We start from the raw sequence: 1,113,640 nt of genomic DNA, 5'->3' as shown, positions 1-1,113,640 counted from the left end.
TCCGTAAAGATGGTTAACCAGTGAAGCTGAAACGTGCAGCCTCGGTGTTTATCACTGGGTTAATCCCGACGCTTCATTAAACGACGGCTTGGCAGGCTGCTGGATCCTCGGTACGCAGTTCCTGCTTGCGCTCAGCTGCAGGAGCCTGTTCTTGTGCCCGGGCTGCAGCATCAGCGCGGCGCAGACGAGGTTGTTCCCAGTTCTGCTCGCGGCGTTGCTGATCGAAAGCTGCCTGCTCCTCAGGAGTACATATGACGCGTGGCCTACCCATTTCGAAGCCGGAGAAAAACTGCTGCGCGGGCGCTTGGCTGCGATGGAGAGCAACAACGTCACTACTGGTGCAGCCAATCGCGCGTCTCTGTTTCACCTTTTTTTTTTCACGCATGCGCATGGGGTTGCGCCGGAGGAGTTTTCGGCGTACAAGCGACAGACGGACGGACAGACGGATGAATCGGCTAGCCATATACAACTTCGATGTAAAAGAATAATTTAGGGCGCGCAAACGCTCATAAGTGAAAGAAAAAACAAACGAAACATAACAACAAAGGCGAGTCACTGCGCAAAACCGTCCCTATATAGTATTTCGCGCGCATGTTCGTACTTATAAAAAAGTGTTTTACTGCGCTGAAAGCTGTTCTTCCAAGGCTACTAACTAAGTATGGCCCAAGCATTGTCCCAAGGGGCAATGGATGATTTTCCAGAACCATAAGTTTGAAGCGCATCTGTTGCCTTTGCTGGACGTATAATGGGGAGTCCATCAGGACGTGGGCTCTGTCCTCATCCGCCACTCCGCAGCAACAAGACTGAGAGCTTACATCAAGGCGAAAGCGGCGGAACAACGCACTTCGCGGTATCTTCCTATATGCCCCGAGTTTCAGCCGAGAGTCTACGGCATACAAAGTCGATCTTTTGGATTCTTCACCGAACCATGTCGCAGATGATCTCCTCGCTGAGTGTTTTCGTAATATGTTACCAACTTCATTTTCTGGGACAGTGCAATGTTGTATTCTTCTCCATGTTCGTGTGCACGTTTCGCCAGTTCGTCCGCTCGTTTATTTCCAGTTGTGCCGGTATGACTGCGAACCCACTGATGTGCAATTTCGAGACCGCGAGTTTCCGCAACTTGTGTCAGCTCAGCAATTCACACGATTATCACACAATTCACACTTTTTGCCTGAACGTTGAAAAGCAGCTCAAGTGCAGACTGTGAATCTGTGTACATGACCGATTTATGTGGAGGCTGACTAGTCGCAATAAACTTTGTCGCTTCCAATATTAGGTAGAGTTTTGCCGTCGTTGGTGTAGCAACAGGATAGAGCTGAAACATGCGTTGTACGCTTAATGTCGGTATAGCAAAGGCACGCATGCTGAAGTGTCTTTAGTGCACGAGCCATCTGTGTACTCCTGAATTGTACTCCTGAATTTGCGAAACTTTAGAATGTTTCTTCATACCCTCGATATGTACAAAAACTAGTACCTCTGGATATATCCATCCCGACAGTGACTCATCGTTGTGTTCAACAATGCCAACGACTGATCCGTACCCAACCAGTTGCGAATGTAAATTACACCCGTTTATCAGTGGCAACATTTCCGATAACTTGTGGCGCTGATGCTGAGCAAATATAGAAAAAGGAATGCCGCAATGTCTTTCTTTCTCTCAACACAACTAGTGATTGGTATCCTGACTGCAACTTCGTTGCAATGGCTATCCGTCAAGCGGCAGTGCTCGATGGCGGAAGGTCTAGGACAAATTGAATTTGCATTTAGGTGTTTTATTTCTACAGGTGTCTTTAATTCGGAAGTTTCGCAGTTAACCCTGTGATTACGAGCATTATATTGCGGACGCGCAATATATACCCTGACGCCATGGCCGGTTTCGACAGGAACTTTTATTTGGAGATAACATAATTGACTCTGGTTTCATTTGAAAAAAAAAATACAAAGATTTCGTGGCGATGACTTTATACGTTGGAGCCGCCTATAGTCGGGCACAACATTAGAAGGCAGCGGCATTTGCCCTCCAAGGCGGATGCACACGAGCTTCCACTAATGGGCACGCACTCTAGACTGACGTCATGAGCCCTACAGCTGGTGGCCCCGCCAACGGAGAACAAGGCCGCCCACGCTTCGAACTGGCCTAGACTTTTGAGCTGGACTATTTCTTTAGTCACGGAGGAAATCGGCTGCCGCACTTCCGCACCCGACTATAGACACTACATATACTCATCCAGTCATCATTGAGCCTTAGACTTAGGTGGATGTGTCTTTTAATGGATATGCAGCTATTTGAAGTACAGCTCATACTTTATTCAAACAGAGGATGGTGCGACATCGCACCATGGTACCTGCCGAAGTGCACCACTATGTGGCACCACGCTGTTTAACCCAGAGCTGGTGGCCTTGTTGACTGCCTTCCACAGTCCGTTAATGTGTCGCTCTATGTAGACGATATCTACCTTTGGGCGTCCGGGATAACGCGTCTCGGGTGCGTGTTAGAATCCAGAAAGTGGCCAGACTAGCGTCAGACTACGTTCGAGGACGAACCCTGGATGTGTCCTCCGAGAACTGCTTTGTAGCTGCTGTCACGCGCAATGTAATGCGAGCGTACGGCATTTGAAGTAATTGATAGGTAATTATCTATACAAAGGTGCATCACTTTCTAGGAGTAAAAATCGATCAGAACCTGCCCTAAAGCGCTCTTGCCTACTAGTTGAAAAAGAAACTATGGGCGCTGTAACATAAAGCTATTCAAACTTTTTCAATTCTGCAATCAGTCCTCCGCGATTGGTTAGAAAATTGTTTGGACCACCCCCACCTCGCCTGTATGTCACATGATGTCACGAAAACCGCGATAGCTCCCCATCTGATATGACGTTACACACTGGTTATGAATGATTGGACTGCCCAACAACAAAAAAATAGTTATTTCTGATTCGACGCCTTTCCGCCATTAGACCTCGGCTATTGGTCAAACATTTTAGGGCTGCACCCACTTCACCTGCCTGTCACGCGACGTCACAAAACCGCGAAAACTCACCACGTCAGAGTGACGTGTACGCGGTAAAGGTGCATTGATATGCCGAACGAAACAATTTTTTTTTCTGAATAGCCGCAGGCTGCCCCGTTCCGAAAGGAATAAAAGATGGCTGCCGCCGATCGCTCAGGCACTGGCTACTCGCACCTGCCGGCGAGCATGGGTTTATTTGCGTAAAATAAAACATTTTGCGTGGACGTGTATCGTTCTCGAGCACTTTCGGCACGTTTACTAGTTCGCTCTGCCAACTCTTCTTTGCTGAGGATCCGTTTTAGCAGTATTCTTAACCTTCCGTTGCATGCCGCTGAGATTTTCAACCAGCCATAACAAGCTAAGTAAGGGAAAGCGGACCAATCCCAGACGCCGGCACAACCCTCTTCATCCGGTTATCGATTTTCAGTGCAGTGGCTCAGCCCCATCGAATCCCTCTCCACTTTCATTTCATTTCATTTCATTTATTATTCCCTCAAAGCCTGTGAAGGCTTTACAGAGGGGAGTGGGTTACAAGTAAATTAAACAGTAAGTCTTAGAAGAGAAAAATATACAACATAAAAATACAATTTGACAAATTAAGCAGGAATACAATGAGCAATTACAAAAGTTATTACAATGAAAGGACAAGATAAACAAGCACGTTAAACAGCATTCTAGCAAGTAATGTTGGTTAAGGCATCAAGAAACAAAAGATTATTGCTGATGGATACAATGTTGGCAGGAAGGTGGTTCCACTCTAGTAATGTCCGAGGTATGAATGACTGGGAAAATGTATTTGTGCTGCAAGAAGGGACGTGAACCTTGTAAGAATGATCGATGCGACGAGATACGTAGTGTGGAGTATGGATGAATACGTCACGCAGTATTGTGTGGTGAAAAATTTTGTGCAATAATGATAAACGGGAAACTATACGTCGAGCTACAAGAGATGAAAGAGAAAGGCTAGTTTTTATGGCTGTTACGCTGACAGTTCTGTTATAATTCGAAAGAATAAAACGAGCAGCGTTATTCTGAACTAATTCTAATGCGTTAATTAAGTTTAGGTTATTAGAGTCCCAGACTAATGTAGCGTATTCTAATTTCGGGCGTATTAGTGTTGTATAAAGCAATAATTTCAAAGAGTGTGGAGCCTTAAAAAAGTTTCGCCTTAAGTAACCAAGAGCGCGGTTAGCATTGTTCACTATATTAGTAATGTGAGTTGCCCCAGGTAAGGTTGTATCTAATATGAATTCCTAAGTACTTGTACGAAGTTACCTGTTCTAAAGGAAGGTAATTTAAATAGTATACCTGAGAGACGTTAGGTGTCCTAGATACATGCATAACTTTACACTTGTTAACATTTAATTCAGTTAGCCATAAACTGCACCTTAGATATTATATCAAGGTCCGATTGAAGACGGTTAGTATCACAATCTGTAGTTATTTCTCTAAAGATAACACAATCATCCGCGAAGAGATGAATGTTAGAAGTTACTTTTGAAGGGAGGTCGTTAATATATATTAAGAACAACAAAGGACCGAGAACCGATTCTTGGAGCACCCCGGAAGCAACAGAGCACACCGGTGAATTGCAGGCGTTAGCAGTAACGTATTGTGAGCGATGAAAAGAAAACATTCGATCCATTTTAAAAGATTAGCATCAATATTCAAATGGGTTAGTTTGTGGACTAGAAGTTTGTGACAGACTTTATCGAATGCTTTTGAGAAGTCTAAAAATATGCAGCCGGCGCATGATGAACCATCAAGAATTCGATGCAACTGATGAGTGAAGGATACAAGTTGAGTCTCGCATGAGTATGATTTCCTAAAGCCATGTTGTGCAGGTGAAAAAAATCTGTAATCTTCAAGAAAGTCGACGAGGTTTGTGAATACAATGTGTTCTAGCAGTTTGCAGCATGTTCTGCTAAGTGAGATAGGGCGATAGTTGGTTGCCATGTTTTTATTACTAGATTTGGGGAGCGGAACCACTTTCCCGACCTTCCACTGATAAGGTAAAGCACCTGTGTTGAGCGATTGTTGAAAAATTTTGGTTAGTGTAATAGAACTGTATGCGGAAGTGTTTTTTAGGAACTTAGTGTTAATTAAGTCAAAGCCAGATGAAGAATTGTAGTCGAGTTTGTCAATAAGTTTAGCAACACCAGATGTATGAATTATTACTGGAAACATGACTGGATAATCATAGTTACGTAACTCAGGAAGTTGATTATTTAGAGCTCCCGAAAAATTCTTGAGAAAGGCTTCGTTAAGGTAAGTTGCAGCACCATATTTAGGAACGGGCTGCCCAGTGGAGTCGTTTAGTAAGATTAAGTTATCAGAAACAGGCCTAATTATTTTCCAAAAATTTTAATGCTAGTTTTAAGAATAGATGGAAGAATAACAGCAAGAAACGTACGTTTAGCAAGTTTTAATGCTTGAATATATTCGTTAGAAGCCACCTTACATGTATGCCGCCCAACGAGAAGCACTCGAGGACAACTTATCTGAGCGGTCGATACGCTTTTTACGGTTAGAAAGTCGTTTAATGCGAGTGTTATACCAGGGGGTTTGTGGTTTAGAAGTTAGGATATGGCTGGGAACATATTTGTTCATTAGTTCATTTGCTTTATGAGCAAACAGGTCCGAATTAGTTTGCACATAACGGTCATCAAAGTTAATCAGGAATGTGTCAAGAAACGTATGTAATTAGCTATTGATGGCATCGAAGTTTGCTCTCCTATAGTTGAGTATTGTTTTCTTTTTCTTGATATTTTTTGTATGGTTGGCACTAATGGTAAAATGCATAGCAGAATGGTCACTCAAAGGCGGAAGGAAGGTAATGTTAGAAGTTAGTTTGGGCTCAGTTGTAAGTACTATTCCGAGTTGGGGGGGGGGGGGGGGTTGAGTGACCACTTGCGGAAAGGAAAAAGTGGACCATAAATGTAAAAATTTGTTGGCCTGAGACGAAAAAAAGAGTAATGAAGGAGGCTGAGTCTTCCATTTAATGTTCGGAAAGTTAAAGTCGCCTAATAAGTAAAGGGGCGATGATGGAAAGCGTGATGATACATTATTAATTACATCATGCAATTCACTAACAAATGTGGGCGAGGAAGAAGGAGATCGGTAGCATACGCCTATAACTAACTGCCTTCTGGTCATGAATGTTAAATGAAGCCCAGAAAATTTCGAGATCAGTGGCAACAGAAATTCGTGAAGAAGGAATGTCGTTAGAAATGGCAAGTAGGACGCCGCCTCTACGACTCGCAGCACGATCCTCCCTATAAATAGCGAAGCGATGGGCATCCTCAAAGATTTCAGAATCATTAATGTTGTTCGAAAGCCACGTTTTTGTCAAGTCAATAATGTGTGAAGAACAAGTGTCAATCGCTTAGGGCAATGAAAAATATTTGTTCAGCACACTTCTAATGTTAGTAAAAAAGATGGACACATGGTGTTGTGAAGTCTCTCCACTTCCGCTCTCGCTCCGCTAGGTGAAATTACCCGCAGGAACTATCTTCCTTGCGCGTTGGCCCTGCGACCGACGGTTGTTCTTTCACGCATTTCATATCGGCGTCAAAAACGTAGCACCTGTCGTTCATAAGTAGTTCGTCCTATCTTAGTTTAAACGCAGGTGCACCGGGCTGATTTTTTCCAGACTCGGTAAGATTTCCCCGAGCGAGACGGGTTGCGGGGGAGCAATCTTCGCTAAGAGTGATATTGCTTGTTTTGAGATCATTACGTACTGAAAGAACATTTTCTTTTATTTTAAAATTCGAGAAATTTACAATTACGGGTTGGCATTCTCCCGGTGAAAAAACGCCTAAGCGATGAGCACGTTCAATTGAGTCGAATGAAAAAGATGGAAGTACGGTTTTCAAAGCAGATATAACCTTGTTCTCGGTTTGTTCCCATGTTTCTTTAGCGTCTGGAATGTTGCGAATGATTAGGTTATTTCGCCGAGATCTGTCTTCAAGCTCATTGGCGTGAGCCCGTAGAATTGCGTTTCTTTCTTTTAGGGCCCCACAGTGCTCTTCAGAGTAGACAGTACTACACACTGTGCCTCGAAATTATTGCATTTTTCTTCCATATCGTCCATCCGTTTGCTCAATACCGTGAATTTCGCTTCCATGTTTCTTTGGCCATTCTTGATAGCTTTAATATCGGCGGCTTCTTCGGCTAAAGTTTTTGAGGACTGGAGTGAGCGGGTGTGTATGTCTTTAATAAAGCGAAACATTATCTTCATTTGTTCTGCAGGGTCGTCAGGCGGTCTTTCAATATCAAAAAGTGTGTCCGCCCTAGTACTAAGCCCAGGGTTTGTCTCAACATCCCCTGAACAGTTCAACAATAAGGCAAACGACGAAGTCAAGCCTTCACAAATGGTCTCACACAACACCCGTGGGCACGGGAACAGCACTAAGAAGCGGTCATCACTCTTTCTCGCGTATAAGGAAGTTTAGTACACACCTGCACAGGACAGAAGCAGAGGTTACGGGCCATGCCGAAAGTGCTGCTCGAGTGCCCACTGAAAGTGAAGTTTCCAGAGAAGCCATTTAAATGTCCCTTGATGGTTGATGCAGTGGTCGATGTGGTTCGCGCACGGAAGACGAGCCTTGCTGATGACACCACGGCAGGAAAATGCGCGTCGACGTCGATGTAAGCACAGGTTGTGTCAGGAAGATGCGCGGAAACGCTTTCTAAGCCGGTGAGTGCGTCCGTTGATAGCGCCAGCAGGAGTGCGACAGCAGCCTGCACAGAACAGAAGCAGAGGTTACGGGCCATGCTGAAAGTGCTACTTGAGCGTGCTCCTCGCCTCTTATCAGCCAATTAGATAAGACAAGCCGCTCAGTGTAGGCAATGTTATTCGTTTTTAAAGCAAGCAAAAGTGACCTCCTTTAAATGAGAAGAGCGTTTGATTGGTCCCTTCAGATAACCGTGCGGGTCACCGTCCGATACTTGCGTCGGCGGTTACGGAAATTCGACATCAGGAGATTGGAGAAAACATATTGGAATAGCTTTACGTTATAGGGCCCTATGACCACTAACGTCCTAAGATTTTTCGCGGGAAAATCGTGGGGCACGAGTTGCCTTCCGTGCGAGCGATTCAAATTGGACAACGCAGTGTTAATGGGTTTCCTACGCTATAGCTTACCTGTGATGAGTGGTGGGAGCTGTAGGAGCAGCCTTCATGTCCTCCCCTCTGTGCATGCTCAAGCTTTACGAACATGTCTTAGCCTTCCCAGCTGTATATACACGGCAGTATCAATAGTCCAAGCTCGCTCATGATTATACCATCAAGACGTATGTTCTTGTCGGCGCTTTGAGAATGCGCATAAGAGACAGCGCTAGTCTTCAACCACATCATCTGGCTTCTCTTATTGCGGATAATAACGGTATTTACCGGTATTATCGCTGCCCACCGTGTAACTTTACCATCGAGCTTCAAGCCTGCAGCTAGACCGTCTTTACCACATTGTGGTGCCTGCACTCACCAAGCCAGCATCAGCATTCCTGGCGTCAAAAAAGAAAGATGAGATGTCATATGTGGCCCTTGTAACTAACCGTGCTACTATCACTACATGAAAAGCAAATTGAACGCCATCGCGTTTTCGCGGATATGTCCGGCACAAGCTCAGCTGGTGCAGCGGTCGCCCCGCGAGATCCGTCATCATAAGATTCATTTGATAAGAGGACGAAGTCGGGCTAGTTGGTTAGACATTCCGAGGAAAACAGCGCAGCAGCAGGATCAATGAAAGACTAAACAAGACAAGCGCTGTCTATCAAATCAACTGCTCATTTATTCGCAGGAGGGCCTACATACACCTTTGCAAATTTCTAACCAGAACGCACGAGAGCGTCGACCGCACGGCTTGTCAGGGGCCTTGTAAGGGGAACTTCTGAAGAGACCAGCGCAGCCGAATACGTACGAACTGGGAATCGCATTGCGCGCCCGCACCTGCTGTCTCTGATCCCGCCGCCCCTCACCGCTACAAGGCAACTGACGCGGCATGCAGTCGATTCTCGCGTGTTCTGGTTAAAAAATCACAAGGCATGTATACTTGGCGGAAATATATCAGCGATGCGCGGCTGGCGTTGTCTACAAGATACCGCTACCTTGTGGAAAGTCATATGTTGTACAAACCGAATGGTGTGTAAAGGATCGTGCAAGGGAACATGAGCTTTCAATTAGAAATAAAGGGAATGCGTATTTTCCTGCGAGTTGTCAAGCTTGCATGTGCGTTCGAGATTTCCAAGAAATCAAGATTTTGGGTAAACGCTAAGATACCACTGCCCGGGAGCTTATAGAATCATTCTATATACCTTTCAGAGAGAAAGAATGCGTGAGTGGCACATAAATTTCTCTAATGAATAGTGAGAAGTGCTTTTTTTGCGCGGCTTGCTATTATAAGCTGTGTTCGTGACAATGTGATCACATGGTTTCACGCACGTGCGATTAAGCACATATATTGACGAGCGACGAGGAATAAAGTTAGTTGAAGGTTAGCGCTGGTCCGTCTCTTTTACTACGTCGTTGTGTTTAACTTTGCGCATTACATTTATTTTCTCACGTATTAGAGATATTCAACGTCACCATCTGCGTGTTAACAAAGAAAAGAACACAAACAATGAAAGAAGGACCGGACGGAAACACTAGGGAAGCGAAGTGCAGTTTATCAGGAGGATGAATTGGATGTTATTTGACAACAAAGTACAAAGAAAAACAAAAGGAAAACAGTCAATAATCGTACATCGCTACGAACCAAAAAGACAACAGCAGCAAAATTATAGGTAACAGTGGCAATGGACAGAAGATGAATAGTAACAACAGTGGATTGGAATAATGAGATATGTTAGAAGTTAAACTAAATCCGTAGATACGATACGTGTGAACTGGGTGAAGTTAGAGTATAGTAAGCGAGAGAGAATGTAGTTATCACCGCCGAAGTGGAAGGGGAAAAGAGCAGAAAAAAAAAAGGTCAGGAAGGTTGGGCATGATTGTGCCCAGTTGTTTACACAACGTTGAATATAGTGCCCAGAGACAAGTGATGGGCAGAGTACTGGACCAGTTGGACAATCGTCCACTATCAGAACTGAAAGCTTTAGGTCAGTGCTCTGAAAGAACATCCGCGTTGAAGGCCTTACTCGCGTTATTAAGGTTCCTGCGGTCTACGGGGCTTAACGATAAACTTTAAGAGCGTCGCCCACTACCGCTCTATAGTGTACGCGCTTTGTTAGTGCTTGTCTCGCTTTCTCCCTATCTCCCCCTTCCACTCTTTTTCTCTTTTTATCCCCCTTAACCCTTCCCCCCGTGCAGGGTAGCCAACCGGAACTACCTCTGTTTAACCTCCCTGCCGTCCTCTGTATTCTATCTCTCTCTCTCTCTTGGAAAAAAGCAAACGGGGTCGCAGTAATGAGAAAGACAGAAAAGGCAGTTAATGAGCGCACGCACGCAAAAGCTCACCACACAGCCACAGGGGGTCGCTTATCATGGTCGTCTTTGACCGGTGACCATTACATCGGTAATATACAGGCTAGCAATGCAGGCAATCAAATTAAAGCTTCAAGCATGGGCAGAGAATAATGGCATTTTGGGAGAGCTTCGGAATGGCTTCAGAATAGGTAGGCGTTTGGATGATAACTTGTTTGTTCTTACTCAGTGTATTGAAATATCAAAAGCAGAAAGCAGACCGTTGTATGTGGCCTTTTTATACATTATAGGGGCCTACGACTACGTAGACCGCAACATTTTGTGGGGTATTCTGGAAGGGGAAGGCTTAGGTAACGATTGTCTACAGCTTTTCAGAGAGATTTACCAAGAAAATACCGTTTGCGTTGAATGGGAAGGGATGAGGAGCGAGGAGAAAGTTCATATCAACAAGGCACTGAGGTAGGGGTGCCCTTTATCCCCGCTGCTGTTTATGATGTACATGGTGAGGATGGAGAGGGCGCTAGAAGGCAGTAATATCGGGTTTAATCTCTCATACAAACAGGCGGGTACAGTAATAGAGCAGCAACTCCCAGGTTTATTTTATGCGGACGACATTGTGTTGCTAGCTAACAAGCAAAGGGATTTGCAACATCTGGCTGATATAATAGGTTTGAAATTTAGTGTTAGAAAATCAGGTGTTATGGTATTCAATGAAAACAGCGAACAGACAGTGGAGATACAGGGCCAAGAAATACCTCGGGTAACAGAATATAACTTGGTATATGGATGAACGAAGGCAATAGGTATATGGAAACACAGGAAAAAACCATAACAGTAAAGGGGAAGAGAAGTGCAGCCATAGTGAAGCACAGAGCGCTATGGGGATACAATAGGTACGAGGTCCTCCGAGGTATGTGGAAAGGTGTAATGGTTCCAGGACTTACTTTTGGAAATGCGGTTGTTTGCTTTAAATCAGGGGTACAGTCAGGACTCGACGGGAACCAAAGGTCAGTGGGTCGCCTCGCATTGGGCGCTCACGGGAAGACTACAAATGAAGCTGTGCAGGGTGATATGGGCTGGACTAGTTTTGAAGTGAGGGAAGCTCGCAGTAAAATTGGGTATGAAGAACGGCTGAGCAAAATGAAAGAAAGTAAATGGGCTGGGAATGTGTTCATGTATCTGTACAGGAAAAACATTGATTCCCAGTGGAGGAAAAGAACTAGGATGCTTACCAGCAAGTATGCGGCCTGTAAGGTGGGCAACACAGCAACAAAGAAGGTCAAGCGGAAAGTCAGAGAGGCTGTATTAATCTCATGGGTGGCGGCAATGGAAAAGAAACCTGCCATGAGTAACTACTTAAGAGGAAAAAACGAAATCAGGAAAGAAACCATTTATGATAACTCAAAGGGAAGCTCATAACTTTTCGAAGCGAGATCGGGATGCCTTAGAACACGCACCTATAAAGTGAGATATAAGAAGGAAGAAGAAGCATGTGCTTGCTGCGGTAAAGCAAGAGAAACGACGGAGCATGTTTTATTAGAATGTGCAGACGTCTACCCAGCGGTCGATTTAGGCACCACTGGCTTCCTTGAAGCCCTCGTGTTCAGCGGGAGCAGTGGTAAAGCAAACATGTCCGCAATAGGCATTAGTAAGAGGTGATTGGAAGATTGGTGGAAGAAAAGTAGGGAAACGGCAAAAGACGGAGACGTAAAAAAGCACAGTTCGCAATAGGGGATCAGAAAATTTGGGCGTGGTAGTTCATAGCGTTTTTTTTTTCTTTTTTCATTGTTTAACCTAGCTAGGATATTAGGCAGTATAGTAGCAAGAGCTTGGTGGCGCAACCCACCGCCCCGTTCGAAAGGGGACGCTCATAACATCCATCCATCCATCCATCCCTCCATTTATAATACTCAGGAGCACTTAGTGGATTCTTATGTAGATCGTTCCCGAGCTGAGGCTCACAGAATCATTCGTTTCATGAGCAGTCCATCGTCTGAGTGAGCTGGATGCCGCGAAGATAAAGGACAGCCGTCCTTTATCTTCGCCATGAGCAGTCATGAAAAGACAGCGACAGAGTACTTGCAGTAATGGAGGTGATAGACCAATCTTTGGGCTACTGCGATTGGATCACTTCGAAGCTTCCAGTTTATAGAGGCCGCCATACGAAGCTTTGTCCCTGCTTTCCGGAATATGTATTTATTTGAATCAGCCAGACAAACTGAAGATCGCCGCTTTTTTTTCTTCTTTTTGTAAGGCCTCAGCACACTTTTTGACGGAGCCTCATTAACTTTGCAAATGTCAATTAAGGAGGTGCACAAACCGTCGATGTGTTTCTTTATACATACGCGGCAAAGATTACTGTAAATGACAGAAAATATCTTGGCAGCTTTATTTCCAAGCATTAGACCGTCGAGGGGACTGCAGGTCGCCATATTATAAGGCGTGCACCACGAAATACTCCACACGGCAGCCAATCGAATCGCATTATTATCACGAGCATTTTTTTTTGTCTCGTTGTATTCGCCAGTCTCTCCTTTCCTCCTTGTTCACAGTGATAGAAACGTCTTAACGGTATGACGTTGATGGCTTGCCAAAAATGATAAAAACATCACCGTTAAAATGATGGTTGGCTTTTACAGTGTAGCCATCTCAAATGCGATCTTTGGCCCCGAGGCCAAAGATCGCATTTGTAGTGACTTCACAGGTGTGAATCCAAACATTTAGGGCCCAAAACTTATTTCTGGTTGTGTCATTTCGTTCGAGGTCCGTTCAAAATTCTTCATGGTATGTGTCACAGTATTTGTGTAGTTCTTGCGGCCCTGAATCTTATTCTAATGGGTGGAGACGATGGTGTTTTCTCGCCATTAATATGGGACATGTTGTTCTCGCCCGCAAATCTTTGTCACCACGTTACGCGATGTATCGCTTCCTTCTCCTCTAAGCGCTTCTGTAGGCTTCCGCTGGGATGCCGTCTGGTTCATCTGTTTTTCCATTTGAAAGAGCCAGCAGTTACGGGATTTTCCAGTTCTGAATTAGTCTATTCGTACATCTGCACCATCAAGATTACACAGGTGTTTAGCATAGTAATATGTTGGCGGCAGGTGCAATAGCACGTATTGAATAAATGTGCGATAGTTAAGCTTGAGCAACGCAGAGGCGTGGGCGCGGAGTTCGCATATTGTTTCGTTCTCTGCTGGTGGCGCCGCGCCAAGGATTTCTGAGTGCTCTTCTGCATGGTGTTGTCAGCGCTCGAACAGCAGCAGTTATAAACCCTCCTGACTTTATGCTACGCATAAGGCTAAATGGCAACAACCCATCTACCATAGGGCTTCCCCAACAACGAGCTATAGTTAGAACGACGAACAATATCGAACCGCACCGACAATCCGAAGCAAAAAGATAAATCTAGCTCACCCGAGCGTATGGTTTACAGCAAATGCAACGAGATAGATAGATAGAGAGAGAGACAGACAGAGAGAGAAGAAGAAGAAGAAGGAAAGGCAGGGAGGTTAACCAATGTCTTGCCCGGTTGGCTGCCCTACACGTGGAGAAGGGAAAATAGAAAAGATAAGAAGGAAGAAGGAGAGTCATTGTGCCTGTACTCGCAGATGAAAGTTCACTCATGTATATGTTCACTGATGATGAATGTTCACTCACAAGCACTCACATAGTACGGTTGACTTCAAATAGGGCATTAGCGCTTTGGTGACCTTGAGCACACTAGAGGTCCGTGGCCAAGGTCGCAGGATCTTAGCTTCCGAGAACGATCTGTTGTCTAAACAGCTAAGACTCATACGCAGAACATCTTGTTGAGGAGTTGCAGGTTGGACAATGGCACAGAATGTGCTCTGTGGTCTCATCCCGTACGCAAGAGTTGCATGCGACGCTGTTGGCCATTCCAAGGAGGAATGAATAAGCGTTCGTGAATGCGACGCGCAACCATAGGCGTCACACTGAAGTTGCTTCACGACGGGAGAAACCGGGTGGCAGGCGAAGTAGCATGTCAGGTTTCAGTGAATATAATGTGTAGCGTTGGTAGCAAATGCAACGGAGCTAGCCAAAGAGAGAAGGCCCACATTTCGGCCAGCCATACTTTCGTTTTCACTGTCAGTTTTCTTTGAGCAGCACTCTACAATTTTTTCATCATTTCCAGTGGTGCCACAAATACCCTTAAGACATGTCGCGTCAGTTCTTCATTAGGCAATTCGTGTCCTCCGAGTAGGCATACTCTACTTATGCCTTCCTTGCATGAGCCAGCGTGACCGTGCAGATCCCATGAACCCATATAACGACGGAGTCCACACCTAGATGCCTTGCGTTTTGTGTTTAGCCCTTATTGTTTTAGAAACCTCTTTTTCTGCCCGCTGCTCACACCAACTTGTAATGGTATGGCATGGTATGGTAAAACTTTATTGAAGTCCTGCAGATCGTGAGTCATCACGAAGCGGGTCGCTCCCACGTGGGAACCGGGAGGCCAAGTCTCTCGGCCGCATCGGGGACCTACTGGACATGCCTCCACACTATTCACATGCATGCCATACCCACATCCAGCTTCAGTGCCTCCATTATTTTGTTCTTTTTGTAAACTCCAATGAGTTTCTCTTTAATGTGCCCTGACAGATGAATCTATACTCCATTCCTCCTTTGCTCGATGGTACTTCTGTTCAGCGGATATTGAGTCCTTATCCTAGTTGCCTTGCACTGCCTCTTTTCCATCTTGATTCTCAAACGAAAGGAACATCGATCCTGTTTCTTTTCACCGTGTCGGCAGTATTTCTCTTGCTCGTCGTAAAGTTTTAAACATTGAGCGAAGTAATCCTCAAAATAACGATGGACCTGCTTCTCGACTTGCACCTTTTTGTTCCAAGATAGATTTAGTATGTACCCGCCGTGGTTGCTCAGTGACTATGATGTTGGGCTGCAGAGCACGAGGTCGCGTGATTTAATCCCGGCCACGGCTGCCGCATTTCGATGGGGGCGAAATGCGAAAACACCCGTGTGCTTAGATTTAGGTACACGCTAAAGAACCCCAGGTGGTCGAAATCTCCGGAGTCCTCCACTACGGCGTGCCTCATAATCAGAAAGTGGTTTTCACGTGTTAAACTCCATAATTTAATAACTTTTACAACTTTTAGATTTAGTATGCATATTGGGGACAGTGGATTACAGTTATGTTGTAGAGAAATAATAATACAAGATGGAGCGAGGCTGAGTTTATGTCCAGTTCAAGTTTCAGGCTTTGCCCATACAAGTGCCCATTCACAACGCAGAACACGTTTCCAAACGAGGGCCCTATAACGTAAACTATTCCAATACATTTTTATTCTAATCCCCTGACGTCAAATTTACGTAACCCCCGACGCAAGCAACGGCTGGTAACCCGCAGCGTTGTTTGAAAAGCCCAATCACACGGGATTCTCGTTTATAGGATGTCACTTTCTTTTGCTTTCAAAGCGAATAGCATTGCCTACACTGAGCAGTTTTTCTTATCGAATTGGCTGAGACGAGGCGGAGAGCACGCTCAAGTGGAGAGAGTTTCGAGGGGGCCGAGCCAGCGCACTGAAAGTAGATAACCGGACGAGGAGGGTGATGCCGGCGTCTGCGATTGGTATGCTTCCCCTTACTTAGCTTGCGGTGGCTGGTCGAAAATCGCGGCGGCGTGCAACGGAAGGTTAAAATTGTCATTAAAACGGATCCTCAGCAAAATAGAGTTGGCAGAGCAATGTCGTATAGGTGCCATAAGGTCTCGATAACGTTATAATGGCACGCAAAATCTTATATTATACGCAAATAAATCCATGCTCCCCGGCAGATCCGAGTAGCCAGTGCCACAGCGATTGGCGACAGCCATCTTCTATTCCTTTTGGAACGGAGCAGTCTCCGGCTATTCAGAAAAACTTTCACTGTTGTTCGGCATCTTAATGCGTCTTTAACGCGTACACGTCACTTTGATATGGTGTTGTGACTGGGGGTCCGAAGATGTGGAAATTACTTTGCTCGTGGAGGAGTAATGGAACGTAAGGCTGGGCCCGATGTCCAGGGCGTTTTACAAACAAGTTTATATTACATATTTACCAGAAGATTCGGGACGACGGCGAAGCGTCTTCTTGGTAGAACGCTTCTATCTGTGTTCTCTGGTTTCTGGCGAAATCTTCGGAATTTCCTGGTGCCTCGGCTCCCGCTCTTGTGGCCATGGACGCGGAGCCTTCAAGAGGCCCTCGTGGCCAGAGGTCATCACGGCCGTCCTTCACGAGGAAGAGAGGAAGCATGCTCAGTGACACCGAGGACACTGAGCTGTACTCCGTGTCGGGCGAAGACTCGTCGGATGATAGCTTCATCTTTGTCCGCAGAAAGAAGGCCAAACAGAGGATTGTCACGGCGAATATATCAATGCAAGCAAGCACGGCGACTCTGAAGTCAAGGCCTGAACGCTGGCCTCATGCCATCGTGTTCGTGCGTGAGGAACCCTCAAGCAACCTCCGATTGCTGAACAGGAAAGAACTATCTGTTTTCTTGGAAGGGGTCGTGCCGAATAAAATTAAGGACATTCGGATAAATACGCGCAAAGATGTCCTCGCCATCGATGTTTCCGACGGGAGTGCGCTCGAAGAACTGAAGCAAATCTCGGGGCTAGGACGCATCAAAGTGCGTTCCTATAACCCGATGAACGATGCATCCACAGCAGGTGTAATTTATGACATTGATGTCACCATTCCCGACGCGGTCTTGCCCGCCCTCGTCAAACCAGCAAGTGAGGGTGTGGTCATCACGCATGTGAGCCGCCTTGGAACTTCGCGCTGCGTCAAACTGATTTTCAAAGGAGATTGCATACCACCTCAGGTCAATGTCGGTCACTTCCGACACCCTGTTCGACCATTCGTACAAAAGCCTCTTCAATGCCATCAGTGCTTTAGGCTTGGACATGTCAAGGGGGTCTGTCCAAACTTGTTACTGTGTCGCCGGTGTGCTGAACCTCAAGCGGAGGACACTTGCCGGTCTACTTTCCTAAAGTGCGGCAGCTGTAATGGTTGTCATGTTACCTCGTCTAGGGACTGCCCTCGCACCATGAAAGAGGTCGCAGTTCTCAAGCAAATGGCTCGGGACAATTCATCACACAGGGAGGCTGCTGAAATGATCCGGTGTCGACGTCGGCGTCGCCGAACCTCCTCAAAAAAGTAAGAGACGAAAGGAGAGGGGCCCTTCCTTTGTAGCACCCACATTCTTCAGACAGGCCACAAAGGGGCTGAACAGCACAAGAACGTCAGCTGAAAGTAATCTTTCTCAAGAAGGATGGCTTGCGCTTCCGAGCCAGCAACTTCCCAAAGAACCACAGATTGTCAAACCCGCTCGGGAGCCTACTCCTGCCGCTGATGACACGCCCAAAGCAGATCATCAAGTTATTTCAATGCTGCGTCCCCGCATCGATGCCATTCGAGTGATTTTGTCGAAACTTGGAACTACGTCTGCTCGAAGTGCACTGAAAGTACTGGAAGCCTTAAGCCCACAGCTTGAATCACTCGAATAGAGGCATGGCCAACCATCGCCCATCCTTTCGAGAAGAAGTCAAGGCAGCGTCAATCATACAGTGGAACGCAAGAGGACTAAAGTCACGCCTTTCAGACTTTCGTCAGTGTAGATATACTAATTTGTTGCCAATGATTGTCATATGTGAACCTAACGTGTCAAAACCAGTCAAATTATCGGGATACGAAGCTGTTATATCTGCAACAACCGATGCATGTAGCAATGTCATCGTTTTTATTCGTCGAGAACTGACCTATGTTCGCCAGCCGATTCCGCCTAACAGTGAGAACCAATATGTTTGCCTAACAATTTAAAAGGGCAAACTTGTGTTTACCCTTGTAGGCGTTCATATATCGCCTTCAAATAATTTTGATTCCAAAAGATTAACGAACATCTTGTCGGTGTGTCCTGCTCCATATGTCATCATTGAATATGTTAATGCGCACCATATGGCATGCGGAAGCACAAGGACAAATGCAAGAGGGCAAAGACTAGCAAACTTCGCCTGCAACCATGGCCTTTCATTCCTGAATGACGGCAGCCCAACTTTTATACGATGCGTGAATTATGGCAGCTGTCTTGACCTAGCTTTCGTTTCCAGCTCTTACACAAGATGTGTTAAATTGTTTTTGGATATCGAGACACACGGGAGCGATCACATTCCCACATACCTTATCATCAAAGGGATGCCGAGGTCCTTCCCACGGAACACCATTCGATTAATTGACGGGACTAATTTCACTTCTACCATGGAAGATGCTGTGTGTGTATGTGTGCGTGAAACTTTGATTATCCGTAAGGGGTGACACCAGAGCTCCGGTACTTGTCGAGAGGGCTTGTCCTCTGGATTAGAGGAAACATTCAAGTCTGCAATGCGAGACGCCACGCGCACGGTCATGGTTTCGTCGAAGCCCACAGATTTGGATATAGACTTGGAGCGGCTTCGTGCACTCCGTCGTCGTGCGGAGCGGTGATACCGGCGTACAAAATCCATCGATGACCTTAGCGCAGCCAGACGACTACAAAAGACAATTCAACGTCGCATAGATAGATTGGCATCTCGACGTTGGACAATGTTTTGCCAGTCACTAGACCCTCGAAAGCCACTTTCCCACATCTGGAGAACCATACGTGGTCTGCGTTTCCTCCCTGAACAACGCTTCCCATTCAAAGCACTGGCGCTCTTCCAGGGGCGACTGGATGCTGATGTTGCAGAAGACTTTTGTGCAAGGATCGCTGGCCAAGCAACCGGTCCAGGCACTCCAGTCCTCAGTGACATCCCTGTTTCGCGTGACTGCCTCATTGATTTTCCTTTCACAATGGAGAAACTTGAAGCGGCTCTTGCTCTATGCAGGCGTTCTTCATCCCCGGGACCAGATGGAATATCATTAAGAGAGAGATGGACTCTCTCTTAATGCGCGCTTGATTGGGTCGCCGACAGACCGCCTTTGGACCACGCTGAGCACAATGGGTGTAAGACCTACATTGCTCTCTGCCGTGACCTGCCGCTCCGTGTGCTCGCGGCTTGCTGTCTCGTCCCTGAGAGGGAGGCCGTAAACGCGGGCAGAATACCCATTCTCCCTTCATCCTCGCTCTCGCGGCGCATTTTACCTAAGTGACTGTTCGACTTACCTGGTTCCAAATCGCATGTCTCAGCCAAGTTGAACTTTTCCGCCGCACCCTTACTCGCAGAAGCGCGCCCTCTCCTGTCGTAATCAGCCTTTCGCGACGCCTCCGTTTTCTGAATCGCCACAATAAACTCTTCTCGGCTCTGCGCGATGGCCTGTTCCTCTGGCTCACGCGCTGCGATGTGGCGTCTTCCGCGAGTTTTCGATGCACCGAACACTTAGCTCCTTTGACCCTGTGCGGTATGAAAAAACTTTGCCTTGCCAGCTGGTCATCGCATGTGTCGCTGAAAACCCCGAGCGTCGGGTTCCTGCCCTGCTTGGCCACCCTGGAATTCTCTCCATTTGGCGATTCCGGAACGTCGATCAAATTCGGTGGTACGAGGAAGGTTTGCAGCGCCTCCTTTACACTGTTAGGGCTACTGAAACGAGCCTGGTCCCCGCAAGGAACGCCTTTCTGAATCGCCACTGTCTCTTCTTCACTCTCTATTCTCGGCAATGCCAGGGAACCACTCAAGTGCTGAGGCACGAGGAAAGTATCCAGCCCTACACTGACCCTCATAGGGTTGTTGGAACAAGCCTCGTCCCGCAAGGGGGCTCTTCGGCATGGCCGCTGACTCGGTGTCGGCGTTCGACTGCATTGCGCAGTCATCGATGCTGGAGCCCTGAGCGACCACCACCACCACCATCTCCGCTCCGTTCTGCTGCGTAACATCTTTTCTCGGCTCGGCCGCCACCTTATCCTGGTCTAACCTAGACGATTCCGGAAAGTCGCCCATGCGCTTTGATAGAAGGAAGGTTTCCAGTCCCTCGTAAACCTTGTCATCGCTTCTGGAACAAGCGCCGTATTCGCAAGGGACGCCCTTCGGAATGGCCCCTCTTTTTAGACCGGCGACGGCCTCGCTTTGCTCACGCTCTGTCTGTGAGGGTTTCTCCACCTCGCACTTTTCATGCTCTTCCTTCACTGGCGCAACCTCAGTCTCTTCCAAAGTGCAAACTTTGCACTGGTCATTTTGATCTTGTCTCTCGATATCCACAGAAATACCGAAATGGCGCAACAATGCCTGTTTAGCCAGATCGTACCTCTTGAAGTCGACATCAGAAAGGCGTGCTAAGCAACAGGACACGTCATAGGGAAGTACCCCAAACAACCTACAGACCAAAAGTCACGGTCCAGCTGTGCCTCCGCGTAAACATTGTCGAAAAAATCTAGAAAACTTTCTATCTTTTCGCCGTTCTCGAATACGTGCAGCTTAGACCGTGCACGCAGCGCCCTGAGATACTGGATTTCGCTGTCAATTTCCTCCATCCGTATTCTGTGCTGTCGCTTTCGCTCATACTCTTCCCTATTGCGTTCTTTATCCCGCCTTATGCATTCACCCTGCTCTTGCTTTCTCTGGTACTCTTCCCTTTCGCGTTCGCGTTCCCTCTGGCCCTGAATATCCTCCCAAGCCTCCGCGATCTCCTCGTCATCTCTGCTGCTTGCCTCTATCGCATCGATGACCCCCGCCTTCTTTAGCTGCTTCCCATAATCGATCCCGAATTCCTCGCATATCGCGTTTAGGTCCGTTCTGCGCAACTTCCTATAATTCATGGCTACCTTTCTTTTGCCGACAAGTTTCTCAAGGAATTAAGCGTAGAAGCAAGATATACTTTAACAAGGCTTCTAATACCCTTGTTAACAGGAAGAACCACCTTAAGCCTGGCAACTTTCAAGGAGAAAAGGTCGTGCACTAACCATACCGAAGTCGAAGCGCTGCGCAGACTATTTCACGGGGGGTCCGAAGATGTTGAATGTACTTTGCTCGTGGAGGAGTAAGAGAAGGTGGGGCTGGGCCCGATATCCAGGACGTTTTACAAACAAGTTTATAATACATATTTACAAAGAAATTCAAAGTAATACATAAATGGTTCAAGAAGAAATTGTAGCAGCCGATCTCTCCAGGCGTCCTTCGCTCTTTTTATCCCCGGCGTGGTCATTGTTCAGTCGCCTCCCCCAATCCGGCGTCAGGAGACGAGACCGGTGACATCAGGTCCCACCGATCCGAAGGTCTGTTGCCCTTTCCCTCCGATGGGGGCTTTGTGGGAAACACACGCACATCACTGGGCACAAACAGGGAAAGGGGGATCGTACACTGACTCAGTCTCCGGCGTGGACACGCCACTTTGGGCGGAAGACAGGTGATGGACCGTATCCTTGCACTGACCGCATCTCCGGCGTGGACGTGCCAATTTGGGCAGCTGACAGGTGAAAGACCGTATCCTTGCTAATTGCTCGAACCTCTCCTGACCGAGGTACTCCCGTGCTGGCCATAAATCATCCATTTGGGAAACCATTTTGACGAGGCCGTGGGCCCGTTCCTCATAATCGCACTAGCCGTGACCGGAAGTTGTTGCGGGGTGAACGGCCGATCACAACAGTAGTGAGTTTTCGTTGTTTTGTGACGCCGCGTGACAGACAAGTGGGCGCAACCCAAGAACGTTTGACCAATAGCAAGTGGTAAAGCGACGCCTTTTTCGCTAATGGCAAAAAAGCGTCGAATCAGAAAATATTATTTTTATTTCGTTCGGTCTAATCATCCATAATCAGTGTGCACATATCATATTAGATGGGGCGTTTTCGCAGTTTTCGTGGCGTCGCGTGACATGCAGGCGCAGTGGGTGGTGACTTAAAATTTGTTTGACCGATCATGGAGGGCGGATTGCAGAACTTGAAGAGAAAAAAATAGAATAGCTTTACGTTATAGCGCCCCAACTTACCAACATGTTTATCAACGTGCTGATCAACTTGTCGGTCAGCATATGTGCTGCCAATGGTAACAGTGTTGCTCCCTGTGGCAGCTTGCAGCAACAAAAGCGAGCGACTATTTTTCGGCGAAAGGAAGCACGTACGTTTTAGCTACTTATTTTTTGTTATTCCGTGCACGCCTCATGGCGTGTGCTATGTACTTCTAACATTTCCCCTTTCGTCCTGTTCGTGAGGCGTTCAAACGCGACATGTGTCATTGTGTAGGCGTGGCTTATTTCAGAAGGGAACGCCTGACCCTCCAAGTCATTTTCTACAAAGTATTCTGACGATCTTTCCGTCATGTAATGCGCTGCCACCCCGAGCTCTTCTCGCATATCTCCCCGGTGAAGCCGCCTATACCTTGCTTGATTTTCATATTATATTTTATACGATCTGCAATGACTCCTTCTGTGTCACGTGTCATGGCATATGGTGCGCACACAATAAGGCACGCTCAAAGTGAAGATGCAGTCATTAGTAATGAGGCATTTCATCGCAAGAAATCTGTGACGCATGGAGACGCGGTAAGACAAAGTGGAAGCCAACTTGTGCCATTCGTGATTTTCGAAACATGTCTTTCAGTGTTACATATTCTTGTCACAACTGGAGTGACAATCTTCTCGTGTGGTTACCAACAGTGTTGGCCAAATTGCTGGCCCGGTATGAATACGCCCTTATGCATGATGTCCTGAGAATCATTTATGATCCCGTGGGCTCGCTTCTCGACAGTCCGCACTCTGTTCCGACTAAGCGCAGATAATCGGCATTGAATGGCCGACACAGAAATGGACGCGAACAAGTGTACTCGCAGAGTATCGATCATTGTTTGTTTCACGCTTTGATATACGCCACATAATCGTCCAGATCACGCCCGTCGCGCGTGTGTTATATGCTCTCATGGCGTTTTTTTAACGCTACAGCCCTTAATGCTACTAAATATTTTAGTGTACATGCAAGAGTGTTTATGGCGTATGTGGCGCGTAATTTTACCTGCTGTCTGCATTATCATTACAAACCTACAAAAATATATAAAATAAACCGGTTTAATATATATAAACCGGTTTAAGAGTTGGCATGCGAACAGCGATACCGGCAAGGCTCTTAGTCATTTCCCCTTCGTGATGCAGGCCTTCATCGCCGTGCTTTTCGTCGGTCTGACAACCGATTACCATGCTACGCAACTATCTCCTTCACAACCCTCATACTTGGAAATGCTGATCCGCGACATCGACAAGATGGCGCCTTTCCTGAGTGCACCTTTACCTGGCGGGCTCGTTCACTCCAGTTCAGTGATATCGCCAACGTATTCAGTACACCCCGATGATATAAATACGCCACTTGCACCAGTCAACTTCAGTGGGTACGCGAACAGCGCTACCGGCAAGGCTCTTAGTCGTTTCCATTTAGTGATACAGGTTGGTGCACAATTATCGTTATAAGCTAAGCGATCTAATTTGTTTGTGTCTGCTACTGTTCCTGTGCCCACGGGTATTGCGCGAGACGTTATATGAATGCTTTTCTACGACTCTTATACTGTTATCCTCCGGTGACATTGAGACTAAACCTGGTCCTCATACTCGTTCCGAATCCCTTTTAGTAATCGATTCCCTCGCTAATGACCCCGCTGAACAAATGAAGGTTCTCTTTGACCTGATCAAAGATGTGCATAACCGCTCACTTTAATGTAACAGGTTCCAAGCTGAATTTTCTGCAGATATTAAAACTGTTAAGAACGGACTGAAAAGCTTAGATACTAAAATTAGTGGAATGAACAAAAAGCTAGACGTGCTTGAAGAAAGAAGAAAAACACTAGAACGGTACAAGGAACAACTCGTAACAATGCAAAAATCGCTTGAAGAGCTCACCACTAGAAATGAACTCTTAGAATTTAGACTGAATGAACAAGAAGACCGGTCACGTCGTGACAATTTAATCATTTATGGTCTAACGGATGCCAACTAAACTTGGCAAAAAACTTAACAGAAAATAGTTGCAACATTTACGTCGGTTTTTGAATGCTTTTCTTCCAATCTCATCGAGCGAGCACATCGCATTGGTCGTTTTGCACCAAATAAATATCGGCCAATAATTATAAAGTTGAGTTGTTTTAAACCCAAAGAAAGACTTCTTTCAATGTGGAACCTGTTTAAACAAAAAGGCATGACTATGAGCGAAGACTTTTCGACTGCTACACGCATCGCTTGAAAGAAACTTTTCGATTTTGGTAAAAGCCAGGCTTGTTCTTGTGAACCTTTCAAGCATCGCCACGACAAGCTGTATCTGAATGGAAAGTGCTATTTTTTTTTAAGGCTACAACTGCCTCCGTTCGTGAATTCGTGACAGATCGCGACAACGAAATCAGCACTGACAATCATTCACCACATACGACACGTGTATCATCGTAGGAGAACACGAGGGGTAATGGCTGTCTACCGTCATCATGTCCTCTGACATCAGTCCTGTTTACCAACGTTCGCAGCATTCTTAACAAATACGGCCCCTTATCATCCGCAATAGACTCATGCGACGCCCGAACCGTTGCCTTAACCGAAACATGGTTGCCACCTCATTTCAATGACGCTGAACGTTTTCATTGCGCACAGGACTACATTTTATACAGTTGCGATCCCACTGCGCACAGACGAGGCGGTGTTCTTTTGGCCGTTATCAAAAGACATACCTTCATCTCCCAACAGCGTTATGGGGGCCCTGAAAACGGTCTGGACTTCCGTTACCCTTGGTCATCAAGCTATAATAATATGAGTGTTCGACCGCCCACCGTCTACGTCATCTTTATTTGCTAACGAATTCCATGACACTATTTACCACGTACGCAATCGCTTTCCTTCATCGCCCATAGTAGTCCTCGGCAACTTCAACTTTCCAAACATTACGTGGAACAATGACTAACCTTCGCTGTCGCCTTTTTCCTAACAAGCTAAGGAGTTTTTAGACGCATGTTCTGGTTTTTTCGCGTTCACAACTCGTTACGGATCCTACGCGATCATCTGCCAATGTATCAAATACACTTGACTTAATTCCAACCACTCATCCTGGCCTGATATCTTCAATCACACATTTACCTGGCATAAGCGATCATTGTCTTCTTCATTTCACTTTCAACTCAACTAGTCCCAAAACAACTAAACAACGGAAGTACATACACGATTACAAGAAGGCCGACTTTGACGCTATTAACAGAGTTAACCTGTTTTCTAGACGACTTCCTCCCTGCTTTTGACAACCGTTCAGTCCAAACTAACTGGAACTTGTTCGTTGCTAAAGTAAACGAACTAACCAACAACCGACGTTCGTTAAAGAAAATCTGTGCCTCTACCGCGTCCTGCACATGCACTGCTACTCCACCTACCTTGCAGCCCAGACCGGTCGCGGCTGATAGGAACCAGAATGCTGAAAACAGCCAGGCTGCGGCTGATGAAGCTTGGCCAAGGTTGTCAATGCCACAGCCACCTGCAAATTCACTGTGAACATTGGTAACTTTGAATTCTGGACTTCCCGCCGATAAATTACCGGAAGAGGACAAACAAGTGGTCGTAATGCTTCGATCACTGATGAATGCCATTCGCGTGCTCCTCAGCAAGCTAGAAACGCCGTCAGCTCAGAGTGCACTTCAGATACTGGATGCTCTAAGTCCAGTACTTGCAAGCCTTGAGTCACACCATGGCTCGTCCAATACTGTCATTTCGCAATGAGGCCAGACAAGCTTCGATTTTACAGTGGAACGCCAAAGCGTTGAGGTCCCGCATCTCACCCTTCCGTCAATATATTTTCACAAATCGGATTCCCATAATCGTTATTTGCGAACCTAACGTACTTACTCTCATCAAATTGTCAGGGTACGAACCATTTCTCTTGTCCACGTGCGATGAGCTCAGCAAAGTTATCGTGTATATCCGTACGGATTTTACGTATACCCACCATGCAGTGCAACCACATAACAATCAATATGTCTGCCTATGTATAAGAAAGAAGCAAGTGTCATTCACCCTCATTGGTGTCTACATGTCCCCGTCAGGTCTACTTTAACGCGACAGACTTCGAGACATAATGTTGCAGACCAGTGGTCCTTGGATTCTAACGGGAGATTTCAACGCCCATCACTTACTGTGGGGTAGCTCGGCAATCAAGTCCAGAGGCAAGAATTTGGTGTCGTTCGCCTCTGATCACGACCTTTGTGTTATAAATGATGGCAGTCCTACATACCTGCGAGGTCTTAAGTAGAGCTGCTGCCTGGATTTGACTTTGGTATCATGATGCTTCAGTTCACAAGTTGAGGTGTTTTCAGGCATAGAGACACATGGAAGTGACCATATCCCTACATATTTGCGGATCAGGGGGGCTAAACAATTTTATCTCGTCGAATGCAGTACTAAGAATCAACTGCACTAAATTTAAGCTACGCATGAAAAATGCATGCAGAGAAGACCTTGGCCGCAGCCGGGTGTATACCACCACAGAGGCAATGAGGGAACCTTCATGCCTCCTAACGTTGACAGCAAACCGTTCCCAATTTGACGTAGAACTGGAGAGGCTAACCGCACTTCGACGACGAGCAGAAATCAGACACAGGCGCACGAAGACAGTTTGTGACCTGAGAATGGCACGGAGAACACAGAAGAAAATCCAGCGCCGTTTGGACAACTTGCAGGAACAACGCTGGAAGTCCTTTTGTGAATCACTGGACCCTCGCAAACCACTTCCATGCATCTGGAGGACTGTTAGTGGCCTGCGCTCGTCTCCGCAACAGCGACATACTTTCATGGCCTTAGCCCTGCATCACTGTCAGACGCAAGTTGAGGTGGCGAATGATTTTTGTGCGTGGATCGCTGGCGTGTGTGTCACCCCCAACGCCGAAGACGTGAGCGTCGTCCCTGTGTCTCGCGTACTAGATATGGAAATTCCATTGACTATGGAAGAAGTGGACGCCTCCTGGGCTGCTTCTCGACGTTCATCTTCACCAGGGCCCGATGGCATCACCTATGCAGCTGTTCCCATCTTGGACAAGAGGACAGGCAAGAGCTGTTAAATTACTACAACCGACCATGGCATGAAGGCATTGTTCCTCAGCAATTGAAGATTAGGGGCCAAACAATGAGATCTTCCTTACCTCAGTAAGGAAGCCTTCATTGCGGTGAGGCTACCTTATGTCACTCTGAAAGCTTCCTTACTGAGAGGCCCTCGGTGAAGGCTTCCTTGGTGCTTCCTCAGCATAAGGTAGCTCCAAAGCTACCTTCATGCGTCCTTACGCCGCTCCTGGCCCTGAGCGAGCGCTTCACCTCACTGCTTAACCACGTGACGTTTGCTTGCGCATGCGCGCTGTCGCCCACCTGCGGAGAAGCACGAGCACGGTACGTCTTGCCAGGCATGTTCGTTTCAGACACGCGTGCCGCATGGAAGCGTTGCTAGGCGTTGCTAGGCGTTGCACGACGCCGGCTTGCCAGCGTTGCTGGAGCACATCAAGTTTTTCACTGTAATGCGCTACTTTTTTAAAGTTTAGTAAACAAAACTAGAAGAAAGCGTCCACGCTTCTCTATATTAGCTCTTCAATTTAAAGATTGTGCGACGATACAACAGTTTTTCATTGAATAATGGTGTTCGCGTAAAGCTTTTAAGAGATAATCTCGAACCCAGGCATGCGGCAACCGCTCCTTACGTAAGGACGGGTGAAGGGAGCTTTCAGAGTACGCTTGCTTCCTCCATCGGTCCTTCGCTGTAAGGAGGCCTCACGTAAGGTTAGGAAGCGCTCGAAGGAAAGGAACGTTTCATTGTTTGGGCATAGTAGTCTCGTACCGCTAGTTACTCAAACAAGAAAAGTCACCTTTCAACCTGACGTCATATCGCCCTATTTCCCTGGCAAGCTGCACAGTTAAAGTAATGGAAAAGATGATCCTTATACGCCTGGAATGGTATATTGAACGACACAATGTGTACCCTGACTCCATGACAAGTTTTCGTGAGGCAGGTCATCAGTAGAAAATATTATTGACCTCACTACATTTATACAACAAAATGCCTCAAGCGCATATCAGTGGCGCTCTTTCTTGATAAGAAAGGGGCGTACGATAATGTTACACATGAAGCGATCCTCGAGTCATTAGAGGCTGTTGGAATTGGTGGCCGAATATTTAACTGTATCCGCGACTGTTTGACCAGAAGGTCCTTCGTGCTTTTGCATACATTTTGCGTATGTATTTTGCATACGGTGGCGTCCCACAGGGCGGAGCATTGAGCCCTAATCTCTTTAACCTAGCTGTGGTTGGCCTTGCTGGAACATTACCCAAGACAATTTTCCTCTCAATGTACACTTATGATATTTGTCTTTGGTCTTCTGTGGTGACTCGTTTTCAATTGCGCGCAAGAATTCAGCGGGCAGCCACCCAAACTTGTTCATATCTCCGCAAGAAGGCCTTAGTGTGTCTATCGAAAAATGCGCGTTAATCGCGTTTACGCGCAAACCCATGGCACCGTACCCTGTTTCTCTCAATGGCCAGGCTATCAAACGCCAAAAGTTTCACCACTTCTTAGGTGTGATTATTGACAGAGACCGTTCATGGAACCCCCCCTGCATCTACCTGAAGCGGAGATTAATTTCGATTCTACATATACTGAGGTTCCTGTGCGGAAAAACCTGGTGCACGTCGGTACGGTAGAGCACTGTTTCTGGGCATTTTACGGTACTGTTTGCCGGTTTTAGCGAACACATGCAAAACAAACATTCGTACCCTCGAAAGTTTACAAGGCCAGGCTCTACGGACATGTCTTGGACTACCACGATGCGCTTCGACTCGCACAACAACGATGATTGTAAGAGACTACTTGGTTCCAACATATAGAACGATTGACAGCATTAGAAGCACGCAATCGACATCTGTGTCGCGTACCCAGTCATTATAATGCTGCTTTGCCAGAACAAAGACCTCAAGCCACATTTTCTTTTTCTAAACTTGTTGTGACACATCAAGGCTACCTACCGTCGGTGTTTACACCAGCAGCAAGACCACTGTTACCTCTGTGGTTCCTACGACAACCACAAAAACGCCTAACGATTCCGGGAATAACAAAGAAGACCCGTCATTCAAAAGTGGCTGTACGTCATTACTGAACGAGGCATATGAACAAAGAACGCACATTTACACCGACGGATCTGTCTCAGCCACCAGCTCCACAGGCGCTGTTATGACCCCGGCCTTACAAATAACAATTACTTTCACAGTGTTCCATATAACGACCTCTACAGCAACAGAACTTGCCGCTCTACGTGCCGCTGGTAATTACATCGCACAAGTCAAACCTCGAAAGTGGGTTGTTTTTTGTGAGTACAAGGCAGCCCTTCAGAGTATGCAGTAAGCCTTTCGACACAAGACCCATGACCAACTGGTGTTTGAGACCAGAGAGGTTCTCCATCAAGCCCTCATAAACGGACATGACATCATCTTCCAATGGCTTCCGGGGCACTGTGGCATTGTCGGAAATGATTTTGCTGATGATGCCACCCGGTCAGCACATAAAGAAACCCTGACACTTCCTATACCCTTGTCACGGACAGACGCTGCGAGGGATCTTCATTTACTTGCTCAAAACGAGACCGAAACTTTGTGGAACACCCCCAATTTTCTCCAACTGCCGTCTCCACCGGCTGGATCCTGCCTTGAAGCTGCAGATTCCATCGAACTTCTCCCGCCGTGATGCAACTTTATTGTGCCGCCTCTGGTTAGGGGTGGCTTTTACGAAAGCCTAGCCATTCCTTATTGGAATGTCCGACATGCCGATCTGTGACTCGTGCAACTGTGAAGAGACGATTGCGCACGTGTTGTGTTTTTGTGATCTCTATGAGGTCGAACGCGACGTTCTTCAGAGGGTGTTAAACCAATTAGATAACAGACCATTTTCAGAGACTAAGATTCTCGGACCATGGCCCCATGCGTCGCAGGCTTACAAAGCGACGCGGGCATTGCTACGCTTCATGAAAGCGACTGGCCTCAGCGACCGATTATAGGCGTGAAGTTATGGGCATCCGCATGCACTCACACCGATAGTACCTTTTTCCCTCTCTCTCCTTTCTTTTCTTCCGTTAAGCCCCTTCCCCTGTGTAGGGTAGCAAACCGGACGTGCGTCTGGTTGACCTCCCTGCCTTTCCTTCCTTCCTTTTCATCCTCATCCTCGATTTAACTCTTCTCCCGGCTATGACTCAATTCACACAAAATTCTTAAGAAGTACTAATTCTGTTAGCTGACTTATTCTTACAAAACTTTTTCAGCAGTCCCTATAGATACGTCCACACTACCTAAGGAACAGACGATCGGGAAGGTGGTTCCCCTACATAAGTCAGGTAGCAAAAATTCACCAAATTACTACTTTCTTATTTCGTTGACTAGCACGTGTTGTAAACAACCTGAACATACAATTTTTTCTATCCTTGTTAAATTCGTCAAGTATAATTTTTCACCCCAGCTCAGAATGGCTTTCGCAAAGCTTTCTCATGTGAAACACAACTGGCTTCATTCAATCACGAGCTACGTCAAATTTTGGATCGTTCTTCTTTTGCCGACTGTATTTTCTTAGATTCCTCTAAAGCGTTTGACAAGGTTTGCCATATACTTCTCTTGTACAAATTAAGTAAACTAAATCTAGATCCTAACCTTCTCACGTGGATTAAGCTCTTTCTAAAAAACCGCACTCAGTTTGTTACAGGTAATGGCTTTCATTCTTCTTTCAGCGATGTACATTCTGGGGTACCCCAATAATCAGTTACGGGTCACCTCCTTTTTCTCATTTACATTAACGACCTTGCTGCTACACTCTCTTCTGACCTGCACTTGTTCGCTGATGACTGTGTTATTTTTCGCGAAATAACGAATGAAACCGCCGTTAACAGGTTGCAACTCGATCTTGAGGCAATATCTAACGGGTGTAACTCGTGGTTAATGGAACGAAATATTAACAAATGTAAAGTACTACATGCATCCCGTGTTTTTCGCCAACATGCCGCTTACCACTTAAACAGCTTTCCTTTAGAAACAGTGAACTCTTACAAAAGCTTCGGTGTCCATGTAACCACAAACCTGTCATGGTCAATTCACACCGAATACGTTATTAACAACGCTAACCGTATGTTAGGCTACTTGCGCCGTAACTTCGCTAGTTCCCCTTCTAGCCTAAAACACTTACTCTATAAAATTCTAATACGTCCTAAATTTGAATACGCTACTTCTGTATGGAATCCCGGCCAGGATAACCTGCAACGGCCTTAGAACTTGTTCAAAATAACTCAGTTCGATTTATCTTTTCTAATTATAATAGAACTGCCAGCATTTCTTCCATGAAACATAATCTTAGTCCTTCTTTGCGATCTGTTCGACGTAGAATTGCAGGTTTAGCGCTCTTTCATAGGATTTATCATCATCCTACACTGCAGACGCAATTCTTTACAAGACCCCATTATGTATCACAGCGTGTTGATCACTGTCATAAAGGTGGGACCTGTCTATGCCACACAAAGCATTTTTCCCGGTCTTTTTTCCCTCGCACATCTATAGACTGGAACCACCTTCCCGCTGATATAACTACTACTGATAACAGCCTTTTTCGGGAAACTTTAGCTAACATTGTATAACCAGGAATTTCTCTTTTGTGACACAGCAGCTTACATTGTATAGAAAGAAACCTATTTTATTCTAGCGTTGTGTTTTGTTCATATTAATCACTGCGTTTTGTTTACTTGCTATGTACCACATTTTCTTTTGTACTGCTCTCCTCTATAATGCCTCTGGCACTGAGGGTATGATAAATAAATAAATTAATTAACGTCTGCACCTCTAAAAGCGATCCAAAAAGCTCAAGCGATCATATCGTTCCCCTTCGTCCAAGCCGCAGCGATTTAAATTTGCATAGTGGTGCATAAAAAGTGCATGCTGGGACCGATGGTTACGTATAAGCTTCAGCCGACGGATGCCTCCTACCGATACAGTCAAGAGCCCTGACTGTGTCTGTAGCAGGATGATGAACTACGGACGAGAAATGACAGAAATATTTATATAAATCTTGTGGGCTTCGACATTACTAAGCAAATAAAATCCCTGCTCATATATATTTATCCTCGATATTTCTGCGAAATGAACGAATAATAATAAGTAAACCCTGCGGGGAGTAGACGACAGAAAAGGCCAAGCAGGAGTATAAACCAGATGCAACCCGGGCTAGAACCACGAGCACAGCCGTAATGGAAGATCTGTAGCGAGTGGAGTCCTTTCTCGGATGCTGACTGCGCCCATCCTCTCGTTCTCCGTCTTTACGTGAAAACGACCGCATTGGGTGCCCCTTTCCTCTTGGCCTCCTCTTGGGCAAACCACGTGCGACGCGCTGGTCCTCCCTCTCCCCCTTCCCTCTCCTGCGCACTGCTGCCGCGTTTTGGAGAAAGCGCCGCGCGGCTGCTGCCGGCGCCGTATATACGGAAGGGACCGACCCCATTTCGGCGGCAGGCCCAGTCGAATCTCAAGCCGTTCCACTATGCGAACGTCTCCGGCGGCGCTGCTCCGGCCGGCTCGGCCGCTGCTACTGCTTCTACTGCTCGTACCGCAGCTGGTGCTGGTACCGGCGAGCGGGACGCAGCAGGATGCCGAGTCATCCTCGACGACCGCCGCCGCATCCGGCGCATCCTCCGACAGCCCGCCGGTGGCAGATCCGAAGAAACAGGTGAGCACGACTCTGGAGTACCACGCTGCGTTGCCATCGTGGTCGTGAGGAGCGAGTGCGTACCGTCTATCGAACCTTTCTTTTTTTTTTATTTTACGCAAGAGGAAGTGGGGCAAGAATAAACGCGGGCAAGGATAGCCGTTTTCTGATTTCGGTGGAAAGAGTGGCGGCCTGTTCTAGAAGTTTTAGAAGCCAAGTTTAGCCCGACTCGCACGCTGGACGAACCGGTAAAAGAAAGGCTGCGCCGCTCACTTTCGCTTGTCGCCAGTCGCGGCCAGTAGAAATCGGAAGCGAGTAGAGAAAGTAATTCTTTCTAGCGTCTAACGTTTGCTGCGTACCAGAAGTGACGGTATCCGCCGCTGCGGCGTTTGTGCATTTTTTCCCAGCCTACAAAATGAACGCACATTGGCCCTGAAGCGCTGGAGGATTAATCCTCATTGCCAGTCCTTCGGGCTGTTAATCAACGCGGAGCCACAAGTGCCAACGTGTAAAGTTGCTAGGAAGTAGCCATCTGGGGCCAACAACTCGTTAAAGAGCTTTCGTGACTGTCTCTTCCTCGTCTTTTCTTTCCTTTCCGTGTCCTATTTGATGCTTTCTATACTTACGAGCGAGCATGCTCACGTGAACGGGGACAGGTGGTACCTCTCATAGAGGCGTCGAACTGTGCTCCAATATAGTTTTACCAATAATTAAGTGACGCTAACTTATAGTGAGAAAGTCGCTGGAGTTGTCACATCCTTGTCTTTTCGTTGTTTGCATTGATACGTAGCTCCATTATCGGCTGGATATCATCTGCGCGAGCTAGGGATCGGTGACATCCCGTGCTCGCGCTAGAGATTCCATTTACCGGAAATTATGATGTCGCTATTCCCTCTGGGGAGAAATAAGCAAACAAATTTTAAAGGTGTGCATGTTGCTAATTTTCCAGTACACTGGCTTCGATTTTCATCCACAAACTGGTTCACCCACCTGACAAGAGAGTGGCGGAATGGCGCGCCTTCTTGCTATGGGATGGCATTGACCTAAGCACGTGGTTCTTGCTTGTTTTTGCATGAGTTTGCTGTCAAAACTTTGTTTCCTAGGCTAGATTTCTGACATTTCAATAGAATTGAGCGGCCTTCAAGCGACAAAAATTTTGAAATGTCTCTCCTGGTCGATTTGCCAGACGCGAAAAAAAAAGGAAAGAGAGAAGTCCCTCGCGTTGAGGCAAAAGTAATTTCACGGACGCTGCCATAACATCTTTGTGGCAGTACGTGCACTAGTATGTGTCTTTTTCTCCAGATTTTGTATTTACTGAAGTGCAGCAGTATGGTTGTTGAAGGCGCCAAAGGCCGCATATACAACCGAATTAAGAGTAGTGCGTTCTGTAGCGTTCCTTTAGGTGAAAATAACGCCAGCTGAATCTCTGTCGTCTGGTAGCTTCGTTGGTAGTGGATAGACTTCCTTGTTCCTACGGCTCTTTCGAATGAATCGTTGTCACTACGTTCTGATATGTGCCTTTGTTCTCGTGAACCCTCTAGCTCTTTCATCTGTTACTCGGGATTGCTGGTAGCAATGTAGGATACTGAGGAAGCGCCAGCTCAACACCCAGTACCACTTTATATGACTTTGTGCGATTTTGCGGACACCTGACCGCAGCCTGAGACAACCAGCTCATTGCTGCTCAACGCGGTAGTTGTCTCTGGAACTTTCGAGGCGCGCTGCCTTCCGGCTCGTCGATACGACACGCACGCATGGCAGAAATTAGCACTGCGCACCATCCGAGTGCGTAGGCCTCTTACGCGATGGATCTTGCGTACGGCGTGCGCATAACATTAGAACCGTGCCGTGTGGTGGGGCCAGACATCGACAACCGGAAGTGCGGCGATCGGCGCTGACCGATTACTGCACGGGCGGAAGTTTTCCGCCGCGAGACGCGCCGAAAAAGTAGAACAGATTGCGGGCGGAAAGCGTTGTTTGCTCGAGCAAATGTTCAAAGCGAAATGCGACGGTGGCATTTTGTGTAACGTGAAGCGCGTTGCGTCAGCGTTGCACTGATTTATGGCCCAACGAGGAGGTACGTTTAGTAAGGAATATTTTAGTGCTTCGAACTCAAAGAAGGGAAAGGCGCAAGAATTGCGTCGTTAAATTTTTGTATGTATATATATATATTGTTTACTTGAGTGTGACGTTATGAGAAGTGTAAGTGCAAGAGATGCATCTTGCCGCATATAAACCCATAATTTCGCCATGTCACTTATATCACTTTTTACGGTGACGTATCCCCTGGCTCGCCGAATGCCGCTGCTTTACTAGAAGCGGAAAGCCGACGCGGTGCCCCGAACGGCTTTATTCCGGTACATATACTGTATGCTTTCTTTTTATAGACTGTATACAGAATTTTTAAACATCACCTGTGGCAGTTCGCAAGGTTTATCAACACTTGGAGCGAATTTTCAGGATGACACCAGGTTTGAGCTATTCATTCCGAAAGTGTGCGACGAAATACATGAGCGTTTCAGTTACTTTTTTTGCCTCATTGCATAAAACGGCGTTTTGTTAAAAAAAGAACGTGAGTGGAACAACAGTGCATTTTTACCACAAGTTTGATGGCGCGTATATCGAAACCCGTGCCATCTTCCGAATATATTCCGAATGAATGTGACTTGCAAACTCACCGGCTACAGTTCGTAAATTGTAGTATGTGCTGTAAAGTAATTAGTTAAAAAACTAATTAGTGCTATTTTTTTGCATCAGTGGAATATGCATCTCAATTTCACGTGCAAGTGATGTCTGCCGCTTCGAGTAATATAGGTCAACGCCTACAATTGTTCTATCTGTCACAGGCGATTTTGAAAAGTTCTGCATAGTATAAACAAAAAAATACCCCGTATAACATATGGCAAACGTCCTCTCTCGAATAAGCGCGAAAATATTTCGGCAGGTAATGAAAAAAGGAGATTCTGTGTCCAATGGAAAAAGAAAGGCATAAAACAAAACAAAAAACAAATAAATAAATGCTACCAGAGTGACGGATGGTTCTGTTGTGTTCAGCTTGAAGAGTTTGAGAAGCGCGCTAAACGCTGCTGTGCGTATTCTTGTTTGATTGACATGACAACATTTCTAGTTCCGGACAGTGCGATGTTCCTTGTTGAAGCTTGCTGAATGAGACTGCTAAGGCTGTTTTTATATCATATTTAATGCTGTTAGGTCGTTTGAAAGTGTGTTGCAGTGACTTCTGGTACAGAGTATCTTCCGCGTGGAATGTAATATTCGTTGCCAAGGGCCCGTTGCTTTCCGGAGATTTGGGAAGGTTTTTCCGCTTTCTCAGGCATACTACAGCTACACGCGTCTTTCCGTATACCTATTGAATTTAGGAAATAGTAGCGTTAAGCATCTGGGCTCGTATTCCCAAAGCAGTTCATTTGCTTGAGAGCAGTTCATATAAGAGCAGGAGTTGGCTAATCATGATATAGCGAATGTATTGCAAGCGAAAGCTGCCAGCCTATGACATAATCTTACGAACGTGAAGGTTCGTAAATTCAGCCCTAGGTCTCGAAGCAAAGGTTATCATAGCGAAAAGAAGATTAAAAAACTAGTGCCTCATGGTTTCCTATCACTGCCCGAGTATACGGCGCGCGTTGAGCCTGCTTCACGTGGTCATATCCGCAGCAATCGCAATGAGGAAGAAGGAAGTAATGAGGCACTTATGCAAACGAGAGAGACCTTGAGTATCCTTCTGACAGCTTTACATGTTCAATGCAATTGACGTCATTCGACCAAAGGTAATGTGCTCTGTAGCGAAGTATCTCCGCAGTTATCCAGAAATCGTCTGCCAAAGCGCGCATTGAGACGATATCACAAGCCTTTGACATCGTAGGAGCGCGACCGACCTTGATCGTACTAATATAGGCATGGTCGATCTATAGTGAAGCCTCATTTACAGGAAGCAGACAAAAATTGGGTTGTCTGGAACGGCAATGTGCACAGCGTTTTATATACTTAATCATTGGAATGCATAGGAGGGCAACTTAGATGTGGGTGTGAACACCGTCTTACACAGTATATATATATATATGACTGACTGGCATGGCATAGAACGTGTCTGCGATGCTCTCTATCTGCGTGCTGAAGTAAACGCGCACACTTTATTTGTGTGCCGCTTTTCTTTTAATTTTCACCAATCAATTTTTGAGGATGGCTCTATTTGCACGTTAGTTTTTCACCTCTGGCGAGATTTTCGGCGTTCGCGCGCATGAATTGTGGCTTGTGCAAAGCCACGAACCATTAAACGACAAGCGATCGATCGACATCATCTCTCTCCGCCCCACCTTCACGCAGCTACACATTTTCCGCTCGAAGCCTTCTCCGTTCTCTACTGATTTTATTTTCGCATACTTGTGCGCTATACTTGATCCGCTCATCGGATGGGCGGCCTGCACAGATGTGCGCGTCCGCTGGCCTCTCTCGCGTTCAGCGGGTGCTGCCGGCATGTTTGGCGTCTCGAGGCACGTTTCGTGACATTGCGAAGTTCTCGCTCAGCGCAGCTGCTATGAAGCGCGCTCGTCTCCCACGCGTGTGCCTCGCACACGCACGTGGCATGTATGCATATAGGTACGTGCGCATCTTGTCATCCTGCCAGACAGCGCAACGCACCCGTCGCACGAGGCTAGGCCGGCGTATAGCAAGCCAATCGCCTGGTACGGTTTCGTCGGTTTCACCGAAATGTGCATGAAAATGCATGCCCGCCCGATAGGAAACGGGTGCATACAGATTCAAGGTTTCGTCCAAGGACTCTGACCTCGCCTCTCGTTCTGAGAGAGGCAGTCGATTAGACAGTTCGGCTGACGAGGTATTCATGTATGGGCTTGGCGCACTGCGTCGTGTCGTCGCTGGAAAATCTCTCTGTCTTGTTCCAACACGCGCACACGCAGACGCACACAGACAAACATGCGTGAGTGCTGGGAACTCGCACGATGGCCGTGAGACGCGTGAGTGTGTGTACAGATAGATGGACGGCTCATCTGTAGCTAACGTGTCAAGGTTGCGGGTCTCTTCTTGGAGCCCTAAACGCCCTATCGCGTTCCTCGGCGCTTGTTTTCTTTATTTCTTTTTTATCTCTCGCGCCGCCTGTTTCAGTGGCGGCACGCCGCTCTGCGGAAGCTGCCCTCCAAAGACCTGCGGAGCGCATCTTCGCGCACCGTCGTAGCCGCAATGGAAATCTAGTCGAGTGAAAGTGATGTCCCGCTCCGCTGCTACACGCAAGGCTTGCAACCGTTGCAACGGTGACGAATGATGGATGAATGCCGGCACTGGACGCGGGAAGCAGGGAACCGCCGACGTGGCAGGTCGCGGCCTTCACGTTTTCGTCTGATACGCCGCGTATACTGCGCAGTAATTACGAGCATGCGTCTGCATTTCCAATCAGCCAATTTTTTTCCTCTGCATATATGATAGTTTCGGTCTCTAAACTATGACCAACCCATTTCATCTCATCAAGAATTTTACCGTTTTCGACAAACTTTCGACCGTTACTAGAATTACGTGCATTCGTCGCCTAGGACATTTGCTCTGCTGCTGACAAGATCGCAAGACCTGCACCTTTCTTTATTGTTCTATTCTTCTGTCCCCCTTCTTTTACTGTCTTTCCTTCCCTTCGTCTCATTCCCTGCGGAGTAACATATAGATGAATATACGCTGGCTAAACACCCTGCTGTTCGATAAAGAGTTTTCTCTCTGTCTCTTCTCTACAGTGGGTCAGAATTTAAACGAGAGCAAGCCTGTAAGCGAGTAGTCGCGCTGCACGACTTCCCGCCTTTCCTCATTGCTGAGGGGACCAGTGCGACACGGGATGAATCGTAGACTGGTATGGCCACATCAACTGATTTGACTCTTTTCTTGAAGATGTCTTATTTCATATTCGGGCGGTGATGTTTCTTCTGCAAGCAACTGAACGCAGCTGCAATCGCATTCAATTTCCCGCAGATTATACACGTATACGCGAAGGATTACAGTGGTACCGGGTGAAACACTTACTTATTGAGCCGCTTAACCTTATATGAGGGTAGTGGACAAGCGCCCGAACCCATGAAAAGCACCATTACGTCCACCAAAAGCTGCAGATGACGCTGCTCAACGAGGCATTATGCAAGGTTCTTGAAGCGCGGTCAACGATTGCCTTTTGCAACCAGTGCATGGTCAGTGCTGCCGTCTTCATCTCGACTCTTCCGGACGCACTTGCATACTTCTGATTTTCTGCTGTATATCGACGGAGGGAAGAGATTAGAGGAGGTGGATATTGCTTTTTATCGTAGTAGCACGTGGCAGGATTTTTGAGCGAGCGTTTCTCCCCCTCTATGCCATCATCCGCCCGCCCAAACCCCGACCCCGTGCCAACAGACACGCGCCCGCGTCCGCTCACAAGGTCGACTTAAGGAATGAGCACTATTCAGGAATTTAATCTGTTGATGACTCCGCGCTGCACAGTGAGTACACTTCGAGAAGTATAAGTATAGTCAGTCACTGATACTGGTACTCGCTTGTCATCACTGACAACGTTTTCTCTGCCATATGTTTACTGTATACATAGTTGTGTGATTGGCCAACTATCGGCACGGAAAACCAAGCACTATAGAAAGAAGAATCAGATAGAATGTGTAGCGAAAAAAAAAAAGTGAGAAACACAAGTTTTTGCTCAAGCTGCAGCAGGGATGCAGTGATATAGAGCAGGCTTGTCTCTACAATCATGATTTCAGCTGTTGCAGTCGCTTGAGAAGCATGAATTTTCCCTGTTATCACTTTTGAGCAGGAGCTCTTGTTGTTCGCAGAAGCATACTGCACTTTCAGATTGGGTCTTCGCATTCTGTGTAAGAACCCGAAATCGTATTCGCGAAGTATTTCCTATACGCTAGAGAATTAAGTAAGAAAGGGCGCCGGGCAATCGTGAGAGCAAGCATGCATGCTGCTAGCAAAGGTGACAGACCACTAACCAGCAGGACCTACGAATTTTGAGAACCCTTGCGATACGGCCTCCAATTCGTTTGGGCTCTTTACACCGGTGTCAGGACGCCCAAGAATCTCCTCTTGGTTTGTTAATTTGCTCTCAGGTATTTGAATGTATGCGTATGCATTGAGCACAAGCAGTTTGCCCAGATATGACAGAAGAAACCTTCTTGTACAGTTCCAGGCGATATATATATAAGCGTCCGCACATGGTTTCATGATGGACAGAATGGGGGGAGACGTAAGTAAAGCTGAGAAATATTGTCGTTGGGCATACATGTGTCAACAAGCCGCGTGCGTCACTCGGTTAAGCAAACATCGCATCCATCTTCTCTGCAATCTCACTTCCTTGTGCTAAGCTGTGTAAACGTGCCGCAATCTTCCCTGGATACTGATGTGCCACGTCAAGTAGAACGCTACTTAAAAATCATTGCACAGTCGAGAAAGGCTCGTGTGTTACGACAGTAAAGAGAGAAAGAGAGAGAGATAGCAAAGAGAGGAACGGCAGGGAGGTCAGCCAGACGAGCGTCCGGTGTGCTACCCTACACTGGGGCAAGGGATAGTGGGAACAGAAAGAGGAAAGCTGGGATAGAGGTAACACTGTGTGTGCACGCAGCAAACCGCCTTGAAATCAGTCAAATCCAAGCTAATGCTACGCCGATATGTTAGGCTGCCGTCATTCTGCTGTCTGAAGCTAACCTTGGTGCTTCCCCATAGCTGGCGATGCGCGTTTAAGTCGCCTGTGAAGACCAATGAGCCGGTGGTCGTCAGCAGTACGTTGCAGTACGTGGCAGTGTATTGTTAGGGTAAACCCCAGCCTTTTTGACTTCAGTGCGAATAGAATGCTGCGGGTGAGCCATGATGCTTACTCAAGACTTGCAAGTACTGAACTGAGAGCATCCAGCACTTGCATTGCACTTCGCGTTGACGTAGTGTGCAGGTTATTGAAGAGCATTCGAAAAGTACTCAAACTTCTATAAACCATTTATGGCATGCATGGACGAAATAGTTACTGCATTCTATACTATTTACGAGAGGTGGAAGGAAGTCGTCTGCTTATCTTAGGCATGTTTCTCGTATAAAAGCATTGCGTTCGTACTATTACAAACGGGTACAAGCGAAAGCACTATAGCACCTGTGCGGCGTGCTATATATGCTTCCTTGATACATTCGTGTACCCCCACGAGGCTACGACATGGGAACAAAAGGCGTCGCGCCTTCCTCTAGGATACGTTTTTCTTTCGCGTGTTAATTTATTGCAGCGAGCGTTGATATATACGGCACTCGTAGGCTGTTGCAGTAACGATGTGTTGGCGTCGATGCATCGCACTCAACATGTCACCGGTCGTCGATGTGTATGCCCCCTACATACTGTTTCATAGCTGATTGTGTAACGCTAACGGCAAAATAAAAGGAGGGAACAAAGGGACAGAGCATGCACAAGCGCTACTTTCAACTAAGGCTTATTGCAACACAGGTTGGCAGTTATATAGGCAATCAGCTATCACTAAAACCGGAAGAGCAGAAAGAGGAAGTAACATACATATAAAATGTGTGATGTGATTGCGAACAGCAACTACACATAAATACTTTGTTTAGCACAATACAACAGACACAAAAAAGGCGACCAGGACAAGGCGCTACTCTCAACTGACATCATTTTATTGCGTCACTCCTTTATAGACAGCAGAAACTATAGAGGAACATGCGCAGTGAGCACCATGTGCAGGAACCACCAACATCCGATCACAAGAGCGCACTCATGCGACAGAATCTAAAAAATCATATTCAGCACTGTACAAGTTTAAAGAAGGCACACTAATGCACTGTGAACCTAACGACTGTATGAAGAATACTTCCGATAACTCTCGGGCGGTGGTATCGCGGCTCTTTTTCAAAATCATGGTATCACGAAACATGGCTTTGCACTTGCATATCTTACAATGTTGAGCCAAATGGGAACCTGTGCCTGTTGGTATGGATCGCTCATGTTCTCTAAGGCGCTCATTAACACAGCGGCCTGACTGCCCTACATACACTTTGCCACATGACGACGGAATCTTATAAACCACACCGACGCGGCAATCTACAAACTTCGCGTGGTTCTTTTCACAATCTGGTTTTTTACTTGTTTTAGAAATACGGCTGCACAATATTGACAGTTTCTGAGGAGCAGAAAACACTACTGGAATTTGGTATCTAGTGGCGACATTCTTTAGATTGTGAGCCACTCTATGTCAATACGGCACAACTTCAGACCTCTTTTGTGTACTACAATTACTTTTGTGCCGCTTCCCTTTCAGTTTCTGAAGCAATACCCCTTGTCCGTCAATACAACATGTTCCTCAATACAATGCCTCAATACAACATGTTCGGATGTTGGTGGTTCCTGCACATGGTGCTCACTGCGCATGTTCCTCTAGTTTCTGCTGTCTATAAAGGAGTGACGCAATAAAATGATGTCAATTGAGAGTAGCGCCTTGTCCTGTCGCCTTTCTTGTGTCCGTTGTATTGCGCTAAACAAAGTATTTATGGATCCGCACCAACTAGCCCGCCAACGTATTGTGCTGAGCAACTACACACTATGGACATAGCGGCCAGCCTGCGTTTCAATAAACCTTAGTTGAAAGTAGCGCTTGTGTCCGTTCCCTCCGCCAATCGTCTTGTTTTCCCGTTTACGCTACACCTAGCTATGGACTAACCAGCCCGCTCACATTGCTCGCTACGATACTTTCGCCCAGCAGCGGTGTAGCCGCGGTGCCCATCATCCTCGGCAAGCCCGAAAGGAAACAGGAGCAGAAAGCGCGTTGACCGCGAGCACTGCTAACAAGCCGGCCGGGTTGTGGGATGCAGGTCACTGGGTCCGCTGCTGCTCTGCGGCCGCCGCAGCGGAGGAGGGGAAAGGGACGAGCGTCATTTTGTATTCTCTGTCTCCATCCTCACCGTTTTCTCAAGTCGTTCGAGTTTTGTGCAGTTCCCGTCTCGCGGGAAGGACGTAGCCGCAACCGCTCGTGCCTCCATGCCGCGTCGTTTCCGCGCGGGGTAACAACCTAAACGCCGGCCGAAAAAGAAGCCGTCCTGTAGGAGTCGCGGCGGTGGTCCGTGCGCTATATTTGTGGCCCAACAACAGAAGGCGACGCGGGGGAGCGTTTGCGCTCGTCACGTTCCTGCAAGCATTGCACGCGTGAACTACACCGCCTCCAACAATCCCTCTCCCCCCAACCTTCATTCCCCTTCTCACCTCTTGTACTGCCATTCAACTTGCACGATTGACACTTTAGAAGGCCATGCGTATTCGTTGCCCAAGCTTTGGTTGTTTTAAATTTGTTTCCAACCTTAATTTTTTTCCTTCGCGATGGTCAGAACCGTGCGGGAGGTTTATGCGAGTTGCGGACCTTTCAGGCGGTCGACAACGGCTATAATGGTACGGCGCGAGGAGGAGGATGTTGTGCTGACGTCAACCTCTGGGTTGAGTTTCCTTTTGTTTGAGACAGGCAAGAAAAGTTAAAAAAAAATCAGGGGAGAATTATTTCCGTGTATACCACGATCCTGTTGAAAAGCGTCGTCGCTCGTAGCTTAAATTAAGCGGGCCGCTATTCTGGTGACAAAGGAGAGAACACGTCACATTTCGATAATCCTGTAGATGCAATTTGCTTTGAGTGCGCGGCCGCCTGCTGTCTTCGGAAAAGACAGAAACGCGAAAAAAGAAAGGCCACTTAAAGAGGCATTGTAATACTTATTTTGGAGAATGCCACATTATAGCCCTCCAATTCGCTGCACCTATTGAGAATGCTTTACCTAATTTACCGAACACCTGAGCGAGATATAAGTGGCTTACACATAGCAGGGAACTTACAATAGCGTTGTTGTGGTTGTTGCAACAGACAGGGCCATGCCGCTCTGATAATTGCGTGCTTTTTATTCAGGTTCATTCAATTATTATCAACCTTCTTCTAGTCTCTCGATATGAAGGGCGCATTCGAGGGCTATCGGCTGATTTCCTTTATTCGACTGTGCCATTAGCCCATCTTCTTTAGTGGTCAGTCAGCCAGCTCATAAAAAGCAGAAGCCACGTTCAGCTAGCAAAGCGGCGGGAGATGCGAGGGCTAAAGGCACACACGCACAAACACACACAAGCACACACGCACGCACGCAAACACACACGCGCACACGCAAACACACAAACGTGCACACACGCGCACGCCCATGCACAAACACACACACAGCCACAAACGCACGCACAAACACACACCCGCGCGCGCTCACGCACGCGCACAAAAAAATGCGAGTCACATCATCTCGGCCGCGGTCAAACGCGAAAGGGAGCGCGAGCATCCGCATTCGAACGCTGTCGTGTTCCCATATCATATATAGGATATCATATAACACTCTTAGGGTGTGTTCCAATTCTGGCCGGAGACAGTCTACGTAGGCAGACAAGGAGACAGCCGGAGACAGCTGCGATGCCATGCAATGGAACCCGTTTCCAACTCTCTGGAAGACGTAAGGGCATGGAGGAAGGAAACTGAGGAGAGGTCCTACCCCCTCTGCGCGCTAGGAGAAAAGTGTGGAGGAAATGACGTATAGGTTCTATTTTTTTCTTGCTGTTCTTTTATTTCTTTGCTGTAGCGGCCACACCTTTCGGGCCACAATGGCGGCTTTGTTATGGGTTATGGGCGCTCACACGTGTTGCTCCGTAGTTTTCGTACCGTGGCAAAGGCGCCGTGCGGGCAGGTTTGCGTTGTTCTCCGTGTTTTGTTGCGCTGCGTTATCTGGAACGTGCTCTCCCGGATGTTGCTGTGGCCAGGTGGGACAGGACGAACAAAAGTTCGTTAAATGAACGCGCATGAAACGCTGTACGCAGTGTACCTCGCCACGGCAATTGCAACGGACGAAGGAATATCCGCGGGAAATTTTGCCCTCTTTGGCGGAATCATGCTAACGTGCCATCGCAGGCCGAAACCGATGCGTTTCAGAATCTGTACAATGAATGCCTTGCAGGTCAGTAATTCCTGCTTTTGACAGCGCATATGGTGCATTCATTTGCGGCACGTAATGTACGTTATGAATTCATAGTTTGTGTTCAGTAAAAACTTGCTTTTGTGAGTATTAAAACATACCTTGCTTAACTGTTGCTTGTTCCTCGCAGTACTCGCGACAGCACGAGGTCTTTTAAGCAGAGCGCTTCGAGGTTCATGCACACCTGTACAGGTGTACCTCAATACACTTGCTGATAGAGCGTTACGCAGAATATGTGCATTTTGCTGCCCTCGGCACCGTGCGCCTGCCAGCCGACGCTTCATCGTGGAAGATGGGAAACAAGCGGCTGCTTTGACTTAAGGAACGAATCCTCCCTACCACCGGCGTATCTTATCCGTGCGCGCGGGAAGCTCAGGGAAGTGAAGGTTAGCGGATGCGCTGCAAGAGTGAGCAAGGCTCCACAGAACGTACGCCTGCGAACACATCAAACGGCTGTTCCATGGTCGCACGTAGGCCGGTTCTACGCACGTACTGTTCTGCGCCGTGCGCCGGCTATCGCAAAGCTTTGGTTCCGTGATGTTTCACTTACCGTGGTCAGAAGGCACCTCAGGCCGCAGTCAATGAATCTAAACGCGGAGTCAGAAATGACATTCTGCCTCCTCGCCGGGGCACTGTCGTAGTGATGCGCGGCCACCCGAATTTTGTTCAATAAAGCACGACGATTCCTCAAGCGAGAATGTGTTTGTGCTCATAAACTTCAGATGGATCGCAAATGGGTCTGTGTGTCGTACGTGTCTCCAGTGCGTTCTTGCGGTGCAGTGAGAATGCGTACATTTTTTGCGTATCGCCAGACGTCTAGCTCGCAAGTCCGTCTGAGAGGCCCAGGAAGTCCAAGCTTAGAAAAGCAAGTAGAAGGCAGCGATAAAGGTGACCTTTTAAAAACACGCAAGGACTGAGGAGCGGTACCTGCGGTTGATGAGAACAGTTCAGTTGGCAAGCCTTATAAGGCATGCTTATTTTATAAAACCCGATAAAAGCGACCAATTCGGCCTCACAGCCAAATTTGTGAAGTTTATTATGAACTTCTTTCAACACGACTTCGGCAACGGTAATGCAATGAGACATCGCGATTGTTTAGTATTACTGCGGAGCGCGCGCATCCGAGCAGCCCCTTTGCGCGCAGCGCGGCGTGGTTTCGCGAGAAATGTAAACAAGAGAGGAGAGCTGGCCCGATAAGCGGAGCAACGCCACGAGCAACGCCAACTTCCGACTTCACTTTAGCTTCACAAAGAGTGACGTCAGGGCCTCTCCTGAGTTTCCTTCCTCCGTGCGTAAGGGAGACGCGGCTGCGACGCGACACCCCCTCGCAGCGACGAGAAAAAGTTGAGAAAAGCACACATTATTTCTGTATTTTAAAACATTGCGGCCGCTAACTTCCAAAAAACACGATGTAGCTTAATATGAGAGCGTAGAATAGCATGTCTACGGTTTCTAATGCGCAGACAACCTTCCTGTCGGCTTTCCAAGCGTCCTGCTCCGCCGCCATCTTGCTTGGGCAGGAAAGTAGCCTGCATCGTTTCTGACTTCGATGCTATCTTCGCTAAGCTGTCTACTTTGCCGTCTACGGCGAGTATTGGAACATAGCCGTAATGGCTACTGACATGACATTAACGACTTCTCATTTTTTTACGTTAACTGAAGGTCCAAACCATCTAAACTATAGGCAAAAATACGCGCGAGCGCCAGAGAGCTCTAGATAATTTGCGAGGGCGAATCAGAATGTTTTTGCCCCTATTTTCTATAAGCCAAGATACGGTGCATACAGACAATTGCAAATATACGTACTATTCCACGTACCTTATATTATTTTTCCACATAGTCCCCACATCGGTTCAGACATATGTCCAATCGCAGTACTATATTTGAGACGCCCCTGTGGTAGAATGCGTTAGGCTGACTGTGGAACCACCGTCAAACTGCTGTCTTGGCTTCACAGCCTTTTGTGAGCTCACAACACCACCACCTCACACTTCTCAAAGCGAGACACCTTGCCCCATACGTGGGCTACATTTCCCTGCGGATTTCGATTGGCATTCGTCCCTTGCTGCATATGAAACGAATCGCACTTCGTTGCTCGTACGCCGTGGACGCGCGAAGCTAGTCGCCATCTTCAACAACTGACAGCAGCGCCGTGCCGCGGAGCTACCGGCAGATAAGGTCGGGCCGGTCCAAGAAAGGTCCACCGCTGGGAATGTATAAGTTGACTTCGCATTTACAGCCGTAATTTGGTTAAAAGAATAGAGGAAAAGACTTTGATTCGCCCTCGTCATATAATACTTGTTACTACGTACCTGGTCCGTACTCGCAAAAAGCTGTTATGCTAGAATTGTTCCTAATAGCAAATATCAGTCGATGTGAAGGTGGACATGGGATTAGTGAAGGCAGACACCACTGACAAAAAGCGCTTGCGAGCTAAAAGCTTTGTGAATTCGGTCCCAGGACCGCTGTTCACAAGAAGCTCTTGCGCTAGAATTGTACGTAGGAGCAAAAATCAGCCAATCCTTATGCTGGAGATATCATTAGCGAAGGTAGCCGGGCAGTCAAAAAGAGCACTTAATTACGAACAAAAACCTTTGTGAATACGACCCTAGAGGCCGGATTGTATGAGATAGATATTCGACCATGGAAAAAAAAACTGTTGGTGTCCACAGAATAAAGTACTGTCGTAAGCAGATCATGCGGATTACTTAACGTGGTTTAATAATTGCTCAGAGCCATGATGAAAGTGTCAGAGTAACTGCGGTTTACGCTGGAGGGCGGCACCAACGAAACAGGCACGAACTGCGCGCCTCTCAACCGCTATCGTTATAACTATTTCGTACGTTCGTTGCGAAAGTTTTCTGCTATCCTCTTTACCATTCTTACACCACACAACGAGACTATAAAAAAGTTCACCACTTATGGAATTGTCAAAGACCAACCTCTGTATATTGATGTGAACTCTGCCGTTCAGAAGGCAAGTTGCGTTTATTTAATGCAATGAACTTCCTTACGTCATAAGTTAATATCAAGGACTTCTGAATGACTTCAACACATACGCAGGTCATTTTAACAAGTTAATGTCGATGTGTCTTTTCTCAACTCATTGCAAAAAGTCGGCGACGATTATTTTTACCCAGTGAACATTTTATCTTTACTACCTGTCGTCTACGAGAGACCACTCCCATGGACCTAACAGATCGTGCGAGTATGTAGTTATTGCTTCTGACGGCAAAAATCAACTGTTGTGAAATAACATCTCATCATCAACACTCCAAGCCTCCCGTACATTTATAATTGTATGAAATATCTAAATTCATCTAGGATGTACCACTGTATTGTAGCACACAAACGAAGGATGTTGTAATGCGATCGAAACCTTCTTCAGTGTCCAAAGTCGTTTTTTTTTTTTTTTTTTGCGTATCAAAATTCGGCTTCAGAGTTAAACTGTCTGGTCAAGTGTTAAAAGAACCAGACTTTTACTCAAAATACATGGTTACTGCGTGTATTGATTGGGCATGGCATCGCAAGAGGAAATATTTTCCCTTTGGTTTTGTACTTGTTTTCCATATGTGTTTTAAATATTTTTATATGATCCGATTTGAGCATTACGAGCTGTGCTTCCGTGGCCACTAGAACTCGTTAAAGTGTTTATGGAAAAATGGTAGGTGTGTTGGAGGTGGAAAAGTAGGAAGAAATATCCTATCTGCATCGCAAGCTCTGCGATATGTGGGATCACCGCTCGTAAGCAACCATACCGCTAAGTGTTCAAACGGATTACATGCTTGTAAGAGCATCTAGCAGTAATTTTATGTGCACACTTCTTTTTGGAGGCATTTTGCGTGTTTCGCAGTACAAAATAAAAAAGAAATGATCCATGGGGCAGTTCAGCTTCTTAACCGCGCCGTGGAAACATGTTGCAAGCAATATAGCACATTCATTAAGTTTAAAAAGTGTCGAACCTAACGCTCCACCCCAAAATAAAAATGATTACGCCCGCGTATCAGGTTGGCATCGGACTTCATTCCGTCCGCATTCGGTCTGAGCTTGAAACGGAAACATATCTGTCCAGCGTACAAAGATGGCGGCGACGGGCCGCGAAGCGCCGTGCCAAATGCGTCAGCGCGGGAAATCTCAGCGCGGACGCCCCGGAACTTGAGTCTGTGGACTTAATGCGCTTCCGCAGTCGACGTCGCCACAGCGACTGCTGGCCTTCCTTCCTTTCCTCCTTCCTTCCGTATTGTTCATCGCGTGACTTTTCTAACCGCGCGGACGCTGGTCCGACGAGCCTGGGCTTTATTGCGGCGGTCATAACAGCCCGTTTCGAGTGCTTTTATGCTTCCCCGTTCATGCTTCTGCACTCCGCACGAAATTGCAGCCGCATACACACAAGGAAAGGGCGTGAGAGTGCGCATCCTTAGCGCGCACGGGGCCTTTGACACAGTGGCGGCTCGCGCATGCACCATACGTGGTCTGCGGCGTATATCCAAGTGAGCGAAGGGGGCTGGTTGCGCGATTCGCACCGCGGGGCAACGAATGCACTCGGACCGGGTTTGTTGCCTTCTCTTCGGTTTCGCGTTTCCGGCCGTCCACTTCCGACAGCGACCCTGCTTGCTGGAAGTGACGACCACCCGGAAGTGTCAGAACGGAAGGGCCGCGCGCGCGAACCCGTAAGTTCGCACTCGCTCTGATGTCCGGTACGAATCGATTTCGGAGGATGGCGGTCGGGCGGAAAGAAAACGGGCGCACACCTCCGGCACCGCCGGGCGGGTGGCGCACTGGCCGGGGCTGGATGATTGTCGCAGAATGCTTAAGTCGTGTAGTGACGGCGTGCCGCTTTCTTGTTCCGTGTAGTAGTACGGCATGCACGCGATGTCTTCTGCGAGCGCAAGCAGATTGTCTCAATTCCGTTTGCTCGCGGCTGACGCTGGAAGCAGCGAAGTGGAAAGACGCCCGTTCCGGGTATCTGTATGGATGGGCGTTCGCGATGCAAAGCGCACTTTGCCGAGTAATGGGACGGTAAATTGGGTTGACCCTCTGCTTTGGCTGAGCAGGACAGCTGACGTTTATGTTACGACGGCGGAGCGCACAGAGTCGTGACTGACGATGCATGGAGAAGCGTGCGGCAAGAATATTCCATCGCGCGCTTCGTTGCGTTGATTTCTATTTTCGAAGCTTGGGTTACGCTTTCAGAAATCTCTTAAAGCTTGTAGTATGCGCAAAGTTGAGGGCCGTTTCTTGTAAGGCAAATTTGATTACTGGAAATTCACTAGAACTCGAGGTGGTTGTTTCCGTGATCACACAATAAACCGAGGCCGATAACTATATTCACGATCACATACCATAAATATTAGCCATTCACAAGCATTCTAACATGTTCCATCCACGGCGACACATTCTGCGTTTGCCCGGCACCACTTCATCATGACCCAAAATTCCGTGGAAACATTGTGGAATACAATACACGCCTTTCACGGATCCTGCCCCTCTTGCCCGCTTCTCTATACCTGCGACCACAAACTTCACTGTACCGAACGGCGTTTTTGCGCGTTGCGAGTGGCTACCGTCATGCCTCACGGTTACAGCAAAACCAGCGATCCTTCCTTTGTGTCTGATTTGCCTCAAGCTCACTTCGCTATAACTAGGATCGGAAAAAAAGAAAATTCGGACTTGTTATCGCCCGTTCTCAAGCAGTTTACCCTATATTCCTTTTACGTGAGCTGTGTGGCAACCACGTGCGCGCATATACCAACGGTCACATGCCAGGAAGTTTCTCAACAGCTGCTGTAACCTCGCTGAATTTTCCTTTGAGCGAGTTGGCGCTAATATGCCTTAGTAGAGATCGAGCGCGAATTTACAGAAGCACACACGACATAGAGATAGAGACAGGAACAAACACTACTATATAGCAACATAATTTTTTTCTGAGTGGACAGACACGTTGTACAGGGACTGCGACGCACTGTGACCGTCTTGCACATTGAAGGGCAGAAGCAAAGATGCCGTCGCAAAAGAAACACAGCAGGCTGAGCTCTACATTACCGCACTATGGAGAGTGTGATGGAGCCTATACTTCTCGTTATCATGTACTTCGCAGCTATAGGAAAGATATTGTTGGTAGGATTTCGCATTCGCTTAATTAGGTATGCGGCGAACGGTGGTTCGCAGTGCCTTCATTTCAAACCTGCAATTTGTACTTGATGATCTCGTATAGAAATCGCCTGTTCGAAACTCGGGCGATGGTGTTTCGCGCTACCCATGTTGTTTCGCGCTGCCTCGCACAGAAGGAGGAAAGTGTAGCGTATAAAAATATCTGGAGGCAATAGACCAGCGGTTGAACGGGCTTTCGACACAGTTATGTTGCGTAGTGAACGATTTGTCGCTAAGCTCAATAGACCGACTCGCCAAGAGCAGGCCTACCTGCCACTGACACTTCTGTAGCTGTTGTCCATATTGATCAGTGGGACATTGAGACGGAATATGATTAATTTCACGCAGTACTTGACCAACACAATTCCCTACAGCTTGAGGATTCACTTCCCTGATGCACGTGTGTACCTTCTTTTGCATGTGTGCGCAGGACACGGAGTCAATGTACCGGGAATGGGCTTCGATGGAGGCTGCACTGCGCACGACGGCCGAGAAGGTGGTGCAGACGGTGTTCCCGGCGCTGGTGAGGGTCAGCAGTGAAGCCGAGCTCTCCGGGGACTGCCAGGCGGCGCTTCTGAAGGTCATTCTTGGAGTCAGGCGCCTGCGGGACTGGGCCATCCGCCGTGAGTGTCATGACATCCCAACCAATCGCTTCACCGTCGTGGAAACGAATGTTACACTATCGTCAAAGGGGTCCTGAACCATCCTTAGGGCTTGGTGATGCTATCCACACAAGTCTGTGGATAGCACGCGCTGCTGTGAACGTCCTAGACAAATTTTGCAGTCGTGCTCGGCGCGTAGAGCTCACAAGCAGAGCGCCGAAGTCGTCTTTTTCTCAAACACTGTCTTTTCAAACGAGATGTTCTCCTCACCCGCTTCAAAGATGCTGGCGGCTTGCATATGTCGTCGCATGCAACATTCCCATAGACGGCTGCTGTTGGCTGATAGCTGACATCAGTGAAGAAGGGTGAATGGATTACTCCCCTTCTCCCTGCTGTTATTGCGTACATTTATTCACGCAGTTTAATAACCAAACTGAAGTAAGCGAAAATGTGCTTTCAAATTTCGATAAGAATTACATAATTCCGGAAGAAGCCGACTATTGTATGCTCCCGCTCGACCGCGGCCGCCCGCATAGGAATTAAACTTTGGCCACCCTGCCTATCGGTGTCGTAGACATTGGGTCTCTCTCATTTCAATTAGTTTTGAACACTCAGCTAGCCTCGAACTCCACGAAGCTTAAGGTCAGACCACACGTACTCTTGGCAGCGCGTACTCAATGTGGCCGCTCCTTTCTAGACATCTTGGCAGACATGGTTCCGTATTGAGCTATTGACAGCGCTTCAAAATGCGCAATTTGGATCTGGCTACCATTCGTCGGTGAAGCTGGCCCAAGGCAAAGCCGGTCCACATCTCGTAGCACGGCCAGACTGGAACACATGAGCGCGAGCGCGCACTCCAACCCTGTCGTGTACATCGCAAACGTAGTCAGCCACTACACTTGCATGTAGCGGCGTCTTCTGCGTAGCGTAGACACCGCCGCCGCCGCGGGGTGCCGCCATGAGCCCGATCGCTGAGCTCACTGCGGCTCACTGACGACAGCTATGTGCTCTGATTGATCTCTGTGGGTGACGCGTCTCCAGGCGTGTGGCAAGCCGGCCTGAGTGCCCGAGCGCCAACATCTGAATGGAACAGGTCGTCTGCTTCCAGAGTTGCACAACTTCAAGGTGTGTCTCCAACAAGATAGAATCTCGTTACATTGGGAATCCTTTCAACGCGAGTTCGGAGTGCGGCATCCATCGCTGTGCGCGCTGCCGATGTACTCGCACGAGCGAACATAAAGACGACGTTTCATTCGACCCTCACATATTGTTCGATTGCCGTTGAGATAAGGTCCATTCGATTTACCCTGCATTTCGTGAACTATAGTTCCCGCCAGATCAGTACCAGTCCTTGCTCGTGTAGAACCGGCACGGCACCTGCTGCACGAATGCTGCGCTATCTTTTTGACGAGTGTAGGGAGTGCTGTGAACTCGTCTTGCACGAAGCCTTCACTGAGTGAAACGAATGGCGACGTGCAGACCCCGCCACGCTGAACTGGTGAAACGAATAACGAAGTGCAGCACTTCGTGAACTAGTTCAAAAAGTGCAGGTGAATCGGATGGACATATAAGCGTGAAAGGAAATGCGCTACTGATGGCACTCGGTGCGAGAAAACACAGCCTGTCTGTGCACTGTCTAGTACACTGTAAAACTGCGAAGCGATGTGACATCGTGAACTCAACAGTAAGCGTAAGCGCAGCGTTATGGGCACCGCCCGCTCAGCCTTAGCATTTGCAGTGCAAGGCACTGAAGAAGGAGCGGGAGCACCGCGAAGGGGATCAAAGGCGTTCTACTTCTGCTGAACTCATTGAAGTAATTTTTGCTACAAAGTATTTCTGAAATAGTGTACTTTAACGCCAAATACGTTTCTCTACTTCCATAAAAAATGCTTCAGGACCACTTAATGAGTCTACTTGCGCTCCAACATCGAGCGCACCCATGGGTTGTTTACCACGATGAGAGTCATCTTGTATTTGAATGCCTTCCGTGGACGTTTATATATAGGATGACGAATCTTTCGTGTAGAGCTTGTATATATGTCACCTTGAACAGTAAGCTTAAATGAAACAAAAACCAATTGACACTTTATATATGAAAATTTCAACGTATTTATGCACCGCAAGCATGCGGCGCTATGACGTTTACAAAGCGTACAACCACGCATACAATAGTAATCCCTAGCTTGCTTTGCCATCGTCAGAGAGCAACAGGAACCTTAGAACACCAGCACATAAAGTCTTAAAGACTTTGTTTTGCACGGTCCAAAAAATGTTAACTGGCAGGAATAATAATTACAAAAAGGAAAGGGGGGTAATCTTAAAAACAAAACTCTCTCACACACACGCACGCACGCACGCACGCACGCACGCACGCACGCACGCACACACACACACACACACACACACACACACACACACACACACACACACCGCTTGGTTCTACAAACATTCACTCTACTTCCCTTAGTTGTATACTATTCGTGCGCGGCTGCTGCAGCATTGCAGTCGAGACTATAAGGCACCAAACAGACAAGACTGACACACGCCGCAATGCGCCCTGAAAGGTAACACAGCCGTACCTGCTCGGTACCGCTAATTCGTGGAGCTCCGAATACTGTTGTGGAAACGAACTTCCAGCAATTAATTTCTGTCAGCGCAGTCACCTCTTGTCGTCCAGTGTAATCAACCCATGACTGCTTCCAGTAAAATTAAAATCCTTGTGGCTCATTTTCCTGCCAAGCAACAGCGTTCCTACCGAGCAACAACCCCAACTCGCTCGTGAAGGCGAGGGCACTCCACATCGATGCGCTGCATCAGACTCCGCAAATGTTACAGCCCGCAGCATCCACCCGGTGGGAGCCTCTGACGGGGGCTCCTCTCGACCACTTTCTCTCGGCCGAGTAGCGGGTGCGTGCTCCCGAAAACGTGCCGTTTGTCCTTTGGCAGCCTTGAAGGTCGCGTGCGTGCACCCGCTCTGCGCACCTTACGTAAGGTGAAGGACGTAAAGAGAGCTGAAAACGTCAACCCGGACGACCGCGGCCATTGACCGGGAGCGTGGGGCTCCCGCCAAGGGTTTGCACTGGGGGGTATTCCGAGAGGGCATGTCCGTTCCTGTGGCGCTGGCCATTCTGGGATTGGCTTACGTGACCGAGCCGGTGTATGCCTCCGCCACTGGCCCCTTGCGCGCTAGCCATCGTCCCCGTGGCTCAGAGAAACGGCGCGTTGACTCGCGCGGACGTGCCCTATCAGCGGCGGCGTCGCGCCGCCAGGGGGCCGCGCGGAATGTTGTGTGGCGAGCGCGCGCATGTGCTCCCAAGATTGCGGAAGGCGCAGACCGTGCATAGTAGTACGACGGTTGGGAAAGGGAGCAGAGGCTGCTTACTACCTGGCTTGTCTTGCGAGCGCTGGCGCTGTGGTGAAAGCAATCGTGTGTACGCTCGCCGTACATAGTATGTCCACAACCATACAGCAAGATCCGCTTTACTCTCGCACTCATTTTGCTTTAAAACGCGCCCGGGTCGCTCCGCTCGCTTTGTGCTGCCAGCTATTTCGCGTTTGTGCGACCCCTGTAAGAGGCGTGTTCCGAAACTTCTGAATAATCGCACCCGCAGGCAAGTGGGGAGAGAGAGAGAGAGTCTTCATGAGCGTTGTGCGCTTTGCGGGCTCCTCAGTTATTATAGGTACCGAGGTCACCTTGGCTTGCTTCAGCCGCATCTGCGACAGTCCTGTGTACAGAGGTAAAGCGCATGGCGTAGGGAGTAAGCATATGGTGCGGGATTACTGCAGGGAGTAGCCGAGCTAACTTAATAGGTCCACTGTGTTAGTTGAGTACAGATAGAGCGAAAAAAAAAAAAAGCAGTTGCGATGATAAAATTGCAAACCACTGAAGCAAGCTGGAGATACGGTACAGGTTTGGGCTGACTGGTGGTGCATCATAAGGATACGAAATACCAACTTAGGCGGGGACTGAAGGAAATAAGGCGACAACGCAAACTTCCTTACTTGGAAGTCGATGCTTGTATCTGTTGTCTTCATTCTTTCCTTTTTTTTAAATTATTCGGATAATGATGCTGCCTCAAGCTAGCTCCTCGTTCACAGGTTCCATGAGCATGGGAAGGAGCCGGGAGTTGGTTCCTAACTCTTCTCCTGTGATGCAGAAGGCCAAGTAATACGGCATACAGCCTCTCCCAAATTGTATGATATCATGGGAGCGTCGACCGCACAGCGTGTGAGCGGCATTGTAGCGGAAAGGGACACTTCTAAAGCGAACAGGACAGCAGATAGCACTTGAACTGGAAATCGCCTTGCACGCCCGCGCATACTGTCGCCTATCCAGCCGCCATTCGCCGCTACAAGGCCGCTGACACGCGGTGCGGTCGACTCTCGCGCGATATTATTAAATTTTTCTGAGGTTGTAGAGCGAGAGAGAAAATAATGCAGAGAAAGGCAGGGAGGTTAACCAGAGGTAGTTCCGGTTGGCTACCCTGCGCAGGGGGAAGGGTTAAGAGGGATAAAAAGAGAAACAGAGTGGAAGGGGGAGATAGAAAGAAAGGGAGACAAGCACGAACAAAGCGCGTACACTACAGAACGGTAGGGGGCGGCATTCTTAGAGTCTGTCGTGAAGCCCCGTAGACCGCAAGAACGTTAATAGCGCGAGTAAGGCCTTCAACGCGGATGTTCTTTCGGAGCATTGGCCTAAAGCTTTTAGTTCTGAAAGTTGACGATTGTCCAGCTGGTCCAGTACCCTGCACATCACTTGTCTCTCAGCACTGTATCGCGGGCAGACACAGATAATGTGTGCGAGCGTCTCGTCGATGTTACATGTGTCGCACGTGGGGCTGTTGGCCATTCCTATGAGGAAAGCATAGGCGTTTGTAAAGGCAACGCCTAGCCACAGACGGTAAAGCATGGTCTGTTCACGTCGTGGTAATCCAGGCGGGAGGTGCATCCGTATGTCCGGAGACAACGAACGCAACCGACACATGGTGAAAACATTTGAGTCCCACAGGGGCAAAGTACACTCACGGGACATCAATCGCAGCCCAGCCGCAGCGTCTGTTCGCGTCTGAGGTTGTATATTTCCTAGACGCGTATGACATTTGCGGAGCCAACCACGAATTGTGATCGGTCACGGATTTGCTCATTTTCTAAGCGATGCACTTTCGGCAGATCCTGTGCTTAGGCACTAAAAAAAATGCTTTAATAGTCAAGAAACGCTGATGCTTGAAAAACGACTAAGGGGCTGCCGTTCCAGTATACGTTTAAAACTCTGTTGTTTTTTGAGCAGCGTTTTCAGTCACGGAAAGTGGCGTTCAGCATCACGGTATATATCGCTTGACTGCTTCTATTATTGTATATTGAGACAACGTCAAAAGAAAAAAAAAGTGTATTAATCTTGTCTAGGAGGTTTATAAAAAGCCAAGAATGACAGACAAAGTATCATATTCCTTACTCATACACACATCGCTCGGTCAACAGAGGCAATTTCATATAACATGAGTTTTAACCAAAGCAGTATACAAAAGCAGCGATAGGAAATATATACACAAATTCACTTCAAGATATAATATGTATATATAAATACATGCATATACGCGTATATGTGAATAGAAGCATACTGTGACGTCTCAATACGGCGATGAGCCTTCCTTGGACGTTTCCCCCGAGGCCGTCCTTTCATCAGCGCGCGCCCAGACGGCGACGAGGCCCGGCATAGACTGTGACGCGCAAAGGAGCTCACTCCGAGGCGACGAAAACTGCCGTCCCCCGTGGAAGCGGTAATTACGGCGAAGACCCCTCTACCTGAACCTGACCCTGACAAGTTGAACTATTTGATGAAAGGGGCCAACGTCGAGGACTACCGTGGTAACAGCGTCGACTTGAGATTCCCAGGTTGCTACGCGCTTGCGCAATATGCGGGGGCGAAGGTGCAACATAGGAGGCGGAGTCATGCGGAACGTTGCGACATCATGGGAGGGATTTTGCAGCCGATTGGATGATTTTGATTGGCCGAGATACAGTCATCAGATTCTCTAGTCTAGTCTCCTAGGGAAGACGACGGCTTTAAAAGCGTAGACCGTTGGCGCAGTCTAGGCTGACGTGCCCTGATGGGAACTCAGTCCTTTAATATGCTCCTACATGGAGTGGGCTTCCGTAGCTGGAGCCAGCGTCATTTTTGGTGCAGACATTCAGAATTTGTGTATTGATAACTGGCTCTATAACATGTGAAAAAATTGGGAGAACGCAGATTGATCTGTAGTAGCTGATGTCATTACTGTCATCTCATTTAAACATTGCGGATACTCTCGCGATCTTTAGTTTATAAGTGAATGCACCAGATGACAAAATAAGGTTACATAAGTGCAACAAAGACTTGCTGGTAAATTGAACCACTGCTCTTATCGGTTCGGCTATTATCCCATCATCGCGACATGCGGGCGCACTCTTTAATTTTAGTAATAGGGTTGTGACTTCGTTGAGTGCGGTCGGCGCGAGGAAAAGTGACTTCATAGTGTTGTGCGTGAGGAATGACCTGTAATTAGAATTTCTGGTGTAGAAGACTTTTGATGCTCCAGATTGGAAGAGAGAGAGAAAGGGTGCAAATAAAGGCAGGGAGGTTGAACAGAGGTAGTTACGCTTGGCTACCTTGCACAGTTGGAAGGAGCAGGGAGACAAAAAAGAGAGACAGAACAGAAGGGGGAGAAATACTCATTAAGCTTATTACCTAGCGGGATCCATGCATACGATGTACGCCACCAATTACAAATTCAGGAAGAGTGATTTGCTCATTTCACGGCAAAAGGTTTTTCCCACATGGTCCAGATCATTAGGAATACTTCCAAACTTGTTTTCGTAATAAAGATTTCTAGTTCCGTTTATATCACGACCTTGTTGGTTCCTGATCTTTCTATGCTCACTTAAGGACTCATTACCATGACGATCCTGCTGTCGCCTGCAACCACTGTACCGGGCTGACTAACGCACAGGCCAGCGGATTGTGATATCGCGTGGTCACGAACTCCAGTCTTCGTGTTGTTACAAGGACGCCCGCTTGAAACTAGAAGCCACGGTGTGCTTTTTGCACGTTTTAGACTGGCGCCAATAAGACATTGTATATTTCTTTATTTGTTGAGCGCTCGAGTAATTGAGGCGTCACACAGTTATTGCGGAGTCGACAGCTACCGTAAGAAAAAAAAAATGCTAAATTTTAATGCGTAAGCATTCTTTGGCGAATACCCCGGATAAACTGTGTCTGTCTCGTGAGGCCGTGTAATTGGGAAATAAGTGCGTAATTGGTTAAGTTAAGGCATTTAATCGTTATAATAGTGTAACTGTAGATGATTAGTAGCTTTGGAATCAATAAAAAGAAAAAGTAGTCACTTCGTCACCGCCTCGACGTAGTCATTTGATGCAATAAAGAAGTATAAAATGATCGCAATAACCGATCGGTAGGTGTGGTTTGGCAAGAAAACGCGTTGTGGTAGCGTTTAGGCTCAGTTTATACGATCGCTTCGAAGGGGTTGGATGTGCCGGGACGAGCTCTTGCAATGGCACCAAAGAAAGGTAAGCTCGGCGTACCAACGCTGAACGACAACGGGAATGTGGTAGTCGCCAGAAGGAACAACGAGGAAAGCGACAGGAGCTAAGAGATAACCAACAGCAAGAAGAGGAAGGAGGTGTTCAGAAGTGGATCGGAAAGGACGTTATACGGCGACGCTCGATAAAAAAGTTCTACAGAAATCCTGAGAATTGTCTAGTAATGCGTAAGCATTCTTTGACTCCGTAAAAAGCGATGGGCAGACATGGATAAGCTGGCAACATAAGTAAGCAAAAGCGAAATAACAGCCGAGCTAAAGAATACTTACACATTAGCAGATAATTCGCAGTTTCTGCAGCATTTCTTGCTAAGCTTCTTCAAAAGAAGATATGCGCATAACCCCTACTTCATTTTCGCTCAAGTTTCGTTTCGCTCCCGCATTGTTCCATAACACTTTGTTTAGTTGCTAAGTTTTTCCGGACATTCAGTAGCCGACATGCGACGAAACACGTGTACATTTCCGCAGCAGTTTGTTTATCCGATTGCGATGTGGTGTAGTGACCGGGGGTCCGAAGACGTGGGAAGTTCAAGCACCACGATGGAGTCGAGATCATAGGTCTTCACCTGACGTCGAGAAAGTTTTAAACACGACGTTTATATTTACAATATGTACAAGAATATTGGAATCACGATCATGAGAAGTTAAGTTCGATTTCAAGCTGCCGATCCTCAATAAAGCAACCATCTCGTCTTATGTCCCTTCCGTCTTCGCGCTCAGGTCAGTAGGAGGAAGAGGAGGAGGCAGAAAAGAAGGAAGGAAAGGTAGGAAGGTCAACCAGACGCACGTCCGGTTTGCTACCCTACACGGGGGAAGGGGTTTAAGGGAAGAAAAGAAAGGAGAGGGAGGGAAGAAGGTACTATCAGTGTGAATACGCGCGGTTGTCCATAACTTCACGCCTATAATCACTGGTCACTGAAGCCAGTCGATTTCATAAAACGTAACAGTGCCGGCGTCGCTTTGTAAGCCTGCGACGCGTGGGGCCATGGTCCGACTATCTTAGTCTCTGAAAATGGTCTGCTATCTAATCAGTTTAACACCCTCTGAAGAACGTTTCGTTCAACCTCATAGAGATTACAAAAACACAAAATGTACTCGATCGTCTTTCACAGTTTCACAAGTCACAAATCGGTCTGTCAGGTATTCCAATAAGGAATGAATAAGCTTTCTTAAAAGACACTCCTAACCAGAGGCGGCACAGTAAAGTTGCATCACGGCGGGAGAAGTTTGATGGAATATGCAGCTTCAATGTAGCATCTAGTTGGTGGAGACGGCAGTTGGAGAAAATCGACGTGTTCCACAAAGCTTCAGTCTCAGTTTGAGCAAGTAAACGAAAACCTTTCACAGCGTCTGTCCTTGATAATGGTATAGGAAGTGTCAGGGTTGCTTTATGGGTTGACCGAGTGGCATCATCAGCAAGGTCATTTCCGACGATGCCACAGTGCCCCGGAAGCCATTGGAAGATGATGTCATGTCCGTTTATGAGGGCTTGATGGAGAACCTCCCTGGTCTCAAACACCAGTTGGTCATGAGTCTTGCCTCGTAAGGCTGACTGAATACTCTGAAGGGCTGCCTTGGAGTCACAAAAAACGACCCACTTTCGAGGTTTGGCTTGTGAGGTGTAATTAACAGAGACACGTAGAGCAGGAAGTTCTGTTGCCGTAGAGGCTGTTATATGGGACACTTTGAATGTAATTGTGACTTGAAAGGCCGGGATGATAACAGCCCTCTGGAGCTGGTGGCTGAGACAGACCCATCGGTGTAAATGTGCGTTCTTTGTTCATGTGCCTCGTTCAGTAATGACAGCAGGAACTGACGTAGAGCCACTGTTGAGTGACGGGTCTTCTTCGTAATTCCCGGAATCGTGAGGCCTACTTGTGGCTGTGGTAAGCACCACAGGGGTAACAGTCGTTTTGCTGCTGTAAAGTCCGACGGAAGGCAGCCTTCATGTGTCGCAACAAGTTTGAAAAATGTGGCTTAATGTGGCTTGTCGTCTTTGTGCTACAGCAATACAGTGACTCAGTACGCGACAGAGATGTCGAATGTGTGCTCTAAGGTTATCAATCGTTATAAATGTTTGAACCAAGTAGTCTTTAGCAATCATGATTGTTGCGCGAGTCGAGGCGCATCGTGGTAGTCCAAGACATGTCCTTAGAGCCTGGCCTTGCAAACTTTCGAGGGTACAAAAGCTTATTTTACATGTCTTCGCCAAATCCGGCAAGATGTAGTCGAAAAAGCCCAGAAACAGTGCTCTGTACAGCTGCAGCATGGACCGTACCGACGTGCCCCAGGTTTTTCCGCACAGTAACCTCAGTATATGTACAATCGAAATTAGTCTCCGCTTCAGGTTGATGCAGGGAGGGGGGGGGGGAGGTTTCATGAACGGTCTCTGTCAATAATCACACCTAAGAAGTGGTGAAACTTCTGGCGTTTGATAGCCTGGCCATTGAGAGAAACAGGGTACGGTGCCATGGGCTTGCGCGTAAACGCGATTAACGCGCATGTTCGACGGACACACTAAGGCCTTGTTTGTGGAGATACGGACAAATTAGGGTGGCTGCCCGCTGAATTCTTGCGCGCAATTGAAAACGAGTCACCACAGAAGACCAAAGACAAATATCATAAGTGTACATTGAGACGAAAATTGTCTTGGGTAATGTTCCAGCAAGGCCAACCACAGCTAGGTTAAAGAGATTAGGGCTCAATGCTCCGCCCTGCGGGACGCCACCGTATGCAAAATGCATACGCAAAATGTATGCAAAAGATGAAGGACCTTCTGGTCAAACAGTCGCGGATACAGTTAAATATTCGGCCACCAATTCCAACATCATCTAATGACTCGAGCATCGCTTCATGTGTAACATTATCGTACGCCCCTTTCTTATCAAGAAAGAGCGCTACTGATATGCGCTTGAGGCATTTCTGTTGTATAAATGTTGTGAGGTCAATACTGATGACCTGCCTCGCTGAAAACTTGTCATGGAGTCAGGGTGACAAGGGTACAGGGTACACGTTGTGGCGTTCAATATGCCATTCCAGGCGTATAAGGATAATCTTCTCAATTATTTTCCCTGTGCAGCTTGCCAGGGAAATAGGGCGATATGACGTCAGGTTGAAAGGTAACTTTCCTTGTTTGAGTAGCGGTACGAGACTACTAATCTTCCATTGATGAGGAACAATGCCTTCATGCCATGAGCGGTTGTAGTAATTTAACTGCTCTTGCCTGTCCTCTTGTCCAAGATGGGCAACAGCTGCACAGGTGATGCCGTCGGACCCTGGTGACGATGAACGTCGAGAAGCAGCCCAGGAGGCGTCCACTTCTTCCGTATATAGTAAATGGAATTTCCATTTCTAGTACGCGAGATACAGGGACAACACTCACGTCTTCGACGTTGGGGGTGACACACACGCCAGCGATCCACGCACAAAAATCATTCGCCACCTTAACTTGCGCCTGGCAGTGATGTAGGGCTAAGGTCATGAAAGGGTGTCGCTGTTTCGGAGACGAGCGCAGATCACTAACAGTCCTCCAGATGTATGGAAGTGGTTTGCGAGGGTCCAGTGATTCACAAAAGGACTTCCAGCGTTGTTCCTGCAATTTGTATAAATTTCGCTTGATTTTCTTCTGTGTTCGCCGTGTCATTCTCAGGCCCGGAAATGCCTTCGTGAACCTATATCGCTCAGGTCAGCTTCCTCCAATCCAATGTTAAATGAAAGGTGCATCTTCGACCAATCTGCAAGTTTGCAGCCATTTCCCTCCGAGGACAGCTTAGCCCAAAACACACGCACTTCACTATGCACGAACAGGGAAACACACCGAGGACATACAATGACCCCGTCTCAGAGACAGGCGTGGCAGCTTTGGCCCCTTGGTAATCCATAAGGGCCTCCGCGTCTAGTTCGCTCTTTCCTTAGTCGTGTCAGATATGGGAAGGATAAGACAAAGGCACACAAGTCATCGAGGGGAGAGCCCCCACCAGTCTCAGTCGACATGCGTTGACTCGTTGCGGGCTTGGCAATCAGCTGGCCCACCTTGACTTGGCTTGGGCTGCTTGCAGCGACTGTATTACCTTCCCATGACACTCTATTTGCCATGAGCTTCTCACCTCGTCAATGGGCTTTACGGACGAAAATCGTCCAACAGCCGCCGTATATTTATGCCCCGTGCCGTGGGTCAAAGACTGGTGCCGCGGGTCAGTGAGCGGTGCCGCGGGACTGATGCACGATCAGAACAGTCGGCGCACAACATCGTTCTTACTTTTGAATTTGAACGAGGACAAACAAGCGGTAAACACAACTTTTTTGGGCAGTTCATAGTATCAGAACACCGGATACCGTACGCGATAATCATGCAGGTACAAAAAAGCACCTGGAGCAGAAATAGTGCCACTGCTGCAAACCTTGCTCGAGGAGTGTTGCCTCTAAAGGGCCGTTTATAGTCCGACGTAACGCCCGCGCGCGCGCGCGCTACGTCACGTCGGCCAAAACGACCCCTCTATAGTCGGGCGCAGCGGCGCAGCCAACGTAACCGGCGGCTTCCGACGCGCCCCGACGGGCCCGGCGCTGATATGGCTCCTGAGCCATTCGCGCGTCGGATTCGGCGGAACTCTCGCACCACAATACATTGCGCGCAAAGGAAAAGGCGCCAACACAACTCCACATACGGCTTTTGCGGACGGCGCGCCACTTGGCGAACGTTCTGCGCATGCTCCGAAGATAGCAGTCGACGGCGCGCGCGTTGAAGTATAGAGGGGATGGCATGTCGGCTGGCGCAGCGCAACCGACGTAGCGTGACTGACCGCGAACGACGCTCGCCCGCGCGCCGATAACGTCGTACTATAAACGTGCCTTAAGACAGGGAAGTTAAACTTGCGACTTCAGAACTACACTATAAATACGAGAGCTCGTAAGCGGCTGGACAAAGTGCTCAAAACATGTTTGTCGGAGAAAGGCAATAACTGTGGTCTTAGGGCAAAATGTTCAACAGACGGTCAACATCCGGTCAAATGACATAATTTTAGGTAAGTTCCCTCTGTTGCAATGTGCATTTATGTGCTAGATTATCGACGACAGATTGCTGGCATACGTATTGTAGTGGCTTTTATGCACTACGCGTACAAATAAAGAAATACTTCTTAGAGACACGACAGTTGATGTCACGAGCAGCAAATAAATGGCAGAATAAAGAAAGAAGACAGCAATCTTAAGTAACACCAATAGGGTGGGACACAGTACCGATAATATTTTGATATTATTTTGCACATGTGTTTTTACAGTATACAGGGTGTCCCACGTAACTTTAGCCAAACATTAAATATATGCAGATGCCATGTGGCTGGACCGAACCAAGGTAATGTTGTTTGCCGTCGCATTATGCCTAATCAGACTAATTGTCTGATTAGGCATAATGCACGCAAATAATCTGAGTATCTGCAAGTGACGGCAAGCAACAATACCTTGGTGTGGTCCAGCTACGTGGCATTTGCATATTTTCAAAGTTTATCTCAAGTTACGTGGGACAACCTGCATAGCTACACACGTATCCAGGGCGTGGGTTTCCCGTACTGTTATGGGGCGATGACAGCGGACAGATTACCTTGTCAATGTTTAAAGTCCGTTTTGCCGTATGTGCCTGAGATATACCGAGTTACAGTATACCGACATACATGCATCCGTTATAGTCTGCAGTGTGGCAACTTTAACCGTAAGCGTGCTGTGATGGGAAGCATCGTGCCACTCGGGTGGGCAGGAAAAGCTCGTCCTCTCACCGTGCGACGGCATGCTTGCCGTCTCGTCCTCGCCCCCGATGCACGCCGAGTTCCGAAGTGGTACCACTCTAGCCACTCTGTGGGTCACACACAAGACGTTACGCCTGGTTGGCCGGCGTGTTTGCCGAATGGACGCCATTGCATCGCTTAGTGCAGCGTCGGACTGTCCTCAGCCATCTGAAGCCGCGAGCGCGATGGCCATTGTTGTTCCGTGACGGACATTTTGGGGGCGAGTCCTTGAAGTTCGCACTTGCCTGAGTCCTTTCCATTAAGGGACTGAGAGACACATTCCGTCACCAGTGCACTCATCCCCCAGACGATGTGTATCTTCTGGCTCTGACATTTCTCTCGAGGTCGGCAAACATGTTCAGACGCCGCGAATAGTCCAGCTATTTGTTCGGAGATTAAAGAAAAAGACTACGGCAGCCCGTCCCTATGATGTACTACAAAGGACAAATACAGACAATGGCCGTAGGGGACGCGCCACTGCAAATCCTTCTTCTCATTTTTTTGCTTTCATTTCATGCTCCAGAAATGCTTATAAATAGAGACCTGATAAAGACTGTTGTGTAAAACGACGCTTAAGCATATATAATCTGAATACTGTGGTATTGATGCTAGCAATGCTGCGACGGGAGCTAGTTGGTGAAACATCATGGCTGAGACGCACTGCTTCAGGCATAACAAAAGACTGGTGAGAGTGGTCAAGAAGACAGACAAGGTTAAGCGCGTACTGTTGCTGCACGCAGGCGGGCATCCTGCTTTAATGACGCGTTGCTGTAACTCTGCGAATACATCCTGAATGATGTGCCTCGGCAAAATGTCACGCGTAACACGCAAATCTCAAGCCTATGCTATAATGACTCTGGGATGGTTTGGGTGGGGTTGAAGTGAATACATTTGGCGCATAAGGAGTACGTAAAGGTACACCGTTAACAATCAGCGGTAGTTATCGAGGAGATGCTATATATCATATTTCATGCGGCTGCTATCGCGCGCGCAGCCGTGTGAAAATAAAAAGAGCATAGCGCAGAATTGCATAAACGTTTTTTGTACTATGTTCTGCGTGTTCGGCCATTCGCAGAGATGTTGCTGCATATATTCCAGCATGTCGCTCAACAACAGCATGATAGCCACCGGGGTTATGACAGCAGCATGGTAATAGGCTGTTTTAGCATAGGGACCCCAAAAGATAGGCTGCCAGTAACGATTAGCGTCTCGTCACAGTGCATGCGCCGAATCCAAACGCTATTTTTGGTTGATGATGGTGATGATTTCGTGGCATCCCCTTTGAAACGGGGCGGTTACAAATAGTCACCTAGCCTGCTTGATTTAATCAGGTATGTTATACATGTTTTTTATCAAGCATTTTTGTGTACATCTCCTTAAGCTTTTTTTCCCCCTTAAAATATACCTTGTACCGCTAGCTATGACTGTAAGAGATCCGGTCGTATGAATAACTTCCCTGCGTTTTTTCCACCAATACACTAAACGTCTCTTGCTTATCTCGACTGCTGACCGGTTGACGCTTCGGTCCACTTTAAACCCAAGCGCTTCTGGAAAGCGTACGTTACATACGATTCTCACTGGGTGAATTCCTTCGCATTCCTTTAGGATGTGCTGAGTGGTCCACGGATTTTCGCTGCAGCGTACACATGCCTCCTCTACTTCTGAATATTTGATATTGTATGCCAATTAAGCTCCCGCGCCGCTCGTGCCATCGCCTGACCTCGTTTTCTTTCATAGAGCGACCGCGTCGATGTCGCTGGCGCTACATGTCTTTAGGCAACCGGCTCGATGCTCAAATAGGATGGCACTGCCCTTTGTGCTATCGTATAGATTTCCCCTTCTAACTTCTTTCTTCTCATTCTTTTGAATCTCCGTGGCCCTTCTTGTTTTCATTATTTGCATCCAATGTACTGCCTGTTTCCCTCGCATTCTTTTTGATGACTCATGGTTGTGTATTTACAGTTTCAATTACCCTTACTCGGTTGCCAACTTTCTTGACCTCTTCCTCCATTCTCTGTCCACGCTCTTCAAGTACAGATACTTGTGTACTTTAGCCGCCCACTTATTTTCATCCATTCTCCTCATTCTTTCTTCAAAAATAATTTTGCTCTGTGCTTCTCTGACTTCAAAACCCATGTCACCCTGCGCTACCTCATTTGTAGTTTTACCGTGGGCTCCCAAAGCCAACCGGCCTACCAATCTTTGATTAACTTCCAACTCTGACGTGATATCCGATTTTAAGCATAGAATGTAATTTGCGAACCTTAACGCTGGCTCCATAACTCCTTTCCAGATTCCACGCACTGCCTCATACTTATTGCGGCCCCACAGTGCTCTGTTTTATTACTGCAGCATTCCGCTTCCCCTTTATTTTGAGATTTTCTTAGTGGGTGCTTGAGTAAGTATTTCCTTCGTTTATGTATGCGTCGAGGTATTTATATTGCTTGACTTTTGGGTATGACTTGTTGTTGAATGAACACCACGTAATTACTCGTTGGTTCGTTACAGATCATAATTCCCGATTTCTCTGGGCTAAACTTGAGGCCTGGATTTGTCGCTGCGTTGCCACACATGTTCTCAAGTGTCTGTAAATCTCTTGCATTGTCCGCTCGTAGCACTATGTCGTCCGCATACATCACTCCAGGGAGCTTCTGTTGCACCATTTGTCCATTACGCATGTAGGATAAATCAAATCCTAATTCGCTGTTTTCCAGTCGTCTTTCTGTGCCCTTAATATAAAGCGTGAACAACAATGGAGAGATAGGACGTCCTTGCTTCAGTCCTTGGTGAATTTCCACCCTTTCGGTACCTTTTCGACCTTCTCATACAAATTGTACTCGGTGGTCTCTATATACCTCCCTCAGCATGCTCCACGCAATCGTCTTCCATGCCTTGAAAGTTTGAAAGTTTATTTAACATAAATAACGTATACAATTGCAAAGTACCCACACTTTTGGAACCCAACAAATTTGTTCTCCTTCGTGCTTAGGAATATCCCATAACGATTACCTGTCTACGTCGTCGTAGGATACTGTGCTGCGCGGTGAAGGAATGCGGTGACAGTGACCGACTGTGATTGTCAGTCTATGCTCCTTTTTTTCTTCATCTCTACTTTGCTATCACTTTACCTCCCCCTCCCTTCCCTTCCCTACGTAGAGTAGCAAACCGGATGTTCCCATCCGGTTAACCTCCCTGCCTTTCTCCTGTCTTCTGTCTTCTGCCTCTCTCTCTCTCTCCCTAAAAAGGTTATCGATAAAGGTATGTTCTAAGCTACTGAAATCTCTATGCAGTGAGGTAGTACAAACATATTATCCCCTAAGCGTCTGCCTGGCCCGAACTCATTTTGCAGTTCCCCCAGTACACCATTTTTCTGCGCCCACTTCGACATTTTCAATTTTATGGCTTGTATTACCATTGCATATATAATCGACGTTACTGTAACTTGCCTGTACGAGTTCGCCTTATCCTTATCACCTTTGGCTCTGCAGACGAGGTTAATCTTGCTTTCACGCCATCCGACCGGAATTTGTTCCGTTCTAATCACTTGCTCTATGGCATTAGTCAGCAGCGCCTTGTTCTTTGGACCGAGGTTGTTGATGAGCTGTATTGGGATTTCATCGGGTCCTGCTGCCGTGTTATTAGGGGCATTTTCTTTTGCTTTTTTCTAATAAAAGCTTTCTATGCTGAATTTTGATCTCTCAAGCTTCTCTGTTGTTGCCGGATCTGTTTGAGCCTGAATTAGGCTTTATTTCGTACCGAAGGTATCTCCAATAACGTCTGTGATGTACCGCAGCGTACCGTCTCCTTCGAAGGTGTTACCGTCTTCATCCCCTACAGCCGTTTGCGAATTATTAGTTGGTGCTCCGAGTGTTCTGATATGGTTCCAGTAACTTTTTGGGGTGCCTTTGCCTCTTTTGCGAGTTTTACGCACCCAACGTTCACTTGCGCATTTATTTTCTCCTGAACGAGCTCACTCGCCACTATTTTATTTTCTCGGTAGTTGTTCCATCTGAAGAGCACTTTTTCCTCGTGTAATTCCAACTTCTTGGTTTCTCGATGATCCCTAGACGCTTGCTTACGCTGTTGTATAGCTTTCGTTATTTCCTTGTTCCACCACTTACGTGGTTTCCTCTTTCGAATGTAACCATTCTTTTGCCATGTCTGCCTTATTTCCTGCTGCATAACGTCTACCAGTTGCTTATATTCTCAGACTGCTGTAGGAAAGGCCTCCATTTTCTTCTCCATGTTTTTTACGATCTCTACTATTTGCTCCACCCCTATTATCTCTGAAACTTTAATTCTAAATGTTTATGATCGCTACCCAGGCTATTTTTTCCATGTTCATCTATTATTATTTGGTCTAGTTGTTCGTAGACCATTTCTGAGACTAAGGCGTAGTCTATGCCTGACTGCCTGTTTCCGCATTGCCACGTTACCTGTCCATGACACTTATTCTCCTTGCTAACTGCTATAAGGTTCTGTTCATTACACAGATCCAGCACTAGAGAACCGTCTAAATCATGCATGTGTGCGTTCATATCTTCCACTAATACCACCTGGCCCGCTTTCTTGAACTCATTAATATCGCTTCCAATGCAATCATTCAACTACTTATTATTATCTCTGCTATCACTACCTGCCCATAGGTAGGCTACTCCCAGCCACATCTTTTTGCCTTGTAATGTGCAGGTAATCCATAAATGCTCCTTACATGTCTATTTTACTCTCTGCCACTTCAGATCTCGCCTAATTAGCATGCCTGTGCCTCCGCCTTTCCTTGACCCAGTCATCCTTCTGCACCCTTCCCATACAAAACTGTCAATAACAGGCGGCTGCTCCAAATCTGGTAGATGCGTTTCGGTCAATGAGTACACGCTAATCACTTCGTCATTCAGCTGCGTTTGAATTTCCAGCCATTTTACCAGCTTGCGACCAGCCTGCATGGTTATGCAACAAATTTTACCTTCTCTATTCTTATCTTTTGTGCGTCTTTTCCTACCTTCTTGTGGTCTAATTATGCGCTCTAATTATGAAGGAGCTCTTTACAGCTCCAATTACAATGCCTATAGCATACTCGAGGCACTACAGCGCAGCTTAGGCTGCGTTGAAATGGAAAATGCAAACACAATCTGCCTCAACATGTCTCGATTCTGCGTTGTTTAATTAAACAGACTGAAAACTATTTGCATCGTCAGTGCATAAAAGAAAACCTCGCGTACCCGCCTCTTAAAAAAGACACCACAAGTCTCACATGAACACTTGACCTCCACTGGGGAACAACGATACTACTTCTAATACTACTAATGTGCAATACTACTAATACTACTAGTGTGCAATACTACTAAGAAATGGGCCTTCGGCTTCTTGCTGGCTCCAGCGAACCGGTCCAAAATGCATATTTCACTCAAATATTCGACCGGAGCAGCCTGTGTCAGTTATCCAAACAGATTCATCATGTCTATTTCTCAAGCAGGAGCACCAGTAAATTTCTCAAGTGAGTTGAACGTGTAGCACGGAACGGGAAGAAATATCGGTACATTCCTTTCTGTGTGTTGCAAACAGCTGTAAAACTCAATCAGCTTTGCTTCAAGTTAGCGCCACCTAAATTTAATCGGTGAAGAACGGCATAATTTTGAGAACCAGTTAAAAACGCAAGTGGTGCTGATCGAATCTCAACTGTAGTGGTATTTAAGTCCTCGTGTTACTGCCGAGGGTTTCTGTGAAGAAATAGAAAAATTCGATATTATACCGTGAACTATTCGTCGTGAGCAAACATGTTTCAGCGGGTTAAAATCAAGATAAATGTTGTAGAAGTCATATATAGTCAGCGTTTAGCATGTGATACGCATATTGCACCATGATGGGTATCGAATCTTAATTAGATTCTTATGTGCTGTGCTTTTGCGTCTATGCTTTTATTATTCACGTGAGCTACCACTGGAAAGTGTAGATCCGCGCATGAAAAACCCGTAATGGGCTGGTCTGAGTTCCCTCGGGTGGCACTATAGCGTTGCCTTCGAGAAATGTATTGTCGTCTAGGAAATAAGCTCCTTGATAACATTTTCGCGAACGAAGACATCGTAAAATATATATATGAGAGGCCCTTCATAAGTATACAAGCATTGGGAACGAGAGCGAACAAACGGAAACACTGCAGATGGCGTCTGGACACCGCCCGAACTGCAGCAGACGACAGGCGAGAGTCCGTGCCCTGACGTCACGCGAGCGGCACTCGCAGCGCCCCTCTAGGTCGTTCTCGGGGATAATATAGTCAGACAGAAAAGGTCGCGAGGCCTTTTCTGTCTGTCATCACTCTGAATCTTCGTCTCCTGCACGGCGACGACGTGGAGGGCACTTCCTAAATAAAAGCCTGAATAAAATAATCAATCATCAATAATAAATAAAAGTTTGCAAAGACCTAAGGACCCGTACGTTCAAAGTTCTGAAGAAAAACTGTTAGGACAGCGCCGTGGTGACTACTGACTATTTGGACTTAATGAGCTATGTCGTCGGTCCTTGAGGGGAATGGTGAAGCTCCCTCCGAACACCCGCCAGGCCTCCTGAACCGTGATCGATGACACTTTCCCGAGTATTTCGATGTTATGAGGTGACGTGCAGTTCTTGTTGTACTGGTCGTGTTGCTGTCCGTGCTTGATTCCGATCTGTTAGTCGCAAGGCGCATCGGATTGTTGTATCAACGCCACTAGTCCTCTGTCAGCGTAAGGTACGTTTTGAGACGCTTGGCTGTAGCAGATGAGTCAATGGCTGCCTCATTTGCTTGCTGGGCAGCAACTGGCTGAGTGGTTACGGGCGCCTCATTGCGTTGTTGTTTGGATTGATCTTCTGTTTATTCGATACTCTCCTTTCTCGGGCACTTCTGCTATGCGATTGTCTTTAACATCCAGAGGTGAGTGGCTGGCACAACTGGTCTCCACGGTAGATGGAACGTCTCCGGTCGCGTCGAGCACCACCGTGGCATCCATTATGTGATCTATCAAGCTCTCATCTGGAGGCCATGTTCTATTTCGTAACTTGTCAGCGTATGTTACGGCACATTCTTCAGCCGTGTCGCCAAAGCGCCGACAGCCTTCACAACGTGAGGTCCGGCAGTTGCGATGAATGTACCGAACCTTGTTACAACGGAGACAGAGCGGGGGCCTGCCTGGAATTAATACAAGGCTTTGCACTCCACAGACAGGTAGGAGATGTGGAACGTCACCCACGCTGACTCCTTCGGCAAGAGACAACACCATATTACAAATTAGGGTACGCATTTGTTCCATCTCCAATAATCCGTAGCTTTCAGCTGATATAAACTTCACCTTCCTGTAAGCCTGGAGTGCATCTCGAATGCAGGCGTCTTCCAAACGCTCAGGAAGCCATAAAAGCTTCATTTTTACTTCCGTGGGCTCAGGCTCAATGACGATGCAGCGTATACCTTTCACTGGAAATTCCCCGCACGTGACTAGCTTTGAATTTGTCATCGTTGACTGGCACGTCACCATCCACACGTGCGACATCTGAAATTGGCCGATGGAACTTTTCTTTAGGCCAATAGCATTCAAAAGGGCGTCTCTGAAGTCTTGGGCTCTGTGCAGTCGACCAGCTAAGTCAGCATGCAGGAAAACGGAGTTCACAACCAGTTTAACGGTAGGAAGACGAGGTAGCACGACACGGTAGCCACTGCTGCTGGCTGAAGCCTGAGCACCACCTCGGCCAGAGGCCCATAAATCCTTTGAGACTGAGAAGATGAAAAACGTGACCTATCGCAAAGGCATCTTCGTCTTTCTCCTCAACCACGCTGCAGTTGCCGCCGTAACAAATACTGCGCCTGGACATTGCTGTGTCTGGCCTCTTGAGCCTCTTATAAAACAATTTGCTGACTCCACGCTCCATTGCTTATTCACAAACCAGCGCCGAAATGAAACAATATAACTGGTACCAGTGGCAGGAAGCTAAAGGCTGGATAAAAAAAGAGGAAGAAAGTGGTTTCTCTTCGCTTCTGCCACCGATATCGCACGAAACTGTGCAAGGCTTACTGCCCATAATACTGAGCCAGGCATCTCGTCACAACTTTTTTTAAAGCTTCCTCTGATATTTCACGACTAGATAGCCACGAATGGAAACTGAAACGTTCCAGTCAAGCTGTTGTTTGGTGGTGCACATGATTCGCGCACAGGTCTTACAACTAGCGGCGACGTGGAAGCATGCCTTTAGTATTTCTGCAGCAACGTTTCGTGGTAATCGACTTCCCGATGAGGCAACGCGCACACACTACTGCAGTCGGGTTCAGCCGTATGAGCCAATAGATATTTTTAGCCATGCCATGTAAATATTGTACGGGGAAGGGCTGACCATATACGGTAAATATTTCTGTCCAGCAGGGCGTAACAGGTACGAGACGGATGATTGCCGTTTACGTATTATCAGGAAATTACCATATTACGGAAACGTGTAACGGCTACAGCTCTTCAACAGAGCCACTGTTTACCATGCGGCGGTGGTTCAGATATGCAGGACGGTGCCTCATTTCACTGCGGCACTGACATACGCATGACTTGTCCAACACGCTTGTGACGCGTTCACACCAGCGATTGACACAGGTAGCGCGACCGATCGCGACTGGTGACCGAGGACCGAATCGCGGCAACCGATGTTCGCACCGGCAAGCGCTACCCGCTGTTCGCCGCATCGAAATGTTTCGCGAGTGGGGCCGTTCCCACTGTTCGCACCGCCATCGCCGCGTAACATAAGCGTCAGAGTATAAGCGGCTAGGCAGCGCGCTTTGGCACTCCAGTCGAGGAGCTGAAATGTGTACATGGCCATTCGTTCGCCAGTAGTTACTGTAAGCTGTGAGTTCCGTATTTTTTCAGAGAAATTTCAGGAAACCATGCAGACAAGTGAGCTGTGCACTCGAACCTGCCCCCTGGGATTCTGTCACAAAAGATTTTGTACCTTCCACTCATTAAGAACGAGTGCGCCAATGAGTGAGAGTGTTGGGATCACACGCTTACAGTTTACTTTTTGTAAAACAAGGACAGACACTTACCAAAGTTTCTATATTGCGAACGGTTATGCTGTCGAAATGTTTACACTAGACATGCGCAACGTTTAATATCTGCCGTTTTAGTACTCTTGACCACGCTCGTAAGTAACTTTCTTCGCTTTTAAATGACCGTTATTTTAGGAGTTTAAGCTAAGCCAGAATGACACTATTAGCTTTTCTTTTTATTTCAAATTTCGTCAGTGTGTTTGGTGCTCGGTCGTCGACAGACTCTTAGCAGAGGAAGGTTTTCGGGTTTTCACTGCAGAGATTCAGCTTGAAAACAGCACGCACGGTGGTTGAAGCTCCCAGTATCTTGAAGTTACGCGTAACCACGCGCACTCTGATCATGCCTCGCACTGGCAGGATAACGCCCTGAACCCTACCAGTATAGTAGGGAAACGCAGAATATTTAAGGACTGGCAGTGTCATGTACCTTCGCTTGAAGTGGAAAGTGTGCGTCGCAATCCATTCATTTATCCACGGCCTTGGTATAAATAAATAAATAAATAAATAAATAAATAAATAAATAAATCTAAGGTGTGCATAACCTTTTTTCAAAATCTCGTATCACAGTGATGAATTGAGATAGGGCCACTGAGACAAGCACTTGTCGTACTCTTCTGTTTCATCAAGGAGCGCCCAGTGAACACTTTACTCCAGAAAAGAGGCAACTTACTTGAGAACCAATTTTATTTCGATATTTTTCTGAGTGGGGGGGGGGGGGGGGGGCGCGTGAGGGGTCACGATTTTGAATTTTACTACGAGAATAAAGGCTCTTGTTTGGAAGCAGCTGCATCTTCTCATTTTCGTCCGCCTCACCTGGATCGACACGCAAATATAGTTTCGCCAATTCCTCTATGCTCTTTAAGTTTGTCATTATGCTCAGTGTATTGCAGCGTGCATTAAAGAAAGAAAGAAAAAGAAGAAACGAGATGGAAAGTGGCAACTATTCATAGCATGTTTCCTCATCGTATTCGGGCCCGTCGTTGCTTTTCGCGCGCCTATTTTAACTTTCAACGGAGCGTCGCCTTATCGCAGCGTCGGTGTACACTATTCTACCAGACGCCCACTGTTTCCACGATGCGTATACCGTCGAATCCGGACTTCCCGTTTTGACTCATCACGCTAAGAGAACGCGTTCAGCGCCGCTCTCCCGTAGGTGACGAAATCTCATCGCCTCGATGTAACATTTGATTGTTGGAGCGTGCTGATCGCGAGGCAGTGGCCGGGGCCAACGAAACAAGGTGCTCACAAAAAGGCATCCACGGCGGTGATCGCGCATGGTCGTGGATTTTGTCTTTCGTTTTTTTTTTTGTCTCCAGATTGTTGTCTTTAGTGCCGCCAGCGGTCCTTTCGCTAAGGTGGACGTGCGTGCCCTGGACAACCGCGGCACGAGGCCCACTCCTCGCGAGTTCCGGAGCGGTGCGGAAGTTGGTAACACGGCGCGTGGAAGCTCCTTCTCGTCGTCGCCCATATTCGAGGTCGCGCCGTCCCGACGGGCCTGCGGGCGCCGGCTGCGAGCTGTGTTCCACTGACACCGCGTGCCGCCGGCCGGCTCCTTCCTGTTCCGCGAGCCGCCACGAGCGCTAGCGATACGACGCCGCTGACCTTCCGTCCTTGTTGCAGTGGCCAGCAGGAGTTTCTGCCGTGCAAGCTGCTTTCTAATTCTCGGGTGACGCTCGATAAATAAGTCCGCATGCCCAGGAGCAAGGGGGTCCGCTTTAGTGGCGTTCGGCGAACGTTAGCGCCCGCTACAGCGTGGACGCGTTGCTTCTGTGGAGGTAAACTGTAGGTGAGGGCGCGGGAGCGACTTGGCGAAGGCTCTGTAGTTCCATTTCCTGCTTATTTCTTTCCCTTTGTTTTTGTTTTTGCTACGCCACTTCCGGGATGAAAAGAATGGTCGTCTTTCATGTTTTGTCGTTTCTTCGCAGCAGCACCCCAGCTAATTGTCATTTGACGTGACGCGGCATGATTAAACTACACAGTATACCCGAAACAGACGTGCAGTTTCCAAAGCGTCGAAAAAAATAATTACGACTGCAGTTTAACTGTTACAGTCTATGCAAGGAAATAGGGAGTTGGAAGTACGTACTCGCTTCCGCAAGAAATGTGACCAGGTATTTGCGTTCCAAAGTGTTCCACCTAATGAGTTACCTTGCTATATTTGTGTTGAACGTGCAGGTCATAATTTATCCATGAAAGAGCCTCCATAAAAATGCGCTTTAATACAATCGAGCAAACAATAAAGTGACAATCGCGAAATGTGGATATAGTAGAGCTTTGGCAGAGGCCTTTTCTACGGCGCGGTTACTATCAACGAGGGAAAGTTAAATTCATCGACACTCGGAAGCGAACGCCTAGGAACATGCGTTAGGCCGTTTTAAAAGAACTTCACGGAGATCAGCGCAAATCACAGTAGCTGGACACCATATATGCATCCGCATGGTTTGATTTAATTTGATTTAATTCCCTCTAATGGGTGTCGGTATATCTTGCCTTCTTCCACATTATTGCTGCTTTCCGAGTGCCTCGTGCACCACGGTGCGGCACGAATATGGCACGAATATGGTACTGCGTTTGCTCTTTAGCTTTAGCTTTAGGATCTCGCGAACCACGGTTGCCGTGAATTTCTTTCGCTTGCCTTTTAGCATATGTACAAGAGCGTTACTGCTTCTGGTCTCTCGTGCTCTGCGGTGCGAACCATGAACAGTTGCTGCATCCCTCCAGAGAACCCCATCCCCTTTGCCTTCCTGCCCAGATGGTAACTACCAACAAGTGAAGTCGTACCTGCGCATGTATTCAAAACGAAACATTTTTATTACCGCGACTATTGCTGCTTTTAGCGCTCGCCCTTCGTCGAGTTGAAGGACCATAAAGACTGATATACATCGAAGTGTGACTTGAAAACTATACCCGTCGGATTGACAACGCCTGTTTACGCGTGTAGATGTGTGTCCGCTTTATTGAGATAGCAATTAATTGCGGACGCTCAAGGCGCATTTGCTCCGGCGCCGTCCTGCTAGCGTTGTATCGATGCGCACGCGTGGCCCACTCATGGAGTGTTAGGAGGTCTCCAGAGTCGCGCAGTGCGTTTGGCTGCAAAAACGACGAAGCAAAGTGGGCGCACGGTCACGCTTCGCTCGAACGGCTCTGCCGGAGCTATAGGGCATCGTTCTGGTTTTCGCGGCTGATATGAGCACTAGCATTCGTTCTGAGCAACTGTGTGCATATCCACACTTTGGTGCAGGCAGTGATATGAACCTAACGGGCGGTAAACGCCTAGCTAATTCTGTCTAATCTTTTCTTTGGGTGCTGACAGACGCCGGCGGCCTTCTTTCGGTCTTGCACGGCGTAATGGTGCGGTGCTCCTCATCACGCCTGGTGCAACGATAAACCCTTCTATCCCTTTTGACCCCCCCTCCCCCCCTCCGCACTCCTTAGAAGGATCGACAGCACTTCCTCTATATGTTCCCTCGCAATCCAACTAAACACTGCTACCCCATTTTTTTTTTATTGCGATGGTAATTATATAGACACTCCATTTCACCGCCGGCGTTGACGTCATCGTGATGTTCCGTACAAAGTCAAGGTGCCATAAGATCACGGCGACGCCCCGTGTGCTGTAGGTGTGAGGGAAAGCATGAGAGGGTGAGCCGAGAAGGATGGTGGCTTGGTGCGCACGTGCGCTGACTTTTCGCTCGCATAAGAGGACGGGAGAGCGGGGAAGATGTACGAGCGCCAGGGGGAGGCGGGCAACGTAGCGCGCGTCTCCGCTTCTACTCCGGCCGTAGCCGTGCGAGCACTATCTTGGAGGCAATCTAGAGTGGGTTCGAAGGCTAGCCGACTGACCCGAGGTAGCTGATGGTTTTGTGTGCGATGTGTTCTCGCGTGCCTAGTTCACGTTGAAGCGAGAGGCAACACGAAGGGGAATTCGCTTCCCGCTGCTGCCGCACCAGCGTTCTTACAGCGAGTGTCCACGGTCATCGAGTGAGGTGTGTTAATGTTTGCCTGCGCGCGGGTGACACCGTGCACGTTAATTTATTTACTAAACGGATGTTTACAACAGTTAATACAGCTAATAAATATACTAACCTTACTGCGTATAACTCTCTAATATTTTGCTATCGCAACCAATGCTTCACCTTTCGGACAAAACTGCCACCTTTTTGACAAATTGACTTCCCTTACGCTACCTACGTACCAGCTTATTTCATTTCATTTCAGTTTTATTTTCCAGAAAAAATAGACATTTCTGGTAGGGATACCTGGGAAAAAAGCTGCTTTTTGAAAGCTTGACTGGGCCCGGGCAACCTGGAAACTTTGAGCAGTGGTGACATTCAGGAGATGAAACAAATTAATGATAAAACATAGCCATTATTAGCACATACCGGTGACATGCACATATCCTTCCACAAATACCCACATATATACTAACACACGCATATACTGTAAATGCACAAATAAACCGATTAGACTTCAACAGCTCACAGATATACCAACAGTAAAAATTTATAACATATCCATTTCCAACAACAATATAAGTTCGAAGTTTAGTCGAGATTGAAAATGAAACCACTTGTGCAGTCTGCGTTGCACCCTGATAGTTAACAGTCATTCTTTTCCCGCTCCTCAACTGAGGTTGGGGGAGAGCGAGCTACGCGTACTTAAACGCTGCTAAGGAAAGCTTTGCTGCTGTGATGAAGACAAGTTCACTTGTCAAAACTTCAGCTCCAGCGATATTCCTTGTTCTACCCCTATTCGTCACTTCCAACCGGAGTGATATCAGCTGTTGTGGACGTGTTTATGCTTACAAGACCTGCTAATTTCTAGCTTAGAATATCAGTGCATGCGTCTTGAGTCTAGAAATTTTTCTCATCGCTAACTGTTTTGTGTTGGGCCTGTGGACACGACTATGGCTGTTCTGGCCGCTGTCTATATACTTGATACATGCTTCATTTTTTCTCTCGTCCTTCTAAATAAATGCACGAAAAAAAGAAAGAAGAAATCGTTTAATTTGGAAAGCATTGTTTTTGTGTCATCTAGCACTTATTGCACTAGGTTCACCTACTACAACATCTTGCGTAGGCTTTCTGTAGATTTACAATGTGACCTTGTTGTCTACCTGTACCCATTTGTAAACGAATGGCCAGCGTTCCCGCCTCGCGTCTGGCGACGTGGTTGAGCAGTGTGCAACAGTATCATATAAGCTAGGCCTTCACTTGTAGAAATCGGCCTTAACACTGACTCTAATAAACTGTAGCTTTTCTCACAGCCAAGGGCTACACGGAAGCCATGGCCGATGATGCAGCTCTAGATACCACGGTGGCTTATGTAATTACGGAGCTTTCCGATCGCATTTTTCGCCGGCATACGCATGGCTAGTCGCGGCTGAGCGTTGCGGATTTCGTTCTCACTTTTGCCCCCTTCTTTTTGCCCTATCTGCCGAAGGCGGCTAGCACCGGTGAGTTATACCGTCTGGCTGGGAAAGTGTTTGCCTACATTGCACAGCGCGCCGTTCGTACGGGTTTAGGGAGGAAGAGAAAATGTGCGCGGCTGTGTCTTTATAGCTCAGTTGCGTGCATGTAGCTTCGAAGAACGCGCAGTGCTCTAGTTCCAGCTGTGGGAAACGCAGGAGTCGGACAGGGCGAGGGTTAGCGAACCGTCCTCCTCCCCCCGCCCCCTTTGACCAGGAAGTTGCTTCCTTCCAAACCAGTCGTATTGTTGTTCATTTGTGAAGCGCTTCGCTGCCGGCTTACGAAAATAAGTAGAAATCACTCTGTAACCCAGTAATCGTAAAACCATAGGACGACGACAATCTCTGCCCGGCCGTGGCTCACGATTACCACGAGGTAGCGTCGTATAACGTGCATAGCATCTGCGCAAAAGCGACACCAAACTAGCCAGCCCATTTTTGTTGTGCGCGCTTCCGGAACTGTGGGTTATTTGTCAGGGCGGCCCACAAGTAAAAGGGGCACTGAACTCGGTAACCTCAATGGATAGCTGGTGCGTGCGGTGCAAAGTGGAAAATGTTGTTGCGGAAGTATAGGTGCCCGCATCCTGGCGCGCACGACTGGTTGCAGTTTTATCCTGAATGGCGGTACGTTGAAGACTCGTAATGATGCACTGCACTGAAACAATATATATATATAAGCGTTTTAGAATAGTAACAGGCAGGCCCGTGAACTCAAGCGTGGGAGAGCACACATGCTTATCCACTCACAACTTTTCCTGCCTCGTAATGGTTACAGCGGGGCTAGCAGCCACAAAATGCAGGTATTAGTGCGGTTCCTGTCTTGCTAACCGATTACATGTAGTCTTGAGTGAAACAGTCATATTGTGGACTCCGGATAAACGCCTTTTGCTTAAACTGAAACTCCGGATAAACTGGACAAGGATATCAACTTTGTTTAGAAACTTCTGCCAGACGAAACGCTCCTCTTTGTGAACTTCGGCTCGACGGAACTGGGACCGTTTAGCTCACCAGCTGTTGCGCTGCATATGAAACAGGAGAAGTACGACAACCATGCAAAATGGTGACGCTAAATAGTCAAGGAAAATCTGCCTCGGGTAGTGGCGGTCGAGGTCAAATCAATGTGTCACCGTTGCAACGGTGTTTCCACCCTGAGGGCTTCGTTATATAGGGAATACGTGGTCGCAGAGGAGGCAGACAACACTATTGACACGGAAGAACATTACAGTCAAGTTACCACGCCGCAGGAATACGAAAATTTAGCTGATGCTTTCGTTACCTGCTCTGAGGAGAGCGTTGAAGATAATATCGTATAGACTTTCGGGAGGAAGACCATGATTCTATTGAAAATGACATCTGTGATATTACTGCTGCATGCATCCGCGTTACTGTTTCGGACCAGACAGAAGAGATGCTAATGAAAGCCTGCAGCGCTAATTTGAACGCGAGGGCTGTGCAGAATTTTCGAAAAACATTTCACGTGTGAACACGTACCTTGCTCACAAGAAACGATATGCGATGCAGATCACAATAACGTATTTCTTTTTTCACTGCAAGAAATTAAAAAAAGAAACACTCGGCGGTTTTCAAACGATTATTGTTAATTTTTATGTACTCCGCATAAACGAAAGTCCTGACAAACAAAGCCCTTTTGATGTCGCTTCAGGTTTCATTTAAGCGTGACCTACCTATGCAACGTACTTTTGAATCCCTGAAAAGAAAAAAGAAAAAAAAGTGGGGGGGGGGAGGTTGCGGGGCGTAAATCCCGGTTATTTTGGGACACTGAGCGCAAGGTACTTGTCAACTCTATAGCAGAATTGTTACTGATCGCTTCAAATTACAGTTTGATGCGTTTGAAGTCCCACTTACTGAAGAAACTCGCTGCAGCCGCCATGCAGCACCTAGGTTTTTTACCTTAAATATTTTCTGGAAAAAGGAGAGAGGTGTCTTGTGCATGTGATGATTTCTGTCCAAAGCGCTCACCGAGATAGAGAGGAGAGAAAAGTTACTCCTTTATGTTCTTGCTGCTCTTTGTTCTTGCGAGTGCTTGAGAACCGTCCCGCAGCATTCGATTCTATCAGCGACAAGCTTTGAAGTCGGCTGTGAATCCTTCTCCTCGCAGCTTACTTTTCCCTTGTAAAGAGCCGGATCTTCTTTGATAAATACTGTGAAACTTCAACTCCGACAAACTGCATGAAACTGTTAGAACATCTGAAAATTCAATAAAACGTGAAAGTAAATTCATTCAAGTGAAAGTGAATTTATGTGTTCCCTCTTCCTGGTTTCTTTCCCCTTGCGCACGTCTATTTCGTCCCCTTTCATAAGATCGCACAGCCCACCGTATACATACATACTCCAAAACAATGTTCTTTCGGGCTTCCTACCAGCGCGGAGGCAACTCGTTGATCAGAATGCTTCATCCAAGTGATGTGTGATCGGCTCGTATATTCTCCTGCTTATTCGAAAATGTAAGTTAATTGTAAGCGATCAGGTGAAGCGGACACTCCCAGTCGGCTGCAGAAATTGCGCCAAATGTGTACGCGTCATACAGGATGGCCATTCGGCGCTCAGCCGCTGCGCACCGCGACTCACACACCGGCTGTGCACCGCTTGCAGTGGCCGACGCGAGCGGCAAGATGCCGATGGGTGTCATGACGGGCTCGCTGGCCACCCTGGGCTCGTTCGACCAGTGCCTCTCGGTGCGCCACGAGGAAGAAGATGGAGACACGATCGTGGGCAGATACTGCACGCTGAACATCCAGTTCCCGGGGCTGCCCAGGCCGTACAAGAACTCTTCGGAGCTCATCAAGGACCCCGATTCGGTGAGCGTGCTCCAATTCATCGCGACTAGCACCAGCGTCAGCTGCAGCGTTTAGCGTTAACAGGACGGGCACTGAGACGAAAATTCATGGCGATGTCATTTTTGATAACTCTGAGGTGAAGATAACAAGCAAAAAAGAAACTCAGCGCGGATTATCTTTGGCGTCTTACGTTTGCGGTCAGTAGAAGCAGAAAAAAAATTATGTCGGAAGGAAAAGAAAAAGAAAAGCAACCTTTCTGCCCCACACGCCTGAACAAAATGAGACAGTGTTATTGAAGAAGGCAATCCCAATCTTAGAACGAGACGCTTTAAGCATACTCATTGTACTTCAAGACAGTTATCGTGAATCCACTATATTCGCACAGCCTGTGCAAGCGCTTGTTATAACGGAACGTATTATAGCGAACAATTGGATGTAACGATGTAATCGTAATTCTCTTTTGAAATTCCTATAGACACCCATATAATGGGTTGAGCTGTCTTAAGGGCTTTGAGCGCTCCTGTTATAAACGGGGAGCGTCCTTTGTTTGAGTGTGTGTGAGTGCGTGCGCGTATGTGAGTGAGTTCTCTTGCGCCCTGCAACAATTTACCAAGATGGATTACTAACTAGCGCAGCTAAAAGCTCTTCTAATTTAAGCTGAACTAGTAGATTATTCTGCTGGAACATAAAGAAGGTCTGTCTTGTCGTTAATGAGGGCAAGCCAGAAAGAGTGAACTGCACGTGAATTCCAAGCCCGGCTGGGCGGTTTTTGTTCAGCGTGTGTGTCTGTAGGGTTGTGTGTTATACGCATATGGCTGTACGGCTTAATACATATACAGGGTGTCCCAACTATCGTGTATCAAGATATAAAAATAGGCAAATGCCACGTAGTTAGACAGAAGCAACGTAACGTTGTTTGCCGTCTCTCGGAGGTTATATTTTTTTGCATTCTGCCTAATTACATAAATAGTCTTAATTAATTAATCAGCTTATCAAATATTATACTCAGATTAAAAGTGTCAATGAGAAAATTGTAGAGCGACATGAAAAACTCCTGATACAGCTTTCCGTTGCTCAATATACGTGCCACATAAAAGTGTTTTTCTGAGCGTGAAGAAGCCCGCGAATACACGCAAAGTGCCTCGAGCGAGCGGCCAGTCGCGCAGCAACGTTTGCTGAGCAATGTCTGCTCCAAACTCGAAGACGCGTTAATGTTCATGGCAACACAGTGACTCACCGGCGTAGCGACTTGCGCACGATATTCTAGAAAAGTGCGTTCGGTCTGCATTTCTTCCTGCCGAGTAACGAACCTTCTTTCCCAGGTTTGTACTGCGATAGCAATTAAACGGATGCTCGAGCCATGCTCGAGCCACAGTCGTGCTGTTCCACTATCAACGGCGCATGCGCGGATCGAGCGCTGAGGGTTGGAGGGTCTCGAAAGACACTAATGGTATCTTCGACTGGTCGCGAGTATGCCCCGAAGCAGAGTCGGGTAGAACGGTCGTTTCCCGAGCTCAAAGGTAGGGGACAAGCGCGCAAGCCGAATGTGCGACTCGCTCTCGGAGGAGGAAATTGCTGATGCGAAACCACGTGACTACTGCCAACGTCCGATGTTTCGCCTATCCAAAGCTCCCGGCGCTGCCCAAAAAACCGGAGGACGTGCCGGCTGGACGAACGTTCGTCGAGACGCCAGCATGCAGTGGCCTAGGTTGCCAAGGTTACGGTGGGCCGTCGCCAACAGCAGCGACGCGGCGCTGCGATGACGTTTCAATCTCGATGACTGCTCCAACGACAGGGCTCGGAGCGCCTCAGAGCGCTCCAAGATAGAGGAGAGCAATCGAGAAGAACCAGCCGAACGCAGGGCGCGCACCCTCTTTCAGCCAGTCGAAGACAACGCCGCTCGCGAGAGCGCTCCAGAGTGCTCAGAAACGACCAGCCGAAGATAGCATAAGTGCGCTTGGCTGCAAGAAACAACTCAGCAGAGTCGACGCGCGGTCACTGCTCCTCCGCTCGATCGGCTCGGAGTCGGGACAGCGTGCTGCCTTCGGCCGCTGGTGTGAGCTTTGTGCGCGCGCACGCTATAAGCTGTGTGCACGCACTGGTCTGAGCGGAGCGGACGTCAAACGCCAAGCTAACGTTACCCAACATTTATCTGGGCGCTGACTAACGCCGACGTTTTCCCGTCGCTCTCGTTTCGTCGAGGTGCGACGCCTTCCGATGCCACTCCATGGCGACGCTTCTCATTACCCCAGCGTTGTGAAACGCCTGGTGGGAGCCGGGGCGGCGGTGTTCCTTCTGCAGAGTAGCCGTGTCCTTGCGTGGTGCGTCGCGCCAGCATGTCGTGTATAGTTAAAATATTGTCCGAGGAGATCAAGCGCCACGCTGAACCTTCCTGTCGCTCTCAACAGATAGTTTTAGAAAAGAGCTTTTCCAGTGTTAGCCTTGGGGCACGCAGGAGTGAAGAGTGTTAGAATAGGGCTTTGCGTTTGCGCAGGGTGTCCTGCGCTTGCAGGGCCACTACGACGTCAAAGAATATATATTATAAATAATTAAATAAACCCTATGATTTTATGATAGGAAGAGTAATTTTGACAATCGTGTTTCCCCGTTTAATTACAATTTAGAGGTTATTCTATTAGCAGCAAGCAATTAGTTGCGCTTAATTTTGAGCCGAGGGTGCTATAACGTAAAGCTATTCCAAATTTTTCTATTCCAATTCTGTAATCAGCCCTCACTATGCATAAAAAAAATTTTCGACCCATCCCCCTTGCGCCTGTCAGTCAAGCGACGTCACGAAAGCCGCGTAAACGCCCCTTCTGATAAGATATGTGCACACTGATTATGCATGATTAGACCAAACAAAAGAAAAATAATTCCTGATTCGAGGCCTTTTTCACCATTAGCGATAAAGGCATCGTTTGACCAATTTGTCAAACGTTTTCGGGCGGCGCCCACTTTACCTGTCTGTCACGCGACGTCACACAAATGCGAGAACTCACCGCCTCAAAGTGACCTCCACGGGTTAAAAACGCATTAATATGCGAAGAAAACTGAAATATTTTCTGAATAGCCGGAGACTGCGCGTTCCAAAAGGAATAGAAGATGGCTGCCGCCGATCGCTGTGGCACTGGCTACTCGGAGCTGCCGGGGAGCATGTATTTATTTGCGCATAATATCAGCTTTTGTGAGGCAGTATAACGTTATCGAGACCTTTTGGCACGTGTACGACATCACTGTGGCAACTCTTCCTTGATGAGGATCCGTCTTAGCGGCATTTTTTAAAACTTTCGTTGCACGCCGCCTCCATTTTCGGCTAGCCAGCGCAAGCTAAGTAAGCGGAAGCGGACCAATCGCAGGCGCCGGCACCACCGTCATCATCCGGCTATCTACTTTCACTGTGCTGGCTCGGCCCATCGAAACTCTGCACTTGAGCGTACTTCTCGCCTCTTCTTAGCCAGATAGACAAGAAAAACTGCTCAATGTAGGCCATGCTATTCGCGTTGAAAGCAAAATACATCCTACAAACGAGACGCGCGTGTCATTGGGCTTTTCAAACAACGCTGCGGGTTACCGCGCGATGCTTGCGTTGGTGATTACGTAAATCTGACGTCAAGAGATTGGAATAAAAACAGATTGGAGTAGTTTTACGTTTTAGGGCCCCAACTTTATGTGCTTTCACCAGCCAAGCTAAGCCGCGTTAGGCCTACGAACCGTGAAATCGGCAATCGAATTCGGAATCAGTGGCGTCTAATTAATCAATCTTCATAACACACGCTAGTTTAGAGAAAGCGATAACCGCAGTCACTTCTCCTAGCTTGCGAACCTTACGCGTTACCACGAATCGAGCCCTGTTTGGTGCTATAGGTTAGAACAGTATAGCTTCAATAGGTGCCGCCATGTTTGTTGACGCAAAGCTTTTGGGGCAGCTTCTGTGGCAACCGCTAAATCAATGAAATAGCGTGCCCGACGCAAAAATTAAACGCAGTTTACATCTGGCGCATGCGCAGTGGCTTCGACGTTATCTTTTTGGGACCGCAAACTTTTGGGGCCCCTATTCTAAAACATTATAATGCTTCGTCCTTCGGGCGAAACTACCCATTTTTCAGTTCGTAAGTGCTGTTTGTAATTGGTCGGCCGCCTTCGCTCGCACGAAAGTCGCACGAAGCTTGTCCCCACTATCGCCCGGATCATCCCCTCGGAGGGACGGATGGTAAAGAATGAACAGAATCAAAGGAAAAGAATTCTTACAAAATGCGACCCATGCATGCTTGATGCTTTTCTTTCTGCGCATCCATACCCTTCTAATTAAGACTATAGAAACTGTACAGCGTGGCAACGAAGGTTGTGATCGGTAAAAATAATTTTAGGGCTTTTGGAGGGGACATCTTGAGCGTGTTTTGCTTCTTTTCCATATCGAGTTATACTCTAAATGAAGTCAGTTTTTCATCATATGACTATAAGGGCTGTGATAAAATTTTGTCTAGTTGTCTATAGTAAAACAATATAACAAATGCAATCTGCGATATCGAAACATTTTTTTCTATAGCTTGATTGCACATGTTTGGCGCATGCTTAAAGAAAGGAGCAAAAAAAAAAAAGAAGAAACAACTGCGTCAATGAAACTGGGAAGCTGAATTTCATCTCTTCCTGTTTCATAGGTATTCTGGGGTTGGTGCGGTCAAATGACGGGAACTTGTGTTGCCTTTTTTTCTTCTCCTGGCTGCCTTCATCCTGTCACGGCGTTTGTTCTTTCTTTTTTTTTTTTTGCAGCCAATTAAAACGGAGAAATATAGTGGCGAGAATCCCCAAGCTTTCGTAATAGCCCAGAATGACATAATAAATGACAGCAAACTTGAAATGCTGCATTTTCCTTGGTGTCTCGATTTTGAATGCAAGGTGTTGCACAGACGCTAGCCCCACCGATAACCAAGATGGCGCCAGCACAAGCTGGCGCCAGAACTGAGTAGCACGTGTCCTCTTAAGTGTCTAATGTATGGCAACACTAGTTTCAGAGCATACATTTTTTTAAATATCGTTTTCTTGCAAGTATATCAACTACTCCATAATTTTTTACTTGAATGATTTAGCATTTTATGAAAAAAAGTACTGAGATCATCCATTTCGATCTGTGTCACTATTGCTTGAAATCACTGATTATTTGAAGTACAATATAATTGAGGTATCAGGGGAGAAACTCGCATACTTACGGAAAACTGCATTATCATAAATAAGTGACAGAAAATACAACTGCAGGAATATGTTAAATACAGCCACACTGCATACTGATTTCTAAAGAAAACACACACACACACGCACACACACACACACACGCACACACACACGCGCGCGCGCGCTTTTTTTCGCTGTAATCCATGATGGCCGAAGAAACGCTGGAGAACTTGGCATGGAACGACTCTATAATTTGTTAATAACTGCCACCGTACTTTTGCTTTCTTCTTTGGTGTTACAGTTCATGCACTGGGTCTACAACTACGGCAAGTGGATCAAGTATTTCCCGATCCGCATAGGTGTCTGCCTGCCATCGCATTGCGAAAAGGAGGACCTTGAGAAGCTCGGAAGACTCGGTACAGTACACCATGTGACAAATGAGGGGCTCAGGGATAGGGAGGATGGGGGCTGGAGGCGGGAGTCCAGACGCGTACATTTCTAAGCTTGCAAATAAAGCTTTATTGTTGGCTACCAGTAGCCCTAGTAGCTCAGTTGCAGTACGCACGTAATAAAGAAATTCACTTTAAGCACATGTGGCTACTTAGCCGTTTAAGAGGATATATGATCCAACAGTTGAGGAAGTTCTGAATGGATATAAACGTTACTTTGGTTGCATGGACAGTCATATTCGCTGCATTAATACCATAAACTTTGGAGCATGTGTGCTTCCTAAGCTTGTAGATTACTGAGTAAAAGCCAAGGAGTGGGCGCTTGCTTGCGTCTACGTCAAATTCAATATGGCGGCAAAAAAAAAAAAAAAAACTTATTCAAGATTTTCAAAAACGAAGAGAGTGGGCTCCGACGAGTTGGAGGGAGTGCTCGCTCTGAGTATTAGGCTCTTGTAGGTTTCACCCAAGATCACAAGTGGGGTATGTAGTAGTAAGTTTCAAGGTGTATGTAAGCCTTCTTTTTCTCAAGGTGGAAACAACAGCATAATGAAAAGGTTACGAAACCTTCAGGTTTTTTGTACTCGTACATTCTGCTTGACCCTCTGTTCGCGCACGTATGCAGTTGTGAAGAGGGCGAGGATGAAGTCTTGGGTTGGAACCTGTGAAGTGGAGGGCCCCAAGGAGACCAACACCATACAGCTAGTCGTCATGTGAGTATACATTGTACGTGTAGCCGGCACTTGTGTCAACAAGCCTCGTATCAGGCTTTACAGAAAGTGAGTGCTAACTTTTACTGCTTGTTTGTTCGAATCTCTGACTTTTTCTTTGTCAAAACACCAAATGCTGGGCCGTAGAATAGAGAACACTTTGCTCGCAATATTGAGGCGACGAAATAGGTTGTGGGCGCGCGAGAGAGAGAGGAATATAGGTAGGCAGGGATGTTAACCAGTCAAGAGTCTGGTTGGCTACCCTACGCTGGGGGAAGGAAGAAGGGGAAGAGAGAGAGAAAGTGTAGAGACGTGTACGGACAGTACTTGAGTTAAAGCCGCTCGCGCAAACCAGACGTTCTGAGAAAGCACAAAAGTTCCTTCACTGCCTTCTGAGCCGATGATCGGTAGGGACGGTGCTCTAGTACTGTCTGTTCACTTAGAGGACGATCATCTAATTTCCTCAATGTGTTGGACAAAGATTCTCTTTGCGCTTAAAATTGAGGACAATGGCACAATAAGTGGTCGATGTTCTCTTCGCATCCGCAAAGGTCACATGCAGGACTATCAGCCATTCCAATTAGTGCTGAGTAGGCATTCGTGAAGGCAACTCCAAGCCACAACTGACACAGAAGAGACGCTTCGCGTCGGTGCGGACCAGCCGGAGGTCTGAGTTGCAGTGACGGGTTTAGTCTGTGCAGTCTTGTGTGCCTTGTATGTGCGGTATCCCACTCGGCTAAGGAGATCGTGCGTGCAAGAATGCCAGTTGTCTCGCGGCGTCGGTCCTTGAGAGAGGAATGGGGACGCAGCAGTCTTCTTGGTTTGACGTCCGAGCTGCCTTATCGGCGTCATCATTTCCAATGACACCGCGATGACCTGGTATCCACTGAAAAGAGATATCATGACCTTTTTCTCTTAAGTGATGGACAAGTTCCGCGATTTCGCACGTGAGCTGATCGTGGGTTCCATAGTTGTGGGCGCAATTCTGATATCATGTGCGAGCTAAAAAGAAATTCATACCAGGTAAATAAAGCCTATGCACCTTACTTTATACTAAATAAACTAAGTGCATTCCGATTTTTTTATCGTTCAATAAAGACCAATAAAATAAACGACGAAGATATCTACGTGATATTTATATGGTCTGTGTTTCCGATGGGAGGACATGTAAGATAAGTATTCTTTCAGTCTGTTACTGAATGGGTTTAGCGTCCCAGAGAGAACACCTGGGCTATGAGAGATGCTGAAGTGAAGGACTTCCTGTTACTTTTACCGTCTGGGATATTTTCACGTGCGCCTAAATTTAAGCACACGATACGAGCATTATTGCACTGCGCCGAACATCGTAATGTGGCCGACGCAGTCCGCTGTCGAAGAAGTGTGTTTTCTGCCGTCGGAGCAATGCAGCATGACATAAAAAATAACCAATGGCAGCTACATGCTGTGGACTTAATTTGACTTTAAATTATATTTTAAAGCGTTTGCATTAACAGTGTCAAAGTAGTAAAAAGTGTATGCGTGTGGAGTGTGGGAAACCGGTCACGTGGTAGAGGTAGAGAGGGGATAAAAGAGCTTAGAAAACCGTGTATGTGTATGTGTATATGAATATATATGTAGTATAACTGATTGTGGTTCGCTCCGAACCACTGTCACTTGCCAGTTGCAGTTCGCTTCCCGAAGAGGCAGGTCGCGTGTGTCGAGTGAGCTCCTGAACAACACTTTGCAATGTGGTGAACACGGTTTAAAGCATTGACCCCGGGCTTCAAAGAGGTGTGGCTTAATATTAACGCATTTCTCTCGCATTTACTGCTATATCGCCCGTGAATTTCTCTGATAGCAATTATACGGAGACTCCAAGAGAACTTTAGAAAACCAAAACGCCCTGCAGTTCATTACGTTTCTGCCTATAGTGTTTTAATGTAGTTGTTTTACAAGGCTCGCGGCACGTATATCACTAATCGTGTGACGTGCCTGTCGTAGGAGCATCCTGGGAGTGCTCGCAATTTGTGTATTGGTGGGGACGCTCGTGGATCGCATTTGGGGACCACGTGACGACTCCAAGAAGCCGCGCGGCGACGAAACACCCCTAGGTGAGTGGAATCGCGGCAGTGCGTGACTCTGTCAACGGCCCGAAAGACGCACTGACACGTTGCACTCTTGATCTGCCGCGCAGAGTTCGCACGGGACCTTGCTCTGTCGTTCTCGTTCCTGGCAAACACGCGTAAGCTGCTCCAGCCGGCACGGCGTAGCTCCAGCCTCGGCGTGTTGCACGGCATCCGCGTGGTGTCCTGCCTCTGGATCATCCTGGGGCACACGTACTTCCTCGGCGACATCACCACTTTTGTGCGCTTCAGTAAGTGGACCCTTCTTAATGGGATGTTTGATGACGCAGCAATAGCTTTCTCATTTGAAGTCACGCCTTTTATCCGGTAAAAGAAAAGCTGAAAAAGAATTGGGTAATTAATTGTTTGTACATAGTCATGAAAGTGCCCCACAAGAATGATCGTGGTGTTAGACGAGGACTGAAGACCTAATATCGTATAGGTTGCAGGATTGTATATTGTACTAGTTTTTTTTAACAGCTTGGGTCGCGTTAGCTGGGACACTCTGTACATACCTGTGCACCTAATTTTTTGAAGGAATTAACGAAGAAGATTAACGAGAATTGTCATAGCCAAGAGTAATCTGCAAGTCGTATCGGTTAACAGGAACGATGCTGGACGGTAAAGAAAAAAAAAGGACAGGGAGGGGGAGGCAGTCCAAAAGGTAAATGAAGATTAACAAATGCTTGCCAGTAAACTTAACTGCAACAACATTCTAACACACAGCACAACATGAAAAAGCCGCACAATAGGTATAAAAAATGCGGGAGAGCTCGACATCAGGCAAAATCATAATCAGGGGCCGAATTCACAAAGCTCTTTGTTCGTAAGCGCTGTTTTTCATTGGCTGATCGCCTTCGCTAATAATATGACCTACATCACTATTGGCTGGCACGAAGACTAGCGTAAGAGCGTTTTGTGAATACGGGCCCAGGTTCATTCGGTGAGGAAATCAGTATATACATATAAATATATATATATATATATTTGCTAGCGCAAAATTGAAGGTGTGCTGACGCATAAGTTTCCAGCGCGCACACTCGGTGGCGTTTCGATCCCGAAGTGTATTCAAGACGTCTTAATTGTCGAGGGGACAAAATGTCACCATCGAGCCAAAACTGCCTCCGCCGGATCCCTTGGCCTTTGTCAGACCAGTGTCCGGATTGGCTTCTGAAGACGTCTACGCTGAGGACGTCTACGCCCTAGCTGCGAACTCTGGACTGCCGGGAAGGTGGTGTCATATTTGAAAGAACATTTGCTTTTAGGGCTTCCTAGTGATAAAGAAGGGGGGTTCCTAGCACACACAAATAAAGTGTTAGTTTCTATGGCAGAGGAGCTTATCGTAACATACTTCTAAAGCCACAATGCTGTTTACCTAACCAATGAACAAGTTGAAACAGAGAGGCTCTGCGCGAAACTGAATCTTGGGAAACTTGGTCGATCCCTTGGGGGAAAAAGAGCATTGCAACCTCAACCTAAAATATTCTTCTGAGCAAGAATGCATTAGATTGATTGTCGGCTACAGATAATTGTCTATGGGCAATAAGCATGGCAAAAGCAAGTAGCCTTGTATCTTCAGAGCAGCTTGAAGCCGCTACAAGTCGAGAGAGAGCGAGAAACCATATTTGATGAGCCTAAAAATGGCTTGATTTGCAGGAGTGGTTCTCTCTTCACGGGAATCCATGCGCCGACCATATTCTAATAAGATATTACCAACTGATAACTGATTTCTTGTAAGTCATGGAAATAGCGGGTTTTGGGCATTCGCTATTAAACATTGATATTACTCCTTCCCGCATGCAGAGCGTCTGCAGTGTATTGAAGAATGTATAGATAAATGTGGAGCAGTCGGAAGTTTCGAAATTAATCCGCTATGTCGGTTCACGGCTATATGCAAGTGTTGTCTTTTTATCTGAGATCAACTGTCATAGTTTGGAGCGGCGATTCGTATTTGTAAAATCAAGGTGTGTGTGTGTGTGTGTGTATTGGATCGTGCACAGCACCTATTCATAGGGATTTGTTCCTTGCCGGCCTTGACACTGTAACCTTGTTTCGCCGCCCGCAGGACTCGCTGGTTATGTAGGCTTCCCGGTTTGTTTATGATTACATATTACCAGTGAAAACGGAACCAATAGAGTTCTAATTATGGTGCCGGATATAAAAAACATATTCTGAGAATAATTGACGCCTCTGGATGCTAATGAAGTGCCACAGGAAGGAAGGTTCATTCGGGCTTCTCGACCCGAAACCTTCTTGGTGGTGGTGGTGGTGGTGGTGATGTTGAAGCAGGCGGGGTTAGCCTGGCATACATAGCCGGCAATTGTTCCGCCTGATCTTCCTTCGAGTTGAGATCAGGGGTGTGTCACCAGGTGTCGATGAGCCCCGTGTCTCGCAGGAAGGCTATCAGCAGTCGTTGCGCTCTCTTCCTGAATGCCGCGGGCCCTCCGGGGAAAACAACGTCTTCAAAGGTCCTGTGCGTGAGACCGCTTTTTTGCAGGTTGTCGACCAACACTTTTCTTTCTGTGTCAAACTGTGGGCATAGCCAAATGAAATGTTCGATGTCACCAATGTCACCACAGAAAACACAGAGTGGGGAAGCGCGAAGCCCAGTCTTGAATAACCAAGCTGGGGTGTATGCGGAGTCGGTCCTGATGCGGTATAAAAGCGTCGCTTGTTCGCGTGTAAATCCATGAGTCACACAGGATTCATGTGGATTCTTGTGCATCTGTCTAAAGTGAAGGCGGATTGCATCCTTAGGGTTTTGAAAAGCTTTTGGAGCCTTCACTTTTGGGACACATGTCAGCGCTAGGCGTGCAAGGGCGTCAGCTTCCTCGTTTCCATCAATTCCTACGTGTGATGGAATCCACTGAAACCTTACGTTAAATCCTTTGCTCGTGAGGTCGTCAATCAGTGCCAGAGACTGCCTTGTAAATTTTTCTAGAGGTAGGCCCCGATGTAATCTTTGTAATGCTGACTTGGAATCCGTCAGCACCACGACATCTCGTGCAGAAAAGGCACGTAGTTTCCGCAAAGCCGCGGTGATTGCGGCGCTTTCTACTGTTGTAGAGGAAACTACGCGATCCAGTCGGCCAGACCATGACACATCAAGGGATGGTATGCAGAATGCCGCTGCACAGCTATCTGTTTGTGCACACACCGAACCGTCTGTGTACACTTGTAGATGGCTTTGAAACAAAGTGCTCAAGTGGTCCAGCACAATAAACTTGGCTTCGGCAGTTGAAATGGTGCGTTTCGTCGGTAGGTGGGGTACATTGAGGCTGCAGGTAACGTCCGGAAAAGACCATGGCGGGTCAAGGCGACTTCGTTTAGGCCATTCCAATCCTAAAAATCGGAAGGTGTTCAGCGCCGCATGGAAATGTGAGCGAGTTCTTGATCTTAGCCGCCGGAGAAGCGCCGTGCCTGCGCGTGACTCGCCCAGCCTTAATAGCGGCGTCAGCAAGGCCTGAGATGCCAAGAAGCGGAGGGGAAGAGACTCTGCCTCATTAGTGACTTTCTTGTTTGAAGCCGCCATTGGAACTCCCATCGCCAAGCGAAGTCCCTTTCTGTGCACTGCCTCCAAGCGCTCGAATTGACTCGATGACGGTGATATCAGAGGGAGTTGATAGAGAATGCGGCTTGTTATCAGTGCAGCGTTCAGTTTAAGCATGGATATAGGATTGTTTCCCCAACGTACACCTGTCAATCGACGAAGTGCGTTGATTCTTTGCACTGATGCAGCCACAACACTTTCGACCGCACCACGCCATAGTAGCTTGTTGTCGATGGTGACGCCCAGGAATCGAACATGAGTTGCACGAAGAATTGAATGCCCTCTGATATTCAGCGTCAGACGTGTTGACTTGCGTCTCTATCCCGGGAAAAGCATGAAGGCTGATTTTTCTGCTGATAAGGATAGGCCAAGCGTCGATAAGTGGCGATCGATAGTGGAGATTGCGGCCTGGGCTATCCGGGCCAAACGTTTGTGTTGGTACCCCGAGATCCAAATGCAGATGTCATCTGCGTAGATGGACATTTTAACTGCCGTCCGACCTACTTTCAGGGCATCTGGAAGGCTGGCCATGGCAACGTTAAAAAGCAAGGGGGATAGGACACTTCCTTGTGAGACGCCGAGGGAAATGCGTCGCTTGACACTCATTATACTTCCCAGCTTAACTTGTACACATCGATCACTGAGAAATTCATGGACGAATCGAAGAGCATTTCCCGAGACGCCCATGGCTCGGAGTCCATTGATGATGCCTCTATGAAGCACACAGTCGTATGCCTTGGCAACGTCCATAAAGATGGCGAGTGTGAAAAGGCCGTCTACGCGATGGTGCTCGATATGGCTTAGTAGATCCAAGACACTGTCCTGGGCACTCAACCGTGGACGAAATCCGGTCATACATGATGGCAGTCTATTTCCTTGCTCAAGATACCATGTTAACCTCGTACATATTAGTCTTTCCATCAACTTTGATACGCATGATGTTAGCGATACTGGCCGATATGAGGTGAGGTTTGCAGGATCCTTTCCGGACTTGAGCACTGGCACCACCCATGCTGTCTTCCACGCTTCTGGGATCTCTCCTGTGCTCCAGACGTGATTAAATATGTCCAGAAGTGCTCGTTTTCGTTCATATGGCAGATTTGTCAGCATCTGATTGCTGATCGAATCGGGACCCACAGCACAGCGTCTTAATTTGCTAAGCGCCAAATCCAACTCACGAAAGGTGAACGGCGTATCCATGGTATGGAATGCTTCAGACAACAGAGGGTTCGATACTCCTGCTGATCTGCCACTGCCAGATGTGTATACGTCTGCAAAATTTTCTGCAAGGGTTTGCAAATCTTTTCTTTGCTTTAAAGCAAGTGCTTCGAATGGCCTGTGTAGGCGAATCTTTCTGGATAGGCTATTCATTACTCCCCATATCCTTGTCATGGGAGTAAACGCCGATAAACTGTCACAGAAAGCAGCCCATTGAACTCGTCTTAATCATTTTGTGTGACGACGGATGACAGCGTTTATCCTGTTGTATTCAGTTTTCGCAGATGGATTTCCCGTTTTTCTCATTAGTTTTCGCTCCGCTCTCCTACGCGCTGCGCAGAGGTTCTTTAGTTTCAAATCAGGAGTAGGAAAATGATCTGGCAGTTTCAACATTGAGGTAGCCACTCTTTTGCTCCGCAGCATATCTGCGAACAGCTCACCAGGGGATTCGTCCAACGCTTCTCTGTATGTGTCCCAGCGGGTCACAGCACAGAATTGTCGCCCAGCAGTGTGAAATCCGGTGATGTTGGTGAAGATCGGAAAGTGGTCACTGCCCATCCTGTCTGGGGCCGTTGTTGACGATACGACAAGGTCTATAGAATGGATCACGAGGTCTATGGCACTCCATGAATCTGGTGGTCTGAAGAAAGTCGGTTTGCCATCGTTCGCGATACACAAGTCAGCAGCTTCCGCGGCTGTTTCTAGTTCCTTGCCTCGGGAATCTGCAGTCTTATCTCCCCAAAGCGAATGATGTGCGTTAAAGTCCCCACAGATTATTATAGGAGAGGGGCAACGAATGCAAAGGTCCTTTATGAACGCCTCCATGGAGACCTTCCTGCGCGGACTTATATACACCGACACCACACTGAGTTTTCGTTTTCCTAGGCACACTTGCACAGCGGCGACTTCCAAGAAGGTAGAACAAAGGTCTTGCAGTGGTAAGGTGACGTGAGGTATTTCTCGCCTGATGTATATCATCGCACTTCCATTTGCAAATGATGGTACACTCGGATTTCCATGTCTGATGTACCCTGGGATCGTCCTTCCATTTGGGAGACCGGCCTCCGAGAGGGCTAGAATTGGTATAGGTATGTCTCAAAGGAAAAGGCTGAGTTCAGAAAGATGCTGTAGAATACCGGCGCAGTCCCATTGCATTATTAAGGGCACTTTTGGACGACGGAATGGACCAAGTGGGCGAGACATTGCCATTATGCTACTGAGTGTATGTGGAAGTAGAGCAGAGTATTACTGACTCAAGAGCCAGCACTGCTTCCAGCATATCCTTCGTTGAACTAGCAGGCATCTTCGCGACGTGGGAACGTAGTGCCGTGAACAAAGCGCGTATCACATGCTGGCAGTTTTCCTGCTGACTGTTGCCAAGCGGTACTTAAGGTCGGTTTACTGCGGCCGCATAGGTGCGCTTTTCGGACTCTTTTCGAACAGGTTTCTCAGCCGCTGTGACCGTTTGCGTTGGCTCAATAACTTCGTTTATCGGTGTGAGACGCGGGAAATGAGATGCGTACTCTGTTTCCAAACCAGTTAGTTGTGGTGCTCTGGACGTCTTCTTCGTGTTCGATGGTGCGCTTGCACTCTTTGGACCCAGAACAAACATCTTATTTCTTCGCTGAGCAGCTGTCCGCGCCGGGCATCGACCGTAGCTAGCAGGATGGTCACCGCCGCTATTTGCGCACACAAAGTTGTCTTTACTTGCACACGTCTTAAAGTCATGAGGTCCCCCACAGCACTTGCACCTCTGTTCCCCACGACAGTACTTAGCGATATGTCCGAAGCGCTGACACTTAAAACAGCGTGGTGGTGTCTCCACGTAGTCGACAAGCTCGTGTCTGGTGAAACCAAGGTTGATCTTCTCCGGGCGTTCAGAATTTGGAGCTAATGTGAGAACCACCGAGTTAGTGCGCCTTGACTCCCATTCAGATGACGAAGTTTGGACCCGACGGATGATTCTTCTTGCATGGAATACTCCCTGAGGTCTCAGGTAGGTGAGCAGCTCCTCATCCGAGTACCATTTAGGGACTCCTCTAACAATGCACGTGTTTTTCATATAACTGTGTGGGACACGGGCAGATATGACTATGCCACCGATATTCTTGGTCTCTAGAAGGACGTTGGCTTGTCCTTCTGTCTCTACATTTAAGAGCAGTGCTCCCTGTGCTGTGAAGTGGCTCTTCACTGGTGCTCCACCGAGAATCGTTTCAAGCTGAGAATACAGGACAATAGGGTTTACTTGCCTTAAATCATCTCTTTCGGATGTTGGAGTGATTAACACTGGAATGCCCTCCGCCCTGTCTTTACGATGGCGCACAATTCGGAAACCACCCTCGTCCATGTCTAGGTCTGAAGCGTTCGCCACGTTGTCGTCATCGATGATAGTTGACTCGTCTTCAGATTCACCAGTGTCTTGTCGCTTGCAGTCAGGCTGGATGTACAAACCAGCTGGCGTTTCTGACCCGGTGTCAGCCCTTGGGAGGTCATGGCGGGGTTCTCGTCGGTGCCAGCTTGGTTCCTTCTAGCACCTTGTGAGGCGGCGGGTGGCGCAGCACCCGTCGGTCTCCGATACGGAAGGTACCTTTTCGAGTCGACAGACGTCTTGAACCGTTCTGACCAGTAATATTACCAGAAAATAACGAAAATAACGATAAATGTAGGCAGAGCTACTCAGACAGGCTAGCAGCAGGTTCTTCGTCTTCTTCGTCTCTCCTTCTGAAACCTTCTTGCTCAAAAGCATGTCCGCTGGAAATACGAACCACGCGGAAGCAAGCCCTCACTACCGTTCGATTCCTCGCTTTCGGAAGTAGTGAAAACGGCTATCGTAAAATCGTTCTACAAAAAGGCACTGAAAGAGTCCCGCCACCACCCCATCCTTCCCAGTTTCCAGGAACAAACGGTACGCCTCATGGCTGCCCGTTTTCCGGCCTATAGTGGCGGAATCTTTGCCCTGGGGTTTTAACGGCTGTAGTCGCTCAGTCCAAAATGAGGTTACCGAAATACAAGGCAAGCAAGAAAAAATGGCCATGGCGCCTCACGCGCATGGGAATGGCGCACATAATAAAGAAGACAGGAAGGCATTGCAATGTAAAATTGCTTTTTTTTCTTTTCAGGTCCGCAAAAAAATGTTAATTACCTTTGAGCAGCTGAATCCGGACGGCGCAGGTAAAGCAGTTCGTGACAAGAAGCATCGCAATATGTTTGTCCCCTGTGCAGAAGTTGTTTTGTATTCTTTGCCACTTTCAGGCGGGATAAAATATGTGGCGCAAACGGGACGCTGTTTGAATGATCGCTTAAGAGAACACAATTGCGATGTTTCGGATGTTGTCAGTGGATATTTTGGCATTGCGGCAACTGTGGTGCGAGCGGAGGTTGGCGCAATGTTCTCTCATTAGCAAAGTCCAGTTTATGAGAGACATTGTTGAATTCACTGAACTTTCACACGCCGGAGACGTATGCGTCAGCATACCCTCAATTTCGCTCTAACCAAAAGAAAGCGGTTTTCTAGCTGAACGAACCTGATTTTGCTGGTGTCGAGCTGCTACAAATTTTGTACATCTGCTGTGCTGTTATTCTACACTGATTGTTCTGCTTGTTAGAATGCCATCGCAGCTTACTGGCAGGCCTAGGTTGATCGTTATTTGCTTTATGGGCCGCTTGCCTCCGTGTTTCTATCGCCCGGCCTCGTCGCTGTTAACCGATACGACTTGCAGACCACTCTTGACTATTGCAATTCTCGTTTGCGTGCTTGAGATTTTTTTCCTGCAATGATTTAACTGCACACGTATTCATATCACGTGCAGTGCCAATAGATCCTTTACTAGCAAGTAAGTCATGCGTAAGTGTGCGTTTCTTTCTTTGTGTCTCGTTCTTGTGTGCGTTGTACGTAGAAGCCCTGATTATCGTTGCTGAAATCTGGACACAGGGCCAGCACCTGGCACGTTCAAACCGTGATAAACACTCTCCTTAGACGACACGCACAACGAACCGAATCGCCGACTCGCGCCACGAGCAGCTAGCTTGCTCGCTGCGTCCCAAGGTCCCCCGATATTATCTGATGCCGACGAGTAACGTGATGCTGCTTTCGCGTTCTTAATCGGCGATTCGGCCCACCTTTATCGGATAAGGTCAACTACACACACACGAGGGTTTAATTTCTGTTTACTCGTCTATGACAGCAGTTATAAATATCTATATCGAACTACCTGGTTAAGAAAGAACTACTTTTGTGTCGCGGTTCCGTTCTTTAAGTTGTGATAGGACTGATGGTTTGGAAATCCTTTTTTCAGAGAGGCTAAAAACACTGGAAGAGCTCAATACTGACGTTCCATTCACTGCCATCGAAAATTTTCTGCCAGTGGACACGTTCTTCTTTATCAGGTATGTTTATGTTTCAGACCAAACTAGATGTTTAAATGCAGAGAAAGAAATAATTAAGCGGCATTTGTTTTTCTTTAACGGATCAATTTTTGCACTTGCAGTGGCCTTCTAATCGTGTACTCCAACTGGCCGAGAATGGAAAAAAAGAAAGGAAAGTTAAACATCATTTCATCTCTCATTCAACGATTCTGGAGGTAAGCGGTTGCCATGGTATACTTTACGGTCACGTATATACGTTATTCCCAAAGCAGAAAAGCAAAACGCAGGAAAACTGAAGATCGCTGAGAAGTGTGCCCCTGTTCGTCTTGTATACGTGTGCGCTCCTGTTCATTTCACAAACGGGTGTTACCTTCTTTATTTACTTCCGCGTCGTAAAGAGTATTTTTTTCTCTCTCAAGCACCTAAAAAGTACAAAAACTTCGTTCTTTGTCACGGCCCCATGTCATTTTATTTCCTTCTTGGTCTGACCGATAAGTTTTCAACAATCCTTGCATTTGGCGAAATTCTAAAGTTCTTAAGAGGAAGCTTTAACTCGGGCCCAACTCCGACGCGGCCTATTAAAATACATGTGAAACTCAAAAACGTTTTTCTGAGATAACCCTTGGACCAATTTTAATGAAGTTTGCTGTATTTGAGAATGAAAGTTAAATTCTATAGTGACTGTTGGAAGCTTGATTCCGATTTAGGGCCTGCATTTTATTGAAAGAATTTTCAAAATATTGGAAAGTTTGAAAGGAAGTAGAAGCACGAAGTTTACACATAAACAGCTCTCCGTCAAGAACAGATATCGCCATTCTGTAAACGGCATCCATTAGATCATTCAAAACAGACAAATTGTAGATGTACTATGAGATGCAATTCACAGAATTGTGATATCATTTTTCATTGCTCACTTACGGAGTTGTAAACTTGATAGTTTCGTTTTCTGAAAATCTGTGACTTTTGGCAATCTTTAGTAAAAAAATTGACGACCTAAATCAAAACTTCGAAACCAACAGTCACTAGATTTTAAGTTTTCTTTTAAATGCAACAAACCTCGTCAACTTTGGTGCAGTGATTGCCGAGAAAAACGAATTCTCCTTTTGCATGTATTTACATAGGAGCACCCGAGTTAACGCTTCCTCTTAAAGTTTGAACGAACTGTGCAAGTGCGTAACAAGTACCAGAGCGAAAAAAAAAAGCAGGCACCGTTTTTTTTTCTCGAAGGCCAACCACACTCTTACCTGGTTTGCTACTCTACCAAAGGGAAATAGAGGATTGGAGCAGGAAGGGATAGAAAAGATAGCACGAACACGTAGAGCGAAAGCGAGCCTTCCTAGCTCGAGTATGCACGTTCAGTGAATCGCCCCAACTTGAGTAACTGTGCCAGCTTCACAGAAACTTTCTTCACCAACGACGAAAGTGACTACAGACCACGGCCTTTCGAAAATGCTGTGCCAAAAATGCTGTGCCTGTACAGTTGGATTGAGAAAGAGAAAAAATAAATAGAGAAAGCGAGAAGTGTTGGACAGTCAAGCACTCATCCGTAACTATTGTACGACGAGCGTCACCTATTCCAGCGCGAAAGAAGCAGACGTTTTCGAAAGAAAACAAGAACTGTATAGGTGTTTTAACACGTCCACTGCAGTGTTCGTCATTGTTCGACATGTTCATCATTGTACGTGTGCGTGTCTTTTTTTCTTATTTCCTCGTGTTATTTCTGTCCGCTCATTTGACAATCAAATGCTGTAGAACAGTTGACGAGTAAAGCTTTACATAAGTAAATAAATAAATAAATAAATAAATAAATAAATAAATAAATAATATTTTTTTCTAGAGACAGTCACTCTAAGCCACAGGGTACGTATAGCAATGTTGCACCGCAACTGCTGGAAGAGGTCAGAGGTGATTGAAGCTTCAACGAGGAGTCAAGAAGGTGCTGTCGTCAGTAAAAGTAGCCACAAATAGGTTCGCCAGTATGCGGTATTGAAATGTGTATTATTGCGTGGCCGCCGACCTGCATAGTATGAGCAAATAGCCCAGCGTTCCTTGCTTTTTTTGTAAGGTCATATATTCCGGCTTGTCAGCCGTACGCTTCCTCTGGGTTTGCAACCTAGAGCATTCCGTTGAATTCTTTGCCGTCGATGCAGCCATTGCTCCTGAAGGAGGCATGAGGGGTTCTCACACACGTCACTGAAGCATAAAATTTAGTCAAGAGAAGCTCACACACGTTTGATGCGTCGAGTCATTGAATATATTTTATAAAGCCGATTGGACGCGTCTGAGGCTTTGGTGTACGAGCCAGTGGAGCATATACGTTGGTGTATGCTCTCCTTGTCGTCTTGTGTCCTCTGGAGCGACACGGGTTTGCTCAAAAGAAGCGGTCTCAGCAACGGAACAGTGGCGCGCCATCTTGTCACCACGCCAAGTGAGCGGTGGGTTTCGCCTAGCGATGACAGATGGCGCCACCGTTCCGTTGCAGTCACATCGGCAAATGCGTGTGTGAGATCATAGGCAAAGCCTTCACACCTCGATGTCGAGAACCAATTTTAAGGAGACCACCGAGATAACGCCCGAACTTTGCTGCTGTGGTGAGGCAAGGCGTAGCGAAAGTCCGTGAATGGCACAAACGTGTTAGCAAAGGGTACGCGTTCGGCCTGAAGTGGGCCAGATGCCGCCTTGTTAAGCCATGAATCAATTTTGGTTGTATCCAGAAGTCTGTTGGACGTCGAGGAAAAACCACTTCTGAGTAAAAAGACGACAGTTCAGAATGCACCGAAAGCGGGCTGGACAGTATCGTCAGAAATCACGTAAACGCCTCTCGATTTGTGTGACTGCCACGGAGGAAGGAAACTAAGGAGAGGCCCTGACGTCACTCTTTGTGAAGCAAAAGTGAAGCCGGAATTTGGCGTTGCTCATGGCGATGCTCCGCCTTTTGGGCCACCCTCCTCTCTTGTTTACATCTTTCGCGAAACCACGCCGCGCTGCGCGTGGTGTCGCGAACGGAGCGCGTGCGCTCGCGCAACATGTGGCAGAGCACGGTGCAAGTAACACAGCGCAACAAGACACGGTGACTAACGCAAACCCGCCCACTCAGCGCCTTTGCCACGGCCCGAAACCTACCAGAGCAACACGTGTGGGCGCTCAAAACCATAACAACGCCGCCATTGTGGCCCAAAAAGCGTGGCCATACAACAAAAAAAATAAAAAAGCAGCAAAAAAATGAGAACCTACTACGTCATTTCCGCCACACTTTTCTCCTAGCGCGCGGAGGGGGTAGGGCCTCTCCTTAGTTTCCTTCCTCCGTGGTGACTGCGCTTCAAAAATAATGCGATGAAAGAGCACCGCTTCATTGTGGAAGCGTCCAAACGTTTAGAGCGACCTCGAGTGGTAAGTTACCGTTGGCCCTAAAACGCTGGCTGTACAGTTTTTGTACGTGTGCCGTGTTGCAGGATGACACCGTCGTACCTCCTGGTGATGGCTGTCTTTTCGCTGCTGCCGTTGTTTGGATCGGGACCACTCTGGCACGAGATCATGAACCCGCTGATGAGGAACTGCGCAAAATCCTGGTGGACAAACTTGCTCTACGTTAGCAACTATCTGCCATACGATAGGATGGTAAGCCAGCGCTTCTGCCATGAAGCTCATTGTTTTACCAGTTGTGTAAATTCCAAGTCAGATGTTTTTCACGAACAACATTCAATAAAATGAAAGTGGGATATAGCGTCCAGAATTTGCACAGGGGGCCATAATCCCTCATAATACAAGTCGAGTAGAGTAGCCGCCACTGATATTGTCGTTGATGCCATTCAATTGAATAATCAATTGCAATGAGCTAATTTGTTTAATTACTGCGCTGTCAATGAAGCAATTGTAGGGAATTGAAAGAAACTCAAAGCTGGCATGTTTTCAGCCAGTTACTTTTCGCCCGTTTATTTTTTCGGGCTGATAAAGAAAGCCCGCGGAAAATGAAAAATATCACGTGACTAGCGGCACCCTAGCCCGCATCAAAAAGCAGCGCCCCCAAGCGAGCTCAATAGCAGTTAGTGGCGCGCCCCGCCCGCGACAGCGCGGGCGGGGCGGTGTGGATGAGGAAAGAGCGCCGAATAACTGGCGGTTGATGCGTCGTGGAAAGAGGGCGCTCGCTAACTTCTGTGGGCTTGTTTGAGGGCGCTGCTTTTGGCGCATGCGGAGGATTAGTCACGTGATATTTTTCAGTTTTCGCGGGCTTTCTTTATTAGCCTGAAAAAAAATTAACGTGCAAAAAGACCTGGCTGATAACATGCCAGCTTTAGGTTCCTTTTAATTTTCTACAAATCATTCACTGGCAGTGCGCCATTGAGAACAGTAATTAAAGAAATATTAGCTAATTGTGATTAATTATTAAACTGAATAACATCAACAAAACAATTACTGCCGGCTGCTCTACCCGACTGTAAACAATATGCACTCGCTTATCTTCGCGCAGAATGACCCGTCTTTTTCAAAAAACGCGATGCATGATAGCTGGGATACTGCGTGTATATGTCACTGCTGTTGTCAAGAAGCGCGTTAGTGCCGTGGCTCATTATTTTTATAAAAACCCATCGTGTCAGATCAGAATCTTCCAAGTGGTCTAAGTGTGCATGTCAAAACTGTATCAATGTACTTATTGTTTTTTTTATAGTAGTTTAGGGTTGCACCTTTCAGTCCGTGCTTCCTAATTCAAAAGTTCAGTGGATCTTACCTTATAGGCCTCAAATTCGCATCGAAACTCCATGCGAGTTTCAGCGCGTAAATACTGAGAATGTGACGAGCAGACGCCGATTTTGATCACATTATGGTGTAATTATTGTAAGAGTGGAACTGTTTATTCGAGGTTTATAGAAAGCAATAATCTTAGCAATAAACGTTTTTTTAGTATTGAGCGCAAGCTTGCAGTAACACAACGATGCTTCTTTTCAAATACCGATCGAAATGGTATTATACAAGTCTTTCTCTCGCAGTGTCTCCTGCATACCTGGTTCCAAGCGGTGAACATGCAATTCTTCGTCTTGGCTCTGCCTCTGATTCTCTTCGTGTACAAGTAAGTGCGGAATCAACAACTGGGGGGGGGGGGGGGGGGGGGGGGGAGGGCGGGGGAGGGGGTATATCGCTTCGCACACCGCCCTTGGCTCTTTTGTAAGGTCAAATGTGGGTAAATCTAAATATTGCGGTTTTCTTTCTTTACGTTAATCGTACATACCTAACGGTGATGTATGAACTTGCTTATTAGCAAGTACGTCTTGCTAAACTTTGGCACTGGGAGGTTGCTTCGTTCCGAAAAGTTTTATCGTTTTCCTGCGTCTTTTCTTCTCTGTCATATATATTGAAGTTTAACCCATTAAGAGGTATTTCTTCAGATCAGATAATATACAGTATTAGCTTGTCAGAATTTTCTAGACATGAACAACCAGCCCCTCTACTGGCCGCCAGCTCCATGGAAACTATAGGCGCCGAGGTGCCGACATCTTGGAACGCGTCTTTCGCAAATATTTACTTACACATCACATGAACTAGGAGAACCATGTACGAAATGATTTTCGCGCACCTATAGTCGCGGTCGCATATAATGGGTGTAGCGGTGCTGTTTCTTGTTCCCGAAATTTGATCCTTAATGTTCCGGACCACAGAAGCCGCAGGAAATTGGCAAATATTTCGCGTAGAGCAATAATGATTTCCGAGGAAAATAGCTCACTGAACTGAAGCACCTTGAATCCCTATAATAGTTCGAGGGCTTGCGCTCTTCTTTTTTTCAACCAGCATCTTCCTCAAGCATACTATCGCGGTCTGAAATGCACCTTTTGAAGCGTGTGCACATGTTTCCAGTGTGACCACGTGCCCAGCAGTTTTCCGCAACAAAAGTCAGCCGCTTGATGTTATCCAAGTGATTTCGGCTCCCTCATATCTATCTTTGAATTGACGAAGAGGTGAGCCGTAGCTGGTTGGGAGAGGTGGCTTTCTTTTTTAAACGTCATATTTAGTTAAATTTGTCGATGTGGAGAACATTCATTACTTAGTTGTTAGCGTCCTCACGGGAATCTTGAAAGTAGGAGTATAGGAAGTTATACTGAAGGTCGCCTTGTAGCACCTTGTCAAAGTGGGCAAATTAATAATCTTTAAATTTATTAAGCGAATTCTCCAGTTTAACGATTTGGAAAATTATTTAAACTCTTCTCAACGTGGGCCAGTTAATCTAAGTATACGGAATTTCAACGTATGAGACAGCGTAAGAGCTCCTTTACTGAATTGAAAACGCCGTTATATAGAAATTTAGTAAGTACTTTTCATTATAACTGCCGCCACTGCTACATTTGCGAAATGTAGCAGTTGAGACAGGGCCAAACCAACATCAGCGAATGATCAAGACAAAAAAATCGAACCAGCTATGTTGTGCAAGACATTGAATAGTAGGCGTACTTGGAAAGTTCTAAAATGTTGTGGCTTGACCATCACATAAGCTAACATGCTTGACATTATATATGTCAGGCAAGTCTGTTTTCTAGAAAAAAAAAAAGAGTAATTGTCGGCGATATTGAGATTTTTTTGGAAAAGCAAACCAAAATAAAATAAAAAAGCAAAAGGCAATAACAAAGCGTGTATGATACTTCAATGAGATATAGATTAATTTCCATCTTCTGTTGCAGCTACTACTTCCCGAAGTTATATCGTGGCTGTTGTTTGTAGTATTAAACACTAAAGATGTATATATCCCGCACACATTGCCGCTACATACGTATTGAATTGGAGGAGCAGTGAAACGTAAAGCACTGCACTAGGCATAACTCTCGAGTACTAAGCAAGTGCAACGGCGACAAATATGGAGTCTCTATAAGCTGTGCGTATGATTGATCGCGCTATGCACATTGAAGCGAATACTATTTTGGTGCTGTTGTAGCAGCGCCACTGCTGTGCATGCCTTTTATACTTGGCGTCGAGTGCTGCCCGGCACGAATACTTGGCCACGTGCGATGCCTGTCGTGCACGCAGGTGCTCGACCCTGGGCCTGGCGCTGTTGGTGACACTTTGCCTGAGCTCATGCGTGGCGGTGGGCCTGATCACCTACTTCTTCGACCTGCCTCCGGCTCTGCTACTCATGACTTCTGAGTGGAGGTGCGCGTTTGTACTCGTCAATTATGCTTCGCGTCTCTCACCTGCCAGTGGCTGTCCTGTGTGTGCTAAAGACGGTTCCAATTTTGCTGAGAGATGCTACCATCCTGAAAACGCTGAGCTGTTGACAGGCACATGGTCTAAATGTCAGGAACAGGCGCGTCGATCCGATGCATCAAAACCGTGATTGCGCAGAAATGTTTTATACCTGCCCTTTTGTTTCGTGGCTGTCTCTTATTCGTCTTCAATTGACTTCTTGCATGCTGCGCATTTCACGCACCGCGGTTGTATTGTGCGTCGTTTGTATCGATTATTAGGCCGTCAAGTAAACATTCTTGCTATCGTCCCAAATATTTTTCTTTCTTCTTTTCAGAGGGAAGGATGCGCTTCCTTCAAGTTCACTGAAAAATTAATAAGTCCATCTGTATAGGACTACTGCGCATGTTATAAACTAGCCCTGGACCCCGTTTTCTATTACGCCCTTTTAAATGCTGAGGATGCCAGCACTTGTAAACACTGGCAACCCGGTGGCTTTCATCGCTTTGTGGAACTATCAGTATATGAGCAATCTATCAGTTTTAGATACGTGTCCTGTATCTTGTGCTACCTGTTCCCAATTTATTCGTTTGTGAACTGTTTATATGTTGTCTCATCCCTCTGTCGGTTACTACCCGCACGCTGTCCTTGTAGGGTATAACCATAGGGACATTTCTCTGGTTCACGTCATTGCCTTTCATTCTTTTCCCTCATATCTCTGTCTGTTCATTATTCTGTTCTGAATTGATGCTGACCTTTCTATATATTACAGAGTCTACTTGGTGGTATTAGTGGTAGAAGCATTTGCGTAGGATGTTTTTTTTTTCAATTTTTTGGATGTGGTTGCATTGGTGACATCATGCTGATTTGTGGATGCGCCCCACATACTCAAGGTTCTCCGTCGTATTTTCTTCCAACCACAGCAAAGCAGTGCAGCAGCTCAACCTGCTGTATTTCCAGCCGTTCACACACTTCGGCCCCTTCTGTGTGGGCTTGATGTGCGGGTACTACCTCGTCAAGAACAAGACAATCACTATGAGCAAGGTAAGGGTTTTCGTTCTCTTATGAATGCCAAGAGTTGTTTCATGTCAGGCCTCATTTTGGAATATGCAAACTGTAGTCAATATTACGCAGCGACGAAACTAATTGTGCTGTTTGAGAACCTTATGCGACACTGTTGCTTCTGTACACTTATTCAGCGCATACTTCTGATGATGAAGTGGCAGCTCGATGTAGTGACGTCGAAACACAAGAGCTGTGGGAAAGGCGGTGTTCTCGTAATGATGCCAGGATTCTAGTATGCTTCGTTAGAACATGTGCAAGGTGCCCCGCTGCAAAGAAAAAAAAAGAAACTACGCATCAGCGGCCTAAAATTACAATTTCTTCTAAATCAGAACACAAGACGGCACGTCAAGTGGATATACAAGTAGCGTTTCTTTTCCAGATAACTGAAATTTAGTAGTTTCATTCCATGTGTTCGCGATGTGTAGCGCAGCGTTTGTATCTTATTTCTGTTTATTTATTTCTATTTATTCCTTTCATGCAACCTTCGTTCGATGGAATGAAACAACGTATAAACCTTATTAGCACAATGACTGTGGCGTCGCGGATTCAGTGAGATTTGTAAAACAGGACATTCTCTTACCCTCTGGACCATTCAGGAATATGTGCCGCGTTCTGTGAGAACGTGGGCAAGTGTCAAATAAGACGCCATATATGGTCTTGATTTAACTCCCGTCTTCAGTTTTGTTAGGGCTTACACGTACGCGAGCGTTTATATGGATCGGCTCGCTCCACGTATAGGCGCTAATGTTATAACCACACTTTCGGGAAGAAAAGCGCGCCTGGAGGTCCGCCGCATAGTCATAGAGGTCGACGCCTATGCGGCGTTTTTTGCCGCGGCAGTGAAGCGACAGGTTTGGTGTTGGCGCGCTCTCTCCACTGCGATCGGCGCCTATGCCAAGCTACGTCTAGAGAGGCGATAGTTTGGTGGGTCGCGTGACAAAATACACCGCATTTCGTTGGCGTCTTTGTTCCGGGGCAACGCCGGCTATACGCCGTGCTCCTTTTTTTTTTCTGCCAGTGTGTACGTACTACCGTTATCCAAAACGTCTCTACACACACGCAGATTGCTCACGCGGCAACAGACAATCGGAACAGAGAAGCCACCTCTGCTCCCAAGGTGGCCAAGCGGTGCACAGAGCGGTGTCTCCACACTGTTGTACGCTGAATTAACAATAAAGGAAACGAAATCTACGCAGCATTTTGCCTATTCAGAGCGCTTAAGCTATGAACTAAGAGAGTCGTAAAAACGCCCGGATAAGACACACGAATGCCTGCTTCAATCTGTGGGACGCCCATTCGCAGGTTACCCTGTGGTTAGGCTGGCTGTGTGCGCTGCTGTGTGGCCTGGTGTCCCTGTGGGGCGTGTACCCGTTCCGAGCGGGCTTCGACGTGCACCCGGCCCTGGTGGCCTGCTACGCCGCCTTGCACAGGACCATCTGGTGCACTGCCATCGCCTGGCTTACCGTCGCCTGCCACGTTGGACACGGAGGTGCGCGCTTTCTTGCCGCCGATGCACTTGACGAGCCACAATGAATATGCACGACGTATTGATGAGAAATCGAGAAGCTACAGGTTGCTACAGCCATTGCAGCCCTTTTTACAGGGCAGTGCAAGTTTCATACGCCGACAACTGTGCTTTAGTTGTTCGGATATCGTTGCGGCTATATGTGCCCAAATGTATTGTTCATTCTCCTTTTTTTTTTCTCCTGAAACCATTTCTCTATTTCTACACTTCGAGAATATGTCTGATGGCATTATATATATTGCTCAGCTCCCATTGTAATTTAGTTAGCCGAACTCTCACGAAATTGTTCTGTCTTGAATGAGATATATGCATTTACTAAGAATAATAGATCATTAAAATTTAATTAAATTATGGGGTTTTACGTGCCAGAACCACGATCTGATTTTGAAGCACGCCGTAGGGGAGGACTCCGGATTAATTTTGACTACTTTGGTTTCTTTAACATGCACCTAATACTAAGTACGGGGGTGTTTCTGCATTTCGCACTCTTCGAAATACGGCTGCCATATCGGGAATGTGATCCCGCGACCTCGTGCTTAGCAGCGCAACGCCAAAGCCACTAAGCAACCACGGCGGGTACAAATAAATAATACATCAATATTCAGCGCAATTTCAGGAATGCATGGAAAATATGAATGGTGTTGGTAGGGTTTAAATGGTAGCAAGATTGTGAGGCAAAACTCCATGCTTTACCGTCCGTTACTGAAATGATCAAAAGACGAGAGTTAGAAAATCGATTTTAGGAGAGTTGAGCTTAAGAACACAAACTGAACTTTATCAAATTTTGCTACATTTATTGCAGTTGGTATACAACAAATGGACTGAATTGGCGAGTAAGATGTATCTTATTGGATTTTGTGCGAAATAAATAGCTGTATCCAGGTGTGCTTCGAAAGAGCCAGTGTGTAATAGCGCTCGATTCATGTGGTCTATTTAGGCAGCACGTGCTGTTTAACCTTTCAATCTCATATGCAGAAGAAAAGCGGCAAAATGATCTTCTCTGTGCTCTACGAAGGTGCGATGTCTTCTCAATAATCGCAATTGACATGGCCAGCAGTAGGAACAACGGGAAGCAAGTCACTTCAAGGCTAGCACTGTGCCGACTATGCTGGGCAATATGATCGGTATATTCTTACGGCGCCGCGTTTTTGTAATCATTCCGCCTAGATCAGTCAATAGCACGAGCGTTTTTTTTTTCATTTTCCCTTTTAGATGTCCGCCGGCGGAATATCACAGTGCTTTTCCAGAATTTCAGAAAGATAAATGTCGCGCTGCTCCGCGATGATTTCAACTCCTGACACACAAATTGCTAGCCGAAGATTCTACCTCTCAACCTCTGTGCCGATGCTGCAGCAAATAGTGCACCTGGACGATACTGCGCCTGGCCTCTTGAGCGCTTGTTAAAGCATTTGGTTGCACCATGCTATGCAGCTTGTCCATAAACTAGCGCCGAGGTGTCAGAACGTAAACGAAGCCAGTGGCAAGACGGGAAAGGCAGGATAGGAAAGAGGAGGCAGAAAAATTCGGCTCCCTCAGTTTTCATAATGATGATTTCTAATGGCACGTACTCTGAAATGCCGTTGGCGCTAAATAGTTATCTAGCCTACTTTACTTAGGTTTTACTATAGCTAATGCAGCTTAGCATCCTGCCTATCTCTACATCATCATGTAAATTTACCTATGCATGTAACACCTTTTATCACTGGGGAGCGCCACCTACAAAAACGAACACGACTTGCACCAGCACTCACTAAAGGTTTCTTCTCGAAAGCAGATTGCCCGCGCGCATCTTCGAATGTTTGCTCCAACCGACGCCACACGAAACTGTGCAATTCTTGCTGCGCACAATACGCCATCTATATCGTGCCGTATATTGCGCCAGCTATCGCGTCACTGCTTCGCATTGCAAGAGCCGAAAGGGAAGTCTTTTTTCTTTTTCATTTCGCGCGTTAATATAAGGCGTAAGTTATGGTGAAGCCTTATTTTTCATCCTTTAAAAGCGACGCTTTCAGACGTGTGGTGTCGTGTCGTTCGAGCGAATTAAGGTAAACTGCTGCTCGTGCACACTGCTGTGGAAGCGGGAAGTGGCACTTTCCTCCCGGAAGCGGGAAGTTCTTCCAACTTTCAGTGTTTGACCACCTTGTCGCCGCTTGCCGTTTTGTCGCTTTGCGTTCGGCATCTCATGCTGTGTTCTTGCGTCGACGTCTGGCGTATCTGGGTTACCCATTGTCTGTCTTCAGGGCGCGCCTTTGGAGCAAACTTTGTTCATCTTCCTACTCTTCGCGCCTACGTAAATGGCAACCTCGCGTTAACCTTTCTTTGTGTATATTTTCTTGCCTGCATTTCGGAATAGTCTCCACTCGGCTGCATTGAGGTTATTCTTTGATTTTTGTACGAATTTCCAGCATACGTGTGATAGGCGGAGTGCGACTTCGTCTAATAATCGTTATGCTTAACATTACACTGATCAAACGTAGATACTCATTGCCCGAGTAGGAAGAAAATTGACGGGTCTTGCGAATAAAGCGAGCAACATTAAAAATTTTTCGAAGGTTAAACTACTAGTTAAATAAATAGCTCATTAAAATTGAAAATGGGAAATTACAAGAATTATCCGAGTACAAGATCTCTCAGGTAGTCTAATTATTGGAGCACCGCTTTTCACAAAAGCGTCTTTGGACTTATATTTTGTGTTTTTTTTTTTTGCTTTTTTTTTCCGCTCCGCGAAATTCGGGCAGATATAGGTGGAGTATCGTTCGATTGACCTAAATAAAAGCCCCAACTGCACCTTCCGATTCTCACTGAGGTCCTCGTTGAGTTCTTCACTGTACTAGAAATTCGCTGACATCGATTCAAAATAATTTACTGACTCAACAGCGATGACACGCTCTTTGTACACGACGAGTTTGGTTTCATTCCCCGAGATCTATAAGCCTTCCTCGGGCCTTTCTTGTCTAGCAGCTGCGCCGCAATTAGACCTGGGAGTGTGAGCCAGCTTCGCTCACGGCTGTGGTGCTAGCTGACACTCTCGGGGCTAATATTTTACGCATACAGAAAAGCACCCAGGAAAGTTGACGAGAGCGCGGTCGCCGCGGTGTGCTGAATATCGGTAGAGCACCGCACGCGCAATGCGGAAGATGCGAGTTCCACTCCCACCTGCGGCAAGTTCGTTATCATTTCGTGCACTTTCATATCTCGTATACTTATTATTTCTACCTTAACAGTTAAAAATAACGGTTAAGTGGCCCCATGTTTTCTCGGACTTCATTGTCTTATCGATCAAGTAAGTTAAGGAAGAGTTAGCAAAATGAACTTAAAGATATATTTGTGCACAATGAAAAAAGAATGTTCATGATTAGCATGAACAATGCCCATCAACATACAGGGGGCGACCGTTTGCGTAAAACGTTTTGTAGTTCTCGAATTCATGGCGACATTTAGTTGGGACAGCCGGTGTGCGATGGTCAGTGGTCGGAGAACACAGCAAATATTTTACATCGCCGCTACGCAAATGAGCCTTTCCGGAAGGCAGGGAAAAACAAAACAGGCCGTCTGCATCTTGAAAATACTGTGCGGCAAGTTCTATCAAGCGTCTTTCGCATATTACATTCGCATATAGAATTCGGATGTAGAAGTCGTCGACCCGCCACGGTAGCTCACTGGCCATGGCGTTGCGTTGATCAGCTCGAAGTGGCGGGTTCGATCTCGGCCGCGGCGGCGGTGTTTCGAAAAAAATTCAAATGCAAAAAAAAAAAATGCTTGCGTACCTGATTTAGGGGCGCGTGAAAGAACCCGAGGGGGGTAAAAAATTAATCCAAAGTCGCGCCACTAAGCCATGCCTCATAATCAGATCGTGGTTCTGGCACCTTAGACCCCCGTAACTTAATTACCGAAGTTGTTTTCTTCGAAACTTCAACAACATGATTCCGAAAAGACGAAGAAACATGGACCTGAAATGAACCCAAATATGGACGCTGAAAAATATACTATATTTCTCTTCGGCTAAACAAGAAATATACATAGCCCCTCTATAGAGGGCTGTGAAGGCGCTCAGTGATGTTTATTCGTCGTCAGAGAGCTCAAGAACTAACATAGTGATCATAATAAATTGGGTCACATAAAAATCAATAAAGCCTTCAAAGCACAAGTTAAAAAAATAGATGCTGTGGAAATAACATAGAAACGATCCCTTTCGGCTGTGCCACTCGCCCCTACGATTACCAGTACGCATATAAAAATAACAGAAGCTGTATACAGCAAACAATGAAATATATTACACCGAGAATGGTACTGTCGTCTTACCTATGTAAGAGTTTCGGACATTAACGGTGAATTTCGAAGCTAATGACCAAATGACCAAAACGGGAACTTGCCACGGAAGTGCAAACAGGTGCGTAAGGCAGTGTAAAGTGCGCTTAGGAGACGTGCTGCGAACTTATAAGGATCAAACAAGTTTCTGGGAAAACTATTAAATGAAGAAGAAACTAACAAGAGATATTCAAGGGATGCGATGACTCCAATCAAGGCGAGTGAACATATTGGAGGGATGCCTAGTGGTGCAACAGGCGAACTGAACCCGATGTCCCAGATTCCTGAGGACTGTGCTGTGCAACCTTAATTTGTTCATAAAAAAATATGTTCACCCAAGTAATGTCGCAACACGTGACCTGCTTTTGTCTGAGTATGGTTGTGCTGAGACGCTTGATAGTTAAAAAAAAGACTTAGTTTGAGCTTCTGTGGGCTCCCTGTTGGGCATGCGGGTGAAATCAAGTGTGCCTGACGTGGGTGTGCTATTATACGTATTATTTGACGAGTGTAGTTTGCATTACGGATCTATGTTTTGCGCATGTCATTGTTGTATTGCTGCATATATGTAATTTGTGTTTTGCACGCGTAGTTTGTTTCATTGAATTCTTATGTAATTTGTGCAATTCCCATGTTACCATTAGACAATCTGTTAAAGTTGGACTAAAGAATCACGGTTCAAGAAAAGATTATAACACCTGCGGTGTTTGGTAGTCGGAGGTAGGTCCTAAATTAGTATACCGTAGGTATACTACTAGAATACTACCCTAGGTAATAGTATCTGGCACCGAGCTTCTTAAATCTTTCTTTTTATTTGAACAGCTTCGTTAACGTTAGCTGGGACACATGGTATAGCATATTGTTAGGAAAGAAGCAGAGGTCAAAGTCACAAAGCCTTCTTGGTTTGCTTAACTGCTGTTTCCCATTGGCCGATCGACTTCGCTGATTGTATGCCCTCATGATGATTTGCTGGAATCTGCTCATAAGAACAGTTTTAGCATAAACACTTTTTTTGTGAATACGAGCTCAGGCCACTGACCATAGTTTCGAGATCGGTACGTATTCCTCTTCAGACACTAGTGTTCACAGTATGTGATCAATATATATGATTTTATCATATATATGATCATATGATCATATGTAAAGTGAAGGCAGCCGGCCAACACTCACAAACGAAACCTTTGTGGATTCGGCCCCTGCCTAAGAATAGTTTTACCTAACCAGACGGTATTCAGTCAAACTATCGACTACATTTCTATGCTGGACGCCGTAGAAATCTTTTGCCTGATGTTCTCTTTCCCATGTTTTATTGTTTCATGAGTGTGTGGCTGATGCCCGCATAATTTCTTTCTGTTTACTCCTCAAACTTCTTTCTTGCGCTTATTATAAGGTATACTTATGCTAGCCGCTGATATATATGGGGTGTTACTTGCCTTGTCTTGTTATTTTTCTTTAATTTTCCATATTTATCGAAGTCTTGCTGCAACCGTTTTTTTTTGTGATAATGGCGTATCACATCTCACACACATCATCCCTTATTAATGTCTCTAGGTACCTGTAAGGTATCTTTAAATAAATGAACAAATGAATATGCAAGACAACTGAAAACGCAGTAACGATGCAAACTCTTTTGCGACTGCTTGCGAACTGAGCACCCATTCTCTCTCGTTTTCTTTACACGACATTACAGGACTCCTCAACACGACTCTGGCATGGGGCGGCCTGGTGCCGCTCAGCACCCTCTCCTATCTCATCTACCTGATCCACCCACTGGTCATCTACATGCATGTCGCCACGGCCAGAGAAATTGTCAACCTTGATCAGTTCAGCATGGTACGTTGAGTGATTGTATCTACCTTCACATCATATGTGCAGTCGTTCGCTTTTGTAGAACCTGAAACACAGTTTCCGAGTGCTTTAATTGGCTGCCGAACGCGACAAAAAGTATATGATAAGGTAGTGCTGCCAACGCTAGGAACACTTCCCTAGATCTAGGGATTTTAGGCCAAGTTTAGGGAAATAAGGACATTTGTTCAAATCTAGGAAAATTTCGTGCTGAGGCATTGAAACATTAGAAAGGATGACGTTACGGCTTTTTTTCGATTTCCGTCACCACAGATTACCGTCATACTTCGCACACAAGCTGTGACTTGATCGTACTCGGCGCAGCGAATACACATCGCCAAGTAAACGACAGTGTGCGGATGCCTTGGTTTCTTTAACGGAGTACTGCGACTGCGATATTGCCGTTCGTACCTCTAGCTGCGCTGTAGAGTTCTGCACATACTAAACAAAATATTTATCTGTTATCGGCGAAACAAACGTATTCCGCAACACCAAACAAAGCACGGACGGATCTGGGCATAAGCTAGATGACACATACCAGGTGTTTTTCTTTAGCTGCACCAAAATTTTAAAAGTCACTTTTGGCAGATAGCACAATCCTAACAGAGCACAATCCTAACACTTGAATTAAATTACTCCATGAGGTGGGCAATGGTTCTAAAGGAAATCAAAATGCCTAATTGAACAGTTAACATAATTACCCTGACTAACGATTCAATAAATATTTTGTGGCACAGATTACAATTTACGAATTGTAGCCGGTGAGTTCGCAAGGCGTATCCACGAACGAATTCTAAGAATGACACCAATTTCGAGATATACAATTTTCGAAGTGTGACAAAATGCGACATTAACTGTGACATTACAGTTACTTTTGTGATTAATTGCAAAACACAGCGTTTTCTAAAGGTGAGTGGAACAATATTGGAATTTTATCGGAAATGTCACGGCGCTAATACGTCACCGGTGCCATTCTCAGAATTCGTTCAAAGTCGATATGCCTTGCAAACTCACTAGCCACAATTCGTAAATTGCAGTATGCACTGCAAACTATTCACTAAACACTTAAATAGTGAAACTTAGTAATTAGCCAATTACGCATCTGATTGCTCGTCGAAGTAATGTCCTCCTGATAGTTTAATTTAGTTCCAGGGTTAGAATTGTGGTATCTGCCATAGAGTTTCCTGCAAAAATTACTAGAGGGAACTCTGGCGCTGCAGTCGTTGTACCTGCATGGGAGTTATGGGAAGTACATGGATTTGTGTTATCTTCATGCTTGTGGATTCAGACGTTTTCGTGGCTTTGTATATTACGCTATATCAATGTTATTGTAGTAAATTTCAGCGCAATCTATACTCTTCGAAGTGCAGACGACGCCGGGAACACGCACAATTGCTATTAATTGCAACGATTTAGCTTGTCCAGGAGGCCAAATCGAAACGCGCCAAGCGTCTCACAGCACTGGCATGCCCGCGATAAATTCATAAGGGCGTTTCATTCGCTTGTCGATACATGCATCCGTGGCTTAATGGTTTCTATATCAGATCTTTGTGCTAGAGTTCCTGTGTTCGAATCCTGTCGTCGGACAATTTTAATGATGTTTATTTAATCGTTTATTACGCAATACACTGTCGAAAATGACGAATTTACAATGTCGTTTGAAGCCAAAAGGACGAAGTTTAGGCAAATCCATGTACTTCCCATGCTAGTACAACCGCTCCCATTGTAGATCCTGTAGACACTAGCGCCAGAGCTCCCTCTAGTAATGTTTGCAGGAAACCCTATGGTATGTGCCACAGGCGATTATTGAAAAATTTGCTGCAAAAAACACCATCACCCTAGATATAGCGCCGTTCACGGCAATGCGGTGATATTGCTAAACGGCTGGCTATGCAGGCTTAAAAAAAATTTACCGGGAACCTCCCATAGGCAGAGCAAGCTTGGACTTAGTTCCAGCGGTCATAGGTTTGGGCGATTTTTGCTTTGGAGAAAGGATGAAAAATGACCACGTGTCTGCGTGCTTCCTTGCAAATGACCTGTAAGCGCGTAAATGCGGGGGTGCTACGTCAGTACAGGGTAGGAAAAGAAGTATGTTCACATCTTTTACATTGGTGTCACGAAGTGCCTCACTCTTTTGACATTGGCAATTCTTTAAGGGACGTCCGGCGGACAACTTCCTTTGAATTCGAATACAGTTCCGTGTAATATCGGCACTTAGCTCTACGTGCACAAAACAAGTTTGGACAACCAAGTATAAACGTGCTGACGCGTTCTTCTGTGAGCAGCATGACTTAAACAGGAGGCATTCTTGTTAGTCTAACAACTTGCACTGCGACATCATTTCAAGTAGGGTACACTTACTCCATTACTTGAATATTTTAAAGTGAGCGTAGAAAAACATTTAGGGGATAAAATTTGTAGTCTATTTTTATAATGCTAGCAGAAATTATATTTGCATAAATAATATTGACAAACTAATTATCCACCACATCTGGCACAAATCTAGGAAATTCTGTGGAACTTTTGTATCTAAGTTAGGGGATCAACTGGCTTTTGGTGGTTGGTAGCACTGTGACAAGTGCACTTGCAAGGAAACTGGGTGTTCCTTTTTTATGTGACGCTTCTTTTGTATATATTGCGTTATTATGTGACCTTAAGATTGACTCAGTTTGACTTACTTTTGCAAGTTTGAATGCGTTTTATGCGATTTTTCCCTTGCCGTTTTCTATTCAAGAAAATAACTAAGCGTCATGTTTATAGCGCATTTTTTCTTTGTGAGGAACGGGACCTTTCTGTTATTTCGTTATTTTTGTATATTATATTGTAATTAGTGCAACCTGCGGGTTCTCGTGTTTTTTTTATATTTTGTTGTTTGGCTGTTCCTGTGCATTTTTCTGTTTCCGTTCCGTACCAAGTGGCGTACTCTATTCTTTGTCGTTGCTTTACTTTAGTTTTTGTGCACTGGTCATCTTGTTCTTTCTTTCCTCTTCACTTCTCTTCTTCAACTTCTGTTTCTATTACCTGCTTCGTATCCAAGCGCGCTGTGCCGCTTTCGGTGGCAGTTGCCGGGCTGCTTTTTACTTTATTTCCTGCTCTGTTTATTGTAGGTATGTTTCATATGGAATATATGAATAATAATAATAATAATAATCTCTTCCCGTGACCTTTCATTGGATGTAATTTTATGGGAAAAAGAGTAGCCTGCGCCACTTAGGACGTCGATATCTCCTAAACGTCTTGTATTAAAGAACTGCCGTTTCCTATCTAGCCAGTAATGTGACCACTACCATCGTTCGGCATAAAATTATGCAGACATTTCCACCACTGATAGCGACTGATGAGCGGTAAAGTCGCACATCAGTTAAACTTTGCAACTGCCCCCAAGAAATGTCGTCAATGTTTCCTAAAAAAAAAGATGTCGAGAGACGTTGGCATTTTTGTCGAAGTCGGTTACTCGATTAGCCCAGCGAATGCGAAATATGTTAAGCCGCAAGCTCGACAGCAGAGTGAGACTTTTGCCCACGTATCGAGATGGCTGCCGGGTCGCAGAACAAATGCTTCTCGGCGCCCTTCTAACTTCTAAAAGAAGAAAAAAACAAAAACGAGCTGTATTATCTTTGCGTTTAATACGAAGCTAAAACGTGAAATGTACGCAATACTTCTCTGTGACATTTGTGCCAAAAGTGCGAGTGGTGGGAATGCATTAACTTAAAGCTTTTAGTTGTCATTCATAAGTTATTTTAGCACTGCAACGACAGTTACGTTTCTGTCGTTTATAATGTCGTTGCTGTTTTCGCTTTCAGAAATGCGGTGGGTTAGCGTTTCTTTGTTATTTTACAGTATTACAGGCTGCGCTCTTGGAACACACGCAGCAATTCTGCCAATTAGCGATGTATGACGTGCGAAAACCTGCCACTTGAGGAGTGAAGCAGAATACGGTGATGCAGCGCATGGTCACAGCCGCTATATTTCACGGTCTAGAGATAAAGGCGCTATATTTCGGACACAGAGGACCCACGATCGAATCTGAGGCACGCCACAAAATATTATTTTCTTTATCCTTTCGATTTTTTTTTTCATATTTCGGCCAAGGAGTTGATGATTCTCTCATAATCTCATTTTAGCATCAGACTTTCACATCGGTTTCAGGATTCAGAAGTGGACAGTGGCAGGAACCTCAATGGAGGCTTGAAAGGGTTGTAGGTTTGGTTGATGGTTTCAAGTTAAGTGCATGCTTTATTAAAGGAATGAGCTTATCGGTGTGTATGAACTTCGGCTTGCAGTTTACGCATGCTGGATGTTCTAAGTTAAGCATTATATAATTTACTAAAGAGGAAGCTCTAACGGGGCAAGGAAACTGCACAAGCGCAGCCTGGCCATTTCGCCAGGAATGCGATATTCGATTACGAAAACTCTTCAATGTTACAATAATCAGGAAGAAAGGCGGTAGTAAATATTTAATTGCAAATTTTAATCAGTTTTTAATTCAAGCGTTCGAGGCTACAGCTATCGAGAAGGCAAACATACATGTATTGTGTAATGAACCTGGACCCTCTGTTATGGCTGCAGTGCCAACTAGTCTCTCCCTCTGCGAAGAAATTGCTGTGCCACTTATGACAGGGAGGGAAGTTTACGATTGCTAATGCCTACCCTACTGGAATGGCCGATAGCCCTACCTGCAACACCTGTAGATGCGAAGAAACCACCGAGCCTGTGTGTTGCACCTGTTCTCAGTACAACGTCCAATGCGTTTCCCTCCTGACAACCTTTAACCGGATGGACTCCAGACCATTTTCTTAGTCAAAAATACTGGGACCGTGGCCACATTTGTTCCTGGCGCAAAAAAAGCAAGTCGTGCACTAGAATAATTATTGAAGTGCACTGCAGAGCCAAAATTAAGACCAAATGCAGTGTATACACCAAACACTCGGAAATAGCGGAGGAAGTAACGATTGCGCTGGCCCTCACAGAACAGGAATGCGTAGTCGTACTAAGTGACTCGCAAACGGCAGTAAAGAATTATGCCAAAGGTAGAATTTCCAAGGAAGCCCTGTCCATTCTGGCCAAAGCGGGCAGATCCAAAACCGCGAGCTCGAGGATCATATGGTTCCCCGCGCACGTCACCACGGAAGGCGACGCGCTCCCGAACCTAAGAAAATACAGTCCACCACACCCTGACCTATCCAGGCAGGACTCTTATGACTGGCGCCGAATACAGACGCACACATTTCCAAACCTTTATTTGAAAAATGCCATTCACCCAACGCTGAACAGCGCTCGCTGTCCTTGGTGCGGAGGCCGGCCAACTCTCGCCCACATTACGTGGGACTGCCAGAACAGGCCACCCAAAATTAATACACCAAAAATAGCCGGCAAACTTTCCGGAAGGGAGCAGTGGGAGACTTGGCTCGCCAGCGAGGATCGGGAGATGCAACTAGCGCTCCTCGACCAAGCACGGCGGACCGCTCAAGCCAGTGGGGCCCTGGACTAGGGGCTCCACCCACTCGCTTTCTGCATTTTTTTTAATAAGCGTTTTGATATATATATATATATAAACGAGACGGCGCACCGGACGGCGCGAGACATGACCCGCCGCGCCGAACAGGGCAACGTCTCTCGCACGATAGCGAACGCTTCTCGAGCAGTACGGGACAGGCTCACCAGATACAACGACATAACCAGTGCATATTTGAACGCCAGAAGGATACACCCAACGCCGAGTCCCAAATTGAACAGGAGGCAGGCCGTCGTCTGGCGACAACTCCAGACGAACACCTTCCCTAATCCATTCCGTCTGAAACGTATCTTCCCAGATAAGCAGCAGGACGACACGTGCAAATTGTGCCAGGAAGGACCAGCAACACTCAAACACATGCTGTGGGAGGGCAATGTAGTTATAGGAGGGATGGCAGTTACTCCGGAGACCCTGTCGTCGAGGTGGGCCGCCGCTCTGCGCAGCTCAGACCTCGGAATCCAGATGTGGGCAGTGCAGGAAGCCCGTGAGGCGGCGTTGAGGCAGGGCCTTGACGTTCCCCCGTGGGAGACCTGAGCCCGGGTCGCGTTAAACCTTGCCGGACGTACAAGAAAGTTGTATCCATCCATCCATCCATTTATCCAACACTGGCCCGACTGACCACTTACAGTCCTCGCCTGAATCTTTCGTGGTGTTCGCAGTTTTCACTCTATCCCTCCTTTACTGTTTCCATTTCCCTTTGCCTTATCTCCCGTATGGGGCCAAAAACAGGTCGCTGGTCTGGTTAACCTCTCTGCCTTTCTTATTTTAAATTCTTTTTATCTAACTCCTCCAGCAGAAGCCATAAAGTATAAAGCAAAATTCGGGGTAGTATTGCCTGACTTAGAACGGCGCCTCTTGCCTTCTTGAACGCGTACTATTATGACCGTATCGCGGCTAGGTATCGTCTGATCAGCATCAAGTGTTAACGAAAACAACGGGTCACCCACACATCAATCAGATTGAAAAAAAAATAAGGAGGGGAGGGGACGTGGTATTTGCTACGCAATTCGGTTTTCGTTCACGCGTGCGTAATGAGACGATACGAAGACATACTTACGCTCTGGGCATTTCAAAAGTTGCTTTCATTAGCGGCATAGTTACCACCTTTATAACCCACGTTTCACATCCCTCCTCCCCTTCCCTGCCAGTGTAGAACAGTATACTGAGCACCATCCGTGTTAACCTTTCTGGATTTCGTTATCTTTCTCGCCAAAATAACAAATTATTTCAATTTTGTTTCCCTTTTTCACTTTAGGTATGGCTGGCAATGTACAGAAAGTAGTTTGATGAATTTTCCTAATCGCACTTCTTGCACAATTGGCACCTGTATAGATTGTGCTCGCGTGGCCAAACGATAGAGCTTCATGATTACAGCTTGCGTAGCTGATGTACAGCTTTCTCTACCAAACTTCCAAAGCTTTACTTTGAACACTTTGTAATATTACGCCCATTTGTTCCGCTGTTTTTAATCGTGCCGGTATATCATGGCATTCTTTCTTTTTTTTCGCCATGCAGTGTTACAGTTTCTTGGGGCACACGACAGTCTCCGTGCTGCTAGCGTACGTGGCACACGTGACGGTGGAGCTTCCGTTCGCCAATCTCAAGGCACTGCTGATGCAGCGCCGGCGAGCTTCGCTGGCGCTGGCCGCCAAGGGACACCAGGCGCCATTGCAGGCGGTCGTGTGTGGATCCGCTAACGGGCACCGAGCGGCCGCAGCGCCGCAGCCCGGGCTCGGACACGTTAACTGTATAACGTAGGCGCCACGCTCACCTCCATGGCTGTATAGGTGCCGTCGTTGACTTCATCGTCGCCGTAGTCGAGGGAGCACTTGTGTACATCGAGGGAACGCCGACTTCAAAAGTCGCGAAAGAATGTGTGCTACATGAGGGGAAAAGAAAAGCGGTGTGCATGGAGCCGTATGAGAGTTGGAGGAGTGCTTGCGTCTTCACATTGAACCATGACTGTCAATAAGCTGTCTCGTTTTGAACGTACCTGTCGCACCGCCACCGTCTAAAAGATATCACGGATCCTTCACAGAACGGCACGCGGATTTGATGGACGACAAAAAGAAAAAGAAATATATCTGTGCTCTGTCATATGATACTCTCTGCTCAATCCTACTGAGGACCAACGAAGGATTATCTCTCAAGCGGCTAGAACACTGCTGTTGAATATTTGCTCTTGCACGGAGTCTATTGCTTTCCATAACGCGAATAACTGCCCTCTTTCAGTCCCCATTGTGATATCTGTGTAAGCTCGTGGTAAGAGCAGTCGCTGCCTTCTCCTACATTGCCATGTAATGTACCGTTGAGCCTAGAGAAAGGAAAGCCAGGTTGTAGCTCAAAACATTGCAATTAGCGACATCCACAGCGTTAAACAGAAAGCACGAGGCTTTCATCCGCATAAAGATGAGCGATTGCAGACAGTATTTTCTACACTAGGCGGTCACTTGGTTTACTTGTAATCGCACCGATTATTTACTGGTATTTGAACTATATTTTAGCTGCACGATGATGCCCTTCAACCAATCTTTTCAACTCGACTGTTCCAAGTCGGCAGCATGGGGAAACGCAAGTGACGCTGCCTGCCCCTCGTATAACGACTATATCGTATTTGTGCCCGTTTGTATGCATGGTGCCGCATGATCCCGTTTTGCCACGAAAGAAAAAGACTGGGCTCGTTGTACGGTCTACGTGACCACCGTGGTATTTGTGTGTGACAAAGATGGGAACAGGAAATGCAGGGAGTGGTTAGCCAGGGGTGGGTATCCGGTTGGCTACTGGCACTGAAGAGGATGGAAAAGGAAATTTAGGAAGCCGAGATGATTACACTTTGTCAATATACGTCCTAGGTAAGATGTGTTTACTTGATGCTCACACTGTTCAGGTATTGCAGTAGGCTGTACTATAAGGGAAGACACTACGTATACAATGCAATATTCGGGAGAAGTGTCACAATCTGTTCATCACCGATGAAACTGCACGCATAAGGTTGTTGCATAACAGACGGAAGACCATCAAGCAGGCATCGTCATCCTATGTTCTCTCGGGAAAACTGTTACGCATGAATTGTTTTATTATTATTATTATTATTATTATTATTATTATTATTATTATTATCATCATTTGCCGAAAATCACCTTGAGACTGTCTTATGCCCGACATTTGTGATTAAGCATATTTGTTTCGATTCATTGTCCAGGGGTCTGCAGGTGAATTTGTACGTGATTTTGATGGTCCTCATCTGCTTTTTTGTTATTGAGCAAATAAATTTTCTTTCCTGGCACTGGTGGATAACAGTGCAGTGGCTTTGCATCTGGCGGCACATAAAATTCTTAGAATTCTATGTGCCGTTTTATTCTTAGATCCCCAGCGATGGCTGGATACAAAGGTAAGGGAAGCTGATAGTAATCTCTATAAATAAGTACATTTGTGTATATACTTTCATGACGTCTAACGTCGTGCACCGAATATATTTCTAAATGGAAATAAAACAGAAATGTCATGTCTCTGAGGCTTTTGCTTTTACCTCAGTATTATACAAGCTAATAGTTTTCTTTTGTCGGCTGTGACTCATTCCCTATTTCTGGTGTCCTTAATGAAAAAAATTATTTACCCACCATCTCATCAATTTCATTTTCATTTCATTTATTGATACTGTTAGGCCAACTTTGGGCTGTTACAGGAGTGGTAGGTGGCAATACAAGCAACAATATATTTACAGCATAAAGAAAACAAAGTACATTTTGGGGAATGCACTGATAGTAATACCATGGCAAATACAGCATGTAATACAATATCCAGGTGATTGCAGTATTAACATTTGGCCGAGTTATGGTATGCGTACACATGTGCTTTTGACTTTTTCAAGAAAGGCGCGTATAGATGACGTCCTTATTATTGAGTCTGATAATAGATTCCATTGATTTATTGCTCTCGGAAAGAAGCTGTATTTAAAACAATCATTGCGAGTAGTAGTAGGAGGGATATACATACTGTGGCGATGACGAAAATATTGAGGGTCTCAAATGATAAAATTCTACAGCATCTTTGAATAATTTCTGCAAGCTTTTCGAGAGAGAGAGAGAGAGAGAGAGAGAGAGAAAAGGGTGCTAGAAAGGCCAGGAGGTTAACCAGAGGTAGTTCCGGTCGGCTACCCTGCACGGGGGGAAGGGTTAAGGGGGATAAAAAGAGAAAGAGAGTGGAAGGGGGTGATAGAGAAAAAGAGAGACGAGCACGAACACACCGCGTACATTATAGAGCGGTAGGAGGCGGCGTTCTTAAAGTCTATCGTGAAGATCCGTAGACCGCAGGGACCTTAATAACGTGACAGCGCGAATGTTCTTTGGGAGCACTGACCAAAAGCTTTGAGTTCTTATAATGGAAGATTGTCCAACTGGTCCAGTACTACCCGCCGTGGTTGCTCAGTGGCTATAGTGTTGGGCTGCTGAGCACGAGGTCGCGGGATCGAATCCCGGCCACGGCGGCCGCATTTCGATGGGGGCGAAATGCGAAAACACCCGTGTGCTTAGATTTAGGTGCACGTTAAAGAACCCCAGGTGGTCGAAATTTCCGGATTCCTCCACTTTGTCGCGCCTTACTCTACCTTTGATATTACTCTACTTACGCCTACTCTACGCCTTATTACCTTATATATTTATTACTATTATATTACACCTTACTCTACCTTTGATGATATTGCCTTGCTTAGTAACTCAGGGGACCAATTGCAATGCAAGCTCACTGACCTGGAGAGGCAAAGCAGAAGGGTGGGTCTAAAAATTAATCTGCAGAAAATTAAAGTAATGTTTAACAGTCTCGGAAGAGAAGAGCAATTTACGATAGGTAGCGAGGCACTGGAAGTGGTAAGGGAATACATCTACTTAGGGCAGGTAGTGACCGCGGATCCGGATCATGAGACTGAAATAATCAGAAGAATAAGAATGGGCTGGGGTGCGTTTGGCAGGCATTCTCAGATCATGAACAGCAGGTTGCCATTATTCCTCAAGAGAAAAGTGTATAACAGCTGTGTCTTACCAGTACTCACGTACGGGGCAGAAACCTGGAGGCTTACGAAAAGGGCTCTACTTAAATTGAGGACGACGCAACGAGCTATGGAAAGAAGAATGATAGGTGCAACGTTAAAGGATACGAAAAGAGCAGGTTGGGTGAGGGAACAAACGCGAGTTGATGGCATCTTAGTTGAAATCAAGAAAAAGAAATGGGCATGGGCAGGACATGTAAGGAGGAGGGAAGATAACCGATGGTCATTAAAGGAACAAACGCGAGTTACTCACATCTTAGTTGAAATCAAGAAAAAGAAATGGGCATGTCATGAGGAGGAAAGATGACCGATGGTCATTAAAGGTTACGGACTGGATTCCAAAGGAAGGGAAGCGTAGCAGGTGTCGGCAGAAAGTTAGGTGGGCGGATGAGATTAAGAAGTTAAGTACATGACCGGGGTAGTTGGAGAAGTATGGGAGAGGCCTTTGCTATGCAGTGGGTGTAACCAGGCTGATGATGATGATGATGACTCTACCTTCAAATAAATAAATAAATAAATAAATAAATAAAAACATCACTGATATACCCGGGGAGCAATAGGGGCCGTAGTAGAGGCCGGGCCTGCTCCGCTGGACTTTTCAGGAGCACTTTTGAGTGGTCCCCTTTGATTGAAATAAACGCACAGTGCCTTAGCAACCATGGTTGAACGCGACTACCTGATGTCACGCCGTGAGGATGATTGGCTTTGCATCTCGTCCACGTTAGGTTAGGTTAGCTTAGGTTTAGCTTAGGTTTACGTTAGCTTAGGTTACGTTAGGTTAGTGGAAAAGGCGTTAGGGTGGCGCGGCGTATTCTTACAGCGGTCACGCCGAGCGGATTATTGTCTTTACGTCTAGGCCACATTATGTTCTGTTAGGTTAGCTTAATGTTACCTTAGGTTCGGTTAGGTTAGGTTTTAGAGCGCAGCTCTTTGGCGTCCGTTCCTGGGTTTCGCGTCGTCGTCGGCGTTGTCGTCGGCCTCGTAACCAGCTCCGGCCCCCTTTCATCCCCCCAGCGCTAGCAGCGACCGACTGATACCGCTGGATGCCGCTGACGCCGCTAGAGAGTCAAGATAACGTGACTGCATAGAACACCGTCGCCGCCATGCAGAAAGAGGAGGAAAGGGTCCCCCCCCCCCTGTTCTTGTGTGGCGGATAGGGTGCTCTTCAGTTGCCGACGCGCCGGTTATTTCACGTAGGCCCCGGCACGTCGACGAATACGTGACCACCTTCCCACGGCTAGACCTGGTTCTTAGCGCTGCGGAAGCGAGGGTATCATATTGTTTGTGTCGGCATCGGCGGCGTTGTCCCTGAAACCAACTCCGCAGCTGGGGTTGACTCACTATCGGCGTCAGCGGTATCAGTCAGTCGCTGCTATCTCTTCCCTCCTCCCTTTATCGTGTTGTCCGCTTGCTGCGCGCGCTTCTGCCCCCATCGTTTGCCGCTGGGTGTACACGCCGCCCCCCTCCCCCCTCTTCCTGCGAGTCTCCGGTTGTCAAAGCGCCGGCTACCGCACTCACGAAAGACGTCGTGCACTTCCTGCAACTCGCATTAACCGTCCATCGATCCACACCGATGTTAGTAGTGGGGGACTTTAATGTTGACATAAAGACAAACAGCAATTTCCTAACACTTATGCGGGAGAACATCCCGTTCCTCTCGCTCGTAACGCGTCCCACGGCTGTGACAACCTCGCGAGGCACTTGTATAGATCTCGTCTTTGAGAATCAAGCATTGGTGTACCAAGTCGAACATATATCAGTCTATTTCTCCGACCACAAAGCTTCCTTCATGACTGTCAAGAACTGTTAGTGGAGTCTTTGTTAAAGGAATACGTGTGAAAAATAAAAAAAAAATTCTGTGATAGCGCATACATGTGTTGCTCGATTTCTTTGCCTCAATCTATCGAAAAGGTGAAACAGCTTATTTGCTGCGCTCAAATTTCGCATTAGGAAGTAACGTAATCGTCGGTAATTTTTTTTATTTGTTACTTGTGTGCTTCAGTGCATGAAACGACGTTTTGTTACCAAATTAACTGGAGCGTCAATGCATCTCTCCGCAAAGTTCGGGGATTTAAATCTCGAAACTGGTGTGGTCCTGAGAATTAATTCCAAGTGGATCCGCCTTGCGAACTCCCCGGCTATAATTTGTAAATTGCAATATGGGCCATAATGTAATTAGTTTAAAATTTAATTAGCGAATTTGTATTAATTAGTCGATTTTCCATCTCAGTTTTTGTGCTAGTATTGTGCGCCGCTTCGAGTAGACCAGCTCATCAAATAGAATTGTGATATCTGTCACAGGCAATCTTGAATGATTTTTGAAAGTGTTCGCTGAAACACCCTGTATATATATATATATATATATATATATATATATATATATATATATATATATATATATATATATAATATAATATAATAAAATAAATGCGCAAGTAGAAAGAGACACCCTTGCTTTAGCGCTAAAATAATAGTATCGAGATTGGTAATAGTGCCGTCGCAAAAGCGGCAACCGCGAAATGGTTTGAAGAGCGGTTTTTTGTAAAATTTATTTTTCCTTACAAGAAAACAATATTACTTTTTGTTGAAAAAAATGACAACTTGATCTGTTTTTCTATTTTCTTTGCTAAGGTATACTAAGAACCCGTGTCACCTTTGCCATGAGCCTTTGCACGTGTCGCTTCAGCTTGGTACAGAATGCCTTGAACCATGGAATGCATAACGTTCGCCCTGTGATCGAAGGCTCGACTTAGGCCCTTTAATGACCGGGCCCTAGTACGGCCCAGGCCCGCCGAAAAACGCTTCGGGCAGCCCGGCACGGCTCACGGGCCGGGCCGGGCTGTAATACCGTTCCGGGTAATAGCCTTAGTGCACGCTAATTGCGGCAGTGCAAGGCAATATAAGGGCACCACGCCGTTTCTCACAATATTCTCTCCTTATCGCGATCCCGCTCTACAACGTGTTGTGCTCACCACGGTCGTATTGGGCATTTCGCTTCTCAATGGCTCCCTTGTTATTCCTTAAAAGGCAATAAAGTGCCCTCGTCTCCGGTGTCTCCGGCGTACGCTCTGACACCTTGCGAATGCAGTATAAAGAATGAACGAAATATGCCTACACCCAAGTGCCGCGAAAATATCTAAGCTCGTGACTTCAATGAGAAATCGAGAATAGTAAGTTTGCCATGCAGTCGCTGTCATCGCTGCTGCTCCGTAACTTTTCAAGGCTAAGAGACTTCTAAACGAAGAATCTACCACTCCATAGCTTTATCCAATGTTTGTATTTACTGTTGCTTAAGGTAATGCTAACACGGCATTCATAAAAAAAAAAAAAAGAACCGGGAAAAAGTGAGCGATAGAAGCAAGGTTCTTGCCGCCCGTAGTTGCGAACCGGTATGCAGTTTAGTGGTTTCTCCCTACACGCCTGTCCTTGGTGAGTGGCTTCCTGGGCTATATTGACCAACATCATTCTTTGTCTTTATTCGGCGACGACTTTTCATCGCCTAACAAATGTTCAGCGTTGTCGCTTGGCGTAGGATGCGCCTGCATGTGTCGGAGGTTCCTCGAGTGTTATCGATGGTTCTATCCGTTGTCGCCGAACCTTTTGTAGTCTGACTGTGTACGCGGCGCGGATTGTGTGGCGCTTTCTGGAGGGCACACGCACCAGCAATTGCGCTGGAACCTTCGACGAGTCATGTATAAAAGTCGATGCGCTTGACCCGCTTAGATTTCGACGGCCGCCGACCGTGCTCTCCGCTATCATTGAGATTTTAGTGCCACTTGTTTTGGTGGTCACAGGTTCGCCCAATAAAAAGTTAAAGTTTTAGAGTCCCGCTTTTGACAGTGTGTCATTCTATGCCTTCACGAAAACGTGACAATATTAGCCGATTTCCTTGTAGTGGCAGTACATCGTGATTAGTGTCCCCGTACTGCTTTTTTGCAGCGAAGCTGTATATGGTTAAGCGATTCGTCCGTCCCTCTGTCGGTCGCCTGCACGCCAAAAACTCCTCCGGCGCAACCCCATGCGCATGCGCGAAATGAAAAGAAAAGAGAGAGAGAAAGGGAAGCGCGCGATTAGGCAACACCACCTAGGTAGCACAAGACGTGTTCAGTTCGATCCATGACATCACGCTACCTGGCCCGAAATTTCCATTGACAAGGCTGGCGTGATGAAAGCGGTATCGTCAAAATTACTGTTGCCTACTCGGAAGCATCACCATTAGATTCCATGGCAGTCGGGCCACGTAACATGATGTCATGGATCTCAGCAGTGAAAAGGCCTCGTGCTATCTAGGTGGTGTTGGATTAGCTCCACCAGTAGTGACGTCGTTGCTCTTCGTCGCAGCCGAGCGCGCGCGCAGCAGTTTCTCTCCGCCTCCGAAATGGGTAGGCCACGCGTCATACGCACTCCTTAGGAGCAGGCAGCTTTCCATCAGCAACGCCGCGAGCAGAACCAGGAACGAGCTCGTCTACGCCGCGCCGATGCTGCAGCCCAGGCACAAGAACAGGCTCGTGCAGCCTAGCGCAAACAGCAATAGCGTACCGAGTATCCAGTGAGCCTACCAAGCCGTAGTTTAGTGAACCGTCGGGATTGACCCAGTGATAAACACCGAACCGCACGTTTCAGCTTGGCTGGTTAACCGTCTGTACGGAGTACTTGGGCGGTAATCTTTTTCTTTAATGCTACGTTCGCTTGCACGTTTTATATACACTCGGACAAAAATATGAACAGCTTATCTGCCGTTCATCTACCTCCTCTGACAAAAGGAGGTATATTGACCCAGTGATAAACACCGAACCGCACGTTTCAGCTTGGCTGGTTAACCATCTGTACGGAGTACTTGGGCGGTGATCTTTTTCTTTAATGCTACGTTCGCTTGCACGTTTTATATTCACTCGGACAAAAATATGAACAGCTTATCTACCGTTCATCTACCTCCTCTGACAAAAGGAGGTACATTTAGCGCTTCTCTTACCCGTCAGCGACGCATTCAGGCAGAATGGCGTCACTTCTTTAACTTTGTTTCGATAGCATAGTCTCCTTCCAATCTTTTCTTTTTTTTCCCGTATTGCTGTCTTAAAGCGGAACTTTATTTTCCTCTTCCACGCACTGAGTGGGTGCTGCCTGCTGCTGTATTGCCGAGTAGACTCCAACCTGGGCCACTAGGTATGCGCTACTGGGCACGTGCCACTGATTATGAGCCCAATCTTGGCCAGTCTGCCAGACTGGGTGTTTCACTGTTACACAAGCGGCACAAAAATCTGAAATGCATTTATTGCATATATGCGGTACACCCATGTGCAGTACACCTGTCATCAAAGTTCTTTCTTCGACAGAAATCATGCATCACCTTTGCCCTCGTCGCACAGAAAGTTAACAGCTGCAGGCAACGAGACTATGCTCATGTCATGAGTTACTGCTCCTACCTTGATAACTAAAACATGCTTCGCGTCATTTGTACGATGTTTTCCTCTGAACGATCAAGAGTGGTCGCCGAAATCCTGGAGGGAGCACGTGGACTTCGTTGACCTAATCTACCAGCGGAGAGCAAAAACGCTCCACGATTGTTTATGTAGCGGAACTTGTTGCGCACACGTCACACAAACCGATTTCGGAAACGGTTCCTCACTTCTGCTCTGTGCGTTTTCATGGCAAACAGCGGCAATGATGCTGCGGACCGGTTTTTTATGAAGACGGAACTGACGTAAGCTGTTTGCACTCGAATCCGCACCTCGGCGGTGGAGCAAGTGAGAGCGATCTGGAGTGGAGTGAGTCGATCCGAAACGACCGTTGGATATTGCGCGCCCGCTCCAGATCAACCCGTGGTAACCGGATTCGCTGCCGTAGAGCAATAAATATTGCTCCAGATAGACCAGTTGAAAACACCATTAGATTCCAACGCTGAGTTGGATCAGCGTGTTTTAATGCGATTAGCATTCTTAGCATACTTGCCCCACTTTGGTGGGCTATGGCATGACTCATAAAGAAAAACATAACCCACGGTTAATTTCCCTCAGCACAGCAGCACTATGGTATACCCATTAGACCACCTAGGAATCCTCCAAGGCTGCCCTCCAGAGTTTTCTCTGTGCATTACGCCGTGGATCCCACGAATTACTTGTGGCGGACTCACGAGAAATTTACCATCGGGCAGTTGAGAAAGGACATGAAATCGTATTTCATTGGTGGCCAAGTCCCTGTGGCACACTTGGAAACGAGAAAGCAGACGCAGCCGCTCGATCTTCACATACTATAGTGCCGACTGCATCGCTTTCCCGATGTCAAGAACAGACGCAGCGAGAAAGCTCCGTGTGCTTGCTCGCGAGCTTGCGTTGGCACAATGCAATTCGGCAGACTCTAGGAACCAGCGCCTTTGTTCCCTGGATCATAATCTGAAGCTCCGCCTTCCACATGACTTACCACGATGGGAGGTAATTCTCATTTGTCACCTATGGCCTGGAGTGGCATTTACCAATGCGTACTCCTACCTCATCGCGATGACCATGAGCCCAGACGGTGAAGTTTGTGGGTGCAAAGAAACGATAGATCACCTTCTCTGGGATTTTCGTCGTTTCAATGCACAAGGAAAGGTCCTCAGCACCACGCTCGACAAGATTGACAACCGTCCCCTTACGGAAAGCTAGAATTCTTGGACCCTGGTCCCAGCCGACGTCGGCATGCACTGCTTTAAAAGTGCTGTAGTGTGCTTTTTAAAAGAAACGAAATTCATCGAAAAATTATAGAATGTAGAAACTGATGAGTTCCTTTTTTAATATTGTCTTGCTTTGTTATTTTTTCTGGCCTTACCCCATCCCTTGCGCAGAGTAGCCAACCGGACACTTAATCTGGTTAACTAAGCTCTCTGCTTTTCAACTCTTGTTTTCCTTCCTTCCACATAACGCCCTTACGAAATTCAATCGTGCAAGCCAGAGCTTTGAGACGCTTGGCACGTGAGTCGCGTTGCGTGGCGACAATTTACTCAGAAAAGCAAAAACATGCGCTTTTCTGGCTGGTAATGAAAATTCAAGTTTTACGGCTGAGAAAACAGCCGCTGCAATTGCGCCATATTTAATTCTAAGTCACGTATGCTGAACCCCAATTCTACACGCGCGCTACGACCCTATCACAGTGCAGCACCTTGCTCTCTAAATGACGTCGCTCGCGATTATGCATAAAACCACAACAGTGCCTCCCCTTCGTACTGGCATGGCACACCTAAGAAAGCCTTAGTGCCTTCAATGTGGACTTTGCACGTTTTCAAAGCGATTTTAAGGGAAAATGGAGCCTGCTGAAGGTTTCTAGAACCCCATGTCTGTAAATTGGTGTTATTTTGATTTAAAAAAATGTCTGTGACTTGATGCTACTGGTGAAGTGGACATACCGCGAGCACGATTTTCGTCCTCAATGGCGACATGTTTCTTTAATACCGTTTAAAGAGAACATATTTAGTGTATTCCTTAGTGTAAGAATTGATCAGCAATTTATCGCACACTTTTTGATGTCCGCCGATGAAAATATGGCGTCGACAAGGAAATCACATGTTTATCTGCAATTATCCTTAGAATGACTGACATTTGAAGTTGGAACACTAGGTATATACAAGCAAGATGTCTAACGTAACCTTACTCAAGTTAAATGAGAAAAATAACGAGCATGCGAGATAAACCAATGCATGGCTGTTTGCAGCCACCTTGCACAATTCAGTGCATTAGAGAAATAATGACGTTTTCAAATAATGATTTTGCGAGGCATGATTGTGTGAAGCCATACGTATGTCGTCATTAAAAACATTGAATTGTTTGCATGAGACTGTGCCCTTTGGCACAGCCTTTGTTTCACACTGAATAAAATATAATCAACGCGAGGAATAACACCATCGTGGTTCTCTCGATGGTCAGCATTTTACGTGTCCGTCCGTGAACAAAAATTATCATCAGCAGCAATGGCTTATACCCCTAAGCAAGCGAAAATGTGATGGCTCATCTCCCTCGTAATTTAAACGCTACAACCATTCAGCAAAATGAAGAGAACAGCGCACAATTCATTTGAATCACGCATACAACGTACAGAACAGCGTACGTTTTAATAAAGAACAAGCTCAAGACAAGCATCTGTCATCATAAGCAATGGCTCGTACATCAGTAAGCAATGGACGATACCCCCGTCGGCAAGCGAAAAATGCAATGTCTCATACCCCCTTAAGGCAGAGGCTACAAGCGCACAGCAAGGTGAAGTGAACGGTGCATACATTCGTTGAAATCACTCATACAACACATAGAACAGCACACGTTTCAAATAGAATAAGCTCAAAACAAGCATCCGAGCCATCAATAAAACAGTGCATATTCCCCTCAGCAGTTGTAGGGATGATTTTGCAACCGCTTCGTTGGACATCCACTTTCTCAGGGGCGAGTCACGTTTTTTTTATTTCACGCTTTCGTTCACAACACGGTCGCTAGCCCGTGTAGCGCACAATTGAAGTTAGTATTTTAAATAACGATCTATAAATCTCACCACTGGCGACAATTGCGTGGCAGCTAAGCTCAAATGCCCGCTTAATGGTGTTCGATGTTCGAAAGGAAAGTTTTTTGTTTTTTTTTCTGTGCAATAAAATGTAAGATTCGAACCCACAAGTCACGAGTAATCGTTGCTTAAATACGAATTCGATTTTCACTCTTGTATTGCTCACGGCTGTAGTACATGTACCACCACCTGCGCGAAACCTTTATTTCACCGTTGTTGCAAGTTTAAGGAAGAAAATAAGCACTCTAGGAAAGAAAAGAAGCTCAGATGCCACATGAAGCACTTATAATTACTTTGCAACAAAAGCAGGAAATTCTAAGACGACGAGAGCTTTGCGCACGAATAGGAAGGCTCAATATTAATGAGATAATAGATAGAGCGTGATGTTGTACTCTAGAGTTGTAAACTTGTACGGAACAAAGGCATGGTTATGGGGTTTAAGTTAAATGTACAGCATACGGTGAGTTCAGTACGCGGGGGAATTAGGTGCACGGAAACCGAGCACGAACTGAAAACGAGGACAAAAAGAGCTTGCTCTCTATGGTGGGGGGCTTCCGCGAAGCAGCCATGTGTGGCCTCCTACGTGCAGTCAGTCACAAAAGAAAGGAACGGTACACGTGCAACGGAGCTGACTCGCAGCTAAATCATTGCGACTAAATCCGATGTAAAGGTAAAATGATGCAGACCCAATGCGACATTTTTTCGGAATGTATGCGAGGCGAAGGCTTTGCGAAGCCTCGGTTGACTAAATGCTCTCGGTTTGCCCTTTTTTGTTCCTGCGTTTTTGGCGTAAAGGAAACCGGCGCGCGCATGCGCTCTCGCGCACCCGCGCTACGCAGTGTGACAAATCTTGTATTGTCCTGCATTTCTTCATTCCTTGATTTCTTTTAAACGTACCGCCCGCTTCTTGGCCAATCCCGTGTTAGGGGTATGTATTACAGTACGTAAATCATCATTATCATCATCAACAACAAAACGCGGCGATAACTTTTATAGAGGCATCTAAAATAAATAAATAAATAAATAAATAAATAAATGATGATGATGATAATAGAAGTCGATGTCGCTACTATATGGCATCAAACATCATACTCAGTACACATCAGTAAGGAAATGAGACAAAGTACAGCTTTTACACATTTGACTTTTATTTTTATCTTTTCTTTTACCTGGAAGGCGTAAATTTGAAGAAATAAATATAGACTGTCCAGATGGCTGCCCAAGATGTCGCTCATTTGTTGCTGGCACAGTGTATGTGCATGTCCACAGAGTTTCATACTAAAATTACTAGAGGGGCACCTGGCGCCCGTGTCTCCATGCACCGTCAGTACAACGCCGAGTTCAGCAGGTGGGCATGTCTTGTTTTGCATTCAACGGCAACGATTAGCCTCGTTTCACCTCCAAGCTGCACCATAGTACTGTTTTCACAACATTAGTAAAAGGTATAACTGGGGTAAACTGTAAATATAATCATCCTCGGTGAATTTTACTGCAAATATGTCCCATTCAAAAGCATCAAGGCTTTTTGTGCAATGGAAATCACGTGATTGAAAGACATAGTCGTGAACGTAATACAGTCAGCCGATCTAAAGAAACATTGTGATTTGGGGGAGTAGCACGCAACAGACTGTGGCTCAAGGAACAATAGAAGAGCCCACCGAATGTTATTTAAAAAAAGAACCTCACGAACTACCCACAACTGCCAGGCTGGTCGGGTGACTGCAGCGCCGAACTTTCTCTTTAACGATTTTAGGATGAAACTCAATAGGTAGACATTATTCCTGTTGCAAAAACACAGCTATTCGAAAGTAATGGAACCCAGCAGCTTTCAGAAGAGGGGGGCGATCGACCCAACCCAACCTTCGCGTTTCCGCGGATTGACGGACAGTCTGTTCGGGCGTTACAATGGCGGTAATGTCCCCGTTGATTCCCTGACGAAACAGTAACCACTGACGGTCGCAACTACCAAGCACTTCGGACAACACTTGCATGAGTAGCGATGCGCCAGGAATATATATATATATAGACAGTCGAGCAACCTTCCAGAGAAACTGATGCCAGAGAGCTGCTCCATTACCCTTTCAAGTTCCTTCGTGGAACCAATTTGTACACACAAGCAAACTTTCCCTTTCCGTCTTTCTTTCCGAAAGAGAGGCAACTCTTGCTGTGAACTCGGCCAGCTGACTGCCCTGCAAAAAAAAAGGAAGAAAATAATAAAGAAAAACACACAGAAGCTGTCGAAATCGCGGAAATGACCTACAAGTGCGTTCTTCGGCGGTCGCTTGCAACAAAATGGGTCTTCAGCACGACGCTCGTCGTGCCAGATGATGGCAGATGGCATGCATGTAGGGCTCCGAACGTGATAATTGAAGCTTGTGGGAGGACGGTGCATTCCTTCACTCGAAAAAAAAAAAGAAAGAAAACCACACAGTCTTGTTGAGTTGTGGTATCTTACTGCTAAAGTCCAGCTAGACCTGCCTCCAGCTTGGGCTCAGTTCTCCACAAAGTACTCCTCGAGCGTGCCGTTGTGGCAGAAAGACGTCGATTTGCATGAGCTCTTTTTTTTCTGGTATGCGCAGTCATATCCACTGCTACTGTCATACACTGAGCAGTCGCTGCTGGCCAGATCACCACTGTAGCGTCTTGTCCCGCACGTCTTGCCAAGAAAGACTGTTCGGGCTGTAGAACTGGGCGAACCACTTCCGGAATGCCATGATCGTTTTGTCTTCCTTAACCAACGCTGGGCTCTTCATGTATGACTTGTGGTTCCACACGAATATGTCCCTCTCAAACTGCAAATGAGAGAGAAGAAATAATCGTGTTACCACAGCCTGGTACGCAAACAGATAAGGAGAGCAAAAACAAACTAAAATATTCATTACTATACACAGAATATACAGGGTGCCCCAACTATCATGCACCAAGATATAAAAATATGCAAATGCCACGCAGCTGGACAGAGCCAGGATAATGTTGTTTGCCGTCGCTTGGAGATACTCAGATTATTCTTTGCATTCCGCCGAATTGCATACTTGGTCTTCATAAATGAATCAACTTCTCAAATATTATTGCGATAGCAATTATATGGACACTCCAGGAGCCTTTTTGTCGTCGCCGTCGCCGTGATGTTCCGTATAAAGTCTGAAGGCGATAACACCGTCGCCGCGCGTCGTATGCCGTGTGTGCGAGTGAAAGCACGCGAAGGAAGCCGACGATCGCGGCTCAGTCTAGCGCGCACGAAGGAAGAAAGCGGAGAGCAAACGCACCACATTCCATGGGGCGAAAGGCCGTGGGGGGATTGGAAGGAGGGAGGGAGGGGGGGTGGGCCTGGGTTGTGCTCCGGCAGCAACATGTAGGGAGGAAAGCGCGGAGGTAGCCGAGGGGGGGGGGGGGAGGGGTGGCTTCGACTCCGCCAACAAGTGCGTACTTTGCACGGCCACGCGGTCACGCGCGCCGTCTCTTGAAAGAGATTCACAGACGGCTCATACCTGTGTGCGCGCTGTGTTCTCGCCGCTTTTGCGTTGAAGCGATCGAACGCACGAAAGTAGCTTCGCTCGCTGCTGGTGTCGCGCTTGCTGACACCAGCGTTTTGACAGCGAGTGTCCGTGCTCGTCGAGTTCATGCGTTCATGTTTGCTTGTGCGCGCTGACACCATGCTTGTTAATCCAGCTAGTAAGCGATTGTTTCCGCGTTTATAAGTCAGATAAAATTAATATCCTTACTTCCTATAGCTGTCTATTAATTTGCTATTGCAATCGATGCTTCGCCTTCCGGGTGACACTGCGACTTTTTTTAACTAGATGAAAAGTGTGAATGAGAAAATTGTAGGGCAGCATGAAAAACTCCCGATACAGCTTTCTGTTGCTCAATACGTGCTAAATAAAAAAGTGTTTTTCTAGCGAGAAGGAAGATGGCGAATACGCGCAAAATTGCCGCGCGACTGGCCACTCAAGGCATTTTGCGTGTATTCGCGGGCTGCTTTGACGCTTATTCTTGTAGCACGTATTGAGCGACAGAAAGTCGTATCGGGAATTTTTCATGTTGCTCTACAATTTTCTCATTCACACTTTTCATGAAATATAATGTTTGAGAAGTTGAATAATTAATTAAGTCAAATTATGTAATTAGGCGGAATGCAAAAAAATAATCCGAGTATCTCTAAGCGACGGCAAACAACATTACCTTGGATCTGTCCAGGTACTTGGCATTTGCATATTTTTAAATCTTGGTGCATCATAGTTGGGACACTGTGTGTGCATCACTTGCAAAAGCCCCACTGAGCGATGTACTCCGTTGGCCGCGGATAAAAGTGTAGATTTCGGCCACAAAATTTCAAGGCCAGGTGCTCAGGTTGCGGGACGCTTGCTGATTGATCGCTGATTGAATGATGCTCGATGGAATGATTATTTTACTGGTCGTGCATCTCGTAAATGTTCAGTGCTGAAGTACCTAGGGTGCCTTTGATGGCTGCAGTAACAAGTAAGTCTAATGTAGTTAACTGTTTACATGCCCGTTAGATAATACGCATTCTAATAGTGTCCCCGTAATGCGTATCAGCACCTCAAAAATAAGAATAAAATATTTTAGATCAAGTTCACTGACGTGGCCACAAAATGCAGTGTATGTTTTGTGGGGATGCGCGACTTTCACGCGTCCCCTGATATGTTGCCTTCTCGCATAACTCCCGTGTCCTGTAATCCGGCTTCGCCGCGAGACTTTACTGCGGCGGTAGGTATACTTGCAGGGTAGTACGAGAAATGGCGCGATGGATGGATGGATGGATGGATGTTATGAGCGTCCCCTTTGGAACGGGGCGGTGGGTTGCGCCACCAAGCTCTTGCTATTATGCTGTCTGATGTCCTACCTAGGTAAAACAATAAAAAAGAAAAGAAAAACATGGTGAACTCCCACAACCAAATTTTCTGATCCCCTATTGCGAACTGTGCTTTTGTACGTCTCCGTTTTTTGCCGTTTCCCTACTTTTCTTCCACGAATACTCCAGTCGCCTCTTACTAATCCCTACTGTGGACATGTTTACTTTTCCACTGCTCTCGCTGAACCCAAGGGCTTCAAGGAGGCCAGTGGTGCCTAAATCGACCGCTGGGTAGACGCGAGTGTTGCTCTGCTAACGCCACCTAACGGCGGGGTTACTTAGGCGCAAAAAGGAGAAGGATCTTCCTCTTTGGCTCCGTCTCGGCAAGCGGCGCCGACGTTCCGCGCGTGCACCGATCCATGCTTCTGCGAGACCGTCTTGCGAGGCCTACCCCGGAATGGACGAACACGATCGTTCCAACGCGCCATCGCGCGTGACCGTACACGCGAACGACCAGGCGTTGGTGTCCAGCATGGGGCGAACATATTCGCTCGCTATCCGGTCGCGGTGAGTTGGACTTCGTCGATTTGTCCCACGCTCTTCGGCATGTTTTGTGGATAGCAACTCGGCTAGCAGGCATTAGTCTATGAAAGGGCAATAAGTGCCCGTGTGATTGTTTGCACTACTGTGTTGTTCCTTTGTCCCAAGAGCACGGGTGAGAACCCACACTTTCAACGGGGCACAGGCGTAAAAGTGACCTTTCTGAATCATTGTATCTAACCGCGTCGTGCTATGAAGATTTAGAGCGCGGCTTTTTGGTTTTTTGTGGCTACGTACAATGGCATCTTTGTGGTTTGATGTGCACTACAAGCTACTGCAATATCTAGCATTAACTTCTTTGTCATGCAATGCCCAAAATACTAATGGCACTCCGGGGAGTGCTCACTAGGGCTATGAATTGAAGTACCCAACACTTACGAAGAGGGCCATCGCCGGGTATGACACTTTAGAATGTGATTTTGACTAGGAGGTCAAAGAATAGTCCCGTCAATGGAAGAGCTCGGTTTTCAAATGGGATGAAGTGGCCGGAAAATACTACAACCAAGGAAATACTCCGTTTTTCTTCAATATTATTGGATTTGTGGACCGCGAAATTAAGCCGGGGTGGTAGATTATTTATGTATATTATTTATGTTTTGAGAGATCAGAGGAAGCTCATTCGAAGAAAAAATTGCAGCAAATAAATGAATGTATACACTACAACAAACATGCTGTGAACGCAGCCCTAGAAAGTGGTGTGATTTTATGCAGAAATAGCGCTACCACTTTTTTACCAACCACACTCATGCGGTGCTTAACCTCAACACTTGTCCGTGAATCTGTAGAGTAGGTTTAAAGGCTGCCGGTATGGAGCCGTCGACAAGATTCAGCGCAAGTCACTAAAAGAGCTGATACGCTTCGAGAGGAGGGCTTCCACGCATACTTTCTGGAGTGGGAAATCAACTAGGGTCTATGTATTGCTTCAAAAGGAAGAAAACTTGCCTAATCTTTATTGGCTGTGTTATGTATTTGTCTGCTGCCTTGTAATGGACCCGGGACATTCGTCAAGCTGCTATGACAGCTGTTTACCAAACAGTCTGTCTGCCGGTTGCAGGTTGCCGAAGACTTCTGTAAGAGAGTCACCCGTACCGATGCTTCAGCATGTCCAACATTGGATCGACCCGTGCTACCTCCTAAAGATGATCGTCTTGACCTTCCTTTCACGATGCCGGAATTGGAAGTTGCACTTGCTGCGTCGAGACGATCTTCTGCCCCTGGACCTGACGGTATTTCGTATACTGCTCTGTGCCACCTTGGGATGGAAGGTCGGAAAGTCCTGCTGTCATACTATAACGCCACGTGGTCATCCAGTACAGTCCCGAAGCAGTGGAAAACCAGCCGTTTGGTCGCCCTCCTAAAGCCAGGAAAATCGCCTTACGAAATGTCATCTTACCGGCCAGTAGCTTTAGCTAGCTGTGTCGGTAAGGTGATGGAACGGATGGTGCTCACTAGATTAGAATGGTTCATGGAAAAGAATGAGCTTTATCCTGGAATGATGACCGGATTTAGACGTGGCCGGTCTGCAATAGATGGGGTCATTGATCTCGTGTCCACGATCGAACACGAAAAGAAGCGACACCGCCTTGTAGGAGCAGTTTTCTTAGACATAAAAGGAGCTTATGACAATGTACTGCACGAAGCCATTCTTGATGCCCTCAGTAACTTAGGCATCGGCGGCCGTCTCTACATGTGGATTGATAATTACCTAAATGGTCGTACAGTCTTCATGTCCACGAATGATGGCGAAACGACAAGACACGCTGTGGTCCGTGGAGTGCCTCAAGGAGGAGTTCTCAGCCCGACTCTTTTCAATGTTGCCCTTATTGGCCTCGCGGAAATAATTCCTGATACAGTACACATCAGTACATACGCAGACGACATATGCATATGGGCATCCGCAGTCACGCGACCGCAAATTAGTGCCAGATTGCAGCGTGCTGTTTCTTTAACGTCTCAGTACCTGCAGTGCCAAGGACTGCAACTGGCCCCAGACAAGTGCGCTGCGATAGCGTTCACACGGAAGCTTATGTGTTGGTATCCAATTATGATCAATGGAAATGCCATCCCATATGTCACCCACCACAAGTACCTCGGCGTTGTCATTGACCGCGGTGTTTCATGGTCGAAACATGTGGCAATGTTAAAGAAAAAATTAGCTGGGCTTGCTCAAGTTTTTCGCTTTCCGGCCGGTATGAAGTGGGGTCCATCTGAGCGTTCGCTACTCCGGCTGTACCAGGCTCTCTACGTCGGATACATTAGGTATAGCCTGCCAGTTTTATCAGGTATGAGCCCGTCATGTTTACGCACGCTGGAAAGTGCCCAGGCACAGATACTGAAAACATGTCTCGGTGTTCCACGTTGCACCTCAACCCACGGAACAATTGAGGAGGCTCGCGTCACCCCTTTACCTGTCTATCTACGATGCGAACCTCTTCGAGTATTCCTGCGACTGCTTTGTCGTCATGGACGCCATCCCTTATCGACATTACCCGATATACGGCCGGACTCCACTTTTTCAAGAGCCGTTAAATGGCAAGAATCCGCCATACCAGCATACTTTGCCCCGGCTGACCTTCCACATATGCCCCCATGGGTAATGTCCAAAATACCGGTACGTCTATCTATTCCGAGAATTTCTGAAAAATCGCGAATACCTACCGTCGGCCTCAGACATTTAACACTTGAATATATATCGAAAGAATATGACTCCTCGGTGAGCGTGTATACAGACGGATCGGTATCGTCGTATGCGTCTGGTGCGGCTTTCGTCGTGCCTGCGCATCAAGTCATTCGACGGTTTCGTCTGCATAACAAGACGACTTCAACATCTACGGAACTAGTGGCAATCAGAGAGGCCGTTCAATATATTTCGCGACAGCCTCCTCAAATATGGACAGTCTTCAGCGATGCAAAATCGGCTCTTCAACTACTTAGAGTGGTGTTGAAAGAAAGCGCTTACAGAGTGTTGGCTCTTCAAACTGCCGAGCTCTACACTTTAGCGCAAGAAAACGGCCACCACATCACATTTCAGTGGATTCCCAGTCACTGTGGTATACAGGGCAACGAACTGGCCGACGCCGAAGCGAAGAAAGCACTCGAAGAACGAGAGTCACTGCTTTCAATTCCTTTTTCAAGAGCGGACGCCAACTGTCTCCTCTCCAGTGTCATCCGAAAATTGACAGCACAGCACTGGGACAATCCGGATAATCGCCACAGACGACTCCAGAGATTGGACCCTGCCATGAATTTTAGGCTACCACCGAAAATTCAACGAAGCTGTGCCAGTCTTCTGCACAGACTAAGGCTGGGGGTAGCGTTTACGCGCGGATACGTGCACCTCATGCGACGCACCGAGTCTCCACACTGTGAGGTGTGCAATGTGACTGAGACTATAGGTCATGTGCTTTGTGACTGCCATAAGTACGTGGAAGAGCGTGAAAGGTTGGACAACGACCTTACGCGTCTCGACAGCGCACCGTTGTCGGAGGACGTTATTTTAGGCCCTTGGCCAGATGCTCAATCGAGTTTCAAGGCCATTCAGGCATTACTGAACTTTTTAAAAACTACGGGCTTGGATTGCAGACTTTGAGCATGCCAAATTGCTTGCGATATGTTCTACATCTTCCTTCTATCGTCATCGTCACCCATCATGCACCTCTTCCCTCTTTCTTTCCCTCTTCCCCTTCCCCCAATGCCGAGTAGCTGGCTAGAGGAATATACCTCAGGCCGACCTCTCAGCATTTCGTATCATTAAACTTCTCTCTCTCTCTGTCTATTGTATTTGCAGGTAAATGAACTCAATTTATTTCAGTTGAAACTAATAAAACTACTGCTGGAAGCCCAATAGTGCAACTTTGTGATCGCATATTTTATCAAGTCAAGCCACGACGTAACAGGGGCATTGCATCTTATTTTGAACCAAATGGCGTTATTGTGGTCAATTTTTCTAGCACACGTATTTTTGAGCCAATTCATGGCTTACAGGTTTTGTTGACAGCTCATAGTTTAGCTACACAAAAATTAAAGGAATCAGCATAAAATAAGCTATTATAATATATAGAAGTAGCGGGCAAGGAAAAAACTACCTTACTATTCGCCAGAGTACCATGCGAACAATAAAAGCGTTTGACGCTGCACATTATTTCGTGTTTCTGGGCTCTGAGTAACACTAAACGCAAGTTTTTAAGGTCTTTTGATTTCACGCTTCACCGAATAGAGGGACGACACACAAAGTGTGTTCGTATTTGATTGTTTCACTCGCGTTCGGTCCAACCAACGTAAGCTAAAGGAGACAAATGTAATGTAGATACTGAATGTTGCGTCAGTACCCTAAACGAAGGGGGGGGGAAGGAGGCTGCGTTAAATGGAACTAAATCGTGTTCAGTATGAATAGCATACTAACGTGCGCACGCCATTTGTAATCATGATATAGATGTCGCACCGTGAAAGACTGTCGGGTACCCACGTACGAGGTCATTGAACGTAGAAATAGAAGTAACAATTTCTATTACTGGCACCTACAGTTGACAATAGCCGACTGCTTTGACACGTTTCGCGGAACTAGGAGCCTGGCGCAATGAGTTTGTCCTATCACAGAATGAATATAACTGAGGGTAGACCATCTTAAAACGAGAGTGCTGAGCGTGGATCACCTGCCAACTGAAAATTGGAGATGATAAGAAGCGAGGGGTAAGTGATGCATGCGGTATTTCTGGAATAGATGATGGGAAACACAAACATGGCATTATGTGTAAGCTTGAACAGCACGAAAATGCACGTGGCTTATGAAGACCGCGAATGGTGGCGCTCGAATTAACAGGCAGTCGAGTAGTTTCTGAGGAAGAAAGCCCGTCATACCAAGTCGCCCGGGTACTCACCATGCCCTTGGAGGCCCAAGTGATGATCCAGAGCACTATGCGTGGCATGCTGCGATCCGGGAAGTAACGATGCACGGCGCGCACGTGGAAGGGCTTCATGGGTGTCAATGAGAGCACGTAGCCGATGTTGCCAAAGGCGGTGCGCATTGTGGTCACCACGAGCGCTGGTCCGATCTGGGTGACGCAGAAGCGATACTCGTTGTATCGGGATAACCAGCGCAGCGGCGACGACGTGCGGCACACCACGTTGACTTGCGCCGTGTGGTCCCGAGGCTCCCAGTTGGTCTGCCAAAAGTGGCGCAACAGGCTACCGCGCATGGTTGTCTCGTCCTGCTCGTAGAAATTCTCGCCCGTGGCGAGAAAAGAAGGACCGTGCAGGAAGTCGAAATGTGCCACGTCGGCCGCGTTCTCGGCGAGCTCCTGGATGTGGCACGAGATGTGGTTTTCGGCGCGCCACCGCAGCGATCCGCTGCTGTCGATAGCGGCCACCTCGGGCACGTCACCGACGTGCCACGATGGTGGCTCCGACTCGGCGTGGTACCAGACGAAGAGCAGGCCCAAGACCTCCTCCGTAGTCCACTTCTTGATCTTGACAAACTCGGGCACTGGAAGCAGATAATGAGTGCCACAGTTATGGAACCCATAGGCTGTGGCTCGGCTCTGAGCGAAAAGGCACAACTCGCTTGCCTATTGGCCGCTCTGATTAGCTTAGGGAGATGAAGATGGAACAGACACAACGGAACGAAGACGTAAGCGCGAGCTCTAAATGTGCATTTGGTTCACTGCTTCAAGTAGGGAACAAGAGAAGCAACTTTTACTTTTTTACAACATGCGATGGTTACGTTGCTTCGACTTTGTGCACACCTTTCGAGGCGTAGGGTACGTGTGTGCAGGCTCCGGTATCCCCCTGAAATCTCCATCCGTGGAATGGACACTCGATGCAGTCTCCCACCACTCGCCCCATCACTCCAAGGTGAGCGCCAAGGTGCGGGCAATAGGCGTCCAGTACGTGTGCAACTCCATCATCAGTGCGGAATGCGACAAGATCTTCGCCTGTGCACGAATAAAAAATAGAAACAGGAGCGATTAGTAAGACAGCAAACCTGTAGACAGTTATAGTAATTTTCTAAATTTATTCTGTCGAAGTTTCCATGAGATACAATGATTAATCTGATAGAATAATCCAACTTCTGAAAAATCTCTACCGGCGAGAGTGCTAATTTTTCGGATCATTTCGTATGTTCAGCACGCTGAGATAACTTTCTCGAAAAGCATGGTATAAAGGTTATTTCACAGTTGCAGTGAGACCACGCTGATTTTGACGCTGCACCTTACATAGGAATTCTGAATATTTGAGCTCAACTTGCCCAAGTCTACAATATTCAAAGACCTTGTGATCATAGAAACAGTAATGCACAGTGACGTGGCAAAATATAACTAGTGCGGGAACCCACGTCCGCTGTTTTATTGTTGGAGGAGCGTGATAGACCTTTGGGCGCATCTCTGGTACGCGAAACATTTAGGACGCACCTGGGAGGACAGCGGACCTGTGGTGACACCGGCGTTGACACCGGGCCGGACAATTCGGTGCCGCACGAAAATGTTCCAGTGTGTCTAGGACTATATGTGGACTTGATTCCCTCTCTTATCTAACTCCGCTCTAGGTTTTCAGAGCCTGTGACATTAATTTTATTTTGCTACATTTTAGAACACCTTTCCTAATATTATTACTACCATGCCTGAAAATGAGTAGCCATCACCATTACAGGTGACTAAATAATTTGATCATAATTTCATTTAAATAAAAAAAAAGAACAGCCCAATCATACATAATTTACACGACAGAGAATAATGGCCTAGAGTGTGCGGAAAGCTTCCGGAAAATAAAAATTTTTCAGTGGCTACAAAGCAAAATCTTACGCTGCGAGTTCATAACAAGCCATACGTACAGTCGTGGTCAAAGTTCCCAGGCCGCAGCGACCGTGCGCGGAGCGGCCACGCTCCGCTATCGCGGCGCTGCCATCAACGGAGCTCGCTGACGCTCGCTGGTTGCGAGGATAAAAAAGAGCGAGAAGGAACGTCGCTCTCGCTTTATCGCTGTCGTACGCTGAGTGATCATAAAGTGGCGCGTCAGCTAGTGCGGCATTCAGCTGCGCTTTTACCTTTCGTGCTCCCGCCGCGCGAATGGGCTGCTGACAAGAAAGAGCTGCCGCCAAGGTAATGCCAAGGTAAATATTCCTGGTAGCGAAGCTTCCATAGAACCCATACGTTCAAAACATGGCGGTTCATCAGCGGTTCCTAGAGTCACTGGAAAAAATTTCAGAGTACCGCATTCGTTTTCCCCGCGCCGCCGGCGCGTTCATTGGCCCAACCGTGCCACGTGACCTCTAGGGCGCCATACACCTTCCAAGCGCCGGGCGCGCTTGGAAGGTGGAGCGCAGGTAGCACAGGTTCCCTACGTTTTTTTGTGTTCCGATTGTCGCGCTCGCATTTGGTTGCAAGGAAATCGTGCCTGGCTGCTGCGCCTTCGGATGCAGCAACCGAACTGAGTCTGGAAAGACTTTTTTTTCTAGATTCCGGCCGGGAAAAATGACTGAGAGCGTCGTTCTGCATGGTCATACAGAACCGGCCGGGAGAATTTCAAGCCTACAACAAACACCCGCGTGTGCGAGGTATAAGTATACCTTGCTTGTGCTTTTCGGCACTGTTTTAGAAGATACTTAAGCGAAGTGCACGCGGTGTTAGCGATGCTACGAAAATAGGAGTTCATTTGTAGGGATCGTTCGCGTATTGCATGCTTGACGCGGGTACACGTGTACGCGTTTGTTGCTCAACACACGCGGTTATTTTGTGCTCGTGGCACGCGAAGGCACACTTGTCGCGCGAGAATTCCACGTCCTCACGTGCACCAGGTACTCGCACGATTTCTCCGCGCGCTCTCGCCTCGAGTCACTCGACCCATATCGCACTTGTTTTTCGCAGATCGTGACGATCGCAGTCAATAAAAAACCTGGTCAATACGAGGCCCATGATACTTCCTTTTTTCCACTTATCCTTTGCTCATTTATACATATGCATTTCGAGCTTGAGACCAATGGCCAGGTGGTATTCGCAACACATGCTTCAAATTTTGAGCTTGTAAGCCGAGCACATGCAATAACTGAAGTCAGCATACATATTATGTTTTATGTTGAAATGCTACGGTACATACCCAAATACTGTTGTGCTTGATGCATAACAAGAAATACAAAACAACAGAACACCCAGTAGCTTTAGTTTCACTCTGTCACTATGCATGTTACATAAACCGCTCGGAAAGCACAAGAATTTTATACATCGCCTATGTAATTTAGAAAAAAGAAGTGCTGCGTCGCCAGCCGGCGTTCCTGCTTTATTTTTACACAGGCAGCATATCTTGGCAGTCTAAGAAAACAGTCATAAATAAGTTAAGAGTAGCCGCTCATGGACGCACTACACAGCCGCGTTCATAAATTGCAATGTAGCAAACTCTCGCGCATTATCAGTGTACAGAAGTACATATACGTTGCTGTAATAACGCAAATGGCTCATATTGGCCTTCCACAAGATTTAGTGCGCAAAATGGTAATCGAAGTTGGTTTTTACGCCTGCTGCGCACAGATCGTCTTACGATCACGGCCAAACACCGGTGCGCACACGGCAGTCGCAGTGTGTCGTGCGTATACGGCGGACGAAGTCGCCGGGCACAGTCGAGAACGCGCGGTATCCGATTACAAACTAAATAAATGTATCCGATTTAGCTTGTGAAATTATGCAATGAACGTACGTGCCGATGACACTGTCAGGTGTTAGTTTCGTCCTGCTTGGAAACATTCAATAGAAGCTGACCGCGGTCCACGATGTTCATGCCCAAAAGCACAAGCTTGCCTCATTCCGGCTCGAAGTGACGAAATGTTTCCTACGTAGCTCGCTCCGCGGAAGGGAAAAAAACGCGTGCATAAGCTCCCGATAGCAGCACTAAGCTGCTGCCCACAATCGTAGCACAGTTCCAGCAGTAAACACGATCGTAGTGCAAAACAACCGCCGGCTGCATTACTTCCCACAAAATAACGTTTTCTTTTCGTTCTTAGCAACCATTATCTCCGGGCACAAAGTATTTGTACTTCATTAAACACTCAACCCGATGTGTCACTGAATATCAAGCTCTTCCAACACGGCGGCCTCCACGCGACGCAGTCGGCTTGGAAGGTATATGGCGGTGGCCGCTCAGTGTTGCCAGTCAAATCCCGACCTTTGCGGTACTCTGAAATTTTTTCCAGTGACTCTAGCGGTTCCTAAAGCCCCTGAAACTTCGTAAAGTAGTGCCACTCTCCTCCTCCGCCTTCACTCCTCCTCGTTTCTCCTCTCTTTCGCGCTCCCTCCTCAACCGTGGCGCCACCTACATTGCTCGAGCGCAGCAGACGACCTTTCGCAGAGTGAATGCACGCATAGCAAGGCAGTGCTCTTTAGGCGTTCACGTTGGCTTTCCAGCTCCGCGTAAATTCGTGTACAGCATAGAATTTCTAGTCGGATGCTTATACAAATTCGGTAACGACAGCTTTTGTTTCATTTTTTGATTACCATTTCTTAAAAAAGTACCTGAAGGAGTGTTAACGCTGTGCGTTGACGACTGCGAATGTATCGCGTGCCCTACAATTAGGTACGCAACATTTGTCAAGGGCGTGTCGCAAGATCTTGTTGCGAATGGTTGTAAATAACACGTTTACCATCGAATGACAACCTCTTGGCTTCCAGCCCTCAGCCTAAAGCCCTCAGCCTAAAGAATCCGCGCCGCCCTTACCATGTGAATTCGCGGCGCGTATCAGCTATGACGTACAAAGGCTGACGGAGATCACTGCTCTGGAGGTTCGAAAGTGTATTACAAGCTGCAGTGCCGCCAACGTGCGTGCTTGCCAATCTAAGCGCGCGCAAAGCCTCAGAGGTGGGCGCTGGTGCTATTATGCTTCTCGTGTATCAACGCCGACAGAAATACCGCGGCCGATCATCGAGTCGGGACTGTGCGTACACAAGAAAATAAAATGAGTTTTTAGCATTCGTGCGCGAAGCGGGAGCGCGATAACAATGCTTGACTCAATCTCAAACAAGACCACTGTGGCCTTCAGTAATTTTTTTCAGGTTAATGACTTATCACGAATAACAGTTCATCGTGCGTTGGTTCGTCCGTTTACTAAGTGACGTACTTGTCGCGAACCGAGTTGCACTGAGGTGCATGCATTGAGGACGTTTGCACTCCCTTCGAAGTAACATTTGCGAGACATGACTTTATTAGTGAAGTCATGATCGCGCAAAGAATCCCCCCGCCATGACGCGGCCGAAATTGCGGCAAGTGAAATGCTTTATCCATAGGTTAAAATGATATGAAACGGCATTCGAGTTGCAAGTTAACAGTTTATTTTCACATAGATGCATGACAGATTTGCCTTTGCAGTCACAAGTGCGTGTGCACCATTTATTGTCTCATAGCGTAAATAAACGCACCAGCAAGAGTCCTACAGCAAGCGCGTCTCAATTAGGCATAGTGACTGTAGAAACTATAATAGTGGCATAGACGAGCAAGCGAACGACTATATGAGCGCGCGAACTAAACGAGCGAGCAAACGACTAAACGAGCGTGCGAACGAACGAGCAAACGACTAAGCACGAACGACGACTAAACCAGCCAGGCAACGGGCGGGCGACCGCACGTTTTCTTTGCGAGTGCTCCACCGCCGCATCTTAAGCTTCGCACACTTTAAAGCTCACGCGAATTAGCACATACGTCTCAATTACCGATGATGTGGTCGCTTGACGACGAACGCACCGCGTAACACGGTTTCGGGAGAGCACGCACGCTTTTCATCGGTGCCTCTGTATCGCAAATCCACCGGGCGACCGCCAACGAGGAACATGAACAAATGTGGCAAACAAAGCTAGCCTATCTAAAGAAGGCTAGTAATTAAGTAACCACAAAAGGCAGAGAGTTGCTCTCCTGAGGCGCTTTCATGATCGAGACTGAAATTTTATCAAAAGGACTGCGCTGAATCTTAAAAACTTCGTAATCACGTTATCGCACGCAACCTCGCGTGCCCGCGAACTCCAGCCGGTTGGCGTTCAAAACGATTAAGCGCACCAAATATGACTAACACGACCACGTAGTGCGCATATAAGCAAAGCAGACGTTGCGTAAAAATCATGTTAAAGCGTGCGTACAAATGACAACATACACAGTGAACTGTGCAATATCTACTACGTTATTGCCCGCAGCACAATACGCAAGCCTGGCACATACAATACTCTGAGAGAGCCACAACTTACATCACATAGTCGCGCGGAGGAAGTTGGTCGGAAGTTCTCCCTCCCGATTCGGTGAAGCCATGTCTTTCTTCTTAACCCGTTGCGCGTACCGGACGGCATCGCGAACATATTCTTGCCTTTGCTAAAACTATATTGGCATCCAAACGCGCAGCAAGTCTTGGTAACAGAAAATGACGTGAAGCGACGTCTCACTTGCCACAAAACATCCTTCAAGGTGTTCACAAGATCAAAACAACACAGAATAGGAACGGAAGGAATGCCGCCAACAAGCGCCGCTTCTCGAGCAAAGATGGCACTGAAGCGCGACTGTAAACAAACGAAGCCGGCCCAAGGGGCCACGTGATGCCATTAGGCCAATAGCGACGCGGCGTCGGCTTCGGCCAGAGCGCTGGAGGAGGAAGCGGCATTCTTCAAAGCGTGGCACTACTTTACGAAGTTTAAGGGGCTTTAGCGGTTCCTGGGGCTTAGCGCCATCTGTACGAGGAGGGAACACTTCAGGCAGAAGACAAAATAATGTGACGCCATATCCGTTAAAAACAGAAGTGACATCATTTGTTCTCGAAGGCCCCAAATTAGTTTTGGTGGCATGCCATTAGAGCTGTATATTCATATGCCCCGCCATTTGACTTGATGGGCGTTTCAAGCTTTCAGTGCGGAAAGTGATGTAGGAAAAGGCCAGCCGTACGCGTGTCGAAATCGCACACCCCTGCACAGAACATACTTTCTTTGGAGGCCGACGACAGCTTTATGTTAGAGTGCTGGTCGTATCGTAGGACGCCAAGCCCGTGCGCAGTCGCACGAAAACAACTAAAGTAAACAGTTATCTGGCAGTCGTAACTCACTACTTTTGATTGTGCACTTTAGGAAACGATGAAGGGACCCGCGTTACCAAATTCAGACAAACGTCGACGAGCAAAACAGGATAACGTGTGAGGGGACGCGTATTGTAACAGGTGAACTTTACGAGCGCGCCTTTCTGCACACTTCAAGACCTGCATTGCATTGCAAGTGATAGCGGCGTAAACGCCGCCACCTCTTACGATTGGCGCTGAAAAAAGGTATTTATGGAAAATAATAAAATAAAATAGAGTTGTCTTTTATTTTCTCGTCACGCATATATAAAATTGATTGGCTATATTATTTTCATTTAATGAATCTAGCTGTGTCTCGCTTTTTTCAGAATGTTTTTTTTTCTTTCTCAGTGTTTGTTCCCTCCAAACATAGTCGCGCTTTTATTTGTTCCGAACCGCTTTTCGCCCGGAGCTTCGCGACCTATTTTGAACGACCTTGGTGATGCCGCGATGCTCCGTAGCCTACTGTTTGGTACCGCGAAGCTTAGCCACACGACCGGGGTGTTCTGGCGAGGTAAAGTGTCGGGTTTAAAACGCGATATCAGTTGCAATGGGAACCAACCTCAGGGTTTCCCCAAACACAGACCAATGATTTTGAAGTCGATATCACTGCATGTTATGGAGTAGCTTTCCGATTGTTCGAGCTAAAGACATTTTATCCATAAAAGCCAAACCCAAGACGTGGGTTGGGCGGGGCGACGCAACTGGCGCGAAAAAAGCTTTAGAGCGCTCCGTCGGGAGCACGAAGATATCAAGAAAAACGCTCCTGGCGAAGCGCCACATCCCTAGGACCAAAGCAGCGCAACTCACAAGGAACAGTTGCGTCTTCTTTCACTGCTCAATGTGGTTCACGTTGTCGACTTGTTCTTACTAATTATTTGCTTACACGGCGATTTAGCGGGCTCCATAATAGAGTACAGTATAACGTCCTATCCTTTAGGCCTCTGACAGTAAAGAGGAATTGGCTGTAAGAGGATCCCAAGTTTGACTGCGAAACAAACTGCATTTCATTGTACGCTGTGCTTAATTGTACCTTTTCGTCGAAAAGAAACCGACAGTTGTTCCAATACAATTTTGTGGCTCTGCCTCACATAGGCACAAACTTTGTCAGAGTACAATAATTTCGAACTTCAGAGTATTTCAGGACGCGGAACACCTACTTGGCTGGCACAGAAAACCACACGATTGCTGTTACAGTTGCGAATTCAAATATCCCCAGTGACCGACAAAAATATATCACAGTGCTATCATAGCCTCGCGCTTGCACACTGAGCGTACTTTCTCCTCAGCCTTCTTTGTTCTTAACACTCTTTATCGCTCATCCAATCAAATAAGGTGTATGCGAACCTGACTGACTTCATTTTGTTACTGATGTATATTATACAACTAATTGAAGAGTATTCTTTTGGACACTGCGATCGTAGCTTAGTGTGACTTCACCTCAACGGCAAATAAATAGAAGTTCGCAGGGACTGGCACGTGACGATTTAAAACAAAATATCACCAACGATTACAATACTCTCTAATGTGAAATTTGAGCGCAGCTCTATACGTATTTTCATTTTGCTATATATGCATGAAGATATTGACTGGGGCGGTGAATCTGTCTCGTGCGGCATGTTGCAAAGGAAGCGAAGTCTCGCTTCCCTAATCTGGAGATCGCGAGAGGCAGCGCATTGGTGATGCGTGGGCGCGATTCACAGCAGCCGCCGCCGACAGACCTCCCAGACGACGCACGCTACTCTGGCGCAATCTCGTAGTTATCATTGCCGCATTACGCTTTTCTTTTCACGCTTTCGCCATACACTGTAAAATATTTTACACCCTTAAAAGCGAAAAAGGGTGTAAATGTGTCTATAACTCACACCCTGAGGGTGTCGGTTATACAAATTACACCATAAAGGTGTGAGTTGTAGACACATTTACACCCCTTTTCGCTTTTAAGGGTGTAAATTATTTTACAGTGTACCCTCCTCCTCTGCTTTCCGTCTCGCGTCTTTCATCCCCCACTTCGCTCCGCGTTCGCTCTTTCATCCTTCGCTGTGCTCGTTCACTCGGTTACGCCGACGCCGACGCTCGCTGCAGGAACGGGCGCCCAAGAGCTGCGATCTAAAAATTTGGTGAGGTACGTATAAGAAAGAGCTCCTGTAGGGGTGAAACGCCAGCTGTAAGTTCTAGCCACCTCGCCTTTACTGTTTGTACTCCGGGCGGCATGACCGCGCAGTTTCTCTTTCATAAACTAACCTGTCCATTTGCGAACCTTACGCATAAAGGCGATGAAGCAGATGGAACAGCGCGATCACATTTGAGCACGTCTGAGCCATGATGTGATGCGGGCAACAATGGTCTGTATCCCGCGTGTCTCAATGGATCCAACCGACGTCGGGCGCATTTCGCAGCTTCGCACAGAGCGCACTAAAATTAATGTGAGGTGACCGCAACAGTGTCATATAAGTCCAAATAACAACTTATCGTAAAGTTAATTCGTTGTGCGGTGTCCCAGTATAACATGCCGTGAAACTGAGAGGAAGTGCAGCCCCTGTGGACTGCACAATGAAACCTACCTGGAACCAAACAGCCAGCTGCAATGCCTGCCAAACATGTACTGGGTGTTCATTTTTCTCTTTGACGGAGGACCTTTTTCACGGCGTGCAGTGCGGCGGCGAGATGGAGAAGCAGGAAGGGAACGACGTTACAACAGATTTTCTTGGAAGGCTGACGTCACCGTGTTGCCTCCTAGACAGTTCTGTTGTTTCTTCAAGCTCCCCTTTCCGCAAAGCCACCGCTCTACTCAACTTCCTCTCTGATATGTGTACCTGTAATTTTCCGCAACGGGTATAATGATCACCCCTGCATGACTATCAAACATGTCGGGTAAATGGAATTGTTTCCGAGAACAGCGGGTATGATGTCAGCCGTCAACGCCCACCAGACGTAAGAACAATTCGACTAACAAATTATCAAGTACAAGCAGGCGGAAGCCCTCGAGCCGCTGCAAGCAGCCAGCGGGATGGCATGAGGTGGCAACGCTGCGAGATGACATCTGCGTAGTTGCCGGCACGCGTGCGCACGTGGCACGCAGCCTTCGTGGCGTTCTTCTTGCTCACGGGGAAGGAAGGGTTGCAGCTCGCACATAAGCCCATCGCGACACTGCTGGCCGGCTAGCGGCTGAGGGCTGGGGTATCACAGGAAAGTTGCTTACCGAAGACGTCGAGGCGTTTGACCTGTCCTACAGCCAGCTCGGTCGATTCCATCACTGGAATCCAGCCGTTAGGGAAGGGCGGGGGCGTCGGCCTCGGATAACGCCGTCTCCGAAGCCGCTCGTCAACTTCCTGCAAGAGATGACGAGGCGCGGTCACAAAGTGCCTGCCGCGAAGCATAGGAAGACGCGCACGCCGCGAAAACCTGACGCAAGCCCACAAGCGCGGCGTGGCATGAGACCTTGCCATCGTTGCTGCTCAAGTAAAGCGCCTATAGAGGGCATTGCAGCGCAAGTTTTCCGAAATGTGTGTTCCGGAGGAGGATAACATTTCGCTTTTATATCTCTGCCTCCCTATTATCCCTCTCTCTTGGAAGGGATGTTAACGAGTAGAAGTGAGAAAGTAATGGAAAAGGGGGGTGCGAGGATTGTACAAAGAAAGCTCTTATGACAATTCGTTTAGTGCACACGATCCGGCTTCTCCCTTTATGGGGAAATGAAGGAGGGGGCGTCACGGTGCAATAATCTGCCATGCTGGAAGTCGAGGGCATCGTCATAAATAGGGCGCACGAGAAATGATTCATTCTGCAGCTAGGTTCATACACAAAAATGAGCCCACCCAAGGATCATGCTGAGGTGCGTGTTTGCCCTAATTGCTTTGCAAGGACGATTGAGAACTATGCACGAGACTGCAGCTTCCAGAAGACGGGAAGCCTCGTGACACGAAGTCACCTTATAATTGCACTTCGTGCCGCGGTTGCTGTGAACGGAGGAATGTCACTGCGGTTCGACTGGTATACCGATTAGTACCGAGTGTCGGTAGTTAGCAAAGGGACGCACTAGATAACTGTCTTCGTGCGTCGTGGGAGAGAAGTGATTTTACCTCAAAAGTCTTGGTCATAACGTCGTTACTTACTACGGAATTTGGTGATTCACATTTTCTTATTATTCTTCTGTTACTAGTGAAGGGGATTAATGGCTATAACTATTGCCGAGATCCACGTAGCAGAAAATGAGAACAAGAAACGAAAATAAAGAAGGCTCGTAACGTTCGAAGAGGAAAGAAAGAAAATGAATTTAGTGCCTCTAGGGAAAAAAAGAAGTTTTTATCCGCGTTTTGGGCTTCCGTTTGTTGTCGTTTCTAATTACGGTCGTATAAGACGTCATTCAAAGATTTGAATGTTGTCGCTTGGTAAGTCACCGGACGTCTCAATGTACACGGAACATGTCGAACTTTTTCGGGTGTCACTTAGCTCAACAAGTTAGCGCTCACGAGATTGGAAGGCCGCCGAGCTGGAGTTAGCGTCGACAAGGCTTCGTATCTGCAGTTGCAGTTTCCCGGAACGTAGCTATAGGAGTACTGAACGCTAAGGTAAAACAGGTCATGACAAAGCGCAATTAAATCACGGACAGGAGATGCGCGTAATAAATATCCAAAGACCTCCAGAAGCTCCAGAAGTAACTGACGCCACCTTCAGCTCAAAGTACACCTATTAGTGGTGAGAAGTTGGAGTGGCGCCCTCTCGCGTGTGACGTTACGGCCAGGACGCCGCTCGCTTCGGCTCGCTCGTGTGCCGCGCGCGCTCGTTCCCTTTCGTGCATGCTTGGGGTAATTATTGGTGGCTTGAGCCGTACTTATTGAAGGATATGTCGGCTTCTTTCTGCTGCCATGCCTGAACCGCGGTTTCTTCTTCAAAACCGCGTGAGCTGATAAAATTTGCGGCTTGGATATCGCGAGCTATGTAGCGTTGAATGGGTCTAGTGGCCTTGCAATGCATATGCGCCTTGTCTGTCCAGAAATATTGCGTAAAAAGATTATCTGCGAATTCAACACGCGAAGTTGTGTATGATGCTCGGCTAAACACTTAACATTCCCTTAGTATTTAGCTATGAGCGACATTGCATTTTACATTGAAGAAACCCTTGGCATTTGGTGTCGACATTATAAATCCGTGTTAGAAGGACACTGCCCAGCGAAGCTTTCATCATGATTCTTATTACTCTGGTGAGTTGTTCTAGTCAAATATGGGCACTTTATTAATGAGTAAAAGGAAAAGTTAGGCGCATTTTGTATGAAAAAGTCTGCTGCTATACTTTCACCGTTCTCTGAAACAGGCACGCAGAAAACGCATTGCTCATGCGGTTAACACGACGGCGGGTCAGGTAAATGCTTCACGAATACCATATCAGCAATCACCTTAAAGAAAAGTTTCGTGATTAAGATCGAGAGCCAATCAAGTGGCGCTATGTATATCGCATTATAGTTAATCTGGTTAACCTCTCTGCCTTTCACCTCTTGTTTTCCTTCCTGTATCATAGTGGCCTTCATAGTGACCCTCAGTAGCCTTTATCGACAATATGGCATACCCCTCAAGCAACGGATGCAACCGACTGCCGTTATGGCAAGATACGCATTATTCGTGAAACCCTTCAGTTCACTACAACTTAGAATTGAAACCCTGATGCTGTTTTTACGGTGTCCATTACAATGCTTAAAGTATACACGGGGCACTACAGCGCACCACAGGCTGCCTTGAAAATTAAAATTCAAACACCTTCCAACTCACCATGTCTCGAAACTGCGTTGTTTAATTATACAAACTGAGAACTAGGCGCTTCGTCAGTACATCAGAGAGAACGTCGCATACCGGCCTCATAAGGTAGACACTACAAGCCTCACATGAATTCACTTGATTTTTGACCTCCACCGCGGAATAATGATATCTTAAATATGTCCCATACTACTAATAAGTGAGGCTACCGCTTATTTCTGGCTGCAGCCATGCAGTCCAACAGGCATATTTCACTCAAAAATTTGAGCCGAGCAGCCTGTGTCTGATCGCCAATCAGATTCGTCATGTCTGTTACTAAAGCAACAAGCACTAGTAAATTGCTCAAGTGAGTTGAACGTGTAGCATGAAAAAGGGAATAAATATTGGTACATCCCTTTCCGTATCCTGCAAACGGATGTAAGCCTCAATTAGCTTTACTTCTAATTACTGCCACTTAAGATTAACCGGTGAAGAACGGCCTAACTTTCAGAAGCAGTTAAATAAGTAAGTTGTGCTGGTAGAATCTAAACTGCAGTGTTGCTCTAGCAGTTAATAAAAGAACAACATCAACGTGGTAAGTCCTCGTGTTACTGTCGAGCGCTACTACGAAGAAATTCAAAAATGTGTTATTATACCACGAACTACTCGTAGTGAGCAAACATAATTTAGTGGGTTAAAATCAAGTAAATGTTGTAGAAGTCATATATCACCAGCGTTTCTGAGATGCTTGTTGCATCACGGTAGGTATGATATCGTAATTGGATTCTTATATGCTATGTTATTGCGTTTATGCTTTTATTATTCACGTGAGCTACCGCTTGCGTAGATCCGCGCATGAAAAACCCGCAGTGGGCTGGTCTGAGCTCCTTCAACTGGCACTGTAGCGTTACCTTTGAGAAATACAGGGTGTTCAAAATGAAGCTTTATGACCTTCTTAAAATTAGGCACTAGGAGGCACGGCAAGACCACCTGTGCAAATAATTTATGTGGCCAGGGGGACACAAAGTGAGATTATAATTATCGCTGTCAGCAGCTCATTTAACTGAAATTGAATAATTACCTTTTTTGTTGACTGCAGTAAGTGGGTATGTTTGTATTGAGAAATTAGAGGCAGTCGTGTTTCTACACAGTATCAGTTGGAAGAATTATTGTAACGTGTCTGTGCTCCGAGATATCCGACTTCAAATTTTAATTGTTCGCATGATTACACATGCAAGAGAGGATCGGCGCAAAGCTCCTCCCTGATGTGAAGCCCTGTTGCGTGCGGTGTTTAGCTCGGCATTGGCGAAGCTGATAACTGTCCCCCTTCCCCTCTCGGCTGGCGAAATAAAAACATCGAAGACCTCGCAACCGATGTCATAACACGCGACCGCACGGCCTATAACGATGGCGGCGGCTACCATGCCGAGATAATGCGCGAGCGGAGAAGCCGGAGGGCAGTGCGCGTGCGTAATGGTGACTAGACGAGCGGGCAGGGTCCTTGCCTGGGATACGCAAATAAAGTGGCTGCTGATTCGAAGTATTGGAAGTTTTATTGAAGTCAAGAACAACAACTGCACGGAACACCGCTCTGTCATATCTTCATTTCGCCCGTCATATCACAGGCACCACTGTCAGCCATACCGATGCTGCAAGCAAATGTATTCGTAAAAGACACTCCAAGCCACAGTCGGCAGAGAACAGTTGTCTCAATTTGGGAAAGCCCAGATGGAATGCGTAGAGTCAAAGGGATGGGTCCAGGCGGTGCAGTCGAGTATGCCGGAAATCTGGCGTGTTCCACATGGATCGTGTGGCATCACGCGCGAGTATGCGAAGCTTTGTTGCTACATCGGTTCTTGATAGCGGGATGGGTTCCTTTCGAGCATTTTCGTGAGCCCTCCTGACAGCTTCGTCGGTATGTTCGTTGCCCATGATGCCGCAGTGGCCTGGGAGCCACTGAAAAGTGATGTAATGTTCTTTTTTTCTGCTACTTGGTGACATAGCTGCCTTATTTCCAGCACAAGTTGGTCTTGTGGTCCACGACGTAGACCGAATAGCAGTCAATGCTGGGCTGCCTTCGAATCAGTAAATATGCTCCATCTTCGTGGTATATATTCATGAACCATGTGAAGTGCGCTGCGAAGTGCAGCAAGCTCCGCAGCAGTCGACGTTGTCCGGTGGGAAGACTGCATGGTCACGGCTTTTTCGGGAAGATCACAGCTCCTGTAGATCCGTCAAGAGTTGTCGAGCCATCGGTGTAAATGTGAAGTTGGTCCTTGTATGTCTCGTGCAACATAAATAGAGATAGCTGCTTGAAAGCTGGCGACGAGAGTCCTGCTTTCGTTCGAATCACTGGTACTGAGAGTCGAACTTGTGGGCGAGCCAAATACCAAGGAGGTGATAGAAGCTTCTCGGCAGGTGTATAACTCGAGGGAGGCAGTCACGGTACGCCGATATCTCCTGGCAAAAGGAGGCACGGGGCGGGTCTTTCGGCAGTGTGGCAATGTGGTGGGAAGAGGCTAGGGCGATGTGCCGATGTGTGCTCTGAGCACTTCCAATGTAATATGAGTTGTGACTGCGTAATTTTGAGCTATCGCAGTTGTTTCTGATGTCAATGTGCAGCGCGGCAATCCAAGACAAACCCTGAGTGCCTGAGCCTAGGCACTCTTGACTATGCAGGTGCTTCCGCAGGTTTTACTCAGTACAGGTAAGCTGTACCTCAGATACCCGAGAAACAGCGCCCTGCTGAGTTGACATATCGCGTGTACTGACGTACCCCACGTTTTCCCTCCAAGAAATTTGAAAACGTGGGAAGTCGCTATCAGACATTTTTTTCAGGTGGGCCACTTGGGGACTCCAGCTGAGGTCTCGATCATTGAACACCCATAAGAATCTGTGCGTTCTGGTGTAACGGATGTTTTGCCCATTGATAGATATGACGTAGGACATCATTAGCTTCCGAGTAAACGTGACCAGCACGCACTTCTAAGGTGAAATCTGGAGGCCTTGTGCGCTAAGATACCCCGATATTGAAGTCGCGGCTTGACCCGCCGTGATTGCTCAGTGGCTATGGTGTTAGGCTGCTGAGCACGAGGTCGTGGGACGGAAACCCGGCCACGGCGGCCGCATTTCGATGGGGGCGAAATGCGAAAACACCCGTGTACTTAGATTTAGCTGCACGTTAAAGAATCCCAGGTGGCCGAAATTTCCGGAGTCCCACTATGGTGTGCCTCATGATCAGAAAGCTGTTTTGGCACGTAAAACCCCATATTTAATTTTTGTTGAATTCGCGGCTTTTTGAAGCCTCGCGCGCACCTGAGGACATGTTACACCTGACGTCCACCCGCGCATGTCATCAGCGTACATTGATATTTGGAAAGCACCTGGTATGTATTCCACGATACCGACAAGAACAAGGTTGAATAGTGTGGAGTTCAAGACGCCACCTTGGGGAACACCGCGGTGTATATAGTCTGCAGAAGTCGGACCGTCATCGATCTGCACAAAAAAGTGCCTCATCTGTAAGTAGCTAAGGGTCCACCGGTACATTCGGCTACCAAGGCCAACCGATTCAAGAGCATCAAGTATGGCGTCATGAGCTACATTGTCATAAGTTTCTTTTACGTCCAGAAACATAGCAACAGATAACCGTTTACATCTCTTTTGATGTTGAACGTAAGTGACCAGATTGATGACATTATCAATAGAGCAGCGGAGACATCGAAAACCGGCCATAGCGTTTGGATACACTTTGTAACGTTCCAGGTACCACTCCAACCTGGCAGGGATCATGCGTTCCATCACTTTCCCTACGCAACTAGCCAGCGCGATTGGGCGGTATGACATGAGCTCCAGTGGTGACTTGCAAGGTTTGAGCAGTGGCACCAAACGGCTTGTCTTCCATTCTTGAGAAACGTTTCTGTCCCGCCGGGATTCGTTGAATTTATCCAGCAACGCATTTCGTGTTCGAACACCCAGGCGGCACAAGATGCGGTAGGATATGAAGTCTGGTCCAGGCGACGACGACCGATTACACAGAGCAAGAGCCTCATCGAGCTTCTCGGTGGTGAAAGGTAGGTCCATGCGTGAATCCCGTGAATGCTGCATGATGCTATCCGTACCAAGGGAGCCTGTGTGCGTTGATTGACCTGCAATCTTCCTGCAGAAACCTTCCGTTACCTCGACGTCCTCTCGATGTTGTAGAAGCGCCAGGGCTTTGAATGGCACGCGTTGTTCGGGAAGTACACGTAGGCCTCATATGGCTCTCCATATATGAGAAAGATATTTTCGGGGGTCTGGGGATTCAGAGTCTCCGCTAGGGGGCCGTGAAGTACTGACGTGCCTCACATGGGCTCCTGCGTCTGGCTCTCATATCTACGGAAAGGCCACTCACCCCTCTATTTTTGGATGTGAAAGTGAGGGTGAACTGGTAAAGCATGACTCGGGGCTACATGTGTGAAAGGTTTCTGTCTTCAGAGTGCTTTTTCCAGCGAAGCTGTTAGCCCCTACTTGGATGTGTCCGTTACCGAAAATGTGGGCCAATTGCGGCGGCAGTGCAGGGCCAGAAGCGATGGCTCATAACCCCGTAAGGCAGAGGCTTCAGCAAAGTGAAGCGCACAGTGCATACATTCTTTGGAAGCAGGGATGCAACATATAGAACAGCGTACCTTTCAATAAAGAACAAGCGCAAAACAAGCATCCGAGCTACATAATGGATGATAAAGTGCGCCTCGTAACAATGCAAAGCACGTAGCGCTTCCCACATATGTTTCCCGGCAGCGATTACTGCTGCGCAAGCTGCCGCGGCGATGGCAGCTTGCGACGTGGGAAGTGACGTCCCTATAGCCTTGCGTATACGGAATAACCAGCCTATACCCGTAGCGGTGCTGCAACAAGACTGAAACAAGGTGCTATAGCACCTGATTTCAGTGTTGTTGCAGCACCGCTACGGGCGGCGGCGTGTTGTAAAAATTACCATCACTCTAAAGCAGTAAAACACTGCATACCCCCACAGCAGTTGTAGTGGTGGTATTAAACAGCTTTGCTGGACATCCGCTTTCGCAGGGCCGGGATGGCGAGCAAATTTCTTTTATTTACATTATATACTGGAGATGTGTGCAAGGTGTACTAATGTTTCATGGGTTTGCATATGATTAATTGTGACCTTATGCATGTTTTTGCGAGAGTGGTACATATGTGCGTTTTGTACAATGCTGTTTATATAAATCGATTCGTATTTATTATCACCATTGCTTCCTTGGTTACTGCAGCGCAGCTTCCTGTGCATTCCAGTTAATTTCCAGGTTTAAAAAAGTTAATTACGGGGTTTTACGTGCCAAAACCACTGTCTGATTATGAAGCACGCCGTAGTGGGGGACTCCGGAAATTCGGACCACCTGGGGTTCTTTAACGTGCATCTAAATACATGGGAACATACAAAAGTACATGGGTGTTTTCGCATTTCGCCGCCATCGAAATGCGGCCGCCGCGGCCGGGAAATTTCCAGGTTTATACAAGTTTCTAATAATGAAGCTTGTACATTCATTTCTCATGTACTAGGGTACTAAAATTGTTTTAGTTATGTAGCGTTACTCAGTCTCATCGTACTCTGCATTGCAGTGGTGCTCACTTCTTTGATTTTCTTGTTTGAGTATTCTTTAAGATCATTCACTAGATCGTTCTTTAGATTTGTGGTTCTTTTAATTATCTCACAATTACTATGTTTGATGTACTGTATAGGCAATATTTTCAATTTTAACATGTTCCCGTTCGATTTTTAACATAGGATTGATTTTTGATGGTATGTGTCGTTATTATTTTTTGTGTTCTTTTCAAGCTTCTAGATTATTGGTAACATTGCTTTAGGCAGATACCATGCGAATAAATCTCGCATTTTCATTCTGCTTCTTGCAGTTGCTGTGATATCAATTTCTAAATAACTCTAGTCTGTTCATCCGATTGCACGTGCTATTTACTGCGCAAAATAAGAAACTTTAGCACACTTCGCGTTCTTGCTGTTCGTCATTGTATAAGTATACTTACGAATTTCGTTTATGCTTGTTCTAGTCATTGTTGATCAATTTTGATCATTTTGGTCATTGTTGATCTAGTTCATTAAAAATTGTTTCTGGTAGTTTTAGTCATTCTTGATCTGCTTTTAATTCGATTTCCTTTGCATATATTTCTCATATATTTGGCTCAAACCTTGCATAAGTATTATTTTTCCAATAAAGTGTTGCTTTGTGATATGCTCATTTCATGCACTCTTGGCACAAAAGACCTAGCCTGGCTGATTGTCAAGACGCGCCCGTTTCTTAGCGGGATGCCATTCCCATTTTGGTTGTAAACATCGTTGCTGCATACTAAAGGCGGCATTGCGGATTAATTTCCTGGACATGTGCTTTTTCAGGTCGCTTGGTTGAGGATGCGTCGTCCTCTGTAGGCAACAGTGCTTGGCACTGCGCCAGGAGCTCGGAAGCACTAGACACCGGCGCTTCGACTCATTTGGAAGCCGCGAAAACGAGCTTCAAATTATCGTAAACCTTTCAAGACTACTTCTAGACCAGCTTTTTGATGTCTTGAAAGCGTTTAGAAATCATATATGAAGAGCCCTGGCAAATGGATTATTTGTCTTTCCCAATCTTATTTCAAGACCAGCCTTTCGAATACGTTTTGAAGAGCTGTTCGAGATCGTCTGAAAAAAGTAATTAAGCCACACGTTAGCAGACATATACGACGTTTCAACAACGAAGTTGTTTTACTCGTGTCTTCTTCAGACCGTTTCTTTCGTATCGGATAAACGCTATAAAAACGTTATTGTAGTGACGCGAAGCGTCGGATGATAAGACAAGACTATGCATTGACGGGGAACCATGGAACTGAACTTTATTCTCATGGCAATCGCTTATATACAACTGATATAATTGACAGCGCCCCCTATACACAACACATTCCCCCCTCATAAAAATAAAGAACCCCGCAGGGGCGTCTGCGCAAGCAGGCGTTTGGTGTGTTGCGACACCACGTACCCGAGCACACGAGGGTTGGACCCTCCCGCGTGTAGCCGTGCGCGGCTTAGCCGTGTCTGGGGAAAGGGGGATCCTGGGCGTTGAGCTGATGCTGGGTGTTTGGACCTTTAAGGCCCCCCGGCGGAGGCAACACACCCCTTTGGCCTCTGCTTCGCATAGACGGCACCCCCGGACTGACCCACCCGGGGGAAATCGGTAGTTGCCTTTTCCTGTCTCTCTCTCCCTACAACCTTCGTCTCCTCCTTACTTTCCACCTTTCCTGTCTTCTTCTTATTTCTTTATTACTTCCGACCTTCCTGGCAGCAAGGGTTAACCTTGTGTGAGTAGCCAACCTTGGTTATATCATATTTGGTTATAGCGGTAGCGTACAGCTGGCGCTTGTAGGCCCTGTTTTACAGGCCCTGCAGCGTCCCCTTGTTGGGCTCCATGGTGGGTGGCTGGCGCTACTGCCGAAAAATGCACTCCCACTTATGGCTAGTTCTTTCCCTCCACTATCTGATCGCTCCCTGAAAAGGGGGCGCACCGAAGAAATCTTTGAATTTTTTGGACGCCAAAAAGAAACTTTCCCGCGATTCCATGTAATCCATTCTGAAAAACAAGGAAAACAAGCTCGAACAATCTCACCTTTTGTTGTTTCAAAAACTCTAACTCAGGCATTTGGACCAGGATATAAAGCATCAAAGATGGCTAGCGGTGATCTCCTTTTGGAGCTCCGCGACAAAAAACAACACGAGAAACTGCCTAACCTTCTATCATTTGGAGATGTCCCAGTCACAGTTACCCCGCACCGCACGATGAACACCACCCGTGGTGTAGTTTCAGATGATGACCTGATGGAACTTACGGACGCTGAACTATTAGAAGGCTGGAGCGACCAAAACGTAATCAATGTTAAGAGAATTCTGCTAAGGCGCGATGGAAAAGAGATTAAAACAAAACATCTAATTCTCACCTTTGGTTCAAGTGTGCTCCCTGAGAGTATTGAGACAGGATATGTGAAGCTCCGGGTCAGACCATATGTCCCAAACCCTCTGAGATGTTTTAAATGCCAGCGATTTGGCCACAGCTCATCGAACTGCCGCGGCCGCCAAACCTGTGCAAAATGCAGTGCTCATGAGCACTCCGCTGAATCGTGTGAAAACACTCTCCACTGTGTGAACTGTGATGGGGAGCACGCCGCGTACTCGCGGTCGTGCCCATCTTGGAAAAAAGAGAAAGAGATTGTAACGATCAAAGTAAAAGAAAACATAAGTTTCAAAGAAGCACGCAGGCGGGTATCCTTCCTGCCAAAGCACACCTTTGCCGATGTGGCGCGTCAGGGGGCAGCGCCACAACGGTCTCCGGCGGCTGTCCGACCCACACCCAGTGAGGCGGCAGCGACGCCATCCGCCCCCCCGGCGGCTGCAGCTGACGCTGCTACGCCAACACAGCAGACGGGGCCATCGACCCCGAAGGTGGGCGCAGCCGAGGCTGCCTCAAGCTCCCCGGCCCCTTCAAGCGCTGGCAACAGCCGGCGCAGCCAAATCCCTCAGGGAGCCCCATCGACCTCCGGGCTGGTGGGCGCAGGGGTCTTGCCCTCCAAGGCGGGACTCTCTCGGGAAACATCTCGCTCGCAAGAGCACGTGTCCGGCGCCTCACAAGAGGCAATGGACACTACACCTATTCTCAAGGCGCACCAAGCGCCTAAGGAGCGGCGAGGCTCCCTCGAACGCTCCAGAAAGAGCAGAACCCCCGTTACAGGGCCTCGAAAGAGCCCTGTAACCTAAGGCATCACCTCCCTTTCCGTACACACAGCACTTATTTACATTAAATATGGATACACAAATTATTCAATGGAACATTAGAGGTCTCCTTACAAACCTTGATGATTTGCAAGAACTCATCCACAAACATAATCCAAAAGTGCTGTGTTTACAGGAAACACATTTAAAATCCAGACACACAAACTTTCTCCGTACGTATGTTACGTTTCGCAAAGATCGCGATGATGCCGTCGCATCATCGGGTGGTGTTGCGATTCTCACTCATAAAAATATAGCATGTCAACCTTTACAGCTTCGAACACCCCTTGAAGCAGTGGCGGTGCGAGTTGTTCTGCTAAACAAACTCATCACTATTTGCTCGCTTTATATACCCCCACATTACAAGTTAACTAAACATGAATTTCAGTCCTTTATAGATGAATTGCCAGAACCCTATGTTGTTCTTGGCGACTTCAATGCACACAACTACCTGTGGGGCGACCCTCGTATAGATGCGCGAGGACGTCTTATCGAACAGTTCCTTTTCTCTTCTGGTGCTTGTCTTCTGAATAAGAAGGAAGCGACATACTATTCTCTTGCAAACAGAACATTTTCTTCAATAGATCTTAGCCTAGTCTCCCCGTCACTACTGTCTGAACTTGAATGGGAAGTCAACGACAATCCTTACGGGAGCGACCACTTCCCTATACTACTAAGAACATATAAAGAAAACGAATGTCTACCACAGGCTCCCAGGTGGAAAATCGATACAGCCGACTGGGAGAAATTCCGAACTCTCACCAGGATCTCATGGAATGACATGTCCTCTTTAGAAATTGATGCTGCCGTTCAGTACTTTACAGCCTTCATTATAGATGCCGCATCTAAATGCATATCTGAAGTAAACGGTTTCGCATGCAAACGGCGCGTCCCGTGGTGGAACGACAAATGTAGGACCGCCCGTAAGAAACAAAACAAAGCGTGGGGGTTGCTACGCACCTCTCCCACTGCGGAGAATCTTATTAACTTTAAAAAAGCAAAACTCTTATACAGAGGAGGGGAAAGTCTGGAACAGGGTTAACAGGATAAAAGGACGACAAACTTATTCACTCCCCCTGGTAAACACTCAAGGCGATACCCTGCTTGAACAAGCAGACTCACTTGGGGAGCACTTTCAGAGCGTGTCAAGTTCCACCAATTATTCAAACCCCTTTCTCAAATATAAACAAATAGAAGAATGCAAGCCACTCATAAGAAAGTGTCGGCAGGATGAACCGTACAACCGCCCCTTTACTATTGCAGAGTTGAGAGCTGCCTTGAGCTCATGCAAGAGCTCTGCAGCAGGATCTGACAGAATCATGTACGAAATGCTGAAAAACTTGCACAATGATACGCAAGTGACACTACTTACACTTTTCAACACTCTCTGGGACGCAGGGTACCTTCCGACCGCATGGAAAGAAGCCATTGTGGTCCCTGTTTTAAAACAAGGGAAAGATCCTTCCTCAGTGGCAAGCTACCGCCCGATAGCGCTCACAAGTTGCATGTGTAAGGTATTTGAAAAAATGATAAATCGGCGACTGATCCATTTCCTTGAACAGAACAAAATGCTTGATCCCTATCAGTGTGGCTTCCGAGAAGGGCGCTCCACAACCGACCATCTTGTACGTATTGAAGGAAATATCCGGGACGCATTTATACATAAACAGTTCTTCCTCTCGATATTTCTCGATATGGAAAAGGCCTATGACACGACGTGGCGATACGGGATCTTGCGAGACTTATCGGAAATGGGCATTCATGGTAATATGCTAAACATAATAAAAAACTACTTGTCCAATCGTACCTTCCGGGTGAAAGTCGGCAATGTGCTGTCACGTCCTTTTACACAAAAAACAGGTGTACCCCAGGGAGGCGTGCTCAGTTGCACACTTTTTATTGTTAAAATGACAACGCTTCGTGCTTCCTTACCACCAGCCATTTTGTATTCCGTCTATGTGGATGACATTCAAATAGGCTTCAAATCCTGTAACCTCACAGTATGTGAGAGACAGGTACAGCATGGTTTGAACAAGGTGTCAGGGTGGGCAGAGAAAAATGGTTTTAAAATCAATCCTCAAAAGAGTTCTTGTGTGCTGTTTACAAGGAAGAGAGGCCTTGTTCCGGATCCTTGCTTACAAATGTGTGGACAACAGATACCTGTAAACAAAGAGCACAAATTTCTAGGTGTTATACTTGACAATAGACTCACGTTCGTCCCACACATTAAACACCTCAAACAAAAGTGTCTGAAAACAATGAACCTAATGAAACTTCTATCCCAGACTACGTGGGGTAGTGACAGGAAGTGCCTTATGAATCTGTATAAGAGCCTCATCCGGTCACGATTAGATTATGGTGCCGTGGTATATAACTCTGCCGCCCCAAGCGCGCTAAAGATGCTAGACCCGGTTCACCATCTAGGCATCCGTTTAGCCACGGGCGCCTTCAGAACAAGCCCGATTGAAAGTCTATATGCCGAATCAAATGAATGGTCTCTCCACCTACAGAGATCATACAACAGCTTTACGTATTTCCTTAAAGTACGCTCAGATCCTGAACATCCATGTTTTGATACCGTTACCGATATGACGTGCGCTACACTTTTCAGCAATCGCCCCTCTATAAGACAGCCTTTCTCGCTGCGTGTGAAGGAGCTTAGCAATGAAATGCATGTCCCACTCCTCGAGCATCGCTTAATGCACAAAATCAAGCTCTTACCTCCTTGGGAGTGGCAGGTGATACAATGTGACATATCTTTCATAAAAGTTACAAAGCACGCTCCTGAGGACGAAATCAGAATGCATTTCCTAGAACTTCAGTACAAACACTCCTGCGCAGATTTCTACACAGACGCTTCAAAGTCAAATGCCGGGGTATCCTATGCAGCCGTCGGCCCATCCTTCTCGGAATCCGATGTACTACATCCGGAAACAAGCATCTTTACGGCAGAGGCCTACGCAGTACTCTCTGCCGTGAAGCACATAAGAAGATCAAAACTCTCAAAAGCAGCGATCTATACAGACTCTCTAAGCGTCGTGAAGGCCTTAATGTCACTCTACAAACATGAAAATCCCGTATTCAATGAACTGTATTCGGTATTATGTAAGGCCTACTCATCTAACCAGAATATCATAATATGCTGGGTCCCTGGCCATAGGGGAATCGAAGGTAACGTTCTCGCGGACGAGATGGCCACGTCTATCACATCGCAAGCTGTTAACCCTACCGCTGATGTGCCTGTCACAGACCTGAGGCCTTTCTTACGAAATAAACTGCGAAATCACTGGCAGTGCACGTGGGACGCGCAAACAAATAACAAACTGCACGTCATAAAGCCCCAGTTAGGTTTTTGGCCCTCCCCAACGAAATGTCGGCGAACAGATGTCCTATTCTGTCGCCTCAGAATAGGACACACATTTGGGACACATCATTTTCTACTTACTGGAATTGAACCTCCAACCTGTGGTAGATGCGGTGAGAGGCTGACCGTCCTCCATGTCCTCTTAGAGTGTCGGAAAGCCGAACCTGAAAGAATGAAACATTTTCCGCTTGCATACCGTAATTACATCCCTCTACACCCGGCTATGTTTATTGGTAAGGAACCGCTTTTTAACACCAAGGCAGTCCTCGACTTCTTAAAGGATGTAGTTCTACACGTTATAAGCCCATTAAATTCGTAGAGCATCCTCACTCCAGAGGATGCCGCTGCGATAATTGTTTTGAATAGCACATGCCTCCAGGCCCTTGTGCTTCAAGGGCTCTAAGGAGGTAGTAGTGCTCTAGCATTGCTTATATACTGATATATTTTACCTATCGCATCATTCTTTTTATATGCATCTATATGTTCATAGTACATGTCATACGTCATCGCCATAATTTTATTACACATATTTTACGCACTTTAGAGCGTATATTTTAAGGCCCCTTTACAGCCACGTCACACCAATTTCATAGTAATCATAGTTACACTGCACACCCACTACCACAGACATGGCGCTCTTTGGCCACACCTGGCCCTTGCGCCACAAAACCCCATACATCATCATCATCATCAAAAATAAAGAAAGGAAATAAATCAATCTACTTTCGCGCAATCACTTGTGGGGATGCGCGACTCTCACGCGTCCCCTGATATGTTGTTTTCCCGCACGGCTCGCGTGGCCTGGCGCCCGCGGCGGTCAGAGTGGTTGAGGCGCAGTACGAGAGATGGCGCGAGTGTTGCGCTGCTAACGCCGCCGACAGGCGGGGTTACTTGGTCGCCGAAAGAAAAGGCGCTTGCTCAGGGGGGGTACACTCCCCGGTTCCGGTGGCACAGGAAATTGGCGCCATCTCTGTAATGGGCGACGCAAAAATCCGTTTTCCTTACATGGCCCCGTAGATCGTCGCGCGCACGCGCGACGATCCAGGTGGCCAAGCCCTTCCCCCCGCTCAACTCCTCTCCCTACGCCCTCTCTCGTAATACCCTCTCAACTCCCTCACTTTCGACTGTCTACGCGCCCGCGCCGCCGTGCCATCCCCGCCGGCCCGGCTGCTGCTTAGTCCACTACGTAACGCTTTATTTTTGTTATCTACTGTCATCGAGATGCGTGCGCTGCTGTGCGTTGACCGACGTGGCTAGTTTCGTCAGTTCTGTGGTCCTCGATAGCTGTGTGCTTGTGCTCCGCGATGTTTCACCCGTTTCACGACTCGTACCGCTCGTGCATCGTGCAGTGGTGCACAAATACCTCAAAAACAAGTCCTGCAAGGTTGTTCCGGGTGCCTAAAGACAACAGGTGAGCGCTCAGACCCAAGGACATCAGATAGCGCATGTACACGAACACAGCCCTGTCCATTTGTTTACTCCATGAGGCTCCGGACGTCGTTGCGCCTTGATTGTGCTACACTTGCCTCTTCCCGGTAGAGAAAGCTGACAAACAGATGTTCCTCCTCATTGTCACCTGGTCTGTGACTTTTGTTTTTCTGTGCCAAGTCTCATTCTGCAACTTCAGTAACTTGCGCAGCTTTCCATACAGCCCTCAGTGCTTTTTCTGTGTATCACGTTCTACAAACCAACTAACAGCTGATAAATTAATGTTAGTGTTTGTGTACTATCTCAGTACCCCCCGATGGGAAAACCGCGCGAACAACCTTTATGTGTAGGCATGATACGCTTTTTTTTCCTCTGGAAAGCATGAGCATTGCAAGTGTCCTACATGCAGATTTTTGCAGTTCGTGTTTATTATACAAGGGAGAGCCCAGTAGGTACGACTTAGTGCCTTAAGTGACGTAATTTTATTGCTAAGCATTGCATTCGGGTAGAAGAAAAGTCGTGTTGGCTTGTTTTACCTGGTCTTTGATTGAGGAATAAGCCTTTCTGCGAATGTTTTCTCTGTGCTGCTGCAAAAGCTGACTATCTTCTGTTCCCCTTGCCACCGTTACTCAAGTTGTGGCCAAGTGCAAAATAATGTGATTGACTCATAGCACGGAACCCTGGCAAATACCATTTTCGAGAACATCCTATGGGGAGCAAATGCTACGCTGTTCTCTTCCTATGCTAATAAATTATCTACACAAACAGACATTAACGATAAAAAATAGTAATAGAACAAGGCTCCGCAACTTTTTTGTACATGTCGAATAACAACTTTATAAGAAAATGTAAAATTCACTTATATGTTGATAAGATTGTTTTCTTATCATTTGTACGCCTGTGCTATTGTAAACTAGTTATTATCTTGTTATGTATAATTGATTCTATTGTTTAACTGTCTACTTGTCACCTTCGCTGTGCCTTGTAAAAGGGGGCCCGAACCCCCGTCAAGTGGACTAGCTTCCACTTTTTGTTCGGGCCTCCTTCCAAAGTTCTTTGGAAAAATAAACATGATTTTGATTGTTGATTTTGATAATGTGTGTTTCAGTTTTTAGTACAATGTTATTTTTTTCTGCCATGTTCTTTTCAATTTGTTCAGCAGTAATCAACATGTCAGGCATTTCATATACTTTCGTGCAGATTTATAAGTAAGTTTTCTTTTGGTATGGCTCTCAATCAAGCAATGTTAGCATTTTATTCTATCTTTCAGGTATTTTGCGTGTCATTGTTTTTGCCATTACTAGTGAGTTTTCCCTTTTTATAGTTGTCATGACTATGTGATACACGTCGTCCAATTTTGTGCAATATCTTAGTGCACATATCAGGAGCTCGTCTACATTTAGGTCTTGAGGACGTTATATAAATATCTTGTTTTTATATGTGTGTACATGAAATGGCCTTCGCGTTTTCTAGCACTTTCTTTTGTTATTTCACCATCTGTGAACTTTTGTCTTTAGTACTCTTGTATATGTCATGCACCTCTCACTTTTGCTCATTTTTTGAGCGTGTATCACACCACGTTGTAAGAAAAATCTCTTTTCGGAAACGAAGTCAATAAAGCGAGACTAAACATCTGTTGTGTTGGAAGTGGAATTTTTTTTTATGTCCCGGCACATGCTGGTATAGTATAAGTATGGGCAAGACTGCGTGCGTGCCAACGCATAGCCCACGGCGCACCACGCGCCAGCTCGCAAGCAATGCCAATGCGCGGGGTAGCGCGCGCATTGTTTGCGAGCTGGCGCGTGGCGAGCGGTAACAAGCGCGCTATAAAAAAGAAGAAAAAACGCGCCGCTTACGGGTAAAAACAAAAAAAAGTGAGCGGCGCGCGCGGCATGGGGGAAAGGGGGAAAGGGAGTGGAGCGGGACGGCATAATAAAAACAAAAAGGAAAGAAAAACGTTTGGGAGAGGAGGTGCCCCGCGGCTGCTGTTGCTGTTGCCATGACAACGTAAACAATCATGTGCGCCGCCATTTTGCTTAATGCGTCGCCCATTGGTTAGGGCCGTAACTGAAGAAGACCTTGGCGCTAGCGTCGAAAGAGCGTCTGCTCGAAAACGGCCAATGGGATGTATACGAAGTGTCCCCCCCCCCTGGCTTGCTCTCTTTGGTTCGGGACACCAAGCAGTACGGACGTGCCGCGCGTGCGCCGATCCATGCTTCTGCGAGACCGTCTCGCGTGGCCGCCTTGGAACGCGCCACCGTTCGCGTGACCGTACATGCGAACGACCAGGCGTTGGGATCCAGCATGGGGCGAACATATTCGCTCGCTATCCGGTCGCGGTGAGTCGGACTTCGATTTGTCGCGCGCCCATCGGCATGTTTTGGGGATAGAAACTCGTTTAGCAGGCATTGATCTATGAAAGGTGCAATAAATGCCCTTGTGATTGTTTGCACTACTGTGTTGTCGTTCATTTGTCCCAAGAGCACGGAGGAGAACCCCACATCTGGCGCCCAACGTGGGGCTCTTGGGGCATTGGACGATAGATTTAACAGTTTTGCTTCGTTCGAGACCTTTGTTTGAACCGAAGCGTAGGGCTAGCGCGGATTTTGATCGCTAGCGTTGGCGGCGTGCTTTCTTGAGCGAGGCGACGGTGGCTGTAGTGTGTTTGAACTTGTCAACATGCTAAGCCTTTTCGCAAGTGTTTTTTAATGACATTCGTCGGTACGAGAGCCACGTGGTCTGCATCCTGGGAGAGCGAGGCTTAGCGCCCGCGGAGCATTGCCAAGCCTGAAGCGAGTGAGTACGGAAGCCTCGTGGGTGGTCCGAATTTCTTATGTAAATAGCTTCTTCTATCTCTTTGATTGGGATGAAGTCGCGGCTCTGGGAGCCGGGTGGCCGCGGGCCACGGGTGCCACTACGGGCTGACTGGCATTGCGGCCTGGCACCGGGCGCTCCGACACCGTCTGGGACGGTGGGCGCCGTCAACTCGGATGCTGTGTGCACCGAGCAGAGTAGGACCACCTTACAGAGCTGATGTCTCCTCGCGGCTGCCTGTTGTGCGCTCATTTTGTGTGTTGTTTTTGGATGCCGGTTGTTGTCATGGTAGCGACGCTTTAGGCCTAAGGCTTTACGAAGCTGCCTGTCGCACGTGGAGGGACACAACCTGGTAGACCGTGGCGTTGAGGCGTTGCAATTTGCTTCCATCATTCTATTTAGCCTCGCACGAATTGAAATTACTCGTTCGACTCAAAGAAGCGAGCTCCGTTCACGTCAACTTAGCATCTGAGTAGCTGCCCGATCTTTTGCTAGCCGAGTTGAACATCGTACCACGTGGACGATGCGCATGCAGAATTCCTCTCCCTTGCACTACTGTAGTGTTTGCCGAGTGTGTTGAGTGTACGCAGCGTCATGGGAGTCACCCCTGGTTTGCCGTCACCTGCACATCGTCTGCGCTGCTGCCCCGGACTACGATCGAGCCACCCCGGGCGATGGTGATGCTGTGGCCAGTTCGACGCAGCGTCTTCGGCGGCCTCCTGTATCCAGCTCACAACCCTCGGCGGCGGACAAAAGAGCCGGCGGTCACCGACAGCTACGGCGGCTCTTGCAAGCAGGGCGCGAGCGACGCTTGCTCGTACCGACTGCTGCGTCGTCGTTTCCGGTGGCCTGGAATCGTGCCGTCGAGTCTGCAAAGCTGCTGCTGTGACCGGCGGACGCCAGCGGTGTACACAGGGACAATGTCGGCTCGCATGTTATGGACAGCGTGTGGGCATTTCCTCGGCGCGGCCAATGTTGCATGTACTACCTTGTTCGCGAAGCACGCGTTGATGTTAGAGCGTGTGACATGTCTCGCCGGAATATGTAGTGATTTAAGGTTGGGGGGATGCGCGACTCTCACGCGTCCCCTGATATGTTGTTTTCCCGCACGGCTCGCGTGGCCTGGCGCCCGCGGCGGTCGGAGTGGTTGAGGCGCAGTACGAGAGATGGCGCGAGTGTTGCGCTGCTAACGCCGCCGACAGGCGGGGTTACTTGGTAGCCGAAAGACAAGGCGCTTGCTCTCTTTGGTTCGGGACAGCAAGCAGTACGGACGTGCCGCGCGTGCGCCGATGCATGCTTCTGCGAGACCGTATCGCGTGGCCGCCTTGGAACGCGCCACCGTTCGCGTGACCGTACATGCGAACGACCAGGCGTTGGGATCCAGCATGGGGCGAACATATTCGCTCGCTATCCGGTCGCGGTGAGTCGGACTTCTAGATTTGTCGCGCGCCCGGTCATCGGCATGTTTTGGGGATAGCAACTCGGCTAGCAGGCATTGATCTATGAAAGGTGCAATAAATGCCCTTGTGATTGTTTGCACTACTATGTTGTTCCTTTGTCCCAAGAGCACGGAGGAGAACCCCACACACTTTACATCACATGACACGAACAACATTCTTACAGTGAGGTAAGCTCGTAGTCTTGATATCGCGCTGGCACTCTTCTTGTTCGTTCCGGCCTGGTGCGAGGTGGTGCTGTCGCTGTGGCCAACTGCGACCGAGAATTGTCCTGCTGATCGGGAATCTCTAGTATAGACTCCGTTACTGTGGGCTGTGCACCGTCAGAATGGTTAGCGCTTCCCTGGATGTCTACCGGGGAAGCGCCTATAGTAAGTGGGACGACCGCGCCAAGCTTACTAATGTGATATTTTACTTGACGGACCTGGAAAACCTATGGTTTCGCAATCATAAATCAGATCTTACCACCTGGTCGGCTTTCACGACAACTTTGACAGAGGTCTTTGGCCGTCCCGCCGTGAGCCGGCTTCGTGCTGAGCAGATCTTGCGCGGTTGACTCAACGCAAAGAAGAGAACTTCACAGTAACAATGAAGGCGTGCTCTCGCTCTGCAAACGCATCAACTCATCTAAGGTAGCAGGAAGGAAGGAAGGAAAGAGAAAAGCAGAAGGCAGGGAGGTTAACCATAATAACATTCGGTTGGCTACCCTGCACCAGGGGAATGGGAAAAGGGAAAACAAAGACGATAGGGAGAGAGAGGAGGGAAGAAAAGATCAAGCATGTCATGAACGGCATCGATGACCATGCCTTCCAGATGTTTGTCGCCAAGAATCCCCGGTCGATTGCCGAGGTCATACAGCTCTGTCAGCAGTACGACGAGCTGCGCAACAGCGTGCTTCAACACGTTGTGCTGCTCAGCAAGACACTGCTGATCTATCTCCCTTGGATTTAAGCCGCGACGCTGCTGACATTTCGGCTTTAATTTGATTTCATTTATTTATTTTCACCTTAAGGGCCAGGAGGCATACATAAGGGAGGGCTTTAATCTTTGTGACAATGTTAGAACAAATGTACAGAACGGTAAAGAAACAACAATAAACAAAAACAAGCCGGGAACAATTGGGAAAAAAAGGGGAACATCGTGTTGGAGTAAGGGTGGGTAGGATCGGTAATTAAGCAATGTGGTTATTTAATATGTCGTGGAACGTTTTATGGTCAGTGCATGACACGGTATCTTCTGGGAAATGGTTCCAATGGGTTTTTGCGTCAGGAAAGAATGAAGTGTTCATGGCAGATGATCGCGTGTTATTGTGTGCTATGGGACGACTGTGGCTTAAGCGAGAGGATGTACGTAAGGGTGGATTTAACGGGAAATGCCTGGAGTGTGGATGGCAGTAAAATGTGTGAAGCAAGCAGAGACCAGAGATGATCCGGAAGGAAACAAGTGATGGTAGTTCAAGTGTACGTTTTAGTGCGGTTATGCTGGTTTCACGAGAGTAAATGGAAGTTATAAACCCAGCAGCGCGATTCTGTATTGCTTCTATGTCATAGGTAAGATATGATTGGGAAGGGTGCCAGATAGATGATGCATATTCTAACTGCGGACGTACGAATATTAGATATGCTAGCTTTTTTATGTCTGGTGATGCGGCTTTCAGGTTTCGTTTTAAATATCCATGGGTACGTGAAGCATTACGACAGATGGTGTCAGTATAAGTTAACCATGATAATGTCGATGTCATGTGAACGCCGAGGCATTTTTAAGACGGGGCATGATTGATAGGAGCTGAATTTATTGTGCAGGTGTGACTGGTTAAGCTGTGCCCACGAAACACGGAAGCAGCTATTTGATGTCTAAAATATGTCTTAAACGGCTAAGTCAAAAGTCTAGTAGCTGTCTTGATCAAGACATTTTGTAGGCATGGACGTACTTCAGTAAGCCCTGCTAACGTTACGCTAAAAGTTGGCTAATGGACAGCTTGACAAGGACAACTGAAGACTTTTATTAAACATTCCCTCAAGTTTCTAAGGCAGCTGTTACAGTAACACAAGGTTTGCCCACAGTTACAACTTATTTTAAACGAGGCACGGACATCAGAAAAAAAGTTTATATTGTCGAATAGATTGATGCACAGGTAGTTTTTCCTGATGTGAACCATGAGAATAGTGTAGTGCAGCCTCATTGGTCGATTAGTGCTTTTTACTTAGAGCAATCAATTGAGTGGCGCCTGTCAGAATTATTTTGCAAATGAAAGAAGATCTGTATTGTATGCTCATATGCCAATGCTCGCCCATTGACCTAAACAAGAACGCCTCTGCATGAACATGTCATTATTGACAAAACTTCACCCTGCTGGGTCTCCACCGAATTGAAATATTTTCTAGCAGGGAAACATTTTGTCAGTGATGCTGCAGTTCAGGCAAGAATTACATCCTGGTTTCAGCTACAGGGAGCAGGATAGCCTGACACCAGTATACGAAACAGAACGCTGTGCTGAAATGAACGGTTAAGAAATAAAGGATAGTTCACATCTGGAAAAACACTCTGCGGACCACTCTAACTGGCAATATAAATATATATTTTTTTATGTCCATGCCTCATTTAAAAGTAAATTGCAACTTACTCTCTGGGTGCCCCTTGTAAGGTTACGCCACATGCTTGCACAGCATCATGCAGAAATAATGACCAGTTCTTCGGAATACCACCTATTAGTGAATTCCTTGCACGTTACCGGAACTGAAAGATAAATTATAATATAATATGCATAATATGCTGTTCTTTAATACACTGTACTAAGAGTTTTTCATGCATAAAACATAATTGCAAGCGAAAATCCAGCAAGACATCTACTTCACACCATGTCACATAGTCACACTTTATTACGTAATAAATTAGAGCAGATGCAGAAAGTGTAATTAACAAGAGTGACAAATAGCAGCAAAGGTGATCATGCGTGAATCCTGAAGATGATTGCCACCACTGCCAGAGCATGCCAGCCTTCGTAAGAGAGCACTGGCTACCCACAAAAGCTTGCTGTCACAGGCCACGCGTGAAGTTTTCTTGTGTCTCGACACAACAGTTCTTGTAGACATAGGCAAGCCTGCGCAGAAAGGGGAAAAAGGTGAGGGAGGAAATGGGAATGTTCAAATTGGAACTTCAATTAGCAATATGTGCTAAGTAAAAAGCTTAGCTCACATTAAAAATAAATTTAAGCACTCCTTTCTCTTAAATTACGGGTATATTAAGGTATGTATGTGATGATGTTTAAAATCACTAGTATATTTCTTGGCATGTCGTTATTAAATTACAAAGCAGAGTCAGACAAAGCCAGCCTTCAAATTAATATATGGTGTTTTGTGGCTAAAAAGCACTTATCAACTTGTCAAACAAGTCTAAAAAGCTTCCTGCAAAATTTAATCAGTTTAAAACAGTAATCCACTCTGCAGGTAAATTATGTACTAACTTAATTAAAAAGTTAAATAGCGCTTTATACTGTTAAACCAAAAGTAAGTCTAGCATTTTGCACTGTCTAGGTGTTGCCTATTTTTCAAACTTAAAGGGACACTAAAGTGAAAAATGATTTTTTCTGCATCAGTAAATTACCGTTCTGCAACACCAAAAACACCCCTCTTACAACGATAAGACGTTTGGTAAGCCACAAAAATCGCAAGAACGAAATACGGGTGGCGACGCCTACTTAAGTTCCCGCACCTGGGGGCTGTGACGTCTTGGATTTTGATGGCATCTTCTAGGGCCTACTAATTGTATATAGCGGTACAGATTGTCTACATTGTGTTCTAAAGGAGCAAAATATTAAACATGGCAAGTTTCGGGAACCTTTATTCAGCCAACGTGGCCCAAATGCGAAAACATGCTTTGGAATCTCTGACGTCACGCTGACGTACCGGCGCTGAGGTTTCGGCGCGAAATTTAAATACCGATACTTGGATCTTCATTTTCTCATCTAATAATCAAACTATTCTTTTGAAATGACTGCCTGCAGGGTTCTCAAACAATGCTTCATTAGTCTAAACTGAATTATTGTTTCGCTGTAGTGTCCCTTTAAACATGAGAGTACAGGGTAAGCAGGTAGCATGGAAATTAGCACTGGCGATAAAGTAGTGTCCCCAAGCAACACTTCTAGGCTGGATCAATCACTTTTATTGATATATTTTCATGTGACCCTAATTGGCTTAGGGCAATACCTCACAGCAATTACGCATCATCTTGGATGATACGTCATAAAAATTGAAAATATCTCATGATGTGATCAAACGATAGCATTGGCATTGTCTTGGAAGTGTTAACAAGCTTGTCACGCAAGAAAGTGCAAATTGATTTGTATAGGTAGCAAATTCATAAGTGCATCTATAGCCTCAGATAATTCTGAGCATCTGCGTTGACTTGCAATTGAGAAGCCACTGCACACAAAAAGAGGTATTCAAGTAATGGTCCATGTTGAATAATTGCCCACCTAGTGAAAGGTCAAATGTGGCAGCCTAATGTGCCAGGGCAAATAAATTGCTAAATTCTGATAACACCTCCATTGATATTATTGAAATAGATGACAGAAAACAGCACAGGTAAAGCTATAGTTACGACAAAATTTTAAAAGCTCCTCTGCAAACTGCTGGAGCCCTCAGCTTCACGCCTGTTCTACATGCACATATGTTGCAGCACAATCTCTATTTCAGACGCAGGCGCCTCCACACATCATTTTGCGATCTCCTCACAAGAAGGTGAAAGAACAGTCTGCACAAGCTACCTGATGTGATTCATTTGGTAAGCGCCAGCCAAGTGCTGATGGTGGCAGAGCCAAATTGAAGTTCGGTCGTGTATGGAAGCCTCGGGCCATGTTTTATCAATTGTAGCGGCAAAGCATACCTTTTGCAGCATATACATAAATCTTAAAGTAGACTGCTTGCTGATGCTGTACAGTAAATTCCTGTAAAGAAACTAAATCACACAGAAAACATTGAGAATACAGAACTAATCATATACTGGCTTGAATACATTTGTGCATTAGGGAAGCAAAGTGTAATGTACACTGCTGTAGCAAATTTTACTCATGTGTGGAAAACGTAAATGATGACACAACAGAGCTAATTTGTGAGCTCTTACTCACAAATAGCACTGACTACCTACACTTAAATTTTGTAAGGCTGGGAAAACTAATTAATAGTAGAACTGTGTATGTACACTGGCACTGAGAAATTGGTTATAATAGTCGCAGCTTATAAGATACCAGTGCAAAAAAAATGCCCGTTTGTGAGACACCAACTAGCTATTTTACCACGAGGCGCTCCCTGGCCTTAACCCATATACAAAGCACTGGGAGGACCACAAAGGGTACAGTACATTGCATTACAGTGATCATGATGAGGTCCCGTAATCCAGATAGCGCCAAGGGACAAGGAGGATGCCCAGCAGTCTATAGAGTGAAAAGAACAAAATAAAAGAGCATCAAGTTAGTTGAAAAATAGATTTGCAATTACAAATGAGATGACCCACAGTCATTCATTAATAAATTCCAAGCAGTCCTGATTGCACTCCCGCATAAAGCACCTACTAGGCTAAAACTTTTGCTGCTTATTTAGAACAAAACACCAGTGAAATTTTTACATCAGCAGGCGATTGCATTTGGAATTGTATAGACGAAGTAAACATTGCAGTTATATTTTTGTTTTGCTATAAAGTGGGAACGCTACAAGCTGCATAGTCACTGGCGCGCGCACGCAACGTTGTAATCCATGCAAGAACAAAAGGACACAAAATAGGGCGAGTTCAGTCTCGTCCAGGATTACAACCAGCGCGTCCTCTTAGAATGCACTCCTTTCGGTTGATTCGTGCAACGTTAACCACAAAGATTAACAAGCAGAACCCTCGTATAAAAGTAAAGATGACGAAAATCGGCTGGGCAGAAGAGCCCATCCATCAAGAATTGTAGCGGGTAACACCTAAAATATTCACATTGTTGACGAAAAACGCAGTCTAAAATATTTCACTTACCGGAAAAGGTGTTATCCGAACGTGCGACGTACAAAGACGCACCAAGAAGAACGAAGGCGGCGAACGCATATCCCGCCATTGTGGTAGTAAGCCGTCGGCGAAAACACGCAATACAGCCGATGTCACGAAGCACTGATGCAAAACACACGGCAAACAGCATCAGCACAGCTAAATGACTCCAGTTAATATCTAGTATAAATGTAGAGAACGGCTTAGAATGACGCACAACTGGCATAACGAACCCACGACCGGGACATTGCGGGCGGCAGTGGCCGTTTTTTCAAACTTCCTGCCTCTCAGTGTTTCCAGCACGGAATGAAATGGCTGAGAAATTTGGAGCGTGTCTACTTGACTGCCGCCGAAGAGATCGCAGCGCGGTGGCACTGTGACACCGCTGTGGTCACTGCGACACCGGCGTTTCGCTCCTGCTGCTGTCAGTACCTGTTGCACGAGCATATAGAATGGTTTCCAGGCGTCGTGTGCGCGCACCGTATGGAAAACAATAACACGCCCTTCGGTGTTGAAGTTCTGGTGTGAAATTATTTCACATTAAAGCCAACTCATTATGTTGTTTCCTACCAGTTTGATTTGTATGTGGCGTCTTTAATTCGTTAACGCCGACGGCCAACGGTAAGCGAACTTTTAACACGCCGTTTGGCATTTCATGCACTTTTAGACAAAACGACCTAAAAAAGTTCTTGAGTTAGACGTTCTGAATATGTTTACCAAAATAGACTCTGGGACACCAGTAGGGGGTTTTACCACAGATAGAATATATATATGCATATTCCAGGTGCTGAGGTTATTTTTAGAAGAAATTATATTTTCAGTCTTATATACACCAAGACGTCTATAGCCATTTTTTGCTGTTTCTAGGGGTTTTTAAGAGGTTCTATTATTGGTGGGGTGGTTGCGGGTGAATGACAGAGCTTTGCACTTAGTAAGGTTTAGCGGCATGAACCATTTCTCGCACTATACTGCGATGAAATCGAGAACCTATTGTGCGGTGATGTCATTCGAGCCTTTGATAGGGGAATATAGGACGCAGTCGTTCGCAAAACGGCGGAATTTATTCTTAATGTGAGCAGATAAGTCATTGTTGTAGATGAGGAAAAGTAGAGGCGATAAACCAGCACCTTGTGGAACACCCGATGTTACGCTGCTAAGGGACGAATTATGGTTATTCGCAAAGGTAAACTGTGTGCGCCCTTTACGAAGTGTTCAAGCCAGGTAAACCTATTTGGGATTGCATTAGATGCGAGTTCTTGAAGTAGGTAATTCTGGGAAACGCGGTAGAATGCTTTCGAGTACCAAGAAAACGGCATCAACCTGCAAATGAAGGTCCATGAATTGCAGAATGTCATGGGTGAACTCGGCGAGTTGGGTCTCGCATGAAAATAGTTTTCTGAAGCCGTGCTGGTGAGGGTAAAAGAAGGTGATAGATTCCAGGTGAGCCATTAGGTTGGATGAAATTATATGTTCAAGAAGTTTGGAAGGAATGCTGGTCAGAGAAATTGGGCGACAATTTATAGCGCGGAAGCGGTCGCCAGTCTTGAAGATTGGTATGACATCGGCCTTTTTCCAGTCGCCGGGCAAGTTCTCAGTCTTTAAGGATTGCGTAAATATTAGGTGTAGTACCTGTTTAGAAATATTACTGGTGTTAACAAGTATTTTGGCGTTAATGCCATCACACCCAGCTGAGGTGGTTAGTTTTAGTGAAAAAATGAGGCTGCATATGCCATCAGGGTTGATCTTGATGTCTGGCATTAATCTTAGTGGTGGTATTGGTTCAATGGGAACGTCATTAGTGTTGGAGAAAACTGAGGTGAAGTAGTCGTTAAGAGCTGACGCGCATTTATCAGAGTTAATGAGATTACCATCCGAATCTGTTAGTTCAATCTGTCTAGTATGTGTCTTTACTGAAAGCGCCAGAATTTATTGGGGTTTGATCGTAGAACCGTCAGAAGGTCATGATTAAGGTGGTAGGCCACACAAAAAAGTCAACTATTTTGCACGAGATCAATTTTTTGCTTTTGATGGTTTCTGTATGCCCGAACATTCAAGCATATGCAGCAACAAAACCTATTCTCCTATCATCATTACTTCCGGAGTTACGGTACGTTTTCCATACCACGCCCTCGTTTTCCAAAACCGAAACCAAAACCACATTGCATGGGTTCAGAAAGTAAGTGTTTTTTCGTCTATATTATTATTATTATTCAAAGTTTAATTGATGTCGTAAAACATAGTTTTGCGTTTGTAATTATGTTTAACTCTAGAAACGGCCACAGGGGGGGCGAACGATACTCCTCGCATTAAAGTCCCTCAATAATTTTAAAGCCCCGAAAGGCTTTGATCCAGCCGACGACGCCAGCGATAAGCTGATCGGTGACATGTGACCTTGCTCCGCCCCTTTGCCGCCATGAAAGTTCCTGCGCGCTGGGCGAAGTGCGGGCGTTTCGCCTGTTGTGCTATGCACATTGCTGCGATAATTTCGTTCCGGGAGGGCCGAAATGCCTTGTTACTGTGCGGTTAGGTGCAGAAACCGGACGAAGGATGGCAAGAAGTTAGTTTGCATCCCACGCGGCAACCAGAACCTAGCCAAAAGAAAAGTATGGTTGCACAGAATTGGGGGGGGGGGGGGGGGGGGAACGGAATGACTGAACCGTCGGTAACTGCACGACTATCCGAGGCAAGTAACATACAACGATACAAAGGTGCGATAGAAAGTATACACGTGCGTGTGTCGAGCTGTGATAGTATTTCACTCGTGTGCATGGATGTTGATGGCCGAAGTTTGTGGAGGAAGGAGGAGGAATGAACGTTTATTGTAAGAAACAGCGAGAAAGTGTCCTTGCTTCGCCCTAGGTGGGCGGCTCTCTTAGTCCAGAAAGCCGTTGGCTAATGCTGCAGCCCGGGCCCGGTCCACCAGACTTTGCTGATCTTCCAGGCTCTGTGCCTTTAACATTGCCTCCCACGTTTCTTCGATCGCTTGTAGCGGTTCTGAGGCATCATCTTCACTGTTTTTCTCGCGGTGCGGGCACACCAACACCATGTGTGGGAGCGTGTCTGGTACGTCACATACCGGCATAGGTATGAGAATTTGGTGGGGTGCATTCGGTGCATGATAATTCCATGTACATACGTATTTGTTTGTAGTCTGCGGAGGGCGGTGGCTTCTTCCTTGCTTAATTTTGGATGAGGTGGAGGATATTGTCTTCTTTCCAGTCGGTAATGTTGCAATATTACGGCGTAGTTGATGGGAATGTCCTCCACCCTCGTCGCTTTCCGGAGACCGTGCGGCAGGAAATCCCGGCTGGTATGCTCTCGGGCGACAGCATGTGCTGCATCGTTTCCTGCCAGGTGTTCGTGGCCTGGGGTCCATGCGACGTAGGTGTCGGGTAGTTCTTGGCGTCTTGTTATTTCTTTGAGAATCTTTACTGCTGCGGCAGAAATTCGGCCTTTTCGTAAGTTTCTACATGCCGTTTGCGAGTCGCTCAAGATGATTGCTGTGTCTTTGCATGTGGCGATGCCGAGGACGATGGCCACTTCCTCCGCCGTTTCTGGATTTCTGGCCGGTATGGTGGCAGCGATTAGCTCCTTCCCTTGGTTGTTGGTCACGGTAATTGCGTATGCTCTTCTACCTGGGTATTTTGCCGCATCTGTATATCTCGTGTTGGGGGTCTTTGAGTATTTCTTGCTAAGCGCTCTAACTCTTGCTTGTCTTCTGTCTTTGTGGTATGTTGCATGCATGTTGCGAGGTATTGGAGCGACTGAGATAGAGTCACGAAGAAGTGGCGGCAATCGGGCTTTCGCGTCTGAGTCTGCTATGAAGCTTTCGCAGTATGCGAGCTTGCGAAGTACTGCTCTGCCTGTTTGAGTCAGCTTAAGGCGTTCCAGCTGGCTGGCTCTGTGCGCTTCGCTCATTTCTTCCCAGGTGTAATGGAGGCCAAGTTTGAGGAGTGCCGTGGTTGAGGTCGTACTGGGGAGTCCTAGTGCGCTCTTGATTGCTTTTCTGATGATGATGTTGAGTTTTTCAATTTCAGCTTTCTTGAGGAGTAGATACGGGGTGCCATATGTGATCCGGCTTATAAGGAGTGCTTGGATTAATTGGACGGTTTCTTGTTCTTTCAGTCCTCTTCTTTGGGTGGTTATACGCCGAATGAGATGGGTTACTTGTGTTAGGGTCTTCTGAAGCTTCGGAAGTGTAGCTGCCCCAGAACCGTCTTTATGTATTCTGAGGCCAAGGACGCGGAGGGAGCCAACTTGAGGGATATCGATTCCATTGAGTCTGACGTTGGGATCTGGAGCGACGTAGGCTGGTGGTCTTCCCCGGGTCCTTGCCTTGAGTATAAGTAGCTCTGATTTTTCGGGGGCGCACTGGAGACCGCATTTTGAGAGGTACTGTTCTATCTGATCGATTGCCTCTTGGAGAGTAGTTTGCTGTTGGCCGGTTGTGGACGCTTTTGTCCATAACGTTATATCGTCGGCGTATATTGCATGGCTTAAATCTTCGATACCATCGAGTCGTTGTGGGAGCTTAATCATTGCGAGATTGAACAGCAAAGGTGAAATGACTGACCCTTGTGGAGTTCCTTTGTTGGGCATTTCGAACTTGTCGCTTCGTATGTTGCCTATACCCACCGTAGCCGTGCGATCTTTGAGAAAGTCGTGTACGTATTGGTAGGTCCGGATTCCGCAGTTTGTATCTTGGAGATTTTCGAGGATTGCTTCATGCTTCACATTATCGAAGGCTCCTTTTACATCTATTGTTAAAATGGAGAATTTTTTGTGGCGTTCTAGGTAGTCCAAGAGGTCTTCCTTGAGCTGTAGTAGTATATCTTGTGCTGAGAGGAGCTGTCGGAAGCCAAACATTGTGTCGGGCATGAGTCCTGAGTCTTCGAGGTATGTGGTGAGGCGATCGTGAACCATGTGTTCGAGCAGCTTTCCAGCGCAGGAAGTAAGGGAGATTGGCCGTAGGTTGCTGATTTGTAGTGGCTTGTTGTGTTTTGGGATCATAATTACTTTTGCGTGCTTCCATTCTGCTGGGAGCACACCTTTTTCCCAGCAGTTATTCATGTACTCGAGGAGTCCATTTAGGGCCTTGTCTGGGAGGTTTCGTAGGATCTTAATTGTTGGTCACCTTGTCATTTCCTGGCGATGTGTTACGGGTCAATTTGGCAAGGGCGGCATGGAGTTCAGGAAGCGTGAAAGGGCTATCGAGGGTGAGATTTGGTTCGCCTTTGTACGGTCGGGGATCGGTAACCTTGGGGGCATTGTCTCCGACAAGCTTACGCTTGATTTCTTCCAGAATTTGTCTGTCTGTTCCTGGATGGGAGTTAATGATTTTCTTGAGGTCATGTCCTTGCTGGGTCTTGGTTCTGGTGGTAGCTAGAAGGGCTCGCAGTATATGCCAGGTCTTCTTCGTGCTGAGTGTGCCTTGAAGTTGGTCGCACAGTTTATGCCAATTCTGCCTGCTGAGCTGATCTCCGTATTCTTCTGCTTGCTTTGTTATGTGAGCGATCCGTCTCTGCAGTTTGCGGTTAAGTTTCATCTTTTTCCACCGCCTCAGCAGTCCTCTTCTGGCATCCCAAAGATGTAGGAGGTGAGAGTCTACGGCTGGCGTGTCCATCGTGAGTTGGATGACCTTAGTGTGCTTCTCCGCCGTCTTGACCACTTCGGTGAGCCACTCTTCAATGTTTTCGATGTTTTCTTCTATGTCATGTTCTCGGAAGGCCTTCCAATCCGTCAGCTTTGCCGTTCCTGTTCTACTCGGCTTCTTATGGTGCAGGATTTCAAGCTGGAGGATGTGGTGGTCGCTGCCGAGATTTTCTTCCAGTCGGGTCCATTCCGCCTTGGATATTCCTACTGTAAAGGTGAGGTCGGGATTTGTATCCCTGGACACACTGTTGCCTATTCGGGTCGGTAGTTTAGGATCATTCCAGAGGGTGAGGTGATTTTGTTGCGCCGAATCGTGCACTCGCGCTCCTTTCTTGGTCGTGTGCTGGTAACCCCATGCTGTGTGGGGGGCATTAAAATCCCCCATTATTACGAGTTTATGTCCTTTAGTTAGTTTTCTGGCTTGCGTGATGAAGTTTACAAAGTCGGATAACGGATCCTTGGGTGGGCTATATAAGCATAGTACGTATAGTCTTTGGTGTGTCTTCTTCTCAGGTAGCACTTCGACTAGGGTGTGTTCCACGGTTGTTCCCTGAATTGTGTGATCCTGCGTGGTGAGATTTTTCTTCGTCAGGATGGCTGTTCTGTGAGATCCGGTGTGTGTATCATATCCCTGTATGCGCAGATTGGTGTAATAAGTTTCTTGGATAGCGATGATATCTGGTTGTTCCAGTTTGGTCAGTTCTTGGAGGTTTGTTCTTTTGCTTCGGATAGAGCGACAGTTCCATTGCCACAGCTTCATTGGGAGTTGTGGTAATCTCTTCTTGGTATTACTCGCCATCTTGTTCGATATCGTTCTCTTCGCCCCGGGCCATGGATTCCGGTCTGGCTGCATTGTGGAGGTCTTTACGTGCTTTCTTGCGAGCCGTGTCGGTGTTGTTGAGTAGCTTTTCTACTGTGGCTTTCGTTACGTGGTTCTGCTTGGCATAGGACATGAAGTTGCTGAGGTCTTGGAGGGTAGCATGGATAGGGGCCAGCTGAGCGGTGATGTGTTGCAGGAGCTGTTGTGTTATCTCCTTTGCAAAAGTGGCCATGGCCTCCTGTATCTGCTTCCGCACCTCCATTGTTACGATTTCCTTGATTCTTTCTTCCGTAAGGGGCGGTGGGATGTTTGGCATTCCTTGAGGTTTCGAGGCTTGATTGGCGGTGTTTTGTTCTTTGCACCTTTGTATGAGCTTGTCAATGAGGGCTTGCTGATTTTGGAGTTGTGCTCGCAGGTCTCGTTCGGTTTCCGTGGGTTCTTGTGCTCGTGTGTTTCCTCCTGCAGCGTCCGCATACGTGACTCGCTTTTGTGGGTTGCGTGTACGGGATCCAGATCGTGATCTTGACCGGGGTCCATCGTTTGCTTGACCACTTGTTGATTTCGAGTCACTTCTGGATCTGCGTGTACTCTGTAGTGAGGTACTGCTTGATTCGGATAGTGCCGGAAAGTCTGAGTCTGAATTTGAGTTCCATCTGCGTTGCTGCTCTTGGATCTTGTTTTCCCATTGCAGTCTGATCTTGTACGGTGGTGGATTTGGCTTCAGTTTATGTCGGCACCCCTTCCCTGCTGTCTCATGGGGTTGTTGACAGATTTTACAACTGGGTTGGCAGTCATGTTCTTCCGGTTGATTCTCCATCCCGCACATGTAGCAGAAGTTGATAAGGGGTTTCGGGCAGATATCTTGCCGGTGCCCTAGTTCTCCGCAGGTTCTGCAGTATTGCACAGATTTCCTGTATGGTTTGCAGCGGTAGTCACAGCATTTATATATGATGTTGTATGGGACGTGCGGTCCGTCGAAGTAGATGAGTGCTGTTGACGATCTTCCCAGCATGCGTGCTGCGAGAACCGTGTATCTTGCGGATACTCGTAGCCCCTGCAGTAGTTCTTCTTCGCTCGTGCCTGGCGGGATGTTGTAGATTACGCCTTTGCTGATGCCCTCTGGGGTCCTGACATGTGCTTTGACTTCGTAAATGGACCCTCCAAGCTGGATGTTGGTGATCTTGAGGAGCATGTCGTACGCTATGTCTTTGTTTGGTGTACTTGCGATTATTATATTCTCGGCATGTTGCACTTGAATCCGGACGTTGTCGTAGAAGTCTTTCTGGGACAACTTGCTAGCTCGGCCGATGGCATGTGTCACTGCCACCAATGTCCATTTGGAGAGTTGTAATCCCGCCTTAGGTCTGTAGATGATCTTCGTGTCGTCCACTGGCAAAGGCGGAAGTCTCGGTTTTCTATAATGTGGCACGTTTCCCGCAATAGGTGTTGTTGCTCCGGCTTGCTGCGTTCGTAGTTGGTCTGCTTCCTCGGCTGTGGGTTTTGTATGAACCTGGGTCTTCTTGCCTCTCCTCTCCCATGTGTGCCATTTTTCCTGGATGTTTATCGCCTTTCCGCTGTTCACGTCATACGTCCACTCCGCTTCCAGTTGTTGCTGCTCTTGTATCGTCTCCACCTGCATTTCAATGCTGTTGTTTTTCTGGCTCAGTTCTCGTGCACTTGCTGCGTCGGATGCGTCAGTCATTGGTACACAGCGGCAGCGCCGAGTCGCTCTCGAAGAGAGCCAGCGGCGGCTCACGAGCGCTCACGAGCCACGGGATACGCTCCGCGGGTCACGGGCCACGCGCGTTCGGCTGGTCGCTTAGCCTTGTAGGGTTAGCTCCGTTAGCGTAGCGTGAAACCTTCAAACGGCAAAAAATGACGAGAATTCCACGTACCGCTCATAAACTTGATATCCTCCGGTACCTCTTCCCGTGCCGCTTCCGTCGATGCCACAGTTTCGATGAATAAAAGCAGGTGTCCGGAAAATTGCCGAAAAATGCAGGAGCCCATGCGAAGTGCGTCAGCACTGCTTAGCCCCCTAGCGGGAGAACTATCCGAAGTTTGTGGAGATTATTTATTTTAGTTCGTTATGAGCGCGCTGAATAGCTCAGTATGACCTAGGATGCGAAGGACCGAAATGCCTTGTTGCTGTGCGGGTTGGTGCCGAGATCAGACGGAGGACGGCAAGAAGTTATTTTGCATCCCGCGCGGCAAACAAAACCTAACCAAAAGATAAATGTGGTCGCATAGAATTGGCCCGAAAGACTGAACCGTCGGTAACTGCACGACTGTACGAGGAAAGTAACGTAGAGCGATACGAAGGTGCGAGAGAAAGTATACACGTGTGTGTGCAGAGCTGCGACAGTATATTTCATTCACGCGCTTGAATGGTGACGGCCGAAGTTTGTGGAGATTATTGATTTTAGTGCATTATGAGCCCGTTAACTTAGCAAGTGCAGTATAACCTAGCATGCAAGTAAATAGTGGGGCAGAAGCGCATTAACTCGCTGACAAATATCCGCATTGCGTTACGTGCGCTAAAAAATAAATTTCAGCAGCGAATTTTACTTTTACACTTCCCTGTGTTTGTGCGCGCGTTAACTGCGCTTTACAATATGTCCAAAAAGTCATTTCCAACTCTGCATATCCTAATCGTATTTTGTGCATTACATATGTGAAGAAATATATTCCTAATTGCCTGCATTATTCTGCTTTTAAAAACAAATACTGCATAGCCACTGCTACTGGCCATCAAATAATAAAGTATAATACAATATATCAAAGTACATTACATACAACTGCGAGCTCGTTCCTTCCAAGTTTCCCTTACACTTGAAGATGTTTCAGTAATCGGCGCGATGCCATTTTACTGATGAAAAACACACAACTGCAAATTAACATAAGGAAAACGCCAGAAGCGATACACGGATTGCCAGCAAAACACAGTGCAGTAATAGCTAGGCCAATCCGCGTGCGTTTCGTATAAGGGCCCTCTAATAATTACGGAGCTTTAGCGGGGCACGGGGGCGAAAAGGCATAAACACAATAATGCGAGTCATGATTCAATTTTACGTGGCCACGTCGCACGGTTCATGAGAACAGTCAACCGCATTCACACACGCGCACACACTACGCTCGATGTTGGAGTGCCGCGAGATCAGATCGCGCTGGCAGCCCGAACACAATCGAGGCGATTCGCTGACACGATCCATACCGCCGCTTCAGAATGTCACGACTGTTGCACTGGCTCGTAGCACTGAGCCACAAAACAACAGTCGTCGTGTAATCGCTACACGACAGACACACTCAGCGGCAAGAAGACTGTTGGCGCACTCGTTTCCACACACACACAGGATATTGTTTAGTTGCCGTGAGGGTCGCACGTTTCAGCGACGTTATGTCGAAAGTTTTTCGGTCCAAGCTACTGTCAGCCTTCTTTTTACACGAATTCTTCGTTCAAAGTAACCACTATACGTATACGCAGCACGCTTACAAGCAAAAGAATTCACACAGCAAGCGGGATTAAACGCAAGCAATCGCCAAGGCTTGCGCGGTGATTGAGCGCAAACGGACGAAATGCAAACATACGGAATCGAGGCGATCAAGCCCTCATTCCGCTTTCTTGAGCGTTTTTTCTTTCAGCGCTCATTTGAAATTGAAGCACTAGATTTAGCAGTTCGAACTCTTCTTTCGTTTTTCACCACAGTCAGGCGCCAGTAGGTTTTAATTCCGCGCGTGTGCTATTTCACGAATGCCGCGGCGCCGCAGTTTAGCGTGGGCGCCGCCTGCTACAGGAACTTCCTAGGTGGCGCGCGCGGCAGATGCCGCTTAGAGTCACTGGAAAAAAATTTTTCCAGTGACTCTAATGCCGCTACCTTGAATATTAAGCAGGGACCTTACGTCGCATTGCTCGTGGAATATCTATTTTGTTTACCTTGGTGGCTACGTCAGACTTCGTTTCGTGAATTTCCCAAGTGCTAGTGCAACTACGGCAGTGTGTTTAAGCCATCTAGACCACATTCCGACCAGCATGGCGAAATTCAGAGCACGCAAAACAAGGAAGCGCAAGTCTGCTGGGAATCAACACACGCCGAAGAGGCTGTGGACACACGCCGAAGGGAAGTATGTGGACAAAGGAGGGCTTCCAAACGACGTGCTTAACAATGTGAAAAGAATGTACAATGATTTGTGTTCGGATGAATTTCTGATGAAGTGTCTGGATGGAAAGACACAAAATGCAAATGAATGCTTCAGCGGTCTCATATGGCAGCGGGCTCGGAGGTCTAGGTAACCTTGCCTACACTATTGTTTGCCTTGAATGATGCTGTGGCCCACTTTAATAATGGCAGTGTTAGCACCCTGGAAGTCCTCAGGAAGGCTGGCATCGAACCAGGGTACTACACGACAAAATCTTGCATCACCAGAGATCAACAGTGCATCCAGAATGCTCAGCGCAAGTCAACTGACGGAACAAAATAGGTCAGGAAGAAAAGACGAGCAGCTACACGAGCTAAAGGAGACTCTAATGCATTTCGCGAGGAACCGAGCTATGAACCTGGTGCATTTTAGTTCTCTATGTGGTGTTGTGCACATGTTTCGCTAGGTCTGAAAACTTTGTTTACGTTTTTCTCAAAACAAGATTTTTCTCTAGCTCATGTGACTGAAACTTCCATAACCTTTTCCTGGGTGTGTATATTGAACTGAAATTTTATATGCTCATTTCCAACATATATACCTGTGCAATGAACAAGAATAAAAGAAAATGATGCAATACTTCTGAATTCAGAGCCTCATTTTGCAAAGAGGTTTTGTAAAAATTAAATTTTTTTCATTTTTTGAACGTTACTTCATTAATATTTATTGTGTAATATTTATCCTGGTGTACTGCATAGCCTCAACATTCAGCTACACAAATGCCAAAGTATTACTCAATTAAACCTTTCATTAGTAAGTCATCACGGCTGGCGTGACTACCACTTATAGCCCATTTTTTGACAAAAATTTACGTGCCAAAAATAAACAATATTTTGCGCTCTAAACAGCTGGGTAACGTAAATAAACGATGCTTATTCTGAAGAAAAAGTTATATCGACCCTAGCTCCTTTTTAAAAAAAAACTTTTTTTAGTGACCTACCACCTTAAATAAGTTATCTTTGGCTATCGTCAGCTCCTGAATATTGTCACGTATATAGCAGACCGTAGCTGAGTTCCTGACAGAGGCAACGACGACTGAGAACACTCTAGAAATGCGCACTAGGCAATATAACCGCCAAGTGCTCACGCCGCAGGGCGCCATCCAAGCACTGGGCTCCGGTGATCTCCAAGAGACCATCAGGGCCATTGTGCGCGAAGAATTGCACAAGATGTTTTCTTCGTCGCAACCTCAGGTGTCCTAAGTCACTGATATCGTCAAGGACGAACTTCGACGGTCACTGGGCGTTACCGAAGTGCAGATCCAGTCGTCACTTCCTGTGCCGGAAGCGATGACCTACGCCCCCGTCGCCCGTCGTCAAGATCCCCCTCCGCGACCGCGCCAGGGCCCTGTAACGCCGCAATTCCGTCGTTCACCGCCGCCGCCGCCAGCACGCCGTTACAATCGGCCTGCAGGGGTACCGACCTGCAAAATTTTCCCAGCCCGCTGCGACGACTCGCTTTTTACAGACAACAATGTGCCGCGTTAACTGCCCATCGGCGCCGGCAGGTCTAGCTACGTTCGGTGGACCGTGTATTGTTGGTCGATTCGCTGTCGTCTTCACGGTTTGCTTGGAGCGGGGGAACTCCTGGAAGGGGATGTTTTGCGGTGCTTTCCCACGGGCCCCAGAGGTCGTCAAGGTCAATGGACAGACGCGGCGGCTACTGACAGCGGGGTCAGCTCTGGGATCAAGATGCGCCTGCTCGGGTCAAGACCCCTGTCTACAAGAACCCTCTCATCTCGGTGTGTTCAGTGTAACCAAATTGAAGAAGTGAGTGTGTGAACACTCCCCCTCAAAGGCGGGTCGACAACGATGACTTTGGACGCCCCCATTGGTCGAAGGTTGAACGGCAGTTTTCACTCACCTAGGTATCTAGGGAGGACATAGTGTTTTCAAGCAACCGTTGTCGGTTCTCCAGTGTGAATTCTCCTTCAGTCATGCTAGACTGATGAACTGCAACGTCCTTATGTAGATGCTGTAAGTAAACCTATATTCCTCGTTCTCGATGAGAAGCAGTCCTTCCCTTCAACAGCGTCCTCAGCGTGGATAACTTGGACAACAGCATGGGCCAGCTACCATCTATTTCGTGCCCGACCCCAACCCTTGCAACTGGCTGACAGCAGTGAGATGGACTTTTCGACGTGGTGCTGTGTCTGCGGTGAGTGCTTGGTTCTTGCTTTGACTCTCCAGGCTTCATTTTGTGGTTGTTTTGTTTAGAACAGTAGGGAAGCTGAATTGTTTATTGTTAGCTAGGTTGTGTTTACCTAGGTATGTTTAGCGAGCAGGACCAAGGCAGTAAAGCAGCAATCATGGAGATAAGGACACTGCTGAGAGACAAATTGTTGATTGTTGGTGAGGAACTTAGCCTAGAGGTACGCAAGAAAATGCTAAAATCGGAATTATTGCAGCTGATTTCCGAACAGGCCAGTGAGGAGGACATTGCAATTGGGTGTAAACTTCTTAGGAAAAGAGAGAAACGGGACAGAGAGAGAGAAGAACGGGACAGAGAGGAACGCGAGAAAGATCGCAAGAAAAATACAACTTGAGCTTGAAAGCAAGCGTTTGGAGTTGTCTCAAGGAAGTGAGGGGGCTCTGGGACGATCAAGTGAGGCAGAATCATGCCGCATGGACAAACTGTTCAAGCCATTTGAGGTTGGGAACGACATAGGATTATTCCTAGGAAATTTTGAAAAGATTTGCCAGAAGATGAACTTCGGTCCGAGTACATGGCCACAGCTGTTGCTGCCTATGTTGACGTGTGAGGCTGCGGAAGTAATCGCCAGACTCAGTGCGCAAGATGCATATGATTATGCGAAGGTTAAGGCTAGTCTTTTGAAGAATTAATTAAGTACTGCCTTTCAGCCGAAGCTTTTCCGCAAAGGTTTAGAAGCACGGGCAAGAATGGATAGCGAGGGGTATCCGGAGTCTGCATATGGCTTAAAGTCAAACCTAGTCGAGTGGTTGAAAAACGCGGAAGCGTACGAGAGCAGAGACATGATTATTGAATGCAGGTGTCTAGAGCAGTTTTACGGAAGCATCCCACAATCTGTGAAGCTGTGGGTGCAAGACAGAGGAAATATAAACACTGTGTAAAGGGCGGCTGAATTAGCCGAAGTGTACGCAACGCGTAGAAAGCTGAACGCCGAGGACGGAAATTGGGACGGTCGAAATGGACCGCGGAAACCATTTCCGTTCAAAATTGGTTCGCAGACTACGCGACCAGAGCCTGTAGACGTGGAGGAAAAGATCTCAGAAAAGAGCGAGGAGAAATGAAACGGGGAAACCGGGCAAAAAGAGCAGAAAAAGAATTCGAATTTTTTAGACCAAGGTTAAACGGCCGTTTTCCCTCACCTATGGATCTAGGGAGGACAGAGTGTTTTTAAGGAGCCGTTGCGCGGCTGCTGGGTGTGCATTCTCTTTCAGTCATGCTAGACTGATGAACTTTAACGTTCTCCACCCTTCGTGTAGATATTGTAAACAAATCCCATATTCCTCGTTCTCGATGAGAACAAGTCCTTCCCTTCAACAACGTCCTCAGCGTGGATGAGTTGGACGACGGCATGGGCCAGCTACCATCTATTTCATGCCCGGCCCCAACCCTTACACCAGCCTAGCCTGAGAAGAAAACTAATAATCGCAGTTCCAGAGGCAAGAACTGCCTTTACGTCGAACATTTCAAGGCCTTATTTTTCCCCTGTGAACGAAATTGAACTGTCCGTAGACGGTGTCACCGTACACGCACTTCTCGACACTGGAGCCGCCGTTTCTATTATTTGTGAGAAGCTTTGCCGCAAATTGAACAAAGTAATCACTCCACTTACCTATCTCTGCGCACAGCAACCTCGCATCACATTCAGCCTTCAGCATCGTGCACAGCCCGGAACACGCTGGTATCTGCGACAAAATGTCTTAAAAAATCGACATAAGAAGAAGCACTTTGTACACGTGACCTAAAAAAAGAAAAAGAAAACCTAAAAATGAATGCCGGCAAAGAACGCTTGCCGCGGTCAAGCCATGCTGTTGCCGTCGTGGGGAAGTCGCCGGCCCGTGTGTCTACCGAACGCGGTCACGATGATTGACCGGCGGTCATGACGCCGGAACGGTGTCGTCTGACGACCGACTGTCGGCAGTCATGGGAGTCGGCCAGATCTTCTGCCGAGCTCATTTTTTTTTTTTTGCTTGCGTGTTTACTTTCTTAGAGGCCTTCGAACCTGTGAACATTTACGGTGTATTTGCGTTTGTGACTACTCAAGTGCAGCAAGGATCTTGTAACTTCTAGTACATGCGAAATAAGTTTGGTTTTGTGCCGAATCTTTAATACCTTTACTGTGTGCGACCACTGAAGCAGGCCCGCAGAAAGTCTAGAGTAGCTTCCTTCATGGCTAAGACACCTGTGAACTTTCCAGCAAATATTGCATTCATGTGCCTGCGACTGCTTAAGTGAGCCAACCCGCAGTAGGTCTCCTACGAACTTGCTTTGTACCCCCCACCCATGCAGAAGGCTTTTAAAGTTCTTTTACTGGGCGAGGTGCATCTGGAAAATATTAGCTCATCTGAAATGGTCTCGTCACCACATGAAAACGTCAATGTTTGCTCTGGTGACCTTTACTAGAACTTGTTGTGGATGCATAGCGCATTCGCTCTATAAATGGATGATCATACAGCAGCTGTTTGTGTCTATATGACTACTGAACTATGTATCGTGTGGTGCCGCAGGCGAGACATGACCAGAGCCTCCAAGAGACGGGAGCGGAAAACGTCCCCGTTTATTCAACAGCCGTGTATATATACACACTAAGTGGGAGAGTGTGCGTTCCCTCACCACCATGTGTTATGTGCGATACAGATACGGTCACGTCACACGTGCCGTAGATGCGAAGCCAGCTCTGCGCGAGATACGATACATCCCCTTTTCTTTCAAAGGAGAGAAAAAACAACACAGAAAGGAACATTAGTAGAAACGAACATTTAGAACGCAATTTAGGTAACCTGCACAAAGCTTCGATTATAGGTAAGCCTCTGCGGGGGCCTTCGTTATCGGGTTGACCTTCTGAACGCAGGTTCTTGGGTCTGCTGCAAGCCTGGAGGAGCGTTTGATGAGGCAGTAATGCTGCCAGTTGTGGCCGGTGACTCTGCGGCGTCGTTGCTGCTGTATGCTGAAGATCTGTCGTCAGCTCCTTGGCGGAAGTCTTCCTCGGACTCACAAAGGCCTCTCTGTCGAAAAGCTTCTCTTGTAGGCAGCAGATGTCGCCGATTGCGTCGCAGGAATGTGCCGTCTTCAGTGAATACGTTATACGACCGGGGATATGTCGTAGCTTGAACGACTTGACCTTTGGTGGCCAACGCCCCCTTCTTTGATGCGTACCGTGTCTCGAGGGTTGAGCAGTGGTTGTCGGCTGGAATCGTCGGTCCGACGATGCTACTGTACGCTGCGACCTGGACATGGCCGGACGTCGGGCAGCGTTGTCCGTAGTCGTCTTCCTTGAAGTACTTCGCCAGGTGATGGTCTGGATTCCATTGGAGTAGATCTGTAGGCAAGAAGACCAAGCCAAAAATCTTTATTCATTTGAGTGTTTTTTCTTTAAAATCCTCTTAACTACGTGTACGCCTTTTTCCGCCAGACCGTTGGACTGGGGGTACCTAGGGCTGGAAGTGGTGTGGTTGAAGTCGTACCTTCGGGCAAATGCAGCAAAAGCGTGGCTAGAAAATTGTGGGTCATTATCCGAACAAACTTCAACTGCATGGTATGTTGTATCTAGCAAAAATCGCACTTGTTGCTTCAATGACTGTCTTCGCGGTAGAATCTTTTAGCAGCTCTACTTCAAGAATGTTTGATAATGCGTCGTAGGCGCACAGGTATGACCGTCCACCATGCTCAAAAATATCGATGCCGACACGACGCCGCGGTCTATCAGGTACTGGGCGTAACTTTAACGGCTCCTGGGGCTGTCTGTACGCGTACGTTTTGCATGCAGAACACGTCTATGCGAAAGCTTCTATGTCACGGTTGATTCCTGGCCAGAAGACGAGATGCCTGGCCCGTGAGTTGCATTTATTGATACCCAGATGGCCTTGATGAATGCGTTCCAAAGTTTATTTCCTTATGGTAGCCGGAATTACAACTTTGCATCCTTTTAAGAGGACTCCGTTCACGTGAGAAAGCTCTCCTTCAAAAGACTTCCAATGGCCTTGGAGTGCTTCTCCTGCCGCCAGGTCCCCAAGAGCTTCCTTTAATTCTTCATCCCGACTAGTTTCCGTAGCCACCCTCTTCCAGGTGTTATCGGTGACAAGTGAAGAGACAACACTTACTGCGTGCACTTCAGTGTCGTCGATGATGACGTCGTTTTTCGAGATGGGTCCGGTTGTTGCACGTGACAGCTTGTCGGCGAGAAGCAGTTGCTCTCCTGGTGTGAACTGAAGTATTACGTCATAGCGAAGAAGGCGCAGAAAAAGCCGCTGCAACCTCGGGGGCATGTCTCTAATGGCCTTCTGCGAGATGGCGATCAAGGGGTGGTGATCGGTTTGAAAAATAAACGACCGACCATAGACAAAATGGTTAAACTTCTCGCAGCCATATGCGACCGCCATCGCCTCCTTTTCAATTTGCGAGTAACGCTGTTCGCACTCTGCAAGTGCCCGCGAGGCATATGCGAATGGCTTCCATGTGTCCTGGTGGCACTGCAATAGCGCTGCGCCGATTCCGCTTCGCGATGCATCACATGAAACCTTTGTTGCTTTTGTTCGATCGAACACGGCTAGTAAAGGCTCTCTACTTAAACTTTCGCAAAGCTGCCGCCACTCTTCAGCGTGATTAGGCGCCCAGTCAAGCGCAGTATTCTGCTTTATAAGATTTCTGAGGAGCGTCGTCCTTTGGGCAGTGACGACATAAACTTGCTGAAATAAGCCAAGGTTCCTAGCATCCTCTGCACTGCGAGCTTGTCGGTCGGCGGTGGAATTTGTACCATTAATTTCGTCAGTCACGGGCTTGGTTTGATGCCTTCCTGATCAATGACGTCACCAAGAAACTCGATTTTGCCCACACCAATGCAACACTTGTTCGGATTAAATGCCAGTCCGCCGCGTTCTGCTGCTTGCAGTACCGACTGCAGGCGCCTGTCATGCTCCTGCCTCGACGACCCCCACACTAGTACATCATCAGCGTATACTCTGACCCCAGGAAGGCCTTCAACAATTTCATTTAGCGTTTTCTGAAATACCTCAGGCGCCGATGCTACACCAAATTGTAAGCGCAGAAATCTGTAGCGCCCGAATGGCGTTGCAAAGGTGCAAATTCGCGAGGTTTCGTTTTTCAACGGAATTTGGTGAAAACCAGAGTTCGCGTCAAGACGGGTGAAAACTAGCGCCCGCTAACTCTGCCTCTATGTCTTCCCTTCGCGGTATTGTGTAATGTTCTCTCTTGATGCATTGGTTAATCCTCCCGGGGTCGACACATACTCGAATTTTCCCGTATTTCTTTCTAACAATGACCAATGGGCTTATCCACTATGGGTTCGGTGACTTTGGTTATGATGCCTGCGCGCTCCATGCGTCCCAGTTCTCGCAATAGTTCCTGTAGAGCCAGCGGTACTTGTCGGGCTGCTTGGATGATTGGCGTGACGTCGTCACGTAGAACCATTCGATAGACCCTTTCCACGCACCCGGTTCCTGTGAACAAGTGGGGAGAGTTCATTGCGACTTCCTCAGAACTGTTTTGAGATGCTGTGTACATGCGTGACACAAGTCCAAGATTTTCGCTAGCCTGTAAGCCCAGGATGTCCTGATAGCCCTTGGACACCACGAAGAAGTCGAGGACGGCGCAACGGTCACCTAGTGCAAATTCTGTACGAATGACACCATGCTTGATAACTCCTCCGCCATACGAACGTAACGCCGCGCTGCTTGGTTTCAGGGGCGGCTTGGGGCGAATTTTACGGTAGCATACGAAAGGTAGTAGATTTGCTTGCACTCCTGCATTGGCCTTGAATGCAAGTGGTACGTTCTTGATTTGGGCGACAACTGTGCAGTCGTCTTGGCTTGCTGCGCAGCTTGACACGTCCAGAATGTCAAAGTTATCTTCACCGCCCTGAAGTTCGCCAATATCGGCAAATCGTATGCAGCAGATAGCAAAATGGTTAGGGCATTGACATTTGCTACATGTTTTCCCGAATGCAGGACACCTTCGTGGCGGGTGCATAAGTGTGCACTTAGGACACTTAGGACATAATGCCTGGGCAACTCACTTTGTTTACTTGTGTGTACCTTACGCATCGTGTCAATGTGGCTTTCCTCCCGTGCCCAAACTTTTTGCTGCGCTGCTGCCGTTTCAGCTGCTTTAGCAACCTGCTCAGCCTTCAGTAAATTCAGCGTAGTGTCCCGCAGCAACCTTTCCCGAAGTTTCTCGTTGTATAGTTCCATAAACAATTTGGTCCCTTATCATTGCGTCCATTTGGTAGCCAAAGTTGCATGCTCGTGCCTGGTTCTTTAAGTCCCCCAGAAAAGGTTCGAAAAGCTCACCAGGGGCCTGGACTCGCGTGCGGAAAACGTAGCACTCATGAACTTCGTTCTGCTGCGCCGCACAATATGCCTCGAAATTCGCAATGACAGTGGCGTAGTCATTCCTGCTGTCGTCTTTGCTCATGTTTGTTCGCGCGTATGGGCTTCTTCGAGCCAAACATCGTCGATAAATTCGAAGACTTCAGTATGAGGCCAACAAGGCATGGAGCCGCTGCCGTGCAAGCGATCAGCTTCTCCTGGCTAACGCGATCACATTAGTCATGACGATTAGTGCTCTAGCCATGCGTAGCGGCAAGATCGCCTGCTTATCTCTACGAAAATAAAGAGCTGCTTTTAAAAATGGAAGAATACACCGGTTGCTTTTATCTACAAGTTTGCTTAATATCGTGAGAACATGGTCACCACGGCGGGGACATTGTAAACAAGAGTATACGCATTCGACGGCCAAGCGAGTTGTAATAATTGTAAGAACGCACTACGCCGCGAGAAAGAGAAATTTTTTAAAGAAATAGAAGAATATGTTACTTGTTATTCACTAAAAATCCGTTTAGTCTCGTCAGAATGTGGAGACACTGGGATCGAGAGTACGCATTTGATGACCAAGTGAGTTACAAGAACGCACTAGGTCGCGAATGGCATTAAGCTTTAATGCCATTAAGCAAGTCCGTGTGGCACCCCGCGAATGACATTAAAGTTTAAGGCATTAGCCAGTTAATGTCATTTTCTGTGCCCGTGTGGCAGGGGTATTGACTAGCTTGAACAGCTGAACTGCAACACGAAACAAATGACGATAGAGAAGCGACGTTCTTGTTTGTCTCCCTTTGTCCCGTGTTTCAGTTCATCTTCTCATGCTCGTCCTAGTCATTCTTGTACTGTACGTGCTTCTCGCTGTCCGCAGGTTTTGTGCACAACGGCACGATGGTTTCAGTGGTTCTGGCACACGTTTTCGATAGTGGTGCTCGATGTTGTGGGGTAGTCACCATTCATGCATTGCTTTGGAGGTATTTTGTAATAAGGGCTGTCTGTAGAGCTACGTGATATCTTATACGCTTTGTTGCTCCTCTGTACGTTTACATGGCGCTTGTGTGTAGCGTGCAGTATTACGTCATTGTATCATTTGTAGGCACAAGCCATGTACTTTCACGTGTTCTTGAACAATCTTTTTGCACATTATATAAAGCTTTGCTGTGCTCTACTGCTTGCAAGAACAATTTTATTGCCAGTGGGACTATTTAAGCAGACGCCTTAGATCTGCCTCCATGATAAAGATGCTATAGGTGTGCATTTATACTATTCGATTGTAACCTAATCACTGAATTTAGAGAAGCTGAAAACCGGTTACTTTAGGCGTCTTAAGCTACTGTGTATGTCTTACACACGCATTTAAATATGTGCCTTAACTTGAAGCCCATGCTTGATTTGGTCGAGATAAAGCCCGAAGCTAACGCGCCCAAGGACAGACAGTGAGTGTCTTGGGCACGTTCGCACCTGTCGTTATAGTGACGGTCAAGCATGGGCTTCAAGTAACGGTAAATATCGAAATGCGGGGTAAGTAACAAGTGATGTGTTTGCATAGTTGTAAAGATTCTGTCCTCTTTTTCAGGTTTAGGATGCTCAAGCCAGCCAGCAAAAGAGTGATCTTCCAAGTACGGTTCGCCCTCCAGCCGCACACAGCATCATACCGTGTTCCTTTAGGAGTGCTGACAAATTTTCTTCCTCCTTTGAAACTGGTAGCGGCCTAACTTGTAGTCACGGTAATGACTACAAGGCTAAACCTCACTATCTTCAGCGCCCAAAAATAATGTTAACCTTGAAGTGGCACCTTAAGATGAGCTCTCGATGCAACATGTTTCCTTGGTAGTACTGCTGCGGGGGCCAATGCAATAACCACTGCTGCTATGTTGAGCCCAGTGTATGATTTGGTACTGCTACCAACCAGATAATGATACAGAAATGTAGATGTAGCAGCTCGTCTCCAGCATCAGCTGAATCAATGCTTTGGCCTTTCGTGGCACCTGATTGCATTTTAAGTAGTGCTGTATGTTTTCAAAAATGTGACAAATGGAATCCTGTTATGTGATGTCAGGCTGAGTGTACGGAAAGCAGTGAGACAGTTTAAAAGGAAAGGGCTGATCTGGTACTGCTACGAGTGGCTCAGCACTCTCAGCAGCATGATGTGGCCTGGTACCACTGCATTTGGCTGACTAGTGCATGCCAAGTGTGCTGTGGTACCAGGTAGCCACTAACTGCAATTACATTGACATTCCTTATGATCCATGAATCTACACACGAATTGGCTGCAGTCTCACTCGCATGGAAATGTGGTATAGTTATTCTACTCGAATAATTTATAGAGCATACAATCTTTGTACTTATAATGCATGCTTACTTATTCGAGGAAAATGACTTCCTCGTCGAGTGAGAACAATATGTTAAAACAATTTTTTTTATGCAGCAGCTGTGTTCCAAATTTTTCCCCTTTATGGAGAAGCTAATTTGGCACTCTTCTGCTTCCGGGGGTTGCCTGCTTCTTTTACAGAATTTATCATTGTGCTAACGTATTGGTGGTTTTCAGATTGTTTTTCCTATAGGATATATTGCTGTTTTGGGCCTTCAGCTGTTGCTCTCCTTTATGTTTCACTACATTGTTTCTATTTTTCTTTTGCTGAATACAAGGCTAGTCAAATAGTGCTTTGATGTTTCCATGTGTGAATTTTGTTTTTGTTCATGAGAAGTCTGATAATGTGCCATTTGTGTTTTATTTTACTGGAGAGAATGCAACTAACACTGTGATATGAGAAGTGTTTCTTGGCAAGCGTTGCTTTTCATGTCTCATTTTATTTATCCTTTAGTATGTTTATGCTTAGCTGTATGCATATGTGGTATTTTTGTATAGGTTTGTGCGTTAAGTGCTCATTGTGCCTGTCAGAAACCAAGAGATGAAATTATGTTGTATTTTTACTGTTCGCTTTATTTTCGTGAGACAGCTGCACTCTGCCATTGTATTTCACTGTAAATATTGTGCACATCATTACGTACTTGTCAAACGGTTGATACCAGTAAGAAGTTTCACAATAAAAATGCTGGTGGTGACAACGAAGTTTTTCTTCGCTTAGTAACAGTGGCACTTTGATTTGTTGTCCCAAACAGTCCAGGACTGTCTGAGAAGCTGCGTACGCCAATAATCATTGGCTGTAGTACCGTCTCAAGCAGTCTGCGACAACAAATTGAAGAGGCCCAGTGCATGCGTGCATGGCGAATAAAAGAAACAGACAAAAATAGTACAATGGATGTCCTATGGACGTAAGTGTGGTTAATATGGATATCCATCAGATGTTACATATATCCAGCGCTGACATCCCCACAACGTACTACTTACACGTTCCGGATGCATTTGCGATGATCCATAGTACATCCATGCAACGTTTTCTGGATAAATCTGGATATCTAATGGACATACTGAATCTCCAAGGTGTACCATATTATGCACATCTAATGGACGTATCTGGCTATCTGGGGAGTTACAGGGCGAGGCGGTATGTACCCAGCTGCTCCATCAAATGCTACAGGGTTTATTGACAGCTGGAGCCTTAAGCACAGTCACGTCGGGTCGAGCTCAGAGCAGCCAAGTGCAGACAAGCGGCAAGAGCGATGCTCGAGCTCTCTTCATTACACTACGAATTTCTTCTGCACCAGTAATGCTTACATTGCAGTGTTATCAGTACCTTGCAAATAATTTAGGGACACGCACTATGTCTCACGGAAGTTGAACAAATAAAATTACTTTATCTGTAGAAAACACGGTGACATGTAAGCAGAAACATTAATGTCGTGTTGCTTACTTCAGATGTTCGTCTTTTCCATCTTCTGTGCAAATATAAGTTCGGGCACTTGGTTTCTGCTGCCAAATGGTATGCGTTCCAAGAGACGATATTGTGTAGAGGAAACACCGGCGCTTTCTGTGTACATATTAATTGTAATATCACTTTTGTGTGCTACGAAGCAACACAACAAATAACCGAAATCACATGTTTCCCACCAACAGTATGCTAAAAGCACAGACACGCAATGAAAAAGGAGGTTCGGCAGTAGTGTGACACAGCCTCTCCTAATTTTCACGACCCATATAAGCCTGCAGCGTCTATAGGAAAATAAATCGTCATGCGAACATTTCTCAAATGCTTTCTGCTCTGCAAAATGCATACCCTAGGCATGTACAGTCGAACACCTTTACAATGAACAGCGAAATGGCCTGTATAACGAAGGGTTGATCTTGTCCTGACTGAATTCCTATGTTTCATATGTACTGTGAATGCCTTTACAACGAAAACCACCACAAGGAATCTTCTTACAACGAAGGAATATTGGTGTTCCCGATGGCTGATTTGTTTCTTTACAGTGAACATGTAGTGGGGGGGGGGGGGGGGGTGCACATAGCAGTGCCGCCACTGCTTTCCGCAGACGTCACCGAGGAGCGCTCTGCGCTAGCGCTAACGGCAACGCTAGCTATAGACGCAATTAACGAGCATGCCGATTTCAGAAGTAGTCCTGCTACACTGCTCCCGGCTGCTTTTCTCGCAAGTTTCTCGCATTACATCCTCAGCGTTGTGTAGCTTAGCTGAATAACCTTCGTTGAAGTGGTGCAAACCTTATCATTGAGCGAGGAGGAAAGGTCCGGCAACCGGCGCGCGGCGACCCTTTCTTCCTCTCTGACTTGTGCGAGCCGGCGTGGTCCTACGTGAATGTGTTGTCATCGAGTGCCGCGGGACAATTAACTTGGGAGATGTTTTAGCTCTCCCTACAAATAGGTACGTGTTGTCAGTTCATACAAGCGCTGTGTTCCAATACTCGCTGTAGACGGCTAAGTTAATATAGCAGCCATCTTAAGTCTCGTTCCAGTTCTTACGAAGGCGTCAAAGTAGGCAGCCTAGCGAAGACAGCATCGAAGTCAAGAACGATGCAGGCTACTTTCCTGTCCAAACAAGATGGCGCTGAGCAGGACGCTTGGAAACTCGACAGGAAGGAAGTCTGCGCACAAGAAAACGTGCTAAGGCATTCCTATGCCCTTAATGTAAGTCACATCTTGTTTTTCATAGGTTCGCAGGCACAAAGATTTAAAACACAGAAATAATGTGTGCTTTTCTCACCTTTTCTTGTAGCCGCGAGGTGGCGGCACGTCACAGAAGCGTCTTCCATACGTCTTGCAGACGGCTCGAAACGCGTTCCATTACTTGGCCTCGAAGCTGTCTCGGCTGTCTCATTAGCTGTCTACGCAGACTTTCCCCGATGCTGGCCAGAAGTGGAACACACCCAAGGTCGTCGGATAACCGCAGTGTAGGTTCTTGGCGCCGCAGTAACTACGGTATGCGGAAATTTCTCTTGACTGTGCAAACATGCGACGTGCATCATTAGTTGGGGTGTGTGTACGTGTTGTGAACTATTCTGACTGCATCGGTTTCCACTCGACGAAGAGCAGCGGCATCCGGATTGCTAGCATGAATGGAAAATCTTTTCACTATCTGATCGCTTGGCGTGGGAACAGAAACATAAGAGAGTTTGTGTACGGCCAGCCAAATGGAACCCCGAAACATCTATAAGCGCCAATCGTTGCAGAATACTTGCGTCAGCCACCGGGCATTATTAGACAGTTTAAGTTGGGCGTGCGCAACCACCAACGTACGCTTTTCCCGCTTCAGGCTTTTCCCGCTTCAGTTTTGGCGGCGGACCGGATGCGAACCGCAGCGATTTTGGCGTAGCCAACGAATGTTGTCCGGCAACAGAGTGTCTTCAGCCAAATCCAATCTAGTTTTCGGCTCAGCAAAAGCCAGTCAAGCAAGTCGTTTCATGTCCGCCGTTCCGCCTACACGTGCGTTCAGCAGATATATTTTTTTAAACACTGTGTCCTCTTGGAGTGACGAGGAGGTTTTTTCATTTTGTATGCCTCGTTGAGCAGTTCCCGGCTTTGTGGGACTCGAGCCGGAATGATAACAATGATAACACTCTGGCCGAGAGTGTAGCTGGTTGGTCTGCTCTGCCGTCTGCTACGGCGGTCCGCCGTGTGGATGTGCTCTGCGCCCACGGAGGAAGGAAACTAATGGCGTTTTTCACTGGTCGATTCGGAGCAGGATTTCTTGCTCTGCGGCAACGAATCCGAATTTCACTGGTCGATCTGGAGCGGGTTCGCGCGTTCCACTGGTCGTTTCGGATCAACTCGCTCCGCGCCGGATCGCTCTTACTTGCTCCGCCGCCGAGGCGCGGATTCGGGCGGAAATAGCTCGCGTCACTTCCGTCTTCAAGCGAAATCGGTACACGGTTGGTACGCACAACATTGTGTTGCTTCACAAAATGGCTGCGTTCGGTGCTGCTGCAGCGCTCGCGTTTAGCGATGAGAGCTCGGACGACAGCGATTACGAAGTGACGCAGGTGCTGCACGAAGACTTCTATACACGTTGTTCATGCACAATCCTTGCGGGCGCGACATGGAAATGACGGACTATGCGACTGCCACGATCAAATTACACACGGGGGACGGCGAGTTTGGTTGCCGTGGAAACGTACAGAACGGAAGTAGGGCATGGTTTTCGGAACCGGTTCGTGCGACGTGTACGCAGACTTCCTGTGTGATCCGCCGCGGAGCGTTTTTGCGCTCCGCTGGCCGATTCGGATTTGTGAAACCCGAGCGCTCGCTCGAGGATTTCGGCGGCCGCTCCAGATCGACCAGTGAAAAACGCCATAAGGAGAGGCCCTGACGTCACTCTTTGTGAAGCTAAAGTGAAGCCGGAAGTTGGCGTTGTTCATGGCGTTGCTCCGCCTATCGGGCCAGCTCTCCTCTCTTGTTTACATTTCTCGCGAAACCACGCCGCGCTGCGCGCAACCGTGCTGCTCGGAAGCAATCGTTAGCACGTTAGCATGATTCCGCGAAAGAGGGCAAAATTTCCCGCGGATATTCCTTCGTCCGTAGCCATTGCCGTGGCGCGGTACATTGCGTACAGCGTTGCATGCGCGTTCATTTCACGAACTTTAGTTCCTCCTGTCCCACCTGGCCACAGCAACATCCGGGAGAGCACGGTCCAGATAACGCAGCGCAACAAAACACGGAGACCAACGCAAACCTGCCCGCACGGCGCCTTTGCCACGGTACGAAACCTACGGAGCAACACGTGTGAGCGCACATAACCAAAACAAAGCCGCCATTGTGGCCCGAAAGGCGTGGCCGAAAGAAATAAAAAATCAGCAAAAAAGAGGAGAACGTACTACGTCACTTCCTCCACACTTTTCTCCTACACTCTTAGGCAAAGTTACACCTTTTGGCTTGCCCCTTCTGCCACACAACAATAATCGTTATCTGCCTTGATGCGTTTCCTTTCTTTAACGCTGCGAGCCCGGTACTTTCCAGTAACGAACGGCACGCGCGTTATCACCATAGAACAGTTTACACCCTTTGGAGTGCCCCTTCTGATGCTTCTTCGGGTGAGCTCTCATGGGCCTTGTTGCTGCTAGTTGGATTAGCGATGACCACACAGTGAATGTGCTTGCACACTGTAAAGTGTATAAGATGGTCATAGCAAGTGCACATGTAAGTATGCACACACACTGCGCATTCCTTGCACCTCAAAGGACAGCAAGCACCATCTCCCACTTTTGACACTTTATATGAGAGCCCTTTAATAGACTGAGATGGCACAGTCCATATGCCATCTTCATTTAATTTGGCACAAGCTGCCATTTCACTGCCAGACCTGTGGTTCTTCTGAATTCTGCTCAGCTTCTTACCCTTTGCCTCTTTCATCATCTGGATAGCACTTTTCATTAAAAAATGATTTGTCAAGTCCATGAGGGCAGAAATTAGTTTGTCACCATGCTTATTCTGTTTTCTCTCCAGCATAGTATGCTTTAACGTCCTGTGCTTGCTCTCAAGGTGCATGTTAGTGTTGACAGCTGCTCTAATCCTAAAGCAATAGGCCCACTCTTGCGGCCTAACTGCATAGTGGTCATTGAAGTACTTCAGGAAGTCCCTCAGTTTTTCTTCCTCACTAGAAAGGAATTGCTTAAAATAATCTTCAAATGCCTTTTCCGCGAGGAACTCTAAGAGTAGCTGTTACAATAAGACAAAGACAAACTGAGAGCACGTGGGGCAAGCTACGCCCCAGAACAGTGTGAATCCCTTCTCTCAGTTTCTTCTTGAAAAGCTCCTTCTTTTCAAGAAAAGCTTGATTTTTTACTGTAGATAGGGACTTGGCGAGGGAGTGTTCCATCGTCACGCAGTTATGATATGGCTTGGGCATGCGCCTGGTTCGAAGAGGCAGCATTATGTGTGATTTCAATAAACCAGTTGCTAGTCTGCGTTCGTCCTGTCTTCTTCTACGTTGGTGTCTTTTCCCAAGTGTAGTTTAAGTTCACAAAAAGATGTCTTACCAAGTAGCCTCCTAACACACTCTTCTTAAAGAAAAAAGGATTGCGCGTGCGTCAAATTTCGCTCTACTTTATGAAATCTACAACCAGAGTCCTTCAATTGAAGGACTGTGGTACTACTAAAGAATTTTCCCAGAGTACGCCGGGAGACCAAGCCGCTGACAGCCGCAATTGCAAGTGTGGTCCTGGACCTACGTCGGCCTGCATTCGGACCTATTGCGGCCTGCATTGAGGCGAAGACTACACTACGCACGCAAGTAGCGCAGAGCAACGTCAGAACGCAGAGCAAATCCCTCTTCTCGTTTAAGTAAAAAAAAAAAGGGGGGGGGGGGTGCGCGAGCGTCACATTTCGCTCTATTCTATGAAATGTACTACTAAAGAGTTTGCCCACAATACGCTGGGAAACCATCCCGGCGACATCCGCAAATTCATGTAGTCCCGGTTCTGCGTCTCTGCCGCATTGCAACGTGCACTGAGGCGAAGACTAGGCCACGCACGCATGTGGCACAGAGCAACGTCAGAACGCAGAACAGCTTACTCCTGTCGCTTAAAAAAAATAAGAAGATGTACAAACGTCAAATTTCACTCCACTTGCTGTGCAGGAAAGCAGACAATGCCAAACGTATGTCATGTAGCGCATCGCTGGGAGCGCGCACACATGACTATACTATATATGGATAAACAAAGAAGTTATATTTAACGAGGATATAAACTTCAAGATACCCCAAGGAAATAAATTAGGCACCTGCGCAAAAGCTGCTCTTCGCGAAACAGATGGAGAAAGAGAAAACAAAGGCCCGCAAAGCATAAACAACTGCCTTTTTGGAGGCACACTGCGCAACAAGAAATTTAGAAAAGTCCGAGATATAATATTGCGCTTAAACGTCATTTGCTCACGATGACTGAGAATAAACTTAATAAAACTGTTCTTCACCCTTATTGTTCCGGAACACCAGGTGCACGTAGTCAGCCTCGAAGTTGTGCGCAGCGATCTGGTGCACCGAATACTTCTCCATTGTAGACAGGGAAGTGCCACATACGTCGCATTTCATCAATTTCTTGACATCCACGGCCATTTTGTGAACGTTCCTGATGTGTTGCAGCATGTTCTTCCTCTGTAGGAATAGTTTGCTGCAAAATTCGCAGCGACGATCGTCATCGCCGATGGCAGCCCGATCACAGACGTGCGCCATTCCGAAGCGGAGTAGGCGGCGTTTGGAAGCACGTGGTTTCTGTGTCATTGCACGCACTAGGGTTGTTGTATAATCCGGCAGCAATACAGGGGAGAAACCTCCCCAATCACGTGACACACTAGGTATTCAGTGGCCCCATTGGGACAGTTGGAAACCAACTTAGGGAACCAACATCCGGGAACGCAGGGTCACGTGGATGCTGCCTTCTATTGTTCACCGGCCTCAGCCGGCCTGCGGGGAGACGCATGTGCAAAACGGGGCCAACAGCGCCATTTTGTTTACGTCACGCATCGAAGAAAATGGCGGAATGTCCAGAATAGCGCCCTAGGTCCGTCGTGTGGATCGGCCTTAAAGAACGGCGACAACGGCGAACACAGTCAGCGATCGTCAAAATCTGATCAGCGGGTCAAGCGCGTCGGCTTTTATAGATCAGTCGTCGAACGTTCCAGAGTAACCGCTAGGAGCCGCGTGCCTTCCGCAAAGTTCTACACCATTCGCGTCGCGCATGCATGCAATCAGATTACACAAGATTCAGCGACAACAGACAGCAGATAGAAGCATCGATAACATTCTAGAAACTTCCGATACATGTAGACGCGTTCTGCGCTGAGCGATGACGTTTCTTATGCCATCTTCGGCTGGTCGCCTCTGAGCGCTCTGGAGCGCTCTCGCGAGCGGCGTTGTCTTCGGCTGGTTGAAAGAGGGCGCGCGCCCTGCGTTCGGCTGGTTCTTCTCGATTGCTCTCCTCCATCTTCGAGCGCTCTGAGGCGCTCCGAACCCTGTCGTTGGAGCAGTCGTCGAGATTGAAACTAGAGTCACTGGAAAAAATTTCAGAGTACCGCATTCGTTTTCCCCGCGCCGCCGGCGCGTTCATTGGCCCAACCGTGCCACGTGACCTCTGGGGCGCCATACACCTTCCAAGCGCCGGGCGGGCCCGCTGAGTTGGAGCGCAGGCAGCGCAGGTTCCCTACGTTTTTTTGTGTTCCGATTGTCGCGCTCGCATTTGGTTGCAAGGAAACCGTGCCTGGCTGCTTGCGCCTTCGGATGCAGCAACCGAACTGAGTCTGGAAAGACTTTTTTATCTAGATTCCGGCCGGGAAAAATGACCGAGAGCGTCGTTCTGCGTGGTTACACAGAACCGGCCGGGAGAATTTCAAGCCTACAACAAACACCCGCGTGTGCGAGGTATAAGTATACCTTGCTTGTGCTTTTCGGCACTGTTTTAGAAGGTACTTAAGCGAAGTGCACGCGGTGTTAGCGATGCTACGAAAATAGGAGTTCATTGTAGGGATCGTTCGCGTATTGCACGCTTGACGCGGGTACACGTGTACGCGTTTGTTGCTCAACACACGCGGTTATTCTGTGCTCGTGGCACGCGAAAGCACACTTGTCGCGCGAAAATGCCACGTCCTCACGTGCACCAGGTACTCGCATGATTTCTCCGCGCGCTCTCGCCTCGAGTCACTCGACCCATATCGCACTTGTTTTTCGCAGATCGTGACGATCGCAGTGAATAAAAACCTAGTCAATACGAGGCCCATGATACTTCCTTTTTTCCACTTATCCTTTGCTCATTTGTACATACGCATTTCGAGCTTGAGACCAATGGCCAGGTGGTATTCACAACACATGCTTCAAATTTTGAGCTTGTAAGCCGAGCACATGCAATAACTCAAGTCAGCATACATATTATCTTTTATGTAGAAATGCAAACGGTACATGCCCAAATATTGTTGTGCTTGATGCATAACAAGAAATACAAAACAACAGAACACCCAGTAGCTTTAGTTTCACTCTGTCACTATGCATGTTACATAAACCGCTCTGAAAGCACAAGAATTTTATACATCGCCTATGTAATTTAGAAAAAAAAAGTGCTGCGTCACCAGCCGGCGTTCCTGCTTTTTTTTTACACAGGCAGCATATCTTGGCAGTCTAAGAAAACAGTCATAAATAAGTTAAGAGTAGCCGCTCATGGACGCACTAGACAGCCGCGTTCATAAATTGCAATGTAGCAAACTCTCGCGCATTATCAGTGTACAGAAGTACATACGTTGCTGTAATAACGCAAATGGCTCATATTGGCCTTCCACAAGATTTAGTGCGCAAAATGGTAATCGAAGTTGGTTTTTACGCCTGCTGCGCACAGATCGTCTTATGATAACGGCCAAACACCGGTGCGCACACGGCAGTCGCAGTGTGTCGTGCGTATACGGCGGACGAAGTCGCCGGGCAGAGTCGAGAACGCGCGGTATCCGATTACAAACTAAATAAATGTATCCGATTTAGCTTGTGAAATTATACAATGAACGCACGTGCCGATGACACTGTCAGGTGTTAGTTTCGTCCTGCTTGGAAACATTCAATAGAAGCCGACGGCGGTCCACGATGTTCATGCCCAAAAGCACAAGCTTGCCTCATTCCGGCTCGAAGTGACGAAATGTTTCCTACGTAGCTCGCTCCGCGGAAGGGAAAAAAAAAACGCGTGCATAAGCTCCCGATAGCAGCGCTAAGCTGCTGCCCACAATCATAGCACAGTTCCAGCAGTAAACACGATCGGAGTGCAAAACAACCGCCGGCTGCATTACTTCGCACAAAATAACGTTTTCTTTTTGTTCTTAGCAACCATTATCTCCGGGCACAAAGTATTTGTACCTCATTAAACACTCAACCCGATGTGTCACTGAATATCAAGCTCTTCCAACACGGCGGCCTCCACGCGACGTAGTCGGCTTGGAAGGTATATGGCGGTGGCCGCTCAGTGTTGCCAGTCAAATCCCGACCTTTGCGGTACTCTGAAATTTTTTCCAGTGACTCTAATTGAAACGTCATCGCAGCGCCGCGTCGCTACTGTTGGCGACGGCCAACCGTAACCTAGGCAACCTAGGCCACTGCACGCTGGCGTCTCGACGAACGCTCGTGCCGCCGGCGCGTTCGCCGGTTTTCTCGGCAGCGCCGGGAGCTTTTGATAGGCGAAACGTTGGACGTTGGCAGTAGTCACGTGGTTTCACATCTGCCATTTCCTCCTCCGAGAGCGAGTCACACGTTCGGCTTGCGCGCTTGTCCTCTACCTCTGAGCTTGGGGAACGCCGGATCTGCCCAACTCTGCTTCGAGGGATGGAGGCGACCAGTCGAAGATACCATCAGACGGTAAAAGCGCTCACCCGTAAAAGATAAACGAGTTCACCTGTCAATTCCCCCCTCTCAAAAGGCATCGTACCGATGCTACAAGCATAACAGGAGAGTGAAACACAAAAGGTCACTTGTAAAACAAAAAAGAACAAAGCCCAAGGTGACACAATTCAAAAAAGTGCAAAGTTCAGCTATGCTACGTCCCCAAAGTTCATTAGCGCTGGTGGAACGGCTTAAGTCGCACAACATGAACTACTGCAGTTCGTGAGCGGCGCTGCTGTGATAGCGAAATGCCGTCTGGCACGACCTCACAGTCGAGTGCGCCAATGCGTCGGATGATCTTGTATGGTCCGAAATAGCGGCGTAAAAGCTTCTCGCTCAGTCCTCGTCGGCGTATATATGGGTCCAAACACGGTCGCTGGGCTGGTACTCGACGTAGCGTCGTCGAAGGTAGTAGTGTCGGCTGTCGGTCCTCTGTTGGTTCTTGATCCGCAGGCGGGCGAGCTGTCGGGCTTCTTCGGCGCTCTGGAGATAGGTGGCGACGTCAAGACTCTCTTCGTCGCAGATGTGCGGCAGCATGGCGTCGAGACTAGTCGTCGGACTCCTGCCGTCAACCAGCTTGAACGGCGTGATCTGTGTTGTTTCTTACACCGCCGTGTTTACAAAGGTTAAGTACGGCAGGACCGCGTCCCACGTCTTGTGCTCTACGTCGACGTACATTGCTAGCATGTCGGCGAGGGTTTTGTTCAGGCGCTCCGTGAGACCATTCGTCTGCGGGTGGTAGGCAGTTGTCCTCCTGTGGCCTGTCTGGCTGTATTGCAGAATGGCTTGGGTGAGCTCTGCTGTAAAGGCCGTTCCTCTGTCGGTGATAAGGACTTCTGGGGCACCATGTCGCAGCAGGATGTTCTTGACGAAAAATTTCGCCACTTCGGCTGCGCTTCCTCTCGGTAGAGCTTTAGTTTCAGCGAAGCGGGTGATATAGTCCGTCGCCACAACGATCCACTTATTTCCGGATGTTGACGTCGGCAACGTTCCCAACAAATCCATCCAGATCTGCTGAAATGGTCGGCAAGGAGGCTCGATCGGCTGTAGTAATCCTGCTGGCCTTGTCGGTGGTGTCTTGCGTCGCTGACAGTCTCGGCATGTCTTGACGTAACGGGTGACCTCGGCGGTCAGACGCGGCCAGTAATACCTTTCCTGTATCCTCGACAGCGTCCGGGAGAATCTGAGGTGCCCAGCGGCTGGATCGCCATGTAGGGCGTGGAGTATTTTTGGACGCAGCACTGACGGAACAACAATAAGGTAGTTGGCGCGGACTGGTGAGAAGTTCTTCACGAGCAGGTTGTTTTGTAGCGTGAACGAAGACAATCCGCGCTTAAATGCCCTAGGGACAACGTCGGTGTTCCCTTCCAAATACTCGGCGAGGCCTTTTAGCTCCGGATCTGCTCGTTGCTGTTTAGTGAAATCTTCCGCGCTTATTATTCCAAGGAAGGCGTCGCCGTCCTCGTCGTCTTGCGGCGGGGGATCGATGGGGGCGCGTGATAGGCAGTTGGCGTCAGAGTGTTTTCGTCCGGACTTGTAGATTACCGTGACGTCACATTCTTGCAGTCTGAGGCTCCATCGCGCCAGCCGTCCTGAAGGGTCCTTTAAGATAGCTAGCCAGCACAACGCGTGATGGTCGCTGACCACTTTGAATGGCCTGCCATATAGGTAAGGGCGGAATTTTGCTGTAGCCCAAATGATGGCGAGGCATTCCTTTTCAGTCGTAGAATAATTGCTTTCCGCTTTTGACAGCGACCGGCTAGCATAAGATATCACCCGTTCAAGTCCGTTTTTCCTCTGGACTAGGACGGCACCGAGGCCTAGGCTACTGGCGTCAGTGTGGATTTCGGTGTCGGCGTCCTCGTCGAAGTGTGCAAGTACCGGCGGCGAATACATGCGTCGTTTGAGTTCTTGAAATGCGTCGGCCTGCGGCGTTTCCCACTTGAACACGACTTCACATTTGGTTAGATGTGTTAGCGGCTCCGCGATTCATGAAAAGTCCTTGACAAAGCGCCTATATATTAGGCACACATGCCAAGTAAGCTACGCACTGCCTTCTTTTCGATGGGCTGCGGGAACTTTGCGATGGCAGATGCCTTCTGCGGGTCGGGGCTGACTCCAGATTTGCTGATGACGTGGCCTAGAAACAGAAGCTCATCGTAAGCGAAGCGGCACTTTTCCGGCTTCAGAGTAAGCCCTGATGACTTGATGGCCTCTATAGTATTGTCGCAAGCCGCCTAAGGTGATCATCTAAATTTCCGGCGAAGACGCGACGACGTCATCCAAGTAAACAAGACAGGTCTGCCACTTCAATCCTGCTAAAACCGTGTCCATCACGCGCCGGAACGTTGCAGGCGCCGAGCATAGTCCAAATGACATAACCTTGAACTCGTAGAGGTCGTCTGGCGTGATGAAGGCGGTCTTTTCGCGATCCCTTTCATCGACTTCTATTTGCCAGTAGCCAGACTTGAGGTCCATCGACGAGAAGTATTTAGCGTTGCAGAACCGATCCAATGCGTCGTCTATCCGTGGGAGGGGGTATACGTCCTTCTTCGTGATCTTGTTCAGTCGACGATAACCGACGCAGAAACGTAGGGCTTCCGTCCTTTTTCTTCACTAAGACAACAGGAAACGCCCACGGGCTTTTCGACGGCTGGATGATGTCGTCGCGCAGCATTTCGTCGACTTGTTCTCTTATAGCTTCGCGTTCTCGCGGCGAAACTCGGTAAGGGCTTTGGCGGAGTGGTCGAGCGTACTCCTCGGTGATTATGCGATGCTTGGCGACTGGTGTTTGTCGAATCCTCGATGTCGTCGAAAAGCAGCTTTTGTATCGTCGGAGCAGACTTCTGAGCTGCTGTTGCTTAATCACTGGGAGACTTGGATTAATGTCGTAGTCTGGTTCGGGAACCATGGTCGTCGGGGTAGATGCGGCGGAATCCGAGAGGACAAACGCATTACTTGTTTCCAGAATTTCCTCGATGTACGCGATCGTCGTGCCCTTGTTGAGGTGCTTGAACTCCTGGCTGAAGTTTGTCAGCAACACTTCAGTTTTCCCTCCATGCAGTCGAGCGATCCCTCTTGCGACGCAAATTTCACGGTCTAGCAGTAGACGTTGGTCGCCTTCGATGACGCCTTCTACGTCAGCGGGTATTTCGGTGCCGACCGAAATAACAATGCTGGAGCGGGGCGGGATGCTCACTTGGTCTTCGAGCACATTCAAGGCGTGGTGACTACGAGGGCTCTCCGGCGGTATCGCTTTATCTTCCGACAGCGTTATTGACTTCGACTTCAGGTTGATGATTGCGCCGTGTTGGTCCAGGAAGTCCATGCCGAGAATGACGTCTCGTGAACACCGTTGCAGGATAACGAAGGTGGCAGGGTAAGTCCGGTCACGAATGGTAATTCTTGCCGTGCAGATTCCAGTCGGCGTAATGAGGTGCCCTCCAGCGGTCCGAATTTGGGGGCCTTCCCATGCAGTCTTAACCTTCTTCATCTGGACGGCGATGTGTCCACTCATGACTGAGAAATCGGCGCCTGTGTCGATTAAGGCGGTGACTGCGTGGCCGTCTAGAAGCACGTCGAGGTCGGTGGTTCTTTGTCTTGCGTTGCAGTTGGGTCTTGGCGTCGGATCACGGCTGCGTCGTGTTGAATTGAAGCTAGTACGTCGCGTCGTGAAGTCGTCTTTCGTCGGTGCAGTCTTGGCTTCCCGACTTCCTCGGGACGGCGGCGTGTCGTTATTATGTCGTCGAGATGGTTTCTTCGGCGTCTTCGTCGGCGGCGGAGGATCTTCGTCAGTTCGACGAACAGCAACCGCACCTCCATCGGTTGCTGCTTTTAGTTTTCCGGATATGGGCTCGCAGACCGGCCCCGGGCTGGGCCAGTGTATGGTCGGCGCTGCGGCGACAGGTAACGGCCTGGTGACGGCGAACGGGACGGTCGTCGAGGGCTCCACTGAGTGGCGGCGAGGTAGTCGGCGATATCGCGAGGTCGTTCGCCAATCTGTGGTCGCGGCGCGTTCACGGCGAACCCTCGGAGTCCCATCTCCCGGTATGGGCATCGTCGGTAGACGTGACCTGCCTCTCCGCAGTGGTAGCAGAGCGGGCGGTGGTCAGGAGCGCGCCAAACGTCAGTCTTCCTCGGGTAGCTGCGCTGGGCGACGGGTGGGCGTGCTGGCGGCGGCGGTGGTGGTCGACGGAATTGCGGCGTTACGAGGCCCTGGCGCGGTAGTGGAAAGGGACCTTGACGGCGGGCGACGGCGGCGTAGCTCATCGCTTGCGGCTGAGGCTGCGGTGGTTCTGGTTGCACCTCAGGAACTCCAAGCGATAGGTGCACCTCTTCTTTTACGATGTCGGCGATCGAAGCCACTTGAGGCTGCGACGAAGGCAAGACCTTGCGCAGTTCTTCGCGCACAATGGCCCTGATGGTCTCGCGCAGATCGTCCGTGGCCAGTGATTGAATTCCTGCGTAGGGGGTAGAGCTTGTACGGCGGTTGAATTGCCGGTTCCGCATTTCGAGTGTCTTCTCGATGTTCGTCGCCTCACGAAGAAACTCTTCGACGGTCTTCGGTGGGCTTCTTACCATCCCGGCGAAAAGTTCCTCCTTCACACCACGCATCAGTAGACGTACTTTCTTCTCCTCGGACATTTCTGGGTCGGCGTGGCGGAACAGACGGCTCATTTCCTCAGTGAAAATCGCGATCGTCTCATTCGGCAGCTGCGCTCTTGTCTCCAGTAGAGCTTGGGCTCGCTCTTTTCGCACGACGCTTTGAAATGTTTGCAGGAAGCCGCATCGGAAGAGGTCCCACGTCGTCAAGGTGGCTTCTCGATTCTCGAACCACGTCTTGGCGGCGTCCTCCAATGCGAAATAGACATGTCGTAGCTAGTCGTCGCTTGCCCAGTTGTTAAACGTAGCGACCCTCTCATACGTTTCCAGCCAGGTTTCCGGGTCCTCAAATGTGGAACCGCGGAACGTTGGTGGTTCCCTGGGCTGCTGCAGCACGATGGGGGACGCTGGGGCTGCCATTGCGGTTGCCTTGGCCACAATCTTCTTGGTCTTCTCACGTAGAAGTCCGTGCTCCGGGGGCAGCTGTTGAAGACGGCGGCTTGCTCGGTGGTCCGGGACTACGTTGGTGTTCTGTTTGTGGTCTGGGCTGGGATCACGGCTTGTCGGGGGCGTCCTGTACATGGACGAAAAGCACCTCCACCAGATGTCACGTGGTAGTGATGGTGAAGAAAGAAGCAATACAGTGGAATACAAAACTAGCTTTTATTGGGCGAACCTGTGCCCACAAAAACAGGCTACACTTATAGCACAACGATAGCGGCGAACACGGTCGGCGATCGTCGGAAAACTGCTCATCGGGTCAAGCGCGTCGGCTTTTATAGAGCAGTCGTCGAATGTTCCAGACTAATCGTTTGGACCCGCGTGCTTTCCACAAAGTTCTACACCATTCGCGCTACGCGATGAAATCAGATAAGACAAGGTTCGGCGACAACAGACAGCCGGGTAGAAGCATCGATAACTTTCCAGAAACGTCGGATACATGCAGGCGCGTCCCGCGCTGTGCGATTGCATTTGTTAAGCGGCGAAACGTGGTCGCCCGATAAAGATAAGTACACGTATCAATATCGTAGAAGAGATTTTCCAAGTCTCTCGACGCTCGCTTGAGCGTTTGAGCGTTCGCTGTATAAATTTCCCTGGGCATTCCCCGCCGGGCTACGCACCTCTTGAAAGACATGAGGAAAGATTGTGTTTTGAAGTCCTTGACGAGCTCCACATGCACAGTTTGGGTGTCTGTGTATTTTCTTTTGAGATTGGTTGCCACCGTATTTAAGCAGTGAAAATTGCCTCAATAAAACCACTTGTAAGCCAACTCTGTGTATGTGCACTCGTCTCGTCCTTGTCTTTTTACTGTTAAAAAGGAAAGTCACACCAACTTGCCCATGCTTCAACAATGCCCAGCAATAAAGGCTCGGGGGTTATTCCTGCCACGGTAACTATATCGTGATCTGAGCACACACTTCCGGGACTCGTGTTGATCACTAACAGAGAGGCTAGGGAACAACTAATTGGGGAACTAGTCTCTAAAGCGCAGCTGGAACCTGAACAAACGACGGAGTTGCAGGAAATCCTGCAAGAATTTCAGGATATATTTCGAGATTACACAGGTTGTTTCCGCGACTCAGAGCAATTTGTAAGGACTTGCGACACATGTCAGCGCGTGGGGAAGTTGGGTGAAAGAGCAAGAGCGCCGATGAAGCTATTGCCGATCATCACTGAGCTGAGCCCTTTCGCCGATTCGTGGTGGACACAGTAGGCCTACTTCAAGTAACAGCCTCAGTATACCGTCACATTTTGACAGCGATTTACCCCGCTACTAAGTTCCCCGAAGCGGTCCCACTTAAAGAGCTTAGTTCGGTGGAAACATTTAATGCGCTCCTCTCGATATTCGCGCGAGTTGATTTTCCGGCAGAAGTAAAGTCCGTCAAAGTGCCAAAATGCCAAATGGTGCAAGCGGAAGTGACCTATCTCGGTCACATAAGCGGGCAGCACCATCGCCTTCCCTCTGAGCTAAAGGTGTCCGGGATAAGAGATTAAGAGATAAGGATAAGAGATTTCCCGCAGCCTTGCACAAAAGCCGATATCCGATCTTTCTTAAGGGTCGCCGGAAACTATCAGCAGTACATCCCTAGGTATTCTGAACTATATAGCGCGCTAAACGATTCTCTTCGAAAAATTTAGCCACAGAGTGTGCTCTGGGACGGAAAAAAAAAAAAAAGAATCCACTTTCAACGCCCTGATGAGCGCGCTGACGAGTCAGCCCACGCTAAGATCGCCGGACTACACGAGGGAATTTGTAGTTGAATGCGATGCGAGTGAACGAGGCATGGGCGTCGTACTGTGCCAAAGGGGAGGGCGCGAGGAGGCATTTACTGCTGCATATGAACACTAAATGTGCAGCATAAATATCAAGAGCAGACAATATGTGCTGTAAAATTAGCACAACGTTTCTTTTTCCCTACACTACGTGCCTCTCGCCAACGTGTCATCAAAACAATGGGGCATTGCAGCTAGAGCTCATCTTGCTGACAGTAAATGTTTGCCGAGCACGTTTTGTTTCTTTTTTTAAATCTACCTGAAATCATCGAACGCAGACAACATACGTATGGTATAAAACATGTCAAGCTGCACTGTACGCAACTACAAGTACGTCGGCAGCCCAGCATAAATATTGTTGTCTGAAGTATCGGTCTCCCTGCTGTACTGGCACGCCAAACACAACGAGAAAGCTTCGCTTGATTTTAGCTTTCATTTCCATTAAATAGATGGTTATCTGTGTTTCTGTAGGTTGTAAACTTAGTGACCCACAGAATTCTGTTCACCTGGCCTGTACGACAACTGTGAGCATGTACTGCTTCAATTACCATTAACAATAAACAATGTAAGCTTACTCCTTTCAAGTGCTTTTCTTTTTGCCAGTTGAGGCCTCTCATGCAGTCACCTGGCGACATAATAAGGATATCTGCAGTCATTTTAGAGTACTGTACACACAAATATCGCCCCGAAAGTGGTAACAAAACGCCCAAAACCAGTGACCGAGCAGTGTGCCGAGCCCCACCAGCCGCTACCGCAGTGGCCATATTGCTCATTACGTAATTATGATAATATTAGTTTAGATTTTGCCAGTGCCATCTCTTGGTCGTATAATTTAGTTCATAATGCCACTGCTACTCTTATTTCCGTTTCCCTGTGGAAGGTACAGTTTCCCTTCTCTAAATTTATATAGGTGTTCTGTGCTACTATGTTATTGTATGGTTCACTTTGGAGAACAAATATTTTTCTTGATCTTCAAGCAACATGTACCTTTCATGTGTAATTTAGCGCACATGGTTTTGCATCAGTAGGTCTTGCGAAACGCAGATGGAAAAACATACGTAAAGTTCCTGCTTGCCACTTTAAACAAAACATATCTGCCCCATCCGGTGCCCTGTACTCAGATTTACGGAAAGTATTCTTATAGAAAAAAAAAAGCTGCAGTGCAGCATTCATTCATGTTTCCGTCTTCCTCGTGTAACAAAATGTGGAGTATAATTGGTACGGGTTCTTTTACTGCATTCGGACTTCGGGCACCGAAAACAGTTTTAGGTAGCCGTTATATATGACCTAAACTTTGGCCCATAAGCCGTGTGAAATTTGTTGTTCAGTCCATGCTTAAGAACAATGAAAAAAAAAAAAAAAGGCGGCGCGGTAGACAAATTAATGGCTACATAGTGGATATGGCATGGAGGGGAAGGAGAACAGTTATCTTTGCCTATGCCTCCGCCATGTTGTCAGACTAAATGCCGTACGCAACAGTGAGTCACCTCAGGGAAGAGCATTGCGCCGATCCTCACTCTCTTGCATGCGTAATCATGCGAACGACAACTAAAATTTGGAGTCGGATATCTCGGAGCACAGACACGTTAGAAGAATTCTTCCAACTGATACTGTGTAGAAATACAACTGCCTCTACCTTTTGAATACAAACATACCCACTTACTGCAGTCAACAAAAGTTTATTATTCAATTTTAGTTAATTGGGCTGCTGACAGCGATAATTATCATCTCACTTAGTGTCCTTCTGGCCACATAACTTATTTGCACAGGTGGTCCTTGGGTGTCCCCCAGTGCCTAATCTTAAGAAAACCATAAAACTTAATTTTGAACACCCGGTATATGTCTATGTACCCTTAGATTTACCTAGAAGTGCGTTGGTCATCTGCATCTCTTTGCGCCACGCAGTCAACAATCCTGGTTTATTTCACTATAATATTGTTTTCTTTAATCATTGTCCCTGGTCGATATTCCACCAATAAGAAGAGCGCATAAACTGACACGATATCAATAAAATTTTCTTTGGTAGCTTCATGTTGCAGATAGGTGGCTTCTGTGGCAAAAATTACGTGTTACTTTTACAAAACTGTTAAAAATAGCAGTTCACCTGGCTAAAACTGCAAACCGGTCGCTTGGTTTCCTTAAACATAACCATGAAACATGCTCCCGTACACTTAGGCAAATTGGCATACAGAACACTAATACGCCCTAAAATAGAGTACGCGTCAGCCATATGGGATCCCCACCAGACATACCTAATAACTGACTTAGAAGCCCTGCAGAACCGTGCTCTACGCTTCATCTTTTGAGATTATTCACGAGAAACCAGTGTAACAGCATTAAAAAATCGCGCCGAGCCTTGTCCCTTCCTCGCAATATATCCCATTTCACACTATTTCATAAGCTTTGCTATCACGTATCTCTTCATAACGAGTTCATGTGTGAACCCTCAGCGATTTTTCCGCGTCGGGATCATCGTTGCAAAGTCAAATGCATCATGTGTCGTTCCCTCGCATCTGGTCACTCATTTATACCTCGCACCGCGATACAGTGTAATAATCTGTCATCACACATTGTCACGGAAACAAATGCCTCGAAATTTACAGACGCTCTACGGAGTACAATGCTTATCTAATATATAACGTTTCACTCTCTGATTTGTAAACAGATTTTTTTTTTCAATGCTGATAACCAAAGTCTCCGCGACGTTGTCATAGTTTGCGCAAATCATTTAAAGTTGCTGTACTTATAACAATTTTTATTTATTTTTTTATTTTTTTGTGTTGATACGTTGATGCACTATATATATATATATATATAGTTTTGTTTTTGTATTGTATTTACATTTACGCACTGTTCTTTGCCCCATCAATGTAACCTTTACCCTATATGTAGTACCCTCCCTAGAGGGCCTTTAGGGTTATTGTGAAATAAACAAATAAATAAATAAATAAATAAATAAATAAATAAATATACGGATGGCTCTTCCACTCAGACCAGCTCCACCGGCGCAATGGTTACACCATCACGATCACTAAACGTCCGATACAAGAGTTCTCACTTGACAACATCGACCGACTGGGAGCTTGTTGACCTCGGAAGTGCCGTTGATTATATTGTTACGTGTAGCTGACGTACGAGTCTATTTACAATATATTTACACGTAGACAAACGGTGGCAATGATGGCGACGCTATATCAAGCGGTGGCCACGTCGTCTTCCTTCTCCTCAGTGCAGCCACACTGTGGCGGCTGTTCCGTAGCATCACCCCCGGCAGTAGAAGCGCCGTCCCGGTGCTTAATCTACACATCCGCGGCGAAAGGTGTGTGATATGGCTTTAGTCTCGCCACGTGAACGATGTCACTTGCAGCCGACGATGACGCTGAGAGGCTGGCGGGGATGACTTCATACGTGACATCGGTCACTTGTCGCACCACACGGTATGGGCCAGTGTAGCGCGACAGCAGCTTTTCGGAAAGGCCCACACGTCGAATGGGGGACCAGAGAAGCACCAGAGAACCCGGAGTAAATTGTACGTCGCGATGGTGGCAATCATAGAGGCGTCTCTGATGCTCCTGCGAGGCCTCGAGACGGGTGCGGGCGAGCTGGCGCGCGTGGTCGGCGTGTGCGATCGCGTCGCGGGCGTATTCAGTGGTTGAACGTGTGGCCGAGGGCAACAAAGTGTCCAAGGGCAACGCGGGTTCTCGGTCATATAGGAGATAGAATGGTGAATAGCCGGCGGTGTCGTGACGCGATGAATTATACGCGAGCGTCACATATGGTAAGTGAAGATCCCAGTCGTGGTGGTCGGTCGCGACGTACTTGGATAGCATGTCGGTGATGGTCCGGTTGAGGCGCTCCGTGAGGCCGTTGGTCTGTGGGTGGTAGGACGTGCTGAACTTGTGCTTAGTCGAGCAGGAGCGGAGGATGTCCTCGACGACTGCCGACAGAAAGCTGCGGCCACGGTCAGTGAGTAATTGGCGCGGGGCACCGTGCACTAAAATGATGTCATAGAGCAGAAAGTCAGCAACGTCAGTAGCACAACTTGTCGGGAGGGCTCTGGTGATTGCGTACCGCGTAGCATAATCAGTAGCGACGGCGTCCTATTTATTTCCGGAACCCGAGAGAGGAAACGGTCCAAGAAGGTCTAGACCAACACGGAAAAAAGGTTCCGGTGGGATGTCGATCGGCTGAAGACATCCAGCTGGAGGTGTGGAGGGCTTCTTCCGGCGCTGACAGGGCTCACAAGCGGCAACGTAGCGCCGCACGGAGCGGGCGAGACCCGGCCAAAAGAATCGACGGCGTACACGGTCGTATGTGCGCGAGACGCCTAAGTGTCCAGCCACGGGAGCGTCGTGAAGTTGTTGGAGGACAGTCGAACGCAGGTGTGATGGAATTACGAGCAGAAGGTCATGGCCGTGTGGATCGAGATTGCGGCGGTATAGTGTCCCTTCCTTAAGAGGAAGCTTTAGCTCGGGCGCTCCTATCTAAATACATGTAAAAGCAGAATTCGTTTTTCTCGGCAACCACTGCACCAAATTTGACGAGGTTTGTTGCATTTAAAAGACAAACTTAAAATCTAGTGACTGTTGGTTTCGAATTTTTAAGTTAGGTTGTTAATTTTTTATTAAAAATTGGCAAAAATCGAAAATTTTCAAAAAACGAAACTATCAAGTTTACAACTCTGTAACTCAACCACTAAAAATGATAATACAATTCTGTGAATTGCATCTAGTAGTACATCTAAAGCGGACAAAATTGATATGTTACACATGAATATAAAAAAATTTAATCACAGGGAAATACAACTTTTGCAAAACCGTTGTAACCAACGTAACAAATTCACGTACGATGTAAAAGGACATGTTGAATTTGTCCGCTTTGAATGATCTAATGGATGCCGTTTACAGAACCGCGATATCAGACCTTGATGCAGAGCTATAAATTTGTAAACTTCGTGCTTCTATTTTTTTCAAACGGTGAAATATTTGAAAATCGTTTTAAGAAAATTCAAGCCCTAAATCGAAATTCCGCTTCCAACAGTCACTAGAATTTAACTTTCTCTTTCAAATGCAACAAATTTCATCAAAATCGGTCCAGGGGTTATCTCATAAAAACGTTTTTGCGTTTTACATGTATTTGAATAGGCCGCGTCGGAGTTGGGCCCGAGCTAAAGCTTCCTCTTAAGGAGAAACATCCGGAGAGAGGCGTCGCCAGGCGTTGACTCCAGATGGTCGATGAGGGCTCGTAATGAAGGATCGCGGCGTTGCTCATTGCCGATTTCGAGCAACTGGGACACAGAGAAAACGCAAGTGATGGTGTCCGCATCAGCCGGGTCGTCGACGGGGTAGCGGGACAAACAATCGGCATCCTGGTGCAAGCGTCCCGTCTTGTATACCACGGAGAAGGTATATTCTTGCAGGCGTAACGCCCAGCGAGCGAGTCGTCCCGTGGGGTCCTTGAGCGAGGATAGCCAGCAGAGCGCGTGGTGATCAGTGATGACACAGAAGGGGCGTCCGTACAAGTATGGACGAAACTTGGCAACAGCCCACACAAGAGCGAGGCACTCGCGCTCTGTGATTGAATAATTGCGCTCGGCGGGTGATAGAAGTCGGCTGGCATAGGCTATAACGCGATCATGTCCACGCTGGTGTTGTGCTAATACTGCTCCTATGCTGTGACCACTGGCATCAGTTCGAACTTCCGTTGAAGCAGACGGGTCAAAATGGGCCAGAATTGGAGGCGTGGTAAGGAGAGTAGTGAGCTGCGAAAAAGATGCGGCATGGTCAGGTCCCCAAGAAAATAGGGCGTCTTTCTTCAAGAGGTCGGTAAGGGGACGGGCGATGGTCGCAAAATCCTTCACAAAGCGTCGGAAATATGAGCACAGCCCTACGAAACTACGAACGTCCTTGGTAGACTTCGGAACAGGAAAGTTCGTAACGGCGCGAATTTTGTCCGGGTCAGGTCGCACGCCTCTGGCGTCCACGAGGTGTCCAAGGACGGTGATTTGGCGGCGAGCGAAGTGACATTTTGACGAGTTCAACTGGAGACCGGCGCGGCGGAACACGTCAAGAATCGCTGAAAGACGGTCTAGATGCGTGTCAAATGTGGGCGAATAAACGATGACGTCATCCAGATAGCACAAACAGGTGGACCACTTGAACTCCTGAAGAAAAGAGTCCATCATTCGTTCGAAGGTGGCGGGCGCGTTACAGAGACCGAAAGGCATCACCTTGAACTGATAAAGACCGTTAGGGGTAATAAATGCAGTCTTCTCTCGGTCCATGTCGTCGACGGATATCTGCCAGTAGCCGGACCGTAAGTCGATAGAAGAAAAATAGGTGGCACCGTACAGGCAGTCTAGAGCGTCATCAATACGTGGCAAAGGGTACACGTCCTTTTTTGTGATCTTGTTCAGGTGGCGATAATCTACACAAGAGCGCCATGTGTCATCCTTCTTTTTGACAAGTACGACGGGAGAAGCCCAGGGACTACGAAGGCTCGATAATGTCCTTTGCAAGCATCTTTTTGACTTCCTGTTGGATAACAGCTCGTTCGGACGCAGGAACACGATATGGACGTCGGTGAATAGGGTTCGCATCGCCAGTGTTTATGCGATGGGTCACGACGGACGTCTGACCTAAGGGTCGATTGTCAAAGTCAGAAATGTCGCGATAGCCTTCAAGAACGAGGCAAAGAGCTTCAGCTTGAACAGGTGTAAGGTCAGAGGAAAAGGTCTTCTCAATGTCGACGTCAGTACCGTGCGATGACGTCACGGTATGGGCTGAGCTGTGTCGATCTTCCACTGTGAATGGCTCGATCTCATCATCCTGCAAAGCGCTAATTATAGCCAATGAAATTCCCTGAGGCAGAACTTGCACGGTTAGCGCGAAATTGACAAGGGGAAGACAGGTGCGGTTACCAGTAATTGTCAGCACAGTGTGCGGCACGGTAACACCATGTGTGAGTATAACTGCCGGAATTGGTGCGACCACGTAATTACCATCAGGTACAGCTGGTGAGGACAACAAGTAGACGCGTGTCACAGATTGAGGTGGTAGGCGAATAAAATCCATGCAGCTTAAACGGCTTGGAGGCGGGTCCACATGGTCGGCAACAAGAGGCAAGTCAAGGCGGAGTGAGCTGGCCGAACAGTCAATGAGGGCAGAATGATTGGCAAGGAAATCCAGACCGAGAATGAGTTCGTGAGGGCAATGCTCGATGACGGTGAAGAGAACGACGGTGTGTCTCTCAGCAATGGTGAGTCGGGCAGAGCACATGCCAACAATAGCGACAGTCCCTCCATCGGCGACTTGTACAACTTGGTTCGGGGCGGGCGTCAGAACTTTCTTGAGCCGACGGCGAAGAGCAGCACTCATAATGGACACATGCGCCCCGGTGTCGATCAACGCGCACACAGGAACATTGTCGACGAGAACGTCCAAAAGATTCTTGTTCGTGGGTAAGGTGAAGCGAGGATTTCGTGCGAATTTCGTCATTGCAGCTTCACCTACAGAAGCTGCACTGTCTAGTTTTCCGGTCGGGGGTGCGGCAAGTAGGTCGGAGAAGGAGCACGGCGTGACGGGGGCGAACGAGATTGACGACGGGAGGGAGAAGGCGAGCGGGAGTAGCGGGGTCGTGTCAAAGGTGTCGCAGGGTCAGTTGATGGAGCGGGCATAGAAGGGGCGAAGGAAAAGGACGCGCTAGAGGGGCGAGGGTGGTAATCCGGAGAATAGCGCATCGAAGAAGTCCAGCGGCTGCGGCAGTGGCGAGCGACATGTCCTATGCGTCGACAGTTAAAACAGATCGGCTTGTCGCCCACGGTTCGCCATTCGGATGGGTTGCGCTGTCCATAGGAGGAGTGAGAAGAACGCGGTGGGGACGTGCGTGGAAAAAGAGGTTCCGAGCCTATGGAACGAATTGATTGCAGGCCGACGTTGGACAACTCTTGACGGACGACGGCTTGGGTCAAGGAGATTGTCACTGGAGAATGATCAGGTGACGGGAATGAAGGGCTGCCGGTTGTGCCGCTTCGACCTCACGACGAATGATGCGGGTCAAGTTGTCACATCGCGACAGCTGGGGGAAGAGGTCGTCACAGGATGACGTAGCAGCTGTGTTGGGAAGTCGCGTGATGTGCTGGGATACCAGGCGGCTTTTAGCATGCTCAAGACGGCGGCACTCCTTGAGGATCGTACCGATGCTGGTGACGTTCGTAAACACCAGTAAATTGAAGGCGTCGTCAGCAATGCCTTTGAGGAGGTGATTAACCTTATCGTCCTCAGACATGGTCGGGTCAGCCTTGGCACAAAGGGCCAAGATGTCGAGAATGTACGACACGTAGGACTCGGTCGACGTCTGTACACGTGTGGCAAGGGCTTTCTGGCATTGACTTGGCGACCGAAGGGATTGCCAAAAAGGTCGCGGAGCTTCTCTTTGAAAAGATCCCAGCTCGAGATCTCCTCTTCGTGAGTCTGCAACCATGCAAGTGGAGCTCCGTCGAGGTAGAAAAGAACGTTCGCAAGCATGATAGTCGGATCCCACCTGTGACTGGTGCTGACACGTTCGTATAAGCGGAGCCAGTCGTAAACATCAGGACTGCCGACTACGTTGAAAACACCAGGATCCCGAGGGGGGGAAACGGCAACGTAGGTCGGGGCTGCAGGCGGAGACGGTTGCGTCGGTGAAGTGCCGCCAGCAGGAGCCGAAGTTGCACTGTCGCCGTTGCGACCGCTGCGAAGCTCCATGACGGGTACGGGGAACGTCCACCTCCACCAAATTAATGTTACGTGTAGCTGGAGCCCAATGCTATATGCAATTTATTTACAGGTAAGCTAATGGAAGGCCAAAATGGCGACGCTATATCAAGCGGGGCCACGTGGTCTTCTTTCTCCTCAGTGCAGCCACACTGTGGCGGTTGTTTCGTACCAATATATACTAACATACACAAATGCATATCACATGACATCTAATGTATTTTGTAAGGACCTGACAAAACTTTTTCGACCACACATAAATAGTTGTCCTCTCAGAGGCGTTTTTTTTTTCAGTTTCTCCATGACAAACGTTTTTTTTCACTTGTTCAAATTATAGTTCACGACTATCATGTTTGCATGTTACAAGTTTGCATCTACTCTTCTATTTCCATGTTCAACTTACTCTTAAAATGTGAGCTAATTCAATATTATACTTGTACCAGGTGTGAGGTCCTGAAGAATAGGGACTCTGTATGCCCACGTCGTGGGCGTGCGTGAGCCCTTATATGTTCATGCAGAGTATCTGATCTTGCTCTGTGGCATTCTCCCCCTTGCACCTGTCAAATAGTGCCTACTGAGGACATAATATTCAACATAGCAAGCAATATGCAAAAGCCCTGATACACCATGCAATCTCGAGAGTTTTTATTTCTCAGCAATGTTACTGAAATTTTATGTTCTATTTACGGTCAGTCAAGAAAAATATGCTAAACTGTTCCCACACAGTAATGTGAATGTACAAAATTTCATCTTGGTAATGCTATTATAGCGCATTTCAGCCTTACACTAATATTCAAAAAAAGCTAACGAATATCCAGCAGAGGCATTGATATAACATCTTTTCAACGTAAAGAAAGAGGACTTTTGACAGTGCCATCAACATTATTTTCCCGTAAACTAAAGCAATCTCAACCTCTATTGAAGGTGTTGAATCTCCAACTGATACATCTAATGTACTTCCAGGCAATGTTCGTGGTTTATAGGGCTTTTCCGAGCGGCGCGGCCAGCTCAGTTCCTTGCAACAACACTGTTGCGCGCACATCCGCAAGAAAGCTGTGGTTGCGGGAAGCGTGACAAGCATCCAGGGATCTTTGAAATCTATCGCCTTCCACTCTTAAGGGCGAAGCTTAAGCGCTCTCCAAATTTTTGTACTCCTTCGTGCTTAGGCCTAGGCTAGAGTGCACTAGAATACGGTTGAGTGGGACAAACGGCTGAGGCGGCGCATGCTTTGCGGTGAGGCGCGCTACGATCGAAGTGAATTTAAGTGAATTGGGCCGCATCAAGGTCACGCCGTTTGGAAACTGCGCGCAATGCATCTCCGAAGGGTCATTTGTACTACTTCGCGCACTGCTGTATGCGTTAAGACAGCTCAAACGGTGCTTATAATTGCATATGACATGTATTTACCTCTTCGGCGTAGACGGTTTTCTTTTTCTTCTTTATTTCATTTTATTTACGTTTAGTGACACTCAGTAATTCTGCCTGCATTGCGGACGCAGTGTCGGTTTTCATTCTACTACGTTACTGCAGGGTTCCCTTTCGAGGACAAATATTTTTCTTGTTCTTCAAGCAGCATGTATCTCTCGTGTGTATTTTTGCACATACAGTTTTCCATCTGTAGGTCTTGCGAAACGCAGGCAGAAAAACATGTGAACTTCGTGCTTGCTGCTTCAAACAAATAAAACATATCTGCCCCATCAGGCACCCTGTACTCAGATGTATGGAAAGTATTCCTACAGAAAAAGAAAGAAAAAACTTCAATGCAGCATTCCATTCATGTTTCAGTGTTCCTCACGTAACACAATGCGGAGCAATTGTTACAGGTCCTTTTATTGCGGTCGGACCTCGGGCGCCGAAAACAGTTTTAAGTAGCCATTATATATGCTAATATTTGACCCGTAGGCCGTGTGAAATTTTTTGTCCAGTCCATGCTTAACAAAAAAAAAAAAGAAAAGCGGCGCGGTAGCCTAATTAGTAGTTACATAGTGGATATGGCATTGCGCTGCTTAACTCGAGCTCATGGGTTCAAACCAGGTCGCGGAAATCGATCGGAACAAAATGGAAACACGCGTTAAATTACCCCAGGTGGTGAGAACTGAACTGGGGGCTTCATAATCATATCGCCAGACGTAAAATGCCATAATTTGTTTAATTAGAAGAAAAAGCAGGTAGCTGCATGATTCGGCTTTTTTCAGGGGTGTAAACTAAAGAAATTATTCTAGAGTCTGATTTCTGAGAAAAACATGCTGCGCTTATCTTATATTTCAACCCTAGATTTAATGCCGTTCCCAACTGTACGTCCGCTCAACTAAGCAGTTTCTGAATTAAAAGCGGCTGCTTGCTGTTATCCGGTACACTATAGTAAGGACAATAATGAACGAATTAAAGGAACGGCATGCCTCACACATACACGTCTTAATATTTCTAGATCTGCTGTGTTCGTTGAAGTGTGGTATCACATTGCGCGCCCAGTTTTATTGAGTTGCAGACGTGGTGAGGCTGCCAAAAAAATGTTTTCCTTGCCTGAATCAAGTTATCAGATTTACAGGCTGCCCCAAAACGGGGCGTTTATTGAATTACAGCTAGGAACTTGTTCAGGAGAACCGATTAGTACCCGTGCGTTAATTCTCTCGGGAACTGGTGCGCCTCTGCACAACAGCCACAACTCTCCAGCAGCACAATCGTTTGGAAGATTCCTTACTTGCATCAGCCCCTCATCTTCGAGACTTCAAAAGTGCCGTTATGCGTTACATTCGAACAGAAACGGCTACTCATTAGACAGTTTTAGTTTAGCGTACGCTATACTATTGCATACGCTATACCATTGCGTACGCTATAATAAAGCGGGTCGTTACTGCTCATGCGCAGAACGCTAAATGACCCATAGCGTATTGCAGACGAGCTCTACCGCTGGAAAAGCTAGTGCTACCGTCGTCGTGATGTGGCATGAGGTATCACGTGGACACAGCGGCCGCGTCGGCTGCTTCGGAAGCGCCGAACCGAGCTGAAAACGAAAGTACAATGTCCCATCTGCGCTGCGGTTCTGAATAAGCGGTGAGGCTTTCCCACCTTGGGTGTCTGCTTGACATTTGAAAGCACTATAATATGTAGTGGCTGCCTTTGGAGGCGTGCAGCATGGTAGGCTACTGTTCGGTGCAGCAGTACCGGATGTACGTAACGCAGCCCGGTGTCAGCCTTATTCACATGTAGACGCAGGAAAAGAAGCTGCATGAAGCTTGGCTCGGGAAACTTAGAACCGGCAAACAGCCATCGGCTACAACTCGGGTATGCAGCAAGCACAGACGCGAGGAAGATTTCTGCTATGGCTCCGGGACTGCCATGTTCAGCGAGTAGCAGAAAATGTGCAGCAAGACGCTCGCCTACTGATGCGAAAAACATGGCGGCGGTCCCGGCTGCCCGCTTCAAATTGAATTTGGCATTGCTTTTGTAAAATTCACTTCGTTAGTAGCAAATGACTGTGTAAATGGCTTTCGCTTAGTCTCAGGTCGCTTTGATGACAGAGTATTGCAGAGAACCTTGCAGTTTTCGATATCACGTCTCGTTTCGAATGAGTGAAAGCCCAACGAAAGAAACGTTCGACATGTCAGCGCCACCTATCGCTCCAGTTGGGGGATAGCTGCAACGACGGCATATGGCCTCTGAAATCCGAATATCTCGCAGGGCAACTAAAACCGTAACAAACGTGCGCTGCTTAGTGTACGGTATATATACTATAGCGTACAGCGTACGCAATAGCTGCGTACAACTGTCTATTAAAGCGAAGCTTTCTTTGCCTTTTCCTTCGATTTTCCCCCTGCTGCTGCTTCTGTGTACTGCTGCTCTGAAGTGCGTCTTCTGAACCACACCTCTGCGTCGGGGGGTGGTTGAGAGTGTGTATAGACCGTTTCATCGGGTGAGGAGGATAGGGCGCGTGGAGAGCCTTTCCTCCTCTCTGGCTTGGGCGATCCGGCGCGGCGCTGCCTGAAAGTATTGCTGTCGCGTGCTGCGGAACGATTTCGAGATGTTTTAGATCTTACTTTGTGAAATTTACGCCATGTTAGTTCATATAAGGTCGTCAGGGAAGCCTTTCGGTGCATCGGTGACTACTGTAGGCGGAAATATGTCTTGCGGGCGCAAAAATGTGACGCGCACTATCAGTCGCGGTGCGTGTGTGTGTTGTTTACTATTTTGCTTATATCGATTTTAATTCAACAAAGGAAACCGGCGTCTCTGTATTACCAGCATTAAATGGTAAATCAGCTCACTGTCTGATCGATTGGCGTAGGGAGTAAAACATAAAACATAAGAGCGCATGCTCGTGCACGGCCAACCTAAGGCAACCACGAAACATTTGAGCGGCAGGCGCTATCAAATATTTGTGATACACTGACATCGTTCTCACGCATCTAAAGTCTAGTGTACTTGAAATTACCATATGTCTACGCTAGCCTTGCTGCATGAGGCCCATGGCGCCGCTCAACACAGCGATCACTGCGGTTGGTGAGCCAGCACGATACATATATAAGCTGTGTGCTTCGGCATTGCCTTTTTGGCCTGTATACAGCCATAATATATGAGAGGATTCGCATAAAAAGAATGCGATGTCTATTTTTGAGCGCAAAATTTCCGTAATACGTGTGAGTGCGTCGTAGAAAACTGAACGAACACAACCGAAAAAAAAAATTCGGTTATCATCCTCTTTCTCTAAAAAGCAAGAGAAAACAGGATAACGCCGCACAATGTTTATAAACATATAACCGCTGATGCCGTATGCTTGGACCATGCGGTATATAGAACGAAGATATCTGTAATCCAGCACCTAGCTACTATACTGCTTAGGACGCTCGCGCAGCTCGTAAACGGTCGCTTTGCTGGACAAGCTTAATTCAGACTGTAAGGTATGCTGCTATTACTAGCCAAAACTATTTTATTCATGGGTGGAAATATCATCCATCCAACCAAGTAGTCACGCAATGTAACCTGCAGCGAACAGTTTGAGCGCTTGTCAAAGTATAACAGCAGAGCTCCTATCGTAGCAGAACGGCACCCACGCTGTTACGATCGTCGCGTATGTTTCATGGCTCCTAAACCGCAGCTTAGAAATAGAGAATAATACTGCAATAAGGTCGCATTAGTGATTGGAACATTCATAAATACGCAATTGACCTCAGAGGCTGATTGCAGGCTCAAATATGCGCGCACACATCGCTCTGCGTGTTCCGTCCACCTCAGCGCCAGCAGAAATACCGGCCATGACGCATTAAACCACTTCAGCACGTCTCACAGAACCGTTCACCACGTAGAAGACGCACGTCATACTAAACAGACCACACGACCGCGAAAACAAACGCCAAAACCTACCACCGAGCGTATACCTGCCATGCAAAGCACCGCTTTCACCCAAGCCAGTATGGCGCTGCTCATAGGCGGCGCCACTGCGCTCACAATATGGCGGCGCCTACGAAAATATAGACCGTTTTTTCGTAGGCGCCGCCATATTGTGAACGCAGTGGCGCCGCCTATGGGCAGCGCCATACTGGCTTGGGTGAAAGCGCTCTTTTGCATGGCAGGTATACGCTCGGCGGTAGGTTCCGGCGTTTGTTTTCGCGGTCGTGCGGTCTGTTTAGTATGACGTGCGTCTTCTACGTGGTAAACGGTTCTGTGAAACGTGCTGAAGTGGTTTAAGGCGTCATGACCGGAATTTCTGCTGGCGTTGAGGTGGACGGAACACGCAGCGCGATGTGCGCGCGCATATTTGAGCCTAAAAGCAGCCTCGGAGATCAATTGTGTATTTCTGAATGTTCCAATCACTAATGGGACCTTGTTGCGGTATTATCCTCTATTTCTAAGCTGCGGTTTACGAGCCATGAAACATACGCGACGATCGTAGCAGCGTGGGTACCGTTCTGGTACGATAGGAGCTGTGCTGTTATACATTGACAAGCGTTCAAACTGTTCGCTGCAGGTTACATTTCGTGACTACTTGGTTACATGGATGAGGTTTCCACCATGAATAAAATAGTTTTGGCTAGTAATAGCAGCATACCTCAGTCTGAATTAAGCTTGTCCAGCAAAGCGACTATTTACGAACTGCGTGAGCGTCCTAAGCAGTAGTAGGTGCTGGATTACAGATATCTTTGTTCTATATAGCGCATGGTTCAAGCATACGGCATCAGCGGCTATATATTTATAAACGTTGTGCGGCATTAGCCAGTTTTCTCTTGCTTTTTAGAGAAAGAGGATGATAACCGATTTTTTTTTTCCGGTTGTGTTCGTTCAGTTCTCTACGACGCACTCACACGTATTACGGAAAATTTTCGCTCAAAAATAGCCATCGCATTTTTTTTATGCGAACTCTCTCATACATTATGGCTGTATACAGGCCAAAAAAGGCAATGCCGAAGCCCACAGCTTATATATATATATATCGTGCTGGCTCACCAACCGCAGTGATCGCTGTGTTGAGCAGCGCCATGGGCCTCATGCAGCAAGGCTAGCGTAGACATATGGTAATTTCAAACATACTAGACGTGAAATGCCTGAGAACGATGCCAGTGTATCACAAATATTTGATAAAGCCTGCCGCTCAGATGGTTCGTGGTTTCCTTAGGTTGGCCGTGCACGAGCGTGCGCCCTTATGTTTTATGTTTTACTCCCTACGCCAATCGATCAGACAGTGAGCTGATTTACCATTTAATGCTGGTAATACATAGGCGCCGGTTTTCTTTGTTGAATTAAAATCGATATAAGCAAAATAGTAAACAAACACGCACCGCGACTGATTATGCGCGTACACCGCGGCTCATTATGCGCGTCACATTTTTGCGCCCCCAAGACATATTTCTGCCTACAGTATGGTTGCTGATGCACCGAAAGGCTTCCTTGACGACCTTATATGAACGAACACGGCGTAAAGTTCACAAAGTAAGATCTAAAACATCTCGAAATCGTTCCGCAGCACGCGACAGCAATACTTTCAAGCAGCGCCGCGCCGGACCGCCCAAGCCAGAGAGGAGGAAAAACTCTCCGCGCGCCCAATCCTCCTCGCCCGATGAAACAGTCTATTGGCGGCGAGGAGTTACGGAGTCGCCATCTATCGGAAGCGCCTCGCTGGCGTAGTATGAGGGGTCGCGCGGCGCCCACCTCATAGGTTTTGCTGTCAGCGGTCACTGAAAACACCACGCGCGAGCTCTCCCGGACATTTTTGTAAGTGCTTTCGAAACGAGAGAAGTTTTTTACTGTCTAAATAATAATATTGGGCAAAGTGAAAGCACAGAATCGTTTACAGACGCTATCTCTTTACCGAATACGTACAGTGAACGCCGCTGCGCGCGGTCGCCGCGATGGAGTCTCCCGAACCGGCTTCTAGCGTGAAAGGTAAGTAAACGCTGAGAGCAAACTATGTGAAATATGTTCTTGTAGTGTTTGTATAACTAAATGGAGCGTAATAGAATGAAGCCTCAATGCAGCGATCGCACAGATTCGCAGCAACCGACTGCGCGTCTGCATGCTTGTCCGCGCACAATGTTTTGCTTTCGCTGCGTGCGCGTTTTGGCACCGTGCCACGAGCTTTAGGCCTCAGAATATGAGCATTTGACAGTATACAAGCAATCATTGTTGCGTGGGCGCTATCAGAGCTGTTCAAAAATAATTTCATCGTAGAGACTTCGACGCCTACGAGGACTGTGATGTACGTGTCTTCGCGACGATTGAATCTTTTTTTTTCTTCTGAATTCTTGGACGTTTCAATATTATTTCTCGAGTTGCGTCGCACTGTGTGTTTATCGTAGTTCTCAGCGTGCGATTTCCCGCTGCCTCTTTTTTGTAATCCATTGCATTAATTCATAACACAAACATTACCATATGCCATGCTTTTTTTTTTAATGTGCTTCTTACCGCTCCCTTTCCACTCCAGTGAACTTGCCAGTATCTATAGCATCGACAAGTTCATAGACCGAACCGTCATGACATTAGTCGGGCAGCGGACTCGGGCGAGCGTCTCAGTGCGCGTTTTCCGAACATCGCAGACCCGGCGCCGTAGCAGAAATCTTCCTCGCGTCTGTGCTTGCTTCATACCCGAGTTGTAGCCGATAGCTGTCTGCCGGTTCTAAGTTTCGCGAGCCAAGCTTCACCGTTGTCCTGCGGCTACGTGCGAATAAGGCTGACACCGGCTCCGTTGCGTACGTCCGGCACTGCGGCACCGAGCAGTAGCCTAGCATGTTGCGCGCCTTCAAAGGCAGCCACTACTTATTGTAATACTTTCAAGCGTTGTAAAGGAGACAATCGAAGCGGGAAAATCTCGCCACTAAATGAGGACCGCAGCGTACGAGGGAATTTAAACTAACGTTTTCAGCTTGCTTCGGCGCTCCCGAAGCAGCCGACGCGGCCGCTATGTCCACGTGATCCCTAATAGCACGTCACGCCGACGGTGGCGCCAGCTTTTCCAGTGGTGGAGCTCGAAGCCAATACATGGAAGGAGCGTGGCAGAGGAGAAAAGAGATGCGAGGAACTCGTTTGGACCGCACCGTGTCAAATGTGCACAATGCCCTTTGGAGCTCCCGAGTCACCATAAAATTTACATACCACCGACGTAAACATTGGATGGTAACCCATGCGTTGTTTCAAAATCCCAACCAAACACAGTGCTCATTTAAAGGAGCTCACTCTGCTTTCAAAGCAAACAGCACAGCCTACATTGAGCACTTTTTCTCATATAATTGGCTGACACAAGGCGAGGAGCACACTCAAGAGGAGAGGGATTCGGTGGGGCCGAGAAAGCACAGTGAAATCAGATAACCAGATGAGAGGTGCGGTGCCGGCGTCTGTGATTGGTTCACTTCCCCTTACTTAGCTTGTGGTTGCTGTCGAAAATCGCGGTGGCATGCAATGGAAAGTTAAAAATGCCACTAAAATGAATCCTCCGCAAAGAAGAGTCGGCAGAGCAATGCGCTATAAAGGGTTCGATAACGTTATACTGCCACGCGAAAATTTGTGTTATACGCAAATAAATCAATGCTCCCCGGCAGCTCTGACTTGTCAGTGCCAGAGCGATCAGTGGGCAGCCATCATCTATTCCTTTCGGAACTGGGCACTGCCCAGCTATTCAGAAAAAATGGTTTTGTTCGGCATATTAATGCGCCTTTAACGCATCCGTGTCACTTTGACGCGGTGAGTTTTCGAACTTGTATGACGTCGCGTGACATACAGGTGAAGTGAGCATAGCCAGAAAAATCTTGACCAATAGCAGAGGGCTAATAGCAAAAAAAAAAAGATTTCTAATCATAAATATTTTTCTTTTGCTTGGTCTAATCATGCAATCAGTTGCACATATCATATCGAATGGGGAGTTTTCGCGACATCGCGTGATAGACAGGTAAAGTGGAGGTGGTCCGAAATTTTTTTTACCAATTGTGTGGGGCTGATTGCAGAATTGGAATACAAAAGTTTGAAATAGCTTTACGTTATAGCGCCCCATGTTACAGCAACGATTCTTAATTGCAATTAAAAATTTCGATCCGGAAGAATGACCGAAAGCCAAAGCGATTCGAACCGTTGCTGCCCTCTACTCGCACAACTAGCGGAGTTAAAATGCCACAGTACGGTCCGGATTCTTCTGACAAATGGGCTACCTAAGTATACGCCTGAGCTAAAGCACTAAACTGCTTACAATTTGCTACCACAAAAATGTTACCAATCAAGACACTTGCCCAAACAGCCTGCGCGCAGTCATACACATAGGCATATTTACTGGGGGGGGGGGGGGGGGGCAACCCATCTCCCCCCCCCCCCAACATACACACTTTTGAAAGCGGGCACTCTCGGCTGCCACGCTGGGAAATTCAACACAACAGCTGAGGCCAAACTTTTTTGAATATGTTGCCAACACAAGTAATGCTTTTCTTTATTACATATTCCTGCTTGAGTAAGGAGGATTGTCTTTCGTGCCTTACTGCGACGCGCTGTAGCGGAAGACGCGTGGGATACGCCATACGGGCAGTTCCCACTGTAATAAATTTCAGCTTGCGCTTCTTGCAACGTGCCCAGTTTCTTTGGACCGCCTAATCATATTTCAAAACAAAAAAACTAGATTGCCATATTTAACCTAAAGGAGAGTGGTGGGGTCTGGACAAATTATATTGCAATCAGCCGCACCCAACGTTTGCACGCCTTACGACATGAAATTTAAAAAAAATCAAATTATGGGGTTTTACATGCCAAAACTATGCTCTGATGACGAGGCATGCCATAGTGAGGGACTCCGGAATAATTTAAACTACTTGGGGTTCTTTAACATGCACCTAAATCTAAGTACATGGGTGTTCTCGCATTTTGTCCTCACCGAACTTGCAGGAAATTGTTTAATAATCAAATACCGGAACTATTGACTATTTCTTTTTTGTCCAGAGATTGTCCACTCGTCACTGCCTTATCGCCAATGACGAGTCACACTTGTTCAGCTTGGTGTTATACTCCTCCCACTCTAAAAGATGAGTTACAGTTGGTAATTGGCTTTGGGTTCAATATTCAACACTAGAGGGTGGTAGAAGTCCGGAAAAAATTCGAAAAAACACGTAATCAAGAATCAAGTTATATATTTTCAGAATCAGAATGACAGAGAACTTCATTGCTACATTTAAAAATTGGGAAACTTGGTATGCTTTTTCGGAATTATCTTTTGAAGGGGGGTGGGGGTATTAAAGGGGTTAAGCCAGGACTGTTGTGGAGGTTGAAACCTTCACAATGCAATGTACCACAAGGCAAAAGGCAACAGTGCAAATGTAGAACTTCGCTGCCTTGTAGACATGCCTTCGTAACATGAACAGAGCTGTGCATGTAAGGGAATAGCTGGGTCCACTGACATGTGCTGTAACGTGACAGCTTTGAGACATCTGAAGGTTTAGACAAAGTTAAGGAAATAGTCAGATGATGTGGTGCTGCGCTCGTGAAGGTCAGCCCACCTCTTTTCCCACACCCCTTTCCTTCTGTGGTGGCTGCATGAGGGTTCTGGCGCCACTACAGATGTAATGGTTAACAGCTCTGTTCTCGACAGAATTAAGCAGTGACACAAAACACTCTACCTAAATATCCTCACTGACAAAAATACACACCTTGAAGTGCATCATTCCTTTAATAAAGTGAATAGCTTTCCAGAAGCATTCAGCTATTCACTTCCAATGACAGCCATCATTGATGGTTTCCGTACAATTATTTACGGAAAGAGACTCAACCTACATTATTGTTTTCATGGTACACTTTGTAATCCACTTCCAGTATAGGCCTATATGCAAGGCTCACAGTATTCATCAAAAGAAAAAATTAAAAATACTCAGAAGGCTTAGTATTATAAAACAATGCCATAAATACAGAAGTAGAGAACAAAAATTTACGAATGAGAAAAGGAAAATGAGTTCGAAGACCATTTCTATTCTCTCTAAGCTGCAATTAAGTTTTTGTGTCTTTATTTCACCAGACTAACAATGTCAAACTTATGCACCCGCTAATACGTTAACGAAAATATGGAGGGCCTCATTTATGGTACACTTCCTAGGCCACACTACATATGTGCTGCTGTGCACACTTGCAAACACTTCTGGATGTTCTATTTTAGCAATGTCCAAAGAGAATGATTAAAAATAGACAGCAAAACTGCTTGAGACTGCCTACAACGCAATGTGTTTATTTCCACTGGATGGTGTATTGGCCAAATACTACATGCAAATATAAAAGAGAATAATGTAGTGAACCTTACAGAAGCCCCAGGAAGGGGAGCTCTGGTGGGGCTAGTCTCTAGACCCTCACCCCCCCTTTAATTTAATAATGTTTTCTCTCTCTCTCTCTCAGTTACAGAAGCCACAGTATATATGTCCAATGGAGAGAGCTAGATAGCATCAAATCCTCATTTAACTGTAGTGAATGTAATGCAGAACAATGATAGTGCTCCAAGATGTACTCGTGCATGTGTTTGGTGGACACTGCAGTTGTGATTTTGGCACTCAGCACCAATGACCACATTAATGAGCCAGCAACATATGAGTAAAAGCTTTCTGTAGCTTTCCAGTATTGCACTCATAATGTAATGTGTTTCATAATTGGGTATTCCATAAGACATTTATGATGACTGCAAAGATAAAGGATAATGTTAATGCAGTACTGCAACTTTCACAATACATAAAGGTCTACACTGTACAAATTGAAGTTTACACTGAATGCCCATGGGATAAGTCACTTTGTAAGATATGCAATTTATTCTTGTGGCTTAGACCCCACAGACTTCAGTTTACACAAGTGTATTTACAATGAGTCCTTATGGACTTACATCATGAAAAAATCACAAGTTCAAAGGACCTTTCTTCAATAAAAGCCATCCAAAAATATGTAGTATTGTATGTACAAAATCTCTCTTCAGCATAAAAGATAAAATCCATGGCAGAAACCGCCTTAAAAACAAAGATTACTGTTTTATGCGACACTGTATATCATTTGACCCATCCAACATATCCTAATGGGTCCATTGTATAGCATTATGTAAAAACATAAAGCACATCTTTCCTCTGGTCATGACTAGATGCAATGCAGACTGGTGTCCTTCCAGTACCTTTTACATTGTAGACTGTTTAAAAGTTCCAGCTTGGGCTCACCTGCATAGACAAACACATAATGATAAACTGGGGCTAGCTATTCATAAGGTTCAACACACATATACAGTAGAACCTCGTTGACACATTCCCATTACGTACGTTTTCCCGGCGCCAACGTTCGCAATCAAGAACTAAAAAAAAATGACCCAACTGAATTACGCAAATTTTTTACCGATTCACACGTTCCCGGAAAACATGATTTTTCGGCACCAACGTTCAGTACGTGGCCAAACTGCGATCGTATGATACCTTTTCCGGCCGCTAGATCTCACGTAAACAATAATATGCGTGAGGCATGCGCGATCGAGAACAGCATATAGCTGCCCGCTGCGGCAGCTTCACCGCAATATTCTTCCGCCCGTCTCACGTGAAAACGCCGACGCGCACTCAGTTTCTCGTTTCTGTACCAGAAAATCTTCTCCGGCATCGTTGCACGCGGAATTCACAGCTATCACCGCCAATTCTATTACGATATCTTCGCCTATCTCTTTCACAACGCGTGGTGCCGTCGGAAGCGTAGCACACTTGCAATAGGTGATAACCGAAACACATCGCCGTTCCCTGCTGCAAACTGCGACCGTATACATTTTCCGGCTGCTAGATCCCACGTGAACAAGAGAAGGTGCGAGGTGCGCGCGATCGAGAACGGTATATAGCCGCCCGTCTAATGTGAAAATGACGGCGCACACAGTTTTATTCCCGTACCAGCAAATCTCCGGCGACGCAAAGTGGGCATCACATTTCGCTTCGATGGCATCCGGCGTCGCCCACCAGCTCGATTTCGTTACGGTTTCTCGTTGCTCTCTTAAAACATGCAACAGGAAAACAACAAAATGCGTCTCGGGCCGCCGGAGCACCACCAGCTCTACGTGCATCGGTGTCTCGTGCCGTGCCGCAATGATCCGCGCGACGCTTCGCATTAGGTAGATGTCAACAATAGTTGAAACTGTCAAATTTTTTTTCGGATCGTACATTTTCCCGGTTAGTGCGTTTTTCCCCAAAACGTATGGAGGAGGCTCTACTGTATAAGTAGCAACATTAGCGGGGAACGTGCAAGTGTCTTCTTTAGCTATGAGCTTTTGCTTAAGTTAGCTATGTCGGCACCATGTCAGCTGTAGGTGTCGACAGTAGCACTGCAGGCATGAGGAGCAAGGCGAAAGCTGTCTATTGCCTTACTCCACAAGTTTACTCACACACCGCAAACCACTTGGCTTACCTATTCATGCCCAATAAAGGCACCTGTGTTATATGCAGGGTTCACTATTGATCAGCAACGGCTATGCCGGCCAAAACTGAACCGCTATTCTCACTTAAGTTATGAAACGTCCTAATATTTAAATTCCTCTTGTAAATTCCTAATTTACAGAGCGATAAATCAACTTTATTGAAACAAATTTTGTCTTTTACAAAAGACAAAAATACTTTACGCTGCTCTGAAATGTTCTATAGGTCGCAGCATTTCCTATAAGTTTACAAAGTCATTCACGAAATGCACTGACAGTCGAATGTACGTATAATGAATCCAGATAAAATTAACTGTTCTCTATACCAAACACGCAAAACTTACTGATATATACTCATGTAAAGTATTCGCTCATAACGAACTGGACATAGGATAAAATTAAATTATGGGGTTTTACGTGCTAAAACCACGACCTGATTATGAGGTACACCGTAGTGGGGGACTCCTGAAATTTGGACCACCTGGGGTTCTTTAATGTGCACCTAAATCTAAGTATGCAGTGTTTTCGCATTTCACCCCCATCGAAATGTGGCCACATTCGATCCCACGACCTCGTGCTTAGCAGTCCAACGGCACAGCCACAAAGCAACCACAGCGGGTTTCGACATAGGATATACTGAAATAGGTGCTTCTGCAGCCAGTGCCACAAAGACACTTGCATGCCACAAATGCAGCATTTATTTTATTTATTTATTTGTTTATTTACTTATTTTTATTTTCGAGCATGCATGCGAGAATACTTGGAAGCAAGCGGGAGCATATCGGAAGTGTAACGAAGTAAGGTCCTACCGAGTCACTACTCTTAGTGATGCTGAGAAAGCTTAAGCCACAGGTAAGAATTAATGCCTACTGTAAAGCAGTGATATTGGCTTATTGGTAAGACATAGAGACATCGTGATAAGACAGCGCCTGTGTGTGTCACGTCTCCCTTTCGTCCTTGTCTTTTTCACGCGCTATAAGCCTAACAACATAATGCCTACTGTTACGTCGGTACAGCCGTCGTTGACTGCCGATGATTCATTAAGTCAAGGACATAGTAGCAGGCACTACTTCCGGCGTAACAGCCAGCACTGGCGAGGCGTTCGTTCCATGAAGCACGCTCGTGCCAAAAGCTGCCAGCGGCTTCGCACGCGCACTTCATTGTTGTCGTCTTCTGGCAACATATCAGTTCTTCCTCCCTTGGACGAAGTCTCCATAGCGGTCTGGAGGCCGCCTAACCTCTCGTGGCCACAGTTGCTGCGTCGTTCTAGCTGTTCGTGACGTCGAGGTCGATGGTTGAGAGGAAGTGTCTTTTCTATCGAGTACGTCCGGTACCAGAGGAATAGCAGAACTTGTTACTTTTGGCATAACGTCCGAATTCATCTGCTATGCTCCAATCCGTCGATGTTTGGGTTGCTTGCCTAGTCTGACTCGTTTCTTTGATGTGGTTGAGGTAACACTAAACCTTTCCGAGGACGCTCTTTATAAGCCAGGATCATGGTCCTACACGGCGCAGTATTTCACCTTCAATCCAGTCTGGCTTTTTTAAAAAACTGACGAGTAAGCACTTTTTCCCCTACTGAGAAGCGACGTGATTGCTTCAGTGTCTCCTGGCGTTCATGGACCTGTGTTTCTGTCTCTGGCTTGAGTAGGTCGAGGGGACACAAAAGTTCTTGTCCAAACATTGCTCTCGCAGGTGTCATTCCTGTAACTGTATGAACTATCGTATGTTGCCGATACAGGAACCTCGCAATCGACACTGTATGGACTACTTTGTATCCATCAGAAGCGCTCTCTTCAGTTCTGCCACATAGCGTTCTGCCTAGCCGTTTGTCGCAGGGTGATACGTTGCTGATGTGATGGACTGTAAGCTTTATCTCGCTTTAGGGCTACTTTAGCTCACTAGAAATAAAGGCTCTTCCATTGTCGGAGACGACTTTTCGGGGAATGCCGAAAGTAGCAAAGAGACTTCGAAGTACATCGATGACAGCTGCGGATGTTGCTTATGTCACATGCCGGACTTCCACTCACCTTTTGTACATGTCCACAACTAAGTAGGTGTGCCCGTGTAGTGGCCCCGCGAAAGCAATGTGCACTGTGTTCCACGGTGTCTGGGGTTGGTCCAAGGTGGGAATAGGAACTTTGGGTGGACCCTTCTGCATTAATTGGCATTCACAGCACTGTCGAACCGTTTCTTCGATAAGCATGTCGATTCCGGGCCACCAGACGTAGCATCTTGCACACTTCTTTATGGCTACCATTCCTCGGTGAGTAGCATGTAGAAGTTCCAAAACGTGAGGTAATGCTGAGCTTGGTATAATCACCCGTGACCCAATCGTGAGACAGTCATGATGAACTGCCAGTGCAGTCGCTCTTTGTTGGTAAGCAGTGAAGTCACCTCCAGTGAGTTTCTCCACTGTACCATTCTGTACTGACTTGTATAGCCTTTGCGAGATACTGTCTTGTGTCAGACATGCTATCTCAGTGGCTGTAAACGGCGGTCTTGACAATGCTTCAAACAATAGCACATAGCCTGGTGGCCATGGCTTATCGGTGCATTCTGGTAATGGCAATTGGCTCAACGTGTCTGCGTTTTGATGGCTCTTGCCATGCCTGTAGACAACGTTGTAGTCATACGCAGATAACTTGATGCACCATCTGGTCATTCGTGGTGAAAGTACTTGAGCCGTTGGTTTCTTCTGGCCCAGTATGCCGAGCAGCGGCTGATGGTCAGTGACGAAAGTTACCTTTCTGCCCGCAATATATTTGTGCAACTTATGAGCTGCAAACACTACAGCAAGGCCTTCTCTGTTCAATTGTGCATAGTTTCATTCCGCCGGCCCAAGAGTCCTGGATGCAAATGCTATCGGTGCTTCTCTATTCTGGTCATCACATTGAGACAGAACAGCTCCTATGCCGTATGGTGAAGCGTTGCATGAGAGAAGAAGCTCCTTCCGTTCATCGTAGTGTGCCAGTACTGTCTAATTGAGAAGCAATTTCTTAAGTTCATTAAATGCTTCTTGATGTCGAGTTTCCCATCTCCACGTGGCATCCTGCTGAAGGAGCTGGCAGAGACAGTTGGCAATTGTTTCCCTGTTCTTCAAGAATCTGTCGTAGAAAGCCAGCATTCCGAGAAATGACTGCAGCGGTTGCTTGCAGTTTGGTGCTGGAGCCTCAATGATAGCTCGAGCTTTCTCTTCGCTGGTGTGAACTCGTGTTTCGTCAATTTGGTGTCCTAGAAATGAAACTTGTCTCACCGCAAAACGGCACTTGTCTTTTCCTAGGCGCAGATTGTACTTGTGCAGCCTCTTGAGGACTTCTTCCAATCTGACGGCGTGTTCCGCGACGTCCTTCCCAGTGATGATCACGTCATCTAAGTATGCACAAACGCCTGTGATGCCAGACAGCATAGTCTCCATGAACCGTTGAAAAATGTCTGGTGCTGCAGAGATTCCAAAGGGCAACCGTTTGACCTTGTAAAGCCCTTTCAGCGTGTTCGGGGTCAATATTTCTGCTGTCTGTGGTGTGACGTGAAGTTGCTGGTAAGCTTGTGCTAAATCCAGGGTGCTGAAAACCTTGCCGCCCATCAAGTGGCTGAGGACCTCATCTGTTGTGAGAAGTGGGTAATCTGCCTTCTTCGGTACCTGATTCACTGTACAACGGTAGTGACCACAAATTCATAACGAACCATTCTTCTGTCAAACGAGTACGAGAGGTGTTGCCCAATCAGAATGCTGCACAGGCTCAATTATGCCCTGATCTTGCAGTCGATTCAATTCAACCTCTACAACCAACCGTAGTGCGAAGGGAACCAGACGTGCTTTTAGAAACTTTGGCGTTGCTCCTTCCACAAGTTGGATTTGTACAGCAGGACCAACATGTCCTGAGATGTCCTCGTCGAACACAGACTGGTACTTGTCCAGAAGCTTGGAAACAAGTTCATCGTCTGATATGTCATTGACGCCTCTTATCTGTACACCCAGATGAGGAAACGAATTTTGTCTGAGGAGGTTACAGCATGCTCCCTTGACAATGACAAGCGGTAATGTAAACGCCTTGTCCCTGAACGTTACTTCTCCACCCTTGCATACCTGAGAACTCGAACAGGCTGACCTGACCATGTGTGTAGGAGAATGTTGTTCGTCTGAAGCCGTGGTGGGTCATGTGTCCATGTGGCTTTGAACGTGGCCTCGCCAATGAGAGTGCAGGCTGCACCTGAGTCACGGAGCAAGAAATATTTAGGAGTGGAAACTCCGCTGTTTGCGGCGACCAGAAAAGGTCACAAGCCCACGGATATATTTTCATGCTGGTGGCACCTGGCGGCATGGGAAGAAATTACCGCCGTTTCGGTTGCCAGGGCAACCGGTCGAGCGTGTTGCTCCCGTTCGGCCGCGCGCGCCTGACTTCTACTGAGGGCACTCTCGCGCGCTTCTTTACCGCTTGTAGCCCGAAGAGCAACTGCTGCTACGCTTCAGCCATTTGAGCACAGTAAAAAATAAAACGCGTTTTCCATGACAGCTATAAGATGATACGTAGCTTCTGGTTGTAGCCAGGGCTATCTTGCTCCGTGGCGGGCGGTTTTCGGCTTTTTGCGCTTGCGAAACTGATGGCTATCTCGTTCCTAATCGCTCAAAGGGCGACCGCTTGTTTCTCGCTCTAGTGCTCACAGGGGTGCGCGTAGGAAGGATGCCGCCGCGCATGTGTTTCCGTTCCTTTTCTTTTTTTTAAGATTCGCGAAAACTAGTTGCCCTAGCTGCTTGGCGATAAGAGGAAGATTAGCGGATGTTTGCCACACGTGTTGCTTTTTTTGATGGGCACACAACAAAACAGTTTTCTTGAGTGCGCGCACCTACACAGTTCGATTACGGCGTGCCCGCTGAAGCAAACACCCGCGTCGTCTGCTTGTCGTCTGCTTTGAGCGGGCGCCGCCGGAGTGAGCGCCGGAACTTTTTTTTTTTTTTTTGCCGCCGAGCCGCCTGCCGGGCGCTGCTTTTTTTTTTCCCGCTGCGGCTTCTACGACGCGCCGCATGGTGCCGCCACTGCATAGGGTAGCGTCGGCGCATGCAACAATTGTGACTTTATCTGGTCGCCCGCGCTCGCTCGCGCTGACGGGAGTTTCACCTCCTATATGTCTTACTCCGTGACCTGAGTCGACCTCAAGATCCAAGGACTTGCCATGTATGCATAGCTGCATCATGACCTTCTGCGTGCAGGTCGCATCGCCTAAGGAGTTCAGTTCGTAAAGTGCCACGTCTGGTGCCGAGGCTGTTGTCGAAGTTCCTTGTCATGGATTCAATATTGTTACTCCTCTTGGTTCTTGTCTGTTGCCGCTTTTTTATGCACGCTTTTTCGATTTGTCCGTGTTTCTTGCAGTAGTTGCAGGAAACTGTCTGAAACTTGCAAGCGTCCGGACTATGTTGCGCGTCACAACGCCAACAGAGCTGATTCTTCTTTTGGGTATATGTAATACTGGAGCTACCTTGCTTTCCTTTATTGTAGATGCTTGTGCTGGCTTTGTGAATGCCCTTAAATTCTGCCTTCACGTTTTTCTGATCTTCGACGGCATTTTCAGCTCGCAGTGCAAAGTCAAACGGTTTCTTAAATATCAAGTCCTTTTCTGCGAACAACCGTTGCTGGACCTGCTCGTTCCGGAGACCACAAACAAAATGGTCACGCAACATTACGTCAAGAGGCAGCGTTGATGGATTCACAGCCGTGTCTGCACTGGTTCCAAAATTACTATCAGCTGCTAGTTTCTTCAGTGCTGTCACGTAATCACCGAATGTTTTGCCGTGCGGTTGCTCACATTGTTGGAAGCGTGCCCTGCTGAAGACTTCAGAAGGTTGTGGATCAAAATGTGCAGTGAGCATCTCAACTATTTCCTCGTAATTCCCTTGGCTGGGCTGCTTGGGATGTACGAGAGCGCACACAACGTCGCAAGTCTGTTCCCCGCACATTAACAGATGAGAACATTTCTTGGAAGCATCCGTAATGTTGTTAGCTTCAAAACAGAATTGAAGCTTCCCATACCAGGATCTCCAGGAGCGGGACCTGCCACTGAACTCGGGTAGCCGACCAAAGTCAGGTGAGCCATGTTGATCCTTGGCATCGGTGAAGTGCCGGTGAGTCCAGAGTCTTCCTCGTTGCCAATTGTTACGTCGGTACAGCTGTGGTTGACTGCCGACGATTTATTAAGTCAAGGACATAGTAGCAGACACTACTTCCGGCATAGGAGCCAGCACTGGCGAGGTGTTCGTTCCATGAGGTGCGCTCGTGCCAAAAGCCGCCAGCACCTTCGCACGCGCACTTCATCGTTGTCATCTTCTGACGACATATCACCTACTATGTGTAGTTTTGTCCTAAACAAATTTATTATTTCCATGCCTCTTTTCTATATTGAAGATAAGAAATGCATATGTAATAAATAAATCACAAATGCTCGTCTCATTATAGGCATATTTCTGTTTTGTCAATGGCGCAGACACACGAGAGCTGTGCTGCCTTTGCCCGACGCTTCTGTGCATGTATGAAGTGCAAGAGAGAAATTTCGGGACTATGCCTCAGTAATACGGAGGAGTAATGATTTGGTACATTCATCCCTAGCCTATGACAATGTGCACTATGCGATAGCCAGCACTTTTGTCCAAACGGGTTCACATCAGCCGATACATAGTCCGTGGTGGGGAAGCATACAAAACAACATCGCAGTAACAATGTGTCATTATTCATTGGTCTGCGGCCGCTAAAGTGGCATCTACCTAATCTCCCACCCCTGCAGTTCACACCGAGTCGCTATGCTTCCCTTGGCAGGAACCCTCAGTGTCAAGCTTGGTGGTGAAGCATGGGTAAAAAGCAAGTACAGTCGAAACCTGCAATAACGAAATCCCGCGACAACGAAATATTTTTCGTATCCCTGGTGAAGGCCCATAGGATTCAATGCATTTTGTACCTCTCGACAACGAAATGTCGCTCGTTGTACTACAATCCCACATCAACAAAATACCACCACATTACACTTGCATGGGCGCCGACATTTTTGTTTGCAAAGGCGATCAAGCGCCAGAAGCAATTGCGTGCGCTGAAACAAGTCGTGGCCGCCATCTTGTTTGCTGATAACCCGTTTGAAGCGGAACTCGTATTGCTACCGGTATGTGACGACAATTTTTGTACACCTATGTGCAGTGCGTAATGTGCGCCTCAGTGAGAAAAATGCAGCAAAAACAAGGAAATCCACATCCCACTGACGTGGAATTGTTTATGGAGCTTGAGGTAGCGGTTGCAGCATGGAGTGCCAAGCAGCGAGCTTTGATTGAGTGATCGGGGAATATGCATATCCCTTGCTTCAAGAACGCTGGTTTTGGTGCCACCCGACAGGCATTGCGTGCGAATTCAGCACAGGGCGTAGATTTGCCCGAAAGGGCCGTAATCTCGATTGATTGCCTTCAGGTATACGAGATACAATCACTTTCGCACTCGGCACCAGATGTGTCGGCGCCTACACCCTAAAACAAAATTACACCCTTGGGGTCATATCTTGCCATACAACAATAATCGTCATCCGCATTTCCTTTCTTTAACACTGCGAGCCCGGTACTTCAAAGTTGCGAACGGCATGCGCATTATCAGCACGACAGAGTATTCTCTACAGGAAAGTCAGTGCAGCGTTTTCAAGAAAGGAAACGCAAGCAAGACAGATGACGATTATTGTTGTGCGGCAAATATACACTCAAAAGGGTGTACATTTGTTTAAGAGTGTATGGGTGACAGTGTGCGCTGGAGAAATGCTGCTGCATGGATGGAGCGTTGTTGCTCTGCATCCTGTACCGAGTTACGCAAAATCTCACAAAAGTGATTGTATCTACAAAAGCAATTTACCGAGAATACTGCTCCACAGCAGTGCTGCCACTGCTGATCGACCGTATGCAGCACACTTTGTACTGTCGGCAATGTGGTTCTATATCCTAGAGCAAAGCTTGCCAATGTAGGCTAACGGAATTTTGACAGTAAAGTTTTGTTCTACGATGCATTACCTATCTGTGCTGTCTCATTTCACAACAACGACATTCTCGCGACAGCAAATTTTTTTTGCAATCCCCGCTGATATCGTTATTGCCAGGTTCAAATGTACTGCAGAAGTGAGAGAGGGAAATGATATAATAATGCTGATTCAAAAATAAAGAAAGGAAAAAAGAAAAACCTGGTCATACAAGCATTTGAACTACGGACCTCTCAATAATGAGCGCGGTGCTGTGAATGCTACACCTAGTCTTTAACCACGGTCGCGTAGTGTAGCTCAGCTGAAACAAAGGGGCAAAAATGTGTCCACATCTGTAGAACCTAGGCACAGTCCCCACTTTCTTCTCTCACAACTCATGAACGCGCATGTGGGTCAGGAAAATGTGGCGTCTTTCTTGCGTGTCTGCACCCTTAACAATATGGAAACATGCATAGGCTAATTTGAGTATATTGAATTACCTGATATATCAAACTAATATTAGCATTTAGGGTGTCTACCAAGTTGACATGTTGAAATTCCCTGAGTTTCCCAGGATTTCCCTGAGTGCCTTTGCAAAATTTCCTGAGTGGCACAGAACTTTGTTCTGTGTCAAGACAGGCTGACACCATGTCACCCGATGCTGCCACTCTCTAGTAAGCATGTTAAAAAATAAAAATACTACTTAATCCAGTTTGAACAGTAAGGAGCAGCGTTTATTTTATTCAAAAAGAAAACAAAAGGGAGGGGTTAGTAAAATGCACAGCTAATAAGATATCTTTGAAAAAAATAGTAAAACCTATTGCAAATTGAGTCGAACATTTTAAATACGAATAAAAAAGAGATGCATACAGAAACAAATATTTTCGAATATGAGCTATTTCTATCAACTGATAGCAAGCTCAATGGTATGAGGCTTGAGCTTTGCCACAAGTGAGTCTCTCTCTCAGCAGCTGGACAGTCAACCTCAACTGACCTGACATATTCTCAGCCTGTGCACAACACCTCAGTGTTTCGTTTCACTGCTTTAAAGAGTTCATTTTGGTTTGAATAAGGGGCACCTGCATCTCGGTGTCAGCCAACACTTCGTGTTTTGAGCTCAAGCTTCTTCAAAGAAGTGGCGGCACACTTCCTTTTCCATTCATTCCTCAATGTGTCGGTCCTTTTAGTTCTCGTCCTCCTTCCACCGCGCGTTCGACCCACCGACCATTTGAAGCATCCTCTTGGTCCGTTGTACAGTCAACATGCTATTTTTCAGGCGCCCTAGAGGGCATGAAAACATCCGAAAAATCGGGCAGTCCGAAAAAATGAATGCATGTCTTTTACCGTCCTTAAGGGCTCAAACCGAAAAAGCTCTAAAGGCCTGCCAGTGCACTTACTAGGCATATCGGTGCTCGTATGGCGACAGGAGATGGCGGGTGCACGCGTGTATAATTAAGGAATACATACTGGGTCCCATGACAATTGCCCTTTCCCACACTTGTTAAGCTTCACCACAATGTGCCATGCTTTCCTAGCTTGGAAGCCATTGGCGAGGATTACAAAGGCTGAGTCGGCACCATTGCTAACAGTAGCAAACGTCGAAGTAGCTTGGTCTAGCGTTGTAGCGGTGGTTGCTACGGCTGCCAGCGAATATGGATGCGAGAGCGCGGGTTCAAGGCGGCAAAATAATCAAAATGGAGGCTGAGGTAGTTTTGATTAATGCCGCTTCGGACATGCCGTCACGGCAAAATGTCTGTAAAATCGGCCGACAAAGGGTTCTTGCATCCAAAATTTCATACGTTCTTATACATTGACTCTATGGCTTACGTGGTGGTGCCGCAAAGCCATCCGAATTATCGGGCATTTCCCCAAAATCGGGTGCCCGGAAAATCGGTCGTTCACTGTACACTGGCAACTCCTCCAGCCGACGACATGGCATCAATGACAATTCGTTAGGATTCCGCTCTGTCACTTGAGCTAGCATTAGCGCGACATTCGTTCCCTTTCAATAAAGTTACGGCTAATTTTCCCTGATAGAAGCACGAATTCCCCAAGTTTTCCCTCAGTATTTCCAGACTGTTCAAAATCCCAGAGAATTGCCGGTTTTCCCAGTTGGTAGACACCCAGAGTATTGCCTCTTGCTGAGTATTACTCTCAGCGTCCGTGCATTGGAGATGGGCTTGCGCGAGGCTCACCCAGCGAGTGTGAGAAAATGGTACTATGCTCCTGCACACCACAGTGTACAAAGGATGCTATGATGGTTTTGTCGGTACTGCAAAGCCGGGTCACCAACAAATGTGGGCTTATTAATCGAAGATGCAGCACAATGTGACAGTCACAGCTTGCAGGCAGACACTCAACACAGGGTCGATTGAATACTACGTGCAGTCATATCATATTCAGCTAACTGGGTAGCAGCCCAACAAGCACAAGAAGTTGTGGGAGCAAAGGTCCCGCAACCAACCTTTAGAGAACCTGTGGAGCATCTACTGTGGTGAGGAAGTGTTAAGCAGTACAGAGCTTGGGGGGAGAAGGCGCATCCTGATAATGTGTGCTCATGCAGGGGACTCAACTTTTGACATGAAAGTAGTGCTGGGGCGGTGGTTCACAAGGTGAAGATGTCACTTTGCTTGATCCAAGTCCGGGGGCCAGCCTTGATATTTAACCAGGAGGAAGGGTTGGCAGCCCTGGAAGGACAAGACAGGTCACGGGGGCAGCGTTATGGGCATAATTCTGCCGTACAGGAAGGGTGAGCTGCCTGGAATTAATAAAGGTGTGGTTGCCATTTGGAAGCAGCAGCCCACTGCTGATGTCACAGGGCTCCCCAGTTTGCATGCTGACAGGAAAGGGCTGGCCGAGATGACTGACAGTCAGGTCAGCAGCGGTGACCAAGTGGAAGTGCCCGACCAAAGGCTACAGTTGCATTGGGCAGACAGGCTGCAGCGGGCGGCAGCCAAAGAAGCCAGAGGCAAGGCCTGCACTAGTGGTCTGCGGTAGGAGATGCCACAGGAGACAGCCATGGCATGTAGGACCAAGGAGAGAAGGCCTCTTGGTCAGCAAAAGGCAGATAGCACAATGAAACCAGGTGCAGGGAGAAGACAGGTCGTAGATGGAGATGAACACAGAAAACCCAATCGGCCTAGTCGGCTTGCCAAGAATAGGTACCCACCTAGTCGAAATGCCCTGAAAGCACACCACAACACTAAGGGGTCCTGCCACCCATTGACAGCAGGCTGACGCCCGCTAGCTTCCTGGCCTGAAAGGAGTGCCTACTAGGCTTAGGCCTAGGCAACAAATAGAGGATATGTTAGGCCTTGTTTTATGTTATAAATGTACATGTGCCCTTGAAATGCAAGACATTTGCTGCTATGTGTTCAAGTACAATGCACAGTTTACAGTTCTACGAGGGAGAAGACCCAGTCAGGCAATGTCCCCTTTTGCCCTTCACCTAAATGTTAACCGTCACATTTAAATCAAAATTATAATTTCGATTTCAAAAGGGCCTGTCACTGCTTAATTGTGTGATCTCACACCATAGCTGCATCTCTCTGTTCATCAGCACAATAAAACATGGAGTCCAGCTCCCTGTTAATGAGAGAAAGCTGACTAGTGTTGGATTCCAATGACGGAGTCGGAGCAAGTTTTTCGCTCGTTTCGGAGCAAGTTTGTTAAAATGACAGAGTGAGGGTGGGAGTAAGGTGTTCCAATGAGAGAGTCGGAGTGGATTCAGAGCGGGAGTCACTCTGTGGAGCAGAAAAAGATGCTCCGCCAAAATTGGCGGAGTGGACCGGAACTCTGCGTGACGTATTTCCTTTACTACGTTTGTCTGCTGGGAGGCGCCACCGGTCACGACTCGTGAGGAAGCAAAAGCTGCTGCACGCTTGGCGAGATATCCATTCCACACTTTTAAAAAAGCGACAGGTGAACGGCGCTGAAGAGACAAGTGACCGGTGCTGGCAGCAAACAGCGGAAGGAAATGACAACATGCAAGGTATCCTGGGTAACTCAGTGATAGAAGTTCCACTTCCGCCTTGCTCCGGTGGCGCAGGCTGTGCTCCACTCGCGGATTAGTAGGCGTTGCTCTACGCCAGAGTCGAGTGCTCGCTCGCGGAGTCCGTCGGCTGCTCCGACTCCGCCATTGGAATTCAACATAGGTGTGTTTCTGCAAGCTTTGCAGTGACTTGGATGGTTGCCCGCCTTCTGCCAGTGTCCTTGCAGCTTATCCGTGTCCTCATTTCCCCAGTCGTTGCTTCTTGCAACGAGAGAGGTTTGAGACATGAACTGGACTGCGAAGTGATCTCGCTTGAGAGTCAGCCAGCTTATATGCCAAAAGGGACATTTTGGTGTCAGCTCGGTACAGGCCCATTAACTTGACCAAGAGGGAGACAGAGATGCCTTTGGCAGCATCATTCAAACCATGGTTACATATGAGGACAAGCTCACCCACATCGTAGCGCATGTCCCTGTGTGACCAGCTGCGCTGAGCTTTCTGTCTAGCTCACGCTTTTTGCGAGGTTGGAATGGCCCAGGTCAAAGCCTGCATTCATCCATGAGTGCAGTTCTGCCACGTAGTCAGAAAGGCTGGCTATCATGGCACCTTCTCTACTGCCCATCTGCAGAACAGGGTCCGTGAAGTTTGGCAGCTCTCTCGCAGAGTTGAGGAACGCAGGCATGTACCCTGTCACAGTTCACTGAAGATCGCTAGGAGAAACCTATCTTGTTAAGGCAGGCATTCTGATTCCCGTGTTGCTTGAAAGGCTGCACCCAAGGGCTTGAGGTACTGGTTAATCTACTCTGTCGGGTCAGCCTGTTGGTGGTACAGGGTTATCTAGTGGCTCTTAATGCCAAAGGCAGATTTACATCCACAAACACAATGGCCATAAATAGGACACATTGTCCGTGAACAGCTCTACCGAAAAGCCGAAGCAGGTGAAGACCTCGGTAAACTTGTTCCAGATTGCATGTGCCATTAGCTTCAGAAGGAAAAATGATGATATGTGGGGTTTTATGGCGCAAGGGCCACTCATGGCCAAAGAGCGCCAAGCAATGTTTTAATGGAGTCAGTGATGCAAATAATGATCAATGGCGTCGTGGTTGGCTATAACAATGGAACCTGGCTGTATAGGGGCCTAAAAACAATAAATATATATATATATATATATATATATATATATATATATATATATATATATATATATATATATATTAAAATTGTCACAATTTTCAGATGTACTATGAATTTAAAAGATATGTTCTGATGGAAGGAGGGAATAAAATATGTAAATGCCAATAGCACTATTGCCTCAAGAGGCCCTTAAATGCAAGGGCCTGTAGGCACGTGCTCTACAAAATGCAACTATCGCAGCAGCAGCGTCTAGTAAAATGCTGTGCTACAAATCTCTTCGGCCTATAACTTGCAATGAATTAACATCTTGCAGAAAGTTAAAAACTGACTTTCTGTGAAAAAATGGCTCAGCACCAAGCAACATTGCAGGATGAAAAGGAATGTTCTGTCGGTAGGCTAGAGGGAAGTGTTTTTTCCTTTCAATTTCCATTTCTCTACACTCCAGCAAGACATGGAGGACGGTTAGTATCTGGCCACATCTACAGCATATGGGAGGTTCGCTACCGGTCAAGAGATAAGAGTGCGTGCCATACGTATGACCTATCCTAAGGCGGCAGAAAATGACATCGATTCGCCTTATTTTCGTTATCAGTGGCAAATTTCCTAATTGTGGCTCGATCAAATGGAGTTTATTCGAGGATTCGGTGTCCCACTTGTGTTGCCAATGCCTTCAAAAGTTTTTTGCGCAAAAAAGGCTTTAAGTCTGAGGCAGGGATACCTACGGAACAGTTGCCAGCTTTTGTTGCAATGGAAGTGGAAATTTCATCTGCAAGCATGTTGCCCTTAATGCCTCTGTGCCCAGGTACCCAACATACTATGATGTGCTGATTAGATGTATATGCTGTGCACAGGAGCGAATATAGCTCATTGAGTACAGGATTGTTGCGTTTCTGGAGTGACATTAGAGATTTTACGACACTAAGGGAGTCTGTGAATATAATGGCCTTTTGCAATTTCCTTTTCTTGATATGTTTAACAGCTGTCAGTACAGCATATGCCTCAGCAGTAAATATGCTTGTTTCCGGGTGCAGGACGTCATATTCTGAAAATGATGGGCCGACAGCTGCATATGAAACCCTGGCATGCGACTTTGAGGCATCTGTGTAAAATTCTTGGCCAGAGTACTTCGACTGAAGTTCAAGAAAGTGCATTTCAATGTGTACCTGGGGAGCGTTCTTCGTTATTTCAATGAACGAAGTATCACACTCAATGAGCTGCCATTGCCACGGCGGACATAGCATGACAGGAGCCATAAGGGGATTTTCAAAAAGTGGAACATCCATTTCTTGACCGAGTTTCCATACACGCAGTGAGAAGGGTTCTCTAACTGCCGGTCGATTATTAAATAAAGTTGCAGATGTCATGTTGTTTACACTTGGGTAAGAGGGATGTTCACGGTTTGCATTTACCTTCAGAAAATACATAAAACTTGAGTACGACCTCTGAAGATGAAGCGACCACTCATTAGCTTCAACGTAAAGACTCTCCACAGGACTTGTCCTGAAGGCACCGGTCGCCAGGCGGATACCTTGGTGATGGACAGGATCCAGCATCCTCAATGCACTAGGGCTAGCCGAATGATAAATTATTGCCCCATAATCTAAGCGTGTTCGAATGAGGCTCTTGTAAAGGTTCATGATGCATTTCTTATCACTACCCCACGTTGTGTGTGACAAAATTTTCAGAATGTTCATGGTTTTTAGGCATTTGTTTCTGAGGTACTTTAGGTGTGAAATAAAGGTTAATTTCGTGTCTAAGATAACGCCTAAAAATTTGTGTTCTGTGCTCACAGGTATGTGCTGTCCCTGAAGTTCAACTTCAGGATTTGCTATGAGACCTCTTTTTTGAGTGAAAAGAAGACAGGTACTCTTGCTGACATTAAGCGTAAAGCCATTTTCATCAGCGCACTTAGACACCTTGTTTAAACAAAGCTGTACTTGTCGCTCGCAGATAGCGAGATTACATGACTTAAATCCAATTTGAACGTCATCAACATATACTGAATAAAATATACTACGCGGTATTGATGAGCGCAAGGAATTCATTTTTATGACAAAAAGTGTGCAGCTAAGCACGCCACCCTGCGGTACCCCAGTTTCCTGTAGAAATGGTCTGGAGAGAACATTACCAATTCTGACACGGAATGTGCGATTTGATAAATAGTTTTCGATTACATTAAGCATTTTTCTGCGGATGCCCAATTCTGATAAGTCACGTAGAATTCCATACCGCCACGTGGTGTCGTAAACCTTTTCCATGTCTAAGAATACAGAAAGAAAGAACTGTTTGTGTATGAAAGCATCGCGAATATATGCTTCGATGTGAACGAGGTGGTCTGTAGTCGATCGGCATTCTCTAAAACCACACTGATATGGGTCAAGGAGCTTGTTTGATTCAAGGAAGTGTAAGAGCCTGCCATTAATCATTCTTTCAAAGAGTTTACATAGACAACTTGTGAGTGCTATGGGCCGGTAGCTTGCCACAGAGGACGGATCTTTACCTTGTTTCAAGACAGGGACTACAATCGCCTCTTTCCATGCCAATGGAATGTTTCACGTTTCCCAGATAGTGTTGAAAATAGACAATAGAGCCATCTGCGTGTCAGGGTGAAGATGTTTTATCATTATGTACATGACTCTGTCAGCTCCTGGTGCCGATTTCGTGCAGCCGTTCAAGGAAGCTCTGAACTCAGCAATGCTAAAAGGATGATTGTATGGTTCACTTCCGCTAGCCTTACGGTTCAGTGCCTTACTTTCAGCTATCTGTTTATGTTGCTGGAATGACTGCGAGTAGTTCGCAGAGCTAGAAACTCGCTCGAAGTGCTCTCCCAGAGTGTTCGCCTGATCTTGAAGGCTGTGGCCTTCATCATCAACCAAAGCTATGTTGTAGGTTTGTCGAGTAATTAATTTTCTTAGCCTGTTCCAGACTTTTGCTTCTTGTGTATAGGAATTTGTGCTTGTGACGTATTTTTCCCAACTTTCTCTTTTAGCAATATGACGTGTTCGTCTGCCTTTGGATTTCACGTGCTTAAAGTTGATGAGGTTTTCTGCCATTGGAGATTGACGTAGTAAACGCCAGGCTTTGTTTTGCTCCTTACGCGCATGCTTGCATTGCTCATTCCACCACGGCACGCGCCTCTTTTTTGTAGTCCCCTTCGTTTGTGGAATGCACTCTATTGCAGCGTCAATTATAAAAGCGGTAAAATAAGCAATAGCATCGTTCACACTAAAATCTTTAAAAGCATTTGGCTGCATCTGGGTGATTTCCTCAAATTTTTTCCAATCTGCGGATGCAACTTTCCATTGAGGGGGGTGTGGTAGGAATTCATTTTGTTCAAAAGTTTTGAGGCAGATGGGAAAATGATCACTCTCATATGGGTTTTTGACTACCTCCCATTCTAGGCATGGTACAAGTGTAGCCGAGCAGATAGCTAAATCTATCGCAGAGTAAGTGCCATGTGCTGTGCTATAGAATGTCGGCTCCTTTTTATTTAATATGCGTGCACCTGAAGAAACAAGAAAATTTTCTTTTAAGCGGCCTTTGACATCGCATCGGGAGCCTCCCCAGAGAGTAAGGTGCGCATTGAAATCCCCAACGAGTACGTAAGGCTCAGGCAGCTCATCGATTAGACTAAGAAATTCTGTTCTTTGGAGTCTATAGTGGGGTGGTATGTACACAGAAGAGACTGTAATGAGTTTACCTAACAGTAAGGCTCGAACCGCAACTGCCTCAAGAGGCGTTCGGAGTTCCAAGGCCTGACATGCTACACGCTTATCAACTATAATCGCGACACCAATGGACAAAGCGAAAGCATCGTCACGGTCTTTGCGAAAAATTTAAATTGTGGTAGAAAGCCTGTCTGTGTAAGTTTTAAATGGGTCTCTTGTACACACAGCACCTTTGGATTATATTTACGCAAGAGTTCCTTGATATCATCGAGGTTATGTAGGAGACCCCTGACGTTCCATTGTAATATTTGTGTCTCCATAGTTAATAGTGTGTGTGTGTGTGTGTGTGTACTGTGTGTTTAAAGGAAAATTGATTTAGATTACAGGGCCTTCCTAGGCCCCGTAATGCGGAGTTTGTCTTTCTTGCTGCAGTCCTGAGACTGGCGGCGGTCCTTGGGCGCTTGCTGCGCCGTCTGGCTTGAAGTAGTGTTCATTGCCTCTTGTGAGGCACTGGACGTCCGCTCTTGTGAGCGGCGCGTTTGTAGTGAAGGCTTCACCTGAGCAGATGAGACCTTCGTGCCTACCAACCCCGAGGTCAATGGGCCCTCTTTCTGTGACGGCGAGGCAGCGCTGGCTGCTATCGCCGAGGCGGCTGGTGGCACAACCTCGGCCACACTCTTTGTGGGCCGGGCAGATGCCGGAGTCTGCTGCGGCGTTGCCCCCTTACGCGCCGCACCAACATAGCCTGCGGTATGAATGAATGAAACATGTTTCCGCGCTTCTTGAAATGATATATTCTCTTTAACTTTCAGTGTAATAATATCCTTTTCTTTTTTCCACGTCGGACATGATCGGGAATATGTGGCGTGATCACTGTCGCAGTTCACACAGTGGAGTGCGCCAGTGCAGTTGTCGGAAGCGTGTTCTTGACAACATTTTGCGCAAGTGAGATGGCCTCGGCAGCTTTGTGAGCCATGGCCAAATCTTTGACATCCTTCGAGTAGTTCTTCTTCACTCAGGTTCAAAAGATTGGCGTCTGATACCACACCTCTGGATGTGTTCATAGAGCGATGTGGCGTCACTGTGACTTCGACATCACCAAAAGCCAGAATATTTGAAATCTTTTCATGTTGGAGCTGGTCACGTACTTCAAGCAGTAGGTTGCCGCTAGCCATTTTAGTGATTTTGTATCCAGGACCTAGAACGTCGGTGAGAGCTTTCGCAACGGTGAATGGTGAAAGGGTTCTTATTGTCTTATCGGGGCACTGACTATGTATGACGTGGTAGCGCGGGAAGGATTGCTTGCGTTGGGCAAAAAATTGAAGTTTCTTCGGTGCGCCCTCTCTTCGAAAGAGGGCGATCAGGAAGTTGGGGAAAGGTGCTTAAAGCCATCAATAACTTATAACATTTCGGCACCTATGCCAGCCACCCACCACCAAGCCCAACAAGGGGACGCTGCGAGACCCGAAGGAAACGCAGACGCCAGCTGTACATAGCTACTATAACCCAATATAATAGATCGAAGGTTGGATGAACTACACCAGGTTAACCCTTGCTGCCTGGAGAATTGGAAGTAAACGAAGTGAGAAGAAGACAGGACAGGTGGAAAGTGAGAGAGAAAGACGAAGGTTTAAGAGAGAGAGAGAGACAGGAAAAGGCAACTACCGATTTCTCCCGGGTGGGTCAGTCCGGAGGTGCCGTCTACGTGAAGCCGAGGCCAAAGCGGTGTGTTGCCTCCGCCGAGGGGCCGTAAAGGTCCAAACGCCCAGCATCAGCTCAACCCCCAGGATCCCCTTTTCCCCGGACACGGCTAAGCCGCGCACGGTTAGACGCGGGAGGGGCCAACCCTCGTGTGCTCGGGTACGTGGTGTCGCAACACACCAAACGCCTGCTGACGCAGACGCCCCTGCGGGGAGAAGGAAAAATGGTTCAGCAGACTTTGTAACGTTATCTGTGATGACCAGGCAGAAAGTGTGCCCTCACTGGCTTCTGGAGAAAGGCGCCATGAAGTCAAAGGCAGCGACTTGTCAGGGTAGCTGGCCGTTAATTTGCTCCATGACCCCAGGCAGTTTGCCTACATGAGGCTTTATGATTTGGCAGACACACGGCACGAGCAACTGTAGTGAGGAGGGCCACGTTTCATGCCTGGCCAGGTAGCAGAGCAACACAACTTTTAGAAAGTCTTAAGGATACTTGAATGTTCGACCAACTGTGAATCATGGAAGTAGCTCAGAGTGGCTCTCAGACTGCAGGAAATCACCACCTTTAAAGATTCATGAGGAGGCTCCTCAAATGGGATACAGTGCAGAAGAACTTTCTTAGCCTAAAGCAGACACATATCCATTGTGCGCACAACAGTACCAGCTATATTATACTCGACACCAACAGCAATACTAGCTGTAAGTGTGTGAACAACAGATTTTCTACCCCACCCCTTTTGGGGTCTCAGATTTTCCAGCCTGTCAATGCTTTGTCAACAAAATGGATCACTGTGCTATGCCTTAAGGGCAGACATGGATCTATGGGACGAAAAAATAGCAAAAAAACTTACTTTTTGAAAATGGTGTTTCTGAAATCTACAACCCTTTTTACACAACCAGACCGAATTTCTAAACTATTCGATCAGTGTTTTAGCCGTAGCATTGCTTAATTTCATTAATACTAGCAAAATTTGAGTCGAAATTAATACTAAAATGGCACTTCTCCTGCGAAATGCAGCTGCCGTTTCACGGATCGTAGCGCGGACGTCTTGGTCTCATTTCAAAGATCGGTCCTTTTTCTTCAATTTCCTGCCAACGCAGGGTCTATGCAGCCATTGGATTTCTTCAGTTGCCACGCCAAAGAAGGGTTCCAGCCCGCTCTCTTATTCGTTGTTGAGCGCACGTAACTTGAGGGCGCCATACGATTGGCGGAATTCCTTTCTTGTCATCTGCTCCCCGCTTCAGTCGGCTGTGCGCCATCCGCCATATTGCCCTGGCACCAGTGTCTGCTGCGCGATGGCCCGTTTGGGAAGAAAATTCCACACGAGGAACAAGTTTGGTGGAAGAAAGGTGCGGCGTACATTGAGAACTGCAAGAAGCGCTCCACAACCCAGCAAAGCGTCGAAATCGTGGCGCCCGCCGGCGCTATCGCCGATCCGATCACCGATAACTCCGATGTAGGCCTAGGCATTAACAAGCCGTTTGCCCTCTTCGCCTGCCGGATGTGTCGAAGGTAGCGTGCACCACGACACAAAGTTTCTGCAGCCCGCAGAATTGGAAGAGGGCAAAAGGAAAACGCAAGAAAAACTGCAGCACCTCTCATCAATTCCCGCAACGGAGAGGAAGCGAGATTTACTAGATGATAGCACCGATACCGCGGCGCACCCCATTGATGGGACCGCTTACCGTTGTCAGTTTAGATGCAGTGAACACTATGCTTGCGGTGGCCAATTGCAAAATATGTAGTGGGGACTTAAATATAGTCAGAGAGTAGCATGAATACGGACTTGCTGTTAAGGGAACAACGAAAAACTGCGCAAAAAAGAACAAGACAGAGAAAGAACCACACGACACAGGCGCAGACTAACAACTGGTTTAATGCTCCAACGCCACTTTCCTACCAACAACAGAACGCATGCGCACAAACCGCAAGGACAATGCCGCTATCATGTAGTCAAGCCCAGAAACACCAACTCCTTGCGGTACAAATGTATGGAAGTCTCACTAACACATTTATCCGGCCCTAATCTCGCGATTTCTAAAGCTTCGATTACTTCACGCTCTTTCTTATCACTTGCGCGTCCGACAATCTTAGTCCTGCCGAAAAGTGGAGTACAAACTTTGCCGTCATGCCTGCAGGTCTTGCATTGCTTAGGAAGATGCTGTCCTCTAGAATCATCTAGTGAATTGGCATGTTCTAATAATCTAATATTAATGCAGCGGCCTGTTTGTCCAACGTACACGTTGCCACAACTCAGCGGAATCTCATAGATGACATTCGCTCTGCAAGGCACAAACTTGTTCCTGTGGTTAGTGCTGCACTCGATTTTCTTTTTCCTATCAGGTCTAGCTAAATTGCACAGACTGGACAGCTTACAAGGTTCCGAAAAGAGAACCTGTATGCCGAATTTACCCGCGACCCTCTTCAGGCCGTGCGAGACCCTGTGGACATAGGGCATAACTTCATACTTCCTCCTCTCCTGTGGATCCGCCCCACGAGGCTTTGAACTTGGTCGGAAGGACTTCAACAGGGACTCAGCAACAGCCCGAAGAAGGGCCAACGGAAAACCGGCCGACCGAAGGTGATCAGCTTGGGCATCAAAACTAGACTGAACCTTGTGTGGACAGGACTTCACTAACGAAGCCCTGAGGCACGTTGACGCAATCCCCCTCTTGACCAGCTTCGAATGGCTCGAGTTGAAGGGTAGAAGCGCTTTTTTCGACCTAGGCATGTACGCCCAGCAGAGGTGGTCAGGATCGTTAAAAAATAATTTTAAGTCTAAGAATTGCAAGCAAGAGTTTTCAGGAAGTTCAATAGTAAAATTAAAACTGGCAAAAGCAGACTTAAAGGATGCTAAAACCTCCGATGCCACCTGTGTCAAGTTATCGTTGTAGTCTAAATTTAAAAGAATTAAAAAAAACATTGACGTATCGGAACACACGAACAATGTGGTCGTCAGAAAGTACCCGCGCTAGCGAGCGGTCAAGTTCGGCTAAAAGGATCTCGGACAAAACAGGGGCTACACACGACCCGATACAGATGCCGCGTTTTTGCACATAAAGTTTATCCTGAAAACTCACAATGGTTGAAGAAAGATATGCCTTAAGCAACTCCAGAAAACCTTCCACAGAAATACCACACGCATTCTGGAAAGACACAGCACCAGATCGTTCAATACAGTTCCGGACTGCGCAGAACAGGTCTTCGTGGGGAAGGGAATAGAACAGCTCTTCAATGTCAACCGAGAAGCCCGAGTTAACAGCAGAAAGGTTATCCCCTAGTACTTGCGCCACACGGTCTGAGCTGCTGACCTTGTTCGGATCGTCAGGTGCCAGACTTCCCAGATGGCGCAGAAGGTACTGACTGACCGCGGCTTGCCAGGAACCAGTTTCCGTAACGATGGCTCTGAAAGGGCACTCCATCTTGTGGCTCTTGGCACTGAAGAACACTGAGAGCACAGTGACATTGTTTTTCACCACTTCACTTTTTAGCCGATCGAGTTTCAGATCCCTTAATAGTGCAACCGCCTTTGCCTTCACTTGAGACGGATTCAGATCTACAATCCTAAAGTTCTTTAAGACAGCGGACATGGCCTTATCACTAAAAAGCTTCTGGGGTAAAACCACAAAGCCTCCTTCCTTATCGGCCGTCATTAAAGCGAGATCAGAGTTCCTAAAAAAGCTTGCCACCGATCTCACCATGGAATTTCCTTTCTTCGTGCCTTTGAAAGTATTGCGGATCACATCACATAATGTTATACCAACTAGCCCCTCACCGTACGCTTCTAGACTTGCTGTTAAGTTGCTTCTTACGTGCATGAACTGCGGTGAAGTGTCGAAGTGAAGCTCGTCGCGCGTGCGCGGTGCACAAAAAGTGAACCCGTTTGCTGTGAACGTTCTCGCCGCTCGCACTATGCAGGCAATTGGAAATCGCCAAACAGCCCTGAATGGTGTGCTCTCAATAATGAACATAAGCTGTCGCGGACTCCACAAAAAGACATGGCAAAGCTACGTCAAGGGAAAGCTGGCACCTGCAGCTGATCGCGCGGCCCGCAACCTGACAAGCGAGTCTGCGCGGTCGGTTTGCGATCTTTACACTGAATTATGCTTTAGCACTCCCGGAAACATCGCAGTGTCGTACGATGGATCATGGATAACCTGCGGACATTCCTCGCACATCAGCGTCGGCACAGTGATTGAACTGTTCGCTGATTTTCTTATTGACTATGTTTTCTTGAGCAATTTCTACACTGCATGCAAGCGGGGCCCCAAAGAAGATAATCCTTCCTTCGAAGATTGGAAGGCCAGTCACCAGTCAGTGCCAGAACACTGGCAAGAAGTCAGGAGAAATGGAAGTGGAGGCCGCTCTTATTCTTTTCAGGAGGTCTCTTGAACAGCACAACCTTCGCTGCACCACTGTGCTCAGTGATGGGGACAGTCGTACGTACCTTGCCTTGCAAGAGAAAAAGGTGTATGGATACATAGAGATTGACAAGGAGGATTGCGTAAATCATGTGCAAAAGCGCATGGACACAGCTTTGCGCAGCCTTGTAACGAAGCATGAAGCACCGGGCTTTCAGAGCCCTGGCGGAAAGGGTCGACTGACAGCAGACCTTATCACAAGGCTGAGCGCGTACTATGTGTGGGCGCTGAAAGCGCACAAAGGAGATGTGGATGGCATGCACAAGGCAGTGATGGCTACGTACCATCACATCACCTCCAACGACAATGTTGCAACCATACACTTTGCCCAACAGGCCCCAACTCTTGGTGCCGTCAAAATGCTGCACAGGCCAGGTGCGAGCTTGCACCAAAACATCCTCGTAACTTGCCCCCTCATGTTTGCCAGGCCTTACTCACCATATACGAGCACTTGAGTGATAAAAAACTGCTTGAAAGGTGCCAACAGGGAAAGACCCAAAACAGCAACGAGAGCTTCCACTCAACGATCTGGTCTCTTGCACCAAAGGAGCGCCATGCCTCTCTCTTCACTGTGAAGGCAGCTGTGGCGGAGGCAGTGCAGTGCAGCTGAGCCTCAACCCCAGCAGAGTAAGCAATGACCGCACAAATCATAAAGACCAGCGGCGAATGAAGGCTTCAGCTCGAAAGCGTGGATCTATCGAAAACATGAATTGAGCCTTGAAAAAGTGCCACACAGGGAACAGTTCCAAAGCTGACTATCTGCCAGGGGCATACAAGCCTGTTATGGCTGGTATTTCATGATATTACTAAATAAATGAAGTTGTGTGTGTTTTTTGCAGTTTTCTCAAAATGAGCTTTTCATTCACCCTGCTTGTTTGTGGCAACAATATCTCAAGATCTAGGACAGCTAGAGTTGTAATTTGTTTTGGTATATGAAGCTAAATGCATAAAGCTTGAAGTGCTGCAAGCAGATTCTTGTTTTCCATTTTCCTATAACTTTTTTTTCCCCTTTCGTTCTTGTGACCTAGTATCCATGCTGTAAACAATAGACTTTGATGAACTGCTGAATTGCTAATTATTGTTGGATTTGATAACTGTTTGCAGCATTTCACTCCTTAAACATTCAGTTCTCCACTCATGCATTAATTATAGCTTTCTGTCCAAATTTTTTTTGCCTGTCGTCTCCACAAATAATAGTAGTGTACCTTTAATTACCTCCATAATTGCTTGACCTATAAAAAAGATAATTGCACTTTTGAAATCAGCTTGAAAAACTGAACAAGTGTATATATTTTAATTGAATTTGGTCTAAAAATAAGTATGATATCTCTAATTGCCATGTCCCACCTTAAGAAGCTCTTGCCTGCTGAAGACGATCGGGTCCGCTAAGTACACATTCTCTTCCAAGGCCAGCAACCTAGTGATCACTTCACCACTTGATAGGATAGGATAGGGATAACTTTAATAAAGTGCCGGCAAGCGACGGTTTAATGCGCCGTGACGCTGGCCAAGCGTCGACCCGGGGTTATACTTTACTCTGCACTAGCCCAGTTGGCCCCGTTTGTAGTGGGTCACCACTTGAAATTGCATCTTTTGAGACATGTGAGAAAGGCGTTAGGCTCTACTGGGTCCGAGTTGGGGTTTGGTCAAGCTATCTTCAGAGTAGCAAGAATATACCACGTTTATAACCCCATTCGGTCGTTACTGTTTTCTCCGGCTTCCGTTTTGGATTGCAATTGCTCCGGAGTACTTCCAGCGGCAGGTGTCCCACATCCTGGAAGGCCAAGCGGGGGTTGTGAACATGATCGACAATATTCCAGTCTTCAGCAAGACATGCGCTGAACATGACCTTTACTTTCAAGAAGTCCCGAATCGACTGACGAATGCAGGGGTCATGCTAAACTGCCAGAATTGCATCTTTGCAGCCAGCAGCGTCAAGCTCCTTGGTGTCATTGTCAGCACAGAGGGCATCTCTCCTGATCCAGATAAGGTCGCCGCAATAAAAGCCATGCCAGCGCCGCGAGACGTCACAGGTGTCTGTCGCTTCCTCATAAATCACACTGGACATTTCCTGCCTGGCATATCGCAATTGACATCACCGATCCGAGCTTTGCTGTTCAAGTATTCTGAGTGGACTTGGGGCCACGCTCAACAGACTGCTTTTCCAATCTAAAGGAACTGCTCTGCTCTGACCTTTGTGTTACTCAGTACAACGTGGCATACAAGACGACAGTACCAGCTGATGCCAACTCCTTCAGTCTTGGCGCTGTCCTGTTACAAGAGCAGACTTCTGGTGGGCGCCGACCAGTTGCCGTCACGCTACGGCCACTCACGCCAACGGAATGTTGGTACAGCCAGGCGGAGTAGGAGGCTTTGGCTGCACGCTGGGCGGTGCTCCATTTTGAAGAGTATGTTCATGGCCTAAATTTCTCCCTTCAGGCAGACCACCAGCCACTCATGGTGCTCTTGGGGACCACAGATGTCAACTTGCTGCCTCCGTGAATTCAATGGTTCTGACTGAAGCTGATGTGCTTCCAGTACCAGGTGATGTATGTACCGAGCAAGTTGATAGCCATGGCTTACACGGTCTCATGTGCACCAATGGATGGTCCACCGCCAAAGCAAGCTGATCCAGTCGAGCTCTTTGTGGAAGAGATTCTTTGCTCTCTCCCGGACTTTGTCGCCACACGTCAAGACGAGCTCCACCATACTCAAAGCAAATTATGGCGAGTGTAACCTTCTGCTGGAATACTGTACCAAAGGCTGGCCCAGGCAGTCAAGGCTGCTGTTTCACGTCAAAAGGTACTGGCAGCTTCGTGGAGACCTCAGTATCTGGGAGAAGCTACTTCTAAAAGGGGTCCGCATTGTGGTGCCGTCGACTCTTCAGCATTCCATATTCAATTTCATTCACGACTGGCATCATGGTTTTTTCCGATGCAAAGCCATTGCTCGAGAATCGGTGTGGTGGCCTGGAGTAAACAGCCACATCGAGACCCTCGTCTCTAACTGCGCCAAGTGCACAGAAACCCATGTACAACTTGCAGAACTAATGATGCCTTTCCAGACTCCAAGTCTTCCCTGGGAGGAAGTGGGAGTAGGCCTTTTCCACCTGAAAGGTCAAGATTATGTGTTGCTGGTTGACTACAGGTCATGCTTCCCTGAAGTCATCAGTCTGTGCTCTATCACAATACCTGCCATCACCACGGCCATCAAGAGAGTCTTTGCGCGCCACAGCATTCCTAGTGTTGCTCGCAGTGACAACAGTCCACAGTTCTCATCCAAAGACTTCTCTACCTTTGCGCAGGCTTACGGGTTCAGGCAGGTCACCAGCAGCCCACATTTCCCACAGTCCAATGGTGAGGTGGAGAGGATGGTGTGAACCGTCCAGGACTTACTGCACAAGGCAGACGATCCTTTTTTGGCACTGCTGGCCTACAGGCACGCTCCTGGTGCCAATGGAGTCAGCCCTTCACAGCTTCTAATGGGCAGACGCCTGCAAACCAGAGTTCCCAAGACGTTACAGCAGCTCGAGCCAGGCTGGCCCTCGTCTCTGTCTTTTATCAAGAGTGATCAAGTTAATTGGAAGAAGCAGGAACGGGACTTCAACCAGAGGCATGTAGCTCAGACACAATGCCCACTTCAGACTGATGAGCAGGTTTGAGCAAGTGATATAAACAGTCGTGCGATGGTGCAAGGACCAGCTCAACGTCGCCGGTTGTATGTCGTGGAGACCCAGAAAGGAGTTCTCCAACATTACCGGCTAAACCTCTTCCCAGTGTGCAACGACCCGGGGTCCAGCAGTCCTGCCGAACTTGTCATTGGTGAAGAACCCGAGACGAAGCCGTCATGCAGTGAAACTTGCGCAGTGGGATCGGAGGTTGTTACTTCCGTCCCGACTTCCCCGGCTTCATCCCAGCCCAATTCACCCATTCACATGTCAAAATTTGAAAGACAGATCCGGAGGCCAAAAAGACTGAGCTACTGATTGGGTGGAGCTGCACATACTGCATTTCCTGAAGAGCGGGGATGTAGTGTGTGCAAAGTGCCACCGGTTGGCACCGGTGCTTTGGGAGCATATATATTCAATGGCAAATAAAGCCTGGGGGCATTTGCTGGCTATGGGGCTTGGTGTACGGCTCGTTCTTGCGTGAACGTTACATGTACAATATTGTTCAACACTCCTTATTCCTGTAGAGCACCGTACAGAAACTGAACATAGCACGTGGAGGCAATGGGCCAGTTGAATGCACACTAGGCCACCTTGCTTGCATAGATAAGGTTGGTTAGTTGGTTAATTTGGGTTTACCGTATTTACTCGATTCTAACACGCCCTCGATTGTAATGCGCACCCGTTTTCCGTGACCTAAAAAAAAGGCAAAATCCTTTACAGTACCGCACACCTCATTCTTTCATAAAGAAATACAACTTTCTTTCATTTGGAAAAAACAAAGATTTACTCCCAATGCACTAAAGTTGCGATAAATAAAAAAGTGGCAGTTTCACCCAAAAGGTGAAGCATTGATTACAATAGCAAATTAGTAGACAGCTATATGAAGAGTAAGGATAGTAATTTTATCAGCCACATAAACTTTTAAACATTTGCTTACTAACTAAATTAACAAGCATGGTGTCACGTGCACACAATCAAACATGAACACGTCTCACTCAATGACCGCGGAAACTCTTTATCAAAACGCTGGAGTGAGGAAGTGCAGTAGCAGGAGCGAGCGAATTAACCTTTGTGCGGCCTCTCGCTTCAACGCGAACTAAACGATGAGAACACCAGTGCGGCGCGCAGACTCTGTCTCCATAGCAGATCGCTTTCAAGATAAAAGCCACGCGGCCACGCCGTACGTAGCAGCTGCTAGAGTCACCGTATATGCCTCCCGCAGGGATAGGGCTCCCTGCGGGAGCCATATACAGAGACTCTAGCAGCCGCCAGTGTAGAACACCTCTCCTGTCACGCACGCAACTTTCGGGAACTCTGAACGGCCATGATGCGGCCCCATTTCCATCCGTCTCCACACATGCGATCACTTTCCTTTTAATTGTGGCATCATGATGAACTCGGCATGTCATTGCAGTCGGCACTTCCATGCTGATAGAGCCAATGCAGAAAACAGGAAGACCGGGAAGACGGATGGTGCACTAACCTATGCCAAAGGAGGCATTGCCTGAGCACATGTACTCCAGCACATGGGCTTGAAGCGTGTACAAGGCGGCCATATTGAAATGCCGATGGCGTATGATAATGCAGATTTAGGGTCGTACTCAATTCTACCGAGCACACAATTTTTGGACCCATTTTATCGGAGAAAAGTATGCATTAAACTCGAGTAAATACGGTAATGGCACAAAGGCAACTAAGGCCATGCTGCACCAAGCTGCGTGCAGCTTGCACAGCATGGCAGGCAGCATGGCATGGCATGGCATGATGGCTGCGTTGTTTCCTTTTGTCTTGTGACAAAAGGAAACACAACGTTAGAGCAGGTAAACCTGCATTACATTATAGTTGGTGCAAATAACCTGTTTTCTCTAAAAAGTCAAACAAGTTAGTAGATGGCACTAGGGGGTCATCTGCCAGTAATAGGAAAGGGTGTAATGGTATATGTAAATTAGACAGGTTCTGTAAAAACTTCCTTCTCTGTGTGTCAATGTATGGACATGTCTTTAGGACGTGTATGACTGTAAGAGGTTCATCAGCAAAACGTGAACAAGGTGAATGCAGGAGCCAATGTTTCGACAAGTGGACTTGACTTCTTCAAGGCGACGTACGCTTTCCTCGCCACAGTATATATAGGTGGGGTTCTTCTAAAGGGGAGAGGGTGTGAGGCGGGAGGGTGCGGAAACGAGGGAAGGTGTGTTAGCGTGTCGAACTGAGAGTAAAGGAACGCTGTGCACAAGGTCAAAGCCAGGGCCACCCCACCCCGGTCTGTCAATGCATGCGTGATACCCGGTGTGTCAAGGGCGTCTGACACACCGGCCATGAAGAGCGTCATGAAGAGCGCGGAATTCTTACATAATGTGTTCGTGTGGGGTGTTAGTGTTAATGTGTTAGTGTTAGTGTCCAGTCGCATAACAGTGTGAAATAGCACCATGGGGGGCAAACGCTGTAGCTTTCTGGCAGCCTGGAGGACTTTGCGAGGAATGCCATAATCCCGACAATATTCCTCGTTTCGCAGGATAAGCGGCCTAATCATGTTTGGTTTATTTGAATAGTGTAAGCGTGAGCTGCACTGTGTGACGATGTTGTAGCATATGTGTTGTGGTGAGGACTGGATTCTGAGTACGTAGGAAAAGTTAGTACCGTTCTGCACTGCTGTAAAGGAGGCTCATTACAGTCAACATATAAACCCTGGACAGGTGGTGTCCTGTAAGCACCACTTGCCAGTCGTAGTCTGAGGCGGTCAGAGCCCCAGCACTTTCGGGACAGGACTTTGAGGATGTTAAGTGCATTGTTCGCTTTAATTTTAAGACTATTTATGTGCTCAAGAAAGTTCAACTTTTAATCAAACAGAACACCCAGAAACTTGTGTCCTTGTTTCACAAGATGTGTGGCTTCATGTAGCTTAAGGATGGGATCTGGTTGTAGGCCTCTTTCTTGTGAAAAGACAGCACTCAGAAGCGAAAACTGCTTTCAGATGTCCACTGCGTGAGTTTGTTTACCGCAATTTGGATTTGCCGTTCACAGGTAGCAAAGTTCGATGCACGACATGCAATTTGCAGATCATCCACATATAATGAGTGCATTACAGAGGATGGAATTACCATTACTGACTGAGTTAATTTTCACCAAACATAATGTTGTGCTTAATACACATCCCTGTGGCACACCATTTTCCTCAATAAATACACGTGACAGTGCCATTCCTAAACGCACTTGGAATGTTCGGTCGGACATGAAATCAGCTAGACATTTGAGCATTCTACCGCGAATCCCCAAATCCCCTATGTCCCTTAAAATACCAAACCTCTATGTTGTGTCGCGCGCATTTTCTAGATCAAAGAAAACCATGAGACAGTATTGCTTGTGTAGAAAGGCCGCACATATCTCGTGTTCTAGCCGGAATAGATGATCTGTTGTAGAGTAACCTTTCTTGTACTCACACTGATGACTATCCAGCAGGTTCTTGGCTTCAAGGACGTATGTCAATCTGATGTTTGTAATGGCTTCATAAGACTTGGCAAGACAGTATGTGAGTGCTATAGGTCTGTAGCTGGTTGCTGTTGTAGGATGCTTTCCTGCTTTTAAGGAAGGGATTATAATGGCTTTTTTCCCACTCATTTGGCATTTTTCCAATTTCCCAGATTATGTTGAAAAAATGGAGCAAGGTCTTAACTGCTTTAGGAGATAGGTGAGCGAGCATTGTGTAATGTACTCTGTTCAGAACAGGTGCTATATTTTTGCCAGTAATGAGTACTCTGTTGATTTCCCGGAGTGTTAAGGGGGCATTATATGATCTCTCGGTACTTCCTGTTGTCGGATGCTTTTGTTTTTCTCGTGATTGCTTATACTTTTGAAACGTGAAATGTAGCGAAATAGTTTACTGAGCTTGACACGTTATGGAAATGCTGCCCTAATATGTCTGCTTGTTCTCTTAAGTTCGTTTGCATACCTGGGGGTGAGAGTATCGGGATCATGTAAGGAGTGTACTCACCTCTAAACTTATCAACCTGATCCCACATTCTTTTGGAAGTTATCGAGCTATTTATGGATGATAGATAGTTTTTCCAAGGCTGTCTTTTGGCTTGCCTGTGTGTGTAGCTGGCTTTTGCTTTTTTGAAAGAAAGGAGGTTATTTTGTGTTGGGTATTGCCGAAACACACCCCACGCTTTGTCTTGTAGTTTTTTAGTTTGTGTAGATTCATTCGTCCACCAGGGTTTCAGTTTTTTTTGTTAAGAAGCCGGAGGATTGTGAGATTGTCTGTTCTGTGCAGCAAGTATACAGGCAATAATCTTATTCCTTTTGTCTATTGTTAACACATCTGATATGTTATCCAGACTGGCCTTTTCAGTGGAGAGAGGCCAGTCTGCTAGATGGAGTTTGTAACGGGGTGATCTTAATGGTACTGAAGGAAAAGGAGATGTTTTTTTAATGATAGTAGGCATATGGTCACTACCATAGGGATTGTCGATAACACTCCATTGAAAATTACCAAAGAGAGATGGAGAGCAGTGCCAAATCTAGGCAACTCATAGCTTCTGTCCTTGGGGTGTAGTATGTTGCCACACCAGTGTTTAAAAGACATACCGTATTTATTCGCGTATAACCCGCACCAAAATGTGAAAAAACGCGTTTAAAAAGTGGGGGTGCGGGTTATCTGCGAATTTTTTCCTTGGGAGGGGGGGGGGGGGGAGTCGGCTTCACCGCAATGTGCGGCGGCCTCCCCGTGTAGTCCGCCATCCCCATCGTCATCGACGCTTGTCAAGCCGATGAAGGGCCAACGAAAGGCCAGCATTGTTGAGCCTCGCGTTAGGCGCTGTTTAGTGTACTTACCCCAGTTTGCACTGTCTGCCTGCTTTGTTTTGGCATCATGAGTGCGACTCGACGGCAGTGTTTCACAGCGAAAGAGAAGCTAAAGATTATAGCCGCTGCCGAAGAAATCGGCAACAGAGGTGCTGCAAGACAGCATGACGTCGACGAGTCGTGCATTCGCGACTGGAGGAAGAAAAAAGAGAGTCTCGAAGCAACGAACCGGGACAGGCGAGCGTTTCGGGGTCCGAAGACTGGCGCGTACCCCCACCTCGAGACGCAGCTTGCGAAGTTCATTGAGGAGCAGAGAAGTCGTGGCCACGCTGTTTCGACTGAGATGGCGCAAATGGAAGCCCTGAAGTTGGCCCGGGAATTGAACATTCCACGTGAGTTTCGTGCAAGCCGTGGATGGCTTCAGCGCTTCATGCGAAGACATGGATTTTCTATGCGGCGGCGAACAACCATGTGCCAGCGGCTTCCTGAAGCCTACGAGGAAAAGTTGTTGAACTTTCAACGATATGTGATCGCACTTCGGAAGGAGCACAGCTATTTGCTGTCTCAGGTGGGAAATGCTGATCAAACACCTGTGTACTTTGAGATGCCGATGGACACGACCATGGAAAAAAAGGGCTCCAGATCAGTCAGCGTGCTGACCGGCGGAAATGCCAAGCTGCGCTGCACAGTCATGCTATGCGCTTTGGCTGACGGCACGAAACTGCACCCGTATGTCATTTTCAAACGCAAGACGCTACCTAGCATTCCACTGCCCCCAGGAATCGTTGTGCGTGCGGAAGAAAATTCGTGGATGAACAGTGGCCTAGTCGGTGACTGGCTTCGAGTAATCTGGGAGCGAAGACCAGGTGCCTTGCTGGCACGCCGGTCGATGCTCGTACTAGATTCCTTCAGAGGCCACTGCACTGATGCGGTGAAGGCTCGCCTTGCCGAGACCAGCACCGACCTCGTCATAATACCTGGCGGCATGACGTCCATGCTACAGCCACTCGACGTGTGCCTGAACAAGCCGTTCAAGGCACACGTGAAGCGGCTGTATGCCCAGTGGATGGCCGACGGCATTTACGCCCTCACACCGACGGGACGCGTGCGAAGGCCTGATATTCCATTGCTGTGCCAGTGGATCGTGAATGCGTGGAAAGCGATACCGGCCGATTTGGTGCGCAAAAGCTTTAAAAAATGTGCGATCAGTAATAGTTTGGATGGTTCCGAGGACGACTACGTCTTTGAGAGTGGCGATGAAGCCTCGGATGGCAGTAGTGAGAGCGGCGACGATTAAGAATCGAATAACCAGTGACGTGGTGGCGGTCGTTTGAATAAATGTTCTGAAAACGAAATGATCACTGAGTGTGAGTTGCATCTTTCTAGCGCTCATTTTTTTTTTTTTTCAGGTAAACGTGCGGGTTATACGCGAGTTTTTTTTTTCCGCCGAGTTCAAAGTTAGGGGTGCGGGTTATACGCAGGGGCGGGTTATACGCGGGTAAATACGGTATGTCGTTTGTTAGGATAAGATCTTCAAGTGTTTGACCCCTGGTGTCGGTTGCGTTACGACCCCATAATGTGTCATGATGATTCTTACAATTAACCCATGGCCCTCAGTCCCCAGCAGCTGCAGAGCACCTGACCAAGGCGACGGTCACACCTGCAGCACAGCAGAGGGTGCCAAGAATCTCTGGGTCCGGACAGGCCGCCAATGGAAACTGACCCTGTCAACCTTTAACAGCCAAACTCTGTCAAGTGAGGCTAGCTTAGCTGGACTCTTTGAGGAACTATCAGACATTGTTTGGGATATCATCGGCCTTAGTGAGATTAGAAGAACTGATGATGCTTATACATTGCTGAATAATGGCCGTGTCTTCTGCTACAGAGGTCTCCCAGATAAGAAGCAATACGGGGTAGGATTCTTAATCCATAAGGACATAGTGGGCAACATTGACGAATTCTACAGCATTAATAAAAGGGTAGCAGTAGCCGTAATCAAACTTAATAAGAGGTATAGATTAAAGGTACTACAAGCCTACGCTCCAACATCCAGTACCGGTGATGATGAAGTAGATCAGTTTTATGAAGATGTCGAATTAGCAATGAGAAAAGCGTAAACTCATTATACTGTAGTAATGGGCGACTTCAATGCAAAAGTGCGAAAAAAGTAGGCTGGGGAACAAGCAATTCGAGACTACGGCGTTGATTCTAGGAACGCTCGAGGAGAAATGCTGGTAGAATTCGCAGAAAGGAATAAGCTGCGAATAATGGACACCTTCAGGAAGCATAGAAGCAAAAAGTGGACCCGAAAACGCCATAATGGTGAAACACGAAATGAAATAGATTTCATACTTTCTGCCGATCCCAGCATAGTGAAGGATGTTGAAGTGTTCGGTAGAGTAAAGTGCAGTGATCATAGGTTCGTGAGGTCTGGAATTCACCTCAATTTTAAGAGAGAAAGAGTTAAATTGGTCAGCAAGGAACAGGCCAGCCTAGATACAGTAAGGGTAAAAGCAGACCAATTCAGGGTGGTACTTGCAAACAAATATGCAGCCTTAGAACAGAGACATGAAAATGACATAGAGGTAATGAATGAAACCATAACTAGGCTGGCTTCAGAAGCAGCAATTAAAGTGGGAGGTAAGGCACCAAGGCAACCAGTAGGTAAGCTCTCCCAAGTAACAAAGGACCCAATAAAGAAACAACAAAGTATGAAAGTGTCCAACTCAAGAGATCAGATGGAATTCTCATAACTGTCAAAACTGATCAACAAGGACAAAAATAAGTGATATTCGAAACTATAATGTGAGAAAGGCTCGCCATAAAAAACAGACGCGTCCTGGAATCAGTGAGAAGGAAACTTGGCATAGGACAAACCAAGATGTATGCACTGAAAGATAAGCAAGGTAATATCATCAGCAATCTCGAAGGTATAGTAAAAGCAGCGGAAAAATTCTCTACTGACCTGTACAGTATCCAGAGGACTCAGGGTACCTCCATTAGAAACAGTAATGAACAGGATACAGAAACTCCTCCTATAACTAGTGAGGAGGTGAGAAGGGCCCTACAAGACATGAAACGAGGAAGAGCAGCAGGAGAAGACGAAATAACAGTCGATTTAATCAAAGATGGAGGAGACATAATGCTTGGAAAACTGGCGGCTCTTTATATGAGGTGTCTATCCCCAGAAAACTAGAAGAATGCAAACATTACACTAATCCGCAAAAAGGAAGACATTAAAGAATTGAAAAATTATAGGCCCATTAGCTTACTCCCAGTATTATACAAAATATTCACCAAAATAATCTCCAATAGAATAAGGGCAACACTGGACTTTAGTCAACCAAGGGAACAGGCTGGCTTCAGGAAGGGATACTCTATAATGGATCACATCCATGTCATTAATCAGGTAATCGAGGAATCCGCAGAGCACAATAAGCCTCTCATAGATTACGAAAAGGCATTTCATTCAGTAGAGACACCAGCAGTCAGAGGCATTACACAATCAAGGAGTACAAACCGCTTATGCAAATACCTTGGAAAATATCTACAGAGTTTCCACAGCTACCTTAACTTTACACAAGAAAAGTAGGAAGATACCTAGGAGTAGGAAGAAAGGGGTCAGACAGGGCGACACAATCTCTCCAATGCTATTCACTGCGTGTTTGGAAGAAGTATTCAAGCTATTAAACTGGGAAGGCTTAGGAGTAAGGATCAACGGCGAATATCTCAGCAACCTTCAGTTTGCCGATGACATTATTCTATTCAGCAACACTGCCGACGAGTTACAACAAATGATTGAGGACCTTAAGAGAGAGAGTGTAGTAAGAGTGGGGTTGAAGATTAATATGCAGAAGACAAAGATAATGAGGAACAGCCAGGCACGGGAACAAGAGTTCAGGATCGCCAGTCAGCCTCTAGAGTGTGAAGGAGTATGTTTACCTAGGTCTACTAATCACAGGGAACCCTGATCATGAGAAAGAAATTCACAGAAGAATCAAAATGGGTTGGATCGCATATGGCAGACATTTTCAGCTCCTGACTGGAAGCTCACCGCTATCATTGAAAAGGAAGGTGTACAATCAGTGCATTTTACCAGTGCTGACATATAGGGCGATAACCTTTAGGTTATCGCTTTATTATTTAACACGGTTATTGGGACTTTGTCCCTCTTTCCGCGCTTGAAAGAGCACTTGTCCTTCGATGTCAACGAAACCAGGGTTTTTGTGTCAACCCCCATCACTCTCTCTGAGGTGCTGGAGGACTGAGAATCGGGCGCCAAGACACGTGTCTCGAGCCTTGGGGTTCGGTTGATTTTAGGGCCCTGCAGAACTGGCAGACCTTTCGAAGAGGATGGACGCCCTTCGAAGAGGATGGAGCAGCACCTGCTGCATTCACCACGGGGGCGGGAGGGGTCACTGCGGGACCACTGTGCGTGGGCTCGGAGGACTCCTGAGGCCTCTGTGACGCTGCCCCCACCTGCGTCACCTCGGCATAACTTCTTCGTGAAAGGTATGATAGTCGTTTCTGGCTTCAAAGAATGAGATTTGTCCTTTCACAGTTAGTGCAATTACTTCTTTTCTCTTTTTCCAGCAAGGACAAGACCGCAAGTAAGCTGGATGGTCTCCTTTGCAGTTAATGCAACTTGGGGAAGAAGTGCAGTTGCCAGATTGATGATCATTGGAGCTGCATTTAGCACAGGTTGTTTGGCCTCAGCATGCATGTGAAGCATGTCCAAACCTGTGGCATTTCAAACACCGTCTGGGGTTCGGGATATATGGTCTAATGTTTACTTTTACGTACCCTGCATCCAGCGAGGTAGGCATTACACTTCTTCCAAAAGTAAGTACGACATGTTTTGTCGGCACTTCTTGGTCATTTCTGTGGATGATAATTCTTTGTACCTTGGTAACACTTCGTTCCTGGAAACCTTCCAGCAGTTCCTCATCACTCAAGCCAAGAAAGTCCTCCTCAGATATCACACCCCTGCTTGTACTAAGTGTTCTGTAGGCTAAAATTGTCACTGTCCCATCACAAATACTGGTAAGTTCTGAGAGCTTCTGTGCTTGATCTTTGTCATCTAGTTCAAGGAAGAGGTCCCCGCTAGACATTTTGAGGCTTTGTATGTCAGTCCGATTTTGTCTTTCAGGCACTTGGCCATCAGGAATGGAGAGAGGTTTCTTACTGGTATGTTGTTTTCGCTGTGGAGTGCATAGTACTCGGGAAATGATGGAGCGTTGCTCCAAAAAGAGAACTGGCACGGTGCTTCCATGCGGCATCTTTTCCGACACCAATCATAACCAACAGAAGTTTGCGCTGCTATACGAAAAATCACCCGCCGTGGTTGCTCAGTGGCTATGGTGTTAGGCTGCTGAGCACAAGGTCGCGGGATCGAATCCCGACCACGGCGGCCGCATTTCGATGGGGGCGAAATGCGAAAACACCCGTGTACTTAGATTTAGGTGCACGTTAAAGAACCCCAGGTGGTCGAAATTTCCGGAGTCCTCCACTACGGCGTGCCTCATAATCAGAAAGTGGTTTTGGCACGTAAAACCCCATAATTTAATTTAATACGAAAAATGTGTATGTTCGGCAACAGCGGCGACCGCGCACCATGGCGCCCAACGAAGGGACGCGGCAGAGCTTGCATACAAGTCTGCACGACGCCAGTCGTATGCCGTCACTATAACCAAATGTGGTGCACCCAAGGTAAGATAGCCACACAGGGTTAACCCTTGCTGCTAAGGAGAAAGGAAGTAAATGGAAGAGAGAAGATGACAGGAAAGACCAGAAAGTGAGAGAGAGAGAGAGAGACGAAGATTTGAGGAGAAAGAAATAGGAAAAGGCAACTGCCATTTTCCTCCAGGTGGGTCAGTCTGTAGGTGCTGTCTATGTGAAGCAGAGGCCAAAGAGGTGTGTTCCCTCTGCTGGGAGGCCTTAAAGGTCTGAACACCAGGCATCGGCTCAACCCCCAGGATTCCCATTTCCCCAGACACGGCTAAGCCGCGCACGGCTACATGGGGAGGGTCCAACCCTCATGTGCTCGGGTACGTGGTGTCGCAGCACACAAAACGCCTGCTGACGCAGACACCCCTGCATAGAAAAGCTGAGCGAACGCAATAGTTCAGTATGAGGAGGCTTTTGCATGTTCTCTGACCTAATAAGCAGTGCTCTGCAAGCCTAAAGGAATGCAGGAAAAAAAAAAACGAGGCGCCTGCTGCAAATGGTAAAAACAAGTACTCCCTGTACAATAGAAACCTGTTTTCACATTTGGAAAGCTACTGCTTTCCTGCATAGCATGGGCCTCACTATAGCTAGTACTGATGCCAACAAATCTTCCTAATCATTTTTTTTTTCATGATCTTGCATGATGTTGGGAATTAATAACCAGTTGCATATTTCGTATATTTTAGATTTTTTTGCTCTCAGTACTTAAACTAAAAATAGCAAATTATTACTTTCGTGTGTGTTCCTTGACATACTTCTTTGAAGTTCCACATAAGAATTCTCCAAAAATGCCTGAGCAATTGTTACTGCTATACATCTTTTCAGAACACCAGTTATCAGGCTATTATTTTATGTATCGCAGTATACATTGTGACAACTAAATCCTGAAATAAAAACGTTAAAAAATAAGAGCACAGAAAATGAGAGCATTTCTAGAGGTACCGAATGCGCTAAATGTGCCCTGCATTGAATATTTCTGCATGTATTTGTAACAGCGCATTCTTGTGTGTTGTATCTATATATACCTGTTGCTGGGCTGTTTGTAGGTATGCCTTACAAATAAATCATTTACAACTACAGTGCCAAGATGTTAAAGTGTGCCAAATCTTATATCAATCCATAAATTACCTTTATTAAATTTTAATCATGCAAAATTTGTACTCGGCACATAACTTTTTGTTTCCTGTGTCCTACATGTCCTAGCTGGTCTTTCATCAGGCTCATGATCTAATCTTTCACAAGCGTAAACTATGGCCAACAAACAAGGATAGAGCTTGACAGGCAACCACACATACTGCTCTTGACAAATGCAGAGTGTGAAGCTGTGAGTATGTGATCCTGCGCTAAGGTTTTCTTAATGCTTTAAAAGCCCAACATGGTGGTCAGGTACTCACTGTAGGCCTTGACTAGCAATGCCTCTGCTCATTTCTTTCGCAACTGAAAGATGTTTGGAAGGTTTGAACGAGCATTAGCAGGAGGCACAGTGAAGATTTTCGTCATCTTCCGCTTCATCTCCTCCATACTTGCCATTGGCGAGCTCAGTGATGGGGTTCTGGAATAGCACACCACAGTTAATTAGCACACTCTGAAAGCTTTTCTTAGTTGTTTAAATTTGAACAAGATATTCAAGACATCCCAAAAAAATAAACCAAAGGAGATGACATACATTTCTATGCACTCTTTCTTTATTACTTTTTAAAGTTCTAGAATATTTAAAAATTGCATGTGGCAGAGGAAGCAATCCCATCACTTCAGCTGGATTAAGCAGACATCACTTCTATGAAAATTCAACAAAAATTCACTCATCCTTCCATTTGTTTTTATTAGAGCCCACATTACAGTTGTCTAAATAAAAGTGGACTGTGCTCAGTACATGTCTATTTCCTATGAATGCTAAGGTTATCAATAGTTTAATAGCATGTGTTGCTGAGAAATTTGGTTCTGCTGGTGAAGGAATAGTCAAGCTTAAATGAGGAGTAAATGGGGAGGAACACAGAAGGCAAGTGGCAACATATACAGTACAGAGCGTGACGAGAAAGCCACCTTTAAAAGATTTTCTTGCTCAAAAGAAAACTTGCTATCATAAAACTTTCAGAGGTATTTGCTAATGAAGTGCTCTATCAAATATGCCATCTTATACATTTTTACTTGGACCACTTCAGTGAGCAACATCACAGCTGAGTGTGCACAAAAGTGATCATAATGACCTGTTTGTCTTTATTCTTTTTATTTTATTTTTTGTAGAAAACTTCAAATCTATACGTTCGAAATAAATTTTTATAAATAACATACCGTCCGAAGAAAACAGGGGGAAGGCGGGAGATGGAGATTCAAGACGATGAGCAAAACGAGAACAAAGTGAACGCGGGAGCCAACGTTTCGACAAGTTCTCGAAAAAGACAAGTCCACTTGTCGAAATGTTGGCTCCCGCTTTCACCTTGTTCTCGTTTTGCTCATACCTTCCAAAGAGTCACAAAAAGATTTTAGAATACTGAGGGGGAAAACAGTTTCCAATATACATAATTGTAAGCTTGGTAGACTTTCTTTGTTCTTGAGAAAACTTGAGACAATGCTACTTTGAAGATTTTAATGAACACTGTAACATGCATAACCATAACTACTTTAGATTGTAAATTGTTGCACAACACAGTTTTAAGTACACAAGCAAATCTGCAGAGGGCCTCATCTAAAGAAAAAAAATTTTTTTTTACAAATATTTTCACTAAGTACTCCATGCCAGCACTGATGTCATCATCATCATCATCATCAGCCTGGTTACGCCCACTGCAGGGCAAAGGCCTCTCCCATACTTCTCCAACTACCCCGGTCATGTACTAATTGTGGCCATGTTGTCCCTGCAAACTTCTTAATCTCATCCGCCCACCTAACTTTCTGCCGCCCTCTGCTACGCTTCCCTTCCCTTGGAATCCATTCTGTAACTCTTAATGACCATCGGTTATCTTCCCTCCTCATTACGTGTCCTGCCCATGCCCATTTCTTTTTCTTGATTTCAACTAAGATATCATTAACTCGCGTTTGTTCCCTCACCCAATCAGCTCTTTTCTTATCCCTTATCGTTACACCTATCATTCTTCTTTCCATAGCTCATTGCGTCGTCCTCAATTTAAGTAGAACCCTTTTCGTAAGCCTCCAGGTTTCTGCCCCGTACGTGAGTACTGGTAAGACACAGCTGTTATAAACTTTTTGCTTAAAGGATAATGGCAATCTGCTGTTCATGATCTGAGAATGCCTGCCAAACGCGCCCCAGCCCATTCTAATTCTTCTGATTACTTCAGTCTCATGATCCGGATCCGCAGTCACTACCTGTCTTAAGTAGATGTATTCCCTTACCACTTCCAGTGCCTCACTACCTATCGTAAACTGCTGTTCTCTTCCGAGACTGTTAAACATTACTTTAGTTTTCTGCAAATTAATTTTTAGACCCACCCTTTGGCTTTGCCTCTCCAGGTCAGTGAGCATGCATTGCAGCTGGTTCCCTGAGTTACTAAGCAAGGCAATATCATCAGCGAATCGCAAGTTACTAAGGTATTCTCCATTAACTCTTATCCCCAATTCTTCCCAATCCAGGTCTCTGAATACCTCCTGTAAACACGCTGTGAATAGCACTGGAGAGATCGTATCTCCCTGCCTGACGCTGATGTATGAAACCACAAATTTTATTAGAAAAATTTTACATGGTCAAGCACCATGTCTGGGACACTTGGCATGAAGTGACCCAATTCAAAGTCACAAGTGCTACCAATGCTTTTCTGGTAAGGAAAAATTCATCATCATCATGTCACTAACATGTGAAAATTAGCATTCACAAACATGTACAGTAATCTCTTATTATAACGAAGTCAGCGGGATGGCGAAAAATTCGTTATAAGCTGTAATTCGATATAAGCACCCACTCGAGAAAAGCTGAAGCATTCAAGCTTTAATTGTGCCACAACTGCGAGGAAGTCAAAATACAATGTATTCAGTGAAGCAAAACTTTATTCAGGTGCAAAAAAGACAGTCAGCTTTGGCTGTTCTTACTAGGCGCGAGCAACCCCTGCTCTAATTTGACCAAGCATTGCACTAGGCCATGGTTGCCGCCCATGTATTCAACCTTATCTGCAGCAGGCGTAGGTACTCCTGCGTCTGCACCATAGTTGGCACTTCACGTGGCTCTTCATCTGCCAGCTCTACGTCCTCATAGGGGCCACGAACAGTGTCAATTAGTATCTTCGCATCCGTCACTGGGGTACAATGGGAGCAGCAGCGTCAGCCAACACGAATGTCTCGAAGTCGCTATCTACCTCTTGGTCAGCAATTTTATGAACAGCCTCGTACAGATTGCTGCGAGTCTCGTCATCGTCAGGCTGGTCATCGTCAGGGTCACTGACGACGGCGCAGGAAAAGCTGTCGACTGGGCAGTTGGGCAGTTGGTGACCTTCGAAGGTGCGAGTTTTTTCCATGAAAAGTTCAGCAAATGGATCACACCAAGCAAATCAATGTTGTACCTCTTGCTGGCATCATACACTGTGAGGATGTGCTGCAAAAGAGCCTTGCGGTACAGCTTCTGGGTGGTCTCAATGGTGCCCTGATCCATCGGTTGCAGTACCACGGTTGCGTTTGCAGGCAAGAATTCCACAGCAATTGCCTTGAGGTTGTCAATCTTCCCATGGCTCGGGCAATTTTCAATTATGAAAAGCGCTTACCAATTCCTTGAGTCAAACGGTCTATCCAGAAGGTGCACGTAGTCTTCAAGAATAGCAGCAGTCATCCACGCTCACTTGCTACTTCTGTAGATGCATTCCTTGGGAATAGTTGCATTTCCGAAGCACTGCAGCTTCTCCGCTTTCCCCAGTATCAACAAGGGAAGCTTGCCCTCGCCTGTTGCATTGGCACCAAACAGCACCGTGACACGCTCCTTGCACTGTTTTCCTCCGGATGAGGATCCACCAGTAGTAGTGAACATGCAATTCAGTAGCATCTTGTAGAAAAATGAAGCCTTATCTAGGTTGTAGATGTCTTTGTCTTCATACTTTTCAAGTAGAACTTGGAGCCGATGTTGGCGCCATACATCTACAGTGTCACTGTTCACAGCTGCGCTTTTACTAGCAATTGACTTCGAGGTCAAACTGTGCCGTTTCTTGAATCACTGAAGCCAGCCATTGCTGCACTTGAAATCTTTATGGCCCATTTAAAGGGCGAGAGAGCTTGGGCTTTTGCATTAAGTGCAGGTCCATGTACGGGGAGATTTGCACTCCTGGTGTTCTTCAGCCACTGTAGAAGTGCACCCTCCAATTCGGAGTATTCTCTTTGCCGAGAAGCTCTTTTCAAAGCCATCCAGCACAGCTTCCTTCTTTTTCAATACAGTTGATAAAGTAGACAGCGGCATGCCGAATTCCTTCACGATGTCAGTTTTCTGCCGGCCGCCTTTTTCCACTTATTTTATCAGCAGAACTTTCTGCTCCAAAGTCGGACACTTTCACCTGGAGACTGATAGAGCTATTTATCACTGTCGACCGCAAAAGCACACGCGAGGCACACCAGCGAAGCACTCCGAATAACACACACAATCACATGGCCTGCAGCCCAGATCCAAACATTATACACGGCAGGCGACGCAGAAAGCAGAAGCTTCAAAAAGTCATCGGGGCATCTCGCTTTCCTCATCAGTGCGTACTGGTGATGGTGACGGTTGCAATGGCAAGTTTGGAATCGGCTTTGCGTGTAGCGGAAGAAAGGCGATCGGAGTTGTGGAGACTAAGAAGCAGGAACCGCGGAAGGGCGCACGTCGGTGGAAGATTGTGCTCGGGAGGGCAGGCCGGAAGAGGGCAGCTTTGGAAGAGCAGCGAGGAGGCAGGGAGTTGACATGAAGGTGAGTGAGAGGAGTGACTGGCGTCCAGACGGCTTGCAGACTGGAGAGCGAATGAGGAGGGGAAGGCAGTGGCCGCTTTTATAGGGGGGTGCGGAGATCACGAAACACTACGAGAGTATCACGCTGGAAAGTGCTGCAAATGCCGGGGCTCGAGACTGAGGTTGTGTTTGTTGTGCTCAAAAAACGATTAGCCACTGATTGTAGCTATGCAGTACGATCGTGAAAACTGAACGGTTTTGCAGTAGGGACTTTGCATGGTCAATGGGCAATTTTTTCCCGACATGCCGCTTGCCGCTTGACACTTGCTGACATGACGCTAATGCCGCTGTTGCTGATACAGGTACCTTTGGTCCTTGTTTCGGCGGTTCGTCTCGAAGCAGCAGAACATGGGGCATGGCCTTTTTCGCCCGAGCCCTGGGTAACGTCTGCAATATCTCGGCTATCGTCCACCCGTGTGCATTTATCATCATCTGCCATTGGCAGCATGCGTGGTGCGAATGGTGGATGGATCAGCGAGGACCAACCAATCGACTTCGACAAACAGGACCTACGTGATGTCGATCAAGCCTATATAGACACTCCGCACGATGGCTTCGTGGGATTTGGAGCCGGCACACTTGCCGACATGACGCTAATGCCACTGTTGCTGGTGCAGGTTAGTCATTACTAACCATCTGAATCGCGGAAGCTAGTGTGTGCGTTGCTGGCTCCTCCCACGATGCCAAGTGTTCGAAACAAAAATTGCGGATGCAGCATGCACAGATTGCATCTGAAGAGATTCCATTTATTTTCCAACAGAGTGCTCTACTTGATTTTGTTGTTAATACTCGCAGGGGACGTTGAACTAAATCCCAGGCCTACTAACACACCGGAGATGGAACTGCTGCAATGTTTGCACAGTGGGCAGGAAACTTTAATTTCAAAGTTAAACAGCATCGAGGCCAAGTTCGAAAGGAATGAGAACATGCTGATGGAAGTGAAAAATAATCTTAGCCAAACTCAGAACTAGATAAAGGGTGTCAGTATGATTGTTACAGAACAGGAGGTTATAATACGGCATCTCATGCAACAGGTAAAAGTTTTGCAGAAGAAAACAAATGACCTAGAGAAAAGAAGTCGCCGGAAAAATCTTGTTTTCTATGGTGTTGAAGATAAATGCTCAGAATCATGGGATGAATCCAAAGCTATGGTAAAGAATATTTGTAAAAAGAGCCTTGGAATTGAACTCAGGTCTCTGGAAAGGGCACACCGCTTAAAACGCTATAACGAAAATAAAAAAGGCCGATTATTGTTAAATTTTACTTGTACAATGAGCGTCACGTGGTGCTTCTTAATGCTAAAAAATTTAAGGATTCACAGTACAGTGTAGGTTAAGATTACTCGCGTGAAACAAGAAGTAATAGGAAGAAGTTATGGGAATACGCTAAGGCAAAAAGAGAGGATAAGAACAATTAAGTGAAACTGAATTTTGACAAACTGGTTATTAACGGCAGGGCTTTCAGGTGGGATGAAGACAAAGAAGATGTCGTCCCATTACTTAGGCAGTGACAGACAAGAAAAAAGCAGAAGTACCAATGTCGAGAATTCGTTGCTGTCATCGTGAACTGCCGAAGCATAGTTAACAAAACAGCCGAGCTTTCTGGGTTGATAGAAAGTGTTGACGCTGACATAGTCCTTGGCACCAAATCTTGGTTAAAGCCTTCAATTGCTGAAAGTCAGGTGTTTCCAGAAAACTATGTCGTCTATCGCAAAGATAGGCCCACTGCAGGTGGGGGTGTCTTTTTCCTTGTTCATTCATCATTACAGTCTTCAGTAATTGATTATGAGTGCAATGCACTGGAGTCCGTACGGTGCAAGATAGTCCTATCTGATAATTTCACGTTCATAGTTGGAGTGGTTTATCGCTCGCCCAGCTCAGATATTAGCACAGTGCAAACATTGTATGAAGTTCTCACCAAGGCGTCAGCTCAGACGATGCTTCTTGGGGGCGATTTTAATCTGCCTGGGTTATCTTGGTGCAATGATACGTGTTTAAGCTCAGCAAGCGCGTGAACCTTGCGATGAAAAATATCGTGGACACAATATTTTTACCACGACTGGAAAATTGTGCACGTTGTTCCGATACATGGTCAAAGAAAGACGTTGGTAACTATAGGCCAATATCACTTACGTCTATCCAGTGTAAAATACTCGAACATATCTTATATAAAGAAATAATATATCATTTAAATGAGCATAAGGTACTAATTAACGAGCAGCATAGATTTCGTAGGGGACTATCTTGCAGAACTAGTTGAGTTTTATCATGACATAATATCGAGCGTAGATGCAAGGAGGACAGGTTGACGGTGTGCTCCTGGATTTTCAGAAAGCCTTGAACACGGTATCACATTCACTCTTATTGTTTAAGCTTAATACCCTAAACATTGATACAACTGTTCTTAATGTATTGAATGTTACCTTTCCCAAAGAAGGCAATGTGTAATACTGAATGGAAAATGCTCTGAATATGCAGATGTTACGCCAGGAGTCCCACAGGGCTCTGTTCTGCATCCGCTATTATTTTTAATCTGTATTAATAATATTTCTGCCAGAATTTCATCTTCTATTCACTTGTTGGCGGATGACTGTGTTGTGTACAAAAAAATTGCCCATCACAATAATACAATTGAACTTCAGAACGACTTATCACTTATTCATGACTGGTGTACTAAATGGAAAATGACTCTGAACACAGCAAAGTGTGTACAGCTCTCATTTACTAAAAAGAAGAAACCAATTCAGTCACGGTATAATCTGAACAATGTACTATTGAAGCAAGGCAGTACGTATAAGTATCTAGATGTGCTACTGTCATCTGAATGTTCATGGAAACCTCAGGTAGACAGTATCATAGACAAAGCTGGTAAAGCTTTGCATTTCATTCAGAGAAACCTGCGATGTTCACATGCGAATTGAAAACGTCTGGCATATACAACTTGTGTTCGACCAATCTTAGAATATGGCTGTGTTGTGTTTGACACAGTATTGCCGACAGGAAAGTAGCAAGCACCGAGTTTTCAAGAGAGGAAATGCAAGCAAGTCAGATGCAAGCAAGTCAGCAAGTGTAAACTTTTTTTAGAGTGTAGTCCTGTGTCCCTCACTACAGCCTGCCTCATGATCAAAATTTAAATTTTTTAGGTTTTAACAGAACATGGCTCGTGCTTAACATTTTCAATGAACATGCACAACACATGAAGAATGCAATTATATTTGGCAATTATTGCTTTACGTGCTGACACGCAGAGCACACAAATGCAAAAACAAAGAGCCAGTCATGCTAACAGTATTTTCGTTGATTAGCTGATATGACATCAGCTGCATCCTTCTTATGTTTGTGTCTTTGAAGCAATAATTGCTCACTCACCGTATAGCTCACCGTATCTCAACTTATAGACTCATGTGAGTGGTTTGTTTCAAATATCCAGACTATAAATAAAATAAGTAAACACAAGCAGATACAAAATTCAAAAATCTGGCATAATTTCCACTGTTTGTGCTTAGCCTAGCAGATGCTCGTAGTTTATTGATAAAGTTCTCTAGGTGTGAGCAGATCTGTACACTGGAGAAGAGGCCCCAGAATGTTTGCACATGATATAGCATGTGACTTTTCATTTCCTTCAATGTTAAATTGGCTAGGTAACAACTGCAGAGTATGTGGTATTGAGCTATTTGACATATATTGATGTAGTGTGTCGTGTATGGAGTTAGGCAGGTTTCCCATGAGGAAAGCTTGACATGCTGCTTGACTAGGTTGTTGTAAGTGCATTGTGGTGGGCATGATTGCTTCTGTTATCAACAGAGCTTGCATTGTTGATTGGGTTTTGGTAGGTCTGTGAAGGTTTGATTGTACTGTCCTAGGGTGTTAATGTCACTGTGCCTTGCATTCCACAGCCAATTTGGCTACATTAATAGAGGTTGTCATGGCCTCTGGGCTCACCACACCAGAAGAAGCACACAAACCTGAATCAAGAGAAATCACCATTAACATCAGACCTCCCTCGCCATCTCCTGCCATTTTTTGCAGCTACCTAAACATGCAGTAGCCCTGGACAAAGGGCCAGAGGCCAATTAATGATTTTCTCCCTCTCTTCACAAAGCAAGCAATGCCACCACCTGCATCCAACTTTTCTTAGCTGCATTCGTGTTGTGATCACTTACTCAGCACATGAAGTTTCTGTGGCAGGCGGGAAGACATAACATAGATCATGGCATACTGGCACGACTAGCAAGTGAAGGGAAAAAGTGATATTTTGACATGCAGATGAGACAGAATGAAAAAAATGCAGAAAATCAATGGTACACATCTTTTGCACTGCTATGTACTGACTACAATGGCCATGATATGCACTTGCACTGGGTAAGTGTATGCATGGCAGAGAGAATGCAGCAGTGAATGTGCTGTTGCACTTTTATAATCACTTCAAGACACTCCAAAGAAGTGTTGCAACATTTTTTAAATAAGTTGTAAAATGCCATGCCAAGAAATGCCAAGAACTTCTTTTTGCAAGAATTTCTCCAATGTGCTTTGTATCAGTGGAGATAGAAGGATTAGAAAAGTTCTCACCTTTCTCTGCAGCAGTCCAATTTGGCTTCGAAATCAGCAATCATGGCTGAAACTGCCGACTCATGGCAAGGTGCAACTTGCCTTGCATCTTCCAACAAACATCTTAAGCCTGGTAAGAATGCATCCGAGATTGCATGTTCTGAAATGTCTGGTACGTGTGATTAAGGTCATGAGGCAACAATTTCCGAGAGGGACGGAAATCGCCTAATACTGTGTCAATTTAAGTGGATACAAATTTTATGCAATTGCAACAAACAGCAATGGTAATTCATTGCTTTGTGGTGGTGACTGAGCATGACTTTACAATCACTCCTTGACACAGTTCTGCAGAAAACTTTTTGCCAGCTTCAGTACTATTACACTTAATGTAATAATATAACTAAATGAGCATACAGAAGTTTTTGTGCACCTTGCACAGAATAATTACGCTATAGTCAGTCACAAAATAGCAGTTCAGCAACAAATGCACCTCAAAAGAAATATGCATACACATGCAAGCCATTCACCTTTTTTACTACTCCCTCTTATTCCTTCTTCTTGTGGCCCATATCCTTAGTTTCATTTCTGCCCAGCAATATGGCTGCACTAGGGAGTGTGTTCTATATTAGAGGTACAAAATATAACAGCGGCTAGCAATAAACTATGTAGAAAATATAACAGTGGATAGCAATATGAAGTGAAGAAGGAGAGCAGAGCAATAAAATACCGTGAAAGATGATGCAAATGCAAAACTGGAAATTAAAGGAACAATATAACAGCACAATAGTGCACAAAGTCCACATGGGCATGAAAAAAAGAATTGGGACTATTTCATTTTTGAACGAAACTGTTAGACCACAGAAGCTGTGGCTGGTGAGCACTGCAGGGACAATGAAAGTAATCACAACAAGATGTGCAAGTAGCATGAGGTTGACAAGCGTGGTCACAGCATGCCTAGCTCGCTTTGACAGCCCTTCACCATCAGGCGGAGTGCCATCGTCACTGCACCAGCTTCATTCAACACTTCCGCTCTGCCACAACATATTGTGAGTGAACGTCTGAAACAGCGCTCAAGTTGCTGCTTCCCAATGCCACATGTTGAAATTGATTAATGCATCGAAGGCTACTAGGTCATCATTGCATTGTAGCTTGTTCCCATGTGTATTGTGTATTGCTGTTGGCTATTGTACATGTTTATAATGCTTGGGAATGCCTTATTGACTTGTTTTGCTGTTTGTCATATACATAGTTTTATTTTGCGAGTTACTGTCTTGTTTTTCTTTTTCTTTTTTTTTTTTCTGTACGGGGGCAATCCCCAGTGTTGTGCCATAATATTATCTCCTGTTAAAGAAGTTTCTCACAAACTACCCAACTGAGTTTTTGGATCAAGCATGTTTTAGAAAGCAGAATTAAATTTTGTTGTTTGTGTGGAAATATGAGTAGGTTCTTTGGAAGTGATGTTAGAATAATCCCTTCCATGGTCCCTCTCTATAAAGTACCCTATATGTGCATGCATATGCTTGTGCTGTGAATGCAACTGTCATGCATTTGCTATTCACTGCCGAACCACCGCAGCATTTGCTCTTCATGCCTGTGCAAGCTGTAATGGAGCTATCTTTAGGAATGTGGAGGGTCAACAAGTAAGTGAAGCATGCCTTTGTGAACAAAAACAGCACAGGTTGCTTTATAAATACCATGTACCAGCTCGTTAGCCCCCCCCCACCCCCCCACCTAAAAAATTTAATAATATATATAGAGAGAGAGATATGATAATAAAAAGAAAAGAACTGTCAAGAAATGTAAAATGATAAAATTATTGCTAATATTTTAAAAATATATGCAGCAATTCAAAATAGATTGGCAAGAACACCACTGCTTTTTTTCACGCTTTTTCACGCTATTGCTTTTTTTTTTCAGTTTCACAAAAAGAAGCGTCAGATGTTGGTTTGTTCTTACATAGTAGAACTAATCCATCACACCATGTTTTAAACCAGTCGTGCAGGGAGGTCTCACAGATACTACGCCCTGTTTCCTGCATAGCAGGCAACGCTACAAAGACACCTCTCTCTACTCGCATTCGTGAGCAAGAAATAGCATGTCACACATGAAACAAAGATATTATATAGCTGCGCATCATATAAATCAATGTAAAATTAGGTCACACACTTTTATGCCGCAAAATATGATGTACTAATTATAACACGGAAGGCATTGCATATATGAACCTATTTACCTATAACGAGCAGATTGATACGTCTTGCGACCAGCAGCTACTGCACGCTGCTTATGCCTGTGATATAGATATTGTATGTCGCATACTGGAAGCACAAAGGTGTACAAATAATATGTGATATGATGCAACCTTATGTCCACAAGTTGCAGTATGTGAAGTAGTTATCCTGCAGAAAGCATTGCAAATTGTCCTAATTTGAAAAACACTTACAGTAATATTTTTTTGCATGTTTTATTGTTTATTGTGTAATGATGTTTAATTAAAGGTCAGAAGCAGCAGATAAACAGCAGCCTAGCAGCAGCAAACAGTAGTTTGCGCAAGTAGTTTAGAAGAAAGGCCAGGCATGTGAGGCAGTATCCATAGCCAAACAAGGAAACCAGCAGGGAAGGTGGGCATGGCCTGATGACTGTTGCGTCTTGTCTTCTGACGCCCCTGATCCTCGTTGGTCAATGAACAAGCCAGCTGGCAGCAATCTTCAGCATATCGGGCAACTTCTGAAATAGTTGTGCACTCGGAAGCATCAGGTCGGTAGGGCAAGATAGTACCAAGAGGACATGAAGGCTCATGCCCATACAAGAGAAAAAAAGGCGAAAGACCGGTGGTCGCTTGTGTCGCGGTGTTATATGCGAAAGTAACGAACGGGAGTATGGTGTCCCAATTAATGTGGTCGGACGAGACATACATACTCAACATGTCGCCAAGTGTGCGGTTGAAGCACTCCGTGAGACCGTTCATTTGGGTGTGATACGCGGTCGACTTCCGGTGAGTGATCTGGCACTCGTGAAGGAGGGATTGTATTGCTTCTGACAAGAAGGCCCGACCCTCATCACTGAGTAGTTCTCGAGGAGCACTGTGGCAAAGGACAAAGTTGGGAAGAATTACATTTGCAACGTCGTGAGCAGTCGCAGTGAGAAGATCCACGGTCTCGGCGCAGCGCATCAGGTGATCGACGCCAACAATAATCCAGCGGTTTCCACATCCAGGGTACAGTAGCAGCTGTAGTGGGCTAGTAGAGCACACTGGGGGAGTTTTGCTTTGTTGGCCGGCGGTGCATGATCAAATGTATTGTAGCACAAACCGATACATTCCATGCCAGTAATATCGTTGACGCAGCCTCGCGAAGGTTTTTAGGACACCGGTGTGGGTACTTTGAGGGTCAGCATGGAAGTACGTGCACATATCAGAGCACATGTGACGAGAGATAGCCAGAAGCCATTTCCGACAGTCAGGCATATAGTTGCAGCCATAGAGGGTGTTGTCACACACGGCAAAGTGGGTTGCTTGACAGCGTAGTATCGGCTTTGAAGGAACAACTGATGGAGCAGCAAGGTAGTCGAGCAGCAGGGCAAGCAATGGGTCCTTGTGTTGCTCGGAGGGCATGTCAATAGCGGTCAGTAGTGATGGGTCTGAGATCAGAGAAGGAATGGAAAGAGAAGCCACATCAGGTGTCATCGGCAAGCGGGAGAGCGCGTCAGCGTCAGAATGCTTTTGACCAGAGCGGTATACGACACGAATGTCATATTCTTGCAGGCAAAGCGCTCAACGGCCAAGGCGGCCCAACGGGCCTTTCAAGGAGGAGAGCCAAATGGGGCATGATGTCAGTGATGATGCTGAAAGGACGGCCGTAAAGATAAGGACGAAACTTGCCCAATGCCCAAATGATAACTAAGCATTCCTTCTCTGTAACGGTGTAGTTCATCTCAGCTTTTTTAAAGGTACGGCTGGCATAAGCCACGACATATTCTTCATTCGTGGTTCTACGTTGGGCCAAGACCGCACCAAGGCCAACACCACTGGCATCAGTGTGAACCTCTGTAGGCGCAGTTGGGTCGTAATGGCGAAGAATCGGCGGTGAAGTCAGCAACTCGTGCAACTTGTCAAAGGCTTCATTGCATGCTGATGACCACATGGAAATGCCTGTGCTTGTGGTAAGCAGCTTCGTCACAGGTGCGATAATAAATGCGAATTTCTGCACGAAGCGTTGAAAATAAGAGCACAGGCCTATGAAACTTCGCAGGGCCTTGATAGATGTGTGCTTCGGAAAGTCGGCGACTGCGCGAAGGTTGTTGGGCTCAGGAAGGATGCTATCTTTCGAGGCAACGTCACCCAAGACAGTTAATTTTCGGGCACCGAAACGGCACTTCTTGAGGTTGATCTGTAGGCCAGCTGAAGTGAGACAAGTCGGTATGTCATGCAGACAGGCGATATGTGTCGAAAAATCCTGTGAGAAAACAACTATGTCATCCAGGTAACATAAACAAGTCTTCCACTTGTGTCCGTGAAGGATGGTATCAATCATGCGCTCGAAGGTAGCGGGAGCATTACAGAGCCCGAAAGGCATAACATTAAACTCGCACAGGCCATAGGGAATGATGAAAGCTGTCTTTGGGCGGTCAGCCTCAGCCGTGGGAACCTGCCAATAGCCAGAGTGGAGATCTAAAGACGAGAAGTATTTGGCACCTTGCAGACAGTCAAGAGCATCGTTGATCCAAGGCAGTGGGTAGACGTCTTTTCTTGTAATCGTGTTTAGGCAGCGATAATCAATAAAAACCGAATGGTGGTGCCATCTTTATCGCGGGCTAGAATGACAGGTGATGACCAAGGGCTTTGAGAAGGCTGAATGACGCCGTGCTGCAGCATGTCGTCCACTTGTTTCGTGATAACACGGCGCTCTTCCACAAAAATGCGATACGCATGTTGTCACAAGGGGGCATGGGAACCGGTGTCGATAGTATGAGAGACACTTGTCGTGCGACCCAAGGATAGTTTGTTGCAGTCGAACGAACAAACGAACTCGTTTAGTAGAGTTAAGAAGTTAAGTGCAATGAGACGGCGAAAGGTCTACGGCAATAGCGTTGTAGAAAACTGCTGAAAGCGGTGTTGATGACATGGAAGTTATGGCGTTCAGATGTAAACGGGTAGCACCATTGTGAACGTCAAGGTCTTCAATACACGTGACAGCTTGCACAAATCCTAAGGTCTCACCGCGCAGTATGGTTACTGGATACCGGTGCGGATTACAGATGGGTATCAAAACAGATTCAGACCTAACAGTGAGGACGGCGAACGGGAGAAATAAGTCCTTGCGGTGAGCAAGCATGTCAGATGGCGTAAATACCACAGTTGAGTCTGGCACGGCAGTACACGACAAGGTCACAAGCACCGACGCCTCCGGAGGTATATCAGTATCATCATTAGTGAAGACTTTGTGAACGCTGAGGTCGGCACCGACCGATGGCAAGTCACATAGCGGCGAAAGGGCCACTTGTGCGTGAGGACAATCAACGATGGCATTATGATGTGACAGGAAGTCCCAACCAAAAATGAGATCATGAGAACAGGAGGGCAACACAAAAAACTCAATGACATACAAAACGTCTTGGATGATTACACGGGCGGTGCATACAGCTGTAGGATGAATGTGTTGCGCACTAGCACTGCAGAGTGCCATGCCAGATGGAGAGGTCATGACTTTTTTCAGCTTGTGACAAAGATGTTCATGGAGGACGAAAACGGCGGCCCCGGTATCGATAAGCGCTTGGGTGGATGCTGCCTCAACATGGACGTCAATGGCATTCTGTGGTGAAAATTGAGGGCTTAGAAAGTTCGATGAGCTTTCAGTTCTTGCCTCTGGAACTGCGCTAGTCAGTTTCCCTCAGCTGTAGGTGGCCGACAACGCATAGGTGATGGCGACCGTTGACGTGGAGAAGAGGAACGGCGGTCGCGATCAAAGGGTCTCAGCGGCGCACAAGCGGCATCTTTGCAGCATATCTAGGCAGCATGTTGTGATGCGTAGGGAAACTGGTCAAAGGCATCACGGTGCAAGGACATGTTATGACGACAAAAGCGCGCAATGTGACCAGCAATGCCACAGGCGAAGCAAATAGGCCAGTTGTCTGGTGAGCGCCACGTGTCGGTTGACGAAGAAGCTGGGGTGACTGCTGTGGAACGGGAGCAGGGGGAACCCACTGCGTTGGTGGTGGGACGGAATATGACAGTGGGAGTTGTCGTGCATGGCAGCATAGTTAAGCAGCCGAGGTGCGACTCGTGATGGGTAGTCAGCATAAGAGAACGGTGCCGTCGGAGACGCGAGTAGCAGTGGGTAGTCAACATAGGAGAGCAGTGCCGTCACAGGAGCTGGCGGGCGAAAAGGGTAAGTGCATCAGATATTTGGGTACGGATGGCTTGTTGCATGGCTGACCTGAGTCAGTGTTAAGGCAGGCTCCTAGCTGTGAGGGAGCAGCGACAGCTGTCGGGCCACTTCCTCACGAATGAAATCCTTGAGCTGAAGGACGAGGAGCAGAAGGATCAGCATGGCCAGCGGCAACTGCAAAGGCAGAGACCGAGGCAGCCTGTGGGGCGTTTTGGCGGGCGATGTTACATTGGCGGTGCAATTCATCAAAACTCTGACACAGGTTGAAGAGTACGGTGACGTTGGTTGGACTCTTGGCCAGCAGCATTTGAAATGCGTCATTCTCAATGCCCTTCAGAATATGGTTGAACTTCTCATCCTCCGCCGTCATTGGATTAACACGACTGCAGAGATCCAAGACATCCTCAATATAGCTGGGGAAAGTCTTGCCCGGTTGCTATGCTCGCTGGCGTAGACGCTGTTCAGTGCTTAGTTTGCTTGCAAACAGCGGAGCGGCCAAACACTTTGGCGAAATGTGTCTTGAATGCGGACCAACTCGAAATGTCAGATTCGTGATCCTTGAACTATAGATTTGCGACGTCAGCAAGGTAAAAGATGACATCATTCAGTTTAGACTGGTCGTCCCACTTATTGTGGGCGCTTACACGTTCATAGGAGGACAGCCAGTCTTCGACGTCATGTTCTCCAGTCCCACAAAAGATGGCCGGGTCGCGCCGACAGAGAACGCCAGCGCAAGTGACAGGGGCAGCCATGGGTACACTCAGTGCATAGGTCACATCAGTCATGGTATCAGTGGGCAATGTATGATTGCGGAGCTCCACGGTGACTTGAGGGATTCAAGCAATCTCCACCAAATGGAATGATGTTTAATTAAAGGTGAGATGCAGCAGATAAACAGCAGCCTAGCAGCAATGAACAGCCCGAGCTCTCTTGCCAATCACAGCACGGGTCGCTGTCGTCATCTCCGAGCTGCTATTGGTAACACAATGCATGTCTGCTTCATTACAATTGTATAATTTAGGGTGATTTACGGTTTTGTTTCTGCTTTTTGCTTCTAAACTATTATGTTATTCATTGATCATTAGATAGTTCTTTGCTTTTATGTGCTTTTTATTTTGTGTCTTATTCTTTGAAACAGTTATCTACGACCCCTGCTATGACCTCTCTAGGATCGCAGTATTCATAAATAAAATACAACACAACTGCGCTTCGAAACATGTGGAGTGAGACTTATATGACTGCACTACTTGCATAGCTTCTGCAGCATTGCCTCTTATGTATGAAGCAGAGTATAATGAATTAGAATCAATGCAATATATTTGCACATACATGCAGTGCCAGTTCAATCAACAGATGCTAGTAAGATGTGAGTAAATTTCATACAAACATTTCATGACATACAATCTATAACTAAGGCCTAAATTCATGAGTGCTTCAAGCGGCAATACAGTTTACTACGACACAAGAAACTGCACAAAGATAGCCAAATGAGAACTAAGAGTAACGTTCAACCATTGCACAGTTATTGAAGGATACAGGTGCAAGACAATGCACTGTAGGCTTCAAGAAGCAACTCCATGATTTCCATCCTTGATGAGTCATTTGTATTCTGATTGTTTCTCATAGCCAAGATTGCAAGGTGAGGTAAGATGACTAAAATTTTAAAAGAGACATAAGAGCACACTTACTGACTGCAGACAAAAGGATCCAAAAGGCAAATCAGTCAAGCATAATTCTTCTCATTAACTCAAATACCAACATCTCAATCTTATGCAAATCAATATTCATGCTAGCGGACAAATAAGTACTAGGGTTCCAAATCATATTCATGAATACTTAGTGAAGTTTGAATTATGAAGCTTTGATTTCCATGTAGTACAAACATTTGCAGAGGTAGTATATAAGAAAGTGGACTAATGCCGTTTTATGATGCAAATTCTATTTGAATTATTATAATTACAGTCTATTTTGTAACACTGGTCTTTCAGGATGTGCAAAACCAGTTCAAATTATCTAACGTTTATATCAAGTGCTGAGGTTAAAATTAGTTGCAAAACAAACTTTCATTTATATGAAATGCCATGTGATGGTTGTCTGCAGGAGCGGACACTGTACAGGCCATCTTAGTGTCCCAATATTATACACTTTCAAGTACAGTTGACATTGCCTGTGCATACAAAGAACTATCCTTGCAGCCTATGTCCCGCTTCCACTTTTACATTTATCCATTCAGCTCAGTCTACCACAATAGCACACATGCTGCTCATGTTTTTGAAAGGCTGGCTGATGACTCATAAAGACCAGTTCCTAGGAGCACAGTTGTATGCCCGAGTTCTAACATGCTTTCAATAGACCTGCACGTGCAGCCTACAGATCATTCTCACCCTCCTGGTCACCGTCCACCCCAATCTTATAATTGCTGTTCTTCCAAGTTTCTGGTAGTTAATTTTCCATGGGTTCTGTGTGGGAACCCCTTGGGCCCCCCATCTCCAGTTCACTCATTAATAAGAACCATTTGCCCCCAATGATTGCAGGGGAACGCCATACTGGCCTTACTTCAGCCAGGATGCATTCCCTGCAGCCACCAGCACCAGTGCAATGTGGAGCCTGCTGCCAGTGCACGCGGCTCATCTTAAGCTGTGTACAGCTCATAACAGTACCTGAGGAGCAGGCTCCTCTAGCCGTCACCTCATGATCTCATTCTTGCAGCATTCGTTAAGTCTGAGCACTTTCACCCAGTAGATTTACCTTGCTTTGGTGGCTGCTTTACTCGACTGTGGAGAATATGCACTTGGTTACTTTCACGTAGAATGGCCAGTCCTTTTTTTAAAAACGCGATGCATGATAGCTGGGACACCCTGTATATATGTTATATATGTTGTATGTTCACGTCAAATCATATCCTCAGCAACATCCTTGTGCTTCCTTTGATAACAAGCCTTTCTGCATGTGTTTGAGGCATAGTACTTGCACTTCAGTTGACCCAGTGCAGAAGGTCACTGGGTGTGTAGGCTACACTGCTAAGCATAGTGAATTTCCCCACACCAAGGCAATAGAGATGATGAAACATTGCTAGTGCTGTCGAGTGCAGACTACTGCAAACATGTTTGTCATTATAGAAATATGCAAAACAGAAAATACAACTTAGTGGACATCGTGAATACATTTCTGCGTTGTTCAAACATGAATTGGACAAAAAGCAGATGCAAATTTAAGAGCTTATATACGTCTGACAGTAAGTGACGAGTGACAATACTGGTGACAGCAGCAGTGCAAATTTTAAATCTTCCTCTCTACTGCTGTGAAACTTACAGACATGCAATGCAAGGCCTGAACAAGCACACATATATTGGGCAACTTGAGTTCTGGCTACATGTCTAGGTTGTAAAATAAAGATTCTATATACAGTCGAATCTCTATAATTCAAACTCGAAGGGGTCAGAAAATTTGTTCGAATTAAAAGAAAGACTTGTTCTTGAAGTATTTGTGCACCATAGCACGATGCATGAACGGTGAGAGTACTGAAATATTGCAGCGCACAAGCAAACAGCGAGTGAGGAAAACGAAACTGCCCATGCCACCCACTGCTCACTTCCCGATAACGGCAGAAAACAAAACTTCAAAGAGCGGGCTAAGCTGGCGCCAAGCCAGCGGGGCTGGCGGCGCCGGTGCCGGTGCGGAGAATGTTGAAAATGAGGGAGTTGAGAGGGAAGGCGAGGGGAGCATAGTTGCAAGGAAAGACGGGAGAGAAGCGAATTGGCTTTCCCACCAGCTTGCTGGATGCCGCTAATTACCTCTGCCACCTACTGCCACTGAAGCAGCAGAGTTGCCGAGGCCAGGACTGGGCCTACGCTGCTGCTTCGCTCTGCTTGCTCGCGTGTTTTTTACTTTGTCTGCTGACAGAGCGCCACTGTGTTTACCTTCTTCGTCCTGCGTTCTTAACACGAGTCATGTCTTATCAAGATGATGAAGTTGTTGCCACTGATTATAACCATACTGGTGTGCTCCCTTCTGTTGCGGTGTCGCTGCATTCAAAAGACAAGGAGAATGAGGTACTGGGTGTCACCTTCGCGTCCTTGTATTCAGCATCTGTCTTGTCATACAGAATCGGATATGGCACACTGTCTCCAACAACCTTTCCATCGAGGCGTCTCGGTTTAGATGCGTCATTGTTAAAAAAAAAAAAAGAAATACCTGCAAACAAGACCAACCAAGCCAACCAAAACAAGCACAAGCGAGTGCTGACGCAAGCAGACGATAGTGCGAAACAAGCGGTCCGGCTGAACCAGACGCAAGTACGAATGGAGCAAGTGGGTGGGTCCGTATGATACCAGTTTCTTGCGTGTACGTCACTGTAGGGGGCCACTCTTATTGGTCTCCTCCATTCGTGGCTCGCCTGCCGCCACGGCAAGCCACGAAAAATCGGCTCAGGACTGATCCCTCCCACAGCGCGCATTTTGCAGCTAGTGTAACTGGGGCATTACAGCGCGAGACGCAGAAACAGCGACCTTGCCATTTGAGAGAGGGTGGAATTTCCGCCGTGGGTCTTCTTCTTCTTCCTTCTTCTTTTTTTCTCCTTTTTCTTCCCCCCCGCACGTCATTGAGGGGTCTCTCCTAAGCCTTTCTTCTATGGTGCAGTCAGAGCAATGCTGACCGGAGGCGCCACCATGTGATTTGGCGCACTGCTGCTAGCACTGTCGATTGTCGGAGGGCGGTATATTCGAATTAAATGTCGCAAATGCTTGCCCGTTCGAATTACTGGGCGTTTTGTCCCATTAGAATACACACAACTTTGATGGGACCACGGCGTTAGTTCGAATAAACCGGATGGTCAAATTAAGCATGTTAGAATTAACGAGATTCGACTGTATGATTATACTACTAATACCGTTTGGCCATGAGTTCTCTTCCACCACCAGGATAATTTTCGTGCAATAACTACTCAGTAATTAGAGGAGATTCACTAAACAGGTTATTAATTTTTGACTTATGGGCGTGATTTCAATTGGTAAGGCTGTTACTGTAGATTAATACATCTTGTTTAGTTGTTTTCAGGATGCCATGTCCTGAGTAATTATTTTTCCCACACTTTGCTCATAGCATGCAAAATATCAAATTGCATGATTATATGCCCAAGTGAAACCCTTGTGGCTCCAAAAGTCATTTGAAGGAAGTAACTCTACTCATTGCCTGACTCAGCAATGGTTCTCAGCCTAGTGCTGAATGACAAAAACAGCTGATTACTTACATTCATCTCTAAAGCGTGGCTCTGTATTTGGGCCTAATGACGCAAACATATGGATAAACTCAGCTTGCATTGAGCGGTCATCTCTGTGCAGAGGGTCTTCAAGAAAAGTCTGCAGCTGCATGAATGCTTTATCAAGCAACTATGATGAGGAAAGAGAAAAAAAGAAAGCGAGAAAGCGACACGAGAGATACATATTGTGAACTTTGAACAGAAATTTATCAAACTGCCACAGGTAATTATTTTTAATTTGTTCGAAGTAATAAAAACGTAATAAAACAGCACATGGTTTTTATTTTATCCCCTACCAGAAAGATTGCTGCTCCTGCCTCTTTTCACACAAAATTATTCATTATTATATAGTAAGTGACTAAAGCACTCGACAACGAATTTTAACAGTTAACACGTTCAATGTGGCAAATATTTTTCGAGTACCACTTCCTCTGCATGATGACCCACAGGGGGTCACTTGTCATATTCCTTTGGGGCATTGTGACCCACCCACCGGTGAGTGACTAGGAAGTTATGATCCTTTGAAACTTACTCAAGCTGTGGAGGGATGGCACCACAACCCATCAAATCAGATGGAACAAGATTTGTTTATCTCGTTTGATTTTTAGGAAGCACTTCCCTTGCACACTGCAGGGAAGCCCTGCACTGCCGCAGTGGAGGAATAACTGCAGGGGCCTATTCACGACTGTGAATGTGTTATTAAATAAAGTTATTCAGAATTACAGAATATATATATGTACATTTCAACCTCGCAACAACGAAATCAGCGGGGAATGCGAAAAAATACAGTTTCGCGAGAATCTCATTGTTGCAAAATGAGACAGTAAAGATAGGTAATGCATCGCAGAAAAAAATTTTACTGTCAAAATTCCGTTAGCCTACTTTGGCAAGCTTGCTTGAGGATACAGAACCACATTTCCGACAGTACAAAGTGCACCGTATGCATTGATCACTTTTGCGAAATTTTGCTAACTTGGCATTGAACGGAGAGCAACAATGCTCCATGCATGCAGCAGCATTTCACCAGAGTACGCTGTCGCCCTAAGGTGCTGATGCGTCCGATGCCAAGCACGAAAGTGATCGTATCTCGTATACCCAAACGCAATCGACCAAGATTACGGCCCCTTTGCGTAAATCTACGTCCGGCACCAAATCCGCACGCGATGCCTGTCAGGTGGCACCAAAGCCAGTGTTCTTGAAGCAAGGGATGTGTATTCCCGGACGATCGCTCAATCACGGCCCGATGCGTGGCACTCCATGCTGCAACCGCCACCTCAAGCACCATAAACAATTCCACGTCAGTGGGACATGGACTTGCTTGTTTTTGCAGCATTTTTTTTTCACCAAGGCTCACATTATGCACTGCACTAGGTGTGCAAAAACCATCATCACCTGTCGGTAGCAACATGCGTGCGACTTCAAATGGGTGATCAACAAACAAGATGGCAGCCATGACGTGTTTCCAGCACACACGATTGCTCCCAGCACTTGGTTGTTCTTGCAAACAAAAATAGCAGCACCCATGCAAGTGTAACGTCGTGCTATTTTATGCAATTCTAGTGTAAAGCAATCACATTTGAGCACATTTTGGAGCCTGCTAACCTTGCATGAGTATAGGTAATATGCAGGGGTTACGTTCCAGCAAATTTCGTTGATGCGGGGTTGTAGTACAGACATTTCGTCGTCGAGAGGTGTGAAATGCATTGAATCCTATGGGTATTCGCTGGGCTGGGGTATGAAAATATTTTGTTGTCGCAAGAATTTCGTTGTCACGGGATTTCATTATCGCAGGTTTCGACTGTACTATATAATTTTAATAATCATCATACATATGGCAACAATGCCCTTTTTATACTTGCTTTCCCACATATTTTTTCTCAGTGCACTGTACATATGTTCACAATACACCAAAATAACCAAGTTCATACTTACACTAAGCTTGCCCTTTTACCTTCAAGGGTTATCAAGGGTTTTACCTTCCAATTCCACGTTTATCAGTTACTACATAAACATGTTAAGAGAGAACAAAGAACAGGAAGATCAGAAGCGCAACATACATCTTTTTGACTGCTTGTTGCCAAAATCATTCCGAATGGTCTCACTGTTCCTATGCGCACAGAACTGCAATGCAAAAAACAATGTATGAAAACACACTGCATCAACATAAATAGCTGGTGAGCTTACATTTCAGGGTCACTTGCAAGAGTCACAAGCGCTGGAGTGACATGACTTTTCAGCAATGGATCGGACACAGTCCCAACTAGAAGCTCAAAAAGGCGGCCTGCATTGCTTCGGACAAGTGCAGTGTTATGGACCACTCCTTCCCAAAGCACCGACAACAGAACTTCATGGTAATTTTTGTTCATGCTGGCAAATAAATCAAAAGGAAAAAGGCACATCATGCTCACAGAAAATTGCCAGCTTACAGGTGTACAAGTTAGGTTCTATAAAAGCTGATCAAGCAAGTCAACCAAAATCTTTGATATTTGAAGCTGTATGTCAACATTGTATGTGTTTGAAACATGCATTTTAGTCATTGATATCACATACAAATTTTATACTCACTAGTGCTAGAGACAGTATTTTATATCAGGTCCTTTGGTGGCTTGCACACTGAACCTGCATGCATTGCCTAGTGACTGAGTGCTTACTTCTTTTATAAGAGATTTTGGGTTCTAAATTGGTTACTCCTTGTTGCCTACCAGTAAAAGTGGGCACAAATGTTTCCTGGTTCAAAATTTGGCTGTCTTCATAAATCAAATGCATGAGGAAGAGCCTGCATCCTTAAAACTCTTGCCCCCCTAGAAAAAAACAAAAACAATTCCAGGCTTTTACGTGCCAAACTAGGCACACCGTAGTGGCATTAGAGTCATAAGAGTCAAAGGCATATTGTTTGTATCTTGAAAAGTATCAGTCAAATAATTTATGATCATGTGAATCAACTACACATTTTCTTACTGCATCTGTCTCCGATCTGTCTTTATACAACAGTAAAATCAAATTAAAAGATATCTGAGGTATGGTTGTTATATCTCAGACATCATTGGAGGGACCGTTTTAGGTACTAATTAGATGCATGTATTCTTGACATAAAATTCTGTCCCATACCCTGTGGCCGCAAGTTGAATCGGGTCAGAATAGCTTATGAATTTTGGTATGAAACAACACCCTTTCCATTACACACTCATCCTAAGTTCTAACAAAGATTTTTTTGTAGCAAGAGAATTGAAAAAAGTCGTACCTAAGCTCAATGAAGATGCTTTCCACACTTGACAAAGGAAGTTCACAAAGTGACACTATAAACAGAAGATTCTTCAAGAAGGCCACCAGCTCCTTGCAATCAGCCTCCTGAAGAAACACAACCAAGGCTGTATCAAAATGCATAGATAGCAACAAGATTATCTTTCGAAGCTAACCCTACAGACTTGAAAACAAGACTGCTTCGCAACAAAGAGAAAAGCTCAGAGATATCTCGGCACAAGGCTTTGGCAGCAAGATACTGTTCCTATCTTATTCCTCTGCACTTGAAAGGAAGATTACTTTGCAAAAGACATGAAACGACTTCAGGATCTCTGCGCATCAACCACAATTCCATGCAAGACTTCTATACATGCAATGAACTTGCATGATGTGAAAAACTTTTTGGATGGAAGTGTAATTATAGGTCACTCCAGTCAGTATACTACAAATAAACAGAAGCAAAACATACACAAGAAAAAGCTGCCAGGATGCCAGATGCATATACAGGTCCCACAGCACTTGTCAACATGTTCTTTGCTTCTTGAGTGAAGGCCTCTAAACAAGAAACAGGAGCAAATGTACCAACAGCTTCATAAGGACAACAAATACAATTAAGAAATATCATACTACATGTATAAACACAGCAACATAACTTTTTCTGAAAACCTAGAAATTAAGTTTAAAGGGACACTAAAGGCAAATTTTAAGTCGATGTGGACTGTTTAAATACCATTCTAGAAAACTCGCAACGCTTGTTTGATGCCAAGAAAAGACTTAGTTTACGAAAAAACTGTATCTGAAGGGTCTGAATACTTTTTTCAAAATTCAGATCTCCCGCCACCCAACCGGGGAAGTGGTGACATTGCATACGCCATCAACCCTTTGTTGCCGGTGGTGAGTTCGTCGGTGTTATCACCCGACAGATGGCGCTACCGAGCCAAGACAGAGTGGTGGATTCGCCGCTACAACTGCTTTTTGGTCAAGTGGTGCAAGACCGTTCGGGCATCCTGCGACATCACATGGAAGTTGAATTCTCTGCTACTTGCAGTTTGTACGAGTTCTATGAGCCAGCAAAACCAGCGCAGCACTATGCGATAACAAAACTAGTGAAGCGCGAAAGCGTGGGCGGTGTGAAGTCAAGCAAAAATGAAACTTTCCACCACCCGCGTCGTTGTCAAGGGTCATTTCAATGAGTTCTTTGTTCTAAAACATGAAATAGAATTGGACAAGTAGCATTTTATTTCGTCTTATAATACAATACAAGGATGTCTTTTGCAACGAATGGTTGAGTACTAGTGACAGAATTTATATGAGGAGTGCTTTCAACATCGGGCAAATGTTTGAATGTCCCAGGGGAGTCTATCCATGTCCTACGTTTACCTCAATTTCTCTATTATTAAGGCTCTGTTTATGATAATACTGACACCTTAGAGATTCTTAAGCACTAATCTGTCACTTTAGTTAGACTTAATATTTGCCTTTAGTATCCCTTTAATGCCTCTTAACTGCAGTCTCAGAAAAATGGCGGGGTGGTGGCTACTTTAAGGCTTCTTTTTTTACATTTAGAGAAAAAGCCTTGTCCGTGCATTTTTTTTCACTCGGCCATGCACATTCAAAAGAAATCTGTGGCTGCAGCCCCATGCAGCACTGGATTAGTGAAAAATTAAGTACTTTGTACCGAACCCTGATACTAACCATACACTCAGTGATCAACCGCAAAATAAAGGACCAAGCAGAAAATGAGCAGAATGGTGCATGGACATTTTTATTTTATTTTATTCATTTTGTGATACTATCAATCCTATCAGGGATTTTTAAAGGAGCGGGTTAGAAGGGTCTGTAGACATTGTAGTACAGGCATTTATATAAGAATACAAAAGGGTACTTAGTAAGTGTAAAGGATTAATGGACCTATGTTAACAGCAATGAGTATGGCAAAAACATAACACACAATAAACTTATTTCAATCATTTATTTCAAGAAGGACGAGCATATGAGATATATAACTGACAGCATCATCCATAATTTCACTTCACAGATTTCCAAGAACACTTGGTAATTAAAACAATGATAAACACAATGATGATAACATCACTTAGTCGTTGCTGACAGTACTGTTTGGCCAACAAGTTCAACAAATTTGTCAGCAGTGGGCTGTACGACTACTGCCTGGGCTAAAGCATTCCAGTCGTCACCAGCTCGTGGAAAGAATGAAAAACGAAATGTATTGTTAGCGCAAGAATATTCTTGGAGTGTAAGGTGATGCTTATGACAGGTTTCTCTGGATGTGTTATAGGAAATATAGGTGTTAGAATCCACATGAACCTTATTATGCAGGATGAGATACAAAAATTTCAGTTGGTACAGCATCGCACGACTGCTTAGTGTATGAAGGCTAATCTCCGATAGCATCTGAGTAGGCGAGTCGGTGTGCCTCTATCGGTTACAGATAAAAAGTGCGGCTTTTCGCTGGACAGCCTCAAGAGTAGCTATTTGATTTTGGGCAAAGGGGAACCACGCCGCATTCGTATATTCTAAGACAGTACGTATGATTGTCATATAGGCCAAGAGCTTGGCTTCCTTCGTAGAGTATCACAGGGCCCGGTTTAAGAACATAAGCTTTCGCATCGCTTTGCTTGCTACAAGCTCTACATGAGCAGACCGTCCTAAGTCTGATGATATGATAACGGCCAAGTACTTATACTGAGTGACAGTGTTAAGTATAGTATTATCACAGCTGTATGTGAAAGTAAGTTGGATTTCTTTTTTGTTACTGACATTGAAACTGTTTTATCAAAATTGATGGCCATTTGGCAGTTTTCACAACATTGGGCTATCCCCTGAAACGACACGCAAGGGGACATGGCCAGGCCCTGTCCCCTTGCACTTGCGCTTACCCTAATACCGGACTCGCAAAACGCTATTGCGTTAGTAATCTTCCGGCGTAAAGTGATGGCCACAATCGCGCAAATCCTGGCGCCGATCAAATAGCGGCAGTCCGATGCGCTGCAGCCAGTCCACTCGTCTATTGGCTTGCAGAGGGACACGATGTCGCAGCTTGACATATTGCCAGTCGCTACGTTTGCAGTCCACAACGCAACAAAGTCGAATCATAGCGCTCGTGAAAAGACAGACCGACACTGATGGCGGAGCTCTCGTCAAAGACGGGGCACATTGTAACACAAGTAGACGAAACTTGCTGTGTGCCGGAAGTGCTTGAAGAAGTTGGGACGCCAAATTTTGAGGTTATAAAAAGTATGTTGTAGGCTGCTTCCGTATGCAAGGACACCCACAACGAGGTATTGGACACTGCAAACATTTCAAAATCATTTTAATCCAGCTCCAAAAACTCATTAAAAGCTCCTTCTCATGGTCAAGACCCATCGCTAGCGCGGCAGTTATGATGTCACAGCGGAGGAACGAAAATACTGACGTCATAGCACACTAGCACAAAAACATGACGTATGATGGGTAGCGATGAAATGCCGATTACAGAGCCTGCTGAGCCAAGCGACGGAGCATAGCCAACACCACCTAGAAGGTGGTGTTGGCATAGCCTCCACTTTGACCGAGCTACAGGCATATAGAAATCCTTTCTTTATGCAAAGAAGGGGTAAGGCGTGCAGACACGGACACAGGAGGAGAGAAGTGGACAACACGAACGCCGCATGGCAGCCCGCGAATGGCAAACTGCGTGCGGCGAGTTGCCGTGCCAGTAATGTGGACGGGCCTTTACACGTTGAGTGCAACACTAGCCGGCCGACTCCGAAAGGGACCAGGATATGCGCCGATCGTGTTGTCCGCTTCTCTTTTCCTGTGTCCATGTCTGAACGCCTTACCCCTTCTTTTCATTATGAATCCTAACCAACTAGCTCAGCTTCCTGTCATTCTAAAAATCCTTTCTCTATGCTACAGGCTTCTAGAACACTATAGCTGTAACCGAGCTAACCCTGGCCCCTGGCTAACCGAGACATGCACAGCGCTGTCGCGGAGAGCAGTTGACGTAGCATCTGCCAGTCGCATAGTTCGGCAGCTCGGAGCAGTCTCTCGTTCGCTTGGTCTTTCTCAATGTGAAGGCCCGTCCACGTTACCGGCACGGAAACTCGCCGCACACCCTTTGCCGTTCGCGGGCCCCCGGGCGACGGCTGTTTTGCTCGCGAACGGTGAGATTTCCTTGCCGTAGAGAGTACGGGCCCGGGACCCATTTGTGCGGCAGCCGTACGGCGAAGCGGCCAGTCAGTGACCGAGGAGTGGTCACTCTGGCACCGACGGCAGCCTCACCGCCTCTGATCGTTCGGCGCCACCAATATCGTCACTAGGCCTTTTCCGGTTCACTTCAAAGCTAAAGCTTACGGCGCTTCGGAATGAATCACCGACTCTCACAAGCCGCAATATTTTCTTACTGTTGTCGCTTTTCGCAATAATTATAATAATCGCGACATACACTTCGAATCGCCAGTTGTTTACCTCTGCTGGCAGAGCACACGTATGCGCGAGCAGACGACGCAGCATAGTTTTACGTCACTATTTTTGTGACCCACGTGACCAATCCATGTTGCGTTTCCTCTCCTATGACGTCATAGCATCACCCGGAGCCCAGAAACCGAAATCGCTCGGTATAATAATGCTATTATTAAATTATTTATCGGGTAAATATGAATCCTGCGGTGTGTATCGTGCTTCCTGCAGCAGTACGCAATGCTTGAATTGAAGAATGCATGAACGAAAATTTTCACGTTTCCACCCCTTTAAGTGTACTGAAAAATTGTTCTTGTGCATTCTCTTTATGTAACTTTCTTTTTATAAAAACAAATTAACTAACATTCCAACTATAACAATATAACCTTCCAACTATTACAAACATCATTTGTTTATCATAAAGTTGGAAAAATTATTGATCACGTGCCCTGGTCAGCCAATCGGATAGCTCGCCCCACTGACGTCATATGGGTGATTTCCGTCATATGGGTAGGGGCGGCTTAAAATTCCGCCAAGCAGTGTGCTGCGAACGGCAGCGATGTGCCTTTTTAAAACCTTATAATAAATTACGCGCTTTACGCGGAGCACTAGGATGTGTCAATTAATGATCAGAAGGACCTACTGTAACGACTCAGTACGTTTGTAGAAAATCGTCAAAATCGTTTCAGGGTCCCTTTAACAGTCATGCTCGTGGTCGCGTCCGTCCGTGCACTGGAATCGTGCCAACTGTGGCCTCTCCTTCGCGCAGCAGCGCAACCTCCTCCCCCCTCCTTAGCAACCGGCGCGCCGGCAGGGAGCGCAGCTGTGCATAGCAACCGTGATGTCACACAGTAGCGGTAGAACCAGTAGAACAAGCGCGCGCGTCGGCGGTGGCAGCTGCACCACAGAACACCTATACAAACTTAGAGAAGGGAAACTGTACCTTCCACAGTGCAACGGAAATAAGCATAGAGTTTGAAACTCTATGGAAATAAGAGTAGCGGTGGCGTTGCGAACTAAAGTATGCGACCTATAGCAATGCCTCCTTTACTAAATGCCCGCCGCGTTGCTCGCTTTTCCATTGTAGCGGCGGTTCCCATTGTAGCGGTTCCCTTAGTTCAGCATAAATTCTGTGAGGCGGCGCCATAGAGTTTCTCACTTTAACACCTAGAGGGAAATCTGGCGCCACCGTCTATGAGAGTTTCTTAAGGGGGCACCGTGCCGTCATGGGAATGACAGTATATGTGTCTGCGAGGCTCGTGTTGGCTGGTGTTGTACGAGGCTTCGTCTAAAACGTGGATATGGCTACACAAATAACGCATTCTCAAAGTAAAATCTTCATAAAATGTTTCTTTACTCAGCTACAATGCATCCCAAAGCGAACAAAAGCAAGAACAGATGACAAACTGTTTCAAAGCGATCGTGAACCTTGTCGTCTGTCCTCCAACTTTAGCGGGCCGCTGATACTTTTTACGTAACATATAATCGTACACGGAATAACAAGTTCTCATAGTTAAACAAAACATGTTCTTGCGTAATAATAAAACCAAACAGCTTTTTACGTGCTGTTTTAGTAGAAAATGAATCATTGCGACACACAGAACGGTGCTTGCCAAGCGCGTCTTCAAGGTGTCCTGTCTCTCCAAGAACGATGCCAATCCGAAGTCACAATATACCGGCATTCCCATGCATACCACAGCGCAGCAGCACCAGATTTCCCTCTAAGTAATGTAGTGAGAAACTCTATGGGCGGCGCTCGTTGCCTTTACAACTTCCGGCGGATGTGGCAGTGGCGGCTGAATGCATAGAGTTTCCTACAAAAATGGCTGAATGCATCCGCCGGCGCGTTATCGCGGGCCTCCGAGACGGTGACAGATGTCATTGTAATCTCAGAGGCCGCAGCACGTGATCTAAGTTGCAGGCGTTCGCCATGAGAGACGCTCGTTGCCTTTTCACGGCAAAGATACAAATTACGGCAAAAATACGGCAATACGACGAAAAAATACAAATTGGCAAAGGGTAAAGCAGGAATGCAAGGAGCATTTATGGCTAAAAGGAAAAGTAGCAGGGGCGAAAACACTTCTAGGCTTTGTATACCTTTGTACAGGATCAAATGCTAAAGAGGAAAACAAAGAAATGTTAGACTGTATAGCAGCGGACATCAATGAGCTAGGAAAAGGATGTGAGATAATTGTATTAGGAGACATGAATGCGCATGTTGAAGATATGGATGGGAACACAGACTCCACAGGCAACATGCTGCTGGATATGTGTGAGAGGCATAACTTAGTTGCCTGTAACTCTACTGAAAAGTGTGACGGGATCATAACATGGGAGGTAGGGGGTCAACACTCAACAATAGATTATGCGTTAATGTCACATAGGATGTACGATAGATTAAGAGCCATGATTATAGATGAACAGTGCTCCAGAACTATAGGCAGTGACCACAAACGTATCATCTTGAGTTTTAAGAGGGAAACTAAAGCACGAACGATGCGTGAGGAAATGCCAGATGTGATTTTTTACTCAGAAGACCAAGTGGAAATAGCGGCAAAACAAATTGAAAAGGAAATATCGGAAGGTACTGAAACTGATTGGACGTACCCAAAGTTAATGAGACTATTTGAGCGTGAGCTAGGTAAGGCACGAGTCAGGAAAACAAGGCAAGGGATACTAAATCTCAAGAGCTGGTGGGATGAAGAGGTTAAGAAGGCCATAAAGAAACGTCAGGAAGCCTCCAGGGAACACAGATATTCCAAAAGTAAGGGAGAACCTGAAGCAGAAGTACAGAAGAAATGGGTAAACTACATAAAATGCAGAAGAGAAGCATCCCATTTGATCAACGAGAAAATCAAGACAGAACGGTCCCAATGGCAGTCAGAAATAAGCAATAAAAAAGATAAACAGGCAGCTAGGAAATTCTGGCAACATCTGAATTCCTTGGGTAATAGGACAAGCCTAGAGCAGAGGTATATAGTAACAGCTCAAGGTACTCCTTTAGAAGGAGAGGAGGCAATGGACCATATAGGAACCATGATGAGGGAAAAATTTACAGAACAGAGAAATGGTACATGCAGTATGTCAGAGAGGGAGGGATAGCCCGGTCAATCCACTGCTTTCGCTTGGACAAAGAGAGTGGGAAAGGGCCGAGAAGAGGGTACCAAGTAGCACATCAGCAGGCCCCGATGGTATTCCAATTATGTTAATAAAGAAATTGGGCTCAAAATCTAAGAAAGCATTAAGGGAGGTGGTGAGCAAAATGCTAATGGATGGTAAAGTACCTGACGAATGGAGGCTAAGTAGGATGAGAATGATATATAAGGGAAAGGGGGACAAAGCTGACATAAATAACTACCGGCCTATAACAGTGACGTCAGTGGTTTACAGGGTGGTTATGCAGATTATAAAGGACAGACTGCAGGCATGGGTAGAGAACGAGGAGGTGCTTGGAGACCTACAAAATGGGTTCCTGAAGCATAGGAAGCTAGAAGACAATTTGTTCTCACTAACACAGTGCGTTGAAATAGCTGAAAAGGAACACAGACCCCTACAGCTGGCTTTTTTGGATATCAAGGGAGCCTATGACAGTGTACTTCAAGAGGGCTTGTGGGGCATTCTGGAAACTTTAGGAGTGCAAGATAGAGTAACCAATTTCTTAAAAGATATCTATAAATGTAACCGGGTGATTATACAATGAGAAAAGCAGGTTTCGGAGCCTGTAATGATTCGGTGGAGGCTTAGGCAGGGGTGCCCATTGTCACCTCTGATGTTTATGCTGTACCTACAAGGTTTAGAGGCCAAAATACAGCAAAGCGAACTCGGCTTCAACCTATCATTTTTCAAGCAAGGAAAATTGATTGAACAGTCATTACCAGGACTGATGTACGCAGATGATATTGTATTAATGGCTGACAATGCAGAAGATCTGCAGGGATTGATGGACATATGTGGTACGCTGGAGATAGTCTATAAATACAAGTACCTTGGGGTGTGGATAAATAATGGCATTAAGTTTCTGACAGAGTACGAAAAATATGCAACGAATAAAAGTAGCAGAAGTGCAGCGATTATGAAGAGTAGGGCACTGTGGAACTACAATAGGTACGAGGTAGTGCGAGGGATATGGAAGGGGGTAATGGTTCCAGGCCTGACTTTTGCCAATGCAGTTCTATGTATAAGAGGAGAGACCCGGCAACAGTTGGAAACTAGGCAACGTGGTGTGGGTAGGCTCGCTCTGGGAGCACATGGCAAGACACCAAATCTTGGGGTGCAGGGGGATCGGGGATGGTCTTCTTTCGAGGGCAGAGAGGCTAGTAGCAAGGTAGCATTTGAGGAGCGATTGAGAAAAATGGGGGAAATGCGGTGGGCTAGGAAGGTTTTCAGTAACTTATACACGAGGAATGTTGACACAAGGTGGAGGAAGCGAACTAGAAAATTGTCAAGCAAATACTTGGGCAGCAGTGGGGGGACAGGTAAGGAATCATCCGTCAAGAAAAAGGTTAAGGAGACAGAGAGGGGTATGTGGAAAACCGAGATGCAAACCAAATCGGCATTAGAGACATACAGGACGTTTAAACAAGAAATAGCCAAAGAAATATTTACGATAACTCTAAGGGCAGCTCATTGTTGTTTGAGGCCAGAACAGGTGTACTGCGGACTAAAACGTACCGAGCCAGATACTAGGAGATATATTTGTTGTGCAAGGCTTGTGGAGAGGAGGAGGAAACGCCTGAACACCTGATACTTGCTTGTAAACAACTTCACCCTGCAGTTGAATGTAACGGGAAACTATTCAAAGCTTTGGGTTTTAAAGACAGTGAAAGTAAAATAGACTTTGAACAGGTAGAAATAACTAAAAGGAGGCTATCTGATTGGTGGATAATATCAACGCAAAAGTAAAGGAGTAAATACATAGGTATGCATTCATATAGTACCATTCAAGGCTACGTGGCGCACGCCGCCGCCGCCCGATTCAAAGAGTTGAACCTCAATCATCCATCCATCCATTCATCCATCCATCCATCCATCCATCCATCCGGAGGAGAGAAAAAGGGAGAGGGTCTGGAACCGAGATTGCCGGACAACGCGGCAGGCATCTAGTAAAGTAGGCATTACCTAGAGATGGCGCTGGCACTATTATCATCATCATTACATAGTGAGCAATATGGCCACTACAGTAGCGGCTGGTGGGGTTCGCTATGCCGCTCGCTCGCTGGATTTGTGTGTTTTGCTACCGCTTTCGGAGCGGTGTTCGTGTGTACGATACTCTAAAATTACTATCCATACCTTTATTATATCGCCAGGTGACTGAGAGGCCTCAACTGGCAAAAAAAAACATGTCGGACAAGTAAGCTTACATTGTTTATTGTCAATCATAAATGAAGCAGTACATGACCACAATTTTCGTACAGGTCAGGTGGAGCTAATGCTGTAAGTTACTGAGTTTACAACATAAAGAAACACAGACAGTAATCTATTTAACGGAATTGAAAGCTGAAACCGAGCGATGTTTTCTCGTCGCATTTGGCGTGCCGCTAAAGCAAGGACAACGATATTGTGCTCGCCTACACTAGTACTTGTGTTGCATATAATGCTGTTTCACATGTTCCATACTATATGTATGTTGTTTGCCTTTGACAAGTTCAGCTAGATTAAAAAAAGAAACATAAGAAGTGCTCAGCAAACATGTACTGTCAATAAGGTAAGCTCGAGCTGCAATGTGGCATTGTTTTCTTAACACATTGGCGATAGGCGCGAAGTCTAGAGGGAAAAAAACTTTATGTTAAATTTTAGATCACATATTGTGTGTTCTTGATATTTCTACTGCACATTTAGTGTTCAGCTGCAGCAGTAAAGGCTTTGTCCCAAGTGGAGTACTCGTAGGAAGGCGAGGAACGTTATGGAGACAACAGTGCTTACAAGGACCTCTGCCAATATTGTGTGTACACAAGGACACTAAATAAACATATATCTATGCCCAATTAATGCTCACTGATCCTTGTAAAATGCAATTTACGGTTTCATGTTGAGAAAACATCTCGAGTTGCGTGTTAAAACAATGCAAAAAGGTTACAAGGAGATGAACACGTCAGTTGAGTAACAGAAGTGAGCAAGGGAAGCCTCAGCCTGTAGCCAACGTTTCAAAAATCAAACATATTTGTGAGGTCAGCGACGAAGATAAGTTCCCACGCTGAGGCTCCCCTTGCTCGTCCACTGTTGATTTGCTGAACGTTAAGCCAAACTTCGAGTATATTTCAAGAACTTTTTGTGAACACACTGTCCTCAGGTATGTCATCTGTTGTTTGAAGAGAAAAAAAAATTGATTTTATTGGTTCGTCATGTTTGAGAAGTGTGGAGTAGGCCAGTTGTGTGAGGTTGCCTGTTCTAGCCATTTCTTACAGTGCAGGGCTAGCCTAGTTACCGATTTTTGCAAATGAAAAATGCAATACCCAGATCTAATTCTAACCCTATCACTTAGCATCTTAACAATGCTCCCTTAGATTTCATCATGTCCTATAAATATAATGGTGTACACACTACAAATAAATTAAATTGGACCAATATAGAGTATGTCATTAACAATGCAATTCACCTGCTCAGGTTACAGTGCAACTTTTCCAAAGCACTGTCTACTTTAAAACTACACCCTTACAAGATGCTAATACGCTCAAAACTTGAATGTGCATCTGCAATATGGGATCCCAGTCGTGTTATTCTTACTACTTCACTTGAACTAGTACAAAATAACTCTGCTCGCAGCATTCTTTCTAATTATAACTGTGCCGCGAGTATAAACTTAATGAAGCTAACGAGCACTTATTCCCCTAGCTAGTCACCATGTTTCGCTATTTCTTAAAATTTTCCATCATACCACACTTCACGACGACTTCATACCATGCCCTCAAGTACATTTCAAACTGCATCGATCATCGCAGTAACGCAGGCATTGATTCTTGCTACACGAAGTCTTTCTTTCAATCTTTCATCCCCCGTACATCTCAGAAATGAAACCACCTTGTCTCAAGTATCGTAGCCACCCCCGATAACAAACTTTTTTGCAATACATTAGCTAACATTGTATAATCGGGAGAATCATTGTATTACCAAAACTCACTGCCCTTATTTGTTTGTTTGTTTTACTCTAATGCTTTGTAACCACTCCCCTCTTTAATGGCATACGGCCCTGAGCGTACTTTAAATAAAAAATAGAATAATAAAGTGAAAAGTGACTGCCAGAGTTTCAGTGAACATGAAGCATCATTTCCTCAAAATTGCACTGAGTGGTTTTGAAGGCTTTAAAATTCTTTGCAGTTTCATGTAAAAAATTAATGCTACGAAGGAGCATGTGATACTTGTTGGTAATGCCCGTCAATCTGATTTTCAAATAGCAAATGACAGAATATGTGCATTACCAAGTAGGAGCTTGCTACACGACGAGAAAAGAAACAAGTTGGGACTCAACTTGTTACTTCTCAGATTGTCATAAAATGCCCTTAAAATCAAGCAAGCTTGTATGTCAAATTTTAGCATTCTCGCTTGGTACGATACAAAACTGTAGACTGTTGCTTTCCTGATAGGGCTCACAGCCCTCTCTCTATCTGGTAAACTTGCAAACATTTCATGGTGAGGCACGTAGTTCAAGAGGACCTGTTGTTGTTATGGTGTCCGTTGAGCTTCCTATAGCTTGGCATGGGCAACTTGTAAACCAATAATCTCTCTTTTGTCCTTCTTCCTGAAAAGAGAAATCATGAAGCCATGACAAACATGCAAGCAAAGAATGGTGAAACAAAAGTTTGTACAATAAATGAACAAATCACAGTTCTAGTTGAAGTGTTCAGAAACATAGCTTGCGAGGATTCTGCCTTTGTGGTGACACATTCACTGGTGACTTGTATGTCCAGAGACAATAGAGTCAAAAGTGGTGATCAAATATGAGCAGCATCTTGGAGGCTGGAGGCAAAAGAAGAAAGCCTCAGTTACTATGGTGGAAGCGTGGGTGAGTTTGTGATTCATGTATGACTAAGAACAGTGCAGAAAATGTTCCATGACAGAAAACACACACAACACTGTTTTGAGTGTGCATTTCTTTCAATGGTGTCCTTGTGCGGGCTGTGCTTTGTGAAGCCTCGATTAAATTTTTTGCCAGCTACTACGTAATAAACACAGTAGTAATTTTATTATGTATCAAATGATATTAATCCAACTGTATCACCGGATGTACACTTGCACTAATTTGCTGCGGATTTATCACAGTGTATCATTCATACAGACACAGCCAAAACTATTTATTTTTTATACTGTACTCCATGCTAGGAATTTTAGCAACGTGGCAAAATAACAAGAGCCTTGTTTGAATTGCCTTTGAAGAGCAATAACTTTATTATGGTTTTCCACTTTGAAAAAGAAAAATATGACTACAGCAATCTGTTTTACCTGCCTTGCACCTGAAGAAATTGAAAGTTGAAAATGTGAAGCAGTGTTTTTTGACTCACCGGTGCACACATCCAGAAGCTGCAAGGTTAATCCGCTTTCTTGGGTAGTTTCCAGACAGACTGTGCTTGGTTCCAGCGACGAGTTTTCACGCTAGCTAGCACATTTTTTTCAAGCAGCCCGTCATTACGCGGCAGACCACTGACGACGGAAGCCGTGTATGTACCCATTAGGTCAGTGAAACGCCGCAGCTGATAAAATTCATCGTCTTTCAACACGATCGTCTGGTAGTACCTATGGAATGTCGGATGCATAAACTGGCTGAGATATTATTGTTGGCTAATTAAGACGAACCTGCATGATGCTGCACAAGGGAAACGACCACCCCGTTTGCAAATATAACCGTCGTACAATTTGAATCGATAAACGGCACAGACTGCAATCGATACCAGTAGGCGGCTGCTTATCACAAATCAGTGAGGTCTCAAAACCTTTATTCAAGTAATAAAGCACAGGCTTTAATAACATAAGTTTAATAAAAACAACTGTGTTTATTTTGCAGAAAGTTACACGTTAACTATGTTTGACGGTTATTATGTGTGCATTTAAAGATGAAATATTGAGCCGCATTGAGCGCCCCTAGCAGAAAAAATAGAAAGTATGCGACCAAATTACAGTAGCTCCACTTAGGCGCTTATGCTGAAATGCGCCGCGGTTGACTTTTTGCCCTCTGTGGCGATTGCTAGAACTTGAGAGTGTGCGGGGCCTGGCTGCACCGCCGCTCCTTCGAGTCGTTGCAGTCGAGTGAGTGAGACGCATGGCTCCGAGGCGGCCCAGTAATTCCGCGCCAAGCGGTTCGGGGAAGCGGCAGCGGGCGCCGGATTCCCCCAACACCAAACGCCAAAAGAACAAGGTGCGAATGCGCATGTGACAACTGAACAGGTCACCAGTTGCGAAAGCAAGAGAGGCACAACGGACACGCCAACAGCAACTGATTAGATAGCCGGGTACCAAAGGCAGGGAAGCAGAATGAAAGCAGCAGCAGCGACAGGCAATATCGCCAAACACCAAAGCGAATGAATTGGAGCGCAGACGGCAGCAGCGTCTGGCTTTCGCCGAGCACACTTTAGAATTTCCAACGTGTCTTCGGTAAATTTCGTGCCAACCGCACGGGTCAAAAATTGATTCGTAACAATCGTTCTCTAGCACGTTGCAAAGTAATGGGGCTCAGCCGGGCCCACAGAAAAATTCGTATCATCCGGAAATTCGTATTAGCCGTGATCGTATCATCGAGATTACACTGTAATTGCTTTGGCGAAATCGTGTAGGATCTCAACAAGTTGGGTAACGGTAGACAGACCAGTCCTGAAGCCATGTTGGCAGGGATGGAGAACATTATTTGCCTCAAAGAACTCTGTAACGGATTTTAAGATAATATGTTCTAAGATTTTGCAGCATGTACATGTGAGAGAAATAGGCCTATAATTTTAATGACAAGAGATATCACCCAATTTGTAGACGGGCACTATTTTAGCAATTTTACATTCTGCTGGAAGGCATTGTTCGGACATTGCTTTATTGTACATAAGGCATAAATATTTGCTTACAGGCTCGGCATAACGTTTAAGGAAACAGTTCGGGATTCCGTCGGGATCGCTGCACTTTTTATCATCTAAATTTATTAATAGTGAGAACATGCCTGCTTCATTTATGACTGGAGCGCCCAGTGCCTCGTTTTACTCCATATATTCTGGCCTGTAAGCATACGTAATGTCATTGCTGGGGGCAAATACGGAATGGAAGAATGCGTTAAACGCTTCCGCTTGTTTCTTTTCTTCTTTGGGCGATAACAGTTTTGGACGGTTATCTTTGTGCCTGACATAACGTCAGAATTCCTGGGTGAGTCTTTGATAAAATTGCTAAGCGCTGTACTGCAAAAGCGCTGTTTTCCTACCTTTGTTGTTTCCTTTAGCAGTCTGTTTAACGAATTTATTTTTTGGCAGAAGTCTGGAACTGGGCATAATTTGTTAGATTTTCTCAATCTTCTTATTCTACGTTTTAAATTAATTACATCGCTTGTTATCCATGGGTTGTGCTTATTGGTGTTCTCTTGTATTTGTGGGACAAATTGCCTCAAGCAGTGCATAACATGTGCTTTGAACAGCAACCAAATTTCGTCAATGTTGGCCGAGCCTTTTGAGACTAGCTCGTTAAGTCATAGTACTCATGGACAAGGTAGGTCATAATGGTGTCATCGTCTGCTTTGTTAAATGCGTGCACGCGCTTTCTAGTGTTACGTTGGCGGATTTGGTTTGGAATAGTTAACATGCAAAAAACCATGTCATGATCCAATAGTCCTTCAAGAATATCAACTTTGTTATTTCCTTTGGAAAAGAAATCGCTTACGAAAATAAGGTCTAAGATGGAGCTTGAACATGAACATGAAATGATAATGGGGAGATGTTAGACACAAGGTGCTTGTATGCATTACAGCTTGTGTTAATATGAGGAGATGGTATTGTAGCACCCACCTACGCTGGAACGCGGGAATGCTAAGGTCGGCGCTCTCAGCCGGCCCCTTGGTGCTGGCTGTGAAAAACAAGGAAAACAAAGATGGGTAGCACATGCTCGATGCGCAAGCATGGCACGAGCAGTTCGGTTCTAGAAGTCTGCTTTGCTGGTCCTCTTTTGTTCTGGCGCTCCACTGCGACCCCACAGTTCCCTACAGTACCAACAGGAGACACATATATACCATATATACTTGTATAGGGGCTGCACCCCCACTTGGAGGGCAAAATTTTTGAAAAAAATTCAAGAAGTCCGGTCGGAAAGTGAAGTTAGCTCCGTTGCCACTAGATGATGCTATCTGTCTTTTCCGTCGACATCACTCAGGCCGGCGCCGCTGCACCATTATTTCTTTGTATGGTGCGTCGTCGTGGCTGTGTTGGCAGTGTTTCCAGTCACATTGGTGGCATTTCGCATCTAGAGAAGGGGCCCTGTTTGGGTCAGCACTGGTCAGGGACGGTGGGCCGGCATCTGAGGTTGTTTAGGGCGGCATTATGTCATTTGCGCCTCTCTTGCTCTCTGCTATAGTTGCGGAAGCAGTACAAACCTTTAGGGAGCTGTCATCAACTTGATTCGCATAAGGGCCACACCCAGCCAAGATTCTAGAGAAAAAGTGCAGCCCTTACACGGGTACAGTACAACCTCGTTACTTTGGCCCTCATTAATTTGAAAAATTGGATAATTTGGACTGGTCCCGGTAGGTGTAAGCATTATTTAACTAAATGAAACTCTCGTTAATTTGGGCATACTTGGCTGCACGTCGGTTAATTCAGGCAACTCTCAGAGCTTGGCGAGCACGGAGTGCCGCAAATGTGCACCACAAAAGAGCAAAAACGGCATTAGCCTCCACCAAACAAAGCTGTAAAGTTCACATAGCTATAGCCATCAGTGGAAATCGTACGTGAATGACAGCAATGCCAGGACACTTCGTGCCCATTTATGAATTTAAAGCCTTTCTTCTTGTGTTTACCACCACACTTAGCACCGCATTGGCCGCATGCCTTCATGACTGTGTAGTTGCCATACATGATTGCGTCGGTAAAGGCCATGGCTTCCTTCGAAGCGGTTGCAGCAAACAGTAGTTTCGTTCTGACTCGGTGCACGCGTCGGCTGTGCGCCTTCAGAATCACAAGGTTGCTGTGCATGAATGTGTTGACAGTGGCCACGGTTTTGTTCGCAACAGTTGCAGCATTTAATTTTTACTTGGTGCGAAGCTGTCGAGGATGAAGAGCACCGTCTACATCACGATGGGCGACGACCTGGCGACAATGGCGAAAAAATAATCTGGATGTGTGCGCAGTAGTGAAAAGCATTTCAGATGAAGATGCACGCCACGGCCGTGCTGTGAATGAAGTCACGAAGCCTTTGCCAACGTCAACGACGCATTGCATTTGCCACACTGACTCCACCTCGGTGGAGTCAGTGTGGCAGTCCTCGCGAGGCGCCAGCTGCGCCTCGCGAGGACTGGCAATTTGTATCCACAATGATGCACAACAGCGCCCTCATTGGGCTCACTCATAGACGCCTAGGCAGACGCCATTTAATAATTTGTTATTGACAGTGTATCAAAATGCTTCGATTGACGGACGTGGAGATCGCAGCATCAGTAGCAGCCAAACGAAGATGCTGCCGAGGTGCATCCCGCAAGCGCTGATGTTGCACCGCTCCTCACTTCAACTGAGGCTGTAGCTGCTTTGAGCCTTCTACACCGCTACTGCGGCACAATAGAAGGCACCGGCCTATTGCTTGTGGATCATTTAGACTATGTTGAGGACTCCGTGTTTAATGCAGCTCCCAATAAGAAGCAGGCTACACTGCTGCAGTACTTTCAGCCAAATAAACACTTTGTGTGAAGCTTCAAGTGAGTATTTACTGCGCCACAGTTGGGGTGCCATCAAGGATTGGTGCTTGGAGCGCACGTTCGGTTGCACCGCGTGCGATTTGCCTAGGCCGCGCTGACTTCGCACAGCTGATGAAGTCGGCGCGGCCTAGGTTAACGCCTCCTATAGTTAGAGGAGGCGTTGCCTAGGCTAATTGCGTGCGGTGCAATTGACTGCACGCTCCCGGCTGATGAAGTTGGCGGGGCCTAGGCAACCGAACGCGTGCTCCAAACAACAATCCCCGATTGCGCTCTTGGTTCATTGATTGATTTGCAGAAATTTTTTACGCATTTCTTACGTGATTTTCTATATCGAATTCTGGCTATATCAAACTATTTTGCGATCACCGCGCTGTTCGATATATCGAAGTTCGACTGTATTATTATTATTATTGAAGGACACACACAAGAAACACATCTTTTGACTGTGCAGTGATTTATTTTTATACTTTTATGAAATAGTGACGTGCACAAGTACCGCCGCATGGCAAACGGGAATTCCATAATGTGTACAACTTCACTGTCAACTACGTAATGAAAAGTAGATGAAACTCTGCATAATGTTAGAGTCGTCTTAGCAGCTAGTTGCCATATAATTTGTTTTGGGATAGTTTCGATAAAACAAGAGTTACAGCCATTTGCTGTAACCATACTCCCTCCGTAGATAGCCATGTATTGACAGCAGGCGGGAATTCTTTAGTATCTACAACTTCAGTGTGAACTAATTAAGACAAGTAAATGAAATTCATCGTAATGATAGAGGCGTCTTAGCGGCCAATTTCAGTATGATTTTTTCCAAGATACCAAGGTTAGATTGAGAGCTACAGAGCATTCATGAGAAACTGGAGACGAAAAAATTTTTTTCTTTTTCTTGACGTGACACGTAGACGGACAGAAATCAACCACCACCGGAGGGTAGCTATATACAGCTTCACTATAAAAGCAGGGGGGAAATGAAAAAGTGTGGCATGCTGTGATATCTAATGAACTAGTGTAGTGATCCCATGTCTGGGATGTGCAATTCGCATTGTTTAATTCGGCTAGCTAGCATTATTGTAAAAAGGTGCAATAAATGATTCTGTTTGTTTGCACTACTATGTGTTGTTGTTCCTTTGTCCCTAGAGCACGAAAGACCCCACATTTTGGCGCCCAATGTGGGGCTCTCGGAACATCGGACAACATTTTTGTGAGTTCGAGACATCCTAAGAGAGTGAGGCCTAGCACCTGCGGAGCATCGGCAAGCCTGAAGTGAGTGATTACAGAAGCCTCCTGGGTAATATGAATTGTTTCTGTAAATAGCTTCTTCTACTTCTTTCACTCTGGCAGTCGTGGCTCTGGAAGCCGGGTGGCTGGTGGCCACAGGTGCCACTATGGACTGTCTGGTATTGGGGCTTGGCACAGTCTCTGACACCATCTAGGACGGCGGGTACTGCCTGCTCAGCTACTTCGCTCATCTAGCAGGGTAGGACCACCTCATAGGGCTGACGTCTCCTGGCAACTGCGTGGTCTGTGCCCATTTTGGATGTTGTTTGTGGAGCCAGTTATTGCCAAGAGCAGCAACTTGCTCAGCCTCAAGGCTTTTCGAAGCTGCCTGTCACACATAAAGAGAGCCAATCTGTTAGACTGCGGCATTGAGGGGTCGCACTTTGCTTCAATCATTCTAGCTGCCTCGCATGAATTGAAATTGCCTGTCATACTCAAGCAAGCAATCTTTGCTCATGTGAACATAGCATCTCAGTAGCCACCTGATGTCTTTGCTATTCGAATTGAACATTGTACTACGTGGACAATGCACAGTCCCTTGCACTACATCAGTTGTCTGTTGAGAGCACTTGAATGTAAGCGGCGGGAGCGTAGTCATTCCTGGCTTGCTGTCCCAGACTATGATTAAGCCAACCCACGCCATGGAGATCATCATCATCAGCCTGGTTACGCCCACTGCAGGGCAAAGGCCTCTCCCATACTTCTCCAACTACCTCGGTCATGTACTAATTGTGGCCATGTTGTCCCTGCAAACTTCTTAATCTCATCCGCCCACCTAACTTTCTGCCACCCCCTGCTACGCTTCCCTTCCCTTGGAATCTCGTCCGTAACCCTTAATGACCATCAGTTATCTTCCCTCCTCATTACATGTCCGGCCCATGCCCATTTCTTTTTCTTGATTTTAATGCAATGGAGATGGAGATGGCAATGGAGATGCCTGTGGCCAATTCAGTGCAGCAGCCGCCATGTGGACAGTGCACAACCCTTCATAGCTGGGATAGGAGCCAGCAGTCACCAGTGGCTGTCGCAGCTCTCTAGGTGGCAAGGTGAATTGATGTGAAGAACGCTTGCTTGTGCCAACTACCACATCGCCTTTTCTGAAGTCCTTGCCTTCAGCCTTGCCATCGAGTCTGCAGACACGGCCATGTCTGCTGAACGGCTGCCACACTTATGACCCTCGGCAAGCAACGGAAGCCAGCGGTGTAAACCAGCGACATCATGGGCGTGTGTGATAAACACGAGTGCATGGGCATTTCCTCAGCACAGCCACTGCCATGATTCGCAACAAAATCGGAAGAATCCTGGCTAGTGTTTGATGTTGTGACGTAACCCACATCGGTAGACAAGTTCAGCTGAGCTACAGCCAATGTAAGATTTTAAGGCAGCTCGGATGCTGAGCAGCACAAGAGGCAGAGCATCATGCAATGCCAATGAATCGTATGACCTCAGCACCACGTTCAGCTGGTGATGCAGGCACTCTATCAATCCATTGCTGACAAGGTGGTAGACAACTGTTCGAGTCCTCGTAGTACCAAGCAGCTGGGTAAGGTGGAAGAATAGTGCAAATTGAAACTGCTGACCACAGTCTGTAGCTATGGTAGAGAGTACGCCAAATAGGGAAATCGAGTGCTGTATGCATGAGCTATGCTATCAGCAGTAAAATCTGATATGGGAATAGCAGCCCCAAAACGGATGAGGAGAAGGCCTCTGTTTGAAAAGAGGGTTTGAAGAAAAGATAACATTGCACTCTGCTTGTGAGCTCCATGTGTGACGCACGACTGCAAAATTTGGCTGAGATGCTAGCTGCGAAATGTGCTTGTTTACCAAGCCGGAGAGGTGTTTCGGGCCCCTTTAAAATAAAACGTGAATTTTTTTCCCCACGAAGTTGTAAATAAATTGGCATGGCTTTCTGGCTGCACCTGGCAATTAATTTTTTATTTCTTCATCAGAAATCATGTTAATATGCAATAGTTACTCTTCTTCCAGAAAAACTTCAAAAACGTGGAAGTTATTTGCTTGTGCTTTGTTAATTTGTACATACAGGTAAAACAAAACTTTTGAGCAGGAGAGGAACTGAACTTTCACACTATAGTTGTGAAAGCAGGCTGCCCTGCCACCATTTTACAATAAAACAACTAGGGTATGTGATATATTCAATATTACGTTAACAGGCCCACTTAGTTAGCGGACAAGTCACGAAAAACAAATGAACGCCATGCATAATGAAATAACAATGACTTTAGTATCAGAATACACATTTCAGCATGACACACATAAACAGTACTTCCACTACACAAATGGGAAAATCGACAGCTTACCATTGAGAGGAATCAATGCAGAAAAGACAGGCTTTACTTTGCATTGAGTAAAGGTGTGACCAAAAAGTTGGCAGACACTGAGAAGGAGCCCAGACAGTGCATGCACAGTGGCACGGCTTGATGGTTCTGTGTAAGTAGCTATGCCTGTCAGGAAGGGAATGCTGAAAGAAAATTCCAAAAGTTAGTTTGGAGTTATGACAGCGCCCAAATATATTTCAGTGCGTGAAGAGCCGTAGGGTTCTAGGGACCTCCAAATACAACAATCGGACTATTGCAGGTGAGGTCTGCACCTCCACATGCAAACATCTGAACTAGCCACAAGCTCTTCAGTCTGAAAACTTTTCTAACAGACAGCACTCCAGTACCCCGTGATAATTCACAAAATATGGATAAGCTGCATTTCTCATCCGGCTTTCTAGCTGCATACAGCCTTGTTAACTAGAAGAGCTTACCTTTAGAATGACTATCTAAAGCTAGCAAGTGTGTATCAGCAGTAAGCTCACATTTCTGCTCCAGCTGGTTAGACCAATTCAGACTAGCCTGTGTGATGACTTTCACTGAATGTACTGCATAGTCACTGAAATATGCATGTCATTGCTGAGAGCCACTTAATAAAAAAGCCAAGTTTCTAACATTCATGTCATGCATACTACCAGGGTGTGAAACTGCAACCAGAACTGAACCATTCATTTTTGTTTAACCATAACAAAACTTGCACCAAAATGTGTGCCGCCATTTTGGTGCTGAACCTGAACCACAGCAAAACTGTGGAATCATCCAAACCAGTTCGGCCATCTGTTTATAAAAGCTCAGAATGAAATTAATGACCTGTTCTGAAGAGGTTTATCAAACAATTTGGAATGACTTCCTGCAAAGCAAAGCAACCATTTCAAAGCAATATAACTGCCTCTAACTATTAGCTTATAACAGCTGTCACAGTAATATTCAACAGAATGCTACTTTGAAAATTCTGCGACTAAACAACCTAAGCAATACAAACTGTATACCGAGATGGTCTGTGACCAAATACATGCTGTGGACATGCTACGCAGTTCCTTCATTACTGCATGCATAAAGAAAAGTACGAAAGAGCTTTTCATCTATGCTGGAGGCGTTATGGCTGGTTAATATTAAGGCTTTTGTCTACGGCATGTATAACAATTATTTAATTTCATTCATTATACCTCAAAGGCCCCAGAGATATTACACGAGGGATGGGCTGAGTTTAACAGAACAGTGACTCTAGAACAACTTCGAAGTGATGTGGGTCGGAGTGGTGCATGGCACTGGCAGACAGACTGTTCCAGTCCCTTGCTGTTTTTCACATAAAATGAGCGGAGCTGGGAGGTAGTCTACGCCGTGGAATGATGCACGACTTTTCTGTGGTTAATGCAGCTGGATGGAGTGACGATGAGCTGGTAATATAGCTGAAATCTGAAGTGGTGCATGATAGAATAAGTGAAAAAGAGACAGTCTAGAGGTATGACGTAGTATAGTATGAAATAATATAGTAGTAATGAAAGCTTGTTTACTTCACATCTCGTTGTTGCTCTAAAACAAGCCTCTGCCAGAAGGTAGGCATTTAAAGTAATTTCCTGTGTCTAAACAAAGAAGCTACAAGGAGCTTCATAGTGATGTAATTATTAACAGGAGAGTCGACACAGGTCTAGCCAGTGTGACTACCCATGCTATGGACTTACCTATTGGCACAGTATTCTGACAAAGCTGCACTTTTGAATATTGCAGAAAAATTATACTGGCAATACAAGGTGTACAAGTCTGAGAGATCAGCCAAGTGGGGGAGACTGCACTTAAGATTCAGGTGCATGCATCTACAATATGTACGTACAGGAGCCACTTCGCTCACGCACACCACTGCTTAACTGGCTGTGACTTATCCCCATTGTCCATGTAGTGCTGCCTGTGAGCTATACCATCCCGGGTTTCTCCAGAAAGATAGAGCATACATAAACAGACCACAGGGAAAGAACGTCAGTTTGAGATATATAAGTTCAAATTAAATTTGGGTGTGAGAGACACATTAGGCATGCATGACTTTTAATCGCCTCAGCATCTTGTCCGACAACTCAGCATTTACAGCCTGCTGCTTCTCTTATTCTTCCGTACTAAGGTGTATGTGCCACCTTTGCCTTTCACCTCTGGTATACACTCTAGAAGAGCTGCCTATCGATGCTGCAGTCAGAAATCAGCTGTGTAAACTGCGGTGCTGCACAAAGAGGAGTGACTTTGCATGTATAGCTAATGTTGTTTGTATACCTTTACATTTATTATGTGTATTTCCAATGAGACCACCTCTTCCTTTCTCCATAGAGAGACAACTCTCATCAAGTTACATGTTCAGCAGATATGCGAGACTGCACCTAGGAAAATGTGGCTACCATGAAGAAAGTTGTGGATTCATTCCGGAATGAAGAAGGTAAGCCTCAATATCCAACAAAATAGTGCAGCCCATGAGTAGAGCGTCCGCGGCAACACCCGAAAGCCATACAGCATAGCAAAAGATAAATGTGCCTTTTAAAAGAATAATGTGGAAATCACTTGTATTACTAAGTTGCTCTACAATCTCCAAACTTGGGATATATGACACAATTTGACACAGGACTTGAGGGGCTTCGGACTTGATATTTTCAATAACTCATTTTGTTGCATTAAATGGCTGCCCTAGCCTTCTAAATCCTAGAAAAGATACTGGCAGGCATTGGAGAACCCTAAATAATTTAATACAATGCTTTTTCATAGCCCGTTTCTTTTTCGTTTTTACTGTATTGTGACGTCATGACACAGAATGTGGTCATGCGAGAGGATGTTGTGAGGTTTTGACAGTTGATCGGACTCACTCGGGTCGTCTGCTATGCTGCTACATTGGCCCTCACAATGAGTAGAAGCATAAGAGGCAATCGGGCAAGTCAGAGTGAATGTCAAAATGTCACAATGGCCCACTCCCACGTGACCAGCCTCTGCATCATGACGTCACAACACAGTAGAAAGGAAACCGACACTGGCTGTAGAAAAGCTATTATATTAAATTATTTAGGGCACTCAGAGGCTTGCTGGTACATGTATTTGTTCTGAAGTTTAGAGGTCCTGGACCTTCATTTACTGCAAAGAATGATAAGACAAAAATGCCATGTCAGTACTCCTTTTACAGGCATTTTTCAGTTATTGGTGGCTTGCTCCCATTTAGTGTGAACTCGATGTTTGTTCACTGGTTCAAGAATTAGTAAAACAAAGGAAAAAAGAAATATCTGCCTTATTGTTGGTAATTGTGATATCACAAGTTTTCTATGCTGGTTAGCTGTATCACTGAGCGGCAGTAGACTATTGGAGGGAGGCTTCCTCGAAACGAACTGCCACTTGCAAAATATTTGGGCCCATATACACAAATATGTTTTTATGCTAGATATATTCTGTGGGGTTCTCACACCGTGCTCTTGGGACAAAGGAACGACAACACAGTAGTGCAAACAATCACCAGGGCATTTATTGCACCTTTGATAGATCAATGCCAGCTAGCCAAGTTGCTATCCACAAAACATGCCGATGGGCGCGCGACAAATCTAGAATCCGATTCACCGCGACCGGATAGCGAGCGAATGTGTTCGCCCCATGCTGGATCCCAACGCCTAGTCGTTCACACGTACGGTCACGCGAACGGTGGCGCGCTCGAAGGCGGCCACGCGAGACGGTCTCGCAGAAGCATGGATCGGCGCACGCGCGGCACGGCACGTCCGCACTGCTTGCTGTCCCGACCAAAAGAAAAAGCGCCTTGTCTTTCGGCGCCCCAGAAACCCCGCCTGTCGGCGGCGTTAGCAGCGCAACACTCGCGCCATCTCTCATACTGCGCCTCAACCACTCCGACCGCCGTGGGTGCCAGGCCACGCGAGCCGTGCGGGAAAACCAACATATCAGGGGACGCGTGAGAGTCGCGCATCCCCACAATTCATATTACAATATTACACTCAATCGTGATTTTCAACATATTAGTGAAGGCAACAAGTCAATGGCAAGGACTTACAAAAGAAAACCTTAATGAATTCTGCCCTAGTTCATTAATATTAGGAAGTGACATAGCTGTAACGTAGGAAGTGGTGAAAAATGAAGCGATACATGTTTTGCAGATGAAAACATATTTCGCCTTTTTATGATACCATTTTAATTTTTTATTTTCATTGAGCCATTATGAACTGTATTGAACTGGCTTAAACTGGTTCAAACTGTTATAATATTCTCTCTAGAGCTGAACCTGAACCAAAATGTTTGAACCACAACCAAACCACAAACCACACCAAAACGAATTTCGGTCACACATCCTACCTGCTACTAATTCAATACACCGGCAATCACAAAAGAGCTAAAAGTAGATACATAAAATGTCTAACATGCCCCTTTGCATGTTTATTACAGGCTATGGTCAAGCCAACAGATAAAGAATAGGCCACGTCAACAGTAAAGTAAATACTGAGTAGAACAATCTGATTTATTTGTTTAGTTAGATTTGGGTCAGCTGGTTGGTCAGTTTGAGGTCCTTAAAGTAACACAGGTGCAATGAGAGATGCCTTAGCGGAGGAAGGCCCTTGGAAAATATAGACTATATGGAGTTCTTCGATTTTGAGCACCTGGGTAGACCTAAATTTAAGTACACAAGCATTTCTGCATTCTACACCTGTTGAAATGTGCACTATTTGACATGTGGACGATAAGTGAGTAACAATCACTGCTGTCTTCCTGAACAGTATCACAAAAAATCTTACGGTAACAACATTCTGAGGTGCAAAACTTGCTAGAAAGCTATATGTGAAGCAGAAATCATGTCGATTGCCACTATTAATACAATATGAAGTGTTATACAAAACACAAATTTTAACTACTGCCATAAAGCAAGAAGGTGGAAGGGACATTAAGACTCAATGAACTTAAGATGAACACACTTTCAGCATGTCAAAACCTCAGTGCATATAAGTAGTAATAAAAGTGGTAACTGACTAGAATGAATGAACAATTATGCTGCAAATTATAAGCTCTTCTTTTACACTGATACAAGGGGCTATTTGATATGTTCTGGGACTGAAGAGGCTGAAGTACAAAAATAGTTTTTGATTTCATTCCTGGACTACAATTGCATGCACTTCCCATGATGCTTTTAGTGTTTTGATCCTGGAGAAATTCAGCAGACACGCTTAAGACTGCTCACATGTGGGATTGTGAAAGCATTATAGCCGCTTTGATGAAATGTTTTTTTTTTCCTGCGCGTTCCTTGACCATACAAGCTCTCGCCTGCATTCTAACTGCGCCTCAGCAAGGCCAAATCAGAACATGCCAAGGGTCTCAACGCGCTCGCTTGCCCCAAGAAGTTCATAACTCGTTCAACTGGACATTAATGCTTTTTATTTTGTACATTCATAGCTGCGACGTGACGTGTGCAATGACGCGCGTACTAGGCACCACCTTTAGCAAACCAGAACTGTGGAGCCACTGTGGCGTCGGGGAAGCGTGCTCATCTCGCACCCCGGAGGCTGAGGTTCTATTCCCACCCAGACCATAATGTACCAAATTTTACTTTCAAAGCCATTAATCTACTTTGTTTACAGGAACCTCCCCGAGAAAAGTGACATCAATTCAAGCATTTTTTTATGTGTTTTTACTCTTTTGTGCCGTCAGCCAGGTGGATTTTCGTGTAATGGGGCATATAATGCTTTCACATTAAAATGGAAAATTATCTTGGAGGATATTAAGATTCAGAGCCACAAAACACTGAAACATAGTTTCGGTGTTACCCATGATTTGAGAAAATGTTTTGATGATGACTCTATCATTTGCCAAAACCTCACAAATCAGACAACAGAAAGTTTCCTTGGCAGATATCTTTTCTGCCAGTAGAAGGTGTTTTCTTTTGTGTTGTTTTTAATGTTTCCAATTTTGCTGATATAATAGTAATGTTTCTTGCTGTTCTGTAATGACACAACCACAACCATGTGTCAACGGATACCTAGCAAAGCTAAATCTTCAGGGTTAACCATTTGATGATTGCAAGCACTTTCATTTTTCAACCTTATCTCTACTGTATTAATATGGGTCAGTCAGCAGTTGCCATAACAAATCCATGTAGTGTGACATATTTTTTTGTGTGTGCGGTGCTAAATATTAATGTGAGGGAACAAGGAAAGCCTGGAGCCAATGTTTCAACAAGGAGACTTCTCTTAGTCCCTGATGAAGAGAAGCTCCCTTGTAAAAACGTTGGCTCCAGGCTAAAGTTTCTCTTGTTCAGCCACTGCTGATCAAGTTTCCATGTTTCTATAACCCCTTGGCCTTGTATTTATAATAAATTTTTATTACAAGAAATGTTCATGTACTTGCATGCACTCCTCCTGCATCAGACTAAAACTTTGCGGGACAACTACCTGTTTATTTTATTTGCTAAAGCAAACTACCTCTGGGGCAATAAATACAGACACATACAAAGAAAAAACATACTCACAACTTGCTGAGAAGCCAGTCAAAAGCTGGCCATGTCTTATACCATTCTTGTCCAATGTGCTCATCAAATGCTGCTACCACAGCTGGCATTTTTAAAGTATAATTTGAGATTTTTAATGGGTCAAACAGTGGGCTTTGTGGTTGCGGCAGTCTACCATCTGCATGAGACGTGACATAAATCACAATTCTGCAGCCACACCACATAGCAGACAGTGCAGCTTTCCAGTATATTACCTACTTTGTCAGAATTTCTACAATACTTACACATCTGTAGATGCCTACCCACACATCAGACAGTTCACTTGATTCCACACTTTATATCCTGCCCAAACTAAAATTGCTGTTCACAAACTGAATTCCTCACCATTTTATTTTATGCTAAAATTTCAGAATAATTTGTAGACTTGTTGCAAATAGCCATGCTAGTAGAGGAATAAAAAACTGAGACAACCAGCCCTGCAAACTGCGAAAGTGTGAGATGTTTATCACACAAGATTTATCAAAACCTAAGCCATTTGCTAAAATATGAAAAATAGTAATTTAATGTATACACTTTAAGACCAAATACGAATGACGCATGGAACAATCAACAGCAAGCAGCTCACATGTCTCTTGAAGGCAACAGCGGTAAAAAGAGGACGACGCCGAGAAGAGACAAACACGGCACTAAGTTTGCCTCCTCTCACATCATTGTGGTTTTACCTTCAAGTTCTGTAATGTACCAACCAGTACAATTCAACACAGTTTAAAGAAGAAATAAAACGAAGGACACCGACTAACAGAAGTGCTAAATATGAATAAATCTAAAAGACGTTTCGGCTTCGCTACGGAAGCCTTGTTCACAATGGGATGACGGAAGGTTCATGGAAGCTTATGTATGCTACAGAACGTGACGTAAGCAGCGCGTGTATGACGGGGGGAGGGTTCCCTCATTTCGATTGAGCGTGTGACGTGTTTTCTGTATCTCCAGTGATTCCAGATACAGCCGCGATTTTAGGTTTCTTTCTTGGCCGATAATTCTCGAGCGATCCCAGTCGATCTTGTGGCCCGTTGCATCCAAGTGCTCGGCAAGGGCATTCGACACTGTACGTTTCTTTTCGACATCTTTCTGATGCTGCCTCAGTCTCTGTTTGAAATTGCCCGATTCACCGATGTATGCGTAGTCGCAATCTGCGGGGGTATATCTTATAGACCACGCCGGGAAACAATTCTCTCGGAAGCCTGTCCTTGCCGCCGACGAGCGCTTGCCTCAGCTTACACACGGGCACGTGCGCCACCTCAACGTCATAACTGCGTAGAACGCGAGACAAGGTTTCGCTTATCCCTGGAACGTAAGGTATGGCAGCACGCTTTCTTGGTCGGAGATTGGCCGGACGAGCTGGATTGGACAGACGGCGTTCCACAGCACTCAAAAAGGATGTGGGATAGCCGCTTGCCGAGAGATCACCTCGCACGTGGTCCAAGTCAGTGGAACAACTTTCTGCTGTGGTGCAAATGCGGTTCGTACGGTTGAGCAGTGAGGCAGCAACCAACCTTTTGTGAGCGTCTGGATGAACGGAATGAAATTTCAGGTAGCGGCCAGTGTGTGTGTCCTTACGGTATACGCTGAACGAGAGCCGTCCATCACGTCTGGTGACAAGTACATCTAAAAAAGGTAGTCTGCTGTCGACCTCCGTCTCGACTGTGAATTGGATGGCCTTTTCCTGACTGTTTAGGTGCGCAGTGAATGAATCCAAAGCGCTGCGCCGAATCAGACAGAAACAGTCGTCCACATAGCGCAGGAAAACTTTTGGCCTAGGATTGAGGGACGCGAGAGCACGCCTTTCCAAACATTCCATCGTAAGATTGGCAGCAGTAACAGAGACGGATGCACCCATTGCCGTACCGTGGACTTGCCTGTAGAAGACCTTGTCGAAGCAGAAGTACGTGTTTCCAAGGCAAAAACAGAGGAGCCTCTTGAGGTCGGGAACGTTCCAAGAGCCATACCTTACGTTCCAGGGATAAGCGAAACCTTGTCTCACGTTCTACGCCGTTATGACGTTGAGGTGGCGCACGTGCTCGTGTGTAAGCTGAGGCAAGCGCTCGTCGGCGGCAAGGACAGGCTTCCGAGAGAATCGTTTCCCGGCGTGGTCTATAAGATACCCTGCGCAGATTGCGACTACACATACATCGGTGAATCGGGCAATTTCAAACAGAGACTGAGGCAGCATCAGAAAGATGTCGAAAAGAAACGTACAGTGTCGAATGCCCTTGCCGAGCACACGGATGCAACGGGCCACAAGATCGACTGGGATCGCTAGAGAATTATCGGCCAAGAAAGAAACCTAAAATCGCGGCTGTATCTGAAATCACTGGAGATACAGAAAACACGTCACACGCTCAATCGAAATGAGGAAACCCTCCCCCCGTCATACACGCGCTGCTTACGTCACGTTCTGTAGCATACATAAGCTTCCATGAACCTTCCGTCATCCCATTGTGAACAAGGCTTCCGTAGCGAAGCCGAAACGTCTTTTAGATTTGTTCATTTTTAGCACTTCTGTTGGTCGGTGTCCGTTTTATTTCTTCAATGCTTCATCCCGACTAGACGGGCTTCCGCCGAACCCTCGATAACACAGTTTAACATTTCTCATTCTGGCCAACATCAGCCCATTTATTTATTATGTTTATTCTGGACAATCTATCCCTTTTTTACTGAAACATCTTGTCCCACTTGCTCTTGATTAAAAAGATTATTTAATACACTATGAAGTGCACAAATAAGTGTATAAAAGAAAATTACTGCACTGTGACCACAGTTGGCATCAATAATGAAATCTGTTTCTTGCATTCCCAGGTAGGGTTATGAGTTTTTCGATACTTGATATATTTATTTGAAAAATTAAGAATTTTGAAACTGTGGCTCACAACACGTGACTAGTGACTCCAATACTTTACTTTCTACCAGAAAAAAAAAAGCCACATGAGAGTTTTCTGCTTTACCCTAGTTTGTGATTATGCAGGTGGCTTACTATGACACACATGAAAAATTCAGTGTTACAAAATCTGAAGATTTTCATGGGTATCTACAGGTTCTTTTCAGAATATACAGATGTACAGATAATTTTCAAAACTTCCAGAATTTTATCTCTAGGGCAGAAAGTTGTGTACCTGCTTCTTTTTTGTGGAGTATTAACCTACCAGGGCTCCCCAGTCAAATTAGGTTCCGCAGAACCTAGGAGTTTTGAAAGCAGTATTAGGAAGTGGGCTATTGGGCATAGTTATAAAATATGTGGCTTTATCTAAGCGGTTATAACAGACGCAACGATAGACTGAACTAGTACATAACATGACCTCCTCCAATTCAACCAGCCAGTCCCTGCTCTCACAAGTTCACCTGACTGACAGGTAAGCGAAAAATGAGGAAGAAAGGCACACCACAAAGGTTCCTTAGCAGCCAAAACAAATTCAGCCGAAACTCCTTTTCCCCCTTCACTTACACAGTTTCTCGTTTCTCATTTACACACTTTCTCAACAATAAATTTATACTGCACTTTGGATATACTGAAGCCACCACATCACATATGCACTACAGCAATCTTCAGCAGTGCTGCACAAGACATTCCACTGTACAATTTTCAGGCCCATGGCACCTCCCCTGAGATTACATGCTTTGCCCTGACAGGAGCAGTCCCTAACACACAGCATGAATAGTCCCTACACTTGGTGAAGGCTAGTGGGGCTCATCAAAACCGAGAAGTGGGGAAGCTGTCCTTAAATAACAGAAGCTGTTTTGTGCATGGACAGCATGCTTGACATTTCAAACAATTTCTGTTTCTTGTTTGATGATTGTGTGTTTAAACTTACAAAGGACTTAAGAGCTTTGTAAGAATTTGCAAGGCAAGTGAAACTGATGATGCGAATTTTTAAAACCATGAATAACTAGTACCATGTCACAATTTCTACAGAAGTAAAATGAACGCCGTAGTAAACACCGTATTAATTTTGATTTTGCTCAATTGTTGCAATGTGTCTAATGCATGTACGGAACTAAAATGATAATGTTATCTCAAATAGATTTTTTTTAAATAAAAAGTTCCTATTGGGAAATTGCCCTCATATTGCGGTGTCAGTGCTGAAAATTTTATTTTTTAAGCAATTGCAGCATGAATGTTATTGTTTTAGTTTAGTCAAAAGCACTCATTGTATACAATATTTGACAAAAGTCTCAACACTTTAATTGCATCAGTTAATTTTTAAATGTTCCTTGACCAAAGTACAAAGACAGATATGAAAGCTCAGAATTGGAATACTTGTTAATATATTTACACAAAACTTGCTGATGCCATGAGGAATGCCATTACTAAGCAGGTGCAAATTTTAGGAATTTTCATTCAGAGGAAGTTGTGAAAATTACAAAAATTTCTGACGTCCTGTATGTGTCTAATAAATAAACAAATAAATAAACACTATTATGTACTGAAGATCATCGTAAAACCAAGAATATCACTCCAATCTAGCACCGCATAATTTACTGCCATTACAGTCGTACAGTTTCCCTGGAAAATGACAAACGGGCAACATGACAGTGATTTCTGTAATGCCGCACTGTCATACCACATTTTTATACTACTATAAGGTGTCTTCTCGATGTGTCCAATCAAAAGAGAAAAGCATGTGTGCAGCAACAAGCAGAAGAGCTCCTTTGTTGACAACTGCAAGTGTGATGCTTGTGACATACATTTGTCTAGTTGCATGAAAAAGATATGACCGGCTACCAGATTGTTGAATATGTGGCTGCATGAGTCCAACTTACAATCTAGAAAGGGGGAGAGGGCAGTCTTCTATCCTTACATTGTAGTGAAAGCAGGTGCTTACCCCTCTTTGAACATGCAGAAATGGACTGATGACGCAAGAGTGACAAAATAAGCTACAGCTATAGTTAATGGGGTGTCGATAGTACAGTAGAACCTCATTCATACATTGTGGAAAAAAAACACAAGAGAAAATGTACTAACTGAGAAAATGTAGAATCCAAAGTCACAAAAAAATATGACAGGCTCAAATGTAGCTGACATCTACGTAACACAAAGTGCTGTGCAAATTGTAGCAGCACATGACGCCGACACATGCCAAGATTGTTGGGCCCTAGCAATCCGAGACGCATGTTGTCGTTTTTAGGCTTTGGCAAGCTTACATTTGTGCACCTCGTTTTCGGACTGGGTCACCAGCTTTTCCGAGCGGGAAATCTCGGCAGCAAGTTTTGACGTGCCCACTCAGCATGAATTGTTGCAGCACCAGATGCCAACACGCCTCAAGCTGCAGGGGCCCAAGCAACCAGAGATGCACTTTGTCATTTTCCTATTGCGTATTGCTGTAAGATGGCAATGAGAAACCGAAATGAAATCAAGCTCCCTCCTGTGACGGCTCCCTCAGAGTAATGAAAGCCAATCTTGAAAGCCATGCTTTTGCCTAGGTGAGTGATGCCGGAATATGACGCCAGAATATGACGCCTACAATGCCGTCAGAGCAAAACATGTCACTCACTTCACGCCACCTGCAGCAGAGAATGGCAGCGCATTTGGGTTACCGCCTATTAAACGCATGCAGTATGATTTCAACAGCACTACATTCTACACACTGTGAAAGAAATACGTGAAGATCCTTATCGCAACAGGGTTGGCGGCGATAGCTGTGAATGCGGTGTGCGACAACCCATGAGGAGATTCGCTGAAATCACCAAAGACCAGAATAGACACTGAAATGTTAAGTATCAGGCCTTGCAAAAAGTGTTAGTCATGGGAATAAAAGAGCTCAATATATTCCTCAGCGATACCATCAAAAGGCAGCAGATTTCATCCTTCAGTTTGATATAGCTATTTTCGCTGCCTCGAAAGGACGGTTCCGCAATTTTCATGAGAGGCGTGACCTACACTTTTGCACATTTTTTTAGTAAATAACAGTTTTTTTCTTTCATCTCATGTTCGTTCTCTTAATGCCTCTGGCTTGCTGACTCGAATTCTCTTCAGTTTCATTAGATTGAATGTCGCATATTTCAAACTATTTAGGCATAACCGTGTGATTCTAATGAAAAATATTTTGCTGTATTTGTTTCAATTTTGTGCATTGTCTCCAACAGATTGAAAAAATTCAGTATTGCATTCACATGGCATGGTATGAAGTGAGCACAAGTGTACATACGCACATGTTCGTCGCTTCTGAAAGCGAACACCCATTCTGTCAGTACAGTGGAACGTCAATAATACCACATACCTGGCAGGAATGCGGCACAACTACGCTGTAAACTAATTTACGCAGTAACTGGCAATACAAATTTGCATACCTCATGCATAAATGTGCCTTTGCCGACAAAGAAAGGAATGCCATGCGAAACTAAATTTTTATTCTTGTACAATGTTCAACTTCATTAAAACATGGTACTCGCTGTGACATGGTGCCGATAATCCTGTGTACTAATTTCTGTGGAGTGCATCTCCTACTAAGCACATGCTGTCATTATGCCGGAAGAACATGTGTGCGTTTGCCGGCAGACTGAATCCACATTTCATGGGAGCATCTGTGCAGTGAGCTGTCTTCATTATCATGCTGCTAGCCATGCACAGGTACAGCACATATGTCATTGATTCAATGTGTGGACTTTCGATTCTGCAAACCACCTGTACATCAGCCAGTCCCACTAAAAGAGGCGGCAGGGAATGATTACAGATTTGAGTTGCCGTATTTACTCGCATAATGATCGCACTTTTTTGTCAAAAAAATTCACGCGAATTCAGGGGTGCGATCATGACGCGAGTTAAATTTTCTGCGAAAAGAAAAAAAATTTTTTTTCATGCGGCATTTGCAGTGAGATCAGAACAGGTCAACAAACAGCCGGCTGTCGCTGTAACAGTGCAGGACACCAAAAAAATGGCGGCTGGCCGAGCCAACTGAACGCGATTTTTTTTTCTTGTGAGCACATTTCGCGCACTGAAACAGTTTCTTCCGTATCAGTAATGAATAATATCATTAATATCGGCAAGTTTGTGGCAATAACGTAGCCATGTCCCCTTTGAGGGGCAGAAACAGAGATGGGCACACTTAGCTGCCAGTGACATAGAAACAGATGGCGGGCATGCTGCAATAACTGCAGCATTTGTCTTCCTTACTATCCTAATACGCCACGTTTCCATCAAGGGTGAGCTGTGTTAGAAGCGTCGACGTATGAATAGGGTACATTTCTAACGTATCAGTGCAAACGCAGCTATTATTGTTGCCGCTCGCGATTTGTTCTGTGCCCACAAAGTGCAGACAAGAGCAATCAAACGGCACCTTTTTTGTTGTTGTTGACTAAAACCATCATAAAGCCTACAGATAATAAAGCCAAGGCAAGTTCGGTTGTAGCATTTTCTTTTTTTTTTTTTTTTTTTTCATGGAAGGGCGGAAAGTGATGAAAGGAATGAAATGGGGCATCTGCTTAAGAATCTGTTTGGTGCGTGCAGACCGGTTGGTATGTCTTGAAGAGTCGTTCGCGTAGCATTTGACAGATGGTAAGCGCGATCATAATTAGCTAGACTTGGCAGACGACATATCGCTGCGGCAAGTTTGGGGTGCGATCATTACGTGGGAAAGAAAAAAATCAAATTTTGATGACAGAATTAAGGGGTGCGATCATTATGCAAGTAAATACGGTATCTCCTATTAAAAGAATGCAGTACACTTCAAATGGTGCTCCACAAGCACTGCTAAGAAGATAGGTGAAGATACTTATTGCAATAAAGATGGTGATAATAAGTCAAAGGTGTGCCCATCAGTGGCCATATTAAAGCAAAGCTTTCTTTGTCCCCTTCCCCCATTTTTCGGGTGTTGGCCTGATGCTGTCTTGCAAATTATACAACTTGGGTCACTGTGTATGTGCCACTTGGGCCACTGGGCATGCACAGCTGGGCATGTGGTAATGGGTATGTGTCTGAATGGACAACTTGGGTGGCTGGGTATGTGCGACTGGCATGAGGCACTGGGTACTAGGTTGGTGGCCAAATAGACAAGCAGAACAAGAGGCAAGAGGTGAAGAAGTTGGCAACAGGAGCAGCCAAGCATGGACGAGAAGTTAAGTGAACTAAATAAAACCAGAGTGTGCATGAAGTGAGGAGCGTTGAGCTATACAGAAGTGAAGAAGGAGAAGTGGAGACATTTAATTAAAGATCAAAGAAGTAGGGGTGGGTGAGTGATCCAAGTTTTAAATATGAATCAAATATTACCCACAAGCTATTCGTATTCACATTTGAAAAGGCACTATTCAGTATTTTCAAATATTTAAAATTGAACAAATATTTTGCAATACCAAATTTAAGACTGGTTACTGTTCTCTTTCTGCTAAACAAAGTATCACAAATCATCAGAAGTTAGAAAACTATAAATGTTTTCGAGGCAATGCAGAAACAAAATGGTTAATGCAAGCTTTGTTTTCGGTTTCTCGGCGGAAACTTACAAGACAACCTGTGATTTTTGCTTGCACAGTAGAACCTTGTTCATGCTTTGGGAAAAACGTACTAACAGAGAACACATACTCACATGTCACTAAAAATTTGGCAGACTCAATTGTAGTTCACATCTATGTAATGCAAAGCATTGTACTATTTCTTGAAGCACGAGATGCTGACACGTGCCGGGCTGCTAGAGACAAAGTGGTTCAAGATGCCCATTGTTGTTTTTGCGGGCTCACCAAGCTTACGTTTGTGTTACTCGAATTTGGCCTAGTTCTGCAGCTTCTTTGTGTGGTGAATTTTGGCTAGAAGTTTTCTCGCCACCACTCAGCGGGAATCGTTGTGGCACAATACGCCAACACACATCAAACTAGTGAGGCTCGAGTGGCCCAAGACGCACTTTGCCATTTTCCCATTGCATAGTGTTTTAAGCCAGTGATGAGAAATGGAAACGAAATCGAGCTGGTGGGCGATGCCAGAATATTGTCACGAAAATAACCAAGACGAATTCACCGGAACAGAACAGCTTTCTTTTTCTTTGGGCCAACACCCAAAATACCTCGGGGCACAACTGCGCCCTTCGTCATCTTCTCTCCGGCGATCGGTGCCTGTAGTGGGCGGCCGACTTCTGGTTATCGGGACTAATAGTGGGCAGGTTACTTCGCGTCAATATGGTGCTGCCAGAATGAAACTCGATGCTCAGTTTGTGCCACCCACAACAGGCATTTCAGTTATCGCCTATTAAAAGTGTGCATTGCTCTTTCAACAGCACTATGCCACACGCGCTGTGAAACTTATAGGTGAAGATGCTTATCACAATAGGGTTGGTAGCGATAGCTGTGAATGTGACATGTGACAACCCACAAGGAGATTTGCTTGTACTGGAAGAGGAAACTGAGCGCATCATGGCATTTTCAAGTAACATGGGTGGGCAACTCGAGTACTACGAGGAAGCTGCTGTGGCAGGCACCTACAGAATAATCGTGCTCTCGAGTGCATGTGCCTCAGACCTTTTCTTGTTCACATAGGCTCTAGCAGCGAGAAAACGTATGGTACAATCGCAGTTCAGCAATGTACTGAACATTGGTGCCGAAAAATGCCATTTTCTGGGAACGTATTGTCACGTTGTAGTGACGGTGACCAACACAGTAGCAAAAACTGTGAATCACGAAAGTAACTCTTTATTGGACAAACCTGTTTCCAGAAGAAACAAGCAACACTCAAGCACAACAATAGTGGAAAGCACAGTCAGCGGTCGTTGAAAACCTGATCTGTGGGTCAAGCACTTTGGCTTTTATACATGACTCATCGAAGGTTCCAGAGTAATCACTGGCGCCTGCGTGCCTTCCAGACAGTACTACACAACTTATGTTGCGCATACAATCTGATTACACAAGGTTCAGCGAGAACACGCACAACAGATAGAATCAACACTAACATTTGAGTAAACTCCAATCATTGCAGGCAGGTCTTGAGCTGAGCGATAACTTAAGTTGTTAATGGGTGAAATGCAGTCCCCGAGAAAGGCACAAATAAGTACATGTGTCAATGCCACGCTCTTAAAAAGCATCGTCCTGGTACTACGAACACGAAAGCAAAAATCTGAAGCGCATGTAGTAAAGAAAAATAACAAACAAAAAGCAAAGTCTGAGAGTTCGTTATTGATGGTAGAAGGGCTTAAAAGGCGCACAGCACGAACTACTTCAGCTCGCGAGTGCTGCTGCTGTGTTTGCGTAATGCCGTCTAGCATGACCTCATAGTCCAGAACGCCAAGACATTGGATGATCTTGTAGGGTCCAAAATAGCGTCGCAAAAGTTTCTCACTAAGTCCTCGTAGGCGTATCAGGGTCCAAACCCAAACAGGGCCACCGGGCTGGTATTCCATGTAGCATCGTCGAACACTGTAGTGTTGGCTGTCCGTCCTTTGCTGACTCTTGATGTGCAAGCGGGCAAGTTGTGCTTCTTCGGGGCACTGCAGATAGGTGGCAACATTGAGATTCTCTTGATTGGTGACGTGCGGTAGCATGGCATCGAAAGTCATCACTGGGTTTCTTTCCTAAACCAGCTTGAGTGGCGCGATCTGCGTTGTTTCTTGCACTGCCATGTTGTAAGCGAAAGTTACGTGCCGAAGGACAGCATTCCACATCTTTTATTCGACGTCAATGTAAATCACTAACATGTCGGTGTGGGTTTTGTTCAGGCGTTCCGTTGGACCATTCATCTACAGGTTGTAGGCAGTTGTCCTCTGGTGACTTGTATGGCTATACTACAGGATGGCTCGAGTAAGCTCAGCTGTAAAAGCCATTCCTCTGTCGGTCATGAGGAGGACTTCTGGCGCACCTTGTCGCAGCAGGATGTTCTCGATGAAGAGTTTCACTACTTCATCCACACTATCTTTGGGCAGGGCTTTACATTTCCACGTAGCGAATAAGGTAGTCAGTGGCCACGAAGATTTACTTGTTTCCCTATGTTGACATTGGAAAAAGCCCCAGCAAATCCATACCGATCTGCTGAAACAGTCAGCTAGGAGGCTCGATTGGCTATAGCAATCTCGCTGGCCTTGTCGATAGAGCCTTGCATGACTGGCAGTCTCAGCACGTCTTGAAGTAATAGGTTACGTCGGCATTCAGGCGTGGCCAGTAATACTTCTCCTGAATCCTCGCGAGTGTGCGGGAAAAGCTGAGATGTCCCGCCATTGGATCATCATGAAGGGCATGGAGAACCTCTGGCCACAGTGCTGAAGGCACCACCAGAAGGGAATTGGGCAAACCTTTGCTAGTTAGACTAGCGAGAAGCTTTTCTTTATGAGGATGCCATTTTGCAATGAAAATGAGGACAATCCGTGCCTAAATAACCTTGAGACAAAGTCGGTCTCCCCTTCCAAGAAGTTGACAAGGCTTCTTAGCTCCAGATCAGCTCACTGCTGCTCAGAAAGTCAAGGAAAGAGTCATTGTTCTGGTCATCTCCTGGTGGCGGGTCAATAGGAGCGTGGGAGAGGCAGTTGACATCAGAATGTTTTCTTCCGGACTTGTATATCACGGTGATGTTGAATTCTTGCAGTCGGAGACACCACCGTGTTAGGCATCCTGAAGGGTCCTTTAAATTGGCTAGCTAACACAGCATGATGGTCGTACGACTTTGAATGGCCTGCCATATAGGCAAGGGCAAAATTTCTTGGTAACCCAAATTATGGCACGGCACTTTTTTTCCGTCATTAAACTGGCTTCTGCTTTCTACAGCAACCGGCTAGCGCAAGATATGATCCTTTCAAGTCCATGTTTCCTCTGGACTAGGACAGCACCGAGGTCTAAGCTGCTTGCGCTAGGTATAGATTTCGGTATCAGCGTCTTCGTCGAAGTGGGCGAGTACTGTTGGTGAAAAACGCCTATAGTGGGTACACAGACCAGGAAATCTGCGCTCTGACTTCTTGTCGAAGGGCTGCGGAGAGTTTCCGAAGGCAGCAGTTTTCTGCTGATCAGGAAGGACTCCTGACATGTTGATGACGTGGCCTAGGAACAGAAGCCTTTCGTATGCGAAGTGGCATTTCTCTGGCTTCAGGGTCAGCCCAGATGACTTGATGCCCTTTAGTAATATTGCAAAGTCCTTAAGGTGATGATAGAAGTTTGAGGCAAAGATGACGACGTCCTCAAGGTAGACTAAACAGGCCTGTCATTTCAAGTCAGCCCATTACATGCTGGAAAGTTTCAGGTGCCGAGCGAAGACCAGAAGGCATGACCTTGAATTCATAGAAGCCATCTGGTGTGATAAAGGCAGTCTTCTCTCTATCCCTCTTGTTGACTCCGATTTGCCAGTAGCCCGCCATGAGGTCCATCGACGAAAATTACTTTGCATTGCAGATCCGGTCCAACGTGTCGTCTATCCGTGGGAGTGGGCATATGTCCTTCTTTGTGATTTTGTTCAGGCAACAATAATCGATGCAGACATGCAGTGTTCCATCATTTTTCTTCACCAAGACTACAAGAGACACCCACAGGCTTTTGAATGGCAGGATGATGTCGTCACGCAGCATTTCGTCGACTTGTCTTATAGCGTCACATTTTCGTGTCGAAACTCGGTAAGGGCTCTGGCAGAGTGGTTGAGCACATTCTTCGGTTATTATGCAATGCCTACCAACTGGTGTTTATTGAATTCTTGATGACAACCAGAAGTAGTCCTTGTATTGCTCGAGGAGACCTTTGAGCTGTGCTTGCTTGTGCCTTGGAGACTCGGATCAACATTGACGGCTGGCTCAATAACATGGACCATCATTGTTGGTTCGGCTGAATCTGAGAGGACCAACGTATCACTGACTGCTGTAACCTCTTCCATGAATGCAATCTTCATGCCCTTATTCAGGTGTTTAAATTTATGACTGAAGTTTGTCACCATCATTTGTGTTTTTCCTCTACGCAATTGTGCGATTCCCCTTGCGACGCTGACTTCACAGTCGAGCAGCTGTTGTTGGTCACTCTCAACGGTGCCTTCTATGTTTCCTGTGTCTTCTGTTCCGACAAATCATCATGCTTGTGCGAGATGGACTAGTGACTTGACCTTCGAGCACGTGCAAGTGATATCACTTGGTTCCTGAACAGGGTTATCGACTTGGATCTTAAGTCGATGACTGCGCCATGTTTGCTTAGGAAGTTCATACTGAGAATTACGTCCCATGAGCATTGTGACAAGATAACTACCGTCGCAGGGTAAGTCTGGTTATGCACTGTAACGTTACTTGCTGTGCCGGCATTATCAGGTGTCCTCTAGCTGTCCGGATTTGGGGGCCTTCCTATGCAGTCTTAACTTTCTTTAACTTGGCAGCGAAGGATTCACTCATTACAGAGTAGTTGGCTCCTGTGTCGAGAGGAGTGAGGACCACGTAGCCACTGAGAAGCACATCAAGGTTGGTGGTTCTTCGTCTTGAGTTACAGTTAGGTCGTGGTATCAGATCACAGCTGTGCCGCATTGTCCCGTTGTTACGTCTCGTTGTCAGGCCTTCTGTAGGCGGCATAGTCTTGGCTTCAATGCTTCGTCTTGATAGCAACGTGTCATTGCTATGTCGTCAAGTAGAATGTTAAAGCTTCGGCAGCGGAGGCAGAGGATCTTTGGCATTTCGACGAACAGTAACCGAACCTTCATCAGTTGCTACATTTAGTTTTCCGGGTTTGGGCTTACAGACTGGTCCCGGATTGGGCCAGTATATGGTCGGCGCTGCGGAGACAGGTAGCATCTTGGTGACGCCGAATAGGAAGGACGCCGGGGACTCCACTGTGTTGCGGCGATGTAGTCGGCGACATCACAAGGCTATCCACCTTGCTGTGGGCGCGGTGCATTGATGGCGAACCTTCGTAGTCCCATCTAGCGGTATGGGCAACGCCAATATACGCGACCCACTTCTCCACAGTGATAGCAGAGCAAACAGTGGTCGGGGGCGTGCCAAACATCAGTCTTCCTTGGAATGCTGCATGGGGCGTCAAGTGCATGATGGCGGCGGCGGCAGTGGACGATAGAATTGCAGCATTACCCGGCCCTGGCGTGGGCATGGAGGCGGAATGTGACGGCAGGCTACAGCGGTGTAGGTCATCACTTCCAGCTGAGGCTGCGGTGATTTAGGGACTCCATGGAACTGTTGGATCTCCTTTCAGATGATGTCAGCAATTGAGGCTACTTGAAGCTGCATCAAAGGGAACATCCTGTGCAGTTCTTCGCATACAATGGCTCTCATGGTCTCTCGGAGCTCCTCGGAGCCTAGTGCTTGGATTTTGCTTTTTGGTGAAAGTACCTGGCGGTTATGTTGCTGAGTAAGCATTTCCAGCGTTTTCACGATACCCGTGGCTTCTGTTAAAAATTCTGCGACGGTCTTGGGTAGATTGCGAATCAATCCAACGAAAAGCTCTTGCTTCACACCACGCATGAGGAGGCGAACTTTCTTGACCTCAGACACGTCCGGGTCGGCGTGGCGGAACAGGCAGGTCATCTTCTGTGTAGATCACAATGTTCTCATTTGGGAGCTGCGTACAGGTTTCCAGTATCGCTTTCACCCTCTCCTTGCACATGATGCACAGTAAAGGTGTTCAAGAATGTGCTGTGAAGCAGGTCCCACGTTGTCAGGGTGGACTCAGAATTATCAGACCATGTCCTGGTAGTGCAAGTATACATGTCGCAGCTTGTCGTCAGAGAACCAATTGTTGAATGTAGCAACTCTTTCGTATGTTTCCAGCCAGTTTTCTGGGTCTTCAAATGATGATCTGTGGAAGGTCAGTGACTCCCTCGGCTGCTGCGGCACGATGAGGGCGGGGCGCTGGGGCTGCCATTATGGTTGTTGACTTGGCCTTGATTTCAATGGTTGTCTCGGGAAGACATCCATACTCCGGTAGCAATCCTTGCAGCCTGTGAGTAGCTCATTGATCCGTGGCAGCATTGGTGTTGTCTCCACGGTTCAGGCTTGGATCGTGGCAATGGGGGGGTGTCTGCTACATGAACACAAAGCACCTCCACCAGATGGCACATTGTAGCAATGGTGAATAATACAGTTGTGAAAAATGAAAATCCCATAGGTAACTCTTTATTGGGTGAACCTGTGCCCAGAATAAACAAGAAACAGTCAATCACAGTCAGCAATCGTTGAAAATCTGATCTGCGGGTCAGGTGTGTCGACTTTTATACAGCTAAACCTCGATATAATGAAGTCGGTAAAACCGACAATTTGCTTCGTTATATCAAAATTTCGTTGTATTGAAATTCGACTTTTTATACAAATAAGTACAGTTGCCGATCGATTTTTCTTACACGGAAAGGGGCCACAGAGTTTTCCGAATTATTGGGCAATTGAAAAAAGCAAATTTGGATGAGAAAACAATTCATTTTGAAAAATTTGGGCGCTGGCGACAAATGATACGGTTTCATCCCACGTACGTCAACGATATCTTCACATCGGTGGTAAGAGTTAAGCGAAGCCAGCCACACTTTCGCGTGCACTCCGCCCTCGTGGCTGATAGCATCGCCGCACTGGGACGACGCTATCAGGAAAATGCCGGCAGCGAGGAGTGAATGCTTTGTCTGCCTCTCACTCCAATGGGTAACCAAAACTACAGATTACGCAACCTCCCATACTAAACACGCGGGTAGACAGCTTACATGGTGCCATGCCTTCTCGGCACGCCCATGTTTTGCACAGGCGGCAGCGGCTGCTTATGCGCTCAGCCGTGCTTACAGCCATGCGCAGGCACGGCCGAGACGCGTGCCAGAAATCGAGACGCACGCCCACTTACCCACCATTCCGCCCCTTCCCCTGCCCCCTCCTCCTCGCTCGCGCTTGATCGCTGTACCGCGAGCTCGCTCCCCTTCCCCCTCCTTCCCTTTGCTCATGCGGGAAGGCGCCACTCATGAAGTCACCATCCTTCTTGCCTCGCTCTCAAACACTTTCACTCGCACCTAAAGCACACAGTGTGCGGGGCAGGTTAGGATCTTATCGCACTTGGACTTTATATGGAACATGATGTGGCTCCACTTCGGCTGTCGCTATTTTCGAGGGGCGTGCTATTCAAGAGGTGCGTTTTAAAGCAGCCACTTGTAATTCAATCATATGACCATCTGCGTCCGCGGAAGTTTCCATTTATTGCCCCGGCATTCCTTTGCGGCGGCAGTGAAATTTCGTTATGTTGAAATCACATATGTACAAACACACTTCGTTATATTGAGCTTCTAAATGCATGGTGTTCTATGAAGAGGCTATGAAAAGTAAAATACTTCATTGTATTAAGAATTTCATTATATCGAAGTTTGTTATATCAAGGTTTAACTGTATATGACTCGTCAAAGGTTCCAGAGTAATCACTGGTGCCCGCTCGCATGCCTTCCAGAAAGTACTACACAATTCGTGCCGTGCATACAATGTGGTTACACAAGGTTCGGCGAGGACATACACAACAGATAGAATTAACGATAACATTTGAGCAAGTTCTACTCATGCAGGCGTGTCTTTTGCTGAGCGATCACTTTAAGTTGTTATCGGTTGAAATGCGGTCCCGAGGAAAGGATAAATAAGTACATATGTCAGTATTAAGCAGTAAAAATGAAGCTTAACTGTATTTAGTCATTTTTTATGTTCTTGGTGGCGAACGTTGGCAAAGGGAAATTGTCTGAAATGGAATTGTATCAACAAGGATCTACTGTAATCTGTCATTTAGTGTTCCTGCCAGTATACTGATGTAACAGCTTTATTGTTTGCGGTACAACCTGCAATGTTTACCTTGCAACAGGCCCCGTTATGTGTGTCTACAGCATACAAGTCCTTCAGCAGCTTTTTTTTTTCTTCTATTCACAATTTCAAGATTTTTTTTTTTTTTTGGCTACCATTTATTTAGCATCTAACGGTGTTTATTAGGCAGAGCTCGGAGCAGCGCAACGCCGACAGGCAGGGCAGTCACAGCTTCCAAGCACGAGAGCCGTTGCTGAGCAGGAGCGCTCGACCCACTACCGTTTAGAGCCAGTTGCGCTGAACCCACTAGCGTCTCTCTTCGCTACAATCACCCCCCCGGGAGCGAGAAGGGAGCCGTCCGGCGACCTAACAGCTCGTCACAATGAGCGGGCCGTAGTAAGGCTTTAAACGGTCGACATGGACAATGTCTCGTCCACGGCGGCGCATGTCTGAAGATGGCTCAACTGGTTCGATGACATAGTTCACAGGAGATGCGCGTTCGAGAACACGATAAGGGCCTTCATACTTAGGGACCAGTTTTGATGAGAGGCCAGGGGCAGTTAAGGGAACTGAGAGCCACACGAGCGCTCCCGGATCGAAGGTGACCGTGGCAGTGGCGTCACCGCGAGTGCTCCTCTGGCGCTCTTGATCAGCGGAAGTAAAGGCCCGTGCGAGGTCGCGGCACTCTTCTGCATGTCTGACCGTGGCAGAAATAGGCACGCACTCGGATGTATCCGGCCGGTACGGCAGAATGGTGTCAATGGTGTGCGAAGGGTGTCGACCATACAGCAAGAAATAGGGTGAAAATCCAGTGGTGCTCTGCGTAGCGGTATTATACGCGTAGGTGACGAATGGCAGAATGGCGTCCCAGTTCGTGTGGTCGGAGGCAACGTACATTGAAAGCATGTCGCCGAGCGTGCAGTTGAAGCGTTCTGTGAGGCCATTTGTTTGAGGGTGGTACGCCGTAGTCGTACGATGAACAACGTGGCACTCTTTGAGAATCCCTTCAACTACTTCCGACAGGAAGACGCGTCCGCGATCGCTGAGCAGTTCTTGAGGTGGACCATGCCGCAGGATGAATCGGCGTAGCAGGAATGATGCAACATCGCGCGCTGTAGCTGCTGGGAGAGCGGCGGTTTCAGCGTATCGTGTAAGATGATCTACTGTCACAATGGCCCAGCGGTTACTAGACGACGTCAGGGGAAGTGGCCCATACAAAGCGATGCCAACGCGCCCGAACGGCCGGGTAGGGCAGGGTAGAGGCTGCAGACCAGCTGGCGAGTGGTGGGGTGAAGATTTTCAGCGCTGGCAGTCGGGGCATGAGCGAACGAACTTTTGAATGTAGTTGTAGATTCCCCGCCAGTAGTAGCGTCGTCGGAGGCGCTGTTAGGTTTTGAAAAGTCCTGAGTGAGCACACTGTGGATCAGAGTGGAACGATGCGCAGATTTCAGAACGCAGGCTTCGAGGTACAACTAATAACCACTGGCGGCCATCAGAGGTGTAATTGCGTCGGTGAAGCAGGTCGTCTCGAATGGTGAAATGGCGAGCTTGACGGCGCAATGCACGAGTGGTTGGCTGCGATGATGGATCAGCAAGGCAGTCTATGATGGAGGAAATCCAGGGGTCCTTGCGCTGCTCAGAAGCGATGGTCCCAATGTCAACGGGAGAAACGTCAAGCTGGGATATTGCGCAGCAGGGATTGTCGACTGGCAAGGGAGAACGTGAGAGGGCGTCAGCATCAGCGTGCTGGTGTCCGTTCCAGTACAGTACGCGGATATCGTAATCCTGTAGGCGAAGCGCCCAGCGGGCGAGACGGCCTGAGAGATCCTTCAATGACGACAGCCAGCATAGTGCATTGTGGTCCGTGACGACATCAAATTGGAGACCATACAAATAGGGCCGGAACTTGGTAAGCGCCCAGATGATCGCCAGGCATTCTTTTTCCGTGACGGTGTAATTGGTCTCGGCTTTAGTAAGCATACGGCTTGCATATGCCACAACATATTCAGAAAACCCTTCTTTGCGCTGCGCTAGGACAGCGCCGAGGCCAACACCGCTGGCATCTGTGTGTACCTCAATAGGTGCCGTTGGGTCGTAGTGGCGCAAAATGGGAGGAGACGTCAGCAAACGACGGAGCTTAGTGAATGCCTCGTCGCACTCGGACGACCACGAATGGAGAGGTCCATTGCTGCCAAGGAGCTTCGTCAGGGGCGATATGATGGCGGTGAAATTGCGAATGAAGCGCCTGAAGTAGGAACACAAACCTACAAAACTGCGCAGTTCTTTGACGGACGTCGGTTTAGGAAATTCAGCTATGGCACGAAGTTTGTCTGGATCGGGGAGGATTCCATCCTTCGAGACGACATAACCTAGTATCGTGAGCTGCCGCGCTGCAAATCGGCACTTCTTTAGGTTCAGTTGGAGGCCAGCGTTTGCTAAGCACGTCAAAACACGCCGTAGGCGTTGAAGGTGCGTGGTGAAGTCAGAGGCAAAAACAACGTCGTCGAGATAACATAAGCACGTGTGCCACTTCAAACCGCGGAGAACTGTGTCCATCATGCGTTCAAAGGTTGCTGGCGCATTACAAAGTCCAAACGGCATGACGTTAAATTCGTATAAGCCGTCGGGTGTGACAAAGGCTGTCTTCGGCCTATCGACGTCAGCCATGGGTACTTGCCAATAACCGGAGCGTAAATCTAGAGATGAAAAGAATTCTGCTTCGTGTAGGCTATCGATGGCGTCATCGATTCGCGGCAGCAGGTATACATCTTTGCGAGTGATCTTGTTCGGGCACCGATAGTCTACACAGAACCGTACCGAGCCGTCTTTTTTCGTAACAAGGACGACAGGAGATGCCCATGGACTGTTCGAGGGTCGGATCACTTCGCGGCGAAGCATATCGTCCACTTGCTCATTAATCACAAGACGTTCTGTGGCAGAGACGCGATATGGTCGTTGCCGCAATGGCGGTTGGGAGCCAGTGTCAATATGGTGCGTGACAGCAGACGCCCGGCCAAGGGAAGGTTGCCCGACATCAAAAGAAGAACGAAATTCTTCTAAGAGGCGCAGAAGCTGCGAACGCTGAGGTGGGGTGAGGCCATCGGCAATAGATGAATCGAACACACCTGTGGGCAAAGGGTCCGACGTAGAGAGAGAACCGAGCGTGTTGTAACTGGCGCAGGACGTGTCTTCGGGAACATCCGTAATTTGTACGGCGTCGATCACTTCCACGTGGCCAAGACATTCGCCTTGAAGCAGCATCACAGGGTATGGGAAGGGGTTACAGACAAAAATAGCTGTGGAGCCCTGTTTGACGTTCACAGTCGCAAAAGGCAGCAGCAGACCTTTTCGAGTATAAAAGTGGCCCGACGGAGAAAGTAGTGCGATGGCGTCAGAGAGGCTGCTGCACTGCATTGATACAATCACTGACGAGTGGGCAGGAACGTTTGTGTCGTGCCTGACGAGTAGTTTGTTCGCAAAAGAAGCATTATCGGCAAGCGTCATATCTGAAATCGGCGACAGTTCTAGTTCGGCCCGTGCGCAATGAATGACGGCATCGTGGCGGGCGAGAAAGTCCCACCCCAGAATAACTTCGTGGGAGCACGAGGAAATCACAATAAATTCGACGGCGTATACAACGTCCTCGATGAGAACACGAGCGATGCACGCCGCAATCGGGTGAATACGCTGTGCGCCTACTGTTCGGAGGGCGAGTCCAGCAATGGGCGTCGTAACCTTTCGAAGGAAGCGACAAAGCTTTGCGTCCATAACTGACACAGCGGCTCCGGTATCCACGAGGGCATATGTGCGCACACCGTCAACTAACACGTCTATCGCATTGGTCGGGCTACGTTGAGGACTTCCGCGTTTCGATGGGGTCGCAGTCCTTACCTCATGGACTGTGACGATTAGTTTTCCTCATCCCGAGCTTCGGGCCGAGGCCGCATCGGTGATGGGGAGCATCGGTGTGGAGAAGTTGAGCGGCGGATGTTGGCGGACCGGCGGAATGGTGGTGACACAGCCAGAGGTTCGTCGTCGTAATAAGGGCGCGGAGAACCTGCCATAGAACTTGGCCCATATGGTGTAGCGCTAGGCGACTGCACGCGACTACAGTAGCGTGCGACGTGGCCTGCGTAGCCACACGCAAAACATATCGGTCGATTGTCCGCTGTACGCCACCGAGTCGTTGCGGCAGGTCCCATCCATGTGGAAGGACGCATTGGACGTGGCGGCTGGTGAATTGATTGCATAGCAGGCTGTTGTCGGGGCATAGCGAGGACTTCGGCGTACGTGAGAGATCCCCGTTGAGGGAGTTGTTGAGGCTGGGTGATGACTTCCGCATAGCTGAGTGGCACAGCTGTCGGGATCTGTTGGGGCCTGGCCATGACTTCGGCGTAGCTGCGAGGCGCAGCCGCAGGAACACGCTGGTGGTGCTCAGGCAAAACCTCGTGCAGTTCTTGCGCTATGACACGGTGAAGCGGAGGCGCAAAACTTGGCGTAGGCGCGTGTACCGACTGCGGCTGTGCAAAATCCATCAACGAGAGTTGCCGGGCAACTTCCTCGCGGACGAGTGCCTTCATTTCTGCGAGCAACGCTGCCTGGTTGGACATGGCAGCCAAACCAGCGAGGTGTTCGTAACGCGGTATAGGTCGATGGGTCAGTGACCGCTGCCTGCGGAGTTCTTCATAGCTCTGACACAGTGTGACAATTTCAGCCACAGAGCATGGACTTTTGGCCAGCAACATGTTAAAGGCGTCGTCTTCTATGCCCTTCAGGATGTTTCGGATTCGATCAGACTCCGCCATGGTCGAATCAACTTTCCTGCATAGGTCCAGGACATCTTCGATATAGCTGGTGAACGTTTCGCCTGGCTGTTGAGCTCGTTCTCGCAAACGTTGCTCGGCACGCAGCTTGCAAACAGCAGGGCGACCAAATACATCGGCGAGGGAAGTCTTAAATTCTGACCATGTCTGGAACTCTGCTTGATGATTGTTATACCACAGGCTGGCAACTCCAGCGAGGTAGAACAGAACATGGCTCAGTTTGGCCACTTCGTCCCACTTGTTATGGTCGCCTACCCTGTCGTACGCCGTGAGCCATTCGTCCACGTCAGTGTCGTCCGCTCCAGTGTAGATAGGAGGGTCGCGATGACGAGGCACCCCGGGACACGCAGTGGGTGCAGGAGGAGGCGTTTGCTGGGAGGCGTCTTGGGGCATGGTAGATGGTAGGGTACGAGACCGGAGTTCCAGGATGATCGTCTGAGGGTACCCCGCACACTCCACCAATTCTAACGGTGTTTATTAGGCAGAGCTCGGAGCAGCGCAACGTCGACGGGCAGGGCAGTCACAGCTTCCAAGCACGAGAGCCGTTGCTGAGCAGGAGCGCTCGACCCACTACCGTTTAGAGCCAGTTGTGCTGAACCCACTAGCGTCTCTCTTCGCTACAAGCATGTTTTTTTAAAGCTAGTCATAAGCAGCCATTCTTTTTTAGAAAGCTTGCTTGCAACCAGGCTTTACAGCTGTGGAGAGGCTATTCGTGCACTTGTTTTAATGATAATTACTGATCTTGTGTTTAGAACTGATCCTTTGTCGATGATTGTTAGCTGTCTTTTTTACACTAGCCAGCACAGGTGTGGTTGCCTAACCATATGTATCAAAACAGAATATTCCTGCTGTAAAAATATGCGTCTGCATCTGAGAATTCAATATTCAATTTGATACTTAATATGCATATTCGAAAAAGTTTATATTTGCCTACCTCTACAAAAAGGCTTCCATTAAAACAGATTTCAATGTATGCATGAATAATTGAAACAGCCACCACGCTTCCGTCCATTTCCACTGCTCATCGGTATAGGGGTAACCAGAACCATGCCTGCACTTTTCGAACAAATGGAAGGTCACTTGCACACAGTGTGGTGCTAGGCATACTGCTAGTCTAGGTGGCACAGTTAACCTCTACAAAACAGCAAGTGATTATTGTACACACTAATCAGTAAGTATACAACAAGCCATTACAGCTTAAGAGGTGGTATATCACAACTATGTTTGAACTGCTAGTACGCTTCAAGTGGGTACATGTTAACATGGTTTCACTGTAATAATGCTCATCCTATTTTTTTTTCTTTTGACTGTTTCTTTATGCAGTGAATTTTCACTTATAGTTCTCCCAGGCCACTGGGAAACATAGTGGATAATGTTTGTAGATGTTGAACCCTTGCAGAACTAATTTACTGCAAAAGTAGTTATTCACCCACAGACATTAAACTGTGCATGAAGAATGGCTAAACAGGCTGTTATCAAACCTTGCTCAAACCAACATTTTACTAGTTTGTTACTGTTACAGTAACAAACCAAGGTTTGTTGCTGAAGTATACACACACAGCCATTAGTAAGCCACCTGTCGCCAGCTGCACACTTACAATATGATACATGTTTAAGCAAGGTGTCCAAAACGTTAAAATCAAGTATTCAGCTTTTTCATCAGTTCTTGTGAAGGCAGAAGAATTTCCTTATTTTAATTGAACTTGGCAACCCACCTTCCAACAAATTCTTCAAGGAGCTGTCTGTGAGGTTCAAGCGGCTCATGTAGGGGCCAGTTTCGACAACATGAACAAAAAGGAATGGTAGCAAGGCTCCAAGTGCCTTAATGAGATGCACTGAGTGTTGTTCTTCAGCTTGTGTAAGTGCAGTTGGGCCATCAGCTGATCGCAGTGCCAAGGCCTGCAGTAAAGAGGCACCAGGATACCCAATAAGAAAGCAAGCCCTTAGGTTTCTGAGAGAACACAAGAAAACATAGGACCGAGTCCTACACAAAAGAAGTCTAAGACCAAGACACATGCACAAAGTTCACATAGTCTCCAAATCAGTAGTTCCTATAAATGGTAGAAAAACTACAAACAGCCTGAGCAAACTGATTGATTCATGGGATTTAATGTCCCAAAGCAATCCTGGGGCTGTCAGAGACAAGGTAAGGAAGGGTTCTGGACTATTTTTTGAGAATTGGGAGTTAAATTTATTATTGGGATTAAATCCACAAGTGTGTTTTGCATTTAGCCTTGCCCCCATCAGAATGTGGCCCTCTATCGCCAGGAAACGAATTACCACCCTCGTGCTCACCAGCAGAATGCCATAGCCATAAATTCCCATTAGCAACTCTCAGCCAGTATGGAATATGAAAGGCTGCTGGAGTGCATTCATGCATGCATTGTCGTCTCCTTGTCATCAAGAGTGTCCTCAATATACTCACAAAAGCAGAGATACAAAAGTAATAATTACATTGTTAAATGCATTGCACTAAGTGAAAAACCAGTAAAAATTAACAAGTAGAAACACGTCACATTAATACTGTGTAATTGCTGTCGCTAGAGAATGATGCGGCCTGGCTATTTGAATTTTCCATGTATAACAACATTGCTTATCTATTGAAATCTATCCCAATAGGCTCAAGAATAAAATCAAGACGCACGCTTCCTTAACTCTTCATGACTAAGGTTAGATATGGCAAAGCAAAAGCATGCCATACAGTTTATTTTGAACCCAAGCCAGAGTGCAGGAAAGACTGTGAAATCATGGTTAAGCAGGCGAGAAGTGCACCACCATGTTCCCAGCTAGTATCAGCATTTTTGGGCACACAATTTTTAAATATACTGCGAAGAAGCACCAGACATTATCACATTACTCATAGGACAAGCACAGCATACCATCCCCAGACTAACGGGCTCACAGAGCGATATAACCGCACACTTGGTGTTATGCTCTCGATATACGTGGCATCTGATCATGGTAACTGGGACCGCATCTTTCCATTCATCACATTCGCTTACAACACCGCGATCCAGGCCACTGCGGGATTTTCACCTTTCTTCCTCTTATATGGTCACGAGCCTACGCATACCATCGACATGCTCCTTCCATACTGCCCTGATGCCTCCGAGTGTCTACCTGTGTCCGACAAGCTAAAGAATGCCGCCAGCTCACGCGTACCTTTATGGCACAACAGCAGCGCCAGAAAGAAAACCACACTGACTCACTTCCAAACACCATCTACACTCCAGGCTCTCTTGTGTGGCTGTCCGTCCCTTTTGAAATGCCAGGACTTTCCTCGAAACTCGTCCCAAAATACGAAGGGCCTTACCGAGTCTTGGAGCGAACATCCCCGGCGAATTTTCTCATTGAGCCACTGTCATCACCTGACGACTTGCGCCGGCGTGGACGTGACATTGTCCACGTCTCGCGTCTCAAGCCCTACCACGACCCTTCTGCCTCCCTATTCTTAAGTCGCCAGGATGGCTCTTTTTGTCCGGGGAGAGATTGTTAGGAAGAAGAAGCGTCTCGCTGAACAGCCGCATTGCCAATGCGCGGCCCGGCTCTGCTCGTGCTGCTTGTTGCTGGCGTCTTTTTGGATGGTGCTTTGGGCTGCCTTGCCGTTCTCGGTCGCTGTACCCTTTGCATAAGGAGCCGCTAATAAACCTCTTCTCAATATTAATAAATGGATTATAGCTTAAGCTAGGAAACCTTTGCAACTTTTAGATAGCAGACTGAAATATATTTGAAGTTGCACAGCACTCGTGTGCCCATTTTATTTTTCAGATTTTTTACTGGGTGTTATGTGCATTTCTGAAAGCAGTTCCAAGGTTTTTCCAAAGTGCATCAAAGTTAATTACTGTTGAAGTAACACATTAGCACACTTTAGATTTAAATTATATTAATTACTGAACATTTTACAAAGTTTCTTGGTGAAAATATTTAAACAAAACAGTTATGCTAGTTATTGGTTTCGCATTTACAGCGCTATCATTTCTACTAGAACAAACCTTGAAATAAATACTGAAGTCTTCCAAATCAGAGTTCATTAAAACTCTTGATCTCTGCCTCATTAAAAAACTGTGTGGACTTCTTCCATCGATCTGTCTTGTCGGAAAACAAGAAACAAGATCTTGAAAATGAGCACATGCAACACTAACAGATAAGCTTTTGCCACCTGTCACACTAACAAAAGCTGCCATGCAATTTTAGTTTAACCAACTTCTGTGTAGACAGCACGACCATTACACCGGGGTTTTACGTACACAAATTATAGCAAGCAGGGCAACAAGTGAGCAGAAATCATGACACAGGTTTAGTCAGGCACGATCAGGGGTGTAGGCACCAAGGCAAGTCAACTGGGGCACAGCCCTCGGGGAAGCAATTATTTTTTCGTTTGTGTCCGAAAGAATATAGCCAGGGTAGCTTTGTTACGCTCTGTATCTTTAGCAGGGCTAAGGAAAACTACCATGGTAATGCACAGTGTTCTTTTCTTTCAAGGAGAATAAGCTTTACATTAGGGTGAAAGAATGGGACAGGAAGACCAACAAGAGCTCGCTCCTCAGTACTGACCCCATATTAGTCATGGGAGGTGTACCAGACGTCAGCCAAAAGATTTTATTGCGTCGTAACGACAGCTGTGAAGGAAGCTCCCAGATACATCCCCAGGTTGTGAGATCTAGGCCTTGCTGCTTCCTTATGAGATAAGGATCTGCCAGGCAGTTAAGCCTACCTGTGTGGATGCAGATAAACCTAGCTGTTTGGCTAGAAAACAACTCTCACAGCTGATTTTGAGCCCTCTCATGTGCCACACAATTTTCTTGATGATAATTATGCTTCACAACTTCAAGTACAAGCCAACAAACAAACATAAACCATTAGAACAGCCAGCACTTTGAAAGATCAACCTTGCTAATCCTGTATTCCCATTTCTCAAAATGTAAACACTGAAGAAATGAGAAATCAAGGTTAAAATGAGCAAGCACATAATGTCAATATTATTTTTCATCATACAGCTCCATACATTTGCTTGAGTTTATTTTGGAACAGAAGGTTTCCCAAGGAAGTTTACCTTTATATGATCTTCAAGAAGTTTAATCAGTGTGGAAAGCAGCGTGTCCTCCAGGTGGCCTATTTCTAGTGCCCACGATGCAACAGAAGGAAGTAAAACAGTCTGTGCCACCTCAGCCATGCTTGCATGTGCATCAGCTACTACAAGCAATGCCAGGTCAACTGCCTGAAAAATCACCAGTACAGTTAACGGTCGACAGGTCAACTGCAAAAAAGTTTACGGTAGCGTAAGAAGGTGTGTTCCCAACAGGATGGATGCAGATGAGGCTCAGTATAAAATTATCCACTTAGCTAATGTGCTAGCAGAAGTCAATGTTTTTGACATAACATTGTCAGCAAACTTAACCCCATGACCCAATCAATGCTCAGCAGAGTAACAGAAACACTGAGCCATTGTGGCTACATGTGACCTGCCCCCCCCCCCCCCCCTTCCTGACAATAGGTTCAACTCCTAGTCTTCACAGTGAAAAATGCTTTTTTCTCGGTGCATAACCAAGGTTCAAGCCTTGACTTAAGCACATCAATGTTATTTAGCTGTCTACATTCACAACAGGATTACCTTCATTTCTTTTAATCTATTTTTTTTATTCTAAAGGAGTACTTACACATATTTTTGCAGTTGTAAAGTTCTACCATGCTTCTTGCACATAAAAGGATACACTTAGCAGGTATGAAGGTGTGGATATTTGAATATTTGGATATTCAGACACAGTGGAATCTAAAAAATTAAATTATGGGGTTTTACGTGCCAAAACCACTTTCTGATTATGAGGCACGCCGTAGTGGAGGACTCCGGAAATTTCGACCACCTGGGGTTCTTTAACGTGCACCTAAATCTAAGTACACGGGTGTTTTCGCGTTTCGCCCCCATCGAAATGCGGCCGCCGTGGCCGGGATTCGATCCCGCGACCTCGTGCTCAGCAGCCTAACACCATAGCCACTGAGCAACCACGGCGGGTACAGTGGAATCTCAGTAAACAGAAATTTAAATGGAATTACTGCTTAAGCAGAACAACAGCTTTATGGTTGGTTGGTTTTGCATTAGGGCAATGCAAAAAGAAGTTTGCTAAATGGAACCACACTTTTTTCCTACTCACCGTAACAGAACTAAACATATTACCGAAAATGAAGCTGAGCGGCCAATCTCAGCTGCATTGCAACAGGCATCATAGTTTGTGTCTTTCTCCACTTTCAGGTTTTCTCACCAGTTCTCTACCTTATCGTGCAGGTGGCTTTTATATGAGAGCTTCTTTCTCATATTTGCCCGACCATCGTGTGCGTGCATTATTTGCAAGAGAGAGAGAGAAATAACTTTTTTGGGTCCAGCAATTTGGGGACCAGGTCCCCACCTAAACGGCAGTCAGAATCCCTTAGGCTCAGGCAGAGTCTTCAGCTAGCTGGATGGCCCAGTGTTGTACTTCTGGATCCACACTGAGCAGTATGGCCTCCCACTGCTCCTCATTGACTATTTTGCAGCCCTGCCGTGTCAACTGAGAGAAAACCCACAGGATGTGTCTCAGATCTGCCCGTTGCCCACATAACCGACATTTGCCCTCAAATTGGTCCGGGTAATAGTTTTAGTTTAGGGTATGCTATACCATTGCGTACGCTATAAAATAGCGGGTCGTCACTGCACATGCGCAGAATGCTAAACGACCCATAGTGTATAGCGTACGCATGCTATTTCTCAGATTTTGCGTTAGCGTCCTTGTGTGGTTTGCAGTTTGCGTGAAACATGGCGGCGGTCCCGGCTGCCCGCTTCATGTTGAATTTGGCGTTGCTTTTGTCAAATGCACTTTGTTCGTAGCAAATGACTGTGTAAACAGCTTTCGCTTAGTCTCAGGCCGCTTCGACGACAGAGTATTCTGGATAACCTTGTGGCGTTTTCGGGATCGCTTCTCGTTTCGAACGAGTCGAAGCCTAACGAACTAAGCATTCGAGATGTCAGCGCCACCTATAGCTACAGTCGGGAGATAGCCGCAACGACGGCATATGGCCTCCGAGATCCGAAGATCTCACAGGCTAACTAAAACTGTAAAAAAATGTGCACTGCTTAGCGTACACTATACTATAGCGTATAGCGTATGCTATAGTTGCATACGCTAAACTAGAACTGTCTAATACCGGCTGTAGGCCACCGGATTTGCATAGGTACAGGTTTGGAGGAGGCACCAGGCCATCATCTGCGGCTTACTGAATGTCGGGTGGGGATACCGAGCCCTCGCCAAACTATAAAGTGATTTCATTGCAAGTAACCTTGCGCTCCTCTCTCATCTCTGGGTAAGACTGCTCTCTGGCTCAGTTAATGAGTTCTCGAGCCAATGTGTGACCTGTCTCGTTCCCAAGGAGGGAGGGAGGCATGCGTAGGTGCACAGATGATTTGTGTGTCTGTGGTCTTTCAAATTGGTTAAAATGCCAAGCACCTCCTGTGAGACTCGCTATCTTAAAAAATTTCACACCGCTGCCTTTGAGTGACTAATTATTTGTCTGGCCAACGAGGAAGCTATCGCAAATGCGATGGCAGATTCCTCTGCCGTTTCTGTGCTATGCGTTCACAGTGAGCTGCTGGCTTTTATCTTGCCCTCTTTATCAGTGATTATAACAGTCATATTTTGTTCACTTGGATATTTCGTGGCATCTATGTAGACAACGTCCTTGATGTTTTTGTATTTAGTTCTGAGGGCCTTTGCCCTATCTGCGTGCCTTTCCACGTTGTGCTCTGGGTGCATGTTTCTGGGAGTCAGTAGAACTTTTATCGTTCCACGTATTTCTCGCAGTATATCCATCTTGATTCCCTGCTGCGTGGCATAGCCTATATGGAGGCGATCAAGTATTGTCCTGCCTGTAGAAGTTTGTGCTAGTCTCTCGTATTGGGCCGTTTTGTGCGCTTCTGTTAATTCATGTAGGGTACTGTGTACTCCAAACCAAGTAGTCTTTCCGTAGGTGTATTGATTGTTATTCCAGGCGCTTGTTTCTATACTTTCCTTATCAGGGCTTCAATTTCTGTTTTTTCTGCCATAAGGATGTTCAGACAAGGGGTCACAAATACTATGTATTCGGCTAATAGCGAAAGCCTGTACTAACCTAATTACGTCAGCTTCCTTCATTCCGCTGCGTCAGCTTGCAATTCTTGTGATCAGGCGAATTGTTTGTTGCACCCCTCTTTCTAAAGCCTTCACTGTATGCCTTTCCCTAGGTACTACAGAGGAGAATGCAAATCAGTTTGTTCCTAGTTGAGCTGCACTAAGCAACAGCGGTTAAATACAGTTAAACCTCGATATAACAATGTCGGTAAAATCGGCAATTTGTTTCATTATATCGAAATTTCATTCTATTGAAATTCGACTTTCTATGCAAATAAGTACAGTCGCCAATCGATTTTTCTTACATGGAAAGGGGCCACAGAATTTTCCGAATTATTGGGCAATGGAAGAAAGCAAATCTGAATGAGAAAACAATTCATTTTGATAAATCTGGGAGTCGGCGACGAATTATACGGTTTCTCGCCATGTAGGTTGACGATATCTTCACATAAGCAGCACGCATTAAGCGAACCCAGCCACGAAGGGGAGCGGAGACCCGGTGCAAAGTGCAGTAAGGTAGACGCCGCTTTAGTGACCGCAGACCAATTAATACTGACACAATGTTACTGCGAATTGATTTTGTTGTAAAATATTCATTTGCAGGTGATGCTGAAGTTCATGTTCATGGCTGGGTATAGCAAACACAGAGCGGCCATATGTGACATGTACTGTAAAGATCCCCTCCCATCACCGAGTACATGCCCATGTGCCATGCACTGTAAAAGATCACCTCCCGTCACCAATAACCCTGGCAAGCACCAAAGGTGCACTACAAAGTGGCAAACCTTATGTTACGTGTGCCCCTGTGACACAGGCCAATCATTCTTGACATAAAACTGCTGTTTCACAATTACAGACTCTACGATTCCATTTGGAGGGAAGTTCAGGCGGTGGTTAAGCGGAGCAAAGTGCGCCATCCTCCATAGTACATAGGCAAAGGCAGATTTTGAGAAGCAATGTCCCCAGCAAAAGTCCCCGTATTTCTCTCTCAGGAACTGTTGGGTAGGGAAAATATGAGAAGGAAGCTCTCGCGACTTTCGTTTATGCCACAGTTAGCCACCCTATCGCGGTTAGTGTGGCTCTACTGTGATTGTGGCTAGCTGTGGTTTCTTTATGCAATGTCGGTGCACTGTGTGCTTGCTTAGCATTGACAATGGCAGCAAAGAAATTCCCACACAATGTGCTCATGGTATAAACGAATGTCAATGTTATCTATAGGAATTCAAGAGTAGTTGCTTCACTAAAACAACTTTTTCTCACTAAATGACTATTCCTTTTTTTTTTAATTATGTTTGCTAGCTCTGTTCAGTGGCTGCAAAAAGTAGAACCTTTGTAAGAAGCAGCTTTGTGTATGCCTATTATTGCTGTTCACAATAAAGTATCTGCCCCTTTCAACAGAGCACCTTATGTGCCCTTGAGTGCAATCTCTCAGTAAATGAAACTCCTGATAAATGGAACTTATTTACCTGGTTCCTTGAGCTTCCATTTAATGAGAGACCACTGAATTTGAATTTGATACCGAAGTTTATCTCAAAATTCTGAACCTAGCATCATTGACATCTTGCCATCATGACACAGAGCAAAATTTGCCGGTGTTGTGTAGCAATAAGGTTAGATATGATGACGTTGCTTATAAAGAAATAAACAAGAGTGCTGCATGTGCATTTTCTTACAGCACTCACATGCAGTTTCCACAGCAATTGCAAGAAATGGAGAGGGGTGGTTCTTAATAACGTCGTGACATATCCACATCGTGGGTACCGAAACTAAGACTGGTTACTAAAAACAAGTATTATAGTAGATTACATAGGGCACTCTAATGCTAGACAGCAATTTTTCTATGGCCAACAGCATTTCTACCTTCACTTAACACAAGAAATGACAAGTCAAAAATGCCATGTCAGTAGCCCTCTAAAACACAATTCACTACAGTATTAAGGTGCACATCTGCTCTCTTTTTCTTGATAAGCCTCCTCTAGACAATGAGCAGATTTAAGAAAACGCATATTTTCAATTCAGTACATCTTTCAGGACGCACAATATTGATAACTGGACAAACGTAGAAGCTTCCTAAAACATTTCAGGGAGAAGAAAAATCAGATAATCTGGAAGAATGCATGATCTAAAAAGTGTATTTTCAAAGTACAGTAGACATTCGTTAATTCAACTCAAGCTAATTCAATTTTTAGATTAGTTTGATCCCAACTGAAAGTGGGAAGTGGTATACATTTCTATGAGCCAAAGCTTTCATTATTTCAATTCTAAAATTGGCCCCCACCAGATCGTTTGAATTTGACTGGTCGGCACGAACAAGCCTAATTCCCAATGGTGACCCCAATTGTAACCCTAATGGCTACAATGTCCATCTTGGCACCATTAGGGGACAGTGAATGTGGCAAACATACATCATCTTCTGCCAAAAAAACCTATTTTTGGTTTCGTCATTTGATAAATGCAGAATATCCAACGAAAACACGGATGGTGCGGTGGACGACGTATTGTGGCCCACAGACAGCTTTAAAGTGCTGTCCAAGAGCGATGACGATTGAGATTACATGTCAATAAATTTCTATTTTGTGAAGGTAAAGATGGCCAGTTTTGTCTTTTTCTGGTTGCCAGAATCGGAGGCACGCCATTTTTCTTGATGAAAAAACAAGTGCATGTTAGATTTCTACTTTGTTCAGGATATCTAGTGTCATTTCTATGTTGGTTTTCAGTATTGAACACATAAAAACTTGGTGTGCATTAGATTCAGGGGTGTCTTAGAATCAAGCAAATCTTGCCAAATGACATAGTGGTGTGCTTTGTTGTTATTTTTTTGCCTTTCATATAATTTGACCCGTTCGACAATTCAATAAATTTCATCATACCCATCAGGGCCGAATTAACGGAAGTTGACTGTACTTAGCTTTGGGTGTATAGACCAGAAAACAGCATGAAATGGTAATGTATCAGCAAGGTTTCACTGTATTTGAGATCTGCTTCTTACACAAGCTCAGTTTGCGAAAGGGTATGACAACCAGAAAGAAAACCAAAAAAATAGATGGTTGTTGTATCACCTGAGAAAACTTATCTTGGTCATCCACGTAGGCTAGCAGCACAGCTAAACTATGTGCAACCCTTTCACGGATCATGTCCTCTTTTTCTTCCTTGAGCATCTGTTGTAGCATGGACAGCAGCAGGGAGCTACGAATCTCAGGCTGCAAAAAAAATTTTTTTTTTTCACACAATTTTGCCCTGTTGCTACCATCTGCAGTACAGTCACAGGCTCAATTTCTTGAACAGCACATTTTTCAGACATGCTTGATCATTCGGACTTCCCCAGAGCCACCGCCACCTACTCTATACAATCAACAAACATAATGGCAACTGAGATTTCTGACGCTGTAGAGTGTCGCTATATTTTTCTGACATGCAAGCAACAACGCAAACATAGTGGTCCTGAACACAGTTGCCACCATTTGAGTTGCAGCCATGCAACGGGTTCAACTGGCTATTTCTTAGCTTTTCAAGCGCCATTCAGCTGCTACAAAACAACTTAGTAGACCAGCACGAAACTGTAATTTGGTTTGCCACTACTTGATAGAGTTGTACTAATCAGAGATAGCAGCGTAAGCGACGTGGCTGTGACAAAAAAAGATCCAGTGTGATAGCAGATCAAAAGTTGTGACGGGAACCTTGCCGCTATTACGTTCCTACCAGTTGTCTTCATCACTGATCAGGCCTGAGACCATATGTACAGGCTAGACAGATGACCCGAAAAGCAGCGTTTGGGTCCACAGGCAATAAGATGTAAGTGTGTAGCATGTTCGTCAGTGTTCTTATTGGACAGAACAAGGAGAGCTAACATTTGGGCAAGGAGTTCCATAATAAATTAACACATTGTGGCCTAAAGTGCTAGCATTGTGCAGTCAGTGTTGCCATCTTCACCACGTAGCATAGGTAATAATGTGTGACACACATTGGGCAAATGCATTGGCTGATGGGTGAATACCAAAATGCACTCAACCATCACGAAATATATATACAGTCAAACCCACTTATAACAATATTCAAGTACCACAAAAATTCCATTGTTATAACCGATAATTGTTATAACCGGGTTGCATGAAAAAATAAAAATAGGGGGATGGCAGAGCTGTTGTGAGAAACCTATAATGGCGGAGACGCCAGTGCCCTTCCCCACCACCTTCCTCCATACGGCTGCTGATTGTGTTCACTCGTTTAACTGCTTCCTGGGCACTCCGATCACGTGTAACAAGCCGCGGCTGTCAGCGTTAAAGAATGGAACTGCTATAACAACTGGAAAGAGGGTTCACGAGTGGCAAGCGATATGCAAGCACCGCCGAGGCATCGCTTTGGTGGCCCCACAAAGGGCCTTTTAAAAAATTCGAGAACGTTGCCGCAGCAGCCTGTCAGCTTGAGAAATCCAGAAGAAACGCTGAGGCAAGACCACCACAAGCATCTCACCACGTACTTCTCACTGGCTTGCATGAGAAAGCCCTATGTCCGTCAGCCTAGCATGCTTTACGCGAAGCTTGTCGACATCCTTCTCCAAGGCATCCAGGTGCTCTAAGTAGTGCAGGGGAAGGTTCTTCGCAAAAACGTAGCCCCGGAGGGACTGAATCATCTGCCAGGCCTGCTGTGAGGACAACGTTGAGGCAGCCTGCCCTACCACGTCATCGCTGCCGTCGCTATCTGATGCAAGCACGTTTGTGACGATCGCCTCATCGGTTAGAAGCCGCGCGCTTTCTTTTCACCGGCAACATCGTGCATTGCCGATCATTAGTGAGCGGATCAGCCACCTTCCGTTTCAGCAGCGAGAAATGGCGTGGCCAGGATCGATTTCGACGCAACCAACAAAGACAAATGCGAGCGATCAAGCTGCTTGCAGAACTGCGCTGAATGAGGAGCCAATCTAAGTCAGCGCGCAGCGCAGTTGGCATGGTCCATTCATGTTTCGGAGGGTGGGGCGGCATAGAGCTGTGGACGCAGCCCATTCTTGTTCGGAGGAATGGAAGGGCAACAAGAGAGAGGCGCACGGAGATGGTCAGATCGCTGGAAAATGAGCGCACGGCGGCTGTTGTAGCAGCGGCCTATCGTGCAGCGGCTCGAATTTCTCATTTTCTTTTTTTCTTTTCAAGGATTTCGCATTTCACTACCTTTTGGCTCTGACACCCAGCAGCCAGGCTTTATTGCTGTAACCAATAATGCGGCATCGGGGCACTGTAGTAAGCGGTTTATTTCACCATGAAAAACACACAAAGAGTTGATGGTGCAGCAGCTACTCATTCTCATAACCAATATATTGTTAAAACCAGTATCATTATAGGTGGGTTCGACTGCAGCAGACTTTACTTCACTGAAGCACAACACTGGGCAAAAATCTGTAACCTATTTTACATACTGCTGGCAGTGAAATAAATTAAAATATCTTTCCCCCAAAAATTTGTTTTTTCAGACTGCCCGATTAACACTTTCACTAAAGCCTCCATTTAGGAGAAATCAGTTGGCAACTGTATTCAGCTAGTTACAAGGCATGCTTGCCTTTTAAACTGCTACTGAAAATGTGGGCAAACAAGATTTGGTTTCTTTGTTAAGCTTCAGAACCCATAACAACACTGCAAACATAAAGCCAAAGCCTTTACATATAGGTTTCTGTTCAGGCCAATTTTCAGCTCTGATTGTATTATTTGCATTTCTATAACTACCTTCTAAATCTGATCATTTTTATACATCAAAGTCTTTTCAATATGTAATAATTAGCTGAGAACCATATAGCTGCAATAATTTAAGCTTTAAAGGCACCATAAAATAATTAATCTAACTACAAGCACACAACTGACAAGACAATTAGATCCTTCAGTAATCTTCTACAGTCTGGGCAGTAGAAGAGAGCTACATTCAATGTGGGGTGATGAGAATAACAGAAATTTGCATGAAAATTCTGACTGAAAGTACAGTTTAAGGGGAAAAAATGAATTGCTTAAAATAAAAAAACACCGTGAATGAAACAGGTGCAGCTGTTTTTTAAAGGGACACTAAAGAGAAAAACTGTTTCTTCTGTATCAGTAAATTACCCTTCTACAATATCAAAACAGCACTCTTACCACAATAAAATGCTTGGTAAGCCAGAAAAAGCACAATCACAAAAGATGGGTGGCGATGCATCCCAAAAGTTCCCACACCAGCTTGCTGCAACGTCATGGATTTTGAAAGCATCTTCTAGGGCCTAGTTAATGCTTTAGTGGCTAAGGTAGACCACATTGTGTAATCAAGGAGGGAAAAATTGAGCATGGCAAGTTTCTGGAACTTTTGCAGAGCCAACACAGCCTGAATACAAAAAGATACTTTGAAATCTGTGACGTCACAGTGACATACCGGCTTTGGAAATTCAGCGCAATATTAAAAAACTGAAACTTTGACCATCATCTTCTCTTCTAATAATCAACCTATTATTTCAAAATTAACGACAACAGAGTTTGAAAGAATGCTTTATCCGTCTAAGCTGATTTAGTTTTTTGCTTTAGTGTCCCTTTAACTGTTCTTATGCAATCTACAAACATCACTAATATTTATTTCTGCCTGTTGTCTATGTGTAACAGTGTGATATGGCATAATATGGGAAATAATGCTTCTTTGAACATTCACAATAGCATGCAGTTCAAGTAAAAAATTAGAGACAAAGTGAGACACAACTGGAGTGAAGCTACTACATAAAAATATTGCGATATAGTGCTTATACTCACGGCTACTTGCGATGCCAAATAGCCACAAGACTCTGCCACCAGAAGTCTTCTTTCCAAGTACTTATGGTTTATCTGCCATAAATTTCACAGTTTCACTAGTATGCAAGCATGGAAAAGATGAATTCATTATGAAAAGCCTACAAACAGCAGAAATGTGCCTTCTGTGAACAACAATCCAGAGATATACGAAACTAACAAAGTTGGTGCTGCTAGAAATTTATCATCATCATCATCATCATCATCATCATCATCATCAGCCTAGTTACGCCCACTGCAGGGCAAAGGCCTCTCCTATACTTCTCCAACTGCCCCGGTCATGTACTAATTGTGGCCATGTTGTCCCTGCAAACGTCTTAATGTCATCTGCCCACCTAACTTTCTGCCGCCCCCTGCTACGCTTCCCTTCTCTTGGAATCCAGTCCGTAGCTCTTAGTGACCATCGGTTATCTTCCCTCCTCATTACATGTCCGGCCCATGCCCATTTCTTTTTCTTGATTTCAACTAAGATGTCGTTTACCCGCGTTTGTTGCCTCACCCAATCTGCTCTTTTCTTATCCCTTAACGTTACACCCATCATTCTTCTTTCCATAGCTCGTTGCGTCGTTCTCAATTTCAGCAGAACCCTTTTCGTAAGCCTCCAGGTTTCTGCCCCATATGTGAGTACTGGTAACACACAGCTGTTGTACACTTTCCTTTTGAGGGATAGTGGCAACCTACTGTTCATGATTTGAGAATGCCTGCCAAACGCACCCCAACCCATTCTTATTCTTCTGGTTATTTCAGTCTCATGATCCGGATCCGTGGTCACTACCTGCCCTAAGTAGATGTATTCCCTTACCACTTCCAGTGTTTCGCTACCTATCGTAAACTGCTGTTCTCTTCCGAGACTGTTAAACAGTACTTTAGTTTTCTGCAGATTAATTTTCAGACCCACCCTTCTGCTTTGTCTCTCTAGGTCAGTGAGCATGCATTGCAATTGGTCTCCTGAGTTACTAAGCAAGGCAATATCATCAGCGAATCGCAAGTTGCTAAGGTATTCTCCATCAACTTTTATCCCCAATTCTTCCCACTCCAGGCCTCTGAATACCTCTTGTAAACATGCTGTGAATAGCATTGGAGATATCGTATCTCCCTGTCTGACGCCTTTCTTTATAGGGATTTTGTTGCTTTCTTTGTGGAGGACTACGGTGGCCGTGGAGCCGCTATAGATATCTTCCAGTATTTTTACATATGGCTCATCTACACCCTGATTCCGTAATGCCTCCATGACTGCTGAGGTTTCGACTGAATCAAACGCTTTCTCGTAATCAATGAAAGCTATATATAAGGGTTGGTTATATTCTGCACATTTCTCTATCACTTGATTGATAGTGTGAATATGGTCTATTGTTGAGTAGCCTTTACGGAATCCTGCCTGGTCCTTTGGTTGACAGAAGTCTAAGGTGTTCCTGATTCTATTTGCGATTACCTTAGTAAATACTTTGTAGGCAACGGACAGTAAGCTGATCGGTCTATAATTTTTCAAGTCTTTGGCGTCCCCTTTCTTATGGATTAGGATTATGTTAGCGTTCTTCCAAGATTCCGGTACGCTCGAGGTTATGAGGCATTGCGTATACAGGGTGGCCAGTTTCTCTAGAACAATCTGACCACCATCCTTCAACAAATCTGCTGTTACCTGATCCTCCCCAGCTGCCTTCCCCCTTTGCATAGCTCCTAAGGCTTTCTTCACTTCTTCTGGCGTTACCTGTGGGATTTCGAATTCCTCTAGGCTATTCTCTCTTCCACTATCGTCGTGGGTGCCACTGGTACTGTATAAATCTCTATAGAACTCCTCAGCCACTTGAACTATCTCGTCCATATTAGTAACGATATTGCCGGCTTTGTCTCTTAACGCACACATCTGATTCTTGCCTATTCCTAGTTTCTTCTTCACTGTTTTTAGGCTTCCTCCTTTCCTGAGAGCCTGTTCAATTCTATCCATATTATAGTTCCTGATGTCCGCTGTCTTACGCTTGTTGATTAACTTAGAAAGTTCTGCCAGTTCTATTCTAGCTGTAGGATTAGAGGCTTTCATACATTGGCGTTTCTTGATCAGATCTTTCGTCTCCTGCGATAGCTTACTGGTTTCCTGTCTAACGGCGTTACCACCGACTTCTATTGCGCACTCCTTGATGATGCCCATGAGATTGTCGTTCATTGCTTCAACACTAAGGTCCTCTTCCTGAGTTAAAGCCGAATACCTGTTCTGTAGTTTGATCCGGAATTCCTCTAGTTTCCCTCTTACCGCTAACTCATTGATTGGCTTCTTGTGTACCAGTTTCTTTCGTTCCCTCCTCAAGTCTAGGCTAATTCGAGTTCTTACCATCCTGTGGTCACTGCAGCGTACCTTGCCGAGCACGTCTACATCTTGAATGATGCCAGGGTTCGCGCAGAGTATGAAGTCGATTTCATTTCTAGTCTCACCATTCGGGCTCCTCCACGTCCACTTTCGGCTAACCCGCTTGCGGAAAAAGGTATTCATTATACGCATATTATTCTGTTCTGCAAACTCTACTAATAATTCTCCTCTGCTATTCCTAGAGCCTATGCCATATTCCCCCACTGACTTGTCTCCAGCCTGCTTCTTGCCTACCCTGGCATTGAAGTCGCCCATCAGTATAGTGTATTTTGTTTTGACTTTACCCATCGCCGATTCTACGTCTTCATAAAAGCTTTCGACTTCCTGGTCATCATGACTAGATGTAGGAGCGTAGACCTGTACAACCTTCATTTTGCACCTCTTATTAAGTTTCACAACAAGACATGCCACCCTCTCGTTAATGCTATAGAATTCCTGTATGTTACCAGATATTTCCTTATTAATCAGGAATCCGACTCCTAGTTCTCGTCTCTCCGCTAAGCCCCGGTAACACAGTACATGCCCGCTTTTTAGCACTGTATATGCTTCTTTTGTCCTCCTAACCTCACTGAGTCCTATTATATCCCATTTACTACCCTCTAATTCCTCCAATAACACTGCTAGACTCGCCTCACTAGATAGCGTTCTAACGTTAAACGTTGCCAGGTTCAGATTCCAATGGCGGCCTGTCCGGAGCCAGGTATTCTTAGCACCCTCTGCAGCGTCACAGATCTGACCGCCGCCGTGGTCAGTTGCTTCGCGGCTGCTGGGGACTGAGGGCCGGGGTTCGATTGTTGTATTCATATAGGAGGTTGTGGCCAAGTACTGCACCAGGGTGGCCAATCCTGCTCTGGTGAGAGAGTGCGTTACCGGTTCTGGTCACCGGGATCAGGCCGCACTCCAGGCCTGTTTGTGCAATTTTCTCAACACACGGTTTTTTTTTTTTTTTTTTTTTTTTTGTGAAATTTATCAAGCAATAATCATATGTATACTTTTGTCATGTTTTCATGTACCTTTGCTTTTCTGCACAGTACTGCACCATGTGAAAGGAAGGCACTAATACCTTTTCCTGACGATCTAAGAGCCACATGCTCTTATTTAGCTTTGTGTCCAACGAGGTCTCTGCCACACTCTTACTGATTTCTATCCACTTTTCCTGCTGCACAATTTCCTAAGCAGACGCAAACCCCTAAATCAACTTAAGATATTTCCAGTGAAAAAAAAAAAGGGGCGATTTGGAAGTGACATGAGAATCCTGCAGCCTGATACCATGGCATTTACATATACAGCCAGAGATACACAGAACACCCTCTTGGTATTCCTGTGGACATCTCCACTCATGAAAACTTAATGGGAGTGAAGTTGCTGACCAACTATGGTGCAAAGCTCTATTACACGATAAAATATAAATAAAGTAGAATGTGCATCTATAAGAAGCAATAGAGCTGTTTTAGTTGTATTCACTTTAGTTACACTTGAAGCAACTGTGACCCACTTGATATAGCAATAGGTATTAATAAAACCTCGTTAATTAAGATTTAATGGGACTATAAAAATATCCGAATTAATCGGATGTCAAATTACAATATGTATTAAGCAATAAACAAATGTTTACTACATAAACATCACATTACTAACTAAAGAAATCCGCGACCTTCATTTCTATTTTGCACAAGATCAGTGTGGAAGCTGCAATTCTTATCTCATGACTGATGAGTGCTCAAAGCGGCATGGGCCTCGAGACATTCTTAACAATGCAGCAGTGGCACAAGACGTGTCTTTATTCAAGTAGACATGCATTTCACTACCATGCTTATGTGGCTATTATTTTGTCACCAGTGAGCTGGTTGGCAACAGATCGTCCACCGCAATGTAGCCAGTGAGTTTGACGGCAGAACTTTGCATCTTTAACAGCTTCCACAGTGTCTGTGACATAGCGTGTCTAGCAATGAATCAAAATAAAACCACTGCTCACAACAATAGTTGCAGATGAATCTGTGGTCACTATCGTCGCAATCATGGATGGCAACCATGCAGAGTAACAAGGGCAATTCGCTTCGTTCTCCACAGGTATGATTGTGATTATTCGCTAACCCGAGCTTTCCAAATGTGAACTTAAAATTTCTTTGTGTATCAAGTGCAATAGAAGCAGCACACACCGTGCATGCTTTCAGATAGAGCAAACAGATTATGTGCATTGCAGTGCACTGGAATTCACTGTCTCCACTAGTTCATGTGTAAATACTGGATGACAGTTCAACAAAGCGTGACTGTTTCTCCCACACCTAGCAAATCATGTAGTATTGTAAGAGTGAACCGATACATTTTCTTATCACTACTATGCTGATTACTTAAGACTGTTAATACAACTCGGTGCATCTTTGACACCAAGTACTGTACAACTATAATAAGCAGCTCATCTACTCATTGCCATCATGACCTCAATACAGTAGACTTCCGTCAATTCGAGTCTAGCTAATTCAGTTTTCCAGTTGATTCGATCCCAACCGAAGGTTCTGGCCAGTGCCCATACATTTCTATGGGCTGAAAATTTCATTATATCGATACTGAAATTATCCTTTGCCAGATAATTCGAACTTGGCTGGTCAGCACACATGTGCCTGAACCGAATGGTGACTCCAGTGGTGACTCCAACAGTGTTAGCATCTGTTTTGGCAGCACTTAGGGTGCAGTGAATGCGTTGAACACACATCATCTCTCGTTGAAAACACCTATTTTCAGCCTGCCCTGGGAAAATTTTAATGCGAAAGTGGTAGCTTAAAATTATTAATTACAGTATTTACTCAATTCTAACTCGCATTTCTTTTTTTGCCAGTAAATTTGTAAAAGCACATTCAAACAATGTTATTGTGGAGAATTGCATGCATTGCAGAACGAAGTAGTGAAGTGATCAGTCTAAGCATAAGCCACCATCCGGTTCGCAATTGTTACAAAGTTGATTGATAAATACAGAATATTAAACACAGTATGGACCGTATGGAGGACAACATGTTGTGGTTTTTCATATTCAGCGATAAAGTGCTGTCTGAGAGTAATGTTGATGGACATAAAGAAAATGAATTTCTATTCTGTGATGGTAAAGTTCACTGGTTTTGTCTTTTTCTTATTGCTACAATCAGAGGCATGCTACATTTATAATCAAGTGTGTGTTCGATTTCCATTTTGTTTAGGAGCTCCAAAGCCACTTTTACATAAGTTTTCTACTTTGAAGCCATAAAAAATAGGTGCGCAGTTGATTTAGGGACGTGCTATAATTGGCCAAACACTGCTAAGTGAATCAGCCATTTGTTTCAACACTTTGTTCTCTCTCGTTTAAGTCGACCAACCGGACAATTAGACACATTTTGTCAGTCTCGTCAGGGTCAAATTAACAGAAGTCAGCTATACCACCTTTCTCCTACTCTCAAACAAATATGTTCAAACTCATTTTTTCTCTCATTTTATTGACATTTGAAAATCATTACTTGAAACCACTCAATTCTTTTTATTGGCAATGTTTTTGAAAACAATTAATAGGTGATAAAATCTTGTACATTTCTCATAACATTTTTGGTTTCTTTAAACTGAGCTTTTGCACAGTAAAGATACCCCCATAGTCAAAATTAATCTGGAGACCCCCCCACTATGGCGTGCCTCATAATCAAATCGTGGTTCTGGCACGTAAAACCCCAGAATTCTATTAAATTGAGCTTCTTGTTTAGTAAATGCCATAATATTTGACATGTTGCTTTCAAAATGTATTTTTATTCTTAAATTAACCAATGCTTGAACTTGTTTATCCTGAATGCAAGCTTTTGAAATGTTTGTTTTTTCTCCACTGCTGCCATAGCCAAATATGGCTGCAGTATGTCAAAAAAATGAGTATATCGAATCAATTACACTCGTAAATCTGTAGTACTTTTTGCTTGCTCCGTACATGGAAGTCATTTTTGATGCATTTTTGAACATTTTTCATGCATGCCCATTTTTATGTTGCTTTACAATGCCTTAAAGCATTTTTGGTTGTGCTTTTGCCTGTGGTAGTGAAATGCTATTCTAATTGGCTGTGATTTGTTATGAAACACTAGTACAAGTGGCATCTCATCAGCATTGCATGAATGATGAGCACTCATCCAGATCACTGTTTCTGCCAGCTTCCCTAGCACCTTACGCATTGTCTCAAAGAAGAATGGCACAAACGAACAGGGACAAGATAGAAAACATGGACAAGCGTAGACTAGCATCAATGTCCGTGTTTTCTATCTTGTCCCTGTTTGTTTATGCCATTCTTCTTTGAGTATGGAATACCGACATGACCAACAGTTAGTACTTCTAAAATGCATTGTCTGCTCTGCAAACTACTGAAGCCTGCCAAAATGTTTCTGGTACTCACCATTAGGGTGCAGCACATCAACACCCTCATCATACAAAAGGCCAACTGCATAAATAACTAGCCTTTCTTCAAAAGAACAGACTGGTGGGCTAGTTGGTACTGCATAACTTGAGGTAAAGAGCAAAAGAGCACACAGGACACCAGAAGGGGACGAAGACTGAGTGCAAATGTGTCTTCTCCTTCCATCATCCTGCATGCTTTGTGCTTTACCTCAAATCAACCTTTCTTCTTGTGTGCTCAAACGTCCCACTTGAACATGTATTCCTAAAGGTCCGACAAGCACTTGAAAAAGGCAGGAAATGTGTTCCATACAGCTGTCAATAATTGCCTGTCACATTTACATTCCACAAGACATACGGATAGTATAATGCAAACACCACCCTGCAAGTCTAACACCACCAACACAAACAACAGTTCATGCACAAACACATGCACATACTCGCTCACTCACAATCATAAGCAATGAAAATAGCATGCAGATGATTAGCACATACTTGCTCCCAGCACTGTGGCAGAAGCTCAGCTTCAACTCGTTCAGGGCCTAAGCACTCAGCCACAGACAGCAGCCCAGCCAATATGACTCTGCGCTGTGCATCATCAGGGCGCTTCGTTAGGTTGAATAACAGATTCAGAAGGACATCACGTTGAGCAGCATCCGGATGCAAATTGATGGCTGCCAAGAGCAGGGGAACCAGCTCCTGCAAAAGTCCACAAAGTAGTCAAGAAATTATTTTAAGAAAGCATACAATAAAGCACATTAATTCAAATTTCGCAGGCATGTTGAAAAAAAATTCAACCTAAATTTGATCTAAGAAAATTCTAGGAAATATAACCACATTTAGTGGTAGATAGACAAGGGTACATATCATTATCATTATAATCATGACCGTCACTTATTTTACCTTTATCCTTTTCAGTGTCAGGTTTTTTTGGAGGTGGCACACCTCCAACATTGCATTTTTTTCTCAGATATTATACAACAAACACTAGGGTTTATTTTTGACTATGCAGAAGGGTAAAAATAACATGGATAAAGGAAAATGCTTTCTCGGTATGGCCCTCACATTCCTATCCGATGTCAGCAACACAGTGGGACAGAAAAGCAAAAACATACCAGTACGTCAGTGACACTGAAAGGATTAGTTTCTTCCGAAGGGGTATCACATGAGGAGGAGGAGGAAGAAGAAAAAACTTTATTTTGAACAAGGAATTTGGGACCTCCCAGGCACCCTGGGTCTCTGCATGACCCCACTGCACTCAAGCGTTCATGTTTAACACATCCATGACGCTGGCAGCTCAGCTGGCGGCGATCTTCTGCCTTGCCGGGTCTGTGAAGCGTAGCGAGATCTCCCAGTCCTCCCAAGTTTGGAGTGGCACCAGCCCACTGGGGGGAGGAGAAGCTGGGCAGGCCAGGACTATATGGGTGAGGTTTGCTTTCGGCGCATTGCACAGAGGGGAAGAAGGTGGGATGGGTCGGTAGTGGGAGAGGAGGGATGGAGTAGGTAGGGTGCGCATTTGCAGACGGCGCCATAAGTGTTGTTCCTTGGTAGTGAGGGAAGAGTGGGGGGGGGGGGGGGGGGGGGGTATACTTGCCTCTCGGCATGAGCATTCGTAATGAGGTCAGCGAAAGTACACGCACGCTCCCTTGAGAAACCCCCCATGAGGTCCGCCTGTGCCTGGTTTTTTTGACCCTCAGGCTAAAGAATCGGTGGCCTCACTGCCGGTGTTTTCCCGAGTGCCCGGGCACCCAGATGAGCTCAGCGCTGCGGTAGAAGGGAGGGTTCTGGGTCAGTATGAGGAAGGTGGCAGGGTGAACTCTGCCCCTAGCATAATTTGGCAGTGCAGCTTTAGAATCACTCAGTATGTAGGTAGCACTGGAGCTGCCGAGCCCAAACATTACAGCAATCTCTTCCGTTTCGTCTGGGTCTGTTGCCTGGGGTAATTCCTTTATTAACGGAGGGGCGTTCGGTGTGTAAGCAATCGTTGTGGCTCCGTGCTGATCACATGCAGCATCTACCCATGTTGCATTCTGTTCATCGCCATACCATTTAGGAAGGGCTGCTGCTCTGGCTTTTTGTCGCTCGGGGTTTTGGTCGGGGCGCATGTTATGAGGGAGCAGTCGAATGTTTAGCGTTTGACGAATTGCCATGGGTAGCGCTTTCAGGGAGTCATGATTAGCAGGAATGCAAATTTAGAGTTTATAAAGTATATGTCTTCCGGTAGGGGTGCTGGCTAGTTGGAGATATTGTGCCTGTAGGTGTGCTTCGCTTAGTTCTTGTATGGTGTTATGCACACCTAACTCCGCCAGGCATTCGTTTAGTGGTGTTTTTGGGCAGACGGAGCACTGCCTTGGTAGCTTTCCCATTATAGAATTTATTGTTTGGGTTTCAGTTACATTGAGGTTGAGGTAGGGGGTAGAATACAATACTCTACTCTTGGTAAACGCCTATACCACGTTTAGAGTATCTGCTTCACGCAGGCCATGAGCTTTATTTGTTACTCTGTGTATTAGCTGCATGGTGGCTGCTAGTGTGCTCTTTAAACGTTTGATTGTTTCAGTGTTTCTGCCATCTTGTTGCAGGTAGAGGCCCAGGATTCGAATGGTGTGGACCGGTGCGACCTCCCTATTCTGCACGTAGATTCTCATAGGAGTATGATACATTTTACCCTTTGGTGGAATCAAGAAAAGTTCAGATTTTCAGATCAAGAGTTCAGATTCAGAAGAAAAGGTGAGGCCTACCTTGGTGACCTCGTCCTGTATTACCATTGCGGCTGTTTGCAGTGTTTTTTCGGTTTGGGCGTCTGATGCATATGTAGTCCACAGGGTGATATCATCCGCATACAGGGTATGGTCAAGATGGGGAATTTGCTATAGCTTCCGTGCGAGCGGAATAAGTACTGCATTAAAGAGGAAAGGGGACAGCATGGAGCCTTGCGGTGTGCCTACGTTCGCTAGAGCGTCGCGGTTTGTAAGAAGGTTGTCTACGCACATGCTGGCTGTTTGGCTTTGCAGGAAAGCCCTTATGTAGTTGTATGCTCATTGGCCAACGCCTAGGTCTAACATGGCTTTTAGGATGGCATTGTGGGTGACGTCGAAGGCATTCTTGAGGTCAATCGCCAGTACCGCTTTGGTGTGCGTAGGTATGAGTGGGTCCAGAATAGCTGTCGTTAGTTGAAGCATGGCATCCTGCGTAGATAGGCCAGATCGGAATCCAATCGTTGAGTGTGGGTATTGACCGGTGTCTTCCATGAGGCCGTGCAGTCTAGTTAGGATAACTTGCTCAAAGAGTTTGCCTAGGCTAGAGGTAAGGGAGATGGCGCACATATTTTCTGGTGTAACTGATTCGTGAGGTTTAGGCATTAGAATAACCCTTCCATGCGTCCACTCCTCTGGCAGTGTGCCTCTGTCAATGCTTGTTGATACTGGTAAGTTCTCACAGGGAATTGTTATCGAGGTTCCTATGAGCGGCGTTTGTCATGCGATCTTGGCCTGGCATGGTGTTGCGGAGTCTATGAAGTGCTGCTCGGACTTATTGTATAGTTAAGTCCCTGTCCAGCTCAGTATTTGGTGGGCCGGTGAACTCTGGTAAGGGATTCGAGGGGCCCGGCGAGGTGTGTAGGCTCTTGAGTGTCTTTAGTAGCGCCTGCGTGTCGTATTTATGGTTGTGTGTTAGTCGAGCTACGATATTTCTAGTGTGTTGTTTACTTTTCATGGGATCAATTAGATGTTTTAAAAGGTGCCATGCTCTAGCGGTACTGCGATTGCCTCTGAGACCTTCACATATCTGCTGCCAATTCTGTCTACTAAGTTGTTGGCTATAATCCTGAATTTGCTTTGCAAGCTCAGATATCTTGTTTTGGAGCTTCTTATTGCATTTTTGCTGAACATATCGTTTCATGAGACTTTCATGTGCTTCTATCATATGGGCCAGTTTTGAGTCCATAACTGGAAATTGTTGTTCTGGGCTATATTCCTTGGTACACGCCGCTTGGTCCTCGAGGACCTGTGCTGTCCAGGTTCGCGCATCCACCGGCCCAGTTTGTCAATTTGTTTCCCGTTGTTTTCTAAATTTATCCTGGTTGATTAGCTTATGCTTTATTTTCGTTCGAGACGCTTCGGGACCTGAGACTTTAACTTCGATAATATAGTGGTCACTGCCTAAAGTATGTGTTGTTCTATTCCATTCCAGATTGTTGATGCATCTGCCCATCGTGAGGTCTGGACTTGTGTCCATCATTCCTGGTGTACCTTGTCTGGTGGGGCATCGAAATCATTGTACACTGCGAGCTGAGACTGTTGAGTCTGTGTCATCAAAACCTCCTTTCTGCCGGAAGTTTTCTGGTATCCCCAGTCCATGTGTGCGCAGTTAATGTCTCCGGGCACTATGATTGGTGTTTTATTTGCTGCTGCGGTTATTTGCACTATTAGGTTAGCATAGCGCGTTGCTGGCATACTCAGTGGATTATAGATATTGGTGATGAGTAAGGAATCCTGTTGAATGTCGACTGCGATTACTTCAAGGACTACATTTTGGACTTTGTGTGGGAATGTAAGTTGTGTGTGCCTTATGAATCGCTTGATAAAGGTGGACACAACTGGAGCACTATCATTTGGTGAGTGATAAGCAGTATATCCCAGAAGTGACATACTAATTTTAAGGTCCTGTAGCAGAATTAAGTCTGGTGGGTGTTCCTCATTTAGTACGAGTTGGATTAGCACTTCTCGTTTATGACGTATGCTGCAACAACAGTTCTAATGCCAGAGTTTTAAAAGGGGAGGAGTAGTCATTGATTTAGATTAATCACCTGCCATATTGCACGCCAGAAGTTTTGGAAGTGGAGGGGGGGTGATTTGGGGTAGGGGTGCCACCTGCATTTCGTTGGTTGCCTCCGCCACCATTAAGCTCATCTGTGTGCTGAGCTGGGTACAGAAGGGATCTAGTTTGTTCTCTAAAATTTCAAAGCGTTTGTCAATGAGGCAGTCGATGCGAGTTTCGAGTGTTGGAAATCGAGCTTCGAGTGTTTGGAGGCGATTTCCTAGGAATTGCCGAAATTGATCGCACATCTGCTGTTCGAAGTCTGCTAGTTTCACTGTTAAGTTTGCCTCAAATTTGGCTTCAAACTAAGCCTCCATCTCAGCTGTTTTGTTTGATGGTTTCATGCTCAGCTATTTTGTCTGACAATGGAGGAACTTTTTTTTTTTTTTTTTTTTGTTGGTGGGGTGGAGGTTGAGGTTTCTGCAGGACATGAGCTCTGAGTTTCTAGCGGTAAGGGGTGACCAGGAAGTGGGTGTGAGGGCTGGGTGATGGTTTGGGTAATGGGTGAGGCGTTGGGTTGGGTGATGGCCTGTTGTAAGCATTTTACCTCCTCTCGAAGGAAGGCCAACTCCTCGTCCCGGGGGTCTGATTTGCAGGCGATTTGTTCTGCCCATGTGAGCTCCTCGGGGGCCTTTGTGGGGGCTGATGGATTCAACTTTGGGAAATCTTCTGGGTGTAGCTGCCGTCTTCCGGTTTTGCCCTCGTTAACTGAAGGCCCCATTGTTTGTTGTCGCTGTGTTGCTTTGCACTATCCTGTTCCTGTAAGGTGCTCTCCGCCACACAGGATGCATCGGGGCATGCACAGACGTATTCTGTCATTGCCGAGATCTTCGCAGCATCTTGGACATCTCGGTATTTTCTATTGTGAGCACACATCATGTCTGTGTCCTGGGGCACGACAGTTCGTGAAGGCCTCTGGTCGCACCCTATATGGCATGCACAGGTGCACTCCCCCATAGTAAATAATTCTACAGGGGATGGGTCCCTGAGCAAAGGTGGTAAGGATGGACTTGGACTTGCCCATGCGTCTAGCTAGTAAGATGCCTGTTCCTGGATTTCTCGCTTGCAGATCTTGTAGAAGCTCTTCTTCCGTTTCATTTCGAAAAGCATTGGAAATCACGGCTCCCACTGTGTCCACTGCAGGGACTCTGTACGCTGCCACCCCGTACGCTTTTGCGTTCAGGGTAATGCTTCTGATTTTGACCAGGTTAAGGGCTACTTCCTGGTTAGTGGTGGCCACTGTGCACGGGTTGTTAGATGGGTGCACACGTAGTTGCACTTCTGCTCCTATCGCTATCTTCGTCGCTTCACAGAGGCAGCGGAGCAGCAGCTGCGGCCGTATTTTGGGTAAGAAGAGGCGTCCCTGCGAGTGGAAAACTATTCTTAATCACATGCTGCGGCAGTGGAGCCATTTGACGACTTCTGCACAGGACTTGCTGCGTTGCACGCATCTGCGCCGGGTCCGGGCAGTACCTCGGATGCCACGTCAACGCGGGGAGCGTTGCGGTGCGTCCCTCACATGTGTTGTTTTCCACGTACCCCATTCGTATCCTCCCTTGGGGATTTTGACTGGGACTTGTAGTTCCTTCGACTTGTACTTCCATCATTCTGGGCTCTTGGTGTTTCACCGTGCTATAGGTCTCGCGCCTGGCTTGGCACAGCCTGTACGGCATGTCAGTCTTCTCTGGCTGATAAATAGGGTTTGCTCGGCGATAGGGTCACCAAACTTGCAAAGTGGCCTCCACGCACCTTCCGGTAGCTGTACGACAAGACTGGTGAAACTAGGTGATGATTTACTAAAGCGGCAGCATCGGTTTTACGGAGCCTATGTGGCATGCATCCGCTCCGGCTGGCCGTTGACGCATTCCCCGTATTTCATGAGGGAGCATGATCCACAAAGTACAGCACTTGCTCACTAACCTAAAGAATAATGCATGACAAATGAAGAAAAAAGACAATTCAGAAGCAGCATGGTACAAAAGTTGTAAAATTTATTAATAAATTGTTCGGTAAGTGTAATCAAACAGGAAGGGGATGACAATGCAATTAGTTATCACACACACACACACACACACACACACACACAGAAAAAAAGCAGGGTACAAATAGCAACCAATATCAGGAAAAAAAAGCAAACACCACCTTAAAGCAAACAAGAAATTAGGATTGGAAACAATTAATCATCAAAGCGCACAGCTAATCCCTTTATAAATATTAAGGGATTGCATTCAGCGACAATTTGGTTGTATATTCGATTCTGCTACGGTATTGGGCAAAAGATATGTTGCTAAATGCATTGGTAACACCATGGATACGTTGAATTCTCAGGGAATTGAAAAGGTTCCAAGAACTGCGCACCAAAGGGAAAACAAGAGTACCAGGTAAATTTTGAATAACATAATATACCTTGCAGAATAGGCAGAGTTGCACAATTCTACAATGCTAAAGGAGGGAGACTGAGGAAAGATTTGATGATAGTAACACTGTGGTCGTTATCACAGTTAGAGGACATAAATCCAGCTGTTCAATTTCATATTAACAAGAGAGTGTTACTAAGGCAACTCTGGTGTGAATTCCAAATTGCTGCTGCGTATTCAAGCTTTGTCCGAACAAACATTTCTTAAACTGTTCGCCATATGGAGGGAAAGGGCAATGAGAGATTCCTTCTGATGAAGCCATGTGACCTTGAAGCCCCCAATGCAACTGTTGATGTGCTGGGACCAGGTTGGTTTGTTCGTGACACGAACGCCATGATACCGATATTCTGCCACATGTGATAAGGATGTCGAGTACAATGAGTACGAGTGGAGGAAGTTAGTACGTTTGCGGGACACATGCATGAATTTACATTTCGGAACATTTAGCTTCATCATCCACTGCATGTGCCAGTTTTCTATTAAAATCATTTTGTAGTTGTAGTTGGTTCTCATTAACGTTGCTAGACTAGCTTCAGTTGTAAAACTCCCCGCCCGCGCGCTTACAGGCGCTGTCGCCACTTCTGTGACAGCCGCCAGGTGGCAACGCTGTTCCATCGGGCTCCACTGCAGGCGCCTCGTCACAGCCTTGAGTCATACTTGAGCTCGTATGGACGGGCAGTTTGCGCGTGTTTCACGCTCGCTGGCGTTCTTCCTTGTCCGAATTAGTGATACCACGAGAAAGCGGTATCCACCTACAGCAATAAGATTTATCGCGCCAGTTCGCTAAAACTGAAAGAAGGGTAAACTGCACGAAAGGAAGAAACGCATACAGTGAAGCGCAGAAGCTGCGTTTCTAAATGTCGTCTGTTTCTTCCTGTCGTCTTAACGTTCCGCGCAGTTTAGGCTCACGAGCCTGAATATCTGGCCAAAGTGCGTGATTGTAGGATGATCTTCATCCCCACCGAAGCTTCTCACCACGCCAAAGAAGCGCTACAAAAAGAAAGATGAGGTCGGTCTTTGTACACACAAGCCACAAAAAAAAAAAAAAAGAAAGAAAGTCGGTTTTTCATTCTGGGAAGATGCTTAATCAGCGAAGCTGAAACGTGCGGCCACTGTGTTTATCACTGGGTTAATCCCGAGGGTTCATTAAGGTAGTTCTCAGTTATGAGGTTACACACACAATCGGCTGAGACGGAGAGAACGACGTCACTGACGGTAGGCCCGCAGTCCGCAGTTGTCGCTTGCGTTCGATATCTCGAGTTTGCTCGGCGGCGTGGTTAGCAGCCTTCGCCTGCAATTTGCCGCTTGTGATTTTTCGAAATAAAATTTCTTCAAAATTAAATCTTTCCGTTACGTAAGACCATGAGTGGCTCATACTCCCTTAAGCAATGGCTCGGCCTCCCCATTACGCGGCCTCCCCATTACGACGACAGAAGTGAAGTGAAATTCTACGCTGGAAAGATGAACGGCCACGCAGCCAGCTGTGGAAGACGACGACCAACGCGGGAGCAGTGGCACGAGCGCGTGCCGCGGATTTCGCAGAGTTCCTGGTCGGCACGAGGAATCTCTGTTTCACGCCGAGCGAAGCGTCGCATTGCTGGGAGCACAGAAAAAGAGGTGCGTCGAACTGTCGACATCGTTCCGATAGCGGTTTATGCAGCCAGGTACGCAGCACGTCGGCATCGTCTGCTGATATTCTTAAGAAACTCGGCGAAGGCTACAGTTCCACGGATGACATGCTTGCTGAAATTCGCCGTCAACAACGAACCACAGAATACACCAACGCTGCACCGCGTGCTTAGTCCGGCCCGCCCGCGTAGCCAGCTAGTGAGGAAGTGAAGCCGGGCGCGACTGCAGCGCCACGGAGGCGCGGGCGGGTGGCGGTTCCGCGCAACGCCACCAAGTTTTAAAACTGAAGCTAGTCTAGTAACGTTGGTTCTCATAGCTATTTATGTGATGATAGAGGTCACAATCATCAACGAAAATATGAAGAGACGACAAAATTTTAATGGGTAAGTCATTAAAGGCCAACTGCAACGAAATTTTCGACCCATAGAAAGCCTAGTTTCAGATAGTTTAGACATGCAGTAGCCTCTGTGCAAAATCTTACACTTGAAATGCAGCTCAATCAGTCACAAAGAGCTTGCAAAAATCGATGTTTTTCATATTGAAACAGAAAAAGAATGACGCCATTATCGCCCGGCGGAAGTGACGTACAGTGAAGAATGTGGAGAACCAGCGCCCGTGCTGTCTACGTTCCTTGCTTGTATTCCGTTCCAGTGTATCAGTAGTGAACAGGTCCTGCACGTCTGCTTGTCAGAGTTAGTATACTTTCTTAGCTGCTTCGTGCACTGTGACAAGGCTGTTGCGCGCCCGCTATGTTCTTTTAATGCGATGTATTCTCCGAGTCCAGCCAGTTTTCTCTATCTGGCAGTCTATGTTCACCAACAGGGCCTTGATGCATTCTGCCTCTGCTCAAAGAAGAGCATATTGGAGTGGCCAAGCTAAAAGTGCAGTATAGCCCAATTTAACACAAACGCGATCCATGCATGGAGCAGTTACGCTAAATCAGCAAAAATTGGACGCTCTACAGTCTTGTGTGGCTGGCGCAGGAATAGAACGTCCTATCTCACGCCACCCGCAGCAACTGAAACAGAGTGCACCGTGCACTAGCTTGGCTGACCAGCAGCATGCTGTTCGGGTTCACTAAAGCGATCGTGCTACGTTCGTGCCTTCGACAAAAAAATTAAGTGCTCACTTGCTGCACACTTGTGCGCTAGCACTGCCACAATACCTGATCAATATCTGGTCACGTTTAAAGCACAGGATAAAATTTTAGCGCTCTTATCGTCTCTGGCATTACGTATCCGACTCCACCAGCCGCTGCCTGGCACGTTGGAAGTGCCGGAGTTGTCGACCGATCTAGGGAGTTTACATGCAAGCAAAAGTTCTGTTTACAAGTAGGTCCCTAGACTGATCAGACAACTATCACCATCTGTAGTGAAGGATGATAAGTAGCTGAGACTTGGCACGGCTGGACTAGAGGGGCTCGGTGCTAAGCATGCATAAACTCATGGCCAGACAGGCCAAACTGCGGCCGTGATAAATATTCACCCATTTTGCTGTGGCAGCATTGAATTGCTGCATGGCTTGTCGCTGCACCTACACCGTGGCCGCCGCATTGTGTTCTTCTTCATGACAAATGCAGCATGCGGTTCCTGGTCCTTTTCTGGCACTATGTCAGAAAGGATTTCCTTCGTCTGCTTCGATGCGTTCGATGTGGTGACGCACGAAACATGATGATGTACTACCGGAATTGATCGCTAGGGAATATTGCCCTTGAATACAACCTACCTTTGAACGTTACCTTTGGTTTTCGGATGCCATCGTAGCATAGAGTCAACTCGAGAAAGCGTTTAGATCTTATGGGTAAGTGACTGTGCTGTTGAAGTGCAGCTTCGTCTACTGCAGTTTACATGCTTTGTGTACATTGGCTGGTGCGCGTTGCACTTCCCTGCCCTGCCATGGTGCACACTTGCGCTTGGAAAGCTGGGACAGGAAAGATGCATTCAACCTTCCTCTACTCAGCATTGTGTTCTGCACAGCCATTGCTCGTGATAGACTACGTATTCAAGCGCCTAACGGCCACGCAACACATCGGAATTCTCGCAAGAGCTCAAATCCCAAGCGCAACAGGGACAACGCATGCCGAGAGAGACGCCCGTCAACTCACAAATGACGAGCGAGCAATGCACCTGGCTGCCTCGGCGCAACCTGGCGCAACTGAGAGATCAACAGTTGCGTACCGTCCCTCAATATGTGCTATATCAGCATCACTACCGCTTTGTCGCCAGGTGCATGCGTCGTCTGCACAGGCGCTATTTAATAGCTGCTAAAAACAAAATTATGCGATTCCCAGCCCTGCAGTTTTGCCAAGATTACTTTGAGAGTATACGCTAGACATTTATAGTCAATTAAGCCCAAGTGAAATTTCGTTGAAGTTGGCCTTTAATGAAGATAAGAAAAAGCAGAGGACCAAATATAGATCCCTGAGGGACACCGGGTGATACTATTGTTGCTGAAGAATGCTGGCCTTCTATAACAGTGAATTGCAATCGATCTGTTAAGAAGCACTTTATCGATGATAAGGTTAGCAGATCAAGGTTAAGGCAAACAATTTTGATGAAAATTGGCACAAATGTTTAGAATGTCTCCCTGACGCCCCCATAAGTTTCAGAGTGATACCTTGAGCACATCTAATTGAGCAGAATTTTTGTCCCTTTAACTTTCTGGAGGGCCTGGGAAGCTTAAAAAACACAATGGAAGGCTCGTTGGGTATTGATAGCATAGCTAAATGCATGCTGAAGGTCTTGACAGCCTTGCTTTTTTCTTTTTTTAACAACAAAAATTTTTGGAGTGTCATTTTTTATGTTACTTTCGCATCAAGCACACTTTCGGGGTGAATGAATAGCCACATTATAAAAAGTCAAGATAAAGAAGTGAGACTATCACGACCTGCACTGCAGCCCAAGGAACATGACAAAAAAGTGTCAAAATAGGCTAAACGGTAACAAAGAAATCAGCTGCAGAAACTGAGCAGAAGGGCGAAAAAAGAGTTTTGAGAAAGCGGCTCCCAAAGTTTCACCTTCTCTCAGTTCTATAAAAGGCAGAAAATTTCTAGTCTTTGGAGTGTTTTCAGATGTGGGGCTTCTTGGACATGTGGCCTCTGGTCTGGTGTGCCTTTGTTCACCCCCCTCTCTTCTTCATCTTCTGTATATGGCATTCTTTGCTGCTGCTCTACAAAAAGCATGGTTCCTGGGTTTCAAAAGAAGCGAGGTGCAAAACTCAGTGTGAGCATGAATATAGTTCCAGTGTTGTACCTGCAGACTGCTTCATTGATAACAGTCTCCAGCGCAATTAGTGAGGTGCTCTTCTTTTTTTTTTTTTTTTTTTTGAGAATTGACCATGTTACTGAATGAAGGCTTTCAGCAGCCTTCTGAGTCATCTTTCCAGGAATATGGCTGCAGAACTTGGTATCAGAGAGCTGTTGATAGATACACTGCTGCTAGGTGCTTTCCAGCTTGTACTTTCTTGTATGATGCCTCACTTCTGCAGCCAGGTGTCTGTGCCAGCCCAAGGGGCCCAGTGAACAGAGCTCATGATGAGATATTATTTTTCAAGGGGTGGTATCATAGATATTGAGACAAACAAAGGAACTATTTACAATCTATTTACAAGAGCAGTGCAGCCAGAGACCAAGATGGAAACCAGTTCATGCCAAACCCAGATGCCCGTCTTCATCTTAATTTGCGCCATGTCTCTTAACGTTTGTATCGTAACACAACACCCCAGCAGCAAGAGCGCTGTCCCGGTGCCATCAGATATCGGTAGCAAGCAGAGAGTTGTAGGGCTTGAGCCTGGCGATGTGGACAATACCACTGGCGTTCATAGCGGAGGACGTTGCAAGGCTGGCTAGAATGATTTCGTAGGTGACATCAGTAACTTGACGAATCACGTAATACGGGTCTTCATAACAAGAGAGAAGCTTCTTGCAAAGGCCTACTTGACGGGAAAGTGGCAAAAGCAGCACTAAGGTGCCCTGCAAAAAGTGCACTTCATGGTGACAGAGGTCGTAGCGAAGCTTCTGGTTCTCTTGTGACACTGATAGGAGAGCATGTGCAAACTGTCGAGCTTGGTCGGCATGAGCGATGGCATCACGGGCATATTTACTTGTTGAGGTCGTAATCGGTGGTAACAAGGTGTCTACTGGTAGCGTGGGTTCACGGCCATACAAGAGGCAGAACGTAGAATAGCCAGCAGTGTCAAGGTGAGAATAATTATAGGCGAAGGTAATGTAAGGCAGAGCAAGGTCCCAATTGCAGTGATCAGCTGAAACATATTTTGCCAGCATATCTGTACGGGTCCAATTCAATCGCTCGGTCAGGCCGTTGGTTTATGGATGGTAGCAGGTAATAAGCTGATGCTGGATAGAGCAGACACGCATGATGTCAGCAATGGCCTTGGACAAGGTACGGCTTCGGTCTGTGAGCAGTTGACATGGAGCTCCATGCACCAAGATGATGTCGTGTAGCAGGCAATGTGCCACATCAGCTGCACACCTGGTTGAAAGAGAGCGCATGATGGCATATCTGGTCGCGTAGTCAACAGCGATAGCAACCGACTTGTTCCCCGACGTAGACACCAGAAAAGGGCGCAGGAGGTCCAAGCTGAGACGACCGCATAGCTCTACCGGGATTTCAAGTGGCTGCAGGTAACCAGCGGGAAGCAGGGATGGCTTCTCGTGGCATTGACATGGCTCACAAGCTGCGACGTAACGCCGCACAGAACGTGCAAAACCAGGCTAGAAGAAGCGGTGGCGTACTCTGTCATAGGTTCGAGACACGCCGAGATGTACAGTGATGAGCGCGTTGTGAAGTTCCTTTAGAACGGTCAAACGGAGGCACCTTGGAATGACAAGAAAGAGATCGGGGCCTTCTGAATGAACACTACAATGGTACAAAAAACCATCCTGGAGAACGAAGACGCGTAAGGAAGCGTCGTCGGGCGCCGAGTCAAACGACCAATGACCGCTTTGAGTGAGACCTCACAACATTGCTCGTCAGTGTTACAGAGGAGCTGTGACACGGAGAAAACACAAGAAACCTTCTCCACACCAGGAGTGTCAGAGCTGTTGACAGGGTAACACAACAAATTATCTGTGTCTTAGTGCAGGCGTCCGGACTTGTGAATCACAGAGTATGAAAACTCTTGGAGTCTCAAAGCCCAACCAAGCCGGCCCGTGGAATCCTTTAGGGAGGAAAGCCAGCAGAGAGCATGACGGTCAGTTACTATGGAAAAAAGAGGGCCGTGAAGGTAAGGACAGAGCTTGGCAACCGCCCAGACAACAGCAAGGCATTCTCATTCCGTAATAGAATAGTTGCGCTCTGATGGTGAGAAGAGGTGGCTGGCATAAGAGATAACGCAATTGTGGCCATGCTGACGCTGGGCTGGTACGGCACCTACACCTTGACCACTGGCATCCGTATGCAATTCTGTTGGGGCATTAGGGTCGAAGTGGGTGAGGATAGGTGGTGAGGTCAAATGCGTCATGAGAGGGGAGAAGGCGGCAGAATGTGGAGGTCCCGATGAGAAGGATATGTCTTTCTTCAAAAGGTCAGTGAGAGGCCGAGCAATAGCGGCAAAATCTTGCAAAGCGGCGGAAGTAAGACTACAGACCAACAAAACTGTGAACACCTGTGGCTGACTTCGGAACTGGAAAGTCTTGCACGGCACGAATTTTGTCTGGGTAAGGTTGTACTCCAGAAGCGTTGACAAGAAGGCCCGAAACTGTAATTTGGCAGCGGCCAAAACGACATTTCGATGGGTTGAATTGCAGCCTGGCCTTACGAAAAACATCAAGTATGGTTGAGAGACATTCAATGTGAGTATCGAATGTTGGTGAAAATACAATAATGTTGTCGAGGTAGCACAGGCATGTGGACCATTTGAAACCCTGAAGCATAAAGTCCATCGTATGCTCAAAAGTGGCCAGCGCGTTACATAATCCAAAGGGCACAACTTTGAACTGGAAAAGACCATCGGGTGTTATAAATGCGGTCTTTTCTCTGTCCTGATTTCTGAAGTGAAGGCGCTAAAAAGACGGAGGACAAAGAAGAAACACACACACACAGGGCGCCACTTCCAACAATGTTTATTCAGAAAAAAACGCCACTGATTTATACTAGGAGCGTAATCACAGTTTCTCAGGGCGCATTCGCGTTTAGGTAGAACAGTTCTTTGCGTGACAGTGATATGGATGCAACACTTACGCAGTTATCAGCTGCTTCAATGATTCTTTTGGCCTCAATTATTAATCTAACCCATTTGTCACGGCTTCTGGCGACCACAGCGCAGGCGTGGAAGTCTGGCTTACATCTGCAATTTCTACAATGAATTGCCAAGTGGCCCTCCCTCCCATTGTTCACTTTGTTATTGTGTTGCCTCAGCCTGTCATTCAGGCACTGCTCTGTTTGGCCCACGTACTTTTTACCACAATCTAAAGGAATCTCATAAACAACTCCTGCCTGACATTCTACGTATTTGTTATCGTGTTTAGTAGCACAGGCCGGTGCCTTGCGGGAATAAGGGTTGGTCATTCGACAGAGTTTAGAGAGCTTGCACGGGGCAGAAAACACGACATTTACGTTAGCTCGCTTTGCAATCTTTTTCAAATTATGTGACATGCGGTGTATGTAGGGTATGACAGCAACTTTTTCTTTTTCGCGGGGTGGCTCCTGGTCCGGTTGGCGGATTCGCGACTTCTTCAGGATTGTTTCCGCTACGGACACTAAAACAGGTTGTGGGTAGCCTGCCTCTTCCAGGCGGTCAATCTGCTTAAGAAAACTCGCCGCAGCTCGATGTGGACAGGACTTCTTAAAAACGTTCAGCAGGCACATGTTGGCGATGCTGCGTTTAACTAGCTTAGAGTGAGAGGAACTAAAAGGCAGCAGAGGTTTAGTAGCCCGAGGTTCATACTGCCAACAGACGTGGTTACTTGCTAAAAACAATCTAAGATCTAAAAACCTGATGGAGGAATCTACCGAAAGTTCGTGGGTCACTTCAATGGGGGATAAAGTCTGCCTGAAGGTTGTCAATGTTTGACTAACGACCAAGTCGGTGTCACTGCAATTTTTATCTACCAAGATTAGGAAGTCGTCAACAAATCTAAAAACTTTGACTACGCTACTACCCTCGAGACTGCTAGAAATGGTTCTGCCAGCGCGAGCTAAAAATAAGTCACTCAGAATCGGAGCTAAACACGACCCTATGCAGACGCCGCTCTTTTGCAGGTACAAACGACTGTCCCATTCAATATAGGTGGAAGCCAGGTAATGTTCTAGCATAGCCAAGAATTTGTCTTCCGGAATACCAGTTTCGTTCTGAAAAGCCAGGGAGCCGAAACTGTCAATGCCTTCCTGGACGCACTGAAGCAATTCTGCTTTTGGCATGCTATAATATAGATCTTTCAGATCTACAGAAAAGGCCTCTAATTCTGCTTTTGTCTGTCTTGACAAGTACTCGACTACTTGTGCAGAGTCCTTTACCAGGTAAGGGTCGTCTACTGTTAGAAGCTTCAGCCTTTCTAACAGAAACGCAGCTAAACATTTCTGCCACGTATTGCGCTCCGACACAATTACCCTTAGAGGGCAGTTATCTTTATGGGTCTTGGCGCTGAAGAAGACCTCAAGAGTGCTCACTTTGCTATTCCTAATGTCCCTAGCTAATTTTGACAGGTTCATTTTCTCGCACAGCTTCTTCGCTTCACATTTCAACTTATTGAGCGATACGTTGTGGTGACAATGAAAAACAGAATTTAAGGCTTCCAACGCTTTCACCTTGTAAGTCTCTCGTGGAAAGATGGCAAAGCCGCCTTCTTTGTCCGATGAGAGTATGCAGTAGGCGTTCGTCTTCAAATAAGACGCCAGACGATTAATTGCGGGACGACCGGGGTCACACTGGTCCCGTAGAAGAACGTCCACGCCACTTGAAACGCACCGATCCATTTCACTCACGGGAGCCAAACTGGACACTTTTCGCACCAGGGAAAGCTTTTCCGGAGCGCTGGTCCGGGGCTTCACGGCAAACTTCGGCCCTAAAGCCAGACACTTTTTGACGTCCTCCGGTAGCGTGACGTTTCCCTCGGTGAAAATTTTCCCTCGGGTTAGATTAATAATTGAGGCCAAAAGAATCATTGAAGCAGCTGATAACTGCGTAAGTGTTGCATCCATATCACTGTCACGCAAAGAACTGTTCTACCTAAACGCGAATGCGCCCTGAGAAACTGTGATTACGCTCCTAGTATAAATCAGTGGCGTTTTTTTCTGAATAAACATTGTTGGAAGTGGCGCCCTGTGTGTGTGTGTTTCTTCTTTGTCCTCCGTCTTTTTAGCGCCTTCACTTCAGAAATCATGCTTAACCAACACGCCCAACTATCCATCCTAACGTCGTATATTTCTTGTGCATCGGGCTCTTCACTATGTGTTTCTTCAGACCCAAGCGCCACAGTTTCTTTGATCGCCGTCGCGACTTGCAAAGCACGCGCGCTCTCCTACTGCATTCGGCGTAAGCTCCTACCTGAAGATGTGAGGCTTCTTTTCGGAGGCTTCAACCCCTCAGTCGGTCATGGAAACCGCATTTGTAAAATTCTCAAGTCGGAATGGTCAAGACAGGCTCGCCTCTACCGAGTTCACCTAGAAGCCCAACTGCACAGCTTGATGAGAGAAGATAGAGCGAAGCGGGCCTTCTGGGATTTTAATCGTCTCGCCAACCAGACGACCGAATTCCTCTGGCAGAGTACCCTGTCCCACCTACGTGGCCAGCCTCGTCCTAAGAAGAAAAAACAAGGCCCTGGGAACTCAATTTTCACCGAGGGAAACGTCACGCTACCGGAGGACGTCAAAAAGTGTCTGGCTTTAGGGCCGAAGTTTGCCGTGAAGCCCCGGACCAGCGCTCCGGAAAAGCTTTCCCTGGTGCGAAAAGTGTCCAGTTTGGCTCCCGTGAGTGAAATGGATCGGTGCGTTTCAAGTGGCGTGGACGTTCTTCTACGGGACCAGTGTGACCCCGGTCGTCCCGCAATTAATCGTCTGGCGTCTTATTTGAAGACGAACGCCTACTGCATACTCTCATCGGACAAAGAAGGCGGCTTTGCCATCTTTCCACGAGAGACTTACAAGGTGAAAGCGTTGGAAGCCTTAAATTCTGTTTTTCATTGTCACCACAACGTATCGCTCAATAAGTTGAAATGTGAAGCGAAGAAGCTGTGCGAGAAAATGAACCTGTCAAAATTAGCTAGGGACATTAGGAATAGCAAAGTGAGCACTCTTGAGGTCTTCTTCAGCGCCAAGACCCATAAAGATAACTGCCCTCTAAGGGTAATTGTGTCGGAGCGCAATACGTGGCAGAAATGTTTAGCTGCGTTTCTGTTAGAAAGGCTGAAGCTTCTAACAGTAGACGACCCTTACCTGGTAAAGGACTCTGCACAAGTAGTCGAGTACTTGTCAAGACAGACAAAAGCAGAATTAGAGGCCTTTTCTGTAGATCTGAAAGATCTATATTATAGCATGCCAAAAGCAGAATTGCTTCAGTGCGTCCAGGAAGGCATTGACAGTTTCGGCTCCCTGGCTTTTCAGAACGAAACTGGTATTCCGGAAGACAAATTCTTGGCTATGCTAGAACATTACCTGGCTTCCACCTATATTGAATGGGACAGTCGTTTGTACCTGCAAAAGAGCGGCGTCTGCATAGGGTCGTGTTTAGCTCCGATTCTGAGTGACTTATTTTTAGCTCGCGCTGGCAGAACCATTTCTAGCAGTCTCGAGGGTAGTAGCGTAGTCAAAGTTTTTAGATTTGTTGACGACTTCCTAATCTTGGTAGATAAAAATTGCAGTGACACCGACTTGGTCGTTAGTCAAACATTGACAACCTTCAGGCAGACTTTATCCCCCATTGAAGTGACCCACGAACTTTCGGTAGATTCCTCCATCAGGTTTTTAGATCTTAGATTGTTTTTAGCAAGTAACCACGTCTGTTGGCAGTATGAACCTCGGGCTACTAAACCTCTGCTGCCTTTTAGTTCCTCTCACTCTAAGCTAGTTAAACGCAGCATCGCCAACATGTGCCTGCTGAACGTTTTTAAGAAGTCCTGTCCACATCGAGCTGCGGCGAGTTTTCTTAAGCAGATTGACCGCCTGGAAGAGGCAGGCTACCCACAACCTGTTTTAGTGTCCGTAGCGGAAACAATCCTGAAGAAGTCGCGAATCCGCCAACCGGACCAGGAGCCACCCCGCGAAAAAGAAAAAGTTGCTGTCATACCCTACATACACCGCATGTCACATAATTTGAAAAAGATTGCAAAGCGAGCTAACGCAAATGTCGTGTTTTCTGCCCCGTGCAAGCTCTCTAAACTCTGTCGAATGGCCAACCCTTATTCCCGCAAGGCACCGGCCTGTGCTACTAAACACGATAACAAATACGTAGAATGTCAGGCAGGAGTTGTTTATGAGATTCCTTTAGATTGTGGTAAAAAGTACGTGGGCCAAACAGAGCAGTGCCTGAATGACAGGCTGAGGCAACACAATAACAAAGTGAACAATGGGAGGGAGGGCCACTTGGCAATTCATTGTAGAAATTGCAGATGTAAGCCAGACTTCCACGCCTGCGCTGTGGTCGCCAGAAGCCGTGACAAATGGGTTAGATTAATAATTGAGGCCAAAAGAATCATTGAAGCAGCTGATAACTGCGTAAGTGTTGCATCCATATCACTGTCACGCAAAGAACTGTTCTACCTAAACGCGAATGCGCCCTGAGAAACTGTGATTACGCTCCTAGTATAAATCAGTGGCGTTTTTTTCTGAATAAACATTGTTGGAAGTGGCGCCCTGTGTGTGTGTGTTTCTTCTTTGTCCTCCGTCTTTTTAGCGCCTTCACTTCAGAAATCATGCTTAACCAACACGCCCAACTATCCATCCTAACGTCGTTAATTTCTCTGTCCATATTGTCGATGGCGATACTGGCTGTCGATAGTAGCGATCGCCATCGACAAAAGGTCAATACAGGAGAAGTAACTGGCACTGTAGCGACAGTCAAGAGCATCGTCAATTCGTGACAACGGGTGCACATCTTTCTTGGCCACTTTGTTCAGATGGTGGTAGCCCATACACAAGTGCCATGTCCCATCCTTCTTAACCAACACCACCGGTGACGCCCACAGACTCAAAGAGGGCTCAATTATGTTTTTATAGAGCATCCTGTTAATCATAAATCTGAATAAGCTAGTGTTCCAATAGAGATACTCTATATGGTCTACAGTGCATAGCAGCAGCATCACCAGTAATAATAAGATGCTTGACACGAAGCGTCTGGCCTAAGGGGGCAACTGTCAAAGTCGAAAAAACCCCTGTACGAAAACAAAACACGGCAGAGGTCTTCGGCTTGCGCGGTAAAAGGTTCATCGCAATCATTTTCTGAATCTTGGGATCAGCACAAGAAACAGACTTTGGATGCCTGGTAGGCTCAGACGGATCGTCGGGTGAGAAAGCCACCCCATGATGGTCATCTAAAGGCTCAAGTTGGGCGAGGCAAATTGATTGAGACACAATCTGCTTGGTTAAACTGAAGTTTATGACAGGAATGCAAGTGTGGTTGGCTGTGATAGTCAGAACTGTGTAACGTACGGTCACATCATACTGCAGTGGAATGTCAGGCAGCGGAGTGATGAGATACTCTCCATCAGGAACGGGTGGGAAAGACAACAATTCAATATTTGATAATGATTTGGGTAGCAGTCGAATGAAGCTGGTGGGGCTTAAGGAGGTGGGGGTTGCATCATAAGTATCCGAAAGAATAGGCAGCTCTAGGAGGTGGGGGTTGCATAAGTATCCGAAAGAATAAGCAGCTCTAGGCGGAGGATGCTGGCGGAGCAGTCGATCAGAGCCGAATGCGCTCAGAAGAAATCAAGGCCGAGAATTAGGTTGTGTGGGCAATGCGCAATCACAGTAAAAAGGACAGCAGTGTGGCGGCTGGCAATGCTGACACGTGCCGACAGGAACAGTACCGTCATCCGCAACGCTGACGACATGTGTTGATGCAGGCGAGAGGAGATTTTTAATTCGTTGTCGGAAGGCAGCGCTCATAATGGAGAGGTGGGCACCTGTGTCAATCAGCACAGTGACAGCAATGCTTTCAACATCAACTTCAAGAAGATTCTGGTTTGTGGGCAAAGTAAGCAGAGGATTTGAGGGCAAGGTTGATATTGCAGCTTCACCTTGAAAGGCTGCAGTTCCTAGTTTTCCAGTTGGGTGTGGTGGAGAACGGACGGCGACAAGAAGCGGGTGACGGTGATCGGCCGTAGCAAAGATTAGGAGCAGGGGCGCCAGTGGTAGTACGATCCTGGCGAGAAGCATAGGGAGCAGTAGGTGCAAAGTTACAGAAATATGCACTGTTACATGTCGGAGACGGAGTTGGCCATCGTTTGCGGCAGTGATGAGCGATGTGGCCAATGCGGCAGCAGTCGAAACAGATGGGCCTGTCGTCAGAGGTGCGCCATTCAGACAGGTTGTGGGATGTGGTGGGAAAGGAATGTTGTGGACGAGGTAGGCCACAAGAGAAGTGCTGCACGCTGGGTTTGTGGGTCGACGAGCACACGAAGTTGAGAATTATGTTTTGAAATTCCTGTTGGGCAATGGCCTGGATCATAGCAATCGTGGCTGGTGATGGATTGGTGGGCACCACGGAGTAGGATGGCGAATAGGAGGCCTCACAAGCTTGCGGCAAATGACATGAGTTACATTATTGTATGGATGGTCCTCATAAGTCGACGTAGCAGTGGTATTCGGCAGGCGCACAATGTGGGGCGTGATATGCCGGCTCTTGGCTTGTTTGAACCGGCGGCATTCTTTGGTGATGGCCTCAATAGTAGAAACATTGCCAAAAACCAACAAGTTGAAGGCGTTGTCTGCGATACCCTTTATATGTACAGCACTTTTGTCTGTTTCAGACATCTTGTCATCAGCTTTGCGGCAAAGAGCTTGGACATCTTGTATGTATGAGACGTAGGGCTCTGCGGGGCTTTGTGCACACGTAGCAAGGGATTTATTTGCTGCGACCGTGCACCCAAAGGCGTTGCTGAACAGTTCAGTAAGTATTTCTTTGAAAATGTACCAGCTTGCTCATTTGTCTTTGTGGGTTTGGTACCACACGTGTGGGTTGCCGACATTAGCATGCATTATGGTTGGATCCCATCTGCTATTAGTGCTGACGAGTTTATAAAGGTTGATCCATTCTTCAACGACAGTGCCGTCCAAGCCAGAAAACAGACAAGAGTCGCAAGCCTGGGAAAGCGTCACGACTGGAGCAGTCTGACGAGTCATAGCCGACACTGATGGGGTCTCATCTCATGGAGGCATGCTAGCAAGCTTGATGTAGCGACCGCTGCGAAGCTCCATGGTGAGGACGGGGATCGCAAACCTCCACCAAAATATTACGTGTGGAAAGACAAACAAAGGAACTATTTACAATGTATTTACAAGAGCAGAGCAGCCAGAGAATAAGATGGAAACCAGCTCATGCTAAACCCGGATGCCCACCTTCATCTTCCTTTGCACCATGTCTCATAAGCAGCTGTTGTATCGTAACAATATGAAAATAGAGTCGGCGCGCGATGTGCTTAGTCGCAGAGTCCGAGGTGCCGAGGCACGCCTAACCACAGGCTCGAGAAGTCGACGCTCGAAATGCTTAGTCACGCAGTCAGAGGCTCCAATGCACGAAATGCTTAGGCGAGGGTCCAAGAAGTCCACGCGTGATGCGCTTTAACAACGAGTTGGAGACACCTATGCGTGAAACGCTTAGCTGCGGGTCCGAGTGTGGGTCCGAGGATTGTGTGTGCAATGTGCTTGGTCATAAATTCCGAAACACCGAGTGCTGAAAGGCTTAGCCGCGTGTCCAAGGAGTCTGTGCCCAAAGCTTGGTCACAAAGTCCGCATCGCCGATGCTCGGAATGCTTAGCAGTGGCTCTGAGCCGTCCACAAATGGAGGGATCGGCCCCGCTACTGCAATATCCGCGTGGCCCCCTTTCTGACGCTCATCGAGATTACAAAGAGCGGAGACTGTCCAGAGCTCGCTAGGTGCAAACAGCCGAGCAGACAACATGCGTCGGACAATGGCGAACCGTGCCGGAGTCATGTGGGGGGCACAACCAATCACAAATTCCGGCACGGATTTCAATAACTTCCTTTTTGTCTGCTTGTTTCTGTACAGAGGAGATAGCCTGGCCGAGTCGTCAGCTGCGCCTCGCAGCTGACAACTCCATGCTGCCTAGGCCAATTGCATGAGGCGAAACTGAATGCTAACTGAACATGCATTTCGAACAACGATCTCTGATCGCGCCCCTCAAGCAGCAAATTTGAAGACGGAGAAATGCGCTTTCTGATGAGACCAAGATGGCGGCACTCGGTTGCGCCTTTCTGGAGATATTGCGCCAAGAAAAATACTTCCACAAAATTTTTGCCACCTTGGCTAATACAACACAATTTTAGAGCACTTCTATGTGGTTTTCAGTGAAGATATTGTTACAGGGAGAAAATATATGTATTTACAACATATACAGTTACAAGGTCATAGCTCAGTAGTGAGGGTTAACACCATCTAACGATTGTCGAGACACTTCAACCTCCTCTTCCCCTCCCAACGTCCTTTCGTCCACCGAGGCACAAACTCGTATGTGACAATTTTTTGGAATCAAATAGAGAAAGAGTAATAGTAGCTAAAAATTTGATTTTCAAAAATCTATTTTTTGCCCATTTTTCGCTCTGCAAAAGCCGTGCCCCTTAATAGAGTGTTCTCATGACCCTCATTTTCTATGTTTCAAATTCTTTCCGATTTTTTCATTATTACCATCTTTTTCACTACTACTGCATTCAATGATGAATTAATGATCCCCTAACACATTGGACACTTCCTCTTTGTCACCACGCTCACTATACAACCATGCCGGCCTAGCAGTGTTGATCATCATCATCATCATCATCATCATCATCATCATCATCAACACCACCACCACCACCACCACCACCACCACCATCATCCTATTTTATGTCCACTGCAGGATGAAGGCCTCTCCCTGCGATCTCCAATTACCCGTGTCCTGCGCCAATCGATTCCAAATAGCGCCTGTGAATTTCATCGCCCCACCTCATCTTCTGCCATCCTCGACTGTGCTTCCCTTCTCTTGGCACCCATTCTGTAACCCTAATGGTCCAACAGTTATCTAACCTACACATTGCATCACCTGCCCAGCTCCATTTTTTTCCTTTATGGCAATTAGAACATCGGCTATCCCCGTTTGTTCTCTGATCCACACTGCTCTCTTTCTGTCTCCTTAACATTAGCCTAACATTCTTCGTTCCATCGCTCTTTATGCGGTCCTTAACTTGTTCGCATGCTTCTTTTTAAGTCTCCAAATTTCTGCCCCATATGTCAGCGCCGGTAAAATGCACTGATTGTACACCTTTCTTTTCAGTGATAATAGTAAGCTTCCAGTCATAATGTGACAATGTTTACCATATGCACTCCAACCCATTTTTGTTTTTCTGCATATTTACTTCTCATGATCAGGGTCCCCTGTGAGTAATTGACCTAAGTAAACGTACTCCTTCACAGACTCTAGAGGCTGTACTCTGGTCCTGTACTTCTGTACTGTACTCCTGACTCTTGTTCCCTTGCCCGGTTATTCATAATTATCTTTGCCTCCTGCATATTAATCTTTAACCCCACTCTTACACTCTCTCTGTTAAGGTCCTCAATCATTTATTGTAACTTGTCTCCAGTGTTGCTGAACAGGACAATGTCATTTGCCAACCAAAGGCTGCTGAGATATTGGCCGTTGATCCTCACTCCTAAGCCTTCCCAGTTTAATAGCTTGAATACTTCATCCAAGCATGCAGTGAATAGCACTGGAGAGATTGTGTCTCCTTGTCTAACCCCTTTCTTTATAGGTATCTTCCCACTTTTCTTGTGGAGAATTAAAGGTAGCTGTGGAATCTCTGTAGATATTTTCCAAGGTATTTACGTAAGCATCCTGTACTCCTTGATTACACGATGCCTCTATGACTGCTGGTATCTCTACTGAATAAAATGCCTTTTCATAATCTATGAAAGCTATATAGAGATACTGATTGTACTCTGTGGATTTCTCGATTACCTGACTGATGACATGGGCATGATCAATTGTAGAGTATCCCTTCCTGAAACCAGCTTTCTCCCTTGGTTGACTGAAGTCCAGTGTTGCCCTTACTCTATTGGTGATTATCTTGGTGAATATTTTATATAATACTGGAAGTAAGCTAACGTGCAATTCTTTAATGTCTCCCTTTTTGTGGGTTAGTATAATGGTGACATTCTTCCAGTTCTCTGGGACCTTTCAAGTCAATTTGAAGACAGTTTGTATAAAGGGCCGCCAGTTTTTCACGCGTTATGTCTCCTCCATCTTTTATTATATCGACTGTTATTCTATTTTCTGCTGCAGTTTTCCCCCGTTTCATGTCTTGCAAGGCCCTTTTAACTTCATCGCTAGTTATAGAAGGAGCCTCTGTAACCTGTTCATTACTACATCGAATGGAGGTATTGTGGCTGCTCTAGGTACTGTACAGGTGAGTATAGAATTATTTCGCTGCTTTTAATATATCTTCAAGATTGCTGGTGATATTACTCCACTTATCTTTCAGTGCATACATTTTGGTTTGTTCTATGCCAAGTTTCCTTCTCACTGATTTCATGCTGCATCCATTTTTTTTACTGCTTCCTCAGTCTTTCCCACGTTATAATTTCAAATATCCCTTACTTTGTCCTGGTTGATCAGTTTTGACAGTTATGAGAATTCCATCTGATCTCTTTAGTTGGACACTTTCATACTTTGTTGTTTCTTTATTAGGTCCTTTGTTACTTGGGAGAGTTTACCTACTGGTTGGCTTGGTGCCTTACCTCCCACTTCAATTGCTGCTTCTGAAGCCAGCCTAGTTACGGTTTCATTCATTACCTCTATGTCATCTTCATTTCTCTGTTCTAAGGCTACATATTTGTGTGCAAGTACCACCCTGAACTGGTCTGCTTTTACCCTTACTGTACCTAGGCTGGCCTGTTTCTTGCTGACCAATTTAACTCTTTCTCTATTAAAACTGAGGTGAATTCCAGACCTCACAAACCTATGATCACTGCACTTTACTCTACCGAACACTTCAACATACTTCACTATGCTGGGATCAGCAGAAAGTATGAAATCTATTTCATTTTGTGTTTCACCATTACGGCTTTTCCAGGTCTACTTTCTACTGCTATGCTTCCTGAAGGTGTCCATTATTCGCAGCATATTCCTTCCCGCAAATTCTACCAGCGTCTCTCCTCTAGCGTTCCTAGAATCAACATCGTAGTTACCAGTTGCTTGTTCACCAGCCTGCTTTTCCCCCACTTTTGCATTGAAGTTGACATTACTACAGTATAATGAGTTTGCACTTTTCTCATTGCTAATTCGATATCTTCATAAAATTGATCTACTTCATCATCATCGTGGCTAGATGTTGGAGCATAGGCTTGTACTACCTCTAATCTATACCTCTTATTAAGTTTGATTACGGCTACTGCTACCCTCTCATTCATGCTGTAGAATTCGTCAATGTTGCACGCTATGTCCTTATGGATTAGGAATCATACCCCATACTGCTTCTTATCTGGGAGTCCTCTATAGCAGAAGACACGGCTATTATTCAGCAATGTATAAGCCTCACCAGTTCTAACCTCACTAAGGACAATGATATCCCAAACAATGCCTGATAGTTCCTCAAAGACTCCAACTAAGCTGGCTTACTGTAGTACAACCTCCCCTATATTTATCTACCAAAATAGTTATTCATTTTCACTATTCTTTAAGATGCGCTGCATGTGCCAACACCAGGATTAATATCGCCAAATTAAAGCACCAACTTAAGACCAGGAATGCCTGTGCCAGAACAACAAGTAGTTGGTTGAAACCCAAATGGCATTGCCTACAAGCAAGCTCATGCTAAGTACACTAGGTGTCCTAACTGCAAGATGTTATGCTTCTTCCAACCACCACAATCAATAAGAAAAAAAAGAGAAGAGTGAGCCCACCTCTCGTTTTGCCAGAAGGACATTAGGCACAATATGTGGAAGACACCGAGCAAGCATCAGAACCACCTCCTCGCCTGATGAAGCCACCGATGTCACATCTTTCGCAAGGCGTGAGTCAGACAGCTCACAATGAGGTCGGCATACATTCATAAGGGCCTCAAGAAAGGCTGGACACGTCTTTCTGCACAAGCACAAGAAACACACACATAAAGAATCCAAACAGCTTTACAAATTGAGGTGGCTTTTACATTTATGCCCAACTAGTGTAATGCTCATGGCAATACATGCATACCTTCATCACAGGAGTAGCCATGAATGGTTATCATGCAATGAATACATGCATACTGCACAGATGGTTAAATAAAAAGAACGCTTCTGCCACTTGGTCACCCTTCCCCTCTCACCACAATGCTGCAATAGAGGTTTTTCTTTTTTTTCATTTGCCTGCAACAAGAGGACTCTTCTAAAAAGCATGGCAAAATAGTTGGGAACCAGTAACTGACGCACTTCCCTTAAGCCACAGAAACTATTGCCGTCATTCCAGCACAAAGCCAATGACATTAACACACACACACGCATGGAGAAAAAACTTTTTATTGTGCAATATAGTGATCTTCAGGGCGGTTGGGGCTCCTATTCTAGGATTCCGCTGGAGTGAGCTCCTCGGGCTCACCTGGAGTATGGCAGCCCTCTGGGCTGCCTCCTTCGAGCTGGGGAGCAAGGCATCCCATCCCTCTCACATTGTAGTTTCAGTAATCTTTTCTTGAGGCACCTCGGTGCATTCCCACATTATATGGTCCAGCGTGGGCTCAGCCCCGCACCATGGGCACTCACCTAGATATCTCTCTTTATCTATTTTGTGTATGAGATGTAGGTGTGGGTAAGCTTTAAACTTCTAGTTTGCAACCTTCTCCAGATGAGTTGTTCCGCTTTGCTTAGTTTCCGATGGGGTGCGGTGAACTTAATTTAAGCCCTCCTGTAATGTTCGAGGATTGAAAATAGGTTCCAGTCCACTGGTTCAGGTTCAATTCTCACCTCACTGCCGGGGTGGCACTGATATGTTGCGCGGTGGCCACCATGTGGGTAAGTTCATTTCCCCTGATGCCAGTGTGACCTGGTATCCAGATGAGTTTGATTGTGCCGAGGTCCTTTTTATTTATTAGCTTGGAGGCTGCCATGCAGATCCTACCGTTTTTGTAGTTTCTACACACCTGCATGGTAGCGATGGCTATCTCTTTGGCCTCGCTGATGTTGTAGGCCCGCTCTGTGGTGCTCGTGAGTTCTCTATGACTGTTATCTATCGCTGTGGCTGTAAACCATGGTATATGTGTTTTATGTACTGCGCCGTCAGTGTAGTGTGTGTTATTGCTGCCCTTGTATGTTTTCTTGTAGTGCCTAACCCAATCTTCTCTGCGTCCCGGGCTTAGGATGGGGTCCATCCTTTTCGGGATTGGGGCAATGGCGATTTTTTCCCTCTGGGCAGTTGTGAAGTCCACCTGTCTGTTTTGGAGTTCCTCACAAACTCTGAAATCCAGTCTGCATAGGATGTCTCTTCCCATTGTTGACTGGGCTGTTATCTATCACTGTGGCTGTAAAAAATGGTATACAGTAAAAGCTCGTTAATTCGAACTTCAGTAATTCGAATTTCGGGATAATTCGAACCGTACTATTTGGTCCGGCCTAGCTCCATAGAAGTCCATGTATAAAAAAGCCCGTTAATTCGAACGTGAGTTGGTTCTGCCACGGTTAATTCGAACTACGCGCCGCCGCGCCTGGGCGGCGTGCCGCCTGGAACTTGGCCTGCAGTGCAGTGCCATGTGCCGGCGTGCAGTGCCATATGCAGTGCCATGTGCCGCCTGGCACATGGCACTGCATATGCTTGTGCGTGCTTGGGAACAAGTGACAGGGGCTACAATAGCCAATTGCTATCGCCACTGTGGCTTCACCACGCAAGGCGAGCACGTGGACGAGCCACCTGCGCACGGAGACTGCGTCACTAGCGTCACCGCTCCCATGTCGGACGTTCTGAAAGACGTTTCCTTTGCCGACTACGTAGACGTGGATGCGAGCGCAGTTGTCTGTGGTGTGACCACAGACAAGGACATCATTTCCCAAGTTAAAAACATAGAGCCTGTCGCTGCCAGTGACGACGACGAGGAAGACGACGAGGCACCGGTGCGGCCCTCCGCTGCGGAAGTCATGGCCGGACTTAATGCCGCCCGCCTGTTCTTCAGTTTTGAAGAAAGCGAAGAGGAAGCCTTCCGCAACATTCGCTCTTTAGAGCAGAAAGTGCTTGCTGTTGCCTTCAAAGAAAAAAAGCAGACCACAATTACGGATTTTTTCAAACAATAAATTGAACTGGCGCCATGCCCTGCTGCTTCCTGGTCGCGGTGTCCTGTTTTTCTTCATTGCTTTCGTTAGTTCGAACTTCGTTTAATTCGAACTGAGATGGCGTCCCCTTGCGGTTCGAATTAACGAGCTTTTACTGTACGAGTTCTATGTACTGTGGCGTCAGTGTAGTGTGTGTTATTGCTGCCCTTGTATGTTTTCTTGTAGTGCCTAACCCAATCTTCTCTGCGTCCCGGGTTTAGGATGGGGTCCATCCCTTTCGGGATTGGGGCAATGGCGATTTCTTCTCTCTGGGCAGTTGTGAGGTCCACCTGTATGTTTTGGAGTTCCTCACAAACTCTGAAATCCAGTCTGCGTAGGATGTCTCATCCCATTATTGACTGGGCCATAAGGAGTTCCATTGAGGCCATTTGAGGGCACTACAGGGCCGTTTTGTAAGCTCCCCGCAGAAAGGTTTCTATGGCATCTTTTTCTGTCTTTACCAAGTTGTAGTACGGAAGACTGTATAGAACCCTGCTTTCGACCAGACTTTTGACAAGCCAAATTGTGTCGTTCTCTCTCATGCCCACCTTTGTATTAGTGACCCTTCTGATCATTCTAGACACTTGTTTCACGGATGTCTGAATGCAGTGGAGGCTGAAGGCGTATCTTTGGTTTGACTGAAGCCACATGCCCAGGATGCGGATGGTGATTTTCTCCTCTATCTTAGTCCCAGCCATGTAGACCTCTAATTTGTGCTGTACGTGCGTAGGGACCGATCGATTGCTATTGCCTTTCCATATCCTAATTAATTCTTATTTTTGTGGGGCACATTGCATGCGACATTCTGTTATGGATGTCTCAGTGAGGCTTGCAGCTTCCTGCAGTCTCTCTTCCTTTTGCCCCAGAGAGCCTGTGGTAGTCCATACCATGATGTCGTCCGCATACATGGCGTACTGTAGATGCGGCTGGTTCTGGAATGCCCTAGCTAGGCCTAGCTAGCATGGCTGCGCTGAAGAGGGTTGGAGATATTACTGCCCCTTTTGGTGTTTTGCGGTGTGACACTTGCATTAATCTCGACTCTAGAGTGCCGATCTTGATTTCAGCCATGCGATGACTCAGGAAGGCCCTAACGTATTTGTAGATTCTTTCCCCACAGATTGTGTCGATAAGGCCATCAAGGATCCCCTGATGGCTCACGTTGCCAAAGGCATCTTTCATGTCGACTGCCATGACAACATGCTCACATCCCACTTTGGGTTGTATGAGCAACTCCTCTTTCAACAGAAGGAGGACATCCTGAGCTGAGAGGTGGGGCCTGAAGCCAAAGGTGTGCGGCCTCAGGTCATTGTTTCGAGATGGTCCTTGCAGCCATTTCTTTGCAACCCTCTTGTATAATTTGCCTAGACATTATGTGAGGGAGATGGGCCGCAGGTGTGCTACCTCTAATTTCTGGCCAGGCTTTGGGATTAGGATTACCTGGGCATGTTTCCACTGTTGTGGGATGGTACCTTGTGCCCAATGCTTGTTAATGAATTCTGTAAAGGCCGTGATCAAGCAGTCATTCATGTTTTGGATGATCAGATTGGTGATTTTGCCCCCTCCCGCTGCCATATTCTTGGTGATGTACCCAATGGGTGCGCAGACCTCAAAATCACTAATGGGGGCGTCCAACATATAGTTGGGTTTTCCTTGATATTGAACGTCGTAGGGTGGTGGTGCTATGTCTCCGCTAAAGCATTTTCCCTACACCTTGACCAGAATTTCTCCTCCATGCCTGTGTACGTATGGCACAGGCATTCTAGTGCCTTATTGTTTTCGCCCTTAGTTTTGGCCGGGTTCGTGATGCCTCTAAGTATTCGCCAGGTTTTGCTCGTACTCAGCGTTCCATCCAGACTGTCACAGAATTTCTTCCAATTACTTTCAGCCAATTCTAGGGCATAGCCCTCTACCTTCTTTGTGATTTCAGCAAGGCGGATTTTGAGTTTCCCATTTAGTTTTTGCCTCTTGCACCATTTGGTGAGCCCTCTCTGGGCTTCCCATAGATGGAGCAGATGTGGATCAACACCTGGAGCTTCCCCGGTGGTGGCCACCTTTTTGGTGACCATTTTTTTTGTGGCTGCAGAGGTTATCACACCATTCATCCAGGGTTCCTACATGGAGATCCATATCTGTTGTGCATTCCTTGTATGCGCGCCAATCGGTGACTTCGGCGGTACGAATTCTGTGCAAGGGCCGTATCAGTAATGAATAATATTGTTAGTATCGGCAAGTCTGCGGCACTAACACAGCCATGTCTACTTTGAGGGGACAGAAACAGAGATGGGCATGCTTAGCTGCCAGTGACATAGAAACATACGGCGGGCATATTGCGGAAACTGCGGCACTTGTCTTCACTACTATCCTAATACAGCACGTTTCCGCTAAGGGTGGACGAATATCTTAGCTGTGTTACAAGCGTCGGCGTATGAATAGGGTACACTTCTAACGTATCAGTGTAAATGTGGCTACTATCGTTGTCGCTCACGATTTGTTTCGTGCCCACGAGTGCAGACGAGAAGAATCGAAAGGCGCCTTTTTTGTTGTTGACCACAACCATTATAAAGCCCACAAATAATAAAGCCAAGGCAAGTTTGGTTGTAGCTTTTCTTTTCATGGAAGTGCGGAAAGTGATGAAAGGAATGAAATTGGGCATCTGCTTAAGAATTTTTGGTGCATGCAGACTGCTTGGTATGTCTTGAAGAGTAGTTCACTTAGCATTCGCCAGCATTCGACAGATGGTAAGCGCGATCATCATTAACTAGACTTAGCACACGACCTACTGCTGCGGCAAGTTCCGGGTGCAATCATTACACAGGAAAGAAAAAAATCGATTTTGATGACAAAATTCAGGGGTGCGACCATTACGCGAGTGCGATCATTATGCAAGTAAATAGAGTATATCTCTTGCTGTGGCCACTCCTCAGGAGACAAGCAGCACCTTCAATTGTAATGACTCACACTTGTCTCCTCAGGTCCTGAAGAGGCCCTGCAGCACATAGTATGAACAAAACTGCAAAATGCACTTTGCAAGCAGGGCATCACTTCAGGAACACCCTCCAAGGAGAATTTTTTACAAGTGTTTTCAATTAACAAAGTTACGAAAAGAAAGAAGAAACTGATAGAGCTTTCTTTCTTTCCCTCATCCTATAATAAACAAATCTGTAGCTCTACAGGCAAGGGTCACTTTGACAGTGTAGTCTCACACTGCTGCATTGTCCTTTGTGTTTTACTTTTAATGGAGCAGGCAACACAATAAACCTGTTTGTGTGGCTTCTTCAATTGATTCTGCTCCTGCTGTCTCACTTCAAAGTGCACAGTAATACACAGGCTGCAACTTTCAGCAGTGAAACAGGAAAATGGGCTTGTACTAAAGAACCATGGCAGTTGAATAAAAACATCACTCTTCTGATCACAAAGAGCAAGGTCAGGTTTTGAGGTGTGCTTCTGACATTTTTTCCAGCACTTTGTTGATGTCATTTTATGTGCATCACACCTTTCACAATAATGCAAGGGTTTCATGCAAACATGCTAGAGGTGTGCAAATGGTAATTCTTGAAACCGAATCGAATAAATACTTTTTTGATTATTAAGACGACTTCTCTCAATGCAGTGCTAGAGTTCTGCAACATCTTACATGAAACATCAGTAAATTTCAACCAACAAAGCAAGAATGTCAGAAGCTCTGCACCGAAATAAGCTTCTATACAGCAGTGACTATATTAATTAAAGTGCTGCTTTATCACTATCACTATCTATTAAAACTAAACAATATGTTTAGCAAAATGGCAACCTTACAAGTGAAGTAACAGTACCAAAGTATTGCCATAGGTATAGTCAACAGAAGACTACGCGATAGAATGCGGTAGATAAGCAAGGGCCCTAAATATATTATAATAACATCAGATTGATCCCACATAGCATCGGTGTCATGCGAGCTTTAAGCAGGAACATTGCCCCGACATGAATACCGTAACTACAGTGGTATTAAAGCTTATGCTACGCATTAAAGTTAGTCCAAGGATGGGAATGAGAAAAATCAACCTCTCACTGCTTAATTTTGTTCTCTTTCAAGTGATTTCGCGTTGGTGCTGATTATTTGAAAACTATTCGATAAATATTCTGTGTTCTGAAAATCAGCTATTCAATTCGAGCATTGTATCAAATAGAAGTACAGTTAAAGCTCGATATAACGAAGTTGGTAAAATCGGCAATTTGCTTCGTTATATAGAAATTTCATTGTATTGAAATTCGACCTTTTATGGAAAAAAGTAAAGTCACCGATCGATTTTCTTTTACATGTCGGAAAGGGGCCGCAGGATTTTCGGAATTATCTGGCAAACGAAAAAGCAAATTTTAATTAAAAAAAATACATTTTGATAAATTTGGGAGTCGGAGACAATTGATACGGTTTGGCCACGTACGTGGACGACATCTTCACATCGGCGGTACGAATGAAGCGAAGCAAGCTACATTTCCGCATGCACTCCGCCCCTGTGGCTGATAGCGTCACCCGCCATGGGACGGCGCAATCAGGAAAAGCGCTGGCAGTGGGGAGCGAATGCTTCGTCTGCCTCTCGTTCCAACAGATCACCGAAATTAAAGATTATGCAACCACCAATACCAACGTGCGCGAAGGTAGTCTGCATAGCACCACGCCATCACGGCAGGCCCACTCTTTGCACATGAGGCTGATTGTTTCTACAGCAGGGTGCGGGGCTGCGTATGCGCTCAACCGCACTCACTGCTATGCACAGCCGCAGCCGACACGCGCACCAGAAATCGCGAAGCGCCAACTTACTTCCGCCCCTGGCGCGCGCGCTCGATCGCGTTAAGCTCAGACCACACGTGCGCTTGTGGATGCGCACCCACACATGCGCAGATAGTGCGGCACGGCTCATATGCGTCGAAACGCGGAGGAGGCGGCATTCTTCAAAGCGTGGCAGTACTTTACGAAGTTTAAGGGGCTTTATGAATACCTCGCCTGCCTCTCGCACTAACGGGTCACTGAAACTCGAGATTACTCCAATACTAAATGAAATGAAACTCCAATACTAAATGCGCAGTAAGACAGCTTACAAGGTGCCATACCTTCTCAACCCGCCCAATCTTTGCACACGTGGCTGACTACCTCTAAAGCAGGGTATGTGGCTGCGTATGTGCTCCGCCACGCTTACAGCTATGCGCAGACACGACCGAGACGGGCACCAACTTAAGCCCCCCCCCCCCCCCCCCCTTTGTCACCCCCTCCCCCGGTCTGCCCCTCGCGCGCGCTTGATCGCGTTACCGCGAGCTCGGTCCCCTCCCCGTCTTTCCCTTTGCTCGCACGAGAAGGCGGCACTTGCGAAGCCACCATCTTTCTTCTCTCACCCTCGCACACTTTCACTCGCACCTAAAGCACACAGTGTGCGCGGCATGATAGGATATTATCGCACTTGGTCTCTATACGGAACATGATGCGGCTCCACTTCGGAGGTTGCTCTTGTCACGCGGCGCACTATTTTAGAAGTGTGTTTGCAAGCAGCCGCTTTCAATTCAATCATTTGACCATCTGTGTCCGCGGAAGTGTCTATTTACGGCATTCCTTTGTGGCAGCACTGAAATTTCATTATATTGAAATTGCATAGAGACACACTTCGTTATATTAAGGTTCTAAATACATGGTGTTCTATGGGCAAGAGGTTATGAAAAGTTAAATACTTCATTATATCGAGATTTTCGTTATATTGAAGTTCGATATATCAAGGTTTAACTGTACTACGGAATAAGCTTGCTCTCTGTTCATGTTTCGTGGTGCCGAGAAAAAGTGTTGAGGTCAGGACTGCGAAGTTCTCGGTTCAATTTGCATGCTCGGTAGGCTTTTATTCTGTTTTTATCTTGGAAATATTGCTGCATTATTATATCATTTCCCCCCTTTTACTTGTGCAGTACATGTTCTTTCTTTTTGTACTTCCCCGCCAGACCTGACATGGAGGATTCTACAAAGGGGAGCGGAGACCCGCTGCACAGCGCGGTAAGGTAGATGCCGCTTTAGTGACCACAGCAATCAATACTGACACAATGTTACTGCGAATTCATTTTGTTGTAAAATATTCATTTGCAGGTTATCCTGAATGTGCGGGGACCGATAGGATCTTATCGCGCTTGGACTTTATATGGAACATGACGCGGCTCCACTTCGGTGGTCGTTTACAGGAACGTCTACAAGCAGCCGCTTATATTCAATCATTTGACAATCTGTGTCTGTGGAAGTTTCCACTTACTAGAGAGTTTTAGAATAAGGGCCCCAAACGTTTTGGGGTCCCAAAGAAATAGCGTCGAAGCCACTGCGCTTGCACGAGCCTCAAACTGCATTTGGGTTTTGCGTCGGGCACGCTATTTCACTGATTTAGCGGGAGCCCCAAAAGCTGCCCAATAAGCTTTGTGTAAACAAACATGGTGAAGCGACGGCTCTAACCTAGCACCAAACTGGGCTTGATTCCTGGTAACGTGTGAAGTTCCTAAGCTAGGAGAAGCGACTGCGGTTGTCACTTTCTGTCAACTAACACGTGTAATGAAGATTGATTAATTAGACGCCGCTGATTCCAAATTCAATTGTCAACTTCATGGCTCGTAATCCTAACACGGCTTGACTTGGCTGCTGAAGGCGCGTAAAATTGGTCATTCAAAGCTAAGTGCAACAGATTGCTTGCAGCTACTGGAATAACGTCTAAATTGTAATGAAATGTGAAGACACAAAAGTCAATTACTCTTATCATAAAATGGTATATTTTATTTAATTATTTAACATAGTTTTTCTTTGACGCCCTAGTGGCCCTGCAAGCGCAAGACACTATCCGAAAACGCAAAGCCCTATTCTAAACCTCTTCACTCCTGTGTGCCCCAACGCTAGCACCCACAAAGCTCTTTGGGCCCCAAACTATTTGGGCCCCTATTTAAGAACTCTTTACTGTCTCAGGATTCTTTTACGGCGGCAGTGAAATTTCGTTACATTGAAATCACATACATACTTCGTCATATTGAGGCTTTGAGCACACGGTGTTCTGTGGACAAAAGGTTATGAAAAGTTAAGTACTTCGTCATATAGAGAATTTCATTATATTGAAGTTCGTTATATCAAGGTTTAACTGTATATCTGATTCGTTATTCAAAATTTTCGAATATTCACTCACCCCTAAAATATGCAACTACCTCCTGCATTTGAGCAATGCTGTGGTGTACGAATGTTGTGGCTCATATATATCTTAATTTAAAAGGCTTGTCATTTGTTGCTCCTCCTGTTCATGACCTACACTCTTAAGCAAAATTAGACCCTATTACCACACAACAATAATCGTCATCTGTCTCGTCCGCATTTCCTTTCTTTAATGTGGCGAGCCCAGTACTTTCCAGTAACGAACGGCATGTGCGTTATCAGCATGACATAGCATTCCCGACGGGAAAGTAGCGGGCGCGGCGTTTTCAAGAAAGGAAACGCAAGCAAGGCAGATGACAATTATTGTTGTGTGGCAGAGATCCACCCCTCATTCAGCCTTTGCTGTCACCTAAGATCATGATGTCACAGAAATTCACATGATTTCAAGAAAGCTGTTGAAAAGGACAAGCAATCTTTTGAGTCGTGCAGTAGGTTCCCTACTAAATGAAAGGGAATCATATTTCACTGAGATATTCATGACAGCATGATCTAGTGATTGAACAGTTACTTATGAACTACAAAAAGTGTTGGAATGATCCCCTTCAGCCATCAAGTAGCATTCAGCCATCAGATGTAGAAAGTGCAGAACAAAAATGGATGCTGCAATTAGTTTATATCATAGAGTTTCTAAATAAATACCCTAGAGGAAAATGTGACGCTAGTGTCTATGAGGGCTCTCCTGAGCGTTGCCTCAACCTACATGGGAATGATTGGAAGTACAGGCTTCGAATTGACTTCGATCTTTAGACTAGCGGCGTTTGCTTGTGGCACGCTAAACGAAGCTATACTCAAATATTATCACATAAATCTAATTTTATTTCTGCAGTATCTTATATAATGCACAACACATTACATAAGGTTTGTATGACTTTGAGATTGAAGCACGGTTTGCCACCAGGGCACACCAGGGTATGCATTCTTCTGCATTTCTGTTCCTGATTTAGTGCCAGAGAATAATTATTTATTTATTTTTACAACAGCAATAACAACCGTGCATGTACTTATATAAAAATACTCATTGAGTATTTATGGAAATAAAAAATTTTTTTGTGAGAAAGTGTTGCACCTTTGAGAGGAATGCTACAATTGTCGTCTGCTATGACGCCTGCTCGCTGCGAACGCAATATTTTTCTCACAAATTACAGGCACTTGCGAACTCTCTCGCTCTTCCAAAAGGCTGCATCGGCTGTCACGATTGCTGAACGTGTTAGAGTACTTTTAAGCACATCTGCTGCAGTGCTAGCTAGGACGTTTGTGGCCTCTTACGAGTATGCTTCATTATATTTTTGATTGATGCACCGCTTCAGAAGCGGCCGCCGGCAGCTGCTATGGTGTGGCTTTGCACTTAACCATTTTGTGACAGCAGACTACAGCCAGGAAAAAAATTAAATTATGGGGTTTTAGGTGCCAAAACCACTTTCTGATTATGAGGCACGCCGTAGTGGGGGACTCCGGAAATTTCGACCACCTGGGGTTCTTTAACGTGCACCTAAATCTAAGTACACGGGTGTTTTCGCATTTCGCCCCCATCAAAATGCAGCCGCGGTAGCCGGGATTCGATCCCGCGACCTCGTGCTCAGCAGCCTAACACCATAGCCACTGAGCAACCACGGCGGGTACTACACCCAGGAAGCAGCAACCTTTCATACCACAAGTAAGTTTGTGTTTCAAAGTCCTAAAACACACATTTCAATGAGCACATAAACGAGCAATGCGTAATGAAGCCCTCAATAAAATTTGATTGTCAAGCCAATGGAAGTACAACTGTCTGTGTCTTGTATCAGTAGTGCCTTCCTTTTGCTCTTCCAAAGTTTCATAAAGTACACAACGCTACAGCGCCAATCTAATATACTTAACAAACCAAGGTCAAAACAGTGAAAACACGTTCTTTCAACGTCCACGATGCCGTTGCTTTCTCATCAGAGCTTTGACACCACACCACGACACAAACATCGGCCCAGCCGCTGGCCCAGCGCGCTATCACCACTTCGAGCACCAGAACAAAGGAAGAGAGCTTTGTGTCGCACCATCCCACTGCGAGTTATAGCAATTGCGCTTAGAGCAAAATCAAAACTGCCAGAAAATAACTGTAGACTAGTTCGCCAGTCAACAAAATACCAATCCGTAGCCTGTACTTCAGATCATTCCCATGATGGTTAAAAGATCGCAGTGCCAGACTTCCCTCTAGATATAGTAATATGAAACTCTATGGTTCAGATAGTGTTTTGGGCTTAAAAATAATACTTCACTATGAATGTGCAAATACTCAAAATTTCAGATACGAATCGGATCATCTTTGCTATTAAGGTTGATACTCAATTGAACAATTCACTAATTGAAGTTGTTAAATATTCATTCTTGCTTGAATATTATTCTGCTGCAGGGGAGCTGCAGTTTGTTGCATAAAAGCACAAGTTGCTTAACAAACACGTGGAGTGTCTACTTACTTCTGTTCGATAATTTCTAGTCATTCAATAAGGATGCCTTGTCTTTAGACAGCTTAGAACTTTGCTTTCTCAATTTAAGGGGAGACGAGAGTTCTGAAAACTTTTTTTTTTATTTTTCGACATACGTTGCTTAAATTTTGTGTGGAGATATATTGTAGAATGCTGATTTCAAATATGTGTTTAGATTTAAAATATCTCACTTGTAAAAGAAAAGATATGACAGAATACAATACTCTTAATTAGGTCGTTTCTTACGAACCTTTTTAATAATTTCTCATTAAAATAAAGTGTCTTTAAGAATATGCAGGCATTTCCACAGGCCCACTGCATATCCTAAAGATAAGCAAACACCAATAAAGTAATTGTGATTATCACAAATAAATAGCAAAGTTCGGAAAAAAAAACAACGCGGCAGTAACTAGCCTACATTTGATCTAATTAATAATCTATCACATTTAAGAAAAAACAAAAAGCTTTAGGATATAGCTGAGATATTACTAAAAAAAATCATGCTTAGTTTACTGAAATCAGTTGATGTAAACAGCGTCAAAACTTCCGTAAGGCAAAAGCACATGACGAAAAATAAAAGAAAGCTGAGAAAATTGCATTTGAAGTTTTACTGCCACTAGCTCTTTTGTCTATTGAACAAATGGAAAACCTTTGGGCTTTAACATGTTGCCCAGGTGTTGCTGAGCACAATAACACCAAATTTACCAAAATAAATTCATGGAAACTTTATCAAACCTTTCATAAGGCAAAGGGACTTGACGAAAGAAAAAACACCCAGAAAGTCACTTTCAAGCTTTTGAACGCTCTCACAAGTTCACACAAGACCTGGGCAGTAGTGTTGCGTCCTGTCAGGCTTGTGCTTCTTGGCCATTCTCTTCATATTTTCAGTCTCTTGTTGACCTTTCTTAGACCTGTAAAGCCTTTGTTTATCCTTTTCAAGGCTCCTTCGAATGAGGGAGCTGCCAGGACTATAGCCAAGCTGCACTGACAGCCTTGCTGGTTTGTGTCATTCCCTGATTGTAGTGTGACACTGCTTCAGCAACACCCCTTTCCACAGCCAGCAATGAGTCTTGTCTGTTTTTGGAGCTTTGGGTCCAGATCACAGAGTGCAGGAACTCAATGGCATTTTGTGTCATGCCATCACTGCAGCGCTGTAAGAGGGCCTGGTCACCTATAGGGCCTTGCAAAGACTGGCTCTAGTGCATTGCGAATAAACCTTGGCAGAGGGTTTTTATGCGGTGGTGGCTCCTCTTGGATGGTCAGGGCACGGTTGAAGAAGCACCAGGAGTCATCACTTTCAGGACAATGACTGTGATCAGGGGATTCGTCCGTTGAAGTCATGTGCAACAGTGTGACTGCACTGCCTTCTGCGTTGCACGAACGTCATGCCTGTGGCTCCTCAGAGAATACCCATAATAGTTTGTTATCTTTTTTATTTTATACTGGGTAAGTCTCCCCTTCCCACCAAGAGACTCTCCTTGGGCTTTTTTCTTCTCCACCAAGGTGCTAAGGGCTGCCCCATTCGCTTTTGTACATGGTTCAGACAGTCTTTTTTTTTCAATGTCTAATACCTGTGTCACACGGGCACATTTGGAAGGCCTTCCATTCAACGGCCTTTGAAACGCCACAACTCTATCGACTCAAAGGAGTTGTCGCGCTGCTACACGGCACTTTTGAAAGGCCGTTGAGTGGTTCAGGCGTTTCTCGCAAAATCGTGTGGCGCTGTGGATCTTTATTTTCGTTTTCATGTCACGAAAAGTTAAACAACATTAAAACCATTTAAAAATACTATAATTTCTTTTCTTTGTTTATACATTGCCATACATATATGTTTAGTTTTTAAGTTGTTGAGTAGCGAAACTGCGGCAACGTCTGCGCCGCTCGATGCGGCTGCCGTTTTGGTGTGTGTTCGCACATGTCAAGTGGCAAAAACACTTTATTGAATAATGAATTACACTCATACATAGTATTTTTAGAGCATTTGGTTTGATTTGTTCTTTCTAACCGTGAGTACGAGCACACTGTGAACGAGAGGGCATGTTCGCGCTGTTTCCGCTTCCGTTGCTCAAAGGCCATCGAGATTTCGATAGAGTTGCAGGGTGCTCCGTTGACTCCATAGACTATTGACTCGACGGCCTTCGAAACCGCCCGTGTAGCAGCTCGAACTTGACCTTTGAGTCAACTGACTATCGGTTGGAAGGCCTTCCAAACGCCCGTGTGACACGGGTATAAGTATCCGTAGATACTGTCTTGAGTCAGTGCATGAAAAGTGCGGCTATCGCCATCAGACAGAATCGTTGTGTAGCGCAGCCCATTCTTCTGCAGGGACTGCATGAACAGGATAAGTGCTGCTTCTGTCTCCATCCATCCAGCATTGAAGTCAATGTTTTTTTGACACTTGTGGGTCATAGCCCAGTCACCGTGGCCATCATCATCGGGGTCAAGTGCTCCTTGGCAGCCACGGCAATACCGAGAAAGGACAACATGGTCCAGCACCAGGCCTGTGTAAAGTTCAATAATGCACCCCACAGCTATGTTAGAATTGTGGCCACGGGTCTTCCAGGTGCCATCAAAAATGACGTCATTTCCTACAGGGTTGAGGAAGTCCTTGTAGAGGGTTTTGACTACTTCCACGCTTGCTTCTGACTACTTCCACGCAGACGACGCGAAGGCACCACACCGTCAGCACGCGGCCGCGCCTGCTGAAGAAGGAGAGGAGGCGCGCGCCAGGGCAAATCGGAGGACTGCGCCTAGGAAAAGTGCGCGCTTCATCCAATCAGCGTCACTCTTACCGAATTTCACCCTTCGAAAACATCACCGATGACATCGCTCACAGAATGCCTTCGTTGTGTTGAAAGGCACCAAACTGAAGTACGGGAAACCAGCTTTCAAACGAGACCAAGATGGCGACGATCACCCTGCATCGTCCAGAGCTTTGGCAGCTTGAAATTAGGGCAAATTTTCGAGCTGGGCCTTCAATTCCGGCCCACCAACACTCACAAATTGCCATTTTTTTAATACTTCGAGAAGGAATTGAGCAATAATACTTTGTGGGGTAATACTTTGGACAGTGAAGACTTCAACATAGCGATTTTTGAAAATTGGCATTTTTTTGCATTTTTTTCAATTTCAAGACCTACATCACCATGCTTGCGCCATTTAGAATTATGCATGGTGCTATAGTATTACCCTTTGCTCCTTCAATAACCACAGCATTCTGCGTGCATCTGGTGACATGCTGTTCCTTTGTTTCCTTACTGTCATTGGGATGGTGCACCAGACACATTGATTTTCCAGTTGCTGCTGATTTAGAAGCTTCCCAGTTGACTAAACATCCAGTAGGACACTATGTGCATCAAATAATGCAAGTAAGCTCCATGTCATTTTTAACTTAAACTCCACACAAGCTTTATATTTCGCTTTGGTTAGAGATGAGAAAATATCCAGTGTTCGATTTGATATCTGAAGCTTGTTTTTCTCTCCATATTCATATTCGATTCAATAAGGAAATTTTGCTTTCCCAACAGCCCTATTTGTACCCCAGTGTTCCCACTTGGGGACAGCGGCACAATACTAATGCTATGTGCCAGGCTTTCTTGTGCTCCAAAGAGTGGCATGCAGTTTCTCACAGTTGATAGGCTGTGCAATGATAACCACAGAGGAGCCCACTGCATCTCTTACATATGTGAGCATGCTCTTTTTGCACCCTCCGGTCTTCCTCTAGGCGCCCTTTCAAACAGCATGATGCCTCTTCTTTACTGAGAAAGGCAAGAGAATGCACTAGATATGATCTGGTCACATTCATATTTATTACGATCCACATGCACATGAGACCATGTTTTCCCAACCTTGGCAACCGTTCTCAATCTTAGCTGTCATTTCTATCATCTTAACTACCATTGGAGACGCCATAGGAGGCCAGACAGAGCAGATGTGCCTCACATCAGCTCCACCGAAACCCAACTTGCACCTTTTCCAATGACTGTAGGACAACAACCAAGATATCAATTGGACTCTACTTGACGAGATCTACACCTGGATATCATTTTCAAACCGGTAGGCGAATTTCTTTCGAAGTTTGAGGATTCGAAGTGGGAGCAGCTGCGTCGGGTAACAAATGCGGCAAGAACACTCACAGACACGCACAGCGTTCGCTACGCCTAGGCATGGTCTGTGAGACCGCTGCTGCCTCAACGATACAGAAAATGTCTCAGAAGGCCTCTAAAGAGGCAATGACAGCTACCGGTACAACACTGGCACCAATGTGCTCTACCTCAGGGCACTCACCGAATGATTATAACGAACAATCTTCATCCACCGAGATGGAACACGAGTTCGACGAGGATCTGATTGAAACCGACCCGACAAAGACTGACGGCACTGGCGGTAGTTGGAACGTAGTAGAATCACAATGAGCTAAGAAACAATGTAAGAAGAATAAAAAAAGCAAGGAAGCCCAATCTCCAAAGCAACACAGCTGACCAAGTCACGCAAACTTCGTGAGAGGGGAATGTGGCGACCATCCATATGGTGTGACCGACAACCAAGGGAATCGCTTCCACCAACCAAAGCGCAAACATCTGCCAGCACTACCAAAGGATGATGTAAAAATAATCATGCGTCCAACAAAGGGATTAACAATCAAAGACATACTAATACCAACTTTGGCAAGTGCCATTCTCAAGGCAAGCCAACCAATCCAAGACCATCTCAGTCACACTCAAGATGGACCCATGAAGCTAGAGAGAATCACAGGTGTAGATTTCATCCTACCCACTCGCCCCGGATCAAACATTATAATTTTATCAGTAAGCAGCACGGAAGTGGCCAATGTACTCCGCCGCATCAAGCAACTCAAATTGAACGGATGCATGCACCAATTCAACACATACGTAGCTAACCCCGATAACTGCTATCGAGGTGTGGTTCACAGCATTCCAGTGGACACATCCATGGAGCATTTAGTAGCCAACATGCGAGTACGGACACACGGAGTTCAAATCGAACGAGCTCGGATGCTAGGCAAGTCATCCATGGCACTCATCACATTCACTGGTGACTCCCTTCCCAAATGTATTTATTACATGGGAGGAAAGATGTGACTACATCCATACAAGCCCACTGTTCAAATATGCACAGAATGTTTCCAAGCGGGACACCGACCAGATGTATGCCCCCACCTGGTCAACATCTGCAAAAAATGCGGCCTGGGGGATGCCCCCGCCCCTGGACACAGGGGCGATCAAATGTGTGATCAAATGCGCCGTGTGCGAAGCGGCAGGCCACGAGACTGGCAGCAACCAATGCCCACAGAAACTTAAGAACATTTGTTCCAAGAACATCAATCGTCAGTCCCGCTCACAAGAGCGAGTGGGTCAGCTCAGAGGATGAGGAAGACAGTCATCGCCACAAATTCACATCTCCTAATGGCAAAAGAAGTAGGAGCCCATCCAGGGAGCCGTCCAGGGCCGCACAAGCGCCAGTGCCCCTGCAGCACCGGCAGTCACAAAAGCCTCAGGTGAGCTGGGCAACGGTTGTATCTACCAATGCTCCGCAACACACACCAAACACACAGAGAGATCCCGGTTATGAAATACTTAAACCGGAAAACGCGCAGCTACATGCACAACTTCAAGACGAGGAATGCAAACGACAACGATCCGACGAGAAAATTAAGGAGCTGGAGGAATGCCTTACATGAAAAATACAACAGCTCGAATCAGATCGTAGGCAATCGGCCGCAGAACCGACACAAATCACATCAAATACTAACACTCTCACACGTAGCGAACCAAAACCATCAACACCAATACCGCAAACACCAAATACCGATGCACCACCCGTAATAGCCCAAATCCAATTATTATTGGCAGAAACCACTAAATCACTAATGCACGAGGTGATAACCCTCGTGAATCATAAACTCCTTGATTTCCAATCACAAATGCTGGTAGAATTCGAGAAGCACAAACAACAAGTGACGGAGCAGCTAAAAACTGCTGCCAAAACCACAACTACTAAGAAACACGCCGCAGCAGTCAGCGCCGGATGGGCCAAAACCAAGACGGCCCACCACTAATTGATACAGACAGCTCGAACACCGAGATATCAAAAGCATAAATAACGAGTAGGAACCATGGCCTACCACAGTTAAAGAGAAAACAAAACAAAACAACCCGAAACAATTAGAGATATGGCAATGGAACTGCCAATCTTTCACCAGAAAGGCGGCAGCCCTCCAGCACTTTATTAAAAGCTCTCGGGTAGCTCCGGACATAATATGCCTTCAGGAGGTCGGGCCCAAACCGGCCCGACTACAGGGCTATTATGTTCTGAACGACCCCCAAAATCCTAAAGTTGCTCACCAGCGTGGCGCTGGTGAGCAAGTCAATCACGGCACAAATGATATTCCTCCCCCAACGTACCAGGGAAACCAATTCTGTAATGATCAGCATGCTACCATGGAAAAGAGGCAAAGCACACACCATCATAACAAACATTTACAGCCCTCCCAAAAGCAAACTTCTGGACCTACCCCAAATTTTATTGGACACTAAGACCATAGCAGGCGCCAAAGACTGGATGGTGATATCGGGAAATTTCAACGCGCCACATCCCCTAAAGGAGCCCTACTTGAGCAATCAGTTGAGAACCTTGGCATGCAGACAGCAAACCACATAGGCACGCCCACACACACACACAGGTAACAGTGGAAGCAAGGACATAACATTCTATTGCATGTACACGCTAAACATCAAAGAAGCACAGTGGGCATCGCTAAATGAAAACTTGGGGAGTGATCATGATTTGATTTGCATTTCACTCTCCAACCCCAAATTATGTAGAACGATTGGCACAACGAAATTAACTGACTGCTCAAAATACAGGGAGCTCCAACAGAACCTTGACCCAGCAAACACTACCTTGAACATACAAGAATGGACAAAACTCATCTGGTCAACACACAAAGACACTACCAAAACCACAGAGCGCACGTCAGAGGCGCCCGTGGCAGATTCCCACTTAATAAACTTGTGGGACGAAAGACACATATTAGTTAAGCGTTTGAAAAAACAGCGCCTCAACAAACAGCTACGTGCCCACATAACACTTCTGGCAGAGCAAGTGCAACAACACACTGATGAATTAGCGAAAAACGAGTGGGCTACGTTCTGCGGGTCCCTCTCGGGGACCTTGGGAACGGCTGGCACGTGGCGCATCCGTCGTGGGATGCTTGACCCGGATAGCACACGCACGGAAAACAACAAACGACTCCAAATCACATAGGACAGTTTTCCAGGCACAGACACGGAACTACTAGAGAAACTGAAAGAATGATACATAGGACCGCCACTAAACACAGACACTCCAAATGAGACGCAACCATACCTTGGGAAGGCCAATTCCAAATTAGGTGAACCTTTCACATATGCAGAAGTCTTTGAGTCAGCTCAAGCAGCCACCAAATACTCGGCTTCTGGCCCTGATGCCATCACGAATGCAATGCTTCGGAACCTGGACGCTAGAGTCCTGACTAAAATCACAGAACTGTTCAATGGCGAGAGCTGGCTCAAAGGCCAATTGCCCCTGGAATGGAAACATGCTAAAATTATCATGATCCCAAAACCTAAAAAGACCCCCTCAATAGGCGCTCTGAGGCCCATTTCTCTCACGTCCTGCCTGGGCAAACTGTACGAACGAGTAGTACAAATAAGACTGCAGTGGTACCTTGAAGAAATAGGATAGTTTCCGAACACCGTGATAGGGTTCCGTACGGGGCTATCCTGTCAAGATGCATTCTTACTGATCCGAAAAGAAGTTATAGCTAACATCACCCACGGAGAGGAAACACTAGTGCTCGCACTAGACCTCAAGGGAGCATTTGATAACGTTTCGCACTAAACAATATTGGAGGAACTCGTATGGTCGGGATGCAGAGAACGTACATACAACTACGTGCGGGCTTTTCTTGCCAACCGCACCACCACAATAGGCATTGGCCAAATCACTACCCAAAAGTTCAAGATGCCCAGTAGAGGAACACCCCAAGGAGCAATAATCTCACCTTTGCTGTTCAATATAGTGATGTGTCGTCTGGCGCGACAGCTGGACCAAATACCCGATTTGGGTTACACACTGTACGTGGACGACATAACGCTGTGAGCAGCAAGGGGCCCTCTGGGACACAAAGAACAAGTGCTACAACAAGCAGCCGAGGCAGTAGACAAATTCTCAAGGAGCAGTGGCCTCAAATGTGCCCCCGAAAAGTCGTAGGTCATTAGGATACACTCGCGGGGCTACATATCCAACGGACCTGTCAACATTGTTATGGAAGGACACACGGTCCAAGAAGTTACGGCAATGTGGATCCTGGGTTTCTGGCTCCAAAGTAGCGGGAAAACATCCCACACCATCAAAACACTGAAAACCACCACAAATAACATTGCATAAATGATCCGCTGCATAACTTATCGGAAAGCGGGCATGCAAGAACATGACATGCTGAGGTTCGTCCAAGAACTAGAGATAAGCCGAGTCATGTACAGCCTGCCCTACCACTTCCTTAGTCATGAGGACAGGAAGGTCAACATCATAGTAAGATCAGCATACAAATTAGCCTTCGGACTATCCAAGGGGACGTCCACAGAGCACCTGCTACCCTTAGAAGTACACAACACATTCGAAGAGCTAAAACAAACCACACTAATCCCTCAGAGGGAACGCTTGAGCTACACTCATGCAGGATGGGCTTTACTGACAAGGGCACGTATTTCCCCACACCCACAATTTATCAGCGAACATGTATTACCACTACTGACCTCAACATGAGCTCAAATAACAGTGGCCCCCATACCCAAAAACATGCAGCTGGAATACAATAAAGCAAGGCAAAAAGCACGCGCACAACATATTAGAACAATACATGAAAATAATCTCACGTACAACACAATATACACGGATGCAGCTGTGTATCCGAACGTACATCCGAACGCCAGCAATGCCCAAAGGAACGTCAAGAGGTACGCAGTGGCAATCGTCAACACGAAAGCACAGCAACAATTTACGGCATCCGTCAGGGCAGGTACTCCGGCAGCTGCCGAAACTTTCACCGTGGCAATGGCCCTCGCTCACGCGGAACGCGCGCAAAAGAGCGTCACCATAATAACAGACTCACAAGAAGCATGTCGCCTGCTTCACAGGGGCCACGTGACCAAAACATGTCACTCAATAATACCAACGAAATTCGCTCATCATCACCAGATCGTATGGTGCCCAGGTCACACAGGCCTTGAGGGGAACGAACTGGCCGATTCGTCACCCCGAGGTATTATTAACCGGGCCGGCTCCACTGGGACGGTCCCAGGAAGCCACCGTAGTAACCCCAATCCAACGAATGCCCGGGAGATTCTCGCTCATCAGCGTGCAACCAGAAAAAAATACCCTCCCCTCACCCACAACTCAGTGGAGAGGAAGCCGCCAGCTGGCGCAAAATTCAGACCGGGGTATTCCCCCACCTTGAATTACAAAATGCCATGTTCCCTACTCGCTACAGGCCAGGCTGCCCGTGGTACTGCGGCATACCAACGCTACAACACAATACATGGGATTATGAATCACACCTGCTTGACAAAACAGACCACACAATGGAGGCACAGCTAACCAGCTCTGACGTGGCGTGACAACAGTCCTTCATAAGACAGGTCAAGCAGGCGGCCGAGTCCAGCGGGGTCTTGGACTAAAGGGGCTCCACCATTGCACGTAAATCCTTTACGACAATAAAAGTTTCTCTCCCTCTCTCACTACCTTTTCTTAGCACCATTTCTAGTGCCCCCTCTAAAGCCAGGAACTTGTGCTGGGGTATCTTTTGAACAAAGCAACTGTTTCTTTTAGCAAAAAGCCATCCACAAAACTATTTATTTATTTTACACAATGCCACACATCCTTTCCAATTATTTGCGCACTGAGAACTGGAGACCACACATCACACCATTGTTACCATTTGGCAACGATTACGATCACCTTAACAACAAACAAAACTGCACAGCACAATTGAGCTTTCACTAAGCTTCACTTAAACTTTCCTTTCCCAACTGTTCCATCAGGTGCACAAAAGGTTGTCTCACCATTAACAGTTGAGGCTCTCAATGCCACCAACAAATGTTCCGGCTTCAAAAGAGCAACACAAACATCACACAGGTTAACTAAGAGTGCAACAAGAAACTAACTTCACTGCATTTGTTGTTACTGAAGAAGGACCTGTATTAAAAATTTGTATACAGGCATTTTTATCCACATCGTACAGCTGTTGTGAATCTGACAGTGGAAAATGCAGAAGACAGTTTTGGTTTCAAAATAGCAACATTCGTTGATACAGATTAATGTCTGTATCAATCAGAAACTGCAAGTAAACGTGCAGCATATTACTGAGTGTTCAAACTTCTGATCAATACTTTTTCAACAACAGTCTGTTATCAAGCACGTTTGCTAGAATGTGAATAATCCAAATTTCAAAATGGATCAAATAGCTCTAGTTATTCAAGATTTATGAATGTTTGTTTACAGTGGATCAGAATAGTTATTATAGCCTAGGGTAACAGCAACAAGGCTGCATAATGTGTCCATTCTCATATCCATCTCCACACAAAATACATGTACATTCTGCAGAGCATGCTGTCTGCTGCGCATGGCATTGTGAAAGATGCATGCTGTGTCAATACCTTTAATTAAACTATGTATCAGACATTCATTATGTTGAAGACCATTCGTCGTGTCCAGCAATTTCAAGACAGCATCCAAATGTGACTGCAGGTGTGCACTAGCATAGTTGATCAATTCAGGAAGAAAAAAAGCGGACTTGTGGGAAAGAAAAATATGGACCATTTACCGCTTGTACAGAGAAAAATGAACCTCGAAAAGCCTGTTCAAGGAGAAGGCTAGTTTTGTATTTTAAAAAAAAAAGTAATTAAATCCTGCGGTTTTACGTGCCAAAACTACCACACGATTTAATGGCACACCGTAGTGGGGCACTCCGGATTAATTTTGACCACCTGGGGCTCTTTAACATGCTTCCAGTACATGGTACATGGTCATTTTTGCATTTCACCCTCATCGAAATGTGCCCGCTGCGGCCGCGATTCGATCCCACAGCCTCAGGCTTAGCAGTGCAATGCCAAAGCCACTACCCCACCAAGGCGAGTGCGTTTTGTATTTCACCCTGCAGAACCTGTAGGGCCACAGAGTTAACACTGTGGCCCCAAGGGTATTAGCATCAAATACTAAAGAAGTTTTCTCCCTCCTTGCAACTCTGTGGCCCTACAGGTTCTGCAGGGTCAACTACAAAACAAGTTTGCTCCTTGCACATGCTTTTCCTGCTTTGCTTGCTTCGGCTTGACAACAAGAAAAATATGTTAGCCGCACAACAATACATGCATCAAAGATTTGTTATTGTTACCTTGTACTCTTAAGGACTTCTGATTCTTCTGGTTTGCTGACACTCTCCCTGCCATCAAGAGCCATATAACATGTCTCTTCATCACACACTTGATCAGCCACACATATTGTAAGTGCCTGTGGCATGTGCTTTTTTGCTGAGTCGCCCTTTTCCTCTGGCAGCTCCTTGCATGGTGAGACTACAGCCACACTTGGGCTCGGGGTACAGGGTTCTACAGCATCAGACAATGTGTCAACTGCCCCCTCCAAAGGCAAATTGGGCTTGAAGGACAATTCTGCTCGAGAACTGCGCACAAAAGACATAACCAGCAGAGTACAAATAGATCAATATTTTTTAAAAACAAGACGCCTTCAAAACAAGAAGCAAAATGAGAGCAGTAAAATTGAGAGGAACATAATCCTTCTTTTTTAATTTGGGTATATATATATGGGTAACCTCTTGTAGCCACACATCATAAACGGGCTGCAGTAATAACAAATTGGTGACTAAACATTGCATATACAGCATAGACTGCCTATAGCTTAAGTGGCTGGATTCGCAAATATCCGTGCTTTAATTAAGCAGCGCTGCACTATACACGTAGTGTACTGCCAGTAAAGACCATGCATGACCACCTAGCAGGCACATTCAAATGTATGCTCGGGAGCAGGAGCAGACAACGACAATTTGCAGCAATGATGGTTGAAGTTTGCGGCTGCAATTTCTCCTTTGTTCGGGTACCAGACTGCTTTTTCTGTGGTGACAGCTGCAGGAAAGGCACGGGCCTCTATGATGACAGCAGACATGCACACAATGTTACCAGAGTTTGCAAAAAAACAAGTCCACATATGTGCCAGATGCATCCTGCAGACAAGCGCAATAAAGCTTAGTTGAGCTCATGTTAAGTAGCCGCTTGGTTTTGTTGACTAATAAGATGTCTCGATCATTTCTCTTTTAATTCTACCCTCGCCATAATAATGTTTCTGTACCTCAATAATAGGCACACGTTGTTGGTGCACTTATATCTCAAACAACTCCACACAAAACGATGTCTGCACACATTGTAGTGATATTTATGCCATTGAATACATGTGACATCACCAAAGATGTGCTGTCAAAGTCACCCTAAGAAGAGTAATTGCCAACTTGTTAATGGAAAAGCGTACACTAATCAATTAAGTCACCAAACACATGAGCAAATGAAAATGTGAGTTAGCGCTGTACCGCCAATGAAATTCCACTGCATACATCGATGAACTGCCCTTTCCACTACAGTTTTCGCAACCTGAAGTTCCCTTAGTGACCTGCTTGGAAATATGCAAATCCAAAGTCTTACCAACTTATGAGGTTGTTGTTTTTTTGTTATTTCCCCCCCCCCCCCCCCCAAGTATTAAGGAAGAGAGATGCCACATGATATATTTAAAGGCAGAGCAACACCGGCCAAGGTCGATGGGCGCTCGCGGCAAGGTCAGGTTTAGTGCTCTGCGGCTTAAGCATCGCACTCCTATGCCACAAAAGATAATAAGAAAGAATTCAATTGAGTAAAAAATGCACACACAGAATGGGACTACACTGTGAAACAAACAAAGCACTTTATGTGGCATGTCTGTTCAGACAGCATCAAGGCATAAACACTTCCCAAACATGACACAAACTTTTCAGTAAAAATCTAACAGCAACCTCACTCTGCACTACATTGAAGATGTCCTCAGGCGAAAAGAATAAAGCTGTTAAAGAAGCACTTGCCCTTAATCATTCCAATAAAACACAGCTTGACTTAAGGCCCTTACAAACAAGGCAAGGCTAAAACCTTGCACTTAGAAGAAAATCAACAATTCTGCATCAAGCAACTATCAACAGTTACACATGTGCGAAGCCACACTTAAACAGATCCAAAAACAGGAACTCCATGATAGCTGGTGCGACAATTTAACGGGCTGCATAAAGCCAACAAAATCAGTCCTTGCAAGCCTCTGCAGCTTTAACATACAACACAATGCACTTGTGCTATCATGCACCCTAGCTACGACAACACGGTAAAGACTCGGTAATCAGTATAAGCAGCAAGCGGCATTCAGAACCTAAGCAATAATACCTTTACCCGCATGCTGCACTGCAGATGAACTGATCAAAACATGGGTAGGACTTGATTAACTTCATCACTTACCCATGCAAACATGACTGATTGCAAAAAATACTGAGATGACAAAAGAAAGCATGAGAACAAGAAATTTACCGCCAAACGGCAGGGATCCATTGCCGCCACTTATGTGGCCTCGCATGGAATGATTAGAACCGTGTCACCAGCAAGTTCTTGCAGGTATTTGAGCACGCCACCACACAAATATTATTCTTCTACATGCCCTCAAGCTTTGGCCACCACACACATGGGTGTTGCTTATTTTGCTCCAAAAACTGTGAATCAAAGAGAGAAGAAGCACGAGCAAAGACGCTGGAAACTACAGCGGATGGCGGCCTCCTTTTCCGAGCGCACTTCGCAATGCCGCCAGCAGTTCCGCGTCCATTGGTGTACACTACACGTAAGTGAAATCTCTATATAACGAACTTCAGGAGACCGTGGGAAATCGTTCATTATTCTGAAAGATTGTTATGATGAAAGCCACAAAATTAACCATTCTGCCCATCAACCCATCAGTTCATAAGTTGTCACCACATAAGCTATCCACGAAAATGTCGCTGTTGGTTCTCGCACGTGCTGTTGCTATTTTCCATAGATTCCGCCGCCACGAAGCACCATATTATAACAGTGATGCGTGCAAAACAGACACTGACTACGAGAAAACTACCAACAAAAAGGTAGCTCCATGTCACCTCTAAAACGCAATGTTCCTTGCTTTTTGTTTGTTTTTCACATTTCTTGTAGTACTGAAATAGCTTGTAGTACTGAAATATTTTTACATTGAAACTATAAGAAGTCAGCAGGGTATTTCTGAAAAGTTTGTTGATCTGAAAAGTTTGTTAACACGGTGTTCGTAGTAATGAGGTTTCACGCTATAACCAAAACAACATTCTTCAAAGGCTGAACACGTGCAAAACATGTAAACTAAGCAGCCGCACATATCTGAGAATTGAAGAATGCAATCGGTATGTATGCATCTGTTTAAAGGGGCCCTGAACCACCCCACGGACTTGGTGAAAAAACACAGTCAGCAGATAGCATATGCTGCTGTGAACATCTCAGTGAAATTTTGCAGTCGTACGCGGCACGCGGATCTCGCAAGCAGAGCGCAAAGTCACCTTTCTCTCAAATACTCCCTTTTCAACGGAAGCCTGCTTTTCTGGATGCTTTATTTCGTAATATAGCGGATTCCCATAAGTGGTTGCTACTGGTCAATAGCTGACATCAATCAAGAAGGGTGTTTGGCTCAATGCGCTTCTTCCAACTGTTACTGTGTATCTTTATTGACACAGTTTAACAAACATGCTGAAGCGAAAATCTCCTTTCAAATGTACATAATAATTATGTACTTCCAGAGGAAGCCGACTATCCTCTACTCACGCTTGGCCGCAGTCATCCACTTTGGCCACCTTGCTTATTGGTGTCGTAGCCATCGGGTCTCACTAATTTCGACTCGTTCTGAACACTCAACTTGCTTCGAACAATATAAAACTCAAGGTCAGACCACATGCACACTTGCCAGCGCAAGCTCACTCCTGGTTAAATGCCTTGGCAGAATTCTTTTCATAATAAGCTTCAAAATGTGCAAGTTGGAAGTTGAAGGTAGGTTAAAACTACGCGAAAAACGAGGACAGCGAAAGAAACACACCACATAATACGAGCGCAGACTGCCAACTGAAGAAATTGCTTTTTTGGGAAGCCACGTGCGAGCTCATGAGTTCAAGCTGAGCTTCATCATATATTAACGTGTTTCATTACTCTTCCCTCATGCCATTTCACAAGTTTTCAGGTTTTCATAGTTTAACCTTTGCCTTTACTTCAGTTAATTGTTGTCTTTTCATTCTGTCATCTTCGTTATCTTTTGTCCTTTTTATGTCACTAGTGTTGACCTTGTTGTAACCATGTTTTACAGGTACCATCACGCTTTCTTATTCCCTCACTTATTGCCTACACTTCGGTTACTGTTATGACATGTGCCGTCTTCATTTTTTGATCGCTCAATGTTTGTGTGCACAACAGATTGCTTCGTTTTTTTTCCCTAGTGTTTATTCGGTACAAACTGTGTTACAGTTAGTCTGCAGAATTCTCTTATGTTATCTGCACAAGTGTGAGCGACGATGTGGTCCTGTGAGCGCCAGGGATCCTGCTTGAAATAGCGTATACTCTGATTTCATGAATAAACAGTTGGCAGCCTGCGCTCGTGCTGTGTTATGTGTTTCTTTCACTGTCCTCATTTTTCGCGCAGTTTTAACCTACCTTCTAATATTAACCAACTAGCCCTTAAGAACGTCCTACTAAAGTTGGAAGTGGTTACTATCCTGTCAGTCAAGCTAGTACAGGACAAAGCTGGTCCACACAACATAGCCCATTCAGACAGGAGCATATGAGTGCAAGTGCACACTCTAGCCCTGTTGTGCACAAAGCAAACTCTTCATTTGCATGAAGCTGCGGTCTGCTATGTAGCATGGATACCACGACCGCCAAAATCATCATCATCATCAGCCTGGTTACGCCCACAGCAGGGCAAAGGCCTCTCCCATACTTCTCCAACAACCCCGGTCATGTACTAATTGTGGCCATGTCGTCCCTGCAAACTTCTTAATCTCATCCGCCCACCTAACTTTCTACCACGCCCTGCTACGCTTCCCTTCCCTTGGAATCCAGTCTGTAACCCTTAATGACCATTGGTTATCTTCCCTCCTCGTTACATGTCCTCCCATGCCCATTTCTTTTTCTTGATTTCAACTAAGATGTCATTAACTCGCGTTTGTTCCTTCACCCAATCTGCTCTTTTCTTATCCCTTAACGTTACACCCATCATTCTTCTTTCCATAGCTCGTTGCGTCGTCCTTAATTTAAGTAGAGCCCCTTTCATAAGCCTCTAGGTTTCTGCCCCGTAGGTGAGTACTGGTAAGACACAGCTATTATACACTTTTCTCTGGAGGGATAATGGCAACCTGCTGTTCATGATCTGAGAATGCCTGCCAAACGCACCCCAGCCCATTCTTATTCTTTTGATTATTTCCGTCTCATGATCCGGATCCGCCGTCACTACCTGCCCTAAGTAGATGTATTCCCTTACCACTCCCAGTGCCTCGCTACCTATCGTAAACTGCTGTTCTCTTCTGAGACTGTTAAACATTACTTTAGTTTTCTGCAGATTAATTTTTAGACCCACTCTTCTGCTTTGCCTCTCCAGGTCAGTGAGCATGAATTGCAATTGGTCCCCTGAGTTACTAAGCAAGGCAATATCATCAGCGAATTGCAAGTTACTAAGGTATTCTCCATTAACTTTTATCCCCAATTCTTCCCAATCCAGGTCTCTGAATACCTCCTGTAAACACACTGTGAATACCATTGGAGAGATCGTATCTCCCTGCCTGACGCCTTTCTTTATTGGGATTTTGTTGCTTTCTTTATGGAGGACTACAGTGGCTGTGGAGCCGCTGTAGATATCTTTCAGTATTTTTACATACGGCTCGTCTACACCCTGATTCCGTAATGCATCCATGACTGCTGAGGTTTCAACAGAATCAAACGCTTTCTCGTAATCAATGAAAGCTGTATATAAGGGTTGGTTATATTCTGCACATTTCTCTATCACCTGATTGATAGTGTGAACATGGTATATTGTTGAGTAGCCTTCACGGAATCCTGCCTGGTCCTTTGCTTGACAAAAGTCTAAGGTGTTCCTGATTCTATTTGCGATTACCTTAGTAAATAGTTTGTAGGCAACTGACAGTAAGCTAATCGGTCTATAATTTTTCAAGTCTTTGGCGTCCCCTTTCTTATGGATTAGGATTATGTTAGCGTTCTTCCAAGATTTCAGTACGCTCGAGGTCATGAGGCATTGCGTATACAGGGTGGCCAGTTTCTCTAGAACAATCTGCCCACCATCCTTCAACAAATCTGCTGTTACCTGATCCTCCCCAGCTGCCTTCCCCTTTTGCATCGCTCCCAAGGCTTTCTTTACTTCTTCCGGCATTACCTGTGGGATTTCGAATTCCTCTAGACTATTCTCTCTTCCGTTATCGTCGTGGGTGCCACTGGTACTGTATAAATCTCTATAGAACTCCTCAGCCACTTGAAATATCTCATCCATATTAGTAATGATATTGCCGGCTTTGTCTCTTAATGCATACATCTGATTCTTGAAAATTCCTAGTTTCTTCTTCACTGCTTTTAGGCTTCCTCCGTTCCTGAGAGCATGTTCAATTCTATCCATATTATACTTCCTTATGTTCTGCCAGTTCTATTCTAGCTGTAGGGTTAGAAGCTTTCATACATTGGCGTTTCTTGATCAGATCTTTCGTCTCCTGCGATAGCTTACTGGTATCCTGTCTAACGGAGTTACCACCGACTTCTATTGCACACTCCTTAATGATGCCCACAAGATTGTCGTTCATTTCTTCAACACTAAGGTCCTCTTCCCGAGTTAAAGCCGAATACCTGTTCTGTAGCTTGATCCAGAATTCCTCTATTTTCCCTCTTACCGCTTACTCATTGATCGGCTTCCTATGTACCAGTTTCTTCCGTTCCCTCCTCAGGTCTAGGCTAATTCGAGCTCTTACCATCCTATGGTCACTGCAGCACACCTTGCTGAGCACGTCCACATCTTGTATGATGCCAGGGTTAGCGCAGAGTATGAAGTCTATTTCATTTCTAGTCTCGCCGTTCGGGCTCCTCCACGTCCACTTTCGGCTATCTCGCTTGCGGAAGAAGGTATTCATTATCCGCATATTATTCTGTTCCGCAAACTCTACTAATAACGCTCCCCTGCTATTCCTAGTGCCTATGCCATATTACCCCACTCCCTTGTCTCCAGCCTGCTTCTTGCCTACCTTGAGGGGAACGAACTGGCCGATTCGCCACCCCGAGGTATTATTAACCGGGCCGGCTCCACTGGGACGGTCCCAGGAAGCCACCGTAGTAACCCCAATCTTGCTTACCAGTACTCACGTACGGGGCAGAAACCTGGAGGCTTACAAAAAGGGTTCTACTTAAGTTGAGGACGACGCAACGAGCTATGGAAAGAAGAATGATTGGTATAACGTTAAGGGATAAGAAAAGAGCAGATTGGGTGAGGGAACAAACGCGAGTTAATGATATCTTAGTTGAAATCAAGAAAAAGAAATGGGCATGGGCAGGACACGTAATGAGGAGGGAAGATAACCGATGGTCATTAAGAGTTACGGAATGGATTCCAACGGAAGGAAAGCGTAGCAGAGGGCGGCAGAAAGTTAGGTGGGCGGATGAGATTAAGAAGTTTGCAGGGACAACATGGCCACAATTAGTACATGACCGGGGTAGCTGGAGAAATATGGGAGAGGCCTTTGCCCTGCAGTGGGCATAACCAGGCTGATGATGATGATGATGATGATGATGATTCCATCTTCTCCTGCCACTCTTCCTCGTTTCATGTCTTGCAGGGCCCTTCTGACCTCATCGCCAGTCATAGGAGGAGTTTCTGTATCCTGTTCATTGTTGTTTCTAATTGAGGTATCCCGACTCCTCTGGGTACTGTACAGGTCAGCATATAATTATTCCGCTACATTTACTATACCTTCGAGATTAAATTATGGGGTTTTACGTGCCAAAACCACTTTTTGATTATGAGGCACGCCGTAGTGGAGGACTCCGGAATTTCGGCCACCTGGGGTTCTTTAACGTGCACCTAAATCTAAGTACACGGGTGTTTTTGCATTTCGCCCCTATCGAAATGCGGCCGCCGTGGCCGGGATTCGATCCTGCGACCTCGTGCTTAGCAGCCCAACACGATAGCCACTGAGCAACCACGGCGGGTTATATCTTCGAGATTGCTGATGATATTACCCTGCTTAACTTTTAGTGCATACATCTTGGTTTGTCCTATGCCAAGTTTCTTTCTCACTGATTTCAGGCTGTGTCCATTTCTTACGGCTTCTTCAGTCTTTCTCATGTTATAGTTTCGAATATCACTTATTTTCGCCTTGTTGATTAGTTTTGACAGTTCCGCAAATTCTATCTTATCTCTTGAGTTGGACACTCATATTTTGTCGTTTCTTTATTAGATCCTTTGTTACTTGGGAGAGCTTGCCTACTGGTTGCCTTGGTGCCTTGCCTCCCACTTCAATTGCTGCCTCTGAAGCCAACCTAGTTACGGTTTCATTCATTAGCTCTATCTCATCATCATCTCTCTGTTCTAAGGCTGCATATTTGTTTGCAAGATCGAGCCTGAATTTGTCTGCTTTTACCCTTACTGCCTCAAGGTTGACCTGTTTCTTCTTGACCAATTTTGCTCTTTCTCTCTTCAAATTAAGGTGAATTCCAGCTCTCACTAGCCTATTAAAGCATTTTAGATGCCCCAAAAACAGAGTGCGATGGATCTGCGATGAGCTAGAATATTGCGGACCACAAGATTTAGTAGCGTTGACACCTGTTTTTTTCTTTTTTCTCTACGAGTTGCTTTGAGCAGTGCGTCTGGAATGTAGGAGCTATTGGGTTGTCGCAACCGTCAATACAACCGTCACAACCGTCAGTGACACAAGAGCTTCATAAGAGCTCTTGCATACAAGGCTGTGAATCACGTGTTAAAATCACCTGGCCAAATGATTTTCAGGGTGTCTATTTCAGCTAAATATTCTACGACGATTTGCAGATTAAAAAGCGGTTCACTGCTAAGAAAAAATGCCAGGTGTAGAGGTATGTTTTTGGGATATGCAGAAGGAAAATACTTTTTTCCTCTCTGCTTCTATTAGGGCATTGAATAAGAACATGGAGAACTGCGAGTTTATTGCTGCACTTATTACAAGTCGGAGGATCACTGCCAGTCAATAGGTAAGAGAGAGTACTATGTGTCCTTAATCGATAAAGTACTTCCTTATATCGTGCTGTTTTTCCAGTTATCCAGTTTCCTAGTTTTGGTTTTATCATGTGCAGCTTATTCAATACTTGAGCATTCCACTGTCCTTGCCAATGCTTCTTTAGCTTACTGCGCAGAAAAGACTTGAGGTCTGTCGAAGGGACAGGGATGTTCGCATCTGTGTTGCTAAACGTTACTGACGCAGAATTTTCATCAGCAGCTTCATTGCCTTTTATACCTTTATGGCCATGTAACCAGCATACAAGAATCACTTGATTGCAAATATATGCAGAGCACAACAAATCGTACAGCTCACTAAAAACTGCGTTTTATGTTTTCGTGGACTAATTAGGGATCGTGACTACACTTAATGAATCTGTAAACACAACATCCATAGTGAGATGTGTGAGCCGTATGTGTTGGATAGCCAAGAGTAGGCTTCCGCTGTAAAAATACTTGTGCGTGGATTTAGTGCCGCGGATGTTAAAAATGAAGGTGCGAGAGCTGCATAAGAAACTCCGGTAGAGGATTTAGACGCGTCTGTATAGCATTCTGTACAGGAGCACTTCTCCTGGCATTCACAAAAATATGAAGGTATATGTGCCTCAGGTGCTCGTTTTGATATTTCCATGAAAGAGACGTCACACTGGATAGTCTTCCCCTCCCAAGGCAGTGGAAGCCGCGTAGGAACTATTAGGACATTCTCCAGAAGAGAGGCGCCTGTTTCTTCGGACAGTGCTTCCAACCGGAGGGACAGAGGAGGCCTAGTGGCTGGGCGGTTACAGAACAGCCTGGCCGCGGTCGGGTCACGAATAAGTGAATGGCATAGATGATGGAAATCTTATTTCACCTTCAGGGCATAGGATAAACTTAAATATGTCCTTTGGAGATGTAGAGACCATTCATTGGATTCATCGTACAGGCTTTGAACGCACCAGAAGCAAGACGGATACCAAAGTGGTGGACGGAATCCAGCATCTTCAAAGCACTAGGCGTGGCAGAGTTATACACAATGGCTCCGTGGTCAAGGCGTGATCATATAAGACTTTTGTACAAGCTCAAAAGGCACCTTTTGTTACTTCCCCAAGATGTGCAGGACAAGAGCTTCCGTAGTTTCATTGTCTTCGGGCACTTTGTTTTCAGATATTTCAAGTTTGGGATAAAAGTTAATTTAGAACCTAAAATGAGACCTAAAAATGTATGTTCATGGCTCACAGATAGCCGCTCTCCATAAAGATCAATAACGGGGTCCGGTAATACATGTCTCTTGTTCGAGAAGAGAATGCATGTACTTTTTTGAGGGTTTAGTTTAAAACCGTTCTCGTCCGCTCACTTAGACAATTTATTCAAGCCAAGCTGCACTTGTTGCTCGCAGATACTAAGGTTACATGATTTGTAACCTATTTGGATATCATCCACATATACAGAAGAAAACATTGTATGTGGTATGATAGTATGGAGAGAGCTCATTTTTACAACAAATAGAGTACAGCTCAGCACTCCACCTTGTGGCACACCAGTCGCCTGAGTAAATGGACGAGACAGGATGTTACCAATCCAAACACAAAATCTGCGGTTGGAGAGATAACTTTGAATCACGTTTAGCAAGTTGCCTCGGACACCCATTCCAGCCAGATCACGAAGGATTACGAAACACCAAGTAGTGTCATATGCTTTCTCCATGTCTGAAAATACCAATAAGAAAAACTGTTTGTGCACAAAGGCATCACGGATATTTGTCTCAATGCAGACAAGATGATCTGTTGTGGATCTACGTTCCCTGAAGCCGCACTGCAAGGGATCTAGTATCTTGTTGCTTTCAAAAAGATGGATCAGGTGCCGGTTAGTAATTTTCTCAAAAAGCTTGCGTAGGCAACTTGTTATAGCTATAGGTCAATAGCTGCTGGCCAAAGACAGGTCCTTGCCCTCTTTGAGAATAGGAATTATAACTGCTTGCTTCCAGGCGGACGGAATGTAGCTGGCAGAGAATACAGCGTTAAAAAGAGGTAGGAGTCTTTTGTTTGCTTCAGGGTGTAGGTGTTAAACCATCTCGTAAACTATTCAATCGTTTCCAGGGGTCGATTTATTACAATTTAGTGCAGCCTGAAAATCCAGTGTGTTAAATGGACAGTTGCAAGATTCATTTCTTTTCCTTTTTCGATCCAGAGGCAGTCGCTCTGCATGTTACTGGTACCTCAGAAATGTATCTGAGTAATGAGATGAGCTAGAAATGTACTCAAAATGTGTCCTTAAAGAATCAGCTTGATGCTCAAGAGTATTTCCATGCAGGTTCACTAATGGTCTGCCACCTTTGATTTTGTTCACTCTGTTCCAGGCTTTCCTTTCGTCAGTATGGGAATTAATGCTGGAGATGTAATTTTGCCAGCTTTCTCTTTTGGAATAGTGGCACATTCTTCTACCCTCAGACTTTATTTTCTGAAAATTATCAGGTTCTCCGTAGCTGGAGAGTCTCGAATGTGGCTCCGTGCATTACACTGATTTCTACGCGCTTCCTTACACTCATCGTTCCACCAGGGAACACATCACTTACAGGGCAATCCATTTGTTTCAGCGATAGGTGAGGGCGAGCGGCTGTAGCAGAGGTTCGGAGCAGGGGCATCAGCGGCAGTGGGTTCATGGCGGGTGGCATAGGGAACAGAAGGTCCAAAGGTGCGGGAATAAGTGGCGGCGTATGTTCGAGGTGGCAGTGGCCATCGGTTGCGGCAGTCACGAGCGACGTGGCCGATGCGACAGCAGTGGAAGCAGATTGGTCTGTCATCAGGGGTACGCCATTCGGACGGGTTGCGGCGAGATGTGGTAGAAAAGGACTGTCGGGGACGAGGAGGGCCGGTAGAGAACTGGGGAACGCTGGGTGTAGATGTTGAACACACGGAGTTCAGACCCATGTTCTCGAATTCCTGCCCGACTACGGCCTGAATCATGGCAATCGTGGTTGCTGGCGGATCGGGAGGCGTCGTGGAGAAAGTTGGCAAACAGGCGGCCTCGAGCTCGCGGCGAACAATACGGGTGATGTCGTCACAGGTGGTGGCCCGACGCGGTCGACCCTCACATGTCAACGTAGCAGCGGTGTTGGGTAGCCGCATGATGTGGTGCGTGATACGGCGGTTCTTGGCTTGTACAAGGCGACGGCATTCTTTAATGATGGCGTCGATTGTCGAGACGTTGCTGAAAACAAGCAAATTGAAAGCGTCGTCAGCGATGCCTTTTAGAACATGGGACACTTTACCTGATTCAGACATAGCAACGTCAGCTTTGCGACATAGAGCCAAGACGTCGAAGATGTACGAAACGTACGGCTCTGTAGATGTTTGAACACGAGACGCAAGAGCCTTTCTGGCGGCAACCTTGCGGCCAATGGGGTCGCCGAACAGTTCCCGTAGCTTTTCTTTGAAAGTGTCCCAACTGCTTATCTCGTCGTCATGCGTCTGGTACCACATGCGTGGGGTGCCGCCAAGATAAAAGATGACATTGGCGAGCATAATTGTTGGGTCCCACCTGTTATTAGCGCTGGCATGTTCATATAGCTTGATCCATTCGTCAACGTCCTGTCCCTCCAGGCCAGAGAACACACCAGGGTCGCGATGTTGAGCAACCGTGACGATTGGAGCAGTCGAACCAGCCGAAGCCGTTGCAGAGGCGGGCTCGTGACCAGGAGGCATGGTGACAAGCTCGATGTACCGACCACTCCGGAGTTCCGTGGCGAGGACAGTGATCGCTGACCTCCACCAGAATGTTACATGTAGAAAGACACAGACAAAAGAGGCTATTTACAGGCTATTTACACTGGACTGGAGCCAGAGCGCCAGGCCGACATTCACTCGCGCCAAGGGCACAGACCCACTTCGTCGTCGTTCTCGCGGCGGCTCGTCTCTCGGGTATCTACCGATAATATCGTAATAATATTGACGGCACGTCAACTATAAACGCTGTGAAATATGCCACTGCATCATAAACAGAAAGTGTACAGATATCATTCCAGGTCAAATGTGTGAGCTCCCAGTAGTGTGTCCAGTCGGCACAATCGACTTTCCACCGGGGCACAAGGAGAGAGCACTCATAACCTTTTGTTAGTTTTATGACAATGGGGAAATGGTCACTCCCATACGGATTCTTAATCATGTTCCACTCCAGATACAGCAAGAGTGCACTTGATGCGATGCTTACATCGATAGATCAGCATGTTTTCTTTGCGGCACCGTAGAATGTAGGCTCTTTCCTATTTTTAGCAAGCATGCATCTGTGGAGAAGAGGAAGTCTTCTATTAAGCGCCCTCTTAATACGCCCGCTTATACCACTTATAAGTTATAAGTGGTATAAGCTGTGTGTGGTGATTAATTTATGGATACAAGTTGACGTATTGAATGGGCACCTCTGAAACTTCATCAAAATGTTTTCCATTGTGAACAAAAAGTTATTAAATAGTGGAGTTTAAAGGATCCGTCACCAGGTATGGGCATTACAAACAGACAAGCATAGTGCATAGATTGCGCGCTTACAATCGTGTCTGCAAAGTATTAAACTGCTGCACAGCGTGAAAAGAGCTGAAATTTCAAGCAAAACCAGTGCCCTTTTCCTTTTAAGGAAACCATGCTTTGTCAGCATATCAGAAATTGGGTTTTTTTGGGAGGAAGTTACCGAACGTGATGAGAGAAGTTAACGGCTTAAAGGGCCCCTCACCAGACCACATAGCAAATTTTGGTTATACGTATGCTGGAAGTTGTTACGTCTCCTCTAGGGAGCGTTGAGCAGAAAAAATTTTTCAAATCAGCGCATTAATAGCCAAGATAGAAATATTTCAGTGCCGCGAACCCATAATTTGAGGAGGCGAACTCCACTGCCAAACAAGATTCTCTCCACTCGCCCCGTCTAGCCTCTGCAAGCGAAATTATTTCCTTGCGTTCTCCCATACCAGACTTTGAGGATCACGTGACTCATACATCACGGAACCCACCTTCATTTTTTTTCTCTCCTCGCTTTTTTGTGGCGTGGCACACTTCCGCTGATGACGTCGCACACAAGCTGTTGTGATTGTCTTGTTTCGTGCAGCGCACGGTTTTGCACACCGTGCACGAGGACACCTGACTAGTGGTGTAAGTCAGTGCTACACGAATACTAAGGCAGACACAAGCAGTTCACAGAGCATGATCCCATGCTGGGACACGGTAAAAAAATTACATAGTTTTGGTGTCTTAGCAAGCGAATGCACGACGTGGCAACAAGCAGACAAAACTGAAGTACATCTTTCTTGCTGCGGTGTGAAGTAAAACAAAAACATGCAGACATTCGGTTTGTGTGTTTTATTATTTCTCTAAGCTTTAATTAGTCTATTCAAGCAACATATTACACAAATAAAAGATGTTGCCTTGAATACTTCTCGAAGTCACATGTCACCACAAGCGATGTCGCAGTGCAAACACGTGTACGTAGGCGCACTAGCACGTGTACGCAAGGAGAAGGAAAAACGCCGTTCGGTTTGAAATTTCAGATCTTTCCACGGCGCGAAGCAATGTAATACTTTGCAATACTTTGCAGCCCCTGGTGAGGGGCTCTTTAAAGGACTTATATTCGTTCGGACCTAGAATATGGTAGCGCAGTTAGAAGCCCGCATAAGAAGGTTCTAAAGATGAAATTGGAACGTATTCAGCAAATCTCAGTATGTTTTATATGCTTGAAGTATAAGCACAATGACTCGGTTACAGGCAGGTTCAGGGCTTCTGACTCAGAGCCACTAGATGAAGGCAGAAATGTACACTGAAATTTTCTTTTTCAGGTATTGCAAGGAAAGGTTAAGATAAACAAACACATATATATAAAGCAGCAGCTTCTAAAACAACGCCTGCGAACAACCCATGCTCTCCTAGCAAACCAATGCGAGGCTGTACTTATTTGTTTCGCTTATTTGTTTTGTCAGAGTTTTTAATGGCCCATCGAGTGCTTTTTTGCATTTCCTCTCTTCAGCGTCAGAAGCTACCTTTCAGTGCAGCAGCATGTTGCCATTATACACCCCTCACACACTCAGAGTTACTGAGCCACGCTAGGGCTTTGTCAAGGACAGAACATCGCGTTTGCATCCCCACGCACGCAAGGATGACAGTGCACATGCGCACTCAGGTGCACTTCTCCGACCCAGCTCTCCTCTCTCCCAAACTCAAGGGTGCCTCGAGGTGCGTGTCCTCCCTCTTGCTGTGTGTTCATTGAGGCATCCTACTGCACTCTACAGAGCCTTCATACACACATGAGCGTGTGTGTGTATGGAGGCGTCCTGCCAATGATATTGATACGGGTTCATCCTTTAGAATGGGTGGGCACTAGTAGCGCACCCTAGCCGAACTAAGGTACTCAACACTATCTGGCGGAGGGCGCAGCAGTTAAATTACTCATGGACTCCAAGATCGCCCACTGGCAGGTTTTGCACCGGCCAGCAAAAAAATTTAACGCAGTATGCATACCCAGCCGCCCCTGGATGGTGCTGTTAGCAGAGGACTCAGAGTACAAATTGTATGGGAAGGTCGAAAATGTAATGAAGTGGTGGAAATTCCCCAAGGACTGATGCAAGTATGTCCTCTGTCTCCATTATTTTTCACGCTGGAGAACATCAGACTCAAAACGTCAAATTAGGGTTTAATTTATCCTACTGCATAATGGACAAATGGTGCAACAGAAGGTCCCCCATACTGATGTATGCGGACTACATAGTGCCACTAGCAGCCAACGCAAGAGATTTACAGACACTTGTGAATATTTGTGGTAGCGTAGCGACAAATCTAGGCCTTAAGTTTAGCACAGAGAAATCGGGAATCTTGATCTTTAATGAAGAGACGAGTAATTATGGTGTGAATTCAACAGTATGTCATGCCTATAGTCAAGCAATATAATTACCTCGGCGTATGGATAAATGAAGGAAAGACTTACTCAAGCACCCACCAAAATAATCTTAAAACAAAGGGGAAGCGGAATGCAGCAATAATGAAACAGAGCACTTTGGGGCCACAATAAATATGAGGTGGTGCGTGGAATCTGGAAAGGAGTAATGATGCCAGCGCTAACGTACGCAAATGTCCCTGTGTGCTTCAAATCGGATATTTTGTCGGGTATAGAAGTTAACGAAAGATCGATAGGCCGGTTGGCTTTGGGAGCCCACAGTAAAGCCACAAATGAGGCAGTGCAGGGTGACATAGGTCGGGCCTCTTTTGAAGTCAGAGAAGCGCAAAGCAAAATTAGTTTTGAAGACAGACTCAGGAGCATGGATCAAAATAAATGGGCAGCTAAAGTGCACAAGTATCTACCTGAAAAGCATGGACACAGAATGGAGGAAGAGGTCAAGAAAGTTGGCAACCAAGTACAGGGTAATTGAAAGTGTGAATAGTCATCAGAAAGAAAGTGAGAGAAACAGAGACAGCGAATTGGATGCAAAGAATGGAAACCAAAAAGACCATGGAGATTTACAAGAATCGGAAAAAATAATTATAGGGGGAAATGTGAATGATAACACAAAGGGCAGTGCCTTGCTATTTGAGGCCCGAGCTGGTTACCTAAGGACAAAAACATACCGTAGAAAACATTTGCAACAAAATGAGGCATGTGTATGCTGCAGCAAAAATCCAGAGACCACTCAGCACATCCTAAAGGAATGCGAAGGGATTCACCCAGTGAAACCCAGACGTAATGAACACCTTCCAGAAGCACTTGCATTTAATGTGGACAAAAGCATCAACCGGTGAGCAGTTGAGATAAGCAAGAGACATTTAGATTGGTGGAAAAAGAACCAGTGAAAAGATTGATATGACCAGATCCATTGCAGGCATAGGTAGCGGTATAAGGTAGATCGGGAACTGTTGAGGGAAAAAAAAAGATTAAGGAGATGTATATACAAAATGCCATAATTAAAAGCATGTATAGCATACCTGATTAAATCAAGCAGGATAGGCGACGATTTGTCACCTCCCTTTTTCAAAGGGGATGTCAATAAATCATCACCATCATCATCCAGCGCATGCGGAGGCGGCCGTAGAAGGCAGACTGCATGCGAACTCAACCTGTGCATTGCCTCTTTTATCACTTGTTGCATAAGATTTTCACAGAATCTATACCAGGCGATGTTTCAGCTCTGCCTTGAACATTCCAACGCCTTAACCATCTAGTTCTCTAGTGGGTTTTGTGTTTCCAGCACTCTTCTATATTCTTATCCATTGATTTTGTGGCACTTAGGTTAATAACTTAATTTTAATGTGTGGGTTCACACACCATTCATTGCCTCTGAACTTGCAGCTTATAGAAGATGCCATAGTTTAATTGTTGTTGCCTTGGTCTTACTTTTTTTTATTTTGCATTGCAGTGATTCAGAAATTGATATGGCAATTGCCACATTGTACACCTACTCTGTAATGCAGTGCGATGATCTTCGTGCAATATTTATTAGTATCTTACTGTGCATACTTTTTTCTAGTTGTAGTTTTCATTTCAATTGTATTTTTTGAATTGACTGTATTGATCTTACACACTGCTACTTTGTGTGAATACAGATTTTGTTATGTTGATGCTTCTTTTTTGCCTTGTTGCGTAATGCTTATTTTACATTGAAGTAACTGTAGTTGTCCCCTAACCAAATGCCTTCCTGAACACCTGAAAAGTATTCATAAACAAACATACTTTCTTAAAATAAATAAAATAAACATGCCGTAAGCAGATACACAGATATTTGTGCTCGGTGTAATTAACATATCAATTATACTGCTCATAATTATGATAATTACCGCTTGGGCAGCAACTATAACATACTAATCAACAAATAAATAATTGCATGATTTACTACTTCACGCTTTGCGCACAATTTCTTGCTCCATCCAGCATTGAAACTGTGGCCCGCAGCAAGCAATGGCACACAAATGCACACAGAAGAACACACAGATTTTCTTTACTCGGCAATGAAACCTTCTTTTAAAGCTTGCTCCACCTTAGCTGAAACATTCATTGTGTGTTTGCACTTTCAGTGAGACTTCAGCTTGAATATTCGACTTTGAACTGGCACACCTATTCCTGTGAGTTAGGCTTGTGCATTTGCTAACAAAGCCAACACTAGATACACAGTTCAAAAGGTCAATGAAAGGGGCTAGTCGGTGGCCGTTCCTACTTTCTACCCATCTCATGATGAACTCTTGCAGAGATATACCGCTTCTACATACCCACATGAATGTAAGGGGAGTATGCGTGAGCGAAAAAAATTAATGTACTTGAGAATAAACAGCCGCACTTTAACTCTCTTACACTTTCAGCCATCATTTTCTAATTAGCAATGGATCATATAGTAGTGCAAGATCCTGTTTTTCTCGCCTCATCCAAGCTGCAACAACAATACCAGAGCATGTGAAAGCCTCCTCAATGCACAAGAAGCCCTCGAGTGTGAACGCTGCGGTGCGGAGAAGAAGCCGGCCATGCCCACCACTGGAATTACCTTCTTCTACGCATGGGATGGCTGGGGCAAAACTTGTCACCATGCGCAAATCTCGGAAGCCATGAATTACTAAATGGCACTTGGCGACGGCACAGCAGAGGGCGACAGCGACACAGAGACTTACATCCCACGCCATTTACGGCTAATTACACTCATTTTTTTATTAGAGTTGATCCTTGATATAACGAACCTCAATATAACGAAATTCTCGATATAATGAAGTATTTAACTTTTCATAACCTCTTGTCCATAGACCATCATGCATTTAGAACTTCAAATAACAAAGTGTGTTTGTATGCAATTTCAATATAACGAAATTTCGCTTCTGCCACAAAGGAATTCCAAGACAATAAATGGAAGCTTCCGCAGACACCGATGGTCACATAATTTAATTACAAGGGTCTGCTTGCAAATGAACCTCTCAAATCGCGCACGGCGCGACAAGAGCGACCACCGCAATGGAGCCACATCATGTTCTGTAACAGTCCAAGTGTGATAAGATCCTATTGCCCATGCACTTTGTGCTTTAGGTGTGAGTGAAAGTGTGCAAGGGTGAGACAAGAAAGATGGTGGCTTCACGAGTGCTGCCTACTCGCATGAACAAAAAAAAAAAGAGGGGGAGGAGAGCTCACTCACGGTAAAGCCTAGACTACACGTACGCTTGCGAACGTGCGCTAGCTCGTGTCTATGCGCCTTGCGCCTGCCACGCCTCATGAGGAATGGTGGTTTGCATGCATCCACAAAGACACATGACAGTGCCCGGTCACTGAGCTCACTCATAGATGCCTTGGAAGATTCCACTTCTTATATTATTATTGACAGTGTATTGACAGTGTTTCAAAATGCTTCAATATATATAAACGTAACTGTTGTGTTTTTAGAGCTGTTAGATAAGCACAAAAAGGAAAGATTAACTACTTTCTTGCATGATATAAATCTGCTTCTCAGAGAGTTGAATGTACTGTGCCATAGCTGCGTAGCCAGGCGCGCTGACACAAGACAGGCCAAGCATGCGATAAAGTGCACACCACACGTACGCTTGCAGACATGCGCAAGCTCGCGTCTGCACGTCCACGCATGCGCAGACAGTGCGGCATGGCTCATACGCGTCGAAACATGGCACGATCTCGGTGAACAACTGATCTCTGCTATCGCTTGCTTGGGCTTTCAATTAATTTCGATATAACGAAGCAAATTGCAGATTTTACCTACTTCATAATAGCAAAGTTTAACTGTGTTTCCTTAGTCGCCGACTATTGCTACATGTTCTCGGCACATCAAGGTATCATTTAATATACTTTCATTTTTATACATCTACAAGTCACCTAACTGACCTTTTTTTTTTCTCGAAGTGGTTACAAGAAACCCAGATCCCAGACATGCCAAATGCATCTGAAGTCAGTTAAGACCTTGTCCTCATAACGCCAAGAGAGAGAAAGCGCAATGAGATGGCAATGAAGGGACGAATGCGGGGCAGTCGAGCCACGCAAAGAGGGGGAAGGGAAACAAACGATGAGAGGCCAGTGAGTGTGAGGGAAGAGGAGGCCAGGAGGCAATCCAGAAACCAGCCTCCGCTTTCCGCATGCATATGGGCGCTCTCCCCTTCCTGACGGAGGGGAACAGCACCACAAAGGAGCTGTTTGTGGCTGGCAATGCTTCTGACGCATCTGCCATTGCATTCTCAGTTTCATGCGAGTTGTAGTGCGAGACAGGACATGCACAATCTTGTGTAGTATAATCAAGGTTCTTCATTTGTTTTCCGGGACTGCGCTATACGGTCGCAACACCCAGTATGTCGTAAAATTGGAGTTGCCATAACTATGGTTCCGCTGTACCCATACTTGCTATAGCCCTTGTAGGGTTGCAGTTTGTTAAATTAAAATAAATAAGCAAATAAATAAATAAATGCTTTGACACTGGTACATTCTGTAGAAACTGCTCATTCACAAACATTCCTTGAGACAAGTGTTCCAGGTTTATTTCTAACCACACAAGGAACCTTGCTCTACACAAAACAAATTTGCCTTTTCACTTTCCAACATAGCATTCCAATGCTTGCAACACCAGGCTCTAGTGCTCCACAAAGAACATAACGAAGTCATGCATCTGAGTGCCACACCACATGTGCATTGAGCTGCATAGCATGCCTCGTCACTGCTATAGAAATGCCACAAAGCAGTAGTTACCGCACCTGGCAAAGAAGTGAACAGTTCAAACACCACTACAGAGGAGGATTTTTCTATAGACCCATTCCTCCAATAACTACAGAAAAACCTATGCAACCAGCCATCAGTCATCATGACGGTTACAATTAAAATATGGGTTTTATTTACTTTTTTTTTTACTAGATGCCGACACAGGTGACCCATTCTCTGTATGTGTACATGTCACAAAGAAATATGATGGTGTCTTCTTCATACTTCTATTAATGGCTTGTCTGCTTCGCTGTATGCCACAATGGGTGTGTCAGTATGGCAAATATTTTGGAAGCAGTCAATAACCCTTTCAGGATCAATGACATAAATATACGGCGTCACGAACAAGTATAAAATGGTCAATGCCGTACATTTACGGTGCTGTCTGTTTGTTTAAAAAGCGCGCCAATTTCCTAACTTTTTCTTTCCTGGCTTGTGCTGCCATTATGCGGGAGCAAAGGGAATTTTTTTCTCGAGTCTCCTTCCATTGGTTTTCGCTGCATGGTTTTGTATGCTCCAGCGAGTCTATATACTACCGCTCGCGCATTGTCGTGTGGGTGGGCGGCGGTTAGTTTGGGTTTTGTTCCGCTGGTGGTTTCGGCTTCTTGCACTCACAAAACTGAAGCCTATCTCGTTACTAATCGTTCAATGGGCGACTGCCTGTTACTTGCTCGTTTATTGCTCACAGGGGTGCGCATACGTGAAGGATGCCGCCATGCATGCATTTCCTTTGGAGGTTTCTTTCCTCTCTTTCTTTTTCTTTTTTTTTTCACTCGCGAAAACTAATTGTCTCTGGTTGGCGATAAGATGAAGATTAGCAGAATTTTGTTACACATTTTGCATTTTTGACAGACACACAACCACACAGTTTTCTTGAGTGCAATCACCTATGCAGTTCGATTACGCTATGGACGTAAATATTAGTGTAAGAGCAGGAACATATGAGACTTGCGAAATATTCTCGTGTGCGTATTTTCTAAGCTTTGAACTATGTGTATAACAATACATCAAATGTTTAATTCTTATCAGTTTATTTCTGTTTTTATTGTTATGCGTGAATAAACAGTACATATATACCAATGCAAAATATTTTTTTCTCGCTTTACGGTTACCCTAGAAAAATTACGGTAAATTTTTTCCTGAATAGGTCCCTCTGAAGAATTTAAATCCGCAATAAAAAAAATTAACCCTGGGTGGTCGCATATGACAAAGAAAATCGACCCTGAAAGGGTTAAAAATTTACTTACAACAAAACTTTGTCCAGCTCTGCTGTTAGCAAAATATTTTCTTGGTTGGTCTTCTCCATATGCACCTTTAATAGGTTAAGTTCAGCTTCCTGGAACAAATAAAGTATTAAAATATTGTGAATTCTTTTCATCCTGTAAATAATTGTTGTAACCAACAGCAGAGCACTTTAATAGGTTTGTCACCAGTCTAATGGATTGAAAACAAACAAGCCCAAGCCCAGTACTTAAATCACACAGCAATGACCATGTCTCGTATCTGAAAAATGTTACACCTATGCAAGGTAAGAAAACAGCTGAAAATTCAAACTGAAGCCAGCATATCCTTACTCTCAGAGCAGCTGGTCTCACCTACCATATCACACTTCTTGCTTGCTGCACACAAATGAATAGCAGAAATGTACACAAAATGAGGATTTCTGTGAAACGCGGATAGCATAAACTGCTACGGGTGCACATTGAACTCTGAGAAGCCACAATCTGAACAACATTCATTGTGCAATCCTACAACATTTCAGTACACATACTAGGAATATTTAGGCCATGCTTGTAAACATATGGCTTTTGTAGTTACTTAAATTTTGTGCATGCTGTGGCAAAAGGCAGTTTCTTAATGGAGGTTCAAGTTGCTTTTATGGTACTAGTGAAGTTTCCAGTCCGTTAGTTAGGTAAATCAAATATGTGTACTGGCTATATGAACGTGTCATGCATTTCATCCACTTTTGTGCATTTTCTGATTGTGCATTCTATTAACAAAGCAACTGGTATTCTGTGTTGTCAGTGGACTTCACTGTTTTTGTGCTGCCGCACTATTAATCATGATCGACAGAAATGCACTAGACTGAACACTGCATACATAAACACACAAACAATGCACAACATGCTAATGAAAAAAAAATGCGGTGCACAGTATACAAAAATAAAGCAGTGCATGTTCACATGTATCAAAATGGCACCTGCTAATCAAAAAAAGAAAAATGATAAAGTGTACAGGCAGTGCAGCACCAGCAAAGCAAAAGGAAGGAAGGAAGAAAAGCCCCAACAGAAACAGTCTCCACTGTGCTGGTTGTTACTATGGTGAAGGAGACAGGCATGCAACTTTTCATATGTACACCTAGATGCAACTCAACACTACACCCATAAGCGAAATGGACTTTGGCACTATCCTATGCTTTAAAAGGGTCCTGAACCACTCCTCAGGCTTGGTGAAAAACCACAGTTCATAGATAGCAAATGCTGCTGTGAACATCTCAGCCAAATTTTGCAGTCGTGCGCAACGCGTGGAGCTCACAAGTACAACGCAATGTCATATTTTTCTCAAACACTCTCTTTTGAAACGAGGCCTCCACCTCACCCATTTCGAAGCTGCTTGTGGCTTGTACATATTGTAATATGCAGTATTCTCATAGACGGCTGCTACTGGCTGATAGCTGACATCAGTCAAGAAGGGTGTTAGATAAGTGCACTTTCTTTTTTTTTTTTCAAGGAACAGTTACTATGTATATTTATTGATACAGTTTAATAAACAGGCTGAAGTAAGCAAAAATCTCCTTTCGGATTTCGATAAGAATCACATACTTCTGGAAGAAGCCAACTATAATTTGCTAACACTTGGCCACAGCCGTCCATGTATAAATTAAACTTTGGCCACACTGCTTATCAATGTCATAGTAAATGGGTCTTGCATATATTGTCATATGCAAGATTCCCATAGACGACTGCTATTGGCTGATAGCTGACATCAGTAAAGAAGAGTGTTTAGATCAGTAAACGTCTTCCAGTTGTTACTGTGTATATATATTGACGCAGTTTAATAAACAGACTGAAGTAAGCGAAAATCTGCTTTAGAATTTCCATATGAATTACATACTTCCGAAAGAAGCCAACTATCGTTTTCTAATGCCCAGCCGCAGCCCCCGCATAGGAATTAAAAACTTTGGCCAAACTGCTTATTGGTGTAGTAGCAATTGGGTCTTGCTAATTTCGATTAGTTTTGAACACTCAACTAGCCTCGAACCAAACTAAACCTAAGATCAGACTACACGTATTCTTGCCAGCGCGCTCACTCCTAACTGCTCCTCACTAGACACCTTGGCAGACATTGCTTCGTATTGAGCTATTGACAGCGCTCCAGAATTGGCAATTTGGATGTGGCTACTATCCGTCGGTCAAGCTGTCGCAGGACAAAACCGGTTCGCACCACGTAGCACGGCCTTACTGTGTCATATGAGTGCGAGCGCGCACTCCAAGAGGGAGAGCTCGCTGCCGCTAGCTGAGAACAACCACGTGCTCCAAGTGGTCTTTGTGGTTGGTGAGGCTCCAGGCATGTGGCAAGCTGGCCCAAATGCCGACATCCAACTGGTATAGGATATCTGCTTCCCGAGTTGCACACCTTCAAGGTGGGTCACCATCATGCTTGAAGCTCGTTACGTGAGCAATTATTTCATCACGAGTTTGCAGAGCGGTATCCATCGCTTACCCAATGTGGGAGCGACTGATGTACTCACACATGCGAAAATAAAGACGACGTTCGAGACACCGTGAACTCAACCATAAGTTTAGAGATACCGTATTTATTCGCGTATAACCCGCACCAAAATGTGAAAAAACGCGTTTAAAAAGTGGGGGTGCGGGTTATCTGCGAATTTTTTCCTTGGGAGGGGGGGGGGGGGGGGTCGGCTTCACCGCAATGTGCGGCGGCCTCCCCGTGTAGTCCGCCATCCCCATCGTCATCGACGCTTGTCAAGCCGATGAAGGGCCAACGAAAGGCCAGCATTGTTGAGCCTCGCGTTAGGCGCTGTTTAGTGTACTTACCCCAGTTTGCACTGTTTGCCTGCTTTGTTTTGGCATCATGAGTGCGACTCGACGGCAGTGTTTCACAGCGAAAGAGAAGCTAAAGATTATAGCCGCTGCCGAAGAAATCGGCAACAGAGCTGCTGCAAGACAGCATGACGTCGACGAGTCGTGCATTCGCGACTGGAGGAAGAAAAAAGAGAGTCTCGAAGCAACGAACCGGGACAGGCGAGCGTTTCGGGGTCCGAAGACTGGCGCGTACCCCCACCTCGAGACGCAGCTTGCGAAGTTCATTGAGGAGCAGAGAAGTCGTGGCCACGCTGTTTCGACTGAGATGGCGCAAATGGAAGCCCTGAAGTTGGCCCGGGAATTGAACATTCCACGTGAGTTTCGTGCAAGCCGTGGATGGCTTCAGCGCTTCATGCGAAGACATGGATTTTCTATGCGGCGGCGAACAACCATGTGCCAGCGGCTTCCTGAAGCCTACGAGGAAAAGTTGTTGAACTTTCAACGATATGTGATCGCACTTCGGAAGGAGCACAGCTATTTGCTGTCTCAGGTGGGAAATGCTGATCAAACACCTGTGTACTTTGAGATGCCGATGGACACGACCATGGAAAAAAAGGGCTCCAGATCAGTCAGCGTGCTGACCGGCGGAAATGCCAAGCTGCGCTGCACAGTCATGCTATGCGCTTTGGCTGACGGCACGAAACTGCGCCCGTATGTCATTTTCAAACGCAAGACGCTACCTAGCATTCCACTGCCCCCAGGAATCGTTGTGCGTGCGGAAGAAAATTCGTGGATGAACAGTGGCCTAGTCGGTGACTGGCTTCGAGTAATCTGGGAGCGAAGACCAGGTGCCTTGCTGGCACGCCGGTCGATGCTCGTACTAGATTCCTTCAGAGGCCACTGCACTGATGCGGTGAAGGCTCGCCTTGCCGAGACCAGCACCGACCTCGTCATAATACCTGGCGGCATGACGTCCATGCTACAGCCACTCGACGTGTGCCTGAACAAGCCGTTCAAGGCACACGTGAAGCGGCTGTATGCCCAGTGGATGGCCGACGGCATTTACGCCCTCACACCGACGGGACGCGTGCGAAGGCCTGATATTCCATTGCTGTGCCAGTGGATCGTGGATGCGTGGAAAGCGATACCGGCCGATTTGGTGCGGAAAAGCTTTAAAAAATGTGCGATCAGTAATAGTTTGGATGGTTCCGAGGACGACTACGTCTTTGAGAGTGGCGATGAAGCCTCGGATGGCAGTAGTGAGAGCGGCGACGATTAAGAATCGGATAACCAGTGACGTGGTGGCGGTCGTTTGAATAAATGTTCTGAAAACGAAATGATCACTGAGTGTGAGTTGCATCTTTCTAGCGCTCATTTTTTTTTTTTTTTCAGGTAAACGTGCGGGTTATACGCGAGTTTTTTTTTTTTTTTTTTCCGCCGAGTTCAAAGTTAGGGGTGCGGGTTATACGCAGGGGCGGGTTATACGCGGGTAAATACGGTAGCCTCCAAGTTTGGCGCATTGTAGGCATTAAAATCGGAAGTAGTGGCGTCTACGTGAACACCTAAAATCAAATTTGAATTGCACGCTATTAGGCGGAGCATTGGGGGCATGCCCACTCCATCGTAGCCTTCACAGTGCAATGTATGGAAGAAGGAGCATAAGCATTGCAAAGGGGATCAAAGGCAATCTTTGACTGCTAATAACTCTGCGTCTGCTGAACACACTGAAGTACTTTTTGCTGCAAAGTACTTATGAAACAGCCTATTTTAATGTAAAATGCATTTCTAAATTTCAATAAAAGATGTTTCAGGGCCCTTTTAAGTCAGCCAATGGGAGCGTAGAAAATTTTACAACCTTGGTTTAAGACTTCAAAGCAACATCAAGAAATGCAAAGTAACCATTACGATCAGAAAACCCTCGTTTTAGTGAGTGGTTTGCACTATTCATGCTTGATAAAAGATGATGGCAACTCACCAGGGCGGCCTTTTCAGCTGCAAGAGCTTCCAAGTTATTTGTAAGGTCTCGCTGCACATTTGAATCTTCAAAGTCAGTTTGCACTTGACATTCTACAACATCGCAACAAAGACGGGAGTGCTTGTTGTAACTACGGTATAGGTGCACCAGATCGGGTGGCTTGGGAATGTTCAGACCTACGTCATCCCAGTCCTCAAAGTCCTGAAAGCATGGCAATGTAGGCTATAGCAGCAGTCAAACCTTGATGTAAAACGAACACGTGGCCATGGGACAGCAACTTTCCACTCATAGTTCTAAGACTTCAAAAATGCATTCTTGGCAGACGCTCATATGACTATTTAACTTGTGCTAAATTATGGAGTCACAACTTGCTTTACACAGCCATCAGTGTAGAAGGAACCTTCTACACTGACACCATCATCACATCTGCTATCAAGGTGAATGATTCAGTTTAATGTCCCAAAGTAACATAGCAGCTATGAGAAGCACCATAATTTTCACCAGCTGGGATTATTTACCATGCACCCAAAGCTCAGCATCAGCATCTGGCTGCCACGGTCAGGAATAAACCCATGACCTTGTGCTCAGCAGGAGAGTGCCATAACCACAAATGTACCACAAGCAGTTAGCCTTGACTGTCAATTTGAGCACATTATGATCTGTCATGCAAGAGCAGGAAATGCACTATTGGCCAAAGGCAATTTTTTAAAATTATGCTACAACACAAAAATCAGACTCCACTGCAAATGTCAATGACTGTGCTACGCAGCTCCCATTCCATGCCCCCTTTTGCATGACCTAGCAACCTCAGTCATACAACTGAGCAAATGTTTACAGAAGCAATGCTCAGGACTGGTTTCTGCATAAATGCCACCCTGCACTGCTACCACTTTGTGCCTCTGTAAGCAGGCAAATTTATCTAACAAGGGTGGTTTGGGTTATCAATGACACAATAAAATTTGAAGTTCTCCAGGGCATTAGATGCATGAGCCAGGAAATACCCCTGCAAGGACGCAAACCTTGACAATGCAATATACAGCAGGGATTGCAGTGGCCTCAATTTTCCATCGGGTACTTCAGCTTGAATGGAGCCAAACTATTTGTGTATCAGACTTGTACATGTTACAGAAAAAAAATTAACCAATTACAATAACTTCATTCAAAAATATAATTGACTACAGTTACCAATTACTGCCCCATAAAAGTAATTGAGGAATTACTCAAAAGTAATCAATTACATCTATGCTACTTTCCTCCGAACTTCTATTAATATTGCATAGATACAGTAAATATAACCAGCTGGTCTGGCACTTCCAGTGCATCCTTGCAGTCCTTCATAGTTTCCTCTGCACTAAAAACTTTTAAAAAATTTTGAATTAAAAAAAAATTTAATTTCGCCAGTCATCATCCTTTTTTGTTTTTGTTCTGAGGACATGAGAAGAGACACTAAAAAGTTGCTTGAGGAGAAAAAATACAGGGAGAAACCTGGTGATTAGCCAGCTCACTCTATGAAAAAAATGTGTGCTGGGGGGGGGAGGGGGGGGGAGGGCCGTATTGTAACATATACAGATCTTGAGCACCATATTGCGGTTACACAGCATCTGGGTCCTTAATAAAACGTAGCACTTCATTGTTGCTGGTACCTGGAAAAGCTCCCAGCTGGCCCAATGAGAAGCTGAAAAAAGTACCCATATCTGATTTCCTAGCATTAACATCTTAGTTGGCTTTCACTATCGAAAAATATCAGCACAGGTTCAATGAGAAAACACACTGAGCTCCCAGGTTTGCCTGTCTGAACATGCGCATTCGCGAGGCTGCTGTGTGGCACAATCTCAGGTGTTCTACTCTTGTTTCCCATCAAATTCAGGTTCTCAAAGCTGTCGCCTGTTATAGCTTGTTTATTCAATAAAGTAACTTGTTATATGCATGAAAAAAGTAACTGAATTACAGTTGACGTTACGGAGTAAACAAAATAATCGTTATATCACAAAATCTAGAAAAAATGTTATTGATTACAAGTATTTCACATGTAGTTTGTTAAGAACAAGTCTGATGTGTACACTTCATGTACCCAGCATGTCGAAGGTTTATACATCGGTGGCCCATAAAGTGTGGCATTATAAATCTCAGGGGTTATCGAATTGGCTAATACTCTTTGACACGGTCTGCTTGATGGCACTCGTAAACTACAAGGGTAGTACATTTTTTCATTTAACAGTACTTTTCAGCTTCATTTTCAAACACAAATTATGGGATTTCATGTTTCCTGCTGTTAACTTTAATATCACCCATTAAAGTTATTTTGTGAACTAGGAGAGTAAAAGAGAAACATAATTTTTTTCCCTCCAGGCAACGCAAAGCTGTTGTGGAGTAGTGGTAGAGTACCCATGTCACATCCACAGAGTTCTTGATTCAAAAATGGGAATTTAAAAAAAAATTTACTGCACTAATTATGGTATTTAGGTCAGATTAGATTGGGGCAGGAACAGTTATCATAATTAGATATTTTACAAAATATGACATATCATCAGCAAAAAGGTGAATGTCGGAAGAAATAGTGGAACTGAAATCGTTAATGCAAATTAAATATAAGAAAGGTCGAAGGAGTGACCCCTATCGTTCACCATAATGTACCACAGTAGGTGACGAGTTATGACCGTTAGCCATTTCATATTGCACACAATTAATCTAAGAACATTCAATCTACTTAAGCAAATTGCAGTCTAGATTTAGTACGTTCACCTTGTACAATAGTAATTTACGACAGACCTTGTTGAAGACTTTGCTGAAATCTAAAAAGATTAAATAATCTTTAAAAAATGCTATTGTCACATGATGAATGATCAAAAATTTGATGTAATTTATGTGTGAGTCATACAAGATTACAAATAAACAATATTATGACTCATATGATATATACAGTTGAATCTCGACAATTCAAACTTGAAGGAGCCCAAAAAATTTTTGTAATTAAAAGGACTTCTTTTTGAAGTATTTGTGCACCACAGCATGATGCACGAACGGTGTGAGTCGTGAAATATCGCGGCGTGCAAGCGCACAGTGAACGAGGACCACGAAACTGCCCACGCCGCCTAATACTCGCTTCCCCCCGATAACGGCAGAAAACAAAACTTCAAGGAGCGGGCTAAGCCGACGCCGAGCCGGCAGGGCTGGCGCCGCCGGTGCCGGCACGGAGAATGTCAAAAATGAGGGAGTTGAGAGGGAGGGCGAGGGGAGCATAGTTGCGAGGAAAGATGGAAGGGAAGCAGATTTGCTTTCCCACCAGCTTGCTGGATGGCTCTAATTACCTCTGTCACCTACTGCCACCGAAGCAGCGGAGTTGCCCAGGCCAGGACTGGGTCTCCACTGCTGCTTCCCTCTGTGTGCTCGCGCATTTTAACGCGATAGCGTTAAGGAGCTCGTGTCGCAGAAAAGCCGGTGTCGTCGGCGTCGGCGGCGTTGGCCGTGAGCGATAAATCCCAGCAGGCACTTCATGAATAAAAAACAACTTGCAAGATGGGCTGGGTGGGAATCGAACCAGGGTCTCCGGAGTGTGAGACGGAGACGTTACCACTGAGCCACGAGTTCGATGCTTCAAAGCGGTACAAAAGCGCCTCTAGTGAACGCGGTGTTGCCTTAGAAACGAGCTGTTTCTAAGGCTCAGGCGTGCGTTGCTCGACGCTCACCGCGTCCGATGCGGGGCACGTAGTCGCTGCACCGTAGCCCATTGTCTTACACCCCTTGGCGGGTCGACGGGAATGCTGTCGCGTTCCACTCTTGAAGGCAAAGCTTAAGCGTCCTCCAATTTTTTTTCCTTCGTCTGCTGACAGATCGGAACTGTGTTTACCTTCTTCGTCCTGCGTTCTTAATGCGAGTCATGTCTTATCAAGATGGTGAAGTCGTTGCCGCTGATCATAATTATGTTGGTGTGCTCCCTTCTGTTCTGCGTCGTCGCGTTCAAGAGACAAGAAGAATGAGGTAGTGGTTGTCACATTCGTGTCCTTGAATTCAGGGTCTGTCTTCTTGTACGGAATCAGATATGGCGCACTGTCTCCAACAACCTTTCCATCACAACATCTCAGTTTAGACGCATCATTATAAAAAAACAAGTCCGGACAAGACCAACCAAGCCAACCAAAACAAGTGCGAGTGAGAGCTGACGCGAGCAGACGATAGTGCGAAAGAAGCAATCTGGCTGAACCAGACGCGAGAACAAATAGAGCGGCCAGGCAGATCCCCATGATACCAATTTCCCGCACGTATGTCACTGTAGGGGCCACTCTTATTGGTCTCCTGTACTCGCGGCTCGCTTGCCCCCGCGGCAAGCCATGAAAAATCGGCCCAGCATTGATCCCACCCGCGGCAAGCGTTTTGCCGCTAGAGTGGCTGGGGCATTATGGCGCGACGCAAAAACGGCGACCATGCTTTGAGAGAGGATAAAATTTCTGCTACCTTCTTTTTTTTTTTTTTTTGCACACGCGGCATTGAGAGGTCTTTACTAAGCCTTTCCTCTATGGCGGGGTCAGCGCAATGCTGGTCGAAGGCGCCGCCTCAAGATTTTGCGGGCTGCTAAGAGCACTGTCGGAGCACGGTATGTTCGAATTAACCGTCGCAAATGCTTGTGCGTTCGAATTACCAGGCGTTTTTGCCCATTGGAATACACATAACTTTGACGGGACCATGGCGAGAAAAAAAACGGAAGTTCGAATTAAGCGTGTTCAAATTAACGAGATTCAACTGCATAAGCTCATATATGAACAATGACTCAATGTTTTAGTTAGATAGTTAGATACAAAGGAGATATATTGAATCTGCTGGAGTGCTTGAACAGTGCACGAGTGGTATATTTTGTCGGGAAAATACCATGTCGTGTGTGACTAGAACTGACTTCTGACTGTGTGATGAAGCTTTTATTTCCTCCATAGCCCAGCAGAGATTTAACAAGTTTTGGGTGCTCATTCTAAAAACTACAATGCTCTTGAGCACCAGAAGCCTGGCAGCAGGAGCTGCAGTCATGTGCATGGATGTTTAAAAAGCTTAATTTGTATAACAGGTCACTGACCATTGTTAAAAAAACACAGTGTGGCATTTCGGGACCTGCACAGAATCTCTCGTAGAGTGACCACCCCGGAAGGCGTTGGTCCCGGGTTCGAATCCTGGACCAGGATGAATTTTTCTTCAACTATGAACCTTTGTTCCTGAGAAACCCATGTGGGTTCCCTTTGTAGCTTTGTACTACATACAAATGGATGTCAATTTTCCCTTCATGAACCTTCCTCCACCTTGCCGAATTCCGCAGAATTTATTTGCCATGAGTTCGCAATAGAGGTGTCTCAGTAACATCAAACTGGAATGTTTCAGAAATGCAAATGGTGAATGAATTTAAATATTAACAAATGCAGAGTCATGCGTATATCTAGAAGTTCTAACAGTCCTTCGACAAACTATTTAAACAATGTCCCCCTGCAATCTGTCAATTCTAAGTACTTGGGTATTCATATCATGTCTAACCTAACTTGAGCGCTTCACATTGAATACATCACTAATAACGCCGCTCAAATGTTAGTGTACATACGTTGGAACTTTTTGAAAGCACCATCTGCATTAAAATTATTACTCCATAAAACATTAGTATGTTTCAAGCTTGAATGCACTTCATCTGTGTGCAATCCCTACCATGAAAATCTAATTATTTTGCTCAAACTCATACATAATAACTCTGTTTGCTTCATTCATTCAATTATAACTGTACTTCCATTATAACATTAATGAAAATCACCCTAGCCCTCTCTTCTCTTGCATCATGCCGTAAAATATCCTGTTTAAGTCTATTTCACAAATTATACCATAATTATATGCTTTGTAACCACCTAATTGTGTTGACCACCGTCATAAAGTTGACGTCGTATCTTGTAACACTAAGTCATTTTACCTATCTCTTTTTGCCCCATACATCCTCCCCGAGGATACTGTAACTATCAATAATAACCAACTTTTTCGTCATACTTTAGCTAGCATTGTATAACTAGGTGAAATTTCATATTAAAACTGTTTACCATTTAGAGTTACGTATTTTTTGTACTTGCTGACTAATCACAGCTAATACAGTAGAACCTTGTTGATATGATCCTGTTACATATGATTTCCCAGCACAAACATTCGCGATCGAGAACACAAAAATAACTCCATACAGTTACGCTTCTTTCTTACCAGTTCATATGTTCTCGACAAACACAATCTTTCGGCACCAACATTAAGGTACATTGCCAAGCATTGCATGATACGTTTTCCGGTTGCTAGATCACACTTTTAAAAAATGCACGATGCTCGTGCGATTGAGAACAGTAGTTGCCCACCGCAGCAGTTTTACCATAATACGTGCCTGTCCATCTCGCGTGAAAACGTCGGCATGTGCTCATTTCCTATTCCGGTACCAGCAAATCTCATTCCAGGTCATCGCACGCCGCATTCACAGCTATCACCACCAACTTTATTGCGATAAGCATCTTTATCTATATGCTTCACAGTACGTAAGGGCATAGAGCTTAAGGGAAGCGTACCCCACTTTTAATAGGCAATAACCCAAATGCGCTGCCATTAACTGCTGCAGGCAGCACGAAGTGAGTGTGACGTTTCGCTCTGGTGGCACTGTAGGCATGATATTCCGTCGTTACCAACCAACTTGATTTCGTTTCAGTTTCCTTGTGGTCCGCTTGTAACACTAGGCAATAAAACGACAATGTGCATTTCAGAATGCTCGGGGCCCCAACGGCTCAATGCACATCAGCAACTACTGCAGCAATGATTCACGCTAAGTGAGCGCGTCAAAAACTTCTCGCCAAAGTGCCTTGCTTGAAGAAGCTGCTGAGCCAGGCCGAATTCAAGGAGCGCAAATATAAGCTTGCCAAAACTGCAAAAATGACAACACACATCCCTGGCCACTCAAGCCCCAACACTTCAGCGTGCGCCGGTGTCTCACGCTGCAACAATTCATGCAATGCTTTGTTTTATGTACACATCGACAACAGTCGAGTTGCAAATTTTTTAGTGACCTCAGATCATACATTTAACCCATTAGTATGTTCTTTCTTGTGTTTTCTTACAAAACGTATGAATGAGGTTCTACTGTATTGTATAGTTATTGTATATTGTATAGGTGGGAGCCTTTTTTTTTGCATACATTAATTATTGCTGTAATTGTTCTTTTTCTTGTTGCTCTGTAACCACTCCCCTCTTTAGTGTCATATGGCATAGAAGGTAACATAAATAAACAAATAAATAAATAAATAATATGCATACATAAATAACTAGTAAATAAATACCTGGACTTCGTTCTCATCTGAAAAAGTGATGGATGTCAGCTTGTAATCATGCTTTAGTAAATACTCGTTCAGAAGGAAGTTGACAGCTCGCCGCTCATGAGGGCGCAATGGTTCCTCTGAAACAGTTGTGTGCTCACTGCCATTGTCAGGAGTGTTTGGGTCAGACTCTGCACAGTATAAGAGCAAAAAAAAACAAGGAAGAAAGGGACACACAAAAGTGAAACAAAGACATTGCTATCACTCTTTTGAAGTAACTTAAGCATTTGCATGGAACATTTTTACTGCACTTCCATACATACATTTCTTACTTTTACGAAAAGCTCAATCTCGTCAATACTAGCGATTCTACCTGTGATCACTGGTACAGTCCTAGTCCAGCAAATATATAGCCAATAAGGTCACCTCACATAGGTGTATCTGCATATGCTTATCACACAGCACATCAGGAAGAATACTTTCATGCACTCTACTAAATTCCAAAGACAATACAATGAAAAATGAAAGATGTGTATACACACCTGTAACAACAGTTAGGTTTGCTCGCAGGTTTTTGATGGTTTCACGAGCCTTCCTAAGCTCAAATTCTAGAACTAACATAAACAAAAGAAATGTTAAAACACTTTTTAAGTATACGACGACAATGTACAATAAAAAAAGACACTCCAGAGTCACTTTTATGTCGAAAATATTTTTCATGTAAAATATATGTAGCTGAATTTTCAAAGGCCATGCTGCCTCAAACTGCTAAAGGAAAGGTATTCACATTGTCGACCACAAACTTTCTATTAAGAATACAAAGCGAGACTGAACATTATAAATACTGCATCAGCTTAATATGTTGAAAAAAAAAAATAGCTAATATGCACAAGAATGTTTTAAGGAATAATAAATAAAATATGATGTACAAATGATAGTAAAAACAACTACTGAAAGTTTTTCACTGTAACAGTGACACAAACTGGTAAAGAGCCCGACTCCGTAACAATTTCTAACCGCCTCATGCTTAGCAGAGTGAGCGGAGAATCACAGAGAGCATGGCAGAGAGTGTGACGCAGGTGTCCCCCTCCCATTAATAGCCACCATAAACCAAACAGTGCCTTTAGAGGTTCACCAACCATGTGCAGGCCCTTTTCCCAATAGTCAGCATGCCATTGGGCCCCACAGAGAGAAAGAGGGAAGAGCGGTGTCAGAGGAGGGTCAGAGGTGTCAGAGGAGAAGCCAAGGCTAGTTGTCAGATGTCATGCTCTCTACTATTTTTTGTTCTGCCTCACATGCCTTACTCCTAGTGTCACATTACCACATTGCCTTCATTTATTTACTGCTTTCTGTTACGTTTTTAATTTTTCATGCTTAATAGCCCTGCTTGGACCAAATTTTGTCCCGCACTATTCTTTCATATGAATATCTACCTCAAATAGGCCTTGAAAAAATTACTGCCTTCCAAAGATGTGGCAAAAATACAAGAGGTTAAAGGAGCACTCATGGCATACACAACAGCACATGCAAAAATGTAAATATAAGACACATCTGTCAATGCATTTCCACATTTATGAGTAATAAAGAAGCCAGGAGAATCACTTGCTTTTTGAGGTACCTGTTAAAAAAAAGGAAACTGATTAAGTTGTCTCTCAATGCACAAAGACTAGGTAATAACGGACAAGCATTTCTGATATTTACTGAAGTAGTTGAACTGGAGTTATGTTGACAAAAACTCCTTGAATATGCATGCAGATGCATAGAGTTGGTGGTGACTAGGTGTGTATGGGCAAGCCTAGCACTGAACACTATTATGAAAGTATGTGGATTCCTCAAAGAAGAAGTCAGAAACTTATAATAAAACATCATTAATTTTGAATGCAAAACAAGGGCTTGAAAGTGCAACTAACCTAGTTGATATTACAGATGAAGTAGAGATAGCAGATGTTCACTGTTTCTTCAACATAATAGTTTATACCATTGGTTACAATACTTGTTGAACAAATCTACCAGGGACTGTAGTTTATGATGTCCTTGTACTATGGTAAAAAATGAAAAGCATCATTACCTCCTTCGAGACGGTTGGTCACGATAGTTATGCAGAAACAATTTTATAATTTAACATTCAACAATATTATACACAAGTTGTATCAAACATGACTTAACCTACCAGCAACTCTTTCATCCAGTTGTTTCTCTCCGTCATCTGAATACCGTGTGAAATCCAAAGAATCAAATGTCTGGACACTCGATGTTCTTGCTGTGGAAAAATTAAGCAGTTCATTAGTCAAACGAAAACCAACACACAAAGAACATCAGCAAACAAAACAGTATAGCAGGCAAACAAAAATATTCCAAAGAAATCGCAGGCTAAAATACAGGAATTACAGTATGAACTGCTATTCTTCCACCTTTATTCACACAAGGGTGGCGAAAGCAAAGAACCACCGTTGAAAAGGCGTAATAACTTGAGTCTCAAGTTCCTACCACTACACCACTATTTCAGGAAATTTAAGCACGCAAACGAGCTGATACAGCTACCATTTACAGAACCAAGAAGCTAACTTTGTCAGCTGCATTATTCTGTGAATACAAAGAATGCTCAGCGTTCAAAATGGCATAGAAAGGATCGGAAAATTAAGGTTTCCTCATCTCCAATGTTCTATGTGAAGTCTTGCATATGCGCATGCGAGCGCGCGTGTGTAGAATTCTCACCATCCACAATACACTTTCTTGCAAAGTAAAACAGCTGATCAGCAACAACATGGCATATGTGCGTCAGTTTCGCACTACCTCCTGTAGAGCGAATCAGATGCAAACATTTTTCTATTGCTATGCACTGCGCGCAGACGCTTAACAGTACTTCGCCGACAACAGCTGTTTTACAGAGAGCCGTTCCAAAGCCCACCAGTGCAGACATCATACAAGCGAAATAAATTGCTTCTGTATACGCACGCAGCACCGGAGAAGCATCAAAAGTCGAGTGGCTATGCTTTTCAAAGTTGCCAGGGTTAGAAAAATAGTCCCGCAGCCTGGGTAGTTCCCTGCCGCTTTCCAAGAGCTCGGCATGCAATTCCAAAGCGGTCAAAATGAAATTGTCTTTCAGAAGCTTCGCGGCAATCTTGTCTATAGTCACGTCGTGCACACTTTCTAATTCAGTCGGTAGAGGAAGCACAATCGAAGTGTCGAGGGATGATGTGCACTTCGAAATATCATTTTCCATCGTTTCAGCTGCCAGCCCACCTGCCACACCACGGAGTTTGCAGTGCATTATGTTGACGGACGACAGCCAAATAACCCCACGGAGAAAAAACTTGATGATGATAAAAGGAAATCACAGCCCCAGCCATGGTCCGAACGAAATAGCTGTTCGAACACAACGTGAATGCTATTGGACATGGAGGAACGAAAAAATTCATCGACGATTAGGATAGTCCCTAATTCGAACTTTAAGTATTTTCATTTCGCGATATATTGACTGGCGCGGACAGTCTCGTGCGGCACGTTGCAAACGGAGCGAAGTGTGGCGCGACTGGTTTCGTACGTCTCGTGTCGTGTCTCATCCTTAACGCGGCTACACTCTTAGGCAAAGTTACACCCTTTGGCTTGCGCCTTCTGCCACACAACAATAATCGTTATCTGCCTTGATGCGTTTCCTTTCTTTAACGCTGCAAGCCCGGAACTTTCCAGTAACGAACGGCACGCGCGTTATCAGAAGGGGCACTCCAAAGGGTGTAAACTGTTCTATGCTGATAACGCGCGTGCCGTTCGTTACTGGAAAGTTCCGGGCTCACAGCGTTAAAGAAAGAAAACGCATCAAGGCAGATAACGATTATTCTTGTGTGGCAGAAGGGGCAAGCCAAAGGGTGTAACTTTGCCTAAGAGTGTACAGTGAACTAGTATAGAAGGCTTCTATATAGCATAGAGTTTCGTACAATAATTACTGTATGAAACTTTATGCTATATAGTTCACCAGCGCCGCCACAGTATTTTTCGTCGTCGCGCGCGTCACCGCATGCGCCGCCCCCGCCGCTCGTCCCATAACTCTATGCTCGTCCCGCTCTACCATAGAGTTTCATATTTCCTGTTGGCAATGCTATCACACTCTTAGGCAAAGTTACACCCTTTGGCTTGCCCCTTCTGCCACACAACAATAATCGTTATCTGCCTTGATGCGTTTCCTTTCTTTAACGCTGCGAGCCCGGTACTTTCCAGTAACGAACGGCACGCGCGTTATCACCATAGAACAGTTTACACCCTTTGGAGTGCCCCTTCTGATAACGCGCGTGCCGTTCGTTACTGGAAAGTTCCGGGCTCGCAGCGATAAAGAAAGGAAACGCATCAAGGCAGATGACGATTATTGTTGTGTTGCAGAAGGGGCAAGCCAAAGGGTGTAACATTGCCTACACTCTAAAAACAGTTGCACCCTTTGGGGTGTATATTTGTCCCACAACAATAATCGTCATCTGTCTTCCCCGCGTTTCCTTTCTTTAACGCTGCGAGCCCGGTACTTCCCAGTCACGAACGGCACGCGCGTTATCAGTGTGACGCAGCATTCTCGACAGGAAAGTAGCGAGCGCCGAGTTTTCAAGAAAGGAAACGCAAGCAAGGCAGATGACGATTATTGTTGTGGGACAAATATACACCCCAAAGGGTGCAAACTGTTTTTAGAGTGTAAGAGTGCATGCTGATAACGCGCATGCCGTTCGTTACTGGAAAGTACCGGGCTCGCAGCGTTAAAGAAAGGAAACGCATTAAGGCAGATGACGATTATCGTTGTGTGGCAGAAGGGGCATTCCAAAGGGTGTAAACTGTTCTTGCACACTCTAAAAACAGTTGCACCCTTTGGGGTGTATATTTGTCCCACAACGATAATCGTCATCTGTCTTGCACTCTTAAAACGGTTGCACCCTTTGGGGTGTATATTTGTCCCACAACGATAATCGTCATCTGCCTAGCTTGCGTTTCCTTTCTTGAAAACTCGGCGCTCGATACTTTCCTGTCGAGAATGCTGCGTCACACTGATAACGCGCGTGCCGTTCGTGACTGGGAAGTACCGGGCTCGCAGCGTTAAAGAAAGGAAACGCGGGCAAGACAGATGACGATTATTGTTGTGGGACAAGATAAGCCCCAAAGGCAGTGGCGTAGCAACAGGGGGGGCCGGGGGGCCGTGGGCCCCGGGTGCAAGCGGCCAGTGGGGGGGTGTCATATACGTCTGAAGACACGCCTCTTTGCGGCGGCTACACCCGGGAGGGGGGGGGGGGGGGGTGACAGAAGACCTATGGGCCCCGGGTGCCAGACGACCTAGCTACGCCACTGCCCATAGGGTGTAAACTTTTCTAAGAGTGTGCCTGTGTTTCCTTTCTTTAACGCTGCGAGCCCGGTACTTCCCAGTCACGAACGGCACGCGCGTTATCAGTGTGACGCAGCATTCTCGACAGGAAAGTAGCGAGCGCCGAGTTTTTAACAAAGGAAACGCAAGCAAGGCAGATGACGATTATTGTTGTGGGACAAATGTACACCCCAAAGGGTGCAAGCAGTTTTTAGAGTGTAGAGTGTACACTGTTACACTCTAAAAACAATTTGCACCCTTTGGGGTGTATATTTGTCCCACAACAATAATCGTCATCTGCCTTGCTTGCGTTTCCTTTGTTAAAAACTCGGCGCTCGCTACTTTCCTGTCGAGAATGCTGCGTCACACTGATAACGCGCGTGCCGTTCGTGACTGGGAAGTACCGGGCTCGCAGCGTTAAAGAAAGGAAACGCGGGCAAGACAGATGACGATTATCGTTGTGGGACAAATATACACCCCAAAGGGTGCAACTGTTTTTAGAGTGTAGGCAAAGTTACACCCTTTGGGTGTATATCTGCCACACACACTCTTAAAACGGTTGCGCCCTTTGGGGTGTACTCCTTCACGGCTAGATTCTAGAGGTTGACTGGCGATCCTGAATTCTTGTTGCCTTGCCCGGGTATTCATCATTATATCTTTGTCTTCTGTATATTAATCTTCAGCCCCACTTACACTCTCTCTGTTAAGGTCCTCAATCATCTGTTGTACCTCGTCTGCAGTGTTGCTGAAGAGAACAATGTCATCAGCAAACCAAAGGTTGCTGAGATATTCGCCGTCGATCCTTACTCCTAAACCTTCCCAGTTTAATAGCTTGAATATTTCTTCCAAGCACGCAGTGATTATATAGCATTAGAGAGATTGTCTCCTTGTCTGACTCCTTTCTTTATAGGTATCTTCCTGCTTTTCTTGTGTAGAATTAAGGTAGCTGTAGAACCTCTGTAGATATTGACATTCTTTTCTCTTGATGTCAATCAGAATATCGTCTATACCCGTTTGCTCTCTGATCCAAACCGCTCTCTTTCTGTCTCTTAACGTTAGCCTAGCAATATTCATTCGTTCTTTGCGTGGTCCTTAACTTGTTCTCAAGCTTCTTTGGCAGTCTCCAAGTCTCTGCCCCATATGTCAGCACTGGTAAAATGCACTGACTGTACACTTTCCTTTTCAATGATAATGGTAAGCTTCCAGTCAGGAGCTGACAATTTCTGCCGTATGCGATCCAACCCATTTTGATTCTTCTATGAATTTCTTTCTTATGATCAGGGTATGGTCTGGTTGAGGGCCTGTGTTGTGGCCACCTCTGTGTATTCGTAGCGTAATATCGCGCCGATTGTAGCCGGAAAAAGGGTAATGCTTGGAAATAGGATGTTTTCGTGGTATGCACGGTATTCGGGATGAGTCGGGTATTTTCTACGCCATGTATGTAAAAGCGAACTTTTTTGTTTGTAGTGACGTCCATTCACCACTTTCGCGCATTTCGCCTCTACGCGCATTATTCGTATGTGTACGTTAATACCAAAATGGCACATGCTTGTAATTAACTTTTTTCAGCTGACGTCGTCCGGTGGAGCTTAGTACGAGAACTACTGCTGCTTACCTGGTGCCACAACGTTGAAGGAATGCACAAAAAGCCCGCAATGAGAATTTATATAGAATAAAATTTACATTTCCTCATTTCCCAAGGCGTCTTGCGTCTTTATGAAATTGCACGTGGCACATATTCAATGGAGGCTTGTAAAAATCGTTCGCAACCATTTCCACTTGATAATAGAATGATTTCACACGAAAAACGTGCGCGGTTGAGCTGTAGAAGCAGAAAGAAACGTGTCGATCAGCGCAGCCGGCGTAACGCATACCAGCTAGCGTTCAAAACGCGAGCGCCCAAAACCGAAACCGGAAGTGTGATTCAGGTATTAACGCCGGCGGCTTGGTTGGCTTGGTGCGCTGCAGTCAATTCGGCCGCTGTGTTCTATTGGAGTCATAGAGTTTCTCACTACATTATATAGTGAGAAACTCTATGATTGGAGTGGTGTCATAGGTGTTCTGTGGTGGTGTCCTCTCCTGTTGAATTCTTTCTCTATGCTGTAGCTGTAGCGGTTGTAGTGGTTCTTAACTCTGTTTGTAGCCGCTATTGAAGCATTGTAGCAAGGAACTGGCTATAGCATAGCTGTAGTTGTGCGTGTGTTCTGTGGACGCTGTGTTGGCTGTGTTCTCTGCGTCTGCCACGGGGAGAGTGGTCGCGCCGCCCTTGCGCTTGCATGCGGAAAATGAGGTGTCGGAATTGAGCGCTTCGCGTTTGCATCGTCCGGTGCATTCTGGGCAGTCATTAGAGCTTGAACGCTTGCATAACATCCCTTGTTTCAGCTGAACCAATGTGCAGTCCCTAGCTTCGCAAAGCTTATGTACTTTTTGACTGCATTACACTGCTTACGTTGATAATAGGTGAAGAAAAAAAAAGAAAACAGTCGGAAATTTTAACAGCTATGAACGAAAGCGGCCCGCGGGATGTCGACGGCGGTGAGAAAGGAAAAGACCAACTGGTCGAAAACGGCAAGAATAAAGTGCCTATCGAGTGCAAGTATTGTTCGTCGCGGATACTCAACGTTGGCGTGTGCGAGTTGGTCAGTGCACAGGTAACTACTGACTTTTGTTTATACTGCTCATTATTAGCACGAAAGTGAATTGGCGATTTATTTTTAATTGTACACTTTCTTGTTCTCTATTAAGGTAACCTTTGGTGCCATTTGATTTTTTATTGTGTGAGCGCGAGACTGCAGCTTCCACTTAACAGCGAAACAGTGCTTCCAATATAGAGGAGGCGCAGGTCGCAAAGCTAAGGAATGTGCAGTATTGCGATTATGACCTTTAAGTTTGTCATAAACGCATGCAGTAAGCGCTTCACTTCATAGGTTGTACGTGATGACGTTAAGCGCCGCGGCTCAAAGTTATAGAAGATGTAGAAAACCCACTGGAATTGGTCTATATATATATATATATATGTGTATATATATATATATATATATATATATATATATATATATATATATATATATATATATATATATATATATAAACAGTTCTCAATCATAACCTAATTTGTTTGTAACAGTGTGTTCTCATTTTAAAACAGGAGTCGCGCTATGCGCCTTGCCGTGCCCCGATGCGGAGGATATTCTGGCAGGTCGCAGTTGGTGCGCCGTGCATCAATTATATCGAAGGGGCACGTTGTACTTTTACAGACATGGGCGGCCTGTTGCATACTCTGTTCTTCCTCTACGTGCCATTTGGAATTGTTCGGTATCCATTTTCCTTCCTCGTGTGCAAAGGGGAGAGCGTAATAGATATGGTACAGTCGCGCTTGTCATGAACAATTATCATTATTTTGGGCAATTTTAGATCGCCCAGGGTCAGCTGGCACACTGCCACCCTGGGCTTACAGTCGGGATGGGGAAAGGAGGGCAAGGTGGTGACGCGCCCCCAACCAAAAATTACGGGGAGGCCCGGCCCCCCCTTGCCTGGTGATTAGCAGTGAATACGTGCATCTTATACCTACGTACATATCAGCAGCCCATGTATCGATGGGAGCTTCCCCTCAAGCAAAAGGAGACTTTAAGCAGTGCTGCCACCAAGCTGCCAAGCGCATTGCTTCACTCTACCAAATTCATGACAAAAGGGATAGGGTCATGCATTGCTTTTAGAGAACATGCAACTGTAGCCACAAATGCAAATCAATGATTTACTACACATATAGTGAACTGTTGAAGCTATTTCTTGACAGCATACAGTAAGGGAAGCATCTTATCTCCATATTTCAATGCTTCTACCTTCCATAGCATTAAAGTAACTGTTGATTGTGGAAAATTGTGAATGGTGAATTCTCAGCACCAATCATAATTACATCCTTTCAACTCCCAGCGATAAAGCTGGCCATATCAAATATTGAAAGGAAGAGTGCCAATTTCCAACAGAACTTTGGCACAAGTGTGAAATCGTACTAAATTATTTTATGCACAAGCCTGCTGAATACTTACATTGATATTGTGATTCTGTTTGCTTGAACATATGGCTGAAGGAAGTATTTTATTGGCTCCATATTGAATTGTCGTGGATCAGATAGGGAAGCTCTCAGAACTGAAGTATTTGAGTGAATAGAGCTTGAGGATGCGGTATATTTATCAACTTTAGAAGATCACAATCATTACCTTTCTCATAGCTGCTCTATCCTCTGCTACATTTACTTTCACTTCACCAGGGACATCCGGAGGCGAGGAACTGAGCCCACAAACTTCTTCAGCTACTTCTTTTCGAACTGACACATCATTGATGTTTGGTGTCGGCAAAATCATGCCATCGTGTATTTCTGTGTAGCCATCGCATAGTGCCATTTTTTACGGCTTCTCCCGACGTAAGGAATTTATGCCAGGAAATATCTTGAACAAAGAGACCTCTTTTTATTTATAAAAAGAAACTATTCACAAAACTATTATTTATTGCATACAAAGCCACACATGCCTTCCTAATACTTTGCCCACTGAGCGTAAAAGACCATATGTTTCATGACTTTTCCCATTTGGGGACAGCTGACAATGAGCTCAAAAACTGGCCAACACTCTTATGCATGTTTGAGCTCTCTTAGCAATGTGCATGTCAGTCTTTTCCGAACTAAATATGTTAATGAACAGTTAATTTAAATGCACAAAAGGATGTCTGAAAGTGAGCAGTTTAAACTGCCTGCTGCAGGTGAATGTTTTAGCTTCAATATAGCGATGTAAACAGCACCACATAGCTCAAAACTTTATACGCTGCATTTCTTGCTACTGAAGTAGGGGCAGGATTTGTCAAACACATGATTTTGTTCACTTAACATTACTTTTGTGAATTTAACTTTGCAATGACCAGAACACAGTTTTGGTTCCCATATAACATTGTGCAAAGTGGTTAAGGAACCTTTGAAAAAAAAAAGGGGGGGGGGGGGTATGGACACTTACTGTAGACTCACCCGTACAAGTTCACGATTTTAAATGAATGAACTGGTATTTCTTGGAATACATGCATACACATATGTGACTTGCCAGAGTTGTTAGTTTGCATTTTATGTGCATCGTCCAGACTTGCATTTGCAACCAAGGAGCATTACAGAGCATGGCTTACCATCATAAACATAGTTTTCGTCTTTTCAACAGTACGACCTTCCAACGGTGGATGGGGACAGCAAGATGGTCGAGAAGCTAACAGACTTTTGGTGTGTTAATGACATCTACACCTTTGAAAACATTGGATTCACCAACACTGTTGGTCAAACAAAATACCTGGCCTGTGCCGACTGTGAACGGGGCCCTGTAGGCTGGCACAGCCTGGAGACAAGGAAATCATTCGTGGCACTTTCAAGAGTGCGCCATCTGTAAAGTCCTTGTTGAACATCAAAGCCTCAGTTTGGTACATTTGTAGACAGAGTGCCTTTGTGACAGTGTGCATTGTGCCTGGTTTCATTAGCCTGTGAAGGTAATACTCAGTCGCAGGTTGCTGCCTACCAAAGACAGCTTGTCATTTTGAATCATTCCCATTCATTAACCAGGAGAGCACTGCTTACTAAAGAAACGTCTGGTTACAAGGACGTCATTTTGTCCTTTGTAACTGCAGATCATACAGAGGCATGGCTTTATGTGTAAGCAATGTTTTGCCATGTTGTTTGACAAACAGCTCACATTGGTAATTGAAAACCATTTTATGCAGTGATGCAGTGTGCTGCTGCTAATTGGAGAAAATAGCAAAGTTTTTTTGTTTTTTTATAATACGTATTGCAGACATAGTAGGCTAACTTAAGAGACAGTATATAATTCTTTATTGTATACTAGACATTGTTCCCATAAAATTGCAGTTTTTGTTTGGAGCTTGTGGATTTTTACGTGTTTTGCCATGCTAAGTAAATTTTTCCCTTGTCATTTACATTGGGTGCACGAAGTGTGCAATGAAACAATAATGTGTGTATGTACCTCAACCTTTTGATGATAGTGATATATTGAGCAATACATAATAAAGCTTTGTTACAGAATGTATTTGGCAGTGGCAAGGTTTAAAATCATGAGCTGTTGTGCTTTCAAGGGTAATACACATATCCTTACCCACCATACGTATTATGTTGCATATGACTGCGGAATAGCCTTTGTTAAATTAGTCCAGTTGAATTTATCCTTTAGCATTTTGTTACAGCTGTTTCACAAGGTGCTCAGGGTCTTTTTTTTTTTTCCTTTCTTTACAGGAAAGTAGATGTGGAACATGCTTAAAGCAATAATGTGTAGGTGCTATGTGTGTTTCTATGAACAAATATGTGCATGCTTTGTGTCCTACATCAAGACAAGGCATGCATACACCAGATCAAAATAATGCATGAGATTTCATTTCACACTATAGAAATTATGAATTCTATTGACTTAATTGAAAGTGTGGAGACTGTTTTATTTGTCTTAAAGCCGATACCTTATTATTGATTTTAGTGTCTTATTTGTTATGGTGTTACCTTGACACCAATGATTTCATTGCTCTCGTAGCTCAGTGTGAATTTCATATTGCATAGCAAATTGTGGTACATGGACTTGTGCCACTGTATAGCCTCATTATTAAAAACACTTTGAGTGCAAATCTGTTTGTTTTGCGCTCAGTGTTTTTTAAAATGAATCTGTTCCAACTAGGCCGACTCACACTTATACTGTATAGCCTTCTTCTCTCAAGGCATAAAATGCCCTTATTGCTGAAAAAAAAAGGAGGGGGGGGGAAGCTTGGTTTGCCATGGGGATGAATTGAAGTGTTCAAAGGAGTGCTGGCAAAGAAACAAAATTTGTGGCCTTTATGTGCTTTGTAAACTTGCTCTCGGCACTCCTATTACTACTTTGTTGTGCTTATCACCTCTGTCATTTTTGGTGCGAAGGACCCTAAACTAAACCATTTTCAGTGATTCAATTAGCATTGCATTCTCCAGTGGTTGTCGGATCCTATGCTTTGAAAACTCTATCCCTCTGTTTCACTTGGTTCTGCACCCAAATGTCCAATGCACTGTAAGGGGCACTGCAGCATTTTTTCAACATTGTAAATAAACCTGCTTAGTTGCTAAACAATACTTTCATGAACATTTGAGCTTAATATTAACCCTGTACTTGCAGTCTGGAGCCTACGGTTTACTTCAAAAGACTGCCTGCTCTTTCTAAACTTCCAAAAATTCCTGCCATTTTTCAGTTGTATTTCATCTGCCATCTTTAAATGTGATGGCAATAGGCAGAATATCTTTAGACATCACAACAGTGCCTTTGGCAGAAGCAGAAGTTGAAAAATGTTAGTGGTAAAGTAGCGCACCATCTGGTGGCGGAGAACATACTTCACTGGTACAATGATTTCTATGGTTGGGTAGTGCAACGGAACATTGCACCATGCAGTGTAGATGTAATACAGAAGTTTGTTGAGATAATGGGCAGAGTATAGGAGGCATTGTTCTGCATAATCACAGCTTCGAGCCCACTTATGACGAAAAGAGGGGAAGACCATGAGAGTATGGCAGCAGCGCTTGATAGCTGATAACTTTATTTATGCAAAACACATTGAAACATTTTTTTGGTGAAAAAATGCTTGCAGGAACCCTTGAAGTGGTAACATGGCTTCAGTCAAAGAAACCAAAACAATTGCTGCACTCTCTTTGTAGACCATTTGTGAGAAGGTATGCATGGTTTATGAGACCTGTGTGTGTATAGTGGCACAGAATGTCGCTTTAGTTGGGTGTTCAGTGTTTGCAGTCATGTAGTCTGAAAGTACACCGTAGCGCTGATTCATGGAATAAAGAACCAACTTTAGAGAAGGGAAACTGTACCTTCCACAGTGGCACGAAAATAAGAAGCTGCAGCGCATGGAACTTACCGGGGAGCCCGACAGATGGCGCTACCTAAACAGGAAGCGGAAATTCTATTTTCTTTAGCGCAATATCCATAATGGCCTCTTTTTTAACGGTGGCGTACGCTGGATACGCTCCATGCTCGCCTTCCTGGCTTTGTGGCATGCCTCAGCGGCTGTGTTTTAATTGCCAGGGGACTAAAGAGTCTCTACTGACACCCAAACAAGCCACAAGTAAGTGAACAGGATGTGCGACTTTATTGGCAGAAGAAAAGCAGTGCATCTTCTCTTACAAGAGCAGAAATAAAATTTGCATGTCGAGATGCGCTGAAACCATTAACGCGAGCTCGTAAACTGCTCACTTTCGTCGTCGCACATGGCGGTCTGGTAACAAGCGACAATCAGCAGCGCAAGCAAATTAAGCAGTGCCCCACCTGTTTGCATCGACAGTCGCTGCAACTTGCATTGCGAAGCAATCGGGTGACGTAGGCATCTGCTGTCGCGCCCAACACAACAACATGGACTACCCGGCATTTTATCGTTACCTCCTTTCCAGCCTGCACATTTCTTTCTGTTCTTTCGGGGTCCGCTAGTGTGTAACTTGTACTTCGTGCCCCACATTCTCAATATGGGCATCACCATATTGCAGCCACTTTTGCAGGCCTTTCCACCCATGTGACTATGAACTTCATACACTTCGGACCATGTAATCACGTGTGCTGGTCTCCGTTCACGCCACATCACGGTCAATGAAGGCCCGCGAGCATAATTTGCCCACGGCTGCAACAGGAAAGGTCAAACGGGGAGCACCAATTACGGTGCATGTAAATTGGGAGTCTTTGTTGCTCTGCGGACTGCAGGAGCAGGTGCTTACCTCAAGAGGCTGTTGCCCAATGCAACTGACCTCAGGCCGCCACATCCGAGAAATGTAACATGGCAACCATTATCAAACGACACTTGGCATTCAATCGCCGCATAAGGTTCACACCACGGAGGAAGGAAACTCGGGAGAGGCCCTGATGTCGCTCTTTGTGAAGCTAAAGTGAAGCCGGAAGTTGGAATTGCTCATGGCGTTGCTCCGCCTATCGGGCCAGCTCTCCTCTCTTGTTTACATTTCTCGCGAAACCACGGCGCGCTGCGCGCATCCGGGCTGCTCGGACGCGCGCTCCGCAGCAATGCTAAACAATCGTTAGCACATTAGCATGATTCTGCCAAAGAGGGCAAAATTTCCCGCGGATATTCCTTCGTCCGTTGCTATTGCCGTGGCGCGGTACCTTGCGTATAGCGTTGCATGCATGTTCATTTCACGAACTTCAGTTCCTCCTGTCCTACCTGGCCACAGCAACATCAGGTAGAGCATGGTTCAGATAACGCAGCGCAACAAAACACGGACACCAATGCAAACCTGCCCGCACGGCGCCTTTGCCACGGTAGGAAACCTACGGAGCAACACATGTGAGCGCACAGAACAATAACAAAGCCGCCACTGTGGCCCGAAAGGCGGGGCCACTACAGCAAAGAAATAAAAAAAAAACAGCAAAACGAAGGAGAACCTACCACGTCATTTCCCCCACACTTTTCTCCTAGCGCACGGAGGGGGTAGGGCCTCTCCTCAGTTTCCTTCCTCCATGGTTCACACAATACACTGTACATTGGCTAAGATCCACATTACAGCAGTGGGCACACAATACAGGTCGCTTACAGCACATTCAGCTATCCGACTTCAGGAACAGTGCTTGCCTACGTTGCACATGGCGGTCTAGTAACGAGTGACAACCAGCAGTGCAAACTGATTCGACAGTGCCCCACCTGTTTGCATTGACAGTCTCTGTAACTTGCACTGCACATCAATTGGTTGACACAGGTACCTGCTGCCATAGCCAACACAGCGACATGAACTACCCAGCATTCTAGCGTTACCTCCTTTCCTACCTGCACATTTCTTTTTGTTCTTTCAGTGGCTAATGTGTCACTCACACTTGGTGCCCCACCTGCTCTCAATATGGACATGGTCTGTTTTGTGGGAATCGCCATTTTGCAGCCACTTTTGCAGGCCTTTCCACCCGTGTGGATATCAACTTCATACACTTCAAACCATGTAATCATGTATGATAGTCTCCGTTCACGACAAATCACGGCCGAAGAAGGCCACAAGCACACTTTACCCAAGTCTGCAACAGGAAAGGATGAACAGGGAGCACCAATCACAGTACATGTAAACAGGGAGTCTATGTCGCTGTGCGGACTGCAGGAGCAGGTGCTTGCCTCGAGAGGCTGTTGCCCAATACAACTAACCTCAGGCCGCCACATCCGAGAAATGTAACATGGCAACCATGACCAAGTGGGACAGCATTGAAACAAGACTCTGCAATCAAATCACTTCAGCATACCTCTAACATAGCGCTCAATCTATACATTGCCACTATACACTATACATTGGCTATGATCCAAATGACAACAGTGAGCATACACACACACACACACAGGTCGCTTACGGCACATTCAATCATCCGACTGTAGGCATAGTGCTTGCCTTCGTCGCACATGGTGGTCTGGTAACAAGCAACAACTAGCAGCGAAAGCAGATTGGACAGTGTGTCCCACCTGTTTGCATTGACGGTCGCCGTTGAAGATGAGCAACTTGCATTGTGAAGCAATCGGGTGACTCAAGCATCTGCTGCCGCAGCCAACACAGCGACATGGAGTACCCGGCATTTTAGCGTTACCTCCTTTCCAACCTGCATGTTTTTTTTTTTGTTCTTTCGCATTTTATGAATGTGTAACTCGCACTTGGTGCCCCACATTTTCTAAATGTGGGCATGGTCTGTTTTGTGGGCATCACCATTTTGCAGCCACTTTTGCAGGCCTTTCCACCAATGTGGATAACTTCATACACTTAGAACCATGTAATCATGTATGAGAATCTCTGTTCATGCCAAATCGCGGCCAAAGATGGCCACAAGCACGCTTTACCCACGGCTGCAGCAGGAAAGGACAAACGGGGAGCACCAACCATGGTGCATGTAAATTCGCAGTCTATGTTGCTGTGCGGACTATAGGAGCAGGTGCTTGCCTCGAGAGACTGTTTCCCAATGCAACTGACCAGGCTCCCACATACGAGAAACGTCACGTGGTGACGAGTACCAAGTCGGACAGCAGCGAAACCAGATTATGCAATCAATCACTTCAATGTAGCTTGCGCAATAACACAGGCTGTCGAGCAAGAACAGCAATCCTGAATGAGCCTAGGAATTAAATATGGAAATGAGAAAGCTTGCATTCAAGAAAGAAGCCACTGTACCTTGCAAGCAATGAAAGCCTAAAACATTAAGAAAAGTTAAATTCTACATAGCACACAGTGCAAAGGTTAATGCAAGACGCATGCCAATGCTGCATCAGCTATTTCAGGAGGGGAATTGCACCTGGCAATGTGCACTAGAAGATACTGCTACAGATATGGTACTAGACAATGACTGGTATTAAGTATGAGCAAAGAATTGCTTGACCTTGAATGTTTGGATAAGGAAGAGGAATGATCTTTAACAAGAATGTGGAATGAAAAAGCTTGCATTCATTGAAAAAAAAAAAATGGCACAAATGGAATTTGACAAGGCCAGGAAGTTTATTAAGGAAGGGCAAACCGACGGAGCTGTTTTGGCCAGCGTCATCTGTGCTTGTTCAGAGGTTGCAGGTACATCTGAAGACGCAGAATTTTTGTTGTTGAGGTACCTGGATGACTCGGCCAATATCCGTGCTGGTGGAATGATGGCGGAGGCTCTTTTCACTCTTGACACGGTTGTCCGTAGACTTGATATCTCATCCAAATAATTCTGGAATGGCTTCTTTGTTCATGATCTTGCGAATTCGGCTTCAGCCCCTTCCTGTTGGTGTAGATTGGGGCTCCCGTGATGACCAAGGTATACTTGGCACAGACTCTGTTGGGGCAGAACAGTGACACATGAGATACAGCAGAGATTATCCAGACTCATGTAGTATTTTCTTTTATGCTCGAACCAATTATGCTGAACTGTAAACATGAACAAACGTTCATATCATCTGCTACAAACAAATGACATGTATCTCAAGGCTAGCAAGCCAATACAGCATATATCAAGCACATTTATTTCTGAACCAGGTGTTGTTTATCTTGTAGTAGCAGCCAAAGTCCAAACAGTGACTTTGTTGTAGCAGGCAGCAGCTTCTGTTTAGTGCATGGAGTGTGTTGCTTTATACTGGTGCCGTTCTCATTACTGCATGTCTGGAACAGAAATTTTGACTGCATAAGAAAAAGTTGAATAAGCACAATTTTGCAATATAAAATGCGAAAAGGTGCGGCATACATTGTAGTGGTTTGTGACTACAGAACACATGCAAATGTGCACTGTTTGTTCCATGGTGCTTAAGCAGCATGGCAAATAAATATTGTTACTCTCCATAAAATTTTTCTGCCCAACTACAATAATGCATGTCACCAGCTTAAGTATTATTAAGATCACAAATGAGAACATTTGTGGGCTCGTTTATACACTAGAAGGGATCACGCGGCTGGTTTCACAAGCAAATACATGAAAGACAAGAAGCTATTAGAAATGATGCATTCTTTTTCTGCATGAACGTGACGCACTGCTCCACTACTGCAGAAATAAATGTCAGGTAAACCAAACTGAACAGCGAGAACATTTGGAACCAACAGGTACGAAATATGGGTGAATTATCATGCGTGCAACTGTTTCATACATTAAATTCAGTACTTTAGCTTCAGTTTATCAAAGGGTTATTCGGTTCTGTGGAGAAAGAACTTGCGGGCGGACTCGAAAAAAAAAAAAAAATAATTCATAATCTCAGTCCCCCATGGCTACAGCTACAACGAGATGGAAAATGTGACGCCGTTCCGATATCGCTTCCTCTTTCGTGAATGTGTGCATAATGATGGCCTCGGAACTAAAAGTTGATTTTTTTTAATGATGGGGTTTTACGTGCCAAAACCACTTTCTGATTATGAGGCACGCCGTAGTGGGGGACTCCGGAAATTTCGACCACCTGGGGTTCTTTAACGTGCACCTAAATCTAAGTACACGGGTGTTTTCGCACTTCGCCCCCATCGAAATGCGGCCACCATGGCCGGGATTCGATCCCGCGACCTCGTGCTCAGCAGCCCAACACCATAGCCACTGCGCAACCACGGCGGGTAAAAGTTTATTTCGGAAACAGCAACGGAGGGTCCTGACTGCCCATATGTAATGCAGCATCTATATTATAGTTCGTTAACTTGTCTCCGCCTGTAAGTAACGAGAGCAACATGAGGATTCAGGCAGCGATATTAAACGACTCGCCGGTATTGCTGTCCTCAGTCGCAGAAGGCCGTGTCTGCTGTGCCCGGGGGCGCATTTACATTCGCTCGCCTGTGCAGCCGGTCGACTGCAGCGCCGCCCCCGCGGCGCCAACGGGAACTATGTATCTAGGTAACTTTTCGCCCTAGGGGAGCCTAGGTCCCTAGTTGTCGTGCAAAAAACGCGCCTAGCTCCTGAAACGCCCTAGTCCCCATGCGCGCGCGCTCGGGGCCCATAGAAGTATGCGCTAGCGTAGGGTGCCAACTCGCCGGAGCGACAGCATAAAGTTAGTCTTTATTCTATGGCGATAGCGTGCACGCAAGCAGCACGACCACGAACGAAGCGATACAAGGTGGAACAGCGCGTTTTACGGCAATCGAAGCTGTGTGTGTGTGACGCGCTTGGTGTGTGCAAAGAGCAATTGAGTTGCGTGTGTGACGAAGGTGGAACATCGCGTTTTGGCGTTTGGTGTGCGCAGAGCAATCGAGTTGCGTATGTGACGCGTTTGTTCGCGCAAACAGCACGACCACGAACGAAGCGATACAAGGTGGATCAGCGCGTGTTGCACAATCGAGTTGTGTGTACGCGTGTGTGTGACGCGTTTGTTATGCGCAAAGAGCACGACGACGATCGTCTTCTAACTGCGCCAGAGCAAACCGATTGTTGAGTACTACGTATTGCGCGGGAGTTAAAACTAGAGAAACACGGGATTGCGACGCGACCAGCCGCAGTGTACCGGACTGTACGTACGTACGTTTTTTAATGTGGCCAATCTTAAAAGGACGATGGCATTTCTGCACCGGCGGAGAAGTGGGAAATCGTGATTAAATTTGGCCGATCATTGTGAAAAGCAAAGGCTTACCCTTAATTAGGGGTTATCCCCTACCGTCTACTGAAACTGCAGCCTCTAGTAGGCTTCATGCACTTTTGTAGTCATGACACCATACGACGATACCCTCTGACGTGGGGCCCAGACTACTGGAGAGCTGGTTGATCAAGCTTGCTCAATAAACTTGACCTTTTGTTCTTTCATTATGCTACAGTGCTAGAGCGTAGTTTCTTGCTATTAGTAAACTGGCAAAACAACAAAGCATTGCTACTTTACTCCTCAGTGTTGTGGTTCTTCAGTCAATGACACTAGAGGGGAAATGAATCGAGATCCAAGCCAAGTGGCAAATTGTGTTTAGTCAGTCTTAAACACCCTTAACTCAATGTTTTAAATGCCTGTGTGGTTGATACCTTGTCTAGTGGAACTTCTTGCCATCCCCAAAATGTGCATAGCACCAGAGGTATAGTTTGACAGCTGTACGCAGTGCAATTAAGGGAGTGCAGTACCTGTATTGCAGCTTTACACCAGCTAAAATATTGAAGCTTGGGAGTATGTTCATATTTCTCATCTATAGTGTGGCAAGATCTTGTAATCCGCCCTCAAGTTCTGCTGGAGCACAAGCTACTGTTGCTCTTTTGTGCAGCTAGTGTCAGCAGACAAGCTTGCAGTATTGCTAGGTAGAAAAGCACTTAGGCTTCACGACCATCCAAGTCGTAAATGAATAAGTGCATGGCTAGAAGTTGTAAATTGCAAGAAACAGTTCAAATGCCATTGAGCATAGTTGCGCTATTGCAATGTATCCTTCGGAGCATTGTACGAGCCATGGTGGTTTCCACATTGTGTTGAAGTGCCACACCAGTGACATATGATAATGATGCCAGCGTGATCCAGTGTGGCTGTACTTTGTTCTATAAAAACTTTTCATGTGTTTTAGATTATATTTAGTACAGTATCTGAAAGGTTATGCGCAGATTACAGTTGACCTTACAGCCATTTTTTCTATACAGTCCTTCACTTTCCATCAACTTCAGCAAATCATTGAAGCCCCAAAATAACACATTTAATATTGGTATTCAGATTGAACAGTTTCAGTTCTATGTGTATGTTTCAGAGAACTGGACCAAACATCAAGAATGAAAATTTAGCTACCTATTGATGCTGTAGCTTTAGGCTCTGCAGGAACCATTTATCTGCAGCACCCAACTTATCCCGTATTTGATGGATCATGACAGATGTGTGAAGCACGAGTGTTATGCAGAACAGTTTTCAAGAGGTAATGAACCTCTGCCATGTACATAAATAACTGGATGCCTTCTCCTAAGGAAATGTTCGTGCTCTGCACTGTAACATCGACAAGTCCCTCCCTAAGATAAGGTGATAAAGAGAGCTGGTTTTATGAATCTTGTATTTCCACAATTTTAACATGGTATAAGTGAGGCCCAAGGCATAAATGGGACTGTGTGCTGTTCTGTATGCGTGCTGCGCTTATTGTACAGATCAATAGTAGCCAATCAATAGCCATTTTATTGAAGATGCAAACTGGATCATATCCTAGGGCCAACTCACTGTCAATGAAAACTGCTGTACTGGCTTCCTGCACTGTTTATTGATCATGGACTTCTTTTTGAGGTGCGATTGAAGTCCCTCAAAATCTTACTTAAACTATGAATTGCAACTGGGAAGGAAGGAAGGAAAACTTTATTTGGTCCTGCAAGTAGTGATAATTAATCACTAAGCGGGCCGCTCCCACGTCGGGACCGGAAGGCCAAGCCTCACGGCCTTCCAACTGGGAGAACGTGTCCGTTCATTAGGACCACACTTTTTGTATTTAGCTCTCATCATTGTAAACAGCTTCATAATGAGAGGAATCTCAGATGAAATGCTTATTTTTTCCTGGCATCCTTCTTCTGCCTTCTTTGTAAGCACAAACTATGGCCATGTAAACTAGGTAATCTTGCATTTATCCTGCCTACAAGTGCCTCTTTTGACATTCATGCCTGTATTGCCTTTTCAGTGCCTAAAGATTCCCTTTTTCCTTCGTTTCTCATGACTCCATTTTGTTAAACAAGAACCACTGAACAGTAATGAATCTCAACAGTAATGACGAAAGCATTGTGCGGAAATATGCAAGGTGATCAGCAAATGTAAAATGAGTCATACACCCGATTGTAGCTAACTGTTACAGAGAAACCCATGCAGGTTTCTCAGAAATTCTTCACAAACCTACCACATGCTTCAGACTGCTCCTGTGATTCAGATGTCTGCGATAAAACGTAAAAGTAGGTTCTCACGGGCACATCTATTCTCTAGTTCATGAAGTCTTCATTCCAGAGAGCCTCACCATGCCATAACACTAACCCCCGTATTCAGAAATGCATCTTAACTTCAAGCCCATGCTTGACTCGATTTAAATGACGCCTGTCATGAACACACCATAAGCAACGCAATGAGCATCTTGGGCACGTTCACACCATTCGTCATTTATATCAAGTCAAGCATGAGCTTCAAGATGTATTGCTGAATACGGCGGTAAGACTTGATAAAGGTTGCTATTATTTGTCCAATGTTTCAGTTTTCTCAAGAATATCTAGCTTTTTTCTAAATGCTACCAATTCTTGCTTCATTCTCCTTTTCACCACGTGTGCTTCATGGCAATCTCTTTCATCTTTCCATCCCTTCTTTCCCATGCTGTTGGCCAACGTGCAGGTGTTGTCTACGCGCTAGACAGTTACGATGTGGTCTGCAGGCTTTGCATTTCTCTGTCAACCAATTTCTCTCTTTGCTTTTGTGATCAAGTCCGCCTGACCCTTAGCTTACTGTATACAATGAAAACAAAGCCTTTTTTTTTTTCATGAAATGGGCAAGCACTTGCATCTCTTGCAAAGGATCTTCCAGTAAAGTTTCTCGTTCCTGCAATCACACTGAACATGCACGTCCATCATAATTTTTATGTATCTAAAATGCACCGCCAGAAAGAGTAACAAAAAGCAGCTATACGGTATTTTCAGATAACACTTGTGACTAAGAAAGCAAACCAAGACCAATTATGGGTGGTCCCCATTTTTTTTTTTTTTTCAACATGCAAGGAGCATTGTGCACACACCTCTCAAGCATAAATGGAGCACGAATGAGCCATGATGCCTCAATGGGTCCCATGTCTGATCACCCAAAAGAAAGCAGGCCAAACATAAAATTTGTTTTTTTGGAAATTCCGTTTATTATAGCTAAAACTATCTTGAAAACACAAAAAGTAGTCTTCATTTCAAGACCGTGCAACCTCTGGCTGTATTTTGCAGAGCATGAAAACATGAAAATATACTAAATTGAAATGGCAACAGCAAAGAAACACTGGCTTCCATCTTCTGCAATGCAGAAGAGAGTGACACTGTACACAGTAATCCAAAGTCTGGACCCAACTTGGTCGTAGCATACATGCTCTGTGCTGATGTAACTTTAATTAGAACTGAAGTGTGGCATCCACTACTCGCCTGTGTCGTCAAAGGCCATTTCATGTTGCCACACATTCTTTATCCGCTACCTGAAACGATTACATTACACCATGAAGATGACAAAGCTCACATGCATTAGAGGAAAATTGGTTGGCTATCTTGTCTCCCATACAACTCCGCCAAATACCTGCAATTAGTGTAAGTATGTTAGTTCCTTGCACTGTTTCCCATAACATCTTTGTTGAAGGTACTGGGTAACAATATCTCAATCACTTCACAAACTGCGGATATTATTGCTAATTTTTAAAGCGAACAGCTTTATTTGCCTCTCGACAGCACATGGCATAATTTGTTTAATGTAAAAGGTTGAAGCAATTCATTGGCATGCGCTTCACAATGTGCCTTGCAAAGATTCCTCATTAGCAAATATACTGTTTCGAGAGTTTTCATTTCAGTTTGCTGACACAATGACAAGAGACAGGAGGGATGCTATGAAGCTGCTTGTCTCTCCACACCAAAAGCCAGCACCTATAGACTCTGCTAAAGATGTACCTCTCAAAATCTGGCTACTCCTTGACCAATCTGTGCAAAAATGTTAAATATGTGAGTCAGAAGCGATGTCAATCAGGCTGCTGCCACTTAAAGGGCAAAGCTCCTTGAAACAGCAAAGCTCAAAAAAGAAGGAAAGAAGAGCACGTGTGAATGTTTCATGCTTTATCATGTAGAATAAAGATTTCACCAACGCCAGGAATGCCACGCATCAGTGCCAGCGGGTACATCGTCTTGAGAATGGCTCCTTGATTTGGATTACATATTTAAACTAACAATTCTGCTGTATTGATTTATAGGTTGTATTTATGAAATCAGCAGCAATTCTGCTCGTACAGTTTGAGAAATACGCCAAAATTGATGCATGGTTCTTTCACATAAGAATTTGAAGGATAAATTCTAGGAAGCGTTACAAAGGCAGAAACAGTGTTCGATGAGGGCCATGAAATGGGGTCCTTGACTAATCAAACAGTGCCGCTGCTGCAGACATTTTAAGCATGAAATGCTTTCAGCTCCTGTTGTCAGCCACCTTCAATGAACCAAAAGCCAGAGTCATTATCCTGTCACTCAAACCAGCTCATCCGGGCAAACAGTCAAGACTGCAATACATATGCTAGTTACTTCCCAAACATGTTACAAAAAATATTGCTTCTGAGTTCTAAATATTTTCTCACAATATCACTCAAGCTGTAACTTCTAGTACGCTGAAGTTTTATTTGTCACTTCTAATAGCGACATTCAGAGGCAGATACAAGGCACTGTACACTTGGTTGTCATTTTTTGGCACTGAGACACAGTTGCTTGTGCTCTTTTCAATGCCAGCAGTCCGCGAGGTCCACGGCGCATCTGGTGGACCGAGACGAGACTTGCAATGGGGTTCTGTCTTTGACAGGAAACTTGCTTCCATATGGACCAGTGTACAGTTGCGTGGTGCGGTGGGGTGGGGTGTGCCGTTTCGAATGTACGCTACACCCATTTTAAGATTGTGGCTAGTGTCATCTACAATTAATCTGCTTTGTTGGCAGCCATTTCATGCTTACATCCACTCTCGATTACAGGAGAGCCAGTATTTTTTAGTGTCACCAGAACAGCCTGAAAATGCTCATACAAAATTCTCCAAAGAGCGCAAGCGCTTCCGAGCTTTTTTAGTCTGTACATTCCAGCTATCTGAAATGAATCCAAGAAAGTAGTGGATGTTAAGGATATGATCATAGAGCTATGGCATATTACTTCGAGGTAGATGAAGTGGTACACGAAGGTGTCTTGTGTATTCTATTTCAGTGATAACATCATAGTGAACTGTTGGATAGTGTTCAGGAGAGATGCTGCGCTAGTGCAGCCAGCATCAAGTGCAATCAAAATGTGGCTTTGCCGTTGTTCAAAGCAGATATTACATTCGCCCTACAGCAGAAAGGAAACGAAGCAACACCTTCAAGAAGGCAGTCCCCAAACAGCGAAAAAAAAAAAAAGGTTGGAGGACACTTAAGCTGAGCCTTTAAGAGTGGAACACGATAGCATTAAAAGATCCCTGGCTGCTTCTCACGCTTCCGGGCAGCTGCAGCTTATGCTTCTGTAATGTTTTCCTGGAAATGCTGGTGGCAAACGCTATGCACGAAGGCGAGCTTTCTGGGGCGTGCCATTCCTAAGACAGACCTGAAATGGCAGCTGGAAAAGGGGTTTGTGTTTGAGTTTCTGCACAACAGAATTATGTTTTCTCGCATATTCAAATCACAATCCAACGCTATCATGTTTTCACACATTCTACTTTGAGAATTTTAATTCGTTCAGTAACGCCTATATGCCACGTGGAGGGCCTGCATGAATCGGGATGCATGGTTTGGGATTAATTTTCTCATGAAAAAGGTCGCCAACACCACTGCTGGATTTTCAGCGACATGGGGCCCTGAACGCTACGGCTGTTAATATTGTGAATCAGTTCCAGGCCAACAGCATATGTGCCATGCACAAAAAAAATCAAAGTAGATGCACTTGCACACTTCCCAAACATTTTTTTACAAGAAAGGCAGAGGAAAAACCTATGCTGCTAAGACATCAGATGAGTAATATGTAAAACATGCAATATAAAGTCTAATTGTACACCCGACAAGGACTATATGGTAACGTAGATTGGAGACGGAGTCTTGCAGAATATACGCTTCTCTTTAATGGCGGGCCAGAACAAGAGCGTGCAGCTTACGCACTTCATCGTCTTTAGTGGCACCGACCTTTGCGCGCACCGTCCTGCGGTGCAGGAGCCCCACATTTTTGTGTCAATTGCCTCCCATGAGAAAAGCGACCGTCTCGGTCGAGTCAAAAAGTTATTTCAGCGACATAAGAAATGGAGCTCCTCAGGTGCATCTCGGCATTCACGTATGCGCATAGTATGGTTTCATGCGCACTACGTGAACAACTTCAGCGAGAGGACGACGACAGAGTGAACAGGGGAACAGGGAACAGAAATGTCACTGAGGCGGCGTGTAACCTTGTAGGGACCAAAATACTGGCGTATCGACTTTTTTGAGAGTCCACGGCGGCGGACAGGCGTCCAGACCCACACGCAGCCGCCGGTATTGTAATGGATGTCGCGTCGACCCTAGTTGTGTCGAAGGGTGTCAGGGCTATTATCAGCCAGTGGTAGCATGGCGTCAAGTGTTGACCTGACGTGGCGCCCGTATACAAGTTCGAACGGCGTAAACTGTGTAGTCTCCTGTACAGCAGTGTTATACACGAAAGTCACATAGGGTAAGATCGCGTCCCACGTCTTGTGCTCTACGTCGACATAAATGGAGAACAAATCAGCCAGCGTTCTGTTCAGACGTTCCGTTAATCCATTGGTGATATGCAGTGCTCTTGTGGTGAGAGCTATGCGTCAGCTGGAGAACATCCTGCATAAGTTCCACTGTAAATGCTGTACCGCGTTCGGTGATGAGAACAGACGGTGCACCATGTCGTAGGACGATGTGGCGTACAAAGAACTTGGCCACTTCATATGAATTTGCTTGCGGAATAGCTTCAGTTTCGGCGTACCGGGTTAAGTAGTCGGTAGCAACAACTATCCATCTGTTGCATGAAGAGGTCACTGGGAACGGCCCAAGTAGATCCATTCCTATTTGTTGGAATGGTGCTTGAGGAAGGTCCACAGGATGGAGAAAGCCAGTCGGTTTAACTGGTGCTGTCTTGCGGTGCTGACAGTCGTGGCAGGTCTTCATGTACAGTTGCACAGAAGAATAAAGCCGGGGCCAGTAATACTTCTCTCGTACCCTTGCCTAAAGTCTTGGCGAATCCCAGGTGTCCCGCGCATGGCTCATCATGGCAGGCTTGCAAAATGTCGTGGTGTAGTGCCGATGGCACGACAAGGAGGTACGTATTGGGCCGCTTCCGCAGTTTTTCCTGTAAAGGACGTTGTTGTGCAAGTAGTATGATGATAAGCCACGCATGAGCGAGCGGGGTAAAACACCTTCAACTCCTTGGAGGTGTTCGATCCGCGGCAGCAGCTCAGTGTCAGCGCGCTGGTGCTCAGCCATCTTTATGGCGTCGATAACGCCAACAAATGGCAAGTCATGGCCAGGGTCCAATGAGGTCGTGGCGAGTGGTGCACGTGACAAACAGTCGGCGTCACTGTGCTTCCTGCCAGATCAGTAGACAATTGTAATATCATACTCTTGTAAGCGCAGGCTCCAATGGGCTAGTCTGCCTGAAGGATCCTTGAGGTTGGCAAGCCAGCACAGGGCGTGGTTGATCGCTGACAGCGTTAAAGGGTCTACCGTACAAGTAGGGTCAGAATTTGCCAATTGCCCACACAATCGCTAAGCATTCCTTTTCAGTAGTTGAATAGTTTTTCTCAGCCTTGGTGAGAATGCGGCTTGCATAAGCAACGGTGCGTTCCGCACCAGCTAGCCACTGCACAAGTGCCGAGACTCGCATTGCTGGAGTCGGTATGGATTTCAGTGTCAGCGTCTTCGTCGAAATGAGCAAGTATCGGGGCCTCTTGCAAATGCGCAATTCATTGAAAGACTGCTGCTGCTCATCCGCCCAAATGAAAGGCGCATCGTCGCATGTAAGCCCTTTCAGAGGCTCAGCAATTCTCGAGAAGCCCTTGACGAAGCGCCCATAATATGCGCACAAACTAAGGAAGCGTTGGACAGCCTTCTTGTCTGTGGGTGGTGAAAACTCAGCGACGGCAGCTAACTTGTCGGGGTCTGGTCGGACGCCTTGAGGACCAACGACATGGCGAAAAAATTTGAGCTCTTGGAACCCGAAGTAGCATTTCTCAGGCTTGATGGTGAGGCCGGCAGTATGGATCGCAGTGAGGACACTCTCGAGTCATGCGAGATGTTCGTCAAACGTGCTCGAGAACACGACGACATCGTCCAAGTATACGAGGCAGGTTTGCCATTTGAGTTCAGCAAGCACGGTATGCTGGTGGTATGAAAGGTGGCAGGTGCGGAACAGAGACCGAAGGGGAGAACTCTGAACTCATAAAGCCCATCAGGTGTCACAAATGCTGTTTATTCACGATCCTATTCATCAACTTCGATTTGCCAATATCCTGATTTAAGATCCAACAAAGAAAAAAACTTGGCATGTTGTAGACGATCCATTGCGTCGTCGATGCGTGGCAATGAATAAACATCACGCTTGGTGACACGGTTCAACTTTCTGTAATCTACACAGAAGCGTAGTGTGTTGTCTTTCTTTCTGACTAACACTGCAGGGGAGGCCCACGGGCTGGTGGATGGCTGGATCACGTCGTCTTGGAGCATCTCTTTCACCTGATGCTTGATCGCTTCCCTTTCCACTGGAGACCCTCTGTAAGGATGCTGACGGACAGGACGTGCAGACTCGTCTGTAATAATGTGGTGCTTTGTGATGGACGTGCGCCGCACTTTGGATGACGTTGAAAAACAGTCCGCAAATTTATTCACAAGACTCAGTAGACGGTCTTTCTGATGGTCTGGCAGAGCGGCGTTAACGTGAAACCGTTCTTTTAGGCTGGGTAACCCAGATTGCTGAGACGATGCGGTTTCCAATGTGGCAATGTCAGTAACGTTAGTGATTTCGTGAAGAAATGAGCTCAGTTCAGCCATTTCGTTCCTCGCGGTACATGCCGATACTTGTTGCTAAAGTTTGTTAGCAAAACGACTGAACATTTGTTTTGCACCTGAAGCAGCCCTCTGGCTATACAAATGTGGCGCTCAAGAAGCAGGGGCATGTTTGCCTCAGCAATTCCTTCGGCGGCGTCCTCCATGTCGCATCGGACAAGGGTAAGCACGCTACTCTTGGGTGGCAACGTGATGTGATCGTCAGTTACGCGAAGCGCGATGTCATGGTCGTTGTCATTACTGTTCGCTATGGCTTGCGTAGTAGTGAAGCTGACTCTAGACTCTTGCAGGTCGATGATGGCACTGTTCGCCTCAAGGAAATCCATGCCGAGTATAAGGTCCTTTGAACATTCAGGAAGAATGACGAAGTCGCCGATGGACGTGAAGCCCCGAATGTTGACTCGTGCCGTGCACCGACCCATTGGAGTTATGAGATGCCCTCCTGCAGTACGAATCTGAGTTCCGGTCCAGTGCGTCGAAACTTTGTTCAGCATACACGCGAGATTCTGGCTCATAACAGACGTGTCTGCACCCATGTCGATTAACGCCGTGACTTTGTGGTCATCTATGGTAACTCGTACGTCGCAGGATACTGACACAGAACTACACTGCTTTCTCTGCATCTCAATTACGTCACATCACGGTCGTCGTAGTGGAGGATCTTCAGCGTTCGCAATGTCAGCAACCTCACCTGTGCAGGTCGCTGGACTCAGTTTTCCTGGGAGGCAGGGCTGGGTGAGCGACACCTCGTTGCTCTCGGTGTGAAGAGGGGGCTGGAAGACCGGTTTCGGGCGGGTGACGGTGACTGGGGTTTAAGGAATTGTGGAGCAAACAAGGTCCTGGCCTCTGTGAGGTATGCTTCAAACTCCAGGGGGCGTTCACCATTGCGCGGGCACGGTGCATTCAGTGAAAATCCAAGGAGCCCAGCTCGACGGTAAGGACACGCCCTGTAGAGGTGATCAGCTTCATCACAATGAAAACACAAGGGCCTCCGGTCTGCGGTGCGCCATACGTCGCTCTTGCGGGGTGGTCGTGTTTCAGCCATGAATGGCGTGCGGCGAGGCCTGAAGTCGCCAGTTGCTTGTTCAACGGCGTGCACACCATGAAAGTCCGGGACGTCGCTCACATCGCGAAAAATACGAACTTCACGTTGCTTCCGCATACGACATGCGAGGTTGTGGCTGCCGTACCTCGTGCTGTGGTGTCTCGCTTCACTCTGGGACTTGGACTGCCTGCCTGATTTCCTCCCGGACGACCTCAGCCAGATCGAGCTGCTGTACCGATGCTGGAGCCACCTGAAGATTTTGAAGCTACTCTCGAACGATAAACCTAATGAGCTCCCGCAAGACGTCGGTATTGTCCAGGGGTATAGCGAGAGAGTCACGCGATAGGGTCGACACGTCGCGGTTCTGCCTTGTTCGCTGCTACAGTGCCTTTTCCATTGATACGGCTTCCGCGAGAAACTCTGCAACAGTCTTTGGTGGGTTGCATATTAGGGCACCGAATAACTCTTGCTTGACACTGCGCATCAAGTTCCTGAGCTTCTCTTTTTCCGGCATGGATAGATCCGCACGTCGGAAAAGTCGGCATATATCTTCGAGAAACATTGCGACGCTTTCGTTCGGCCTCTGTACTCTCGCCTGAATTGCAGATTCAGCTCGCTCCTTGTGATCGAAGCTGGCGTATGTGCCGATTAGCTGTTGTCGGAATTCGTCCCATGTCGATAGGGCCCCGCCTCACGATTCTCAAACCACGTCCACACATAGTCCTTGAGGGCAAAGTAGGCGTTGCGTAGCTTGCGCTCTGGAGTCCAGCTGTTGAATTCTACAACACGCTCAACGTGATCGAGCCAGTCCTCTACATCCTCAAAGGTGTCCCCATGGAAGGACGTGGGGATTCGTGGCTGGTTGAGGACGAACTCGGTCGGCGTGGTCGAGGAAGATGGAACCGATGTATTCGTCCTTCTTACTTGACTGCGTAGAGGCTCGTGCTCAGGCGGCAGTCCTTGAAGTCGGCAGCTTGTCCATACCTGCACAGTAGTCAGCTTGACCGGACTTCGTACTAGGTTTGTAGACGGTGTTCGATCTGGGAGTGGTAGCACGTACCCCGCACCTCCACCAGAAAAATGTAACGCAGATTGGAGACGGAGTCTTGCAAAATATACACTTTTCTTTAATAGGGGGCCAGAACAAGAGCGTGCAGCTTACACACTTCGTGTTTCATAGCGCCGACCTTTGCGCGCGCTGTTCTGCGGTGCAGGAGCCCCACATCTTTGTGTCAATATGCACAAATTGCACGCAGAATTGACGTCAACTCAGGGTGAAGGTCGCTTTCCAAGTTCTACCTGGTGTTGTCTACAGGCAACAAACGCACTGCTGAAGAAGCTTACACAAACATTTTTCATTTTCCTTCACTGTCTTTAGTCTCTGTGTATTTTCTACATTTCCACCAAACCTAAATGTTTTCCTTGGGGTTTTTCATGTTTCATCCCTAACAGTTAATGCTCATTACAGTGTTGAAGATGATTGCATGCTTTTTTCTTCTATGCACCACACTTAAAGAAGAGCCATCCTGTCAGCCACCTAGGTCTACTCCTTTTGCTCAACTACATTTTGGAGCCCAATGACGAGAAAGACTTCTCTAGCATACCTGATGGTGATGAAGAAGTAGAACAGGATTAGCGGCTGCGTGAGATATTTGAAGACATAATGATTTTTTTTCCAGACAAGATTTGAAACATGAGTTCCAAATTTATTAGCTTTCTTTTACCATTTTTTATAAGGCTATTGAGTAAAACCATCTTCAATTACTGACTGAATTAATCTTTGATAGTAGCAACATTCTTGTATCATATAGCGTGTGTTGATGTTGGGCAGTGTTTTTGCAATAACAGCCTTTAGAGAGTTTTTATCTATGTGTAGCTGTTCGTCAGTCTCCTTCCCAGTAACACCTGCCATACATAGTGGCATGCAGATTGAAGTATTCGGAACTAGGAATGCTACATTGAGGTTGATGTGGCTTCAGAAATTTACCACCAGACACTCGTGAGCCATGCAGGGGTTGTGGAAGCAAATAAATTACATAGGGTGGTGCCTAATGACATCGTGCCCAAAAAGCTTTACTATGTCACCTGGGGCTGCTTGGCTAAGGCCATAATCGGCTTTTGAGGGTTCTCACTCGTATCACCCCCTACCTCCCGGAGGAACTCAACGACTTGAATGGCACCTTGCCACGGGCATCAGTTATTTCTTTTTGTCACAGATGATTATTAGACACGATTTCTTGTATTAACCTGAAAACAATGTGGTTCGTGACATTTCAAGAAGGTGGTGATCTCCAAGTTACTGTGGTCACTGTATAAGGCGACTAGCACAACATCAATTTCCATCTCGTGCATCAGGCAGAATGCTGCTATTTTCAAATAAATTTGCTAAATAGGTCACAGAGGTGATTGTGAAGGTGAAGTCGAGCGCTTACAGATTGAGAATGTTAATGGTTAAGGAGATTCAAAGCCGCATCCTCAAATACTTTGCGCAGCTTGCACGACAATGTTGAAACTCAAGCCTGCGTCCTTTGGACTAATATTTCACTGTTTTGTATGGCTACTTTTATAGAAGACGAAAGCCAAATTTCTCCAGGTTTAAGATTGGTTTTACGACAGCTATGACAGAGCCGACTCCTTGGTGCACGCTTATGGTAGTGGTGACGAAGCCATCAGTAGCACTCCACACTTTTATGGATTACACAAAAACTGAACAAGCAAGTTCTATGAGCATCATATCCAATTCCTGCAGTAGAGCATACCCTTCAGATACTACGAGTCACAACTTGGTGTATGAAAAATTGATGCCCAAATTTAGGGTTTTGGCAAATCCCTGAGAAATGACGGAAGGTTCTTGACCACCTTTACAGCACCATTCTATTGGTTTCACTTTAACTGCTCATGCGATTTGGTATCTGGCGTGCCCCAGATCAAATACAATGGTATATGAATGATATTCATCCAGAACTTACGTGTGTTGCTTGTCATATTGTCGAGGCTATCAGTTGATGCTCAACTAAACAGCAACACAGCAAACTCTGCAGTACATTTGAGGGCACCCACTGTGCAAGAGCTGCCATCAACAAAGAGAAACGTAAGTTTGGCATCACAATAATATCCTACTTGGGGCATATCATGAACGAAAACAAGCTCAAAGCTGTCACAGACATGCCAAGACCATCCTCCAGAACTACAGCTGCTAATGGGCATGACCACCTATCTAGGTTTATTCGCTCCTAACATGACAAACACTACACCCATTGTCCAGCATGCTGTTTTCAAACCATGGTTTATCTGGAACCTACACAGGATCAAGAATTCTCAAAAATGGAAAGAAATACTTTCTTCAGATCCAGTGCTTGGCTGGTGCTCCTCAAAATGAGAAACCAGCTGCTAATCACAGCTGATGCTTTGTGCTGTGGTCTAGTTGCAGTGCTCAGCCAAAAGCAAGACGATGGGCAACATGTTACTAGATACGCCTCAAGATATTTTGCAGAGACAGAATGCCTGGCTATGCCTAGATATAGAAAAAGTGCTTTCTTTCTTGCAAGCTTGATATAAATTCTATAAATGGGGCAACAATCTGTTTCCCAAATCATAAAATGCACACATGATTGATACATTATGAGGCATAATGTACATCTTAGGCAAAGACTTTCCCGCAGCTGATACACTGTAAAGTTCTCATGTGAAGGAGAATAACAGGCACCAGAAGGGTCTACCAAGATTGAAGGCTATGCATGCTGCCTCTCCCCATCTTCTTTACAAGAACTGAAGAAAGAACAAGTACTAGATTAATGCTGCTGCCAACTTTGCATCTTCACTTGAAAGAGCTGGACAAGGTGTTGCAAAGTCTGAAAAAATTCTGGCTTCACAAGGACGATGTAGTCCAAGACATGTTGATATTGTGGCAACAAAACCATAGCGCCCAAAAAGCTACAGGAGCTTACCCACCCAGCACTTCTCACTTGAAGGCCACTTTGGAATCAATAAATGCCTAGCAAGACGACAAAGTACAGCATCATAAATACATACAAACAGCAAATGTCTTCAAGTCATGTCATGCATGCTAGCACCACAGGGCTAAGAGAAGGGTGACACTCCTGCAACTAGGATTCTGAGAAAAGCTGTTACAGAAGTTCACCATGGACATATTTTCTATTGGAGGGGTGCGGTGGCTCATCATAACAAAATACTAGTAAGGGTATCCTGAGCTAGTACTGGCTAGTTTGACAGGACCTGTGGTTGTGACTCAATGCCTCATTGTTTTCACAAGGCGTGCAATAGTGTAGTGGCCGTGAACCGCAACAAACTGTAGCTTGCAAAAGGGCACAGCTCACTGTTCGCAGAATTCATAAGAATTCCAACAAATGGCATGCAGTCCACACTACCGACAGCGCAGTGATCTCACAGAAGCCACTGTAAACTTATCCAAGAACTCCCTTGAGATGTCAGGTGATGCCTACAAGACACGATTATAGACTGAGCTTTATGAAAAATAGCTCCTCATTAGTGCAAATGCTTACGAGCCGAAGGCTTAGGACTACACTTCCAGCTACTGCAGACAGCTTCTTTCCACAACTCCCGGACCGGAGGAAAATGAAAGTGCATGAGCAAAAGTGCTGGCAGAAACAGAAAACTTACTCTGATGTTGGGCATGGCATGCAAGATCTACCCAATTTGTATCTAGACATTAATGTCCGAGTAGTTGACCTGGAAAATGCAGGCACACTTCAGCAGCCAGGAGATAAGCCCAGGTCATAGTGGACAGAGACGGACAAAAGGACCATTCATCTCAAACAGGACACAACCAGTGCCACTGCCTCTGGCTGCATAATCAAGGGTTTGACGAAAGTTCGTCTGGTCAGGCATGGAAACGAAAAAAAAAATGTGATCTAAGAAATAATAGTCACACGACTATTATTTGCCGAGCATGCGTAGGAACATAGTCACAAGATTGACTGGGACAATGCCACTGTTGCTGCCAAAGAAAAGAACATGTCATCCCGGCGGCTGCTAGAATCGCTAATCATTCAATCGACGCCAGCTACGATGAACCGGACACCAGGGACTATGCCTGCCATTTATGCATGTTCGTTACGTCACGTGCTGGCTACATAAGTGACAACAATTTCCTGTCCAACTCAGTGAACAAGAAACCCGTATGCAGTTCTGAAACGTCGGGTTATACATCAGACTTGGTCAGTGACCGTGAACCCCCCTTTATGTCTCTGGCTAAGGGAGAACACAAGCAGCCACAAGACTGTACCAAAGAAGTTCCGTTTTGTAGAGATCCTGGGCATCAACACCATAAAAGTGGACAATGCATAACACCAACTAAGCAGTAAGCAACATGACCCTTTTTATACAGGGAAAGATGCGCTACAAAGATGCTCGTACTACTGTAAGGCTAATGTGCATGCTTGTAGAAAATAATCACAATAAGAAACTCACCTCTTGCCTTGTGCTCAATGTTGAGGCTACCATTCTGAATCACAATTACTTTATCCCACCTAGATAACAGTTTGCCAAATCTCAAAGGGGTTTTAATAAGAATCTTGTCTCGACTACCCGAAACGCCAGCCTGTGTAGTGTTGGGTTCAAATCTGCCATAATCATGAATCCGAATGAACTTGCCCACATTTCAGTTATTCTGCAAAAGTATTTGGCATCACTTCGTTGCTTCTATACACACTGAGGCAATCACAGCTGTGAAACACATTTAGGTCGTACTGAAGATGTTTTCGGATTCCTGATTAATAAGAATATAGCTGGTAACGTAGACGACTTCTATAGCATTAACGAGAGGGTGGCAGGTCTCGTTGCGACACTTAATAAGAGGTACAAATTGAAGGTCGTACAGGTCTACGCCCCTACATCCAGTCATGATGACCAGGAAGTCGAAAGCTTCTATGAAGACGTGGAATCGGCGATGGGTAAAGTCAAAACAAAATACACTATACTGATGGGCGACTTCAATGCCAAGGTAGGCAAGAAGCAGGCTGGAGACAAGTCAGTGGGGGAATATGGCATAGACACTAAAAATAGCAGGGGAGAGTTACTAGTAGACTTTGCAGAACAGAATAATATGCGGATAATTAACACCTTCTTCTGCAAGCGGGACAGATGAAAGTGCACGTGGAGAAGCCAGAATGATGAGACTAGAAATGAGATAGACTTTATACTCTGCGCGAACACTGGCATCATACAAGATGTGGACGTGCTCGGCAATGTGCGCTGCAGTGACCATAGGATGGTAAGAACTCGAATTAGCCTAGACTTGAGGAGGGAATGGAAGAAGCTGGTACATAAGAAGCCGATGAATGAGTTAGCGATAAGAGGGAAAATCGAGGAATTCCGGATCAAGCTACAGAACAGGCATTCGGCTTTGACTCAGGAAGAGGACCTTAGTGTTGAAGCAATGAACGACAATCTTGTGGGCATCATTAAGGAGTGTGCAATAGAAGCTGGTGGTAACTCCATTAGATAGTATACCAGTAAGCTATCGCAGGAGACGAAAGATCTGATCAAGAAACGTCAATGTATGAAAGCCTCTAACCCTACAGCTGGAATAGAACTGGCGGAACTTTCGAAGTTAATCAACAAGCATAAGACAGCTGACATAAGGAAGTATAATATGGATAGGATTGAACATGCTCTCAGGAATGGAGGAAGCCTAAAAGCAGTGAAGAAACTAGGAACAGGCAAGAATCAGATGTATGCGTTAAGAGACGAAGCCAGCAATATCATTACTAATATGGATGAGATAGTTCAAGTGGCAGAGGAGTTCTATAGAAATTTATGCAGTACTAGTGGCACCCACAACAATAATGGACGAGAGAATAGTCTAGAGGAATTTGAAATCCCACAAGTAACGCCGGAAGAAGTAAAGCCTTGGGAGCTATGCAAAGGGGGAAGGCAGCTGGGGTGGATTACGTAACAGCAGATTTGTTGAAGGATGGTGGGCAGATTGTTCTAGAAAAACTGGCCACCCTGTATACGCAATGCCTCATGACCTCGAGCGTACCGGAATCTTGGAAGAACGCTAACATAATCCTAATCCATAAGGAATGGGACGCCAAAGACTTGAAAAATTATAGACCGATAAGCTTACTGTCCGTTGCCTACAAAGTATTTACTAAGGTAATCGCAAATAGAATCAGGAACACCTTAGACTTCTGTCAACCAAAGGACCAGGCAGGATTCCGTAAAGGCTACTCAACAATAGACCACATTCATACTATCAATGAGGTGATAGAGAAATGTGCGGAATATAACCAACCGTTATATATAGCTTTCACTGATTACGAGAAAGCGTTTGATTCAGTCGAAACCTCAGCAGTCATGGAGGCATTACGGAATCAGGGTGTAGACGAGCCGTATGTAAAAATACTGAAAGATATAAAGCTTCACAGCCACCATGGTCCTCCATAAAGAAAGCAACAAAATCCCAATAAAGGAAGGATTCAGGCAGGGAGATACAATCGCTCCAATGCTATTCACAGCGTGTTTACAGGAGGTATACAAAGACCTGGATTGGGAAGAATCGGGGATAAGAGTTAATGGAGAATACTTTAGTAACTTGCGATTCGCTGATGATATTGCCTTGCTTAGTAGCTCAGGGGACCAATTGCAATGCATGCTCACTGATCTGGAGAGGCAGAGCAGAAGGGTGGGTCTAAAAATTAGTCTGCAGAAAACTAATGTTTAACAGTCTCGGTAGAGAACAGCAGTTTACGATAGGTTGCGAGGTGCTGGAAGTGGTAAGGGAATAAATCTACTTAGGGCAGGTAGTGATCGCGGATCCGGATCATGAGACTGAAATAATCAGAAGAATAAGAATGGGCTGGGATGCGTTTGGCAGACATTCTCAGATCATGAACAGCAGTTTGCCATTATCCCTCAAGAGAAAAGTGTATAACAGCTGTGTCTTACCAGTACTCACGTACGGGGCAGAAACCTGGAGGCTTACGAAAAGGGTTCTACTTAAATTGAGGACGACGCAACGAGCTATGGAAAGAAGAATGATGGGCATAATGTTAAGGGATAAGAAAAGAGCAGAATGGGTGAGGGAACAAATGCGAGTTAATGACATCTTAGTTGAAATCAAGAAAAAGAAATGGGCATGGGCAGGACATGTAATGAGGAGGGAAGATAACCGATGGTAATCAAGGGTTACGGACTGGATTCCAAGGGAAGGGAAGCGTAGCAGGGGGCGGCAGAAAGTTAGGTGGGTGGATGAGATTAAGAAGGTTGCAGGGATGGCATGGCCACAATTAGTACATGACCGGGGTTGTTGGAGAAGTATGGGAGAGGCCTTTGCCCTGCAGTGGGCGTAACCAGGCTGATGGTGATGATGAAGATGTCAAAGGCCATGTAACATATGTGCTGAAAGGAGCAATGACAACTTACGACATTGACAGATGCCATTCAAATGAGCGTTGCTGTGCCAGTCGAAATTGCTGCTTTGACATTGGCTAAACTTGAGACAGAATAGCATGAGGCAAAGTGAAAAGAGAACAAAGGTGCATTTTTCAGCTACATCGCTTCATTGCTTCAATGCCCATGCATTTGATAATTCATTCATACAATGCGACGGCCTACGCAAAGCCACGTTTGGATGAACCAATGTCTGCTTTCAAACAACACAAAATTCCACTTTTTCACGCACTAACCAAGAACCGGCAGGTTTGAGGATTTACGAGTGTCAAGAAATATTGAATCTGTCATTCATATGTGTACACTTTGTCTCATTATCTTCGTATTATCAAGTGTATGCTTGAAAGCGCAGACACTAGTGCTGGCTTGCTAGCTAAACGCACTTTCAAGTGGCAGCTGGTGATAGAAATCTTCGAGCATTTGTCTATAAAAACGTTCGCGTAGATTTCGCTGTATGTTCATGCGCTTTCACTGCAACGCACTGCGTGACCTCTGCCTGTCAGGCCAAGCAGGAGAGCGCCAAGGGACGAAAATTGTTCATTTGGCACTGTAAATACGTATGTCTCTATTATAGTGTGCCTGTATATATACTTCGGCGACGGCAATGATGCCAGCGCTTGCAACAGTCGGCCAATTTAAAGAGCGTGTCGCAGCGTTCGCTCTCCATGTGTACAATCTAACACGGCGAGTCTCTTTTTTCATGCGGAAGCAGCCTTCTGGATCTAAAAACACTGATATCGCGCGCGCAACAGAACAAAGGGGCGGTAGTGCGCATAAGGTTAAAATCGTAGTCCGCAATATATGGGCTATAAATAACGGCTCAAACACGTTACAGATGGGTGTCAATTTAAGGCGTGCAGAGCATTTAAAGCGTACTTTTAGCGAGGACTTCAGGCGGCGTGAAAAATGATGCCTAATCATGCATAAATAACACAAAAAAATATGTACGCCCCAAATGAGTTGAAAGTGGTCGCAAAACAGCGGTAACACTGAACTTAGTGTCACACATTACTACCCCCCCCCTCCTTTGGCTTCTGGATTGGATTCGCGCGGCTCGCTACGCGCTTACGCGCGCTTTTCTGAGCGCAGATTGATGTGCGCCTGGTTTCTGCACTAGGCTTTTATACAGTCGCTTTTTCGAGCGCAGATTGGTGTGCGTCTGGTTTGTGCACTGCGCTTTTTTACGATCGCTTGTCGCTGCTTTCCTTTTCTCTGGCTTGATTCGGTGCGGCTTGGTGCAGGCGCACATACTTGGTGTGCGCCTGCTTTTTTTTTGCGCTGGTCTTCGAACACATCGCTCGCTGCTCGCGCTTATATATAGGGAAGTGCTGCGCCGCGGGCGTACCGTGTACGTAAGCGCGCCAGAAAACTGCGCCTTGTGTTCCATTACTTTGTCATGTACCTTACCACTGAGTAGCACCGAGCGATCGCTTCTAAAAACGCAGAAATGAGTCTTTGCAGCGCGTGTGGCCATTAATTGACTCCCACCACAGCCATGTGAGGTGCGACTCCAGCAGCGGTGCAGTTACCCTGCAGCCGGCGGAGAGGAGGTGGCGCTTCAGTTTATTAACTTGCTAGTTTTTGCGTGTGAACGCCCTTGATAGCTCGTGAAGTCGTGCGGGACGAGCTGCTGGCGCGACACCCACTCGATGGCCCCGAAGGATTGCGGAAATTGATGAATGCCTCCTTCGCGGCAAGCGAAAACACAATCGGGGCCGCCTGATGACGGGTGACAAGGTTCCGCCGAGCCGGCAAAATCACGGCGGCATTGCAGACCTTGGACCATCGGTATTCGGCATGACCTGCGTGACCACCGGGCAGTTCCGACTATTCAAGGTCGACAGACGAGACGCGGCGACGCTAGGCCCCATTATTGCAGCCAACGTTGAACCGGGGACCACCATCCACAGTGATGAATGGGCCGCATTCAACTGCATCCCGAACTTAGTGGATGCTAACGGAGTGAGCCTCAATCTGCAATGGGAAACTAAACCAGACAGCATGAAATTTGTGGACCCGATCACGGGCGTTCACACGCAAAAAATGGAAAGTTATTGGCATGCAGAAAGTGAAGCGCCACCTCCTCTCCGCCTGGAGTCGCACCTCACATGGCTGTGTTGTGTAGTCAATTAATGGCCACACGCGCTGCAAAGACTCATTTCTGCGTTTGTTAGAAGCGATCGCTCGGCGCTACCCAGTGTGAAGGTACATGACAAAGTAATGAAAAACAAAGCGCAGTGTTCTGACCCTTTGCTTTTGTATGAATGTTTCCCGGCATTGCTGCTCGCTTACGTACACGGTACGGCAGCGGCGCAGTGTTTTCTTACATATAAGCGCGAGCAGCGAGCGATGTGTTCAAAGACCAGCGCAAGAAAACAGGCGCACACCAAATATGCGCGCCTGCACCTAGCCGCGCCGAATCAAACCAGAGAAAAGGAAAGCAGCGACAAGTGATCGTATAAGAGCCTAGTGCAAAAACCAGACGCACACCAATCTGCGCTCGGAAAAGTGATGGTGTAAATACCTAGTGCAGAAACCAGGCGCACATCAATCTGCGCTCGGAAAAGCGCGCGCAAGCACGTAGCAAGCCGCGCCAATCCAATCCAGAAGCCAAAGGAGAGGGGGGGAAGTAATGTGTGACACTAAGTTCAGTGTTACCGCAAACAGCTACCTTACCTGTCTATGTGAATGACAGGTGCAGCCTCTGAGCTTCTATACGATCTCTATTCGGTATTCTATTGGGTACAAGAAAGAGTTATTACGCGGAAGGATAAGGAACAGCTTGGGATAACCAAGAAAGCTTAGATGTACCATTGAAGCTCCCATGTTACGCTCACGACCTGCTGTACAGTAGGTCGTGGTTACGCTCACGTCCATGCTCACATCCAATTGACAGGAAGCCGCCATGACACATTTTGACTACCGGAAACAGATGGCGCTTAGAGCCCTAGAATGTTAGAGTTACTTTAAAGAATGTTGAAACAGTTTTTCGTTTAACACATTTTACGTATTGCTTATTTTAATTGCGAGTTTTCGTTCCCTGTCCAAAGAATTGCCAACAAAAAGTACGATTTGCAAACGGTTTATTATCACGAATGGCAGCGAAAACAGAAACCGAAACCAGAGCGACGCACTCGTTGCGGGTACACTTTTATTAACCTCGATCAATGCCTCGATGATAGTGCACCGAAGCCAGAACATATGTGTACAAGGGCGATGGGTGCTACATTCATAAGAACAATATCTCGACATAGGACAATGCTGCATAACATAAGCTTGCAGCTGTAGCTTTCACACATTTTTTACACATGGTACGCTTCGGTTCTTTTCGGATTTACTCTCGGACACATTTTACACTGCGCCACTACGCACATGCCAACATTTCGTCACAATTTCTTTAATGCGGCATTTAGTTCATCGAGTACACCGACAAAACTTGCGCGGAAATGCTTTCGAGCACCTGGCGCAGCAATCCCCGCCGCCCTCCGCTTCCCCCCCCCCCCCCCCCCGCTTTCCTTTTCTATACCACCGCTAATTAATGCACGTGGTTAACCTCCGCATACAAATCACTCGTGGTGTGTCCCTTATTCACTCCGAATTAAAAGTCGGTGCAGTAAACTTACCTACGTACAGTCCTATACACTGCGGCTGGTCGCGTCGCAATCCCGTGTTTCTCTAGTTTTAACGCCCGCGCAATACGTATGTAGTACTCAACAATCGGTTGGCTCTGGCGCAGTTAGAAGACGATCGTCGTCGTGCTCTTTGCGCATAACAAACGCGTCACACACACGCACACACACAACTCGATTGTGCAACACGCGCTGTTCCACCTTGTATCGCTTCGTTCGTGGTCGTGCTGTTTGCGCGAACAAACGCGTCACACACGCAACTCGATTGCTCTGCGCACACCAAACGCCAAAACGCGATGTTCCACCTTCGTTCGGGGTCGTGCTATCTTGCACATACACCTTCGTCACACACGCAACTAAATTGCTCTTTGCACACCAAGCACGTCACACACACACAACTTCGATTGCCGTAAAACGCGCTGTTCCACCTTGTATCGCTTCGTTCGTGGTCGTGCTGCTTGCGTGCAAGCGCCATGAACCGCCCACCCTGTTGCTCCAGCGGGTTAAACCATGTTAAACCCTGCTGCGCTATGGTCAATTTCTATGGGCCCCACGCGCGCGCGCATAGGGACTAGGGCGTTTCAGGAACTAGGCGCGTTTTTTACACGACAACTGGGGACCTAGGCTCCCCTAGGGCGAAAAGTTACCTAGATATATAGTTCCTGTTGGCGCCGCGGGGGCGGCGCTGCAGTCGACCGGCTGCACAGGCGAGCGAATGTAAATGCGCGGTAGGCCTCTCCTCAGTTTCCTTCCTCCGTGAGAGGTTCCCACATTTCCGGCCCAGCTTTTCCTCTTGTTCTACTATCTCTATGCACAAAATGTTGCGGTCTACGTTGTCATAGGGTCCTGTGATGTCTAAAAAGGCCACGTACAACGGTCTGCTTTCTGCTTTTGATATTTGAATACACTGAGTAAGAACAAACAAGTTATTGCGCTTATTATGGCGCAATAACTTGGCGCAATAAACAAAAATTGCGCTTATTATGGCGCCTCTAACGGGAGACATTGAAACTAATTGAGGCATCCTTTGAGTGATCTTACTATGCTTGTTTTATTAGCAGCGGCGCGCGGTCGATTTTTTCGCCCTCTGTGGCCATTTCTTGAACTTGAGAGTGGCTTCTGGTTCGGCTTGGCGCGTTCTGCTGTGCACGACGGCACGACCTCCTGCAGAAGCTGTCGCTCTTTGGCCGCCGTGATTGCAACAACGCACAGTAGCCCGCCTCCGATCGTCGAAGGTGCAATTATCATTTCGTTCAAAACCTTGAGACAAGTCGGCATAGTTTGGCGTTATCAGAATGACTTACTGGAGAGTAGCCGGCCTCACGTAAGTGTTCTGAAGTACTGCTTGCAGTGACCGTTTCGCCCTTGAGCATGGTACCGGGCACATGCAGGGTTGAAATTCTAAGCTCCTATTACACTGCTGTTCCAGTTACCTACAGTTCTCATCAATAGCTGCAAGAGCCGTTAGGAACTCAGTGAAGAAAGATGCACATCAAATGGCTTCAGCGGCTTCCTTGGAGTCCACCATTAAAATGGCTACATGGAAGGATGGAAAACCGATCAGTAAGTCTGCACGTCGAATGTAAAAGTTCAATTACAGGGTACGTTCGATTCGCCTGCAGCACTTGAACCAGTTCGCGAGGTGCTGCACCCTGCCATTCGTTTCAGCGGTGCAGCAATGGCGCCCGCAGAACCCCGACGCTCGTTTCAAAAGGTGGAGGAAAGGTGCAGGGCTCGTTCATGATTTTGCTGCACCCGCTCCACTGTCGGTGCCGACTTGGTGCAGGCATACAGGTGCGAAGCAGAGGCGCAGCAAACGACGCAGCACACGGGCGCGAGCGCCGTTAAAACCCCGCTTACGCACGTCTGATGTGTCTACGCAACTGGTGTGGTGTGTATTTACGCCCCAGAGAGCGATCATATATGCAGTTCAGGACCTCTCAAACTTGCGCACTCCGTGCACATTAGTCTGACATAGCACAAAGCCTGCACCGCGTCTGCACCTTTGCATTCGTTTCGAGTGTTTCGCTGGGCCTGCACCTCCGGAATCAAACTGCAGTTTCTGGACTTCTCGCGAACCGCCGGGAACTGGTCACAGTGGTGCAGGCGAATCGAACAGACCCACAGTATACTCAAGTATAAAGGAGGATCACCCCCTCTCCCCACTCCTTTTATATAAGCGGTTAATTTTCTTTCTCTTTTTTTCAGAAAAAGAGACGTGAAGTAGCGGTTGGTCAAGACAGGACAGTAGTAACGAACGAATAAACGTGTAATGAACTTCAGTGAGCTTTTTTTGCTTTGTTCACAAGGATCATTATTTGACCTTGTCTGATACTTGACACTAATTTACAACATTGCAAAAGGACGTAGACTACTTTTCTTTGACGAGGCTTGCTTTTTTATTATTAAGCATGAATTGGTCGCGGCAAAACTGGTTTATTTTTGGCCGAGAATCCTTATTTGGGTGTTCTGTCCTTTACACTAATTTCAACACTGCGATCGAAACGATGTAGACCCTTCACTACCTATGCTAGCTGCATGGTCAGCAGACAATGCCACATATACCATCAGAGCCTCTGCACCGTGACGCAAACACTTTAGCAAGAGCATGAATACTGCGGAACCGCGACGCACACTGAGCCGACACTGCTGCTACAAGACACTCTATGGGGCAGCATTTTTCTTTCTGAGGAATAATGCTTGGAGAAGATTTTTGTGCAAATTTTGGACAAAGAACAGCACTATTGATGTGTTGGCAACTTGATGCTTGCTCCTACTTTTTGCGTGAAAAGGCACTGTGGCCAAATCGGGCACAAATAATGCAAGCGAAACAAATTCATGGTGATAATGTGACTGGGTATTAGAAGCTTCAGCTTGCATACCCAACCATCACTCGCTATTTAATTGCACCATGGTGCACTCAGATCACCAGTTCTACAAGTGACCCAGTCTACACCAAGCTATTGAATAAATAGAAAACCTTTATTTCTCTTCAATCTACAAAAACAAACAGCACTCAGTAAACAATACAGAGAAAGTGTCAAATGAAATGCAAGAACAATGTTACAGTGAGGCAAAGGTGAATTTAACAATTCTTAAAATTTGTAATTGCAAAAAGATGACACATTCTGCTTTAAGTGGAAACACGAGGAAAGGGGAGAGGTAGTGGAAATGCTGCACGAAGAGCCGAAAATATGGCAATACAAACCAGTGGCAAAACATTTGTCAAAGGTGCTGAGCAGCACAGCACATGGCCAGTTAACAAATACTTGTTGAACTGAAATATTGGCTACAGTATACATCTATGTGCAAAGTGCTCTGCCACACTGTTAAGTCTTAAAGAAGAGCAGTAGAACCTATCTTCAAAGCAAACTTAATTTTCATTTCAAACTGTGTTTAATAAATTGGTACAAAATGTGCATGGTTGAGGGAAAACTGCTTAAGTAACCGTGATGCACTATCTTGGATAATGCACAGATTGCTGTTGGTTGTACACCAATTAAAGTGCACTAGCAAAGCATTATTTTGAAATGGGAACATGTACAGCTTTGCCCCTCCTCCTTTCCCCTTAAGGTGAAAAGAAACATGGAAGAAAAAAAAAATGGGGAAAAGCAGGTGATCCCCAGAGCACCCTTAACAATGTTCTACTGCAGCAAGAGCCAAATTGCTGCCACACTGTACACTCCTCGTGCACACTTCCATCATTCTAGCCCACTGCATGCCAGGCACAGCACACTACAAAAACTTCACAGTGCCTTGACCACAAGTGTCCTCCATTGAGATGAACCCTGTGGATTCCCCAGATGCCTCACATTGACTGGAAGCTAGCAGGTGAGAGAGCTCTGGGTGACCATAAGCAGACGTTTGGCCATGCGTCCCATGTCGTGAAGAGGTGTTCCTGTGAGGAATTTGCTGAGCTTCTGGCACAGCTGTGTCAAGATAACTTTCATGTGCTCCTTTGTGACTGCGTTTTCTTTGTCTAGGCTGAGCACAGCCTCTTCCAGGTACCTGTAGGTAGATAACAGGCAATATAGACTTTTGTGAGAGACAACCATCATAACTAAGGTGTCTACAAGGTTTCACAGGCTCCTGCTAAAAGTTGCAAGCTAGTAAAGAAAAATTCATCAGGCATGCTAATGCATCCCAGTAACTTTTTATAAGGGGCCGTTGGCAGCCAGGCATTTGGATAAAACCAACCAGGGCAAGTGAAGTTGTTAATAATAATCTACAATGGAGGAAAAGCACCAGAAGGAAAAATAATTTGATGTTCACAAATCTGACATTTTCCACTAAAAGTCCGTGTGGAAGTATTACACAAGTGAGGAACAAGTTGCACTAGAGATGCAAAAATCTGCATGAAAAGCTAAAAATGTCTACCTAAATGCTGTTGGTACTGATGATGGATATGACATCCACTAGGAAGATGTTCTGACTTACAGAATATTGCAAGACCCTGGCCAATGTCAACCAATAGCTATGCTTTGCATGCAACCAATCACTACCTTGATGATTGTAATACACTGATAACATTACAATGGTATCTAATGCACATACTTCACTATCTGCACAAAGTATAAGAAATAGCTCATTGAAAAAATGTCAAGCAGTTAAGGCACAATGCTTACTTCAGCTTAATTTCAGTGCTGGTCGCAAGGTCTGCACACAACTGCTGGATGAGCGAGAGCAGCACTGGCTGTTGTAAAGGGCATGGATGCTGGCCAAAGACAATGGCAGGGGACACCATCTCGCATGTTGACACAACTGTAGCCAGGTCAGCCACTGAAAGAGCCTGGATGACAAATTTTGTTTTGTTATAAGGAGACTAAAGTGAAGTTCAATTTTGGATGTATATTTTAGACAGTGTCATATAGGTCACTAACACATCATTCTACTGAAGTCCATAGCTCTATCACTTATACACACAGAAAATATGGGGGCACCTAAGCAATTATTATGATGTGTAAATGCAAGAGCATTACTTGTTGTAGAGTATGTCGCTGACTTTAGTGTTGTAGCGAAATGTTGCAGAGTTTAGTGCTGCTGCACTGTTTCCGAGTGTAATGTTGCTGCTTATGAAGTCATAACAACGCAAGATTGAGATTTCTCAACCGAGTTTTAATTGAAGAGTGTTCTTTCTCGATGACAGTACTTTTCCGAGCTGCACCATAGTGTTGACACTACATTTCTTCATCAGCTTCTTAGGTGAACACCTCATACTCTGGGGGGGATGTTGTCCAACGGGTAACTGATATGCGTTGCATCTTATTCATTGTCGTCATCCATGGGGTCCGGCTTGCAGTGACATCTCCGCAGCCTCGCTCTGCCATCTAGTGAACCACCCGCCAGGCAGAGCCATACCATGAGCACACACTCAAAGATATTCATCACTGTAGCCTGTTGCAATGGTGGCAGAGTGGTTAGCGTGCCCAGCTACGCAGCAGTAGCAGTGGATCGAATCCTCACCATGGCAATTCACGGCTTTCTGATGGCGGCGGGGTTGCACAATGTAATGCTCTCACATTAAGAAGAGATGAACACTTCAGCAATATCAGCAATACATGAACTAGTCAGCTCATGCAGTTGTGGTTACCTTTATATTGCTGTTGATTGCACTGAAATGTTATGTAATCTAATTATTTCATTTTTATGGAAATTATTCTTATACCATAGCACTTGTACTGGGATTTGCAAGAATAAATACATCCCGGAGCTAGTTCTTTTGAATTGTTTTGGCTCTTTCCAGTAGTCTCCTGTGGTAGACTATCTGGACCTGAAATGACACCTTGACTCTGAGCACTGAGAAGTGAACTCGAAGCACATCACCACAACACACACACACATAAAAACGAGGGATGGACACAGAAGACATACACAGTGCTGACTTTCAACTTGTTAAAGTTGGAAGTCAGCTCCATGGATCTCTCCTATGTTCGTCACCGTTTTACATGCTGTTATTAGATGATCATAATCAAACTAGCCTGAATTTCCGCTCCAGTGAAGTTAACCACTATTGCTCCTTGCTGCATACCTGCAATAGGTAGTTTGATGCACCGTAGCTTTACCAGTTAAAGTTTTTGCCTCATAGTTACTCGTGCTCTCCTTTATACTGTTTTAGTTTTTGTACGAGAACTTTGGTTTTCTGCTCCTTGGGAGCCACCTGTCCCCACTAGCACCATGCAAAAAATGGTACCCTACATGGATGGACATGGTTCCATTGCAAATTCTCTCTAGCCCATGTGCATTTCATATTTGATGGTTCAGGTTTGGTTATAGCTTGCAGAGAATTTTATTGCACACTGCAGAACGCTTTTGGGAAGTGGAGTGCTGCTGAAATGCAACAATTGGAAATAAGTGCACCAGGCCTCGGAGTTACATATTTTCAACATAGCAATGCAGCAGCTTTTGGGCACTGATTAGCACTGTTAGATATAATTGTTGTTTATAACTTCTTCCACTTGCTTGCATACTCTGCAATGTTTGTGCATTTCACTCAGCTTTATTAGGCTCCTTGTCTGGACCAAATTGGTTGTATAAAACAACCTCATAGATTACACAAACACCAATTAAAGTGACTTCTACTGTGACAAGAGCAACAATGACGAGGCAATGTGTGCCCAACATGGCAACGGCATCCTAGACTATAATAAAGAAGAAATGAGGCACTTGCGATTTTTATGACATATGATGAAAACACAATGACAGGAATTAAATGATATGGCAACAGAACTGTGACAGTGCTGTCAAGTGATAAGACAGAGAATTAAAAAATTGGAACCTTGCTGTGTGCCCAGCAATCGTACCACAATGCAACCACTCTGTGGGTCGGATTGCTTTGTTAGGCAAGATGTGTTTCACATATCACTTTGGAATGTGCGTGAAATGGTGGTAATTATATTTATTTTGGCATGCTGTAAAGAGCGCAGCTGTCAACACATGGTCACTACACAATACAAACAATCAACCTCTCTTGGAAGACCCTTTGCAGAGAATTCGCTATGAGTCATGAGAAAAGCAAAGATGGCGATTCCTAACGATAAAAGGTTGGATGGCACTGAACACTGGCCAATGTGGTATACTCAACACGGCCTTTTCAAGCCTTTGAACCTAGAAAAACTACAATTGCTATTTGGCATTCTACCAGAAACCAGGCAGTCAATTAAAACGGGTTTTACATTCGAAAATCTATGAGGCGTGCTGCAGTAGTAGGATATGAAAAAATCAGTTGCCGACTGTATATACTCTGCACACAAACTGAAGAGGCAAAGAATTACAATGTGCAAGCATTTGGTGTAGAATGCGTGCTGCTGACAGGCAGCCGAATCAAAACTAGAGTGTACTAGATAGGAGCAGTGGGTCTAGCGCAGGCTCCCTCCTCTGACACATATTTTATTGAAATGTTAGTGGCACCACCATCGCCTGCTAAACACGTATTGTGTCAGAGACCCTACTGGAGCTGCTTGGAGCTCCAAGTCATTTCACTTTGCTATATCTAGTTTTGCTACTTGGTGGCAGAAACAGTGATTTTATTCCCCAGTGACGCATAAAGAAAATGGACAAAGAGTGACAAAAACAACGGAAGTGATGCAAGAACGACGGCGCGTAGAGCAGACAACAGTGACCGGTCCGTGAACTTGTTGAAACAGCCAGAGTTTCAGCATAAGGTGATGGCAGCGCCGCCCCAATTTCAGTGTTTTCTGCATCACTCTCGGCGCTTGCCACAGCATCCACTGGAATCACTCCCCCAGTACACAAATTAATTACTTCTCTACACCTTGCGGGTTTCCGTAGAACTATTACGTCAAACTCTTGCCTTTGCTTCGAGTTGTTGACAAATTGGACTTCGCCCTGCCATCTGCTAGCCCCCTGGTTATAGCTCAGATGGTAGAGTGGCTGCCCCGGAAAGGCAGTGGTCTCAAGTTCGAGTCCTGGACCAGGACAAATGTTTCTTCAACTGTGAGGCTTTTCTTTTGAGGAACCTGTATGGATTTCTTTTGCAACAATTGCTACGATTGGGTGGATGTCTCATTTTCCCCCCAATTAATTACTTCTCTCCACCTTGTGGGTGTCTGCAGAACTATTACAACAGTACACTATAATGCATCCACTCGTTTTTGAAAAGTAAAATTTTGCCTGTTCTTTTCCTCCCCCCCATCAGAAGCTCAACCGAGCTCAGGCAGTCACATTAAGAATGATTCAAACTAACTCTTATCCCACACCTTTTGTGCTTAACAAAATTGACCAGGATTTTCCCGCGGAATGTAAAAGTTGTGGACACACACCGTGTCTGTTTGATCATATGTTCTGGCTGTGCCCCAACCAAAGGGCTTCGGATCTCAATAGTGAGGAGGACTGGAGTGGGCGCATATCCAGCGAAGTCCTCCAAGATCAACTCCTGGCCGTCCGGAGAGCTCACGACATCGGGAAAGCCTTTGGCCTACCGGTGCCTACGTGGGCGGAGCCACCGACTTAGCCTGGGGTCTTGTGCCCTCGGACCATAGTTTCTCTGGACTAAAATAAAGTTCTTGCCATGCCATGTCATGTTCTGTATCTACACTATCTCAATTTAGGCATGTTACGTGCCCAGAATTTTTATTGCCATTGACCAAGGGGCAAGTATTACCAGTAAGCCCTCTTTTCTTGCAGCTCAGAAACTATATAAAACTACGTGCTAATGACTATAAATTATGGATGACCTGGCACGGGAAGAAATATTGATAATGCCGGAGAGGCAGTAGCACCGTCTCAACCCCAGCAATTCTGGACATTGCCTCTAGTTGCATACGTTTACACCATACACCACGTGGCATACAGACAACGATGAAGTCTGGCTGCTGGGTGTCTGTGCCGAAAGGTAGTGAAATGCAAAATCCTTGAAAAGAGAAAACAAGAAATTCGAGTCGCTGCACGATGGCTCCCTGCCCTGACAACCGCCGGGCACTCATTTTCCAGCCTTCTCCTCATGCCTCTCTCCCGTCGCCCTTCCACCCCTCCGAACATGAATGGACTGTGACCATAGCTCTGCTCCGCACAACCCTCCGAAACACGACTGGATCCCACCAACTGCGCTGCTCTCAGATTGCTCGCTGGTTCCTCATTCAGCACAGTTCTGCAAACAGCTTAATCACTTGCGTTTCGTCTTTGCTGGTTGCGTTGAAATTGTTCCTGGCCACGTGGTTTCTCAGCCTCGCTTGACTCGCTGCTGAAACGGAAGATGGCTGATCCGCCCACTGATCATCGGTAATGCACGACGTTGCCGGTGAAAAGAAAGCGCATGGCTACCAGATTTGGATAACGTGCTTCTAACCGGTGATGCAATCGTCATGAATATGCTTCAATGAGATGGCGACGGAAACGACGGCAGCAATGACGCGTTAGGGCAGGCTGCCTCAATGTTGTCCTCACAGGAGGCCTGGCAGATTATTCAGTTCCTCCGGGGCTTTGTTTCCAAAGAAACCTTCCGCTGCACTACGTGGAGCACCTGGATGCCTTGGAGAGGGATGTCGACAAGCTTCGCGTAAAGCACGCAAGGCTGACGGACCTGGGGTTTTCTCGTGCAAGCCAGCGAGAAGTACGTGGAGAGATGCTTGTGGCGATCTTGCCTCGGCGTTTATTCTGGATTTCTCAAGCTGAGAGGCTGCTGTGGCAGCCTTATCGCAATTTTCAAAAGCCCCTTTTGGGGCTACCAAAGCGATGCCTCGGCGGAGCTCACACATCGTTTGCTGCCCGTGACACCTCTTTGCCATTCTTTAACGCCAACAGCCGCTGCTTGTTACACGCAATCAGAGTGCCCAGGAAGCAGTTAAATGAGTGAACACAATCAGCAGTTAGAGTAAGGTGGTGGGGAGGGGCACTGGCCTCCCCGCCATTATAGTTTTCACACATCAGCTCCACCATCCCCCTATTTTGATTTTTTTTTTATGCAACCCAGTTATAACAATGGAATTTTTGTGGCACTTGAATATTGTTGCAAGTGGGTTCGATTGTATCAAGAAACCATCCCGAACCTGCTGCTGCTCAATCCACTCCACCCTTGACCATGGCCTTTTCTACCAATACTTGTAGACCTGCAGCTCTGTAGCGATCTTCGACTGTGGCAGTTATATTACCGATGACGAAAGTGAGGAGCTCTGGCAGAAAATTCTGCATCACAGGGGCGAATAGAATGTTAATGCCCTCCCATCTTGCTCAGTTTCAAAGTGTTCAACACAGTTTGCCACTGCACAAGGAACGTGAACAAATGAGTAGTACAAAAGCTTGCATGGTTCCTTCACACGAATGCGAGGTGCCCTTGAGTACAGCATCCGCCATTACACCCTGTGTGCAGATTCGGTTTGTTAAAATCAGTTAACGAAAACTACCGATAATTTACTCAGTGCAATACGAGTCAAGTAGTTGTTTCTCGTGGTGTCTGTATTTCTTTAGCAGTCTCACAGCCTTGGAAATCCACAGCATGACTAGATACCAGCCGAGTCTGTCTCTTGACCAGTTTTCCTTCAGATGTATGAAGCAAGCATACCCTTACTAGGCCATTCTTGCCTGGGAAAATCTTTCCAACCTTGCAAAGTTTCCACTGCATTCCTTTATGTGCTTTCCCAAGCAGAAGCATATCTGCTTCTTGTATAGCAAAAGGCTTCTCCACTGTCTAGGCAACCTGCGTGTGCCTGCTGAGCCAGCACAACGCTGCTGCCGTTTTCGTTTTCCCGTCTGTCCCTTGTTCAATTGGTCACTTGCACAGCACTTCTCTCGCTCTCCCCTCGGCCAGCACACCTCATTGAGAAGCTTGCTTGCTGCCTTGTTTGTTGGTAGGATTTTTCAGCAACCACATTATACGCAGTACAGTGAAACCTCGTTAAACCGTAGTTGGCCGGAGCTCGGATAAACTACATACTAAATGGTAGTACTGCTTAATCGAAATTGCATGAGGTCGCCCACTTAAAAACCTGTCAAAAACGGAACTCAAAAGAGAGTGCAATGAAAGGGTAAAAAACATGCAGTATTTTTATTCACTTCACGCGACAAAACTGGTATTTTCGTTTAGTGCCGCGGCAGCCTAGCAGCGACGATAGCAGCCTCAAACTTACTGAAGCTGTGAGCCAGCTTTTCAGCCAGCCCCCTCTTCTCAGCAAACACTCGCATGGCAGATTCCTCGTTGGCGTTGCATGTTCTCCATGCATGCGGGCGGTAGCGCTGCACAAGTTTCAGGGTGCCTTTTTCTTTGCAAGGTGCTGTTTTCGTCGCGACGATTGTATGCACGAGGCTGACGTAACGCTCAGCTTCTGCCACTGTCAGGCCTGAATCGCCCGTGCTATCGCTTTCCGTGTCGTCCTGATCACTGTCGCTAGTTGACACTTTGGCAACAACAGAGGCAACGATGGCAAAAAGTCGGACATCGTAGCCGACATCTTTTCATGGTCGCAGCAGCGCTGCTGAGCAACTTTTTTGCATTCCAAATGCCACACACCGTAGTCAACAGTAGATCCCTGTTGCATTCCAGTGCCGACTTCGTGTCACATTCGATAGCACGAACAATGTCTAATTTTCCTTCTATGCTGAGCACCCGGTGTCCTTTTTATCCGAGCTTCGGCATGACGCGAGTCCTTGTTTGCACGATGCCACACTGCTCTCTGGCACGGTGCTGAAATGATGTTGATGTTGAGGTGGCTTCATGCACAAACGCATGGGGTGCTTGGAGGCCATTGTTCTGATCTCTGAGGCTTGTTGTTCTGCCGGACCACCCGACAGAGAACGCACCGCCATGTTTGCTTGATGAAAAGTGGGAACACTACGTGTTAACCGATATGTACGCAATAAGCTGGTACGGTTTATGCGGATACAAAACACATTATGTTCAATGGCCGCTGAGCCTGGGATTTGACTTTACTACTTTTAAGACGAAACTACTGTTTAAGCAGGTGCGGTTTAACGAGGTTTTATGGTATTTCATTAAGCGTGGCTGCACAATTAAATTTTTATGGGCAGATAAATGGGAGCCAGAAAAGACTGCAATATTCACAGTCCTGCACTATAAGTGGCTACACTTATAAGTGCTCCAGGCTGTAGTTCGCACATCATTGTGAGTGCAGGAAGTACAAACGGGCCATTTTCAACCTGTGTTTTTGGAGAAACATGTTTAAAGGAGTACTGACACAAAAAAAATCCACGTGTTTTTTTTTCTGCTTTAATAAGTAGTTAATGACCCAGTAATCACGGCACGAAACATAATTTACTTCAGAGCGCAACAGGTAATTATTTGCAGTGTTTTTTGTAGCGACCAGTCGGAGTTTTGGTTTCAGAGAGCAACGAGACGGCAGAGGCAGAAATGTCAACCAAGTGGGCACGTGTTGGCAAAAGGTCATGACGTATGCTCTGACGCGTAGCCAGCGTGCGCGCAAGCTTCGTTTTGCTAGTTCGTCTGCTATGCCTACATGTGGTTTGCCATGTCCTCGCCATCATCGTCGTCGTTTTTGTCGTCCAGCGGCGACGATTTCCTGCATGTTGTCCTGCGACTGCAGCATCGGTCGGACGACCGCAGCCAATGACAGCGCCGGTAGCGTGAACATCATGGCCACATGGTAGACCCGGCAGGGCGGGGCCGGCGAGTGGGCGCCTCGCCGCTCCGATCATGTCTTTTTTTTTCTCTCCCTGGTCGAAACGCGGGCCTCTTTCGCCGCTGACGGCGGCACATAAATCGGCTACAATTTGTTTCTGACACGAAATAACTTCTAGAATAAAGTGACCTCGAAAGAGTGCGAGTTATAAAATGTTGTGTGAAATAGTAAATCGTTGGCATGATTTCTACTCGGACGTGGTCAGCGCAGACGCGCCAGCAATTGTCTGTATACGAAGCGGCTCGCCTGACTGGCGTGTTTACTCATCGCTACTAACGGCACGGGGAAAACTAACCGTATTTTCACTTAAGAGAAACGTAAATGTTCAGGCACTGATTGTGCTGACGAATTTAGGTGCTTTATTACGAGCTGCGGACGCATCGCAAGGACCCTCGACCCATGATAGACGGCCGGCGAGCTAGGCCTACATTGTCTCCCAGCGATCGCGAGCTTGCCTGGCATGTTCGTTCGCTTCTGTCGGCGCCAATGAAATCAAATGTGCTGCAATTTAAGCGTGACATAACTGTGTACACGTTGTGCCGACAAACATAGGCGCTTCGTTATACGAGCTGCAAGCGATCGTGTCACAAGCGCAACCGGTGTCTGATTCGATGGCCCAACGAGCTATGTCTGCCGGCTCCTGGCCATCGGCGGCTGTCAACGGATCCGATACTGCTAACGCGGCCTTGCGGAAACACGTCTACAGCGCTCGCATAGATGTGCTTATATTGTCATCGTTTGTTTTAAACAAGATAGCTGTGCAAATACGGTTGCTTTAACTTTCTGTATGAAGTTACGCAGCATTCCGAACTTCCACGCAGGGGCGCCGGTTGTGGGCAGAGCTACCTGCCGCTCGCTTATTCGTACCATGTGTCCCGAATCGCCTCATGCGTCAAGTCGCACACGACGCGCTGCACAACAGATCGCACGGAAAATCGCACTATGTGTCTCGCGCTTTAGACGTGGCCAATCACTTAGCAACTTGGATATTGCAGCCGGCGATGACGAGGACGAACCTCAACAAAACCCTCGCATCGGCCACATTCAAAGGTGAGACGCAACAAATCGGCATTGAACTTTGTGGCCTGCACGGTATTTAACCAGTAGCGTGTATATATTCATGCGTGGTCAGTGCAGCGCAGTCAAGCTGATAGTGCAGGAAATATCCTGATGGACACGACAAAAACGGCAGTTGCAGCGACACGGAGAGCGTTCCACTACAAGTACAACAGCTAGAACAAGAAACAACAGTGGAGAAGAGCACATGTAAGCCACATGGCAGCCAACGAAAATTCATGGCGTAGACACATGACGTAGCGTTTTCTTGGTTATTTACAACCCCACCATGATGTCAATGTCGCGAGGTGCTCCGTCTTGCGGTTGGCTGCGTGCACATACTTTAAAATTGATTTTAAATATGTTCTAAGCTATATTCACCGCTGATATTCTGTAGACGATGTGTGTGTGACAACCTAAATCGATCTTACAAGTTATCTCGACTTCAAATTTTTGTGTCAGTACTCCTTTAAATGAATATAGAACATGCAATACAAAGTGAGAAAGTCTGGACTCAGATTTTTGGAAGCAAGTAAACCAAGTTTAAAATTATCTTTAATGACCCTTCGAAAGAAAGGTTTTTCATGTATGGTCTGTTGTCAAGTGAGGACAACCTGTGCAGCACTTATTCACTTTTGCGAATCATTCCAAACCACTGTGATTGTCATGAATGTGCAGTAATGTAACTTTACTTGAACAAAGCATGGACAGCATAGTGGTAACAAATGGCCAAATGACAAAACACAGAACAATTTCCATGTTCATTATTTATTGCAGTGCCATCACCATTGTGGCGGGACTCACCTGCTGGAAAGCCATATTATACTGGCCCTGACGCACTAGTAGAGTAATCTGCTGCAGCACAAGATGTGGGTCAGCAACGGGCACTGGTGTGTTCATTTTAGAGCGAGCTCCTATTCCTTCAGATGCAGCTGCGGCTACTGTCTCTTTCAGTGCGCCATGCATCTCTTCCCTCAGATTGTTCACAAGCATCTCCTGTTGCCTGCAGGCCACAAGATTGAAAAATGGTTTTCATGGCAGTCCTGTTTGATTTCAATCAATAACATCTGCTGGGCCCTGATGCACAGGTAGTGAAACTCACCCAGCCAATGCTTGTAGAAGTCCTGCCTTCAGGTTATGCAATGAATTTGTCACAGCCTCATCAAGAGAAGCCCGAAAATCTGGAGGCACCAGTGCAGCTTTATGGTCACGTAAAAAGATCTGTAGACTGCGGTCCACGTTTGACTCAACATTCTTCATGGCTTCGGCAGCACGAGCTTCACCATGTTTATCAATATGCTGCTGGGCTTGATGGAGAACTGTAGAAGAAAATAAACAGGATCATCAGCTCTAAATTGAAGAAACACTACAACTGGTTGAAAGGGGTAATGGGAATGCAAGTACAGGCTCTTTATATTTATTATCACATTTAAAGGGCCCCTCACCATGCCCCATTGCAAATTGCATGTATCGCACAGTTTAGGGAGAGCTTTACGGCAAGAATTTTTCAAAATGGTCCATTACTAGAGGAGATGGCAGAAATCGAAAATTTGTGTTTCCGTGCTGCCAAATGGCTGGCTTTAATGCTAACATAGAAACTATCTTGCTCTGAATCGATGACTGTTCGTAAGCAACATTTCTTCCCTAAGTTGTCCCGTACCACAGCTGAGGCACGCTGCCCGTCTACGTCCCAAGCACCACCGTCTCCTTTCTTTGTTTTTCATTTTTCGCAGCATGGCGCACTCCGAGCAATAATACAATGAAACCTTGTTACTACGAACACCACATTAACAAACTTTTCAGAAATCCCCTGCTGAATTCTTATGGTTTCAATGTAAAAGTACCGTATTTACCCGAATGTAATGCAAGTTTTTTTTACCATAAACAGAAGTGAAAAGTCACCCCCCGCATTACATTCGAATACTAGGCATAAAAATGCTAAGAAAGGCACCAAACACTCATTATTAAGCTCGCTTAATGTGCCGCATTTACATGCGTGTCGATTGACCTGCTCCTTCAAAGTCGCACGCTTTAAATTCAGTGGTCAACCAATACGCGAACCACGGCCAGGGCGAGTCGCGAATGCGGTGCAAACGCGAAAAAGGCAGAGCAGACGACACCAACGAGAGCACGCCAGCAACGAGTCACCTTGGAAGGACCAAATGCGCTCGTGAGTGTCGAACGAGTGGCGCGCGAAACGGACGCGCCTTTTTCTCACTACTAGGTGATTTTACAACGAGCGCCCCTTGGTGCGCGAAATGGACGCGCCTTTTTTTATTCTAGTGATGTAGCGGTCCGCTTGGGCCACTGGCGGCGAGTCCTGGACACTTGTTTCCATGATAGTACCACGTGACCTACGCCACCGACTCCTCAGGCAGTGCGTAGCCGCATGGTCTGTGCTTCGACACGTTGGTGTGTTCCTGCCTGCTTAATGTGCCTACATCCAAAATGGCGTGCTATCGCGCTCAGTATACCGCTGGCTTCAAGCGCAACGCTATTCTACTCGCCGAAAAAGTCGCTAACTCAGCGGCCACAAGAAGCCTGGATATCAACGAATCAATGATAAGGGGATGGAGGAAGCATCGCCAGGAGTTGTTCAGTTGCAACAGTCAAAGAAAAGGTGTCCGTGGGCCCAAGAAAGGCCGCTTCCTGGATTTGGAGCGTCGTCTTGCGGACTTTGTAGGTGAACAACGCTCCCGGCTTCTTGGTGTGAGCATTGAAATGCTTCAGTGCAAAGCACGTGAACTTGCATGAGATGCGGGTTTGGCCCCAAACCAATTCAAGGCATCGTGCAGCTGGATACAGAAGTTCATGCGAAGGGCGAGCTTTTCCCTTCAACGCACTACCTCGATTTGTCAGAAACTACCTGAGGACTTCAGAGTCGAAACTTCTCGCGTTTCAGCGGTATGTCATTGATCTCCGCCGCTCTACCAACATGCCACTTGGACACATCGGGAATGCGGACCAAACCCCCGTGTACCTTGATATGCCAATGGTTAGGACAGTGCACAAGTCTGGTGAACACGAAGTTTGGATTATGCACAAGTCTGGTGAACACGAAGTTTGGATTAGAAGCACTGAAAACGAAAAGAATCGGATAACAGTTATGCTCGCATGTTTGGCTGATGGTCGCAAGCTCCCTCCCTTCATAATTTTTCGCCGGAAGACTATCCAGAAAGAAAAATTTCCGAACAATGTTGTCGTACGCTGCCATGAAAAAGGCTGGATAGACTCGGGACTCGTCGTAGATTGCATTTCCAGCGTTTGGGACCGAAGGCCAGGTGCATTGCTGCATCCAGAATCAATATTGGTGCTGGATTCTTTTCGAGGTCACCTCACACCCGGCGTGAAAGAAAAGCTGCAGCGTGACCGAACGCATTTGGTTGTTATACCGGGTGGAATGACGTCCATTCTTCAGCCCTTGGATGTTTGCTTGAACAAGCCGTTCAAGGATCGCTTGCGGCAGCTGTATTAGGACTGGATTGAATGTGGATCTACCTCAACACCTGCAGGGAGACTGAAACGCCTGAGTGCATCTACTGTTGCCCAGTGGGTTTCAGCTGCTTGGTACAGGCTGCCTCATGAAACAGTCCACCGCGCATTTAAGAAATGTTCTATTTCAAATGCCCTCGACGGAAGTGAGGACGATCTGTTGTGGGAAACAACTAGTCACAAAGAGGAGTCCAGCTGTGATGACGACAGCGACGGCGACATCAGTAGTGAGGATGACGAATAGGCATAGTTTGCAGGTACTTCAATAAAGCTGCTCTCGACTTTCTCTATCAGCTCCCCCTCTGATATCACCGTCATCGAGTCGATTCGAGCGCTTGGAGGCAGTGCACAGAAAGGGACTTCACTTGGCGATAGGAGTTCCAACGGTGGCTTCAAACAAGAAAGTCACTAATGAGGCAGAGTCTCTTCCACTCCGTCTCTTGGCACCTCAGGCCTTGCTGACACAGCTATTAAGGCTGGGCGAGTCACGCGCGGGCACAGCCCTTCCCCGGCGGCTAAGAGCAAGAACTCGCTCACATTTCCATGCAGCACTGAACACCTTCCGATTTTTAGGATTGGACTGGCCTAAACGAAGTCGCCTTGACCCGCCATGGTCTTTTTCGGACATTACCTGCAGCCTCAATGTACCTCACCTACCGACGAAACGCATCATTTCAACTGCCGAAGCAAAGTTTATTGTGCTGGACCACTTGAGCACTGTGTTTCAAAGCCATCTACAAGCGTACACAGACGGTTCGGTGTGCGCACAAACAGCTAGCTGTGCAGTGGCATTCTGCATACCATCCCTTGATGTGTCATGGTCTGGCCGACTGGATCACGTAGTTTCCTCTACAACAGTAGAAAGCGCCACAATCACTGCGGCTTTGCGGAAACTACGGGCCTTTTCTGCACGAGATGTCGTGGTGCTGACGGATTCCAAGTCAGCATTACAGAGATTACATCGAGGCCTACCTCTAGAAAAATTTACAAGGCAGTCTCTGGCACTGATTGACGACCGAACGAGCAAAGGATTTAACTTAAGGTTTCAGTGGATTCCATCACACGTAGGAATTGATGGAAACGAGGAAGCTGACGCCCTTGCACGCCTAGCGCTGACATGTGTCCCAAAAGTGAAAGCTCCAAAAGCTTTTCAAAACCCTCAGGGTGCAATCCGCCTTCACTTTAGAGAGATGCACAAGAATCCACACGAATCCTGTGTGACTCATGGATTTACACGCGAACAAGCGACGCTTTTATACCGCATCAGGACCGACTCCGCGTACACCCCAGCTTGGTTATTCAAGACTGGGCTTCGCGCTTCCCCACTCTGTGTTTTCTGTGGCGACATTGGCGGCATCGAACATTTCATTTGGCTATGCCCGCTGTTTGACACAGAAAGAAAAGCGATGGTCGACAACCTACAAAAGAGCGGTCTCACGCACAGGACCTTTGAAGACGTTTTCCCCGGAGGGCCCGCGGCATTCAGGAAGAGGGTGCAACGACAGCTGATAGCCTTCCTGCGAGACACGGGGCTCATCGACACCTAGTGACACAACCCTGATCTCAATTCGAAGGAGGATCAGGCGGAACAATTGCCGTCTATGTATGCCAGGCTAACCCCGCCTGCTTCAACATCACCACCACCACCACCTTCAGAATCCCAAACTTTTCAGAATAACGACCGTTATTCAGTTTCCGTGTCATGTAACAACGCCTCAGTATTACTAACTAATACTAAGAAATCTTGGGATTCTTAACTTTGTGTGTATCCTTCACGGCAATTAAAACAGTAGGCTAGCGGACGACAAGGCGCAGAAAGCGAACGCCATGGTGCATGGGTTTGGAAAACCAGAGACAAAAAAAAGCAGGAGATAATTTCTTTTAAATCTATTGTGGAGGCGAAGATGCATTGGGTTTTGCGAGCGCATGCTCCACACAGAAAAGTGTTGCCTAGCAACAGAGGCGCATCTCTTCCTTCCTTCGGCCTTCTTTCTGCGCATGCTTCTTTCTTTCACGCTTCTTTCTGTGACCATACTAGCTACGCGCGTGGAGAAATGTAACCTCTGTATTCACGGGGACACCACACAGTCACATTTTGCACTCTTTCCAGATGATGTTGTTTATGCTATGTGGGAATGCGCGACTCTCACGCGTCCCCTGAGATCTTGTTTTCCCGCATAGCTCCAGTCTCCTGCAGTGCGGTTTCGCCGCGTGGCCTGGCGCCCGCGGCGGTCGGAGTGGTTGAAGCGCAGTGCGAGAGATGGCGCGAGTGTTGCGCTGCTAACGCCACCTACAGGCGGCGGGGTTACTTGGGTGCGGGAAACACAAGGCACTCTCTCTTGGGCGGCTGATCGGCGAGTGCCACGGACGTCCCGCGCGCGCACTGATCCATGCTTCTGCGAGACCGCCTCGCGTGGCCTGCCTTCAAACGCGCCACCGTTCGCATGACCGTACGCGCGAACGACCAGGCGTTGGGATCCAGCATGGGGCGAACATATTCGCTCGTTATCCGGTCGCGGTGAGTCGGACTTCTAAATTTGTCGCGCGCCCATCGGCATGTTTTGTGGATAGCAACTCGGCTAGCAGGCATTGATCTATGAAAGGTGCAATAAATGCCCTTGTGATTGTTTGCACTACTGTGTTGTCGTTCCTTTGTCCCAAGAGCACGGATTAGAAACCCCACAGCACACTTGCGGTTTGGAATAGTTGAGGTGTCTGATTTGAGTGAGACAAGTGTCCATGGCAAGGAATGTGGAAAAAAAAAAAAAAAAAAAAAAAAAAAAAAAAAAAAAAAACTGCTGGCTCTTTCCTAATCAAGAATAGATGTAAGCATGAAATGGCTACCGGCAAAGCAGTTTGGTAGGAGAGGATACTAGCCACAATCTTAAAATGGGCGTAGTGCTCTGAACCTCATTGCAAGTGTCGTCTTGTCTCGGCAAAACAACTATCCGCGGCGTGCCGCATGCTGCCAGCTTGGTCATGCAGCATGGCGCCATCTTTTGAGGCGATGCGAAAATGTTCGAATTAACGAGGTTTCTACACTAATAACTCAAAAAATGCCTAAAACATCAACATACCTTACTTCATGAAATAACTGGTTATTGTTGCGTGAGAGAAAGTTGCACGGAAAGCACGATTTTTTGGAGTTCTTGTAGGTGGTGCAGTCCGGGCAGACTGTCGGGAGAAACGACACGGGTGTCCTCCAAAACTTTAAGGGCGTCATCGGCCTCTTTAGCAGTGCGGCGCGGCACTTCACACTCATCCATGACAGGTGCATTTTTGCTATCAGAGACGGGCTCTTCGTCGCCTAGTACATCCAGTATTTCGTCATCGCTGAGGTGACCGGCAACGGCAACGTCACTATCGATGTGGATGCATTCGTCCAGTGGGACGTCCAAAGGCACAAGTCTGTTGAAGCGACTGTCATCTTCCTCGGCGTTTTGGTTAACATCCGCATCCCCGGCTTCCAAAGAATCACTGTCACGGACAAAGCCATTGTGTCAGAAGCAGTTCGCAACTGCTGCGGGCGGCGTGTTTCTCCACACATGCGCCACCATGTGCACTGCACTGAGCAGAATTACATCATATTTTCTCTTTGACTCCACACATAGCAACATGCACTCAAGCACTTGTCTTCTGTATCGGCCTTTCACATACTGAATAATTCCCTGATCCAGAGGCTGCAGGGAAGCGGTTGTGTTACGCGGCAAAAAAAGCAGCTGTATGTTTGTCAGCCCCGACACATTATTGTGCGCACTACAGTTATCTAGAACAATTAGCGCTTGGCACGATTTTGCACAAAAGCGGCGGTCCAGTTTGCGGAGCCAGGCCTGAAACATTGCTGAGGCCATCCACACCTTTCGATTCGAGTGATAGTCTACGGGAAGTTTCTTTATGCTTTTGAAGCATCTCGGCTTGTCTGCTTTGCTGATTATCAACAGCGGTAGCCGCTCTGTGCCAGTCTTGTTGGCAGCCAGCAAAACTGTTACTCTGTCCTTGCTTCGTTTACCGCCAACGCAAGGGTCCCCCTTAAATGTGATGGTTTTATCCGGCAGGGTTTTGTAGAAGAGGGCTGTCTCATCTGCATTAAAAATGTCGCAGGCATCATAATCGGCTAGGCATGCAGGTAATCTTCGAGAACACTTTTATTCACAGCCCCTTTCTCGCCGCACACGCTTTGGAAGACCAGGCTGTGTCTTTTCCTGAATCGGTCGATCCAGCCTTCCGATGCCTTAAAGGCTTTGATGCTGAGCTTCAGCACGTACTTTTCGGCCTCCGCACAGATAAGGGGGCCACTCAAAGGCAGCTGTGCGTCGCGCAAATCGGCAATCCATCTTAACAATGCTTCTTCAAGTTTCGGGTGCGCTGCTGTTCGCAGTCTCTTCCTGTTGTCAGCGAACTTGTCGCTGTCGTACGCCTGAAGAATCTCCACTTCATTTTTCACGTACGTGCTGAGCGTGCTTCTCTTCACATTGAATTTACTCATTATGACCTCCCGAGGCACCGCTGCCTTCACGGCTTTCAATATTTCTACTTTCGCTGCCAAATCCTTCGCCTCATACTTCGCCCACTTTGGTGGGGCATGAGAGCACATGGTGGCGCAGCTAGGCGTGGTAACGAAGCGATAGGTACAAGCATGATGTCAAGAAAAAACAAAGTATAAATGGAAAAAAGAAAAGCGCAAACAAAATTTCACACACACACACACACAAAAAAAAGTTTCGCCGTCCTCGCACACGCACCTGACGCAAATTGATAAACACGATAAAAACAACAACGAAAAAAAAACTGCGCAACTCCGCAACCACACAACTGCACAAGCAAAAGATAACGTCGGAAATGGCGGACAGCAATACGTGTGTACAAAGAAAAAAACATGTATGTATAGATTAGGGTTGCTAGCATAGACAGATAACTACCGTGCTGATAACCATAGCGATGCAGAGGTAGTGCCAAGCGCCAAAAGCAACTGCAAAGCCAGAAGTACATCATTGCTCCCATGTTTTTTGAGACATAGGTTTGTCTATTATATAGCAACAAAATAAACATGGTGGCCTTGACGTATTTCAGGCCTTTCGGCACTCCCAGCACATGCAAGTATGGCCTTTGAGATCGGCGCACGCTAATCAGAGACGCCATCGCTGGCGGTGCGATTTGAACACCCCCTAGTGCCACCCAATCCTAAATGCCTCACGTGCCTCTGAGCTCCGCAAGCTGTCCGAATTAACAGAAGTACGACCAGATATGTCCGAATTAACGGGAGTTTCGTGCCATAGGGTTATGTACATGTTTGACGGGACCAGACAGCGTGTCCGAATTAACTGAATTTCCAAATTAACGAGGGCCAAATTAACGAGCTTTTACTGTAGTAGCTGACATGGTCACTGGACTACTCGTCTTCACTAGCGCTGGCAATGGCATCGCTGCTACGGTCCTACAATGCGTCGTCGTCCAGCGAAAATGCACATTTGGCAAACGACTAATGCACCCAATCACACACAGTTGTCAGGGAGGCTCTTTTCACAGGTCCAGTTGGCGTAAGTTCGCGGTCTTCTGCTGCCAGCCACTCGTTGTAATCACGGTGGAGCAGGTCCTTAAAAGGCGAAGATCCAGGCTTGTTTCATGACCATGTCGCACTTCACGGGCAGGGACCTACAGCTGGCAGCTCGGCCTACAGCTCCGGAAAGCGTCCAGACTTTGGCACGTGGGAAATTCCTCACTTGCCATTAAAGGTGAAAATTTCGCTTCGCTGCAGTCTCCACTCTCGCACCACCCATCCAGAAACACCGAAATTGTGGCCCACTGCGCAGTGATTTGTTTCTTCGGCGTAAAGGATGGCAGACCTCTCTGCTGTGAACGAGTGGCGAATGATTAGCGGGCCTGGAGCACTCATGATGACGGAGGAAGCATGGAAGTAGCACGTAGCCGGCAGTCAAGTCCAACGCGTCAAACCAATGCCTTTGGTCAAACTAAGAGCATAGAGAAAGGGAAAGAGGAACATGTAAGCGGTGCCTGCTCTTCCATGAACTACCGATCCTCCTCGCAAGCTCCGCCGCGAATGGAATAGCGGTGCTTCCATCAACTATCGACACACCCCCAAGAGTGTTGTGTGCACTGTAAAACTCTAAAAAATGTTGAAAAACCCTTCCGCAAAGCGAACAAACACGCGGCATAGCGAAAAGCTACGGGTAGGGCCATAGAGCAAACATAAAACTGTAAGAACGTTGTAGCTCTCGTTGATCTCGCTTTTTTGGCGGTGCCATGTCTTTAGTTCGATTGCAAATCGACCTCCCCCCCCACACACACTTCAGATTTTCAAATTCTAAAAGATAGGTCGACCTGCAATCGTGTAAATACGGTATATGGTGCTATGTACCTGCCTTTTGAACATCGCTATCGGAAATTAGAAATAAAATTTCAGCATACTAGAAGTTACAGCTTGAGTAATACCGTAAAAACCTGCATATAATACGAGTTAGGAAAACTATAGGAAAACATTTATTTAAGTTGTGCTCCGCACCTCAACTGCTGTCTTCCTCAGCTGCGCTCTCTCCGGATAGTTCCTTGTCGGACATATCTTCCCAGAGGTACTCATCCTCTGTGCCACTGAGTGCGTTCAAGATGCCGCACTTCTTGAATGCTGGCCCATGGGTCCACAATCCACTTGTATAGCATGGCTGGCGAAGCCCGCTTCAACCGCCCGATCGGCATCACTGCAGGCTTACCTGAGTGCATCCAATCTGCAAAACACCACTTGACAGCGTCTTTGAACGGCTTGTTTACGCAAACATCTAAAGGCTGCAGCTGAGACGTCATCCCACCCGGGATGACGACGAGTTCAGTGCTGGATTCACGCAAAAGCCTCTTCACTGAGTCGGCCAAATGGCAACGAAACGCGTCCAGCACGAAGATGGACAAGAACGACAACAGTGCGCCCGGCCGCCTAGACCAGACGGACTTTTCGTGCACGGTGAGGGGCGATGGCATGTCCAGATAAACCGGCGTTTGGTCAGCACTGCCGATTTGCCCTAGCTGGAAGTTCTTGGACTCGCGCAGCGAAATAATGTGGCGCTGGAAAGCAACAAGCCGCTCTTCGAACGATTCGGGCAGCTTTTGCGAAATCGAAGTTCGGCACATGTAGCGATAAATTCAGTGCTTGCTCGCTTTGAAGGCGGAGCTCGGTAGCCCTTTTTCTCTTGCAAGCTCCTTAGCTTTTGCCTGCATAAGCTCCACACTCAAAGCTAGATGTGCGGCTCGCTGTTGATGGGCGAGCTCCGTCAGGGTGAGTTCGATTTCCGGGAATGTCCCACTCTTCGGGCCGCAAAAGCTTGTTCGCGTTTTGCTGCACGGGAAGAGGGCTTCCTTCCGTCTATGCCATCTGTGAATGCTTGCCTGTGACGCCAAGCTGCCTCCCCGCTGCACTGTTGCCAATGTCCTGTGCGGCTAAAATAACCTTTCTCTTGAAAGCAGCCAAGTACAGTAAAACCTTGTTAAACTGTACCCGCTTAAACAGTAGTTTCGGTTTAAAAGTAGTAAAGTCAATTCCCCGACTCAGTGGCCATTGAACATAATGTATTTTGTATCCGCATAAACCGTACCAGCTTATTGCGTACGCATTGGTTAAAACGTAGCATTTCCACTTTTCGTCGCGCGAACACGGCGGTGCGTCGTCTCCATCGGGCGGCCCAGCAGAACAACGAGCCTCAGAGATCGGTACAACGGCCTCCAAACGCCCTGTGCGTTTGCATGTGAAGCCGCATCAACATCAACATCATTTCGACGTCGTGCCAGAGAGCGTTGTGGCGTCGTGCAAGCGGGGACTCGCGTCATGCCGAAGCTCGGATAAAAAAGACGCCGGGTGCTCAGCATAGAAGAAAAATTAGACATCGTCCGTGCTATCGAACGTGACACGAAGAAGTCGGCGCTTGCCCGCGACATGGATCCGCTGTTGACTACAGTGTGTGGCATTTGGAATGCGAAGTTGCTCGGCAGCGCTGCTGCGACCGTGAAGAGATGTCGGCTACGAGGTTCGACTTTTCGCCATCGTTGCCTCTGTTGTTGCCGAAGTGTCGACTAGTGACAGTGATGAGGACACGCGAAAAGCGACAGCACGGGCGATTCAGGCCCGACAGTGGCATAAGCTGCGCGCTACGTCAGCCTCATGAATGCAATCGTCGCAACGAGAACAGGGGCGCGATAATGTAACTATTCCAAACCAAAAGTTTTCCGAACTCCGGCACCCGGCAATGAAAAAGCCGCCCCGGGACTTATGCAGCACTACTGCGCGCGTGCGTGGAGAATACGTAACGGCAACGAGGAATCTGCCGTGCGAGTGCTTGCCGAGAGGAGGGGGCTGGCTGAGAAGCTGACACGCAGCTTCAGTAAGTTTGAGGCCGCTGTCGTCATGCTAGGCCGCCGCGGCATCAAACGAAAATAACACTTTATGTCGCGCGAAGTGCATAAATACTGCATGTTTTTTCCCCTTTCATCGCACTCTCTCTGAGTTCCGTTTTCGACAGGTAAGTGGGCGATCTCATGCTATTTCGGTTAAACAGTACTACCGTTTAGTATGTACTTTTTCCGAGCTCCGGCCGACTACGGTTTAACGAGGTTTCACTGTACTGTTTAAAAGGTCCGGAAATCTTGGTCCTTCAATGCCGAATTAGAAAGAGATGCACTTCGCGAAGCGTGGTTTGCACATGCTGCCAAGGTGCGCACCCAACAATAAACAAACAATGCTGTAGTCACGCAGCAATAAGGAAGCCAAACTGTAGCCACGCAGCAATACGAAACCGAAACTTCTAGCCCAAATTTCTGACTGAAATTTTTGTTCGGATCCGCGTATAGTACGAAGCGAAAATTTGGGATGCTAATAATAGGGGGGAAAACCTCATATTATATGCGGGTTTTTACGGTATTGTCAATAAACATTAGAAAGAAATTGGAAGCAATATTTTTGTAACTTGTTTGGGCAGTAACTAGCGTAAGTGAAGCGGTCCTGTACAAAGGGTTGGGGGCCAGAGACTGCATTTTCTGAAGTTTTGACTGGTTGCTCAAACGATCTCGTTTTGTTCTCACAATGACGCCCAGACGTTCTCATTTTGTTCTCGCTCTGTTCTCGTCTTGAGTGCACGGATAACGGCTCTGGCTTTTGGCTCAAGGTCTCTTGAAGGCCGCCAACAACAAGAGCTAAAAGCATTTCATGCTTAACAAACAAGAAACATTGCACTTTGGAGGCGACATGGAGCTTCCTTTTTGTCAGTAGTTTTCTCAGCGTCAACGTCTGCTTTGTGCACATCACTCTTATTATACGTTGCTTCATTGGTGCTTGGCAGCGGAATCTATAGAAAATAGCAACAGCGCAGGCCAAGAGCCAACAGTGTTTTCGTAGATAGCTCAAACGGTGACAACTTATGAACTGATGGGTTGATGTACGGAGCACGTGCTGGTGGGCGAGCTGGTTATACATGTTTACAATGAAGGTGCCAAATAAAACGACGGACGAAGGAAGAAGACATGGTTCATTTTGGGACTTTCACTATAACAATTTTCGGCGGTCCCATTAGATTCGTTATATCGAGATTTGAGTACATGTACTGAGCATTCTGCATTGAAAAATTTACTGAGGTCACATGCCATCATCGGGGATGCTCCAGGCAGTGCATCCTATGTAGAGGCATTCGTACGTGTAACATAGGTCCTCTTGCTGGACACAGGGTTTCTTCAAGAAAAAAGGTACACTGCTTCTGTGTGAAACTTCAGAGGTTTTTGCACCGTGCAGCTATTTCACACTTTGCACACACAATCACCACCGCATGAGCTACGCACCATGCTTGTCTGAAATACCCAAACTTTGTAAGGGTTCCTAAGTTATGCTACGAGCACTAAGAAGCTATTGCATGCCACCACTGAAACCATTGCAAACAGTGCTGGTAGTCACAGCCTTTTCCATGCTTGGTGCACCTTCCAGCATTTCACAAACTGCAATTCAAACTACAGAAGGTATAGCCTACATTAGGTGATTGCATGTTTATGAAGACGAGAGCAAACTACCATTTTATGCAAGTTATTTCACAGATGGAACTTCAAGCACCAAGTTAAAGCTTCATTACCACTATCCATCCACCAGTGAATTCAGCATCATTACTGGTTCATTAGTGTGTAACGATGCGATGTGCCTAAACAACAAAACAAAAGATATCTTGCAATAACATGGCGTAGAGGCCTGCTATGGGCACACTGTTTCTTACCTCAATAAAAAAAATATGTGCAGCTTGACAACTACAATCATTCATGGTTATGCATGTTGAAGGCTATGTAGGGTGTCTCAACTAACAGAATTGAGAAAAATAAAGTAAGAAAAAAAAAGCGAAACCTTCTGTGCAAATGAAACTATGTTGTTACTAATCTCACAGAGAAGCCTGCACTATCTTTTGTTCTTATAATGATTACAACCGCCATTCTAAATTTGTCTGTAAGAACAGAGCAATTGTAATAGAGAACTGGGACTGTTAGAAGTGGGCTTAACTGTACCTCGTTAGCACAGCCTACCATGTCGATACATCAGACTCATGCTTGTACAACACTGTATTTACATATGCAATCTGCAGAAATACAGACAGGCACACTTCTAAACTGGACCTCATTTCAATACTGTTTAAAATAGGACACGTGCACACAAGGTTAGAGGGAGGCATCATGTGATGGCACCCAATCCAACACTCACTGCCAAACATGTGTACACACGACAAGGAGAAAAATATTAAAGCAAATACATTACAAATGGTGCTTTACAGCCTTACATTAAGCCAAAAAAGCTGAGATTAGTGAGATTTACAATACTTACACTCACGGGTGCCCTTCTGAAAGGTCTCGTTGAGCTGAAGGAACAGGTTTTGACAGATGCGGTCAAGTGATGGCATAAGGGTGTTTTGCATAATCTCTCGACATGTCCCTTGCACGTGTGACTGTACTGAAGCACTGATGGCTTGAGCTACTGTATCAGCCATCACCTAAAGAACAGCAAAAAATGTTTAGAGGGGGCTTGGCATTGAATGAATGGCAGAAAACATGCACAACTTATCAAAGTGACTTAAAGGGAGCAATAAACGAGAAGAAAGAGGGTTAACCGAGGGGCTCGATTTTTATTAGTCATATCAGTAGAAGCCAACAAACACTGACACCAAGGACAACACAGGGGAAATTACTTGTGCTTAATAAATCAAATAAAGAAACGATAAATTAATGGAAATTAAAGTTGATGAAAAAACAACTTGCCGCAGGTGGGAACCGAACCCACAACCTTTGCATGCAAGTAATTATATAGTAGTAATATAGTACTAGTAGTAAGTAACAGTAAGTAATAAGCAAGTAATATGTACCCACTTAATAAGTAATTCCGGTTTAAATATAGTTAAATATAGGCTTAAATATAGTTAAATATAGATGAATCCCCCGCCCTGTTGCCATTCAACCTAATGTATTGGCTGACCTTTCAGCCATACTCCTAATGCATGCCAAATGGTTGGCGTGTAGTATTTACTTCATGTTTTTCAGCATATACAAGCATGGAATCTGCAAAATGTTGTGCATGCATACCATATACAATTGAGCACCTCTATAACGAAATGACATGTATAACGAAGCAAGAATTATTTCCCGGTTATATTGCGACCTGTGCGGCACGAGCTTTATAACGAAGTTACCTGTATAACGAATGATTCTGGAGGCACCAATCACTTCGTAATAAGGACGTTCGACTGTATAGCGAAATTGCGGTGCATCAACCTTTCCCAGACTGCAATAACGACCAGTAGTGACATTACAAAAGAGAGAGAGAAGGTGAAAAGAAAAAAAGGAGAGGGAGAGAGAGAGTAGCCATTATGTTTTTCCTTCCCATAGCTACTAGCGCTTCCATGTTGTCGTCATGGATGACGACGTGGACGACGCCCGTTCTGTATCTGACGCAGCTAGTGCATTGATCGTCATGAGGGCGTTCACAGAGAAGTGGGCCCTGATGGAGAAACTGGCTCGCGCCCTTGCTGAGTCTGTGGATGCCGTCGTCAGTGCAAGGCCGCCACAACGGCAAGTGAAAATTTGATTTTTTTTTTTTGCTAGCTGTTCACAAATAAACCTTTGTGTGTGTGTCTGAGTGAGAACGCATTTTTTGGGGGACCAGTATGTCTATACCCGCTCATCGGCCATTCTCGGTTAATTAGTATATCAGTGTGTACCTGATCCACGTTCCTCGCCAACTACGTATTAACGAGGTTTTACTGTATTATGCCACTGCTGGACCATGATTGCCATTACATCCAGCATGAAAATCTACTTAAAAAATGCAGTCAGATTAAAGGGACAATTTACCAATTTTTAAGGATGTCACTATTGTGGTGCAATCAAAAGCCTATCACAGAACTTGTCCATACCCACAGCAGTTTTTTCAGAAATGTGTCAAAAAATATTTCAATTGGTAAGCTACTTGTTTAAAAATTATGTACATGTATTAATGTCAGGAACTTTTATAACTGAGAGCAATAGCTTGTCGCGAGAATTGAATTCGAAATAAGAGCAGATTTGGAAGCAATAAAGCCTGTTCCTTTTACCTATGCGATAAAAGACGTTAAAAATGCCTGGTAATTGTAACATGTTCAAATACTTTTATTGATATGTAATTTGATGTTGGGTGCTTATTTTTTGTTGGGCATTTAAATGCATCCCAGCTAGCAAAGAAATAACTGATAAAAAAAAAAAAAAAAAACTCTAGTGGGTGCAAGCCAACGTGCACAATTATTTATGTGATAGATGGTGCAACAACCTATCTATGTACAATATTTCACCAAATTTGAGTGAAGTACTCATTCTTTTGAACCTTCTCATCCAAAATTATATTCTTTGTTTAGGGACATAACTACACCTGCTTCTAAAATTTTCAGACATAACTTTTCCATTGGTATCATAATATACAGACATATTCCAGACAGTTTACAGGCATGCAGGCCTATCAGATATAGGTGCATACCAGCATCTCTCACTCACATCTACTTTGTGGTGCTAGCTAGCTAGGCCAACGCCAGGCTGAGCCAAGCCAAAGTTTTCCATGACACCAGTAGCACATACAGCACAACCTCTTTAATACAATCCCATCATATAGGATTTCCCGGTGCCAAAGTTTGCGATCGAGAACGAGAAAAATGGCCCAATATGGCTACCCATATTTTTACCAGTTCATACGTTCCCCGAAAACACAATCTTTCAGCACCAATGTTCAGTACATCGCCAAACTGTGATAGCATGATATGTTTTCCAGCCGCTAGATCTCGTAAATAAGAAACGGCGTGAGGCGCACACGATGCCGCCAAAAACAGTAACTGGCAACCGCAGTAGGTTCCCCACGATTCTCTCACCTGCCCTACTCACTTGAAAATGCTGGCACACACTCAGTTTCCTGTTAGGTATAAGCAAATCTCCTCCCAAGTCACTGCACGCTGCATTCACAGCTATTGCCGCCAACCTTACTGCAATAAACATTTTCACCTATCTGCTTCAAAGAATGTGGGGCACAGTGCCGTTGGAAGTTAGTTCATTTGGGTTTAATGGCGCAAAAGTGACTAAGGAGGTCCTGCTGTGCCAGCCACAAGATATCAAGAAATCAATTGTTAAGGCAGTGAAAGATGCATAAATTTATAGTCTGTGGAAAAAAAAAAAAAAAAAAAAAAAAAAAAAAAAAAAAAACACGGTTTCGTCTAAAAAGTTTAACAAGTTAGTGAAAGGCACTAGCGGATCACCTCCCAATATTAAGGCCAGCTGTAAAGGCATGTGTAAGTTACAGAGATTCTACAAAAGCTTCAGTCTTTGTGTTTCAATACGTGGACATGTCATAATAATGTGCATTACTGTAAGTGGTTGATGGCACTTCTGACAGGTTGGCGAGTTTTCTTTTCGAAGTAGAAAATTGTGTCAATTGTGTATTTTCAACCTGAAGTCGACATAGGATCACCTCATAGAAGCATAGCTGGTGACTGCATGACTTCAATTCGCTAAGCAGGAGTTTCGTTGCATGCAACTTGTTTTCGGTACAAGAATCCCATTCTAGTTGCCACTTTGATGCCACGGCCTTACGAATCACTCAGATACCGTCTTTGTATGGAAGCTTTGAACAGTTGCCTCAAACTCACTTAAGCTACGAGCCAGCTTTTCCGCCAGCCCCCTCTTCTCAGTAAACACACACACGAGGCTGACGTAATGCGCAGCACCATCCACTGTCGGGCCTGAATGGCCCGTACTTTCGCTTTCCGTGTCATCCTCATAACTGTCGTTAGGCGACACTACAACAATAACAGAGGCAACGATGGTGAAAAGTCGAACCTCATAGCAGATGTATTTTCGTGGTTGCAGCAGCACTGCTGAGAAACTTCTCCTTCACATTCCAAATGCCACACACCGTAGTCAACGGTAGATCCCTCTTCCGTGCCAGCGCACAGACTTCTTCGTGCCACGTTCGACAGCACGACTTTCTGTCCTAGCTTGCACAGCGCCACAACACGGGCCACAACGTTCTCCGACTCTGGCACGGCGCCGAAATTATGTTGATCTTGATGTGGCTTCTCCCTTCCAAACACCCTCTGCATTTGCGCTTGGAGGGCGTTCCGATCTCTGAGGCGCATTGTTCTGCTGGGCCGCCATACTGCTGTGATTTCTTAATGAAAAGTGAAAACTCTTTGTGTTAACTGATACGTAAGCAATAAGCTGGTACGGTTTATGCGGATACAAAACGCATTATGTTCAATGGCCGCTAAGTCTGGAATGGTCATGATGCGGCAGTATTCGACTCGGCGAAGCACCGATCAATGGGCACCAAAAGGTTGTAGGAATAGGAACCCACGAGCAAGACGGTTATTGCCGGCCACTCGGGCAAATGGCCGAAAGAAGTCGAAGGCACGTTTTGAGATTATTTTTTGTTGTTGTTGGCACAACTGCGACGCCCCGACGGCTTTCTCTAGGAACCCCTGTGTATTCTCTGCCCCGCACGTGCATTAAGAGCTTGCTAAGGAGGCAGGGGTGCGAATACTCCGAAATATCTGGTGACTCTGTGCAAACCCGTGTCTACGAATTGCTGACAGTGTATGTGTGGTGACAGTGCCGTATGGCCGGCTGCCATCGTTTCTCCTATGTTTGTGAACGATCAATAGAGGCCCGCCACGGACTCAAGGGTGTGCGTGTGTGGTGCCCTCGTCTGCATACTATTTGTTGTTTACTTATTGTTTTTTGAATGACGAGTAAAATGAAACTGAACTGAATACAAGTGCGTGACCTCTAACAGCGAAGGAATCACCCGTTCCCTCGCCCCTAATTAAAAGGGGCGTGGCCAAGACCTTAGGAGGAGCCAGGATACAATTGGGTGAACTTGATTGGATCGTCACCAATATCTGCCATTCCCCAACACAGGAAACTAGGGAAAGGAGAAGTTATTTAAATGCAGGTTTAAGACCGAGCTATGCAGTCTAGAAGCTGAGCCTACAATCTGCTGAAAAGCGTCAGCGAACTATTGCCGTCCAGTATCGCCTGGGCCGCCTAGCCGCGTCTTAACTGCGGGTTACTAGTTGACGTAAGAGACGACAAACCAACGTCTACAACAAAGCTCACGGTAGTTCCCCTCAACTTAGCTTAACCTGCTCGAGGGAAGAAGTCAGACCTAGACTCCCGGGAAACCCAGCCCAGCAATCGCATCCACAACAATGAGATCGGCTTGCTAGGGTTCTTCAGGAAAGCTCTGCCGTCGACTCCACGCTTTATGGACTTGCTGCTGCTGCTCGGCCATGCGTATGCCATCATTTGTTTTCTTTTGAACTCTGTTTAGTTGACCACCGTTATGTGTGTTTTGTATAGTGTTCATTTCTATATCCACTGTTAACTGTTCATTGTATTTCTTTCGTCTTCATCATTGATCTACATTAAGTGCATGTGTGTTAGTCTTCTTGTGTTTCGTTTAAATTGTATGTCGCAGTCAGTCTATAAATATGTATATTTTTCTCTCTATCTCCAGCCTTTGACTCCTTCGCTGTGTTCGCTTGAGTACGGAATGACCAAACGGCTTGTATACCCCGTCGACAACTTTGCGCCGACAGTGAACGGTGACAAGCTGCAACAGGGATTTAACTTTACTTTTACAGGGCCTTTCACCAGGTCTGGCCATATTGAGCTGACAAGTGCAGAGCATACAGAGCGCGCTAACGATGTTATTTGCAAAAAAATTACACGGCTACGCACCGAGGAAAGGTCTGAAATTTCAATCTGAACGCCATTTTCCCTTTCCTTAGCGGTAACCACGCTCCAAGCCGGACGTGACATAGTCATGTCCCTGTGCCTACGTAGTCGTGTCCGCAGTGTGACGTCGCTCTAGTAACATAAGACTTCGAGAATTATTCAAGGCAACATCTGTTATTTGCGCGATCTGATGCTTGAACTGACGTATTGAAGTTTAGAGAAATAATAAAACGCACAAACGGAATGTCTGCGCGTTTGTTGTTTTACTTCGCACCGAAGCAAGACAGATGTACTTCCACTCCGTCTGCTTGTTCCCACGGTCATGCAGTCACGTGGGCAGCTACCGAAACTATGCCACTTTCTACCGTGTTCCAGCACGTGACCATGCTCTGCAATCTGCTTGTTCTGCCTCAGTATTCGTGTAGCACTGAATTATACCGCTAGTCATGTGTCCTTGTGCACAGCATGCAAAATCGTGTGCTGCGCAAGATGAGACACCACCACAGCTCGCGCGCCACGCCCTCAACAGAAGTGCGCAGTGCCGAAAAACAAAACAAAAAAAAGAAAAAGGGAGAAAAAGGAGAGAAAAAAAAAGAGAAAGAAATGAAGGCGGGGCTTGCGACATATGCATCACCCGATCCTTGAGGCCCTGTATGGGAGTACGCAGGAAAGGAATTTCGCTTGCGGAGGCTAGACGGGGCGAGTGGAGGGTGTCTCGCTATGCAGTGGAGCTCACGTTCTGAAATCATGGGTTTGCGGCACTGAAATATTTTTATCTCGGCTATAGACCCTGTCAGGGTCAATTTTTTTTTTTTCCATGTGCGACCGCCCAGAATCGATCTTTTTTTTTTTTATTGCAGATTACAATTCTTCTGAGGGACTTATTTCGAAAAAAATCTACCTTAATTTTTTTTAGGGTGACCGTAAAGTGGAGAAAAAAAAATTTTGCGTTGGTATATATGTACTGTTTATTCATGAATAACAACAATAAAGAAAAGCAAATAGACTTATGCAAAATTAAAAATTTGATGCATTTCTATACACATAGATGAAGGCTTAGAAAATGTTCCTGCTCCTGCACTAATATTTACGTCCATTGCGAGTGGTTTTGTGCCTGTCAAAAAAGCAAAACGTGTGACAAGCTTCAGCTAATCTTCATCTTATCGCCAACCAGAGGAAAAAAAAAAAAAAAAAATGAAAGAAAGAAAAAAGGAAAAGCATGCATGCACAGTGGCATCCTTCCTAGTGCACCCCTGTGAGCACTAAACCAGCTAGAAACAGGCGGTCACCCTTTGAGCGATTAATAACGAGATAGCCATCAGTTTTGTGAGCGCAAGAAGCCGAAATCGCCCGCGCAACAAAACCCGAACCGCCACCCGCCCACGCACCGATGCGCCAGCGGTAGTATATAGACGCGCCGAAGCAAACTAGCTCTAAAACAAACCATGCAACGAAAACAGAGAAAGGGAGGCGCGTGAAAAAAATTCCCTGTATTCTCACATAGTGGCAGCACATGCCAGAAAAAAAAGAGTTGGGAAATTGGTGCGCGTTTTAAACGTACAGATGGCGGCGTAAATAAACGGCATCGACCACGTTGGACTTTTTCGCGGCGCCGCATATTTATGTCAATGACCCTGAAAGGGTTAAAAAAGGCACAACTAATGCGTTTTTCCAATCTTTTGCCATGATTCCAGATTCAAATACTTTATTGAAAAATTTAAGCAGAGCATCTACGGATGCTTGGGACAAGTCTGCAAGTATAGAATAATGGATCAGGTCAGGACCTACTGCAGTTTTTTTGTCAACACGGAGTACCCTGATAAGCTCCAGTAAAGTGGAGCGTTGCATTCTTCCTTTGGCATGCAAGCAGTTCGTAATTTCTCCTTTTCAGCTAACAGTTTGTATTTTAAAACATGTTTGAATAGTTTGCCGAGCTAGAGACGTAGAAATGCTTCCCAAGTATATTCGCTTGTTCTTGTAGCTTGTTTGAAATTCAGGAAATTGCTATGTGCTGCGTATCTGCGCAAGGTTTCCCAGGCCTTAGTTTGCTGTTTTTTGCTTCGATACATTCATGTGTCCACCAAGGATTCAGCTTCTTTAGAACAATGCCAGAAGATTAAGGAATAGCCTTTTCAGTTGCAGCAATTAGTACACCCTTAGTAAATTTTTCATTAATTTCATCAATGCTTAGGTCTTTCAAAATGAGCTCTTCCAGTCTGGCACTTTCTGTGAATATAGACCAGTCTGCCATTTCTAATTTCCAACGGCACGGTTTACGAGACATAATGGGTAGCGTTGATATGAAGCTGATTACGGCAGGTAAATGATCACTGCCATATGAAGCCTCCAGTACTTCCCATTTAAAATCAGTAAAAACATCCGGTGAGGGTTGGTCCTCATGTCCCGCAACTTCTCCTTTACCCTGTTCACGAGATGGCCTTTTAAACTGTCGAGCACAAACAGCAATGGCAGTCGCAGTAAGGCCCCTGGTTGCTTACCCCAGACAGTGTCGAGCCAGTCGTTCATCAGTTCTCCATTCATCCAGCCTTTTTCTTGGGCGCGGACGTGAATACAGCATTCAACCTTCAATTTGGGCAATGTTTTCCACTTGAAGATCACGAACGGCGGTAGTTTTCGCCCATCAGCTGTCACGGCAAGCATAACCATGCAGTGTTGCTTTTCACAGCCGCTTGTCTTTATAGGAATGGATGAGACGCCTTTCTCGCCCACTATTGCGTTAAACTTCCGAAATCAACCAAAGATGCGCTACAGCGTGGACGCAGAGAACGAGGGGCAACGAGGGGAAAAGTTGGCGCGACTGGCCCTCGCACGCCTCCAATGCAGAAAATAGTCCGTGCCGTGTCACACGCATGCATTCTCATGGCGGGAGAGAAGGGGAGATAGAGGGAGGCAAACGCTCGAGCAGTTCCCGCTACCCGTGAACACATTCGTGTGTTCGGGTATAATCCCTAGAATATAATATTCTAGGGACCATAGTTCGGGGGCTTCCGGAGAAGGGACTTCACACTCACAGCCCATCTTGTGTATGACTGCGCTCGCCTGCGCGGCAAGAGGCGCGACCGTCCAAAGCCTCTCCGTGCTCGCGCGCCTGCTTGGGGGGGATGGGGGAGCGCGAAATATGCAAGTAAATTTTTTTTTGTGTGTAAAGCTGGCTAAACATAAGAGGTGTGCTAATTATGCGGGTAAATACGGTATATAAATAAAATTACGCTTACACTGAACAAAAATAGCAGCAACTCTTGATATATCGAACGTCAAGCGGCGGAAAAGTGCCCCCAGAAGTTGGCTTTCCGTCGCGGTGGAGGAGAAACCCGGCGGCGCGGCTCCATTTAACCTCTCTCCCTACCGTGAACGCACTGCCTCAGATGAGCCGTCAACACCCCACTGCAAAAAATGATCCTGGCCCGCCCGCAGTACTTGCTCAGACAGCCAATCAGAGGCTCTTGTGCCCTCGTCGTGCAAGATAGCAAAAGTGCGAGTTGTCTCGCTGCTTTTCTGGTTCATTGTGGGTGCGCCTTGTGGGCCTTCTCATACAGTGTTGCCATGATGAAGCGGCAGAATTTGCCTTCCGTTGTGAAGCTCGAAATCATAAATTGAGTCGAACGCGGTGAGAAGTCTGATGTCCCGGCAGCATGCAAGATTCTGAGGAGCACTCTCAGCACGATATTGAAGAATAAGGGGGAGATTAGGGCTAAAGCGGCCAAACTAGCAAGTAGGTGCCCATGGCGCCCGACACATACGCACGGCCGTGTACGAGTGGTTCATCCGAAATTGCTTCAGCTGTGCCAGCTTCCGTGTTCTCGGTGATGACTGTAAATTCTGATGAATCAACGAAGCTGTTGCCGGTGTTGCCGAAGTTTGGAGCGAGCTGTCAGAATTTCCGGAAGCTGTTGACGAATCAATGGTCGACGAGTTTGTGAGTGCAGATGGTGTCGCAACCATGGGAGGGCCCAAACACGAATAGTACATTGCCAACATCGTACCGAGCACAAGTGAAAGTGGGCACAATGAGGAAAGCAACAATGGTCCTTTGCCCACATCCTTCAAAGTGATTGGTGCGCTTGCAATAGTCCAGTCCTTCTACGCGAATGCGGAAGGTTGCAGCCTCAGCTGCTCTGACTCCTTAGACAATGTGGAGAAGTGCATGTGTTGCAGGCAGCGAAATTGCCCAAGCAGAAGAAAATGCAGGACTATTTCATGCGAAACTCAGCTAGTTTCATCAATAAAGTGATTTTATAAATGGCATGTCCTTTTATGACATCCATTTATTTAACAGGCTTATATCGAATTATGCTCCACATCGAACTGATAGGCGTTTTTTTTGCGAGTTCGATATAACTGGATTTGACTGCATATAGAATTCTGGCTATATTGAACTATTTTGTGATCACTGCGCTGTTCGATATATTGAGGTTCGACTGTATTGAAAGATTGATTACTCTCATTAAGGGCGGTAACCGTTCAGGTTACCTGTCCCTTTTTCGGCGCACTTACAAGAAGTTTGCCCTTCGCACGCTCCAAGGAGCACAGATCTTTTGGCATCAATGACACCGGTGCTTTTCGGTCCGCCTCCATCGCCTTTACCGAGGCACTGGATGATCGAGAGCCAGGTGTGAAGACGTGTGTTTCGGGCCGTGGAGTTCGGTTCAACTTAGGGCCCTGCGGCATTATGGTCTGCCTCCCCGTCTTCGAAGATGACAGAGCAGCACTGGCTGCAGCCACCAAGGGGGCGGATGGAGTTTGTGCAGGAATACCCGATGTGGACCTTGTAGTCTCCTGAAACTGGTATGGCACTGCCCCCTCCCGTGTCACTGCCATAGCCTACTTGAGGTAAGTGCCCTAGCCTTTTCATCGCTTCATAGAATGAGACCTTTCCATTTGCAGTGATTTCTTTTTCTCTTTTCCAGCAAGGGCAGCATTTGACTGACATTCTGACATTTCACATGCAAATCCCTGTAGTTATTTCATTCCAAAATCTTACACATAGTGAGACTACCAAGACAGAATACAAGGATGGCTCTGCCTTTCAAGAGTGTGCTTTCTGTGAACGTTATACCCACCATCATCATCAGTTTGGCCTCGGTGTCGTAGGTGGTGTCGCGCAAGTTTTCGTCCAGCAGTGATCGCTGGCTTTTATTCAGTACAGTGCAACTGAAATCATCGCCTGCCATCACGAGCCACTGTACAACATATCATCGCTATTTCAGTGTGTTGCGGCTGTTCATTCAGAGCAACGCCGACATGTTTTTGACGCCATGACCCCTGCTCTTCACCTGCTTCCACCTATTATGTCGAAGAAGTGCAGAAAATATTCGACCATGACGCTGGACAAGAAGGCCACCATTGTCAGGCTTATCGAGCAAGGACAGACCCAAGTTGACGTCGCGAAGGAGTTCAGTATCTCCAAACAGACCTTGTCCGATTATGTCAAAAACAAAGAAAAGATCTTGTCTGCAGTCGACCAGTCGCACTGCAAAACTACAAGAAATGACCGGAAAGGACAACATCTGAAGCTTAAGCAACAACATGCTTAAGCAGAAAGCCGAGATGCTCGCTTTAAAAATAGGCATTCAGGACTTCAAGTTCACCGATGGGTGGATCCGTGGGTTTAAGAAAAGGCACGGAGTCTCTTTCAAGAACGTTTGCGGGGAGAGCGGTGCCGTGAATCAATCTACTGTCACGAATTACCGGACGAGTAAGCTGAAGGAGAACGTTTGCGGGGAGAGCGGTGCCGTGGATCAATCTACTGTCACGAATTACCGGACGAGTAAGTTGAAGGCTGTGCTACAAAAGTATGCTCCTGCATATATTTTTAATTGTGACGAGACAGGCCTATTCTTCAAAATGCTGCCGGACCGTTCATTTTCCTTTACTAATGAGGCCTGTGCTGGTGGGAAGCATAGTAAGGAGAGGGTAACTGTCATGTTCGGGGCAAATGATGTTAGCACCGAGAAGCTGCCCCTTCTAGTGATAGGGAAGGCGAAAAATCTGCGTTGCTTTAAAGGGCCCCTTGCCATGTCTGGCCGTTTTGACCTGACAAGCGCAGAGCATACATTGCGCGATAACGATCGTGTCTGCAAAGTATTACATCGCTACGTGCCGCGGAAAGACTTGAAATTTCAAACCAAATGCCATTTTTCCTTCTCCTCGCAGCTGCCGCGCTCCAAGCCAGACGGTGACGTAGTCATGCCCAAAGTGTGACCTCGCTCGTGGTGACATGCGACTTCGAAAATTATTCAAGACAACATCAGTTATCTGTGCGATCGGTTGCTTGAATTAATGAATTGAAGTTTATAGAAATAATAAAACACACAAACTGAATGTCTGCGTGTTTTTCGTTACAATTCGCACCAAAGCAAGAAAGATGTACTTCCGCTTCTTCTGTTTGTTTCCATGGTCGTGCGGTCACGTGCGCAGGTACCGAAACTATGCCATTTTCTACCGTGTTCCAAAGCGTGATCATGCTCTGTGATCCGCCTGTTCTGCCTCTGTATTCGTGTAGCACTGAATTATACCGCTAGTCATGTTTCCTTGTGTACAGCGCGCAAACGAGACAACAGCTTGTGCGAGACGCCGTTGGGGAAAGTGCGTAATGCCAGGGGGGGGGGGGAACGAGCAGAAAAAGAAAATGAAGGCGGGGCCTGTGACGTACGCGTCACGCGATCCTCGAGGTCCAGTATGGTTGAACGCAGGGAAGGAATTTCGCTTGTGTAGGCTAGACAGGGCGAGTGGAGAGAGCGTCTTGCTTGGCGGTGGAGCCCGCAAGCTGAAATCATGGGTTCGTGGCACTGAAATATTTCTATCTGGGCTATTAATGAGCCGACTTGAAAAATTTGGGGGGCACAACGCACTCTAGAGGACACACAACTTTTTGTGTACAACCAAAATTTGCTATGGGGTCTGGTAAGGGGCCCTTTAAGGGTGCGAAGAACCTGCCTGTGTGGCACAGCAGCAATATAAAGGCCTGGATTACACAAAGCTTGTTCGAAGATTACGTCCGCCGTCTGGACCTGATCTTTGAGCACCAGAAGAGGCAAGTACAGTAGAACCCCGCTGTTACGTTCCTCACTGCTGCGTTTTCCCGGCTGCTACGTCGCTTTCATCCGGTCCCGGCATAGCTTCCATAGGATCCAATGTATAAGGAACCCCGCTGTTACGTATTAGCTGTGAAAACGTTCCCGCATGATGCGTCGCAACCCGAACCCGCCTGGGCTAAAGTAGGCAACGCGCTCCAGCCGCCATTTTGGCTTTTGACGAGTTTTGACCGGGCTTGGCTATAGAACTGGCTGCAAGAAGCCGCACGCCAGTTCGAGAGGCCGCCACCAGGTGGCCATTCGTGAAAAATGCTCTCACTATCATCACTGTGATTACGGTCACCGCGTGCCGCATGGTTTGTTGGACGGGTCGACTCACGGAGGAAGGAAACTCAGGAGAGGCCCTGACGTCACTCTTCGGGAAGCTATAGCTAAAGGGAAGCCGGAAGTTGGCGTTGCTCCGCCTATCGGGCCAGCTCTCCTCTCTTGTTTACGTTTCTCGCGAAACCACGCAGCGCTGCGCGCAACTGGGCTGCTCGGACGCGCGCGCTCTGCAGCAATACTAAACAATCGTTAGCACGTTAGCATGATTACGCCAAAGAGGGCAAAATTTCACGCGGATATTCATTCGTCCATTGCCGTTGCCTGGCGCGGTGACGACAAAGAGCACGAGCCGCATGATGTCGGGGAGTTGCCAAATCCTAGCTTTGGAGAAGCCGTCGCGGCTCTGGACCTCCTCCGCAGGTACATCGCACCTCACAGCGACGATGACAGCAATGCGGCCTTACAGGCTATTGAGAAACGTTGTGGTGATTCTAGACTTTTTTTAAAGTTCTAAGCGCACTCTGTGGAAATAAATTGTCTATAGTTGAAGCTGCACTTTTTTCATTCATTTTCGGAGCTTTCCTCACTGTTGCGTTTTCCCGGCTGTTACGTTTTTTTTCCTCGGTCCGGTGAAAAACGTATGAACAGGGTTCCACTGTAGTAATAGTCGTAGACAACTGCGGGGCACACAGCGCCGTAAACAACCTGCAAGCTATACGTCTTGAATTCTTGCCGCTGAATACGAGTGTGCTCAAGCCAATGGACCAACGGGTCATTAAAAACCTCAAGGTGAACTACCGGGCCCGTTTACCTTAACGCACACTCATGTGCTTTGACAACGGGAAGACGTACTGTTAACCTGTTCTCGGCACTTGGCATGCTACCGGATGCCTGCAAGGCTGTTTAGCCTTTGACGATTGCAAATTGTTTTAGGCATGCTGGATTTTGCAACTCTGAAGAGCCCGTGACCGAAGAGGCAAACGGCACCGCTGAAGACATCGACACCGGCGAGCAGCTGATTGCTGACTTGCGCAGCAGTGGGACGGACCTTCCCACACCTGTTACTTCTCGCGCGTTTTCTGCGATCGACAACAACATAGAGCTGTGCGCGGAGCTTATGGACGACGAGATTGTGCGCCAGGTGACTACACTGCCGCAAAGTGACTCTGAACCCAACGACAACACCTCTGGCCACCCACAAGCATCAACGCAAGATATTGTTAACGCTCTAATATAGTTGTCTAGCGTGTACGACGAGAACATGACACTTAGACAGATGCAAGCAGTCGTCAATACAAAAAGCAGGAATTTAAAACCAGGGACCATCCGCGACTTTTTCAGTACAGTTTAGCTGGAATAAAGTTCAGTTTAGCGACTCATGGATTTTTCGGACTGTCCTTTTATTCGGACTATTTTTCGGTACCCTCCAGGTCCGAAAAATCGGTCGGCTACAGTACATGTGTTCCATAAGAGCAAGCAGTCAATGTAAACAATTAACAGGATGTTGAGCCTCATCCCAAAAAGGAGAGTTGGAAAAATGTTGGACTCAGTGATAGGGAGGCCTACATACACACTTTAATTGGGTGCAGCTGACATTGAGTGCCAAAAAAATAATCTGTAGTCGAGTGATTACACAGGCTCTGAATTCATTTAATACAACAAATGCAGGCTTCTACTATAATCACAACCATCTTCTCACACACGTACATGATGCTGTCTTTCTATATTAATGCATCGCCTGCTGCTAATTCCTTAAATGCATGCAAAGAATGTTGAAGTCTGCATGGTGCGCAAAACCCTTTACTAATTGCCAAGTGCAAAAGCTCCGTGATAAATCATTGGTCGAAGTGTCTAACTCCTAACTGTACAGGAGCACAAGTTCAACCTTCAACAGTGGTGAAGGGCTAAAGGATGCCTTTGTTAGCTGAACGGCAAGGGTGTGAAGCTTAGGACGAGCAGGTGGACTGACCACACAATGATGGAACAGAAAGGATGGGTGGACACAGAGAACCCAGCTTCATGCTTATAACTGCTGGCACCAAAAAAATAGAAAACAGTGCAGTAGGAAAAAGGCCTCAGTTGATGAGCCTTGCCATGCAACCTTAATATGCATTGATGCATGTCGCATAGTATTTCACTATAAATCTTCAGCAATGTTAGTCCCATTTTACAGCAACCATATTTTTGGATGTCAAATTTCTTTAGCGGTTGAAAAAGATGCCATATCATCCACAAACTATCCTGCAATGCTATGTTTATAAATGCAGATATCTTAACAACACCTAATCTACAAAAAACGAATTTTGGTGCACTTTTTCAAAAATTTGAAGCATTTAGCTGCAGTAGTGAAGCCGCGAACCTTGCAGAAAATTTAAAAATGCTGGTTATGTTGTCAGCACGCAAAATTCAATGTTTGTAGAATACTTCCACTACAAAGATTTGTTTAATTACTCAACGCACATGAACACCAACCTTGCTTTTGATTGCTTTGATAATGGTATCTCTGATTACAGCTTCAGTTGTCTCGAGCCTCCTGGAAATTTCACATCTTGTTGTGTCAATAACCTTCACCACAGCTGGAAAAGAAAGGGGGGGATGGGGGGGATAAATAACGAAACATTTGGAAAATGTGTTAACAAAAATATATATATACACTTGCTGCATGGTTTCTTTATGGCAAAGCTGCTAACATTAAAACAGGTATCCAAGATGTAATGGCTTGAAAATTGTAGTACCTATGCACAGAGGCCAGTTTCATAATTAGCAGAGGTTTGTTATGCCAGAAAAAATGCAAGATGCAGGAGAATACCATCAGAATAGTCCCCCATCAGCTTCCTGTGACGTAACAGATTTTGGCACCATCACCTTGACCAATTATGTGACACTATAAAATAAATAAAAGTACAGTGAAACCTCGTTAAACCGTAGTTGGCCAGAGCTCGGGAAAAGTATGTACTAAACGGCAGTACCGCTTAACCAAAATAGCATGAGGTCGCCCTTTTACCTGACTTCCGTCTCAAACTTACCGAAGCTGCGGGCCAGCTTTTCAGCCAGCCCCCTCTTCTCGGCAAACACTCGCATGGCAGATTCCTTGTTGGCGTTTCATGTTCTCTGTTCACGCGGGCGGTAGCGCTGCAGAAGTCGTGGGGCGCCTTTTTCATTGCGGGGTGCTGTTCTCGTCGTGACGATTGCACTCATGAGGCTGATTTAACGCGCAGCTTCTGCCACTGTTGAGCCTGAATCGCCCGTGCTGTCGCGTTTTGTGTCGTCCTCATCGCTGTCGCTAGTCGACACTTTGGCAAAAACAGAGGCATCGATGGCAAAAATTCGAACCTCGTAGCCAACATCTCTTCGCAGTCGCAGCAGCGCTGCGGAGCAACTTCTTCGCATTCCAAATGCCACACACCGCAGTCAACAGCAGATCCCGGTCACGTGCTAGCGCAGACTTCTTCGTATCCCGTTTGATAGCACGAACGATGTCCAAATTTTCTCCTATGCTGAGCACCCGGCGTTTTCTTTTTTATCTGAGCTCGGCATGATGAGATTCTTTGTTTGCACGCTGCCACAATTCTCTATGGTACGGCGCTGAAATGATGCCGATATTGATGTGGCTTCACGCGCAAACGCACAGGGGGCTTGGAGGCTGTTGTTCTGCCGGGCCGCCCAATGGAGATGACGCACAGTCGTGCTTGCACGACGAAAAGTGGAAACTACGTGTTAACCAATACGTACATAATAAGCTGGTGCGGTTTATGTGAATACAAAACACATTATGTTCAATGGCTGCTGAGTCGGAGATTTGACTTTACTACTTTTAAAACAAAACTACTGTTTAAGCAGGTACGGTTTAACGAGGTTTTACTGTACAACCTTGCAACTTATATGCACTTTCTTTCCTTGCAATAAAATGACTAAAATATAGTAGACATCATAAATCCAGCTATGACTGAAAAACACTACACTCAAAAATGGAAAGGTTCATGCAGAGTGCCAAAAAAGATGCATGCCTCCTGAAACAGTCTGAATGAGTACTGTAAATCTTTGTTTATACTTTTTGCCTTTGTCGGCTCTTAGAGGTGGTATGGGGTGTAAATGCCTTGAACATGCTACAAAACCTGAATTATATAATCTTTTAAAGAGGAGAATTCAAAACACATGCCGAATGCAGTGTGGCTGCAGGCTGTTGACGACATGTCAACACGTCACGAAAATTTGGGGTTCTGGTCACGTGATATCACTGACATGTGGGCGGAGCAATGATCGCCACCACATCATGATCGTCTTCCCAAAAAATTGGACAAAGGTAGAGATGGTGAGAAGGGCATGGAGCCTTCTGATAGAAGCAGCAGCTGACTAACAAGCTTATCACGTGTCGCATGCGGAGACACGCAGAGTGAGAGAAAAGAATGGTCAATGCGGTGCGCACCCAGCTTTAACTGACAGGGCCATTGTGTTGGTTGTGGCCACTGCAGGAGGCGTTGCCACTGCACAAGGCTCACGAATGCATGTGTAAGGTTTGCGATACTACGTGGACACTGCCTCTGATTTTCGTGATGTAATGAGACACTCTTGTCAGTGCAACCTGTGCAACAAACTGTGCCGTTTCAAGGGGTATTCCCTCAAAACAGCTTCAGTGTTTCTCCTTAGCGTACACACATCAGTACACCAGCATGACTTCACAAATTTCGAAGTATGTACTTTTGTACTTCGGTTGTGCTTGCACAGAAAGTTATAAGAACTGGCAAGGTTGAGTCCTTGGTTTCTTTATAACTTAATGTTTTCCTTCATTGTCGATAACCAGTTAACCAGCCACAAGCACAAGCTGCATGTCATGGAAAGTTGGTGCAGGAATAACATGGTGTTTGTTATGAAGGGAAGAGCTAAAGTTGCACAGAACAACAATACATAAACAGGAAGGACACTCATCGTCTACCTACAGTAGAAAAAGGTTATAGCATCTGTCTCGATCCTTTCTTCAACAACCAACTGCAGCACAAACGGCACAAATAGCAACTGAACAGTCTACACTGAAGCGAAATGCAACAAAAAGTGAAAACAGCACAAAACAGCGGAAAGGGGAACGACCCTCAGCTGTGGCTGCTCCATTGACTTCCAGGATGATGATGATAATAGCACACTTGGTTTTGGTTTCAGTTTTACCAGCGAGGCAGCGTGAACGGAACAAGGGCCTTGTTCTTATGCTTTTTTCAGTGCAGCCTCGACACAATCTTCTGCTAAAATGCCTTTTTGGAATAGGATGGCGCAGAGGACTGTTCTTGACACAATTGGCACAGCTGTTCCATCACTGCTTTCATTCACATGTAAACACTGCAAAAACAAGAGCCTTGCAGCGTATGTGACATTTGCTCTGAAAATGAAATTTAGCACTTACTTGGTACAACAGAATTCTTGAATTCATTTGCAATGGACTTTTCCAAGTGAGTGCTAAGCATGGAAGCCAAGCTCTGGGCTACGATGGTTGCTTGTTTATCAATGCCAGCCCTCTGTATCTCACTCAGCTGAGCAATGGTAGATTCAAGCTTCACCACTAAGATGCACAAGTCAAGGAAGAAAGAGGCTCAAATGACAATATGGCACATAAAGCCATTAAGCTTGTTTGTTCAATTTGTTTGACATTAAAGAACAAGAATAAAAAATAAAAAATGATGTGAATAATGCCTTAAAAAGGATACGAGAAGCTAGGTTTGCCCTGGTTTCAGCCATGAGGGATGAAAGCATTCCATCCCGATGAGACTGTCCTTCTTCCAACTTCAGAAGCATTGCATGGTGTTTATGAAATTCAGAGCTCAGTGCACTCACAGTCTGTGTAAGTGTGCTAGTTTCCTCTGTAAGCTGAGAGATCACGAGCTCCACCTCACCCAGTGCTCGGGCAGTGCTTTCCCGGCCAGCTTGAAGCGAACCGTCCTCTACTGCATGCTTGCATCTACAAAAGAAAGCATGTTAATTACTACAACCCCAGAGAGAGGTGTCAATATCCAGATGAAATGCAACACCGTTAACAAAGTACTGTGGAGGATGAAAGGCAAATGCTTATTTGTGTTTAGTATCATCATCTACTGGTTACAACACCAAAGATGGGACACCTTGCAAGTCAACCTAAATCTAACAAAGTAAGGTGAGCTTGGCGACTGCCAGGAATGAATAAGTACATTCAACATTGAGGCGTTAAAGACAATTTGGAGTTATGGACCTGTCCTTAACTTCAATAATCTGGCCAAGGTAAGTTACTGCCAAGGCGTCTAGCCAGGAGCGGCCAGGACTGAGCACGCGCTTGCAAGCATACCTCAAGTTTCGCGTGGTTCGAGGCTAATTGAGTGTTCAAAAATAATTGAAATTAGCGAGACCCACCGGCTATGACACCGATAAGAAAAGTGGCCAAAGTTAATTGCTATGCAGGCGGCCGCAGCGGAGTGTGAGGATGACAATAGTTGACTTATTTCAGCCTGTATATAAAACTGCTTCAATAATATACAGTCAATTTAGGAAGAAGCATACTGATCCAAACACCCTTTTTGATTGGTTCTTGATGGACAAAGCTGTGTATGGAAATCTGCTTTATGACGAAATCTAGCAGCTGGAAAAGAGTGAGGAAAAGGCGTCTGCTGAAATGAGTGTTTGAAAAAAAGGTGACTTTGTGTGCTCCATTTGCAAGCTGCACATGCTGCGTATGAATGCAAAATTTGGCTAAGATATTCACAGCAGCGTATGCTATCCGCAGACTGTTTTTTTCCGTCAAGCCTGAGGGGTGGTGGAGGACCCCTCTGAGGTGAGGTTCCCTAATAGAATGTCAAGCCCACGGACTGAAGGTGAGGTGGCACTAAACAATGCAAGGTTTGTCCAGCTTTGGTTACAGCATTTAACTACATCAACAACATCAATAATATACAAGGGCAAAAGCAGAGGGCCTAGCACACCGCCCTGTGGTATATCATGTGTGATCAGAACACAGTCCCAGTTGCTGGTTGCCTCCATGTGCAAATAGCCAGCAGTTAAGATAGCTTATATCCCATAAATACAAAATCAACATAGAATTTTGAGTTTACAGTGATGAACTTTGTTAAACATATTATGTAAATCTGTACTGCAGTTATGCACTGTAAAATTAACTTGAACTTTGGTGTTCAGAGGCCAGAACCACAATCTGATAATGAGTTACGCTGTAGCGAGGGACTCTGGATTAATTTTGACCACCTGGGGTTCCGTAACGTGCACCTAAATTTAAGTAGGCACGCATAAAATAAAAGAAATCGACTGCCATCGCAAGAGAGGCAACTGTTATTTTGAATGTTTCACCATTGAAGCAAGGGCTGAATGCACTACCCTTGTACACCTGCATCAGTCGCAAAGTATCACGTGTTCATCTGTGTGACGTTATGTAGTACCAGCTGCGACTGGGAAAGCAACAACAAAAGCTTGTCCCTGTTACCTGACGTAATCATGTCGCACACTTGAACTCCTCCCAAAGAATAATGGCCACTAAGGCTAAACGGGAGTGTATAAAGTTTAATTTGATCATTCAAAGTAAGCCTTTTCAGTTGAATTAAGAAGTCGAACTACATATAGCACAGCTTTCAGGTCCTGCAACATGCTATGCTCCCAGAAAGGCCTAGTGTACTTTAGAATGTACACTGTCTTATTGTTGTAAACAATAAAGCATAATCCATGAAGCATTCACAATGCAGTTAGTGCAAAAAGACCACTGGGCACCAAAAATCAATAAAGTTGGGCCAATAAATTTTTCTTGGGCTTAAACTCTTTTCTTACCATACCCATTTTATTCTATCAATTTGATCAATCAATACATTCAAAGCCCCATATATGCATTTTTTTGCAGGTGGCGCCATTCATCACGTAGAATAACAAAATTTTCAATTTGAATTTAGTTTTACGCTTTTACATGTAGGAAGCTATTTTACTATGTCTAGGAAGTCTCACAACTATTACCAAAACATTGTATGCGCCAGTCAAATTAGGGTGCCTTCACCACGGGGCTTTGCTTTGCGAAGACGTCGCATTGCGTGTGAGGGTGGTGCTACCACCATTGATTTTGTCGATGAAATTGCAAGTTGACTTCCGCACAGGAATTTGCTTTACCCCTAGAGTAACACAGCTGACACTCATTATAACAGACCATGACAATCCAGCAAAAAAACGTTGCCTGTTATATCCAAAATTAGGGTCAGGGTGAAATGGCAAAACATTACATATACCGCTGTTTAACCCATAAGCGATCGAAAAATTATAAGAACATTGAAATCAAGATAAACTAGATAAACAGGTTTACATGGTAATGTCTTCCTATCCACCATTTTCCGAATGCTGGTTGCTGACAAATGGAGGTTTCCCTGTACTAGAGCATATATACACCCGAACAATGGCAAGATTAATGACACACACAACTGCTAGGAGCTGGCTGGTCAGTGCTGCCGTGCCTGCTGCTCGGTCCAAGTGTGTACAAAAACACTGGCAAGTTTGTGCTTCAATAGTCAGTAGTATAAGCCAATTTTATCTTGTGCGACAAGCAACGGCCCCTGTCAAATTTGAAGCATGAATGAAAGCCACAGTACACGGCAAGTTCCAACTCTGAGCCAGCGTCTGGCCACGGCTGCACTGCATGCTAGACGGCACGACTGTATCATGCACTTCAGTCTGGACGTCGCGAATAGCAATATTTCTTCTTTTCTGTGTGAATTGATGTGATCAGAAATAAAGTGTCCTCAAAATCGTGCATTTTATAAATGTTCGAGAGGTTGTTTCTGAAGTGCTGTATGCCACGGCTTCTGCTTCGAAGTTGGTTGGGCTTAGCGGCACCCTGCACGCTTGCTCAGCATTGAGCCGACAGCGGCGGGTGTCGGTGATACACTTGTGCAGTCTACACGAAAACTCTCCGACAGTAGGGCACTGTTTGGCAAGCCATTGCTGGAAGCTTGCCACTAATGTATTTGTTCCTTAAGGAAAAGTGAAGTTTTGCAAATTTTGCAAGTGGCCAGAAACATTTTCATGATGCGCACTGCTGCATACAAGCATCACCACACACAGCAATGTATGTTGTACTTCCACCAGACAGACTACTTCCAGGGCTAGTTTGTCGTGCGGCTAATTACGCGCTCCACACTGAGACGTGAAGTATTGCATAATGACTTCTAATAAATTTTCTGCTGGTTACCCCCCCATTCATACCTGCCAGAAGGGACAACTCTTGAAAAAGGTTTTCTTTCTGCTGTGTGCATGATGCAGTATGAGCAGTCATGTCTTTTGACATTTATACATCTGTAGAACCAGCTACCTGATAAGAGTAGTTACTATGCCTGATCATGCTTATTTGTGCAGTGCTGTTGAACAATACATGTTGACGCAATGACCATCTAAACAAAATTTGCCCAAACATTGGTCTCTTGTAGCTCAGTCTGTTAGAGCCAGGTCAGTTAAAAGCGGAATCAGTCTTTCGCCCTATTTTTTTATTAGCTAAAGTAAGGTACATTTAAACCTCGATATAATGAACTTCAATATAAGAAAATTCTCAAGATAACGAAGTATTTAACTTTTCATAACCTCTTGGCCACAGAACACCATATATCTAGAACCTAAATGTAACAAAGTGCGTTTGCATGCAATTTCAATATAACGAAATTTTCACTGCCGTTGCAAAAGAAGACTAAGACAATAAATGGAAACTTCTGCGGACAGAGATTGTGAAATGATTGAATTACAAGCAGCTGTTTGCAAATGCATGTTTCAAATCAAGCCACAAGAGCGACCGCGGAAGTAGAGTCGCATCGTGTTCTGTATAAAGTCCAAGTGCAATAAGATCCTACAGTGCTCCGCGTACTGTGTGCATTACTGTACTGTGTACTGTGTGTGTACTGTGTGTGTGTGAGTGAAAGTGCACAAGGGTGAGGTAAGAAAGACGGTGACTTCACGAGTGCCACCTTCCCACGCAAGCAAAGGGAAAGAGGAGGAGAGGAGCAAAGCTCGCGTAAAGGCTATTTCACATGCGACGACTGGAACGACGAAAATTGGTCCAGTCGCACATGTTGCAATGCGAGCGACCGCGGAAGTGGAGTCACATCATGTTCTGTATAAAGTACAAGTGCAACAAGATCCTATAGCACTCCGCGTACTGTGTGCTTTAGGTGCGAGTGAAAGTGCACAAGGGTGAGGTAAGAAAGCTGGTGACTTCACGAGTGCCGCCTTCCCACGCAAGCAAAGGGAAAGAAGGGGAGGAGAGCAAAGCTTGCGTAAAGGCTGCTTCACATGCTACAACTGGAATGACGAAAATTGGTCCAGTCACACATGCCGCAATGCGATTTTTAGAGGGCCCATTTCACGACTGAGATTTCAACAATGCGACTGGTGCGACACCCAGGGTTGCTTGCTGCCAGGTTTTGTAGCACACGCCGAATAATTCATTTAGTGTAGTGAAGAAAACGTAGACATTATAATATGTGCCTCCTGTAATTTAAAAACGTTTTAAAGTTTAAATTTGCTTTGGAGTGCACAACAGTAGTTTCTGTAGTTCAGTGTGAAGAGGCACGGCGCACGTAAAGGACAGCTGTTTGCAGCTACAGTAAAAGCTCGTTAACTGACACTGAAGAGTGTTAAGGTAGTTTTTTGCGGCCCAACACTACATGTGCCCTTGAGCCGATGGACCAGGGTATCATTCACTATGTGAAGTCGAAGTACCGAAAGCACTTGCTACAGCAAATAATCTTATGCTCAGAAGTTGGAAAGCTGTATGAAGTGGACTTACTCGGTGCAGTGCACATCATCGCTCACGTATGGAAAAATACACCTCCGCAAGTCAACGCCAACCGTTTTCGGCACAGCAGTATTTGTGAGGCCCGAGCATGTGGCAGTAGCCGACGAGGTGTGAGCAGAGTCCAGCGATGATGACTGCCCGACCTTCGATGCTGTCCTCCCCACAGATGTGACCCTCCAGAACTACATCGCGATTGATGATTGTGTTGCCACGACTGGTCTACTGACCGATGAAGAAATTATTAATCATGTCAGGGGCGCCCGGGAAGACCATGATTCAGAGGAAGAGTGATGCGAGGAGGTGCAGCCGCGACCTCGTCGCACCTCACGAGAAGTCACGGAGGCGCTTTTGATATTCGAGGACGTTTGCCTAAGCACTTCCGGCAGTTTGCGGGCTGTTAGCCACTTGGAAGAGTTAAGAAAAATTGTGATGTCAGCCGGAATCTGCGTGAAAAAGCAGACGACTATTGCAAAATACTTCAGTAAATACTCCAACTTGATTTTAATGTTATTTTTCCTGTTCATTCGTTAATTCGGCATTCGGATAATTCGAACATTTTTCCCGGTGCCGTGAGATCCGAATGAACAAACCTTTACTGTAGTTGTTTAACGCTGTGTGTTTTCTCATGTGCCTTCTATGTATGTTCGTGTCGTTCTGCCTGCCCTATAACAAATTGCAAGATGACCTATCAACAAGCCCATATAGCTACTCTCACCACATATGCAGTATTCAGAAGTCAGCTGCCGCGAAGTCGTCGTGCCAGCGCAATAAGATTCTCACGCTACCCATGACGCTTCTGGAGAAATGATGGTGTGTATATTGCTCGTGATTGTGCATTGTGTTTCGAGTTCAGGTGCTCATGAGGCTGTGTTTCTGAAGCGAGGGGTAGTCATCTTTGCATCTCATATGCTAGCTGTCATAGTATCTTGCGACCAGGTTTCGAGCTCTTGAGGCAAAGAACTTGCACAGCAGGCTGCATCTCTATTCTGTCTAGGTGCTTGTTCGTTTGCTCTTTCTCATAGAGGTCTTCAAGCTTGGTAGAGTTGAAGAAAAGATCAGTCAATACCCGTATGCCTTTGTTTGACGACTCCTCCTTTTTGTGTGCTGCTTGTAATTCATACCGTACAACACCTTGGGCACAAGTACAGCATCTGCGATTTTTCATGGTATCCGCTCATCCCCCCCCCCCCCCCCAATGATTTTGAGATTATTCTTTTCACCACGTGTACAATTTGTGTCCAGGCATGGCATAATTGTTTCACCGATGTGCTGGCTCTGCCGTCTTGGTTTTACACTAGCTGAGGACTCGTAGATGTTGACTTGCGGGTATATTTCTCCGGCTATGTGAAGCACAACGTGCAATCTGGGGTAGTTCTTGATTCCAGTCTTATTTCCTATGTAGATGTAAGCTGACTGATCAGAAAGCTGGATGCCAAACAGGCTAAGAAAGTCTGCAATGTTGTGAAGAGCTTGTTGAATTATACTTTATTTCTGTATAAGATAGCTTTCCCATAGACTGTAGTACTCTGTAGACTGTAGTACTTCTCGTAGTATGACTGTAATGTTGGTGTGGGTGGGCCGAATGTACCTCCAACTCTCACCTGGAATCTTGTGTCTTTCAAAAAGTTACAGTTGAACTTGAGTGCTGTAGCACAAATTTTCTTGCTCACCATTCTTCCTATTAGAGTTGCATGCGGTACTGCATTAAAAGCCTGTTCACTCTCTTCATTCTTTCAGAAGCAGTATTACACAATGACCTCTAATAAAGTTTCTGCTGGTTATCCCCCATTCATATTTGCCAGAAGGGACAACTCTTGAAAAAGGTCTTCTTTCTGCTGTGTGCACGATGTAGTATGAGCAGTCATGTCTTTTGGCATTTATACATCTGTAGAACCAGCTACCTAGAGTAGTTACTACGCCTGATCATACTTACTTGTGCAGTGCTGTTGAACAATACATATTGACACAATGAATGCTTTCCATATTCGAAGTATCGGAAAGATGCTTGTTTTACAATTGCGTCCTTTGCTTTTGATTGGTGCTAGGTTCAACCCCCCCCCCCTTATGTAATGCCCCACAAGGGCATTACATAAGGGGGGAGGGGGTTGAATAGGGAATAAGAAATATAGTAAAAATGCAGGCAAATATGGCAACTCAATATACACGAGAATGCAACGCCAAGTATAGCACGGAAAATGAAACTAAATACAGAAATGTACAGTACTAACATGGAATACAGAATACCACAATTTTTTTCTTTTTGTTTTTTCAAAGTACAATCAAGGCAACACTTCACAAGACAATGAGAGCATCATGTGGGTAACTTTTGTGCTTTGTTTAGTTTCTAATAAAAATGACAACAGACACCTCGTGCAGTAGCAAATACAAAAAGGAAAACTATTGAAAAGTGCCTTGACATTGAAAAAAGGAGTGAAGCACTGATTGAAAAGATTGAGGATCGTTGACAGAGACAATTCTAGATGGCAATGAATTCCATTGATCTATTGATGGTACGAGAGGTGAATTCTGGTATTTTTTAGTGGGAGCAAGCAAAAATGGGTTTGACTTTCTGCGTCTGACCTAACCTAGTCGCGATGTGATGTGCTGGAGAAATAGGAGAGTGGGAAAATGACATATTACTGTACTATGGTACAAGTTGTGGAAAAAAGATAATCGGATAAATGTTCTGCGCATGACAAGTGATGGCATTCTGAGGGTGTCTTGCAGTTTGGTGATGCTTTGAAATCGTGACTAAGATGACATGATGAATCATTCTGCCTTGTTTTGGACCGCTTCGAGATGGTTAATCCAGGTGACACGATGGGGGTGCCAAATGACAGATGCATATTCTAGCGAAGGCCGAATGAAAAGTATATGCTAATAGTCTTTTGTCACAGTTAGCGAGGTGAAGGTGACGCTTGAGAAGAAGAGTTTCTTTAATGCTTTTGAAGTTACATGTTCTATATGATTGTTCCACGTTTAGGTAGAATTAAATTTGATTCCTAGGTATTTAAATGTCAGTGCTGAATCAATGGGTGTATTGTTAATCACAAATGTATTGACCTGTGTTTTGCCATACAGAACACCATTCTGTTCGTTTGACTGCAGGTGAGTAATGTCGCTAGGGCTTGTTATTTCTTTATATATTAAGCAGTCATCTGCAAATAATCGGATTGTGGCATTCATACTAGTTGCTATATAATTATTATAAATTAAAAATAGAAGTGGGCCCAGCATTGGCCCCTGTGGTACCCATTATATGACGCATGCACGGCTGGAGGTATGGTTTTGTAGTTTGACGGACTGACGACGGTTTGTTAGAAAGTGTTTTATCTATTTTGTTGTTTTATGGTCAAGTGCAAGATTACAGGTTTTTAAGATCAAACAGTTATGGGGGACGCAATCAAATGCCTTAAAAAACAAACAAAAACTGTGTAGACATGCAGCAATGAGTGCAGTGAACGATGAAGATCAGTTACTAATTCAAAGAGTTGATTTTTCCAAAAGCCATGCTGGTTGTTCATGAGTAGGTTGTTCTTGTTTAGATGTTATAATATGCTTGTGTATTATATCCTCTAGTAACTTACAGCTAATTCAGGTTAATGAGATGGAGCTGAGAATGGTCAACATTCTCAGCTCAACAACAGCATGAAATGAAGTATGCAAACCTCAGCAAATGTTTTGGTATGATGGGCACCGGTGTTCGTAGTTTTGGTTTTCTGCTTCCATCTCAGTGCCTGATAACGGTGGCGCTAGGTGCCTGCTGCTCTACACCAAAGTCGTGACTAGGCACACGGAATAAAGTGGAAAGTTCTGGCAGCCTACTATAACATGAGGCTAAATCTAAGTACACGAGCCTTTTTATATTCAGCACCCATCGAAATGCTGCCGCCGCAGCAGGGATTGAACCCATGACCTGGAGCTCAGTAGCGCAACGCCATAGCCTCTGGGCTACCCTGGCGGTTCTGAATATGCTTGGTTTTGCATGCACTTCATTCAGGAGTGTGACCAGTGTGAACACCACATAAAACTGCGCTTTCAAGCCCAACCAGAAAATGCCAGAAATGCTTCTTGCATCAAAAGCTGTGTCATGCCAACATCACGCGATGAATAAAAAGAAAACTACATGGCTGCCAGTGCACACAGTCACGAAACATGCATCTGCCAAATTCTAATCTAACCACCAGTAATCAAAAGAATCACCACCTACACTGTGGTTGCTGTAGAAAATGCTTTAGCGTTGTCCAGGGGTTGGGGCCATGCACCATTATCTCTGCCCTCCTGGCTCTCACACGTGGATGCAGCCAAGGTGGAAGGATCACTTGCTGAAGGCTCGGGTGCAGCACGGTGCAAGTCTTCAGCTGCGGAATCATACTCCAGGCCTGGCTCCAACTCCTCCTCCTCTTCCTCGTCATCATCCTCATCTGAACTGTCTACAGCTGCATGATATAAACAAATGCAATACGTAACAAATATATACCTGATATTCTATGATCCTTTCAAATGAAGATGCTACTTGCGGGTACCCACACAACAAATCTGCACACTTAAGATTTTTGGAACTTACCAAGTTCCAAGTTACATAACAAGCGGAAGAAAAATATACAGAAAACATTATATACGTAAACTCGGCTATAGTACAGTCAATATACATATTAGGATAGAACAGCCTTCATGCAATTTCCAGCCTAAATGTGAACCTCATCCTATATTAGGAACCGTGGTATGAGCATGATGTTATGCAACACTTCATAAGTGACTAGCTCGTGTACCAAATTTGAATGAGACAATTTGAACCCGACTAGTCGGCACAAACGTGCCCGACTCAAACAGTGACTCCAATCTTGACCCCAACGGCTTGTCTTGATTGCAGTAAAAGAGAGTGAATACGTCACCGACTGATTTTTCGAACTCCAAAAATTTGGGCACGCTCGATTATTCGGTCTGCTTCGCGGCACCGCCATTCTCCCCATAGACCATAATGTATAACTGCCGAAAGCTCTCGTCTGATTTTTCGGACACTCCTTAAGCAAATTCGATCGAGAGAACCATGCACCAACTCTGACCGGTGCATGGTTTGACTTGCTGAACGGCATTTTTGTTTGGAACGGAGCCTCCTTGCTGCCCCACGAAGTGGCGCTACTGCAAATCCCCAATCATCATCATCATTTCTGCCTGGTTCGTAGCTACAGCATTTCCGGTCTCAGCTTAGTAAGCCATGTCAAGACAATCCAGCACCTGATTTATTTATTTCTTCGTGCACGACGCTGCCAGTAGGCCATATTTTTCGTTTGTGCGACTGGTGTCGGCGTGACGGTGTGGTGGTGTTTGCTTTGTGTGCTGTGTCGAGGTTGCGGTGATCCAACACGGCATACGGAAACATCGCGTCAAGTGTCTAATGGTGCCGCCGACAGTGCCTGCGCAGACTGCGCTGGGGAATGTCGGCAAGCGGGTGCCCGGAGGCCTAGGATTTGTTGCCTTCCAATGTGCTCCCTACTGATGCCGAAAATGTTCTGCCGAGACCTGCGCAGTGGTTGCATTGTGATTCCGGACACCGTATCATTTGGCAGTTTCACAGGTGCTGATATTGCTGTACTGACATGCGCAGAACTCGACGATGGCGAGATCGTTCATCAGGCTTCTGCTGCGCCGCCGGATGATGACTCTGAGTCGGAAGATGACGCACCATATGCTACGCTGCCGTCGGATGCGGAGCATACACAAGCAGTGACTGTGCTTTTAGTTGCCTGTAGTGACAGTACGACCCTATCCGATCTTCAAGCTGATCTGATTGCGCGTAAACAGAACAGCGTGCAACGGCGCATTCATGATTTCTTCAAGCCTACTGCCGAGCCCGAATAAGTGCAGGATTTCTTTTTTTTTTCTTAATCTGCTTTTTCGAACACCTGCTTATTCGGACATTTCCGCAGTCCCCGTGAGGTCCGAATAAACAGTCGGCGACTGTATTTCGTTTCAAACTCGCTCATAATTTTTTCTCCAATGAAATTGGTGCGAAGAGTTTCGGCACACTGCAATCGTATACGAAACTGCGTTTACGGCTTTTGCAAACCCTTCATTTAAAGTCAGCTTTATCACCATAGCGATCACCAGATGGCTCCGAAACAAGTTATTGCGTAAAGTGGAGCCATGAAGGAAACGAAAAGGCAGCACAACATCAGGCATGATGCTTTTGCAAGGATACTTCCCCTGACGCTGTGCTTTCCCTCCTTTCACTTGGGGAATCATGTGAAATGCACAAATCGCGCTTTGAATTATGAAAACAGCCCACCAGTTTGAGCTATGGTTGAGTGACGCTGGATACCAGAGTTGATGTCACTTTCGCTGTCCCATACCACACACATTTCACTCACCAAACTTCTCGACTGAAAACTTCTCGACCAAGTTCTCGACTGGAATACCTAGAGACATTGTTTCCACTGCGACAGCAACACTGTTGTTCTAGTTCCAGGGAACACAGAGCCATAAGGTTGGTCTTATTGTATTTCCTGAATCATGTAGAAGCCACTGATGCCCTGTTTAGCAAAATCAGATCAACTTATCCACAAACTTTTCTGCAAAATTAGGTAAAGGAAGCTTTCAGAAACTAAGAACCAAAAGAGATATATAATTTTAGGCCTTACCTCTGAAATAAGCACACAAAATTACACACAGCAGTTACAAGTTTTCAGCACCATAATTTCAGAACAAAGGTTTTCAGAATTTTTGGTCTAGGACCAGACTCCCCCTTTAGCAAGTTCATATATGCTAGATGGTATTCCATAACTAATAAATTTGAAGCTCACAGTAGAAAACAGTCGTCTCGTCACCGTTTTCTCCTTTGAACATAGGCGATGAGACAAGCATATACCATTAGCAAGCCTCTCTGCAGGTGCCATGATGTCAGCAACCTCCTGACTTGATGAGCTGGCTGTGCTTCTCTGAGACAACTTGCGCTGAGGTGGCTCAGACAGTTCACATACTTCTTCAGAATGCCCATTAGCTGTAGCAGCCATGGCTGCAACAGCCTCAGCTTCTTCAAGAACTCCTTTCCGCGACAGGTCTAGTGCATTAGGTGTTGTTCCTGGAGAGGGTAGTGAAGCTGCCACTGGAATAGTGCACAGCTCACTTGGAACAGGCGTTGATGCCTCAGTACTCTCGCCTGGAGATGTGGTGGATGGCAGTGGGTCTAATAAAATAAAATGCACAACGTCAAAAACACTAATGTTGAGTACGCAAAACAATTTGGCATCAACCAGTTGTTATCATAAACACCTTTTCATCAAAAGACTTGTGCAGTAATTTTACGCACAACACATACACGCACACGTACACAAACACAACTCAGCCAGCCCACAATATTGTCCTACGTACATTGTGTTACTTTTGGTTGGTAACTGTTTTTTACTGGATTATCGCCTATAGAGTTATTTAGTGAAAGATGCACCCCTACAGTATCTGAAGTTTCCTGGATTTAGTGGCCGATCTTATACCAAAAGAGTCTTGCCTAATTAGATTGTGAGTGAGACTTGAATACTGTTCTACATTATCGAACATAGCTGAGCATGAACAATTACTATGGAATGCACCATGATACATGAGAAACAGACTTGACCTGCTCACTCAAATTTGACAACTAACAACTGTACTTGCCAGTACTGTTGTGCTTTGAGTGTTGATCGTTTTCCTGGGCACACAATCACTCAATACAATTTAGTCAATGCAAATATTTATAACTTTTTGATTCTGGGAAGCATTTTATTGTTTGCCGTCAAAACAGAGGTAAATTTTTTTAATTCACACATTTGGCAATGTTTAACTCTTTCCTGTCACTACAATGTAGGTTAGTACAGATAGCAATAGCTGGCATTTAAACAATACTGAGGTATTATCATCATTCTTGCAGAATATGAACCCATAGCACGCAGAAACGAAACAATGTGAAACATAGGTAAAAGTGATGTGAACTTGACTTGGTGTGATCATTGCAGTACAAGTATGTCAGAAAGTGATACATAGACATTATGCTTTTAAAAGTATGAATTTTTTACAGTGAAGATGTCTATGGCAAGGATCCCAGGATTTCTTCATGGCATAACGCCAACAGAAAACTGTCATCTATGGCTCATACCACCACATACCCGCCGTGGTTGCTCAGTGGCTATGGTGTTGGGCTGCTGAGCACGAGGTCGCAGGATTGAATCCCGGCCACGGCGGCCGCATTTCGGTGGGGGCGAAATGCGAAAACACCCGTGTACTTAGATTTAGGTGCACGTTAACCCTTTGACGGTTTTTGCCGTACATGTACGGCGGCGGTTTTCTGTCCCGCAAGGTCTTTGCCGTACGGGTACGGTTTCAAACCTCCGTTTGAAATTTCGCGCCATAATGACGATACAGGCTTACTGGGAGGTGCTGCCACCTCTTAGGACTTACAAGAAGCGTTTGAAATTTGTGCTACCTCCTTGGGGAGATAAACAGAACTGACTTCTAGCTTCAGCGTGTCGCGCAGACTGCGGCAACACCCCTTTTGCGGTTTCGGTTTCGCCGCGTGATCGCAACGGAGGCACGCGAAACGTCATTTTTCTCTTTGTCGGCACTCTCTTGCAGATGCGGTGGAAGTTGATTTCTATCTTGATTGGCGCTGCTCTTAGCTAGTTTGTAATCGCCGCTCGCGAGGTATTCTCGCTCTCAGCGGCAACGCGCTTTCGGTTCCGCCGCAACGGAGGCGCGCGAAACGTGATTTTTATCTTTGTCGGCACGCTATCGCAGGGGCGGCGGAAGTTGATTTCTATCTTGATTGGCACTGCTCTTAGCTTGTTTATCACCGCCGCTCATGAGGTATTCTCGCTCCCTGCGGCTGTGCGGAGACTCGTGTTTCAAGGAGTACCACACTCTGAAATACTATTGAACATTTTGCAGTTCTGAGTGATGCCGATACCAAAATACTGTTCCTAATTTTTTTTTACTATTTATTCCCGACTTTATACATCTTGTACATTCAAGATCCGCAATAAACTAATTTGACCACCCGGGAAAGTTTTCTTCAAATTAATTCGACCCTCAAAGGGTTAAAGAACCCCAGGTGGTCGAAATTTCCGGAGTCCTCCACACGGCGTGCCTCATAATCAGAAATTGGTTTTGGCATGTAAAACCCCATAATTTACAAAAAATATACGACCACATGATATGGCTTATACCTTCATAAGGCACTCAGCAAAGTGAAACAAACGGTGCATACATTCTTTAGAATCACATATACAACATAAATAGCGTATGTTTCATAAAGGCAAGCTCAAAACAAGCATCCAAACTACATACCGTAAAAACCCGTGTATAATACGAGGTTTCTTTTCCATTATTAGCGTCCACAATTTTCGCCTCGTACTATAAGCGGATCCGAACGAAAATTTCATGCAGAAATTTGGGCTAGAAGTTTTCGTTTCGTTACAGTGTACTAGAATATTTACAGTGGCTCGAGCGGAGGCGCCTCCTATTGAGTGTCGCGTACCTGCTTTGGAAGAAAGTAGCGGTGGCGCTGTTGTCGTTCGCACTTGAAGCAAGTGTGCGCCACCTCTGCTTCTGCACGTGGTTTGTCTTTGTTGTCGTCGCGGAGCGTTGCTTCTTTCGTGCCTTTTCCGGCGTCAGTGTTTATGATGCCGCCCAAGTGGAGGTTAAACCACTGTTACGCGCCAGGCTGCGCAACTGGCTACGCAAGAACAGCTCAGGACCGTAAGTTATCGCTTTTTAAGGCTCCGAAAGATGAACAACAAAGGCTTGTTTGGCAGCGAAATCTCCACAGGCTTGACAAGCCGCTGGACCCTGATGATGAATTTGTTGTTTTATGGCGCAAGGGCCAATTATGACCAAAGAGCGCCGGTCAGTGTTGATGGGTTTGCAGTGGGTAGACGAATTCCGTGAGTGATAGTGACGTAGCTGTAAAGGGCCTAAAAGCAATCTCGGTAAAGCGCATAAAAGCTATATGTAATAAAAATTATGGCTATGACTAGTGAGAACTAAGAGCACAAAAGATACATTCTGCTGGAATGATGATATTTAAAAATACATGAAGGTAAACGTTTACAAGAAGCACTACTGCCTAAGAGAGCCCTTGGAACAAAAGGGTCTGAAGGCATGTGCTATAAAAAAAAATATATTATCGCAGCGGCATCCTCTGGAGAGAGCATGTGCTACAAATTCGTAGGGCTAACAACATGTAAGACAACATTGTTTAGGAAATTTAGGACTGCTCTGGTGTCAAACAACGGTTCTTTACCCAAAAACATTACAGGATGAAAGGGGATGTGCTGCCGGCATGCTGGCGGAAAGTGTTTCTTTCTCTCTGTTTCGGCTTCCCGACATTCCAGGAGGGCATGGAGGACGGTGAGCCTTTCACTGCATCTACCGCAGGATGGTGGTTCATTTCCAGTTAGCAGAAAACTGTGTGTGGCATATGTGTGTCCTATTCTAAGACGACAGAATAGGACATCTGTTCGTCGTGTTTTTGTTGCGGAGGGCCAATAACCCATATTCGGTTTAATCAAGTGAAGCTTATTATTTGTCTCAGCATCCCATAAGCGCTGCCAGTGGCTTCTGAGTTTGTTTCGGATGAAAGGCTTTAGATCTAAGGCAGGTAGTGCAGTGGCGGCATGGATATCTTGTGATGCAATTGATGTGGCTATTTGGTCAGCCAGCATATTACCCTCAATGCCCCTATGTCCAGGTACCCAACATATTATGACTTGCTGTTGAGACATGTACGATGTGCAAATGACTGAATAAAGCTCGGTAAGTACAGGGTTTCGATGATTGCGGAGGAACATTAGGGCTTTTACTACACTTAGAGAGTCCGTGTATATAATGGCTTTGTGCAACTTTGCTTTTTTTATTTGTTTAACAGCACATAGAATTGCATAAGCTTCCGCAGTGAATATGCTTGTTTCCAGTTGCAGTCCGTCGGACTGGGAGAAGGATGGTCCGATTGCAGCATAAAACACGCCGGCATGCGACTTAGAAGCGTCAGTGTAAAATTCTATGCACGAGTACTTAGATTGAAGTTCCAAGAAATGCATTCGGATATGTGCCTCTGGGGCGTGTTTGGTCACCTCTACGAATGATATATCGCATTCTATGGGCTTCCACTGCCATGGCAGCAATTGCTTAGCTGGGGCCATCAGGTTTTGCTGTAGAATTGGGACTTGCATATTCTCGGCAAGCTTTCTAATCTGCAGAGAGAATGGTTCTGTAGCTGCAGGTCGATTATTAAAGAGCATTGCAGATGCCACGTCGTTTATGCTTACATAAGAAGGATGGTCGCGGTTTGCGTTCACTTTTAGGAAGTACATGAAACTGGAGTATGACCTCTGAAGATGAAGGGACCACTCATTAGCCTCAGCGCAGAGACTTTCTACAGGACTTGTCCTGAAGGCACCGGTCGTCAAGCGGATACCAAAGTGGTGAACAGGGTCAAGCATCTTCAAAGAACTTAGGCTGGCAGATTGATATACTATGGCCCCATAATCTAACCGTGTGCGTATAAGACTTTTGTACAGGTTCATCAGACACTTCCTGTCGCTGCCCCATGTTGTATGTGATAAGAGTTTAAGAAGGTTCATTGTTTTTAGACATTTCTGTTTTAGGTGCTTTAAGTGTGGAATGAAGGTCAGTTTTGAATCTAATATGATTCCTAAAAATTTGTGTTTGGCAACTGTTATGTGCTGTCCATGTAGTTCTACACTGGGCTCTGCAAATAATCCTCTTTTTCGTGTGAAAAGGACACATGAGCTTTTAACAGGATTCAGTTTAAAGCCGTTTTCTTCTGCCCATTTACAAACTTTGTTCAAGCCAAAATGGACATGTCGCTCACAGATAGAAAGGTTACATGACTTGAAGCCTAATTGTACGACATCTACGTATACCGAATAAAACATGCTCTGCGGTATAGATAAGCGCAAGGAACTCATTTTGATTGTAAAAAGGGTACAGCTTAATACCCCTCCTTGCGGCACACCAGTTTCTTGTGTAAATGGCCTGGATAGAGCGTTGCCCCCCCTAACGCGAAATGTACGGTTTGATAAGTAACTTTCAATTACATTCAGCATATTCCCTCGAATACACATTTCTGAGAGGTCTTGCAAAATCCCATATCTCCAAGTCGTGTCATATGCCTTTTCAATGTCTAAGAAAACAGAAAGAAAAAACTGCTTATGGATAAAGGCGTCGCGAATGCCTGCCTCAATGCGCAAGAGCTGGTCAGTAGTCGACCTACCTTCTCTGAAGCCGCATTGGTAAGGGTCGAGTATTTTATTCGATTCAAGGAAATGTAAGAGACGACGATTTATCATTTTCTCGAAGAGTTTGCATAAGCAACCTGTGAGTGCTATTGGACGGTAACTTGAAACGTCGGATGGCTCCTTGCCTTGTTTCAAGACCGGTACTACGATAGCTTCTTTCCATGAGGATGGGAGGTATCCAGCAGCCCAAACAGAGTTAAAGAGTTCCAGAAGTGTCATCTGTGTATCAGTGTGTAGGTTTTTAATCATGTCATACATGATTCTGTCAACTCCAGGTGCAGAGCTCATACAAGAGGTCAACGCAGCTCTAAGCTCGGCCATATTAAAAGGAGAGTTGTATGGAAGATTTGCTCTGCATTTATGGTTTATTGACTTAAGTTCTGCTATTTGCTTATATTTAAGGAATGTTTCTGAATAGTTTATGGAACTTGATACATGCGCAAAATGTAATCCAAGGGCAACGGCCTGGTTTTCCAAGGTATTTCCTCGCTTATCAATCAAAGGTAATGGGTTGATCTGCTGCCCTTTTAGCCTTCTCAGACCATCCCATACTTTAGCCTCCTGGGTATAGGAATTGATGCCCGAGAGAAACCTCTCCCAGCTTGCTTTTCTAGCCTGCCGTCTCGTGCGCCGTCCTTGCGACTTGATATGTTTAAATTCAATGTAATTTTCCGCCGTAGGATATTGGCGCAATCTGCCCCATGCCTTATTTTGTCTTTTTCGTGCATCCCTGCAGTCTTCATTCCACCAAGGAATACGTTTCTTAGATGAGTGACCATTTGTTTGTGGAATGAACTTTTCAGCTGCGTCAATAATAAAAGCGGTAAAATATGCTACAGCATTACCTATACTAAAATCGCATATAAAATCTTGTGATAAGTAAGTACATTCCTTAAAAGACTTCCAATCCGCGGAGTCAAGTTTCCAGCGGGGAATCTGTGGACGGATGTAGGGTCGTGTTAGTAAGTTTAAAGTTATAGGGAAGTGGTCACTCCCAAACGGATTTTCTATGACATCCCATTCTAAGTTGGCAAAAAGTATTGAAGATCCAAGCGCTAAATCTATCGAGGAGTATGAATTATGCGCAATATTATAGTAGGTGGGTTTTTTCCTATTAAATAGGCATACACCGGACGTAACAAGAAAGGATTCTATCAGTCGTCCCCTCGAATCAGTCCTAGAATCTCCCCACAGGCTGTTATGCGCATTAAAATCCCCAACAATGAGAAATGGCTCAGGAAGTTGATTAATAAGTTCGTAGAACTCTATTTTGCTCATGTGATAGTTCGGAGGTATGTATATAGAGCAGACTGCTACAAATTTAGTAAAAAGAATTGCTCGAACTGCAACTGCCTCGAGGGACGTCCGAAGCGGCAAGTGTTGGCAAGCAATAGCTTTATTGACAATTATGGCTACACCGCCGGATGAGGTGTTCACCTTGTCACGATCTTTACGAAAGATAGTGTGCGACCGGAGAAAATTTGTCTGTGTAGCTTTTAAGTGCGTTTCCTGAACACACAGTACCTTTGGATTAAATTTGTGTAGAAGTTCGGTTACGTCGTTAAGATTGTGGATGAAACCTCTCACATTCCATTGCATAATCTGTGTATCCATTTTGATGGAGTTGGATACTGTGTGTTCTGGAAAGGAAATGTTAGTTCACCGGCGCTTTGCAGGCGCCGTGACGGCAGTTTTATCTCTTTTGGAGCGATCGAGAGATCCTCGTCGCTCCTTAGGCGCTGGTGGCACCGTCTTGCTGGTGGTTGTGTCCATCGCCTCTAGCGAGGCGCTGGACACGCGCTGAGCGCTTTGTTTGACGTGAAGGCCTCGGCACGTTCGACGAGACCTTCGAGGTCACCTGCCCGGAGGTAGATGGCCCCGTCTGCTGGGGTGGCGGAGCAGCATTAGCTGCAACCGCCGCGGGGGCTGGTGGCGTAACTGCCGACTCACTGCTTGTGGGTCGGACAGCCGCCGGAAGCCGTTGTGTCGCTGCCCCCTGACACGTCACATCGGCAAAGCTGCTCTTAGGCAGGTATGACACCCGCCTACGTGCCTCCTTGAAAGATATGTTTTCTTTGACTTTGATTGTCACAATTTCTTTTTCTCTTTTCGAAGACGGGCAGGACCGCGAGTATGCGGCATGCTCGCCATCACAGTTGACACAATGTGGAGTGTTCTGGCACGTTTCGGAGGAATGTTCATTGTCACTGCACTTGGCACATGTCAGCCAGCCTCGACAGTTCTGTGAACTGTGGCCAAACCTTCGGCACTTAAAGCATCTAAGAGGATTGGGCACGTATGGCCTGACACGGAGCTTGATGTACCCGGCCTCGATTGACTTGGGCAGGACACTCGAACCGAAGGTGATTATAAAATGTTTGGTTTGGATTTCTTTGCCATCTCGTCTCATTTTAATTCTTTTGACATTTATAACATTCTGTTCACTAAAGCCCTCCAAGAGCTCAGCCTCAGTGAGCTCCAGCAAATCATCGTCCGAGACAACGCCGCGGGAGGTATTCATAGTGCGGTGCGGGGTTACTACTACTTGGGTCTCTCCAAATGATACTAGTTTAGGTAGTTTTTCATATTGCTTCTGATCTCGGAGCTCCAAGAGGAGGTCACCGCTAGCCATCCTCGACGCCTTATATCCTGGTCCAAACACTTCGGTAAGAGTCTTCGATACAAGGAACGGCGAGATTGTTCGCACTTGTTTAGCTGGTGTTTCTGAGTGGATCACATGAAAACATGGAAAATTGTGGACTTGCCGTCCGAAAAACTGAAAGACTTCTTCGGTGCGCCCTCGTTTCTGAGGGCGATCAGGGAGTTTAGGATTCCATAGGTACAGTTGGGTTTTCGGCCGCGATGCCGACCACCCACCATGGAGCCCAACAGGGGGACGTGACAGAAGTTCCTGCTAGAGAAACCCTGCCAACGCCAGCCGTACATCACTGCTACAACCAAATACAGCATAACCAAGGCTGGCTAGCTACACAAGGTTAACCCTTGCCGCCTGGAAACTAGGAAGTGAGGAGAAGTGATGAGAAGACAGAAAAGATGAAAAAGGCGAGAGAGAAAGACGAAGATTGGAGAGGAGGACAGGAAGAGGCGACTGCCGATTTCCCCCGGGTGGGTCAGTCCGGGGGTGCCGTCTACGTGAAGCAGAGGCAAAAGAGGCGTGTTGCCTCCGCCGGGGGGCCTTAAAGGTCCCAACACCCGGCATCGGCTCAACCCCCAGGATCCCCCTTTCCCCGGACACGGCTAAGCCGCGCACGGCTACACGCAGGAGGGTCCAACCCTTGTGTGCTTGGGTACGTGGTGTCGCAACACACCAAACGCCTGCTTGCGCAGACGCCCCTGCGGGGCCGCTGGACCCTGATTGTGCCGTTTGTGAACTGCACTTCGAGCCCCGTTTTATTTTGACGCATTATGTACACATGATAAATGGAACTGAAGTTAGAATTCCGAGGGGGACTCCAACACTTGCTGCTGACGCAGTCCCGACCCTTCTGCCCAACTTGCCCGCCTATTTGAGCAAGCGCACTCAGACTCCAAGGCCGCAGAGGAAAAGACGGCAGCTACAGATGCCATGTGATACCAGCAGTAAAGCCCGCCGCACTGACCAGTGTCATCAAGAGGGTGATCATGGCGCGGAGGCTGCAGTGAGCAGCGAAGAGTGCACGGATATTGCCGACGCAGACATTGTTAGCGTTGCCGACTTCCGTGGACTCCCACTTCCAACGAAATCGTGGGCGCTGCACGAGTTCCTGGATTTTACTGGTGTGTGCTACGTGTGTTGTGCACTGAATGCGCCCACAGGTAAAATTACAGTTGCTAGAACTGTGTTTTTCAGCATTGGAATCGAAGGAATCGTGAAATGCAAGGTACATCTTTTGGGCAAGCTAATAGAAGAAACACATATTGCAGCGATTCAGCAAGCTGAAGATGTGCTACAAAGAGCAGCTAGCATTCCAATATGTTGCGGAGCTGCGGAAGTGGCATCGGTGTCGTTCGAATTGACGAGACGTCTTCTGACACAATCAGAAATAAAGGGAGGCACTTTCTTCAGTGTGAACTGCATTGGCAAATCATCAAAAGAAGGTGAGTCCAATCTCAGCACAGTGTTCTGCTTAGTTTGTGCCATGACTTGAATGGATATACTGAAAGTTAAAGCCAGTTTATGTTTTATTATTTCAAGCTACTTGTAATAATTCCTCGACTTTTCTAGAATAGCTTTAAAAAATTGGCAGGTATTTTATTCCACCTTAGAAGAATTTTCTGTTCGTAATCCAAAATGTAGTGTTTAATTAGACAGACTCTTAATGAGTAGTATTTAAGTCTGGAATAATTTGATTTGCACATAATAAAAAGGCATCTCATGTCTTGTTCCAGGGCAACCTTGCTTACGTTGCAAGTATCTGCGTAAAGCTCTTCAAACATGAAAATGTCGCCTGCAAAAGAAACTTCCCAAGCCAAGCTCTAAAACATCCCACCGACTCCGAGCTGCAAATCGGAAACTCAAGAGGCTGGCATCGAAAGTAGAGACCTTGAATGAAAGCATTTCAAGGACGAAAAATGCCACTGCAGCCATAACCGAGAAGATCTTGCACGACAGATTAAAATGCTTGTCCCCAAAGCAGCAACTAGCTGTAAGACAATGCTTTGAAGCTGCCAAACGAAAGAGCACACGAGGGATTAACTACAACAAGGAATGGACGCTCGAATGCATCTTGCTGAAAATGCGTAGTCCCAAGCTTTACGAATACATTCGGAGGCAATTCATCTTAGTACTTCCAGGAAAGGCGACTTTACGGAAGTATATGTCAAACTACATGGGTAACTTTGGCTTCAATGAAAAGTTGTTCGAAACGTTAAAAGACATCTGTGATGGACCCCTTCAAATGTCATGGGGGTTTAGTAATTGATGAAATAAGCTCTCGGAGCACCTGTCTTCTGACACAGCTGGTAAAGTCGCTGGATTCGTTGACCTGGGGCCATACACACCAAAAGAAGAAAAACACGTCCTCTCCAACCATGGTCTTGTGGTGATGTTTGTACCTCTGACCGGAAGCTGTACTCAGATCTTGGGCACATTTGCGACAAACAGTAATGTGAAAGGAGATCTATTGTCAAAAATTATTCTTGAGGCTGTCATGTTAGCAGAAAAATCAGGACTCTTTGTTGACTATGTGACATGTGATGCAGCACCCTGGAATCGCAAGATGTGGAAAATAATGGGCATAAAAGGAAATTCAAAGAAATATCCAGAAAAAGGACACACATCCTGTGGATGACACAAGATCCCTCCTCTTCTTCTCGGATTTTCCCCATTTAGTAAAAACATCCGCAACAGAATGCTGCAAACAAGCTTCAATCCACCAGATGGAAGGGTATGCATATTTCTACATTAGGAAGTAGTATTTATTGGGTTTTAGACATTTGCATTTTGTATGTGTTTTTTAAATAATTCATTGCTTTCATTTCAGGTGTCACTGGAGCCACTTCAGAGAGCTTTTGAACTCGATTCAAATAACCTCACCATGAAGGCAATGCCTCGGCTAACAAGGACACACCTCGATCCAAACAACTTCGAAAAGATGCGAGTTGCCTATGCGTTCCAGTTGTTCAGCTCAGAGTCGTTGAGAGGACTTCAGCTCTACAAGGCACAAGTGGAATCGCATTGCGGAAAAATTGATGCAACCCAGAAATTTTTCAGGTTTGCACTTTAAGTTTATATCAAACATTTCTTTAATTCCAACTTTGAAAGTGGATTTGTGACTTAAATTTACTCAACGACTTCTTTCCTTAAGGTTTAACTCAGGTATATATTGGTGCTTTCATTGGAAACTCAGTAAATTCCTATTTTTATTTAGATCACTTTTCTGTTTGGTTTCTTTTTGTGCAGGAGAATGCAGTCTCTGATTGAAATCATGACATCGCGGTTCCCTGCTGAAGCTTTGAAGCCAAATTCGCCAAAAGTACAAGAGCTTGAAGATTTCTTGGACTTTATGACGCAGTGGGAAAAGCACACCGAGAAAAAACATTTCTTAAGTGACTCAACAGCAGAAGGCCTCCGAGTCTCCATCACCAGCACTTTAGAGCTCTTGAAGTATGTTACTTCTGAAGTGGGGTACTCGTATGTCATGACATCACGTCTTAGTCAAGACAAAATTGAACTTGTTTAGCATTGTGAGACAATCCTCAGGTTGTAATGCGCATCCTACCCCAGAGCAATTCTTGACCACAGTCAACTGCTTGAGCTACTACAATCTAGCCAAGAGCGTTTCTGGTGCAAATGTAGGTAGTGACGTCATAAATTCACTCATGACTGTAAATGACCAACTGGACGCTTCACATAAACAGCAGTTGATTGATATGCTGCTCAGCAATGGAGACCTTGCAGCAGCAGAAGCTGCAGTCGGTGATATGCCTGAACAAGGACATGGCTATAATCTCCGAAGAAGTGACTCGAGACTGACATATTATGCAGCTGGTTACGTGGCAAGGAAGTGTGTTTTAGAGTCTAAGTGCCTTGTCTGCACAAATGAGTTACTACTTCCTGCCTCGGAAGGGAAGATGTTGAATGCAGCGGTGTTCACAAGAGCTTGTGACTTCGGTGGCTTGCTCTATCCCTCGGTGACACTGTTCAAGTTCATTAGTAGCCTCGAGGACATATTTACAGGCTGTTTCAGCTCCAACAAGCTGCACCAAGACAGCATCATGGATTTGCTGGCTGTCATACATAGCAAAGAAATCGCAGCTATTGGATGTAAGGAACACAGAAAAACTCAGACAGCTAACATGATTGGTTTTTATATAGCAACCAGGATGCACTTTTATATCAAAGGGTTAAACAAGTCTCGTGATGCAGCGCGCAGAAAATCGCACCAACACTTGAAGCTTAGTCGCATGTGAGGGTAATGATACCAAGCCATTCGACAGTACTTAACTGAAAAGCGATCATGTTGTGTAAATAAATGTGCACTGGTGTGCTACACAACAACTTGGTTGTTTGTTCTTCGTAACTCTGCCAGCCATCTGTGCATACCAAGATAGCAGTGGTAAATCCACTGCAAATTCCTTGAGATGCAAAAGTCTAAAAACGAAGGTATTGAATGGTAGTAAAAAATGAAATGTCACCAAGAAACCTAGAACATCCATCTAATACAACGCAGCATATTCCAGTGCGCTACGTTTCAAATCCGTCCCAAAAGGAAAAATTAGAACATCGGCATCACTCAGTGTAAATGCCGCAGCGATTTCTAAAGTTTGATTCACGGACAGGAGCTAATATGAGTCGTCAAGCACAAGCCTGTAACGTCGCGACAAAGCATATTAAGGAAACAATTTATGTTAAGCGTCCTAGCATTTTATCTGTGGCAAACTTCCTTCTTTATGCGCTCCTATCTCGGGGTAGGCGATTTCATGTTGAGCATAGAAAAAACTTTTTATGTCGTCATTAAAGGATCTTGAAAGCGACGAGACAAGCTTAATTAAGGCACATAATTTATAGGAAGTGCACCGTTAAGGGGAAGAGATGTATCATACGAAGTGTACATATTGCAGCCCGCTATCCAGCTCAGCCACTAGCGACAACCCCGGTAAGCGTTTGCAAATATTCCTTTTACGTTTTGCATGTTCATGGAAAAAAAAGTGTGATAGTAAGCCATGGCAAACTGCAACGAATACCATCACGACATATGAAGTATTGCGGCTATGTTTCCTGCCAGACGACTCCACAACTACAATGCGCGCAAGCGACACTATTTGAATCTTTCCACATTCATAACGAAGCTGCAAAGAACAGAAATCGGAAGCGAAATATTTTGTCACTTGCTAGCCTTGCATTACTTCGTGGTGACAAACTTAAGCCGCCCAAAACGATGGACGAAGCGGTTGTCGTAGCAGCGCGACGGCGAGCCGACGGCCCGAAAGCCGACGCGCTTTCAAGTGCGGTCGACTACAGCACCGCCGCACCTTTCTTCCGCTTCAGGCCCTCTCCAGGGGAGGCGGTCGGGCCACTAGAAAGTATTCTAGTTCACTATAGTTTCGTTATTGCTGCACGACTACAACATTGTTTCTTTATTGTTGGATGCGCACCTTGGCAGCACATGTGCAAACCACACTTTGCGAATTGCATCTTTCTAATTCCGCATTGAAGGACCAAGATGTCCGGACCACGAAAACAGTACTCGGCTGCTTTCAAGAGAAAGGTTATTTTAGCCGTACAGGACATCGGCAACAGTGCAGCGGGGAGGGAGGCAGCTTGGCGTCAACGAGGCAAAAATTCGCGGATGGCATAGACAGAAGGACGCCCTCTTCGCGTGCAGCAAAACGCGAACAAGCTTTTGCGGCCCGAAGAGTGGGACATTCCCGGAAATCGAACTCGCCCTGACGGAGCTCGTACGCCAACAGCGAGCCGCACATCTAGCTGCGAGCGTGGAGCTTATGCAGGCAAAAGCTAAGGAGCTTGCAAGAGAAAAAGGGCTACCAAGCTCCGCCTCCAAAGCGAGCAAGCACTGGATTTATCGCTACATGTGCCGAACTTCGATTTCGCAAAAGCTGCCCAAATCGTTCGAAGAGCTGCTTGTGGCTTTCCAGCGCCACATTATTTCGCTGCGCAAGTCGAGGAACTTCCAGCTAGGGCAAATCGGCAATGCTGACCAAACACCGGTTTATCTGGACACGCTATCGCCCCTCACCTTGCACGAAAAGGGCTCTAAACAAGTTTATGTCCGGTCCACTGGTAACGAGAAACCACGAGTTACCATCATGATGTTGTGCACGGCAGATGGATGCAAGCTCTCGCCCTATGTCATCTTCAAGTCCAAGACAGTGCCTAAAGATGAGGAGCAGCCAAAAAACGTGGTTGTGAGATGCCATGAGAAAGGCTGGATGAACAAGAATCTTGTGCTTGACTGGATAAAGTCCATATGGTGTAGGCGGCCCGGCGCACTGTTGTTGTTCCCGTCCATCCTCATGCTGGACGCATTTCGTTGCCATTTGGCCGGCTCAGTGAAGAGGCTGTTGCTTGAATCCGGCACAGAACTCGTCGCTTTCCGAGGTGGGATGATGTCTCAGCTGCAGCCTCTAGATGTTTGCGTGAACAAGCCATTCAAGGTTGCGGTCAAGCGGTGTTACGCAGACTGGATGCGCTCAGGTGAGCCTGAATTGACGCCGACCGGGCGGCTGAAGCAGGCTTCACCACCTGCTCTACGCAAGTGGATTGTGGACGCATGGGCCACCATACCAGAGGACCTTGTGGGTCCTGTATTCAAGAAGTACGGCATCTCGAACGTACTTGGTGGCACAGAGAATGAGTACCTCTGGGTAGTTATGCCCGACACGGAACAATCCGAAGAGGGCGCAGCTGAGGAAGACAGTGATTGAAGTGCGGAGTGCAATTTAAATAAATTTTTTCCTCAAGTTTACCTAACTCATATTATACGCAGATAAAACTATTTTTTTTTCATTTCGCCTCGTACTATATGTGGGTTCATATTATATGTGGGTTCTTTCGGTAACTGATGATAAGGCGCTTCTGCGCCTAACGTGCAATGTGAAACACGTAGCGCACCCCACATGCTTCCCAGTAAAGATTACTGCTTCACAAGTTGTCGCGGCAATGGCAGATTGACTGTAGCATACAGCGTAGGGAGTGACAGAACTACACTTTCGTACTTAAAAGAAGAAACCGCATAGCAAATGATTTGGGTTCTGACAGCACTATGAAAAGGCCGTGTATAGAAGACTCCTGAAGAGCAGTGCACTACGAGGCGCGACAAATATTTTAAAGGGACTGAAACAAATGTCTGGATTAACTGTATGTCTAATACCCCCATACCCCCTGAGTCGTCGATGGCTGTTGTCCTGTTGTCTGGCGCCGCATCTGACACCACTGTAGTGTTCACGCCGTCCGATATGTTTGCTCAGCGCAAGGACATTGTTCTTCCGTTTGCCGTGCTCACTATAACATCTGGGTCAACCATGATGCTGGTCACCAACTACTACCAGTACCCGATTAGCCTACTGCGTGGAGAGACCGTAGGATACTTCCAGGCGGACGACTACATTGACGATCTCAATGTTCTAACGGACTCCATTATACGCAAATGTGACGTAAGGAAGAGCAATGTCCCAGTCGTGGTGGTCCTTGGAAATGTACTTGGAAAGCATACTGGTAAGAGTGCGGTTTAACCGCTCTGTCAGGCCATTGGTTTGAGGATGGTATGAGGTAGTCAGCTTGTGTTGAATGGAACAGGAACGCACAATGTCGGCGATAACTTTCAAGAGGAAGTTACGACCACGGTCAGTAAGCAGCTGTCGCGGGGCGCCATGAAGCAAGATAATGTCACGCAAGAGAAAGTCGGCGGCGTCAGTGAGGCAACTGGTAGGGAGAGCCAGAGTGATAGCGTATCGGGTGGCATAATCAGTAGCGACGGCTACCCATTTGTTCCCAGAGGATGACGTGGGAAAGGGACCGAGCAAGTCTAATCAAACACGAAAGAACGGTTCTACAGGGACGGTGATCGGCTGGAGATGACCGGCAGGTAGCACCTGAGGTGTTTTCCGACGCTGGCAGGCATCACAGGCAAGAACATAGCGTCGGATGGAGCGAGCGAGACCAGGCCAATAGAAGCGGCGGCGGGCCCGGTCGAACGTGCGGGTTACCCCAAGATGTCCTGCAGTGGGTGCGTCATGCATCTCAAAGAGCACAGTCTGTCGTAGATGTTTTGGCATGACAAGAAGATCAGATCCGTCAAGGGAGGAAGTTTCTTCTGTACAGAATGCTGCCCTGAAGGACATATCGGCGAACAGATGCGTGGGTAGGTGTAGAGCGCAGACGCTCGATGAGTGCTCGCAGCGATAGGTCTCGGTACTGCTCATTGGCGATGTTAGCGAAGGCAGACACAGAGAAAATGCTGCTGGCGGTACTACCATCGGCGTCGTCAGGCTCGTCTACCGGGTAGTCAGACAGGCAGTCAACGTCCTTATGTAGTCGGCCATATTTGTAGGTGGCAGTATACGAATATTCTTCGAGGCGTAAGGCCCAGCGACCAAGTCTTCCTGCGGGATCTTTCAGTGAGCATAACCAGCAAAGCGCATGATGCTCTGTGACAACAGAAAAGGGTCTGCCATATAAGTATGGGCGGAACTTCGCAACCGCCCAAACTAGGGCCAGACACTCACGCGCAGTGATGGAATAGCTGCGCTCCGCGGGCGAGAGGAGCCTGCTGGTGTAAGCGATAACACGGTCGTGGCCGCGCTGGCGTTGTGCCAGTACTGCGCAAATGCCATGACCGCTGGCATCAGTACGGACTTCGGTAGGTGCAGAAGGATCGAAATGGGCCAGAACGGGAGGTGTTGTGAGAAGGTCGATTAGAAGCGAGAATGCAGAGGCCTCGTTATCGCCCCACAGGAAAGGGGCGTCTTTTTTCAAAAGCTCGGTTAGTGGTCGTACTATGGCCGCGAAATTTTTCACGACACGGTGGAAGTACGAACAAAGGCCGACGAAGCTGCGCACATCCTTGACACACTTCGGAACAGGGAAGTGCGTAAAAGCATGGACCTTGCCTGGGTCCGGCTGCACTCCCGTTAGCGTCAACGAGATGCCCAAGGACGGTAATCTGGCGACGACCGAATTGGCCCTTAGATGCGCTGAGTTGCAGACCGGCTCAACAAAAAATGTCCAGGACTGCTGAGAGGCGCTTGAGGTGCGTAGCGAACGTTGGGGAGAATACTATAACGTCATCCAAGTAGCACAGGCACGTGGACCATTTGAAAGCGTGAAGAGGGAGTCCATCATGCGTTCAAAAGTGGTAGGAGCGTTACATAGACCGAACGGCATCACTTTGAATTGATAAAGACCGTCGGGTGTTACAAAAGCAGTCTTCTCGCGGTCGAGATTGTCCACGAAGCCGGGTGGGTATCAGGGCGATGGGCCCAGCAGGTGGTGTGAAGACTTATGTTTGCAAACTCCTGGCGGACAACTGCCTGGATCAGGGAAACCGTGACTGCAGGTGCGTTGGAGGGGCTGGAGTTGAAGGCAGCCGGATAGGCGGCCTCGATCTAACGCCGGACGATTCTGGTAACATCGCCAGTGTTGTTGGGACGAGGAGCGTCGGCACAGGAAGATGTCGCTGGGGTGTTGGGCAAGCGGGCAAACTGCTGGTCGATATGTCGGCTTTTAGTGAGTTCCAGGCGATGGCACTCTTTTATAACTGCATCCACCGTCGCTACGTTGTTGAAAACGAGCAAGTTGAAGGCGACATCGACAATGCCTTTGAGGATGTGGGAAACCTTGTCTGACTAAGTCGTGTGTGTCAACTTTGCAGCACAGAGCCAAGACGTCCTGAATGTACGTGACGTAGGGCTCTGTTGACGTCTGCACATGGCCGGAAAGCGCCTTCTGCACGGCAAGTTGGTGACCGTAGGGGTTGCCGAACAAGTCCCGGAGCTTTTGCTTAAGCAAATCCCAACAGGTGAGCTCATCTTCGTGCGTCTGAAACCAAACTCGAGGTGTGCCACCGAGGTAAAAGACTACGTTGGCGAGCATGATAGTAGGGTCCCACCGGTTACTGCGGCTGACGTGTTCGTACAGGCTGATCCAGTCATCGACGTCATCCCCATCTTTGCCTGAGAAATTAACTTGCAAGCTTTTAGTTTTGGTCACCGCTACTGGCCCGTAAATTTAAAGGGCCTCTTACAAGGTCCCTACGCGCAGCAGAAAGAGCTTAAACTTCAAACCAAACACCATTTGCCCTTCTCATCACGGGTACTGCGCTCCCAGCCGGAGAGTCAACATATATTGCGCAAGTGCGCCTACATAAATGGCAGTGCTGCGATGTTGCTCATAGTGACATGCGACTTCGAGAATTATTCAAAGGCAACATCAGTTATTGATGCGAAAGCATCATATGTCCCATGAGGCAGGAAATCCAGCGTGATCGAGCGATGGTCCCAAACATCATCATCATCAGTGACATCATCAGCGTATTTTATTACGCCAGTAGTATTACAAAAGATAGTAAATGGTGCCCAATCTGGATCAAAATTCTCGACCGCAATTGTCTCCCTTGCACAGCTTCCGCAAAGACACCAATTGCGACCAAGAAATTCGATCCTGATCTGGCTTGATCCCAATCAAAAGCGCAGTTGGCGACTGTGAAAGGGCACCCGGTGGTGGAAGATTCTGATTGAGAAGGCAGGCCGGAAGAGGGCAGCTTTGGAGGAGCAGCGACGTCGAAACTGACAGTGACGATGCGAGGAGTTAACATGAAGGCGAGTGAGAGGACTGACTGGCATCCAAACAGCATGCAGATTGGAAAGTGAATCAGGAGGGGAAGGCAGTGGCCGCTATTATGTTGTTCGTCGAGATCATGGAAGACTACAAGGGCATCGCGCCCGAAAGCAGCGCGAAATCGCGTGCAAGAGAGCAAGAGACAAAGAAAGAAGGTGGGGCCGTGACGTTGAGCATGACGGCAGGAGTAATAGAGATGATAACAAATGGTATAACGTTAATAGGTAATATTTATGGGTAATTAATGTAAATTAAGGTGTATTAGAGACAAGTGAACTTCATGTTAGAACAACCGAGTATGGTTACTTAAGGTTGAGCAAAGTGAATTAAGGTGAATGAAGACTTGTACAAATTAGCGCAAGCTGGATTAAGGTAGAGTTGTGATGGACATGTGACAAAGTATGAAAACATGTACCATGGACATGTTTCAATGTCACAATGCTTTCACATTCAAATTACGAATACTTAAGTGACTTAATTGAATTACGAATACTTAAGTGACTGCCATTTTTTTTTTCTGTTGCTTCAATAGACGAATCAATGTTTAGAGAAATAATAAAACATACAAACCGAATGTCAGCATGTTTTTCTTTTACTTTGTATTGTAGCAAGAGATGTGCTTCTGTTTCGCCTGCTTGTTCCTACGTCATGCAGTTTCGCGGGCGAAGAACAAAACTATGTCACTGGCTATCATGTTCCAACATTGTGATCATGCTCTTTCATCCTCTCATGCTTGCCTCATTGATCGTGATTGTGGCACTAATGAGGAGTTCTCGTGCAGAGTGTGAAAAATCACCCGCTGCACGAAACGTAACAAATGCAACAGTTTGCGCGTGGGAGTGCCACTGGAAGTGCGCCACTTGGCAAAATCGCGCACGGGAGAGAGCGAGAGAGAAAGAAAGAAGGCGGCGCCCATGACATATTCGTCAAGAGATTCTCCGACTCCTGCATGGGGGGAATGCAGTGAAGGAATTTCGCTTGCAGAGGCACAATGGGGCAAGCAGAGAGAGAGTATATTGGTGGTGGCACTTGTCTCCTGAAATCATGGGTTTACGCCACTTCATATATTTCTATCTGTGCTATTAAGGCACTAATCTTAAAAGCGTTGCGGTAGAACACTCCTTAAAGGGCACATAACTACTTCTAGGTTATGACCAAAATTTGCAATATGGCCTGATGCGGGGCCCTTTAACCATTTTGCTGTCACGGACGTACCGGTACGTCATCGCTCTTCCCCCCCACAGTGTCACTGACGTACCGGTACATTTACTATCGTGCATTCAAAATTTCGCACCTGAGCGGGAAGCTGGCGCTCCTGCGCCCCGACCTGTGTTAGTCCATGTATTGAAGAGTATGGCGCGACTGCCACTCTCCACTTTCTCTTTTCTGAGTGGCGCGGTGGCTCCGCGTTCGCTGGATCATGCGTCGCGCGCGTGTGGTTATGGGTTCAAGGGTTGTTCTGCCATCTCCGCTCGTTTGAAGGTTTTTATTTTTCTTCTGTTGGTGTGTCTGCTACCGCGTGTCAAGTTCAGGGGCACGTGCCGTTGCCTCCCCGAAAAGGGTGACTCGATTGCTGCTTTCGCTCTCTTGCCGCACCCTCGCTTCTGACTTGCAGCAGTAAACGTAAAGCCCTTCGAACTTTGTTTTAGCCTTTTTACATCTCCCTCTGTCTTCTTGATCCTCCCTGTGCGCGGTTACTTTCAGATGGCTGAGCACGCGGGACCTTCGTCTGCTCTTTGGAGCAGTGGCTCTTCCGATTCAGAATACGAGCCGAGCTCGGATTTGGACTCGGACAGCATCTCATGCGAGGAAGAGATGACTTCCGCATCGTCAGATTCGGATGTTGAACGGATGTTATAGTCAGGCTGATGATTATGATGATGTTTACTAACAACAGCTGCAGAACACTGAAATGTGCATATTGCATTGACTATGTTATTTGTATAACAATCATAATCAAAAATAAATTGCTATGTTCATTCCCTGTTATGCTCGTTCCCTGAAACCAAGCCGACACTGGGGGTGCGTCATGGCCAGAAAAGTCCGACAGCGAAAGGGTTAAGGGGGGGACATTGGTCATAGATACCAAGAAATTGTGGAAAGATCTATCCTTTGAATATGTTAATTTTGTATTATACAGTTACTGATGCCCGAATGCACGGCCGTGTGCTAATTTGGTTGCAAAGTCGAACAGAAATAGTGATAGAGTAATCCCTCATTATAATGAAGTCCGTGGGATGGCGAAAAAATTCGTTATAAGCGGCAATTCGATATAAGCAACCACTTGAGAAAAGCTAAAACACTGGAGCTTTAATTGCGCCGCAACTGTGAGGATGTCAAAATACAATGTATTCAAGGAAGCAAAACATTATTCAGTTGCAAAAATGCAGTGAGCTTTGCCTGTTTCAAGTTCTTACTGGGCGTGAGCAACGCCTGCTCTAGTTTGACCATGCATTGCACGAGGCCATGGTCGTTACCCATGCATTCAACCTTATTTCGCAGCAGACGTAGGTGCTCTTGCGTCTGCACCATAGTTGGCACTTCACATGGCTCTTTGTCTGCCGACTCTTTGTACTCGTCAGGGACACTAACAGTGTCAATTAACAGTGTCACTAACAGTCGCTGGGGCAACAACGGGAGCAGTACCATCAGCCAATGCGAATGTCTTGAAGTCGGCTTCTACCTCTTGGCCAGATATCTTATGAACGGCCTCGTACAGATCGCTGCAAGTCCGGTCATCGTCAGGCTGGTCATCATCAGGGTCGCTGACGACGGTGCGGGAAAAGTCAGTGTGCGCAAAGCAGTTGGAAACCACCAAAGGGCACCAGTTGGTGGAAGATTGCGCTCGATAGGGCAGGCCGGAAGAGGGCAGCTTTGGAGGAGCCGCGACATCGAAACTGGCAGTGAAGAGGCAAGGAGTTGACATGAAGGCGAGTGAGAAAAGTGACTGGCGTCCAAATGGCTTGCAGTCAGTCTAGAGAGCAAATGAGGTCATGTTTGTTGCACTCAAAAACGATTAGCTGCTCATGTAGCTACGCAATACGATTGTGAAAACTGAACCGTTTTGAAGTAGGGACTTTGCATGATCAATGCGCAATTTTTTCCCGAGGTATGCAGCTGTGAAGTTTGCAAAACGAGAGTTTTTCAGCGCACCATTGTTAACGACAGTGTTAATTCTACGGTTCGAGTGTCGGTGCTCACGCACCATCGCATCTGCGCCATCTACAAATGTCTAGGAACAAAATTCATTGACCCTACCATGCATTTAGATCATTTGTCTAAAGTCAGATGGCGCGAATCGAGCATGACCAGCTCGATAAAATTACCAGGGAAACACCAGCTTGCACTGGCCCGCCATGTTGACAGCCTGACTTGACGCTGGTGACACAGGTTTTTTCATGTTTTCGGCAAGTCATCGGCCAGTTTTCATCGTCAAAAGTACAACAAAGCTAGGGACGGTCTTCTATTTTGATGCAGGCCGATTATGGCGAGCTGACAGCAAATTGCTAGGCCAGCTTCCCCAAAGCCGTCTTCCCGATTTGTTAATGTAGCTCTTCGCACCGCACATGGCACTTATAATGAGAGAGACCCTCCTTTTGTGCTTTTCAGCACATTTCAGTGCCAAAAGTGCTCTTTAGAGTGGGAAAACTTTGCTCCTCGAGCACACCCCATGTAATGCTACGGCGCAAGTCTGCCGGCGGTCTTTTGGCCACTGTTCGGAATCCAAGAGACCGCACTTATCTGGCATTGCAAAGTGTCAGGAAAACTTTATTTTCATGTGGATTCTATCAGGTGGACACCAGCGATGCGATTGCAACCGAGATGAACGGTTTGGGTGCGCTGCACCATGGAGCTTCCGTTCGATCCACAGTGAACAGCTGGCAGCACTCGGCCCTCGCTTGGTACCCAGTACTAGCCAGTCATCCGTCCTGGGTTTAATACATTTATAGCCTGTTCTGTGCTTGCATGAGACTAATTCGACGGCGGTATTAATTTGACACTGCATGCACAAAAGTATTGCCGCCGCTCGGTGGCAGCGATATCCCCGCTTGGCGGCGGTGATGCCTCCGCTCACCACTTCGCTTTAAGCTGGTCAGGCTCTTCGTACGCTTCGAATAATGCAGCTTAAAATGGATGCGCCTGGGTCGGGACCGTAAGAAATTTTGAATAAAGCGACTTCGTTATAACGAGGGATTACTGTATTTTCGTTTCGATATGTTGCCGCCATGGTCGTCAGTCATGTCACCGGTGCCTCCTTGAAACAAACTAGCAAAGCCTAGTCGATCTAGTAGTTGCCAACCGCACCCAAACCACAGAACAAGCGAAGCCACTAAGTTGTAAAGTCTGCATTTGCGCGATTTGTAATGAGAGTTCTATTTTGCTCTTATCATCCACCACTCATTGGCGGTGAATCCCACTGATAACACGGACAGAGCGTCACTCTGACACTGACCAAGTGTGAGAAGTGAGAAAAGGAATACCATAAAAGGCATTGCTAGAAAATTGCCGCCACGTACTGCCTAGGCCAAAGGCAAGCATATGCGTGCACAGCAACACATTAGCAAGCCAGAGCAATATTCTTGGAGAATCACTTTCAGAGATATTTTCGTGCATGTGACTAGCACCGATGCGTCGACAGCCAGCAGTGCTTCTGCACTGTGATAAGATAGCGTGTTTGCCATTTTGCCAAGAATGCCTGTGCTTAAAGGTGCGGACCCATCTTGCGCTAGTCATGCGAAAGACAGCATTCTTAGCATTGTGCCAAGAATGCCCTCGTTTGTAGACACCGAGACGGCAATGTGTCACAACAAATTGAAGTTGTCCCAGAAAGTGATGATTCGGGAATACTGCATGCCTCTTTTGGCCACTGGTTGAATAAAGTCTCCTACATGCTGGCGAATCCGGTATTTTGGACTCCTGCTTATTCAGACTGTTTGGCAGTCCCTGATGAATCTTGAGTCATTTGTTGGCAACAGTAACATGGTTCGAGTTACACAGCTTGAGTATATAGCTCTCTGTGAGCTGCGAGTAGCATGTGAGTAGAGATTTTTAACACAGAAACTACAAAAAAGATTTCAAATCATATGCAGAGCAAGCACACTTGATCATACGCAGAGCATGCGCACACGGACACTCTTCTCGGTGATGCTGTGGTCTCCGATTACAGTGTAAACCAATAATGAAAGGCCAGAAGAATGTAAAATATCATGTATCATTAAATAAGGGAGAAGCAGCCACAACGAAAGCAAGGTCTGCCATGTGAGCGCCCGTATGCAAGCTCAATGTTGCATACCCATTACAAAAACACTAAGGAGAAAATTGCAGTAATCAACTGTTATCTAGAACCTATCAGTTCACTTGCGTCTTAGAAGAATTGTATGCGCAGCAGTATCGCCAGTTTGCAATGAGGTTTTGTGATGCTTAAAACAACATGCGCAAGAGTGCCGATTATAAAATGTGGAAGCACTGTGGGGATGCTCGACTCTCTTGTGCCCCCTTACATTTTTTTCTCTGCATGGTGGTTGTATCTCCTGTAAACCAACTTCCCCATGTAGCTGAGCGTCGGCGACGGCCGGTGCAGTTGCAGAACAGTACGGGAGATGGCGAGGGTCTTGCATTGCTAACGCCACCTAACGCTGGGGTTACTCGAGCACAAAATGGAGCAGCCTTTCTTTTTGGCTCGGGGGTGTTAGCAAGGTGCGCGACCTATCGTGTGCCTGTCGGCATGCTTCTTGGGACCGCTTCGCGAGTCTTCGGAGTGGGGCATTGGGATGGACAAAAACTAGACCTTTCAAACGTAACACCATTTGTATGACTACACACAGAACAATTAGGCCTTGGTATCCAGCATGGGGCCGAACATATTCGCTCGCTATCCATCAAGGTGAGTCATAATTCCTCGATTTCTCAGAGGCCATCGACACGTTTTATTGGTAGTAATTTGGCTAGCAGGCATCAGCGTATGAAAGGTGTAATAAATTCATTTTTGGTTGTTTGCACTGCTTTGTTGTCATTCCTTTGTCTCAACGGCACATTGGAGACCCCACACATCTGGTGCCCAATGTGGGGCTCTTGGGGCTACTTGGAATATCATACTGGTGTTTAAAAAGCAGCACTGCAAAGGTGAACCACAGGGACGAGTACAGCACATACGAAGCCCATGCGTTTCATATACGCTGTTCTCGTCTCTGTGGTTCAACTTTGCAGCACTGCTTTTTAAACACTAGTTTTAAATTACGGGGCTTTACGTGCCAAAATCACTTTCTGGTCATGAGGCACACCGTAGTGGAGGAATCCGGAAATTTCGACCACTTGGGGTTCTTTAACGTGCACCTAAATCTAAGTACACGGGTGTTTTCGCATTTAGCCCCCATCGAACTGCGGTCGCCGTGGCCGGGACACACAAGTAGTTTTGACAGTTTTCCTTAGTTCAAAACAACCTTTGTTTGCATAGAAACGTAGGCCTAGCATGGATTTAGATCGCTAGCGTCAGTAGTGTGCTTTTTTGAGAGTGAGGAGATGGTTGCTGGACCATGTTCAAACTTGTTGACATACAGTTGAACCCTGCTATATTGAACTCGAAGGGGGGAGGGGGGGGGGGACGCCCATCAGTTCGATATAGGGCATAATTCAATATAAGCCTGCTAAATAATTGCACGTCATAAATGCACATACCATTTACAAAGGCACTTTATTGATGAAACTAGCTTATAGTCGGATACAACTTTAGAAAAAAGGGGGTGTTTACTCCTCCGAGGCGGAGGCACACGAGCACCCACCAATGGGCGCGCACTCTGGACTAGCGTCATCAGCCGGACAGCCGGTGAGCCCGCCGACAGAGAAGATGGCCGCCCGCGCTTCGAACCGGGCGAGGTCGCGTCAGCTGTGTGCTTCAGCCCCTCGTCAGAGTGAATTCCAGAACTGTTTGTGATGGTCAATCATGCCGGAAATATTACGAGCTTACGATGCGGCATTTGTGCCGCATGCGTTTATTCTGAGCCGTGATCCGGCGAAAGAACATTGCAGCGAGCATCGCTGGCGCTGCGCTACGCTTTGCCTGAAAACAGGATCCCGCGGCGACCGCTACAAACACACATCCTGGGAGTTTGTTCCATGTTTTATTTCGCTCCCGAGTGAAGTTACGACGAGAAAAGTTTTCCAAAGACTGGTTCCTACTGTTAGCGGCGGGCGTGTTCGTGTACTGTGTCGCTGCGTTTCTCATCGGACGGGGTGAAGTGGTCGAGCAAAACCATTCTCAGGAGAAATCAGAAAAGTGTGTGCGCATGAAACAAACTTACGAGTGTCTCACCAGAAAATATTTGCAGAAGCCTTCAACACAAAGATTTGTCGCCGTCAACTTAGCGTGAACGATCATTGTCAGCAGTGAGATAGCCGAGTGTCTAGCGACGGTGTTCAAGCGTTGTGGAGCACCGTCGATTGATTGCTGTCCACCAGTGCTCACTGCACGCGCAAGCTGTAGCACGTGCTGTGAAATTGTGAAAACACAAAACCAAAAAATATAAATTTTATGCTATTTAAAACCAAGAGTATTTATTTAAAACAATGAATGAAGCATTTTTTTACCTTCCTGCCTCGACCGTATTCTCGCCCCAGGTTTGTAATGGTTGCGATAAATGTATTGTTTCATAAGTACTTCAACAGCAACTGATTCATTTTAAGCTTGGAAAACGAGTAGTAGATACGCCGTGTACATGTAAACAAGCGCAACAGTTATGCAGAGCTGCTCTTTCTACTTTTGTCACTTGCAATGAAGCTAAAGAGCAGACGACGGGCAGACGACAGGCACGGGGTTATTTTTCTGTCGTTATCCGGCATGTGCTCTAGCACATGAGAGCTCTACTAAACCAGTCATCAAAATACAAAAGTCTTTATTTATGCCGAATTGCGCGTTTCAGGAGCACGATCTTTCGAGTGGGACTATTTTAGTCGCCGAGGCAATCGGGTGTCGCGCTTCGGTCATCTGGGCGGGGCCTCCCCTTTTTTTTAAAGTTGTATCCGACTATAGTTTCGAATGAAATAGCCCTGTCACTTCTTTCGCTTGAGCAACTTCACTGCCCCTGTGACAGCACACTCTTCTCCCCATTCTCTAAAGAGTCAGAGCAACTGAAGCCGCAACTTTCCACATTTGCGTAGAAGCGCCAGACTAGTTCGAGTGCACCAATCGCCTCAGAGGATGTGGGCAAAGGATTGTCATCACTTTATTCATAGTGCCGCTTTCACTTGTGTTCGGTACGATGTCGGCAATGTAGTCTTTGTTTTCAGGCTCTTCTGTGGTCACGACACCACCACAGCTTCTGGAAATTGTGACAGCTCACTCCAAATTTTGGCAACGCTGGCAATGGCTTCGTCGCACTCACAAGCATTTTCAGAGTTATCACTGGGCACACGGAAACTGGCATGTCTGAAGCAGTTTCGGATGAACCACTTGTACACAGCCGCCTCAACGTCACAGCCATGTGTAGGCATCGGGCTCCACGGGCACTGGGTCATTTATACGCTTTAGCCCCAATCTCCCCCTTATTCTTTAAGATCATGCTGAGAGTGCACCTCAGAATCTTGTACGCTGCGGCGACATCCGACTTCTTACCGCATTCGAGTTGATTTATGATTTTGAGCTTCACGGCGAAAGGCAAATTCAGTGTGCTTCGCGCTAGCCATCATGGCAACATTGCTGGAGAAGGCCCTCACGGTGCAAACACAACAAACGAAAAAAGCAGCAAGGCAACTCGGACTTGCACAGTCTTGCACGACGAGGGCACAAGAGCCTCTGATTGGCAGTTTGAGCAAGCGCTGTGGGCGGGCCAAGATCATTTTTTGCAGGGAGGTGTCGCCGACTCGCCCGACGCGCGCATTGTCACGGTTGGGAGAGCGGGTGGATGGAGCCACGTTGCTAGGCTAAACCACTTTTAGGATGGGTCGGCGGTTTTCCTGGCTGCTGCGAGGGAAACCCAACATCTGGGGGCACTTTTGGACCACTTGATATTTGATATATTGGCAGTCGCTGCTATTATTGTTCGATGTGCGCATAATTTTTGCTACATATACTCATAGTAACTATACAGTGTTCAGAAATTGTTCGATATACAGGATAATTTGATGTAAACGGGTTCGATATAGTTGGGTTCGACTGTACTAAGCCTTTTTCAAAGCTGGAAGATATTTGTCATACATGGGCCACATGGTCTGCATCTTGAGAGAGTGAGGCACAGCTCCTGCGGAGCATTGGCAAGCCTGCAGTGAGTACGGAAGCCTCATGGGTGGTCTGAGTTTCTCATGTAAATGGTCTTTTCTATCTCACTGACCGAAATTTTGCAATATGAATTAAACACTGTACCACGTGGGCCATTGCGCATGCAGAATTTCTCAGCCTTGAATACTTCAGTGTTTGCTGAGTGTATGCAGCGCGAGCAGAGTCACCCCTCGTTTGCTGTCATCTGCACATCGTCTGTGTTACTGTCCCAGTATTTAATCGAGCCACCCCAGGCAGTGGAGATGTCTGTAGCACGTTTGGCACAGTGGCCTCTTTTGTTGGCTCGCAAACTTCGGCAACAGGGACAAGTGCCGGCACCACCAGCGGCCCTCTCGTCAGGCAAGCGCATCCGTGCGAACGATGCTTGCTCGGGCTGATTAGCAAATAGCTGATTCCAAAATCCTGGCCAGAAGGTGTACCATCTAGTCTGCACACACACCACCTACAGTATTGCTGCAGCGAGCAGCAGACACCAGCGGTAAACCCCAGAGACAACACCAGCGCACATGTTACGGACAAGACTGCATGGACATTTCCTCAGTGTGGCCACAGCCATTTGTACCCTCTGCTTGCGAAGCATGCGTCGATGTTATACCGTGTAGCGTGTTTTTGCCACAGTATATATTGATAGGTTGGGGGGGATGTAGGTACACTCGACACTCTTGTGCCACCCTATGTTTTTTCCATGCATGATGCTCATATCTCCCGTAATCCGGCTTCTCCATGTAGCTGAGCGCCAGTGGTGGTCAGCGTAGTTGCAGATTAGTACAAGAGACGATGTGAGTGTTGCACTACTAACGCCACCTTACAGTGGGTTTACTCGGACACACATGGAAGTAGCATCTCCCCCTTTCGCTTGGGGTGCCAGCAGAGCGTGCGCACCTCTTGGCAGGCTCTGGGCGACTGGCTTGCAAGGCTTCGGAGTGGGACACTGGGATGGACGAACACAATCATTCGAACGCACCACAGTTCGCATGACTGTACACGCCAACGACGAGGCATTGGTGTCCAGCATGAGATGAACATACAGTCAACGACAGATTTTTCGGACCCTCTAGGGAACATAAAAACGTCCGAAAATTCAGGCAGTCCGAAAAAATGAATGCATGCAAAAAAACGCACCTTTTTTCTTTTTTTTCTCGGATCTAGAGGTAAAGGGCGAAGTAACAGGCTTCCAAAACCCTGCCACAGCATCAGTGAAGTGGCTATAGAAAGAGGCCTTAAAAAACTCTGTATGCAGCCGACTGCCGATTTATTATGTACACATGCATCGTCGGGCAGCCGATGTTATTGCTGCAGTGGCTTGAAGAACTTGTTGATTCTTGTTTGGACGGCGTTCCAGTTGCATGCGATCATATTCGCCTCCATCTGAGCAAGGGTCATGTCAGCACTGTACACCGATGAAAGAGTCAACAGTGCTCGCGTCAACTCGGCGCTTGTAGGCGGCGCAGGCATTGGCTCCTCATTTTCAACATCGGAGTCTTCTGAATCCCCCACAACCTGACGGACTATTTCCTCGTCAGTCAGTTCTGTGCAGAAGTCGAGCTCGTTGTCAGCATCAAAAAACTGTTCAAAAGTTATTTCCGTGGGTATGGAAACCCCAGCAGAGCGGAGGTCGTTGATCACGTCGTCCGACGGTACTGCTTTCCGCGCTTCGATGCCATCGGCAAGGACGACGAAGAGGGAGTGGCGGCCGTCGTAGGCAAGCGAAATCCTCAAGTTGCTAACAGTGGAGTTCGCTGACGAGCGTCGAAGCACCTAGGCCTAGCGTAGCAGAGCACACTTGACACAACAGCACAACCACACACCACGCTCATAGAGCCACGCTAGCCAAAACGTGGCCTGCGCAAACAAACGAAATGGCGCCGCTCCAGAAACTCCGCCTGAGCCATAAGTACGGCGATGAACATAGCCAGCGTGGCCAGACCAAATCGGTGTGTGACGGCTAGATTCGGCTAGTTGTGGTTCAAAGCGGTGATATGCTTTGGCTGCAAGTTGATTTCCTTCGCAAGGGCGCTGCGCGAGGAGCCAAAGGACCTTCCATCCGTCAAAAAGTCCGAAAAATTGGACGGCGGGGGGTTCGAGCATCCGAAACTTCAGATGTCCTTATACATTGATTCTATGGGGCTCGTGGCGGTGCCGCAAAGACGTCCGAAACATCAGGCATGTCCAAAAAGTCACGGTGAATAGGACTTCCTAGATTTGTCGTACATTGACCGGCATGTTCTGTGGATAGCAATTCAGCTAGCAGGCATTAGTATATGAAAGGTGCAATAAATGCCCTTGTGATTGTTCGCACTACTGTGTCGTCGTTCCTTTGTCCCAAGAGCACGTTTGAGACCACAAAACGCAGCCGTGAGCATGCGAGATTAAGCTAGGCAAAGTGGAAGTACTTCTCAGCAAGCACAGCGGCAAACACCACAGTGCGAAGCAAAAAATCGTTTTTACTAAAGCCGAAGGGCAGCGACACAATAAGATTTTTTTCAAGAAGTTACGAAAGCTTGCTGTGTTTTGGAGCAATGCGAGGCGTTGTTCCGAAAAGGCACATTTTCTTATGCTTTCAGTCGCTGCCATACATGTACGACCGTGACCGTTTGGGATATGTTTTCGCCACTGCACACGTGCATATGGCGGCGACTCTTAAAGAGTTAACATTATGTGGCTACATTATCACTTGCGACACGGTACAAACAGATAGCGTCCATAGATCAAGTGAAACCTCACTTGAGCTCTGTGACACATGCGATCACACCTTGAGGAAGTTTGAAAATAGGACAGCAGTTGCATACAAAGACTACTCACATAGCAATACAACTTAATCAAATTGTGCAAAAGGTCATCAAAAAAGTCATGTTGAATTCCAATGGTGGAGTCGGAGCAGCCGACGGACTCCGCGAGTGAGCACTCGACTCTGGCGCAGAGCAACGCCTCCAGATCCGCGAATGGAACACAACCTGCGCCGCCGGAGCAAGGCGGAAGCGGAAGTTCTATCACCGAGTTACCCAGGATACCTTGCGTGTTGTCATTTTCTTCCGCTGTTTGCTCCCAGCACCGCCGCACCAGTCACTTGTCTCTTCAGCGCCGTTCACCTGTTGTTCTTTTAAAAGTGCGGAATGGATATCTCGCCAAGCGTGCAGCAGCTTTTGCTTCCTCGCGAGTCGTGACCGGTGGCGCCTCCCAGCGGACAAACGTGGTAAAGGAAATACGTCACGCAGAGTTCCGGTCCACTCCGCCGATTTTGGCGGAGCAGCTTTTTCTGCTCTACGGAGTGACTCCCGCTCTGAATCCCCTCCGACTCTCTCATTGGAACACCTTACTCCCGCCCTCACTCTGCCATTGGAACAAACTTGCTCCGAAACGAGCAGAAAAACTTGCTCCGACTCCGCCATTGGAATTCAACATCAGTAAGCACTGATGATAGCTCTGCACTTGAGAAGAAAACTTGCCTGTCAACTGCAGATAGAATTTAATCCCAAATAGTATGAATGCAGAAAGATTACTCAATGCCAAACACCCTAGCCATTAAAACTTAATGCTCTTATATTTCTACAATTCTGCCCGATTACTACACCAAGGCATTTCTAAAATATCTTTTGCAAGAAAAAAATAAGAAGTATTGCCTGCCTGGGCATCACTTGAATTTCACATTAAGAGGAGAGTCATGGTGTACAAGAAAAATTACTCACGAAGAAACGTTTCATGGGTAATTTGTCCTTGCCAAATCAAATGCACATTTGGGACAGATTTGGGTTTTTTCTTAATAGACATTTTAGGATCTAATATCAACAGCCATAAACAGAAATAATTTGATAAAGATGCTTTGGCACAAGCCCTGCCTGTTGCCACACCCTGTGCGTCAGAGTACAAACCATTAGATTTTTAACACTAATCAAAACTGGCTGCAATAACAGCATGTTTTTATTGCTTACTACAAAGCCACAACGCAGTGTCAGCTCTACAGCAAGGAGAAAAAAATAGGAAAGGAAAAAAAAGAAAGAAATCTGCTCGGTCTATAGTTGGCACACACTATGTGTCAGCCTTGCCCCTGCCACATTCAATATGCTTCACCAACATACAAGATGCTCCACTGCACGGAAAGCCCCGCTAGTTAAAAATATTGTATTAAGTTTTGCCCCTGCCACATTCAATATGCTTCACCAACATACAAGATGCGCCACTGCACGCAAAGCCCAGCTAGTTAAAAGTATTAAGGTGGCGCTGTCCTGCCAGTACTGCACTTAATTTACTACCGTATTTACACGATTGTGTGTCGACCCTTTTTTTTTAAATTGGAAAATCTGAAGTGGGGGGTCGACTTACAATCGAAACCAAAACATGGCACCACAAAAAAAGAAAGACCAACGGGAGCTACAACTTAGTTACAATTTTATGTTTGCTCATTGGCGCTACCCGTAGCTTTTCGCTATTCCGCGTGATTGTTCGCGCGGGGGTCGATAGTTAATGGAATCGCCGCTGTTCCATTCGCGGCGGCACCCTCAGAACGGCGGCGCTTGCAGGGAGTATCGGTAGTTCATGGAAGAGCAGACACCGCTCATGGGTCATGGGTTTCTCTTTCCCTGTTGCGCTTAGCTTTCTCTATAGTTTGACCAAAGAGATTGGTTTGACGTGTTCGACTTGACTGCCGGCTATGTGCTACTTCCATGCTTCCTCAGTCGTCATGAGTGCTCCAGGCCCACTAATCATTCGGCACTTGTTCACAGCAGCGTTCAAGAGGGCTGCCATCCTTTACGCTGAAGAAACAAATCACTGTGCAGCGGGCCGCAAGTGCGATGTTCCTGAACGGGTGGTGCCAGAGAGGCGACTGCAGCTAAGTGAAATTTTCACCTGTGACGGCAAGTGAGGAATTTCCCACGTGCCGAAGTCTGGACACTTTCCGGAGCTGTAGGCCAAGTTTGCAGCGTACGTCGCTGAAATGCGCTATCGGTCCCTGCCAGTGAAGTGCGACATGGTCATGAAACAAACCCAGATCTTCGCCTTTTAAGGGCCTGCTCCGCCGTGAGTAATACGAGTGGCTGGCAACAGAAGACCGCCAACTTATGCCAACCGGGCCAGTCAAAAGAGCCTCCCTGACGGCTGCATGTGGTTGGGTGCATTCGGCGTGGGCTGTTGTTCCACAAGATGTCGTGGTGCTTTTGTTTGCCAAGTGTGGAATTTCGCTGGACGACGACATGCTGCGGGACCGTAGAAGCGATGACGATGGCAGCACTAATGAAGAAGAGTAGTCCAGTGACCATGTCAGCTACTAATAAATTTTCGTTATTGAATGTGCCCTCGGGCATGCTCTTCTTTTTTTTCCTTTCACGCGACATGGGGGGGTCGACTTACAATCGTGTAAATACGATAATAAGTTCATTTGATATGGCAATTGGGGACCGAACTATTTGCAGAAAAGCTGACTTGCAGTGCCGCAAAGAGCTAAAAGACATTGCAAGCTAATGGCCCTACATGCATTTGCAACTATGGGAATTTATACTTGAACATTCTCCATGTCCTTACTTAATTCAAAAAAAAATATCCCTATTGAATGTTCAACTTTTCCACGTGACCAGAATTTCCTTTACTTTTCCAGGTTTTCCAGGTCACTAGACACCCTGCAGAAGGTATGCGAATGGCATTTGCACCCAAATGCAACATGTGTAGGTTCGTGCCAGAAATGTTCGACAAGCCACTAGTGACATTCTGCGATGGTTGGACACCATCTACACTGATGCACTTGACTTAAAAAGAACAAAATTTGCCATCTGCCATCTCAATAGTGTAGAATCCTAAACACTTCTGAGCAATCTGCAATATCTCCAACAACTGACACGTTGCAGAATAATGAAACTGATGTCAGCTGAACAGTGAAAGGAATCGTCACCAACCGGTGTTAGTGGATGCAGCTGCAGTACAGGGTGTCAAGGAAGTTGAAGAGTTTGATGGTGACACAAAATCACTTGGCTTGAGCAGGAGTTTGGCTGCAGTAAAACTTGATTCATCAACCCTATCCTCCTTCAGTTTGTTACTAGGAGTATCACAATCACCTGAAAGAAATAAAATAACGTAGACAAATTTAAGGACAGCCACTCGAGAAGAGCCAATACAGCTTGACTTACAGTTGTCTTGCAAAGTTATAAAGACCAAAGAGAAAGAAATACATCAACAATGGACTGATACATTTTAAAACAAAGATGCCAACATGCACTATCAAAGGATTTCTTGTAAATAAATTATCTGAATAAATTACACCATATGAGACTGTTTATATGTCTCTCAAATTTTGTCCCTGAAGCAAAAGTCACAAAACAACTTTTATATCATACAAACTTCTGGTAAATTCTAAGACGAAGCTAACTACAATGGGCACAACTAAAGTCATACACAGTGCCAAACATGCAAACGACAATGTGATGACACACACACGAGCAAATATGAACACATCTCACTTGAAGATTGCAGAAACTCACTGCAAGATGCTGAAGTGAGGAAGCGCGGCGGCAGCAGCGAGCGAATTGACCTTTATGCTGCCTCTCGCATCAATGTGAAGCAGCAAACACACAGCGCACATAAAGCTATCAGCACTCGGTGCACTCTGTCTCCATCACAGATTGCTTTAAAGCTAGGACCCATGAGGCCGCGCCACAACAGTAGCTGCTTGTGAGCAGATTTATACGCGCCCGTGTGAGCAACAGTAGGCAAGCTTCTATCAGTGACCCTTTGAGAAATTACAAACCAGATAGATCTCAGTTTTTAGGAGTCCAACGAATGCAAACAGCTCACGAGAAAAAACGAAAACTAACCACTGCGCCCTTGCACGTGCGGATATGTAGCTGAAACACCAGTGTAAAGCAGCCACGGAATGAAACCAAGAGATTATGGAGCAAATAAATTACTTGTATCCACACAAGGTGGCAGCACTTGCTGGGCAACAAAGAGTTGCAAAATTGCTGCGTTTTTCAAACATACAGACAACTCTAAATATATGTCATTGACCATGTGGGACTTGTTCGTAGCGCTATACAATTACGGCATTGACCGTCAAACAGTTCACTGCATAAGACAATGTTGTACTATTACTATTGTTCGAATCAACTAAAAAAAGTCATTGATTATTGTCTTTGGCAGGCACAGCACTGTGACAGAATGCCAAAAAGAAACAACTCTTAACATGTGTAGCAAGCATGTGACGCCCCCCAGGCATAATGTTCGTTCGCCGCCAGGCTCGGTGGCCTGCTAAAGCTCGGCAGGCAACATTGGTCACCGCACCGCAATAATCACCGACGAGCACGGCTGCTCGCCGGTCAGTCATCGTTCAGCACCACCATGCTGCGGAGTGTCCGTCTAACGGAGGGTGCCACAAGCCCTCCCTTGTTCACGACCCGGAGTGGATCGTGACACTGGCGATGAGGATGGCGACGAGTACCCGCAAATCGTCCAACGCCGCCGCAAGCGGCGAAACACCGCCCCCCATTGCTGTCGCCATGCCGCTGTACGGAAGGCTCGAGCCGTTCGAGGGAGATGGGTCCGCCTGGCAAATTTACGAGGAGCAAGTCTACGTGTTCTTCCGGGCAAACGACACACCTGAGGCCAAACAGCGGGCCATTTTCCTGGCCAGCTGTGGGACCCACGTCTTCAGCCTCTTGCTCGACCTTCTCAAGCCAGCCACGCCGCACGTTAAGACGCTGGGTGAGCTGCTCGCCATACTGCGCTCGCATTTTAACCCAGCACCGTCCACACTAATGGAGCATTTCCGCTTCAACAGCCGGAGCCGCCGGGAAGGAGAGACCCTCGGGCAGTTCCTTGCTGCGCTGCGAGGGTTATCGAGTGCCTGCGCCTTCGGGGACCAACTGGACTCGCTGCTCCGGGACCCTTTCGTCTGCGGCATCAACAACCCCGTCATGCAGACGCGACTCCTGGAGCTTCCCGACCCCTCGCTGAACGACGCCGTGAAGGCAGCGCTGGCAATGGAAGCTGCCGCCAAGGACACCGGCGAGCTTTCCCGTGCGACTGGCTCACCGTCGGCGGAAGCCACGGTCCACAAGTTGGCGACAAAGGGCAGTACCTGCGGTCACTGTGGTGGTGTCCACTCCCCCTCACAGTGCCAGTTTTCTCGAGCACAATGCTTTACATGCGGGAAAACTGGGCACCTGTATGCCGAAGGGGGAGGACGAACAGCAAACAGCAGCAGCAGCCTGATTCAAGCCCAGGTACCAGACAAGCCAGCGGCCAGGGTAGCCGTCGCAAGCGTACGCGGCGGGGGCGTACGGCAGCAGGCTCAAGCTCTTCCGCGGCCAGGCTCCACGTCGTGGCCGAGAACCCGCCGATTTTCGATATGGGGCACACAGGCTTTGTACCGTCGTCTGTGCCGCCGTACATGCTGACCGTCGAAATCTGCGGGCACCCCATTTCCATGGAGCTGGACACAGGGGCCGGCGTGTCAGTAATGGCCGGGAAACTCTTCAACCGTACTTTCCCAGGCGTGTCCGTCGAGGCTTCGGGCGTGATGCTGTGCAGCTACTCCGGGCAACTCTCCCAGGTCCAGGGTCAGGCACAGGTCAGCGTTCGCTTTGGCGACAGGGAGGCAACCCTTCCCCTTTACTTAACGAAGGGTCGGCGCCGATGCTGCTGGGCCGAAACTGGATTCATGCACTAGGGGCGTTCGTCTGCCACAGTACCAGGAAGCCAGCCTGCATATGGTGCAAGACGTCCCCAGTCTCCTGACCCAGTTCAAGTCCCTTTTCCAGGCAGGGGTGGGCACATTTGCCGGCACGATGGCTGGCATCTATGTACCTGAGGGAGCCCGGCCACGTTTTTTCAAGCCTCGCCCACAGCCGTTCGCCCTGAAGCACAGGGTCACCCAGGAGCTGCAGCAGTTACAGCGAGAGGGCATCCTGGTACCTGTCAAGACATCTGAATGGGCCGCTCCCATCGTGCCAGTCCTCCGGCGAGATGGCAGTGTCACGATCTGCGGGGATTTCACAGTTACCATCAACCCCGTCGCTACCGCCGAGAAGTACCCGCTGCCCCGGATTGAAGATCTTTGGTCACCATTGTCCGGTGGACAGAAGTTTACCAAGCTCGACCTCAGAGATGCTTACCAGCAGCTGGTGCTCCAGGATGCCTCCCGGAAGTATGGGACTCTTTCAGTACACGCGCCTACCGTTTGGCGTGGCCTCGGCCCCAGCCATATTCCAGAGGAAGATGGACAACCTCTTCAGGGGCATGAGGCACGTGGCGGTGTACTTGGACGACATCCTGGTTACTGGCAGCGACGACGGGGACCACCTGCAGAACCTGCACAACGTCCAGGCACGACTGCAGGACGCCGGCCTCAAGCTCAAGCTGGAAAAGTGTGTTTTCCTAGCCCCCAGCGTTGAGTACTTGGGACATGTCATTTCAAAGGCAGGCCTAGCCCCGGCTCCCCGCAAAGTTGATGCTGTGCTCAAGGCACCTAAGCCCCAGAACAAGAAGGAGCTTCAGAGCTACCTGGGCCTCATCAACTTCTACAGGAGTTTTCTGCCGAACCTGTCGCAGCATCTACAGCCGCTCCATCTTCTGCTTTGAGATGGTCAACAATGGGTCTGGAAGAAGGAGCAGGACTGGGCCTTCCAGCGCAGCAAGGAGCTAATCACCAAGGCTCCAGTGCTGGTGCACTTCGATCCTGCTAAGCCTGTTGTCCTTACCGTAGATGCGTCGCCGTACTGTGTGGGAGCCGTCCTGGCACACCAAGACAAAGATGACCAGGAACGCCCTGTGTTGTTTGCTTCTCGGCGGCTTCATGCTGCAGAGCAACGTTACAGCCAGCTGGACAAGGAAGGTCTGGCCCTCATCTTCGGTGTTGAACGCTTCCACCAGTACCTGTGGGGCCGGAAGTTCGAGGCAGTCACGGACCACACGCCGCTGTTGGGGCTTCTGGGGTCTGACAAGGCAGTTCCTGTGCAGGCATCACCTTGAGTGGTACGCTGGGCCTTGAGGCTGGCAGCTTACAGTTACCAGCTGGTTTACCGTCCGGGAAAGGACCTGGGACCTGCCGATGCCCTGAGCCGCCTGCCCCTGCCAGAGGTGCCTGATGCTGTTCCAGAACCTGCTGAAGAGTTCATGCTGGAACACGCGTACCCGGAGGTGCTCTCCAGATCTGCGGTATCTCAAGCGACCAGCCGGTACCCAGTCCTGTCTCAGGTGGTCAAGGCGGTGTCTCGTGGAGAGGAATTGGTGCAACAGGCCCAAACCCACAAGGCCGCTGAGCTGAGCTTGCAGCAGGGCTGCCTACTGTGGGGTTCGAGGGTCGTGATCCCCCAAAGTCGCCGGTCCAGGGTCCTGCAGTTGCTGCACGCGGGTCATCCTGGCGTAGAAAAGACCAAGATGGTGGCCCGGTCCCATGTTTGGTGGCCTGGCCTGGACCAAGACATCGCTCACTTGGTGCAGAGCTGCCAAATCTGCCAGGAGAATCAGCAAGCCTCGCATCGTGTGGAAATCACCAACTGGCCGTTCCCACAGAGACCCTGGTCCCGCCTACATGTGGATTTTGGGGGACCCATTAAGGGCCATTACTTCCTGGTGGTGGTGGACGCATTTTCGAAGTGGGTGGAGGTTCTACCTGTCACCACTCCATCAGCAGGCGCGACCATTGCGGCGCTACGACAGGTCTTTGCTGCCCAGCGGTTGCCGGATGTCATCGTGTCCGACAATGGTCCTGCTTTTGCCAGCACAGAGTACCTGGCCTGGCTGACGAAAAACGGAATCCGCCGGATGATGGTTCCGCCGTACCACCCTGCTTCAAATGGTGCAGCCGAGCGGGTGGTGCAAACCATCAAAGACAAGCTCAAGAAGAGCCAGACTGGGGATTTCCGGACGCAGATTGCCCGGATACTGTTTCAGTACCGGACCACGCCCCACGATGTCACTGGCCGTGCCCCCTGTGAGCTCCTGCTGGGTCGGATGGTCAAGACACCCTTGGGCGTCTTGCATCCGGACCTCCGATCCACAGTGCTCTTGAAGCAGCTGAAGCAGAAGCTGGCTGCTGACCAAGGGTGCCGTCCCGGGCCTTTGCCAGAGTCGGGAGCTCCAGTTTTCGCCAGGAACTTCCGTCCTGGCCCACCCTGGTCTGCCGGACAGGTGGTGTCTCCTGCCAGCACCTCATCGCTGCTCATCCGCATGCCAGACGGGGCCATGTGGCACAGACACGCCGACCATGTCATGCCTCGCCTCGGGACCTGGCCAGCACCCTCGACTGCCACTTCTGAGTTGCAGCCCGCAGGAGGACTAGCGGCAGCACCAGACGCTTCCAGCGGAGCACCACCCACCTCGGAGGCGGCAAGCGTTGCCAGTGGTGCGGCGCCCGTTGGACCGGTGTCGAGCCCAGCACCACTCGCAAGGCCGACCACTATGGACCCTCCGGATGGAGCGAGGCTGACTCAAGCAGCACCCGGCATTGCCACACCCGACCCATCAACACTGGTGCCCAAGCGGAGTACTCGACGGTGGAGGCCACCAGACCGTTACTCGCCTGGATAGCAGGCACTGTCGACCCAGCTAGGGTGGAGGCAGAGCCTCGTATTTAAAACATGGACGTTTGTTTTTTTTCTTTAAAAAACAAACTGGGGGTAAGGGGGTGTAGCAAGCATGTGATGCCCCCCAGGCATAATGTTCGTTCGCCGCCAGGCTTGGTGGCCTGCTAAAGCTCGGCAGGCAACATTGGTCACCGCACTGCAATAAACACCGATGAGCACGGCTGCTCGCCGGTCAGTCATCGTTCAGCACCACCACGCTGCGGAGTGTCCATCTAACGGAGGGTGCCACAAGCCCTCCCTTGTTCACGACCCGGGGTGGATCGTGACACATGTTCCTTTTGTTATCAAACAAGCTTTACAGTGTCTTTAAAGTACACACTGCTGTGAATGTTTGTTGCTGCAAATACAACCTGAGACATGCCTTCCACCAGAATGCTGGTTTTGCTGCCACCCGACAGGCATTGCGTGTGGATTCGTTACTCGACGTAGATTTGCGCGAAAGGGTTGTAATCTCGATCGCGGTCACCACCTGCTGACAGTGACCCAACACGCAGTTCAAATTTGATTTTGGATGTTCACGCAAATGCCACTACTTCCAATTTTGGCACCTACAACGTACCAAGCTCCAAGGCTGTACCTCAACTTAAGGTTGAGTTCATGGTGTCTAGTCCCTTCGCTGTGCTACAGTGTAATAGATAGCTACACGCTTCTGTGTCCATTTGCATCGAAGGGCATGAGTAGCAATTTCCGTTTGCACTGTGCTCATGTGCTCCAGTCTGGCCATGCTACGTGGTGTTGACTGGCTCTACCTGCACCCGCTACATCTACGGATAGTACCCACATTCAAATGGCACATTTTGAAGCGCTATCATTAGTTGAATGTGAAACGATGTCTGGGCCAAGAGTTGAGCACGCGCTGGAAGGCTTTTGCGTGGTCGGACCTGAAGTTTTACGTAGCTTGAGACTAGTTGTGCGTTGAAAACTAGTCGAAATCAGCAAGACCCAATGGCTACGACACCGATAAGCAATGTGGCCAAATTTTAATTCCTACTCAAGCGTTTGCACAGCTTAGTGTGAGCAGACGATAGTCGGCTTCTTCTGGATGTAATGCTTATCAAAATTCGAAATGCATATTTTTCACTTACTTTACCCTGTTTAGTAAAGTGCATAAATAATTATACACAGTATCAGTAGAAAGAAGCGCATTGATCCAAACACCCTTCTAAATTAACATCAGCTATCGGCCGATAGCAGCTGTCTACGGGAAGCTTGCATATGACAACATATGCAAGCCGCGAACAGCTTCGAAACAGGGGAGCAGAAGGCCTCGTTTCAAAATAGTGCGAGAAAAAGGTGATTTCGAGCTCCACTTGTGAGCTCCACATGCCACGCACGATTGCAAAATTTCGCTGAGATGTTACACAGCAGCGTATACTATTCGCAGACTGTGTTTTTTCTCCAAGCCCGATGGGTGGTTCAGGACCCCTTTCATGCACAAGCACGACTTAAAAAAGCACGACTCCAACTGCATGACCATGTGCCAATTTGTTCATTGAGTTGAGCAGAAACAGCGATATTTTCATTTTGATACGTTGCCAGACCTCCTCGAAACAAGCCAAGCCTAGTTTATCTAGTAGTCACTGATGAGAATTCGGTGGACGCATTGACTGTACTTTCGCTTATCTGTACCAACATCATGACAATGGTCGAGATATGGGACACAACTCTGTAGCAATACCTTCTGCTTGATTCTGTGCCACTTGTATTACCTACCGTTTATGGCGGGCTGATCCCGCGGAATAAGCATGGAGCATTGCTGTGACCACTGACGAAACACAAAAAGGGATTGCATAATAGGCACTGCTAGAAAATCACGGCTATGAAATGCCTAGCCCAAAGGCAAGCGTATGTTCACACAACAATGCAATTACAAACTTGGGCTGTACTCTTACACAATCGCTTTCGACGATACTTTCATTTTCGTGCAACTAACAACGAACGCGTCGACAGGCGGCAGCGCTTCCGCATTGTGATAAGATAGCATGCTTGGCGATGTGCTAAGAAAGAGTCACTTGACTACTCATTATATAGACTTTTTGGTGATCATGATAGAGTCCTAATTATCAGTCAGAAACTGTATACCGCATTTACTCGCATAATGATTGAACTTTTTTGTCAAGAAAATTGACGCAAATTCAGGGGTGCGACCATTACGCGGGTTATATTTCTGGCAAAAAGAAAAAAAAAAAACATTTTTTTTTCATCTCGCGTTTGCTGCGGGATGACAACAGGTCAACAAATAGGCGGCTTCCGCTGTAACAGTACGGGACACCAAAACAAAAATGGCAGCCGGCGGATCACGCCGAACACAACGAATCGATTTTTTTTCTTCTCGTGAGTACATTACACGCATTGAAACAATTTCTTCCGCATCAGTAATGAATATTATCGTTAATATCAGCAAGTTTGCAACAATAACGCAGCCATGTCCACTTTGAGGGGCCAGGAACAGAAATGGGCGCAATTAGCTGCCAGTGACATAGAAACCCATGGAGGGCACGCTGCGGAAACTACGGAATTTGCGTTCACTACTATCCTAATATGGCATGCTTCCGCTATGGGTGGGCGAATATCTTAAATGTGTTACAAGCGTCGGCGTATGAATAGGGTACACTTCTAATGTATCAGTGTAAATGTGGCTACTATCGCTGCCGCTGGCGATTTGTCGTCTGCCCATGAGTGCAGACGAGAAGAATCAAAAGGCGCCTTTTTGTCCCTACAAAGCTACAAAAGTTACAACCAAACTTGCCAAGGCAAGTTTGGTTGTAGCTTTTTTTTCATGGACATACGGAAAGTGATAAAAGGAATGAAATGGGGCATCTGCTTAAGAATGTTTGGTGCGTGCAGACCGCTTGGTATGTCTTAAGAGTCGTTCGCATAGCATTCGACAGATGGTAAACGCGATCATGGCAAAGTTCAGGGGTGCGATCATTACGCGAGTGCACTTATTATGCAAGTAAATACGGTAGTAACTATCATGTAAGCCAGAGTGTGGACCCCTGATGCCACTTCTTAATAGGAACATATAATGTGTCCAAGACCTACAGCATCCTCAGCACGTACAGGTACCAGTGGTATCAAGCACAGTGTGGCAAGCAGAAACCAGCAGTTCAAAGAACAAGGTGTGTCTATGCCTATCTAAATTCCTTTACGGAAAAACCGCGCAACTCTTACTCATACTGTTGTGCACAGGTGAGCAATGAACCCAAGAAAAATGTCTTATTCAAATTTCACGGAGCTCTATGTACTTAGAAAAATCACAAGAGTTGCCCTTTACAGGGACGCTAAAGGCATATGTTACGTCAAGCTAAAATGATAAAAGTGCTTTGAAATGTATAAAGCAACACTTTTATAAAGAACAGGGCTTTTTTGTCACCGGCCATACAAATTGTGAAAGGAGAGTGGTGTTCTTGTCACGATTTTCTCAATGTAGTGGTTTCTTACGGTGAAGTGAATATATACATAGCACTTAGACCTTTAGCATGGTATTTTAAGATTAACTTAAAACATGAGATGAAAGGCAAAAATATTTTAGCTCGTCCTAAAATACAGTGCTAAATATCTAACAGCAATAGATTACAGACTAGCCCGAAGCAACGCCTTGCTTCTTGAATATACATTTCTGGAAAGATGATATCTAGACTGCTTTATTATTTGCCCTTAGTGTCCCATAATTTAAGGTCACAGATTGCATGCACGACGTGAATACTAATGTACATTTGGTTGACTAACGAAATGACCAGAGTGCATGCACCATACAGACATTGTTTCCACTCCCACCCCACCCATTATGATGAGTACATCAAGAAAAATTTACAATCTCCAATTAGAGGTGAAAATAGTTGCAGTAGAAGTGCAACAATCAGGATAAATTTATGGATCTCAATTTTCAATGGAAAAGGAATTAAGCAGTGCAGACTAATTTCTCTGCCGTATTATAATATACATATAAAAAAAGGTCACAGGAATTTGTAGACATGTAGTGGGCTTCTTCGATTATGCAGTCCCGGACTGTTCGCAAACCGACTGCAGCTTTCTGACTAACCATGACAAAAAGGCACGTCACATTCACCTGATCCAGCTGTCGAGCATTGTCCGAGGCTTCACTCGAAAGCACCATGGCCAAAAGTCACCCTCCTGGCTGCCGTCGTCTGTCTGCTCCAGACTACTCAGTAGCCAGATTACTCAGTGAAAACATTAGCGTGGCTGCGAGATGGCGCAGCCTGGGAGGCCATGCCGCCAACACAGCTTGCGTAGTGTAATCGCAGCCCCGGTGTGAAGAATGTGTTCGCAAAGCACAGTTTGAGTCGCACTCTCGCTCTTCGCCCCACTTAAATCCTGTAATTAAGGTAGCCCATTTCCTTCTAAATTTAAACAGAATTCCTACACGAACATAAGGAACATTGCGATCGCACCACGTCACTGTTAACACAGAAAGCACCCGCCGATATCCCCAAAGCTCGCGAGACTGTCTACGAAAGGCTCGACAAGCGACTCGGACAGAGCGCATGTGCACCATCGTCAAAAAGCAAACGCTTGAACTTGGCAACAGAAGGGATCAACATATGTGAATAGCAATTGGTAAAGCTCCGATTGCATACCATGGCAGCTATCTGTGAGAAACAGCCACATGCAATATGATATGCTTCCTCGCACACCAGTTTCACTCACCTGAAAGATGAATCTCACCGGTTTACCAGTTTACTACACATATAGCATTAAGCATGAACGATTTCGTGAAATGCAGTAAGAAAATTTTAACAAGCCTGCCTGATCACTGTGCTTTTCTACCTAAAAAAGACAAAGACTATGCTGCAGCAATTACACGGCTCGTGAAAAGCTAGCATAGTGGTACACAAAGCACCGATCTAACAAACGCGATAGCCGAGTGCACAATAACTGCAGCCTGGAAAGCGCTAAATACCGTAAAAACCGGAATATAGGTCGAACTTTTTTTCAAAAAACCATTGCGAAAAGTCGACCCTCGACTTATATACCGGACATTGGCGGAAAAACTACGGAAGTCTTGCAACAATGGGCGGATGAAGTAAACAGCCGCCATCGCCATCATCAGCAGCGCGGCGTTAGTTCTTTATTCTATGGCGTGGCGACATTGTGGCACCGGCATTTTGCGTTTCCACTGTCGCAAAGTTATATGAATTAAAGGCTGCATTTTCATTTTGTTTCAAAATGAGCGGAAGCCGACGTCAATTCACCGTCGCCTTCAAGAAAAAGGCGATTGAGTACGCGGAAGCCCACGGCAACCTGGCAGCACAGCGCGAACTTTGAGTATCCGAAAATAGCATTCAGTAGTGACGGAGGTAAAAGCAACGTATTACAACTTGCAGCAACCAAAAGAAAACGTCGTTTCGTGGCCGGATCGCAGCGGACTGCAGAACTGGAAGGCAAGGTTGCGGAGTCCGTCCGAGAGCTGCGTGTAAGATCGCTGCCTGTTGTCGAATGCATTCGTTTGAAAGCGGTAGAGATCGCACGCGCCTATGGACTGGACAGCGAAAAGCACTCGTCATCCGACTCTGTTCAAACGTGTTGCTCTGATTCGGAGTAGCGCTTGCCGACTTCGTGCCCTTCTGTGTACTGTACACCCGACGAATTTTTAACAGTATCGCGCGACCGTCGACCCGCGTATTTGTCAGCACCTTTCATCATCGCGGCACGGAGCGGCGAAATAGCGAAAGTAAGGGCATGTGTACACATGCGCGTATCTCGTTTGTTTCGCTGCTCATCGCCGTTAATACGGTGTTGACAAGCACGCGGGTCGATGGTCGCGCGATATCGCTAAAAACATGGCCAGGTGCACATGCGAGCAGCATTTAAATAAATACTGTCACCATTGTGCAACCCGCTGAGTCGAATTTGTTTATAGGTAAGGGTGTCATGTCTTTCGGTACTTTTGCCACTGAAAAAGATTTTTTTTTCATTTTTAGAATTCGTTAGTTGGGGGATCGACCTATATTCCGGTCCGACCTATAGTCCGGTTTTTACGGTATGCAGAAGCACACGGCGTCTTTCATAACATAGCGGCACATGCTGTGGGTATCTTTTTCAAACAGCAGTCTTCTGCAAGCTACTTGCGCTGGTCCGAGCAAAAATTTGCTGACAGCTCCAAGACTCTGCAGACAGTCCACGATTTCTGGTCCATGTAAAACAAGCACAATTCTGGTAGTTCTCAAACTAGTGGGCGGAGCTTTCGAAGCTGTTCGGGAAAATCGAACAGCAGTCCCAAGCAGTCCGGCACTGTCAGGGACTGATAATCGAAGAGGCCCAATGATTTCCAGCGGGTGAACAATAAATGTGCCCGCCTGTAGCCAACATTTCGACAAAGGGACTTGATGTAGGCAAGTCCCTTTGGAGAAATGCTGCTCACAAGCCGACCTGTGCCTTGTTTATCCAATGTTCATCACATGTAAAAATCCACAATTTGGTATTCGATTTTTGACCTTTTTCAAAGCATTTGAACCATTTGTATCATGTCCAATTTGAACTAAAGAGCAATTTTTAACATGCCCCTGCAACCAAACCAGTAAATCAAAGCACACATATTTCAATTAACTAGAAGAAAATAACTTACGCTCACTTTTCCCAGCCCTTTCATCATCGTCAGCATCAGCACTAACATCAGACAAGTGGTCTGTGCAGCCAGACACTAAAATAACGTAAAAAAACAAAAACATCTGAACACTTCAGCAAATCACAAGTCATTTCTATCTCAAAATGGATAGAAGGAATTCAGAACCAAAGCTGCTCTCGGCACTTTGCTTATCTCTGCAACACACCGCATGGCACAGGCAAGTGTAGGAGCAGGCGACCTTACTTGAACACAAATAACTGCAAGACTATCTGTGACTAATTGTCTTGACAAATCTAACGTAAATACTGTAAGGGTAGGCCAGAATGGCTGGTAACATGATTATACAACACAAAATAATTTTTTAAGATGGCTGATCATTAAGCAGACCATGCATTGTACCAGCCACTGCTCACATTATGACAAAATGAATGCAACAACCCAATAACAGAGAGAGGTGCAATGAATAAATGAAGCTGCCAACTAGCGCAAACTTAAGAGACCAAGATGTATTCACTTGCCTCCAGAGTGCTGCGACAGTGTGCTAAGAGACACTGCAGATGATAGCCCAGCAGAAATAGTTGAAGTAGGATATACAATATGGCAGGCTTGAATGGACCTGGCATAAGAGAGAAACAACTAGTGAACCATATATCAAATATTTCCTAGTGGTAAAGTAGGTTGACAGTCAAATAGTATCAATACTGCAAACAAGAGGGTCACATTAGTTGATTTTTTAATTACCTTGGCTTTTGTTCCAGATCATAGAAAATGGTTTAAATGTTACGCTGGAGGAAAAATATGATGGCTCAAACCAAGTCAATCGATTTTTTTTTTTTTAGAGGTGGGTGAACATGTGACTGTTTTTAATACGAATTGAATATTACACACTACCTAGTCATAGTCAAAAATAAGTAATTTGATAATTGCGAACAATCAAAACTAAATAAATATTTCGCAACAACTGACTACGTAAGTCTGGTTATTGTTCTCAGTTTGTTAAAGAAAGAATCGCAAATTATAGAAAGTGAAGAGAAAACTTTCCAGAGTGATGCAGAAACAAAATGGGCCATGCAAGCTTTCTTTACAGTTTTGCGGCGGAAGCCTTAATGAGAACCTGTAATTTTTGCATGCAGTCTAGACATGTAGCGGCTTTATCTTATGCTACAAGCAGTGTTTTTTAACTTGTAAAGGTACTTTTTTGATGTTTCTACAGCCGAGAAGAGAAGGTTCTTTTTTTTCCCACAATTTATGTTTTTTAGCGGCCGTATTCATGGCCCGATCTCAAAGATAGTGCAGCCTAACATAGTGGTAAAACCTGCACAGTGGGTTACTGGTGGTACCGCACGGGCGCACGATAGTAAGGGGAGTGTTCTCACCTTCATACCTCGTGACAGCTAGCATTTTGAGATGCTGTCATTCAGACGCTGTGCCTGTGATCAAAAACTAAAACATTGCTATTTTAAACTCTGTACCTCTGGTCACAGAGACCAGAGGCGGTTACAGATGCTGCACGGAGTTCCGAACTGGCCCTTTAAAAAGTGTCTTTCGAAATACCGGTTGGTTTCAGCGCACAGGTAACGCACAGTGGTAGACGGAGCACCACCCATAACTCATAGTGCAACAAAATGCCACAAATAAATGCCTCCCAAAGCATGCTAAACACATTCCTGCATAGCAATCAGGATTGGTTCTTCATATTTACTGGATGAAAATTAGTGATCGTGGGTTTAAAACTCATTCTTTTTCCCGACAGCTGTTTTCTTGTACAAGTCAGTACAGGCATGGTACCTCATTACAGTAAAATCTTGCCGATACTATTTTCATGGGAACTGGTAAATAAAGCATATCCGAAAATAGCCTAACCCAAAGCAAGCTCCAAGAGGTATGAAAATAGCGGAATTGGTGACAAACTTAATAGTAAAAGGCAGTGTGGCGTCGAGTGATGCAGCTCCTCATAACATGTTATGCAGAGCAATGTTTCTTATTGAGCAACATTGAATTTGTCAATTTGAGCTTTCTTCTTTTTTATCTCTATAAAAAAGTTCTTGTGGAAGCTAAAAAAAGAAGACACTGTTTCCTCACTGAACGTAGCAGTGGGGCCCTGCCATTCAATGTGGCCGAACAGCCGCAGCAGCGTTTACTGCCGGTGGCGCGCCGTGTGCGTTTTTCCTCCAGTTTGGCTGGGGCTTAAAGGGAAGCTGAAACTGTTTTCGAATTCCATGAATTGCTGGGATTGGGAAGAACAGAACTATTAATTTACGGTTATGAAATTTGTTTCTTCGTTTTCTTAATATAAGGGGCGGAAATTGCTTTCTAAATCCCCCCCCGCGGACATGCCCCCATCGCTTCCCGGACTGCCGGGTGAGGAGGCAGCCGGAGGAGAGACCCGGCGAAAGTGACATCATTCCCGGGGAGCGCGCCGGCGGACCGGCGTGGTGGCATGTGCTGACATGTTTCTTTCCACCCTGCGCTTTACTAAACGACGCTACAGGAGATCTGCCGCCGCTGACGTTTGCTTTCTTTCGCGATTTTCGTTAACTGTGCTTCCTTTCTGTGCTGCATGAGTGCCTACAGCCAAGGGTGCCCAACATGCCCTCATTCTGTGCAGCATTCAGCTGTGCGAACACATGCGGGCGAGACGATGTGGTGTTTCACATGTTCCCGAAGGACAAGAAGCTTGCAGTGCAGTGGGTCCGTGCGGTGAGGAGAGACAATTTCGTGCCGACGAAATCAACTGTGCTGTGCTCGGACCATTTTCACGACAGGGATTATCATCGGAGCTTGACAATGCGGGCAATCGGTATCCCAACTCCGGTGTTCCAGTGCCCACATTGATGCACTCGAGAAATGCAAACATTTGCAGCCATGAACGTCTGGTAACACAGTTTGAGCGTAGCCAGATAGCCTGAGGACCAATGCAGAAACGCGTTGTTGCTAGCGTTGCTAGGCTTGCCTAGTGACATTCGGCGTACGGTTTACAGTTACCGTAAAGTTACCGTGTTTACCACACGGCGGTGCTAAAACTGCCTAATATATGTATGTTAACACTAGCATGCAGCACGCATACCGATTCTTGATCGAGCCACAATTCCAAGTCGTCGAACCATAGTCTGAATATTGCACATATAATCCCCCAAGCCATCTCGATCTGGATGTGTATGATAAGCGACTTCCATGACTGTACCTCGCAGCACTGTATGTGCACACTTTGAAACGCAGTACTTATGTTCGCGATCGTGTATCAACACTCAAAAAACCGCCGAACTTTAGACAAGCAGCGGCAAGGTGCTTGACATCGTGGAATTAATTGCACCCGTGTTTACAATCTAATGAGAAGTTAGTGCTTTGGCATTCTTCCAGCAGCAAGTTCCCAGTGACACTTTAGTGTGTTTTTTTTCTCCTGTCATTGCAACGTGCAGCTACATGAAAAAACATACGTACCAGCTAATATTTCCAATGCGCGAGAAGGTGCACACATCGTTCTCGCTGTTGGCACACTCAACATCGTCGCTGCCTCCATCATTTTCTGTATCGGCTGTCGGTTCGAACATGTAAGGCGAAAATACAAGCTGTCCAAGACAGCGAGAACGTTCCATAATGCTTACAACTCATCTGTGAAGCCAGACCAGAACAGCGTGCTACCACAGAACACCTATACACGCTCTGATATGGTGGCACCGACCGCGATCCCCATGAATGACGTCACAGCGGCCTCGACCAATCACGGGCAACAGCCGCGTTCGCGTGATGCCCTGAGTCGCTGGTGCACGTTTTCTTGCAAAAAACAGCCACTTGCGTTTATTTCCGCCCTTTTTGAACTTTCTATTCGTGTTCAATGGACTAAAAACTGTAGAATGCCGCAGGAAACTCATTTTTTCCGAAAAGTGTTTCAGTTTCCCTTTAACACGTTCTTCGTGGTTCTTTGGAATATTATTTAGTCTAGTACACAGGAATATAAAGCTATTAGCTGTGGAAATATCAGTAAAAGTCCAGTCATATTATCTGATTAAGGAATGAAAATACAATGCTCCTATGGAATGTTGGCCAGGTAAAGAAAAAAAAAAGTGTTATCCCAAAAGAACTTTTATGTAGAATTGTATCAATGAGATTCCACTGCATACCAAAATAAACAATCATGCTGAAAATATAAACACATGCGTCTTTTCAAAATTCAGTATTTATAATGCACATTCGATTTGTATTCAACAAAGTTGATGTTCACCCACCTCTAACTTGTTTATTTACAAGACACTGTAGGCCGATTTTTGCCCAACCAGGTGTAAAAGTACAATACCAGAAAAAATTATACAAGCATTCAGAAAACAAGCAAATTCGACTCCAATTTCAAAAATGTGACATCAGTAATTAAGCTCCTAAATGCTTAGGACGGCCCTCACTCATCACCAGAATACTGGTAAACTGCGTTGGACGAAATCAGCTCTTCCATAGCAACTTTCTCATTTCCAAAGTGACATGCGTCCACTTAGTTTATTTTTCTACTACATAGATGGCATAACTTTGTCAGTGCTCAAAGACAGTGTTTTTAAAATCACACTCTTTGAACGCCTTTTGGCAGGTGCTCTTCAAAGATGTCTCCCAATGACAGCTCACTCGTGCGTCGTGCAGGACCTAGTGCGAGTCAAGTGGCAATACTCTGCTCACCATTCCCGGCTTCACGAAATTTCACACCCTTTTGTGACCTGCCTTATCAGAGGAAGAATGGGTGAAAAACTGTCTTGGGGACTGAACTTTGCTTTGCAAAATAGTTGATTTTGAAGGACTACACTATAAAGCATTTTCCTAGTGTCTGAATGTACCATTTGTAGCAATCACAAATACATATATATTGCATAGTCCAGGGGTGAAAATAGGTTTGCACACGTCAAGAAAGAAGTAAATTGGTTAAAAATGCTTCAGAAGTATTTAGGAAAAAGGGAGGTTTGAAAATATGTACCGCTTCGCAATCACAATGAAAGAGTCAATTCAATAGTGCAATAAAGTGCTCAGCAACACCTGGGCAACATGTTAGAGCGCAAAGGTTTTCCATTTGTTCAATACACAAAAGAGCTAGTAGCAGTAAAACTTTAAAGAACTTTAAATGCAATTTTCTCAGCTTTCTTTTTTCCGCCAAGTGCTTTTGCCTTACGGAAGTTTTGATGATGTTTACGTCAACTGATTTCAGTGAACTAGGTATCATTTTTTTAGTAATATCTCGCCTATATCCTAATGCTTTCAGTTTCTTCTTAAATGTGATAGATTATTAATTAGATCAAATGTAGGCTAATTGCTGCCACATTGTTTTTTCCCCAAACTTTGCGATTTATTTGTGATAATCACAATTACTTTATTGGTATTCGCTTAGCTTTAGGATATACAGTGGGCCTGTGTAAATGTCTACATATTCTTAAAAACACTTTATTTTAATGAGAAATTATTAAAAAGGTCCGTAAGAAAGGACCTAATTAAGAGTATTGTATTCTGTCATATCTTTTCTTCTAAGTGAGATATTTTAAACCTAAACACATATTTAAAATCAGCATTCTACAATATATCTCCACACAAAATTTAAGCAACGTATGTCGAAAAATAAAAGGTTTCAGGACCCTTATCTCCCCTTAAACCCCCTACACCACATTGCAAATGTTGTTCAGAAGGTCACTCGACACATGTCCTGCCTATTCGAAGAGCGAAGTGACATTGACAGTGGTCCAGAACAGACCACCGTCAGTTTCACTATATATATACATAATACACCTCCACCACGTGACCAACTTCCCACACTTAAATCACACACTTTCTTCCACCGTCTAACACATTAAAAAGCTACCCACAGCCACAGCCCATGCAGGCACAAGCAAACAGACACTAAAGGCACAGAGTAACTGAAGCTTCGCCTTTTTTCTCCATTTAGACTCAAGTTTAATTTACAGTCAACTCTTACTCATTCGATCCTTGCAGGGCCACAAGATTCGGTAGACTTTTCCAAAAGGTTGAATGTTGAATAACAAATGGCGAACAAATTCAAATTTTTTTATTGCTTGAATTTGTCTTTAACGTCTTTTTGCTGCTTGCTCTTGAGCGTGACTTAATCAGCAAGTGGGCAAGAGTGCCGACATGTTTAAACGCTGCCTTAGCGTTAGATGGAAAAGAAAAGTTCTGCAGTTTTGTTCTCAGCGACTTGAACGAAAGAAGTGGGAGACGGATGGCTTCATGGGCGGAGGAAGCGTCGGTCATTAATAAAGGATCAAAAAGCAGCTGCCTTGAGAAGCAGTAGCGCCATCTGAATTTTTTTGTTTTCAAGCTTTTCGGAATCACTGCACATCTAACAAGGTGACAGTGAGAGTCGAATTACCCGAAGTGGCATGCTGCTGTGTTCGAATTAAACAAGCTTTTCTTTCACAGCGATGTTACCTTTCTTGCCGGGACCTTCCAGTGTATTCAAATTAGGTCAAATGTCAAATTAATGGGAGTACACTGTATCAACCACGCAGTTAATTGCACTCCGTAATAAAATAATTTAGATTGCTCGGAACCATAAAGCGCAATAAGGCTGACAGAAAATGCTCCTTTTTGCTCATTTCCAGCAGCTTTGAATTGAATAATTTTTAGGCTTGCGCAACTATTTGGTATTTCGGAACATTCGATCAAATATTATGCTATAGTCGCCGACCGATTTTCCGGACTCCAAAAATTTGGACATGCCCGATTATTCCGTCAGCTTTGCGGCACCGCCATTCTCTCCATAGACCATAATGTATAACAACTGCCGAAAGTTCAGACACCTTGCAAGCTCTCGTCTGATTTTTTGGACACTCCTTGAGCCAACTCGATCGAGGGCATCATGCACCGACTCTGACCGGCGCATAGTTCGACTTGCTGAACGCCATTTTTGTTTTGAACAGAGCCTCCTTGCTGCCCCACGAAGTGGCGCTACTGGAAATCCCCGCTCATCATCGTTTCTGCCTGGTTCGATAGAGTGGCCGTACAGCAGTTCCGGTTTCAGCTTAGTAAGCCATGTCAAGACAATGCAGCAGCTGATTTGTTTCTTTCGCACACGACGCTGCGAGCAGGCCAGGTTTTTCGTTTGTGCGACTGGTGTCGGTACGGTGGTGTTTGCTTTGTGTGCTGTGTCGAGGTTTCAGTGATCCAACGCGGCGTACGGAAACATCGTGTCAAGTGTCTAATAGCGCCGACAGTGCCCGCGCAGACTGCGCTGGGGAATGCCGTCAAGCGGGTGCGGGGAGGCCTAAGATTTGTCGCTTTCCGATGTGCTCCCTACTGACGCGGAAAATGTTTTGCGGAGACCTGCGCAGTGGTTGCATTGCGATTCCTGACACCGTCTCATTTGACAGTTTCACAGGTGCTGACACTGCTGTACTGACATGTGCAGAACTCGACGATGGCGAGCTCATTCGACAGGTTTCTGCTGCACCGCCGGACGATAACTCGAGTCGGAAGATGACGCACCATGTGCTATGCTGCCGTGGCATGCGGAGCGTGCACAAGCAGTGACTGTGCTTTCAGCCGCCTATAGTGACCGTACGACCCTCTCCGAGATTCAGGCTTATCTGATTGCGCGTAAACCGAATAGCGTGCAACGGCGCACTCACGATTTCTTCAAGCCTACTGCCGAACCCGAATAAGTGCGTGGAAATAAAGGATTTCTATTTTTTTTTTCTTAATCTGCTTTTTCGAACACCTGTTTATTCGGATATTTCCGCAGTCCCCGTGAGGTCCGAATAAACGGTCGGCGACTGTATTCTATAATCACTTTGGCTCGAATTTCCTTATTCAATGTTTTCAGAAGAAATTAATCTTGAAGGCTTTTGCTGACTGCATGCGCCAGAAGCAATTTCCGAGCTGGAAAGACATCCTTGATGCCATGTTCTGGACAGTAGCTGTATGAAACAAACAGACTTAAAAACATGTACAATTGGCACTTTTGATTTTGATGAGCAAATCGCATCACAATGTGCTTATAGCCAAGACAAGTTACAGACGAATTCATTTACAATTGCTGAATGATTTGTGGACTTGCTCTGTTATACGAACATTGACTGTACGGCACCACTGTTGAACCAATGTATAACGGTGACCGAAGTTTCGAAAAACGTAAGGTCTCTGGATTTTTCAGACAGGATTCGCATGCTTGATTTTGTTAAAAATGGTGGCTGTGAAAGTGCCATTCAGATTGTCCCTCGCGCTCTTGCTTTCACATGCATGATGGTTTCTCGGCTTGACTGCAAATAAATTAGCATTGACTCAATACTAAACCGTAACTTTGCTCACTGATACCCAATGAAGCAGCGGTGGTTAGGCCTAACAGTTAAGGGAGGAGGAGCCAGTAGGTGGCAAAATGTTGCATTTGCCTCCACTGAAGTCAGCAGCAGCGGCGAGCAAGCCTACAAAGTTCGCCTGTGCACTTATTGTACGGAATGACGCAAGATTGCGTGGATGAAAAGCACTAAGCTAAATTTCAGCAACACAGTCTAAACTGCTGGCATCACGCAGTCAAGGTCGCACTTCGTTTGCGTGAATGAAAAGTGCCAAGCTAAATTTGCGCAACACAGTTTAAACTGCCAGCGTCGCGCAGTCAAGGTCGAACTTCGATTGCATGGATGAAAAGCACCAAGCTAAGTTTGTGCAACACAGCCTAAACTGCCGGCATCACGCAGTCAAAGTCGCACTTCGTGACATCACCTACATTGCAACGACTCGAAAACGCGAAACCTTACCGCGATCTCAACAGTTCCGAGTTTTCATATAGACTGACGAACAGGGAGCCAGGGCCTCTAAACAAATTTGCTGCGTTGAAGGCATTGTAAAGAATGTGGAACTTCCATGTTTGTATGAAAATATCTGGATAAAAGTACTTTGAAAATAAACCAATGCCAGAGATGAATCCATTTCCTTCTTTGCAAATAAATAACCTTTTTTATTTTTTATTTGTAAACATCTGGTACTTGTGCCAACGTTTCACACAAATATCACAACTATTACAACTATTCAATTCAATATTGTTCTGCACTAATTAATATTCACTTCGCTTCAAACCAAAAAATTTATATTCATAAAGCCTAATTATTTTCTTACTCGCCACACTATTCTTGCTTAATTCTGCTTATTTTGCAGTTTTGTCACTACAGATAGTGTAATGGACATGTGTGACCTTTTTCTACAACAGCTTTCTTCTTACACTGATGCCACAGCCACTTTTTACACAGCTGCACTTCTATATCAGGAGAAAGGCCACCTGTAGGAACTCTGCAGCTTCCATGCAGAAAGGCATCAACAAGAAGAGGTGGCTAGATGCGACCACCAGTGCCAGTGCAATGGGATGTAGTTCTGCTCCAGCTTTCTTTTGAAGTAAGAGCGAGCTTAGGGTTGAGAAGAGTAGGATGATACTGAAATGCTTTTTGTTAAGAGTCCTCTGCAAAACCCAGCAGGATGCTCTCTACGCACCTTAAGGAGCGTAATGCCTTTAATTAAAAAAAATCACACTATTTCCCTCCTATACTTCTGTGTGCACGATATGCCGTGCTCATAGAAAAACATAGCTGCTGGATACTGCAAGTATTTATTTTGGAAAACTAGATGCTCAGATTAGCCTAATTAAATATAGAATAATCTGTGAAGTGTTTCCCTTTGGTCACTATAGGCAGTCCACCAGTGAATTCGTCAGAAAATCGTGCGCACTTCCTAGCCGAGCTAGAAAATGCAGGTACACTAGCCAGACGGTGGCGGGAGAAGGGGTGGAAGGAGAGGAAGCTTAGCCTTCACTTTCACCAGTAAACTAATTTCTGCCAAATTAATGACAACAATATTTTAAAAGAATACAAGTGTAGAGTGATTAAGCGTTACACGGCGTGTCCAAGTTACATTCAACACACTGCGGTCGATAAGTGACTACGGTGATCTACTTTGCTTAGCCAAAATAAAATTGTATGGCTTAAATATTTCCGCGTTTCACTTCAGTCGTTTCACGTGTGACAGTAGCCTTCTGCATTTATTATTAATCATCATTATGCAGTTACACTTTTGTTTTGCTTATGTACAGCAATATCGTTCGGATGCTTGTTTTGAACTTGTTCTTTATTGAAACATATGCTATTGTGTGTGTTGTATGGGTGATTTCAATGAATGTATGGATTACTGGCTTCACTTTGCTGAGCGCTTTAGCCTCTGCCGTTATGTGTGTTGTAGGGGTCATTTCAATGAATGTATGTACGGGCAAGTTTTTTGTTCGGTAGGCATAGAAATGCTTACGTATTTAAAACCCACGCAACAACATCCGCAGCAAACAGACGCAGATCAGCAACTTAGGCTAATGTGCTCGGGTGTAGCATGGGCCGCTGCACCACCATGCCACCGTTCCCACATTTCACTGAAGCCGACACTCGCGTCAACACTCTGGCTATCGTAGAAGCGCATATTGTTGCCGTTCACGGAGCCACTGACCGCATCGCCTCCGCCGGTAAACAAGCCCACTGCCCCCTTCTCTTGGTTATTGATGTACTGGATATAGCCTTGGTAGTGTTAACTAGCACCACTCATGGCCAGGGCAGCCTTCCATCTTCACACATCACATAATATAGTAAAAGCTTGTTGATTTGAAATTTCTGATAATTTGAAGTAGCCGCCACGGTCTCTCCAACAATGTATTGAAAGCAATATGTAACACATCCCGTTAATTCACACTGAAATCCGCACCGCCACCGATAAATATTTAAATATTTATGTAAATATATATGTATATGTTTATGTATTCTGCCCCTCCTGCTTGGGCCCCGATTTGGGCCTGCAGTATTGAATAAATAAATAAATAAATAAAGTGCATTGTATCTATACGTACAGGTGCCGGTGGCCAAACCCGTATCCTAGCGATGCTGGGATACCTCCAATCACGGCGTTAGAAGTACAGGTGGAACGACGGAGGGCCACCGCCGTGCACTCGCTGCGTTGAACTTCGGTACCTCCGCTCCATCACGCCACCAGATGGCAGGAACGGTCGCGGGGCCGACAAATCGGGAGAGCCGGCTCCTATTGCGCATTTGTGGACGAGCGGTCCCCGTCAAGTCGAAGCAGTTGGTGCCACGTTGTGCCCTTGTTTTCATTCTTTTTGTGCGACGAGAAGCTATGCTATTCGTGTGAGCAAGCCGTGAAATTAGTATTAGTGTTGCGAAAGGTTTAGAGTTGTATTCAAACAAAGGTACACCAGGCCTTGAATATGTAAGGCACCGTCGATTTCACAGTGCGAATTAACAACCTTTTTGATGCCATGAATCGCAAACACCCTAAGGAAGGTCTTAGATTAGGCGGAAAGGATTTTGAAGTGCTGGAATCCTCTCTACAGTGGCTTAATGATTGGGAGGAAGAGGTCAAGGCAGGAAGAATTCTCCCTCAAAGTTTTCTCTCGCAAACTACACCTGAGGGCTTGTGAGTGACTATTCTGTCGACAATTCAGCTCTCAAACTACTTGTTAAAGAAATGTGATTTCAAATATGTGTTAACTGCAAATTTTAACCAGGACGTTCTGGAAAAGTTTTTTGGTGTCATACGCCAAGCTGGAGGCCAAAATGAACATCCCTGCTTGCAGACGTTTTTGCAATTATACAGCATGCTATCCATTTACAGTCTCGTAAAGCCACCCAAGTACGAAAATTGCCAGTTACTGTCCAGTGAAGAGCCACGTCTCCTTAGCTTGTCTGATTTGACATCAGCTTTTGAGGAGGATGTGCTCAGTCAATCACGGCTGGATGAGCTGAAGAGTAGGCTTGACGGATTCGTGCAAGATGGCATTGAGTGTAATGATGTATTTGACTCTGTACCTGCATCAGACAGCATCACCGACTGCATAATTTACTATCTATGTGGGTTTCTGTGCAGGAAAGTCCTAAAAAACACAAATTCTTCACTGTGCAAGCTTGGATTGACTGCAACAGGTGATCTGTCAAGAGCTGAAGCAGCTCTTGTAGTTTTGAAAACAAGAGGAGGACTAACGCACCCAAATGCTGCCCTATTTCATCTTTTGAAAGAAACTGAAAGAAAATTTCAGAAGCACGCTGGCGATAAGCAAGCGTATGACTTAACTATTCACTTTGTGTTAGATAATTACAACCTGTCATTTCCATGTCAGGAACATAAAGTAGACATCATGGCACAAGTTCTTCATATGTAGGAGTGCGGATGCGGCAATATTGCAAGCAACTCAAAAAGATTGAGAGCAACAAATCTCAAAAGTTGCACAAGCTTTCGAAACTAGTCCAGTGATGTTGCTGCCTCAAAGGCGATGTCATAGTTTTTGTTTTTCACGTGTGTTTTCATACTACTCACTTCGCTAAAATTCACTGTTTTAAGTGCAACAAACTAGCGTTAACAAAGGTTGTATTCATCACACATGTTTTATGCGTAATCAACGACCGCTAATTGCTTCGAATGTCCGAGACAGCACTCGACAGTACGTTTGCGGCTAATACGTTATTTTTGTCTAACTAGGTAAACATTACTTCGACAAACAAAACTAACTTCTGTCATATTTCAACGCTACTTATTCAGTGTCATATTCCTAAATGCACGATTTCAAATGTCCGAATGCGAAGACATCCCCCTATCGCGAACATTCGAGGTGGTGAATTGACATATTGAAAAGATATCTATGGCTGTATCACCAAAATCTCGTATTTGTTCACCGTTTTTACCTTATTGCGCTCGTCATAGCGTGAACGCTGAGTTCTTTTATTTGTTTCGAGCGGTGTTCACAGCCCCGAAGCGACCACGCATGACACCTCGCATCGGCCACGAGTACTGTGGCGCCATCTCGGGCCTCCTGCACAAGACGCGGACCGAAGTTCCCCCTTTCCGGAGGCGCCATTCGTCCACCTAAAATACTTCTAACACCATGCCTCCAATAGCCACGAATCTCAAAGGCTATGCTTTTGGGTACTGCGAGCATCGATAAACATTACGGCTGCCATGTTTCAGACGTTACCTAATGCTCCTTCTCAGCAGAACACCTCGTAGAGAAAGAGCATAACCTCCAAGATGTAATAGAAAGATGTAAAGAATGAAAAAAAAAGAAACACGCAGCACTGCGTCCGCATTTTTATCTTGAAGGTCTTGAGAGAGGGAGAGAACCGCTCTGCAACAGAGTCGTTGGCCATGCCTGGCCAGGAGCAAACGTGTCCCTTTCCAGTCAAGCCTAAACAAAGGGCCGCAGATGGAAACAGCAGAGCTGAGCGGCCTGCGCAGCGACGCCAGCATCACCAATGTGCTCCCACGCATTAGCACACTCTCCCAAATCCATGATGGCACAGAGTTTGAATTATCGGTGGCGGTGCGGATTTCAGTGTCAATTAGCGGGATGTGTTACATATTGCTTTCAATACATTGTTGAAGAGACCGTGGCGGCTACTTCAAGCTATCCGAAATTTCGAATTAACAAGCTTTTACTATATTATGTGATGTGTGAAGATGAAAGGCTGCCCTGGCCATGAGTGGTGCCAGTTAACACTTCCAACGCTACATCCAGTACATCAATAACCAAGAAAGCGGACAGGAAAGGCGGTCAGAGCAATAGCTCAAAGGTAAAGCATCCTATGCAAAATGTGGGCTTGCCTCCCACATGTGGCAAGTTATCTTTTCGTCCATTTTCATTTTTCTCATCCTTAATTCTACAGTTAAATTAAAAAGAACAGTTAATATTCCCCTACACCTTACTTCACTTCATTGTCTGCTGTTTTTGATTGGTTGAAGAGAGATAGAGAGAATTAGCACTTTGGCTTCCCTTATTTTCTTAGGCAGTGATAAATTTTACAATGTATTAATCACTTGAAACAACACTCACTTTGTGGTCATCCAATAGAGGCGCACCATTGTGCCTTCCTGAAGCTTCTCAGAGCTGCGATCCTCATCTGCGGCATCCGCCTCCTCGGGCTCTGTAAAGTAGACGAGTAACTTAATATAGTAGTGTACTACAACTCCTAGATGAGTGACTGAGAAGACCAGCAGAAACTGACCACGCCAGTTTGGCTTGGCCAGCTAGTGGCCTCCGAGGTTACATCAGTGCCAATGCGATCTAACAAGCTGTGCCTTGCTTCACCAGCCTGCGCAGTGCGCCGCAGTGAGAGAAGTGTATGCACTGGTCTTTTACACAGCAGCGTGTACCCGCATACAAGCAGCAGCTCGCCATCGCCACACAGACTGGTGCACACGCTGGCGCAGCTATGTGTGGCCTCCGAGGTAGCGGTGGTGTACCCCCAAGATTGCGCCAGTGCAATCTCAAAGGCCACGACCAGACCATGTCTGTCTGCACCAGCCAGCAGGTTTGCAGCAGTGACTGACTGAAATGTGATGGCGATGATGAGCTGCTGCTTGCGCAGAACAAGCATGGCAATGAGATAGACCAATATTGCTCACCAGGCATATATGATGCAAGAGCTTTGAACTGCCACACCAAACAAGTATCAAACCCCATAGAAAGTGATATACCCGATACGCAACAGTGGGTTATTTTTTTGTTTTAGATAGGGGTGTGCGAACATCGAATAGTAGACTTCGAATTGAATATGGTAAAATTTAGCACAATCTCTTATGTTTACCAATTTTCTGCAAAAAAACAGGGTGCTGCACCTGCTCAAGACGCTACTCACATTACATAAGAATATAGCAAGCTATCGGTAACTTAGGAACTTGGGAATTGAGGTGTATAGTATAGTACTATACTGTTATTAAAGGGAACACCAAATTAGTATGCCAGCATTGATAAATTAGTTGATATATGCAGGCCTCCATATCTTTTATTGATAATTAAGTCAAATAGAATCAAGTGCTTTTTTTCCCCCTACTGAAGCTTAAGAAATGGAGAAGTTGTCCTAAATACCAATGAGGTTTTCCGTTCAATAGTGGGTCATACTGGGCTTAATGGCAATGTCTATCGCTTAGAAAGTTTTGCTTTCCAGTTTTCTCCCACAAGACAGGAGGGCTTTCCCATCTTTATGGCAGGTGGTTTCTGTAGGTTACCAGCTCGTTAAGGCAAATCAGTGCGATGGACAAAAGCAAGTAATTCGAATCATGCGACGATCGGCACCGCTCCGTGCACTCATCGGTGCCACATAGGCTGACCACATTTGGTGCCGACAGTAAAGAGTTCTCGCATCTGGAGGCCTACAGCAAGTTCGCGCATTGCAGGACGAATGCAGGACAAACGACAGCTTCTTTGGGACAGTGGTATGCGTTCCACCTAAATAGAGGCCTCTGGTCACGTTAACCAGAGTGATGAAATGTGCACACAACAGCAGAAACAGACATAAAAGAGCATGCGAAGAACCTGCTACAAAAATGCCTTGCCATTCAGTGCACACACTTGCAAGAATCAAACGCCATGCTGAATTTGCCTGATGTAGACGAGGAAATATAAGGCTCATGAGAATCAAAAAGAAAGAAAAAGAAGTTGTAATTAAATTATGGGGTTTTACGTGCCAAAACCACTATCTGATTATGAAGCACACCGTAGTGGGGGACTCCGGAATAATTTGAACCACCTGCGGTTCTTTAACATGCACCTATACCTAAGTACACGAGTGTCATTGCATTTCACCGTCAGAATCTCGGAGCTTTCGTTTTGGATAATACCATGCAGAAACATTATTTGCAACTACTGAGGTGAAATGAACCAGAAGAACAATATTTTAAAAACCCACAGCAACAACATGCAAACACAGAATGAAAATGCCCAAGCAGGATGCGTGATCCATGTTATGAGCATTCCCTTACGTGCAAGCTTCTTCACTTGGGGACGAGACGCTGTAAATGTGGAGGTTAAGAATGGAAAATGAAAGAGGAGGCAAAGCACCTAAAAAGGTTAAATAAGGGTTACTACATTCATACCTTAACCGTTGCTTGGCTCTGTAGCGAGTATTTCATAGCAATGATGATCTTTTTTTGAAAACTAGAATGCAGAAACTATTATTTTTAATATCTGTCTTTGGAGAGCTGGCATTCGCAAGACCCACTACAGGACCAAGCAGCCCACACTTGTGACATAGATAGTACTTGCCTCTTTACTCATGGAATAGAGCTCCATCCCACAAATATCACGACTAACCCCCCCCCCCCCCTTACACACACACAAAGTGAAATTTATTACAGCATCTGCAATGCCTTACATGCTTCTACTACGTTGAAACGATCCAACAATAGTTTGATTAATTAGGTAATGAACAGGTTCCCAAGAAAGTACAATGCAAGACAGCCACTAATATTGTTTCATCAAAGAGCAGCTTCAAGTGGTCGGAAAGAAATGTCTGTATGGTTAAGGTACAGTGGAATCTCGATGATACGATCACGGCTAATACGAATTTCCGGATGATACGAATTTTTCTGTGGTCCCGGCGGAGCCCCATTACTTTGCAACGTTTCGACCCGCGTCGGTTGATACAAAAATTACCGAAGACATTGGAAATTCTAAAGTGTGCTTGGTGAAAGCCAGACACTGCTGCCGGCTGCGCTCCGCTTCCCTGGCTTTGCTGTTCGGTGACATAGCCAATCGTTGCTGCCGTCTTTACTCCAATTCATTCGCTGTGGTGTTCGGCGATATCGCCTCTCGCTGCTGCCGCTTTCGTTCTGCTTCCCTGCCTTTGATACCCGGCGATCTAATCAGTCGCTGTTGGCATTTCCGTGCTGCTTCCCTTGCTTTCGCATCTGGTGACATGTTAAGTCGTCGCATGTGCATTCGCTCCTTGTTCTTCTGGCGTTTGATGTTGGGGGAATCCGGCGTCCGCTGCCGCTTCCCCGAACCGCTTGGCGAGGAATCAATGGGCCGCTTCGGAGCCATGCGTCTCACTCACTCATTTGCAACGAGACGTCTGGCGAAGGAGCGGCGGTGCAGCTGCCACCGCCGACACACGGCCGACGTGCGCGCACTCATTCTACCGCAACTGTGTGACGTCACGGTTGCTCTGCACAGCGGCGCCTCCACCGGCGCGCCGGTTGCTAAGGAGGGGAGGAGGTTGCGCCGCTGCGTGGAGGAGAGGCCACAGTTAGCACGATTCCAGTGCACGGACGGACGCGACCGCGAGCATGAGCCAAAGCTTTCGCCTTATTAACGCCACCTCACCGATGGCCGCGAAAGAGAACAGCGCGCAGTCACGCGATTTCTCCCTTTCTCTTTTCGTGCGAAGGCGCGGATGCGGCGCCGGACAGCGCGGAGGGCGCGATTGGGCACGAAGAGTTTGAAGCAGTGGCGCTTTTGTTGCTTTTTTGCTTTTCCTCCTTTTCCGCGTGCCATCGGACGGAGTAGCTGCTGTGCTTCGGACCGCGTTCTTTGTGTTAGACGTGGGCAACGGCGAAGGTCCACCACCGGCGGCTGAAACGCTGCACGCGCTCGAAGTTCTGAGGCGTGCTATGGCCGCAGATGAAATCAGCGACGACACGTCCACGCATTTTTATGGATGTGAACAAAGTCTGCTAAGTGACCTGACAAAGAAAAAGAGGCTGAAGGACATTAGAGATTTTTTCTTCAAGAAATAAATGCTTTTTACATACGTGTGCCTGAGTGAGTTCACCTCTGACTTTAATTTAGCTAGTTTTACTTGTTTCGATGATACGAATTTCGGCTAATACGAATATTTTTCGTGACCCCGTGAGATTCGTATCATCGAGATTCCACTGTAATTCACACAAAGAATAAAAGCACAAACTGAGTGCAGTGGATGCAGCACTTAATTGGCGTCATTGTTCCTGTATAGCATGGTTTGACTATGGTTGCTGTGAACGGAAACGGAGTAAATAAGACACCCATTTTGCTTCTGGATTTTGTATTGCCTACTTCTCAGACCAACCTCCCACTCATGGGCTTGGTGAGGCAATGGCTGAGCTAGACTCTTTGCACATAGATATGCTTGCCTTCACCAATGACATGAGAGGGCAGTTGGACCAAAGTTGCTTAGCCCATTCACTGTGTGCAGTGGAGTTTAAAACACTCGTTCCAAACCGGATTCAGTGAATGGCACTTTAGCATTTCACAAGTGGCCAAAACAAATTTGCCCCCAAACTCTATTTTCTCATTATTTAGGCATTTTCAGAAATTCGAAATAAAATTTACAAGGCAGCTCGGACCTAACAAAACTATCAGACATCAAACTCAAACTTCGGCAGCGTTCAATAGCAGTGTGCAGAACATCACTGTGCAATTCTCAGACCAGCAGAATTCTCCCGTTTCGTTCATGCATTCAGGAGTGATTAGTTAATTAGTCAAATATTGTTTAATGGTGCAAAAGCGACAAAAGCTATGCTGTGCCTGACAGAAGGTGATAAAATTTCGTTAGTAAATGCAGCATACCCTGCACTAATTAAAGCTTACTTAAAAAATCTGTTTAGCTTAAGAAGGCGATCATATCAGTCAGAGGTATCAGTGCATCATCTCCTAGCATCAACATTGGGAGAAATGGCATGTGTGACTTGTACAATACGCAGAAGTACTTTTGTCTATGCATTTCGAGATGTGGACACGAGATTAGAATGTGTATTACTGTTAACAGTTCATGGCATTTGTCACATGTTGGTTTTTCCTCCTCTCTCAAAAGGTAATTCTGTGATTAGTGTGTGGCCTATCCGAACTTTGATGAAGCGTTCCTGATGGTAGCATGTCTTCCACTCCCCAAGGGCAGGTTTAATGAGTTGAAGTTTATTGTTGTCTTTCGACTGTCATTCGTGTTGCCCGTTAGAGAGCAGTGCCTTGTGAAAAGCTTGAATCCCATCCCCAAGAGGTATGTTAACTTTTGAAACATTTAGATTCCTTGCCTTGCTGCACGTTCATCTGCTTTTTCATTTCCGGGGATCCCAACGCGGCTTGGCAGCAAGCAAAAACGAACGGTCTGGTCTTTATTTAGGCTGCTTAGTATATGTAGGATGTCGCCTATGATGGGTTCGTACTGTGGTTGTGTATTCAGGGCCTTATGGGGGAACGTGGGTCCTAAAACTTTTTTCTTATTTTTAAGTGAATCTTTACCAAACTCCACAGTCTGGGGTAATGTTTCGTGCTGATTTCAGATCTGTAATTAGATTTTTGATAGCTGTAGCAGTTCATAAGATATTGAGGTCTGAAGTCAAATTAATTTTAAACTCCTTACAGGGCTTTTCGATGATTCCTTCTTGCTAAACCAAAAACTAAATGCATGACACCATTGCTAAAGAACTACTGTGGGGGGTGATGCTATTTTTATTCATTTGGAAGCATTTTACGGACAAGAAAACAATTTTGCATTTATTATGAACATTTTTTTTCTAATTAGCAGCGAGTACTATACCTGAATGTAATTTTCATGATGGTGCAAGAGTAATAAAAATAGCATCACCCCCAGATCATTTTAATACGAATAAAATGACACCACCCTTGTCATTTTTGGCCAAAAACAACCCAGACAAAACACCTGTAAGGCTGAGTACGGTGTGCAAAAACATCGAACTGAAATAAACGCATTTGAAGTTTCAAGCAAATGTAGCTTTTGCTGAAGTGAAGCTACAGCAATACAAATGGCACTGTTTTGAAGCTCTATGTTTTGTTAGAATAGCCGTACTAAATGTGTGACTGCACACTCTCAAAATAATAGCACACTGGCCACTGAACTAGCACAAGAAACTTTATTAGGCATCATTCTCTACAAAAAGCATGGTGCCTGGGTTTCAAACCGAGGTGCAGGACTATGTATGGGCACGAATATAGTTCCACTGTTGTACCTGCGGGCTGCCTGATTGATAGCAGTCTCCAAAACAATCAGTGAGGCATTCTTTTCATTTTGTAGAATTGACCATGTTACTGAATGAAGGCTTTGAGTGTAAGTAGCCTTCCAAGTCATCTGCACCTAACAATGGCTTTGGAACTTAGGATCAGAGAGCCAGTTATAGATATGCAGCTGCTAGGTTCTTTCCAGAATTGTACTTTTGTATGATGCCTCGATCACTTCTGCAGCCAGATGATGTGCCAGCCCAAGGGGCCTAGTGAACAGAGCTCATGATGAGGTTTTCTTTATGAAGGGGGGGGGGGGAGGGGGTTACAAGCTATCGTGACAATATGATCATAGAGTGAATGCACACTATGTTTGGTTGCGGGTCCGAGTTGCCGACGCGCGAAATGCCTTGCCGCAGATACAAGGAGTCGACGCTCGATGTGCTTAGTTGCGCAGTCCGAGGTGCAGACACGCGAAATGCCTAGCCATGGCCTAGCTGCGCAGGCCGAGGAGTCGACACTCGATGCGCTTATTCAGGCTGTCCAAGGTGCTGGTGAGCGAAATGCCTAGACGCGGGCTCGAAAAGTCGACAGAGGAGTCGACACTCGATGCGCTTATTCGCGCAGTTCGAGGTAAATGCCTAGACGCGGGCTCGAGGAGTCGACACTCGATGCTCTTGTTCGCGCAGTCGGAGGCGCCGATGCACAAAATGATTAGGTGAGGGTCCTAGAAGTCCGCGCGCGATGTGCATGATCGCCGAGTCAGAGACTTCCTATGCACGAAATGTTTAGCCGCGTGTCCGAGGATTGCATGTGCTTCATCACAAATTCTGAAACACCCAAGTGCTGAAAGGCTTAGCCGCATGTCTGAGGATTCCTCGCGTGAATCTTGGTCGCAAAGTCCGCGTCGATGATGCTCGGAATGCTTAGCCGCGAGTCTGAAACGTCCACAAGCGTAGGGATCGGCTACACTACTGCGATGTCCACGTAGCGCCCGTTTTGACACGTCGAGATTACGGCGAGTGGAGACGTTCAGACTCACGAAGTGCAAAGAGCAGAGCAGACGACTGTATGGAGGACATCGCTGAAGCGGTAAATAAATTCAAAGACGGAGAAATGTGCTTTCCAACGAGACCAAGATGGCGGCGCTCGGGCGCGCCGTTCCGGAGTTATTGTGGCGTGAAAAACGCTGTTCTTTCTTGATTTCCGCGAAATTTTTCGCCACCTTGGCTGATAAAACAAATTTTTTAGAGCACTTCTACGTGGTTTATATGCATGATATTTCGGAGTCGGACAGAAAAAGAGTTATAGAAACTGATAATGTGATTTTCAAAAAATCATTTCTTTTTGCCATTTTTCGCGATGTAAAACCCGCGTCCCCCCTCAAGCTAGCCTCGGATACCAACTTTTTCGTTTAAAGAGATATCTTGATGAAATTTTCAGGATAGACTCATAGCAAAAGCATTAGTAGAACTACACAATTTCATGCAGTTATGTTCACTGGTTCTCAAGTTAACACAATATGTCAGAATGGTGCACACGGTTTCTTATTCCAGGCATGGAGAATCAAAAGGTGCTGCAACTGTGAAATTCACAATTATGATTTCCAGAAAGATACCTCAGGGCAAGACAGAGCCCTTTTTATAAATTTCATTGCTGAAAAATTTTAGCATACCACTGACTTTAGTGTTGGTGATTAAGATTTTATCAATCAAATTTTGATTAAATATCACAAATCGCAGACAAAATATATTTAAAAAAAAAGGGCTTGTCTTCCCCTCAGAAATTTATTCAGATACACAATAAACAAAAACTTCTGGAAATCTGATGAGCGGTTACAGGCTGGAACAAACAGCCTCACCAGCCAAAAAAGTCATTTTGAGAAAATGAGCTTTGAAAGTTTTGAGCATGTATACGTATACAGTCGCCGACCGTTTATTTGGACCTCCCGGGGACTGCCGAAATGTTCGAATAAACAGGTGTCCGAAAAAGCAGATTAAGAAAAAAAACAATAAATCCTTTATTTCCAAGCCCTTATTCGGGCTCGGCAGTTAGGCTTGAAGAAATCGTGAATGAGCCGTTGCCGCTGTTCCGTTTACGCACAATCAGATAAGCCTGAATCTCGGAGAGGGTCGTACGGTTACTATAGGCGTGAAAGCACAGTCACTATTTGTACATGCTCCGCATTTAACGGCAGCGTAGCACATGGTGCATCATCTTACGATTCGGAGTCATTGTCCGGCAGAGCAACAGAAACCTGCCGAATTATCTTGCCGTCATCGAGTTCTGCGCATGTCAGTATAGCAGTATCAGCACCTGTTAAACTGTCAAATGAGACGGTGTCCGGAATCGCAATGCAACCGCTGCGCAGGTCTCGGCAGAACAATTTCAGCGTCAGTAGGGAGCACATCGGAAGGCGACAAATCCTAGGCCTCCAAGCACCCGCTTGCCGGCAATTCCCAGCGCAGTCTGCCCGGGCACTGTCGGCACCATTAGACACTTGACACGATGCTTCTGTATGCCACGTTCGATCACCGCAAACTCGATACAGCACACAAATCAAACACCCCAACGACTGGTGTGCGACTGGTGTCACGCTGACACCAGTCGCACAAACGAAAAACGTGGCTTACTCGCAGCGTCGTGCACGAAGAAACAAATCAGCTGCTGGATTGTCTTGACATGGCTTACTTAGCTGAGACCGTAACTGCTGTGGCTGCGAACCAGGCAGAAACAATGATGATGAGCGGGGATTTGCAGTAGTGCCAATTCGTGGAGCAGCAAGGAAGCTCCGTTTAAAACAAAAAATGGCATTCAGCAAGTCGAACCATGTACCGGTCAGAGTCGGTGCATGGTGCTCTCGATCGAGTTGGCTCAAGCAGTGTCCGAAAAATCAGACGAGAAATTGCAAGGTGTCCGAACTTTCGGCAGTTGTTATACATTATGGTGTATGGGGAGAATGGCGGTGCCGCGAAGCAGACCGAATAATCGAACATGTCCGAATTTTCGGAGTCCGAAAAATCAGTCGACGACTGTATTGGTCTAAAATGATTCTGCAGGGTACAGACAAACCCCGTTACAACGAACACCACATTAACGAACATTTCAGATTAACGAACTTTTAAGAAATCCCATGCCGACTGCTCATAGTTTCAATGTAAAAATATTTCACTACAACGAACTTCAGAATAACGAACATTTCAGAATAACGATCGTTATTTAATTTCTGTGTCATCTTAACAACACCTCAGTACTACGAACTCATCTCCCGAAATGCGAGGATTCTTAGATTTCAGTGTATCCGTCACGGCAGTCGGAGCTCTAGGCTAGCGGACGACACAGCGCGAAGAGCGGGTGCCTTGCAACTTGCTTCCCGCAAAAACCCGAGATGGCGCGAGAGGAGAAATATGCGGGTGGCAACATTTTTTTTTTTTTCCTTCTCCGTTGCGGAGGCAACGACGCACCAGGTTTTGTGAGTGGAGAGGCGGGGAGCATGGGCTCGTAAAATCTGAGACGGTGCGGCAGAAGGAAAAAAAAAAAATTAATATAGCTGAAGTGGGCCTTTTCTTTTTTTCCTGTTGCGGGGCGACGACGCATCACGTTTTTCTTGCTTGTTTTCTCAGTTGTTTGCGTGCTGTCACCTGTATCAGGCCTGTCCATCTTGTTTTTCTTCTGGTTATATTATTGTGCTAGAAGTGCGTGCCGGCGTTCGCATTGCCATGAGCTCAACAACTCTAACCACGGCAAAGAAGCGAAAGCAGTTTTCTTTGAGCGAGAAAGTAGACATTCTTTGCGAGATAGAAGACATTCTTTGCGAGATAGAAGACGGGAAGAAACAATCCGTCGTGGCTAAAGAACGTGGAGTGACGCGGTCGACGATCGCCACGATTCTCAAAGATAAAGAGAAAATCTTTAAGCACCAGAGAGAATCTCAGCTTACCTCATCAAGGAAGCGACTGCGGCTCGGCAACTTCCAGAATATTGACACAGCAGTGCTGACTTGGTTTAAAGATGCGAGAGCACAGAATGTGCCCGCGTCAGGCCCAATGCTGCAGGAGAAGGCGCGGCAGTTCGCTGCAATTCTTGAGGTCACCGGCTTCGAAGAGTCTTCTGGCTAGCTCCACCGTTTTCGCCATCGAAACGACGTAACCTGGCAATCTGTGTCTGGCGAGGAGAAGGCAGCAGATGAAGCAGCAGCAGCCACGTGGAGGGAGGAAAGCTTCCACGAAATGGCCAAGTCTTAAGCAGCAGCTCATGTTTTTAACGCAGACGAGACGGCCTGTTTTATCAGCTTCTCCCGGACAAGACAATGCATTTTAAAGGAGAACAGTGCAGAGGCGGCAAAATGTCGGAAGCTTCGCGTCACCGTGCTGTATTGCTGCAATGCAGATGGCACTGAAAAGTTGAAGCCTCTGGTAATCGGGAGGTTTTCGAAGCCGCGCTGCATGAAAAATGTAGTGTCGCTGCCGTGCCAGTATAGGGCGAATCAGCGTGCCTGGATGACCTGCGAGCTCTTTTCCGAGTGGCTGCTGACGGTAAACGAGAAGATGAGGAAGGAGGTGCAGCACAATTTGATGATTGTGAACAATTGCTCGGCGCACATTGTCAACATACGGCGGCTCACGAATGTGCATCTCGAGTATCTGCCGCCAAACTGCACATCAGTACTTCAGTCACTGGACCAAGGAATAATAAGGAGCATGAAGTCGCACTTCCGGAAGCGCCTCGTTAAGCGGCTGCTCATCAACCTGCGCCTGCAGCACTCGACAGCCATCAACGTCCGACAGGCTGCGGAAATGCTCACAGGTGCATGGTGGAGCGTCACGTCCACTACCATCCAAAACTGCTGGAAGAAGGCCGGCCTGACGATCACAGATGGCCAACCACAAACTGATGAACCGGCAGCGGAGGACAGTTCGAGCGAGCTTTGGAGCGAGGTGGCAGAGCAGCTAGCCGTCAATCCTTCAGTCACATTTGACGACTATGTCCAGTGTGACGAGGCGACGTGGACCTCAGCGGAGCTTACCACTGATGACATACTGCAGAGCGTCCAGGGCACGGCGACTCAAGATGAGGAATGCAGCGACGACATGGACGATGACGTTACGGCAGCACCTGAAGACCGTGACGAGTCCGTGTCGGCCACAGATGCGTTGGACTGCTTGCGAAAACTCCGCATATTTATGGCCAAAAGCGGCACAGCGACCGAAGGCGTGCATAAGAAAGCGGTTGGTCTGGAATCGTTCGTGCTGCAGAGTCTGTGCTGCACCCGTCAGAAGACGATCACGGACTATTTCAAATAAATGTGCCTTGTCTTACGATCACGTGTGCATTGTGTGAGAAACGAGTTCAAGGAGGTACCGTTTCAAAGGTAGGACGTTTGCGTTACTGAAACGCTGTTGTTATGGCTAATTTTTGGGCTTTCACTATAACGACCTTTCAGAATAACGAACATTTTCCCTCGGTCCCCTGAAGTTCGTTATACCGAGATTTCACTGTAACTGGAGATGTCCTTAGGCACTCTCTTCTTTTGAAGCCTTTCCACTTTCTTTTGCAATCGCTTCTTGGCCTTTTTCAAGCGCAGAGGATCTTTCTCGGCTGCCCATTGAATGGCCAGGTGGCCAGGTGTTAGCCCCACTGATGAGCATAGCTCTTGGTTTGCCCTGTGGCGGCCAGCATTATATCTTAAACCTGCCTCATGCAGTGCCGTCTCCACAGCAATCAGCAACACAGGCTGCTCTTTGGACATCAGGGACCACAGCACGGAGTGAAATGGTTCTGATGCATTCTGTGTCTTTGCTCCCAGGCAGCGTTGCAGAAGAGAATCCTGTGAGAGGTGCTCATAAACAGGTAGCAGTGCTTCCGACACATACCCTGGAAAATTGTACCAATGCTTCGGAGGTGGCACACAATCACTCTTGCTGGCACTATGACACCACGAGTCTGCACCCTCAGGGCACAAGTCGTGGTGAGGATCCTCGTCCGTCGATGTCACATGGTGGTACGATGCCATCACTGCACGCTGTATTGCAGCCACATTGTTGGAATTGTTCCGTAAGCCCCAGCCATAATAGTCTTATCAACTTGTCGATGAGGGCCTTTGACAGCCTGCGCTTCCCTCCTAAAGCCTTGTCACTTTTCTCCACAAGGTTATGCAGTGCTGTCACCATCCTCTTCTGGACATGGTTCAGGCATTCCTCGTTCAAAATGGGGACCAGTCCATAAACATTTTCTTGCACAAAGGCAGAAGGTGGCACTATCTCCGTCAGACATGAGCGTTGTGTAACGAAGGTTATGCTTTGGCACCGAATGTGAGAATAGAATAACAGCTGCCTCAACCTCCATCCTCCTAGAGTGTTCTTCTGGCACACATGATCCTCCTGCCAGCTTGCGTAGCCTGGGTCTCCAGGCTTTGGTCCAACTTGGCAAGCAAGCAACTGGTTCGATAAAACAATGGCGTCCAAGATGAGGCTCGTATGATATTCAATTATTGCACCTACTCCAATATGGGACGTGTAGGCACGCTTGTACCATGTTCCATCAAAGTTTACTGTGATATTCCTGCTGAAATATGGATCCATTTCCTTGTAGGTGGTTTTCACAGCAGAAACAGATTCTGCATGCAACTTGTCTATGCACTGTGTCTGCTGTTACCTGAATTTCTTAAAGTGCTTCTGAAAAGTCTTCAGGGTGTCTACCAAGTTGACATTTCCAAATTCCCTGAGTTTTCCAGGTTTTCCCTGAGCACCTTTGCAAAATTCCCTGAATGCGCCGAAACTTTCTTTTATGTCAAGATGGGCTGACGCCATGTTGCCCGGTGCAGTCACTCTCTAGTAAGCATGATGAAACAAAAAAATAATTTAATCCAGTTTGAATAGTAAGGAGTAATATCTATTTTATTCAAAAAGAGAACAGAAAGAAGGTGATAGTAAAATGTACAGCAGAAAAAATGGTAAAACCCATTGCGAATCGAGTGGAACATTTTCAAATACGAATTAAAAAGAGATGCATAGAGAAGTAAATATTTTCGAATATGAGCTACCGTATTTACTCGCATAATGATCGCACTCGCGTAATGATCGCACCCTGAACTTGCCGCAGCAATATGTCGTGTGCCAAGTCTAGCTAATAATGATCGCGCTTACCATCTGTCGAATGCTACGCAAATGACTCGTCTGCACGCACCAAACATTCTTAAGTAGATGCCTCATTTCATTACTTTCATCACTTTCCGCACTTCCATGGCAAAAAGACGCACAACCAAATTTGCCTTTATTATGGGTAGGCTTTATAATGGTTGTGGTCAACAAAAACAAAAAAAAGGCGCCTTTCGATTCTTTTCATCTGCACTCGTGAGCACGCAACAAATCGCGCGCGGCAATGATAGTAGCCACGTTAACACTGATACGTTAAAAGTGTACCCTATTCATACGCCGACGCTTTTAACACAGCTAAGATATTCGCCTACCCTTAGCGGAAACGTGCCGTGTTAGGATAGTAGTGAAGACAGATGCCGCAGTTTCCGCAGCACGCCGGCCATGTGTTTCTATGTCACTGGCAGGATAAGCATGCCCATCTCCGTTTCTGTCCCCTCAAAGTGGACATGGCTACGTTATTGCCGCAAACTTGCCGATATTAACGATATTATTCATCACTGATACGGAAGAAACTGTTTCAATGCACGTAATGTACTCACGAGAAGAAGAAAAAAAGATCGCGTTCGGCGCGTTCGGCTTGCTCCGCCGGCCGCCATCTTTGTTTTGGTGTCCCGCACCCGCATCCCGCAGCAAACGCGGGATGGAAAAAAAAAAATTTTTTTTTTTCTCGCGGGAAATTTAACCCGCGTAATGATCGCACCCCTGAATTTGCGTCAATTTTTCTGACAAAAAACGTGCGATCATTATGCGAGTAAATACGGTATTTCTATCAACTGATAGCAAGCTCATTGGTACGAGGCCTGAACTTAGTCACAACTAAGATTCTCTCTCAGCAGCTGGGAAGTCAACCTCAACTGTCCTGACACACTCTCAGCCCGTACACAATATCTCAGTTTTGAGTTTCACTGCTTTAAAGGGTTTATTTTGGTTTGGATGAGGGACAGCTGCATCTTGGCGTCAGTCAACACTTTCAGTCAACACAGTCAATCCAGTTTGAATAGTAAGGAGTAATATCTATTTTATTCAAAAAGAGAACAGAAAGAAGGTGACAGTAAAACGCACAGCGGAAAAAATGGTAAAACCCATTCTGAATCGAGTGGAACATTTTCAAATACGAATTAAAAAGAGATGCATACAGAAGTAAATACTTTCGAATATGAGCTATTTCTATCAACTGATAGCAAGCTCATTGGTATGAGGCCTGAACGTTGCCACAACTAAGATTCTCTCTCGGCAGCTGGGAAGTCAACCTCAACTGTCCTGACATACTCTCAGCCCGTACACAATATCTCAGTGTTGAGTTTCACTGCTTTAAAGGGTTTATTTTGGTTTGGATGAGGGACAGCTGCATCTCGGCTTCAGCCAACACTTTGTTTTCTTGAGCTCAAGCTCCTTCAAAGAGGCGGTGGCACGCTTCCTTTCTTGTTAATTCATCAGTGCATCGGTCCTCTCTGTTTTCATCCTCCTTCCATCACGCGTTCGCCCCGTGGATCATTTGAAGCATCCTCTTCGTAAGTTGTACAGTCAACATTCGATTTTTCGGACTCCCTAAACATCCGAAAAATCGGGCAGTACGAAAAAAAATGAATGCATGTCTTTAACTCTATTGTTACCACGCATATTAAAATCGATCCCCGGTGATCAACACTTTAGATCGCCGACTTCGACATGTTGGAGCCATTTTATCCACTTAAAGCCATCCAGTAGTTAGTACAGGCACTGAACTTTCAGAATCAGTTAAAATTTTCACGCTCCCAATACCACGCGACATTCAGATATGGATACACGCCGACCCTATTCCGAAAAACATGCACCCAGACTACAACAAAGAACGCAGGAAGGCACGAGCTACTTCCCTCATCAAAGCTTACGCCAACACCGCGGGCGTCACCTTCGTCGTCACAGCTGAGTACGAAGATGGACGGCGCTTTGCGGCGGTTACCACAGCAGACGGCTTGCTCCGACATGCTGCCAGCATCATTACCAAAAATGCCGAGATGGCCGAGGAAGTGGCCATCGCACTGGCCACTCTTGACCCAGCCTGTCACACCATACTGAGCGATTCTCGCGCAGCAGTCAACAACTACATCAAAGGTCGTATTTCTCATCAGTCACTCCGTATCTTACGACAAGCCCCGCATTCGTCTGAAAATCAAATCGCCCTCGTCTGGATCCCAGCACACGCCGGCGTTGTCCACCCGCACCTCACCAACCTCAACGAGGTTGCACACTCCGTAGCACGAGGACTAGTCAACCGTGCCGGAGACGGTGCAGGTGCATACGCAGGACGCGACCGCCTTACAATATACAACGACCTTGTAAAGTCATTTTACCTCGCAAGAAGAACCTTCCCCACCCCTCACCGCAAGTTAAACAGGGCACAGGCAACCACCCTTCGCCTGTTACAGACGAATACATACCCCTCCCTCACACGCTATCACACTATATACCCCGACATCTACCCGAGCCAGACGTGCAAGGTCTGTAAAACTGAATCGGCAACACTCCCCCACATGCTATGGGAGTGCAAACAATACCAAGACCTTAATCCCGTGACCCTCTTGTCGAGATGGCACGCCGCCCTGCGCAGCTCCCATCTCGACGACGAACTCTGGGCGACCCAGCAGGCCTACGAAGCGGCGAAGAGGCAAGACCTCGACGTCCCATCGTGGGAGGCCTAGGCCCAGCCGACTGAACTGCTGGTGCTCATTAAAGTTCACTCTCTCTCTCTCTCCGGTGATGTTGTGATTTTTGATGGACCTTTTTGCGAACGAATGCGCGTATGTTGTAGCAAAAAGAGGCGTGGCCGTCACCTGCCGCGCTTCAGAAAAAATCATGTCCCTCGTGATTACAATTTTGTAATCAAATGACTCCCAGTAAGTGAAGAATTAAATTATATCGCCGGCTTTGCCGTCCGAAGGTGCTGAGCGGTGATAATTAACCGAAAATGATGCCAGCTGTTCACTAATGAGCTTTGGTTTGGAGTCCGAGTCGTTTTATTCCACCAAAGTGTATTTCTGAAGGTCCGCCGCATGTCTAGCATGTGGACCTGTCATTTTCAACCAGTTTCAAAGAGCATCGGTTTCGCTCCTCTCGTAAAATCCAGGCAAGGGGCGCTGCCAGTGTCACTGCGCAGTTATTGAAAATGGCTCCCACGGCATCATCCTGCGTGGCTGTGTCGCAAGAAAAGCGTCGTGCTCAAAACTATGCTGCACCCCCAGTTGCATTTAGTGACGAGGACTCGAGTTATGATTCCGAAGATGACAGAAAAGCATATTCAAGCTCTGACGGCGACAATGTTTTGAGTCAGCATGGGACAGCCACAACTGTTCACCGGTGAGTTTTCGTTACGGCCTTGAGCAGCCTCCTTCCTTGTGCGCACTTATCTGCCAATCTTCTTGCACGACCTGAGAGCTCTCCTGATTATCTTCAGGGTGCACACTTCACTTGGTTATGATGTGCTTCCATCGGCAGCAAAGAAAGTTCCATTCACGCCAAGATGGCCACCCGTAGCATATCTTGACCCAGCACTGCGGATCAGCGCAAGACAGTTTGCAACGGCGTGGGATTTCTTTCCACTCTTCTCTACAGAAGTGATAAAGACAATCTGCAAGAAATGCAAGCAGATATGCTTGGATGCATAATCTTGTAGTTGCCCAGCTACGCTGAGAGCGATTGGTCCTGAAAGAGGTGCATGACTCTAGACGAACTGGTGAAGTACGTTCCCTGGATTCTTCATCGGACCATCCTCAGAAGATGCCGAAAAGATGGAACTGCAAAATGTGTTACGAGGACCGCAAAGATGAACAAATACCAGACATTTTGTGGGGAAAATGCGGAATGCTCCTATGCTTCACAAAATCCAGGAACTGCTTCACCGCATACCATGAGCGATGAACTGGTCTTAGTTATTTTTTTTTTTGTATCCGAAGAATCGCGGTGTACTGAGCATTTATTTCTTCAAACTCTATTCCTCGATTATTTAGCTTTGAAATGTATATTTGGAATTTCCTTTAACATTAATGTTTTAGCAGATATTGTTTTTTGATTGTTTTTATCAACTGGCAGCAAAAATGGTGCTTTTTTAGAATCTTTTATGTTTTACCTAAAAATTTTTTGTTTGGCAACATGTTTTTGGAAAGAGAATTTCATTATGCACAACACGCTATGTTGCTGGAATATTATTTGTAGTGGTAAATATTTTTTTCTGAGACCTATTAAAAACTACCTATCTCTCCTATCTATATTCATGTAAAAGGAGAATTTGTTTTTCTCAGCAACCACTGCACCAAAGTTGACGAGGTTTGTAGCGTTTAAAGGAAAAACTTAAAAACTAATGACTGTATCGTATTGTTGATTTAAGTCCACAAAGTTTAATTAACCCTTTCGCTGTCACGGACGTACCGGTATGTCATCGCGCTTCCCCCCCACAGTGTCACCAACGTACCGGTACGTTCTCCATCATGCGTTCAAAATTTCGCGCCTGAGCGCAAAGATGGAGCTCCTGAACTGGCCCCTACATCTGTTGACTCTTTCTACAAGTTCGTATTTTCGCCTCGGCCTGTGTTAGTCATGTATTGAAGAGTACGGTGCGACTGCCACTCGCCCCTCTCTCTTTGCTGAGTGGCGCGGTGGCTCCGCGTTCGCTGTATCATGCGTCGCGCGCGTGTGGTTATGGGTTCAAGGGTTGTTCTGCCATCTCCGCGGGTTTGAAGGTTTTTATTTTTATTCTGTTGGTGTGTCTGCTACGGCGCGTCAAGTTCAGAGGCAAGCGCCGCGCCGTTGCCTCTCCGAAAAGAGTGACTGGATTGCTGCTTTCACTCTCTCGCCGCACCCTCGCTTCCGACTTGCAGCAGTAAACGTAAAGCCCCTCGAACTTTGTTTTAGCCTTTTTCCATCTCCCTCTGTCTTCTTGATCATGCAACGTCCCATTTCTCTCCGTTGTGCGGGCGACTGAAAGCGCATCCTCCCTGCGCGCGGTTACTTTCGGATGGCTGAGCGCGCGGACCTTCGTCTGCTCATTGGAGCGGTGGCTCAATTCCGATTCAGAATACGAGCCGAGCTCGGATTCGGACTCGGACAGTCTCATGCGAGGAAGAGGGGAGTTCCGCATCGTCAGATTCGGATGTTGAACGGATGTTATAGTCAGGCTGATGATGATGATGATGATGTTTACTAACAACAGCTGCAGAACACTGAAATGTGCATATTGCAGTGACTATGTTGTTTGTATACCAATCATAATCAAAAATAAATTGCTATGTTCATTCCCTGTTATGCTCGTTCCCTGAAACCAAGCCGACACTGGGGGGGCGTCACGGCCAGAAAGGTCCGACAGCGAAAGGGTTAAAGATTGGCAAAAATCGAACATTTTCAAAAAACGACACTATCAAGTTTACAACTCTAACTTAGAAACGAAAAACGATAATACAATTCTGTGAATTGCATCTAATAGTACATCTACAGCGGACAAAATTGATATGCTATACATGAATCTCAAAAAATTTAGTGATATGGAAATACAGCTTTTGCCGAACCTTTGTAAACAACCTAACAAATTCACGTAAGTTATAAAATGACGTATCGAATTTGTCCGCTTTCAATGATCTAATGGATGCTGCTTACAGAACTGCGATATCTGTTTTTGATGCAGAGTTATAAATTTGTAAACTTCATTCTTCTATTTTTTTCGAACTTTCGCATTTTTGAAAATTCTTTTAACAAAATTCAGCACATAAATCGAAATTATGCTTCTAACAGTCACTAGATTTAACTTTCTCTCTCGAATGCAACAAATTTCATTAACATCGGTCCAGGGGTTATCCCATAAAAATGTATTGCGTTTTACATGTATTTGAATATGCCGCATCACAGTTGGGCCTGAGCTAAAGCTTCCTCCTGAGCCTCCTGTGGCTCAAATTGCCACAGGCACGTTTGAAAAAGCTCTTAAGGCCTGCCAGTACACTTATTAGGCATACCCGTGCTCGTATTGTGACAGGAGACCGGGGTGCACGTGTGCATAATTAAGGAATACAAACCATGTCCAGTGACAATTGCCCCTTCCTACGCTTGTTATGCTTCACTGCGTAACATTTTTCTATTGAGGCGAAGCTAACTTTCGGAGACTGGCATTGCGCAATGCGCTGTGCTTTGCGTGCTTCGAAGCCAATCGCGAGGATTACAAAGGCAGAGTCAGTGCCATTGCTGACAGCGGCGAATTCTTTCAATGAAGAACATGGCACCGCACGGCAAGAAGCTAGCAAAGCAGCTAGGCCTAACGTTGTGCAGTGGTGGCTACGGCTGCCAGCGGATCGGCGTGTGAGAGCACCGGTTCGAGGCCGCGAGACAATTGATATGGCGGCAGTGGTGGCTTTGATTAATTCCATTTCAGACCTGAAGTCAGGGCAATAGACATTGACTCTATGGAGTACATGGTGGTGCCGCGAAGCCGCGCGAATTATCAAGCACGTCCGAAAAATCGAGCTTCTGGACAATCGGTCGATGAGTCTGGCAATACCTCATGCCGATGACACGGCGTCAATGACGATTCGTTGCAATTCGCCTGTTACTGGAGCCAGCATTAACACGACTTTCGTTCCCTTTCAATAAAAGTACAGCTAATTTTCCCTGATGGAAGCAAAAATTATGTGAGTTTTGCCTAAGTATTTCCAGACTATTCAAATTCCTTGAGAATTCCCGGTTTTCCCGGTTGGTAAACACCGTGAGTCTTATGATACAGGCCTTGATGGGACACGTTCATCGCTACAAGCAAGTCATTGAGGGCTGTTTGTCCGTTTCCTATCTGCATTGTTGCCACATTGGCTCTTATATTCACGTCAAAGGCCATTGAGTCATCCTGACGAGCAGAACTCCACGAGCTTGCAACTATTCCACAATGTAAACATAGCAGCTCAAGCTCTGTTGCAAGTCCAAGTTGGATGCCTCCTTGAACCTTCATCCCAGTCATGAAGCACCAATGGCACGGGGTCCCGGATAGCAGGCCGCCTAGGGCATCCATTTGCACAAGGAGAAATTTTGCACCTTCACTTGTAGCGGTGGCAGCTGCAGGAACCCGCTCCATTGCTTGAAATTTTTGATCCGTCGCTGACATAGCGCAAAGTCCTCGTTGCACAGCAGTGCATTTTTTATCCAGCGCCTCTTTCTCCTCACACATCAGAAAACATGTTTTCAAGTGCACAGTGGACGACGCGATTACACTGTCCGAGGCAGATGAAAGAGAGGATGTGGAAGCCGCTGTCGACGAGCATGAGACACCAGGTGCACTCGTCACAACAACTTTTTTTGCCGGTGGAGCAGAAGTTGCGATGCTAGAAGCATCGACGCAACCACACTCTTGCGTAGATGAAGCAGAAGCTGCCCCACAGGAACCATCGGTGTGATCGTCGGCGAGCGAGCTTCATAGAACGCTTCCTTGCACCGAACGTGTGTAGCGTCTTGAGTTTCTTTGGGCGTATCGTGGCCGACCGCACAACAATTGGCTGGCTAAACGAAATGATGGTCTCGTAAAGACGGTTGAAAATCGTCTCTTAAAAACTGTAGAAACTTGGAGAATATGCGAATGGCTGTAAAGATAGACGATTGCAAGCGGAACACACAAAGGGTGCCAGTGATGGAGGAGCCGAAGCAGATGACGGCCGGACATATTACGCAGGAGACCACTACGTCATCGCACGCAGCAGCCAATGGGAGTTGAGGGCTTCTTCGTGTTCTTGAGGAGCGTGTGCTTCGCCCAATCTCAGCTTCGCGTGTCTGCCGCGACAAACTCGAAAAAGCTCTTGCGAGCCCGCCAATCATGAGCGATTTAAGCCGCTCCCGCACTGCCGTTGCTGCCGCGGGTGGTGGGGGAAAAAAAAACCACAAGAATGCACAAACAAAACAACACCAAAATGTCGGCGCTCAGGGGAGCGGTGGACCAATGGCGTTTGTGCCAAGTATTTGAGCGCTTGCTCGCCGCTCGAGGGCTGCCGCGGCTCGTTATAAACTTTACTTGAAATAGTTTCGCGATGAATTAGACGTTGATATTTATAGAAATGGTAGTTTACAAGACATACTGCCCGAATATGTGGTTTTCCAAAAATAGACTTTTTAGAGATTTTTCGGTTTTCAAAGGCCGCGTCCCCCCTTAAGTGCACTTAAAGAATCTGTATAAATTATAGATTTTTTGTGTCTCGCGTTTATAATCATTTGTACTGCCATACAAAAAAAAAAAAAAAAAAATTCGGCAGTGGAAACTGATACAAACAAACTGTGGCAGTCTGACTGTGTGTTCCTGTGTACCTTCAATCACGCTGCATTCGACATACAATGAGTATCTTCGAGCCATCGGTGTAAAATTCTGTGCAAGTGTTGTACATGTCTTGCACTGTGTGAAATTACTGTAGTATGTGTTCATGAGGCGTATTTTGCTTTTTTATATGTGTCAATGAAAAACCTAGAAATTTCGCGAAATCGTTCCAAGGAGTTATTCTAGTTGGCCTTTGCATGACAAAGTGCTTCAGCAGGGATATTGTAGTCACGGCATTTTGCTTCAAATCTAAGTATGAGTGGCGAGTGGTTTTATAGTATTTGGCTTGTTTGTGTAATGTAGTCGTTTGTCGCAGTGTGTGATAATGTTATGACAAATATGGTCTGGCTTTGAGCAAACTCTTAGGAGTTATGTCAATGTTATAATGTTTCAATAATGAATTTCCATTAATATTGCTATAAATAACAGTGCCGATTTTTTACTGCTGTACATATTTCTTCTGGCTCTTCCACATCAAAAACAAGAAGGATGCTTGGATTTGACAAAACACTGCATGGTAAGTTTTCTGGTTCAGTGTAGATACTATTCTCTCCCCCTTGAAACACAGTAAAATATCAAAATGAAACTTGCCTGCGTCAAGGCGATTAACATGCTCCGTGTCAGTGGATGGCTTGAAGCGACACCGCACTGCTTCAACTACTGTGAAACTGAGTACGGGCAACACCACTGGAAACAGAGCAAGGGTCACCAACTCAGCCTTGGTGTCTTGCTGCACCTGACCAACATACATGACCTGCACAAAAAAGCCCATAGGAAAAAGTAGCACTTATTGTAACCTTTCAGACAGGCATCATTGTATCATATATACATGCTTAAAGAATACAAATGTACAAAAAGAATTGTGCGGTGCACATCTATAATACATGTGCATAAACCACTTAAATATTCTAATGATCACAATTATGCAGTCACCTATATAGTATTTGATGCCGAAATTCAGCTGTAGAAAGAAAAATTATTACCACAATGCCTCAACTTTATGCAAGAAACCAAAGAAAATTTTAAATAGGTTTCCATTTTACTGCATTTATTGTGCACCATATGACATTTTTCTTAATGAGGTTTACTGGCGCAAAAGCAATTAATCAACAATTACCGTAGCGTACTGACTGCCTGTGCACATATCGAGATCAAAAGCTCACTTCAAACTACACTGACACCATTGGCACACACACTGTATTAGAAAAAATATAATGCACGCTTCACCTGTAGCTCCCTGCTTAAAGATACACCCGTGCTTCATAAGGATACAAAGTGGTAAAGTATGGCATTGAACTCAACACCCTTGATTTCTTCTCAAGTTGTGACACCTCCATGTGATAAAAAGGAGCCAAGATAAGATTCAATAGATCAAGTTATACTACTGTGCATCTGCACCCATTTAACAACTATTTTGAGCATATTGCTTGTACTTTTCTAACAGCTCAACATATCCATATTAATGTAAAAACTTATTTATGTTAGATCTCTTAAAGGCAGGCCATGTTTTATATTCAAGGTTGCTTTATATACAATAAAATATCTTCAATTCAGATTCCACAAGACTGCAATAAATGTTAGAATTACATGAATTATTGAATGCATGAAAAAACAATAAGCATATGCTAACCGTATTAACATTCCTTTATTTACTGAAATCCATTACCATTATTTCTATTTTGTACAAAATCAGCTCTGCAACTGGAATTCTCTCAGTCTTCTAACTGAGAAGAGTTCGCAATTGTTTCACAATTTTGCAGTGTGGCAGCAGAACGAGACGCACACTTTTACTCAAGTAGATTATATTTTCTTTGACTATGACACACACATCGCGACTGTTTTGTTGCCACCGAGTCAGCCAGTGATTAATCATCCATTGCAATGCACCCAGCGGCCTTGAGGCACACTAACCACAAGCCCTACTGCTGTTTTTGCACTTTGCATAACAGATTTGTGGCTCAACGCTCTACTTGGTTCTCCTTATTGAACAGTGTGGCCAAATAAGTCCAATATGCTGTGACCAGAAGGTCAGTACGAATTATCTGGTTTTACAAAAAAGAAAAGGTCAAATCAACAATATAATTGCCTTTCCTTAGCACAGCCTTGAACCTAATAAAGCAGGAATGAAGAAAGTTGAGAAAAACTGGATTCGCAAATAGAAAAATACTAATAAAGGAAAAAACACTGATAAGCATCCCAAGGACATGGGACATAGTGTAAATTTTATTAGTGTCAAGCACAACGAACAAGCGAATAGCTGCAAGAGAGACTGCACCCCCCCCCCCCCCCCCCCACATCAGCAACGCAAAATAGTGCCTCACAAATTACTTTTAGAGCTGCAAACAATTAACAGGTGATTCTAAGCACCTGCATTCCTGTGCACTAAGGTTCCATTAAAAGAGAGTGACCACAGTGATGCCAACATAAGCCAGTTCTGTCTGATAAGGTTTTCACACGCAGCATTATTTGCACACAACATAGACAATTTATTTTCCCATCACTTTCAACAACACCAATTCAAAGGCAGTAATCGTACCTTTCTGTGAATGTCTGACAACACTAAATAACAGGACGTCGGGTCCATTTCCACCTTCAATGCAGGCAACGGTGCCATGTCTCCGGGTGACACAATGAACCTGCAGATCCCGTGAAAAAATTAAAACATTCTTTGAAAAATTTTCTAGGTACAAGAACAGATTTATACAAAAAGTGCCCTAAAATTATTGTTCACATTTGCGAGAGTGGCAGGCATTATGACACTTTTGACTCAAGCCAAAAAGGTCAAAGCACAACGAGATTAAAGAATTCTCAAACTTGACAGTGTGAAACAATTGTCATTGTGGAGTGAAACTTCACTGAACTATTAAATTATAATTTTTTTTCCAGGTTGAACCTTTGTGGCAAGTACGTTTGTTGCAGCTCCAATAGAAAATGAGGACTGTTCCGTCGTCAGTTGAACAAGATTATCTTTTTCTAAGTTAAACATACTAATGCTTTTGTTTATATGGTAGGAACTGATTTAACATCAACCAAATTTATTCCACGGTAGCAACTTCCAGTCTGACACAGGGGATGAAGGCAAGCGTTCCTCTTACATGCCAACCACTGCCTCCTTCTTAGATACGATACTAGTGATAAAATTTTTCAGCATGCATTGATGTCACTACTTATTTAAATTGGAAAATTCAGCACTTTTCGGCACCTATTTCTTTTTCAGTATCAACTTTTTGGCATTTTCAGCCCTTGGAAAAAGTGCTCACACGTATTTATATTGCAATGGAAAGAGTAAAACGAGAAACCTTTATTGTCATAAAGACAGTGAAGCAAATTAATTAAGCAAATTAAATGTGGAATGGGCACGCAGGTCTATATATGCCGTATATCGGTGTATACGTTTGGGGTGGGCATAGAGAGGTGAGCAAGCGGCGCACTTATTTCATGAATGCCTCAGCAGTGGCATGCGAAAAGAAGATGGGGGCCGGCCAAGATTCCTGGAATCACTCTATCCAATATGTTCAACCGGCTTGGGCCTCTTGACATAGGCTTTCCGGTTGTGTCCTCGCCCTACTTTTGTCTGCAAGTTGCCATGCTGATGATGGCTCTGATGACAGCACCTGATAATGGCTCCTGTTTGGACGGACCACTTTTTACCCATTACCTAATCCCTTTTGCTTTTTCATAGCTGGACACATCAGCTGATGAGGATACAAAGCAAGTGCGGGGAGGAATGAACTTGTACAGGCACAAGCTCCCTTATCCAATCCCCTGTGTCATGACAGGGTTGGAGAAACCATTGGTATTAAGGCTCAATCACACCAGCAACTTGAGGAGGTAATGCGACTATTTGCAACTGGCATCCAAAAAGAGATTGAAGGCGGCCGGTGCTCACACTGGCAAGACCGGGCGAGCGCGACCTGCAAGCTGCAATCCCAGAGATTACCCTTCTCAGTGAGACCTCTAGAGATCTACGCAGTTCGCGCGCACTTCGCAGGGTTCGCGTTCAGGCAACAGCCATGGGTTTTGATTTGAGCGAAGAAGAAGACATTGTCACTGTGTTGATGTGCTCTGCCATGCGTGGTCTCAGCTGGGACAGCAAAGAAGCCTCCGAAGAAAAGGCAACGCTAGTGGGTGCGCCCGTGCCGCCGTATGTGATAAGTGGCCGGCAACGCAAGCCGCCTCCTGCCCGAACCCTGCGCACATGGGAATCGGTGCATAATTTTTTTGCTCTCTTTTGATGCTGTTTAGCGTTCTCCGAATGCTACCGTATACATTCGACAAGTTGCTGGAAGTGCTGTGCCTTAGCATGACGAGGCGAGACACCAATTACATTCCTGTAGTTTCCCATGGTAGCATAGCCTTTGTATAATTGCATTCTTGTAGTCTGCCATGGTGGCACAGACTTTGTATTTGGTGCGACGCATGAGGACGCTGAATGAAAACACATGCTAATAAAACCTTAGCGCGCCACTGACTGGTTTAGCAGTTTTGCGACCACGGTCACGCGACTGAAGAATCGAGCCATGAGCAACTGGCCCAAAATAGTTGCATTTTGAGAAAAGCCACCATTTGCGACAACTTGCGACAACTTGCGACCAACATGGTCGTGCGATCGCTGTCAGTCGCCGGTGTGAATGAGCCTTTAGGGTGAGGTTGACAATAAAGCCTGCTCGTCCAGAAACCTCACTTTAAACCACCACATACTGGAGCTTTTTTACCAGCGGATCATGAGTAAGGGGACTCAACTATGGGCACCCAACCCACTTGGGGGGGTTTGATCTCGTGCAGACCCAGTGTGACAAGCCATCACAAATTTTATATATTTGGCACATTTCACTTTAAACCGAATCTCTGAAATTGGAATTTAGGGGTAGGCACCACTCCTACACAACGAATATGCTTGCCACCACAGAGCCTGCGCAAACATCTGCAGTCATGTCACTTTAAATGTATTGCCTTCATTTTTAATACAGTAAACTCCCATCAAGACAAACTCAGTTAAATCTAATTCACGGATATACTGAACAATGCCGGAATGTTTGCTTGGTTTTCCGTAGACTTACTGTAAAAAAAATCCACTTCATATGAACTACTTCGCATATACTCTTTTGTTTAAATGAACTTTCACAGTGACTGCTAACAATACCGATTCCGCGCAGTGGGGATCACAGTCCCGAGGGGGCATGCGCAGAACACAAAAGGAAAAGCAAAAAACGCTTTCTGGCACAGAGGCGCGAAGTGTATACGCTCCGCAGCCCGAGGGAGCAAGAGAAGTAAGAAAGTAAAAAATAATTCTCACAGGTCGCAATTAATGAACACACGCCTTTCAAACGGAGATAACAATTTTTTCGTTTTTATAGGTCACCGGCATGGTTGTCGGCCATGTTGCCAGAGACTTCTCCAAGCCGAAACAAGCAAAGCCTATTCAATCTCGTACTCGTCGATCGCGACCAAACTGCAAGAAAAGTCGTCAAGCCACTAAGCCGTAAGGCTGCATTTGCAATTTGTGCCATTTGTTGTGTGAGTTCCGTTCGCTCTTATCATTCACCATTCATGGCTGGTTGGTCCGATTGATAATGTGGGCGGAGCCTTGCTCTGACCACTGATGAAGTGCAAAAAGAACGAAAAGAAATAGCATTAAGGTGGCGGTCCCACTCCAACAGCACGAGCCCCCCATTTCAATACTTTTGGAGCAACCGTGGCAGCTCTTCTACTTAGGATATAAAGTTGCCGTATATACCATAAGGAAGTTTAATTCTTGTAGATTCCAACTATATATAATATAAAGAAATTGATTTGTGTGATTTAGAAATAAATGTTCAAGAACAAGCATGACATACATGGTTCTTGCGAACTGTGTCTCAGTTGTGACCGTATTTAGAAGAAACTACCGCATTTAGTGTATTGCGGCTTGCTCTGTAGCTTTAGGACATATTTATCTCTTTCCTAGACGCAGCAAAATAATGTTGAATTTTTACTTTTTCGATAACTTGCTTTTGAAGATTGCCAAATATCACAACTTCTATTGTAAAATGCCCGGCAACTACACGTTCAAGGAAGCTAAACTTTGGGTTAATTAGAGTTCAATGAATTTCCATTTAAGACACAAAATTTCATTCATGTAGTTTTATTAGTTTTCCTAAAAATGTGACCGCAATTAAGCAATATTTGGAACTCTAGTCCTACTTTTGCCGTTTTTGCGGGAAGGTACTAAAGCTACGAAGCTGTGGTTTTACATGACACAATTAGAAGCCTGAATTCAACATCCCAACGCATACTTTTCCAATAAAGCAAAAAGAAACGCTGTACGGGACGCTTTAATTTTACTATATTTTTTCTGCTGGTAACATCGATAAAGTTGATGCAATCTTCAAACCGTACCACAATCTAAGGACTTGTACCGCAACCATTAGCAGCTATGGTGATTTTTTATTGTAATATGCTATAATCACAGCGACAAACTGCAAAGAAAGGAAGAAATTTATGCTATTTTCGCACTTACATGCAAAATTTTCACCTAGCGCCATCTACACGACTGCCACAAAAGTGCTGAACTAGAAAGTTCACAGATTCCCCAAATGTGGCGGGCCAAAACATTTTACCTCAGGAACAAATGTTTTAGACTTTTAGGCCGAAGAACTATTGCGGCAGAATCTTATAACGGTTCCGAAAACGAATCGGTTCCCTTGGCCGCACGCGATTGGCCAGAATTGTGGTTGCGTTAGCGGCCATCGGAGACAGTGGGGCGGTACCGCAAATTTTGAACACGTCACACATCTGTCGATCGTTTTCAAAGCAAACCCGTCGTCGGCCATGAGTGGAACCGGCGAAGAGGTAGTCCGCATTGGGTTGCGTGGCTGTGGCTTGGCTGTTTGCTTGCGACCATGGCCATGCGCGGGGGCCGCACCGCCTCAGAGACTCGCAGGTGGTGCGCGCTCGCGCGCATTGATCATCTCTAAGGTACGACTTCATACATATGAGAACATGCCTGCGCCCCTCATTCTGTGCCTCGAGTTGCTCTCCCGGACCCGTCAACGACTGGAGGTGTTGGACGCGCTATCAGAGCTGACAGATGAGGAGTTTCGGCGTCATTATCTGCGCCGAAGGGAACCTTATCGGTCAAAGGGAACCATCCGTTGGCTGTGCGACGAACTGAAGGAAACGAGCAGCCATCGCCCTTTGCTGGTGCGAGATGTGCGGCCCGAGGAAAATGTCCCTGGGCGACGACATCATAAAACAAAGAACCAACTTTCAAAATTTTCGCACAACTGATGGTGATGATGGGGCCATTTCGTTTGATTCGAGTGGCAACAATTTTTAACGCGTGGATTAACACCTGGCAACGAACAGTTAAACAAATGGTAATATTAAATTGCCTAATGTACAATAAAAGAATATGCCAACACGCGAAGATAACTGAAAACTTTCAGGACAATATTTAAATAATAGTTCATATTTATTGAGCACGAAGAAACATTCCGCAATTCTTAACTCGTCATAATGACGTACACTTCAGAGGCGGCACCCTCTCGTTTATTGGTCACATCTTCCACCTCCGGCTTGGGAGTGGCCTACCGTATTTACTCGCATAATGATCACACTCACGTAATGATTGCACCCCTGAATTTTGTCGTCAAAATTCGATTTTTTTTCTTTCCCATGTTATGATCGCACCCTGAACTTGTTGCAGCTACCGTATTTACTCGCATAATGATCGCACTTTTTTTGTCAGAAAAATTGACGCAAATTCAGGGGTGCGATCATTACGCGGGTTAAATTTCCCGCGAGAAAAAAAAATATTTTTTTCGTCCCGCGTTTGCTGCGGGATGCGGGTGCGGGACACCAAAACAAAGATGGCGGCCGGCGGAGCAAGCCGAACGCGCCGAACGTGATCTTTTTTTTTTCTTCTCGTGAGTACATTACGTGCATTGAACCAGTTTCTTCCGTATCAGTGATGAATAATATCGTTAATATCGGCAAGTTTGCGGCAATAACGTAGCCATGTCCACTTTGAGGGGACAGAAACAGAGATGGGCATGCTTATCCTGCCAGTGACATAGAAACACATGGCCGGCGTGCTGCGGAAACTGCGGCATCTGTCTTCACTACTATCCCAACACGGCACGTTTCCGCTAAGCGTAGGCGAATATCTTAGCTGTGTTAAAAGCGTCGGCGTATGAATAGGGTACACTTTTAACGTATCAGTGTTAACGTGGCTACTATCATTGCCGCGCGCGATTTGTTGCGTGCTCACGAGTGCAGATGAAAAGAATCGAAAGGCGCCTTTTTTTGTTTTTGTTGACCACAACCATTATAAAGCCTACCCATAATAAAGGCAAGTTTGGTTGTGCGTCTTTTTGCCATGGAAGTGCGGAAAGTGATGAAAGTAATGAAATGAGGCATCTACTTAAGAATGTTTGGTTCGTGCAGACGAGTCGTTCGCGTAGCATTCGACAGATGGTAAGCGCAATCATTATTAGCTAGACTTGGCACACGACATATCGCTGCGGCAAGTTCAGGGTGCGATCACATTACACGGGAAATAAAAAAAATCGAATGTTGACAACAAAATTCAGGGGTGCGATCATTATGCGAGTAAATACGGTATATGTCGTGTGCCAAGTTTAGCTAATCTTGATCGCACTTTCCACCTGTTGAATGCTACGCTAATGACTCTTGAAGACATACCAAGCGGTCTGCACACACACAACATTCTTAAGCAGATGCCCCATTTCATTCCTTTCACCACTTTCCACACTTCCATGAAAAAAAAAGCTGCAACCAAACTTGCCTTGGCTTTATTATTTGCAGGCTTCATAATGGTTTTGGTCAACAACAAAAAGAGGTGCTTTTCGATTCTTCTCATCTGCACTCGTGGGCACGCAACAAATCGCGAGCAGCAACGATAATGGCCACATTTACACTGATACGTTAAAAGTGTACCTTATTCATACGCCAACGCTTTAACACAGCTAAGATATTCACCCACCCTTAGCGCAAACGTGCGGTATTATGATAGTAGTAAAGACAGATGTCGCAGTTTCCGCAGCATGCCCGCCATGTGTATCTATGTGACTGGCAGCTAAGCGCGCCCATCTGTTTCTGCCCCCTCAAGGTGGACATGGGTACGTTATTGCCGCAAACTTGCCGATATTAACGATATTATTCATTACAGATACGGAAGAAACTGTTTCAATGCATGTAATGTACTCACGAGAAGAAAACAAAATCACGTTCGGCTTGCTTCGCCGGCCGCCATTTTTGTTTTGGTGTCCTGCACCCGCATCCCGCAGCAAATGCGGGACGAAAAAATTCTTGTTTTCTTTTTGCGGAAAATTTAACCCGTGTAATGATCGCGCCCCTGAATTAGCATCAATTTTTTTTTACAATAAAATGCGATCATTATGTGAGTAAATACGGTATTTAGCTTCCTCACAATTTTTGAATATGCACAAATGTGGTATTATAGAGTTACTGCACTCCCTGGGAGCCTAGCTATCAAATAAATCAAGAATTATTCAAATTGGATGATTAGGCAAGTAACTAACTATGCCTCCCAGAAAATTGCTGAGTACCAAAAAAAAGCATGTTAAGAAAAGTGAAAAAAACTAGCCACCATGTGAAACAAGCATTTTATTCTCCTGGATGCATGAAATTGTCATAGCCAATGGCTCAGAAGGCTCTAGGGGTATAATCTGGATGGGGATTTCCTCGCTGCCTTCACTGCTGCCGAGGACATTCGCTTTCTCTCCACACTAACAATGCGACGACAGTGCTTTTCATGGGAGATACTATTATTGATATGATATTCATTTTTTAATCAATATTAATGCAACTTTCCGACCTAATTAGGATTTCTGTGCTGATTTCAAATATGCAATTATTTTTCCAATAGGCCATTCACTTCTGAAGATAAATGAAATTCATTGTTCATCATTTGCAGAAACAAGAGGAAAATACCCGCACTACAAAAATTCATATTGTCACATGCCTAGTACTAGAAAACATAAGGAACACAATGGTAGCAATAGCTTTCTCATACAACTAATATAAGTAACTCTATAGCAATTCAATATTTACTGTTCTGAATGTGAGTTCCCTACTGTCTGATCTAAAGCAGAATTTAAAAAAATTATGGCTCGACCTGCCTTGAAGGCAGAGATATCGCTGCCGCAAACCAGCAAGCAGTAAAAAATCGGTGTTCGGAGAAATCGAGAAAAAAAATACATTCACTTTTATTGAAAAGTGCAGAAATAATTTTGCAATATTTTGCAGTCAAAGTGACCAAAAGCCACCAGGAATGTAGTCGCTCTGACCGCGGCCTCCCAAATGTGTCAAAAACACCGTTTAGCGCCGTTCGCCGATTCCCGGTGGCTTGCATCGCGTGCGCAGTAAGGTTGCCGTTCACACAGGTCGAGCTCCACGCCGACAGGATATCGCCGCAGCACGCATAGGTAAAAACAATCTTTATGGCGAGGCCATATTATCGTTCGCGTTTGTTTACTGTGACGCTACCGCCGCACACCTTGCATTTGACAAACAACATCAGCGCGTTCATGGAATCCTACTGACAATAGCAAAGCCTGCCTCGGCGTCGACTGGTGCGGCTGAAACTCCAGCGGCGCAAGTTAGCAAATCCAACTTCCGCTTTGTTGCTGGCGTTGTAGCAAGAAGCATTCATCTTCCTCTGCAGCAAATCCGCACGCTGCAACATGCAGTGTCACACCGAACGCAGCAGCTGTCCAGAACACCTCATTGAGCTGGCTAAGCCTACTTCGGCATCGTCCGCAGCTCCGGCTTCACTTGTGGTTGGCGGCGGACGATGCGGACAATTATCAATGTTCTCCGAAGGAATGAAACGCTTTTATAAGCTGATCGGCTTCTTGTTTTTGCCGAAGTTGTGCCTCGTGGCGACCTGAAGCAGAATGAAGCAGATGACGGGAACCTTGCGCAGCCAACCACAGCACATGTTTCTGGTCATGCGCACTAGTCGACGAATGAGATCGCACGTTTGGATTTCTTTTCTTCCCGAATTTTAATGTGACCGGCGAGCCAGCGGTGACGTTACTCAGTTACTTTTGGCGGGAAATTGAAGAAGAAAGGCTCCTCTTTCCAACGAGACCAAGATGGCTGCGATCGCGTGCGTAGGGAAAGAGCTATGCGCTGTGATAAAAAGGGGTTTTTGCGCGGAATTCAGCTCACAGTGATGTTATAAATTGATATTGCAGGCAAAATACTCTTCCGCGATATGTGAAACTTGGTGAATTAAAGAAATAGTAGCTGTAGTTATTAAAAATGTTATTTTCAAAAATATTGATGTTTTTCGCAATTTTTTCACCTCAAGACCCGTGTCCCCTCTTAAAGGCATCAATCCAAAATCGTGGCCACACACAGTCTGTGGGCATAGAAAGGCGTTGGCAAACTTGGACCACATTCTCGGACGATCAATTTTAAAGATATATTCACCGCCCTTCTACTAGTGTGAAGAGGGGTACGCAAGCTACGCTCGGGATCCACGACTCTTCGTTGTCTTAACGCCTCAGCTTCGCAATCCCTCACGGCAAGGTCGGCACGTAGACGAGTCATTTTCCGAGCGAGATGCTGGCAGCGTTCATCAAACACCTGTCCTTCAGCCGAACGCACAACGCGGGGCCCGCTCCCACTGCCGTTCCTTCAACTCAGCCTGCTCTTGGGCAGAGTGAACGAAACACAGCCTCCCTATCTGACTGGCCGGCCTGAACTTGCTGGAAATGGCAAGCGCACCCCCGCCCCCAAGTCGAGTGAACACACGATCACACTCTTACCCTCTTCCAGAAGGAGGGAACGACTATGACTAGCTCTTGCCTTGCCCAGCGTATACTTCTTCATGTATATAAAGCACCACTTTAAAGGTTGTGTATGATGAATTGACAGTGCCTGACTCAGTGTGGTGGTCTCACAACACGGAGGTCAGTGGTTCAAATCCACAGCTCTATACAGAATTTTTATTTTCACGTGGCTTAGGTTTTTTCATACAGCAAAATCAAACACTGATGCCGACATGAATGAGGCAATACAAGCATTGCTTAAATGCACCAGAAGGGTAGCACTGAATCTGAAATCACAGCTACGCATACCTGATAGTCTGAAGGCAAGCCCACGTTTCACAGCTCCATATCTTCAGTTCAGTGTTGCTATCTGTGCCAGTGAGAGCATACTTCCAAAACTGTGTGCTGTAAAATAATAAAAAGGCAGAACATTGAAGTGAAGACACTGCTTCCAAGTGATATGAATGAGCACAATGTTATTGTTTCAATGTAATATTTCAAAGCAGATACAGAAATTGTACAAAATGCATAGATATGACATTCTGTAGTCAAATGCTGGCACCACACCACTGCAGGTGCCAGATAGCCTGGCACTTGTGTACTCTGTCATCGTTCTGTCAAATCCTGCCTACAATGAAGTAGGATTCCATATACAGTGGAACCCCAATTATACGACTTTCTCGGGACCGCAAAAAAGCGTCGTAAAATCCGAACATAAATTATGCCTGTAGAGATACTACTTATCTCACGCGACGAATTTACGAGAAACTTCAATGTAAAGTACTAACATACTCTGCAGGGCTTGGAAACCCAAATTACCAAAAAAAGTAAATGCGAAAGGAATTAATGCTGCAGTACAAGTACCAATCATGCTTTAATCAAACGAACCTTTACAGCAATCCACTGCCCACTGCCGCGATTCCTATTAGCCGGCGCGAACTTTAAAAAAAGTCAGTAAGTTTCTTTTGGACCTTGTTTGATCCGTGAACCAAGAGCTTTCGCTCGAGTTCGGCAACGTCCAAAAGGATGTCCTCTGCGGCGTCACGTGAACAGATGAACTTCCCGATGCCGTCTATCTGCCGTAGCACCTCAGCGAATGTGGCGGGCACAGGCACTGCATCTGTGGCGTCGTCGTTGTCCTCGTCCGATGTCACAGCGGTGTCGGCACTAGGCAAAGCCTCCTCGATGGTGTCATCCAGCAACACCTCGCCGCAGATCGCAACGTTGTCATCGGCCTCTGCGTACTCGGCAAAGGTTGTGCGGAAGTTTAAACCCTCGAAATCGTCGTCGGAGAAGCCTGCATAGGCCTCGAGCGGTATCGAGGTTGTTGCGTCCCCAGCAGAGGTGGCAATTTCTCGCTTAAAGCCACAGTGCTCGAACGAGTTAGCGATTACGCTTTGCGACACTGTGTACCACAACCTGGCAATAAAATGCATGGCGTCGAGCACAGTGATCTTTTTTTCCGACTCGCTGCGCTCCGTAGCCGCCAGCCGACGCTGCACTAACCGCTTCCGGTACCCTCGCTCGACGCACTTAATGATGCCAGCATCCGTGCTTGATGCAGCCACTTGACGAGAACTTCTTGTAACTTCTCAGGCTGTCCTTCTTTTGGCGCTTTCCGCTTGAGCCCGAACTTGTTGGCATTCTGCAGCAACACCGCTTCGTTTGCAAGGATCGTTTTGAGCAAAGATTCGGGTATCTTATGGTCCCGGGCAATGCTGGCTTTCATGGTTCCATGCCGCTTCTCTGCTTCCTTGATAATATTCAGCTTATCACCGAGCGACAGAACTGTCCGCTTTTGGGACATTGTGCGCTGCGTTGCTCCACACAACTCGAAACCTCCGCTGAACGCTGGCCGCTAGGATTACAACGAAGAACGCGTGCGATAAACTTAGGCCTCTCTGCGCTACCTTGTCGGCGATCTGCTGCTGGGAAACTGGAAGGAGAGAAACGCTTCCCCAACGTGACGAGAGGCGACGCCATCGAGAAGAGAGGGAGAAAGTGATTGTGAAGAAGAAAAGGTGCTATTTCAGCACAGAGAGCGTCGCGCACTGCTGCTGGTGGGGGAGAGAGAAACATATGAACTGCGTTTAGGTCCAATGCCCGGCCCTTCAAAACAGCAACGGGTTTTGGATTTATTGTTCAAATACCCGTCAGAAATTGGTCTAATAGGAAAGCTTTAAAGATTGCACACTTCATATACAAGAGCCTAAATTTACCCACCATGTCACCTGTAATTACAGTCAAACCCGGCTATATCGAACTCGCAAAAAAACGCCTATCAGTTCGATATAGAGCATAATTCGATATACGCCTGTTAAATAATTGGATGTCATAAAAGCACATACCATTTATAAAATCACTTTATTAACGAAACTACCTTAGTTTGGCATAAATTAGTCCTGCATTTTCTTCTGCTTGGGCAATTTCGCTGCCTGCGACGCACGCACTTCCCCACGTTGTCTAAGGAGTCTGAGCAGCTGAGGCCGCAACCCTCCGCATTCGCGCAGAAGCGCCGGACTAATGCGAGTGCACCAATCACTTCGGAGGATATGGGAAAAGGACCGTAGTTGCTTTCCTCAATGTGCCTACTGCCATTTGTGCTCGGTACGATGTCGGCGATGTAGTCTTCGTTTCCGGGCTCAACCGTGGTCGCGACACCATCATCTGCACTCACAAACTCGTCCACCGTTGATTCGAATGTCCCGGAAATTTTGACAGCTCACTCCAAACTTCGGCAACACCGGCAACGGCTTTGTCGCATTCATCAGAATTTACAGTCCTCACCGAGCACGCGGAAACCGGCACGTATGAAGAACCCCTCGTACACGGCCGTGCGTATGCGTCGGGCGCCATGGGCACCGGGTTGAGAGTCTGGCCACTTTAGCCCTAATCGTGCCGAGAGTGCTCCTCGGAATCTTGCACGCTGCGGGGACATCCAACTTCTCATCGCGTTCGACGCGATTTATGATTTCGAGCTTCACGACAAAGGCGAATTCTGCCGCTTCATCACGGCAACACTGCGGGAGAAGGCCCACAAAGCGCAAACACGATTAACCAGAGAAGCAGCCAGACAACTCGCACTTTCGCCATCTTGCACGAAGAGAGCACAAGAGCTTCTGATTGGCTGTCTGAGCAAGCGCTGTAGGCGGGCCAGGATCATCTTTTGCTGGGGAGTGTCGCTAGCGTGGTCGCTAGATAGTGATCTAAAGAAAGGAAGGACGTTTGATTCTGCAACCCGTGTGGGAGCACGGCGAAGCGTCGTCAGGGGAGAGGGGGTGGCAAGTGAAAGATGATAGAAAAAGAGGGAAGATGTGGCCTAATAGACTCCACTATGTGCGACACGGTGAGTGTCGACGGCTCGCCCGAACAGCCCGAGGCAGCGCGGTCACGGTAGGGAGAGCGGTTGGATGGAGCCGCGTCGCCGGGTTTCCCCGCTACTGCGAGGGAAAGCCAACTTCTGGGGGCACTTTTCCGCCGCTTGACGTTCAATATATCGGGAGTCACTGCAATATTTGTTCGATGGAAGCGTAATTTTTGCTATATAAACTCATTGTAACTATACCGTGACAAGAAATTGTTCGATATATAGAATAATTCTATGTAAACGGGTTCCATATGGTCGGGTTCGACTGTATTAGTATCAGGTCCACTCGGACATTTCATTTTATTTTTAATCTGTTCTTCCCCCACTCTCCTCTGGAATCTTTTAATCCCATTCCCCATAGCTATACAGAGTAGCATGCCAGCGGTTACATACGCGCCGGCAAAATTCTGTCTTTCTAATAAAGAGCTTTCTCTCTCTACGAGCAGCGCCGGAGCGAACCGATCGAGCGGTGTCAAACATGCGGAGAGACGGAGCGAGGAAAGAGACCCGCGGCACTTTTTTTTCGGCCGCCTTTCCGTCCCGCACTTCGCGACGGTCGTCGTATAATGCGTGACAGGCGTAAAATTGCGTCGGATAACCGGAGTTTTAAACGCATTGCTTCTATGGGGACTTCGCCGGGACTGCGCTAATCTGTCGTAAAATCCGGGTCATCACAAAACCGGGGGACGTATAACCGAGGTTGCACCGTAGTTGTGCTCTGGTGCAGAAATAAGACGGCTAACATACGCGATCACGCAGTTGCTGTCCCGCTGTCTTTAGGACAAGATAGCAGCAATGTAATGGCCACTGGCATCCGTGTGAACTTGTGTGTAGGCATGCAGATCAAGATGACCCAACACAAGTGGATTGATAAGGCAACTAATAAGCATAAAGCATATAATTTAGTATAAGGTTTTAAAAATGCACATCGCTGCCGATCATAGCACACTGCTTGGCGAAATTTTAAGCTGCCCCTGCCCATATGACGGAAATCACCAATATGACGTAAGTGGGGCGAGCTATCCGATTGACTGACCAGGGCGCGTGATCGATAATTTTTCCAACTTTATGGTAAACAAACGATGTTTGTAATAGTGGGAATGTTAGTTAATTTGTTTTTATAAAAAGAAAGTAAGATAAAGAGAATCCACAAGAACAATTTTTCAGTACACTTAATTAAGCACTTCCGGCACACAACAAGTGCTGTCTGCTTGTGTTACAACGAGCCCCGTCTTTGACGAGAGCTCCGCCGTCAGTGTCAATCTGTCTTTTTGCGAGTGCTATGATTCGACTTTATTGCATTGTGGACTGCAAACGTAGCAACTGGCGATATGTCAAGCTGTGACATCGTGTCCCTCTGCAAGCCAGTAGATGAGTGCACTGGCTGCAGCGCATCGGACTGCAGCTATCCAATGGGCGCCAGGATTTGCGCGATGCGGTCGTCATTTTACACCGGAAGATTACTAACGCAATAGCATTTCGCGAGTCCGGTATTAGGGTAACCGCAAGCACAAGGGGACAGGGCCTGGTCGTGTCCCCTTGCGTGTCGTTTCAGGGGATGAACAAGAAGCGCAAATGTGAATGATCTGCATGGTGCAGCTACCTGGTGCCATAGAGCTCAACCCCACACAGTAGCAGTAACAAAATGTATTCTTCTTTGCTGCTGGTGTAAATTTTTCGCAGGAGTGTAATCATTAACACATTGTTTTTGTAAATGCTTAAAATGTTTTACACTTGGTTAGACCAATATTAGCTCTTTCTTTGGGTGGTTAAGCTCTGCGCCAACGGGTGGCTGGACCGTGGAGACCGATCAGGCAGCTCTCGTACGTCTACGCTAAAGTTCCTTCATCAGCTTGAGTTTATGCCTCCACCGTTCCGTCGAAACGTTCTGCTAGTATGTGATTACCGGAATACAAGACACTTTGGCGCTACGACAGAATGCTCGCAACACACGCTGCTTCGATAGCTCTCGCTTGGGGTTCACGGCCAAGCCGCTAGCGGAGACGTTTCGCGCGGGCAGGCTCCAAAACAACCGGAAGTGGACGATGTGACGTCGCATCGTGATGCAGAACCAGTGAAAACGGAGCTTAGCCCTGTTCGTTTGGCGAACGAGTTGAGGAGGAAAAGCATGGCTAGAAAGGAGGGTAACTTGTAATCACTTGTAGTTCCATTAATACGGAACGCTTCACATAAATTATGGTGCGAATGTTCTACTTAACCCTTTCGCTGTCACGGACGTACCGGTACGTCTTGCGCTTCCCCCCCACAGTGTCACTGACGTACCAGTACGTTCTCTATCGTGCGTTCAAAATTTCGGTTGTATCGTGCGTTCAAAAGGGTTGTTCTGCCGTCTCCGCTGGTTTGAATGTTTTTATTTTTCTTCTGTTGGTATGTTTGCTACGGCGCGTCAAGTTCAGGCGCACGCGCCGTTGCCTCTCCGAAAAGAGTGACTCGATTGCTGCTTTCCCTCTCTCGCCGCACCGTCGCTTCCGACTTGCAGCAGTAAACGTAAAGCCCTTCGAACTTTGTTTTAGACTTTTTCCATCTCCCTCTGTCTTCTTGATCACACAACGTCCCATTTCTCTCCGCTGTGCTGGCGACTGAAAGCGCATCCTTCTTGCGCGCGGTTACTTTCGGATAGCTGAGGCGCGCGGGACCTTCGTCTGCTCATTGGAGCGGTGGCTCTTCCGATTCAGAATACGAGCCAAGCTCGGATTTAGACTCGGACAGCGTCTCATGCGAGGAAGAGATGAGTTCCGCATCGTCAGATTCGGATGTTGAACGGATGTTAGTCAGGCTGATGATGATGATGATGTTTACTAACAACAGCTGCAGAACACTGAAATGTGCACATTGCATCGACTATGTTATTTGTATACCAATCATAATCAAAAATAAATTGCTATGTTCATTCCCTGTTATACTCGTTCCCTGAAACCAAGCCGACACTGGGGGTGCGTCACGGCCAGAAAGGTCCGACAGCGAAAGGGTTAAGCTGTACCCTACACGTCTACAAAATTTATCCGAACGGTTTCAGGGGCCCTTTAATGAAAAGATTCCGTGCCAGCGCCTCTGAAATTTCCTTTCGTCGCTGCGCCAGCAATATTGTGTCGGATGGAGGACAACAAAAGCATGCTTGACTTCTGTTTCAAGAAATATCATGCTTCATATCAAATTTCTGTGGTCTTGCCAGTCTGTAACTAAAGTCTGCAACAGCGACTGTAACTGCACAAGGTATCGACTTGCAAGGCTCTTGCAGCTGCCAGTAATCTGTTTTGTCACAGCTATGGCTGGATTTAAGTTTTCACTCGCAGCTTTCATGTCAGTAGTGTGGATTTTTTTGGTTTCTGCAGGACAGCAATAAAAGAGAATCAAGAAAGTAGCTCGTATCCATCACCTATGGCACGAGAACCATTGTGCCAAGCATCGACATGTGCGTAGACAAACGAACAGAGGGAACCTTGTTTACACAATGTGGTTTGATACTTTATTTTTCTGCGTATAACATGCACCCCCCCCCATTATAAGAGCCCTGAAAATTACAAAATCTGCACCTATAATCTGCAAGAATAACTGCATACAAGAATGCTCAAATGTTTATAAAAACCGTCTCCATTTACAGACGCATGACTTGCCACGTTCTATTCTCTACCGGCAGCTCTGTTCATCTCTTTTGCGATGCTGATTTTTAAATAACGGCCCTTTAAGGGAAGCTGAAACGGTTTTCAATTTCCACGAATTGCTGGGATTAGGAAGAACAGACCTAATAATTTACGGTTCCGAATTTTTTCCTTCGTTTTGTTAATATAAGGGGCGGAAATCGCTTTCTAAATCACCCCCGTGGACACGCCCCCATCGCTTCTCGGAGCGCCGGGTGAGGTGGTTGCCAGAGGAGAGAACCGGCGAGAGTGAAGTCATTCGCGGCGACCGAGCTGCCGGACCGGCGTGCTGGCATGTATTGGCATGCCTCTTTCCGTCCTGCGCTTTACTGAACATCGCTACGAGAGATCTGCCGCCGCCGCCGCTCACGTTTGTTTTCTTTTGCGATTTTCGTAAAATATTCTTTCGTGAAGCTGCCTGTCGCGGCAGGCTCACGTGCATGCTCGCACGAGCAAACGCCGCTGGCACGCTGCGAAGCATAGACGAAAACGCACGCAGTAAAAAATGTTGGTGACCGGACTTCGTGCGTAGCCTTCACAGCGTTGCACCTGAGGTATGAAATGGAGTATAGGCTTGCCTAGTGACATTCGACGTACGGTTGCAGTTATCGTGTTTACCACACGGCGGTGCTAAAACTGCCTAATATCTTTATGTCAACACTAGCATGAAGCACGCATACCGATTCTTGATCGAGCCACAATCGCAAAGTTGTCGAACCATAGTACGAATATTGCACATATAATACCTCTGGCCATCTCTGGATGTGTTTGATAAGCAACTTCCGTGACTGTACCTCGCAGCACTGCGTGTGCACGGTTTGAAACGCAGCACTTATGTTTGCGATCGTGTATCAACACTCAAAAAACCACTGGACTTTAGACAAGCAGCAGCAAGGTGCTTGACATCGCTGAATTGCACCCTTGTTTACAATCTAATGAGAAGTTAGTGCTTTGGCATTCTTCCAGCAGCAAGTTCCCAGTGACACTTTAGCGCATTTTTTCTCCTGTCATTGGAACATGCAGCTACATGAAAAAAAAACAAAAAAACATACTTACCAGCTAAGATTTCCAACGCGCGAGAAGGTGCACAAATCGCTCTCACTGTTGGCACACTCAACATCGTCGTTGCCGCTGTTACCGCCATTGACGCCATCGTTTTCCGTATCGGCTGTCGGTTCGAACATGTACGGCAAAAATACAAGCTGTCCGAGACAGCGAGAATGTTCCATAATGCTTACAACTCAGCTATGAAGCCAGAACAGAACAGCGTGCTACGCTCTGAAACGGCGGCATGCGGCGGCGCCGACCGGCGACTGCCGCGATTGACGTCACAGCGGCCCCGACCAATCACGGGCAACAGCGGCGTTCGCGCGACGCCCTGAGGCGCTGGTGCGCGTTTTCTTGAAAAAACAGCCGCTTGCGTTTGTTTCCGCCCTTTTTGAACCAGATATTCGTGTTCAGGGGACTCAACACTGTAGAATGCCGCAGAGAACTCATTTTTTTTCTAAAAGTGTTTCAGCTTCCCTTTAAGCGCAGCTCATCGTAATCCAAGTTCAAGTTTTCCAGAGCCATATGCGCTGTTCAATAACTGCTAAATGCAAAATGGCGACCCCTAAAGATGAGAATGGGCAACCATGAAGGAGGATAGAAGGGAGCTTCAACACGCAGTTGTAGGGATAGGGCGGCGGTTCCTTAAGAGACATAAAAACTTTGAATGCCGGAGAACTTTGCCTTGAGGCGTGGCTTCACGGCAGCATGCGCCGCGCTGCCGTGAGGCCAATTTTCAATGCAAAATTCACATACAACCTACCGAACTTTACTGTTAAACCTTTTCAATATTTGGTGCACGCACAAAAATACGGTAGTGTGCATGTAGGAACTAGGTAATGTAGCATGAACAGCTATTTGGTGAAATATCTATTGTATGTGCCCAAAGACACTTGTATCTACCATCGTGCCATAAGCATACTAACAAAAACTAGCTATGTGTTCGTTGCTTCAAAAGTAAACAGGCTGAGCTTACTCTGGATTGCAAGCCTTCAAGTTGTCCAAAAAGAACAGGCAAGTCACAGGTTTTTGGTTGTGTGGGGACCATCGATGAAGACACCTAGACGTGAACACAACAGAGACGGTCAATAAGTACATACATGTGCCATCCCACCGTGGCATACTGCTACTGGATGCTTGTACAATAAAATAAGTGGCCATCAAAAATGTGTGAGGGCCACTTAATTATCATTAAAAAAACCACCCCATCCGCTATTCCGGCAAACGGGGTGGTTTGGGCGGATTGCCGGATTTGTGGGGCGTAAACGTGAGCGGCCGGAGCGGTGCAGCCGCTTGGTGGCGTAGAATTCAACCAGACAAACACAGAGTTAAAACTGCAGTAGCCCACCACATCGTGCTTCGATGCTGGTGCAAATTTTTGTTAGCAGCGTAATTGTGAACACGATTATGCCGCTGTCGTAAATTTACACCAGAAGCTAAGCAGAATATAGTAATTAGCTTTGTGTTTGTGTGGCTGAGCTTTGCGCCAACAGCTGGTGCCACCAATCTGGCCGCACCGGCAAACCGCCTGCGCTTGCCGGAATACCAGATGCACTAAAATTCTCTAATAATTGTGCAAACTGCATTCAAATGGTTTAAAGTAATTTTTTATAATACCACACTTACACAACACGCACAAACCGCCTGCCTACTGAAAGCATGAGAATAATTAGATTATCATACCTGGGTGTTGCATCAGGGTCCTGCATATACACTTGGAAGAACCGCACCTGCCCATCAGCACCAGCAGTGGCAAGTGCCGTACCATCAGGTGCAAATGCAGCATCAATGATTGGCTACAGTAGGAAAGAAAATGAAGACAAAGAAAAAGAAAACTACTTTACAGAAGCCCTCAGTTAATGATCCCAGTAAAACCCAAATGCACAGATGCATGACAAGATTTAATAACAGGCATGGCACCACCCACTAATGACCAAACCTAACACCTAATGTAGCCTATTTGATATCAATTACAGTGAAAGCTCGTTAGTGCAAACACCACATTAACCATCTTTTCAGAATAACGAACTTTTCAGAAATCATGTGCTGACTTTTTATGGTTTCAATATGAAAATATTTCAGTACTACAAACTTCAGGATACCGAACATTTCCGAATAACGATCGTTGTTCAGTTTCCATGTCATGTTAACACCACAGTACTATGAAATATTATTCTGAAATCTGCAGATTCTCAAATTTCCGAGTGTCCTTCTCGGCAGCCCAAATAGTAGGCTAACAGACGACAAGGCGCACCAAGCCGACGCTACAGCGCACGTGTCCAGAAAACCCACGACGCTGACCATTAAAAAAAGAATGCAGGAGAGAATTTTTTAAAAATCTATTGCAGAGGCAGTAATGCATAAGGTTTTGCGAGTGCGTGCTTTTCCCTGACAAGTGTCGCCTAGCAACAGAGGTGCGTCTCTTCCGTCTTTCGACCTTCTTTCTGTGCACACTTCTTTCTTTTGCAATACTTTCTGTGGCCTAACTAGCTGTGCATGCGGAGAAATGTAACCTCAACTCACGAGGATGACACGTTGGTCGCACTTTCCACTTTCCGGACTGTGATGTTTACGCGCGCTTATGCTTTGGAATAGTTCAGGTGTTCACTTTGTGGGGTTCTCACCCGTGCTCTTGGGATAAAGGAACGACAACACAGTAGTGGAAACAATCACAAGGGCATTTATTGCACCTTTCATAGACTAATGCCTGCTAGCCGAGTTGCTATAAACAAAACTTACCGACGGGCGCGTGACAAATCATTGAAGTTCGACTCACCGCGACCGGATAACGAGCAAATATGTTCTCCCCATGCTGGACACCAACGCAGGGTCGTTCACGCGTACGGTCACGCGAACGGTGGCGCGTTCGAACGATCATGTTCGTCCATTCCGGGGTAGGCTTCGCGAGACTGTCTCGCAGAAGCATGGATCAGCACGCGCGCGCAGAACATCTACGCCGCTTGCCGACCCCAAGCCAAAGCGGAAGAGCCTTCTCCTTTTTGCACCGAAGTAACCCCGCTGTTAGGTGGCGTTAGCACAGCCACAGTCGCGCCATCTCTCGCAATGTGCTTCAATCAGACCGACTGCCGCTGGCACTGAGCCACGCGGCGAGGCCGGATTACAGGAGATGGGAGCTATGCGGGAAAACATATCAGGGGACGCGTGAGAGTCGCGAATTCCGACAACCTCGAGTGAAACAAGTGTGGTGCCCATGGCAAGGAATGTGAAAAACAAACAAGAAACACTGCACTTTGGAGGTGACATAGAGCTTCTTTTTTGTCAGCATTTTTCTCAGCATCAGCAGGAAAGGGGGATGAATTTTATTCTAGCCACAACAAAAAATAATTTCGAAAAAGCTCTCATTTTAGTCATGCAATTATAGGAGATATTGCCATGATGCCACACCTTACTGATGGCTTAAACGTATGTATGTATGTATGTATGTATGTATGTATGTATGTATGTATGTATGTATGTATGTATGTATGGGAACTGCGAGCGGAGAGTGGTAAGGCTGTTATTCAGTCGTTTCGTAGGCGGTTCTACCCATTCGCCGCCCCCTCTTCCCCTCCTCGCTTCCATTCTATCTACCTTCTCTCTGGACTTCCACGTTGGTAGAAAGGCAAGCACTTGTGGGGGGGCACGGATAACTACAGCTGTCAAGAGGCTAATGTAGAGGGCATTGTGCATATTCGACACGGTGTGGTGCAAACAAGTTCTTCGAGCCTCTTTTCTTCTCTGCCACGCACCTTCCATGTATATACAGGCTCTGAACAACCCCTGACACGGTGAGCGGGACAGCAGCAGTAGCAGTAGCAGCAGCAGTGGGAAAGTCGAAGGAAAAGCCAATTAAAGCTTTGCTTTAATAAAAACAAAATGAGGGTTGGGATGGAATACCCTTCTGACTAATTCAATCTGGTACTGTACTTGCACGAAATAACAAGATGGCGAGTTTGTATTACTCAAGAGGGACAAAATATGCTCTATACCCCCAACTAATCATGTAGAGTGCACACCTACAGTATTTAGGCTTATAAACAAATATTTTAGCATAGCACAAAAGGCAATTCATTACTGCTTCATATTTGCGTGCGAAATTGGCAAGCATGAAAACACTGAAGTAGCAGTATCATCATGTTATGAGAGAAAGCTGAAAAACGAACAAAACGCATTGTTCTGAGGGTCCACATGCGTATGTGCCAAGCAAATTATGTGCGAATTGAAATTATGGCAAAACACAGTTGCAATGAATTAGGCCACTGGACACTGCAGTTGACACCCAAGCACAATTGCACCCATTCCATTTCATTACACTGAGTTGCGCTCTTGCTAAATTATATACAAATCCACACCAACAGCCACAGATTTTTTTCAATAGCTTACCTGCTAAAAGCTGAACTCACTTCATTATGGAACATGAGACTGTGGAAAGGAGGATGAATTTTATTCTGGCCACAGCAAAAAATAATTTTGAAAAAGCTCTCATTTTATTCATGCAATTACAGTAGAGATATTGCCGTGATGCCACACCTTACTGATGGCTTAAACGTGAAGGCACACAACAGTGTGAAAAGCCAGGTCATGCTGAAACACACACATGGGCAAGCACAAATCAAGTGCTTAAAGCAGCTTTACCAATAGAATATACACCTTTTCATTGGGCAAGAAGGAAAGGATGCGCAGCGAGCCTTTCCTCGTCTCTGGCTTGTGCAAGCAAATGTAGCGCTGCTTGAATGTGCTGCTGTCGCATGCTCCGGAATGAGTAGGAAATGTTTTAGCTCGTTCTCCATAAAATTTACGGGATGTCAGATCATACAAGATTGTCGAAGAACCACTGTGTAGCCTTTCGGTGCAGCGGTAACTACAGTGTGCAGAAATTTCTCTTGGCTGTGCAAATGTGCAATGTGCATCATCAGCCACAGTGCGCATATGTGTTATGAACTAATTTGGCTGTACAGGGGTTTCCACTCTATAAAACTTGCATCTGTGCATTGCCAGTATGAAGTGCAAAATCTCATTACAGTCAAACCCGGCTATATCGAACTCGCAAAAAAACGCCTATCAGTTCGATATAGAGCATAATTCGATATAAGTCTGCTGAATAATTGGATGTCATAAAAGCACATACCATTTATAAAATCACTTTAGTGATAAAACTAGCTTAGTTTCGCATGAAATAGTCCTGCATTTCTTTCTGCTTGCGCAATTTCGCTGCCTGCGATGCACGCACTTCTCCACATTGTCTAAGGAGTCGGGAGTGGCTGAGGCCGCAACCTTCCGCATTCGCTCAGAAGCACCAGACTAGTGCGAGCGCAGCAACCACTTCGGAGGATGTAGGCAAACGACCGTCGTTGCTTTCCTCATTGTGCCCACTTTCACTTGTGCTCGGTACGATGTCGGCAACGTAGTCTTCGTTTTCGGGCTCTCCCGTGGTCACAACACCATGATTTGCACTCACAAACTCGTCCATCCACTGTTGATTCGTCAACAGCTTCCGGAAATTCTGACAACTCGCTCCAAGTTTCGGCAACACCGGCAACGGCTGCATCGCATTCATCAGAATTTGCAGTCATCACCGAGCACGTGGAAGCCAGCACGGCTGAAGCAATTTCGGATGAACCACTCGTACACGGCCGTGCGTACGCGTCGGGCGCCACGGGCACCAGGGCGAGAGTTTGACCGCTTTAGCCCTAATTTCCCCCTTCTTCAAGATCGTCCCGAGCGTGTTCCTCGGAATCATTCACGCTTCGGGGACACATCAGACTTCTCACCGCGTTCCACCCGATTTACGATTTCGAGCTTCACGACAAAAGGCAAATTCTGCGGCTTCATCACAACAACACTGCGGGAGAAGGCCCACAAGGCACACAAGGCACACACACAATGGACCAGAAAAGCACCGAGACAACTCGCACTTTCGCCATTTTGCACGACGAGGGCACAAGAGCCTCTGATTGGCTGTCTGAGCAAGCGCTACGGGCGGGCCAGGATCATTTTTTGCAGGGGGGGGGGGGGGGGGGGGGTGTCAACAGCTGGTCCGAAGCAGCGCGGTCACGGTAGAGAGAGCATTTGGATAGAGCCGCGCCGTCGGGTTTCCCCGCAACCACGAGAGAAAGCCAACTTCTGGGGCCACTTTTCCACCGCTCGACGTTCGATATACAGTCAAACCCACTTATAACAATACCGCTTTTAACAATATATCGGATATAGCAATGGACAGCCGCGGCACCGTCACCTTTGCAGTGTGTTCTATGGTAAAATACACCGCTTATAACAATGCTATCATACTAGATTGTCGGTTATAACAATTAAATGTAGTCATTTGGAGCCAACCCTCACAGAAAAAAAACGCGCAAACGCAGCGACCACGCCGGCCAAACTACTCTGCCAAAAGCGCGCGCGTGTATGCGGAGCCGCCCGCACAGGGGCGGCAAAAAGCTCACGTGACGACGCATGCGAGGAGAATGGGGTGAGCAGGAGAAGCAGGAGAAAAGACGGACGCTTTCCTCTGGGCAGAGTAGGAGAGGGAAGGAAGGCATTTCTTTTGTTGCTTTTGTATCGGCACGCGGGGAGCAGTCCATTCTGAGGGTGTGCCACTCGTTGAAAACGCGTCACGGCAGTTGAGTGTGGGCTGCCCCATCTTTCCCATTCTCCTTGGTTCCTGCTTCACCAGTAGCACGTGTTCCGAAGGCAGTGTACAGTGTCAAAGCACGTGCGTTGCCAGCGAGGTTTTCGTCATCTGTCATCACCGGCCTTGGTCCTACTGGTCCTACCGTCATGAATTGCTTCCGAAAAGCGGACTTTGCCGGGGATATCAGTGATGCGGAGTATCGCGAAGCTACTGCCGATGGAGCCATTACAGAACTTTGGTCTACGGTGCGTGGTGATGACGGCGACGCGGAGGGGCTTCAAGAATTCTTGCACGCCGACGATGCAGTTGCGACAAACGAAGAATTGACTGACGAGGCGATCGTTGCAGCAGTCACCGGCGCGGAAGACGATGACAGCAGCGACGACGAAGATGAACCGGAACCTGTACAAGTTGTGTCTCAACAGGAGGCCTCAAGAATGATCGATTCCCTGGGGGACTTCATTTTTGCAAAAAACCTTTCGCTCGGACATGTTCAACATTTGGATGCCCTCCAGAAGGACATCGGCAAGATTGCCGCGAAGCAGTCGAAACTCGCCGATTACGGGTTTGTTTCAACAAAGAAGTGAGAAGTGCAAGCTATTTTGCCCTCATTAAATGCTCTTAGGTATTCATGTTTTCTTTGTTTTTTGGGGGGGCGCTAAGGGATTTTCAAGCTGAGAGGCAGCCGCGGCAACCTTCTCGTATTTTTCACAAGGCCCCTTTCGGGACCACCAAAACGATGCCTCGGCGGAGCTGGCATGTCACTTGCCGTCTGTGACCCCTCTTTGCAGTTATGCTTTTTTTCGTGCAACCCGTTTATAACAATTATCGGTTATAACAATGAAATTTTCATGGCACTTGAACATTGTTATAAGTGAACTCGACTGTATGAGGAGTCGCTGCTATTTTTGTTCGACGTAAATGTAACTTTTGCTATATATACTCATTGTAACTATACCGTGCCCAGAAATTGTTCGATATATAGAATAATTCAATGTAAACGGGTTCGATGTAGTCGGGTTCGACTGTATGTGATCGCTTATGGTGGGAACTAAACACAACTGACTAATGTCTCAGAACACTAGCATGATGAGGAGCCCCGTCAGGGAAGAGTGCTCGCGTATGGCCAACCCAGTGCAACCTCGGAACATCTAAGTGCCAATCGTTATAAAAGATCTGCGCCAGCCACCAGCATCGTTCTCACGTATTTCAAGTTTAGTAGACTTGAAATCACTATGCTGTGTCTACATTGGCCTCCCGTATGAGGTCAAGGGTGATGCTCAACGCAGCGATCACTGCGGTTGGTAATATGATACATATAAGCTTTGTGCTTCGGCACTGCCTGCCTTTCTATCCAGTAAAGCCGTAATCCAAAGAGGATCACAACAGACAAATGCCACAATAAGACCTGTCATGATGATGCCACATGCATGGGACATATGTAGAAGAAACCAATCTATAACCCAGCATCAACCAGTGCTTCGGATGCTCAACCACTCGTCAAGAACCATTTCATTTTGTGGACAAAAATCTCATCCAACAACGAGGTAGTCAGGCAATGTACCTAAAAATAACAGTTATAATGCTTGTCAAAGTTAACAGCACAACTTACTCTCAATCACATGCGCACACATCACGCTGGGTGCTCCGTCCACCTCAGCGCAAGCAGAAACTTTGGCCATGCCGACTTAAATCACTTCAGTACGTCTCGCAGAACTTTTTCCCACATAGAAGACCCCACACAATATGGCGGCGCCCCTATATAAAACTGAATTTAGGACGCCAGCTCAACAATCACTACAATAAGTTCAACAGGTAATGATCATGTTAAGTATGCATTTGCACCAAGTTACAAAGAACCTGCCTTTGTGTGCTCGATGATCCTCTGAAGTCCTGCACGAACCTGAGGCACAGTCAATGTCCTCATTCCATATTCAGTTACTATGTGGCCAACATTCCATACTTCTGCCTGTAAAAGAGATAAGGCTATTAACTACTACAACTGCAAAAACAAAATTAATGAGCAATCAAAAAGAAGCCATGCAAGAGTGAAAAGCACATCTACTTGGATAAAGAGGCACATGAAGTAACGCTGCAGCAGGGCAAAGAAAATCTCGAGCCCTTGCCCTTGCAAGTGCTTATTTGCACAAGATCACAAAAATTGTGGCTTCCACACAAATTTCGTGTAAAATATAAAACGTTTGGATAATTTGGCATTTTTTCCAGTTCCACGAAATCGGAAATGAAACTTGAAGGGGCACTGAAGCACGCTTCTTAAAGCCTAGGAAACACACTGAAATGAGTGGCTCTCAATGAGCATATTTTCGAAGACATTTTTTAAAAGGATTTAATACTAACAGCAATATGAGCTCTAAGTTTACCTTCTCCATCAATGCATAAGTTCCTCTCAACTAGGGCCTTTCTACAGCTTCTTTCTGGTCTTGTTGCCCAGGGGCAACAAGAAAGTTAACAATCACTGCTTCTCTGTTTCCTAGAATATCTGAAAGGGTGGGCAAGCATTTGTAAGCCTTGATTGGCTGGTATCAACGGGACCTGTGATGTTCTAACATACAGCAGAAAAAAATGCGGGGGCTGAGAAGCACCAGGACGAAGCAGGAAATCTATTGTGTGAGGTTGCAGACTCCCTGCATTTGATTATTATTTAGCGCGCATATTCCCAGTAGCAGTGTTAATGGGTCGAGCACTATGCTCAAAAAGTGTTTCAGTGCCCCTTTAAGTATAACGATACCTTAGATTGATGCGTATGACATGATGCCCAACTTTTGGCGGGCTTTGTGAAGGTCAGCCGCAGAAATACCCCCTCAAGTGTTTTATTATTTTGACCAAAAGTGACCTGAAATTACACGGTTTTTTTAATGGCTCATTTTCAAACTTCACTAGATCGAAAACACTTCTAAAGGTTTTTCAACCGATTTGCATTATGCTTTAAGCACGAGAACCTCACTTTACCTCTTCACTATGCACTATAGATGTACATGTCATTGCCACAAACGGTACCGACAAATGAGAAAAAATGCTTCGCTCGAAATCCTCATCGCTCGAAGAACAAGACTAGTGCATCGCTTTCACTCTCACTTTCACTGTCATACTTGAGCAGCGGCTTTCTTTTGCACGCATGACTCACATGCGAGCTGCCAGGCAGCCACTGCCAAAAGACTGATGCGGACAATCCGTCTAGTGTGGCATGTTGCAAACGAAGTGAAATGTGGCACAACTGCCTCACTAATGGGGAGATCGCAAGAGGCAGCACGTGGGTGACACGTGGACATGATTCACAGCAGCCGCCACAGACAGCCCTCCGCTCATCAGCGCTTTGTTTCTATAGAGACATCGTGCGCTACTTTGGCGCCATCTCGTAGCCATCGTCGCTGCAAAGCCCGTCTTGTGCGGCATTACACCTTTCTTCTCACACTTTCACCATAGCCTCCTCCTCCACTTTCCACCTCATGGTTTTGCTGCACCTTTCTCCTCTGCTTTCCTCTTCGCGCTCTCATCACTATCGCTGTCTTTCAGCTTCTGCTGTGCTCCCCATTCGTTTTCATCTTTCGCTGTGCTTGTTCAGACGGTTACGAGGGACAACGCCGACGCAGGAGCAGCCACCCAAGAGCTGCGCTCTAAAAGCAGCAGATAAAAAAAATGCGATAAACACAGGCACTGCGTTTAAAATGTAGAAGAATAAACTAAGTGGTCATGCAGAGTTCATCCAATTCACTTTGACAATGGGATTATTGCTGTTAACGAGCTGAGCTCGTCCAAAACAAAAAAAAACAGGATAGTGTTCACGAGCTGAGCTCATCCGAAACACTTAAGGGGTTAAGGTGACTTAAAAATTACAATTAATTTGAACTGAGGTGTCCAGTGCAGTGAAACTAAAGAGTTAGACGAACTTAAGACGAAGTCTATTAAAACGATGGTTTACCTTAGGGCCAACTCAGACTTCCCCATTCAAATGCATGTGAAACACAGGAGTGCGCTCAAACAGCCACTGAACTGATCTGAATGAAATTGGTTTTTTTAAAGAAAGTTGCATTCCACCAAATGTGGCAAGCACTGCTTGAACTTTAACATTAATTTTACACATTAGTAACTGTACCCTAAAATGCATGCCATCAGAGAATATGCGAGTTTACAGATTACATGATATTACTACAATGTTTACATGAGATTTGCTTAAGTCCAACTTGCATATTAGTGGTATATTTCAGAGCAGTCCTTAAGGTCCTTTTTTTTTTCCTGCTTTGGATAGCAAAATAGGCAAAGTACGCATAACAGTGATGCCTCATTTTGTTTTATTTTTCTTTATCCTTACATCCTTTTTAACCAATTAGTTGGGAAAAGTGTTGTACTTGCAAGTAAAACTTGAATTTTACTCTAAAGTATTTCTACGAAAAAAACATTTTCACACCATTTGCTACAAGAGAGCGGAGTCTGCGGAATTGTTAAATAAAAAATTGAGTATTGTGGGGATGCGCGACTCTCGCGCGTTCCTAGATATCTTGTTTTCCCCCATCTCCTGCAATCCCGCTTCGCCGCGTGGCCTCCGTGACGCCCGCGGCGGTCGATGTGGTTGAAGCGCAGCGTGAGAGATGGCGCGAGTGTCGCGCCGCTGCGAGGTTACTTGGGTGCGGGTAAGACAAGGCGCTCGCTCTTGGATTCGGGACAGCGAGCGGGACGGACGTGCCGTGCCGTGCGTGCGCCGACCCATGCTTCTGCGAGACCGTCTCGCGTGGCCGCCTTGGAATGCGCCACCGTTCGCGTGACAGTACGCACGAACGACCAGGCGTTGGGATCCAGCATGGGGCGAACATATTCGCTCGCTATCCGGTTGCGGTGAGTCGGACTTCTAGATTTGTCGCGCGCCCATCGGCATGTTTTGTGGATAGCAACTCGGCTAGCTGGTATTGATCTATGAAAGGTGCAATAAATGCCCTTGTGATTGTTTGCACTACTGTGTTGTCGTTCCTTTGTCCCAAGAGCACGGGAGGAGAACCCCACAGTGTCTACTGTAACAATGCCTTTACATCCAAACATTTCCTCACTGTACATTCTTTGACTTGGAGGTGAACCATCTCACATCATATGGCTCAAGTCAAACATCTGGCCTTGCTGGGATGACAACTAATTTCTGCAGTGCTCCTGTAACAATGCACCTGCACAAGGAGCGTTCAGCCTTGTTGGCAACTCCGAGAACTCAATGTTGTGTTCTATGTCAGGGATGGTGACATGGCAACGTGTATTTGTCTGATATTACAGTGCAGTTTTCTTACGACTTGAGCATCCCATTCTAATTTAGAAGAGCTTTGATGAAAGATGATGCTCCGTAAAGTGTAAATTGTTTATTTCTTTCATTGCCTGTCACTTTTTCAGCTCTGGCAGCTTACGTTGTCTACTCGAGCAGACTGCTCGCAGGCTTCATACGAAAACTCTTGCAGCACAGCGTTTCTGGCCTTCTTCTGGCATACCGAAATATTTTGTCGTATTCACCGCACTATAAGAATTGCCTCGCCCATATGTGACATGCAGCTGGCATGCGACTGAACCACCTGAGACTTGAAGGTAGCTCAAGGACAGTCACTTTTCAAGTCAGTCCTTATTATTGACTGGCATGTTTCAAATGAGAAAAACTGTAATTACCACTGCTGGATGCCAGAAGCAGAATTTCTATCTACAGCGACCAAGTAGCTATCTCCATGTTTTTTATGGTAAAAACAGTTTTTGATGAAGACGCAACATTGTGTGGTGGGTAGCCATATTGACGCTGCATCCAGGATTTTGACGGTATATCGCGGGATATAGAAAACACAGCGAGAATGCTAACTGGATGGGTACGTAGTACTAAAAATACACATTGTCTCATTTTTTATAAATCTACTGAAACGTTTCTTTCACAATCAAATTATATATTCATTAAGCAACATGAGCTGGTGTCACTGTGTGGTACTAACTATACAGAGTTGTATGAATATACGACAAAATGCAGCTAAATGTATTACATGGACACTCGCCAACCTCCAAGAATAATGATGACTGGCAGTGATAAATCACCACAGAAAAATGGTTTGAAACCATCAAATGGTCATTTAAGTTAATTCCTTACATGAAACCCAAGTCAATATGTGATGATAAACCACAATGTGCCACATTAGGCATCTGCACCAGCATGAAGAAGGCCAATATAATTATGTAGGCTAATACAGAGCTTTCTAAGGCCACAATTCACGTTGATACTAAATCGCAACGATACATGTCCAAGATGTTTCTACGGAAGCCGAAAATTACTTCCAGCACCAAAGTTTTGAATATTTGCAAGAATGAAGCCCATGAGCACTGAGAAGAATGCTTTCATTGAAGCTCCAGCAGAAGCGGTGAAGCCAAAGGCCATTAAGATATCTGCTGCTGCTGGCATTAGCGCCTGGTGTACCCATTGAAATATGAGAACTCTGGGCACCTTTCCTTCTCACACAGTATGCAGAACACTTCATTTTGCCACCAGTTAGTGTTGCCAGATTGACACTACATTCAAATAAATAGAAATAAAACTGAACTGAAAAAAGAAATACAAAAAAATTCAAACACAAATTTTCTACAGCACAGAATGTGCTCAAATTTTGACAACTTGCTGTTGGAAATGTGCAGTTTAACACGAGATGCATGATTCAGGTTAGAAAATTTGGTTTTAACTCAATTCAACAAAGAGGCAACAACAGGTAACTAAATACTCACTGCTACAAAAGATCAAGACTGCTGCAACTCAAGAAGAGTCAGATATATAGCAAAAAAGGAAAAAAAAACTGATAATCTCAAATGACCTCTTCATGGTTCGTCGCCACTAGGAATTTTGAGTTGTCTTCCTCTGCACTGTTGCCACCTCTTGCACCATCATCTGGCACATATGGACACCATACTACACGGCGATATTCACTTGATTCTTCATCAGCTGGCCGCTCAACCTAAGAGAAACAGGAAGATGCTTCTTGTTACATCAACATTGTAAAATACCTTTCACATTTATGCTGCGCATGATGAAAAGTTAATGTGACTAACAACAAAATAGCCTGGTTATCCCAGCTCCTTCAGGGCTTTTCCATATAGCTCTGCAAGCAACACAACACAAGAGGAAAACAAAAATATTGAAGTCACCTTCATCAAAAGAGTCGACGTGTTCTCGTGAACCTCATATACACACAATGTCCCAAACTCATCCACTATAGCCAGCATCACTGTGGTTGCAAGTCGGGCAAAGGCCATGTCACGAATCTGGCCTCTGAATCCTTTGACAAGGAGGCGCTCGCCTGTTTTCAGGTTCAGAACTCGTACTACACCCGCAGGAGTAGCTGCAGCTGAAAAGTGGGTCACAAACAATAAATTAATGGATTCAACAGAAACATCAACCAGCAACAAACACTTTTCAAACTTATTATGTTACTGTTGGCTTAATTACACAAATCTATCACATTTAACATGTGTATAAGCCTGAAGGGAAACAAATACTCTCGGCTGTTTCGTTCATGAACTTCAGATTTTGAAATATACTGCGAGCGTCACTTTCCAGAACCTGGCACCTCCATGTTCCACTACAGTCAAGCCTATTCATGACAGACGCAGTTAAGATGAACACTTGCTTCAACTCCCAAAGCAGTAGGTCCAAAGTGCTTAGGGACTAGAGTTCATAAAATTTACAAAGGCCAGAGGTGAATTGAATGTAATTCTGGGGTTCTATGTGCCAAAAAGCACAATTAGATTATGAGGCACTAGAGATGTAAGAGGTTGAAAAAACAGAAAATTTTGAGAAAAAACTTTTTTTTTTCAGTCAGGATAAAATTAGAAAAAGGAAAAAGCAAAAACAGAGCTTCCCCGCAGAATTCTGTTGCAATGCAACTCTTTCTACTTATTTAAAAATTTGACCAAGCGGAGTTTGAGAGTTTGCTAAGCACCCGGATCCATTCACGTGGTGGTTTTGCTTCCACCAATCCTTGAGCCTCCTTGCCTGTCACGTACTGCAGATTCTCCCGTCTTCTGTGGCATGTGAAAGAAACTAGTCCGAGTTTGGAAATGTGCATGCCAAGCTATGCAACAAGCCTGCAGGGGATAGCATGCAAAAACTTGTGTACGTGCACTAAACCTCAATGTCCAGAAGGCTTCATCTGCTTCACAGCGAAGCGTTGACGCATCAAGTGGAAATGCATTGGACACAGATTGATAGAAATGTCGGTCTTGACACCTTGGTGTGAAATCAATGCCTTGACGTGAACATGTGCCTAAATTTTGAACATGGAAGCTCTGCTGGGACTTTTGTGATGCAATAACCTAACAATTATATTCTTTTCAGTGTTAGAGAAATGTGTCCATTTTTTCATAGCGCTGTGCCACAGTAGTCTTTTTTTTTTCAATTTTTCATATTTTTCTGAAAAAGAAACATGAAAGAAACCAGTTTTTTTCCCTACCCTCAAGATTGTGAAATTTTACATCTCTATGAGGCACGTCGTGGTGGAATGCTCAGCATTAATTTTGACCCCCTAGGGTTCTTTACCACGCACCTAATACACGGTACACAGACATTTTTCGATTTCACCCTTATCGAATAAAGTAACTGCGACTGGGATTGAACCCGCGCCCTCAAGCTCAGCAGTGCAACGTCATAATGATGATGTGTGGAGTTTTATGGCGCAAGGGCCAGGTGTGGCCAAAGAGCGCCATGTCTGTGGTAATAAGTTTGCGGTGTAATTATGATTGCTATGAAGTTGGTGTGAGGTGGCTGTAAAGAGGCCTTAAAGTATACGCTCTAAAGTGCGTAAAAACTGTATGATAAAATTATGGCGATGACGTATGACTTGTACTATGAAAATTTAGATGCATATAAAAAGAATGATACGATAGGTAAAATATATCACGATTATAAGAAATGCCAGAGCACTACTGCCTCCTTAGAGCCCTTGAAGCACAAGGGCCTGGAGGCATGTGCTACGCAAAACAATTATCGCAGTGGCATCATCTCGAGAGAGGAGGCGCTACGAATTCATGGGACTAATAACATGTAAGACGACATCTCTGAGGAAACCTAGGGCACTGTCTGTATTAAAAAGCGGTTCTGGACCGAGAAACATTAGAGGATGAAGAGGAATGTGTCGGCGGTATGCTAAGGAAAAATATCTCTTTCACTCAGATTCGGCTTCCCGACACTCCAGGAGGACGTGGAGTACGGTCAGCCTCTCCCCGCATATACCACAGGTTGGAGGCTCACTTCCGGTGAGTAGAAAATTATGGGTGCCAAACGTGTGTCCTATTCTGAGACGACAGAATAGGACATCTGTTCGGCGCGATATTGTAGTAGAGGGCCAGAATCCTAACTGTGGTTTTATCAGGTGGAACTTATTATCCGTTTCCGCATCCCACATGTGTTGCCAGTGATCTCACAGCCTCCTTCGCAAGAAAGGCCTCAGATTTGTGACAGGCACCGCAGCGGTAGGGTTAACAGCTTGCAATGTGATTGACGTGGCCATCTCGTCCGCCAGAACGTTACCTTCGATTCCCCTATGGCCAGGGACCCATGATGATGATGATGTGTGTGGTTTAGTGGCGCAAGGGCCAGATATGGCCAAAGAGCGCCATGTCTGTGTTAATTAGTTTGCAGTGAAATCATGAGTACTATGAAGTTGGTGTGACGTGGCTGTAGAGGGGCCTTAAAAATGGTAGCGCTAAAGTGCGTAAAATCTGTATAATAAGATTATGGCGATGGCTTATGAAGTGTACTATGAACAATAAGACAATTAAGAAGAATGATATGATGTCTAAAGATATATCAGGTTATATAAGATATGCTAGAGCACTAATGCCTCCTTAGAGCCCTTGAAACACAAGGGCCTGGAGGCATGTGCTATTTAAAACAATTATCGCAGCGGCATCCTCTGGAGCGAGGATGCTCTACGAATTTAATGGGCTTATGACGTGTAGAACTACATCTTTTAAGAAGTCGAGGACTGCCTTGGTGTTAAAAAGCGGTTCATGACCAAGAAACATAGCCGGGTGCAGAGGGATGTAATAACGGTATGCTAGCGGAAAATGTTTCTTTCTTTCAGGTTCGGCTTTCCGACACTCCAAGAGGACATGGGAGACGGTCAGCCTCTCACCGCATCTACCACAGGTTGGAGGATCGTTTCCCATGAGTAAAAAGTTATGGGTCCCAAATGTGTGTCCTATTCTGAGGCGACAGAATAGGACATCTGTTCGCCGAGATTTTGTTGGGGAGGGCCAAAAACCTAACCGGGGCTTTATAACGTGCAGTTTGTTATTTGTTTGCACGTCCCACGTGCACTGCCAGTGACTTCGCAGGTTATTTCGTACGAAAGGCCTCAGGTCTGTGACAGGCACATCAGCGGTAGGGTTAACAGCTTGCGATGTGATTGACGTGGCCATCTCGTCCGCGAGAACGTTACCTTCGATTCCCCTATGGCCAGGGACCCAGCATATTATGATATTCTGGTTAGATGAGTACGCTTTACATAATACCGAATACAGTTCATTGAATACGGGATTTTTATGTTTGTAGAGTGACTTTAAGGCCTTCACGACGCTTAGAGAGTCTGTATAGATCGCTGCTTTTGAAAGTTTTGATCTTCTTATATGCTTCACGGCAGAGAGTAATGCGTAGGCCTCGGCCGTAAAGATGCTTGTTTCGGGATGCAGTACATCGGATTCCGAGAAGGATGGGCCGACTGCTGCATAGGATACCCCGGCATTTGACTTCGAAGCGTCTGTGTAGAAATCTGCGCAGGAGTGCTTGTACTGTAGTTCTAGGAAATGCATTCTGATTTCGGCCTCAGGAGCGTGCTTTGTAACTTTTATAAAGGATATGTCACATTGTATCACCTGCCACTCCCAGGGAGGTAAGAGCTTGATTGTGTGCATTAAGCGATGCTTGAGGAGTGGGACATGCACTTCATTGCTAAGCTCCTTCACACGCAGCGAGAAAGGCTGTCTTATAGAGGGGCGATTGCTGAAAAGTGTAGCGCACGTCATATCGGTAACGGTATCAAAACATGGATGTTCAGGATTTGAGCGTACTTTAAGGAAATATGTAAAGCTGTTGTATGATCTCTGTAGGCGGAGAGACCATTTGATTCGGCATATAAACTTTCTATCGGGCTTGTTCTGAAAGCGCCCGTGGCTAAACGGATGCCTAGATGGTGAACCGGGTCTAGCATCTTTAGCGCGCTTGGGGCGGCAGAGATATATACCACGGCACCATAATCTAATCGTGACCGGATGAGGCTCTTATACAGATTCATAAGGCACTTCCTGTCACTACCCCACGTAGTCTGGGATAGAAGTTTCATTAGGTTCATTGTTTTCAGACACTTTTCTTTGAGTTGTTTAATGTGTGGGACGAAAGTGAGTCTATTGTCAAGTATAACACCTAGAAATTTGTGCTCTTTGTTTACAGGTATCTGTTGTCCACACATTTGTAAGCAAGGATCCGGAACAAGGCCTCTCTTCCTTGTAAACAGCACACAAGAACTCTTTTGAGAATTGATTTTAAAACCATTTTTCTCTGCCCACCCTGACACCTTGTTCAAACCATGCTGTACCTGTCTCTCGCATACTGTGAGGTTACAGGATTTGAAGCCTATTTGAATGTCGTCCACATAGACGGAATACAATATGGCTGGTGGTAAGGAAGCACACAGCACTTTTGGATTGTGTTGGTGGATCAGTTCTTGTACATCATCAAGGTTTCTAAGGAGACCTCTGACGTTCCATTGTATGATTTGTGTATCCATATTTAATGTAAATTAGTGCTGTGCTTACGGAAACGGAAAGATGCCTTAGATTACAGAGCCCTTTCGAGGCCCTGTAATAGGTGTTTTGTTCTTTTTGAAGCGTTCGAGCGATTCTCGACGCTCCTTAGGCGTTTGGTGCGCCTTGGGGACAGGTGTAGTGTCCATTGCCTCGTGTGAGACGCCGGACAAGTGCTCTTGCGAGCGAGAGGTTTTCAGAGGGAGTCCCGCCTTGGAGGGCAAGACCCCTGCGCCCACCAGCCCGGAGGTCGATGGGGCTCCCTGAGGGATTTGGCTGCGCTGGCCGTTGCCAGCGCTGGAGGGGGCCTCGGAGGTTGGGGCAGCCTCGGCTGCGCCCACCTTCGGGGTCGATGGCTCCGTCTGCTTGGTTGGCGGAGCAGCGCTAGCTGCAACCACCGTGGGGGCAGATGGCGTGACTGCCGACTCACTGACTGTGGGTCGGACAGCCGCCGGAGGCTGTTGTGACGCTGCCCCCTGACGCGCCACATCGGCAAAGGTTTTCTTTGGCAGGTATGCTACCCGCCTTCGTGCCTCTTTGAACAATATATTCTTTTTTACTTTTATAGTCACAATTTCTTTTTCCTTCTTCCAGGAGGGGCACGACCGCGAGTACGCGGCGTGATCCCCGTCACAGTTTACACAGTGTAGAGAGTTCTTACATGCTTCAGTGGCGTGTTCAAGGGCACTGCATTTGGCGCATGTTTGGCGGCCTCGGAAGCTCTGCGAGCTGTGGCCAAAACGCTGGCATTTGAAGCATCTTAGGGGATTTGGCACATATGGTCTGACACAGAGCTTGATGTACCCGGCCTCTACAGACTCGGGCAGAATACTTGAACCGAATGTGAGTATCAGGTGCTTTGTTTGTATTTCTTTTCCATCCCTTCTTATCTTAATTCTTCTCACATTGACAACATTCTGATCACTGAAGCCCTCCAGGAGCTCAGCCTCTGTTAGCTGGAGCAAATCGTCATCCGAGACAACGCCGCGGGTGGTGTTGAGAGTGCGGTGTGGAGTCACTGTTAATGGAACATCTCCAAATGATACTAGACTGGGCAACTTCTCGTACTGTTTCTGATCATGGAGCTCTAACAGGACATCACCACTTGCCAGCCTTGATACCTTGTAGCCTGGACCAAGGACATCAGTTAAGGACTTGGAAACTAGAAAAGGGGAAATGTTTCGTACTTGTTTTTCTGATTTTTCTGAGTGGATCACATGGTAACGTGGGAAGTTTTGTCTTTGTCGTCCAAGGAACTGGAAAACTTCATCGGTGCGCCCTCTTTTCTGAGGGCGATCAGGAAGTGGAGGGAAGGAACTAGCCATAGAATAATGTAATTTTCGGCAATAACGCCAACCACCCACTGTGGAGCCCTACAAGGGGACGCTACAGGGACTGTAAAAACAGGTCCTGTAAGCGCCAGCTGTACGTTATCACTATAACCAAATATGAGATAACCTAGGTTGGCTATTCACACAAGGTTAACCCTTGCTGCCTGGAAAAATTGGAAGTGAGCGGAAGTTAGGAGAAGACAGGAAAGATGGAAAGTGAGGGAAAGACGAAGGTTGAAGGGAGAGCGAGAGACAGGAAAAGGCAACTACCGATTTCCCCCGGGTGGGTCAGTCCGGGGGTGCCGTCTACGTGAAGCAGAGGCCAAAGAGGTGTGTTGCCTCCGCCGGGGGGCCTTAAAGGTCCAAACACCCGGCATCGGCTCAACCCCCAGGATCCCCCTTTCCCCGGACACGGCTAAGCCGCGCACGGCTACACGCGGGAGGGTCCAACCCTCGTGCGCTCGGGTCCGTGGTGTCGCAACACACTGCAACGTCATAGCCCCTGGGAAATGGCAGTGGGTGGTCACAGGTGAAAATTCCAAGATCTAGAGGAAGGGAACAACACAGGGGCCTTCTTTGCACTCACCCTCTTCCCAATTTCAGGCTTTCAGCAATGTGGGTTTGGAACGCACAGTCAAAATAAAAAGTTTTCTAAAACCTAGTTTTGTAGAAAATTTATAGGTGCCTTAATTTACTCAAGCGGACTAAAGCAGTAATGTGGGATTATGATAATAATTGAGATTATTAGCACATTAAAGCAAGTGCAAAAAAAATGTTGTCCTATGCTCTTACCCTTTCTGGTCCAATGTTTCCAGCAGGAATCATTGGACTATTGCACCCAGCAGCAAGTTATCTTTCATGACCCTTTTGTTCATTATTTTCTACATTTATATTCCAGCCAAAGCTAATTTCCCCTATGCTTTCTTTGGGTTCATTGCCTGTTGGCTTTATATGGCCATGATTAACAAAATTCAAGCCCCTCGGTTTCCCTTCTCTCATTCTGCAGGCATCCTAACACACAACAAATATCCGACATGAAGAAAAAGCAACATCAAAACTGAGCATCAGCAACTCTATTACATAACTTGTCCATTTAGTGCTGCATAGCAATATGGTTCTTGATATTTCACAAATCTTGATACATCGAATGCCCCCCTTGCATAGGCTAGCAGTATCTTTACACCTCTGTGCAATGTCTTTGGACCATGCAGCCTAAGGTGGCCCAAGGTGGTGGCTTGCATTGGGTGACACAAAAATGGTCTTCAAATACTAGAAGCTGTATATACTGAAAAAAATTTCCAGATAAGCAGAACTTCAAGATTAATGAAATCATGAAAACAAAAGCCAGTAATATTCTCAACTGATCAATCTTCCATGCCTCAGCAACTTGACTCCCTGCACACAAGCAATGGTAGAAAGAATGGGGAAAGATAGAGCGGGGAGCATGGCCACCCTGTTTCCTAGGCAACATGCATGTAGCGTGCGAAATGTGATATCAAAAGAGTCCCCAAAAATCTTAGATACACTGCAAAGCTTTGTGGAACTCGTGTCATTCTTTTCCCTCAATCATGGGGCAAACTAGCAATGGTTGGGCACTGGTTGCACAGCGCAAATTGCAGAGCTGTGCTCGGCTTTAAGTGAAAAAGGGCAGGAAAGCAAAGTAGTTGCCCTTGGTGGAAGTTTGGTGGAAGTCACGTGTCGTTACCTTATTTATGGGGGAAATAAGAATGGCTGCTGAGGGCACTGATTGCTCTCTCTGACATGACCTTCGACTGCACAGCATAATGTGTGGAAGAAGCCCATGTCATCGACAGTGACGTTAGCATCCTACAAGAAATTGCGCAACCAGAAAGCACATGCTAAATTTGTTGATGTTGTTAATAATAAATTGCTGTGGCTGCAGAATTAGGTTTTCTTTTGCCGATACCGCAGTTGCACACAAAGAATTGAAACCTATGGGTAGTGGCTTCCCTGTTATTTTCACACTTGAGCCTTCGAGATATCTGGAGCAAAACCTTTTTGAGATAAGGGGTTTTAAAAAGCACATGGAATTGACACGTCATCAGGAAAATTGTTCAGATTATCCAATAGTTCAAGGTAGCAGTGTTTTAGTTAATAATGTTTTACTATATTTTGTCCGCATACTTTAGTGTTATGTTCAGTGTATTTGCATTTATTGAAAAACACAACTTTATATACAATATTGTTGGATTTGGGAATTGTGGTCTCGGAATTAGGCGTCATACTGAGAGTCGTGCCTTAGTCTACGCCGCCTATGCGGCTCGAAACTGGAAGCTGGCTTATGCCATAGAGTTCCATACAGTAATTACTAAAGGGAACTCTGGAGCTAGTATCTGTGGGAGCTGCAATCAGGGCGGTTCAGCCAGCATGGGAATTTATGGGAAGTACATAGATTTGCCTAAGCTTCGTTCTTCTGGCTTCAAAATGCCTCTACGACTTTGTTATGTTGAAAACGACAAATTTACGCTCTATCAAATAATTAGGCATTAAACTTGTAAGACGGCAGGATTTGAACACAGGACCTCTAGCACAGAGGCCCAGTATAGAAACCATTACGCCACGGACGCATGCATCGACAAGCACCATAGAACGGCCTTATAAATTTTTTGCGGGCAAGGAAGCGTGTTGAGACCCTTGGCACATTTCAATTTCGCCACCTCGACAGGTTGGGCAGTTGCAATTAGTAGCAATCATGCATGTTTGTGGAGCATTCGGCCCTTAGAAAAGTACAGGTAGCTTTGAAATTTAAGACAATGAAGACACATAAAGCGTAAATAAACAAAGCCACAGGAACGTCTGAATCCACGAAGATGAAGTACGAAGATGAGACAAATCCATGTACTACCTATCATTCCCATGGTGGCTCAACGATCGCAGTGCCAGAGTTCGCTCTAGTAATGATTGTATGAAACTCTATGGACTATGCTACTGGGGCGTCACACGGAGGCTAGCGGGCCCACGCCGTCGTCCGAACTTTCTCAACACATGTTGCTAACTTGGTGATGAGCTCGAGGTTGGGTGGTTGGAGGAAAAAAACGGGGTTTTTTTACACCGGTACTGCCGACTTATTGACACTAAAAGTCCTACTCATACTGGCAGCAGCATGGAGGGCAGTACACTGTAGCATGCAGCTACATGTCAGAGAACACTGCATCATTCTGGGAGACCACCACACACAGAGGATGTCTCCTGAAAACCCTCCATCTTCCTTATATTGTTCACTAGAGAAACGGGTAATGTCCTAATCACCAAGTACAGTGGTGTTCATATCGGTACAGCACACCGCCTCCGAGCATGAGAAAGCTGACAGTAAGCACAAGCGCCATGGCTCCAGGCTGATCCTGGAAAGGACACCAGACAGTGTTTCACCTATCCAGCTTTTCAGGACACGTACCACATAGTGCCCCAAGCGGCCGCGGCACGAAACTAGTGCGTTGTAAATGCAACAAGCAGCTTTTTCACAAATAATTAAACCTGCAGGTCGATTATTGAAAAAGGCAGCTGACAGACATGTTCTACAAGACAATCCACACGAGACAAATGCAATGATCCCACTGTGGAAAGCTAGAATTTCGTCCCCAGATTGGTTAACGATTCAGCAATGGAAGCCTATGGAAACAACAAAAATTTGTACTCGATTTTCGAGACAAAAAAGGTAACTGTGAAAAAACTATGGCTGCTATCATAATAGCTGCTACAGTGTATGTGGTCTGGAGACTCAGCTTTCGGTTGATGCCTATCTCAACTCTCTACACATGGCGTAGGCAAATGGATGGCAGCGGATGTGGAACATCCACGGCCAAGGTTTGCGAGTGGTGGCACTGGCAAACACTCAGGGTTAGTTCTAGTAGTAACAATAAATACCCCAGAAAAAGGATGGGAGAATGGCACCGCAGTAACTCAATTGGTAGAGTATCGCCCAAGTAATGCGAAGACGTGGGATCATTCCCAGCTGTGGCAAGTTGTTTTTTCATCCACTTTCATTTCCATTAATTTATCATGTCTTTTAATTCAATTAGTTAGTACAAGTAATTTCCCCTGTGTTGTCCTTGCTGTCTTTGTTAGTTAACTTCTTACACTGTTCCCAAAAGCGATTTTTGAAACACAGCCGTGCAAATTCACGTGGTATATATAAAACTCGAGCGTATCACTCCTGGAGCATTGGAAACAGTGGCTGAATGGTTTAATCACTACCATCATTCATGCCATGTCATGCTGGAAGTGGTTCGATATTGTGCTGCGTGATTTTTTTTTCACGCCACGTAGATCTTAGTTCGACAGTCTCCCACCAAATGGCCATAACACAAAATTCAATATTTGCTTTCGGTTTTGGTTTCTTCAGGAGTGCTCTTCAAATATTATATTTTCCATTTATACTTCCCAAAATGCAGCAGTGGGTTGCTCATTTGTTAAGTCATCACATTTATTATCAGATTTTATTCCTTGGGCAACATAACAAGAAGCATGCACCTGTATTTGTGTTACACTAAAAGGAAGACAAAAAAATATTGTGCCTTGTAGCATGGACATGGGTACTCGGGTATTCTGGACGTTGCAGCTTCACCATTCTGTGGAGCTTCACGGCAATGCACATGCGTAAATGAATGGGACAAATTTTTTAAAATTTTATTTCAATATATCGACTGAGTATCAACAAGTTTCAACTGACTGCGCCGAGAGGGTAGTCCTTTCTAACAACATACGCATTTATGGAACTTGTAGTCGGAACATTGATAGTGCGTTAAAGCAGTGTTTTGGTCAGGGATGGGCAGCTACGTCACGACAGGAGCAAATGGTTTTGGCCCTCTCGGCAGAGGGCACATTGACTTGAAGTGCTAAATTTAAACCTTAAGGTGATTTATTACAGCTGGAGTTTGAACGGCAATTGCAGAGCGAGTGTCAGTCTGTTTGCACGCGTATGTTTTTGCAAGGAAGTAAGGAAGGAGTGGGAGTGTATTGGGGACGAGGACTTACGGAGTCGCCATCTGTCCGAAGCGCCTTGCTTCCGTAGTATGAGGGATAACGCGACACGCTCGTCTTGGGTTTGCTGTCCGCACACAATAACAAACACCACGTGGGTGCCCTCCTGGACATTTCTGTAGATACTCTCGAAACGAAGGAAGTTTTACTGTCAAAATAATAATCTTGGGCAAATAGAAAGAACAGAATGATTTAGAGACACCACCTCTTTACGGAATGCGTAAAGTGAATGCCCATAGCACGCGGTCGCCGCGATGGAGTCCCGCACACTGGCTTCTTGCGTGAAAAGTCGGCAGTCACTAAGGGCAAGCTATGCGAAGTATGTTCTTATAGCAAGCTGTCTGTATAACTAAATGGAGCATAACAGAATGAAGCCTCAATGCAGCGATCACATGGGTTTGCAGTGACAAAATGCACGTCTGCATACATGTCCATGCACAATGTGTCGCTTTCGCTGCGAGCGGGTTTTCACACCATGTTGTGAGCGTTAGGCCGCAGCATATGTGCATTTGACAGTACACAAGCAAAAATTGTTGCATGGACCCTATCAGAGCCGTTGAAAAATAATTTTGTTATAGCTATAGGGACTTCGACGCCTACAGTGAGTTGCAATGTGCCATCGCGACGATTTTTTTTTTTTTTTCTTATGAAGTCTTAGACAATCGCAATAACATAGTTCAAGTTGCATCGCACTGTATGTTTATCGGTCTTCTCAACGAGCAATTATCTGCTGCTTCATTTTCAATCCAGTGCATTATTCATTGTTTGGATCTACCCAAGCACAAGCACATGCCATGCCTTTTTTTAATGTGTTTTTACCGGTCCCTTTCCATTCCAGTGAACTTACCAGTATCTAACATCAACTAGTTCAAAGACCAAAGCCTCACGAGGGTTTACTACGGTGATTTTGTGACAATTAATGCTGACATACATACAGTCACGTGAAATACGAGCTCCAACACAGTGCCTGTGGTGGAACTGGCCCCTGGCATTGACACATGAAGTGCTGGTTTAATAAATACCAGTAATCATAAAGTGTTTAGCTTTTGAATTTTTGGAATGTCGATCCTGCTGTGCATTCTTGGGGCCACTTTTTACCACAAGCACCAAGTTTTAGCTAATATTGAAAGCAACTGTACACTTTTTTTCTTCTTTTTTGAGTGAGCTTTCTTTAGCATCAAACCACTGTTCCAAAGTTGTCAGTTAGCTCAAGCCGCACCAGCACATATTTCTAATGTCCAGAATGCTGTCACGGATTCAACAGCAAAGATGGTTATCTAATCAGATTGCGCACATGAAGCCAATACTGGTGTACATTCTCCATGACATCTGAACATCCGAGTTCGTGCTGCAATGTACAAGCATTCCAGTCTGAAGATCTGATGCCTTGATCAGTAGATCAGATTCAGAGGAAGCACTACCTTGCGCACAGCCATCGTTCTGCTTTGAGTGTTAATTTTTTTTCCAACGCAAGCTCGTCTTATAATGAGTTAGATTCGTGACTCACTCTTTTGGAATTGCCTTGTTCTTCACGTCACTGCAATGTGACAGTATAGACGTGCTACATCTTCATTGAGCGAATACTGGGAAATGGACTAGTACATTTCTTGCGTGCGCATTTAACTGCACATATAATGAAATAATTTATTATTCATAACTTACTTTTTAATTGATGAGGTTGTAAAAGACAGCACCCTTAGAATTATATGATGTCTTAAGAATAAAGATAATTTAAATGCTTATTAGTCAGTTTTCACCTCATAACAAGGAAGGAAATTTCAATAAATATATCCTTATAATAATTAAAAGAATATCCGCCTGACAATGTTTCATCCGAGTTCCCCTTTGCAAGCATATACTGACCTGAAGGTAGTCCGTATTATGGGCCTTTGACTTATGTAAACCGCCGAACAAAGGGTTATTCCGAATGTTTCATATTTCAGGAAGGCATGTTACCCTCCTGCGCTTCACTCCGGTTCGCAAACGCGCACAAGATTAAAGTGCTGCTTGAAGTGCGTCGTTAGTCAAAACCCACGAACTACCGTAACTCACCTCGCCTATATCGCCGTCATTTACGCTTAGATAAGACATGTACATTTTAAATCAACGCATCACGAATCCAAAAAGAGCTACCTGCAACCAGCCCAGCTAGCTTTCTTTCATTTCGTAATGTCCCGAGAGAAATCAGGTAGGCCACCGACAAAGGAAAGCGCAACATCACAGAGAAAAAGACGGACAATTGAACAGGCAAAGGCAGGGAGGCAAACCATGGACATGCCCATAGGTAGAGAGTTCATTCTTCCGGGGGGGGGGGGGCCCGACCAGCTTTCTGAACCCCACATATATTTCTTGCACTTGAAGACACATTGTGTGACCTCGAAGAATTGATCCCTGAAGTGACGGCATTATATGGGTATATACAAGACATCATAGTAGGAGACAGTTCAATTTCACAGCCCGAGTCCTCTCAGTGGTGTAATCTTCCTTCGTGTAATTGTCGTACAGTAGAACCCCGCTGTTACGTTCCTCACTGCTGCGTTTTCCCGGCTGCTACGTCGCTTTTATCCGGTCCCGGCATAGCTTCCATAGGATCCAATGTATAAGGAACCCCGATGTTACGTAGTAGTTGTGAAAACGTTCCCGCATGATGCGTCGCAACCCGAACCCGCCTGGGCTAAAGTAGGCAACGCGCTCCAACCGCCATTTTGGCTTTTGACGAGTTTTGACCGGGCTTGGCTATGGAACTGGCTGCAAGAAGCTGCACGCCAGTTCGAGAGGCCGCCACTAGGTGGCCATTCGTGTAAAATGCTCTCACTATCATCACTATGATTACGGTCACCGCATGGTTTGTTGGACGGCTCGACTCACGGAGGAAGGAAACTCGGGAGAGGCCCTGACGTCACTCTTTGTGAAGCTGTAGCTAAAGGGAAGCCGGAAGTTGGCGTTGCTCATGGCGTTGCTCCGCCTATCGGGCCAGCTCTCCTTTCTTGTTTACATTTCTTGCGAAACCACGCCGCGCTGCGCGCAACCGGGCTGCTCGGACGCGCGCGCTCCGCAGCAATACTAAACAATCGTTAGCACGTTAGCATGATTACGCCAAAGAGGGCAACATTTCCCACGGATATTCCTTCGTCCGTTGCCATTGCCGTGACACGGTGACGACAAGGAGCACGAGCCGCATGATGCCAGGGAGTTGCCAAATCCTAGCTTTGGAGAAGCCGTCGCGGCTCTGGACCTCCTCCGCAAGTACGTCGCACCTCACAGCGACGCTGACAGCAATGCGGCCTTCCAGGCTATTGAGAAACGTGTGGTGATTTCTAGCGAGTGAAAGAAACAGCAAGCCACCATTCTAGATTTATTTTTAAGTTCTAAGCGCACTTTGTGGAAATAAATTGTCTATAGTTGAAGCTGCACTTTTTTCATTCATTTTCGGAGCTTTCCTCACTGTTGCATTTTCCCGGCTGTTACGTTTTTTTTCCTCGGTCCGGTGAAAAACGTATAAACGGGGTTCCACTGTATACAGTAAAACCTCGTGGTAACGAAATGGGATATAACGAAGCAATCGTGGTTCTCCTTGAAACTACTATAGGTGCCCATGTATTGACAACCTCGTTTTAACAAAGCTAAAATTTCGTCGCAAAGAGTATAACGAACCTTTTTTTTTTTTTAGAGCGCAGCTCTTTGGCGCTTGTTCCTGCGTTTCGCGGCACCGTCGTGCCTCACCATTACCAGCTCGGTAGTCTGGGCTAGCGCGCTGCTCTAGCTGCGCGCACTCTTGGCGCCATCTCTCACGCACAATGTGAGCCTTGCTCTCTTCCCTCCTCCTAAAATGCCACCCATGCGCGGCAGCAATCAAAGCGCCGGCTCCAAGGCGGCTGATCTGGATTAAGGGCTTTAATCTCGATGATGTGCTCCTGCCCAAGCCGAAACGCATAGCCGCCACCGTTCGCCACTGCGTGTACCCCTTCTCCCCATCCTTTCCTCCGTGGCAGAGAGTGCACGAGAGCGCGTGGTGTTCTCCGGTTGACAAAGCGCCGGCTCAGTATCAGCGGGTCACGGTTCCCACTTTCCAAGCCGAAACGCAAAGCCACCTTCAGTCGACTCGCTAGAAGCATCAGTGGCGTCAGTCAGCCGCTGCCATATCTTCATCGTGCAACGTTCCTATGCGCCTACACGCTGCCTCCTGCAACCTCACGATAAGCGAGGCAGCAGCGCCAAGCTACGTTCCGTTTGCGGCGGCTGGTGCGAAATGTTCTGCACCGGACTGATTGGCCTAGGCTCACAGACGGTTAATATTATAACATAATCCGTCTGCCTATGTAACAATTTATTCTCAGCCAGTTCTTTCCGAGCCATGAGCGAGACAACCGGTTCATCTGCCGCTGTTGTTGATCGAGCTGCCCAAGCAGAGGCCCAGCGCCGTCACCGCCAGAACCCAGAGGTGCGCTACGCCGAACCAGGCATTGGTGCAGCAAGTCTAGCATATATCCATCTATTTCTCCGACCACAAAGCTACCTTCATGACAATCAAGAACTGGGAGTGGAGTTTTTCTTGAAGTGAAGAATAAAAAGTAACTGCACACACGTCTTGCTCGAATTATTTGCCTCAGTACATAGAAAAGTCGAAACGGATATAGAACTGCACTCAAAATTTCGCATTAGGAAGTAACGTAATCGTCAGCAATTTTTTTCTTTTCCTTTTTTTTTCCACAACGAGCATTTGCTGACCATTTTGGTACCCGTCAGATCAATTTCTTATAGCGCGCAACGTTCGCGTCTCCCGTACGCATCTCCCACCCTCCCCTTTCCCGTGGAACTAGTGGACCCACCTGCTCTTTCGCTGCGTGCGTGGGGCGGCACCGACTGCGGTTTTGTTGTTGCTTGTCGTTGCCTCCGTGCGCATCAACAATATCAGTGTTTCTATTGGTTCTTTTGTACGCGTTTCTGCCGCCAGAAAGGAGATTGACGATGGCAAACGGAAGCGCAAAACGATATCAATCGAGCAGAAGGTGGCTATGCTGAAAGCCATGGAGTCGACGTGAAGAAAAAGAAAAGGCTGTGGGGATGCGTGACTCTCACGCCTCCCCTGAGATCTAGTTTTCCCGCATAGCTCGTCTCCCGCAGGGCGGCTTTGCCCGTCGCGTGACCTGGCGCCCGCGGCGGTCGGAGTGGTTGAAGCGCAGTGCGAGAGATGGCGCTAGTGTTGCGCTGCGGCGGGGTTACTTGGGCGCCGGGAGACAGGCGCTTCGGTCTTTCCCGGCGGGTCGGCGAACAGCGTGGACATTCTGCGCGCGCTGCGACCATGCTTCTGCGAGACCGCCTCGCGTGGCCGCCTTCGAACGTGCCACCGTTGGCGTGACCGTACACGCGAACGACCAGGCGTTGGGATCCAGCATGGGGCGAACATATTCGCTCGCAATGCGGTCGCGGTAAGTCGGACTTCTAGATTTGTCGCGCGCCCATCGGCATGTTTTGGGGATAGCAACTCGGCTAGCAGGCATTGATCTATGAAAGGTGCAATAAATGCCCTTGTGATTGTTTGCATTACTGTGTTGTCGTTCCTTTGTCCCAAGAGTACGGAGGAGAACCCCCTATCTCCCACATCTGGCTGCCCAACGTGGACCTCTTGGGGCATCGGACGATAATTTTAAGTGTTGCTTCGTTCAAGACCTTTGTTTGAACCGAAGCGTAGGCCTAGCGTGGATTTTGATCGCTAGCGTCGGTGGCGTGCTTTCTTGAGCGAGGCGACGGTGGCTGTAGTCTGTTTGAACTTATCAACATGCAAAGCCTTTTCGCAAGTGTTTTTTTTAATGACATTCGTCAGTACGAGAGCCACGTGGTCTGCATCCTGTGAGAGCGAGGCTGAGCGCCCGCGGAGCAGTGGCAAGCCTGAAGCGAGTGAGTACGGAAGCCTCGTGGGTGGTCCGAATTTCTTATGTAAATAGCTTCTTCTATCTCTTTGACTCGGATGAAGTCGCGGCTCTGGGAGCCGGGTGGCCGCGGGCCACGGGTGCCACGACGGGCTGACTGGTATTGCGGCCTGGCACCGGGCGCTCCGACACCCGTCTGGGACGGTGGGCGCCGTCAACTCGGATGCTGTGTGCACCGAGCGGAGTAGGACCACCTCACAGAGCTGACGTCTCCTCGCGGCTGCCTGTTTTGCGCTCATTTTGGGTTTTGTTTTTGGATGCCGGTTGTTGTCAGGGTAGCGACGATTTAGGCCTAAGGCTTTACGAAGCTGCTTGTCGCACGTGGAGGGACACAACCTGGTGGACCGTGGCGTTGAGGCGTTGCAATTTGCTTCCCTCATTCTATTTAGCCTCGCACGAATTGAAATTACTCGTTCGACTCAAGGAAGCGAGCTTCGTTCACGTGAACTTAGCGACTGAGTAGCCGCCCGATCTTTTGCTAGCCGAGTCGAACATCGTACCACGTGGGCGATGCGCATGCAGAATTCCTCTCCCTTGCACTACTTTAGTGTTTGCCGAGTGTGTGAAGTGTACGCAGCGTGAATGGAGTCACCCCTGGCTTGCTGTCACCTGCACATCGTCTGCGCTGCTGCTCCGGACTACGATCGAGCCACCCCGGGCGATGGTGATGCTGTGGCCAGTTCGGCGCAGCGACTTCGGCGGCCTCCTGCATCCAGCTCACAACCCTCGGCGGCGGACAAAGGAGCCAGCGGTCACCGACAGCTACGGCGGCTCTTGCCATCAGGGCGCGTCGGCGCGAGCGACACTTGCTCGTACCGACTACTGCGTCGTCGTTTCCGGAGTCCTGGCCTGGAATCGTGCCGTCTTGTCTGCAAAGCTGCTGCTGTGACCGGCGGACGCCAGCGGTGTACCCCTAGGATAGTCGGCTCGCATGTTATAGACAGCGTGTGGACATTTCCCCGGCACGGCCACTGTTGCATGTACCACATTGTTCGCGAAGCACGTGTTGATGTTAGACTGTGTGAAATGTTTCGCCGGAATATGTAGTGATTTAAGGTTGGGGGGATGTGGGGATGCGTAACTCTCACGCCTCCCCTGAGATCTAGTTTTCCCGCATAGCTCGTCTCGCGCAGGGCGGCTTCGCCCGTCGCGTGACCTGGCGCCCGCGGCGGTCGGAGTGGTTGAAGCGCAGTGCGAGAGATGGCGCTAGTGTTGCGCTGCGGCGGGGTTACTTGGGCGCCGGGAGACAGGCGCTTCGGTCTTTCCCGGCGGGTCGGCGAACAGCGTGGACATTCCGCGCGCGCTGCGACCATGCTTCTGCGAGACCGCCTCGCGTGGCCGCCTTCGAACGTGCCACCGTTGGCGTGACCGTACACGCGAACGACCAGGCGTTGGGATCCAGCATGGGGCGAACATATTCGCTCGCAATGCAGTCGCGGTAAGTCGGACTTCTAGATTTGTCGCGCGCCCATCGGCATGTTTTGGGGATAGCAACTCGGCTAGCAGGCATTGATCTATGAAAGGTGCAATAAATGCCCTTGCGATTGTTTGCACTACAGTGTTGTCGTTCCTTTGTCCCAAGAGTACGGAGGAGAACCGCGTATCTCCCACAAGGCACAGCGTTGAGCACGCTGTTGACGATTTTGAGCAGCAAAGAAGCTGTCACCAGTGCTGTCGCACGTGGTGTAAAAGGCGACAGAAAGAAGCTGTGAGCCTCTGCTTTCGAAGCTGTAGAGAAGGCGGTCTTCAAGTGGTTTTTGGATGCAAAAGCAAGCGGCACTCCTGTGAGTGAGGCACTGTTGCAGCGCCAAGCGAGGGACTTCGCGTGCATCATGAGGCACGACGATATTGTGGCGAGTGTCGGCTGGCTACAGCCTTTCAAGGTGCGCCACAACATCGTCGGCAGGGTTGTCAGCGGGGAAGCGCAGTCTGTCGACTGCGAAGGTGCAGTGGCGTGGGTGGAGACAAACGTTGGACAGCTGCTAGAAAAATACAGTGCCAAGGATTTGTTCAACACGGGTGAGACAGCCCTGTTCTACTAGATGCTGCCACAAAAAAACTTAGCCCTCAAAGGTGAACGCTGCCAGGGCGGTAAGCAGAGCAAGGTCCGCGTAACTGTGTTGCTTTGTGCCAACATGGATGGGTCGGAAAAGGTGCAGGCCCTCGTGGTCGGCAAAAGTGCGTGACCACGATGCTTCAAAGACAAACGAAAGCTCCAAGTGAGGTATGTGTCCAACCATAAGGCTTGGATGAAGAGAAATTTTCGCACAATGGCTGCGGGAGTGGGACAAGCAGCTGGGCAAGCTGAACTGGAAGATATGCCTCGTACTGGACAACTGCGCAGCCCACCACACTGCCGCTGTGCTCAAAAACATCGAGCTATGCTTCTTGCCACCAAACTTCACTGAATTTGTGCAACCCCTCGAGCAAGGAGTTATCATGAACTTTAAGTCGGGCTACCGGTCACTGGTCAATAAACTGGTCAACTGGTCAATAAACAAGGCAACTGGTCAATAAACCCACACATGCTACCTGAAGGCATCAATATTGCCGGTTGTTTTGGGTGAGTTGCCTTCACCCAAAAAAGATCACGTTCTCGTGACGCCTGCGGCAACAAGGACGTTCCACGTCCGCCGTCAAGGTCTGTGAGTGGTGGCGCTGGCTAACACTCCCAGGCTTCTACTAGTGCACATAAATACCCAAGAAAGTGGTTGGGAAAACAGCGCCGCGGTAGCTCAATTTGTAGAGCACCGCACGCGAAATGCGAAGGTTGTGGGTTCGGTTCCCACCTGCGGCAAGTTGTTTTTTCATCCACTTTAATTTCCATTAACTTATCGTTTCTACATTCCATTTATTAAGCACAAGTAATTTCCCCTATGTTGTCCTTGGTGTCAGTGTTTGTTGGCTTCTATTGAATGCGGTGTTGTCTTAGAAACGTGCCGTAGAAAGTTATACTGCGGTGTATATATACTGCGGTGTATATATACTGCGGTGTATATTAGTAACCGAGAAATTGAGGTAAATGCATGACACCATTTGAGACCCCCCAGCGACATTCCGGTACTAGCCCGATGACGAAGGCACTCCTCATCATAATTTCTGTCACTAGTACTCAACTACTCGTATTAAAAAGATCATTTCATTAGATTATAAGACGGAAGAAAATGGTACTTGTCTACTTCTATTCGATTCTAAAAAAATAACATTTTGACGTTACCCTTCAGTAGTATGGGTGGTCGAAAGGTTTCGTTATCGCTCGACTCTGCGCCACGCGTGCTTTGGAGTTTCAGTTGTTTCGTTATTGTGTCGTGCTGCACTGGTTCTGCTCGCTCGCGAAACTTGCATTTGGAACAAGCAGCGAGAATGCCACGTCCATGTGATGTCGTGGGATGCGCGAACGGTCCGCGGAACTTGGCCAAGGGCAGTTGCAACGGCGAATCCAACGTTACTTATCACTATAGTGCACTAGAAAGTTACTTCTAGTTCACTCTACTTATCACTGTGTGCCAACGAGTGAACCTCTCCGTTCAAAGTGGTTAAGTGCCGTACTTCTGCCACAGCGCATTGGCAAAGAGCCGAAAAATCGCATAGTGTGCTAGCTGCACTTTCGTCCAGAGGATTACAAGTTCAACGCTGACTTACTGAAGTTGTGTGGAGTGCCTTTCAAAGCAATGCTTTCCTGTAGCGCTGTTCCGCCGGTCTTGCCTGCATTCTCAAAAGCGCAAGAACAGCAGGTCGAAGCATTTGGTTCTCACGAAGGAAAAGCTATAAATGTGCGAATATGTACAGCCATGACATACAGTTGCTGACGCAGTAGTACGCAACGACGCCGGCAGCGCGAGCCCTCAGCAGCAGGTCGCGTTCATCAGTGCTTAAATCGCTAAAGTCAAGCCCAGCATCGTGAGCCAATGTGTCCTTGTCAGGGTCGTCCATTGCAACGAGCGTCGAAGTTTGCGTCATAAAATAAAGCACCAGCTTATCGTCGCGCACTTTCATTTCCGCTAGCCACCATAGTTCGGCTTTCGCGCTGCTGTCGGCTCTGTCTTGGCTCTGTTTCTGGCCGCGCGTTTGCCTTTTGCGCAGAAAAGCCATAGCGCCATCTGCGGGCGCCGTTTTACTCACCGACAGCGCAACGTCACTATGAGACCATAACGTCCCAGCTCCTCGATCGGAGGGCGGGCGATTTGAACTGCGCTAGAGGTGCGCGGACGCTTCAGAACGCATTTTCTCTTACAATAAGTCTCTTCTTCGCATGAAACAAGCGTTTCGAGGTTTCTGGGATGGTATTTTAACAATCCACGTGGAGTTAATATTAACCTTTAGTGTCCCTTTAACCCAGTGATAAACACCAGAGCCGCACATTTCAGCTTCACTGGTTAAGCATCTGTACGGAGTGCTGGGGCAGAGATTTTTTCCCTTTTCGTTTGAAGGACTTCACATTTCATTACCTTTCTGCATGGTCACCCCCAGCCAGACTTCATTGTTATAACCAATAATGCGGTATGGGCGCACTATAGTAAGCAGGTTATTTAATCATAGAAAACATACAAAATTTGACGGTGCTGCAGCTTTTCAGTGCTACGACCGATACATTGTTAAAAGAGGTATTGTTATAAGTGGGTTCAACTGTATCGTGATACTCTTCCAGCTTATAGTAAATTCTATTGCCAACAACCCATACCTAAAATATTAGAACATTCTTTGTCATACTGCCGAAGTGAACACTGGGAGAAAAGTGAACGACAAGTGCAAACAATTGATTTTTCTTGGACGATACTTGAACAAAGCAAACTTTATGAACTTCTGCTTGAAGGCAGCTTGATACGGAATATACCTGCCATTTAGTCATACTTGTGAATAGCTTGAGAAAAAGTACATTGAAATCTAAAGGCAAAAAATTAAATGCATATTGACAGACACTATTAAAGACTGCAATAAAAAAAACTGTTGAATGGTAAGCAAAATGGCATCCCTATTAATCGCACAAAATTTCAGATTACCATATGCAGAAGCTTTTACAAGAAAATGCTAAAACCAAGATGACCCACTTATCTTACCATCCCCTCTTACATTTTATGCTTCTAATTCCACTTGTAAGCTCTGCATTATTTTCAGTTGTGCCTCCTAAAGAAAAAGACAATGGATGACAGTTACTTACCTCTCAGAGCATATGCAAGGTATGTCCCAGAGATATGCAGGCAAATGTGCTTTCCAAAGTTATATTTCAGTTCCCAGCTATAGTCGACAATATTTTTAATCTTGACCTGAAAGTGAAGACTTTACAATGAGCAAACTTGACTTTAAAACTGCATAAATTTCGAATGCAGTACAATCTCATGTTGTCCCTCCAAAAATTAAAATATACAATATACGATACAACAAGAGCCTGAGATTTTTTTTTTTAAGCAGACTTGAGAAAATGTTTGCTTGCAGTATTTGTGTGATAAAAGCTAGTACATAATTAACAAAATGTTAAGTAACTGTTAAATTAATAACAATAAGGGGTATGCTGTAACTGTAGAATTGAGGTCATAAATTATTATTTATTTTTTTCCAGACTAAACATCCTCTCATGTCATGCTCAAAACACAAAAGCATATTTATTGTTGACGTCAGCAGTCCTCTTAAAACATCTAAGAGAGCCTACGTACCACAGAATGTGTCAAGCTTATCAGAATTTCGTTAGAAGCTGTAGTTTGAAGTCAACCACCAACATGGTATTTAAGCTCATCTATGTTATCGGAAACTGCTCTCATTGCAATTTTATTGTGAGCTACATATATTTACTCAAACAAGTGTAGTGAAATTCTGATGCAAAATAGATATGACTAAGTATAAGCAAGCACAAGAACAAGCAAAAAGACTGTATACTTTATTTTATGAATGTTCCTAATGAGACTATCAAAATTGACTGCTCTTTATAGACTAGTATCAAGTAAAATGTTTTCGGATATACACCCTAGGGCAAAAAAGGCAGGACAGTCATCATTGACAATAGCTCGCTGACGTCTAGTAAAATAGTAACGCATAGTAAAATCTGCAACCGACCCGGTTGCTACTGCTTGCATCTTCACGCGGCCGACTGACAACAACTTGCACTTCTGTCCCACAAACGTCCACGCTGACATCCTCCTCGCCATCCAGAAGGCATCTGCAAGAAGTGAAGCAAACAATGGCCATGCCTGCTGAACATTGCCCACCATCTGTAGGAACGTAGCCACTTCTGCATGGTGGAGAGCTGGCTTCTGAAATGTTCGTATGGGCAGGTACTTCCTTAGGGTTAAATATCCCAAGGGTATCATGAATTCTATGGACTTTTCACAGTGCCATAACCATGGGCGTCACCATATTCGGTCCCATGACAACGCCCACCATTCAGCGCCTTCTAGCCGACCACAGGCATGGCTCAGACAGTTGCTATTTCGGCCATTATATTGAGCAGTGAGTGTAAACGACAACACTTTGGCCAAAGCTGCAGAGGAACTTTAAGTATACCTTTCATTTATCTGTACTGTCTACACTGCAATCTTACCAGCGCAAGCTTACCAGCTGAAGATGATGAATGTTTCCAAACTGATGTTAGTTTACTGTTAAAGGAGTACTAACAATATTTCGTAGCTGAGATAACTAGTGAGATCGATTTCTATGGACACACAAGCATCATCTACAAAACATCAACGGCGAATGTAGGTTAAAATATATTTAAAATCTGTTTTAAGGTACGTGCGCACAGAAAACCGCAAAGCACAGCAGCTCACAACATTGACTTGAACTGCATGGGTTTGCAAACATCCCAGAGCATAACAACAGCGCTATGTCACAAGTTTGTGTTAGCTACCACACTCCTTGTATGTGCTCTTGCTTGCCCCACACCCTGGCCCTTCACTGCTGCACTCCCACTCTTCCTCAGTTGTTAGTCATAGTGCGATGCTTTTCCGTGTCACTGCAACTGTTTTTGACGTGACCGTTGAAATTTTCAGCACTATCTGCGTTCCCTGTGCTGCACTGACCATGCACAAAGCACGAGTATAGCACACTGTTGAGACCATCCTGCGTCACTTACTTATCCTTAACACATTCAAGGCAGGGTATAATCACACAGAAGTTTCCTTACAATGGCCCTCAGTGGCTGAAGTGGACCCCGCTGAAGAGCAGCCCCATTGCTCACCCCATTTCGAGTGTAGAAAAACATTTGACTTTATGCTTACCACTGCATTGCCTTATTAAAAATGTAGAAAGATTGCAATTTATTCTCCCGGTGGTTCATTATAACACATGGAACTCTTACCTGGTTTTTAAGAAAAAAAAATGCGAAATCGCCTTCATCTACGAGTAAGTCAGCTGTTGCCGAGACATTGCTAGCATAGACATGTGTCACAGCTGCTGAAAGCAAATAGGCCATTCCAGCAGGGTTGTCATGTGGGAAAAGGTGCTTGGTTTGAATATGCCTATGCCTAAAAATGATCGGCCATGTCTACTAAGGCAGTGACTCCCGTTTGTAGAAAATTTCTCCATTGGACGATGAAATAAGGACAACAAGGACACTGCTCAGCACGTCCTCGTCAAATCAACAACAACACAGCTATCCAAATTCTTTGATCAGAAGTTGCATAGCAAGTTTCACTACATGTGACTGCATGGCGCACAGCGAAATGAAACATTGGAAATAAAACATATTCAGAAGCCAAGTGTAAAACCAGAGATGAATGAGGCATTAAGTCTTTTGAAGAAGCTTTGAAGGAGGAACGTGTTTTGGACAAGAACAGTCTTCGCGCAGATTTGTAAAGCTTAATGCAAGTAAATATGTACAGAACAAAAAAGGATTTAAAAAAATAGAAATTACAGATCTGTCTTAAGCAACTTTGATGTTTAAGTAATCTTAACACGAGGCATTCGTCCAAAAAATTATATAAGCTGTACCACTGGTAAGCGTTGTATAGGCAGGTTGAGCAAAAAATCCACTAATTCTTAATTAATTTACAGCAGATATTGCAATTTTACAAATTGTAGCCAGTGAGTTTGCAAAGCGTATCCACTAGGAATGAATTTCCAGAATGACAAAATTTTGGAGATATGCACCAACAAACTCGCCATAAAAATGCAGTTGTTCTTACTTTTTAAAAAAACGGTATTTTGAGGGTAATGATTTCAGGAGGCGAGGGCCACTGCCAAGTGCGACTCTCCACTTTCCCCGTCTAGCCTCTGCAAGCAAAATTCCTTAAATGCATTCTCCCATACCGGAACTCAAGAATCGTGCGACACATACGTCACACGTCACCTATATTTATTTTCTTTTTTCCTCCCTTTCTCGCTGCGCAGTGCACTTCCGCTGATGGCGCTGAGCGCGAGCTGTTGCGTTTGTCTCATTTTCACAGCACACGATCTTGCGTGCTGTGCACGAGAACACCTGACTAGCAGTATAAGTGGTGTAAGTCAGTGCTACACGAATACTGAGGCAGACACAAGCGGTTCATAGAACACGATGTCTGCGTGCGCGACTGCACGACGTAGGAACAAACAGATAAAACCGGAGTACATCTCTCTTGCTGCAGTGCAAAGTAAAACAAGGGCACAGCAACATACAGTTTGTCTATTCGCCTACTGAAGCAACAGATTACACAAATAATAGATGTTGCCTTGAGTAATTGTCGAAGTCAGATGTCACTACGAGCGACGTCACAGCAGTGCGATGTACTTAGGCGCACTTGTACGATATACATAAACACTCCAGCTGGGAGGGCGGTGCCCGCGTGGAGAAGGGCAAACGGCATTCAGTTTGAAATTTCAGCTTTCCGCGGCACGTAGCAATGTAATACTTAGCACACACAATTGTTAGCGTGCCTTGTGTTACATGGCACTTGTCAGCTCAGAAAGGACAGACCTGGCGAGGGGCCCTTTAAGAGAGAAAATGAACTTTAATGAAAAGGATGGCCCAGTGGCCTAAGTAGGGGTGAGGGTCATTGATGAGGGTAAAAAAAGATCCACTAATTAACTTCTTAATTATTTACAGCAGATATTGCAATTTTACAAATTGTAGCCAGTGAGTTCGCAAAGCGTATCCACTAGGAATGAATTGCCAGAATGACACAAATTTGGAGATATACACCAACAAACTCTCCATAAAAATGCACTGTTCTTACTTTTTAACAAAACGCTATTTTATGCATTGAAGCACAAAAGTAACTGGAATGCCCATGTATGTCATGCCACACTTTAGAAAATAACACCTCAAAACAGGTGCCATCCCGGAAATTCATTTCAAGTGGGTATGTCTTGCAAACTACAATTAGTCAATTTCAATATGTTCAATAAAATAATTAAGAGATCAATTAGTGATCTTTTTGATTAGTTGAATACATGTTTCGATTACTTTTGCTAATAGTGTCCCCCTCTTAATGCCCCCCCACCTCAAGGAAAAGAATTATGCTATCTGCCACAGGCAATTTTTAAAAGTTACAGAAAACTTAAAAGTTATCACACCGTATAACTGCATGATTATGAGTGCTGGCGCATGCAGTAATGATTGTGTCAAGATCAATGAATTGGCCTGGCAAATGGCGTCTGAGATTTGCATGTGTCACATTGCGCAGAGCCGTAAATCTTGAATGCCAAGGCTGACCGTGCTTACTGCCCAAAGCTGCCATGAGATGGTGGCCATCAATTAAAAACAAAGAAGTGTTAAAAGTATATGGAGATTAGTCTTGCCAAGGAAAAAAAATGATGCAGTTTACCCGAAAGGCAGAGCATTGACAGCAATAGAAAAGAGATTTACACGAAGTAAGGCTTGTAGTAATGTCTGCCGTATAAACAGCAATAAACTTTCGCTTAATAATTAAATTAACGTGCATTGTGTCCCTCGCGCACAGGAATAATGAAAAGATTTCACTCGATGACAACGAACACACGCAGTAACAATACGGGCGTCATGAGGAGCACTGAAAGAAACTAACACTTCTTGCTGCTTCTCAGTTCACCCGGACTTGGAAACTTAAGATTATGCGACCTCCAACACTAGGCATCTTCCACATGGCAAGGTTCCTATAAAATGCTTAAAAAAATAAAATAGTTAGGTTACACGCTAGCCAACATAATGAGGCAGCTATGGCTGTGTGGTTGCTACTTCCATCCCTGCACTTTCCCCTCAAAAGAAAGAAGGGTTTCAACTTTGCTGACTTCTCTGGAAATAAAAGCTAAAAAAATTCCCTAACAATTACGATAGTCCTGAATGCGAAATTTGAGTGCAGCTCTATACACGTTTTCATTTCGCAATATAATGGGTGGCACGTACAATTCGTCTCGTGTAGAATGTTGCAAATGAAGAGAACTGTGGTGCGACTGCCTCGCTAATAGGGAGATCGCTAGAAACAGCGCAAGGGCGATGCATGGATGCAATTCACAGCAGTCGCCACAGACAGACCTCCACTCACGCTGCACTTTGTTTCCATATATGGTATGGATCGGTGGCGTCAACGGTGTACAGAGGACGCGCACTACTCTCGCAACATCTTGTAGCCATGGTTGCAGCAAAGCTTGACTTGCACTGCACTATTTCTGCCGATGCTTTTGTCAGACCCTCCTCCCCTGTTTCTCTCCTCGCGCTCTATTCACTATCGCCCTCCTTCATCTCCTGCTGTTGCTCAGTGTTTGCTCTTTCATCCTTCGCTGTGCTCGTTTGCTTGGTTACGAAGGACGCTGACGCTCACTGAAGGTGTGGGTGCCTAAGAGCTGCGCTCTTAAACACAGCCCAAGCTCCAAGATTTGTAGCCATATTTACGACGACCCTGCACATTGGAACAGTGTGAAGTGCTTAGAATAACTTAAAAATCCCACATGTATAAGCAGGGTGTTTTGTTTTCGGGTTTCATATATGTTTTTTAATTCGTGGGGTAAAAATCATGTTCCTTTTTAGAAGAGCGAAATTGCAGATAGATCAGAGGTATTGTTGCCTGGCATACAAAGTTCAGGGTTTTTCTAGTAACATTTACGAATGATTAACACAAGCAATGGTCTCTTTTTGGACACAAACATCTTTTTTAAACAAGCAAAATTGCTCACAGGAACATTCAATGGCAAAGAGGGCTGCTCGCAAATCGTGCGACGAACTTATGTACAGTTGAACCTCGATATATCGAACAGCGTGGTGATCGGGAAAAAGTTCTATATAGCCAGAATTCGATATAGAAAATCATGTAAAAAATGTGTCAAGAACTTTTGTAAATCAATCAATGAACCAAGGGCACAATCGAGGATCGTTGTTCAGAGCGCACAATTGGCCTAGGCCACGCGAAGTCAGCGCAGCCTAGGCCAATCGCGCACGGCACAACCGACCACGAGCTCAGAACAACGATCCCCGATCGGGCGCCAATCATGGCACAGTAAGTACTCACTAGAAGCTTCACGCAAAGTATTTATTTATTTAGCTGAAAGTACTGCAGCAGTGTAGCCTGCTTCTTATTGGCAGCCACATGCTTAACACGGAGTCCTCAACATAGTCTAAACGTAGTAGTGGCATAGAAGGGCCAGAAAATCCAAAGCAGCTACAGCCTCACTTAAAGTCGGGAGCGAGGCAACATCAGCGCTTGCGGGATAAACCTCAACAGCGTCTTCATTTGGCCGCTACTTCTGCTGCCATCTCCACGTCCATCAATCGAACCATTTTGAAACACTGTCAATAACAACATATTAAGTCTGGGCTGAGCCCAGTGAGCGTGCGCTGTCGCACGCCTTTGCGGATGCAAACCGCCAGTCCTCAAGAGGCGCGCCAGGCGCAAAGCGTCGCACCAAGGTGGAGTCAGTGCAGCAAATGCAATGCATCGTTGACATTGTCTAACTAGCCAAGCCGCCACATGCGTACGTCGCTACGTTCAAATGACGCCCTCGGCACAATCAATGTGTGCAGCTATAGTGCGCAGGAAAAGGGAATGCCAATTGCGCCACTTCTATCATCAACGGTGTTACGGGAAAGCTCACCACCTGTCAACAGAGCACATCTGGTCTGGGGAGGCGGAGTTCGATATATCTATTTTACGTCCGACCCCGTTCGAAATAAAAAATAAAAAATGCATGCGATTTTCCAGTGATATAGAAAGTGTTCGATATACGCAATAATTCGGTATATCCATGTTCGATATATCGAGGTTTGACTATATATACACTCTTTTCACGGCGATCTCGTGGATGCATCACATGTTTGATCATGTGGTGACGTGTCCATTCCTTGCCTCAGCTGCCTATATTGTCTCCGTGTTCACAAGGGATGTGCACAACACCTGGTGTGGCTCAGCAAACCTCGGTTTTGGCGGATATCGCAGACGGTGACTAGGTGAATGATGTTTCGGCCACCTCTTCAGAGGAGATGCAAGTACTTTCAGAGCTCATTAAACCTTGTCCAAACGGTGCGAGCAGCATATACGATGGTTGCAATAAAAGTGGCGGTAGGAATGTATTCCAAGCTGTCCAAACTTTCCGCTCATTAATTAACGAGGGTTGCAATGTGGGCTTGTTGGTAATGCATCTTCAAGGGGAGTATGGTAGCGCGATTCAAAGACGGGACAAGAGAAGACACAAAGGGACACACACAGCGCTAACTTCCAACACTGTTTATTGTCGAAAACCAGGTCGTATTTATACACTCAGACCACATGAGTCACAGGCACGTGAACAGATTAACAATCAGAGCGATACATTTTGTGATATGCTAAGCCATGCGCAAAAATGTCAGTTCTTTTTCAGAGAGAGCCAATGATGGTTTGCTGATACATGAATCCCCTAGGGCATCAATCTGCTCGGCTTCTATTATAAGTCTAGTGAGTTCGCACTTGTTTCTACCGGTAATGATTGTTGATTCGAAGAGAGGGGAGCACTTATGTTGCTTACAATGAAGGGAGAGAAACCCATCTGAAACAAGTTTGTCGACTTTATTTTTGTGTTCGCGCAGTCTATCATTGAATCGCGCTACCATACTCCCCTTGAAGATCATTAATTAAATCAGGATCAGTGTGCTTTGCCCTCAATTCTCCATTTGCAAACACTTTGCAGCAGCAGCTTGTCATATTTCCGGCTCAGTAACGTTCCTCATCGGTGCGGTCATTATCTTATTTTTTATATGGTGCCTAATCGGTCGCAGGTGTGCTTAGTTCCAATAGATTTGTTCTTTTTGTGCGAGAGACTTGAAACATAGATGTTTTGTACTGTGTAATAGCTTGTAGCAAAAACATTATCACTAGTCACTCGCTTTCTCTGTCGACCATCGCGAAATGTTCAGCTTCGAAGATGCGTGTGCTGTCGTAGTTGCCTTCACCCATGCTTCAGCGCACTGATTCAAGTATGCGACCATTCACTTGTTCTTGATACGTTGGCGATAGAGTGGGCGCAAGTTTGCATGTGAGTTGGGGCAGATGCACGTACATAAGATGCGAGAAACTTATCAGGCCAGGAAATGGCGCTACACCCTTTGTCACTGTGTAATGAGCGGTACTCAATCTTACCAATATTCCAAAACTGCAGTAATTTCTTTGGAGGTTAGTGATACAACATTCGCAGATGAATGAATTCTTTTTATCCTCGAGGAAAGCCGTGCAATGCAAAGGGCTTGCAACATAGGCAGTCCTTATGTAGCAGCGGTCCGTGAATTTGGTCACACAGATTCATTCCATTTCTTAATATGCTAATCCCTGTTTTTGCAGACAACTACAGCACACATCTTCCCTCTACCTCTCCACATTTTGCAGCATGAATGGAGCACACTGCGTGAGCAAACACCCAGTTGCATTTCTTACAGCTGATCACACAGAAGCAGGGCAGAAGTTGTAATGGTTTTATATTCGTGAATTTTCGCTGAGACAACGTGCAACGTGCTGCTGAAAACACCATCTCGTTCCTCCGGAACAAACTGCTTTGCAAAAAGGGTCTATAGGGTCGCTTGTTTTCGGGCAAAACTTGACATATTTCCACACGTTGTGCATCACGAACAAAATTTATAAAATCGAGGTAAACCCAATTTCTCCCTGAAGTTCGATGATGACAACAATGTATGGGGTTTAATGGTGCAGGGGCCAAGAATGGCCAAAAAGCACCAGGAAATGGTATGAGGTATTTAACAGTGTGTTCAATGACAAATGGCATAGATGTGACTTGACTGTATAGCGGCCTAAAATGTTTGCTGTACAGTGCGTAAAATGTACTCTTATGAAAAGTGCGACATGTGAGGTAAGCTATGTACATAAAATATGCCTTGCCAAGTGATAGTGAGATTTATATGTAAGAATGGTCAGGTAGTACTAACATCTCACCCGGGCCCTTGAACGCAAGGGCAAAGAGGCACTTGCTCTAAATGCTATAATCGCAGCAGTAGCCTTCGATATAAGGCTGTACTATGGATTATTTGGGTGTGTAACATGCAGTAAATGAGCTTCTTTTAAGAAAGCTAGAACTGATTTACTGTCAAAAAAAGTGGGTCATTGTTAAGAAACATCACAGGGTGGAGTGGAATTTGTTGACAGCATGGAAGAGGAAAGTGCTTTTTGCTGCGAGTTTCCAGTTCACGGCATTCTAGCAGCATGTGCAGGACAGTCAACGTCTCTCCACATTTATTACAGATAGGCAGCTCATCACCAGTCAACACGTATGAGTGTGCGCCATAAGTGTGGCCTATTCAAGTCGACAGATGATTACTTCAGTTTGTAGTGTTTTTGTTATGGGTGGCCAATTCCCTAACTGTGGCTTTATAACATGAAGCTTATTAGATGTTTCAGTGACTTATGAGCACTGTAAATAGCTTATAAGCTTTTTTTTTTTTGTAAGAATGGCTTCAAAGTCTATGGCAGGGACAGCTACAAAGTTTGTGACTTTGGTTGCTACTGATGTAATTTCGTCTGCCAATATATTACCCTCGATTGCCACTAGGGCCAGGAACCAAGCATATTGTGAAATACTGGCTAGACATGTATAATGAATGTTGAAGTGAATAAACACAATTTAGTAAATAATTTTTACTTTTACGGAAACATTTTCGAGATCTTACAACACTTAGAGAACTGGCGATATAACATCTTTTTGCATATTTGTGTTTTTGATATTGTTATGGGGATATTCGGAGTATAGAAAGACTATTTACAATATATACACAAGCAGAGTCAGTGTAGTTAAAAATGGCTGACTAGCAACAACGCGCAGCAGCCAGCGTCTAGCAATCTTCTTCTTTTATCCTTCCGTAACAGGATGCCCGAATGCTGAAGCACTGTCTCGGCTCATGGTAGGCGAAGAAATGCGAGCTAAGTATGGCTTCACCCGTTGTGGGGATGCGCGACTCGCACGTCCCCTGATATGTTGTTTTCTCGCATAGCTCCCGTCTCCTGTAATCCGGCTTCGCCGCGTGGCGTGGTGCCCGCGGCAGTCGGTATGGTCGAAGTGCCATACGAGAGATGGCACGAGTGTTGCACTGCTAATACCACCTAATGGCGGGGTTACTTGGGCGCGAAAAGGAGAAGGCTCTTCCTCTTTGGCTCGGGGATCGGCAAGCGACGCGGACGTTCAGCGCATGTGCCGATAAATGCTTCTGCGAGACTGTCTCGTGAGGCCTCATTCGAACGCGCCACCGTACGTGCGAACGACCAAGCGCTGGTGTCCAGCATGGGGCGAACATATTCCCTAGTTATCCGGTTGTGGTGAGTCGGATTTTCGCGATTTGTCACGGGCCCATCGGTATGTTTTGTGGATAGCAACTCGGCTAGCAGGTATTAGTCTATGAAAGATGCAATATATTCCCTTGTGATTGTTTGCCCTACTGTGTTGTCGTTCCTTTGTCCGAAGAGCACGGGTGAGAATCCCACACCGTGAAACGTGCATGATGTCAACAGGCGTCGGACTTGAAGATGGATCGAACTGTAACGGCGAAATCTCGTAATTGACGTAGGACTTCATAAGGCCCTGTGTAGCGGCGCTGTTAAACATGGCAGTGGGCGAAACATTGCGGCCATTTCCATCAAAACGGCTCAGGTTGGTCGGCGTGCAAGGTGTTGAGGGCCACGAGTTGCGACAGTAACAGGTGACATGACCAATGCGGCGACAGGTGAAACATATTTGCTGGTCGTCCGCAGTTCTCCACTCAGTCGGGTTGCGATAACGCGGAGAGAAGCGTCGGGGTGGAGCGAAAATAGTAGAAGGGCGCTCGTTGGCTCTGGGGTTGGCGACAGCACAGACAGAATGTAAACCAATGTTTTCAAGCTCCTGGCAAACGATGGCTTGTACGAGGGGAACTGAAAAAGGGGTAGCATCAGGGCTATGCAAACAGAAAGCTGCGGTCACCATCGCATCCAGTTTACGTCTAACGATTCACACCACGTCCTCTGATGGCGATGCATGCTGCTGTGCGGGTTGCTCTTCAAATGTCGACATTGCGACAGTAATGGGAAGTCTGGCAAATGGTTGCAAGACTCGTCGGCTTTTGGCCTGTTCATACTGTCGGAACTCTTTGATGATAGCATCAACTGTCAAGCAGCTTTTGCACATGAGCAGATTAAAGGCGTCATCAGCAATGCCCTTCAGCCCGTGCCCGAGCTTCTCAGCTTCTGTCATGTTGTAATCGGCTTTACGACAAAGCACCAGCATGTCCTGGATGTACTCCATTGGGGATTGGGCACGGGAGGCCAGTTCCTGCTTTGCGGCACTTTTACGGCCAGCTGGTTTGCCAAACAACTCTGTCAACTTCTCTTTACATTGGTCTAAGTACGGCGGAGGAAGTTCATCGATAAAGCTCTGAAACTGTTCTGGAAAGATGACAGCAAGGGGGGACGTAGATAGAACTAATTGTGTTTAGCTTACCAAACAGCACTGCTCGGACAAGCCACTGCCTCAAGGGAGGTTCAGAGGTTTAATTGCCGACAGGCAACGTCGTTATAGACTATTATAGCCGCACCACTTGACAAGTGACAGCGTCGTCACGGTTTTTTGCAGAAAGTGGCACATTGCCTTAGTAAGTTCATCTAGTTTAATTTTAGGCATGTTTCCTAAGCGCACAGAATCTTTAGAGTGAATCTGCGAAGGAATTCTTTAACATCGTCCAGTCTCTGGAAAAGTCCTCTAATGTTCCATTGTAATATTTGTGTATCCACAACGAGAAAGAAGTTAGTGCTGCATGTCTGGAGAAGAAAGTTAGCTTTCTTCTCCAGAAAGAAAGTTAGTTAGCCCTTTGCCAGCCCCGTAATGCAATGTTTCTCTTTTTTGGAGAGACAGAGATTTCCACTGCTCCTTAAGAGCTTGTGGAGCCATCTAGCTGGAAGATGTGTCCATTGCCTCTTCAGGGGCATTGGACACCCACTCTTTCGAGTGGTTTGTTTGCCTTGAAGGCCTCACCTCACGAGACGAGACCACCAACCCTGAAGTCAATGGCCCCTTCTTTTGGGACTGCAGAGCAGCGCTAGCTGCAGCCAACAAGGGAGCAGATGGCGTCACCGCTGGCTCACTGTGTGTGGGCCAGACATCCGCCAGAGGCTGTTGTGGCGCTGCCTCCAAACACACCACTTTGGGAAAACTGTTCTTTGACAGGTACGATAGCTGCCTCTGTGCCTCCTTGAACAGTATATTTTCTTCACTTTGATTGTTACAACTTCCTTTTCCTTTTTCCAGGATATATAGGACCACGAGGGTGCGACATGCTGTCTATCACAGTTCAGACAGTGGAGAGAGTTTTCACAGGATTCAGAGGAGTGCTCACGAGCACTGCGTTCAGCAGAAGTTTGGCGGCCTCAGCAGTTCTGTGAACTATGGGCCAATCACTGGAATTTGAGGAATCATAGAGGGTTTGGGACATATGGTCTGACCTGGATGTTCACGTAGCTTGCCTCAATACTCTCAGGAAGCACACTCGAACCAAAGGTAATTATTAGATGCTTTATTTTCAACTCAGTGCTGTCGCGCCTTATCATAATTTGTTTTGATTACGTTTCGCTCACTCCAGTCTAATAATTTAGTTTCCGTCAGCTCCATCAGGTCATGATCGGAAACAACACCACGGGTCGCATCCATTGTGCGGGGTGGGGATATCGTCATTCGGGGTCATCCCAGTGACAATAGGTAAGGCAGCTTGTCATGTTTCTTATCGCGGAGTTCCAAAAGGAGATCGTCGCTAGCCATCTTCAATGCTTTGTAGCCTGCGCCAAGTACTTCAGTGAGACATTTTGAAACTAGGAAAGGCGAGATCATTCTTACCGTCTTTTCAGGTTTACCACAATGAATAACGTGGAATCGGGAAAAGTGCGTTTTCCTAGCCCCCAGCGTTGAGTACTTGGGACATGTCATTTCCCAGACAGGCCTAGCCCCGGCTCCCCGCAAATTTGATGCTGTGCTCAAGGCAGCCAAGCCCCAGAACAAGAAGGAGCTTCAGAGCTACCTGAGCCTCATCAAACTCTACAGGAGTTTTCTGCCGAACCTGTCGCAGCATCTACAGCCACTCCATCTTCTGCATTGAGATGGTCAACAATGGGTCTGGAAGAAGGAGCAGGACCAGGCCTTCCAGCGCAGCAAGGAGCCAATCACCAAGGCTCCAGTGCTGGTGCACTTCGATCCTGCTAAGCCTGTTGTCCTTACCATAGATGTGTCGCCGTACGGTGTGGGAGCCGTCCTGGCACACCGAGACAAAGATGGCCAGGAACGTCCTGTGTCGTTTGCTTCTCGACAGCTTCATGCTGCAGAGCAACGTTACAGACAGCTGGACAAGGAAGGTTTGGCCCTAATGTTCGGTGTCGAACGCTTCTATCAGTATCTGTGGGGCCAGCGTGTCAGTAATGGCCGGGAAACTCTTCAAGCGTACTTTCCCCGGCGTAACCGTCGAAGCTTCGGGCGTGATGCTGCGCAGCTCCTCCGGGCAACTCTCCCAGGTCCAGGATCCAGCACAGGTCAGCGTTCGTTTTGGCGACAGAGAGGCAACCCTTCCCCTTTACTTAACGAAGGGGTTGTCGCCGACGCTGCTGGGCCGAAACTGAATTCATGCACTGGGCGTTCGTCTGCCAGAGTACCCGGAAGCCAACTTGCATGTGGTGCAGAGCTGCCAAATCTGCCAGGAGCATCAGCGAGCCTCGCGTCATGTGGAAAGCACCCCCTGGCCGTTCCCACAGAGACCCTGGTCCCGCCTACATGTGGATTTTGGGGGACCCTTTAAAGGGGCATTACTTCCTGGTGGTGGTGGACACCTTCTCGAATTGAGTGGAGGTTCTACCTGTCACCACTCTATCAGCAGGCACTACCATTGCAGCGCTACGACAGGTCTTCGCCGCCCAGGGGTTGCCGGATGTCATCGTGTCCGACAATGGTCCTGCTTTCGCCAGCACAGAGTACCTGGCCTGGCTGACGAAAAACGGAATCCGCCGGATGATGGTTCCGCCGTACCAAAATGCTTCAAATGGTGCAGCCAAGCGGGTGGTGCAAACCATCAAAGACAAGCTCAAGAAGAGCCAGACTGGGGATTTCCGGACGCAGATTGCCCGGATACTGTTTCAGTACCAGACCACGCCCCACGATGTCACTGGCCATGCCCCCTGTGAGCTCCTGCTGGGTCGGATGGTCAAGACACCCTTGCACGTCTTGCATCCGGACCTCCGATCCACAGTGCTCTTGAAGCAGCTGAAGCAGAAGCTGGCTGCTGACCAAGGGTCCCGGGCCTTTGCCAGAGTCGGGAGCTCCAGTTTTCACCAGGAACTTCCATCCTGGCCCACCCTGGTCTGCCGGACAGGTGGTGTCTCCTGCCAGCGCCTCATCACTGCTCGTCCGCATGCCAGACGGGGCCATGTGGCACAGACACGCCGACTATGTCAGGCCTCGCGTTAGGACCTGGCCAGCACCCTCGACTGCCACTTCTGAGTTCCAGCCTGCAGGAGGACTAGCGGCAGCACCAGTCGCTTCCAGCAGAGCACCACCCACCTCGCATGCGGCAACCATTGCCAGTGGTGCGGCACTCGTTGGACCGGTGTCAAGTCCAGCACCACTCGCGAGGCCAACCACTACGGACCCTCCGGATGGAGCGAGGCTGGCTCAGGCAGCACCCGGCATTGCCACACCCGAACCATCAACACCGGTGCCCAGGCGGAGTACTCGACGGCGGAGGCCACCGGACCGTTACTCGCCTAGATAGCAGGCACCGTCGACCCAGCGAGGGTGGAGGCAGAGCCTCATATTTAAAACAAGGACGTTTGTTTTTTCTTTAACAAACAAACTGGGGGTAAGGGGGTGTAGCAAGCATGTGACGCCCCCCAGGCATAATGTTCGCTCGCCGCCAGGCTCCGTGGCCTGCTAAAGCTCGGCAGGCAACATTGGTCACCCCACCGCAATAAACACCGACGAGCACAGCTGCTCACCGGTCAGTCATCGTTCAGCACCACCACGCTGCGGAGTGTCCGTCTATCGGAGGGCGCCACGAGCCCTCCCTTGTTCATGAGCCCGGGTGGATCGTGACAGTTTTGTGATTGGTTGCCAAAGAATTGAAATACACCTTCGGGGCGCCATCGTTTGTGAGGGCGATCAGGGAGTTTGGGGAAAGAAATATCCATGAATGTAGATACAGATTTCGGCCGAAACACCAGCCACCCACCGTGGAGCCCAACAAGGGGACGCCGCAGGACTAATAAAAAACAAGTCCTGTGGACACCAACTGTATGTTTCCGCTATAACCACATAAGTACAGCCAAGATAGGTTGCTCCACACAAGCTTAACCCCTTGCACGGCCACTCAATGGAACGCACTTGGTGCGGCCCGTCGCGTCGGCCCAGAGAGGCGTGACGCGCCTAGTTTCCATCGCCAGCGCCGCAGCGCCACTGCTCCGGGACAGTTGCAGGGGGAGAGCTGTGCTCTGCCCGCCGCGGCCGCGCGGTCAGCGCTTGATTTGTTCCGATAAAGAGCTGTGTAGCCGTGTTTCACAAAATATGAATGGTAATGTCAACCGGCGATTTGCTACTGATAGCAGTACGTCAGCATCGCTGCAGTTGTCAGCGACAGTTTGTGTAGGAAGTCACCTATGTTAGGTGCGCTTCATCGAGCGTTCGACACACACAAAGCTGGTTATCCGCTATATTAACTTGTCGCATATAATTAGTTGGTTAGCATAAAAATGCTCGTTTTAAGAAGTCCGAACTCTGATCAGTCTGTTCCACAATTAGAGCCGATGATTAACGCTGTTTTACGTTTCCGGACATGCAGAAATGTACTGCATTATAGTTCAGCCGGTTCACGGGTATATGCGGGAAATATTTTGCAAATGGGCGCTCCTAGCCTACATCAATGGTCGGAAAGAAAACAATAAAGCCAGAAGTCAGTAGGTTGAGTCCAGTTTTTCTTTTCATTTCAAAGTTCATGTACCCAGAATCTGAAAGTGTTACAAGCGCAGAACTTTCCTCGAGAGAGGTTTATGTGTAAGCAAAATTTTTTACACTGTCGAATTCAGGCTGCTAGCCCAGTTCGTCAACAATGGTCTTATGAGCTTGCTCATAAATACTCTGCAGAGGTCCTCAGCGTGGTTGCGATGCTCTTTTTCGCAAGTCAGCGCCGGACATTGTGTGAAATGAGGAAGTAGTGCTGACATCAAGGTGTTGCATAGCCTGCTGGTTCGTCTCACGTCTGAGCACTTCATGACCTTGGTGACGAAGGTGCATACAAGCTTACACAGGCCAACTGCTTCTATTGTTGGGTACCTTAGCCATCCACCACCAACGTTGCGGATCAATCTATGAATTGCTTCAGCTGGCCTCGCTGCTTGAAAAAGGAGTTAGCAGGAATTACAAGCCACCTGAAGACGAGCATAACAATTTAGCTTGAAAAACGGTACTAAAAGAACATAATCTAATACATATATTTGTAATGAAATCAACCACAGACGTATTTCAATATGTGTATATATATATATATATATATATATATATATATATATATATATATATATATATATATATATATATATATATATATATATACATACATACATACATACATACATACATACACTATATATGTGTGTGTGTGTAAGAATTAGTCGCTTAAACAAAGGACAAAAAAATGCACGCCTAATCCAATTTTTTAAACTTGTAAAACAACTCTACCTTTTCCTCACATGCACGTGCAACGTAGCCAGCCAGGTATGCAATTGGTGCTAACTCTATATCAGCTACTAGCTCACTCGAGAGCTCACTGGCTGCAGATGAGATGGCAGCTGGCAAGACAAGTTTCACCATCCTGAATGGGAAGTTTAACGGCTGTTTTCGCCAAACATGGCGAAACCATGTTCTTCAACCATGCTGCCCGCCGTTGAGGATCGCACGGAAATTCATGATATCGGATCGTCGGATCTTTCCTTGCGTTGGTGCTGCACAGCAGCACACAGCAGTTGCACGGCATGGCACCGTCTGTGCTAACGTCTGTTCACACCGTACACGATCACACACGTGCGCAGATACAGTAGGGCAGTCGTATACCATAAAGAAACCCGCTGCGACGCGCGAGACCCGCTGGCTGGCTCTGCGGCGCTCGGGCGCTCTTCCTCCTGCAAAGCGCCCCGGAGCAGTGGCGCCCCGACGGCGGAAACTAAACTCTTGCATCACGCCCTCGCACAGTAAAACCGGCGCGACGCAACGGGCCGCACCAAGTGTGTTTCCATTGAGTGGCTGTGCCCCTTGCTACAAGGAAGGTCGGAAGTAAAAGGAAGAGAAAACAGGAAAGGTTGAAAGTGAGAGACAAAAACGAAGTTTGGAGAGAGACAGGAAAAGGCAACTACAGTTTTCTCTCGGGTGCGTCAGTCCGGGGGTGTCTACGTGAAGCCGAGGCCAAAGGGGCGTGTTCTCTTCGCCGAGGAGCCATAGAGGTCCAAGAACTCAGCATTGGCTCAACCCCCAGGATCCCCTTTGCCTCGGACACAGCTAAGTCGCGCACGGCTACACATGGGAAGCTCTCAGACTCAGCTCTCAGTGCACATGTTCGTGGTGTTGCAACATGCCAAACGCCTGCTGCTGCAGACACCCCTGCGGGGCGCACTGAAGTTTGCCCTTTTGTAAGGGATAAGTGCAGGTGCTGGAAAACTAATGAACACTTGCCATCTTTTGTGAACAAGTGTTCAAGGACGTAGAGTCGCCGACTGATTTTTCGGACTCCAAAAATTCGGACATGCTCGATCATTCGGACTGCTTCGCGGCACCGCCATTCTCCTCATAGACAATAATGTATAACAAGCGTGGTACTAAGTATACCACAAAGTCAATGGCGAAAAAGATCGCCTTTGTGCACCAAGTCCAGAGCGGCCGGTCTCAAAGCGAGTTGGTCGAGGATTTATTATTTCGAAGCAGACGGTCTCGGATTACATGTGAAACAAGACTAAGATTCTCGACGAAGCAACTAAGTCTTCCTCCAGCTTGGAAAGGAAAAATTTTAGAGACGGCAGCCACCCGAAGCTCGAAGAAGCCCTCCACATGTGGTTGTGTGCCACGGTCGCCAAGCGGATTCCTGTGTCTGGAGACCTTCTGAACCAGAAGGCAGACGCTCGCTCTCCGGATAAACATCGAGGGCTTTATGTTCAGTGACGGATGGCTCCGTAATTTCAAGGAAAGGTATGACCTCGCTTTCAAGAGGATGTGTGGCAATAGTGGTGCCGTCGACCAGACCCTTGCTGCAAATTATTGCTCGGAGACTCTGGAGTCACTGTTGTGATAGTTTTCACCAGACAATGTTTTTAACAGTGACGAACCAGTTCTATTCTATAGATGCTGCCCAATAAGACCCTTTCTGTGTGTGGCGATCCCTGCCACGGCGGGAAGCACGGAAAAGAGCGCGTCACCATAACGGTAGGCAGCAACATGTGAGGGACAGAGAAGCTTCCGCTTCTTGTGATTGTAAAATCAAAAAGCCCGAGGTGTTTCAAGGGAGTAAAGTCACTGCCCATGTGGTATGAGGCAGACACAAAAGCGTGGATCACGCAGCAGCTCTTCAGTGACTACATCCGCAAATTCGACAGGAAGTTCAAGTTGCAAAACCGGAAGGTACTCCTTTTTGTGGATAACTGCGGTGCACATGGTCACATCCATCATCTTGAGTTCATCCGCTTGGAATTCCTGCCGCCCAACACCACGAGTGTCCTCCAGCCCATGGACCAAGGCGTAATAAAAAATTGGAAGGTCCTCTACAGAGCACGCCTCTTGAGCCGCATGGTCCTGTGCATCGATGTCGGCAAGTGGTACGCTGTTAGCCTTCGGTCAGCAATAAACATGCTTGTGGATGCCTGGAAGGTGGTGATCCCTGTCACTCTACAGAACTGCTTTCAGCACACTGGATTTGTTGCAACTGATGAAGCGGGTGCTGTGGAGGCCCAGGATCTGTCGCCTTCCAATATGCTCCCTACCGGCGCTGAAAATGTTCAAGAGCTGCGCAGTGATGGCATTGCGATTCCAGACACTGTCTCATTTGACAGTTTCACAGTTGCTGACAGTGCTGTACTGACATGTGCAGAACTTGATGACGAGATCATTCGTCAGGTTTTCTGCTGCCCCGCCGTCAATGACTCTGAGTCGGAAGACGACGCACCATGTGCGCCGCTGCCGTCGCACACGGAGCTTGTACAATCAGTGACTGTGCTTTTAGCCGCCTATAGTGACCGCACAACCCTCTCCGAGATTCAGGCTGATCTGATTGCATGCAAACGGAACTGCATGCAACGGCGCATTCATTTCTTCAAGCCTACTGCCAAACCCGAATAAGTGCGTGGAAATAAAGGATTTCTTTTTTCTTCTGAATCTGTTTTTTTCAGACACGTTTGTTCGGACATTTCCGCGGTTCCCGTGAGGTCTGAATAAACGGTCGGCGACTAGTACATCATATTAATAATATGATTAATATATGAATACTGTAAATGCCTCGTTTTCGCCTGTATAAAATTGTATAAAATTCAAGCTTCGCTGATTGCTGTTCAAATGTTAATACCTTCTATTGTCTAGTTTGACTGTTTGCTTTCAGACGTGCATGATTAGTAAATGGTGACATTTTGCAAGAAAACACACCCGTTGTCTTCAGAGAGAAGCACCGCAGGTAGTGACACGATCACCCCTTTTGCAGATGGGTCTCGCAGCTTTGAGGACCAAGGACAACGTAAGTACACTTTCTTAGCCTAATGAGTTGCTTTCATAACATGGGTGTGATAACCACATGCGCTTTTTGCTTGAACGGCAACGCAATACAATCGTAATTTTGTTTCCATTGGTGTAGGAATTTCGTTTAAACATCACACATGATGAGCTAGCTCACACTGTTTAAAAGGACCCTGAAACAATTTTGACGATTTTGTGCAAATGTACTGAGTCGTTAGGGCGTAAATCACTTAATTTATTACAAGGTTTTAAAAATGTGCATTGCTAGCGAACTCAGCGGCGCTGTTTGAGTTTTCAGCCGTCCCCTCCCAGATGATGTAGTTAGCAGAATTGAGGTCAGTTGAACGAGCTAGCTGATTGGCTACTCGGATTATATCATCGATAATTCTTTTTAACTTTATGGTGAACAAGTGCCTCTCATAATAGTTGGAATGTTGGTTGATTGTTTCTATAAAAATGTAACAGAAAGAGAACACAGAACGAGAATTTATCACTACACTTGAGCACTTCCGGCACACAAAAAGCGTCTGCTTGTGTTACGTTCTCCATGTTGACGCGAGCTGCGAGATCAGTGTTGGTCACGAGTTTTCTGTTTTAAAGCACCATGGATTGCCATTGTAATGCTGTGGGCTGCAAATCTAGCAAGTGGCGACATGTCAAACTGCGACACCGTGCCCCTCTGCAAGGCAACATGTGAGCGGAATGGCTGCCACACGTCGAGCTGTCGGCATCTGATTGGCGCCAGCATTTTGCGCCTGTCACTTCACACCGGAAATTACTACCACAATAGAGAGATTTAGCATGTCTGGTATTCAGGTAAACGCAAGCACAAACGTGAACAGACTGCACAGTGCAGCCACATGTTGCCACAGAGCTCAGCCGGACATACAGAGTTAATATAGCAGTAACCAAGTGTATTCTACTTTACTTGCTGGTGTTAATTTTCAGCAGGAGTGTAGGTAGTCACGAACATGCTGTCTTTTGTAATTGTTTAGAATATTTTACACTTGGTTATAGCAATATTAGCTTTGTGTTTTACTGGTTAAGCCCTGCGCCACCGGGTGGCTGCACAGAGCAGCCCACTCACACTTAAGCTAAAGCCCCTTCATTACAGTGGTATTAGTATGGAGGGGCTGTATGCGCTTCCACCATTCCGTCAAAACGCCCAGCTTGCCTGTGGTTACCGGAGTACTGGACACGCTCAGCGCTGTGACAGAAGGCTCAAAACAAACATTGCTTGGATAGCTCTCGCTGCAAGGGATCGACAGCCATGCGGCTAGTGGAGAGGTTGGAGACACTTCGCGTTGACTCCAAGACACCGGAAGTAGACGACAACATCGCATCATGACACAGAGCCAGTGAAGGGGGAGCTTGGCCCCGACCACTTGGCAAACGAGTTGACGAGAAAAAGCATGGTTAGCGAGTAGGGTACTTTGTAATCGTAGATAGCTCTCTTGATACGAGACGCTTCACTTAAATTGTGGTGTGAATGTTTTACTGTAGCTGTACCCTAGGCATCTACAAAATTTGTCCGAACCGTTTGAGGGACCCTTTAAAGCGGCATGAAAGAGAGTGCAACGAAATCTGTGCCTTGCGAACATGCTGTTATTCCACTATGCAAGCTTCATGGTTACGTCGGTGACGTGGCCTCCGAGATTGAAGTATCTCGGAGGCCACGCTAATGAAATTGCTGAGGAGTAGTGGTGGGCTAGGTACGAATGGCTACAAGCAGATGACAGCAGTCAAGAGATAATGAAAAATGAAAACATCTGCTCACATGTGTTGCTGCTGCTGAGGATCCTGCGGTTGTTGTTCCTTGGAAGAACGAAAAATTGACTCCAGGAGGTTTCCAGCCGACGCCATACCGTCTGAAGGATCCCCATAGCCTCCAACAGCTTCTTCCAAACTGCCATTGGCTGCCATTGCAACATCCGCTGCACAGTGCAGTAACAAAATTTTAGTGTATCTCACAAAGACTGCAGCAAGCAGTACTGTTAGCAGTCACTCCAACAGCTCTTCCCTACAATGCCTGAATCAAGCAGAAGACCTAGTTTAAGACTGCAAACATTGTTAAAGAAGAAGAAAAAGAAAATCATGCATTCACTTAAAGGAAATTCAGAAGAAAACTGACTATCTAGGAGAGTGTGTGATTTGTGATTGCAATTAAAATTTCATTGCCAAGTAACAGTACTGGATGTAAACGTGTCTAACGAAGCCCATTTTATTTTGAAATGACAAGCACAAAAAAGTGTATGCACAATCTATACACACAAGATTTTTTTAAAACACCTTCTGTCAGTGAAACTAGGAGCACTCTCAGTGACCTTTATGATGCTCCTGATTTCAATACCATATTGCGGCTCAAGATTTTCAATAGATTCCAACCGCACTTAGGCGTGCTCAGGGGACTGATAAAAAAATTAAACATTCTAGTTGATAGCATGGGGACTTTGTCAAATGGCATACCTCAGCCCCTGTTAGCATGCTGGCTGTTCTGTGCTTTGAAGCCAGAGTAAAAAATCGGCCACTTGATAGTGGAACAAAAAGCTCCTCACAAGGAGCCACACCAAAAAGTGCACTTAAGTCAATTTCGATCAGCTGGACAAAACACAAAAGAAATCTGTAGGGGTGCATGAATATTTGAAACATTGAAATGAGCAAAAAAAATTTTTGAATTGTTTTCAAATACGTCACATTGTGATATGTGCACAATCAAACCTAAAACTGAAATACAAATGTGATAAAATTTATCCCCGCCATAGAAGATACAGAACTAAGACTTAGTAGGGCACATTGCATCGCACGAGCCAAACCGTTCTTTAACAAAACCATGACCATATGCACTAAAATTTCACTTTCACTATATGGCATTTGGCAGCGGCCATCATTTGATGTATTATTATTAATTGTTCCTGAACCTGTGTGTTATCCCCAACTAGAAAAAAAGGTGCACTTTTATTTGCCATCACACCCAACAAAAATTTCTAATTTTGTCTCAAAGGTACCCAAAGATGCCAACGGGCTGACAAGGCTACCTTCTAAAACTTTATCCTGCATGACAATGTACACTTCTAAGAGTCTATCCTGAGTGTGCAAATAAACTCCCTAATGATTTTTAAAGCATACTTAATGATGTGCAGTGTAATGACAGAAACTTTATAATATAATGTTTACAGCATTAGGATGTGAACATTGTTTTATATTGGCAAATCAGTTCTGTGGAATCAAGGTGGAGGAAGTGTCATGAAAGGGAAAATAGTCATCCACCTGAATGTAGCACAAAACTACAGAGGAAACTCATACTGAGAAACCTGTATAGGTTTCCTTTGTAGCTTTGTGCTACATTCAGGTGGATGACAATTTTGCCTTCCATTGTTCTATAGTAATTATAAGAAAGGCTATTCAATATATTCAATAACTATTCTAAAAGTATTTGATTTTTCATTCTCAAAGATTATCCATCTCAAAAAATGTGCCTGACACGAAACACACAAAAATTCAGCCAAACCCTATACATCCAAGATGGCACAGACTAATGACAACACACCATCCACTAGCCAACACACAAAAATTTGGCAGTGAAATTGCCACTTAATCACCAGAAAACAGCAATATCTTACTCACTGCAGCTAACTACATGCACCTAGCATTATAGCACTCCAAGAAACAAAAACAAACTTTACCATCAGAAGTTACAACACCCATATCACCCCAGGATGAACAAGAACAGCCATCCTCACCAAAAGCCATGTCTTTGCACAGCTCCACCACATCATGCATCGCGCATCAAGCACACATTGCTGGAGATTATACCCATGAAGAAAACACACACAAGCCTATTCATTCTCAACTTGCACAATTCTCCCAGTCACCTTCTGGACTTTGACAGGCTTCTAAAAGAAGTCTGTATGTAAGCTCTCCAAACGCCAAAAGCTCTTAGTAGTCAGTGTCTTCCAACACCCCGAACGTGGCTTGCAGATACCAAAGCACCCTCAAGAAAGGAGAGGTACATACCGCAGTGCAGCTCCCTCACCTCGCACTCCTAAATGAACCACATCGCTACACGCATTGTAAACAGTGTGAACTGAGACACTACACAAGAACTAACCTTCACACACTGCATCTGAAATGCCACCTGGCAATGTACAGATGAAGCACTTGTCAGTGACCACCTCATCATCGAGATTCAAATCCCACACAACATCAAGGCACAACCACAGAAAAAGCTATAATCACAGACTGAAACAACTTCAGAAAAGACACCGCAACTCCCACACTCATAGACATTGAAGAATGGAGACCAAAACTCGTGACTCAGTTCTGTAATTACACAAAAAATTGAGTCGCTTAAAAAGACCTTGAAACGATTTTGTACAAACATATTGAGTCGTTTGGGTTGCTCCTTCTGATCATTAATTGACGCATCTAAGTGCTCCATGAAAAGCGTGTAATTTATAATAAGGTTTGAGTTTTCAGCCGCCCCCGACCAGGAGCCATGATGTGACCAGATGACGCCAGTAGGGCCGAGCTATACAATTGGCTGCCTAGGGCGCATCACCGATTTTTACAACTTTATGGCGAACAAATGTTATTCGTAATAGTTGGAACATTAGTTAATTTGTTTCTACAAAAAAAAAAAAAAAAGAGAATGCACAAGGACAATTTATCACTACACTCAAGACTTCCTTCTGGCACACAGCAAGTGTTGCCTGCTTGTGTTACAACGTGCTCCGTGTTGATGAGACCTCTGCGGTCAATGTTGGTCTCATTTTTTTTTTTTTTTCGCAAGCACCATGGTTAGCCCTTGTTACATTATGGTCTGTAAACGTAGCGAATGGCAATATATCAATCTGTGACATCATATTCCTTTGCTAGGCAGCAGACAAGCGAAGTGGCTGCAGCAGTATCCTGTCAGTATCCGATCGGTGCCAGGATTTGCATGTTTGCAGCCGTCACATTACGTCAGAGATTACTACCACAAGTGTTTCCCATGTCCGGTATTTGGGTAAACACAAGCTCAAGTGGACTGGTCCTGGACATTTCACGGGATGAGTGGAGGCGCAAGCGTGAACAGTCTGCATGGTGCAGCCACCTGGTGGCAAAGATCTCAACCAAACACAGAACTAATTTCATTTCATTTTTTTTATTCCTTAAAGACCCCGTAATGGGGTATTACATATAGCAATAACAAAGTGTATTCTACTTTGCTCCTGGTGTAAATTTTTTTGGCCAGAACATAACCGTGTACACATTTTTCTAAATGTTTGAATGTTTTACATGGTTCTTAGACTTTTGCGCGCACAAAGACAGCACATCGAACGAAGAAGGGACACACAACATGCACAAACTTCAACTGGCTTTTATTGTGACAGCGACATATATACGCTTCCACAATCAGAAAAAAACAGGATGGCAAGAAAACAAACCACGTGCAAAACTGCATAGCCACATGTGCCGGCAAAACCAAACCTTGTCACTGTCATACCTTTTCACCGTCCAAAAACCTCACTTCCTTATCACTTAATGCTACAGACGGGGCCCTAACATAACTCTGATCATGTCGAAGAATTTCTCTGGCCTCAACTATCTCCCTGGTTAACCGATTTATGTGAGAAAATAATATTGTGCATCTGTTAAAGATAGGATAACAACCATTGCATGACTGGCAGTGTTCTGCCATGTGACCTTCGATGCCTTGCTTTACCTTGTGGCGATGTTCTCCTAGCCTCTCATTTACGCATCGGCTGATTTGGCCGATATAACACGGCGAACACAACAAGGGAACCCGATATACTACACCTTCTTTGCATGCAGCGAACTCGTTTTGATGCTTAATCTTGCATCAAAAGAAGTTGTGATCAGAGAATAAAGATCTGACCAATTTCCATGCTTGTCTGGAAAAGTCTCCACACTGAGCCAAGCTTAGCAGAAGGCAGGCTTCGACTATTGACATAGTCAAAGCCTGCCTTCGACCAATCGGCCTAACATGTGCCTCGGAAAATAGGAATTGCTAATCCGACGAAAACAGACCTGTGGCTAAGCACCAGTAGAGGACCCAGATCCAGAGATGACTGTCATTGGTACACCGGTACCCACGGTACCCAAACTACAAACATTTAGCTCACTAATTCCCAAAGACTGGGCAGGAGGACCAGAACTTCTCCCACCTACACACGTCGATAAACCAAATAATCTATCTCCAGCCGTTATTTTCCGGTGCACGTCAACAAAAAAGGGATATGTATGTCTCCCTTTTTTGTTTCTTGAACCGTTTTGCCGATCACTCATGTGTTGGTAAGTTCCAGTTCTCTGTGCCTTGTAATTCTTTTTATCTTTGCAATGTTTCGCCGATCTTAGTGTCTTAGCCCAACGTTCAGTCATGGTCCATTTCACACAGCTTAACGCTCTGAGAGCCGTCACTGGCGGTGAGTGTGAATAGACCGCTACGTTTCCATTCGCCGTTGATGCACAGCAAACAGTCATGTGCTAGATGCAACCAGAGTTGGGAAGTGCAAGGAAGGAAAATATAGCCTAAAAGAAAGACGAAAAAATGACCACAAATTGTTCGCGTTCAGTGCCCAAGCACCATAGCCATTACACCTGCTGAGGCAAAGACAGGCAATTCACATGGGACATGAAGCTCTTCCATATGAACGGCTCCTTTATTAATGTTAGAACAACTAGATCAAAGCAAAGCAGCATCGAATATGTGCAGTGCTAAACGACTCGAATGCGCTACTCGGAGCGCAGGGCTGCTGGCTTTTTTTTTCTCCCGCCACATGTGAGCGCTATGTGATTGCTGTGGAACCGAATGCAGTCACAATGCATCACAAAGGTTTTCCCTTTCATATACCACGATGCATCAGCTTCGTGTGCACAGTGCTTATACTCGGCGCAAAAAGCGCTGGCGGCCATGCACTCCCAAGTACCACGTTTCAACTGCCAAGCGCTGTACGTACTGTTACCTACAGACTGCGCATATCCAGTTTTTCCGCCGTGCTATCGGATGAAGCCGCAAATGATTGAAGTGAATGGCCTCACCAGCTTCAGTCATGTTTCAGTAACTGTTAATGCACTGAAAAATGCAATGTTTGATGAGATTTGGTTTCACGCGGAAAATTGCAAAACAGAAAAAAAACGACAGAACATATTAAATCAACACAGTTGGCAGCAGCGCTTGCAGCTCCCAGCCCAGCCGTTGCATGCCATTACATTTGCAGCATTACCACATGAAGGCGCGATCGGTACAAACTCATCCCGCGCCCGGTGTCTATAGCAGTTGTTCACACACCACTATGTCTGCGGAAGTGGACGAAGCCGGGCGCAATCGGTGACCTACCAGAACCAATTATTGTTGTGGTTGTGCCATGGGAGAGATTGCTGCCGAGCCTGAGACCAATGAACAACTCCTGTGAAAGACTGTGGCCAAGCTCAAGACATGAACTGCTACTGGGAAAGAGTACTGCCAAATTCCAGACAAATGGACAAATTTTTGGAAAGGAAAACTGTCAGTTGATTGGATGTTACTGCGCACTGTAGCGTGAAATATTTAAATAGAGGATCCAACATTTGAGGGGAGACACAGGACAGAGAATAAAGATCTGACCAACTTCCATGCTTGTCTGGAAAAGTCTCCACATTGGGCCAAGCTTAGCAGAAGAACAGAAGCAGCGTTGTGAATAGGAGCGTAAATTGAACATTGTATAAGACCACCTAGTACCAGTTGCATCAAGGTTCACAAACCGTAACTGGAACTATCCCACAATCATGGAGCATGCAGAGATCATCCTAATACCAAAGCCCAACAAACCCATCAGGACTCACAATTCAAAACCAATATCACTAACATCATGAGCAGACAAGGTCTTCGAACATATGGTGCAGAACTGGCTCACACGATACCGGGAAGAACAAAATCTACTCCTAGAAACAATACTTGGATTTCAGCCCATTCTTTTCACTCAGGACATACTTCTTCAGATGAAGCACAACATCATTGACCACCTACAAGCAAACACCAAAGCAATCCTTGCCATCAATGGTAAAAGCAGCTTTTGACAATATCCAACACATGTAACTGTGGAGAGAGGTTTTTCAACTTCGTAAAAGACTTCCTCTGCAAAAGAACTGCAACCATTGGCATCAGAGACCTATGCACTCCTACGCACAACACAGCATCGCATGGCACCTCACAAGGGCCAGTGATCCATGAGGGCCATGAGCTCCCTGCCAGGCAAACTAGCTCAGATAGAGTGTTTACGTCATGCGCTATATGCAGATGAAATATATTACGACCTGAACAATAGGGGGCTCAACTGGGTATCAGCAAATCACACTTCAAGCCGCTATCGACATAGTCGAAGCCTGCCTTCAACCAATCGGCCTAACATGTGCCCCGGAAAATCAGAATTGCTAATCCTACAAAATCCTATGGCCAACTACCAGTAGAGGACCCAGATCCAGAGATGACTGTCATTGGCACACCGGTACCCACGGTACCCAAACTACATATACGTAGCTTACAAATTCCCAAAGACTGGGCAGGAGGACCAGAACTCCTCTCGCCTCCAAACGTCAATAACCTAATAATCTATCTCATTCGAAGACTCACTTACCACCTCAAGGAGGAAGGACAGCATAAAAATCATCCAAGCATTAAAAAAAAAAAAATTTAATTATGGGGTATTACGTGCCAAAACCACTTTCCGATTATGAGGCACGCCGTAGTGGAGGACTCTGGAAATTTCGACCACCCGGGATTCTTTAACGTGCACCTAAATCTAAGTACACAGGTGTTTTCGCATTTCGCCCCCATCGAAATGCGGCCGCCGTGGCCGGGATTCGATCCCGCGACCTCGTGCGATACGAACTGCGGCCATGTCAGTGAAAGCTTTAGCAGAAGTGTAAGCCGCAGAAGGAGCACTTGCCTGACTTTCCTATTACCCAATAAAGACTAATCACAACCCAGCAAATTTAATCTCATTACGTCCTTAGGTAATTTCACAATGCAGAGTGCCACCACGAGGTTAGTGAAAATAAGTTTCATTTTAATATAACCAACGACCGCATGAAATGATAAAATGATATTGCAATGGGAAGCCTTTTGGAACAGCTCGGTCGCACGCGCAGCATATTGAGGAAAACGAAGTCAAAGCTAAAAAATATTAGGATTAGCTAGTATTGAACGGTCCCAGTTAAAATAAAAAAAAACTACTCTTAGGTACTGCTTAAGACAGTTCTTGCAACTAAACTCCTAAAACAATCTGGCGTGTCCACTTCTAAACAGCAGAGCGTTACGCGATCAAATGTTTCTTAGTCAAAATTATAACGTTACTTAAATAAGAAGAGTGTTGAGAAAATCTAATATCTTCAGCATATAAAGAAGCACTTGTCACTGTAAGAAATCGATCGCGGTTTTACTTGATGGAACGAATCTCGCGCGTGCGCGCCGGAATATCAACCGGCTAAACAAAGACGACGTAAAGAGTACAACTCCTGCAGCGCACGTTGCATCCGAATCGCGTTATTGCGCTAGCCCTTATATAAACCACGAAAGCCAAGGCATAAAAGTATTTTGCGTCCCAAGGTTCTCAGAGTGCATCGCAGCGCAGATGCAACACTAGGGATCAGAGAAGCGCGAATTCTAACACGAACTAGCTTTAGGAATGGTAGTTGTCAAAATGGGCTTAAGCCTCGTCCCAAGTGATCCTGACTTACAGGGAGCAGATGGTGTTTTCCCGACGTGAAGAATATCTTTCAGCAGCCTTGTGGCCTCATTCGGGTCAATAGAACTTTCGTGCGAATTCATACTAAAGACAGCACTTTCCTACACCTCGCACACAGCAGGCGGCCGAACGTAAATCTCGCTCGCACGCATGTTCCACTATATGGACCAGGCGCGAGCGAAAAAGAGTCAAGTGCTTCTGGCCGATAGGTTACGCTAGTAACCGTTCGCAAATGGTCGATCAGTTTCTGCAATGGTGCAGCTGGTCGAGCTGAACGAAGGTTGGGCGGAACGTGAGCTAAACATGTGCTGAAGCGCTAGCTTAACGATAGAACAGGTTGAGTTCGCTTCAGTTCTAGGACCACGCCTGAAACTCGGTGAACGAGCTTTACAATACGGACAATGATGAATGCCACTAAAAGACACTACCCCCTGCTCGCCTTCAGGCAGTAGAAGCGCAAAACTGGTATAACCATAAAATGCTGGTTGGTGGAGTAGACTGCAGTTCCAGGACCACATCTAGCCTGTGGGCACGATTAACTAGTGTCGTTGGCTTAACGGCGAGGGCAATGACAAACGTTGCTGTAAAACGCCTGCTTTTTCTAGACAATTCAGTTTCCCCACAAAACTTGCATTTAGGACGGAGAACACTTCTCCGTAGAGAAGTGTTCAGAGGGTCGTCACGCAGAGGGTCGTCGAAGACATCATTTGCAAGTAGAGTCACAGTGTTCGCGCTGCTGATTGTTGCAGCGATAATCTCTTGATTCTGCTTCCTAATTGCATCCTTCGCGCAGAGTGCGCAGTGAAGGTGAACCTGAAGAACGTTGAAAAAAAATTATAAAGACGCGCAATCTGAGAAACACGGTGTCGCGCGGTGTCACCGGTCGCTGTTGCATAGCGGATGAACAAGTAAAAAAATGTAAGAGTAACTGACCAATCATTTAAATCTAACTTATCTCAATCACGACGGTGCACTTTGCGCCCGGATGAGAGCTGTGCATATGAGCGTTAGCGGCAGTAAACTTTTAGGGCGTAATTTCTTTTATTTCTGTTAAGAGTTTCCTTGAAAAAAAAAAAAAAAATGATCGTAGTTGAAACCAGGGGTGCTGGAACGTGCAGCGTCGTACATGTACATGTACATTTAAAATGTTACTGTATCCTCTTTGGCAGACATACACACCGCGGTCATTCCTGTGGTATAAAATTTGTTATTATCCGTGGGTGCAACAACATGTCATTAGTTGCAATGCTTCATTTTCAAGCGTCGCCTGCTGATTTAGCCTTAAAATTTAGTCGGCTCTAAGCATAGAAGTAGAAACGACATTACAGCGCTGCGCAAAACGGCAAGCAGACGTTGCAATCGTTACACAAAGCAAAATATGTGGAATTACTAAAAAAACTAAATGGTAAGCACACACACACACACACACACACACACACACACACACAAAAGTTACAATACACTAGCGACGACGCCGCGGAAAACGGTAGAATCGCTGCAGGAGGCAAAGTATGAAGCAACTATAAAAATTAAACGGTAAAGGTAAAACCACGAGAGCACGGGGTGCGCAAATGTCTGCGCAGTAGGCGCCGCTACGTCTGTTGACTGCTGGTCGGTCCAGTAACCACTTATAAAGTTTTTTTTTCTTTATTTCTTCCTACGAAAACGTTTTCGCCTGTGGACGACACGTTTAATCTGTGGCACAGCGGGGCTCCCGGTGGGAGCGGCAGCGGGCCAAAGAATGAACAGGCCTAAGCATCAGCAGCAGTACGACCCGAAGATCGCAGGTCTCTACGATCTTGGCGACACGCTTGGCCGGGGCCATTTTGCGGTGGTGAAGCTTGCTCGGCACGTCTTTACGGGAGAGCAAGTGGCCGTGAAGGTAATCGACAAGACTAAGCTGGACGACGTTTCAAGGGCCCACTTGTTCCAGGAGGTTCGCTGCATGAAACTGGTGCAGCATCCGAATGTTGTGCGGCTGTACGAAGTCATCGACACTCAGACGAAACTCTACCTTGTACTCGAATACGGCGATGGGGGAGACATGTACGATTACATTATGAAGCACGATCGGGGCGTCAGTGAGCAGGCCGCACGCAAGTACTTTCGGCAGATCGTGCATGCTATTTGGTACTGCCACAAGCTCCACGTCGTGCACCGCGACCTTAAGCCGGAAAATGTGGTCTTCTTTGAGAAACTGGAAATGGTCAAGCTCACGGACTTCGGATTTAGCAACAAGTTTTGTCCAGGCCAGAAACTCGAGACTTCTTGCGGCTCCCTGGCTTACTCAGCCCCCGAAATCCTCTTGGGCGATTCGTACGACGCGCCCAAAGTCGGTGAGAACGGCCTTTCTTCACCGATCGGCCCTGTTGGCTTCGCTGTTTCTGTTCGATAAACGCAGCATTTTGCTTCCGAGATGCACGAATACTTTACGTAATGCACATACCTTTAAGACGCTACATTCCTTTTAAATTTCTGGCTGTGCTGTGGTCATCTCGCAAAATCTTTCATCATATTCCAACCATGCACAACGCCTGTCCGTATCTCTGTTAAATGTGGACATTGTGCACATGCAAATTTTCACTTTCGGCGTATGTAGCTTCTCTTTCCGTCTATAATTCCCTTGTAATGCTTAGCTAGTAGGCAGCTGTGGTGTATATCCTATATTAACCATGGTTTGTGGTTTGTGGCAGATGTATGGAGCCTGGGGGTTATCCTCTACATGCTGGTTTGTGGCCATGCCCCTTTCCAAGAAGCCAATGACAGCGAGACACTCACCATGATAATGGACTGCAAGTACACCATCCCCCCTTATGTCTCTGATGACTGCAAAAGGCAAGGGTTGCTTTTGTAAATGTTGCCCTTGTCTACTGCGAACATATCACTTGCATAAATGTGTGTTCCATGTATCAAAGCTCTTGCAGACAGTGTTGACTGTGACATGTGTTCTAAATATTGTACACCCTGTTGCAAAGAAGTAAAGGCCATGCCTTTAATTTTTTGTCATAAGGTGCACATAAACATTGGAAAAGCTTCTGGCCCCCATATATAAAAGGTACTAATTCAAGTTTCGACTATGACAAAAACCTGTGCAAAGAAGGAGTTGTGCCCATGCAGGATGGTTGCAGCTCTTTCATGAAGTGAGCAGATCAGGTAAATAAGTTTGTCATTTATAATCTGCCTTCATGTCCACACATCTTCAGAGAGTAATTTAATGCCTTGACATTCATTGTCCACATGCTAAATGAAAATAATGAGAGCATTTAAATGATTTAAGGCATAAACAGTTTGCCATCAGCATGTGATCATTATTTCATCTGCACTGATTTGGGATACACTAATACTTCACCTTACGAAGTTGTAGATGATCAACATCAGTAACTAAGTTCTGGAATGCTCATATTTTTTGTCATACACTGAATTTTTCAAGGGCAAGCTGGGGGCATAGTTGTACATCTGCATAAAAAAAAACATGTTCAGCCCTGCCTTGATGTCTGTCATTTCATTCTAGGGCATCTGAACAAATTCTGATAGGTTGATTGGGGCTGTAAGGTTACCGTAAAAGAGAAACAACGAAACCCACATCTGGTGACAGAACGAATCATTCTAAATATCTGTCGGGATGTTTCGCTGTAATATGCCGCGCATTCTCTGAAACTTTCTAGCTGCTGTGGTGGCTCCAGCACTCATGGTGTGGTTTTGCTGTTGAGAACAAGGCAGCAGGTTCAATGTTGGCTGCCTGCATTTCAATAAGGGCAGAATCTAGAAGTGTTGACATTCCATATTAGTGCCGATTGAATAAACCCAGGTGGCCAAAATAATCCAGAGCCCTCCCCTGCAGTGTGTCTCAGTGTATGTGTAGGTTTTGGATGTTGCACCAAATTAGTTACCAATCATTGTGAAAGTGATTTGCGCAAAATATAAATACATTGAACAAATAACTTTCCAAACTCATCTCAGGTTGTATTCTAAAAATGATTAGAACAGAAAGAAATGACACTTTCTGGGAAAGTATGCAAGCATGCATACAAGTGGTTCCACTGTGCAAGATTCAGTCCAGAATTTTGTTTATGAATGTAATACGCTGTACTATCTGTAGCTTTCTTTAAAATAAGAGCTATTATGAACAATCTTAGCTAATTCAAAGAATGGTCGCTGTGTGTGACTTACCAAATCTGCGAGTGTTGTATTTACATTGTAAGTTTGATGCTGCCACCTTCCACTGTAATTATCAAGTAATATATGGTGACATTCACATCTGTATAGGCCTTCATGGAATGAGCCACGCATAATTGGTACTGCGAGTCTAGAGAATCTAAAAAATTCTTGAATGCAGTGTGGTTTGTGGACAGCCCACCACTCTCCCATTGAACATTGCAGCAAGATGGAACAACATGCCAATCATCCTCCCCTGCACTGTGGCTATTTTTCATGTTGTCTTTGAGAATAGTCTATGGTCATATTAATGTATGCAGCGTGTTTTGTGGTCAGCTTGACAATTGTGAAAACTAATATATACGAGTATAATGTAAAAACAAAGGTTTCAACTTCATAATACAAAAGTAAAAGTCACAGTCTGCCATAACTCTAACAATGTATTAGCAGCCACTATATTCCTTTACCCTGCCCTTTAGGCACTGTTGTTTCAATATGCATGCATTGTACAGCTTCCATTTTGCCATGTGGGAGGGCTGAACTTACTTTGAGCTGTTTTCACAGGAAGTATCAGCATGTTGTCTCATCCTCGTAGAATGCAAATGACTTCTGACTCGTTCACTATGAGAAATTCGTTGCAGAGAAGTTTTGTTTCTAGTTGTATGTAATCAAGGAAAAAAAGTTGCATCATGGTGGTTCATTTGTTTTGTTGGGTATCAGGTTTTTAAAGGAGTAGTAACATGATGTTTCCGACTTTTCATTTTGTTGTGTTAAATGAAGCTCCTGGACTGCTAAGTCCTAGAAAAAAAAAAAAAAAAACTCCAAGCCTCAGAGCACCCTAAATAATATACTAGCTTATCTACAGCCAGTTTTGGTTTCTTTTCCCAGGAGGTTACTGTGTCATGACGCCGTTACTGTGAAGGTGGAAGCTCAGTTGTGGGAGTTGAATATCGAGACTTTTTGGCACTCGCTCCAGCTCGTTTGATCACCTCCTATGCTGCTGTTCCTTGTAAGGCCCGATGTAGCAGCATATAGCCCACGACCAAGCTAACCGGAGTGTGTCAGAACATCGGAATGGGCTGCCTTTTGCACCATGATGTCACGACACAGTAACGTCCTGGAAAACGAAGCTATTTATTATATTAAATTATTTAGGGAACTCTGAGGCTTGCCAGTATTTTTTCAATAGTTTGAGGTCATGGATCTTCACTTAAAACAAAAAATGAATAGTTGAAATCAAGGGGAGATGTGCCTATCTTTCATTAATAATAAAGCCACATGAATGGAATTTATGCCCAATATAGAGTTTACTATGCTGTTTTCGAATATGAATTTAGTTCCTCAATATCTTATCTGGATAGTTTTCTGTGCCCCATGGAAGTATAAAAAGTAGGGCCTATTGTGTTAGTTCGGGGCTTTATAATAGGCCTTGGAGAGTTAAAAAATGGCCTATATTGCTCCTTATGAACAAATAATTGCAAGTAAGCTAAAAAAATATTTTTGTTTGGCTTTATTATTTAAAAAAAAAACATTGAACTATAAATGTTGACAACATTGATGATTAGTTTCTTAAGATGTACCTACTGAAATTTCTGCATGTTACAATAGAGTCTATTGATGTATATGCTGTTCTGCACATCCTGGTGCATGAAAAATTTGACCAATATTCAGTCACATTCAGTACAAGAATATTTCTGTACAATTGGTAAAAACAGCTTAAGATTGAAAAATAAGGAAAACGAAGTTGAAAGTTTCCAACATGCTGATCAATTTGCATTAAATTTGGACAGAATGCTGACCAGTCTTTCTGAAAGTATAAAACTTACAAATTCTCATGTGTCGTAGGTAGTACCCTCAGAACCATTGCGAGCTTCCGCCTTCAGCCGGACTGCTGTGAATTGCACCCATGCGTCATCCATGCACTGCCTTTCACGACCTCCTGATTAGCGAAGCACTTGTGCCACACTTCGCTCCGTTTGCAACATCCCGCACGAGACATTGTCCGCTCCAGCGAAATGAAGACATATATAGAGCTGCGCTCAAATTTCGCATTAGGGAGTATCGTAATCTTTGGTGAGTTTTTCACACATGAAAATATAATGGTAAAGTAATTTTGCGATAAAAATAAAGATTATTATTTTTCAAAAGGAAAATGCGATTGTTCAACCTGCATTTTTCCTTAATGTAAAAAATGTGATTGCAGGAAATGAAGCCTTATTGCTTGTCAAAAAACTAAATTACTTCATATGATAAGTATAAGTTACTAATGTATACATAAATTACATGTCATAAACAAATTACCAATTTGATCTAGCTGTGAACAGCTAAATAACCTACTTTAGCAAAATCCAGTGGCACACTCATCTATTTTTGTCAATTTTGTGTATTTCCTAGCTACTTTTAGTCATTGGAAATTTCTTGCCTGACTCAGGTACTTCTAAATTTAGAGAGCCAACAGTACATTGCAGTGTAGATGTGCGAGATGTCTTTACACTACTAAAGTGCTGCAGATAGGAAGTCTTATGTTCTCACAGCGCCATCATTATTGATCTCTTGGAGGAAATGGAGAAATAAAATGGATATATGTGCCACTGTAGCTTCAGTGTTCACTGTCAGCCGCATTTGTTCTTTATTGCATGTAACTGAAAGCCGTGAGACTTCCATAGAAGTGATCTTTGCTCGTTTATTATCCTAAAGTCCATGTGAACTGATGTGATCCATTTGAAGTGACATGAATACGACTTGAAGTTGTTTATGCATGTCTTCTCCGTGTTACTAAATTTTTTCCGGCAGTCTGATTGTCTACTCATAACATCTACCCCAAAAATTAATAATTAAAGCTTTGAAATGAATCAGAATTCTCTTTGTAATGCATGCATTGTAGTGAGGTTGCATAATCATGTGCAAAATCTCTTAGTGCCAGTGGATTTAGTACAATGCTAAATAATTATGTGCAGTGTCTCCACAATAGACTTCCCACAGTTCTGGATTCCTCCACTTCTCAATAATTTCATTTCAGTCCTTCAAGCCAACTGATATTTTCTGTCTTAATCCAACCTGCAGTGTCTTCATTGTATGTGCTACTACTGCGTAAATTGTTAGGCACCCGATATTCCCTGCAGAAAAAGCGCATAGAGAGTCCGTAAAAGTGGACAACCAGAAGCAGAATTTTGTCCATATTGACAGACTGCATTAAAAATGATGAAATGGCATGATATGCATGCAAAGGTATTTTTCTTGAATGCACAGAGAAGTTAGCCACTTCGTAGCTACTTCTTTTTGGGTTTAGCAAATTTCTTGCTGCATTTAGGAGGGATTTAATCTACCACTTGCTTTTACTTCACAGTGCTGCATTTAACAAAGGTGTAAAGTTTGGCTAATGCCTCTTTCAGTGCAGGATTCATGGAGTTGATAAGAAAGCCTTAAATTGGAAGATAATTTTTGTAAAAGTAGAGTACTTGCTATTTCAAAGAATGTAGGCGAGCAAGATGCTTGTAGGCTAATTTGCGCATAGTGCTCTGTTCTTTTACCCTTTTTTTTCCCTCTCTTTTCGCACTACTTTCTATCATGTTTCAAGAAAGCTTTAAGAAAAGCTGAAGGTACTGTGGAATTGCTCTAGTAATATTATGAAATCATGATTTTTGTTCTCGTTTGTACCATTTTCAATTTTTGTTTGTGAATAATGATAGGTGTTAAATGCAATACTAATCACCATATTCAAAAATGCACCTTAACTTAAAGCCACAACTTGATGTGGTCAAGTCTTGACGAAGTCAAGTTGTGACTTCAAGTGAAGGCGTATTAGCATTTGTGACTGCTAAGAATAGTAGAATTGCAGACTTGTACATTGCATAGAATTGCAGATTTGGCAGGAAGTAAAAGTAAAAGAAACTTGCCATTGGTAGTGTTCATACCATCATCTCTACATTCGGTGGTGTCAATCATCACCTTCCACTTTAAGACTAATTTATAATCTTGACATTAGTTCTCAGTATGCTAACTGGTACTCATTTCTACCTTGGAGGAATTAGAGAAATTCATAACACAGTCTAACCAGTTCTTGCTTTTTTCCCCATTCAATTGAATGTTGAAATGTTATGTCTACAATTTTGACAACCTTGCAAATGGAATCAAGGTGGGAAACAGGCTTGAATACAACCATTACAATGAGAGTAACATCATGTTGAAAAATTATCTGAACCTGTATTTTACTTAGCAGAAATGCAAAAGCATTGGTACGCGACAACATGTGTGACCACTAAAGCTTCTGTGTGTATTTGCTCCTGTATAGCATTGCATATGTAATCGTGCATGCAGTCACTTATACCACACATGCTGGGTATTTTTTTCTGTATGGTCGTGGTTGTCTCCTGAAAATTTTCATCTTTGCAAAAGATTTCCAGGCATGCTACTTGGAAATCATAATTTGAAAGTGAGGTATGAGTATAGCTGTTCATGTGTGTCAAAGCAAAACTTGCATAAAAAGCATGTGTTTTAGTGAGTTGCCTTAAAGTAGGCAAACTCCTGCAGTCTGTTTAAGTACAGTGCCAAAGCATTGTCATTCACAAGTAAGACTCATTCAAGACAAAAGACTGGTGGCCTGCTGGAATGCCAAGTATAGAAGAATTAGGTACGGGTGATCTGGTGCACAAAGCAGAACTTAGACACTCCTATACACTGCGAGGCTACTAGTAATATACTGGTTGTTTCACATAACTTGAACAAAGCTTTAACTTTTTGTGAATGAATGTTGCCTTCAGGCAACACACCAAAAAACATTTTCCTTGCAATGTTTTGGTTTTCAGTATGGAGTTTCTGGCCCAATGTTTTCTCTTGAAACAATGCTGATGAGGCCACATACTCTTCTGTGGCAGCGATCCCTGCATACAGGGCTTTAATTAGCCCTTTGTTGATGGCACATATAAATACCCGAAAGAAAAAGTTTGTTTTCTGTCTAAATGAGCAAAACACACAGAATAAGCATATTAATAATAAAAGAAAATATTTCGTGGGAAATTTTTCAGGAATAGGGGCAGAGGGGGGGTCACCAGGCAGAAAACGGAAGATGGCTTCTTGTGGAATTTGTACAGACTGCTCTTGTCATATGTGAACCATAGGTGTTCAGTCATGAGCAAAAGTTTGGAGACCACGGCATCAGCAAAAAATTTAAATATATTCAAGCGCAACTCTGCGGCCTAGAATTGGTTTAATACATTGTATTGGTCAAAGATGCGCATGTAGGCATGCACTCTTGATGTCAGCCAAAAGGCCCAGTCTGCAAAAAAAAAAAAAAAAAAATCACAGCTTCTTTGGCCTGCAATCTTTTTTACAACTTTACATACATACATGGCACCACTGCAGCCGGAGATCTTGCATAGGTCTGTCTTCTCTGACTGCATTCAAAAGAAAGCAAGCCACATGCAAAACTTTTCCTTCCTCATCCTGTGTTTCTGCTCTGAACAACAAATGATGCTTCCTGCCTGTCATTCAATGTTTGCTGAAGACATTGCCAGAAACTTTGTACTCCAAACCCTGCTTTGTAGCAGCCAAACCCTGCTTCAGAAACTTTGTACTCAATACCGAAACTCGGTAAGAAACATTTTTTTCTGGTATGTTGCCCATGGGCAATACTCATCAATGAAGGGTTAAAAATGTCATATTGCAACCAATTTCTGACTTGATGTTGGGCTATGCGATTAGGGCAAAAAATTTGGAGGACGCTTAAGCTTCGCCTTTAAGAGTCGAACGCGATAGCATCCAAAGATCCCTGACTGCTTATTACGCTTCCCGGCAACTGGAGCGTAAGTAACCATAATGTTTACCTGGAAACGTTAGCTGCAAATGCTATGCACAAAGGCGGGCTTTCTGGTAGAAATGCGGCCTCTTGCATGGGCCGTGATGCGGCGGAGGCGAGCGCCATCTGGAGGTATTTCAAGGAATCAGGCACGCTGCTCCGTGACCCTCGAGATACTCGCACGCCAGCGCGCACAAATGGCGGATGCTGTGGCTGGCCTATGAATGGTAGAAACGCTGGAAAAGGGGTTTCTTTGAGTTTTTGCATAACAGAATTATGTTTTCTCTTATAGTCATATTACAATCCGACGCTATCATGTCTGTAGGTTGTGGGTAAGTTGTACTTCACAATTTTTCGATGCATTTTAGTTTGAGAAATTCAATTAGTTCAATAATTTCCTTGCTCCACATGGAGGGCCTGCGCATGGGTGGTTCAAAAATCTTTTTGCCGAAACGACGTTCGACACCGGATTTTCTGCGACACGGGGCCCTGAACGCTATCGTGTTAAAAGCCTTCACTTAAGGCAAGCACTAGGGTAGGGAAGGGCTACCGTAGTTTGCCTTCTTGTACGCTTGTGACGTGTTGTTTGCCTGTGTTATCTTTCTCAGTCAACCCCTTTAAAAATTATGAGAGAATGATCCATGGATGGTAGTGTAAAACTGCTCATGTACAAATTAATTTTGATAGCGTGGAGTAGGGGGAGCCGGCCCTAAACCACTTGTTTGGTAAGAATAATTCCCCGTCCTCTCCACAACCAACATACACAAATCCACATAATAAGCAGGTAAAAACTAAACAGAAGTGCATTGTAAACTTATGTGTACCTATTGCTTTGTTGAAGAGACACTAAAGGCAAATGTTAAGTCAAGCTAAAGTGATAGATTAGTGCTTGAGAACATCTGTGATATCAATATTATCGCAAACAGAGCTTTAGTAATCGAGACATTGAGGTAAATGCAGGACACAATTTGAAACTTCCACGACACATTCAAGTACTAGCCCGATGATGAAGGCACTCCTAATTATAATTCTGTCACTGTACTCAATCACTCGGAATACAAAGATCATGGTATTGCATTATAAGACAAAAAAAAAAAAAAAAGGCTACTTGTCTAGTTCTATTCAATCTTTAGAAAAAGGAACTCTTTGATGTTACCCGGGACGACGACACAGACAGTCGAAAGGTTTCGTTTTCTCCACTTTGCGTCGCTCACACTTTCCTGTTTTCTTGTAAACGAAGGCTTTTCTTGGCACACAACAAGTGCTGCAAGGTTTCTGGAATGGTATTTTAACAGTCCACAGCAACTTAGTATTTGCCTTTAATGTCCCTTTAAAGACCCTATGGGCAGCCTCAGTGTAGCTGCGTGTAACCTGCTGTGTTGGTTCGAGGTGCCGTTAGGGCAAGGAATCCACCAAGCCCGTCGACGAATACGTCCAGTAGTAGGAATGAAGGAAAAAGGGTTTATTTGACATTAGTTACACGGCTCCAGTTACGGAAGCCCACTCTGTGCAGGAGCATGTTTAACGTCCGAGTTCACATCAGGGCACGTCGGCCCCACTGCACGAAAAGGCTCCCCTTTTAATACCATCGTCTTTCCTAGGCGACTTAACTATGAAATCTGATGACTGCATCACAGCCAATCACAATTGTTGAATCAGTTGCGATACCACGCCCATGCTAATGCAACGTTCTGCAGCACCCCACCTCCGAAGCATTCCCCCTCCCCCTCCTGATGGTATGGAATATGTGGCAGTATAGCACCCTGGTAATTCAAGGTTGGCTGCATTGTTCGGTAGCATTTGTCATTGGCCCTTTTCATCATTAGTTCAGGCTGTCAGGTAGTGGTGGGAGGGTGCCTTTTATGGACCCGTCAGCAGTCTGTGTCAGTGCTTCGTTGACATCTTGGTAGGCGCTGATGGATGGGTGAGGGTTGCTTCTTGGCAAACGTCTAATTAATGCCTTTGGCCGTATTGAGACGTAACACTGCACATCAGTCTTCAAACTGGCGTCTTCGTTCCAGTTTTGCGCAAGTTTCATTATAGCTGCTATTACTACTGAGAGTCGTGTTTGTGACTGTGTTTGCAACTCTCGCTCTACTTCAGTATCTATGTGGTTAAATAAATCTTACTCTTCTTGGCTTGATATTCTTGGCCTAATATTCTACCATTTGAAATTTTGTTTCATACCAAGATTTATAGGATGAATTTCATGGCGCCTCTTCCATGTAACCAATGGCTGTATTTCTGTTCAGTGGAACACATTTCCTGACATGCAGCGTTTGCGTGTTGCGGGTATTTTTTCTCGCTTTGATTGGAACCTAACACTGCAGTTGAGTGTGCATGTTTATTGTGTCTTACTGTCATGTTGATGGTCATCTTCTTTCTTTCAGGATGATAGCTCGCATGCTTATCCGTGACCCAGACAAACGTGCAAGCTTGGAGGAAATCGCTGCTGACCCATGGCTAACTGCAGGCGATGCACCACAACCTGCTGACCACCTACCCCTCATTCACCGGGAGCATCTATCTGAGGAGGACCACTCACACATAGTACAGAAAATGGTCAATGGCTGCATTGCAAACAAAGATGAGATTCTTGAGTAAGCTGGAATTAATCTGCTCTCTTCCAGCAGTCGGGGTAGTGTTGTCATTCTAGAGTGACGACTATTTTGTTAGAATTTGTCACCATATGATAATAACAAAAGGCATTTACATTGCTGCAGTCTGTGTACCATATTTCCCAGATTATAGCTCGTAAGCCCCCCCTCTTGTTTATAGAGCTAAAAAAAAATTGTGTACAAGTCATTTGTTTTTAATTGGTCGGCATAATGAAACATTGCACGCATGTACACTCATTGAGAAATGCCAAGGTTATCCATTTCGGGGCATTAAATATTCGTAAACAAATTTTTTATGCGCTGCAAATTAGGCTCAGTAATGCAACATTTATTGCATTTCACTCAAAGGCCTCGTCCTCCAATGCACTGTCAAAAACTTAACCACTTTGGCCAGCAGCACCGCTAGGTAAATGTCATGAGCCTCTGAATAACTTTTATACAACATTTTAGGCACATCACAGGCATTGCCTTTGTGACGCGACATGCTCAGAAAGAACATGCGAACAATCACAACATGCCTGAACCAGCCTGAACAGATGCCAAGCTGGTTAAAATGGGGAGGTGTTGAAAGTGGCGGCGCCGTTTACAAAAGCAGCTGCTCGAACCTTTATGCACCCTGGTTTGTTTTTACAGCGAAGCTGTTATGCAACTAGAAAAGCTCAAGAACTTTATAGTGTACATGTTTTCACGGTGTCCTAAAAGAACTAGGTAATTCACCAATTTATATATAGATGGGATAGGGGCATGCATGGAGTCATACGCAGGCAAATTTTGAAGATTGTGGATCAACTCTTGGCTTGGTGCCCTGAAAGAACCGAAGGTGATAGCAATTCTATAGTATCTGCACAGAGTGGGAGCCATGTTGTGGGTGACATGTAACAAAATTTTAAAGTGTGAAGCTTAATTACTGATTTTACAGCAAATTACTTATATGTACAAGTGTTCCAGTGCTCTACAGGCGTTATTATGAACCAAGGAGGAACTTCTCCCAATGTCCTGAAAGATCTGAACCTGTCACAAAGTTAATATTCTTGAGAGAATTCCATGATGCATCTTATACGGGATACTTGTGGAAAGTGTCAAAACTGTTACTTAGTTTGTTTTTTGTAGAAAATTACTTATGCAAGCATCCCCACCCAGAGTGTCATATGGCCGTTATCCAAAATGTTTCCCAGAGAGCTAAAGAGCCGTACATGACAGTGACTTCAGATTTGGTGGAAATGAGACACATATAAAGTCTAATGACTGGCAAACTTTTCTGGCTTGATTAAAAGCAAACACACCGAAAAAAAAAAAAAAGAAAGCCATTGCACATGGCAGCATGCAATCACCACGCTGTGAGCTGCCGCACTGGGTCCTTCCGTAGCGCGTATGTGCAACGAGGAGCCCCCTCCGTGAGTGAGTGAAAGTGTGCCATGCTCTTGACACCTCCCCTTTCTAGCCACCTTACACGTGCATTCATAAAAGCGAAATAGCGACAGGAAGCCAGAAGTGCTGAGACTTCTTGCGTGGGCAACTGATGATGACAGTAACCACATCTCGGGCACCACAACGTAACAATAAAAAAATTGTGACACCCTTTATTTGTTTTTTAGTACAATGGGTTTAATCTTTTGTTAAAAAACAACAACAAAGCATAAACCCTTAAAGCAAACTATAGTGTGACCTCCAATCACAGAGGCACCTGTATCAAGAAGGCCATGCTATAGCGGCCTTCGCTGCTGCTGCCGTGCTGCCTACATGGCAAGCCCAGGAGCTAACATCTGTACAAATGGTCTTCCACTGTTAATACACTCGAACTTTGCTATAACAAAGTTGAAGGGGAAGCTGAAATTACTTCGTTATATCCATTATTTCTTTATACCAACTACTGCCATTTACTGCAGTATGTGCCTAATGATACGCACAACTTTAAACGTGCAAAGAAGACTACGGCTCCATGGCCCACCGAACTGCTACACTGCAGCGTATGCAATGAAAATTCAATAAAACAACAGCAAAAGAGTCTCCGGCGTGTGACACTCGACATTTTAGCACCTGACGCGACAGCCATTACGATAGCGACCTTATGTTCCATTGTGATAGTCTTTCGCTTCCGTTTCCCACTTGGTTCGCCCATATTGTCATGAAACCTGTCAAAGTATACGGCCGGCAGAGCTTGGCGCAGCGCCAGAAATGCGGATATGCGAATGCGTTTGGCCCTTGAAAGCAAAACTATCTGATCCGCCGCTTTCTTGTGGCTCCGCTGTGTGAGAACACCAGCTGGGCTTGGCCAGCTCGTACACTGATCTCTACAAACATAGTGCAGGTCAGCGGGCTAGTGCCACAGTGAGAGAGAGAAGTGGAGGCACTAGGTTGTAGCATGCCATGTGCAAGCATCATCATTGATGTGTGGCGCGGTGCAGCTAGGCATGGCCTCGGCGATTGCGATCTCACAGGGTATGCCTAGCTTTGCCAGTTACGTGCCGCAGTGAGAGAGAGTTGCGATAAAATCAGAAAGAAGTGCGGCTTGTGCCTGGCCACTGTGCGCATGGCAATGAGAAAGACCAGTGCTGCTCGACGCCGTATTTGACGCAGGAATTTTTAACTACTGTGCCGAATGAGTGTGGAACCCAATGAAAGCTTGGTGTGCACCAGTTGGTATTTGAGAGCGCAGCTCTTAGGCGGCCGTTCCTGTGGCGAGTGTCGATGTAACTGACGGAACGAACACAGTGAAGCGAACGTGGAGTGCAGCAGCAGAGGAAAGAAGGCAATAGCGAAGAGAGCATGAGGAGGAAAGAGGAGGAGGGTGCAGCGGAACCATGAGGCGGAGGAGGAGGGTATGGTGAAAGCGTGAGCAGGAAAGTGAAGTGCCGTGCAAGACAGGCTGTGCGGCGACGATGGCTACGAGATGGCGTCAGAGTAGCGTGCATTGTCAGGGAGGTCTGTCTGCAGCGGCTGCTGGGAATCGCATCCACACGTCACCTGCGCACTGCCTCTCACGATTTCTCAATTACCGAGGCAGTCGTGCACACTTCACTCCATTTGCAACGTACTGCATGAGCTAGATTGTCCACGCCAGCTAATATATTGTGAAATGAAAACACGCATAGAGCTGTGTTCGAATTTCGCATTAGGGAGTATTGTAACCCTAGGCAAATTTTTTTTCGTTTAGGAGACGAATCTAGTTCGTTATATCCCCTGGCAGAACAATTTTACTTTATTAAAACAAGGCTTAATATACATGGATCTCTATGGGGATTTCAAGCAGAATTGCATTTACGTTATATCCTGTTTCGTTATAACAAGGTTCAAGATTTTTCTTGAAATGCTACCGTGCTAGCGTGGTTTCTTGTACTTGTAAAAAAAAAAGGAACAAAAGAAATGACGTTTGACCCTCCAGCGCACCTGGTCACACCACTGTATAAGAGGCACCAGGAAAAAAAATGAGACTTGTGCTGGGATAGTATTTGTCGCTTGCCTGCTTAAGATTCTGTTACGAATTTAATTAAAAACAGAAACCTTTTGTAGCTACAGTCTACACATGAAAGTTTTAATTGGAAACCACAATAGTTGATTTTAATGTTAGGGTCACGAGTTTGGTGCAAGGCAAATACACTTTCAAATGGACAACCATTGCAGTATTCATTATTGGATTCTGCATTAGTTATTATTAACCTTGCAGTGTAGCTATAGAGATTACAGGAGTGCCTAGTATTCATTTTGCTGTATTTATATAATACCCCTGTCAAGCGGGCAAGTTAAGTGCACTTATGGAGAGTGCACTTGATTTTAAGTGCACTTTTCCAAATCTAAACTTCGCAAGCTGAGTGTACTTGCAGGAGAGCGCACTCTGGTCGGAGTGCGTTCATGAAACGCACTTTGCTCGTCGAGTACGTAGCCTCACCACCAGCGGTTTCAATGGTACAAAATGTAATGCATAAAAAAAGGACACAGAAGTTAATTCTAGTTGTTGAACAGCTTTTAACAAAATAATCAGAGCATAACTCGCTGATATTCTGTTCTAGCAGGATCAAATGCTGCCTCGTCGCATGCCACCATATTGTTCTGGATTGGCTAGGCATTCGTCTTCGCCGGCCTTGACTTGTAACACTCTTACGATAAAAATACTTTCGTCTTTTGCTGAGTAAATATAGATTACAATTGTTTTTTATTTATAATACAATTAAACCAATCGCTTTTTAGAAGTCGTTTTTAATTTTAATCTACATCTTTAAAAAACATGGTTTTAGGCTGTTGACATTTTTTTAGTGCGAGTGCACTCTGTTTTCCCGTTTAGCACCGCGTAGCCTAAAGTGTCACTCAAGGTCCCGAAGTGCACAGTAAGTGCACTCAACTTGCCTGCTTGACAGGGGTATAACAGTGTTTGAATTGCTAAAGTTCATGAAGTGTGCTCTCATCTGCAGGGCATTGGACCGTAATGAATACAACTATATGACCGCTACATATTATCTCTTGGCTGAGCGTAAGCTCCGTGCACAACGCCAAGAAAAAGCTCAACAGCTCAACCGTACTTCTAGGGCAGATCTTTCTCCTGTAGCAGTTACTCCAGGGTAAGTGTCTTCCTGTTTGTCTCTATTTCTGGCATAACTGCTTTACTCTGGCAGCGTATAGTTCAGCGGACCGTAGTCTTTGTATTATAACTTTTATCTAGACTTTTCTTTATGGTAATTCTTCTGCATCTACAATATTTTTTTTTTTTTTTCGTGCTCTCAATCGCCCGGAGGGGCAAGAGCAAATGCAAGTGCTAATGGCGGCCTTGAAATTCTTGGAATTCGAGATGGCAGTGATGGAGGCAGGGAGGTGGTTCCAGTCTTCTGAGGTTCTTGGTATAAGTGAGTCTGATTAAATTTTCGTGTGACGAAAGGGTACACCAACTCTTTATAAATGATCAATGAGAGGTGATACGTACGATGGTCCATGGAGCAATTCTGCCCTAAGTATGTGATCGAAGTAAAATATTTTATGGAAGAGGCACAGTCGAGAACACCTTCGGCACAGAGCGAGATCTAGTAGGTAAAGTTAGTTTCATTGAGGAGACACTAGAATACAGACTATAGCTAGAAAAAATAAACCGGGTGCTACGATTTAGGACTAGCTCTAAAAGGTTTGTTAGTCTTACCTGGCCAGGATCCCAAATTGAGCAGGTATACCTGGGTCTGAACAAGGTCTTGTAAAGTTGGAGCTTTACAGTAGTACTGACGTGTGAGAAGTTCCGACGCAATAAAACCTAGCATGTGATTAGTATTGTTCATAATATAGTTTACATGCAAAGTACATGATACATGATACATAATGAGGCCGAGATGTTTGTAAGAAGTTACGGTGGTTAGAGGTGTGTTATTAAGAGTGTAATCAGCAGGATTAGTTGAGTAAGGCAGTTGGGACACGCACATGCTTTTACACTTTTTAATATTAAGTTTCATTAGCCAATCAGAACACCAGCGCGAAATACAGTCAAGGTCAATCTGTAATGCAGTATGGTCACAGGGGTTAGAATCTATGCAGTATATTACACAATCATCAGCAAACAGTTTTATAGAAGAAGAAACTTGGGTAGGAAGATAATGTACATGAGAAAGAGTAGCGTTCTAAAACCGAACCCTGAGGCACCCCTGATGTTACTGTAGTGAAAAAAGAATCGTGACCTTTAGCCGAAACATATTGAAAGCAGTTAGAAAGAATTTAATCCAACCTGACTGACTGAATAAACTTTATTGAAACCAACAAGAGGTGGTGGCTGGGCCTAGGCCTCCCATGTGGGGACGTCGAGGTGTTGCCTCTTCGCTACCTCGCAGGCCTGCTGGGTCGCCCAGAGTTGGTCGTCGAGGTTGGAGCTATGCAGGGCAGCGTGCCATCTCGACGATAGGGTCGTGGGGTTAGTGTTGGGGTATTGTTGTCTACAGTCCCAAAGCATGTGTGGAAGTGTGGCTGGCTGTGACTTGCAGATATGGTATGTGGGATTGGGGTAAATGTCTCGGTAGATCTTGTAAAGTTGTAACGAGGGGTAAGTATTGGTTTGTAGCAGGTGGAAAGTTGTAGCCTGTGCTCGGGATAGTTTGTTGTGTGGGCCGGAGAAGGTTCTACGCTCTAAGTAGAAGGACTTCACAAGATCATTGTAGCATGTCAAGCGATCCGTAATGGTGGGGGCAACCTCCCCTTCTCCCGTGCGGTTAACTAGGTCTCGCGCTAGGGAGTGGGTAACCTTGTGCGGGTGGACGGTGCCTATATGAGCTGGGAACCAGACGAGTGTAACCGGATGGTCGGTTGAGCGGGGTGCTTGTTGCAAGATGCACAAGGCTTGGTGTGAAATACGGCCGTTGATATAGTTGATAACGGCGGAGCGGGAGTCAGAGACGATGGCATGGCATGTTAGGTGTAGTGTGCCTAGCGCGATGGCCATTTCTTCAGCTTCCTCAGCGTGTGGGGTTACTAGACTGATAGCATGGTGAAGACAGCCTTCACACGTGGTGACAGCTGCAAAGCGGGTAGCGTGGGGATATTCGGCGGCGTCAATGAAACTAACACCGTCGTGGCTAGTAAGGGATTTGGTGAGAGCCATGGCACGTGCTGTGCGACGTGCGTGGTTGTATTCAGGGTGCATGTTTCTGGGGATAGGGTTGGCGTGAATCCAAGCTCGTATGGTGGAGGGGATCTGGTGTTTATGGCCGTGTTGATGGTGGTAGGTGATACCGAGCGAGGTGAGGATATGGCAGCCCGTCGCTGTGAGAGTGAGTCTCTCCAGCTGAGAGCGGCGTTGGGCCTCGATGAGCTCGTCCAGTGTGTTATGGATGCCTAGTTGAAGGAGGAGGTCAGTGCGGTGCAACCGGGGAGGCCGAGGGCTTGTTTATAGACACCGCGTAGGAGGATGTTGAGCTTGGTTTGTTCAGCCTTGCACCAGTTTTAATCCAACCTAGGACATTTAATTTAACTTAGGACATTGGCTTAGACATTCAATCTATCAAGTTTAAGAAAGAGTAGCTGATGCGAGACTGAAGCCTTAGCGAAATCTAGAAAAATGCAGTTGACAATGAAACAATTGTAAAGAGCGTGAAATAAGTCGTTTGCGAATAACAAAAGCTGCATTTCACAAAAAAATATTTTCGAAAACCATGTTGACAAGTAGAGATAAATAAAAATAAAATAAATAAAATAAAAATAAATGAGTTAGATTGAAGAAAACGAACCACAAGTGAATAGATGACGTGTTCCATGAGCTTGCAAGGTGTACTGGTCAATGATATCGGTCTGTAGCTTGGTGGAGAATGAGAAACACCCGATTTGTGCAAAGGAACCACTCTCCCCACCTTGCAATCACTTGGTATGGTGCAACATTGCAATGACTGCGAGAAAATCTTGCAAACAATCAATGATGAATACATTGATGTAGATTTCAAAGACTTCAAATTAATAGCAATAATTTACGGTATAACCATATATTATAATATACCGTATATTGTATGGTATAATATACACTACTGTTAATAATATATAAGACAGATGTGGAAGTACATCTGTAGTTAATGACTGCTGCACAGAGGGAGCAATAATATTAAATAGCAAAACAGGTAAACCAACTGCTTTATCTTCGTCATCAGAGACGACCTTAGACAACTTTGATAGAATTATCTGCCACAACAAGGGCAGATCTGCAACAACAATGACGTTTCGTTGCGATTACTCTGTTACTGGAGCCAGCATTAACACGACTTTCATTCCCTTTCGATAAAATTACAGCTAATTTCCCTGATAGAAGCACAAATTCCCTGAGAATTCCCAGTTTTCCCAGTTGGTTGACACATTTGAGGTAAACCTTGATATAACGAAATTTGTAAACTTTGCAATTTGCTTCATTACATAGAAATTTACATAGAAATTGACTGGCTGGCAGCCAGTCTACCTCTTGCTTCAACGCACCTCCGAAACTTGAGATTGCGCAACCTCCAGCACTAAATGTGCAGGAAGACAGCGCACCATGCCACACCAGCTCGGCTCGCTCAGTGGCAGATTACCGGCCCCGACCTGGGTGGAGCCGCCGGATTGATTTCCCCTCAGGACCTAAATAAAGTTCTAACTCGCTCACTCACTGCAATTCAGTCTTTTGTGGAAATAACTACAGTCTCCAATAGATTTTTCTTGCACGGAAGGGACTGCAAAATTCGACGAATTATCGGGCGGTCAGAAAAACAAAGCAAATTTGAATGAGAAAAATTATTTTGTTGAACTTGACAGTTCGGGACGGAACATACGATTTCCTGCCGTGTCGACAATATCTTCACATTGGCAGTACAAAGCAAACCCAGTCACGCTTTCATGTTCATTCTGCCCTTGCAGCTGATAGTGTCGCCCGCACTGCGATGACGCTATCATAAAATACGCTGGCAGCCAGTCTACCTCTTGCTTCAACGCACCTCCAAAACTTGAGATTGCGCAACCTCCAGCACTAAATGCGCAGGAAGACAGCGCACCATGCCACACCAGCTCGGCTCGCTCAGTGGCAGATTACCTCTAAATGGGATATGTAGGCGCTCAGCCACGCTGACAGCCATGCACAGCAACAGCCACACTAGAAAAGGATATGCACGCCAACCTGCCCAACCACTCCCTCCCCGTTCCCCTCCCATTCTTACCCTTTGCTCATCCAGGAAGACAGCACTCATGAAGAGCCACTATCCTTCTTGGCACACCCTCGCGCGCTTTCACTAGCACCTAAAGCATACGTGTCCAAGGCCATTTCTACGCTAGTTTTCTGCTTTGGACACACAGAAAGCAGGCCTGCGTTTTATTTGAGGAGACATTAGAATCAGGTAAATACTGCCAAATGAATAAGCAATGTGTTTTGGCGCTTTACCACCCATTGGGCTCAGTGAAAAAAAGAACAGTCACGAATAGCATACGCTGCAGTGAATCAGTAGTTTGATAAACACATTGCATGTCCAGGGTGCTTCCAAATTTGATATCGCAAGCCAACTTTTCAGGTTCTTGTGTAGTTACCTGCAACTATATACTATACTAGTTGTCTGCTTAGTTGTCAAGCTCTAGACGCATATTCGAGGAATATACTGGCCACGGCTGCTGCATTTCGATGGGGGTGAAATGCGAAAACACCCGTGTACTTAGATTTAGGTGCACATTAAAGAACCCCAGGTGGTTCAAATTTTCAGTCTCCCGCTGCGGCGTGCCTCATAATCAGATCGTAGTTTCTGCATGTGAAGCCCCATAATTTAATTAATAAGAATCAAAATTTTGAGATCGTTAAAGCAGCATGGCTTTTGAAGTGGGAAATCGGCAGCTTGACAGAATTTGACAAGTCTTCACTACTGCTAGAATTTAGAATTGTGCAGCCAGGTCTCACAACATATACATTGTTCAATTTAGTAAGTATGCTGACGGCGGCGTGCTACTGAGCAGGAGGCCATGGCAGCCGATTTTCGATGGGGGCAGGATGCAGGCAGGATGCAAAAATGCTTGTGTACTGTGCTTTGGGTGAACTTCAAAAAGTCCAAGTGGTCAAAATTATTCTGGAGTCTCCTATTACAGTGTACCTCCTGATCGGATTGTGGTTTTGACATGTAAATCGCCATGATTTAATTTTTAATCAATTTAGTACGTGCGACACTCATAATGAAGGCCAATCTGATCAAAATTAAAGTTGTAGTCATCAATTGATACAGTCCATAGAACTACCTGAAAAAGAGCTACGGCACATTAATGAAATAATTTTATGAACTTTTTTTGCTCAATTGTAGACTGTATGCAAAAAAAACAAAGGTCTTTTGATGATAAAGAAAGTCATACCATGTCTGAGAAATACATGAGTATTTGCAAAAGCCATGACCTCTGTTTGAACATTGTGCTGCTTGTGCGCCTACAGCAAACAATTTTGGCTGTATCACTGTGGACAGCAGTCATGAGCTAGGAAATGGTTTGAGTTAATTAATGTGTGCTTCTTTCTTGTGACGTAACGTAAAGGAAAAATAGAAAACATATCTGTGCAAGTGTACTTCGGATCAAACCAGTGAGCATATGGTTTGTAGCCTATAGCATGGTAATGGTGGGCGTCTAGTATGTGTGGATTTGCCTAAACTTTGTCCTTCTGGCTTTAAACAACCTTGTGGTTTGTTATAGTATTGAGTTTTTTCAAGCTAATATATGAACCCAAATTTAGCCTTTCATTCCTACTACAGTTGAAACCCGCAATAATGAAATCCCACGACTATGAAATTCTCACAACGAAATATTTTCATATCCCCGGTGAACGCCCATAGGATTTAATGCATTTTGTACCTCTCAACAACGAAACGTTGCTGTACTAGAATACCGCGTCAACGAAATTTGCTGGAACGTAACCCTGTATATTACCTACTTGCGCCCTATATTATGCCCTATATCGAACTGATAGGCATTTTCTTGCAAGTTCTATATAGCCGGTTCGACTGTATTCACTACACATATCTAATAGAATGATTATCAAATATTCTAAATGCACTGATTGAAAAAGTGAAAACTTCCGGCCGGAATAAGTGTGTTTCTTTTAAAAGCTGCACCAGCCCCAGGTAAACCAATCAACTTTCTGAAAAAGGAATCAAGGCAATTACTGGATGTCAATACGAACAACAGTGTTAGGAAATAGATATTGCCTATGGACTCAGCCCAAATTGGGGAGACCGGGAAGTCTTTACCAGTGCAATCTCTTTCAGCGTGCCAGCAGGAGAAATGAAGTAGAAACGTATGGTCTAATAAAATGGTATTTCCTACTCAAATTGTATTCGACTTCCGAATTCACTATGAAAAATTATCAAATAGCCGTTTCCGTTGGAATGTAATGCATAACAGCACATTTGAAGTCTTGAAGGTGAGAGGCCGATGCAAGTGAGGACTCTTATTCCGAATGACTGTGCTGCTGGAGAGTCGTGGCTGTTGCGCAGAGGCGCACCAGTTCCCGAGAGAAGTAACGCATGGGTGCTAATCGGTAATGACAGGTGAACAAGTTCCTATCTGTCATTCAATACAAATGCTCCGTTTTGGGGCAGCCTCTAAATCTGCTAACTTGATTCAGGCAAGGAAAACACTTTTTTGACAGTCTCACCATGTCTTCAACCCATTAAAACTGGGTGCCCAATGTGGTACCGCACTTATCTTCAACGAACACAGCAGATTTACAAATATCTCTATGTGTATGTGAGGTATGCCATTTCTTTCATTGCTTCATTATTGTCCTTATGATAGTGCACAGCATAACTGAAAGCAACCGTTCATAATGCAGAAGCTGCATCCTTTTACATTTAGGTTTGAAATATAAGATAAGCGTAACATGGTTTCATCAAAAACCAGACTCGAGAATAATTTCTTCCATTTACACCTGTACAGCAAAGCCGAAGGACGCAGCTACATCTTTTTTTTTTAATTAAGCAAATTCTGGTGTTTTATGTCTGGCGATACGATTGTGAGGACTCTGTTCAGTTCTCACCACCTGGGGTTTTTTAATGTGTACCTAGACAGAAATACACGAGTGTTTTTCCATTTCATTCCCATGGAATTCTGCGACCTGGTTTGAATCCATGAAGTCGAGCTAAGCAGTGCAACATCATATCCGCTATGTGGCCACTATATAGGCTACCATGCAGGTTTTTTTTTTGTTTTTGTTTAACATGGACTGGACAAAAGTTTCACATGGCTTACGGGCCATAGATTAGCATATATAATGGCTACCTAGAACTGTTTTTGTCGCCTGCGGTCCAACTGCAATAAAATAACCTGTACCAATCGGCAACTTTACATTTACATGCAATAGTACCATTCAGAACTCGACGTTCGATAGAGGAGCTTGTAAGTGAATGACTGAAAGGTGATCGTTGGTATGTCTGGCGCACCGTGACAATGACACTAGTGGAACACAGGAAAAAGTCACCAGCTGCATGTAGAGTGCCGTGTTCATTGAAGGAACCAAGTGTAATAACACTACAGCACCACATATCATATTACGGAATAGCCGAACCTTGATATAACGAATGCAGATATAAGGAATTAGCGTATGTAATATAATATTTAGTTTGTCATGCTATTAGAGTTGTCGGACGATCTCGCCGCTGCCACCAGTTGTAAGGGTTGGAGGTCGTGTCGTAGGGAGGAACTTGGGAGGAACTAGGCGTACAGGGTTTATTTACAGATATTTACATTCAAACAGGGGATACATTCGATACATTCGAGCGTGGCTCCCAAATGGAGCCTGCAAGACGAAGCTTACAGCATACGAGCACACAGCTCCTGAGCACAATCACAGAGCACGCAGCTCACGAGCACGATGACGAGCACACCCTAGCAGCCGACAATCAGCTGCTTATAAACACTCCGTTCTCCCTAGATCCTTAGGTGAGGGAAACGGCAGCTCACCGCCAATTCGTAGCGTCAAACGTCATCGAAGTTGACCCGCCTTTTTGCAGGAGGAGGGCTCACACACACACACGTGCACACTTTGGATTTCCAGAACCCGAGTTGAGCGCGTCCTCGTAGCCAGGTGGTCACGCCTGACCCCAGCCGGCGCCTCTAAATTCCAGAGCTGCCTTTCTCCTGTAGTCGCCACGAGTGTCAGCAGACTGCGACGAATCCTGGGGCCCGAGGAAAACGTATCACAAAGCACCCTTTTGTTAGGGAAGTTCTTGCTGCAGAGAGACCATGAAGACCCGGCAATTCAACCAACAATACATGGGGCGCCAAACGTGGCCAGCCCTGCTGCCGTCGCCGATTCTCCGAATGAGGCGCATGGTGGATTAACGCTGCCGTAGTCTCCAGTTCTCCGAAGGATGTTCATGGTCGGTTACCGCTGTCGTCCTCGGTGGTTCTCTGAAGGGCGTCACCAGCGTGGGTCGATCGAAGCACCTGCAGCGGGCTGAATTAGCTCTGCAGAGCAGTACTCCTGGAGGCCGATCAAAACAATGCTTTATCTCATTGGAGTATTCTGCTTAAATGAAACCAAAAATGTGGGATCCAACTCGCTATCAGTTATACCAATAAATATTATTGCATGTGCCTCAAAGGTTTTATTCTGGTAGTAAAAACACAGTCACCAATCGATTATTCAGATATTCGAACACATCCATGTAGCACCACCACCTGCCGCTGGAACCAATGTAAAAGGGTTGATCCAGAAATAAGGTTCCCATCAATTTTAGACATAGACATTATTTATTATCATAGAAATTTACTCGATTGGAAAGATGAAAATTTTCTTTATGCTTCTACATAATCGCCATCTTGTTCAATGCATTTTTGTAGACGGTGCTCCAATTTATGTCCCAATGTCGTAGAACTCTGCCACCAACCCGTTGAGGAAACGTTTCACCTCTTCTTTCGCTTCATCGTCGCTCTGGAAGTGTTGGCCACTCAAATGTTACTTTAACTTCGGGAACAAGTGATAATCACTAGGCGCGAGGTCTGGACTGTACGGTGGGTGAGGCATAACAGTCCACCCAAAGTTTGTCAAAAGTTCCTGGGTTTGACGGGAGACGTGAGGTCAGATGTTGTCGTGAAGCAGCGTTACACTGGCTGCCAGTCGTCCTCGCCGGCGGTTCTGGATAGCTCGCTCGAGTTTTCTTAGTGTTGCACAATAACTGATTGTTGTCCCACGTTCCATGCAATCGATCAGCAGTATTCCCTTACCATCCCAAAAAACGCTGGCCATGACTTTGCCTCCAGCAGGACTTTGTTCGACCTTCTTTGCAACTGGTGACTGGGGCACCACTGTGTGGATTTTTGTTTCGTTTCGGGAGTGAAATGAAACACCCACGTTTCGTCTCCCATAACAATGGAGTCCAACAATCCTTCCTTATCTTCACGACACTTTTGAAGAAACTGGCGAGCACAGTCAAGGCATTTCTCCTTGTGGTCTGATGTCAGTAGCCGCAGTACCCATCGAGCACAACACTTGTGATACCCCAATTTTTCAGTCAGAGCTCTTTCCATTGTACTGTAAGAACTCCCAGGAATCTGAGCAACAAGTTCACGGACAGTGATCCTCCTGTTTTGAAGCAGTTCGCGTTGGACCATCTCGATAACCGCCTCCAAAACTGATGGTCTTCCACTTCGTTCTTCTATCATGGACTTCCTTCCGACTGGCACTAAACTCCCTACACCACTTTCGTATGTTTTGAATGGACATACACTTGTCGCCATACACCTCTGTCAACTGACGAATGCGCACGGGTGGAGTCCCTTTGGTGGGCAAAAAGTGAATTACGGAACGAATCTCACACTTGGTGGGATCAATTTTGGGAACCTCCATATCGGATGGCTGCTGAGCCAAGAATGAGTGGTGCAGCGAAGCTTGGCTGGGGGGAATAGAGAGTGGGGGAGTAGCCGCGCGCAGCAGTGTTGCCAGATTTCGTCTCGCACCTTCCAGTGTGGCTTGGAGCTCTTTGGGAACCTTATTTCTGGATCAACCCTCGTATAGTGGCAACTCGACACTGCAAGCTGTGCCGCTCAATTTTTTTTTACGTAATCCATGTGCGCGCAATGCTTCCTCTTTTGCACTGTTGGCTGTATTGGCTCGGTTTCTGACCGCGTTTTTGTGAACGCAACCCTAGTGCTAGCTGTCAAGCACCGTTTTTCCTCACCAGTGGAAGTAAAGGGCAGTGATATTGCATGGAAAGTTGCGACTCCCTGCTCGGAGGCAGGCAATTTGCATTGCGTAAAGGTATGCAGACGCTTCACATGTGAATTTCTTTTTAATTAAGTCTCTGGAATGGTATTTTAAGTCCACGTTGACTTGATATTTGCCTTTAGTGTCCGTTTAACAGTAGTGACAGCAAGTTCAACAATACCATATGCAGCCTACAAGGGTAATGTTATGCACTGCAGCCATAAATATGAGTGCACTTTTTAATTAACGAGGCATAGTAGCCTTCTATGCTTAAGGGTAATTTGAAGCATGAATCCATGATATGCTGATGTACATCTAAACTTAAATTGATTAAACGGAATTGCTGGTTAAACAGAACAGCCTCTATATTGGTTGGATCTGAATTTGGGTAATGCAAAACAACTAATCGTAAATAATATAACTCTAAGGAAATGGAACAGCAAAAGCAAGCTCTATATTTTTTTTGCAGACAAAGCCATAATCTCATTTTTATTTTATGACACCGGTCTTCTACGCAGAAAGCCATCCTTAAAAAGCAGTCACAAAGACTCAAGCAATCAAAAATTGATAAATATTTAATGCATAGCATGTGCAGTCTTGACAGCACCGCCATTCGCCCGATATATGACCAGAATGAGAATGACAAACTTTGGGACACTTTAAGCGCAGCGCGGCATTCAATAATTTTAACTCCACCAGCACGACCTCGTGCTAATTCAGCCACCTAGTCTAGCAGCAAGTGCAGTGTCTTTGCTTTGATATGTCGCCAGTGCCTCGTCTATATCAAAACTAGTGGAGCCTAGTGCATCCAGAAGTTGCCTACTCTGCTTAAACCACGAGACAAACTAGCTGCTACACTCGTGTCTTTATGCTTAACATGTCTAACAGGTGATATAGTGCTACACCTCTGCACATTCTTTCAGTAAACGAACTCCTGTTAATTGTACCGTATTTCTCTGATCCCTTGAGGTTCTGGGAGTTAAACGAGATTCTACTGTATTTGAATTAGATTGCCATGTTGTAGTGATATTACTTTTTTAATGTATTTTCATCTGTCAGACTGCATTGACATTGCAGGCTCATGCAACAGTTTTGCAGTGCTATATTGTTCTAACCTGACAAATATTTTAGGCAGTGCCAAGCTCACTACAGGTTTCTTTGTGCAGTGTGTCCTCGGCGACCCCATCCCCTGCACAAGAGCGGCCTAATGTGGCCCAAGTGCTGGTTTCCCCTGGTGGCTTGCCAAGTATTGCGCTGGATCCTTCTGTGGGCCACCCTCTCACTTCGCTGCTCAGTGTGTGCGCAGGCCCTCTTGAAGATGACTCTTCCCTGGCTGTGCCAAGGTCCAGTCTGCCACTGGGGCGGAAGTGCAGCATAGTGCGAGAAGAAGATGACCTGTCTTCTCTTGCCCCTTCCCATTCGCCACCCATCCGAGGTGCAGTTTTCTCAGAGGAAAGCGAATCAACGGAGTCTGATGACCGAGCTGTGCGGCCTGTCCTTTCCCTGCCCACAGCCCCCAGTGGACCTTCTCCACCAATGCTTGATGGAGGCCCACAACGACAATCACCCACAGTGCGGCTGCGCTGCATTCCGGGTCGGCGTCTTCATGCTGTAAAGAGCTCCCCGCAATTGCTGGGTGGCGCAGGTGACATTCGTGTGAGACCAGGAGTGGGCAAGCTGCGTGTGCATGCAGCAGGCCGCAATCGAACAACAAGCTGCAGTAGCTCTGATGATGAGGAAGGCGACAAACGCCGCCATCTTCCCACAGCAAAAGGCGACACACCACTCCAGGGAAGCCCATCAGGCAGCGTTCTTCCATCACCCCACGCACATGATGAGGGGTACTCGGCAGACAGCACAGATAGCTTGGACATTCTACCAGATCCAGCCCCACGGCTCACTAACTCCGTTTCTTGCGGAGACTTGACAGTGGAGGAATCTCCTGCACATAAAAGTGATGAGGGTGCATCTTCTTCAGCTGTCCAGTGTGCCGATGTAGTCCTCGTAGAAGAAATGGCGTCAGCGGATGCTCCACGAATCTCTAACAGCTTCAGCCTTGCTGCAGGACTAAGCTGCCTTGGGCGTAAGTCAAGCCGTGATGAGATGCGAAGCAGCCGGTCACGCCTTGGAAGCAGCCTTGCCAAGCTAGTCCCCAATGGAAGTCGAAGTAGTGCCTCCAACAATGCAGGGGCAGGAGCACTGAAGCCCCAATTGGACATCAACCAAAATGGATTCCGAAAAGGCCGCAGCAAAAGCCAGTCAGGGGTAGTAGATGTGAAACTTGCGTCCAAGTGCTGCACACTTTGTTGAAGGGAAATGCTTCCGTGACAATCTCCCAGAACCGAGAATACTCAGAGCCATCCTCAGTAGGTGGATCACATTCCTGGGGGGACCATGCCACGACTGTTTCTTCCATAATTAGCTGTTGTTACCCTTTTGCAGAGAGCCAGAGAGAGGCTCACAGGCATTACTTAGACAGCTTTCATTTCCTTTGAAAGCAATTTGTCTTATGGGCACACTTGATAGCCACCACTTATTCAGTTACTGAATGCAAACTAGAACATTACTTTTGCTTCATAAATTATGGAAAGGCTATAGTGCAATCGATATCACAAACCAGCACCACCAAAGCTTTAATAGTTGTGCATGGCTTATTCAAGAAAAGTAACAATGCTTCTAAAGAACTGCCATCTGTTTTCTGTTGCATTTTATTTGGCTGCAAGAGCTGCTAGCAACTAGAAGCTTATTAAGCTGGTATTCCTCATGGAAAAGTATTAACACTTCCTTGTCATGCATTCGAACGCTAGTGCACTTTCACTGGTCACTGTATTCACCACATAATCGTGTCTTCTTCCGTGGAGGGAGGCTGTTGCTTTGAAATGGAATGTGTAGCTCCTTTGAGCTTGCCACACAGACCGACATATGGCATACAGGGGGGAGAGGATACCCTACGAACAGCACAACAAAGTAGACATATGGTCAAAACAAAGCAAGTTCTTAGTACAAAAAGTTGTCCTCTTTCCTTATTTACTCACTGTAACCTTAGTGATGCTGTACACCAAAGTTGTAGGCATAGTGGTGGAAGTTCAAAGGTGTTTGTGTCACATTCCTCATTCACACAGATATGTGGAAGTTATGTTCAACGTGTGTGGGCTTCTGTTATTGTGCAACTGTTCAATTTACAAAAAAAAAAAAAAAACATAGCTATTGTGTAATGCTGTTTAAAAGTTCTGGTCGCAGTGCAGGCACTGGTGTCTTTTTTGATGTCCCAGCCACATTTGATGTGTCACTTGGCACAGCCTGAAAGGTTCGGCCATCACTAGTGGTTTTAGAGCTTTTTAGCAAGGAAGTGGTTTGGAAGATGAGTGCAAAGGCAATGCGCCACCACACATTGTTCCTGAATGGAGAATTCGAGTGGCCCTGGTACGATTGTTTGCTGCTGTGGTTGCTGCTTGTGCATTTAAAATGAACACGAGTTGACCCAAAAGTGGCTTGTGCTTCGTTTTCTAAAGGGCGCAACGTGAGTGCATGTACATACTAGGTTGTCTAAGGCAAGCTTACCACTGTATGCACTCTCTGCCCCTTCCCACTGTTTGTGGTGTAAAGTCATGCATCTTGTGTGTTCTCAGAACCATGTCATGTAACAAGGAGAGTGTGAAATAGGCACTGTGCTCTGGTGTTTCAATTGTGTTGTCTCTATAGGTGTATTGTGTGTGCAGGTGCCTCTCTCCTACAACCAACACAACACACACAAAAAACAAGATTACAACTTTAGCAATAACTGTGAAAAATGTAAATGTAGAGTTGTTTTAGTAAAAACAAAAGGTTGTTAAACAATACTTGGTCTTTATTTCATAATCTTGGAACACTATAGCCAAACTTAATACTGCATGTTTCTTCAGAACACATTCCAGGCCGTGACAAGGCAAGAAAGTGCAGAATTATGACATGCCCAACTTTCTCAATGACTGCTGGGCCTCTTCAGACACCTGCAAAAAAGAAAGTGTTAAAATGAAATATCAAATTCTGATGTCAAGGAACATGACCTGGTCAGATCTACAGTAAAACGTAAAAGACCAAGTTTCAAAACAAGCGACTCTCTTAGCATCCACATACAGGTCCATGTGGCGCTATGAACAATAAGAAAATTGCAGCCATGCATAAATTATCTTCCTGAAATATACAGAGATTAAACACAAACTCGTTCACTAGCACACTGCAAGAGTGAAATCAAAGCATGCTTTAAGCTTGGCATTTGCTTTGTTCCAGCTAACATGCAGAAGACCCTGATAAAAAGAAACACACAGTTTTTGTTCTACAGATCTGTGCAACTGCCTGCACAAACACAGCCTTTCTGGTGAAAATTTTTAATGTAATTATTTGGGGCACTATCACAACTACAATGTTCTGCAAATGAGTTTCGCAGCTATAACTCCAAACTTGGTGTGTCCTCCACACATTGTTTTGCCTATAATGTAAATAAACAGTACTTGCAAAAATGCACCTGTTATTTAAGGAAGGGTCTGACAATGTTGAAAGTTTCTGAAGTACTGTTCCAAGAATGCAGACTGACGGCAGACATCAAGAAGATAGAAAATAAGCATTTTTACTAACACAAATGTCAGTCAAAAGGGTGTTTGAGCTAGTCGATTCGTTATTCGAGGATTGTGGACATAGAAAGGAACGCAGCGCAGCGAAGTCCACGTCTGTTTGTTCCTTTCTGTGTATGTGTCCCACAATTTCTGCTGCTACAACCCTTGAACAAATGTCAGACTCCTTACTGAGCTCAAGCCCTAACAGTTTAAGCAACAGCAGATTCCCCCTTTGTTTTACTGTGGTGGTAATACAATTACTTTGCAGACAGCAACAGTTGTAACAACACTGGCCTCAAAATAACCTATTGAATTTATTCGATTATAAGGTGAAGGTGCCAGTTGGGAGAGCCAAGAAAAAAATTTTGTAACGTTTCACGTCGTTAATTCGGGTGACGCACAACTATATGGGTGCTACAGCGCACATGAAGCTATCCGCCCTCGGTGCACCTAGACTCTGTCTGCGTCGCAGATCGCTTTCAAGATGGGGCTCGCGCTGCCGCGCTATACACAGCAGCCGCCAAGGTAGAATGCCTATTCCCTCCCTTCCAGCGCCTCGCATGTGATGCAAGACTGAGTTTCCTCCCTTGCGCGTGCGAGATTGAGCTGCCATCGTCAGCTTGCCATCGCACGCTTTCACTCACACATACAGCATACGGTGTGCAGGGACGATGTTATCACAAGAGTATCCTGGTAGGTCCATACTGCACACAGAACCCGTAGCAACCATAATATAAATAACCAGCTTTAGCCAGAGGAGGTCAACCCGGCATGCCTCTGCCTACCCACTTCGCTCAACGTTGGTGGCGTTGCCTTGCCGCGCACATGGCATTGACTCGTAACTAAAATCTACTAATCCTCAAGCCCAAGCCGGGCTGAAAGACTGGGTGGCAAAGGTCGCGGCCAGATGGATGCCACCCTAGCCCCTTCTGCCTGATCTAGACTCCCACCTCCCCCTCCCCTCGTCTTCAATAAAGTTTAATTCCTTCCTTCCTGCCCTCCGCGTGTACGTGTGCCCGTGTGCGTGATGCGATGTACCGATGAGCGTTGGTCAGCAAACTCTATGCTCCGTGTACGGGTCAATATTTCATTGGAGTCCCCGGGACCACCAAATTGGCAGCGATGTGTGGTGACAGTGCATCAGTGAGCCATAGTGTGGTCTAAGTCTAATGCACCAGTCTCGCCGTAGTGGCCTCAGCATAACCGGTGCCTCCGAGGCAGCACTGACACGCAGCGCTCCGCATCGGCGTGCAGTGGGCCCATCCGCCGACGAAAGATGGCGCCAGCATCCACGGAGGACATGCGCGAGTGGGGTTCCCAACGAAAGACTGCAGTAGCTATGCGACGACAGATAAGTGGGTGTCCGTGCAGAGTCAAACGCGGCTTACACTAGGTTAAAAATGACCCTGACACCCCACACAACTGGCCCCTTAATGAGGACCATGTCTGAGATTCATGTGGCTGACCTGCTTCATGAAGCGGGCCAGAACACAGACAAGACGACAAGCATGGAATCTGTGGAGGCTGATTTAGACAAGTGTTCTGGAAAATAGCAGTGCACAGCCAGAGATGTAATGCAAAAGGATAGACAGTTGGGCGAGTTGGTACGGTAACATGATCTTGGCTTGTAGCGCGAAGTGAACACGGACACAGAAAGGAGCAGACAGGACGAGCGATAACTCTCAACTAAATTTTTATTAAAACGAAGAACATATATATAGGTGATTGCAAAAACCGCAGCATAAGAACATGACAAGGTAAAAAACATCAGTTAAACATATCAGGAGGTATGGAAGTCAAAGAAGGAAACAAAAAAAGATTACTTGAGATTAGTGCACGTATTGTGAAGGTACTGAAATTCGCAATCTAACAGAGACAACGGTGCATGGCTAACGCAAGTATCTCCTAATCTTTTGATGTAGAATTTGGCATTTGTGTCTGAAAATAATTTTTGTGTCTTCAAAGAAAGGTTTACAACCACAATTGAAATAATGTGACGCTAAATGTGATGCATTAAGGTTGTTTAGTGAATGTTTGTATTCTTTTAGTCTAATGTTAATGCACCTGCCGCTCTGTCCAATGTAAGCTTTCCCGCACTCGAGTGGAATCTGATAAACTATACCGGTGTTGCAAGGCACTAAAGGGGACACATGTTTAACGCTGCGGTCATCTTTTCTTTTTTTGCGATCCTGTTCAAGTTTCCCATTTATCATAGGGCACATGTTAGACAACTTGCGAGGGGCCGAGAAACCTGTATTGACGTCATACCTATTGGCCACGTTCCTTAAACCATGGGATAATCTATGTATATAGGGTACCACAGCAAACTTTGTTTCTTTTTTCTGTTTTTCTTGTTTCTTACCGGGGCTTTTTACCCATTTTAAACGTTTTTCGCAGGTTAGTGATAAAATATGCATGGGATAGCTAGCCTTTCCAAGCCTTTCTATCTGTTGTGAAAAACTTTGTTGCATATTGTGCGGACATGACTTAGTAATGGCAGACCTAAGAGTTGAATCAGCTATCCCCTGTTTAACAAGTTTAGAATGACAAGAAGAGAATTCAAGCAGTGGCTTCTTAGCCCTAGGCGAATAATGCCAACAGACATGCTCATCCTGGAACGTTAAGCACAGATCTAAAAACTGTAATTTGTTGCCCTGGATAAGCTCAAGCGTGAAACCTAGGCCCCCACCACATTCCCTAAAAACTTTTAAAATATCCGTAGCTTTCCTGGTGTAGTTATCGCGAGAACAAAACACCAGGTAGTCATCTACGTATTTAAACGCATGCACCGCGAATTCCTTAAGATTGTTTCGTAGTTTTCTATTCATGCGGCTTAGATAAATATAACTCAAAACTGGCGCAACTTTTGAACCAATGCAAACTCCCGATTTTTGTACACACATAGAACTACCCCATTTTACAACGGCCTGTTTGCCTGTCAACCTGATTTGTCACCTCCGGAAAAGGTCAGCTTGTCTAGATCCATTTCTCGTTGGGTCACTGAAGACTTTCGACCAAGGTGTGTGACTGAATGCCTTGATGTGATCGCGAGGACTGTACCTCAGCCCAGTAAGTCAGACAACGTAACTGGTGTGTCGAGTTTTTTTGTCAAGCATGCGCTTAGGTTTGTTACTGCGGACAAAGAAGGTTTCTTTGTTGTTGTTCCTGAAGAATTGTACGCACAAAAAGCTAAAACCGCTATTGACAAAAATTTTTTCCAAAACTTACCACTTTAAAGAAGGTGAAGGAAACTGCAATTGATTTGCTTGAGAAATTTGGTCTGGAGCACCTCGCGTCGGGAGTTAAACATTCGAAGGGTCTGCACCTCGACATATTTTTTAGTGCTAAGACTCATAAGCCGGAAGTTCCTTTTCAAGCCATTATTTCTGAAAAAGGAACGTGGCAGTACACTGTCTCAACTTTTTTGCATAATGTACTGTCTTCAGTTCATCTTAATGACCCCTTCCTGATAAGACATTCGGAAGAAATTGTAGCCTTCCTAACAGAAAATAATCCAGGTAAATGCTCGGCGATCAGTGTTGATGTAAAAGATCTTATTTATTCGCTTCCGCAATCGGAACTACTGTGTAGTGTTAAAGAAGCAGTGACGCTCAACAATGATGAGTTCTGGTTTACTCAGGACTGTGGGATGCCTGTGGAATCTTTTTTTAGAACTTTTCTTGTTTTACATAGGGAATACCGTTGTAAAATGGGGTAGTTCTATGTATGTACAAAAATCGGGAGTTTGCATTGGTTCAAAAGTTGCGCCAGTTTTGAGCGATATTTATCTAAGCCGCGTCAATATAAAACTACAAAAACAATCTTGAGGAATTGGCGGTGCATGCGTTTAGATACATAGATGACTACCTGGTGTTTTGTTCTCGCGATAACTACACCAAGAAAGCTACGGATATTTTAAAAGTTTTTAGGGAATGTGGTGGGGGCCTAGGTTTCACGCTTGAGCTTATCCAGGGCAACAAATTACAGTTTTTAGATCTGTGCTTAACGTTCCAGGATGAGCATGGCTGTTGGCATTATTCGCCTAGGGCTAAGAAGCCACTGCTTGAATTCTCTTCTTGTCATTCTAAACTTGTTAAACAGGGGATAGCTGATTCAACTCATAGGTCTGCCATTACTAAGTCATGTCCGCACAATATGCAACAAAGTTTTTCACAACAGATAGAAAGGCTTGGAAAGGCTAGCTATGCCGTGCATATTTTATCACTAACCTGCGAAAAACGTTTAAAATGGGTAAAAAGCCCCAATAAGAAACAAGAAAAACAGAAAAAAGAAACAAAGTTTGCTGTGGTACCCTACATACATACATTATCCCATGGTGTAAGGAACATGGCCAATAGGCATGACGTCAATACAGTTTTCTCGGCCCCTCACAAGTTGTCTAACATGTGCCCTATGATAAATAGGACACTTGAACAGGATGGCAAAAAAAGAAAAGATGACTGCAGCGTTAAACATGTGTCCCCTTTAGTGCCTTGCAACACCGGTATAGTTTATCGGATTCCACTGGAGTGCGGGAAAGCTTACATTGGACAGAGCGGCAGGTGCATTAACATTAGACTAAAAGAATACAAACATTCACTAAACAACCCTAATGCATCACATTTAGCGTCACATTGTTTCAATTGTGGTTGTAAACCTTTCTTTGAAGACACAAAAATTCTTTCCAGACACAAATGCCAAACCACACGGGAAATTATCGAGGCATTCCACATCAAAAGATTAGGAGACACTTGCGTTAGTCATGCATCGTTGTCTCTGTAGATTGTGAATTTCAGTACCTTCGCAATACCTGTACTATTCTGAACTAATCTTTTTTTTTTTTGTTTCCTTCTTTGACTTCCATACCTCCTGATATGTTTCACTGATGTTTTTTACCTTGTCATGTTCTTATGCTGCGGTTTTTGCAATCACCTATATATATGTTCTTCGTTTTAATAAAAATTTAGTTGAGAGTTATCGCTCGTCCTGTCTGCTCCTTTCTGTGTCCGTGTTCACTTCGCGCTACAAGCCAAGATCACGCAACCAGAGAAGAAAGCGAAAATCACTCCCAAGTCATGGTTGAAAGAAAATGTCACGAGCTGGGTACTATGTACTTTCACGAGAACTGAGGAAGTGGAGACAGCCCAGACCTACTTTTGCAAGCACTTGTGAAAGGTTCAGGCTTCTCCAGGAGGAGTTCTTGCAGATGACGCATATGATGGAAGAGAAATGGACCCTGGCCCTGAATAACACAACGCAATTGACAGAGCACATCCAAACCAGTGTGAATGAAAGACTTGCGCTAAGTAAAGAGCTGGCTGAGGAAAAAAACTGCTGGGTAGCTCTTTACATGCAAGTTGAAGAGCTTCAAAAAGCCCCTCTGGACGCAGACTCAAGGGCAGTGGACAATCACCCATCCCAAGACAGCGCCATGGTGGAGCAACGTTTGGGCCTGGTGTCTGGTCATGCAACAACAGATGGCAATATTGAAGGGCCATCTCTATGGTTAGGAGCAATTTTAGCTCGGACAAGAGACATATGAAAGACCATGGGAAGCAAGGTCTGAAGATCCAAAGAGGACAAGAAAGGAAGGTTGTGCTAGGCAAGAGAGAAAAGGAAGAAAAAGGAACAGTAAAGGCAGATGCAGAAAACAGCGGGACTAGTAAATCTTCACTATGCCACTCCATTGGCTCCAGCATACCAATAGAACACGGCACTTGACAAAAAGAAAGAGCGTCATGTATTCAGCTATGGAGACAAGAGTGCTGCCAGATTGAAACATGTGGTCCTCCGCACAGTAAAACGAAACATGCTGGTTCACTACCAGGTGAACGAGACTGCCACTGTCCATGAGATTATTGCAAAAGTGGATTCTGCAGCAGATATTTCGAACATACCTGAAGCCATGAAGTCCAGCATATTGGTACAGAAAACGAGAGGCAGTGGACATTTCTTTGTAGTAGCGGGATACCAGAAATAATCCCAGGCAATGAAACCAACCATGAGGAAAATGAAACCTGGTATGAATGTCTTAGTCAGATGTGCAATGAGTTGGGGCCACGAGTAGAGTGTGCTGCCAGGGGGAAAGGGAATCGAGGGTGACCCACAAGTACACTCATACAGTGCACAGGATGCTGGCTGTCTCCTAGATCACAAGTTTGCTCTTTTTTAGGGCAATGTCCAACTAGCATAGCCCAGAAATTGACGCAGTGGGCAAGAAACCCCACTGCCCCGATTCTAGCAGCCCTAGGGAAAGTGATGCTCAAATGTGAATGAAGAAGCAGCTGCCCAGGCGCAAAATGTACTCCGAAGACTCCAACCAGTAAGAAGGTGTGCACACTGCAGACGCCGTCATCACATGAGGGCTGAACCCACGAATGTTGGCTTCCCAGACATGCACGGAGCAAGGAAGCCAAGCAAATGGGAACAGCTGTACAGGACGCTAGACTCAAACCATAGAGCTGTATGCAGTAGCAGAGACGCATCTTCATGGACAGGAGAAGCCACCGGTTATCCCAATGTGGCAGTGAGCACGCAACAACCGCACAAGGCAAGCACACACAGGCGGGGGCATTGGCTTCCTATGGAGGAATGGAGCAGAGTGGGAGAAGCTACAGTGCCAGTGCAGTGAACACATGTGGATCCACGGAGCGATTTTGGGGATTCCTACAATCGTGTGTTCACCTTACGATGACGAATGAACAACATGATGGGAACGTCGAAGTTATGCAATGCATCAAGGAGGACATCCAGTGATGGACGTCCTCCTTGATGGGCAAATGACAGAAGTGATGATCATGGGACACTTTAATTAAAGGCCACACCCAAGAAATATATGGCTATCTGGACTTCGAACTAATGCAGCAGTATGCACGGAGGCTAAACTTGGAAGTGTTAAACCTTCGGTCAGATTGCGAACGAGAGTTTACACGGTCTGCTAAAAATAGCCGTATCTGGGGCCGTATTCTGTAGCGGTTCGCTTTGGAACCGGTTCACTTCGGCTGTTACGTCTGGATTACGTCACTCGGAGAAAGAGTGGAACGGGGCGACATGAGGGGTACCAATCAACGAGCGGCTGTCTGCCAGAAGATCAAGTCATCATTTTTGTTTGTACTTGGGGGACGGTATAGCAATTGAAGGATGTTGCTGGTTTGATAAAAAAACATTGGTTTGTACAAAACACTTGCAAATATAATTTTCAGTAATAAATGTGAGCTTGCGGTGCAGACGGCTACTGGGAGTTGTAATTTTATTTGTGTTGTTTTCTTATTTAGTCGCTAGGTGGTGTGCCATACGTTATGCAAACAACTTGCCTCGCTTTGTTTATGTTTTGGACTTGTTCGCGTGCCGAAACCGAAACGATGTCGTCGCACAAAAACAGGCGGCTGGGTCCTAATGTTTCAGCGAGGCAGCACGAAATACTCGTTTCATTTGTCGAGGTGCACCCCTACCTAGCAAAGGCGTCGTGTGTGTTGTGCCAGCAGCTGACGACGGCTTTCTGTTGCGCCGTGGATGGAAATCTAACCCATCCTTTTTCTTTGCCCGCAACCGTAATGGCCTTGGCGACGGCTATAATGATCCGGCTGATCGAAGGCTGCGACAGTGCAATCGCTTCTTCATTCCCGACGCACTGGAAAGCTCCCGGTGGCAAAAAACCGACGCGCGCACATCACTTTCATCGTAGTGTCGACACCACGAAATCTTTGAGGCCCGAGATGTTCTTCCAGCTCATCGCAAAGACATCGCACTATGTCTTTGGAGAGCCTAAAATGCCTTTGAAACTCTTCTTCGGCCATGCCGAACGCGTCGCGTCGTTGCCTCTCGTCGCGTCGTTGTCTTTCGGCGCTCGCCAGCAACACAACCAAAGGAGCCGCCATTGCCGTCTCTGTCTCGTCTCTTCTAGGTGCCGGCTCGTCAGCTGGCGCGAGACTAGCCGGCAGCCACGGTTGCCCTAGCAACCCTCGACATCATGCTCGCCACCGCGCGCGACCCTCGAGCGAACCACTTCTCCGCGGTTCCTCTCGTAGCAGGGAACCGGTTCCTTTCCAGATGATTGGCAACTTGTGTGACGTCAACAAAATTTGTCATCCCGCCCGCCCACCAGGAATGACGACAACGAAGCGCCGACCAATGGCAACAGCCAAAAGGAACCGGTTCCAAAGCGAACCGCTACAGAATACGGCCCCTGTATAGACTATGTACTTGTGCCGCCTTGATTGGCGCATCGAATGAAAAATGTCAACATTGACGTGGAGTGGAGGGGGAATTCAGCATTGGCAGTGACCACAATAAGATCAGGCTAACCATGTCATTCTCCGCATGGTACTAAAGACAGTGAGAAAGCGGAGAGCCTGTGCAGAGATTTCTCCCAGAAGCAAACTATGAGAGTCCTGCCCATTTCAGAACAGCTTCCAGACCTCGAAATCTCCTACGTGTAATGAGTATATGCAGGAACTGAGACGCATAATGGGGGAAATACGAAGTTGGTATTAACTTGCATGGAGGGATGTGGCGAAAGAGATGGTAGGAAAAAGAAGTATGGAAAGCATTGGACGCGCATAAAGCGGCTAACCGACTGCACCGAAAAGCAGTGACAACCCTCTCTCCAAGTGAATCTCTCCGAACCTGGTAGGAATACTCTGCAAACAGGCTGCGCAGGCAATCGTTCAACAGAAGGTCGCTGAGCACAACAGCAGACAACTCCAGTCGTTCACAGCGGATGGGCACAATGGGGCCAGGAAGTTCTGGATATGTTTCATCACTGGACAGAAAGGTTGCTACACCACGAATTCGACACGAAGATATGGGACAGCTGGTCTCCGACATTGAGAAGCACCTAACAGACCACATGCACAAGCTGTACGATGTCAACAATGCCGAACCAGAGATAGAACTGAAGAGCAGCATATAAGGAAATATCAACTTAGCAACGATGTCAAGTGGCAAGTAACACATCCAGCCCTTGACAGGGCGGTGAGACATATTGGAGTACACACAGCCAAGGGGCTGTATGGCATACTGGCAGGTCTGCTCAGGTGCCGGGAAGACAAAGCAAGGCAGCGGCTGGTGGATATTGTCACAAAGATAACTAAGACAGGCTCGCCGGAACAGAACAGCCTTCTTTAATGATGGCCAACACCCAAAAAACCTGGCGCACAACTGGCCCTTCGTCGTGTTCTCTCTGGCGATCAGGATTTGGCGATCAGGATCAGGTCAGTGGACAGGTTACTTCGTGCCATTACTCCCCAATTGAAAGGGACCGTCCCAGTCGCTGATCAGAGGAAGGAAGTAAAGAGCAACAGAGGATGTGGGAGAAAGTTTATCAGAGGGACACTTCTTCGCGGGCGTAGTATGGTTTGATCCGTACTACGTGGACAATCTCGGCTCGTGGCCTGAAGGGTTCCCAAGATTTGCAAGCCAGCACAGTGAGTGGTGGTCACTTACTACTCGAAAAGGTCAGCCGTACAGGTAGGGTCAGAACTTGCTGAAGGCCCAAACGATGGTGAGACACTTCTTTTCAGTCGTGTAATAGTTTACCTCTGCGTTTGTCAGACTGCAGCTCGCGTAGGCTACTACTTGTTCGGCGCCGTCTTGCCACTGGACGAGTACGGCACCGAGCCCCACATTGCTGGCGTCTGTGTGGATTTCTGTGTGAGCCTTGTCATCAAAATGCGCGTGTACGGGGGCCGCTTGCAGTCGCTTCCGCAATTCTATAAAGGCTGCTTGTTGCTTGTCTGCCCGCTCAAAGGGTACATCTTGGCGTGTTAAACTCGTTAATGGTTCGACGATCCTTGAAAATCCTTCGACAAAACGATGGTAGTAAGTGCAGAGACCTAAAAAGTGTCGAACTGCCTTCTTGTCAGTTGGACGTGGAAACTCTGCGACGGCAGCTAGCTTCTCGGGGTCAGGCTGAACACTGAGGGCTGACTACGTGTCCGAGAAACTTGAGCTCCCGAAAGCCAAAATCAATATTCTCAGGCTTGATAGTCAGATTTGCTTTGCTGATTGCAGTGAGTATGTGCTTGAGTCATTCTAGATGATCATCGAACGTTCTTGAAAACACCGTAACATCGTCTAAGTAGACTAAGCACGTTTGCCATTTCAGACTACAGTCGAACCCGATTATATCGCACTCACAAAAAAACGCCTATCAGTTCGATATAGAGCATAATTCGATGTCATAAAAGCCCATACCATTTATAAAATCACTTTAATGATGGAACTAGCTTAGTTTCGCATAAATTAGTCCTGCATTTTCTTCTGCTTGGGCAATTTCACTGCCTGCAACACATACACTTCCCCACATGTCAAAAGGAGTCAGAGCAGCCGAGGCCACAACCTTCCGCATTCCCGCAGAAGCACCGCACTGGTGCGAACGCACCAATCACTTCGGAGGACATGGGCAAAGGACCGTCGTTGCTTTCCTCATTGCGCCCACTTTCATTTGCGCTCGGTACGATCTCAGCGATGTAGTCCTCGTTTTCGGGCTCTCCTGTGGTCGCGACACCATCTGCACTCACAAACTCCTCCACAGTTGATTCATCAACAGCTTCCGGAAATTCCGACAGCTCGTTCCAAACATCGGCAACACCGGCAACGGCTTCGTCGCATTAATCAGAATTTAGTCATCACCGAGCACGCGGAAACTGGCACAAGTGAAGTACCACTTGTACACGGCCATGCGTACGCATCGGGCGCCATGGGCACCGGGTCGCGAGTTTGGCCGCTTTAGCCCCAATCGTGCTGAGAGTGCTCCTTGGAATCTTGCACGCTGCGGGGACATCCGACTTCTCATCGTATTAGACCCGATTTACGATTACGAGCTTTACAATGAAAGCAGAATTCTGCTGCTTCATCGCGGCAACACTGCGGGACAAGGCCCACAAGGCGCAAACACAATGAACCAGAAAAGCAGCGACACAATTCGCACTTTCGCCATCTTGCACGACGAGGGCACAAGAGCTTCTGATTGGCTGTCTGAGCAAGCGCTGCGGGCGGGCCAGGATCATTTTTGCAAGGGGGTGTTGACAGCTTGCCCGAGGCAATGCGGTCACGGTAGGGAGAGTGGTTGGATGTAGCGCTGCCGCCGGGTTTCCCTGCTACCGCGAGGGAAAGCCAACTTCTGGGGGCACTGTTCCGCCGCTTGACGTTCAATATATCGGAAGTCGCTGCTATTTTTGTTCGATGTAAGCTGTTCGATGTATGTTCGATTGGCGGGCGGGCGGAGGTTCGGGTGTGGTTCCGCGGACGGTTTCGGCTTTTTACGCTTGGAAAACTGATGGCTATCTTGTTACTAATCACTCAAAGGGCGACTGCCTATTTCTCGCTCGTTTAAGAGGTGTGCGTAGGATGGATGCCGCCATGCATGCATTTCCTTTTCTTTTTTGGAGACTCTCGAAAAACTAATTGACTCTGGTTGGCGAAAAGATGGAGATGAGATCGATCGATAGATGAAGATTAACGGAAGTTTGTCACATGTTTTGCCTTTTTGAAAGGCACACAACCACACAGTTTGCTTGAGTGCAGTCACCTACACAGTTCAATTATGCTATGGACGTAAATATTAGTGGAAGAGCAGAAACATTTGAGAGTTGCGAAATATTCTCGTGCGTGCGCTTAGAACTATAACAATGCATCAAAATTTTAATTATAAGTTTATTTCCTTTTCTTATTGTTGTTATTCATGAATAAACAGTACATATTGTTATGATTGGGTGTTAAATCCCATCGCTCATGATCCGTTGTCAAGATTGGAGTCGGGCATGAATTAGAAGGTAGCTGGCCCATGGCGTCGTCCAACTTATCCACGCTGAGGACGTTGATGAAGGGAAGGACTGCTTCTCATCGAGAACGAGGAATATGGGTTTATTTACAGTATTTATATCAGTCGAACGTGACTGTCTGAGAAAGTACATCAGTCTAACATGACTGCTTGAGAAAGTGCATCAGTCTAACATGACTGCTTGAGAGAGAGTGTCCTGAGCAGCCGCACAACAGCGGTTTTTAAACACTCTGTCCTCCCCCGATACCCAGCTGACGGGAACTGCCATCCAAGCACCGTAGGCGAGTTGACCAGGCACCGTAGGGGAGACGAAGCACCGTAGGGGAGACGACCCGGCACCGTAGGGGCATTTATTCCCCGAACTGCAGCGTGCCCACCAGCCGCCCAGTGTCTGGCATCTTGGTCGGCGCGTGGGAAGGGGTGTCAGTAGACGTTCCCACGGCTCAGTAACAATAGCTAGTCCACCGAGCCCGTTTAGTTACAATGGCGACTTCGTCAAACTCGGCTCCAGCGACGGAGAGTCGAGGACGCACGTATTGTTCACACACAGTCGACTTAGTCACGTCGTGGCTAGAGGTGCGCGGCGACGCTCCCGGAATGTTGCCTCCACAGTCGCAACTGGTTGGCAAAACTTGCACTGCAGCTGGCCGTTCTTAACAATATATACCAACGCGAAATATTTTTTTCTCACTTTACGGTCACCCTAGAAAACTTAGGGTAAATTTTTTCGAAATAGGTCCCAAAGAAGAATTGGAATCTGCAATAAAGAAATCGACCCTCAAAGGGTTAACTAACACGACGGGGGACGCCCATGGACTTGTGGACGGCTCACGTCATCACTGATCATGTCTTGAACCTGCCGCTTTATCACCTCCTTTTGCATAGGCGGAACGCAATACGGATCTTGACGAATGGAGTGTGCTGACTCGTCCGTAGGAATGCGATGTTTCGTAACTGAGGTGTGCCATACTTTAGACTCAGTAGAGAAGCAGGCAGAGAAGTCATTGACAAGGTCGAATAGTTGCTGTTTCTGTTGTTCCGATAAGCCAGAGTTAATCTGAATGCGACTGCTCAGGTTGACCACTTCCTATGAAGTAGGCGAAGCAGTTCCGAGTGAGGCGACATCCGTGAGGACAGCAATTTCATGGAGGAAAGCGACAGCTGCACCTTGTGGCAAGTGCCGATACTCGTTGCTGAAGTGGGGTCAGCAGGACTAATGAGTGTCCGTTCTCAAGCTGGATGGGGCCCCGTGCAATGCAGATGTTCCGTTCAAGCATTAATGGAATGTTTGCCTTGGCAATACCCTCAGAGTTGTCGAATGTGTCGCATGTTACCACGGTCAGTAGGCTGCTTCTTGGTGGTACCGTTATGCTGTCATCGACAATGCACAAGCCGTTTTCGATGTGGTTCTCGTTGCCAGCATCGCTTGCTATGGCTTTTACCATAGAGAATGTCGCACTCGATTTTTCCAGGTTAATTATGGTGCCATTTGCATGTAGAAAGTCCATGCGGAGTATCAATTCCCTCGAGCAACTGGGCAGAATAATGAAGACCCTGACGTACGTAAATCCGCAAATATTTACTCGAGCAGTGCATCTGCCCACGGGAACTAGTAGATGACCTCCTGCAGTACAGATCTGCGACCCAGTCCACTGTGTAAAAACCAACATCATCTCGGACATCATGTCAGGTGAGCGAATTCCTGAGGATTGCCTATGTGGATGAGTCATCTAGAAGGGTGGGGACGCAGGACTGGTGAGAGACTGCAGACCACTTACTGTGACAAGCATGCTGTATGGAACCTTTGCACAAATATTTAAGGCACGGATGAGTGCCTGGGCTGAACAAGGCGACAAGCTGACAGAGCTGACAAGGCATTGGTTCCGCAGTAATCAACGCCTTGAGGACAATATACAGCAGAACCTCATTGATACGTTCCTGTTACGGAAGTTTTCCCGGCACCAACGTTCGCAATTGAGATCACAAAAAATCACACAATAGAGTTGAGCGCATTTTTTACCTGTTCATAAGTTCCCGGTAAAAAAAATTTTTCGGCACCAACGTTCAGTACGTCGCCAAACTCCTATCGCATGAAACATTTTCTGGCCGCTCGATCCCTTGTAAACAAAATATACGAGGTGCCCAAGATCGAGGGAAATATATAGCTGCCCAGCGTGGCAGCTTCACCGTAATACTCGCCCGCCTGTCTTGCGTGAGAACGCCTGCACGCAGTTTCTCATTTCGGTACCAGCAAATCTTCTCCGGGTTCGTTGCATGCGGCATTCACAGCTATCACCGCCAATCATATTGCGATAAGCATCTTCGCCTATTTGTTTCACAGCGCGTGGTGCCGTAAGGAGCGTAGCGCACGCTTTTAATAGGTGATAATCGAAACTCGGCGCCGTTCCCTGCTGCAGACTGGGACCGTATACGTTTTCCTGCCGCTAGATCCCATGTAAACAAGAAAATGCGTGAGGCGCACGTGATCGAGAACAGTATATAGCCGCCCATCTCACGTGAAAACGATGGGGCGGTTTCTAGTTCCGGTACCAAACACTCTCCGCCGGGGCCGTTGCAAGCCGCATTCACAGCTATCGCCGCCAAACCTAAGCATCTTCACCTATATGTTTTACAGGTCGTGGTGCGTTGCACCACTGGTAGTGCCACTGCATGCTTTTAGTAGGCGATAATCCAAACGCACCGCAGTTCCCTGCTGCAGGCGGCACGATGTAGGCATCGCATTTCGCTTCGACAGCATCCGGCGTCGCCCACCAGCTCGATTTCGTTTCGGTTTTCCGTCTCCCTCTTAAAACACCATGCAATAAGAAAAAATGAATGAATGTTTGATCTTTATTGGCGCAAGAGCCAAGTATGGCCAAAGAGTGCCATGTCCGTGGCAATAAGTTCGCAGTGTAGTTATGAGTTCTATGAAGTTGGCGTGACGTGGCTGTAAAGGGGCCTTAAAAATAGTTGCTCTAAAGTGCGTAAAATCTGTATAAGATTATGGCGATGACGTATGACGTGTACTATGAAGATGCATTTCAAAAGAATAATACGATGTGTAAAATATAGCAGGTTATCAGATTGGCTAGAGAACTACTGCCTCCTTAGAGCCCTTGAAACACAAAGGCCTGGAGGCATGTGCTATGCAAAACAATTATCGCAGCGGCATCCTCTGGAACAAGGATGCTCTACGAACAAATCAGCATACCTTGCAAGCACTACAAACAACGGTAGATAATACGCTCCGCCTGATAGGGAGGATTTCCAACAAACACGGAGGGCTTCGAGAGAAGGAGCTAATGCAGCTAATCAAGGCTTTTGTCTTAAGCAAAATCACCTTCGCACTACCGTATCTCTCCCTCTCTAGGCAGGAAGAGGATACTGTGAATTGCTTGATCCGCAAGATACACAAAGTCGCTCTTGGTGTTCCAATTGGAGCTTCCACACAAAGGGTGATGGCCACGGCCACAATAAATACCCTTCAAGAATTAACCGAAGCACATCTATCATCGCAATACCACAGACTCACCACCACTGAAGCTGGGCGTGAGATCCTGAGACAACTTCATCATGCACCACCATTCAACGAGAGCAAGCGACATCAACTTCCTCCGAACATACACGGCCAATACCACATCCAGCCCCTACCCAGAAACATGCACCCAGAATTTCACATCAAACGTCGCAAGCTTCGAGCCAAGGCGCTACAACGCAGCTATGGACAGGCTGAAGGAGTCTACTATGTGGACGCTGCAGCCTACACCAGTAAACATCGTTATGCTCTAGCGGTCGTAGACAACCAGGGCAACACTGTTTGTTCAGCCTCAATCAAGACCACCTCGGCGGGCGACGCGGAAGAGGCCGCCATTGCACTCGCATCAGGGCTACCAGATTGCGACGTCATCATTTGTGACTAAGACTGCTATCCAGAACTTCAGTAACGGCTACATTAACAATCTCACGCACTCTCTACTTATAGCTCACCCACCAGAAAACGACATCGCTCTCGTATGGACTCCAGCACATCAAGGACTCCATGGCAACGAAATGGCTCATGCCGCTGCTCGAGGATTCACGGACCGAGTGGCCGCAAATATGGGCCTAAATCTAGAACCCCATGACTCCCAACAACACACCAATAAAGACACACTCGTCACATTCCATGAAATTTGCACACATTACAGACACCAACGCCTTATGTATCCACCTCTTTCTGTGCCTAGAACGCGCCAGAGAGAAATACTGTGGCGACAACTACAAACTCGCACTTTTCTTACCCCGCGCACTTTGCACTTATTCTTTCCCGCCACATACCCGACACCCAAGTGTCGCTTTTGCCCTGTCCCGATTGCAGATCTCTCCCATATCATGTGGCAATGCCCCATCAAAACTCCCCCCCGCACGCTCAAATCATTAATTAGTAGCGAGGATCTGTGGGAGACTGCCCTGCGCAGCTCCGATCCCACCCTACAGGACCGAGTCCTGAGGTGGGCTGAGGAGGTAGTGGAGGCCTACCACGACTGGTAGACGTACTTCTAGCCACATAATGTGGTGACGGACGCCTGCTGGGACTGGAGTACTTGGACCTCCCTCTCTCCCCCCCCGGCCCCTCCCCTCTCTTAAAAGGGGGAATAAAGTTCATTCATTCATTCATTCCACGAATTTAATGGGCTTGTAACATGTAGGAGAATTGTCACTTAAGAAACTGAGGATTGCCTTACCAAGAAACATAGCCGGGTGAAGAGGGGTGTAATAACGGTATGCAAGACGAAAATGTTTCTTTCTCTCCGCTTCGGCTTCCTGACACTCAAGGAGCATGTGGAGGATGGTCAGCCTCTCATCACATCTACCACAGGTTGGAGGTTCACTTCCAGTAAGTAGAAAATGATGGGTCCCAAATGTGTGTCCTATTAGGATGTGTTCGCCGTGATTTTGTTGCGGGGGGCCAAGAACCTAACTGTGGCTTTAGCACATGCAGTTTTATTTATTTCTGCGTCCCACATGTGTTGCCAGTGGTTTTGCAGTTTCTTTCGTAGGAAAAGTTTCAGATCTGTGAGAGGCACCAAAGCAGTAGTATTAACAGTAGGGGATGCAATTGACGTGGCCATCTGGTCTGCCAGAACGTTACCTCGATTCCCCTATGGCCAGGTACCCAGCATATAATGATATGCTGGTTAGATGGCCAAGGTTTATACAGGTCGGAATAGACCTCATTAAGTACGTGTTTTTTTTCTTTGCAGAGTGACATTAAGGCCTTCACCACACTTAGGGAATCTGTATATATAACGGCTTTTTGGAGTTTTGACTTCCTTATATGCTTTACAACACACAATAATGCGTAGGCCTCTGCCGTAAAGATGCTTGTTTCTGGATGTAGTACATCGGATTCCGAGAAGGATGGACCGACGGCTGCATAGGACACTCTGGCATGCGACTTGGAAGCTTCTACTCTGTGCACGGGTGCTTGTACTGAAGTTCTAGGAAATGCATTCGGATTTCGACCTCTGGAGCATGCTTTGTAACTTTTAGAAAAGATACATCACATTCTATCACCTGCCAGTCCCAAGGAGGTAATAGCTTGGTTGGGTGCATTACGCGATGCTTGAGGAGTGGGACATGCATTTCATCGCTAAGCTCCTTCACACGCAACGAGAAAGGGTGTCCTACAGAGGAACGATTTCGGAAGAGTGTAGCACACGTCATATCTGTAACGGTATTAAAACATGGATGTTCAAGATTAGAGTGCACTTTAAGGAAATAAGTAAAGCTGATGTATGATCTTTGCAGGTGAAGCGACCACTCATTCGATTCGGCATATAAGCTTTCAATCGGGCTTGTTCTGAAAGTGCCAGTGGCTAAGCGGATAGCTAGATGGTGGACAGGATCTAGCATCTTTAGCGCACTCGGGGCGGCAGAGTTATATACTATGGCACCATAATCCAATCGTGAACGAATTAGGCTCTTGTAGAGATTCATTAAATACTTCCTGTCACTACCCCATGTAGTCTGGGATAGAAGTTTCATTAAGTTCATTGTTTTTAGACATTCTTCATTAAGATATTTCATGTGTGAAATGAAAGTCAGTCTATAAGCAAGTATAATACCAAGAAATTTGTGCTCTTTGTTGACAGGTATTTGTTGTCCACACAGTTCTAAGCAAGGATCTGAGACCAGGCCTCTCTTTCATGTAAAAAGAACACAAAAACTTTTGTTAGGATTGATTTTAAATCCATTTTTCTCTGCCCACTGCGAGGTTACAGGATTTGAAACCTATTTGAATGTCGTCCACGTAGACAGAATAAAAAATGGCAGGTGGTAATGAAGCACGAAGCATGTTCATCTTCACAATAAAGAGCGTGCAGCTGAGCACGCCTCCCTGGGGTACACCAGTTTGTATAAAAGGACGTGACAGTACATTGCAGACTTTTACCCGGAAAGTACGATTGGACAAATAGCTTTCTATTAGGTTTAACATATTACCATGATTGCCCATTTCTGACAAGTCTCAAGATTAAGTAGCACCACATTGTGTCATACACCTTCTCCATATCGAGGTATATGGATAAGAAAAACTGTTTGTGTACAAATGTATCACGGATATTTCCTTCAATACGTGTAAGATGATCAGTTGTGGAGCGCCCTTCTCTAAAGCCACACTAATAGGGATCAAGCATTTTGCTCAGTTCAAGGAAATGGATGAGTCGCCTATTAATTATTTTTTCAAATACCTTACAAAGGCAACTTGTGAGGGCTATCAGGCGGTAACTTGCCACTGACGAAGGGTTTTTGCCTTGTTTCAAAACAGTGACCACAATAGCTTCTTCGGCTGGAACGTATCCTACAGCCCAAATAGTGCTGAAAAGTGCGAGTAGTAGTAGTGTAAGTTTTTGATCATTTCATACATGATTCTGTCAGATCCCAGTGCAGAGCTCTTGCATGCGCTCAAGGCAGCTCTCAACTCGGCAAAACTAAAAGGACGGTTGTATGGTTCATTGTGCAGACATCTGGTTATGAATGGCTTACATTCTTCTATTTGTTTATATTTGAGAAAGGATTGTGAATAACGGGTTGAACAAGACACGCTCTCGAAGTGCTCCCCAAGTGAGTCTGCCTAATCTTGCAGTGTATCGCCCTGTGTGTTTACCATAGGGAGTGAGTATGTTTGTCACCCTCTTATCCTATTAACCCTGTTCCAGACTTGGGCCTCATCTGTATATAAGCTGATACTCGATAAAAACTTCTGCCAACTCTCTCTTCTGGCTTGTCGGCGCGTTCTCCTGCCTTGGGAGTTTACTTTCTTAAAGTTGATAAGATTCTCTGCAGTGGGAGAAGCGCGTAGCAACCCCCAAGCTTTGTCCTGTTTCCTATGAGCGATTCTACATTCGTCGTTCCACCACGGGACACGACGTTTGCATGCCAAGCCATTCACTTCAGATATGCATTTGGATGCGGCATCTATTATGAAGGCTGTAAAATATTCCACAGAAGCATCAATTCCTAATGAAGACATTTCAGCCCACGAGATACTAGTAAGAGTTCAAAAATTTCTCCCGATCGGCTGTATCAATTTTCCACCTAGGAGCCTGTGGTGGATATTCATTTTCTTTAGATGTTCTTAGCAGTATGGGGAAGTGGTCGCTCCCGTAAGGATTGTTGGTAGCTTCCCATTCAAGTTCAGACAGTATAGACGGGAAAGTACGCTAAGATCAATTGAAGAAAAGGTTCTGTTTGCAAGACAGTAATATGTGGGTTCCTTCTTATTCAGCAGGCATGCACCGGAAGAAAAAAGGAACTGTTCAACAAGACGACCTCGCGAATCTATACGATAGTCGCCCCACAGGTAGCTAGCTGTGCGCATTGAAATTGCCAACAACATAATGTTCTGGCAATTCACCTATAAAGGACTAAAATTCATGTTTGTTTAATTGGTAATGTGGCAGTATGTAAAGCGAGCAAATGGTGATGAGTTTGTTTAGGAGGACAACTCAAACCGCCACTGCTTCAAGGGGCGTTCGTAGCTATAAACATTGACAAGCTATGCTTTTCTGAATTACAATGGCAACGCTGCCCAACGATGCAATAGCATTATCGCGATCTTTGCGAGAAGTAACATACTGCTGAAGGAAGTTTGTGTGTTCCGATTTTAAGTGTGTTTCCTGTAAACACAGCACTTTTAGATTGTGTTCGTGGATAAGTTCTTGTACATCATCAAGGTTTCTAAAAAGACCTCTGACGTTCCATTGAATAATTTGTGTATCGATATTAAAAGTAAATTGGTGCTGTGTGTACAGAAATAGAAGTGGCGTCTTAGATTACAGAGCCCTTTGGAGACCCTGTAACGCAAGTGTTGTCCTTTCTGGAGCATTCTAGGGAACCTCGCCACTCCTTAGGCACTTGGTGTGCCGTGAGGATAGGTGTAGTGTCCATTGCCTCTTGCGAGGCTCCGGACATACGCTCTTGCAAGCGAGAAGTTACCCAAAGAGTCCCGCCTCGGAGGGCAAGACCCCTGCACCCACCAGCCCAGAGGTCGATGGGGCTGCCTTTGGGTCTGAGCTGCGCCGGCTGTTGCCAGCGCTGGAAGGGGCCGGGGGTGGCTGAGGCAGCCTTGGCTGCGCCCACCTTTGGGGCCACTATCGGTCCAGTGGGATCGCTGTGTGTAGCGCAGGTTGCCACAGATAACTTTTGTGGGGCCGGCAACACAAGGGTAGCCTGGCCTGTTTACTGATTGGGTGGAGTAGGCTTGCCTACTTCCAGCCTGAGGGCAGGAGCCAAAGGTACCAGCTCGCTGCACGCGGGCTGGGCACTTGGCACTTGGCCGTAAAGGTCCAAACACCCGGAATTGGCTTAACCCCCAAGATCCCCTTTTCCCTGGACACGGCCAAGCCGCGCACGGTTAGACGCGGGAGGGTCCAACTCTCGTGTGTTCGGGTACGTGGTGTCGCAACACACCAAATGCCTGCTGACGCAGACGACCCTGCGGGGAACAAGAAAACAACAAAACGCGACTCGGGCCACCGAAGCACCACCAGCTCGACGCATGTCAGTGTCTAGTGCTGCAACGATCCATGCGATGCTTCGCATTACGTAGGTATCAACAATTAATAGCTGTCAAGTTTTTCACCTTTGTCAAGTAGGTTCCTTATTTCGGGAAACCCTCGGTGCGCACACAAGCATGCATGCACGCACACGGTATGCGTTCCGTCCCGCCGCACCACACATGGCTTACACCACCGATTACTTCACTTACTCAGTTCGTTGTCGCGTGCTCCCCGCATGCCGACCGTGCACATATGCTATCTCTAGCCATATTTAAGTGGAAAGTTGGGCGAGTTGGTATACATTCATAATGGGAACAGCGTGAACAAGACGACGATGGAGTGAAAGGACACAGGACAAGCGCTGACTCACAGCTACGTTTACTGAAACACACATCAGGTATATAAGTGACACAAGCGATCACATGGTTAATCGAGAAACCCACAACTGGGCCACGTGTAAACAGGGCATCTGTTAAAATATCGAGCTATCTAGGTACTTTGTTTTGGTCTCTTTCAACACACATTTGGGGCACTACGTGCTAGCCAAGCTACGAGATTTGTCCGAATTAACCGATGTGCGGACAAATACGTCCGAATTAACGCGAGTTTGGATGCATTAAATAATGCATGGGCCTGCAGGGACCAGAGAAAGAGTCCGAATTATCTGATTTTTCAAATGAACACAGGTCAAACGACAGACTTACGACCTGATGGCAAGGAATATGCGGCAGGATAAACCTGTGAATTCAAGGTCGCCGTTGTTGTTCGGTAGCATTTGATGGTGGCCCCCTTCATCATTAGTTCAGGCTGTGGGGTAATGGGGTTTTTTTGGCCTTTTGTGGACCCGTCAAGGGTCGATTGTTCAAGCTGCGTTGACGTCTGGATAGGCACTCATGGATGGGTAGAGGTTTGCATTGTGGCAGACTTCTAACTGCGAATCTAATGTCACCGTTGTTGTTCGGTAGCACTTGATGGTGGCCCGCCCCCCACATCATTAGTTGAGGCTGTCGGGCAGCGATGGGGGTTGTCGCCTTTTATGGACCTGTCAACAGTGTGCCCAAGCTGCGTTGACGTCTGGATGGGCATGATGGGTGATAGGCGGGTGTTTGCCTCGTGGCAAACGTCTAATTAACACCTTTGTGGTGTTGAGATGCAACAGTATGTACCTAAATTCATATAGTATGAAGGGACTAGACAAACACAAATGATAGGACAAGACATGAATGTCATGACATGAGTGTTATGCAGGTCATGAAACAGTCGCCTACGTCCTGGTGCTCTCATGGTCGTTTCGTTAAATTGGCATTCCCCGCACACTGCTTCACATAACATCGATTCCCACAGTGCATGGGATCGGCCAGCTGTTTCATATCAGCGGCATGCACTGCTTTCCTGGTTTTGAACTGATATAGTTATAAAGATCGTGTGATATTTTCATTACTTATTAAATAGACAAAAACATGGAAGCATTGATATCAGTTATTTCTGGCACAATTTTTGGGACATACGAATACATTCTCTTATGAAAAAATACATATTTTACTTCTCTTGACAGTGCATAGCGTTCAAGCATTCGTTTGCAGCATCTTTGGCAATGGCAATGCAGTTATTATTAATGTGTTTGATCCTTCGACAAATTCTATAAGGAGGAAATCGAGCCGCAATGTGAGCCCAGCTTTTGAGCAATCCAAATAGTGATGCAATACAGGTACGAAAATCTCCATTTTGTTTGTTCAGAATCATAGTGCCAAAAGGCCTCGCTAATGATTAAGCATAACTTAGAATTGCTAAAAGCACAACACTTTTTGTCAGCAAATATATTTTTTGTTCTAAGTGGCTTCAGTTTTCTTTTCCAGCAGTTGGGCATTGTGTGCAACATGGTGGTGACCACATGCACTAAGGTAGTGGCACTTTTCTACCTGCAGTCTATTAGCACTCAAAGGTGAGACCATCTACTACATTTTAGGGTGCAGCTCTTAGGCACACGTTCCCGCTTTGAGTGTTGGTGTGACTTGGCGTCCTACCTCATAGCCGAGTGAACAAGCAGAGAAAAATGAAAGCGAACGCGGAGCACAGAGGGAGATGAAAGAAGAGAGCACTAGGAGGAAAGTTGTGGGGAGCACACATGCACATCTTCCCCCACGTTGTCGCGTTGAGAGCCCTATGCCCTCTCCCACTTTTCCCTCGCTCTCGTGATGCACACGCACCCTTCCTCCCTGACTCACGGGAAGGCAGCTCACAGGCGAGGAGGTCATTCCCCTCGCCATGGTAAAAAGGTACAAAACAGTGCCACCGGGGGAGACCTTCTCTCCGACGCCGGACCCCTAACCTGCCGGACTGGAATACCTGCCGCAATCCGTGAGTGACCTCGTTTGCCTGACTATCCCGGGCAACGAGGCCAGCCTATTATTACATATTACAGAGAGGACGCCCTATTCGTTTGAAGTTGACGTAGCCGCGATTCCCGCGCTACAGGTTGGGGAGTACCACAAAGCGACTGCGTGAGGCTAGATCCGGAGCTCGCCTTCAGCCCTAGCCGCACGCAGAGTAGAACCCCACAAAGTGTAGCAGGAGGCTACAGTGAAAGCATGAGGCGGAAAGCAGGGGAGGAGCGGAGGGGAGACGGCCCTCAGCCTTGGCATTCGCAGCCGCATGGGCGATTTCATCTGCGCTGAGTAGGGGCCAGGATGGTGCAAGGTGGGGAGGGTTACAATCGTCCGCGGCGTAGCAGCTGAGGTCAGTCCGCGGTACCAGCGTGTGTGACGGGTGTCTCTGCTTCTGCAAGGGGCGATGGCGAGCAGCTACGAGTAAAGCTCGATGTGATGCTCCCTTGGGTGTTGTCACCACTGACACTGGTGGCATGATATCCCTGTGATGAAGGACCGCTCTAATCATTGGTGGAACAAACGCTTGAGAAGCGTAGTGCTGCACAAGACGGGCTGTGCGGCGACAATTGCTACGATACGGTGCCAGAATAGCGTGTGTCTGCAGCGGCTGCTGTGAATTCCGCCGATGCGTCACTTACACGCTGCCTCTCACGATCTTCCAATTAGCGAGGCAGTTGCACCACACTTCGATTTGTTTGCAACGTGCCACATGAAACAGATTGTTCGCACCAGCTACGCTACTCAGTGTTTTTTTCGTAATATAAACTGTACCTACATAATCATATGAAATATCGACACGCAAAATGAAAACACGTATAGAGCTGCGCTCAAATTTTGCATTAAAGAGTATTGTAATAGTATCAGAATGGGCTATCGCGCATGTGCGCCGATATCGTTTGCCACTTCTTTCCCTGGCTCTCCTTTCCCTCACTGCCTACGCAAGTACATAAGCATATGAATAAATGACCAGTTGGTCATTCTTTGCTCAGCAACAAGTCGCCTCAGTCCGATACTTCAAACACTATACATGGTGTCAGAAGTGTTTGTCACGGCAGCAGAATGGACGCCGTCAAGCCCCCGAAGCCGTTGCAGCTTTCCGGAAACTTCAGAAGAAACTGGCTACTGTTTAAGCAGAAGTTGGAACTCTACATCACAGCGACGTCATCAGACAAGCCAAGGAAGGAAGCTGTAAAAGCGGCAATACTTCTCAGCACCGCAGGTGACGATGCCTTGGACGTGTACAACAACTTCGTGTTTGCTGAAGGTGAGGACAAAGAAGATTATCAAACTTTGGTTAGGAAGTTAGGAAGCCCAGACTTAATTGAGAGCATACACGCCATACCACCTCCGAAGGATAAGCAGGCGGTTCGAAAAATGTTGGGCGTCGTGAATTACTTTCGCAAATATGTACCCTCACTCAGTGAAAAGACGTCATTACTTCGTGGCCTTATGAAGGAAAGCGTGGTGTTTGAATGGACATCAGCGCACGCGCAGGAATGGGCTCAGATCTGCGAAGCACTGATACACCCACCACTTCTAGCAGTCTTCGATTCAAAGAAAGAAACGAAGGTAACGGCAGATGCCTCGGGAACCGGCATTGGTGCCGCCTTATTGCAAAAGCACGGAAACGACTGGCGTCCAGTCACATACGCATCGCGGGTTCTGAGCGAGAGTGAAACGCGGTATGCTCAAATCGAAAAGGAGGTGCTCGCTATAGTTTTTGCGTGCGAAAAGTTTCATCAGTTTGTGTATGGCCGCAGGATCCTGGTCGAAACTGATCACAGGCACCAAGGCTGCAGCGATTTTTTATCCGTCTCTTCAATATGATTATGTCTTGCAGTTCATCCCTGGGAAAGACTTGATGCTCGCAGATATGCTGTACCGTGCTGCCACGCTGCCTGGGTGCGCTGAAGAAACGGAAGACGTGGATATCCACGCAGTTCAAGTGGTCTCAAGCCTTGTAAGCAGAAGAACAAAGCAACGACTGGAAGAAGAAACTCGCACGGATCCGTATTTAAGCAGCGTTATAGAACAACTAAACACAGGTGCGACCATTCAAGGGGAACTTAAGCCGTTCACATCCGAGTTGGCGGCAGTGGATGGCATACTGCTAAAAGGAAGCAAGATTGTCATACCAAAAGCCATGAGGGCCGAAATTCTGCGGCGGATACACGAGGGTCACTTGGGACAGAACAAATGCAAGGCCAGGGCACATAAGCTGGTTTTTTGGCCAGGACTCGGCAGTGATATTGAGAACCTGGTACGAACGTGCCAGGTGTGTCAGAAATACGCCTACAGCCAACCGAGCGAGCCCCTGCTGCAACGGCCTACACCGGAACGACCATGGCACCGTGTCAGAATTGACCTGTTCCAATACGCAGGGCACTCGTAGTGGTAGTGTATGACGACCACTCGAACTTCCCAGAGGTTGAAAGGTTGGTGGCCACAACAGCGACGGAAACCATTTCTAAGATATCTGCCATATTCTCTCGCTATGGCATTTCTGCGCAAGTCTGCACTGACAACGGGCCCCAGTTCGCTTCAAGTGACTTCACTGCTTTCGCAAGACTGTACGACTTCGAACATATAACATCCAGCCCTAATTTCCCGCGCTCAAACGGCCTAGCCAAAAAGGGGGTACAGATTGTTAAAAGAATTCTCAAGAAAGCTACGGAGTGCCGTGAGGATTTCTGGTTGGGCCTTTTGGCTTATCGATCGTCTCCCTTAGAAAGATGGACGGTCTCCCGGAGAGTTGCTGCAAGGTCATCGTCTTCGGACAACTGTTCCCGAGTTCAACACTGATGGGGGATGCCCTGTATCAAAACATCGGCAATCATTGCGGGGCAAGCCAATATCACCTCTCGAAGCAGGAAACGTCGTTCGGATAAAAAGTGGGAACTGGTCACGCAAAGCAACGGTGCTTAAAGAAGCAGCGCCACGTTCGTATATGGTCCAAACTGAGAACCACCAACAGCTGAGGCGCAATCGACAACATTTGCGGCGAACAGACGAGCACCGCGCAAGCGTGAACGACTAACGGGAAGACACTGAGCCGGAACCGAATAACGTATTACAACCGATCGAAGACTTTGAACCGGTAAACGACGCAGGTGACACTGCGACAGCCGACCGCTGCTCAAGCCGGCAAATTACCGGGGTTCCTGACTCAGCCGGACAACAAGACACACCGGGAAACCCATCCGCACTGTCAACAATTCGTTGGTCTACCAGATACTGGACGGAGCCGAAGCGTCTTTGCTACGACGAAAACTTTCGTGAAGTCTGCTAGCTTAATTTTTTTTTTTTTGTGTTTGTGTGAAGACAAGCAAGTCTCCAAATTGTATGAAGAAAAGATGTATCAGAATGGGCTATCGCACATGTGTGCCGATATCGTTTGCCACTTCTTTCCCTGGCTCTGCTTTCCCTCACTGCCTACGCAAGTACATAAGCGTATGAATAAACGACCAGTTGGTCATTCTTTGCTCAGCAACAAGTCGCCTTGGTCCGTTACTTCAAACACGATACAGTAATCGCCAGTGAATTTTTTTTTAATGCAGCTTAATGAAATGTCTAGAGTCTTACAAAAGCAACAGTGTAAAAAGATAAGCACCACGGCTTCTCCAGGTCTGGTAGAATACCAAAACTGTCGACGAAGTAGCCCAGCACTAATCTGCCAAAACCGAAGTCAAACTTCAAGAAATTTAGTTGGAGCCCAGCCTCGCAGAAGACTTGAAGAACAGCCGATAAGCACTCAAGGTGTGTCTCAAATGTAAGCGAAAATACGAGAATGTCATCTAGGTAGCAGAGGCATGTTGACCATTTGAACCCTTGAAGTAAAGAGTCCATCATACGTTCGAACGTTGATGGGGCGTTGCATAGAGCGAATGGCATAACTCTGACTTGATATAGACCATCAGGATTGACGAACGCGGTCTTCTATTGGTGTTTTTCATCCACAGAAATCTGTAAATAACCAGACCTCAGGTCTATTGATGAAAAGTAGTTGGCACCGTGGAGACAATCGAGGGCATCGTCAATGCGAGGCAAGGGGTAGACGTCTTTCTTGGTAATGTGGTTTAGATTACGATAATCTATGGAGAAACGCCATGTGCCATCTTTCTTTTTAACAAGGACCACGAGCAACGCCCAAGGGCTTGACGAATCAACAATGCCTTTGGCAAGCATCTTGTTTACTTCATCTTGAATAACCTTATGCTCTGAAGCAGAAACTCGATATGGCTGGCGATGAATAGAACTGGCATCACCAGTATTTATGTGATGCTTAACAACTGAAGTCTGGCCTAATTGCCGATTGCCGAGGTCGAAGATGTCTTGGTAGGAAACCAAAAGGTGACACAGAGCTGCTGCTTGTTCAGGCAATAGGTCCACAGCAATCATGGGACGAAACCTTGCGTCAGGGCAAATAGCATCTCGTGGACATGGTGAAGAATCGGAGCAGACGTCTACAGAAAACGTCGTGACGTGGTCATCTTCGATAGCATGGAGCGTTGCAACCGATATGCCTATGGGTAGAACTTCCTTTATCAGGCCAAAATTGACGACGGGGAGGCATGTCCGGTTATCAGTGACGGAGATGATGGAGTGGGGCACAGTGCTATTGCGCATCAAAAGGACATGAGGAACAGGTGTGGCGGTGTAGTCACCATCGGGCACAGGAAAAGATAAATCGACAGAAGTCAAGGCTTTAGGCGGCAGGCGGACGAAGGTGGTTGTACTAAAGTTGTTTGGCAGTTCGGCACGAATATGCAGAAGTAGAGGAAGTTCGAGGCAAAGGGTACCAGCAGAACAGTCAATCAAAGCCAACAGTCAAGAAAGTCGAGTACGAGGATTAGGTCATGGGGACAATTGGTCAGCACTGTAAAAAGAACAGGAACATGGCTGTCGGCAATACTTATATGGGAATACATTCCAGTGACGTCAACAGTGCTGCCATCGGCCACGCGTACGGCTCGAGTGTTAGGAGGGGTGAGAACCTTCATCAGTCAACGACGGAGGTTACAACTCATTATGGACACCTGGGCTCAAGTACCTATTAACGCCGTCAAAGGGACACCGCCAACATGAATATCAAGTAAGTTCTGGTTCGTTGGGAGGGTCAATGGAGGATTTCGACACGACGAAGATAATGCAGCACTACCTCCAGGAGCTGCATGGTCTAGTTTTCCATCCGGGAGGGTCCATAATTGGTCAGGGACAAATAACGGCGTGGCTGGGGCGACAAGGACTGACGAATGACATCGACGGATACGTCAGAGGTAGGAGGCATACGGTGAGGCGAGTAACGTCGCAGGTCGGCATATGGGCGAGGAGACAGGGAAAAGGAGCTCAAATACGGCGACGTCCAGGAGGTGCGGCAGTGGCGAGCGACGTGGCCAATGCGGAGGCTATGGAAGCAAATGGGCTTGTCATCTGGAGTTCTCCACTCGGTAGGGTTGCGGTATCTGGGAGAGGAATACAGATCGCCGTGAGAGGTAGCAGTCGGTACTGGTCGAGCGTCAGCTCGGGAGCAGGCAGCAGGAAAACCTAGGTTTGCGAATAATTGCCCCACAACTGCCTGAATGCGAGAGATTGCTCGGGCTGGTTGGTCAATGGTGGGGTGAAGTTGGCATTGATGGAACGGCGCAGGACTTCTGGCCTCGAGCTCGTGGTGAACAATACGTGTGACGTGCTCATTTAGGGGTGGTGAAGCGGTAAGGTCAATGCAAGACGACGTCGCAGCCGCGTTAGGGAGCCAGGAGAACCGTAAAATGGCACGGCGGCTTCTGGCGAGTTCAACGCGGTGGCATTCCTTGACAATGACGTCGATGGTAGACACATTGTTGAAGACCAACAAGTTGAATGCGTCATCCGCGATGCCTCCGAGTACGTGGTCGACTTTGTCAACCTCTGCCATTTTCTCGTCTACTTTCTCGCAAAGAGTGAGCACGTCTTGTATGTATGAGACATACAATTCAGTAGAAGACTGAACTCGGGTAGCAAGCTCTTTTCTAACAGCCAACTGCAGACTGGTGGGATTTCCAAAGAGGTCGCTGAGCTTCTCCTTTAAAGCATCCCAGCTAAAGGTCTCGTCCTCATGTGTTCGGAACCAGACAGGAGGAGTTGCGCCCAAGTAGAATAGGACATTTGCTAGCATAATGGTAGGGTCCCAGCGGTTGTTTCGGCTAACACGCACATACAGGCTGAGCCAGTCCTCAACGTCGACATTATCTTGGCCGGAGAATATGCCAGGATCGAGGGAGTTGGTAACCGTAATGTACGTACGTTGTCGGGGTCACAGAAGTAGGAGACGAGGTGTCGTCACCAAAATGTTACACCTCCACCAAAATGTTACGTGAACTAAGGATTAAGACTGGAGACTATTTACAAAGAATAATGCAGCGCTGGCCAGTTCAGTTGACAGCTCGAGAGCCAGAGAGCGTTCGTCGTCTTCATCGGGGCGCCCGCGTGCATCAGCCACAAGAAACACGCAATATGCATGTATCAATATGCTGGAAGTTGTTACATGCCCTCTAGGAAGTGTTCTGCCAGAAGAATTTTTTAAATTGGTTCATTAATAGCCGAGATAGAAATATTCCAGTGCCGCGTACCTATGATTTTAGGAGGCGAGCACCACCGCTTAGAGACACTCTCTCCACTTGCCCCGTCTCACTATGAGCGACGTCACAGCACAGACACATGCACGTAGGCACACTTGCACATACACGTCAACCCTTCGGCTTGGAGCACTGTGCCCGCGAAGAGAAGGGCAAACAATGTTTGGTTTCAAATCTAAGCTCTTTTCGCAGTGTGCAGCAATGTAATACTTAGCAGACACGATTGTTAGCACATATTGTATGCACGGCGCTTGTCAGCTCAAAATGGCAAGACCTGGTGAGGGGCCTTTTTAACAGACTGCAAGTTTCAGCATATTACAAAAAAGGTAGCTTATGTAGTGTGTCCCCTTCTTGTACAGATGGAGAACATGCACAACGTGCCAATTTTGGTGCACAAGTATGCCTTAGTGCAATCTTGGCGCATCAATGGAATGTGCCATAGATAACAAATAAAAAAAAAGTTGTAGCAAATTTGTCTAAAGTATGAAGTGACAATTACACTATAAAAGACTTGCAAAGTTTTGCACAGCGTCTGTAAGGGCACTGCTTCAGCAAGTAACACCTTGACAAGCTGCAATTTCTTTAGTATATAGTACGTATTTGCTTGTGTTGTTTTGGAGGTTTCTTCTGCTTAGGCTGCTTGAATAAATCTGCCGTGCTGTGTTACCTGCAGTGTGTTGCACAGTGGCATACATATGCGTCAGTAACCACATAAATACAGTAAAACCTCGTTAAACCGTACCCGCTTAAACAGTAGTTTCGTTTTAACAGTAGTAAAGTCAAATCCCCGGCTCAGCGGCCATTGAACATAATGTGCTTTGTATCCGCATAAACTGTACCAGCTTATTACGTACACATTGGTTAACACTGTGTTTTCACTTTTCGTCATGCAAACAAGGCGGTGCGTCGTCGCCATCGGGGGAGGGGGGGGGGGGGGGGGCGGCGGCAGAACAACAAGCCTCAGAGATCAGAACAATGGCCTCCAAGCGCCCTGTGCGTTTGTGCGTGTAGCCACATCAACATCATTTCGGCACCATGGCCGAGAGCGTTGTGGCGTCGTACAAGCAAGGACTCGCGTCCTTCTACAAGTTCGGATAATAAAGGTGCCGGGTGCTCAGCATAGAAGAAAAATTCGACATCATTCATGCTATCGAACGGGACACGCAGAAGTCGGCGCTCGCACGTGACAGGGATCTACTGTTGACTACGATATGTGGCATTTGGAATATGAAGAAGTTGCGCGGGAGCGCTTCTGCGACCGCGAAGAGATGTCGGCTACAAGGTTAGACTTTTTGCCATCGTTGCCTCTGTTGTTGCCGAAGTGTTGACTAGCGACAGTGATGAGGACGATGGAAAGCGACAGCACGGGCGATTCAGGCCTGATAGTGGCAGAAGCTGCGCATTACATCAGCCTTATGAATGCAATCGTCGCGACGAGGACAGAACCCCGCAATGAAAAAGGCACCCCGCGACTTCTGCAACACTACCGCACCCATGCACGGAGAATATGCAATGCCAACGAGGAATCTGCCATGCGAGTGTTTGCCAAGGTGGCTGGCTGAAATGCTGGCTCGCAGCTTTGGTAAGTTTGAGGCCTCTGTTGTTGCTACTAGACCGCCGCGGCATCAAACGAAAATAACACTTTTGTCGTGCGAAGTGAATAAATACTGCAAGTTTTTTCCCCTTTCATTGTACTCTCACAGAGTTTCGTTTTTGACAGGTAAGTGGGCGATCTCGTGCTATTTCGGTCAAGCAGTACTACCGTTTAGTACATACTTTTTCCGAGCTCTGGCCAAGTACGGTTTAACAAGGTTTCACTGTACACATTGCTCACAGTGCTTTAAACAAAAGACGGTAATATTTCAGTGCTCTGAAGAATGCTTTTGACAAGCTGTAAACTGCTAATTTGGAGCTATTCTCAGCAGTGCCCCCAGCTGACTATCACCATACGTCATAAATTTCAGAATGGACAAATTTTACTGGCGATGCCAGCTCTTACCAGGTTAGTGAAGCTAAGTACCATTGTGCTTGTATGCTGTTTCCCTGTCTTTTTGTTGCTTTTACCCAGTGTTTATCTAGTTTTCTCAGAAAAATTATAATAAAAAAAGAATCTTTTTACCCTGCACTGGTTTTGTTTGAGCACAAATTTATACTCTACTGTTCTCGGTTATGATGAAATCTTATAGCTTCAATATGCTGCAATAATGTATATTGGTAGAGTAGTTTGCTGGGCCAGTTGGTGCATGGTGAACATATAACGGTTTCCAGCAAGTATGGACGCGAGCACAAGTAAGTAGAAACGGACAGGACAACGCTAGACTTACAACTGAAGTTTACTGTGAAAACATTCCACAAATCTCCGCCACACATGCGTATACACCCAAGAACAATAACAAGGTTTGTAGTCAATTATCAATAAAAGTTATACACGTACACAAAAGCGAAGTCGCACCCCTTCCCGACAAAGGCAACAACACGTGGATTAGCATGATAAATTTAGAAATTGAAGTTCTTTATCATTGATATGAACCGAAGGTTCACTCACACAAGTATGCGCGCCCAACTTTTTCATGTGGAATACTTCGCTAATTTCTCTTTCCAGTTTACTGCGCACTCTTCCCACTATCGATACACTCTCAAAAACTGGTTGGCATTCGTGCTTTTTGCAATGCAATGGCAAGTTCCCTCCTGTACCTGTAGGTAGCAAATAGCGATGCTCACGCATGCGGTCATTAATGCAACGACCTGTCTGGCCGATAGAGGACAGTCCGCATGAGAGAGGTATGCGATACACAACCGAAGATGCACAGTCTTGGTGAAAAAAAGTGGTGTGCTTTTTTCCACAGCCACTAGTTGCATCTTTCTTCTCTCTTGTGATGCTTTTGCACAACCTAACCAGTTTGCTCAGCGCCGAAAACACCGAAACGTTTGCTGTGGGATGACAACAGGTCAACAAATAGGCGGCTGCCGCTGTAACAGTGCGGGACACAAAAATAAAAATGGCGGCCAGGGAGCAAGCCGAATGCGATTTCTTTTTTCTTCTCGTAAGTATATTACGCGCACTGAAACAGTTCCTTCCGTATCAGTAATGAATAATATCGTTACTATCGCCAAGTTTGCGGCAATAACGTAGCCATGACCACTTTGAGGGGAGAGAAGCAAAGATGGGCGCACTTAGCTGCCAGTGACATAGAAACCCATGGCGAGCATGCTGCGGAAACTGTGGAATTTGTGTTCACTACTATGCTAATATGGCATGCTTCCGTTATGGGTGGGCGAATATCTTAGCTGTGTTACAAGCGTCGGCGTATGAATAGGGTAAACTTCTAACTAACAGTGCAAACGTGACTACTATCATTGCTGCTTGCGATTTGTTACGTGTTCAAGAGTGCAGACGAGAAGAATCGAAAGGCGCCTTTCTTGTTGTCGTTGTCGACTGCAACCATTATAAAGCCTACAAATAATAAAGCCAAGGCAAGTTTGGTTGTAGCTTTATTTCGTGGAAGTGTGGAAAGTGATGAAAGGAATGAAATGGGCCATCTGCTTAAGAATGTTTGGTGTGTACAGACCGCTTGGTATGTCTTCAAGAGTCGTTCGCGTAGCATTCGACAGCATTCGACAGATGGTAAGCGTAATCATCGTTAGCTAGACTTGGCACATGGGATATTGCTGCGGCAAGTTCGGGGTGCGATCATTACGTGGAAAAGGAAAGAAATAGAATTTTGGGGTGTGATCAAAATTTGGGGGTGCGATCATTACGCTAGTGCGATCATTATGCGAGTAAATACGGTAATCTTTAGCCTAGCAGAGCATGGAAAATTATTTTACATTGACAGTCACAGTTATTTCTTCAATGAACACCTACCAGCAAAATATTTCGTAATAGATGAAATGCATGTTCATTTTGATGTATTTTAGTGGAGCAGAGCATTTTCCCAGCACACAACACATGCTTACTTTTTTTCCCTCTTTTGATGCAGGCTAGAGTACAACTCTATATCCAGTCACGAAAGGTTTCAATAATTGGCATTCACATCTGGTTGCATGGCGCATTCTCTAGTTGACCATTAGCTCCAAGGAGGCCTTATTCCTACATGCATTTACAGCCAATCAGTACAGGAAAATGGCAACTGAAAATGACCTTGGCATTGGCAAAGAAGTGTGTCGTTTCAGTATCTCTGCACCATGTCAATGTTCTCATTGTTACCGTTAATGAATAATGCAAAGAATGTTACGGTGCTGTCAGCCTCACAAATCGCTATACCATTCTGAACAAGAAAGCAGCCAAGCACTGGCAAGGCATGACGATGACATATGTGTATCATCGTCATGCATGTCATACATGTCATAGGCACAGTCTGTGCTGGCTTGCTCTTGACACTATCGCTAGCAGATGCTCCAGTGCTAATTCAAAACGAGCCCACCAGCCTTAAGCAGTCAAATGAATTGTGGCCATTGGAGAGCATTAATAGTATTCTTATTTTGATGGCTCTTCGCAACTTGCAGCGCCACAATATTCAGTACATATGATTATGAGCACGTGCTCTATACACTGCAATTTTTCACTGAAAAATATTGAAACCCGTTTAAGACCCCTCTAAAGTAGTAGCGAAATATATTCTAGTTTCACTTGCTATAATAATCTCTCAGAATCGTTTGTAATGTAAGAGTGCTCTCAGGGTAGAAGCTATTTCAAACGTACTGGGCACTATACACCATCTCAGAGTAGACAGGGTAAATGTGCACCTGACCAGAACAGCGAAGTCAGTAACTTGGGCATTAGCCTTAATAAAAACACAATAAACTTTATAAATTAAAGGGGGAGGAGATAATGAAAGCAACAGTGAAGATATATTTTCGTGGGCTAATTGCAGGTCACACGCTGAAAATATTAAGCACTTATCAGATGAGATACTTAAGTGACACAGATGAAACATATTTCAAGACGAAACTAGTCAAACCTCGATATATCGAACACGGATATATTGGATTACTCCGTATATCGAACACTTTCTATATCACCTGGAAAATTGCATGCATTTTTAATTTGTTACTTCGAAGGGGTCGGACATAAAATGGATATATCGAACTCTGCCCCCCCACACCACGTGCACTCTGTTGACAGGTGGTAAGCTTTCCTGCAACACCCTCGATGATAGAGGTGGCGCGATGGGCATTCCCGACTGCTGTGCACTATAGCTGCACACATCAATTGCGCTGAAGGCGCCATTTGAACGTAGCGCCGTACGAACGCGGCAGCTTGGCTAGTTCGACAATGTCAACGACGCATTGCATTTGCTGCACTGACTCCTCCTCGGTGCTGTGCTCTGCACCTGCCGCACCTCATGGGAACTGTCGGTTTGCATACGGTTTGCGGTTAGCGGTTTGCGCGACAACGCATGCTCACTGGGCTCAGCCCAGACTTAATATGTTGCTACTGACAGTGTTTCAAAATGCTTCGATTGACGGACGTGGAGTTCGCAGCAGAAGTAGCGGCCAAACAAAGATGCTGCCAAGGTTGATCTCGCAAGCGCTGATGTTGCCCCGTTCCCGACTTTAACTGGGGCTGTAGCTGCTTTGGCCCTTCTATGGCGCTACTGCGGCGCAATAGAGGGCACCGGCCCATCACTTGATCATTTAGGCTATGTTGAGGACTCCGTGTTTAAGCACGTGGCTGCCAATAAGAAGCAGGACACACGGCTGCAATACTTTCAGCCAAATAAACACTTTGTGTGAGGCTTCAAGTGAGTATTTAATGATTGGGGCGCGATCAGGGATTGTTTTGCGCATGCGTTCGGTTGCGCCGCGTGCGATTGGCCTAGACCGTGCAGACTTCGCGCGGCGGACGAAGCCAGCACTGCCTAGGCCAATTGCGAGCAGTGAAACCGAATGTGCGCTCTGAACAACGATCCCCAATCATGCCCTTGGTTCATCGATTGATTTGCGTAAGTTTTTTTACGCGTTTTTTTTACGCTACTTTATATATAGAATTCTGGCTATATCGAACTATTTCACAATCACCGCGCTGTTCGATATATCGAGGTTCGACTGTACGAAGCTTGAAACACTTATCACAGCATGTTTAAAGGAAGCGCATCTTTGGCACACTGTATAACTCCTTGAGTCATGAATCACGATGGACTGTCAATAAGTCTGTCAAAATTTTATCATTTTATTTGCAGGGGCTGCATACTCCATAGAAAGAAAGTCAAAGCGGTAGGATGATTATTTGTGCGTGTTCTAGTGAGTGCTCATAGTTCATGAGTAATGAAATATCGATTTATAGCGCAGTCAGACATCGCGAGTTTTTTCATCAAAGCAAATGACCACCTCAAAGCGCACACATGTTATTTAGCTGCTGTAGGCATCACAAGAAAGAAGCATATCCAACAAGTTGGAATCTATATACAGCGAAGCTGTGTGAGTGCATAAAAGTAAAAACATGGGTATGCACACACGCACGCACGCGCACACACACACACACACACACAAACACAGAAACACACACACAAACACACACACACCAATCATACCGAGCCTTTCGTTAAGCGGAGTTGCCAACTACTACAGAGTATGACAGACAGCTTGAACACATCGTGGTTTCAGAGGCAGCATGCGCATACGTACGTAGTGCAGTTCAAATCCATTCTATCCACAAGAACAGTTTACTTCCTTATAACTGTGCAGGTGTGGATGCGTGAAGGCAAGCTTTCTGGCTAGTTTTTTCTTTCCTTTCCCCCGCATGGCCGCTGCTGCCGTGGATGCATGGATGCGAGTGTTATATGGTGGTGCCCCAAGGAACTCTGACACATCCAGCATGCATGCTCCGCTACGACTAGGTTGGCCTATTCAGCAAGGGAACAGCCAGGATGCAGCACGCACTGTCATGAAACCTGGCAAGATTCACAAAGAAAAGCTTTGCCTCTAAATCTATTCATTTGCCATTGCTGATGGAGTACGGCATATTGAACATCCCATCAAACATGGTAGTGCCTTCGGCATAGTCAAGTGTACTAATACTCTGTATACTGAAGTGAAATGGAGCCACATTTAGTACACAAAGGGTTCATTTTACGAAAAGCTTATATGCATCTTTTCCCACCTCTGGCCACAACTGAGAACTGGCATAGACAACTTGCATATAGAACAAATGTGAGCATTGTAAATGCAGTGGATAAAGGTGCATGCATTTGAGGCATCTATGACTCTAGCAGGAAAGAGCAGAGCATACCTTTTTGTCATCTTGTGTAGGCTTGGTTGGAATCTCAACACATCGTTGCAGGTAAGTCACTGCTTCGTCCTTGCGATTTAATGCCAAGAGAGTTTTGGCAATCATTAACAGGTTCCTTCTGTAAAAATGTGGCTTAACTGGAAATAAAAAGTAAATGCGCAACAATACAGTCATTTATGTTTCTAGCAAACCTTAGTGCACACGAAAGCAGTTGGAAACAATTACCGTAACTACTCGAATCTAACGCACATTTTCCCCCCAATAAAATGGTTCCAAAAATTGCGTGTGCGTTAGAATCGAGAACGACCCTAAATCTGTGTTACCATATCGCCATCGGCATTTCAATAAAGCTGCCTCACACACTTCGAGCCTAGCTGCCGTAGCTTCCTTCATGTGCTGTAGTATGTGTGTTTAGGCAATGCTTCCTTTAGAAGATGCCTGCCGCATGAGCAGAGAAGCTGTACTTATGCGCTGTAATTTACACCCTTTGGGGCTTATCTTGCCACATAACAACAATCATCATCTGTCTTGCTTGCGTTTCCTTTTTTGAAAACGCTGCGCTCGCTACTTTCCTGTCAAGAATGCTCTGTCATGCTGATAACGCACATGCCGTTAGTGACTTGGAAGTACCGGGCTCGTAGCGTTAAAGGAAATGCGGACAAGACAGATGACGACTGTTGTGTGGCAAGATAAGCCCCAAAGAGTGTACAGTTGTACTTTCCTCCTCTCCACCTGGGTCGGCTGAGAAAGCTAGTTGCGGTGGCTGCTCCACACTTTAATCACATTCCCCTGCCTGGGAGATTTTAGCAGCGTCTGTTACAATCCCGGAGGCAGGACTCACTGTCTCTCGTCAAGACATTGGTCGAGCGCGCACCAGCCTCGCAATCGTCACTTCCTCCGCAACACGAAGTAGGGTAGGCAGTGAGCGCCGTCTCTCCGCAACTACCCTGAACCACAGGAACCTCCACTCCAATGGGAAAACTAGCGACGCGGCAGGTATCTAGTAAAGGAGGTATTGACTTAGGTTAGTGCACCGTCTGTCTTCCCGGTCTTCCCGTTTTCCACATTTGCTCTATCAGCATGGAAGTGCCAACTGTAAGGACATGCCGAGTTCATCACGATGCCGGAATTAAAAGGAAAGTGATCACACGTGTGGAGACTGACGGAAATTGGGCTGCATCACGGGCATTCGAAGTTCCCAAAACTTGCGTGTGGGTTTGGCACAAACGCTTTCTACTGTGGCGGCTGCTACGTACGGAGCAGCCGCGCGGCCCCTATCTTGAAAGCGATACGTGATGGAGACAGAGTCTGCGCACTTAGGCGCACTGCGTTGTGTTCTCACCACTTACTGCGCGTTGAAGTGAGAGGCCGCACAAAGGTCAATTCGCTCGCTCCTGCTACCGCACTTCCACACTCCAGCGTTTTGATAAAGAGTTTCCGTGGTCATTGCATGAGACGTGTTCATGTTTGCTTGCGCGCGACTGATACCATGCTTGTTAATTTAGTTAGTAAGCTAATGTTTAAAACTATCCTTACTTTTCATATAGCTGTTTACTAATTTGCTATCGTAATTGATGCTTTGCCTTTCGGGCAAAACTGGGATATTTTTTTTATATATCGCAATTTTAGAGTATTGGGAATAAATCTTTGTTTTTCCAAATGAGAGAAAGTTGTATTCCTGTATGAAAGAATGAGGTGCATGTTAGAATCGAGGGCGCGTTACAATCAAGTAAATACAGTAAATATTGGTTCTTGGGCATCAAAAGAAATCTCAAACTCCACCCTCTTAAGTAAAGCTTTGCATGCAGCAACGGCTGGCAAAGCAAAAAAATGTGCAAGCATTTAAGCACAAATTGAACTGTCTTGCTTATTTCATGAAAAAAAAAAAAAAAAAAAAATGTGGGAGGGGGCAGAGGATAACAAAAAAAGGAAATTCGGTAGCATGTTACACTCCTGTAACACGTGAAGATGAAAGCCTGCAGCACATGGTGATGTGCAATCTCGTATCATCGCATTGCTGCTTTTGCAGTTCGGCTTCTTCAGTTCATTTCGAACGCTTAGCTGCAGCTTCATACGCTCGTATAGCAGTGTCCGACTAGTGCCCATTACGTTTTTCTTCGACTTTATGTTACATCCGGGCAGCAGGGGATTGAAACGTATGTTGTTCTAAGTATCGTATGGGTGATTGCAATGAATGTATGCACTGTTGGCTTCCATTTGCAGAATGCTTGTAGCTTCAGCCTTATGGGGGATATGAGCCATTTGTAATGATGATATTTTTAACCATTGGACCACACGACACATTTTTTTCAGTGCAATCAGGGGTATGAGCCACTTAAGCTTTTCACCTTAAAAAAGTGCTTTCATATTCAACTCGCTGCGCATAGAGCCAGCTATCACAGTAACCACTTTCACCTAATAAAAGATCCTTCTTACTCAGCATTTCAAAAATGAGAACAGTCACAGACATTACACTTACCACTTGTGATCTAGCATACCTGCCAACCTGTGAACATTACAATTCCTAAAAATTCGAGGGGCTTATATTCCTTTCCTTAAGGATGTAGACATGCAAAAGCTGCGCCACCTTTGAGCGACACTTGTGCGCATGTGCGAGAGAAGAATTTGGGAACTGGGCACCTAGGTAGTACGGAGGACACGCTTTGCTGTATTCATTCCAAGCCGATGGCACTGTGTACCACGCAAGAACCGGCACTTCTGTCCAAACAGGATCATAGTGGGGAACACAGAGTATAATGGGAGAGCATACAACAAATTCACCGCAACATCATGTCATTAGAATACCTAAGTCAACCGCCCTGTGCTTCGCATGGAGTCGCATCTCTACCCTTGGCCTCCTTGTTGTTACGATCGGCTTGCAGGGGTAGTGACCTTCGAACCTCTCCCAGCCCACTGCGACGAGTCGCTTTGTAAAGCAACAATGCGCCTCCTTCGGACAGCCCAACGACACCAGCAAGGCTCGCCACGTCTGGCGGACCGAGTATTGTTAGTTTGCTGTCGCCTTCACGGTCTAATTGGAGCAAGAGAATTCCTGAAAAAGGGTGTTTTACCTCGCTTTCTCACGGGCCACAGTAATCGTCACAGTCGTTCGAAAGACGTGGCGGCTAACTGAGGAGTCAGCTCTGCAATTGAGAGGAGTCAGCTCTGGAATCATGAGTGACAATCCCTGTCTACGAGGACCCTTTCCGCTCGGTGTGTTCAGTGAAACAAAAGCGCAGGAATGAGTGTGTGGTCTCTCGCCCTCAAAGGCGGGTCGACTACAACTACAAGGACTTTGGACGGTCTGATTGGACGAAGGTTGGACGGCAGTTTTTTTCTCACCTAAGGATCTCAGGAGGACACAGGGTTTTTAAGCAGCCGCTTTCGGCTGCTCGGTGTGCTTCGTTTTCTGTCATGCTACACTGATGAAATGTAACCTTCTCCTGTCTTCATGTAGATATTGTAAATAAAATAAATCCCGTACTCCTAGTTCTCGATGAGAGCAAGTTCCTCCCTTGAACCACATTCCAAGCGTGGATGAGTTGGACGACGGCATGGGCCTGCTACCACATTTTTACATGCCCGACTCGAACTTGCACAGTGTGCGTACAATACAACAAATCTGCAGTAACTAACACTATTCATCAGTCTTCAGCCGCTAAAGCTGCAATTACCTTTCCGTGGTAAGGAAAGAGCTGGCTAAGGTATCCATCATGCCAAATGAAGCTTTCTGCAATGCAACAATGAAGCTAGCAAAATTGATGTAGTTAGGTTTACAGCATTTTATTATGAAAAAAAAAAAAAGAACACCAAGAGTCTTCTTTCATGCTTTTTCTGTATATCTTGTAGCTATTGTAACAATAGCAAAATAAAACATTGGCATTGCATCGTAAAGCACCCACCTTCTGGGTACAGACACTGAAACGATTTCATATAAGTATTATAGTACATTAGTTAACATGCATTGATGCATGCCAGTATTTTACTAGGGGCCAAACAATGAAATCTTCCTTACCTCAGTAAGGAAGCCTTCATTGCGGTGAGGCTACCTTATGTCACTCTGAAAGCTTCCTTACTGAGGGGCCCTCTGTGAAAACTTCCTAGGTGCTTCCTCAGCATAAGGTAGCTCCAAAGCTACCTTATGCTGAGATGTTTGCTTGAGCATGCGCGCTGTTGCCCACCTGCGGAGAAGCGCGAGCATGGTACGCCGACGATACATTTTTTTTTTATTGAATAATGGTGTTCGCGTAAAGCTTTTAAGAGAATCTCGAACCCAGGCATGCGGCAACCGCTCCTTACATGAGGACAGGTGAAGGGAGCTTTCAGAGTATGCTTGCTTCCTCCATCGGTCCTTCGCTGTAAGGAGGCCTCACGTAAGGTTAGGAAGCGCTCGAAGGAAAGGAACGTTTCATTGTTTGGGCCTAGGTTTTAAAGGGCTTCAAATGAAAAAAAGTGATAATGTCATGTTAGTACTCTTAAATGGAAAACAGAATTGAAGGCTTACTTTCTTCAGCTTTTTGGAAGTGCTTAAGTGCCTGAAAATGTAAAATGCAGAGGCTGATTAGACATCAAAAGCCACACTGTGTGCTAAGAAATTGTATTTACAGAAGAACCCCAGGAAACTGCTGCTACAAGGAAAATATCACAATTCAATATTGGGTTTAACGTGCCAAAACCACTTTCTGATTATGAGGCACGCCGTAGTGGGGGACTCCGGAAATTTCGACCACCTGGGGTTCTTTAACGTACACCTTAATCCAAGTACACGGGTGTTTTCACATTTTGCCCCCATCGAAATGCGGCCGCCGTGGCCGGGATAAAATTTCACAATTGTGACTGACTGAGTTGTAGGGCTTAAAGGGCCAAAGGAACACGTAATTATGAGCACCTAGTGGAGGGCTTCGGATTAATTTTAACTTTTTTTTTAATGTGCACAGAACACAAGTGGTTTTGCATTTTGTCCTATCAATATGAGGACGCTGCAGCTGGGAATCAAACCCATGACCTTGCACTCAGCAGCAGAACACCATAGCCAGTGAGCCATTGCAGTGGTATGACCATAGTCATAATGATGACAGTTCACACACATATTGATCATGACAATGTACCTACAGAAAAGGAACTAACCTACAAAACAATTTGGCAGTGCTGGCTATTGCAGCCTAGGAGTTTCACCATTGCCACAAGGCCATATATATGTTCTGGAAATGTTTGGCTAATAGATTTTAAAAGGTTTTGAAACGATGTTTAACTTTCATAGAAATGCTGCTGAGATAGAATCTCTTCTAGAATGATTGTGCATTGTGTGCATTACCCTTCTTTCAATCCGCAGAATTCCGCATCAACTTGTACTCCCTGCATCTGTGGCTACGTCCCACCTCTCTGGCTATAGTGACGTGCAGTGATGAGAGTTGTCTGCTTTCAGTTTACTTGAACCAAGTACATTTCAACTTTTCTATCTGAAGCAGTTTTCCTCATTACTGTGGAAGATGGTGCACTGAAATTGAGTATGTTTTGTGCTCAGGTTGTCTACAGTATAGAGTTTATTCCCTACACGCACCTGTAGTGTACAATGATGACAATTGGATACTACTTATGTTGTGTCCCACCAATGGCCACTCCCGTTCAACCATTTCTTATATTCTTCCCCAGCGCTTTCAAAGCAGGTAGCTAAATTTATTTCACCCATTTCCTCTCACATTCACTGCACAAATAAATTGCATTCTCAGATGAAATGTAGAATTGGTTTGAAGAAGTGTCTTAATTCTATATTAAATTTACATTTATTATTACATGTACAAAAGTTAATATGTAAACATTTACTATTAAAAACAAGCTGAGGGAAGTGGCATGCTTCAAGTATTTCTTCGAACGTCATGACTCCCGATTAACATTACTTGCCCATTCTACGTAGAATGGGGATGGCATCACTGCAATCTCTAGTGATGCAGATGTTAAAACCCATTAATATAATTATATGCTTGAAGCAGAGATTTAAATTAGGTTCTTGATAATTATAAGGGCCTACCCTACTAATTCCGTGCATTTCAACACAACCATGAAAAATGTTTTAAAGAACCCTTGAAGCACACATATAAGTTCTCCATCCATTAACTCCCTGGTTCCCACAAAATGGTACAGCTTGACTAATGGGCATATAATCAGACAAAGAACTATGTGGCAATAAACTCAGACGCAAGATGTGCAATAGTTGTTGGATGATGGATATATTCCAGCAAGTTTTTGGAAAGGAGCTCAACCCCTCAGACTGGTGGGCTTTTAAGCAGTGTACAATGGAACAGCTAAATGCTGAGTGGAGAAGAAAAAGGAAGGGCTGCTTTCTATATGGTAAGCATTTAACAAGCTTAAAAAGTAATAATAATGTTTAAAGGCACCGTACTTTACAACACCAGCATTTTCTCTTGGTCAAGCTATACTGCCAACACTATTCAACATTAAAAAAGAAAAAGAAAAATCCCAGTCGATTTTTTGGCCTATACTGTGTTTGGTTTATATGGTGTTAAGAAAAAGTTTAGCCCCTCGATTCCCCTTATTCTTCTTGCTCATTGCAAAAAAATGTCCTCAACATTGGCAACCTTGATGCCACGAGGTAGTATATGAGGGTTCTTTGGGTAGCTGCCTGCTCTCAAGTTCACATACCGTGTGAAGCCTGCATTTGAAAGGATGATCCACATCAGCCACCATAGCCATGGGCGATGCTGCCTAACACTTCAAAGGCTAATCTTGTACAGAACACAAATATCCAAGAAAGTTGACGAGAGGATGCGATGGCCACCAGAGCACTGCATGCGCAATGTGAATATGTGGTGGGTTTGGTTCCCACCTGCAACAAGGTTACGTTAATTTCGTTTTCTTCTATATACATTTCAATAAAAGTTATAATCAATAAAATTTTTTCCCCTTATGCTTTTCCTGGCTTCATTATGCATTTGCTTTATATGGTTGTAAGAAACAAAAACTTTAGCCCCATGATTCCACTCATTCTCGCTCAAGAAGTCTTGCAGTCAGCCATAGGTGGCGAGTTTTCATTTTTCCGGGAGGGGGCTGAAGCCCGACCAGCTTTCCGAAGCCCCGTGTGTATATACACGCACATATATACAAATATATTGTTACGGTGAAGGGAAGGAAGAAGTTGGATTGGACGAGAGGAAGACGAAGTCTGGCAGTTGCCTGAATCCCATTAACCTCAGTTGTAAATATACATTATTTTACACTCGTGGGCCTGCTTTCTTCCTGCAACATTTTGGTGGAAGGTGCGGGGTACAATCACGGAACTCCGCAGCGGACATCATCTACCTGCTGCCACAATGGCAAATCAACCGACACAAGCGAGAACGCCTCAGCAGCCCGTGTCAACGGTCATCCTCACTCATCCACGGGACCCAGGGACATTTTGTGGCACGGACAACGCCGACGTCGAGGACTGGCTTACGATGTACGAGCGAGTGTGCGACAACAACAGGTGGGATCCAACAATGATGCTAGCAAACGTGATAGTTTATCTAAGAGGAACTGCGAAGCAATGGTACGACACACACGAAGCTGACCTAACGAGCTGGGATGTCTGCAAAGAAAAAATGCGGGACCTGTTTGGCAGACCTGTCGGTCGTCAGCTGGCAGCAAAAGAAGAACTTGCGTGCCGCGTTCAGACGTCCACAGAATCCTATGTCATGTACATACAGGATGTGCTGGCCCTCTGTCGCAAGGCTGATGACAACATGACCGAGGCAGACATGATTGGTCACATACTGAAAGGTATTGCAGACGATGCATTCAATCTCCTGATGTGTAAGGATTGTGCCACTGTGGATGCAATTGTAAAGGAGTGCCAGCGCTTCGAACAAGCGAAGGGCCGCCGCATCGCTCAAACTTTCGACTGATTGCCCAATACCGCCGCGACGTCTTGCGAAGACCCGCCGCGGTGCGTTCAGCCCGCAGGACCAGAAGATATCACGCGCATCGTTTGCTGTGAGCTTGAGGCCATAGCTCCGGCTCCAGTTCGTCCCGACTGTCAAGAAAGCGTGCCCTCTATCTCCCTTATACAAGCAGTCGTTCAAGAGGAAATGGTAAGTTTGGGCATTCCATCTCTCTGCTCGGTCCGCCATACAAACACCTACCAGATTTCTCCGGCCGCTCGTTCCCAGACGCGAAGCTTTCCACCACCCCGTCGCAACCCAGCTGACGGGTGCACAGCGGATGATAAACCCATCTGCTTTAATTGTTCCGGTATTGGACACATCGCCCGTCATTGCCGCAACCACTGGTCGTCGCCTCCTCGGTGGTCGTCTCCGAGTCACTACCGTCAAGTACCAGACAATTGCACTTTCTCGCCCTATACGCCGACTAGGAACATCAACGCCGACAGTGCTCCACCAAGATCTAGCCGCTCCCCACCTCCGCAAGGTCGTAGGTCTCGTTCGCCTCTCGTTCACCGCTCTTCGTCCCCTTCGGCAACCGGTCGCTTCGCTTCGGGAAACTAGGCGGTGCAGCTCCCGGAGGTGAAGCTGCAACTACGACCCGGCCCACAAATCCTCTGTTGACCCTGCCTACATGTGGAAACCTACTGGACATTGAAGTTGATGGCATTCCTGTTAGATCTCTCGTTGATACAGGAGCGCAGCTTTCAGTTATGAGTGCTGCACTCCGCCGAAGGCTCAAGAACGTTCCGACACCCGCCGTACTGGGCACTGTGCGAGTCGCCAATGGGAGTACTTCACCTGTCCTTGGAATGTGCACAGCACATGTGACCATTGGGGGCCATTATACCGTTGTTCTATTTATCGTCCTTGAACACTGTGCGCACGACCTAATTCTTGGCCTCGACTTCCTTTCGAAACACTCTGCCCAAATTGACTGCTCCGCAGGTGTTGTACAGTTGGATCTGCCGCTTCCTGCTGACACAACAACTTGTGCTTCACACTGCTTATGTTCTGCTGAATTTGCAAGGCTGTCTCCACAAGCGGCTACAAATGTCCTCCTGACGCCCTGTCCTCCCATACCTGATGGCGAGTACGTCGTGTCGCCGCTTACTGACGTGGTTTTGTCGCGCAATATTGCCCTGCCGAGCACCTTAGTCCGGATCTGCGAAAACTGCACTCGCATGCCTATCCTCAATTTTGGATTTTCGTCTATGTGCTGCCACACGGTATCGCCATAGCGCATATCACTCCTTTGGAAGAATTTGAGGTTTCTTCTTTGACCTCTGAATCCTTCCTCAGTACCAACGGACCATTGTCACCCACTCCTCTGTACTCGACGCCTATGGACAATGTTTCTAAGATGATCGCCCCTGACCTTCCTTCCGAGCAAACAGCAGCTCTTCGTCACCTCCTGTCATCTTATCGGGACATCTTTGATTTGGACGACCGTCCACTTGGCCAGACGTCTGTTGTCACGCATCGCATCAACACCGGTGATGCCAGCCCCATTCATAGGCGGCCATATCATGTCTCCACAACAGAAAGGGCCATCATACAAAAACAGGTAGACAGGATGATGGACAAGGACATCATTGAACCTTCAAGTAGCCCGTGCGCATCACCAGTTGTCTTAGTAAAGAAGAAAGACAACTCGTGGCGCTTCTGCGTTGACTACCGTCACCTCAACAGGATAACAAAGAAGGATGTTTATCCCCTGCCTCGCATTGATGACACTCTTGACTGCCTTCACGGATCCCAATACTTTTCATCAAATGACCTCCGCTCCAGTTATTGGCAGATTAGCGTCGATATGATGGAGTGCGAGAAAACCGCCTTCGTCACACTGGACGGTCTGTACCAATTTAAAGTCATGCCCTTTGGATTATGCAGTGCGCCAGCTACATTTGAGCGCATGATGGACTCTCTCTTGCGCGGCTTGAAGTGGTCTACATGCCTCTGTTAGCTCGACGATGTGATTGTGTTTTTGCCGAACTTTAAAAACCATCTGTGGCGCTTCACAACCATACTCTCCGTGTTTCGCAGGGCTGGCCTTCAGCTTAACATGCTTGGCCATCTCGTAAATGCCGCCGGAATCCAACCTGATCCACAGAAAGTTCACGCCATGCGAAATTTTCCTGTACCTTGTTCCACAAACGATGTCCGTAGTTTTCTGGGCTTATGCTCTTATTTCCGGCGATTTGTGAAAAATTTTGCCGACGTAACTCACCCTCTCCCTGACCTTCTTAATAAAGAAGTCTCTTTCTCTTGGGGACCACTGCAGGAGAAAGCGTTCTCTACCTTGAGCGGCTTACAACTTCCCCAATTCTGTCGCACTTTGACCCTTCTGCGCCCACTGAAGTGCGAACTGACGCGAGTGGTCATGGCATCGGCGCTGTCCTCGCTCAGCATCAACAGGGCCAAGACCGTGTCATCGCTTACGCTAGCCGCCTTCTTTCCACGCCCGAGCGAAATTACTCCATTACTCAGAGAGAATGTCTCGCGCTCGTATGGGCGGTCGCGAAATTTCGGTCGTACCTTTTCGGTCGGAGCTTCTGCGTCGTAACCGATCATCACACCCTCTGCTGGCTCTCCTCTTTGAAGGACCGAATTGGACGACTTGCACGTTGGGCCTTGCGTCTACAAGAATATACATTTTCTATTATGTATAAATCAGGGCGCCTGCATAAAGACGCTGACTGCCGGTCCCGCAATCCCGTGTATCAACCGTACGATACCGATGCAGACTTGAACATCAGTGTTCTATCCTTCTCCAGCTTCCTCCGTACTGGCGACGAGCAGCGCAAACATCCTGTTCTTCGAACACTTATGAAACGCCTAAGCTCCTCGCCCAATGACCCGTACCCTCCGGATGTTCACCTTGCGCGATAGAACTTTATACCGTCGTAGCGTTCGTCCCGACGGCCCGGAGCTCCTCCTAGTCGTTCCCAAGCACCTTCGACTAGCCGTGCTCCAGCAACTTCACGATGCTCCTACTGCTGGACATATGGGCATCACTCATACATACGACCGCCTGCGGCGACACTTCTTCTGGCCCGGCATTTATCGCTCTGTGCGCCGTTATGTTGCTTCTTGCGACCTGTGTCAGCGCCGGGAGATGCCTGCTATGCCTCCCGCTGGTTTGCTGCAACCAATTGATATCCCTACAGAGCCCTTCTTCCGGGTGGGCCTAGACCTCCTTGGCCCCTTTACAATTTCCATCAAAGGAAACAAATGGATTGCTGTAGCAACCGATTATGCCACGAGATATGCCATCGCACGAGCGCTACCAACCAGCTGCGCTACAGATGTCGCCAACTTCTTACTACACGACGTCATCCTGCACCACGGCGCCCGTCACCAGTTGCTGACGGATCGCGGCCGCTACTTTCTATTGAAGGTCTTCGACGATCTGCTCCACTCCTGTTCTAAAGAACACCAGATTGCTACCGCGTACCACCCTCAAACGAACGGCCTCATGAGCGACTCAACTGCACGCTAACTGAAATGCTGGCCATGTACGTTTCCGACGATCACCGCGACTGGGACGTTGCTTTACCATACATCACTTTCGCATACAACTCGTCCCGTCACGATACTGCCGGATTTTCACCATTTTACCTGTTGTATGGCCGCGACCCCACCTTGCCCTTTGACACGTTGCTACCTTCCGCAGTACAATCACCCAGCACTGGTTACGCTCGCGATGCTATTGACTTAGCCGCCCAGGCCCGAGAAGTCGCCCGTCACCGCCTCACTCTCGCAAGCTTCTCAAAAGTGACGCTACGACCTTCGGCACCGAGACTCCCATTTTTCACCTGGTTCCCTTGTCCTTCTCTGGACACCTTCACGTCGCGTCGGCTTGTCGGAAAAACTACTTTGCCGTTATTCTGGCCCGTACCAGATCTTACGCCAACTGTCCGACGTGACATACGAGATCGCCCCAGTCGGTCAGCCTTCAGTGCCTCCCAACGTCACCAGCGATGTTGTTCACGTCACCAGGCTGAAGCCCTATGTCACCCCATTAAGTGAGGCTCTATAACTTGCACCGGGACGGAGCTACTCCGCCGGGAGGGTGATGTTACGGTGAAGGGAAGGAAGAAGTTGGATTGGACGAGAGGAAGACGAAGTCTGGCAGTTGCCTGAATGCCATTAACCTCAGTTGTAAATATACATTATTTTACACTCGTGGGCCTGCTTTCTTCCTGCAGCAATATATTATATATATATATGCACGCACATATACAGGGTGTCCCAGTTGGGCGAAGATTTTTAAAAACGAAGAGCTCTAGAGAAATCGTACCGACTGCATAGCAGCAGCAGTCGTATGTACTTACAGTCAGTATTTTTTCATCACGAACTATTAATTGATTTTAATTAGTGAACTTGTTAATTATTGACTGAATCACAAACATTAGTTACAATGTCGTAGGGGCCCCTTAATTAACCTCCATATCAAGCATTTATTTCGCGCTGAAGTGGTCCTGGTTGTGATTTCCAAGAAAAACAAAAGCCCGCAAAATACGAAATAGATGCGCACTCGCACACCACTACTCAAGTGCCTACAAGCAACCATTTAAAGATATATGGCTGCATTTTCCTATCACTACATCGTACAAGGCTCCACTACGCTTAACGCGTCAGCGGCGTGTTCTCTTGATGCCACGACCATCACATAGCGTGAAGCCCTGTATCGAGCTGCCGCTGCTGGGAAAGCCATGTATCTGTGGCTACTTGCTTGGGAGCACTTGAGTAGCCGTGCACGAGCGCGTATCTATTTTGTATTTTGGATGTTTCCCGCGCTTTTGTTTTTTCTCAGAAAAACAAACAAGGCAAAGCTGTGCACTAAACAAATGCTTGATTCGGAGGTTATTTGAGGTGCCCTACAACTTTGTAATTGATATGTTTGCGATTCAAGCAATAATTAAAAGTTCAATATTTAAAGTAATTAAGTAATACTTTGTGATGAAAAAAATACTGGCTGCAAGCACATACAACTACGGCTACTATGCAGTCTGTACGATTTCTCTAGAGTTCTTGGGTATTATTAAAATCCTGGTCCAAGTTAACTAGGACACACTGTGTGTATTTGTGTGTGTGATATATATATATATATATGGAGTTTTGCACACAAAGTTTCTTCAGGTGCAAGAATACTTGCCCTTGAAGAAACTTCATGTGACCTCGAAGAATTGGGTGCTGAGGTGACGGCGTTAACGAGTATGTACAAGACCTCATAGTAGGATACAGTTCAATTTCACAGCCCGAGTCCTCTCGGTATTGTAATCTTCCTTCGTGCAATTGTCACATACTTCACTATCATTAAGACTGCTTAGTCTTTCCGGCGAAACTGCAGTCTCTCTCCTTTTCTTTTGCGAGTCCGAGTATAAGCGCTGCTGCGTATGACTGCTGTCGATTCTGATTTTGAGTGAATCCGGCTTGGCCTCATTTCGGTTATTGAATGAATTATTCAGTGTTCCCCAACTATCACACATCAAGACTTAAAAAAAAGAGCAGTTGAGTTGCTTGAAGAAAACCTAGTGCATATTGTTTCCAGTACAGTGGAGTAGCCACCAGTAGTTTTTTTCGTTGAGAGATTTCATTCGGCAAATGCAAGTTATCTAACTTGAGAAGTACTGTCCTAATTTTCAAATTGTCAATAAGGCATATGTAGGCACCCAAAATGACATCTAATAGTGGTGTTTTCAGCGACATAATAATTGCGTACAAATTTTCAGAATGGCGAAGAAACCTCACAAAGTATGCAAAATATCACATTAGTGCGCTCCCACCCCCGCCTCATAAAGCAAGGCCCTCAAATAAGCTGATTGAAAGCAACTACATTGCCTGTCGCAAACCCGAAGAGACAGCTTATCATCTTGATAATAGTACGGAAGGAGCAACAACCGCAGGTTTCGTGGCTTCGTAGCTATTCCTTCGTCTCAATTCTACATCACACTTATCATCCGTCTCTCAAGGCTGACTGATCACATTGATAACAGAAGCCCCTTGATAACGAGGCCGAATTTTCTCTGTAATAAGTTGGTTCCAGTTTGTTCCATGTACAGTAGAACCTCGTTCATACATTTTGCAAATAACCACGAAAAAAAAAACATACCAACCAGGAAAATGTACGATCCGAAGTTATTAAAGAAGTCTAGCAGACTCAACTATTGTTGACATCTACGTAATGCGAAGCATAGCGCGGAGCGTTGCAGCACCAGACGCTGATGCACGTCGAGCTGGTGGTATCCCAGTGGGCAGCCTGAGATGCGTATAGTTTTCCTATTGAGTGGTGTTTTAAGAAGGCGACTGGAAACCCAAATGAAGTCAAGCACGTGGGGGACACCGGATGTTGCCGAAGCGAAACATGATGCCCACATCACACCGTCTGCAACAGTGAATGGCAGCATGTTCGGATTATCATCTACTAAAAGTGTGCTGTACACTACCAATGGCACTACAGTCGAACCTCGATATATCGAACAGCGCGGTGATCGCAAAATAGTTCGATATAGCCAGAATTCGATATATAAAATCACGCAGAAAACGCGTCAGAAACTAGCGCAAATCAATCAATGAACCAATCGTGGCGCAATAGATACTCACATGAAGCTTCAAACAAAGTATTTATTTAGTTCGCTGAAAGTACTGAAGCAGCGTAGCCTGCTTCATATTAGCAACCGCGTGCTAGACCACGGCGTCCTCAACATAGTCCAAACGGTCCACAAGAGACAGTCCAGTGCCTTCTATTGCGCCGCAGTAGCGGCGTACAACAGCCAAAGCAGCTACAGCCTCAGTTGCAGTCGGGAGCGGGGCAACATCAGCGCTCGCTGGATCAGCCTCGGCAGCGTCTTCGTTTGGCCGCTCAGCAGTCACTTCTGCCGCGATGTCCACGTCTGTTAACTCCGCCACTGTTTCGGTGCTGTCGTCACCGCCAACGAAGTCCGCAATGCACATGATGTGTGGCTCAGCACGGACAAAGCGCTCCAACTGGCTCCACGGCCGCCTCGATCACGCGTGCACGGCGGGGGCAAGCCTCGCCGTGCGCGCGTGATCGAGGCGGCTTGCCCCGCCGTGCGCGCATAGGTGCGCGCGTGATCGAGGCGGCCGCGCTGGCTCCAAGCCGCTGCGTGTGTACGCCGCTACGTTCAAATGGCGCCCTCGGCGCAACCGATGTGGGCAGCTGTCGTACGCAGCAGTCTGGAACGCCGATCGCGCCGCCGCTATCTTCGAGAGTGTTGCGGGAAAGCTCGCCTCCTGTCAACAGAGCGCACTTGGTCTGGGGCGGCGGAGTTCGAAATATCCATTTTACATCCGGCCCCGTTCGAAATAAAGAATTAAAAATGCATGCGATTTTCCATGTGATATAGAAATTGTTCGATATACGCAATAATTCGATATATCCGTGTTCGATATATCGAGGTTTGACTGTATGCACCACGCCCTGTAAGAGAGATAAGTGAAGATGCTTATTGCAATAGGTTTGGCGGCGATAGCTGTGAACACCGTGTGTGACGACCAAGGCAGAGATTTGCTGGTATCGGCATAAGAAACTGTGCGCACAGTCATTCTCACGAGAGACGGGCGGCTATATACTGTCGTTGATCGTGCACACCTCGCGCCTTTTCTTGTTCAGAGGGGATCTAGTGGCCGGAAAATGTATAATATCGCAGTCTGCAGCAGGGAAAGGCGGCACGTTTCGGTTCTGGCTTATTAAAAGCATGCGCTATGCTTCCAACGGCACCACACGCTGTGAAACAGATAGGCAAAGATGCTTATCACAATAGGAGTGGCAGTGATAGCTGTGAATGCCACATGCGACGACCCAGGAGAAGATTTGCTGGTACCGAAACGAGAAACTGAGTGCATGCCGGCGTTTTCACGCGAGATGGGCGGGGGAGTATTAGAGTGAAGCTGCCATGGCGGGCAGCTATATACAGTTCTAAATCGTGCACGCCTCGCGCATTTTCGTGTTTACAAGAGATCTGGCGGCCGGAAAAGGATCATACGATCGCATTTTGGCGACGTACTGTACGTTGGTGCCGAAAGACCGTGTTTTCCGGGAACTTGTAAAGTGGTAAACAATAATCATAACTCTATTGGGTAATTTTTTTGTGTTCTCGACTGCGAACGTTGGCACCAGGAAACCATACATAACGGGAATGTATCGACAAGGTTCTACTATATTTCCGTTTCATATTTCAATTTATGCTGATGGTACATGATTTTCAATAAAGAAATTCCAGAATCAGAGTTAGAGAAACTTTACATGTCATATTCAAAAATACATTGTTTGGACATTTGTTGCGATGCAAGAACTGTATGCCCCCTTAATTTTGTCTATTGGCCTGTCCATGGTGCAGTATAATCCACAGACCTCACACAAGACCAGTCCAAGGAGAAAGGTGACTATTGTTAGTAGATGGCTTCACTGAAGTAAGAAAAAGAAACTGCGGAAACACTCGGCTACATATCGAACAAAAAATTAACTGACGATTATGTACGATATTCCCTAATGCGAAATTTGAGCGCAGCTCTATAAGCGTTTTCATATCGCAATACAATAGGTGGTGCAGACAATCTGTCTTGTGTGGCACGTTACAAATGGAGCGAATTGTAGCATGACTGCTTAGCTTATTGTGAGATCACCAGAGGCAGCACCTGAGTGACGCATGGTTGCGATTCACAGCAGCCGCCGTAAACAGACCTTTGCTAATGCACCGCTTTGTTTTCATATATAGTATCGTTACCTGTGAACAGCCGACACGTGCAACTCTGGCGCCATCTCGTAGCCATCGTATAATATATATATATATATATATATATATATATATATATATATATATATATATATATATATATATACGATATATATACATATCGTATAATATATAGAGTGGCACTACACTTTTCACGCTTTCACCTTACTTTTCATCTCATGCTTTCCCTGTAGCCTCCTCCTCCTCCTCTTCGCTTTTCATCCCCCGCTGCACTCCCGTGTTCACTGTCATCCTTCAATCTGTTGGTTCACTGAGCTACTTGGACGCCGAGGCACACCGACACTCAATGCAGGAACGCGCGCTTAAGAGTTGGGCTCTAAAATGCGATTCTAACCAGACCTTTAAAAGAAGCTTGGCTGGCGGTTCAACCTCTTGCTGCTTTTACAGAATGTGCAGAAATTACACTAGGAACACCGGACAGAGAAATAGAGGCACCAGTACTAGTTCAGAAAACATGGGAAGAACCGATTTGTGCTTAGAGAGAAGCAAGTTTAAGTAGAAGGAAGGTAAGAAAGCATTATTACAGTAAAAGCTATTGAGTTGAAAATGTCAAAATCCTTCTTTTCAATTTAGAGGAAGTGAAAAGCAGACAAGACACTCACTTTGTACGTAAAAATTTTTTTTTTTCTCACAGGTACTTCTAAACAAGCCATTTTTTAAAATATTGTTACGTAAGAAGACGCAGATGAAAAGCTATATACAAGTATATTTACAACGTAATACGCCACACTTGGCAAAGAGGCAACAGCCCGCGCTAGCCTCCAATCGTCGTCGTCGTCTTCTTACTGCTCGCCTCTTCGTCATCGGTAATACTATTCCGTAGCACTACCCCCGGCGGCAAAAGCGCCGCCCTGGAGCGACTAAAGGCCGGACTCGGAAGCAGTGTAGTAGGCCTTGAGCCTACTGACGTGCACGACATCACTAGTTGCCAGAGTAGATGACGAGGTTGAGCTCACAGGGGCAATTTCGTACGTCACAGGCGTCACCTGGCGCAGCACGCGGTAGGGCCCTGTGTATCGCGAAAGGAGCTTTTGTGAAAGTCCGACGTGACACGAGGGCGACCACAAGAGCACGAGCGCACCAGGCGAAAACTGTACGTCACGGTGGCGGGCGTTGTACTGACGCTGCTGAGTGGTTAGCGAGTCCGTCAGTCGAGCACGGGCAAGCTGGTGTGCATGGTCGGCGAGGGCGATGGCGTCGCGCGCATACTCGCTTGTTGAGATCGAAGCAGGAGGAAGTGCCATGTCAAGGGGCAAGGTCGGTTCGCGACCGTAGAGTAGATAAAAGGGAGAAAATCCGGCGGTGTCGTGCCGGGAAGAATTATAAGCAAATGTGACGTAAGGAAGGGCAATGTCACAGTCGTGGTGGTCCTTGGACAGCATATCGGTAAGAGTACGGTTTAACCGCTCTGTCAGGCCATTGGTTTGAGGATGGTATGAGGTAGTCAGCTTGTGTTGAGTGGAGCAGGAACGTACAATGTCGGCGATAACTTTCGAGAGGAAGTTACGACCACGGTCAGTGAGCAGCTGTCGCGGGGCGCCATGAAGTAAGATAATGTCACGCAAGAGAAAGTCCACGATGTCAGTGGCGCAACTGGTAGGGAGAGCCCGCGTGATAGCGTATCGGGTGGCGTAATCAGTTGCGACGGCTACCCATTTGTTCCCAAAGGATGACGTCGGAAAGGGACCGAGGAGGTCTAATCCAACACGAAAGAACGGTTCCACAGGGACAGTGATCGGCTGGAGATGACCGGCAGGTAGCACCCGAGGTGTTTTCCGACGCTGGCAGGTATCACAGGCAGCAACATAGCGTCGGACGGAGCGAGCAAGACCAGGCCAATAGAAGCGGCGGCGGACGCAGTCGTACGTGCGGGTTACCCCAAGATGTCCTGCAGTGGGTGCGTCATGCATCTCAAAGAGCACAGTCTGTCGTCGATGTTTTGGCATGACAAGAAGATCAGATCCGTCAGGGAGGAAGTTCCTTCGGTACAGAATGCCGCCCTGGAGAAGATAGCGGCGAACGGACGCGTCGGTAGGTGTAGAGCGCAGACGCTCAATGAGTGCTCGCAGCGGTAGGTCTCGGTACAGCACATCGGCGATGTTAGCGAAGGCAGACACAGAGAAAATGCCACTGGCGGTACTACTGTCGGCGCCGTCAGGCTCGTCTACCGGGTAACGAGACAGGCAGTCAGCGTCCTTGTGTAGTCGGCCAGATTTGTAGGTGGCAGTATATGAATATTCTTGGAGGCGTAATGCCCAGCGACCAAGTCTTCCTGTAGGATCTTTCAGTGAGCATAACCAGCAAAGCGCGTGATGGTCTGTGACAACGGAAAAGGGTCGGCCATATAAGTATGGGCGGAACTTCGCAACCGCCCAAACTAGGGCCAGACACTCACGCTCAGTGATGGAATAGTTGCGCTCCGCGGGTGAGAGGAGCCTGCTGGCGTAAGCGATAACACGGTCGTTGCCGCGCTGGCGTTGTGCCAGTACTGCGCCAATTCCGTGACCGCTGGCATCAGTACGGACTTTGGTAGGTGCAGAAGGATGGAAATGGGCCAGAACGGGAGGCGTTGTGAGAATGTCGATTAGATGCGAGAATGCAGAGGCCTTGTTATCGCCCCACTGAAAAGGGGCGTCTTTTTTCAAAAGCTCGGTTAGTGGTCGTGCTATGGCCGCGCAATTTTTCACGAAACAGCGGAAGTAGGAACAAAGGCCGATGAAGCTGCGCACATCCTTGACACACTTCGGGACAGGGAAGTGCGTAACAGCATGGATCTTGCCTGGGTCCGGTTGCACTCCGTTCGCGTCAACGAGATGCCCAAGGACGGTAATCTGGCGACGGCCGAATTGGCACTTCGATGCGTTCAGTTGCAGACCGGCACGACGAAAAACGTCCAGGACTGCCGAGAGGCGCTCGAGGTGCGTAGCGAACGTTGGGGAGAATACTATGACGTCGTCCAAGTAGCACAGGCATGTGGACCATTTGAAACCGTGAAGAAGGGAGTCCATCATGCGTTCAAAAGTGGCAGGAGCGTTACATAGACCGAACGGCAACACTTTGAATTGATAAAGACCGTCCGGAGTTACAAAAGCAGTCTTCTCGCGGTCGAGATCGTCCACGGCAATCTGCCAGTAGCCGGAGCGGAGGTCAATAGAAGAGAAGTAGCGAGCACCATGGAGGCAGTCAAGGGCGTCATCGATCCGAGGTAGGGGATACACATCCTTTTTGGTAACCCTGTTAAGGTGCCGATAATCCACGCAAAAGCGCCATGAGCCATCCTTTTTTACCAGTACAACAGGTGACGCCCATGGACTACATGACGGTTCTATGATGTTCTTGGCAAGCATTTTGCGAACTTCTGCGTGAATAACTTGACGCTTAGCCGGTGACACTTGATACGGGCGGCGATGAATAGGAGGGGCATCGCCGGTATTAATGCGATGTTTAACAGTTGCAGTTTGGGCCAAAGGACGATCGTTAACCCTTTCGCTGTCACTGACGTACCGGTACGTCATCGCGCTTCCCCCCCCGCAGTGTCACTGACGTACCGGTACGTTCTCTATCGCGCGTTCAAAATTTCGCGCCTGAGCGCAAAGCTGGCGCTCCCGGACTTGGCCACGCCATCTGTTGACTCTTCCTACAAGTTCGTATTTTCGCCCCGGCCTGTGTTAGTACACGTATTGAAGAGTACGGTGCGACTGCCACGCCCCCCTCTCTTTTTGCCGAGTGGCGCGGTGGCTCCGCGTTCGCTGGATCCTGCGTCGCGCGCGTGTGGTTATGGGTTCAAGGGTTGTTCTGCCATCTCCGCCGGTTTGAAGGTTTTTATTTTCTTCTGTTGGTGTGTCTGCTACGGCGCGTCAAGTTCAGGCGCACGCGCCGCCGTTGCCTCTCCGAAAAGGGTGACTCGATTGCTGCTTCCGCTCTCTCGCCGCACCCTCGCTTCCGACTTGCAGCAGTAAACGTAAAGCCCTTCGAACTTTGTTTTAGCCTTTTTCCATCTCCCTCTTCTTGATCACACAACGTCCCATTTATCTCCGTTGCGCGGGCGACTGAAAGCGCATCCTCCCTGCGCGCGGTTACTTTCGGATAGCTGAGCAGCTCGAGACCTTCGTCTGTTCATTGGAGCGGTGGCTCTTACGATTCAGAATACGAGCCGAGCTCGGATTTGGACTCGGACAGCGTCTAACGCGACGAAGAGATGAGTTCCGCATCGTCAGATTCGGATGTTGAACGGATGTTATAGTCAGGCTGATGATGATGATGATGTTTACTAATAACAGCTGCAGAACATTAAAATGTGCATATTGCATTGACTATGTTATTTGTATACCAATCATAATCAAAAATAAATTGCTATGTTCATTCCCTGTTATGCTCGCTCCCTGAAACCAAGCCGACACTGGGGGTGCGTCACGGCCAGAAAGGTCCGACAGCGAAAGGGTTAAAGTAAAAAATATCGTTGTAGGAAAACAGAACGCGGTAGAGCTCACGAGCGTGCTCGGACGGCATGTCGGGCGCAATGATTTTCTGCAAGTCGGCGATGGTACAAGTTGTCGACTGAGATGGTAGAGGAGGATCGGCTGAATTGCCATCTACCTCAATAGATGCTATTGAGTGATCCTCGAATGAGCAAAGCTGGGCCAGAGACGTCCCGCGTGGCAGCACTTGTGTCGTCAAGCCAAAATTGACCACTGGCAGGCAGACGCAATTGGCCGTAATAGATAAAACGGTATGAGGTACCGTGATCCCGTGTGTAAGGAGTACGTCTTGTATAGGAGCCGCGACACAGTGACCGTCGGGCACTGGTTGGGATGACACTAGGTCAACGTAAGTCAGTGCCGTAGGTGGCAAGCGAACGAAGTCGACGGAACTGAGGCGACTGGGGTGTGGTTCAGCGGGATCCAGAACAGGCAGGTCAAGGCGGAGAGTACTGGCGGAACAATCAATGAGAGCAGAATGGAGAGGAAGTCTAAGCCGAGGATGATGTCGTGGGGACAGTGGGCGATGACTGTGAATAGCACGATTGTGGAACGATCGGCAAAGGAGACACGGGCGGTACACATACCAATTACGGGGGCTGTTCCGCTATCGGCGACACGGACAACATGCGTCGTGGCGGGCGTGATTATTTTTTTCAGGCGGCTACGAAAGTCCGGGCTCATTACCGACAAATGCGCCCCAGTGTCTATAAGAGCAGATACAGGAACACCGTCGACTTGCACGTCAAGAAGGTTCAGATGAGTAGGCAACGTCAGTGGAGGATTTGGCGGCGTAGGGAGCAATGCAGCGTCACCTCGAGGCGCTGCATCATCTAGTTTTCCGGCTGGGAGCGGCGTCCGAAGGGAGTCGGCTAAAAGGAGCGATGGGGCTGGGGAGAGTGAGATTGTCGTCGTTGGGGCGAAGGTGAACGAGAATAGGGGCGGTTCGGCACAGGAGAGTCAGTGGCGGCATTATCGCAGCGTGCGGCATAGGGACGAGAAGGGCCACCTGAGGGGCGAGAGTAGGCAGTATAAGAAGACCGGGTCAGGGAAGTCCCGCGACTTCGACAGTGCCGAGAAATGTGTCCGATGCGACGGCAGTGAAAGCAAATGGGCCTGTCGTCAGCAGTGCGCCATTCAGCTGGGTTGCGGAAACGTGGTGGGTAAGAAGATGCGGGACGGGGTGGAATCGAAGAAGCCGGGCAGGTATCAGGACGATGGGCCGAGCAGATGGTGTGAAGATCCATGTTTTCGAACTCTTGGCGGACAACTGCCTGGATCAGTGAGACCGTGACTGCAGGTGCATTGGTGGGGCTGGAGTCGAAGGCAGCCGGATAGGCGGCCTCAATCTCACGCCGGACGATCTTGGTAATATCGCCAGTGTTGTTGGCACGAGAAGCGTCGGCACAGGAAGATGTCGCTGGGGTGTTGGGCAAACGGGCAAACTGCTGATCGATACGTCGGCTTTTAGCGAGTTCCAGGCGGCGGCACTCTTTTATAACAGCATCCACCGTCGCGACGTTGTTGAATACGAGCAAGTTGAAGGCAGTGCCATCGGCAATGCCTTTGAGGATGTGGGATACCTTGTCTGTCTCAGTCATGTGTGCATCAACTTTGCGGCACAGAGCCAAGACGTCCTGAATGTACGTGACATAGGGCTCTGTTGACGTCTGCACACGGCCGGAAAGCGCCTTCTGCGCGGCAAGTTTGTGACCGTAGGGGTTGCCGAACAAGTCTCTGAGCTTTTGCTTGAGCGAATCCCAACTGGTGAGCTCCTCTTCGTGCGTCCGAAACCAAACTCGAGGTGTGCCACCGAGGTAAAAGACTACGTTGGCGAGCATGATAGTAGGGTCCCACCGGTTATTGCGGCTGACGTGTTCGTACAGGCTGATCCAGTCGTCGACGTCTTCCCCACCTTTGCCCGAGAATACGCCAGGATCACGAGGAGCAGGGAGAGTGATGTAGGTTGTCGAAGTGGCAGCAGGTGTCGGAGGCGGCTGAGTCGAGTTGTCATCGCCGGGAGCCATGAAGCTAGGCTCGACGTACCGTCCACTGCGAAGCTCCGTGACGAGGTACAGGGAACGTCCACCTCCACCAGATATGTTACGTAAGAAGACGCAGATGAAAAGCTATATACAGTAGAAGCTCGTTAATTCGAACTCGTGGGGGACTGAAAAATTGTTCGAATTAAGCGGAGTTTGAATTAACGAGCGGGCGGCAAGAAAAAAAAAAATGGCCATTGCATTTGGCTGCTAGGGCCGAAGCCAAAATAGCCATATCTGGGATCGTCATCGAGGAATACGCACTACTACTCTTTGAGGTCGGCGATTGCGGGTATTAAAATCATGCGAGTCCAAACACCAAAGGAAATAAAGATATCCAATCAATTTATGCGCCTGGAACTAATGATAAATGTACCCACGTGAGCGTCAGGCTTAATGATGAAATATGACACTATTTATGCTTCAAAAACATGTTTATTAACAAAAGAATAATGATCGAAGCATATCAACATGAAAAATAATCGGTGATTTGCATTTGTTTGCGCTTTCTTCGCCGCGACTCGAGAAGCATTGTCTGCAACTTGCCCAACATCTCCAGCGCAGCATCCGAATTCTCATCGGTGGAGAAATAGCGCGCAGGCAGATCAAGTCCCGATGCTGCTTCACATGTGCTCGGAGGAGGCAACGGATCGTCCTCTTTGTCGGACTCGTCGTCGCTGTCAGGCGTGCTCGCCGCGCGTGAGTCGTGCTGCGTGAGTCGTGCCGTAGTCTTTTCCGCGAGGGCTCAATCTCCTTTTGGTAAGCATCGATGATAGAGTCCTTGTTCTTGATGTAGGTAGACAACGTGCTTTTTTTGATGCCATACTTCTCGGCAATCGCTGTCTTCGTTCCCTCAGTCGCAACAACAACAACGCCGGAGGCTCCAGCAAGGAAATTGGCGGCTCGCCTCGTGCGTGCAAAAATGCGCGCTGGCTTATTTATTCTCGTCGCTGTGCATATTAAAAAAAAAATTTCAATGCATTGTACTCGTTACGAGGCGACTTCTATTTACGAGAAGCAATGTCGGCTGCCGGCTCCTAGTTCGAATTAACCGACGTGAGTACCGGTACGTTCGAATTATCGGGCGTTCCGGCCCATTGATATACATAGGGCTTTGCAGGGACCCGGGCATCAGTTCGAATTAACCGGCGGTTCGAATTAAGAGATTTCGAATTAACGAGCTTTTACTGTACAAGTATATTTACAACGTAATACGCCGCACTTGGCCAAGAGGCAACAGCCCGCGCTAGCCTCCAATCGTCGTCGTCTTCTTACTGCTCGCCTCTTCGTCATCGGTAATACTATTCCGTAGCAATATCTTGGGTGATCAGAAAAAATTTAAGATAATCAAAACTGTTTTGGTTTCATTCAAGACACCAAGAATCAAGTGGAAATTTGATATTTAACAGTACATAGTAAAATCATGTTAAACGGAACCTCAAGGGACTGGTGAAATATGTTCCGATTGACAGGAGTTCCATTTACTGAGAAATATCTGTACAGGTGCAGCACTATGTGTGATGCAGCCTGTGGCGTAGCTAGTTTTGGTTTCAAGGAGGCACAGGTGGCAACATGCAAAACAAACATGTATTTCTTACTGCTCCAGTTGGTGGCAGAATAACATGCAGTCATGCAGGGGAAGCCGAAATTACCAAACAGGGAACCATCAGAAATTTTGGTTCTGCTTACCTTGGCCATCTATGGGGCGAGTGGTGGTGCCACAAAGCTGTACATGCTATGAATGAAACATTTATCGAACTTTTGCCTGCTTGAGTTTCTGCCACCAATTTTTAAGGATGGCTGTCTGGACAGGTGCCAAAAAAAAAATGTATTTCAGATCCTGCCTCATTCTGAAAATTTTTTTCTTTAGATCTAACTTGCTTCTGATGTTTCTGTTTACAGAGAGTGGCGAAAATTTTGGCTCGAATAAACGAAAGTTCTTTTGCATCGCCGAAATACAAAATTAGCTCATTTAGAGGCTGTTCCGTTTAAGCAGCGATTTCCGTTTACCGAGATCTTACTGCATATTGCAACCAACATTTCATAAAGGAACACGCATACAAGCATCAGCGCCCAACCGTTAAAAAGAAAGTATATAATGATACAACACTGACAAAAGTGTACAAGCCCACCTCTTCATAGCTGGAGCTTGGGATTTCTGAAAATATAAGCTGCCCTGCCTTCCTGATGATCCATGGTGTACCTGCCACCTCATAGCACCTGCAAAAATTACAAGAACTCAATAATTCTGGTTGAGCAGTTTGGCGACACCAAACATTTCACAAAGCTAAAGTTAATGCTACTGCAGAAAGTCAGATTACGCAAGGTCATAGTTCCATATAGCGGATTAGCCATAGGCTACATGTTTGCCACTGCACGACATAAGAGAATGCCTAATATTGCAGAATGCTCTGGAAGCGAGCCATAATTACTTTGGTGACTAGCCAGTTCATATCAAGAGAACTGTCACAAAGTGAAAATAACTTTACGTGCAATTTAGCAATTTGAACATCTACCGTAAAATCCTAACAGATGCCCCATCGCCGAAAGAAAACCCACCCCTGTTTTTGGCACGATTTGCAGTTTTTTCCAAAACACCAAAAGATAGCCCACTTCATAATCCCTCGGCCCTGGGAGCATGGCAGCAAAAATGGGGTTTGTTAGCTACTGCGGAACGTAAGGGACACTGCTGAAAGGGAAGGACAGTTTTATTTGGTTCATCCCCCTTGGCTGCAATGGTCACCTTGTCTCAAGCTGATACCACGAGAGATAAGTGAACAATGCTGACAGGTCATCAATGTTTTGTTCGACAATAATATTGACTGTTCTTCTGAACACTTTGAAGAATACTGAACAAGGGCTTACAACCAAAACTTCACAACCTTCGGCTGCAATGCTTTTGTTACCTTTTCTCAATTGTACACTGTAATTTAGTCCACTCCCTCTTTTTACATGATTTGCTCTACATTTTAGTTGTGCTATCTCTCAGGATATTACAGTACTCATAAAAACTAGCAAAATACAACTTGACTAAAACGAAACAACTTGATGTCACCATAGACACTTAGGTAGATAGTATTCGATATGAGACTTACATTATTATACAATTTGTCAGTAAAGTATACGTCGTTGCAAAATATGAGCCAGTCAAATTACAGCTTTGATAGCTGGAATACTCACAGGTACATCTCCATACTTTTGACCTGGGCAAGGAGTGTTTCACAGGTGTCATGACCATTTGTTTATTTTCTACTCCACTCACACATTTGTTACTGCGACATACGTTACCATACTTCGGTTTTATCCTTTGGTAATTTTCAATTCGTTTTACACCTCCACTTGTCAAAGATCCGATCACAGTTGCTCGCTCTTTGCTGCATTTCTCAAATGAGGTGGTATTTTTCAACAGTGGGACTATTTAAAGTTTGTTCAAGTGCAATCTTCTGCTACATGCTGGACATTTTTTACATTACTAGCAACAATTTTTCCACATTATTCATAGAACAGTGGTGCACAATTTTAAAATTTTATTACAAATTTGATTCGCATTTGACAGATCCTAATATTCAAAATTTTTCACCGCCTGAACACCCAACAATAAACCATGATGCAGAGATTGCATTTGCATGTGTGAACTCCGTATTGAATTTGTCAATTTCAAGCTACGAGCACAAAGTAGTGCCATTTTCCTGACTTCTGTGTACATCTGTGTCAAGGTTAATAGGGTTAGGATGTAATACAGTCGATTTCCGATAATTCAACCTCCACGCAACTGTCGACACTGATTCAATTATCCGACAGGTCGAATTAGAAAAAAAAAAAAAAAATTAGTATGGCAGTATTTCCTTGGGTTTAACATACCTTAGCCAAATGTGCGCCCACTTTCTATGTGTCCGAAATAGAGAATTAACGTAGAAATAACAAAGTTCCTAACCAAAGTAGAAATCCAACAAAGACGGGATTTTTTTAGGATAGCGGCCGGTTTCATTAACCCATTCGCTGCCGCACGCCGCGCTCACGTGTGGGCCATCCGTACCGCGTATTTTTGCACCGAAAGTGCGCGCGTGCCCCACGCTCACCTTTCTGTGCGTCATGAGCGCCTAAGCAAACTATTTGCTGGGCACTGACAAAAATACATTCATCGACATTTGAGAAATCTTCACAATTTGTTATGTGAAGTTTTTTCAAGTCACAAGCGTGTGAAAAATCTGGAAGCCTCGGGCATGTGCAGAGCAGCATCACACTTTTCGCCCTACCAGCGGCTTTCACTTTTCTTTCCTTTAGCCTCACACACCTGGAATTGCCTTGAGGCTACTCATCCCTGTCGCTATCGAAGAGCATATCCAATATCTCACACTCTGAGAGAGCACGCCGTCCACTGGGCACTGCCATTCCTTCAGCCACCAGAGATCATCACGAAAAAAAAAAAAAGACGAAAACGTAGAAAAGTGCGTTCAAATGACACAACTCAGTACTGCCATCTATCAGTAATATATCCAAGCATCTTCATATCAGGTGATAAGTGCTGACATCTATCAACAGCTTCTTGAAATCCTAAAAGCGGCAGCCCGGCGATTCGCCAGCTTCGGCAACATTGCCACTGCAGCTATGCCCGTTGATTCGCCAGCATTGGCCGCGAATGAATTAAGTCAGCTTCGCCGCAGGATGTTTTGACGTCTGCTTCGCTGCAATACAGCCCTGTTATGTGGTAAAACGTACAAACGCGGTTTTGGTTTCCTGTTCACTTGCACCCCACAGGCAATTTTCAACCCAATAGTGCCCAGAGTAAATACCACAATCAGCCATCGTGAGTTACCCTTATTACTAGAGAATCTTCCTAGGACGGGCGGAAAATAGGCATTTTCGAAGGGAGATGATGTGCATTCAACACATTCACGGTCCCCTAAGCTCCACCGAGACAGACGCTGCCACTAACGGGCCGTTATTGGGGTCACTTTAGGGGTCAGGCAAATGCGTTCGAAGTGGTCAAGCTCGGATTATCCGGCAAATGCCAATTTTAGGATCAAAATAGTGAACGTTTGGGCCCATAGAAATGTATGAGCGCTCGGTGGGACCTTCGGTTGGGATTGAATTAACCGAAAAATCGAATTGGAGTCAAAACACTACGTTTACTGTACGTTTTCAAATGCTTCTCAGTATCCCATATGGTGCCCTAGCTATTTAAGCATGCTATCACCGCAACCTCGCACTTTAGTGTGGTAGGCAGAAATATTTTGAATCGTCGGGAAAAGAAATTAACCTACGATTATGTATGATACTGCCTAATGCGACATTTGAGCGCAACCTATACGCGTTTTGATTTCACAATACATTGGCTGGAGCAGACAAGCTGCCTCATGCGGCACGTTGCAAAGGATCGGAGTGTGGCGCGACTGATCGCGAGAGGCAGCGTGTGGGTGACGCGTGGACGCGATTCACGGCAGCCACCGCAGACAGACCTCCCAAACGATGTGCGCCACTCTGCCGTCACCTCCTAGCCATTGTTGTCACACTACGCTTTTACTCCCGCTTTTGCCAAACCTTACTCCCCCGCTGCGCTCAACGTTCTTTCGGTTACGATGATGCTCACAGCAGGAACGGGCACCCAAGAGCCGAGCTCTAAAACAGCTACCGCCCTAAAAACAAGCCAAATATGTGGCTCACTTTACGTTAAGCACTCTACTTGTTTCAATTTATTTTTTATACAAAGTGCCTACGCACAAACTGTCTCAAAGGTATATTTTATACATTATATCTCTGTACTTGCCTTGGAAAAAGGCTGGGTTTACCAACATGCACAATAAGTGATGATCTGCCACTGCGACTAGTAACAACAAAACACCTTGTGCTAAGCAATGATGGTGACAGCACTTAGGATTTTTTTGTTCGTAACAAAAGTGCCTAAATGTGCAAACTATACTCAAATGTTCTTGGCTATGAAGCAATGGCTACAGAACTGCAGTGTGCCGTGGGACCTCAGCTGGAAGCAGACCAGCAATTTCGTTCCCTTTTCCTTATGCGGAAAAAAAACTAATTGTTTCCTTTTCTACAGCATGTAATGTGAAATGATACATTACATTCACCAGTAGCTATTGATAATTTATTCTATTTTTTTGGTTTGCCCTTTAAGAATTCTGGGCTTTTGCATGCCAAAACCACGAGCTGATTATGAGGCGTGCTGTAGTGGCAGACTCCGGATTAGTTTTGACCACCTGAGGTTCTTTATAGTGTCACATGGTGGTGACATTGAAGAACACAGTAGCAATACTGTGAAGGACAAAACTAACTTTTATTGGGCGAACCTGTGCCCACAAAAAAACAGGCTACACTTATAGCACAACGATAGCGGCGAACACGGTCGGCGATCGTCGAAAATCTGATCAGCGGGTCCAGCGAGTCGGCTTTTATACAGCAGTCATCGAATGTTCCAGACTAATCGTTGGGACCCGCGTGCCTTCCACAAAGTTCTACACCATTCGCATCACGCGATGAAATCAGATAACACAAGCCAATAGACAGCATATAGAAGCATCGATAACTTTCCAGAAACTTCGGATACATGCAGGCGCGTCCCGCGCTGCGTGATAACATTTGTTCGGCGGCGAAACGTGGTCGCCCGATAAATATAAGTACACGTGTCAATAGTATACCCAATGCGCGGTACATGGGCGCCTTTGAATTTCGCCCCTATCGAAATGCGGCCACCATGGCGAGGATTTCATCCCATGACCTCGTGCTTAGCAGTGCAACGCCAAAGCCACTAAGCAACCATGGCGGGTAATTTGCCCTTTCAAGTTGTCACACACATAAGAGCATCACACATTTAAAACGTTTCTCAAAGGCAAAATGGCACTCGTGTCTGCTGGAGTTATTGCAGCGAGCTGTCCTGCCTGCCAGCTCCCTTAAAGCGCACTTCACCAGGCCCCATAGAAAATTTTGGTTATATGCTGGAAGTTATGTGTCCTCTAGGGAGCGTTCTGCTGCATATTTCAATGTCGCGAACCCATGATTTTAGAGGCAGGCTCCACTGCCAAACAAGATGCTGTCTCCACTCACCCCGTCTAGCCTTTGCAAGCGAAATGCCTTCCCTGCGTTCTCCCATACCAGACCTCGAGGATCGCGTGACACATACGCCACCCGATCTTTTTTTCTCTGGTCGCTTTTTTTTTTCGGCGCTATGCACTTCCGCGGACGGTGTTGCATGCGAGCTGTTGCCTCGTTCGCACAGTGCACGATTTTACACGCTGTGCACAAGGAAACATGACTAACGGTATAATTCAGTGCTACACGAATACTGAGGCAGAACGAGCAGATCGCAGAGCATGATCACGCGCTGGAGCACGGTAAAAAATGGCCTAGTTTCAGTACCTATGCACATGACTGCACGACCGTGGGAACAAGCAGACGAAGCGGGAAGTACATTTCTCTTCCTTCGGTCTGAAGTCAAACAAGAAAACATGCAGACATTTTCATTGTGTGCTATTATTTCTCTAAATGTCAATTCGTCAATTCAAGCAACAGATCGCACAGACAACAGATGTTGTCTTGAATAATTCTCAAAGTCATGTCACCACGAGTGACGTCACACTGTGGGCATGACTACGTCACCGTCTGGCTTGGAGCGCGGCGGCCACGAGGAGAAGGAAGAACGGCGTTCGGTTTGAAATTTCAGGTCTTCCCGCGGCGTGTAGCGATACTATACTTTGCAGACACGATCATTATTGCTCAATGTGTGCTCTGCGTTTGTCAGCTCAAACTGGCCAGACCTGGTGAGAGGTCCTTTAAGAGGCTGATGACAAACTTCAGCAGTAAACGGCTGTTGAAGCACACAAAGCAAAGGTGTGCAAAGTCTCCATGGAAACGGTGAATTTATCGGAAAATTACAACCAAGTGACATGTACAAACGGGTCAGTGAACTGAATTAAGCGATTGCGCAATCACACCAACACGAAGGTTCGGTGGCCTGTTTTGGGTCTCTAACGCAGGCTGCCTGCATTGCTGGCTCATACTAAGAACTCGAGAGATATAGAATGTTCATAAACATGAATTAGCTTCTTAAGTTCACGCAGGGTTAGCTGTTTTGCCTGCATAAAGTACAGGAGCTATGCTAGGTCAGAGAAACCGAAATTGGTGCCAAACTCAAATGAGACTGCTTTAGAGACATGCACCATTGAACTTGCCGTAAAGCTACATTGCTGTTCCACTTACTTTTTTAAAATGCTCTTTTATACATTGAAGCACAAAGGTAATTGGAAAACCTATGTATTTCATCCCGCACTTTGGGAAATAATCTCCAAACTTGACATCATGGAGATATCTGGCTATAATTCATAAGTTGCAATGTGTGCCCTAAAGTAATTAAGAAGTTAATTAGTGCATTTCTTAATAAGCTGATCATATTTAGATTTCTTGTGCTAGTAATGTCCGCCTCTTCGAACAACCCAGCTCAAGGACACAAATTAGGCTATCTGCCACGGCCAATGTTTAGAAATTCAGGGAAAACTTAAATGTAACTGTGGCGCGCGTGCACACACGCACACACACACACGCGCAAACACACACACACACACACACACGAATTTAATAATACACTAGCTATTTATATTAGAAAATTAACTATTCAGTAATTTATAATATCGAAACAAACCCAATGCTTTGCAGAAACCAACTGAAATTTTTGTTACTGTTCTCCGTCTGCTAAACAAAGTATTGCAAATTATCACACATGAAACAAATTTTCGGAGCAATTCAGAAACAAAATGAGTAAATGCAAGCTATGTTTATTGTTTCGCAGCTGGAGCCTACATTACAACCTGATATTTCTGATTGTTGCACCTTAGTTTTATGGCATTCATGCAGCAGTTTTACTTTTCACACTACAAACAGGGACGTTTTCGTTGCAACAGGCCCTAATGCATGTGTTTATGGCACGTAGGTCCTTTAGCAGTTTTTTCTTTTCTTTTTCCACAAATTTTGTTTCTTTTTCCACAACTATTTAACCAGTTTCGGTAAGCTAGTCTTACAGCAGCCAATCAGCCTTTGAAAGCTTGCTTGGTCTAGAGATGTTGAGTCCTGCAGTTTTCTTTAATGACAATTACTGATCTTTTGTTTAAAACTGATCCTAATTGTCCTTGACAGTTAGCTGTCTTTTTTCTTCAGTCAGTACAAGCATGGAATCCATGTTTAATCCATTATCTGCATAATATTTTGGTGGAGGTTGGTGTTCCCTGTCATCACCACAAAGTTCTACAGTGGCCGCACCGTCCAGCTTTCCACCATAGCTCCCAGTCACGGCACCTTGCCTGCACCTACATCTGCTACTCAACAACATGCATCACGGTTACCAATCCTGCGACTCTGGTGTATTCACTGGCCAAGATAAAGTTGATGTTGAGGTTTGACTAGGCATGTATAAGCGTGTTAGCCAGAACAATCACTGCGACCTTACCATAATGCTAGCAAATGTAATTTTCTACTTGGGTGGAACACTGTGTTTTGGTTCCAGACTCACGCGGACGAGCTGTGTAGCTGGGATGCCTTCAAGGACAAGCTCAGCGACCTTTGGAAACCTGACCAATCACCAACTGGCTGCAAGAAAAGAGCTTGCTAGCCGAGTGGAATCTTCCACTGAATTGGATGTCTTGTACATGCATGACAAGCTCGCTCGTTTTCAGAAAGTCTACAACAATATGGCTGAGGTTGACAAAGTAGGCCACGTCCTCAAAGGGACTATAAAGGATCAAAGTAGTACAATAATGTTTTCACCAGCGATGTCGCTGTCAAGGAATGCCGCTGCTTCAAGGTGTCCAAAAGCTGGCGCATCATTCCACAGTTCTCCCATCTCCTGAACACGGCTGAGACGTCATCCTGTGTCAACCTTACCACTGCACCCCCCTTCAATGGGGGTGTAACATGTTCTCAGAGAGCCCAACGCTGCAAGTCCAGCCCCGTTCCATCCAAGGCCACCTGACCATACCACTAACAATCGGCGTCAGCGATCTCCCTTATTCAGGCAGTTAAGTTGTGCGGCAAGAATTTTTCAACCTCGGTTTTCCTGCTGCCTGTTCTGCCTCCCTACCTGGCCCCAGGCCGGTGCTGACAGCAGTGCCTCGCATTGACCTGTATTCTCCTTCCAGATTCCGATGAGTGGAAAACTCCAGACAACAAGCCAATGTGCTTCTGTTGCCACCGAATTGGCCATGTAGCTCATCACTGCCGTACCTCCTGGACGTCCTTGCCTTGGAGATACTTTTCCCTTGTCCTCGACCACATGCCAATCCTCGCCGCTATTTGCCTCGCTGTATGTCTCCTACCTCTCCCACTGCTGCAGATGAGACTTGTCCTGCTAGCTAGCCGTCAACTCAGCGCCGTCGGTCCCCGTTGCCCAAGCCATGCCACTATTTGTCAATGACCAGTTATGGAGCCTCAAGGTCGGAAAACTAGACCTTACAGCTCCTGGAGGTAGTGCTGCATTATGTTTATCATGCCGAAATTCTCAGTTGACACTACCAACTAACGGGAACCTACTTGATGTTCACATCGACGGTGTCCCTTTGACGGTGTTAATTTCAGGGTGTCTACCAAGTTGACATTTCCAAATTCCCCGAGTTTTCCAGGTTTTCCCTGAGTGCCTTTGCAAAATTACCTGAGTGATGCAGAACTGTTTTATGTCAAGACGAGCTGAAACCATATCGCTCGATGCGGTCACTCTCTAGTAAGCATATAAAAATTTTTTTAAAAAGAACGACTTAATCCAATTTGAATACTAAGGAGTAGTGTTCATGTTATTCAAGAAGAGAATAGAAGGGAGGGGTTAGTAAAATGCACAGCAAATAAAATGTCTTCGAAACAAATTGCAAATCGAGTCGGACATTCTCAAATACGAATAAAAAAGGAAATGCGTACAAAAGCAAATATTTTCGAATATGAGCTATTTCTATCAACTGATAGCACGCTCAGTGGTATGAGGCCCGAACTTTGTCACAACTGAGATTCTCTCTCAACAGCTCGTAAGTCAACCTCAACTGTCCTGACATACTCTCAACCCGCGCATGACACCTCATTGTTGTGTTTCACTGCTTCAAAGAGTTTATTTTCGTTTGGATGAGGGACACTTGCATCTCGGCATCAGCCAACACTTTTTTGAGCTCAAGCTCCTTCAAGACGGCGGCAGCACGCTTCCTTTCCCGTTAACTTCTCAATGCGCAGGTCCTTTCTGTTCTTGGACACCTTCAGTCACTCGTTCGCCCCACGGACCATTTGAAGCATCTTCTTGGTCAGTTGCACAGTCCACGTTCTAGTTTTCGAACTCAAAGCAGAAAGCGAAAATAGCAGCCTCCGCAAGCAGTGCGCGTGCCTTGAAAGATAGCAGATCTCGTGAGCTTTCGGAGCTGGAAAAATCGCAGTTTGGAGTAAGAAAAGAATGCTTTGGAGCAGTAACTTACTGCTCTGGTGCAAAAAGGAAGCTCTGTATAAATTGATACTTTCTGAAACACTGCATTTAATATTGTATTATAGTAAGAAGCAAGTACCTTTCTTCAAATTGCTGTTGCATGTTATTGTTACTGCATAAAAAGATAAGATAAATACATGTTTAACCTTTACTCGCAGTTAATTCTGCACTTCAATAAAATGGAAATGAAAGTTACACAAAATAAAAACAACTGGCTGAAGGTGGGATACAAACCGATGTCTTCGCATTACGTGTGAAGTGCTCTTACCTATACACCTATAGCGGTGCTGTTTTCCCGTCCACTTCCTAGAGGATTTATGTATGTACCCTGAACAAACCTTGGGGAGTGTTAGCCAGCGGCACCACTGATGGCTATGGATGTAGAACATCCTGTCTAACATAGGCGTCATGCAGTACTTTAACTTTTTATGGTGAGGGGGACTCGTCAATGAACCCTTACATGCTACGTGAAGGCATCAAAGCTGCCAGATTCAAGACCCTCGCTATGTAATAAACGAGAACAAGGCAATCAGAGGGGCCTAATTTCCATTTATTTATAATTTATTCGCTTAAATGAAAGTGACACTTAATTTCCTCTATGCTTTCTTTGATCTCATTGCCTGTTGGTTTACGATTGTGACTAGCATGCACACATGCAGGTGCGCGCGCGCACACACACACGCACGCACGCACTATAACATTCAAAATGAATTTTCAAGATACCCACAGTAATGTCCATATATTTCGACAAGCCAATTATTTGTTTACTTTACTAATTAGTTGTTTTGTCAATTAGCGTTCCATTTTTTTCTGCCAGATGTACACTTCAAAACCAGAAATTAAAGTGAACAAGTAGTTCAAGTTTTTTTTTTTATGTTGAATGGTGTTCGGAGTTTGTGGGGGAAAACCTGACTTGAAGTTTGCCGTTTTTTCCTGTTTTTGCTTTATTACGGTATGATGGCACCTACACAATTTCAGCATAAACCTAGATCGGCATGATAGAAGCACAAATGTAAAAAATTTGTAAAACATTTTTCTCTGGCCCAAGTGCAGATCCAGGCACTTAGACTAATGCTACACAGGCCATAGATACAGAGCGCTGAATGCGCCACTCATTCCCTTGCTTAATGTTAAGGCCACAGGAAATTGAAATTTAATCAAAGTCCCTACGGGGAAGAGTAGAGATAGTTTGGCCTACTGCAATGCAAGCAGAACGCAGTGCTCACCAATTTCCAAGAACATAATAGTTCAGAGGGTCTTGGGGCATCAATTCTATTGCTTTCTGTAAAGATAAAGATGCAAGACAAACCGCTTAAAAAATCTAGAAACCGAACATGTTCTCAGTATGCCACAGAAATACGACATGTACAAGAAGAAACACAGAATTTTAAACTTGCCTCAACGTGCTTCTTGATTAAGAAACCATCATGGATTCTTTCCTTAGTTGAAGGATGGTCCTTCTTGGAACCTACTAATATACTGTACCACTGGAAAAAGAAGCCGGAGAGAAAGGTACAGAAATACATTTTCGAAAAAAAGAAAAACAAAGTTGCTTGATGGCAGTTTGGCAAGGGCGAATGGTGAAATCCTGCAAATCAATGGTTAAATGAGCTTTCCCATAAAGCATTTGACCCCTTGCTTTTGCTTGCAATATCATCTGTCTGGAGAGGAAAAATAATACAAAATACCACATTAACTATTTGGGTGCCTGGCATCGAGCACATTCTGTCGAACAGGTTGTCTTTAAATTCAAATGTTGCTTATCATCACACACTGAACATTTTACAGTTTATTTCAACTGAAAATTCACTTAAGAATTTAGGCGTGCTAATTAATTATATCAGGATAATTATTGTTCCACAGGCAAAATGGCCTTTTTATCACTGTAATTTGAAAGCACCTCGTAATCAATGTCTAAGTCCTCTGAATCATAGTTTAGAAGTAGTTCTTGACATTCCGCACAATTAAATAAATGAGCACGCTTTTCGTGTTGGTTTACCATGTAGGAAAACTAAATGTGAGCAACACCAATAGTCAACCCTTTTAGGGTCGATTTTGTTCGCCATATACGACCACTCAAGGTCGATTTTTTTTTTTATTGCAGATTTAAATTCTTCAGCGGGACCTATTTCTAAAAAAATTTACCGTTATTTTTTCAAGGTGACCGTAAAGTGAGAAAAAAATATATTGCGTTGGTATATATGTAAAAAGGAAATAATTTTATAAGAATGAAAAATTTGATGCTTTGTTATGCACATAGTAGTTCAAGTCTTAGCAAATGCGCAGACGAGAATATTTCACAAGACTCAAATGTTCCTGCTTTTATACTAATACTTATGTCCATAGCGTAATCGAACTGCATCGGTGAGTGCACTCAAGGAAACTGTGTGGTTGTGTGCTCGTTAAAAAAGCAAAACATTTGGCAAACTTCCGCTAACCTTCATCTTATCAACCAGAGGAAATTAGTTTTCTAGAGTCTCCAAAAAAGGAAACGCATGCACGGCGGCATCCTTCGTATGCGCATCCCTGTGAGCAATAAATGAGCGAGTAACAGGTGGTCGCCCTTTGAGCGATTAGTAACAAAATAGCCGTCAGTTTTGTGAGCGCAAGAAGCCAAAACTGCCAGCAGAACAGAACCTAAACTAACCGCTGACCAGCCGCGAGCCAATGCGCGCGTGGTAGTATATAGACGTGCCACAGCAAACAAGGTAGCTCTAAAACAAACCATGCAACGAAAACAGACAGAGGGAGGTACGAGAAAAATATTTCCTGTATTCCCGCATAGTGGCATCAAATGCCAGGAAAAAAAAAGTCAAGAAACTGACACACTTTTTAAAAATACAGATGGTGCCACAAAAAGAAGGCACCAACCATTTTGGACTAGTTCGCAGGCGCTGTATATTTACGTCACTGACAATAAAAGGGTTTTGTCATGCCATCTGTTGTATAAAAAAAACCTACAATAAAACTTGTAGTTTAACGAACTTTTGAGTAGATGGCACAACCAGTCCACGATATTGTCATGTTCACAAATTATCTGGGGAAAGGTAGAGAGTATGTGGAAAGTGCAACAAGCCTTTACTTGGGCACAACACTTCAAGCGTTGAGTTGTTTTTCACCAAACGCCACTGCAAAACATGCACACTATAAATAGCCACTGAACTCATTTGTGCACTACTGCTTATTTTTTTATGAAAAATTATTGGAACCACCATTATGTTAACTTGATTAGTGCTTTATTTGAAGTGTTTTTGTAAATACATCAACTATCTATGGCACCTAAAGGGATGGAAGCGGCCAAGGAAGAAGCAAATTTGGCACTATGTAGCAGGTTTGGAGCAGGAATTGTGTGTAATTGAGCAGAAGATACGTGTCTGGGAGCATGCTAGGTAAGGCTCAACATGACTAAAATACAGACAAATCAATAAAAGATGTTTTTATCAGACTTTGCAGAATACTATTAGGTTATGGCGAATCAGCTCTGTGAAGTCCAAAAGTTGGAGGAAAGTTCACTAAAGGAAAAAAAATGTCCTACACCCGACAAAGGAAACCCATGGGCGTTCCTCGGAAACCACTATTAAATTAAGTACCAGATGTGCCAACTAAATGTGCCCAAGGTAAAAAATAACCAAGGGATTTACACGAAAAGCAGCCACTGTATGTTCATAGGCTTTTGTTAATGCGAGTCAAGAGTTTTTTCTCCCATTGTGCACAAGCAACTATTATTTATCAGCTAGCATTACTTACTTTCACTTATTGAACAAGGATATTGGATAATGCAAATCCTAGGTTGCTTCAAATCCAGTTATTGGTCATGTTTCAACATCCTCCCCAACTTTTTCATTGACATCTCGTCGATAAGGTAAATTTGTAGAGTTACCTAATTAGACGTATTCCTGCACAATGAAAAAAAAATACTGACAGCCAAGAACAACACCCATCAACATGCAGTGAACACTGTTCATGTAATGCCCTCATCAATTGTTTACATTCTTGGTGACATTCAGTTGGCATAGCAGAGTATCACAGAATAAATGCAAAGTTACTTTGTTGGTTATTGCATGCTTGCCAGTACTGCACATAAGTTTGCAAGAAGAAAGAAAAAACTGACATTTATGAAAGTAATAAAGGAAAAAGAAGTGTACAGTGGCTTTCCGATGAGCATCGCGGATCAATATTTTGCACAAGCTCGATTACTAGGGCTGCCCCATAAAGTCAACGTAAAATGGCAACCAATATTTTGAATGCCAATGAATGGTTTAAATGTTTCGGACTTGATATGTACAAGTCGCATTTTGAACACCATTGCCGCGAATACAATTTCTGTTGTTCGCATATTCTCCGACTTCTTACCACTGCCATTATTAAATTAAATTGTGGGGTTTTACATGCCAAAACCACTTTCTGATTATGAGGCACGCCGTAGTGGAGGACTCCGAAAATTTCTACCACCTGGGGATCTTTAACGCGATCTTTAAATCTAACGATTTAAAGATCTAACGATCTTTAAATCTAAGTACACAGGTGTTTTCACATTTTGCCCCCATAGAAATGTGGCCGCCGTGGCCGGGATTTGATCCCACGACCTCGTGCTCAGCAGCCCAACACCATAGCCACTGAGCAACCGGCGGGTACACCGCCATTATCGACCGCTATGGTAGACTAAAACTGAAACTTTACATCTAAAGTTTGCAGTTGCAAAAGTGATCGTGTATGATGTGGTTGCGCAGAATATAGAGTACCCGGAGTGCAAATATGAGTGACAATTACGGTTGTCACTGGATATTTCTGGTCAAGAAGTTTCACGAAAGCAAGCAGCTCATTTGTCAGCGTATCTTATAAAAAGAACGTCATATATATATATATATATATATATATAGTAGGCAAAGAGGGATTCTTCAGGCTACCTTTCAAACGTAAAGAACTTGAGTGGTGCTACAAGGTAAACAGAACAAGTATTTAATTTCGACAGTTTCGATCGGTGGACCGATCTTCATCAGGGTTTACAAAAAATGGCAGTTCGGCCCTGGTAGTGAAGACACCAGACCGGGTGCCCGGTCGTTCTTACATACATCAAACCGAGAGGAACAGTTGCGACAGTGATTGGTTTTCGGCGCCTTGGCAGATTTACAGCGGCCTTTGGCAGCTATGCAGGGCAAGAGGAAGGCGGAGTCACATGTATGTAGAGCAAGGAGGTCAGTGAGGAAAAAAAAGGGAAAAAGAAAGAAAAAGGAAAGAAAAAGAAAAAAGCACACAGGAGGAGGGAGACGTAAGTCGGAGAGTGAGGGGGGCGGGAAGTAGCGGGCAGCTAGGTTCCCGTGCATCCGAGGCAAGGAGGGAGAAAACGGTCGCTCCGCAGCACCAGTGCGTGGGCTGCCGTTGTAGCGGGAGAGAGGGCAAGTTGAATCGGGTGGCGGGGGGCACAATAGAGAAGGGGCCCAGAAGGAAGACAGAAGAGCGGCAACTTGTGGAAAGAAACACAGTGTCACAGTACACATATACAAGGCACGGCCCGTTCCGGCAACTCTGTGGTCCAGCTACGGTGCGAAAAAAATATATATATGTAGTTCCAAAAAAGAATATATGCGTGGGATTCGCAAAGCAAGTGCGCCCATGGGCTTAGATTTAGGGAGCCGAGTTAAATAGCCTCCTTGTGGTCCAATTTTTGAACGTTTAACAGACAACTGCCCTCAAGTCAGCACGTGCGTATTTCAAGAAGGGCAATAGGTCACTCAGAATGACCACTTCAGTGGCAGGGTCCAGGAAACTAAATTTATTGGTTTTCCGCTCGCGCCCTTGAGGCGCATGCGGAGGGGTGAGCAAGCAGTGAATAGCCAGCATCTCAATTTTAGAGTACAGAACGTGTATTCGCGTTTCCCATGCACTTTCGCGGCATATCCCGGAGGCACGTCAGCCGCCCCGGACTCTCATTAATTCCTTTAGTGTACGTTCCAAATTTATGGATGAAAAAAGATTCTCTCTGCTCGCGTGCACGGGTGTGTTGGAAACCAGATTGCAAGAGCACAACGCTCACGCGTTCAAAGGAGTGATCTGGCAGCCGAACGTGCCTGGAGAAGGGTAAATTGGGGAGACTTTTCACATGCGCGCGGTGATTGTTAAACCGCAGGGGAAAAGGGGTCTCTGTTTGGCCGATATATTCCTGCCTACACACCTCGCATCGAATTTTGTACACGACGTTACTGGAATCACAGTCAAGATTTTCGGTAATCTTATATACGAAGGGCGAGTTCGATGCTTCAGCCGTGTCTGATGTTGTCAAGTGACGGCATACCTTGCAACGAGGTTTCCCACACGGTCGACAGCCCTTGGGCGTGCTTGACTTCTGTGTCCTCGCCCTGACTAACAAAGCCCTTAAATTTTTGTTTCTTCTATACACAACCCGAGGCGGCTGCTTGAAGATAGTAGCGAGTCGAATGCTCTGTTTCATGATATTAAAATGGCGGGCGAGAATGGCATTGACCCGCGGAGCACCGGTGGTGTATGTGAGGACCAAGTTTGGATCTGATTGTGTATTGGTATTGCTAACCTTTTCTCCCATTATCTGTGCTCGATCTAAGCTACGGGCGCGTTCAATGGCATCGTCTACCATTTTTGGAGGATATTTTTGGCGTATGAGAGCAGATTTCACTTCCTCCGCGTGTCGCTCAAATTGCGCAGATTCGGAACAGACTCTTCTGTATCTGTGGGCCTGGGAGTAGGGAATGCCTGTTTTGCAGTGATGGGGGTGGCAACTATAAAAATGCAGATATTGCTGACGATCTGTTGGCTTTTTGTATAGGGACGTGGAAATGCGACCGCCACTCAGTGACAGAGTGACGTCGAGGAAGTGAATACTATCTTGGGAGAAGTTGTGCGTAAAGCAGATTGACGGGTGCAGAGAATTGAAATTATTAAATGAAGTCTAAGAGACTTTGTTCATTGTCGGCCCACACAAAGAAAATGTCATCCAGGAATCGCTTATAAAATATTGGTTTTACGGCCGAGTTTGCGAGGAAGGGTATTTCTAAAGATGCCATAAAGATATTTGCATAATTTGGCGCCATCTTCGTTCCCATGGCGGTTCCGCTGATTTGCAGATAATGTTTGTCCTCGAACTCAAAGTGATTATATTTCAGTACTAGATTTAAAAGAGTCTCAACTGTATCTTTATCTAATTGCCTAGGTTGGCTGGGGCCAGCGTAAGCTGAAACTGCGGAAGCTATGCCCTAAACCACTAAAACAGTGACAATGCAGCAACACACCATGTTTATCCAATTTCAATGCAACATCCCACTACGCTAGACCTTCAAGGCCTCTGCAACTCTGCCCTATCCCTCCCTTTGCACACACACATGGGCACATGCATACACCAGCTTTACATATGCCTCTGCAGCGTCAGCATGGAGCCATCATCTGTGGGGATGCGTGACTCTCACGCCTCCCCTGAGATCTAGTTTTCCGCATAGCTCGTCTCCTGCAGGGCGGCTTCGCCCGCGGCGGTCGGAGTGGTTGAGGCGCAGTGCGGGAGATGGTGCGAGTGTCGCGCTGCTGCGGGGTTACTTGGGCGCCGAAAGGGAAGGCGCTTGCTCTCTTTGGGTTCGGGAAGCGAGCGGAACGGACGTGCCGCCCGCGCGTGCGCCGACCATGCTTCTGCGAGACCGTCTCGCGTGGCCGCCTTGGACACCGTTGGCGTGACCGAACACGCGAACGACCAGGCGTTGGGATCCAGCATGGGGCGAACATATTCGCTCGCAATGCGGTCGCGGTAAGTCGGACTTCTAGATTTGTCGCGCGCCCATCGGCATGTTTTGGGGATAGCAACTCGGCTAGCAGGCATTGATCTATGAAAGGTGCAATAAATGCCCTTGTGATTGTTTGCACTACTGTGTTGTCGTTCCTTTGTCCCCAAGAGTACGGAGGAGAACCCATATCTCCCACATCTGGCTGCCCAACGTGGGGCTCTTGGGGCATCGGACGATAATTTTAACAGTGTTGCTTCGTTCAAGACCTTTGTTTGAACCGAAGCGTAGGCCTAGCGTGGATTTTGATCACTAGCGTCGGCGGCGTGCTTTCTTGAGCGAGGCGGTGGTGGCTGTAGTGTGTTTGAACATGTCAACATGCTAAGCCTTTTCGGAAGTGTTTTTTTTAATGACAGTCGTCAGTACGAGAGCCACGTGGTCTGCATCCTGGGAGAGCGAGGCTGAGCGCCCGCGGAGCAGTGGCAAGCCTGAAGCGAGTGAGTACGGAAGCCTCGTGGGTGGTCCGAATTTCTTATGTAAATAGCTTCTTCTATCTCTGACTCGGATGAAGTCGCGGCTCTGGGAGCCGGGTGGCCGCGGGCCACGGGTGCCACGACGGGCTGACTGGTATTGCGGCCTGGCACCGGGCGCTCCGACACCGTCTGGGACGGTGGGCACCGTCAACTCGGATGCTGTGTGCACCGAGCGGAGTAGGACCACCTAACAGAGCTGACGTCTCCTCGCGGCTGCCTGTTTTGCGCCCATTTTGGGTGTTGTTTTTGGATGCCGGTTGTTGTCAGGGTAGCGACGATTTAGGCCTAAGGCTTTACGAAGCTGCCTGTCGCACGTGGAGGGACACAACCTGGTGGACCGTGGCGTTGAGGCGTTGCAATTTGCTTCCCTCATTCTATTTAGCCTCGCACGAATTGAAATTACTCGTTCGGCTCAAGGAAGCGAGCTTCGTTCACTTGAACTTAGCATCTGAGTAGCTGCCCGATCTTTTGCTAGCCGAGTTGAACATCGTACCACGTGGGCGATGCGCATGCAGAATTCCTTTCCCTTGCACTACTTTAGTGTTTGCCGAGTGTTTTCAGTGTACGCAGCGTGATTGCAGTCACCCCTGGCTGGCTGTCACCTGCACATCGTCTGCGCTGCTGCCCCGGACTACGATCAAGTCACCCCGGGCGATGGTGATGCTGTGGCCAGTTCGGCGCAGCGACTTCGGCGGCCTCCTGCATCCAGCTCACAACCCTCGGCGGCGGACAAAGGAGCCAGCGGTCACCGACAGCTACGGCGGCTCTTGCCAGCAGGGCGCGTCGGCGCGAGCGACGCATGCTCGTACCGACTACTGCGTCGTCGTCTCCGGAGTCCTGGCCTGGGATCGTGCCGTCGAGTCGCAAAGCTGCTGCTGTGACCGGCGGACGCCAGCGGTGTACCCCAAGGACAGTCGGCTCGCATGTTATGGACAGCGTGTGGACATTTCCCCGGCGCGGCCACTGTTGCATGTACCACCTTGTTCGCGAAGCACGTGTTGATGTTAGACTGTGTGAAATGTTTCGCCGGAATATGTAGTGATTTAAGGTTGGGGGGATGTGGGGATGCGTGACTCTCACGCCTCCCCTGAGATCTAGTTTTCCGCATAGCTCGTCTCCTGCAGGGCGGCTTCGCCCGCGGCGGTCGGAGTGGTTGAGGCGCAGTGCGGGAGATGGTGCGAGTGTCGCGCTGCTGCGGGGTTACTTGGGCGCCGAAAGGGAAGGCGCTTGCTCTCTTTGGGTTCGGGAAGCGAGCGGAACGGACGTGCCGCCCGCGCGTGCGCCGACCATGCTTCTGCGAGACCGTCTCGCGTGGCCGCCTTGGACACCGTTGGCGTGACCGAACACGTGAACGACCAGGCGTTGGGATCCAGCATGGGGCGAACATATTCGCTCGCAATGCGGTCGCGGTAAGTCGGACTTCTAGATTTGTCGTGCGCCCATCGGCATGTTTTGGGGATAGCAACTCGGCTAGCAGGCATTGATCTATGAAAGGTGCAATAAATGCCCTTGTGATTGTTTGCACTACTGTGTTGTCGTTCCTTTGTCCCCAAGAGTACGGAGGAGAACCCATATCTCCCACACATCACACAGGCAACGCATGTAGCCACCACAGCCGACTTCCCCTGCGCTTCCCCCCCATTGCAACACACGCTTCCACTCTCCATTTCCCACATAAAACTGGGACGGCAGATGGAAGAGAACGGGGACAAGCCTCTCTGGGGAGTGCGAAACAGCAGGGGCCATGCAAGTAGTCTATGCATCGCAAGTTTTCCCTCCCTCGTGATGGAAGTCCAGCAAGGCCAGACCTCATGGCACCAGTGACGTCATGACAAATGAGTGTGATCTAAACCAAGTTTGCAGAATGGTGAGTTTGGTCAGTTCAATTACTGTTGCTGCTCAGCGCTTAACTTTTCCTTTGACTTGTTTGTATGTGATATGCATGCCACTGGGACTGAGTGCTGGAGCTGTTTCTTTAGCGCATGGATTAGGGTGGATGCGGCGCTTTCATTCGGCACGAGTGACAGCCAGCGCCATTGGCTGTGCATCTACGCGTGTGGCAATTTGTATAATGACTGGTACATCTGCTGAACCTGCGACACCAACAGGACTTTCAAAGAGATAAGCCGTACCCCCAGCGTTGCTCTCGTATATTGTAGCTAGACTATGCATCAATTGATTGGAGGCATTTTTACGCAGAGTACAGGTGGCATCCAGTTTGATTACGAGGCAATCTTGGTGTGTACATATAGCATAGCATCAGCGAGAAGATAGTATATTTGAGTGAACAGCAATTATTTGTGCAGTGTTTCCTTTTACTTTTTGGATCGTTTTAGAAAAAATTTATCCTTCTAAGAGGTACGCTTAGTTGTTCACATGATCATTATGCTGCATGCTCATCATATGCTAATTTTTACAGCTGTCTGGATATCGCAAATAAGGTGCATTTTAAATAAGGTGTTTGGTTGTATGTCCTAGAGTACATTATATTTTTTGAAGATTTGTTGCCTGTCATGCCATTGCCATTTGCTATACATTACTTATATTATGGTCTTTTATTTTTGCATCATTTCCAAAGTTTATTTCAGTGTGCCATGTACAAAAAAAAGCAAAGAAAAAAAAAGAAAATGTCAATTCGGTTTCAGGTTTTACGTTCACAAATAGCTAACATTTATGCGATTATAAGTTATCAGATATTTATCTTTTAGTTTGCACCTTCCTAATATGCACGATGATAAATCTACCACGAAAAAGGTTGAGCACAGAAATGGATGCTTCAAGCTGCAATGCCACCTGCCATACACTCTGGCATCGCCACTAACATAGCTGTCTTTATGTGTATGACTGCTGTAACTTTGTTAATTGACATTCGTGTAAAAATATCAATTGCTGTCTATCCTGTTCGAGGTAGTACATTTCTATCCCCCTGAAACTTGCATGTGAGGATAAGTATGATAGCACTTTGTGGCAAAGCGACCATGGAGGAGGACAAGTGGACTACGTCAAACCAGGTCTTTATTCGAACCGGAACTGAACCAGAACGAAATCGGAGCTCGCTGAATCCAAACCAGTATTTTTTTTAGTTTAGCCCCTGGTTAATAGTATCAAACACCATAATATTCCTGCAATTTAGCCAAACAATTTGTTCCTATGTCTTCATTTCCAGTCCACACATATTGCACGCAGGTAGCTAAAGCATTTGCGAAAAGCAAAAGAAAAACGTCACCCGACTCTCCGAACAGTGAACATCATTCAAATCCTTTCAAGTGCAAATGTCGCCAGACAGCAGAAGATGCAACATACAGTTTAACAATCTACATGCTCGCAAATGGATATAGAAAATTTTATGGTGATCTTGGCCTCGCACCTCATCACCATTGTAAATGAACAAAACGGTAGCCTAATATTGAAGAGCTTTGACACGTGTGTCCACGACACCATGCAATGGAGGCCTCTAACATTAGGTGCACTCTGTGCGTTTGGGTTTCACCACATCCAAGCACCTTTGATTAAGGAATAATTGGTCAACATTCCAGTTTTCTGCTTATCAATATGGCTAAGATGCTATTTATCAGGACTGTTCCAAGAACCTGTGAAGTAACTTTTGCTGGTGAAACATTGGAATATCTAACTTATGAAATGAAGTTTTTTGCTACAAGGAGGATTTCATTAAATCAAGATATAGCTGTACAATAAAATAAAAACAAAATAAATAATATATTAAGCAGAAATTTCGGTTGAGTGCTTTTTATTGCCGGCACAATCGGAACAAATTAGCCAGCTGTGGCAGAGCACGCAATAGCCTTGAGTTTATCTATCTGTGTGGGAGCCATATGGTCTTTCAGGGAGGAAAGCCAACAAAGCATGGTGGTCATCAACTGCCAAACTGGCATCCATAAAGGCCAAAATTTTCCTACAGCCTATACGATGGCAACAGTTTTTGGTAACATTGTTGAGCACATGCCTGGCGTAAGCAACGACATACTTGTCAAATCCAGGTGCAGCTTGCGTAAACAACCCTGAGACCAACACCACAAGTGTCTGTCAAATTCAGTTGTGGTGCTTGGATCAAAATGGTGCAGGTTTGTAGATGATGCAAGAAGGCAACATAGTGTGGACATGGCATCATGTTGAATTCAGGTAAGCCATCAGGACCTGCTAGTATCCGAAGTGCAGGTCTAACGAAGAAAAGGATTGTGCTCCTTGTAAGCAGTCTAGAAGGCAGTGGATACAAGGCATATAAGGCAGGAGATAGACATTCTTGCAAAGGATCTTGTTCGGCCATCGGTTATCAACCCGGAACCTGATTGTGGCATCCTTTTTCTTTACCAGCGCAACTTCTGAAGCCTGTGAGCTGTTGGAGTGATGTATTATACCACAATGATGCATGTCAACTTATTTTGCAATGATGCAGCACTCATGAGCTGACATACAATATGGGCACTGATGCAAAGGAGTGTGGTGACCAGTACCAATGTCATAAGCAACGGTTGAAATACGGCGTAATACGGCTGTAGATCGTTGGAGCTGGCACTAAAATGTTCTAACAAGGTGATGATCTAAGCAGAATGCTGCTGCTTAAGCTGAACATTGACGGACCGAGAAAGTGCCTCAGTAAAAGATGGCGAAGCGAGTAGAGCAGAAGCATTAATGGCATAAATGTGATGAGAAGATGGGTGATCAGGTACAATGGAGGAAGGAAAAAGACTTGAGAATGCAAGAAGTGAGGCAGCTAACCGTCAAAGCGCAACTTGCTCCGACGCTGTTCTCTACCCACTTTCACTTGGGGAATCATGAGAACTGCACACATTGTGAGATAAGTCCTGGGAACAGCACACAACATGTGGCTTGGTCCACTGGCAACTGGAGTTACCATTGCTTTCTCCAGCCCTCCGCTTGCGCTTTTTGCTTGCCGCATTTTATGTCTTTAGTTCTCAGCCTCGATACCTGGAAATGTTGCTGCAACAGCAACACAAGCTCCGGAGCATGCGCACAATTAGCTGTGCGTTATACAATGCCAACCTACCGAGCAGGCAAAGTAGCATAAAAGCAGATGAACCCATTGCAGCTGTGTAGAGCAACTTGAAAAAAATTGCTTGACATCACATGCTTGAGTGCGTTGCCCACGATGCCTCCGTTTATGACTAGGCTTCAAGATTGTCATGTAATGCTCCCTGCCTAGTTTTTTTTACTTCTTTTATGTCAGGAACATATGCGGTAACGGCATCAAGTCTCAGCACAGCCAAGCCACTAGCCACGCAGTAAAGTGGGGGAGAAGGAAAACTACAAACATAGATGGCACTATTGTCATTATGAACTGTGAGAAGAGTGAAGGCAGAATCACACAACAACATGAACTCAACTTCGGTGCAGGCACAGTCAATCATGGCATGATGAGCAGATGAGAAATTCCAACAAGTAAAATTTGCAGGAACAATTTGGGCAGCACCACTTAGATGTCAACAAAACGTCCTCAATAACAATCCATGCTAAAGATGTAGGGAAAGGTCAGAGGCAGTGCTCAGTATAAAGTTAGGAAGTGGCATCATTACTCTTCAGAGCTCAAGGCAATTTTTTTCAGCCATTACAGAAACAGGTGCTTAACAAGGATGGGGACACCCTCAATAGAGACAGCAATGACATCACAAGGGGAAAAACAAGGTCTTGAAATGCTCGAAAGCAGAGGAGTTCTTGCCCCTGAACTGCAGCTTGCTTTTCTCTGCTATAGATTGCAGGTGCACTTCAGCATTGGTGAAAGGTAACATCAATGTGGTGAAGGCAACGAGCAAGTGTTGAAGTTGCTGTGACTCAAAAAGCAGTTGACTGGTGTGCCAGATCAAGCATATTGCAGTGTCAGTGCATGCAGAATTTAGCAACTAGGGGTCCATGAGAAAAACCCCACAAAATGCATATGGGTCAGTTCTCTGGAGTGCGTCACGGTTTAAGAAGAGTGGTTCTAGACAGGCAGCTGGGCGCACAGGTTAAGGAGATGCAATAAAGGTGCATATGGGCACGTAAGAGTGGGCAACAGGTGAATGCTGGGGCATAATTATTGCCACAGAGCAAGTGAAATGAGCCAGCCATCACAGCTAATAAGTGAGTTGTGGCAACACCTCAGCAACTTGCTCGTGGATGACATGCATGATCGAGGGCCAAGGAGTCTGCGTAGGATCAATGGTGCAAGGGTCAAGGAAACTGGCAGGCAGCCACCCCACGCATGAACTGCTTGATGTTATTAACAAGAGTACTGCACTCTGCTTTTATGGGCATTACTGGTCTGCTTCACTACAACATTAACAAAATAATAAAAAACCAAGGGCTGCTGATAAAAAGCAGACTGTGACCAGGGGCAGTAGTCTCCGATGAACACTTGTGGGGATAGTTTCACTTCTGTAAGGTTCCACTTAACCATGACCTACTGTATAAGGGGCGACCTGCACGTGCGGCGCTGTGCCAGCGCCGCTGATTTGCTTTTGCTTGTGTGGTTTTTTTTTTTTAGTTTTCCAAACCGCCGCCGCGAACAGTGGCGCTAGTGCTCACCCCCACCTACCCAAACCCCGTGGCCGGCCGCACGCGCGGGCAGCAAGCATTTTCAGTGAGAGCACGGAAGGACGCAAACGCGCACGCGAAACAGTCGATTAGCTGAGTGCTTGGTGATCTGTTGGTGCCACTAGATCTTGATTACCAGATTCTATTTCAGTGACACTGTGATTCTCAGCCCCGTGGGCGCCGGCTTTCGCGTTTGCGGCTTCTTCATGCACGATGGTTACTCTGCTGCATACCGTTGAAATTCAAGCGGCCGAGCATCAAGATGAATTTCATTTCATGAGTTCCCTGTGACCGATATTAGGAACCAATGGTTGAAACCTGAACAAAAAAAAAAAAAAAATTGGCTGGGGCTTTAAAAAATTTTAAAATTATGGGGTTTTACGTGCCAAAACCACTTTCTGATTATGAGGCTGGGGCTTAGCTAAGGTTAAGCCTGGATATCTCGAAGCGAAAAGGTTCGGTGATGCTTATGGTTAAGCTTATGCTTTATGATTTAGCCTATGGTTATTCTTACGGTTTAGCTTATGGGTATGCTTTATGATTTAGCCTATGGATATGCTTACGGGTTAACTTATGGATATGCTAACGGGTTAACTTATGGATATGCTTATGGTTTAAGTTATGGATATGCTTAGATTTAGCTTATGGCTATGCTTTATGATTTAGCCTATGGTTATGCTTACGGTTTCACTTATGCATATGCTTTGGTAAGCTTATGGTTATGCTATACGTGTGCCTTGTGTAGTTATGCAAATTGCTTATCAATGATATATACCATAAGTTATGCAGGATTATTAAACTTCTTTATTCATCATTGTTGGGCACATTGTCTTTCGATTTCTGTAAAGCCATAAACACAGCTCTCTGTATCGGTAGTATCACTCTCTTCTCCTTCCATGTTGAATACGCACGCCTGTTCTCTAGCAAGCGGTTGTATAGTCGGCCTCCGCGATAAACACGCGCTTGCGGCGAACGTCAAACGACGACGCATAGCGCGCGGCAGTGGCCACCTGCGCCGACTCCGAACACGCTTACGGAGCCAATTCCGACATACGCCGGCTCGCGCGAAGCGCGGTGTTGACTAACGTTTTCGTTTCAGAAGCCCAACTCCAGCAAAGTGCTTAAAGTGTAGTGATTATCTGTGTGATGGCACAATAAAGCGCCCTTGGAATTTTTCAAGCTAGACTTTCGTTATCATTTGGTAGAGCGGCGTAAATAAATACGTCAATAACAGCACATTTTTACGATTGTGGCATGCACGTTGTGCCGCGCTCTCAACGGCACGTCACTTCAGTGAACGTGCCGAATGCAGCAAAGGAACGCGTGGGCCCTGCAAAGCGGTACGCAGTGCGTTCACTGCTTCCGGCTCGGGACTAGCGAAACCTACGGGAGAATGAAGTGCGGGCGCGCTCAGGTCTCGGCAAGCGCGGAAAGTGCACACCAGACCATATTGGAACCACAGCACTAACCAACATTTTAGCAGACAATGAGGGGAAAAAAAAAAGCTCTTAGGGATTACACTATTTCAATCCTAGCAGCCGCGCGGCCGTGCCTTCAAAGTAGTTTCAAATTTCATTGCACTACACAGCGAAGATACCAGATATCTGGGGCATGTATCGCACGTATCGACGCGCATTTTTCTAGCCGCACGCTGTCAATGTGAAATGCTGAGTTTACAGCAGCTCCTCTGCGAATTTTTACCGTCATCGCCGTACTCCTGAAGGCAGGGCCGGAGCGTTTCGGGCATTGCTGTGAGGGTGAGCACTGGCGGCCTCTACCGGCACGCTTGGTCCCTACTCAATGATCACGTGGTATTTCTCTGGCCGCGCGCTGCCGTAGGCGACCACAGGATGCGCAGGTCGCTCTTTACACAGTAGGTCGTGCACTTAACTAGCGTCAAGACGCATCGTTGTGTATGAGCGCCAGCACTCTTGGCATGGTGTCAAGCACACTGTCACCCGTAGACACCGATGTATCCAGCGTTAGTCACTGTAGGGATGCGCTACTCTCATGCGTCCCCTGATATGCTGTTTTTCTCGCATAGCTCGCCTGTCTTGTAATACGGCTTCTCCGCGTAGCTTAGTGCTGGCCGTGGTCGATCTGGTTGCAGCACATCACAAGAGATGGCGCGAGTGTTGCGCTGTGAACACCACCTCACAGCGAAGTTAGTCGGGATGACAGGGAGTAGGCTCTCTCTTTTTGGCTCGGGATCGGCGAGCGGCGCGGACGTTCCGTGCGTGGGCCAATCCATGCTTCTGTGAGACCGTCTTGCGAAACTTATACCGGAATGGACGAACACGATCGTTTGAACGCGCCACCATTTGCGTGACCGTACGCGTAAACGACCAGGTGTTAGTGTCCAGCATGGGGCAAACATATTCGCTCGCTATCCTGTCGCAGTGAGTCGGACTTCTTAGATTTGTCGCGTGCCCATCGGCATGTTCTATCAATAATAATTCGGTTGGCCAAAGATTGGTGTGTAAAAGGTGCAATAAATGCCCTTGTGATTGTCTACACTACTGTGTTGACGTTCCTTTGTCCCAAGAGCACGAGTCAGACCCCCACATTTCATGAAATCTGGTGAAAGTGATTGCCCGGGAATACCACAGCATCGCTTCGCTCTCACTTGGTTGCCGCACATCATACAGTGATGACTGACGTGCCAATTATGTGCAACCTTTGAAGAAATTGCGGCAGAACCCATCTGTGATAGGAGTTTGGACTATTTGAATGTCGTGGCCAAATGCGCGTGACTGCTGTGCGGCGGCGACTGATGAAGAGGAAGAGAAGGGCCGGTGTCTGGGCGGAGACGGCAGCCATGCGAACTGCCTGAGTTGCGTGGGCTGGCCTTACGAACGAGCCGAACAGTCATCTACCCAAGGCCGGTGTTTCTGGGTGTGCTGGCAGAACAGGCCGGGCTGTCCTTGAGCTTCAACCGGCCTGCTCCACTGCTGGGCGAGCATCCGACGCCGGCATGTTCCGGTGCAGCTAAGCCTTCCGAACGGTCTACCTCGTGGCGGGCAGACGTCCCGACCCAGCTGTCGCGCGAGTGGCTCGTCGTGTGCCGGGCATCCGCCCCGGCCTCCAGCCCCTGCGCCACTCGCTGCTCCAGACTCATCTTTGCGCCTCTTCGTGCCGTGAGTGTGTGATACCGGCGCGCTATCGGACGCCTTCCTATATTGACGCTTAGCTTTACCATACCTAAGCGACAGACACTCATGAAGGGAACTGTGTGTGTGTTATCGTGTACGTTATCCTAGTCCCGTCCCCGTGTTATTAAAGCTTCTCTGTGTTCATTGTGCCATCCCTGTGTGTTCGAGTCCTGGGCCCACATCTTCCTATCACACCATCTCACAATGCCTGTCGCTGGTAATGCATTAGCATTGAATCAATATAGCGACAACGTATTGCCACCGTCTAAACGAATTATGTACGAGGCGTGTACTGCAGTGGGACTTCTATTTCGTGTTTCCCTAAGAACACTCAGCGCAATAGCAATCAAGCACCACTGCCGTGAAGCCCGTTTGTGACCTCCGCAATGCATGGCACACCGACGTGTGCAAACGCTAAGAAACGCGGCATATGACAACTGGGCTCCTCTCGAGCTTTATTCTGGGCACGCTGTGCCATCTAGTAGCGCTGCCAATAAGTCTGTGCATGGCCTTAGAGACGAGAAGCCTGGCGCACAGGTGCCTACCAATGCTGAGAATTGTTCCCTTGCTTGCTGCACACTCAGCGACACATACTCAGTGACCCAATTTGGTGAGAGGTTTATTGAAGAGCGGCACTCACCCAGTTGATTCATAGCGCAGCTTGCTTAAGCGTTGGTGTGAAAGGCATTCATTTAAAAGTGGCATACATCCATGGTGCAACGAAGCAAGCTACTCTCCCCTTGACTCGACTGGCATGTGCAAGCAACGTTATTCCCCTGCGTTCCCTCACATGAAGGATCCACATGATAAAGTTGAGGGTTTGACGAAACCTCGTCTGATAGGGAAGAATCATGGCGGGAACAGGAAACAGACGCCGACCAAGGTGAGCCTTTTTTCTTAACACACGTTTCAGTGCCCGTGGGAGCCTTGTTCAAGGCTGTCGCGTGGGGGCCGAAACGTCAGTTAAGAAAGTTAAGTTAAGAAATTCACTTTGGTCGGCATCAGTTTGCTGTTCTTACCATGATCCACGTGACCTTTATGCTACCACCTTGCCTCACTTTTCTTTTTCTTCTTGCTGCATGACATCTCCAGAGGCAGTTTTCAGTGTCATGCATTTCACAGGAATTTTGGACTATTCACACAGCCACTGCCTATGTGTGCACTGCGAAGGGTAGCAGTGCAATGTCTCTGCTAGACGGGAGAGTGGCCCCTCTTAGAAGGGCATTGTGCGGCCTATCATTACAATTTTCAGCTGTCTGTGTTGTACATTAGTGTAAGACTTTGAAAGCATGATGGGCACTGCATAACCCATGCACACTAGTATGCAGTGGCAAAATCTGGTGAGAGGTCCTTTAACCCTTTCAGTGTCAATGACGTAAATATACGGCACTGCGAACAAGTCCAAAATGGTCGATGCTGTATATTTACGATGCCGTCTGTATGTTTAAAAAGCATGCCAATTTCCTAATTTTTTCTTTCTTGCCATGTGCTGCCGCTATGTGGGAATACAGGGAATACACGTCTTGGTTTAGACTCGTCATTGTAAAAAAACAAGTGCGAAGGAGACCAAACCAGACCAACCAAAACAAGCGTGAGCGGACACGAGCAGATGATAGTGCGAAACAAGCAGTCTGGCTCAACCAGACATGAGCATGAATAGAAATGTTGGGTGGGTCCACATGACACCACTTCCCTGTGTGTACGTCACTGTAGGGGCCGCTCTCATTGGTCTCCTCCGCTCGCAGCTCGCTTGCCACTGCAGCAAGCCGCGCAAAATCGGCCCAGGACTAATCCCTTCCATGGCGCAATGCAGAAACGGAGACCTTGCCATTTGAGAGAGGGTGAAATTTCCACCACGTTTCTTTTTTCTCGCGTGCGGTGTTGAGAGGTCTCTCGTAATGTATTCCTCTATGGTAGGATCAGAGCAATACTGGTCGGAGGCACCGCCGCATGATTTAGCGTGCTGCCGAGAGCATTGTCAGAGCACGGTATGTTCGAATTAACTGCCACAAATGCTTGCGTGTTCAAATTGTTGGGCGTTTTCACCCATTGGAATACACATAACTTTAACGGGACCATAGCGTTAGTTTGAATAAACAGGAAGTTTGAATTAACAAAATTCGACTATAATGCAAAAAGCAGCATTCATCACTGTGCCTCAGTGATTACAAGGAATGTTCACATTGATATTTAGGCTGTTTATTTTGATCAAAAATATTTATCATGTTTGTCTGTTTTTCAAATAACGCTGCATTTTGGTGCAGTGCCCTGTGGAAATACATGCTGAATTGTGCCAATTGATGTTGAAAAAATTAAAGCTGCAAACAGCTGCAAACTGCCATCAGGAGCTCTTCACTTCTACACTGTGTTTTGCATTGTTTTACTTGATACAGATTCTTATTGCATGTTAAACAGGCTCAGCAAGAGATAGATGCACAGTGGTGCATTGGACACATTGGTGCATTATGATTGGACGAACATTAAATTGAAAGTTGATGCATTTAAGTTCAACTGTTGAAACAAAAACTGTCCTTGCATGTTGGCCTGCCACAGAAAGCTTAGCAGTCTCAAGAATGCTTTAGGAACATAGGTGCTTTTAGCAAAAAGAAAAAAGCAGGTGATAATGACTTTTTTGCTAGTTTTGTGTGGAAAAAAATTATTTCAGGTAAAAACACTATCAGATCGGTAATTTCTATCTAAGTAGAACCTCATTCATATGGTAAAAAAAACACAAGAGAAAATTTACTAACTGAAAGAATGTACGATCTGAAGTACCTGAAAAATAAAAAATTTGACATTCTCAACTGTAGTTGGCATCTACGTAATGCAAAGCATCGCACGAATTGTAGCAAGAGGCACGGGATGCTGGCCGGGCAGGTGGGGCTCCGGGAGCACAAGATGCATTTTGCTGTTTTTCTATTGCGTAGTGTTTTAAGACATCGACGGGAAACCAAAATGAAATTGAGCTGGTGGGTGGCGCCAGATGATGCTGGAGTGAAACGTGACACTCGCATCGCGCCGCATGCACCAGGAAACTGCTGTGTGTTTAGGTTATCAGCTCTTATTTACGTCATTGACCCTTTCAGGGTCAATGACGTAAATACACGGCGCAGCGAACAAGTCCAAAATGTTCGATGCCGTATATTTACGGCGCCGTCTGCATGCTTGAAAAGCGCGCCAATTTCCAGATTTTTTCATTCTTGGCATGCGCTGCCACTATGTGGGAATACAGGGAATTTTTTTCTCGTACCTCCCTCTCGGTTGTCATTGCATGGTTTGTTTTAGAGCTAGTTTACTCCAGCGCGTCTATATACTACCACTCGTGCATTGGCACGCGCGCGGGCGGCAGCTTGGGTTTTGTTCTGCGGGCAGTTTCGGCTTCTTGCGCTCGCAAAACTGATGGCTATCTCGATACTAATCGCTCAAAGGGCTGCCGCCTGTTTCTTGCTCATTTAGTGCTCACAGCCGTGAGCATAGGAAAAATGCCGCCATGCATGCGTTTCCTTTTCTTTTTTTTTTGGACGGGAGACTCGCGACACCTAATTGCCTCTGATTGGCAATAAGATGAGAATTAGCGGAAGTTTGTCACACGTTTTGCTTTTTTGACGGGCACACAACCACATAGTTTTCCTGGGTGTGCTCAACTACGCAGTTCGATTAGGCTATGGACATAAATATTAGTGCAAGAGCAGGAGCATTTGAGAGTTGCAAAATATTCTTGTGTGCACATATTCTAAGCCTTGAACTATAACAATGCATCAAGTTTTTAATTCTTATAAGTTTTTTTCTTTTTTTTATTGTTATTATTCATGAATAACAAGTACATATATACCAACGGAAAATATTGTTTTCTCACTTTACGGTCTCCCTAGAAAAATTACGGTAAACTTTTTTCGAAATAGGTCCCTCAGAAGAATTGGAATCTGCAAAAAAAAAAAAAAAAATCGACCCTGGGCAGTCACATATGGCGAAAAAAATCTACCCTGAAAGGGTTAAAGCAAGTCATTTGTGAGGATAGAAAGCACCCCACCATACCTTGTGAACTTGGCCCAGCTTGTCACCTCCACACTCAATAGCTTTGTCAAGGTATGTTATGCCTTCGGCCAGTCCTGCCTCCTTCTCAGCCTTGGGGGCCAATTCGCACCGCTTGAATGTGACACGTGCAAGGCGCCACAATAGCTCTGGATCACCACAGTCCTTGTGCTGCAAGAGCATCTTGTACGATGCCTCATGGTCAGCAGCCTCATGCATACGGTCTGCCTCTTGTTTTGCACGCTCAACTGTCAATGCAATATAACTCAATCACCAAGAATAAATGCAAAACAAAATTCAAAAGAAAAAAAAATGTTTTCTCAACATGCATAGAATAAGCATGAATGAAAAGCTGAATTGACACATATGTGACTTCTCATAAATGCAATTTGTAGAACACGAAGCTTCAAAAACTTTGCAACCAACTGTTGTAACCAGATTTACGAATCATTGATCAAATGCCTGTTGACATGCTCAGCACACCAATATCATTACACATAGTGTTTACATATACCTGTCCTACCAATGCTACGATACTAATAGTCCTCACCAAATGTTATGCTGTAGCTGGGCAACCTTCAACAAAATAGCAAGGGCAGCTGCAGTGTGGGCAATGCAAGCAGAAATTCCTTTAAGGGGGTGGAGGATGATATTTTGGGTGCATGTACATCTAAATTGTGCTCCTGCTGTAAAATCTTATCCTCAACCAATCTCCTTATACCCACACTCCTGCCCCTTTGTCCCTGAAGTTTATCATTGCAGTACAGTATGAGTATAACTTAGTTGGTCCCAGAGGACTACCACAAACAGCATTCTGAGCGGCAGTGGTGGCATAATGAAAGACAGCACCACAAGATTGGTCTATTGCCCAAGCAAAGCTTTATGAATGTAAGTATTTGACATTATCAAATAGCCTCCTTTTTGGTTAAGTATTCAAAGTGAACAGGTACTACCCAAACTTTTGAGCTGTTTCTTCAGGACAATATGAACAGACATGAAATGCACAGATATTAAACCTCTACTAGACCACAACAGGGTGGATCAATAACATATACTGGCTAAATACAGTTTTCCATGAGAATGCAAGTGCATATCTCTGAAGTACTGCTTATTGCGAGGTCTATAGCAAGCAGTCAGTCTAGTTTTGGATGTTCCAACGCACACGTAGCCAAGGCAATGCAACCAGCATACTACGAAAGTTCTGGTGGCTCCAATGAGCACCAATGCTTGTGCATTGGCAACTCGTTCTGCCTTTATAAGCCCGATAGCCACCTGCAGATAAAAGTCTGCAAGGTGTATTGCATCTTCAGGGTGTCTACCAAGCTGACATTTTCAAATTCTCAAAGTTTTCCAGGTTTTTCCCCGAGTGCCTTTGCAAAATTCTTTGAGTGACACAGAACTTTGTTTTATGTCAAGACAGGCTGACACACCATGTCGCCTGATGCTGTAACTCTAGTGAGCATGTTAAAAAATACAACAAATGACTTAATCCAGTGTGAATAATAAGGAGTAATATTTATTTTATACAAAATAGAAAACTGAAGGGAGGGGTTATAGTAAAATGCACAGCAAATAAAATGTCTTCGGAAATAAAATGGTAAAGCCCATTGCAAATCGAGTCGAACATTTTTTCAAATATGAACAAAAGGAGATGCATACAGAAGCAAATATTTTCGAAAATGAGATATTTCCATCAACTGATAGCAAGCTCATTGGTATTAAGCCCGAACTTTGTCACAAGTGAGTTTCTCTCTCAGCAGCTAGAAAGTCAACCTCAACTGGCCTGACATACTCTCAGCCCACACACAATGCCTCAGTGTTGCGTTTCACTGCTTTAATTAGTTTATTTTGGTTTGGATGAGGGTCACCTGCATCTCGACGCCAGCCAACACTTTCCTTTTTTAGCTCAAGCTCCTTCAACGAAAAGGTGGCACAGCTCATTTCCCAATCATTCCACAATGTGTAGGTCCTTTGTGTTCTCATCCTCGTTCTGCCCCGCACTCTCCCCACAGACTATTTGAAGCATCCTCATGGTCAGTAGTACAGTCAAATCAGATTGCACTACAGACATTTCAGAAATTTACAGAAATACTACTAAATGCTACAGAAATTTCAGACGTCCTTATACATCGACTATGGGGTATGTGCTGGTGTCCCGAAGCCATCCGCATTATTGGGCATGCCCCAAAAATCGGGCGTCCGGAAATGCGGTCGTTGACTGTGCACTGGCAACTCGTCCAACCGACGACACGGCTTCGAAGACAATTCGTTATGATTCCTCTCTTTTACTCAAGCCAGCATTAGGGTGACATTCGTCCTCTTTCAGTAAAATGACAGCTAATTTTCCTTGATAGAAGCACAAATTCCCCGAGTTTACCCTGAGTATTTCCAGACTATTCAACATCCCTCAGAATTCCCGGTTTTCCCGGTTGGTAGACACCCTGACCTTAGACCTTTATACAGATCAGTAAAGTCAGTTCTAGCTATACTCTAGCCGAGATTAAAGGAAGAAACGGATTTTTGCAGACCATGTAATGCATAGGGCAGATGGCCAGTGGTCTGCTACAGAAATGGACTGCTTGCCAAGGGAACAAAATGCAGTTGGGGACATTAAATGATTATGTATATTGCTAGAAAACTGCACATGGTGCCGGCATAGGTTGGAGTAAGTGGAAACTAGGCACGGGTAAATGGAGATTACTGGGGAAGGCCTTTGACCTGCAGTGGACATAAATTAGACTGATTGATGACAGAACTCTGCTGTTTTCTTTCGAGATGTATTGTATATACAAAATCAAGCCATTCCGGTAAAATCAACGAGGGGACCCAGTTAGTTTACGCTACCCAAACTGCTGTTGCCAACATTGACGAAGTTCAGTTCACGCACATGAACTTATTTCTTTGGTGTCATAACTCCTGGGTTTGTGCTGTGTTAGAGGCCAACACAATGCTTCTATTGTTATACCACTGAAATATGAGTATATAACTGTCCTCATCCAAATACTAATTATTACCTTCCGTTAACACAACCACAAAGGTCATGGGCAACCCACGTGCGCCACACCCGATTTCAAGGCTCTTCACGCTCTTATGGACTTGTTGCAACACTTAGAATGCAGTCTAAGTGGGTTTCCGTTTTTCTCAGTAGTTAAATATTCTTTTTTTAAGATGATTGTAGCAGCAGAACTTGTGGAACATGGACACAGAAGGAACAAATAAACGTAGATGCAGCTCTACTGTCAATTTCTTTCTTTACTAAAATTCCTGTGCTTTTTATTTCGTTGCCACATCTCGTTCCTTTTATCTACCTGAGGCTTCTCTCAAAAAGGTGGCTTTTTCTTATCAAGGCCACTCACTGTGTGCTTACACATTGCACTCCTGTTTGACTTATCTCAAATACCTCAAGAGTCAATTTTTTTTTACTGTGTGGAGGCCATCTTTAGCAAGCACAAATAGCTGTGCACACAGTGTTTGCCGAGATAGCAGGCATTTAAATCACTCAGCTCTCGCATGAATGATGTCTTGCAGTTCTACTGCGCCTTCAGATGATTATTTGGATGCTACTAGTAGCAGCGAGTCTGAGGACAATGTCTAATCGTGAGGATTTAAAAAAAGATTCAGATAATAAGGACCTCCAAAACCAGCTGAGGCCATCATCAGCTGTTCAGCGGCAACTTTTGTTTCTGCCTGTGGATGACAGACTGATTTCTTCTGCCAACTGAAATGTTGCAAAGATGTTGGCAATATCTCTCCGATTTGCAGTGTCTATACAGCAAATGATCTACATGTGCTGCCAGCCGAGCAGCTTATGCCTAATATTGGTGGCATTTTTTGTAGCCAACACACCTTGCGAGCTAAAACATTGAGACTTTCATGGGCTGTAAGGTGATTAAAGTAGAAACAGTTTGAATATTAAATAATATATTTTTTATTTCTTTTCTGTAACACTGTAAACATTTCCTGTATTTTTCAGTAAACCTTTTCACAAATTATATCATGTATTATGCCCCAACATGTACATTTGAAGTTTATCTCTCTTGAAAGTATATTTTCCGAAACTTGTACAGTAGAACCCAGTCATAACGTACAAGCATGATGCTCACAAAATAATTGAATATACAGGTTAATTCAATTTAAACAAACTCATGTATAGCAAACTATAACGAATTTTATTTATGCATTCATTATTGCCAGTCGAGCAAAGAAGGAAAGAATCTAGTTATTGAAAACACAATTACATGTCGTAGGCAGGAATTTCTGCCTGGGCCTTGAACTGTTCATTAGCGTAAGTGAGAATGGCACGCTTGATGTGCAATATCATGTACATATGCTTCAGTCCATGACTCTCAGCATTGTACCAGAGCTCTACATCATCCACAGGAAGTCCATCCTGAAGACGCTTCAATTTCAATGTATCTAATGTCCTGTTAGTTATGAAAGAGTTATTTAACATGAATACCAGTCAGTAATCAGTGTTTGTCCTGCTTTTGCTAACCCCTCATTCTTTCCTTTCCGCACTTCAGTGCTTTGCGTTGCAAATCCTGCCATGAACAGTCAGTAAATTTCACGTGTTCAATACAGAGGATGACTCACTTTATCTTGTTTCATTATGTTCAGGTTCGACTGTATATCATGGTATTCATGAATATACCATGATGGTATATTCAATAAAATATAATTGCTAAGGCCTTAGAAGATTCGCCTTTTTCCATGGTAAAGTAAAAATTAAAGGATTTACGGCCGTCGGACATTTCATTGCAGATAATGCTGGATTAAAATTGTTAGTTCAGATGACTGAGATGACATGCTTGGTTTCCTATTGGCAACATATGTGGATGCTCCTGCACATATGTGAACTGATACTACACTTTTTTCCTCGAAATGCCGCACGAAGCACCCTCAGACATTTTTGTCACAGAAGTGGGAAGCAAACTGAAACATTGATGAAAGGTAACAGACTATCACTATGCAAAGAATGTGCTTTGTGGATGATTCCATAATTTCTTTCCCACAATTCCTGACCACTTTGTAGGTTCTGTCATCTATGTGGGTTCTGTCGAAGTGCCAAAGAAGCGAGGTTGTTACCATAGGGGCAACATCACCCAATGAGTATACAAGAGCTGTGGGACAACATTTATTTATTGTTGCTGCTGAGAGACAGACTTCATAAAATTTCACTTAATCCTCGCCGTCAAGCCCAGATTGCCTACAGCAATCAGCATGACAGGGTTCTCTACCATAAGTTGTCTACCAAAAGTCACAGTTCACATTAGGAAGAAACTGAAGCATGAGCAAAACAAATTTTCATATTCAGGTACACGTAAAACAGAAGAATTTTCATTAAGCAATTGTCGACCAGATCTGGATCGATCATCATAAGGGGAACAAAAGGCAAAATTTTAGGTACTGATGAATGCACAATTTTCATTTTCTATAACAATTATTTCATATGAACTAAGAAAAATAAATTTCAACAGCATGACTAAAGCTTGGCAGCTTCTCAATGCGGAGTGTATTAAAACTTAGCTGCTCCAGAATTTAAAATTCTGCAATATCTGTAAACTTCTTTTAATATTTACAGACTAAATTAAAATTATGGATTGCCAGTATAGAATTTGTCCAAAATGCAATCAATTTGATTTGGGCCAGTTCAATGCTTATCAAAATATGTCAAGGAAACTTCACCCATAACCTTTAAGTTACGAGTATGTGAAAGCCAAGAAGTGCGAAGGACTCAATATTGACAAGATTTGAAACAATGCATGCGAGTAGCAATAATCACATGTATTTTGACCCGACTTCTTGTGCAATTTCCAGTTCGCTAGCCAATTACACAAGCCACCTGACTGCCTTCAACTTACTAACCAGCTATGACCTCAAAAACAGTACATGTTGCAAATGGAATGCTAAGCATCAGTAATGTGAACTATGTTACCACCTCACTTGTGTTAACCATAGCGAATACTGTGTACTCTTGCATGCTTAGCAAAAAGATGGAAGCACATTTGTTTCAAAAATCGTGCTCATTAACAGCTGTCTCACGCTTCAGTAGTCGCCATATGCAGCATATTTAGCTTAAAGATAAAAAATGAGTGCAACAGTCAACATATTGCGAACATTTTGCCTGCTGTGTTAACTGCACGACGCTCAAACACAAGTCCGTTCAGCCGTAAGTGGCATCAACTGGAGACCCTCATGCGTTATTTCGCAACAAGAAACCCATTATCTCCACAACATATTCAGCATTCGTTACTGCCAAGTATGCCGCGAAGGAAAGGTGTTCATTAATGGGAGAACGCTAAAACCGAGAAATTCCGACACCAAAAAGAACCCGTCGCATATGTTACGTTAATAACGAACACAGCAAAGCACCACGTAAATAAAAAAAGACCGATTACCGGAGGGAATGTAATCAATGGAGCACGTACCTTCGGACATTTTGACGAATGAAAGCCCACACAGAAGGAAAATCTGTGGCACAACTGCCGACACCGTTCCTCGACCAGCGGCAGTTGGGCGACGGCAACTCTGCCAGAGAAACGAACTGCTCTTTCACAATCAACCACCCATACCAACTACGAGATAAGAACAGGTCCGCGATTCGTGATAAGTCGATAGCACAGTCACTATGTCCCCGCCCTCCGAGATGCGAACAGTACCTGTACCGACACGACATTGTTCCCCGACATTTGACGCCGAAAGCGTGAAACTTCTTGTTAAAGCATAGTTATTGAAGGCCCTCATTTCACTGAGGAAATCATACGTTAAACAACCAGCATAACGCTGAATTCAAAGGATAAGCGGAATCGACTTGAGTTCCTGGCTGCACGTACTGTACATACACGTCACTCGCTCGGTCATAGCACTGAATGCTTCAAAGAATTCCACACGTACAGTACGTACCTTGAATTTTGACAAGTGAACGGCACGCACTCTCAAAGAGAGCGCGAACGGCGCGAGCCCAAACCTCAGCCGCAACAACCACGCTTGGCAACTCATTTTTGGCAGAGCACTAGCTTTCGTTTATGCGTAGTGCTATGAAAGCGCATGAAAGCGGGCGCACAAATTGTAAAATATTAAAAACAGCATCACATTGTTATTGCACAATTTTTAGCATAACATTTTTCTTTAAAAAAATTAAGAATCAAGAAATAAAGAAAAAGCGAGCGATTGAAGAGTACCATTTAAAGCCATCTTTCGCGACACACTTTCGGTTTCGCACCATTCACGTGCTTGGCGGTAAAGCACATGGTACAGTACACATCACAAATATTTCCTCCAGCGCTCGTCCCGTCCTCCCTTGTTAGTGTTTATTTTGCGCCGTTTTTCACCCATGCATTCGTACCAAGTAGCTCGCATACTTCCATTTTAAATCACAAATATTTCTCCCACAAATGCTAAGTGTCGCTCCCGCCGTATTTAACAAGAGTCTACAGGAATAATCTGGCACGGCTGTATTAATCACACTGAACAGTAACCGGCGTAGTCAAACGAAACAGCTTCGTAAACTGGAAGCCCCGACGAACTATTTCCCGCCAACATCATACACGTCACCAACATATGTACATACATACCAATGAAAAGGAAGTTTGGCTTGACCAAAGTAGTTGAATTTTTTTTTTTTTTTTTTTGAATGAGAAACAACACATAACGGATGAAACAGCCTTTATTTGTCTTGCTAGTGAACAGTTACTACTTACTTGAACAGCGGGATTCTTCAACACCACGGTGCGTTTATTCTGTTCGGGAGAAGAGGGGGAAAAAAAAAAAAAAAAGGAGCGCGAGAGCGAGGATTTAAAAAAAAAAAAAGTGGGGGGGGGGGGGGGGGGGGGGGTGTGAACGCAATCAACCAATCACCCGTAACTTCGAGCAGCGCGCGGACCGCGCAAGCTCGTGCATTACGCGCTTCACAATAGCAGCAAATTTCTAGGCGCTGTACCGGGCCTCGCAGCCCATTTGCCATCTGACAGGGCCACGATTTCGATACAAGACTCACGCATATTGTCAATCCAGTCACGTTGTTTCGGGATACGTTACAGACCTTGGGATTCAACGTGGGCGCAGTGCAGTTTTCCAACCACACGGGCTCCCCAGTCTCGACCACCGAGTAACCTCGACACGTCCGTCTCGTCGCACGTCATGACGGGCTACATTTCGTCGGTAGCGCTGCTTGAGCGTGTACGCGACCTCGTCGCCGAAATGAAGAAAGCCATTCCCGAAGTGGCCTACATGTGCGGTTCGGTAATGGGAGATCAACGTTTCCTTTACATCCCTGCCGAGTTGTTGCCCGTTTACAAGAGATATACTCCCGACAGCGGACATTGAGACGCCAAGCGAGTTCGAAAGTTAGCTGCCGCCATCACGATCCGTGACGACGGGGCAGCGCTCGACGCTAAGGAAGCAATGCACGTAATGGGCGCCACATCGGTCGTTATTACGCAGACTACAGTGAAAAACAACATGATCACACTACTAGTGTTCGCCAGTAAGCGCTCCGGGCACCGGACTTCGTTGCGAGTGGACGCGCCGCGCATGAACGCTCACTTCTGCGGAACGGGCGACCTATTCGCAGCAACCCTAGTCGGCTGCATGACCAAGTCGAAACTTGCGCGTGTCCGTTGAGGCGACTACCACACAAGCAGTGCTAAAGACTTTGACACGACCAGAACAGGCATGCAGAGTCGGAGCTAAAGTACACCAACCACGAGCTGGAGCTACAGCTTGTCGAGAGCAAAGACGAGATAGAGGAGCCACCACAGAACTTCAAATCCGTGGCCCTCACCCAAGTTTACACAACACTCCACACTTCCGCTGCTTTACAGAAGTTGGCCAACGGGAAAGTGCGTCAATAAACTTGTCACCCATTACGAAGTTGTGTGCTGTTACAAGTGTTTTATTCAGGATTTCGAAAGTGAAGAACTGCAACACATATTCACAGCGATTCTTTATTTAAAGATGCATGTTGCAAGTGCTGCAGCTGTTTCCAGGCAACCGACTCCCATGTGGTTTCTCACAGTTTCAATGTAAATGGCAAAGATAAATTGCAGCTTGGGAGTTGTAAAAGATTCACACAACAGCAAATAGTATAACTGTGCTGTTCTTTTATTCATCACAGGCCACGAATTGTTGCACTTGTGAGCTGGAACAACTGATGCCAAATCCAATTTTATTTCATTATTTTACATATGACAACACTGATGAAGCCCCTTTCTTGAAGAGCAATGATGGTTGGTATGTACTGGAAGAACAATAATAAAATGCATTTTGCAAACATGCTATCCATGAGGTTCTTTCACATGATCAGTAGGAAAGAAAAAAGAAAAGCGAGTCACATGGGCACAACTGGTGAAATAAAAGCTAAATGGGAAGAGGCCCGCAACCAGTGAGCACAGCTACAGCAGTTGCTTTTCTTGCAACTGCGCAAAAAAGGTGACATTTCAGTACCGTGGCCCTCCACTTCCAGGCCTGCCTGCGGACATCATGGGTCTTTGGACCTGGGTGCCCATCAATGGGTGCCTCATAGCAGTACCTGGACCACCTGGACCTCTCATCAATTGTGGTGCTTGCTGCGGATGTTGCTGCTGATACTGCTGCCCCGCATGACTGCCAAAGCTACTGTTAATTCCAGGGGCATTTCCACTATAAGCTTCACCATCTCCATAGCCATAGCCAGACAGTGGCTTGGAGGGCTGCTGACTGCCAAGTGCGGGCGATGCCCCAGAATTAGCACTGCTCAGCGTCTTCAGCAGATTGCTACCATTGTGGATCAAGTTGTCAAGAGCCTTCTGCACACTCGGGTTGTCAAAGTTAATGTAAGTGGAAGTGGGGACATCGCCTGCTGGAGCTGGCGCTGGTGGCTGTGGCTGCTGCTGCACAGGTGTTGGCAAGGGTGCCTGCTTCACAATGGTTGTTGGACTTGTAGGCCCTGGTTGTCCTATCATGCTCAAAATGCGCTGCTGCAGCTCTTGCTGTGTTGGCTTATCTTCTTCTGCAAAGGAAAACCCACAAAAGTTAGGATCTCTGCCATAATGCCCTTCTCACTGGCAGTCACTATTCAAAGAGGGCAGTGACAACAGAAAGCCCTTCCTATACACTGGTGACACACTGTTCACTACAGTCATTATTCTGGATGTGCCAATTACGTACTGAAGTTAAATACACTGTCAGAAGAAGATAAGTGATACAAATTACCTTTTCCATATATTTGCAAGCTGTTACATACTCACTGAAAAAAAAAAAGTGCCCTACTGAAGTTACGTACACTGTCACAAAAGGTTAAGTGATACAAATTAACTTGTCCATATATTTGCAAGCTGTTGCATCATCACTGAAAAAGAAAGCGCCCACTGAAAGAGACATTGTTTTGTGCTCACAAGAGCCATAATTCATAAAAGATGTATCTGAGAATCTTGAGAACTCAATGGTATCGACTACAATTCCTTGAACACAAAATGCAAAAAATCAAATTTTAACTTGTCAGAACTTTAACTTGTAAAGTTGAATGCTCAAGACAAAAGCTGAGAAGAGTGCATTTACAAAGCCAAATGTATCTTAACTCGAAGATTCAGATAAGCATCCACATTACTTATACATCTGCAGAATGCCATTTATGTGGACCCTGTGTCGTCATTGTCAGACTGAGGTGCTAATTTATCCTCTTTTACATTTACGCTGTGCTGTTCCTGCCCTTTCCTCTTCTATGTCCCTTGTCTTTTTTTTAAGGTTACATGTATCAAGGTAACAACTAATCCACCCTGCAAAAAAATTTTTACTTCACCAATAAGAATTATTCAGCTGACATCACATGGATTAACACATATGATAAACACCTATGATAAAGAACATTAATAGAAACAAGCTCTTAAACAACAGTCCTCTACAATACCAAAAGTTTGCTATAATTCGAAAGAGTTGTAGCACTGCCTACCCTCAAATTACCATCAAGGTGTTCTTTATTTTTGTTAGAATGCACATCATTGCAGAGCAAAGATAGTAGCGCACAAATCTGCAACCACAAATTTAAGAAGAAAAAGCTAACGCAAGGCATCCAAGCAGTTGAGTGTGCCGACTTATGACTTCCCATGTGACAGAGTACCATTAACTCAAATTAAAAAAAAAAAAAAGAACACATCAAAGCTAAACAAAGACCCATTAATGTGAAAAGCCTATCTACTTTGGCATCAGAGATCTTTCTGTTCTCAAATGCAAAGTGGCAAACACGTATCACCATACCATCTTTGAAGCTTTCATGCACTTTCAATTGAAGTCTGCCTCATACACAGTGTAATTTATTTTAAGACATCATACTAAGAGCAGATCCTTAATTCTCTCCTAAGTCGTGCAGCCATGACGATAGTGCTTTTTATTTTTAAACGATTCTTGCATACAGGTTAAGACTACCTTCACCTGCCAAGGAACCTGCCACCTGCCAAGTTAACTGATATTTTCTTTCACACTTTGGAAATCAAATTAAAATAATGAAACATTAAAAGAATAACATATAATTTGATAATATTATTATCAAATTATATGTTATAAATTATTAAATAATCTTCTCAATCAACGACACCCTTGGTGAAAATGGGTATACCCACCAGGCAGCTTCGGTCGCTCAGGCTCAACATTTGAAGATGGTGCAGTTGATGAAACTGTCCGTGGCTGCTGCTGGGCTGATTCGCCCCTTTCAAGCATGAGTTGCTTGTCCCTGCGGTCAGTGAGATACTTGATGATACGGTCCAGTTCAGGAATGCTCAAATACTTTGAGTCCACCAGCAATTTGAGCAGGAACTGCAATTCCCGGTCAGGGCCCAGCCGGTCAGGTCCCCCAGCTGCTGCCTGCTGTGCTTCCACTTGCTCCCGGAAGTGACGTGCCACCAGCTTCAGTGAGTCATCCAGTGGCATGTTGCGGTGCTCTGTCAGCAATGGAGTTCCACCGGGGGCGTAGAAGGCAGCCAGAAGAAAGTAGCATTGCCACCGCGAGAAAAGAAACGCCACGATTTAGAAAAGTGACACCAGGAGACCTAGAGAGAACTAATGTAGGCCTACAACCAAATTACACAATGCAAAAGGATGTTGAGATGATTAATCCCTTCATGGATAAAAAAAAAAAAAAAAGGAGAGAGAGCAAACAGTGTCGAAGACAAGATTAAATTGTGATGACAACATTGGCACTAATTAGCAAGCTTTTTAAATATAAAAAAATATTTTTGGGGGGTTGGCCCCCCCACCAATCTGCCGGCTATATAAATAAAAGTTATTTCTCTCTCTCTCAAGCATGCAAATAAAAAGCAGAGGATGGAGGAATATGTTGCTCTATACTGCATATAGTGATTGATATGTTACCATTCTGCGGAAAGGACACTAAATTTGAATGAAAAGGTAATAGTCGAAAAGGTGGGTTTTATCTTATTTTTCATGTGCTACCTGTTGCCTTTGTATAATTTTCTTCTTGAGTATTTACCATACACTTTCCACAAACCATGCAGTTGCTTTTAACTTTTCCCTGCCCTGCTGCTTCGTATTGGTGAAATTGTAAAAAAATGGTCACTAAACTGCTGTTTCTGTGATTTCATAACGCACACTAGAATGAAGATGCCATGGCAGCTTCAATAGTTGGCGACAGCCAACAAATACGTTTGAACGAGAAGAAAGGAAACCGAGGGCCTGGTTTTTGTTAGTCATAACATAAGAAGCCAAAAGACAAAGATACCAAGGACAGCATAGGGGAAATTACTTGTAATTAGTAATTTAATCAAAAATGATAAATTAATGGAAATTAAAGTGGATGAAAAAACTGGCCGCAGGTGGGGCACAAACCCACATCTTTGCATTAAGCATGCAACGCTCTTACCAAATGAGCTACTGGAGTGTTGTTTTCCCATCCACTTTACAACAAAGAAGCCAACAAACAGTCTTTGCTTCTTATGATATGACTAATAAAAACCAGGCCCTCGGTTTCCTTTCTTCTCGTTTATTACATAGTGATGCCTCGAATCCGTCGGCACTGACGCCTTAAAGTAGCATGTGTGGGTTTAGTAACCAGTTGCCTTCACCGAAAAAGATCACTTACACGTGACGCCTGCGGCAGAAAGGACGTTCCACACTCGCCGTCAAGGCTGTGGGTGGTCGCACTGGCTAACGCTCCCCATTTTAGCTCTAATAGATAAACAAATACCCCAGAAAATGGATGGGAAACCGGCGCCGTGGTAGCTCCACTAGTAAGAGCATTGCACGCATAATGTGAAGACGTGGGCACGTGCCCCACCTGCAGCTTCTTATTTTTTTCATACACTTTAATTGCCATTAATTTGTCACTTCTTTAATTCAATTATTAAGTAAATGTAATTTCCCCTACGCTGTCGTTGGTGTCTTTGTTTGTAGGCTTCTTATGATTGTACAAGCATGTGATTCAGGGCACAATCTCAGCCTTGTTTCAGTTCTGCAGTGCTCATGATTGTCAAGGTTATTAGCATGCAATTCCAAACTTAGGCTAAAAGCTAGTAATGCAGCAGGAAAACAGAGAGAGGGAGAAGTCATAAAATCAAACCTTACTAAATATAAAATCAACCTGAATATATTTGTTTAGTGCACTATATATTCTAGAAATAACCAATAATAGGTAAGTCGGCTGCCAATTACAGGTTGATGACTAATGCAGTTGAACCTACTCAAGCGGAACATTGGAAAGTTATTGCTAAAGCAAAGCGTTTTTTTTTCTACTTTGAAGACATGACTATGTAAAATATTATGATGATTTTGAGTTATGAAGGACCCCAATAAGACTCTGAAGCTTGATATCTCCAGACATGTTCATACAATTAAAATTAATCAAAAGTGATACCACTGCAGACTTGACAAACGAGGAAGCTGTTCACAAGATTCAATAAATATGCATTTACCTTTTCTCTCATGTTTACATGAAAAGCTGCCATAACACAAAGCATGCCTTGAAAGCACCATGCAAAATGCAAAAGCTGTGTACAAGAGAAAAAAGTTCAAAACAAAATTACAAGTATAAGAACATGCCTCTTCAGCAGATGCTAACTGCCCAATGACATTAAAACATAATGGTAATAGAGTTTAACTCAGTACTTTAAATTATGGGGTCTTACGTGCCAAAACCACTTTCTGATTATGAGGCATGCCGTAGTGGGGGACTCTGGAAATTTCGACCACCTGGGGTTCTTTAACGTGCACCTAAATCAAAGTACACAGGTGTTTTCGCCCCCACCGAAATGCGGCCGCCGTAGCTGGGATTCGATCCCGCGACCTCATGCTCAGCAGCCCAACACCATAAACTGAGTACTTTCTGATGCTGATGTCTGAGAACTGATATATCAGCAACATTGTGTCAAAAGGCAGTAAACATTTAACAGATTTACCATTCCAAAGACAATAACTACGGGCAGACTACAATGTGATATCCCGGACTTTCACAGAGTAGTGAAATGTTAAAGATGTGTGATCTTCATTGGATGCACTTTTGCTTCTAACATGCTGTATTAAAGCTGCTATTGAGATACAATACAGATATCTCTCTCAGCTGGTGAGTGCATTGTTAGAAGACTCCAGAATTAACTGTACAGCCCATCCTCACACAAACTAAACAAAGAAGGGCATAAAAAGAACAAGACAAGAAAAAAGATGGTGTGAGTGAAAGAATTTATAAATGTTCCAAGCTATGATCCAACGTGTACAACAAGATCATAGTTCACATTTCCAATTGACTAACTTGCGGCACAGAAAAGAATCAAGGAGACATACAATGCATGCTCCCTGCCAACAAAAAAAATCTGTTAAGTTAATCCAATAAATCTATTAAGTCATAAAAGCTAAAGTTTCTTAAAAGCAACACCAATCCACGCTTGGCTTGGTAAACAAGGATATGTAAGGAGCAACTAAAATTGCATGGATGTTAACAGTTTCACTCTCACAACTTCAGCAGCACAAAGGGGCCCTGGAATAAAGGAAGCTAAAAGGAAAGAAAAAGTTTCTTATAGGCAACATTAATCCACGCTTCAGCTTGGTAACAATCCAAACTACTGAGACTAATGTGCTGAAGAGCATTCCTGATAAAGCTTTCCCTACTTGCTTCCATGACCTCCAGAAATGGGGACAGCTGTGTGAAGATAGCTAAGGGAACTACTTTGACACAACCTAGAGTGATTAGTCTGTAAGCTGAATAAACAATTTCTTACAGGCTAAACTTTTCTGACAAAGGTTATATTTGATTAGCTACGTATAGTAGGTTACTTCTACTTCCGTGAGCTACCTCTATTGCTTCATTTAGGAATTACGTTAGCCATTGGGTACAGAAAACAAAGTTTAATGCAAAAATGGAAAGGCAGCAACTCAAGATAAATTCATAGATGAAATCAGAAGACAATGATTGGTCTGTGAACATAAGAAGTCAGCAAAGTAATATTACAATTCACTAATATGTGTGCCTAGACTGAGGTGCTGACAATAAAACAGTCAACAATAGTCTATACATATTCCTGGAGTACTGCACATGCAAGTTTAAAAACATTGATCGTTTCCTCTGTTATGCTGCTTCACAATCAGAAACTTCAAGAGAGATGCACAATCTTCAGAAAAACAACAAGAGCTGGTGCACGCAGAAACACAGTTCAAAACTGAATAATAATAACAAAAGATTTTGAAAAAAAAAGAAAGAAACAGAGAATCACAAAAACTTATGGAAAAGGTTATTAGCATACAATTCCAAACTTAGGCTAAAAGCTAGTAATGCAGCAAGAAAACAGAGAGAGGGAGAAATTATTTTATTTTTTTGTCTCCTGGAAATGGCATTACGCTGCCTGAGAAAAACATTCACAAGATTCTTTGCTAGACCAACAAAGAAATGCACCGGTAAAGCTATTTGATCCTGGACATATCTGTTCCAGATCATGCAGCCTCTGAATCACTGGATAAGTCAACTCCTTCATGGCTATTTCGAAAGGTGTAATACCCCTGTCACACTGGACATTTTGATGTCATTAGATTCGAATGACATTCAGTGCAACAAATGCCGTTCGACCCGCGGTGGTGCTACGCAGGAAAAAATGTCATTCTGTCACAATATCAATGGCGATCATCGTAAAAAGGTTGGCGAGAAAAGTAGAACAAGCTATCTGCAGAGAGTCTGAAAAGTCAATCTATTTATTTTAATATAAATATACAGCGTCGCTTTACTGAAATAACACGCATATAAAACTATTTACAGAGTGTCTGGGAACCACAAGCCTAAACAAAGCTTCGCCACCTTAGTAGCCATAGCAGATAAATTGAAGGCAAACAATATGACTGCCATGGCAGCACTAATCGACGACGCTCAATTGCAGCATGTGAAGCAGTTAGTTGATGTGTGCTTTGCATTCTGAGCGAAGCATACTACTCAGCGGAAGAGCCTCGATTGTCAAATGGGAGCAGATGTAGTTCGAGATGCCGAAAACACATGCACGCAGGCGCCTCATTGTTTACAGTATGGCTGACTAGGAAAGCTACGGCGGCCAGACACGACTGAGGTGGAGAGTAAAAACATTGTGTGACAGCCGGTCGTGCAGTTTTCCTCTAGTTAAATGACAGATGGCTTAAACAATGGAAAATTAATTGCCTTTTTACATGAATCGTTCTCGAATTACGTATGTTCAATACCATATTTTGCCTCATTGCTGGAGTAGAGAGTATACATTCGTTTCGAGTGCCAAGCCGAACGAGTTTCGCGAACTCATTCGATTGTGGAAGTCATTTGATTCTAATGACATTAAATATCGCTGTGTAGCAGCCAAATAATATCATTCTATGCTAATGCCATTTGATTAAAGCGTCCAGTGTGACAGAGGTATACGAATCATTCCGCTCTTTACTTATAGCGCTATGCCAGGCGCATGAGAATATAAATATTTTGGTTCAAAGCAAATTGTAATACTGTCGAATAATTTCGAAGTGAGTAGATCAAATAGCTGTGGGATTTGCATAAAACGCAACGTCCAGAAGTTGACAAGCCAAAAAGAGAGAGAGGAGGGTTTAGTTGAAAAGATGGAAAGTGCCATCTAGGGAAACAGTTTATTTTCAGTTTAGAATGCTGTAACAGTACAAATATTTTCATGAAGGAAACGCAGGTTAATAAACGTTTTTCCCCACCAGCAGTAGAGAAAATTGGTTTACAGACTGTTTACAGGCTTTTCCTGCAATAGAAATGCTATTTGGACATCATGGTGCAGGAAAAATCTCAATTTGGAACAGAAACCTTTTGGAGAAGAAAAGATGTTCGGAGCGTAACTTGCTACTCTAGCACAAAGTTGAAGCTGCATTTAAAATTGAATTCTGGGGTTCTATGTGCCAACTCCACGATATGATTACGAGGCATGCTGTAGTGCGGGACTCCGGATTAATTTTGACCAGCTAGGCTTCATTACTGCGCACTCGATACACTGTACACAGGCATTCCTGCATTTCGCGCCCATTGATATGCAGCCACTGCAGGGATATGATCCCACAACCTCATGCTTAGCAGCGCAACACCATAGCCGCTAAGCCACCAGAATCCGACGATGGCAGATTACGAAACTCTGCCTCCAATTTATAAGAGAAGATATGAAAACTTTTCACACTGAAAAAGATTGCATTTAGTATTAATTACAATTGGCAATAATATGCAAGCTCTCCCTTTCTTCCACCTTCTGTTCCCTACTGTTTTATTAAGATGATGGAAGACTTCGATTAACAGCTAATCCCCCTTATGCTTTCCTTGGCTTTATTATGTATTGGTTTCATATGGGTTTTACTAAAATAGAGCAGCTTGGTTCCCCTTAATTTTCTCCTTCATAACTACATATTTGAGAATTTGTGGATGCAGTTTGCCAATCTCGGGATGCACATCCTCCGCCTTGGCATAGGAGGCACCATTTTTCCTGATAGAATGGTTATAAGTATAAAAATTGCAACACGCCTGTAAAGTGAGCTTTTGCCCCAACACTAATTTGGTCACTGGAAGGCGATATTGTCCCGTTGTTGCAATGGTGAAGAATAAGACTGCAGAACAAGTAAGAGTCATTAAACTAATTTTTTTTATTGGACGAACTTCTGCTCACAATAAGCAAGTTACACTTGACACAACATTAGTGGCAAGCACAGCCGTCGGTCGGCTAAATCTGATCTACGGGTCAGGCGTTTCAACTCATATATTCCAGCGCAATCGGTGGTGCTCAAGTGTATTCTAGAATGTACAACACTGTTCGCGTCACATGAAATCTGATTACACAAGGTTCAGCGACAACAAATAGAACAGGTGACCATTTTCGAGAAAGTTGATACATAAGAAGTGTCTTGCACAGCATAACTTTCTAACAGTTGTTAGTTGGCGATAAACAGACACCGGAAAAATATGAGGTATGCGTATGAATATTATCAAGATCACCAAAAAGACACAATTTCTCTTTAAAGGCTGAAGCACATTGCACGTATTATAGCACTCAATATAATCTGAACAATATCTGAAAGGCAGCACTGATGTCACACTGGCGGCCTCCTGTATTTCTTGCAATGCCTGCCAAATGATGTCAAATATTGGTAGTCACACAGAAGAAGTCACTTTCCCATTTTAAGTGTATGGGACACTGTGAGAGTTATGTCAGCATTATATCAGAACACGATATGAAAAAACAAAAAAAGCAATGACAGAACATGACAAAAGTTGTCGATGGGTTTGCTATAGCAGGTTAATATCTTGAAACGTGGTGTGACTGCAGTGGACCACTGGATATTAGGCATTTTGGCGTGATTGGGCAGGCACTGAGAAAATACAGGAGGCGATGTTGAAATGCGTTGCCAGAACCATGGAGGAAGGAAATGGTCAAAATGCGTGACATGCCTGGCTTGAGTGATTTGACTATAATGCACCTACAACTATGGTTTCATCAGCATTATATCTTAGCCTGTCGTGCAGATGGAAAGCTGGAACATTTTTGAGGAAGAGCATGTTGGTGCAATTGTGGCATAATAGGCTCCTAGGAGCAGAATTTAGCAAAGCCTGTGACACAGCTTGGTGATGAGAGCAAGCAATTACAAGTAGGTGAGGGGGCAACCACCACTCGAATTTGCACCTTCCAATGAGCACGAATGATGTTACATGTTCGAAAGCATCGTGGTTCTAGTACAGTGCAGGACCACTTCAACTGTCTCATGGGCATACTGGACCCTGGCAATGAGGGGCACTGAGAAAAGACATGGCAACAGTAGTGGACTTTCACAGTGTGACGTGTGAAGAATTGCAAACTAGAGATGTAAAAAGGCCTATCGAAGCTGGAAAGCTAGTTTTCTTTTTTTTTCTTTCTTTTGCAACTGCACGTTTGTACTAGGATCACAAGTACGGGAATTGCAAGGGCATTCTATTGTAGTGTGGTGACGTTAAGGACAGTTGCCACGCTGTGTAGTAAACTTTTTTATGTTATCAAATGTGCTTGATACGAGGACTGGCTGCAGGTGTTAAAATATTTGTAACGTAGCGCAGCTTTGAAAACATGCGAATAAAAGAAGCATAGAGTGCTTATTACACAACAGCTCCACGAAAGAAGTGCTATTAAAACCACATGAATGGATGGTAGGAATAATACACTGAAATTACGTTATAAGGTATCAGGCACATGAGCTATGGGAGGTCAGAAACCCATGGTTTGTTCAAAAAACTCAGGAGAGCACCTGCAATGATCGAAAGTGCTTGAGGAAGGGCCAAAAAAGAAGAAGGTGTCTCACGCAGGTTGAACTTCGTGACAAGTAACAAGCAACAATGGTGTTACTTGTGTATTCTCTGAATTAAGTGCAAAACTGGCAAGGAAAAATAACAAATAAAATACCACTTTGACGTCCTTGAGACACTCACTTGTGGTATAGGGGGCGCTGATTTCGGTGGCCAGTTAGTAACTAGTAACCTAGCCTGCATGAATTACTCAGGCTAGTTGACTATTTGTCATTGCCCCATTTCAAAGGGCATGCCAATAAATCATCATCATCATCAAGTGGCACCACCTGGCCATTTGCGGTACGTCTATACATGTGAAAAACGTCAAAACGCTGCATGTAGCAATATTTCCTTCATGGCGCAGTTTGGCGTAATCAGTGCAGGACTTGCATCAATGCCATGTTGCACAAGTTAACCTCAGTACTTCCTGCCTACACGTGAGCCTAACCCATTCTGTCCAGTAATCACACGGACAAGCTTTGTAGGTATGCTCACTGGAGTCGTCAGCCAGTAGCCGAATGTCGCTTTACTGACTTCAGACGTGTGCGTTAACTCGGGCCCAATCACCAAATTTTCGTGGCAATGAACCCAAAGCGATGGTGCAAGTAGCCCCATGCAACAAACAGCCATCTAAAACAATACCGTAACAGTCCCCCCCCCCCCCCCACTAGATAATTCAAGAAAAACATTATGGGGAGCAGCGATGTACTGGCTTGCGTCTTCTGGTGCTTCTTCGAAACTGAGGCGTGCCGCATACTAAGTTGGGACAGTTCACAGCACTCTCTTTTGTGCCACTAGTGATGTTCAAGGCTGACTCGGAGTTTGCAGAAACAGCTGGATGAGTATCTCACACAGTTGGACGGTTATCAATGTCTGGAGTTGTAGGACGTTCACGCTCCAATGGTCCGCTGTTGGCACGGAGACCTCTTCGCGTTGAAGACGTAGGTGGTCGCTGTGCCTATGCCAGACAGTGCCATCACTGAGACAGTAGCAGCTGACTGACCTGTGGTGCTCATGACACGTGCAGGTACCCACGGTAGGCCTTGATGGAAATTCTTTGCAGTGCGTTGTCTTCCACATTCAGCAGTGGAGAAGAACGGCATCCTCTGTCGGAATGCAGCTTCTGCTTAAACTGGCTAAGCAGGACTGAAGTGCTTAAACTTGGGTGAAGAACATCTGAAGATGTCTTGAACAGTCTTGCCATGAGCATTTCACATGGTGCTCTGCCAGCGACCTCATGTGGTGTGGTTCTATAATGAAATAAGAACCTTAAATTTAGGTTGGGAAAGACCCACAACTGATTTTGTTGATCTTATTCTTGACAGTCTGTACAACATGCTCTGCCACACCATTTGAAGCAAGGTGGTAGGGCGGTACAAGAATGCAACGTATCCCATTCCGTGTCAGGAATTCGAAGTATTGCTCACTCGCAAAGGCGGGTCCATTATCAAATATGACATCCGGCAGTCCATGCTGCACAAATGCTATACACAATGCTGTGATGACAGCATCTGCTGACGTTAATGCCACTGGACAGACTTCGACACATTGTGAATAGGCTCCAACAATAAATGTATGACCGAAGAACGGGCCCCAAATTTAACATGAAGCCTTGACCAAGGCCTCTGTGGAAATGGCCAGGTTGCGTGCTGCACGCATTGAGGTGTACGCTGGTAAGCTTCGTATGTAGCACAATGCTTTACACTCTTAGCAATGTCACCATCAATTCCTGGCCACCAGACATTTCTTCTGGCAATCGACTTGCTTTTGTCAATGCCAGGAAGCCCAGCATGAAGAAGAGTCAGGACTTTGCCTTGCAGAGATCTTGGGATGACAACTCTGGAATCCCACAGCAAGCAACCTTCATGGAGGCCGAGTTCACTGCTCCTTGCTCTGAATTGATTGCCCTCTGGTCCGACTGGAAGCCCTTCTCCTCGCAGAAGAGCAAGAATTACGTGATTCAGGAGTGAATCATTTCTTGTAGCCTGTGCTACAACAGCTGGTGACAAGAGTCCCAGGTATGCTTGTTCAAGCATGAAGGCTTCAGCAGGTGCAGGCAGATCAACACTGTTTGTTGGCAGCAGTAACCTACTGAGGGCATCAGCACGACTCAAGTGCAGACCAGGCTTGTAGACGAGCTTGTACTTGTAAGCAGAAAAGTTTCACCATCCGACTATAGTTGGGTACACCTTTAGAAAAAAGGGCAGGCCCAGCCGACGACCGAAGCACGACAGCACGTTGCCTCGGCAACTAAAATAGTATTGCTCAAAAAACCGTGCTTTCAAAACGCATAATTCTTAGTATAAACAAAGATTTTTGTATTTTGATTACTGGTTTGGTAGAGTTCTCGCGATTAGAATGCTACAGCACATGCCGGATCGCAAGAGAAAAATAACCCCGTGCCTTCTACAATGCTGCGCATCGTCTGCTTTTTAGCTTCACAGCAAGGGACAACAAAAGAAAGAGCAGCTCTGCATGGCTTTTGCTCTGGTTTACATGCACACAGCACATTTACTACTCATTTTCCAAGCTTAAAATGAACCAGTTGCTATTTAACATGTACTTAAAAAAAAACAATGCATTTATCAAAACCATTCCAAACCTGGGGCAAGATAATAACCAAGGCAGGAAAGATACAAAAATGCTTCATTCATCGTTTAAAGCATAATATTTATATATATTATTTTGGTTTTGTGTTTTCACAAACTTATTTTCAAGAATGCGATATATTTTTTTTCATTCCTTTTCACATTTTTTTTTTTTACAAGCCTGCAGTCTTGCCAGTTCACATAGCAAAGCGTCAGCGATGTTCGCAGCAATCTTTCGTCGCCGGATCACGGCTCAGAATAAACGTACACGGCACAAATGGTGCATCGTAAGCTTGCAAAAATATTACTGGCATGACAGACCAACAAAAACAGTTTGGGAATTCACTCTGACGAGGGGCAGACGCACGCAACTGACGCGATTCTGCCCAGTTCGAAGAGCGGGCGGCCATAATCTCCATCGGCGGGGTCACCAGCTGTCCAGCTCGTGACATCAGTCTAGAGTGCACGCACAGTGGTGGAGGCTCGTGTGCATCTGCCTTGGAGGAGTAAACGTTCCTTTTTTTTTAAGTTGTACCCGATTATAGTCGTGAAGAAGCTTGCACAGGAATGGTCTTATCAGTACTGAACATAGTGGTTTATGATCTGATAAGCAGTGAAAGGAATGCCCCACAGGTACTAGAACTTTTCAACGCCGAATACGAAGGCCAGTGGCTCATTGTCAATTTGGCTGTAGTTTTGTTCTGCACGAGACAAACTTCTCTATGCAAAGGCAATGAGCAGTTCTCGACCATCAGCTTCTCGATGTGCCAAAACTATGCCAATCCCATACAGAGATGCATCAGAACTGAGACACAGTGGTTTCTCTGAATCAAAATATACTAGGACAGGAGCTGATGTTATGGAGGCATCCAGAAATGTTTAGGAGAAAACGCTCGTAGAAGTTCACAAGCCCTAAAAAGCTTTGGAGTTCCTTGACGTCATGGGGTGCAGGTGCATGAAGGATCGCAGATACCTTGCTCAAGCTGAGAGATAGCCCTTCTTTGACTATGATATGCCCTAGGTACTCCACCTGTAGCATAAAAACGTGACACTAGTTGAACTTCAACTTGAGTCCAACATCACGAAGCCGAGACAGAACAGCACTGAGGTTGCGAAGGTGCTCCCAATCATTCAGGCAGGTACCAAAAGGAACACATGTATACTAAAATAGATCCATATGCGTGGAAACAATAACGTATTTCCTAGTGGCTTCAAGAACTATATGCTGGTAGGAATGCCTCAAATCCAGTTTGGTGAACTTTTCACCCCCTAACAGCATAACCCAAATGTCGTCAATTCTTGGAATTGGGTACTTCTCCAGTGTCCACAGGATTAACAGCAATCTTGAAATCTCAACAAATTCTGATGTGGCCATCTTTTTTAGCCACTGGAACAACAGGTGCAGCCCTAGCTGAAGAGGCGACTGGCTCGAGAATGTCCTCCATCTGTGGGCACTGAAGCTCTTGTGACACCCATCCTTCTGGAAAAAGGGCAGGGGGCATGGCCTGAAAAACTTGGGCACCGCATCTTACGGAACATGAATTGCGGCTTTTTGGCCCTTGAAAGTTCCAAGGCTCTGTTCAAATATCTCAGTACATGCTTGAATAACGTCCTTAAAATCATAAAGACATGCTTGAATAACGTCCTTAAAATCATGAAGAGCATGAACATCTGCTTCCCGGACATCAACGTCAGTGCCCAGTTCTCGAATCCAATTGCGACCTAGCAGTGTTGTTGAACATTCCCCAGTCAGGAACAAAGGTAGGACAGCTTTTCTGCCGTGGAACTGTACTGCAACATCTGCTTTGGCTTCAACTTGTGAACTTGCCTAAGTAGCTTCGTAGGACTACATCCCATGGCATGACAGTCACCGATGGTAGTAGCTCCTGAAGAGGTTTTCTTGCAATAACAGACACGCTCACACCGGCATCCAGCTCCATATGGAGCGGGCTTGCTACAAACGCTGACGGTCAGGGTGAAGGACGGCAAAGGCGTGACGGTGTCAACTGGCCACATGTTAAGCACATCGGCAAGTGCTTTGTCAACAGTATTGGCTTGATGTGTTGCACTTGATGTTTTACCAGCTGGAGGTGCGGAGCTGTGTAGTTTTGTAGACTTGCCTTTCTGCAATGAAGTGTGTTTTCTCTCAGAGTTGCACACTCGGGCAATGTGCTTGCACTCAGTCGCGAGGTGTTCTGCAGCGGTAGCATGAGACACACCTCTTTGATGCCACAATTTTATGTGTAGGTAGCGAACTTCTGTGGGAACTAGCTATCTCGCCAGCATTTTTCGTCGCAGCTGCCATGGCAAGTGCAGTTTTCATGGAGTCTTCGTACATTCGTCTGCACGGCTGTGTCGACGCAGCACATGATACGGTCCCTCAACATATTGCCAAGCTCAGTTCCAAAGTTCCAATACTCCGAGAGACATTTGAGTGACGCCACAAAGTTACTGAAAGACTCCCCCTCCGCACGAACGTGCGTGTTGAACCTAAAACGCTGAACAGCAGCAGATGGCTTAAAACAGTAATGGTCACCCAGAATGGAAATAATTTCTTGCAAGGTTTTGTGTTGCGGCTGGGCGGGTTTAACGAGATCCCGCAAGAGAGCGTCTTCTGTCCACAGCAACTAAAGAAGACAGACTTCTTTTTTCTGCTGCAATGTCATTGGCGATGAAAAAAGTTGACCAAATAAATACAATTAATATTTAGTGATGAAAAAAGTACTGGTTGCAAGTACACATGACTACCACTAATATGCAGTTGGTATGATTTCTCTAGAACTCTTCTGCTTTTTATTCTTGGTTGAAGTTAGCTGGGACACTTGGTATACATAACTGACTTCATATGCATATATGTACAAAGCTTAATTCTGCCACGTAAAGAAAGCTGTCTTCATGTGCATGCTAAACAACGGAATAAAAATGAAACAAAGAAGATACTAAAGTTTCAGGGAGAAATGGCACACAACAGAAACATACTTTACGTAACAAACTTAAGAGGAAGCTTTAGCTCGGGGGCTCCTATCTAAATACATGTAAAAGAAAAATTCGTTTTTCTTGACAACCACTGCACCAAATTTGACGAGGTTTGTTGCATTTAAAAGAAAAACTTAAACTCTAGTGACTGTTGGTTTCGAATTTTCGAGCTAGGTCGTCAATTTTTTATTAAAAATTGGCAAAAATCGAAAATATTTAAAAAATGAAACTATCATGTTTACAACTCTGTAACTCAACAACGAAAAATGACAATACAATTCTGTGAATTGTATATAATAATACATCTGAAGCGGACAAAATTGATATGTTACATATGAATATAAAAAAATTTAGTAACAGGGAAATGCAACTTTTGCAGAACCCTTGTAACCAACGTAACAAATTCACGTAAGATGTAAAATGACATGTAGAATTTGTCCGCTTTGAATGATCTAATGGATGCCATTTACAGAACCGCGATATCAGTTCTTTATGCAGAGCCATGAATTTATAAACTTCGCGCTTCTATTTTTTTCACACGGTCAAATATTTGAAAATCTTTTTAAGAAAATTCAAGCCCTAAATGGAAATTCCGTTTCCAACAGTCGCTAGAATTTAACTTTCTCTTTCAAATGCAACAAAGCTTATTAAAATCGGTCCAGGGGTTAACTCATAAAAACGTTTTTGCGTTTTACATGCATTTGAATAGGCCGCGTCACAGTTGGGCCCGAGCTAAAGCTTCTTCTTAACATGTTTGCACAAAGCATAATTTTGCTATCTGCCCATGTTGTTGGTATTTGAAGAGGTGGTGTGATAATCCAGAAATTAATGTGATACAAAATCAACATGACAAAAAAAAAAAAAAAAAAAAGTGGACTTCAAGTTGCTGCAGACCAGTCGCACTGTCTATAGATGTTACCCTGGACGGACACAAAATTATATCAGAAAAACATATCAAGTGCATTCAAAACTCATAATAAAGATTGCATTGCTTAATGAACTCTCGTGATAAAGACCTCGCCACAAAAGGCATTAGGTACAAGTCAACATCTCGACAGCCCACATGCAACAGCCCATTGCAGTCTTTGCGGCCAAGATCACTATAGTTCACTGAATTTTGTGACAACATGCATAAGGGTGTTGTATCAGGCAGATGAACAAAACTTCAATTTTCACCTAAGTCTCAGGCATGAGTCCTATTCAATATGATCATGTTACGTTTTCCTGCTCTCAAATGCTTTTTTCTTCCCAACGACAAACAGCAACGTTCATCTGATGTGTAACCCATACTCCAAATTGTACAAGCAGCTTGTTGGCTTTTGCTAGTGAAGCAGATAGAAACTGTACACACGTACAGTCATGAGCAAAAGTGGAGAGACCACGGCTCCAGGTGCGGGAGAAGCTGCGGGGCCACTACGCCACGCTGTTATCTTGCGCCGCACACTCGTTTCAAGAGTGCCCCAAGTGACTACAAGCTTCACTCTCGCTCTCGTGTTGATTGATGCTTATCACGCTTGATAAATTTCTAGTGCACACCGTTCGGTTGCTCTACTGCTGACGGTCACGGCGAAGGGGATCGCACACCACAAAGTGCCTAAAGTCTCGGAAGGGAAAGTAGAGAGAACTGCTTCCCTCCTCCTCCGTTTTCGGCGCACCTTGACGATTACGCGTCCGTGCCGTGCCTGTATCGGCATGGTGTTCGAAGGCACGTGCGGCTTCCACTCAACTACCCAATCGTCAGGTAGAGACGAATACATTGGAGGTGTAAAATGCAAGACACTGTGGATCCTCGCTTTGAACACCCCCTTCAAATAGGAATGAAAAATGTTTGGCACTCACAGACTCTTTAGTGCTGTTCACTGGTCACTGTTTCACATAGTGGTACACAATGCCTTACAAGCCCATCTGAAGGCATTAAGTAAGGAGGGTTACTATACAAGTAAAGACAATCGATTCAACTAAACAAAAATAAAAGCTATTTTTCTTTTTATGAGGAGTTAAAGTATGTTATGCAAGATTAAGCCCCGAGGTTGAAGACAATCGATTCAACTAAACAAAAATAAAAGCTATTTTTCTTTTTATGAGGAGTTAAAGTATGTTATGCAAGATTAAGCCCCGAGGTTGAATTATACCTCTGTTGGAGCTGAGGGCCAAATCGTGCAAAGTTATGAAACTAGCTTTCCATAAGATGAATGCACTTCATGAATACACTTCACAGCATTCATATTTTCTGGAAGAATGCATTCACGCTGTATTTAGCATAAACACTGTTCAAGATTGGAATTTTAAGTATTTCAGTGAAGCGAAGTGCCCACGATGTGAGTAAGCACATTGCAAGAAACACAAACGAAAACACTAATACAGAAGAACTTTGTTCATATGTTTTGGGAAATAAAAGTGCGAGAAAAAACATACTAACATACGCAGTGGTGGTCCAGCCAGTTTGGGATTTGGAGCAATTTTCAGAGAGGAAAAAATGTTCTGGAGCAGTTTAGGAGCAGCCACACCATTGGAGAAGTTTTGGAGCAGAAAAATTCATCTTTTCGGAACACTTGGAGTAGTACAGCAGTAATTTTTAGCGATTTGGCGAAGCTTGTTATTACTGTGCAATCGGTAAGTGCTGCTCAACAGTGAAGCAAGACACAAAGCCAACAGCAACCAATTAGGCTTTCCTTTCCACAGACGGTATACCACGCACGGTACGTTGCAAGCACCTTTATTGGGCAAGCAAGGAACTAAACAATTTATTTCAATAAAGTTTTGTAGACTAACGAGAATAAAGATGCGCCTGGGCGCAAGACAGACATAAAATTACAAATGAACAATTTGTGCCATCAGGCACCGTACCAGACACAATGTGTATTATGCGCAATAACAATGATAGAAACTCAACAAGAGACCATGCGTCTACGAACAGCGCGAAAATGAGATGCCTCCGTACGGTGTGTTGCAAAAATCGTGATGGCGGTGCAGAACAACGTTTGTACCATCCCGCACACTCGTTTTCTTTGTGAAGCCGTTTCTCGGCTTCCAATGCGTTGTGTGGCCTCTGGGAATAGATACGAGTCAATTCGGCGCAAAACCGTAACTTTTTTCGCTTATACCAAACCGCCCTTTCGAAGCACTGCCTCCAAGGGCTCAAACTGCCACAGGCACGTTCAAAATAGCTCTGAAGGCCTGTCAGTATAATTATTAGGGTTATCGGTGCTTGTACTGCGACAGGAGACTGAGGCTGCGCGCATGTATAATTAAGGACTACACAGTGCATCCCGTGACAATTGCTTCTTCCCACTTTTGGTATGCTTCACCGTGTAATACTTCACCATTGAGGCGAAGCTGACTTTTGGGAACCACCATTATGCAACGCGTGCTTTCCAAGCTTCGAAGCCACTAGCGAGGATTACAAAGGTGCAGTCTGCACCATTGCTAACAGCGGCACCAAACAGCAAGACGCTTGGTAACGAACGTTGAAGTTACTAGGCCGAGTGTTGTTGCGGTGGTGGCTACAGCTGCCAGTGGTTCTGCGTGCGAGAGTGCCTGTTTGAGGCGGCAAGAAAATAAAAATGGCGGCAATGGTGGCTTTGATCAATGCCGTTTCGGACCTGAGGCCATGGCACAAAAGGTCCAGAAAATCGGACGGCAAAGGGTTTTTTGCATCCGAAATTTCAGACATTCTTATACACTGACTCTATAGGATACTGTTGCAGTGCCGCAAAGGTGTTTGAATTATCGGGCATGTACGAAAAATCAGCCGTCTATAGTTGTCTATAGTTGCACAATCCTACTGAAAACATTGCATTGCCGTGAAAATTCGAAAATACCGCACTTTTGCACAGTTAGCGCAAATGGCACTTAAGTGAGCGCAGCCAGGAGCAGGCAAGTCGAATTGTAGCAAAATGGTGCAGTTGGACCACCACAGCGTACGATTCCAAGTTACTAAAAATACTGACAGACTCAACTGCAGTTGACATCTACATGATGCAAAGCATTGGGCAAATTGTTGCAGCGCAAGGCACAGACACGTGCTGCACTGATAGGGCCCGGGTGGCCCAAGACATGCATTGTCGTTCTTGCAGCTTTGGCAAGCTTACGTTTGCATTCCTAGGTCAGCATCTTTTCCTGATGGCATTTTGGCAGGAAGTTTTCATGTGTCCACTCGGTGATAATCGCTGCGGCACGAGATGCTGACTTGCGCTAAGCTGGTTGGGCTCGAGTGGCCAGACGCACTTTGTCGTTTTCCTATTATGTAGTGTTTAAAGAAGGCGACAAGAAACCGAAAGCTAATTGAGCTGGTGGGCTGGAACACAACCAATAACGCCACAAGATGTGCTTTAGCGTTTTACTGTTATGTAGCGTTTAAAAAATGCGACGGGAAATGTAAATGAAATCAATTTGGTGGGGGCACTTGAATATGATGCTGCAAGAGTGAAACATGGCGCTCACTTTGCACCGCCTGCAACAGGGAATGGCAGTGTTTGGTTTATCACCTGCAGTACGCTTCAAACGGCACTACACCACACATGCTGCGAAACAGCTAGGCAAAGATACTTATTGCATAGCTGTGAATGAGACGTGCGACAACCAGCGAGATTTGCCAATACTAGACCGGCATTTACACGACACGTGCAAGCCAGTACTACGGGGAAGCTGTCGTGGCAGGCGCTTGATGCTCTCTATCACGCACGCCCAGCACCTTTTCTTGTTCACATGGTATCTAACGGCCGAAAAACATATACAATCGTAGTTTGCCAATGTACTGAACACTGCTGAAAGACCATGCTTCGCCAGAACACATTAACCAGTAAAAAGAAAAGTAACTGCAAGTTCATGCAAGTTCTTTCTGTAATACACCTACTAAGAGAAAACGTTGCCATCCTCTCCGTGTTTCGTACCATGAAAAACGCAAACAAATTACTTGAAGTGCAAAAAAAGTGCTGCCTTAATATACAGATGCTGCGAAGTGCAATTATCAATGTTTGAAAAAATACCTGAAAGGAAAGGTGATGCCAACAAATACACAGAAAAAAGCGAGAACGCACAAACGTGTGTGCATGTCAGACAATTCCCAACATCTGACTAGAACTGATGTTATCACATTTCAGGAAAGCCCGTCATATGCCCACAAAAGGTTAAACTCCGCCACAGAGGGACACACCATGTGATGCCACACATATCTTCCTGAGGTTTCAGTCACCCAGGAAGTGTCATTACGCAAAATCTCTACATATGCGGACAGTAGAGTTTTAGTACAGTGTAAAATGTTTGCATTAGCAGTAGCAAGTGACACAAGGCTAGCAGTATTAGTACAATACTAACTTGTCTTTTAGAATAGTGAAAACCAGCAAAACGCTAACGCAAATGCAAACAGGTGCAACGCCACCTTGATGTAAGAGCTCACAAAGTAGAAGTTAACCTAATGCACAACAAATGTAAACCGAATCCAATGCTGCACGGTGGCACTGACCGCACTTATGATGATGATCATAAAATTAGCTTCTGGGGCATTCTCGCACTAACAAATATTAAGATATGCCCTCTGAGATTTGGCAACACATTTGGCTCGCTGCATGCGCCATATCTTGGAGGCCATGTCCAGCTAATACTGCACGGTGGCACTGACCGCACTTATGATGATGATCATAAAATTAGGTTCTGGGGCATTATCGCACTAACAAATATTAAGATATGGCCTCTGAGATCTGGCCACACATTTGGCTCGCTGCACGCGCCATATCTTGGAGGCCATGTCCAGCTAATACAGCTGCTCTTGGCCTAAAGGGATAAAAAATACAGAACGGATCTCGAAAAGAGCGCCCAGTTGTCCCTACTGCTTTACCCTAAATGCTTGCCCCTAATGTTGTCCCAAAAGCAAATGCATCTGTTGGCAACAATAAGAGCAAACAATGCAGCAAAGTGGCTAGATAGATCAGAAGCGGGTGCCTTTCACCCCAAAGGCACCACCGTGATTCTCACGCTTAACTGCGTGCGAGAGTTGGTGTGTTGTGCTAAATTCCAAAAATAGCAGAGGCGCACAACAATGCTGTTGTGTGTTGTGCACGCACAATCTGACCCCACTATCTTTTTGCATGTAGTGGGGTGCATCTCACACTATAGTAAAACTTTTTAGTTTTGTTAACAGCGTAGCTTTTGGCTCACATGTTCACAGGAACCTCTTGTACAGATCGGCAACATTTTCTTACTATGTTCAAAAAGTGTATTATGCAAGCATGAGACAAAATATAGTCAGCATGCCTGGCAAGGCCCTAAAGTATGGTTTGCCTGATGGTGCATCTTGTTAGTCCTCTTTCAACATCAACATTCGCATGAACAAAGGACAGGAGGGTTCATACAAACTGCTCTTCGCAGATGTGATAAACGTCTAGAGAAAATGTACATTGTTTAGCACATTGCACACTTTGCACATTACACACTGTATCTGAATTAGAAGTGAGATTTCCCAGCATTTTCTCTGTGCCATAGATGCAATGCATACACAACAAAAACAACACAAAATGGCAACTACATAACAGCAATTTCAGTACAAAGGCTGATAGAGATATTTGCAGTGCCATCAAGAACAGACCATACAGTCCCAGAATGAAACTTTCAGGTGACCTATCAGAACACACAATGGAGCGATGTGGGGCAGGAAGCCAGATATAAAAGCTGGTTTGGTACATACACACATCGATCGATCCTTCAGACATGGATGGGGCCATGTCCGAATAATCAGACAACCTGAAGAAATCAAGTTCAATGGGGAATTTCGCTGTTTTTTCAAGATGCCAGCACACCTAAAAATTTGTTTATGAGCTATTAATCAGTGCTGCACTTAGTTCAGGGGGGACACAAGTTTTTGACAGCAAAAAAAAAAAAAATTTATTTTTAATTTTTTTTTTTGAAAATGCATTTTTGTTATATACAGTCACTTGCTGCATGTGCTGACCAAGATAACCCCACATCTTCGATAGATATTTTGGTCACCATATCAATTTATATCACCACTGCGAGCTATATTTTAACCGAGAAAAGTGCAAGAAAGGGGCTCGTTTTGTACCGCACTGCTGCTGAATGACGCGTATGCTATTGCGGCCATCTTGGTCACAATCAAAAGAGCCACTTTTCTTCAATTCACCGCCACATGTCGCTTGTCCACCCATTGCATATGAAAAAATTTGCATCAAAAGAAGTCCCAACGTGCAAGCCGATTCACCCATTCAGTACGCATTACTAAAAAGTGTCCTGCGACTGCAAAAGGCAGCGGGCAGCTTCTGCTTTGGTCTGCGGACGCACACGGGAAGTGAAGTGCCCGACGCCATTACGAAAGCTGCTAACGTGTTTCTTATCGAAAGTTCGCAACACCGAACAAGTTTGGGAGGAAGAGAAAACAAGCACGCTACAACTTCAAAAAGCACTTTGAAACTGCCGAAGACAGCAATGATTACTAGCTGGCAATTTCAAGCGACGCGAAATGCACCACGCCTGGTGAAAGTGAAAAAGGCCTAAATGGTTCGCGTTTGCCAGCTTACAGTGATCGCAAGACGGGTTCGGCACGACATGACGATGGTGCAGCCAGCGGAACTGCGGCAACAGCAGAGGAAAGCAGAAAAACTTCAACACCTTGCTGGAAATTGTAAACGCAAATCGGACACGTTTATGTGCGCAGATGACGGGGTGGCCAGGCCAGCAAAGATGGAGACGCTTTGTTGAGAGTACATAAAGTACTTTCATCTTAAAGTGCAAGGTATATAGTGGCAGCGTGGCTTTTGACAAAGAGGAGTAAGAATGTAGCTTTGCCGTGAAGCCTCTTGTCACTTGCAAGAATTGTGGCAATATTGATTCTGCATGGAGTATGCCGCACGTGAACTGCAACAAATTGGTCAGTCCCTTTGTTATGAAGATTTGTGCTGCACATGCGATGGTAAGAACTGGGACTCGGCAAACAGCACTGAACAATGTTTTTTTGCTAGAATGAATATGTCTCACTGTGGCCTTCATAAAAAACGTAGCACGGCTATCTCAAGACAAAGGTGGCACACGTGGTGGCGTCTGTTGCCCAAAAACTAATGGACTTGATCAGTAAAGTCCCTGTATAACGAGCTGAAACTTTTGAATTCCGGAAAAATGGTAGTGTCCTATGAAAGCTCGAGGATGATGGCCATTCGAGCAGGTCATTCGTAGCACATCAGCATGGTCATCAAACTATTCTCGGATGGATGGATGGAAAACTTCATTTGGTCTTGCAAGTAGTGATAATTAACCACTAAGCGGGCCGCTCCCACGTCAGGACCAGAAGGCCAAGCCTCACGGCCACGTCGTGAGCCTGCTGGACAGCCCAGAATTGTTCATCCAGGTGTTTGGGCTTGATTACAATGTCCTAAGCAACTTCTGTGTTGGGTGCACGTGGCCCAAAACTGGTGAGATGGCCTATGATTGTAAAGCTGAGCTATTTGTGCAAGAAAAACAGATAAAAAAAGCAGGATAGAGGAAGTTGAATCAGTTTGCAGCGTTGTGTGCGCAGACAGCCACATATTATAAATCAAGTGGCACACTTTGTGACATCCAAAATTTCCACAGCTAATATAAAAACTGGAGTATCGGTAATTTCATTGTGGGGGAAAAAAATTTAAAAGTGCCTTCTTGTCTTATATAGCAATCGTTTGCACAATTTCTCTTGTCGTCTGGCCAGCATGAAACAAGGAATAATAATGAAAAAAAAAAAGTGTCGCCATAGCGAACCTGCAAACTTTGCCCACGTGCATTACTGCCGTCTCGGGGTGCAAAATTACGAAGTGCTTAACACGACCCAAAAAACCTGAAGCTGTTATCAACGGGACCTAGATCATCAAACCAAGTCATAGCCAGTAGTCACATGAGGGTGCCTAGGGTGAGCAGCAGTGATTGCCAGGGTGCACCTTAGATGCCCAGTGCATGCTGTTTACAGTAAATCCTTGTTAACTTGAACTCTGCTTCTCGAAATATTGGTTCGGACAAAATTATCTTCTGGCAGTGGTGTCAACGCATGTGTTCTTCAACACTTATCTCAAAAACGTTTTTCTGCCGGACCCCAATATTTTGAAATCGCAACTTCGAAAACAATGTGCATTTATTTTTCATCTGGCGGAAGCTCGCTAGCCGAGCCAGACACCGCGGCGTGCTTCCTGCTTATCTTTTCCCCTTCTTTTTAGGACCACTTCCACACACTTGCTAGACTGCTTGCGGCTACTTTGTTGTGGCGTCACACTGCAGCAGTGAAGTATTTCCCCTTTTCATTTAGGACGCTGTCGGTGATGCATCAAAAGGTCACAGCGTAACAATTGTGACGTTGAGCAAATATTACGGGCACTTTTGAGCAGGCGGTCTCACCCCAAGCTGTGCCTAATGAAGAGCAAGCCCCTAGTGTTTCAGTGAGACCCCAGCTTGATAAGGACACTCACTTCATGGATATGCAATGCGTATATGCCACATCAGTCACGGGCGTCTGCTAAAGGGATGTAAATTTTACTCTTCAGCAGTTCAGTTCGAAGTGAAATTGTCTGGAATTATGATGCACAAAGTAGCAGCATCAGCTTTTCGAATGTGTGTAACTGGTCATGCTTGGATGACTGGCTTTTACTGCATTAGGATCAAGCGTCTTGACTCTGTGCTAAGCCGCTCTTTTGGCACAGTGTCAGGAACGCCATTGCCCATAGACACCGAGGTGCCGAATGCTGATGCCTGTGAAAGTGACAAAATATTACTGGTGGCATTTTGGAAAGGCTCCCATGCAGTCTATGCGCAGCCAGTGGGCTTCCATTATCACAATTTCGCTTATCTTGAAAGTCTGTCGAAATTCTTTTGCTGTTTTTTTACAGCTCAGAGCTAACGGGGATCACAATGTTGCACATGCCTAGTCCATTATAAATATTTCACTTTTCTATAACAGCATTGTCTAAGACCTTGAACTTTTTATTTCGTTATACAATATAATTTGGACATTCTCGATTATTTGGACTGCTTCGTGGGACCGCCACTGGCCCCATAAAAATAATGTTTAAGGATGACCAAAATTTCAGACACATTACAGGGAACCCTTCAATTACTAGGACTCCAATTCCCTGAATACGAACTACTGTATTTACTTGCATAATGATCTTACTCGCGTAATCATCGCACCCGTGAATTTTGTCGTCAAAATTCAATTTTTTTTCCTTTCCCGTGTAATGATCGCACCCCAAACTTGCCACAGCTATATGTTGTGTGCCAAGTCTAGCTAATGATGATCGTGCTTACCATCTGTAGAATGCTGTCGAATGCTACGTGAACAACTCTTCAAGACATACCAAGCAGTCTGCATGCACCAAACATCCTTAAGCAGATGCCCCATTTCATTCATCACTTTCTGCACTAGCATGAAAAAAAAAAAGCTACGTACAACCAAACGTGCCTTGATTTTTATTGTTTGTAGGCTTTATAATGGTTGTGGTCAACAACAACAAAAAAGGTGCTTTTCGATTCTTCTCGTCTGCACTCATGGGCACGCAACAAATCACGAGCGGCAACGATAGTAGCCATGTTTACACTGATACGTTAGAAGTGTACCCTATTCATACGCCGACGCTTGTAACACAGCTAAGAAATTCGCCCACCCATAGTGGAAGCGTGCCGTATTAAGACAGTAATGAAGACAAATGCTGCAGTTTCTGCAATGTGTCCGCCATGGGTTTCTGTCACTGGCAGTTAAGTGCGCCTATCTCTGTTTATGTCCCCACAAAGTGGTCACGGCTACGTTATTGTCGCAAACTTGCCGATAGTAACGATATTATTCATTACTGATATGGAAGAAACTGTTTCAATGCGCATAATGTATTCAAGAAAGAAAAAAAAATCGTGTTCGGCGAGTTCGACTTGCTCCGCCGGCCGCCTTTTTTCTTTTTGTGTCCTGCAGTTAAAGCAGCAGCCGCCTATCTGTTGATGTGCTGTCATCCCGCAGCAAATGCGAGATGAAAAAAAAAAAAAAAAAAAAAAGGTTTCGTGAGAAAGTTAACCCGCATAATGATTGCACCCCTAAATTTGCGTCAATTTTTTTGAAAAATAAAAAAGTGCTATCATTATGCGAGTAAATACGCTAACGTGACCACCGAGTCAATCAGAAATAGCTTATTTCGGCTACGACACGTTGCCGGCATAACTGCAGCATGGTTGTTCGCCATGTTGCCAGTGCGTCCTAAACAGAAACCAAGGAAGCCTAGTTGATCCAACACCAACAGTATCGAGACCATAGCCAGTAAATCCATTGTAACACTGTAATGTAAAGGCTGATTCACATGCTGCGACTGGAACGATGAAAATCAGTCCAGTTGCACGCATCGCAGTGCAATTTTTAGTGGGCCCATTTCACATGACTGTGACTTCAAAAATGTTAATGGTGTGATGCACAGGGTTGCATCCTGCAAGGTTTTGTGGCCCACGCCGCATAATTATTTTAATGTAATGAAGAAAACGCATACATTATAATATTCTAGACCTGAAAACGCATACATTATAATATTCTTGGCCTATCTTTATTAGGAGCATATAATATGTGTTTTGTCACTTAAAAACATTTTGAAGTTTAAATTTGCTTTGGACTGCACGACAGCGGTTTCTGTATTTCAGTGCAAAAAGGCATAGCATACGTAAAAAAACAGTTTGCAGCTAGTTATTCAGCATTGTGTGCTGTCTCGTGCCTTCAATGTCCGCGTCGTTCTGCCAGCTCTACAGCAAATTAGATGGTGACCTATCAACAACGCATATAGCTATCCTCACCGTATATGCAGTATTCGGAAGTCGGCTGCAGCTGAATTGTTGTGACAGCGTAACGAGATACTAACACTACCCGTTCTCAGCATCAGCTTCTGGAGAAATTATGTATGTATATTGCTCCTGATTGCACATTGTGTTTCGAGTTGAGGTGCTCCTGAGGATGTGTTTCTCAAGGGAGAAGTAGTCGACTCTGTCTAGGTGCTTGTTCATTTGCTCTTTCTCATAGAGGTCTTCAAGCTTTGTTAAGTTGAAAAGACCTGTCAGTACTCGTATGCCTGTGTTGGATGAGTTGTCTTTTTTGTGCGCTGCTTGTAATTCATACCGTACAACACTATGGACACAAGTACGGCATTTGCAATTTTCCATGGTATCCACTCATCCAACCCCCATGATTTTGACATTATTCTTTTCACCAGCTGTCCAGGCATGGCATAATTGTTTCACCCATGTGCTGGCTACACTGTCTTGGTCTTACACTAGCTGAGGATTTGGAGATACTGACTTGCGGGTATATTTGTCCGGCTATGTGAAACACAACGTGCAATCTGGGGTAGTTCTTGAGTCGTCTTATTTCCAACGTAGATGCAAGCTGACTTATCAGAAAGCTGGATGCCAAACATGCTAAGAAAGTATGCAATGTTGTTAAGAGCTTGTTGAATCATTCTCGATTTCTGCATTAGATAGCTTTCCCATAAACTGTAGCACTCCCAACGACTATAGTACTTCTTGTGGTAGGCTTGTATGTATGTCGTAGTATGCCAAAAGTACGTCCAACTCTCGCCTAGAATTTTCTGTCTTTCAAAAAGTTACAGTTGAACTTGAGTGCTCTACCACAAATTTTCTTGCTGATCGTTCCTCGTCTTAAGCAGCATGCTACTCAACAAAAGAAAATTGTGATGACCCCAAAAGGCCATGTCATCTCATGGGGATCAAACACCTCATAGTATTAGCAACTTGCAAAGGTGTGTACAGTGCAGCCCACTTATAACGTTACCACATATGACGATATATTGGTCGGTTATAACAATGAGTTGACTTCAGAGAATCAATTTATACATTAGGGCTACGAGGAAAAAAAAAAAGAAACGAACATATATGACAATATGTTATTCACCGCATATCGGATATAACAATCAAAATTCTGCCTTTTGTGTGGTGTTTTCCATGCAGAATAATCGTGGAATTTGCTTTGCTAAGTTCCTCTTAACCGAGACGGGGCAAAAAGTTGGCCTACGCAAGTTCATATCTGCTGCCATTACTGTGCAGCGCATTCCGCCAGCGCACAGAATCAGAGCATCCCAAGTTGGCACGGCGTGCCACAAGATGGCACCAGCTGCTTCGCATCCGCGTTGCCGACGAGCGTCCATAAGAAAAAAATAAAAAAATAAAAAAAAGGTGAGAGGCGAATCGCGTCTGTGCTCCTTTTCTACTCTCTCCATCTCTTCCTTAGGGAGCATGGAAATGCGCCACGGAAGCAGAAGTAAGTGCACCGACAAAGCGCAAAGCTGTGTCGCTTGGAACGAAGCTGCAAATTTTGCGAAACTGGCGCAGTCGATGATAGATGATTCTGAAAACCACGAGCGCCACGATCATGAAGGCTAGAACCTGTGACCGTGCCGATGAACGGAAACGGCAGGCTTTGTGCGCTAGGGCGAAACCCCCATGTGTGAAAATAACACGGTGGCAGCCGCCGACAATGCCAAACGGTGCGAGCACGTTGCCACTGGTGATAAAATTGGCGGTGCTTCGATGAAGGAGTTTCTGAGTGCAGATAGCGCTGCATCGTTCTGCGAAGAATCTCCAATGGGGCGATCGTTGTCGCGACAGAAGGCAGCGTTGTGCGACGGAGGCGATGAGGTTGACAGAGGCCCATCTTTAAAACCAGCCCCAACGTTGATGCAGAGTGCGCTGTCGTTGATAGAGTCACTCGTTGATTTTATGCACGCTAAATCATAGCCGCGACTGCTCACGCTGAAGCTGAACAAGATGCGCACCTCAGTTGTGAACTTGAAACTTCCGCAAAAGCGAGTGCAGATTTCTGACTACTTCGTGTACGCCTAACACTTGACACGCTGTTTAGAGGTATAAATAAACATCTAATTTTTCACAGCCTTCTTTCTACGTCAATTCTTTATCATAAGTGGAAGCTTTGGTTTCGGAGCTACGAAGGTATGTTCGGCAGTTTTCTTTTTTCATTTTTTTAAACAGCAGTCCAGATATAGCGATGATCGGTTATAATGATTGGATTTTTCGTTCATCTTGATTTCGTTATATTTGGACTGCACCGTATATAGCATACAAAGCAAATGTGAAAATGCACTTCATTTGCTATATAACGTGTCAACAACGCATAGAAATGGGAGAATGCAATTGGTGGGACAAGTTCTTTATTCTCCCTTCGGCATGTACCAGAGTCGGCAATCCGCACCTCTGCGCATGGCACTTGTTGAAAGGGACGCCATTCACCAAACAAACCGCGAAATAATTATTGGCGCAATTTCGACGGAAAACTACAGTAATCACTGTGACGGTGCAATGCTGCGATCAACTGGTCGGTTGCAGCCAGGGGGGGGGGTAGACACTACGACTGCAATTTTGGTTGGATGCGACGAAAATCAAACCATGTGAAACAGGCTTAATGCAGGTTTTGCCCGTGTTGGTTCTGCACCTCGAGGATTAATTCATTCATACGTCAAATAACGACAATGCCACTGCGACTTCTTCAAGCTGTTTCAAGGGTTGCTGATTCGATTTAAGATGTATGCATCAACAAGGGTGGCGTTTAAAGGGCCCGTCACCAGGCCACATACAGTGGTGGTCCAGCCAGTTTAGGATCTGAAGCAATTTTTGGAGCACAATAAATGTTATTTCGAAGCAGTTTAGGAGCAGCCAGACCAGCATTTTGTACCAGCTTCGGAGCAGAAAAACTGGCCTTTTTGGATTGTACTGTCCCATACCTTAAACTTGATGGAGTACTAACACAAAATTTCGAAGTTGAGTTAACATGTGAGATCGATTTATGTGGGCACGCACAGGTCGTCTGCAAAATATGAACACCGAATATAGCTTAGAACACATTTAAAATCACTTTTGAAGTATGCGCGCACAGCCAACCGCAAAACGCAGCACCTTGGGACACCGACATCAAAGAAGGGTTGTAAACAATCGAGAAAACACTACATCACGAGTTTGCACTGCCGTCGGGGTGGCCCTGCAAGCAAGTTTCTCCCTGCTCCAATAGCCCCAGTGTCCCCCTCCCCCCACTGCTGACGGCAGCATGAAAATCAGCTAAAATTTCTTTCAGACACGAAATAACTCATAGTAATGTTACCTCGAAAGTGTGCAGGTTAAAAACATTGCCAGAAACAGTAAATCGTTGGCGTGATCTTGACTCGCAAGCCGTCAGCATAGCCACCGCTGCAATCGTCTCTGCGAAGCGGCTCGCCTGGCTAACGTGTTTTCTCATCGCTACCAACGGCGTCTGAAAAACTAATTGTATTGTCACTTATGAGCAACATAAATGTGCAGACATTGATTGTGTTGATGAATATAGGTGCTGTATTACGAGCTGCGAATGGATTGCAACGGCTATCGGCCTCAAGTCTGACAGCCAGCGAGCTAGGCCTATACCGTTTCTCGGCGATCGCCAGCTAGCCTGGCTTGCTCGTTCGCTGCCGTAGGTGTCGATGAGTGGCAGAAGTGGTCAGAGTTCGTGCATGCCACTGGACGCTTAGAATGGACTTTGTTGAAGAGCAACCAGATTGGCTCGTTTCATTTCGAGTGTGCCTGATTTAAACAAAACCCACCGAGCTTAGAGCAGTCCGATGATCTTTCACCAAGACTACGTAGCCCTAAGTCGGGTGCTGTGCCAACTTTTCCTCCGCTTTGTGTCCTGCTCTGGAATATGCTTCATTCCCAAAGCGCCCTCGACGAATGGTTCGTACTACTTGTAGCAGTGTGCACACATATTGATAGCTGTCGCTGGTCGCACTATCAGAGTCGCTGCTTTGTAGTGGATCCAATCAAAAGTGGTTGGGCACGTCTAATACGGCGGCGACTCCAGCCTGCAGGATATAGTCACCGCTGGAGGACGAAAACGTGGACCACGAAGATGACGGGGACATCGTAAAGCATGTGCAAGCGTAGCAGACGAACTAGCAACATGAAGCTCGCATGCCGGCGTGCGCACGTCAGAGTTTTGTGTGATCACGTGGCCAGCTGTGTTTACATTACTTCTTTGGCCCATCTTGTTGCTCTCTAAAACCGAAACTTGGACTGGTCGCTACAAACAAGACTCCAGATAATTACCGTATTTACTCGAACCTAACGCGCACTTTTTCCCCAATAAAATGGGTCCAAAAATTCCATGCACGTTAGAATCGAGTACGGCCCTAAATCTGCGTTACCATATCGCCATCGGCATTTAAAAATAGCCGCCTCGTACACGCTTTGAGCCAAGCTACCGTAGCTTCCTCCATGTGCTGCAGTACGTGTGCTTGGGCAATGCTTCCTTTGGCTTAGGTTAGTGCGCCGTCCGTCTTCCCGTTTTCTGTGTTTGCTCTATCAGCATGAAAGGGCTGACTGCAAAGACATGCCGACTTCATTACGATGCCACAATTAAAAGGAAAGCCATCACATGTGCGGAGACTGACAGAAATCGGGCCACATCATGGGCATTCGGTGCTCCCGAAACTTGCGTGCATGACTGGCGCAAACAGGAGGCTTTCTACACCGGTGGCTGCTACATACGGCACGCCCGCGCGGCCCCTATTTTGAAAGCGATCTGCGGCAGAGACAAGAGTCTACGCATCTAGGCACACTGCACTCTGTTCTGGTTGCTTAGTTCGCGTCGAAGCAAGAGGCCGCACAAAGGTAAATTCCCTCACTCCTGCTACTGCACTTCCTCACACCAGCGTTTAAAGAGTTTCTGCAGTCATTGAGTGAGACGTGTTCATGTTTGCTTGTGCGCGTGACACCATGCATATTAATTTAGCGAGTAAGCGAATGTTTAAAAGTTTATACGGCCGATAAAACTACTGTCCTTACTTTTTGTAAAGCTGTCTACTAATTTGATATCATAATCGATGCTTTGACTTTCCGGTGAAACTGCGACTCTTTTTATTTATCATAACTTTAGTGCATTGGGAGTAAATCCTTGTTCTTTTTTAAATTGAGAGAAAGTTGTATTTCTGTATGAAATAATGACGTGTGCAGTGCTGTAAAGGACCTTTTTTTTTTAGGTCATGGTAAACGGGTGCGCGTTACAATTCAGAGCGTATTTTTGTTCCTTTTTTCCCACCTTGTTTTGGTCATGGAAAACGGGAGCGTGTTACAATCGAGGGTGTGTTGCAATTGAGTAAATACGGTACCTGCCGCACTCTGAAGGAAATGATGTTTCGGGCCATGATTACTTAGTCATTAGCTCCATATTGCAGCAGAAAAAAACAAGGTAAAAAATTTCTGTGTCAGTACTCCTTTAAGTGAGGGAAGCGTCGAACAATGACTATGGTGAAAAAGAAAATAAATTTAAAAAAAAAACGATGTGATAATTCAGCTATCGCAGTGCTGTGGACATCTCTTATGTTGCTAGGGAATAAAAATTCGGTGCATGCATTGAACATTCTTGCCTCTATTTGTGGCAACAGTATCACAATGGTGGAGATTGACCAGATCGTAAGCAAATGTACGTGCACGCAGAAATACATTTACAAACTTAGGCTGTATTCTCGGACGATAAGCTTGGCGCTGTGCGAAAAATGTCACTCATAGCCACCGATCTGTCACATAAAATCCCGTTAAAGGGAAATTACCTCCGGAAGTGGTTATTCGAGAATACAGCACACTTTTACTGGCCACTTGTGGTATAAAGTCACTTTTTCTGAGGAATCCAACATTTTGGACTCCCAAATATATTTTGCCTTTTCGGCGGTCCCTGTCATGTCCAAATTATTTGTCAGCAACTGCAGCACTAAGAATACTCATTGAAATAAAGCATCGCCAAACAAACTTTAAATCTCTCCTGTAACCCCCAATAATTTTTTATATCCGTGTTCATTATACCAAGGGTCTACTGTATATTGCTTGGTATAAAACTGATGCACTCTCTATCTCCCAAAAGTATGCACAAAGGCTACACGTGTATACTGGACTGGTAATAAGTACCGTATTTACTTCAAACAAACGGACACTTTTTTCCCAATAAAACGGGTCCAAAAATTTCGTGCGGATTAAAATGGAGTAGGACGCTAAATCTGTGTTACCAAATCACTATCGACACTTCAAAATGGCCACCTCGAAAGCGCTTTGAGCCTAGCTGCCGTAGCTTTCTCCATGTACAAATGCTTTCTCAAGTATGCTTACGTTAGTTCACCACCCGTCTTCCCGTTTTCTGCATTTGCTCTATCAGCATGGAAGTGCTGACTACGAAGACACGTCGAGTGGTCATCACAATGCCGCAATTAAAAGGAAAGTGATCACGTGTGTGGAGATGGGCGGAAATCGGGCCGCATCACGGGCATTCAGAGTTCCCGAAACTTGCATGCGGGACTGGCACAAACAGGAGAGGCGTTCTACTCCGGTGGCTGCTGCGTAGGCACGGTTGCGGGGCCCCTACCTTGAAAGCGATCTGCAATGGAGACAGTCTACACATCCAGGCGCTACGCGCTGTGGTCTTGTCGCTTAGTTCACGCTGAAGCGACACGCCGCACAAAGGTCAATTCGCTCGCTTCTGCTACCGCACCTCCTCACTACAGCATTCTGATAAAAAGTTTCCACTGTCACTGAGTGAGACGTGTTCATGTTTGCTTGTGTGTGCATGAGACCATGCATGTTTATTTAGTTAGTAAGCTAATGTTTAAATGTTTATATGGCCGATAAAAGTACTATCCTTACTTTTCGCATAGCTGTCTCCCAATTTGCTATCAGAATCGATGCTTCGACTTTTTTTATTTATCGCAACTTTAGTGCACTCGGAGTAAATCTGTTTTTCCAGTTGAGGGAAAGTTGTATTTCTGTACGAAATAGCGAGGTGCGCAGTACAGCAAAATACTTCTTTTTGGTCATAGAAAACGGGTGCGTGTTACAATCAAGGGCATGTTAGAATCGAGTAAATACGGTACTCAGGGAAGGGCATGGGGCAGAATACGAGTTAAAATTTTAGACCATCCAACATCGGTTTAATTTACAAAAGTTCATCCTGGATAATACTGTGAAGACATTACCTTAAAACTGCTTGCCGTGTTCAGAACCTTCATCTGAACAAGTTCTAGGGCCTCTCACAAACAAGAGAACTCTCAGCATTTTGTCAAGGCAACCTTACATAACCTTAGATGAAATTCAACCATCACAATCGTGGTGGTAGAATGGCAAGCACAGAAAAATTGTGAGAGCCTAAAGGATTGTGAGAAGAGAACCTCCTGTCCACTTTCTCTCATACCTCTAGTGGATTTGGAGCAAGACAACATTTTCAAGGCCATGTGAAATAAAGAGCAGAAACGAAAAAGGTTGACGCACATCCTCATGAAAGGTAAAAACACGCACAGAAGACTAATGCAATGAAATAAAAACTTGCAAAGTGCATTACTGTCACAATGTTGCGGGCAGACAAACGAAACCAACACCCAGTATGGACGAAAAAGTGGACTAAAAAGTTGCAGGACTGAAGAAAAAATTTTAATGTGATATTGCAAATACAATAAGCTGCACATGGGAGAGTCAGATCTACTTGAGACTATTAAAAAAGTGCACTCTAATGAGAACACAACTTATTCACAATGTTCTGAATGTTTTGAAGATTCTTGTAAAAGCATAAATTTTTTTTTTTGGCAGAACCAGAGAAAGATGCTCAACTGTTTCCATACCACACCCATTGGATATACTTAGCCCACTAACGATGGTTTCAAACTCAGTTTTTGAGACCTTCCATGGCACTCACAGACACACTGTGCCATCCAACGTAAAATAGAACTTACGCTTCTCATAGAGTTTGATTTTTTTCCTGCTTGGCGGCGATTTCTGAACTGGCTCCGAAAGCATGCGCCTGCGCATCAGAGTTGAAAGCGAAAATGGCCGTCTACGGAAGCGGCATGCGCACTCTGAAACATTGCGAACCTTGTTAATAAAAGTTGTATGCCTGAAAAGTGGATCCAGTCTGCATTGCTTTCATATATTGAACAAAGCTTTCAGCGCAACAGTTTCTTCAGAAAAAAAGAATCTAGTGTAACCTACATAAAACGGACGTTTTCGCCACGGTAGGAAAAGGGTTTCAAGTGAACGAAATATAATTTAGTCCACATTATAGAAAAAGGCAGATTGAACTTTATATTCAAAATAGTCAAATGCAAAGTGAGAGATCCATCTGCTACCTGAGTGCTGCAACAAACAAAATTTGCTGTGAACATGACTGAAATAGCATAAAAGTGGGTTTCTACTGATACTGGTGCTTACTCACCTTGAGGAACTCCATAAAGAATATTGACTGTGACGCTTCCATGCACTTCATGTTGATCTGTCACCACAACAGCAAACAATGTGCCTCGCTGGGTCAAATCTTCAAGAGCTCGGCTAAGGAGAGCTTCATCTTTCAAGAATAAAAGGTCCACCTGCATGCCAAGGTTCTTGAGGCGTCGTTCCACCATTTCTGCATAATTTCTGAGAGAAACAAAAACAATCTAAACGAGAGTACAAAGACATTCTCTTCTAGTTTGCTATGAAAGCGTAGAAACAATGCTGTACTAGGTCAGCCTAGTGCAGCGCCCACGCATACTGTGTCAATCTTATGACTGCATTGGCCCATAAGTAGGTCTTTGCATTTTCAGATTAACCTGATAAAATCGGAAAAGCAGTCGCCAGTGACAAATTGGATGCTTTGAATTTAAGCGATAAACTTGGAACTTTGGGGCCCTCACTTGCTATGCGACCAAGCCTCCAAGACACGCAGCATTAGTGCTGTGCCTGGGTGTCTTGAGATTTATATAATGGAATATATGGAGAAAGGAAACACTGGAGAACAGAGTACCTTCATGATGTGCTGGCTAACAATGGAATGACGAGTCTACGACAACCTTTGGCGCAGGCATCGACTGCATGCTTGAAATTAGACAAGAAACGACGAAATCAATTACCGTTTTTGAGCCTACCGTATATACTCGTGTGATGAATGCACTTTTTTTTTTCTGTGAATAACTGAAGCTAAGTTATGGGGTGCATTTATTATGCAGGGCAAATTTTATGGAAACTTCTCTGAAACAGCGAAAATTGAAAAGTAAGATGGCAATGATTTAAAAATGCATTAGACAACTTACCCTGGCAGTAAAAACACATGCCCACTATTTGCAAACAGCTACAGCTTTTTCTACTGCACTTGACTCCGCATGGGAATCGCTGGACTTGCTGTCCAGGTCGTTGGCCGCTTCTTCTACACCGTGGTACCAACACAGCTCGAGTTCGCTGCCGTCCAGCTCATTTGCAATGCTAGTCTTTTTGAAGCTTGTGGCGATCAAGCGAGATGGAAGCGAGCGCCATGCATACAAAACCCAGGAACAAACCAGTTCGACAGACAGTCTCTTAACCTTGCCGGTAGGCATCAGCGTGTGCCCTCCCTGGCCCATCCAGTCCGTGCACAAGCATCGCACCTTGTCCTTAAAAGTTTTGTTCACACACACATCCAAGGGCTGCAGCAACGAAGTGAATCCACCCGGAATGATTGCGATCTCAGAGCGCAGCTCCTGTAGTATCCGGCATACGCATTGTTCTAGGTAGCCACGAAAACGGTCAAGCATGAGGAGGGACGGGAGAAGTATGGCACCAGGCCATTATCGCCAGACAGTTCGCGCCCAATCAGCCATTAAATTATCTGACATCCTACCCTATTCCCGGACTCTCACATGTATGTCTGTTGGGAAGTTTCCCTTTGGTATAGTTTTCTTCTCACGATAACATACAGCGGCAGCTTCCGGCCGTCTTCTGTTATCGCATGCATCGGCGTGCTGTTGTCAGATGGAGGAATTGGCACCCATAGGCACCGTGGGCCAGAGCCCAGCTCAGAATTGGGGGTGGCGCCGCAATAAATAAAAAGTGCACCATCGCTGTCCAAAAACTAGCGCACTTGCTACTGAAAGGCTGGCTTTCCCGCAGAGTTCAGACGTTTAGAAGCTAAGCATGTTTTACGGGCGAAATTTCGCTAGCATCACAAAATCACAAAATTCAGCAAAACATCGTCCCCATATTCTTAGATGAGGTAGAAACAACTGCTAAGAACCGTGCTTGCTCTCACAAAGCCAGCAATATATTCGATTTAATTCGAATATTCAAATCCAACCGAATATTAGAACATTTTCGAACATCTATTTTTCGAATCGGATATGAATATTAAAAATGATATTAAATTTTAAAAATATTAAATTCGACAATATTCAATTTTTTTAAATATTCACACCTACCTATTACTGAGTAATTAGTTTGTTGAACTATCCACGGCTGAAACTTCACTTCAGCTTACAAAAAAAACAACTATGGGTTTTGCATTCAGTTTCTCGCACTTCAATCAGCATTTCGGGGCATCAACCTCAGCGCAACATAAAGTGGAACCCCGATTATACGACTTTCTCGGGACTGCAATAAAGTGTCATAAAATGCTGCCGTCGTGAAATGCGAACATAAATTATGCCTATAAAAATACTACTTATTTCGTGCGACGAATTTATGAGAAATTTCAACGTAAACAACCAACATACTCTGCAGTGCTTGGAAACCCAAATTGCCAAAAAAGGAAATGCGATAAGAATTAATGCTGCAGTACAGGTACCAATCATGCTTTATTCAAACGAGCCTTTACGGCACTCCACTTCCCACTGCCGTGATTCCCGCCAGCAGGTACGAAATTAAAAAAAGACGGTAAGTTTCTTATGGTCCTAGTTTGATACGTGAACCAAGAGCTTTTGCTCGAGTTGAGCAAAGTCCAAAAGGAGGTCCTCTGCAGCGCCGCGTGAACAGATGAAGTTCCGAATGCCGTCTATGTGCCGTAGCACCTCGGCAAACGTGGGAGGCACAGGCATGGCATCTGTGGCATCATCGTTGTCCTCGTCCAATGCCGCAGCGGCGTCGGCACTAGGCGAAGCCTCCTTGATGGCGTTATCCAGCGACACCTCACCATAGATCGCAACGTTGTCGTCGGCCTCCACGTACTTGGTGAAGGTAGTGGTGAGGTTTAAACCCTCGAAATCGTTGTCGGCGAAGCCTGCATCGGCCGCGAGCGGCATCGAGGTTGTTGTGTCCCCAGCTGAGGAGGCAGTCTCTCGCTTAAAGCCACAGTGCTTGAATGAGTTAGTGATTGTGCTTCGCGACACTGCGTTCCACGAACTGGCAATGAAATGCATGGTGTCGAGCAGAGCAATCTTTTTTTCCTACTCGCTGCACTGCACAGCCGCCAGCCGACGCTGCACTAACCACTTCCGGTACCCTTGCTTGACGCACTTAATGATGCCGGCATCCAGCACCTGTAACCGGCTTGTGCAGTTGCGCATAAAAAAAAAAAACAACCTTTATGTTCCTCAGGTTGGACGTATCGGGTGGGTGGGACGGTGCGTTGTCCACGAAAAGCAGTCTTTCCCGCCCCTTAGCACCTATTTTGTTATCCAGCTGCTGCAAAAAATTGCTGAAGAGTGAAGACGTCATCCACGCCTTTTTGTTGAAGTTGTAGCTGCACGGCGTCTTCGAGTTATTAAAGCACCGTGGATTTGCAAACTTTCCAACAATGAGCACGGGCTGCCTCTTGGAACCGTCCTCATTAGCACAGAATAGTGGGGTCACACGCTTTTTACGACGCTTTCCACAATGACAGCTGTCACCCTTAAACGCAAAGGTTTGCTCGGGCTGAATATGGTAAAAAATACCACTCTCATCGGCGTTGAAAATGTCGCAGGGCTTGTATGCAGCAATCATCTCCGGCAGCGACTCCATCCACTCGTTCACCGTCGAAACGTCCACGGAAGTGCTTTCTCCGCAGGAGGGGCTGTAAACAAACCTGTTTCGTTTTTTAAAGCGATCCAGCCACCCGTTCGATTCCCGAAAGTCGTCGATGCCCAGATGCAATGCCATAAGGTCCGCCTTTTCTTTTCGAATGGCGCCGTCAACGTTGATTGCAGAGCTCTGTGCTTGATGCAGCCATTTGACGAGAACTTTTTCTAACTTCTCATGCTATCATTCTTTTGCCGCTTTCCGCTTGAGCCCGAGCTTGTTGGCATTCTGGAATATCACCGCTTTGTTTGCCAGGATTGTCTTAAGCGAAGATTCGGGTATCTTAAGGTCCCAGGAAATGCTGGCTTTCATGACTCCATGCCGCTTTTCCGCTTCCTCGATAATATTCAGCTTATCGCCGAGCGACAGAACTGTCCGCATTCGGGACATTGTGTGTCGCGTTGCTCCACACAACTCAAAACCTCCGCTGAACACTGGTCGCTAGGATTACGATGAAGAACACGTGCGATAAACCTAGGCCTCTCCGCACTACCTTGTCGGCGATCTGCTGCTGGGAAACTAGAAGGAGAGAAACGCTTCCCCAACGCGACAAGAGGTGACGCCGCCAAGAAGAGAGGGAGAAAGTGATTGTGGAGAAGAAAAGGCGCTAATTCAGCACAGCGAGCGTCGCAGGTGGCTGCTGGTGGGGAGAGAAGAACAAACGATGAGACAAGGCAGGGAAGAAAGCTGCACCGGATCGAGCGGTGTCAAGCGCTCAGCATGCGGAGAGACGGAGCGAGGAAACAGAGACCCGCAGCACTTTTCTTTCGTCCGCCGTCCCGTCCCGTGCATTGCGACGGTTGTCGTATAACGCGGGTCAGGCGTACAATTGTGTCGGATAACTGGGGTTTTTAATGCATTGCTTCTACGGGGACTTCACCGGGACTGCACTAATCCGTTGTAAAACCCAGGTCGTTGAAAAACCAGGGGACGTATAACCGGGGTTCAACTGTATATCATACATTGGGCATTACAGGGCTAAGAACGTTCCTAGAGTTGCACTGCCTTTTTTTTTTGCAAACGAGGCTAAACATGGCATAAAGTTTAATTTGTAGTCTTAACTTCGACACTAGTGTCTATGGGAGCTGCAAGCAAGGTGGTTCATCCAGCAAAGGAATGGTGGTTTGTATATGGATTTGCTTAAACTCCATCCTTCTGGATTCAAACCGCCTTGTGACTTAGCAAATTGTTATTTTTCAACAAAATACACATATTGTCATAAATGCAAAAATGTACAATAATTCTGCCTGTGCAGAGAGACTTATTGCCGTCTGCATTCAGACACTACAAAAAACATCCTTTGATTTTACCCAAAACAGGCTCCTTAAAATAAATTCCACCCATAACCCATGACAGTCATGCTGTGGTGTAATCCAGAATAATAAACTTGCTTTTTTGTTTGCAATCTGACTCTGGAGTCTCTTCCTGTGTGCAAACTTGAGTACACAAATCCTTGAAAGCGTCCCCTGCCTGCTAAACATACAGGACAGTCACAGATTTGCGTAATTATCCCTCACCGAGTGAACATCGCGCAAGCCTACCCCTAGAACGTTAGATATTTCCTTGGCATTTATTGGGGCATGTCCTGCCAAAGGCATTGCGCAAAAGCTATGAAAAAGGGCTATTTGGTGCAGAATGATACTGCAGTCTCTACGACACAATTTTGTATAAATGGCGCAGAACTTCTACACCGCATACTTGCATACAATCAATAATTTGAAGTGAATTGAAGACTTGCAACAAACAAATTGTCAAAAAATTTTTACCTACAGGAGTGCAAAAATATTCAGTTAGGGTGCATTTTGAATTCAAATTGAATTGAGTGCAAATATAAAAAATTCAATCTCAAGTAAGACAAATCATCAAATAGTTAATCCCACCAGAACAGCTTCCCAAGGTCCACATAGGGTTGCATCATAAATCTAACTGCTCTGGTTCGAATAATAATGCTGGTTCAATACCTTGGCTTTATTATGATGGTTCGATATCTTGGCTCTCAACATCAAAAAGTTAATAAATATGACCTTCCACAACAAATTCAGCATTTCACACTATTCAATTGTCACTCAATTATATTCCGTATCGTATTCAGCCAATGCTGGCAAATAAATATGGAGGAAAAAAAATGGACACTAACCTGTTTTGCCTGTGAAGCACAATTATCTCACAGTCATTTGGCTTCCGGAGATCGGTTTCTGGTCTGAATGGTGGTGGAACTGGTACAGGATCCATTCTGTGCAAGAAAAAAAAAAAAAGAAAAAGAGAGAGAGAGATAAATACATATATATATAGATAGAGAGTGAAAGGAACAATGCTATACATAGTACGAACAAGTGAATGAAAATTTGCAACATTACAGTCGAACCATGTTATAAGAATCTTGCACTAACAAAAAAGCAACTTTGTTTTAGCTATAGCTGATATTTGTTATACGAACATAAGTTCGCTACATACTGACATCGGTAATAGATTTACTTTCAAGCACAGTTCAGCGCGCTGCTTGATCTTTCAGACTACGCTTAGTGCGAGAATACAAAATGGCAAGATCTTTGTTTTGTGCCAGCATCTCTTTGAAACTAAAAGGACGCTTTTGGCCTAGTCCATAGTCAATCCAGCTGGCTAAGCCAAAAGAAAATGCCAAGCCAAGCAACACTAGGGTTGTCGAGCCAGGATATTTGCATGAACACCGTGCTTGTGTAATGTTTTTAATTTAACATAATAAATAGCAACACAGTCTAAGGCGATTTTGTTGTTATCTGTTATAAATATTTGTTGTTCAAAATCAACATCTAGCTCTACACTCATCTCTGTGTCGATGTGCGCCGCAATGAAGCAATAGAAGTGCCCTACAATGAAAGTTGCACATCCACGATCATTTTGCTAGAGGAAAGTGGTCGACCTCTCTTCAAGGTGCCCGGAGATGAAAATTTGGTGACAGTTCTGATTGCACTTTCATTCGTCCATCGTGACGGCATGACAATAGCTGAAATACAGATTGACGTGGCAGAAGTGCATATAACACCACATTTACAAGCTTTCCTGGCCACTTGTGGACAAAAATTTTTCTTTTGCCAGGTGAATATGCTTTATAGAACTTGCGAATATTCAGCCTTTCAGGCAATTCCTGCAGAGTCTGAATAATTTCTTGGATCCTATATACCACCTTATATTAGTGTTATACTATTTTTTTTACGCACCCAACTGTATCCTCAACTAATCAAATAGTCATGGTAATCAGTGGCAACAACAATCCACTTGTTTCTGGCAAATGATAATGAAAAATGTCCCAGTAGGTCCATGCCAATTTCATCTAACTGTGCTCTTTATACGTTTTACCAGATGCTTTAAACATGCTCTACAGATGGATCAAGTAGAGGCCAGTAGTACGCCTGTCATACTCAGGTAAAAGTAACAAGGAGTCTACCATGGATGTGACTGAACATCATTGGTCTGCCAAACAATTCTTTTTGTGATAACCCTGTACAAGTGTAAATAACTGCTGCGCCAGCGTGTTAAAGAAAAACAACTTTATTCAAAGCATTACATGAACTAACGTCACGGAGATCAAACAAATTTGCTGTTGCAATTACATCTGCATAAAGAACTCTGAAGCCCATGACAACATTTCTTCATAATTTTCGAATTCTAAGTAGATAATTCAGCATTGAGGATTAGCTTAAACTTATTTGGAATATAGACAACTGTGGAAAGATTCAAGCAGTGAGCCCAAAAACTGAGAAGCTCAAAACCAACTGCCCTAGTATTTTAGAGTGGACACTGCTCCAGCTTGCCATACCTTCCCTAAAGGGTAGCGCGCTGTCTGCCGCTAAGCCAATTACAGCATCAAAGCAGCACTGACTTTGTGCCGCACCAATACAGAAGAGCGCTGATGTGAAAAAAAAAAAGTCCGATGAAGTTAGAGGATTGCATGCTACGTAATAAATTTTTATTTTAACATCCCGGGAAATACGATATAGTATAGTGAAGAAGACAAAGATGAATGTTCATGTTGTTCCTCTGTGCAACTCCAAATACAAGTTCATGCAGAACATGTTAAACACTCTCCCCAATATTCAGGCATGCAGTTTGGGCAATAGCCTAGCAGTTCGTACATCCAGCTCTAAGCTACATTTGACCAGAGTGGCATTAGTGCAATCCCCAGTGAGCAGGGTTTCCATTTTCTTTGCCCCATAATGAACACATGGATTGCCACTTTATTTTTTTCTTTTCACTGTGTTCTAGTCATGCCGGTCAGGATTCCCACAAATTTCCTTTATATTCCCACTGGAGTCACAATGGCTTTAGCTAGACTGTAGATTCCGCTTCTAAAGCTTTACACAATGAGACAGAATACCATTTCATGTTTAGCACATATTGCTATGTCCAGGAAATTAGCTGAGACTTTTGAAGTGCTATTACCTCAAGCCACATGGCAAAAACTATGCAATGTGCATACAAGGTTCACACTAGATTGATGGCCCCACTGAGAATTACACGAACTAAGGCTCATCTATGGAGCCTTCAACCCATAGCAAGTATATAGTATCATGCATTGCTTCTTTCTAAACACTACATTGAAGAGAAGTATTTAGCACTCCTACTATGCCGGGTCACTATACCTGAAGGCTAACACTATATGAGAGATTGCCTTATCGATTACCAAGGTTGCCTTGTGGCCAGGCCCTTCACCTACCATAAGTATGCAATCTAGCCATGAAAGCTCCCTTAGTTCTGTCACAAGGAGCTTTCCTCGCTCAGCTATATGCTACTGGAACCTATTCTGTGTATTCACCCTTGGCACCGGGGCTTTTCGTTGCCATGCAACCTGGGTCTGGGTGTGTGCACACTGTTGGGTGTCCCCAGAGGTCAAGTGTAATAAATTTTTCTTCAGTTTACTTGGTCACAGTGTGTTTCTTGCAGCAGAGCACTCCTGACTTCTCGGCAACGGAGCATGAACTTCCAGTAGTGCACCAGTTTATGATATGTGATGGCTCATGCAGCACTACGGCTCACTAAGCTAAACGTGCAGAGGTCGATGCTCATTTGCATGCCTTAGAGTGACCCTGAACAAATAAAGTAGCAGAGTGCAAATATATAATTTTTCTAATACAAATTGAATATGCATACCTAGCTTCGAATACTGAATAATCAAAGACAGATGCTTTTTTTTCACTAATAAACTTTAATTTTACCAGATAATTATACTCAAAACAATACACTGGTAAACTATTAAGACAAAATGTGTGACTGAACAAAGATATCGCTATCAGGAACACAGTTACTGTCAAGATGTGGTCAGGCAGCAGTCCTTCCCTTCTAGCAGACACAACTTCTTCCGCCATGGAAAATGCTCTTTCGCTTGGGACGGAAGTAGCTGGTACTGTAAGATATTTACGGCACAGCTTCTCCCGACTGGGGTATGTGAAGGAGCCCACAGTCTGCCACCTGTCAAATGCTTCATTTTTGTTTCTTTAGCATTGCCTCCTCAGAATACGAAGCAATTGCCCATTCTGAAGAAGTGCTCTAGTTTCTGCTTGGATTCTTGCCAGATTGTCAAAAGCATTCCAGACATCAAAGGAGGGCTGCACACACTGTTTTGCATGCTTTTTAGCTTCGAGGTTAGTCGCTTTCACAGTAGGATACAAGGCCAGATCTTGGAGAACCAGATATTTTAACATTATCTTTTGTTTGTTAGCTTTGAATATTGCGCAATTGAATTGAGAGTCTGAATTGAATTGACTTCGACTCTGAGAGTGACAACACAAGCCAGCTAGGAACATCGGCAGCCACAGCCTGATTAGTTTCACTTTTTGCTTCGTCCCGTCTTTGTTGTTGTTTGGAGTGCTTGAGAGCCTGCCAAGATAGAGACTTAAAGAAACCGCAGGAGATGCTACAACAGAAAAACCGTGCAGAAAACAAGGGTTTACTGCAAGACATGCAATGTTCCGATATGTTTTACAGCGAGGAACTCCTTTGCTGCATGGCACGCCCAACTGTAGTGCTTGTGGTAAAATTTTTGTAGTAGGAGATCTGTTCAATGAAAAATGTTCGTTTTTTCGGAGATTAAATTATGGGGTTTTTTGTGCCAAAACCATGGTCTGATTATGAGGCATGCCATAGTGGGGGACTCCGGAATAATTTGGACAACCTGGGATTCTTTATTATTCTGGAATGCTCCACTACAGCGTGCCTCAATCAGATCGTGGTTTTGGTACAAAAAGCCCCATAATGGACGGCAATACATTTTGTATATCTCATAATTTTGTTTAAGTATATACAAGCATGTCTTTACAAACTTGTCCCAATTTTATCCGCTAATCTTTATTTCGGCAATTTATATCTTTTTTATGGCATCTCTCTTGTTAATACAAATTTTTGTGTGAATAGTGCATACATTCTACTTTTTGTTTATGTATTACATAATATACTGAGTGCAGTAGTTTTCTCAGAAAAATAAATTGGAATCACCTACCAAAGACACCTATTTTTTCCCCACAGTAGGGAAAGAGTTATGCGTGAATTGTTTTATTTGAAAATTCGGAGTCAGAAGGTGGCAAATGAAACTTGCATTGCTTTGACTGACTTGTGATGTCCACATGTCGCTGCTAAAGGCAATAGCTGCTGTTCCCCCTTCAAAAGCATTGCTGAGTTCGGCCTTCCCTTTTTTCCATGTGCCGTCATACAAGCATGAGCAAAATGAGAACAAGGTGAAAGCTGGAGCCAACGTTTCGACACTTGTCAAAACCCTTGTCGGAACGTTGGCTGCAGCTTTCACCATGTTCTCGTTTTGCTCATTGTTTTGAATTTCCATCTCCCGACTTCTTCGTTTTCCCTGGAGCCATACAAGCATGGAACAAGCACAACTGACAGTGTAATACATCGATAAGCGATACTTTGGAACAGCTTCTGCCATAAGTTGTGGGGATTGAGGCGTGCCCCCGCGATTTTGAGTGGACAGTGACCTGTTCTGTCCACCCTACGCCTCTCCCTTTCCACTCCCGTCAGTTGTCGGCGGAGGCGCTACACTTGCGGTGGTTTTCAGGAGTGGCGCTCATGGGGCTGGCTTCTGCTGCCACCACCACCAGCAGTCAACAGAGCGAGCGCAGGGGGAGATCTCTCTGTGACAACACTGGGTACGTATACGTTTTCCTATCGTCCGCCAGCGGCTTCGTTAGGGTCTCGGACTTGAGCTACCCTACGATGCCTTTGCATGTACGGCAAGCACATAACTTGTGTTGATCCTTTTCCAAACGCCAAGCCGATGAGCGGTGCCTAGTGCTCACACGTGCTCCTACTACACCACGCTGCACTTATCGGAGGCCCAAGCCCACGGAGGTTGCTCGAGCTCTCGCGAGTGGGCCCATTGGTTATCATGAGAGCAAACAGCATAGCCAAAGGACTTTTGCTAGCGGCATGTCGCAGTGACCCATCCTCCCGCAGCAACATGCTAGTGGCATCCCTGTTAGTATTATTCGTCATTGGCACGAGACCCTTTGATTCCCATACTGGCCTGGGACTGGGCGCTTGTGCAGTGTTAGGTGCCGCCTGAGACAAATAAACGGTTTCTGCTAACTTAGGGGAATACTGTGTTTTCTGCGTGTGTAATGCTTTGTGTCCCCAGCGCACACATCCATAGCGCAATCAAACTGCGCATGTGAGTGCATGCAACAAAACTCTATGGTCATGTGCCCGTAACCTGCAGTAACCTTCATCCCATTACCAACAAGGGGGCAATCAGTTTGTGAAAGTCTTAAGAAAGGAAAGGTAGGCATGCGTATGCATGTAGCATCGTTCGTACATGGTGGCATCGTTTGCATATACTAGCACCCACCTGTGAACATGTGTAATTGAACCCCTGTGAGCAATCAACGAGCAAGCATCTAGCGGCAACCCTTTCAGAGATCAGAAACCAGATATACGTAAGTTTTTGCAAGTGTAACAAACAGAAACAGCCAGGATGACAAAACTAAAAGTAATCGCCACACGCCTGAAAACTGGCATAAACAAGCCGTGGAATGAAGATCAAGAGACTACAGCGGGAGAAAAAAAAAACCCTTGTATCCACACAAGGTGGCAGCACTTGCTGGGAAAGAGAGAGTTGAAAAATTGGTACATTTTTCAAACCCAGATGGCACAGTAAATATACAGCATCAACTATTTGGGACTTGTTCTCGGCACAGTATATTTATGTTTTTGACCCTCCCCCAAAGGGTAAATAAGGAAAACAAACTAACCTATAAAGGAAAGCCGACCATAGCAGCACTACACAGTGCATTCATCCAAGAAATATCGCTAAATGCCAATGATAGGCATACAGTTCTTAGTTCCTTAGAGCGATACAGTTGCTCTCTCTCTCTCTCCTTCTTGCCTTTGCCACTTGCGTTCTCCTCTCCCTTCACGGCCTTGCCAATTCTACTACACACACTGTCCACTGACATGTGCGAATTGTGCAAGTTTTTCCTTCAATGTGGGCATAAGTAAAATGAGGAAGGCACGTAGTGCTGCCTATGGGCGACCTTCTAAACATTAGGTTCCCGATTTCTCAAATGGGCAACGGCTCAAGCAGATAATAAGTACAGTATTTTCTTTTAGGGTTTTTCCTGTACACCTGCAAAGCACGCGTGAATGTGTTCACTTATGTACATCAATAAATGCAGATAAAAATAAAACTATGAAGAAAGCACCACAGACAGAGAATGACAGAAAATTCAGATGGTAGGGATTCATGTTAGAAAAAAGTTAGGCATGCAGACACCAACAAAAGAGGGAAACAGACAAGCATACAACAGGCACACTTGTTTTCCACATCAGAATGTCGCCAAGGAAGACGCTGCCGTTTTCCAGAAGGTGGAGGGCACGCTTTACAGACATTTCCTTTGCAACATTCTCTTCAGGTATGCCAATAGCATGATCAGCAAAAATTGACGAGCGTGGAGGCCCTTAAAGCTTCCGTAAAGTTCTTGGGCTTATTGCAGCATTTTTTCTCTATACTGAAAACCATAGTTTTGATTTCTAAGTGTTGTATTACTCGCTGCAGATTTTTCAGCCAATCGGAACATTTTCGGAACACAAAACACAACAGTAGCTTCATGCACGCAATTGCCAATGGTAGCATTTGCCTGACTATAAATGCACTTTAAGTATGAAACCCACATCGCCACAATGCTCACATCGCCACATCGCCACGAGCATCATGCAAGCTTAGTGCTTGTTTTATGATGTACTGAACTTTTCATACACTTAAAGGTAAAGTAGTTTATAAGAATTTATGGACTATACCTTCATCGTATGAGGAAAACAAAGTTCCAGTTGCAAAATTTAGATTTTTCTGGGATTTCCTGGGATCCAAGGCAATATTGGTTGAAAACGTAACTATTGGCACAAGATTGAGTTCCAACCATTATGAAGATTCAACCACTAACAATCATATTTGGTTATATGATGTTATCCAACATGCTTTCAGGATGAACTTATTTCTGCATGCAAAAAGGAAACCAAGTATATGATCGTTTACCGGCTCCGTGGCGCAGGTTGCTCATCTCTCCCATAGCCCATTGGTGGCTCATCTCTCCCATGGTGGCCACCATACTCATCCCTGCCACCCCAGTAACCATCCCGGCCGTAGCGTCCATTTCCTTCTGGGCGAGGGTAAGGCCTATGTGGATCATCACGGCCATATCCACGCTCATCTCTACCACCATACCTAAAACAAACAAATAAATAAAGAGTATACTTAGCAACACCATTTAAAGAAGTTCTTGTGCTTGCCAAAGTACCACAAAGGAAATGAGCGCTTAAGGTCACCAACCAGCTCAGAGTTTGCAGAATTGCCTTGGATTCTATCAAAATGCCCCACCTCCCAAACAGTGATCTTGCTGAGTCAGCCATGTATCCCAGAGTTTGGTCACACGAAATTTCGGGCTTGACATCCTTTCACAGCAGTAGGAAATTTATAAAACTCCATTTTCCTGAAGTGTACATCAATCACATGCAAAACAGAGTACTTTCATCTCCTTTTATGGGGAAGCAAGTGGCTTTCCAACACATTATGTGGGCTTCGATTGTGGCGAATGAAGTTGTGTGATGGGATCACTTTTCCTGCACAACACTGTTTTCCTGCTTCTCTGATGCCACAGAACAGCTGGCACATAGCATCCTTTCTTAAAGGAGAGCACCTCCTCTACAACACAGTACAGAGCGTGGTGCACACTTTAAACTTGGCGAGGACAACCCTTTTTCTGTGATTTTTTTTTGTCCGTGATCGTACATAACAGCTTAGCAATTTCACTGAAGTCTTCATCCCTAAACTGCAAACACTGAACATGGTGGGCATAGTGGGATTCCACGTCAGATGGTCATTCTACTTGTTGGCTTAACCCTTCTCATAGGATGTAACACTTGGAGCTTGTCTGCACCATGTCAGTGAGTACAGATTGCAGAGCGAGAACTTCGGTGACCAACAGGGTTCAATTTCAATATATTCAGTTTTAACTGAAGGACACTAAAAAGTGTGCCAATTCGTTTTCAGAAATTTGGTTTTAAGAAATTCAGTATTCAACTTCCACAAAACAAAAAACGAGGAAAAGTATTCAGGATTTTCATAAAGAGTTAGCATTAAATAATGCTGCACTAGAAATCTGGCAAAACATTTGCATGTATTTATGCCAGTTTGCAGGCATAAGTTCGTGTCAGCTGGCACAAGACAGGGGTAATTGGAGATCAGTGGAAGAGGCCTTCATCCTACAGTGGACACAAATGGACTGATATTATCAGAAAGCAGGAAGCATTTGCTTCATTACAATCATAATTTAGCATTAACTTCTGCAATCACAGCTAAGTGGGACAGTATAACAAAATCAGTTTCTTCATAGCAATTTCTAAACTTCTAATAAGGCACCTAAAGATACTCCTTACTGTATGCAGTCACCAACCAATAATTTGGACTTGACGAGGACCCCCAAAAAGTCCAAATAATCGGGATTCCGAAATACTGGATTCGCACCAATATAAGTGACTTTCCACAAGTGGTGAAAAAAGGTGTACCACATTCTCGGGTCGTCACTTTCGGGAATACCTTCATTTTCACGTGACTAGCATAAGCCACATCAGCACCTATGAGCTAAGGCAATCTTGCCACCGTGCCATGCACAATATCTTTCACATGACCTGCGCTAGGCCCATTGGCGTCTACGCGCAACGGCATTTGTGCCCGCTTGCCAGGCACACTATCTTATCCTGGTGCGCAGAAGCTGCCACTTGTTCATTCGGCTGGTGATAGTCACTCAAAATATAGTGAAAAAAAAAAAAGTATTTTCAAAAGACATTGTTTAGGAATATAGCCCAAGTTTGTCAACGCATTGCTGCGTGCACAAATGCTTGCATTTAGCCTGACCTTCTAATAACACCTAACACACCTTCGCTTCTTGCCGTGACCACCCCGCCTTACACCCTCTCCCCTTTAGAACCCCACCTATATGTACTGTGGCGAGGAAAGCATATGGTGCCTTGAAGAAGACAAGTGCACTTGTCGAAACGTTGGCTCCTGCTTTCACCTTGTTCACATTTTGCTCATCATCTTGAATTTCCATCTCCTGCCTTACCCGTGTTTTTCTTGCCTTCAGCCTAGACATTCCACGGACGCGATCTTTTAGCGATGCCTTTTAAGTAGGGGTGTGCGTATGTTTGAAAACATAAGCACCATTGAATATTTTAATTTTATTATTCTTGCAGCGTATTGCATGCCTGTTACAACATTTCAGGAGAGCAATGACCAATCTGATACCGCAATACGTGCTCGAGCAACATCCGGGAACTGTAGTACATATCCCACAGGCAATGGGCGTTCTACAATGAGCATTACCGCGATGCATGCGCACATCACAGTATGCTAAAAGGCGCTAGTCTAAAATGAGTACAGATGCATTACACATATCCTTGAAGTTGATTATAATCACTTTTTTCATGGAATCGAAGGTGTCCTATCCCTACTGCCGGTAGTATGTCTTGCATTATATCGATGGTTGCACTATATTCATGCAAATGCAGTACCTCAACAACAGTGAGTCAGTCAGATGTTTCACCATGAAGAAAAATGAAAGAAAGGGCTTGCTGAACAAGCTATGCTACAGAAGTCTTGCTTTCATGTGGCACAAAATATAGGAAAAAGAAAAGACAATGTTCTTGCAGTAACTTTCTAAGCAAGTGTCTTAGTAAACAGTACAGCACCGCTTCATTTTGGTTGGGTGCAAGCACAGCTTTTGCCTTGTTTGTTTGCTACTTTTGCATCGCTACTCCCAATAACTGAGCTTATTGCTTGAAAGAACTGAAGTTATTTTGGGGGTTGATAACTACATAAGATGATAATTACATAGCATAAGTAATATTGCAACAGTAATTATATGGACACTCTAGGCGAATTTCCGCAATCATCGTCAACATCGTCGTGAGGTTCCATACAATGTTCAAGTGCGATAAGATGGAGGCTGCACACCATATATGCTGTAGCCATGATGGAAAGCGTGGAAGGATGAGTCGCAAAAAGAAGGGTTACTTGATGTGTGGCGCCCACTCACACGCGCAAAGTATGTATTCCCAATTCGGAGCAGGTGCATGTCGGCGCAGGCCTGGCACAATACCTGCGATAAACAACAATTTGGCGCAGCACTTCCATTACTAAATAAGGCACAGGTTGGTGACAATAGTGTTACGAACGGCCTGCAAGGGTACCGACCTACAAAATATTCCCTGCCAGCCACAGCGGTGGGGCTAGCGATATTCAGAGAAGCAGACCTTGGAACGCGCCCGGCCCGCTATGATGACTCGTTCTGGGAAAACAACAATACGCCGCGTCCCCAATCGAGTGCCGCCCCTATGATTAAACGCGGTCGGCGGACCAAGTGTTGTTTGTGGATTCGCCATGATCGCCACGGCTTGTTTAGAAGTGGTGGAAATCCTGGGAGAAGATGCCTAGCAGCCGTCTCACGGGACTTGGAAGTCATGGACGGACACAGCGGCCATTGTCTGCAGAGTCAACACTGGGATGAAGAGGTGCCTGCTCGGGGAAAAGCACGATGTCTCCGAGAACCCACTCACCTCGGCGTGTGAAACCTGTGCGGAGTTGTGTGTAACCTCGCCCCCCCCCCCCCCCCCCCCCAAAGGCGGGTCGGCTATGATGACTTTCAACGCTCCGAATTGGTAGCAGGTTGAACGGCCATTTTTCCCTCACCTAGGGATTTAGGGAGGACAGTGTGTTTATAAGCAGCTGTTGTGCGGCTGCTGAGGGTGCTCGTGCTTGACAAGCGGTGTGCTTGGTGCTTGGAGCTGAGTGCTGGTGTGCTGTATGCTTCGTCCTGCGTGCTCCATTTGGGAGTCACGCTACACTGTCGAATGCACCTATTTTAATGTAAATAAACCCCATACGCCTAGTTCCTCCCAAGTTCCTCCCTACGACCACAACTCTTACAATAGACGGCCAGTACGAATTACTCAATTTCCCAAGTTGACATGAGTCAAATACACAATCTCTCAGCATTGTGGGAATTATGAAGGTTCATATTTTCCTGCACTCCTACGCACGCCACGGAAATGAGGAGAACAGACACCTTCTTCCCCTCTTCCCGTGCGGGGAGGCAGATGGTTTCCCCATGATGGCGTAACCCTCTTGCAAACCAGTTGCAAATGTATTCTATCACGTGGCCGCGGATCCCCGCAACCACTGGACTGAGTAATGAACAAGGCAGGGCTGTCGAAATTGGGGCGGCCATCGAATGTGGGAAAACAGAAGACTGCAAGCTGCAATCAAGGAAGGACCCCAGGTAAACATTCCTAATATTTGTTGTGCCCGACCTCTGTGCGCCACGCGACCCCCCTGCAAACATCCTGGTCGTAACAATTAAGCCTGCTTGGAGCAACAACCAATGGAGCAACGATGTACTTGTTATTCAACAATGTCTTGTCATGTTTCCAATTATCCTGGTACCGTCGAAGCAATAGAGTTGGCTATCAAGCCTAAGCCTTACACAAGAAGGTGGTTTGAGAGAACCCCCGTCTACAACTGGCAGCCAACGTTGGGCACTAAATGTCAGGATAAGGGGTTGCCAACTCCGCTACGCCTCAAGACACCACACACCACGGTTGGCGCATGCCTGTCCATCAACCGCAGTCTTGTACAAGCTTGAAGAAACAATAGGTGACAACCACATGCCCAGTAGGAAAGCATTTATTACAGCTGCAACTAACACTCTGAGCAGACAGCTAGCTATATTTTACATCCCTGAGGGTACCTTTGAAGAGATTGATATGCTAGATAAAGAGGGGCTTCCGACTTACCAGCTGGGGTACGGGTGGCTGCAGCGACTACCACGGCAAAACGTCGTTGGCTGACCACATGCAGCAAAACGGGAGTGGTGGCGAAGACTTCCACACTAACCACTCGCTGGTGACCAAAGTATGAGACGGATCTTCCGTGACACATCCAGTGGCACTGATATCCCTTGCGATTCCCGTGCGCCACCCACGAAAGGAAGGCTTCCCCCTCTCACTAAACCTGCTGGCGCTTGCGCCCGATGCGACGTTTGCCGTGCTTGTGACCATCATGGGACATGAGGTTTCCCACAGTACAACGGCTTACTAGACTAATTTTTTACCATTGACAATGCAATCACAATGTTCCAACATGTTAGAATAACCAAACTTGGTAAGAAATGGATGTGCATACCATTATCTGATATTCAATTCAATATACAAAGCTAAATATTATTATCTTAATCGTAGTCAACATTTTTTATATTCACACACCCCTACTTTTATCCTATTCCTTTACACGTTTCGTCAGTGGTCAGAGTGATGCTCCACACTTATCAACGAGATCAGCCAGCCATGAACGTTGGATGATAAAAGTGGCACAGAATTGAGTGGAAGGCATCGCTACAAAATCACGGCCCGTAACTCAACCATTGTCATGCTGTCGCTACAGACAGATGAAAGTACAGTCAATGCAGGAACCAAATTCTCATAGATCACTACTAGATTGACTAGGCTCGACTAATTTTGGTTTCAAGGTGCTTGCAACATGACCGACGAACTTGTTGGCGATGTATCAAGAAGAAAATATCGTTACTCCTGCTTGACACAGTGCACAAATTAGCACACGGTTATACAGTTAGAGTCTGAATTAAGACACAGCGTGGTGTGAGGTGTCCAAAATTTCAGTCTTGCTTATGCATTAAGTCTATGGGGCTAGCAGCGGTGCAGCGGAGCTGTTCAAATAATCAAACATGTTTGAACTATTGGTCGGCAACTGTACTAATTCCTCGCTGCCACTAGGCAACAGTTGTATTGAGCTGCACTGTCTACCTATGACGGCAGAATATGCCTTGTGAAAGCACCACCTCAACCCCACTGTTTTTGTGGTGTCACAACTAAGGCAATCTTCGGCTGGTATAGTGTAAAACCAGGGTCTTTCAATACCTTTCATGTGGTCATGAAACTTCCCCGAAAGTTTCATATAGGGACGGAAGGTGGCACCAGACGCGTTGGCATAAGTAGGTGAACACCAGGCTGCACGATCATGCAACTGTCTCACTAGGAAAGGAGCCTCTCCCACATATATTTCAGCATGTTTGTAGACTGAACATGCAATGGGAACTTTTGGCAAAATAATTTTATGTGCGATGCATTTGTTTTTAGATTACACATGGCACCGTTTTATTAACGGTGCCATGTGCCCGCCGAGTAACCTTCCTTGCACAAACTGCTTCATTCAGCTGTCTCTATTTGCACTTTGTCTAGTTAGTTGGATAAGTCAGTTATATTTGATTAGCTAGTTCTGTGTTATTAGTTGATTAGTTAGCAAGTTAATTATATTTGCTTCATTGTTATAGTTAGGTAGGTTATTAGATAATTTTGTTATTTCAGTTAGGTAATTTAATCAGCTGGTTAGCTTTATTAGTTAATTAGTTTGTTAGTTACCTTCGTTATTTAGTTTTGTTGGTGTATTAGCTATCATTCAGTAATTAGTTGATTGGTTCAGTTGGTTTTGTTAGTGCTGTTTGTTCCATTACTTATTACTGAGTTTAGTTCATTAATACAGCTGTTAGATAAGTTATTAGTTAATCAGTAGGTTAGCTTTGTTAGCTAGTGTAGTAATTGGTAATTAGTTCAGTAATAACTTATAATATGTTAGAACGAGAAGAAAGGGAGTTAACCGACGGGCCCGATTTTTATTAATGATATCATGAGAAGCCAACAAAGACACTAAGGAAAACATAGGGGAATTTACCTGTACTTACTAACTGAATTAAAGAAATGATAAATTAATGGCAATGAAAGTCGATGAAAAAACAACTTGCCGCAGGTGCGGAATGATCCCACATCTTCGCATTACACGTGCGATAGTAACAGTTAGTAATACATATACTAATTTGGTCATTAGTTTAGTAATCTGTTGGTTAGCTTTGTTAGTTTGAAATGCAGGTTTCTTACCCGTAATTACATAAAAGTGTGATAGGAACTTGCTCTGTAGCTGGTTGCTAGAATGTAGTAGTCAAAGTGTACGATTTGAATTATGAACTAAGCCACTGTTGCGAACGCAGCTGAACCTGGAAATGAGAGAAGGCATTGATTCGAAATTGTTCGCGTTTTAAGGTTTTCAACAATGTACAAAAACAGGGCGCTGATTTGCACGATGTGTAGAGAATATTCACAAGCCAATTCAGGCAGTCGACCCTTGCACAATAGGGAACGTACACACAGAATGACTGGGGCGACCATTCAGCATATGCTCCAGCCCACCTTCTACTTGAGCCAGCGCCACGGTGCATCCACTGTGGACGCTATATGAAGCTCTCCCATAGCGTCACGTGGAAGTTTGATGACCAGATGGAAAGTATTGAAGGATCCCTGATAAAACTATTCCAATCTGGTTTCATTCCAGATCGGCCACTAGCCGCCCATGAGAGGCCAGAATGGTTCAAGTCCAGCTCTTATGAGCAGAGCCCAATACATTTTGATCTATCACAGAGGGCTAATGGTCAATTTGGAATAAAACCAAAGTGGAATAGTTTTATGTTACAGGTTTGTACTGACAGAAATGCTAACAACAGCCGCAGCATATCACCTAGACCAAAATTTACCCATGATACAGAAGAAACCACTAAAAGTTACGGGGCAATCTCCCATGCATAAGGCTCAAGCCAAGAAGAAAGTGCTTAACAGACAGATAATACACGCTTGAATGTCCACTAACCAAGTTGACAGTTCTACTCAATCCATTCTGTATGTAAAGTGAAGTAGTAATACACATAATTTATTCCAGGTTCTAGAACATTTTCATGGCTGCTTAAGATGGGAGGTCACGTTCAAGTCAATTTTCTTGCACAAGATTGGTTTCTTTTACATTTTATGTATGCCCAAACATTCATAAGCATGTTGCAAATGAAATTATCTTCCTGTCATAGCTGGTTTGGGAGCCACGAGTTTTCCAACCCATATTCTCGTATTGCGAAACTGAAACTACATTGCATTGGTTCCGAAAATCAGGGGTGCGATCGAAGATTGTTTTTCAAGTGTCGTCAGCAGCGCCCGTCAGCGAGGCCTAGGCCAATCGCGTGAGGCAGAACTTAACAAGAACTGAACGCACATATCGAACAACGATCTCCGATTGCACCCCAATGCTAGTTCTTTTACATAAAAATTATTCAAAATACTTTTCATGTTGTGCTGTCTAACATTAATGGGTATTTTTGTACCTGGTGGTGTCCTTGTTATTCTTTTAAAATCTCTAAAAATAGCCACAACGCCTCTATGGCCTCTGTGTGTTGTTTTTGACATCTTTCACATGGTTGGAAACATCTGTTAACATTTTTCTCAAAAGAAGACTCTGCTCCACCTCATGTTACGCAAACAAAGATAACTTTTTTTCTGAACTAATATTTTGAAATTAAACTTTGCGCACTCATTCCTCACGCAGACGTGTGCAACAAACTAGGACAAATGAAATTGATGTAATGTTTTTGAATTTGCACCTCATTTTGCAAATAAATTTGGTCCAAATGGGCAATTTTTTTTCACTTTGCTTGGTTTCTAAAACATTACTTCCTTAATATTTATCAGACTACATTTATCCTAGTTACTTGCATAACTCTCACACTTAGCTACATAAATTCCAAAGCTTTACGCAATTCAGCAATTCTTTAGTTACTTATCATTGCTGGCACGACTAACACTAGCACAACACATTTTATTAGAAAAATCACCAGCCTAAATAAAATAAACCAATTTTTGCGCTTTAAATAGTTATGCGAGTTAAATAACACATGCTTATTCAAGAAAAGAAGTTATTTCAATCATGCCTTCCGATTTAAAAAGTTTATTCTGTGGCCTCCCGCCTTAACAGGAAGGGCATCAGGCTCCAATTCAATGGAAACAGAATTGAGAATACACAATATGAAAATAAGCTGGAAGACACAACTCAGTGTCTTGGAGGGGGAAACGATCTACGCGATCCAAACGTCGTGATCGGCACGGACAGCCGGGCCGCAATGCGCCTCGCACCGGTCCCCGCACAGCCCCAATGAGCTAAAACGAGACGAAGGCGAGTAGCGGGCGAGTGGTGCGCCACCTGTCGGGGCAGCGCTGTACATTGCGTGGAGGGCGTCTTCTGTGTTTGCCGTAAGATGGCTCTGCATGTGCGGCAAGAGCAGAATAAATGCAGCGGAAACGTACTTCGGTACGCGTTTAACTGCGACTTCTGTCATTTACATGCTCATAATTACCGATGTACACAGAAGTATAACTTTCTACGGCACGTTTCTAAGGCACACCGCATTCACTAGAGGCGCTTTTGTCCCACATTGAACCATCGAACTCATGGCTGAGTGGTAGCGTCTCCGTCTCACACTCCGAAGACCGTGGTTCGATTCCCACCCAGCCCATCTTGCAAGTTGTTTTTATTTATGAATTGCCTTCTGGGATTTTTCGCTCACGGCCAACGCTGCCAACACCGACGACACCAGCTTTTCTGCGACACGTACTCCTTAACACTGTTGCGTTAAAAGGAACCATGAAGAAACATTTTCAAGCATGGAATGGCAAGAGCCAAAGCCTGACCACCACCCAGCTTCACATTAAGCTCCTCAATTTTTATAGTCTACAATGTCAAAATTGCAAGATGATAATGAAAAATTTCACAAAACACAGATGCATATACCTGCCACAAAAAAAAAAATAAATGAAGCCACATGCTTTCTACAGAATACTCGGTTTTGAACCTTAAAGGATGTTAGATATGGGGCTGTTTCCTGAGCCTACTTCAAATTCCCCAGACCACTTCGAATCGCGCCACTTCTGAGTAAGGGATGCAGAAACACGGATGACACATTCCAGAGGATCGCTCGAGCCAACAAGTTCACGTGCCAACAAGTTCGTACGCCGCGGTAGCTATTCAATGCTTGAGTTTTCCGGAAAACGAAGGGATCGCCCGGCATTGTTGCAAGGAAAGTGGGTCTCGAAAAAAGACGGCTGTGATGTACCGGGAAGGCCTGGCAGCGTCACACCGGTCGCCATTGAAGAAGGCATTTGCCACCACAGCGGGGCCGTACCACCGGGAGCAGGTGGGCCCTCGGACAATGGAGCCCAATCATCCCCCTTTCACCGCCTTTGAAGAGAGCATTGCACCACAGCAAGGCAAGACCGCGGGGAGCCGCCGGGTGTGACCTCACCGCACGGGTGCCTACCATTGGCCGAAGGTGGCGTCATCGGAGCGGACTCTCCCATTGGCCGAACATGACGAGACTTCCAGTCCTCGAAGGGTTTAAAAAGAAGCATTCCAGAGAGACCTGAGCATTCCCGGATTCACCTCTCTCGAACTTCTTGCCGCGGGCCGCAGCGTCTGAGTTGCTGCCGGCCCGTAATGACTGTATGACTGTTACTTGACTCTCACCTCTCTGTATATAATGTAAAATAAATACTCCCAAGTGGTTTTCATCCCGAAGTCCGTCCTTCAACCCCTACAAGGAGTACTGACAAAAAAAAAATCCACGTGGTTTTTTTTGCTTTAATAAGTAGTTAATGACCCAATAATCACGGCACGAAACCTCATTTACTTCAGAGCGCGACAGGTAATTATTTGCAGTCTTTTTTGTAGCGACCAGTCGAAGTTTCGGTTCCAGAGAGCAACGAGACGGGACAAACGGGAATGTAAACAAAGTGGTCACGTGTTCGCAAAAAGCCATGACGTATGCTCTGACGCGCAGCCAGCGTGCGCGACCAACTTGCTGAATATTGTCGTGCGACTGCCGCATCGGTCGGACAACCGCAGCCAATGACGGCGCCGGTAGCGTGAACGTCATGGCCACGTGGTAGACCCGGTGGGGTGGGGCCGGCGAGCGGGCACCTCGCCGCTCCGATCATGTCTGGTTTTTTTTCTCTCCTTGGTCGAAACGCGGGCCTCTTTCGCCGCTGACGGCAGCATATAAATGGGCTACAATTTGTTTCTGACACGAAATAACTTCTAGAATAAAGTGACCTCGAAAGAGTGCGAGTTATAAAACGTTGTGCAAACTAGTAAATCGTTGGCGTGATTTCTACTCGGACACGGTAAGCGCAGACGCGCCAGCAATCGTCTGTACACGAAGCGGCTCGCCTGACTGGCCTGTTTACTCATCGCTACTAACGGCACCGGGAAAACTAACCGTATTTTCACTTAAGAGAAACATAAATGTTCAGGAATTGATTGTGCTGGCGAATTTAGGCGCTTTATTACGAGCTGCGGACGCATCGCAAGGACCCTCGGCCCCGGATAGACGGCCGTCGAGCTGCGGCATGCGGCAAGTCACACATGACGCGCCGTACTACAGATCACACGGAAAATCGCGCCATGTGTCTCGCGCTTTAGACGTGGCCAATCACTTAGCGACTCAGATATTGCGGCCGGCGATGGCGAGGACGAACCTCAACAAAACCCTCGCATCGGCCACAATCAATGGTAAGACACAACAAATCGGCGTTGAACGTTGTGGCAGCGCAGTCAAGCTGATAGTGTGGGAAATATGCCGATGGACACGACAAAAACTGCAGTTGCAGCGACACGGAGAGCGTCCCACTACAAGTACAACAGCTAGAACAAGCAACAACAGCGGAGAAGAGCACATGTAAGCCGCATGGCAGCCAACGAAAATTCGTGACGTAGCCACATTACGTAGCGTTTTCTTGGCTATTTACAATCCCGGTTGATGTCAATGTCGCGAGGTACTCGGTTTTGCGGTTGGCCGCGCGCACGTACCTTAAAATTGATTTTAAATATGTTCTAAGCGATATTCACCGCTGATATTTTATAGACGATGTGTGTGTGACCAACTAAATCGATCTCGCAAGTTATCTCGACTTCAAATTTTTGTGTCAGTGCTCCTTTAAAGTGAATTACAATTTCAGTGTTCCAGATTACTCTTGTATGAGGCTTCAGCTTCATGTTGCGGCCCAGGCCAGTTTGGCAAAAAAAACTCACCTGCTGAAGTTCCTCCTGAGGAAACAAAGTTGCACAGAGCGAATATTCAAAATCTCAAGCACCATCTATCGACTTGCTGCAAAGCACTATCGGCCATCTTGTCTAAGGCACTGCAACATGAAACTGCTAGCTTTGCAGCATAGCTATACACATTGATGCTTTCACACTTGTTCTGTAGTGCCTCCAACAGCTCCCACTACTGTTAAAAGCGAAGCAATGGATCCGTGGCAGCACTGGCAGCAACTAAGGACTCTTCTTTTCAGCAGTGGGAAACACCAAATGAAATGCAAACAAAATGAAATACCTATGCTACAGTGAAGTCATGCACCAGATACTGCTGTTAGCACGTAACAGTAGCATTTACATGAGATTTATTTCTGTCATGTCTTTACTATGACTAGTACAATAACCACCCTATCCCCTCCAAAGAAAAAAATCTTCCTGAATTTTCATAACATCAGCTTTGCAGCTTTGTTTATATGTGCACTTAAAGCCAACACTGCCTTCCACATGAAAACTTATTGGAACAATATCTGTTTAGCCTACGACTGCAACAAATTTTTGTTCGTAATGTGAAGACACTGCTTTTATAACGCACTTTAAAATTTTAAAGCATTTTAAGCAATATAGCTGCTAAAATATATTTCACAAGTGGCACAAAAAGCACCTCGCGGGTTGTGGCAGCCCAAATTTGGTAGTATCGTCTTTTCAGATAATGAGAAAATCAATAACTTACTTGAAGATAGCACAATGTTCATGATAATTGTACTTTAATGCATACTAAAAGATATAAAATATGCACTTTGAAATGTTAGTATATGCAAGCAGATGAAATTTTATTATTGCAATTTCTTCACTGAAAAGTTAGGACAGCTTAACCAAGTTTATCGAAGCAGGTTATGCCCAGCAAGAAAAAAGAAAAGCATTGAATAGTGACACAAGTATGTGCACATGGCTACTGCAAAGCCGCAAAGTAGTGCGCTCTATCACCAAGCTGTCGCTGCTTCACCACGCAGTGTGCAATAGAATCACATACACGTCAATTTTCTGTACTTTTTTTTTGGCATTTATAACCTTGTGTTTCTCCATTTCTTGATCAGGTATTAAGATGCTGTGCTAGTTTCTCATGCTATCATGCTGTGCTTGCAGCCGGAGCCTGTGTAAGCAATGAAGTCCTCAACTTAGATACAGAAAAGCAGTCCAATGTATGTGCAACTCCCTATCACGTGAAAACTTGACACGTGCTGCATCCGAACAAAACCAGCAGCACACGAAAATGAGTCCCAACATTGAGCTTGCCAATCAAACTTGTCCTCCATTTTCACGGGACATAAATGCATGACAGGACACAAAATTTCAGTTTGCACACTCGATACGAGAATCCAATGCGAATAGAGAGAGTTCTCATTAGTTGCGTGCATAAAGCTTTATTATCAGCTTCGACGCAGAGCACTACTATACGAGCTTCACATTTTCACATCTGATGCAATTTCTCTCAGATTCAACAAATCAGGGGCATTGTATTCAATGCACAGTAGTTTTCAAAGTTTGATGTGACAACTTGCGTGTCAACTCAGGTTTGAAGTACACATCGCCATAGAAAAAGGCTTGTAGATTTTGTTTTCAAAGCAGTACGCCTTTTTTGAATGGAGTCTAGACGAATATATAAATGTACAAAAACTAGCTCATTTGGATTTGTTGACTCGCGGCACCATAGCGAAATTGCATTTTAACCCTTTCGCTGTCACGGACAAACCCGTACGTCATCGCGCTTCCCCCCCACAGTGTCACTGACGTACCGGTACGTTCTCTATCGTGCGTCCAAAATTTCGCGCCTGAGCGCAAAGCTGGCGCTCCTGGATTGGCCACGCCATCTGTTGACTCTTTCTACAAGTTCGTATATTCGCCCCGACCTGTGTTAGTCCATGTATTGAAGAGTATGGTGCGACTGCCACTCCCCACTTTCTCTTTGCTGAGTGGCGCGGTGGCTCTGCGTTCGCTGGCTCATGCGTCGCACGCGTGTGGTTATGGGTTCAAGGGTTGTTCTGCAATCTCCGTTGGTTTGAAGGTTTATATTTTTCTTCTGTTGGTGTGTCTGCTACGGCGTGTCAAGTTCAGGCGCACGTGCCGTTGCCTCTCCAAAAAGGGTGACTCGATTGCTGCTTTCGCTCTCTCGCTGCACCCTCGCTTCCGACTTGCAGCAGTAAACGTAAAGCCCTTCGAACTTTGTTTTAGCCTTTTTTCATCTCCCTCTGTCTTCTTGATCACACAAGGTCCCATTTCTCTCCGTTGTGCAGGCGACTGAAAGCGCATCCTCCCTGCGCGCGGTTACTTTCGGATGGCTCGGCGCGCGGGACCTTCGTCTGCTCATTGGAGCGGTGGCTGAATTCCGATTCAGAATACGAGCCGAGCTCGGATTTAGACTCGGACAGAGTCGCATGCGAGGAAGAGGGTTCCGCATCGTCAGATTCGGATATTGAACGGATTTTATAGTCAGGCTGATGATGATGATGTTTACTAACAACAGCTGCAGAACACTGAAATGTGCATATTGCATTGACTATGTTATTTGTATACCAATCATAATCAAAAATAAATTGCTATGTTCATTCCCTGTTATGCTCGTTCCCTGAAACCAAGCCGACACTGGGGGTGCGTCACGGCCAGAAAGGTCCGACAGCGAAAGGGTTAAACTTCACCATAGTTGCATGGCAACAATAGCTAGGCCTCACAACATACAGCCGGCATCGCAACTGCACCTTAGACAAGATGGCAGATGTGAGAAGCGCTGCCCGGTCGAGTGTGCATTATTAATATCCCCTATTACTTTTACTTACATGGCCGAATATCTAGCATAGGGTTTGGCTCCCACGAGCAGCAAGTTGTCTTTTCGTTGACTTTCATTTCAGTTTTCCTTATTATTTCTACACTTCAATTAAAAGGACAGTTAGCTTCCCCTATGCATTATTTGGCTTTATTGCCTGTTAAGATCATTTGGGTTAAATATTTAAAAAAATTATTACAAAATTGGCAAGAAAGTCATTTTTTTTACATACATGCTAATTATTCTGATGATCATGCAAAGCAAGACCATGCGAGAAACTGTCGAAAAAGTCAACTTCACTATTCTTTACACTGTAAAAAAAGTGGACTTCACTGCACACAATTAGTATACGCTCCCAACGTCCCATGGAAACGATTCTGATGATCATATAAAACAAAATGATGCAAAAAATTTCGGCCAGAAAGGTGAACTCTACTAAGAAAAAAACGAAGTTGCAGATTCGCCCGAAAGGCGAAGCATCGATTGCAACAGCAAACTAATGAACAGCTATGCAAAGTAAGAATAGTAGTTTAATCGACCATATAAATTTGTAAACATAGGCATACTAACTAAATTAACAAGTGCAGTCACGCACACACAAGCAAACATGAATATATCTCACTCGATGACCGCGGAAACTCGCTGTCAAAACGCTGGAGTGAGGAAGCACGGTAGCAGCAGCAAGCAAATTGACCTTTGTGCTGCATCTCGCATCAACGCGAACTAAGCCACGAAAGCACAGCATGCGGCGGACTCTGTCCCCGTTGCAGATGGCTTTCACGATACAGCGGCCCAGCCTGGCGCAAGCGGCGGCTCGAAGTAGAACACGCCCTTACTCCCTACCTTCGCCCTAGGACCCTTGCATGCAACAAATGACAGCGCACTTTCCCCGCTTGCGAGCACGAAATCGAGCCACGATCACCGGCACACCATGGCCCGCTTTCACTCGGCGCATGGCGACGATCTTATCGCCCTTGGACTTTATATGGAACTTCACAGCGATGCCGACAGCAATGGCAGAAATGCGCCTAGAGTGTCCATATAATTGCTATAGCAATTAAAAATTTTGATTGTAATGAAGGTGTGCTTCATTGTACACAAGCAAGTCTATGTTACCAACTTCACTCTTCAACAGCTCCTTACGCCATCTGATGTTAGTTACAACAAGCCCAAAATAAAGCGCACCATCTTAAATAATCGCGGAGAAACACAGAAGCTCAAATTGTCTTCAGGCCTGCACACACACACACACAGACAGAGAGAGAGAGAGAGAGAGCACAGGACAAGCTGGTCCCATTTGTCTTTTTTTCCAAGATTAATGCACTGAACATCTAGCATTTAAAGTGAATAAACACTGTTCATTTCCAATGTGGGTACCAAAGTCAGCTGAAAGGTTTAATTTGTTTCACTTTCAATTAACGGAGCCTAAAAGCAGCAACGAAAAGCCTGCTGTCAGAAAGCAGATATCAGGGAAAATGACACACAGTTGAACGGTATGTTAGTTCAGCTTTCATAAAACTGCTGGACATGTCAGTTGGCAAATGTGATACATAATTCAGTATTGTGCCATGAATTACGGCCATGAAGGTAAATGTTATACACAGCCAGCATATGTTGCGTTCTTTTTGCACACCAGCAAAATTTATGCTGCCCTCTTATTCACATGCTCTATGGTCAGGGTTCTTCCAATGCTGCGCTCCTAGAAAAATGCCGCCCACTCCTCCAGTACATCACCCACCGATCTGGCTAACTGCCCACCATCCCTTTGATGGGGCACTATGCAATTAGAAGGGTCAATTTGGATTCAGTTTTTTTTTTTCCGACATTCCCAGGTGTTTCTTTATGACGTGAGGAAATATTAGAGAAAAATACTAGAAGCAGAAAATCACACGTATCTAGTATGCTGTCGACAAAAACCGGGTAGAAAATCGGGCTTCGGGAGGTGTCATAACACCTCTTTTTGACTAAACACCGTCATTTGGGTACCATCGTAAAGAGGAGAAATCGAAGCCTTAGAAAAATTAAGAACCATACGTGGAAAACTAAAAGCAAAAGAAGCGAGCAAAAAGAGGAAGAACCAACTGGCGTCGTGGTTCGTTACCGCTGCCACATGCACACAGGAAGCACTTATATTGGCTGAAGCAATATGAATCGCTGGCAAACGTTTCGCTTGCGTTTTGACAGTGGCGAGCTGTGCATTTCATTATCCTAATGACATTTGGCAATTACAGTAGGCTGCGTCGTTGGCTTGTATTTTTTTTCTTTTTTAATTAATGCGTCCAAAATGCAAGTTCGTTAAATGTACCATTCAAAATGGCAGAATGGTCTTGTATAAGAAAACAAAGATGAGGGGAAAAAGAAAAGCTTATTTACATGCATTCATCCCAACAATAGCACTGATGATGGGCAGCCACATTTCTCCTCCACCAACAAAGATGACGAGTAAGGCTAGTGATGAGATCCAATGATGCTATGGCACCCTATTCACTTGAATTGCACTTGCTGGAGCAGTGAATGTGGCAGAGCAACGCAGAATTCATCCGTTTTTCAGGTGCTGAAGAAAAGGGCCCTGAACCTCTCTGGCTTCGCAAGCCCACTTTTCAGTACCACACACAGTCAAGTGGCCATGGCGGGAGCCAAGAAGTAGAGCCTCCAATTAATTGTTGTTTCCTCGCAAGCCCACAATACCTGGAAGTAAGCCGCTGTTGCAAGTTAGCGCTAGTTCATAGCTCAGAATACTGGCTGGTGAGTTCGTTGACACCAGAAATTTGGTGATGGCTAAGGTGTGTCCATGAGTGGCATGCCCACATTACTCAGAGCACTGAGAGTGGCAGGAAAGCAAACATCTATCCCCTGTCAAAATCAGCTGCAACACCTGTGTTCAAGCAGTCCCCCATGTTGTTAATCTGGGTCCAAAAGTGGCAGCTAGAAGCAGAACCAAGAGAAGCCCCACTGACACCCACACAGAGCATGACGTGTGTGTCACTGCCAGAACCATCATCAGGAACTACTTAATCTGCTTAGTTCTTGGTACAGTGACAGCTTGTCTACTGACCTAGAAATCCAAGGTCAACGGCACACCACTGAGACAGCGTCCTTGTGAAGGTCCACTTTGCCAAAGATGACAAAACCCGTCATCAGTTGCGTGAACATACCTTATCTTACTCCCAACAGGCAGCCGTTACCCTCTACAAGGAGCTGTTTCCTTATCTTGCGGTGTACTGAAGGCAAATGGGTAGCTAGTTTTAATAGACAGTTTTAGTTTAGCGTACACAATTGATAGCGTACACTATACCCTGTAGTTTAGCGTGCGCTAAGCAGCACACATTTGTTGCAGTTTTAGTTGGCCTGCGAGATCTTTGGATCTCAGAGGCCATATGCCGTCGTTACGGCGATTTCCCGACTTAGCAATAGGTGGTGCTGACATCTCGAATGTTTCTTTCGTTAGGCTTCGACTCGGTCGAAACGAGAAGCGATCTCGAATACACCACAAGGTTATCCATAATACTCTGTCTTCGAAGCAGCCTGAGACTAAGCGAAAGCCACTTACACAATCATTTGCTACGAACGAAGTGCATTTTACAAAAGCAATGCCAAATTCAATTCGAAGCGGGCAGCAGAGACCGCCGCCATGTTTCACGCAAACCATGCAAAGACGCTAACGCTAAATCTGAGAAAGAGCGTGCGTACGCTATAGGTCGTTTAGCGTTCTGCGCATGCGCAGTGACAAACCTCTATTTTATAGCGTACGCAATGGTACAGCATACGCTAAACTAAAGCTGTCTACTGTTCAATTGAGTTTTTTGCTTTGGCAGTTTGCATGTTGTTTTGTGCTGATTTAGATGTTCACAGGCAAATGTACCTCCGATTTGTTTGGCAACTTGCAACACAGTCCTAGCACTGCACAAATTTAAGATGGCCTTTGACTCCAGTGTAAAGTACTACTATAGCTGTAGCATTTTACATCAATAGCTGTATGAACCACACTTAGCCAAATAAGTGTCTGCAGGTGTTTACATAACAGGTATCTGACAGGTGACAGGACAGTTACAGTGAGGCAGAACAGCATACAAGCAAACAGCTCGTGAGCCATCCGGTGCACAATGCAGCACTGGCCTGCCCACTCCCATACACTACGCTCTTAAATGAGTCCGCTAAAAGTTTGTGATCACAGGAGAAAATGCTGGCGGCAGAAAACCAGAGCCCTTGAACTGCGGCGCCAACATGTTGCTATATGACGGTACAAGAGCCAAGGCCACATGGTGCATATGTTGCACCAGGTTACCAGAGGCCAAAGTGCAACTACCTCAGAAAATAAAGAGACGAAAATGTGACCAGCTTCTAAACCTATAGACGTGGCTGCAACCATATCAGGCAGCAAAAAGATGCCGCCTAAGCTGCACATTAACAGATGCAACAGGACACTCAGGTGTGCCATGAAGAGATGGAGGGCACAAAGCACTAGCTAGAGGCAAACCACAAGGCACTCTAACACTATAACACATGTTAATGGCAAAACTATACTGCTAACATTTCAGACATAAAAGAAATTAACATCAAGACTACAGTAATGTGCTTCCTTCAACATCAACTAGAGCATTAGCAAGTAGTGACAGGCCCCGAAGCATCCTCTCCAAGCATACCTTTTTTTTTCAAAGACATTGGAGAGTACTCTGCTTGAAGGACCCAAAAACATACCTGTAGAGCTTTAATCACAGGACTAATACCTCCCAAGAGCTTTGTCATACCTACAGGCCAGACAGAACTCAATGCCCCAAGCCTTAGGAAAAACAAAATTTAGTTCCAAAAATATCCAGTGTGTACCCATTCCACAAAAAAATCTGGATCATGAATTATTTCAAAGTTTTGCATTCATAAGGCAAAGCAAAGGTGGCACAATGACCTGTCGTCCCGACTGTAGCGATCACGTGGAGGAGGTGGTCCTCCCGGGGGTCCTCCTCTTGAGTAATCGTCCCCTCGGTATGGAGGCGCATCCCTGCCATAGCGACTTTCATCTCTTCCAAAGCGCCGATCGGACGAGTAGTCATCTCCACGACGAGGAGGAGAACGATCATACGGCTTACCAGGAGGTGGCCTGCAGATTGAATAGCACACAAACACCTAAGAATAACATGTATTCAGTTAATCTAGAAATGTAAGCAAAACTCCTAGGATACCAAACATCCCACTCATACCAGCATTTGTGATTAGTATACCAAAGAACAACTAGAACTACCGACAATAGCTCTCTATGAGGACCTAAATTTTGACATCACCCAGTTGTGAGAATGACCATGGATGCATTGGAGCAAATTTTGTAGCAGGCAAAATGGTAATTTGCAGCAGGTGCCTCCACTTTTGTAGCAGGCACAGTTTAGCAAACTTATTCAGACTCGGACAAACCAGAGTCTGAGTGCGAGTGAGACCAGCCGAGTATAATTTTGTTGAGTTTGAGTCCTGGTGAGTCTCCCTGCTTAGAATTTTGGCGAGATTCAGTCTGAGTGAGCCCAGCTGAGCAGAATTTTAGAGAGTCTGATGTTGAATTCCAATGGCGGAGTCAGAGCACTGGACTCTGACGTAGAGCAACCCCTCCAAATCCACGAGTGGAACATAACCTGCGCCGCCTGAGCAAGGCAGAAGCGGAACTTCTATCACCGAGTTACCCGGGATACCTTGCGTGTTGTCATTTCCTTCGGCTGTTTGCTCCCAGCATTGCCGCACCGGTCACTTGTCTCTTCAGCGCCGTTCACCTGTTGTTTTCTTTAAAAGTGTGGAATGGATATCTCGCCAAGCGTGCAGCAGCTTTTGCTTCCTCGAGAGTCGTGACTGGTGGCGCCTCCCAGCAGACAAACGTGGTAAAGGAAATACGTCACGCAGAGTTCCGGTCAACTCCGTCGATTTTGGCGGAGCATCTTTTTCTGCTCCACGGAGTGACTCCCACTCTGAATCCACTCCGACTCTCTCATTGGAACACCTTACTCCCGCCCTCACTTTGTCATTGGAACAAACTTGCTCCGAAACGCGCAGAAAAACTTGCTCCGACTCCGCCACTGGAATTCAACATGAGTTCAAGTGAGCCTTAAAAGGGTCCTGAACCACTTTTTATCAGAGTAAAGAAATGCATTTTACATTAAAAGACCATTAAATACTTTAATGCATTCGGGAGAAGCAGAGTTATTGGTAATCAAAGATTGGCTGCGATCCCCTTGGTGGTGCTTCCAGTCCTTCTTCAATGCCTTGCACTGCGAAGGCTACTGCGAAGCAAGGTGGTGCCGACAAAGGTCTGGCGACTAAACATCAATGCGGCGCACAGTTCAAATTTCATCCCCGCGGCGCACAGACGTCACTACTTCGGATTTTGGCACCTACAACTCACCAAACTGCAAGGCAATCCCTCAGTTTACGGTTGAGTTCTTCTACAGTATACCAGATAGCTACGCGTCGCTATTCTTGCACCAAGTGACACGAGTAGCACATTTACTTTTGTACCCCCCCCCCTTATCTTTACAACAATCACCCAATTTCAGAGGGTCGAACAAACCTCACAGTCATGTTCACTCAAGCGAGTACATCAGCAACAGGAACATCAACTAAGCAATGGATACCATACTCAAGACTTGCACCAAAAGGATTTCTAATGTAGCGAGCTTCGACCATGATAGGAACACACCTCGAGGGTGTGCAACTAACAAAGCAGATGACCTATTAGTCAAATGCTGTTCTCTTCAGCAAGCACGCTCATCGCAGCCACGGTATCCACGCTAGGCTGCAGATGCAGCTACATGCAACTGCAGTGGCGAACTATGTGCACGACGGCTCGAGCGCGCACTCGCACTCATTTGCTCCAGTCTGGCCGTGCTATGTGGCACAAGGCAGCTGCGTCCTGCACCACCTTTGCCAACAGATAGTAACCACATCCAAATTGCCCATTTTGTGCTACAGCTCATTACGAAGCGAAGTTTGTCAAGGCATCTAGCCAGGAGTGGCCAGGAGTGAACTCGCACTGGCAAGCGTACGTCTAGTTTGACCTTAAGTTTCGCCTGGTTCGAGGCTAGTTAATGTTCAAAACTAATAGAAATTAGTGAGATCCAACAGCTACAAGACTGATAAGCAGTGTGACCAGTTTCATTCCTACGTGAGCGGTCACACGAGCATTAGCAGTCGACAGTATGATAGTCAAACATCCAGAAGTATGCAATTGCTATAAAAATTCAAAAAGCAGATTTTCACTTACTTCAGACTGTATATTAAACTGTGTCAAAAAATATAAACAGTAACAGCAGGATGAAGCACACTGACCCATACAGCCTACTTTATTGGTGTCAGCTATAGCCAAATAGCAGCCGCCAAAGGAAATCTGCTATATGGCGAAGTATGGCGGCCCGAAATGAGTGAGGAGAAGACTTCTGTTGAAAAAAAGAGTGTTTCAGAAAGAAATTACTTCGTGATCCACTTGTGAGCTCTACGTGCAGTGCTAGACTGCAAAATTTGGTTGAGATGTTAACAGCAGCGTATGCTAACAGCGGACTGTTTTTTCACCAAGGCTAAAGGGTGGCTCAGGACCCCTTCCACGGAAAAAAAAATAGTTTTGTGAGTGAGTACAAGAGAGTTATTTTGCCGACCTATGATCATTTCAACAAAAGCTATCGCTAAAATCTTGGCAAGGGCAGAAACATGAAAAGTTTGTCAAAGCGGTGCGCACCATTCTTTACACGAATGTATCAAGAGAAGACCTAGAACTGAACCGCGCAGCTGCCACGTTACTGCCAGCACAATGCCTAGATATACACTGCATCCTCAAGATCCCTGCTCCTCCTGATTCTCTCTTTCTCGGATGTGTACACATGCACTCTCATGAGTGTGCGTGCGCGCGTGCGCGCGCACACGCACACGCACACACACACACACACACACTAGGTTCATGCGTGTAGCATTAATCCAGAGTTGGCACATCAACGCTCAGTTTATGCATATCCTTAGCCTGCTGGATGTCGTTAGTCAATAAAAGCTTGAGATGGTTAGGGCTTGCTGCACATTAAGACAGACTTTTCGTTGTCCACTAGTTTCTTCACACATCGAGCAGCCCGGATCGTTTCATATTCCTTGAATGGTTCCGGGCTTCAGCTGATTTAAGAAGGTCATGCCCTTAAGTGTTTTTAAATATATCTTGCATGTGCAACACCAAGCGTTTTTTCACTGAACATTCAAAGCAGTCGCAAATTGCACTATATTCAAACCTGACTGTATCAAACCTGTTTCCTCCAACTTATCCCTTATATTGATCGATTTCTCAACACCATGAAGTTACAATGAGAATATACAAGGGGCTGTGAAAAAGTTCCCGGAATGGTGGTTCAGCATGCTAATGTTACGACCTATGGCAATGATTACCTAATCACCTTCAAAGTATGATCCTTGTGCACACACACACTTGCTCCGTCACTCCACTGTTTACATTGAACAAAAATAGTAGTCACTGACAATATTGTTACAGGGAGAATCTATGTAGAGAGGATATACAAGGGAAGGCACAGAATGCTGCAGCAATGGTAGGGATAGAATGTGCACACCAGATAGCAGCACGGTCATTGTCGTCATCGTCAAAGCCTCAACCACATGATCGCTGCCTGTGAAATTACCCGCAAGCGGCAGAAAGACCGCCCTGGTGTAATTAGGACTCTGGTCGAGTGGTATAGTTTAAAGCAAGAGACATGGACTACAGTAAATGGTCATTAATTCGAATTCCACTGGGATGATGCTACGAAAATTCGAACTAATGAAAGTCAGAAAAAAGATCACTCGGTTGAGGTGCGTATTTAGTCAGACGTAGCGTGAGAGTACGCGCGCACACACTACGGCCAGATACATTGGCGCGGCCAACGTAGCCGGACGTGGCCAATGCAGTCCGGCGTGCCCGACATCGAAATGGCTCTTGCTTCATCCACACGTTTGTCGCGCCGACCCACAATGCATGGCACAGAGAAGAAAGGTGCCCTTGCCGCTTCGTCGTCGTACACTGACAGCTGTTTCAAGCGGTGCGCGGGTTGAGGGTCGTTCTGTGCATGCTCCGAAGAGAGCAGCTGACACCGCGCGCATCAAAGTCTAGAGGGGACAGCATTTCGGCTGGTGCAGTGCAAGCAGCGTAGCATGATGGCCCACAAGTGACACGCGCTGAAAACGTCAGACTATGAACATGCCTTTGCGCCACTGACGCTCGCCGCAAGAACAAAATCTGTGCTCTAAAATGAACTCGCGAAACACACCACCACCTGCTGCAACGTTGGTCTCCGTTGTACTCTCACAGCTGCACTAGCTGCATGCTGCTGAGTTCCACTATACGTATAGGTAGCGTCTAAACATGTATCCTAGCGATGCTTTCCTTTGAGTAACAGCCATGAATCTCAGGCTATTGCTTTTTGGTAGCGCGAGCACCGATAAAAGTGACGGCAGCCATGTTTTAGACATTAATTGTTGCCGCTTCTAGGCAGAACGCCTCGTAGAGAAAGAGCACGGTCTTCAAGAAGTAATGTGAAAAAAAAAAAAAAAAGACATGCAGCGTCACGTCAACATTTTATTTTGAAGGTCTTGAGACAAATAGAAAACAGACTTGCGACAATGGCGCTGGCCATGCCTGGCCAGCTGCAAACGTGTCTCTCTCCATTCAGGCCTAAACATAGGGCCGCGGATGGAATGAGCAATGCTGCGCAGCCCGCATGGCGACATCGGCATTGCCAACGTGCTCCCACACATTAGAACTCTCCCCATCCACGATGGTGTGGAGTTCATCGATGGTGGTGCGGATTTCAGTGTGAATTAGCGGGAAATGTGTTACATACTGCTTTCAATATATATTGTTGGATGGACCGCAGTGGCTACTTCCAATTATCAAAAATTTCAAATTAACAAGCTGTGAATTAATGAGCTTTTACAGTATGTCACTCGTGGTTATTGCAGATGCTGACTTAGGGCACATTCACACTTGCGAGTCACAGAGGTCGTGCGATCGTCAGTCGTCTGCGACCAAGCAGCGGCTCGACAACACCGATGTTCACATTTGCTAGGGCCACCTCAGTGACCTGTGGATCGCCTTTTTGTTCGAAACGAGCTCTTTCAGGAAGGGCGCCATTCGCTCTCTTGCGGGCGTTTCGTCTGATATGAACTCGTCTCCCGTATTCGAGCTCGGTGTACTCTAGTCCCTTGCTGTTCATGATGTACCACGACGACCTGAGTGAAGAGGAGGATGTCGTGGTGGTTTTGATGTGCACCGCGGCGGTACAGGCACTTCAAGCACCTAGGAAGAGAAAAGGCGGCGGTGGTGGGTCCGCCTGTGCCTCCATGTGCGGGAAGTGGCCAGGCGTCTCGTGCGCTACTTCTAGGGCATCGCCGATTGGTTTAGCGGTTTGTGACTTGCAGTCGTAAGGCTGGAAAATCGAGCAGCGTGCGACTGGCCTGCAACAGTTGCTTTTCGACCAATGTGGCCATCTGCGACCAGAACGGTCACATGACCTCTGCGACTCGCAAGTGTGAAGGGGCCCTTAGGGTTAAGCTGAGTGATTTCGTAAGTCACATTAGTGATTTTGCATGAGACGCGGCAAGGCACACGCCGTGAGAACATTAATCTAGAAAGGATTGCAGTTGGCAGTGCATCCAACTCGTTATGAGCTCCATTTCGTGTCAATTTCGCTGCAGTTGCTGCAAAGAACTTCCAGCTTCACGGCAATGCCGTACTCCCGCAAGTGCCGCTCGATGGACACCGCTCCGCGGCACATTCAGCAACCAGCAACTTTCATTAAACAGTTTACCATGTCGAGGTTGACAATGGTGTACGTTGTTGTCGACGCACTTTCCAGACGGGGCTCACTTGTTAGGCACTTCACCTTGCGCTCTTTTGCTGAAACTGAGGAGAGTTCCGCTGTTTTTTCCTGTGTTTGTTGCTCGATCTGATCTTGGTCCGCCGCCGTGAGATACGCAGTGTTAATCCTCGCGCGGCCCGGTTGAGTGCGCATCTCCGTAGCACACGCGCCTGTGATGACCGCCGCCCCGCAATCTGTTACCGTGGTGTCCGCTGTATAGTCACGGTCCACCGTCAATATCGCAAGTGGCACCTACGTTTTCTGTCGCTCAGGCCGAGCGCCAACGCCGTCTGCCGCTTTCGGGACGGCTGTCACCGCAGCGGTCCCGATCGCCCCTTCCCGTTGTGTTGCCCCCAACTTCTTGGTTGCACCGCTGTTCCGCGGCGTCTGCAAGTCCGCCGGTCTGACAAGGTCGTCAGACACTGTCACTTCTAGTTTTGATACATCTTTTCTCTGCACCATGCGCTTTCTTCGACGCTTCCTGAATTTATGCACTGTACAGAATTTCCGTGTACGGCTTGGCATCTCGACTGATCACGACCACGCTGAGCGATGGTTTAGGCAAAACAGCGTCGCCAACGCGCAGTGCTTCCGCGCTCCAATCAGAAGGCTTTATATGACCACGTGATGGTCACGGACCAACAGGATGGTGGGACTGCCTCTCTTGTTCTTGCCTGGTGGCTCCCTTCTCAAGCAACTTTGAATGTTCATTTTCGGCGGGAAAGGGAGCAGGGACACAGGGTTCCATACAATAATTACTAGAGGGAACTCTGGCGCTAGTATCTATGGGAGCTGCAACAAGAACGGTTGTACACCCGCATGAAAATTATGGGAAGTACATGGATTTGCCTAAACTTCGTTTTTTTTTGGCTTCAAATGGCTTTGTGACTTTGTTATGTAGTCATTTTCAACAATGTACTGCATAATAAATAATTAAATAAACATCATTAAAATTGTCCGACGGCAGGATTTGAACACAGGAACTCTAGAACAGAAGCCTGTTATTGAAACCATTAAGCCACGGACGCTTGTAACGACAAGCGAGTGCAACGCCCTTATGTATTTATCGCAGGCATGCCAGTGCCTTGAGATGCTTGGCACGTTTCGATTTGGCCACCTGGACAAGCTCAATCGTTGCAATTAATAGCAAGTGTGCGTGTTGGCGGTGTCTTCTGCACTTCGAAGAGTATAGATTGTGTTAAAATTTACAATAAGATTTACAGTCGCCGACCGATTTTCCGGACTCCAAAAATTCGGACATGCTCGATTATTCGGTCTGCTTCGCAGCACCGCCATTCACCCCATAGACCATAATGTATAACAACTGCCGAAAGTTCGGACACCTTGCAACCTCTCGTCTGATTTTTCGGACATTCCTTGAGCCAACTCGATCGAGAGCACCATGCACCGACTCTGACCGGTGCATGGTTCGACTTGCTGAACGTCATTTTTGTTTTGAACGGAGCCTCATTGCTGCCTCACAAAGTGGCGCTACTGGAAATCCCCGCACATCATCATCGTTTCTGCCTGGTTTGATAGAGTGGCTCTACAGCAGTTCCCGTTTCAGCTTGAGTAAGCCATGTCAAGACAATCCAGAAGCTGATTTGTTTCTTCGCGCACGACGCTGCGAGTAGGCCACGTTTTTCGTTTGTGCGACTGGTGTGCACTGTGCCTTCTGTGCAACGCGGCATACGGAAACATCGCGTCAAGTGTCTAATGGTGCCGACAGTGCCCGCGCAGACTGCGCTGGGAAATGCCGGCAAGCGGGTGCCGGGAGACCTAAGATTTGTCGCTTTCCGATGTGCTACCAAATAACGCGGAAAACGTTCTGCCGAGACCTGCGCAGTGGTTGCATTGCGATTCCGGACACCGTCTCATTTGACAGTTTCACAGGTGCTGACACTGCTGTACTGACATGCGCAGAACTCGACGACGACGAGATCATTTGTCAAGTTTCTGCTGCACCGCCGGACGATGACTCTGAGTCGGAAGATGACGCACCATGTCTACGCTGCCGTCGCATGCGGAGCGTGTACAAGCAATCAAGGCACGTCCACGCTAGCGGCAAACATGCCGTAACGGCGAACCGGTCATCGGCGCCGTAGAAATGTCTGCCACGCGAGAGGTGTCCAAAGCAGACGGAAGTTCTGCCGGAGCACCGCCCGCCACACGAAGGACGGGCCAATCGACGACCACGAAGATGCACGCCTCCACCACCGGCGTGGCAACCATATTTTGCTTCTACTCCAAGCAAAATAATTTCCGCCAGATAAAGTGATGCGCAAATTGTACATTTTATGAAACACGATATCCACTCTCAAATGTTAAACACGAACGAGAGCTCAGATACTTGTCGAGCACGGCTGCAGTGCGCGGCTATACCGACGGCAGACGACCGGCTTGGCTGTGCTCACATCGCAGCCGGCGATGGTGCCGCTAATTTGAATGCATTTTCTTCTTTGTGTATTATTATTGCGAACAGTGACAATATCGGTAAAAAAATACTGCAGCTTGTAAGTGTCAGTGATTCATCACGAAGCGCCGTCAGCCTTGGCTTTGAAGCGAAGAGAAGGCCTAGCGACGATATCGGCGCCGCCGAGCGATCAGCCGCGGTAAGGCTACCGTCGGTGCCAGAGTCTGTCGCTGATTGGCTACTTCACTGTACGGCTGCCGCACAGATGGGTCCCAGTCCCATGCTCTCTACGGCAAAGAAAACTTGCCGTTCGCTAGCAAAACCGCCGTCGCACGGCGGTAGGCTCGTTGCGTCGTCCTCAATTTAAGTAGAACCCTTTTCGTAAGCCTCCAGGTTTCTGCCCCATACGTGAGTACTGGTAAGACACAGCTATTATACATTTTTTTCTTGAGGGATAGTGGCAACCTGCTGTTCATGATTTGAGAATGCCTGACAAACGCACCCCAGCCCATTCTTATTCTTCTGGTTATTTCAGTCTCATGATCCGGATCCGTGGTCACTACCTGCCCTAAGTAGATGTATTCCCTTACCACTTCCAGTGCCTCGCTACCTATTGTAAATTGCTGCTCTCTTCCGAGACTGTTAAACATTACTTTAGTTTTCTGCAGATTAATTTTTAGACCCACTCATCTGCTTTGCCTCTCCAGGTCAGTGAGCATGCATTGCAATTGGTCCCCTGAGGTACTAAGCAAGGCAATATCATCAGCGAATCGCAAGTTACTAAGGTACTATTCTCCATTAACTTTTATCCCCAATTCTTCCCAATCCAGGTCTCTGAATACCTCCTGTAAACACGCTGTGAATAGCATTGGAGAGATCGTATCTCCCTGCCTGACGCCTTTCTTTATTGGGATTTTGTTGCTTTCTTTATGGAGGACTACGGTAGCTGTGGCGCCGCTATCTTTCAGTATTTTTACATACGGCTCGTCTACACCCCGATTCTGTAATGCCTCCATGACTGCTGAGGTTTCCACTGAATCAAACGCTTTCTCGTAATCAATGAAAGCTATATATAAGGGTTGGTTATATTCCGCACATTTCTCTATCACCATAGCATGGTGGTCATCAACTGCCAAACTGGCATCCATAAAGATCATTTCGGCGACTTGCCAGAGAGCGTTGTGGCATCATGCATGCGAGGACTCGCATCGTGCCGAAGCTCAGATAAGAAAGCTCAGGTTCTTGAGCTTAGTGCACTCTGCAAGGATGTGTGCTAAAGTGCCTTTTGACCGTCTGCAAAAAGGGCATGAAGTGTAATGCTCTGTTGGTAACATCTTGTGCAAGAGCACCGGATGCGCTAGCGACCCCGCTTGCATGCGTCGCATGATCGTTTGCTGCATTCGGCTGAGCTGCGGATGCGGACGGGGAAGCCTACATCTGCCGCTTCTGTACATTTGCGTGATTTCTTTGTAACTTGTCACGGGGTGCGGTAGCTCTGGCTCGTCCTCGGCCCGGATTGACAGTTCTCGGGCATAGTGGTCGGTGAGTGCGTTGCCTTCCACTTGCGAGTGAGCCGGAACCCACACGAGCTCAACGGCCCGTCCCGGTGATTTGCATTTGGTGAGGATCGCTAGTGCCGCGGGAGAGATGTTCCCCTTGCGGTAGCTCGCGTAGGCGGTCTGGGAGTCTGTGACAACGGTCCTCACTCCCGGTTGTGCGAGTGCGAGGGGCACGGCCACTTCTGCTTCGGCTTCATTCGTCGTCCGTATCGACGTGCCTGTGACCAATTTATCGATGGTGGTGACGACCGCCGTTGCTCTGGTTCCGTTCTTGGGAAGCAAGGCGTCCGCGTAGAGAACCTCGGGGTCCTCTTCCAGCTGTCGAGCCTGTGCCTTGGCCCGCGCAGAGCGTCTCTCGTTGTTCCTCCCTGGCTGCATGTTCCGGGGGAGGGGCTTGGTCTTAATAATGTCTTTCCACGTTGTGGGGAGCAGCTGCATTGTCGGTTGCTGTTCAATTTGCCATCCTATCTTGCGTAGGACGGCCCGACCGGGCTCTGTCCGGCTCAGCCTTACTCTCTGGTGGGATAGGTGTGCTTCCACAAGCTCTTCCACCGTGTTGTGGGCACCCATCTCCAGCAGCTTCTGCGTTGACGAGTAGACTGGGATGCCCATGGCGAGTTTGACTGCTTTCCTTATCGTCGTGTTCAGCGTCTCGCGGTTCACCTTCGCAAGCTGAAGGTACGGGGCAGGGTACGTTACGCATGACACAACGAATGCCTGCACCAGGCGCAGTGCGCCTTCTTATTTGATTCCTCTGTTCCAGTTGGTGACTCTTCGGATCATGCTCAGGACTTGCTCTGATGTTGTCTTGATTTTGTTGACGGCTGCGTGCGCCTTGCCGTCGCTGCGCAAGAGCAGGCCCAGTATCCGGACCTGCTGCCTTGGTTTGATCCCTGTGCCGTCGATGGTGATGATTATGTTCGGCGGCGGCTCTTTCTTTGGTCTTCCGGGCTGTACCATGAGCAGCTCCGATTTCTGTGGAGCGCAGCTCAAGCCGCAGGTCGTGGCATACTCGTGGACGGCCGTTGCCGCTCTCTGCAGGGCTTCCTCCGCCCAGGCATCGGACCCCGCGCGGTTCGTCCACACCGTTATATCGTCGGCATAGAACGTGTGGTCCACGCACTCGATCTGATTGAGTAGTTCGGGCAGGGGCAGGAGTGCTAGGTTGAAAAGCAGAGGCGATAGGACAGACCCCTGTGGGGTACCCCTGTCTCCGAGCTCCACAGGCTCTGACCGTTCATTTCCTATCCGGATAGTTGCTTTTCTATTGGTTAGGAAATCTTTAATATAGCCGTAGGTCTTGCGGCCACACCCCGTCGAAGGCCCCTTTGAGGTCCAAAGCCAGTATACCCCGGGGCGCGTGCCTCGTTGCTCTTTTAATCACCAGTTCGTGTAATTGGATCAGGACGTCTTGGGTGCTCAGGTGCTGGCAGAATCCATACATGGTCGCCGGCATCTGATTTGTCTTGTCCAGGTGTGCTTGAAGTCTTCCGAGAACCATGCGTTCCATGACCTTGCCCACACAGGACATGAGCGAGATAGGGCGCATGTCCTCGACCGTCAGAGGTTTGCCGGGTTTAGGTATGAACCGTACCTCGGCCTCTTTCTATTCTGCGGGCAACTTCGAGCTTTCCCAGGTTCTGTTGATGTGATGCAGGAGCCGGCGTGCTGCCGCATCACTCATGTTATTGAGCAGCTTGTAGGTAATGGCGTCCGTTCCGGGTGCGCTCGTCTTATTACTCTCGTCTATGGCTGTTAATAACTCCGTGATGGTGAACGGTTCATCCAATGCCGGATTTTCCGGTCCCCCGTACTCCTCCGGTATCGGAAATCGCCCTCTCTCCGTCTTGAGGTAGATCGCCTTGAGGTCTTCAATGAGCCTTTGGCCGTTGCCATCGTAAGCGTTCAGAACTTTGGTGAGGTTGCGGTTGGTTGCGGTCTTGCTGCTCAACATGTCGATCAGGTGTCTGAGCAGGCACCAGGTCTTGCGCGCTGACAGCTTTCCCTGCAGCCCGTCGCATGTACTCATCCAGTTCTCTCGGCACAGCTTGGTTGCGTATTCAGCGATCTGTTTATTGAGGAGCGCGATGCGTTTGACGAGCTTCTTGTTTCGACGTTGACGCTTCCATCTTCGCGTGAGCGAGTGCCGTGCCTCCCACATGTGTGCTAGTTTGGCGTCGACGAAGGGCGTCTGCATCATTGTCACAACTTCTTGAGTAAATCTGTCGTGCGTGATCTTTTGTTCTCGCGCCCATTCTGCGTACGTTTGATGTCTGCCCTCCTCTGCGTTTTCTCCGGAGGTCTCGTTTTCTTCGTCCGTGTGCTTGCGCATTCGGTCCCAGTCGGTGATCCGGGCTTTGCCGAGGGCTGCCCGGTACCTTGATCCCTTGATCGTTACACTTATGATGCTGTGGTCGGAGCCCAGGTCTACGTCTTCGTTCCGCCAGGCCACTACTAGGGAGCCCGCCATCCACGACAGGTCCGGGGTGGTGTCCCTGTTGACGCTGTTTCCCCTTCGGGTGACGACGCCCGGTTCATTAAGGAACACTATTTCGTGGTCCTCCATTGCCTTTGCTAGAGCCTTGCCTCGTTTAGATTGGTATTTGTAACCCCATGTAGTGTGAGGGGCGTTGAAGTCGCCTAGGACCAGGAGCGGCCTGTTCCCCGCCAACCTGGCTCACTGTTGTTTCAAAGTCGTACTGCCTTTGTGACGGCCTGCAGTATGCGCTCATCACTAACAGGTTTCCGGCACTGCCAATAGTCCTTGTCTGAACCTCGACCAGCGTGTGTTCGCAGCCCTTTTGCCCCGTGAGGTGCTGGGTGGCTGCTATGTTGGTGCGCACCAGTAACGCCGTCCCACCTTCCGTTGGATCCGTGTAGGTCACGTAACTCGGGAGTCTGGGTCTGCCGTGTGTCTCTTGTAACGCGATCATATCCGGTTTCTGGTCGAGCCCATCTATGTGAAGTTGTAACTCGGCTTCCTTGGTGCGGATGCCCCTGCAATTCCACTGGTAAATGATCGTTGTTTCCCCCCTGCGGATTTGCTTTTTACTGTTCGGCGTCTGGGCCATCTTCCTTTGACGTTTTGATGCGACCGCGCCTGTACGCAATCGATTCCTTGACTTTATTGGCGCGTTCTTTCCTTAACGCTACGAACTTGTTCTTCATGGTTATCGTCGCAGTCTTCGCCGCCAGTCGTTCGTGCTTGACTGACAGGATCTTTATTTGACCCTCGAAGACCTCTAACCTGGCATTCATATTGCGGAGATTCTCATTGATTTGACTGATGGCTGCGAGTATCGCTGCCAGTTTGCCATCTTGCAGCGGTTGCTTTTGTTGATGTGACGTCTGCGGTGCCGCTGCTGCCGTCTTGCAGTCAGCGGTGGCTTCAGCGTCCATCGCTTCTTGAACATCCAATGCTTGTTGCATGGGCTGCGCCTCTCCTCTCTGCTCTTGGCGGGGCGAGAGGGGGTCCCTCCGCGGCACCTTGCGTTTCTTGTTGGCGTCCTCGGACGCCATGCTCGTTATGGTTATTTTAGTCGCTGAGCTGCCGCTACCTAGCGCATCTATTTTACTCATGAGTGCTCTGATCTGCACATTCTGTTCCTGAATCTGGGCATTTTGCCTTTCGATTAGTCTTTTAAGTTGTGTACATTCGCCGCACTCTTGGCGTGTTGCGGCGTTTTGGTTAGAGGGGGGAGGTGGGATAGGGTTGAGGGGTGGAGACCCTGTCGTTCCCTAGAGCGACAGAAGACCTGTTGGTCCAGCCCACCTTTTTCTATCGAACGTGACACAAAGAAGTCTGCGCTGGCACGCGACAGGGATCTGCTGTTGACTACGGTGTGTGGCATTCGGAATGCGAAGAAGTTGCTCGGCAGCGATTCTGTGACCACAAAGAGACGTCAGCTACGAGGTTCCGACTTTTCGCCATCGTTGCCTCCGTTGTTGCCAAAGTGTCGGCTAGCAACAGTGATGAGGATGACACGGATAGCGACAGCACGGCCGATTCAGGCGTGACAGTGGCAGAAGCTGCACGTTACGTCAGCCTCATGAATGCAATCGTCGCGACGAGAACAGCGCCCCACAATGCAAAAGGCGCCCCACCACTTCTACAGCGCTACCGCACGCGTCCACGGAGAATACGTAACGCTAACAAGGAATCTGCCATGCGAGTGTTTGCCGAGAAAAGGGGGCTGGCTGAAAACCTGCCTCGCAACTTCAGTAAGTTTGAGGCCGCTGTCTTCGCTGCTAGGCCGCCGTGGCATCAAACGAAAATAACACTTTTGTCGCACGAAGTGAATAAATACTGCATGTTTTTTTCCCCTTTCATCGCACTTCCTCCGAGTTCCATTTTTGACAGGTAAGTGGTCGATCTCATGCTATTTCGGTTAAACAGTACTACTGATTAGCACATACTTTTTCCGAGCTCCAGCCAACTACGGTTTAACGAGGTTTCACTGTACAATGACTGCAGTGCCACAGTTCCCTCTAGTAATTATTGTATGAAACTCTATGAGCAGGAAGGACACGCTTTCGAACGAGACCAAAATGGTGCCGCTCCTTTGATCAGTTTCGAAACTGTCAGCGGCGCAAGATGGGGCAGTTTTGGTGCGTCTTGCAGACGAAAATGAGCGTCTCGCGTGACAAATACGGCGTTCTTTTGCCCAAGGACACGTGATTTCACGTTAACTTTTTGTCAACAAGCCCGTGATGATGTCTAGATTGCGAAAATAACAAAACTTAAAAATAGGCTTTTTAGCTATTTTTTCCGTCTCCAAGACCTGTGTACCCCCTTAAGCGAGGTACAGATGATTACAAGTTACCCACCTCAGTAGCCATGCTTTTCCCCCTCAACTTGTTCACCGAGCAATTGGGGCTAAGTCCGCCTTCACTGGCTTTGTATCATGATGTGGTGTCATTTCGTCTACTTCTGGCGTCCTCCAGCCAGCACATGAAGCATCTCCAAATTCTGTGCTAGCCACCTGGATGTCAACACCCAGTGACAGCTATCGAAGCAGTATGCGTTGCGTGCGTTCAGTCACAGCGCCATGAATGTCCAGTATTCCTGTAAACGCAGGCGAGCTTGGCATTTTGACCAATGAATAGAGGCGTGAATGTGAGCAGCCTGCACAGTGCAGCAACCTGGTGGCGCAGAGCTTGACCAGCTAAACACAGACCTAATATTGCCGTAACCAAGTATAAAACATTTTAAACATTTAAAAGGCATGTTCACACTTACACCACTGCCGAAAGTTTACACCAGCAATAAAGTAGAACACACTTGGTTAGTGCTATATTATCTCTGTGTTTGGCTGAGCTCTGTGCCACTTCGTGGCTGCACCCTGCAGGCCACTTACATTTGCAGCTACGCCCATTCGACAAAACGGCCAGTGCATCTGCATTTATCAGAAAACCGAACAGGCCAAAACTCTATTGTGGTAATGCCTTGGTGTTAAGTGACGGCCGCAAGCATGTAGGACCTGGCGCTGATCGGATATCAACTGCCGATGTGCTGCAGCTACTCCATTCGCCTGTTGCCTTGCAGAAGAACAAGTCATCAACCACTACATTTGCAGCCCACAACACAATAAGGTCAATTCATGGTTCTCACAAAAAGAAATGTCAAGACCTACACTAGACCAACCAACACAAGACCAACCGCATGCAGCTTGCATCAACGTGAAAAACATTGTAACACAAGAAGACAACACTTGCTGTGTGCCGTAAGTGCCCAAGTGTGGTGATAAATTGTCGTGTATTCTTTTTTGTAGAAACAAATTAGCCAACATTCAAACTATTACGAAGATTTGTTTGCCATGAAGTTGGAAAAATTATCGATGATGTAACGTGGGTAGCCAATAAGGATAGCCTGCCCGACTGACATCACACACGCCTGCTATGCCTATACTAGGTGACGGGGCAGCTGAAAACACAGGGGAGTGGTGTCACTGCAATCAGTAGCAATGCGCATTTGTAAAACCTTATAAATTACATGCTTTACATGAGGCACTTAAATGTGCTCCGGCGCGGTTGAGGCGCTATTGGCGGTTTCCCACGACGCGATGCGGAGCGCTGATTGGCCGGAGCAGCGGGTTCAAAACACGCGGGCTAAAGGGCGCCTGCAATTGGCTGCTGCGCTAGCGGCGGCGGCTCCCTTTGATGCCGCGCAAGCGTTGTTGTTGCCCCTTGCTCCATCCGCCTCAACAGACGCCTGCTTGCGAGCTGCTCATCGCCTTGCGTTATCTTCCCAATTATTTTCACAGCGTTTTTTTTTTTTCACTAGTTCTTTGCTACACGCGATGCCGGCAACGAAGCTCAAGAAAGTGCAAATGTTCGGTGCACGGAACCGCGATATGCGACTTGTACGAGCATCGATCTTCCGCAGTAAATGTCGACTGCATAGACGCTTTCAACAGCGGAACTGTGCTGTTGGCTGTCGCCAGTCGAAAATCCGACACATTGAGTGTGCCTGGAGCCGCAAGAGCAAATTAGAAGAACCGCTCTTCAAATTTGTGCGCCGTTTTTTTTTTTTTTTCATTCTGTTCCTGAATGACTTTGCCAGGGGGTAACAAGCTTCTTTTTTTGAAAGCTGGTGCAGTTAATTTTTAATCTGGAGTTAATTTTTGATGAATGTGGTCATTAATGACTACATCAACTTCACAGTTGTGTTAAAATTTTTTGGAGGGAAAATTAAAGAAAAGGGCTTTGTAGCCCCCTGGGATATCTATCAAGGGATCATCACAGTGAATTTCAGCTTCCTACGATGTTCTGGCATTTCTCCAGACTCTTCCTCAGGCATATACATGAACCATTTAGTTAGACCTCAATAACTCTGGAGCTAATAAACACATCTTCATGAAACATTGCAGTTCATCATAGTTAGGTGGTGTAAACGTACCCTGAAAGTTTCATCCGGATATCTTAAAAAATAAAAAAGTTCTGTCTCCAGGGTAGCCTCTCCCCTTAATGATCAGAAAGATCTACCTTAACGACTGATTATGTTTGTACAAAATCATTCCAAGTCCCTTTAATGTATATAACTTGCAAAGTTGAAGTACGGATGAGTTGGTATAACAAACGTGCTAGAAGAAAGTGCACTGAATCCCGTAATATAAAAGAAGAGGAACACACTAACGTCAGCAGCATCGCCGGCATTCTCTTGTCAAGCGCGAACAATCACACTGGCACTGAGCTCGATAGGGAAGGAAAGCTTTCACAAATGCACCACCAAGATACAGTGTACTCCCAGCGAGGTTGTGCTCATTGCTAACTTTCCCCTTCTTTCTGTATATCACTGCTCGAATGGACTTAGGTAGTCGCTGCCACTGCATTATGACCTCGCGTAGCAGCGATGAGCTAAGGGTAGAGTCTCTAGCTCTCTCTCCCCCTTATTTAGAGTGCTGTCAGTTAAGCATCAACGTGATTACAGTCACCATGATCTTGAGCAAGACGATCCACGCTTTTCAGCAGGCATTATTTATTTATTTATTTATTTAAAATACTTTCAGGGCCCAAAGGCACTACAGAAAGGAGTGGGGAAGAAATGGCAAGGCGTGCAGCAAACAAACAAACAGAAGTATTACAAGGCGTCTTGTAAAGCGATCTTGAACTGGTGGTCATCAGCAATGCTGGCGATTGTGGAGGGAAGGTGGTTCCATGCGACACTTGTTCTAGGAACAAAAGAGTCATTACACAATTTTGTGCGACAAGAAGGTAGCCCCACCTTGAAGCGATGATCGGTCCTTGAAGATATGTAATGAGGTGGTTGGAACAAAACGTCCTTCATCTCGTTGTTATAATAATAGATTTTATGAAAAAGGCTAAGGCGAGAGGACTTTCGACGCAACGAAAGGTCAGGCAAGTTTAGGGTTTTCTTCATAGATGTGACACTGGAATGACGTGAATAATTCGACAATATGAAACGTGCGCCGCGATTCTGAATGGCTTCAAGAGTTTGAGTGAGTGTAGTCTGAGTAGGATCCCATATGGCGCATGCGTACTCTAATTTAGAACGTACCAAGGTTTTGTAAAGTGTTAACTTCAGGGACGATGGGGCATCAAAAAAGTTTCGACGCAGATAACCAAGCATGCGATTGGCGTTGTTAGTTACAAATTCTACATGCGTATTCCACGATAGATTAGAAGAAATGTGAACACCAAGGTATTTATAGCTGTCAACAGATGGTAATGGAATATTATTGAGGCGGTAAGTACGCGGACAATGATTAGTGCTGTGGCGAGAAACCTGCATACTTTTACATTTAGTTGTATTAAGTGTCATGAGCCATTGACTGCACCATTCAAATACCCTATCTAGATCACGTTGCAGATTGAGATAATCGTCATGGTTAGTAATTTTCTGGTAAACCACGCAGTCATCTGCAAACAGTCGGACAGTTGAGGAAGAAAGGCAAGTAGGAAGATCATTAATATAAATCAAGAAGAGCAGAGGGCCCAAAACTGACCCTTGCGGGACACCAGATGTTACGGCAGAATTACGTGAAGAGAAGTCGTTAGCCGTCACATACTGACTACGGTTAGAGAGAAATTCCTTAATCCATGCAAGTACATTGGGGTCTATGTTAAGTTGATTAAGCTTGAAGATAAGTAGATCGTGTGAAACGGAGTCAAATGCTTTAGCAAAATCTAAATATATGCAATCAGTATCAAAGTCATGATCCGCGTTAATGAACAAGTCGTTAGTAAAACATAACAATTGCGTTTCACACGAAACTACCTTACGGAATCCATGCTGAAAAATGCTGAAGAAGGAATTGGACTCCAGGAATTCGATGAGGTGCGAGTATATTATATGCTCTAGGATTTTTACTGGAATGGATGTTAATGATATGGGGCGGTAATTATTGGGGGAATGTACATCACCAGATTTATGCACAGGGACCACCTTCCCTATCTTCCAATCAGAGGGCAGTGTAGACATCTGTAATGACTGTTGAAAAAGCTTTGACAATATCAGTGCAGAATAAACTTGTGTACACTTCAGCATTTTTGATGAAATACAATCTGGACCGGCCGACGAAGACACTTTTAAGTTGACAATCAGCCTTTCGACACCAACTGCATCAATAGCGATATAATCCATTGGGAAGAAGTTGGTTCTTGGTATATGCGGAAATACTGTGGGAGTGCTCTTATGAAAATGAGTAGCAAACACATTGTTCAGAACATTGCAGCATTCGCTTTGAATTACTGGGACATCAGATTGGATTAACTGAATGTGTGTCGTTTTAGTACCGTTAATAATGCTCCAAAATTTACGGGGATTAGAACGAAGTAGCAAAGGAAGAGTTTTATCAAAGAATTCCTTCTTGGCTTTTGAGAGCGCAGTACAGAATTCTCTGTTAAATTTTTGATAGCAAGACCAGTGGTCTATTCTGGCTGTGAATTTTGCGCGTCGAAATATCCGCTTCTTTTTGTTGCGCATGCGCTTTAACATGTTATTGAACCATGGTGAGCGAGTACATGATGAAACTTTCCTTTTAGGTACAAAACGATCAATAAGAGACAAGAGTTTGTTTTTATAAAGCAACCAGTTATCCTCAACCGATCGCTGCTCAAAACCGGCGAAAAACCGATCAGCAAAGACCTGAAATTCCCCATTCATTCCAGTTACGTCTGCTTTGCCGTAGTCTTGGATGACCCTAGTTTTTTTCTTCTTAGAAATCTTTGCCCGTAGAGTGAAGTGAATTATCGAGTGATCGCTAATTCCCGGTGAATGAGTTAAGGCGGTAGCTAGGTCGGGTGTAGTGGTAAGTATTAAGTCTAGAATATTAGCGGAAGTGGAAGTTATGCGAGTGGGAAAGTGAACGAGCTGAGTTAAGTTGAAGTCGTGACAAAAAGTTAAAAATTCTTTGCTTTCAGCTGAGTTGTGTTTTAAGGAAACCGAGTCTCGTTCCCATCTGATGTCAGGAAAATTGAAGTCGCCAAGTAAGAAGAGGGGTGATTTTGGGTATCGGACGAACAGCTGATTGACAACATCGTGCAGTTCATTACAGAACGATAATGATGCAGTTGGTGGCCGATAACAGACACAAAAAATTATTTCGCGAGAATCAATGAGCACGCGCGCACACACAAGCTCAAGCGAGGATACAATTGGAATAACATGGGAAGCAAGACTATCGGTAACCGCCAGCAGAACACCACCACCGGACCGGTAATCACGATCACATCGGTAAAATTTGTAGCACTTTTCACAGTCCAAAATTTCTTCATTTTTAACTTTTGCAGAAAGCCAAGTCTCCGTTAGACCAACAATGTCAGCAGAGCAGGAATCAATAGCGGAAGACAATTCCACGCGTTTATTCAGAATACTCCGTATATTGGAAAAAAAAATAGAGGCGTCTTTTGCGCAGGATCTGGGCGGGCATAGCTATGATGCACTGGAAGTGCCAGCACGTGCAGTTACAGTACCAGCGCTATCTTGCGTATCCACTGATCGTGCTGAAGCGATTTCGCGTACGCTGTTACTTACTGAGCAGTACACGTACGTTTTTTTGTCCATGATTAGTTTATTCATGCGAAGAGAGTACGTCTTCCCGGCTACCTTTGCAAATTCTGTTAGTTTCCTCCTTGAGTTTCGCGTAGCTCTGCAATAATCTTCGCTAGCTGATACACCAGTCCCCTTGAGCTTGTATTTCTGCGCCCAGACTGCATCCCTGACTTTAGACGACGAAAACTTGATGATAATTGGCCGAGTCTTTTTATCTGTGTAGGATCCTAATCTGTGTGCTCGGGAAACTTCCGAGTCGGAAATTTGTATTTTAAGGTGACGAGACAAAACGTCTTGAACAAGGCCTTCTGACTGAGCCCATGTCTCAGTCGGGCAGTCCGGTATTCCAAAGAACAATAGGTTATCTCGTCTCGACCTGTCTTCAAGATCGTCCAGTCGAGAATTGAGTGCCTGGCCTTCCATTCTGACAGCTTCGGTGATTAGACGTCTTGAGCAAGACGATCTTGAGCAAGACGATCCACGCTTTTCAGCAGGCATTATCAGTCTGCATGTTGTGCACAAATGAGGCGAGCATGCACTGTGACAGCATTTCAGCGAGATCGCAGCTTCATAAGAACGGCATGGCACTTGTGGGCGTCGACTAAAGGCATGACAGCGGCATTCTTCTGCAATTCAGCTTTAGTTTGTGAAATGAAATTGTCCAGAATTCATTAGGCTGCAGAAATTAGTGACACCAACTTTTTGGATGCCTGCAACCGATTATGAACTCATCAGATGACTGGCTTCAAATCTTGCAGTATGATCAATCGTCTTGATTCAGTGCCAAGCACGCAGTCTTGGCACAGTGTTTGCATGCTATTGCCCATATACACCGGCGTGTCCAGTGATGTGGCATGCGAAAGTGATAGAAAATATTACTGCCCCCATTTTGGAAACCCTCCATGTGATCTCTGGCAAACCAATGGGCTTCTATTTTGTTATTTCAATTAACTTGAAACTCCGTTTATCTAAATATTTTTCTGGTTTTTACAGCTTCGAGTTAATGGGGTTTTACTGTATTTCCATATTCTTCTACATAAAGACACATGGCATTAATACACATACCTGTCATCACGTTTAAATTCCCGTTCGTCATAGTCACGGTGCACCGGTGACCTGTCTCTTGGCATACCTGCTTCGTGTCGACGGTCGTGGTCAGAGTACTCCCTAAAAAATTATAACAATGAATATTAAATTACAAGACATTCCTTGCAAACAAAAACAAGGTAACCAAAGTGAATGAGCAGATGGGGTTTCGTTTTCCCTAAAAGTGAAGGCCATGCTATGATGGTTCGAGAAGGTACCTAAAACAAATTTTTGAACTTGCTGTTTAAAGAAAATTGCACATTTCAAATTCCTACTTAACCTCTTAAAACACAATTCTACCAATTTCTTTGGTATACAGATCTCAAAAAAGATTTGTACTGTGTCTCGGCAGTGGAGGGTTTGAGTAAAAGTACAGGGCCAATTCGAATGAGCACAATAGCTGTGCCATGCCAAAAAAGGTGGCGATCATTCTTTACATGCATAGCATCTCACAAATTTGAAAAGGATAGTGGGAAGGATCGCCAAGAAAGTAAACTTGGACAAGGAAGAGACGATCGCCTGTACCACAAGATACAGCATGCAATTTGTGAATTGCAAACAGAATGCTGTTTAATACCCTTGTCATGCAAAGGTCTATATATAGCAGTCAGACAGGCCACTGTATTAATCATAGACTAAAAGAGCATCATTATAATTCCACAAAAGTAATTTCAGGTCACCGAGGCATGCGTTGCCGGGAGTGTGCCTGTGTCCTGGTCTTTGAAAAAACTACTACAGTGGAACCCCGATTATACGACTTTCTCAGGACTGCGAAAAAGCGTCGTAAAATCCTTACATAAATTATGCCTAGAAAGGTACCACTTATTTCGCACGATGGATTTGTGAGAAATTTCAATGTAAACTACTAACATACTCTGCAGAGCTTGGAAACCCAAATTGCCAAAAAAGGAAATGCATGCTGCAGTACAGGTACCAATCATGCTTTATTCAAACGAACCTTTACGGCACTCCACTGCCCACTGCCACGATTCCCGCCAGCAGGTGCGAACATTAAAAAAAGACGGTAAGTTTCTTTTGGACCTTGTTTGATACGTGAACAAAGAGCTTTCGCTCGAGTTGGGCAACGTCCAAAAGGAGGTCCTCTGCAGCGTCGCGTGAACAGATGAAGTTCCGAATGCCGTCTATGTGCCGTAGCACCTCGGCAAACGTGGTAGGCACAGGCACGGCATCTGTGGCATCATCGTTGTCCTCGTCCAATGCCGTAGCAGTGTTGGTACTAGGCGAAGCCTCCTCGATGGCGTCATCTAGTGACACCTCGCCGCAGATCGCAACATTGTCGTCGGCCTCCACGGACTCCACGAAGGTCGTGGTGAGGTTTAAACCCTCGAAATCATCGTCGACGAAGCCTGCACCGGCCTCGAGTGGCATCGAGGTTGTTGCGTCCCCAGCAGAGGAGGCAGTCTCTCGCTTAAAGCCACAGTGCTTAAACGAGTTAGCGATTGTGCTTCGCGACACTGCGTTCCACGAACTGGCAATGAAATGCATGGCGTCGAGCAGAGCAATCTTTTTTTTCCTACTCGCTGCACTGAACAGCCGCCAGCCGACGCTGCACTAACCGCTTCCGGTACCCTTGCTTGACGCACTTAATGATGCCGGCATCCAGCACCTGTAACCGGCTTGTGCAGTTGCGCATAAAAAAAACAACCTCTATGTTCCTCAGGCTGGACGTATCAGGTGGGTGGCACGGTGCGTTGTCCACGAAAAGCAGTATTTCCCGCCCCTTAGGACCTATTTTGTTATCCAGCTGCTGCAAAAAGTTGCTGAAGAGCGAAGACATCATCCACGCCTTTTTGTTGAAGTTGCAGCTCAACGGCGTCTTCGAGTTATTAACCCTTTCGCTGTCGGACGTTTCTGGCCGTGACGCACCCCCAGTGTCGGCTTGGTTTCAGGGAACGAGCATAACAGGGAAAGAAGATAGCAATTTATTTTTGATTATGATTGGTATACAAATAACATAGTCAAAGCAATATGCACATTTCAGTGTTCTGCAGCTGTTGTTAGTAAACATCATCATCATCATCAGCCTGACTATAAAATCTGTTCAACATCCGAATCTGACGATGCGGAACCCTCTTCGTCTCAAGCGACTTTGTCCGAGTCCGAATCCGAGCTCGGCTCGTATTCTGAATCGGAATTCAGCCACCGCTCCCATGAGCAGACGAAGGTCCCGCGCGCCGAGCCATCCGAAAGTAACCGCGCGCAGGGAGGATGCGCTTTCAGTCGCCCGCGCAACGGAGAGAAATGGGATGTTGCGTGATCAAGAAGACAGAGGGAGATGAAAAAAGGCTAAACAAAGTTCGAAGGGGTTTACGTTTACTGCTGCAAGTCGGAAGCGAGGGTGCGGCGAGAGAGCGAAAGCAGCAATCGAGTCACCCTTTTTGGAGAGGCAACGGCACGTGCGCCTGAACTTGACGCGCCGTAGCAGGCACACCAACAGAAGAAAAATAAAAACCTTCAAACCAGCGGAGATTACAGAACAACCCTTGAACCCATAACCACACGCGCGCGACGCATGATCCAGCGAACGCGGAGCCACCGCGGCACTCAGCAAAGAGAAAGTGGGGAGTGGCAGTCGCACCGTACTCTTCAATACATGGGTTAACACAGGTCGGAGCGAATATACGAACTTGTAGAAAGAGTCAACAGATGGCGTGGCCAATCCAGGAGCGCCTGTTTTTGCGCTCAGGCGCGAAATTTTGAACGCACGATAGAGAACGTACCGGTACGTCAGTGACACCGTGGGGGGGAAGCGCGATGACGTACCGGTACGTCAGTGACAGCGAAAGGGTTAAAGCACAGTGGCTTTGCAAACTTTCCAACAATGAGCATGGGCTGCCTCTCGGAACCGTCCTCGTTAGCACAGAATAGTGCAGTCACACGCTTTTTACTACGCTTTCCACCATGACAGCTGTCACCCTTAAACGCAAAGGTTTGCTCGGGCTGCATATGGTAAAAAATACCACTCTCATCTGCGTTGAAAATGTCCCAGGGCTTGTATGTAGCAATCATTTCCGGCAGCGACTCCATCCACTCGTTCACCGTTGAAACATCCACGGAAGTGCTTTCTTCGCAGGAGCGGCTGTACATAATCCTGTTTCGTTCTTTAAAGCGATCCAGCCACCCGTTCGATGCCCGAAAGTCGTCGATGCCCAGACGCAATGCCATAAGGTCCGCCTTTTCTTTTAAAATGGCGTCGTCAACGTTGATTGCAGAGCTCCGTGCTTGATGCAGCCACTTGACGAGAACTTTTTCTAACTTCTCATACTGTCATTCTTTTGCTGCTTTCCACTTGAGCCTGAGCTTGTTGGCATTCTGCAATATCACCGCTTTGTTTGCCAGGATCGTCTTAAGCGAAGATTCGGATATCTTAAGGTGGCTTTCATGGCTCCATGCCGCTTTTCCGCTTTCTCAATAATATTCAGCTTATCACTGAGCGACAGAACTGTCCGCTTTCGGGACATCGTGCGTCGCGTTGCTCCACACAACTGAAAACCTCCACTGAACACTGGTCGCTAGGATTACGACGAAGAACATGTGCGATAAACCTAGGCCTCACCACGCTACCTTGTCGGCGATCTGCTGCTGGGAAACTGGAAGGAGAGAAATGCTTCCCCAACGCGAAGAGAGGCGGCGCCACCGAGAAGAGAGGGAGAAAGTGATTGCGGAGAAGAAAAGGCACTATTTCAGCACAGCGGGCGTCGCGGGCGCCTGCTGGTGGGGGAGAGAGAAACGAACGATGAGACGAGGCAGGGAAGAAAACTGCGCCGGAGTGAACCAGCTGAGCGGTGTCAAGTGCTCCGCATGCCGAGAGACGGAGCAAGGAAAGAGACCTGCGAATCTTTTCTTTCGTCCACCGTTCCGTCCCGCGCTTCGCGAGGGTCGTCGTATAACGCGGGTCAGGTGTAAGATTGCATCAAATAACCGGGGTTTTTAATGTATTGCTTCTCTGGGGACTTCGCAGGGACTGCGCTAATCTGTCATAAAACCCAGGTCGTCGCAAAACCGGGGGACATATAACCAGAGTTCCACTGCATTTTGAATCGGGTCCAATGTAGAATGACATGAGAAATTCTTCAGACTTATGAAATTGAAAAAATTAAGAAAAAGTGTGCAAGCATGCCTTCGGTGGCGTTATCGGAGAAAGAGATGCGATTTCTCAAGTTATCGAGATAGCCATGGAAAAAGTGCAAGCAAATTGCTATTAAGCCGTTTTGACACGTATTGGTTCCTTGGTGTGTGCCTCTCAATGATGACAATTTTCTTTTTTTTCGCTCGTTTAGTTATGTATATATATTGTGCACATGCGAAAATAAAAATTTTTAGTTGAAAGTTCAAAGTTTGCGCTTTATAAATATTCTCTGTCCTCGTCGTGTCGCACTGCACTGTGTTACTATTAGCTCATTACACATTTGGCACATGCTTATGTGAAAAGGTTGGGCTATTATTGAATACAGACACTAAAAAAGCCCAAATTGTAAGGCAAACAAGCAAGCCAGCGAATTTCTTTCATAATTAAAATGAAAAAAGGAAAGAGAAGCTAAACCAAGGATAGTATTTTAACACAATTCTTTTAATTCACATCTATTTAAAGCAAAAATCAGAGGACAAATTTTTTTTTTCTCCAACGTTTCAAGGAAGACAGCACACTCATTGACCCCTAATGCATTTATGCCCTATGCAAAAAATAAAAAGGCCAGTCACCCACTGTCAACATCTGCAGACTAACCTTTAAGTTTTAGTGATAGGCTGTAAATTATTGTTGCACAGTAACTACATACCTGCCAACCTGTGCACTTTAAAATTTATGAAATATCCCAGACATAACAACAGAAGGGGCGGAGTGGGATATTGCCCAAATTTTTAACCCTTTGAGGGTCACTGCCGCACGTATACGGTGTCGGAAACCATTCCGAAATGGTCAGAAATGTAGATGTATGGCGAAAAAACTTGAACGAAAACGTGCCTTTTCAGAATGAAGCACCACCTGGCGTGACTCTGGTAGTACTGCAACCTCCCATAACTTAAAAAAAAAATGTTGTGCTGCTGCCTCTCGGCTTCCACCAGAACTGATTTTTGGCTTGACTCTAGTGTGGCTGCCACATTGGTGGTTTAGGACTATTACCATTTCGCTTTTACTGCCCCGTGCTCATGTTCATGCTTGCACCCTGTATTTGGCATTCTTACACAGGTTTTCAGTTACAGGCATAGAAAAACTGATATTTCTTACCAATCAAAGTGTTGCCACACGATGTTTGCACAATGCTTGTACTTAAAGTGTGCACTTACTTTGTTTAAAGGCGGGCGTTTGTAAACTGGTGATACTGCACGAGTAATTTTGAGAGATGCACAAGAGGTGATAGAATCTAATCTGGCAATCAAACAACTGACCACTGCACATTCCTCACTTGCTTCTTTTTCCAATGGGTGCTCTCTACTGAATTTGGTTGTGGGCACTCACATGGGATACCCCACTTTCACTAGGCCCACGCATTCCTGGGGCTGTATTTTCTAACAATTCCACTTCATTTTCCATTAATATGACCCTTCGTTATTGGTTCAGACGCAGCTCAAAGGCTGCTTCACCACAATCTTTCCTGGGGCTGAACCCTCTGCGCAACAATGATCAACATAAAAAAAAAAACGAAATGTTACAAAATACAGGCCATACTTATGTGAAACATATTTAAAAGATAAAATCAGGTTGTGTGAATTCAATAACATGTGTAAACAAAAGAATAATTTTGTTTACAAAGTTTATGTATTTAACCCTTTCATACGCTGTATACACAGCTGTGTACTCCAAGATATTGCATCAACAGCAAAAGCACTGATGAATGTAATCATATAAGAAGCCAACAAACACTGACACCAAGAAAAACATAGGGGAAATCACTTGTGCTTAATAAATGAAATAGAGAAACAATAAATTAATGGAAATGAAAGTGGATGAAAAAAACAACTTGCCGCAGGTGTTGGGCACCGTATGCTCACTGACGGTAGTAAAGGTGTATGCAACATCACCACTCCCTGCTCAGGAGGACGGGCGATCTGAATTACGCTGAAGATATGCGGACAACGTTAAAATAACTTAATGGTATTTTAACAGTCCACATTAACTTAATATTTACCTTTGGTATCTTCTTAAGAACAACACTATATTTTTAGATCGCAGTGTCTTTTTCAGCCACTTTGCTACTGCAGATTTTGCCTGCTTCAGGCACTTATCTAAATAAACTTGCTCAAAGCAAGGACCCCACTAATATCTTTTCACTGACTTCCAAGAGCATCGTCAGAGACCGCCGCACAAAACGTTTTCTCAAATAGAATTTCTTTGTTGTAAAACTTAAAGCAACACTCGTAAAATCGAAGGATTAGCCCAATTTCATAAACATTATGGAATTAAAATTGAAATTAAATTATGGGGTTTTACGTGCCACAACCTTCGCATTTCGCGAAGGTTGTGGGTTCGGTTCCCACCTGCGGCAAGTTGTTCATCCACTTTAATTTCCATTAATTTATCGTTTCTTCATTTCATTTATTAAGCACAAGTAATTTCCCCTATGTTGTCCTTGGTGTCAGTGTTTGTTGGCTTCTGATGATATGACTAATAAAAATCGGGCCCCTCGGTTAACCCCCTTCCTTCTCGTTTATTACATAACGAGGGTCTCGAATCCGGCAACACTGATGCCTTCAGGTAGCATATGTGGGTTTATTGACCAGTTGCCTTCACCCAAAAAGATCACGTTCTCGTGACGCCTGCGGCAAGAAGGACGTTCCACGTCCGCCGCCAAGGTCTGTGAGTGGTGGCGCTGGCTAACACTCCCAGGGTTCTAGGACACATAAATACCCAAGAAAGTGGATGGGGAAACAGCGCCACGGTAGCTCAATTGGTAGAGCATCGCACGCGAAATGCGAAGGTTGTGGGTTCGGTTCCCACCTACGGCAAGTTGTTTTTTCTTCCATTAATTTCCATTAATTTATCGTATCTTCATTTCATTTATTAAGCACAAGTAATTTCCCCTATGTTGTCCTTGGTGTCAGTGTTTGTTGGCTTCTTTATATACCCTTGCTAGTCACACACGAGCGATACCTATGCAAGGGCACCTTGCATGTTCTAAATGCACAACTGCTTGCCACGAAACGGCACTTTAATCTGACAATCAAGCTGAAAATAATTGAAGCGTGACATGTGATGCGCGGTGTCAGCCAGGTGGACTCGCCGGAGATGGAGACTATGGGAGAGTCCACAGCGTCGAAAGTGACAAAGGGGCAGTCGGCACCAAGTCGGCAAGGCTTTGGTTACATTTGTTCCCATCAATGTGAAGCATTCTGCACCATAATCTTAATGTACAGTTGACCACAAAATATTATGGACCGAACAAGAGCGTGGTGAAATGGCTATCTGCAGCATGTGCTGTCGAGAGCATTGCTTACGTGGTTGAGTGACCTTTTATGCTCACAGGTATGTTAGATTATTCCTTTTGCCAGTGCCACACAACTTTCCACAATCATGGCACAAGTGGCCATTTTGATACAAGCACCACGTTGGCGTAACAGTTTTGCACAACAAGCATTGCAAAGTGCGAGTGCTGTAATGTGTGCCAATATTTGGTTACAGTTCATTCCTCATCCACATACAGTATTAGCAGAACTATAAACATGTCCTGCTATCCAAGCAGCCCATGTGAAGAGAGAAAAAAAATATTGCACACTGACATTTTCAAGACACTGTGAATGCTATCTAACAGCTTGTAGGAAACACGAAGATGGGCGCTTAACAGCACTCTTTGCAGAACAGTCATGGCAGCACTCCAGCCATGGCCTCGTGGTTCATCATGATGATGTGTGGTGTTTAGTGGCACAAGGGCCAGGTATGGCCAAAGAGCCCCATGCAAGTAGTCATGTCGTGCCAATGGCTTGTGAATGAGATTGATAGGTGAATTGCAATAAGTAGATGTTACTTGGTTGTAAAAGGGCCTAAAAGCTCAGTCGCTGTAAAGTGCGTGAAATGTACAGATATAAAAATAATGGCAATGAGCAATGGCATATGCTATGATCATAAAAGCTCTATTACTAAAGAATGATCTACTAAGCATGTGGGTAGCAGCAGCACTCGTACCTCACCAGTGAGCCTTTGAATACAAGGGCTGGGAGGACTCTGCTTTACAAAAACGTAATCGCATCAGCATCCTCTAATTGGAGGAGGCCTCATAATTGAGTGCACACTTCATAGGTTCAGAATCCCACTGTATTTGGTTATCCACAGGTTAAAAATGAGTGCACGCATCCCCCAGTCGAACACCCAGATTCCTTCAGGGTTAGACAATCTAAAGAAGGAGCCTGCACTATGCAAATCCTGTTGAAAATTGGTGGGTAAAAACCCTGCACTGTGACGGCCCCTGGCGCCAAGGTTTCGATAATCTGCACACTGCCAGTAGAAACAATAACTTAACAGGCCTGTGAGTAAGGCTCAGCAGCAGACTCACTGTCCCACTGTAAAACATCCAATAGAAACATCTCTCTGAATTTTAACAAGCACAATGCTCTAATTGCAAGCACTTGACATGCCGCAGTTTCAGCTGTGGATACTCATCTAACACACTAAGCAAGTGCAGGAATACTGTTAAACCTCAATATAATGAACTTCATTATAACAAAATTCTCAATACTATAATGAAGTATTTAACTTTTCCTAACCTGTTGTTCATAGAATACCATGTATTTAGAACCTCAATATAATGAAGTGTGTTTGTGTGCAATTTCAATGTTACGAAATTTCGCTTCCTCCACAAAGGAATGCAGAGACAATAAATGGAAACTTCAGTGGACGCAGATGGTCAATGATTGAATTACAAGCGGCTGCTTGCTCAAATCGTGGGAGTCGCATCATGTTCTGTAGAAAGCTCAAGTGCGATAAGATCCTATTGCACCCTGCGGCACTTTATGTTTCAGGTGCAAGTGAAAGTGTGCAAGGGTGAGACAAGAAAGATGGTGGCTTCACGAGTGCTGCCTTCCCTTCACGCGAGCAAAGGTAAAGAGGGGAAGGGGAGTGAGCTTGCGGTAATGCACGTGATCAAGTGCGCGCCAGGGGCAGGGTCGGGATTTCCTGCACGCCTCTTGGCCCTGGCTTAACATGGCTGTAAGCACAGGTGAGCTCCTACACAGCCGCGCACCCTAATTTAGAGGTAATGTGCCATGTGTGCAAAGAGTGGGAATGCCGAGACACGGCATGGCATCATGTAAGCTGTGTTCAGGCGCATTTAGTATTGGAAGTTGCGTAATCTCAAGTTTAATTTCAGAGCTAGAGCCAGAGAGGCTGACAAAGCATTCGCTCCCCACTGGTGGCGCTGTTCCTGATAGCGTGGTCCTAGTGTGGACGACACTATATCTGCTGCGATAATACAGTAGAACATCGTTCACATGTTCTGGAAAAATCCGCGAGAAAAAACATACTAATTGGGAAAACGAGTGATCCGAAGTAACTAAACAAATTTGACAGACTCAACTATTGCTGACATCGACATAATGCAAGGCGTCTCGTGGATCGTTGTGGCATGGGACGCCGGCGCGTGTCGAGCTGATGGTGCTCCCTTCGGCGGCCTAAGAAGGGTTTTCTTGTTTTCCCATTGCTTGGTGTTTTACAAGTGCAATAGGAAACCAAAAAGGTATTGAGCTGGTGGGCGGTGCTGGATGCCACCGAAGCGAAATGTGATAGCCACATTGCACCGCCTGCAGCAGGGAACAGCGGCGCATTTGGATCATTGCCTAGTAAAAGCGTGCAAGACGCTACCACTGGCACTACACACTACGTGCTGTAAAACAGATGGGTGAAGGCACTTATCACGATATGTAAGGCGGCGATAGCTGTGAATGCGACGTGCGACTACCGGGGAAGAGATTTGCTGGTACCGGAACTGTGCAGGCTGTCGTTTTCATGCGAGACGGGCAGCTATATACTCTTCTCGATAACACAAACCTCGCACCTTTTCTTGTTCACATGGGATTTAGTGGCAGGAAAATGTATACGATTGTAGTCTGCAGCAAGGAACGGCGGCGCATTTCGGTTATCGCCTATTAAAAGCGTGCACTACACTTTTGACGGCACCACGCGCTATGAAACAGACAGGCGAAGATGCTTATCGCAAAAAAAAATGCCAGTGATAGCTGTGAATGCCGCGTGCGACGACCCTGGAGAAGATTTGCTGGTAACGAAGTGAGAAACTGAGTGCACGCCGGCGTTTTCATACGAGAAAAGCAGGCGAGTATTGCGGTGAAGCTCCCGCGGTGGGCAGCTATACTGTTCTCAATTGCGCGTGCCTCACGCATTGCTTGTTTACATGGTATTCAGCGGCTGGAAAACCTATTCAGGGTGTCTACCAAGTTGACATTTCCAAATTTCTTGAGTTTTCCAGGTTTTCCCTGAGCACCTTTGCAAAATTCCCTGAATGAGCCAGAACATTGTTTTATGTCAAGACGGGCTGACAATATGTTGCCCGATGCTGTCACTCTCTAGTAAGCATGTTGAAACAAAAAACAATGATTTAATCCAGCTTGAATAGTAAGGAGTAATATCTATTTTATTCAAAAAGAGAACAGAAAGAAGGTGATAGTAAAACGCACAGCGGAAAAAATGGTAAAACCCATTCTGAATCGAGTGAAACATGTTCAAATACGAATTAAAAAGAGATGCATACAGAAGTAAATACTTTCGAATATGAGCTATTTCTATCAACTGATAGCAAGCTCATTGGTATGAGGCCTGAACGTTGCCACAACTAAGATTCTCTCTCGGCAGCTGGGAAGTCAACCTCAACTGTCCTGACATACTCTCAGCCCGTACACAATATCTCAGTGTTGAGTTTCACTGCTTTAAAGGGTTTATTTTGGTTTGGATGAGGGACAGCTGCATCTCGGCTTCAGCCAACACTTTGTTTTCTTGAGCTCAAGCTCCTTCAAAGAGGCGGTGGCACGCTTCCTTTCTTGTTAATTCCTCAGTGCATCGGTCCTTTCTGTTCTCATCCTCCTTCTGCCATGCGTTCACCCTATGGATAATTTGAAGCATCCTCTAGGTCATTTGTACAGTCAACGTTCGATTTTTCGGACTCCCTAAACATCCAAAAAATTGGGCAGTCCGAAAAAAAAAAAAAAAGAAAGAATGAATGCATGTCTTTAACTCTACTGTTAGCACGCATATTAAAATCGATCCCCAGTGATTAACACTCTAGATCGCAGATTTCGACATGTTGGAGCCGTTTTATCCACTTAAAGCCATCCAGTAGTTAGTACAGGCACTGAACTTTCAGAATCAGTTAAAATTTTCACGCTCCAGTCATGTTGCGATTTTTGATGGATTTTTTTGTGAACGAATGCGCGTATGTTGTAACAAAAAGAGGCGTGGCCATCACCTGCCGCGCAATCCGAAAAAATCATGTCGCTCCCGATTACAATTTTGTAATCAAATGACTCCCAGTAAGTGAAGAATTAAATTATATCGCCGGCTTTGCCGTCCGACAGTGCTGAGCGGTGATAATTAACCGAAAATGATGCCAGCTGTTCACTAATGAGCTTTGGTTTGAAGTCCAAGTCGTGTTATTCCACCAAAGTGTATTTCTGAAGGTCCGCCGCATGTCTAGCATGTGGACCTGTCATTTTTAACCAGTTTCAAAGAGCATCGGTTTCGCTTCTCTCGTAAGATCCAGGCAAGGGGAGCTGCCGGTGTCACTGCGCAGTTATTGAAAGTGGCTCCCACGGCGTCATCCTGCACAGCTGCGTTGCGAGAAACGCATCGTGCTCGAAATTATGCTGCACCTGCACTTCAATTTAGTAATGAGGACTCGATTTACGATTCCGAAGATGACAGCAAAGCAGATTCAAGATCTGACGGCGACAATGTTTTGAGTCAGCATGGGACATCCGCAACTGTTCACCGGCAAGTTTTCGTTACGGCCATGAGCAGTCTTCTTCCTTGTGCGCACTTATCTGCCAACCTTCTTGCACGACCTGAGAGCTCTCCTGATTATCTTCAGGGTGTATACTTCGCTTCGTTATGATGTGCTGCCATCGGCAGCAAAGAAACTTCCATTCACACCAAGAAGGCCACCCGTAGCATATCTTGACCCAGCACTGTGGATTAGCGCAAGACAGTCTGCAACGGCGTGGGATTTCTTTCTACTCTTCTCTCCAGAAGTGATAAAGACAATCTGCAAAAATGCAAACAGATTTGCTTGGATGCATAATCTTGTAGTAGTTGCCCAGCTACGCTGCGAGCGATTGGTCCTGAAAGAGGTGCATGACTCTAGACAAACTGGTGAAGCGCGTTCCCTGGACTTCTCATCGGACCATCCTCAGAAGATGCCGAAAAGATGGAACTGCAAAATGTGTTACGAGGACCGCAAAGATGAACAAATACCAGACATGTTGTGGGGAAAATGCAGAATGCTCCTATGCTTCACAAAATCCAGCAACTGCTTCACCGCATGCCATGAGCGATGAACTGGTCTTAGTTTCTTTTTTTGTATCCAAAGAATGGTGGTGTACTGAGCATTTTTTTCAGACGCTATTCCTTGGTTATTTATCTTTGAAATGTATATTCGGAATTTCCTTTGATATTATTGTTTTAGCAGATATCGATTTTTGATTGTTTTTATCAACTGACAGCAAAAATGGTGCTTTCTAGAATTTTTATGTTTTACCTAAAATGATTTTGTTTGGCAACGTATGTTTTTGGAAAGAGAATTTCATTATGCACAGCATGCTATGCTGCAATGTGTGCTGGAATATTATTTGTTGTGGTAAATATTTTTTTTTCTGAGACCTATAAAAAACTAAAATTTTCTCACGGTAACGAAAGAGTTAAGGGCTCAAATTGCCACAGGCACGTCCGAAAAAGCTCTTAAGGCTTGCCAGTACACTTATTAGGCATATCGGTGCTTGTACTGTGACAGGAGATGGGGGTGCACGCATGTATAATTAAGGAATACATACTGTGTCCCGCAACAATTGCCCCTTCCAACGCTTGTTATGCTTCGCTGTGTAACATTTTTCTATTGAGGCAAAGCTAACTTTCGGAGACTGGCATTGCTCAACGTGCTGTGCTTTGTGAGCTTCGAAGCCAATTGCGAGGATTACACAGGTGGAGTCAGTGCCATTTCTGAGAGCGTCAAATTCTCTCAACGAAAAACACGGCACCGCACGGCAAGAAGCTAGCGAACGTAGAAGCAGCTAGGCCTAACGCTGTGCGGTGGTGGCTACTGCTGCCAGCGGATCGGCGTGCAAGAGCACCGGTTCGAGGCGGCGAGACAATTGAAATGGCGGCGGTGGTGGCTTTGATTAACGCCATTTCAGACCTGCAGTCAGGGCAATATACATTGACTATATGGAGTACATGGTGGTGCCGCGAAGCCGCCCGAATTATCGGGCATGTCCGAAAAATTGGGCTTCAGGAAAATCGGTCGTAAACTAGTCTGGCAATACCTTGTGCCAATGACACGGTGTCAACGACGATTCTTTGCGATTGGTCTGTTACTGGAGCCCGCATTAACACGACTTTCATTCCCTTTCAATAAAATTACAGCTAATTTTCCGATAGAAGCACAAATTCCCTGAGTATTTCCAGACTATTCAAATTCCCTGAGAATTACCGGTTTTCCCGGTTGGTAGACACCCTGCCTATTGTACGATCGCAGTTTGGCGACATAGTGAACGTTGGAGCCAAAAAATTGTGTTTTCCAGGAACGTATGAACCGATCAAAAATGAGGTAACTCTATTGGGTCATTTTTGGTGTTCTTGATTGCGAACATGGCACCGAGAAAACGTATATAATGTGAAAGTATCAATGAGGTTCTACTGTATTCACTCACATATTAAATGTAATATCAAATGACCAAGCATAACGTTCAGAAATTTTGTGCGAGGTGTCAAACTTGGCACTTTGAAAGCGAATACACACGATGGATAAAAGCAGAGGATCCAAGAGCAAATGACATCACAGGACATCAATCTTTGCATGTAGTGCAGCTCAACTGCAATTTGCACACAGGAAAAGAAATTTAGAAAATGTTGGTCACCACAAGTGTTTGAGAAGACACAAGCTTTTGGCAATGTAACCTGAAAATCAAAACTCAGAAATTAAATTTAATGAAGGTTCGAGCTAAATGTATGACTGTGCCACATGGAATTAAAATATTTTACAATGATAATATTTGTGGGAAGCTTTTGTTCTAGTACTCTAGATATTATTAGTAGCCTGAAGTTACTAAGTGTCCCCAGGACCAAAATGGTGAGAACAGAACATGGAGAATTGGTTAAAATTCTAGAGTAGCTAAAGCGGAGGTAATCTCTCGGCAATCAAGTGTCAAATTAAGAGAAAACTCAGGCTCAGGCCACTTCCACAAAATCGTTAGCTTACCTGTCACGTTCCCGCGACGTTCCTCTATAAGATCGCCTTGAATCCTGGCTGCTACAGACCCTCAACTCTGAAACAAAAGGAGTTACGAGAGGTCATAAAGCTTGAAAAGCACCAAATGGCAGGCATGGTACGAGAGAAAACAACGGCTAAACACAATCAACCAAAAAAGCTTAAGTTCTGCACACAATTACAACTTTTGCAAAAGCAGAGCATAAGTTACGAATTTTAATGCCAAATTTTGACTCGAGGTCACCAAAGCCTCATCCAGCCTCTTTTTTACTTTTCACAGAGCTCAGCCCACCCACCCTTTAGTGTAGGAATCGAACACCCACACACTATGTGACAGCAACTGACCCATGACATGGCCAAACTGATAATGTAGGCTCGAACAAATTTAACTTGCCCACTATTAATAGACACTGTGCACTGTTAATAGCTTCAGGCTACTAGGGCTAAAATCTAAGGGCTATTACAAAGCTGCCATCTATGCAGCAAGAAGCCTCTAGTGGGCAGTTAACAGTTCTGAGAAAACTACTTACGTAGCAGACAGCCTTTAAAGAAGACGCCACCTTCGCCTTTGACAGCAGCTTCTGCTTCTCCTTCTTCCTTAAACTGCACAAAACCAAATCCCCCTTTGTGCAGAGAGATGCCTGGTAAGAGAGGAAAATAATTCATGGCTAACAGAAACAGTTCCCGTAAACAGTTCATCGTGCTTCATTTTTTCAATGAAATGACCTGTCAAGTTACAGTAAAACCTCGTTAAACCGTGCCCGCTTAAACAGTAGTTTCGTTTTAAAAGTAGTAAAGTCAAATCCCCGACTCAGCAGCCATTGAACATAATGTGTTTTGTATCCGCATAAACCGTACCAGCTTATTGCACACGCAATAAGCTGGTACTTGTGTTTGCACCGTGCTTGCACCGTACTTGTGTTTGCGCCGTGTTTGCACTTTTCGTCGTGCAAACACGGCGGTGCGTCGTCTTCATCGGGCGGCCCGGCAAAACAACAAGCCTCAGAGATCGGAACAACGGCCTTCAAGCACCCTGTATGTTTGCACATGAAGCCACATTAACATCAACATCACTTCGACGCCGTGCCAGAGAGCGTTGTGGCATCATGCTAGCGAGGACTCGCGTCATGCCGAAGCTCGGATAAAAAAGACGCCGGTTGCTCAGCGTAGAAAAAAAATTTGACATCATCTGTTCTATCGAACGTGACACGCAAAAGTCGGCACTGGCAGGCGACCGGGATCTGCTGTTGACTACGGTGTGTGGCACTTGTAATGCGAAGTTGCTCGGCAGCGCTGCTGCGACCGCGAAGAGATGTCGGCTACGAGGTTCGACTTTTTGCCATCGTTGCCTCTGTTGTTGCCGAAGTGTCGACTAGCGACAGTGATGAGGACGACACGGAAAGCGACAGCATGGGCGATTCAGGCCCGACAGTGGCAGAAGCTGCGCGTTACGTCAGCCTCATGAATGCAATCGTCGCAACGAGAACAGGGGAGCGATAACATAACTCTATTCCAAACTCCGGCACCCGGCAATGAAAAAGGCGCCCCGGGACTTCTGCCGCACTACTGCGCGCGTGCACGGAGAATATGTAACGCCAACGAGGAACCTGCCATGCGAGTGTTTGCCGAGAAGAGGGGGCTGACTGAAAAGCTGGCACGCAGCTTCAGTAAGTTTGAGGCGGCTGTCGTCGTGCTAGGCCGCCGCGGCATCAAACGAAAATAACAGTTTTGTCACGCGAAGTGAATAAATATTGCAGGTTTCTTCCCCTTTCATCGCATTCTCTCTGAGTTCCGTTTTTGACGGGTAAGTGGGCGATCTCATGCTATTTCGGTTAAACAGTACTAGCGTTTAGTACGTACTTCTTCCGAGCTCCGGCCAACTACGGTTTAACGAGGTTTTACTGTACAACTATGCCAGCTTATTATGAATTACACAAAGCACAGTTACGTGTTTCACAGAGCTGCATACCATATGCAGTACAATGGACTTCCCTAACTTCCACATCAGTTAACCCTGTGACGGTCAATGACGTAAATATACAGCGCCGCGAACAAGTCCGAAAATGGTCGATGCCGTATATTTACGGCGCAGTCTGTACGTTTAAAAAGTGCACCAATTTCCTAACTTTTTCTTTTCTGTCATGTGCTGCTACTATGTGGGGACACAGGGAATTTTTTTCGCACGCCTCCCTCTCTCGATTTTCGTCCCATGGTTTGCTTTAGCGCTAGTTTGCTCCCGCGCGTCTATATACTACCACTCGTGCATTGGCGCGCGCGCGTGCTGGCGGCCGTTTGGATTTTGTTTCGCGGACGGTTTCGGCTTTTTGCGTTTGCGAAACTGATGGCTATCTCGTTACTAATCGCTCAAAGGGCAACTGCTTGTTTCTTGCTCGTTTAGTGCTCACTGGGGTGCACATAGGAAGGATGCCGCCGTGCATGCGTTTCAGTCTTTTTTCTTTTTTTTAAAGACCCGCGAGAACTAATTGCCCTAACTGGTTGGCGGTAAGATGAAGATTAGCGGAAGTTTGTCACACGTGTGGATTTTCTTGATGCGCACACAACCAAACAGTTTTCTTGAGTGCGCGCACCTATGCAGTTCGATTACGCTATGGACGTACGTATTAGTGTAAGAGCAGGAACATTTCAAACTTGCGAAATATTCTCGTGTGCGGATTTTCAAAGCCTTGAACTATGCGCATAAAAATGCGTCAAGTTTTTATTTCTGGTAAGTTCATTTTCTTTTTTATTGCTGTTATTCATGAATGAAGAGTGCATATATACCAACACAAAAGATTTTTTTCTCACTTCACGGTCACCCTAGAAAAATTACGGTAAATTTTTTTCGAAACAAGTCCCCAAGCAGAATTTGAATCTGCAATAAAAAAAAAACGACCCTGGGTGGTTGCATATGGCGAAAAAAATCGACCCTCAAAGGGTTAATTTGACTGTGTTAGAGAGTCCCTAATGGCACCCATGCATTTTCATCATTTCTTTAAATACAAACTTTCGATAACAGAAGCCAACTTTTGCATGTCCTGCAGAGCACAAATTAACAGAAGCCTACTGTACATATATAAGGCAGGCTATGACATCTCATTATTAGCCTAGCATCAATTCAACATTATTTACTTTGAATCCACTTTAAGAACTACCATTGTACATCCAGGATGTCATCTCTGTCCGGCTTCGCACAAAAATATGAATGAGCATATGATACCTTGTATTTCACCGTACTTTGAAAACAGCTTCTGCAAGTCTTCACGCTCAATGTGTTTCTTGAGATTGCCTACATAAATACGTGATGATGCTCTGGCTGGATCTGAGGTGTCACTGCTCATGTGAGTGTCCATCAAGCTTTCTGAAAGTATGCAAAACATTACATATTTATAAAAGAGTCACGTCAGCATGCAACCGCATAATAGATAGCTCTCTTGGGAATTCACCATCGTAAATAACTAAGATTATTACAGCAAGGTTAAAAAAAGGGATTATAACCAAATAAGCCAGGAAATGCTAAGTTGACATGCAATCACGAACAAATTTGCATTTCTTCCATAACTTAAAACAAGTACCCCAATACAAAACTTGCTTTAAAAATGGCAGAAGTCAAAGCAATGTTACCCTCAAAGGCCACTTCCCCCTTCTAGAACTTTTTGTGAAACAATGTTTCTGAAATGCAAACGAACACAAAAAGATCCTAGCGCCCATGGGCCCCTTCGAAGCTTTCTGTTGTTTGCTAACACTGAAAGCTTACCTAGCACTGCAACTTGGAATTACATTCCATTCCACCTTCAAATGCTTGCAACATGCAAATGTATATACACAGTGTCCCAGCTACCATGCACCAAGTTTATTAAAAAAAAAAAAAGAAGCCATCTATGTGGATGAAACCAACTGCACATTATGTGCAGCAACTTTGGTACTTGTAGTAATTAACTTGTTCATTGCTATACCTATGGCAGATAGGTCAATATTTAAATGTTTCAGAACAGATTTGAAAACATCAATTTTAATTGTTTACAGCACACTACCTGTCGCATGATTCCTTTTTCCGCGTTTAAAAGACAGCCAATAAACTACTTTAAAAGGCAGGCCCTGCACTGCTTTCGTGCGCCACAACAGTGCTGCTTTAAAGGGACACTAAAGAGAAAAATGATTTTTGCCGCATTGGTAAATTACCCTTGCACAATTCTAAAAAAGCCACTTTACCATGAGAAGTTTGGCATGCCAGAAAAGACAAATACCAAAGATGGGTGGCAACGCCACCTTGAATTTCCTGCACCAGCACACCAGTCATGGATTTTGATGCCATCTGCCTGAGCCCAATTAAATTTTTATAAATAAAAATAGACTACATTTTATTTTAAAAGAACGAAAGACTGAAGTTGGGAAATGCAAAAAAAACCTTCGCAATTCATGATGTCACACCAATGTACCGGCCCTGGGGGTTTTGGCACGAAATTTGAAAATGAAACTTTGATTGTCATTTTCTCTAATAATCAAACAATTACCATAAAATCAAGAAAAGTAGACTGCTTCAAGAATACTTTTTCAATCTTAACTGATTTGATGTTCTGCTTTAGTGTACCTTTAAATGTGAAGCAAAGGAACTAACCACACTTTATGCTTGATTAGCCTGCTGCACTGCTTTGACGGGGAATTTATCTTGTGCAAGCATGAAATTACTATTAAAGGGCCACACATCTGAACACATGACCGTTTGTGACAGCGGTAAGCAGACTGCTAAAGGCCAAGCTATTAGCAACGCAAACTGCCAATCTGCTGTGTTGGGCCAAACCAAACAAGGGCATGAATATAGCAGCCACTTCAAAGATATCAATGTCATTTAGTAAAGCAATGAAGGGGGCTAGTTGGTGAACGTTCATGGTTATATTGCGCTCAGTTTTACAAACACTATGTTAAGGAAGGACAGGACGTGGACGGACGTAGCGCAAACTACCAACTGTTTAATACTGTTAAAGAACGTGCTTATATACAAGCAGATATGGTGCAGGGGGGGGGGGGGGGGGGGTACATATAAAAAGATATGACAAGGTGACGACATGTGATCACAGTTTGGGTCAGGCATACACCGTTCACATGCACCCGTTCGCCCTGGCAAACTCGACCTCAGCTTTGATAAGCGTGATGGACGGAGTGCTTACGCACATCTCTTTTTCTTTAGCTATCGCAAGCGCCTCCCATATTTCTCGCTCCGTTTTTGTTTTTGATGTTCCAATGACTGTGGTGCTTTCTAGTAGCGGGGAGCATTTGCATTGTTTGCAATGTGCAGCCAAGTTGCTAGGTGCTGTCAGAAGCTGGCACGTGTCAGAAGCTGGCACCACGTCCTGTCCTTCTTTAATATCGTGTTTGTAAAACTGAGCGCAATGTAACCATGAATTATCAATGTCATGCTTATCTTATCCCCTTCAGGCACCAGTTAATTCAGTTTGATGAAAATTTAGTTTCACTACATTTTATGCACCTTCAGGGTCAAGGAAAGCCCACTGCTGCAGACAAACTTTCAATGCTTCAGTGAGTTTTGCCAAGTTTACAGAATGTGGACTTCACGTGAGAACTCTCAACAGGAATGTCAGGTATGAGAACTATTTCATCTTTAGCATACTTGGAAAGCACCCATTCAGCCACTTGAAGTATAAGCTGGATGTAAAACATTATGAAAAAGAATGAAAGTCAATATGCTACATGATGACATACTAATACGAAGAGCAACATCTGGACTGGACGTCAACCTTCAAACTCGTTTATACCCCCCCCCCCCAAAACATATTAGACTTATTATTCGATGTTGCAGCATGTGTTCCGATATCTGCAACACATCTGAAATATCATTTTTATCAGTGTGCTTGCTTTTGATCCACCAATTTAACACAATTGTGCACACAGCGCCACGAAGGGCTTATGACCGAAATCATCCATTACACAGGAACAATTAGTCTGTTCACCATGTATTTGAGAGCAGCATTGCTGTGGCGCGTAAGCGGGAAGTTGGGCTGGCTCTCTAAATCTCTTTTTTGGCTTTCTTCTAAATGCTGACAAAAGATGCCACTCAAAAGATAAGCGCACTACAAATAAGTGAAATTGGCATATTCAAATGTGTTCTAAAATAACCTTGACATATCTACTATAAGTACCATATTAATTTAAAAGTTAGCAATTAATCATTACAAACTAATCAAGAGCAACACAAAACACTTCTTCAAGTAGCTGCTGTATACACAGTTGGTTTCATTTGCACAGAGCGTTAAGAAGCCCGTGTCGCAGAAAATCCGGCGTCCAGCATCACACGCCGCCTCGGCAAAAACAATTTCGAAGCAAATTCCGAACCTTGCATACCCAACCAATTCTCTACCACCAAAGTTGCTCATACCTTGATTTTCATTCTTTACAAAGTTATTCCTCGAAATTTTGAGAACAGCAGCCCACAAACAAATGTAATAGAAAAAAAACACCAACAGCGCATGTCCTTTATGTTAGCTCTTCTCAGACTGAAATATTAAAATTGGGAAACAATAAAAGGAGATCGACCCATGCAAAAGGCCGCGTTTCTACCAGAAAGCTCACCTTCGTGCATAGCATTCGCAGCCAGTGTTTCCCAGTAAATGTTAAGGTTACATAAGCTGCAGTTGCCGGGAAGCATGAAAAGAAGTAAGGGGTCTTTGAGCCCTATTGCACTCCACTCTTATGGGCGAAGCTTAAGCGACCTCCAAATTTTTATACAGAGAAAGAGAGAGAGGGGGAGAGAGAGGCATTTTAATGTTTCCACCTGCTGCTAACTGGAATTCTTGAACAGAAATCTAGCATGTATTTAGATCGACATTTCCCAAAATTTTCTAGCAAGAAACTGGCTTCATCCCAAGTCAAAACATCAACAAGTGTCACCACATGGAAGATGCTGAACATTTATTCAGATACAAGCTGACACTTGGGCATCAGCTTACAGTCGAAGATGAAGCTTGGTGAGCTAGTGCTAGAATACAGTTCGACTATGTTTTATGATGATGTTTTATGGCGCAAGGACCAGGTATGACCAAAGAGGGCCATGACAAATGGTAGTTTATCGGTGAATTGCGGATGGCATGGACAATGAATTCCTTATGGTAGATGTGACATGGCTGTAAAATGGCTGAAAACCTGTCGTTGTAAAAGGCGTAAAATATATAGGTACTAAAATAATGACGCTGACTAGTTAGTGATGTGGGCTATGGCAATTGGGTTTCATTAAAAACATGGTACAACAAAACATACCAGTGGCACTAGAGCTTCAATAGAGCCCTTGAATACAAGGGCTGTTAATTGCATGCTAAAAATTACCCGGCCAAATGATTTTCTGAGTGCCTGTTTCAGCAGAGAACTCCAAGACTATTTCTAGGTTGAAAAGTGGTTCACTGTTAAGAAAAAATGCTGGGTGAAGAGGTATATTTTCCCAATATGCAGAAGGGAAATACTTTTTCGTCTGCATCTATAGCAGGGCATTTAATGAGAACTTAGAGGACTATGAGATTATTGCCTCACTTACTACAAGTCGGAGGATCCCCCCCCCCCCCCCCCCCCGAGTCAAAAGGCAAGAGTGAGTACCGTTAAGTGCGTCCTATTCTTAATCGGCAAACAAGTACATCCTTGTACCGTGCTGTTCTCTCACTTATCCAGTTCCCTAGCTTTGGTTTTATCATGTGTAGCTTATTCAATGCTTGGGTATCCCACTCTCCTTGCCAATGATTCCTCAGTTTATGGCATAGAAAAGACTTTAGGTCTGCGACAGGCATAGGGATATTTCCATCTGTGTCGCTAAAACTCACTGACGTAGCATTTTTGTCAGCAGCTACATTCCCTTTTATACCTTTGTGGCCAGGTACCCAGCATAAAACAAATCACTTGGTTGCACATATATGTGGAGCGCAACAAGCTGTACAGTTTGTTTAAAACGGAATTCTTGTGTTTTCGTAGACTAATTAGGGCTCTCACGACACTTAACAAGTCTGTGAAGACAATAGCCTTAGCAACATTTGTGAGCCTCACATGTTGACTAGCCGAGAGTATAAGCATATGCTTCCGCTGTAACGATACCGGTGTGTGGATTTAGTGCCCCAGATGTTGAAAATGAGGGTCCGAGAGCTGCATAAGCAACACCAGCTGGAGAATTCGAAGCATCTGTGTAAAATTCAGCACAGGAATACTTCTCCTGAAGTTCCAAGAAAATGTGAATATATATGTGCCTCAGGTGCTTGTTTTGATATTTCTATGAAAGAGGTGTTACACTGAATAGTCTGCCACTCCCAGGTGGTAGAAGCCAAATAGGAGCCATTAGGACATTCTCTAAAAGATGGACCTGTGTTTTTTCTGAGAGTGCTTCCAGCCAAAGGGACAGAGGAGGTCGGATGGCTGGGCGGCTACGGAACAGCCTGACAGTGGGCAAGTCACGAATAGTAAAATGAGATGGATGCTAAATATGTGATTTAACTTTCAGGGCATCAGAGAAAGTTAAATATGTCCTTTGTAGATGTAGAGACCATTTGATGGACTTAACGTACAGGCTTTCTACAGGACTAGTTCTGAAAGCACCTGTGGCAAGACAGATACCAAAGTGGTGAATCGAATCTAGCATCAAGGCACTAGGCATAGCAGAGTTATATAATATGGCTCCGCAGTCGAGGCGTGACCTTACCAGACTTTTATGCAAGCTCAAGGGGCATGGTGCTTCTTCCCCAGGATGCGCAGGACAAGAGCTTCAGTAGATTCATTGTTTTCATGCACTTTGCTTTCAGAGATTTCAAGTGGGGGATAAATGTTAATTTAGAGTCTAAAATGAGGCCCAAAAATTTATATTCACGACTCACAGGTAGCTGTTGTCAATTAAGATAAATAGCAGGGTCAGGTAATATACCTCTCTTGTTTGAGACAAGAACACACATGCTTTCTTGCGGGTTTAGTTTAAACCCATTCTCGTCAGCCCATTTTGACAATTTCTTGAGCCCAAGCTCTACATGTCACTCACAGATCGAAATACTACACGAGTTAAAACCTATTTGTACGTCATCCACATACACAGACACGTCCCACGTACCACGTACACATCACTGTATGTGGTATGATAGTGTGGAGAGTTCATTTTTACAATTAATAGAGTGCAGCTATGCACACTACCTAACGGTACACACCTTTCCTGTGTAAATAGATGAAATAGGACATTACCAACTCTAACCCAGAAAGTGCGGTTAGACAGGTAACTTCGAATGACATTCAGAAAATTGCCTCGGATTCCCATTTCAGCCAGGTCACGGAGAATTCCGAAACACCATGTGGCGTCATATGCCTCCTCCATATCAATAAATACTGACAAAAAGAGCTACTTCTGCACAAAAGCATCATGAATATTCGCCTTGATGCAAACAAGGTGATCAGTTGTGGATCTACCTTCCACGAAACCACACTGTAGGGGGTCTAATAGTTCGTTACGTTCAAGAAAATGAAGGAGACGCCAGTTAACCATTGTCTCAAACAGTTTACATAGGCAACTCGTCAAGGCTATAGGCCTATAGCTGTTGACCGAAGTTGGGTCCTTGTAATATTTTAGTATTGGAATGATTATTGCTTCTTTCCAGGCAGACGGAATGCGGCTGGCAGAGAACACGGTGTTGAAAAGTGACAGTAGTGTTTAGTGGGTTTCAGGGTATAGGTGATCATTTTATACAGCATTCTGTCACTTCCTGGAGCGGACTTCCTCGAGCGAACTATTTATGCAGCCTGAAATCCCGTTATGTTAAATGGATGGTTGTAAGGTTTATTACTATTTCTTTCCAATCCAGAGGCAGTCACTCCGCTTGTCACCGGTATCTCAGAAATGTATCTGAGTAGTGGGATAACTAGAAATCTTTTCAAAGTGTGCCCCTAGAGAATCAGCTTCGTAAATAAGTGAGTCTCCTTGTGTATTTATTAATGGTAGTTTACCCTGTTTCAGGCTTTTCTTTCGTCTCTATATGAATGAATGCTAGAGATGTATTTTTGCCAGCTGTCCCTTTTGGCACGGTGGCGTGTTCTACCTTCTGACTTTATTTTCTTGAAGCTTATCAGGTTCTCAGTAGTTGGAGAGTCGTAAAGGCGACTTCAAGCCTTATCTTGATTTTTACAAGCTTGCTTACACTCATCATTCCACCAGAGAATACTTCGTTTAGAGGGTGATCCATTTATTTCAGCTATACAATAGATGCAGCATCAGTCATAAACACTGTTAAACATGACACTGCGTCATCGATTGGGAGAGTACAGATGTCATCCCAGGTCAAATGTGTCAGTTCTCTGTATCATTTCCAGTCGGCAGTTGACCTTCCAAAGGGGTAGATGTGGAGAACACTCATCGCCTTTTGTCGATTTTAAGACAATTGGGAAATGGTCGCTCCCATACGGATTTTGGATCAAGTTTCACTCCAAGTATGGTACGAGTGTACTTGATATGATGCTTAACTCTATAGATGAGAATGTCTTGTTTGCCACGCTGTAGAATGTGGGCTCTTCCTTGTTTAGTAAGCATGCACTTGTGGAAAAGAGCAAGTTTTCTAATACGTGCCCTCTCTCATCGCAACAAGAATCTCCCCAGAGAGTGCTATGCACATTTAAATCTCCTACTACAATGCAAGGTTTGGGAAGTTCTACGATAAAGCTCTGGAATTCTGTTCTGGAAAGTTGATAGCTGGGAGGGATGTACAGAGCTAACTGTGACTAGCTTATTAAATAGCGCAGCTCTAATCAAAACTGCCTCAAGGGGCATTTGCAGCTGTAAATGCTGGCAGGCAACACCCTTGTCTACTATTACGGCCACACCACCCAACGAGGCAAGGGTATTGTTGCAGTCTTTGTGATAGATGTCATATGGTCGGAGAAAGTTAGTGCGTGAAGGATTGAGGTGTGTCTCTTGAACACACAGTACCCTTGGATTCAGTTTATGTAGTGTTTCCTTAATGTCATCAAGATTATGTATTAGATCTCTCACATTCCATTGTATTATTTGTGTAGCCATATTGAAAATGTTTCGTGCTGTGTGTCAACAGAAATAAATTTAGCCCACGAGACCTTTCCAGGCTCCGTGATACGAGATTTTTCCTTTTCCCTGGCGGGCTCCAGGGAGCTGCGCCATTCCTTTGGTGTCTGAGACGCCGTACTAGTGTTGCTTGCATCCATCACCTCTTCAGAGATGCTAGATGATGCCCGCTCGGCGGGCACATTTGGGTTTTCTCTGGCCTGTCTGCAAGCGCAGTGACTCTGGGACCGGCAGACCTGGATTTCTGGCAGCGATCAGAACAGCACTGGCCGCTCCTGCCAGAGGGAGCTGATGGTGGAACTACCGTTACATTCTGTGTAATTCAGGCAGCCGCCGGAGGATGTGGCGCTGTCCCCCGGCGTGTCACATCACTGTAGGACGGATTCAACCGATTGTGAGCAGAAAAATTCTTGCGCGCTTCTGGGAACAAGATGTTTAGTTTGACCTTGAATTCAATTATTTATTTTTCTTTCTTCCATGACGGGCACGATTGCGAATAGGCGGGGTGGTCTCTGCCACAGCACAGTGGGTTGCGGAAGTACAGTTGTCTGAAGTGTGGTCTTTAGATGCACATTTTGCACATGTAGCATGCCCTCGGCAGCTCTGAGACCCATGCCCTAAACGCTGACACTTGAAGCATTGGAGCGGATGGAAATGTACGGCTGTACACGAAGTTTACAATATCCGGTCTCTATTTAATCGGGGGAGTTCACTTGTTCCAAACATTATCACATGCTTTGTTGGAATTTCCTTGTCATCGTGCCTTAACTTAATTTGTTGCACCTTTACCACGCTCTGGTCTTGCAATCCATCCAACAGCTCGCTTTCACTGAGTTCAAGGAGGCCGTCATCAGAAATGACACCATGCACAGTGTTCATTGACCTGTGGGGGCTCACAGAGACAGGAATGTCATCAAACACAACAAGTTTTGTCAGTTTGTTGCATTCAAGCTTGTCACCACTTTCCATCTTAGTTACTTTGTAACTAGAGCCGATTGCTTCTGTCAGACATTTTGCGACAACAGATAGGGATATTGTACGGACTGTCTTGGTTTCATGTTGACTATGTATTACATGGTACCTCGGAAATGTTTCTCTTGGTTTCATGAAAAAGTTGAACGTTTCATCGGTGCGCCCTCTCTTCAGGGAGCGATCAGAGAGTGGAGGGAAACTGGAAGCCATATATAGCATTACTGGATTCGGTAGGAATGCCCACCGCCCACCTCGAAGCCCAACCTGGGGATGTCACATGAATAGAAATATATTCTGCGTATGCCAGCGGTACGTTCCCACTATAACCTAATATATATATACCCAAGACTGGATATATTACACAAGGTTAAACCTTGCCGCCCAGAAAATAGGAAGTTAAAAGAAGTGAATAGAAGAAAAGAAAGATGGAAAAGCGGGAGAGAAAGCAAAAAATTTCAGGAGGGGGGCAGGAAAAGGCGACCGCTGATTTCCTCCAGGTGGGTCAGGCTGGAGGTGCCGTCTATATGAAGCAGAGGCCGAAGAGGTGTGTTGCCTCCACCGGGGGGGGGCGGGGGGGGGGGGGGGGCCTTAAAGGTCCAAACACCTGGTATCAACTCAACCCCCAGGATTGAGATCAGACATCCACCTTTGTAGCAATTGTTACGAATGGGTGGATGTCTGATTTTGCCGTAATTAATAACCCCCAGGATCCCTCTTTCCCCAGACACGGCTAAGCTACGCACGGCTGCAGGCAGGAGGGTTGAGCCATCATGTAGAATGCAGTTTAGTATTCTACAAGCTGTTAGTGTAGATTTTGCTTCCTACAATTCATTTGAGGGCTGTGCCTGTGTCACTGCACCCAATATAAAGTACCTTAGCTACTGCAACTGCTGCTCTGTTTTTTTTCCAGAACTGCTAGAGTTACCAGAGAAAACAAAAGCGTGCTGCATAATTCAGATGCTATCAAGGAGGAACACTGATTATACCTTAAACAACATGCAAAACAGCAGACAATAACTAAGAACCTACGTGTGTGTGTTTTTTTGTTTTGTTTTTTTTTAATGCCGGGGTATACCGGTAAACTCCAGGTCAACTTACAGTGCCATAGCCATGAAGTCTAACAACTCCTGTGGTGCATTTTATGTAGCCACACTTCTCAATTTCTTTTTGTTAAACTGAATTTCATGCCTCCCACATGCCACAATGGTTCTACTAATGCTTGCTCTCACTTCCTTTTCATTTACACACAGTCATTGTTCGTCATTTCTTCAAAGTGCAGCAAAAACAAAGTCAGAAGCATCATAGAAAAATTCCCCTTTTCCTGCACTGCAGTAGAGAGGGAAAAAGATGCCCCAAGGCCTTTTTTTTTAGTAGAATTAGTAGAATTAATGCAGCATGTGTTTTTGAAACAGCCCTGTTAGTCCCAATTTTGGCGACACTGGGTTCCACTATTCACTATGCCCACTTATATAAACACTTAGATTATCCACTCACAGGCCTCACTGCAGCTCACACTGCTCAGTGAAAAAAACATGGCCTAAATGGCATCACCTAAAAGTACCTTTTTCACAGCTGTCTTATAAAGTGATTTCTGATTACTGGCAGAAACCTTTAACAGATATGCTTAAACAGTGCCAGATGAACACTCAACAAAGCACTATACAAGCTCATCAACCTGTCAACACAGTCGTAGGGTTAAGCCTCTCACAAGCTGCTTAAGCAAGGTGATGTAGATTAAAGCAATTGATGTGGAGACTACTTAAGGTACTGTGGGTAACACTGACTTCGAAACCTATGCAGAAAGAAAGTTCTGTTCCAGCAGGAAGGGGGGGGGGGGGGGGGGGAATGCACAGCAGAGCTGTGCTTATCTGCATGATGCCTCCACGGCGTCTCCACATGCACAAAGATAAGAAAACCTAGGATCTGTGCAGCCTTTAATAATCTTACCCTTAGAAAAGGCAATGTGCAGGAGCCACACAGGCTGTGGCATCAGACAATGTTCAGTCCACTCACCATCAGTGCACACACAACAGAGACACCACACAAAAAAGCACAACCAAATCATGCAAGAGAAAGTGCAATAGGCCCCCGCTGGTTGAGACATCACTGTACCATGGTTCATCCTGTTCATTGTATGCAAAATGCGCAAGCTGTCAGATTGTTTTAAGTGAACGGCCGTCTAATACTTCTTAGGGAACTTGGTACTATGAGAAACTGCTCTTAATTACCAATAGTTTCCACTAAATGGCAACATTACATGTGGGCCTAACTGTAGTGTATATGCAGGTTTCACTTGCTTTTTCACCTTAAAAGAAATCTTACACAGCTTTCGGATCTGCTTTTTCACGAATGAATAAAAAACCCATGTCTAATCCTTTAAAACACAATCTATTCTCCAATGCCCATCAAAGGTTTTAAACAATATTTAACAAATTCTATGTTGTGCTTTTGAATTTTAATGCTAAGCCTTTGGAATTAACGCAATAAAATGACCACATTTCAGGAGAACAGAAATCATACCAAACTTCTCCCTAATTATAACTACCACACCACTCACATCATTCTAGGATCAAATAAAAGCAGTGTATTTCACATTATTCCATGTAAAAAATTAGCAGAAAAAAAAAAAAAGACTATAAAGATCCTTAAGCATTACCGCAAGTAAGTACCACTAATGTCACAGTTACATAAAGTTCTCACATTCCACAAAACCAGATATTAAACAAGAGTATACAAACAAAAGCTGGTCACAATGTTGTCACTCTCCAGCATAATTTGGGCTTACATGCCCTTTATCTCCTTTAACCAAGTGTCAAATACATGTGCCCACAAACTGAGGAACCCGAACTTTCATTTACAATACTATGCCACAGTATCTCACATGCCATCAGTCATTCGCAATAATGTTTGTTACGCTACTATGTACTTGTTAACCTACCCTTTCAATGTGACACTCTGATTTTGGAGTGTGCAACACCCCTTCATTATGCTTTGTGCAGACATCACTGCCGAGAACAGCACAAGCCAAATTTTAAAAACAGGTTGTGTGAGAGCCTATATTCAAAATTATCGTGCTTGCCTAACACCTACTTTGGAAGGTTTTGTACTCAAAAAAGAGTAACAAGGCCGGTTTCCACAAACAAATTGAACTAGATTACATGTTCACAATGAGCACCTTCAGATGAAGTGAATGTGTAGCTGGTTGCTGCATGCTACCAACACACTAGGTCTGCATAGTGGTGCTGCATAGCATAGTCTGCATAGCAAGGGCCAGGATAATGTAAGGATTCTATCCAAATGCTATTCCTTTTGGTGCTTCATCAGTGGTCAGAGCAGCACTGCACCCGCATTGTTAACAGGATCTGCCAACTGCGAATGGTGCATGATATGAGTGGCATAGAATCAACCGGAAAGAATTCCTACATTATACCGGCCCAGAACTCTCAGAAATGTATTTATAAAACTTCAACCCTAAATGTATTGCACTCAGTGAGCCTAAGAAAAATGATTGCATGAAAAAGCACTGAAAGGCCGACAGAAAACTAGGCTAGTAAAGCTTGCACTCCTTTTTCCGAGTTCTATTCCTGTCATTATCACAACTAGCCCAACCTGGTGTTAAAGGGGCAATAAAAAGAAACATTAAGCTAATTTAAACTGATTCCTTCAAAACTATTTTCGCCAGTCTCGATGCTGTCAAAATCCACGTCATGGCAAGTTAGTGCAGGAAATCGAAGGCGGTAGGCAGCACCACACGTCTTTAGTTTGTGCATCTCTTTTGGTATTGTAGAAGGGTAAATTACTAGGAGTGAGAGAATACTGGCAACTTTTGAATAACAAATTGAATAGTCACTATTTGTCAATGCGAACATTTTTTGAACATTTCAAAACTTCCAGTGCACCCAATTAAGCACAAAATTTGGGCAAAAGTACAGTAACATTTCACCCCTGCAGGCATAACATAGGCGTGAAACATGAGAATCTGCACAGTGGAGCGTGCACATCCCTTAGGTAGCCATACTTTGTTCGCTCTTAATGCTCCATTTGTGCTTTTAATAAATGCACCATAATGTACTTTGAAATGACAGAAACTTGCTAACTTTAGGAATACTAAGATGTGAACACCATTTTTTAATTAAATGCAATAATGGCTGTTTATTATTCGAAAAGTATTTGAAAATCATTCAATACTCAATTCTATTCATTTTTGGCATTATTCAATTCGTATTCGATTTGGTCTCAAAAATCATTATTCGCACACCGCTATAAATTACTATTATAGCTGAAGTTTTTCTCTTTAGTGTCCCATTAACATAGGCAGAGTGCTACTAGGAAAACTGACAAAGCGAAAACTAAAAGAAACGAAACAATATTTACATTATTCTGGCCTAGTACATTGAAACACAACATAAATTGGGATTATTGTACATTGCCTTGAAAGCTGTAGATAACAAAATTGTATACCATGATGAGCCAACATGCTACTATCAGTATTTTTCTTAAATTTTCCATACTTTGCATTTTTCTAGCTCATAAACTTACAAGAGAAAACTTTCAAGAGAATTTGTAATTGGATTTGCACAAACCAGTTTCTGTAAGCAGATTATTGAAGTGGAACCAAGGCACTCCAGCTTTAGAAACAACCATATATTATACAAGCAATAAGCTATAAGCCACACTCAATGTATTTGACAAGAGGTGGGCAAATATCAACGTTTTCGAATGCAAATAGTAAGTATTTCATATAGAATAGTCATAAGCAGACGCATATATTTACAGCAGGAAGATTTATTTCGGTATAGTTGGGTACTACGCCTGTATTGATTAGTTCAAACAAAGGCAGCCAACCATCAGGTACAAAGGATCAACTTTGAATGATAAGATCACTAAATGCCATTAAAAAAATTCCACAAACAGCCTCTTAGCAACATTAAAGCCTGTAGCAAAAAATAATGACTGCTGTATGACTAGCTTAAGTAAACAGTTGCCGATAAATATCAGTAGTAGTGCATAAAAGAAAGAACTGCTGAAAGAGGCGTGCCGCAGGCACATGTAAAAGGGCCCACTATAAGGAAAACATCCCAGGTTGTAGCATGAAAGTTATCTCTGCTACATGGCTTGACTGCCAAAAATACTAAATGGCAGACTATAAGCAAAAATCAGAGGTCACATAAGCTTCCACCACGAAAACAAAACCAAACCTTGCATTACCTCGGTGTAACTTCTGTCAAAGTCAAACTTCTCATAATTTGCGATACTTTGCTTAACACAGAGGGAACAGTAACCAGACTTTCACAGTCGGTTGATGCAAAATATTTGATTCAAATATTCGAAAACACAAATTTTTTTTTTCAAATAGGAATACGAACCAGTGTGTCATATTCGATTCGTATTCGAAACTTCAAGTATTTGCCCACCCCTTACCTTGACATTAAGCTATGTTCACCGTATCTAGTAATCGTTATAGAGATAAGGAATCAACAAGTAGCATATTAGTCAAACTGACTTAAGAATGCGCTTCAGAACTCTTAGCTCTTAACAATCTGAACACACAGATTTTGCTGTTCTACAAGATAGTACCACACACAAAAGAACATGTCGGCTATTCAATGTGCTGGAGAGCACGAAGCTAAGCAACCAGATTTAACATAGCAGTGGCAGCAATTCTCTTATACCAGACAGGTCCAGTATTATTAAGTAGAAACAGATGCTCATTTTGCAGGCTGCTAAATCAACAAGTTCATGAGAAATCCCAGTGGTTTGTCTGAAACAACTTTTCTTGGCTCAACGGATGAAAATGCATAGTCTTTGGGTTGATTCAGCTCAAGAATGCACACTTGTGAGCAAATGTAAGGAAATCTAACTTCAATCTACCACAGATCTTGCATTTGGTGGACAAATGCATGCCTCCTTGCCTGAACAAGGAGACTGCTAATTGACCAGTGTAATTCATCATTAGAAATTATGAAAACGTGGGCAAAAATCACTAGAGGAGCACTGTTACAGTTGCAAATAGTACAGTGTCATGCAAACATGGTGCCTGACACATAGGTTGGTTTGATCTCATTACAGAGCTAAAAAGTTGGCACATATATACTTAGACAATTGAAATGCGACCATGACCAACGTGAACCAACAGAAAAACAAACAACACACAAAGTTAATTCAATAGCGAACATTGTTTAACTGCACAAACAAACGGACCACAGAGACAGCATGGGACAAGGGCGCAGACAATGACTGCGCCCGTCCTTGTCCCATGCTGTCTCTGTGGTCCGTTTGTTCGCGTAGTTAAACAATGTTCGCTAATATGTACCAACTCGCCCAACAACAAGTTCTTCTAAAATACATATGTTCTACAGCGGGCTATGGTTTTTGTGTTCCCTGCGCCCGTCCTTGTCCCATGCTGTCTCTGTGGTCCGTTTGCTCGCACAATTAAACAATGTTCGCTAATATGTACCAACTCGCCCAACAACAAGCTCTTCTAAAAGTTAATTCAATAACAGCTCTGCATGAAAAACAGATGGGCGAAAGGCTGTCGAGAAAGGTGTTTTGTAGACGTGCATAGCCAACCCAAAGCAGTTATTGATCGTTTCACAGGATACATTTAATCGATTAATAATTCATAGGTGTTACCAGCCCTAGTTTACATTTGGCAGAAATAAGGGCTACATTATGCGTAATACACAGGCAAATTTCAAAATGTGTGGGTTAATTATAGTATTCGCAATAAATTATGTATGTAGCAGCAGTGCTCATGTATGATGATTTCTGTTGAGTGTAGTCTACCAACGTTTTACATCATTCGTAACGGTGACATTCAGATATGCGCATCAGGGTAGGCACAGCGATCTATATTCGAAGAACTCGGTGTACATCTGCACTGAAAACATGAGCGACACGAGCTATCACAACCCTTCCTACATGAAACAGCACGGCAAACACGTAAGAGTTGCCAAGGCATTGCTAAAAACAAAAATACGTCGAGCTGTCGAGAGTGGCACACACGCACAACCAAAACTTGTTCCATAATGCCCACGTTTTAAGAGGCGCAAACGCGTACAACGTTGATTATATTCAAGTGCAACGATGTGGTTTGCAAAATACTGAGAATGTGCAATGTGTGCGCGATCACAGGTTGTCACACAATAAATAATCAAAAAGCATTGTGAATTAAGCGAAAGGCGAAAAAGAAGCTGCACAGACACGGGAGACACACTCCGGGCGCACTTTTTCGACGTTCGGTGCAACGTGTTCGCAATCAAGTGTATGAAGACCGCAATATGCATGCACCTCTCTAAAAGGAACAAAAAGATTCGAATTTCATTCATATTCCTCCAGCAACGAATAGAATTCGACGTGCCAAGACGAATTTTGTCAAGTGAGCTTCGGCAAAACCCGGCTTAGAAATCAGTGTCAAAGCAACAGGAAAGAAAAAAAGAAGTTATTAACCACCGACGAAACTTGCACACACATGCTGAGAAACAAAATATTTTTAAACTTTTGCCACATTAACACTGCATGCAGTAACTTTTCTTCTATTTCTCTTAGGGTTACCAAGACGATTGTAGTAGACAACGCAAAGGTCTTACAGGGTCTATTTTAATGGGAAAGGGAAATCAACCTAGGCTTACCTTACAGTATTAGCGGCGCAACACGTGGAATGTACCACTGGTATCGCGTATAACACCCCGCTATCAAAGCTACCACAGTGCTACGATACAAGGCACGTATCCACGCCGCGCGGCAGCCCAGGCAGCCATTATAGGCACAAGGGCCGCGCATAGGCGAAACGCATTGCTTGATTGGCTGGGTGGTAAAGGCGCCGTCTAATTGGTCAATGGGCCGGCCAAAGCGACCAGAGCCACAGCTAGAGGCATAGAGTTTCTCACTACATTACCTAGAGGGAAATCTGGCGCTGCTGCGCTGTGGTATGCAAGGGAATGCCGGTATCATAGAGTTTCTCACTACAGAAACTCTATGGCCGGTATATTGTGACTTCGGATTGGCATCGTTCTCGGAGAGACAGGACTAGGGTGGCTAGAAGGGGAGGTGTGAAAACCGGCGGCGTATCCTTCGGGCGCGCGTGACCCCCTTGCGCACCGATGCCACCAGGGGGAACGTGGCGCTGCTGCTCGCGGCGTGGTATTACGGCGTGGTACTCCCGCGCTGGACTGTGCCCTCCGCTGTCAGTTGGTCTCGTCGCCTGTTTTGGAGTGTTCCTCCCGACATTCCGTCATTCGAGGGCGAGATGCTGTGGACCACCAAAGTTATGTTGAGCACCGCAGCGACGCACGGCTAGTTTATTACATTGCAGGTTATGTGGTGAGAAGGCGTGTTTTGCCCACACATTGTGAAGACTACGAAGCACCATAAAGGCAATATCCCCAGAGAGCTTCCACCAGAGGCATCCAAAGAGTGGGACCTTGAGGGCCTTTTATATCCCTCAGAATCGTTCTATAAGCTGGACAATGCCCTTGAAAACAAACTCACTCGTTTATTCAGTGTAACACTCGCCGTGGTTGCTCAGTGGCTATGGTGTTGGGCTGCTGAGCCCAAAACCATAGAGAAAGTGGTTTTGGCACGTAGAATCCCATAATTTTTAATTCAGTGTAACACGCTAGCATGCCAAAGCTGTGGCCGAGATTTTGCGGTCAATTGGTTAAATGTCAAAGATTAGTTGCCTAGACCATTCTGCTACCCTGACAGCCTCAGTTATACGTTTTTATTGCCTCACAAGGATTCACTTTTTGCTTAAAAGTTTCAATCAGCAGAGCAGTGAGAAGAAACGGAAAACACTGAAACCTTGTGTGTTGTAAATATTTTTGCTCACTTGTAAATAAACGATTTCATGACCAGATCTGTTGCTTCACTGTCTGCAATCATAGTAAATTCCTTATATGAGCGTCAAAATGACATGCTACAGGTCTGCAAGCGCAGACAAAAAGTGGTTTCTAAATACGTCCAGACTTTATTAGGTAATGTCTGCAGTTTACAGGTCTTACGTACGGCACGCATAGGGTGATTGACTGCTGATCTCGAGGACGGCGGTCGCATTTTCAGGGAGGCGATATGCAAGGCGCCCGTGTGCCGTATGATGTCAGTGCGCGTTAAAGAAACCGAAGTGGTTGAAATTATTTCGAAGCCCCCACTAGCTCCTAACACCCAAAGCCAGCTCACGATATGCGCACAGACAAAACGCGTTTGAATCTCGATACAGTGCGAACTGGGCCCGTAAAATCTCACAGGAGTAATGATTTGGGCTGACATAACATTGTTTTCATGATAAAGATTCATTCTTTGACGCTCGCAGAAAGCGCGGGATACCCGAAACGGGCTCACTTTCACTTCGGTGGTAGAGATGCAGCCGACGCGAGGCTGGCGAGGCGCTCATTTTGGCTGCGTGCTTACCCCGCCTTGGTCAACAGCGCCGCCCCGCGGTATCAGTGCACTGTGGGGTCACGTTTGCGCCGCCGGTATTCACACCTCCCCTTCTAGCCACCCCACGGTGAGCCACCCTACGCCTTGAAGACCAGGGGCCGAATCTTATAACGGTTCGGAATACGAACCGTTCGCTTCGCCGCTTACGTCACTAGATGTGCCACTCCCAAGCCGGCGGTGGAAGAATGGGAGGACGCGACCAATAGATGAGAGGGTGCCACCTCTGAAGTGTACGTCATTATATGACGAGCTAATCGAGGAATTGCAGAATGTTTCTGCTTGCTAAATAAATGTAAAATATGAATTAAATATTATACGCCAAGTTCTGAAGTATAAACGTGTGGTGCCGGGCGTTTACGCAATGCAGAAGTAATTTATTAATGTCATTCTTTTTTGTTCTGAGCCGACAGGCGGTATCGCAAGCGTAAATGAGTTGGCAGAGCGCCGCGCTATGTCGTCTGCTACCAGGAGCTCGCACGATGCACGCAACAGGAACGCACTGCCGGCACTTCTCAAGTAGCGAGCGCGACAAAACCGTGAACTGGTTCTTAGGGACACCTTTACTAGCCGACTATATCAATTTTCCATCTTTTTTTCGCCCTTCGTCATCGGCTCGGACATGACTTGCTCGCCGCCGCGCTGCCGCTGTCCCTGCGATAAGCCCCACGGCGCGTCGCGTGATAAAAGCAATGGAACTTGAAATCGAACATTACGATACACGGGCCCTGCATTGCCTGCGCGAAGTCAAATCGAAGAGTGTGGTTCTGACGGTGCGCGCTGTGCCGTAAAATTGAGTAACAATGTGCGGCACTCCCGAACCAGAGAAAAAAAAAAGGCAGCCAAATAAGAGATCTCCACAATATCTTCCCGTCCTGACTGTATAGTTCTATCAGCCGAACGAAGGAAGTGCTGAACGAGCCTAGGTTGAACCCTTCTGACTGCTGAACGGCGATCTGCGAGCTATTCACGCTGGCGATAGCACTGAGAATTCGATCTCACCATGCAAATATCTCCTTGGCATTGGCTTTGAAGCTGAGGTCACGGGAAAGCTGACCCAGCCCTTCAACCAGCCAACACAGTAATTGCGAGAGCAACTTTGTGGACAGTGTCGGCAGCAGAGATCTAGGTCGTTCCGATGAATGCTTCACGTCCGACCGACCTCTGGGAGCTGCAGGCCGGTGGCGATGAACCGCAGCGCGCAATATTCCTTCCTCTGCGTGGAATGGCCACTCGTACGCTTGCACCTGAGTCCCCTCCATTTGATAGCGCAGCCTGCAAAAGGTTTACTTAGAAAGCCAGCAAGGGCGGTGCAACTCATTATCCGTCACTTCTTCGAACGCGTATCGCGCTTCCAGCCGTGGTCGACACCGAAAGAGGAACGCCAAGCAGACGACGAAGGCAAGTAATAGCCTCCGAAGCAACCAAAGCACGCGCGCGAGACGCCCGCGTGTCTCCGGGGTCGCGCGACCGGCGCGCGCGGCCAGGGCACGGAGCAAGTGGGCCAGGGTCACAAGCCAAAACCAAGCCACAGCAACGGAACCCAAAGCGGACTACCCCTTCGCCGGTTCCTACGACCGGTTCGCTTTGAAGATGATTGACAGATGTGCGACGTATTCAAAAATTGCGATACCGCCCCGCTGCCTCTGACGACCTGTGACGTAATCAAAATTTTGGCCAATCAGGTGAGGCCAAAGGAACGGTTCCCCAACCGAACCGTTATAAGATTCGGCCCCAGCTAGAGGCACTGCCCCCTTTATTAGATGCCTGTCGCATGCGCGGAAAACCAGCTGCCAATCTCTCTCCGTTTATTCCTCTCCACTAGTGTTGGTCGCGAGCGCCACATGTTGCTAGCGGAACTACTAAGCACTAATTAGGGCAAAATTTTCCCTTAATTAATTTCTTCAACTGGGAGGCTTTTCTTTCGAAGAACCCGTATGGCTTTCCTTTGTAGCAATTGCTACGATTGGGTGAATTCTCATTTTCTCTTAGTTAATTACTTCTCTCCACATTGTGGGTTTCTCCAGAACTATTACGTCAAACACTGGGCACTACTTCGCGTGGCTTCCGAAATTGTCGTCAGGGGTGCGCGTTAATCTCGAAGGCGATTAACTTTCATCATAGCTTAGAGTATAGGTCTATTCGATTCAGCCAAGTTTCTCTGCACCTTTCGCACCTATTCACGGTGCAGTGCACCTAGACCTTCGATTCCCCGAGGTGCAGCAGCGCACCCTGCACCCCCGTGCTCGATTGAACGGGGTGCAAGGCAAGGTGCCGCCGCGGTGCACTGCACCCTTGAACCTTGCAGCGAGTGGGTGCAGCCCGGCACCCCCTGCACCTTTTCGTTTGTGGTGCCGTGCACCTTTTTTTCTGAATCGAACAAACCTTATGTTTGCGGCCAGTACAGGCGACAGCTATTCTTGTGCCAGACAACCAACCTGTAAAATGCACACCCCATGGAGTTTCATATTAGTATAACTAGAGGAAAATCTGGCGCTGCGATCGTTCAACCATCATGGACGAGAATGATGAGAAGCACAGGCTATGGGTACAGTGCGCTAGAATATTCTAGTACACTGTACTATGGGGAACCAGCGCTGGAGTTTTCACGACACCTACAGCGCCGCCCTGGCGGTCAGAACGTTCACAACTCAGCCGCTCCCGCGGACGAAAATTGCTACTGGTAGTGGCGTTGCATGCGCTGAAAGTCGAAGGAAAACAAAAGGACGCCGACGATACTGTTGCGTATACAAGTGCTGCAACTACGTCGGGATGAGGGAGGAGGTATCCTTCTGCGTCTTTCCATCTAAACCCTACGAACAAGAACGGAGGCGGCGTTGGATCCAAGCAGTCAGGCGAGCGGAGTAAGTTCCTGTCTTGTCGCCCTGTCAAGCGGTGTCGGGCTGGTTTCTAAATCGAATTTCGCGTGTGTGCTTGGTTTATTCGATAGTGAAGACGGTCAGCCGTGGCAGCCAGTACCAAAGAGCAGAATGTGCAGTCGGCATTTCGTCGGAAACAAAATGAGCAATAGGATGCACCATATCCGGCATATGTACCAACCATCTTTCCTTCGCGATACCACCGCCAAGCCCCTTCCAATGCCATCGCACGAAGCGAACGACACGAAAAGTAAATATTATCCATTCACTGCCAAGAATTATGTGGGAGGGAAGCTGCCTTGTAATACGAGTTGTGTGCGCATACTGCCGGCGCACGCGCGACTAAGCCGCCTATGTGTTTTTTAAAATGCGCATGCGGATGAGGACTCGGCGCTGAGATGCATCCGGTAAATTTATGTAATTAGTGCTAAATGTAGCCAGTGCTGTTGCGGATCCAGCAGCGGAGCACTCAAACCCTTGCTTGCGCGAGTCAGCTGATGCGATAAAGCTTTCTTCTCCATTGACTGCTGTCGCGAAGTAACATATGAATTTTTTATGTCTAGTCAGAGAAATATGGAAAGTCTTCAGGCCAACTAATACTTCCGAAACCATATCGCAGCACGACCGGTGCCATAGCTGCTAGATTTGAGAGGAAGGCTGCCCCGCACGCATGACAACGGCACACGCGCAACCATTAAAGAAACACACGTGCTCGCCGCGACACACTGTGAAAAATATATAAAGCTTAAAAAGCTTCTTTCGTCATTTCTTCACTTGATGGCGCTAGCTTCTTTACGAAAACTGTCCACTTCAAGCGGCGTGAAAACGGAAACATACGTACTATAATACGGCCGCGCACGTGTGTGTCGTCTGGTCGAGCGGCTGGGATATGCCGCGTTTCGTCGCCAGGGCGGCGTGCAACGGACGCTCCTGTGGCTCACGGACGCTCCTGTGGACGAGGCTTCAGCGACTTCGTTCGTAGCTAAGTACTCTTTTATCTTTATTAGCTAGTGTTTTGAAGTGTTTTCTTTTGCATGGAGTAGGGGCGCAAATTTTGAATTTTTGGTAGGAGTAGGAAGCGTACCGGCTTTGTCTAGGTCTAGTCTAGTCTTTGTCTTTGTCTAGTCTAGGTCTGGCGGCTCCCTCGTTAGGCCTAGGGGGTATTTCTTTCAGCTAGCTCTTCGGATTCTTACATGGAGTAGGGAGTGATAATTCTTCGTTTTTGTTTGGGATAGCGGTCGAGGTCGGGTTTGCGTGAGTGATTTGGCGAACTTGCTCGTTGGGCCTAGGGACGTAGGCCTAGCGATGAAATCGAAAAACGTGAAGGCCGCGGGGGACGGGGAGCAAGTGCAGTGCGACGAGTGCCTGCGCTGGTGCTTCCTCGACGAGACTAAATTCCAGAATTTAGCAGACGCGGTGGGGTCTAGCTTCACGTGCAGGTCGTGCGAGGGCGTCAGGGAAGCCGTCCAAAAACTGGAAGGGAATTGGGCGGCTAAGTTTGAAGAGCTTAAGGCAAACCTGAGGGAGGAGCAGGAGAAGCGGGTAGCACTGCAGGCGAAGGTTGAAAATTTCGTCAAGGTGGAGGCGGCCCAGGCAGCGCAGTTGGTGAGGACTGTGGCCGAGCTTGGGGAGGCGAAAGAAAGGAACGCCGAACTGCAAAGGCGGCTCGACGCTCTTGAGACTCGGGCAGCGGATAATGTCGGGTCAGGACACCAAAGCGAGGGCGAAGTGGGAGGCAGGGAGCCAAAGCAAGCGGTCGCCAGCTCGCCGCCGGTGAATCGGCGTAGCTATAGCGAAGCAGCGCAACACGCCCCGAGTGAGGCGACGCTGCAGCCACAGGAAGCCGGGAAGCAGGGAGAGGTAGGAGAGAGTGAAAGGGTGATTATCGCTGGCGACTCAAACATGGCTGGGTGCTCAAAAGCAATTGTGGAGAGGGTGAAAGGCGACAAAAGAGTGGCGGTAGGGACATTTCCAGGGCAGACACTGGGTTCTGTCATGGAGCGAGCAAAAGAAAAGCTCACGGAAAATGCCCACGTGCGCAACCTTGTCGTAGTAGCAGGTGGGCTAAATGACGTCCTGAACAGGAAAGGGCCAGGACTAGCCCAGCGCTTGGCGAAGGGGGTGGACGACTTGCGCGAGCTATCCCCTCAGGTGCAGATCGTGGTTTGCACGGTGCCGGAGGTGCCTGTGCGTGACAGTCACGTACAAAGAGCCGTAATGGCTGCCAATGAGGCAATATGGAAAATGAGCCGAGAGAAAGGCTTTGAGGTTGTCGAAGTAAACAGGGAAGTGAGAAGTTGTGGTGGTTTTAAACGAGATGGGATCCACTTCAATTACAGGCTAGCACGAGAAGTGGGCTGGTGACTTGGGGGTCGCGCTGTTGCTTTTTTAGGGGGCCCGCGGGCGCTCAGGAGGTCAGAGTAGGTAGTAATAAAGAAGGTCCCCTAGGGGAACATCAGAAGAGCATCGCCGTCGATAACAGAAAAAGGAGGAAAGCAAGAACAAGAGCTCGCCATGCAATAGGCTACATAAACATGCAGGGCGGCAGAAGAAAGGAAAAGTTGGCAGAGATTGAGGAGCAGTTACATAGAGAACAAATAGGGGTGTATGCGGTTACAGAAACGCACCTTAGAGACTCAGAAGAGCCGCCAGTTATTGAGAATTATGTATGGGAAGGGTGCAACAGAACTAAGTCGGAAAGAAAGGGAGGGGGAGTCGGAATGCTCATCCATCAGGGAGCCAAATGGAAAAGAGTAAATTCACAATGTCAAGAGCATCTTTGGTTATCAGGTACAATGAGTGGGAAAGAAACTTGGCTTGGAGTTACGTATTTGTGGACCGGAATAAATTGCACAGAGAAGAATAAAGAGTTAGTGGAATGCATAAGCGCTGATATTAGTGGTTTCGGGAATGGGGCTGAGATAGTCCTATTAGGTGACATGAATGCCCACATACAGGATTTAGATGGCTATACCGACAATAACGGGAAGTCAATGCTAGACCTTTGCGAGCAACATAACCTCGTGATCGTGAATACAGGGCCTAAGTGTGAAGGACAGATCACGTGGGAAGTGGGAAACCGGCAATCGACCATTGATTACTGTCTGATGACAGAAGGAATTCATGATAAGTTGAGAGAAATGGTCATCGATGAGGAAGGGTTTAGCAGCATAGGGAGTGACCATAAACGCATCATTTTGAAAATGGGATATGTAGTTGGGAAAGAGAGCAACGAAAGCAAAATGGCCAGTCCAAATTTGAACGCTAAACAAATAGCAAATATAGTCACTAGAGTGGAGGAAGAAATTGGCAAGTCGCCAAGTAAGGGGTGGGAATATGGTGAGCTTCTAAGTGTAGTAACGACAGAAATACGGAAAGAGAAACAACATGTTCATTGGAAAGGAAAAAAGAAACCGAAAAGCTGGTGGAACAAGGAGATACGAGAAGCCATCGCCGAACGACAGAAAGCATCTCGAGAGCACAGGCAGGCAAAGAAGGCGCAGTTGCCACAGGATGAAGTAACCAGTAAATGGGAAATATACCGGGAGAAAAAGTCTATGGTTCAAATACTGGTGCAAGCAAAATTAAAAGGTGAAAGTGAACGTTGGTTGTCAGAAATACGTGAGAAAAAGAAGGCCGCACCTAGAATATTTTGGAATCACATAAAATTATTAGGCAGGAAGGCAACAACAATACAACAACATATCCTAGACGAAGATGAAAACAGACTGGAAGGAGAAGCAGCAATAAATTACATCCAAAAAGTAACAGCCGAATCTTTCCAAGGCAAGGACAAGGTTGTATTTGAAGAAAAAAAGAGCATGAAAGAGACCCAAGGGGGAAAGAAGCTAGTGCTTACAAATTTAAACTGGAAGAAAGCGGAAGAGAAAATTCCTAAGCGCACAGCCACAGGGCTAGACGAGGTTCCCGTTAGGCTGATAAATGAACTGGGACCAAAAAGTAAGGAAGCTCTCGTGAAAGCAGTTGAAAAAACTTTAAAAGATAGACGAATACCAGACAGTTGGCGACAAAGTAGAATGAATTTAATTTATAAAGGTAAGGGGGAGAAAGACAGAATTCACTCGTATAGACCGTTGACCATTACATCGGTAATATACAGGCTAGCAATGCAGGCAATCAAATTAAAGCTTCAAGCATGGGCAGAAAATAAGGGCATTTTGGGAGAGCTTCAGAATGGCTTTAGAATAGGTAGGCGTTTGGATGATAACTTGTTTGTTCTTACTCAGTGTATTGAAATATCAAAAGCAGAAAGCAGACCGTTGTATGTGGCCTTTTTGGACATTACAGGAGCATACGACAACGTAGACCGCAGCATTTTGTGGGATATTCTGGAAGGGGAAGGCTTAGGTAACGATTGTATACAGCTTTTGAGAGATTTACCTAGAAAATACTGTTTGCGTTGAATGGGAAGGGATGAGGAGCGCGGAGAAAGTTCATATCAACAAGGGACTGAGGCAGGGGTGCCCTTTATCCCCGCTGCTGTTTATGATGTACATGGTGAGGATGGAGAGGGCGCTAGAAGGAAGTAATATCGGGTTTAATCTCTCATACAAACAGGCAGGTACAGTAATAGAGCAGCAACTCCCAGGTTTATTTTATGCGGACGACATTGTGTTGCTCGCAAACAAGCAAAGTGATTTGCAACGTCTGGCTAATATCTGTGGACAGGAAGGCAACAATTTAGGTTTGAAATTTAGTGTTAGAAAATCAGGTGTTATTGTATTCAATGAAAACAGTGAACAGACAGTGGAGATACAGGGCCAAGAAATACCTCGGGTAACAGAATATAAATACCTTGGTATATGGATAAACGAAGGCAACGGATATATGGAAACACAGGAAAAAACCATAACAGTCAAGGGGAAGAGAAATGCAGCCATAATGAAGCACAGAGCGCTATGGGGATACAATAGGTACGAGGTCCTCCGAGGTATGTGGAAAGGGGTAATGGTTCCAGGACTTACTTTTGGAAATGCGGTTGTTTGCTTTAAATCAGGGGTACAATCAGGACTCGTCGGGAACCAAAGGTCAGTGGGTCGCCTCGCATTGGGCGCGCACGGGAAGATTACAAATGAAGCTGTGCAAGCTTGATATGGGCTGGACTAGTTTTGAAGTGAGGGAAGCTCGCAGTAAAATTGAGTATGAAGAACGGCTGAGGAATATGGAGGAAAGTGAATGGGCTGGGAGAGTGTTCAGGTATCTGTACAGGCAAAACATTGATTCACAGTGGAGGAAAAGAACTAGGAAGCTTACCAGCAAGTATGTGGCCTGTGGGGTGGGCAACACAGCAACAAAGGTCAAACGGAAAGTCAGAGAGGCTGAATTAATCTCATGGGTGGCGGCAATGGAAAAGAAACCTGCCATGAGTAACTACTTAAGGGGAAAAAACGAAATTAGGAAAGAAACCATTTATGATAACTCAAAGGGAAGCTCATTACTTTTCGAAGCGAGATCGGGATGCCTTAGAACACGCACCTATAAAGCGAGATATAAGAAGGAAGAAGAAGCATGTGCTTGCTGCGGTAAAGCTAGGGAAACGACGGAGCATATTTTATTAGAATGTGAAGACGTCTATCCAGCGGTCGATTTAGGCACTGGCCTCCTTGAAGCCCTTGGGTTCAGCGGGAGCAGTGGTAAAGCAAACAGGTCCGCAATAGACATCAGTAAGAGGCGATTGGAGGATTGGTGGAAGAAAAGTAGGGAAACGACAAAAGACGGAGACGTCCAAAAGCACAGTTCGCAATAGGGTATCAGAAAATTTGGACGTGGTAGTTCATAGTGGGGTTTTTTTGTTTTTTTCATTGGTTAACCTAGGTAGGATATTAAGCAGCATAGTAGCAGGAGCTTGGTGGCGCAAGCCACCGCCCCGTTCCAAAGGGGACGCTCATAACATCCATCCATCCATCGACGCGCCGCCTATCCAGCGCTGGTTCCCCATAGTGCCTAGAATATACTGGCTAGTGTACCGTCCGCGGCGCGCCTCCCCGGGTGGCACCGGATGCAATGAATGCCGGCGGGTGCCGCTAGGAGCGCTGTAGTGCAGGTGGGTGCCGCGGCACCATCCGGTCTTCGTAGCCCGCCGTGTTTCCACAGCATTGGCAAGCGAGCTGCTGCGCTTTTTGTTTTTATTAAGCCGTAGCAGCCATAGAGTTTCTCACTACATGTGGGCAGCTGATTTATAAATCAGGGTTTCTTTCGATTACAACAGGCTTTTTTAGCGCTTGCGTGAAAAGCGTGCGCTATCTCAGCTCGGCTTCGAGCAGGGAACCTGATGTGTTTCTATGCTGGCGAAGAGAAAACGTAATTTTTACGGCAAATGCCTTAGATCTCCATGTTCCAAGGCCGTGTTGCGAGGTACAGAACATATCACACGATCCAAGGAAGGCCAGAAACGAACCAAAGCATGTCCAGCCGTGTATAAGAGATGCTAAATGATTAGCAAATTTAATTATTGATTATAGTGATTGGATTAAGGGGGATTACGTTGAATTAGGGGGATTAAGGTGTATTAATTAAGGAGGATTAGGGTGCATTAAGGTGAATTACAGTAGGCTTCGCAAGGCGTTCGCCTTCGTGTCTCTTCGGCGATAGCTAAGGACACATGTTTTTTATTCTAGCCATGATGGCAGCCTAATTTTTTAAGGGTAAGTTTTAGGTTACATTTTTCATTCTAATAAAGTAAAGGAATTCTAAGGTTACGTTACTGTCCTATTGATGTTACATTAATGCATAACCATTGAAAACCGCTGTAACCGATCATCTTTTGAAATGACTCGAATTTCGCTGTACTTTCTTTTTATTTTATTTGCTGCTATTTCTGCCTATTATCTTATTGTTGTCCTCATAGGTTTGAATGTTTTTGATTGTTTGTAAACGATGTACCCATCTCCTCGTAATGCCCATTGGGCCACGAGGATAGGATAATAAGTAAAAAAAATTGCCTGTAAAATGGACTGCACGCGGTGTTCTGTGTACTATACATTTTTTAATACCTGCAGTACACACGTGCAGATTTCTTTTTATGTCTGATATAAGTGAACGAAAATGGGAAACAGATCTTTCATTTAAGCGTAACAAATATTTTATTCTCGCGTAACAACAGTCAAACGCGGGCATATAAGACAGGCCTAGATGAGTTAATGCACACATACATGAAGAAGATAGATCTAGTGGCAGTGACGCAGTTTAAAGAGCTTCTGTCGTTGCCTTTGCGCTTCCCTCTCTTTGTCGATGCTTTTTACAAAAAAAAACCGAAACCTCAAGAAAACATAGAACTTCACAAGTGTTGTCAAAGCCAGCTGGTTTTTCATGCTCTGGGCACCCTAGTTGGGGAAAGGCCAGTGTCTGCAGCTGACCTGAAAAATCAGCTAGACTCGCTACATGTAACTTGTTTTTGCTAAAGAACACGTAAAAGCATCTTCCACGGCCTTCGCAGCGGTTGACAAGGTCTGACTAAGATAGACAAGGCCTCCATTGTCAAAATGCGCAATGCATTAGTGAAGCAGCGTCGGCACTAGCTTCAGCTTTACTTACGCAAAGGAAGCCTGCACACTGTGGTCAAGAATTTTGGGCAGTGATCTTTCGTGCAACATAACAGTATAGTAGATTAAAGCACTACTGCTCCTTTTTTCTTGTTTTTTTTTTCCCTGGTACTCACGAAAAGTAAGGTGCATGCTTAGGATACTCAGGAAATATCGTGGGTATAGCGTCAGGTTTCAGGCGTGGTTTATCGGGGAGAATCTCGTGGACAACGCCGTTCACGGTGATAGAGAACGCGCGTTCGACTAAGCTGTTTTCGATATGTTTTTCACAAACCACAGCAGTTGGTACCGGCCTTCTGTCCGCTCTCCTGATCATTCTTGCCCATTCTGCTGCCGTTTCGTATCAGTGGTGGAGTGAACAAGGATGCACGCCCTTTGTTCAAACGGTAACCGCGTCGACACAACGGCACAAAGCAGGTCCTCTCCTTGCACTGTCTCTTCGGCATTTTTTCACCGCCGCCGCATAGTTCTTGTAATGACAGGCACACGAACACAGCAGCGACGCACTCACTCTTTGACAACACCAAGAACAAACACGCAACGCTGTAATAACACTGAAAACGCCAACATAGAAACCGACGCAACAGCTGCGAAACTGATATGCGAAGCAGACGACACGCGCAGTCTGCATGGATGGATGGATGTTATGAGCGTCCCCTTTGGAACGAGGCGGTGGGTTGCGCCACCAAGCTCTTGCTACTATGCTGAATATCCTACTTAGGTTAACGCAACCACCCGTGTGGCAGCGACCTCTGTCGGCCACCGTGGGCATTCATTGCAGGCGGCGGCCACGCTCCTCCATTGAAAAGAGCGGGTGCACGGCACACTAGCTAATATAATCTAGGCATTATACACAGGCTTCGGATTAGCATTCTCTTGACTGGCGAACTAATCTACAAGTATTTTTTGACAGTTTTTGTTTCGCTAGCCCCGAGAATGACCTACAGGGGCGCTGCGAGCGCCGCTCGCGTGACGTCAGGGCACGGACTCGCGCCTGTCGTCTGCTGCAGTTCGGGCGGTGTCCGGGCGCCTTCTGCGGCGTTTACGTTGGTTCGTCCAAGTTCTCTATGCTTGCATACTTATGACGGTCGTCTCAAACATATTTTTACGACGTCTTCGTTCTCGAAAATTCATTTAAAGAGCTTATTTCCTGGACGACAATATATTTCTAAGAGGTAACGCTATAGTGCCAGCCGAATAAGCTCAGACCAGCCCACTGAGAGTTTTTCATACGCGGATCTACACTTTGTAGTGGTAGCTCACGTGAATAATAAAAGCACAGACGCAAAAAACGCACATAAGAATCCAGTTAGGATATCATACCTGTCGTAATGCAACAAGCACCTCACAAACGTTGGCTATATACGACTTCCACAGCATTTACTTTGATTTTTATCCGCTATAACATCGTTGCTCACGACGAGTAGTTCGCGGTATACTATCTAATTTTTGCATTTCTTCACAGTAACGCTCGGCAGTAACACGAGAACTTAACACTGCAGTTTTGGTTCTAGCAGCACCACTTGCTTCTTTAATTGTTTCTGAAAATTAATTAGGCTGTTCTTCACCATTAATTTTAAGTAGCGGTAACTTGAAGTAAAGCTAATTGAGGCTTACAGCTGTTTGCAGCATACGGAAAGAAATGTACCAATATTTATTCCGTTTTTCGTGCTACACGTTCAACTCACTTGAGCAATTTACTGGTGATCTCTACTTGAGCAACAGACATGACGAATCTGTTTGGCAAACAGACGCAAGATGCTCGGCCCAAATGGTTGGGTGAAATATGCCTTTTGGACCGTATGACTGCAGCCAGAAAGAAGCCGAAGCCTCATTTATTAGTAGTATGGGACGTATTGAAGATGTCATTATTCCGCCGTGGAAGTCAACAATCAAGTGAATTCGTGTGAGGCTTGTGGTGTCTTTCTTGTGAAGCTGGTATGCGAGGTTTTCTTTTATGTACTAACGAAGCGAATAGTTCTGTTTGTATAATTAACAACGCCGTATCGAGACGTGGTGAGGCAGAAAGTGTTTGAATTTTCATTATCAAGGCAGCTTAAGCTGCACTGTAGCGCCTCAAGTATACTTTAAGCATTGCAATTGGCGCTGTAGGAAACTGCATCACAGTTTCACTTCGAAGTTGAAGTGAACGGATCGGTTTCCAGAACAATGCGTGCCTCGCCAGAACGACAGTCGGTTGGTTCCGTAACTTCCGTTGCGTGAGGGGTATGCCATATTGTCGATAAAGGCTACTGATAGGATATAAAGGCCACATTGATAGGATATACATAGCGCCAATTAATTGGTTCTCGATCTTAACCTTTCAGTCGATTGTTATTATGGTATTCGTGAAGCATATTGTCAGGATTGGGGGCTCAATCCCATCGCTCGTGATCCGTTGTCAAGATTGGAGTCCGGCATGAATTAGAAGGTAGCTGGCCCATGCCGTCGTCCAACTTATCCACGCTGAGGACGTTGATGAAGGGAAGGACTGCTTCTCATCGAGAACGAGGAATAAGGGTTTATTTACAGTATTTACATGCAGTTCATCAGTCTAGCATGACTTCGAGAGAAAGTACGTCAGTCTAATAGGACTGCTTGAGAAAGTGTCTCGAGCATCCGCACAACAGCCGTTTATAAACACTCGGTCCTCTCCCGATTCCAAGGTGACCGAAACGTTCGTCCAGTCATCGTAAACACGCCGCCTCTCCGCGGGACGGTTTACACACACACACGCAGGTTCACGGTCCGAAACCGACATCACACGGATTTCGTAGAACTCGGAGCGGACCCTCGCAGTGCGGCCGGGTAGCCATTGTCTTGCGTCTTGGTCGGCGCGTGGGAAGGGGCCTCCGACGACGTTCCCGCGGCAACTCCCCCACTCATAGCAGATCAGCCTTGACGTCACTCGCGAGAGGGCGCCACTCCAAGTTCTCGCCGCTAATAACCTGAAGTGGGACAGTGCAACGCAAAGCTATCTGCCTTTGTTATGTTGCTCGAAGTGGCGATAGCGCGTTGGGCCAGCGACGGGGACAATGTTTATGTCGCGGTGTGGTGTCGAAGCCCTGACGAAAAAGCGACGGCATCGTAAACGATGAAAGAACATGTTTTGACCGTTTGGACCTTGGTTTGTTAAGTGTGTTGGGTTGGCGGTGTAGCGTCACGTGCTTTATGAAACATCAGAATAGGAAAAAGAAGGCCCTACTGATACAAGACAGACAATTATACTTCTCGTGGCTTGACAACCAAATTTTATTGAGGGCCTTATTATGTATTGCTCGTTTATGCGCTCATTGAAATGTGTGTTTTAGGACTTTGAGAACACAAACTTACTTGTTGTAGGAAAGGTTGCTGCTTCCTGGCTGTAGTCTCGTGTCGCAAGATGTGTAAGTGCAAAGCCACGCCATAACACTTCGGAAGCGGTACGTCAATATAAAATATGATGAAGCATACTCGTAGGAGGCCTCAAGCATCCCTGCTAGCAGTGCAGCAGGTGTGTTTAAAAGTACTTGAAGACGTTCAGCAATCGTAACAGCCAACGCAGCCTTTCGAAAGAGCGAGAGAGTTCGCAAGTGCCTGTCGTCTGCGAGAAAAGTCTCGCGTTTGCAGCGAGCAGGAGTCGTAGCAGACGACACTGGCAGCATTCCTCTCAAGGGCGCAACACTTTCTCACAATACAAAATTTTTATTTCCATAAATACTTGATGAGTATTTTTATATAAGTACATGCACGGTTGTTATTGCAGTTGCAAAAATAAATAAATAAATATTTTCTGGCATTAAATCGGGAACAGAATCACACAAGAATGCATACTCTGGTATGCTGGTATGCCCTGTTGATAAACCATAGTAAAGCGTGCTTCCATCTCAAAGTCATAACAAAGTTTATGTAACGTGTTGTACATTATATAACATCCCAAGCAGCAGAAAGTCCCCGTTACAAAATCGGCCCTACGCATCTGGCCGACTGCAAAACGGTTGGCCCGACCTCGGCACCCGATGCGGGGCCGGCATCGGGAATTGACACTGGCCTCACGTCTAACGACCATCGGCAAGCGACTTAGGCCCGACCACTGTAGCCGACAAGGCCGAGTGCACACTGCACGCGGGCCGACTACGACCCAACATTTCGTAAGCACCGGTTCGCCGTTGGCCATCAGCTGGGTGCGGACGTTTTTGAAGCGAAAAGCTTCACTACGCTCAACACCGCGCTTCGCGCGAGCCGGCGTATGTCGGAGCCACTCCATGGTCGGAGCACAAGTGACGTCACGCACGGCGCAGGCGGCCACTGCCGCGCGCTATGCGTCATCGCTTGACGTTCGCCGCAAGCGCGTGTTTATCGCGGATTGATTGATTGATATAATAAATAAAAAATAAATAAAATAAAATAAGTTGAAAACATCTTTATTTGCAGAATATTCGTAGAACTCGTAGGTGGGCCGCCTAGTCCGGTAGTCCACTGGTTATTGCTGCTGCGCTGGCCCTCCCCACCAGCCAGTGCTGACGGTCAAGATCATCGCTGAGCAGAATAGCCTCCCACTGCTCTTCTGAGGGATTTGGAATGGGGTCAACTATGGAGGCCGACTATATAACTACTTGCCAGAGAATAGGCGTGCGCATTCAACATGGAAGGAGAAGAGAGTGAATCTACCGATACAGAAGTGCTAACACGTGAGTTGGCTCAAAAGAGCGAAGAAATGAAAGGCTGAAAGCTCAACGAGCGTCCGAGACAGCCGAACAACGAGAAGAACGTCTCGCTAAACGACGCATCAAAGCCGAGTCTGAAACTCCAGAAGTACGACATGCACGTCTCGCTAAACATTTGGCACAAAAGTCCCGTTGAGCGGTACCAGCAACTACCAGGGAACATGGAAGATGTGACCTACGCCGAATTCATACTGGAATACAATATCAACACGATGAAGAAGAGGAAAAAACCGGCTATACTCAGGTGCCGCAACTACAGTATAGACGATGTGGAAAATTACACGCGAGAACACGTCATGCTATACCTCCCCTTTCGTAACGAAGTGCATATACTAGACGGTAATGCCTTCGTCAAAATGTTTGACGAAAACAAGGAGGCAATATGGGGGTAAAGCAAAGATACTCCGCTGGTGTGTTTGGCTGAACTGATGGCAGTTTGTAAGAGCGTTAATAATGACAACAATGAAGAAGAAATATCTGTTCAGCAAGCTTGCGGAGATGATGGCCCTTCTCTTGTACCCACATTGGTAGACCAGAACGATAACTCTATCCTGTAGGTCCATGTTTGATTTCAGCACAGAGACTATCCACGGATTGAAGGGATAAAGAAATTTAATAATCCTGCATAACTTATGGTATATATCATTTATAAGCAATTTGCATAACTACACAAGGCAGACGTATAGCATAACCATAAGCTAACCAAAGCGTATCCATAAGTTAAACCGTAAGGATAACCATAGGCTAAATCATAAAGCATAACCGTAAGCTAAACCGTAAGCATATCCATAAGTTAAACCATAAGCATATCCATAAGTTAAACCGTAAGCATATCCATAGGCTAAATCATAAAGCATAACCATAAGCTAAACCGTAAGCATAACCATAGGTTAAATCATAAAGCATAACCATAAGCTAAATCATAAGCATCACCGAACCTTTTCGCTTCGAGATATCCTGGCTTAACCTTAGCTAAGCCCCAGCCAATTGTTTCTTCATTATATTAAAAAACACATCAGGTTTTTCTTTTTTTGCTGCGTGTTACGTTTTCAGGTCAACGATATACAGTTTATTAGAGGCGTTTAACTCACGCTGACAATTAATATACGCGACATTCGCGTATAATTTACATGTAAAACATAATTAAACACCACTAATTATTCTCTGTACTTTGTTATTATAAATACGTAACACGCAACAAATGAAACACGTCAACGCAATGTTTTATCTTTTAGGGGTTTATTTTGCAATCATAAAAGACATTATTTTTTTTCCTGCAGCAGTGTTAACAATTTGCAAGCAGTCCTTGTTCACTGAAATAGTACGATACAGTTAAAGGACAGTGCTGGTCTGCTGTGAGAGTTTTGCATGCTGCCTGGGAGTCTCTTTTTCAGCCGTTCCATGTCCTTGGCTCTGAACGGTACAGCATCCGATATTTCTCTGTCCCCGTCGAGAGTGAAGCTTGCATAGTTACAGTGATCATACAAACTGAAACAAACCAACAAACAAATAATATAATAATGAATAACTCTGTGAACCATGCAGATGGTTTAGTGGACTTTTTCACATTTGCGTGCAAGAAATCCTGGCACAGCCACGGACAAAATTATTATTTCGTCGTCGCACATGTATGTATAGTGTAGGAGTTGAGGGGGACTTCGGGATGAAAAACTTGGGAGGTTTATTTGCATTATTTACAGTGAGAGTCAATTAACGGTCGTAGAGTCATTACAGGCCGGCAGCAACTCCGACGCTGCTGCCCGTGGCGAGAAGTTCGAAAGAGATGAATCAAGGAATCCTCCAGGAATGCTTTTCTGCTGCTCCCGGTCTGCGTCTTTTAAGCCCTTCGGTGTCGATAAGACACGTCACGTTCGGCCAATGGGAGAGCCCGCTCAGGTGACGCCATTTTCAGCCAATGGTAGGCGCCTGTGCGATGGAGTCACACCCAGCGAAGAGAGTCGCTGCTCGGGTGTTTGTCCGAGGCACGGAGGAAGGAAACTAAGGAGAGGCCCTACCCACTCCGCGCGCTAGGAGAAAAGTGTGGCGGAAATGACGTATAGGTTCTCATTTCTTTTGCTGCTTTTTTATTTTTTTGCTGCATGGCCACGCCTTTTGGGCCACAATGGCGGCGTTGTTCTGATTTTTTGAGCGCGCACACGTGTTGCTCTGGTAGGTTTCGTGCCGTGGCAAAGGCGCTGTGTGGGCGGGTTTGCGTTAGTCACCGTGTCTTGTTGCGCTGTGTTACCTGCACCGTGCTCTGCCGGATGTTGCGCGAGCGCGCGCGCTCCGCGTGCGAAACCACGCGCAGCGCGGCGTGGTTTCGCGAAAGATGTAAACAAGAGAGGAGGGTGGCACAAAAGGCGGAGCATAGCCATGAGCAACGCCAACTTCCGGCTTCACTTTTGCTTCACAAAGAGTGACGTCAGGGCCTCTCCTTAGTTTCCTTCCTCCGTGGTCCGAGGGCTTTCTTCTCCCTGCGGTCTTGCCTTGCTGACTTGCAATGCGCCATCATCATAGAGGGAAGGGGGCGACGCGGCCAGGTTGTCACGACGCATTACAGCCGTCTTTCTTCGGGACCCACTTTACCCGGAACAGTGCCAGGACGGAAGAGTCCCTTCCGTTCACTTTCGGGAAGAGCCAAGCAGTGAATAGCTCCACCGGCTGCACACGAAGTGGGGTCCGCCAACTTGTTTGCACGTGTCGTGCCTCAGGAATGTGACATCCGTGCTTCTGCTCTCCTTAATTAGCTGTGGTGCGATTCGATGTGGTCTGGGGAATTCGAAGTAGGCTCAGGAAACGGCCCCGTATCTAACAGCTCGTCCTCGCCCTGGAAGTTCGGAATGGCCGGTTGCTGGCCATGAGGAACGCTGAAAGGACCTGCAGGGTACTGGTGTCGAGCCTCGTTTGACGAACTTCGGGATCCTGGGCCCTGGACAACATACGTCAAACAAACAAAACAACACAGCGCTGCACCACGTGTAAGCGCAGGCTCTTCACCCCTGACTCGCCAGACTATTACTCAGTCAAAATGAACTCTGATCTTCTATTTCCCCAATTTTGACAAAGCAGTTCCAACCCTAACACAGTGGCGTACTTATCTCACGTATTGTTGCCACTGAACAGTCTGGCCATCTTCACAAGTACGTAATCACAAGCGCGCTAGCCTTGTGGTCACTAATCAGAACGCGTACTTGCGACGTAGGGAAACGTTTCATTATTCTTACTTACGTTTCTCCCTTTAGTCCCTACAGGACACGTAACCTAAACGAACAATTAAACTTGCGGGACTTAGCACTCCGCCGAACCCTTAAAATAATGCGTCTTCTAATAACTAGTTCCAGGCACGCTCACTAAAGAAGTCAGAATACGGCTGCACTCAACACACACGAGCAACCCAGTCAAAAATCTGCTTCCTTCCGTCCGCACAGGACACGCGCTAATGGAACTAAGAACGCTTCTCAGTGCAAATCATGCACTCACTGAAAACTACGCGGTTAACCTTAGAAAATAAAAAACGCTTATTAAAAAAAAGAAGGTTAACTAAAACACACGCGCGTTATGATAGGCCCCTCACCGATAACCTTGGCACTCAGGTTACTCGCACACAAAAAAGAAAGCCTATTTACTCATTAACTAACACTCGCGAGACTACATGTTTACATAAACCTCATCTTTCGAATCTCGGAGCTTCTCAAACGAAAACACAAACAAAGCTCAAACCTTACACATTGAAAGAAATCCTAGTCTCAAATAGCGAAAATTATCCGATGCTCAAAAAAAATAACAGAACGTTTTACTTCTACGGAAGCTCTGTTTGCCTCCCGTTCCAAACGTTTTCGACTGACTCACTTTTGAGCCGTACGCGAGGGGGTCGCGGTCCGAAAGCTACTCTGGCTACCGAGGAACAACAAAAGGGCTGACTCACTATCAGCTCCCCCAAGACGTTACAGTCTCCTGCCAATTTGCGTCCTGGCGCCCCGTTTTCATCACGACCTCGATTGACCGCGTCGCTACTCCGCACCTGGTCTCTTTTTGCCACCTTGCGCTTCTTTGTACTACACGCTGAGCCTCAAAAAGAACGACGGAACGACGAGGAATTTAATTTCCCCGTGCCCTTTGTCCGCGCAGAACATGCTTCTCGGTCTCCTTTTGACCTGTGGCTCGAACGTTTAGGATGCGTCAACATCGTCAGTGACGACCGCACCTTTCTTCTCCTCGCGCCCTGCCCTTTTGGGTCTCTCGCAGTCTTTGGCGGCGCTACATTAGTCACCGCATTCCTATCTTTAGCGCGCTTCTTTCTGCGCCGCTTTTTCTGTGAATTCACTTTCACGTCGCTCTCTCGCGCCTCGTGCTGGCCGTTACACATTTCGTCAGCCCGGATCGGTCTCTTACCCGCACAGTCTGAGTGATTTACATTTAAATCCACTCTCACTTTGCCTCGACTGGCGGACAGCTCAACCGACTCTTGAACAATGCAGCAGGCTTTACTCGAGTTATGCAACTCGCACTCTTACGAACTGCCCTCTACTGCATTGCCCAGCTCACGCTGTGCATCGGCACACAGTCCGTCGGTATCGATCGCTGTCTCACGCGCACAGTCCGAATGATTAATAACTGAATCATCCCTATCTAGGCTACCTAGACTGGCGGAGAGCTGCACGATCCCTGAACAATGCAGTTGTATTCCCTTGAGCTACGGAGCTCGCAATCCTGAGAACTACTCTCAACTGCATCGTCCAGCTGGCACTTCACTTCGGCACGCAGATCTGACCTGACATGGGTGCTCGCGTCTGTCGGGTCAGCAGTACCATTTTCTTCGCTAGCAACCTCGCTAACATTACAAGCGACGCACAGGCGCGGTAACTGTGCAAATTTGTTCGCAGCTGGCCTAGCTGTCTCTACAGTCATCTGTTGGCATAGCACCTCGTCGCTCTCACTGCGGCCTTTAACGGCCTCTGTTGCCACTAAGGCATCGTTAGCAGCTAGCCTTTTCCCTTCCCTTATGAATGTGCAGCCAATCTCACAGGCACTACTCTTCTCGTCGGATTTTGGCGAAAATCCGCTAGACACTTCCTCATTCTTGTGCTCTGTACTGTCTACAGAATTTTCAGACAGGCGTTGCCTTTGTTCCTTTAACTGCTGAAAATATTGTATCTGTTTTTCCAAGGCTGCTATCTCTTTCTCGTGCTTTTGCTTACGTTCGTGACTCTCACGCTTACGTTCACGACGCTCACGCTCCCGTGGTTCTTGTATCACTTCCCAAACAATCTCAATGCTTTCATTATCATTGCCACTATCTTGAATCGCCTTTATGATAGCTGGCGTTTTCATCTGTTCGTCCGCCTCAACTCCCAAATCGTCGCACACCAACAACAAGTCTAACCTCGTCAACCTTCTAAGATCCATGGCAGCTGCCCCGACTGGTGGTTAGAACTGTTTTCCTTAATTAATTTGTGCAAACACACAATGCAACAAATTCCCGATTCCCAGAACTATGAAAATGAACACACAACATTTGAAGTCTGGCGAATCAAAAGGAAAAAAAAACCACGCGCTCACTTACGGTTGCAGCACCCTGCCATCTGGTTCATTGGTCCGCTGTTCCCGGTTCCTCAGGACTCCCTTGGTCGAAGGCTCGCTCTTCTTCGCTACTCCCAGCTTCTTAGGACCTCTTTCGACGAAGGCTCTCTCTTCTTCGCTATTCCCGGTTCCTCGCGACTCCTTTGGACGAAGGCTCTTTTTCGCTGTTCCGGGTTCCTCTGGATTTCTCTCGACGAAGGTTGATCCGTAGCGCTGCCACCAGCTGATGCATTTGGAGGCGATCCCACCGCTAGCAACCAGTTGTAGGAGTTGAGGAGGACGTCGAGATGAAAAGAACTTGGGAGGTTTATTTACATTATTTACAGTGAGGGTCAATCAACAGTCGTAGAGTCATTACAGGCCGGCAGCAACTCGGACGCTGCGGCCCGTGGCAAGAAGCTCGAAAGAGATGAATCAAGGAATGCTCTGGAATGCTCTTCTGCTGCTCCCGGTCTGCGACCCTCCGAAGAAACAGCATAGAAAGAGGCCGAAGAAGTCAGTTCCTGGCTTCAACGACGACTCGGAGTACCGACGAGCCCTGCAGCACCACCCACGTTGACGGCAACCACGCACCGGCAGATCGCCTCCTGCCTTGCGATGGAAGCGCGGGCTGCAAGCACGTTCGCTACGTGCACTGTCGGCTGACTCGACGAGCTCCACGCCGTCATGCCCGCCTAAGCAAGTGAGTGCGACGCCATCCGCGTGCGCCCCATCTGCCCTGGACACCACCTTCCGCGCATTTCCTTTTGATGCGCCGAAGACTACTGCCAGCGGCCACCACGCCGCACCGTCCGCTTCAACGGACACCACCGCGGAGGCCACCACTTCGGCTGCCTCTACTGACGACTCTGCCAGCTCGCAGTCGACCGTTGACACCAACGAGAGTGCCGGCACCTTCTTTCTGCCCACCGCCAGTATGGTCGATGCCGCCACCACTCTCTCCAGCATAGACGGTACCAACTCGCCCGCGACAAGTCCTGTCCGGCCGAATTCTCCATCACTGTCGTCGCCGGCGGCCTGCTCGTCGCCCCCGCTCACCAACACCGAGCCCACCACACCTGCGGCGGAGGAGGGCTCGCGCTCGGCGGTGGTGGCTGCTCCCGTCGATGACGACGACCCAGCTGACGGCCCCTCGTCCAACGAGAGCCGGCCGAGAGCGCCCACCCCTGCCCCAACTGCTGAGGAAACAGGGGAGCTCATCCAAAGAAACTCTCCGCTGCTGCTCGCGGCCGCCGAGGACGCCCAAGCCTGCCAGCCGGCAGCGGCACAGCCAAAACAAGCCGCAAGAAGGAGACGCCATTACCGACGGTTCGTCGACTTCGAGCCGCACACCCCACCCGTTGACGACGGTGTCGCTAGCGATACCACCGTCACGGTTCTCTACCGTCCCATCGGGCGCAAAGCCACTTTCCTCGCACTCTGCCCAGCAGTTCATCGCTGCCCAGCTCTCCTCTGTGCCAGGCGTGAGACGCGTTCGCGTGAACTTCCGCCGGAATGTGGTGGCTGCTGACGTGACGCGCGGTGCCGACTTGGCGCCCCACGGCGCTACACAGCAACTCCTGTGTGGGTGTCATCCACGGTGCCGACACTTCTTTTGACGCCCGCACAGTTCGAGAAAACCTTGAGCCCCACGTCGCGGTGCTTCCATGTTCATGGAGTGGCGCAGGCGTCACCGTCACCTTCGTCGGGAGGTGACGGTGCCGACAAACGTGCGGCTCTTCAAGCAGCTGCGCGCCGTACGTCCTCGTCTGCCCCGACTACTTCAATGCGACCGCTGCGGCGTCTTCGGCCACGGCGGCGCCACCTGCTTGCGCGACGCCCGCTGCCTCCGCTGTGGTGAGTCGCATGCCACAGGAGACTGCCCCGCAGAGAAGCCCCGCTGCATTAATTGCGGCGGCCGTCATCCGTCGACTGAACCGAGCTGTCCCAAGTGGCAGCTCGAGAGTAAGGCAGCCGTGTTGTTGTCGTCGTCTATGACAATGACAATGATGTTTAGTTGTATCAGTACATGACGCGAGGGGATGCAGAAAAAGCTGCCACATGGACAGCTTGACGAAGCCGCAGGCCCCCGCATTAGCGTTTGCGCGGCGTTAGCGAGCACAAAGGTAGTACATCATTGTTACATATGTCCTTTACACAATATTGAGCATCGCGAACCATGCGAAGCATGGCGGCCCCTTTCGCGCAAGAAAGCACTAGAGCTGCCCGACGCCGCATCGACCGAGCCGCATACAGCCGCGCCGTCCACATCTGCTCGCACCCCGCAGGGCCGATCTTACAGTGACGCCCTGCGTAGCCGCAACACCCAGACAGCCACGGCTGAGCCATCACCCGGCCCTTCAACCGCTCCGAGCGGTGACCCCCGGGACGCGCTGATAGCCGCTCTCGCTGCAGCACTCCGTGCCCTGCTGGTCCAATGCCCAGCTATCGACGGCAACGTACGTCAGATGTGCGACGCGGCTCTCGCCGCACAGGAAGCACTGCGTCATCACGACTAAGCGCGTCACCGCGCCACATAAGCGAAGGCCACCAACTTGCCCACGCACGCTGTTCGGGCCGCCGCCGCCGCATCTTTTTCACCCCTCTTTCAATTCCCTCTCCCACTTGTGCAGCGCGGTTGAGGTGTCCTCAACTGAGAGACAGTTACTGCGCTGCACTTTACCCCAGTTTTTTCCTTCCGCAAAGAAGAATCTCTCTCTCGCCCCATCCTCGCTGGTGGGAGCTGCTGCTGACGGAGGTGGTGGTGGTACAAACTTTATTTAGTGAAGGCGAAAAAAGAAAGGAAATTAAGATGCCGCCGTTCCGTGGGTGGCCTTCAGGCTGCTGGTCGTGGCCACCAGATCATGCCTGGCGGCGACTTCCGCTGCCCAGATCGTTAGCCGTAGCTGGACATCCGGCTCCGAGCTGGCCAAAGCAGCCTCCCACAGCTGCGGACTAGATACATGCCAAGAGGCAGGGGGTGAGTGTTTAGGGCACGAATACAGAATATGAGCATAGTCTGCTCGTGGGTGACTGCAGAGCGTGCATTCAGGTGAAAAGGCACCGGGGTGAATAAGGGCAAGTCGGGCAGGAGAGAGGAAAGTGTGGGCCTTGTTAAGAATGGCGAGCTGCAAGGAAAAATTGCCACCCAATTACGACTGGGGGACAAGGCGCGCATGCCCCACTCTCCGTCGCTGCAGCTAGACTGCGTTCGAAGAAGCGGGCTTTGTGCTGAAAACCACCTCCATCCACGAGCTCCATCTCCGTTGTGACGAAACGGGTTCGACGGACGAACTATTGTGCCCGAGGTCCCCAGCGCGAACCTGATTTTGCTACGCATGAGCAAGCCGCGGCGGGACAACGAGCTACCCAGAATGTCTCCGAGCTTCCCGGAACGACTCCCCTCTGTCGTCGGCTCCAGTCCTTCGCACCTGTGTGTTTGCGTGTGTGTGTGCGTCACCTTGTCGCGGGAGGCGGCTAGTTTTGCGATGACGAAACGAACATTCGCTGCCTTGTATCGCCGAAGGACCGAGCGTTTGAAAACGGCTGTTGGGCGGAGGCTCGACACTTCTCTCGTGCAGTCAGGTTGGACTGACACACTTTCTCTTGAGCAGTCATGTTGGACTGACACTCTTTTTCTTAAGCAGTCATGTTAGACTGATTCAATTTCTGTAAATAAACCCATTTTCCTCGTTCTCGATGAGAAGCAGTTCTTCCCTTCATCAACGTCCTCAGCGTGTTTAAGTTGGACGACGGCATGGGCCAGCTACCTTCGAATTCATGCCGGACTCCAATCTTGGCAACGGATCTCGAGCGATGGGATTGAGCCCCCAATCCTGACAGCCTGTAAATGGCGCCACGTGCTCTGTTGGAGCTTAGACAGGGATTTGTGAGGGGGAGGGAGGGATAGGCGAGAGTTGCGGTAATGAAGGGTGATGTCATGGAAGGTGAGGAGGGAGTCACGCGTGTCCATCCCGGAGTGGAGGGGGCCAGCTCGGTCTGTCATCTCGCGAGCGATGGAATTTGCCGCCTCGTTGCCAGGGTGCCCCGCGTGAGCCGGAACCCAGAGGAGTTGGGTACGACGAGAAGGGAGAGGGGAGTGCTCAAGGATGCTGAGCGCGGAGGAGGAGATGCGACCCTTCGCAAAGTTGTGGACTGCAGCTTTGGAGTCGCTGAGTATGAAACGGGCTGGGGTAGTGGCAATGGCGAGCGCAATAGCTGCTTCCTCTGCGGCAGTGGAGGTGGGGGCAGGTATAGTGGCAACGGTCAGGGGAGAAAGTGTATGGGAAATGGTGGCAAGGGCGTAGGCGGGGTGGGAATTGTATGGCGCCGCATCGACATACACAGCGTTAGACTGTGTGCCGTATTGGCGCCAGAGGGTAGAGGCACGGGCAAAGCGGCGGGCGGCGTGATGCTCAGGGTGCATGTTCTTGGGAAGAGGGTTGACAGTGAGCATGGAAGATACAGAGGAGGGTAAGGGGTGGGTTACACAGACAGGGGACACAGGGGTCAAACGGAGGGAAGAAAGAAGGGCTCTACCAGATGGGGTGCGAGAAAGGCGGTCGAGTTGTGTCGTGCGATGGGCCTCCACAAGCTCTGAAAGAGTATTGTGGACGCCCATTGCAAGCAGACGAGATGTGAGGGTGTAGGTGGGGAGCGCAAGGGCTGACTTGTAGGCTTGGCGGATGAGGCAGTTCACCTTGTCTTCCTCGGCGCGAGAGAGAAAGAGATAGGGGAGGGAGTAGACAAAGCGGCTGAGAACGAACGCCTGGACAAGACGACGGAGGTCGTGCTCACGCATGCCGTGGTGCCGGTTAGCGACACGTCGAATAAGTCTGACGGTCTGGTGGACGGTGGTAGTTAGGCGGGAAAGGACGGCAGTGTGTTTGCCGTTGGATTGGAGAAGGAGACCCAGAATGCGGAGGCAGGAGACAGAAGGGACGGGGTGCGCGTCAATAATGATGCTAAGGGTGGGGGAAGAGGTGGGGGGCGTGCCTCGAGCCGGGAGGAGCAGAAGCTCCGACTTTGACGGGGAGCAGGCCAGCCCGACTGCGCGAGGCATGACCGGCAACCACGTCCGCACCCGCCTGGAGGACGGCCTCCATCTCTCCAATATTTCCGGTGGTTACCCAGAGGGTGATATCATCGGCGTAGAAAGCATGGGACAGGTTGGGAATGGCAGCGAGAGTGCGTGCCATTGCGTACCCTGGGGGGTGCCCTGATTTCCAAGAGTGAAATTTGGAGAAGTCAGAGGGCCGAATGAAATCTCAGCGGTGCGACGGGCAAGGAAAGCCGTGATATAACCGTGGATACGAGGACCCACGTTAAGGGTGGAAAGAGCATCTAGGATGGCGGAATGAAGGACGTTATCAAATGCTTTCGTCATGTCCAGTGCCAAGACCGCACGAGTGCGCTTGGCGTGAAGAGGGTGAAGAACTTCTTCGGAGAGCTGGAGCATGACGTCATGGGTAGAAAGGGAAGGGCGAAAGCCAAACATCGAATCGGGGTAAAGGTGGTTGTCTTCTAGAAAGTTCTGCAAGCGGTCGAGAACAACGTGCTCCAAGAGCTTACCGAGACAAGAGGTGAGGGAAATAGGGCGGAGATTTTGGATGTCTATTGGTTTGCCAGGTTTGGGGATGAAAGTTACCTTAGCGTGGGTCCACTCGGAAGGTAGAGTGCTTTCATGCCAATGTTTGTTAAAGAGGTCAGTGATGGCCTCGAGAGATGGGGTGTCCAGATTACGGAGGGCCTTGTTACGGAGGACCTCACCCAGGGTGATATCTGCGTCGAGCGCAGAATTAGGGTTGCCGGCGTAGGAAGGGAGAGAGGAAGGGGGGTTCGTGCAGAGATAGCGATCACGAAGAGCAAGAAGAAAGTCGGAATCAGAGAGTGGAGATGAGTGGAGGAGGCGCGTCACGTCCTTGCGGTGCGTGGCCTTGGAATGCGACGGGTCAAGGAGGACACGTAGGAGAACCCACGTATCCCTCAGCCCGAGGCTACCGGCCATGCGCTCGCAGGTCTGGCCCCACTGCTGTCTGGTGAGAGAGGAGCAGTGCTCCTCCATGTCCATTGCCAGGAGAGCAAGGCGGAGGCACAGCGAGCGGTTGCGTTTCTGGGAAAGCCAGCGGCGGTGCAGGGAGTGATACGCCTCCCAGAGGTGCAGGAGGCGACTATCAGCCGTGTAGGAGTGAGGAGGGGTGGGGACGGTGGAGGTGGCAGAGGAAACATCCTGAAGCAAGTTAGTGGTCCACTGAGAAAGGTCTGAGATGGAGGTGGAGGCTTGTTGCCGCGACTGGCGGAAGCGATCCCAGTCCACCACCTGCACCAGACGCTTGCGGGACGAAGATAGGGTGGGAAAGGAGAAAGAGACGAACAGGATATTGTGGTCGCTACCGAGAGAGACCCAGGTGTTCGTCCACACCGCGTCCGGGATATTTTTGCAGATGGAAAGGTCCGGATTAGTGTTGCGTTGTACGCTGGAGCCAATGCGGGTGGGTTCCGAGAAATCGTTAAGGACGGTCAACTGTTCGTTCTGCAAGTAGGTCCATAGTGCCAGGCCCTTCCTGCAGTTCTTGGGGTAGCCCCAACTTACGTGATGAGCGTTGAAATCCCCAAGAATTAGGAGCGCGTTCCGGTTCGCGCGTGAGATGGCGTTGCGGAGAAGGAGGAGGAGGGGAGCTGCAGGTCTGCGGGGAGGGCTGTATACATTAAGGACAAAGAGGCTGGCATCTTGCCGCCGCCGGGGAAGGAGTTCCAAGAAGAGGTGAGTGCACTCCGGAACGTCGAGAGGATGCTCGATTGCCATGTAGGCGCGATGAACTAGCGTGGCAACGTTCGGAGGTGGAGGGGAAGCGGGATGGAAAGCTGTGTAGTGACGTAGTTTTACTGGGAAGAAGGTTTCTTGAAGGACGATGATAGCGGGGAGGTCGGAGGGCGGGATGTTCTGGAGGTGGAGCTGTAAGGTGTTCCGCTTTGCGCGGAAGCCGCGGCAGTTCCACTGCCAGAAATTAAGGCGCGGGGGGTGTCTGGCCATCTTGAGGCCTGGGTGCCCCTGCTGTTTCAGGGTGTTTGGGAGATGAAGATGAGGGGAGGAGGGATGAGACATTAACGGTCATCTGGGCAAGATCGGCCTCGAGGGAACTCTGGCGGGCCTCAATTTTGGCCATGCGGTTGTTAATTTGAGCCATCCAGCTCTGCGTGTCCGTACGCAGAGCTGTAATGACGGCCATGATGCGTCGTTCATGTGCCTCGAGGAACGAGGCCGTGTGGCGGATGACAGCCTCCATCTCCGGGGTGGCGGCAGGTTCGGTAGAGGAGCGCCTCTGCGGACAAATGAACCGGATGGCACGGTGCTGCAACCGTAAGTGAGCGCGTGGTTTTTTTCCTTTTGATTCGCCAGACTCAAATGTTGTGTGTTCATTTTGATAGTTCTGGGAATCAAAAGGAAAAAAACCACGCGCTCACATGTGGAGGGCTGCGGGAGGGTAGGCGGCACGAGAAGAAGCGGCCGAAGAGGAGGCGGACATAGGGGCGGGAGGTGGCGGCGGTGGGGTCTGGAGAGCGATGGGTTGTGAGGTTTGGTGAGGGGATGAGGTGGGGAGGTGGGGGCGCGCGAGCAGCGCCTGCAGCTGTTCTTTCAGTAGGGGCAATCTCGTTGCTCTGGGCTGCGATTAGAGCTTTGAGCTTTTCTTTTTCGGGGTCGTGTGTGGGAGGCTGTGATTGCCAGCTCACCTGGGAAGCAGTCGATGGGTTTTCTTGCCCCGGTAACGGTGGAAATGAGACGGAGCGGTGGCGGGGGCTGCGGTCCCGGCTTGATCGGGAGCTGGATGGTTGACGGGGACGCGATGAGCGGTTGTCTTTGGCGGATGGTGTTGACTGCGCTGAGTTGGATGGCGTTGACTTGGGACTGGATGCGAGTGGGGAGGGACCCCCCCGTTCTAAGCGGAGCTTACATGGGCGGGACCCCGTGACATGTGTGCCGCTGCACAAGATGCATTTAGGAGTGCAGTCAGGGGGGTCCCGAGCCGCGTGCACAGCTCCGCAGCGTGGGCAGCGTCCGGACCTGGACTTGGTACATACGTCGGAGCGGTGACCATGGCTCCAACAATTGAAACAAGCTTCAGCCTTGGGGCGGAAGGGGTGACAGATGAACAGGCCGCAGTTGAACACCACGGTGCGAGGGATTTCTTTCGTGCCGGCGAAGGTGATCAGGATGGACCGGGTGCGACCCATCTGCCTTGCGTCGGCGATGGCGTAAGTGCTGCTGAGATTCATAGCCTGCAGGTCCTCGATAATCTCCTCTTGGTTTTGATTGTCCACGGCGTTGTAGATTATGCCGCGGAGGGCGTTGTCAGGTGCGGCCACATAAGCGCGCAGTGGGTACAGCTGGGTGGCGAGATGCAACTCAGAGGTTCGCACATACTGTCGGGTGCGTTGCTCCGAGGGTGTACTGACGGTGAAAGAGTTGTTGTACGGGTTTATGCGTACGCGGTCCTCGACACGGGCGTCGCCGTACTCAACGCTGGCGCTAGAACAGAGTGAGGCAAGGAGGGCCCCATTGGTGGTTGTGCGGAGGTCGAGGCCACCTCCAGGGCGGAAGACGATCTTGTAGTCTTCCGCTGGGAGTCGAGGCAGCGGGACGTGGCGGCGTAGGCGGTGAGTCTTCAGCGATGGCGGGGGTGCCATGGCGGACTTGAGGTGGGCGTTCGTGGTTGAAACGGCTTCCTTTGGATGGGCCGCACGGTGGGCTTGGAGCATTCGGGACCAGCGAGGGTCGTCATCAAATTCTTGTTGGGAGATTAGTGTACCGTCGACTATACTTTTCATATCGGCGGCTTCGAGACGAGGGGAGCGAGTGCCGGCGCAGCGGACGCCGGTGCGACGCTAGGTGCAGCTGCGCGCTGCGGGCGAGGTGGCGTTGCGCCGAGCCTTGGGCTTAGCTCGGCGGCCCCGTGGCTGGTCAAAGATGAGGTCCTGGTGAAACGTTGGTCGGCGGGTCCGGGCAGATGAGGTGTCAGGAAGGTCCTTACACCTCCGGGTGCTCGGTAGCAGAAACTGGAGAATATCCCGGGCGAGATGCCAGAACCAGGAGCAGAAATCGCGGAGCCCGTGCGAGGCACGTCCGAAGAACGCCGGGCGTGGGTTGCGTCTCTCCTTGCGTGTCCTTGCTGACGGAGGGAATCACCCTTGAAAGGAGATTCTTGTGGAGGAAAAATTGGGGTAAGGTGCAGCGCAGTAACTGTCTCTCAGTAGAGGACACCTCAACCGCGCTGCACAAGAGGGAGGGGGAATAAAGGGGGCATCAGCAGCACCAAGACGCCTCGGAGGTAGAAGGTGGCTTGGGTCTCGGCGATCTGCATGGGCGACGGCCTCGGCGTATGTGGCGCTGTCGCGCCTAGTCGCATTGAAGCAGAGCTTCTTGTGCGGCGAGAGCCACGACACACATTTGTCGTACATTGCCGTCAATGTTTGGGCAGTTGTCCAGCAGGGCACGGAGTGCAGCAGCGAGCGCGGCTATGAGCGCGGTTTTTTGCGTCGCTGCTCGGCGCGGCTGAGGGGCCGTGAGACGGCTCAGCTGTCTGGGCGCTGTGGCCACGCAGGGCGTCGCTGCTCGGCGCGGCTGAGGGGCCGTGAGACGGCTCAGCTGTCTGGGCGCTGTGGCCACGCAGGGCGTCGCTGTAAGATCGGCCTTGCGGGACGGAGTAGGAGCGGCTGTGTGCGGCTTGGTCGATGCGGCGCGGGCTCCGGCCAGCTCAAGCGCTATTTTGCGCGAAAGGGGCCGCTCCGAGGACGACAACAGTACGGCCGCCTTTCTCTCGAGCTGCCACTCGGGACAGCGCGACAGCGCTGCTCATTCGTCGAGTGATGGCCGCCGCAATTAATGCAGCGTGGTATATCGGCAGGGCAGGCTTTCGTTGGATGCGACTCACCACAGCGGAGGCAGCGGGCGTCGCGCAAACAGGTGGCGCAGGTGTGGCCGTAAACGCCGCAGCGGTCGCATTGCAGTGGCCGTAGCAGTCGAGGACGAACGAAGCGCAGTTGCTTGAAGAGGCGCACGTTGGTTGGCACGACGTTCCCGGCAAAGGTAACGGTGACGTGTGTGCCACTTCGCGAGCAAGAAAGCACCGCGACGGGGCTTCTATGTTTTCACTGACTGTGTGAGCATCGAAGGAAGGGTCGACACCATAGATGATACCCACACAGGAGTTGTGTAGGGTTTTCGACCGCACCACCACGTCGCCAATGACACACACTTCGAGGAGAGGCGCCGAGTCGGCGCAGCGCGCCGCATCCACAGCCACCACATTTCGACGGAAATTGACGCGAACGCGTCTCGTCCCTAATATGCAGGACAGCTGCGCGGCGATGGTGTCTCTCGAGAGGGCCAGGAAGGTGGCGCCGTCCGACGCACTCGGCACCGCGAAACGGAAAGCACGGAAGGGAGCCTACTGGTCAGAGGGGGCTGGCGCAAGCGCTGTCGCACTCACTGGCGTGGTCGAGGTGGCGAGGTGGCCGCCGTCAGAAGCACTCGGCACCGCGAAGCGGAATGCGCGGAAGGGAGCCTCCTGGTCAGATGGGGCGGGCGCGGATGCTGTCGCACTCACTGGCGTGGGCGGGCACGACCGCGCGGCGCAGCGGTAATCCTCGGCTGTTTTAGACGGCGTCGTGGCAGCTGACGGAGGGCGTTTGGTGCGTGCGTGCAAGCCGCGCGTCCTGCGCAAGGCGGGAGGCGACACGCACCCTGAGCGAGGTTGTAATCCAGGTACATGTGGCTGCAGGATTCGTCTTGCTTCCTTAAGAAGCAGGTCGATGCCGCGGTTGCGGACGTATGAAGGTTCGAGGTGGAAGCCGGGAATAGTTGACGGATAGTCATCCATAGGGTATTGGCCTCGGTGAGGTGGAGCGGCTCACCAAACCATGCCGTTTGCCGTGCAAGCCCTGAGAAGGGCTGCGCTTGGGAGCGCGGTCGAGGGCGAAGGCAAGCGCGCGCGAGAGGTAGCGGGCGATACGTACTCGTCGGAGCGAGGAGCCGTGCTTGCCTTCCTCACGTGCTCGTACTCTCCTGCTCGTTTCTCCCTTCTTATATATGGTGATTATGAAGGAGGAAAGAGACGCTTAAATTCTGCAGCCCATCAGGGAGCACGGCGCAGCGTCGTAGGGGAAGGGGGGAGTAGGAGGTAAAGAGGTGAGAGATGGTTCAGGGCCCGGGCTCATCCGCACATGGCAGCAGAGGAGGCAGGGACCGGCAGGGGCAGGTGCGCTCAGTGGTATGCTGCTATCCCACTCGCCTCCATGAACTCCACAAGGCTGTGTAGTGCGGGGAGATGGTAGCGGGGTGGGAACAGCAGATCGGAGAGTAAGCCAGCAGGAAGGCCCTGCAGCACGTTACTGTGCTAGGGCCGGGCAGGCGCATAGGAGGTGTTCGAGGTTCTCGGTATCGCTGCATCTTCTGCAAGTGGGGGAGGCGCGTCGGCCTTTGGCGTGAAGTCTGGCTGCTGTCCATATGCAGCCAGTCCGGAGTCGCAGCAGGGTGGCCCTATCTCGCCTGGTGAGGCCAGACTCGGGGAGCAGCTTGGGTCCCTTGCCTTTAGCTAACCTCGGGTCTGGGTGAATTGCCAGTAGGAACTGCTCCAGTCGTGGCCTCGAGTAGTCTGAGGCCGCCACTGCTCGAGTGAATGTGACTCCTGAGTGGTGGGCAGATTTGGCGAGGGTCTCCGCCTCCTCGTTACCAGCTATGCCCACATGGGAGTGCAGCCAGTGAAAGGAGACGGACACTCCGGAGGAGGCGAGTGCCGAGAACTTCGCGGCCAGGAGGGTCCCCGTCATTCCAGCTCGATGGCAATTGGAGAGGGACTGCAGCGCCGGTTTACTGTCGCATAGCACAGCGACCGGTTGTGCAGGTGGGTCCTCAGCCAGGAGATCAGCGGCAAGGTGAAACCCCGCCAGTTCCGCCGCTGTTGAATTCGCTGGGAACGAGAGACGGCATTGCCTGCTGATGGCTCTGGCAGGGATGACGCACGCCGCTGCTGCTGACCCATCCTGCATCACGGATCCGTCAGCGAACACCTGCAGCCGACCCTCCAGTTGTTCCTGGAGTTTGCAGGATGCTGCCTGCTGCAGAGCGGCCACAAGTGTCCGATGCTTTGTAGCCCCACCGAGGGAGAGATGGACCTCTGGTGGCCGGTGGTGTGGTGGTGGTGGTGAGGCAACCGCCACTGGTGTGTGTGTGACGATCTGCTCGTCGAGAAGGCAGAGCCCTCCCATCCGTGAAGATGGTAGGCTGCGAAGCCGTTCGTGGAGGGCCCTGCCATCAGGTGTCCGGTGCAGCCGGTCCACATGTCCAAGCGCTCGCTGGAACATTCGGAGAGAGAGAGAGAGAGAGAGGCCATTCGTTGGCCTCGACGAGTGTAGCTGCTACTGGCGAATACTTGGGGAGCCCCAGGATAGCCCTCACGGCACTCCTGTGCAGTCCCTACAGTTGGCGTGGAGACAGGTTTACCAGTGAGAGGGCGTAGAGGAGAACAGATGCTGCTGCGGCCTGGTTGAGCCGCAGTGCCCACTTCGTAGTGCATCCACGGTCATGCTGCTGTAGCTTGCTGATTCCGTGGACTCGGCGCACTTTGGTCGTAGCCGCCATTCCAGCTGGAATCCAGGTAAGCCGGTGGTCGATGGTGAGCCCCAAGTACGTGACCACCGGCTTCCATGGTAGTGCTTTGGCGCCAACATTCATCTGCTTGACGTGCAGACGGGCCGAGGCCAGCGGGTGAATCAGGAGGGCCTCCGTTTTGGCGGGATCTTGAGCCCAATGCATCCTAGGTAAAAGACCACCGAGTTCAGGGCCTTCTGCAGCGACATCCTGATGGCCGGGATCGATCGCCTCGGTCTCCGCACCCATAGCGCCGCATCGTCCGCGTAAATGGAGCAGCGGGCCGGGAATCGGGCGGCGGCTGGGAGTGAGGCCGGCAATCCTGCCAGTGCCATGTTGAAGAGGAGGAGGCTGAGCACTGACCCTTGTGGAACATCTGCTGTGATGTCCCTGGGTTCGCTCAGCTCCCTCCCAACACGGACCCGGAAGGTTCTTCCTGTCAGGAATCCGGTGACAAAGCCGCGTAGGCACCCGCTGATGCCGAGTCCGTCTATGGCAGCCTCGACGACTGTGTGTGGGAGGCCATCAAAAGCACTCTCCACATCCAGCAGCAGCGGCATGGCCACGTCCCCGCAGCTCTAGGGCATCCTCGAGAGTGGCGACGGCGTCCGCGATGGAGTCCGCCGTGCAGCGGTAGCGCCTGAAGCCCAACTGTTGTTCTGGGAAGAATTGCAATTGCGCTGCAATCCACTCCAATCGCGCCAGGGCCATCCTCTCCAGCACCTTGCAGGCTGCAGAGGTAAGGGCGTCCCTCTTTTCCAAGAACCTATTCATTCCTTCTGGGAGAGGGAGATGCGACAGCGCAAGACGACCGCGGTTCCCCACACATTTACTTTTTCTTCTTTTTTTCCAGGCACTGCCTATGAGCTTCCTTCTTGGTGTGTGTGTGTGTGTGTGTGTGCGTGTGTGTGCGTGTGTGTGCGTGTGTGTGCGTGTGTGTGTGTGTGTGTGTGTGTGTGTGTGTGTGTGTGGGTGTGTGTGTGCGCGTGCGTGTGTGTGTGTGATGATAAATCTGCGACCTAGATTGTGCCGGGATTGGTAGCTCTATGCGATCATATGTATATAGCTTATGTATATAATAATTTTGACCTCTTCAATACGTCAAACAGTACTTTGGATGCTATGTATGTTACCATGTAGGTTCTGTTTTCTTCATGTAAATATTGTTTAAATATTGTATAATTTTGTTTGTTTTCTTTTGTTCTTGCTCATTATTGTATAACTGTTATTACACCGCGCAATTACCTTTGTTTTAAAAGTCTTGCTGTGAAGCCGCTGCAAAGAGAAAGGGGGCTGCAGCTTTGTCAAGCTGTATCTGACAGCTTTTTCTACACCTTCGCTATGTGTACCTTTACAAGGCAGAAATAAATCATTTGAATTTTAATAAACATTCATCTTCAATGCATCGCACCTATATGTTGTTAGATATGGGACCTTTTCTGAGCCTCCTTCGAGTTCACCAGACCACATCGAATCGCGTCACACCTAATTAAGGAGCGCAGAAGCACATTACCACGTTCCCGATGCGCAGCACGTCCAAACAAGTTGGCGTCCCCCATCTCGTGTACCTTTATGTGGAGCTATTGTCCCACTGCTTGACTCTTCCTGAACATGAAGCGGGAGCCTGGCACGGTTCCAGGTAACCTGGGTCCCGAGGAAAGAAGCTTTGCGGCTCTGAAAGGTCGCTCGAGAACAAACCACTTGCCTCCGCTGAGCGCGCTTGCAAGCCGCAAGGCAACGACGGCCGTAATGCACCGTGAAGCCCTGGGAGCAATCACCCCATCCGCCTTTGTGACGGCAGTTGCAGACCAGGAAGGCAATACCGGAGACAAGTAATCCCTCGGCCAGGTGGAGACAATGGAGCGACCCTCTGCGCCGGGTGTGACCTACATTCGCACGGGCGCCTACCATTGGCCGAAAATGACGCCACCTGAGCGGGCTCGCCGATTGGCCGAAAATGACCTCACCTGAGCAGGCTCGCCGATTGGCCGAACGTGACGTGACTTCGAGACACGGAAGGGGTTCAAAGCCAGAGACCGGGAGCAGCAAGAGAGCATTCCTTCATTCATCTCTTTCGAGCTTCTTGCCACGGGCCGCAGCGTCCGAGTTGCTGCCGGCCCGTAATGACTTTATGACTGTAAATTTCTTTGTACTGTCACTGTAAATAATGTAAATAAACCTCCAGTTTTCATCTCAAAGTCCTCCTCAACCTCGGCCAACTCCCGCGCCCAACGGCAAGGTCTAATATCTGGGGGACAACAATTGGGATTGTCCTCCAGATCCAACAATGTGCACGGAGTTCGATATGTGCGTGTATGCATGCACAGTCAATACACTTTCCAGGGAGCTTTGGACGAAAATGGTACATGTGCCTCATAGGAGACGGATCTTGAAGAAACACTCATGATGTACCATACATTTATTAATTCTCAACTGCTTGATTGTTGAATGTCATTAGTTCTTTGAGCAAAGGTTGGAAGAATTTGATCTAACTCTAGTTCTTCCCAATAGAATACACGTCGACAGCAGAAATGCTCCATTTGTATGACCAACGTTGATTGGCATGCAACCTTAATTATTCTTAGACAAACTCACAATTGCAACAAAAATGTTAGATTTTGACATCTCTTGGCTTCGTATAATCACTTCTTTCACACTCCCCAGTGAACACATCTAACTGGAATGTTTCCTAGAACTGTACAGTCCACAAGTCACCTGCGCTTAGATCGTTTGACGTTTTTTGCTGTGCTGTGATAGGACCGTTTACAATTAACACGCCGTTCGCGAACAATTTTGCTTGAATCTTTCCGCAGTTCAGATGACTATTACATGAACTGTCTAATGCAATATCCACTTGATTAAATTTTGTTCCCCGCTAAATAGTTATTTTCTCGATAGTTTAACTACAAAAGAAGAAAGCAACAATGAACGATGCAATAGTGTTGCAAACATATCCGTTTTTGAAGTATTGAAATCTTGTGCTTTTTGGTAAAGCAAATGTAATACTTACGCGATATGTCTTCTTGCGATTTGCACACTGGTCTCCACGTACTCTTGCTCTCATTATAGTGGTCGTTGCATGCGCACCCGCATATATGGCGAAAATAAATTTGATTCTGATTTCATTATTCACTCTAATTACTAGAGTTCGATTAGTCCAGAATAAAACACAGAACCATCCTTTAGCCGGAAGCTGATCTAACTGCCAGATGAACTGTCACTAACGTCTGTATGTGATGGTTGCTGTTTTTCCCCGTGTGATGAACCGCCGTCATCGCTTTTGTATAGCTGGTATATATTCCGTCATTATATATATTCGTCCGTCAACATTTGTTACGCAAAAGCAACAACAACAAAAAATTGCTGCCTCTCACTTCTTCTAAGCACTGTGCAGCCTGTCGGAACGCACTGGCGCGTGTGAACGCATGACCTGAAGGCTCAATTTCAAAGTGTTGTTCAATTGCTACCTGAACCACTCGTGAAGCCCTTTCGCGCCACGTTACTTTATTATGCTCGCTTTTCTTTGACCGATGACAAGACATTAAATTTGGCGGCCTCTGCAAGACTAAGCTGCATCAACACAGCTTCTTAAATATACGAATTGGCTCAGCGGCTAGTGCATAGCTAGTGCATAGCGGCTAGTGCAGCGGCTAGTGCATAGTCCCTTGTGGCACGTCACTAAGAAACCAATTAAACATTTACCGTACATGTATGCACGTAAATGACGCGACCACGAATATAACATGAGAGGGGACTTTCGGTCACCGAAAGAAAACTATATATATTTATATATATATATATATATATATATATACCAGTAAAAGGCAGTGCTGGGTCCGGGTAAATATTCACAGTGAAGTAGACGCACGTATGAAGCGGTTTATTGACGTTTCGGCCGGGGTCCGGCCTTCATCAGATCAGATTCTGATGAAGGCCGGACTCCGGCCGAAACGTCAATCAACCGCTTCATACGCGCGTCTACTTCACTGTATATATATATATATATATATATATATATTACGCAAGGTGATGCCGCAAGGGAACAGGAAACGACGCATAAAAGCGGGTGCTCGCAAGGCGCGATTTATTCCTCGTTACTGAGCTTACTGTCCGTTGCCTACAAAGTATTTACTAAGGTCATCGCAAATAGAATCAGGAACACCTTAGACTTCTGTCAACCAAAGGACCAGGCAGGATTTCGTAAAGGCTACTCAACAATAGACCATATTCACACTATATATCAATCAGGTGATAGAGAAATGTGCGGAATATAACCAACCATTATATATAGCTTTCATTGATTACGAAAAAGCGTTTGATTCAGTCGAAACCTCAGCAGTCATGGAGGCATTACGGAATCAGGGTGTAGATGAGCCATATGTAAATATACTGAAAGATATCTATAGCGGCTCCACAGCCACCATAGTCCTCCATAAAGAAAGCAACAAAATCCCAATAAAGAAAGGCGTCAGACAGGGAGATACGATCTCTTCAATGCTATTCACAGCGTGTTTACAGGAGGTATTCAGAGACCTGGAGTGGGAAGAATTGGGGATAAAAGTTGATGGAGAATACCTTAGCAACTTGCGATTCGCTGATGATATTGCCTTGCTTAGTAACTCAGGAGACCAATTGCAATGCATGCTCCCTGACCTGGAGAGGCAAAGCAGAAGGGTGGGTCTGAAAATAAATCTGCAGAAAACTAAAATAATGTTTAACAGTCTCGGAAGAGAACAGCAGTTTACGATAGGTAGCGAGGCACTGGAAGTGGCAAGGGAATACATCTACTTAGGGCAGGTAGTGACCACGGATCCGGATCATGAGACTGAAATAACCAGAAGAATAAGAATGGGCTGGGGTGCGTTTGGCAGGCATTCTCAAATCATGAGCAGCAGGTTGCCACTATCCCTCAAGAAAAAAATGTATAACAGCTGTGTCTTACCAGTACTCACCTACGGGGCAGAAACCTGGAGGCTTAGGAAAAGGGTTCTACGTGTACTTAAATTGAGGACGACGCAACGAGCTATGGAAAGAAGAATGATGGGTGTAACGTTAAGGGATAAGAAAAGAGCAGATTGGGTGAAGGAACAAACGCGGGTTAATGACATCTTAGTTGAAATCAAGAAAAAGAAATGGGCATGGGCAGGACATGTAATGAGGAGGGAAGATAACCGATGGTCATTAAGGGTTACGGACTGGATTCCAAGGGAAGGGAAGCGTAGCAGGGGGCGGCAGAAAGTTAGGTGGGCGGATGACATTGGGAAGTTTGCAGGGACAACATGGCCACAATTAGTACATGACCGGGGTAGTTGGAGAAGTATGGGAGAGGCCTTTGCCCTGCACTGGGCGTAACCAGGCTGATGATGATGATGATGATGATGATGATGATGATGATGATGATTGTGAACTGCCGTCGCAAAATACAGTGAAAAGAGGAGTGCCTGCACAACTACTCGTTGTTACTGCTGTCTTCTTTGTCACCGTCGGCGAGAACGGTTTCTGCCTGCCATGCGACCAAAATTATTCACAGGCAGCACTTCAGAAATACCTGCAATAGAATCGAACACGGCAAAGCCTTTCACGCATTGTGCGACGAAGGCCGCTCGCTTGGAGCGCCTACACATCACCGCCGATCGTCTTGCACAAGGTTTCGATTAATACGCCGTAACCATATTGATGCGGCACTAAAAGCGTTTTAAACCGGGAGGATAAAGGCGGCGCGAAATGAACAGTGAGAACTCCCAGCTCGCGCGCTCTTGCGCACGGTGAAATGTCAGCGTTAGATAAAGTAAAAGAAAAATAGCACACGTTATGTTCATGTCACGAACCCGAATATAATGCGAGGTGCGTTCCAAGGCTCGAAATTTCGGGGGAAAACTCGCGCTATTTTCGTGCAAATATATTAAGTGCGTATCTCTCGTGTATCGCCTCTTCTCTGGCTTACGTGCTCTCATGCTGCACAACCTCTAAGTAAAGACCATGCACCTCCTTTTACAGTAATGTTATTTCATTATTTAAATGGTCAACTTACGCCAGCATTCAGGCACTCCAGCTATATACGTGTGTCTCTGTGTGTGGCCGTACCCATTCGCTACATTATGTCATTAATTACAAATACTCATTTAGGCGTAAATCTCCGTTTATGCATTATGGTATATGTTTTTAACAAGTACACGTTATTTCGGACGTTCGGTTGTCTCGATTTGACAGGTACTATCGCGCTCAGTGCGAGATACAACGACCGCTTTACCACGCGCATTCGCGTTGTAGCTCATATTGAGCGTGACAGTACAACACAGCCCCATATACAAACCAGAAAACGTATATATTCTAACGCGGAAACCGAAAGTTCGATCACATTAAACGACTTTTCTTTTTTTCGTATATGTGCCAGAAGTGCAGGGTAATATTCTACTCACACATATAAAATATCCATAATGAGACTTCCGACGGGTGCGATTTCGTTTACTGAGGCAGTACATGCACGAGTCGGATATTCTAATGATAAAGCTTCCTTTCACATGGGAGCTATAGGTTACGTGCGAACTAGGTTAAGTGGGCGCCTGCATGCAGCACGCAGTCTGCCATTTGGGAAGTGGTGTCATTCCTTCGTCTTCCGCAAGAGCGATGTATGAAAGCGCTACACGTGAAAGCATATTAAGTTGACAACAACTTTGGTGGACACGAAATACGAAACCTATATAATATTGCCTATTGTAAGCCGTTCCATGGTTTCAGACAAATTTATAAGTATATTAGGTAAAGCTGTATCGGTAAGACTATACTGAATACAAAAAAAAAAGATATTCCAAATAGTCTGTACATTTATTGCAACGCACTATAGCGTATGCATCCATGTTAATTTTTCCACGTGCAAGTGCTTTTGTGGTGCTGCCTTGGGCGTCTTTCTGATTTTCTCATCTGGGGCTCAGATAGATCGCACCGTTTATTCAACATTTACTGACGACAGACACTGCTGGCTTCTCTGCCGCAAGCGCAGCGTACAACTCCAGACGATGTCATCCAGCTGCAGAGACTATAGTCGTAAACATGGAGGGAAAAGAAAAACGGTCGAAAAGAAGTTTCCTGCGCTTCCCCGCCTGCCTTTCCTGGTGGCGCACGTTTTTCTTTCTTCTTTTTTTTTCTTCTTTTCCCCATAGCTCCATACAGCGGTTACCCGGCCACGCTACCCGGCCTCGGGCTCGGTTCTCCCCTCTTGTCCGCATTCTTCCCCGCCGCTGGAATGTTTTCCTTTACTTCGTTTTTTTTTTTTCCGCTTAACCCGAGTCACCAGAGGGTATATCAGCTTGTCGTCGGAAGTAGGCATGCGCGTTTGCTCTAACAACTTTAAAAGAATCCTTTGCATTACTTGTTCGTTCGCACTCAACTTTCGCAATGAGGTCGTATTCTTTCTTGAGTTTTTCACAGAGTGTTTAATTAGTATTTCTGCTTGCCATGGTTCATGCGAAAAGGCACCTCCTACCCAGTCGAACCGGACCAGCTGCGAATGAACTATAGTTTAACAGCAATGCAAAGCGTTTTACCAACGCGGACAAACAAAAAATGCGGCCTTTTAGCGAAGCGTGAGTTGAAATCAAGCAGCAGTACGAGCAAAGTCATTAAAAAAGAATTTAATGCAGTCCAGAGTCGCAGTCCGACTGCGACTCTGGAAAGGAGGGTTTAGTTCGCGTGAGTGCCACCACGTGGCGTACTGACCTTAAGCTTTTCAATCTTCCCGCTGTGACGCGTGATGACGTCAACAACAGAAAAAATAATTAAAAGCTATCCCTGCGTATTGAACTTCGCCACAAGGCTTGTCCCGCCGGCTTTATCAGTGTTCTTGATAAAGCGTAGCCGCTCGTCACCTGGAAATGACTTATCATCCTATAAGAGCGTTTAGGCGCTGTTAGGATCGGCCTGCAGGGTTAGTGCTCTGCAAAACTATGTCAGCCCGCTGCAGGTGCTTCGATCGATCCGCGGTCGTGGCGCACTTCAGAGAACGAGCGAGGACGAGAGCGCTAGCCGACCATGAACTTCCTTCGAAGGACTGGAGACTACGGCAGCAGGGCTGGCCACGTTTGGCGCCCCGTGTATTGTTGGTTGATTTGCCGGGTCTTCAGGGTCTCTTGGCAGCAAGAAGAGCTTCCCTACCAAAGGGTGCTTTGCGGTACGTGGGCCCCAGGATTCGTCAGTCTGCTGACACTCGTGGCGACTACAGGAGAAAGGCAGCTCTGGAATTTCGAGGCGCCGGCTGGGGTCAGGCGTGACCACCTGGCTACGAGGACGCGCTCAACTCGGGTTCTGGGAATCCACAGTGCGTACCTGTGTGTGTAACACCATCCCCCCTTCCCTCAAAGGCGGGCCGGCTACGAGGACTTTCAACGCTCCGAGTTTGTAGCAGGTTGAACGGCCGTTTCTCCCTCACCTAGGGATCTAGGGAGAACGGAGTGTTTATAAGCGGCTGTTTGTCGGCTGCTAGGTGTGCTCGTCAAGGTGCTCGTCATCGTGCTCGTGAGCAGTGTGCTCGTGCTCTGTGCTGCGTGTTTGGAGCTTCGTGCTCGCATGCTGTATGCTTCGTCTTGCGTGCTCCATTTGGGAGCCACGCTAGACTGTCGAATGTCTCTTGTTTAAAATGTAAATATCTGTAAATAAATCCTGCACGCCTAGTCCTGTCCCCCCAAGTTCCTCCCTACGACCTACAACCCTTACAACCGGTGGCAGCGGTGGTATAGTCCGACAACTCTAACAGCGCAACGAGCGACGATTGATCCTGGGCTTCTGATACAGTTCTTTTTTTTTTTCTTTCCTTTTTTTTTTTGATACTAAGGAGTAAACAAGCTAGGGTAATCGTCGGAGGCAACCCGCAGCAGCCTTTCTTCAGTCGACACATTATCTTAACTTCCGAACATCGCATAGCGTCTACGAGAGACGCCGTCGTGGACGGCTTTTGATTTTGACTTTTCGATTTCGTTAAGGTGCCCCCAATTATTTCCCTAGCGACTTTGCTATCCGCACTCATGGGCTACCGCAGCAGCTCCAAATCTAGATGTGCATAACTATTTAGATGGATACATGGATAAGTTGGTTTTGCACCTTGAGGCAAAAGGCACGACGCAAGAATTGTACAAACTGTCTCTGTGTAGTCGTCCGTATGGCCGAAGCTGCTCACAATATTACCCCATTTATTGGCCACCGGGCAAGGTGCACCTTTGGGCATGACATATACAGTACTTCCAGTTAGTTGTGAAAGTACTGCCCTGTCACGGTTATCCACGTGCGTGAAAGAAGACCACTATTGAAGATTATTGTGCAGTAATATATGCGGGATTTGTCTGTTCTTCATATTGTCTACCATGTTTCCGTTCCTCCTATATAATATAGTCGCACTGTATGCTAGCAGATGTCGAACGCAAAAATGGCTACCCACATACTCAAAACCTCGCGCGCAACTCCTGACACTTGTATTCAAGAGTTGTGCGACTCCTAAAGACATCCTTATGGAATGGTAAATAATAAATTGTGGGGTTTTACGTGCCAAAACCGCGATCTGATTATGAGGCACGCGGTAGTGCGGGATTCCGTTATAATTTGGACCAGCCTGGTTTCTTTAACCTAAATCTAAGTACAGGCGTGTTTTCGCAGTTCACCCCCATCAAAATACGACCGCCAAGGCTAGGATTTGATCTTGCGACCTCGTGCTTAGCAGCCCAACACTACATCCACTAAGCAACTACGGTGGGTAAAGAATGTTGGCAGTTCGAGGAAGGTGACAGTCGGCACGTGAGACAATTTGTTTGCATCGTCATGACGCGAGAATCGGTACGAGTCGTCGAAGAATGACCGCAGAGTGCGTTGTATTTAATGTGATGGAGTCCGCGCCCAAAATTTATCCCCTAATCACCCTGTAACGACTGACAACCAGGCATCTCGCTTATATGTGCAGTCGCCTGACAGTTGCCGGGCGCTGGCGTCGGCCAAAGGACCTACTTGACTTCTCTACAACACTTGCCGACATTCTCGCCTTATTTCGCACCATCGGGTTTCGGCTGAACTCCTTCAGCAGTCAATTTATTTGTCCAGAATTTTGGCTACCAACTTTATCTTTTTATTTTATCTTTAAGCCATCTTTTATATTTAAGCTAGTACTGTCCTGAGATTTCCAGTGGGTTCACCTTTCCCAAAATGCCTGCAGTTTTGTCGGCCTCTGCTCATATTTTGGGGGATTATTAATAGACGTTGAAACCATAGCACGGCCCCCTCACCATGCTGCTTAAAAAAGTCATTTTATTTTCCTGAGGTCTTGTGCAAGCTTTTGTCTTCTTGCCATTCATCAACTTCCTGATTTCCCTGTTACTTATATCCAATTTTGACGACTACGATCCCACGGAAGTTGGCAATGATGTAATGGCCATGGGATTGAAGCCGTTCTACCGTGGACGCGACAGTCGCTTTTGCTCACTGCGGATGGAAATATTGTATTAATGAGCGCCAATCTTAAGCATATAAATTCACAGCCTAAAAATTATGCGGATCCCACGCGCTGTGGGAATCGATGTAAGCGAAGCTTTTATGTTGTTTGCTTTTATTGACGAGAATTAGCGGTAATGCTGACTGCGAATGTATGATTTCTTCAGCGTTTAGTGCATATATACGAGAGTTGCGAGTTGATGGCAAATGTTACCTTGCGTGCACCACTGCTTTTTGTCTGCGTAGTACACAACACACAGCGAGATGTGTTTGCTTGAGGCGTTGTTGTGTGCCAATGTTTATAACTCATGAGAGGGTTGAGCATTGTCATTGCTTCACATGGCACATCGCATCGCGGCAGACGTGTTGGCAAAACTATGAGGCTCTACGTGCTAAAATCATAATAAGATAATGAGGCACGCCGTAGTCCGATTAATTTTTAAACCCTGGTGTTCTTTAACGTGCACCTAAATCTTAGTGCACGACTGTTTTTGTATTTCGCTCCCGTCGAAATCCAGCTCCCGCGGTAGGGATCCAAACCACGACGTCGAGAGATGCCATAGCCGCACAGCTACCGCGACTCGCACAGAAGCGTTCATTTGACGTGCGACCGCTTCCTTAGTGTTGAATAGACCCTACGGTGATTTAATGAGGCCTTGCATCTGCACGCCCTGCGTTAGTAGTCCGCTTGACGAATTTGCATGGTGTTTATTTTTGAGAAAAAGCAGAAACGTTCAGTACTGCACTTTCCATTCGGCCCGCAACTGGTGTTGTGTGTATAGTAGTAGCGTTTCCTTATCTTCGTTTCCTTAACGTAAACTTTTCTCTGTCGCGACCTTCTCTCATGTATGGGAACTGCGAGCGAAGAGTGGCAAGGCTGTTATTTACTCCTTTCGCGATTGCGCTGGTTTTACCCATTTGCCTCATCTCCTTGCTTACTCTCTACCATTCTATTTACCTCTCCTCGGGACTTGCACGTTAGTAGAGCGGTAAGCGTCGCAGTTTCTGCAATGCTTTTGCGGGGGGTCGCAGATAATTACAGCTGTAAAGAGGCTAATATAATGACACCCAGAGAACTCCAGATAGCACTGTGCACCGGTGGCGTAGCCAGAAATTTCGTTCGGGGGGGGCTCACTTTGCAGCTCGGCCTCCTCCTCATAGAAAGAGTCGATGGATCAAATACATTAAACATTAATAATAACTGCGTTGCCATTGCCAAAGATGCTGCAAACGAATTCTTGAACGCTACGCACTGTCAAGACAAGTAAAATGTGTATTTTTTCATAAAAGAATATAATCGTACGTCTCAAAATTATGCCCGAAACATCTTATATCATGTTTTCTGTATATTTAATAAGTAATGCAAATGTCAGACGAACTTTAGAACTATATCGGTTTGAAACCAGCAAAGCAGTGCATGCCGCTGATATGAAAAATGTAAAGGCCATGAAATGTACAAGTTGAGGGCAAATATTTGAATGAAAATTTGTTAGCCTCCCGGCATTTCTGTCATTTGCATCTCTCTCTCTCTCTCTTTCTTTCTCTCCATGTCATTCAAGAACCTTGTTTACATTTTTGTATATATGCAACAGCCAGGGAAAAATCTCAATGACGCTGTCCTTTGTTCCAATGTATTGCGCAGCAGCAGCTGTCATCGCTCATGTATTGTGAGTAATTGCACTGAAACTATAGTCAAAACAGAGAGCACATATAAAAAGCAGGAGTTCTGCTAAATATAAGAAGGCGAGTCAAATGAAAGGGAGCCAATGCGAATATCTGACAAACGGGGTACTTTATTTAAAAGTAGTCTCCATGAGCATTTAGACATTTGTCCCACTGACTAACGAGTCGCGTAATGCCCGTCTCATAAAAGTCCTTGTGTCGCTTCAAAAATCTGTAACTGACTCTCCGTCATCGTCCGACACGAATCTGGTTCGTTCCCTTGAGCAGTTTTTTCAAATGCTCCCAACTGTGGAAGTCGCAAGGCGACAGGTCTGGGCTGTATGGCGGATGTTGCGGCGTTTCCCCCTTGAACTTTGCCAATTTTGTATTAACCACATCAGCGACGTGGCGACGGTCAATGTTGTGGAGCAAGATGATCCCATTGCTCAATTTTCCACGTCGCTTGTTCTTGATTGCGACGCGCAGCCGATCCGACGTTTCACAATATAGGAAACTATTGATAGTCTCTCCAGGTTTGGCAAATACGACCAATAATGACCCTTGACGATCGAAAAAAAAGAAGTCCACAACACCTTTCTGGCAGAAATGACGGTCTTTCCTTTCCTTGAGGGCAGTGAATTCAAATGTTTTCACTGTAAGCTTTGCCGTAGTGCTTCACGCTAGTAGTAGCGGCACCATGATTCGTCGCCGGTCCCAATTGCAGACAAAACGTCGTCACCCTCATCGTGATACGGGATTAGATGAGTCAAGGCAGCGCCGAACTTCTCCGTGTTCTGGCGATGGCTCAAAGTCTTGGGCATTCATTTCCCACACAAGAGCCGATAACCGAGATGTTCATGAATTATGGTGTGACCCGAACCGTGACTGATGTTCACACGCCCTGCCAATTGACATCGATGTTTATCCTCCGTTCTTGTCTAATCAGCCTTCGCAATAGTGTTGGGCGTGATTGCACGGCGGCTTTGGCCCGGTCATTGATCGTCTTTGCAACTTTCACGTCCTTCTTTGAACCGTTTGCTCCAACGCTTCACAGTGGCCAATGAAACGCAATGTTCAACACACACGGCAGCCATACGGCGACTAATTTCTTTTTAGGAAACATGTTCATCTGTCAAAAACCCCAGGACACCACGCTATTCAACTTTTGGAGCGTCCATATGTCACGCAACCATGTTCAACCCAGTGTATGAGAGCATTAAAAAACATTTATCCTCACCCCTGCATGTCCCTTTTGTAAATGAGATGCCTATGTGCTATGCGCATGCCTCGCAAATAATGAACGGAACCATTATTGCGCGGAGTGAGTTGGCGCTCTTTCAACTGACTAGCCCTCGTACGTTAGAAATGCGAAGATACAATGGAATATACAAATGTGAAGACATAGCTTGATAAAGGGCAAAAAAGTGCCACTGGAAACAAAGTTCACTGCGCATATACACAAAACCTCGCAACAACATATTTAAATATACGTATAAGTCTTCAATAAATCTACGTAGTAAGAAAAATCACCATATATGATGCGTCAAACAATGCAAATAAACATGTTGCGCAACCACAGATTCACAGATCACAGCCCCCCCCCCTCCAATCTCCCATTGTATCGCGTGCGACGGAAGGTGGCGCGCTTCCTCCCCGCTTTTCTCCCTTGCGCACACAAGACTGAGCCACCATCATCGGCTCACCCATGTCGTCCCTCTCCTGCCCTCACGCAAATACAGCATGCGGCGCGTGGTCACGATGTTATCGCCCTCGGACTTTATTTATACAAAACATGAGGGCGATGGCGACGGCAGGAATGTTCCTGGAGTCGCCATATAGCTGCTATCGCAACATTATAATAAGAGTATTCGGCAACTGAAGCGTCCCGTGGCCCATTACTTTCCTCAAAAGAAGTAACAAAATAGAACTTTCACCATGCGACAATTCGCTGCGCCGAAACAGTCTTTTTTTTTTCCTTTTGTGGGGAAGGGGGCACCGAAATGAAATAGCGCAAAGGAAAGCATGTTGGCTACAATTGACTGCCTACTTTGGGCACCTAGTGTGGCTACCGAAGGAATATCGAAGAAAACGTGAGACGCTCGGTCCACAGAGAACATTACGCATAATGCTGGGTATCCTACACCGGCGAGACAAAATTTTCCAGAGGTTGCGCTCAAGCGAACGCGTTGCAATCCGTCGAGTCCCCGCAGTGCTGGTGGCGAGCGACTATGCATTGTTTCTTTTTCTCGTCTGCTAACCAGAAAGTGCCCAGAACCCTGCCAGGTGAAAATCCAGTCGGCCAGAGAAAAACGAACGCGCATCGAAGTGCGCCGCGCGGTGGTCGATGCAGCAAGAGGAAAACGCATGCGCTCTGTCTGGATCGGCAGACCGCGGGTATCGAGAACAAAAAAAAAAAAAGAAAAGAAAAGGAGGCTCAATGTGTCCTCGCAAACAAAAGTCCAAGTAGAAAAATAAATAAGAACTTAGTTACCTTTGCTGGCTTTAGTGTCTTGACATGGATGCTTTGGCGCAGGTGAAAAAAAAATGTTGATATTCTTTTATGACATGACAGCACAAATGAACCACCACAACGCTTCGTCTCATCGAACCTCGAACCTCGTTGCGTGCTTTGTCAACTTCTCTGATAATGTGTTGATTTGGCTTGTCTCGTTGTATGGTCCAATGCACGACTTTAGAAAATTCAATGCACTTTGGGCATCAAATGTTTATAACAGCATTAAACCCACAAAGTTTCGGTACTGAAAATCTAAAGCACGACTTTGGAGACGTCAATGCACCTTTCGCATGAGAAGGTTATGAGAACTCTATACCCATAAAGTTTCAGAATTGAAATCCAAGCGCTCCGTAGATTCTGCGGCCTCCGCGAGATGCCGAGACGAGCCCGCTCGACATCAAAACGCCCTCGAAACTTTGTGCTCGGATGGGGTTCCTTGCGTTACGATATGTGATCCTGATGCATGGGCATTCCCGCAAAAGCCAGCCCGATTTCGCAATGTTCGCGCTAAAATGTCTTTCCGAGCGTGAAAAGGACATTCTAGACAAAACCGAGCATGATTTCCGGCCGCGGGAGTTGTTTCGGTCGGCTCCTCAAGAAAGACGCTGCATTCATTTGGGGCCCTGAGCAAGCTGGTGCTTTCACCGAGCTGATTGGGCTGCTTACGTCCCCGCCCATTCTCGCTCACTTTGATGCGTCAGCTCCAACAGAAGTCCGTACTGATGCCAGTGGCCACGGTATTGGAGCTATCTTGGCACAGAAACAACAAGGGCGAGAACGTAATATTGCCTACGCCAACCGCTTTCTTTCCTCTGCGGGGAGCAATTATTCTGTCACCGAACGCGAGTGTCTGGCTCTCGTTTGGGCAGTGGGTAAATTCCGCCCCTATTTGTACGGCCGCCAATTCACAGTCATCACTGATCACCACGCTCTATGTCGGCTTTCATCCCTCAATGATCCTTCAGGCCGCCTTGGCCGCTGGGCTCTGCCCCTTCAAGAATACAACTACTCAGTTGTATACAAGACCGGCCGGTTACATCAAGATGCGGACTGCTTGTCGCGCCATCCTTTCGACCCTCCTGACGTTTCTGCGGCGGGCATACCTGTCACCGTTCTCTCTCTCTGGCTGCTTTTCGCGACATTGGAGCCGAAAAACGTCGGGACGCCTCCTTGCAACACCCTATTCAATGGCTCACTTCAACGACGCCCGATCCTTCTGTTCGCATGTTTGAACTTCAAGAGGGTATATTGTACCGCCCTAACATGCGCCCGGACGGCCCTGCCCGACTCTTCGTTGTGCCTGAGCATCTGCGTCAGACTGTTCTCGCCCAGCTCCATGATGTACCGACTGCAGGTCACCTTGGTGTGTCACGGACTTATGACCGCGTTCGTCGGCGCTTCTTTTGGCCTGGTCAATACCGTGACGTCTGCCGTTATGTCGCTGCGTGTGATCTTTGTCAACGACGCAAAAAGCAGACCACATGCACTCCCTGCTGGTCGCCTTCAACCACTTGACGTACCGTCAGAACCATTCTTCCGTGTAGGTGTTGATCTTTTAGGCCCTTTTCCTATGTCTGCTTCGGGAAACAAGTGGATTGCTGTAGCAACAGACTACGCCACCCGATATGCAATCACACAGGCTCTTCCGACAAGCTGTGCAACCGATGTCGCTGACTTCCTCCTAGAAAACGTCATCCTTCACTACGGCGCCCCTCGACAGCTCCTCACCGACCGAGGCCGGTACTTTCTTTCTAAAGTTGTCAATGACATTCTACACTCGTGCGCGACTAAACATAATCTTGCTACTGCTTACCATCCACAAACGAACGGTCTAATTAAACCGAGCGCCTTAACCGCACCCTTACTGACATGCTGTCCATGTATGTCTCCGATGACCATGGCGACTGGGACGTTGCGCTGCCGTTCGTTACTTTCGCGTATAATTCGTCTCGCCATGATACCGCAGGCTTCTCTCCATTCTTCCTTTTGTTAGGCCGCGACCCTACGTTACCTTTCGACACCGTTCTGCCCGCTAGTCTGAATTCCACATCCGAGTACGCCCGTGAAGCCATCCTCAAAGCACAGGAAGCACGCCATATTGCTCGACGTCGACTTGTGGAGTCGCAGGACAATCAGCGGCGCTTATACACACCGGGCGCCCTGGTTCTCCTTTGGTCGCCGTCGCGACGCGTTGGCCTCTCGGAGAACTTACTTTCACGCTACTCCGGCCCTTACCGTGTCTTACGTCAAGTAACTGACGTCACGTACGAAATTGCCCCTCTTGAGCCAACCGTGGCTCAGCATCGCTCCGACGTAGTCCACGTCGCGCGTCTTAAGTTGTATCACTCGTCCGCCTCCTAACCAGCACCCAGCCGGTGCTTCAGCCGCCGGGGGTCATGTGACACGCTGACGAAGAAGATGTTTTAATCATCGTCGGAAGAAGACGATGTTCTGGTCTTCGCGCGCTGTCTGTATACCATCTTGTCAGCTGCTATAATTACTGTAAATATTCTGTAAATACACGTCTGACTGTTTTTAAACCCGTAACAATATAATGCGCGTGGTAAGAGGCAGTGGCGTAGCAACAGGGGGGGCCGGGGGCCCCGGGTGCAAGGGGCCAGGGGGGGGGGGGGGGGGGTGTCATATACGCCTGAAGACACCCCTCTTTCCGCCGGCTTGACTGGGCGCAAATGGCAAAGAATGCTCCGGTATCCAGTAGCCCGAGCTCACGCACCCGATGCGTTGCGCCGCAGAATTGTCGGCGGCAGCTCTATCAACACCTCACGAAATAATTGCACGAATGTGCGGGCTAAAAAAATTTAATTCGCGAAATGGTCGCTAAACTACTCGCCTTAGCGGAACGTTTCACGTGGGGTGCGCTCGTGCCGTGCGTTCATGCTGGGGGCAGGCGTCGCTAAACATACAGTGAGGCGTTGTAAGGCGTTGAGGCTCTTGGGTCCCTCTTCCGTTCAGAACGCGCAGCGAACAAAGACAGCAGCAAGAGGGCGTTCAACCAGCGCGCCCGGCGCTCGCGTTTACGGCGAAGCGTTCGTTGAGAGCGACGTTGCATAAGTGCGGCCATCAAAAGTCGCGAATGGTATTCTCTGGATCGTCTTCAGACTCGGTTCGGCCGAAGAGTTTGGCGGCGTATGACCGAGAAGGGAAACTGTACCTTCCACAGTGCTACGGAAATAAGCGTAGCGGTGGCGTCGTGAACTAAAGTATGCAACCACAGGTGGCGCTGTACAACAGGAAACGGAAACAACATGTTCATTGGAAAGGAAAAAAGAAACCGAAAAGCTGGTGGAACAAGGAGATACGAGAAGCCATCGCCGAACGACAGAAAGCATCTCGAGAGCACAGGCAGGCAAAGAAGGCGCAGTTGCCACAGGATGAAGTAACCAGTAAATGGGAAATATACCGGGAGAAAAAGTCTATGGTTCAAATACTGGTGCAAGCAAAATTAAAAGGTGAAAGTGAACGTTGGTTGTCAGAAATACGTGAGAAAAAGAAGGCCGCACCTAGAATATTTTGGAATCACATAAAATTATTAGGCAGGAAGGCAACAACAATACAACAACATATCCTAGACGAAGATGAAAACAGACTGGAAGGAGAAGCAGCAATAAATTACATCCAAAAAGTAACAGCCGAATCTTTCCAAGGCAAGGACAAGGTTGTATTTGAAGAAAAAAAGAGCATGAAAGAGACCCAAGGGGGAAAGAAGCTAGTGCTTACAAATTTAAACTGGAAGAAAGCGGAAGAGAAAATTCCTAAGCGCACAGCCACAGGGCTAGACGAGGTTCCCGTTAGGCTGATAAATGAACTGGGACCAAAAAGTAAGGAAGCTCTCGTGAAAGCAGTTGAAAAAACTTTAAAAGATAGACGAATACCAGACAGTTGGCGACAAAGTAGAATGAATTTAATTTATAAAGGTAAGGGGGAGAAAGACTGAATTCACTCGTATAGACCGTTGACCATTACATCGGTAATATACAGGCTAGCAATGCAGGCAATCAAATTAAAGCTTCAAGCATGGGCAGAAAATAATGGCATTTTGGGAGAGCTTCAGAATGGCTTTAGAATAGGTAGGCGTTTGGATGATAACTTGTTTGTTCTTACTCAGTGTATTGAAATATCAAAAGCAGAAAGCAGACCGTTGTATGTGGCCTTTTTGGACATTACAGGAGCATACGACAACGTAGACCGCAGCATTTTGTGGGATATTCTGGAAGGGGAAGGCTTAGGTAACGATTGTATACAGCTTTTGAGAGAGATTTACCTAGAAAATACTGTTTGCGTTGAATGGGAAGGGATGAGGAGCGCGGAGAAAGTTCATATCAACAAGGGACTGAGGCAGGGGTGCCCTTTATCCGCGCTGCTGTTTATGATGTACATGGTGAGGATGGAGAGGGCGCTAGAAGGAAGTAATATCGGGTTTAATCTCTCGTACAAACAGGCAGGTACAGTAATAGAGCAGCAACTCCCAGGTTTATTTTATGCGGACGACATTGTGTTGCTCGCAAACAAGCAAAGTGATTTGCAACGTCTGGCTAATATCTGTGGACAGGAACGCAACAATTTAGGTTTGAAATTTAGTGTTAGAAAATCAGGTGTTATTGTATTCAATGAAAACAGTGAACAGACAGTGGAGATACAGGGCCAAGAAACACCTCGGGTAACAGAATATAAATACCTTGGTATATGGATAAACGAAGGCAACGGATATATGGAAACACAGGAAAAAATAACAGTGAAGGGGAAGAGAAATTCAGCCATAATGAAGCACAGAGTGCTATGGGGATACAATAGGTACGAGGTTCTCCGAGGTATGTGGAAAGGTGTAATGGTACCAGGACTTGCTTTTGGAAATGCGGTTGTTTGCTTTAAATCAGGGGTACAATCAGGACTCGACGGGAACCAAAGGTCAGTGGATCGCCTCGCATTGGGCGTTCACGGGAAGACTACAAATGAAGCTGTGCAGGGTGATATGGGCTGGACTAGTTTTGAAGTAAGGGAAGCTCGCAGTAAAATTGAGTATGAAGAACGCCTGAGGAATATGGAAGAAAGTGAATGGGCTGGGAGAGTGTTCAGGTATCTGTACAGGCAAAACATTGATTCACAGTGGAGGAAAAGAACTAGGAAGCTTACCAGCAAGTATGCGGCCTGTGGGGTGGGCAACACAGCAACAAAGAAGGTCAAGCGGAAAGTCACAGAGGCTGAATTAATCTCATGGGTGGCGGCAATGGAAAAGAAACCTGCGTGAGTAACTACTTAAGGGGAAAAAACGAAATTAGGAAAGAAACCATTTATGATAACTCAAAGGGAAGCTCATTACTTTTCGAAGCGAGATCGGGATACCTTAGAACACGCACCTATAAAGCGAGATATAAGAAGGAAGAAGAAACATGTGCTTGCTGCGGTAAAGCTAGGGAAACGACGGAGCATATTTTATTAGAATGTGAAGACGTCTATCCAGCGGTCGATTTAGGCACCACTGGCCTCCTTGAAGCCCTTGGGTTCAGCGGGAGCAGTGGTAAAGCAAACAGGTCCGCAATAGACATCAGTAAGAGGCGATTGGAGGATTGGTGGAAGAAAAGTAGGGAAACGACAAAAGACGGAGACGTACAAAAGCACAGTTCGCAATAGGGTATCAGAAAATTTGGACGTGGTAGTTCATAGTGCTTTTTTTTTTTTCATTGGTGAACCTAGGTAGGATATTAGGCAGCATAGTAGCAAGAGCTTGGTGGCGCAAGCCACCGCCCCGTTCCAAAGGGGACGCTCATAACATCCATCCATCCATCCATCCGGAAACGGGGTTTTGCACACGCTTTACCAGGTGTTCTGTAGCTTTACTGGGTTTCTGGATGCTGCGCCTCGATCGTGCTCCCGCCAGTTTAGTTGCTGTGTAGCAAACGTAGCGCCTACATATTTATGTAGGCGCTACGTTTGCTACACAGCAACGAAACTGGCGGGAGCACGATCGAGGCGCAGCAGAATACATGTAGCGCTGAGTCATATCGAGTTAAGGCACACTCTGAACTGACTTTTAAGGGCATCCCGAGCGGTTTTTCGTTTATTACGCCGCCGTTACCCTGAGTTAAATTGTGCCGCCGCGCTCCAGCTGTTGCATTTCGTGTAGGGCTACTGACAGAATGCGGTTTCCAGGTGGCACGATGGCCTCGACTGGAATAAACGCACACGACACCAAAGATTGAGTAAGCCTGAAAATATTTTATTTGCATTTTACAAGTACAACAAAAAGCACACGTCTACGCATCCACACAAACGCGGTTACATAGTCAAGAACATAGTCAAGAAATGGCTCATTAATAAGGGTAGCACAAACGCACAAGAAAGACCTAAGCTACAAAACGTACGGTTGGCTCATAAGTATAATAATTTCCCTGTCACCGAGTGTCACTTTTATACATCATCTTTACAGCACTACCAGGCCGGGTAGTTTGGCGGAAAGAACGCAACAGCTTATACGGCCGTCAGCTGCCTCTTCCTTACGGGTGTCACAATTATCCTAATCTCCGCATCAACGTCGTGCAAGTTCGCATACAGGTATCTGTATCTGAACCATATGTGCCAGCTTAATACACGTGTAGTGAAATTATGATAACCACTGTGTCTTATCAAACGTATTGGTTTTGCAAATGCGCATTACAGCTGACGGAACGACATACTGTAAGTGAAGCACAAGAGAACAAGGACAAAAGGAGGACACAACACTTGAAGAAATAAAGAATTAGCAGGCATACAGCAAACAAGCGATGACGGAGAACACACAATGATGCATCGGGTGTTCTGTGACATCGGTTTGCGTACTTACGGTGTTATGGAGATCAATGGCATAAAAACGTACCTTCAAGCGTACTCCCTCAACCTCCGCCGCATTCATTATGATAATCAACGCCTAAACAAAATGAGGCACTATTCTTTGCCAAGAGTAGACCTTTTTATAGCAAGTCTATGTAATGACTCGCAGACGAAACCAGCATGCTTTCGAAAATGTTTTACCGCCGTAGTATTCGAACGCCAACGGCCAGGAAACACATCGATACCAATAGCACAAAACACCTATGGGGCTCTTGCATTGCCCAGGGGGCGCTACGAAAAAGGTGCTAAAAAGCGCCCTCTGTCCTAAAATGGGTCGTACCATAGAGTTTCTCACTATAACACCTAGAGGGTAATCTGGCGCCACCGTCTATGGGAGTTTCTTAAGTGGGCACCGTGCCGTCATGGGAATGACGGTATATGTCACGGAGGAAGGAAACTAAGGAGAGGCCCTGACGTCACACTTTGTGAAGCAAAAGTGAAGCCGGAATTTGGCGTTGCTCATGGCGATGCTCCGCCTTTTGGGCCACCCTCCTCTCTTGTTTACATCTTTCGCGAAACCACGCCGCGCTGCGCGTGGTGTCGCGCGCGGAGCGTGCGCGCTCGCGCAACATCTGGCAGAGCACGGTGCAGGTAACACAGCGCAACAAGACACGGTGACTAACGCAAACCCGCCCACTCAGCGCCTTTGCCACGGCCCGAAACCTACCAGAGCAACACGTGTGAGCGCTCAAAACCATAACAACGCCGCCATTGTGGCCCAAAAGGCGTGGCCATACAACAAAAAAAATAAAAAAGCAGCAAAAAAATGAGAACCTACTACGTCATTTCCGCCACACTTTTCTCCTAGCGCGCGGAGGGGGTAGGGCCTCTCCTTAGTTTCCTTCCTCCGTGGTATATGTGTCTGCGAGGCTCGTGTTGGCTGGTATTGTAAGAGGCTTCGTCTAAAACGTGGATATGGCTACGCAAATAACGCGTTCTCAAAGTAAAATCTTCATAAAATGTTTCCATTCACGCATATTACATCTTTACTCACCCACGATGCATGACCAAGCGAAGAAAAGCAAGAACAAACGACCAACTGTTTCAAAGCGAGCGCGAACCTTGTGGTCTGTCCTCCAACTTTAACGGCCCGCTGATACTTTTTACGTAACATGTAGTCGTACACACAATAACAAGTTCTCATAGTTAAGCAAAACATGTTTTCGCGTAATAATAAAGCTAAAACAGCTTTTCACGTGCTGTTCTAGTAGAAAATGAATCATTGTGACAGACGGAACGGTACTTGCCAAGCGCGTCTTCAAGGTGTCCTGTCTCTACGAGTACGATGCCAATCCGAATCCACAACATACCGGCATTCCCATGCATACCACAGCGCAGCAGCGCCAGATTTCTCTCTAGGTAATGTAGTGAGAAACTCTATGGGTCGTACCAAGCTCGGTCGTCTGCTTCGGAAAGCACGTTTACAATATGGACCCGCCACTTTCGGTTGTGTTGTATCACGGCCTGCAGCGAATATCGGGTGCCGAATATTTTTTCAGGAGTGGCACGCTGCGTAAAGGCAAGAAATTATGCAGTACCGAATACGTGTATGCCGTTCAAGAATTAAGCGGCGAAGTTTTAGCGCGGTGTCAATCGCAAGTGAAGCGAGTCGCGTACGAAGTGGAACTTCAGGTAAGGTTTGAACGCTGCTAGATTCAGGCGCACAAACGCGAGGAAATGCTTGCTATAAATGAATCCACAGCAGCGATAAGCAGACGTCATGTGTACGGAACTGCTCGAGCACACGATGGTACGCGCCGCGACGGCAGCGGTCTTTCGACATGCCGCGAAACGGCGGGTCTCCTGCTATCTTTGTTGACTGCATGCCGCTAAACAAATAGTTATGTCTGCGTTGTAGTAGCGGCCATCTGTCCCTTTTAGTAACTGGTAATAACTGATGCAATGCATATGAGCTTGCACGTACGTGCGAATCGCGCAGCGCGAGCTCGTGCGCTGCTCGCTTGATGTAGCTTTTAATGACAACGCTCGAAAATCGATCTGCTGTAATCAATACTATCTTGCTGCGCTGCCTCAACATGCTGGCTTGAGGTCAAGTATGAGCACATTTAACTCTCTAACCTGTGCTGCTCGTAGTGGGGTAGTGAATTATCACCGAATCAACCCGGCCATTTGTGGTCATTTGCACACACCTGGGCACTTCACCACTTCGCACCGGTCGAATTGTTAATTGTCGCTGTGGGCGGGTTTCGAATCGTGAATCACCAGCCATGCCTGCTGCTATGTCGGTCTGCCGTCGGGACTGTAGGTGCAAAAGACCGAATTTTAGAACGCAGATCTATAATCAAGGAAGCTTCAAGACAGGTGAAGCAGTCAGCATGGCGCGAAGTTTCGCTTACCCAGCGCGATGAACTGCAGTCATACAGCGCGCCCGACGCTCCGCTTCGTGAGGACATTAAGGGAAACGATAGAATCGGATGTTGGGATTCAGGCCTTCTTGTTCATGGGAGCCCACGACGCAGCAGTATCGACAGTGACGCTTTTTCGATGCTGAGCTAGGTCCCTTCGGATCGGCGTCGCCGATTCCTTCTGCTTCCAGCATTATGTCCCACGGCACACGGAGAGTCCGTTTTCGTTAAACTATAGGCTGCGACCAGCTCGCAGCGTGGTCGACGTGATCTGTGAGAAGTGACGAGCCTTCTCGCACTCGCAACAGGGCAGAAAAAAAGTGCGAATCGACGCAAAACTCGACCTAGAAACGTGCTTCGCCACAGCCAGGGCTCAATACGACCCAAGCTGGTACGACCCAGATGTAGTTTCCCGCGCCGCCACCAGGCGCCGCTACTATACCTCAAACTCCAGCGCAAGACGCCCATACAAACTTAGAGAAGGGAAACTGTACCTTCCACAGTGCTACGGAAAATAAGCGTAGCGGTGGCGTCGTGAACTAAAGTATGCGACCACAGGTGGCGCTGTACAACAGGAAACGGAAACGGGGTTTTGCACACGCTTTACCAGGTGTTTTGTGGCTTTACTGGGTTTCTGGCTGCTGCGCCTCGATCGTGCTCCCGCCAGTTTAGTTGCTGTGTAGCAAACGTAGCGCCTACATATTTATGTAGGCGCTACGTTTGCCACACAGCAACCAAACTAGCGGGAGCGCGATCGAGGCGCAGCAGAATACATGTAGCGCTGAGTCATATCGAGTTAAGGCACACTCTGAACTGACTTTTAAGGGCATCCCGAGCGGTTTTTCGTTTATTACGCCGCCGTTACCCTGAGTTAAATTGTGCCGCCGCGCTCCAGCTGTTGCATTTCGTGTAGGGCTACTGACAGAATGCGGTTTCCAGGTGGCACGATGGCCTCGACTGGAATAAACGCACACGACACCAAAGATTGAGTAAGCCTGAAAATATTTTATTTGCATTTTACAAGTACAACAAAAAGCACACGTCTACGCATCCACACAAACGCGGTTACATAGTCAAGAATATAGTCAAGAAATGGCTCATTAATAAGGGTAGCACAAACGCACAAGAAAGAAGACCTAAGCTACAAAACGCACGATCGGCTGCTAAGTATAATAATTTCCCTGTCACCGCGTGTCACTTTTATACAGCATCTTTACAGCACTACCAGGCCGGGTAGTTTGGCGGAAAGAACGCAACAGCTTATACGGCCGTCAGCTGCCTCTTCCTTACGGGTGTCATAATTATCCTAATCTCCGCATCAACGTCGTGCAAGTTCGCATACAGGTATCTGTATCTGAACCATATGTGCCAGCTTAATGCACGTGTAGTGAAATTATGATAACCACTGCGTCTTATCAAACGTATTGGTTTTGCAAATGCGCATTACAGCTGACGGAACGACATACTGTAAGTGAAGCACAAGAGAACAAGGACAAAAGGAGGATACAACACTTGAAGAAATGAAGAATTAGTAGGCATACAGCAAACAAGCGATGACGGAGAACACACAATGATGCATCGGGTGTTCTGTGACATCGGTTTGCGTACTTACGGTGTTATGGAGATCAACGGCATAAAAACGTACCTTCAAGCGTACTCCCTCAACCTCCGCCGCATTCATTATGATAATCAACGCCTAAACAAAATGAGGCACTATTCTTTGCCAAGAGTAGACCTTTTTATAGCAAGTCTATGTAATGACTCGCAGACGAAACCAGCATGCTTTCGAAAATGTTTTACCGCCGTAGTATTCGAACGCCAACGGCCAGGAAACACATCGATACCAATAGGCTGTCGGCTGTCGGTGGTTAATCGAGCACAAAAACCTTGACGCTATGACTAAAAAGCAGCTTCAACAATCACATTTAAAAAAAATCAACTGCCTATTTGCCTGAGGTAAAAAAGCATCCTTAGACACCTCGATTGTTCATGTCAATGGTTTGTGTAAATTAAAAAATTCAGCATGTTCAGCGCCCCTAGCAGAGAAAGCACAAATTAAAGTATTCGACCAAATTACAGTAGCTCCACTTGCGCGCTTACGCTGAAACGCGCCTCGATTGATTTTTCGCCCTCTGTGGCCATTTGTTGAACTTGAGAGTGTGCGGGGCCGGTATGACTCGACAGGCTGTAGTCGCGGGCACGCCGCGATGTTCGGCTCGCAGGGCCGATTTACGCTCAAACCGCCCATCGCCGCACGCCGCACCGCATGCATGCGGTTCGTGAAAAACGGGCGGTCGTCGCGATCGGTGACAAAATTGCATTTACGGTCAAACCGCATGATGCGGTGCGTTTCGCATGCGCCCTCTGGTTGTCCAAATAGGTAGCCAGCAACTGGCAACATGCATCAGCGAGTTGGCAGTCTCGTGTGCTGGCGACCAGCAAAATTTCGCGCCGTGCCAGAATTTTACTATTACGTTTGCTGTGTTATTAGTTATTTTTTTATTATTTAGCTCGAGCGGTTCGAATACGCCTGCATCCGCACTTCGGTTTGGGGACGCGACGTCTGTTGAAAGCTGGCAAACATTCGGCAGTGCGCAAGCAACACTGTTCGAAGTCGGCAACTATCGCCAACAGCAGACGACACTAGTATATTTTTGTCGATGTAGGTTGAAGCTTCCGCATCGTGGTGAAAACGCGACTCCTGCACTGTCACATTCTGTGCTGCATGTGTGGCATTGACGTGGTGACCCACCTTTGGAATACTGTGCAGTCGTCTTACCTGTGCCGCTTTTTTGTTATTTGTTTATTGCTACCGCATAATGTTGCGACAACATAGGTCACTATGTGCTCGGTTGTGTACGGCGCGCTGGCGCACTTTTTGTAGCTGTGCTAGCGAATGCTTGTGTTGTGGACAAGCGACGCACCATCGCTCCTCGGCTGGACGAAGCACCAGCGCAGAGAAACGGGAAGCGGCACCATCCCGAGTCGAGTTCTGAGAATCCTCCGTCGCCCTCAGCGTCTCGGGTACCGGACAGGGACCGAGAGTTTGCCCCCTCGAACACATGCAGCTCTCGCCTGCGTCTTTTGTAGAAAATAAACGCAGTCTGTTTTATGCCACCAACCGATGCGCACTCCTTTCACGGATGGGGCCAGACCCCGTACGTAACACTGGCGATGAGGCAGGAGTTGCGAAGCGGATAATTTTTCGACCGTGGCTACAGGACGAATGCACGGCGCTGTCGAGCCTTTCTCGGGCAAATCATGGGAATCGTGGATCCAGCGCCTCGATTTTACTTCGTGGCGAGCGACGTCAGCGACGAAGCCGTGTTGAGCCGACACTTTCGAACACCGTGTGCGCGCGCTGATAGCGCCGAAGATCCCGGCAGAAGTCAACTTAAATGATTTAGTGACACTTCTTAGGCGGCGCTTCGACAACAGGACATCTGAGCTTTAGAGCCGGTACGTGTTTCAAAGACCCGACCAACGGCCAGACGAGTCGATCAGCAGCTACGCTGCGGCCCTCGGAACCTTGACAGCCGACTGCAACTTCGGAGCGCTGCCTTCGGCTACAATATCGACGACGTCACCTGACACCCAAACAACCGCTTCAGCGGCGAGCCCAACTATGCCGTCCCAAGATGTGATGCTGCGGGACAGGTTCGTCCGCGGCGTCTGGGACGAACATCTTCCGCAGACACTGTTCGCAGAAAAAGCCTGACATTTCAATGCGCTGTGGACTTAGCCTTGTCAGCGGAAAGTGCGTCAAGGCATCAGCGAGATATCAAAGGAGTGGCAAACTCGGGGGAAATTAACAGGACGTCGCAAACCAAGCCAGGAGGCAAGCATACGTCAGCGCGACATTGCTATCGATGCGACGGCTTGCACGACCCTGAAACATGCAAATTCAAGACAGCCGAGTGCCGTTTCTGCTCCAAGGAAGGTCACGTCGAGCATGCCTGCATCTCAAAGAAAAAGAAAAACACGGAACCACGCTCTGACAACTAGCAGCTACGGGCACACAGTGCCAAACCACCACCTGTCAGCAAATCCTGCTGCAAGCTGCACACATATAGTGTACGTACACACTGCCCCAAGTCCCTCGTGGACTTGATAGTGGAGGGAAATCCAGTCCAGTTTGAGGTGGACACAGGTGCGGCATGCTCCCTGATAAGCGAGGACACGGACTACAGAAGGTGGAAGAAAAACACTCCGTGGTTTTCATGCGAGCCGCTCGATTTGTGCACATGGTCAGGTAAACAGTTACACGTCCTGGGCTCCGCACAAGTTCATGTGATGTTGAGATCAAAGGACTATCTGCTGCCATTGTTGGTTATGAAGGGCACCGGGTGCAACCTCCTAGGAAGAGATTGGTTTTTGGCACTTCAAATTCAGGTGAAGGGGATCAACCACGTTGGAGAGCCAGCACTAGAAATTACAGAGGTCGTGGGATGACACCCAGATGTCTTCAAGGAAGACATTGGAAGCTATACAGGTCCTTTAGTTCACCTGGAACTCGAAGACGGTGCGACAGGAATGTTTTGCAAGGCTCGTCCGATTTCAGTGGCGCTGCAGGCGCTTATGGAACATAAGCTTGACCATCTACAGCCCCAAGGCATCCTAAAACCAACGCAGCATACCAAATGGGCAACCCCATTGGTACTTGTTCAGAAGACCGACGGTACACTCAATGTCTGTGGTGACTATAGGAGTACTGTTAATACTGTTACTGTTAATGCAGCAGCGAAGAAGGCATCTTACCTGCTACCAACTACAGATGAAGTGTTTGCAAACCTACATGGTGGAACCCTCTTCTTAATGTTGGTACTTTATCAAGCATATCAACAACTGAAAGTTGATGAAGAAACAGCAGCACTGCTCACAGTGAACACCACAAAACGACTATTCAGGGTGGAATGCCTCCCGTTCTGAATTTCCGCTGCACCAGCTATCTTCCAGTGCCTGAGGGAGACACAGATACCTGGAATTCCAGGGGTGAGTGTTCACCTTGACGACATCATTGTCAACGGGAATAGTGCAAATGAGCACGCACAGCGTCTGAATCAGGTTCTGTCGAGACACTGAGAAAGGCTTACGCCTCAAGAAAGAAAAGTGCAGGTTCAGAATTACGTCAGTTTAGTTCCTGGGACATCGAATTGATGGCAGTGGTGTTTGCAACACTGAGAAAAAGGTTGAGGCTATACTTCAAGCACCCAAACCATCTAACAAGACATCCCTAAGGGCTTTTCTGGGCCTTATTTCATTTGACTACTGCATTTTGGAGAACAGAGCAATGGTCGTGGTGGAATTGTATAGGCTCCTAAAGAAAAACACGCCCTGGAAGTGGAAGAGCAAGCATCAAGACAATTTCGAGGCACTTAAGGAGATGATTCATGCATCTACAGTGCTCGCTCACTACGACGGGACGAAGCCCCTTCTTTTGTCTGTGGACGCATCGCCGTACGGTGTTGATGCCGTCCTCGCTCGGGAAGATGCTATTTGCTGAGAGGCGCCCATTGCATTCAGTTCATGAACACTGGGAAGTGCCGAAAAGAGCTACTTCCAGCTCAACAAAGAAAGTGCAGCAGTAATCTACAGCATCAGTCATTTTCATAAGTGCATAGCTGGCTGGCATGTGACCATAACAGATCGCCAGGCATTGATTGGAATCGTGAGTGAAACAAAGCAAGTACACCGAGTCTTTTCATCAAGGATTACGCGATGGTGCCTTAAACTAGCAACGTATGATTAGAAGTTGCTGTACAGGCCTGGCCTACTGCACCAAAATGCGGACACTCTAAGCTGACTTTCACTACCGGCACAAGTTGAACCTTATCCCCCAAGAGACGTGCTCATGTTGGGTACCATGCTCAGCTTTGAGCATTCACCGCGTCAACTAACACGAATGACTCGAGAGGACTCAGTTCTGTCCCAAGTGCTGGAGGCTGTTTCAAATGGTGAAGTTCATAAACTGCCAAAAGAACAGTTTTCATCGTGCCGGAAACTGGAGACTGAGCTTTCAGCGCAGGAAGGGTGCCTTGTTAGAGGCTCCCGGATGGTAACTCCAAAACAAAGGCGAGAAACTACCTTCTTAAACTCGCACCTGCAAACCACCATATAATTGTGGTCATGAAGGCATGTGCACGAAGGTACTTTTGTTAGGCAGGCATTGACGCAGATATCGAACGGCTCACTAGAAACTGTGCAACTTGTTGTCAACACCAAAGGGCACCAGTGCCCAAATGGGAACGCACCAGAACGCCTTGGGACACAGTTCACGCAGACTTCGTTGGTCCCATAGAAGGCAGAATGCTGGCTAATTGTTGTGGACACATACAGCAAATTGTTGGAAGTGTGCTCCATGCATAATACACAGTCTGCCACATTGATTGAGGAACTCCGGAACCTTTTCGCAGCTTTTGGGCTCCCCAAAAAGCTTGTGACTGATAACGGGCCATCCTTCCTTTCAGCAGAAGTTGAGAGCTTCCTAAAGAAAAATGGAGTGACCCATGTAACAAGCACACCGTACCATCCTACAACAAATGGCCAAGCAGAAAGGATGACTTTTGAAACAAAACGAGCATTAGCCAAAAACAAGGACAGAACATTCGCATGTAGGCTGGCCCACTTTTTCTAGAGCAACACACCACCATCTGCACATCAACGGGTGAAATGCCAGCTGCACTTGGGTTCGGGCGTGAGCTGGATACAGCTCTCACGTGCATTCAGCCCCAAGTAAAAGCGAACAAAATCCATACGAACTGCAACAGGGACACAAAGTCGACAGTACTCGCTGTCAGACAAGCAGTTTTCTTTCGAAACTTCGGAGGGAATCCGATCTGGACAGAGGGAACGGTTTTGGAAAAGCTAGGCCATAGATCGTGGCTCATTAAGGGCCCCAACAGGTTAGTGCAATGACAATGTGACCACATCAAGCCCCGTGTTTTGAGACACCCCACAGAAGATTCGGCGACACAGGATAAGGGCTGTACGCTAACCGCGAGCAGTGTCCCGCTCCCATTCATGCTTGGGGTAAAAGCAGATAACTCCACGTCGTCAGAGGCCACTCTCTCAGGAATGCTGAAGCCTTCGCAATCATCGGTGACCAAACCAGAGATTGGCACTGCCCCTGAGACCATGCCAAACACAACTGCAGAGTCATGCCCGCAGCGGTAACGACACCCTCCGGATCACTAAGGCGACTCCATCTGAGAAGGGAGGAAAATGTTGTGTACAAGTGATGCACCACCACTCCTCGGCTGGACAAGGCACCAGTGCAGACGAAACAGGAAGCGACCCTGCCCCAAGTCGACTTGCAAGAATTCTCCATCATCCCCAGCATCTCGGCCACTAGACAGGGACCGAGAGTTTGCCCCCTCGAACACATGCGGCTCTCATCTGCATCTCTTGTAGAAAATAAACTCGGTCTGTTTTCTGCCACCAACCAATGCGCATTCCTTTCACGGATGGGGCCAGACCCTGTACGTAACAGCTCGGAAGAACGTGCATACATGAACACATAGGTGTATCTAAGCCAATGAGCAAGGGATCTGTCACAGCAACAGCGTAGCCTGCTGAAGCGCCGCAGCATTATCTATTAACATACTCCTATACAGATGGTTCTATTATCACAGAATACAGCTGTGTTGATTGACAAGTCACTTCGTCACTGAGCACGCATGTGAATCATCAAAAGTGGCTTGTTGATTTAGTTGCACTTTGCTGCTGAGGTCTCTTTAGTAGCCGTCAAGTTAATAGTGAGCCTACAATTGCTTACATGATGTAATATGGCATCGCACTTCTGAACAATGATGTAACACCGAATGAACGTACACGAGCGCACAGAGCTAGCATTTGTTCATACTATGTTACATCATTATTTCAAAGTGCACTGCCATGTTAAGTCATGACTAAACAACTAGCCATCAGTACGTCCTGAGCAATTGATTACAATTATGACATACATAATAGTGATATGTACATATCACAGTTACTTCTTCAGGCAGAGATGCTTGTCAGATATGTTTTCAAGAGAAGAATGTTTGCATGAAAACAAATATTAATTCATATTGCTGAAAAGACACCCCATATAGGCGTGAATTCACCTAATGTTTACATTTCTTGTTGCTGCTAAAGATGTCCCTGTCAATAGAAGTAGTGTTATGTCATTCATGCCTTAAGAGATGACAGAGGTTTATGGGGCACGCAAGGCAGCAATGCCCATGCATAAAGGCCTGGGTGGCCAATCTGCTGCCCCTTCAATATTTATCCATACCTCTATCAGCATTTAAACAATGTACAGCCTGTGGTCAAAGTGAATACAGGCATGCTTGCTCTCTCAGCAATGGCGACAATCAAGGATGATTGCCTTGAGACCGTTTGCTGCTATCAACATCATTTATGCATGCATTCTCTTTTTATTCTTTTCCCTAGATAAAAAAGAAGCTTGCACAGTCAGTGAGCTATAGCAAAGGAATGTTATTTGATAGCGTTAGGCATGGCCCTAATCTCATTCATGTAGTGACAACCTAGCTAGCTAATGCACAACCACATTAAAAAGAAAGAGAAGTGCATAGACTAACAAATAGGTGCACAGTATGTGTACTTCATCTCAAAGCAAAGCAAGATTATCAAGCGACTATAGAGATCTAGATTAAGGGGACACAAGCATTGAGGCCCCCTAGTACTTAGAGCCTCAACGATTGCATCCCCCTGATCTAAAACTCTCTAATAAGCTTTGCAATGAGTGCAGTGATCTTGCATGTGAAATGGTTGACGTAGTAAGTCGTTTTATATTTGCCTTTATGAATCAGTAACAGCTTAAACAGGTACACGACAATGAAATGAAATGCTGGCTCATATGGTACACAAGCAGGGGAGAACATTTACCATGCCTGCTGTAACACCAATTCCAACATGCAGTAGCTTGTAGGCAATGAATGCATGTTCATTGTGTCAGGGCAGCTTGCACCTACCCCTAATGAAAGAACAGAATGTCTGCATCGTAGACATTAGTTAATTAGCAGCATTTACGGGGCAGCACAAGAAAGTAAGGGAATGTTTGTTGCCATTTTTTGTTTTCATAACCAACAGACAGTTTCTCGGGTGGAGCTTTATGATGAATTCATATTCTGTTCTGTGTAAATCTGTAATGTGGGCATGTTCTATTATCCAATCACTTCATAAGTAGTCAAATGAATGCAGGTAGCCCCATAAACACTGTGAAACGGAACGCAGAAATTTCCAGTTAAGAAGCCATAGTGACTCACACTCTGTGCTGAACATAAAATAGAAAAAATGCGTAGTGGCAAATTGGGTGCACATTCTCATCTGCCATACAAATCCATATATTACAAGTAATCTTTCACTCGTTCTCGTATTGCTTACAGTTGCACAAACCTTACTGCAGCATCCTCTGTGGAGCAAAATAATCTTGCCAGTCACAGCTACTTGTTAACTCTATTAACATATATTAGCCCCCAGGCTCTCCTGTATTCCTTCATGCATGCTACAATAGCATGGCTGTGCTCAATCACCTCTTTCCATTCCACTGAAATGAAGATGGCATATATTTGTTACCAAAATATGCTCTAAAGCATAACTGTTTATCACTCTTTAAGCCTCTGAGAAGTAAGGATGGATGTTCAGCCTTGCTGTAGTGGCATTTCATAGGTTCTAACTCACCATCATATTTCTAAACAAGCAATGATGAAATTATATAATCAAGCCATACCATTAGTACAACTGAGGTATTGCTTTCCCAGGGAGTCTCACTGCCATCTCCCCAATTTCGTGAATAATTAGACATGTTGACAACCTCGACATGTTGAAGTTACCTTCACAGCCTGTGTTTTAAAACGACAAATAAACCAGATTAACCAAACAGCCCTTACATCATTCTCTTAGTCACTTGATATACTAACTAGCACATGGCATTATGGTCATATTATATTCTGTTTGTATGTTTGGTGAATTGCACCAATCATTTTTGTTGCCCTTACAGCCTAGCTGATGCTGTCTTTCTTTATAACAATGAAGCAACAACCTTACTTGGTGCATTGCTGTGAGAACTATAACTAGCTTCACAGTAGCACTGCACATGTACCCTCAGACCACATCATAGACATGCTTCTGTACATACTGGAGGCTAGCCACAATCAGCATAATTTTGAAATCTAGATGAACAGGGTGCGAATTCATGTGTATCAAATAAATGTCTGCTCCATTGAGAGGCTGTGTGTATGCGATATAGTTATCAGTTCACTATACTTATGGCAGAAGAACAGAATACACAGAACAACAAAATCAAGTTCTCTCTGAAAAGCTGCTTTTTGCCACTATTATATGCAGCAAAGTAAGACTTCAGAAAGCACAAATATGGGTGAGAACGACAGAAAGTTGAGCTATTTGGTAAGGATTCATTATGCAAAAAAGAGGTGAGGTGTGCAGACAGGAAACAAGAGTAGAGAAGTCCACTTCTCTGCTCTTGTGTCCTGTCTGCATGCCTCACCTCTTTTTTACATCACAAATATGGCTTGGGCGCATCTTCGTGCATTGTGAGGTGGGCGAATGTTAATTTTTTTCAAACAGAAATTGAACAAAAATAGTAAGTGTCAAATATTGAATAGTGACACGACGACGTGAACACTTGTAGTAGCAATATTTATTTCCATATATTTAGGTACTACATCTTAACCAACTAGTGCAAAATAGAGCTAACTATTGGGGACAAAGGATAAGTTTTAAGTGCAAGGCTACTAATGTTACATAAAAAAAATACTTGAATAGTGTATCAACAACTTTACAGCCTCGTTGCAAAGAAGCTTTCCAAGAAATAATGGCTGCTGTATGAAGAGCTTCCAAAAATGCAAAATAAATTGTTTCCAAAAAAAAAAAACATGAAAGTTGTAGAAAAAACAAACATAATGAAGGGCCAATCTTTTGCAGACACATGTAAAAGGACTTGCTGCAAGGAAAACAACACAGACTTGTCACATAAAACATAAATCTGCTAGATCGAGATGGGTGGTTGGCTTTAGGCAAAAAAAAAAGCCTATCGGAAAGTTTTGTGCCAATACGGCTAAAAGATACATTCGTTACCGTGCTTGCCTTTGGAAGGCTGCATACGCTTGTTCACCTGCAAGTACTTGTCACATATTCGTTGTTAAAAAACTTCCAATTTATATATTGACACAAAAGCCTCCTCTGATCACGAAAAAAGAATAGTATTGTCATATAGCATACATAACATTTAGAACATCAGGCTACTATTTTTCACATTATGCAAATACTCATGAAAGACAAAACTGCAAGAAACAGCATAACACTTTGGCATAATCCGTAACTGATTATATCAATGAGTTTCCCATTTCATGAGGCAAACTTGCATAGGGCAGAATGGATGTGATATCTGTGATTCAGAGATGCGTTATCGTATCTGAGCACAAGTATTATACAACTGATCATTGTGGGAATAAAGAAATAACAGGCATTGATTACCAGTATGTCATCATGTCACTTCTATCTGAAAAGTGACTATCATATCAAGTCAAACTTGCAACTGGCAAACTTGCATTGGGAATGATGTTTATGTGCCCATATATGTGGGCCCCATGAACCGTTGCTTTAAGTTATGACCAGTGTCATGTCATTCCTGTATGTAAATGTGGTTTTGCACTATACAACTATAAAACTTTTGATCAGCATCCTAGTACATTTCCTTGAATTTGCACCACAGGCTTTCTGTCGCAAAACCCTCTTCGCACCCATGATAAATGCTGCAGTCAGTAAAATAGAGCTTTAGATTATTTCCTAAACTGCTTTCATTCCAGCAAGTAGATGCCGAGCAGACGCTGCGCCGCAAGTGAACATTTATGAGGGCGTTCATACCTGCTGTTTATTAAGGTGGCTGCAAGGTAAATGAAGGGAAAGTGTACAGGTTAAGCGAAGCTCCGCTGTCGCATGCACGTAAACAAGGCTTCTGGTTATGGCGTCAAAACATTTTTTTCGTCAATCCTCCAACAATGGAGCATGTAATGACAGGATGGAAAGCAGACACCGAGCAGACGGTGCGGTGCGATGAAGACACCTTGAGGGCCATTCAGCCTTCCTATTAACTAAGGAGCCCTGCAGCTTCCCCAGTGCGGCAAGGAACTACTGAGATGGAGTACAGCTCACAGAACAAATTGTGAGCGTGAAAGGTTGGTGTCGTGTTCCAGGGCTTCCGTGAACGAAGAGGCAGACTGAACTTGAAACATGTTTTATTGCATGGCAGCAACTTAACGTGGCAGAATGACAGCCAAGGAATATAAGGACAAAAAAGTACACCACAGCTTGGCAGCCAACAATTATATACACATAGTGAGCGAGAGTGATGTGATCGCAATATGGCGCGCATGACAGAAAGGGAAACGCTATCACACATGTACATGTGTACAGATATGCGACAGTTGGGCAGTGGCAGAGAAGGTGTTTTGCTGTGTCGCCACGTGTGCAAAAGATTGCATAAGGAGCATTTGCATAGCTTACATTACAGCACATGACACCTAGCACAAAATGAATAATTGCAATACATGGAGCAGTGATATAACTTCTAAGCTGTTCCGTAGCCTCCCCTCTTCATAAAGTGTAAAATGTGCAGAGACAGCTCTGGAAACAAATGTGTACAAAGCAAGGAATCTGCTTTGATACAATACCTATATTGAGAGGCATAAGAGCATAAGCGACCAACGATGCTTCTGCAATGTTTATTACTGCAGAGCACATGCAATTGACAGAAAAAAATCACAGACAATTACGATACTCCCTAATACGAAATTTTAGTGCAGCTCTACATGCGTTGTCATTTCACTGGCAAGGACAATCGGTCTCGTGTGGCATGTTGCAAACGGAGCGAAGTGTGGCACCACTGCCTTGCCAATCTCGAATCGCGTGAGCCAGCGCATGGGTGATGCGTGGACGTGGTTCACAGAAGCCACCGCTAACAAACCTCCCAGACATTGCGTGCTACTCTGGCACCATCTCGTAGCTACCGTCACTGCACTTCGCTTTTATTCGCACACTTTTGCCATACACTCCTCTCCTTTCTGCCTCATGGTTATGCTGCACCTTCCTATCCACTTTCCTCCTCATGCCTCTTCTTACTTGCCGATTTTTTAATCTCCCACTGCATGCTGCCTTCGTTCTCATCTTTTGCTGAACTCGTTCGCTCAGTTTAACCGAGCGAACGAGTGGTCCTCACAGCACGACAAAAGCTAAAGGAAATGTGCTCAAAAGTAAATGGAATGACCAGCGAAAGGAATACCCTGAAAGGAATACCCTTTGACACGTGGGGCTGATTACATGCGCCAAACAGGCAGGTGCGTAAATGATTGACTGTGCGACCATCTATACAACTGCAGTCTGATACAAGCACCCAGAGACCTTGCCATACATTGCGCTTCATGCCGTATCTTCCACAGGATGGGGATCTTGCTGAAATGTAGTAACCAAAGAAAAAGAAGTCATGGAAGCTTACAACATCAAGATGACCCCATGTGCCATCTATATCACTCAGCAAAGAGATTAGCTTAATGAATGACAATAGATGGCGTGGTTAGACTGGGAAGAACATCCCTGAACATGCGAGTAGGCTATATGAAGGTCTCATTTTCTGAAAAATAAGACAGTTGTTAGTTTGCACTCGGGTGTCGTGCATTGTTTTTCTCTCTTAAGTCCTGTCCCTTCGTCACTTTGCGCAACAGTGTTATGTCGAATCAACTAGCCCACTGGGAAATTTTCTTTAATTATATGTAATATGCTCTGAGTGCACATTTATGCGAGTCTTGTTTGCAATGCACGTGTGAAAGGCAGCACAAAAAAGATGCAATATTACAGGTGAGCAAATAAGTATTTTCAGGACCGAATAGTATAGTGCCAGAAGCAAATTGAATTGAATACTTTTCTAAAAGCGAATAGCCATTACCATAATTAATACAAACTGATGTTTACATCCCAGTATTTTTGAAGTTAGAAAGTTTCTATCATATGGTACCTTATTAAGTATGGTATTTGAAAAACACAAATTGAGCCTTAGGAGCAAACAAGTACTTTATTCGCATGCACGGGGTCCTTCAGAAGATGCAAATGATGCAAATGCAAATGACCAACAAGCACACTGCCAGTGCCCTGACAAGGAAGGAAGTCACCTTTTTGAGACAGCCTCAGATATATGAGAAGAGATATGGCGATGAAAAAAAATGAAAGGGAATTTCAATAAAGAAATCAGCTGACAGTGCAGCTGTGTCCTTATCTCCTCGTTCTTTCTGTGTCCGTGTTCCTCAAGTTCTGCTGCTACTATCCTCGAAGAATGGAACAACTGGCCCCGTTAAACACCTCTTTGACATTCATTTTCAGCACTCTCAGCATTTCTACTTGTTTCCTGGATCTGCTTGACTCACGACAAATATGTCTTCACATTGCCTTCTTCACTTGCTGGGCCCGCTTATCCTCATGTTGCATCAAGAAGAATGTTTCAGTGGAAGACGTTAGGTTGCTACTCAGGATGTTGTCGCCTTCCCAAGGACACGCAAGAAGAATTATGAAGATACTGCGGGCTGATATATGGAAAGAGATTCGCCTACTCACCGACTTCCTCAAGGTGCGATCCTCTGGCAAAAAATACTATCGTCTTCACTTGGCCAGCGGCAGTTTTAACACTGAACACATGTGGCATAAGTGGTTCCTGCCAATTTTGAAGTCAACAATACAAGGTCAAAAAGAGTACAAGAAGATAAGCAAGAACCCAGTGGTCACAGTAGGACAGGTGCAGCTCTCACAACCTTCTGAAGTATTGGAACTCTGTCCAAAATTTGCGCTTCCCCTGAGACTAGACGCAGCAGTGAAGCTTGCCATTATCAGACGAGTAGCAGAAAAAGCGAATGAAGAGGACGCTAGCAGAGTTGTGGCTGACAGAGTAGATACACTGGCTCATTCAAAAGAATGCAAATGCCATGTGCACAGTTTTGTTAAAACTGTAAAGGAACTGAAAAAAGAAAACTTCATATTGTGCCTTTCAGACAAAGAGGGATTTGTAGTATTTGATGCCAGCAGCTACAATACAAAAGCATTAGAAGCCATCAACAAGAACTTCTGCAAGGTAGAAAATAAAGACCTAAAGAAAGCGAAAAGAAAGGTCAAGATGCTTCTAGGAGAAACAACTAATGGTAGCCAGCTGTGCAACAAAACCACCACACTGTCGGTGTTCTTCAGTGAAAAAAGCCATAAAATTGGTACGTGGCAATTGCTGCTTTCAGCACACCTTTTCACGCAACTTTCTCAAGTTAGGGTAGAAGATCAGTTCATGATTAGGAACTCCGCAGAACTAACCTTCGAGATAAGAATGTACGAAATGAATGATTGGTATGGGTCCTCGATTGACATCGAAGATATGTATTATTCAATACCGCATGTGGATTTGATGAATGTATTGAGAGAGACAGTCATGAAGCAAGGAGTCATTCCATTTCAAAACTCTGTAGGAATGTCTGTGGAGACCTTCTTGGAGCTGTTGAGTGCCTATTTCGCTGCCATAATCACTGTAGATGATGGTACCTTGTTTGTCCAAAACAGAGGGGTCTGCATTGGATCAAAAATAGCCCCAATCCTGAGTGACTTGTACTTGGCAGCATGCGACAAGAAAATTCAAGGATCCATCAAGGAAAGGCGTGTCACACGGATCTATCGATATGTGGACTTCTTGATACTGTGCCAAACAGAGAATGCAATAAAACATGTTGTGGGGCTAGTTGGTGCATAGCTTTCAATAGATGAAGCGCCAATAGTGATGGCACACTAGGAAGGAACAAAGACAGGACAAGGCGCTACTTGCAACTGCTTATTGAAATCAAAGGTGGCTGATTATATAGCCATGGGAAGAGGGGGCGAGAAAAGAGGAACACTGATTATGTGAATGCGCACGTGCGAGAACACTGAAGATATATATGAAGGAAATCACATTTAATCTAAATCTAAAACTTATCTATGAACATGCTTTCATTTGTGTAAATATTCAGAGACGGGGTGCTGACACAGGCATCCCCTCTTTTATTAATCTGGTTGGCCTCCAACAATTAATGCGCCACAGAATCTTTACTTTTAAACATGATTGTTGTATCATGAAGCCTTGCTTCACATACTTGTTTCTTCTCATTCCCGCAGGCCTTTCAATGAAGCGGCAAGTTTGAACCTTATCAATTTTTCAATGAAAGCTTATGTTCCCGCAGGCATTCATTAATACATCGGCCAGTTTGGCTGATATACTCTTTCCCACACTTCAGCGGTATACGAACCCTTCTTCACACTTAACAAAAAGGTTCGTATGTTTAACTGAGCTTTATTTGTGCTCAACAGCTGTTTGTTTTCAAGGCTAGTTTTATGTGCAAAAGAAAGGAATTTGTATTGGCTCATGCGTGGCTCCCGTACTTTGCAACATTTTCCTTGCGGGCATCGACAGAGTGCTGTCCAAGGTGTTTGACGGAGGCAAAGTGCTCAAGGTATTTAGGTATGTTGATGATGTTTAATTTTACTGACGGAATGATCCCCTGTGACTTACTCGCATACTGTGCAGGGCATTTTATCTGATTTTAAACAGAAAGGCAAAGGCTTAGATTTTACTTTTGAACTAGCCAAGGATAACAGCTTGCAGTTTTTAGATCTTGACATAACCCTTACTGACAAAGGTTCCTGCTGGATGTGCTGACCCCGCGCCCGCAAGGAATTGTTGCCGTATGAGTCTACACACTCCAAGACTGTTAAACGTGCGACTGCCAGTATGTGCCTCGAATCCGCACTGAAAAATATCCTGCTGTCATAAGGCACAAGCAAGCTTTGACAAACAGATTTTGAAGTTGAGGAAGGGTGGCTTTTCTTGCTTGGTTTTAAGGGGGGACACGGCTCTTTGCGGCGAAAAAATCGCGAAAAAATCGATTTTTTGAAAATGAGATTTTCGATATCTACAGCTAATATTCCTTTAATTCACTAAGTTTCGAATCTCAGGGAAGAGTATTTCGTCCGCAATATCAATTTATAACATCACTGTGAGCTGAATTCCGCGCAAAAAGAGCCCTTTTTATCGCGGCGCGTAGCTCTTTTTCTATGCGCGCGATCGCAGCCATCTTGGTATCGTCGGAAAGAGGAGCCTTCCTTCTTTATTTTCCCGCCAAAAGTGACTCCGTCGGTTCGCCAGTGACGTTGAAATCCGGGGAGAAAAAGAAGTCCGAACGCGCGATCCGATTCGTTGACTAGCGCACGTGACCAAAAACGCGTGCTGTGGTTGGCTGCGCGAGGTTCCCGTCGTCTGCTCCACTCCGCAGGCGACGCGACGGTGCGCCTCGTTGTTCTCAGTCGTACGTTTGTGACAAGTGCGGAACTATGTCCAATCCACCGAGGAAGTTCGCCACGATGAACAAGTTCGGTAAAAAGAAGAAGCGAACAACTTATAACTTTCAGAAGCGCTCTGTTCCTTCGGAAAACATCGAGAATAGCCCGCCGCCAACCGCAAATGTTGCCCAAGCCGCGGACGACGCCGAAGTAGGCCTAGCCAGCTCACCAACGAGTGAAGTTGTTACGGACGGCGGCCGCGTTCGGCATGACACTGCAATGTTGCAACATGCGGATTTGCTGCAGAGGGATATGAATGCCAAAAGAAAACTTCAAGTCCTTGCTTCAACGCCAGCAACAAAACGGAAGTTGGATTCCCTTACTCACGCCGACGACGTTGCGGCCGAACCAGTCGACGTGGAGGTAGTCTTCGCTATCGTTTGTTTGGACGCCGTGAACGAACTGATGTCGTTTGTGAAGTGCAAGGTGTGCGGCGGTAGCGTCACAGTAGGCAAACGCGAACGAGAATATGGCCTTGCCATAAAGATTGTTATCGCGTGTGCGTGTTGCGGTGATATCGCGTCGGCGTGGAGCTCGCCCCGCGTGAACGGTAGCCAGAAGTGCAACCCGTTTGTTGTGAACGTTCTTGCCGCGCGCGCGATGCAAGCCACCGGGAATCGGCGAACGGCGCTGAACGATATTTTTGCCACAATGAACATCTCCCACCGTGGTCTTCATACGAAAACGTGGCAGCGGTATGTGAAAAGGAAGCTGGCACCCGCGGCGGCACTTGCTGCCGAGAAGCAGACGGCACTGTGCGCGCAATCGGTTCGGCAACTGTACGACGAATTGGAGCTTGGAAATCCGGGAAATATTGCCGTGTCATACGACGGTTCCTGGATGACGCGCGGCCACTCGTCTCACATTGGCGTAGGCGCCGTCATAGAGCTGTTTACGGGGCTAGTCCTCGACTATGTGGTGCTCAGCAACTTCTGCGCTGGTTGTGAGCATGGGCCAAAGGATAATGACCCGAGTTATAAAGCTTGGAAGGAGAGCCATGCCTGTCAGAAAAACACCTCCAAGAAGGCCGGCGAAATGGAAGTTGAAGCTGCCCTCATCCTTTTCCAAAGGTCACTGCAGCGGCATAACCTGAGGTACACCACCCTACTCTCAGATGGTGACAGTCGCGCTTTCCTTGCGCTGCAGGAAGCCAGAGTGTATGGATACATTTCAGTGGAAAAGGAAGACTGTACAAACCACGTACAGAAACGTATGGGCACAAGTTTGCGAAACCTTATTGCAAAGCATAAGGGACCTGGATTGGAGAGCCTTGGTGGTAAAGGCAAACTAACCAACGACTTAGTCACGAAGCTGACACGATATTATGGCTGGGCCCTGAAGACTCACAAGGGTGATGTGCAAGGAATGAAACGGGCTGTGATGGCAACTTATCACCACACAACATCAAATGACTTGACATCGGACCACAGCTACTGTCCACCAGGACCAAGCTCATGGTGCCGGCAAAATGCAGCAAGCGCTAAGGGTGAGGCAGCCCCTAAGCACCGCTACAATTTGCCTCCTCATGTCTGTGAAGCCCTGTTGCCCATTTATGAGCGCCTGTCTGATGAAAAGCTCCTTGAGCGGTGCCTACGGGGCAGTACTCAGAACAGCAATGAGTCTCTCCACTCCCTGATATGGGCACTGGCTCCAAAGGAACAGCATGCTTCACTGTTCACCGTGCAAGCCGCAGTAGCTGAGGCAGTCATGAAATTCAATGCTGGCTGTGAGACGACCTCTGCAGCAATATTGAAAGAGCTGCACCTCAACCCTGGTATACCCAGCATGAAACGCATGGTGGAGAAGGACCGCCGTCGAGCAGTTGCATCTGCAAAAAAGCGCAAGACCACTACGGACATGCAGAATTCTTTCAGGAAACGCCATTTGGATGGCCGTAGTCAAAGTGACTACATTCCTGGTGGCTTTTAGCTACTTTCACTGCGAAATAGTGCACAATTTTTTCTGCACTTTTGATTAAAAGTGACTTCACTTCTTTTTTCTCGTTTTCTCAAAACACCGATTTTTGACTTCTTGCTGATTTGCGGCAACCATATCTCTGCCTTCAAGGCAGGTAGAGGCATAATTTTTGTTGTGGCTCGTAGCTGAGTGTACAAAGCACACAGGGGTAGGAACAGATTTTGGAATTTATGCTTTAAAATTTTTCAGTTCTGCTTTAGATCACACAATAGGGCACCCACAATTGGAACAGTGAAGATTGAATTGCTATAAAATTACTAATATTTAATATATCAAAAAAGTATTCCTACCATTGTGTTTCTTATGTTTTCTAGTACCTAGGCGTGTGCCAATATGAATTTTTGTCGCGCAGTTTTTTTTCTATTGTTTCCGCAAATGATGGACAATGAATTTCATTTATCTTCAGAACTAAATGGCCTATTGGAAAAATAATTACATATTTGAAATCAGCACAAAAACCTTAACAAGACTGGAAAGTTTCATTAATATTGATGGAAAAAGATGATGAACATTAATTTAATAGCAGTGTCCCCCCTTAAGCGCAGTTTCGGAGACGTTATTGAAAAAGGTGAAAAAAGAAAGAAAAAGAAGTGAAGGTCAAACATTCGAAAAGAAAGCTAAACCAGTGGTGATACCATAATCTCATAAAGTGGCGCATAATCTTAAACACATCGCCCTGACATACAAAATTCCTGTGGTTTTTTTTCTGCGCCCCGAAAACTTGCTACTTTGTGCCGCCCGATTGGTTCAGATGGCTCTAAGAAAGGCGGGTGTTCTATTAAACATACGAACCCTTTTGTTAAGTGTGAAGAAGGGGTCGTATACCACTGAAGTGTGGGAAAGAGTATATCGGCCAAACTGGCCGATGTATTAATGGATGCCTGTGGGAACATAAGCTTTCATTGAAAAATGGATAAGGTTCAAACTTGCCGCTTCATTGCAAGGCCTGCGGGAATGAGAAGAAACAAGTATGTGAAGCAAGGCTTCATGATACAACAATCATGTTTAAAAGTAAAGATTCTGTGGCGCATTAATTGTTGGAGGCAAACCAGATTAATAAAAGAGGGGAAGCCTGTGTCAGCACCCCGTCTTTGAATATTTACACAAATGAAAGCATGTCCATAGATAGTGCACATTTACATAATCAGTGTTCCTCTTTTATCACCCCCCCCTCTCCCCATGGCTATTAATCAGCCACCTTTGACTTCAATAAACAGTTGCAAGTAGTGCCTTGTCCTGTCTTTGTTCCTTCCTAGTGTGCCATCACTATTGGCGCTTCATCTATTGAAAGAGAATGCAACTGATTACCAACAACTTGAGGACACCGTACTGGAGTCCTTTCGATCAACGTGCCCAGAGTTGAACTTCCCTTATGAGCGTCTGAACCACAGTCCCCTGCAGTTCCTCGACATTTTACTAGAATTCCAACCAGGACATCTACACTGGGGGTTCGAGCCCAGAGCATAGAGACAATTTCTTCCCTTCACGTCAAGCCATTTCAAGACTGTAAGAAGGGCAATAGCGAGTGCAGAGTTTAGTTCAGCACTAAAATCATGCCAGCATCAAAATGAACAAAGTTTTCAGCGGCAGTTAAGTAGGCTGAAAAATGCAAGGAAAGACATGCCGTGTGAATACTATGCAGCATAGCTGAAGGCCTCGTAGAGAAGACTAAAAGAAAACAAGAAAGCAAAAGCGGATCTGAAGTTGTGGATGCCAAAAACAATTCTGCAAAAATTACATATGTGCACGGACTGACCCAGAATGTCATCAAGGTTGGTGAAAGACACGGCGTCCGAGTAGTGTGCTCAGCACCAAACAAGGGAAAAAGTATGTGCTCATGAGTGAACCAGGAAAAAAAGGAACCACAATGCCAGATCATGCACCAGAGCAGATACTGCGATTGTGTCAAAGGAGTAGTGTACGCCATCCTCCTGTCCTGTGGAAAACAATACATAGAGCAAACAGGAAGATGCCTTAATGTTCGAACAAGAGAGCACGCATCATCACTTTCAGGGACCCCTGGCAGCAATCTGGCCTTGCACTGCAAATGTTGCAAAATGAACAAGAGACAAGATAGCTAAGTAAGCACATGCACCTCCAAATTTCGTGAAGTGAAAGTCCTGAAAAAGAACAACAATAGGCTAACTCATGAGATTCTTGAGGCATTTGAGATGAGTAAAACAGGAGCGCAATGTGTAAGCACACCGTCAGTCGCCTTGACAAGAAAGGAAGTCACCGTTTTGAGACAGCCTCAGACAGATAAGAGATATGGCGACGAAATAAATAAGAGTGGTAATTTCAATTAAGAAATCAGTTGACAGTGCAGCTGCATCCTCGTCTAGTCGTCCATTCTGTGTCCGTGTTCCTTAAGTTCTGCTGCTACAATCCTCGAATCATATATTGACCATACCAGTTGTGTTGTCATCTTCATGCTTTGTTACATGCATATGGCTTTTTATCAAAAAATGCAAATTGTCAAGAATCAAAAGGAAGTATGTAATTTTCACACATTATATGCTTATCATGCCGTGCCACTGGTGTTGGCACTAACAGTGTGTACTCAGATACTAACAAGAAACAAGCAGCTGAATTTCTTGCACATGCAAGATGCTCACATTCCTCAGTATTAGACTGCATAATTTGCTTAATCTAGAAATATACCTCAGGAATTTTGCTGTTCACACCAGTGTCCACATGACCAAAATGAAGGGTGCCCGAAATTTGCGTTCATGAGAACAGTGCATAAGCGCGCCCACATTTGTAACTTTTAAGCTGTTCCTTATATTGCCCTCATTGATTACAAACACCTTCATAGCACGGAAGTAACTTCTGAAAAACACACAAGATACGTGAACGAGGCAGAAAGGGCCGGAACCAAAACTCGCCCGCAACGCTTATGCACGGTTCACTTCAGAACATATGCATATTGCATGAAACGAACACTTATACGCGTAGCACCACTGCGACACATTGCACGTACACATCACAGTACACTTACGCTTCGTAAAAGTAAGAACCCTAGCGCTCGAACGTTCTGTACGTGTTCGCGGTCACCAATGCGCATCGCAGCCCGCAAAACAGCTCACACGAAGGTAGACACAAACAGCACATTACGAATGACTGCGATGAGGCGATAATGAAGCTCATCGCTACACATCGTGCCATCACTTCTGAAACACAAACCAGTACTGCACAAACTTGCAATCTTCGTATCGATGAAGCGCGCACACACAACACCTACGAACACCATATGCTGAGGAGGGCGATCGCAATCTTTTCATTTTGCCGCGTACCAAACTAGTGTCAAGCTCAGAATGCAGGTGTATACGATGGCCTTCGCGTTTGTAATGCGCATGCAAAAAACGGCAAAACACACGAAATCGGCGGCTCCATAACTTGCCACCCTCGCGTAAACACAGCACACATCCGTCTGTTTCCTTTGGCGATCGCACGTACTGAAGAGGTCAGGAAGAGTACTGCTGCTTGTTGCGTTAGACAAATAGCTTTGCAGGTGCTGAATAGCTCTTGCAATAATCACAATAAACCACACAAAAAAACAAACTGCCGCTGCAGCCTAGGGGCCTAGGCCTCGCACTCCGCTTCGCTACGAACCAGCGCCATGTTTATGCGGGCGCCGCACGGAGGCAAAAGTTCACGACCGCCTCCCGTGACGTCACGTCGGCCATTACTGGCGGACCGCTGGCTTGCGGTGCGGCGTGCGGCGATGGGCGGTTTGAGCGTAAATCGGCCCTTACTTCCCCTCTCCCGCTCGCTTCGAGAAGCCGCTGCGAAACCTGCCGTTATGTTTCACGCTTTCCTTCTTACCCTCGAAAGTTTCAGAAAACTGTGACTTCATGTTACAAGTACAGTGTCTGTATCAGCTGCACAGAATTTTATTTAAGAAAAGGTGAATTTTGTAAGGATATTTCCCGATCGAGATTCTATGAAGTTATGTGTTTTTGTGATTACTAGGAACTCGGTAGCGCGAAAAATATGGCAGATAAGTAATAACCATATGCTTCATAATCCTTTATTAGTACTTATAGAGGAAGCACTTCGAGAATTGAGGACTCAAAGTCATATTGTTAGAAGAAGAAGAAGAACAAAACTTTATTGGTAGAAAGAACTTCGTTGCCCCTAAAACGCGGCAACGCCGTGTGGTCGGGCCCCTATTCCAAGGCACCGCTGGCCCTCGCCATCCCTTCTGCCCTCCGGACGAGCTTGAGCTGATCCCCGAGGGCGGAGCTGGATAGCAATGCCTCCCACCTTGCTCTCGTATTATTACCTTCTTGTTCTTATGTGTGAGCTGTGCACTCCCATGTGATGTGGTAGAGTGTTGGTGTGCTCCCACACCACGGGCATATTTCCTTGTATGCTGTTGGGTAGTATATGTGCAATTTATGTAGGTTTATGTATGTGTCCGTTTGGAGCCTGCGTAACGTCGCTGAGTCCACGGCTGAAAGGTTCCTATGCGGGGCTGCGTAGAGCCTTCTGAATTCCCTGTAGTGTCGCAAGATCGCTTTATAACTTGGATCGATGGGTGTCGGGTCCTCCACCATGTTGCCATGGGCAGCTCGGCAATTAGTGAAATCTCGAGCCGCCTCATCTGCATGGAGGTTCCCAGTAACACCCTCGTGTCCCGCGGCCCATGTTATCGTTTGGGTGTACCTGACGTCAAGGTCTCTGCTGATTTCGGTAAGTATCCGGCGTGCCCTCGCGCCGATTTGTCCCCTCTGATAGTTCCTACATGCGGCCTGAGAATCTGTGATTATTGTTAGTGGAGCATTGCGCTCTATGCCTTCTCTTATAGCTAAGGCGATGGCTATCTCTTCGGCTTCTAAAATGGTTGCTCGGGAAACCGAAGCACAGGCCGTGATTTTCCCTTTACGGTTTACGACAACTGCCACCATGTTCTTTGCGTTGGCCCGATATGGTGAAGCATCCGTGAATCGTGCAGTGTCCGAGTATTTTGTTGTTTTGTCTATGTATTCTGCTCTAGCTTTTCTCCTTCCTGCGTGTAATGTCGGATCCATGTTTTGTGGTATTGGCGATACCCCATACAAAGCTCTAATCTGGCAGGGTAGACCTTTGGCGTTTTGGTATATTTGTATGCATTCTCCAAGGCCGACTCTTTGAAGAAGAGCTCTGCCGACTGTCGTTTGCGCCAATCGACTCCTCTGCGCTATGAGTTGGGCCTCAGCCAGCTCATGAAATGTATTGTGGAGGCCGAGGGCTAGAAGCTTCTCATTTGAAGTGTTGCGTGGCAACCTCAGGGCTGTCTTATATGCCATCCTTATTATTTTATCAGCCTTTTCTTCTTCCTTCCTGTTCATGGTATGGTAAGGTAGGGAGTACATTAGTCTGCTAATGACCAGGCTTTTCACCAGTCTGAGGGTGTCTTGTTCCCCCATTCCTGTCCGATTATGAGCCACACGGGCTATCATCCGGTTAATCTGTTGCGTTGTTTTTCTGATCGTGTTTAAAGTGTGTAAACACCTGACATTAGACTGCAGCCGCTGTCGCGTTCCACTCTTGAAGGCGAAGCTTAAGCGTCCTCCAATTTTTTCCTAGACATGATGTAATAGAGATGGGCCTAAGGTTGTCTAAAGTAAATTTCTTCCCTGGTTTTGGAATCATGATTATCACAGCGTGTTTTTATTGCTGTGGTATCGTTCCTTTGACCCAATGGTCATTTATAAAGTTCGTAAGGGCTGTTATGGCTTCATCATTCATGTTTCTAATCATGGCATTTCATATTTGGTCCGCCCCTCCCGCTGTATTCCGTTTTGTACTGGCGATTGCTGCTCTAACTTCTGCCACCGTGAAGAGTCCATCCATTTCTGGGTTTGGGTGTCCGGTGTAATCAGCTTGGTATGGGGGTATTGGGGCTTTGTTACCGAAGCATTTTCTATGGACTGCCTGAAGGAGTTCTTCTTTTGTGCCTGGGTACGAGTGTAGCAATCTCTCCAAGTTCTTTTGTCCTTCGCGTCTGGTTTTAGCGGGTCAACCATTCCTCTGAGGATGTTCCACGTTTTTGCCGTCCCTAGGGTTCCATTAAGTGATCCGCAGAAGCGTTCCCAGTTGGCTGTTGTAAGTGGATTAGCGTATTCCTCGGCCTTCTGGGTTATTTCTTTGATTTTCATTTTGAGTTTGCGGTTGCATTTCTGTCGCTTCCATCTTTTGGTCAGGCTTCGTCTTGCATCCCACAGATGCAGTAGGTGAGGGTCCACTTCAGGTGTTTTGTCCGTCCTGGTGATGGTTTTGGTATGTTTCTCCTTTATATTTCGTATGCGTTCGCACCACTTATCTAAATCATTTATATCCGTGGTTTGTTCTTTAAGCGATTCTCTGTACGCCCGCCAGTCTGTTATTTTACCTGTACCTATTTGTTTGCGGATTTGAGCTGTGCGGATTGTGGTGCTTATAATGCAATGGTCACTTCCTAGATTTTCGAGGGTGTTGCACCACTCCGCATTTGGACACTTTTTGGTTATTGTTAGGTCCGGACTTGTGTCTGCGGAGATACTATTCCCTGTTCTTGTTGGCATTGCAGGGTCTGTTAGAAGTGTCATGCCGTGTGCTTCTATTTGTCCCATGATATTTTTGCCTTTATTGTTCTGGGTTGGATACCCCCAGCTTGAGTGCCTGGCATTAAAATCCCCAACTATCACTAGAGGTCTCCCCTTCGCCATTTTTGCTGTCTCTTGAAACAGTTTGTCGAACGTTGCTCTTTTCTGACTCGGCGGACTGTAGACATTAATTATGAAGGCACTCTTTCCTCTGGCGCCTTTATATGTGATTTCTGTTATTATATGCGGAATGTCCGTTCCTTCTATGGATTTGTGACATATTGCCGTGACTTTCTTGTCCACCAATGTTGCGACCTTCCAGTTTTCACCTTCGGTATTGAAGGTTTCGTATCCCTGTAATTTTGTGTTTGTTCCGGCTTCTTGTAATGCAATGATAGCTGGTGATCTTTTTGAGTCATCACCAGCTGCGACAGTTGTCCAATTTTACGCCGGAACCCGCGGCAGTTCCACTGCCATATTTCGCACTCTTCGGAAGCGTGCTTTTGATGTTTAGGCATCGTATGTCGCCTGGGTCATGGCCGACAGGCCTGGCCTGTTGTATACTTTCTCTTTTTCTCTTATGCTGCTGCCTCTGGCATGTTTTCGCAACGCTTTCGTAAATTCTATTTGTTGTGCCTGGATTTTCTTGTCCATAGTTTCTAGTTTTCGATCTACCTGAATCATCACCTGCTCTATGATTGTGGGTATAACTTCTTTTATGGTTTCTTTCAATATCGACAAGGTAATTACGGTGTCGCCTTCTAAATTCTGTAGTTTTTGTCCTTTCTGTCCTGTCTGGACTGGTTTAGGTTCTTGTTGTGGTTGCTGCGTTTGTTGCTTTTTCAATTGCCTATTTTCTCTTTCTAGGTCTCCTATTCGCACTCGCATTAGCTTTAGTTCACGTTCTAGGCGTGTGAGTTGTGTTGTTTGGTGTGGGGGTTGGGAGGCGATTGCTGCCCAGCTCACCTTGTTTTTGCTTTCCTTGTTCAGCGTCTTCTTGCACTTCTGCTGTTGTTTTGTTGTTTGGCCCCTCTCTTGGCCACTGTCCCTGGAGTTGGAGCGGTCTCGGGAGCTGGACCTGGATCGGGAACTGGATCGGGACTTGGAACGGGCCCCGTCTGGTGATGCAGAGCCCTCACGGTCCGTGCTGAACCAGCGTCACTTGAGGATTCCGTTGGCTTGTGGTCGGCGTAGACGTTGCGACAGTGGTGGCCTGCCCCTTTGGGGGACCCGTTTGAGTTTCTTGGTGCACTCCGATGCCGCCGTGGGATGAGCCCCCCCGCACAGGGCACACTCTGGATCACAGGTGTGGTCCTCAGGAGGGTCCCTTAGCCAACAGTTGCTGCACGCCTTTGCCGTGGGCGTTGGGCAAACGTCCGTTCTATGTCCCTTGCTTTTGCACAGTTTGCAGTATTGTCTCGTGGGCTGATAAGGCACACATGGCATTTCGCCACCGTAATAGTAGACGAAGCGTGGCACTATTGGTCCATCGAACGTTATCATTGCGGTTTCAGACTTGCCGAGCATCCGGGCTTGGACGATTGTCACTCCTTGAGTGCGCACTCGGAGTAAAAGTTCATCTTCTGGGGTTTCGCGTTCCAGGCACCCTTCAGGTGTGGGTATGTAGATGTTTAGTGCCATTGAGCTCCAGCGTTTTGATCTTCACGATCTTCTCCGCCACTTGTTCGTAGGGGGTACTTACAATGATTATGTTTGACCCGTTGCGGAGGCGAAGCAGAAATTTATCGCTCCTGAAGGTCTCCGGGTCGCCGCTTGCACGTTCTGTCGCTCGCGCAACTTCGTAGAGTTTAAGCTCTTTTACAACTAGCCCTGGCTTGGGACGCATGATAATTTTCATGTCATTTCTGGGCAGCGGCGCCGCGCGCGTTCGCCGTCGGGCTCTTATAGACGCTATGCCGCGTTTAGCTCGCTCTCCCGCAGGCGCGCTGGCAATGCAGCTGCTGTTGCCCTCACCGCCGCCTCGAGCTCCGCTGTCATCAGAGGCTGCTCGCAATTGTTTTCTTAAACCTTTTCGTGCTCGCAAAGATAGTGCAAGTTGTTGTTGTTGTTGTTGTTGTTGTGCTGAGTGGCCGTGGCACATACCCACAGTGGGGGATTGGCCAAGAATCGGGTGGTTTAATTAGGTACATAAAAATAATAATGATAACAAGGGAGTTAACAATTTGAGCGTGTGAGTTTAAAAGTAAACGTTTTGTGTTTGGAGAAAAAAGGAAATAATCAGATGAAAACCGGGTATAAAATAATAATAATAATAATAACAATAATAATAAGAATAATAACAATAATAATTAATAATAGATGAGAAATAAAAGAAAGCTATGGTTGGGAGGGAGAACGATCAATCTAACATGGAAATCGATTGGTTTCAATGAGGTAATTTTGGATCGCCAAGCAAACATTTCTGTGGCTGAAGCCAACAATGGAGGCTCCAAAAGATAGGATCACAGGCACTGATAAAGTTAGACCAATAGAGCGAAGCGGGATTTCGAGTAGTCGTATTCTTATAATAGAAAAACGTCTGCAAGACAACAAGAAATGGTCGATTGTCTCCGCTTCGCCACAGAATGAGCATAATGGTGAGGGGACCAGACCAGACCTGTGGAGGTAGAAGTTCAGTGCAGGTATACGGCAGCGCAGCTTCGTGATGGACACTTCAATTTTCCGTGTTCGGCAAAAATCTCTGTTCCAAGGGTGTAGGAGATGTCCGTAACCCACAGAGTTAGTAATTGCGGAGCCTGATACTGACTGTATAATGATACTCCTGCGAAATCTAGCAGCAGTAACATAAGCAGTCAAAGGGCAGCAAGGGAGAATCGGGCCACTTATCGATGCCTTGGCTAGAGAGTCTGCGATTTCACTATTGATTAGTCCTTTATCGCCAGGCACCCAAATCAAACGCACGCTTCTCAAGTAACCAGGTAACAATGATTGAAATGTCCTCATCACGCGAGAATCACTAGAAGCAGTAAGGGATGAGCACAATGACAACGAATCAGCGACTATCACGGCTGACGTAATTGATGGCCTAATTTGCGTAATGCCAGCACCACGGCCATGAATTCGGCTAAAAAGATCGGCATGAAATCTGGCAGCCGAAGAGAAAATGTCCAATCGAGAATCGGGGAAAATATTCCTACACCTGACGTTTCTTCACATTGTGAAGCATCTGTAGCAATTACAACGTTTGTTTGAAGGTTTTTTAGGTGATCTTGTAATATACCGTCTAGAATACGGTGTGGAAGTAATTTTGCATTATTAGGAAAGATGTCATCGAATTGAATATCCGTGGCAACAGCTCTGTCGGTAATAGGAAGTACATCGCATATGCGCACGCCCAAAGAGTCAAGTAATTTTTGCACGAATATAATTTGCGGATTATGTAGTCGCGGCCAGATGGCACCGAAAAACAATGCAGGTTGTGAAATAAAGATTATTTGGGGATAACGCAGTGGTGATTCATAAATCCTTAAGAACGTCTGCACCGTCAAAAGCCGGAACCTGCACGAAAGTGGCGGAACACGGGATTCTAGATAAAGAATAAATTTGCAACAAATTTAGGAAGACCTAAACACAGACGTAATGCTTCTCTTTCTAAGAGGATTAGGGGACGGGACATGTAGGCTGGAGCTCCAGAGAAGAGCACGCAACCAAATTCTAATACAGGGCGAACGTACATACGATATCTCATTAGGAGTGTATCTCTTCTCAATCCTATTCGACGACTGCTCAGCCTACGCAATATGCTAATTGCACGGGTACCTTTCCCAGTCACATGATCTATGTGTGGGCGCCAGTTGAGAGAGGCGTTATAAATAATTCCGAGGTATTTAACAGATTCCACCTGTGGTATGTCTTGAAGGTGGTAAGACAATGAAATGTGCACTATGTCACGTATCGGAAAAACGAGAACAGCACATTTGCTGGCATTGAGTGTGAAGTGACTAGCATCTAACCACCTCTCCAAATCATAAAGGTAAGTTTGCAGTCGTTGGTATAGCGTGTGGATGTCGTTTGCAGATGCAAAAAAACGCAATATCGTCTGCATAAACATAAGTAGTTATTTCTTGATGACAAGGTAGTGTGCTCATGAGAACATTAAAAAGCACCGGGGAAAGAACTGAGCCTTGCGGTACGCCTCTCGTTTGTTTGTGTTTAGAAGAAGAAACACCGCTTTCGTAGCAATAGAATTCTCTTTCACCTAAGAATGACTGAATCCACGCTACTATATACCCAGGAACACCACAGGAAGTTAACCGATTGATCAATACAGTGTGCTCCACAGTGTCGCATGCTTTAGCGATATCGAGCGTCACTAAGGCAGCGTATTGCTTATGACGTCGAGCGAGTTGTATTCGGCTTTCTAAGTCGACGTGGGCATGCCAGATGGAGCAGCCGGCCCTGAAAACAATCTGACAGGGACTAAGAATGTAGTTATCATTAATAAATTTATGATGCGATGGTGAAGAAGCCTCTCAATAAATTTTACTACGTTTGATGTAAGCGCAATGGGCCTAATGTTCTCCGATACATACCTTCCTTCTTGTTTCTTAAGCATCAATATTACTTTGGCGAGCTTCCAGTGCAATGGAATCCAAGCATATTTAATTAAATAATTCACCAGGTCTAAAAGAACGTTAGGTGATTCCTGTAACAATATTTTTAACATTGCATTTGTGACGCCATCAGGGCCAGGGGCTGAATTCGGTAAACATAGTGCAGTCTCATTTAGTTCAGCTAAGGAAATTGGAGTAAAGCCATCCCAAGGATCTAATGTATAATGAATAGCCGGAAGCCTGGCCGTAAATCCATTTTTTAAGCCTTCGGCAATCTCTTCTAGGGAGGCGCTCAGTTCCTGCGGGGTCAAAACAATTGAATCTAATGTTAAGGGTGTTGGTAGCACCTTCCTAGCACAAAGGAATGCAAATAAAGCACGCTTATTTTTTGAATTAGATAGATAATCGTAATGTCTAATATCGTATTCCTCTTTGGCTCGATTAACAGTACGCTTAAATACACCAGCATGAAACTGATAATTTTTCCAATTTGTCGGGCACTGATTATGCAGAAGCATTTTCCAAGCGGCCTTTCTTTTTCGATAGTCCTGCGTGCACTCATTATTCCACCAACGACAAGCGGTGCCTTTAGCCGAAGGGATGACAAATTCAGCTTGCTTCCGGGAATCCTCTAGAATTGAGCAAATGGTTGAAGCGATTTCCTTATCATTGGCATTGGCAAGTATCGAAACGGCAGAACGCAAGAAAGTCTTAAATTTCGTATGGTCCATAAATGTGCATGCCTGGTATTCTAAAGATGTTATTTGACAATTGATTTCAAATGACACAGGAAGATGATCACTGTTGGTTGCTGAGTCAACCGCTACCCACGACAAAACCTTGATGCCAGCGCTACAAAATGTCAAATCTAACACTGAACGGAAGGGTCCTCTAGCAAACGTTACCTGTCCTGTGTTCTGACATGAAACGTGACTATCAATACTCCACTCCCAAAGTAGCTAACCACACAAATCTGTTTTTAGCCCCCACGACACGTGATGCGAATTAAGATCCCCTACAAACAAAATTTCTTTTCTACAGGCAGCCACAGCCCTATCAAGTTGACGTGTACTTTGCACACCGCTGGGGAAATAAGCATATATAATTGAAAATGGATGGTATCCTGGGAGACATTAATCTATGGCCAAAATTTCACAGTCGCAGTCCATTATTTGAAAAGAAATTTTTGCCTTGTGACAAATTTTACTGGAAACAAGTATCATTAATCCTACACCTCGCGAGTCTCTATCTAATCGGAAGGATCGAAAACCTTTTAAATGAAAATTTTTCTCTCATGAAAGCCACGCGTTTCTTGAAGAAGTAAGATATCTGGATTGAATTGAATAGATAGGCAAGATAAATCTGTTGAAGCTGAAAATATAGAACGACAGTTCCACTGCAGCACTTTCAACTGTCCAATGGTGTTGAACGCACATCAGCGGCAACTGCCGCCTTTAGAATACTTTCTGTAAGCACAGGAGTTGGTTGACTCTTTTTTGATTTTGGTTTCATAGTTTTTGAAAGTGGGGACCCCATACGTTTGGGAGCTCGAGTGTCAAGTTTCATGTCTGTGACACTAACAGTGTCTGAATAAGAGGGCTCATCCTCGCGTGTTTGGACTAGCGAAGTAGTGTCTGTGGAATGTTCTGCAACTGTGGAAGGCGTCTCTACCTCGTTGCTAGGCATTCGAGGTGTGGCTTTGGTTGGACGTGGCCTCAAGTGCCTTCTGGACAGCCTGTGGATTCGTGATCCTGATGGAACCTCCATTGGTAGGCACAAGCGCCACAGGAATGGTGCTGACGCCACTGCGAAAAAATAAATCTATGGGCAATTCATTAGGTGGCAGGGATGCGATCGCGCCTGGCCTGGAGAACTGGTCGACATCAGCTCAAGACGGCTGACGCAAGGAATGCCAATCAACCAGGAACTAAAATACGGTTATTGAGACACCTTAAACCACCCGATACTCAGCCAAAACACCCCTGCAGGTCAACGAAACGGTCGCTCTGTCGAGGCCAGCAGAAATCAGGGACAACAGCAGGCGCAGCTCGTCGGCGTCCTACGATACGATACGATACGCACCAAAGCGCTTCTTCCCAAGCAAGCTGCCACTTACCGTTCTTGGCTTCGTCGTCTTCCCTTGCTGAGTCTTTCTCCTCGTTCTCGTCGGCGTCGCTGGTTGATTCCCCCTGTATCACCTACAACCTACAGTGCTTTGGCGCTGCGGGCGGTGCCCAGTATATGGCAGCAGCGAAAGAAATATGAAATAGTAGACCAGTGACGTTGATCCCTTAATCCTCTCGATTGCGAGTGCAGACCAACAGTAGTGCAAGCTTGAATTAGGAAGGAACAGCGCCAACTAAGACGATCACAAGTGGGGAGAACGACACAGGAGAAGCGCCAGTATGCACCATCAAGTATGCACCATCTAGCCCAAATGAATGTTGTCCTGAAGTAGTGCAAGCTTTCGCTGGCACGGGCTTCATCGCGGTCTTTTTTTTTTTTTTTTTTTATGGTGACGCCAAGAATCACCGTGAAGCGTGCTCTATTCTGTTCCCAATCTCTTGGTGGTACCGCAGCTCGTATAATCACGTTTGTCCGTAAAGCAGCAAATAAAAACAAGGCTTTATTGATCAAAATGAAGAGAACTCGTAATTGTCATAGCATTGGCGCCCGCGCAGCAGGGAGGCGGGTAGCGTTTTCCGTTTTTCTAATAGGGTGGGGAGATCAGCGTCACTGCACACACAATTTAATTTTCGGTTTCATTCAGGGCTGCCCATAGCCAAAATACTGCGCGCCATAGCACCTACGACGATTTTTGTGAAGTTCTTGTTGGGCAAGATATGAATGGCGGGCTTCAATTTTGCAAATGCAATATTGCCGCTAAAACTGGTAATTAAAAATTTATAAAGATATTTTGTGTTACTTGTGAGGTGAGCCATATTTTCCACGATGCCGAATTTGTATTGGCTGCCAAGCCTTACAGTCTGACAGAAGATGTGCACATGCGCTCATCACAAGTTATCAGTGCAGCACCCTGTGTTATTTGGCGCAGAAAAAACAGCGTGTATACCTGCTGCATTCGCGATCTCTGGGAAAGAAAGCGAAGGAGAGGGGGACCCGGGGGATGTGCGCGGTGTCCAAGGCGGCTGTACTGGTGCTGATACCCGGAAATTGTCGATATCCTCGCCTTCCTCGACTACACCCGGGGGGGGGGGGGGGGGTATGACAGAAGATCTATGCGCCCCGGGTGCCAGACGACCTAGCTACGCCACTGGTAAGAGGGGCCCCCAAGACTGCTCAGCGACGCAGAACCAGAAGTTCCAGAGTTAAGCACTTTCAGATTACTGGTAGTTATTAAACCAGTACTTCGCGTGTCAACTTTGCCCTGTAGTCCAGGGGCCAGTTCCATCATGGGCACTGTGTCGGAGCTCATATTTCACGTGACTTTACATATGTCAGCAATAACTGTCACAAAATTACAGTATATTTACTTTTTTTAGGTCTTAACATTAGACAGCCTAAAAAAATTGGAGGCTTATCAAGGTTAAGCCCAGTGGATGCGAAGCATGTTGCGTTGTCGTCGAGCCGCATATTGAGCGCGCCGCTTGGCTAGGCGTTCTTCGCGTTCTTCATCGGTTTCCGTAGCACGCTGCAGCCTTCGTTTTGAATTCATATTATTAACGTCCTTAGCGTTTGGAGGCATGTTGACCGCATACACGCCCGGCGCAAAGACGCTGGCGCGGTTGCGGGCACAGAGACTGACGCGACGGCGGGCGCGCGCCGCTTCATCCCTCGCGTGACGTCACATATCACGTGATGCAGCGATGGTGGCGCCGCCGCCGCGTCGCGCGCGACGGCGCGAACCGAAGCGTGGAGGCCTCCGCCGGGCGACGTCCGACGGCGCGATATGAGGCCCCATCTGCAGCCGGTGTGACGTCATCACGTGACGTCACATCATGTGATCTCACTTCAGGGTCAATGGTGGCCACCGCCGGGAGGCGACCGACGGCGCGATATGAGGCCCCATCTGCAGCCTGTGTGACGTCATCACGTGACGTCATGTCACGTGACCCCACTTCAGGGTCAATGGTGGCCACCGCCGGGCGTCGCGCGAAGGCCCGAAACCTACGTTAATATGCTTCGCATAATATATGCCGCAAACACCCATCCTAATACATTAGCACTTTTGTCCACGCTGACCGCGCGTGTCCATCATGTCCGCGCTGCTCCATCAATTGCAAAGTACTGAAAAATATATTCGTGACACGGTTCAACTTTCTGTAATCTACACAGAAGCGTAGTGTGTGTTGTCTTTCTTTCTGACTAACACTACAATATCCAATGCTTTCCCCAGGCACCTGTTTTATCGCGAAAGCGTTAAGGGCCCCGTGTCTCAGAAAATCTCGTGTCGGCGTCGGCGGCGTTGTCAGTGAGCAAACATTTTTGTACATATTTCGGCGTATGTCTATGCCATGCCTTGCTAGAGCGACAGCGCAACCCTTTTTATTTTAAATCTTCTAAAACTGAGAAAATGGGCTGTGTTCTCCGACTCAAAACCGGCATTACAGTACACGCAGTCAGTTCTCCGACGCGGATGTCAAGAACAGCTGACATACGAAATCGTGAAACTTCACCATCACGTCCAAAAAAAAAAAAAGGTCACGAGGTTGTCTTTAAATGGGTACTTGGCCATTGTAGAATCAGTGGCAATGATTCCGCCGATAACGCTGCTCGCACATCACACCAAGAAGAGCACAGCGTTCCAATTCCGCTTTCGAGGACAGACGCCGCAATTTAACTTCGACACCTGGCACGCAGTCGCTCACTGGCCGAGTGGAACTCGCCAAACTTAAGACTTACACGACTGCATCGAATAAACCCCTCACTGCAACTCCGACCTCCATTCGGACTTCCCCGACGTGAAGCTATAGCTACAGAAGCGTATACGCTTCTATGTCGCCTTTGATTAGGAGTTGCCTTCACAAAGGCATGCTCTACATTAATTGGAATGAACGACAGTGCAGCATGCGAGGTCTGCGGCACCGAAGAAAATATCGAACACCTGCTGTGCCACTGTCCACGATATGTCCCAGAAAGACAAGAACTTGCTAACGCTCTCCAAAAACTGGACGATCGGCCGCTTTCCGTGAAGGTGCTGCTGGAATACCGCCCCCATCGGTCGTCGGTCCCATTAAGTGGTGAAGGCACTTTGTGCTTCTTGAGGGCGACGGGCTTGTGTGAATGTATGTGACTATTAGTGAGAGAGAGAGAGAGAGAGAGAAACAACTTCATTTAGTCGCCTGCAGAACGACACCATGACTAAATGGCGCCGTGACGCGGGCCCTGACGTCTTCTCAGCGGGTGGTCTCTACTCAACTCCAGCGCGTGCTACTCCCGCGGTCGGTCGCCCTGAGGGGCAACGTTCCGTCGGTTTCGCTCGGCCTTTGTCTTTCAAGAGCCGCCGAGACCTGCTGGACGGCCCAGGTTTGGCTTTCATGGTCGTAGCATTCCGCCGCAGAGTGCAACAACTACTAGACCACACGCATCAGTGAACTCACCGCTATTTTGTTCTTTCCTCCCCTCCTCTCTCGCACTGTCATCTTTGTTTTCCCCTTTCCGATTCCCCCGGTGTAGGGTAGCCAACCGGACATTATTCTGGTTAACCTCCCTGCCTTTGGCTTCTCTTTTTCCTTCTTTCCTTCTTCCTTTTCTTCTAAAACTGAAATGTTAAAAGTGCGAAACAACGTTAAAAATCTGAAAATGATGTAGTTTTCTTGGCGCGGCTGTGCACCGTACCTCCGGGATCGGCCCACGAAAGAGACCGCATTTCTGCCAGAACGCTCGCCTTCGTGCATAGCGTTCGCCGCCAACGTTTCCCGGTAAACATTACAGTTACATAAGCTGCAGTTGCCGGGAAGCGTGAGAAACAGTCGGGGATCTTTGAATGCTATCGCGTTCCACTCTTAAATGCAAAGCTTAAGCGTCCCCCGACTTTTTATTCTTAATGACACCAGGAAATCGAGCGTGATGCTAGCAACGCTGAGAAATGTAATCGGGAGCGTACACAATGTTCTCGCACACCTTCTGTGATGTACCCTAGCGCTGAGGTGCTTCTTGTATAATGTAGAAGAATCCATTGCAGAGGCAGAAGTGCACGGATGGGCACGTGCTTTTAACTTCATGAACATCATTTGTGCCAAGAAAACCTGTCCATGCTTTCACACTTGCTTCATAGGAAGCCTACTGCACTATCAATATGCCGGCTGTTTTAACTGCGCCCAATAACAATACTAACCAATATAAGTCTTGGTGAGATCATTTTATCATTCGAGTGTTCATATTGGTAACCTCTAGATACGGATAAGTTGAGACGTTGTGCACGTAATTAATGAAGCTACGTCAATTATATATACAAGTATTGATCTTAAATGGCTAAAGAATATTGGCGGCAGCGGCAGCATCGAAGAAGCATCGTCAAAGTAACAACCTGCCTTTTCGCAGATAACGCCAGCTGTCCTGTGACGTCGCTACCGTGCTTGCTTCAACCTTGGTGGGCGTAGCCCTGCAAGCGTCTTTGCTGCAAGCCCTCTTTGTCCGGATCACGCCGCAGTCTTCTTCAAGCGCCACCATCGACAGAGCAAGCTATAAAGTGGTGGAAATCGAGGCCTGCTTTCACATTGGCGGCAGCGGCAGCATCGAAGAAGCATCGTCAAAGTAACAACCTGCCTTTTCGCAGGTTAGTATTTCGATACTTAGTACTTTTTTTTTCCCTATTGCTGATGCTGCTGCTGCTGCCAAATTGTGCCAAACCATGTCCTGCAATATGATATGCGCCACTTGTGAGCTAACGCTTACTGTTTCAGACTCTGTCATTGAATGTAGAGACTGTACTTCTAAATTTCACACCGGGAAATGCTCGGGAATCTCGGACACGACAATTAGGTCGAAGGGAGATGCGTACAGCCTGGCTTGGCGCTGCACGTCCTGTAGACGGCAGAAATTACGTGTGCCACCTAACAAATCTAGTGATGATTCTGACGCGCAAGACGTGCGGCAGTTGTTAATGACCATTAACGGAAAGCTTGACCAGCTGTTGCCACTCCGAGAGGTAGTTGAAGGCATTGAAGACACTTTACAATTTCTGAGCGAACAGTACGATGAACTGCAACAACGAACGGAGCGAAATGAAAATGAGATCAAGGATCTAAAACGCAGAACCGAAAGAGTTGAGGGAAACGAGAGCGATGTCAATCAGCTTCACGCTGAAATTGACCAACTTGAATGGAGGAGCCGCCGCTTAAACCTGGAATTTCATGGGATTCAACACTCTGAAAAAGAAAACCTGCTCGAAAAGCTAAACGACGTAGCCGTGCAGCTCGAACTTCCACAGCTCTCAGAAAATGACGTTGTTTCAGTTCACCGGCTGCCGTCAAAGAAAGAAAATATACCGGGTATAATCTGTCGCTTCGCGAAACAAGCAGATAGGGACCGCTGGTGGAAAAGCAGACAGAAGTTGCGTGAATCGAAAGACGATGTATTCCTGCTTGAAAATGTCACGAAAACGACCCGCGATTTGCTCTTTCAGACAAAGATATGGGCGAAGCGAGCAAACTGCAAATATGTGTGGCACAGCAACGGCCGCGTTCTTGTCCGAAAAACCGACGGTGAACGCGCAGTAGCTGTTTCTACCGAGAGGCATCTTGATAAACTCGCTTAAAAACAGTTCTTGATAACGATGGCTTGTGCAAGGGGGGAGACTTGCATATTGCCACAAGTATTCAGTCAGCATTTAGGCAAAAAATTTCAGCAATCCTTTAAATGCTTTCATCTAAACATCCGCTCAGTTTCTAATAAGAAAAACGACCTCTCCTTGTTTTTTGAACAGCTTGGACAATCATTTGACACGATACTGTTAACAGAAACATGGTCAATGAACGATGCGGATATTTTCCGTATCCCAAATTATAGTACCTTCTACTTAAATCGGTCATACTCTCGCGGAGGCGGAGTTTGCATCCTGGTAAAGGAAGTATTCGAGTGTGACTTACTGCCCGAACTTTCCGCAACAACAACTGACTATGAAATTCTAGCAATAAGAATGCATAACACCGTTATTATAGTGTGTTATCGCCCTCCCAATGGCAGCGTTAGCAAGTTTTTTGATAAATTAGAAGAAATCTTTGAGTTTGTTAATAAAAATCGGCTTGATTTAATTTTCGGCGGGGACATCAATATTAATATGATGAAAAACGATTCCCAAACTTTACAATTAGATATTTTACTGAAGGTGAATGGTTTAGTGAATGTAATAGACTTGCCCACTAGAGTTACCGAATATTCATCATCTTTAATTGATATTTTTTTTTACAAATATCATCCCTGAAAAAGTTAAGGCGGGTGTATTTGCCTATGACCTCAGTGACCACTTGCCTATATTTATTTGCGCCAAAGGGCACATTCGAGAGAAGGTAACGCAGCCAATGCACCAGATGCAAAAAATAACCCCGCGCAATTTGTCTATATTTCGGGAACAAATAGAAAATGCCTGTTGGGATGATGTATATAGATCCAACGAAGCAAATGGGGCCTATGAAAAATTTCTTCACATTGTCAAATCAATATATGAATCTAGCTTTCCCTCAGTGCGCGTTAAGCCAAACAAAAAAATTCGGAAACCATGGATTAACTCTGAGCTTCTCGGACGAATCGCGCATAAAAATGTTCTCTATGGCAAGTTTATTTCAACTAAAGATATCGAATTATTCCGCCAATTTAAAGTGTGCCGTAATCGCCTCGATAAAGATATAAAAAAGGCTAGGCGAGAATATTTTGCAAATTTCTTTGCAGCAGCTGCTGGATGCTCTGAGATTATGTGGAAAAGGCTCAGCTCTGTATTAAGGCATCATCCGCCTATCAGTAAACTTCTTAAATTAGATATTAATGGTATAGAATTATCTGGGAAGCGGCTTGCAGATACATTTAATACATATTTCGCAAGTGCAGATAATGCGCCTATGCAACCAAATGATCTTAGTAATATTCCGGTTAATAGCAACACTATTTTTCTTAAACCTGTAGATGAAAACGAAGTAATCCACATAATTAAAAATCTAAACAGCAGCAGTGCGAAAGATATTGACGGGTTACAGATAAAACCTTTAAAATACGTTGTCGATATCCTGGCTCCATGCATTGCATATATTTTCAACCTCTGTCTCAGTCAAGCTATTTTTCCCAGAAAAATGCAAGAAGCACGCATTAGTGTCCTATATAAAAAAGGCGACAAAAGTGACATGAGCAACTATCGTCCAATATCAATTCTCCCTATGTTCTCGAAGGTACTTGAAAAAATAATTTTAGATCGGCTTATGGATTTTGAGCAAAAACATAAACTTCTAAATGAATGCCAATTTGGCTTTCGCAAAGGCCTCAGCACGGAGTGTGCCTTACTTGCTCAGAAAGAGTTCATTTCAAGGGCAATTGATGAGGGAAAACTGGTTCTGGGGTTGTTCGTAGATTTTACAAAAGCATTTGATTGTGTCAATCATTCACTTCTTATTAGGAAACTCATACGTTATGGTTACCGCGGGAAGGCTGCATCCCTCCTCACATGTTATCTAGAACACCGCAAGCAAAGGGTCGGTATTAATGATGAACTCTCTAGTCCACTGCCCGTTTCTTGTGGCGTGCCACAAGGCAGTATTTTGGGCCCTTTCCTCTTTAATTTATATATTAATGATATCATTAGTATCAGTATCAAGGCAAACTATATAATTTACGCCGACGATACTAGCATATTCCTGATAAAGTCGGCGGATGAATTAGTTGAGGAAGCAAACTTAATTCTTCAAAAATTGCATGAATGGACACGTAAAAATTGCCTTAAAATAAACACAAACAAAACAAAAGGAATAATTTTTCGAAGCAAAAATAAAAGCTTAATAATTAATACGCCTATATTGCTAAATTCAACTCCTATCGATATAGTTCCGTACTTTAAAACTTTAGGTGTTATCTTTCAAGAAAACTTATCCTGGGATATGCACGTAAATTCCTTGGCGACAAAATTATCTCAAATAATCGGGCTTGTTTACCGTAACCGTCATATACTGCCAACACAAATAATGATGCTGATTTTCAACACACTGTTTCTTTCTAGTCTAAACTAGTGTCACTTAGTTTGGGCTACTACCACACAGGGAAATTTGGAAAAACTTTATGTACTGCAAAAAAAAATTCCTACGAGTCGTAGAAAATGTTCCAAAATATGTTCATAAACGTGAATTTTTTATAAAATACAATGTAATGCCAATTACCAGTATGTACGATTATCGACTCTGTAGACCCTACTAGAAAATCCTATTTGTTTTCAAACGGGTTTCATCAAATAGGGTTATGGAACGGGACCCCGTTTGATCCTGTTCAGTCCTGACCTGTTTAAATCCTGTTTAAACCTGACCCGTTTAAATCCTGTTTAAACCTGACCCGTTTAAATCCTGTTTGATCCTGACCCGTTTAAATCCTGTTTAATCCTGACCCGTTTAATCCCGTCCTATCTAACCCAGACCTGTTTGCCCCTGTTCAGACCTATATTTTGCTGCATTCATACCTGGTCCTTTCAGAATGGATTGATGTTGCTTAATATAATTTACTCTTAAACCTATTTTGTACATTTGTGTATTTGCGATCAGCATTGAAAAGAAGTAGATCTGCATCATGTTTGCAACAAGAATGCCACTTTCACATGTAGGTTTGCCTGGTACATTGCTTGATACGAAGATAAACACAATTTTCGGCATAAATTGATTAGCACTACCAACACTGATGTGATACATCATAAACAAGTTTAGTATGACCCACGAGTACGTTCTCTATGTATGACCTACAAGAAAATGCACCCTGAAGAAGACTGTACCTCATTTTCATATTTACTACTAGTATGCAAATGTAATTCTTGCAGATTTAGTATTTGTTCGATTACTTGTACTCGTTTTAATGCAGTGCTTTTTGTTGTAATGGTTTGTTCACAAATCCACAGTAAAGCGTAATTTTGGGGTGAAAAATGTCAGGCAAAGTATTGGCATGTACTTGTAAGTGAAAAAGACAAGTATACTTTACGTAGGTATTTCTGTACACCAACTTGAGCTTTCATTAAGCCTGAAGTCATCCGGCTTAAAAAAAAGCATGTCATAAATGTCCCAAGCACTGTTTATTGGACCTTCTAACGGTATTTCGATGCATCCAGTCTGCCGAGAGAAGACCGCTGGAGTGGGTTGCTTGGGTGAGAGCGAGCAGGGCACCTGAAAAAGTAAAGCCAATAATTTATCTTGACTCATGCAACAGGTTGGCACATAGGCGAATTCGCCTATGTTCCCACAGATAAGAAAGGTTCAGCATTCCGGTCATAGGAGATAATGAATAAATCTTATTGAAAAATATGTGGTTTCATGCAATGCCTATGTTTCAAGGGAACATGGAGTACTGTGGGAGAATAAGCTGTCATAATTAGCAGGCGATTGAAGCAAGTGTTATAGGAAAAAGATGGACACATCGTTTGATTAGCAATAATTACTAGTATTGAAGCAACAGAATACAAACATGAAATACCTTTAAAAACAACACCGACAGGTTGAGATAATAAATTATTCAGAAACTAAACCCTTCTGCCAGCAAAATACCGTAGTGTACTGGCTTGAATCCCGGCCACAATGGCTGCATTTAGATGGCAGGGAAATGCCAAAACCCCTATGTAAGGTCTATTGGATACACGTTAAAGGAGACTAGGGATCCCGCCAACTTGAAGTTATAAAAACCGGGGTAAATTTCGAGATAAGCAAACTCACAAAAGTAGAAGGCCCTGGCCATGCGAAGACCATATAAAGCCTTTTAAGGTAGGTGCCAGCAGCCGCAAAATTTCTTGCAAAAGCGAAATATAGCAGAAGCGGTATTTTTCCGTAGATCACTTTTGCAAGGTATTTTACAACTTGACACCCGACATGTTGGGCATCTACGGGCAACAGCAATTCTTGCACAGATCATAGCAAACACTGTTGCACCTAGGTATACATAGACACATAGGTATAGGTACAGTCGCCGACTGATTTTCCGGACTCCGAAAATTCGGACTTGATTACTCGGTCTGCTTCACGGCACCGTCATTCTCCCCATGGACCATAATGTATAACAACTTCCGAAAGTTCGGTCGCCTTGCAACCTCTCGTCTGATTTTTCGGACACTCCTTGAGCCAACTTGATCGAGAGCACCATGCACCGACTCTGACCGTTGCATGGTTCTACTTGCTGAACGACATTTTTGTTTTGAACGGAGCCTCCTTGCTGCCCCACGAAGTGGCGCTACTGCAAATCCCTGCTCATCATCATCGTCTCTGCCTGGTTTGTAGCTACAGCAGTTCCGGTCTCAGCTTAGTATGCCATGTCAAGACAATCCAGCAGCTGATTTGTTTGTTTCTTCGTGCACGACGCTGCGAGTAGGCCAGGTTTTTTGTTTGTGCAACTGATGTCGGCGTGACGATGTTTGATGAAGCAAGATGGGCCAATTCATTCCACTAATATCTAGTATAGCTACCTGTAAGCACCACCTACCTTTCAACAACATTTGCAAAGCAAAAAACCTCATCCTGAAAAGTCTGCACATGACGACATCGGTAGCATCATCAGCGTGGGGCCTCAGGATAATTCGGCAAGCCAAGAAATTACTGACAGCACGAGTGCAAGCATGCCAACAGGAAATCAGTGGCTGAATAATGCACCTTCTACCAATTGGTAGACAGTGCATTTTCGCAAAGCCCTAACTATAGCAGATCATTGTTCAGGAGTTCCCGAATGCACAACTCTATGCCATTTTCACACAGACTCTAGGGAAGCACCTCTGCACAGTTGCAAGAAAAAAAAGCTAGATGCCCCAAGAGAAATGAGCCCACTCAAGCCATGGAAGTTGTGTTTACCTTGTCTTCCTACAACTACTCAAAACCTAGGACTGCTGTTTTGCACAAGGGAACAAACGTCAACATTGGTGCCTCGCCCAACACAAGTGGTCTGCGCTGTAGAAGGTGCCATAAGTCAGCCCACAGATGAGGCCCACACCAGTGCTGTCAGTGTGCTGTACAAATTGCAGAAGCACAGCCTACAAGCTTGTCTGCCTTAGTGTGATCGCACCAATGAACGAAAACTAACGAATCAAGTTTGTTTCGTGCCGAGAACAGTTGCCTCATGCTGGCTTGGTTTGTTGTGTAGGCATGTAAATAATGAAAAGGCCTGCATCACTATCTCTGAAAAAAAAATCATGTAACAAAGCACGTACAGTACACAGGTGCAGTGTCTATCACATACCATTTCGTGCAGTAGAGGCTACATCGGATAAACCGGCCAATGTATAAATGACTGGCAGCGTGACCAAGCAAACTTGATGCATGGGTCAGTTAGCAGTGGTAGTGCACTGCTCTCGGCGCACATGCACCTATGTTTGAAAGCTGCTTGATCGTGACAAAATATAAAGACAAAAGCGCTGGAGAGATATCTGAGGCTTTTCTTATATGTATGACGAGGAACCTAGCGCTAGCTCCCCATGCAGAGAATTACTAGACAGTGAGACTGCTTCTTATCATTGTAAAACAAGTGTCACGCTCACCATGTTTCTGTGCGAACAGCATGTATTCAGATCTATTCTCCCCCTTTCACCTTTTGCACAATATCACTGTGCGAGCAATAATACTGAACTGTTAGTAGCACTCTGTCCTGTTGCGTCCTTTCTTTCCTTGTGAATTGTGTGCTAAATAAGGCTTTTTTTGGTGAAAGAGTGCTAGTTTAACGCATAAACTAGCGCCATGGCACTTTGCAATAAAGGACTGTTATAATTCTCTAAAAATTTGTCCATGCAGAACAGTGTCAAAAGAACACCTTAAAGAAAGAACATGAGTGTATCTATCATAAAGACCAATCCTTGTCTTTTTTCCTTAACATAATTTTCAATACCGATATTGAAGTACAAGCTCACCATATTATATCACCTTGTCAATGAAGCAAGGCACAATGGTGCCCAACTGTCGCGGGACCAACTTGGATGTGGAGATCAGCGCAGATCAGCAACATAGCATGGTCTGCTTACACTTCTTCTCCAGGTCCAGCCATACCTACAGCAGCTATAAAACAAGTGAGCTTAGAATCACAAGTGAAGCAATATAAAAAGTGACACTGAACAAAGCAACTTTCGTTAAGCATAAATAGGATCGAAATGCTGACATTATGCCCATAAGTAACTTCACTTTGAGCAACAAAGCATCCAATTTAAGAAAGATTATATGTATCAGCTATCTATGTGAGAAAGATTAATCGAACGCCCTCTATTTGCCATACCCCTCCCCTTATGCATGGATGTCTCCCTGACTGAGTGAGCTGATCCCAGGTATAGTGTAATTAAAGGTTGTCACTTGGTGGGCCAATCCCGATACCATTGCATGACTTGTACAATAATTTTAATGTGTTGTAATGCTGGCCATCCTGCAGGCACTGCAACATTATAGCACCCATAAGGCTAATGGTATTACCTGATAAGGTTTAACTAATAGGTGTCCCCAGAAGCATAACTCGGCATGTATACTCGGAGGCCATTATTATAAGAGAAGCAATGGCAGAGGTGAAGCTTTATCCTGTGCCATATGCAAAATGGCCGAGCACGCCCAGCTTCTGGTTACATTCTCACTTGTGACCACTGCAACAGCTGACTGACATGCGTAACCAGCAGTTTGTAGGACCACATTTTCATACCCTGCAATTTGTTTTACATCTGAAGAGATCAGCCTCAAGCTCCATGATGCGCTGCACTCAAGAAGCATTATAAACTGGCAACATTTAAATGCTATGCTGCATGGTTTGTTGCATGCTTTAGGAATTTACTTATTTATTATACACATAGCTCATAGGCTCCAGCAGGAGTATTGCATGAGGTGGCAAGAAAACAAATTCTGAACAAGGAGAACATTCAACAAAACAAGTCAGACCAAAGAAGAAAAAATAACATACTCTCCTAATAGGACTATGTATCTGGCAGCTAGCTTCTAAAAAAGACAATTAGGAATCTTTTACTACTGGTAGCGCTTTAGGGGATGGAATGTAGAATTCCAAGCTTCATACACTTTTAAGCCACCTTTCGTGGCTTTTTGTTTTGAACTCCTATTCTCTGTACTATTATAGAAATGAATACCCCCTCCAAAATAAAACAAAGAAAAACATGTAATGCACAGTAATGTAACACAATAATGTAATGCACAACAGTGAATACTTAGAAAAATGTAATTAAGAACATGGAGTCTATGTGGGCACAGATGTTAGAAGTCTACATGAAAGCATAATAATAAAGGTGGGCAAAGCATTTATGCTTTTGTCGGGCAAGCTGCAGCAAGACATACAGGTAAAGCATGCCTCACAACACAGTCCCTAAAAATATCTGTCACAATACAGTGAGTAGGTATATCATGCATATCTACAATAGCTCCTAATTATATTTAACTCAGAGGGGGCTACCTATGTAACTTGATCAAACTGAAGGTGGGCCAAATTCTAAATATACGATTCAAGTAGACAGAAAATGGACGTTATGAAAATGCATCTACAGCAAAAGTGTTGTACATTATTGTTGTACATTATGTCATACCTGCCAACCTGTGAACATAATATTTTGTAAAAATGCTGCAGACACTAAATTCTTTGTTGGGGACATAGCACACATTATTTTAAAGCTTGCTCTCAACACCCCCATTGTTGCATACACACACACATTATTAATAAAGGGAAAATCGCACATCTACCCGCTCGTAGCAATTGCTACAAAAGAAACCCGTACGGATTCCTCGAAAGGAAAGCCTCACAATTGAAAAAAAGAAACCGTCCAGGTCTGGGACTCAAACCCGGGACCACCGCCTTTCCGGGACAGCCGCTTTACCATCTAAGATAACCAGGCGGTTAGCAGATGGCCGGGCCAAGTCGAATTTGTCGACAACATGAAGCAAAGGCAAGGGTCTGACGTAATAGTTCTGCGGAAATGCGCAAGGTGTAGAGAAGTAATTAATAAAGGAGAAAAAAATATTATGTCAAACCCTTGCTTTTGCTTCGCGTTGTCAAGTAATTCGACTTCGTCCTGCCATGTGCTAGCCAGCTGGTTATCTCAGATGGTAGAGTGGCTGCCTCGGAAAGGCGGTAGTCCCGGGTTCGAGTCCCGGACCAGGACGAATTTTTCTTCAACTGTGCGGCTTTCCTTTTGAGGAACACATACAGGTTTCCTTTGTTGCAAATGGTACGAGCGGGTGGATGTCTGATTTTCCCTTTATTAATTACTTCTCTCCACCTCGTGTGTTTGCGCAGAACTATTACGTCACACACACATTATCAACCATTATTTAACTTGTCGTGCAGCACGAAAAGCAGCAGCGAACTTGAAACCAGTAACTGACAACATTTTTTTTTAGATTACAGAGCTTTACGCTGCTTCAGGAATTTATCTGACTAAACTTCCTAAAAGCACGTGCCCCTCTGATGTTCTCGTTAGAGATATTGCATCGCTAATAATAAAGCAGTACAAGTACCATTATAATTAATTTTTTACATGCATTTTAACAATGTCATACCGTCAATCTCTCAACAGCTTTAAAACATCTTAACCAACACAACTTCATTGTCTTTCTAAAATGACATTAATAAAATTGTAAAATGAGCCCACATTTGCAAACCCACGAAAAATTCAGGAGTTTCCAAACATGGATGATACCAACAAAATCTGCAGCTCTTGTAAGTGGCAGCAACTGCTTTGCACACACCTTGTCACAGCATGCACATCAGGTACTTTTCCGTGCTGTTGAGGCTGCAGAAGTGCCGCAGGTGCATATGTGGAGGTGCCTCTGGTTCACAAAATCTTGCCATCCCTAAACAATAATAAATACTTATTTATTGTAATCCCTGCTGAAACTGCAAACTTGTGATATAAAAAGATCACGTCATATTTTGAAAAAAGTCTCATACAACCAGTTGCATGAAGCTGCAACTGGTTGTGCAAATATCTGATTGTAACATCACAGGCGGTTAAATAACACGTAAATCGAACTGTAGAGAACATGAATCTACTATGAAAAGGTTCACACAAACGTACAGCTGTATAACGTGAAATGTGAATTGTACTATCAAAAAATTCCTTAGGACATGAAAAGCGTTCCAAAACCTAACTTGTTTATGCGGCGCAACAAAGCACTGCTCCCAAAGGACGATGCGCTTAAAATTACAACAGACCACCTCATTTCTGGAGAGACAATACAGAAAAGAGAAAGATTTTTCGATTAAAAAGAAACATTGCTTATGTAATTTCGGCTTCTCTGCTAGATCGGAATCCTTTACAAGTACACGAAAACACACAGGACACTAATACACGTCATCTGACGACACACTATAAACAGAAGAATTTCCATACAAGCTAAAAATCTGGCCATGCGTCGACGAAGAAATCGGGTGCTATCTCGCGCAGCTGTTAGCTGTGACGACGACACATCGACGTACTACTTCTAGAAATGACTATACCATTTCTTAATGAAAAATTATGTACACAAACAGTAACTTTCTTTGCTTGAATTTTTGTGCCCATTTAGATCAAAGAACCACCCGCGCTAGCGTGCTTCATAGGTGAAAGTAAATAAACCACAGATAGAGCTGTTGGTAACATGAATACGTTTTAGGGCAATTTCCATGGAACTTTTTGCTAAATGTGCACTGCGACATGAAGAACAACCATTTGAAAAGCACATTTATAATTCTTGCTGCTTTACAAATCCGGATCCGGTTGTTGTACGGATCTTGCGATACGTACAACAACGCACACTTCACGTACCATAGACAGGAAGAATGCGCGCAAGCGCCGGACTTACCTTTCTAGGCGTACTCGGAAAACGCTCCTTTTAGCGTCACAGGTGCCGCGGCATCGACTGCACCAACGGTCCTTCCGGCGCACACACTGTTGAATTGCGGATCAACTACAGGACGTAAGGGCACAACTTTCACCAAATTCTTCCGTACAGCGCGATACGATGCGACAGTGCCAGAGGAGGAGATCCTGTTCATGAGCCCGGAACAAAGGAAGCGCGAAGGGTCATATCTTCGACATCGGCGCACCACACGAAGGATACTGCGGGCTACATTACGCGGTCCCAGGGGTTTTGTGATTCTCAATGCATACAAAATGCACCACAATTTCTCTCGGCACAGCGTACACACGATTAAACAACTACATCGGACGGCGTCAATGCAGCAAGCACTCACATGTGGCGACAACTGAGGACGGCAAAATAATATCACCTGTAACTTTACCGGCGCTACCTGTGCTGCCATCTGTAGGCCGCCACCGAAAGCGACCGTGCTTTCGGTGATCTCATGGATGGTGACGGCGTTGTATTTCGATGTTATGCGAGTCGTACAGCGTCTTGTACGACGTGTTTCAGCAACGTTGCTTTTAATAGAGAGGACAGCAATCTGCGTATACGCCGTATAGACGTCTCACCCACTTGAAAAACACAACAGCAAATTTTCAGTCTGTCGTATTTTGGGACGTTGTGACTGTCGTTCTGTTCTCTGTAGTGTGACGCCCTGTAGTCGAAAATTCTGTAGTTCCTGATCAATATTTGATTAAAAATTGACAGAGGTCATTTTAAGGTTATGTAAAATTATTAATACAAAATAAAATAAAAAAATAAAAGTAGAAAAAAAAATGCCTTTTGCCTAGGATTCGAACTTTGGACCTGACGGTTCCGAGACAAGCATCTTACCACTGCACCACGCCGAACTTTTTTTTTTTTTTTTTTTCAACTACTGGCGTATGTTGAAGCTATGTCAAGAGTGTAAATTGCTGTCTGGGTTGCTGTTTACATTTGCATTTTAAAAGCCACGATGCGCTTTCACTTCACCGCGTCAACTGCCGCATCTCTAGATGAGCAAAAGTGTTGTTACCATCGACAGGTACATCGTGGAGTGCTAGACCATCGATTTTGCTGTAACGATATCCATATTTCATACGAAATTCAGAAACAGACAACGGTGACCGGGGACACTGAGGGTTGTTACTGCTAATTTCGACAGTTGTCTCTTGCTCTTCACACTTTTGAGCTCGCATATAATTCGTGTGTTCAATACAATATAGCTACATAAACACTCGTGGGTGAGTCTTCATCTCGACAGAATACTGGCTTCTCACGGCGGCGCTGTACCAGATTAATGAGACCCGAGCGAGACAGCTTTTCACGCAACTTTGTGGAACAATCCAAAACTTCTTTCCCGCTTCGCATATGCTTGTGCAATATTTCTGGGAAATTAACTAATGTGTCAGTGTGCCCCATCTTACCAAATAAAACAAAGCGGATACGCAGCCATTCCCGCAGATGGTATGATTTTGATCAGCGGCCGATTTTGAGGAGGCCGGTAGGGCGTTGCTGGTGCCGCGTCGTCACGGCACAATTATAACAATTGGCAACGTCGACTTTAATGCCGGTGTCGGTGCTATCAGTACTGCCGGCTCCAAAGAAGCACGATTGAATACCGCGCAAGAAAAAAAGTACAGTGTACACCACCGATGCGAAGCTGACATTTTAAAGGGCCGCGACGGAAAGTGCTTCTGTTGCGACTTCAGAACTCTTGGCCGTCGCGACCGAATGTTTCTGTTGCGACGTCAGAATCGCTGTCGTAACGTCAGAAATGTCTGTCGCAACTTCAGAAACGTTAGGAACTTCTGTCGTACAACAGAAATTGCTGTAGTTGCAGCAGGAATTCCTGTGTCTTTTTCAACTGGGCAGGACCGGGAATCGGTTTGAAATTCGCAGCTAGCATATCGCAGTTTGGTCTGTGAATGTTCCGAGGTGGTCACGCAATTTCTGTAGAGCTTGATAATGGCCCCAATTTAGCACTAGGGGCTAAATTGTCAGGATGTCGAACAATAAAAAGTTCCTCCCCAGTTCTATTCAAGCATTAAACTCGTATGCATGATACCATCCAGTATGGTTGCCACAAAGCTCCAGAATAAACCAGCTTTTGTGCCAAACAGGCGACCCTATATGGTGCCACTGTGTCCTGTATAAGCCAGTTGAGTTGCAAACAGGGCCCCTGTTAAGACCCATTTCTGCTTGAACTGGTCGTGCCTATACCTGCTTGCATGCCAAACGGGACCCCGCTCAGCCCTGTTCATGTGTGAACTGGTCCAGTTTATACCTGTTTGCATGCCAAACGGGACCCCGTTCAGACCTGTTCGTGTGTAAACTGGTCCAGTTTATACCTGTTTGCATGCCAAACGGGACCCCGTTCAAACCTGTTCGTGTGTAAACTGGTCCTGTTTATACCTGTTTGTTGCTAAACAGGTCCCTGTTAAAACCAGTTTAAACCTGTATAACCCAGTTTGAATTTAAATAGGATTTTCCAATAGGGGAGCGTACAAACAAGAAATAAAAAATGGAGCCAGCTTTCTAAGAACACTAGCGGATTTAAAAATCAACATTACAGCATATGCGACAAGGTCCAGAGAGTTTTGGAAAGTAGAAACCGTCAGAACAACATACGGACAACAAACTATTCGTAACAACCTGCCAAGGTTACTGAATAAATTACACAACGAAACCACTGGATTGGAAAATACCTCTCTTAAAGCTCTGTATAGTTATTTCTGCCTGCACTAGATTGTTTCCCTGGCGTTGTTAAGAATGGCCGTACGGGCCAGCTTTCAGCCCGCTGCACGTGTTCCAAGCCCACCAGACATGGAGCCCTTCCGAGAACTGCGGACGGCCGGCGGCCACGTGGGGCGCGATCAGCTCAGGAAATTGGTACTTGGCGGAGCCATCCGGGACAAAGAAGTTCTACGAAGCCCTCTGACGTCGGCACTGAAAGCTGGGCGGTACCGAGAACTGCGGATGACCGGCAGCCACGTGGCGCGCGGTCAGCTCAGGCATCTGGTACTCCGCCGCGCCACCCGAGACGGAGCACAGTTCTACGAAGCCCTCGGTCGTTGACTCCGGAGCCTTAGTGCGGGGCGGCGGCAAGTTTACAATGCTTGGACGAACCTTCCCGACCATTCCTGCTCCGTCCCCGCCGAACGATGACGTCGAACTATGACGTCAAGCGGAGAGCTTATAAGCAGCGTTTGCCGGCTGCTAGGGTGTGCTCGTGTCGTGATCGTTGTCGGGAGCTGAGTGCTCTGTCATACTAGAAATGTACTAGTGAGCTGTGTGCTCGTAAACTGTTTGCTGTATGTTAGTTTTGCGGGCTCCATATGGGAGTCGCGCTAGTCTGCCAATGTATCCTGCTTAAACTGTTAATATGTAAATAAATCCTGTTCACCGAGTTCCTGTCTACGACCTTCATCTCCTTCAAATGGTGGCAGCGGCGAGATAGTCCGACGACTCCTACATCTGGTCGACAGCGGTAGGACCGTCCGACGAATCTAATAGCGTTCGCAAATTTTTTCCTTATCGAAAACTAGTCCCATTGTATAGCTTATATTCTTGGTTTTTTTCATTTGTTTAGTTTGTATGAGAAATGTTATTGCTACACCTTGTGTTATGACTATGACTATATCTTTCTCATCCTTGTGTTTCTTCTTTTTTTTTTGAACAGTTGCGATACCGTTGTGCCTATCATTGTTTTTTATCCTTATTGGCTAGATATGATTGTTACTATGACCTGTTAGAGCACATCTTTCTTTTTCTTCATTTGCTTCGCATGGTTCGCGATGCTCACTATTGTGTAAAGGACATATCTAAACAATGATGTACTACCTTTGTGCTCGCTAACGCCGCGCAAACGCCAATGCGGGGGCCTGCGGCTTCGTCAAGCTGTCCATGCGGCAGCTTTTTCTGCATGCTCCTCGCGTCATGTACTGATGCAAAATAAACATCATTGTCATTGTCATATTAGTAGTTTGGAGCCCGCCCTCGAGATTATCTATAGCCGAGCGAAGACATTTTGATTAAACATGCTTTTGTAAGAGCTATGCGAACAAATATTTTCCAATTAAATAGTCTCGGAAAGCGTAACTGACGCAGAAAAAGAAAGTCTGTAAAGTCAACCTGACCGCACATAGCCTTTTGTGATGTCAATAATATGGCTCCGTAAGCATGTTCCTGGTGGCCAGCGGCTCACAGAGCCGCGCCGACGGTGACGGTGCCATCGTGACGAAATCTGGGGCGACGATATTGACGGCTCAGGCGTCTCTTTTTTTTTTTTTTTGCCTTGATTTTGCTTTCAGAAAGAGATAGTGCTATAAATCCAGGGTCATTCGTTCTTGTTTCGTAGATTTAAATAAGAGTTTAAACAAACTCTCTATCCCATTCAACCCGGAGAGTAGGCGTAAACGGGGAAATGCACACACACACACACGCACGCACACACACGCATGCACGCACCTGTGCGCGCGCACACGCAAATACAAGTACACAAACACGCGCGCACACGCAAATACAAGTACACAAACACGCGCGCGCACGCAAATACAAGTACACAAACACGCGCGCGCACGCAAATACAAGTACACAAACACGCACGCGCACGCAAATACAAGTACACAAACACGCGCGCACACGCAAATACAAGTACACAAACACGCGCGCATACGCAAATACAAGTACACAAACACGCGCGCACACGCAAATACAAGTACACAAACACGCGCGCGCACGCAAATACAAGTACACAAACACGCGCGCGCACGCAAATACAAGTACACAAACACGCGCGCACACGCAAATACAAGTACACAAACACGCGCGCACACGCAAATACAAGTACACAAACACGCGCGCACACGCAAATACAAGTACACAAACACGCGCGCGCACACACACACACACACACACACACACACGAGAGAGAGAGATACCACACATATTTGCCCGCATTCAAATTTATACGCGTCCACGCGTGCACACACACACAAACGCGCGTATGCTCGCACACGCATGCACGCACCTGTGCGCGCGCATACGCAAATACAAGTACACAAACACGCGCGCACACGCAAATACAAGTACACAAACACGCGCGCGCACGCAAATACAAGTACACAAACACGCGCGCGCACACACACACACACACACACGAGAGAGAGAGATACCACACATATTTGCCCGCATTCAAATTTATACGCGTGCACACACACACAAACGCGCGTATGCTCGCACACGCATGCACGCACCTGTGCGCGCGCACACGCAAATACAAGTACACAAACACGCGCGCGCACGCAAATACAAGTACACAAACACGCGCGCGCACGCAAATACAAGTACACAAACACGCGCGCACACGCAAATACAAGTACACAAACACGCGCGCATACGCAAATACAAGTACACAAACACGCGCGCACACGCAAATACAAGTACACAAACACGCGCGCGCACGCAAATACAAGTACACAAACACGCGCGCGCACGCAAATACAAGTACACAAACACGCGCGCACACGCTGGAGGTAATGGCACAACAGCCCTCAGTTAACCCTATCTTTCTCGTTCATATCATGAGTTTGCAATTCTATGAATGAGCTGGCAGCTTCCGACCTGTGCAAAGCATCTAGAACAAGGACACCATGGTTTACACTACGCCTGGCCACAGAATGCATAAGCAAAAAGCAAACACCGAACTGCAGCAACATAAAGAGCATAACATATTGCATATGAATTACATACTGAACACATGTGCATTCGTGTGTGACCTTGTAGCTTCAGCAATAGACGTGAATACTGGCCTGTATGGGGGGGGGGGGATGAACTTTTATTGTAGAACCAGCACTTTAAAGTGCCGATGGCCGAGCCTAAGCCTCCCATGAGGGGACGTCAAGGGCTTGCCTCGCCGCCGCCTCACGGGCGTGCTGGGTCACCCAGGTTTGCTTGTCGAGGGCGGAGCTCCGCAGAGCCTCATGCAACCTCGACGAGAGGGTCGTGGTGTTAATGTGTGTGTACTGTGCTGGGCACTCCCACAGTATATACGGAAGCGTAGCCGGGTGAATGCCAGTACAGCACCGGCAGTTGGGGGTAGTGTAAACGTCTGGGAATAGAAGGTGGAAGTGGGCAAGTGAAAAAAATTAAATTATGGGGTTTTACGTCCCAAAACCCCTTTCTGATTATGAGACACGCCGTAGTGGAGGACTCCGGAAATTTCGACCACCTGGGGTTCTTTAACGTGCACTTAAATCTAAGTACACGGGTGTTTTCGCATTTCGCCCCCATCGAAATGCGGCCACCGTGGCCGGGATTCGATCCCGCGACCTCGTGCGCAGCAGCCTAACACCATAGCCACTGAGCAACCGTGGCGGGTAGCGGGCTGGTGGAGGGTACGTGTTTGTTTGTAGCAGACGCAGGGTGGTAGCCTGCACCCGGCTGAACTTGGGGTGAGGTGGGGGGGAAGGTTCGGCGACTGAGGTAAAAGGCCTTAACGAGATCGCTATAAGTGGTCAGATTGTCCCTGGTGTCCAACTCATCTCCAGTGACTCCGGCGCGGTTGATTAGGCCTCGTGCAATGGAGTGGGTGACCTCGTTATGATTGGGGAGGTGTGGGTGGACAGGGCCCGCATGGGCCAGGATCCATGTCAGGGAGATCATGCTGTCTTTAGAGTGTGGTGCCTGGCAGAGGATGCGAAGAGCTTGGGGAGAAATACGGCCTTTGCTGAAGTTATATAGTGACGGCTGAGCGAGAGTCAAACACGATGGTGTGACAGGTGGGATCTAGAGTGGCCAGGGCGATGGCCACTTCTTCAGCCGTCTCAGCAGTGGGGGTAGTGACGCTGGAGGAGTGGTGTAGGACTCCATCGCGTGTGGCGACGGCCACAAATCGTGTGCCATGGGAATATTGGGCTGCATCAACAAATATGACGTGAGCAAGGGCTTTTATGATAGCTCCGGCCCGAGCTTGGCGCCTGGCCCTGTTATATTCAGGGTGCATGTTTCTATGAATAGGGTCTGCGTAGATCCAGCTACGGATGTCAGTCGGGATCGGTTGTTTGGGGCTCTGTTGCTGATGGTAGGTGAAGCCAAGCGTGGATAGAATAAAGCGTCCCGTTTCAGTAAGGGTGAGCCATTCAAGCTGAGAGCGTTGTTGGGCCTCAACGAGTTCGGCAAGGGTGTTGTGAACTCCCGGTTGGTTGAAGAGTTCAGTGCTGGTGTAATGCAGGAGGCGAAGTGCTTGTTTGTAGACCCTTCGTATGAGGGTGTCGAGCTTGTTTTGCTCAGCCCGGTACCAGTTGAAGTACCTAGCAACGTAGGTAATGTGACATATGACAAAGGACTGCACGAGGCGGAGAAGGCTTTCTTCTTTGAGTCCCCCTTGTCGGTTAGAGATGCGTTTAAGAAGGCGTAGGGTGTTTTGAGATTGGGCACAGATCTTGTTGAGAGTCAAGGCGTTGGAGCCGTTGGTAGAGACGCTGAGACCGAGGACCCGGATACTAGGGACGTGTGGGATAGGACTGCCATCTTGAAGGCGCAGGGTGATGGCGTCACAGGGTCGGTGATCAGTTTGGTGTTTGGGAGGGCGGCTCCACTGAATGGGCTTGTAGAGAAGAAGCTCCGAATTAGCCAGTGAACAGCGCAGTCCAGTTCCTTGGAGATAGGCTTCAACCGTGTCGATCGCCGTTTGGAGGGCTGATTCCACTTGACCATCACTGCCTCGGTACGCCCAGATGGTGATGTCGTCGGCGTAGATGGTATGGTTGATAATATCGGCTCGTAGTTGCTGGGCAAGGCCAATCATGACTAAGTTAAAGAGCATGGGAGAGATAACTGAACCTTGAGGGATGCCTTTGTTACAGGCACGTACGCAGGATTTTTTTTCGGGGAGGGCCCCAACCCAAGGTAACTTTTCTATGCAAATGAGGGGGAGGGTACTTTTACTCGTACAAATGTGAAAAATGCCTTCCATTCGCCATAAAGCAACGTAAACCCGCAAAAGAGAATTGAAATAACGTGTATTTCACAGGTATGCCTGTGAGATACACCTCTTCTTTACTTGGCAAAAGAAGAACCACATCAAATGGACTCGCGCATGAATGATGTGCAGGAAGGACCTTGCCAAGAACAAGTTAAGCAGCGAAAGTGCAAAATAATGATTTCTAGTAGCGTTTCTTTAATTAGCTCTGGAAGAATTATAGGGAAATGTATATTTGCGGAACAATCACAGTTCTTTTGGATCCCTCCTATTCAGCTCTACCAAGTGCCAAAACCGACTCGTATCGTTATTTGGGAAGTTGCGTAACGATGCGTGGTCACCAGTCCCGTACAACGGCGTAGAGTGCAGGACGCTGCGGTTCTAGACGTACTGCGCCCACCGAGGAAGGTTAGAAAAACACCCCCGTTACCACAGTAGGGAAGTAGCTACGTCAGGCGGCTCGATTGATAACTGTAGAAGAGTCATTCAAAGCACACGGAATTATTCTCCACTTCCGGCGGCGTTTTCTCTACTTCCTTTTTAAATAAAAAGATGTTGATCCATAAATATTTTCACAAACCATTTTCGCTTGTCCTCCCTGTTTGGCTGTTGCCTTAGCTTTCTCCCTTAGTAGATCGCTTAATTTCTCATCTCCTTGCGACTCTTATTTCCAGTTGCCAATTTTGCACGAAAAGTGCTGTACAGTTAGGAAAAAACCAGACGAGGTAAGGGGTGACAGTCATATTGCTTATGGGTTGAACGGTCAATGCAGGATTTGATGATGGACGTTGTTTCACAATATTTTCTTTGCCACCTTATCTAAACCATATCGTGGATATATGGTTCCGAGGATCTGCCAGCGTCGCGGCGAGCCGTCACTCGAGGAAATAATGAAGCAAAATGAAAAGTTAAATGCAACTCGCGTTTTCTCCGGCCACAACTCATTCCACGAGCATACAGACCAGGTGGCTATGAACAGAGTCCCTTTCCTGGCCCCTGGAGCAGTATAAACAAAGAAGGTTGAACTAACATAGCAACAGCGATGCGCGTGATCGTCGAATAGAGGGTGACATAAAAATTGTGTTGGGCATCATAAATAAAATAAAATATTATGATTAAAACAATAAACTACGCCCTGCCTGCTGCAATAGATGGTGACAACTGAATTCATCTTGAGTTTATCGCGTGGGCACCGAATCGCTGGGAAAACTGGCCCCTACACCCTAGGAAATGCCGATAACTACCGCCATCCAAAGGAGTGAAAAACTTGACAATCTTTCCACTCTGTGGAGATGGAATGGCAGCGAAAGCTGACGACAGTCAAAGCTCTCAAACGAAAAGCAAAGTGTTTCACCTCCGCTGCGGGTCGGACTGAATATAGTGCAATATCGGGCCGACCAGCCGCGGAGGTAAAGCAGACGTTAAGCACCCCGCATACTTGGGCCATTCCCGAAAGTAGTGCAACACCGGGCCGACCCTCGGCAGAGGTGAAGCAAGCGTTCAGCACCCCGCATACGTGGGCCAATCCCGAAAGTAGTGCAACACCGGGCCCAGCCACGGCGGAGGTGAAGCAGGCGTTAAGCACCCCGCATACGTGGGCCAATCCCGTAAGTACTGCAACACCGGGCCGACGTGCGGCAAAAGTGAAACACACGTTAAGCACTCGCCATACGTAGGCCGATCGCGAAGATAGTGGCAATATTGGGCCAACCCCCGGCGGAAGTGAAGCAGGCATTAAGAACTCCCCACACGTAGGCCGATCCTGAATATATTGCAATACCGGGCCCACCCACGGCGGAGGTGAAGCAGGCGTTAAGCGCTCGCCATACGTGGTTCCATCCCGAAGGTAGTGCAATGCCAGGCCGAGTCGCGGTGGAGGTGAAGCAGGTGTTAATCACTCCCCATAAGTGGGCCCATCCCAAAGATTCTGAAGGGCGCGTTATAGGTTCCCGATTCCACAGGGGTATGTGCCATTGATTTTAGAGCCTTTTTGCACTATGACCAGGATGGCTCACATGGATATTTTTTCTGTTAACTGACGTCGAAAAAAACTACGGAAGTTAGTCATACACTGTTTTAGTTGTAAAAGGCAGCAAAATGTTGACTGCCGAGTAGATTGATTTGTCGGCGCTTTAGGAATGTGTGTGAGGAGTGGTGGCGTGGGCAGATAGGGGGGGGGGGGTGTATGCCACTTAATTTCGGGGGGGGGCCCGGGCCCCCCCGGGCCCCCCCTTGGGTACGTGCCTGCTTTGTTGCCAAGGGGAAGCTGGTCTGATCGTAAATCCCCGGCCGAGAGGGTGGCCGTGCGATTGCAGAGGAAGTCACGGATGTAATTGTAGGCTCGCTCTCCCAGGTGGAGGTGGGAGACCTGGTCAAGGATAGCTGCATGAGAGAAATGCTGTCAAAGGCTTGAGTGAGGTTGAGTCCGAGGATGGCTTTTATGTTACGGGAATGGTCGTTTAGCACTTGATATTTGAGCTACAACATAGCGTGTTGAGTTCAAAGGTCAGGGCGAAATCCAATGATGGTGTGGGGATAGAGAAAGTTGTCTTCGAGGTGACTGTTGATGCGCGCTAAGAAGGCGTTTCCATCACCTTGTCTACACATGAAGTGAGTGAGATGGTCCTTAGGTTGTTGAGCCTAGATGGTTTGCCAGGCTTTGGGATTAGGATAACGTTGGCAGTCTTCCAGGCAGCTGGGAGGGCGCCATTGCACCAGCAATCATTGATGTAGTCAGTCCGATGGGACATGGACTCGTCATCGAGATTGCGAAGGGTTTTGTTAGTGACCCCGTCTGGGCCTGGAGCAGAACGACTGTTAAGATTGCGAAGAGCAGCACGTATTTCAGATACGCTGAAATCAATGTCTAGTGTAGGGTTGGGATTACCGATGTAATTGCTGTGTGGACGGACTTGTCTCCTGGAGATATATCTGGTGCAGAGGTAGTCAAGCACCCGTTGTGGACCTTGCTTAAGGGTCTCCTTGCTTAAGCGTCTCCGTATAAAGGAGTTTCGGCAGCCAATCCTGTTGGGTGGTGCGGGTGGTGGCATTGTCAAGCAGATGTTTGAGGAGTTTCCACGAGGATAAGCGATGAAGTTGTCCATCCACCGTGTGACACAGCTCAGTCCATTGTTGCCGGCTGAGGGTTTGACAATGATCCTCGATGGCTGTATTGAGTTTAGACATCTTACTTCTGAGGCGACGGTTTAGGCGCTGCTCCTTCCATCGAGCTAGGATGGAGGCCTAGCTTAGCCTCAAGAAGATGGGCGAGGCGGCTATCCATGCGTTCAACTGGGGCATCTGTAGTTACCACCCGAGTGGCCTTTTGAATGTCAGTGCGTAGCGCTTGCATCCAGGTGTTAATGTCGGCAATGCCTTCTGCTGAGGTAGCACCAATGCGTATCTTACGAAAAACATCCGGTAATGGTGAATTCTTTAGTGGGGGCAGGGGCGGCAGTGAGTTGGGGTAAAGACATAGGATATAATGGTCGCTGTCCAGGTCTTGCTGGATATTGGTCCAGTGTGCATTGTTGATATGTTTGATGAAGGTGAGGTCGGGGGTACAGTCCCGGGTACTGGAGGTACCGAGGCGTGTGGAAAAAGAGGGATCCGTGATAAGCGTGAGGCCTGCTAAGTCGTGGTAATCTTGCCAGAGGTTGCGAGCTGCAGCTTCCGTGCGAACGTAGCCCCAGCCTGTATAGGCAAGGTTGAAATCGCCGCCGATGAGTAGGGGGTGCATTCCAGCTACCTGAAGAGCCTTCTTAAAGAGGGTGAGGAAGCGACACTTTGCTTTGTCCTTGGGGCTATTGTAAATGTTCAGATGGAAGATACATTCTTTCCGTTTACGATTGGGAATTAATTCGAGGAATAAATGTTCGATGTAAGGACTATAGAGATCATGTTGAATAACAGGGATACGACGCCGTACTAGGGTGAAGACCCGGCGAAGAGGGTGGGTGGTATGGAAGGTTTGATAACTGGGGAGCGTGGTGGGGGCGTTATTGGTTTCTTGAAGTAGGATAGCATCCGGGCGGTGGGTATGTTGGCGTAGGTATTGATTCAGTACCAGTTGTTTCTGGTGAAAGCCTCGGCAGTTCCACTGCCAAATGAGGGTGTCTTGATTAGTGTGAGCCATGATGGGCGATGGTGGATGTCACCATCGGTCGCAGGGTCGCAGACAGGGGCGGCATGGCTAGGAGGCATACTCCCGAGCAACCCTAGCCGACTGCCAATGATTGGCCCATTGTTGGGAAATAGTCAGCAGCCGGCTTCACTGGCCACCCGACTTCCGAAAACAGTCGGCCCGACATCTCCTTCCAGCTACATCGGCACGCGGCCGGCCGCTTGGGCTGGGCCTCCGTCAGAGCACGACTGAACGCCAAGCGCGCCAAACGCTGGTCGGTGCGACAAGCCGGCAATGCATCGGGCCGGCTTTAGTTGCCGACTGAACTTTGGCTCCACGTATTTTTTTTTGTTGTTAGACAGCATAAATTGTAATAACAATAATAACAAGCATTTTGCATGCTGCCACAACTGATGCACACTGCCGAAGCACCAGACTGAAACTCTGGACCTTTTTTTCAATTCTTTTTTAATGAGTTTGCTCGTGTTGCTGCTTGGTTTCAACTCACGTTTCGCTAAAAAGCGGCATTTTTTTGTTTCTCCGCATTGGTGAAACGCTTTGCATTGCTTTTAAACTGGTTCGTTCGCAGCTGTTTCGGTTCGACTGGGTAGGAGGTGTCTTTTTCGCATGAACCGTGGCAAGCAGAGATACTAATTAAACACTGTGTGAAAAATGCAAGAAGAAAGAATGCGACCTCATTGCGAAATTTGAGCGCGAACGAACGAGCAATGTAAACGCGCATGCCTACTTCCCTACTTCCAACGACAAGCTGATATAGCCTCTGGCGACTCGGACTAAGGGAAAAAAAAGTAAAGGAAAATAGTCCAGAGGCGGGGAAGAATGCGGGCAAGAAGGGAGGACCGAGCCCAAGGCCGAGTAGCGTGGCCGGGTAAGCGCAGTATGGAGCTAGGAGGGGAAAGAAAAAAAATTAAGAAAAATACAAAACGTGCGCAACCAGGGAGGCGCAATCTTTTCGGTGGCTGTAGGCTGCGCTTGCGGCCGAGAAACCAGCGGTGTCTGTCGTCAGTAAATTTTGAATAAACGGTGCGATCTATCTGAGCCCAAGCTGAGAAATTCAGAAACGCACCAAAGGCAGCACCACAAAAGCACTTGCATGCGGAAGAATTAACATGGATGCATACGCTATAGTGCGTCGCAACAAATGTACAGTTTAATTGTAATATTTTTTTTAATCAGTATAGTTTTACCTATACAGCTGTGCCTAATATAGTTATAAGTTTCTGGCTGAAAACATGTAACGGCTTACATTAGGCAATATTATATAGGTTTCTTTTTTCTTGTCCATCAATTGCTGCTGTCAACTTTATACGTTTTTACGTATAGCGCTTTCATATATCGCTCTTAATTGCGCAAGAGGAAGGGCCTTCTCGACAATGGCACCACTTCCCAAATGGCAGACTGCACGCTGCATGCAGGCGGCCTCGTAACCTATAGCTCTCATATAAAATAAAGCTTCGTCAATATATGACTCATGCATGTACTGCCTCAGTATACGAAATCGCATCCGTCGGAAGTCTCATTGTGGATATTTTATATATGAACGTCCGGTAGATATCCCGCACTTCTTCTAGCTGGCACATATATGAAAAAAAAAATAAAAAAAACTGTCGTTTGACGTGATCGAACTTTCGGTTTCCGCGTTCAAATATACATGTTTTCTGGTTTTTATATGGGGCTATGATGCACTTACGTGACAAATCGAGACCACCGAACGTCCGAAATGACGTCTAATTGATAAAGACATACACCATAATGCATAAACGAGGTTTACGCCTAAATGAGTATTTGTAATTAATGACATAATGTAGCGAATGGGTACAACCACACACAGAGACACACGTAGCTGGAGTGCCTGAATGCTGGTGTAAGTTGACCATTGAAATAATGAAATAACATTACTATAAAAGGAGGTGTTCTTTACTTGCTGCTACCAGCGTGAGCCAGAGAAGAGGTGACACACGAGAGATACGCACTTAATATTGGCACGAATATAGCGCGAGTTCTTTCCCCGAAATTTCGAGCCTTGGAACGCGCCTCGCATTGTATTCGTGTTTGTGACATGAACATAACGTGTGCTATTTTTCTTTTACTTTATCTAACGCTGACATTTCACAGTGCGCAAGAGCGCGCGAGCTGGGAGTTCTCACTGTTCATTTCGCGCCGCCTTTATCCTCCCGGTTTAAAACGCTCTTAGTGCCGCATCAATATGGTTACGGCATATTAATCTAAACCTTGTGCAAGACGATCGGCGATGTGCAGGCGCGCCAAGCGAGCGGCCTTCGAAGTCACCCGGAGAATCCTCGCACAGTGCCTTCGCCGTATTCGATTCTATTACGGGTATTTCTGAAGTGCTGCCTGTAGCCGAATAACTTTGGTCGCATGGGGGGCAGAAACCGTCATCGCCGACGGTGACAAAGAAGTCAGCAGTAACAACGAGTAATTGTGCAGGCACTCGTCCTTTCATGGCATTTTGCGACGGCAGTTCGCAGTAACGAGGAATAAATTGCGCCGTGCGAGCACCCGCTTTTGTACGTCGTTTCCTGTTTCCTTGCGGCATCACTTCGTGTAACACACACACACACACACACACACACACACACACACACACACACACACACACACACACACACACACACACAATATATATATATATATATATATATACATACATTGACACAAGGATATGGGGCTCCCGCACCGCAGAACGGCGCGCGCAAAGGTCGGCGCTATGCAAGACGAAGTGCGTAAGCTGCACGCTCTTCTTCTGGCCCGCCATTAAAGAGAAACGTCGGTCATACTCTGTGGGGATACCTGGGCGACACCCGCAAGGGTAGACATCTAGCAGAAGCCGCGCAAGAGTTGGGCCTCACGCTAATCAACGATACTACCACCCGCACCAGAATCGGCAGCCGAGGTCAGGTAGACACTAACCCGGACCTGACGTTCGTCGTCCACTCGCAAGACTACGCCTGGACGAACACCGGCGAAACTCTGGGAAGCGATCACTGCATCCTTCACACGGAAATCTATGCACGCGGCAAGCGTCGGCGGAAGCATCGCTTCTCGGTTACAAACTGGGACAAATTCCGCGAGTCCAGAAGAATGCGAGCCAGTGAGGGATCCATCGCCAATATCTCATCCTGGACGAGCCAACTCCTGGCCGACGTGGAAGAGCATACGGAACATCTTGACCCGGAAGACGCCCCGGAAACCTCCAACGTCGACAGCAGGCTGCTCCACATGTGGCAGGCAAGATCGAGCATGCTCCGGCGTTGGCAACAGCAGGGGAAAGATAACCAAGCCCTAAAAGAAAGAATCACTAGACTCGACGCAGAGATCTCCGATCACGCGACCGAGGTCACCCGGCAGCAATGGTACCAAATATGTGATCGCATGAGGGGACTCCTCAGCGCAGCCCGGACGTGGCACCTCCTACGCCACCTCCTGGACCCGGACACCACCAGGGCCGAAGGCAGAAGAAACATGGCCAAGTTAATCCACAGGCATGCTCAGGACCCGGGGGCGTTCCTGGCCGAGATGCGAGACAAGTACATCGGCCCGCAACTCAAGACACCGTTACCTGCGGCCTACCAGGGCCGGCCGAACGCGCACATAGACGAAGACATTACGTTCGCTGAGGTGTAGGCAGCCGCCTACAAGCTGCGGACGAATTCGGCGCCGGGTTCGGACCGCGTTACCAACAAGATCCTACGCAACCTGGACGAGGCCGCAATGGAGCAGCTCACCGAGTTCATTAACGAATGCTGGAAGACGGGCGCCATCCCGGAAGAGTGGAAGACGTCAACGATCGTCTTTATACCAAAACCAGGCAAACCACTCAATGCGGACAACCTCAGGCCGATTTCACTCACATCATGCGTCGGCAAACTGATGGAGCACGTGGTCCTAAACCGTCTCAATGAACACGTAGAAGATGGGGACGAGTTCCCCCACTCTATGTTTGGTTTCAGGCCACACCTGTCCTCCCAAGATGTGCTCCTTCAGTTAAAAAGGCAGGTGATGCAACCCGAAAGTCCGGCGGACGCTCGCCGATTCCGGTGCCTCCTGGGCCTCGACCTGAAGAAGGCCTTCGACAATGTCGCCCACGCAGCGGTGCTCGAGGGCCTGACCCAACTGGGTGTCGGAAACCGAGCATACCAATACGTCCGAAACTTTCTCACCGACCGGAAGTGCCGGATCAAAGTCGGCGAACATGAAACTGAATTTATAGAGCTGGGGAGCCGAGGCACGCCGCAGGGATCAGTCATCTCCCCTTTTCTCTTTAACGCGGCGATGCGCGGGCTCCCGGAATTGCTGTGCTCTATCCCTGGGCTTCACCACAGCCTCTACGCTGACGACGTGACGTTATGGGCAGCGGCGGATGATCCACAAACTCTTCAAGAGATCATGCAACGCGGAATCGACGTCGTAAGCTTATGCGGAGTCGAGGGGCCTGACGTGCTCACCGGAAAAATCCGAATACCTACTGATCAAGCCCGGCAGAAGTAGATGTCCCAGGGGATTACCACGGAGAAGGCGCTTCCTTGAACTTAAGGTCGGAGAACTTACCATCCCGGAGCGCCCCAGTATCAAAATATTGGGGCTAGACTTTCAGAACACGCTGCGCTGCGGGCTCATGTTAAAGAAACTCCAGAGGGCGACCAACTACACACTACAGCTCATTCGCCGGGTGGCTAATCGGCACCACGGCATGGGCGAGGGCGATCTGCTTCGGCTTGTGCAGGCACACATAACCAGCAGAACCATGTACTCGACACCATATGTCAAACTCGCAGCCACGGACTTAGCCAAATTAAACACCATGATCCGACGAAGCACAAAGGCAGCCTTGGGCCTTCCGGACCACGCGGCTACCGCAAGGCGAGAGGCCTTAGGCATGCATAACACGATCGAGGAGCTCTTAGACGCTCACCACACAGCCCAAGTCCGTCGTCTCTCGCTAACCCCGGCTGGCCGCACAGTCCTCCGGAAGCTCAGTCTCGAGGCTATCCCCGAGGGGACAGAGTACATTACGATTCCGCGAAAGGTCAGGGGGCATATTTATGCCCCACCTCTACCCCGCAACATGGACCCCGAGTTCCATCAGGGCCGTCGGCAGGCCCGTAGTGAAGCCATTTGGCGACGCTACGGCTCGCAAGATGGAGTGCTCTACACAGACGCAGCCAGACACCCTCGGGGCGACCTCATGACCGCGGTGGTAGCGGATCACAACGGAGGACTGATAGAATATACAACAATCACGGCTGGCCGAGTGGTGGAAGCGGAGGAAACCGCGACTGCCATGGCCATGCATGCGGAAGCGAATACCGTCATCAGCGACAGCAAGCAGGCCATCGGCAATTTCGTCCGTGGTAGAATTTGCAAACAGGCGTACCATGTCCTCACACGACGCCCCCTAAGCGGCTTGAAAACCCTCGTGTGGACCCCCGCTCACGCGGCTGTGCCCGGCAACGCGTCGGCTCACAGTTTGGCTCGAGATCTCGCGTGCCGAGCCTCGTCCGCGGATGCGGACGGCGTGAATGAGGAGGAGAGACACGAGGAACCCTGCGAGACTTATTATGAAATAGCTCATCGGTATCGCTTGAGGCGTCGCGCGCTTCCACCACCGGCCAAGCAACTCGACAAAACGCAAACGGTCGCGTTTCGGCGACTTCAGACAAATACATACCCACACCCAAAATACATTAACAAAATCACAGGGGGCAGGGAAAGCGACAAATGTAGGCTCTGTTCAGAAACAGGAACACTAACACACATAATGTGGGAATGCACCTCGCTCCCGTTCTCTCATCCCCCCGTCAGCAGCGAGACTGACTGGACAGCCTGGCTCAGTTCCGGGGACGTCGACCGACAACTTGAACTGGTGGACTGGGCGGAAAAGGCCAAGCAGGCCCAGGGCCTTACTTGAGCCCTAACCCTCAGCCACGTCCCTCTTTACCCTTCCCCCTTTTAATAACGTTTATCACCACCACCAAAGAGAAACGTCTCTTTTGTAACACTCCGTCTCCAACCTATGTTACATTTTTCTGGTGGAGGTGCTGGGTACATGCTACCACTCCCAGATCGAATACCGTCTACAAGCCCAGTACGAAGTCCGGTCGACCTGACTCCTGTGCACGTATGGACAAGCTGCCGACTTCAAGGACTGCCACCTGAGCACGAGCCGCTACCCAACCAAGTCAGAAGGACGAGTACGTCGGTTCCATCATCTCCCTCGACCGCGCCGACCGAGCTCGTCCTCAACCAGCCGCGAATCCCCACGTCCTTCCATGGGGACACCTTCGAGGATGTAGAGGACTGGCTCGATATCACTTTGAGCGTGTCTCAGAATACAACGGCTGGACTCCAGAGCGCAAGCTACGCAACGCCTACTTTGCCCTCGAGGACTATGCGCGGACACGGTTCGAGAACCGTGAGGCGGCCCTATCGACATGGGACGAATTCCGACGGCAGCTAATCGGCACATACGCCAGCCTCGATCGCAAGGAGCGAGCTGAATCTGCAATTCAGTCGAGAGTACAGCGGCCGAACGAAAGCGTCGCAATGTTTGTTGAAGATATGTGCCGATTTTTCCGACGCGCGGATCCCTCCATGCCGGAAGAAGCTCAGGAACTTGATGCGCGGCGTCAAGCAAGAGTTATTCAGTGGCCTAATACGCAATCCACCAAAGACCTTTGCAGAGTTTCTTGCGGAAGCCATAT

General features: G+C 46.2%; 9 protein-coding genes, 3 long non-coding RNA genes and 2 pseudogenes across 21 annotated transcripts in view; 6 read left to right on the top strand and 8 right to left on the bottom strand.

Moving 5' to 3' along the window:
- The window catches only part of LOC126548415 (nose resistant to fluoxetine protein 6-like), a 181,675-nt gene extending 56,886 nt beyond the window's left edge, over nt 1–124,789 (top strand). The window contains exons 1-16 of one of the 2 annotated variants that reach the window (XM_050196553.2): nt 32,873–33,083; nt 51,664–51,856; nt 82,340–82,545; nt 87,995–88,109; nt 88,765–88,852; nt 90,830–90,939; nt 91,023–91,202; nt 100,015–100,105; nt 100,207–100,299; nt 103,537–103,702; nt 105,070–105,149; nt 107,093–107,215; nt 108,172–108,292; nt 109,616–109,802; nt 115,834–115,976; nt 123,019–124,789. In XM_050196553.2, coding sequence (XP_050052510.1) covers nt 32,898–33,083; nt 51,664–51,856; nt 82,340–82,545; nt 87,995–88,109; nt 88,765–88,852; nt 90,830–90,939; nt 91,023–91,202; nt 100,015–100,105; nt 100,207–100,299; nt 103,537–103,702; nt 105,070–105,149; nt 107,093–107,215; nt 108,172–108,292; nt 109,616–109,802; nt 115,834–115,976; nt 123,019–123,261 — 2,325 coding nt within the window. In that variant the 5' untranslated portion in view covers nt 32,873–32,897 and the 3' untranslated portion in view covers nt 123,262–124,789. Of the gene's footprint in view, nt 1–32,872; nt 33,084–51,663; nt 51,857–82,339; nt 82,546–87,994; nt 88,110–88,764; nt 88,853–90,829; nt 90,940–91,022; nt 91,203–100,014; nt 100,106–100,206; nt 100,300–103,536; nt 103,703–105,069; nt 105,150–107,092; nt 107,216–108,171; nt 108,293–109,615; nt 109,803–115,833; nt 115,977–123,018 lie in introns of those variants that run through there. The other variant, XM_055063702.2, reaches the window with a different exon arrangement.
- Nucleotides 124,790–136,191: 11,402 nt separating this feature from the next.
- On the bottom strand, nt 136,192–156,641 carry LOC129381034 (cholesterol 7-desaturase nvd-like). Its single transcript, XM_055063487.1, has 5 exons — nt 156,624–156,641; nt 155,744–155,873; nt 146,222–146,410; nt 145,358–145,962; nt 136,192–137,859 (listed from the first exon to the last, which is right to left on the bottom strand). The coding sequence occupies exons 1-5, from the start codon at nt 156,639–156,641 to the stop codon at nt 137,695–137,697; spliced, it is 1,107 nt and encodes a 368-aa protein (XP_054919462.1). The 3' UTR covers nt 136,192–137,694.
- Nucleotides 156,642–179,004: 22,363 nt separating this feature from the next.
- LOC129381123 (uncharacterized) lies at nt 179,005–182,023 on the bottom strand. The gene is made up of 2 exons (XR_008609357.1): nt 180,909–182,023; nt 179,005–179,243 (listed from the first exon to the last, which is right to left on the bottom strand). It is a non-coding gene; the product is annotated as an uncharacterized lncRNA (long non-coding RNA).
- Nucleotides 182,024–240,323: 58,300 nt separating this feature from the next.
- On the bottom strand, nt 240,324–464,220 carry LOC126547836 (RAB11-binding protein RELCH homolog). Of its 3 annotated transcripts, XR_008609355.1 has the most exons (25): nt 463,901–464,220; nt 463,116–463,205; nt 461,488–461,559; nt 460,970–461,136; nt 453,648–453,848; nt 448,874–448,962; nt 427,000–427,284; nt 403,530–403,710; nt 377,092–377,295; nt 369,807–369,878; nt 366,117–366,257; nt 359,976–360,140; nt 356,638–356,821; nt 333,445–333,601; nt 326,949–327,109; nt 306,502–306,587; nt 306,034–306,140; nt 304,977–305,159; nt 304,850–304,913; nt 302,784–302,922; nt 299,072–299,188; nt 291,171–291,318; nt 282,087–282,244; nt 254,157–254,270; nt 240,324–242,386 (listed from the first exon to the last, which is right to left on the bottom strand). XR_008609355.1 is itself a non-coding variant. In XM_050195847.2 (24 exons), the coding sequence occupies exons 1-23, from the start codon at nt 464,214–464,216 to the stop codon at nt 282,115–282,117; spliced, it is 3,459 nt and encodes a 1,152-aa protein (XP_050051804.1). In that variant the 5' UTR covers nt 464,217–464,220; the 3' UTR covers nt 240,324–242,386; nt 282,087–282,114. The 3 variants fall into 3 exon arrangements, 2 of the variants coding, with proteins under 2 accessions (XP_050051804.1, XP_054919676.1); XM_050195847.2 differs by lacking the exon at nt 254,157–254,270; XM_055063701.1 differs by lacking the exons at nt 254,157–254,270; nt 427,000–427,284.
- A 4,101-nt stretch (nt 464,221–468,321) lies between these two features.
- Nucleotides 468,322–480,532, top strand: strat (RAB interacting factor STRAT). The gene is made up of 3 exons (XM_055063486.2): nt 468,322–468,928; nt 469,401–469,592; nt 471,479–480,532. The coding sequence occupies exons 1-3, from the start codon at nt 468,779–468,781 to the stop codon at nt 471,698–471,700; spliced, it is 564 nt and encodes a 187-aa protein (XP_054919461.1). The 5' UTR covers nt 468,322–468,778; the 3' UTR covers nt 471,701–480,532.
- Nucleotides 480,533–483,522: 2,990 nt separating this feature from the next.
- On the bottom strand, nt 483,523–501,809 carry LOC140213245 (uncharacterized). Its single transcript, XR_011890193.1, has 2 exons — nt 501,587–501,809; nt 483,523–485,494 (listed from the first exon to the last, which is right to left on the bottom strand). It is a non-coding gene; the product is annotated as an uncharacterized lncRNA (long non-coding RNA).
- A 3,693-nt stretch (nt 501,810–505,502) lies between these two features.
- Nucleotides 505,503–727,901, bottom strand: Ge-1 (Enhancer of mRNA-decapping protein 4 homolog Ge-1). 6 transcript variants are annotated; one of them, XM_055063694.1, is made up of 27 exons: nt 727,731–727,901; nt 719,791–719,947; nt 698,952–699,054; nt 698,062–698,167; nt 675,989–676,188; nt 675,658–675,798; nt 670,692–670,796; nt 663,880–663,992; nt 663,173–663,256; nt 654,433–654,528; nt 644,856–644,955; nt 642,911–643,073; nt 622,906–622,935; nt 620,978–621,068; nt 607,653–607,750; nt 607,135–607,209; nt 594,861–595,019; nt 560,989–561,306; nt 558,331–558,559; nt 549,034–549,284; nt 548,733–548,888; nt 545,801–545,916; nt 530,542–530,707; nt 517,306–517,522; nt 517,008–517,206; nt 507,165–507,328; nt 505,503–506,547 (listed from the first exon to the last, which is right to left on the bottom strand). In XM_055063694.1, the coding sequence occupies exons 1-27, from the start codon at nt 727,819–727,821 to the stop codon at nt 506,364–506,366; spliced, it is 3,912 nt and encodes a 1,303-aa protein (XP_054919669.1). In that variant the 5' UTR covers nt 727,822–727,901; the 3' UTR covers nt 505,503–506,363. The 6 variants fall into 6 exon arrangements, with proteins under 6 accessions (XP_054919669.1, XP_054919670.1, XP_054919673.1 ...); XM_055063695.2 differs by having other exon boundaries at nt 545,813–545,916; nt 727,731–727,900; XM_055063698.2 differs by lacking the exon at nt 560,989–561,306.
- LOC140215482 (tigger transposable element-derived protein 4-like) lies at nt 542,876–544,691 on the top strand (annotated as a pseudogene).
- Nucleotides 727,902–728,537: 636 nt separating the features above from the next.
- Snrk (SNF related kinase) lies at nt 728,538–758,628 on the top strand. The gene is made up of 5 exons (XM_050195854.3): nt 728,538–730,074; nt 730,432–730,573; nt 740,078–740,287; nt 744,712–744,858; nt 756,110–758,628. Exons 1-5 carry the CDS (start codon nt 729,480–729,482, stop codon nt 757,251–757,253), a joined length of 2,238 nt encoding a protein of 745 aa, XP_050051811.1. The 5' UTR covers nt 728,538–729,479; the 3' UTR covers nt 757,254–758,628.
- Nucleotides 758,629–758,769: 141 nt separating this feature from the next.
- Nucleotides 758,770–860,326, bottom strand: LOC129381120 (regulator of microtubule dynamics protein 1-like). Its single transcript, XM_055063700.2, has 10 exons — nt 860,191–860,326; nt 859,716–859,815; nt 853,291–853,535; nt 832,680–832,769; nt 832,509–832,564; nt 821,963–822,050; nt 801,095–801,125; nt 796,591–796,727; nt 774,019–774,122; nt 758,770–758,932 (listed from the first exon to the last, which is right to left on the bottom strand). Exons 1-10 carry the CDS (start codon nt 860,284–860,286, stop codon nt 758,905–758,907), a joined length of 975 nt encoding a protein of 324 aa, XP_054919675.1. The 5' UTR covers nt 860,287–860,326; the 3' UTR covers nt 758,770–758,904.
- On the top strand, nt 860,325–862,154 carry LOC129381033 (uncharacterized; annotated as a pseudogene).
- Nucleotides 862,155–862,368: 214 nt separating this feature from the next.
- Neos (nuclear receptor coactivator protein neosin) lies at nt 862,369–987,393 on the bottom strand. 2 transcript variants are annotated; one of them, XM_050195857.3, is made up of 11 exons: nt 987,239–987,393; nt 970,797–970,937; nt 968,110–968,220; nt 967,571–967,637; nt 953,121–953,222; nt 931,621–931,812; nt 911,906–912,094; nt 904,529–904,624; nt 898,826–899,025; nt 864,882–865,199; nt 862,369–863,275 (listed from the first exon to the last, which is right to left on the bottom strand). In XM_050195857.3, the coding sequence occupies exons 2-11, from the start codon at nt 970,927–970,929 to the stop codon at nt 862,725–862,727; spliced, it is 1,959 nt and encodes a 652-aa protein (XP_050051814.1). In that variant the 5' UTR covers nt 970,930–970,937; nt 987,239–987,393; the 3' UTR covers nt 862,369–862,724. The 2 variants fall into 2 exon arrangements, with proteins under 2 accessions (XP_050051814.1, XP_054919674.1); XM_055063699.2 differs by lacking the exon at nt 953,121–953,222.
- A 95,902-nt stretch (nt 987,394–1,083,295) lies between these two features.
- LOC126548287 (uncharacterized) lies at nt 1,083,296–1,084,680 on the top strand. The gene has a single exon (XM_050196437.3). It carries the CDS (start codon nt 1,083,639–1,083,641, stop codon nt 1,084,542–1,084,544), a length of 906 nt encoding a protein of 301 aa, XP_050052394.3. The 5' UTR covers nt 1,083,296–1,083,638; the 3' UTR covers nt 1,084,545–1,084,680.
- A 3,337-nt stretch (nt 1,084,681–1,088,017) lies between these two features.
- Nucleotides 1,088,018–1,095,676, bottom strand: LOC126547856 (uncharacterized). Its single transcript, XR_007602801.3, has 4 exons — nt 1,094,752–1,095,676; nt 1,093,657–1,093,761; nt 1,090,842–1,090,986; nt 1,088,018–1,088,127 (listed from the first exon to the last, which is right to left on the bottom strand). It is a non-coding gene; the product is annotated as an uncharacterized lncRNA (long non-coding RNA).
- Nucleotides 1,095,677–1,113,640: the final 17,964 nt, after the last annotated feature.

Source organism: Dermacentor andersoni, chromosome 1, assembly GCF_023375885.2.
Source record: "Dermacentor andersoni chromosome 1, qqDerAnde1_hic_scaffold, whole genome shotgun sequence".
NCBI lineage: Eukaryota > Metazoa > Arthropoda > Arachnida > Ixodida > Ixodidae > Dermacentor > Dermacentor andersoni.
This window is presented reverse-complemented; position numbering and strand designations above follow the sequence as displayed.

What these genes read in the sequence shown, in the direction of transcription:
- LOC129381120 (XM_055063700.2), bottom strand. Translation starts at nt 860,286, where the DNA reads ATGAGTTGCCAAGCGTGGTTGTTGCGGCTGAGGTTTGGGCTCGCGCCG. An exon ending in CTACACAAGATGACAAAAAG is followed by an intron (nt 774,123 to 796,590) that starts GTATGCTCTGCT and finishes TGGTGTTTTAAG; the next exon opens with AGGGAGACGGAAAACCGAAA. An exon ending in GCCTGCAGCAGGGAACTGCG is followed by an intron (nt 758,933 to 774,018) that starts GTGCGTTTGGAT and finishes TCTTTTTTGCAG; the next exon opens with GTGTCTGAAGAGGCCCAGCA.
- strat (XM_055063486.2), top strand. Translation starts at nt 468,779, where the DNA reads ATGAACGAAAGCGGCCCGCGGGATGTCGACGGCGGTGAGAAAGGAAAA. An exon ending in GCGAGTTGGTCAGTGCACAG is followed by an intron (nt 468,929 to 469,400) that starts GTAACTACTGAC and finishes AATTTGTTTGTA; the next exon opens with ACAGTGTGTTCTCATTTTAA. An exon ending in GTGCCATTTGGAATTGTTCG is followed by an intron (nt 469,593 to 471,478) that starts GTATCCATTTTC and finishes TCTTTTCAACAG; the next exon opens with TACGACCTTCCAACGGTGGA.
- LOC126547836 (XM_050195847.2), bottom strand. Translation starts at nt 464,216, where the DNA reads ATGCACTGCAAACTCCGTGGTGTGGCAGGTGGGCTGGCAGCTGAAACG. An exon ending in TCCTTCTGGCAAAACGAGAG is followed by an intron (nt 377,296 to 403,529) that starts GTGGGCTCACTC and finishes GGACTTTTGCAG; the next exon opens with GAGCTGGTTCCCCTGCTCTT. An exon ending in CTTGAAGAATTTGTTGGAAG is followed by an intron (nt 333,602 to 356,637) that starts GTGGGTTGCCAA and finishes CGTCTCATGCAG; the next exon opens with ATGGTAGACTGCCGCAACCA.
- LOC129381034 (XM_055063487.1), bottom strand. An exon ending in CGTACCCTACGCCTCGAAAG is followed by an intron (nt 145,963 to 146,221) that starts GTGTGCACAAAG and finishes ATCTGCTTCCAG; the next exon opens with TGCCCGAGTTTGTCAAGATC. An exon ending in CTTGGGCCTCCAAGGGCATG is followed by an intron (nt 137,860 to 145,357) that starts GTGAGTACCCGG and finishes TCTCATTTGCAG; the next exon opens with TTTGAGAGGGACATATTCGT.
- Neos (XM_050195857.3), bottom strand. Translation starts at nt 970,929, where the DNA reads ATGGACACTCACATGAGCAGTGACACCTCAGATCCAGCCAGAGCATCA. An exon ending in CGCTACAGTCGGGACGACAG is followed by an intron (nt 912,095 to 931,620) that starts GTCATTGTGCCA and finishes TGTTTGTTTTAG; the next exon opens with GTATGGTGGTAGAGATGAGC. An exon ending in CAACCTGCGCCACGGAGCCG is followed by an intron (nt 904,625 to 911,905) that starts GTAAACGATCAT and finishes TTTCTTGCACAG; the next exon opens with AATGGATCCTGTACCAGTTC.
- LOC126548287 (XM_050196437.3), top strand. Translation starts at nt 1,083,639, where the DNA reads ATGTCCTGCAATATGATATGCGCCACTTGTGAGCTAACGCTTACTGTT.
- Ge-1 (XM_055063694.1), bottom strand. Translation starts at nt 727,821, where the DNA reads ATGAATTCGCACGAAAGTTCTATTGACCCGAATGAGGCCACAAGGCTG. An exon ending in GCTTGCCTTCAGACTATCAG is followed by an intron (nt 644,956 to 654,432) that starts GTATGCGTAGCT and finishes CGGGATCTGCAG; the next exon opens with GTTCATTGTGTCACCCGGAG. An exon ending in ACTGTCGCAGCACTCTGGAG is followed by an intron (nt 607,210 to 607,652) that starts GCAAGTGAATAC and finishes ACGTTATTTTAG; the next exon opens with TGTCTGGCTGCACAGACCAC.
- Snrk (XM_050195854.3), top strand. Translation starts at nt 729,480, where the DNA reads ATGAACAGGCCTAAGCATCAGCAGCAGTACGACCCGAAGATCGCAGGT. An exon ending in GTCTCTGATGACTGCAAAAG is followed by an intron (nt 730,574 to 740,077) that starts GCAAGGGTTGCT and finishes TCTTTCTTTCAG; the next exon opens with GATGATAGCTCGCATGCTTA. An exon ending in CCTGTAGCAGTTACTCCAGG is followed by an intron (nt 744,859 to 756,109) that starts GTAAGTGTCTTC and finishes TTCTTTGTGCAG; the next exon opens with TGTGTCCTCGGCGACCCCAT.